The sequence below is a fragment of the Phodopus roborovskii genome, unplaced genomic scaffold (genome assembly GCF_943737965.1).
Source record: "Phodopus roborovskii unplaced genomic scaffold, PHOROB, whole genome shotgun sequence".
In the NCBI taxonomy this organism is placed as follows: Eukaryota; Metazoa; Chordata; class Mammalia; order Rodentia; family Cricetidae; genus Phodopus; species Phodopus roborovskii.
In genome coordinates, this window is record NW_026126588.1 from 3,710,410 (window position 1) to 4,815,917 (window position 1,105,508).

Genomic DNA, 1,105,508 nt, shown 5'->3' on the forward strand with positions numbered 1-1,105,508 from the left:
GCACTAAGTGCCGGGGATGGTGAAGAGCAGAGGATACATAGGCGCAGGGCAACCATTGGTTCCTTCTGATGGCTTGTGGGTTCTGGAGTTCTCAGGGGTGGATTGTGGGTGCCCGGAGTTCTCGGGGCATGGTGGGAAAGGGCACCCAGATCGTTAGCTGTGTCTGCGCTGGCCTCAGAGTAGCAAAGGGCGGTGAGAGGACCACAGATTTGCAGGGCTCGAGCGCATCCAACGGCTTCATCTCACAGTGGAGGAGACTAGGTGCAGAGAGGGGAAGTGACTTGATCCAAGGAAAATCAATTTCCTACCAGGACTTCCCGCCCGGGGCGATGAGCTAACACGTTGGCACCCGTCACCGCGGCAGAGTGGAGCACGGGCTCCTTAAGACTGTCTTCCGTTTCCCTTTGAGGTGGTGGATTTTGACATGGGAAGACATTAAAGGGGAAGGCATGACTCAGACCTTCTGAAGCCACTAAAGAGAGCATATTAAGCCATCGACAGCTTTTTCTGATTTTTGGTTTTCTTGCAGTAGTTCAACATTTCCCCCTCTTTTAATGTAAACAGACTTTCCCCCTTTGGAGAGAGCAAATCCCCAGTGTATCCGTTAAAGTAGGGAGGGTTTTTTTTTTCCCCCTGACTTCACAACTGAAAGAATGTAGGCAAGCAATTGGATGTCATCAGGATTCGTGCCGCCACTTCTGAGATCAGTCCCCAGGGTTTTAGCTGGGGCTATGCCTCCATCATCCTTGGAAGCTGGCCACGCCCTGTCACTTTGCTTAGAGTCTTCCAAGCTCTGACTTCATTCTGAATTATTCTCAGGTCAGTTGTTTAAAGGTCTGTAGCACCAGTAGACAGTCAGCTTCTCTGGGCAGGGACCATGACTTATTTATGGCGACCTTGAACTCTGACCACTTACCCGTGCACGCATTCACATATGCCTGCACGCCAAAGCCATTTGTGGCGCACCTAGCCTGTAGTGCCAGAGCATGTTACATGAGAGGACTGCCTGAGCCCGAGCTCGATGGGCCACACAGATAACGTATGTAATGGAAATTCTCACGGAGCAGTGACTCACCCGGCTTAGCCCAATGGGACTTTGCTGTGTACAGCTTGAGGTTATTAGGGTGACAAATGGCTACCGACACAGAGTTCCCATGATGAGAAGGGGTTGCTGGAGAAAAATGTCACCAGCTACAAAATCCTGTAACTTTCTTTGGTTCTTTTATGTTTTTAAATGTAAAACATTACAAATATCTATGTAAACAGGAATTTTAAGAGCATCGAGCCCATCTAGCACCCAATATCTTCTCAAGAGGATTCCTTTTAAAAAGCTTTATGAGAGAGAGAGAGAGAGAGAGAGAGAGAGAGAGAGAGAGAGAGAGAGGACAGGGAGAGGGAGGGAGGGAGGGAAAGAGGGGGAGGAAGAGAGAGAGAATGCACATGTAGAGGTCAGAGGTCAACTTTTCTGGAATCAGTTGTCTCCTTTAAGTCAGGGTGTCTTGCTGTTTCTGCTGGGCTGCTGTGTGTGTGAGCCTCTCCGGGGGATTCTTTCTCCCCCATCTTTCCAGCTGAAGGTCCTTCTTTCATCTTCATTTCACTCTCTACCCCAACCTGGGGTATTTGGAACAAGCTTGGCCGTCACATCACTGTATCATATATGTGGATAGTTACCTCTGAGAGACGAGGAGTTTTAAGAAGACACTTAAAGGTCCTGGCACCTCTAGCATCTACAGTCTTTTGCTTGCTGCAGACTGGGTGTTATGAAATCCAGACTGTCCCCACACTCACTGTGGAGCCAAGCATGACCTCCTTTCCGACTGCTGCCTCCACATCCCCAATGTCGAGACTGCACCACCATGCCTACTTCTGTGCAGTGCTGGGGATCGAACCCAGAGCTTCATGCATGCTAAGCCAACACTCTACCAACTGAGCTACAATTAGTGCGGGACAGTGACAATGTTGGGTCCCGTGGAGCTGTCTTGTCCAGCAGCTCTGCTTTCATGCATTCTCCCCTGAACTTGGCCAGTTCCTACAACTCGAGGACTGGATTACTCATGCTTCCTCAACATGGACCCCGGGCTCTCCCAACCACAGGCATTTTCCTCAGGGGAGCATCCACTGCCCTCGGTAGGGTTGTTGATGTTGAAGGGCTTGCAGACAGGCTGACAGAGGAAACTCTGTACCACAGGACTTCCCTCCATTTGGCTCTCCACATGGCCTTTGTACATATCTACTTATACATATCATATGTACAGATCTACTACTATTTAAGAAAAGTTCTCGTTTCTTCGGTGGCTTTACTTGGACACCATGAAACTTGACATTTCCGTAGAGGTAAGCATCCAAAGCCGGCCCAGGATGAAAGTGAGACAAATGACCCCTTGAAACTCTAATGTCTGGGGTCTTCATGCTGTCTGCTCACCTACCTCCTCATGTTCCCAAGGGGTACTTAACACATCCCTCAGGTAGCACCCCTGCCCATTTCCCCAAAATCCAAGTGCTTGCCTCCCCAATGGTTGTGGCTAAAGCCAGAGACACAAAGGTAGAGAGTAACACTTGCACGTCAAACAAAGCAGTCCAGAGCCCCAAGACTTAACTTTTAAGGCAGGGAGGACTTCACCTAAGGGTCCTTCGAAGGTAAGACACACAGCTAGCAGAGACGTGAGATGGACTCCAGAGGGTGGAGACAGACAGCCTCAGCCCTGCAGCTCCTGGGGTTGTCACTACTACCATCGTCACCATGGTCGATGGGGATGCTGCCTATGTCATCAAGAGTTAGGAAAGGGGACGATGGGGTGGCAGTGATGGAGAGCTGGCTGCTTGCCAGTCCTGCTCCCATACTGAAGGAGCAGGGTGGGGGGGGGCAGGGAAACAGATAAGCCCGGCCTTACAAGGTGAACGTGAGCCAACAGGAAGGATTTATGGGGTGACATGACTTCCATGAATGAGGGCACACAGTGCAGGTGAGGTTAATGGAGTCTGGGAAAGCTTCCAGGAGGAGCCCACAGCTGGATGGAGCCCAAGAGGAACTGGAATGAGCCGAGTGGAATGGGGACAGAGGACATGGCTGTTCTGACCTGCCAGGGCATGGCCTGGGGAGTGGTGAGAAGGGAATACAGGTGGTCGGGGAGGTGAGGCAGGGTTGGGAGAGAATGCTCTGAGCCACAAACCAAGCCCTCAACACCCAGTCCCTGAGCTACGGGAAACCCCGAAGACTGAGACAGACATAATCAGATTTGCATCTGGGAAAGGTTACTCTGGCCAAAAGTGACAGGGAGGGCACAGGGGAAGACAGCGAGACTTGTTTAGAAGTGCAGAGACTCCAACAAGCATGAGGCAGTGCAGGGAACAGGAAGCCAAAGGGGCCACAAGCTTCTCCTGCACCCCAGAAGGTCCAAGGCATCTTGGTGAGAACCCCAAGCACCATCGAGGCCCTCAGAAGCTCCGTGACTCTGGTGCCAAGCCTGCCCATGTTCCCAGGATGCCTTACGGTTTACTCCATTTTGCATGTATAATTACTTTTGCCTAGTGCTTCTCTTTTTAGGGTGTGAAAGCCTCATATGCTTTAGGAAGACTTCCATAAAGCAGTTAAAATGGCTGGGGTATGGCTCAGTACCAGTGTGCTTGCCTAACACATATGAGGACCCAGGCTCTATCCTTAGCACCACAAGAAACAAGCGAAAGATCAGCTAATGCATTCTTGAGCTGGGGGCAGGGGCGGGGGGGGGGGGGTTAGTGCCTGGGACAATGGAGTTATTGTCCTGATTCTAAGTGGGACTCATGCGGTTTATGTTCCAATCACTGGGGACAAGAGCTCCAAAATAGTTCTCCCTATTCCTTAGGAAATGCCGTGTGTGTGTGTGTGTGTGTGTGTGTGTGTGTGTGTGTGTGTGTGTGTTATGTGCACATAGCAATCCACAGACTCAAGTACATGGGCACATTTTTTTGAGACAGTATTTTTCTGTGTAGCTTTTGGACCCTGTCCTGGAACTCATCCTGTAGACCAGGCTGGCCTTGAACTCACAGAGATCCACTTGTCTCTGTCTCTGGGATTAAAGTCATGTGCCATGGCTGCCTGGCTGAGCGTGATTTTTTTTTTTTTTTTAAAAAAAAGAATAAAAAAATCTAACCATTTAAAAACTTAAAATTTTATTACTGAAAAATAGCAAGAAGAATAACACCAAAATTAACCAGACCCTCAGACTATAAAATTTTCGTTAAAGAAAGGAACTCTATGGTCTTTCTCTCTCTCTCTTTCTCTCTCTCTCTCCTCTCTTACACACATGAATACACACTCTTTTAAAAATGTAGTGAGCGAGGGGAAAATGTCTATTTGCACATCTGGCTTGTTCTTTAAATAGCTCATTCCAAGAAAGGAATATATTCGTCCTGTCTTAATTTATGTTTCTACCTTTTTCTTCCAACAGGCCTGCCGGAGGAAGAAGGGAGGGGGCCAGGCCTCGCAGGGATTCGGCAATGGCCTTGGTATGCCGCTGCCTACACAGCAGTATTTAACCCAATTACAGGATAATAAGGGCTCAGACAAATTGTCTGCAAACAGATATGTCTATGTGTAAACCCTTGACTTTGGAACATGTGTTTGAAGCCAAAGAAAAGGGCACACTTAGCCAGAGAGAGCACCAGCAAGGACCCCTTCCCCCATGTAGACACTCAAGTTCAAGGCAGAAGAGTCCCCAGGTTCAGGCTGCATGCTTGTTCTAAAACCACACACATGAAGTTTTAGTACTAGATAGGAGAATCTGTACCATAGATTGCCCTGTCTAGAGTGTGCCCACCCTGGACACCGAGGGAGCCGGCTAGGTTGTCTCAGTGTGACCCTCAGGCAGACTGCTATTCCTGGGGGCTGCCCAGTGACAGTCTCAGAAAGACTTCCGGGTGTGATGGCCACTTCAAACCATTCGCACAGGCAATGGACCAGGCTGGACTGGACGAGGGCAGAGAGGGGTCAATCACAGAGGAATGGGCGTTTGTATCCGCATAGAATTCTCCACCATCAGGCAGTGGATGAGAAAAGAGTCCCCCAGATTAGCAGGCCTTACCTTCCATCTACCACACAGCAGGATGCAGGTCCAGCAGACTAAGCTGAGGCAGAGCAGCCCAGGTACCACACACCATTCACAGCATCCTTTGGGGGAGCAAGAGAGAACATAGCTCCTGGATCAGAAGGCGTTCTCAGCGACATGTCTGTCCTCTGAAAGTAAAGGTGGAAAAGGGACTGGAATTCACGGTCCCGTTTCCCCTGGCAATTCCCACCTAAAGGAAACACAGTTGCATTCAAAGCTCAGCATTGCAATGGTGTGTGGGGGTCACTGTGTGTACCTACCCACGCACACGTGTGGGCAGAGTGTCTATGACACCCTCTCCAGCCTAGTGCAACTCACTATTGTTCTGATTAGTTCTACAAAGGGTTTATTTTTGTTTTGTGTCTGTCTGTCTGGCATATTGTGAAGGAGAGGATCGCAGGCAGTTGGGAGGCACTCAGTGTGGGTGCTGGGAACTGAATCCAGGTCCCCTAGAATGCACCATGAAGCCATCTCTCCAGCCCGCTGAATGTTCCTGACCCTATAGTTCGCTGACTCGTCTGTTCATGGGCCGATGCTTGCCCTGCATGTTTTCTCTGCGCCACTGACTCCTGCTGCTCCATGAAAATGGTTCGCTCCACCATGTGTTCATTGGTTTACCAGGGTTGGCTCAGAATGGCCCACATGCAGGCTGTGGAAGATGCCTTGGATTTCCAGGCAGAGCACTTATGCCAACTTCAAAGGCCTTCTGAGGTGGAGGAAAGGGGTCCCTCTCTGGTGCAACCTGTTAATGATGCCTTAGCATTGACCCCTGTTATCTCCACAGGTGATTACATCAGGATGTCTCAGCAGAGCCAGGTGAGGTGACAAGCACTGGTCCTTGGCCTCAGAAACCCCTTCCTGGGCTAAGGATGCGGTGACAGTGTAGAGCAGTGGCCTAACGTGCACAAAGCCCCCAGGTTTGATCCCTAGTATCACACAAACCGAGCATAGTGGTGCGTGTGTAATCCCAGCACTTAGGAGGTAGAGGCAGGAGGATCAGGATTTTAAAGTTACAGAGAGTTCAAGACCAGCTAGAGCTAACATCAGATGATGTCTCCCAACAAGAACAGAAATAGAAACCTAAAATCAACTTCCATCTGATTTGATCAGAGCACACTATATACAGATACTAGACTGTCGAAACGAACCCATTATTTTGCATAATTATTTTGCATGTGCACTAGTGAAATTTATTTTAGCTCTCCACCTGAACTCACCCAAGGTGTTTCCTCCTCTTGTCTGCTTCTAAGGCCTGTTTTGGGCACTGAGGTTTTAAATTGATTTTAGTGTTTGAAGGAGCAGGCGGTGGCCCAGCAGGACAGGGACAGAGGGAAGCTGTGCGGTATGTTTTCTGGCAGGGGGGCCTGGCTTTCCTCAGGTGTGAAGATGTCACTGTCTCAGGTGTCTCTATGCAGTCTACACTTGGCTGGCATGGATCCCAAACTAGCTTATCAAAGATGTCAGGTATGGAAAACTTCCCTTAAGACAAAGCAGGCATTTTGGGGAGGGGTGGGAGGAGACGGTGCTTCAAGAATGGAAAAACAAACTGAGGGCTTTGCACCCCCCCCCCCAACACACAACATTCCAGCCTGGCTGCTTGTTTAAAAAAAGAAAAAGTGGATTGTACTGTGTACAAAACCAGGTGAGCCTGCTCCATGTTGCACAGGCTGATCAGCTTGCATACTTTGCAGAGTTTTGTGGGACAAGGGAAGGAGCTGCGTCCCTATGTTCGCCATCTCCTTAAGGAAACCCAGAGGAAGAGAAGAATGTGCAAGGGAGGGAGCATTAGAGGGGAGGAAACAGGCCGGAAAGGGGACATTGGAGAAGGGGACCCAGTGGAAGGCGCAGCAGGGACAAGCCTCTTGATGCTGGGGCTCACCAGGTGAGGGTCCAGGTTCCCTGGGGACCTGGGATGGCATTTGCCTCAATGCTGCCCTCACTCTGATGCTTGCTGCCTCCACGGTAGGGCTCAGCATTCCTCCCTGTAATCACTCATGAAAGCATAAAATTAAGACATTCTGGGAAGCCAGAAGAATCTGGTGTAAAATGTGTGTTCGGGGAATGGAAGGCATTAGAAGAATGCTTGCGTCTGGACTGTTGGGTTGTTTTTATCCCCTTTTCTCTTCAAATTAATGAATGAGTCACGGTTGTCTTTAGGCCTGTAAAATGCCCCTGACGGGGAGGGGGAGGGCTGTGTGCTGGCAGCCTGTGTTCTGTGTCTGCTGCCGTTTCTCTCTTCTTTCTGTCTGTCTCCAGAGGAAAGATTTCTCCCGTCAATGCGCCCAAGGCTGGGGAGATCGCTCAGTGGCTGAACTGTTGAGGTACAGGCATGAGGATCAGACTTCGGATCCCCGGAGCCCATGCAAAGCAAAGTGGTCATGGCGGCTGCCGTCAATCCCAGTTCATGGGAGGTGGAGACAGAAGCCTTAGGGTAAGGCAGCCAGCCAGACTAGCAGAGTTGGAGAGCTTTGGGTTTAGTGAGAGATCCTGACTCAGTACACGAGGTGGGGAGTGATAGAGAAAGCAGCCATCATCAACTTCGAGCTTGTGTATGCATGCACGCACACTTGCCTCCACACATATGTATACATGGGTAGACGTGCATGTACACCATGCACACATACAGAGAAAAAGCAATTTACTTGAATATTTCTCTACCCTGTCCTCTTCCCGCTGGGACTAGACTCCTCACTTGAATGAAGTCAGGTAAGTGAACGGCTGTCCAGGCCAGTTCCCAGGGGCATGGCGAAAGCTGGAGGGTAACCCACACACCTACCTGCCACCCTAATAAAAATAAACCAGCAGAGACCGTCATCTCTCAGCAGGCTCCTTTCCTCATCGCCTCCTCGCAGCTCCTCCATCTGCTGCATGCCCAGGACCTCCTTGCCTTGCCTGCCATTTCTGTTTTAGGTCGCATGTGACCACGGGGACCTTAGCAAGGAGGCCATGTTCCCCTGTTGTCTCTGGACACATTTCACCTTTCCCCCTTCTTTATGAAACCCTCATGAGAAATATCACTCTGACGGAGGGGATGGGGAAGGAGAAAGGTCTCCAGTGTGAAGCTTGATGAGGGACAGTGCAGCTGGGACTGTTCATGCCCTCACATGGCAAGGTGACATTCTGGTCCTAGCCCATCTGGTGCCCTTGGACTTCTGAGCAGAGGAGAGAAGGGATCAAATTTTGGTAAAATAAGACTTATTTTACTTTTTACTTACTTTACAACGACTGTCACCCATTTTACTCACTGAGCCGTGCTGTTGGATCTCATCACAGAGATCCTGTACCTACTAGGCTCCCAAAGGCTAATTATCAGGCAGAAGAGGAGGAGGTACTTGGCCATGTGGATTGGCTAGCCTGCAAAGCAGGAGCCGGACACCCCCTGGGCTCCAGAAGCTCTTTCCCAAACCCAAACTCATTTTTCTTCTTCCAGAAGACAGAACTGGCTGCAGAGCCTTGGTCCGTGGCTTCGTATTAGAAGATTATTGTAGCCGGAGTCGCGGGCAGCATCAGGAGCCAGGAGGAGACCTGCTGTGTCGGAGCGTCCAAAGAGAAGACGGGAGAGCCAACTCTCCTTCCATCCCTCTTTCTCTTCCTGGCCAACGTCTAAAATGCACAAATCGGTTGTGCCAAAATTAGGAGGGAACGCTTATTTTTTTTTTAACCACACAGCAACAACTTTGCAGATAATTAAATATGCATCCGATGAACTTCCATGTAAGCTTGACTTAATAAAAACATCTAAACTCTACATATATGCATTCTGTGTTTATAGGCTCTTGCCTGTTGAGTATGGTCATTTTCTCAAAATAAATTGAGGGAACACTGTTTATATACTGCAGTTTCAAAGCCAGGAGAGAAAAGCTGATGTTTAGGCAAGATGTGATTATGAAATAATGGCCATGTTTTCTCAGCAAATAGTCAAGGACTCCAAAGACATTCCACTGGAAAGCTCCCGCCTGGCCCAGCAGAGCTGCGATGGTGCTCAAGTACTTTGTGGCATCTTGTTTGGAACAGCCTCCAAATCCATTTGTGTGGGCCATGTGGAAAAAAAATAAATCAAACCAAACCAAACCAAACCACTCCATTCCACCTCATTATTGACCAAAAAATTTTATTAGCCAGTTATATTACTTGCCTAATTCACTGGGATTGGCTTTAAATGGTTTTTAGTTGCTTCAGAATATCAGATCAACCCTTCAGTGAGAGCCAGCCATCTTTGTAGGGTCTTCCCAACGGTGCTGAGCAGACTGGAGAATAAGTCCAACGTGGTTGAATCCTGCAGGTTTGAAAGCCAAGCAGGGTTGGCAGGTGAGGTTGCTGTGGTGCTGAGCCTTGCAGATGAGGCCACTCTGAGTGGTGGCAAAGCACTCCACCACAAATCAGGCATTTCTGCTTGGCCCTTCTCTGGAGTTTCACAACAGTGGGAAGGAACTTAATGACCGTCTGCTTGAAGTGAGGGACCAGAGGGAGGTCCTGTGCCCTAATTATATAGCACCAAGCCAAAGGAATTGAATATTGAAGCAGCAGTTTGTAGACCCCTGTGAACCACAATATTAGGCAGATGCTAGCTCTGTGTAAGGTGGTAAGGGATAAGAGACGGGCCTACAGAGAAAACTACAAGTTGATCACATGTGTTAAATGGAAGATTAAGAGAGAATAGTGGCAGATCAAAGCTAGGAGATTGGGGGATGTAGCTCAGCCAGTAGAGTGTTTTCCTAGCCTTCACACAGCCCTGGGTTCAAATCCTAATATTGCATTAAAAATTTGGGGATCATGGCACTCTTCCGTAATCCTTGGAAGTTTAAGGTCATTCTCAGCTACATAGTGAGTTTGTGACTAGTATTGGCTATATGAAACTCAATCAAAACAAAGTGGAAGGGACAGAAGGAAGACATGAAGAATGGATGGGTGACTGGATGCATGGATGGATGGATGGATGGATGAGTGACTGGATAATGGATGGATGGATGGATGGGTGGGTGGATGGGTGGATGGGTGACTGGATGGATAGATGGATGGATGGTTGAATGAATGGGTGACTGGACGGATGGATGGGTAGATGAGTAACTGGATGGATGGATGAGTGACTGGATGGATGGATGGATGGATAGATGGATGGATGGGTGGATAGGTGGAAGGATGAATGGATGGGTGGATGGGTGGGTGGGTGACTGGATGGATGAATGGATAGATGAATGGATGGGTTACTGGATGATGGATGGATGGGTTACTGGATGATGGATGGATGAATGGATAGATGAATGGATAGGTGGATGGGTGGATAGGTGACTGGGTGGATGGGTGGATGGATGGATGGATGGATGGATGGGTGGATGGGTGACTAGATGGATAGATGGATGGGTGGATGGGTGACTGTATGGGTGGATGGATTCCAATGACTTATAGAGTTATTTATAGGAACATGGGTGAGCTTTGGACATCTGAACACCCAAGGCTGCATCTCTGGATTCCCCTGCAAAAGCTGCAGGTTACTACACTTCTGAAGAGCCACCCTTCCTGCTCTACTGTTTGCTGGAATCTTGTAAGTTTGCTTGCTGTGAGTGTCCTGAGCTCTGTGAGCATCCTGCCCTCTGAAGGAAACAGCTACAGAGCACTTGTATAGCCTCTCGGCTCGATTCTTTGGCTTTCCAGAAGTCATGAGTTCCCAAACGTTCTACAATAAACTTGACTTCGCGATTCTGACCTGATTTTGCCCTCAGCTTTCTTTAACTCAGTATATTACACAGGGACTGGGCCCCTGACACGGCCAGGTCCCCTCCCTCCTTGAGTTCCCAGATTCCCTGCACAAAAGGAAAGGTGGGGATGTTTTTATGCTGGTTTCCTGTGGTAGGCAGATCTTTCCCACTTCAAGCTCCCAAGGAAATGAATTAACACAAATTATTTATGTCAATGACATTGTCTCCCTCGTGGTGTTGGCTGGTTCTGGGCCCCTGACAGGTCACCTCTTCTAGGCAGGCAGGATCGGATGGCTGACAGCTGAGGGCCTGTATTGGGAGTGCTGAGCTGCTGATGGCCCTTAGGAAGCCATCTCCGTTTCCGACACTGCTGCACTTCCACGCCCCTGGCCCCTTTGCCCTCTGCCCTCTTCCCGCTCTCTTCTCCCATCCTCCAGTCTCTCAGTTTCCTCATCAGTCACCTTTCTGTCCCTCACCCTCTCTTTCCCCCACCTTCCCCTGCCCTGGCCTCATCCTCACCTCTCCGACCCTCACTTCCATTCCCCGGTATCTTCAGCTCCCTCTGCTCCCCTCTCCTGCCTCTGCCTCGTTCCTGACCCCTGGATCTCAGACCCTCACCCCTCACCAGCTTCCCTTCCTCCTCTCCACTCAAACCCTTCCATGGTTATACAAATGGAAACCCAGGCGTGTGCAATTGGCGTATGGGATAATTGGGGCTGGAGGAGAGTGGCTTTCAGAGGCATTGTGGGAGCAGGAAGTCCTCATCGGAACTTTTATGGAAGAAAATGGGCATGGCGATATGACAAGAAAAACAGAGGAGGAGCTTACTTGAGGGCTGACAGGGCCTAGAGGGAGGAAAGGAGAACCTGGAATGTGTCCTGGACCAGGAGGAGGCCAATGCCAGCCTTGTCTTGGTCATGGTCTTCTGCTCAGGCTGTTTGCTTGCCTCATATTTTCACATCTGTGGACACTCAGACACAGCTAAGGCAGGTGCCCAAGTGAGGGTGGAGAAAGGGGGGAGGGTAGGAACCCAGCTTCTCCTCGGAGCAGGATGCTCCTTTTTAAATGGGGGTAGGACCACACCTTCCTTTTGTCTCACCCTCAGGGGGCACAAAATCCAGTGCTTGAAATCTCGTGGGGGTGATGATACTGAAAATTTGCTTAAGGCCCTGGGACGATGAACCAAGGCCAGACAGCAGAAGTCCGGGAGCATCAACTGGCCCCAGAAAGATGCAGGTTGAAACAGGTCTGCTGGGACTTCTAAACAACCCTCCTCAGTGCCTGGAGCCACACCTCCTCTATGCAAATCTCTCCCATTTGGACCAAGGGGCCATGAGTCACTCAGTTGGCCTCAGCTTTCAAATCTACTTCCTATGTGAGGAGTCACCTAGGGTGGGGCAGGGGCCTCTGAGGACAAAGTTCATAGGAAGATCATCTGTCTGGCCCCTTCAAGACACCATTGCTCTGGGGCCAGGTAGACAAAGCTCTCTCCCCCAGTGTATACCTGACCAGTCCCAAGGCTTGAGTGATGGGTACAGACCCAAACCCAGAGCTGGAAGCCAGATGAGGCACCGGTAAGAACAGAGAGCCTTTGGGTTTGTATTTCCAAGGTGGTTGTGCTCTGCAAGGGGGGGGGGGCAAGTGTTACTACAAGTTGAGCATCAAAGGGAGGGAGATGTCAGCTTCCATCAAACGAGGCCCATTCTTAATTTTCAAATTGCAGCATTTGTTCATTATGTGGAATACAGGCCCATATACAGAAGGTTAATTTGTGGGAGTCAACTCTCTCTTCTACCACACTGGTTCTAGGGAGATCAACTCAGCCTTCAGGCTTAGTGGCAAGTGCCCTCAGCTGGTGAGCATCCTACTGGCCTTGTGACTTCCCTGTCTGTCCTTTGCTCCCATAAGAGTGAATGGGCAAGTCCGAGTCAGTCTAAAACTCACCAGAAAGATGAAGAGCAGCTGCGTCGCTCACCGTGGCGCTCCGGTGGCAGTCGGTGGGGCCTCTCAGTTTATCTCTGCCAAGGCCTCTCAGCTTGTCATCTGCAACTGGCCCCTTTTCACCATGGTTCCCAACTTGACAGAAAGTAGTTTTTTTGTTTATTTTTAAAATAACCCTTCACACCTGTTAGCATAGCTTCAGCTGCCCAGCATTTATGGTTATTTCATGGGTGCCCTATGCCAGGAACAAACACTTTCATGCCTTTCTTCATTATAATTTATTGATCAACATTGACTTCACAAGCTGCTTTAGTTTCTTAGCTGGTAATTCACCATGTATTCCTGATTCACTTGATAGTGTTGCTGTTGGTAATCATAGCTTCCTTTAAGACAATCTGAGTTACTAATATTAATACCCAGATCATACAGTGTACTTTATCATCCATCGATCCATCGACCCATCCTTCCATCCATCCATCCTTCCATCCATCTATCCATCCATCGATCCATTGATCCATCCCTCCATCGATCCATCCATCCATCCATCGATCCATCCATCGATCCATCCATCCATCCATCCATCGATCCATCCATTGATCCATCCATCGATCCATCGATCGATCCATCCATCCATTGATCCATCCATTGATCCATCGATCCATCCATCCATCCATCCATCCATCCATCCATCCATCCATCCATCTATGTGTCTATCAATAGTGCTTGCTGCTTTTCTAGAGGACCTGCATTCAGTTCACAGCACCCACACTGGGCTTTTTATAATCACTTTAGCTCCAGTTTCGGAGGGCCTGACATAGGTTTCTGGCCTCTGAAGGCACCGGAATGCATGTATGTAACACACACACACACCGCGCACATACATACACCACACAAATAAAAAGTAGATACTTTAGGAAGAAAAGAGATGAGCCAAAGAGGCAGCAGGGGGAGCTTAGAGAATGCAGAGGCAGAGAGCTGCTAGGCCTAGAAGCACAGGTCTATAATCTCTATAATCTACTCTGGAAGTTAAAAGTCAGCCTAGACATCATCATGAGTTCAAGGCTAACCTAAGCCACTTGATGAGACTCTGTTTCAAAAGAAAGTAAAGAGTCTTGAGGACGTAGCTCAGTGGTAGAGCACTTTGCTAGCATGTGTGAGACCCCATATTCCATCTCCAGTCCTGAGATGGAGAAAGATGAGGCTCAGTAGGTGCCCAGTTCAAGAGCTTTGAGAGAATGAATAACCATGAGGAGAGAGAAGATAGCCAGACAGCACGGCATAGAGCTGCCCGGGTCTGGATGGAATAGCAGATCAGTGGGCTGAGTACATGGGGGGGGGCAGCGCTGAGCTGAAGCCCCGGGGACAGTTGGGAGTCTGCCGCTGGTGGACACCATGGCAATGCACCAGGTGGCCAGAAGATGGTTGGTAGGCACAGGCATTAATTCATAGGTTGCACCATTTGTTGGTCTGGTGTGTTTGATGAGTTCAAGGGTCTGGTTTTTTCTGAAATAGTTTGATATGCTCTAGCGCCATGTGTTCCTAATCAACTCCAGCAAATTCATAGATGGTAATTTGTTACGTATTCGGGCAAGCTTTATTCCTGGCTCATGGCAGACAGGTGGTGGAGTCTCTGCACGCAGAAAATGGGATCCTTCTGCCTCAGCATTTTCTCTCAAAATGGAGCCAATGCTCTTTGTTCATGGTGCCACTCGGGCAAGGACCAGGCTGAAAGCCATTGTTCCATGCCATACAAAAAGAGCAGATCATAGCCTACTCTCTACAAATACTCAGTTGAAAAGAGAGAGCAATACTGACCATGAGTCCTGTGGAAAGTTCTAGAAGGGACTCTTAAAGAAGTAGGGAAGGAACAATAACGTGTGAGATGTGCATATCCTGTTGAGCTTCTCGCCCTCATAACACTGCAATGGAAGGGGCTTCTTCAGGATTCTCCCCCTCAGGTGACTGGAAGGGACAGGGCAGTTACTAAGTGAGCCTAAGGCCACATAGGTAGCAGAGCCCAGATTCCCACCTGCCTGGTGCCTACCCTCTACATCTCACTGTTTGTGGGTAGTGTCTTGGGGGAGCAATGCCAACTTTTCTCAGAAATGGGTGTCCTTCCAGGACCAGCTCTAAGGAAACATCAAGTCTGGGTTTCTGGAAGAGACTGGAGAACTTCTACCAGCGTGGGCTGCTTGAACAGGTGAACAGATTGGGAATGAGATGGGTGGGGAATGGGCATGGCCACATGGCACTTCCTGGGTGATTCTAGTCTCAGGCTCCAAGATACTTGAAATGTTGGAGTCAGGCATTCAGCGGGGCTTCCCCAGCTTCTCTGTCAGTGACCTGAGTGCAGGCCTGCAAGTGAGGACATTCCAAAACCCCATCTTCCAAATGGGGCATTCTCAGAGAATGGATAGGGCCAAGGAGACAAAAGCCACCGCTCCTAACAGGTAGGGCCTGGGTGGGGCTGGCAGGGAGGCCAGTCTGTGGTGGCTTGTCCTGGGTCTAGACTCTCTGGAGCCTCAGCTTCAAATCCCATAAGACCCCAAGCTGAGTCAGCCCCAGAGGCAGCTCAGCCTTCAGGCCATTTCCTGTGACTGGATCCTTCCTGAATGACAGCTGCAGTGATACTTGTAAGCAGGGCTGGGCCAGGACAGGAGTCAGTCATGTTCTCTCTGCCTGCCTGGTGTCCTGACCCCCATATGCCATTGGAGAGTCTCCTGGAAAATCCACTCAGCCTTTGCTATTTGCCTGTTAACAGGAGACAGTCTAGGCTGCCAGGGCATGGTCCAAGAAGCACTGAGGAGAGACATTTTTTTTTTTTCTCCCTCTAAGGTAGAGAGGGAAGGAACCAGATCAGGGGCCATGTTGGAATTATCTCACACTTCTGGCACAGTATGAACTGGGGAGGTGGCTCAACCAGTAAAATGCTTGCCTTGCAAACATGAGGACCAGAGTTCAATCCCTAGGGCTCACGTAAAAATTCCAGGTATGGTGTGGGGGGGGATACTTGTAATCCCAAACGGGAAGCAGAGCCAGGCAGACAGCTGGGGCTCACTAACCAGCACCCCTTAACTTGTTTAGTAAGTTTCAGGCCAGTGAGAAGCCCTGCCTTAAAACACAAGGGTGTCTGGGAGTCTTCCAGGGCACAGCCAGGGGCTGCCTGGTCTAGGCTCCTTCCAGAGACTCTGAGGGCCTGGGCCCTGAGATCACTCAGGGTTTGTCAGAATCCAACTCTTCTCTGTGGATTCATCATCAGCTGAGACATCTGCTTCTTCAAGGACTGCTCTGAGTGACACAGAACCAGGGATCTAGACCACTGAAGCCAGGGTCTCTCTTCCTTCCCTCTGCCCAACAGCAACATTCCTGAGGCGTTTCTGATCTCCTGTGGTAAGAACAGGTCCAGAATCTCCAGAACCCGCAGTCCTGGGCCTCTACCCCCCTCTCCCGGGCCCCTGGCCCCCCCTCCTGGGCCCCTGCCCCCCCCTCTCCCGGGCCTCTGCCCCCCCTCTCCCGGGCCCCTGCCCCCCCTCTCCCGGGCCTCTGCCTCCCCCTCTCCAGTCTCTTTTTCCAGGCATCATGACATATGCACATGTGTGTGACATTTTCTTCCTCATACACAGGTGGGCTTCATGCACCCACAGGTCCACCGTCATCCAAGTCAGATCCTAGGAGGAAAACCCACCTCCACAATGGGAGCATTTGATTCCACTAAACATGTCAGCTAGTGGACATTCGAAAGTACAGATCTCAGCTCAAAGGAAATAAGAGATAGTTTGTTCCGGACCCAAATATGAGTTACCACAGCCCAGGGACACAGCTTCAGGTCGACCCACCTGTCGTGTAGCAGAACAAAGTCACAAAAGGCACTTTTTTTTTTTTCAAATGCATTACTGGAAATATCAGGTAGGCTACAGTGGAGGAGGGTAACCTCTCTGTCAACCCCTTGTGCTATCTGATGACATTCTTAGCCTTTGGGTTACTATAACTTAGAGGTCCATGTGTCTCTCCCAAAAGGACTAACCCAAACAGTTACAAGGATGTGAGGTCACACACAGAGGTGGGCAATAAATGACTATTTATAGGCTCAAACCCAGCCCAAGATAAATTTGGTTCCAATCTGTAACATTCCAACTTTGCACACAGGGCCCATCGGCCTCGTAGAATGTTAACACAAGCGTGGCTTTTTCCTTTCGGGGGAAATTTTAGTTAATAGTCTGGTACATAGCATGTCACCCACATTTTGTCAAACAATCCACAAAGACATTAAGTTCCCTTTAAGAATGAGATCAGGAGGTAATCCCAGGGTGTGGTGGCTCAGTGATGTCACAAGACCCAGGCTTTCCCCAGCATCCGGCTATATCTTCTACAGCTTGACTACATTAGGTTCCTCATTGTCGCAAAGATGGCGGCCACACCGCCACACATTGCACCCTCATCCTGGAGCAGTCAAGGCTGATGATGTAGGGGTATTGTTTTAATGGTTGCTGAGGCAAATGAGTGCCAGCAGTGGCACACAACTGAATGTTCCAGAAGCTGCTTTGTTCCCAGGCAGGGAAGCACAGAACCACAACTCATTGGCCTGTTCTCCTTTCTTAAAACAGCAAGATTGTACCTCCTTCCTGCAACCTCTCCAAACTGTGTCACCGACTTGACACCGAGTGTTCAAATGCCCGAGCCTAGGGGGACGTTCTCACTCAAACCACCACACTTAGCATGCCCAAAGCCCTGAGTTCAATCCCCAGCATTGCATATTGGACACAATGGACCTGCAATCCCAGCACCAGCGGCGGAAGCATCAGAAGTTTAAGGTTTTCCTCAACTACCTAACAAGATGGAGGCTAGCCTGGGGCATATAAGCCCCTGCCTCAAACAACAGAAAAGAAAAAAAAAAAAAAAGAAGAAAACATAATTATATGCCAAGTGCTCGTGCAAGTCACCGTGTTTGAGGTAAAGAGACACATCCCTGCCTTCATGAAGCTTACACTCACAGGAGGAGGTGGATAAGACTGGAGGGTCATGTGGATGACTGTGACCTCACTCTTTGTCACCGACACTGTGTGCTGAACTTTCCTCTCAGTGGAGGAGGTGAAAAGGCTGGAGTTAGTCTAGTGTGAGCCCAGCAGACACATGGTAAGCCTGATGCCAACTCTGCTTACCCGGGGTTGTCAAGTGAGCCCCAATAGAGCATTTACATCTCAAAAAGTGAGCCACTGCCATGACAGGGCTCTTTCCGGTGGAGCTGGGCAAAGGCGGTGGCTGGGGAGGTGTTAAGTCGGGAGCCCACAGCCCACAGTCATTGTCCAGAGTCACTCACAGACTCCCCTTGAGGTCTTCCTCTTCACAGCTGGGAGCAATAGCTCTGACTCTTCACATAGAGGGTCCTGGGGCAGGTGCATACTGGGGAACAGTGTGCATCTCACCCAGGGGCATGTGACAGCATCAAATGTCAGAGGAGAAGCTTAGCACTCCCCCTTCTCCTGGACTCTTGCAGTTTTTCTCTGACTACAAAGCACATTCCAGCCAAGTTCAACTCAGTGACCTCTTCAAAACACTTGTTCCAAGGGGCAACAAATCTCCCAGCTCCTAGTTCATGTCCTCCCTTCTAGACCTTCAGTTCCCTAGACCTATCGTGGAAAACTAAGGATCAGGGAAAACAGATAGGCTGAACATATGTTTCAGGGAGAAATAACTTACAACAGAGACAGATGAATGCCAGCAGGTTCCAGTCCCAAGGATGACTGTGATTGCCCTCTGTCTCTGTTTAGGAACCAAGAGAGCGCTCCGGGGTCCCTACCCCAGACCTAGTTCCCCCCAGGTCACCTCAGTACCTGTCCCCATCCTCAATGGGCATGGTCAGTGTAACATGGACAGAGTGAATTATCTCAGTACATAGACCCATTCTTCCTCTATGACCAGCTCACACCTTCTCAGGAGGCAGGTGTCCTGTGTGTGTAACAAGTGGCTATTCTGGATGCTTTCAAATCCTTCCATACAGGAAGCCTTCCCTGATGCCTCCAGGCCTCCATGCCCTGGTCTTTGCTGTTCAGCTGGTGTGCCTTTCATCATCCATAGGCTGTCCAAACCCTTAACCCCAGGTCCATGCACAGCACTGGGCTTGCCCCTTAAACTAAGAGCATCTCCATTTTACTATCAGTATCACGGTGTGTCCACACCCCCCACACCCCAGCCAGTTATGGTCAAGAAGTCTAGAAAGGGTGGCCCAACTGGTCCCTGCTCTCCAACCCCAGGAGTGGTGTGGAGGGAGAGAGGAGAGAGGAACAAGATCTATCTATCTATCTATCTACCTACCTACCTACCTACCTATCTATCTATCTATCTATCTATCTATCTATCTATCTATCTATCATTTTAACATTCCCGTCCCAAGCTTGACAGGGCTCCAGGGAGGAAGCTGTTAAACCCAGGCTTCACGCCCTTGCCTATGGCCAGCTGGGATATTGGGGTACCCCTTTTGTGTCTAAGCCGCTCACTTCTCCCATACCCCAGCGAGGCTATGATGTTTACAGGGTCTTGCTATGTAGCACGGTGGGGTGACCCTACCACAACCAGCAGCTGTTCCTTTGTCCCTGGCTGCTGGGTGAGAGGCTTCTTGGGCTCCGTACTTACACTTGCCCTAGCCCTTCCCCAGGCCCTGCCTGCCATATTCCTTTGTTGTGTGCACAGCAGGTGTGTGAGAGAACAGCCAAATGAAGGAGCCAGTAGCCGGCTAAATAGATACAAAGGGCTTGCTTTGGCCCTTCAGCAGCAGTGGTCATCTGGGTCCTATTGCTCATCCTCTGAGTCCTGTTCATTTTCCCGCCCTGGAAACTCCTCCTTGTGAATCCTCAGTTGGATTTACACTCCACCACTGCAACACCCCCCCAACCCCCACCCCACGCCGTGACATGTTCTTTCCCAGCTGGTGACATGCATGCTCTGACTCAGCTGCTTCCAACACACCCTTCTCAGACCTGGGTCTCCCTGGGTTTGCTGAGGGTAAACTCTTGATGACTACATTGTCTCAGGTGCAATTCAGTCCCCCAGCTGTGGGGAAGAGAGGGGTGCATCTGGTCCCAGCACACTCTGGAGGACTCTGTCTGGAAGAAGGCCCTTTCCTTTTGCTTCTATGTTCCCATTAAGATCTTCATTGATCGCTTGGACTTGCAGATCCCAGGAACATGAGGTCCCTACCTTTCTAGAAAATTCCACAAGAGGCCTGGTTTGCCTCACAGTCCACTTGAGGGACAGGAGCGCTGCAGGTCTCTGATTCAGATTCCTGGGTGTGGTTCCCGCCCTCCCCGCTTCTGACGGTTCTTTTCACCCCTCGCTTCTCTCTGTGACTCTGGGGCTGCGGGCCAGGCTGTGCTCCAAGTCCCAGCTCTGAGCTGTGACAGAATCAATGTGGCGCACAGAGCTGAGTTGTGCTAAGTTATGACATCACCTTCCAAAGCTGTGCACTTCATTTGCCTCTGCTGGAAGGCTCACAGCCCTTCGGGTTGGCTGCATAGCCACTGGTCTTACTCACTCCGTATTTCCCTAACGGTGCCCCTGGTGCCTGCAGAGAAAGGCCCCGTGGGCTCAGGTCCCATCCACAGGAGGCCCCTGCTTCTCCATCCCAGCTCTGAGGCCAGCTGCAGCCCACGGATCAAGAGAGTTCCAGAGGCCAAGGCCTGGGATGCCTTTGGCTCCTCAGCACGCTTCTGTGGAAATCCCTGCAACCGCCGAGCAAGTGTTTTTCAAATCCCCTTTAAATACGTTCAAGGTTTCAAAACATAGAAGGCATCAGTGTGGCCCAGCCCCTCTCCAGCCCTGGGCAAGGAAGGAGCTGAGCCTGTCCATGCTTCCCCAGCCTCCTCATCCGAGGGCTGGCTCCCTGTGCAGCTCCACCAATGAGGCTGGCACATCTGGGCTTTCTGGAATAATGTCCTCAAGAGGGGACAAAGAGGCCACACTAGCTGTCCATCATCTGTGATATGGCATATTTTTTATTTGTGTATGTGTGCACTTGTCATGTGTGTGTATGTATGTGCACGTGTGTGTGTGTGTGTGTGTGTGTGTGTGTGTGTGTGTGTGTGTACTTGCATGGGTCACCTTAGCTTTGGACACATTCAAAGCCCTGTCCCTGCTGTAAGTGCTAAGGGCTGGAAGTGAGCAAATCTCTAGCCTTTTGGACACATGATCTGTTTTTCCTTCCAACTTCTTTCCTGGGGACATTGGCACAGATCCAGGTAACTTGTGTCTAAGGGCACTGGGTAAAGAAGCATGCAGAAGGACAAGGTGATCAGAGATGCACACATTCTGATCATTTCCAGAATGGCTACACCCCCTTGGAGGTAACCCACAGAGAAGTGACTCTCATGTGTGACCCATTATAGGGCTGTTCCCAGGCCTTCCACACACACAGATGCCAAGGTTGCTGGACAAGTGACTCTTGACACTACCATTCAGGGCTCCATCCTTTCTACATTTCAGGGACAGAAGTCCAAGAACTACACTTCCCAGAACCCATTGCCAGTAGGCATCCGGTATGGATTCTTCACCAAAAGATGCTCATTGAGAATTGGGCAGTAGGAGGGGAACTCAGACCATGTTTTCCCTCCAGCAACAGTGGGCAGACACGTGGGCTTTGGCAGACATGTGACTTTGCAGCCACCTCTGTCGTTTTCCCTGTGAATGGCTTCTCCCTCTATGGTTCCTACAGTCTGATGTCTGAAAACTAGAGGTCAGTCTTGGGCCGACCTATTCTCTCCTCTCTTCCTTTAGCTCTTTAACAGTCTTGGTGCACTCACTCCCCAAGCGAGGCTTGTTTTTCTGACTAAAACATACATAACCAGTGGGTTTTTTCTTTTTTCTTTCTGGTATAACTGCCCTGGCTGTCCTAGAACTGGCTCTGCACAGCAGGCTGGCCTTGAACTCACAGAGATCCACCTGCTTCTGCCTCTAGAGATACCACTGCCCAGTGTCTTCTTAGTTCTTTATTCGAATAGAACTGTGTTTATCAGAACAGCATTGTCCTTCTAAAAGGTCTGAACCAACCTGACTGATAGTCTGTAAGCGGAAGAGGAATTTATTCTGTTTCTTTTGATATCCAAAAAGGGGCTCAATCTCTCTCCACACCTATTTTGGACCCTATATTTTATTGACTGGAATTCGGACTTAGCAGTTGGAAACCTGGCAACTGTGTTATACCACTGAGGGAAGCGCCAAGGGAATTGTAGAGACCTCAGTCCTAAAAGCCTTGAACCCCTGAACTACTGCCAGGAACCGACAGACCGGTTTCTGAGAAGAGTCTTCAGTTATGATAGCCATCACTCAGTCCTAACTGGCTTGCAGTCTTTATTGCTTCACAGAGGTGTCCGCCCATCTTAGCCCTGTGTGGGTTATTGCTGCCTGGACCACATCGATTCAGTGCTTTGAGATAGGCAACTGGTTGCAACCCTCTTCCACATGGAGAACTCTTTCTGGGGTCCCCTTGGTGCCTCCAAACATGTGTGAATGCAGCACGTGACCTGCTCCTCTGCCCGCTGAGTCATGTTACCAGCCATGATCTGCTTGCAGAGATTCTACTCTAATGCATGGCACCCTGACAGACATATGAGTTTTTGTTTGTTTGTTTGTTTGTTTTTAAAGGAAGCTTTTTAAGAAGGAAAAGTTTCTGGGGTGCTTAATTTGAGGGCAATTATGGCCAGAACATTTTTCTAGAAGAATTTACAGAACAGAAACAGAAGAAGAAATCTGTCTTGGCCGAGTCTCCCATCCCTGGAGCTCAGCCAGCTAAGCAGACATGACTCTTCCTCACTCCATCCTGAGGCCCAAGGAAGGAGACTATGGGTCAAAGCCATTGCCAGACTGCCCTTCTGGGAACCAGGCCCCCTTTAACACAGGTCTGCTGGAGCCTATTATTTTGTCTGTGAGTGGTAGGGTAGCTGCACTATCTCTCTGCCGTGGTGTGCCCCAGATGCCGTGTTAACCTTAACTATTTCTCTACTCCCTGACTTTATAAAGAGTCCCTTTATTCCCTACTTGGGTGCCCATTTAGTTATTTGCTGGGACCCTTGATATGCATTATCATTTGGGAAAAACTGATATGTTGATTTGTATTATCATTTGGGGAAAATCTATTCCAATAACCAAAAGTGCTTGCTTGTTAAAACAAAACAAAACAAAACAAAACAAACAAACAAAAAAAAGACACTTCTTTTTTTCCATATACAAAAGATTTTATTTTATTTTTCTTATTTTACATATTGATCCCAGTCCCCTCTCCCTCCCTCTCCCATACCCCCGACCACCCTCCCATTCCATCTCCCCCTTACCCCCACTCCATAGGGAGGGTGATGCCTTCCAGGAGGGATCATCAAAACCTGTCAAGTCATTTGGAATAGGGACTAGGCCCTCCCTCCTGCCTCTAGATTAAGGGAGTATCCCTCATGGGGAATGTGCTTCCAAAGTCCAAAAAATCCTACATTTCTTAAAAACAAAACTGAAATAGAAAAGCTGTGATGAGTACTTATTTTCTTGAATACAGAATCGGGAACCATGGCCAAGAGACATCTCCTTTGAAGATAAACAAGACTGTCCTATTTTGCTTTCTATTGACCAAAAGCAACTCGGGGAGGAAGGTGTTAATTTTAGCTTTTGTCTTACAGTCCAATATGAAGGAAAGTTAGAGTAAGAACTTAGTGGGAACACCGCTCCCCATCCTCACTCAGATGGTCACCCTAGAACCATCTGTCTAGGGGTGGCTTGACCCAGAGAGGGTGGAGCCTCCCACATCAATCATTAATCAAGAAAGTGTCCCGAAGACTTGCCCACACACCAATCTTATGGCAGTATTTTCTCAGTGGAGGGTCCCACTTCCTAGATGACCCTTGTTTGTGTTGAGTTCACAGGAAAACTAACCAGCATGCATAGTTAATAAATTCAGGCCAACAGAGTATGTTAATTCAATAAATTAATTGTGTATTTTTTTTTCAGTAAAAAGACCTGAGTGATTAAAAGAAACCAAAACCAGTATTATTCTGTAAGACTATAGTGTATTGCTGTGAGTTGGGTAGTCACTTCTAGAAGGTTGGCACCTTAAACAGCACCTACCTATCCCAAGTAAAAGCCACTGAGTGGCTACTGAGTTGTGAATGAAGACTCTGGAAGAAGTTGATATTGAACCTCCTGGGGCTGGAGCCGCCCTGCCTCTGGTGCTCAGAACCAGGCTCAATCCTATACACCTGTATAAAGCAAGAACTTTTTGCCAGCAAGCCTGTCTTTCCAGCCCCAACAACAGGGCCTTAAATGGGAAGTTTACACATTGGTTCATGTTTTGTTTCTGGACAGTTGCAAGTGTTTGTGAGAGTGTGCATGCTTGTGGGTGTGTGTTCTTGTGTGGGGGGTGCAGATGTATGTGTGCCACAGCACACACAGAGACAGCACATTCTGCTCTTGGTCCTCACCCTCCACTTCATCTGACATAGGGTTTCTTGTTTTCTGTTGCACAACCACAGGCTTCTGGGAGCTCCATTTCTGCTGGTTGTCTACCTCACAGGAGTTCTGTAATTACAGGCGTTCATGATGTAGATCCAGCCTTCATGTGGGTTCTGGGCATTTGAAGTCAAGTTCTCATCTATGCAGTAAGTCATTCTATCCATAGAGCAATTTCCTCAGTCCCAAATTTTGTGGGGCAACCAGGCTATACACCATGAGAATAGATTTCCCCTCTATGAATTATGAGCAATGGCAGAGACCAATTTGAATAAGAGACTTTGTTTTTGAGACAGGGTTTCTCTGTGTATCCCTGACTGTTCTGGAACTCCACTCTGTAGACAAGGCTGGCCCTGAACTCAGAGATCTGCCTGCCTCTGCCTCCCGAGTGCTGGGATCAAAGGTGCATGCCGCCACTGCTCAACAAATAAAGGAGAATTTGAATAAAGGGAATATAATGCAACCATTCAGATTTTGTTTCTTGGAGAAAGCAATATTTCACCTTTTCCATTATTGTGTGGGCTTGAATCCTAACCTCAGAACTTCTCACAAAACTAAGAAAATGGTCGAGGGAACACAAGTGGCAGCTTTCCCTATGCCACAGGGTCCCGGCTGCCCATCCTAGTGAAGTTCATTGGCAGGTCTGTGGGGTCATGGCAGACCACAGAGAGAGAGCTGTAACGTGCTGCATTTTTCCTCCCGTGTCATTCCTGAGCAGCCCAGACTACAGCTGTGGGAAGCCTAGTTCTTTCAATGGTGCTCTGTCTCTAACTCAGCCCTGGGCTAGTGCAGGGCTGGAGGGAGCAGCCCACCCAACCGTGGAGACGGCACCTGGTACAGAACTCTGGGTGATAGGCAGCCCTGCTTATTAGACAACCTGTCCTAGTCAGGGTTTTTATTGCTGTGAAGAGACACCATGACCATGGCAACTCTTACAAGGAAGACATTTCATTGAAGTGGCAGCGTACAGTTTCAGAGGTTCAGTCCATTATCATCATGGCCGGGAGCATGGCGGCATGCAGGCAGATGTGGTGCTGGAGGGACGGCTGAGAATCCATCTTGCAGGCAACAGGAAGCTGACTGATAGTCATGCTGAGGGAAGCTTGGGTGAAAGAGACCTCAAAGCCCACCCCCACAGTGACACACTTCCTCACATAAGGCCACACCTCCTCATAGTGCCAGTCCCTTTGGGGGCCATTTCTTTCAAACCACCACACTCCCCTACTGTGACAGCCACATGTAAACCAATTCCACATGCCAATTGGAGACAGTGGCACCCACTGAACGCCTGCAATGACTGTCCAGGAGGCATCACTAAGCCACGGAGGGCTGCTGCCCGGCCTAATGAGGGCCATTGAAAGGCGCGAGGCATTGCATTGCGGATAAACCAGAGGAGAGCTGGTCTAGGGCTGCCCACTGGGCTCGCTGTGCTGTCTGAAGACCTTGGTATGTGTTTTCCCTGCCACGGGCCCTCTCACTTCACAGGCTCCCTTTATGGAGCAGGATTTTTGGGAGGAAAGTTCTCCACAGCCGGGACTAAGCAGGGGGTTTGTCCCTAAGGAGTTTCCCTCATTGCACACCACCCCCAGCCCCTCTGAATCCTTCCTGCGAGGCAGGAGGGACGGGTTAGATAAATTCGGGGCTTAGAGCCTCAAACAATCACTCACTTAGTCACATATCCGTCACGCTCTGGTTTTGAAAATGTCATTTGCAAATTTTTTTCTTTTTTAATGTGGCTGTAATGAGGACATCCTTGTACGCTGGAGGGGATTCTCTGGGAAGATTTGGCTGGAGGGGTAATGAGAGGAGGCAGACAGCTCTAAGCCTCCGGTAACTCTCCAGAGCCACGGGATAATTCATCAGCCATTGAGGAACCACAGTGTCAGCCGTGGCTGCCCCATGAGGAGGCTCAGAGACAGTTCGAACTGCACAGCAAAGCCTGTGGTTTGCAGATGTCTCTCCGCTAAGCCAGCTGTCAGCGCCCTACCCTGAGCAGCCAGCCACATTGGAAGGTGTGAACCAGGGTTACCCGTGGGGTCTTCTCTAATTACTGATTCTAATACTAATACTACATACTCTCTTCGGGAGAGAAAGACAGGGCATGCTGTTCCCGGTGTGACTTACCTATCCCAGGTGAGGCTGAGGTAAAATGCAGATAAGGTAGGTAGTAGTCTGGAGATGGCCCTGAACATGAATGTGGGGCCTTGCCTGATGGGCAGACAGGACTGGTCTACAGGAGGGGAAAACAATCGTTTTCCCAGTGGATTCCTGCTTGGCCTGGAAGTACCGTGTGTATTCGTGCGTGCGTGCCTGTGTGTGTGTGTGTGTGTGTGTGTGTGTTCTGGGGTTCAAATGCAGGTGCACAGAAGGTCACGCAGTGTACATAATCACCGTCTCCAGCCTCCCCCCCCCCAGCACCCTTTTCTACAGCATTAGCCACCATCTCAGTAGTGGTCATGATTTCTACATCTTTAAGGACGTGGCCCTAAAGAGACCCTAATGCCTGTGAGTAGACATAAGTGACTTCCAAATGCAGTAGATCTCGCTGGAGCGATGGCTCAGAAGTTAAGAACAGTTGCTACTCTTGCTAACCACTAGGGTTTCTGTTCCAGCACCCACGTTGTACAGCTGTAGCTCCAGCTTCAGGAGGTTGGATACTCCTCTTTGGCTACCCTGGGCATCCGCGCGCACACATACAGACTGATGATAGATGTTTGAAACCCAGCAGACCCAGGTGACTAACCGACTGACACCTTGGCCTGCAACAATGTTTAAACAGTGTTTTTACCAATTTAAATGATGCTTGCAATTGCAGTCTTAGGACACCATTCAGGTCAAACACAGGCAGCCTGGGAACACTTTTGGGTCTATTTAAATACGAGTTTCCCTCCCCCCCCCTTCTCTTTTTCTCACTCCCTCAGTCTTTCCCTGCTTGCAGGTGGACTGACAATTTACAATCCAAAGGCTTCCCTGTCTGCATGCCCCTGATGCCTGGCTCAACCCCTGATCACAGCAAGAACGTGACAAATGTTTGTTGAAAGAATAAACAAGTGATCGCTCTACTTAATAGCGTAAACCTGTCTTTTGTCCTACTAAATTTTCCATCATATTCTCTGTGAAAATAAATAGATGGCAGCTGGATAAGTAGATGGATACGTAGATATGCAGACAATAGGAAGTCAAGCTGAACTCCCTTGTAGCTAAGTGTAGCCTTGTAACCACGCTCTCCCTAGAAGGCTGGGAACAGAACTGAACCATGCAACTTCCCTACCACTTGGTGAAATGACCATGAAGGGATCGATGCCGAGATGAACTGTTGGGGACAACACTCTAGAAGATGGCAGAGCCACAAGACGAAAGGAGCCCATGTGTTGAGTGGCCTGGGGACACAGCTGCTGGCCTTAGCCCTTCACCTCCAGATCCCTCTGTGAGGAAGCAGTTGATGTCAGTTTAACTGGAAGTGTATGTTACAGTAATAGACACAACCCTAAATACTGCACGTGGGGTGCACTCGCCAGTGTGTTGCCCTAATACGGAGATCATGGTGAGTTCAATGCCAGCATCGGTATATGTGAAAGCCAGGAAGGAACATCTGCATACTCTCCCAGGCAGAAGTCCAGGGCCGTATGGCCAAGGGGTCTGCATGTGGTAAGATTGGCACAAGAGGGGGGTTGCTGAGGAAGGACACCCAGGGCCATCTCTAAGGCGATGTTTGACCCTTCTCCCTCAGTCCACTGTGTTCTGAACTCAGCAGGGTGGAGTAGACTCTCAAACAATCCGAGTTCTTAGTCTTCCACTCCGAAACAAACGTCCACGCCTTTCTTCTTCACCCAGCGCATGTGTATGCAAACGTCCAGACATGTGTTACTGTTTGCATAAGGTATGTATGTGCGTACAGGAGTGCTGATGTCTGTGCATGTATGTATGTGTGTGTGCACATGGGTTGCACCTGTGGGGGTCTGGTAGACACAGCTGAGGTTGAGAAAATGAGCAGGGCTCTCATGGGTGGCACAGGTCCTAAGCTCCTGGATTGGGACACTCTAAGGGCTCAGTGCCTGCCGCCATCACTGGGTTATGTCTGGGAGGGTGAGAGCTTCCACCCAGGCAGGCAGCTCCTTCTAGATCCTTCTAGGTCTTCTTTCTTTCCCTGCTGAGTGCAAATGCCAGGAGCCTGGAGCTCCTGCAGGCTGCTCACTTCCAAGGGCCTTTTGATCTTGCTGACACAAAATCCCGGGATTCTGCCCTGTGGCTTTGATCTGCATAATAGACTCAGGCAGGGCAGACACTGACACACACAGAAAAGCCTTTTTGGCTGGCTTGGGCTCAGGGATGAGGGAAGCATGGATTTGGATGTTTAGTGAGGGCAAATTCTGGAAACCTGGGAAATAATAACTGAGAGATATAAAGCAGGCAGAGATTATTGTTGACGAGTGTCTCTGGAAGTCACAGGCAGTGACTAAGGCCTTAAGATGATGATGATGACTTGGCAGGCGGAGGCGCGGTTTCTAGGCAGTCCTGAATGAAGTTCACAGTTCCAAATCTGATTTATTGTTTTCCAGCCTTTTCTGTTTTCTTCCTCAGCCACCCCCTGCCCCCCAAAACTTGTTAGCACGAGTCAGGCAGAGGATGCCCGGGATTTGGTGACGTGCAGTATCTCTCTTCCCTCTCCCACTGCATGTGGGAGGATTGGCTTGGTCTTAGCCCTTCCCTGCAGTCTCTTGAAGGATGAGGATCGCCCTTGACTTTTGCAGCCCCTGTCTCCTCATTCAAGTCCATTCAAGTTGCTTCCACCTCTGAGCAGCCCACGTACAGCTGTCTTTCTTTAAACGGGTGTCTGTCCTTCTGTGCTGAAACTTGCTGAGATGGAGTTATATGCCCCTGAGAGTCAAGATTTTCTTTGTAACCAGTGGGGCATTATAGTAACTAACCGCCATTATTACCAATTCTTTCAACACTTCTACAGGTGAGCTGTGTAATGGCTGCTTTTGTGTGTCATCTTGACACAAGCTAGAGGAAGAAGTCTCAGCTGAGGGCATGCCTCCATGAGATCCAGCTGAAAGGCATTTTCTCAATTAGTGATCCATGGGGGGAGGGCCCAGCCTGTGGTGGGTGGGGCTATCCCTGGGCTGGTGGTCCTGGATTCTATGAGAAGGTGGGCTGAGCAAGCCAAGGGAAGCAAGCCAGTAAGTAGCATCCTCCATGACTTCTGCATCAGCTCCTGTGTAAGCCTATTAAACCCTCTCCTCCCCAACTTGCATTTTGGTCATGGTGTTTCAACACAGTAATAGAAACCCTAAGAGAAGCTGTGATCTTCATTTGAAAAGGAGATGCTATCAATGACACTATCAGTGAGAACAGCTGAATTAACCAAGGCCGAAGGCTGTATACTTCATCAAGGAGCTAGGATTTGAACCAGGTGGGCCTGGTACCAGGGCCCAGGAAGTAATACGTGTTTTGCCTCCCCGTGTGGGAATCAGGTGACCCTCCTAACTTCACCTGTGCTCTGAATTTGTGCGCATACTCTAGCCAAGCATGAAGGATGATCCTCTGAGATGATCATATGGCTCTAGCTATCTCTGTCCCAAGAAATGGAGTAGCCTGAGCCTGGCGTTGCCTTGAAACAAGAAATAAACACAAATCTGAAGTTCTAGGTTCACCAAGGGACATAGAGGATGGAGAAGATGGTATTTAGGATTTGGACAAGGATTGAAAATGAAATGTGTTTTACTGCTGTCTGGATGGAAAGAACTCACCAGACAAGAAAGCGCATACTTTAAATAAGGTTTCCCACAAAATCTTTAATTCATGAAATCCTGTGAAATATATATATATACATATATATATTATACACTAACTGGGTGCTGAAGAAGGATCTATCTTTCAGAGGGAGTTTATACATAGTCACCTATACACACACCACACCAAACAACACATAAAACATATGAAAACTCCAGGTCACATGAATGTGATGAAGATGGGGATAGACTGGGTTTGGCAAAGTTCAGACAACTTAAGACAACCATTTGTTGTCAGAAACACAACTGTCTTAGTCACTGTCTACTGCCGTGAAGAGACACCATGGCCGAGATAACTCATAAGAGAAAGCATTTAATTGGGGCTGGCTGTAGTGGCATCTGTTTCACCAGCGGATTTGTGGTGGTGGCCACAACCTAGGGGTGTGGCTTCAGGTGTGAGGATGTGATCCTTTATAAGGAAGAGGAGGAGCTGGCTCTCTTGGGTTGTGGTTGGAGCATCTGGAAGAGGAGAGACTGCATCTTCAGGAGCAGGAGGACCGCAGCAGTTATTTACCATCATTGTGTGCGTGCTCCCCTAAAAAGTACCTGTTAACCATTTATCTAGGTTTTGTGAACTCATTTAAACCTACCTTCAGCTGGCTTACAGTTTCAGAGGTTTAGTTCATGCCCATCTCGGTGGGGAGCATGGCAGCATGCCGGCAGACACGGTGCTGGAGAAGCAGCCGAGTGTTCTATATTTAGGACCTCGGGCATGAGAGAGAGGCAGAGATACAGAGACACACAGAGAGATGAGAGATAGATAGAGACAGGCAGAGACAAAGACAGAGACACACAGAGAGAAACAGAGAGAGACACACACAGAGACAGAGACACACACAGAGAGACAGAGAGAAACAGAGAGACAGACAGAGACACACAGAGAGAGACAGGCAGACAGAGAGACACACAGAGAGAGACAGAGAGGGAGAGATGGACAGACAGAGAAAGACAGATAGACACAGAAAGAGACAGAGAGAGACACATAGAGAGACAGACAGAGAGACAGACAGAGACAAAGACAGAAAGAGACAGAGACACACAGAGAGAAACAGAGAGAGACAGAGACACACACAGAGACAGAGACATAGAGAGACAGACAGAGAAACAGAGAGACAGACAGAGAAACAGAGAGACAGACAGAGACACAGAGAGAGACATAGACAGAGAGAGGGACAGACAGATAAAGACAGATAGACAGACACAGAAAGAGAGAGAAACACATAGAGAGACAGACAGAGAGACAGAGAGAGACATAGAGACAGACAGAGAAACACAGAGAGAGAGACGGATAGACAGAGAAAGATACCCAGAGAGAGAGAGAGAGAGAGACAGACAGAGAGAGAGAGAGGGACAGACACTGGGCCTGGCTTGCACTTTTGAACTTCAAAGTCCACCTCTAATGTCAGAGCTCCTCTGACAAGGCCACACCTCCTAATCCTTCTCAAGCATGCCACTCGTGAGCGAGCATTCAAGCATACGAGCCCATGAGGCCATTCCCACTCAAACCACCCCATCATCCTACTGACGTCAACCTACGGATTGAAACCATCCTTATACGCCATTAATGTGGACTCTCAGAGGTTCCCAACTGACCTCACTTTATTTTCCTTGCTTTTATTTTGGGCCAGGGTCTTACTATGTAACCAAGGCTATCCTTGAACAGTCCTCCTGCCTCAGCCTCAGCCTCCCAAAGCTGGCATTACAGGAATGTGCCAACATACCCAGCTCTTGTGTCCTTTAAAAGGCAGGTCTCCTTTAGTCCAGACTGACCTCAAACTTTTGAATCTCTTCATGATACCCCCTCCCCAATTTTGTTAGCCTCAGTGAGTCCATTATGTGAAAACTTGGGCTGGTGAAATTTCCCCTTCTGGAGAGTTCTAGAACTTAGATTTGCATTTGGTTCAAATGGATCTTTGCCTAAATCTAAGTTAGCACAGCTTTTCTGTTGACCATCTGCGGGAAAGGGCACATGTTCTCACATTTCCCAGACAAACGTGGGAACTCTGGTATAGAGTGCTTTGTGGTTCTGGTCAGATGGAGGGTGCCTAGGCTGACACCCCAGGAGGGCGACCTGGGCCATGGACTTGGCAGCTTCCTATGAGGGCAGGGGAGGGAGAATGTGGAGTGAAGGCCTTGGTTAGAAAAGAGCAAAGTAAGAATAAGGAAGGAGCTGAATAGGCTGACGCTTTGCCCATAGGAGTCCATTTTGATGACAGGATGTTGTGTCCATGGGATGTGGGTAACCAGTGAATGCTCTTGGTGGTGGCCTCCCCTGGCCACTGTGCCCTATCCCACTGGCCTTCCTGAGAGGTGCTCAAACCCGAGGAGGTTGAGTCAGCAGGGCCAGGAAACACTGAGAAACCTTTTGGGGGAAATCCAGATCCCAGATCTTCTTATTCTGAGAACCTCCCACCACCGGAAGGAAGAGGAGACCGTGAAAGTCAGCATTTCCAGCCTCCATTCCCATCCACTGTGGGGGACAGCCGGTGTTGGTGGGTCTGCGGCTATTTTTACCCTCAGATTTCCGGGATGGCCGACTGAGAATCCTGGTTATGTGACACCACAGTCAACTCCATCTATAGCAATCACAAGCAACTAAGCCACAACGTGTAATCTGCTCACAGACACATCACCACCCCAACACACCAGCCCCCACCAACATAGCCAAGGCTCCAGTGCCAGCTCCAGGAAGTGTCTCCCCAGGGCTTTCCAGGGTTAGGCCGGATGCCGGTCTTTGCCTCCACCGCCTGTAGAAGGGCTCCAATGTCCAGGGCTCCTGCCTCAGCTCTTCACTTGCCTCTCGGTGGCATGTCCCTGGGATCTGTGGTGAATTCAGCTCAGAACACTGTTTTACAGCCGCGGAGACTTACTTTGTTGAAGGCTGTCTTGCTCAACACCGTTTAGTGAACACCAACTCAACAGGTCTACCTGGGAGCCCCCCAGGGACCCACCTGCACGTTCTTCCGTCTCCATCCACTTCCGGTCTTCTCTCAGAGGACTCAGACGAGGCATGGCTCGAGAACAATATAAATCAAAGTGTGGTTAGGGGAATGATGGTAACGTTGGGCGAAGTGTAACTCACAATAGGGATTTTTTTTTTTCTTCTGCCTGGAATGTGTGTCAAGCAATCCTGTGAAGTTCACAGCTCTACTCAAGGCTGCTTTGAGGAAAGGGTTTTAAAAATGGTAAATTCCTGGTGCTGGAGATGTAGCTCAAGCACACTGCTCTTTCTGAAGACCCGAGTTCCGTTCCCAGTACCCATAGGTACTGGGAACTGAACTCCACAGGCACAGACACTTTTTAAGAATAAAATAAAAATTTTTTAAATGATGAAAATTGCTAGTGGTCTCTTTCTTGGGAGGCAGAGAGCCCTTGTTTTATTTGCAAACGATGGGAATGGCTGCTGTATAGAGAGAATCTTGTTTGTTTATAGGTTAAAGGCTAGCCTACTCGACACCATTTCCCCAAATAAGCGGCCCTTCCTTGCACGGTGACCAGTATGTCCTCAACTGAAAGCAAGCATCTACCCAGGACACCATTTTCTTTCCTAGATGAATGTGTTTCACCTCCCCCCCCCCCCCAATACCACTAAACCATAAGGCCTCCTCCCCCATTAGGCTGCCCTCAGAAAATTAACTGGGATCAAGGAGGATTCTGTGAGCCTTGGATGCTAAACCTGCCTGGCTCAGGGGGCTCAGGAGTTGGCTGGCAGCCCTTGGTTCGCAGGCACAGCTTCCGGTGACCGTTCATCCGGGATTTGTAGCTACAGGTATTGGTTTCCCTGATGGAGTGGTGACTCACACACGGCTGAGGGAGCAGGGCCAGCCCCAGGCAGGGGCACTGCAGGGCTCAGGGGGTCCGGGTGGGGGCGGCAGTGGATGAAGTGAGGCAGGCGGAGGAGACAGAAAAGAAAGTTACAAAAATAACAGACTCGAGGCCCACTATTTTCATCCCGCAGTATTCAAATATTAGACCCTGGCCCAAAATAGCTCCCTTTGTGCTGGCTCCAAGAAACACGAAGCGAGAGGGAGCCGAGCACAAGGCCTCATTCATGAGAGCCTGGCGGATGCTAGCGGGTTCGCCACTCTATAATCCCTGACAGCCCTCATTAAATCATGGTGCTGCAGGTGCAAAGACTTCTGGGAGCGTGGCCCATGTCCTCAGGCGCACACAGTGCTGTCCCCTCCAGTCTCTGTAGGGCAGCTTCCCAAGTAAAGCAGTATTCCTTTCAGTAGTGTTGAGTCCAGGCACCCACAAACTGGTAAGCTGGGGAGAACTCCCTCTTGCTCTCTCAAGAGTAGGGGCCAGTCTTCTGTTTGCTGGTCACCAACCTCAGTAAATGCTGTCTGGCAGCTGAGCAGACGGTGCAGTCCCTCTAGAGTCCCCAGACAGGAGGTGATGGTGTCCCAGAGTGCGTCTCTGACTAGGACGGAAGGGCTTGCTTGCCTGGGGATCTCTTTTCCATTCCACCCCTTGAGCATCTCACAAAGGCTTGGGGTTAACTGCCTTGCGTCAGCAGTGGATTTTAGGCACTGTTTTTATTTGTTTGTTTCTGTCTCCAGTTCCCTAAACCTCCCAGCCAAGGATTTTGTTCATCTTTCTTTAATATCTTGGTAGTTTTATTTTGCCTACTTTTTTTTTTAAATCAACATTTTTGATGCTATTGTTCCTTTTTAATTTTATTGATTTCTACATGCATGAGTGAGCCTGCATGTATATTTGTGTACCAAGAGTGTGCCTGGTTCCTATGGAGGCTGGAAGAGGGTGTGGGAGGGCCCTAGAACTGGAGCACAGAGAGATGGGAGCTGCCTTGTAGGTGTCGTAAATGGAACCTGGCCCTCTGGAGGGACAGCCAGTGCTCCTAACTGTGGAGTCATCTCCCCGGCCCCTCAGTTTGGTTTCGTTGGAGCTTATTATTTAGCCCAGGCTGGCCTCACTTACAGGAACCCTCCTGTCTCTAATTTCTGGGTGCTAGAGTGAAAGGCCCGCTCCCACCATACCCAGAAAAATCTTACTTAGGAACCAATACCACTGAGAATCATAGCATACTAGCACTGTTTCTGAGATGAGAAGGCACCAACAAGAGACACAAAGGAAATGATAAGACTCGGGACCCCCCTCCATCCCCAAAACCTGGACTCCATCGGTAAGCTTTTGACTGGCAGGGCACAGACAAACATAAAGAACTTATCCATGGAGCAGTTCTCAACAACCCCTGAACAACTCCGTTTCTTTGTCTGTATAACAGAGATGAGGGTAAAAGGAACCGTGCCCAAGTCCACAAGATAGCTAGGAAGATGGAATGAAGCTTGGGAACCCGGTATAAACATCTCAAAATTACAGGAAGCTTCCTTATTACACTTGGCTCCCAACAGCAACCCTTAGGTGAAACTCTGTTAGCCTCTTCCAGGGAGTTTTGGGTACTGACTCATCCTGGGGTGTGACACTTCAGGGTCATGGCAGGTGCCCTAAGGCCTTGGCTTTGTGAGGTCCTGGATTCATTTGTGGTGAGGAGGAAATGTTGGTGGCCCAGTCGCTTGGTACACAGTTTGTACTTGGACCAATGCAGATGTCAGGTCTTAACTTCCCGAAATGTGATTAAGTCCACAGTCACCGAGAAATACCTGTTTAACGGGGAAGTGCTTTACCTGGTCACCTAGACAGCAACTGGAATTTGAGGAATCAGAAACAAAAACACAGGAGTCATTCAAAACCACTCAAACCATTGAAACTCAACCACCATGTTAACACACTTGCAAGTAGACTGAAGGGAAAAAATATGTAAGAGTAAAGCTCTTTCTAATGGATGTAGTTCAACAAAATAAACTGAGAAGGGAAAAATAAAATTATTTCTTCCAACTAGAGGTTTTACAAGAGTAGGAAAAAAAAAAAGCCAAATGTTTTGCTTACACTCGACAAAGCAAACAGTCAGAAGTCTGTGCAAGATGGCAGGCATGCAGGTGATTATGTCTGAGTGGACATGTAGGAAATGTTTTTGGAGAACTCTGGAACAAGCAGCCAGGGCAGCTCTGGTTAGGATCATCAGGACTTCATGTAAGAAATGAAAATCTGGAGCCACAAACTGAAAACAGGGACGTAGATATGAACCCGTTCGGGCCCTCCCCTGCCCTCACCTCCCAACTCAATATGGCCCTCATCTCCCCAGAGAGCTAGGGTCTTTGACAAATAGAAGGCCAGGATTTGGAGTTGTTCCCATTTCCCAGGACCTTCCTTCTCCGTTTTGCAACCTGGCGGTCCTCCGTGTATTAGTCAGTTCTGGCTGTCATGACAAAATGCCACAGGCTGGGTGGCTTAAGCCACAGAAATTTATTTTCTCACTTTCTGAGAGGCTAGAAGTTCCCAATCAAGCTGTCAGCAGGGCAGGCCAGGCCCTTTTACCCACAGCTGCTCTCGATGTGTCAGCGTGTGACAGCCCCACACATCTCTGACACCTTCCTTTGTATGACACCAGCCAGATCAGACAGAAGCCACCCTAACAGCCTCATCTCGGATCACTTCAGCCAAGCACGGTTGCTCCCAGTCTCTCATTGCAAGCGATTCTCTGTGGGGGCGGTGGGAGCTCACCCCACCCATGGCGCTGTTGCTGTTCTCGTCCCCTTCGCGCTGGGGCTGTCTCAGCCTTTCAGGCCTCTTCTCTATAGCCTCAGCCTCTGTGCTCAACTCTGCCACCCTCGGCCTACTGATCACACATATAAAAGGTCAGTTCCGGGGACCAATGTGAGGGTGGCCACAAAGAAATTTGCCTCTGGCCCTACGAAAATTTCATTTTAGAAGGTGAGCGGAAGATTCAAGCATACTGCAAAGTAGTCAGCACCAGAGGTCAGGGGACAGCCAGCAAACTCCAGTCTGGGGGCCAAACCTGGTCCACCCCCTGTTTCTATAAAACAAGTTATACTGGAGTGTTTCTGTAGATGTTATTTATGGGTGCTTTTGCACATTTCTGTATTAATGACAGAGGCCATATTCCAAAATACGACAAAGACCTCCAAAGCCAAGATATTTTCTGCCTCGTCCTTTACGGGGAAGAGCTTGAATGGAGGTAAATTTTTGTAGGAGATGAGAGAGAGGAACACACAGCAATCAGTGTGACTGTTGAATTTGGGAATATGTCATGGAGGAAGTGGAATTTAAGATTGGTTTTGAGGGATAAATAAGAGCTGGTAAGAAGGAAGTGGAATGGGGTTATAATACAAATAGTATGACCAAATGTATCAGGCCACAAAAATTCAATTCAAGGCCTATTTTAGGTCCATTTCTGTTGTTTTGATAGAATAACTTATAAAAAGCACTGTAGGGGGAAAAGGGAGTTTATTTTAGTGTACAATTCCAGGCTATAGTTCATCATTGTGGGGACTTTACCACAGCTGGAACTCCAAGCAGTTAGTGCCATCACATCACATCCACATCCATGAATGCAAATATGCTTGCTTGTTTGCCTGTACTGGCTTTAAGTCTCTTAAACACTCAGGAGGCTCTGCCTAGGGAATGGTACCACCCATAGTGGTCTAGGTCTTTCCAAATCACTTAGTTTAATTAGGACAGTGCCCCTCCCAAGACATGTCTAAAGGTCAACTCAATGTAGACCACCCCTCACTGAGGCCCTCTTCCCAGGTGACTCTGGCCTGTGTCACCTTGATAATTAAAGCTGACCACCATTAGAGCCAACCTACTCCTGAATTAGCTTTTGCACTTAAGTTAGTCACTTGAATACTCTGTCTGCATAAGCTAGATGCTGCATCCTTGCATCAAAGTTGGGCACTTCCGTCTGTTTTCTGTGTGGGGTAGAGTGTATTGGTCAGCTTTCCACTATCGTGAGGGCAGATCCTTTTGGCTCATGGCTTCAGAGGTTTCAGGCCAGGATGGTTCCCTCCTTGCTCTAGGCTTGTGATGCACAAGAAATGTGACATAGCCTGGTGCCTGTGTCATATGGACCTTTGGGGGACATAGCAGATCAGACTGTGTCAGGGACAGTGGTTAAAGGGCTTTTGTAGAAAGAGGGAAATTAGCGAGAGGATTTAGCATTTTCAGTTTATAGATCTTTGAGTAGGTTTCAATTTTGGGGAAAAAAAGAGGGTACAGTTTAGTTGTGGCCATGATAGCCACAAATGCCATTCAATACAAGATCACAAGCTTACTTAAATTATCACAAGAAGGTGTAAGACCCTCAGAATGAGGAGTCTCCCAGTTTCAGTCGGTACCCCCAAGAACTCAATGTCCAGTCCAGTTGCTGCAACACGCAAGAGGCTTTAATGAACAGGAAAAGTTTGCGCAAACGGGCTCCTCCAGCACGCAGGCTAGAGAGAAGCCCCATCCCTGGGCACAGGTGTTTTTAAAGGCAAACCCACAAGCTTAGGGAGGGGGTGGGACCCTCTGTCCATTGAGTACCTGACCCTTTGAGGCTGGATGGTCTCGCTATTAGGGTCAACAGACCTTAGGGCCTCAGGGTGTGCTAATTAATCTTGTCTGGGCAAACCAGAGTTGAAGCAATCTCATTGTTTCTTAAAGACCCTATTCACCACCTGCTGACTCACAAGAAAGGAGGGGCAGTGTGAATTCTTGGTATCTTGTTATCTCAGGGCCTTGTGAGGGGAAGTTAGAAAATTCCAAGGAACAGATATTGGTCTGGGTTAGCTTTCCAGGTTAGTCTGTCCTTCATTTCAAGTGTGTGTGTGGGGTTCTTTAACCTTACTTTTTTTGTCTTTCAAAGGAAAAAAAAAAAAAAAAAAAAAAAAAAAAAAGAAAAGAAAAAAAGGAAAAAAACAGAAAAAAAAAAAAAAAGAAAAAATTATCACAAGCGGTGCTTTTGCAAGGCTATCAGTTACTTGATGATGCTGCGTTGTGCCATCAAAAGGTTGTACAAGCCTGCGCCTTTCAGAGGTGGCTGTTGCCTCAGTGTGCACACTGGGCTGGGTGGGAGTGCCTCTTGGCCATGGTGTGCACTCTGCCTTCCAGGGAAAGTACAAGAGCGTTTTTAAAAGTTTTATTTTTACTGCATGGGTGTGGGTGTTTGGCTACATGCATGTCTGTGCACCACATGCATTCATGTCTGTAGAGGTCAGAAAATGGCATCACATGCCCTGGAACTAAAGTTAGGGTGGTTATGAGTCAGCAAGTGGGTGCTGAGAGCCAAACCCAGATCCTCTGCAAAAGTAGCCAGGGCTATTTATTATTATTATTATTATTATCCGTGTGTATGTGTAATGGCTGTTGAGGGTACGGACATGTTATAGCACATGCATGGAGGTAGGAAGACAACTTTGTGTACTTTATTTTCTCCTTCTACCTTTGTGTGGGTTCCGGGGATCGAACCCAGGCCCCCAGGCATGCATCTTCAGACAGAAAACACCTTTATAGCCACTGAGTTACCTTACCAGCCTGAGAGCTGTTGTTGCTAATTACTGTGCATGTTTTACAGTGTGTTCAAACTGGAGGCTCATTGAGGCCGAGGACTGCATGCATTCAGGCCATGCAGAGAAGGTCTGAGGACAAAGCTGGTCTGGCTCTTCCAGTCTTCTCCCGAGGAGCACTGACAAGGCTCTTAGTGATGCCCAAGAAGCCCAGCCGAGCGGGGGTCCTGGTGTCAAGGAGACAGCATGGGCAATGACTCCTGCCACCACAGCAGATGCCGAGTGGGTCCTGACGTGGAGCAGGGAGCAACTGGGCCTCCTCACCCTCCTGGGTCCTGATGGGATGGATGGGAAGCTGCTGTTTGGAGGGACCTTGAAGACAGGATAGCTTCAGTAGGGGGACGCAGTGCTCTTGGATCTCACCCTCCCTACTCCTAGGGCTTTCCCCATATACCACTAGGACCCAAATGACAAGTTGCAATTATAGCAGAGTGCTGAAGTAACAAGTTGTCCGAAACACTCTTCAACAAAGCACATTTGGAGCCAATGCACCCCAGGCACTTACAACCCTTTCCCCCCTACTAAGCAACATCCATAAGGTTTGCATCCAAGAATGTGTTGTCTGTTTGGGGCCGGCCTTTATTCTTGCAGACGGGTGCCAGTGGCATGCATCTCAAATGAGCAGTTGTCTGTGGCCCCAGCGCCTGTGGCTGAGGCATATCTAATCAGGTTAAGCAGCCCTTCATCCCAGCTGTCAGCTCCCGGGAAATCACAGCCTCCTCTGGAACCACACACAATTCAGAAAGAAGGTTGGTCCTCCGAGGCCTGAGTCTCCAGCTCCCCTTGACCTTGCTGTGGTGGTCCCTGGTTTCCTCTTTGCCTATGTGAAGCTATACGATGGTAGCTGAGCTATTTTAGGGCTTAAAACAGCTAATTGCAGACTTACATCTCGGTCAACTGCTCTGTTACAGGTTTGGAGAGCACGCTGGTGGTCGTTGCCTGTGGGGATGGTTTTGGTCCGGTGCCCTGAAGTCGATCATCCACACTCCGGCCCCACAAAGCTGTTAATTGGGGGCTCTTTCACGTGGGTCACAGGGTTCTGGGCGAGAGGAATTTGGTGGGATTCAGTGTAAAGTACAGTGTGATGTTTTCTCGGTCCCAAATGCCAGACGGACCTTTCAGAGTCATCTGTTCTTGCTTTCCTGGAGAGAAGAAGAAAGGGAAATCATGGCTCAGAGGGGGTGACCTAGATGGCCAGAGGCAGTAGAGAGATAAAACCAGCTGTGTCTCCACAATTCTCTCTTCCCATGTACCAGTTGTTGGCTCAGATGCATGGAGGATGGCTGGGGCGATAGCTAAGTCCATACAGTGCTTGCTGTGTGGACCCGAGTTCTAGTCTCTGAACCAAAGTCTCTGCCTTGTAAAAAGGCAGCCATGGTAGCGTATGCTTATAGCTCCAGCGCTGGGGAGGTGGAGGAGACAGGATCCCTGGGACTCAAGGGCCAGGTAGCCCAGCTTACTTGTCAAGCTCCAGGGCAATGACAAACTCTGTCTCAAAATCAAGGCAGTTGGCAACTAGGGAGATACATAACTGAGATAGTTCTCTGACCTCCACACATACTACACGCACATTCCACACACATGTGCATGCAAAGCATTATAGAAGCAGGCCCAAAGACACACCATGGACCTCAGTGAGCTATTTATCTACGCTGACCTCTAGTTGCCGCATTCATACGATGAGGATTAGGAAATCTACCTATCAGGGAGGGTGAAGAATTAAATGATGCAATGACTTAAAGCTTTCTCTGTTCTGGTTAATTTTTATTATCAATTTGACCAAACTTAGAGTCCCTTGGGAAAAGCGAACCTTAACTGAGGAACTGCCTGTGTCAGATTTGCTTGTGGCCATGCCTGTGAAAAATCGCCTTGATTGACATGGGAGGGCTCAGCACACTGTGGGCAGTACCATCCCTAGGCAGGTGGGCTGAGCTGCATGTGAAAGCTGGCTGAGAGTAACCCAGAGAATAAGGGAGCTAGAAGTATTTCTCCATGATTTCAGCTCTGGGTTCCTGTCTTGACTTCCCTCAATGGAAGTGTGACCCGGAAGTGTAAAACCCTTTCCTCATCAAGTTGCTTTAGATTAAGGTGTTTATCATCAGGAAGCAAATCTGAACCCTGTCTTTATGATGCCTGGTGTTGCCTAGGTGTCCTTTTCGCTACTGAAGACATTTTCTGTGTATCTCAGTGTGTTCTGATGCCAGTAACAAAAACCACACAGCCTGGGTAGATGGTGTGTAGATGGAAAACATGTATTGAAAAGTTTGTGGGCAGAATTGGTGTCTGGCAAGGGCCCACTTGGGTGACCCATAGTGCCAGAACCTTCTCCGTGTCTTCCTGTGTTGGAGAAGTTGACCAGAGTGTTTGGCTCTCTTTTGTAAGTTATTGATGAACCTCACAATGTCTTCACCTTCAGGCTCTGCTCACCTCACAGAGTTCTCCTCCTGATAGCCTCTCCTTGGGCTTAGTCAGGGTTTTAAGAGATGAATTTTAATAGATCATGAATACTGCAGGCAGGGTTCTATGAATGTTGAGGACAGCAATTCAGATTGCTCCTTCATGAGGACAGTCTGCCAATGCAACATCAATGGGAAGAGGTTCTGGAAGTTAGTGGTGTGTGTGTGTGTGTGTGTGTGTGTGTGTGTGTGTGTGTGGTGTGTGTGTGGTGTGTATGACTGTGTGAGGTGTGTGTGTTGTGCAGTGTGTGTTGTATGTATATAGTGTGTGTGACTATGTGTGGTATGAGTGAGTGTGTATAGTGTGTGTATGTGTGTGTGGTGAGTGTATGTATGGTGTGTATATAGTGTGTATGACTGAGGTTTGTGTATGCGAGTGTGTGTGTGTGTTGTTTGTGTGAGTGTGTGTATGGTCTCTGTGTGTGGTATGAGGGTGTGTGTGTGGTGTATGAGTGAGTGTGCATGTATGTGTGTATGTGTGTGTGTGTGTGCATGTGTCTGTGTGTGTGACTATGTCTGTGTATGTATATGTGTTCCAGAAGAGTCAACCTATAGTCATGTGAGCCAGGGAAGTAAGTATTCTACCATTCAACTACATCTTCATCTCTCATTTTATTTTTAGTTTGAGACAAGATCTTATTAATCTACCCTTAACTTTTTGAGCTTCCTGACTCAGCATCCCAAGTATCTAAAAAAGGGATGGATGTAGAGGACTGGGAATATAATGCTATTGGTAGAGAGCTTGCCTAGCATACAGGGAGTTGTGGGTTTGATACCGAGCAATGAATAGAGTGCAATCCCATCACCCTAGTAAGGAAAGCAGAGACTGGTTCAAGACCATCCTCTTCTAGGCTGCATGAGACCTCGTCTCCGAAAAGGAGGGTGGGGCGAGAGGAAGGAGAAAGAGACAGAAGAATGGGAGGGAGCAGGGAGGAAGGAGGTAGGAAGGGAGGGAGGGAGGGGAAGAGGGAGGGAGGGGAAGGGAGAGGGAGGGGGAGAGGGAGGGAGGGATAGAAAAGCAAAAGAACACAAGCTGGTCATGCTGGCCTACATCTAAGCACTTGTGAGATGGGGGCAGGAGGATCAGAAGTTCTAGATGTGGCGGTGTGAAAGAAAATGACCCCCAAAGGGAGTGGCACTATGAGGAGGCATGGCCTCATTGATGCAAGTGCGCCACTGTGGGGGTGGGCTTTGAGGTCTCTCGCTCAAGCTTTGCTCAGTGAGACACTCAGTGTACTCCCTGCTGCCTGCATATCAACATGTAGCAGCGTCCTCTCCAGCACCATGTCAGCCTGCACACTGCCATGTCCCTCACGATGATAAGGGACTAAACCTCTGAACTGCCAGCCAGCCAGCCACCAGAATTAAATGTTTTCCTTTGTAAGCATTGCCATGGCCGTGGTGTCTCTCCACAGCAATAGAAATCCCAACTAAGATACTACGTTATCCCCAGCTCCATAGCATATCAAAGGCCAGCTTAGGCTACATCAGACCCTGCCTCAAAATAAAACACAACAAAGAACAACAATATCTCAAGTCCCAGTTCTGGGGAGATGGTGATAAGAGAATCCCTGGAGCTGCTGACCAGCCAGTCCAGTCAGACAGGCAAAGTCCAGATTTAGTGAGACCTTGTCCCAAAGACAAAGTGGAGAGCAATGTAGGGAGACAGCAGACATTGACCTGTGACCTCTACATGCGAAAGTAGACATACATACTCACACACACAAAATCTGGAAGAAATGTTATTTCAAGATTTCCTTCTAAAACTTGCCACATTCCTTTTCTCGTTTTGGGCTTCACCTGCCTGTAAAGTGATAGCATGCACCCACGTTATACATAGGTGTCTGAAGAGAGCACCCACTTTACCGAAGAAAACCGTCTCAGAAGATGTATGGCTTTCCTGGTGACAGGGTCGGAAGAGAAGGTTTGCATGACCTTGTGGAGCGGCTTTGTGAGTCTTAGAACTTTCCCAACCCTGAGCCTTGTGACTCTCCTCGGATTCAGAGTCTTAGATGCCCCCCCTTCCCAGCCCCTCTAAATCACCAGCTCATCCTATGGCTATGTCCTAAAGGCATTTGAGCCTAACTATGTGTAAGAAGGTCTTCGACATTATCGTGTGGTGTGTAGGATTTGGTATACATAGGCAGAATCCATCTTTATTTTACACAGAGAAGAGTTTTATGCTGTAAACTTGCTTATAAGATCATTGGGAAGGTTGGAAGGCAAGTGCTCAGCGGAACCACAAGAAATAACTCTCAGAACTGTACAGAAAGGACCCGTCCACCCAGAAAGTGGACATCAGGACCTCATCACAGAAGCCGTGAAATTCATGAGCCAATTCAGTCACCTAAATAAGAAGCCAGGTCAGGAAGTTGACATTGACCCCAAGATTGCTTTTCAACCCAGAAAGTTGGTGACCTGACACCCCAGAGCATCCACTATCTCTTCATACCCATGAAGACAGAATTCTCTAATGTCAGAAACTCTCTAACCAGCAAGCAGTAAGCAGCTAACGGTGTCTAGAAGATAAACTTGCGTCTTACTTTTGTGCCAACTGGAGGATCTTAATTGTCATTCAGAATCTGGTTGACAAGGAGGTCTGATAGGTGTTGTATTAAGTCCCCCAAATGTTGCGGATTGGGGAAGCCCACCAAGAAGCTGTGGTTATGGGGAGTCAGCCCAGCACAGAAAGCTTGATTTGCAACTCGAAAGTTTCTTAAAGTGAGAATACCAAAGAACCAACATTTAAAACTCCACAGTATGACATCTCCCTTGTGAATTCTATCTATCTATATATCTATCTATCTATCTATCTATCTATCTATCTATCTATCATCTATCAATCTCAATCATCTGGTGTCCCCTGCAAACAACATATCAAAACAACAACAACAAAAAAGAAAAAGAAAAACCCAAGATGTGTGTAAAAATCACCTTGAGTGTTGACATAACTAAACCTTGTAGAAATACAACATTCAAAAACAAAGCAAAACTTCCAGACAGGTTAAGCAGTAAGTTAGATGTAGCGAAGACAGAATTTGGTAATAGAGTTAAGGAAGTTACTCAGATTGAAACCCAGAGACCCAAGGCCATAGAAAAGAAGCAAGAACTGGCCAGGAATCATGGAAGGCTGGGCTGGAGATAAATCACAGTGGTGCATGCTTGCTCGATTTGAGGGAATTCTCTCAACCTGCCAGACCTCAGTGTTCTCAACTATGAGAATTGAAAAACAAAAGTCATAGAAGGGTAGAAGCCATCCATATGACAGGAGGTACAAAGAAAGACACACAGAGAATTAAGAAAAGTATTGGGAGATAATGGTTAAAATTGTCATAAAGTCTGTTCCAGGCACATATAATCCAGGCTAGACTAAGAATAAGTCAACCCCATAACACTAGTGACAAAGAATTTACACCAAAGGTGACGGAAAGAGAGGTTGGATGAACCCAAATGAGTAAAAAGCCATCGGCAGCCTTCCTGCCAGCAACAGTCAGGAAACACAGCAATATCCCAGATGAGTTGAGGGAAATAGAAACTGTTATCTAAAATGCTTTGCCCAGTTGAAGTACAATCCAAGAGAACTGAACTTACAGCAGTATAAAAGACTCAGAGAACCTACAGCTCCCAGATACCCACTCAAAGATTTGAAATACATTGAATGGGTAAGGACAGCGGGGACCGCAGATGAGATGTTTAGAAAATCTTGGCTAATTAGAAATTACTACTAACTTTTCAAATACTGCTTTGGAGGGAAAGAGCTAATCTCTCTCTCTCTGCGTGCGCACGCATGCGCGCGTGCACGCACACACACATCCTTTATATAAACATATACTAGAAAATAGTAACATAGGAGCTGCTGGCCACCAGTCACCACCCTTGTCAAGGCTCTTGTTTTGTAAGGAGGGAAGGGACAGTCATTAGTTTTAGACTTTTCTAGGCCCAGGATGATATGTTAAGAATGGTGCTTTCTTAAAAAAAAAAAAAAAATTAATTGCAATGTTTCTCCCTTTCTTTTTCTCTTTTCAAGCCCTCCCATGTACCTTTCCCACTCTGCTTCAAATCCACGACCTCTTTCTTCATTTCTTAAATGATAGAAGCAAAATCGTTACCAGGAAAACCAAGGAATCCTCAGCTCTTCTCTCTGAGGGAGGGAAGGAATGGCTGGAGGAGGGCGCCAGTCTGTAATGTCATCCCATTATGGAGGGTTAGCGGGGGACTAGAGAGATGGCATAGTGGTTAGTGGCACTCACTGCTCTCTCAGGACTGGGGTTCAGTTTCTAGCACCCACATTATAGCTCACAACCACCGTAACTCCAGTACCAGGGGATCCAACCTCCTCTTCTGGCCAACAAGGCCACCAGCATGAATGTGGTGTGCACACACCCACAGGAGCACACATATATACATACAAACTGAGGGGCGATGGACAGTTTGTCATTGCAGAGGACCTGGTAAGTCAGCCTTTGCTTGGTGTACTCTACCAGACACTGATCTGAGTCCCAGGGCACCTGCTGACGTTTCCAGGGTCTTGAGTCCCAGAGCAAAGCCAGTAACAGAGGAGCTCATTAAGAAAGGAAACACCAGGGTGGAGAGATGGCTTAAGAGCGCTGGCTGCTCTTCCAGAGGACACTGGTTCGATTCCCAGGATCAACAGCGTTCCATCAGTCTGTAGCTCTAGTTCCAGTGGAAAGGGCTTGGAGCGGAGGGACAAGCCCTTCAACTATGGCTGTATTTGTTAGAGAGGGTCTCCTGGGTCCTGGAAGGCCCCAGAAAGCTCTGCCAGATTCGTGCACCTCAGATCTTTTCCAATCACATTGCAGAACTGCCAACATTTTCCACATTAAGGACAAATCAAAAGAGAAATTTCCCCCCCTCAGAAAGGGTAAGTTAGTGGACAGGAATGAGAGCCAATCAGAGTCCTGCAAAAATAGAGGAAATTAATTTTTCAAGAGCCCAACCAAACACCCTGTAATTTCTAGTGATTTCCTTTCAGGGAACCTGTGACCGCTGTCACTATAAACAAAGCAGAGAATAAATAAATAAAAAGGGAAAGAAAGTTGTGTTCCCCTCCCTGGCTCCCTGATGGATGGTTTACAGAGGCCCAGGATAAGAGTCAGCCTCTAATCATTCCCAGATGGCGCCTGCTGGGCCCCACCGCTGGTCTGGTGTTTCCCCCGCGGACGCGGACCGTGTCAGGGGCTGGACCCTCATCTCTGGGTTTCGGCCACAGCCAGACGCAGCAGGCGGTCGGGCTCGTTGACACGGGAGGACCCCGTGACCACCGTGGAAATGAGCGGCCGGAGCCAGTGCCCTCTCACTTTCATAGGGTGGCTAGGTGCCTGGTGGCTGACTCTGCCTCTCACCCTGGACCACCAAGGCACAACTCCCTCCCAGGATTACCTCCGTCAGCAATGTCCGTGGTCATGCCCCTGAGGTCTGCTGAGAGCGCTTTCAAGGGGGCGAGGCCCTGGTCGGGCATCTGCACTCCTAACTCAAGAGAAACCCTTTGCTGTTCCTGTGACACCTGGACCATTCCCGGTCATTAGCAGCCCCAGAACTTTCCTGAGCAGAAGCAGAGAATCCGTTCTAAAGTCACTATCTCAGACAGTCTTTGGGAGGATGGGTTGGGTGTGGATGGCCCTCAGCTGGGCTCAGGACACGTCTGCCGGGACATCCCAGCTCCTCAGAGCCACACTGGTGAAGCATGTGGCTCCAGATGACCACCTAGGAGGTGTCTTCTGTCTCCTTTCCCTAAATCCTAGAAGGAAGCCTGCAATGTCTGGCTCCACCCTTGGGGCTGGGTAGAATGGGAACGGTACCTGTTACCAGATTCAAAAGTGCTCCTCCCCCTTCCTCCCCCCACCCCTCCCCCTGCCTCCCCTTCCACCCATCCCCCCTTCCTCTCCCCTCCTCTCCCCTTTCTTTTTCTTCTATGCAAAGTCCGATGTAGCCGAGGCTAGCCTCAAATCCACTATTTAGCTGAGGATGACCTTGAGTTTCTTGTGGCGCTCTGGAGCATTGGGATTACAGATGTGAGTGACCACACTAATTTACACGGTGCTGGGGGTAAAACCCAGAGCTTCTGGCTTGCTAGGCAAGCGCTTCACCAACAGAGCCACTTTCCCAGCCCCCAGATTCCAATTTCCAATTGAGCCATGTTAGCTTCTCTTCTGACCAGCGTTTGACTATGTTAGGGACAGAAGGAGACAGTTTTTCCCTTTAAGGACCTTCAAAGTGATTTTGTCCTTCTTGAATCTGTTTTACAAAACAAATATCATGATGAGATGAGCTAAATGAATCTGAAACAGATGGGTAAAACGTCTCTGAAATACACAGAGGGAAACCCAGAGGGAAAGGGTGGGGGCAGAATGCATTTGGGGTTTTCTTAAAAGCGGGGCTGAGCCATTTGACTGATGGGAACAGATCTGGGAGCCTCGCGGCCAGCGTGAAGGAGCTGGGAGGCCTCCCGGGACACAGTTATCAGGAGCGTGGGGCTGCTATCGGGTTTCTAAGGCACAGCTTCTGAAAACAAGCCATTCTAATTGACAGTAGACGTTCTCCTAACCACTCCCCTGGAGCATATGGCCCCGTGGAAGATGGAAATTATTTCGGAGATAACCAGTTGCTGGCTTTGGCATCTACTCTGTAACAGCTTGGAGTGTGTGTGTGTGTGTGTGTGTGTGTGTGTGTGTGTGTGTGTGCAGAGGCCCTGATTGGTGGGGCAGAACGTGCTGAGCCCTGGAGGCAGACACATCAGCGGTTTCCACAAGAATGTGAAAATGCTGTATTTTGTGACAATGTTGCTTCAGGGCAGGCAGATCTCCCAAATCTGTTACAGACTTCTCTGAAATATGCAGGACTTCTATGCAGATGAGAGAATATGGGATTTTGCTAGGCTCAAACTGTGGAAACTGAGGAATTGGAGGTGACGATTAGTCCCAGCAGTGGGCTCTGGTTTGGTCCTTGCTCTTCCTCGGCACAGGTCGCCCATAGCTGCTGGACGTAGCTGCAAAGATCCAAATGGTATCACTCAAGCTAAAGGCAAGGATAAGCAAACCACAGTCCTCCTGATGCCTCCTTCCCAAAAGGGTGGCCTGGGGCAGCAGGCAGAGGATGTAGATGGGGAGGAGGTGGGCAGCACAGCTTAGAGACTCATTCCCCAGAAGAGGAGCCATGGCCTTTCTCATGGAGCTGAGGGGGCTTCCAAAGATGTCAGTCCTTCTAAACATGTGTCACAAGAGTGCTGTTTCCTAGGCTTCCTAACTAAAAGTCCCCACCAGTGATTCCACAATAAAAACACCATCTCACATTTCTCACTCAGGGAAAGCTCCAGAAAAGTTTCCACCCTTCTGCCCCAAGTCAGACCACCTGTTCACTAGCTGCCACTGTCCCAAGGGGACGTCAAGTCCCAGCTCCTTTGGTATTGCTTGCAAGGACAGGTCCCTCGTCCCTCAGTGTCCTCATCTGTAAGGTCAAGGAGACAAAAATGGTCACATGACTGGCTGGAGCAAAGCAGTTCTCACCGACAGTGGATTAGCTCAGGTTGAATCCTGAACCTCAGACACAGACTGGACACATGAACCAAATAAAGGAGCATCTAACGCAGGGAAGGGAAGGGGCCCCTACGTTTCCCTCTAACACAGAGAAGGGGCCCCTACGTTTCCCTCTCTCTTCTCCCAGGCCCCTGTTTTTATTTTCATCAAATTTTAAAATCAATATTCTATTTGCTGGGCTTTTGGGGAAAATGTTTGCTTTGGTGAATGACAATTTTTTTTAAAAAAAGCAAACAAAACAAAACAAAAACAAACAAACAAAAACCCCAACATTTGGATTTGTTTTGAGTCTTGCTGAAGGGAGCAGCTACAAGCTCCGGCCCTGTTCAGAGCCTGGTCACAGTCACTGACCTTCTATGCGAAAATGGCAGGACCCGTGGAACCAGCCTTCAGCACACTTGTGAGTCCCCGAGAGTGGCTTGGCCTTGGACTCCATGTCAAAAAGTTACTTGAAAATGGTGGACTGCAGGCAGCTCAAAACATTGCAAGATTAGAGCTCTGACTCACACTGTAGAGCACGGGCAATGATTTTTGGTTTGGTTTTGTCATTGTTACATGGTTTATAGACATTTTGGTTGTTGTGTTTTATATGTATGTAGATTAAGTGTTATCAGAAAGGTCACAGGCACACAACAGCCCGCAGCAGAACTCAGCCTCAACATGAAAGTTTAGCAGCTGTTAGCTCTAAATTTATGTCCATTGGCGGCTTTTCATTTCCAGCCCCATGCTGTTTCAGGACCACCAAACATACAGAAAATGCTGGCTTCACCCACTACAGGCCATTACATCAGAAAACATATCATTCACCCACTGCAATGTTACTTCAGGTAACAAAGACCACTTCAGAAGATGTAGGAGTTGCCCTGGAAAACACTGGGCTCATCCACTACAGTATTCCTTTAGGAATATTACTTCAAAAAATGTTGGGCTCATTCACTAAAATATTACCTTAGATTTATTTTCTCCACTGCTGTAGACTAGGGAGCATGTATAAATTCTCAAGTGATCTAATGACATTAGAGTGTTGAAAATACCTTCCGATGTCTCACTCTGAGCCTCAGAAACTCCTTCAACCTTGAGAAGGTAGGTACGTCATTTAACGACATCAATGGCCACCCATGGCTCAAGTGTCCTTTTTGCTACCCCAAATACTGATGGAGATTTAGGCTCCTAACCCTGAGCACTTAGCAAATGTGATGAGGTTTTCCTTACAATGCCAATTGAACTCCCTTGGCATCCAAGTCTCTTCATTTAGCGTCAAGGAAAGCCCCATTAACTGTAAGGACCCACAGTTTACTGTTCTCATTTTCATGCACCTGTTGATGTCCCCAGTCTGTTTCTTGGATTTGTTCCTGTACATTGAACCCACAGCCCAGGGAGACATGGGTTTGCCATTATGTATTTTTTTGGGCTACTGAAGAGTCTTAGCAGTTGTTAGGGAAGTACCTCTCTCTGCCTCTCCTCTGTCTTCCCACTCTGTAAGTCACCAGAATGAATCTGTACACACGTCACAGATGACAAGCCAGAGCAGAGAAGATACTCAAACACTAAGCCCATTTGTGGCTTCCCTTCTGTGAACCTGGCATTCATCTTCTGATTGTTTCCCACTGGCCTGGTGTAGCTGCCTTGGTGTTCTCTGCCTGTTACTTATTCCTTCATCCACACATGGATCTGTGATGCCCTCTATGCGTGCATCTGGACACATTCACGAAAGTTCAAATTCCAAATGAGGGACCGGCTGTTTCTCTCAAGATAAACAGTGCTGCTGGAGAAATGAAAACATCATAACCTGAGCTTAAGTTCACACTTGATAAGTTCAGCTTAGGAGGCCACACCAAACCCACAGGACAAAGCACATTGTCCATCTTAGCAGATGATGGGCTGATTTGCCAAAAGATGGCTTTGTCACATCATCTGCCCCCTGGTGCTCCCCATTTCTCTGTAGTCCGTGTTTGAGAATTAGCCTGGACCCAGGGAGCTCCCGCCTGCCTTTGGCCAGGGAGAACGCGACCAAATGTGTGTTTCTATCACCTAGTCACAGGCAGCTAGCTGCTCACACAGCATGAGAAGGCTTCCATGGCCCTTGACGGTTTTCCTTGTCTTCAGTTTCAGTTTTGCTTCTGGCTTGAGGGCTGGGCTCTGTCAAACCCTGAGGCCCAGCAGCGTCTTCCCTTGTGTCTCATGTAGCCACACTATTGTCCCGGTGTCCACCATAGGACAGCTGGTAGCAAGCCGTCCTCACTCTCTCATGAAGCCGTATGTCCAAGGGTAAGATTAGATTGTCTTCAAAGGCAGCTGGTAATCTTCTTCCTATCCTGTGGGCACCGAGACTTCTACTTCCCCTTCCTTTATATGGGCTGACCTTGTGGAGAGAGATATTCTAGAACTTCTGAGTCCAGGCTTTCAGAGGACTGGAAGCTTCAACTACTGTAGATCCCTGAGATGGCTCATGTAAGTCAGACCACCCTGATGGATCAGCCACAGCTAACTGCTAAGTTGCCAGCAGCAGGTGGATTTCTCTGGTAGCTGGCACCATTGGCTTGAAACTTACTGGGAGATGTGAACAAATTTGCATAAGGAACTCAGTAGTCTTTGGGAGAACTTAGAATGGGAAGCTCACCTTTGTTTCTGGTGATGTCAAGAGATAGGGTAAGTCCAAAGCCAAGGTTAGAGTTGACGACATGAGGGTACAGTGAGTCTCCTGAGGCAAAGGCAGAGGAGTGTCAAGATGGGGCTCATGACCACTGAGGACCCCAGAGCTTCCGGCATAAAGGCGGGACTTCCTAATTTCCTCCTGAGCTAGGAGAGCAGCTAGAATGAAGAGTTGGGTTCCTAACGCAAGAAAGCAGAAGTTAGGGAAGTTTGGGTTACAAGAAAAACTCAAGGCAACCTCAGGAAGTCTGCTCTGAAACAATGTGGGGTGGAGACAGTTCAAGTCCTGGCTCCATTGAGACCACCATTTTCATTTTTCCTCCGAAGAAGTCGATGTCCCATCTTGAAGAGAAAAACAAAATGAAAACAAAAACAAACAAAAATAAAAACAAGTGCCAAAAAAATTAAATAGTACCAAAACCCATAAGAAACACACTCCTGTTCACAGGCAATGATGTTCTCTCTTGACAAGCCCATACAGTGTGTAACAGAGCACAAAGAAATAATTTTTAGCATATGAGGAAAATTGTTCGTAATGTCTCCCGCAATCTAGTGTTTGAAAACAACCCTTGCCCTGGCTGAATATATGAATGGTTAAACCATTGATTTTCCTAAAATATAAAGTCCCCCCCAACAAAAGTGATTTCATTTTCTCTCAAAAAATCAACAAATCAGAATGCAAGTCCACCTTGCTGAACTTGAACTCCAAATGTGTGCTTAAGGGAAACGGGGTTGACAGTCCAGAGACTGGAGGGGCCATTAGCAGTCACCCACACCCATTACCTTGTCTCTCTGGATTTCCTTCCATGACATTGTTGTAACACTCTTTGCAAAGAGAACTGACAGATGGGTTCTGAAATTTGCATGTAGATCCTTCTGGATAGTCAAAATGCTTCAAGATGTGCCTGGGAGGCCCCGGGTGGTAGACTTCTGGGGTCCTGCAGAGACTGTGATTCAGCCTCGTGTTTTTCCCCAACTGTGGTGTGCCCTTCTCTGAATCAAAATTTCCAAGACCATGGCAGACTCTCTGGAGCATTTGGATGCCAAGGCTCTGAGAAGTGGAGCCAGGTATCAAACGTGTAGAGGGTGGGCTGTATTTGCACAGTTGGTTTGCAGGTCTTGTTCTGTGATGCATTGCATGGCTGGAGTATATCCAAAGACTAAGAAAGAAAATGAAGAAGGCATTTTCTAATGGGGACATTCTGTCTTGTCATGGTCACCTTATCCTCTCCTCTCACCAATCTGTCAGGCTTTCTTCTTCTTTTCTCTGGGGACAACTCTCTAACACGGCTTTTTTTTTTTTTTTTAAACTCAAGGTGAAGATATCAGTGGTTCCTTGAATTTGGATATGAATTTTTCTTTTTATTTGCTCAAGTTGAAATTTCATGTTCCTTTTGAGTGAAGGTATCTGAGGAGGCCAGAAGAAGGTGCTCGATCCTCTCGAGCTGGAGTTGTGAGCTCACAACAGGGACACTGGAAACTGGACTCTGGTCTTCCACAAGAGCAGCCAATGCTCTTAACTGCTGAGCATTTCTCCAGCCCCTCAAACGCAGTCTTTATCATATAACACAGTTGCAGATTTTTACATTATATTTGCATATGTGAAATTAGATGTTTTCATACTGCAGCTCTATTGTGTTAGCTACTTTCCTGGCGCTGTGATAAAAACACCACGACCAAAAGCAACATGGGGAAGAAAGGGTTTAATTTACAGTTCCAGAGGCATAGAGTCCAGAATGCAGAATGTCAGGGTAGCTACAGCAGCATCTGCAGGACGATCACATTTCTTCCACAAATGGGATGGGGGGGGGGGCTGAAGACTGGCTATAAACCTTTAAAGCCCACCCCTAGTGACATACTTCCTCCAGCAAGACTCTGCCTGCTAAACGGTCCATGACCTCCCCAAACAGTGCCGCCAACTGGGACCAGGCGTTTAGATACGGGAGCCTGTGTGGGATATTTCTCACTGAAACCCTATGTATGTGTATCAGGAGACAGTCCACACCATCATTACTTTGTCATCATAAGTAGTCGTCCTTCTTTGTGTTTGCTTCCTGTCAGGTCCCAGGAGGCAGACGCCACAGCAAAGTAGGGTTGGCGTTCCACAGGGGAAGGCCGGACTGGCTGCGCTGAAGTGATTATATTGTCCTGGCAGCCGGGACACCCACGGCCTTGACTCTGGAGGAGACCTGACATATTTTCTCCCAAGTACCCAGAAGAGTCCCATGAGGGCGACAGGTGGCTCACATGGCAGAACAGCCAGTAGATTGCTGGGGTGGGGGCTCTGCAGATCAGACAGACGAACTGGAGTATCCTCATCCAGCTGATGTCACTTCATCACATGACAACCCGAACGAGGTCATAACACAGAAGCAGGAAGCTTTGGCTCTGCCTTTTTCAGAGACCTTTTGGCTTATGGCCAAATGTGTGAGCTTTCAGACTTATTTCCCAGGTTGCTGTAGAGGGGATGATGGGATTCCCACCCATTGGAGAGTGTTAAGTTTAGAGTATGAATTCCAGGTGGGGTCATCTGCTGTGTCTTTGCCATTTGGACTACTCAACAGAATTTGTCCCTTTAGCAACTCTGTGCGTGCGTGTGTGTGTGTGTGTGTGTGTGTGTGTGTGTGTGTGTGTGTAAGTGTGTGCAAATAGTCTTGGGTGTTACTGCCCATGTGTTTTGAGACAAGGCCTCTCACGGACCTGGGACTTGCCAGGTAGGCTATGCTGACAGACCACCAAGCCCCAAGGATCTGTGCTTTCTACCTTCCAGGGCTGGGGTTACAAGTACACACAACCACAACCAGTTTTTCATGTAGGTCTGGGGCTCTAATTCAGATCCCCTTGCTTGCAAAACAAGTACTTTACCGACACCTCTAGAAGCCCTCTAGAAGTTATTTTGATTAATTAATAACTAACCAGAAATAGTCTCAATGTGTTGAAGCCTCTGGTTGGGCTGGAACAAGTCTCCAGACTATTGCAAAGCATGGATACTTTGGCCTAAGACACTTCGAGAAAAAAACCAGTCTGTTTACAGGCTGACTCTGAGAGAAGTGAGGAGGGACCCATTGTTGAGGAGGGAGGAGCTAAGTAAGCGGCTTTGTCTGTAGCTCAGTGTCTTCAAACAGGTGTCTGAAGGCTCGAAGAGTTTGTGTCTATCTCTGGTGCAAGTATTTCTTACAGCCATAATGCTAATGATGAAAATAATTTTTAAAAATGTGTGTTTATGTTGAATGAGGGCTGTCTCCCACAGGCTTGTGTGCTTGAACACTTGATTCTCAGTAGGTGGCGCTGCTTGGGGTGGCTTAGATGGTGCCGCCTTCCTGAAGAGAGCTTTCAAGTTGGAGTCTCTTGGCTTCCTGCTGCCCCTCCCCTCAACATGATGGACTCCTCATTCCGAACTGTGGGCCACAATAAACCTTTGCTTTCATAAGTGGCTTCTGGTCATGGTAGCTTACTACAGCAACAGAAAACTAATAATTCTCTCTCTCTCTCTCTCTCTCTCTCTCTCTCTCTCTCTCTCTCGTGTGTGTGTGTGTGTGTGTGTGTGTGTGTGTGTGTGTGAGTGTGTGTGTGTGTGCAATTGTGAAGTTCAGAGTTTGACTTTGGGTGTCACCCTCCATTGTTTCCCACTTCAATTTTATAAGTCAGTGTTTCCACTGACCGTGGTTTAAGCCAGACAGACTTGTCAGCAAGGCTCCGGGGGCCACTTGTCTCTGCTCTTCTGACCCCAGGGCTGGGGTTCCAAGCATGCCATTACACCCTCCTTTACTTGAGTGCTGGGAATCTCCGGTCCTCTGCATTTGTAGCAAGCCATTTCTGAGTGAGCCCCTAGTGATGGGAAATTTTAACAGTTTGGAACTCCCAGAATTTAGTGAAGATGAGAGTAATCATGAGTACTGGGTAGAGCCCTTTTCACTTTTCAAACAGCAAGCCCCTGGGAGACCCTTGATGGGAGATGTCATTCTGTATATGTTTCTCATACTGGTTAATAATAAAGCACTGTTGGCCAATAGGAAAGGAAGATAGGAGGGACTAGGAGACAAGGAGGAAAGAGGAAGGAGGAAGGAGGAGCCAAGATGGAGAGTCTGGAGAAAGCAGTATGCCGCCGGCTCCCCGGTAAGAGAAATACATAGATCAGCAGAAATGGGTTAATAATTAAGACAGAGCTAGCCGATAAGAAACTAGCACCTGGCCAACAGCATAATATCAAATACAGAGTCTCTGTGCATTATTTGGGGCTGGCTTGGTGGCGGGACAAGACCAGGCGGGAGGAAAAAACCATACTCGTTACAGACCCTCTTTGCTGAGTAGGACCGAATTTCCCGAGGGGACAAGAGGGAGGTTCCATCATAGCTCCTCTGGGAGTATAGTACAACTTTGCTCTCGTTTTCCTGCACTGTTTCCTGGATGTGGCTTAAAGGGTTATTATGTCAACGTTTGCTTAGGTTCCTATTCATCAAAAAAATCCAGAAGGAAAAATGGGTCCCCACACAATTCAAAAAAGGGCTTCAACCCTATTCATACTGGCCTTAATTGAAGGGACCAATCACAGCTGTCCCTGGCAGGTAACCCACACAGCTTGCATCCTTTAAAAGGTGGTGCCTACTGGGAGGAAGTGGATCACTAGGGGGCGGGCCTTGAAGTTTAGAGCACAGCTGTATTTCCTGGCCTGTCAGCATGCAGCAAGCAGCATTGCCTTTCTGTGGCAGTGATACAATACCACGAGCAGAGGAAACTTAAGAAAGGAGGTTTGTTTAGCTTATGGTTTCAGAAGGCTCGAGTCCATGCTGGCAGGCACAGTAGCAAGTGGCCTGGCAGGAAGCTGGGGGTTCATCAGCATACCAGAAACAAAGGCAGTGGACGGAAGTGCGAGAGGCTATAAACCTTACAGGCACACCCGGTGATATATTTCCTTCCATGTGTGCATCTCCTAAAGGTTCCATAACCTCCCCCAAACTGTGCCATCAACTGCAGACAATGTTCAAATATTATTGGAGGGGGGTTGCTTTTCTCATTCAAACTACCACATAAGCTGAGCCAACACTTCCCCCACCATGAATGGTGACCACCATACCTCTCACCATGATGGACTGGACCCTCTCAAACTGATCCCAAATAAATCCTTCTTCCCTTATTCAGCTTCAATTATGCGCTTTGTCAGAGCCATGAGAAAAGTTATTAATGTAAATATAAATTAAAAAACGATGTCTTAGAACAGGTCCTGGTGCCTCAGCGTCGAATGACTCTGTGCCCTCTAGTTCTTGAGAAATACTGGGCAGGTTAGAAATGAGGGGCTGGATGGATGAGCACCTCCCACACCCAGTTTGTTTCAGCATCAATGTCAGTGACCTCTCTTCCTAGGTTACAGGAGCTGTGTCTGAAAGCAGACTTCAATGGGGACCATCTCTGCAGACTCCATGCCCTTACAGCTGCTTCTGGAAGAAAGAGAAAGTCCCCCAGGGAGAGAACACTGGCGTACGTACACCATGTTTTTGCGCATTCCGCGTGGGATTGCTGCTTGTTTCCACAGCTCCCAAATCTCCACCACCCTTCCTTCCCTCTGCCTTTCCCCCATGAGCTTGAAGCTCTGTTGTCGAGTCCCATATTCTAGACTCTTCCTACTGGGTCTGGACAGCCGTGTCCTACCTACCTCCCACCTCGGGGTGGGGGCGGGGGTGTTGCTCACAGAGAGCCCTCTGTCACCCTGTGGAATGTGGTGGCAATTCTGAGTATGGTGCCGGACAAGAACTCCAGTCCCCTATAAACTTTTTACAGTTCAGGAAAGTAAACATGTGGTTTAAGGTCTTTACATAAGCAGTCCCCACGAGTTTAGCTGGCTTTACAGAGCTACGGAAAAAATAAATGTTGGTAGAGCTAATACATTTTGGAGCCAGTCAAGGGAGAGTGGCCCAGAATCCTCAGGGTGAGCTTCGTGGCTAAGGGGATCACAAGAGGAATAATCTAGCAGCTGACTCCTCACTCCTGCTTAGAATCTGTCTGGCTGAGTGATGTAACTAGGCTTCCCTAGGTCAGGAATCGGCTCCTACATGGGAGGGTCACAGAGTTTCCTAGCAACAAGAAAATAGAGCCTGGGAAGCTGCATCACACCATCCATCAGGACTGGACCCATGTACTATTTATTATTTACTTCAGCATCTCTCCAAGACTCCTCTGTGTGCTGGGAGGAGAGGAGAAAGCGAGATGACCACTTGATGAGTGTGTACAAAACAGCATGGCTGTGAGAGGGGTCCGGGTTTGTATGCTACCAGAGACCCTGTGAGGAGGAAGGATGACTAGGACTTCCAATTAGAGCCCCGGTGCCTGGAGAATAAATACAAATGCCCACAATCATAATAGGTGAACGCACATCCAGCGTTGAACATCTAAATTGAAAGCAGCTCCTAGAGAGAGGTTGTGGGAAGCAGATAATGAGGAAGAATTAGGCAGGGCTACATGTGATGAGCTCGGGACAGACGGGCAGAGATCAGAGAGTCCAGCCATTAGAGCAGGGTACTTGGATGGAGTGCCTGCTAGAGAGTAAGTCCTGGGTGTGGAGAGACGTTAAGTCCTGTGGAGATCCAGCCACACAGAAGGTACCTGGGACCCCGAAGGTGACTCTAGCTTTGGGTGGTGTGGAAAAGAGGTCACAGTTGGGGCTTGCAGGGGCATTGATCATACCCTTACTTACAAACTCCCCACAGGAAGAGATAGGTCGGTCACACGGGGACTGCAGACAGCAGAATGAAACAGGAGGAGTCAATGTTAGTATTCATGACCTTGACGAGTCACTAGGTCTTCACTGGAGGCTCGCAGTATGCTAGACTGAGACTTCATTTTGCAGAGAAAAGAATGGATATGCATGTGGATTTCAGAGAAAAACACTGCACATGCCAGGCAGGATACTTTGGCATGGTGGGATCCTGTGAGGGAGTTTGTTTTCTTTTCATATGCTCTAAGTCAGTTTGCTATTTATTCCATTGGTTATGTTAATTTTCACATTTGAAAAATTCTTTTAAAAGTTGGTTACATTTTTGTTTAATGTATGTGTGCACATTCATGCACACATGTGCCCTGGTGTGTCTGTGGAGGCCAGAGGCTAACTTTGGGGAGTCAGTGGGTCTCAGGGCTTGAACTCGGGTCATTAGGCTTGGCTGCAAGTGTTGTTACCTGCTGAGCTATCTTCCTGGCCCCCACAAGATTCTTTTATCTAAGGATTCACCATGAGTAACATTGGCAAATGTTTGCCTGGTGATTAGCCTGTGCCGGGCTCTGTTCCGAGTACTTTCCATGGATGAAGTGATGTTCTCCTCAGGGGAACTCAGAAGGTAGAAGGTTGGGCAAGTGCCTGTCTTTGCCAGCTGCTGTGAGGCAGCTGGAATCTGAGGCCAAGCCACCTGCTTTCAGGGTCAGTACTCTTAACCACTGCAGGGCATTGTGGCTCCCCTGGGAGGAAAGGGGATTCTTCTGTGGCGGAAGAGCTCAGGGGAGGAGACACATGTGTTCTTACAGCTAGTAGGAGGGCTTGCCTGATTCCTACATTTAGTGAATGAGAGATTGAGTAAGTGGGTGAGTGAGTGAATGAATGAATGCAAGGGGAAATCACTCCATTGTCTCCCAGGGTCTGAAACAACTCCCCAATGCCTGTTTGTTAGACTAGAATGCTACATTGTGAACAAAAGCTCCCAGACAAAAGCTACACATTCAAATTGAACCTTCAACAAGGCGGATCAATGGACCAGAGCATCGGTAGATGTTCCAATGTTGCAAGCCTAGAGCCAAATTATCCTGGGTCGTCTGTAGCCCTCTTAATAGCGTTGATAGCTCTCCAGACTATTTGGAACGTATTGTTTTCCTTTGGAATATATCAGCTTAGCAGACAACTAGCTTCCGCCAGCCGGGAAGCTAGACACCAAGTAGCAGCGGCTTGTCCTGTCCTCTCTGTAAAGCCTCTCTGATGCTCCCGCCAGAGTATCTGAAAAGTATATCGACTTAAGACACACAAATCTGCTCCCGTGTAGGAACATGGAGTTTGGGCTAACCTGAACCTGTGTTCCCAGGCCATGGGCACTCATAGTTGGCTCTAGAGTAAGTGATCTCTTATCCCCTTTGAGGTGAGAGCCGTGTTTTAGTGTTGACATCATGAAGGAACTTGAGAAACCTTCCGCCACCTTGAGAGAAGGTGGCTTGACTCCCTCACCTTCCCTGGGACATGCGGTCTGCTGAGAAACCAGTCCTACCTTCCATGTTCCCAGGAGAGTGCAGGATGGCCCACGGTGTGACCACTCTTCTCCAGCAGCTAGATGGTATTTGTGGCATTCAATGAACCACATCTCCCAGAATTCACACTTTTGTGCCCTCCCCCCCTCCCATTGACTCTGGGTTTGGATTTGTGGTTTTCTTTAACCAATGGGACATTAGCAAGCACGATATTACTAGCAAGTTCTTGGCAAGTGCTTGCAGGGTAGATTTGTCTTTTCAGAATATTCTTTCTTAGACCCCACCCATTGAGCTGGATCACTAGATAATATGAGGCCCTGGAAGGAGGCACTGAAGGAGGCCATTTTGGACATTTCTCTAGTTCAAACCAAACTTCCAAATGGACATAGCCACTAAATGAGCCCAGCTACACCATTCAGCTGAGCCCAGTCAACTCCCAGCTTCTCGAGGAAGAAGAACCCACTACCATTTTGAGTCAGTATGTTCTGGGTGGCTTATTTGGCATATTCAAGGATGGAGACAGGATAGCCACAGTGAAATACAAGGTTGAGCATCCAGGCTGAGCAGGGCAGGAGGTTCTTTTTTGTTACTCTCCATCTTCTCGCCTTGGGACGGGTGTCTCAGTGAACCCAACGCTCTCCATTTGACTAAGGTGACTGGCCACTGAACTTCAAGGATCTGCTGTCTTTGTGCAATGCTAGGGTTATAGACATGAGTCCTCTGATGGAGACAGCAGGCTGGGGACATTGTGCCCCTTAGATCCTGTCCCTGGACACTGGCTGCACACCAGAACAATGTAAGTATGAATGTGAAGGGCAGCCACATGTGATCTGAGAGAGATGTTACAGCTCCCAGGGGTTCCCCTCTGCTGCCAAGTCCCTGACCTGAGAGCTGGGACCTGGGGGAGTTCGGCTCAGAGGCCTGAGCATCCTCCTCTTAGTGAAATCGCCACACCCTGAAACTACTCCCAAACAAGAAGGGGCATTGTCTCAAAACAAGATAGATGGAGAGGACTGACCCCCGAGGTTCCTCTGACCTCTACATATGTCATGACACATGGACACCATAGTTACACACACACACACACGCACGCACACACACACACACACACTCACACACACACACCTTACATATACAAAAGCTTTTTTAAAAAAATCTCAATACTCATTCTTTGCGTCACATCTGCGAAGAAGCAAACCACATTTTGTGCATATTAAGCTTGCTCTGCACTTCATGAACCAGTGTCTAGACATAGATAGACACCGAGACCGAACCCTCGGCATTCCTCCTGGGCTGGTCACGAGTGAGCTGACTGATGGCAGCGGCATCGTGTCCGAAGAGAGCAGGTGGGACAGGGAGGATACGTGGGGCTGGGGCACAGACAGCATCAAAGGCACCCAGTCCTGCCCCAGGGTGAGCCCTTCTCCCCCAGCTCTCACCTTACACCGAAATCCCTGGCCTGCTTCCTCCTGAGCGGCTGTGAGGGGTCTGCATGCCCTTCCTAGATTCTTATTTGTGTTTCCTATGACTTTGGGCTCTGGTTCAAATGAATAAGACCTCTCAGTATAGGATGAACAAGGGGGAAGATGCATGAAGCTAACCTCTGGCCATCTTGGGGTCGCTTCTATCTCCCAGTGGTCTTAAGATTGCTCTCTGTTTAGAAGGAAAGCCCCTTGTGGGTACACAATTCTCCTACCCCTTTAAGCTTTCGTGTTCCGGGAAGAGGACTTGTCACCAGGGGAGGGAAAAGCAGGCAGGAAGAAAGGACAGTGTCATCTGGGATGTGGCAGCTGTCATCTCCTCCCATGGGAGGGTTCCAGGAGATGGGGTAAGAACAAAGACAGCACCCCCAGACAAGAGCCAGGGTGCTTGTGGATGGAGGGTGACGACAGAGGTGCCTGGCCATCCCCCTCTTCCCCAATTTGCTGTCATCAGGGCTGCCCTGCCACATATGGGCCTAATCCAGGTAGAAGGAAAATTTGATCACTCTGGGTAAACGTTACCGCATTGGATAAGGGAATCTGTCCTTGCCGATTCCAAACAAAACAAGAGAGAAAGAGAAAGGCCCTTCACGTGTTACTTACGAGCAGCGTGGTGATGGGCACCCACTTCCCCACAGCAGATCAGGACAGGACTGATTTGGGAGACCTCGGCAGCTGGTCCCTGAGGAGGCAGGGTGGCAGCCACGAGGGACCCTGATGCAGTGAGGGTGGGGTGGGGGTGGGGTGGCCGCAGGCAGAGGGATAAGCATCAGTGGGCCGAGCTGTCAAAACATTTCAGGGTTGTGTGCAGACAGCGTGTGCTCCTGCAGAGAAAATTCCATAATTACACTATGAAATGTGCTATTTTTTTCCCTACAAGCCCCAAACTTCACGCCCACATAAAAGCTCCCAAAGTCATTGACATGCACAGGCGGGCAGAGCACTCTGAATCTGCCTGACTCTGAATTGTGGAAGCTTAACACACATCCGATTTGGCATCTCATTGATCCCCCAGCCTCCCCAAAGAATAAAGGGAATAAGTCATTGAATCCATTTGATGGGAGAGTTTGGCCAGGGGCCAGAGAACATGGATGTCGTGATCCCATGGAACCCACCCCAGGGAGAACTCAGGATGGGAGTTTTATGTTCCGAGTGGAAACCTCCAGGCTCCTGCCCCTCTGCAGTGTCTCTGGGTGCAGGGGTTGAATACAACCCAACCAGGACAGTTGATTTCCTACAATGGAGCAGGAGCAGAAGACAATAAGAACAGGTTGGTGATCAGGGCCAGCACTCCCAGGTGCTGACTGCAGCTCCAAGATAAGTTGCCCCTTGATGGACTTGGGTGGCGCAAAGTCAGAGTAGCGCCAAGGGCGCCAGGTGGCTCAGAATGAATGCCCAGGCTGCGGGGCTTGAAGTTCTATGACTGAAGCAAATAGCTCACCCTCCCGGGGCAGAGGTCTCTGCAGGTCCCCGTGGGAGGAGCTGGAGGTAGGCGTGCCCCTGTTTCTGCTCCATAAACCTGGGTTCTTGGGCTATGCTGGGTTGAGGGCCCCAGGCGGAGTGGAGGTTGAAAGTCAAGAACAGATTTGTGCATCCTCTGCCCCATGCTTTGAACGTACTCTACAGAAACTTTTCTCTAGTTCCCTCCCTCCCTGCTCCTTCCCCTTCTTTCCCCCTCCTCCTCCCACGCTCCCCCTCCTTCCCCTCCTTCTTCCTCCCACCCTCCCCCTCCCCCTCCCTCCTCCCTCCTCCCCCTCCCTCCTTCCCTTCCTTGTGCACACCTGCATATGCTCACATGCATAGATGCTGCCATACCCTGTAGGTGCTGGGATCAAACTCAGGTCCTCATGCCTGTGCACCGTGCATTTGGAGCCACCTTTCCAGCATCAATCTGTCTCCCTGTCCCACTTTCCCTGGATGCACCATGAGATCTGGTCCCCTGGTGGCCTGCTGAGCTGCTGCCTTTCCTCCAAGTCTTAGACTCACGACTAGATGTTTATATAAAGGAACACCGGCCCTCCCAGTAACCCCTACCTGCTTACCTGGGCCTGAGGGCTGGGGATCCTGCTCTGATTTCCTCCCTGTCTGAGTTAGGGTTTCTATTGATGCAACAAAACACCAGGACCAAAAAGCAACCAGGAGGAAAGGGTTTATTCAGCTTACACTTCAGCATTGCTGTTCGTCACAGAAGGAAGTCAGGACAGGAGCTCAAGCAGGGCAGGAACCTGGAGGCAGAGTTGATACAGAGGCCATGGAGGAGTCTGCTTACTAGCTTGCTTCCCATGGCTTGCTCAGCCTGCTTTCTTACAGAACCCAGGACCACCAGCCTGGGGCGTCTCCCACTGATCGCTGGATGAGAAAATGCCTTATAGCTGGATCGCATGGAGGCATTTCCTCAGCTGAGGCTCCGTCCTCTCTGATAACTCTAGCTTGTGTCAAGTTGACACAAAACTAGGCAGGACAGTTCCCCAGGAATGGCCACATTCAGGTACCATCTCTTTTCTCTTGCCTCCTGCGGTCAGAGCCATACCTCTGAGCCATCTTTAAAGTAAGTAAACCTTAAAGCAAGCCAGTCCCGGGGGAGACGGGGCTGACCTGCCTAGCCAGCTGGATGGCCACCTTTACCAGTTTCTTGGTATGCTTCCAGGTTTGCAATACACAGGTATACAAGACCATAAATACACTTCTAAATTCTCCCTGGTTAGAGAACAGAATGCTAGGGTAATACATGTTTTCCTTCTAATTAGCACTATTCTGTTGGGTTTACTTTAATTGCTATAAAACATCTAGTCTATAGACAAGCAGGCCATAGTTTATTTTTGTAGTTGGGCAGTTCTTGCTATTTCCAACAACACTGTAATAGATGATTTCGAGCACATGCCACCTGGAACGAGGATGGCCTGGTTACTAGGCCAAACGGTAACTATGCTGGTAAATTAATTAGATAATGCTTTTTGTGCTTTCGTCAGCTTTCCCAAGGTGGTCAGTCAGTGACTAGAACTGCCCACAGACCGGAAGCACAGCAGGAAGGCGGGGGGGGGGGGGGGCTTCCGCTCTTCCTGGCTCGGTCTCCCTTGGCGCCCACTACTGGCAGAGCACAACAGAAGCCAATGGCAAAGCTGAGATTTGGCTTGCAGGGTCCAAATGGGAAGAGAGGAGGAGAGATGTGGAGTGGGAGACAGTCCTTCTAATTAACTTGATAACGACACTTAACAATGACACTTGAAATGTGTCATAAAATATTTGGGGTTTGGCTAGCTGGACAGTTGACAGTTGAGACACAGTACCTTAATGGGGTTTTGCCACACATCTTTCTTATCATGAAAGAGGTCAGAGGTCATGTGCAAATTCTGTAAACTTGTTTTCCTTAGGTCATTTTTCCCACATGGGTTGTTTGTCTTTTTTTTTTTTTTGGGGGGCAATACCTTAATGAAAACCAGCACAACGGAAAACTCAACGGGCCAACACACTCAATCTAAACATTTAAAATAGCTAACAAATATACATCACACTGCATAAAAGTTAAGGAAAGGAAGCATGAGGTGACTGAGAGGTTACTTCCGTCTCAGATGCTCGTGTTAAAAGATGGAGACCAGAGCTGGGGAGCAGAAGTGTCCACAGGGTAACTGGGGAGGTGGCCGAGGAAGCAGAAGTGTCCACAGGGTAACATTTCACAGGCAGGAAGACCCGAGGCTTCAATGACTTGCCCGGGTTATCTGAATATTGAGTTTAACCTTAATCTTTTTGCTATGCTGTTGTTGATTTTAGATAGTTTTTTGTTCTTACATATTTCCCTTTATTATAGCTTGCTTTCTCGTTTGCCAACATAAGATACCCATCTCCCTACATTACAATATGCTTTTTGATGACTTGCCAATCAATTTCTCGTCCCTTTCCAAAGCACCAGTAAGTATGTTTTTTTTTTTTTTTTAGCTACAGCCCTGGGCACATGACCACACATTTTCTCTACAGTAAGCTACTGTTTTGTGAATTGGTGGCTTGAGGGGCTGGGAAGATGGCCCAATCAGTAAAGTGTTTGCCTGAGTTCAACTCCACCTACCCCCCCCCCCCCCCCCCCCCCCCCCCGCTCAACTATAAGGTTGACAGGAGCTGAGAAGACGGCTCAGTGGGGAGAGGCTTGCTGTGCAAGAGTGGGGCCCGGGTTTGGGTCTCCAGAGGACAGGTAGAGCTGATTGTGGCAGTGTATCTGTAAACCCAGTACTCCCCTGGAGAGACAGGAGCTAGACGAGAGATGCCCCAGAAGTACGCAGGTCAGCTAGCCTGGTGTATACTGGAGTAAACCAACAAGAAAGAGACCCTGTCTCAGACAAGGGGGAAGGGGAGGACTGAATCCCAAGGACACACGCACGCTCGCACGCATGCACGCGCACACACTTATCTTGAAGAATGGCCAGATCAGCAGGCTTTTGACATGATGTATCACACTCACTACCTACAGAGAGCTGGGAGCAATTCCTTCCTTTTCCTGCCCAGCATGGAACCTGTGTCTCCTTTGATCATCAAGGATGCTAGATTTGTTCTTTGAAAAACATCCTTGCTGATCTGATGAGTACAAAACATCACCCTCCCCCACCCCTCTCCCACCCCGAAACTCTGTGTAAGGCCCTGAAGAAATCCCGTGTCTCAGGGCCCCTAAGTCTGTGGTCCTAGAAGTTTGTGTTTGAACTTGGGTGTGCATTGTCATCCCCAGGTTTAGAGGAATGGCAGCCTTGACGGTCAGTCTTCCCTCCACCTTGTTTGAAACAGGGTCAATTGGTGGTTAGCATCTCTCTTTGAATCTCTTCTGGGTTTTATATTGGTAATGGAAAGCCGCTGACACCCAAGACCCCTGCTGTGACCGACAGGAGACCCAACACTCCTCATCACCAGGTTCCCAACAGGAAACTCTCCCTAATTAGACCGGGCTGAAATGGCCAGTGTTACTTGGGTACCCCCTTACATTATTTTCCTCTAATACCATACAAAACAAACCACTGTGTTTCAGGGGTGGAGAGATTCAGCCAACAACACTGTCAGGTACATGGGACACTTGTGAGACCCTTTTCTACAGCAAAGGAGAAGGAAATGCGAGAGAGAGAGAGAGAGAGAGAGAGAGAGAGAGAGAGAGAGAGAGGAAATGGTTGCATTTCCCTGCATCAGGGCTTCTCGCCCTTCCTAATGCTGTAACCCTTTAATACAGTTCCTCATGTTATGGTGACCCCCACCCATAAAACCCATTATTTCCATTGCTATTTCATAACTGGAGTTTTGCTAGTGCTATGAATTGTAATGTAAATATATGATATGTGACCCCTGAGAAAGGGTTGTTTGATTGAAAAGGGGCCGCAACCCACAGGTTGAGAAATGCTGCTCCAACTGTGCAATTGGTCTATTTTTACTCTTTTGGGGGGCTCGCTGCCCGGTTCCCAAATAAATACATGGAGACTTATTCTTACTTAGGAATACCTGGCCTTAGCTTGGCTTGTTTACAGCCAGATTTTCTAACTTAAATTATCCCAATTCCCTTTAACTACAGTTTGCCTCTGGGCCTTTTAACTTTATTCTATATCTCTTTCTTCCCTTTTTACTCAGTGGCTGGTTGTGTGGCTGGGTGGCCGCCCTGTGGCATCTTCTCCTTTCCTCCCTCTTCCTTCTTCTTTTGAGACTAGATTTCTCCTCCTATTTCTTCTCTCTGCCTGCCAGCCCTGCCTATCCTTTCTCCTGCCTTGCTATTGGCCATTCAGCTTTTCATTAGACCAATCAGGTGTTTTAGACAGGCAAAGTAACACAGCTTCACAGAGTTAAACAAATGCAGCATAAAAGAGTGAAGATCATCTTTGCATCATTAAACAAATACTCCACAGCATAAACAAATGTAACATATCTTTAACTAATATTCCATAGCAGCCCTGGTGGGCCAGTCTCTCAGCTGAAGTTGGACCTCCAAAATTGGTAAGTGCTTAGAGACAAATCATTATAAAACACCCAACAACTATAGAGATTTTTTTTGTATCTTCTCTAACAAATACCCCTGAATATAGAGATGTAATCAAAGTTTTGGGTTAAGAATCCCAATGCTAGCAGAACTAACAACCTGGACTAATATACCATCCTAGCAAGGAAACACACAGGAAGGAGATATAACCCACACATTTGGAAGAAGAATAAAGAAAGGCCCAATAATCTCCAGTTCTTCTTCGGGGTGCTTATGTGGGTTTTAAGTAGAGGGATAATTAAGATCAGGGGCAAGAGGACATAATGAGGCAATCCTGGTCAAGGTGTGGTCCCGCTTTTTATTGTCTGTAGGGTAGTGCCATATATTATTAATTTATTCATTGCCAACATTGTCCTCCTGGGGGAGTCAATGTGGCTTCTGCAGGATGATCTGCTCCAGCGTGTGGTTGCTCACCATATGTAATGCCCTCATCTGGAACAGGGTGCTTTGTCCTGCAGGACTTGATGCTGTTGACAGTGATGCATCTGTGCCTTCAGCCTTGAAGGGAGATGCGGCAGGTGAAGTGGACAGACACTGCTTGGAGAGGACCATGCGGAGTCAGCAGAAGGCTGTGCCAAAGTTGAGGAGACGGCGCGGAGCAAAGGCGGAGGCTGGGCCTTTGTCCTGCTCTTGGTCTGTGGGCCCAAGAGGAAGTGTTTCTTTGACGGAAGCCACATCTTCCTAGTGTCTGTTACAAGAGTGACTCTGGAAGGAGAAGTTAAGTAGCAGCTAAAAGGACATTCAGGGGCGGGAGCCTTCAATTGTCTGCTTGAGGCTGGATGAGATTAGTGGAAAGGAGCATGTTCCTGGACCTAGATCAAGGGAATCCTGGCGTGCACTGGCAGAGAGTTTAGCAGCAGGTTCATCTGTAGTTATATGGAAAGGAAAGGCACCAGATGAGGGGTGTGAGCTTGCCAGCCAAAAGTGCTCGAACCAGCACCACCACCACCACCACCACCGTGCCTATACCAGCATGCACGAGGATTGGACACAGGCTACAGGAAAAACCACTGAACACGAAGAAGCCAAACTATGATTCTGATACTTCCCTATTTCTGCAGATGCCAGATGATGGTGACATTAAGGTCCAGCTAGGAAGATGTGCTTCAAAAATAAAACTGACGATGTAGCAATCACAATCATGCCCTTGGTAAAGACCTCAGAAAGATCAAATGGAGACGCAAGGTGCTAACATGTTTACGCATGTCTCATGGGTCTTAACAGCTGTGCAATAGGTTTCTAAGCAATTGTGTTGTGTGCCCCTTGTAGGAGGAGCCCAAGATAGACACGACTCATCTCAAGGCCACCTGAGTGTGACACTTTTGCTTGATGGAGAAGATGCCAATGACACTGATAGGAAAACCACACAGTTCTAAAGATGATGCTGTGAACAAAAATACTGCAGCTTGGACTGAAGGGGACAGAGACAGAACAAAATGAATAGGCGGATTTAGGTTTCCAAAATTCCAATGACAGGAGAGGACGGAAAACAAAACAACACGTCATGCAGAGTGTAGGCAGCCTGGCAGAAATGAGGATGTTCTAAAGAGAGCCTGACCATCAGGCCGTAGGAACAGTGGACCCCGAAGACATGGGCATTTGCCTAGGGATCTCATGCCGAGAGACGGGGAGGCACCACCCAGAGCCTCAGAAAGGTACACCATACACTTTCAGACCACCTTCCGTGATGGAACTGTGTGATATTTTGATCATATTCTGACAATAAAGTTTGCTTTGAATCAGAGGGCAGAGCTAGCTGACCAACATTAACCATAGAGGTTTTGGAGGACTGGGGACCCATAGACAGGAAGTAGTAAGGTGGGCTTAGAGAGGATCTCAGTTCTGATTTGTCAGCTTTGATCTTCAGTGGAAAATGTCCCTCCACTTTGTCCCCTTTCCTTAGATAATCTTTGGCCTTTTGTTCTTCCATTTCAATGGTAGAATCGGCTTATTTAGATGCTTTCTTCTCAGCCAGAGGGGGATTGAGATGTCTAGTAAGATTTAGCAAATCAATGGGTAACACTGATGTAACTTATCCTATCCAAGCCCCTGTATTCAAGATAACCAGGTCTAATTAATTAATTGGGCATCTTTGTATCTCCTGTGTACATGTTTACAGCGTCATCTACTGAGGACCCAGGTCTTTGGTAGATGTTGGCCTCACTCTAAGTGGCATTTAAGAGCTAAACCGTGCGGCTGGTTGCTATTGGTGTATAGAAAGCAAGTTGGCTCTTACACATTAAAATCTGTTGCACTGATGATAAAATCTGATTCATTTGGATTACTTTGGGCTTTCAATAAAAATCAAAATCGCCTACAAATAATGAAAAAGCGGTTGTTCTGTCCAGCTGTGACCACCCACCCCTCTCCTTATCCTTTGGAGATGAGTAGGTAGGGCAGCTATGGGAATGGTGTGTCCATGGGTTTTGGATTCCAAGGAAGATTTCCACTGCAGGGCAGCGGCTGCAACCCTTCTAGACACTGTCAGATTCAAGAACATTCTTCCAGTCCTACTCTGCAAGCCCCCTTTGCCATCCCATTTAGAGTTTAAAAACTTTTAATTATCATGTTTTGCCTTTTGTATGTAGTTTGACTCTGTGTGTTGCTATTTGACAGTTCCATATATATTTAGTAACCTGGCCCCTGAGTTTCCTCTCTCCCCCCACCTCTCTCCCAAGCTTCTCTCTTGTCACATTCTTGTTTTTGTGAGCTGAGTCACCTGCCAAAGCTTGGGTGGGAGATAACATCCCAGGGCAAGGGCAGCTCATCTGGCTACACTGCTAAGGAACAATCCCCCAACACACACACACACACACACACACACACACACACTCATACATATATACACACACCACACACACGCACAGACACACGCACACATACACACACACCACACACACATACACACACACACCACACATGCACAGACACACACACACACCACACACAGACATACACACACACACACACACCACACATACACACACCACACATACACACACCACACATACACACACACACACACAGAGACACACACCACACACACATACACACACACAGACACACACACACACACTCATACATACACACACACCACACATACACACCACACACACACAGAGACACACACACTCACATATACACACACACACCACACACACACATACACACACATACACACTCATACATATACACACACCACACACACAGAGACACACACACACTCATACATACACACACACCACACACACACAGACATACATACACACACGCACACGCACACGCACACACACACAGCAACACTTAATTGCCAGTAGCCCCTATAAGAGATGTGGCCTACCTGATAGATTGCAAGTAATCTGTTGCTTTGAGAAGCAGTGACATGATCATAAAGGGTTTCCTTCTCTGCTTGGTTAATATGATCATGTGACTAAGAGCTGCCCCCTTGATAAACATGTGTTATGTTTTTAAAGTTTGTTTCTAATGAGATATCTACTCACTTGTTGTTCTGACTCCATGCATTAATGTTTGAGGCTGGCCTAGAATTCTCCTCAGGCTGTCTGTCCTATCTGGCCTCGGTGCCTATCTGGCTTTAGGTTATTTTCTCTTGCTGTGCTAAGACACCATGACCAAGGCAGATTATAAAAGGAAGAGTTTATTGGAGGGAATCACAGTTTCAGAAGGTTAGAGTCTGTAACCATCATGGTGGAGAATATGGCTGCAGAGTCTGTAACCATCACGGTGGAGAATATGGCTGCAGAGTCTGTAACCATCATGGTGGAGAATATGGCCGCAGAGTCTGTAACCATCATGATGGAGAATATAGCCGCAGAGTCTGTAACCATCATGGTGGAGAATATGGCTGCAGAGTCTGTAACCATCATGGTGGAGAATATGGCCGCAGAGTCTGTAACCATCATGGTGGAGAATATGGCTGCAGGCAGACAAGTGTAGTATTGGAGCAGTAGCTGAGAGTTCACGTCTTGATCCACAAGCAGAAGGCAGAGAGAAAGACAGAGACAGAGAGACCATGGAGAGACACAGAGACAGAGAGGCTGGAGGCATGAGCCTTTCGCAATCTCACAGCCAATGCCTAGTGACACACCTCCTCCAACAAGACCACATCTCCTAATCCTTCCCCAATAGTTCCACCAACTGGAGACCAAGGACTCAAGCATATGAATGTATGGGGCCATTCTCACGCAAACCACAACAGTGCCCTCTTTTGTCTCCTTGGGGAGAAGACGTATTTCTGTTTCATCCTATTTCCTGCTTTATAGTAGAATCGCCAACTATTTAACACATACACCTTCTCTGTCTCCCCCATCCCATGGAATCCAGGCCATCCTCAAACTCCTTATGTTACTGGGACTGGCCCTTTGCCTCCATCTCCTGGGAGCTGGGGTCACAGGTGCCTGTCATCATGTCCATCCACCGTGAAGCCCCTGAGGTGGCTTTATTTCCTTTTGAAACCTGACTCGGTGGTTACATCATTACTTAGATTCTTGTGTTTGAGGTGCTTTCGGAAGCTGTGGTTTTTCTTAGCATCTATCATTCTTACTCCTCTCTGCTTTGAAATGTGTTAGTATAAGGTTGTCCACGACGTCATTCTCTGTCCCGTCTGCTCTAGAATCCTCCATTCTTCCTTCCCAGCGTTAGCTGGCTTAGCATCTTCCCCGCTCCACGATTCCCACCGCGTTTCCTCTTCAAAGGACTGGCTTTTCTCTCTCAGTCTAGTAACTAATTTCTGCCTCAAGTCTTCCTTCTATTTTCTACTTTATAACTTTTCAACTTAAAATCATTTAACTCCTGCTTCAGCCTTCCCAATGCCAGGATTATGTGCATCACTGAGCACAGATTTCTTTTCTCTAACACTTTCCCCATAATATACTGTGTGTGTGTGTGTGTGTGTGTGTGTGTGTGTGTGTGTGTGTGTGTGTGTCCCTGTATGTTAAGGCCAGGGGTTGACACTGAGTGCTTTTCTCGACCACTCTTTATCTTTTGAGGCAGGGTCTTTCACTAAACATAGCTTTCACTGATTGGCTCCTCACGGGCTAGCAACTCCAGGGATCAGCATGGCCCCCACCACGTTGATGTTGCAAAGTCATGTGACCATTCCCAACCTTTCCTGAAAGTTATGGAGACCCACGTGCAGCTCAGAAGACACTTTACCATCCGAGCCATCTCTTCTTCCTTCTCCCCTCTCATTTCTTACACTGACCAGCTGTCCATTCATCTCAATAACTTCTCATTTTCTGCAGCGAACATGGAAAGCCCTCCAGACACTCCAGTTGCCACTAAGCTGTACCTCGTGGGTTCTGATCAAGAGCTGCCTGCCCAGTGTTTGCGTATGCCCGCCTCCTCCCACATATGAGGGTAGACGAATCCCCTGGGCGGGAACCCACGCCAGGCTCCCTTTCAACAGTGCTGGATCTGTTTTGCTGGGGATGTACCAGCTCACACCTCTCTGGCAGGCCTTGTCTGAACAAGTCCAGGTGGGCCTGGGAGGCACTGGGATGCTGTTTTCTCTGTTCAAGCTGAGCTGGCATGGAGGGAACACACCCAGGCCCCACACTCACCATGTAGCTGCCTGCCAGGCTGTGTCAGCCGTGTGATAAAAAGGAGGGAGAAGTGCATGGACCCTGCCTCATGGGCTGATGAAGAGCCCTGGGTGCATTCACCAGGTCCCTCGGAAGCCTTGCTTGTGGGGCAGGGGCCTCTGTCCGGGATGGAGCTAGCCCTGGCCCTGGGCTACTTTCCCTTGTCTTGTGGTATCCAAACCAGGAAGATCCCTGTCTCCTCCATCCCACAATCTCCTTCATATATTAGTGACTCTAAACTAGGCCTCTTTTGTCCGCTTCCCCCTCCCCCAACCTGATCAGGCTCCGCCACTACTTCTGGTGACAGCCAGATGTGTATGCCACTTGAGGCCTCACTTGAGGAGACCAGGCCTTGACAGCCTTGCCCCAGGGGCAGCTCCCTGGAAGATACTTTAACGACAGAGCCCACACCCAGAGCTCAGCATCTTGTGATCTTAATTTGTGGCTTTGTCTGATGGGACCTGCTTCCCTTTGCAGGGACCTCGGGCTGTTTATTTGGGGGAAAGGATATTCCCTGCCTTTCATGTCTGAGCGGTTTCCTCCTGTGAGTTCCCTGTGAGGTCTCCAGCAGACCCAGGGCTCCGGCAGGAGGGTGGGAGGCAGGAGGGCTGGGCTCTTCTGGGAAGCAAGTCCTCCGGGATGCCAAGGAGTCCCACAGGCTCTGTCTTGAAGCTGACTTTGGGACCATCTCAGCCATGGTGGTGGGCAACCCCTCCATATCTAGCTGAGAGCCTCAGCAGATCTCCTCGGTCTTGTGCTAATAAGATTTTCCCCCCTTAAAAGGAACTTTCCATTGTTTGTTTTAAAAGTGAAATGTGCAATTTTTCCAACCGCAGGGGCGATGCTGGAAGAGGCTGTAATTTCTAGGATCCAAGTCAGAGCTTGAACGCATGAAGAAGAAAACGGAGGGAAAGGCCTTCCAATTAAAACAGGCCTCTTTATACCTCCCTCCAGGCTTTCTTTGGTCAGTCTTTGTCGAGGGGCGTCGGCAGGATCCATATGGCTTTTTCCTTCTACCCCAACCTCTAATGAGCACATTCTTCCATTCTTTTTCCCCAATAATGAGATAGATACCTACAGCTAATTAGATGCCAGGGGCCGGGTAGGACCCGAAGGCGAGAACACAGTCTCAGTGCTGCCCATTCTAGTCCACACACACACACACACACACACACACACACACACACACACACACACACACACACACACACACGGTGCCACCCTCCAGCCACACAGCCCCTGAACACAGCAGGGCCGCGGCCCCGGGAACGCCGCCTAGCCTGGAGCCGTAAGGCCCAGAGTCAGATGCAGTGCCCGGAACTGATTGCTTGTCCCTTTGCTGTTTTGTCTCCTGTAATCAGATGTGCCCCTGCACACCAAGGTGAGGAAGATGAGTCCCTGCTCGGGGGACCGTGAAGGTGAGGAAGATGGAGTCCCTGCTCCGGGGGACCGTGGTCCTTGACAGCAGCCACTCACGAATCTGGATCCAGGCAGGCAGACGGTGCCACAGGCTCTAAAAAGGCAGGGAAAGAAGGCTCCCGACTGGAAGCCTTCTCTGAGACAAAGTCCCAGGGGAAGAGCACGAAGCCTGGGTCAGGCCTCTGGACAAGAGTCATCTGTGTGGCAAAGAGGGGAATAGGGAGGGGACAGGGCCACCAGTTACTGCTTAGAAGACCTGAGAGCAGTCCAGCCTGAGCACTCGGCTCCTTACCAGTCCTGGTTCTGCCTTCCAGAGCTTGCAGCCCTGGCTGGAAGGGTTATGAGAACTGGCTTATTCTCTGGCGTGTTGGCACTTTCCTCCATGTCCTGATTGGAACCAGGGAGGCTGTGAGTGCAAACGTTTTTGTACCTTAGAGTAAATTATACCTGCGTTCCCGGAGAAGGCTGTGGTGTTTCCAGTGGCCCCGCTCTCCCTCAGGAGACCCGAATTCCAAGCCGGCGCTACTATAAAGTTGATGAATGTGTGCCAGGCCCTAATCCAATATGCAATCCCCCTTCTCCCTCCTCTCCTTTCTGCAGGGGAAAGGAAGCTGGAGTTTTTAATAAGGCAATAGCGCTTCTTTTATACTGTCCTTTCATAAATTATACGGAATGGAGAGCAGAATGCGGCAGGCAGCCGCTTGGCACACTGGGAAGGTTCCCGAACTGGGTGGGGGTGTAGATTGGTGCAAGCACTCTCTGAGAGCAAATTGGCAATGTCTAGTAAAGCTGCAGCCTCCTGGTCCCCTCCCCAGGCCAGCTCCCTAGAGACCAGAAGACAGTGCAGTGTTGTCAAAGGCAGCAGCGCAAGGGGTTGGGGAGTGGGGGGGGTGAGGGGGTGGGGGGGTGAGGGGATGGGGGTGTGGGGGTGGGACCGTTGACGGGTAAAGGCGGCTGCTGCGTCCCCCAAACACTTCAGAGCTGTGACAGTGAAAACTCATACAGGGCCAAGCAGTCACCGCTAAGGAGAAATGGATCATGGCATCTGAGACGTCACAGTGAAGCAAAAATGGCAGCCAATATTTGCAAAATGCAGGCATCATGGGATTGAGCCAGGAATGGCGGCACAGGCCTTCGATCCCAGCCCTGGGGAGTGGAGCCAGGAGAGTCGGAAATTTAAGCTCATCTTGGTACACTAAGTTCCAGGCCGACCTGGGCTACACGAGACCCTGCCTCAAACAAATGAGTGAACATTTCTGGTTAAGATGCAGAAAATGGACAGATTACTGTATTTTCCAATGCTCAGGTACCTGGCCGACTTTATCTCTGTCGCCATGTGACTTTGGGCATGCCACCCTCTTGTTTGAGTCTCAATTTCCTGTCCTGTAGAACAGGTGTTTGGTTGAAACAGCCAACAGTACATCACATACCACTGATTACCCAGTGTCACTGTGTGGCTGGAAGATCTAGAAAGTAGCTTTGAGGGGACAATGAAGGAAGCCCAGGGGTGATGATGTCATGAACTTAACCAGCACATGTCCAGTAAGGTTGAGGAAGGGAACCTCAGTACAGGACACCATGGCAACGGGGCCTGGCTGGCGTCTTTTTCAAGTCCCGCTGCTCAAGTTCTCACAAGAAAGGCCTGCCTGGAGCATGGGGTGCGTGGCTCTCCTCCAGGTGGGTCTTTGACAATTTGTTCACTGGTGAGAAAATGAGAGAGTCCTTATTCTTCTCTCTGAGGGACTTTGTGACAACCTGAGTGGCTTGTGCCTTGAATGTGCTATCTGCTGAGCCCACAACTTTGAGTTTTGTCCAACTGTCCGGCATAAGCAGATTTTCTCATTGAGCTATCTCTTTCCTTCAGCTTAAACCATATTTAGTTTGGGAACAGGGACACTTTCTCCAGCTGTGCATAAGTGTAAAATTTACTCATTTCATATTTTCTGAATTCCTGGTTCTGTGGTAGGCGCTGAGGGACAGAACTCCTGCTGTCACAGTTTATATTCTGCTCGGACATGGTAGAAAAGGGTCAGTTAATTAGGGTAACTTAGAATGAATGATGTAGAGTGATGGGGACAGGTGGCATGGGTCAGTAGAGAAGAGCAACCGAGTGCAGAAAACCCTCTGGGAGGAAGTGACCTCGCGCTCAGATAGCGATGGCCGAAGGAGTGCGCTACATTTCTCTATGGGAGTGGGGGGGTGGGGGGTGAGGGGGTGGGTAGAGCAGCAAGGAGTTCATGAGATGATTTCAGCTCACAAGTCTTGGGTTGGGGGACAGCTGTGACAATGCAGAGGTGACTAGGGTACCATTTGGGCTTGATCTACTGGAGTTTGGTAAAAAAGGCTGACTACGGATGAGGTCTTGCATTTTAAAAATTATTTCTTTTACTTTTGAGATCAGCCGGGCATTGGTGATGCATGCCTTTAATCCCAGCACTCAGGAGGCAGAGGCAGGAGGATCTCTGTGAGTTCAAGGCGAGCCCACTCTACAGAGTAAGTTCCAGGATAGGCTCCAAAACAATACAGAGAAACCCTGTCTCAACAAAACAAAACAAAAAATACTTTTGAGATTATGATTATATTATAATTAGATCCCCTTCTTTTCCTCCCTCCAACCTCCAAACCTTCCTACATGCTCCTTTTTTGGGCACGCATACATGCCCTTTTTTGCTGTCTCTCAAATTTATGTCTTCTTTTTCCATTAGTTGTTATATTAAAACACAGGCATATGTACATGCCCATACGTGGGCGCTTGCACACACACACACACACACACACACACACACACACACACACACATACCTGACTAGTCTGTATAGTGTTACTTTTAGGTATATTCCTAGGACTGGCCATTTGGTACTGGATAATCAATTGCTGGGCTCTTCCCAGGAAGACTCTTTTTCCTGATCTCGGCATCCCATAGTTGCCTGTAGTTCTTTGTGTGGGGCTGAGGCCTCATGGTCTTTCCACCATCCACTTTGTAATGTCTATTGCTATTGCCCTTGTTCAGATCATGTTTAGGTGGTCATGCTGAGACTTTTTGAGTGTAGAGTCTGGTGTTACTGGAAGATGCAGTGTCGCAGCAAGTCATTGAGCCTTCGTTTCTCATAACCTTTCTGTCCCCTTTTCTGCAGTGTTCCCTGAGCCTGGGATTCGGGAGTTGTTTTGTGGGTGTATCCATGGGGACTGGGTTCCACAACTCGTCATATGATTGGTTGTCATATTCTGTGATAGTCTCTGTTGAAAGGAGAGGTTTTCTTGGTGAGGAGTGAGGGTTACACTTATTTGTGGGCATCAGGATAAATATTTAGAGTGTAATTATGGATTATGCTGGTTTAGTAGAGTGGTGGTTACAGGTTCTTCTTCAAGATCTATGACTTCTCTAGACCTGGGTAGTGGTTACAAGGTTTCCCTATTGTTGTTTGGTCACTGAGTTCAATTAGAGAGCTATTGGTTGCTGCCAAGATGTGTGTGCCACTCCTGCACCTCTAGGATTATCATGCTGTACTGGTCATTGTTGTTGTTGATAGTTGTCATAGCTTGGTAAGGCTGTTGGTTGTTGGTTGCTTCCTTCTTTGGAAGCTTGCAATGGTGATTTTTGGCGCCATGAAAGCTGGTCCTCAGGGAGGGAGCATTGAGGTCAGTTCTGACTCAGCGACCTCTGGGTCTTGTGTCTGAAGTGCATGGTGTATTTAGCAATAGGGACTTAACCTTTCACCTCTGGGGGCAACCAAGGGCAATCAGCAATAGTTTGTAATGTCTATTGCTATTGTATCGAGAGTCTCTTGGATAGCCATGACCAACAACTCAGAAGAGGGCTTCTCATGCCCGGTATGGGGATTTTTGTTAGATAGTCTTTGGATCTTGGAGGGAGCATTGTCAGTCCAGCAGTCCTTAGAATTTGAGTTGCAACCCTTGGGTGAATGTTGGGTTTATTTACTGTACTTGAAAGAAAAATTATGTGGCAGAAGATGAAGTTGTCTTCTGGCTAGCTGCTGTTTGGATTAGATATAGAAATGACTCTCATGGAAAGACCTGGATTCACCAGTGTGACTCTCATGGGAAGAGCTGGATTCACCAGTGTGACTCTCATGGAAAGACCTGGATTCACCAGTGTGACACTCAAGGGAAGAGCTGGATTCACCAGTGTGACACTCATGGGAAGAGCTGGATTCACCAGTGTGACACTCATAGAAAGAGCTGGATTCATCCGTGTGACTCTCATGGGAAGAACTGGATTCACCAATGTGATTCTCATGGAAAGACCTGGATTCACCAGTGTGACTCTCAAGGGAAGAGCTGGATTCACCAGTGTGACTCTCAAGGGAAGAGCTGGATTCACCAGTGTGACTCTCCCTGTAGAAGTCAGGACTTGAAGATGTTCTATTGAGTGACCTGGTAGGAATGATCTAGAACTATCTTTGTACTTGAACATGAAATGCTTGCTCTGGGCAGGGAAAGCCATCAGAAAATACTGAGAGAGCACATGGGAAAAACCAGTCAGTAAAGGGTGATGTCACAGGATAGAGAGACGGGAGTATGAAGGAAGAGGCAGGTCTTCTCTGTGAAGCTGGGGGTGGGGACAGAAGTGACAAGCACAGTTGTTCCCAGCCTGGGAAGCCACCAATTTCTGGAGTCTGGTGGTCTCTAGTCTTCTCATTGTTTGAGGATCATGGTGCACAATCTCATCAGATGTTTGTCTTGTTTAGCTAGCTGGTTTCAGGAACTCAGCCGACTCTTTCCCCTCTGTACAGCCAGCCAGTTCTGGCTTTGGAGTCTTGGGATTTTGCCGTTAGTGTCAGAAGTGGTAATTTCTTCTTAAAGGCAGGTGGAGACTGGGCTTGCTGGACAATAGCCTAGTCTGTAAGTTCCAGGGCAGGAAGAGACCGTGTCTCAAAAACCAAGGTGGGCAGTGCCTCAGGAATGGCATCCAAAGGTTGTCTTCTAGCCTCTACATGTGTGTATGTACACATGCATGTTCACCCTCAGGAACACCCACATATGTATACACATGTATATACTATACAAAGGAAGATGATTGCACGTTTACTTGACAGATTGAGACTCTGTGACTCGAAGTCCATGTCATGTATGATGCACAGGAAAGGGGACTGATTGCCTTGAGTCCCTAAGAGCCTTAGGAACTAGATCTGAGGCCAGAGGTTCCATGGCCTCAGAATCTGAAAACAATTCAGGCTTTCAGAGAAAAAAGACAACCCAAGCAAGTGAGCTAAGAGCTTCCGGGGACCCACAGCAGCAAACGCTGCCATTTTACCTTACGCATTCCTTGACCAAATGCTAATTCCCCAGGTGGGTCTACTGAATCTGCTTTCCTCAGTGGTGGGCAGTGATGGGATGGTTTGTTCCAAAAGGTGTTGTTCCAGGCGTGGTTTCAGCACCAGTTTCTGACATGCGCATAGGCAAGTCTACCTACCTCACTTGAGCAACCTCTAGGCTTCTCCATCTAGAACTTCACCACCTTCTATTATTTGCTTGCCGTGTTGTCTTTGACAACTAGACAGATGTGGCTGTGTGTTTATGAGTGCTTATGTCTGGGCACATGTATGTAGGTTCGAGCTTATGTGTGCATGAATGTATGTGCACATGGATGTCAAAGAGCATTAGTGTCATTTCTCAGACACCGCTTATCTCTATTGAAACAGGGCTTTCGCTGGCCTACAACTGATCAGATAGGCTAGGTTGTCCATTCAACGAGTCCCAAGGGTTTTCTAGTCTCCACCTTTCCAGTCCTGAGATTAGATGGGTGTGCAACCACATCTGGTTATTATGTGTGGGTGCTGGGCATTGAACCCAGCTTCTCATGCCTGTAGGGTAAGCACTTTACTGAAGGAGCTATCTGTTCAGGTGCGGGCAGAACTGTTTTTTTAACAAGTACAAGTTGCTTCCAATGTTCCACTTGTGTTTGGAACCCATGGAACTCTCTGTGTGTCTCCATAGCTCCGTCTGTGTGGCCTTAACCTCCTCTGTACCTCATGTTTCCATCTGTAGAACAGGAGCAGTGACATCAGTCTGCTGAGGCTGTGTCAAAGCTGGAATGAACTTTAAATATGAATGCATTTCCTATATGTGCTAGCTTAAAAGTCATTTTAAACACCCTTCCTTTTCTTTTTGCACTCCAGAAAGTTCCAGCCTATTCTCTGGTTTCCCCTGCCATTCCATCATCAGGACACGGTGACAGGATATGATCAGTACTAGCAACTTTTAATTCCTTGAGCCATAACAGAACGTGGAAAAGTATTTTCCTCTGGCTTAGGGGAAAGCAAAGGAGAATGATGAATGTAAACTGCTGGGGATTAATTATAATGTATAATTACATATTTATGACATATTAATACTGTTGTTACTTTTATTTTGCCCTAGAGGGGAATGAATGACCTAATTCTCTTTCCATTCTTTCCCTGGTTGGAGTTTTTGCTGGGTTGGCTTCCCAGCCCATGTTTTGTCTTGTAAAACATCTCAGGTGATGAAACCTTGGAGTCGGGTGAAGCACCTGAGGAAATTCAGGCCTTCTGTAGAAAACAAGCAGTTGCTATGGCGGGCTGGGGACTGTATTTGTTTAACATCCGTATTCCTGCCTCGCGGAGCCTAGCAGCATGTTATTTCCACTGGGCTTGAGCCAGCGCCTCATTCCTCCCCGCTGTGTCCAGCCTTGAACATTTCTCTGCGATTATGTTTCACCCGAGGATTAGCAAAATGCAGAGGGGAAAAAAACCCGAGAAGGTGTTTGGCACAGGGCTCGGTGCTGTGTTCGCACAATCTGCCGCGAAGCTAGCCTGATTGGAGAGCTGGGGTTCAGGGGGCAGGCTAGCTCTTCATCTTGGGGTTCGAGAACCCACTGCTTATTGGAGGGGTGGTATAGGGGGTCAGGCTTGTTTGTTTCTAAGCCCCAAGCAAACACTAAACCAACAAGTAGTTCTTGTGTCTCATTCATTTGTTAGAGAGCCTGAGGTCCGGGCTTGAGAAGCTGTGATCAGCTCTTCCAGCACCAGCCAAGCCCATTGCCTGGACCATCTTAAACAAGTCTCACAGATGCACTTTTCCCCCCCACAAAGGGAGACATTACCTCAGCTGCTAGACGTAGAAGACAGTCATATCAAGTCCCGAGTGATAAAATTGTCTTCCCTAAGCCCAGCTTTGGGAAGAAAAAAGCAGGTCAGGGTTGGGTTTGAGTCAGTTTTTTTTCTGTCATCCACCCCAGAGCTTCAGCTGGGAGCCTGGCTACAGCCAGGGGTAAGGCCCTGAGACCTACGCATCGTCTGTGAGGCCAGAGGGAAGGCACACACTTGGCGCCACCCCACTTCACATCTGCGCCCTTCTGTCCCCGATTCAGTAAACCCTTTGCAGCGGGTTTTTCTTAAGAGAGGGTCTCTCGCCAAGGCTGGCTTCTGATCTTACCGTCCCTAACTCCTAAATCGTGGGCTTTACTGGTCCAGTTTATGCTGTTGTGGGATGGACCCCTGGGCTTTGTGCATGGTAGGGTTCTAAGTGGGTTACATCCCTAGCTTCCTAGATGGAGACTTGATGGGAACACACACATCAGGGATGGCTGGAGAAGCAGCAGGGGTCATGCAGAAGTCTCTGCTAAGATATTTAAACTGTACCCTCTTTCCTTCCCATATTCCTCTGTTCATTTATCGTGAGCTTGCGCGCATGCGTGCATGTATGTGTGTCTCTCCTTTTGCCATGTGGATTCCAGGGACCGGATTGAGGCCACCACCCTTGGCGGCAGACTATCTCCCACTGAGTCACTTCACAGGCCCCTGAGACCTACGCATCGTCTGTGAGGCCAGAGGGAAGACACACACGGACGGACAAGCCACCAAACTGCTATGGAAGCAGCAACTCTAGGGGCAAATTTCTTGTGGAAACTCCAGGCTGCTGGTTGCCTCATCTCTGCGGCATGGTCAGGGAAGGTGTGAGGTTCCCATATGGTCCTGTAAAAGTTGGCTGGGAGGAAACCCCAAAACCTGGGGTGTGTAGACGCCACTGGCAGGAGGGAGACACAGATCCAAAGCTGGAGCCCCTGACTTGAGATTGGGATGTGTGGCTAGAGGCTGAAGTGGGGCCCTGGAAGCAGACAGGCTCTAAGTTGGGGGTATTTGGGAGATCAGACTTTCTGTGAGGCTGTGGTGTGGAACACAGGGTCTAAGGGTGGGGTGAAGATCGGTATACCCGGTCACTGTGTGTGTGTGTGTGTGTGTGTGTGTGTGTGTGTGTGTGTGTGTGTGTAGGGGTGTTTAGACACTGTATTAAGGAGATGGGAGACACCAACAAGTTGGGATCTGGTTCCATTAGAATCATTTGGAGGCCACTCTGTCCCATCACAAAACACCCTCTCCCTCTTCTATGTAAAACCATATTTTTATTAATTTCTTGAGAATTTAATGCATTCATAGAATGTTTTGTTGGTCACATTCACTCCCATTATTCTACCTAACTTTTCCCAGATATGCTTTACCCTCTCCTGACTTCATGTCCTCCCCTGTTCCCTCCCCCAAGCTTCCTGATTCTAATTTATGTCGCGATGAGTTTATGATCAGTGGTTCCCAACCTTCCCGATGCTGGGACCCTTCAGTACAGTTCCTCATGTTGTGGCGACCCCCAACCATAAAATTATTTCGTTGCTACTTCATAACTGTAATTTTGCTACCGTTGTGAATCGTAATGTAAATATTTTTAGAGCTAGAGGTTTGCCAAGGGGGTCGTGACCCACAGGTTGAGAACTACCACACTAGCTCATGGGTGGCCGACAAGAGGCCACACCCTTCCAGAAGAGGCTTTCAGCACCCCTCAGGGAGGCGTGGGGGCTCTGGAGCTCTTCTCCATCCCCTGTGGGGATGTGGACCGGCCCGATCATGTGCAGGGGACCGTGCTGCTGTGTGGTCTGGGAGGGTACCAGTCTTGCCATTTCAGGAAGAGCCTGTTACACTGCAGAGGGAATGCCTCCATCAGAGAAGTGGTTCACAACCTGTGGGTTGTGACCCCCTCTGGGCCATCTATCAGATATTTACATTATGATTCATATCAGTAGCAAAATTACAGATATGAAGTAGCAATGGGAGTCATTTTATGGTTGGGGTTACCACAACATGAGGAACTGTATTAAAGGGTTGCAGCATTAGGAAGGTTGGAAACGAATCTTGTTTTTTCTTTTTATTCATTTTACTTACCAACCACAGTTTTTCTTCCCTCCCTTCCTCCCCATCTCCCCCACCTCTTCACAACCTACCCCCATTCACTCCTCAGATAGGGTAAGGCCTCCCATAGGGAGTCAACAAAGCCTGGCACATTCAGTTGAGGCAGGACCAAGCGCCCCCATGCCTCTGCCCCATCAGGGCTGAGCAAGGCATCCCACCAGCTCATGCACTGGGGATAGAGCTGGACTCACGGCCAGCGGTCCCTCAAGCAGACCAGGCCACAAAACTGTCCCACATGCAGAGGGCCTGGGGAACCACTGTCTTAAAGGGTTTTCATCAGCCCTGACCAGATCACCTGCCTGGAAACTGCTGTGAACTGGATATCAGAAGGCTCTGATTTTAATCCCGTTACAACGCCATCGATAGCTCTTGGCCAGCAGTTTGACCTCTCATAGCACTGGTTCCTCCCCGGGACAGTAAGTGGGATGAGGGAATTGTGGGAAACAATGTGAGACCTATTAATAGCATCTTAGTGGTTGATTTCCATCAACTTCCCCACCTTCTGACTCTGGGAGGGCCTGTGGTTTGTTTACACTTTAATGGTGTATCAGAAGTGACCTGATACCAACTGAGACCTGGCGTGTCTTCCCCCACTTCCCACTCTTCCCACGAAATCTTGCCAGGCTGAGGGTGACAGCATGCTGGAAAAGAGCACACATGTTTGCGCTGCAGCCATCCTAAGCCAGACACAGTCACAGGAACTCTAAGCACATGCGACGGTTCAAGACCAGGAGATCTCTGCACTCACCCAAAGAAAGAACCCCTCAGTGCTTGGAGCTATTGAGTCTGAGGATGGTTGCTAAGTGGTAACAGCTAATTGGTGCAGAGTTGGCAGGGGCGTTTGGCATGTATCCATCAGTCAGAAGTAATCATTAAGGGCAAAGTCATGGCTTAGCTGTAGGCTATGGCAACGGCACATATAATCAGGCACAATGAGGAAGCCAGGGAGGCTCTTCCTCTGGCCATGCTTTTGGAGCAGGAAGATGAGATAGCACATCCAAACAGCATGCTAGTCATGTCTTAGGTATACTTGGAATTCAGAATAACACAGTATTAGTGAGTGAGAGGTAATCTCTAATAGGAAAGCAATGCTTACTTGAGGTTAAAGAAACATAATTTATTCCAACAATAAGTGAAATTTTCCCTCTATGGGGTCTGTTAAAGTAGCATATGGATTTGTAAATAGGCCAGTTTGCAATGAGACTCTTCTCTCTTGAGCTGCAGATTTGCCGGAGACACTTCTAAGAGTAGACTCAGATGCCTTATGTCATCTCCAGGCTACTGAGTTGTGAGGCAGGCCAGGGCTTCCCTGGAGATTGCTGAGCAGAAGGAAGTTACCGACTTGGACGGAGCTGGGCTTGGGTAGCTGTAGGAAATGTAGGGCATTATCTGGCCCTATATAACTTTATAGAGGAGTTAAGAACAGCTGGGCCACCCTTAACCTTCCTCTCCCATCAGCTGAGAACTTCAGTGGGTCTTCCTTGGGTGAAATCCATGGCGGTGTCTGTAGACACAAGTCTGCGGGCTCCATGACAGCTGCTCCGTATGCTAGGGCTGAGCCTGAGGCCTGAAAGGTTCAGGACTCTCTGCTGTCTAGGATGAAAAACTGATTCTGTCTGTACCTTCCTGTGCATGTTTCATGCCCTCCAGGCCCTGGGGGCCCCATGAGAACCCACAACACAAACAGAGAAAAGGATGTTTCTGTAGGGCAGGTACATTTCAGAGGGTTCTCCCCAGTGGAGAGATTAGAAAACAGCCCTCTTTCTAGGTGCATCTTGGCTGGCACAGATCCCATGCCAGGTCACAAGGTTTGACAAGTGGGGCACGTGCTGGACATTTGCCCTGATGTGTGTGACATGTGCTACCAGCCTCCTGTCTGCACAACCTGCCTGATCCAGGTGGCTATGCTCCGCCCTGCTCCAGATGGCCATCCTGGAAGAGTAGAAGTTCACCTGGGTGGCAAGGAGGTATGGAGATCTAGGGCGGTAAGAGGGCATGAGGAAATGCCTGATGGTTTCTTTGAACTGTCTGCCACTTGCTACTTAGGGACTGAGGGGACCGAGTGGGTTGGAGGAACTCTGTCTTTCTCTAGTAGCTAACAAGGGGGGCTCTTTTCTCTAAGATATAGAAAAAGGTAGCAGGCAGATCAAGTTAAACAAAACATGCAAACAGTGAGCTCCTCCATAAAGTAGGCTCACAGAGATGACAGAAGAGCGTGTGAAGTATGTCCAGGCCAAGGACACGCTAAACCTCCCAAGCTTCAGGAATGCACAGCTCAACACTGCCTAACTCCAGACAGCTCCCCCACTACATAGCTCCAGAGCTGGCTGACAAGGGAGTGAGTCCCCTGTGTCTTTCTGTTCCATGCATGTGACATCACTACTCACGTATGTCAGACCATCACGATGTTTGTGAACATTCATTCGGTTCTCTCGTTGTTTCTGTGGACATTTCCCCCACAGTGACAGCCTTGCCAAAACAATGTTAAAAACAGACCTGGTAATAGTTTTCCCATTTGTAGGCAGACATGAATGTTTAACCATGTAAGTGTCTGACAGATGCACAGAACTCTAGGATTCGGCCCTGGATGCCACACAGTCTTAGGCAGTATATTTGCCAAAAGGATTTTCTTTTTCCAGCAAAGCAGAGACCAAGTTTTGGGGCTTGGTTTACCTCAGGAAAACCTGTTAGCAAAAACCTGTTAGCAAAAGCTGTTAGCTACTTCACTTTCTTACAAAAAAAAAAAAAAAAAAAAAAAAAAAAAAGTGGTTAAATCTGGCTATTTTTACTCACATCAGCTTGGATGGTAGATAAATCTTCAGTTCAAACATCTGAATCTGGCCCATGAAGTCTAGAATTATTTCTAAGATAGTCAGCATGCTATGCTTGTCTGGGCCTGTCCAGCTTGGCAAAGGAACACTCAGGGGATGGGAAGGGAGGTTATGACCAGAGAGGTTCCCACACACTCTCCACACACACAAGAAATATGTAAAGTTTAACAGTCAGGAATTCTCAGCACGTTTGGCCTATAGTAAATGAAATGACAAGCTCAAATGCAACTGTGAGGATTGACACTCTAAGAAGCAGCAGAAAGTAACTTTAGGAAGTGTCTTTAGTGTGCCCTGTCAGTGGACAGGGCACACAACAACAACGCCTAGCCTGGCTGGTCTATGAGAACCTTGGGCCACTGGTGGGTTCACCGACCTTCTGGAGACATACAATTTGGTCTTTATACATTGGTAGAATGAGACACCTGTATTTCCTTTGTTCTTAACTTAAAATATTTATTATTTTTAAATCCTCCCTCCCTCTCTCCTTCACTTCTTGCCGTGTGTGTGTGTGTGTGTGTGTGTGTGTGTGTGTGTGTGTGTGTGTGTGTGTATACGCTGTGCACATGAATAAAATACCCACAGAAGAGGGCATCAGATCCACAAGAGCTGGCGTTGACAGATGGTTGTCAGACACCCAGTGTCCATGCAGGGAAGACGTCTGGTCTTCCAGGAGTGCAGACAAGGGCTCCTAATCATTGAGCCACCTCTCCAGCCCTGTGCCCACTCCAAGTCTACTTTTTTTGTTATTAGCTGGGATTGGCCAACTGAAGATAAAGGATCTATGGCTTTATACATCCAGTTTTTAAACACAACACTTACAACTCCCTGATTCACCTTGCCTGGAACTTTTTCACCTCTAGAAGTACATCTCACAACGGATATTTTTCTCTGGAGGCTGAGGCAGTCAGGTAGATGGGCATTAACCCCCTACTTCCCCCAGGCCCTAAAAATTAGTCTGACCCCAGTGCTTAAGTCATGGGTTTCATGTAGACACAGCTTAACTGAGTCATTAAGAATTTTATTGGTTAAAGTAGGCATATATTTTTCCTAGTAGACGTCATGACATAGCTGTAATAAAAATGTAATATCCAAGTAATCGCTGTAATGTAATTACAGTTTGGTCATAAAGTGAGATTAGAGGTCTGAGATGGTTGTTTGTGGGTGTGCATGTTAACGTCTGCCTGCAGTCGACTCTCATACTAGGTGGCTGCCGGCCCAGCTGAGTCAGCATTGTCTAGGCGTCCTGTTTACTCGGTGGCTTCTCTGATACGTCGTCTGCCTACCTTAGGTACCTAAGCATCGTGGTCACTGAAACTGTTTTATATAGATAGCAAGAGTGGGGGTCAGGATGCCCCTTATGCTTCCCGGCGAAGGGACTAGAGATCAGGTGCGTTTGCAGCAGCTACTTCCTCCTTCATGGTGTCCCAGCTCTCAGCCATATTCTAATTGAAGTACCTGTCACTTTGGACTTGTGTGCCTATAGTGCTAGCCGATTCTGGCTTCTAGAAGGAAGAAAATACACAAACAAACGAACAAATAAACAGTCTTAGGCATTTGGCCAAAATGATACTTTAAATAAAAATCAGAGTTTGCTATCATTGGAGACAGTCTTTGCATTATTATAAATGAACATCCACCCTCTGCTGTTTCTTGATAGCATGGATCACAAAAAAAAAAAAAAAAAAAAAAAAAAGATAAAATCAAAGGTACTAAACTATTTGAGTCCAAATAATGAAAAGAGTGTTTACTTTTACTTTCCTTGATGTCGTTTCTCATTGTTAAAAGTAGTGAGCTGAATGAGATGGAAAGTTCTAGACAGAATTCTTGAGGTTTAATATAGTTCTGAGCAGCATGAATCTCATGCCATCCCAGGCAGTCCAGCCTGGGACATGCACATCACGTTTGCCGTGTGATCGCACTGATGGATCACCTGACCTTAACCACCCAGGTGGCTGTCTTGGCTGTGAGGGTCACAGGTGCATCTTTTCAGGTGACCCCTATTCACTCATCGATGGCAATTTAAGTGCAGCACGCTGTCATTGTCCTTTTTTATTACTGTCTCCCACTGTACCCAATTTAGAAATCAACTAGATCATAGGTGTGTGTCCTAGTTCCATTTGTATTGTGATAAAACACCCTATAGTGAATCAGCTTAGGGGAGAAAGGGCTTGTTAATCGTACAGTTCCAGGCTACAGTCTGTCATTTCAGGAAAGTCAACAGCTAGTTGAGGGCAGAAAGAGAACGGACAAATGCATATGTTCCCACTGCTGGGCTCAATTTCCCAACTCTTGTATCATTCAGGTCCTATTAAGGGGACAGTGATACCCACATCCAGCATGGGTCATCCCAGCTCAATGAATCCAGTTGAGAAAGTTCCTCACAAGTATGCCCAGAGACTGACCTCAGCTAGTAATCCCTCACTGAGACTCTTGGAAGGTGATTGTACACTGCAGCGAGTTGACAACAGTTAAAATGAACCAGGACAGCCTTTCTGCACAGGGAAGAGGGTTGAGCCTGAGGTTGGCAGGAGAAGCCGAGGCCAGCCTGAAAGTACGGGATCAGGAAAGAGGAGTTTTGAATAGATTGATCGGGACTGCTGGCTTTTACTTGGCGGCTACTCTTGGGCTGTCGAAGAAATGTTATTTTTTCCTTAAACTTCGTCCTCATTAATCTTGTGTTAAGAGGGGTCTAACCGTGTTGGGTAAGCGGGTCGTTTCGGTTCCAATTAGCATATATTTCTGGAGGTGTTGAGTGGGTGAGGGGAAGGGAGCCCGGCATTTCTAAACTACGGACCATGAGGGACTTGTAGGAAGGTGTCCCTGACATGCGTGGACTACAACTGACTCCGAGAAAGCCCCAGTAAGTGGGAAGTTATGGTTGGCTCTGGTGATTTATGCTAAACAGAATAAACTGTGATGGAAACATAAAATACTTCTAAGCTTACACCTCTCTTACTCAATACAGACGAAACTCAATCTTCTTCCTTCAGAAGTAGACGTTTATAGAACCAAGAGTCTCCATCGGAAACTGGTGCGTGCTGTTCTTATGCGGGCTCTTCGGACCCTGCTTAGGAACTGAGATGCCCTGAGATCTCAGCTCATACTTGACTGTGTAATGCCCCCAAGTAAAGAGCATCTGGTAAGAACGCGAACAGGCTGAGGAGTTGAGTGAGAACGGCCGGAGCCAGAGTGGTCCACTGTCCGGGCACCAGCAGTCTGCTGGCCTAGCCAGACACCGAGAAACTCAAGCAGGAAGCTTACTTTGGGAGCAGATGGCACAAAACCTGTACCTGTGATGAGGACGGAAACAGGAAGTGTTGAGTTGGCTTGGTGTACCCCGACAGGCACAGAGAAATAAAACCTGTGTTTACTAACTGGGAAAGCACAGCGTTGGCCCAGAAAGAGACGGGAGAGGGAGGGAAAGGGGGGGGGGGAGAGGGGTTATTTTCATGCTTCTAAAAACTTACAACACAAAGTTTCAAAACTATAACTTAAAAGTATTTTTTTTTAAAAAGCTTTGATTGGGTTTCCTTCAAAAAATAAGACACCGAGGGCTAACATAAATTCTTGACAATTTTGACTTGTAACTATGGCTCTCTCTTAATCCATATTCTATTAAGTGCCCCTTAGTGATCTCAACAGCGAGGGACACCTTTTAAGGCCACTGAGGTCATGAATGCTTCCACTTAGTGGATAGGGAATTGAAGTTAAAGTTAAAGGCATCACACAGCTAGCTGGAGAAGGGGACAGGGTATATGGCTCGACTGAATTTGTGTTGTGTGAACTGTGCATGCCGCACACTCATGCACACACGTGCACACGTGTGTGTGTGTGTGTGTGTGTGTGTGTGTGTGTGTGTGTGTGTGTGTAGGTCAGAGGTTGGCATCAGGTAACTTCAATTGTTTCCCACTTTACTTTGAGAGTTTCTCTCACTGAACCCAGTGTTTGCCATTTGGATAGACCTGGCCAGTGATTTCCAGGGATCTGCCTGGCTCCCTTCTATCCCTAGCTAGTATTACAGAGACATGAGACCATGCTTAGATTTTTATATGGGAGCTGGGGATCCAAACTCAGGTCCTCAGGCTTGTGAGGCTGACTTTTAATCAAGTGAGCCATATCTCAGCTCCTTAACTTGAACTTCTTAGCATCAGACCAAAGGAAGATACTGACCTTGCTGTAAAGTGTTTACCCAGCATCACCCTCACGCCAGCATCCCTTTTTCTTCTTCTTTGGGTGTGGTGGCCTCACCTGAACATGAGGTCACCTGCAGTTCCAAATGCTGTGAGGTCAAACTGAGAAAATGCAGCATGATCTAGAGAAATCAGGACTACATTAGCGGGAGCCAGCCGGGGGGTGGCTCACACCTTTGATTGTAGCACTCAGAAGGCAGAGGCAAGCAGTCTCTGAGTTCGGGGTCAGCCTGGTCTACAGAGTGAGTTCAAAGACAGCCAGGACACAGAGAAACCCTGCCTTGGAAAAAAAATTCAGTGGAAACACGATAAATTATTCCGCATAAGCATAATTCATACTATTTTAAAAACAAGAATAATTCATACTATTTTAAAAACAAGAATAATTCATAACATTTTAAAAACAAGAATAATTCATAATATTTTAAAACCTATCAGGGTTGTCTGAGGCCAATTAAACTTTAATGACCCAGATTTCAAAAGAACATCAACATTCGAACAAGGTATAATCCAAGAGGAGAATGGCAAAAGACATGATTAAGCAATTCAGAAAAGAACACTGACTTTGGGCCAATGAACACACGAAACATTTCTACTTCAGTGGGACTCAAAATACAAATAAATGCAATGGTCAGGCTCCTGCACCAAAATGGAAAATATTTAAAAACACCAAGAATTGGTAAAGTCACAGAGAGGCTGATTTCATTAACATGCAAAGTCATAGGATTTGCAGAGGGTAACCTGGACACCTAAGACACACAGCTCTTCCAAACAAAGGGATTTAACCCAAAGGTGACTTTTCTAGTCCATTCCTCACTGTGACAAATATCGTGGCCAACTTATGGGAGTAGAGGTTTACTTCAGCTTACAGGTGATGGCTCTTCATTGAGGGAAGTCAAGGCAGGAATCCAAAGCAGTAACTTGAAGAGAGGCCCTGTTTGCTATTCTATGCAGCCTTGATTCTGACCAAGAAATTCACTTCACATGCAAATACGTGCAGCATAAACCATGGAGGAATGCAGCCTGCAGGCCAAGCACTGCTTATATGCAGCCAGCTTTCTTACACAGTTCAGGACCACCCGTCTACGGGATGATGCTGCCTACAGTGGGCTGGGCCCTCTGGTATTAATTATCAAGATACTCCTCCAGGCATGCCCACGGACAGGCCAATCTGGTCTATGCAGTCCTCCCTTCTCAGCGGACTCTAGCCTGTGTCAAGCTGATGGTTAAAGCTAACTTGGACAGGAAGCAACAGGAAATTTCTATAGCCAATGCTGGGGGTCAAACATGGTTGCACACTTCCTCTTCTCATCCACAGCCTCTTTACTTGGTTGCTTCTTAATGTGGACTGGCTTGTCACGAGCTCTGTCAGGTTGTGGGATCCCTGAGACCAGCCTTGACCAGCATGGCAGTTTCCGTTTCCTTGTTTGGAAGGCACTTTCATTTTAAGCCAATCACGTTGAGTCCACTATGCTGAGAGGGAGCTAAAGCTTCACATACGAAGGAGAAAGGCCACATTGAGGAAGCCACCAAGGTACCACTTGGGTGAGGACAGCTCTTTGGACCTTTCTTGTCTATATAGGCTGCTTGCTAGAAGGCAGCCAAGTGACATGTTACCTGATTAAGCCAAGTGGAGCAGAGCTAGCTAGTCAAGACCTGTAGGACCTTGACTCTAGAATTATGAGGGGTAGAAATCATGTTATGTTAACTCAGAAAATTTGCGGTAGTTTCTTTGAAAGATTTATTTTATTTATTTTTTTTTTTTTTTTTTTGTGTGTGTGTGTGTGTGTGTGTGTGTGTGTAAGTACCCAAGGAAGTCAGGAGAGGGTGTTAGATACCCTGGATCTGGAGTTACAGACTGTTGTAAGCCACTAGACATGGGTGCTTGGAACTGAACTTAGCAAGTGTCCTTAATTGTCCTTCTCTTCACCCCTGGGGTGGTTTCTTAAGTCAGGAAAAAGACTCACTGTAAAACAGAACTAAAGTGTAAATAGGCAAGTTCATCCTCAAGGTAAGGAACTGTGCTAGCAAAAATATTCACAGAAGGCAAAGATAATATGGGTTGGCTAGTGGTGTGATCAATATTAGTGATGGTTATTGGGCCAATCAATGGCCGATGGCAGCAGAGGTTATACGTATTCCTTCTTTGCTTTAATTCAGCATGTTTGCTTAGGTGTGGAAGAATTTACGTTTTAAATTTTCTCTCCTTTCCCATTTCCTTACTGCTAGCACAAGAAGACCAATAATAGCTAGCTATGTATATCATTAAAGGTTATAGGGATTACAGGGGGAGGGAAATTCAGAGAAAAGATTTAGCATTATATCTCAGACAGATTTTCCATTAAGTTTTCTATTCAAAGAAAACTGAAGCCAGTATACAATCCCCATTCAGCCTGCCATTCTTCTCTGCTATCCATGTTTTCACTGTACTTGGGATTCTGGTCCCTGTGAGAACACAAGTACTAAATAGCATACAGATTTTAAAGAGAGGAAAAACTGCCTTAACTTGCAAATAACAATAATCTATGTAGAATATCCTAGAAAATCTACTCCAGAGCCCACAAAACAATTATTGCTAATAAGTGAGTTCATTGGGATTTCACCATAAAAATTTGATACATGAAAACATTTTTTTTTCTAAAAAAATTTATTGCCATATGTTGGCAGTGAATTAGAAACAATCACCCTATGACCTTAGACATGAAGCAGCCATGCATGAATCAACAAAATAGGGACTAAGTTTATATCCTGAAAGCCACAAAACAGTAATGAGCAGTCTAAGCAGAGATCTGAACTAGTGCAAAGCAGTACCCATGAGCTCACTGCTAGGATTAATGGTGGCTATCCTTTCCTTCCACGCCGGCCACGGATTCAAGGCATTCCAGTGAAAACCCTAAGAATATTTTGTAGAAATATGAAAAAAAAAAAAAAAAGAGTTGAGGTACATCTAGTCCTGATTTCCTAAGAGTCTAAATGAAGAGGTTCTATCACAGGATAGCACACACAGGCCAAGGAAACAAACAGAATGTCAGTCAGGTCCACACAGTTTGGCAGATTGGTTTAGGCAAGGGCACCCAAAATAGTTCAGGAGAGAAAGGGATTTCGTAAGAGAACGGTCTGGACATAGACATCAATACGCAACCAGAAAGAACCTCGAGCACAATGATTCTCACCCTTCCTAACGCTGCCCTATCTAATACAGCTCCTCATGTTGTGGGGCCCCCCCCCCCATAGAGTTATTTCATTGCTACTTTGTAACTGTGTTTTGCTACTGTTACGGATTTTAATGTGACTATCCATGTTTTCTGATGGTCTTGTGAAAAGGTTGACTACCCCACAAGGGGTCATGACTACAGGTTGAGAAATGCTGCTCCAGACCCTTACCTCACACACAGACATAAACTTCAAAATGAATCAGGGACCTAAAAGTTGAAATTTAAAACATCAAGAAGCAAACAGGACAAAGCTGCTGTGTATTTGGGCTAGATAACGGTTTCTTAGATCAAAAAGCATGAGCCATAAAATAAGAAAATTTGATAAGCTCAACTTGAGAATTGGAAACGTCAGCCTTTTCAAAGAGAGGGATAGGGGAAAAGGACGCAAAGATCAGATAAGATAGGTGAAAAATAATAAAAGCGCTGTATGGAAACCACACTGTTATATGAAGACAACTGATTTTTTTTCCCAAGTCAGAAATGTATGTGATGCCTAATATCCTTAGTCCTCAGAGAAATCAGTGTCACCCAGTCTAGTGCCTATGAGACTGACTAAAATGAAATCATATGCCAAATACTGCAAGGACATGAAGCAGTAAGAAATATCACATTTCTGGAGTGAGTGCCAAACACTAATTGGCGCAATTTTGGCAGTTTCTTACAATGCTAATATTACCTTGATATGTAATAATTTCAGATATTGTTTGTTTGGTTGATTTAAATGAACAGCCTATTGTATGTTGTTATCTTCTGAGTCCAGCTGCTGCCATCTTAATGAGATCAGCTGTGTCAACCTGTAAGAGTCAGTCATAACCAGTTTTTGGACTGTTGACATTACCTCCTAGAAGGCGGGGACAGGGAGGTCATTGGACCCTCACCTGGGTATCCTGTGGTTTGTATATAATTTTGCCTTAATTGCATGTAATCTCAGAGTCCAGGAGTGCTTGCTGCTAGAGTCTATAGGCTAGAGAGGACCAGAAGAGGAACTACTACCTATGAGGCTGTAAGGAAGCCTGTTACCAGTAGTGTTCCTGCCAGCCTGGTCTCACAGCCACATTAGCCCCAAATATCACACAGAGACGCTGTATTAGATATAAAGCTGTTGGCCTGTTACTAGTGTTTTTCATTGGCTAGCTCTGTCTTAATCATTAACCCATTTCTATTAACCTAAGTGTTTTCAGGTGATCTTACCTTACTGGAGAGACTTTCTTCTCAAATTCCTACACCTTGACTGTTCTCTTTGTCTCCTAGTCCCGCCTATCTTGCTTTCCTATTGGCCAACAGGGCTTTATTCATTAACCAATACGAGAAACATATTTACAGAATGATATCTCCCATCAGAAGCCGATGTTCTTTACATGCTCGGTGAAGACTTTCTAGTCTGGCTGCTTTACCTCAATAAATTCATTGATCCATCTGGGAGTGGAATTATACGTTGGGTTGTCCTTGGGACCTTAGGGGGAAGGGAGCTTGTTCACATCTCTCCCAGCGGAGGGATTTTATCAACAAGTCCACACAAAGATCTGTGTAGCCACAACTACCACAACTTTAAGCTTAATAACTAAAACCTGGAAACTTTGTGAGTGGAAGCTCCGTGGTGAAGAGGATCAAACGGCAGGGCATCCGCACAGTGGGACGTTAGCCATCAAAATCAAGGTGGTGCTGATACACAAGACAGTGGATGAGCCTAAAAAGCATTGTGCCCAGTAAAAGAAGTCTGAGGTCCTCAATTCAAGCTCACATGGAATCGTCGTATTTTGTGTGCCATTCTGGAAATGGTAAAGAAGTGGGCCGGAAAAGAGCACTAGCATCAGGGTTGAGAGATGGGGTAGCAGATCAATTACAAAGGGACCTGGGAGAAAGCTTTGGCATCATGTATCTTGATTGTGGTGATGACTATATAACTGTGTTCATTTGTTAAAAGTAATTGAATTGTTCTTTTCATCTGAAAAGTATTGCTGGGCATAAACTATATTACTTTGAACACGTGTGTGTGTGTGTGTGTGTGTGTGTGTGTGTGTGTATGGTTCCTTTTTTTTTTTTTTTTTTTTTTTTTTGACAGGGTTTCTCTGTGGCTTTGGGGGCTGTCCTGGAACTTACTCTGTACACCAGGCTGGCCTCTAACTCACAGAGATCTACCTGCCTCTGCCTCCCAAGTGCTGGGATTAAAGGCGTGTGCCACCACCACCCATCAATATATTTTTTTATCAATATATTCTGGATGCCCCGTCTAAAAAACTTTGCAACATGTGACTAGACAAATGCTAGCCTAACACTGCTGTAAAATAAAAATGTGAATAAGCAGTAAGACATAGATGGATATAAAGTTTGATATAACTTTGTTGGAAAACTAACTGCACCATAACTTTAATTGTTGTGGCCTTATTTTTTACTGTTGAACATGCAACGTGAATTAGGATGCATCAAAATTGTAAAGGTTTTTTTTTTTTTTAATTAACTTGAAATTTTATGAAGTTTTAAAAATGTTATGTGTGTGCAGACCATGGGCATATGGGTTCCCCAGGAGGCCGGAGAGGGCATCAGATCCTCCGGGACTGGGGTTTTAGATGACTGGGATGTGGGTGCTCACATTGAGGCTAGGCCTTCTGCAAGAACAGCAAGTATTCTTAACTGTGGAGCCCTCTACAAGGCCCCTCAACGTACAACTTTAGAAAGCTGTTGAATCATTATTGTGCATGTGTGTGTTATGTGTGTGAGTATGGTCACTCACATGCCACAGAGGACAGAGGGCAAGTGTGAGGGATCGGTTCTTCCCTCCCGTGGAGGCTCTGGGGATTGTCAGGCTATTGTGACAAGTGCTTTTACCTCTGAAGCCATCTCAGTTCCAAAATACAGCAGATTTTTAAGACGTCACCTTGAAAACAGTGAAAGAAGCTCTTACGACTTGCAGGGAGGGCGACTTTTGGGAGCTGAGTCCGAGTGGGAATAAATTTGCAGGGATTTGCAGGAGTACTGAACACTCATTTATGTAGCAAACGCTGACTGGACAGACACTCTGGAGCTAGGCACAGTTCTGCAGGCAGGAACAGCAGTGGGCAGAGTGGACGCTGGCTATTGACTGCAGAGTGTACATCCTAGATGAAGGGGACTGGAAGAAAAACAGCTGACATGGTTTGTTAGAAGACAGCAAGGGTTAGTTAGTGTGAAGAAGGACCAGGATGGGGAATACGGCATTCTGGGCCAGAGGATGAAATGGCCAGAATGGTCTTCTTGAAGAAGTGATACTTGTCCTAAAACTTGAAGTTGAGGGACCCATGAAGCTCACTGTGGAGGGGAGATGCTTTCAAACCAGGAAGCCCCTCTCCTGGTGTGCTAACATCACCTGGCTTACTGAGATTCATTTTATTTCCCAATTGTGACATAAGAATGCCATTGACTAGGATAACTGGTTACAACAGATCATAAAAATGATTTATAGAATAAATATAATCTTAATTTCAACTGAACAAGAAAACTCCAAGACTCATCAGGAAAAAAGCCACATACCTCAGTTCATTTTTGCCATTCTCCTCCTTTTCTCTCCACCCCCTTCCTTTCTATTCTCAGTGTGTGTGACTCTGGAAAAGCTGTTACTAATAAATTTTTACTATCATGAGCTAGGAAAAGGGGGTTAGAAAATTCAGGAGGAAATAGCCTGTTCATATGAAAACAATAATCGCATAGTATTTATTGTCTGGGATTGAAATGTTTCAAATATGCAAAGTAATAAAATGTCAGGGAAGGGAAAACATCCTAAAGTTAAAAATGTCATAAATTTCCCCCAAAATAAGACATATGAAAAAAGTTCAGGTGATACTTTGTCAATAGGAAAGAAAAAAAAATCACTCTTACATCTAAGTTAAGGTAGCCTGGAGCTTTTGGAGGACATACTCCAGGCGGTATTGAAGATCAGAGGAGATATGGCAAGCACCCCAGAGATACACAGGCAATGGTTCCCGTTGTTTGCTTGCTTGGGAATCATTTATTAACAAAGCTGCTTGGCTTATGTTCTCCCAGGGTTACCCTGAATGCAAAGAGTGTGTATTGGGTTGGTGGTGCTCAGATGCCACAGTCTGTATGTGGAGATGGTCCTTGATTTCCACCATGTTTGAAACAGGGTCTCTTGTTTGCTCCCACACAAGTATAGTTGTAAAGGTGTTTCCAGAGGGGTCTGGGGCAGGTGTTTCTGGGTGTTTGGCTTCTTATAAGACTGAACTAAGAGCTCATACAGATTTACAGAAGTAGCAGAGTTAACCTCATTCCACACAAAGAAATTGTTCAAATCAGAAATTAATTCTGTAAAGCCGGACAGTGGGTCTTGTGAGTGAATGTATTCAGAGATATTATTTATTGTTTGGGACCTCTTTTGGGGGGGGTTAAGAAAAGGAGGTGCTTAGTTGTTAAGGGATATACTTTGGATGGTCCTCTATTTTGACTGCCAGTTTTTGAGTTATAAAAACATTTTTCTACTGTATATATCCTCTCCTATAATGCATCTGATTTTAATCATATGCACACCAACTATGCATAGGCATAAGATGGGAAATAAATTCTCCCCCAAAGGACTCAGAGGACAGTTTGCTATATTGTGTATGTACCCCAAACCAGTTCAGACTGGACTGGCTGTCCTATCCTTGGCATACAGGTGAATAGAAACCATCCTGCCTCATTAAAGGCAGGAGTAATTTATTCAGTTATTTGAATTGAGGAGGCATGTGTGCATCTCAAACAGGTATGGGTCCTAGGTTGCTAACAGGTTGCTAGGCACATTGCTTAGGGAGAGATATGCACATCAATATAGGAAGGTAAGGTAAGTGTGCTAGACTGCCAAGTGCATTGTTAGAAGAGGGATGTGTATATATGGCCCAAGCCAGGGGAGTCCCAGGTCACTTCACTGTTTCCTAGGTTGATCCGCCTAGGTTTGAGAAAGGAAGACACACCATGAATATGGGCAACAATACCCCACGGGGTTGGGAATCCAGACTGAATACGAAGGGAGAAGAAAGGGGAAGGCAGCTGAGGACTGGCGCTCATCTCTCTCTGCCAGTGTGACTTTACGCAGTGTGACTGGCTGGTTCACACTGCCACCACCACGCATTCAGGACACCGTGGACTGTGAACCCAGACAACTCCTTCTTTCCTTCAGTCGCCTTTGTCACAGCAGCGAGAAAGTAAGGGCAGGGAAAGATGGTCTCTGACACACTTCCGTCCTTAAGGGGAAAATCTGTGATCCACAGTTCAGAGATTTTGGGCGAGTAAGCTACTAGAGCAGGGGCAGGAGATTGAGCCAATCTCCTTCCAAGGCTTCTGTCAACCAAACGGCAGATGACGATTACATATATAATCCGCCGTGTGGGAATAGAAGTGCTAGCTCAAGATTTGCCCAGAAGAAGCTCATCATCTTCTGTGGCATGTGGAGAGATGGCTGGGAACACTACCAGGAGGCCCAGGAAGAAACAGGGAAGCGGAAGATGCCATTGCCAAGCCTAGGGTTAAAGCTAGGTGGGAGAGCAGGGCATCACCTTGATAAGCCAGGAAAAAAAGAGATGGACTGATTTCCCCCCATACACACGGAGAACTTTTGAGACTTCACTCACCTCCATGTTGAGCACAGAGCAAGGCTCACCCCCATCCTGTGAGCCTCAGAGCGCTGGAACCTCCAAACACTGGAACCTCAGACCACTGGCACTTCAGCCTAGCTTGAGAAGCTGCCAAAAGACTGTTTCATCCGTTTTCACCATCCCGGTGAGGCCTGGGGCTTTTTAATCATTTCTAGTTAGCATGCACACCAATGGGCTCCAGTAGGACATTTTCATCCATAGCTACCATTGTGCTTGTTCAGATTGGTTCCCCCAATGGCTTCCCCTTCTGCTTTCATGGATAATGTGTGTGTACTGAATACGAGGGAAGAGGTGACATTTAACCTTTCTTCCCATCACCCTGCCTTGCCCTCCCTCTTCTCTTTAGGCCACTCTCTCCTTCATAGTATTTCTTTTACTCTATATATCTACATACCTACCCATGTCTCGGTCATATATCATATCACATCGATCCATCAGTCTGTCTGTCTGTCTGTCTATCTATCTATCTATGCATCTTAGGAGGGAACATTTGCTATTTTTGAACCTGGCTTGTTTTACTTAGGATGATTTTTATTTTCCTGAAAATGACACAATTCACTATTCTCAGAGCTTAGTAAAATCTCACTGTGTATGTATTTATTCTAACCATTTATTTGTCGATGGGCATATGCAATGGTCCCATAACTTGTCATTTGTAAACAATGCAATGACAAGCACAGCCATGCAAGCATTTCTATGGTATGCTGACTTGGATTTATTTGGAGTGCAGCCAGAAGCTGTGCAGTTAGGTGTAGTTTCCCTTTTTATTTTTATTTTATTAGGAATCTCTATATTGACTTCCACAGTGAGGCCCAGAACTTCCTACCTCCTTGGCTATAGTTCAGAGTTGTCTCCTGACTGAGGTCATCTGTCATCTGGCCTCAGTCTTGGCATCCTCCTGTGGTATTAGGAACATGGGCATTTACACCCATGTGGGTCTTGCTCATGCTCGGTTAAAGTGTCTAGAGCCAATAGGATTCCTTAACTCTTTGCAGGTACTATGGAGATGTTGCAAACTAAGCCAGCAATAGCATCATCGCTACTCTTTAGACTGCCTGAGGGAATGGGGCACATCTGGGCCAGTCGAGAGTGATGACACATGGTCAGGGAACACACAGCAGCTGACCGAACCCCTTGCAAATGAAGTGACTGGAAGAAGCCAGTCAAAGCCTCAGAACAGGAACTGAGGAACCATTGGTGGACCTGCCATTTGTCATCTTAAAGGTCAAGAATCAGGGCTGACTTGTCCTGAGGGAGAACAGACTTGAGGGTTGAATTAAAATTATTAGTAGTAGTATGTGTACGGATATTTTGCTGCATCCTGCGTCTGTGCACCACGTGCATGCCTGGTGCCCACAGAGGCCAGAAGAGGGCATTGGATTCTTTGGAACTGGAGTAACACATGGCTGTTAGCTACCATGTGGATGCTGGGGATTGAACCCAACTTCTCTGGAAGAGCAGCTGGTGTTGCTAAGACAAGCCACTTCTCTAGCCTCTGGGGCTGAATTTTAAAAGTTGCTAAGTAAGGATAGAACTGAAAAAAATTTGTAATGCAAATTACAGTCAGCTGTTTTCTTTCCATTTTTCTGTTTATCACTCTGTATTAAGCGCCCCAAACACTTACACATAAACTTGCCAGATGAAGAGAAACTAGGCCTATTACATCATAGGTAAGGAGCACACACTTCAAAAGACCATTTCATGCATGTTCTGAACACTGGCAAGCACCTGTGAACAAGCTGGGGCTTATTCTGGAACATGGATAGATAACTTGTGTGAACCCATGCAATAGTAGTCTTTGTAGTTGCTCTTCTGGATACAGCCAGCTTTTAGGAAGGAGAGGAAGTAAATGCATGGGTTTCTGAGGACTTTTTCTTTGTTACAGTTTATACAAAGGTCCTCCCCCCCCCCCATGGCGTGTTTATGTATGATATGGTCCTGTGGCAGGTCAAAGGATGACCCTGGGCAAAGGATGACCAAGGTCTCGCCCTGACCTTGCATTTTGGCTTGGCCAGCAGACAGTAAACCTCAGGATTCTTCTCCACTCCTCCCACCACCCATTATCAGAGTGACAGACACACATAGCCACACCTCTTTTCTTCCTGAAGACGTTGGAGCTCTGAATTCAGGCCCATTCTTACCCTTTGAGCCAGTTCCTCAGCACCCACGCTCCGACTCCTGCCAGACTCTTAAAACGCATTACTGTTTATACATATTTATCTCAAGGGTTAAAACATTAAAGAGGAGTTGGCATATTACATTCTATTATACATTTTGTTTCATATGATTTGCATAGTGTATAGATAAGGACTGTTTTAAGCTATAATGAAATTTTCTTGTAATCAAGTTTTTTGGTATGAGAAAGGTTTTTTTCTTCACTGTGCTTCTAGAAGTTTTTAGTATATTCCATGCTGCTTAACAGTGGGGTCAAAGTACTGGTACAAATGTCAGTTCCTGTCTGGATAACTTCACAGAGCACGTAACTTGCCTTCAAGGTGACCATCCTACACAGTGGCTCTCTCTAATTATTATGCCACACCGATGAACCCGCTGACGTACCATTTTCAAATTTTCATGTTTTTATTATAATGTGTATGCATGCGCCTGCATGTGCATATTTGCATGAGTGTTAGCATGGGTGTACGCACCTGTGCGTTTGGGTGTCATGGAGGCCAGAGGAGGGCGTTGGATCCTTGTGGCAGGAGTTACAGGGACCTGAGAGCTCATCCCCCTGCGCACCTTTTTCTGGTTTGACTTCTCAGTGGAAAGCAGTGAGAACAGAGACTGGGTGATCATGAGCAGAGGAGGGACCCTGAATCATTTCAAGGCTCTCCACAGAATCACAACAGCTTGGATGTGGTGTTCTTGTCCCCATCCTTGCAAGAACTGACCATTTTCAATTATGCTTCAATTGCCAGAACTTCCAAGACTTAGGGCAATTTGAATGCTTGATATTTTCTTTCATACTTAAAACCAACCCCCCCCCCCCGGCCCTGCTATGGTACCACTGTCCTGCTCACAACACTTGAAACTCACTTTAAGAGATACAGCTTTTGATATTTGAGTTTCCCAAGGCATCTGGCCCATATTTAACATTTATGTCCAGCTCCCGCAGCATGGTTTTGTTGCTTGAGCTTGGCGGGATGCCCTTGCAGAGAGACTTTCCTTTAATGAACACGATGACTCCACGGAAACTGCTGGAGTCCACTGCTCCTCACCACTGTGCAACAGCACAGACAAGGTCAGCTTGGGTCCCAATGGAACAGGACATGGCTGGGCCTCAGACCACGGGGAGAGGTGCTGCTCTGACACTTCACTCGCCACCCTTACACCGTCTGTAGAAGTGTTTATGTACTATGAAATGCTCAGCCAGAGCATACAGGAAACTGTAAAAGGTTTTATGAGACGTATACACGGTTGATGGGAAAACTTAAAATGCAACCTGGGCAGGCTCTATCTGAGGTCCAGGAGGGCAGATGAGAGCACACACTTTCTGTAGAGATTTCCTTCACACAAGGGGCTATACGAGCCTGAAAGCAATTTTGGAGTTACACTGAAAAAGTTTCAAAAGTTGAACTTTACAATCTGTAGGCAAATAAAATTGTTTTCTTTCAGATCGCAGACCACCAGTTATGTTTACTTATCTTCTATGTGGTAAAACATTGAATGTGGGTTGTTTATTATTTCTTAAAAACAAAAAACAGATGGCGACACAGGAACTATATACACTGTTTGAAAAATTTGCACCTCTGATGGTTTTAAATAAAAACCTTGGCCCCTAAAACTGGAACATTATTTTTGAAAGTCAACTTTTCTCATGTGTGAAGGCAGAAAAGGTCAAGGACATAGCCTCTAAAGGACAGTTCCAGAAGGTCACGCTTCTAAACTCAGGTGTAGGACGACTATTTTTGTTTCCTTTACCCTTAGTCTAGGGGGCAGCATCAACTTCCCAGAAGAAAAGTCCTTTATTAGTCGTGGGTTTATTTATTTTCCAGTTTGGTCTCTGAAATACAAGGGATTAACAACAACAATAATAAAAACCCACCCAGAAGTTGTGTACTCATACATGGTTAGAGTTGAGCCCCATGGACATTCATATGTATACAAAGTGTCATTTACTAGCATAGTCACTTAAGAATTCAATACTATGACTTCACATTTATGTTGGAGGGTGTATCTACAATTAGTATCGTTGAGAAATAAATTTACTTTATTGTGTGGGATAAATATGAGAAGGCTAATGTGTCTTTGTAATATCGAATGGAAATACAGGGTGGCAAAGTGTGCATTGGGCCGAGAGTGAGGGGCCATAGGTTATCATGCATGGTCTCTTCCCGCCATTGCTGAGTCACTTTCCCCGGCTAGGCCAAGTTCTTTTTCATCTGTCAAGTGTGTGACAGTTCCCAAAAATCCTCATAGTTGTCTTCTGTAACTATGATAATATGTCACACTTTAATCTTACGGGGCATTTTATTGAGGCGTCATTTCTGAGATTTCCCTTCTGTTGAATTTTATCTATATAACTGTTCAGAAAATGTTGTTTTATTTCAAATTTAGTCTTATTATAAGGGTAAGGGAAAGAAAAAAAAAAGAATTTGAAAGTTAACATTGAGCAATTATGGGCACATCTAGGCTGGCTCGGGACAGACACAAACCTTGTTTTATTCTAAATTCAGCTTTCTGGCTTATGATGAAAAGTGAAAGGTATTATGTGAACTCACTGGGCAAAACCAGATTTTATAAATAATTACCTGTCAGACGGTTCAAGATAGACAAACATACACCAGACCAACAAAAACACAGAGCTGTCGTGTTTCTGAGAGAAATGTACATTGAGTCTTCCTTCCCTGGGACTACAAGGGGATTGGGTAGAAGAGGGGGAAGGGAAACAAAGCCTCACATTTTCTGCCCTGTGCTACTTTCAAACATATAACGTGGGACGGAGATGGTTTCAATAGGAAAAAGTAGCCCCTGAAAATTTCAGATCTTCTACAAGCCTGGCAGATGGAAACCAAATACAGCAAAAGCTACCATTTCCAAAGTATGTTTACTGCAGGGTTATAATTTTCTATGATTAGGGATGCCAAGGAAAATAAGAATGATGATAAAAAGAAAAGTTTAATCATACTTTTGAATGGGCATGGGGGGAACATCAAAACCCTTTGGCAATTGTTGATATTAAATATCTAGTTTTTTCTAACATGTACATTTTCCTCCCACCCCGAGAATGGTTACTACTCATCAGGTAAATGGCAGTGGTGAACATGGGCACAAGCATGTTGCGACTCAGTAGTATTTGTTCACACAGAAAACGTCTGCTCTTCTTATTTCTCTCTTTTACCCGAAACTCCTACAGAATTAAAGACATAACTTCCTCCTTTGCAATTCATATTTAATCAGGAACTGTACCATTGCATCTGCTGTATTTGGGGTTGTTCCCAAGACTTACATTTACTCATTTACTAGGGACAGTGCAGACACCAGAAGAGCAGCTCAGATGCTCCCAGCAGGAAGGGTAGCAACTTGCCAACCAGTTTCAGACAGGGAGAGCTCTCATGGGGATTTGGGAATTCTAGAATCCTTGTGTTCTTGTTTTTGAGTGCTTCTGAAGGGCATGGAAGCTGTGTGTGTGTGTGTGTGTGTGTGTGTGTGTGAGTGTGCACATGTGTGTATGTGTGTGTGAGTGTGTGTGAGAGAGTGTGTATGTGTATGTGTGTGTATGTGTGTGTGTGTGTGAGAGTGAGTGTGTGTGAGAGTGAGTGTGTGTGAGAGTGAGTGTGTATGTGTGTGTGAGAGAGTGAGAGCGTGTGTATATATGTGTGTGTGTGAATGAATGACTGTGTGTATGAGTGAGTGTGTGTGACAGAGTGTGTATGTGTATGTGTGTGTGTGAGTGTGTGTATGTATGTGAGTGTGTGAGAGTGTGTGTATATATATGTATGTGTGTGAATGAGTGTATATGTGTGTATGTGTGTGAGTGAGTGTGAGTGTGTGTGTATGTGAGTATGTATGTGATGTGTGTGAGTGTGTGTGTGTGTGTGTGTGGTGGTACTGGTGGCTGCGGGAGGCTCAGCTGGAAAGATGGGGAAGTGAAGCTGGATGAAGCAAGTTCCGTGGAGTGGGTGGGGCGATGGAGAAGAGGGGAACAGGTGGCTTGTCCTGCCAGGTGAATCTTCGATGGGTCTATGTTTATAAAATGACCACGCCTCTAAAATACACCCAGAGACTATCAACAATGCTGGAAAGCCAATGGAAGACTGACTCATTTTGTCTCTTTTGTCCCAAATCTGAATCACAAAAATGCATCATATAAAAGGCAGACTAAACACTGGAGGCAAAAAAGCACAACGCTGCTTTTAAGATTTATGAGCCGAGGGCAGCAAATCCTTGCCAAATTCAAAATTCAAAACTGTGTGATGTGCATTCTTGTCCACCTACACCGTCCCCAACATCCTGCCATTAATTAGGCAAACGGCCCATCCAGTAAACAAAGCTAAGGAGGCTGGGGAAGAGCTGGAGTCAGAGTTGAGAGTCAAAACAAACCAGGCCACTCTGTAGAGCAGGAGAAGGTAAACTCATAGTTTATTTTCAGCCAGGACATTGAAGAATGACCTCCGTGTACCATTTTCTCTCGTGTTGTAGCAGGCATGGCCATGGTCCCCTCAGCAGGCTAGGAAAGCCATCCCATTCCGTCGGTAGGCACTCTGTCGAAGACAAAGGAATCTGCGATGAATTATCACATCAAGTTGAACAAGGAGAGGATGCAGAGGCTTTCTTCCTGTTTTTTAGACTGCTGGCTGCAAGCTAATAGGATGCTTAATATGAATAGTTCCGGTGGCACAACTCTAGCAACCATTCTGTCTATTAAGTCAGTGTGGTTAACAAGTGGTTAGGGAGTCTATTTTGGGGAAGTGGGTGATATGCAAAATAAGGCATCCCATTTTGTCCTGTTAATGGATTGCTGTTGGCTCAGCCAAGGAAGGGCTGTGCTGGGTCTGTTTGTCTTTTGGAAACATGTGTTCTCTATTCCACATGCTCCACAGTCAGCTCTAACTAAGCATTGTAATAGCCTATAAATTACTGACTCACTACTGTCTTCCCAGGCCTAGTTTACAGTCTGGAGGGGAAGGCTGTGGGAAAGGACACCAGTGGAGGCCTTGGTCCTCTCCACAGTGTGGCGATCTGAAGGCATACTGCACATTGCTGGCAGTATGGAAAACGCTGGGCTTATCTGTAGATGCACATGGAGGTAGACATACAGACGCCCATGGCAGGACAAACCATCACTTTCAAAACCACACATTGGTGATGGGAGATGCCATTATGTATATATGTTTCTCATACTGGTTAATAATAAAGCACTGTTGGCCAATAGGAAAGGAAGATAGGAGGGACTAGGAGACAAGGAGGAAGAGGAAGGAGTAAGGAGGAGCCAAGATGGAGAGTCTGGAGAGAGCAGTATGCGGCAGCCGGCTCCGGGTAAGAAGACCACATGGAAATACATAGATTAACACAAATGGGTTAATACTTAAGACAGAGCTAGCCGATAAGAAAGTAGTAACTGGCCAATAGTATAATATCAAATACAGAGTCTCTGTGTGTTATTTGGGGCTGGCGCGGCAGCGGGACAAGACCAGCGGTGGCAGGCGGAGAAAAACCATACTCTTTACACATTGGTGTCAATAACACAATGTCTTCCAGGTAAGGGAAGTATCACTGGGCCTTTCATCTCCTGCTGAGGAGTCTGCACTTTGGCATGGGAAGAGCAGGCCAACGGTAACCTCCCATGACTTCTGGAATCTTACTTTGTGCTGGAGTATAGCTAAGAGTCAGGACAGAGAACGAGAGCCCCTTGCTGGCATGTACCACATCTGTAACATAACTGGCAACAGTCACATTCGTAACTTGAAGTTTTTGATAATGTGTTTTTAGAAAAAGGGACACATGACCAAAACCTCATATTAGGGCCTCTTGCCCCTCTGAAGCCAGCAACTCTGGGGCTAGCCTGGAGTCTCTGCACTTTCAGCCCGGCAGCTTTACTGTCAGCAGTCATCTTGTAGGAAATTATCACAGAGCCAGGCAGCCGTGACGGCTGAATAGAAATCCTTAGCTGTGCCACCTAAGAGCCAAGATGAGGGCAAAACTCTGAAAATCAGAGAGGAGCTAGAGAAAAGAAGAAAGCAATGTGTACTTCAACCCCTCCAGGGTGAGAACAGGGAAGTGGGAAGAACCAGAAACTCCTGGAACAGCAGCCTGGCCAAGACCTGCTCTGACCCAAGGATGGAACTCCCGGACACCCCCCTCCCCTCCCCAAGCAGCATATATTGCTAGATGCCGTTATTCCTGAGGGGCCAGAGCCAATCCCCAGACATCATAAGAGGACTTGGGCTATTGTATCCTTTACTGCGTGGAAGATAGTCCTTTCAGTGTCCTGTAGCTTCAGGACCACAGACTGTGGCAGTCACAAGTCTGATCCATGCGTGCTTGCCTCGTGGCACCCTGTAAAGGTCTTCCTTTCCATCCACAGCATTGGGACTCCAGAGTCTTGGGATCTAGGAAGGTTCTAGCTCATTGTACAGCTCCAGGAATGCAGCTTCCCGCAGCCCAACCTCCAGCACCTCTGTGTACACCCAGATGGAACTAGGGCAGGTTGATCTTCCAACCCACAGCCTGTCCCTGCCACTGGCAGGTCACAACCATATCTTGCAGATACAGAGCTGTGGCTATCTATCGATGTTTCAAATCTTGTCCCAAGCTGAGCTTTTCTTCTTCATGTCTTGTGCTCTTCTAGGGTAGACACCAAAGCCACATATCTCAGACTACTGTGCTCATCCCATGGGGTCTAGTGAAAGTCTCTTACATGTCTTATGTCTCCAGATGTGTGGATATATGCGTCATGTATCCAAGCCCAAATGGTACCTGCATAGGTCTGTCTTGGGAGACCTAGGGGTCCACAGTCCATAGTTGGTGACAAAAACCATGATGATATTATGTACATGGCCCCAAAGTATGTACATAAATCTGAAAACCAACTTAGGATACTAACAAGAAATTCACCAAAGGCATAGGAGTTATAAAGGAGAACTACCTGGAAAGTTTGGAGCTAAAACTAGATTAATGAAATTAAAGATAAAGCAGAGAAGTTTCATAAAAGAATAAAGAGAAGAAAGAATTCCTGAACTCTAGAATTGACCTAGCCAGCTCAACAAAACAAATCAGATGAAGAAAGCCCACAAAACTTAGAACACATTTATGTGAACAAGTATTTATATTATTGGAATTTCACAAAGTGAAGAACATAGAGAAATATGAAAACCCATCACTAAATAATAGCCAAAAAGACCCAAATCTTCAAAGAGATATGGTCATCCAAATATAAGAAACCCAAAAGACCCTGATTGTACTTAAAGAAAATAGATTTTCAATTAAAAGTTGTAATATAATGCTAAAAGTATATGAGCAGGTGAAACCTGAAATCAGCAAGAGGAAAGCATCAAGCCACTGAAAAGGGAAAGCTCATTACACTTATAGCAGGTCATTCAATAGAAGAGGGTAGGGTGGTATATGTAAATACAGAGAGAAAAAAGAAAAACCCTGCCCACTAAGAATATTATACCCAATGAAATTATCCTTCAGAAATGAAGAGGAAACAAAATGTTCCTCAGAGAAGCAGGCACTGAAGGGAACCAGCATCATCAGATAAGCCTTACAAGACACACTTAGGGAAGCCATCCATGAAAAACAAAAGTGTGATAACTACCAGCAGGAAACCACCAATAACCCAGGCTGGGAAGATGGCTCAGTGATTAAGAGTGATTTGCTCTTTCAAGGGATCTGAGTTCAGTTCCCAGAACCCACACAGGGCAGCTCACAAACACCTGAGACTCCAGCTCAAGGAGATCAGACGCCTTCCTCTGGCCTCCAAGGGCACTGCATGTACATAGTGCACATATTTACACTTGGGCACTCACACAGACATAAAATCAATAAATGAATTTTTAAAACAAAAGCAACAACTAAAAAAAACCCCACAACTATTAGAAAACAGTAATAGAACATAGAACCAAATCACACAAATAACTAGAAAGATGTTAGAAAAGAACAATTTACAATAAACTGCCCCAAATCCAGAATACAACTGAATAAAATAAAATGATAATAATAGTCATGATAGTAAGTGGGTTAAATTCATCAACCAAAAGGCAGGGAATAGCGGAATGGGCCAAAAATACAAGAATCAACTATCCACTGCCTACGGGAAGTTCACTTCCCCAGTCAAGATTAAGGACTAGAAAGAGATAGACAACACATGAAACAACCAGTTAGCAAGAGTCGCTATACCATTAGAACGAAGCAGACTTTAAATTAAAACAAACAAATGAACAAACAAAACGCTATACCATTAGAACGAAGCAGACTTTAAATTAAAACAAACAAAAGGACAAACAAAAAACAACTGCCAAAACTCACAGAAGCTCCTTATATATTAGGGAAAGGATAGATCCAGCCAGAAGGCACAAGATGTCTATATGTCCCCACCCTGGCATCCCTTTACATTAGCCACAGAGGAAGAGATAGACTCTAACACAATCCTTTTTGGTGACTTCACCTCTCCACTTTTGTCAATGGGCAATGATGCAAGTTTTAAAATCTTAAAACATTGTTATTTTATGAGTATGAAAGTTTTGCCTGTGTGCATGTAAGTGCCTTCTGTCCTCCGAGTCGAGAAGGTGTCACACTCCCTGGGACTGGAGTTACAGGTTATGAGCTGCCATGTGGGTGTTAAGAACTTGGCCCAAGGTTCTCTGCAAAGTCACAAAGCGCTCTTAGCCACTGAGCTGTCTCTTCAGATCCTCAACAAGCAAACATCTTAGCTGAATCATACTGTAAAGTAAATGGACTTCACAGACATCTACAGAACATTTTCCTGAGGCAGAATTCACATTCTTTTCATCAACATTTGGAAACCTCCAGGACAAATCATCTGTTATGCCAGAAATGAAGTCATAATAAACTTCAAAAACCTGAAATCATATTATCTGCTTAGATTACAAGACATCAGTGCTATGAATCACCAAGAAAAAAGTGAAGTATACAGTAGATGTTAACCAGTGAGTGTACTCAAAGAGCTGGAAGGGAAATGAGCATTTCTGAAGCAAGTGAAAATGACAACACACCAAACATGAGGATTGTAACAGATCAGGAAAGTCACCAACAATAGAGACGCCTCACACATGGACCCCAATGGTTCAGGATGCAGAGAAGCAAGCACATGCTAACTCCAAAAGTGGGAGGAAGGAAGACAGATCAGAGTAGAACTGAGACAAAATGTTTATGGAGAAGAATATTGCTACCCAGAGTGATGTACAGACTGCTCTTAAGTCACACTGTTCAACAACTTTCTTACTAGAAATGGGAAAAATCATTCTAAGTTTCGTTCCTTCTTTTCACTGTGAGCTCCTTTAACCCCGTCTGTGCTGGAGGCAGAAGAGTTTTGGATTGACACAAACACTGAGCAGACTCGGACATTCTGAGTCTGCTTCCCAAGACTGCTGGAGAGCACACTCAAACTACCTGGGAAGCCACCCAGAGCTTGCAGGACAGAAGGCATTTTCTTATAATATAGGCCAGGGGCTTAGCCTCAACAGAGCCCTCGGCAATGGTGCCTCTAAGAGGCTTATGGGAGAGAGTGATGTTTTCAGCTGTTGACTGTGATATTTTACAAACACAACGGCAGCCCTTTATGCAACCTCATACTTGAAACATACAGGGAGGTGTGGGGATCTGCGAGTGAAATGGGTTTCTTTCTACAGGTGAGTGGCCGCATGGTCTCTGCTGGGGAGGAGTCTTGGCCAGTTTGTCTGCTTTAACCTTTCCAGGTGGGTGAGATGAAATGGCTCTTCGAGAATCTGAGGGAGTCTTTTCAGAGATTAGTCCACTTCGGCAGCTGTTTATCACTTCTTTACACAGACCACGGCTTTAATGGATGCTCCACAAACAAGTTCAAAGGGTCTCATATTTTAGAATTGTACGATTACTGAGTGGTAGATTTTGGATTTAAAACATGGAGTCCATATTCTTTCCACAGTCCACAGTCTTAATATTCAACCCCCTGCCCAATCTAGCATAATTTATTCTATCTGGATTACTACTCACACAAAGTACTTAATTCTTGCTAAATATGACCTAAATTAAGATTTAAAGTTCACTAGGCTGATCCATTTTTCAGAGTACAGGGATGGTTCTTGGAGCTCAACCACCTTTAGCTTGGAGGTATTCCCAATTAGAGTTTCTTTTCCAGGCTACAATGAGGAATACTTTGTAGAAAATAACAGCCAAATCACTTGGAGAGCTTAACAAAACAAAGAATAAACAGATCTTTGAAGTTGGACAATATATAGGCTTGAGGGAGGGCTCAGTCAGGAGAAAAGCTAGGCTTGGTGGTTGGTCTTGTAGTCTCAGTGCTGGGGAATCAGAGACAGGCAGATCCCTGGGGCCTTGGCTACTTGGTGAGTTCTCAGCTACCTTAGGCTACTCAGTGAGTTCTGGGCTATTGAGAAACCTGTCTTGGAAAAAAAAAAAAGTGGACAAATGGTCAAGGATCCATGGTCAAGGTTGTCTCTGGCCTTCTCTCTCTCTCTCTCTCTCTCTCTCTCTCTCTCTCTCTCTCTCTCTCTCTCTCTCTCCCTCTCTCTTTGTCATAGTGGGTAAAGCTTGCATGGTGAATATCTACAGTGCAGTTTTTAACATTGGAAGACAGTAAGCCCAAAGGGAACCGTCTATCCACGGTATTGTAGGGAGAGGCTGGGGTCTGGTCCAGTCTGGGCTCTTTGTGTACACTCCTGACTCTGGCCAGAGCTATGTATTTACCCTCATAAGGGAAAACAGATGTAGGCAAAGAAATTGTTTTTCTGGGTTAAGAGCCCTTGGGGTTGGACCAAAAGTAGGAGTCAGGGGGGTGGAGACTTAGTGCCCAGACAGTAAAGAAGGGCAGCTGGAAGCCACTGGCCCACTTGTGACTCTTATATAGGATTCAGAATGCTTGGAGGGCCATTCCACCCCTGAGTCCTACAAGTAATAGTTTTGATAAATGGATGAAATATCCAAACAGTTAAACTAAATTGGGTGGGGCTTCTGTATCTTTGAGACACCCATGTGTTTCTGGTGAAGTCTTACCAAGGCTGTGTCTGGCATCTGATTCAAGGATAGACACATAACACAGCCTGCTTGGGTCTATTGGAGTTGGCCATTTGGGCTGAATGAGAGCGATAATAAAAAAAAAAAGATTTAGAATATAGTTAGTAAATATAGGACAGACTTTATGCCACAGACAGTTGCTGCGGATGGTCTCCTGGGTGCTTCATTCCACAGGGGTCAGACTGGCTTCTATAGTCCTGCATGGCTCTGCTGGGAGGGAATGTCAGGGACTCAGGGATTTGAACTGGGAGCAAAGGTTCTGTCAGACCTTACTAAATGTCTGGGTTCCTGGAATACTCAGCTGAGCCGAGGCTGTGAAGGTGAGTAATTTCTGAGCTGTTTGTCCACCACTAAACCACTGAACCATATGATGGATAGTTATGGAAATGTGCAAAACTCTTCATTAGCTGTTTTCCCTTTCTAGACTTCCCCATGTTATAGATACCCTGTGAAATTCAGGGTGGGACCTAGTCAGACAGCACAGCCTTGATTTGAGATCATTAGGGGAGCTTGCCCTTTAGATAAGACATCTTTGACCGGTAAAACCTTTTCTATTGCAAGTACTCTGGGCTTCACAAGCCTGAAGGAATTTGCCTGCCTGCCTCTGGGGACAATTCTTACCATATAACTCAGGCTTGCCTCGGACTCTATCCTTCTGTGTCAGCTTCCCAAGCGACAGGATTACAAAGTGTGTGCCACCACACATTGTCCTTCTGTGAAGGCTGTGTCCTAACTGTGTCTCAGATTCTTACTTTATTAAATGCTTGGGATATTGCCAGTTTGGTTTGGCCTTCTAAATCAAAAATCTCTAAATGTAGCTATTAGAAGTTATCATTTCTAATTGCCCAAATCACTTAAAACTATATGGGAGATATATTAATTCTTCTGTTATTGTTCTTATTAAGCAAAATAATTAAGTGGTTTATATAAACCATATTTTATTTTAGAAACAGGTTTTTGTAAATGTCAAGTTTAGAAATTTTATGGGATGAAAAAGTATATAATTCCTATGTAAATACCAGTATACATTAATACACATTAAAAGCAAATAATTAACACCAGGACTCTGGGCCTTATAAACCTAGAGGAACTTGGTAATATGAATCTTTTATTTAGCTACTTTGTGCAAAATCAAAATACAGAGGTCTACCATTATCCTGAGTAGCAAGCACATCTATAATACATGTAAAAAGTTCCAAACTGGCAGGAGCTCTTACCAGAAACAACAATGGGAGGGGGCTCAGCTCTATCAACCATTGATTACCATTTCTCTTAATTGACCAATTGTCCCCTGAAGGCATGGGATTTGCTATTGGATTTATCTTCCTGTGTTCAGGGATAAGCAATGCTTAGGGGTGAATCCAATTGAGCAGCACATCAAAAAGATCATACACCACAATGAAAATGATTTCAATCCAGGGGTATGAAGGTTATTCAATACATACAATGAACAAATAACACATCACATTAAGAGAATGAAGGATAAAAATAATCATTTTGTTAAAAAGAGAACAATATTTGATAAAGACTCAACATTCCTTCATGATAAAAAGAAAGTATGCACAGGAGTGTCAGAATTCATCAAATAAGGGCAGGATAGGAAAGATCCATAGCCAATACCGTCACATCAGCAGCAAGCAAAGGTGTGAATCTCCCTCTTATTCCGCATAGCATTAATGATTTAGCAAGAAAAAGATATAAAAACAGGAAAGGGGGATGTTAAATGATCTGTTGGCACAATCCTATATGTATCTAAGCATAACTATGACACAGAGAACCTTTGAATTGATAAATTCATTAAAGTAGCAAGATGCAAAATAAACATACAAAATAGCTTCATTTATGACTTCCTGGTTAAGAAATCAAAAGCCATCCCATTCAGGATAGAATAAAATAATTAGAATACCTAAGAAGAAATTTAAAAAAGATCTCTATAATATAAATTACAAAATGCCAATAAAACAGGTCAAAGATACTCAAAAGACAGAAAGAGATCCCATGTTTGTGGTTGGAAGACTTAACTGTTCAAATTTCCACTAATCAAAGTAATTTGTAGATCCAATGTCATCCCTCTTCTTCACAGAACTGGAAGAACAACTCTGAAATTCATATACAAACACAAAAGACACTAAAGAGCTCGAGCAAAAAGAGCAAAGCTGAATGTACCATAATATAATATTTGATTTCAAGGTATACTGCAAAGCCACAGTAGGCAAAACAGCATGAAACTGGTACAAACTAGATACAGACACTAATGGAGAACCTAGAAACAGATTCACACATCCAAGCCAACATATTCTTGACCAAGTTATCCAAAGCATACACTGGAGAAAAGGCAGCCTTTTGAAAACGCGGCCCTGAAAAAACTGGGTAGCCACATGCAGAAGAATGAAACTTGATTCTTATCTTTCACCTCATATTGAAATGAACTCAATACGAAATCTAGCTATTTCCACCAAGGTGGATGGAATGGAGGAAGTCATGTTAAGTAAAATAAAGTAGTCCTGGCATGTTAGTTGGTCTCCTTTTGCTGTAATACCTGAGAGAGACAAGTTAAAAGAAGGCAAGGTTATTTTGGCTCATGCTTTTGGAGGATTCAGTCCATCATGGCAGAGGACCATCAAAGACCATGTTCCTTATCTCAGCAGGAAGCAGATGGAAATGCCTGCTGTAACTGGCCTTTTCCACTTCCTTCTTATACTCTATCTGTATAATCCCAGCCTAGTGGGATGGTGTTGCCTACATTCAGGGAGTCCCTTTAGATAGTCTATTTCAGCCACACCCTGGGGTATGTTCTACTGATCTCTTAGGCAGGTCTCAGTCCAATCAAGTTGACAAGATGAACCATCACATGTCCACTTTTGTCAGCTTGACATCCACATACATCTCCTTAAATTCTAACATTCCATCCCTGTTGGCCCAAAGGCTCATGTCCATCTCATAAGGCAAAACACCTCAGTCCATCTCCAATAGTCCTCATAGTCTTAATAATTTCAACACTATTCAAGTGAATACAAGGCAAACTCTTAACTCTGGTTCACAAAGAATCAGACATCACCGCATGACACACAGTGACATCCCCATTCAGGCAGAGGAAACAGAACAGCAAAGAAGGACTGCAGTGAAGCAAGGCTGAAAATCATCAGGGCAAACACCCCATAGCTCTATGTTTAGCAGAAGATAAAAAGAAAGAAAAACAAACAAACAAAAAAACCCACAACACTACCTCAGTAGCCCATGGCAGCCAATCAAAAACTACAATACAAAGAGCTAGAACATTAATGGTTGATACCAACTTCACTGAACATCAAATAAATTATAATTTAGGTTTTTAAAGTTTTTAAAGATAATGAACATTAAAAATAGAGATCAGAATATAATAGTTACTATCATATTTGGTAGTCATATAAAAAGGCATGTTTCTGTATAAACCTGCTATCATCCACCTGTCCATCCGTCCATCCATCCATCTGTCTATCATCCATCCAATGAACCCTGCACCATATGGCAGATAGTGCAAAGTCACAGGGTAGTTCCTGTCTTCTGTGGGGATCAGTCTGATGTGGAAGACACATGAACAAGAGCTAACAATCATGAAGGTCACACTCGAGGATAACAGACATCATATTTAAGGGGGGCAGAGGTAGACTATGTTGGCTAAGGCAGAGGTACACTGTGTTGGCTAAGGAGGCTTCTGGAAGGACCTGAGCTGTGGTGATAAAAGGGGGACAGAAAATGCTCTAGGTTATATTTTAAGGAACAACTTGACTTGTTTTGTTCTTAAATAGTCATCTATGGTGAAAACACATTAAATCTAAGATACCAACCCAAAAATGTTTGCACTGGAATGCTAATAAAGTCACCTAAGAAATACTCATATCAGCATTCGACTGTTTGGAAACCATGCTTTAGGGCCTAGCATATACTCTTTATATTAATCCAAACTCTTTCCCCAGCATTTATTTGAAGACTGAACAAAACAGCTGACGGACATTGAAGGGCGTGCTTCCCCCAAGCCTCGTATCTTCTTTGCCCAGAGTTAGGTGTTCTGAAAGCACTAGGGACATATTCTTCTAACCTGCAAATATTTTACCTTTATATTTTCATAACACATTAAAACCAAGAGAACTCACCATAGGCATTTACAATTTGCCTTAGCCATTTTGAAGTTTTACCTCCAAAATAGTATAAACAAGTTTCCTATGCATGAAGGCTTACTAGAAACAGAGTTACCATGTTAACTGTTCTGACCTACGGAACCATGTTAAGACAGAAATGGTCTCTATGGGAACCTATAATATGGTGCAGTAGCAAAGCAAGTGCTTACTTTATTTGGTAATGAGTTAATTCTACAGGTAAGCTTTTGGAGTCTACAGTAATTAAGTTGTTGCACAGGCCTAGATGCCCTTATCTATTGTCTAAGTCAACTGTTTACCGATCATATTATTTTAAAGATTGCAAGGAGGTTTAGATTTATAAAGAATAAGTGGTCTAGTTGCACTTTTAATAGAGATAATTCTAATGAAGAATAATTTCAAACTATGCAATCTCACTAGTTAACAACAGATATTTAGAAGGCCTATGCAAGATTCAGCACCAACTCTAGAGTGAGTTGGCCAAAGTTGAACAGAATCATTCTTTCAAAAGATCCTATTTGTCACTTCACGAACTTTCACTATGATCTTGGCAGCCTGGAGGAATCTCCCTTTCTGTATTCTGTCTGTGCAGCCCCGAGCCAAATGGAAACAGTATTCCATAAAGCATAGCCCCAGACGCACAGTCCCCGCCCCCGAAAGCACTCAAAGAACCACTTAGGAAGCAGAGCTGTGAACGGACCTGCCTGGGCCTCTCCAGACCATTTGCTGATAGCAGTGATGGACAGACTAGTCCCTCCACTCACAAGACCGCTGACTCTGGCGACTGCAGCCAGCATCCTGTGTACCAGAGCTGTAGGAGGCGAGAGGAGGGAGGGAAGCTCATACACACTGAGCTGCCAGGAGAAAAGACTGGAGAGAGAGAGAGAAATACCCTAAAATGTAAAGAAATATAGTATTTCAATCAAAGTTTGAAATTTGTAAAAGTGGTTTTGGTCTCCATATAGTAAAAATATTTATCCAAGAAACTCCTAGTCGGGTGTGAACATCCTACTTCTAGTGGGGTTTTGTTTGGCAAAGGGCTGTAAAAGAGTGGAAGCTAATACAGAGCATGTCTATAAACAAATTTATTTAGTTAGTACAGGCTGACACATTCACTAGAGGATTTCAGCAATTACGTGTGTAAAACTATTTCCTATGGTGGTTTCCCTTTGTGATTCTGCTAATTTATTCAATCTAGGCCATTTTCATGCATTGACTGTTCTATCTTTAGCAAGCCATGCTGAATCCAACATATGGAGACTCTGCCTTCTTTCCAATTCAGATAGACATAACCATAAGGAGACATTAGAAATGTAGGCTATAGTGAAAAAACCAAAAACCAAAAAACAACAAAACAACCCCCCCCAAAAAAAAACCCAGCCAAACAAACAAAAACAATGAAGGCTGTAGTGTCTTAAAAGAGGATGTTATAATTTAACTCTGGAGAAATTTAGGTTTGGAAGTATTTGGCAAAATGCATCAAGCATGTGTATTTGCATTTCACATTTGTATTTTTGATTATAATTATAATAAGATATAATACAATCTGAAATAGTTATGAATTACACTGGCCATGTCCCAGAGCATAGGAGAGTATGGCAGGATCCTGATATTTGAAGGCAGAGGTCTGAGGTGAGCTGGTGTGGCTATACGCTTCTAAAGAGGACTGAGGGGAGCTAGTCTGGGGCCTTGAAGGTCTCCAGCATGGAGTCTCATCATAGGTGTCTTGAGAGTGCCTGTGTTGTGTGTAGAGAGTTAGGTGACATGACACCGAAGATCAGCTTTTCCTGATCCCCACCCCATTTCATCCACAGTCAGCTCCACCTACAGAGACGCGCCAGCATCTACGGACAGGAGCAGTTCTATTGTGCCATTGTTCTAGACTTATTCTGTAATTAATGTTTTTCAAAATTTCTTCTCAGTTTGTTCACTATGAAAAACTCAACAAGACCATTTGTATGGTCCACACACTGCTGCTGATCAGCGAATGTTTTTATTAGCCTATCATATATATATATATATATATATATATATATATATATATATATATGGGTTTCATCATGACATTGTCTTAAGTCCATAGTCTATTTTGATAATATCGTTCCTGTTACCCTCTTTTGTACCCCTTCCCCTCCCATTAAACCCTAACCCCTTCCTACTCTTCAACTTTCATGTCTGTTTTGGGTGTGCATATGATCCAATGAGTTCATTATGGTTGTTTACAGAGCAAGAGTGAGGGTTTGTTTACAAGATCATGAGTACCTTTCCAGGGACTACCTCCGGGAACAGTGATCCCCCCCCCCATCAACCATTAATTCTCTCTAAATCCTCAGAGAGGGGAGGGGTCACAAAAGCCCCAGCTCCTCCACAGTTGAGTTCAGTTTTGCACAGCCTGTCTTGCACAGCTGCCGGGGTCCACGAGTGAAACAGTCACGCCATGCCTGGAAGTCAGGCTTCCACTACTGCGCCCTCCCTCAGGCTCCTTAGGTCCCTTCTGACCCTTCATTTGCAATGATCCCCAAGCCTTAGAGGGACAGTTTAGATGTCCATTCAAAGGGCATTTATTCTCAGTACTGGGTATGTAGCTGATCTTACTTGTGGCTTGATAGAATGGCAATTAGATGGTATCATAATTTCAATGGGTTCTTCAAAAAGATACCAGTTCCTAGCACTAGTAGACGAGACTTTATTTGAAAATAGACTTTTTCAGATGTAATCTGATTAATCTGAGGTGGTTAGGGTAGCCCCTAATACTATTGGTGTCCTTTTAGAAAGAGGCAGGCAGATTCAGGGACGTTACCAGAGAAGTCTCCATGGAAGGACAGAGGCAGAGACTGGAGTGATTTTATTCATAAGAGAATACCAAGAAACACCAGTCCCCAATGAAGGCCAGAAAAGGCATGGAAACTGATTTGCCCTCAGCTCACAACCAGAGCCAAGTTTCAGTTTAGACTTCTGGTCTCCAGAGCAGTGTGACAGTGATTTCTGTGGTTTAAATCACTCAGTAGGTGGTATTTTGTCACAGTAGTCCCAAAAAGCTACTGCCAGTGGCATCTACTTGCCCAGGCCATTTTCTAGTACAGATTTGTGTGGTGTGCAAGAGCAAGAAGGCATCCAGCTTCAACCCAGTGAGCCTTGGAGTGGAGGCCATGGCTGAGACTCTCAGAATCCTGAATCAGAAAAAACTGTTTTGCCAATGTTGGCACTGCGAGGTCATTTCAGCTTCCACCCATCAGGATACATTTCTCATCTACCTGTTTTTCAAGTGACAGAGTCTTCCTATCACTTGAGAAAAAAGACCGTTTTTTTCAATGCACATTAACAAAAATACTTTACTAAATGATAAGCCTCAAAGGAAGACCGTACAGAGCTAACTCCAAGACTGATATTTTCATCTTTAACACAGTGAAAACACCAGGAGAGATAAAGCTACTGTCAATTATTTGCCTTTGAGGCCAGGTCTCATGGAGGTGCGGGCTGGTCTCGAAATCTCTGATCCTGCCTCCACTGTCAAGTGCTGGGATTATATGTGCACATTACACATCTGGCTTTATGCCATGCTAGGGAGCATACCCAAGGCTTCATGCATGCTAGCTAAGCACTTGACCAGCAGGTTACATCCTGAGCTCCAAAGCAAAGTTCTTGATAATGGACTTATACCAGTCAGTAAGATCCAGTCCATTTCCTTTCAGCTTATTAATCCCTAGGATCAGTAACTCCATCTATGTAAAGTACAATGGGATGTTATAAAAATACATTATAGTGAAAAATGGTATTTGAGGAAAAAATGTTATGGAGATTCTCATTGGAAGAGTTGTACTTCTGGTGGCCACAAACAGTAAGTATGTAATGAAAGTCTTCAATAATATGATTAATTGAATTTTATTAATCACACTAGTCTCTCTATACCATTGGAAAACATCCAAGATATGTATTCCCTCTGCAGACAGGACTCAGCATGTGTTTGGGTCTGGGGATGCCCCACCCTAACTACAAGGCTCATGGGAAAACTCATGCTCAAATGTGTTCATGATATTTGATTATAAACGTGTTCATTAATTCATAATTATTTATGAAGTGCCTTTGGCAGCCATAAAAGAGTAAGGATATATTATGAATATGCTCTTATTTCCTGGTGGGATGGTATACATGCATGGGTATGAATGTAGGGCAGGTATGATAAGTGCTGTGAAGGTAAATATGGCTCAGGGAGGGGACAGGGATGGGTAGATGTTGTTGCCTCTCTGATAAGGTGCAACTAAAGATGCCCACTTTACTCCTAGTATTCATGAATTAGAGGTAGACATATCTCTGTGAGTTATAGGTCAGGCTGGTCTACATAGTGAGCTCCAGGACAGCCAGGGACAGAGAGATCCTATTTCAAACAGACGGATAGACAGACAGACAGACAAACCACAATAAAAACCCCAAAAGTGAAAGAAGGTAGGCAACCAGGCAGATTCCAAAGTGTAGACACCTGTGGTTATGGCATATAAATGCAAAACAGAATGTGGAGGTAAAAATGAAATCATATCCAAAAAGAAAAGTCTTTGTAAAAATGATAGGAACTTCAAAAACCTGTATTCTAGAACTTTCACTCTCCTGTGTATATTATCTATGCAAGGAATACAGTAGGCTCAGGAGAATTAGTGAAACAGTCATGGTTCTTACTACATAGAGCCTCTTTTTTGGGCCAATGTAATAGGGAAAGGGGGAAAGACATACTTGGATACATATATGCATGCTAAATTTTATGTATAGATGCACATATCTGAGCACATGTGTAATTATATACACACAAAGCCTCAAAGGAAACAGTTTCAAGAATAATGCTGCAGCGCTACTCAGATCCAAATGAGTAACAGGCATGCCTTCTTCAAGCCAAAAGCAGAGGATTATCTAATAGTTAGAGGTCTGTGTTAATGTTCTCATTGGCCAGGGCTAAGTGTGAGCCTAACTTAATTTCTATTTTAAAGTAAGAAATGAACCACTTAATAACTATTGTCTCTTTTTAACCTCTGGATAGGGCCATGTGGTTAAATTTTCTTTCCTCAGGTTTGATGTATGGGAGAGCAAGATGTGCTCTGTATATCTGGGGCATTGGTTCTCACCATTGGCCTGATGCAGCAGCTTGCAAAGAGTATTTTAAGGGAATCTCTAAGTCTTTTACATATTACTTGATACTTCTTTGTGTATGTATGGTGTATGTGTGTACACATTTGTGTGTGTGTGCATGTGAGTATGAAGGTTAGAGATCAATATTGAGTGTCTTTCTCAATCACTTCCCACCTTATATTTTAAGACAAGTTTGCTCATTGAACCTGGAGTTTGGGCTAGACTGGCTGGTCAGCAAGGCCTTGGGACCCTTCCATCTCTGCCTCCCCAGCATTGAGAGAACAGGCTATGCCAACTTGCCTAGCTTTTATGTGGGTGCTGGGGATTCAAACTCAGGCCCTCAAGCTTATGTGCTTGTCCAGTGAGGCCATCTTCCCAGTGTCTTGGCACTTCTTTAATTCTGGGACCCTATGTGGAGCTCTTTTAGCCATGGGAATTAAAGGATGAACTCTTTCAATAAGAAATACCGAGGGCTTTAGGAACATTGGAGAACACACATTGAGACTGAGTAAAGTCTTATGAAAATAACTTGGGTTTAGGAGCAAATGCAAAGTAGTTCTTTACAATAAGTACCTGACATCATTTAATGACAAGGCCATGAGGCCACGCAATTGGCCTGGGATCATTTTAATACACAGGGAGGAATGTATGGAGGGGAAGAGATAGGAGCCATTGAAAGGCTGGCCATGAGCTGGGACCAACCATCTTTGAAATCAAATCACAGCCAAATTGAGAGGCTGTGTGAGGAATCATGCTTTGGAACACCATCTTTGACCTCTGGTCCCTTTTGTTACTACTTTTCAACTCTGCTCTTTCCACAGAGATGCTAACATGACATTGAAGACATTAACATGGAAGGAAGGACAGTGACTAATACTAACAGCTCAACTACTGATTTAAGAGTTAGAAGTAGAAACTATCTCAAGAGGCTCGAGAATAATGGGGACTTCAGAATCCTTCAGCGAAGTACACAGAACACGCTGGAGAAGAAAATAAGTTTCTAATGGAGGAAACAGAGAAACCCTTCCAAAGACTTTCTTTTCTTTTCTCAAACTTTTCCTTATCAGTAGTCACTTTTACTTTCTTGGCCTTTTCTGTGTTTCAAACACTGCCTGTAAATGAGCATTCCACCCAGTAACTAAGACTCCTAGCAATCGATAGTGCAGAGGGTGTCAGAATCAGCTTTCTCCTGCAATCAGATTGGTGACTCCCTCATTGTCTTCAGAGAGCCTTCATCCAGTACCTGAAGCAGATGCAGAGACCTACAGCCAAGCACTGGGCGGAGCTCTGGGAACCCTCCTGAAGAAAGGGAGGAGGGATTGGATGAGCAAGGGGTGGTCAAGATCATGGCCTGAGCTGGTGGGAGCGCAAGGATTCTGGATGGGCGGCTAGGGAGCCTGCATGGGACTGACTTAGACCCTCTGCGTGTGTCTGGCAGTTGTGCAGATTGGTCTGTCTGTGGGGCTCCTAGCAGTGGGATCAGGACCTGTCCCTGGCACATGAGCTGGCATTTTGGAACCCACTCCCTATGGTTGGATGCCTTGCCCAGCCTTGATGCGGGGGGGGGGGGCAGGGGGCAGGGGGCAGGGGGTTGGGGAGAGCTTGGTCCCGCCCCAATTTGACATGCTTTGTTGAACTCCTTGGGAGGCCTGCCCCTTTCCGAATGGAGAGGGAGTAGACAGGGAGTGTACTGGAGGTGGTGAGTGAACAGGAGGAGGAGGGAGGGGAAACTGTGGCTGGTGTGTAAAATAAATGAAAGAAAGAAAGGAAGGAAGAGGCAGGTGATCTCTGTGAGTTCCAGGACAGCCAGGACTATACAGAGAAAATCTTTATAGATATCGGATTAAGCCCTGGGTGTCAATGGATACAATGCTACTGGATGGACCCCAGCACAACGGCAGGCTGTGCAGCATCCCTTACACTCTACTTTGGGGTATGTGTTAATGGCTGCAAACTCTCTCAGTACATGAGTCATTTTGCCAGGGCTAAAATGCCACTGTCTTCCTTGCTGAAGGTTTTCTTTTACCCCTCTCGGGTACTTTTGAAAATAATCTGAGACTACAAAACTGGTCATCTGTACACTGAAGGCAACCAGCTGACTGGTTACAACAACCTACCTCAGCACTACAGAAATATTCCAGAGAACGAGGATTATGAGAACGACACCTCCATTTCTTGTTTGTAAATGTCTGATGCCACTCCACCCACTCCATAGCCATCACACAGCTGAGATCAATTCCTACATAGAAACTTTAAAATAAACCAGGCGTTGGTGGCGCACACTTTTAGTCCCAGCACTCGGGAGGCAGAGGCAGGCGGATCTCTGTTAGTTCGAGGCCAGCCTGGTCTAGAGAGCTAGTTCCAGGAGAGGCTCCAAAAAAATACAGAGAAACCCTGTCTCAACCCCCCTCCAAAAAAAAAAAAAAAAAAAAAAAAAAAAAAAAAAGAAAGAAAGAAACTTTATAATAATGGAATGTTTGAAATGCCAGCTATATTTCCTCCTCCTGCTCTGATGTGCCAAGGTCAAAGGCTTCTATTATTCCTGAAGGCCTATGGCCTCATTCATATTCACTACCACTTTATTAGACTAAAACTGACAGTTGCTTTGTGCCATAGTCTCTCTCTCTCTCTCTCTCTCTCTCTCTCTCTCTCTCTCTCTCTCTCTCTCTCTCTCTATTTCTCTCTCTCTCTCTCTCTCCATTCTTCCAAGTAAGTTATCCCCAAAGTGGCTGATGAGACATTAGAGTCACTCTGGGAGTTTAAAAATATCCTAAGGCCCACAAGGCATCCTATGTGAATGCTCGGGCAGGGTGGGGAGCCACTAATTTTGGTTAAAAATATCAAACTACCATTTATCTTTCAGGTTCATTTCCAGGCTTAATTCTCTGTTGTCTTTATTCTCTGTGGTAAGAAAATTCTATAGTAACATTCCGGATGCTTTTGTGTGAGTTCTGTAACTGGAATTTGCTTTGATTTGTCCAGGGCTGGGGATTGAACCTATGGCCTTGAGCATGCTGGGTAAGTGCTCTACCACTAAGCTACACCCCTAGCCTGCAACTAGCCTTTTCAACCTAAGGCTCTCCTTTTGCACTATCTTATAAATGACGATGTAGCTTTGGAAACATTTTTGGCTTGTACCAACAACAACACACTGTGCATCTTCCCATGGTGGTTAACTGCTGACAAGGCTCTTCCACTGGCCCATCTCATGTGGAGCTTGGCATACACTGGGGATCAGGTAGAATTACTACACTCATCTTCAATGAGTAAAGTGTGGCTCAGCTGAGGAAGGCTAGCTTGTCTGACTCTTGCTGGCAGAGCTGGCACACAGAACCAGTTCTCCAAACACCCAAGCCTGCTGTTCCCACTACGTGAGTTCACATGCCTGTACTCTGCAGGAATACACAGGCAAATGAGTCAGGACGCCCGTCTGCTTGTTTTCGCTTTTTCTGAGACATGGTGTAATCCAGGTTGTACTGGGGCTCACAATTCTTTTATCTCGGTCTTCCCCGTGCTGCAATCAGACATGTCTTCACATGCCAGTTTTCTTTAAAAGGTCATTTGGTCTAAATGACTAAATAACTGAAACAAATGACTCCTTGAGACCAACTTCAGCTCAAACTAAGTTGTAGCTGACACCCTGGGTGTCACACATGGGAAGGGTTTAATGTTCTTTAATGAGGTGCCTGGGATATGGCATGTGGCCAGCAAGTACTTGTTGAATGAATCAGTGTACAAAATTGTACTGTACTGTTTCATTCCAGTGCGCCTCAGCCGCCCAAATGAACCTCAATTGCTACCTGGTTTGATCTGGAGAAATGGCTAGAGAATGCACCTAAGTATTGGGGTTGACTTCATCTTCAAAGATGCAAAGGACAGACTGATGGGTGGGACACACAGACACTGTCCTGTGGTCTTCCTGTCTGGCATAATAATCTCAGACAGTAACTATATATGCACAGGAGAAAATATTAAGTGAAAACAGCTTACAGAGACTTCAGTATTTTATGAACAACACTGGCCAGGAAGAAACAAGGGCTAGCTCTTCTGCAGACTGCACACATGGAAGCCTGAGCAGCTGGAAGATGCACAATGGTACCTGTAGGTGATGGTGCGCTGTTTAGCTGGGGAGAAGATGGACTGTGATTAGACGTTTGTAATGATCCTCATAGCAGGGCTGGCCCAGAGCCACCATGGGCTGACATCTAGAACAATGCATAGATGCTCCTGCCTTCTTGGACAGTGGAGTCTGAGAAGTTTCAGAGCAGAGCCGAGGCCAAGAGTTGGCCAGAGAGAATGACTGGAGTCTGGGAACCAAAATGCTAGGTAGTGGAAGGCCAGATTCCAAGAAATAGAATTTGAAATGTAAAATTGCTCAAGTAAGAATACACTAAGGCTTAGATTAAATTTTAACCAATAAACGATTTAAGGAGGCCTCGGGGATAGTCTCATTACTGAAAAATAAAAACTTAAATAAAATAAACAGAAAATTGCTTGACTCATAGCCTCTTCCCCCTCTTTTTTTTTTTTTTTTTCTTTCTGATTCCATTCAGTTTCTTTAAGTCTCTGGGGAGACTTTAGAGGGACACACACATCTTGACATATATTAGGCAGGTCAAATCCAGATGTATGCTTTTTAAATTAAGATGGCTTATTTAAAGCAATAAGAAGCTGCCACAGAATAGCCAAAATTATAGATATTAGAGATGGAAAAGACCCATTAGATCATCAAGTCTGTCCCTAGGGCTAGTGCTGGAGAAGCAATCCAAATAAAAAGATCCACCCACCCCAACTGCTCTCCAGCAAGCAGAAATGAATTGTGAAAGTCATGACTAAAATACTGAACTTACTTACTTTTTTCCATCATTTGTCATGAGAAACTAGCACTATTTTGTTCTGGGTCTTATATGTCCTCAGTCTACCTAGATATGGATCAGCCAATCAATCAGTTACAGTACCACTATGTGTATAAAGATACCAAACACATACATATTCATATATACATATACACACGTGTGTTGCTATATCTCTCTCATGTCTTCACATTTCTTCAATTGTAAGTAATCTCACTAATATTTACAACAAGTTACTGGTTTATACAGAGACACATATTCTGGCTATTTTGTTGGTGTAGACACAGCACCCTTGGGACCAAGTTCTTTGTGGGAACTCAAGAAATGTGGCTGTGAACAGCAGACAGGTGGTACACATAGGCATGAAGAAAGTTTAAACACACCAACACATGTGGAGACCAGAGAGTGAGGATCACCTTTGTCTTTCCTGAGAGAAATTGTTTCAATAATTTTAAATACCTATAAGCAATGCTTTTTAGGTAAATGTGTGGAGACATCTGCAGGAGTGGGATAGAGCCAAACCACTAGCTAAGAAATTGTTAATTTTGTGAGCTGGGGGAATGAGCAGGAGGTCATTTGCTCACTCACTCTTGTGTTCTTACGACAGTGGCTCTAAACCCGTGGTCGCATATCAGATATTTACATTACTATTCGTAACAGCAGCAGAATTACAGTTATGAAGTAGCAATGAAATAATACAGTTCCATTACACAAGGAACTGTACCAAAGCGTCGCAGTGTTAGGGAGGGTAAGAAGCACTGTCTGGGAGGAAATCTTCCATGACTGACAGCACCAACCAGGCCTGGGCTGCTGATTCACTTCAGGTCTGACCTTAGATTTAATAACAAACACAGAGCTTGGGATATTGTAGTGCCTTCTATGATTCAGTTGACAAAAATTTATCCTTGCAAAAAAGGCCAAGCCCTTGGCCAGGATTCTAAACCCCCATTGAATACTGTTGCTAGGGGAACAGTAGACAATGGACTTAGATAACTCTGACCTATCAGCCATTCTCCAGCATCATACCCTGAGACAAAGATCCTCTACTTGCTTAAGGGAGGCCCCAGTGGGTTTCCTCTAAGATCGGGTGCCAAATGAAATGGAAATGCATCACTCTCAGACCATGTTTCATGGTGTAGTCACCATGTCTTCTATTTCTCAGTCTTGGCAAGACTTTTGCTTCCAGTTGTCAGTGCATTCCGGTGAGGGACAAAGGGTAGATGAGCCCCAAGGGAAAACAATTACTGGTGACTATTGCGGTAAATAAGGATCAGGATAAACAAATAGGCCGAATAGATGTTTAATCAGGGAGAAATAACTTACAACCTAGACAGATGAACACCAGGAAATTCAACCCGATCCTCTCCTGTCCGAGTCACGCCAGCAAGAGAGAGCGCCTTCCTGGCCCCCTCTGACCTCCTTCCTCAGGTCACCTCCGCCCATCGTTCCACCCCCCAATGGGCGTGGTCAGTGCTACAGAAGGACTACCTCACTACAGGTGACATAGACAAATGCCCTGCTCTCATCATCTTTTCCATCTTGCTTTCTTCTCCCTTTGGATCCCTTCTTCTGCTAAGTCTATTCCTCCTACTCCCTCCTAATTATGCTTTAGGTTTGGTTGAAAAATGCCTGGACAGCACCCACCTTCAAAAAGTGCACCGAGAGCCACCCTATATACAGCTCTGAGCACAAGACAGCACACCCTTTGCTGAGGTTCCCCTCCTCCCTGTAGTCCATCCCAGATGGAACTCTCCTGTTCTCTCTGTGCTCCTTGGGTGGGCCAAGCTCTACTCAGTGTTCCATGCAGCGAGTACATCTCTGCGCAAGGCCACAAACACATAAAAATAAGCATGCCCGTATTTCAAATACATCTAACATGGGATCTAACTACTACACCGAAAGACACACAGAAACAGCTTCACTTAGATAAGTCTTTCAAGTCAAAGACTTTTGTGTAGGATCTAGAAACATGACTTGTCTTCAAGTACTTGGAGACAATCTTAGTATCTCTGTTCTTTGAACTCCAAGATTTCCATAGAGGAAAACACGGTGCCTCGCTCTCTAAAAGACAGAAGAGGATAGAAAAACGTGCCCTTGGGCCAAAGAGATGGCTCAGCAGGTGAAGCACTTGCTATATAGCTTGATGAGCTAAGTTCAATCCCTAGGATTCACATGGTAGAAGGAGACAACTGACTCCCCCAAGTTGTCCTCTAACTTCCATACATGCTCTCTCTCTCTCTGTGTGTGTGTGTATGTGTGTGTGTGTGTGTGTGGGCATGAATAAAAAATTGAATTTTATTTTAACATGCCTTTGTCAATGTGCCTGCTAGAATGGAAGCCAGTACAGCATTCATTGCTTACTACCCTATTTACCCTATTGTGATATCAGAAAACGGCCCACTGGCATGGAGGAATGCAGGCTTTTGGACTTCACAGCTCTTCCCATTCGCAAACACTGGCTGAACAGTCTACTCTTTCTAAGGAGCGCTACTGGTCCTCACAAGCTGGCTCTCTGCTCCCCTCTCAAGAGGTTTTGCTGTAGAGGCCCCAAACTGGAGCTGGCCAGTTTGGGCTGGCAGATGCTTCTCACGAAGCTGTATGTTTCATGTCTCAGCCTTTACGTTCCCCATGGAACAGGCGAGGGCTAGCAGTGTGTCCCTAGTGTACTCAAACAAATGCAAGCAGATACAACTCAGATGCAGAAGGCATTGTCTGTCTCCTTTTGCTCTCTTTACGAGACCAGCTTCTTTTATTTGTAGACTGGTTTCTGCATATTCTTCGAGTGCTTTTACCATGCAGCCAATGGGCACTGACCTGAAATGTGCCATGTTTGACCCTCGGGCCATTCAGATTTTATGTGTTGGAGTGACTCAAGCATTACCACAAAACAAAGGTGATAGGAGGGTGTGTATGATTGGGGACAACTGAGTGTAAGCATCAGCTACACCCACAGGTCTCACACCGTGCTGGCTAGTTTTAGTCAATTGACAAAACTGGCCTGTTGGCAAAGCTGTGGGCATTTTCTTATTAATGGCTGACATGGGAGGGTTCAGCCTACCGTGGGCAGTGTCTTCCCTAGGCAGGTGGTCCCAGGATGTATAAAAAGCAAGTGGATCAAGCCGTGGAGAACGAGTCTGTGGGCAGCCTCTGCTTCAGTTCCTGCCCTGACTTCCCTCGGTGATGGAGTGCGCTTGTAAGCTGAAATAAACCCTGTCCTTCCCAAGTTGCAGTTTTGGTCATGCTGTTTTTATCACAGCACTAGAAACCCTAAGACAGACATACCGGTTACAGTGGGCACATGTGGATCTTATTTTTCCTGTTTTGGTTCAAGGACAGCCTTTAGGGTCCCCCTCCTCCTCATCTGTCTAAAAGGCAGCCAAGCATTTATCCTCTCATTATTCTTGTTTAATAACAAGACTGAAAAACTTCATACTGTCTGCCATGATGCCCACGCAAGCTGGTTGTCTTTAACAGTCTCGGTGACAGCTGTGCAAGGAAGTAATATTCCACACTCTCAGGTCTCCAGGGAGGAATATGGCTGTTCCCTGAAGACACAAGTCTTTGCTGAATCTGCTACTTTATGAGAAAAATGGGAGGCTGGGTCCTCTTTACTGTATCTTTTCCAGTTTTGAAAAGTTGCCCAAACAGTTCCAGGCAGAGCTGAAGCAAAGTTATTGGTGTCAAGAAGCCAAGTTCCTTCTCCATGCTTTGCTCAGTGAGGAAGGAAGGAAGGAAGCTGTTTGTACTTAGCTCTCCTTTGCTCTCCAGCTCGAGCTGAGGCAGGAAGAAGAGGATGGATAAGTGAAGGTGGTGTTTTTATCCTGGAACAAAATCCTAGCCTTCTGCCCTGAGCTCTGTCAAATGTGGCTATCACAGCTTTAAGACAGATTGTCTCTTCTCGGGAAGACTACACACTAATTATAACGCTTCTGCCTGAGGGAGCTCACACATGCAAACCATTATGTAAAGTAGAATTGCCTTTTTTTTTTTTTTTTTTAAAGAATATTCAAGATCATTCGACATGGTTTCTTCAATGCTATAAAATCAGGCCAAAAATGAAAATAAACAGCTTCAAGTATTTGCAACTTAACTCCCTCATGCATCTATGGAAATGCAGTCACAGTGTCTCGGAATGTGGCTTGACATTTCAGGAGACACTGTTCTCTCTCTTTCGAATTCTCCAGCACTTGTGCTCTTTCCTATACCGTTCAGTTTCACTCTCTCTGCTACTCACAGGACAACAGCCCCTGCTATGGCCAAACAGTCGGGCTTTGAGGGAGCTAGTGCACAACAGGGATCAGCCCCGGAGCTCGCTGTAAATTAAACAAACTCCCTATAAATTAAACATGGTAACACAAGAGCACAGATGTAGAGCATGACAGCATGACAAAACTCTTCAAAGCAGTCGTTAAATGCACGCTGCTGTTTTCCCTACTGACGTGTTGTGATAATTTAAGGCTAAGGTGATGATTCCGTTGATTTAACGGTTTAACATGGAACTCATAAATGAGAATAAAATCTGTAATAAAGAAGTCACGGTCACTTTAACATTCATGAGTGGAGAACTAGGTGTGTTAGTATAGGAGAGAAAGATATAGATTTCAGTTCTATCAACTTTTTAATGCCATAAACTAACCCAGAACATTTGGGCTGAGCAGTAAAGCCATTTTTGGTTTAAAGAAACATCCTTGTACTAAAAATCCAGGCACTTGGTGGGACACCCCTCATTCCATTTTTATGTTCATTGTCCTTTCTCTCATACGGCTTCTGCTGTCAACTCCTAGCTGACAAAACCAGAGATGGAAGGCACTCATGATCCCTTTATGAAGCACAGAGCAGAACCTGGCAGAACAGCCCACCTGGGAAGATCTGACTGCTGTCATCTTCGTTTTTGAGACAGCTCACATATTCCAAGTTGGCCTCAAACCTGTCACATAATTGAAGGTGACCTTGATCTTCTGATCATCCTGCTCTCATGTCCCCAGTACTGAGTACAGGTGTGTGACAGCATGCACAGCTTCTGCAGTCTTCATGCACTAGGCAAGCACTGTGGCAGCAGAGCCACATCTCCCACACTGCCGTCCATCTTTGCCTTTACTGCTTTGTTTTCCACCAGGGAAAAGAAATCCAGATCAACTGGGCTGATTTGGGCATATATGTGAGTGTGTGTGTGTGTGTGTACACACGCATGCTGTGTTCCGACTTTGCTTTTCCTGGTTTTTGCGTCCCCCAACTCTACTAGTCTTTTAGGATCCAGGACAGATGACACCTTATTTGTATGTAAAAGACAAAGCTGGGCCTTACCTAAGTGTGCTAAGTGCACAGTACCCATTCAGCTGGCTCACTACACTACAATTGTCTCTGTTGTAGCTAATGGGAGAGCCTGTTCAGAGACGTGACACTACCACCTGATGCCATTAAATATTCCCTAGGCAAATTTGTAATAAACTGATAATGGTAAAGGCTAATTGATGAAATGCTTATGGCGTGCTTAGCACTGCCCCAAGTCCCTGTTGGGGCTCATTAAAACGATACTCCAAAGTATGGCACACTGAATGGAGGGAACTGAGAGCCGAAGGCCCTATAGATGCCTGACAGTCAAGACATTTTAGCCTTCTCTATTGATGGTGGAGGGGCTCATGCTTTTGTTCCCTTACAAACAAGAGTCTGACTTCTAGGAAGCACGCACTGCCTCTAACTTCCTCCTCAGAGATTTCATCAGAGGACCAGAGAAGAGAGACAAAGGTCACTGTGCCCACAGAGAGACTTCTCTCACACCCGGTCACCTGTTTTCACCCCAGAGCTGGCCCAGCCTGCACCACAGTGCAGAAGCATTTTGCCGTAGGACGCCATCTCTTCTTTGGGATCATTAATTTGTCCTAAAAATCATTTACCATCCTCATTGTTCCTCTAAAATTGACTGCAGCCACTTCTCGTTTTCATTGCCCTCCAGTTTCTATCCCTTGGGAGTTAAAAAAAAATTTTTTTTTTTTTTTAAATGTGTGAGAGTGTTTTGCCTGCATGTATGTGTAAGCCTGGTACCTGTAGAGGCCAGAAGTGGGTGTTAGATCCTGGAACTGGAGTTACGATGGCTGTGAGCCACCATCTGTGATACTGGGAACTGAACTCAGGTTTTCTGTAAGAGCAGCAGGAACTCCTAAGCACTCATTCATCTCTCAGCCCAGATGTATTTTTTAAATTTTTTTATTATTCTGTACATCTATATTTTGTATTTTGATCATATTAACCCTAAATGCCCTCTCTATCCCTGTGGAACCCTCTGGAAGAGATTAAGCCTCAAACAACTGTCCCTCTCGATGCTTCTGTGCACTAACACTCTTGATGCCCTTCCCCTGTCTGTCTACTGTCAGTTCATTTCAGCCTGCAGGGCTCAGGGGACACCCATCCCATCCTGCATCCTTCACAAAACCCGAGAAGGTGGGTACCATCTATCACTGATTTTACCATACATCACAAAAGGGACTAAATACAGAGAACCTTCTAGGTCTCTTGAATGTCTTTGTTCTAATAGTAGCTTATCAATTTAGCTGAATTTAGCTATGTGCTAGGAACAAAGGTAAGTTGAAGAATAAATGATAGCTGACAGACTTAAATAATAATTAGGTCAAGCCACATGAAGCTTAGTAAGCCACTAGATGTCCATATGCATGCACGTGCATGCGCGCGCGCACACCCACCCACACCCACCCACCCATCCCACAGGGTTGAAGCTAATGCCCTGAACTGGTTTACAGGTTAGCCCATCTATCTGCTTACCCACAACTGGAATGAACGGCACAGCCATGTACCCTGTCTATGGATATAAGAAGGCACCAAGTACAGACTTTTTTTTTTTTTTTTTTTACAACTGTGTCAATGGAACCTGCTTCTATTATGGTTTGAGCCTTAATGATTGATATTTTTACTATTTATATAATCCCTCTCCACACAGTGACAATGTTTGTGAGATATGTTCTGTTTGGATAGACCAAAGCCACCGGTCCTCAAAGAGATAAACTCAGTGAGACCATGTTTTCCACTGTTTGATGACATGAGGCTAAAGGTAAAGGAAAGAAGAAGGTGGGATCGAACAGGAGTTGAATTTGTGAGTCCCAGCCCTTCAGGGGTACTGCCACAGTGACTGGATTCTAACCTAAGGACTCACCCCACTCAACAGAAGTGACAGTCTGTCCTGGGCCTTCTCAGCCCAAGCCAGAAGGCTCTGTTCCCCTCCAGGAGAGGGTGATTCTGCAGCCCTTCCTGAAAGGTATTTGTGATGAACAAACTCAGGGCTGCTCTGGAGTTATGCAAAGAAATGCTCACAGAAGAGAACAGAGTTTGTTTTCCAGGTGGAAACATTTTTAGAGTTTGCTGGAGATTTTTATTTCCAAATCTCCAAATTCAACAATTCTTCAGCCTTGGTAAACCTTCAGATGGAAAGGGCCAATATTTAGAGTAAACAGCATCCCAGCTTCCCCTTCTGAGAAGTTTTCTTTTTCTCCCCTGTCACAAGAGTGTTAAGTCCTGGCAACTGGAATACAGAACCCCTTTGTGGTAAAGCTTCACACTCTACCACGCCGACTGTGTTGCTAATGAGGTTACTGCTGAACAGAACCCTAGAAGGACATTGAAAAACGAAAATACCTTGACAAACGTGTTGACCAAAGGATGCCAACAACTCTCCCAGGGTCCTATCCGAAACTCAAGGATTAAAAAAAGTAAAAATGAACCGTAGTGTATGTGAAAAATCATAACATCGAAACATAAGTCCATTTATCTTTTAACTATTTTTCTAGTTCTCGTCCAAAATTTTGCTGGTTATTAAAACATGCCTGTGTAAATACAAATGTTCTGCTTTATAACTTAACTCCTGTTTCTTGTCCTTACAATATAATAATGTCATTGTTTGTTATATCACACTTATTCTTAAAGCAGTAGGGCCTGATTTCCAGGGCTGTTTGACACACCAAAGAAGGGCTTTTGCTGGAATATGAGATTGAAAAATCAAAGACTAATTGGGGAGTCGGGAATGCCCGGGAAGGCTGTCTCCAGCCCTGAGAATACAAGCAGACTGCACACTGGCATACATGGAGCTCTTCACAGGGGTCTCCTAATTGCTAGATGGGCTTCCTCAGCTGCACTGTCCACTGAGAAGATGATGGGGAACAGAGTTGCAATGACTTCAGGGAAGTCATCCAAATTCCCGGACTGGGACTGATCAAGATAAACAACAAATCCCATGAGCATGAACCCTCTTCCTCAGGGAGAAAAGTCCCACTCCTGCATCTCTTCGGAGGTATCATCATCAACTACGTTTTGTTTCGAACTCTCTTTGGTCATGAGGACCACCAAAACCGAGAGCTTATAGTAGCCTATTAAATGCTACAATGCTCATAGATAAAGCACAGCGTACGCTATGATTGGAATTACAGACTGTAGGAGCCAAAGTGGGCCTGTGGGGTAATTTAGTTTAACTTTCTCATCGTACAGCTGAGCTTGAGTGACTTTTCCAAATGTTATTCAGCTACTTAATGGCTGGGCTGGGAGCATAACCAGGTCTCCACACTCCAATTCTGCTGCTTTTGCCATTAGAACAGGATCCAGCCATGACATACTATTTAACAGGGTCAGTCACCCAGGCACCATCAAGACTTAATGGGAATGGAGTCCATTAACAAGAGGCCTTAGCAGAGAGCTCTCTGTACTGAATTCTCCAACATTCAGGGTTAGGGATAACTCAACACTGGCATGAAAAGCCCCAGGGAATAAGGTGAACTAGGAAGAGTAGAATATGTTAAAGAAAGCCTTTACTAATATGATGAACGAGTATATATCTAGGATAGAATATTTAATTTTAGAATTTTATCAACTGTATCTGTGAAAGGAGAAATTTCTCTTCTTCTTTTTTCTTTTTCTTTGTCATTCTCCAGTGTCATATTTTAAAAACAACTAGATTTGAAATCAAGGGTCTTAGTTCTACTTTGGGTTCTACCATTAATTCAGGACTACGTCCTGGCCTTCAACCTTAGTTTTCTAATCTTTGAGGAAAAGGGATTATCTTAGTTTACTGCTTCTTATTGCTATTATAAACACCATAACCAAAAGCAATTTGGGGGAGGAAAGGGTTTATTTGGCTTTCATTTACTAGTCACAGTCCCCCGTGAAGGAAAAGTAGAACAGGAACCCACGGCAGACCCTGATACGGAGGCCACAGACAGCTGGCTTGCTTCTATCACCCAGCATCACCTACCAAGGCTGGCGCTGCCCACAGTGTGCTGGGCCCTCCCATAGCAATCATTAACCAAGAAAATGCCCAAAGTTTTGATTATAGCCCAATCTGATGGCGGCTCAACTGAGACTGCCTTTTCCTAGGTGACTCTAGTCTGTGTCAAGCTGACAGAAGACCCAGCATGGGGTTGCTTTAGGTGGCAAACTGAGAAAAGCTCTGGATGTGTCAATGCCTACTCAAAGGGGAAGTAGAAAAAGGAGGAAAAGCAGGCCGGGAACTCTAGAGTTTTCCATTCAGACTTCAGCATGCTAGTTTTGCTCTGATCTGATCTCAGGGTAGTGGGGGGGGGGGCACTCTTGTATGGCTGAAGTTAAAAACCTCTGAAAAGGTAATGCTCCCTGTTTAGAACCTTTCAAGGACCAACTAAACTCAGGATCCTAAAGGGAGCCCTCCCCTTGACTTTAGTCCTCACTCCCCCTTGCCTTCTCTTAACGGCCCCTTCCTCACCATGCTGGATGATTTCCTGGCCTTTCCAGGCTGTTCACACCTCGTCCTTGGAACTTGACATCGTCTCATGTTTCTTCTCTATCAAGCTGCTCCTGTCTGGGCTAACCTGCACTGGCCTTAATTCAGCCAAGTCAATGCCCTTTTTGCAAAGATTTCTCTCACTTGGATTATACCTTAGTTTTTCTTTATCACACCATTTGCACCTATGTAACAAGAGTGAGAAACTTCTGTGTGAAAGTAATCTCCCCCCCCCCCCTCCAGTGATAGGGCCCTCTCCACATTCCCATTTTACCCCATAAAGATTACTACAACAAATGCACATTATGAAGAAATAACACAATTCCACTCCATGTCTTTCTTTTAGGCTACAATGGTCGTATATATTTGCTAAAATATTAGTAATTCAGAGTTCATTAAAGACTTGATGAAGAAATACAATAAACAACACCCTGAATGTGACCAAATATTTAATTTCAAAACTCTTGAAAAAGCTGTAATCATGCACAGCATATACCATTTAAGGCTGATACTTTAAATGAACATCTTAAATCCAAGGCAAGTTGAGAAATGGGTCTCAACAGTGTGTGACTGTATGGTCTCCTAGCTACCTGAAATAAACAACTAGGCAACAGAGAGATACCGGCACTCCATTTGAAAGCACTTATAAAAACCCCTTTCAAGAAAGACTATGCATTAAGAAGAAGATGAAATGATAAAAGTTATTAAGACACCGAAGCAACATAACCTTGTAGAATATCTATATGTACTCATGCTATTTCTTTTTATCACCGCTCACTGATTATTGAGTTCATAGATAACCACCCATTACTTATTATTGCTGGGAGGACGCTTGTGAGCATAAAAGTCCAATGCACGTTTCACAGCAGATGGCAGACCATAAGGAAAAGGCAACAGAGAGTAGAGCCGACCACGATTTCATGGCAGGGTCGGGAAGGCCCACTAGAAAGAGAGCACCGATCAGAGAGATGAACAGTGCACCAGGTGAGCCACAGCAACAGGGGTCAAAAGAGCAGGTCAGAGAGAGCTACAAGAGGAAAGTCCCCGGGGAGAGCTTAAGAGGGAGACTTGAGGCACAGGACAAAGGGCAGCCTGGCTACAGCAGAAGGGACAGGAGACAGTGGGAAGGTGGTGAGCTAAGAGCGGCTGTAAGGGCAAGACTGCCTGAGTCAGCTGATCGCATAGATCGTACAGAAGGTTCTGTAACCTTCTAGGAGTTCTACTGCAAGAGTTTCTCCATGGTTTTGGGGAGAATGAACAACTTTGGCATGGCTTCTACGGGGGGTGGGTACCAATAAACAAGCCTCCTGGCTTCATTATTTCTTCAGTCCCTGGCTTGAAGGAGGGAGGCCTGGAAGGTCTGCATGAAGAGCAGTTCATTGCTTAACTGTGGGAAGGAAAGAAAGACTAAATATGGGGAGAGTAGAGGGCTTTACTGCGTGTTTAATGGGGTTCAGCCCTTTAGGTGCCAGTGTGTCATGATTATTCTTTTTCTGGTCCAGAGTCAGTATAAGGCCTAAAACCATTTGCATCAAATTATATCCGGAGCAACCTTTGGGACACATTTACTATCTTCCAGTTTCCAGCAGCTGAGAAGGATAAGTCCTAAATGGTTCTTCAGCTGGTAAAGGGTAGCTTGCAGGAAGGCAGGTCTGAAGGATTCAATCAGTATAAGCACAAATCATTACCAGGGCTGCTCTTTGGCCAGAGGGAAGGGGCATTTCCTTCAGACATGTGCTGAGTCACACAGCACATGAAGTCCTTGTCTCAAAGCTAAGTGGAGACCGTGAGGTGTGTGTGTGGGGCATCTTTGTCTTGTAATTGCATCCATTTAAATGGTATTCCAGGGAGTGCAGAGATGGCTCAGGGGAAAGAGCACATACTCTTGCAGAGGACCTGAATTTGGTTCCCAGCGCTCATACTAAATGGCCCCCAAACCACCTGTGACTCCAGCTCCAGGGGACCGATGCCCTCTTCTGGTCTGCATGGGCACTGCACTTATATGCATATATCCCCTTAAACCCCAATTAAAATTAAAATAGTATTTTATTTTTTCAAAAGCAACCACAGAAAAAAAGAGCTATTACTAAGAAATTTGGGTCATGAGTAATGACACGACCCAATAACTTTCAGACATTTGCTTGTAAAGATGCTGCTTTGATTTTTAATAAAATTCACATCACAATACTTAAGCTTCAACTCAGGAAGCTTTAAACAGGGTCTGCTATGGTCGGCAGTGCACTGTACCCACAGAAGATGTAGCTAGTGAGAACTCTGGCGTCCTTTGCTACTTGTACTACATTTTTACTTTTTTCTTCTTTCTTGAAGCTGTAATAAGCAATCTTGCTGCTGATTCTGACTTGCAATCACAGCACCCATAACAAATATGCACGACACACGGTTGGATCTCATTGGTTTACACCCCTGCACAAACCACAGCCCCAAGCTTTCAATCAGGAAAGGCCTCTTTGCCCAAGTGCACATTAGCTGCTGGCTCAGGCGGGCCGATGGCATGGCCGCCTCCCCAGCGGCAGGCGCACCGCAGCAAGGCGCTCATTAAGCTATTGGGTTTCATTCCAGTAACTGTTCAAATACATTCTTCATTGTACCATAAAGTATGCTTGTTTCATGCTAGAACTTTGATTTTCCTCCTCCCCTTCCTCTCTACTCTCGTTACCCCCCCACCCCCATACTCCCGTTTTGGTATTTTTTCCCATGCTAACACACTCACAAAAATTCATCTAATTCTCAATGGGTCTCTTGGTCATTAGTGCAAATTAGTGGGGTTTTGCTGAATATGGTCAGACTTGATTTGCCAAGTTCTTTTCCCGTTAAGGTTTTAAGCCCATGTGTATTTCAAGGGAAATCTAATTTGTAGGTTTCGGATTCATTTACACTCAGCTCACAAACGTGGTTCTGTGAGGGCCTCCATAGCTGGTGTACAAGAAGCCACAGGGGCTGGTTTCTCTTCCTTTTAACAAGTTCTTGTTAGAATGTTTGCTTTGAAGTAGGTATTTGGGCCATGCTGGAAGCAAACAGAACTAAACCCCAGGAAAATGTAAAGTAAGATTTAAAAACCAAGTTCAAAACCCCTTTTCTTGCCCCAATAATTATAGCTTTAAAAAAATCTCTAAGAATGCCATCGTCCATTTAGTCTTTTAAGGATGATGTCACCACTGGGCAGCCTGGATGGGGCTGTGTCACTCAGTGCTTCTGTCTAGGTGACAAGGTGAGCAGATGTCCTTATCTGCTTGGTCTCTGCCCTGCTGATGGCCCCTAGGTCTGAGCGCTGAGCAGCAGGGCCACCCATGCTGTTCTGCCACCCCTCCTGGGGCTCTCTTCCTGGGGTTCCTGGAGTCATTTGTGTCCACAGGTGGCCCTGTCCCCTCTTTGGAGTGCTTTGCTGTCTGCTGTGTGGTTAGTACTTCTTGCATTCCTAACCCCAATGGGAGGCTGCTCATCACTTCCCAATGCTTGTGCTTGGTTGGAATCACACACACACACCCTCTGTTGCAGTCTTCGGTCCCTGTGCTTCACACCGCTCATTTCCTCAGGGTCCCTATGTTCCTTCTGACCCTCCTTGGTCACTTACACTGCTCTGAATAAAAGAAGGCAAAGGTTACCAGTGCCCACTTGGCCTTTCTGGTGTGCCTCACAGCTGTGGGAAGTGCTGCTGGATCCTTCTACCCACAGGCGCAGCATGAGCATCCAGCACTCATCCAGGCCATGTGACATTGCAAAGAGGCTGCTGTGTCCTTTACCTTCAACAATGGCCCCTTGAGGAGACAAGGTATCGCCCCACAAGGGGCATGGTGGTACCAAAAAAGCTGTCAGTGTCATTTATTTTCTGCAGCAGCAACTCCTTCTGGTGCCCAGGAGTTCACGTCTAGGGATGCTAGGAAAATATGTAGGATATGGCTCACTCTGGCAACTTTGAGGCAATAGTCTAAGAGGTGAACAGCAAACAGAGTTAGAAATCACCAACAGAAATGAAGGACCCAGTGGAATTGGTCAGACTTTCTAGTGTACTTGTTTTGAGAATCAGCAAATCACCCAGGGATGAGCAGGAGCGGCCAGTAGGAAATCCTACTATGCTTAGAAAACTTGTCCAACCACCTATCCACCCACCCACCCACCTACCCACCCACCCATCCATCTACCCATCCATCCACACATCTATCATCTACCCACCCACACATCCACCCACCCACCCAATCCATCCATCCATCTACCCATCCATCCACACATCTATCATCTACCCACCCACACATCCACCCACCCACCCACCCAATCCATCCATCCATCCATCTACCCATCCATCCACACATCTATCATCTACCCACCCACACATCCACCCACCCACCCACCCAATCCATCCATCCATCTACCCATCCATCCACACATCTATCATCTACCCACCCACACATCCACCCACCCACCCACCCACCCAATCCATCCATCCACACATCTATCATCTACCCACCCACACATCCACCCACCCACCTACCCACCCACCCATCCATCTACCCATCCATCCACACATCTATCATCTACCCACCCACACATCCACCCACCCACCCACCCAATCCATCCATCCATCCACCCACCCACCCACTCGTCCTCTATCTAAATGCAGAGAATTCTAAAACCATTATCATACCCCTAAATGAAAAGGCTTCTTTCCAGTCTCCCCAATTCTAAGACTTTTGCTGCAATCCAAGGAAGAGAGAATTGCCTCAGGATCACTGGTCAGGCAGTCCCTACATGCACTATTACCTGCCAGTCTTTAACAAGGTGCCATTCATATGGCAGGACATCAAGTTCTCTCTACTACATGTGAAAGCAGAGATGGGGACTCTCTTCTCTATCACACCTTAAAATTTACACAAGGAAGCAAGTGCAGCAGGAAGGTGTGTGTTTCGCCAGTGTCTATAACCAGACTTTGGCCTAACGTTTCTCTCTTACTTCCTACTTTGCTCTTCTTAGTGAGTTGCTTTAATCTGGTTAAATATGTGCTTTCAACAAATATCTGAACTTCTGTTGCCAACACAGTGTTGCCATTACCTACCGCTTTCAACCAAAATGCACAAAGGCTGAAGCAAGAGTTTCAATTCTGACCAAAAAAACTTCCCTCAGAGTGGCACACTCAAGATATGTACATTGCATCATATGACAATTTCACTTTGGAAGAAAGAAAACTCAGTTATTGAACTACAGCTAGTAAAATGCAAATATAAATATTGATGTTTGCAATTCTAAAATGTACTCTGTGGGACAATTTATTCCTTAATAAAAGTAGAAAAATACCCAGACATTTTAGCAGTTCTTTCTGGTTTGTGCCTATGGATTGTTTATATATCAGATTTTACTCTATGTAAAGTCACCAAGTTTTCTTTACTCATTATAATATGCTGATTACTAAGCATTATACATTTTTGAAAATATTTTAATCACTACACAATCCCCCAGTGCATGGCTATACCATGCTTCCTGCTTCCTCTTTATAGAAATGGAGACTGTTTCCAGATTTTGATTAATATAACAACATGGCGGTGAACATTCTTTAATAAAAATTGCTCACATACATACCTCTGCAGAAGTGTGTGTGTGTGTGTGTGTGTGTGTGTGTGTGTGTGTGTGTGTGTGTGTGTGGTCTGAATGTCCCTGAGGTTGCAGGAATAATGTAAGCATTGGGAACATCAAGTACTACTATGACAAACTTTCTTTTCAGTGTGACACACACTGAGTTAAACTCATGCTCCTATGTGAAGATCCATGCATTCCTGGCCCTTAATGGAACCTGACCTCTTTCAGAGATAAGTTGCTATTTGTTAGTATGTTTCCCATCTTCTACCATAATTATAAGACAGGATTCTTTTTTTCTTGGAGACATTTTATTTGGGCTCCTCTTGAGGAATGAGGACTTTAATAATGGAGAGTTTGTTATACTGAATGAACATCATTCTAAAGACCCTGCTACACATACAAATTTCTTGCTGTTTCAAATCTTCCACTTGATGAGGCCATAGAACCCTGCATGTGGCTGACAGGGATGCAAACAGTGCAGCCGCTACTGAAAATGCTTAACATAGAACGGCCATGTGACAAGCAATTCTACTTTTAGGCACACACCCTAAGGAATTGAAAGTAGAAACTCAAACTGAGACTAATGCATTAATATCCATAGTATAGAGATGGAGAGATGTGTCACTCAGTGGCCAAGAACACGGGCTGTCAAACTGTGAAGACTGAGGTTTGGTTCCTGGTATCCTAGTAACACATATCATAAATGCCTGTAACTCCAGCTCCAAGGGATCAACCACCTTCTTCTGGTCTCTGTGAGTATATGTGTGTGCATGCACTCATAAAGACAGATACATACACACATTAATGCATTTTCGGCTGGCAAGATGCTTGAGCAGGTAAAGGCACTTGCTGCCAAGGCTGAAGACCTGAATTTGAACCCCAAAAGCCGAATGGTAGGACAGAAGTGACTTCTGCAAGTTGTCATCTGACCTCCCCACGTGCACAAGCAAACACACAGTGAGTGCATTTGTAGTAGCAATACTAACCATAGTCAAATGGGGCAGGCAACCCACATGTCACAGAGTGGACGAAGGGATAAATAAATAAAATGCAGTTTATAGGTACAATGGGACACTGCTCACTTCATAAGAGAATAACATCTTAACATACTACAAGACAGATGAATCTCGACAACACTCTGCTGGCTGAAAGTGGCCAGATGAAGAATGCCATCGTTATGGAGTCCCGCTTGAGGGGGCTCTGAGATCCACTGAGAAGGAAAGAAGAGTGGTTACCTGGGGCTGGGAAAGAATGGGAGCCACTGCTGAAAGGATCTAAGTTCCTGTTTGGGATAATGCACCTGAAAGCAGATTGGTAATGGCTGTAGGCTAGGACGTATGAAACGCTATGGAACTGTGCGATTAAGAGGCTTCAATGGTTCAATGGTAAGCTTTATGTGTTTCTTCCTCAATGTAAAGAAAGATTTCACATGGGCTGAAAGAATGGTTGACAATGAATGGTCAGACTTATAACAAAACAAGAAAGGTAACTGAGAGCTCTGAGTAGGTTGTGAGTGTTCACTGTAAAATTCTATCACATTTGTGTGTGTGCATCACATTTGTGTGTGTGTGTATCACATTTGTGTGTGTGTGTATCACATTTGTGTGTGTGTGTGTGTGTGTGTGTGTGTGTGTGCATGTGCGCGCATATGAGGGCAGGTGCCTGCAAAGTTGAGAAGATGGTGTCAGAGACCCTGGAACTGGAGTTACAGGTGGCTAAAAGTTCTCCACTGTAGGGGCTGGAACTGAACTCAGGTCCACTGTAAGTCTATGTTCTTAACTACAGAGCCATTTCTCCAGCCCCGTCTATGTTACAAAATATCTAAAATAAAATGTTGGGGAAGTGTGATAAGAATTCCATATTTATTTCTACTTTAAAACATAAATTTCTTGATACTGTATTCATTGCTTTGGGGTTTTCCATTTATGAAATTTTAGTTATTTCTTGTCTAGACCCCAAAAGGAGGATGCTGAGTGCATTCACTGGGAGGAAGAGAAGTTCTGGAGGAAAGCACCTAAGGTAACTAAGGTAAACAATTCCCAATGTGGTCATATTTGGGCATTGAGTTTAAGGGTCCTAACTTTACAGGAATGGTAGACTTAAAAGAGGAAACTGTCCATGCAGACACAGAGGCCAGGCCACTGCAGACACGCTGAGAAATTGGTTGTCCCCAAGCCAGGTGGGTCAGGGGCAGTTCACTGACTTAGCACCTTGATCTTGGGACTTCTTAGAGTCTAGAACTATGAGATCTGAAGGTCAAGCTATCACACACATGACCACGCTACATTATTAGGGTGAGCAGCGGAGCAATCAATACAGTGTGCGGCTTACACATCTAGGGGCACTTACATAGGCTGCACACAACACTGAAACCAACTCAGAATGAGGAGATGGACTGCTGAGCCACAAGGGCTCAGCAGCGGAGCAGGAGAGGCTCACAGAGGTCACGTGACTGCCTGAGGGCCTTCCGAAAACCTCATGGTAGACACAAGGCCAGGAGCCCAGGCCTCCTGACTCCCACGCTTTCCTCACACTGCTCGGCTTAAGCAAACCCGAGTCAAGTGTTAGAAGCCAACATTTTCACCTCTTTCTCCTTACTAAAATCTTTCAGAAGTTCAGCACCATTTTAATGAATACATCACTTTTTCTTTAGTCACATTTTAAAAATCACAAATGAATTTATCCATATAGGAAAAAAATTACAGAGAAATCTTGTTGATTAAGTACAAAATGTATGTGAGATACAAAAGAAATGGGACACAAATTTAGGTAAATGTTGGTTCAATTATTCATTTACAGCAGAGGCCTGTGTGCACAAAGACACTGTCTGCTCACATAGGTGACTTGCTTCCTAATGGCGGCATATTTATAACAGAAAAATAATTAAAATTCAGTTCTTTCCAAATTAATCATTTATAGTCTAATTTAGCAAAGTATTACATCTTTATAATATTTAAAATGTCAATTTTGATAAAACATTCTTATAAATAGACCAAGAAAACCAGATTAATAAGCATGTGTGCTTTATAAGGTAATAAAATAATACATTTTCATAACATTTAAAAAATAATACCAAGTATAAGAATTGAACAATATTTTGTTTTAAACAGTTCTCATAGAAATTTTTATTTCACTTTTCCATTAGGTAAAGCTAACGGGCATGAAGATAAACACTGTAATGGTGCTGGCACTCTGGAAGCATGCCAAGGGTAGCCAGAATGCTAGTGACCTATTCCTAGCATGCAAACATTTCTCTGTAACATTTCTCCCTCAATTTGATTCATAGAACTCTGTCACTGAATGGAAGGTTCGACAAAGAACTCTGTAATTTTTCTGCTTCATATTTGTCAGTTGTAGGTCGATCCTATACGGTACGGTAATGGGGTAAGGAAGTTGCGTGTCACTATTCTGTTCAAAAAAATGTGCTGTGAGTGCCAAGATAATTGAGGACTAATTTCAAAAGCATTTTGAGCAGAGGCTGCACCCCTTGGGAGTGATTGCTCTCATAGGTGCTATCCAATCTAAAGTGAAATACATTCTCTATCCAAGTAGGTGGGAACATGGCAACACTAGAAGAATGGGAATGGGAACCGAGGGAGAGCTGGCTGTGAGCAGTCCCCTGGGTAGGGCAGGGTCATTCCCCCCTCTCCTGTTGCGGTAGTGCTGTCCTGTTGGCAGGTAATTAGGTCTGAAGAAGGCTAATTATCATAGTCCCATGGATGCTTAGAGGCCCAGGGATGGATAATATCCCAACTTTGCATTCCTTAGCCAAATCTAGAATACACCCTATCAAAAGCTAGCTAGTAGCTTGTGATTTAAGAGTCCTACTGTTTAGAAGCTGTAATAGTTATCTTAAAAGCAGCTAACATGTTTCAAAAGACACCCATGCAAATGACATATTTTAGCGAGTCGTAGCTGTAAACCAAGTTCCAGCTCTATCACTGCTTGTCATGAATCTCAGCTTTCTTTGCAAAAAAACTTTACCATCCTCCTCCAGCGCCTAACATGCTTATTATACTGCAAAGGTTTTCATGCATTTTAACTCACTCAATCCAGACAGCTCCATGGGAATGTGCTATATTTGCCAATACTTTATACACGAGAAAACGAAAGCTCAGAGAGGTTGAGTAGTTTGCCCAAGGATAACAGCAGGCTAGAGGGTACTGAATCAGTAAGATGGCTACTCGTGCAAGGTATCGCCAGCCCTGCTGGGCTGTAGCAGGACAGCACATCAGAGTAGGGCGCACATGGTCCAACAAGTCTGTTGCCTTCTTGATGCTGGGACAAAAAAAAGAGAAGAGACCACAATCCCCTTGAAGCACACGCTTCTGCTGACAGTTTCTACCATCTTCCAACAGTGCAAACTGAGACTGAGGCTGCGATGCATGAGCCTTTGGAGGCCATTCTAGGCCTAAACTACAGTAGAAAGGCCCCTTCACATCACGCAGCCCAAGCTTTAACAACACAGACACACACACACACACACACACACACACACACACACACACACACACACACACGGAAGAAGCATCATGGACCGATGCACTGCAGACGTTAATGCAGGTCTGCTAGTCCTCATGTCAAGGAAAATGCAGAAGCACCTCTGTCCCATTTTGCTTTTCTCTAAGTAATGTCATGTATCACTGTGTGCGAGTATGCATGTGCATATGTGTGAAATTCCTCAGATTAAAAAGGTGGGAAAGACATTTGTGTTTTCCATGTCCAAGAAACAGGTTAGAACACTGATTGTATCTTGGAGATAGCAGGTAGAGTAGCTAGAAAGATGGCCCTGGCCAGCTGAGTGGGTTACAACTGGGGGCACAGGGACACTGTGGGGCCATCATGTGTATGGATTGCAACTGGGGACACAGGGACACTGCATACATCTCTTTAGATCACAGGGCCAGAGCACCTCATCCACACTATTTCACTTAGTGCTAATGTCACCACTGAGTACTTGATTTAAAATGCCATCAGTTTGAAAGTCAAAGACTGGCTAAGCCTGAGGCTCAGAAAAGGCAGACTTCCTGGAGTCAGGACTACAAAACCTAGCTGTGGTGACTCACCCCAAGGTCTTACTAAACAACTAGCTGAAGGTCAAGCAGATTAGGGAGGGAGCCTGGTAGACAGAAATCAAAGCCTTGTCTCTGTGAGCACTGCTTCTCAGGAGCTTTGGGAAGAGCTGGGTTTAACCTCAACATTTTTAGCAGTCTCAGGCTTATTTATCAAATGGATCTCTCTCTCTCTCTCTCTCTTTCTCTCTCTCTCTCTCTCTCTCTCTCTCTCTCTCTCTCTCTCGTTCACTTAGAATTGGGTGTGAACAGAAATTAAACCATGCTTAGGACTCTTGTCTGTACTTCCTTGTTAAACAGGATTTTTTTCTAAGAATCACCAGTTAGTACAATGACAAAGTCTGATGCCCAGTATCTGTTAGCCATGGGGAAAGGGTAAAGCTGCAGGCAGCACTGTGTTTTCGGTGGAGCAAAATCACCAAGTGCTGTCACAAAGACCAATGTGTCAACCACGTGTTTCGCTTTACACAACCTCCATGTCCCAGAAACCTGGTTTTAATCTCAGCATCCATCAGTAAAAGTTACCCCCGGACGCTGCTTGTGGTGAGCACTGTGACCCGGGCTCTCAAAGGGCACAGCACAGCTCATTTTCAAAGCCCTCACTTGTGGGAAGCTTTTGTTAGGCTTTTCTGTTGGCTCTGAGCTCTGCCTTTATGGAGCTGCCTTCCATTACTCTTGCCTTTGGAAGTCACTGTCCCATCCCACTTTGCTTCCCTGGGTTGCTTCCTTTGGGATACGTCAGCTTCCACCCATTGGGAACACTTCATCAGCTCCTGTACAGAACTGAGGCCAGTGGACAAGGCCCAGAACTAACCTGTCAGCCATGTATGTGAGCAACCTTAGGAGGAATTGTCCACATAAAGGTATCTATGGCTACACATTTCGGGGAACTTCATGCCAGAACTGCCTAGGCAACATGGTCCCAAGTTCTTCACTCTCAGCAGTGACAAGACAATAAACAATCATTCTTGAGTTAACAGACTAAGTTCTGAGGCGATTTATTACAGATGAAATCAACACAACACAATACTAGACATAGTACAGCAACCAACCACCAGAGCTTGCAACAGCTTACTGTGATTCTCCTACAGATGAGACGTGTGCTAATGATCAGAGATGCCAACAGCCACATGTAAGCACTCTGATTTGTTTGCCCTTGCTGCAATGGCATTATTATTTTGGGAGGAGAAGTCTTTCAAGATGATCCAGACACAATATGATGATGCTTGTTTGTAAATGCTGACTTCACATGCTTGCAAAATTAAAAAAAAGTAATGTGTCTTTATATTATAATTTATGTTGTTTTTCTAACAGTTACTTTGGAAGGTAAGTTAGATATTGTGGCTATGAAGGAACTTTGGGGGGAGTAGTGGTCTAGAACAAGGCAGACCTGACAGAGCGGTGAGAAAACAAATGTCTTTGCCAAAATCCATTGCAGTGATTTTCTGAGGAAGAGAATCTTAATAATTTTCCGTATGTGCAAAGGGCTTATTTTCAACCAGCACAAAAATACAGCAAGATTTTTAGAGAGATCATTTTCTCAAAAGCTAGGCACTGGGCATCAGACCTCAGTTACACACAGAAGAGAAACAGTCCACGTGAATCCATGGAGCTTGTCTGCTTGCCAAAAGCCTGCTATTTCACACTGGTATATGGGGAAAGTATTTAAGAAGACTGCCGAGTGTGCAGTCCTGCTTCCTAAATTAGCCCCTTCCATGAAAGAGGAACCTTCCCTTTACTCTCTCCTGCTTCACTGCAGGCCAGCTCTGAGCCAAGGTCTCTGCACAGGACCAGGGAAGGGTCAATTTACACAGCTCCTGATAGATACCAAAACAGCCACGGAAAGATTCAAGAAAATCATCAAGATTCTTGGTAGACAGAACTATCCTCTGGCTCAGCCTTACTGGTATCTGAGAGCTTCTTTAAAATAATAAAAAAGAGAGATTGGTGTGTGTGTGTGTGTGTGTGTGTGTGTGTGTGAGAACGTTTGAGACACCTGTGGGTGGCTGTGGAGGCTGGAAGAGGGTGTGGATCCCCAGGGAACTATGAGTAACAGTGAGCTGAGAAGCTGGGAACTGAACCTGGGTCCTCTGGAAGAGCTGGGAGTGTTCCAACTGCTAAGCCATCTCTCACTTCCTTTCAATCTGTCTAAACATTCTGAAGCATTGTAATGAGAATATCAAATTATAAGCCTCTCCCTCATTTCTTAATATCTATGTCCTTACTTCTAGCCATGTTATCAAAAGCAATGTATGATTCATTGAAACCCTATCAAGATCCCCATGTTATTCTTTATATAACAGAAAAAAAAAAAAAAAAAAAGCCCCACAGAAAACCAATCCTAAAATGCATTCAGAGACATAAAAGGTTCCAAGACAGCCAAAGCACTCCTGAGCAAGTGGCCATACCGGAGGTTTCATAAAAGTTCTATTTCAGAGCCATAGAAACACAAGCATATGGTGCTGACACAACAGACATTCAGACTGAAGAAACACAACCATGGCCGAGAAATAAACTCACACATGGCTAGTCGATTCTTGGCTATGGTTATCAGACACACTGTAAAAAAAAGACCATTCCTTTAGCAAACGAGGCTGGGAAAATGGGATTGAAAAACTGGGTACTGGACAGACTAGACACCGACCTCCCACTTTGCACAAAAAACCAGGTCAAAATGGATCAAACACCTTAGTGTAATACGCAACACTCTGAAACTGCTAGAGAAAAACATGGAGAAACATGCAAGACACAGGCAGGCAAAGATTTCTGAAAAGTACTCGGTAGCTCAGGACAGGGGAACAGGGAGTGGCAGATGAGACTGCATAAATTAAAAAGGACTGCACGACAGCAGGAGGGACCAGAGTGGAGATAACGGGGAAAACCCTTGTCAGTTGTTAACCTGACAGGGTATCAATATCCAAATGATACAAAGAACTAAGCAATTAAAAAAGCAGTAAATGGGCCAGTCCCCCAAAGAAGACATACAAATGACCAATACACACATGAAGAATGTTGAACCTCCTTAGCTGCTAGGAAATGCAAGTTGAAACTACATGGAGATATCCCCTCTTCCAGTCAGAACGGCCACCATGTAGAAAATAGCCTACAACCCTGATAAGCAATTGATGGGTCCAGCCACTGGAAAGCACAGATACAAACCAGTCAATGGTTTAACTTGTGTGTGTATATGTGTGTGTGTGTGTGTGTATGTGTGTGTGTGCGCGTTTCCTTCCCTTTCAACTTTCAGGTGAAGAAAAACTGACACACCTCTTGTAGGAACCATACTTGAAACTGAATTTTGGTCTTTTCTCAGCCTGGTTGATGTATGATATATGCAGTCTCATGGTGCTGGGCAACAGCTGAGGGCTTTGCAATCAATAGTGGAAAGAACTAATGCACTACTATGTTGCTGAGCTCGGGTGCTCGTGGGGTTAGGACTGGTGTAAATTGATTTAATGGTAGCTGCAACTTGATGGGTTTTCTGGAGCATGACTCCATTACAAGATGAGTATGTTAAGTAACTAATATTTTCAGTTGGCCTTCTTAATACAAATAACACTACAATATGTTATCTGCCATTCTATACTTTACTCTTCTGTTTCTTTTGTTTGGTTGGCAATATATTTTGATGTTTGTTATACACACATTATCCATGCTAATTAATCTTTATCAGCACCTTGTCCACATGTGTGACCACCTAAGAGACACATCTCTGATAGTTCTCTGTGAAAGAGTTTCCAGACAGGTGTAGTTGAGGAGGGAGGCTCAATGTGAAAGGTACCATTCCACAGGCTGGGTTCCAGAGTACGTAAACAGAAGACAGTGAGTGGACACCAGCATTTATCTCTCTCTGCTTTCTGACTGGGGACACAACGTGCCAGCTGCCTCCTCAAGCTTCCATCACCAAGAATTCCCCCTCACGGGGGACTCTATACTCAACTAAAATCAAACCTCTCTGTCCTTAAACCACTGTGTCAGGTGTTTTGTCACAACCATGTGGGTACTACTAATACAACATCTGTGTCTGGTTGTATTTATGGTTAAGCTGTTGAATAAATATTACTATAACTTTAGAGTGTGTTTTAATGTGGGGTCTGGCTAGTTAAAAATCCCTACAATTATGATTTTAAAGAAATTTCTTGGCTGTTTCTGTATATCTTACTTTTAATGAAAACCAGAACTTTTTAAAAATGGCTTTGCTGTACATATGGCCCAGGTTTATTCCAAACTTACTAGGTAGCCCAGGCTGGCATTGAACTCCTAATCATGCCTTAGCTTGTGGACTGCTGGTACTATATCTAGTGTGCACCACTGCAATTGACATCTAATAAATGTTTTGTTTGCTTTTGTTGGGGCAGGGTCTCATATAGCACAGGCTGCCCTTGAACTAATATTTCTTTCTTTACTTCCTGAATGCTGGGATTACATGTATACACCACCACACATGACTTCTAATGAACTTTTGAATCACCTATTTAGTTTTTCTCTTCACCTTCAATTTTGAGTTTTATAAACTAGGATTAGAAGACACAACTTTATGCTCATCCCGTCCAGTGACACAGGGACTTAGACTTACTCAATCTCTTGCTGCACCAAATAATCTTACAATTGATGGTGACGGTACATGCATCCTCTCTAACTCGGCACGCACTTGAGGACTAAGCTGGTCACACATGCTGGCCTTTTCACACTGCAGATGATCATCCTCAAAACGTAGCCATGTCCTGGGAGGAAGCTCATCTAATAAAAGTCCTTGCCTTGCAACAGTGTGATCTGAGTTTGACCCCAGGCCCATATAAGAAAGACAGGGATGGTGGTGTGTGCTTGTAATATCAACAGTGGGAGGTAGAGAAAGGCCCTTGGGGCTTGCTGGCCAGCCAGCCTAATCTACTTGACACATTCCATGCCAATAAGAGATCCTGTTTACCTACCCATCACCCCTAAAACCATCTCAAACCAGGTAGATGGCTTCTGAGCACTGGGAGTACCCAAGGCTCATGTAGAAAGAACAGATTATAGAAATGCCAGCAGACTATGTTTAAGCTCAAAACATATTATACTAGAATAAAGTGAAATTTGAACCCCCAAACTGCTGGCAGAGAACTGGTATGGGCCTTTGAGAATGTGCTCAGCAGCTTACCTGAAGGCCTCAGGTGTTTTCAGTAGGGTGGCTACTGCCTGCACTCTGGGCTGAGTTGACATTTCCCTTCACCACCCCCAACTCACTCTCCTGGAATAATAAAGGTCATAGGTAATTTCTCTGCTTATCTGTAGAGCCTCCCACTTCCCCCATAGCCCAATCTATACTGCAAAGGCCTTACTGAGGCTACCTCTCCAGCTCCCTGCCTCCCATATTAGCTGTGGTTGTTTTCTTGTCAGACCATTTCTCCACACTGTGACCCTTTCCCCCAAGGCTTCTCTATTTTGTATGAGGTTAGTACCAATCATGAGTTCTTGAGCTTTCCCAGGGGTGTGTGTGTGTGTGTGTGTGTGTGTGTGTGTATGTGTGTGCGCGCACGCGTGTGCTCATGCACGTGCGCGGGCATGCGATGCCTTGATATGGATTTTATCTCCAGCATCACACATGCTAGGCAAGCATTCTACCATAGACCTCCATTTCAGGCTTGCTTACTGCCTACAGTTTGTATTTCAAAATTAATAAGCCATATTTTCATTTTCCAACTAACCTTAGACAATAAAACAGAAACTTTTCAAACACTGTATACCCTCTTACTTATTTCATAGAATTTAAGTAAAATTTCCAGAGACAACAGAAATTCCCTGAACCACGAAATAATTCACCTAAAATGGTTTTCTATTAACAACGTACTTTGATTTGTAATGAACAGAACTATTCTCTGCACACACAAACTTTAAGACTGTTGTGAACCTCCTGCTTCACAGCTAGGCAAACAGTTTAATTTCCTTGTTCAAGTTTTTAAAGTTTTATTTAGAAAAGACATTTTAAGCTAAGAAAGAAAGAAAGAGTTTATTTCCTTTGTAAGTGAAATAGCCAAGCAGAGAGCTAATTGTGGTGTCTTGTTTGTTTGTATTAAACATTATTGGGTAGCTCTTGTTAGTGTTATTTATACCAACTATTGCCAGTGTAACCCAACATTGATTTCATTCTCTCCAAGACCACAGTTTACTGTCTACCCAAGGGTCTGCTGCTCTTGTAGTTCTTGCACTACATTTTCCAGCTCTTCAGAGTTAAATCAAACAATTTAAACCGATTTTAGTCAATGTTCTCACACAGGGATTTGACTGGTTGCAAAGTTCAATTTGTTCTTTCTTTGGGCAGACCCAGAAAAGACAACAAATAATTTTTAAATTATGCCAAAGAATGTCATCAATCCTGGAAAGCGGTGACCTTAACTCAGAGCAACAAATTCAAAAGTCTCCATTGCTCTGAAGCAATGCATAGAATATACTCTGAAATCTATGCCAAAATTTTGGCTTGGTTAGCATTCTTCTTATCTGTATTGACAGTATTGTGATGCTTTGACTTTGAGACTTTTTACTATATAAAGCTGATTTCTTAATTTTAATTTTTGAAAGTTTAAGAGGATATTATATATTTTTACAAAGATTTACTTTTATGCTTATGTTTGCTTGCCTGTATGTATGGACACCATGTTATGCCTGATACCTTTGCAGGCCAAAAGAGTGTGTTGGATCCTTGGAAATGGAGTTATGGTTCTCAATCATGTAGTTGCTGAGAAGAGAAATCTGGTCCTTTGCAAGAGCAGTAAGTGCTCTCAACAGCTGAGCCAACTCTCTACCCTCTGGGTTTATATTATTTTAAACACAAGCATCTGCATTTCTAATGTTGAATGCCTAACTAACTGCTATAACATAAAGAGTCTTGATATTGTATTTTACTACACAAATATACAAATTTAAGAGCAATATGAACTCTTGATGCTTTTGAGCAAGTAAGTGTCATTTTTGTGGACAGTGTGCTAATTGTGAGTGTCTCTGAATGCCAGAATGTGAATATGAACCCAGGTCAGCAGCACACACTCCTAAGCAGTGTCTAGCTCCCCTGCACCATCAGCAGCCCTGAGGCAGGCCAAGCCGCAGACCTCCAGGACGTGCACAAACAACAGTCTTTTCTTGGTGGACTTGGTGGGATGCAGTAGACTATTTCTCATATGAAAATTGTCATTTAACCATCTGTAATTAATCATATTCTATTTTGGGGCAGGGTCCTGCTGTGAAGCCCAGGTTGGGTTTTAACTCATGCCCCCCCCCCCACCTTAGCTAAGCCTCCCTGGTGCTGAGATTACAAGTGTACTGTACCCTTACTCCAGCCTATTTTTTTTTTAAAGTGTACATTTCAATAATTACCTTTGAAATATCAGTTCAACCACTACTATTTTTCAAAAGCTTTTCCTTCACCCTCGAATGAATAATCTGTGTTGATAATATAGCAATTATTCTTTGCTGCCTCCATACCTGATAACTCTAATCTTTTTCCTGTTACCCTGAATTTGTGTGTTCTAGAAACTCTATGTGGGTGGGACTACACAACGTTTGCCCATGTGTGTTTGCATCACTCAGCTTGTTCTCAGGCGTTTGTCTTCTATGTGGAGCTGATTTCCCTGGGCAGCAGGAAGAAGCAACCAGCATCCCCCACTCCCTAGCAAGACAGACACCAAGAACAGGGCTTGCTTCCTGCCTGTGACTATAGGAGAGGCTCTTCCCCCGTCTTGTCTATCATCCTTCGCCTATGGAAGCAAAGACCATTCTTCCAGTTGCTAGGACACTTACACACATCCATCTATAGTGTGTTTCTCTTAGCTGAGATCTTGAAATTTACCCTCTCACCCCATTTTCCCAAGGCAAACAGAATGGCAGCATCTCTGCAGACAGCTGCTTTTCTGTAGCAGAAAAAGATGAATTTTCCTCCAGTGAAGAAACACATGGAGCCTCAACTTCAACCTGCAGCTGTCTAGCTCTTCTTCTCCTTCTTTCTTTTACCCATATGGCAAAAATACTACAAGTTGGGCATTTTCCTAATGGGGGCAAGAGAAAAATGCCTCACTCAGAACACTGACAACTTGTGTGTGTAAGGACCTGAGATATTTTGTAGCAGCATGTGGGGTAATTTTCCAAGAGGAGTTTGAAAACAAGATGTCTAGACTTTTCTCCTAATTGATGGCTATGCATAAAAATGTATCATAAAAATATGTCTGAAATTGTACAGGGGCATACCACTAACAAAGGCACTTTTACCAGAAAAATAGGCCTGCCTATACGATATATAACAGAAATATGTTAATATTAAAATCATTTTGCTAATAGGTGTTCTTCAGATTTTGTTTGCCAATTGACTGCTTTCTTTCTGGTGTTGACAATTTTTCAGACAAGAGCTTCAAGAACGGATTGTGCTGCTTTGGTTCTTACCATAGTGCAACACAGCTTCCTACTTAAAACTGGGACTTTAATAATGAGTTATAGTTAAATAGAACTCTTGTTCCCACTGGATGTTTTCAGTTTAAAACTTATGGCTTATAAAATGGCCAAGTGAATGAAACATTACTTCATTGAGAATATTGCAAAGAAGAATATTTTAATCCCAAACTACTTTCAATTTGTTCACTTTGAATATGAAGAAAATGCAAACCAAGAACAGTTATAGAAACAAGATTAGTTTTGTGATACAGTTAAAATTATGGAGATCAGATGTATTCTCCAATTCAATGCATACCACCTGCAAAACAACAATCTCCTCAATGCCGCTCAAAGATTTGCCTAGAAGACTAGAAACCTTATAGCACAGTTCCTCCCTATGGGCCAAACATGAGGAGCTCTGTTCTTAGTACTGAATGAGGTGTGCATTACGAAGTCAATCCAACAGGCATATGTTAGCTTCAGTTAAGATTGCATCCTGATGCAATCACTTCTGAGGATGCCCACAGATGGACAGGCAAAGCACTCACTCATTTTTTTGGCTGCCTTGTGTTGTCTGTAAAATGACTTTTCAGATAGGCCATGAACAATCCACTTACATAGGTCATGTCAAATTGGGGGCCTAAAAGTAAACAGGGAGCTTAAAATTGGATTCTGCCACTGGATGCTTTCTCTTTAGACTATCACTTTATAAACGTATACATCAATTTATTCATCTTTTGTATTAAGATCAAAGCAAGCAAAACGAGGCAAAGTATCGCCTGTTACTGAGGGAGACACCTGTGATTGGATGCATTTCCTTTATCTTACCAAGTACAGCTTTGGATCAGACGAGGAAATGTATCTTAGAGGGAGTTGAGTTGGTCAAAGACCAGGACTGGATTAGAGAGAAAATGGTTCATACCCTGACAGTCAGGAAGGGGATGGGACCTGTATTGTTGCTATATACCCAACATTACTGAGAACTACCTTGTCCTAAGACCTGTAAGTCTTCAAGAGAGAATTCTCTAGAACTTGACTTTTAAAGGAAGTAGGAACACTCAGAAGCTGTCTTCAGACTCATGTTGTCTTAACAGCGGCAGAATTCTCTCCACCAAGTATGCAAGAAATGCTGAACTAACATTAGGAATGGCCTCAGAGGGTTTGTTCTTGTAACAGTACAGCATTTCTCTTTCCACCAGGGGGACTGAAGAACACCTTTCAATTTCAGCTCCTAGGAAAGTATGCAAATGTCAAACACTGAAAGCACTGGATGGCAGAGATTTCACAAACACATTCCAAACCTGTTTTAAGTAACTTAAGGTCCTCTTGAAATAGACTAACTCAGTTGACTAAAGGTCGTCTTAGTCACTAGCTTAAGTATTATTATTGGACAATTCTGTTGGATTTTACTTGTTTGAAACATTACATTTTCCCAGGTACAAAATATATATTTTAAGACTGGACGATGATGTTTCACCAGTAGAAATCCAAGTCTCAGTGAGAATAGCAGTAGGAACTGTGTCTGGGGGAGGAGCCTTTTGCATCCCAAGCTGGGAACCTGCAATTAAAGCTAGTTCACAATGTATTTCATCATTCAGTTTTTCCTTTTAACCTAACGTTTCCAACTCCTCTAAGCTCTCATTCCTGGAAAAGCTCTGGCAGTCACATTTGGAACCCACAGCTTCTGCAGCTTTTCATATTCTTCCCATACCCTTTCTGCCTGTGAGCTCGGCTCCCCACATGTGGTCAGCGATGCCGCCACTGCCGGAAGGGAAACTACGCAGCATGGACATGCTTGCCCGCACAAAGGCAAACACGCAGAGCAGACCTCAAGACACTCTGTACATTTCTGCCTTAACTATGTTATCATCTTTCTACACATGCTCAAACAGGACATAGAAACAGAAAATGTCCTATTGGTTATACAAAGCTAAGCCATGGGTCTGGGTCTGTATCTCTTGCTCAGAGGTCAATCTGGGGTCTCCTCCCCTCTACAGTTTTCAGGAGCCACTGGCAAGCAATTACTATAATCTATACTTCTGAATTTTCGTAGAATCATTTTTAAGAAAAATGCTCACAGGTATTTTTTTCTAGTACACTCTATATCAGGATTGTGCTAGAAAGCTTTCAAATGCTGTTACCAATACTTATTCATGACTTGCTAATTTTCACAAATGATAAAACTGAGACTAGAACAACGCGATTGAAAACAGCGAGAATCCACTAAAGATGGTAGAATGTGAAGCAGTAATTACCGGGTTAATAAAATTAATAAAATTTTGGCTTGTTTAGAATAATCTCTTTGAGACTAAATTCATACACATACGTGCACACACATGTGAACATTACATCTGTCTTTGAGATATCGATGGGAAGCCAGTGCTTACGTCTCTGGTGCTGACTTTCTAACAACAGAAGCCCTATTGGTGTTGCCTTTTTGAAGAGCCTGCTACAGGCATGACTGACAGCTACACCTGGGCAGAGCACGGGTGCTCCACATAAATTTCCAGGACTTTAAATGAGACCTGGGAGAGTCCCCCAGAATAAATACCTCCAGGCTTGGTGGGACCACCGCCAAGCAGCTTCGTTCCGTTCCTTGCCTGCAACCGTTTGTGAACTAGGATGCTGGGGTCTGTGGACTCAAGAGTATTTTAAAATGCTTCTACTACATTTTAAGCAGAATTGTGAGTGTTTTAAAATAGTCCTCTACTGTCACAGAGAATGAAAATAAGAGCAGTTTGATGCAAGGTTTCCGAAGTGAGACATTGGAGTACATATAACAGATTTAAAAAATTGCATTGGTGAGGCCAAGTTCTAGCATATAAATTGTGTGCCTTGCTAGCAAACTCACTTTGGGTAAGTGAGCTGGAGGTAACTCAGTCGCATAGCTGGAAATCTACAACATCAGTTTAAATGGCATATTCAATAACCAATGAACTTTTAGAAAATGGGCTTAAAGTACTGCATCATTTTGTCACACTTAAGAATTGGTTCTTTACAAATAGGAAATACTTTGAAATCACCACCAACAGCCACCTCAAGCCACCTGCCTTGCTCAAGGCAACTCTCAGGTCAGGTTAGCTGTTTGAAGCTCTCAAAGCTCAGCCTTTCTGATAAAACTTGCTTTATTTATTTTAATTTGAAGAGCCCTGTTTTTCTTTGAGAAGTGACAAGATGTCTCCCTATCAGATTTAGCTCAAGACATAGCCCTATTTGCAAAAGAAGGGCTCCCAACAGCAGTGGATGCCAAAGAGCCCTTTTCTATCGCTTTGGTCTTAACTTGGCACAGTGTTTCAGATGGTATTCATTTGGAATAAGGAGATCGATGACATGGCCTGTCCAATCCTCCTCTGTAAGTGGCTTTGCTAGAAGTGGGTATGGGCAGAAAAATATAAATTCTTCTGTCTGTAGGCAACCGAAAACATACCATCTCATCTTGGAGTAATTTAACCAATAAGATGATTTAGAGGACAGTTCAGTGGCACCGTTTTTGGAAGGCAAAAGCTTAGCAGAAGGGACATAAATCAAAGGTGACTGGCAGGTAAAGGATATATGCAGCAATCAGCCAAGCCATGTGCACACTGGCACAAATTCAATAAGATCATTTATAAAAATTTTAAGGCAGAAGTACACAAAAGGGGGTCTGGTGCTAACTAAATCCACAGATAGCTTACATGCCACTGAAATAAACACTTCCAGATGCGGTGTACAAAACCCTTTCACAGAAAGAAATGTTTTCTTTCATAAATCTGAAGGAGGGACTTTTAGCAGAAAGGGCAAGAAAAAAAAATCTACGAAACGAAGCCTCTTAGGACTAGAAGTGCTCGCTGAGCGGTGACTGGTAGCTAATGGCGAGCTCTGCAGTACAGAAGCACCAAGCTAGGGAGACTGGCTAGTGTGTCCTCCACAGTTCTAGAAAACCGAGATGCCCAGTGCTTCTGGTAGAGTTTCTTTTGCGGGCTAGGAGCTGGGATAACGGGCTCACACAGGTAACTAACGACAGCTCAGGGGAAGGATGCCATGGATCGGACAGCAGCAGGAAGCTGCTGCACACACACCTATCCTAAACTCAAAACCTGGTAAGACTGCAACCATCTTTCAGGAATTCACCACCAAACTCATCAGTGGATTAGAAAGTTAATTTGTTAATCAAACTGGCCTAAGAGCATAACATATGGGACTTCTGGGTCAGAAATGAAATAGCCATAAAACTAAACAGGAAGTGGTGTCTCCTGCTGTCAGGGTTAGGCCATTTGTGGACTAAGCACCGTTCATGCTCATTAGCCAGCACCCAGGGCACCAATCTTCTCAAAATCAGTTTCCGTATTGAGTCTTTAAACTGAGTTCTCAGCAAGCCGCTGAGGCCCGACTTTAACGTGGAGAACATTTTGAATTGTGTGGTGGTGAACATTAAGCACTTACTGCATTCCACTCTTCCATTAACAGTACTGCAGCAGTTGGTTCTACAAGCCAAGCAGTCCCGATCAGATTGTGTCTTCCCATTTCCATTAGCTCTCTCCAAGGAGACTCTCTGCCTTCCCACTGCAACAAGGCACAGTGGCCTCCCTCTCCTGCTTACCACATCATTTCAGGCAACTCCCTTCCCATCACCACTGGAGTTATCTGGAGTTATGTTCTCTAATATAGAGTGGTTCAAATCCACTCCTTGCCCCCTCAAAAAAACCCCTAAAATATCTCCTCGATGGCATTAGCTATCTAAACTTTCCAGATAAGACCTGGGAAGCCCAGGTAATCTGGTTTGGATTAGAATCCTTCTGGGGTTGGAGATGTACTTCCCCAGTAGAGTGCTCGCCAAGCATGCAGGAGTCTTGGATGTCATCCCCAGGACCACATAAGTGGGCGTGGCTTGTTAAGCACACCTGCAATCAGAGCACTTGAGAGGAGGCAAGAGGACTGGGAGGCTGTATAGGGAGTTCGGGGCCAGCCTGGGGCTCTGTGCCAAACCAACCAACCAACCAACCAACCAACCAACCAACCAACCAACCAACCAGCCAACCAACCAACCAGCCAACCAACCAACCAGCCAGCCAACCAACCAACCAACCAACCAACCAGCCAGCCAACCAACCAACCACCCACCCACCTTCCTCAGCACTGTTGGAAACGTCTCCTCCTCAGGACTTCTGTCAAAGCTGATTCTCACTTCTGCCTGAGCAGCCATGCTACCTTCCTGCATCTCACTGTTTCCACCAGATTTCTGTTCTTCCTGCCTTTCCCAAACTGTCACTCACTTGCCCTTTTCTGGTAAATTTGGTTCACGTGTAAATGAACCTCCCATCACTCCCTGGCTTGCCAGGCAGGCAGAACACTCCTTTTTTTCCTTATTCTGAGATGCCCTGTCTACCTTTCAGTCTCAGCAGCAAACAGGAACCCTGGGTACCCTTTTCATAAGCCAACTCAGCAGCAGGTTAACATAGTCTGTAGCAAGTGTTTACAGGATCAATGGAATACAGAGCCAGTGGAAGCTCATGGTATGGAGGATGCTAGCACTGGTTCATCCACTTACACAGTGTTGCTCACTAGAAGTGCCTGCTCTTAGACTGAGAAATCAAATGCTGGCCTTTAAAGATACATGGCATGAGGGCTTCATTCTGTCTGGAAGGTGCAGCTCTGAATTATTCCAGTTCTGGGAGCTGACAAAGTAAACTCATAGCAGTACATAGAATGGCTATGCCTCATTTTTTTATTTTAGTCATTCGCGAATGTACTGGGTGGGTGACAGACATCACTTGTCTTAATCATTACAACTTAAGTGAAGTGAGTTCAGTGCAAGCAGAAACCCATTACCTTTCCTTTAGGCAGTGGCTTCTGAGAGAAGTTTGGTACAGACTGGCTTTCTTTCTCTCCTGTCCCCCGTCCTCCTCCCCTCTTCCCCACTGACAGCCCGCTTGGGTGAGGAAGGTCTGTCAGCTATATTGGTTTACTTATTAAACGCTTACCTAATTAGTCTTGAATATGATCATGTGTGTTGGGGTTGGACTAGGAATGCAGAATACATGTCAAAGCCAGAAACAGAGCTCTAACTTCTCCCCTGGAAACCCTGAAGTCTGTACAAGTGTTTAAATTGGAATTGACGGCAACCTGTAGGCAAGGCTGTGAACTTCGGGAGCCAAGGAAGGAACTGAAACCCTCCCTAGTACTTCACCAGGGGCTCGGGGCCCAACTATCACCCTGAACGCACCTGGGCAAATTCAGAGCCTGACACAGGGCTCCCTCATGACCTCTGCCAACTAATCAGTGAAAATCTTTCCAGATTTGGAGCCTGATCCACAGACTGGGCTCATGCCCAGAACAGCAAGTGACTCCAAGCAGTAGGAAAGCCTGCCCAGGTGCCAGGGAGAGTCTTCACATCTGACTGACATATGGGCTCTGAACTTTCTCTTCTCACAGCTTGAGGTCATGAAGGGGGAGCATGTGCGGGTGTAATGTTCAGTTCATACATACACAGCCTAGGGGATTTGGTTGAAACCAAATCATAATTACAACACCAGCCAGGAAAACAAGGCATGATTTTTTCTTACCTTGCATATGAACTTAAATATATGTTGGACACAATAAGAGTAAGTATTAGTTTTGTTTTTGGAAATTGTAAATTCCCTTTTACAACAGTTCACTTTGTAAAATTAACAGTACAGTTAAGTTAAATAATGGTTCAATGATTCATATTTGTTGAGTAAGGCATGAAACACTGCAATGGAAAAAAAAACAAAGTTTCCTTCTTTTCAAGTCATTCTGTTGATAATTTTAGCATTCTGTGGAGTGTTCCTAGAGGATTTCTACACTGGGTCTGAATGACCATCACTTCTGTGCTACCCTCAATGTTCTATTGCTGAGAAACACACACACACACACACACACACACACACACAGAGAGAGAGAGAGAGAGAGAGAGAGAGAGAGAGAGAGAGACTCTCTTCAAAGTAGCCCAGATGCTCACATTGGGTAACTAAGTTAATTTGAGATGCTAACTATGACCACAAAATAAAGGTCAAGAAAAAGCCATCAGCATGGATGTTAGAGAAAAATACTAGAAGGCTTCAAAGTGGGCCCGGAACATTTCTTGTTAACAAATTCCCTGGCTGCCCCATGTTAGTCACTGCTGTAGAGACTGCACGGAGTAAGATCTTGCTCTTCCTCCCCAAGTCTTGTTGAAGGCACTAAGGAAACAGATTTATAGAGCCCCAGCTCCATTTGGCAAAACAGAATCACATTGTTATGCTTCTCAGAGCAGAAGAAAAGGATGAGTGGTGAAGTTATCTACGTAATGGCGAAGATGACAGAACAGTAACCCATGAGCTGGGACCTTCACTCACAACCCCTATCAGAGCAGAGAAGGAAATTCACAGAAAGCAAAGACCTCCCCCAAACCCACCCCAGGGAGAACCCCAGAAAGACTCATATGAAAAGTCTAAGGAATGGCCCAATGGTCAAGGCTGGACACGCCTACTCCATTTTGTATGAGTCATGTGATCAGGTAGACAGTTTCATGGTGTAACTATACTATATAAATCTACCTTTTAAATTGAAAAAACTATCTCCTTAAATGGAGCTTGATGTGTAGGCTATGGATACCACACTCACTTCTAACTGTTCACAGAGTAGCCTGGTGGAAAGCTCTGGCTATAGGAGATGCAGTACTCAGCTCTGGGGCGCACTGTGACTATCTTCGATGGTGTTCTCACCCGCTACAGTAGTGCCACCCTCACACATGCAGCTCCTGCACCCACGTGGTCAGGCATGGGGGGGGTTAGCCTCCGGAAAGCCATAGACAGAGTCCCAGACGTCCATGCAGACGCTGAGGTGATTTATCTCTACATAGCCCATGGCCATCTAGCTTCAAGCGCAAGCACAGCTCACAGTGGGAGAGACTGAAAATGGTTCATATAAAACCAGCCCTGCAATTGTGAAAGCCAGAGAAACTGTCCACTGAGTGTGATGACCGAATCCTATGAATGCCTACATCTGTTTTAGCTTCTTCTGATATTCAAGTAGAAAAATACATTAACTCCCCGAGCTTGCATAAGATCAGGTAACTTTCTATGGAGCTGGAGTAGGAGAGGATAAAATTCCACACATAAGCATGGTTATTAACTTAAATAACCAAGTGCATCCCTAGAAGTAAGTCCTTCTAGCTGTCTTAAATGCTGAGGCAGAATCAAGGCTTCTTAATGCTAGTTGGAGCCTGAGACTGTGGGCCTAAGAGAGGTTTGTCGGTGTACCCTAACTCACCTTGCAAGTGCATGACGGAGCTAGCTCACCCTGTGATAGCTGCAAGCATATTCTACCCTGTCATCCCGATGCATGCATACACACATATGCATACACACACCCCTAGAGGGTTCTAGGGATGGTATAGTCTAGTGTCATTAGTTATTGAGAGATGTGCATACTAGGTTAATAGGGATGTAAAATCCCTGTAAGAATTTGTCACATTGAGCTTTAAAGAAAAAGTTATATGGTATGTGACACTGGGCTATTTTATGTGTGTCTGTGTTCATGATCATACATGTGTACATGTGCAGGTATGTAAGTATGTGCAGAGCCCAGAGGTTAATTTCAGATGTCTTTCTCTATTGCTCTTTATCTTATATATGTAGACAGGGTCTCTCATGGAGCCTGGAGTTTGCAGATTTGGCTGTACTGGCTGGATGGCAAGCTCCACCTCCTGTCTGTGTCTCTCTAGCACTGGATTATGGGTGTCTGCCAATACACCCAGATTTTCCATGTGGGTGCTAGAGATTGGACTCAGGTCTTTTTGTTTGTATGACATGTACTTTATTTAAGTGAGCCATCTCCCAGGCCTACTCTGATGAGTTTGACTTAGAATTTTACACAAATGAATAATAACAATATCTGAGAATATTAGATTTGTCTGAATTTAATTTAATGTTCAATTACCTCTAAATATTCAAATATTTTACAAATGTAAAATAAGGAGAAGTACTAAAGGAGAAGTTGGTTAGAAACTTAGATATTTGTATTTTTATGGAAAGTCAATTTTTCCTCAATAAATTTTCTGGGAGTTCTAAATAATTATTAACTGAAAAAGGGATAATACATATATGCAACATATATATATTTCACATGTATATCCTGCATTGATTCTCAAGAAAATAATTAACATGTGGCACATTTATCATATAAAACTGGCTTAAAGTGAAATGTTCTCGAAATAAATATATATCATTGCTTTTCATTCTATATGGGGTGACATAAGATAAAATTTCAGTTTTATAATTTACTAGGTCAAATGATATGAAATTATAGTTTCTCTAGGTCAACCACAGTTGGGTCAGAAGCTTACTATTGTCAATACTGTATTCAGTTTTGGATTGTTCTGAGAGAGAATGTAAAAAGTTCAGTAATAAAAGAGTAGGAAGGTTGAAGGAAGAAAGGCATTCCACCCGGATCTGAGAGGATGCTCACTGTCAGATTTAACCCTGGGAACAGAGACATCAATGCCACTCCATCTTATGGATCAGAAAGTGACCTGTGTAAGGACAGACAGCAGGAGGAGAGCCAGTTCTCTAAGCTCCCACGAGCGCTGCCTACCCACTTTCCTAACGCCACCAGCTCACACACATGATTTTCTCATCAACCAAGACACCGGAGAGCTCCCTGCATGAAGTGGTCCTACTGCCTTTGATGGCCTGCAAGAGTCAAGAGCTCCCTTTTGCATTAGGTAGGTTTTTTTTTTTTTTTTTAAGTTCCATCCCTGACTTTTAGGATGCGTCTCACAAACCCTGTTTCTTCTTGTTGCCTGTAATGTGCCTCTGCACCTTTGGCATATGGCTATTATCCTTTCTCTCCACCTCAACAGGCATTATTTAGCTGTGACCTAAGCATTTGATACTTTTATATTTTCAATCTCTTAGTAAAGGGTAGTTCTTACTATCTGGTTTGATTTTAGAATTGTTACTTCCAATAATTTCACATTTTGGAGGTTTGTCTTCCTTTTGGTTCATCGCTTAAACTATCCTTGTTTTAAATGATACTCAATTTTATTTTTTTCTTTTTCATTATGTGACCTAAAAAATATTCATATATTGGCAGTGTGACTCTAATCAGCATATACAAATCATGTTCTGGCTCAGTGGTTGAATGTATGCTTAGCATGTGTGTGAGGCCCTCAGTCTAATCCTTAACCAATCATCAACAAACAAATACAAGACAGGTTTTAAATATCAAACTGATGGTCAATGTTACAAAAAGACTTCAAGAGACATTTCTAAATGTATCTGTATCTTGCTGCCACATGGGGATTCATATAGTTCTGAGTTATTAATGGTAATAAAATATTTAGACACAAGAAAAAAAAGATCATGATATAATTTTGAAGAAATCACCCCAAGACTAAAAGCTAGTATGTTATACTCAGAAGTGTATGCTGTGTCTTACTTATTATTTATTCATTTGTTTATTAATCAGATATTGTTTTGTATATTCTGCACTGCAAGTCAATATGAAAGTTTCTACAAAAAATAAGTTTTACTGTTTCTTGTTTATACAAACTGAGCCTCCTTTCTGAAGGTCTAACCCTATTTTTTGGAAGCAGAGGGAGTTAGAGAAACTTCCATTAACTTAAATAAAAGATATAGGCATTCATCTAGAACTCACACACAAACATTCACTCTTAAGGCTGCTGAAATATCAAGTCTTCAACTCTCCATTAAAAACAAGCTCTGATTATAAGCTTTCAAATTATTTAAAGATGTGAAAGTCTGTCTGCAGTTGAGCCTCATTCAAAGCCAAAGCAGAAATCATTTCTTCTTCTTCCAACTCGAAGTATGTTTAGAAGGACATCTGATAGAAGTGGCTGTGCCAGTTTAACCAACTCTAAATACAAAACGCTTCTAGCAACATTTGGATACATATAATTTGACAAAAAGTTTTGTAAACTTAAGCTTTGAAAAAATAGAAACTATAAGCTCCAACAAAAAGCTTAATATGTAATTGAAAGAAAATAATATTTTGTAGAAAAAAACTTTGCCCTTCCAAAAAGAGACAAAAATGACTAACTTTTATTTCCCAAGAGAATTATGCTGCTTTTATACAACAAAATTACAGCTGCCACAAATTGCTTTCAACAATTCCATCGCTTCTGCATTTGACCACTTGAAAATCAAGATTCTTTCAGATTGTAAATATAACTTTTTATAACTCTGTTATTACGTACTGTGAATGGGGAAAGAGGGCCAATCTTGTGGCCGTAGCGTCGAATGGCTTCTCTGATGTGGCAGGGCTGGATGGCATCGCTGTGAGCCTCAACACCACAGGCCGCAGTGCTCTGGGACAGAAAAACACATAAATTGTTACTAAATCAAAAACACGCAACAGAACTACAGTGTATAAAATATGAAAATAAACCTTTATAAAATGGACCATTTTCCCCTCAGGATGCACATCGCTGCCGCCATATACTACATCTAAAAAGAAAGCTCCATTAACAAATCAAAGATGACTTTTCTGTGACCCCGTCCAAGCAGACCCACCAAATGCAGTTTTTATGCCTTCAATATTTCACCCAAGCTTGCATGTCAGGTAGGAGTGCACAGCCACTTGCGTGCCAGCGAAAAGTGTCACGGGGCCTTGTTGAAAGACCCACAGGAAGCTCTTTTCAAAAAAACGTTTAAACATTTATGATTATAAATGTTTCTTGGGAGAGTCTTGGGCTTATTTTGAAATGACTTGAGTCATGAATTTAAAATGAAAAAATGTAAAATGGCCATATATTTGTCATATTGGGGACTGTCATAGAGGACTATTTAGTTCTTAGTATTTCAGGTGTCCTTGGGATAAAGTAAAATAAAACATTCATATTTTATCTCATGTATGAAAGGCATGTTTGAAATCAACAAAAGACAAGAAAGATTTTGTGCAATGAAAGATTTTGTGAAAAAAAAAAACCTCAGGAAACTATGTGTACATGTATATATACAAATATGTACATGTATATATATGTATATATGCGTGTGTATGATATAACTTCAAACAATTATAACGTTCTTTGGATTCTCAGTGCATTAAAAGGCAGTGAACTGTCTTAGTCAGGTCTGCAAGTTCAGCCTTGGGCCCAGCTACCTTGGGTCTACATTGGAGTCCATCTGTTACCAACTTTGTCAATATTTCTGGGTGTCAGATATCTTCCACCCCCATCCGTAAATTAGGGTAATAATTCTAAGTACTTCACAGGCTGGCTGTGAAAATAAATGAACTAAAATATATGGGGCACTTAGAATTATAGTGGCAGGCTATAAAGCTATACTGGAGTCAGATTATCATTTAAGGATCAAAAATGGGATCACCAATACTCAACACAGTAAGCTGGCAGAAAGTACAGCTATTCAACTATACAAAGAGAAAGAACTATTTAGTCCATATGCTATTGTAATTATGTTCTAGAATCCACTCACAGTCACCCAATCAATGTTATTTGTTTTTCTGAGCCTACCATTAATGCGTTTTTTTTTTTTTCCTGATAATTTTCACAAACACCATGATGACTCACAGGGAATATAATTCTGTATGTAGAACCTCTGTGGCTAACAGTTCGAGATGATCTCACCAAAATGAAAAACACAGCCTCTCTGACTCAGCAATTTTACCTTTAAGAATTTTCCTAATGATACATTTCAAGAGTACAAAATAATCTGTATAAACTTATACATGAATAGTTAATACACTGCTATTTAGATTGACAACTAAATGCGTACCAGTAGGACTAGGCAAATAAAGTATAATGCAGTCATTCAAAGAAACAGAAAAGATGACACCCTTCTGGAATGATGATTCTTATAGTTTGATTCCTAAAGTACATTATGCGAAAAAACAAAACAAAACAAAAAAACGACAAGGTATTCAGTCAGTCAGCACTATGTTACTGCTTATTGAAAAGAGACTGAGCTGGGAGGTGGTGGTGCACTTCTTACATCTTTAACCCCGCACTTGGGAGGCAGAGAGGCAGGAGGATCTCTGCATTCCAGGCCAGCCTGGTCTACAGAGTGAGTTCTAGGACAGCCAGGGCTACCCCCCCCCCAAAAAAAAAAACCCCTGTCTCCAAAAACAAACAAAACCCCGGAACAAATGTTATTTATCCATTTAAACATGGACTGTGTCTGCTAGGGTTCAGTGAATATCTTAACTGGGCTCTCATGCAGATTAAGTGGCTGACTAGAAGACAAGGGTCAGAGAAAGACTTATTTTTCATTATATTCTTCCCTGGACTTTGAAAATATACTTTCAATCTACCTAGATATGAGTAAAACAATGGAAATTCCTACCAAACAAGAATAATTGCCAATTATCCAGCTTAACCTAAAGGGAGACTTGTAAGGATTCAGGCATTATTCTGGCCAGCTCCTGTCACTTGGCTGAGTGCACTCAGGCGGTACCCTGCTCAGCCCAGGCTTCCATGAGCACCAGTCTGCACGCAGGTGCAAAGGACCCTTTAAAAGACAGACCCTGCCCACTTAAGCTCTCCTTCTGCTCTTCCCTGCTGTTCCCCTGGGGCAGACAGGACTTTCCCTGCCTCCCTCTTCTCTTCTGTCCTCTCTCTGTCTCTGTGTCTCTTTTCTCTTTCCTTCCTCACTTTCTCTTTCTAATAAAACTTCTCACTAGGCTCTGTCTGCCTGGCATGTTTATCCCTCACCTTGGTCACCCATGGATGCCATGGAATCCACCAAGGTCCCCTGTGTATTCTTTCCAACAAGACTTACAGCAAAACAAACTAGCTCTTGGTTACTTTGTTACAATCAGAGTTGAAATAAGGCAAATCAGGGCTCAGGGAGGATCTTTCTCTACCTCTCCTGTGCCCACATCAACATGGATGAAGTTATCTTGACCTTCACTTTGTCAATGATGTAAATAATTGTTTGAGTGTTTTCTCAATCCTCAGTCCATCTCATTTCACCTTGGAAGGAATGCACAGGAATAAAATGCAACCATCAGGTCCCCAGATGTGGGCAAAGCCTCTTCAGTGTGTCTGTCTTGCTCTGTAACTCACACACCTGCCTTTATAGTTGATGCCCATAAGGAGGTGGTAGGATCCTTTCCATTTGTGGAAATGTATGTGAGTGTTGAACTGAATTTAGAATCTAAAGAAAAAGTCTTCCAGTAGGAATTCAAGAGGAAATAAAGCAGACACCAGGGTCAGTATCCTATGCACAAAATGAAGTTCTAAGCCCTTCTAACACACAGTTCCTCTATGGGGCTCCCCTAAATTCACTTTTTCTCCTTGAAGATTATATTTAGTTTTCATTTCTTAACTCAAGGGTAAGATAGAACTTCTGTTAAGTTCGCCAATAGATTTGATTCTGTTTGTAGAAGATTTTGTTCCAAACCTCTTAACTTTGCAATGGCAATCCAATAGGACCTAGGGACACTGAAGTAGCAAAGTATCTGGTCTGAATCTGCCCGTCTGCCCCAGAATCCTACATTGAGATCTTAATGTCCAAGGGCTTTAGGAGGTGACACAGTTATGAGGGCTGAGCTCCCACTCTTACTCCTATGTGAGGCTAGATGACTCTATGCATGAAACTATATGCAGACATTCACCAACCAATGAATCTTTGGACTCCCTAGCCTTTGGAATGCGAGAAACAAATTTCTCATTTGTAAACCACATAATTTATATCATTTTACTGTAGTAGCTGGAATGGACTATGACATAACAATAAAAAGCTAAAAATGATCTGTGCTCGTTATTTTAAAAAAAGATATACTTAGGTTTTTTTTTTGTGTGTGTGTGTGTATAGGTTATTTGTCTGTGTATCACAAGCATGCAATGCCAGCAAAGGTCAGAAAGGGGTGTCAGATGCCCTGGAACTAGAGTTAACAGAGGGCTGTTAGCTGCTATGTGCTGCCAAGGTTTGAGCCTGGTCGTCTGCGAGACCAGCCAGTGCTCTTACCCACTGAGCCACCGCCAGCCCTTCTGACTGCGATTTGTAAATATGGAGACAAGACACAGTGGGTTATGCATTGTCTTAAAAAACGAAGTTAACTTTATCTTTATAATAGTGAATACATACATTTTTGTGAAAATGCTATTCAGTTTTCCATTTTGCCAAGTTAATACTCATCTGCCATTTTTTAGTAACTGCTGGCCTTGAATGAAGTTACCACAGGAACATCTAGATTTTCTTGGTTTGTTCAGTGAGTTCATTGGAAGAGAGATGTGCAATTTAAAAGTTTACATTCCTAGTAATTTTTTTCATCTCAACAAATAACCTTTGATCAACATCCAGTTCCTTAACAAGGTGATTCAACTCTGTTCAAATTAAAGAGATATTCTATATGTAGAAATATTAACTGAGTAGTGCTTCTAGTATTTTCTACTCTTAAAAGTTGTTTAGGAAAAATTAATACTAAAGGTCTTTGTCCTTTGTTTCCAAGAATTGTGTATACACCTCAAACACATGTGAAGTGTTGGATTCATCAGTTCATATTTTCCATTCTCATTATTCCCACATTTTAGGTATTAAATTTGTAAAAGTAAAATCAACTTATTTTGATAGAATATAGGGTCCTGTTGCCTACAGAGCATTGGCAGAGGTGTCTGTGCCAAACACTGGCTGCCCTTTCTTTGGTGATTTGGTGAAGGGCACATTTCAATTTCTCCTCTCCTTGGCTGCATTCATACTCGAACTGTGTATTTTCTCATGTCACGTTCCGTCATCCAGGGACCAACAACAAACAGTGGATGCTCAAGCAGCAGAGTCCCCCACATTCCTGAACTGTTGGTCTTTGTTAGTTATCATTGCACGAAATCTCTTAGCAGTTTGAACTCTCAACTGTGCTAGATGGGAATTACTAATATATAAACACCTCTGTTGACCCTGGTTCTTGCTGTGTCTATACCTGTTCTGATTCTCCTCCCAAGATGGAAAAATCTGGACAAGGAAAAGAGTATTCTATTGTTTCTCAGTCTTCCTCTTTCTCAGAACAACTCAGGGTTTCAGGACCTTGAATCTTAGACAAATGTTTCTTAGTGTCTCCCTACTTACTATGGTGGATTAGAGCCATGCTGAAAGCTTAGGGTCCATGTGCCCACTCACCAAGCATATAATCTGTCACATGGGCACGGGTGCCCTCCCCACTGCTGTGCAGGAGGCCCTCTCAGGGCTTCCCCCTCTGAGATTTGAGGCCAAAGCACAAAACACACAACATAATTTTCTTATCTCAGGGGTTTAGGAAGATAGTTACTGTTGGCATGATAGTCCTATATAATTAGGAAACGCTAATCTTTAATTACAGATATTGAAACCAAAGTCAATCAAGGAAAAGACAAAAAAGAATTACTGAATTTAAAAATTTAACTATCATTTTATTTATTTATTTATTTATTTATTTTTTAAGACAGAGTTTCTCTGTGTAACAGCCCTAGCTGTCCTGGAACTCACAGAGATCCCTTTAACTGTGCCTCCCAAGTGCTGGGATTAAAGGTGCGTGCCACCATGCCCAGCCACAAAAACTGAAATATTTAAACATCATCTGTTCTTACCTTTTCCAATTTTACCCCAGTTAATAAAATAGGAGTAAAAATAATGAATAAGCCATAGAGATGACTAAATACCATTTTTTTGATTACTAGTACACCAAACTTGGAGTATATTATTGGAGGCTTAATTATTTTATTTGTATTTTATCCACTGTTTTTACTGAAATGACACTATATGTTTTTATCACATGAGACAATATAGTGATATATATATATATTGTGGAATGTTAAATATAGCTTAAACAAATATGCTGCTTCCCTATCATTAATTATTATTGTTATATTTTTGGTGATCATGTAACCTTTACATTTTATATTATTCAAGAATCTTTAACCATGGCCAATTTGCTGTACAAACTGTCTGAAAATGTATTTCTCTTACCTGATAGTTCCATATCCCTGTGAGAATATATTATTTTTTCTGTGTAATGAATTGTACAATTATGCCACCATAACTGAAGCTTTCAGTGAGAAAATGACAATACACACAAGTGGCTGACTATAGAATGTTGTAATAGATACATGGAGAGAAACAGTGATCTTAAAATGAAAAATTATTAATTCTGGTACAAATAATTTCTGATTTAGGAGAAATCCGATGTAGAATGGTAACCTTGACTTTGAAATATCCTACATTTAATAGTTTTAATAAGATAAAGAATTGTTTAAATATTCAAGAGGAAAACTCCTAGAATTTCCATACATGAATTATCTCATACATGCACGATTATGAGGTTAATCACAACTCATTTCTGCATACTTTGGAAAGGATGCAGAGAAGTATGCAGCCCATGAAAACCATGATGTACAAATGCTGATTTAAAATGTAAAACAATGATGACAGAAAAATATTGAAAGGCAAAACTATCAACCTAGAATTCCATACTGAAATACCTTTCAGAAACAAAAGAACAGATATTTTGAGGAAAATGGGAACTAAACAAACCTTTACTAGCAATTTGCACTTTAAGCTGTGTTAAATTAGATGGAGAAATAAGACTGAGGAGTAACCCTACCTGGATTTATGCTTTACTGTAAAGCTACAATAACCAAGCCAGGGAAATACTGTAAACCTCAAAGACAAGTCAGTGAAACAGTTGGAAGCCCTGGGGAAAAAAAAAAATTCCCTCTAGATATGCAGCCATCTGACTTACATCAAAGTAGCTACAGTTCCAGAGTGACTGGAAAGCCACGCATAAAAACTGAGTGTGTTGGGGCTGGAGAGATTACCCAGTGCTCAGGGGACCCAGGTTGGATTCTCAGCACCCACATGGCAGCTCACAAAGGTCTGTAATTTCAGTTCTTAGGGATCCATCGTCCTTCTGGCCTTGGAGGACACTGCATGCATATGACACACAGACAGACAAATATGCAGGCAAAACCCACATGTGCCTAATTAAAAAAAGAAACCCTGAATGTGGCTTCAGCTTATATATTATATTGTATAAACTACTCTGCCGAAGGAAACGAGACTATCTTCATGACCTGGAAGCAGGAAAAGGATAAATTAGACTGTACCAGAAATTCAACTTATGTTCACTAAAAGACACTATTAAGGGGAATGTGTAGTGGTGCATACCTGTCTTTTCAGCACCTGAGAGGCTGAGGTAGGAGGATTATAAGGTTAGTATGGGCTATAAAGTTAACCCCTGCCTTTAAAAGGATACCGTGAAGCCCATCATCAGGAAAGTCACAAACTGTGAGAAAGGAATTGTAAAGGTGCACCTGGCAGCAGACCTGTACCGAGGATTATACAGAACTCTTACAAATTGTACCACCGTCTCCCTATGTATATAAAATTCCTTGCCAGTAAACATCTTTAGAATGGCTAAAGTAAAGCCAGTGCTAACAGCAGGCAGAGAGAAAGATCAGGGGAAGGCAGGGGGAGGGAGGGGAAGAGGGGCCCCGCAGGATGGTAAAGAGATGATCAGATGGATATAATATGGGCATAGTAAAAGGTCCGCTGTATTTACAGACTGGCAAGTGCATGCCAATCAAGACTGTAGACACAGTGTCCTATATACTAGAATTCTCTTAACTTCTCCTTGTATAAAAGAAAAGTACCAGTAAATTGTTCATGCCTACTGTTGGAATGGAGGTGTGAGATTTTTTGAGCGCTTGTAAGAAAACTCCAAGAGACCAAGAAAAGAGTCTTGTGACCTCCATTTCTTTAAAAATATCAAATTATTCTTGGATTATGCTTCTGTGGCCTTCCCAGGTGTAGGATAGGAGTGAGTTTACTTCACTGACCATAGGTGTTTGCTTGTATGCCTTTATGGAAAAGCATGTTTTGCCATGTGTGGCTTGCTCACCATGTGCAGTGTGCCCTTATGATTGTACACTTTACTGATGTGACTCCTCTTAACCCTCAGATATAAAGTGTCTGATGCTTTGAATAAAGCTGGCTATTGCACGAAACTTTATAAATTCCACCCCATTTATGAGCCCCATTCTCCTAGGTTCTACCAAAGTTGTTTCAAGTCTAACTAGATGGCACTGACTGTGGGTAACTATAAGCTGGCTTCTTAAGCTTTGAGCTGAGAGAAACACACACACACACACACACACACACACACACACACACACACACATTTCATATCTCAAAAAAAAAAAAAAACCCAAGCCCAAAATTATTTCTTTCTACTCTTTATCAAAAAAGAAAAATACCAAAACCAAAACACAAAAAATAAAACCCACCAACCTTTTTCCTCTTTCTCTGCTTGCTTTTAGTAGAGTCTTGTCCTGTACTCCCATTCCCCAGGGATCCAGACGTGGCTCTCCCAGAATGCTGTGATCCAGAAGAGGGAGCTGTTGGTGTAGGAGGCGGTGTGTTCTCAGGAGAGTCTGGGCAGGACTTCAAACAGGACCCCTGCACAGACATATGGCTTTGAAATGAACTGATCAGACCTCCTAGCAATACATTATCTTTACTGCCTTTTGTGTTTAATACTACTTATAGTTTAAAATTTCCTTATTTTCCCATAGAAATGGATGTCTTTCCCCTAAAGTTCTAGTCATGATAATTTTTTACCTAATTATTCAGACAAAAATATTACTTCTACTGCCTCTAAAAAAAACCTGCTAACTTTGTTGGATAGCATGGAATTTTTGCTTGTATTTTAAGTTTCCAAGTTTCCAAAGGAATCTCTAAACTGTCCCCAAACTGGACAGCTTTAGACACTGTGTGTCAGTGGCTACCAGCATTTCCCTATAGCTCAAAATCTTCATTTTAGGATCACTGAGTCTTCCCGTTTGTCCTGTATGCAATGCTCCCTTTCCTTCCTAAACATTGCTCTTTTCTTTATTTTGATTATAAACCTGTATTTATTTCATCTCAAATATTTGAAGAACTTTATTCCCATGCTCAATTACTCTAACTTCTTTGAGCCAGTTATCATAGACAAAATCCCCTTCTTAACTCCCTTCACACATGCTCACTGGGTGAATGACATCCTGTAGGATGGTGTTAGGAAACATAGGTTCTTGCAATCGCAGATAAATGCCTGGGTGGCCACGTATGGCCTTGACCCTACATACAGCACAGCGATCACCTAGGCTACTAACCACTTCTGGCCTTCTGAGAAGAAAATAGGTTGCACATCTCTTCCTTTGAAGAGACACTGTGTGTTCAGCATTCCTGATTTTTTTTTTTTTTTGTGAAGTGTTTTTTGTGAAGGAGAAGGACCTCTGTGCTACAAACAGGGTGGTGTCTTAATGCTAGAACAAAAAGTTTTCTTGTCATATAATAATACTGGCTTCTAAGAAATTTACAGGTATGAAAGCTCTCTAAGTCATTTTCCTATAAAGTCTCATCCACACTTTCCTCATTCTATTCATCACTCTAACCATGCACTCCATGGATCAACCATTCTGTGTAATACAGTAAAAGAAATGATAGATTTTGCAGATCCCTTGCTGAAATTCTGGTACTGGTATCAACAGTATTTCCTTGATCAGACTGTCTGGAGACACTACCAAATAAAAACAGTAAAGCTAATTTTAGTTGAGTATCCTTTGCCCAAAATGCTTAGGATCAGTTTTGTTTCAGATTTTAAATTTTTAAAGAAATATTTCAGAATATTTGTGTAGCTCCAAGAGATCTTATTAATACATGTGTAAACCATATGCTGAAAAAAGATCTAGAAAATGTAACCATTACCAGTGCTATTACATCTGATGGTCTAGTGTGAGGAACCCAAGCTTCACCAGCCTGGTTCCTGCTGTGGTTAGTGTTTAAGGATGATGCCCCCTCAGATAAGATGAACCCAATCAACCTGGTGACTGATTACAATACATTGGCACTGATGTCAGGATCTTCTAAAGACATCTCTTTGAATTTATCATCCTTCAGCTGAGATCCCAAACTAGTCTTTGATAATTCTCAGTAGTCTGTAACAATATACAATCCCAGGCTTTAAAACTTTTTTTAAATGGGACTTCCTGTTAATTCTCTTTAATGAGTTTTTAGTTTCATCAGAGTTACTCACTTCCATCCCTTGCACAATTATTCTTTAGATGCCTCTGAGGCCCAGAATGTTCTTTCTCACCAGTTTCCATACCTTCAACATTTTGATATCCATGTGCATGCACACACACATGAGATTTATTTTAATTCTCTAGGTGGCTCATTGGAAGTCAGTATAATACACTAGCTTGGCTTCTGTGCTTATTCACGGATTTGCTTGTTTGTTTTACAAATCATTCAATCTCCCTTAACCTAGCTACTATCATTCTCCAGATGCCCCTCTGGCCCATATTTGGCACAATCCTTCATGTTGGCTGCTGATTTGCAATGCTGATGAGTGAGAATTCTGCCTTAGCATAGAATTATCTCTGTGTTTTATCAGATAATAAAGGACAGGAAGGGAGACAGTCTCTATGAATGTCTACTTTGACTACCAGTCACAGGGGAGGGTGGGTGGATGTCGGGCCAGGAAAAAGCTTGAGGCCAACACTGACAGTCTGTCGGGATGCTCTCTGAGACTTATGTTCCCACCTCCCAGATTGCCCAGGAAACCCAGTACACATAGGACATTTTTTTTTTTCAACTGCTTTTTAGCTGGGAAAAGCGCCTGTGGTTGTTGAGTAGTTGCCCAGGGTGGCTCGGCCACCCTGGAGAACCAAAAAAGAGGAATGGGGATGTTGGGGGTGCTTTCTGAGACTTGAAGCAATCACTTGAATGCTAAGGAAAAACTAGGTTGTTATGTTCACAGTAAATTTCCTCAATTAGAAATGTTACAACAAATTTGTCTGATGTTAATGGAAAGCACACTATACACATACTTATAAAGCATCAAAGACATTGCAAAGGGCGCTCTTTGACATCATAATTGGGGTTTGAAACATAAAGAAAATAAAGAGTGTTTAATCAACTAAGTAAGCTTTAGGAAGTTTTAAAGCATGGTGACTGATAATGATGTATGACCTTTTTAATGGGCATAAACATTTCAATCCCTACTTGGATTTCAAGCCAATCTGATTCTCCAAGGGCTACAAAAAGAAGTTGACTTCTGGCTTGTTACTAAGATGTTCTATTGGCAGATATCATAGTACAGGTCCTAAGCATTGTAGTGAAGTATACACAACTTGGGGTCCATGGTAACTAACAGAACAGGCTAATAGAATGGCTTCAGGGGCCTCTGAACAACCCAACATTACACTAAAAAAATGTGTACCCAGAAAGGGAGGTATATATATTTTTCTTTCTTCTTCAGACTTTCAAAAAGGTCCTTGGCATAAAGCAAATCACGATTGTGCTATTAAGTGGGTTTTGTTTTGTTCAGGTTATACATTCTGGCCAGCTTGATCTAAACTCACTTTGTAAGTACACACACAGATGTGAAGCTAATCTGTCTTCTTTCCTCTCTGGTTATTATTGTGAATGGTATGATACTGCTGCTTTTGTTATTAAGGAACTCAAATACTGACAAGTGCATTCAACATGTTCTGTTTCCTCTCTGGCTTTCAGGCACATTGTGCTAGTGGAGAGTATTTTAGAGACGAAAGTGGTGTAAAGGTTACACCCACAGGGACTTCCCAGGCCCTGCAGAAAAGGTCCTAGCAGCACAGATCAGATCAGATAAGAGGTGCCAATATTCAAACTGAGGATAGATGTCAATATAAATTGCTGCAGAGAAGAATCAGTAAATGATATCACAGGTTATGAGTAAATGTTAGGAATTATTACATGATAATACTACCTGCCTGACCCCAGCTCGTTCAGGGGTCTCTTGATTTCTTGCATGCTAGGCAAGAATTGTACCACTATAGCCCAACCCCAACTCTCATCATTTGAGCTACAAATAGCTTTCTCCATGATCATGTAATTACAGACACCAGTTATTCATTTCACGTGTCTCAAAGTGAGGCAGGTTCTGCAACCATCTGTCACTTAAGGACTAGGAAAGACAAGTATTCTTTAAAAAAGAATTAGTTTCTAATTTATTAAGTTTAATTATTTCATTTGATTTATTATTTAAAAAAAAAGGTATTCTTTTTTAAAAATGGGGTCCAGGGTGAATAGAGTCATCATGTCAAGTGGATCCTCAGGGCTTGCACAGGAAATGCTCCCTCATCATTTGTGGGAATGGTCACTCACTGCATTAAGAGTCTCTGAGTAAAGCTAGGTACTCTAAACAACATTTCCCAACAAGAACTAATGCAAACATGCAACAAATGCACAGCTGTGCTCCCCTCAGACTCTCTGATACTCACCTCAGCAGAGTTGTGATACTGAATGAAGGTTGCAGAAATGGCATGGCTCAAGGGGTCCCCTGCCTTCGAAACCATATCCTGTCTTACAAGAAGTGCCAGGTCCACTAGCTGAAGAACAGAGTGACAAATACACAGTGACATGGCTGGGAATGGTCATTAATGCCACAGAAGAGGCAATCAGTAACACTCAGCAGGTCATTGATATTAATACTGTCTGCCATCCATTTTGGACATAAGCACAGCCTCTCACTGACTGGTGGTGGGACCAGTTCACAATCACAAATGACGTGTTTAATTTTGTAAGGGAGTAGCTTCCAAACTTCATTTCGTTATCAACAGTGGGACATTTTAAATAGGGATTTCTGGACTGTGAGGCCTGGGATCCCAGGCTAGCCTAGGGGTTTCCATTTTCAAAATGGGCTAACAGGAGGCCGATCCTGTGGCCTAGAGACCATACCCAGGGCAGACTGTTGGAAAGCAGCAGTCTGCTGACCCCACCCCCTGACGATGGGTGGGACATGCACGGCCATCTCATCCTTATATCACTCATCACGGGGCTGCGTAGGGGACTCAGTTTCCCTGTTAAAGCAAGCGTGCCCCTCTTTTCCTCTTCCTCTTCTGCTTTCTCTCTCTCCTGCTTTCGGCTGGCCACCAGCTACTTCCCTCTGCCTCTCTCCCCCTCTCTCCTCTTCTGTTCCCGGTGCCTCTATGTCTCTTCCCTTCTCCCTCACTCCCCTTTCTAAATAAACTCCTCGTTTAAGCTCTATCTGCCTGGAGTGTTTTTCCCTCCTGCTATGGAACCCGCTATGCTCTCCCATGCGGTCTCTTACTTTGGGACCCCACTGACCTGGGACCCTCACTCGGGACTACCCTCCACCCCCCTTCCTGGCACCTGGAGTGCCATGACCCTATACCCACATATCTTCAGAGATAAAAGGGGCCACAGACTTTGACAGCCACTTGGTTCCAATAGCAGAAACATGCTCTTTAAAAAGTTTGTTGAGGATGTAAGATATCAACATCATGAAAAAATGCCCGCTCCATATATAGTTAGGATAAAGTTGAAGGAACGGACGTTTTTATTAACTCATCAAGAATTTCATTCATGCCAGCAGCGTATTGAGCTAAGATCCACTCCCAACTCTTCTAATTCCTCGCAGATCTACCCCATCCTCCTCCTCTTTTGTTTTAATAGCCCAGTGCAGTTTGTGCTGACTGTATACTCCTGGGAGTGGGGGCCACCCATGGGAGCACAGCTAACCTACCAGGGGACAAACTTAAAGAAAACTCTCCCTTCTCTCCCTTAGAAGCCGTCACTGTCAAAACTCCTTGGGTAGGAGTGGTGCATGTGAGCTGGAAGTGAGATGGGATGGAGACTAGATTAGGGTTGTGCAGGTATAGAAACAGTATTCTTACAACAACAACAACAACAACAACAACAACAACAACAAAACTTACAGCCCTGAGAACTAGCGATACAAAGGAACAAAACTGAACTAAATTCTAGAATATGATGTATTTTAGGAGAAAATTTATGCTGTCCTCATCCAGCTAGAGTGGCAGGTGGAATAAAGGACTGACCATGGACCCAGGGAGAGGCGATCAGCAGGAGCTGACAGTTCAGATTCTTACCTGTGCCACTGTTTCATACGCTAAATATGCCAGAATTTCCATAGCTATAACATTGGGCTTTATCTCCATACTGCCGCAGTCCAGCCAATCTCGAAATTTGGAAGCTTTTTTGGCTATTAATTAAAAAGAAAGTAAAAGTTTTAATTTTTAATGTTTTAGCCTTTGAACGACTGTCAGAAATTGGAAATACTTCTCCTGAAAACTGCACAGAAGAAATAACACCCATAGAAACAATGCTCAGGAAGTTCTCTTAATATCTACATCTTTTTTTTTTTTTTCTTTTTTCTTTTTTTCTGTCTCAAGAAATCCAAGTTGGAAACCCTGGTTAAGAAGCAATGCAATGGTTGCATTCCACAAATCCCTTATGTCTTGGATCTTGTATGCCTCTACATCACACCCTCTCACCTTTAGTCTCTCTACGGTGGAGAACATGGTACATCATACCCTCTAGTCTCTCGATGGTGGATGGCATGGTACACCACACCTTCCCACCATTGTATTTCTCTAGAATATGTTACCACTGAAAGCTACTTTCTCCATGCAACTCTATTCTTACAGACATACAATTCTGGAAGGAAAAGCTGTGATGAAGGCATACAGAGAAAGAAACTGCATTTCCAATCCTTCTCAAAATGTACCTACTCCTAAAAATAGGCTCAAAACTGTGAGAATTAAACAAGCCATTGCTGGCCTGAGAGAACCTGTCCTGTCTTTGCTGACTATGGATATGTTCAAATTCTTAGACCCGACTCTCCAAACCAAACTTACTGCAACCTGCCCTTGTCAGCAGGGAAGCGAGCTGGCCTTGAGTCTAGTCCCTGTGTCCTTTCGTCACCCTTCATTCACACCAACCCTGACCACCTGGGACAAAGGCAGACTTCTTGCACCATTTATGGAAATAACCACATATATTTCTTGTATTCATAGATTTCTCAGACCACAGTCTGAGCTCTTTGTTGGTAGAGAATATGCCTGCAGTCCCTGGGTACCAATCGTATCATGCAGATACGGAACCAAGCAGCACATAACCTTTCATTAAATACCTGTAATTGGCTGGGTGGTGGCGCACACCTTTAATCCCAGCACTCAGGACGCAGAGGCAGCTGGATCTCTGTGAGTTTGAGGGCAGCCTGGTCTACAGAGTGAGTTTTAGGATAGCCAGGGCTACATAGAGAGACCCTGTCTTCAAACACACACACACACACACACCAAAAAACCCCAAACAAACAAAACTCCTCACCACCAAACATAGTAATTGTCCAAGTACTAAGTGGAGTAGAACTGGCATAGGGCCTTGCTTAGACATTACTAGCTAGTCATTTAGAGGGGAAAAGGTGGGTTACCCTTTTGACTACTTTGGCCTTGCTGATCTCTCAAAGTCTTCACGTGGAACATGATGTTTAGCTCTAGTCGGGATCTCATGCATTCCACATACAGGGGAGTTTTCTTTTAAATAAATCACAGAAGACATGAAGTCCCGCTTTTGAAGAACATGTCCAAAGCTGTCAACTGTGGCAGAATTATGATAATCCTCCTTAAAGCTATCTCTCTAAAGTAACCGCTCTTCACACACAGACAGGCAGCATTCCATCTAACTAGCAAGCTGGAACGGCTCACAGAGCTTGTTCAGCATCTGTGGAGTTAAGAGGCAGCAGTTTGGCAAGATCAATAAAATGGACCTTATCCCCACCTCCCTCTGACAGAGCATTAGGAATGCAGACATGCGCACGAGACTGCTTTGAGCAAATGGTCTTAGAGGTAAGAAAGGATCAGTATTAGTTTTGAGCCACACCTCCACCCTCAGTGATAGAACTGGTGGTGTCTCTGTAAGCACTCAGAATGTAGAAATGTAAGCACCCATTGCATTCCCAGAAAGTAAATTACCTGTGCTAACAGACTCACCATATCTATAACTAATTCCCAAAAGATTATTTATATATATTATATATAATATATATGTAAAATATATTATATATAATATATATATTATACATATATATATATATATTTGTTCCTTTGTTTGTTTTGTTCTTTTGTGGTCTTTGAGACAGGGTCTCTCTGTGTAGCCCTGGCTGTCCTGGAACTCACTCTGTAGACCAGGCTGGCCTTAAACTCACAGATCTGCTTGCCTCTGCTTCAGGCGTGCTAGGATTAAAGGCATGCACCACCACACAGCAAATCTAGAGTCCAGTCTTTACTATGATTTAATATCTGTCTGTGTAGGGTATGGGAGTCATTCGTACATGTGTCACAGTGTGCATGTGGAGGTCACCCAGTGTGTAAAGCACCAGTGATTCCAGGGACTGCCATGAACAGATAGTTAATCAGGCACATGGCAGGCCGAGGTTCCCAAGTCCTTGTAATTCATCAGAAGAAGCAGACTGCAAAGAGCCCAATGCCATGCCTGCCCAGGGCTGCCTTCTGGATGTGCTGGAATGAGTCCTCTCAGCTTTGGTATTTCTGTCATAGAGAACAGGTTCTTCCAACCAGGGCTCATAATGAGGCTCCCACGGATACTATGTGAGCAAATATTTTTAATGCCAGAATTCTTCTTCCCCACAGAAAAGAAAATTATACATTAATATACTGCTTAATCTGTAATTTCATCAGAAGGAGAAAATATTAAGTTTCATCTACTATAGTTTTTTGTGCTCACTTCAACAAAAGAAAAGAAAAAACAGAGTCTAATTTTCAAATGAAGATGCATTTCCAGACTAAGGCCATTGGTTTTAGTGTGTAGCAGCACTCTATTTCTCCTTGTGAATTCAGTTTAAAATATGATTTAAAAAATAGTTCAACTGCACTAAATGCTACTTTATGAGCTGGAGATTTATGCTTATAAAATACTTGAATGCCGTATTTAAACCCCAAAATTACCATACAAAACCCTCTCATTTGCTGAAATTGCCATGATCTGAAGTGTCATTTACTTAATGCTTTACAGATGTCTGATGCCAAGTTGTTAGTCAGATTGGAAAATATATTTTGGTAGAAAAAAAAATCTTCCAAAACATGTTTTCTTATATTTTACTGGTGTTTGCATGGGGCATCGCTATTTGAAATGTGTCATTTATTTGCACTTCATGATCTAAAATGCTGTTCTCATTTTCTTTTTCCAAATCAAATACATGGTTATCGTGACCACACAATTGCTTTTCATTTAAAGACATCATTGTTTCTATGACTTCTCAGATCAGGGTCATGTGCACCTTTGTCATAATTTTAAATGGACTTTTCATTGCACTTTCTCTTTGACCTTTAGCCCAACAACTTTAGTCACCACTGGGCTGTTGCTACACAATCTAACCCACTGTTAGGGTCGTCAGTACTTTTCAGCAACTGCTGCTCAGTGATGGGAAGGCACTGACTTTACTGCTGCTACTCCTGTGGTGACAGCACTGACTCATGACACTGGCTAGCACGTAGGGCATGCGACAGTAGAAGGTTAAGGACAATATGAAACGCACTATTGAGATGTTACTTTGCGGTAACGTCAGAGTGCACAAAGGGAGTTTAGGATTTAGAAATAATATTGGGAGCTTTTAAATGCCATGACTATTAATGATCATGATGGGCCAGTACAGTCAGCAATACTAGTAAACATGACTAAGAGATTGGGAAGTGAAATAAGAATGGTAAGAAAAAAGTAACTGATCTGACGAAAGTCTGTATGAATGATTCCATTGCTCTCTGTGTATGCATATGCTCTCAAATCTCCTGACAAGATTGACTGAATAACAGTAGAACATGGCACAATCTTCAGGCTTCTCCAGGGCAGACGCTGTTTCTGTAACAAATTCTAAGGCTGCATCACATATTGAATACATCAGTTTCCAAGGGACAATCTAGGATGTCTGTAAGTGAAGTTAAATGTGTACTTACAGAAGCTCAGCTGTCGGCTTTCACAGAATTCTGCATATTGAGCTGAATCCATAGTTCGAGTCTGCCTTTCTGCTCTCTAAAGGGGGGGAAAAATAAATAAATAAAAAAGAAAAGAAAAAAGTCACAAAAACCAAGTTTTTAAAGAAAACAGACTCAACATACATTTCCATAGTAGAAACTTAGATTTCATGTACCATGTTCTATACTTTAATCAAGAAAGCAGTGAAGTATGGTGACAGACATGTAATATACTGTATAACCATGACAAGCAATCAATCAGAGCTGTGTTGGGGCTGGAGCCATCTCTGTAGTAGAGAGTGTGTGGCTGGGACCCCCGTTTGGTTCCCAGCACCCACATCTGGTGGCTCACAACCACCTGTAACTCTAGTTCCACAGGATCCAAGGCCCTCTTCTGGTTTCCATCGACACTGTATTCATGACACACACACACACACACACACACACACACACACACACACACACACACGTGTAATTGAATATAAACGACAAATATTACAGAGTAAAAAAATAGCAGTTGCAAACTTATTTCTTTTGGAGATAAAGCTTATAGTAATTTCTGTTCCTTTGTTCTTGAAGCTAAAACTCAAGGACTTAATGACTTAGCCAACACACATCTAACGATTTCTATTTATCCCATCCTTTGAAAAGAGAAGCGGACTGTGCAGGGAGGACAAAGCAGACATCAAAACCATCTCTACCCTCCGTTGTCCCTCTGCTTTACGGTTGTGATGTGGCAACATTAAAACAGGAGTTAACGCCTGAAACCCATACATTCCCCTCAGAGCACAGTGCCAGAGCTAACAAAGTCAACCTCTCTCCTCAGTTACAAAGAAAATAAGGAGAAAGGTAAACACAACACAACTCCTTTCATCTGAGTCCATGGATGATTCACAGCTTGGGCTAGCTGCACTCGTGGCTTTTTTGATTTGGTCCAGCAGATGTTTGCTCCTACATTGTTTCACAGAGGTAGCATAATTATACTTCACCCACAGTTTGGTGGCAAAGGCTACGACCACTTCCGCTTTCTTGGTAAGGGGAGCAGGTTGGGATGAGGCAGCCTGGTGCTTCTTGGAAGGGACATCTAACCAGCAAAGGGAAAACATACCCTGGGATTTATTTATTTATTTATTTATTTTTTTCTGCAGTGGAAGGACCTTCTGCAAATGTTCTTTCTCATAGCTGTGGGTGCATTCAAGAACAATGTTTCTAACGGTCACGGTACTTTTCCTTCCTTGTCTGATTTGAGATGAATAGTGAGTACACAGCCTTGTCACCTGAAGTACTATTCGGTGTAGAAAAGATGGAAAAGCTGGAGTGAGGAAGGACTGAGCCCCCTAGTGGGTGGGGCCCTTGAAAGCCTTGTTCTTGATTCCTCCTCCCCCTTCTTCTCCTTCTGACCCCCTTTCTTCCTTCCTTTACTTTTTCTCCAACCAAATATCCTCACCAACGTGTGAACACAAATCCAGACTTCTGCTTGTCACTTTAGAGCATACACAAACAAGTATTATACACAGGGTGGCATGTACATACCACACACACACACACACACACACACACACACACACACACACACACATACACACACAAGTCTACAGCCAACAACTTAGGATGTTGGTTCTCAGACATCTTCCCTCTTTAGTTTAGGATAGCATCCTTTGGACCTTCTGCACACAGTTCAGGCTGGCTTGCCCAGGAGGACCTTCCAGGGATTTGCCTGTTGCCGTCTCCCAATCTACCCATCCTGCCCTTGCTCAGGTCACTGGCACATACCACCAGGCCCAGAGTTGTACCTGGGTATTTGTCCTCAGGCTTGCATGGCAGTAATTTACCAAATGACCTATCTCTCTAGCCACTGGCCTCTTATGTTAATATGGCTGATAGGACTCAGTAAGTGTTCGACAATGGAAAACAAAAAGCAAACAAGTAAGTGCTTAGATTGTGAACAAATCCAGTGGGTTACTGATGTGCTTATTTGCAAAGGTCCTGCCAGATGATGTCTTTAATCCCAGCACTTGGGAGGCAAAGGCAGGCGGATCTCTGTGAGTTTGAGGTCACCCTGGTCTACAGAATGAGTTCCAGGACAGCCAGGGGTACACAGAGAAACCCTGTCTCAGAAAAAAATCCTCACACTGATATTATGTATTTAGGGAGGTTGTGTGTTTGTTTGTGTGTATGGTTACAGTGAGAACCTCTCAGGTGTGTTCATGTGTGTGCATGTATGTGCTCTTACAGTGAGAATCTCTCAGGTTTGAAAGTTTAGGTTCTAGAAAAATACCTGACACACAGTAAATAAGCAATGGATATTCTGAATGAATATCCTTTTACTCAACAGGGTGGGTAATGTTAGTAGCTCTCAGTAACTATGACTCCCACTCTGTCTGTTTGCTACCCTAAACCAGCCACCACATTCCCAAACACAGGACTAGACAGAAAGCACTTAGACAAAGACACACAGTCCTAAGGGAATTCCTAATACCTTTCTTCTACTGTGTTGGGCAACCAAGATCTGGCTTTGGTATACAGGCTAAGATAGGTGGTCTACAATTAGGAATTTTAGCCTTCTAAAGTGAGGAGAACTTATTCTGAAAGATTACGGTTGCAAGGTGGCAGCTGGGAGATTCTGTCTTGCAAAGTTACCATCTGAGGCCATTTGGAAGAAGCTGGCCTTAAGGCACTCACCAGACACCATTTATCAGAGCCTCACACACAGGAAGCACTCAGTGCAGGGCACTGACTGCAGTGAAGATGTATCAGCATGGTGTGTTAGAGCTGACAGCAGCTTAATGTGCATCTTGTTCAAGCCTCTTCATTGTATAGACAAGAAAGCTGAGGTTAGAAGAGATGCCATTTTCCAGAAGTCTGTGTATTTGCATTACCAAAGCTTTTTCTAGACTACATAACATGTTTTACTCCAATATTCTTGTGGGATGGTCTATGATCAGGAATTTAAAGAATTGTGACCATATTGTATGAATTCCAGATAGGGCCAGCAGATTTTAAAATGAAGTTCTATTGAAGAGAATCAAGAGACTATCCATATAGTAAATAACGATGGTTCTTGTTTTCTGTAGTACCCTAATTCCACTTTCCCCTGCTTCCCTTCAGACGCCTGTGCATTCTACAGTGTACACTGATGGGCCTCTTCCAATCTGGGTACCAAAGGACTGTCTGGGGAAAACCCCAGCTGAATACAACAGCCTGGTCATGATGACAATGTCTCCTCTACACAGAGAATATGACCTCTGAGACCAAAAGTGAAGACAACAGAGACACAGCTACATGTGTTGGCACATGTGTTTCCTAGAAAGTGACCTGTGTGCAGTGACTCTGAGAACCATGGCAGGAAATGTGTTCCCTTCATGTTCTGGCTTCTTCTGAACAAAGTGCCAAGCTGCCAGACTAATTTTAAAATCATGTCTCTAAAAGGGAGTTCTCCAGTTGAACTGATCATATAATATGATCTCAAAACTGGAATTTAAAAAAAGTCTGTATTGCCCAGGAATGCTCACACATGCCTATGATCTAAGTGCTTGTGAGGCTGAGGCAGGAGGATCACAAATTTGAGAACAGTAAGATCCTCTCTCAAAAAGTAAGCAAGTAAGCAACTACCCACTCCTCACCAAAGCAAACCAAAGCTTCATGTTTTTTTAGAATATTAGAAGCACAAATCCCCAAAGTGGGAATGGATGAACAATGGTTGCTGGCTCATGGGCCGTCTCAGTGACACAATGCTCTTTTTAGCTCAGACAACCACATGAGTACAAGGACATCTGTAGATGACTCAGCCTCCATATTCTCAAGGCCAGTTCCACATATGACCTGATTTCCTTGGTTATCAAACAACCCTGACCTCTAACACACTCACTTTTCCTCCAATTAAAGCTTTTGGTATTATTATACAACAAAATAAGAGCCTATTTGGGAAGTACTGCCTTTGAAGTTTATTATTGCTAGAGTGTTCTAAGCACTTGTCTCTCTCTCTCTCTCTCTCTCTCTCTCTCTCTCTCTCTCTCTCTCTCTCTCTCTCTCTCTTAAGGTAAGAGGGAATGGCTATGTTACTAGCCACCCATCTCACTACCAAGAAGTTTCAGCCTGTCCTGGTAATTGTATAATGAACTGTGAAGGCAGATTCCCATGCTAGATAGGGTCATTTTCTGGAGCCTACCTAAATTCAAACAGGAAAGGAAATATCTGCATCTAAGCGGTACTAGAATTGTTTTTTCATTAGCTTGAATTAACAAATTCTCAGTCCTTTAGTGACAAGTTGCTGGTGTCTTTGAAAAGCACCTTGGGCAGCAACAGTCACTACTTGCCACAGCCTACAGCATCTGGGTGACTCATGTGGCATGCAGCTCTATGCATGTTCCCCACGTGCTTTCCCTGAAGTGTGCTCAAAGGTTACAGAAACTATGTGCTGGCATATCTCCTGGAAGCTTCTCAACACACATGATGTCTATTTTTCTTGAGTAACTCAGTCACAGAACATAGCTTTAAAACCCAAGTACAAGTTTATCTGTTGTTTCTATTCCAAAAAGACATGTTTTAAAAAACTCTTATTTTAATCCCCCTTAGAATTTTCACCACTAAAAGTAAAGCCCCTTCTGAATGGAAAAGTATTATGTTCTTGGTTCTTTCCCTTACACTGGAGCAGAAACAGATGACAAACTTGAAAACCTCAACTGGAGTGGCAGCACTCAACACGGCAACACACGGACAATCTGTTTGTCAATATGTGTGTTCACTGTATGTGTGCAGAAGGACACAGCAGTAAAGCACACCCAATCCTGAAGAAACCCACTTTCATCCGTATGTAAGGTAACGTCTGACAGGCAGGCATGCTTATCTCAGGAACTGCAGGAAAACCTAGGAACTCTAGTACATGTGTGCACTGTTGTGCATGTATGCGTGCATACACACACACACACACACACACACACACACACACACACACATGCATTCTGCCTGCTGAATCAGCTTGTAATTGAGTAGGTTAATTTCCATTTCAGAAGAGACTCCCTTAAAACACATGGCAAGAGTTCCTTTTTCTCTTCCCAGAGCACTCATCTCTCTGCAAGGCAACTGATTCCATCCACAGGTTTTCCCTCTCACAGCCTATCCTGGTAACAACTACTTTATATAAAAACAGAGAAAAGGAAAAGGAATGCCATGGTATATGGAAGGACCCCTCTTTGTCCACAGCTCTGACTCCTAAGCTAAAGCAAGTGCCCGGCTGACACTTCAAGTACAAGTGGCTACCCACCACCCTTCCCAATATAACCTGATCTGGCCCTGGGCCATCCTACTTAGGCACATACAGTTCTTGAATTACAACGAGAAAAACATGCTTCTTTTTGTTGTGTGCTTGTTTATACTGTTTGGAATCACTGTCTCACATGTAGACAATGCTAGCCTGGAACACCTGTCTGTGCCTCTAGGGTGCAGGAATTATAGTAATGTACTGCCATGTCCAGTAATTAAAATAATTAAATAAATTAAATAAAAATGATGTATATAGATAGATAAATACAAATACAAACAAGATTTTTAGAAGGAAATCTTTCCTTTTGAACTATTTTTTCTTGATTTACAGAAGCCATAAAACACACACACACAGATTATGGTAACACTTAGGGAAACAATTCATATTCTTGAAAGATACTGTCCTGAAACAAAAAGTTGACTTATTTGACCCACAATTTTCACAGAATACAGTGTACATCCTATTTTATAGCCTGTTTAAAAAAAAAAAAAAAAGCAGGTTCTAGTGGCATTAATTTTTTGCCCAGAATGGCATTTATGATATAGTAATTTTGGTGTGAAAGGCATTAAGAATGAATTAGAGTATCATACGAAGTTTCCTGAAGAACAGCTGTGGACTCAAGGGCATCCAGAGATCCAGAAGGAATTCTGAATGGAGTAAATGAGTGACTGAGAAACACTCAAGAGGATTTGTCACATTAGCACACAGCCACGTTGTGTCAGTTGGATTTTCTTTTACAACTTTGGTCTATGCCTATGGATCAAAAAATATTAATTCATGTGACTAAAGGATTTTTATCTTTTCTATGTATTTTTTAGCTATGAATAATGGTCCTAAACTAGACTGTGAAAAACACAGTCATTAAAAAAGGATGTATTTGAAATGCCTGTTTGAAGCATTTCAAATTAGATATACAGTGAAATAATTCTTTTTGGGGGGGATCAAAGGACCTCTTTTAAAAAAAAAAAAGAAAAACAACAACAACTTAAGTCTACAACTTGGTTGTAACCACGTTTAGTGTCAGCATTAGTTTTTACTCTGCTCCCGAAGTTGTAGCATGATGTGCAACAACCAAGGGGACAAAATAAAATTCATGCAAATATTTGTCCAAAGCAGCTCTTTAAAGAGATGACAGCAGAGTGGTCCCTTTTCTGAATGAGGACACTGTAGCATCTATTTGTGTTTTTTTCTTTTCTTAGGTGGGGGTGTGCTTATCAAGAAGTATGACTCCTGGCTAAGATATGGGAGAGGTCTTTCTGGTAATACTCCTGAAGGTTCTCAGAGGTTTATGGACTACCCCGATGGGCTGTCATGGCTACCTCTGGTGAGGGAAACATAAAAAGGACATCACTCTGCATTTTTGGTTTCTGTAGGTAAAACATTAGCAAGCTCTTTCCAGGCTGGGTTGACTGAGAACAAATTTTCACACATAACAACGTGCACAGTCGGTGAGTTGGGCTTTACTGCTGTGGTCTGAGAGGCTGACACTTTCAGATCTCATCAGTTCAGCATAGTTCTTATCACAACCCTCATTTAAAAACAGGGCTACCAGATCACAGTAAGTCTGAACTACACAGGCTTTAAGCACTCAAAAAGAAGTCTAGGCATAATTGCTCCTGCCTGTAATGCTAGCATTCAGGATGCTGAGGCAAAAAAGACTATAATAAATGTGAGGCCATCCTGGGCTATGTGGTGAGTTTCATGTTAACCTGGGCTACCAAATAAGACACTGTCTCACTAAACAAATCACAAACATAATACTACACAAAAATAACTACAACCATAAAACAAAACAAACTACCAAAGCCAGAACATAAAACAGCTTCCTGCCCTTCCACCCTACAATATCAAAAAGAGAGAACTATAAATAGAAGGCTAATAAAGCCTATTGCATTATGAGCCACTGAAGAAATGAAGTCACCAGCATACGGACACTTCTCCAGGCAATGTACTACAGAGGACTTTAGAAGCAAAACAAAGCAAGTTAAACTGTTTCACCCCCATGGGAACATTAGCCATTTTGAAGCTAAACTTTCCCTCCTCACAATCAGCTGAGATGGAGCCCTGAGTCAGAGATGAGTGAACGGAGCCAGCTGTAAGGATGAGTCAGCACAGAACAAAGCGAGAAAATCATCATCTGATATGTCAAGACTTCCTCACAGGGACAAAGAGACATCGGCAGATTTCACCAGATGTGACTACCGTGAGAACAGAAACATTAGCATAAGAATCCAAAGTACTTTTGCATCACATCCAATAAAATAAATAAATAAAATTCCCAAATACTTAACAGAAAAAACACAAATCTTCACATGATCAGGAAAATCAGCATTTGCAATACCATTTTAAACACTTATCTTAAAACTAGACACCTATTTCAAGACACTGGTGTGGGGGTGTTCCTGTGAGTGCACATACATGTGCATATATATGGTGTCTCTTCCCCACACACCGTGTACCATTTCCTTCTTTGGGACAGGTCTCTGTCTCACTGTCCTGGAGCTCACCAAGGAGGCTAGGTAGGCTGAGAAAGCCCCAGTGGTTCTCTCTCGTCTCTGCCCTCTCAGCACTGGGATCCAAAACTACCCCTCTTTTCATGGGGAGGGGAAAACACTTAGGCCCTCCCATTGCTAGGCAAGAGCATCACCAATTAAGCGCTGTCCTCAGATCTCAGGACAGTTTGCAGAAAGTCGTGCTTGGATAACTGGGAGTGTGAAGCCTTCTGATGGGAAAGTCTTCCAGACTCATGTTCTAAAGGAGCCCTGACTGTTTTTAGAGACATTCTAGGTATTTCCAGAAGCCCGGGCACAATGCTCGCCTCTGAGGCTTCAAAGAATGCAGAACAGCAAAATCCTCTGGAATCATAAATGCAAAACCTGTAATTATGGTTATTTAACAAAATGGGTTCTGTTAAGATATTTGATGATGAAATCCCCATTCTCTTAGATGTCAGTGCCCAAACTGTATTCAACTTTTACTTATGAGTAAATGTATTATAACTGTTATTTGATTAAATGTCAGTGGCCATTAGGCCCGGCTCTTAGGGAAGGAGGCTTAACCACGGCATGCCCAGAGGGTGTGGAATGGATTACCAAGAGAAATGGAGACAGGAGGATTGTTTTAGTAACTTGGCAACAGTGACGCAACATTTCACCTTCAATAAAGTAACCACGGAAGGTTTAACGAAGCAAGAACAGCTCTGGCAGGGAAAGGAAGAGGTGACCAGAGGTGGGAAGAGGGTGAAGTTAAATGAGCAGGGTCACAGCGCGCACAGCAGCTGAATTTGATTCACTGTCTTATGTTTATGATCTCAATGACCGTGCCACCGAGCACGGACAGCTTTTGTCATTTCTCTTCTGCACTTGAAGACCCTAATGCTCCCTGGCTCTCTCTGGCTTTCAATACAGAACTATTTTGAAATAATTTTAGATTTACAGAAAAATTACAAAAATAGTACAAAATTTCTACACACTTCTCACCCCGCACCACTATCCCAAATGTGCACTATTAGCTACTTTTCTATTGCTGTGATAAAACATAACCAAAAGATACTTAAGGGAGGAATAGTGTCTTTTGGCTCAGGGGCTGGAGTTTGTAATGGCAGACACAGCACACTGGCAGGAACAGGAAGCTGGTTGCATCTCATCTGCACAAAGGAAGCAGAGAGCAAGAACTACAAATGAATCAAGGCTGACCTCAAAGCCCGCCCCTAGTGATGTACTTGCTCCAAGGCTCCGTCTCCTCAAGGTTCTGTAACCTTTCTAAGCAGCATCAGTAATGGGAGAACAATTCAAACACATGAGTCTATGGGAGACATTTCTCACTCAAATCACCACACATACCTTAGCTGATCTTGTGAGTTATGCAGAATAAAATCAGGTTAGTGCTTACATGAGAGCTTCTTTTTATCAAGACACTTTGCTAGAAAGCATTATATCCTACTGTAAAACCAGTGATCAGGCTACTAGGCTACCCGTTTCTAGAATATTCCTTGCTCAGCCAAGATATTTTCTCTGATCAATGAAAATCACCTAGAACCCATTGAAATTCATATCCCATATTGCAACTGTAGAGGCTTAGAAGACTTGCAACAGTCTTAGAAAATTACACCTGAAAAATTTCTTTAATGGCTCCAGTAAGAAACTAGCTTTTGTTTTTGCAGAACGGAAAATGCTCAAATCTGAGCAACATATAGTTTTAATAAGACCTAAAAGTGTAATGTAAATGAGCATATAGTATAATAAAAAATAGAGAGATGTGTTGTTTAACTCTCTCTCTCTCTCTCTCTCTCTCTCTCTCTCTCTCTCTCTCACACACACACACAGAGTCATTTACTAAAACTACAGATTACATTTCCAGAGGAAATTTCTGAAGGGATGGTAAAATTGTTAGGTATTCTAGTAAGTCAATGTCACATACTCTGTAAATTGTGTTTTTGGTCCCAGCACAATGAAATGAGGACTATCTGCCGTGTCACATCAGGTATCCCACACATCCAGTGGAGTGAGCATGCCCTATTACTTTGCATACTCTCCTTTGCATAGTGTTCGCTAGAGGAGATAGAAAAAAATGTAGCCCAGATGGTACTTATTTTCTGTAGCACAGATTTTAATTTCACAAGTAGCAGGGTGGATATTTTGATTAACAAAAAAACCCAATAAAAATAAAGACCTAAAATCAAATCCATTCCTCTATTTTCTTCCGGAACTGAAGAGGCAGGAAACTCAGTAATAAATACTGGATGATTTCTTCAGCCTTTTGATGTTATTGCGTCTTCAGGAACAAAACTTCTCAAATTAACATCTCTCAGGCAGAGACACATTAAGATATTAACACTCGTCCTGTGGTTATGATTGTTCTTTGAAAATCAGAGCCCACGACAAAGTATTCCTTCAGTATAAAAGTAGACTTAATTTGTCAATTATCTGAGAAAGCATTGCCTAAACGGGGGTGGGGGGTCAACGTCCTGGATGAAGGTGATGTGGAGTGTGGGAATGGATGTGAGGGTACAGGTAGAAAACTCTGGTGGCTGTCGTGAGACCTTCTACAGCTTGCTCCACACCCTAAGCATGACGAGACTGCAAAGCAGCAAAGAAGTATCTGCTCCTAGATGTTAGCACAGCAAAGCGTGTCTCACAACTTGACAACCCATAAGCTCACTTCCCCAAATCAATTAGGAATGGAGAGAGTCACTGATTCCCTTGTGACAGGCAACACTGGATTTAATCACTGGTAGGCATTTGGGAACCACTTACCTTCCCCAACTGCACATTTCTGATTTAAAATTAAACCAGGTCTACCTTAAAATATGACTTATTTTCTACTAGTTGAGAGCATTAAGAAAACAACCTACATTTAATGTAACCCCAAATTATAGTTGCTTAGAGAGAAGTTCATCTTCCCTCACATAATGAACGCTGGTGATAACCTTCAGGCTTACATAACCACATGCTGAGGTCACCAGGGCCTCAGTCTCCTCCAGCAATGGCTTTGACAGTTTGGGCTGTGGCCTTGTCTCTGTGATTCATGCTGGCTTTCCAGTCTCCACATTCAGATGAAGAGGAAGACAATGCACTCCTCATCCTTATAGAAACTACAGGGAAGTCCTATGGAGTATTTATACCAACACTTCATTGGTCATGACTAAATTTTGTGACCAAATGCAACTGGAGGTAAGAAGAAAAATATAGCAGCTTGTCCCTATGGTAAAATAACCAGCTACCAGTTTGGATTTTAGAATCCAGGAAGAACATGAACCCTGGGTGGCAGGCAGCTGTCTCTGTCATGGTATGTGACTGAGGAACAAACGCATTAATTTCATGTGACCCAAACCACTGATTTCCAAACTATTTTTTATAGTCATAAAGATCTGTAGTTGCGTCTCAAATGAAAACATTGCTCATCAAAGTTTTAAAAATGTAAGTTTACATATTTTTAAACTTTGTGGCGTTTTCTTAGGGGATGAGGGAAGGGTCACAGCAGACAAACAGCATCATCAGCACTGTCCTATCTAGAAGATTAAGAAGCATGAGAACTACTCAAGGAAGGTTAGTGACTGAGAAACGAGGAGTTCACAGACTCTGCCACTTTTCATTTATGTGTATTAGCATGAATGCTCCCTGGCAGGGGGAACCGTTTCTCTTGACCTGTTCTATTCTAGCCCTTCACTAGAAGCCTAGACAAAGCTAAAGGAAGCCCGTCAATTCCAATTTCATCAAAGAGATTTTTATTTTGAGGAAGTCTATAAGGAAAAAAACATATATTATGACATTCAAGATATATTTGCAAACGACAAGGCAATGTTACACAGGGCCAACACAATTCCAGCCCAATCTACATATATTCTACGTGAACTCAGGGAATGAAGTGTAAAAGAAACTTAACAAATGACTAATCTCACAGGTACATTTTCTAACATGGTGAATACTGTCATATTACAAATAAAACAAAATAATACACAGACCCCACTGGATACTACTTAAAAACAAACCAGGTTTGGTATGCCTTTGATACTTCAGAATACACACTCTGTAGAAAAATAAAGTATTTAAGCTGGCAAATGAAAATGAATTTGAGGGTTCAGTATCTTGGCTAACAGGAAAAGTCAAGTCTGCAGAGAAAGAAATACAGTATTTAAAATTTTGCTAGAGTAGCACAGTATTTAATACATTTAAAGAAACATTTTTCTTGAAATGTGGTATAGTTCTTGTAATGTGTGTATATACATATACATATATATACATATATATATATATATGTATACACACACACACACACACACACACACACACACACAGTTTTTTTTTTTTTTTTCAGGAGAAAACTTGATGGGAGCACATTTCCCCTTTTTCATATTCTGTGGACTTTAGTGGGAGTTTATATTTATGTTTACAAGTCATGTTCCCTTCAGTCTAAGATAGCAACACCCACCCCTTGTAACTTTTGAAAGTAAATTACATTCATAATATCAAAGCCATTACTGAAATAAAGGACCTATAGTTGCAAGATCAACACTGTGTGTATGTGTGCTTGTGTCTTATACACAGTGAGTAAGAGTGGCCTGACATGGTTACAGCTCAGATACTGTCTCGCTTGTTGTCGCCAGCTATGCAACTTTATCCTACAGAGGTCACAGATCCCTGAGGTCACAGAGGTACAGCATGACCTTGCTTTCTAGTCACAATGCCAGGTCAAACACTGGCCACTTCCTGAGATTTGAGACTGAAAATGCAGAGGGGGGTCTGCTTCTCGCAAGGCGGTGACACTAACCGTGCACATTGCTTGTGGTGTGTTATCTAGCCTCCAGGTAAAACAACAGAAACACATGCTCACTAGGCCGAAAGAACAACACAAAACAACATAGAGCAAACACCAGAGGTTTTTTTTTTTTTTTTTTTTTTTTTTCAGTGTCAACAAAAATTATTTCCTTGGTGTTTCAAACTCCAGGGCTCAGCACCTCCATTTCTTCCTATAGGATGCATGGATGCCACAATTCTTCCAACATGAGAAATTAGTCTATGTAATTCATAACTTTTCTAAACAACATACCAAATAAACCATTTCACAGAGACAGGAGAATACTTAATTGAACCTTCACGTGATCTGCAGCTTCTAACATGAACTCATGAATCCACGGTGCTGTGCTTACAGTCTGTACGCCACACAGAGGTGATTACCAACACTCTACATCAGTGTCCTGAGAAAACGACGAACGTAACACATGTAGCAAATACTGCATTACTTAGTGGTAGCACATATCTTTTAGTTAGCACGGTATAACTGCTATCTGAACACTGTCAGAATCCTGAATCAAACCCTTAAATATCATGGCCAAGTTCTTTACTCAGGAGGAAATCTGATCTTTCTAAATAACCTTATAAGCATTATCAGCTAGAAGTGCCAGGTTTTACTTAATAAAATCATCTCTAATACCAGATGTGTTCTGTTTCAGAATAAAAAAAAGCTTGATAACAGATTTTGGAGATGGCATTCAGTTATATCTCTTTGAAGATCTATGATCAGAAGGTTTTAAAAATTAAAATACAGAATTCCATGGCTCAGAAACACATTGTATCCTAAAGGTTTGTTAAACTCAATATGTATCTTCCCATATACTCCTTAAATGATGGGTAGACTTCTATCTAATCCATAAAAAGCTATTTAGCCTACATACACTCAGACTATACTTAGTGAATATAGGTACAGGAAAGGCCAGGATTAAGAAAATTTGGGGCTGGAGAGATGCCCTCAAAACAATCAGGGGAACCCATATTCAGATCCCTGTACCCACAGAAAACCAGCAGTCTTCTTGAGGTGTACACAGATGTATCCCATTGTGTGTGTGTGTGGGGGGGTAAGGTGTGTGGGTGCGTAGGTAGAAGTGAGACCTAGTCAGATACATAAGTTCATGGACCAGACAGTCTAATCTAGCAGCTGTAAACCTGTGGGTTGAGACCCCTTCAGGGGTCGCAAATCAAATATTCTGCATATCAGATATTTACATTATTACAACGGTAGCAGAATCACAGTTATGAAGCAGCAACAAAATAATGTTATGGTTGGGGGTCACCACAACATGAGGAATTTTATTAAAGGGTCACAGCTTGAGAAGCACTGATCTAAGTAACTAGCGAGATTCAGGTTTAGTGGGATTCTATCTCAAACCATGAGGTGGAGATCATCTGTGAAAGGAAGATCAGGAATGTCAACTTCTGGCCTTCACATGTATGTGCACGCGCATGTACGCACAAGTGGTTGTGGTATACACACACACACACACACACACACACACACACACACACACACACACACCCGAGAAGGGGAGGGGGAGAAGAAGAGAGGTAGAGAGAATATGAGAAAGAGATTTGTCATCTTTTGACAAGGACTAGCACTAGGCAAATTTCCTGAAAATATCACTGAAAGCTTTTCAATTTCTTGGCACCTACCTCTCTCTCCCATCCTGTACAAGACAACATATAACGCACTGTTCCTTACTAATCAAATTTCTTCAAGGTGCAAAACCACTTGGTATTTCTTGTCACTAAAATTCTTTACAAAATGTCTCACTAATGAGTAAGAGGTAAAAAATCCAAATCACGCTAATACATAAGTTAGCAAATAACCTTGATCTTTCGTGTATTTTGAAAATATCTGAAGAAGATGAAGCAATATCTTCTCAACTATGGTTTACGAGCTGTGGCCTTGTGATAGTGAAGTTTTACATTTGTAAACCAAATATGACAAATCTACTATCACGATGTGGTTCTCTTTAGAAATTAAAGGAAATGACAAGAGAAAGAAAAATGAAGGCAAGTGTCTATGATTTTAAAAATGAGGGAGACCCATGCTGTATGTATCTCAGAACTAACTGATGAGAGTTTGCATTCAACTGGACAAAATCGAAGTGAATAAAATGACCCACATGGAAATTATATAGCTCTTCATGAAAGATATTCTATATAAGTTAGTTCAAAGGGCAATTTAAAAGGTCAATTACAAAACACTTCCACTCCCGTAAATGAAAACAGGAATACTGCATGAATCCATAGCTGTAAGAAGCTGCAGTGGCTGTTCTAAGCTTCTGAGAAAGCTTCAACATGGAGAGAGCAGTATGTTTTATCTTATAAACTCCTTGAACTTCCTCAGGATGTAGTCGGAACTGCAATTTCTCATGAAAAGTATATGAGCAGGGTGGGTCTTCTTAACGTATCACATGTATTTCCAGATAGCTATTTCAATCTAGGATTCCATTATTCTAAAGAATTTTCTACTACTATAAGTCCATGAAACTAGATAATTCTTGGTGCAAACAAGAATTTTTGTTTAACAAAAATTCTAAACAAAACACACTTTCTAGTTTAAATAAAGTATGACTCTCCTCCTCCAGATTTGTTATGGTCCGGGGTAAGATGGGAAGATAATTTTCTTACATGTGGCGCTTGTCCCCTAGAGACCGTAACTGCCATAAACCACCCAGTTGGCCTTCAGGCTTCATATGTAAAAGTCCCAAATATCAAGTGAGTAAAATGATCTATAGACTATAAAGAAGAATTTTAAATATTTGATGAGCTTAGGCAAGCCAGGTCACAAAGATATCATCATTTTCAATTATGTTACACACAATGAGATCACTAATATCACTCTTTCTGAGCCTGCCTTCTTTCACTTAGCATGGTATCTTCTAGTGTCATCATGCACTGGCTGAATTCCTTCCCACTTTCAATGGCTGACTACTCTCTCTCTCTCTCTCTCCCTCTCCTATCTTTCTCTCCCACACACATAGTTCCTTCTTTCCTCCCCACCCCTTTTTCTTAGGCAGAGTCTCACTGTGCAGCCCAGGCTGTCCTTGGAACTTCAGATCCTCCCAGGCATTACTGAGTCCAGCAATATCACAATTTCTTTGCGTACTTGTCTGTTAAATGACAGGTTGTTTCTGTATGGTTGCTGTACTGGCCTGCCCTTGGGGATCTGACAGGAAAAGCCCTCAGCTGCAGCCACTAAGAGCACCACCTATGCACATTTACTATGTTACCTTTTAAATGGGTCCTGCCCACCCCTTTTCCCTGCTTCTCTCTCTCTCTCTCTCTCTCTCTCTCTCTCTCTCTCTCTCTCTCTCTCTCTCTCTCTCCTGTATCTTTTTCCCCAGCTGGTCTCCCCTCCTCCCTACCCCATTTTTCCATTTACTTGTCCCCAATAAAAAACACTGCCACCTAAGCTCTGTCTCATGTCTTTCTCTAGCACGCCACTTTTTAAAATTACAACAGTGGCTACTGTGAATCACTGCAATGAACACTGGAACAAAGTTAGAAAAGGCTTTCTAGCATTTCTTTGAGAAATGCTGTTGGAGTTCTGCTAGCTGTGGTGCTAAATCTGAATTTTACCTTAGACAGCACAGACACTTAATGATGTCAATTCTTCCTATCTAAGAACACTGGCTTTCTTTCCAGTTCTTTGTGTTTGTTCAGTTAATAGTGTATGGATTTCAGTGAACTGAGGCTTTTGTAAATGTCTGTTATCCTGGCTGCCTGCTCAGATGCATAGATAAAGAGAACTACAAAAGTTATTCTCTAGGAAAAGGGGCCAATCCTGCTTTCCCCTCCCTCTCATTATCCTCCAACTTTCTGTTTCTCCATGACTTGGATAGGTTCTACAGAGGGGAGATACTTATGCATGGCATGCATCTTGGTGAAGACCTATGTTCAGTTACTGGGGGGAACACTAGCAACCTGAGAGAGTTCTTGTAGTCTTTCTTTCAGTGTGAAAATGACCCTTTCGCTATTCTACACTCTGAATTCTGTTTTCTCCATACTCAAGAGCAGGAAAGTAGGCTCATTATCAACAGTCTCTGACTTTTACTCTTTGGGGAACAGAGTAATTGTAAGGAATTGAAGTAATAGCTCTTAACATTTTAATAGAAAATAGGTGAAACACCAAATTGTTAATATGCAAATCCTAGTTATTGAAAATTTAAGCATGATACTTAAACATTACATCAGCATATATTACACATAACGATGGTTTCATTATGACATCTTCATAATGTGTATATGTGTGTGTGTATATATATATATTATTTTGATTATATTCAACCCCATTAACTTTTTGTCCTTTTCACTCCAACTGACAGATCTTCTGCTTCCCTTTGTACTTTCTGTTTCATGGCTACAGTAACTGTATGAGTAAAAAATTTTCAGGATTTTGACAACATGGTAAAGACTGCTCCTTATAAGCAACCATAAGAGCTATATGATGGTAACAGTGATGGAGGCAATGTGGCTTTTAAAAATAATTTATTCTCATGGTCTGTCAGTCCAGTATATATAGCAGATAAATGAAAAAGTACATACTCCTTATTACCAAATACTCAAGGTAGGTTCCTGGACAAAAATAACTATAGTCACAGTATCATTCCATCTGAAAGATACAATCTTCTGTTAAACCTGGACCTGAAGCCTGGCTTTGCCAACAAATTCATTTGCGCCAGTACAAGCCAACATGGAAGTAGTGAGGGCAGGGAAAATGGACGATACCTCCAGCTAAGGAAACAGCATCACCAAGACTCCAACAGGAAGCCAGCCAGACAATGAGAGCCTTTCACAGCTGCAGAGTAGGCAGAGAAGGTCAGGGAAGGTGAGAAGAGGCCTGGCAGAACAAGTTCGCAGGGGCGTATACCTATGGTCACAGCCCTTTACATCGCTGTGCTGCGTGGGAGAGACTGGCTTTCTGTGCTTGGAAATTATATTTTTTAAACTGAAAAAGAGATGATAGTATCAGCATACTACACAGCTGTGGCTCAGTGTGACCCATCCTCACAGTCTGATGTGTCTGAAAACCGTCTCCAAATGGCAGTGCTGTTCAGGGACAGGATGGCACTGTTAGAGGACAGTGTCTAGGGGAAGTAACCAGGCCCACAGAGGGACAGGTTCTCGGGGGTCCAGCCTGGCTCTCTTCCAGGCACACTTCTGTGTCCTGGTCACCAGCATGTTATTAAGCTGCCTCTTGTTCTTACAGCCATGAACAGCCACCATGTCTGTTCCTTAATTACTTACATGCATTCTGTTGTAGCGATGAGAAAAATAACTCACAACCTAGCTAAAACTATAGCTATGTTATTTATCATGTATAGACAAACACTTAAAAGTTTCCAGGGTTTGGAAGCATGCATGCTCATGGGGAGCTCATTTAGCCAACTAGCCAACACTAGTGGCTGGACCGGAATTTATCACATCCTGAAATACCTAAAAGGTGCTGCTAGATGAAGGCATGAGTGCTCGCTCACATCTTGTACAAGTGTATGTGAGCCCTGGCAGAGCGTAGGAGAGGAGCAGGAGGGTGGGAAGGTGAGAGCTGAAGATGGAAAGACTGCCTGAGTAAGACTCTTAAAGATGCATCCACTCTTAGGCATATACCCAAAAGATACACATCCATGCAACAATGACATCTGTGCAACTATGTTCATAGCAGCACTAATGCTAATAGCAATGATTGTAATAGCCAGAACCTAGAAACAACCTAGATGACCCTCAACCCAAGAATGGATGAAGAAAATGTACATTTACCCAATGGAGTACTACTCAGCAGAAAAAACAAAAGGATCTTGAAATTTCTCAGGGAAATGGATGGAACTAGAAGAAACCATCCCGAGTAAGGTAATCTAGTCATAGGAAGACGAACATGGTATGTACTCACTCACACATGGATTTTAGGCATAGAGCAAAGGATCACCAGCCTACAATTCACACTGCCAGAGAAGCTAGGAAACAAGGTGGACACTAAGAGAGACATACATGGTCCCCTAGAGAAGGGGAAAGGGACAAGATCTCCGGAGAAAATTGAGAGCATGGAGGGAGGGGAGAGAGAGTTAAGAGAAAGATAAGGGGAGAAGAGGAGGGAAGATGAGAACATGGGAGAGAAGGAGTCAGGGGAGGAATAGAGGAGAGCAAGAAAAGAGACACCATAATAGAGGGAGCCATTATAGGTTTGAAGAGAAATCTGGCACTAGGGAAATGTTCAGGGACCTCCGAGGATGACTCCAACAAACAATCTGAGCCATAGTGGAAAGGCTGCCTTATATGCTCTTTCCTGATAGTGAGATTGATGACTACCTTATATGACATCATAGAGCCTTCATCCAGTAGCTGATGGAAGCAGAAGCAGACACCCACAGCTGAACACTGAGCCGATCCTGGAATCCAGTTGCAGAGAGGAAGAAGTGATGAGCAAAGGGGTCAAGACCAGGCTACAGAAACCCACAGAGACAGCTGACCTGAACAAGCAAGAGCTCATGGACCCCAGACTGATTGCTGGGAAACCAGCATAGGACCGACCCAGAACCCCTGAACGTGGGTCTCAATTAGAAGGCCTGGACAGTCTATTGGACCTGTGACAGTGTAACCAGGATGTATCCTGGGTGCACGAAAGGACTTTGGGAGCACATTCCCTATGGAAGGATACTCTCTTAGCTTAGAGACTTGAGGAGAGCCTAGGCTCCATCACAAACAACTTGACAGATTTTGATGACCCCTCCTGGAAGGCCTTACCCTCCCTGGGGGAGTGGATGGGGAATGGGACAGGATGGGGGAGTAGAGGGTTCTGGGGGACTTAGGAGGATGGGAGGGGCAGGGAACTGGGATTGATATGTAAAATAAGGAAAAAAAACAAAATAAAAATTAGTCATAGAACCTCTAACAACCGGGGGAAAAAAAGATTCATTAATAAAAGGCTCTCCAGCAGAAAAAGGAGACCAGCAAAAAGCAGTGGCCTGACTGACTCTCACCTGCCTTTTAAGTTGATGATATGAAAAGTGTCACAGATACATTAACACAATGGACACACTAGTCCCTAACACAAGCATTTGTAAGTTAGGAATGTGTGGTATTAGGTTGATCTGCGTGATTTACCAGGAAGTAGCAGTAAGAACTGGACTGAAGTTAGGTCCTCAGCACATATGTAAAGAAAGGGAGGGGGATTCTATACCAAATAAGCAATGGTTTGTTAATTCCACTATACAAACTGAGACACTAAGACAGAGACCTTGCCACAGAATAGACTTTTTTCATATTTAGAAATACCGACTTACTGAGATTAAGCCAGTGAAGATAAATAAAAGCCAGACTATATAACAACAATCTGCCCACCTACTGTGGGGAATGTGGGTCAAGGAGAAAGAATAGGGAAATATAATCCACAAAATATTCAAGGCAAAAATATGCTGGTTATTACAGCAACCACAATCTGAGAACTATAAACACTAAATGTAAATTAGTGGTAAATCCTGTGGTGTTCTTAAATTCAATGATATTTTAAAACTCTTTTCTGCCAAGGTGTTTTATAAACAAGTTGGTGGACTGATCTTTAAGAGAAGCATTTCATTTAAAAAAGATCAAATTAAAATTATGTGAGACAGAAAATATTGGTTCTTAAAATTGTAATTGAACAGTATAATCAGTTATGTGCTTAACAAACTCACACTGATGCAAGAGTCAGTCCAGCAGCCCAGCCATGCCTGCACACGCGTGTCCAGGGCAGAATGAGATGCTCACAGCAGCCCAGTCATGCCTGCACACGCGTGTCCAGGGCAGGATGAGAAGTTCACTGCTGGGAGAGCTGGTGTCCATCTTTACCCTGACACATGGCTGTTTCACTCCTATGATCTGGGGAAGGGAGGATGCACAGCCATCCTGTCCAAACTTTAGAAAGGACTCTTGTACCAAGACAAGGGGCCCTGCAGTTGCCATGTGCCTTCTGACTTGGATGATGAAAGAGCAGTTGCGCAGGTTCAGTCTCAAGGCTACTGCCACTAATTTTGCTCCCTGGAGGATTTAGGAAGGAGCCAGGAAGGTAAATTTCACTCAGAACTAGTAAAGAAGAGTCTGGATAGCTCTGGAGACAGAAGACACCAAGAAGGTGGTGAACTTGCCAGTCGGAACCTGAGTCAGAACAGAGCCTCTCCATCAGGCCAGACATTGCTCCTTTAAAATTACATTTATATTGCCATTATTATTTTATTATTTTTGTATATATGTGTGTTCATTTACCTGCTACACTGCATATGTGTAGGACAGAGGAGGACACCTTGGAGAATCAGTTTTTCTTTCCATCATGTGTGTGCTGGGGATTGAACTCAGGATCTTGGGCTAGGCAGCAGCCATTTCACTGGCCTGAGCCCATATCCGTTATGACACATACTGCACCCATATAGCAACATTTAATAGTCACTCATTTTGTCATTATTTTTCCTTTCCAAACTGAGATGGCAGTATCTTCACAGAAACCTTTAAGGAGTCTATTTCTTCTGAGAAATTCAGATAGATATCAACATTAAAGAATGAATATATATATCCTCTTTCTCCCTGCAATTCTGAAGACTGAACCCAAGGCCTTGACATACATAAGGCAAACTGGCGACCATGGAGTCACAACCCTCACACCTATCTTCATACCTATCTTCATTTCCCAACCCAAATCCATCGGCATTTTAGGCATGTACTGAACAGTTTTTTTTTTTTCTTTTTAATGGTTTTAATTGGGGTTGAGGGTTTAATTGTCTTTATAAATGCTTACCTTAGTCATACCAATCCTTTCGCTTGTTTGTTAGATTTTATTGGAGGTGTTTAATGACTCAGTTTTAGAGGAATTTTATTTAAGTATGCTGGGGACTAGTAGAATACACTTTACAAACAGAAGACAGAGAGCATCTGAGCTGTCTCTGGCTCCTCAGGAGGTTTCCAGTTGTCTTGTCTCCAGAAATCACTGTATGGACTGAGAGCTCTTGGAAATTAGAACTCGACTGCTGAGATTAGGTTGACTAACACAGGTGATGTCTCTTATCATACAGCCCTCAGGAGACACTGTGTTCTGTAAACCTTACTGGCAGTTCATTTCTTGTTAAGCAAATTAGGGAGTCACCTGACATATCATTCGATTTAAAGGTTATACAAAACAAAACGTTAAGCTGCCTTACATACGTACCATCCTGCTTTCTAATTAGATTCTATTGGAACATAGCAGAAATATAAACAGTCACTAGGGATATGCTGTAGGGTGTTCTCTCTGGCAAGCTCTACTCACAGCTCTCCTTTGGACCTTGCCCATTTGTAGATTAGGCTGGAGGCAGAGCTCACTGAGTTTTTAACCGATCATGTTTACAGGCCCTTCATCACCTTGGACAGAGTGGTTGACTTAAATCAATGACAAACTTGAACTTCTCAAACTCTTCCCCATGCAGGGCTCTCCTGTCAGAGGGCTTTTTGCTAAAAGAAACCAAATCTGTCTCCAGCTTTTTGGGATTCTTCCCTGACTTCTGATTTACCTAGCCACACCTAGCTGACTAGAATGAAAAAAATTTTCAACATAGAAACCTCATTTAGAAGTGCGCTGTATTCACGTGTATGGTGATGCCTCCTATTTTCCTCTTTCATGCTTAATGCCTCTTAAATACACTAAAATAACTCACAGGGGTAGGTATCTCCATCCATCCATCCATCCATCCATCCATCCATCCATCCATCCATCCATCCATCCATCTATTCCTTAGAGGGAACTTCACAGATCATAGTCATGGACCTTAGCCAACTGCTAGACATTTGGTGCTAGAGAACTAACAGGTTGATATGATTGACTATGATGAAGGTGAATGATAAAGGTAAATGGAGGCAAAATTTCAGATAGTTTTCATATTTCTAGCCCCAAAATACTTAATAGCAATAAAGTAGTTTCCAAGGAAACACAAAGCCAGGCACACACATCAGCTCAAAACTGCAGCAAAGAACATGCTTTTCACACACCCACTGGGTTTTTTCAGAATCAGCTAGGGTCCCAAGTCTTCACATTTATAAAAGGCTTGCTCTTCAAAATTGCCTTTACATGAGAACTGAGAGAGAAGGTATGGGAGAGAAAGGGAGGGAGGGAGGGAGAGGGAGAGAGGAGGAGGGGGGATGGAGGGAGGGAGCCTGTTCCAATGCAGCTCCATGGGTGGGTCTACACCATCCCCTCTGTTCTATGAGAGAAGGTAGCGCACTGTTTCTGCAGGCATAAGTGACGCTTAGAGGAAAATTAAATCATGGAATGATGGGGAGGCTGATTATTCTACTATGCTTTAAAGGCAAGAGATTGCAGTCTTCGAGTCCAAAGTGGTTTCATATGGACTGCCACAGCTGCGGTTTACTGCTGAAACTATAACCTGTCAAATTAGAAGCAGGCAAGGCCTCTGCTCTTAATGGTTCCACTTTCTACTTCTACTGTCTACAGCTATGTCTACAAGTCTATCATTTTTTATTCAGTTCAACTATGTCATTTGGATGAGTAAAATATGGAAACTACTTGTCATGTTGGCAGAAGAAGATTCTAGTATGGCACAGGCTTAACGAAACCATCAATTATAGGCTTGCTATCTAGATAAGGCTGACTTCTACTGTAGGTGTCCTTACTGAGTTTGCTCTTTCATTATCCTGGTTAACTCTGTACAGTGTACAGTGCAAGATGGGAAAGAGGTTCAGGTGTGTGGCCATTGGAGTTGTTTCTGCTTCTAGAGACTTGACTGACTTTACTGAGTCAACAACCTTCCAGCTCTAGTCTGCTATTAGGAGCCAAGTATTAATTACAGAATGTTCCATCCTGATTCCTGTGGAATGGCCTTCAGTTTAGCTGAGAACTGTACTAAAGAAATTAAAAAGTCAGGTATTCAACTTTACATGTAAATTTGGTAGAGTCCTCCTTTCCTGGCTCTCTACATGCTCATCTCATGATACAAAATATTAGAAACTAAAGCACAAACACTTCACTCCCTAAGCAACACATCATAAGTGAAACCATTCCCTACAAAATCATATCCTGTTGAGGCCATAATGACATCAGAAATGTGTTTATCATCTGTTTTAGACAACTTAGCATATTTTTGGCCCGCAGCAAAGTTGAAGTAAAACCATTTGTAGTTGCCTCAAAGCACGATAACCACACTTTTCTAAGGTAATTGATACCTAAGAGGATACTGCCTTCAGATCACAGCCCAGGATCTAGGCATGCTAATTTTTAAAAGAAGGTTGTTAAATTTACAATGCATGGATGTCAACTGGGCTACCTCCAGAACTCAATGGGAAATAATTCCCCTTTTAGCATGCATAGAGACCACAATGAAATAGGCTTTTAGAAACTCCCTTGGAACTCTGGAATTACCTCTCTTGCTCAATTTAAGGAGAAGGGGGAAACTGAGATTCCTTTTTGAATGTAAAAGCATAATAGTCATAGTGAGAACTAAGAATACTACCGTGTGTTTTGGAAGGCACTCAAATGAAATCAATCATTACTTTCGTTTTTCCTGGAGTGTATTTAAAGAAGCAGTGATTTAAAGTATAGATAGCTAAGGTAAATAGAAGACATACAATTTTTATATTCATTGTGAAAACATGTGTAGGGAATGCAAATATGTCACTTGCTTTCTCTGACAGTGATATAAAGCATGTAGCTTCCTTGGACACCACCTTAGCCAGTGAGGTCAACCGCAGCTGCCAACAGCAATCTGAAAGGCAGCTCTTCACTGTGTATGCCAAGACAAAAGCACCAAGAATTACCTTTGCCCTGCAGGCAACTGGATAATTTGGGAGAAAAAGTTAAATAAATATTTAATCTAAAGTAGCATGAATGGAATAAAATGCAACAGCAAATGTCAGATCCAGAGAAGGGAATGCTCACCACTTCCATAAAAGAAAATAAAGAGTCAAAACTCAGGGTGTTTCCTTCTCACAGTCAAGAGTGGATGCAAAGCTGCCCTTCCCAGGGCTTGCTCTTGAGTGTGCTGCCCAGACAAAGCACACTGATCTGGACACGTCAGGCGAGAAGCCGAGATCACGGGCACTGGGCTGGCCAGTCTACTGCTATGAAACACAACGGCATGCCATACCTCCATTCTTTCCTGTTTAACATCATCAAGTTCGTTGTCCTCAAACATTGCCAGAAGCTCTCCTGTCTGGTCAATAGAGTTGATCAAATCCTGAGCAATTTTCTGTCTCTTGTTCGTACTGCTGCTGCCACTCAGTTTTTCTTCATGAAGATCAGAAAAGAGAAAAAAAAAATGTTCTGAGAAGGGTACATTATTGTCAACCAGCATATATAGCAAACACTGCATGTGATGTTCACTCGCAATCATCTTTACAGAGAAAACCCTTTCCTCTAAAACAAGTCATACAAAAATCAATCACTTCCTAATATCCCCAAATAAAAAAGAGACAGAACCAAATCACATTAGTAATTACCATAGGAAGTGTGAAAGGGAGAGAGGAAGCTCAGGTGTGGCAAAATACTGTCCCATGGTACTCACAAAAGAAATAAAACAATCAGGGTGTGCTAGGTAAACACAAGCGAAGAAGGCAAAATTCACAACTATTAATAAACTATTAATGTTAGAAAACACAGTTCATGACCAAATCTGCATATGAGACAGTGTAGGAATATTGTCTAATGAAAAAAGGAAGACCAACAGGCATACTCTTTTATAGAACCAAGGTAACAACAACAAAATGCCACAAAAGAAACCTACTAAAAAGTATAATCAATGAAAGATATGTGAATGCTTTGCTTTCAAAATTTGACAATTTATGTTAAGGTCATAAAAAGCACATGTGCTTCAGCACCTGCAGTAGCACCCACAGAAACAAGGGCATCTAAGTCATCTTGTGAAATAAAAAATTGTGAACATATATACTCACTCATAGCAAGGGCTGAGATGTAGCTGTAAAAGGCCCTGTTGTCTAATCCCCTAATCCCCAACATCGGGGGAGTGGGGGAGAAGGACAGAAATACAAACACCCAACAATATTACAAGTACCACTTTTTGCTATGTCCCCTCTCTCTCTTTCCTTCTCCCTCCCTCCCTCTTCTTTATGTTATCCGCCAATCCCCAACTCAAGACACAACTCACAATGGCCATTCTGTACGCGACCACCATACACTTCTCTGTGCTCATATATTGGCAATGTATTTCTTTACATACATGCTTTCTTCATTTTCTTTAAAAATGAGTTCTGACAGTCTTCCTTTATGAAGAAAGGTTCATTTTTCCTCTCTTTTGTCCATGTTTCCTAGTTGAAGACAGAGAACGACCTCTCCATCTTCATGGATAAGCCTGATTCTTCCATGAGGCCTGCAAAACCATCTATATCCTATATATCTACTAACATGGGTTTGAGTCCATCCTCTGTTGATGGGAAGACACTTTGTGTCAATTTTTGCTCTGGGGAAATGCTGGAGAGATATCTTATTTGTAGGTGTGCACTGTTTCCATTGCCAAGAGGGAAATGTTACAGACACTTCAAGTTTCATGAAAGTAATTCTGAAGCTGTCTCTTACATTTCTTCCCACAACTCCAGCAGACATCTGGTGAATCTAAATGGAAATACTTCTCATGTCTGTCAGTTATCCTGAGGAGCCTGCTTTCCATCTGCGTTTATCTATGATAACAAGGGCTCTTTCCTATTGCCCCTGTTGTTGTCTGCCTATCTGCTGGAGAGCATCTTTTGCTATAGTCTAAAATTTTTATATTGTTGTTCTTTGTAACTTATGATTTCTCTCTACTTCCACAGTGTGAAGTTTCAATTTTCAAGTTTACTTTTCAGATTTACGGTTTCCTTCATTTTGTTTTTGTCTTTCTGCATCTAGAATTTATTTTATATATAAATAGCATTCCGTTAGTGTCTTTAAAATATATGTACAGCACATTTTCCTGTTATACTGAAATTGTCATACCTCAAATTTCTGTGTCTTAGATTCCGTTCTTGGACATTCTAGCTTATGTCAATCTTCTGTACACAAAATCCCCAATGACACCACAGGATTCATATATACACTTACTTTTCTATTTCATACTTTCCTAAGACACATATGGGCATTTCCCGCTCCATAGGAAAGCTAGAATATTTTTGTATGACCCCAAGAAAACATTATTGGAATTATACCTAAAGCAGCATGAATTCATTATTTTGTTGAACTGATACATTTAATATGTTTCAATTCCATTGTCCTTTTTTTGTTATAGTTATTCCTAACATTACCTGTTCCTGTAGTCAATGTTAATAAGATACTCTCTGTGTTAATTCTAAGAACTATTTTGCTTGAGTCCTACAGGTGACTGCAAAGCACCATGACCCTCATCATGTTGTTGGAATGCTCATGTTGATCCCCATCTATATGCTTCCTAAATAGCTAAGAAGAGGGCTACTATCCATGTACATTTAAAGACTAGTGAACTCAATGAACCCTATCAGTTATCTACTGTTATTTCAAGTAAAAGGGAACTTTTCTAGCCAGTTTCATTTTTTAAAAAAGTATTCTGTGGACATTTTGAAAAAACAAAAATGACTGATGATACTCCAAGAAAATAAGATCTAAGCACACGTATTTGATATTTTGCTGGTTTGATATTTAGTCACTACAGGTGTGTTACACGAAACCAGTGGTTCTCAACCTTCCTAATGCAGCAACCCTTTAATACAGTTCCTCATGTTGTGGTAACCCCAAACCATAGTTATTTTTAGTATAATTTTGCTGCTGTTATGAATCATAATGTTAATATCTGATATGTCACCCTTGTGAAAGGGAAGTTTAACCCCTGTGGGGGTCATGACCCAGAGGGTAAAAGCCACTGTGCTAAACAGTGTGCCTTCTATAATCTTTATTCTTGGCGGTGTTTTAACGCAAAATTCTGAATACAGTGCTAATATTATTTCTTTTGTTTTCTTTACATTTTTACATACACTCATCAAACACAGCATTACTGAACACAGCATTTTGTAATCTTCCAATTTATTTTCGTTGACATTTGTGATCTTTATTTCTTCTTTTTCTTAAATTAATTCTTCTATGTTGATAAACCTTCCATTTTTTCCACTGTTAATTTGAAATTTTAGTATATTTTTCCATTTTATTAATATCTGCTTTTCTCCCTTTGTAGTTTCATTATTAACATCCTGCTTTCCTTTCCTTTTTGGGGTGTGTATTGCATGTGAGAGTGGTGCATTGTGCACACATGCACCTTGGTGTGACTGCCCGTATGCATGTGTACATATAAAAAGGCATCAACTGTCCTTCCCTACAACTCTCTGCTGTGTTCCCTTGAGGCACAGTTATATTATTTTCTCTTAAGAGAAATCTATTAGAGCTGGAGATATGGCTCTGTGGGTAAGGTATTAGCCATGCAAGCCTAAAGGCCTGGGTTTCGACCCCTAGAACCTACATGAAAGCTGGAAGGAAGCAGTATGAACATGTGTAATCCCAGTGCTCAGTACAGCTCTACCAGGAGATGCGAGGTTGAGACAGGAGTCTCCAGAAACTCACAGACCAACTAGTTGAGCACATGTAACAGTGGACTGCCACCCGTGTGTCATAGCATGTAGGTATCTGTAGTACACACACATACACACACACACACACACACACACACACACACACCACACACCACACACACACACCACACACACACGAGCACACATGAGAGACACACACAACACAAAATTATCATTGTATTTATTAATATATTTACATGGTTGTATTGATCTCGGGGGGACAAGTTAAGGGTCATGGCATGGTGAACTCTACCCCTGAGCTACACCCCCTAGCCATTTTAAAAGCAAAATATAACTCAGAAAGTTACTGCAAAGGGTGATAAAGGAGTAGTTAAATGTTGCAGTTGGTGGTAAATACAGATTAATGAATAAACTAAAATATTTTTCGTTTGTCTACTGATGGTTATACAAACCAAATAAAGATGTCTCAACTATTGTCATATACAGGTACTGTATATGGTGTCCACTATGAACATATTAATAAATGTTTACATTAAATATGCATATAATGAAAAATAATTTTTAAAAATTTATAATTATGTGTCTGCTAATTTAAATTATCTAGATGTCACAGATGCCTGATGTCTCTAGTTTTAGGAGCTGTCCGTTCTACATGGCACTGTTCTGCAACCTGTCAAGCATCACCAAGCCTCTCTATGAGTCTCACATGTGCTCTCATCCCTTGCGCAATATGCAACCTGTTTGGATTGTGGCAGATTTACAGCACAGCTGTGAAGTTAGCAAGCCTGAGTCCTCCAACTTTGCTGCTTGTTGAGATGGTTTTGACTATTCTGGGTCATGTACAAATTGGAAAATGGATCATTTCCCCTCTAGAATCTGACATTTCCACACGAATGACCGAATCAGTTTGTTCATTTCATCAAAGTCTGGTGAGATGTGCTCCACTAGCTCCAGCTGAGGATGGCTATTGCCTTAACAATCCTAAATGTTCCGTCTGTGAACACTGGCTATTTTTGTATTTCTTCTTGGCCTTCTCTCTCTCAACAGTGATTTCCAGTCTCTATGTACAAATCTTGCAGGTCACTGGTGAAATTTATTCCAAAATAGTTCATTCTTTGCGATGCTGTTATACATGGTATTGTTTTCTTTATATGATCTTGAATTATTTGGCCTGAATATGAGAAATGTGTACCCATTTGTTTTGTTTACTTATTTATCTTGTATTCTGAAAATTCATGAGTGTGTCCATCAATTGCAACGTTTTTGGTGGGTTAAGATACGTTTCTATATAAAGAGCATGCTACATACATACATAGCTTTACGTGTTTAATCTGGGTGCTTTCATTTCTTTTTTTGCCTAAATATTATGCTAAAACCTTTGTACAATACTGCGTAGAAGAGGAACAAGTACTTATTCTTGTCTTATTTATGCTAGGGAGGAAATTATCTAGCCTTTTCTGGTAAGTATGTTGTTTCCTTCTGGGTTTTCTTCTGGGTTTTCTTGATCAGTAGAAATTGCTCTAAAGTATACTGCAGACTGGGAAGTTTAAACAACGTTCTACAGACCGTGGCATCCTAGGTCCAAGCAGACCTGGTATCTGGTGAAGGCATTTTTTTTTTTTTTTTTTTAACAGATAGGATCTGAGTGTCTCTTTTTAGAAGTATACTGATCCCACCCATCAGGGCTCTCCTTCTATGGTCTAACAACTTCTCAAAGGTCCCCAGATATCCTCTCTTTTGACTTTCATGATTAGCTCTGACTTTACTAAACTGTGTATCAGTACAGATGATTTAGTTTATCCCAATGAAGTTTTTTTTTTATTTAGATACTTGGAGACGTGTTTACTGATTTTCTTAAATCTGACAAGTTTTCATTCACTATTTCTTGGAATATTTTTGTCTGATGCCATCTCTCTTTTTCTCCCCCTCTTCCCCTCCTTCCCTTCTGATACATTATAGTAATGTATTCGTGTAAAGTATACTACTTCTCTTCTGATACACTTATAGTGATGTATGTGTACTGGATACTCCTCTTCTGATACAGCACATGCTGATGTATTAGTGCACTGGATACTCCTCTTCTGATACAGTACATGCTGATGTATTAGAGCACTGTATACTCCTCTTCTGATACAGTACATGCTGATGTATTAGTGCATTGTATACTCCTCTTCTGTGATGTATTAATGCACTGGATACTCCTCTTCTGATACATTATGCTGATGTATTAGAGCACTGTATACTCCTCTTCTGATACAGTACATGCTGATGTATTAGTGTACTGTATACTCCTCTTCTGATACAGTACATGCTGATGTACTTAACGGTGCCTTGCAGTTCTCTGAAGCTGTCAACTTTCTTAGTTTTCATGGTTCTTTAGATTATACAATCTGTAATGTAAACTTACTGGTTCTTTTTTCTGCCAGTTCAAAGCTTCTATTGTTCTAGCTTCCATCTTCCTTATTGTTCTTTAATAAATAATTTTGTATGTGGGTATGTGTGCATGCCATGGCAATTTTTTTTCCAGAGCATTAACTGCCAGGAGCCTGTTGTCTCCTTCCATCACGTGGTTGAGCTCAGGCCATCAGGCTTGGTGGTAAGTGCTGGCCCCTGAGCTGTCTCACTCACTGTATTTACATTTGGACTCCATGATTATATATTTTAAATTTAATCTCTTTATTGATACTGCATATTTTGTGAGGTATGGATGGCTTTCATACTTTCCTGTTCTTCTCTGAATACAATTTCCTTTATTTATGTGACAAACTATAATAATTCATTTGGATTTCTTTGCCTGCTAAATCCAACATCTAGTTTTCCAGAAGGCAAGTTTTGTTATCTACTTTGCTTGTTCTTTTTTTTTTTTTTTAAATATAGATCATATCTATCTGTGTCTTTACACATCTCATGTTTTGTTGTAGAAAATCAGGCAACCATTTCTTCCTTTTGGTGGCCTTGCCCTTCATTGATTCTTTATTTCAATGAGTGGGCCAGACTGGTGACAGATTTCTTCAGAGTGTGCTGCCCCTGATGTGTCTCATCCCTCCATGGTGCAGACTTCTGTGTGATTCTCTTCCTTCACCAGCTTTACAGTGCCTTTGACTGTCACTTTTCAAGCTCCCTATGAAACTTCAGGCTTGTCTGACTGAGTACCACATACAGCTGCTAATTCCCAGTAACCACAAGCCGGGTGCTAATGCTTTGCTTTTAATTATTTGGTTTTATTATGTTAAATGGTATGTAGGTTTTGTGTGTGTGTGTGTGTGTGAGAGAGAGAGAGAGAGAGAGAGAGAGAGAGAGAGAGAGAGAGAGTGCAGGTGCCCTCAGAGGCCTGGGCCTTGACTGGCTGCACTGGAGTTATAGGTGGTGGCGAGTTGCCTGTCATGGATGCTGGGAATCAAACTCAGGTCCTCTGAAAGAGCAGTTCATGCTCTTAACCCCTAAAGGACAGCTTCTGATAACACCCCTGGGAATACAATCTCCATATTTTAGCATGCTAATGTTGATCCCTTTGCTTTGCTATTCCTAGTTATTCCTCCTTGTCTCACTGTTGAGCATCAAGCTGCTCACTCTTTTGCTTGGTGCTGTTCAGTGGATCTCCTAGGATTGCCTAGGATTGCTAGGATTGCCACTTAGAGGTAGGTCCTAGCTATGAACTTCCACATGCTCTGCTCCATATAACTTTCTTAAGGGAGCTTGCAGAGTTCTCAGTCTGCCTCTCTCTGTGCTGAACCTTGGTACTGTACTAGATCTGTTGGAAATCAGTGTACACCATGAAATGAAGGAACTGAGGTACTTGAGCCTTTTGAGGTTCCAGAAGAGAAAATCACAAGGTTAAATTGCCAACAAGTGCCAGAGTGTAAGCGCATGGGCAGAGCTCCCAGATGGATCTGGGTGCCTGAGCTGATAAAGCTTTATCTACTCACCTTCCAGGAGCTCATCCTCGTCAATGCCTTTGATGATCTTTGATTTGTAGTCTCGGATAAACATGTATTTTAGAAGTCTTCTAAGTTTTTTCTATTGCAATATAAAGTAAGAAGCTTATAACACATTGTTTTACTGATAAAAGATTGCTTTAAGAATTACATTTAATAAAGTAGTCCTTGACGATCATTGGGAAAATAGAACTATCATTAGCTTATAAGCAAAAAATGTAGTCCTTCAATACTAGCTAAAATGTAAGTGTTTATAAAGGCGTTTTCACATGCATCCATCCAGACATTCCAGAATCACAATAATACTTTTTGTATATTTTAGAAAGCATCTTAAATTCTTTTTGATGATTTCAATAAATACCATATTGCGTTTGGTAAGCCAAGCATACTTATGCTTTGGAATTTTGTATATACTCTAAGAAAAAGTTATGTAAAATGCATTTTAACAATTCATCTTTATATTTAAGTTTTGAGATAAGACCTTGTTGTGTAGCCCAGGCTGAACTTGAACTTGTGATCTTGCTTCACCCTACCTAGTGCTAAAATAACAGGAACGAGCCATACACCTGGCCTGAGAACCCTTCCATAGGATATTATGGAAAGTATCTATAAGCTGAGAAATCTCTGGGAACCTCAAAGCCCATGAATAATTGGTAGGTCTTAAAGACGAACAGCATTCTGAGGATTTAGAAGAGGTTGATAATAGCACTTAACTGTAAGCAACTTATAATCCCTTGTAGCATATATTGTGCTAACCCTAGAATGTATTGCCTCTGGTTCACAATCTTCAATTAATAATGCCTTGCAGCACCTTCTGTCCTAACCCTAGACAGTACTGGCTCCGTTTCACAATCTCCAGGCTTTAGATTTCTAAGGTGGAAACACAGTGCATTATACAAAGCTCTTTACATGAGCATCACTCATGTAAACATTTTCAATCTCCCTGAAGCTGGAACAAATCTAACCGTCTTCTTTTATTGAGGAATCGTCAGGTAAACTACAGACTGACCACTGAAGGTCAGCAGGGCCCAAAGTAGAGAATAACCTGATTCTAACTCTGTCATGTGCAAGTTAAAGAATCTACTTCATATGCCTGCTGCACAAGGGTCACGAGAGACCGCATCCCACGGTGTGTAAAGCGCATCAGGTGGTAGAACATGCTTGTCCAAAAACTCCAACTACTGAAGAACAGTCACACTGCACCCCGAAGGGCTCCTGGTTTTCACCATTTTCCTTTTCTCTTTGCTTTCACTGCACCATTACTTTAGTTTTATTCTGTTTAGTATTCTTCCCTATATAAGCTACTTTACATTCCTTTTGGAATACTTCAGAATATAAATGAAATTACTTGAGAAAACAAACAACTATTTTGCTATAAAAACGTTGTTGGTTTTTCAACATATTCTGGTAAGAGTTCTGGACCCCTGGGCCATCGAGTGGCATATCTTCCTGACGTTTTATAGGATAAAGTGGCCACCTCCCATCAAGGGGAAGGCGTGCCAGTGTGGACTGAGTGTGTTTCACCCTTCGCATCTGTCAGTGGGAAAGAAATGCCAGGGACAGCACATGCTGGGCAGGGGCTCGGCAGTGCTGCTGTTTCCCTGCTGCTCCCGCAGGGCCTTATTGTAGCCAGCAGCCTTCAGGACTTCCTGGACACAGCACCAGGGTGGGTGCTGAGCACTGCTTCTCCTTAAGGACCCTCCAAGTCCAAATCAAACTGGCAAGTCTCCATAAAATGCCTTTTCTCAGCCACGCTCAGGGCCATCACAGTAACCATGCATTCTGCCAGGTTCCTGGCCTTTGGTCTATGATCTAGAAGGCCCCAGGAGCCTTACCTCTGTCATAATCCTTCACTACACCAATCCTCTTTCCCCATCTAATCATACAACCCATGAAATCCTCCAAGTCTTATATGCTTCAATCATATTGCATGGATTGCCTAAAGCAGACTCCAAGCTTTTTGATATTGAATGTATTTCTTTTTCTTTAAATATTCTTCATATTGATAAACAGGTAAATTGATATATAATTTATTCAATTATCTGCTTATAAAAATATGACAAAAACAGACATACAAATATCTGGATACTAATACTTTAGTAATTTGCTTACTTTTATAAGTCAGTGCAGAAAATAAACTTTGTATTTCACGTTAAAAGCAATTCTGTGAAAGTCTGAATTCTATTAATATTAAGGTACAAAATGAAAAGAAAAAGAAATGTGCTCCTCAGAGAGACCCCATGTACAAGAACAGAGCTTAGCTGGTACCTAGGGGACATGAGACGGCAGTGAAAATGTCTCAACAAGTATAAGGAGGAATAAAGATGAACTATAATGCAGTTTTGGCATCAGAGATCTGCTCATGTAAAAAGCAAACAACTCTTGTAGTAAATGAATTTTGTTGTGTAAATTGTGAAAGCTACACTGCTTCAGTGGTTGTGATTCTCATTTGAAAGCTGTAACAAGGGTCCATCATTTCCTTGTGTTTGATACAAAGGAATTATGTTATAGTACCTTATCTTTTCTCATCAAGAACAGAAGATCTTCAGCAGAGATCACCCTTGCTCCCCGCAGCTGAGAGACTTCTGCAGCTTGCTGTAACTACAACAAAGGAAATGCAGGAAATTGTCTCAGAAATATAAATTACACAAAGCACAATCACAATGTCTCAAAAGAGATAAATCTACTACAATAAAGACCTTGGGGAATAATCCAGCAATCAAATCATGTTATTGCTTTTAAAAGCAAAATTCCGTGTGCTTTAAGATATCAAAAAAAATGCAATTAAATTAGCTTATGAGCCCACCTGTAATAGATACAATAAACAGAAATCCTTGATCTCTTTCATGCAAAAGAAAAATCATATGCGGCTTCCAGAAATACATTAATACACCTGAAAATAATTTTATGAAATTTTATCCTTCCTACCCATGTGTGCAATGGTTTCGCTCAGTATCACTAGTTGAATAAGTATATTATTAATCTGAGCTCCCATGCTGGTATGATGTGAAATAGCCCCATTCAGGACTTTAAAGATCAACAAAAACAGAAGCTGTTTCTAATATCCAAAGGAAAAAAAATACTTTTCGCTTTGGCAAGTCTTCAGTGGCTAAAGGATTCAGTCCATAAATCATAATACTGGACGGCATTAATTTCTTTCCACACTAATTACATGCACACAAAAGTGAACTGTATCTGGGATGCACAAGGCAAAACACACCGCCTGAAAAGCTAGATCCCCTGAAATGTCCATCTGGGCATTCAGAGCTGCAAAGCCGAGAGTTTTCAGGAATTCAGAAGCCCTAGAAACATAATCTTACTTGAAAATGACCTGGAAAATAAAAGAATGTGAAAAATGATAGTTGTAGTTTTTGGCAAAGGCAAACTCAGTTTCTTATTTTGATTAGTTGGAAGGAACATAAAATAGGTCCATCTGAAAAAAATCAAGATGCTGGAGCACATGTGAGAAAGATGTGCCCGTAAACTCTTCCAAATTTGATCAGACCGTGCTGATTGCACAAAACCAACTCCCCCATGGTAAGTATTATAAACATATTTACATATGAAAGCTGCTCTCTCACCCGCCCTATGCCTTTCTTTGAATGGAGTAAAACAGCAGCACACATGCCTGAGAGCCACGCTTTGGAGTGTCACACTGCCATCTTCGTCATCTGAAATTAAATGGTGCATTTGTGCTGAAGGACCTCTGTCTGAATGTTTAAACCATTCTGCTAACTAAATAAGCTCTAAACCATCTCTGAATGAGCAGACTATAGAAAGGACTCTCAACTCCTCCTGTGCCGGCTTTCCCACTGGATTTCCTGGATACTGGTGGCTGTATATAAACAGAATCCTATCTAAATATAGAAATTTAAATTTAACTGTGAGCCATTTAAGAAGAAACCTTAGGAGGGGGTTGAAAAAAAATGGTATTCCCCCCCCCCCCCGCCGAAAGAAACTTAACAGTATTCACCATGAACACACTTTCCCCTGAAAACTGTTAGGATGTCAGGTAAATGTTTATACATCATTTTTTTTTTCAAATAAAAATATTTCCATTACAGTCTTAGATGCATTCAGTAAGTGTGGAAAATACAAGATACATAGCCATTTCTCTGGACACATACAGAGAGAACGAGGAGACAACGTATAAACACATTTTTATTCTCTTAGATGAAAACGCCGTGCCTACATGGAAAACCCCACAGACATCAGGGATGTTATTCCTGCCAACACAGGCACAGGTGAAATATGTGTCCTCAATAGGTTTCTCAGTAAATCAATGGCTTATCCATACCCGTACACAATATTCTCTACAGCACTCTCTAAAATGTCAGATTGCAAATGCAACATCCAGAAATGTAACAAAAGTAATAAAGACAGGGGAGCCGAACATCTTGTACCAGTTTTTCAAAACTATTTATTACAATAAGCAAATACATATATTTTCCTTAAGACAGGGTTTCATTGTGTAGCCTGGCTGGCCTACTCTGTAGTCCAGGCTGGCCTTGAACTCAGAGTTCCTTTGCTTTTGCCTCCTGAGTTCTGGGATTAAAAGGCCACTACTGCACCCACCTCACCATGGGCTTTTTTTTTTTTTTTTTTTAAACTTCCTTCATCTAAAGGAACATGTTCTACCTTCCACACTGTGAGCCTCTGGTTCTGTCCAGTTAATATGCCTTTGGATCTGCCCAGGACTGGTCTATTCCGGGCTCTAGGATTACCTCTCTAGTATGGAAGGAGAGGAATTTAGTAGCTAGGCCTTTGGATCTGCCCAGGACTGGTCTATTCCGGGCTCTAGAATTACCTCTCTAGTAAGGAAGGAGAGGAATTTAGTAGCTAGGTAAAGTAACCTGTATGAACACCTATGTATTACCCATTGGCTTAGTCTTCTAAAATTTCTATGTCTACCAAGATGAGTAAAACCCAATCTTCGTTAATAGTATGAAGTACAAGCTCACACCTTGGCACTTCAGATGCATGGGGACACAGCTCATGGTCACTGCATTCACATCCTGGCATCAGGATGATCATAACTTTGAGTGTGAAAGAAAGTTGATTGTGTGCTCTCTCTAAATTTTAAAATTTTCATACAAGGGATTAGCTATCATTATTTGGTTTTGAATGTGTTTCAGTGTCTCTCTTCCCCTATCTCTCTGCTACCCCTAAGTTCCTATTATAACTTTTCCACACTTAAGTCCCCTTTCCTTCTCTTGGTCTCTTTTCCAGTATAAACGCCAGGTGATCCAAACTTTGGAAGGCAAAAGCCGAATGTTCTCCCTTATACATAGCTCCTGGCCAGCAATGAGTATTTATAGTATAATCATATATATATATATATATGTGTGTGTGGTGTGTGTGTGGGGGGGGCACATGCAGAAGTCAAGGACAACATGCAGGAGTTGGGTTTTCCCTTCCACCACTTGTCCCAGAGTTTAAACTCAGGGTCTTGCCGCTAAGGCTCTTCACATGTTGGCCCATCTCACTGAGGCCCATGATCCTCTTCTCTTAATAAATAATTTGCAAAATTAAGGGGGTTAAATTTTCTGTCAGTAATTAAACTACTATGAAATAGGACTACATTTTCCATTTTTTACAACCAATACTTAATTGTACAACATAGGTTAGAAATTGTGGCATAGACCAATACTTTAAGCATAATGGCTACTTTAATCAATTGACTTTTTTTTTTTTTTTTTGGTTTTTTGAGACAGGGTTTCTCTGCATTGCTTTGGAGCCTGTCCTGGAACTAGAACTAGCTCTGTAGTCCAGGCTGGACTTGAACTCACAGAGATCTACCTACCTCTGCCTCCAGAGTGCTGGGATTAAACTTGGTAAAACTGGTACTCGGGAACTTGATAAAATATAATTCTACCAAGAGAGTAGCAGTCAAGGAGTTTCTACCTCTTCAGATTAGGGCTTTTCAGAAAAGGGTTAGTTGTACTTGTTACAACCACTGGAAAGTAAACAATTAACCTAACATCACAACTCAATATGTTTATGTCTTAAATAGTTCAGAATACTGTATTGGAAGGCTGATCCTATTGAAAGGTACAATGCACACCACACATACTATTTCAAGTGTGTTTTTTGTTTGCTTTTTAAGATAGGTTCTCTGCATCACTGGCTACCTAGCATCTAACTATGTAGGCAAAGGCTGATTTTGAACTTGCTTCTCCTGCCTCAGTTTCCTGAGTTTGGGGATTATTGGTATATACCACATCTAGTTTAATCTTTCATCCTATAAATAAACATTTCAACTTCTCACTATTGCCAATGACAATAACATTTGGGATTTGTCTCTAGTTTATAACATTTTCAGCAATGTCTAAGTGTGTTTTATGAATCTGTCCAGGGCTCGGAATATGCTTTCTACTCCACAGTGTTTATCCTAACTCAGGCCTTTCTTTGGGGATTTTTGTTGACCAACTTCTAAAATTTAGTGTCTCCAAATGATCATGGATTTACTGGCTATAGCCATCTTCCTAGTAGTGCTGTTATTATATACTGAAACTGTGTCAGGTCTAAATGTTAAATTCTAGTTAAATCTTTTTCTTAAAAGTATATGACAGAAGAGTCAAATGCAGTCTAGGTTTCTTATGACTGGAGCAAGTCCCCACACCGCTTACAACATTCAAAGTATTTCCACTAGCAACCACTTCCAACTCTTGCTCTTGTTAGAAATAAACTGAATCTACTGGAATGAATTTGCAATGCTTTATTTTCAGTTTAACTATCACAGACTGCCTTACTGTGAGGCTGATGGTTAGCCATCTCAAAAGGTCTGAATTTAACCACCCGCTTCCTCTCCTTCAGATTTTGCCTTTCTGTTGAATATAAAGCTGGTACTTACTCGTTGACTATATAAACATTGTCAATGGCTTAGCCAAATGATCAAATTTCTCTTTATAATTTGTTTTCTTGGTTGTCCTTGACATTAATAATTACCTTGTGTCCCTTTCTGTTCCTGGCTTACTATTTTGTGAACCTGCTAGAACCTCATGCAAGACCTGGGTGCCCCTGGGTGCTGCCCTCAGCACAGCTCCCCCTTCTGTGGTGACTGAGTGAGTGCTGCTGTCTCAAGCCTCCAGACTTCTCCCACCCTGCCTGGAGCTCTATCCCCCCTTTCTCTCTAGAACTTCACCTCCTTATGTGGGTAGGACACACTCCTTGAGAGATTCGTTTTTATTTCCTGAGCACAGACATGTGGCTGCCTAAAATCCTTGTCCACTAACTTCAGAGTCTCTAACATTTAAGAGGCTATCTTTATTGACTTTTTCTCTGCCATTTTATGCTTTCCAGTAGTTTGTGAGTTTAATAGACACTGAGACTGACAGGTTCTCAGGACTCTGGATTGTATATTCCTTAAAAGAACAGTGACCCTTTCATATGCAGACAGTTAACCCAAACAAACACAAATCACAATGTCCATCTCTCTCCTGTGGTTAGTAACAGCTGAAAAATACCTGTGAAGTTTTTGAAGAAAGGGTTCCTGGGAAATAAATATTTAAAGATGTGTATGTCTGCAAATTCATTTATGTAGGGCTGACAGGATGGCTCCATGGCTAAAAACATTTGCTGCCAAACATGGCGATGTGAGTTTGAGCCCCCGGGCCCCATAGGTGGAAGCAGCAAGCAGCGAACAGACTTCAGTGAGTCATTCTCTGCCCTCTACACGTGCACATCTGCTATCCTCTGCATGAGCAGTGCTCTTGACCATGGAGTCACTTACCCTACCCCAGGAAAGAGGTTCCGTACACATACACATGTGTTATGTCAGAAGCTGGCTCTCCATTTCATTGTCCTACTCTTCATGCATTCTGTGACAAATCTATGAGAGAAGTCTGACAATAAAACTGTGACTCTAAGTAACTAAAATGTGACATTCAGCCAATTTGTCTTCAAGATTATTTGTTACAATACTGGAAGCTGTTATCACTAGGCATAACTTGCTATGCATAGCAAAGGCTATACTCAAGAATATCCACATGACCTGACTTTAGGTGTTCGATTTATGATTATGTGACTTTACATTGGATTGAAAGCATACACACCCAGCAGAAATTGAATTTAGAAATCTGACCTTCCCCAGGCTTGCAGTATGTAGCTTGCTGGGCAATAACAGCTGTCCACAGCCCGTGCTCACCACCACCCTGATCTTAGGGGAAACAGACAATACTAAAACTTGGCCTGCATTTTGCCCTGTGTTGTGAAGCCACTATAATCAGTAGACTGTGTGACATGCATTTTCAGCTAATGACAGTTTTATAGGAGCTAAATCTACTTCAAGTAGAAAGAGCATGTGACAAAAGAAAAAGTGTCTCAAAACACTCAAGTTAGTGACGCTCACAGACACAGCTTAAGCACCAAGAATAAAGTGCTTGAAGAGAATCGTATTTGCCTCTAAAATAAATTATCCTTCAGAGTACTACAAACAATAGTTGACTTAATAAGACCCCCTTTCCTTCAAGGTGACTGGCCTTCTGCTCTTATACCTTTGACACATAAACAAACAAAAAGATCTAAATTGATGAAGAATGTGCCTATAATTTTAGAGTTTAATTCTTATTCTTTTCAGACTAGAAAAACAATAAGTCAAACATAGTTAAGTCAGTGTTTAATAATATGATGAAACTATAATTATAAACACCTTGGGACTAGAAGAATTCATATGCAAGTATATATGTATAAACACACATATCCATTAAAATAAGGAATAGACAAGCCACAACCCATGTGGGCCAACAATGATTTGAAAATTTCCATTCAGCAATGCCTGTGTATTTATCATGTGAAAAAAGCAGTCTTGACATAGCTAATTCTTTGGTTGCTCATGATTACATGTGAAAGTAGGTGGGCAGGCAGGAGCCCTCAGAGTTTTCTCTCATCTTGCAAAGTAGGCATTTATAAGAAACTTTTGGTTTTGTTTTCTGTTTTTCGAGACAGGGTTTCTTTAAACAGAGTTGGCTGTCCTGGAACACACGCTATAGACCAGGCTGACCTCGAATTCACAGAGATCCACCTGCCTCTGCCACCCCAGTGCTGGGATTAAAGGTGTGAGCCACCACTGTCTAGCTTATACGGAACTTTTAAGAAATTCTATTTAGATTGATAATATAGGATGGTATACTCAGTACTAAAACCCAAATGTTCCATTTGAACTGGATTTCAGTTCAAATACTATGAGGCTGAGTGTCAACTGTCAACTTGCCACATCTACCACCACTCAGGAAGTGGGGGGGGGTTTCTCAGGAGGATCTGTCTATGGCAGGCTGACCTGTGGGCTCACATGTGAGGGATCTGGGTTAACGACAGTGGGAAGAGCTTCCATGGTGGGGCTGGACTGGGAGCAGGCGAGAGAGAAAATATAATTTAGTGGATTTAGTTGTTTAAATTAACATATAATGAGGTTGCTAGGACATCAAACCTATATTGAATTTATGCAACATAATTTATACCTGTCCTTGGGCTACCTAGTAACTAGAAAATGATCCATGTTGAAACTCCAGTGATGCATATTTGATTTCATTTACATATCTTAACATGTCCAAGGTCTTTTGGTGGCCTACAGTATGTTGCTCACTTCTTGGCACAGGTGCCCCATCTACTGTCATTTCCAATCCTATTTCTAAAGTCTTTCAGACACAGAGTTGCAGCTATTTCTTCAAAGGACAAAAGTACAGCAAAGTGCTGTATTTCTTTTTCAGAGAACGTGCAGATTTTCATGAGACACTCTAGAAAGTTCAAGGCGAATGAATACAGGTCTGTGTGGTGTTTCGTTCAGAATACAGTAATGAGTAAGCTTACCAAATGGCAAAGTAAAGTGGCATTAAAGAATAATGCCTGGGAAGGAGAAAAGTAATCTCAGACACTGCATTGCTATTCTTCCAGGTGTGGCAGGTTCCGCTGTAAAATTTTGATGTCTTGTTGAGAAAATATATGGAGAAAGTGGCAGTTTTGGGCTTTTGGAGTTGCACTTCCAGCTGCCCAGACTCAGCTCCAGTTCCAGGCGGGAGCCAGCGCCTGCACAGGCACTCAGTGCCAGTGTGGCTTAGCATCCGGTACGGCATGTCCTGAGGAACACCGCAGGAGGCTGAGATTATTAATTTTTACACATTATGACCTAACTCACTGGGTCAGCTCTGAGCTGCCACAATGCACAAATCCATTTCACAGGCATATGTCAACAGAGCTTCAAGAGCCATTGCTTTAGGAAAATTTCCTAAACCATCTTGATATTTTCCCTCTTATAATAGTTTATGAATGCCTATGATTTGATGGTTAAGTGAGATAATATCATTCATATAGTATGTCTCAAATAAGTTTCATATGTTTATTTAGAAATTAGAAATGAGATTTTGAGATAGCATAAGAAGTTTCTAATTTTTAGTATGCATAAGGACTAGAAGCCACTGTTGGATTATTGAATAATTCACTTATTTTTACTATGAACAAGGAATAAAATACTTCATAGGGAGAAATATAAAAAACACCTATATATTCACATGAGAATTTCTGTCACTTCACACACACGCATGGCACAGGCTTGTATCACTGACACCTCTGTCTTACAATCTATGTTACCTATACTTTAGATTTAAAGGGAAAATTATAGTGGATCGTTTTGATAAAGAAGTGATCATTCTAATAACTTTTCATGTAAATCATCTTCTGTGAAGTACAATGCACACCTTAATGTGCATAAAGTTTTGTAGCTCTAGTTTTAAAAAGGAAATTTTTCTGATCCTAAGGTTTGGCAAGTGGGAACTAAAGACTGATGAATACTAATGAGCTTCAAAGAGTCTTTGCTTTTGTTTTTTAATCCCTGTACTCATAGGGTATAATTTATGGTTGGTTCTATAATTGAATGTTTGCATTAATGAGTGAAGAAATTAAGACTCATAAAAGTGAACTTGGTGAGATGCAGATGGGAGTCAACTGTCACAGTGAAATACTTAGCCAGGCAAGAGGGCATATCGACCAACCAAATTAACTGTATAAGTAGAGGAGGAAAAACAGGGCTCGGTCTTATTTAATAGTAAAGATACACTATTTACCATGATATACAAATCAGCAGGTGATAGTTAATTACCTCATGATCCTACCCAATAGTTCCAGATAAATTTGAAAGCCAAAGACAGTTGTTGTAAAATGGCATCAGGGCACTGCAGTTCCTACTGAATGAAAGAGACTGGTCTCTGCTTTCCACCTGTCCTTTGTTTTCAGCTTTTGATGAATAGGTAAGATTTGCATATCCTTCCTTTTTAGTCCCTCAGAGAAGGCAGCTCCTATGCAAAAACTGCTTAGATAGGAAAAGTGATATGGGTTGTATATATTTCATCATATTACCTGCAGTGTATGTAAAGCAATGGAAAGCAAGGTTTCAGATGCCAGCCCTGCCTCACCATTAGGTCATTAAGAATGGCTCCAGGGGATGAAAAAGGTTAGATAACAGAATACTCTGGACACTGTAAAGATAAAAGGCAATGATGTAGTTTGAGCAAAGAGTGAAGCTATTGCTTAGCAATGGCCCCCTCTTAGCTGGGATAGGCAGAGTCCATGTACACAGAAAGGGGAAGAAATTACACTGATAATATGGTAGGTAAGAAAATGTTTAGCTTTGGTTAATGAAGCCAAAATGGGGATATTGTTCTTAGTTTCATTCAAACAGGATATAATGTTAAATCCACCCAACAGTATTCACATCATCACACAGCAGACAGGGTTCCCTCTCCTCCAAAGATAGAAGTGAGGTGACCCATCCCTCTGAGGGCTTCTGTAATTCAACCTTCAATCTCTGGTACTACCAAGGTGCCTTGAAAGACTTCAGCCAGCTCAGTGCTATCAGTTCACAAGTAGAAGGCTGCCCTTACAGGATGGAACTCTTAACTGCCTCACAGAACAGTGAAGTAACCCTCCATATAGGCAACAGGAAAAAGGGGTAATGAGGACTAATGGTTGTGAGGCAGATGCAGGGAACATACACAGGAAAGCTTCTGTATCCGACTATCTATCTATCTATGTTATCTATCTATGTATCTATCTATGTATCTATCTATCTATCTATCTATCTATCTATCTATCTATCTATCTATCTATCTATCTATCTATCTAGAGAGAGAAGACCTAAAACTTTACAGTGAACCAAAATAGCTTATTTTCCTGAATTATCACGAAAGTGAGCTGATAGGAGGGTGAATCTTCAAATATAGTATTATGGATGGGACTAAAGTGAAAAAGGTAAACATGCAGGTTAAAAGGTATGTTATACTAAACTGAGCACTGGTCTCTAGTTTGTTCATTCTCTGAAGAGTTATTGAACACCTAGAACACAGACTGGGGGCTGTGAAGTGAAAATTACACTAATTAGGAGCAAAATAAAAGAGGCAAGCAAATGCATTCATTAACAAGAAAAATTGGGAAAATGAAAAACCAAAAGATACTTTCTAACCTTCACAGAGCTAACGGCTGATCATTTTTAGTGACGGTACATAATACATAACTGCAGATCCTATCATAAAAAGCACACTTTAAAATAAGCTAGAAATCAACACACTTAAGAGTCAATGGCCAGGACTTAGTCACTGTGTGGAGGGATGCATTAGGCTCACAGGGCTGCAGAGTTACTCAAGAGACAGGCTTTATGTAAGTGACTGATGTTGCAGACTATCTACAATGTCCCCAGAAAATCTCCCTGTTCATTCCGAGGTAATGCTGCTAGACAAACTGATGTGGTTCTGCCCCAGAGGAAAACCAAACTGTGTCTCCTGATCTTTAATCAGTGTTTGATGAAAACCCTAGTTTTCAAATTTTACATGGCTGAATCCCAACTAATTTATCTGTGTCTAGGGCATCATTGTGGCTGACTTCATAAAGAACTTTATTTATTTATTTGTGTGTTTATCAGTCAGAGTTTTGGAGGAAAACAGTACAGTAGAAATCACTGGCAAAGAATTGACCAGAGTAACTAAAAGTCTGAAAAAAAGGGGCCAGAGAAACTAAGGCCACCTTGCTCTTCCCAACATACTCCTCACAGGTCTAACAACAACAGAAAACCTAGGTATAGAAGGGTAAAGGACAGACAGTAGTCACCTGAGCTCAGAAGTCAGAGACACTCATCTGACAGGGATACAACAGACCTGGACCAGGCATTCCTTTACTCTCAGATCTTCCCTGGTGACTCTTCTGGGTCAAAATCAGTAAGAGGCAGAGGTCAATAGGGGTCTACAGGGAGGAACTTGCTAGGATGGAAGGTGAAGAGAGCATAGAGGGATGAACTGAACATATCCAGAGTCACATGACTCTTCAGGACTACTACCCCTCAAATACCTCTAAAGCAGAATGCTTTTTGTCCCCTTTAAAAATTATTTCTGTTCAGAGAATTTAAAAATAGGAATGGGTGGGAAGTGTCTGCTACCAAATAAACAATGTGGTCCAGTGATGAAAACTGTAATTCCAGATTCCAAGAGTTAATTTAAGAAAGGGCAGCACCAATAACAAGTAACAAGAATAAACTAGGACTCGCTGAGCACACTACAGGATGCCTGACATAGTTTAGATATTTTCTCTGTCTCTGTCTCTCTCTTTCTATCCCTCTCTCCCACCCTCTCTCTCTCCGTGTGTGTGTGTGTGTGTGTGTGTGTGTGTGTGTGTGCGCGCGCGTGTGCGCGCATGTGGGTGTGGTGGTCATGAGTTGACCTCTTTACCTTATGATTTGCTTTTTCTTTTTACATACGTAGGTATGGACAGTATATAAACATATATGTGTATTCACATGTGTGAGTATCAGTACCTCTGTTTACATGTGAAGGACTATGGTTGACATTCAGGGCTAGGGAGATGACTCAACATGTAAAGTGTATTTTGTGCAACCATACAGACCTCAGTTTGGATTGCCAGTACCCAGGTAAAAGCCTGGTACATTGGCACCCCTGTAATCTCAGCATGGGGCAGGGATGGGGTGGATTGGGGGGGTGGAGTTATGGAGACTTCTTGGTCAGCCAAAGTCGTGAGCTCTAGGTTGAGTGAGAGGCTCTGAGTTGACAAATAAGCCAGAGAGCTAGTGACACAAAAACACTCAACATCCACTTCTGCCCGCATGTGAATGTATGACTGCACTGAAAGCACATGAACACACACATACACTCACACACTCACACATACACACAAATACACACATACATACAGGTACACACTCACACATACACACACATACATACAGGTACACACTCACACATACACACACATACATACATACACACTCACACATACACACAAATATACACATACATACAGGTACACACATACACACACATATATGCACACATACACACACATACATACACACTCACACATACACACACATACATACATACACACTCAACATACACACACATACATACCCACTCACTCACTCACTCACTCACATACACACACACACACACACACACACACACACACACACACACACACTACTCATGGCATTAAAAACAAAATTTCTTTGATGAAGACCAAAAGACCAAGTTGGAAATGCATTAAATTACAGTTCCCTCGTGTGTATACTTTTCATGGAACTGATCTTTAAATAATCAAATAGCTATTAAAATCTCTATTTCCAAAGTATCATTTTGCCTATGCTAGATTTAACTCCTAGATATTTCTAGAGAATACCGTGCTTCCATTTTTTAAAGTGTAATCTTTAACTTAATGCTCCTTGCCTGGGCCACTGACAAGAAAGGGCTGCTTCACATCTCTCTGGTGTGGAGAAAAAGGTCCCATTTAAACCCCAAGAAAGCACAAGACAAAATAAGCAAGTCTGATGAAAAGAAAGAACGTTCTCCTCATTGCTTCTGTAAAGTTATGAAATAAAGTCTATTATTTAATTACACCGGATCAAAAAGCAGAAAGGTAAGATGCACTGAAGTGATAACACTTCTACAAGAAGATATTCCATGTCCTCTGGGGAGGGGTTTGACATGTGCACGGATTATACAGACACCTCAAATCTACTTAATTAAGGTATGAACTGTTTTAAAATAAACAGCAACAAAATAATAAAATGCTAAATTTAAAGAAGGGAATTAAAATTATTTTACTTTGGTGTTTTTGTTCTAAAATTGTTTCCATTAGCTTACTTAGGAAACAGACAAAAATATCTCTGTACTATGCATAGCTAAAATAACACTATTATTTTGAGGTGGGAAACCTATCTCAAAAAGTAAGGGAGAGAGAGCAGATGAAGAAGACATCTAATTCCAAGTCTGTCTTTTATATACATATGTACATGTCACTGAATGCCTGTGCAAACATGGACACACAAAATGAAAGCCGCTAATCATATCTCTATAGATTCTGCTCAGAGTGGCTTTCCTCAACCCTGGGAATGACAGAGCAAGCTCCAATCTCTTCTCATTCATCTAGCCATCCAAAGTTGCCTCACCTACAGTAAATACAAGCAGCAGTCGCATTGATAGAGAGTGGCCGGGTCTATTATATATTTGTCCTTAACGTCCCTGTCCAAATTTGTGTCATTGTCCCTTATTCTTCCCATCTAACAATTTTCCTTGCTATGGGTCCAAAGCTTACCCTTGGAACTTGCTGACCTATCAGGCTAGAATAATCTTTCCAAAATTGTCATGCCAACTTAAACCAACTTTTACACACAGTACAGGTCTCATGGAAATCTTTCCAAACCACTAGCTCTCAGAAGGCCCAGAACATTTTCTTTCTTTCCTGTTGTTTTTTTTTTTTTTTTTTTCCTGAAACATAGTCTTATTATATTGCTCAGAATGGAATATCAAACTCACAATCTTCTTGCCTCAACTTCCCAAATGCTGTCATTATATGAGTACACAGATACTCCTAGCTCCCCAGAGCAGTACTGAGTAAATCAATGATAGTGCTAGATTTAAAGATGGATTCCTTCCCTAGCTCTATCACTTACTAAATAAATTACTTTCAGTCAGACTTAGAGGCATACTGTAATTCACACTAACATTTCACATTAGAGTTGTCACTTAACTAAACGAGTGACTATGCCCATGCTATACTAAGAACTTAAACATGGCCTGGCAAGCCTTCTAATTAATAAGAAAAGCATGAGATTGATCCAGACCCACAGTTAGTAGATGAGAGAATCCAGAAAATACTCCTGGCTTGGCTTCAGGGTAGGTAAGCACATGCTATCAGCTGAAAACACTCTCTTAGGCTAGGCCCATGATCTTAGGCTCTTGGATGGCATAGTCTCCAGTGTGGAAATAGAGCCATTGCTTTCTGGCCAAATAAAGACTCATTTTTAAAACATGCAAACTGGGGTTTCAGTTTTAAAATAAATAATAATTTTAGTACTTCAAATTGCCACTGATGTACTTCTCCAGGCTTTATAATCATATAAACACAGTTTGATTACTCTGAGACAGCGGGTCTCAATTTCACATTGTGGATTAGTTCATGAGAAGAAAATGAGTACTAGCAACTGTACCTATACCCACTATACCAGTGGAAAGAAACCTTGCCATTATTCATGGGAAAAATGGCATCTGAGAAAACACTTTAGAAATGTCATGAGTAAATTATTAATCCATGCTATAAAACAGACTATAGACAAGGTCATATTATAAACCCTACAAGTTTGAGAAAGCAGCTGGCAGACCACCCAGAGACTCCTGGGAGACCATCTGTGGTCTGTGGGGACCACACTCTGGGAATCACTATTAGAAGAAATGAAACTGCTTCTTCCTCAGGAACTCAGGATTTTGTGTCGCCCCCCCCCCCTTACCAGAGGTGGGGGACAGGCACCATCCTGAAGCCAAAAATATCAAAGTATTAAGCCCTCCAAATTCTTTTAAGACATTGTCGTAATCCCAAAAGTACCTTGTCCAGAGAGAGTCATGCACTAGCACTTAATAAGGCTGAGAACTTCTAACACTTCTGACCATACACACATGTACATGACATATACAGACACCATGCTGAGGTTTTCCCTTTTCACTGTACAAATACCAACAGTTCTCTTGTTCCTCATTAAGATTTTGCCTGAATAATGTCAGTATGCAGAAAAACAAAAACAACAACAAAACAATCCAACAAAACCAATGTGTTTTCTGAAACAGTCTATCCACAGCCATATTCGTGCATCTGCTCTGCTGTCATTTCTAAGTGCTTGTGGCAACTGCTTTTTCAGTCTAATTATGAGCCTCAGACAAAGAGCAGCATGGATACTTCACAGTAAAATACCCAAATATTTACTGGATGATGGCTATGTGCCAGGAAACCAAACATGCAACGATAGTGAGAAAATCTTTACAAGAGAAGGAACAGAAAGCACAGAGCATTCAGAAGTCAATCCAAGTAAGTATGGGAACTCACTAAGAATGATTTAAACTGGCATTCCCAATTACTAAGGGAAAACTCTACTTAATAAATGTCAAAACACTAAATGGAAACACCAATGTATTGGAACCCATCAAAATTCTACACAAACTGCCTGAAAAAAGTACTCTCAAATTGCGTAGTATAGTCCTGCCCTAGCTTCATTCCGGTTGCTGTGAAGGAATATGGATAAAATCAACTTAAGGGGGCATGACTTTTTCAGGCCGCAGTTTCAGGCTATAGTATGTTGCTGTAGGGTGACAAACAGCAAGAACTGGAAGCAGCCAGTCAGATGACATCCAAAACCAAGAGCAGACAGCAATGTGTGAATACATACATGTTTACACTCAGCTGGATTCTCCTCCACTCTTACACCACTACTCAGGATTTGGCACCACCCACAGTGGGTAACATAAGATAATTTCCCACAGACATTCCTACAGTCCCTCACTGTGATGCTTTCTCTAGATGATTCTAGACTGTATCAGGTTGACACTTAAAGTTGATATAGGATTACTTTCATGATGCAGTGTTAACTATGAAAAAGGAACTAAAGTATATACAAGGAATACTATCCTTGTGTATATGTTTATATAGATAAGTATATATAAATATACATATATACCTATATGCATGAGTAAATAAAATGTATATATGTGTGCATCAATACAAGTGCACAACTATTTTATTTATATATACATGCATACAAATGGTTAATTTTCATGGCTGGATTTGGAATCACTTTGGAGAATCTTTGGGCATGCCTGTAAGGTTGCTTCTAAAGAGGTTTAACTGAAGAGGTGGGGTGGGTGGTGCCATGCTATTGGCTGGGGGCCCAGAAAAAAATTCACACAGGAGAAAGCCTGCCTACTGCCTGCAATCATCTGCCCTGTTGTCTCAAACTCCTACTGCCATGCTGTCCCTTTAATGATAGACTGTCCTCTTTTATACCATGGGCCTAAACAGACAGTCCTCTCTCAAGCTGCTTCCAGTCAGGTCACAGAATGGAGACGGTAACTAACACTTACATATAGATACTTGAAAAGAATGGGATTTTCCCACAGATACTTTTGAATGGTATTTGATTGCCCCTAATAAATACATAACAATTGCATTGTAGGATTTCATTGTAACAGTATGTTTACAAGAAAATACAAAAGTGATTTCATGCCTCTTATGATACAAATATAAGTAAGCTAATAAAATATTAAAATAGAATAAAATGCAACTTGGGTTTCTATTAAGGTAATTTTCATTTTTGTGCAAAGAATAGGCAAGCACTGTAATAATTTGAACTCACACACCAAGCAGAGTAATGCAAGAATCTGGTCTCAGGCTTTGGGACAGTTAAGTCACAGTAACAGGAAGAACAATATGCATGTGCAATAAGTGAGGGACGAAAAGAAGAGGTGTATGGAAGACCAGGAAAGCCGACTCTAATTACTTCGACTTTCTGAGACATGGTGTGGCTATTTTCACCAAATTCAAACATCCCATGCTGAAGGGAGAAGGTCCAAGACTCAGAATGTAAGCAACTCAGAAAGTTCCTTAAACTCACATGATTTCAAGGGCGCTTCTTAAGGTTACACAAACACTAAGGACAGCTAGGCAGAGGAGGTTCTCTGACTTATAGAGAAGCCATACTGGGAACTCAAGCTATCATGCCTCATCACTCATGCTGGATGGGGTTCTTTGATGCTACAACTACTTCTATGCCATCCTTCCTCTTAAAAGTACCCCAGTACCCCATCCCTCTCAAAAATCCTTTGGCTCACTCAGCTGGAGTTTGGTAGAATCCTCCTCTGATTTGTTATGACTTGATGAGCAGACACTGGTTAACATCTCCCCAGGGAAACTCACAAGACATTCATAAACAAAGCTCTGAGTATAAGGTTATAGAAATGGATAGAAATTTAAACAAAAAGGGAAACACATGTTATCCATGACAATAGTAAAGTAAATGACAAAAGGCACAAATGTCAGCATTTACAGGCACAGGGCAGCAACTATATATATATATATATATATATATATATATATATATATATATATGAATATGATCCCTGTTCCCTCTCCCTTCCTCCCATGTACCCCGAGCCCCCTCACATCCCACCCAACCCCACTCCACAGGGAGGGTGATGCTTTCCAGGAGGGATCATCAAAATCTCTCAAGTACTTTGGAGTAGGTCCTCCCTCCTACCTCTAGACTAAGGGAGGATCCCTCCATGGGGAATGTGCTCCCAAAGTCCTTTCATGCACCAGGGATACATCCTGGTTTCACTGCCAGAGGTCCCTTGGACTGCCCAGGCCTCCTAACGAGACCCATGTTCAGGAGGTCTGAGTGGTTCAATGTTGGTTTCCCAGCTATCAGTCTGGGGTCCATGAGCTCCCCCTTGTTCAGGTCAGCTGTCTCTGTGGGTTTCTGTAGCCTGGTCTTGACCCCCTTTTTTTCATTCCTCCCTTTCTGCAACTGGATTCCAGGAGTTCGGCTCAGTGTTTAGCTGTGCTTGCCTGCTTCTGTTTCCATCAGCTACTAGATGAGGGCTCTATGATGGCATAAAAATTAACTATCAATCTCATTATCAGGGAAAGGCATTTAAGGTAGCCTTTCCACTGTTGTGCAGATTGTTAGAGTTCATCCTTGTAGGTCTCTGGACAATTCTCTAGAGTCAGTTTTCTCTTCAAACCTATAATGGCTCCCTCTATTATGGTATCTTTTTTTTTTCTCTCTCTCATCTCTTCGTCTCCTGATTCAATCTTCAAGACCTCAATAAAAATCCAGCCACACTGAACCTCTTAGAAGAGAAAGTGGGAGGTACCCTTCAACTAATTCATACAGTAGATCACTTCCTGAACATAACACCAGTAGTACAGACACTGAGATTGACAGTTAATAAATGGGACCTCCTCAAACTGAGAAGCTTCTGTAAGGCAAAAGACACAGTTGACAAGACCAAACAGCAGCCCACAGAATAGGAAAAGATCTTCAACAACACCACATCTGACAGAGGGCTGATCTCCAAAAATATACAAAGAACTCAAGAAACTAGTCACCAAAACACCAAATAACCCTATTAAAAAGTGGGGTACAGAACTGAAGAGAGAATTCTCAATAGAGGAGTCCAAAATGGCTGAAAGACACTTAAGACAGTGCTCAACATCCTTAGCCATCAGAGAAATGCAAATCAAAACAACTCTGAGATAAAATCTTACTCCTGTCAGAATGGCTAAAATTAGAAACACCAATGACAACTTATGCTGGAGAGGATATGCAGAAAGTAGAAAACTCCTCCACTGCTGGTGGGAGTGCAAACTTGTACAGCCATTTTGGAAACCAGTATGGCGGTTCCTCAGGAAAATGGGAATCAGTATATCACAGGACCCGGCAATCCCACTCTTAGGCATATACCCAAATGATCCACATTCATGCAACAATGACATCTGTTCAACTATGCTCACAGCAGCATTATTTGTAATAGGAAGAACCTGGAAGCAACCTAGATGCCCCTCAACTGAAGAATGGATAAATAAGATGTGGCATTTACACAATGGAATACTACTCAGCAGAAAAACAAAACAAACTAACAAAACAATGGAATCTTGAAATTCGCAGGCAAATGGATGGAACTTGAAGAGACCATCCTGAGTTTTGTAACCCAGTCACAAAAAGAGGAGCATGGTATGTACTCACTCATATGGATTTTAGACATAGAGCAAAGGATCAACAGTCTAAATTCATACCGCCAGAAAAACTAGGATACAAGGAGGAACCTAAGAGATTCACACAAGGTCCCTCACAGAAGGGGAAAGGAACAAGATCTCCTGAGTATATTGGGAGTGGGGGGGGGGCAGTGAGTGGGGAGGGGGTTAGGAGAAAGAGAAGCAGAGGAGAACATGTGGGACCAGGCAGTATCCCTCCCTTTCAAAGTTACTGTCAGGAGCATGTGAGGTCAGTCCACACTGCTTTAGCAGCAGTGAGCTCTTGGTGCGGGCTGACAGCTGGCTAGAGCTGAATTTCCCTGGCTCTGGACTCTGCCAGGTGAAGGGCATCAAGTGAGGGAGAATAGGAGATGGTGACAAGAGAAAGATTCTCTGGACAGAAGTTATGTGAGGTCACAGTTATTGTTAACTATATAGGTCTAGCATATAATTATGGAATTGATGGCTGAAACAAGATGGGGAATAGTAATGGTAGGAAGAGAGGAAATGAGAACTGTGACATTCAGAGTACTGGATATAAATAGTCACCCAAATGACCAAGAATGATTACAGCAATATAATGGTCAGATGGAAAGTTAGCCTGATCTTAAGACCTTTTGAGAAATTCCTAATAATGACTTAGATATTGCCATATGCTGGAATGATATGTTTAGTTGCAACAGGAATGTGAACAGAAAGTCATTTTAGAGATTGTATGAGAAGGCTTAAAATACATTTTCTACAATGTATTAATTACTTAATGGGGTGTAAAGGTAATGACATTAGGTAGTTATAGATTTTTAAAAGCATAAATATGCCTTTAAAGGTTAGGCTGATAACCAAAAATAAAGTAAGATTGGTATGGTCATTTTGCCATGATATTTAATTCATTGAATTAATATTAACTGAGAAATGTGGCTTTTATCAGAAGGTTTAAAAAAAAAGAAAAAGAAAAAGAAAAAGACAGACATAGACATAGCAAGTTTCACGAAAAGGTTTTGGAAAAATGTGCAGCATACAAATTACAAATCACAACACAGGTATCTTGAAATATCTTTGCAAAAGTTCAATCATGCAAAAGGAATTCTGGGTAATGTGCCTTTCTTAGTGAATGATGACAGTCAATATAATTAAACACCTTTGACTCAGACACTCTTATGTAACCCAATTTCAATTTGCAAACACTTTTTCTGCATAAACACAGCTCTTAGAATGGCCCATTATTACTAACAGACATTACCTTAGCTCAATAGTCATGAGAAATAAAAACTTCAAATCTTGAATGTGTCCTGGATACTACAGCAGAGGCTGGGAATGCAAAGATGACTAAATAAGACCCTCATCGTCACGTCGACTGTACTTAATGTGTAAGAGAAAATATGAAAAGTGGGGCGAGGAGTGGAGTAGGGAGGAGGACATGTCAGGAAGCATCAGCCAGGTGAAAGGGAAGAAAATGGTTGTGTGGTATATATACATATATCTGTGAGAGGTAGAAGTCCGCAACTGAATTCTCTAAGGTTGCCATTACTTGGTAACCTGAATTTCTGAGCAATGGCTGCTAAAGCCAGACTGTCACACCTGCCTCCATGTAAATTCTACAATTCACTAAACTGTGTGACCTTTATTATATAAACCTACAAAACTGTCATTCAACAGACTCTGACAATTCTTTTCCTGGTATTCTTCATCTCTAGCATGAGGCAGTATCGACCTTGTGATTCTGGAGAGGAGTAAGCACGTTAATGTCTGTGAGGCACTTAAAACACTGTTAGAGATGGGCATAAGGGACACCCAGGGGTTAGGAGCACTTGCTGCTTTTGCAGAGGACCTGAGTTTGGTTCCCAGCATCCATGCTAGTTGCTCAAACCGCCTATAGTCTCAGCTCTCCCAGGCACCTAAACAAACGTGTGCACACTCACACATATACACACTTTCGCATAAGGAAAAAGAAAACAACCAGGAAAAAAAAAAAAACTCAGACATGTTCGTTACAGCATCAGAATGCAAGGTTCATGAAGGTGACAATTTTTGTTTTGTTTCAAGGAAACATGGCCAGTCCCTAGAACAGTATGTGGTCCTTACTGTTTAATGTATGAATGGGTAGATTACGGAACATCAAGTGTTGTCATTAACAATGAAAACAACCAGTGGCATATATATAGACGTGGATGCTAGGAGATATGCATACTCCCTAAAAGCCTCCAAGTTTAGACTTATTTTAAAATTAAAATTCTATTTTGTTAATATTTGGAAATACCAAATATAGGAGCTTTTCATGCACACTGAACAATTCTCCAGCCTTCTGGATACCAAGTGGATGTCCAGTGAGGTAATTCAATTTTGACTGATTACTTGGAGCCACGTATGTCATGGCTCAGTCAACTAGAGGAGCCACATGGAGGTGTATATAGTGGACATCTCCCTCTCCCTTCCACCCATCCTCACAGCTTGAGGATAACAGCCCTAAATCATGGCTTCCCTGCTTGCCTCCTTCCTTCCTTCCTTCCTTCCTTCCTTCCTTCCTTCCTTCCTTCCTTCCTTCCTTCCTTCCTCCTTCCCTCCCTCTCTCCTTTTCTCCCTCCCTTTATCTTTGCTTCTACTGGCATGCCAACCAATTACATGTAAAGGAACTCATAATTTTCTGGAATCTACCTCACAATCAATGTCACCCTGCCCCATCTTCAAAAAAATTACCCTAGGCTCACCACAGAACTTTCTAAAAAATTTCTTTAACTGATTTATCTTACTCACCAGAAAAAAGTCTCAGGGACTTACTTTTATTAATCAAATAAATGAACAAAGAACCCCAAAATTAAATCCCACAACATTTTCTTTTCTGTTTAATTAAAGCAGGGGGTGGGAGGGATACACACACACAGGTATGTCCCAATGTGTATGGGAACCAGCAACAGCTATCAGGAGTTGGTCTTCCATTCTCCATGTGGGTCCCAGAGATGGAACTCAGGTCATGAGGATAAATTAAAAAAAAAAAAAAAAGAATGTCTTTATTTGCTGAGGCATCTTGCCAGTCCAGCCTCCAGTGTTCTTACTGGAATCTCAGAAGACTAAGATCCTGTGACAGGAAGAAAGGTGATGCCTGCCAACACATCATCACATTCTGCCATACACTCAGTCCTCTATTTTCTATTTCATCCCTATAGAGAAATACTTACAACCCAGTGCCTATCTGTGGCCCAGTGCTCTTTGAGAGCACTGTGTGTCTGCTGAGCCCGGGGAGATTCCCTATCTTTTACTATTTCAGTAATTATCAGTTTGCCCTCCCTGTCAGAGGGGATAGAAACTTCTGAATCCAGGCTAGTGAGGGAAGACACTTGTGCATTGCATATTAATACACCTGTAGGCATTTTTTCTTCTTTAATCATCTTTATTAGTTAATTTCAGTGGACCTTCTTCAGAGGACAGAGAAGAAATCTCCCTTCATCTCCCACCCCCAGTGAGGGTTTTAACAGAGGCTTCTCTCTACAGATATGACTAAGTTACTGGGGATTTAGTCTACCCTGAAAAGCTTACTCTTCTCCAACCCCAGGGTCTAAATGTAGCATGTGCACAAGAATCTGCATTGCAAATAACTCACTCACTTTGAACTGAGAAAGGAGTTTTAAAAGGGACCTTTAAACTGCAAAGTGAAAACTGGGAGGGTAGAGGCTCATGGCGTTCTTCTTTGTCTCACTCCAAATGGTACTATAATTTCCTAATATTAAAACATGAGGGCTTAAAGGGCAATGGACTAAGAAGTGCAAAAATACTCTGCCTAAAAGAGGAGATGAACTAATGAAATTATTGAAAACAGCCACTTCAGACTTATGGAAGGCGACCTGAGGGTACAGGGTAAGCTGATAAGCATTTAGCCAAGAATGTTCACTACAGCAGAGTATGTCATATGTTAATTCAGGAAAAAACCACCAAGCCCCTCTCCTGCTATTAAAATAGCTACATGAATGACATCAAGCTCATAGTAAAAGATTTGTAATGGAGTTTGTGGAAAAGCCTGCTCATGGGGTAGTATCAGAAACAGTAGCCAAGGGTGTAAAGTAATGTAGGATTGCAGCACTATAGTTCTCTCTACTGCAAAACATGGCAAGAACATCCTCCCCCAGACTCCACCAAACCACCAAACAGCAACAAAAAGTTAAAAGTGGTGGTCTATAGAGTTTAGGAAAAGTTAGCCCCAAATATGGCATTAGAGATTGAGAAAGTGGAGAATGGAGACAACCACTCTCACCACATCCTCGTTCTTCCCTAAGCAGGACATTACGCCTAGGCATGCCATCAGTCTCTGGTTGCCTTCCCTCTTTACCCTAAGCTCTTCATGTGACAAGTGCCCTTTTCAGGATCAGGAAAAAGGGAGAGAGGGAAGGGGAGAGAGAGGGAGGGAGGAGGGGAGGGAGGGAAGGGAGACAGGGAAGGAAGGAAGACAAGCTCTGCTAAGTCTGTCCACATCATCACTGTCATAATAGATCATCTTCCTTCTTGGGTCAGTCAGTTTTCTATTACACACTTCCCTAAACATGCTATGAATCAACACATTCAGAGGAACTGGGATCAACATGTAAAATAATAATAATAATAATAATAATAATAATAATAATAATAATAATAATAGAATCAACACACTCTCCTTCCCTTTGGGCCTTCGTTTATGAGGGCTCTTGTGACATGTAAAAACACATTATTAGATAAATGTGTGTTTCCTTCTTGTTGTTCTTTTTTATTTCTTGTTACAGATGCCTCAGCCATGAACTCAGGAACTTTGCAACTGTTACTGAAGAGATTAACATTGTCTCAACAGGGAGTTTTGGAAGATGAAAATATATTGTCAGAGCTCCCTTGTGCATGCAGATGACCACATGCAAAATCAGGAAAATCAAGTAAGGCCTTTAGTTAACTATTTACCCAGAGGTGACATCTGTGTAGCCCATAGTGGCTATGAGGAAGACACAAAGACCAAGTGGCAGAAATGTCTTAACCGAATGAGAACCATGACAGTTAGAGAAATCTAGTGCCCCAAAAAAAAAAAAAAAATCCTAGTAACAGTTAAAGTCTGCTGACCCAGCTGACCCAGGGTTAATACTGACAAACCAAGTTTAATAATAAAAGAAAGCAATCGAGTAGATGATATTGGTACATCAAAGTAGAGACAGGTTTTATAAAATCAGCCATGTCATTAAATAAATAAAATACTAGAAGCAATAAACCTCTCAGCAGAAAGCAACCTGGAGAGGGCTCATGTGTTCAACTAGCAGATAAAAACGTAGATTTATGATTGTTTGCTTTGTCCTACTCTGGTTTACTTGTTTTTATTATATCTAATTTCTATTATTAGTATTTTTAGATGCTTGTTTGTTTTCTAATGAGAGAGAGAAATGTATGAATTTGAATGGGTAGGGGGGAAATCTATTTTCAATAAAACAAAACTAGAGATAAGCTATTTTTCATAGAGTGAACTTTTATAAAACTCTAATACTACCCTATACCTGAAGACAAAAGCATTTATTAATATAGAAATGGGCATCTTAGAGAAACTCGAAATTTAGTTTAAATCTAAAATGCATTGCTATTTAATAAGTCATAGCTGCCATTTCAAATTAGAACAAGCAACTAACTTAAAGGGTTTCCTTTGACACAGATTTTTTTAGTAGAGGCCCACTCTTGCATCATCAGTTTTCCCTAGCCATCAAACTAACTTACCAAGTACTATATTTTACAACAGGAACACATTATAGTCCTTTACCTATTACCTCGGGATAAAAACATGGCACAGTATTATCAAAGAGCTAATAAAAATGAGGCCAATACAAAAAAGAATAAAATAGATTCAAGTTACCTGGAATGCCCCACTTTGAAAAATTAAGATTTTAAAATATTGGAAGAAAAAGGCACTGAGAGGGTAGCAATAGTTATTCCTCTGTTTAATATAACTTAGTTGTTTTCAATAGTTGTGTGTCTCTTATTTGTGCATGTAAAAGGACATTTGGATGACTGATAACTAAATATTTTACAGAGCCCAGAATAGAAGGTTTAATTACTGGGTCTATGAGTAGAGAGCGTCAACATTCCTAAAAGCTGGATTCGTGAAAGACCATCTGTTGACAAACTGCTGGGAAAGCCACAGGGAAGGAAAAAAGTATAGCTGTAATCACCAGGATCCAAAACAAGGAAAAAGAAAAACAAGAAACAAGAAAATTACTTAAGCAAACTGGCAGCCAAGGCAGCTCCAGACAGAACTTACTTTCAATGGTTATTATCTGAACGTTATACTTAAAAATTGCCTGAAAATTATGCTCATGAAGTCATGCCGTTTAGAGTGATCTGAGTCAGCTATCTTGGGTCAAATTACCTTTTTGGAAATGCAAATGAATGTATGAAAATTATAGGGTACTTAAAATTAATGTGAATTTATGAATACTTGGATAGGAAGGAAATCCCGTTTTTAAAGTCTTTGTAATAGGAAAGAGTAAGGTAAGTGTATGTGAAGCAAGGGAGTGACTCGGGGAAATGGAAATCAGCCAGCTGAAGAGAACTGAGCCCCTAACCCTGAGCATATCCTAACAGCTACCTGCCATTTCTCTACATAGAGCACATTTCACTTTCTTAATTGGTCACTTACACTGAAACTCTGTACCTCTGTCGTCATCTGAAAAGTGGAATAATAATATTACAACTTCTATTACTTTCTGAAACTGTTCACTCCATGGATATGTACTGATTGCCTTCTGAATTCCAGGGGAATATGCTATGCTCAGGCTTGTTTGAATATAAACACAAGGCATGCAGGACAGTGTCTGCCATCAAGCACTGTGGTTTTCCTGCAGTGATGTTTACTTGAGGTGTGCATCCACTGTCTTAGCGGATGGTCCTGCGGGGTCTTCCGCTGTGAGCATCACATGCTCACATGTACGCATCGATTCTTTTCCCCTAGGGTTTTACTTACACCTGTTACAAGGCTGACCTGCAGCTATCTCTGTGGCCCAGGACTCTCTTCCTCCCACTTTTATACTTAGCTCTAGTCAAACTCCAACACAATTCTGGCTTTTTCTTAAGTTGTCCATGTATTTAAGTCTACAGTCACATGCTACTTTTGCCTTTGAATATCTTCTGTCTTCACTTCTCCACCATTCCATCTAAAACTCAATGTATCACCCAAATATACAAGTGAATTATAAGGCTGATTTCTCTCTTTCTCCCTCCACACTCAGGCACTAAACACAGAGCCCTGTGCATCCTAACCATGTGTCTACCATTGACCTATATCCCAACCAAATCATTTAGGTAGATTTGGTGTCTCCCTTAGTTGAGTATATATAATTTCAGACTTGGTCCTTACGTAAATGACATTTTATGGACATAAAAGCACCAGGAGGGTAAGACAATGTTTCCCTTATCTTTGCTTTTATTTCCTTCCTTATGTAGTCCTGTGACTTACATACTCTACTCAGACATTAAGCATCATTCATGTGTTTAAAACAGATTTATTACAACATATCATTAAAAACTCTTAAGCTTTTCAGAGTTTTGCATAGCCATCATCTTCTTTCCTTTTCACCTTATCCAGTTTTGGAGCCATCACATCATGACAAATCTTCAGAAGGAAAAAAGGGAGAAAGCTGTACAACTCTCTGAGAGACAAAGATGGCATTCACAACTTTTATTCAGCAAATCGCTATAACTGTTCCAGGTTTTAGTGCTACTGTTAATCTCTTAATGAACATAATTCATATCAACTTTCATTGCAGGTATGAATGTACAGGAAAACAGAATATACACAGAGTTGGGAACTACATCTATGTTTACAAATCCACCGGTGTCTTGGACAATGTCTTCACAGACAAGGACCTTCTAGGAGTCGAAAAGCCTATTATTTGTGAATATATAAATCAATATTAGACTAATATTGAAGTTGATATTCATGTATGTATAAGAGAATTCTAGCCATATGTGAAAACAGAATCCATTGTTCTAAATTCAGAGTTATATCCCCAAATCAACAGATCCAATGCATCTTTTTTGGTAATAACCCAAATTCAAATTGCAAGGGATCCAGCTGGGTAACAATACCTTGCATGCATGAACACTTACACATTAGTAAAAGCAAGTAAAGTTATTTTGATATTCAAATTTTCTTAAACAGTTTGAATAACATCCAAAATCAATTCACTAGTAAATATATTATAAGCAAAAATTCTTTATACAAATATATACTTTTATGTAACATGTAGGGTGTAGCCAAAGTATACAGATAGGATTGTTAAACTAGTTATTTAAGCTTGGCAAATGGCAAACTTAAAAGTTTTATATAATATTTACTACAGGAGAAATTCAAAATACATTTCTTACAAATTAACTTACAAGGTAAAGTCAACATAAAGAACAGGATAAAAGACTGAAATGGTGAAATTAGAATTCTAAGGTGCTATAAATGCTTTTGAGCATAAACTGGGAGTAGTTTATAGAAACTACAATTCTGACATGAGTTCTTCCACAGTGGAATGCAACAAGAACAGACCCAGCACCCCACAGGAAAGGCAGCATGAGAGCTGACCCCATTTAATAGCATGTGTGCTGCTGCCTGCACCCCAGATTCTCAAGAGTACTTCACAGAGCTAAACACATAGCAGAGGGCTGGCAAATACTGTGCAGGACCCATGGATGTAAAACCCCGAATTAGAAGCTAGAGGACAAAAGATATTGACTTTGTCACCAAGAAAGGATAAAAGCTGGGAAACAGGTTAATAAAAAGGTTTTCACAAGAAAAACCAAGGTTTAATGCAATGGGTGTTAAATATTTGAAGTGTTTCAAACCAGGAGAAGTAACATGATAAAAAGCTGTGTTTGGGTTTAGTGGTAAGTGTCAGAAAAGGATGAGAGAGGAAAGGCTAGTATGGAAGGTTTGGATTTTTATCACAGGCTGATTTCATAACTGTAGGGATTGAGTAAGGAAAAAAGATAGATCTGCAGTCTTAACACTTCCTAGATTTATAGGCGCCTATAAATTGGTAGAGCACACTTGGTTTGGTTTAGCAAGTGCTTGGAAGGGGAAACATGTAAGTAATGTCAAGCAGTGGAAGGAAACAGTATATTCACAGTTGCCTTCTTATTTCCTAGAGAGTTCCTGGGAAGAGCTTTAAAGATTAACTGCCTCAGGATTCTACCAAAAGAATCTGAAATTCACAAACACTGGAGAAGAAACCATCACAAAACCTACTTTAACTTGACAAAATACCATTTTCAGAGAAACTTTATTTTACAAGAAGAGTCACCACTTGGTTGTGTTTGGGGAAAAAGTATTTCTTGGTTAATATAGAAATATTTTCTTTCCTGCAGGTCTTGAGTAACTTCTCTCACACAGAGGAAAAAAGGCAATTGTGACAGACATGTCACTTTTTGACTTTTTATTTCCTACTGGTAACGGAGACTGAACCTAGGATCTCATGCATGCTGGCAAGTGCATCAGAAGGCACAAATATCCATAGTTCTCCCTTGCCTCTTTTGCCTACAATGGCCCTGAACTCTTCTGCAGCTCAGGAAGGCCTTGGGCTTCGGTTCTCTTTCTTCAGCCTTATAAATGACTGGGATTATAGGCTCAGTTTACATGTAAAATGTTTTAACTATGCCTAGAAGGAGTGGAGAGATTATTCCAGCAGCCAAGAGCACTTGCCACTCTTTCAGTGGACTGAGGTTAAGTTCCAAATTGTCCAAGTTTCCAGTTCTAGGGAATCCATTGCCTTCTTCCGGCTTTCACTGGTACTGCTGCATGTGGTGCATATGCACAGAAAATAAACAATCAATGAATCTGTACATATGCCTAGTGACTAGCAAATGTGACCTACAGCAGCATTTATAATTGCTGAGAGAAGAAAATGGATCTGCTTACTTTAAAGGTATGTAACACAGTGCACACCAGATCTACGCCATGCACGAACACAACAGTTACGTCCAGAGAGGTCTTCTTATTGAACTTGAAGTGTTCCAACGCATAGAAGGAACTCTGCTATTTTTAGCATAATTATTTTAACATGCTAACACATATAGTGGAAATTTAAGGAGAAAAACACCTGCCACTGAACAAACTCAAGCTACCTAAAGGTTTACTGCCACAACTGCAACTATTACAAATAGGAGTGTATGAAAATTACAAGGAGTTTGGAAGCTACAGGGTCTACTTCAACCTCACCAGCATTTGAGGTGTGTGTTCTGCTGAAGGAGTAGGACATACAGGCAACAGATGGGAAAGAATGAGCCTTTCATGTCTGAACAAAAGCAATTTCTTTCTTGAGACTGTGGTGATGACATGGAAGCAAGTGTAAGCACCAGCGTAGAGCACAGAGCTCACTGCACTGAGTTCCAAACGGGTCATCACATTCAGCAGGCAGATGCTTGACAGTATCTGAGCCATAGAAAGAAGGCCCTATTCTGTCAGTTTTCTTCTGTTTTTGACTCGGAGTACAACAAGTATGCTCACTGTAACCCTAAGTTAAAATAAATATGGGTAGGGTTTTACATGTTCTTGAGATTTTGTTGTCTTTTAGAAAGCACAAAGTGAAGAAACACTGAGTATACCAGAAAAATATCTTCACTCCAAGCAGGTTACTACTTCAAAAGAGTTTCAAGTTTGTTGATAGAGATGAATGATACAATCAGGTTAACACTCATCTGAGTGAGTTCTATTCACTCAATAGGACAGAAAACAGATGATTCCCAAGGCCGAGAATTAATCTAATTTATTGAATCAAGATCTAATTCAATTATCAAAGCATCTATCAGACACATGTTTTTTAGAAAGTTACACGAGTTGAAGGTGAGGAGTCTAACCAACAACCCCAGCATGTCCCCTTCCCTACCTTGCTCTAGTGCATATGCAAACATCAGGGACCTGGAAATTTAGGCTTTTGCATGCTTGGAGCCAATGAGGAGTTGGCAGGCAGAAAGGACAAACAAGGCTCACCTGTCTTCAGTCCAGCATCCAGGGCAGATGGGGCATGAATGTTCACATGCCCCCTCAGTTCACACACAGCCTTGGGACTCGGGCTCACACTGTGCTTTGTGACTTCTCCATATTACCTCATCACCAGACGGCAACAACAACCAAACAAAAAACCCGAAAGAACAACCCACCAAATTAACATCACTTCCACCAGAATCCTGAGTATAAAGTGATTAACGAAAGGAAGGGGTCACCTACACAAGAGTACCCTCCAGCCATGTACTCCACTCCCCTGAATCTGGCAGGGCGATGGGAGTTACTTTTTGTAGTAATGGAAATGTTACTCTGTGTTTGGAATAGTGGTTTCATAGAAGTGTGTACCTGTACTCCCTTAACTGAACACCTAAAACCTTCAATTTGTATCTTAATTTTGTGAACACAAATGGGAATATTTATAAGGGGAACACACACACACACACACACACACACACACACACACACACACACACACACACACAATACAGACTCTCAGGGAAAGTGTTAACTAGGACTAGGTCTTTGTACAGTGATTTGATCAGCGTGCACATACTGAAGTCTGCTCTACTATTTTCTGTTTTTAGTCTTCTGGACTTAAAACTTGGAGTTCCTTCTTATCATAAATAATGATGATATGGAATTACTGTTTGTGTGTACCTAGGATTATAATAAAGGCCATGTGTCAAAGTGAGTGTTGTTAGAGTAATTTTCCCTGTCTATGTAATTACTTACTTCATGTCTGAAGCTAACGTTAAGTGCTGCAACACCAATACGAAGCCCAGAGTAATCAGCCTTTGGAATCTTCCTAAGGAATGGTAACTTGTTAATTCTCAGGTAAGAGCATAGCTCAGTATCCTCACAGCATACAATCAAGATGTCTCATAAGCTCCTTAAAAAGAAGTATGTCACTGTTTTCAGAAATGAAAGCCGCAATAGCAATGTGTTGAAATTATTTGCTTGTTTTCAGTTATTTCTCCTTCATGGGCTTATGTATTTTCAATGCCTTCTTACAGTTTGTGACTTCATGAGGCTAAAAGCTGAGACAAAACATGGTGATACTTGATTCTGTAACATGATGACCAGAGAGCCCTGTCCTTGGCTTCTCTGCCTACACTGTATTTGTGAACAGTACTTAGGCTTCTCCAGACTGGAACAAAACAGCACTCATCATTTGCAGAAGAACCACTGACTTTCAAAATACACTTGAGAAAGCAGTGCTTGCTGCCTTTCATTTCCATTGTTATGCCTGCCTGACTCACTGCACTATCTGGTGCCCTCCTCACCATAGAATTCCACCTTGTGATGAAAGTCTTCAGTAATGCAGTACTTCAGACTCTTCACCAGGCTGCCTGGTAGAAATCTGCGTCCTTTTTATCATCTCAAAATCAGTATTTCTTCCAGGCAGAAGACACAATGACTATTTAATAGACAATCTGTCCTGACAGTATGTGAACAGTGTTGGGGATGGAGACCTGACTCCTCCCCTTGCACAGTTCTCCCAAATTTAATTCAGGAGAAATAGGAGAGGGAGGGGTTCGCCTCCTGGACTTAAAACCTGGAGTTCCTTATCACAGATAATGATGATGTGATGATGTGTACTTAGGATTATAATAAAGGTCATGTGTCAAAGTGAGTATTACTAGAGTAATTTTCAATATCTATGTGATTAGTTCACATAATATATTTAATAGCCTGTTACATGTTAAGCTGGGAAGTTGCTACCTTTGTTAATCTTGTAATTTAAAGTCAGAAAATTACACTTCAACTTACTGTTTTTATTTTGACTGCATCCAAAATACATTGTGTGCAAGTCAATAAATGAGCCATTATTTCTCTAAAGCATATAAAATACAGATATAAATGATATCAATTGGATTAAATTTTCCTGCTAATCAGGGAAATAGTTAAAGGAATGTTAACTATAAAATCAAGACTACACCAATTTTAATAAAAGTTTTTTTTTTTTTTTTTAACTTCAGACATAGGCATGTGCACAGTAACCTAATGTTGATTGTATACAGTATCAACTATGCAGAGGCCTTACAGCTGGTTTTGATTGGCTTCCTTTGTTTAACATTAAGAGTTAACTGCCAGAAGACACATACAAGTTACACATCCTCCAGGTAGTGATTGCCAGACACAGACACTCTTTCCCTTACGGTGTCTGATATCACAAGGTATATAATACGCTGGAAGAAGGAGAAAACCGTAACTTGGGAGGAGATTCTAGAGGACCCTGGGACATAAAGGTTCTTCCCATTGGCTAGCAGATTCTGCAGTGTACACAAATGGAGACAAGGGTTTCTTCCTCAACTGTCCTCAACTTTGTGTGTGAGAGATGGGCTCTCTCACGGAACTTGAACTGGCTGACTGGGGTTCACTGGGGCAGCTGGTGAAATCCAAGGACACACTCCTCTGCTTCCCCAGCACTGGGATTACAAGCGTAAGCCACCATGCTCAGCTATGTACATGGGTGCTGTGGATCCAAGTAACCCCATGGCTGGCTTGTTATGTGGATTGTGGGGATTGAACTCAGCCCCTCACTCATCAATGTCAAGCACTTTATCAATCAGTCATCTTCCCAAGCCCCCATAATTGCCCTCTTAAAATATAGTACATTTGGCTTAAGGGTTTTTGTTGTTAAAATTTATTTTAAACTAAATTCAACACTTTCAATTAACTCTTTGCTGTCAAAAGGATTTATGTTGTAGCCACCTCAGTTCTAACTACTTCTTACAGCACCTCATGAATAAAATCCAGGCTCCTATCAATCCTGGGACCTTATATGTTCAATGTCTTGGCAGGCCCCAGAAACAGCTCCTCTGCCCCCAAACTAATCTCTGTACTGATACTGGCCTATCATCTACAAACGGAAGGTGAAACTTGAACTCAGGGCCAAGTGTGGTCTGATTGCTCGTTCATCCTTTTCATATGGGTCATGCTGCTCTCAAAATGCACCACTTACCTTCTGGAACTGCTGTCCTGCTGTGCCTTCTCGGCTTGGTCTCAAGTCTCTGCATAGGGAGATGCCACTTCTGATGACAGCACTAAAGCTCTTCCCTCCACATTTCCTTTCTTACTTGTCAGAGGAAGATATTTCTCACTCATGAACCTCCGAGACACACTGTTGAATATTATTATCTTCAGAAATATAACTGTTTCAGTGAGGATCAGAACCTCTCCTTTGGGACAGAAGTCATTCTCTATAGTACTAACTTGGGATTTCACTACTTGAGGTGCTTGAGAAGTATGTCTAATAATAAGTACATGACAGGCTGGAGAAATGGCTCATTTATTAAAAGCACAAACTAGTCTGCAGAGGACACTGGTTTGGTTCCCTGTACCTAAATGGAGGCCCACAACTATTCACAACTCTAGTTCCAGGGGACCCACTACCCTCTTCAAATCTCCTTGGGCAGTGTATGTGCACTCACTCACTCACTCACACACACACACACACACACACACACACAAGCAAAACACTCATATACATAAAATAAAAATGAATAAATCTTTAAAAAAAGAATAAAAAATGAAACCCTGTTATTTTTTCAAGGGTAAATTGCGAACATGGTATGGAATATGTAAGATATTTTTGTACATGTAATCAAATGTTATGTTATTGCTAGAAAAAAAACAAACTCAAAACTAAAGAAAGATGAAATTACAAGTGACATAAATATCTTTCTGCCTAAAACATCATGCAATTTTTTTTTCGGGGGGAGGAGAAATCAAAACACTCCTGGAAAGGAATAAAAAAAAAGCCAATCGTGAGCCAAAACTTTGAGGAATTCTTCAAAGACAGAAATTAAATAAAATCAGATGGATGGAAGAACTGACTGAAACCACAATTTAAAACATAAGACAGACAGACTGTCAGGTAAGTGAGGTCCATTCCAGGGAGCTGCAAACTGTAAAGAGGAGCCAGCAATCTGGTGACCTAGAAAGGAACTGATGTTCTCTGAAAAAAGCCTGTGGACAACTGAGTCCCAAGACCAGGAGCCAGTGCCACCAAAGGCGCGTGTCCCCAGAACACCACAATTTCTGCCCAGTCTTGGGAAGATCTGAGCAGGCTCTTTACTTGGTCTGAACATCAGATCATGCTACAAGCATTTGTAGCCCTAAGCGTGAGCCTGGATATGAGCATGAACATACACACAGATATGAGATGCTTTATCATGGAGGGAGGCCTGGGAAGAGGAAGCAACTGACCAGAGGGCATCACTTTCACTCATGAAGCTCTTTGCAATCAGATCATTCTAAATGTTAAACTGGAAGACTAAGATGCTAGAGAAATATATAATTGAGGTAAGGTATGGAAGGTGTTTTTAAAAACAATTGATTTGATATATGCCTTCAAGATATTTAGTCACACTAGAAGAGTCAAAACTTACTTTAAAACTCTAACTCACTACTTTATTCCTTTATAGGCTATTGAGTATATAGAGTATATTAAATAAATACAAAGATAATTCCCATCTGTCCTGAATGAGATACATGAGAATAAACTCTAGACAAACAAAAAAGCATTCAGCATAGACAGAACTCTGAATAGAAACATCAGAAGCACACATCAGAGCGAAAAATGAACTTGTACTTCACTTGACTAACTCAATAAAATACTGATGGGAAAACTTGTTTGGGAGTCTTGAAATAAAATAAATAGAATGGTTACAAATACAGACATTAAAGATAGTTATGTATCTTGAAAAACCAAGTATTAGGACTCGAGTTTTGATTCCCAGCATCCACGTGACAGCTGGGCATAGGGAAAAAATGGCTACAACCCCAAATCATAGAGCTCAGTGAGAGAGTCAGAGAGCACAAATGAGTAAACACTACCCATACATAGTCACGCCTTTTGCACATATGTGCATATCACCAAGAATGCATAGATAACTCCACATATACAAATAGGATCTGAAAAACAAATTCATGAATAAAGATACTAAATGTTAAATACATAAACAATTAGAATCCAGAAAATACAGTATGAATTATATATTAACATGTAGGCAGTGCAGGACTACTAGAAAATTTGAGTATCAGAAAACCTATTAACCCTAAACAGAGTCAAGAGCATGTTAATAATCATAGTCCTCAGATAACAAAATGGGTATTTTGTAGCCGTCTCTAGATAAAAGTTCTAAGATTATCAGAAGAAAGCAACCTACTTGCATTTAGTACCAACTAACTAATATACCTCTTAACAAAAAGATGGTAAGGCCCTTTCCAACTAAACCAAAAATTTCCACATGGATACAACTAAAATATACATAAAATCTAATAGAAAATATAGCTGGAGGCTGCAAGTTTATTTGAAGTAGTAAAAAACTAGAAGTAAATGTACACTTAAAATAGCTGATTGAGTTATGGTAAATCTATACCCTCATATACTATTAATTAATGAAAATAAATTAAGATTAGAAAGCAAGAAAAAATTATGTGAGAATAACATGTTAAAATGAGAAGCCAATATCAAATTGTGAAAAACAATTACATAACATGCTTCCAATTTCATAGAATAATGGCATAGGATCACTATATGGTGATAACTTTTGCCATGAATTTGAGGAGAGTGGTATGGAATGCTACAGAGGAAGGAAAGGAGAGAAAAGAACAGAGAATAAGCAAAAAGGGTGTCAGGGAGATGACTCAGTGAAGTATTTGTCATGGAGCATGGGGACCTGAATTTGGATATTCAGCGCCCATATAAAAGCGAATCCCCAATCTTAGTGCTGAGAAGGCAGGGGGAGGATTCTATTTGCTAGCCAGCCAAGCTAGTTCCATCAATGAGTTCTCGGGTCAGGGAGAGAAACTGGCTCAAAAATTAAGGTAGAATAAGCAAATGAAGAAAAGACACTCAATGTTGACCTCTAGACATTCATGCATGCACACACATGTACACACACAGAATGGCCACAAACAGTATGGATGATATGATCTATTCATTTAAATGACAGAGCTTATGTGAGCACATGACGATCATGATTTAATGCAAAGGCTGAACATCGAAATGTTCATGATGTCAAATTGAACATTACTTTAAAAATCTCATGTTTTTCTCCCTTGTTTTATTATATGCTCCACAATGACCCAGGTGTACCATTATCAGTGAAAAAGCTACAAGATGGGCAGGGACAACAGGCTACTGTGTGACAATCTCAAGAGTGTGAAGAAGACACTATGCATTTTAGTTAAAAATGTCATTAGCTAATACAAAGACGGTTTAATACTTCCGATTTCAATCTTCCAAGAAGTCCATTTTCCCATGATAGTCACTTTAAAAATCTGCTAACTCGTCCACTTATCTGGATTCATGCAGCTCCCACAAGTCAAGCAACAGGGGCAGTGACTATGTGGAAATCACTTTTAAAACAAGCTGCAACATGGGTATGTTTTACACAATCAAATGCAAAGTTAATGAATTTGAACAAGTAAACACCCAGGCTCTTGTTTATTAAATATCAATATTACTTAAAAATATAATAACCTCAAAACATTTCCAAATACAGTGCCCCAAGTAAGCATTCTTTACATACAGTGGGGTATATGGTAGTAGCTACTATTACAAATCAGCGGTTTCTTCCATATTTACTTTGGTTATTCATCAGAAAATGTAGAAGGTCTTCCAAACTAATGTTGACTTACAAAAACAAGGAGACTTACTTGAACATGTTATCATCTAATTTTTAAAAAATGACTGTGAAAAACTTCTAAAACATGGGCACCCTCAGTTCCATATGTCCGAATCTAAAACTTTATCTTTAAGACAATATAGGTATATCTACTGCTGTTGTGTAGCAAATGTTCTTTGCATTGTTTTTTTTTTTTAAGTAATAAAGACATAATAAAATGTTCACCTTTTGAAAGTTAAGAAGCTAGAAATCTGTTTTTCCCACTGCTGTATAAACTGACCTTGATGATATGGGAAAAAGAGAACCAAAATGATAAGATAAACTTACTCTATTCAGCATAAGGTTTTAAGTGACAGTGAAATACTTAAGAGCCAAGGACACTGGTGGGCTAAAATCGGGACACAATCTGGGGAACAAGAAGGAAATACTCCTACGTGGAAAGGCAACTGGAACAGTAGCTGTGATAGCTGTAGTGACTGGCCCAGAAAGTCAGGCGGGCACCTATGGAAGGGTGGATGCTATGCAGTATAGTGCAGCTGTGGGCAGAGCTAAGCACTCACAAATGCCATGCTAGAAAGGAGCGATGTGCCTGTCTATCCGCTAGTATTCAGATAATGACAACGTGCAGAGGCTGAGGCATAGATAAGCATGTGCTAACTTTAAAAAAAAAAAAAATCACTGTGTACAGCCGCTTTGACACTAGAATTGTTTAACTGGATTATAAATTACTATTGTGAAACAATAAGGTGAAGCTTTCAGTTTAGAAAATGACACTTAAGCAGACTGCAGAAAAATGGCTATAACCAAACAATGGTGACCACAAATAAGAATGTGAGCTACTGCTCTGCAACTACTTTCGCTGTCACATCTAATGCCACACTTAACTACACTCACTTTAGCCAACTTCAAAGACTGGAGAGGCACACTCATCTGCTGAGCAGGACACACTCTTCTTTTTGCCTGGCTCTTCCTTTCTTCAGTTTGAGGAAGGTAGACCATCATACGGGACACTTGGCAGGTTCCTCTCTGTCTCCTCTTGCTTTTTCGTCTTCCTAAGTAACCTCACATTATGGAGGAACTCTGCATGTCTTTTATATGTGCATGATTTCTGTGTGTACAGGTATCCCTATTTTGTTATATTTACCACTCATCACAAATAATACATTTTTACACATTGGTGGTCTGTCAGCACCCTGCATGGAGCATCTATAATAGATGCCATGCTTGTGATACTATGGGCTCACTGTGCCACATTTTGATAATTCTTCCAAGATTTCAAAGGTTATTTTATATTTATTACTTAATTAAGGTCAACTGTTGTTAAATGTTTGGGGAAACTGAATTATATTCACATAAAGCAAATAAATTAAACATATATATGTTCCGACTACCCCATGGTCCAAAGCTTTCTAAATTTTCCTCCCCACCAGATTCCATGCCTCCAGACATAGGATGAAACTGAAGTTAGATTATCTAACAACTCTGGAAGGCCTCTATGTGTTCAAATGAAAGGAGAGGCCCACATCAAAAGCAGGAAGTGGCTGAGCTCAGAGAAGCAGGCATTGTGAAAGGTGCAATAGTTCAAAGCTGGGTGAATGCAAAAGAAAAGTTCTCCAGGAAAATGAAAGGAGCAGATGCAGAGGCTGCATGAATGGGGGGGGGGGCTCACTGCTGCTAATATGGACCATTTCAGGGCTCTGCAAAGGAGGCAAGATTATCACAGCACTCTCTAAAGCCAAACAAAGCCTGACCCAGAAAGACTCTTCCACTTCAATTCAGTGAAGGCTGAGGACAAGAGCACCAGGCAGAAGCAAGTTTGTACCCAACAGAGTTTGATCCATTAGGCCTAAGAAATAAAAGTTATTCTAGATCATAAATATTCAAGAGCTCTTATAAACGCCGTAGTCAGTTACCCAGGAAACAGCTGATAAAACATCCGTAGCTTATATGGAAATGTCATCTAACAACTTCTCATAATAGAAACACCAAGTCAGAGTCCAGCTTCAGTGTTTCAAGAAAGGTTGTCTCTCTCATTAGTGACTAATAGAGTAAAAACACTTGTTTACTACACTGAAAAAAAATCCTGTGACACTCATGAATTATACCAAATTTATGCTGCCTATGTGATATAGCTGGAAAACAAAATCTGGATTACAGCACACCTCCTTACAGTATATGATACATTGATCTTTTAAGACCTAATCACTACTCAGAAATATAAAAAACAAAACTGCCTGATAATGCATTTGGTCATCTAAGAACTCTGACAGAAATATCCATTGAGCTCAACATTTTTCTTAGTTGCTTTTTCAATGGCTATGATAAAATATCATGATAAAGGCAACTTACAGAATAAATATTTTATTTTGGTCTTATGGTTCCAGAGGGTAAAGGTCCACAATGGCAGGGATAAAGGGCTGTAGACAATGAGGCTGGCACTGGAAGGTGTGAGCTCACATCTTGAACCACAAGCAGGAAGAGAAGAGTGCACTAGAAATGGTTTTGGAAACTCCAAAGCCCAGCCTCTTGACATATGTTCTCCATCAAGGCCATAACAAGGCTCCCTAAATAGCCACCAACTAGGGACAAAGTATTCAAATGCTGAGAATTCAGGGGACACTTGTCATTTAGATCACCACAGTATTGTTTCCACACAGGCTGACAGCTCAGGGATCAAAGGACACTTCTTACTTTCAAGTCCTGTAAACAAAACACATTCAGAAGGCTGTGGTGGAAACAGGTGGTGGCTGCTCTGATGGACCAGGGAGACTAAACAGAAACTCTTTGGGGGAGGACTCACTATGCAGCATGACACAGGGAGCATTCTTTATTTATAGGGGAGGTCAAACTGTCAACATCAACATAGTTTGGAAGTTGGTGTCAATTTTCATGGATGACTTTGAAGGGTTCAAGACACACACACACACACACACAAATAAATAAATAAATGAAATTTCTTGTCTTCTGATTAAAAGGGCTGGAGTGTAGGTCAATGCAGGAGCACTTATCTAGCATGCAAAAGTCAAAACAAAATCATAAGATGAAACAGCACCTGCTCCTTACTGCTGAGTTAAGCCAGCAGCTCTTAAGATGGAATCTACTTGTGGTGAAGGCTCTATGACCACCAATGAAATGACAAAGCAGCATCAGGGCGAAAGAGGACTATTCTCGCGCCTAAAAAAGTTCTACTGTGAAGCAAATGTTATTGTATGGAATCTAAAAATTATATATACGTGTTTTGTGAAAGTTAAATGTGACTGTCTCATTGTCTTCTTTTATGAAGAGACCAGAACCACCCAACCTTCAGCAGTCAGAACCCTGAACAGTCAGCAGCCATCAGCATGAAGGCACTATCCTACACACAAGATTATAGCTTGTTTCTTATTGTTTGTTAGCAATATTCTATTTTTTATTATCTTAATAGGTTAGTACATTATTCCTTTAGACACAATGGTATTGCATAAGACCTCTTTGCTCTGAACATGTTACCAAATGTTCAGATATTAGAAAGCCAACGCATGGCATAGCAATGGTGGAACTTAACTGTAGGAACATCTAGAAGAAGACAACTTGGTAAGTTGGGCCTCCAACCTCATGGATGGATTAATGCTGGTTTCAAACAATAAGCTGTGTCTTATAGGAATAAGGTGGCTCCCTAGAGAATGGGATGGTATCCGAAGAGTGATGCTGCCCCTCCTCTGGCCAATTGCTTACTGTCTTGCTATGTGTTCTCTTTTGCACAAGCTGTGTTATTTGTCCTAAGGTCCTCACCATAGCCCAGCAGAGCCAGGTCTATCTCTTGAGCCTCCAGAACAGTGAGCTTTAAAAATAAAACAAACAAAATCTTACTTTCTTTATAAAAGCACCCAAAAGGTGTTTTGTTACAACAGAAAGTAGGTTGGGAAAACAGAAGCATAGAGAGATACAGAGACACAGACAGACAGACTCAGAGAGAGATAGAGATAGATAGATAGATATAGAGAGAGAAAGAGAGAGAGAGAGAGAGAGAGAGAGAGAGAGAGAGAGAGAGAGAGAGAGAGCAAGTTAATGAACCTGTAAGATTTGCTTTGTGGAGATACGTGGTCTAGAGGAGAATCTGATATCTCTAAGATATGTCTGTACTACCTGAGGACAAACCTTGCTCAAGAATTGCAGGTGTCTATTGTCTATTTAATTGCCTACTCAACTCTTTGTAGGTGTCTATAGTCATCAGAACATGAAAAATTATCAACATCAAACACTACTTGGTGTCTGTAAAACTTACACATACCGAGGTGCTCAAATAAAAAGCTTAGATATGACCCATGTTGAAATTTTTTGCAGCCTAATCACCACAAAGTGACCATATCTTTAAATCATGGTGTAGACTTCTAATGATCTGATTGAAGACCATGTTCCCCATGGGTGAAGATACTGATGTTACACATAACATCAAGTTACTGACGAGGAAAAGAAGAAGAAATGAAGTCACTGGGCTTGGCTAAAGCTACTTTGAAAACCAACATGCCTGAGCTTTGGTCAAATACCCTTCCCTGAGAAGGAAGAAGAAAGAGTTTACCTTTAACTCAGCAGATCCTTCCTCTTTCCACATAAGCCTTAGCATAAGACTCAACTTAGGAATGTGGTTTGACAATCAATGTACAACAAAATGTTTATAGTCATCTCCCCTGTGCAAAGTCAGAGTGAAAACACACAACGACAAAAGCAAGGCATGCAGACCATACTGCACCTATCTATCTATCACAGCTCCAGACATTCAGGCAAGACTTGTCGATTCCAGAGCACATTCCAGACTCAGGGTCTTTATGACACTGTTGCCTTATTCTGGAATACTCTATGTATGCTATTCTACTTCTTCTGCAGGAAGTCAACTTTATTGTTCCCATCTCTTGCTCTGAGCACAAGTGAGGAAACAAGGTGCTCCTTGCATCACACATTCAAGACTTCACTATTTTTAACAGTTATACTTTAAGACGGCAGCCAAGGAAGCAAAGCTGTTTCAGAATGTTTTCCTTTTGGGCCTGACAAAACATCAAACCAGAAACTAATCTAACCTCACTGCCGGCTCTAGTCATTTCTGCCAATTTTGGCACCTGAACTGAAAGGGGAAATCCAGGTGACTTTTCACTCAGTTGTATATGAGTGCAATGCCTTGCTCTTTTAAAATCTGGTTTCTATGTAAAACAATAAATTAGAAGTCAGTCAACTTCCAAATAAAGAGAGTAAGAAGTACCTACTTATATTGATAAAAATGCCAGAAGAGAAAAAAATTCATCTAACACCCTACTTTCCCTACTTTCAATAAGAAGATATAACTTTTAATTAAACATGCAGAAGTAGCTACCCACATACAGAAAAAAAAAAAAAAAAAAAAAAAAAAGGCTTTATGGATATTGTTTACAGAATGCCCCGATTTCTATTTCTACAAAGGGCCTGGGACATTTCCAAATTAGCAATTTAAACTTATTTAAAAGTGGACAGACAATGTCCCCTACAATAATTACCTGACATACACAACTCCTTCTGGATATAACGATAAGTTCTTCTCAGAGGATTTTATGTCACGTGCTAGAGAAATAACTACAGAAACTGGGGAACTCATTCTAAGAATGGGGTTCATTCTTGGATGAATTTGATAATTCTGAAAAATAATTACTCAAACATTATCAGTACGCACTCCCCAAAAGGTTCACATGAGCAGTGTACAAGAATTAATATGAAATGTTCATGGAAACTCCCTTCTGCTTGTCACTTTCCTTACATTTTTTTTAAATTTCTCTAGACATCTATTCTGTGAACCAATATGAGATTACTCTGTCACTTTATATTGTAAGTCCATCTCAGATAATATCTATAATAGCAGGTAACAAGTAAATGCTCATCAATGGAGGAACAACTTATGGTTGTCAGGGAAGATGTTCATGAATAATAAAAAAACTGTGTATGAGAGGAGATGAAATAAGAGAGCGAAAGACACTAAAGATATTGTAATTGCCATGACAAACAAAACTGCCTACTCTGTACTACATTTAAAATGTTTAGTTCTTACATAAAAACATAGTACTCCTTTTAAAAGAGAGATGGCTCATTGTTTGAACACTTTGAAGTTTTCAACAAACAGTTCTACTGTGAATTACTTTACCTTTAGTTTCTTTTGCTGACTTTCTACGCTTCAACATAAACATTCAATCTTAGTAAAATGCTTATCCTAATAGTAATCACTCTTCACTTTACCTACAAACTCATGAAACGGAGGGGTGGGGAGAAGGCTCAGCAGTTAAGAGTGCCTGGTATTCCAGAGGATCAGGGTTTGTGTCTCAGCACCCACGTGGCTGCTTACAACCATCTATATCTCTTATTCTAAGGTATTCAAGACCTCTTCTGGCCTTTATGGACACTGTAAATGTGGTGTACATACATTCAGGCAGGCAAACACACATGAAAATAAATCTTTAAAACTAATGAACAGATTTCTAGCCACATGTATCTCTGCTATCACAATAATCAACACAAATTAGATAGTCTGTATTCATCAATTAAAGACAATCTGAAACTAATCTATGTCTGCAAACACTTCACTACAACATTTGCAGCTTTGAAATCAAGCTTCCCAGCGTGGGTTGCATCTGTATATGGCGCTGTGGCAAAGTTGACAACAGCAGAAGCTTTCTGAATGAGAAACGATAACAAACTAGCAACATCAAACAAGTAATGAGTCAGGTATTTCTGGCAGTATTCCCTGGTGCTATAGGTGCAATTCATGGTGACCAAGGTTCTGGAGTAGTCCTGCTGTCGCACTAAGAAACACCCACCCTGAGAGTAACCCCTTGGCTCCTACTGGAGACTATAGCAGCGGAGCTGCAGTGATTTCCTACACACGTAAAGTTCTGTGCTTCCAGAAGCAAGGTGCAAAGAGACCTCCACCATCTCCTGATGATGCTTAGTGTGTATCAAATTGGTCTGCATTAAGTTAATAAGCTTGATTTCAAAAATTGCTGTCTCACTTTTCTTGGGGTTCAAAAGTAAATTTTGATTTAGATTTAGATTTAGATTAGTGATTTCCACTAATTTCTACATTAGCCCTAAACAAAACTGCCATTTTGTATGTCATATTTATGCAAAGCAATGTTCTCAACATTAATTACTCTAAAATCAACTCTAAAAAATGCTGAAGATGTTCTACAAATGCAGTGTTAGACATTCCTCTTATATAAATTTAAAAGGCACATTGAATTTTCATCAGTTGGAAGATTTTTTTTAACAATTGGTAAAATGTATGAATACTAAAGAACTGCTTTAGTTTTTAATAATTGTCAGTGAATATTTTATACACACACACACACACGTTGTTTGTTTGAACACTCTGAAGTTTTCAACAAACAGTTCTACTGTGAATTACTTTACCTTTAGTTTCTTTTGCTGACTTTCTATGCTTCAACATAAACATTCAATCTTAGTAAAATGCTTATCCTACACGTGTGTGTGTGTGTGTGTGGGGGGTGTGTCATCATGTACAAATTTTCTGGGTGACAATAGATCATGGATGGATGGAACGTGTAAGAAGCCCTGACCCTTAGGAATTCAGAAGAAACACTAAAATACAGCACTTCAGATCTGCCAAGCAGACTTGCTCTATCCTACCCCACAAGGTAAGGTCTCAGCCTTGCTTCTGTTCTTCAGTGCTTGCATAACTGAATGTGGGTTTGCTATCTCAATGACCACAGCAACAAACTCACACAAATGAAGTCATCCACTGGGCCAGGGGGTGAAGGAACTAGGCGTATCACACAACACTACTTACAAAGTAGAGTCTAAGAATTTTAAAAACCCCTTTCAATTCCTTTGATCAATCTATGCTTTTTATGTATTTTGTCAAGCTCAAGGTAGCCCACCAATTGGTCTACAGTAGTGTCATACAAGTAACAAGATAAACCGTGCCTCTAGTATATAAAGTAAGATGGAGTGATCAGTGTGTACATATACTTTTAAAACTATGTTGAATGAAAATCTATTCCCATAGCTACTAATGACTAGAATTAGTAGAATTCAATATTTCAATATTGGAAACAGTGAACACTAGGTGTCAGTGTAAGAAATGAAAAAATATTTTTTAAAACCTGTTGTTTCCAATCAGGTGTATAACAAAGAATATCAAAAGCAGCTGCATTTACTTATAATTGCATAATTTAGCTAACTAGCCAATCTTCCTTTTAAATACAAATTCCTGCTCTAAAACCATCAAGTGTGTAAAGTCAGGTTGAGCTGATTATTAGATGTTACAGGTGATTTGTGACCTCAGATGTAGAAGGCAGAGCAAAGTTTTACTTCTAAGAATATGTTTTGAAGACAACTTTTACTGTAAATGGATAATGCTTTTTAAAATATATAATGTTTTTAATCCTAGGTATGGTCTAAAAGTTTTGTGCTGTATGATTTCGGGTAGGAAAATTGCTTTAAAAACATTGCTGGGTAGTTTTTAAAGGGTATTGAGTCCAGTATATGAAAGGCCCTGGGTTCTAGGCCTGTATGACAAAATCAGAACTCCCCCCACAAAAAATACTGAATTGGAATAATTGTCATGAATGGAAGGCCTTCACATACATATCTAGGTATTAAAGTGTAAAGTCCTCTGAAATCCCAGCACTTGAGGCAGAATAAAGTTGGAGACAAGCATGAACTACATAGCAAAGTCCCTATTTCAAAATCAGTGAACTTTTTTTTTTTTTTTTTTAAACGAAAATGAAGTTAAGTTACTTGAAAGTTAATCCACAGACCAGAACAAGTGAGTTTTGGAAATACAGTAAACTCCTCCCAAATCCTGGTATTTATAGGGTCTCTCCCTCTCTCCCTCCTCTGTCTTCCTTCCTCTCCCTCTGTCTCTCGTCTCTCTGTCTCTCTGTCTGTCTCTCTCTCTCTCTCTCTCTCTCTCTCTCTCTCTCTCTCTCTCTCTCTCTCTCTCTCTCTCTCTCTCTCTCTCTCTCTGGGTTTTCCAGATAGGGTTTATCTCTGTGTAGCCCTGGCTGTCCTGAAACTCACTCTATAGACCAGGCTGACCTCAAACCCACAGAGACATGCCTGCCTCTTCCTCCTGAGTGTTGGGATTAAAGTCCTGTTTCACCATTGCCTGGCTCAAAGCCCGCCTGTACTACCAAGTGAAGCATAGTTAAAAAGAATAACAACAAAAATAAAGTACAGTAAAATACAAATGTTAATAACATGAGTGGACATGCACCCTAACACCTTCATCAAGATTACAGATCAACAGTTTCTGAATTGACTCTTCAAAATAAGTTCTTAAAATGACATGATTTAAAAATGAATAGAGGTAATTGTTGTGAGCAATAATAATGAAATAAAAAGATAATACCAATGTAATATACCAACTTTATAAAGGATACTGACATCATTGATCATTTGTGATCTAGATTTATGTGTTTGGGAGCATGTTGGGAGACTTTTGCCATACAATTTGAAAACTACTATTTTTGAAAAAGGAAGAATATGAACATAGTAGTCACCAGTAAAACATAAACTCTGATGACTCAAAAAACATGAGAAAATGCTGAAGGATTTTTCTGGGTAAGCATAAATCTTTGAGTTGATTTTATGTGTGACTGTTGCAAGATACATTGGGGGAAGAAAGGAATAAAAAGTGAAGGCATAAACAGAAAACAGAATTTACAATGGCATAAAATTTAAATAAAGGAAAATGGCTCCCAAATACATATAACACAGGACTCCAAGGTTTGTCTGGCTTTTCTGTGTCTTTGCCCTTGACACTCAGCCCTATGGTTGAAATTTTGAATGTTAATAATTAAATACTGCATCCATTGGTGAATGTTGTGGCTCTGCTAGGTGATTCATATATATTAAATAAAATGACTAGGAGGTTGATAAACTCTAAGAGATAGAAAAGAAAGAGTCCTAAGATGAAATAAGCTGAAAACAGTAAACCTATCTAACTAGGAAGCCAAAATTCAAGCCCAGTGATGTGTGTCCCCCGACTTCTGCTTTACCAGCGCTTCCCATCTCAGAGCGCAGAGTTTCTAGCACTTGTGGTCAGGGCAGAAATAACAAGGACAGGCACATTTGGAAGGAGGGTTCTTATAGTGGAAACTCACCAAGTAGGCACACATAGAACTTGTTAAAACTGCCTGTAGGTATCTGGTCTGTGAACCTCTAACGGTGGCCACACCCGTTTGGGTGTGGCTTCAGGCAGACAGAAGCAGAAAGAGGGAAGCAAGCAGAAGGCTTAAAGGCATAGTCTCCCTGGCTTGGGTCATTTCTAGTGGGTAAGCGGATCTGGTAGGAAGGGCAGGGAAACGCTCCAGCAGTTCTGTGTATTTTTCTGTGTAATTGTTCCCTAATAAACACACATTTATCATTTATCTTGGGTTTAGTGATATCATTACATCCTAGCCTTCAGTACCAACCTCCTCTACACCCAGATGAACACGGATGCTGTCACAATGGCGATGGCTAACACATGCCTTGGAATGTATTTCTTCTTAAGGATGGAGAGATTAGTTTGTAGTCAGACTATAAAGAGCAGAAGCAGACACTAAGAAACTAATACTAATTCAAGATTTGTTAGTATTGTTCTTTGCTAGAGTAAGCTCCATTCAACAAGATATGATCCCAAACCTCACACAAATAGGGAAAAGAACAAGCTTATCTTTGGTTTATCTATGCTAGAAGGTTATCACTTATCATGAAAGGCTGGACAAGCCTAGCCTACACTTGCTTTACTCTGCCTTAAAATAGAACTGAGTGAGGGTGTATGTGTGTGTGTGTGTGTGTGTGTGTGTGTGTGTGTGTACAGCATGACACATGGGTGGAGGGAAGAAAACAATTTGAGGGAGTTGGGGTCTTCTCCTTCCTACATGTGGGTCCCTGGGTTCAAACTCAGGTGACCCGGCTTGGCAGTAGGCTGGTGTCTTTCTTTACCTGTTGAGGCCCCTCACCAGTCCTTGTTTTTATGAAAACATTAAATGATCACTACAGATCCAAAGGAAGAATCGAAATATCAGCAGTTTGTAGCGTTCTAATAAAGCCGTATTTCAATCTCGCTCATGGTTTAGCCTCAGAGTTGCTTGTGGAGCTATGCCATCCCCACGCCTGGCTGGTGGGCCTTATCTCACCTTGTCTAGCTGTGCCATCCCTACATTCTCCTTCCACTATTCTCAAGTTTCTCATGTTTTTTTCCCCTTGCTTTCTCCCTCCCTCCCTGCCTCCCTGCCCCTTTCTTGGTGCTTCCTACTCCCAAACTTTTGATTTGGAGTTGATCACTATCCAAGTAAGAGCAAAGGCTTCCAGCCTAAACACTGAAATACCCTCCTTATATTCCTATCTGGGAAAGGCATTGCAATTTTTACCATCTATACAACAGAGAAAAGCTTTCTCTGTTTCTCTCTCTCGCACTCTCAAACTCACAACTGCCTCCGGCTCTATAAAATTACCCTGTTTGAAACTGAATGATCTCGAAAATCTGGTCCCACTTTTCTCTCCCTGCCATTTCCAGTGTACATTTAGGAAACACTGCCCGTGCTCCCAGTACAAACTTGGGCTTCATCAGAGGTGACTTCATACAGATGGATACATGTGATTTCTTGGCATGAAATATAAAGCCTGCACAATCTATCTGACATTTAAAAATAAGCATTCTACTCGTAGCACACTATTCAAAGCCACTCTGACATCTCCACATAAACTCAGCTGCTGCAGTGACAGAGCAGCCACTTCTGAGGACGTAAACACTCAGAGGAAACAAGGAGACAGCTCAGTTTGAAACTCTTGTAAACAACAGGATGATTTATGAATTATGATTCAGACTGTAAAAACTGGGATAGACAAATGACTCCTAATGATGCACAACTTTGATTTCCTAACTAGCATAAAAAGAAGAAATAAGATAGATTAAAACAAAAACAGTAAGCAGGGGCATTGGTGGCACACACCTTTAATCCCAGCATTTGGGAGGCAGAGGCAGGTGGCTCTCTGTGAGTTTGAGACCAGCCTGGTCTACAGAGCTAGTTCCAGGACAGGCTCCAAAGCAATACAGAGAAACCCTGTCTTGAAAAACCATAAACCAAAACAAAACAACAAAACAAAACAAAACAAAAGTACAAATGAAGTATTTTATTTTTTTTTTTCTACAAGGACACTTGATATAGAGCATTGATGGCTCTGACTAAATACTGGTTATTTAATTAAATAATATTGCCTAAATATTTGGTTTTTAGTTAGAAAAAAATGAGTATTAAATAAACACAGTTTACTCTAACAATCTTATTCTTAACAACGACATTAAATGCTAGCGAGTTTAGAAAGCTAAGGCTTTCATCATGGGATGAAAAGTTAAGCCATGGACTATAACTCAACAAAAGCTTTACTAGGAACACTATTATATTTGTAATGCTCATATCACCACCAAACCCTGTACTAAGTAGAGGGTCCTCCTATTGAGACTTGCTTCCAGGGGACTTCTGTAGTCAAAGACAGACTCCTCTAGGACTTCTTGTGAAGCCAACACCAGTGCAAGAAACATCACAGGCTTTTAAACAGGTCTATAGCATTTCAAGTGTCCTTTTCGTGTGTGTGTGTGTGTGTCTGTGTGTGTCTGTGTGTGTGTGTCTGTGTGTACATGTATATACATATGGATGTATATATATTTAATCACCTCTATGTAGGGATCCACAAAATGATGCTACCTCCATTATGTGAAATGCACTGTTCTATCTCAGGTACCTGAAAGCAGGAGGCTTTCAATATTTCAATTCATACTTGCCAGAATATAATGCATATATTTTATTGCAAATCAGTTAGGTAGCCCATACTTTTGTTTACCGGTGATTTTAGCCTTCATTTTATCACAGTTCCTGATGACTTCATGCTGTTTCCTGTCAGCACTGTTTTGGCAACAAGTTACCATGGCCCTGTTTTTTATGCTCTTCCCAGTACACAGAAGAAGGCAGGTAAACTAGATTAAATGCACTGTGAATAATAAGAACCATTTGTGGAGTACTCATTCCAACATTTATTACTTAATTTTCAATAGAATTAGAAATGTAATCAATCAGTAAAATTTTTACTGATTATCATCACAAAACTGCCCTTTAAACATCCTCAAAAGGTTTACTTTTTGACTAAGCTTTTATTAATCGAATGTTTAAGAAACTTTTCTTTCAATTCAGATTAAAATTTTGAAATACAGTTTATGGTATTTTTAATATAGACAATACTTTTTAAATTTCAAGTGACATATAACATGTATACTACATAGATATCTAGAAATAAATATCAGGGTGTTCACACACTCTCTCTTTTCTACTTGGAATTTATGTTCAGAGACTTCCAGGAAAATTAGTATCTTTGTATAAAAGAATGTGACTTATAAATTTATCTACAGATGTAAAAATGATTAGAAACATTTAAAACCACCAGCATAGAAAATTACTACCTACCACAATGAAATATAAAAACCGTAATAAAAAATAATGATGGTTCAGTTTTATGCAGGTTCCCCAGGTGTCAGACCGGAGTCAGAGATCTCTCACTAGTTCAGGTCAGCTGATTCTGGGTTTCCCCATCATGGTCTTTACTCCTTTGTTCATATTATTGCTCCCTCCTCATTTTAATTGTACTCTAGGAGCTTGGCCCATTGGTTAGTTGGGGATTTCTGCATCGGCTTCCATTTGTTTCTGTAAGAGGGTTCTGGCTTCTCTGGGGTTGTGGATTGTAGGCTGGGTATCTTAAGCTTTATGTCGTTATCCGCTTATGACTGAGACCATTTCGAGCCCATTCTATATGCAGAGATACCTTGCTCAGCCTAGGCATGGGGCAGGGTGGGGGGCTTGGTCCTGCCTCAAAGAGAGATGGGACAGACTTAGAGACTTCCTAGGGGAGGAGGCCTTATCCTCTCTGAGGAACAGGTGGGAGGGGGGGTGGGGAGGAAGTAGGGCAGTGGGAGGAGAGAAGGTTAATTGGGATTAGAACGTAAAAATAAATTAATAAAATTTTAAAATTAAAAGAAATGAAGGATGTGAATTCATTTCATAGTAAAATATGTATCCTAAAGAATTAGCAATGTTATGTTAAGTGTAAATAAAATATTGATATCTGAGAAATAAATAAAAGCTTCTAACTATATTTACATAATAAATAAGCTAAACTGAGGCTAAATTTTTTTTTATGTTGTCAGCCTACACTGACACAGATAATTTATAATGTGTGTGTGTGTGTGTGTGTGTGTGTGTGTGTGTCTGTTTGTATGTGTGTACACCTGAACACAATAAACAAATATAAAAAATCTTTAGCAGACTGGCAGAACATTGTATTAATGGTCTTATATTTTTCTTTTCTTTATAATCTCCATGTTAACAAGGATAACATCAACACTAGGAAAAGAAGATGTAGAATAATCGATAAATAGACTTCCAAAGATTTTGGAAAGGATCTAGAGAACAGAGTAAACTCTCAGTTGAGAGTTAGTGGGGAGCACAGGGGCCCTAATGGCACAGTGGAATGTGTCTATACCCAGAAAGGGACACAGAATTTGCTCAATGACAGTGTAGGGCTTGGAACATGTTTCTGAAGTTAAGAAGGACTAGGAAAAAGTACAACGTGAATTACACAAAGCCAGGAAGGAGCAACAGCTACTTTTCTTCACACACTTAAGCTTATAAAGTAATCCTTTTCATAAGCTAAGGTTATTATTAATATCAACACTAATCCTGAGACTATGAGTACATATTAAAGTTGTTCAAGAGTTAAACATCTAATTGTTGCTTATAGATTAAAAAAAGAAAGTTGTTATGTAGCCATTAGAGAACACTGGGTATTATTCTAATGGATGACACCAGCAGTGTGCCATCAGTCCAGTCACAATTTCAGTTTTGCACAAATCTCTCCCCATCTTCACCTGGACAGTGAGTTTCAAGAAAGTCCTGCATCTCTCAGGTTAGTCTGAGTTCACTCACAGCCTTAAAAATGCCCTAGACACCTCCACAAGAAGTCTGCTTGAAATGAAATGTTCAGAAATCAGAGCACCAGAGAAGACCCAAGTTTACCATGCATCAGGTAGGATTTGAGCAAACCAGAAAGGCAGTGAAGACTTTAAGAAAGAAACTTGCTAGAAAAGAGAACTCAGCTAAGATACTAAGTAACATGAGACCACACTGAGAATACAACTAGAGACCACTTCTATGACCCACAATTCTGACACTGAGGTAAGTTTTAACAAATGAACCCAACATTAGTGGAGTAGAATGAATAGGAAAAATGAAAGGAGATGTAAGGAGAAGAAGCCTGGAAATTTCTTCCAAATGGAGCCTCCTGGCTTATTCAAAGAATCAAAACTATGAGCCCGAATAAATCTTACTCCAGTAAGCTGTTTATGTCAAGTATTTGTCACAGTTGTGAGAAAAGTGGTGAATGCAGAGATTAGTCTTATTATTAACCTGGACATAAGAGACATAAAGTACCTATATTGCCATAAAAAAAAAAATAAGCCTGGACTTAAACTTGAAAAAATATTGACAATATAATAATAAAAAGTCACACACAATTATCAATTGTGCTAATCTCCATTTACTGAAAATGAGGAGGGCTTAATGTAGAGGGTAGGAAGCTTAAGATCTAATGACGTATACATGTTTCTGGAAAAAATTGAATTCTTTGGGTATTTTTTGATCCACTTCTTATTTAAAGCACATCATTAAGTTGCCTGTTTTTAATAAGCACTACAACCATTAGTACTAGTTATCTATCAGAAAAGGGACATTATAACATCTTTGCTATTCTTTACAATGTCAGAAGCAAGTCTTTGTATGGCAACTAGGTGAGCACTTTAGAGACTACAGTATTTTATGTCTCAGCAGAGTTCTAATGTGAATTCCCAAGGCATGTGAAATAGCCAGTATTCAAGAATTATACCCTATACAATGATAATTTCCTTTTGTGAAAATTTACATGATTTTTTGGGTATGAGTCAACTTTAAAATGCTATTACTCAGAGTAAGTTCAGAATGCAATGAAAGAATGTTTGGCTGCCTTGTTTTGGGTATTTAGTGCCAAACACAGGGTACATGGCAAAGTTCTATTACTTTGCTATTATAATCTGTTTAGAAAGATAAAAACAATTGCTTTACTCACCTTAAAGTTCATACTTTCATTAGTTAACATATTTTATAACCTGCATGCATGCACAAAGCATCAAAAGGACCAACGGAGTATAAGCCATCCATAACTACTAAGCTGAGCAGAGTGGAGAAGGGGAATTACTTGGAATGGAGGGTGTCTTTAATTAAAGTACTGAGTAAGAACTCGGGGTCAAAGGGCAAAAGATTACATGGAACTGTATATCAAAAGGGGGGGCAAACAAACTTAGGGGAAAACTTTTAAGTTTAATATATAGCTAGATTGCCTGCCCGAAAGCCTGTTTTCCTTCCTTCCTTTCTTCCTTCCTGTGGGGGTATTAGCCCAAGCACAGAAGGTTGGTCTGGGTCCAGGAAGAGTTAAGTGTGCTGCCCTGTTCCCAGACACTCCAAGATTCCTGGAGATAATCAGGTGCAGCAGGGAGTCTAGTCAAGCAGTCCTATAGCAGTCATCTTTTAAAGGAAAAAAAAAAAAAAAAAAAATGCAGAGCAGGAAAACAGCCAGCCAATGGTTTTAAAGGTCTATCACGCCCCTAGGCACCCTTATGCTTTACCTAGTGATCATGAGTTGTTCATGCAGTGACCTCATCTGGTTCAGTCTAGGCAACCAATCATCTTTTATTTTGTAAACAACTCAGGCCTCACCCTCTTGACTTCCCCTCAGGGCCTTCTTTGACTGGCTCATGTGCCCTCACTTCCCTCCCTCTTCTTTCCTTCCTTCAAACAAGGCTTCACTATGTATCCCAAGCTTCAAACTTGTAATCCTCCAGCCTCTACCTCTTGAGGTGGAATCATGCTGCTTGTAGCACTACTCCTGGCACATAAATGCAGTCAGTCCTACTGTAAAGTATTCTCAAACAAATTGTTCTATAGCTACATGTCAATTATTTTAATCTGCCATCATTAGAATTAGAAATAGAGCAACCTTCCACAACAATGACCACCAGATTATAGGTACCCCAAAGCTATGTCAAAGTTCACTGCAATCCTGTCGAAGTTTTCGATTTTAAGAGATTTAAAGAAGTTGTTGTTGGGTGCTGGTGGTGCATGCCTTTAATCCCAGCACTCTGGAGGTAGAGGCAGGCAAATTTCTGTGAGTTTGAGGCCAGCCTGACCTACAGAGTGAGTTCTAGGACACGCTCCAAAACAATACAGAGAAACTCTGTCTCGAAAAACCAAAACCAAAAAAAAAAAAAAAAAAAAAAAAAGAAGTAGAAGAAGAATAGACGTTAGAAGTTTTATATGGTGTGCATTCATCCTATGTAAAAGACATTAAATTCATGGGCAACTCAGAAAAGAATTGTCCCATAACACTGGAAAGAATAACTACAGCAATATTGGAAGCTGGCTCTCAGTTACATTGGAAATATGATGGAAAGAGAAAGCTAGGGTTATAGGACAATGAGGTAGGGCTAGATGTATGGAAATTTCCCAAGAATAGATTCTCAGTGAAGGCCAGTATACTGATTTGCAAAGACAGTTTAAATTTGATGATCACATCTTGGTGATAGGACATGTAGCAGCTTTGAATGCTTGGAACAAGGTTAAAGAATCAGAAAAGAGGTCCGAATCATTTATCTAAAATTATACAAGGGCCCTAAAAAAAGCCTTCACTGATCACTTTTTTTTTTTTTTTTTAATAAAAATTGGCCTCAGCTGTAAATAGAATAGTATAAGATCCAGAAAGTCAGACAACTATTAACTGAACCTTTGCTTTTGAAATTGCTACTTCAGAATACAAAAGAGTGGTTAGGACATTAAAGGCAAGATAAGCACGGATAGATGGGTGGATTAGAAATGTAGCTGATATTGGAAGTCATGATTATGGTGCTTCTTTGATAGAAGTATTTTCCAGAAATTTTAAAAATTTCATTAAGTTTATGTGTCTTTTTACATCATGAATCTTTATCCCATTGATTCTCCATCCCTTCACATCTGCCCTCCATTCATGCATCACCCCCTCAAACAAAACAAAATTCAAGCGAAAAAAGAACGAAAATGAAATAAAATAAATAGGGGGGAAAAAAAATCTCATCATGGAAGCTGCAGTGGGACCCAACAAGTAATGCTGTATAACCCTTAGTTCATACATCTCTACTTGCAAGTCTTCATTACAAAGAGTCATTGGTCTGATTGGAGGCTCCTGGTCTCCATTAAGCAATTGATGCTGGGTCTCCACTAGCTAGGACTCTTCCTGGACATCCTGTTAGCACCCTCTGTTATGGAGATCTTGCAGCTTTGGATCTGTGAGTCAGGCGCATTCACATACTACAGCAGATCACTGGTGGGGTAGCTGTTTGGGCAGGCCAAGTCATAACCCTGGGTCTGGGCCTGGGCAGCTATAGGGCTGATCTAACAGATGGGACAGCTCTCCTACAGTCACAATTTCAGGCTGGTTCACCCATACCTCTGCTACCAGGGTTGGTCCTATTGTACTGCCCTGGCTGGGTGTACAACTAGCTTTCCCAAGTATTTCAGCTGGTGGGAATCTGGGATGACTCTATCACTCTTAAGACCACATGGCTAGTTCTCCCACCTGTCTCCTGTGTTGATGGGTGGGCAGGAGAAGGAGGAAGGCATCTCTCCCCTGTCCATGTCATCACAAGATAGATGAGTAATAGGGACAATTCTCCTATGGTTACAATTTCAGTGCCAGCTCTTGCACAACTGTGCTAACAGTGTTGGCTCTATTGTGCTGCCGTGGTGTATAGCAGGGCCTGCTCTCTCAGTGTTGTGGCTGGTGGGGGTCAGTGATGGCTTTTCCACTCTTATACCACAGGGCTAGTTCTTATACCTGTCTTAGGCATTGATGGGCAGGGGAATGTTTCTAGAAATGTCAGATGTTTTAATTGTGGGAAACAAGTTCATTTCAAAACACACTGTAGGCAAGATAGTCCTAGTAACAATATTTTTACTAGAGACAATTCAAATAGAAGGCCGTAGAATTCTGGAGTATGCTGAAGGTATGCAAAGGCCAGCATTGGACTAATAAATAAAGATAACAAGGGAGAGGCAAGGTAATCCTCTTCCAATGGAAAATGCCAGAACGGGCCTCCCAAAGGCCCCTATGTCAAATTTGGTTCAATCATTCCCTGCCAACACTGGGGAAACTCCTCCGCAGAACAACTAAAAGACCTAATGCCTATTATAAAAGCCACACTGTTCTGGATAACAGAAAAGCTTCAATAAACCAAACAGAATTACAAAAGTACTTTGGCAAACTTCTATAAATGATCAAAGACTAAAGCAAAGATATGAATAAATGGTATTGTAATTGAAGGTTTGCTAGACACAGGTCCAGATGTAAAATAATTTCACCAACATCTTGGCAACTGGATTGGCCTATTCAAGAGGCAAATATTCCGCTTCTAGGGATTGAGAATTTTATCTCAGGCAAAACAAAGTGCAAGATGGGTCAAAGGTATAGGGCCAGAAGACAAATAGGGAAATTAAAATCATATATGTCTAACAATAACAATGAATGTATGGGGATGTGATTTGTTACAGCAATGGGAAAAACAAACAAACAAACAAAAAAACAGTAATATTTCTCCAATCTCAGAAACAAACTGTAAGATAAAGGATGCTTCTAAGAGAAATATGCAAGTTAGGATGGAACAAGAATTAAGTACAACCTTTTGGAATGACCAGGATAAGATAGATAATGGAGTATTTTCTCTGAATTTGTCAAATACAAATAGACTAGACATTGTTGATGTATTTATTGCCTTATATATTATATAGTTATTGTACTTATTGTATATTGTTTTTCTTATCTTAGTTATAAGATTTTATTATTTTAGACAAAAAAAGGGGGGGTGATGTGGTTATATTTTATTTGTGATTAAACAAAATAGCTTTCCTGAAGATCAGAGTGTTGAGCTAGCTACACTAATTAGCCATAAACACCAGGCAGTGGTGGCACTCAGTAGGCAGACGCAGGTGGATCTCTGTGAGTTCAAGCCCATCCAGTGCTACATGAGATTGATCCAGTCTTAAAGGAAAACAGAGCCACGTGGTGGTTAGTCATACCTTTAATCTTAGTACTTGGGAGTCAAAAGCTTTTAATCCCAGCACTAGGAAGGTAGAGACAGGAGATATATGGCTGGGCAGAGAGAGGAGCTCATGGCATTCAGTCTGAGGTTTCACAGAGACAGCATCCAGTCTGAGGATTCATAGGAACAGGATCACCTTTTGAGTTTGAGGATTTAGTAGAGGTAAGAGGTCTCTCCTGTGGCTAGCTCCTTTAATTCTCTGGCTTTTCAGCATTTATCCAGCTATCTGACTCCATGTTTTTAATTATTAAGACCAATTAGGAGATGTGCTACAGGTCTAATGAGTAGGAACAGAAGGACAGAGCAATGAACTTATGGGGATGTGATTGTTGCAGCAATGGAAAACACAGATTAAGCATTCTTCCACTCTCAGAATCAGATCATAAAATAAAGAATGCTTCTGAGAGAAATATTAAAAGGTATTACCAAAAGCAATCACATACTGTTTAGGTTGTACATAAGGTTATACATAAATAGGGTACAAAGGCTGGTACCAAGAAGGGTACCTTTATTTAAAATGGTTAACCAATACACTTGTGTGGGTAGAACAATGGTCTTTGATATCACAAAAATTATAGGCATTATAATAGCTGGTACAGGAGGAGCTAGATTCTCAACACATTAAAGAATCTACCAATTCTTGGAATTCTCATTATTTGTCATTAAAAAGAAATTTGGAAAATGGAGAATGTCAGCAGATTTAAGAGCAATAAATAAGGCATTTTAGCCAATGGGCTGTCTCTAGCCTGGAATTTCTTTGCATTGTTTCTTTACCTAAAGGATGATCTATTCTAGTGATTGATTTTTTTTAACTATACCTTTACAAGAAGAAAATAGAGAAAAATTTGCTTTCACAATGCCTATTTATGATAATTCCCAGCCTGTTCAAAGGTATCAATGGAAAATTCTTCCACAAAGGCCCCATGTTGGGCACTGACTATTGTGACTTTTTTTTTTTTTTTTTTTTTTTTTTTTTTTGCTTTATTAAAAAACAAAACTCTGCAGTTAAATATTAGGGAAATAAACCTGAGACGACATACATGGAATGACAGAGAAATGGTCATTCACTCTCTTCTCTTCCTCCCCAACTAGAAAAAGACTGCATATCTTTATGCCTCACCTTCCTCCTGTGTGTCCCCCCACCTTCCTCTTAGTTAGCCACAATACTTTATGGCTCCCTCTGGAAAGCTTAGTTGGACTCTACCCTACAAACCAAAGCCTGACTCTATTGGCAGTCTCAGAGCAGTAACATACAAACATCTCCCATAACAGTCCAGCACTAGATTTAAACTACTATTCTAAACTGATACTTTCAAAGATGTACTTTGCACTACTGAGATTACAAGGGTATATTTAAAATAGCAACTCTGATCCTAGTCATGGTGTTTTACAAAAGAATCTATTAGGAAAATAACCTGGGAATCTGCATTTTTGTGTGGTCTACAAAGCAACCTTATCCAACTTTACATGTGATTCTGAGACTTCAGGGAAATTCAGAGTGTTGGAAGATTAAGAAGAACAAACAACATAATCTGAATAGCTGCTATAATGGGACCAATTAGAGGGCAAAGTGCTTGCCATTAGCATTTATAAAATAAATAAAATATCTGGACACAGTGGTGCATACTTCTAATCTAAGACAGGAGGATAATGCTTAGACCCTGCTGACCAATCAGATTTGCTGATCTACCAAGATGCATTTCAGAGACTCTGTCTCAAAACACGAGCTGGACAGCAACTAAGGAAGGTATCTAAGGTTGAACTCTGGTTTCCATACTCAGATGTGTGTGCTTGCCATGAATATGTATGCACACACTAGCACACACAAAGTTATAACTATACTGAGGTATATATGACTGTATAGTAAATATGATATATGATATCAATACCAACACTTAATATATAACTTGAATCTCTATAAAAGAGAAAAGGAGAAACCACTGAAGACAGCTGGAGAAGAAGGGTAAAAAATAACTGTAACAATCTGTAACACTGTGTGACTTTAAGTCCCTTCATTCTTGCATCTGGATTTTAATGAGAACTCTAATGCCTTTAAATTATCTTTACCCTTTGGTTAAGAAAGCCGACTGGCTTTAAGGATTTATGCTATGACTTTTTAGCAGTTTGAACCCCTTTTTTTTTTTTTTTTTTTGGTTTATCCTATTTGGAGTTTGCTCTGCATCTTGAATTTATAGGCTTATGCTTTCACTATGTAATTACAAAAGGAAAACTGTACTTATAAAGCCAATGAGGAACATTAAGTACTTAGGAAGTAAGACTAAAGAAAGGAAATGTTGAAATACTACTAAAACGCTTCAACAATCTTGAACAACTACAAAGAACCCTGGTTCTAAGAAAGAACAAGTCAATATTCTAAACATACAATTCTAAGATGTAAGCTAATGTGACTTCAATAAACATACTAATAAAATTTATACATGTTGGACAAGATGATAGCAATATTTACATTAAAAATATGTAAATGATATCCCCTTCCTGTTGGGTTAGGGTCCAGTCAATTTCTTCAAGAGAATTTATGGAAGGGTAGAAAATACAAACCCTGTGGTTACTAAATTTTTCTATGCACACACATCTATAGTCCATTTATAAATTAGGCAAAGTAAGAGTTCAACAACCAAAAATCAACTTTACAAACACACTAGGAAGGATTGGAGAGATGGCTCAGTATGCAGAGGATCCAAAGTCAGTTCCCAGCACCCATGTTAGGCAGCTCACAACCACTTGTAACTCCTGCTTCAGGTGATTTGAGATCTTCTTCTTGCCTCCAAGGGCATCTGTACTTATGTGCACATGTATCTACACACACACACACACACACACACACACACACTAAATCTATGAGGTTATATAAATGTAACCTTCCTCTTAATATGAATTACTCAGACACCAGAAGCTAGGGAATACCAACCAATCCATTAACTAAGGATGCAGTTAGGTGACTAATGGGCAAGTAGTGCATACAACATAGTTACTGGGATAAAAGTGATTTATTTCCCAGGGTAGGCATGTATAATTTGAGTACAATATTCACAACTGATGTAATTAAAACTTATTAATTGTTCACTTTTGAAATTCTCCATTTAATACTCTCAGGCTATTATTAGTTACATGTAACTGAAAACTTAGAAAGTAAAAACATAGATAAGGAGATGTGCTTACACTAGACCAGCTAGGTATGTTAGAGAAAGGAGGGGGGGTAATGTAGCTTTAAGATCTCTAGAATATATTATAAGACCTATATAATAAGGCAGATAAACTAGTACAGAATACAAAGTAAGAATTGTATCTCTTGCTACAGATGAACCTATATTGGTAAAGAGGGCAGTTTAAATCCCTGGTTTAGAGGCAAGCTTTTAATAAATGTTTACAATAAAACTGCAGTGTTATTCAGGAAATGACAAAATTGGTTCGACATATTAAAAAGAGGTTAGGATCTGACATAAAGAAACAATTAAAAAAAACAGAAGAGAATGTAAGAATGTAAATGAATTTCTATTTAAACTTATTGTATAATATGGAATTTATGATTCAAAACTCATATCAATAAAGATTGATGCCTCTGAATAGAGTAAAGTAAAAATATTTGTAAGCCAAACAGAATCTCTGACAGCCTACTTGGAAATTGCCAAAATTAATACACTGAAAGGATATCTTTGTGCCATATGGCGTAGAGAAATTGCAAAGGTCACTAATGTATGTGTGACATGAATTAACTGAGAAACGATGTGCTCCTACTGGCCAGTACTGGAATAGCTTGAGTAACAAGAATAGTGATAACCCTGGATAATGACACCTAGGAAAGAATTTAAATATTAACTGTGCATACTGACATAACCCAAAAGTAATAAAAAGGGCAGAAAGAAAGCTTTTCAGTTAAGAAGAATACCAACTAATAAATAGAAAAAACAAAAACAAAAACTCACTACTGTGTATATATTATAGTAATGGTCTTATAAAATTTCCTGATGAGTTATAATGTTAATAGGTAGAAAGTACTCAGGAAAAGAAAATATTTACATAGCTATAAACATCTATATCCCAGTGTATTTTACTAACCTAAACTGAAAATTTAAAATAATAGTAACATGGGTTTGGAATATATCTCAGTACTACTGTAGGCACTTAGCATGCACAAAACCCTCAGTTTGACCCTTAATACAAACAAGTACATCTATACAGTGAAATAAGTCAGCATTTCCACCTTCAAAGAGTGATTCAAGAAATTTCACATTAAGACACATCAGAAAGATAGGGTGTCCTTGATATGCTGCACTGAGTAGATCCTATCACTCCCTCAACATCTTACTCAACACAGGTGACCACATTCTAATTATAAGAGCAAACCAATCTCAAAAGCATTCATGTTAAGCAGAGAGACAGCCTTGATATGGCAACTAACTGTAACAGCCAGTGTGGCATGTTTGACTGGGTTTCTAAAAAGAAACAGAGATTGGTGGCAAGGAGGATGGAATTTAAAGAAGGCTGCAAAATTACCGTGCCAGGATTTTTACAGGTTTTCATAATTGTCACAGTTATGTAAGATACTGACATCAGAGGAAGCTGAATAACATCTGTGCAAATATTCTTTACACTAAAGTGAACAGGGTTTTAGCAAATCCTAACAAAGCTCCGGAGAAAAGAGATACACTAGTGATGGCTCAATGTGCTGTCGTCATAGCAACATCTCACTGTTAAATGTATGAGATTATGCATCTACATAGGTATTACTATATCATATCTCAATAAAGCAAAAAACATCTATCTATAAATAAAATCTCTTTTTATAAATTTGTAGGGTTGGAAATGCAATACAAACAGAATGAAAAGGAGATACCTAATAGAGTTATAAGTGATCTTACCAGATTAATTAGTTGTGTGTGAACCACATCTTCTACCAAAACTGCTGTTTCATGGAGAGGTCTCCTAGCATCACCTAAAGAAAACCTGCAGGAAAAAATTAAGATGCCATTATTGAGGCTGCAAACCATGTAAAGCAAACATATATATATATATACATACATACATATATATGTATATATATGTCTCATTCATTGTACGAATCAGCTATATAAAGAGGCTATTGTTCTCTACAACAATCCAACAATGCATTGTTATTTCTAAATGAAGGAAATAAATGTCTTTCTTATAAATTGTATCTTCCAGAGAAAGTATATTATTATTTGCATCCCTTCTTGGTTTAGAAAGTATTTGTGACAGGAATTTGCTCTGTCAAAATGCCAAAGTACAAAATCAGAACACAATATACACAGCAGGCAGCTTACAATCACACATTACTCCAGCTCCTGGGGATTCAATACCTGGAGGCTCTGATGGTGCCTGCATTGTGGGTTACTACCCACAAACAGACAAACACACATAAAATTAATGAAAAAAAAAATTTGAAAAGGAAAAAATACCAGCAACCATGTCACAATATAAGCATCAACTTACCTAACCAGTTTCCACTGTCAATATAAGAGCAAAACTTAATATAACATATGTGATCCAATAGCACTGAAAATTACTTGAATATGAAAATTTTAACACTCATGATCTCTGCCTACATAAGGCAAAAATAAAGACTTGTTTACATTTTTTGTTTACAGCATCTGTATACTAGATATGCAAAGACTCTTTCTCTCTTAAAGAGCACCTGAAACAAAAATTGGGACCCAAGGATGCTATCAGGAAAAAAGTAAAGACTCAGCTCCAAGTCAGAGGAAGAAAAGCAGCCAAATGGTGTGGCCACAAAAGACCTGAGCCCAGATAAAACTTCTGTAGTTCCCACAGCCCATTATACAATAGATGGGACATTCAGGTATGATAACAGAGAAACATTATGGAAGTCAGGTGACCTGCTTTTGTCCCCACTGGCACTCTGGAATACTGAAACCAAACTAACTTCGGGTCCAAGGTTCCTCAAACCTGAGAAGACTGAAAGATGCCTTTTCAATTTTAGATTTTAATCCTTAAGTCCTGAAATGACACTTGTACTATAACTATAGTGAGGCAAAATCACGTGGAAAAAAATTGAAATCCTACATAATAAATTAAGCAATAATCATGAAATAAATAAAATAGAAAACATTAACAAGAAATAGGTAACACAAACTGAAACACAAGAACACAAACAATCTTGGGGTGGAGGAGAGCTTTAATTCATTTCTGATATTATATGTGGAAGTCATTTCCAAAAATCAACACCTCCCTTAAAAATTTTACTCTTGAAGCCTGGACATAACTGCTTTAGGGTTTATATTGTTCTTTTTAGCACACTTAGCAGGTCACTCAACTAATTCCAGGGATTGCTCCCAAATAGAATAATAGTAAATGAATGGGCTACAGATCTAGCACACAGCCCTGCCCACTAATCTGGCACTGGGCAGAACACGCAAAACACAAGCATCAGGTCATGTGATTTCCTCTACCTCAGCATCTTCTGACAGACCTTGAGACTGAATACCCACTGTCCAAGCGGAAGATGGAGGAGGTTGTTCATGGTCAGTCATTTAGGGCAGTTAGAATCAGAAACATAGGCCAATTAACCTTCCTCTTCCACTGTGATGTTTCCAAGCTCCACAATCTTTATCTTATGTCTTCTGAGACATGTACTTGATTAACAAAATATTTTTGAAGGCCAATGTGGTTAAAAGGTTAAAAAGGACAAAAATGTGGTGAAGTATTGTTTATGATCTAATAAAGTCATTGAAGATCAGAATGCAAAGTTAGCCACAGCCACACAGGCTGCTGGGTGATGGTGGTGGACACCTTTAATCCCAGCACTCAGGAGTCAGAGGCAGGAGGCTCTCCATCAGTTAGAGGCCAGCCTGGTCTACAGATCAACTTCCAGCACAGCCAGAGCTGTTACACAGAGAAACCCTGTCTCGAAAAACCAAAACCAAACTAAACGAAACCAAACCAAACCAAGCCAAATCGAAAAACAAACAAAATATCCAATATATTTCTCAATTAAATGAATCTGGAAATACCACAGTATTATTGTCTATAACTAAAATGTGCTCTACCCTATTATGAGCTCTGAGACATTCTCCAAGAAAGGAATGTGATCACTAACACACTCATGTGCATGGTTATCTTTCTAAGCTACGTTAATTATACAACATTGAACATCAGTTCAGGAACCCTGACTGGAGGGAAAGACTCCAAATGACTTAAGACCTTTGGCAAAAGGATTCCAAATAAGCTGCAGCCTAAGAGGCTAGAACTTCAAAGCCAAGTCCTTCGGGTATAAACAATGGGACGATGATGGTAACACGAGCAAACAAAGGAGCTTTTAAAGAATTCTTTTACACATTCAACAAATATTTCTTGTGTGTCTAGATCTTGTCATGCAATTGTTTTCTCACATTAGCTGAGAACCCTACAAACTGGGGAACTGACTTTTCTGACTCATAAACTAAGGACAGACTTTTCAGTAGCCATGGCATTAAGTAGCCACCACTCAAAGTCAACCAGGAAGGGTTCCTTTCAATAGACGCATCTCTGCATAATGAACAGTGTGTTTTCTCATAGACTCTTCTATAGAGGATGTCACCCTCCAGAATGCCATGCTTTCCACAACAGGAAACCCAGCATCTTCACCTCCAACAAACTTCCTACAAATATGCTCCTGGGGAAAAGCAATGGTTTGGTTTCCTGTGCTGGATGATCTCAGTATTTCTTGACAGTGTTTGAGAAGCCTGCTCTCATGAACCTAATCAGCTTCATCTCCTTACATTTTTATCCTGAGCTAGTTTTAACCAACAGATAAATTTAAAGACAAGCACAATGGCCACTTGCACATATCCTATGAGAAACATCTTCACAGTAACTTAGTGCCTATGCCTCTTTCTCTCCCAAACTCAACATTTATATATACACACCTTTCTCAATACCTACTTCCTTTAAGCTACAAATATGCACTGAGGGATTTGCATGTGCCTGGCATTATTATGTGTGCTGTGTCATGTAAACCTACTACCCTCTAAGCTGACGTTACTGTGTCCATCCTCTACCTCTTGGGGAGATGCTCTCTACTTCAGTAGAGTCCTGGATTTCACCAATTTCCAAACATCAAGCTTAGATGAAAATATAAAATCCTACTTTCAAAACTTTGAAAAAGCATTGTTTTCAAAAGTTCTCTTTTGTTTGCTAAAGAGTATCTTCAAAATCCTGCTTGAGATATTATTTACATAGCCTGCAAAGTTGATTGCTGAAAGTACACAATTTTATGATTTCTAAATAAACTGACAGAGTAGTACACCCATCTATACAATCCAGTCTTAGGATTTCTCTCTTGTACCCAAAAACTTTACGTCCTTGACAATAACCCTCTATTCCTATCCCGAGCCCAGGGCAATCTACAAAAAGACCTAATTGACATCACCAGACCTCATGTTTCCCTTCAAGGTCCAACATTCTTCAGTACTTAGCATGTAGGTCTGTTGTTTAGCCATTTCCTCAGAATTGAAACAGGCTTTCCTGGAGGGAGAAGAGAGGAGGCTGTACTTGAGAGATAGGGAGTGTCATAAGGCCATATAAGCAGGACAGCTTGAGTCTCTACTGGGAGAACTGCCTGTATGCTGTGCAGAGCCCCAGAAGGTGGCTTTCTTAAAGAACCACCGACACACCTGCCTTGCAGTCATCCATGCTTTCATAAGTACCCTCAAAAAACACTCAGGTTCAGCAACCCAGACTTGCTGAATTATTTCAGCACCCTTTAGAGAGTAAACAGACATTTATTTGTATCTCCCCAGGAAAAGTCACATGACAAGGTCTTGGTGTAAATGCTACAGCCTTGGGGAGCCTTTTCGACAGATCATCACTGTCGATTCTCAGTTTATTCATGGTAGTTTAGAATTTGTTTGGTTATAAATTAAGGCTTAAATTTTGATTTGAATGCAAAAGTTACTCAGATTTAAATAAATAAATAAATAAATAAATAAATAAATAAATAAATAAATACAACAGAAACAAAACAGCCCTCTACTGTATATGGTGAACACGTCATATATTCACAATGGACCCACAGTCAACACTTCTGTGGACTGTGAAGAGGTGAACTAGCTTAAGGCTGAATTTGAGCCAGTTCTCCATCTTGTCTGTACAATATGATACAGGGCAATCTGCTGAAATTTCTACTCCATAACATGGCATTACCCCACATAAAGACACATTATCTCTGAACTGTGAATTCATCCAAATCCCTAATGATTAGAAACCTAGAATTTTCTTGAGATTAGTAAATTTAAAGTGTTTACCAGGTGTGGTGGCACAGGCTTTTAATCTCGGCACTCTGGAGGCACAGACAGGACAATCTCTGAGTTCAGATACAGACTGGTCTACATAATAAGACCCTGTCTCAAAACTGACACACAAAAAGACTAAAAAAGGATCATCTTTACCACAGTGTTTCCTGACAAAATCCTCCCCTCAATATTTTTTAAAGTGAAAAAGTATGCCAAAAATCCTAGGGTAATTATACTTCTTATAAATAGCATTCTAAAAACTACCCGATAATAACTTAAATCACTATTTAATTAATAAAACTTCCCTGCATAGATTTTTCTCCTGATAATTATATTCACAAAAGCTCAAGTATTCATCCTGCACATTACAAGTGTGTGTAAATGAAGACATAAATGAGGAAAACACTGTAGTCATTGTTGAGTCACTACAGAAATTTGAAAATTAATTGTACAAATATCTGTGACTGCCAAAAGGAAAATACATAATATATTCCAGTTGTACTACATAATACATTCCATTTGCTTATTCAGAAAAGGATTCAATTTAAATCATGAAGCATACAAGACAACTGTCTTTATAGAATATGTAAACTAGACAGTGATCAGTCACTTTTGTTCAGAGAAAATAAAGAAAACATTTATCTCCAGTCTCAACAATATTTCTCAAATCAAAATGGAATTTAGTATACCCAGAAAAAATGCAGTTTCAATTTATTCTCTGAACATGTAGAAAAATGTGATGACATGAGAAAGATGTTAAGATATAATTATATGTTATGATTCTATTGAGAATAAACATACAGCGTACATTAAATGATCTTTTGGTTTCATTTTAGATTATAGACCAGAATTTCAAATTTAGGTATGTATAAATAACTCTTTATACAAGTCTACACAAACTATCATTAAAATCATATATTAAGCTGTACCATTGAAAGCCTTGTCTGTACTTTAACAAGCTTGCCATGAACATGTGAGGGCATCTAAGTATACTAAAAATATCAGTAAAAACACATTGTTGTCCCTGGGTATCTGCAGAGTACTCGTTGCAGATTTTACATAGATATAAAGATGTGAGAAAAGTAAAGTTCTTACATAAAACAAGTACAGTATTTGCACATAGCCTGGACACATCCTTTGTGAGGTCAGCTCCTACTGCGAATGTTACATAAGGAGTTTATACAGTGTTGTTTAAGAGCTGATGACCAGTGTCTGAAGATCAATAGACAGATGGTTGCCATGGACGTAGAGGACCAACAGTCGTGTGTAACTAGCAACCACAAGAGTCTACATATAGTCATCATCACAGATACCAATTTTGAGGTAACATATTAATAATTATTTGTATCAGCATAGTAAATCAGAACCTAGGTGAGAACATTTATAGAACTATTATTACTTCCATTCCAGGTACAGATTACCCATGGGTACAAATTCAATGGATGGCATCAAAGGGATCTCCATTCCCAGTATTCTTTCTACAAGCTTTACAAATGAACTCCTGCCTACTTCATCATATGGTGTTTCATTGAAGCCTTAGAGATTAGGCTACTACAACTTCTACCATGAGAAAAATGAAATGAGGTAAAAGATGACAGGAGCAGTATCCAAACTGAGCACTGCATAGTAAGCTTCTAGATGACGTATTGACAACTAAGCTTGTGATGTGCAGAAATGCAAGTCACATATAAAGAGCACAGTAGCTGAATTAATGAAGGGGAGAGGAAAGAGCCCTGGAATGTCAAATCCTTTCACATTAACTGCAAAAGGGAGGCCAAATGGGGCAAAGAATAAGCTTTCAAAATCAAATGTAAACAAATGGCTTGATTCTACTTAGTTGAGTTTAGGGCCTTTCTCAGTGTTTAACATGAGCCTGATGAGATAGCTTTAGGATTTGCAACAACCACATAAAAGCTTGGTAATCCCAGTACTCAGAGGAGAAGAGGGATCCTGGGAGCAAGCTAGATAGACTAAAATAAATAAGAGAGCTCCAGATGCAGAGAAAGGCCCTGCCTTGGAGAACAAGGTAGAAAACAATAAAGGCAGTCTGTTAACCTCAGGCCTGCCTGCACACCACATACAAAACTCCAAAAGGTTAAGCGCTTACCACATTCACCTTGCTTTTTAAAAGGCTTAAGAGCACATTGTAAAAATCCCAGCAGCTGATGAGAGGGCATGCAAAACACATGCACAGCCAAACATTAGGCAAGAGAGAGCCCAGGACAGAGGTCTGCATCAGATGGCTCCCCTCAGAGCTCTGAAAACCCATGAAGAGCCAGAGGATTTGAAGACACCTGCAGAGCTAGGCCAGAGAATCAAGTAAGCAGGGCTCATGGGGCTCACAGAAACTGAAACAGCAAATGTGAGCCTGCATGGGTCTGTGCTATGCTAGGTCCTCTGCAGATGTTATAGTTATTGGCCTGGTGTTTGGCGGGACTCCTAAGAGTGGGATTTTCCCTTGCAAAGTCTTAGTTTAAAAAAACAAACAAACAAACAAACAAAAAAAAAAAAAACAAAACCAAAAAACCAATTAAGTAAACATGAGGTTTTCTTATCAAAATGAAAATAACAAAAGTACTAAGCTAGGAAATTACGTTTTACATACATAAGTTTCAACCTCAAAAGAGAAAAGGCAGTATCAATATGTTTACTGTTACTATATTTTCACATAGGTGTCACCTTTACTAAATAGCCTGCAATAACCCATTCCAAAAATGGGTCAGGATGAGGTGGAGATTAGCAAAGAAGAAAACTAACAATGCTGTCTGTAACATTTTTACTAAATGTTATAAGGTTAACACAATAGAAAAAAAGGCTGGTATAATTCAGTGTAAATATTTCAAATTTCTTAAAATCAAACATGATTGAAATAGCTTCTTTTACAGTTCCTTAAAAGTGCAGTTTAATAATGACTTTGCAGCACGTCTCAATAAGGACAAAGATTTTATGCAATGTTGAAATAAATATTTTTCTTAATCTGCTTTCCATGGAAACAATGGATGTTAAAGGAGTTGAAACCAACTCATTGATTTATCAGATGTCCAATTTTATCTGAAGAACTTGAAAAACAAAAGTAGATTTTAAACCAGGTGGTAGCTTTAGTCCTATCACTGGGAAGCATAGGCAGGCATCTCTCTGTGAGTTCTAGGCCAGCCTAGTCTTTAAAGTAAGTGCCAGGACAGGCTCCAAAGCTACAGAGAAATCCTGTCTCAAACAAACATACAATGTTCTTGCCTGGCTGTTGTATCAGTGTTTCTGGCCTGGCAGGATCCCATTGTCCTAAATAAACTCACAAGGACTTACATTAATTATGAAACTACTGGCCAGTGGCTAGAACTTCTTATTGGATAGCTCTGTCTTAATCATTGCCCATTTCTATTAATCTGTGTATTTCCACGTGGTCTTTGCTCATCTGAGAATGCTGGGAGCATTCTCCCTTCCCAGGCTCTACATGATGACTCCATCTGCCTATATTTCCCAGCATTCTCCTTATCTCCTGGCCCTGCCTATACTTCCTGCCCGGCCAATCAGCCAATCAGTGTTTCATTCATTAACCAGTAAGAGATACATGTACAGAAGGACAACCCCCATCATCTGGCCTCCGTCTGTGAGTGCATACTTGTGCACACATATACCACATATACAGCACACCAAAGTTTTAAGGAAATAAACTAAATTTTTATTACTTAGCTTTTACATGTTCATTGAGTAGTCAGTAAGTTTGGAAGCACAACGTCATTCCATCATGGGGTGAGGGGAGGATAAATGAGACACTGCTTTTACATTCTGTTAAAAGAGGAGAAAATAACAAGAGGCTACCTACAGGTAGCTGGAGCAGACCCTTTTACGCTATCATGTTTGGAAATCGATTATTGACTTACATTTCTTTATGATGTAGAACTTTGATTATTGAAATAGACTCAAATTATTTGTATTATGTTTTTAGAGAACATCTCTAGTGATGAAATCTCACCAGGTGTACAAAAACAAACAAACAAACAAACAAACAGCCTACTTTAGGTTTTAACTTGAGATTCTTTATATTCCTCTAGAGGAAAAAGATCAACCTAGGCCATAGCAGCCATTATGACACCTTGTTTTACTAATCCTTTTGGGATCCCAATTTACAAACCCTCTGTAGGGAATTGTTTCTAATCTGTCCTAAAGGCTCTATTTTATATCATATACAGAATTAAAGCATAATTGCTGTTTCTATAATAAGCTGTTAACCATTATCCTCAAAATGCAATAGCCTAAAATGATCTAAGACTAAAAACAAACAAATAAATATGACCCACAGGGAAAAAAAATTGTTTTAAATCTCTTGTATGTAAGTTAGAGAAAGCCCAAGAATAATTTGGAGATTCAGATACCTTCTATAGGAGGTATAGTCAGTCAACTAGATGATCAAGTACACGGGCTTAACACTGTCACCTGGGCTTAACACTGTCACCTGGACATGATATAGAGAAGTCTATCCAGAATCGGGATGTCATAAACACAGCAACCTCGATACTCTTGCTGGCAGTATGACCTAACACTCAAAACCCCTTATCTCCTGACACCATGCAGGCACTAGGGAAAACTTCCCACGAGGTTCAAACAAAAGACAGACTGTGACAAGGAATGTGGCTGTTTCACTGCAGGTGGAAATGGGTGCTGCTCTGGGCAATGGGAGATTAAATGGCAGGAATACTGAGGGACTCAAACCCCCCACCGGCATGGATAGTAACACACCACAGCTTGGTAAAGCGCCTTTTCCATACAGTGCTAATGTTGTATTCTCTTGCTTCTCTTTTTGTTTTGACTTGAGATTTGAGATAGCATATATCACAAAGACTTCCATTTATACACTTTATACTTACGTGGGCTTTCAACAAATGAAAGACATAGATTACTGCTCAAGTAAGATCTCATTCTGTCACAGACTGTATGTGTGTGTGTGTGCACATATATAATTTGAAAGGATAATATGTTAGGAATGTTTAGATTAAAAATATCAAGTACTATGTACCCTGCAGTATTTTTAAACACAGATATTTATCCTGATTTAAAAGATTTCCAGTAAAAGAAAATCCCAAGCTATATTATTGTTTAAATCAAAAGTCATTTTCAGTTTATTTGTGTTTCATCCACTAAAAATGTTCTCAAAAAGGAGATCTGCATAATGCTGGCCGGATTTTCAGAAGATCTTGGAAATATGACATCTCATAGGCTGAACTTGTGAGCATCGCCTAATGTCTGAAGTCAGATCTGCACTATTCCACGTAACCTGGATGTGCTCAGCAAGCACAGTGACTGAAAACCTGCACTAACTCTCCAGTGTGCAAGGGAGAAAATGCCCACTGGAGAAAGCCCTGATTTACAGGGTGGCCCATTTAAGACGCTCCCATTTAATAACGTGGCTGTGCACAGGGCCTCTTTTAAATGGGCCACCCTGCATGAAGCTACAGCCCAAGATAAAAAATGTCCTCCCTTGAGAAGTTTTTAAAACCAAAAACACTGTAGGTTTAGTGGTTATTTTTAAGGTTTGAGATGGTTTCTTTGGACTCCTTTGGAACTGAAAAAAGATGGATACACATTTAAAAAATGAAATGTTACAACCACACATCTGTAATGAAAACTGGTGCCAGTGGATATTTTTAAAACAAATTAAAACGGTCATTTTTTTTTTTTTTTAAAGTTAGGCAAACAGCTGCTGCACACACAGCTCACAGTAACTACTTTTCAGCAAAACTTCACAAGGGATTTCCTAATGAAGATTTATAGGATGTTCTGAGATTGATAATTAAAGACTCCCCAAAAGATATGAATGGCAGCATCAGAGATGAGAGGGTGGAGGGGCTGCCCTCTGAGGGAAGGACCAGTAACTTAGAATAGAAGAGGCATGGCACTTATGACAGACAGAAACTCTGGCAGCAACAGGCCTAGAGCGAAGCTTTGCTGAGGACCTGTCCCCCTTTGAGTCAAGGGCTTTGAAAGATAACCACAGTGCTCCACAATGCACACGTCCAAAAGTGAACTCCTAATTTAGTTAAATAATCACTACACACTGGTCAACAGAGAGCAAAGGAAAAGGCTGTCTTAAGAATACCCTGACAAAAAGATAACAATTCTCAAACCCTGTGCCTGGTTCACTTTTCTTCCGAGACTAATACCTGAAATGACTGAAAGTGTAAGATGAAGAGTGCTGTCTGTGCCTGACACTCTTTGTAGGAGCTCAACATTATTACATCATTTAATCTCACTACAATATTGAGGTAAATGCTGAGATTTCCACTTTACAGATGGGGAAAATAATACGCTAAGGTATTACATAGTCTGCACAAAGTACACACATAGAAACAAAGACACACACACACACACACACACACACACACACACACACACACACACACACACAGTGCTGCATGTCAAAGTGAGATTAGTTCTAGAGTGAAGACTACAAGTGTGGAGGGCATGAGGTTCCTGTCCTCACATCACGAGAGCCCTGTGCTCACAGAAAAGCACTAAGGAAATCAGGAATGTTAAACGCACAGTATTATCTCTTCAAAGGAAGAGATGTATAACCTGTTTTCTGCCCAGGAGCCTGGGAGGGGATGTGATTAATAGCTTGGTGACCTCTATACTATCTATATGGCCAGGTCACACCCAACTCCCACAGACTCTTATTTTTAATCAAAGTCATTCTCCCCTGACCCTTATTTTGAGCATTGTTTCTCGATCAATATAACACATTTTTAGGGAAGAGGTCATGTGTAATTTACTAAGATTTTAATGTAGTCATGCCTTGAGCTTTATCCTGCAAATGAGACTGAGTTAATTATCTCCACGAAACTTCTTTCCAAATTGTGCTGTGCTTTAATAAACCTGAAATACACTACCCAGGGTCAGACTCTTGAAGTATGAACCAACACCAGCTACTGAGTCATGTTGAACCAGGCTTCCATTTTTGCAACACGAGGATCATTACTCGGCTGCCGTGGTATTTATAGAGCCCCTCCCTGCAATTAATTGACTCTATCTCAAAAATGAACTAGAGCACAGGATCCCATGATGATAACCTCCCCCCCCCCACAAACCCCTCAGCTTTTGTCAGAAAGAAGTATTACAAAAAAATTATATATTAAAAAAAAGGTATCTATCACTCACTCAATCAACTTGGTACCTTTGTAGAGGGAGCCGGGCCTGCTTCTGGGGATGCTGCCTTCACTGAACCCCTGTCTGGGTACCTTTGTAGAGGGAGCTGGGCCTGCTTCTGGGGATGCTGCCTTCACTGACCCCCTGTCTACCTGCTGCCAGTTGCACTTTGTACTGATTCTGTAGGAAGCCTTGAAACTGCATACTATCCTGAGACTGAGAACAGCCTGAGACTGTTAACTTTCTTTTTTGCCCACTTTCCTGTACACATGTGCAGGTCAGAGGACAACTTGGAGGAGCCTTCTCCTTCTACCTAATGGGTTCTGGAAACTGAACTTAGTTTAGCATGGTTGGCCTTTCTTTTACTGGGCCATCTTGTTGACTCTAATTCTGTACTACATTCAAAACTTTTAGCTATGTTTTATAGAACAGAGATGACAATTTCTTTTCTTTAACCCCATTGCAATTGTAATTTTATTATAAACAAATATAAGCCAAATTGGAAAGGACTGATAATAAATTTAAGTAGCAAATTCTTTCTTTTAAAAGTCATATGCTACACTTATGGCTCGGATCTTTGATGCATTCTGAAGGTGTGACAAATGATATTGTTTAAAGGTTATGGATTCCATACTGCTGGCTTATAGGAAGACAGTAATTCACATCCAATTAATTTACATTAACTTTGTACACTGTGGTAGAATCATTTTTGGTTAGGTCTAGCATCTTTTTAAAATAAAAGATTTATTTATTTATTTATTTATTTATTTATTTATTGTATATCAATTAGAGTTTTGCTTGCATGTATATATGTGTGTAGGTATCAGACTTCCTGAAACTGGAGTTACAGATGGTTGGGAGCTGCCATATGGGTGCTGAGAATTGAACACAGGTTCTCTGGAAGAGCAGGAGGTGCTCTTAACTACTGAGCTATCTCTCCAGTTTTCTATGTATAAGATCTTATCATTTCCTATATACAAAATGTGACTGTCTTCCTTTCCAAAGGGAATGCTTGCTGTCTGACTTGTCTTCCTGCACTGTGCCTGAGTTTCAGTCTTACAAAAGGATAGAACTGTATCTGTATTAACTGTCATATGGTGGTTCTGGCCTTCATAATTATTTTGAGTAGATTTACATTTATAACTTATTGGCTTAGTATACAAGTTGACTCCTGCCTTCTAAGGGCTTTTAACTCTATAGTGCAAGAATGATGGGAACATATGTCTGTACTACTTCTGCATTTTGAGTATAAATACTCATCATCTAAGGTAATTTAAAGGTACCTCTTACCCTTTGAACTTTAAAGTGATTTCCTACTGGATACTTACATTACAAGAATGGAGAGGTGTATTTACAAAGAGGGCAGAGTATGAAGCAAGAGTCCCAGGTTAGCATCTCAATGCTGAGGCTTTCATATCCGCAACTCTGCCACAGTCTTTTCTTTTGAAAGAACAAAAATTTCCTTAACCACACCCAAGGGATGCTGGGTTATAACACACTGAAAACATGTTTTAGACTCTAAGGTACTACAATTTAAAACTAAATGTCTCCCTTTTCCACCTGCATTAAAATAAATGGTGTTTACTCCTTAATATTCTTTATGATTTTAGGGTGATGTCAATGGAGTTTTCCGTCCCCCCTGGTCCCATAGCTGTTTAGCAAAATAAATACATGGAGACATATTAACTATAAACTGTTTGGCCAATAGCTTGGGTTTTTTATTGGCTAGCTCTCTCTTAATTATTAACCCATAACTATTAATCTATGTATTTCTACACGGTCTTGGCATAGTGGAGAATGCCTGGACATCCTATATTCCTGGTAACTACATGGCACCTCCCTGGTGGTTCCTCTCCATGTTCCTCTTCCCAGAATTCTCCAAGTCTGGTAGCACCGCCTATACTTCCTGTTTGGCTGCTGTCCAATAAGCATTTATTCATCAACCAGTAAGAGAAACATATATTCACAGCATGCTGGATATCCCCCATCAGGGTGATTCACAAAGTTTACAGTATAAATCAAGAAGTTGTTTTCTCTAATTATATCCCTTTTACAGAAATAAATTTAACAATGTGTTTCATGCCTATAAGGTAACCACAATACTTCATGTAGTCATGGTTTCTACTAACAATTAAATTAAAAGCATGTATATTAATATCTTACATGTCAGTTTTGATGAAGAAACTATTAAAGACAAATTGCTATACATAAGCCAAAACCACAAATAGCTCTTTAAAGTTTATAGGTTTTCCCCTTTTCCTCACAGATATCCTTGAAAGTACGAAATGATCTCTATTTTAATCATAAAGTTAAGTTCAAACAAATGGCTGGTTAAATAATCACTATACACTGGTCAACAGAGTTAGAGGGGCCAATATAAAAAGTCTCAGTGCTTTCCTGAAGATTTTAGCAAGTTTCAACCATACAGAAACATCAAATAGTGTTTCTTAAGCACCCTGCATGACAAAACCTCTGGCTATCATAATTTTACATGTGGAAGCTAATAGGTGCTATTTTCATTTCTTTACTAATACTTTATGTATTTGCTGGCTTGGTTCTACATTTTAACTGCTAATGATAGCATTTCATTTGTTGAAACATGTTAAAACACAGTCATTTTCTCCACTCCATTGACTATTCCCTATGTATTCACTTCTCAGATGTGAAAGTAAAATCTCAGAGGAGAACATAAATCTTCCTACCACTGTCCCCACTTTTTATTAGTGAGGGGGTAAGAGTATTTATTAAATGAGCATGCCTTGATTTTCTGACTCAGAAAACCCACATCCTGGGATAGAAAGATGCTCAGTGGGTAAATGGGCCTGATGCCCTGAATTTCACTGGAAAACACACATGGTAGGAGGAGAAAACTGACTGCCACAGGTTGTCCTCTGATCTCATCATGTAGGTCATTGCACATACATGCACAGATACACAATATATAATAAATGAACATCGAAAACATCTTTTTAAATCATTTTATAAGAATCCTATGAACTTCAAAATTCTTTTTAAGCTGCAGAAGGATCCACATTAAGCTTTCATAATTATGACAAATTTACACTATTTGATGATTGACAAAAAACACCGAATAAGAACTTAATGTTTACAATTTTTATTTCTCAAAATTTTATTTTAGAAGATGTAGTTAAATGTACCTACCACCTAAAATATTTGTCATAGGTAGTAGATGTATTATTTTTGAAGACACTGTTTTAAAAATTCTAAAATTAGATGAACCAACATTTTGTGCCACTGGCTGGCCTGCACAACAAGGATGACAAAGGATTAAATACCAGCTGGCTATAAATACACAAAGGTAATGTTACAGAATTCCATGAGTTCTAACCAACAGAATGAACTTTCTCTGTAGACACAGTAGTTTGGGTACTCAAGAACATTACAGGCAGTACTTGGGGTCACCTTGAAGACTGGCATCCAGCACTCAAATGATAAGAAAAGGTATGGTGGATGGCAAATGATTCTGTGGGAATAGAAACCCTTCTGACATTGGGCATTAATGTTATATGCACTAATCAAAATTTAGTGGAATCTGGGAAATTGACTTTGCTGCTAAAAAAGAAAATAAAATGGTTTAGTGAGTACATGAGTTTGATTACACCATCTAGAAACATCCAAAATAAAGATTAAAAAAAAAAAAAAAAAAGAGTAGGGGGTGTGGTCAGAGGTGGTTTCTTCAAGGCCTCTCCACTTTATTTTTTAGGATTGGGAGGGGGGGGGGTCTCTCACTGAAACCAGAGCTTGTGACTTCTACCAGACTGGATGGCCAGGAAGCCCCAGGGAACCCTGTCTCCAGTTCACCAGCACTAGGACTACAGGTCTGCATTTACATGGGTTCTGACACAGACCTTCAAGCTTAGGCAGCAAGCATTTTACTGACTGTGTTATTTGAGTAAGAATGGCCCTGACAGGTTCATATGTTAGAGTGCTTATCAATGCTTGTCATCAGGATGTGGCACTAACTGAGAAGATTAGACTGAGGAGGTGTAGCCTTGTTGGAGTAGGCATGGACTTGTTGGAGAAACCATGTCATTGGGGATGAGCTTTGAGGTTTCAGAAGTTGATGCCAGCCCTTCACCCCCCCCCACCCACCCATGGACCACAATGTAGAACTCTCGGTTACTTCTCCAACAACATATCTGCTTGCCATGCTCTCCATCATGATGATAGTGGCCTCACCTCTGAAACTGTAAGCAAGCCCTCAGTTAAGTGCTTTCTTTTACACAAGCTGTCTTGGTCATAATGTCTCTTTACAGCAATAGAACAGTGACTAAGACACCAACTGGGCCACTTCCTTGCACCCTCCCCCATTCTTTCTTTGAACCTTCTTTGTCTCAGTAAATAGTGAGAAGCACTAGCTAAAATAGTACTCGCAAGTGAGGCACAGAACATTTCCACTGAGGTCAGGAACAAGCCATTAAGACTTTTACCACCACAGTAAACAGAGGTCCTCATTATAAGAGATGCCAAGGATGAAAAACATGTCAGAAAAAGAATGTCAACATGTGCATAGGATAAACTGTTCACTCTTAAGAGAGAAATAATGATTGCATCAAGTATTATGAGCACAATTTAAGAGAGTAGGGAGGAAGCCACATATATGAATAGCCAAAAATATAGTTTTCATATTTACTGTCACTGACAACAACATATTACATAGGGAAATACAAAACTTTACAACAGAAACTAAGAAATGCACAGCTTGTATAGGAAACGCTTATAATATATATGCATACTTTATAAAAATACCAGAAATGGAAAACCACATACTAGATTCCCATGTACAAAGATGTAATAAATCATTGGTGTAGCAAACGCATCAGTCCTGTTCTCTTATTCATACATTTAAGACACTCAACATAAATAAACACAATTGGAAATTAATCTGGAAGAGGCAATGAATGAAACTGGCTAAGATGCAGGAGCCTGTAACTTTCTCCCAGGGGAGCTGCTCTAGATTGAACATTCACACAGACAGGTCCCTGGAGGGGGTGGGGATGCTGCTGCAGCAGGAATCTCTTCCAGGAGGCCCCTCAGCACTACTAACTACAAAATGATTTGTAAGATGACCATTTAATGGCACTGCACCCATTAGTCATTCCCACTTTGTATCATATTGTTTGGTTCACATTAGGTGATCCAGACACATTTAATATTTCTAAAATGACCCAGGACACCACAACATAAACCAAAAACCCAAACATGGCTTCAGAAATCAAATTAGGAAAGGATAAATTATGTGATTAGTGGAATTAAAAACACTATCAATTTGGGGAAGCGATTTTATCACATCATATTCTGAAGACCTACAGATCGATAAGAGACTGACTTGACAATGTAAGATGTGGAAAGTAAACAAAAGCTAGCATTATGAAGACTTTCCTTTAACTACTGTGATGGAGATTAGCATAAGAAACAAACATTATTTCCAAGAAGCAGTGTCTCAAGAGCAGCAGGTAAATCCCAGCCTCAGTAAATCCCACTCCACTGGGATGACGTGAAGACCCATTGCACGCAGCTTGGTTGCAGGCTCAAGGGTGGTGCTGTGCTTACTTTCCTGCCCCAGGTGCTGGCTAATTCAAATGGCCCCTGCATTCTCTGCCTGTCATCCCAACTGTTGCTCAGGAAGTACTCCTCCTCCACACTGTTTAAGGTTCTCATCAACCAACACGCAATAGTCTACAGACAGCACTGAGGGCTCTCAGCTTTCGTTTCCTATACACAGTTGACTTCAAATACAAATACTGACCACACACACACACACACACACACACACACACAAAGAAAAACAACAACAACAAAAGAACCAAACCAAACAAACAAAAGGACCCAAAACAAAAAACAAGCAAACAAACAAAAATCTCTTTAAACAACAGACCTTCCCACCTTGCATCTTCCTTGTTAAATTATCTCATTGACTGTGAAGTTTTGAGAAATAATTCTGATAAAAAGAACCTCACCAAATTACTGTTTCATTATTTTTACTGGTGATTGTTCATGGAGCTCCAAATATCTCAGGATATGCTTTAAGAACAAAATGGGAGTAAATTTGTAAATTTATAAAGGCACATTGAAGACGCTGCTTTTCTTGGAGATTATATTTACTTTGCTAAATGATTCAACAGTAGTTGTCTAAAGAAGGGCTAGTCTAGAAATTGCTATAACTGTAAGAACACAAACCATTTCATTCAAAATGAAGGGTAGAAAATAGTATTAGTATTGCCTCCTTTACAAAAAAGGGAGTTGGGGATAGTATCCAAAAGTCACAATTTATCCAAGAACCCAGAGTCAGTTAAGTATGAATCTAAGTCTGAGTCCACACCCTAAGCTCTTAGAGAGCAAGTATCTCCTCCTATCTACTGAATAGCAGCAGAACAAAGAACAGTCATCTTGCAATAGTAAACACACACACATGCACCCATGTACACAGGCACAAGCACACATGAATACCCTCTGACACACACACGTACATTTGCACACACATACATGTATGCACACATGCTTAACCATCATTATAGCTTGCTTTGCCAGTTCTATTGAACTTTTTAGTTTGGTTATGACAAATTCAAATTGAAATAATCTGTCAAAGATCTAAACTTGAGGAATAAATGAACACCTGCATTTCCAGTGTGATCTGAAGTATGAACCAACTGGATCTTTTTCTTCCACAGTAGAACTCTTCCAAATATGCAATATTCAGAAGAGGAAGATGGTGGCCAAACAATCCTGGGCTGATTATATTTTACATTTCTATCATTTCAGGTCAAGAAAGGAACCCTCACCAAGGATTTAGTTGAAATGCTAAGACAGATCTACTCCTGATGGGTAGCACAGTGAATACCCATGATTCCCCCAAACACAGGGCTTAACAAAACTGCTAGCAACAGTGCCATCAGCCCCTGCAAAGCCAAGCACTCTCCCGGCAGAGCAAACTTGGAGGTGCAATAGCACAGGCATAAGGAGGCTGTGTCCAGGGCTTCCAGCAAACCCCCACCTTGTCCAGGGAGGACAGGGCTGAATGTGATAAATGTCGCTAATGTGGCAAAGGAGCTTTAAAGAACTGTCGGGTGAAGTGACTTCAGTGATCTTCAGAACGAGAGCATTCTGCTTCCATCAACTTGAGCCAGCAGCCCTTTTGCAAGCACATAACAGATTGGCAATTCAATGGACGAGATATCTGAGCCCTCCCAATACTAAGATGTTAAATACTGAACTTCCAATGACAGGAAAAATATAAGCAGATGGTAAAAAAAATAAATAATTTCTTAAATACAAAATATTTAAAACATACTCCTTCAAATTTATAACATACATGGCTCATTTATAGGACACAATTGTTTAAATATTTAAGGAATGAAAATATGTCCATTAAGTAAACAAAATAAGCTGAAAATAACCTTTTAGCAAATTTCAGTACTAATAAATAAAACTATTTATGAAGAATGTACAATTCAATACAGCAGGAAAATCTAAGTTACTAATTTCATCAGCTTACATTTTATTTTAGATATGACTGCTTTGTCTATACATGTATGTCCATGCACTACATTTTATTTTAGATATGACTGCTTTGTCTATACATGTATGTCTGATGGGAAATGTTTAAAGCACTGTTGGCCAATAGAAAAGGAAGATAGGCGGGACTAGGAGACAAGGAGGAAAGAGGAAGTAGATAGGAGGAGTCAGCATGGAGAGACTGGGGAGACCAGATGCCTGCCTCACTCCCCGGTAAGGAGACCACGTGGAAATACATAGAAATGGGTTAATACTTAAGACAGAGCTAGCCTATAAGAAACAAATAATGGGCCAACAACATTATATCAAATACAGAGTCTATGTGTGTTATTCGGGGCTGGCGCGGCAGCAGGACAAGACCAGCTGCGGCGGGCAGAAAAACCGTACTCCTTACATATGTCCAGGCACTACTTGTGTGCCTTGTGTCCAAGGAAGCCAGAGAAAGATACAGGGTTCCCAGGAGATAGAGTTACAGGCAGTGTGAGGTGTCATGTAAGAGCTAGGAATCAAACTCTGGTCCTCTGGGAAAGCAGCCAGAGCTCTTGACTAATGACCCATCTCTCCATCCCCAAAAATTTAATTTTTAAAAACACACAAAAAACTTGTATGCATATGTGTGTGCCTGTGTATGGGTATATATTGCCAGCTGTATTATTCAGACCTTGATGAGGCCATCCTTTAGGCACTATTCTACCATGTGGACATCAGATCTTACTGGAACCATCATTCACCTTACCTCCAAGTTCTTTCTTCCGCTTGTGTTCTATATCAGATCCATTAATACATATTCAACTACCCTGAAAAGGTTTCCAGAAGTGATGAGACTTCTTACCTACCACATATGAAGTCCCAAGTTCTAGCTCTAGCTCAGCCCTCCCACAGAATCATAATTCTGGAACTACAGAGAAACCCCTCCAACTACTAATGTCCCAATCCAAACAACATTCACCTCCAGCAAGAACTATTATCATGGGTTCTACCTCATTCTCTACTCCCCATCGCCACACCCATGTCCTGTCCTCCCATACACATCTGCAGTAATCCTCCTGAGCTAATAGTACCAGTATCCTCACCCAAATCCTCCATGGAAAATGAATCCATTTAGTTGGGTGTGGTAATGCACACCTGTAATCCCCAACAATCGAGAGGCAGAGGCAGGAGAATCATGAGCTCCAAGCCAACCTGCAAAAGACAGCAAGACACTGACAACCCATGAAACATGTGCATTTAGATAAAATCATAATTCCTATGTCCAACAAGAGGCGATATCTGTGACCTCATCTACTATATTCCACACACCTTTATCAAGTAACATAGCAAGCACTCAGTCGTATACAGGTATTTATACTTATTATCCATCAAATGGAAACTGATCTTTCCCTAGACACTGGAATAATTTAATTCAGATTTCTGTTCAAACTGTCCCTTTCAGATCGGCCACTTCTTGGTCACCACATTGAAGACATCAGTTCTATCACATTCTTTTTCTTATACTTTTTTTTCCTAAGTCAGATCACACATGCACACATCCATTGCACTTCCCAAGTACAGTGCGTCATTCTGCTGACCATGAATCAGGTGTATTGCACACAATCAGTTCGAATTAGTAAGTCCTTCAAGAAGAACATGAATAGCAACAACAGGAAACAATAAGCTTCTCATGTTCATGAAATAGTAAAGTAAAATTAATAATGGAACAAACAATAGCGAAGACTCACCCTTTAGAAAAGCAATTATTGATAATAGAAAATGACTGCACATATCTGTGTTGCTAAAGGTCAAAAGGCAATATCTACCATTCATAAAGTATTGTTTGAGTCCAAGTCAAAATTAAGAGTATTTTAAAAGGCCACTCCATTAGGTTTAGTTTGTGTCTTAACTGAGATAATTATTATTATTAATTATTCTGTGCCCCAGCTTTGTGGAATCATATATTTCATATAAATCAGCACCAATGACCTCACATAAAGTACTCAAATATGTACCCAAGTAAAAACCATTTATATGTAATTCATCAACTTAGTTTTTGCTGACAGGATGTGGGAAAAATTATCTTTCACATAATTTAAAAGCCATGAAACGTGTGATTTTTATCTTCACATTTACAAGTATCTTAGAATAACAATTTTACTCTAACAAGACAGTAAGGATGGAAGCAACAGATCTGAAGGTTATCTTGCCCAGTCATCTTACTGTATTTTCTTTTCATTATTAAAGAACTGGATCCTGTCTTCAAGCGTTTTCTCATAAGAAAGCATAAACATAAAACATAATTGAAACTTTTTTAGGTAAGAAGTAAAGGGAATCTTTCATTACGAATTTTTTTTGTTGTTATCTTTATAATTATTAGAATGGCCATTGTCAAGGTCTGAATAATACAATTGGCAATCAAAGTCTTTTACACAGTCATAGTAACTCTCACCTAAACAGAAAGAGTTGTTTGTTTCTTTAAAATAAGACCTGGTCAAACTGAGGAGACAGTTTCTTTGTAGTCACAACTAATTTTAAACAAATCAAAACCTTAGGAAGAGTATTTTTGTTTTGTTTATCTGGATCAAAACATAGGTCATTTCATGTCTGTATTATCCATTCACTAATTTAAATTTTATTTACTACTGGGGATCTAGCTTATTTGTACCCTCCTAGTATTTTTATCTTTGACGGGGGATCAATGCCTAGCACTGTAAAATGCACACATGCAATATTTATTCACATTTGCTATAGACCAAAGATTATGGAACTTTTAGAAACAGAATGACAAAATGATAATTCTTAGTGGCTATTACTTTAAAAACAACAATGACTAAAGATGGGTTGGGTGGCTGCTCCTTTTGTCCCAGCGTTTAGAAAGCAGAGGCAGGAGTGTCTCTAAGGACTCAAGGCTAGTTGGTCTACATACCAGTTCCAGTCCTGTTAACAATACACAGAAAGACCTGTTGAACAAAACAGCAAAAACCAACTGAAAAGAAAAAACAAAGAAGAAAAACTTTAATGTCTTTGGTAACTTTGGGAGCCAGAGAGATGGCTCAGAGGCTAAAACCATATTCTACTCTTGCAGGGGACCCAAGTTCAGTACCTAGCACCCACGTCAGGCAGCTCACAATCTCCCAAAACTCCAGTTCCAAGGGATCCAACACACTCTTCTGCCCTCCTTGTGTACCTGCACTCTTAAGCATATGACCCCTCCCCCAATACATGTTTCCTATGGAGAAGGTAGTGTTTGAGCTGTGTGATCTGTAGAGTAGAAGTCAAGGCATTTTAAAATAGAAAATAGGTGAATCTCAAAAGGACAGCAGACCAAAACTAAACTAAAACAAATAGGCTAGAAAGAGAACCTTGCTGGGCTAATTAATATCTGTGAATAAGGTGGTACCTTCCATACACATAAAAAAAAAAAAAAAAAACTTTCTCCTAAGGATAGGAAAATCAGTTTTGTATTATTAACAATTAATTGAGAATGGTTTTGGGAGCCATTCCTAATGAACACCACATCGTGGCTGAGCATTCTGCCCACAAGTATGTAAATTCTCAGTTCTGAAATATACATTTTATAGTAAATGATTTATCTGACATTCAAATGAACAAAGATAAAGGTAGTCAACTTCACATATCACTAAATAATGTCACATTCACATATATTATAAAATATTTCTATATAATTACAAAGACATTATACATTTAAGAAAAAGCTATCAATATTAGAGTTTAAAATAAAAGTAATAGTTTTAAAACCTTATGCACTGTGTTGGTAATTCATCCTCATGACTATCTAATGCAGAGAATTACAAACACACACAGGACAATATAAAAGGTCCCAGGACTGGTAAGTACGCTATGAAGCCACATGGAGCTTTAAACACATTAGTACATGCTATTTGCATATATAACTTGTTTTCCTCAGTGTCTAAGACTAGCAGAACCAAAGAAACCCACATCCTAAGCCACAAAACAGAGCCACCTGGTTTTGTTCTTATCACAGGATGACAAAATGCTTTCAGTCCCCTAATGGCACAAGTACATCCTCAACATTTGTATAGTGTTTTTTAACTAACAAAACCCTGTGCCCTTCCTGAGTTCCAGAATGGTCAAAGGGCTCAATGCAAACACTTCTTAGGATAACTTTGTTGCTTCATTTAAAGAGACAGGCTCAAGATCAAGAGTTTCACAACACAACCATTCTGAGTTCCTTTTGTTGCTCTAATGTTTATATGGTTGAGTGTGATTTCAAAAAGTTCCTGTAGCTCACTTTAGTGGTGCATGCTTGAAATCACAGAATAGGTCTGAGGAAGGAGATCACGACAGTATCAAAAGTTCAAGGCCAGCCTGGGCTACATAGCCAGACAGCGCCTATAAAAACCAGACTAAAGGAGGGGATTGAAAAAAAAAAAATAGAGAAAAGAATATCTCTGGGTACTATACCATAAATATATCTACAAGTAAATATCAGCTTTGGTAAAAAAAAAAAAAAATAGTAACACTTTTCATCAGCACAACAAAGAAATGTTTTCATACTCTTACTAAGATATAGAAATTAAAAGCATAAGGAAACACATATTAAATAAAAAGCTTGCCTTTCTCAGAAAATATAGTGACAGAAACAGTTTTTAGTTTTATTTTTGAAAAGTATAATTTTTATGGTAAGTCCTAAAGATACTTTACACTGTTTTATGATTTAACATTTTTAATGAATTAATTCCAAAATTAATGACATTTTTCCAATTGTCTCTGAAAATAATGCTAAGTCAGATAATCTAGTTAAATGATTTTTTAAAAGTATTTAAAGAATGTAATAGCCATCAATGTGTTTGCCTTGAAAGCTAGATGAGCCAAGTTTTCTGGGGATGGTGGCCTGTACTAGTGATCATAATATTAGGGAAACAAAGACAGGCAGATCCCTGGGTCTGTCTGTCCAGCCAGCCTGGTCTAGCCTTATCTACTTGGCTAGCTCTGGGCCAATGAGAGATCCTATCTGAAAAATAATACTGGATGGCTGTTGAAGAACAGAACCTATGGTTTGCTGTGGCTTCCACACATATGTAATAGATATGCATGTATAATCACACAAACACACTTACACATGTTCACATACAAACACACAAGAATGGAAATGCCATTCATAAGTGATCTCTGTTGATTTCATCAGAAAGATGCTAGTAACTTAAATAAATGAAATGTCCAGAAATTTCTCAGGCTATGCACACATTAGGCAGAAACACCTTTTCCGACTAAAAGCATTGGTGGAAGCCTCTCTCCTCTTTCTTTCAGCATCCCAGATGACAACTCAGTCCTACTCCGTCAATATATCACACTGTGAAGATTTCAGTAATGGCACAATACTTGCAAAGGCATAACAATGACACATGATCAATGTTGAAATACAAGGCAGTCATTTAAAAACAAATTTCCAAAACACTATTTACTATCTAATTTGCACACAAGTCACAACTCCTTGCTCTGTGCAGTGTTTGCATTGCTGGGTGCACATTAGAAGTCCCCACACTAAAAGACACAGGAGTCCTGAGCCCCAGACAAGAAACTACAATGCAACTGGTCTTTCAGTGTACAGCCAGTATTGAAGATCATCTCTGTACCATGATCAGCATCCTAAAATTCCTAACAATCTACAAAGCTATCTAGTATAACTGCTTTAAAATTTAAAGCCCCTAATGAATCCTTGTTTCCCAAAACTTTAATCTATACCTCTACTGCCTCTAAAGCAGGAGACTACTTAACTTGACAAAGTATAGTGTCTCTGGGAAGCATTAACTGTGTGTGACTAAAAATTGACTCTTGGGACCCAGGATAAGAAATGCAAGTTTGCAGCAATGCTAGAAATTGCAGCCTGACCACAGCCATCTCTGAAGACCTGAGAGTTGTGCAGAGTAATACCTGTCTAGACTTTACATCTTTGGAGTGCTGTTAATGGAAGGATGCAGAGGGTACCTATCATTTGATATCACTGCAATACTTGTCGTGGCCTATAGTCACTTCCTTGTCCAGCATACTGCTATGGTACAGAAATCGTAGCCATTCAGAAATATTTCTATCACCCACCACAGTCACTCCCTTACAATTCATTATGAAAGTGCAGAAGCACAGGTCAGACCCTAATATGAACACGTGCCCCAAAGCACATGCTGGCTGGCATATGTAGATAATGAGACAAAGACATCTGACACCCTACTTCGAATTACTCTAACTACAGAAGGCAGTCTTTGCTAATCAATGGGCTTTCCTCAAGAGGGAAGGACAAAGAAAGAAGGGCAAAGGAACTCAATACCTTTAATTATGACGGACTGTCCATCACTGTTTGGTGTATTCCAAATTCCAGAGTGGACTGTGTCAAAAAGAAAGCTAAACAGAATCCTGTCCTTCTCCTCCTTCGCATTTTTTCAGTCCCATTGAGAAGACAATCAAGCTGTTTCATTCTCCAGTCACATTTGCAAGTGATCAGGCCCTGACTAGGCAAAGGACACTGTGTTATCCCACTGACCAGATATGATCAAGCTGCACTGGGTGGCAAAGGGACCATTTTCCTATAGTGTTATCACAATATTGGGAATAGACAGACTGAATTTACCTCTCCAGAAGTAAGAGATTGCAACTGGACATATCTAGGCAATTCCAAATTACTTCCCTCCTCCAAAATCAGCACTACTAGGATCCAAGGCACAGATGGAAAATATTGCCCTGGGGAAAGGAGCTATTGACAGGTAGGTTGTGGTCTTAAGTTCTAATGCCATCATAGCCTCAACTAACATTTAAACACCAAGCTTTCTGTAAGGGTGGGATCATGAAGATCAGCCAGAGCCATGAAGTTTGAGTCATAACTCAAAATTCATCTACATAGTTTATAACCAGGAAGAGTTCATCTCTCTTTTTCTAAGGTTTATGTTGTATTTGTACCCCTTCCTCCCCCCTTTCTCCCGCCCGCCCTCCCTCCGTGTGTGTGTGTGTGTGTGTGTGTGTGTGTGTGTGTGTGTGTGTGTGTGTGTGTAGGTAGGTAGGTAGGTAGGTAGGTAGGTAGTTGTATAAACTAGAAAAAGGTTATTGGGTGCCCCAGAGCTAGAATTATAGGCAATTGTGAGCTGCCAACATAGGTGTCTGAGAACCAAACTCAGATCCTCTGGTGGAACAGAATGTACTCTTTATTACCATATCTCCAGCCCTGAGACCCCATCTTTTAAGGGCTACAATATGCTTTCTACATGACTTGATCCTAAGTTTGAAATTGTAGGACTAGGGATGAGGCTCAGTTAATAGAATGTCTACCATACATAAAGACCTAGGTCACCAGTACTGAGTAAACCAAATAGGGGGGCCCATGCCTGTAATGCTATTACTTGCAGGCAAGTGGATAAGATGCTCAAAATTGTTTTTTCAGTTTCAAAGGTAGTTTAAGACAAACCTGGGATACACCGGGCCCCACCACAGAGAGATGGACAGATTAATATATAAAACAAAACAAAAAAAGATTGGGGATACAGTTCAACTGTTAAAGCACTGACCAACATGGATGAAATCCTGATTTCAATTCCTAGTACCCCATAAAATTGAACATGGTGGTATAAGGCCTATAACACTCCAAGGCCATCCTTGAATACATAGTAAGTTCAGGGAACATCTGACCATATTTAAAAAAAAAAAAACTGCATCAAAAAATAAGTGCAAGAAAAATGATTCCAATCTTAAAATGATTTCTTTGCTGGGAGCACTGAGACCGAGATTTAGGTGGTACCTCACTGCTCTTCCCTTTGTTGTTGCTAGTTGGTCTTGATCTCAACTCATTTTGATGTTTTAAAATGTAAGAGTAGAATGTTAACACATTTCAATTTGGCAATGCCAGAAATTATTAAAAAACATAAAATCATCAGCCGAAATCTCTTTTCCTGAAAGTAGGAATCTGATGGTAAGTATATCAGGGTTGACGATCTTAGCAGCAAAGAAGTTTGGATTTATAAAAATCAATTATGGCCTAGTTAGAGAAATGAAACAATTCTAAAATACAATTTTAAAGGGAGTATCACAAAAGTTATTGTGAACCATGGAGTATTAAGAACATAATAACATATTAGCCCAGTTATCAAAACCAAGATCATTGACAATAACACTAGTATGTTTCTTTTAAATAGCCATTTGGCAGGCTGCGGTGTGACAAGTATTTATATTCTTATCAATTAAACTACAAAATAACCAAAATAGAGTTTACTCTAAAAATTATTAATAAGAAGCACATTTCCAAAGGTAATTAAAAGGTTCTATAATATTCAAGGAGATTTACAAAACAATGGGCAAATACTGGGAAAGCGGTACCATAGTTCTAAAGAAAATGTGTCAAATGTATGAACGAGTGATTGCTTGAGAGTAGTCTAAAATTAAAAGACCAAAAATATAAGCACTACGGCTCAAGTGTAGAGATATAAAGATTTTCCATGAAAATGAGCAAGTACAACACACACGGATTCTGCAAGCGAAGCAAAACCTGAGACTGAAAATATTGTTTTAGCTGGTAAAAACATTTTTTATATGTAAGTGAATTATGGTGTTTCCCAACTGCCAGAAGTGCATACTGAAATGACATTTTAAGAAATCTGTACAATTTGTATGCTTAAATGAGAAAAATAGAATAAGAAATTAAAGTGTCAAGGGAAACAAGCCATAAACAGTCAAAGCCCTGGGAAGCAAACCAAGTGAACTGTGCTGCACACAGGGCTTTGCTCCACAGGCTACATCTACTTCTCTCGAGATCCTACTCTGGGTCTCCATAAGCAACACCCTCTGAAGCCACCTCACAAGTACGGGCACTTCCATGCCTCTGCAGTGGGTACCAACAATCTGACAAATTATAGTGTTCAGGAGGAAACAATCACCGGGACTTGGTTAAGAAGCTGACTCTTAGACCTTAGAAGAACAGTAGTTTAAAGTCACAATAGAAATGCTTGGTGGAAAGGAGAGGGATGGGGAGATGGTTCAGTCAGTAAAGGCAGAAGGACCTGAATTCACATCCCCAGCATGCAGGTCCAAACTCCAGACATGGGGGTGCCTGTCTGTCATCCTGGTGCTTGGAAGGAAAGTAGATACTCAGAACCCCAGGGTGGACAAGCCAGCCTACTTGAGTCAGAAAGTTCCAGGTTCAGCCCAGGAAAACCATCTCAAAAGAAGGACACTAATAGACATGCTAACATGGAAAGAGAATCTCACAGGGCCCCAATCCTAAGAAAAGAGCTCCAGGAAAGAAAGAATAATGAGAGCTAGGAAGAGTTTTCCCAGGAAAAAAGTTCCTGATTGCTTACCCAATACCAACTGGATAAGAAACTGAAATTATATATATAAAAGTAAAATTATATGAACTGAGCAGGGTGTGTGTGTGTGTGTGTGTGTGTGTGTGTGTGTGTGTGTGTGTGATGAAGAAGAGGTTAAGAGGCCACGAATTTGAGAGAATAAAAGGCAAAGTCCATGATAGGGGTTAAAAGTAGGAAAGAGAAATGTGGAGATGATGTAAAGATAATTTAACTTTTTAAGAGTGGAAAGGCTGAAGAGAAGGCACAGTATTTAAGAGCACTCATTGCTGTTCCAGAGAACCGGAGTTCAGTTCCTAGCCCCCATGACTGGTAGCTCGTAATTGCCTATGACTCCAGCTCCAGAGGATCAGACACACTATTCTGACTTCCATGGGCACATGTACATATGCACAAATACATAAGCATAAGTAAATAATAAATGAAATAAAACAGAATCATACATACATGCATACATACATACATACATACATACTCAAAAATATATACATAGTAGAAAGGGGATTGAGAAAGATGGAGCCATTGACATAGGGCTCCACACATATGCACATATATCCACACATAAAAAACATGTATACACACAAAAATAAATACACAAACTCTTACTTAACTGCAGCAGCTTCACATGACTCTAAAAGTGTTGATCTGTCAATCTCATCTTCCATTCTCTCTCACAGACTGCACATGACTCATACAAAGCATACAGCTTTACTGAAGTTCAAGCTCCTTGAAGGCATAGTGTGGTACCTGACTGTAACTCTGCTTCCAGGCCCTAAAACAACTATTTACTCAGTGCATACTGGTTTAAAGACCTACATTATTATGCTTGCACCACATAAGTACATACTTTATTTCATATTTCATGCTCATTTCAATGCCATTTTCTATTACTATTTATTACTACTTGACTTATTCAATTCAAACACTGTTATCACAGAACAATAAAGTAAAACCAGGAAAATTAAGTATTATATCTATTGCTTCCTTTTCATCTTAATAGGCAGGCTCTTAAACACAGTACGTCCTAAATAAAGAGTTAATAACAGTGGTCTGAATATGCGAGAGTATGTGTAACTCTTTAGGATGCATTTAAAAGATAGAAAGGAGTAAAATATTAAGTAATGAATGGAGGAACTGAAAAGGAAGCACTACCATTTTCTTTTAAAGGGCAACTTCAACACCGACCCTATCATCAATAGGCATGGTCTTTGACCACAGATTTGCAAAAGATGAGAGTTACTGTCAAAATAACTATGGATTACATGACTTGACTAAAAGTTAATGAGAATCAATGAAACAAACAACATAGCATGACACCCAATTTACTAACTGAACTCATCAAACAGATATGAAAGCCACTCCTGCAGGACCCCATGCTATAGAACAAAGCTATAAAGATCAAAAGGAAATGTTCTGACTTGAAAAATGTTTTGACTTGACCATCTTGCTGAGGACTTGCTGGGTAGTTCAAGACAAAGCTAGCAACAGTGGCCAAACCTACAATGTTTGTTCTTCTTTGGGAATCACGAGATTTATTCATATAAAAGTTAATTTGTAAATTAAATTAATTCATAGAGATGACATGCAAATTGACTATGATAATAGTAGTGAACTTTCTATACACAGTGAAAATCAAATAAGAAAGGTTAGGGGCCATGGCTCATACCTGTAACCCTAGCACTTAGGAGGTGAAGGCAGATAGATTAGCAGTTCAAAGATATCCTTGGTACATAGGAATTCAAGAAACCCCTGGCCCACATGACATCATATCTCAGTTTCTTAATTGCTTTTTTAAACTTTTATTTACTTATTTATTTAAGTACCTGTGTGTGTGCGTGTACTTTGTCACGCAGGTGGAGTTAACAGTACAACTTTCAGGAGCCAGTTCTCTCCTTCTACCATGTGCACCTAGGGGCTCAAACTCAGGTCAGCAGGCTTGGCAACAAACACATTTATGCACTGAGATATCGCTGGACAAATATAAATACGTATACATAATATGCTATATTATGTATTATATACATATTAATTTTTAAATGGGAGAAACTATCTTGATTTTTAAAAGGAAGATTTTACTTAAATATTAAACTATTTGACAATGCAAGGAGTAAAGAGCTGCAACCTATTCTAAAGACAATCTCCATCCGTGGCAATCTTTAGAGTCTAAATTGACAGACGGCCTCAAACTCAAGATGTACTCCAGGATAACTGGGCTGGCTCTACAACCCTACCTACTCAGCACTGGGAGGTATAGGCATGCTCTATTGTATACATACCTACAGACATACTGTGTGTGTGTGTGTGTGTGTATGTGTGTATGTGCGCGCACGTGCGTCCACATGTGTGGTATATGTGTATGCAATAAGTGTGTACGTGCATGTGTGTGGCATATGTGTGCACATGTGTGCACATGTGTGTATATAAGCATTTCTGTGCACATACGGATGCATTTTCATGGGTGGTGCATGTAATGTATGTACTTGTGTGGTCTGTGCTTGTGTTTGGAGGTATGTGCTGCATGCATGTAGTGTGTGTATGTGTGTGTGGTATGTGCATAGTATGTGTGTGTATATAGGGCATAGGCCCGACTGAAGCCACAAGCTGTTCCATGCTTGGGATATTTATAGATCCTACTTGTCAGAAGCAAGGGCGCACTGCCCCACTGCTCATGTTCGTGTTGCTCCTAGATCGACAAGACTGTGAGCACAAAGCCTTCCAGTTCTGCTGCCACCATCTTCATCACGCCTTCTCCACCAAGATTTGGTTCAAACTCTGAACCAAATAAATCCTTCCTCCCTTGGGCTACTTCATGGTGAGTCTACTCGCTGGATGAGAAGCAGCTTATACAGGCAGAATAGTGGGCAGCACAGCGGACTGCAAACGGCTTTAATGTGGGTGGTCAGAGCAGCCTCAGAAAGTCCATAGCATCCGCAATCTCAGTTTGTTGTTAAGTAAAGAAAATGGAATCTACTAGGAGTAGTTGTCTTTGGGATTTAAGTTTATAATTTACAGGATGTATATTTGGGTATGTATTTTCCTAGCATCAACAGATCACTATTTGCTCCCAGCATCTGGGGGAATCTTAGAGATCCTCTAACAAATACAAACTGACGATTTAAGGTCTAGGGAGATGGTTCAGTAGTTAAGAGCACTGGCTGCTCTTGCAGCAACCCTGGGTCTGACTCCCAGCACCCACAGGGCAGTTACAGAAGTCCGTGACTGAAATTGGAGGGGATCTGAAGCTCTCCTCTGGTCTCCATTCACAGCACTTGAGAAGTGCCCATTGGAGTCTGTTCCCTCTGTGCTCCGAGGAGCTCTGGATAAGTTCGGATTCTGTAGAACTTATCTCTCTCTCTCTCTCTTTTTTTAATTCCTTTTTTTTTTTTTTTTTTTTTTTGAAAATGATGATCACACTGTGTTGCCCAGACTGTTGAATTCTATTTTATTTTCCTTTAAAACACTGAATCTGGCAATTCAAGAAGACCACACTGCTATTGCCATTTCCGCTCTTTCTGCTGACCCTGCCATGCTCCCTCCCCTGCTAAAACCTAAAGATGAACTATTTTTTCTGACTAATACCCACATTGTACTTAAGAAACCCAATTCTGTTGCTCCCAACTAAAAAGTAAATAAAATCCAGGACCCGATAGTCTCACCTATTTCTGCCTTCAAAAAGCAGGATAATTTGATTTTACTTAACAATAATCCCACAATGACTTAAATTTCCACTGGGCCTAGCATTTCCCCAGGAAAGCCACAGTTATTATTTCCGTTAACATTAGAATGAAGCTATACCTTCTTTTAAAAAATGGATAGTGTATAAAATATCATGAGTCCAATATTGATGAAAAGTAATTTTAAGATCCAGACATCCTTGAAAATTTAAGTAAGCTCTCCCTTCCTTGGAACTGTGTAAGGAAGTGGGAACCACCCTTTATACAGTATTATGGCAGCTGTCTGGCATCTTGTGAGGTCTGATCTGGTTCATCTGGCACCAGTCATGTTGATATGAACATGTCAAAGTTAAGGAAAGTGGAAGAAACCCAGGAGCATCTATCTAAAGGGTGTGGAGAAATTCAAGGTCAGAGCTAATGCACAGCATTGGTGATGGGAGCCCCAAGACAACAAAGGCACAGGGTCCCACAAGGCCTTGCCTGCCAAAGCACATTGTGCGGAGTGCTCTGTGGTGGAAAAGTCCAGCTGAAATAACCAACAGAGTCACCAATTTCCATGCATGGAATAGGACTGGTAAGCCTAATGGACCAAGATCCATATCTAGAGTGTAGGATGTCCCTTGACCTACACACATGCTCCATAACACAAACAACACACACACAAACACACACTACAAACACACTAAGATAGAAATGAATTTACAATAGATGATTCATAAACACATTTTTATATTTAAATAAAACTACAAAAAATAAAAAGAAAAGACAGAAGTATCCTGTTCTCACAATGCTTTGTAAATGTTAAATATAATATGTGCATTAGCTGTCCGGATTCCTGAAATATTTTTATCTAAGTTGGACTCAATCATGAGCTTTAAGATGATGAAAACAGCAGCAGGATTAAATTACATGCAGGGCTCTAATTTGGTAAGTATAAAACGATGGAAGGACAGGCTACGATACTGGTGTTTTCTAAAACAGATACCTTCTTTACTGCTGTAAATTCTGTGTGACTTTATTTTGCATCTTCAGTTTTGTTTGCTTGAAATTTCACACAGGAAATTTCACACAGGACATAAATACACTTAAGAAAAAAAAATTTGCTGGAAATAAAGGCAGTACCAACACTGAGCAAATATAAACAAATATGGTAAGCACACCTACACAGAATCAGCACAGGCTATTTTTAGCCAAAACCCCAAAACCACCATGGCATTTTTATGGCTTGTGACTGAAGAGGACCTTTCAAACCAGTGTCCCCAATTTGAACAGTAAGTCACTTCAGGGTTGATAAAAGATGATAATATAATGTAATACCAATATGTCAGCATCATAAAACTTAGAAACTTCATCAAACTGTCTTTTCCTGATAATACATTCATAAACATTTCACTTTCTTAAAGATGGAGTACAGTTATTTACATGTATTTATTTTCTCATTTGTATTGCCTGTGAATATCATTCCTACATTACCTTTGTATGCTTCTATACAGATGACATTTCAGATTATAAAGTTCCTCAAGCTAGGAATTATAATTTTTTATGATTACATATGGACTCAATATGTTCCCCAAAGCAACAAAAAAGTGAAGATAAAGCCCAAGCAACAAGACACACAATACTTGAGAGACCAAATTAGCAACCAACTGTTCAAAAGATAAATGATATGACCAAAAATCACCATGGAAGCTACCAGTAGAAAGCCATGAAGAAACATGCTTTACACAAAACATAGAGATTTCCAAGTACTGGGGAAGGGCCTTGTAAACAACTGAAGGCTGCTATCCTGACGCCACAAACTGAGGAACTGTGGGTAAATTCCTGGTGGATTTCTTAGAAAAACAGTTTAATATCTGTTTACCAAAATAAGAATGTTCTTAATTCTTACTTCTTCACACATATTTAAATTTGTGGTTACTATTGAAAATACTATGTATATATAAACTTAAATGGAACAACTTTTTAAGCACAGATTTAGCACTAAAGTAACATTTACTAAACCATTAAATTTTTGCAATTACATACAGGATGTAAGGCTCATTTATTGATAATAGCAAATACTAGTGCGCTAGTAACAAGCACTGTGTTACAGGCCTTGTAGAAATCTCTATCTACTTTCTAACATATTAGCTGTAGCATCGCCTACCTGTGAGTATGGAATTGGGTCTATAGACCTCGAGAACTGACCACTGAACTGTCACAGTGCAGTCGGGGTTCTGTGGGGCACTGTTAATTATCACTGACATCCCTCATACATATGAAGAGTTTGTTCTTTCTAATAGTTCTAAGCCAGTGGCTGTAAGCCACAGCTTCGCAACAAGGGCATGGAGGGAGAACTTGGTAGGTGAATAGTCACAGAGGGCCCCTAAGCACCTACCCTGAAAGAGGTCAAGTCTTCTCTCAGGAGAATGCATCACAGATGTCCAACTAACTATACAGAGCAGCCCTTATCAGCCAGCATCATTACCATTTCTTTCTCTGCCCGCCACACCACTCTCCGTCTAGTTCTCATTGTGCCCAATAACACAAAGTTATTAAAACACACAACATTTCTAGGAAATCATAGCAAGGGTGGCTATATTTCCAATCTAACCTAATACTTCTTGTATTCAGTCATAAATGAGCTTCACCTGGTTTACTGTTCTAGGTCTTTTTAGCAGTTACGATGCATTTCTGGATGATTAGACATCCTTTGAAATCTTCATTTATTTCTCCTCTCATGATTCATCTTAAAACATCACTGTTTTGTTAACATTTTTGTCTAGGAGCCAGTCTGAAATATTTACCCACATGGAACTTCCTACCATACTGGGCTCGGGGGAATCCTTCTTCCGAGACCTCTGGGGACACTTAAACTACAAGTCAATGCCACCAAGACCAACTGAAAGAAGTTTTATAAAAATAGATGAACAACCATTTGTCTTGTTTACCAATGAAACTGTATTGTGCAAAGAACACAAATTTTGGTTTTTAAAAATACTAGGTGAATGGCGAACTTCATCTGAGAGATTCAGGGAGGGAGCAGAACCTCTCAGAAACAAAGGTCTGTGTTGCCATGGAATTTTCAACCAGGTATTGTGACATCCCAACAGCTCAAGGAGTAGTAGTGCGGGACCTCTGGCTGCTTTTCCAGCAAGGATCCCATCCTGGGATAATTGTTCACTTGTGTCTTTCACCCTACAAGACCTACGACCAGGGAGTGAGAAAAACAGAGACGCCATCGTGCTAACTTTCCTGAAGCTGTTGGAGTAAGAGAACTACAACTCCCACTGGTCCTGTAGCTGTGTTGTTTTTTACAGCTGCGCAGTGGCTAGAAGCAAAGTTACACATTCTTCAGCATCCTTGGGCCCTCATTACCTTTTGTGGCAACTCTGCACAAACTAACCTATTTCACCTTCTTTAGAAGGAATTGTGAGCACTTGGAGGGTTTTAGCTGGACAAATGCATCCAAAAATAGCAGTAAGCTAAGTCACGAGTCTCCACGGGTTTAAAAGTACTTGGCTCTGGAATCTAGGTGGCGTACATACAACAACCAAGACACTTGGTCACAGAGTGACCAGAGGAATATAAAGCATTGGAGGGTAAGCCTGTTCTCTTGACTATAGCTTGCCAAAGCAGACTTAACCATAATGAAAGAACAGTGGAAACCATGAGGGGGAAAGACACAGGCAGAACAGACACAACACAGAGCATGGAGGGACGAAAACGGCACTGTTGTGTATCCGAGAAAGAGAGGAAACAGACGGAAAGGCAAGCACACCGCACCAGCCAGGCCAGAGAGTTTAAGAGCAAAATGTGTAGGTTTTTCCCCAGTGAACGGCTCCCGAGAATTGTGCACGATGCCCAGACAGCACAAAGAAGACAGCAGGTCAAAAAGAGGGAGCAGGCGCAGATCAAAGAACACCAGGAGCGCATGCTTCGAGGCAGGGAATTGATAGAACAAAGACTCAAGGAAAGACTCTCGAGAAGAACCCAGGGCCAGCTCCCATCACTAGAGAAGCTCGAGAGAATGAAGAAGGAGATGAAGGACTTTGAGAGGGCTAACATACACCCGCTTTTGGAGCTGCGCAGAAAAAGTCTCATTAAGTTGGAAAGTCTTATCGAAAAGTCTCAGGTGCGAGAGGAAGCGAAAACTGTAAAGCCTCACCAAAGGAAAAGTCTGGCCTTACCACCCTTTTTGAAAAGTCATGTACGAAAAAGCAAAGATCAGTAAAATGTCAGTACTTTTTTCTGAGAAAAAAGTACTGGGAATTAATAAAGACTTTTAGAAGTACTGTGTCATTTGGAAATTATAAAATAGTAACTGACACCCCAACTTCCTTATGAAAGAGCTAGAAGGGATGCGATGGCTCAGTGGTTAAGAGCACTGGCTGCTCTTGCAGAGGACCCAGGTTTAGTTCCCAGCACCCACATGGCAGCTGACAACCATTTGTGACTCCAGTTGCAAGGGACCTGACACTCTGCTCTGGCCTCCACAGACACCAAGTATTAGTGGAGGGACATGTATGCAGGCAAACACTCATACACATAAAATATCTTTAAAAAAAAGAGTTTAAAATTAACTTTATTCTCCATACTGCTTTTCTTTTAAGAAAGATTCTTAAAACACGAAACACAAACCATTCTTAAAGTCTCCTACATGTTGAAATTATGTATTGTAGTTGCATAGAATAACAAAAACCAAACAGTCAAGGAAAATGACTACCTATACAAGAGGATTCAGGGAGAGAAAATTTAAAGTATAAAATCCAAATTCACTAAATGCTTTAAGAACAAAGAAGAGGCCAAAAGAAATGTATTCTCCTCTGTCATTTTCATAAATTACAGGTTAGCATGAAAAATTCAGAATCTGAAGTTGGAAACAAATCCTATGAAATAGTCTTTAAACTGTAAATAATGTGATTTTAATATGAATACATTTCAGATTCATTTCGACTAATCAAACATGATAAAGATCTCATTAAGACAAACTCTCAAAAAGCAAGCCTCACAAAAGTACATGAGCCAATCATATTCATTTGGCCTATTTTACAAAGGAAGCAGGGATGGTGGGCGAGGGTAAGTAGAAGGGCGGTGGCTATTTGTCAAAAGAGGCAACTATTTGGTACCGTTCCCCAGGCAAAAGACCACCCAAAGATATGTTCTCTGGTGAAAGCTGAGGCAATCAAAGCAGAGTCACAGCACCAACACAAACAATTCTCTTTCCAGAAGAATTTATTTACAAAATAAACCAAAAATCGTACTTGGAGACCCCTTTCTACAGCTGAATATCACAACGATTTTACTTTGATTAGAAAACCATTAAGTAGCAACCCTTTGCCTCTCTGTGGTTCCACAGAGGGAACACAAATGGCCACTTTTTAAATTGTAGGGAATTGGAAATCTTTTCTACAGAAAGTACCACAGGACAAATTTAAACTTCCTAACAGACCTCCCTTGTGGCAGCAGGGCCGAGAATTTCCCACATCATGTGGCCCTTCGGCCTCACTTCCTTACTACTGCTCTGTACTGGTAAAGTTCTAGAATTTTTCATCAAAGAACAGGTTTTGTTTTAAAGAACTTAACCACTTACATGAAACAAATGAAATAGATTTCTCATTGGGGAACCTAGTTTTAATATATATTGAAAAATCTGTAAGTGATGGTATAATATGAAGAATTCCTCAAAATGGGACAAGACAATTTTTTAAAAAAAAAATAGACTTAAAAACTGCATGTTTTTAGTCTGGCACAGCTTAGGATATGACATTTTAAATATTGAATAGCTAAGTGAAAATTTTTAATTTTGGCCAAAGACATCAAGTAAATTTAATACAAAGTTTCTTGAAACAAAACACTACCTTCAAGTCTGACCATTAATTTTCAGGAGTACTTTTATATAGTTAATCTCTAAAAACAATCTTTTCTGCTAAAACATGTGAAGGAAAAAACTACATAAGGGTTTCTAGTCTTTCTCTCATTTGGACCACTGTATTGATTTGGGAGTAGCTATTCAAGAAAGAATAAAAACAGATCTTAAAAATTTAGGCAGTAAATTAAGATTAAAAAACAACAACAACAACAACAACAGTATTCCAAGAGAAGATAAACTCTTTCTGACCAGCTGATAAAGGACAGACAGGAAAATAGCCAAACAACTCTTACAACTCAATGAGAATAACTTACTAACTAGAAGTCATAGAGCTTCATTAGAAGAGACACATATGAATGAAGTCTTTTGTGGCAGTGACCTCTGGTCCCAGCACTTAGGACCTTTAATCCCAGCAGAAGCAGACAGACACCTATGGATTGAAAAGGAAATCTAGTCTGTTTAGTTCTGGGCTAGCCAGGGCTACATAGTAAGGCTGACTCAAAAAAGAAAAAAGAAAGAAAAAGAAAAAGATGCACAGATGGCAAATACATACATGAAAATAAGGTCAGCAAATGCTATTAGGGATGTGAGGATGAAAATAAGTTACTATTTACTATACTGACACACAAGACGACAAAATCTTGCCTTTTATAGCAACTTGGGTGGAAATGAGGACCCGGAGTGAAATAAGCAGCCAGGCGGGGAAAAGACAGTTACTGCATATTGCCACAGAATATAAGCAGGGTTAGCTCAGAGAACAAACGAACAGAGAGGGGAGAAAGCAGAGGGCAAAAAGGAGAGGTGAATGCAGGGGTGCAAACCTTGGCCAGACAGGATGACTCTTGTGTTTAACGCACTATGGGTACTTATAGTTAACATTAGCTTATAGTGTTACTCAATCCAATATAGCTAGCCCATTTTAAATGTTTTCTTCAGAAGCAAGTTTTAAAAGATGGACACAGAGAAGATCAATATACAAAGTACTAATGCACACAACATGAGGCTGTGATGCAGAAGTGATTATCAATAAGCCTTATGCTTGCTATGCATTTGAAAGAAAGTTAAGTGGACTGTTACTTTACAATACAGCAGTCAAATTTCTTGGCATTTACTACAAGAAGTATAAAGCTTAAAAGTACCACACAAATGTATCCACATGCCAATACAAAGGGAGCATTTTCTTAATTGGCATTCCCTCCTCCCACATGAAAGCAGATTGTGTCAAGTTGACTAACAAGCCAGTGCACACGGAGCTATGCTCAACTATAACTAAAACTATAAGACTCTGGAAAGGCAAAGGTGTGTAGAAATTAAACACTGACTGTTAAGAATTCACAGGGGAAGAAAGTGGTCTAAGTGGAGCTCAGATATTACTAAAGCAATCAGACTATCTGTACTATACGCTCATCAAGGACACATCACTGTAGACATCTGTCCAAGCCCACAGAATGTGAACTGGAGTCCAACTCCTAATGCAAACTGTGGCTTGAAATAATGATGATAAATACTGGCTTCCCAACTATGACACTGGAGGAGGGGACAAGTAGCAATGGAGGATGAAGTACAGGGGAAGAGTTTTTCTGCAACATAAAACTGTACTAATAGCTCAAGTCTATAAAAGCAAAAAAAAAATGAAGGTATTTTGGTAATGAAAACACTATCTACATTCAAATTTTATAACAAAAGTTTTACCAAAGCACAGATTCTGTTAAGACCAATTTAAAACTATGTATGCCACTGACCCTAGCGGAAGCAGAACACTCCTGTAGCATGCATGCCCAGTGCCCATGATTTCACAGAACAATAGAATTATCAAATTACTGAGCTTCTGAAATGATGTTCTCAGATTTGATAGCTGCATGTCTTTAATATACATTTTTGAACTTCTTTCATATTCACTAATTCTCCCAAGAAAAATGATATCAAAAGATCTGAGGTGTCCAAAAGAGCAACAGAAAACAAACAAACAAAAATGGCTAAAAGTGTTCACTGTCACTGGTGGCACAAAGCCAGCCCTGATTCCCAGGCTCAGTGCTCCTCTCCACCAAAGCCTTTCCATTTCCTGGAATAGATTTTTCTCATGTCTTTTGCAGCCACCAAGTAGATGCTTTTTACTCTGGTTACAGGAGAGGCTCAGGTTCTGAGTCTGGCATTATAGATCCTGTTTATGATACTGACTTTGTGGGGAGGAAAAAATCAACTTATCTAAGGGGGAGATGACACTCCCATTACATTCTGATTTCTCCAAACAAAACTATGGAAAAACTATGACTCTGTGAGTAGTGCTTTAAAATGAGAATAGTTGGCCAACAGAAACCTGGGTCTCTCTCTCTCTCTCTCTCTATCTATCTCTCTCTCTCTCTCTCTCTCTCTCTCTCTCACACACACACACACACACACACGAGCACAAGGAGCTGGAGAGGAGGTACAGTAGTTAAGAACACTTACTGCTCTTCCACAAGACCTGAGTGCAGTTCCCAGCACCCACACTGGGCTGTTCACAACCTCATGTAACTCCAGCTCCATGAAGATGCAATGTCTCTGACCTCTGTATGTGCGTGCACACATACACACACTTTGAAAAATATTTTTTATTTTTTTAATGTGAGGAGAAAGTTTAAGTCTTCATAAGGGGCATGGTTAGGATAATTAAGGATTTGTTCTGTTTTAAATTTATTTGATTATTTAAATAAAGTGTCCTTAATCAAGAGTTCTGAAAAAAAAAAATGCTTCTGAGTTTTAAAAGAGTTCTAACATGAGGAAAGTACAATTCTGCCAATATTTTTCTGATGTGGTCAAATGGATAGTCCCAGGAATGACGGGTACAAAGAACTGAACAACTGAGATTACAGCCCATGTCATCAAGCTCAGGTGGCCATCTTCTGCACAGAAGTAAACTACTATATATGCCATCAACCAAAAATAAAACTGCAATGCCTAGAACACGAAACTAACCAGCCTGACTTCAGCAATGCTCAAGTTTTAAGAAAGCACAACCCCCACAGCTAGCTGCATTACAGGCAAAGTTTCTGTATGTCCAGGCCAACTTCTCAAAACTCTGAGATTATTTACTCTAAAACCTGACAAACAAAAACTATGATGATAGTTGTGTAGAACCTTTAGTGATTTTATTTTCAAACTCAGCAGTTGAAATTCATTAAGGGACCATCACCATCACTTACTTTCAAAAGGAAGGATAGGGTTAGAGATGTAGTTCAATGGTAGATTGCTTCCCTATCAGATGGGAGGCCTTAGGCTAGACTGTAGGAAAATGGGGAGAAGGGAGTGCAAAGGTGTATGGGTAAGGTAGAAAGGAAAAGAGAAGAAAGGCATCAGGAAACGGGACAGGGAATGCAAAATCAGAGTAGAGTGCAAATGATACGCAGTTGGAGAAAGAGTTGCCCTTGGAAATCACAAACAGGAAACCAAAAAATTTTATTAAAAGAGAACTTTTATACATTAACGTGTCTATTATTTAATAGACAAATTTTTTTATGAATTCACAATAATCAGCAAAGTTAGAAGTAAATGATACAAAATTCAGTTACAAATTTGAAATTTGTTTAAAAACTGCCAAACTAAAAAATGAGTATTTTCATATTTTAAGATTATGTCATAATAAACCCATTATAATGTAATGTTAAATGTCAAGACATTGCATCAAATAAATGTCCATATATCTCCAGGCCTTAGAAATATGTCTGAAAAATTCTTACTAAAGAAAATTGAGTAATAAAATGAGTATATCAAAAAAAAAAAAAAAAAAAAAAAGCAGTGACACAGTGACTTCATATGAGATTAGGAAACTAAGAATTTGATCCTCAAGATTATACAAAGTAGACTCATAGATGACAAGATTTTGACATAGATCAAAGATACATTAGACTGACAGCTGGGGACCCTGCATGGGACTGAATAAGATTGTAGGTGACAGATTTGTAGCCTGGCCTGTTTGTGGGACCGTGGCAGTGGGACCAGGATCTATCCCCAGTGCATGAGCTGGCTTCTGAAGCCCATTCCATATGGTGGGATGCCTTGCTCAGCCCTGATGGGGCAGAGGCATGGGGCACTTGGTCTTGCCTCAGCTGAATGTTCCAGGCTTTGTTGACTCCTTATGGGAGGCTTTACCCTATCTGAGGACTGGAGGCGAAGGGAGGAGGGGGAACTGTGGTTGGTATGTAAAATGAATAAAATAAAAAATAATTCCCTAAGCTAACATGCTTTTGAAATGAATTTACCTATTTAAGCCAGACATATCTTAATTTTAATAGCGTGTATTTCATGGCAGGATTCCAAGAATCAAATTATGCATCTGGGCCTTGATCTTCCTCTGCCAGTTTATTCATTCATTAGAAATCAGTGAAATCAGCCAGGCATGATGGCACAGGCCTCTAATTCCAGCACTTGCACTGAGGAAGAAGTACAGACAGGCAAATCTCTGAGTTCAAAGCCAGCCTGGTCTACATATAACAAGTTGCAGGCCAGTCAGGGCTACATAGCGAGGCCCCATCTCAATAATAATAATATTATTATTATTATTTATTATTAACAAAGGCAAAAAATCATGCAGAAATCAGTGACATCATTTTGTTGACTACTTGGTCTTTATGTGGCTTATGTTGATGGTTCTCAAATGACATGACTTCAAAACCAAGAAGATTCTATCAAGCCCTACATTTTACATAATATTTTTATTAAATTAATTAATGACTAAAAAAGTTTTCAATCAACTTTTACAATATTAAGTATACTTGTTCACACAAGAGAATGGTGAATGCAGTTGGCAAGGAAAAGAAGAAACAGAATGATACTTAAAGGACTAGTTAGTGATATGAAAGAAGAAAACTCACCACCTCACACTTATAAACAAACAAAATACATGCTTCACTACACTGTTGAAAATAGCAGACAAAAATGCATTGAAAGAAAACTGTCCAAGTGCTTAGTGTGCTGGGGATAAACACTACAGTCAAGTTATCTTTCAATCACTACGATGTTGACGTGGACATGGCTGTTCTCTAATGCTTTCACAACTGCACACAGGACAGCATTCTAGCTAGACACATCTGTAAAATCCAACAGAAACTGGGCTCTCAAGAAAGTGATGCTACCGTCCCAAGCAAGAAAAACGTTTAAAAAATATATCTGCAATACGAAGAGAACTAAATTGAACCCTGTGTGTGTGTGTGCATGTAAGCACATATGTGAGTTCTGGTACCAATGTTTACAAATGCACACTCATGTAGAGGCCAGAAATTGTCATCAGTATCTTCCTGTATCACTCTCAATCTCATCTTTGGAGAGAAGACTCTCTTACAGAACCTGGAGCTCACCAATAGGAAAGATTGGCCAGCACTCTGGGATCTGCCTGCTGCCTGTTCCCATGCCCCTTTATCCTCCCCCTTCCCCAATCCCCAACCTCGGGGAGGGAGGACTAGAGTTGGAGTTACAGAAGCTCTCCACTAGGCTTAAATTTTTCCTGTTTTTGTTCTGTTTTTTTTTTTTTTTTTTTTTTTTTTTGCTTACATTTTTTTTATTTTTCAAGACAGGGTGTGCTTTTGTAGTCCTGGCTGTCTTGGAACTCGCTCTGTAGACCAGACTGGCCTCAATCTCATAGAGATCGAACTGCCTCAACCTCCTGAATGCTGTGTGTGTCACCAGTACCTGAATATGCCCAGCTTTTACATGGGTGCTAAGTAGAAAACGTGGGTCCTCATGCTGGCACAGTAGGTATTTATCAGTTAAGCCCTCTCCTCGGCTCTATTGTGGTATGCATTTTTATTAAGTTACTAAATAAAGTCAATCTCATCTTCAGTAGTCTCCTTCTATTCTCACGGTACTTAAGAATTTAAGAATATTTATTTCAAAATCCCAAATTATATATAAAAAAAAGACAATAAATGGTTAAAGAAACTGTAAGTAGTGTACTGGCTAGTTTTATGTCAACTTGACATAAACTAGTCTTATCTAAAAGGAGGGAACCTCAATTGAGAAAATGCCTCCATAAGATTCTGCTGCAGGGAATTCTTAAGTAGTGATGGATGGGAAGGGCCCAATCCATGCGGGTGATGCAATCCCTCGTCAGGTGGTCCTGGGTTCTGTAAGAAAGCAGGCTGAGCAAGCCATGAGGAGCAAGCCATGAGGAGCAAGCCAGTAAGCAGCGCTCCTCCATGGTCTCTGTATCAGCTCCTGCCTCCAGGTTCCTGCCCTGCTGCTAGAGTTCCTTTGATGAGGGATGTGGATGTGTAAACCAAATAAACCCTTTCCTGCCCAACTTGCTTTTTGTCATGGTATTTCTCCACAGCCATACTAACCCTCACTAAGACAAGTGGCCAGGTACCATTTTTTGAAGGGAAGCTTAGAAGTCTAAGGTTTGGAACATGTAGATTTTCAGTAATAGTTCTCACAGACATATTTTTTATTTTAAATGAACTGGCAGATAAAGGCTCTTTAACTGTGGCAGGATAATGGCAATGGAGAAAGTGGGTACGGAATGAGGCTAAGTTATTGCATAAATAATGGCCAAATATTAGTGTGACTTTGGAATAACTGTAATAGAAAAAATGTGGTGGAAATGAAAGTGACTGGAACTTCTAGTCTGTGCTGGGAAGATGGCTCAGTTGGTAAAATGTTTGCCAGGCAAGCACAAAGACCTGAATTTGGATCCCCGGAACCTACAAACAGCCATGTGAAGAAATGCATGTTTGTAATCTCAGTACTGGGGAGGCAGAGGCAGAAGGATCCCTAGGATTTGATGGCCTCTCAAGCGAAGCCAAATCTACGAGCTTCAGGGTCAGTGAGAAATGCTGTCTCAAAATAATATGAAAACAGACACTCAGCACTGACTACTGGCTTTCACAGGTACAGACATAGACACATGCGCATATAGTTATACTCGGCAGAAAAGCTAGAGGAGGAAGTTTCAGCTTGTGCGGATGGATGGGAAGGGTGTGTGCCTCAGCCACCTCAGCTTGTACAGTGCTGCTGGGACAGAGGAGGGAGGAACACTCTTGAGTTTCCCCTGCTCTCGGGGACAACCTAGTGCCCTTGACATTCAGGGCCCTGTGAATATTACCATATTTTGTTGTCAACATGAAATGAAAAACACTACTGACCACTGGGAATCAGTGATAAGCTCTTACACAATGGCAGCTATGCTGGTGAGAAACTTATTTGCAGGACAGTAAAATAAAACTATCAAATTAAAACCATCATTTGAATTGTGAATAATGTCATGGGTTTCATTTTAATTTATAATGTTTTCACTTTATAATTTCATTACATTTAAGTGTTATCAGGAGTTTCTATCTAGACGCATGCATATATACATGTTTTAGTAACATTAGGAGAAAATAATTCATAAGCATGAGGCTTAACCAACAACTTGGGTTAGTGGGCTGTAGCTAGGGGAAGTAACCAACTGTAGGGCTACTTACTGTTGATAAATTTTGTGATGATGGGCAACTTACCTTGCATCTGTGCTTACTCAGATTTCTCATTTGTATGACAGTCTTATCCGTGTGAGGTTGGGAAAAGATAAGAACTATGAACCTATTAAGCTTGGCACCAGGCATATAGCAACAAACTTTTACACTCTGGCAAAAGGCTGGCACAGGGATGCTATGCTACCTATGCTTTCGACCCATCAAAAGCAGACTCTGAGTTCAGGTTTTTAATCTATTGTGGATGAGACAATGAGAGCCTGACTTTCTATGGGTGGCAATAGTCCCCATTGTTAAAAGGGACTAGGGGTGCTTACATGACTTTGGGACTCTACCATTCTAAAAATACTGTCCCGCAGCTGTTTAAAATTTATTTTTTTTTAGACCATAGCACCACTGTTTGGTTGTTTCCAATTTCTCAGACCACAAATAGTAAAAGTGTACTCAGTCCACTGCAAACATAAATAGCAAATGCACGCTTCAGCACTTTTTAAAGGGTATGGAAATTGGCAACAAAAACACAGTTCATGTTGAAAATTTACGACAGCCTGCCATATTTCTTCAGAAATACAATCAGGTAAAAATTAGGAAGATCTCTACCAGCTGGGTGGTATTTTTATGTTTTTTCACTTATATTTTCACTCGCTGAAAGACTTTCATTATGCAGCTTCTGGCACTTGATAAAATAGAGCAATGGTACCTTTGCTAAAACCACAGTTTCTCTGGTTATGTTTAGCATTACACAAACATCCTTCACCTTAGATATCCTTTCGAATTGGGTGTTTAATTGGACATGCACTGAAGAGATGATCTTGTTCCAGAATAGGATACTTTCTGGGTATCGTTAACGGGCAGAATTGTGTTTTTACAACTTCTCAAAAGTGTGTGAGCATTTCAACTACTAGGTATTTGGTTCTGTAAAAGGTATTGTGAAATATGGAGAAAAGGCATGAATATAAAACAATTCAGCAGACTGCTCTCCTGTGTAGCTACAAATTAAAAGAAGGAAACAAAACTGTAGGAAATATGTAAAGAGCCACAACATGAATTGTATGTTCTTTCACTGTTCTGGGAAGGTAAGAAACAACACACCCTCTGATTGTAGTAGTTTGAGAAATAAGGAAAACACTCATGGTGTGAAAGGTTGTTAGAATAAGAAATATTTGATGTTAAATTTAACAAAAGAAAAAGTTATACACTAGGAATAAATATTCAAAAATCTATCTCTTACCTCAATGTTAAATTGTCATACTTTACATACGAAAACAAGGATTACTAAAAGATTTAAAATCTGTGGAATTTAACAATAAAAGGACAAATGATCAAATGGAGAAAAATAGCACTTGGTAATTTTAGAGAATTTATTTATATATTTAGCTTGTCTTGTAAAAAACTTAAATGAATAATTCAAAAGTTGGTGACTTGGGTATGGTGATACATGCCTGGGGCCAGAAGACCATTTGAGCTTAGGTACTACCCTGGGCAACATAATGAAATCAGTATTGAAGAGGAAACAAAAATTAATGACAACAGTCTACACTCCAACCCACTTATTTAAATGAACTGGAAGGAAAATAAACCAAACAAGCTATTATTAGGGCTCCCTGGTCACCATATGATTTTTATCAATCATGCTTTATAGATGAACATTTTAAAACTCACTAAGTATATGATTTTTCACTGGATGAGCGTATTAGTCTCATAAGAGTTCAGCAAACTACTATAGATAGTGAAAAATCAAATTGTGCAATGAAACAAAACTAAAGCCAATTGAATGACAAAAACAGCTAAAAATGTTCTTCAGTGCTGGTAAAAACAAAACAGAAAACAACTAAATGTATTAGTTTTTTAGCTCACTGAAAACAAGGTAAAGACTGTGAATTATAGGCATTTGGAGGCTTTGCCTCCTTCCTAAGCACTGCCTCTTTCCCGTCCTTGTCTAGTCCTGTGATTTTACTAGATAACGTTGAATGTGCAATCTGGAAAATGAACCTATATGTATCAAGTTAAATCTCAAAAAAAGTGAAAGGAATAAACTATATTACATCTTCGGAAAGGTAAATGTGTGCTTTTCTTATCTCTACCAGCACTGATTTCGAATATAAAACAGTGATGTATTCCTGGGTAGTTTTGCCCTATTGTGGATGCTGGGTGGTTACCACAGGTTTGATAGCATGGTGGAGCCGGGGTCCTGGGGGGCTATCTACAAGTCTCTCAGAGTTCGCAGTTCGCAGCTAAACCTTTTGGTCTCTTTAATGATATATTAAAGAAAGGTTAGATGCTTGAAACTACCCATTATTGCTTTAGAATGTCATTTAATCACATTTTCCTAGCATAAGAGTGGATCTAATCAATATGAAAGGCAGGAACAGAATAATATTTTTCAAAGGGCTTTTCAAATGGAAATTCATAGTCTAGTGATGCAGTTTTCTAATTTGAAACAAGATCGCTTTTTACAAGATTGAATGTCATTTTGTATTCAGAACAGCAGAGAATAAAGAATAAAAGTTAAATGTCTACCTCATTTACTATAATCATAAGTTCTGAGATGGAAAGAAATACAGAATTCAACGCTAGCAGTTAATGGAACATACAAACCTTGCAATTTAAAATAAGAAAGCTTCTTCCTGATACTATATAGTCACTTTGGGTTAAAAGAACATTTTCCCCTTATATTAACCATGAGGAACAGAGAGCAAAAGAAAAAATCACTGCCAACACATTAGGACTTGCTGAATATTTAACTTACAGAAACAAATCCAGATTCAGAACCTTGGAATGGCCACACAGCAGTGAACCATGCCTCTTTAATGACCACACACAGCCCTCCCTCTCTGAGTGGAGGGGATACACTGATCTCAAGAAAGCTCGTTTGAGCATGGGCTGATTACAGCTCCATCCAGTCTGAGTGATCTGAAATTATGGCACTGGTGATCCCAACGCATTCATTACTAGCATGCAGTCGGCATCCATCCCTTAGAGAGTACACACTCACCTCCACCATCACTGTTGGTGTAATCTCTAGACAAAAGGAAAGTAATCACATGCTCGGGGTTACAGAGAAATGTTAGAAAATGGCTACCAACAGACACATTTCATCCTGTATAAACTCTTTCTGTTGTTTTATCCCATCTTTAAATGCTAACTAATAACTGCATTATCCTACAACTTGAGATGTTTGAAGACAAGCTCTTTTACATCAGAAGTGGAAAAATCTATTTTTTAAATTTTATTAAAGTAAAGATAATGGCCTACATTTATTTTCTTAATAATTTTTAAATGTTCTTGTTTAGCTGGAATAAATACACATGATTAATAGTTATTTCTAATAGAGTAAGCTTAGTTTTTCTTACACTCTCCCCCCAAATTACCTTCATTTTTAACTATCTTTCATACCATTTGGAATTTAAATTATATACAACTAATATAATCTGAGACCTATTCTTCCTGGTTACCTGAGGAATGGTTAATTAAGTATAGACTTAATGGTCACTTACACATTAATTCTAATGAGAAAATAATTTTCCACATTAAGATTGTTTGCTGGGCTTTTTTATAATGAAACAATCGCTTCTTTAGGAGCAAAGCATACATCAAAAGGACTAGGGATGCCGACAGCCTCCTTGTCTTCGATATGGGCAGCAGCAAAGCCTTCCCAGACTGCAGACTGACAAGGCAGGTAATTCAATCAGGGCACTAACTCTGCAGTGGTTTCCAGTAGCTTGGCTTCTTTCTGTCTTTAACCCTCAAAGCCCTGTCTTCTGTCTGTCAGCAGTGGCAGAGCATTCCCAATTCACAAACAGTTTCCTTTTCGCAATGCATGACTTTGAACTCTGACTTTTTAAAAAATCAGTTAAATGCTGTGTTTCTTTAAGACCAGAGCCTTATTTATGGGAGCCTGTGGCTTAACTGAAAACAATTTTTCTGTTTCAAGGCAACTCAGTCAGTTTGAATCTGAAATGTCATAAACTAGCGTCCTTCCACTGATAGAAATGTGTGCAGAAAAGGCACTGAGGACAATGTTATATTCCTTGTCCATGCAAGCAGAGACAAAATAAAAAGCCAAACTGAGAAGATAAAACATTTGTAACTTTTAAAATTACAATGGGTCATAAATGTAAACATTTGTGCAACATCACTTATTCAAGTCAGCAAATATTTAATAAAGCCAAAAATGCAAATATGGTGAGTACCAGATTTATGATGCCATGAACCCACCATATAATAAACACTTAGAAATTCCTCAGTGGTATTGTACAAGGTTTGTTCATTAAATGCTCACACATATTTTACATATTGCTAAAAAGTAACAATGTTGAGTTAAAAGTTAAGGATTCCAATGTTACTTGAAAATAAGAATTAATGCATTAATTAAAAACAAAATTAACCCACAACCAAAATGTCTAGTAAAAGAGCTATAGCAGGTAAGTATCACATAACCTTAAAATCATGTTCTTATGTATAAAGTTGGTACAGCTATTTGGCATAAATACTAAGGGGCCATATCGGGATTGCCATATCGGAATGCCATATCGGAATGCCATATCATTCCGCATCTCGCAACCAAGCATGCTGCATTTCATGGAGCATCAGAAGAGCTAAAGAGCTGAGCACCAGCACGTGGCACAAGCAGTTGGTAGCAAGGTTCCAGAGACCCATGCCTACGCGGGCCTACCTACCATTACAACATCACAGCAACACAGGAATCTTTAAAACTTGAAAGGTAAAATGCAAGTTTTACTGGTATTATTCTTCAACCACATTTGTAACACTTTCTTATTTCAGCTGAATGCCCACATGCCTTCTAGAAAATATAGATGTAATAAATGTTCTTCTGTACTTTTGCCATCTATCTACATTAGTAATAACAAAATGAAGTGTTGACCTAATCATGTATAAATATTCAGACAAGTACACAGATGTCACTCATTGTCTTATGAAAAGATGAAGATTTCAATCTAACCAAACTTGTTAAAATCAAAGATTAAACAGTCGTTCTGATAAGTAACTCATATATAAGAAAGTAATTAGCTACATCAATCTTTAATTTATTGAAGTTTTCATATTTAAATTGAGTAACTAATATCAGATAACAATCATACATTATACTTTATTGTGAACTAAAAGTTATGCTATAACTGACTTTTGCATTAAAAACAGAAATCTACAGCTAGCTGTAAGAATTGGCAAATGAAAATATTCTCATTCAGCAACTGAAATATGAGCCATCCATTTAAACTGCTGGCTTGTTGTTCACTAAGAAAAAGTGGCTTATTTCTTTCTCAATGAATAATGTTTCCTATGTGGATAAATACGGGAAGTTATACCACCAACAGAATGTGATTTTCTCTAATGAGAGTTAGTTACACCATGTTCCTATTTAAACAATAAATTAACATATCAACACACTCTACAACATTTGTATAAATGTTAAAATAGCTAGGTAAAAGTGAAAAACATAATGGAGTTAGTTTCAGAGGGTGCTAGCTGCCCAGGATAGACTGGATTAGAACAAATGTATTGCACACATGATGTTTCTTACTCTGCAGGAAGTACAGAGAAGGACGAAGAGAGCTTCTAGCCAGATCTTCACTCAGATCTAACTTTTGTGGACGCCACTGTAACTGAAAGGCATTCCCAAACAGATAGCTACAGACCTCAGTTTCCTTTAAAATAATATGGCTCCACATCGGCTCCAACAAAAACAGCCATGTCCTTAAACGTTACCAAAATGCTTTGTGCTTACTTTATAAAATATTACCACTTTGTTTTGCTTTAATTTACAATTAGTTAAACTAATAAAATGCTGTTCAAATTTCCAAATTTCATTACATGTTAAAAGTGGTAGTATGGTCCTGAATCGACAGTTTCCATCGGTGACTTTCCAGGCTTTCAAATTTCACTTGCCTTCAATTTAACTTCATGCAACTTCCTGGAATGATATAAGCTATATATTTTCCTATTTTAACATCAGGTGACTTAATTTTCAATTACAAAGTTGATTATGCCTCCTCCCAAAAGAGGATCAAGTTTACATAACCAACTGTCAAAATCAATGCTGTTTTCAGTTTTTCTCATTTGGACCTATACAATAACTGGAAATTAAAAATAAAACAAATCATATGCTATTAAGTCATGATATATCATATGGATCTCTAATGCGTGACGGTGAATTTCTTGAACTTTGTATAAAAGAATGTAAATACCTACTAAGATTACAGATAACTATGAAATAAAAAGGTTTCAAATCCATTATTTTAAAAATAACAAGAGAATTTATATATGCAGAGAAAACAATAAGGCCTTCATATCCGCGAGTGGAATATTTAAAACTCTGACATTGACAACTTTAATCTACTATTTATCTGACAGTAAATTCAAAACCATTAATAAAGTTAATGGAAACTTAATCAGATTGGTTTTACTCAATGATGTTTTTATACTACACAGTCAAATGTCCCATTTAGAAAGACTGCCTAAATAATTTTATTCATAAACTTTTCTTAATAGCTAACACCATAAAAATGTACAATATCACCACTCCTCCAAAAAGATCCCCCCTACCTTGAAACAGCCTTGTCATTTAATGCAAGACACAGACTAATGGACTAAAACGAGGCAAGAAATCTCCATTCAAAGAAAATTAACAATGCACGTGATGGTTTTTACTTCTACTCTGATTTTCAGGTACACATATTCATCACTTGGAAGGAGAATTTAATAGAGCATTTATGAGTATAGGTACGACATACATAAACAGTTTATCAATAAGGTCCCACTGTGACTACAGGTTTGACCTACAGAACAAAGCATATCACCCAGGACAATAAGGTCCTACTGACAGCAGACCCCACAAAGGATGCCTCGTATGGTGGTTTGGAATAAAAGCACAGTCAAACAGACCATGAGAGAATATGAAGGTGTGGAGCAGGAGGTGATGACAAATGCAGAATGTGCAGATGACGTGGGAAAAGACGGAAGGATCGAGACACCCGAACCTGATAGCCCTAACCCTCCGTTTCAGCCTGTCTCCCCCTAGCTGTGCCTTCCCTTCCTGACCCTTCTCCTCCTCCTCTTTTCCCTCCTCTCCCTCTCTGAACTCAATTACAACTTTTTGAAAGATGTCCGTAACCATCTGCAAGAGTTCTCTATCACAGGGCTTTTATAGGGATATTAAGATGAATTCATTTTTAATTGTATTTAAAACTGCGGCTTCCTTTAATAAACTGCAAGTCCCAACAGGAAGGAATTTTATATCTACTGTCCCTGAAACTCAAGACAAAAGTCTAAAAGAATAAATATTTACTAACTGCTAAGGCAGGAAAACACAAAAAAGATATGAAAGCCCAGGTGATAGGCATTCAGATGACACTATGGTGGCACAGATGACACCCTCTCCATCTCTGCTTCAACCAAATCAACTTCACTCTTCCCGCTTGGGGGTTTTATATAGTGACTCTCATATAACCCTCCACTGAAGGGGAAAAGTTTGATGGACTCTCTCCATACTTGGACCATCGGCCTTTGCTGGCTCTGCAATCACCCATCTGATAGAAAGCACACCAGCCACCCGAGCTGATCTCAAAGCACTGCAGGGCCGCTCCTTGTCCTCCACATGCAGGCAGTCATGAGTGCTGCTGCATTTCTCTTCCTGCCCTTTGTCTGCTCTCACCGCTGCAAGCCTAAATACATGGGTTCATTTTATTCCTGGAAATAGTCAGCAGCTTCTTAAAGCAGCTTACTTGACTCCAGTAACCCCTTCTTGAAATACATGCGTGCTGGATTTCATATCCGGAAAAACCAAAAACCAAACAAAAAACAAAAAACCTTCCTCTAGAACATGTGTCCTCAACCTATGGGTCGTGACCTATTTGGGGTCACATATCAGATATTTATATTATGATCCATTAACAGTAGCAAAAGTATGGTTATGAAGTAGCAATGAAAATAATTTTATGGCTGGAGGTTACCATGGCAGTAAGGGTGAGAGCCATTGCTCTAGAACTCACCCAATTGCTTCTCAGCCTAAGATCAAGTGTAGAACTAGCCCAGACTATAGTCAACATAGTAGCCTCCTGCTCAGTTTGATCAAGCTCTGTTTCCCCAAACCACACACGTACTCAAGCAACATGTGTTAGCCTCTCCACATGCCTCTCTACACAACCTAAAGTTGCATAGTTCAAGAATGGAGGCATATTAGACCGTTTTGAAAACTTAAGCTGTGGGAATGTTTTTCAGTTCTTCCCACATTTACGTAGTTTGTATGGCCATTATAGGGGGAGGCACCTATGATATGCATTTTATAGATGGACAGTAAGCAACATACTCAAGGTGACAGCCAGCTGTAGTAGTACTGGTAGTGCTGGTGGTGTTTTATGTCCAGCTGTCTTCACGAGAGCCATTCTAGCACAACAATTATGAGATGTGATTCTACATCTAAATGTGATAGAGTATAATTAAGATTCCATTATTTTCACTTTTGGCTATTTATGTTTCTGTTGTTCAGGATGCCCTCATTCAATAAACATTTACAGAGACCTTGCCATGAGGTGAGAAGAGTCTATCTTAACAGGGGAGACTGAGTCCCTGTGAATAGTCAAATACATAACTTAAACGCACAATGGGAGACAGTAGGTGCAGGTACCAGTGAAAGGGAGGGGTGTGATTTTAAATGTGACTAACGAGGCCTTCAATGACGATGTAATCTTGAAGCAAAGCCAAGAAGGACTACATGGGTCTCTAAGGAAAGATTCAACGGGTTTAAGCTGCAGAACGACCAGAAGGCAGTTCAGTTCTTGGTAGGATTGTAGCTAATAGTAAGAGTGAGGCTGCCAGCACTAGAACAGACATCACAAGACAGGAATGAGGCCGTGCAGCCCATCATGAAACATACAGCTTTCACTCTGATAGCAAGATAGTTCTGAACTGGAGTAAAGGAACGTCACTGGGAACTCTCAAGTTTCTCTGGTCATCCTGTGAAGAGTACAGATACAGAAAGACAGACCAGGGTTTTCTTTAAAACTCCAATGGAAAGATGGTGGCAGTAGCCGAGCCAATATGAGCCGATATGAAAGCTGTTAAGATACTGGCAACGATGAATAATAAGAGACAGAGTGGATGGTCAGGATTCCAAACTACACCTTTGGTCTTGAGTTTGCTCCCAAGTTATATAGCCCTCCTTCCTTACAGCCTGGATTTGTGTGCTTATATTTGGCCTACTGACTTAGTACCAGCTGTCAACAGATCTCAAGTAACATTTTGGCTTATCTATGTGCTTTTACTTTTGCATTATTGTGCATGGATGATACGTATAGGGGGTCATGAGTATACCAGAGCTCACATGTAGAGACAAGAGGACAACTCTGTGAAGCTGGTTCGCTCCTTCCACCTTTATGTGGGCTCCAGGGATTGAATTCAGGTTGGTAGGCTTTCCTTACCTAGAATTTTGAATATGGCCTGTTGTCTTGTCTTATTCAGCTTCTAACTCTTAGTTGCACTCCTTGGCTTTGGCTCAACACCCCCCCCCCCCATTCTTGAAGCCAGCAGGGTGGCACTTTTGGTCCTCAGTCTGTGACTCAGCTTTCAAAGCCACATCTGCCCTAGAGTCCAACTCATGGCTCCTTCTATTTGCTTCTGTCACCATACTGGGACCACACTGATAATCCTAGCCATCTTACAATCGCAAGAAATTTAATTTGATCACATTCACAAATCTCTTTTAGCATGTACAATAATAACACATTCGCTAATTCAAGGATTAGGATAAAAGTGTTGTTGGGGTACCATTATTCTGTCTACCAAAGTAGTTTAAGGATTTGAGGACACAGGTCTTGATAATATTTTAGGTCTGTGGTTACAAGACAACTGTTACAGCTCATTATAAGACCCAAATTCAAGAGGAAAGGGAAAAACAAGATGAGCCTTCAGCTAAGCCAAGTCCTTTGATGTACTGTCCCCCCAAACTCTTCTACCCCAATTAGTTCATCTTCACTATCATTCCATCTATGAGGAATTGTGTATTAAATGTACTGTTATGTTTCCCCTTTTTGTACAAAGAGGGAAAAATCAAGAGTTAGAAATCTTCTAAAATAAATAGTTGCCACTGAAACAATAATAAATTAATAAGTTGTAAGTATGCACACTTAGGGCTGGAAAAACTAATTTTTCTAAAACTTAACACTTTTATTTCTTAACATTTCATAGATCTTGTACAATGAAGACAGTAAGGTCCTGTTCGTCCACCCCTCATGTCTATCTTTGTTCTTACAGTAAAGCTGTAAGAATAGCACAGGAGGGCCAAATACACGCTACACACATGCATTGAGCGCACACACATGCATTGAGCATGTGCCTGAAAACCTGCTTTAGTGGCAAATCTGCTTCCTCGATTATGGTCCTGTGAATGACACTCATCCACTCCACAGGGCATTTCAAGCCACCTCCTCTTACCATGAAAGAATTGAGTTTCTACCATCAATATGCTAAAAGACACACACAATATCCCCTTCATCACTAGGATTCATATTCTGGGTGCTAACGAGAGGGCTCAGCTGGTAGAGTTCTTGCCACACAAGGATGAGGATCTGACATCTGAAGATCCCCGGCACCAAGATAAAAACGCAGGCATGGCAGCATACACCTGCAATCCCAGCACTGGGGAATGGGGACAGGAGGATCCCTAGGGATGATTTGCAACCCAGGCTACTCAATCAGCAAGTTCCAGGTTCAATATGCACATAGGAGATTCCTGTTTTGATTCTAAGTTGCCTGTGTCTGAACCACAAAATGAACCTAAAGCCCAAAACAAGTGAAGATGATTATTATTATGGTCTATGTTCATCCAGCTACCCTTAGGCTAACTAAAAGAAATTATCCCAGCAGCAAGATTTAACATATTCTATCTTCTACTTAGTGGTCATTTGAAATCATGCTTCACTGTGTGTGTATAGTCCACATTTCTTTCCTGCATTGCTTATGTAAATTTTCAGGCAGGTAGGTTGGTTGCATTCTTTAACTGAAACATATATATCATGCTGTTCCAACTTTTTCCATTCAGATCATCATACGGCTCCACTACAAGGTGTCCCCTTTTCTGGAACTTGCTCATCCTGTGGTCTCAGTTCAGCCCCTCACCTTGGAGGTTTTTATGTGCATGCATAGTTTTCTGATCCCCCCCCCCATTGTTCTACATTCTGCCTCCACGCTCTCAGTTTCCTTAGCCTGAGACTCGCAACGCACTGCACTGAATGAAGTTAAGACCCAATCTTAATACAGCTCTCAACACAAGCATACTGGTGTTCAACTGATCCTAAAGTGGCTATCTAGACAGAATACAACTAACACAAAAGGGCTGACGCTATTAATTTACAAAAATCCACTTAATATGAATGTCTCCAAAGGAAAATGAATCACCTGTAGGTCCCAGGGGGAAAACATAAATGGCCAATACCATTTCAAACATTCAGTATCAGTGAGAAACATGTAAATCAAACAAATGGTCAGTCTTAATTGGCAAAGACAAAACACATACTAGTATTGGTAAACTGCCAGGGAAGCAAATATCCATAGCTACTGTTAATGAGTAGAAATAGAATGGTCATTTACAAGTATTATAATGGGACTGAGGAGGTGACTCAGTCAATAAGTGACTACTGTGCAAGTATGAACAATGACCTGAGTCCGATTCCCAGTCCCAGCACAAACCATTAACAAACAAAAACAAAGGCAGGCATGATGCTCTGTGCTTTCATCTCACAGATGGGAAACAGGGACAAAAGGGCATCAGGGGCCTCCTGGAAAACCAAATCTACATAAATTGGGAAGTCCTGGTTCAGTAAGACAACCTGACTCAACAAAATAAGGTAAACAGCAATAGAGAATGACACCGAATGTCAATCTCTGGACTCACACACAGAAGCACATGAACACACACACATACATACCTATACACACATTACACACACACACACACACACACTATTCGTTGAAATTCTAAATATCTCCACCCCATGAAAACCCTGGTTGCACTTATAGAAGTAAAGTCTATGAATATCTTGGACCAAGTTATTAAAATCATGAAGTCAAGTGTTTGCTCAATATTCTAAAGTATGTAACAATATAAATGCCTAATATTTTTAGCCTTAATCATAAAAGAGAAAATGCAGGAGCTGGAGAGATGCTCAGAGGTTAAAAGCACTTGCTGTTCTTATAGAAGGACCCAGGTTCAGTTCTTAGCACTTACACAGCAGCTCATAACCACTTGTAACTCAAGGCTCTTCTGGTCTTAGAAGTCATTAGACATGTACAAAGTATACAGACATACATGTAGGTAAAACACTCAAAGCCATAAAACAAAACTAAATCCTTAAAAAAAAAAAAGATAGATAGAATTTAAAAAATAGGCTTGATCACTAATTTCCTATATTTAGCAAAAGTTTTACTAATTTCTCTATACTACGTGGAACTTTGAAAGTTGGAGCTAAAGAAAGACTACTTCAAAGGTTCCACAATGAATTTCAGTTTACATAAGTCACTACTTAAATGTAAACATCCATTGCCAATAATGTCATTAGCATTCAAAATAATTCCAAGATTGTGAAATGAAAAAAAAAAAAAAGGTTAATATATTGAAAGCAATTAACTCCAGGAGGAGACTGAAACAATAAAGCAATGTATAAATGAGCAAGCATAGCACACAACACACTATCAAAGGAGCAGTGACCACCCAAGCACAGAACGGCTCGGAAGGGAGGGAGAGAGCAGTTCTCTATTGCAACTTAGGAAAAAGCGTAAATGTGACCACACACATGCCCAATTCATGCAGTTAGAGAGGACAGAAAACGACTGGGGGAAATTATCTAAAACTTAAGCAAAAGAATAAATTATGGCAAACAGGAAAGTCATGTGATTGACAGCAGTAAAAACTGAAGACTGCAAAATCAGGGAAAGGAAATCTATTCTACCACCAAGAAATGTGAAAGAGAGTGAAGGATTTTCTGCCAAATGTTTAACTCTATGGAGGTAAAACACTGAAAACATGCTATCATAGAATATGGATCATAGAGTATTAAATATCTTAAAATGAGGTGGTTCTGATCCAGCACTTAGGAATATGCAGGAAAAGCACATTTATGGTGACGTGAAGGGTAGATGTGAAGTGCCAGGTCATAAACCAACGTAGAGAAACCAAGTACCAAGAGTATAAGCAACTCCAACTTCCTGCAAGGTGACAACATTTACTATTTACTAATTCTATTTACTATGCCTAAACTCTCAGTAATTGGGATGATGAAAGATAACAACTGGACACCAGCCTGCACTACATAATGAGATACTCTCTCAAAAACCTAAGAAAAATGAAAAACTTAATTCCTCACTCACTAACATCCCAAGCAAACTGAACAGACTGTATGTACAAGAACTGGCACAGTCAAACTGCAGGCCTGAGTCCTAGGCCAGGAGAAGAGCACTGACTCCTGCCTGCAGTTGGTCCTCTCACCTCCCAATATGTGCCATAGCAAATGCATGTGAGCATCCCCCCCATGCACACTAAATCAGCAAGTATGAAGATGAAGATTCATTATACTGTGACTAATGTTTTAGCTGTTTGCTACCTAATGGTTAAAAAAAAATACAACTAACAGCTCTAAAACATTGTTACCACAGATTTTTACATCTGAAATGGTATTAACAGTTTTGTTCTTCAGTATCTAATGGCAAACCAACATTTCATTCATCCCCACAAAGAACAAGATACTTCATTTATATAATAAGTCTGGAATGCTCTGAATACTACTGAGACACATATTGTCCTGACTATACAAGTCCATTACTTTAATAATTTTATTCTATCTCATATTTTTAAATGAATTGAGGAATTTGAACCATAAAATTACTATAGAAAGATCTTGAGAAAGTACTGGGGAAAAGGGAATCATGGAGAATCATTTATCAACAAAACACAAAACAGGGAAATGTTGGCTAAATGCTATAAAATGTCATTCTCCCGTGGTTTAAAGTCATGTTTGATAACCAAAACAAAAACTATAAAAGAATTGAATGATGAAGATAATATTTAGGAGAAATAATGTGAAGGTAACCCAAGTAGAAATAAGAGTGTGGAGTTCATCTGATGCTGATGCTGATGCCATCGACTCCCAGTCATTTATGCATAATGTAACACCCAAAGCAACCAATATGCAAATGCCATGACATAAAATGCACTAAAACCTACTGTAAATAAGAAGAAAAAATTCAAGAACTCACATAGGAAGGAAAGGAATAAAGACAGGAAAAGTACACAGAAAAAACTAAATGGGAAAAATTTGTAACATTAAGTTTAATGGGAATAGCTAAATATACCACTTAAAAGGACAGGGTTGGGCAATGTACATAAAAATAGTATTTTGTCCCAAATGCTGTGTTTGATAATATCTGCAAGTATCAAAATAACACACCAATTCCACAAACATGGATTAGCTAAAGCATTCCCCCTCTACAGAGTATATATTCTTGCTAGAATTTTTTCTAATTATTCCCTTCTGAAAGAAAAATGGGGAAGTGGTATGGACATTGAAAGCAAAAGTAAGGGAAATGCATAGCATGAAAATACCAACACACAAAAAGAGGAATAGCAATATTAAGGTAAGTACATTAGATTTCAGAGATAATAACTGGACACAAAGGAAAGTATTAAGTAAGGTCAAAGAGTCAACTCACTAGGAAAAGAGAACAGCTCTACAGATGCTAACCAAATGCCAGAGTTTCAAATACAAAACGCAAAAACAAGAGAAAACCTAGAATCAGCCACTGAAGAGTCTAACAGCTCTTCTCAGTAAGTGCCAGAGGACCATTCAGAAAGTCAGCAAGGAGCTGGGTGTTGGTGGCGCACACCTTTAATCCCAGCACTCGGGAGGCAGAGGCAGGTGGATCTCTGTGAGTTCAAAGCCAGCCTGGTCTATAGAGTGAGTTACAGGACAGGCTTCAAAGCAATACAGAGAAACCCTGTCTCAAAAAACAAAACAAACAAAAAACAAAAACAAAACAAACAAAACCAGAAAGTCATCAAGGATCTAGGAACTGTGGACATGCACCAAGAGAGACAAACTGAAGCATAGTGAATGCTTCACCCAGTAGCAATGCTTGCAGGAGGCTCCCTAATGTATGTACTAGGCTGTAAGACAAATTTTCAACAAATAAAATGAGTGAAATTCAACCAGTCACCTAGCTATTCATAATGGGATCGAACCAGAATAAACAAAAAGAGATCCCTAGACACATGGAAACTAAACAGAATAATTCTATAAAATGGGGGGGGGGGATCAGGAATAATTGTAAAAATGCATAAAACTGCATTATAATTTAAATATAACTTATCAAGTGAGCACATGTCAGGAAACTGCTTAGACAAAGCTGAGAACACAATGAAAATTGTCTCACAGAGAGACCGTGGGCTGGAGAGACGCACAATGGTAAAGAGCACTCACGGCTGGCTCTTGCCCAGGACCTGGGTTTATTTCTCATGTCAGGAGGCCCAACAGCTGCCTGTGATCCCAGCCCCACTGGATCCAACAGCCTCTTGTAGCCGGCACACACACAGAAACACATATTCACACAAATGGAAAGAAATCTTTAACACAAGTCACCTCACAGAACTGGGGTGAGGGAGCAATCAACACAACGCAGAGGCAAAAGGAAATAAGAAGACACAAATCTGAAAATACAAACACAGAGGAAAAAATGAAAAAAAGAAAAAAAGAAAGGGGTAGATTTGAAATGCTGGCAAAAACAAGCAAAATAGTATAAGTCACACACATTAAAAACAAAAACTTCTATAAATTTTGGTCTTTGGAAAAATAGTGGCTATAGGAGATGATGGGAGAGGACAATATGACACAGGAGAGTGAGCTGAAACCAGAAAAGGAAAGGAAAGGAGAGGAGAGGAGAGGGGAGGGGAGGGGAGGGGAGGGGAGGGGAGGGGGAGGGGAGGGGGGAGGGAGGGGAGGAGGGGAGGGGAGGGGAGGAGGGGAGGGGAAGGAAGAAAGGAAAGAAGGAAAGAAAGGACCTACGATAAAGGGGCTGGCCTGAACCTAGACTGCTGTAGCAGACACATGGCACTGGGTGTAATAAAAAATGAACAGTATACACACAGGAACAACACCATCAATTCTGATTGATGATCATTATCAGTGTCTACATCCGGATTGCATCATTATACTGTGTTTTTGCTGCTGTTCTGACTGGAGGTGACTGGATCAAGGACACACACAATCTCTCTGTATTAATTCTTATAACTGTACCTGAATCTATTAGACTTAAAATAAAAAGGTTAATTTTTTAAAAGAAACTAAAACAAAACTGTATGATATATTATAAAAGCTCAACAATGAAAATCTTCCTAAATTTGACTAATAACTTCTATCTAAAATGTCATATTCCGAAAACAATGCCTAAAGTAATTAAGTCGTCCCCATTTATTAGCTAAACCTCTGCATAAAGTCTACAGTTTACACTACACACGTATACAACTTAAACTTTCATTTGATGCATTTCCTGAATTAGTTCTACCAAGTTTTTGTCAACTTGAATGAACCTATACAACCCTGGGAAGAGAACATTTTGAGTAGTTTACTCCTGCAGACTAACCTGCCAGGGAGTTTTAAACATTGCTTATTGATGAAGGAGGCACAAGCGCTGTGTAGGGATGTGACTGCATCCCTAGGCAAGTAAGGCTGCCTTGTTTAAGACAGACAGCTGAGCGCGCCAGCAGACACAGGCAAGCAGGCTGCATTCCTCTGCCATCTCTGCTGCAGCTCCCCCTTGGCCGCTCTTAGCAAGACTAACCTATGAGCTAAATAAGCTCTTGCCTTCCCCAAGTGACCTTTAGTCAATGTTTTATCATAGCAACAGGATCCAAACCAGGAATTGCCTTCTCATAACAGATAAATAAAAGTGAGGCTGCAGGCTGCACCAAATTCTGGAAAATTTAAAATATATCCTTTCATTTTTTTATTTTAAATACTTTTTTGAGGTGATAATTATATCATTTCATCTTCCCATTTCCTCCCTCTAAACTTTCTCCCAACCCCCTCTTTCAAATACATGGCCTCATTTTCTTTCAATGTTGTAACACCTGTGTGTGTGTGTGTGTGTGTGTGTGTGTGTGTGTGTGTGTGTGTGATCTTAAATACATGCATTAAATACATGAAGACATGGTGTGCAGTCCATACAACATAAATCACCTCACAGAAATGGGATAAGAGGATAAATACACTCATGTGTATGTTCTCCAATGGCTGCTGGTGCTTGTCCCCACAGGTGAGGATGTCTCCCGCCGCCCTCGGCATTAGTTTCCTGTAGTTCTGTTTAGTATGGAAGCCCTTTGGACTCCCCCTTCCACCACAGCATGTCTGCTGGTGTTGTCCTTATTGAATTTAACTTCAAGGATACATTGCTATAATTACAAATCATGGTGTAATCTTACAAATACATTAATATACTCAAATTTAGAATTTACTTAAAACCTTACTATAAGCTTTAAATTCCCATTTTATTTTAAATTTCTTAATCTAAAACATTAATATAACTAATCAAATAACATTAAATAACATTACAAACCTGAGTGAAGTTAATCATGATAAATTACTTCAATAAATCATAATAAGTGTAAATATGAGATGAATATGATATATTATCAAAACAGATATATAATGACACCATATCAAATGAAGTAATTTGAAGATTCCATTAAAGGAAGTATCTTTTTAGTTACAATTTTCTCACAGGATTGAAAAATCACATACTTTTCTAAGCACACATGATATAAATACATCATTAAAATTAATCAATATCATTCCCCCGATCCACTACTTGAGGCTTTCCTGTTTCAATTGCAGACCTCACTTAAAAGTGCTATCGTTACCCACATGGCAGTAAGTCTACCCCAAAGGAGTGCAGATTCTCCTAACTGGATTAGCACAGGATCTACAGCACTTCATGGTCTGCTCAGAACATACTATCATATGTTCAAAGAATGTTTCTCACTATGTGGTTCTGATACAATTCACACTCAAAGTTTACATTAAAAAAAAAATAGTATGAAGACATTGTCTTGTATTGCATCTAACTAACAACAGATGACATAGACCAAATTATTATCATAATTTGACAAAGTAAAAAATAGAGAGACAATGATCAATTTACAAGGATGATCCCAGCTAAGACTCCTAGCAATAGCAGATATGTAGCCTGAACTGGCCATCTCCTGTGATCACAGAGCCTTTATCTAGTAACTGATGGAAAAAGATGCAGAGAACCACAATCAAACATTAGACCTAGCTTGGGGAATCCTGCTAAAGAAAGGGAGGAAGAATTGTAGGAACCAGTGGGGTCAAGGATATCATAAGAAAACCCACAGAAACAACTAACCTGGCTCACAGGAACTCAAAGTCTGAACCAACAACCAGGGAGGCTGCATGGGACCAACCAAGGCCCTTGGCATATATGTGACAGTTGTGTAGCTTGACCTATTTGTGGGAGTCCTAACAATGGGAGCAGGGGCTGTCCCTGGGGCTTTGGCAGGCTCTTGGAACCCTATTCCTCATGCTGGGTTGCCTTGCCCGTCTAAATACAGGGACAGAGGCTTACCACAACTTGATATGCCATGCTTTTATGATGCCCATGGGAGGCCTGCCCATTTCTGAACAGAAAGAGAAAAGGAATGGGTGGGGGAGATGGGAGAAGATGAGGAAGTGGAAACTGCTGTCAGGGTGTAATATAAATTAATTAATTAAAGTAAAAAAACTTCAATGAGATTTTATTATGCATTTCAAAGGACAGGTCTTTAAGTTATATTATCTGTCCACTGCAATAAATTCTGGCACAACAAAAATGCTGGTAGGTATGTTTTTGAATTGATGAAACATCTGAACTATTTAACTCACTGCTAAATGCTCTTATATGATCAATACTGTGAAGAAAAAAATTTATGTTCTTTGCTAATAAGACCAAAGGAACCAGGGCAAACATAGCTTCCTCATTTAATATGCATTTTATGGAATTCCTTACATGTCATACTATTCAATATTCACCTTAGAAATGTTTCTACCCAGTTCTACACAAATGGAGATGGGCTGGTTGGATTACTCTTCTCCCTCAGCTAGCACCATTGTCCTTTGGAGATGGACTGGTTCCAGGACCACCATCACATTACCATAACTGAGGAACACTTGAGTCCCTCATCCAAACTGAGGTAGTGTTTGTATATACCGCACACACAACCTCCAGCATCTTTAAGTCTCTATATTACTCATAAGACATACTATGACATTAACTGTATTCAGAGTAACAAAGAAAACAGTGCACACATACTCATTACAGATACAAATTTTACCGAAGTATTTGAGCTACAGTTTGTCAAATGTGGAACATAAAAGCTGCAGGAAAAGAAAGACAGCTGTGCAGATTTTTTATTTCCCCCCAAAGCAGGAAGGACACTGGACATTTGTCTTATGTCCCACTAGAAGTAAACAATAAGAAGCTGCTTTTTCACAGAGATATTTTATATAAAATACACAACTTTATTGCTTATTTCCTTCTCAACCTACTTATCACTTATTTCCGAAAACCTCATTTAAACCCACATGTCAGAAATAATCCCAAAGGACACAAAGTTATTACCTTCTGTCCCTTTCATCACAACTGTGGTACGGTGAGCTATACATAACCAGCAAATGACGCAAAGGCAGTCTTTAAAGGAGGGGATGAGGAGGTAATACTGTCAGCCTCAGGAGACTTCAACGTGTGGTCTTCAGCCAGGGTGGAGAAGATCGTGTGCACCCCGACATCTCCCTATCAGCTACTTTCCCTGCTCCTTAATTCTCACAATGAAGCTATGATTTCTCAACAAATATAGCAGCAGGAAATACTGCTGTCTTTCCACTGGGACTATTAAGTGTACGATTTATTTCATAAAAGTCCTATTTTAAGGAGGCTGAAACATTTTTGTTTTCACACACACGTGTTTACACACACACACATACATTCTGTACATAAAAATGAAACTTGTTGACTAGAATAAAGAAAAAGAATGACTTTAGGTCTAATGATGAAAATGTGTGTGGCAGCACATGCAAACTTCCTAACTGCATTTATGAAACACTTAGGATCAGGGTAAAAGTCTGTCTCCCCACTACTCAAAAGGCCGATGCAAGAGGGGCCTAGGTCAGGCCACTGTGAGCTACACAAGTTCCATATATACCCTGTAAGAGCAGCTTAGAAACCTGGGATCCCAGCTGCATAAGGACACACATGGGCCCTTCTCTAAACAAATCACTGGTGGGCTCTAGCCTTGGCTCCCTGGCTCCCTCTGACTTTCAAGGTCAGACAAGCCCTGGAACATAGCATGATTTGCTCTGAACTAGTTTGGAATTCATAGACAATAAGGCAAACAGGGTCCTCTGTGTGACTTTTTAAGGAAAAGCTCCTATTTACCAATCTAATGTCTACACTTGACGAGGCATGCATATGATTAACATCAGAAACATCATAAATAGTAAACAGGTTAAATTACCCAGGCTTATCAATCAAACAGAAAACCAACTACACCTGGCCTCAAGCAGCTATCTCCTCCTAAGAAAGCCAGGGGAAATCTTGCTCAGAGCCTACTGTTCCCTTGCAGAGTATCTATTCTGCACTTACACCTGCTCTTGAGAAAAGCCCCTAGCTGCTTTAGCAACTGTGTGCTGAGCCTCTTCAATTCTTTGAAGATTCCATGAACCTAGAAATAACCAGTCTAGCCAGACAAGACCATATGCAATATAAGCAGTCAGTCAATCAGTCTCTGACTCTGTCTCTGTCTCTCTCTGACACTGACACACACACACACACACACACACACACACACACACACACACACACACACACACAAATTCTCCTCTTAGGTAATATCAACCCTATTAGGTTAACTGAGGAAGAAATAGTAAAAAAGAAAGAAAGAAAGAAAGAAAAATATGGACCAGAAGTTCCAAAAACTAAGCAAAGTTAGAAAAAATAAACTTGCCTCTGTAATTATTTTGAAGGTTTGAACACTACTGAACTCATTTAACTTACCAGATCCCCAGTATACAATGTCTGTAAATCTTTTTCTGTTTACCTTCTAGAAAAGCAGTTCTCAACCCTTTGGGGGGGGGGGTCAATGGTCTTTTCACAGGGGTTGTATACCAAATATCCTACATATGAGACATTTACATTATGATTCATAACAGTAGCACAATTATAAAGTTTCAACAAAATAATTTTATGGTTGGGGTCATACATGAGGAACTGTATCAAAGGGTTATAGCATTAGGAAGTTTGAGAACCACTGCTCTAGAATGATCAATTTTTCATGTCAACTTGACTAGTGAGAAGAGCTTCCCAGATACATGGTCAAATATTACTCTAGGAGATCCTGCAAGTGTTGGTGGGAAACCAGTATCTGAGTTAGCAGGCAAAAAAGCATGTTGCGACATTGTGAGTGAAGCTACAGAAGTCAGGTGAAGGCCAGTGGTAGAGCCCTATAGGAAGTGAGAAGTCTGGTTCCACAACCTTCAAACTAAACGCAACTCTCAGGGCGATCGCTCCACTGAGAACACTGGTGGTCTACACATCTTCCATGAATCAGCTCACTTATGGCACAGCCTCTGAGCCAGGTGTGCTGGTACACACCTTTAGTCCCAGCACTCAGGCAGAGGAAAGCAGATCTCTGACTTTGAGGCCATCCTGGAAGTTCTGGACAGCCAGGAATAAACAGTGAGACCCAGTCTCAAAAATATTTCAAAGGGCTGGAAAGATGACTGGCAGTTAAAAGCACATATCACTCTTACAGAGAACCACAGTTCAGTTCTCAGGCACACCGACATCAGGCAGCTCCCAACCCACCTGTGACTCCAGCTCCAGGGTCAAGTGCCCTTCACAGAGCCTACTCATATACATAGACATGCATAGTTTTTAAAACTACACTTGTTTAAACATCTACTATTGGCACAATAACTGACCATATGTTGGCAGACGTGGAAACTAAGGCCCAAACACAGCTACCACACTGACACACATCTAATACGTCCTTCGTTAAAAATTTCATTCCAAGCCCAGCCTGATCATGAACTCACACATTTTTGACTCCACAGCTCCCCTAAGGAAAGTGTTTGATTTTCCATTAAATTATTTAGACAATATAGGCTCAATTATAAGCTACTTTCAAAACTGTCCCCATTTACAGTGGCATTCAGTATACCCTCTGTCCTAGTTTGCTTCTCTGTTGCTGTGATAAAAACACTGCTTGGGAGAAAGGTTTATTTTTAGCCTCAGGTTACACACTCCATCACTAAGGAAAATCAATACAGTAGTTTGAAATAGGAACCTATCAAGCAGCACTGCTTACTGCCTGCTTGTGGTTGCCTCTCATGAAACCCAGGCCCACTTGCCTAGGGAATGGCCTGTCCACAGTGGGCTAGCCCTCCTACATCGTTACACAAACAAGAAATGTCCTATAAAGTCCCCACCAGCCAGTCTGATGGAGGCAACTCCTCAACTGAGGTTCACCTCAGATGCGTCAAGCTGGCAATCAAGACCTATCAAACCCTGTCACATAAAAGCATAAAGATAGAGATGATGACATTCTCTCTACATCCATGAGGAGAGGCCCTTGCATAAAAGCTATCTGTGGAGTAAGGACTCAGTTTCAATTGGGCTTCTTTGTCACAGCAAATGCTCTCTTCTTGACATGCTATGAAAAGTCTACTCTCTTTTTCAGGGTTATCTATGCCAACTCAATCCTGATAAAATAATTAAAAATCCATTCATTCGTCGGTACACTATACAGTGTTGGTTAATAACAATGGCTATATGGCAACCTGAATTTTAGCTGGGTTGAACACTCACTTTTAAGTTATATAATTATTTCAACTTTTGGAAAGCACTGGTTGACATGCTATGTATTTCATTTTTTTCTTTATCTAATTTCTTCACCATACCATTGACATTTTTCAGCAGTAAACTGAATCCACCTATCAAGCAAAATCAATTTAATTAAGTGAAATTTTCCCAAAGAAGCTCCTTGATGATACTCGAGAACTTTATGAAGCACAACATTCCCATGTTGTTAAAACCCAAGAAGCAGCTCAAATATAAGCTTTTCTTCAGTTAACAGCCAGGTGGACCAGATGTCTTGCAAAATGCTGTGCCATCTCCAGCATGAGAACATCTCCCACAGGAACTCTTATCAGATCCAGAGAAAGTGACATAAACATGACTTTAGTACAAAAAAAAAAACAGAAGTAGGGAATTCAAAATAACTCTATAAAGGAACCCTCTGCTATAGGGATTTAAAAAAAAAAAAAAAAAAAAACCTACATATACAAAATACGTTAAATTTCCATGGAGGAGGGGCACTTTTTTATTGACTGCTTTTGAATAAAAGGGGGGGGGGTTCTTCATACATTTTAAATTTAATCACCCTAGCTTATAACCTTTATAATTCACCTACCTTATAAAAACTAATGAAAAGCTTAATAGCTAAAGAACTTAAGCACCTGGGAGATGGCTCAGCAGGTAAAGTCAATCATGACTGCCTGAGTTCAATTACCAGGATCCACATGATGTAAACAAAAAACCAACTCCCATAAACTGTTTTCTGATTTCCACAATTCATACACACACATGCACGTACTTATGCATGCACTCATGCACAAGTAGATGACACATACATACATACATACATACATACATACATACATACATACATACATGAGTAGATAGGTAGGTAGTCAGATGATGGATGTAGGTAGATAGATGACAGATGATTGATTTATAGACAGACAGATGTGCACATATTTTAGTTTAAACTATCCATAAAAGGCAAGTCCACCCATTCTCCCATCCTCCACATCTGTCTTCATGTTCACAAAATTCAGAATGAATACTCTTCTGAAATCTGGTGGCTCAAGTGACATTACTGAGAACCAAACTTACATGCACTAGTCTAAATACTATTAAGGATAAAGGGTAGCTGCTAAGAAATAGAAAATGCAATCATCCATAATTTGATTAGCTTTTATATTCAGAGGAAAATTGAAGTCATCTTCTAAATGTTTGTGCTATCTACATTATGCTGCTTTTAGTCCATGAACACTATTATCATTTTTGTGGAGAAACTGATAGAAAACAGATCAACTGTGGTAAAATGATACAATCCATTTAAAAATTTGTTTTAAGTTTTCCTTCACAAAAAGGCTAGCAAACATGTAACTGTTTCCCACCTACATTATGCACCATAAACTTAAAAAGCATGCATATATTCACTTCGCATATGCAGAGAAAAGCAATCAACCTAGAGTCCCAGGTACTACAACAATGGTAGGTAGAAATCAGGCTACCATAAAACAAGAATAAGCTGGAGCAGATAACACTTACCATAGAGACAAAGGGTAAGAAACGGATGAAAAGGAAACGGGCTATGTCAGCAGACAAAAAGACAAAACCTAACAGGAAAGGGGGGCAGATTAAAAGATAATGGAATTAGGAACAAGCAAGAGAATGAAGAACAGACAGGCTCCTTTGATGACAAAATGCAAGATTACACAATAAAGTCAGGGGCCATGTGGGTGAATGTTTTACTGTATCTAAATGCCACTGGGTATGTACGATTTGAGCTGATCCCACTAGGGATCATGTGCTGGAAACATGATACCAGGTTGGCCTGAAATTTGTTATGTAGCTTGACCAGTCTTGAACTCAACAATACCCCAGACTCAAATTTCTGATTGCTGGGATTGCCACCATATCCAGATTCCAAATAGTTTGGATATAGAGCTAAAAACCTACCCACCATGCCTTATCCACACCCCTAACAATTACTCACTAAATTTCTCAACCTCACACACATCATTTTTCTGAATGGTCTCTAGTAATTTTTCCAAACTTACATTTTCCTTTCATCATTTCAGTCCTAGACAGAACAGCAATCTCAAAGCAGTACCCTGAGTGGACACAACAGTACCTCAGAACTGCTGCCTGCCACACAAAACCCAACTTAGCAAATGCCTGCCTACCGCTAATGTTGCCCAGATATGATGCTTACTACACTACCATTTGGTTTAAAGCTTCCTAAAATTCTTTTCCCTCAGATCTTGTTATTACTACTGTTCATGTTTTTCTCAACCACAATGCACTTGAATACTAATCTAATTCTTACTTCTTCCCAAAGACTTAACATTCATTCCCTACTTTCCCAATGTTTTCCCCACTTTTCATTATTGAATATTTAAAAGTTTTGGAATGAGTAATTGTAAAGCATATATTTTTTTAGCAATTGATTTGAGCTAAAATTTGACTTAATAAGTAACATAGTGAACATTCATGAAAGCACAAAATTGTTCAACACCATAATTTTCTAGTATTTAAAAAACTGTTTTTAGTTATATTAGTTTTAACCAAACATTCAGATTTGATTGTTTTCAATATTCATAAGATTATAATTAACTAACAAAACTGTTTTCTCCTTATAAATGTACACTGTTCCAGATATTTCCTTTCATTCCTCCTCCACTTCTCCTTCCTCTTCTCTTCCTTCTCCAGGTGTACCCACGTCAGCTAACTAGGCAATCCTGGCTCAAAATTAATACCATTACCATGGAAAAGTGGGTTGATTTCCAGATAAAAGTCAATCTTTGTGCTGGAAAATATTTACAGCATTAATTTTGCTATTTTAAGCATTCTGAAGATTACAGCTCAATGGCATTAAGTACATTAAGACTCCCATCATCACAACCATTTTCAACATCCCCCCCCAAAAAAAAATGAAATTTCCTAGACTAGGCAAAGATCCCCAATCTGCCCATGTGCAAGTATGCACGCTCCTGCATGTACGCCCCTTCCAGCCCCTGCAATGACAGCAGTCAATCTCTGCACTGCTGCCTCAACAGCTGTCCACCTTGTATTTTGAGACAGTGTCTCACTGGGACTATCTGTGATAGCTCCTCAGCCTAGGTGTTTTACTGTGGTTTTGCTATGCATTTTTCTCAGGACTGAAGAAGGAACACCTTTTCATTGTCATACTGGCCCACTCCTGTATCTTCTTTGAAGAAGTATCTACTCAAGCCTTTGCCTACCCCATGCCCAGTTTGTCTTTATGTTGAGCTTTAGCAGTTCTCTAAACACAAGTGCATCCTGTGTATTGAGCTATCCCTGCCCAGATGTTTGGCAAATATATTCTCTCTTTCTGCACGATACTCTCCATCTCCTGATAACACTCCTTCATACACAAAAGCAATTCTGATGTTTAGTATTCTACATTTTCTTCTGCTGTCTGTGGGCTAAGTATCATGATCAAGAAATCCTCACCAAATTCAATCTCATAATTATTCTTCCCTATACTTTTTTCTTAAGACATAAGCAACTTGTGAAATATAACTACTCAAAAGTAAAACACCACATTAATTACCAAAATAATAAATATCTTACTAGCCTATAATATAAAGTGATTTACACTAGAACTCTATTAAACCACCTGGATGCAGCATGATCTACTTCACTGTGAAGGCAAAGTTGGACAAAGGAAGTATTACTCTTTTAAAAAGTTATGAAGGTCCCATCAAAACCTTAGCTCTCCCATTGTCAATCTATAAAATACAGTAACTCATCTTCCCATACAAATAGTCCAAATGAACCAGACTCACACTATGACAAATTGGTAGATCTTCATTGGAGTATATTACAAATGTGCAAATTTTTCCAACTATGATACTTCAAAAACTATTTTAAAATAATCATTTTATTGGCAAGCACACTATAATAATTAAAGCTGATGAGCAAACAGGAAAATATTATCTGAGTAATGTTCTTTTTCATATATATATATATGCATATGGGCAGAACAAGAATTGTAACTTTAAGTCAAAATAATCAATTCTGGTTTTTTCCAAACAGTAAAGACATTTACTCCTAAGAGAAGATAATAAACATTTATGTCAAGTAAAAATGAAATAAAGCAGTTTTGAATGGAGAAACACACTGCTACTTCCTATGAGACCACACTGGGATGTCAGCCTCCACCCCTCTCCACAGCATCAGGAAGAAAGGGTCATCGGCAAAGAACAAACAGTCATAGAAAGTGAAGGGTTTCCTGCTCATCTCTATGCATTCTCTTTAGCATAAAAGGGAGACATGAAAAATGATAATCTCAAATGTCTCTTCCAGTTCTAAATATTTCAAACAGACATAGGGGCAAAAATTCCAAAATTTCCAGGTTTATACTGTCTAGGAATGGAACCAAATGATTTGTTTCATTTTATCATCCATGTGGTAAATATTTAAATTCTCTATGTTTTAAGCACTGCAGAGAACATGTAAAAACACATAAAATCCCTGGTTTCAGGGAACTTACATCCTAACAAATTGACATGAAATAAACAAAGAGGTTAAAAAAAATGAATACAGTAGAAACTTGATTACTACATGCCAGAAACCTTAAGTAGGCTACTATGATATCAATGTAGGTAACTAAGGTCTGAGACAGCCCAAGGTGGACCCAGGACAGTGTAATCTAGGGCATCAAAACATGTAAGAACTTTTGAGTTTTACTCTGATTAGGAAAGGAAAGCAATAAAAGGTTTCTGAACAAAAGAATAACTTTCAACTGATTTATATTTTCAAAACAAAACATGGAGATTGCATAATGAAATCACCAAGGTGTATGTTATTTTAATAATAGATAGGAAACATTTGCATGTACCAAACTATTCTAAAAGCATAAATATGTAATTATTTCCATTTTCATAACAATCATATGAAATATTTTACAAGTGAAAAAATGGCTCAAAAAAGTGATCTTTACAAACTGCCACAGACCACACAACTAGACTATTATACAGCTAAGGTTTTAACTTAAGCAATCCAATTTCCTTGTATATACTCAAACTGAATCTTAAGTAGAAAAGCCCAAAAGTAAAAGTATTAGTCTAGAGAGACAATAATGTTAGGGAGCAGTTACCTATGATAAGCAAATCTGTAAAATGCAGATGAGATTTGCATTTTTACAAAATGAATGTCAAGCCACACAATATCTAAAGCAGCCTGAACTACACAGAGTGGCTCTTGTTTCCAAAAGTTCTCCAATGATACATGGATGGAAATATAGACGGGCATACAGATGGATAGAGTAAATGTCGATTTCAAAGGAAACAATGAGATTTACCATCAGATATCAACTTGGAAGACAACAGAAAAGGGCAATGTCTATTAAAGGGAACCAAAATCATAATCTATAATAAATACAAGTCAATAATATACCAAATAGGCAACTATCTTCAGTAGTCTAGAAATCAAGAAAGAAAGATAAATAGATGCTTTACTTTGGTCATCAGGATGTAAGTGGCATTTGAACCATTTTAGAAAGTAGGATAACCTAAAAGAAGACCATAAATAATATAGGCAGGTTTAACAACTATTATAGAATCTATTTCTTTAAAAGGCAAATTAATTCCTTTTAAAAAATTAGTATACAAATACTGACATTTCCATTTGAATTTTTGAAATAAACTATCAGAACCACCAAGAAATATTTATTATAATATGTTTCCATGGTGTGGAGTTTTCCAAAAAATTCAATTCCATAAAAATATCAACAATGTATTGGTACACATCCACTGAAAGCAGATTTCTACTCTAAGTAGGCCATAATGTGATTACTTTAATGACATGTAAAAGAAATTTGAAATACCAAGAGGGAAATATTGAGCTTCATATAATTTACTTAAAGGAAGGAAGGAAAGAAGAAAAGAAGGAAGGAAAGCAGGCAGGCAGGCATACCTCTGACAAATATCTAATGTCTATAAAGTCATTAGAAAAATGTCTATCTGGACAGTGGTTTGCATGACTTTAATCCCCGCACTCAGGAGGCAGAAGCAGGCAGATCTCTGTGGGTCTGAAGCCAGCCTGAGTTCCAGGATGACCAGGGCTACACAGAGAAACCCTGTCTAGGAAACCCAATAATAAAAAAAGAGGGATAAGAAAACACATGGGAGGAGGTAACAGGAATAAAGAGAGAGGAGAAAGATTAGAAAATTGAGAAGGAAGCCAGCTTTTAGAGAAGTAATAAAACTGTTTTCGTGTACAGAAAACAGAATTTTCAATAAAGAAAACCCCAAGGTATCTATAAAAGAGCTAGCTCCCAGAACTTCCAGCGTATGAGAGCTGAGCAACATTGCAGGATACAAGCTGAAAATGCAAACACAGACCTAATTATTATATATAAGCAACTGGAACTAAAACTTGTGTTAATATTTAAGATGGTGCCATAAAAATAAATATACAAGCTATGTGAAAACTGAATGCTGAAAACTTTTCAAAACTCTGAAAAAAAATAGAACTTATTTTTTTAAATTAAAAATTATATCATGTTTCAGGGCTCAGAAGTGTCAGTATGGTTAAGGTGCCAATCAATCTCGATTTCCTACTTCTCTGTAAGCAGGAACAAATCCTAAAGCATTCATAAAGGTAAAACCAAAACTAAAATAGTCCAAAACAAGTTTCTTAAATTAAAAAATTTATCCAAAAACATTTCCTTACTTACCATAGCTACAGTGATCAAGACGTTGTGGTGCTGAGAAAGGCTGGATTTCAAGAGATGTCGAACAGAAAAGAAGGCGAACAAATAAATATGTTCAAATGACTATTCATAACCACCACCCCACCCCACCCCCAACCCCCGGCCAAAAAAAAAAAAAAAAAAAAAAAAGATGCAACAGCAATTCAATGAATTCAATGGAGAAATGACAGACTTGACACCTTTATGCCAGAACAATTGCCTTTGCCTTTTTGATATGCAAAAACCATAAGGGGGGGGGGCTGGAAAGGTGGCTCAACAGTTAAGAACATTTACTACTCTTATTTGAGTTCCAGCATCCACATAGGAGCTGACAACCATCTGCAATGCTAGTTCCAGGGAATCTGACGACCTCTTCTGGCCTCCTCAAGACACTGCATGCGCATATAGGACACATACCAAGAAAAACACCCATATGCATAAAATAAAATATACTAAACTCAAAAAAATTTACCTATACATCATAACTTACACAAAAGTAACTCAAAATAATCTAGGCTTATATCTAAATAAAGAACTTATAAAAGCCTTGAATCAAAAGAAAAGAAAACCTTCGTGTTTAAAACACAGAATTCTTTGACAGAATTCCAAAGTTCTAATACTTAAAAGGAGAGGCAGAAAAAAAACAGATTTAAACAAAAATTAAGCCACTGACTCTGCAGAAGATGCTGTTAAGAGAATACAAGGAAGCTACCGGCTTTGAGAAATGTCAGTTGCAGTTCAGAGGTAGGATTTCTGAAGTACTGGACTCGAGAATATATTTTTTCAAAACCTCACAGCTTAAAAACTCAGGCCTCTAACCAAATAGGAAAATAGTAAACAGGCCTTCAACAGCAACAACAACAAGAAAAAGCATTATGAATAGCAACTAAGCACATGTTAAATAAAAATCTTTTGGTATTATCAGTCACTAAGGAAAGAAAAAGACATGCACGGCATACTAATGCTAGATACCTATTAAAATAGCAAAGTTTCCTTAAACCACCAAAACCTAAATTACCTAGTAATCCCAAGTGCCAGGCAGGATGCTGAGGGCCTACATCTCACACACTATTTTGACTGGAATGTAAACTGCATTAGCCATGTGCAGAACGGCTTGGTAATTTCTATAAAAGTGAGCATAAACTGCTATATGATCTGGCATTCCATGCCTAGAAATCCGCCTCTTAGGAATGCCAACAGCAACAAGAGGCTGGGCAATGGAGGTTAGTCTTTCCCAGGAGGAAGAATGCTTCGCATAGTGGCCTGCAACTACCTTTCTTAAGTTCTTCTCTCCTCACTTTCTACATTACTATTAGAGATAATTTCCTCCTTACTGCACTCTTATTTTGTTTGTATTTTCTTGTACTTTTCACTGTCTATTATGTAGATAAAATTATATGTAAGAACCACATGGTGTAATTTAAGGAAGAAACGGGTTTCTAGTTAAGAGACATTTACCTCTGCTGCCTTGAGAATGAAAGGGAAAAGATAAGAGCCTTCTTTTACTGTGAAAACTACAGCAATACACAGGAAAGGAAGACAGCAGACAGGGCCTCTTAAGAACACTGTATAAGACAGAAAGCTATCTTAGTGGGAACTTAACCCAGAGGAAATGAGGCAACAAAAGTCAAGGATTTTATGCCATAGAAATTCTGACAAAATTTGAGAATTTTAATAGTTTATATCCAAGCTGCCTCCTACTCCAACCCCCATCCCACCCCCAATTAAAAAAAAAAAAAAAAAAAAAAAAAAAAACATTTGTGAGAGCTTAGTCTCCAGTGCTGCAATGCTCAGGAGTAGAACTATGGGAAGTGGCTGGCTCATGCATGCTCTGAGCTCATCAACAAAGACAAGCAATGGCCAGTTATAATCACATGGACCAATGAGAGGAGATGGCAACTTAGAAGACTGAACATAGCTGAAGGTCATGGGTCCCTGAGAAAATGCTCTGGGTGATTATATCCCCTATGCCTTCCTTTCTGTCTGTGTCTGTGTGTCTTTCTCCTCCTCATCCCTTCCCTCTTGTTCTCTCCCATCCTCCCTTCCTTTTCCTGCTTCTCCACTTCCCAGATGCAGCTTATTCCACCACATGCTCCCTGCCATGATGTGCCTCAAGCACTGAGAGGTCTAAAGGCAAAATCACCCTTTCCTGATTTTAATAAAGCTTTCTCCCTCCACATTAATAAAGCACTCCCATGCAGCAACGGAAAGCTCGCTAACACAGGAACCGAATGCAGGGCCATAGCTAGGATGATAACCAGAGTGCACAGCACAATTACTCAGACAGAGTCTGATCCACGTTCTAACCTCACGCCAGACTTGTCACTATCACTTCACTGCAGTTACAAAGACAGACAGTTTCATCTTTCGGAAATGACACTGGAGAGAATCTGACGGGGAGCAACAAGTACAGGCTTATGATTAAAGCATGTGATATGTCAAACTAAAAGAGAAAGCTTGAGGAGAAGTTGACATACCATATACTGAGAAAGCTTTCAACTTTATCTCGGGCTCAACTGCTAAAATATTCATTACCAGGCTTATAAGCCCTATATACCAAAGTCTTTCTTATTTATTTTCTGTTTTTGGTAAAATACTGAATCTAAGGGGGGTAAAGCTATAATTAATGATGACATTGAGAAATCTCCCAGAAAAATAACTACAATAAAAGCCCACCTCACATACATTTGTGTTTGTCAGCAGCGGGGCCTAAATGTGCTACACATGCGTGCACGCACGCACACACACACACACACACACACACACACACACACACACACACACGCGCGCGCGCGCACACACACACACACACACACACACACACCTCCAGTTCTCTTTTGACTTTAACGGTCTCAGTAAGTTGCCCAGGCTGACCTTTGAACTCACCCTACAGCCCAGGCAGGCTTTGAACCTCTGAGGCTCCCTGGCTCAGCCTCCTGAACCACATTTTGATGTCTCATTCTTACATATGAATAGGCATAAAAACAAGCATTTGAGGAAACAATTATGGAAGGAAAAAGATACTCTAGAAATGAAATCATGCCTACAAAAAAAATGAGAACTAAAAAATACATTTGAGAATAATGTAGGAGAAAGAACAAAAAAGAATGCAAAATGGGCTAGATATGATAAGAATTAGCTCAATATGTGCAACTATTGAACAATGATTCCTGAAAGATAAAAGAAACAAGAACGAAACATAAACAAGACTACAAAAGAAATAATAAAAGATTTCCAACTAGAAGACATAGCTCAGCAAACATTACAAGTTCAGAAGCTCCCTACAGAACAGGGTGCATGGCCCCTCCTTCCTACACTCTGGGCCAGAATGAAATGGAGGGTCTTCCCAGCAACAATGGAAGGTGGAGAGGAATGCAACAAAATTTACAGGAAAATGATTTGGAACCTAAAGTCTACCAGCAAATGATACTGAGAAGCACACATCATCTGGATTGTGTATGTGTGCACTCTCCACTGTTATGCTTGGCTTTGGAATCTGTTATGTACAATCTTTCAACAATAGTCAACATCTAAATTACATTTTTCTAAAACAAATTAGTTTCTTCTCCAGACATATTCTAAGTGGCTATGAAGGGGGATCTGCCAAGACAACCATTCAATGCCAGCAGAAAGTCAGAGTAAGATTAAAATTTTACTGTGTGGAGTCCCCAAGGCATGGGGGACTGTGAAGAAATGCATGGCTGTCAGTTTCAATCTGAATAGCAATGTAATAACAGAATGTTCCAGAATGCTCCAGTCCTAAACTCTTCTCTTGATAACAGCAGCATCAGTAAATTAGAGTGTAAAAGGTGAGGTTGAAAAGATGAAGTTTAAAGGTAGAAAAGTATGCATCAATAAAATACCACTAGTATTTTCAGAGCTCAAATATTTTTCAAAGGAAAATCAATATATTTTCACATAAATAATGCTAGGTCTAGCTTCATTTGATCATTAGGAAAAGCCAGAGAACTGAATGAATTACTCTTTATTTGGTCACATGATCTCTAACAGCTTAGATAAACAGATAAAAGGAATGTCACCAAGAAAATGAAGGCAACCTCTAAGAACAAAATCTACCCATTATAGTAAACATTCATTTTCAATAAGCCACTCTGAGACAAAAAGGTTACAAACGAGGCAGAGAGGACGCAACTGCAGAAAGTAACCAGCTGACGGGAGGTGAAAGGGCATGTTCAACGTAAGCTCTATGTCCCAAAGTAAAGGGACAGATGATATGTGAGTCAGCTCTCAGGCACTATAACAAATACCCAAGACAAATCAACTACAGAAGAGATGGAGTTTCCTTTGGCTTACAGTTTTAGACTTTTTCAGCCCATAACAAATGGACCCATTCCTATGATCCTGTGGTGAGGCTAATTATCACGATGGAAGACTGCAGCTAAGGGGTTATTCATCTCATTGCCAAGAGGGGAGGAGAGAGGAAAATCACACAATCCCCTCTGAGGACAGTAACTTACACCCTCCCGTGAAGCTACAACCCCTCCCTCTAGTGCCAACTGTGGGCACTGTGGGCTATTTCAGATTCCTACTAGGAAAGACGACAACACACAACTTATTTTTGTTCTCAGCAATGTGCTACATATTAGTCTGTGGACATTTCCTCCAATGCCTATCATCAGTGGATATCAGTTCCACTTCATTGACAATCAACCATGCCACAAATGGTCAAGTATACTACCTAAGGTCACAGGTCCCCAAATTATTTCTCTCACAGTTTAAATGAGATTTGAAACTTTAATTTGAATGCACTGTTGATGCTTTGAAGCCTGTAGTGTTCTATGAAAACCAAGAAGCAAAACAGACTATGGTAAAAGGTGTTCTCACCAAGGGCTCTCCAAGATCCTGAAGCCCAATCTGTTAATCTTTTCATTGACTACTTACTCACTTCATGTTAGTTCAGAAGCATATACCTGGACTACAGCTTTCCCCAAAGGAACTTCAGAATCAGAGAAGACATTGAAATGTATAAATTCTACAGACTTAAGAGCTATCTCTACAGTAGAATACATACAGGTATGTGAGAAAGAAAGGAGGTACACAAAAGAACAGAGTCCAATCAAAAAAACAAAAAGAGTTCTACACAGTATCTATCATGCCAATCACATGTTCGAGTGAGCAGCATCATACATCAGAAAATAAGAAAGCAAGGCAAGAAACAGAGCATAGCGCTAGGGATTATTCCTGGGGAACCTGGGATCAAAGCCTCCTTGCTGCATGATTCCTTGGTCAGAAAACCAAGAAGACACAGCTGATGACAGGAAACAAAACAGCTCCTGGTTCATCAAATCATCTGGCAGCTGCAGATGAATGAAACAAATTTTACTTGTCACTGTTTATGCCATTTCAGAAATCATGCCAGGGGCCAGGCTGAGAACAGTACTACCTAATCCAGCTTCCACTGTTCCGGTACGGTTTGCATGGGTGCAAAAAAATCATGTCAGTGAAGAAGTGACTTCACCTATTCTAGTTTGTTTGTTGTTGCTGTTATAAAACACTGGCCAAACCCAACATGTAGAGGGAAGGGTTTATCTTATCTTACCCTTACAGTCCCTCACTAAAGGATGCCATGACAGGAACACAAGGCAGGAAGCTGGAGGCAGGAACTGAAGTACAGCTCATGGAAGAATGCTGCTTACTGGCTTGCTCAGCTTGATTTTTTTATACTACCCAGCACAACCAGCACAAGGGAGGCACCATCCACATGATGTGCTCTGGACCCTCCCACATCAAATACTAATCAAAATAATGCTAGAGGCATACCAATTAGATAGAGGCAATTCTTCAATTGGGGTCCCCTCCTCGAAGGTAACACAAGTTTGTGTCAAGTGAACCCAAAATAATCAGTGCAACAACTAAGGAAGCAATCATTTCAACAGAGCACAGGACCGAAACTGGGAATGAAATCTCACCACAGAGCTCAACTGCCAGGGGAAAGAGCCAAATAACAAGTAGTCTTTTGCATACAGCACACAACTCCAAAACCTACAGAAAGGAGTTCAAAGCTGAGCAAGATTTCAAGTGAAAGTACCTCAAAGTAGCTCGCTATGACACATCCTTCTCAGAACTTTTCATTCCTTCAAGCTTCATGAGGCTCAGTAAGTTTTACTTAAGAATACAGTGTTGAGGGGCTGGAGAGATGATGACTCAACAGTTAAGACAGTATACAGATCTTACAAAGGACCTGAGTTCAGCATCCCTGTAAGTCCAGCTCTTAAGAGGATCTGATACCTCCTGCATTAATGAGCACCTGGGCGCTCACATGCACATACTCACAGACACACAGACAAGTAACTTAAAGGACAGACAGTAAAATATATATGAAATATAATCAAAAACCAACTACTATTTTATATCACTCTAATATTTATCTTAGCAGTTAGATTTTGGTAAGTCATGTTTTAAGCACAGAATTAATTTATAATTGACAAATGGTGTTTTGATTTTCCATACTTTTACAATACATGTAAATCAGCATTTATGCGCCACAAAGTGATACTGCATATTTTAGTGTTTCCTTCTTCAGCAGTGATGTGGACATGAGATGACTTTAGCAGATCATTTAATTTTACACCAGAAATACTTCCAAAGTATCCATGCTGCTTCCTCATTTAAGAAACGAAAATGTTTTTAAAACTGGGAACAGGCAATTGAATAAATAATTACAAACCGGGCCTGCTTTAGGTAGAGGGCTTATCATGTAATTATAATGATGATCATTTACAAGTATCCAAAATGACTCCAGCATTTTAAAGAGCTAAGCAGAGTTATTTTTAAAATCAAACATATGTGCTTTTTCTGTTTATGTCTTTGGAAAGAACATTCTGCATAATGAAAAACACGACCAAATTTTTCACAGTACATCACTATAAACCCTGTAATTGACTTTGGGGTTGGTTTACTCTATATCTATTTTTGACCACGTAGAAAACAGCAATGATGTGGTGAAAAGCCCAAAATGCAAGTCCCATTGCAGGCTAAGACTCCACTCTGATTAGCACAAAAGTATCATGTTTTTGCTGGGACGTGTGCCCATCCTAAAAGAGAAAGTTTTACTGAAAACGAATCTCCTCTTTCAAAATTCAAACTACATAAAAGCAGTATCACTGGTGCCCGCTCGGGGCCTGCATTAGAAGCTGGCCGTTTTTTACACAGATCCCTGCATGAAACGCAGTGTAACACTAATGTTCAAACCTGACGCTAGAAATGACAGGTTCGCTCTAGTTCATCAGATGGAAGAAAACTGGGTATGCCAACTCAACACTGCTGAACACTAACCCTTGAACTATGAATTAACATTGGATAATTATCTTCCTCACATCTTAACACAGATTAAATAAAGAATTTAATTTCCTTCCAAAAGCTTTGAACTCAGTTAACTCTGGCAAAACTAATTTACTATTCCTAACAAAACCAATGTTTTTCTTCATTGAAAATAAAAATTCTAAAATACCCCTGAATGAGCACTGCTGGCTTCATCAATAAAATTTACATATTAGCAAGTAAAATAAACGAAAAGAGCAAATGTTGTGTGGTTTAAAAATCAGCCCTGCAACACCTACCACAGATTTATCTCCTGTGAGTTGACTCAACCATTCCTTCTTCTCAGTAAATAAACTAAGTTCCGTGCAGGGTACTGCAGAGAGTTTTTCAGGGGCCAAGTGAAAGAATATGTTTCAGATGGAAACTTCCACATTGACAGCCTGCCCACTCTTGGTAGTTATTAAAGGGTCCACAGCACTCTATGAATTAGTTGTGGTTTACCTAAATAATCATGGCCAGTACTGCCAAGATCACTGCACACTCAGTGTACTATCTGAATCAGTGCACCTTTAAAGCCAGCACGCCTCTGGAAATCTAAGCTAAAGTAACAACTCTCTGATGACTGTTAATTAAAAGATAAGTCATATCTAAACTACACTAAAATTAATAGACCAGTTATTAATATTCGGGTCTCATAATAAAGCTAATTATCTTTTGTCTCTATATTTTCATTACATAATAAAGCAATATGTAGGCTACCTATATTCAACATTCTCTCTAGACAAAGAAAGACTTCTCAGCAAGCCAAACAAATGAAGCATCATGCTCTAACACCGAGTGTTCTGCGTTACAGAAGCTGCATGAAGGACTCAGTCAGAGACTTGGGATGCAGTTCATTCTGGGTCTCAGCCCTACTCTCTGTATTAAACTTCTCATCTAAACAGACAAAATAAACCACAGTCCATCACCTAAACGACCCAATGAGCAGGCTAATTATTTACAACATGAAATCAAAGCTGAGAACTAGAAGTATCTTTAAAAAGTAGATTCAAGCAAACAGGTACTTAATAGTAATCTTTCTCATGAAGGATTGAGTATCATCTTGTCACAAAGTACAAATTATTTATAGAACAATGTCTTATTAAAATTTGTCATTTAAGAGAGGAAAGAAAGAGATGAGAATAAGAAAAGGTTAAAACTGACTTGAAAACAGAAAGCACATACTCAACTGTGTGCAAGATAATGTGTTATTTATTTTATAGATGTTATTTATATTATTCCCTGATAATGCACATATGAAACCCAGACTCCCGCATTTTCAAGGTCAGTAAACAGACCTACAGAAGTAATGTAATTTCAAACATCTTCACACAGCAATAAGGTAGCGAAGGATACAATCCAGATCTACAAAGTTCTAAACAACTGCCATCAATTTTACATATTAAAAGGATAATTTAGCTTGCCATCAATTGTCAGAAGTTGACTTTGTGGGACTGCAATCAGACGGAACCAGCCAAGCGGCCCCAAGTTCCTACCTGAGTGGGGGTGTATGGATGGGAGGAGCTAGCTATAGATGACAGACACAGAATAAAAGTCAAGAGGGCATATCCATCAGTACTGAAATGCCATGAGTTTATTTTCACCACTCTTATATACCATAACCAAAAAGGGGAACACGGTATCATGTATATGGAACAAACAGACTTCTCTTCCTCACTTATTCTAAGGCATCAGTAACCACACCTCAGATTCAACTTCTCCTTCTCTAGTCTTGAGGATCAGGACTAGCCACACCTCAGACTCAGATCTGTTGTAACTTAGAATAAGACAGCCAAACACACTACTGTAGCCACACCTTTGACCTTTAGGTCTTATGACTTGCTGAGGACAGCTTTGAACCCCTTGTCCTTGTGCCAAGATGGAGTACAGCCATCTTTATGGGCACCAACAATCAATGCTTTTTAAGGTATTGTTAACTATACCAAAAATATTGAAACAATCAATCTTGACCTAGCAAATAATTCCCACAACCTTAACATTGGAGGAAACATTCGAGGACAAGAATAACAACACAGATCCCAAAGCAGAGAAATTATTAGGGAGCATATGGCAATATATCTGCCTAGGTTTAAAGGGGGTGGGGGAAAGGAGATTCAAGCAAATAAACAGAACACTAGATAACCTGCAATTAGAGGTGGTATTTGAAGATGTCTCTGCTTCTTTGCAAACTTCAGGTTTATACAGTCAGAACTTTCACCAAGAGTTAGAGCATTAGCAGTGTTCCCCAAGATCAGGAGTAACTGAAATGGATGAGTTTCTCAGTAAGTGAAAGGAGAGTGCAAGACTGCCTTTCCTCATGATCACAGCACTAACCCTCACCCAGGCCAGTCTCCCGCTACAGTGCATTCATCATGCAAAACCAAAACTTGGTTATTAAGCTCAACTTGCTAATGTACTAATAAGACTGCACTGGGGCACTGAAATGTCTACATCTGAAATCAAAATATAATTTCACTCTACTGCAAACATACAATGATTCTCAGACATGTTTACTCTCCACTATTCTCAAAGTATCAAACACTTAAAGGAGTAGGCTGCCCCAGTACAGCCCATCATCTCCAGATGTCTGGATAATCCTTTACAGTATATCTTAGAACAGGAACAAATGGTAACCCTGCTCTAACATATACCGTGGGTACATTTTTACATAAATACCTACACAATCCAAGCTACAACAACTGAGATGTGAGCCCAGGACACAATGACAACATTTAGATCATCTACTTTATCCAACTAACCTTTACTAAGATTACTTACATATTAAGCCCCAAGCTGAGCATCAAAAGCTCAATTTCAAATAGGCTACATTCTTAAGCATGAAACACCTTCTCTCACAATAGATCAGCGAGATCATGAGTAATTGAAGGACAGTGTTACAACTGGTACCACAGCACCCCAGAACTCTGGGACTGGGAAGAAGGTACTGGGGGGAAAAATAATGACTAATAAAAGTTTGGGAGTAGGCCGGGTGGTGGCGGCAGCGCACACCTTTAATCCCAGCACTGGGGAGGCAGAGGCAGGAGGATCTCTGTGAGTCTGAGGCCAGCCTGGTCTACAGAGTGAGTTCCAGGACAGACTCTAAAGCCACAGAAAAACATTGCCTCAAAAAACAAAAACAGAAACAGAACAAAACAAAAGTTTGGGAGTAAAGAAGTTAGCATTAATAATTTCAGTAGCTGGAAGAGAATGCACTTTTGGAGTAGAGGAGGATGGAGACAGAGTATGGATAGAAACACCACCACAATGTAAATTATGATAAAAATATCTGGAACAAATATACATTATTACATTGCAACTTAGCCATTACTCATGCTGTGTTATGAGTGCGATTTGTCTGGATGTCTGCTTCTGAACTAGACAGTGAGCTCAGAGGTAGACATGGGAGTGAGGTGGTTCATGCAGTATTTATCTTTCTGCCTCTGCCTCTTTCCTCCCTTTAATAAGCAGGTGGTTTTGAACAAATTAAAACCAGGATTAAACTTCACTGGAAGGCAGAGGGCTCCTCATTCTTCATTCCTTGTACTTGTGACTGTGACTTTTAGTCAGTAGTGCCAGCTCTTCCCCCTTGGGCCCAAACATCACAAGACTGACTGGGGTGAGGATGGGACATGTCTCAGGGGACGAAACACAGAAGCCAAATGCACATTGTAAAGTCAGATTCACTTTTTAAATCTATAAAGTGTACTTACTGTCACCTAATGGGCCTGTCTCGTGAAGTTTCAATAAAGCACAGATGAACAATTAAATTAAAAGTGAATATATTTATATATGTGTATTTAACTCATTAAAGATATAAAGACTTTGTCCATATAAGCTAGAATTCTCCAGAAAACCACCTCTGCAATTCTTCTCTATGGGTTTCCATTTTACCATACGTAACTTTCCTTACCACCACTCCTATTTTCTCTAGTGAACACAGATCAGAACATGGGATGACACTCTGGGCCACATACAATGAAGGAAGGTTCAAAGTCTGACAACCCCAAGGTAGTCTCCAGCTATCTTTATACATCCATGCCCATCACTAAGAGAAGGCTAATCAACATGTATGTACTATGCTAAAAAAAAAAAAAAAAATCACACCGGGGATATCCAGAAATCTGCTAGATTTCTGAGATCCTAGAAAAAGAAAGAAAGCCTCCATCATCAACAAAACTTCAAATACATTTAAAAAAAAAAAAAAAGTCTAGTACAGATTCAAAGTCAAGAATGTGACAAATTCTCTTCCTATAATGTCCAAGTGTTTCCCATGGAAGTTAATCCAGTCCCGAAGGCAGCCATTGTGAACATGGGAAGATGCTCACAGGCTGTTTCTCTCAGTGAGTCAATTTTTCACCATGTCAGAAAGTATGTCCTACCCTGAGAGCAGAAGGCAGTTCCAGAACAGACAGGCTCTCTCTTTCCTCTGGTCTTACTGGACATTAATCCTTACACAATTCTTTCTCTGCTCCTCTCCTCAAGAAGCACATAGCTATTCCTCCTTCAAAGATCAAAGTTCCTGCCAGAATTCCCTATCTTCTATAAAGAGACCTAGGCTTAGCTTCCAGATACTACTTTGTTTCCATAAGAAATATAAGTTAGTAACCTTCAAAAAGGTCCTTAATCTATTCAAATTTATATACTGACCTTCATACAAATACAAGTCACACCAAGCATGCTGAGTGCTAACTGTGTCCATTCAAACACTGTATCATCCTCTATTTAGTAATACACAAAAACTATAAAAATAAGTGGGTGGGGATGTGTAATTTCAAATATTTGGGCAAAGAAAAAGCCCTCTATGACTAAAACAAGATGGCAAATGACTTCATCTTCTTTTGGAAAATAACCTCATTATGACAGCTTGCTAACCAACTAGTTTCCAAAGCCACTAACAGCAGCCTATAAAGTCACAGCTGCTACTGCTGCAAACAACTAAAAGTTGATTTCATTCTCAATGTCATTTTGAAAGGACTAGTGAGCTCTTCAAAGCACTACAATGTATGAACAAGACATTGTATTGAGGAGAATACAATGAGGAGTTCATGCCTTGCTCAGCAAGGATGATTACAAAGGATGACAGGAGGCAGACTGAAAAAGCTGGACCACAGGCAGACACATTTAGGGCATTGTAAGCCATCAGTGAGTAAGAGAGTAAACAAGTGCCTATTCTGATCTCTGCGTAAACATGGCAGGCGATGCACAGCTGTTGATAGCTACCTTATTTCAAAAGGAATATCTGAATGCTATTTCTGAAAACTCAAAAAATAATGAAATTTAAAGTTCTCAGATCCCAAGTGGGAAAGAAATATCAATTTAAATTTTAATTCACAATAAAAATTTCTGGTTTTCTTTGTACTCACTACATTATTTTAAATACTTTTAAAATTGCTTTGAAATATTGACCAAAATTAATTGACTAAAATGAATTGCAATACATCCATAGAAAGGAATACTACACACCCAATAAACAAGGCATTAGAGAGACTACTCCCATTCCACACAAAATATTCATATTTAATGCAAAAAGAGAAACAATTTTGAGGTGTGTGTGTGTGTGTGTGTGTGTGTGTGTGTGTGTGTGTGTGTGATACATGTACAAAAGCTTTCCCAGTACTGAACTGTGATCTCTGGTCCATACTCACATTTAACTGTCTTAATGATATTCCAATTGAACATGTAATAGGTGCCTCAGAATTCACTTAAGAGAAATCCAATTGTTGACAAAGCTACTGCCCTGGGCCTGCATCAGAGCTGACAGCTATGGCTGAGGTGTATGGACAGCATGCTTGGAACTCTTTTTAACTCCTCCTCTCCTTGCAAACCCCACACTGAATTACTCAGCAGTGCCTCCTGCCTCCACCTTCTAAATGTAGCCACTTCTTAAGGTGTGACTCTCCTGGCCCAAGCCATCTCTCACGAAAACTATAACTGCCTCAGTCCTAATAGAGCTCCCAATGTCAGTGCTTTGCTTCATATCCTGGAATGCCGTACGCCTTACGAATATTCAAAGCCCTGTATCATAAACTCCAGTGCATCTTTGGTCTCATTTTCCACATGCTCACAGCTTATCACCTTGTCGCTCTATGACAAGAATTTAAGGAACTATGGGTGGACACACAGATCACTGCCCTATCGATGGAGGACGTTGGGGTAACCCAAGCAGGGCACAGTCTGGTTATTTGGATCTATTTGCTACTATCCTTGGCTTTATCGTCCAGCAATGATTCACACACACTGATTAAGTGCCAAATAACAGAACTTACAGTTTACCTGTACAGCACCATGGCCTCTCATGCCTCCACAGTGCTAAATATCATTATGTTCTTTTTCCTTGAAATGCCCAGCATCAGCTTCCTTCGTATCCCCTGAATTATCCATGCATGTGTGTGCACACAAATGCCATGATACATGTGCCTGTCACAGAAAACTTGGGGCAGTGCCTCTCTTCTCCCAAGTTGTCAGGCTTGGTAACATGTGCCTTTACCCACCAAGCCATCTCATCCCCCATCATCTTATTTAACTTCATAATAATTTATGTTTGGGTTTATATTTAAAATTTTCAATAACATAGCCAGAGATTAAAGTACCTATTCAAAATTATGGACTTTTTAAGTTTTTGTGTTGTTTTCTGAGACAGGGATTCATTATGTAGCTAAGGCTACATAATAAGGACAGGCCCTCACCATAAACCCAGGTTAGCCTCAAACTTACAGAAATCCCTCTGGTCTCAGTCTCCTGAGGGCTGGAATTAGTATAAGCCATCATGAATAGTTCTATGGACTTTTTATTATTATAATTATGTGTATATACCTGTATGTGTACATGGACGGGTACCATGACACATATATGGAGGTCAAAAGAAAACATGTTTAAATTGTTTCTCTCTTTCTATCATGTGGGTCCTGGGAATCAAACTCAGGTGACCTGCCTGCCAAGCACTTTCCCGGCTGGGCCATCTCCCCAGCCTGCATCACAGCTTATCAGAACAGAACCTCATTTCAAGGCAGGTCTTAGAACAACTGAGAACAAACCTACCATTTCAGTCTGATTTCGGTTTAAACATGTAAAAGAATCTCCTTGGTACTTTATAATATTCCAGATATATCTGCCAAGTAATCTTGGGATGAGTTCAGTTTTAAACAGGAGTGTGTTATCCACATGAATGGCTATAGACATGAAAATGGCAAACAGTAAGTGTTGGCAAGCATGTGAAGAAGTGGGATCCAAGAGAGACAAAAAAGGATTCCATCTGCCCCTGGGAGTTAGGGGTAAACTACGGTTGAAAGTATTGTTAAAATCTTTTTCCTGTAAATAAGCAAAGATGGTGGGGAATCAGGCAGCTTGACTCTCTCTCCAATTACCAGCTATTGGCCTCTCATGCCCCTGTAGTCAAGAGCAAAAGATTGGAAAAACAGCCAGATCACTCTTGGCCTGCACCAGCCACTTTGAGCACTCCATGATGCCTTGGTACAGCTTTGCACAAGATTGTAGGTGATTGCCCTGGCTCCTGAAGACCCGGGCCTAGTCATGGCTGTTTAAAGCAGATTGTGTTGTTCTTTTGATAATCATAATCCTACATAAACTACTTGCAGTTTAAACAGAGAAGACCACTTCCCATGGAAGAGTGACTATGATTACTGGCAAGGCTGTGATTGGTCCAAAGAATATGGTTGTTATTAGCCAAAGACATATCTATGATTGATCCAAACATCTCTTTTAGGAATACTTAAAGCAAGCTATAGGAGCTTGCTTGGAAAGCTGGTAAGCCACAGCTCTGGCGATCTCCCTTAGTATTGGAGCACCAGGTCTAATAATGTCTTATGTGGTCTTGTTTTGGCTACTTTCAGTAGAAGAGGCTGAACTGGAATCACAGAGCAGCAGCAGTGAGTGCTGAACAAGCACCAGCCTAAAGAAGCAGGACCTAGGAACCAACATGTCACATGGGCCCTGTGCACATGTGGTACGCCTACCCAGTCAGTGCTTGAGAGCTGCAGATTGCATGTGTGCTGGAAGAATGTGAGCATCTGCAGCCATGCAAGTCCAACACTGCCTAGTGCTGCCCTGTACCTGGTAATTCTGATCCTGACCCTGTACTTCTGAGGTTGACAGATGTACTTCTGAGGTTGACAGTTCTGGAGGGCTCGGAGGTACCCCCAGAAGCTTGCACACAGCTTTTGGTTCTTAGCATTAAGTTTCCAAACATCCCTACTTAAGTCAAGCCTCAGGGCTCAGCTTCCCATAGGCAGAAGCAGTCAACAACTGCCTGACAGTTAAAGCAACAGCAGGGTGGAGGTTTTAGCAGGGCCTCTTAACAGATGAGGAGCTGGTAATCCCCCCACAGGCACCACCCACAGCCAGGGAGCTGCTCTGAGACTCCCATCTAACCACTGGAATCCTTGTTTCAGTGGGGGTGGAGGGTGGGAGTAGAGGTGTGTATGCCTGCACCTGAATGATCCCAGTCATCCTAAGGCTATACCTGAAGAGTCTTCCAGATGCCCCAGCTCCTGGGTGCTGTTACAGGCAGGCAGCCTAAGTTATCCTGGCAGCGGCCACTAAGAAAAGAAGAACAGCTGAAGAGTTCAAAAGCAGCCAGAACAAGGAAGGTAAGTTGGAACAGAGAGGATAGCAAAGAGCTGTTAAAAGGCTATGAGGAGCCAGAGAAGAGAACCTGAAGACCCTGAACACCACAAGAGTCCCACAGAACTGGCAAGACATTAGGGCTGAGCCTCTCATACCTATCCTTGGCAGCTATGACACTGGTTGCTATCAAAGGTCTCCAGACCTGAGTGCTGCACAGGGCTGTACCATGGAGGCACCATTTGCTGCTCCTTCCACCTGCCAATTGCCTCTGCCTGCTGCTGTCACACCCCAGGGAAAGGAAACCTGCAAGATGCCAGCATTTGAAGGGCTTCTTACCTAGCAAGACACAGTGAAAAGGCCCTTGACCAGCTGAATAGTGACCCTAATTCACTGCTGCTGGGCTCATAAAGTTAATCATCCTCTTTGGAAATTAGCTGGCAGCCTCTCGACAACAAACTCACTCTGGTCCTCAGTATTATCAGTGGCTGACAGCAGTGATGGGTGTGTTGAGTGTTTGTTTGGGGGGGTTACCAGGGCAGACTGGAAGTGGCTGCTTGGTGGGTTCAGGATACAGACTGATGGAAAAGCTGGTTCCAACAGTACACTCAAAGCTTCATGCTCAATTGTCTTGATCTAAGCAAGCAAGTGGCAAAGATAACCCCATCACATTCTGAAAACAAGTCCTCATAACCACTCACCCCACTCCAACATTTTCTAGTGTTGTTTGTAAAATACAGGCTGCTGTAGCTTGACAAGAAGATGAGGAGGGGAGAGTATGGAAAATGAAGTTGTCACCTCCCCCTTCTAGTGAAGCTTGAAAAGGTATGTCATTTTTATTTAGTAAACAGAAGAAAACTCTGATGCCCCTAGCTACCAGGGGCCAGCTCCACTGTTAACAGCTGGTTTAGAAAAGATGGCTGGTAAATTTTTGAAGGGTATCGGGTTTTTTTGAGGGGTAGTGTGGTAGTAATTTATCTCACCAGAAGCTCACTGGAACCTGCCCCGAAAGAAAAGGTTCTGAAACTAGATAGTGAATATACGTGACCCCCGTAAATTATACACTTTAAATGGTAAATGTTATACTACTGTAAAGTTGCATGTATTTAAAAGTGAAGCAGTTAAGCTCCTGGACACAAAGTCTAAGACAGAAAATCTGCTCACGACTGAGGGAGTATTCCTAAGACAAACAACCCAAGAAAATGGATAACAAAGCAAAGCTGTAGGGTCAACGCGAGTCTAGCCTCAAGCTGACCCCAGGGTGAGCTCTGGAGTCTCACTGGAACCAGAGAGTCGTCATATTTTGAATCAAGTCCAGCCCTTTATACCCCATGTACCAGTCAGTCACCCTCACCCTCAGGCATGTGAGAACTCAGTATCTGAGCAGCTCTGTGGATGTGGTAATAACAGAGCTGAGTCCTCCCCTCTGCAGGTGAGGGACAAGGAGGTACATGGTCCAAGGAAGGAAGGAAGGTCTGGGTGGATTGTGCAACAGTACCTCCTAGGAAGGGAAGAAAATGCAACCCTAGAAAACTGCATGATTGTTTAAGGTCACAGGGTGACGATGGGATGTAAAATCCACCACTTTCCCTGCAACTCAAGTTCTTTCCCATTACACAACTGCAAAAACACAGTATGCATTTCATCGACCTCCTTTTTTTTTTTTTTTTTTTTTTTTTTTTTTTTAGCCATGTTTATGCTTCTATCTTTGTTTTAAGACTTTGTTTGGGGGGAATGTGGTTGGTTGGTTGGTTAGTCTGAAGAACATAGGGTTGTTTACTTCATTTTCACAAACAATCTTGGCTATCATTTCTCTTCTTTGCCAAACTCCCAGTGTGCTCTCTCTCTCCTCTCTCTCTCTCTCTCTCTCTCTCTCTCTCTCTCTCTCTCTCTCTCTCTCTCTCTCTCTCATTTCTAGAGGCAAAAGCCCTGCTCATACCTGGGATTTTACATATCTGGTTAGTCTTTACACTGTCAATATCTTGAAAGCAACCACACAGTGTCTCACAACTGCCTGTAACTCCAGTCCCAGGGAATTTGACACCCCCTTCTGGCCTCCTTGGGAACCAAGCATGAATGGCACACAGACAAACAGAGGCAAGACACCCATGCACATGAATTAAAAAATAAATAAATAAAGTCTCTTTAAAAAAAATCCTAAATACTGCACCAGAAATATAGACTAGTAAGCAAAGCTTAAAAATCAGTGACATTAAGAGTTGCCATCTTCTAAACCATGAACAAAACCTTAACCAAACTAAGCAAAATGAAAATCTCAGATAAAGAGATACACTGGCACCAGAGAAATACAAAATGACATAAAGAGAATAAAAACAATTATGTTCCCATATATAGTCTACTCATTTTAGTCACAAAGGCATACAAAATCAAAACATACTAATAACATGGAGACTGAATCACTAATAAATGGCTCCCATTAAAGAAAAACCCAAGACTTGATAACCTCACTCCTGAGTTCTACCAAAATTGTAAATAATAATACCAATCCTCCCAAGAAGGTTTAAGAAAGGAAGGAAGGAAGAAGGGAGGGAAGGAAGGAAGGAGGGAGGGAGGGAAGGAAGGAAGAGACAAAGAAAGAAAAAAAACAAAGGCAAGAAAGAATTATGATCCCCTCTTGTAAGACCACATTTACAGTAATGCCAAAGCTATCCTGAGGAAAATGATGCAAAATCCTCAACAAAACACCAGCAAGTCAAATTAAACAGCAGATTAAAAGGATCGCTCTCCTAGATACCAGCCAAGTAGAATTGCCACTGGAAAGCAAGGATGGCATAACATACAAGTCAATGTGATAGAGAGGCCAACAGAAAGGATGATCATATGATCATATCAACAGATGCAGAACATGCACTAAACAAAATGCCACATCCTTTCACAGTAGAAAATACTAGACAAATTAAGTATAGGAAAGTAGCTCAATAAAATAGAGGCTACCATGTAGAACAAACACACAATTAACACCAGACTCAACAATGAATAGAATGTTTTTTTCTATAAAAACAGGATTCTGACTCTTATCACCTCTTAAACGTAGTACTGAAAGCCCCGGGCAGAATACTTAGGTAAGAGAAAAAAATAAAAATGAAAACATTCAAGACAAAAAGGAAGATGATAAACTGTGCTACAGGTGACACAAACCTACTTATAAAAGCATAAAGATCCCACTTTTAAAAAATTCATACTGATCCCAGTATGGTGGAGCACTCCAGTCATGCCAGTGCTTGGAAGGCAGAAGTTACAAAAGAAGGTGGAGGCAGCCTTGGCTACATGAAATTCTATCTCAAAGCAAACAGAAAACAATGAACAACAACAAAAACCCTATTAGGACCAAGAAACAAATTTGGTGACGTTCAAAATACCTTTCATATATAATTCATATAAAAACCAGTAGGGTTTTATATACCAACAATGCACCATGCAAAAAGAAATTTAGAAAGTCCTAATGCATGCCATGGGCTCCCGAGAAGACGGAGGCAATCGGTGATTAATTATACCATGTTTAGTACTGTATCATGCAGAAATCTATACATCTATATACAAAACAGACTGCAACTCAGAGTCAGGGAGGCCCCAGGTTCTCAAGGGGGAGTCAACCTCCTGAGATGCAGACACAGTAGGGAAGCAGACCTAAGGCCAAGAGCAGAAACAGGCGCCTCTGACAGCACAGCTCTACAAAGAGAGCACCTCACTTGCCAGCCCTGGATCTTCTGTCATATCAGAAGGGTTAAATAATCTAAGGGTTAAAAACAAATCTGAAAAGACATAGTAAACATCAGGGCTGGTGTAAGCTTTAAAAGGGTCACAGGGAACTGACAACAGCTCTGGCCACCAGGCAGTGTGCTGGGCGCTAACTGAAACCAGCAGCCACTAGGGAGGAGTGAGGACTGAGACAAGCAGGGAGATGCTGAGGGAGGAGGGAGGGGGTTCCAGAGACTCAAGCCTCTCAAAAGAAAGGAAGATGCTTTGGCAGGCTCAGTGGGAGACTAGAAATGAAAGAGGGAAGAACCATTGAGCTGAAAAAGATGCCAGAGGAAACTTCCAGAGCTGAGAAAAAAAAAATAATAATCTGAGAACCCTGGAAAAAGTGACCCCTAAAAAGGTAACACCCATAAAGTTGATGCAAGGGAGGGAAGGGAAAGGGTAAAAGGAAAAGAATGTTTAAAGTAACAGTGGCCAGACTTTTCCACAATTAGTAAGAGAAATGGAACCACAATTCCAGGAAGGTCAAATGATACCTAGCAGGATGATAAAGGACACCTGCCGGGGTGCTCACATTTAGCAACACTTAAAAAAAAAAGAAAAAAGAAAGAAAGAAAGAAAAGAAAAGCATATTTTATTTAAAATACAAAAAAAAAAAAAAAAAAAAAACCCAAAATCTAAGAACAGTGGAATAATCTTCAAAGGATCATAGTTCTAAGTAGTTTCTCTTTTAAAACCATGAGGTAAGTGAAATATTTCATTTGGAATTATGGTTCAGAAACAAAGACCTATATACACTAAAAACAATTATGTAAATTTGTTATCAGTAGATCTGCTTTTCTTAAATGTTCATAGGTTGTTTTCAAAGATGAAAAAATATACAGAAATAGGGCTCTACATAAATAAGCGGCATTATAACCGGAAAAGTGAAGGCAAAAATGAACCCTTTTCTTAACCCTTTCTTTTTAACCTTTTCTTATTCTTAATTGATCTAGTTGGTAATTTATTCAAAGAGCAACTATATTCAATGATTATAGTTTAAAATAAGTAACAGAGAACAACAATGTTTAGAAGTAGAAGAAAAACTTGAGAGCACTCTGTGTGTGTGTGTGTGTGTGTGTGTGTGTGTGTGTGTGTGTGTGTGTGTGTGTGATTAGCACATGCTCACAAACCCACCAAATCCAAGGGCCTGTCAAGGCAGAAAAGGTGCACCTGGAGCTGAAGTTACAGAGGCTCTGGGCACCTGATACGGGTGATGGAATCCAAACTCAGGTCTTCCAGAAGAACAAAGTGCTCTTAACCACAGAGCCATGACTGAAGCCCAAGGATGTTCTTTTAAAAGGCATCCATAGTACCTGTGAAGCTACATACTATTATTTCAAAGTAGAGCTGGGTTAACCCTATACACATATCCCAAACTCTAGGACAACAACTAAGGAAAGTAAAAAGAAATTAGATGTGATATGCTAGAAAAGGATGAGAAATTGACTTATTTAAAATTTCCAAGGAAAACCAAGGATTGGAAGAAAAAAAGATTAAGGGTAATGCATAGTGAGTGAAGATATCATAGTAATCCAACTATAGTAATAAACCTGAGGCACAAAGTGAGTCTCAGGCTTAAAAGTATTTCAGACTGGTGCTGGGAAGATGGCTCAGTGGATAGAAAACCACTGTATATGCATGAGAGCCCAAGTTTGGAGCCACAAGATCCATAGACAAGCTGGCAGTAGCCATCTGTAACCTAGTGCTGAGGGGCAGACAGACAAACCACATGGATTCCCAGGTCAGCTGTTCCAGCCAAATCATCAAGTTCCAGGTTCAATGAGACCTCATCTCACTAACTGATGTAGGAGTGACCAAGAAAGACATCTGACACTGTCCTCTGACCTCCGCAAGCACAGGTGCATGCATGCACATACCCCCACAAATTATAGATACATACAAAGATGTATTTCAAGCTATGTTTGTGCATGACTTAAAGATGAAAATAACTCTCAAGATTTTTTTTTTTTTTTGAGAATTTCATTACTGTATGAACATCTTAGAGTGTAGTAATCAAGTCCCAAGGGCAACATCCTACAATAAACCAAGGCTATATGGGTCAGCCTGTTATTCATCTTGGGCTACAAACATATATAACATTATACTCAATGAAATACAGTAGGGGATTTTAGCACAACATTAAACATTCACATATAGAAACATCTAAAAGGGAAAGTATCTTTTAAAAACTTACATTGTCTTTCTATAGAAGATTTCAACAATAATACTGTCTTAGTTTTCTTCCATGTCACTATGATAAAACATTGACCAAAAGCAATTTGGGGGAGGAAAGGGTTTATTTAGAGTTACTGGTTATAGTCTGCTGGTGAAGGAAGCCAGGGCAGGAGATCAAGATAGGAAACTAGCTTGCTTTCTCTGGCTTCTTCAACTAGCTTTCTAATTCAGCCAAGGCTAACCTGCCTAGGGATGGTGCTTATCCAAAGTGTGCTGGTCCCTCCCACATCAATCACCAGTCAATACAATCCCCCACAGATATGCCCACAGGCCAACTGGATCTGGGCAATCCCTCCAGAGACTCCTTCACAGGTAATGCTCCATGTCAAGCTGACATGGAATCTATCCAGTACAGATCCCTTGTACAGATACTTAGACCATCAGCTATAGGGACTGAAAACTGCTCTGGGAGAATTGACCAATGCTGAGTAAATGTAAAGGTCTAGGACATTACTGTACAGTATGCAAATATCATAAACACTATGTGCACATGTTTTCACTAATAAATACTAACCAAAATTTCAGGAGGAAATGATGTCAGTTCACTGAAATCTGTTACAGATACTACAGGCAGAGAAAACACTTCCTTCTCACGCTTACAAAGGCAATAGTCCCCAAATGAAAGACATTCAAATAATGAACACTACACAACAGGATCTTCCAAGATCACAAATCTAAATATCACCAATGATGTCTAAAAAAATTTTATACCCCAACCAAGTTCAATGTCTTCTAGATCTACAAGGTTGCTTTAGACATGTAAAATCTAATCTAACCCATCCAATAAAATAGGCTCAAGAGAAGTCAAATTATCCCATCATCCCATTAAGATGTACAGGAAAAGAATTTGATATGACCCAACACCATTCGGAGGGGGGTTGGCGATGGAGAAAAAGAAGGGAGGGGAAAGATAAGGGGAGAGTCAGGGGAGGGAGGCAAAGTATCCATCCATTTGACTATGAGAAACTGGATGTTTTGCCTTTAAGACCAGTAACAGAGGAATCCTGACCTGGTAGCAGGCAGTAATTCCTGCTACTGGGAAGACTGAGGCAGGGTGCTCTTAAAAGCTGTTTCAGCAAAGTAATGGTGTCTCTTAGTACAGTTCTCAGTTTAAAAACTAGAGAGAAGGTAGAGTTCCTATAAGCTCCTGCTACTAGCAGCTGGCATTGGTGCCAGAAGGTGTTATAATATAGATACAGTGTGGTCATTAGAACTCTTAGGGAAAAAAGCCTTTGTGTTACATAGTTCAGTACACTTTGGCAATAAATAATGAGCCCAACACTGGTGTACTGTGCAGAGCAGTCTTACTACTCTTACTGTATGGCCTACTTGCCACCAATTCAAGCCTCCAACACCAACAACTTTCCCCTCTTTTGCTTTCACAGATTTATTTTTCATAGCATAACCAACTACTCAGTTTACCTGCTAACCTTTTGAACTTTCTCTGTTGTTAGGCTTTTTCAAAATGTCATATAGATGATTAATCTCATTTACACATAGCCATTTTCATTGTCTTTTTTTGTAATTGAATGGGGCAATAAGATTTATATTCAAAGATGAATAAATGATCAGAAATACACAATCTTTAGGAGTTCCTGACTTTTTAAAATAATGAATTTATAACTAAAAGGACAAAAGTCCTAAGGACTTTACACAGCACCCGTAGAGGGTAAAACACATATATCTGTACTCAGTGATTTACGTTAGGTGACACATCCTTCAGCAAGCATTTTTCTTTCTAACTGAATGTTGGAACTTTAAATGCCAAACTGTTTCTAATTTATTGATTTGGGGTAGGAATCTTCCCTATGGAAATATTAAGCATTTTCTAATTATCTGTTTGTCCTGCCATCTAGTTTATTGGATTGTTGCACAACAATGATATCTTTTGGGTATATGTATTGACTTTTTAAACTTTTTCACATAATGTATTTTGATAATATTCTGTCCCCTTTCCCAACACCTCCAATACCCTACCCACATAACTTCATGTTTTATATTGTTTTTGTTTATTTTGGTTTGGGGTGGTTTGTTTGTTTTGTTTCTTTGGATTCCTTTTCATTTGGGATGCCTGTTTGTTTGTTTGTTTGTTTTTAGAGAGAGAAAAAACAGTGATCACTTCTGAGGAGGCATTATAACTGAGCAATGTGACCTTATCTGGAAAAACCCTGGATAATGCTGTTGGAGTTTTTGAGCATTTCTTTGTGGTTGTCTACTAGACAAGCTGCCTTAATCACTATTCACAATGACTTGTGTGTGTGTCATCTAATTAAATGAGGGAATGAGAAACGGTTCAGCCATTAAGAGTACAGACTGCTCTTGCAGAGGACCTGAGCTTTGCTCGCAGTACCTGTTGGGCATCTCAAACACACTGAACCCGCTGCATCCTGTTCTCTGAACTCAGTGGGCATCTGCACCCATGCCATTCTCTGATTTTCTCTCTCCCCCCCTCTTTCTCTCTCTCTCACAGACAAACACACTCTTAAAAGTAAAAAATAAATCTTAAATATTAAATAATGAGGGTAAGGAATAGATATCAAAGTAATTATGTTGAATTTTGCCAAAAATGATAGCAAAGGGGCAGTTTATATCAGGAAAGGTAAAAAGGCAGAGTTCATCTATATGGCAGAATTATTTAGCAGAAAAACAGTAATTTTTCAACTATCTCCTCTTTAGCTATTGTATCTGATGATTAGAATTGATTAAAATAACCAGAAGCTAGAATGTATAAAAATACTAAACCCTGAGTTGTGACTGAAAGCACGCACGCACACACACACACACACACACACACGCACACACACACACACACACACACGTGACAAATATACATACATGAAATACCTCATTTAATATACCAAAGTTCTGGCATCCTGTCAAAACAGTTATTAGCTCTTTAGCCATAAAACTATATAAATATTATTACTTTATCACTTTTATTTCTTTGCATGTGTGCACCAAGGCATGCATGTGGAGGTTAGAGGGTACCTTGTAAGAGACTGTTCTCTCCTTCCAGCAATGTGAATCCCAGCAAGCACCATTACCCACTGAGCCCTCTTGCCAGCCCAAGATAGTTTCCTTTTCTGCTTAATAGTAACCATAACCCAATAAATAATGAAGCCTAGTGGACTTCACTGATGAAAAAAGCTGATCCTAGGGGCTTGCCAGCCAGCCAATCAGAAAAGAGAAAGCTCTGGGTTCAGAGAGAGAAGAGATGAGAGACAGAGAGAGAGAGAGAACCTGTCTCAAAAAGGAAGATGACTTCACCCTTCCTGTGCAGTGGGAGGGGTGGTGGTGGGATGGGAGGGGGGCTGGGGACATGGGAGGGAGGGAGGGAGGGAGAGAGGGAGGGAGGGAGGGAGGGAGGGAGGGAGGAAGAAGGAACTGGGATGGATATATAAAATAATAGAGAATAGCATAAAAAAAGTAAAAAAAAAAAAAAAAAAAAAAAAAGAAAAAGAAAAAGAAAAAGGAAGATGCCTAATTTCAGTCTGTGGCCTCCACACATGCACACATGGGCAAGTGTATACACACACACACACACACACACACACACACACACACACACACACACACGTGTGCACATAGTGCACTATACATACCCAAGTGTCATTGGGAAAAATAACTGATCATAATTATTAATAATATTTCAATTAAATATTTCATTCTCGGGCATTAATCCCAATAAATTCTCAAAGAAGAAATACTATGGCTAAAGAGCATGGGATCTTCCATCTTAACACCTTTTTTATTGATGATAGTGAACAACTAAAATAAATATCAATAATTCTAATTTAGGTATGCTTCTAGAATATATAATATATACATGTCTCTAGTCAGGATGATTTATTTATATTTTCTAACATACTTCATAAATATACACAAGTAATAATTACATGTAAAAAACTATACTACAAAGTAATTAGCTGGGCCAATACAACAAATGGTTATTGAGCACCACAGACATGGAGCTTAAGAAACTTTGCTACTACTGCAACTCATTCTTACTTCTTCTGTAGCTGGCCTCCACTGACCACATAGCTCTCTAGGAGTAACAGTGCAGGTGCACGAGCCAGAGCCTAGCTTGTAAATAAAGCTTTCGTGGAACACAGACACATGTATTCATTTACCGACTGCCAGCTTTGAGATTGCAACCAGAGCTTAGTTGCTGACAGAAAGTCTACACTCCCTAAGCCAAAAATATTTATTATCTGCCTCTTTATAGAAGAAATATGTCAGCCCTTGGTAGACTATCAACTAACTAGTATGACACAAATTCAAGATTCAATACCTCTGAGATAGAAATGTAAGCTTCTGTTTCCTAGATTAATTCCCAGAAATGTTAAGATCTAGCAGTAATAAAATAAGCTAATAGTAATTAGTTGATGTGAATGAAATGTTTGGTTTTGTTTAAACTTTATTTTTAGTTTACATGTTTATTTGCATGCATGTCTGTGTACCACATGCACACCTTTTGTATCCACAGAGGCCAGAAGAGTGTGTTGGATTCCGGGAACTAAGAGTTAAGATGGTTGTGAGCCTCGATGTTGGTGCTGAGACCCAAAGCCCTGCAGCTGCAATTGCAGAAAGTACCCTTAACAAATGAGCCGTGGGTCTACATCCACTGTCTGTTTGTGCACACTAACTTTAAATTTTCTGATGCCCCAACCTTAGCATGCCTGGCATTCAGATTTTCATATCATGCCTAGCATGGATGAACTTTTAGGGTATTCTTATGTATACACATCAGCAACAAAGGCCTGCTGTGCTGTACTCCAAGTGTCTTGCCCTGAGCTACTGCACTACAAACCTCAAGTTTTTGCCTTATATGGAAGTTTTTCCATGAATAAAATGTAAAGATAAAAGTTTAACCATGAATAATATTTAAGAATAAAGGTTAAAACCAAAAAAAAAAAAAAATTAAGTATGACCCAAACTATTCCCATACATTCATTTTTAATTTTGTTGTTGTTGTTGTTGTTGTTGTTGTTGTGAGACAGTGTTTCTCTCTCTGTGTAGCCCTGGCTGTCCTGGAAATGACTATGTAGATCAGGCTGGCCTTGAACTCAGATCTGCCTGCCTCTACTTCTCAAGTGTTGGAACTAAAGGTATATGTCACCACCATCCAATTAATTTATTCTTTATATACCACACAAATGAACTTTCCAACTATTTTATTTTAGTTTTAAAACTAATTCCTATGTCACTTAAACACAAAATGCTTTGTTTCAGGATTCACTGTTGAAGTATAACAATGCCAGTCTATCCTTTTGCATAGATTCAAAGCCAACACTGACACATTTTATGTATGTATTTGTCCAAGTATGCCACTGACTCCATAACAGTTATTCACCATGCACCTCTTTTTTAGAATAAACTTTTTCTGTCTAAGTCAGTAGTATCATTGCCATGACTAAACTTGACAATCACTCACTGATGCCCAAAGTTTATATTCAAATATCCACAAATTGTCTAAAAGCAGCTGGTGCAGTTCTTTTACTGACATAGCAGTCAATCGAGGTTCACAGACATGGTTAACTTCCGAGAGATCAATAACAATTCCTTTTCAAACAACCTATGTGCATATGGCATGCTCTCATTTCTCTATATACTTGGTCACTGAAAAAGCCACAGAAACAGTGTTGTAGCCAGGAAGTACATCAGTCTCAGTGGGAGAGGAGGCAACTGCCTGTGCAGACGATGTTAGGAAAGCAGGAACGAAACCGACTAATGGCAGAAAGGTAAGATTATCACAAACATACACTCAATAATCAAGTGAAAAGTCTTGTGCATTGTTTTAATAATTATTACAAGTAATAATTATGAACACATGTCCAAATACATCATTTTATTAAAAGAAACATTTTTAAGAAAGTCTAGAATTTGCTACTGTTCATTAAAACTGTCAGGTTTTGAAGCTACAAGTATTTCTTTTTTAAAAATAAAACATACTTTTAATTACAGTTTTGAATTCTGAACAAAGCTTTAATCATCTCGTAAAAGACTGGTAGCCTCCAAACTGTGTCTAAATATTTAGAAACTGACTTCTTTAGCAATTTATTTTAATGTTTCAAGCTTTTACTAAAATGTAAAATTTAGAAACTACTCTGACTATAAGCAATATTACATTTTAAAATGTACTTTGAGAAAGAAATTTTTTCTAATATTAATATAAGAGATACAGATATTTTAATATTTCTAATTTTTTAAATCTTCAAATTCAAATAGAGTATTTTTTTTTTACCACTAAAACGTCTGAGAAATTGAGATTTCCAGTGGGAATACTGTCAAATTTGTAAAAACAAAAAGATCTGTATTCCAGTGCTTCATTTCCAATATTCTTTCTGTATTGTTAATTATGCCTGAGTTCACCATAAATTATACATAAAGCTTAACAGAGACCTCAGTCCACAATAGCCCTTTCTGAACCCAATGAAAAATCTATACACAGCAATGAAACTGGCATGCAAATAAAAGAACTGTCAAGACATGTACTCCTAAAACAACCCACAATAACTGTTCTAAAGGCTGTGTGTGGTCTCGCCCATATATTTTGGCAAGATGCACTTTCTCCGACCACAGTCAGATTCATCCAAAAGCAGTGGCACTGGAGAGCCTCTGTCTCACCTGTCAAACTTGAGGAACATTCTTCCAGAGACCACCACGAGTCCATGGAGAAAAGCCACGCGGAGGCAGCTGTTATTGATAAGCATCTTCTAGAGGGGGAAAAACTCCAAACAATTAAGCAAATCATACTTAATAGAGATACAGACAATAACATCCACAGTTAAATGCTGAGATGACAATACTACACCAGTTCTAAAGCAAAACATCGGCCACTTATATATACTGAGATATGCAGACAGGACCATCCACAAGTGATCCTGGGAGCATTTGTAGTTGACTAATAAAATCTCTCTACATTGTTTGCCAGTTTACAACCGTGTGCCCCAATCTCCCTTGTAAAACCTTGAAATTCATCTAAATTATAAAGATATTAAATTCATCAAAACTGCTGAAGTTTGACAGCTCAATAGCTGAAGATTGATAACTGGGAACACTAAGTATATTAAAAGCTGATATTTTTATAAGATGCATTAATACCTTTTTAACCACATCATATAACAGTTCAGTTTTGCTTTACCCCAGCTTCCTCAAATCCATGGATGGAAAGAGGAAGGTGTGAATTTATGAACACCAAGAGTGAGAGAAACGATTACTCAGACAAGAAGTCTGCCTCGGTGGGCTTGATTCAGAAGATAAAACATACTACAAAAAACGTGTACCTGGCTATAAAAAAAAAAAAAAAAAAAAAAAATTTAGGTAAGCCAATAATATCTGAAATTGTAACTTTTTTTTTTGGGGGGGGGGCTTCTAGTTGGCAAGATCCTCTGTTCAATACTGAAACAATTCAAGTGAACAACCGAACAGTGCCTATGGGGCCTTTTCCAAGACAAGGGGCAGCAATAAGTTCTCACTTTAGAGTAATGTCACCTGCACTCAAGTCCTAAACTGCAAGGACGAAGTGAGGGCAGGGCTCCTCTGTACCAGGCTGGGTCACATTTTCATTCACTGTGCAAGCTCAGAAGTTAGTTTCACTTTTCCCTACATACATCAACTAGCTTAGCTGGGATATTATTTTTCTTTGGTTTGGTCAGAAGCATGTTTGATATAAATTTTATTAAGTGGTAGTGTATGGAACATTGCATTGTGGGAAAGTCGTTTCCTGCTTTAGTCTGGCCACATCCTCAGCTGTCATATGAGCATGTTTCTCACATTTTGTGCAAGTTGTTGGCTTTTTTTTTTTTAATTCTTCCAAAAATGACAGCATTCAAAGATGAATTGCTTTAATAATTACAAGAAAGATAAAATACTTTATACAGGTACACTACTGAACTGTAGATCATCACAGTTCTAATCCCAGGAAAAAGGAACCTTACAATCAAAGTGCTAACGACATGCAAATAGTATGCTGAAGTAAATCAGTATGTAGGAAAGAGTCAAGGAGCACATTAAAAGAAATAAAAAAATTCCCAGAAACAAATGCCAGTACTTCCCAACAGCTGAGGTGTACACAGCGGTGTACAAAGGCGGCTGTGTTTCAGATATACCATTAGTAAGGACCAATATGTCAATATTTCTTAATAAAAATTAAAGAAATTTCGGAATTTATAGAAATGTCAAAGAATGGGAAAAGAAATCAAAAGAACCCTGGAGTTGGAGTGGAGATAAAAAGCAGAAGGACAGAAATTAAGGGAGAGGAAGGGAAGGAGGGAAGGAGGAAAGAGGAGGGAAGATGTGGACAATGAGTTAAGAGGTTCTCTTTGGGCATCCAATCTGCATGTTATGTCACACTCAGAAAGATAGCTGCTTGGAATATACACATGAATCAGTAAACAAGAAAATTGTGGCATTGGGTTTCTTTTTAATATTATCTAATTTAAAAGCTCGTAGCAGTTCAAAATAATAATCTGTACTCCCAACCAAACATGCATTCCTGTTTTTTGTATATAAAGATGTAAGAATTAACATGCCATAATCATAATTTAAAATATAAAACTATGACGTTTTTCCAGGACAGACCAATTTTAAGTCTTTAATAAGAGTCCGGTAAATGCTAGATAAGCTTAAAGAGCTATGTATCAAGTCTGAAAAAAGAAAACCTGCTCCCCAAAAGAAAACATAAATTACCAAATATCAAGTTAAAATAAATTAATAAAGCTCCTAGTCCAGTCTCAATCAGAATATTTAAGCCAGGATGAACATTTAGAGTTTTTCGCCATTTGCTTACTGTTTTCAATTAAAAGAAGAGAAAAACAGCAAATATAAATCTAAAATAATCCTTTTTTAAAAAACATAGATGTTGGCACAGTATTTGTAAAACTATTGTATTAAAATTCAAGCAGAATTTTAGCAAATAATTGATTCAAATGATAACATTGAAGAAATGTATAGTATTTAAAACATTACTATACTGTTATGTTCAAATGTCTTGATATTTTAAAAATTGACAATTTTTTTAAAAATTACTAAACTGTAAAGGAATAAAGCAAGACACTAACTTGATTTATACGTACTGATTTCAAATTTAAAGCTGTATTTCAATGCTGTAGCATTAAAACACAGACCTGAATTTATTGCTCACTTCACAGCAATTGCTAGCACATCCTCCAACAGATTGCATTTAAAGATCTTTTAAAAGAGAGAGCCTGTGATCTCCATCTCTGGATGCAAACATGGTAAACATCTTTACACAGGCTCTCTTGCCATGGCTTTACTAAGCTGGCTCTCCATCACAAGGAGCCATTTCTAATGAAATGCCTTCAGAATTGTTACCACTCACCAATGCTGTTTTTGAATTTCTACAACAATGTTATGCTTGCTCTTGAGAGAGGATAATTTGAACTGGGAGAGGGATAGGGGGACAATGAGTATACAGATTTAAACCACAATTGTAACTTCCCTGTTTTTATCCTGTCAGAACTTGATGGGCCTCATACAGTACAGAAAGACCATGTTCAGCAGTGTCTACTAGACTTGTGTGATGAGAGCTTGACGCACACACACAAGCAGTAAGGTTAAGACAGATCACGTAACTGGAAGACAGATAAGATGGCGGTAAAATTATTCAAATTAATTCAGATCAATTTGAATAACTTTAGAAAAGTGTTTTAAGGAAAAAAATATTTTGTGAAAAATTAGGGCTTAAAAGTCCTGAACACTCTAAAAGAAAAGCTTTTGCTTTACATACATAGTTGTTCTCTCTCTCTTTCTCTGTGTGTGTGTGTGTGTCTGTCTTGTCTTTCTACATATGTGTGTGTGTACATATATATATAGTTGTTTTTATAGCTGTCTTACATATATATGTATGTATGTATATATGTATGTATATGTATGTATATATAGTTGTTCTATCCTAGAGCAACTACCCAAATATCTTCAATTGCCAAGTGCTATTATAACATGTACATATGGAACTAAGTTCAGAAACTCTACAAATTGTATGGACAAAACCCTCCTTTTATTTACTTTGGATAATAGAGATAAAGATCACACTGGCACACTTCATTTATGAGAGAGGATAATAGAGTTACTTCTTTCTCTTCTGCATGAATAATGACTCTAAATGAAAACTTCAATGTAAGATCTGTTTTACAGTAAAGTATGAGGCTAGCCTCAAAGTCAAACAACAGAATGTATTTCTGTGGTTTTGTCATTAATAGTTGATTCTGGATAAAAGTTCTAGACATTTGAAAAACAAGGGGTTAAAAACATTCCCATGTTTTTTCAGTATGCGCAGAAAAACATTTTAAAGAATCTTAGGAACACAATCTCATAGATAACCAACACAAACCAAAGATAGATAATGAGCTATGTTGGAATGAACAGACACAAAGATATTTTACTTCTATCACCATGAGTCGCTCCCTCTTGTCCACATTGAACACCCCAAATAAATTTCTGTGCTTCCCTGTCCCCACCCACCATCTCAGTCATCTATTTCATGCCACTCCTGGTTACCATCACACTGGGAAGAAATCTAACATGCAAATTCAGAGTGGCGTGGATAAATGGCAAAAAATGCCTAGGAAATTGGTCTGCTCGCCTTTATAATGTTTGTTGAAAAATCCTCCATCGCTCCCAACTGATGAAAACAGGAAGCTCTATTCATAAATGTGAAATTCACTGCCTATGATATATAATCATCCTAATAAGAAAATGAGCTCTATACATACATGTCCAAGAGGGCAAAAGAAGAGATAGTTTCCCAAAGATGGTTTCAATTTTCTTCTGAATCAGAATTAGCAAATCGAGACGACTAACATACTCTGTCTGTGCATTATTCCTTACTACACACAGCATTTTGTAATTTATTTCAAAGCTTCCATTATAAACAACAAAAAAAAAGTACAGTTTCTGTTAACCCACTCTATTCTGAGCTTGTAAAATGCAAGTGAGCTATGGAAGCTCCTGAGTCTTTCATTATATATGCAGAAAATATGCAATCCAAAATCCTGTTAGAGTCACTGTGCATGCTAAGAGTTATACAAAACACACTTATGTGAAAGACAAAATCCAGTCACACCGAAAACTAACATTATTCCAACAAAGTATCCTGCAATTCTTAACATTTGCTTTCTAAGACCTTCAAAGAGCCATGAGATAGATGATGGTAAAAATAATATAAATAATACTAATTAATTTAATCTTTATGGTAAGAGCCACCACCTAATAAAAAAATCAACTAGACAGCCATGATTTAATATTTGTAAAGGAATCCCCAGGCTAACACTTTTGTGACAGCCAAATTACAGTCAATCCCAGCAAGGAGTTCGCAAGCAGAGCTTTGGAAAGGTAAACTTTTTTTTACAATGAGTTACAGAGTCACAAGTTTAGGAAGACAAGCAAAAGGCAAACAGAAGGAGTCAGCCACCCTGGTAAGGCTGAAGCAGCTCTGCAAGTGATACAATCCCAAGATGTAAATTACTGTAAATCAGCACTGTTGTTCAGAACGTCCCATGCTGGCTACAGCCAATCTCGCTCACTTTTCCATAGACATAATAATGAAGGAAAAGGAGGAGGGGGTAGAGAAAGCAGAAGAAGAAAGCAGAGGGAAGGCGGGAGTGGGAGGTGGGAGAAAGGAAACCCTTAGCTGCAGAGCTCTGCTCTCCAAGTGCTTAACCTTACAGGAGTGTGGGCTCCTTCAGCATTTGTGTTCTATCCAAATCCTCATGAGTCACAAAAATTAAAAAGCTATATCCTTCTGGATGCCAGGAAGGCCTTACCACAAGCCTTTTGTCAGACAGAGAGAGGGGGAAGGAGGCAGGGGGAGGGAGGGAGGGAGGAAGGGAGGGTGGAGAAGGGGAGAAAGAGAGAACCCATGAGCAAAAGGACAGAAAGGAAGGCAGAGGAGGAGAGAAGAGAAAGGAGGGAGGGGAGAAGGAGAAAGACCGAGAAAGGAGGGGGAGAGAGCAAGGGGAAGCCACAGTGGTAGGCAGTCCCACTTCACTTAGAGCACTGTGAGGTCACAAACCACATGATTCTGTCTCTCCAGTAATAGTGCTTGCAAAAACTAGGAGTTTTAAAGCTTTTGCTTTTTTGGATTGTGTGAATGCTTCATTCGCCTCACAAACAACCACAGAACCACAAGTGCGGTGCAAACTTTCTCCAGGAGGACAGCAAGAAGTCTCTGGTTTTTAAATGGTTAATCTCCGCAGGTCACTACCAGCCACCGAGACCAACCGAGTCAGTGAGTGCCCTAACCACAGTCTGTGCAGTAATAGTAGGTCCTTCAAATATCTGCTCATTCTTTTCTGTTTTGTTTCCTTGCTTTTCACATGTTACCAGCTACATAATTTCTTGACAGAAAAAAATAAATATAAAGTCTATGTACTCCGGGCATACAGTACAACTAAAACAAGGACTGGGTATGGTTTGTGTTTTCAGTCTAAGGCTGCAAGCGGTATTTACAACAGAGGGCACAAGCTCTATCTGGAAGAGAAAGGAGGGACTATGGCATCAAACAGCCTCTTCAGCACAGTGACAGCATGCCAGCAGAACTTCTTCTGGGGTAAGTGTCACCATGTTTTCATCCTGCTCCCTATGAACCTGCTGAGCATAAAGGGCCGTCTTAGACCGGCTGCTGGCTTTCCTAGGTCAGAGCATGTTAAAGATCATGATGATGCTATTTTGTTGCACTAGAAATTGAAAAATGAAATGTCTGTAAATATTTGCACTTGGCGTGTGTAACTAACTCTCAGGGTAATGGCTTGAAATTGACAAAATTAAATGAGCTCGTGTTGATCAAAATGTTTTCCAGTGTAACAGAAACAAGGATGTTAAAAACAGTAAAAGCTTAATATTCTCATGAACCTCACTAGAATAAACTGGATGCTGAATTAATCAAAGTATTGTTAAGTCATTGACTCGGCAGCTCCCAATATTGGAACAAATTTCAAAAAGGAAGCAATTTTACAAAATAGCAGACCACAGAATTATCGAAACATTATGGTCTAGTGTGTATGACACAGAAATAACCCTGGAGGAAAGCTAGCAGTTTAAGCAGCTCCACTGAAAGAATTCTCTTTTCCACCTGAAACTGTGTCCTAGGTTATCTCTATAAGCTTGTTCCTAAACAGTATTCTGTGACTGAAGCAGACATGCATCAGGGAGGCTCTGAAGAGATGCCTAGTGCTCATGACACTGGATGTTTAAGTCTTTCACTTGACATGAAACTGTAATTTTCTAAATAAATTTAATTTTGTATCTACACTCCATTACTCCCACATAACTCCTTACAAACATGCAGCAAACCCTGAGACCTCTAGGATTCCTCGGAGAACATTCTTAGACCACCAAAACGAATTCTGTTTTCAGTCTCATGAAAAATAAACTCCACAAGGATACCCTGAAGGATTTAAAAGAGCCATGCCGACGAAATCACGCCGGTCTAGGACTATTAAAACAAAACAAACTTAATGCAGTCTGGTAATACTGAGTTTTCAGTGAGTGCTGACACAGATATTTAAAGGACTTCAATCCTGATCAACTGTCATGAGATAGTAGAAAATGTCCACTTACATGATTCTCTTTGTGATATCCAACATGTCCCAACTACACAGCAGATTTTAAAGACTGTCTTTTAGCCTCTAAAGAAACGCTTTGCTTGTGTGTACTTAGCTGTAGAATTTTCAAACTAGGGATTGGAGTTCCCATTACTCCTCCTCCTTCACACATCTTAACTGGCTCCTCTGAGAGGATCTGTCCTAAGTCAAACAGAAATAGTTAAGCCTGAAGAAGGGGAAGAGGGTCCTCTTAAAGGGTAAAGAAATGTACTTCATGATTTTATTTTTAAAATATGTGAAATTTCTGTAATGACTCCCACAGTAGCCAAATTAGGTCACCTCAGTTAGTTACAATGTATTCAATGTAATAAACATAGATTATTTTATAATTTCAAGAGTGGTCATAAGCATTACTTTAAAATGTTCTGGCTTAGGAAGCAGAAAGTAATGACAACTAGATTGCACTATACCCCAGTATAACCTATATTTTAAGTACAGTTCTCACAGGAGAAGATTTGTTAGGAGTAACTAAGAGACAAAAAACTTAAAAACTGTGTTAAAGCTATTGTGACGTGACGGGATCACTCAGGCAGGCACAGCAAGCAGTTAAGGAACATGCGGCACTGGAGGCAGAACTGTCACAAAGAACATGTTGAAATGTCCTTCTATCCTACAGAGGTGGGTGTGGGTCTTGAGGTTGTGACACTCTTAATGACTATTCTATATTCAATTTTCCAAGACCTGACCAGGGTCATCTTCTACAACACACAGTACTTTCCACACTATAGCCAGTCTTTCTCTTGGGGAAGGTGAGTCTCCCATTCTCTACCTCCCCTCCTCCAAAGCGTACCTTAGGAAAGGCTGGAGACCCTGCTGTGATCTAGTACACCAGACTAATTACAGGGGAGGAGTGGATAGTCCTCCAGGTGATGATCACATCACATCTCCCTGTTCCGTGATGTATGTGAAGGCTAAAACCTCTCTTCAAGGTGAAATTCTATAGCGCTCAGCACAACCACCTAGCGCAATGTCCTAAGTACATGTGCCAATTTTGTAAAATGCTTAAAGAAAGTTTAGGTAAGGGACAAGGTATGCACTTGCTGATTATCTCACCTCTGCCATTATGAGTGAGGGGAGGAGTTCAAGGGAACAGCAGACAGATGAGAGAGCCCCAGTGGCCTTGATCTCTGCACACTTTAATCAGGGTTTTCAATCTGAGCTATTCAAAGTCATTACTTAATGTGAACAAACCCTGTTGAAACAGCAGATTGACTCAACAAGTACCTCACCATTAGGGACTCGTTTGTGAAATCATGTAAGCTGGCTGATTCCATTCCTACACAGATTTCTTACAACAGACCGAAGTCACCGATTAAGCATGATATCTAAACAGTCATTTCCAAAACAATAGTTGTGGTCTACATAACAATAACCATCTTGTAGTTTCAAGATTCCCTAGGGACCAAGTTTTTCTATTTGTTTCCCAAGTAATAGAGATAAATTCAACAATCCAAAGAGAAGAACTAAAAAGAATGAACATGGACGGTCACTCTAATGTTTATTAGAAGCTAAATCTGCCAAGTAAGAGACTACCATGCATTCTAATAAATTACTCTATTTTATAAGATTAACACAGATTTCACTTTTAAATCATAAAGGTATTTTCAAATGGAATTACAGAAAAAGATCCGTAAAGTCTGAATGTGCTTCCTGGGAGTTTCTAAATCACTAGAAAGGCATGAAATATACACAATTACATTATAATACATTTTAATTATTTTAATAAAACAAAAATAATTTATTCAATTACACCCTTCAAGCTAATAATCACTGATGGTTAGACTTGTTCAGTAAGTCATCTAAGTCGAACCGTAAGGTAAAAATGTTCCAGCTCATTAGGAGAAGACTGAATATTGAAATACACGATGGTTTAAGCAAACTGGGGGGTGTGGGGGCTGACTCATGGAGGGGACTAAGATGTTATCAAGGACACAGAATTAATCTTTATTGAATAGAACCATTCACAAATCAAATCCCACTGTACTTCAATACTTTCAAGCAGCGCTAATCAATTACAAACCTTCTCTGGCGCTTCAGAACTCATGTGCTTTCAATTTTACACACTGGTGGTCCTCAAGTACTGTACCGGCTAAGTTAAGACATTCTGTATCACAACTTTTTTTTCAAAAATATTCATCTAGAGGGCTTTCTCCCCACCTCTCAAGAGCTGCTTGCATGAAAACTGTGGTAATATTTTTATACTGTGCTTCCTTGTTAAAGCAAAAGGTTAGGGGTTACCCAAATACCTCAACTGTATATATATTAAAAGAGAAAAGGTAAGTATTCATATCAAAATTCCAATGGGACTGGATTCTTTATTTCTGCATTTCCGATGATTAATGAAGCCCCCACGCACACTTGGAAACTGACAGCAGAACAAAGGGACATCTCAACGTCCTCTCCACACTACATGCACACCAACTTCCGTGCTGTTTCAGACTTGTGCCAGGATGCTCGTATGTGACAAGTCTAGGGCAACAGGAGAGCTATGCATGTCCATCTTAGCATGGAGACTGCAAATGCTACCAACCAAGTCTTTAAAGACCTGTTTATAGAAACGGCATCGAAACGGTAAACCTCTGCAGTCTTTCCAAAAATATTACATATGTGGCCAAATAAATGCCATCAATCCGAGGTGAAAGAAATCCTAAGGCAGAAGCTAAAACCATGATTGTGACAATGCGTGACTATTTTTCATAGTTGACCAGACCGGTCCTTAAATGGGTACTGGCCAACCCAATGCTAGTTTAGGCAGAGGCTTCCTAACAGGCTCCCTTAATGGATTATTTTTGCTTGTCCTATACCAATTAACCAAAGTTGTATAACTCCAGTGAAAGATTTAAAATGGTCCAAAGCAAAACTGGCACTAAGCTCCTATATTAAAGATAACAGTAAGCTCAAATACTTGATTTTCTAAATATTTTCTAAACAGTAAAATATTGTGATTATCTCAAGTGTATAAAATGTTTAGTGATTTAACATGGATCCTTTTAATAAAGTTTTATACACAAGATATACACCTTAACATAACCTCTTATTTCAAAAGGGCAATGGTATGTACTGAATATGAATTCTGATTAATGTATTACAATTCAAATAAAATGGGGAAACTCAATACCTTATTCAAAGGGAGTTTCCTTACAATTTTAACCACAGTTAACCACAAGCTTTTGTCCATTCAACAGAAAACACAAATAAAACAGACCATATAATTTTTTAAGACTCCTATAGCAACCTAGATGAAATGTTCCTTTATTATGCTGTTTACTGTATCTTCAGCTTACACAGAATTCTTAGGAATTTCCTCCCCATACACTACTATTAAGGTCATGGGATTCAAAGCTTGCAACACTGTTGAATGGATGTAAGAAACACCCTATAAAACATTTCAAGCTCATGCTATTATTAAACAGGAGTTAATTCTGGAACCTATTTTTTCATAAGCATATTTTCCTTCCCCTAAGAAACAGAAACTGTAGTCCTTATTTTAATGTCCCCAATGAGATGAACTATAGAATTCAGTTTAAAGGCTACTTGCTATGAAAGTACTTAATATTTCTACAGAAAGGAAAATGTGTTAAATATGTTATTCATTCTCTTCCTATAAATATTCTAAAGGTTATAAATACTCAAAAATCCAACATATAGGGGCTATGCGTGGAGCTCAGTAAGGGAATATTTGCTCCACAAGCACGGTGACCACAGTTCAATCCTCAGCAACACAAATTTAAAATGATAATAACTTTTAAATCGAATATACATTCAAGGAACAAAAATCATACAGTGTAACGATTTCTGCTACAAATAAACAACGATAAGTGTTAATTTAACATGTTTAAGATTAAGTCTATTGCTTAAAAGAAAAAAAACTATTGACATAAAGACATAACACATGTTTTGTAATGTTGAAGGGTGTTAAAAATTATTGCATTAATTTTAGAAAATTTAGCAAGCTAATATTCTACCCAGAAATGTATCTAATGTAATTTTTGAAAACTACTTTTAAAACTTTGTGAATACTACTAATGCTACTGCCATTTCTCTTCAGAGATTATACATCAGTGATGTTAAACTGTGGCATTCTTAGCAAGATCTAAACATTCTATGCAATGCAATTAATTTTGACTGCAAAGTCAAATAAATTAATTTTTATCATGCTTTCTTTTCAGTAACATTAACTTTTGTACATTAAGAATATCTGTTGGAACATTATACCACCAACTATAAACATATATTTACATAAAAGATTAAGTTAAAACTCCAAAAACTTAAATACACATTTATAGGTCCCCTTAAAATTGCATGAGACTTGAGTATGCCAAACCATTATTTATGTATTTCTTATGGTCAGCTATCTCACAACTAAATTTATTTTGTGGTTCAATAAAAGCAAAAAAATAAATAAAAGAAAAATGTTAGCCAAAACCAAATAACAATTACCAATAAGGTTTTAAAAACATATGTATACACAGTCTTTCTTTGTAAAAAATTATAATAATTATGCTGTGGTATTCCACAATCTTTATATGAACACGGACATATTTTTTACTGAAATAAAATACCTGCCACATATGTTCAACTTTAATTCTCTTTGGCTATCAGTCTGATTTTAAATTTATATATATGTATATATACATATATATACTGTACACATAGCATACACACTTGTGACTATGAAACTTGGAATAATGATTATAAACCAAGAAAACAACTATAAATTATATAACTAAGGGACTGTATATTCTGGAAAACAATTATTTTCTATACTGACAATACTTTGTGCACTGCAAAAAAATGTCAATCTGTAACATAGAAATAAAATTTAGGTGTCTATGAAGAACATGCTATTAAAAAACACTATAATGCTATAAAATCCAAAGACATTATTTTCTAGTAATAAATCCAAATAGTCACTGACATCAGTTAAACAATTCATTTCAGTTTACACAAGCAAATGTGAACATTATCAACATGCTGACAGATCTTTATTTATGGCTATCTTAGCTTGGCACTAAACATATAGATTTTCTACATATTTACTCATTGCCCATGTAACCTGGGTAAGCAATTAAAACACTCCACTTTTATTTTTGCCATTTTTCCATAATAACTGCAATTTTCTTTTTAAATTTCTGTACTGAACTTTTCATGACTAAATTCCCAAGATATTCTTTAAGTGAAAAGTGATATTTATTAATGAATATTTAGTAATACTCATTTTTTGTACCACATATTTAGAATTTATTAAATGAATCTAAGAAGCAAAAATGCACTTTGAAGCAGAAAACATACCCTATTATATTATATAATAATGCACATTACATATTTAATGCTTCAACCTTCCACTCTATCACTATAACTAGACCCCAGAAAATCTATTAGACATTTATGTAAGTACAGCCTTTAAAAGTTTTGGGTGTTTTTGTTTGTTTGGCTGGTTTTTGTTTGTTTGTTATTTGTTTTGCTTGTTTGTCGGAGGTTTTTTGGTTTGTTTGTTTGAGAAAACAATTCTTACTTTGTTTCTTAGACTTTTACCATACTACACATACACAATAACAGAAAGAAAACTTCTTTAGGGTAATAATCCACATTATATAAATCATTTTTCTATGAGCCTTGTATCAAACTATAAATGTGTGTCAGGCTAGGGCTGGAGCTCTTCCCACATGTTCAACATCCTGGGTCCTTTCCCAGCACATTTCTCTTTTAAAAAGAGAAAATAAAATATATGAACATTTCCTGGTAAGACTCTAAAACACTTACAGGCATTATGAGAGTCTAGAGAACCTTCCCCCACCCCCCTCCAAAAAAAGAAAAAACTGTTCCCCAACAGGAGACAGCTGATTACAGAAGATAAGTTAGTAAAATTAAGGTTTTACTGTCATGAAATTTGTAAACCTTTTTGTGATTCAGCTTTTGAAAGAAAAACAATACAATTTTGCTAGTGCTCTTACAGAAACTAAAGTATACACACACATACAATATATGTGTGTATGCATTTCTCTTTATATGGAGAAAGAGAATTAGGCAAATACTACTTTAAAAACTGTATTACAATGCATTAGTAAAGCAATATGAATAGGAAATTCAGTGTAATCCAACCTTTGATGATTAATCCACATCAGAAACTACTTCCTCATAGTCTCATGACCTCCAGGATTCATACAAAATTTTCTACCCTCTCAGACTTGATGAAACTAAATACATATACATGCACGCACATATCTGTCTCTATAATTTAGGGATTTTATTTTTAAAGGCTTTACCACTCATATCTACCTCATTTTAGAAAACTTATTATCAAAAGCAGATATGAATGAGAAGTACTCTCAAGTAAACTTTACTCTTGATTCAGTAAAAAGCACATTACAAAAGTGCTGAGAGGTTCAGGGTTCAGAGAAAAAGACACATGGCAATATATTTTAATTATCAAGCATGAGTACCTAGAAAGCCGTAAAGCCACCACTGACTACAAGTCTTATTTTTATTTTCATATTCTTTTTTAATCTATCAAAATATTCTTATCTATCAAAACTTAAACGAATCTTAAATAGAGCAAAATATGCTTTAAATTGTTTATTAAATAGTTAAAACTCTCATTTAATGATAAATTCTTATTAAGATGAACCTAACCCATTTTCTTGGCTATGAAATTTAATTGTATACTCCCACAAACAACATAACACAAATTTTGTTCCAAGTGTTCATTTACAAAGTAATAGGTGCAAAAAGATAGATTTTCTATAATGAAACCTTACTGACATGTAATTTAAGTTTTTACTTATTTTTATGCAGTTACATGATTATTAATCTTTTAATAAAAGTAATACCATCACTGTTGTTTCCTTAAGGAAACAATGAAAAAAATGCCCTTATTCATTATCATAAATTGACAGATATTTTTTAAAAGCTATAAAAATAATATGATCTGAAAACTCATACTCAAAGCATCTAAAATAATAAAAATACAAGCAAGTATATAAGTACTTAAGAATAACAATAAGAAGCCACTTTGAATGTAAGAAATATATATACACTTTAAAAACAAAAGTTTCCTTAAACAGTTTAAAAAGCAAGCTTTAATTCAAACAGAATCACCCAATGAGAGCAGAACTTTCTTCTAAACTGGTTTCCTAAAAGAAGTCTCTAACATCTAAAGCTATCATTATAATGTGTGATAATTTCTGTAATCACAGAACTACCAGTCTTTCTAAATCCTGTGGAAAGGCTTGGCCATTGAATTTTTCCACCCATACCTCTTCCTTATACATTACTGTATATCTTCAGCACTTGAGGAGACAGAAAGGCTCCAAAATTCTAGCTACATTTAAAATAACTGAGTCAACCATACAGGGCTGCTTTAAAAGCAGCCGTTTCTAGAAGGCAAGAAAGCCTTGGTTTTTAAAGCTGATGCTTCTACACAGAGAAGGCAAGTTCAGTCGGTTCCTGGCCACATCGTAATCATCTGCTCCAGAAGCTCAAGGGCACCCAAAACAACGGGCTACCTGTTCCAGCCAGGCCGAGGAATGTGTCCAAATCATTTTTATTGATTTAACCTTTACAGGAATGCTACATATCCTCAGAGCAAAACATTTTGAATGTATTTATAATATGATACACTTCTGAAAAGCCATGAAAAAGAAAGCTAGAAACAAATCTAGACAGCCCTCCACCCTTGGTTGTTAGGAGTTTATTTTTATTTTAAACATTATCAGTGGACCTAAATACAGAATAATTCTACTTGGGAAAACTTACTTTGGCACAACTTTATGTAGAAATAAAAATTATTTTCAGGGTAGAGAAGGTGCATTTAAGTAAATTCTAACTTTAAGAACTGCAATTCCTAACTTGACAATGATCGGCACATTTTAGCTAAATCGAAAGGCTCTTTTCACATTCTAATACACATTCATTATAAAAACGACAACATATCAAACTAAAACTTACAGAATGGAGTCCTCACTGAATAACCAAAAAGTTGTACTCTACTTACTTCTAGGGATTTACAGAGAAAGTTCTGTGGCACCTACCACTCCAGCTGCCTGCACATGGTACTTTAGAAACGGCTACAGCTAATGCCTGCATTATCCCTTTGCCAAATAATAATTCACAATATTATGCTTCCTCACATTATGCTCCATCATTAGTTAACTTGAACCTCACCTCTCAAAAAGTTCTTTCACTGCAGACTGTTCTCTTAAAAATGCAAACAAATTTTGAGCATTTCCAGATGTAGCAGGCACACCCACATACACGTGCACGCGCGCGCGCGCACACACACACACACACACACACACACACACACACACACACACACACACAATTCATCTAAACACAGACACACATCACAGGGAAGTTCTCAAAGAATTCCAAATAATGGCGTAATAAAACTAGACTCACTGCTTGCTACCTCAATGAGCATCTGTGTCTTTAAAATAAGAGCCCACAGGAACGTATCTCAAATGAAGAAGTGAATGATAGCTAGCAGCACAGGCTGCAGGTAGCTGCCACTAGGTAAAGCAGCAACATATTTCGTAGCAGGCAAGATTCTGCCGAAAGGAGCTTTCTGAAGCTCTGGCAGCTATTGCGCATGCTGTTTACTTTTCAAACAGTTTACTTTTAATCCCAGGTAATACAACTTGAGTTCAACTACATTATTTTCCTCTTTCCACCATTTTTTTTTATAAAACATCTAAGCATGCATGAGACTATGCTAAATGAAAATATTTACTCTGAAAGGTTGGGACTACGTGAGACATGGGAGGTGGCAAGGGTGAACATTTTAAGGAAGGACCTTCCACCACGATCTAAATGAGGGTTTCCCTGGATGCTCCCTTGTGTTCACTCTGCTTGTCTCACCCAGGGCCTGGTGCTACTCAAGAGGCACATTAAGTGACAGAAAAACACTAATACAAGAATGAAATATTAAATTAAGAATATGAATGTCTGCTTTATTAAATGAATTATCTCGAGAAAAACACAGTAAAGAACTAAATAATCACTTTACACTCTAATCAACTGGTATTCTGAAAAGGTGCAAGTCGATCACAAGGTTGCTTTAAAGGTATTTACTGTAAGTCTCAAGCAAAGTAAACAAAGTGACCTTACTACTTGATCATAAGACTTAAAAAAAAAATCTAGAGTGTGCTCCATTAAATGTTCCCAAAGTGAAACCCAGCTGCTGTGGTCCAATGGCACCAGATCAGGTTTATCAACAGGCCAGCCTGAGGAGTAGACCTAGGAGGATGCATAGTGAGACAGGGCCAGCCATGAGTGCTTTTTAAAACAAAGACAATGCTCCACCCCCTCCCCTCTCCATAAATAAAAATGTGAGTGCCATAAATAAGCTAAAGCCAGGACGAACATGCAAAACATTCACTGAAAAACTGTCTCCATCCAAAAATAATTTTTCTTGCAAAGTTTGTTTATAATAAAACATTACAGTTTCTTTCCTTCTCTTTTCCTAACAGATTTTGGTCTATGTGACCATAAGTGATATTAAAGAGAAAATAAAGACACAGAGACAACTTAGTAACATGAAGACACCAAAATTTAATGTTAGTTTCTCCAATGTTTAAGTAGATAATCAATCTATAACCAAAAGCTTGTATTTTAAATTATCATACTTTGAAGATCCTGAGTGCCTAATGATGCCTGTGGTCCTGATGCTGGAACTATACTGTTTATCTGTTACCTTTCCTTGGTTGAGTCTGTTTATCCATTAGCTTGCCGGAATTGAGCATTTACTAGCCAGGTGCTATGCTAACTCTTTGCAAACACTCTTTCTTTTAATTCTCACAACTCCCTTTTTTGATGCATAGCACAATTACTCAGACAAGGAAAAAGGATGAAACCTGTCCAAGGTCACACAGTTGAATAGCTTACATGTTAGTTCAAGTCTTGGCAGCTGTTTTAGCATCTGACACTGGCCTTAATGAAGTCACTCCCTGGTCCTTCATTTCTCTGTAAAGGTACTGGTTCCCAAGCATGTTCCTCTAAAGTTAGTAAATTCTGACCAAATACAAAACAAGCCATCTGTCTTCACGTTACTCTAGTCTATCGCTCTGCAGAATAGTAACCAGGGAATCCAAGCAATGAAAGGTTATCAAAGGAAAAGGTTGTTGATGTTTGATCAGAAACTTGTTCTTAGTCATCAAAATCAGTAGTCTTGTGCAATGTCCACACCACCCTTCACATGATTAATATCATTTAGGAATTAAAAATTCAACTTCTGTAACACCAAGAATATATAACTGTCTCAATTTACACACTAAGTAATAATGGTCATATACTTTGTCTTCCAACAGATACAACCAAAAATTCCAAGACTCCTAGCACATCCTATTTGCCCAATTTCACCCATGATTTGATGTTTTAAGTCTTCAGAAAGAAAAAAAAAAAAAAACTGCTCTAGCTACTGTTTATCCTCTAGAGGGTTGGAATAGAGGTGTATTATTTTAGTCCACTCAGTGACACTGAGGCATGGGGGAATGTCCTGCCAAAATGGCTATGGGATAGTTAGATGGTTCACATTTCTAGAGACCCAAAAGAACCCAGATGAGAAATCTGTCTAGGGATATCAAAATGTCAACAGCCTTCATGCATCCACATTTAATTTGCCGTGGAATATTTTAATGACCAAGTCAAGACCTTAAAAAGTCTAAATAAGGAAGACTTGCCTGTTAAATTAAGTACATACACAAATGCAAAAATAATACATACAACAGTTTACAAAGGGAAACAACTTTACATTATTAGTTTTAGTTAGAAATATCCAGTTTAAAAAAAAAAAAAAAGATGATAGAGGTTGGTTTGTCATGATATCTTCCCTAAGATGTGCAACTCAAGGCACTAGAAATCAATGAAACGGGCAAACAACAGTGTAAATACAAAACTAATTTTGGAATAATAAAGTTCTTCTGTACTTACACTATTATTACAGGTTCTGATTCTGCTACCCTAACTGTCAATGGATGTAAAAAGTTAAAAAAAAAAAAAAAAAAAAAGATACTGTGGTTAGATAGGGCAATTCACTGCTTTTAGTTTAAACCCCACAAGCATTCCCACTTATATTATTAGAAGCCACTAAAATCACAAAGTGACAAAATTTGTGTGCAGCCGAAACAGTTTACACACACACACACACACACACACACACACACACACACACAAAGACTAGGCACCAGGGATGTATGTAGCTCAGTGACAGAGTGTTTCCCTATGATGGATAAGGCCCTTGATCCCCAGCATCCAAAAAAAAAGCTAAATTGAAAATATTACAAAGAAACTAGCAGAGGAATTTGGAAGCTACTGGGAGAGGGAGGAGAATGGGACTACTGTACCCCAAGACAGAATTACTGAATGTGCTAATGACTGTGAAAAAAGGCAGGAGGTGCAAAGAGTTCTGTCACGGGTAAAGCTATGTTTAGAGGGGAAAAACAGGATGCTAAATTACATACGTCACAATCTCACTGCTTTAAATTATATAGCATGTATGTATACCCAAGGAATCCAAACAGTAACAACAGCTATGCTTAGACCTAAATGGCAAGAACATATACTACAATTATACAATTCAGTTAACAGTGGGCTCTAATATTTGGCAAGTTCATTTTCCTGAATCCACAAAAAACCTTTTCTTTTCCTGTGATAAAGTTGTAAGAAATAGAGCAAAGTTCTCCAATGACATATCATATTCTGAGGAAAAAATAAGACTCTAATAGAAACATGACAGATCTAAGTTAGTGTCTGAATCTCCATTCTACTCTTACATAACCTTGAGCAAAAACACAATATCTGAACTCCTTCATCTATAAGTAGCACCCATCTCCAAAGTTTCCAATGAAAACTAAATACAAAGTAAAGTGCTTACATCCTACCTGACAAAACTCATGCAGGTATTAAGTATGATCAGTTTTCTAGCCCTTTAATTCTCTACAAAACACTTGGCTTCTCACAGTGGGGGTTCACAGCCCAGCAGCTACAGCCCAGCAGCAGGGAGCCTGGACAGCTTCTTCCAAGTGCAGACTCTGAGGCCCTACCTCCAACTCCTACAGGAGAGGAGGCCTGCACCTGAGTAGGAGCAGAGGGAAGTCCTGCCTTGTTAGGCCTGCTCCAGACCAGCTGCTTTCTTCTCAAACTGAGGAGGGCATTCAGTAGTGTCTTACTAACCCCTCATTCTGAGGGATTCAAGAGCCTACAAGGAAAATGTTTAACCTCATTCCACTTCCAAACACAACTTTCAGCATGTGAAGAGAAACTCATGTCCCTTACCCACAATGACTGAGTACTTGCACAATGGTTTCCTCAAAAATGGTGTCTTCCAGGCAAATTATGACACTGCGTGATACAGCTATTAGGCTGTCCTCCATGCTATCAAAAATATCCCATCATATATTACAAGTTTCCCCAATTAACTGAAGATACGTTTTTTATTTTTCAGTTGTGTAAACATTCTAGAACATGTATGTCCTTCCATTCTGTTCAGATTAGCATGTATACAATCTTTTCCCACCTCCTCACATTACTTCTAAGTTCAAAGCACCATATCTGCACAATATTATTTCAAATATCTAGCAGTTGTGCCTAGACTAAGAGTTTGTGAGACATGCCTGCTGTTTAAATCATTTTGCTCCTAGCATGTCTGAGATGCTCACAAATCACTCTCTAGTCCTCATTCCAAACTCCGGCCCACAGAGATCTCAAGCTGATGGGGGGGGGGACACTTTTGCATGTAGTCCTCTTCGGGTATTCTATAGCACTTTCTTACTGGTAAACAGAGCTGGCCTGTAAGTGCCATTCTTCCCCTCTCCTCTTTAATGGCTACGGATTAAAGAAAGCAATGTTTGTGCAAATAGGACAACTGTCCAGCAAAAGAAGAATTCAGGTCTCTCTCCTTTATTGGCACAAAGGTGATGTGTAATAAAGAACTGTTGCTGTGGTCAGCAGTAAAGGGAGAGTTGACCACTAACTTCTTCAGCTGCCTTAAACAGAATTCCAGAAACTCCCTCATTGAGTTGACCTGAACTTACCCTATCTGTGCTTACACCTTTCACACTCATCTGTCCTTAACTGAAATTATGTTTTGCTGTTCATTCAAGCCCACATGAACTGTTTCTTTCATTTATGTTCTGTGAGTACTAACCTAGCTCCCAAATTTCCAACAGAGAGGTCAAATCTGGAGCCTTCCCTACGAATGCAGTCTAGCACAGTTGTGTAACCAATCAAGCATTTAGTAGCTTCACGACAGGCCAATGCCTTGAAAGTGCCTACAAAGAAGGACAGGCTTACCACACATTTAAAAATCACTGAAAAAAGCATGTTAACATTTGGGGTACAGAAGCCATAAACCAGTACTTTTTGACTAAGAAGGCACAAGGAGAAAAAAATGCTAAGTAAGAAGGTGAGTCTGCCTAAGACAAGAGAATAAATGAAAAGAGACCTCTTCAGAAATAAACAATAACATAGGCCCAGCCTGACAGTCAACATGGGAGACAGTGAGTCCAAGAGCAGACAGGTAAAACTGCCTAAGCCTGAGGCTACCACATGACAGCTTAGTTCCCACCACCTACTATTCTCTACCATAAGCTTTATTCTTATAGGCTTAGACACCTCTCAATGAAGCCCAAGTGAATCAGAACCCAACCAAGTGATAAATCCAACAAAAGGGTTCTGTATGAAAATGTTTCTCAGTACACAAAACAGAAAAACTATCCATCTACCTAAGCTGCCTCATGTGGACACTTGAGATATAAACATGACACAAACTATCAAAAATATCATGTATTCTCAATGTGTATTAAATGTAAATTATAATCTATTATGAGAAAACCCAAATGTCTGTTCATAAGACTGTAAAAGAATATGCCTGGTGCATTTAAGAGGCAGAGTAGGCTGTGGGGTGGTCAAACTTTTTACCAAAACTGAGAATCAATCAGACACCAACAGTTTTAAAAGTTCAACTTTGTGAAATTATGTTCATTTAAAATCATCTGATTTTAAATTCCTCAAGCTCAGTGAAACATATTTTTATCATATATCCTTATCACAAAAATGTATAATAAGTAAACATATATGTTCAAAGTATCATATATATGTACATATATATATATATATTATTGCTTGATACTGATTTAGCATCATCTATCTTACATATTACTCTAAAAGTTGAAATAATCAATCATAAAAATTTATTTTTTTCTGAACTCCACTTTGGAAACTGTGTATCAGTGGTTTCAAACATTTCTGAGCTGTGATTCTGTTCAAACACCAAATTTAAAGATGCACATAGCATCTCAAACAGACCCTGGGTGGGCAGCTCTCACTGCAGAGAAATGAAGGGAAGGGCTTTTGGAGGCCCATGATGATGCTGTTATAGTTCAAGTGAGTACAATCTGTAATCACCAATTTTAAGATCAGACTTGCCACCAGCATCTTTGAGAATAAATAAATGTGTTTCTACTTAATAGTGTTTTTTCCCAACTCAAGACTTACAAATTCAAACAAATGTTTAGACTTTATATTTACTGTAGGCACACAGTTAATGACAGTGGTTGCTCACTACAGGACAAAGTGACCCAGAGGCTTCCACGAAAGGAAATGTTCTCAGGCCTCACCTCCAAAAGGTGATATTCCTAAAGTTTCACACATGTTCATTTATGGACTAACTCTCACTTGTGTGTTGAGGCAGTACATAGTAGTGTGCTTTTTCCTACTGCTGTTGTAGGAATAATAAAACTTTTGTCTCATCTTAGCATCAGTGACAGACTTCACCGTACGCATGCACATGTCTGTGCATTTACACCTCATCTAGGTGTGCCTACTACTTTGGGGCTTCGCTTTCGTCTACCTTCCCTATCCCTTCTTGCTGTATTATAATCATGCTGTAAACAACCTAACAGATGCCTCAAATCTTTTTTGGAATCAAGGTACAAATGATAAAACTAAATACAATTAGCTTCCCATTCCTATGATGGGAACCTTGAACCATTGCTTTTAACTAGTTCACAATTCCCACTGGTCCCCAAGACATAACAAGCTAACCTATGCGCTGCCTGTTAAACTTGTCTACTCTGCTGCATTCCCGGCACCACTGTGTCTCACATGCACAAGAGTCATATCCTCCAGCCAATCCACTTCCCATGGTGCTCATTACCCATCTTCTTCAATCAGTGTCAATGGGCATCATACCTGCCAAGTGGCAAACACCTTTGAAAGGTTTCTATGCCTAGGTAAACGATTAAGTTCCCTAGTCATCCACTCAATTCGCCACATTCTGACATCTATCACTTGTTCATCAGTATTTCTACAAACAACTTTCCTTCCAGGTACATCAAGCTTCCTGCACCTCATTCCAGGTCTTGATCACGTGTTCTCCTTTACTTGGGATGTTCCTTACGTGTCCTGTCACCCTATCCCCAAATTTCCAAAGGGAAAAGAGAACAAATGGCATTATTTTCATAAGATTTGTCCTCTGAGATGAAAATCCTCTTACCCACTTCTATGCTACCATAGGAGAACATCAGCAGCCTTTCTCCACATCCCTGCCAGCCATTCTGTCTCAATTGCTACCCAAGGGTAGGATCCTCACTCTACTTACACATGTATGCGCGAATAATTAATTACCAGTTTGCTGACTCCAGAAGATTCCATGCTAAGAAAAGCTAGTAAATGAGATGAGTTTTTAAAGGAGCCTAGTAGGTGGGAGGAAAATTGATAGTGAGTAATAATGTCATCCTCCTGAGCAGCCCCTCAACACACCTGCACAAGACAGAACTTAAAATACACTAAGCTAGCCTCATGAAGATAAAAACATACTTATTTTATACACCTGTCTCCCATACACAAAGGCAGTGTTGTACAAAATTAGATACGCTGAGGTCAAATTCTACCTTGGCAGCTTAAAGCCTTTGTTTCCTGTGTAAATCTTTAGTGTCTCTGTATCTAAGCATACATCTATATAGTAGAAACAGCAAAAACTGCATCAAAGGACTATAAGACGCATAAAATATATGCTACATGGTATTAGCAACAGAAGCACACAAAAAATCCCTCTTCCATCTCCTCTTACATATCATCTAGCCTCATGCTTGACATACAGGGGAACTCAACAATAAATATTGAATGTGGATTGCTGGATGAATAACAATTACTTAAACAAAAAGTAAAATGACTTGTGAACAAATGTGGTAAGCTACAGAAAAACAAATCATGCTAAAGAAATAATATGTAAGAAAAATAGAAAAAAACATTTTTAAAATGACAATTATGATTAGAAACAAAGAAAAGCGGTAGGCACATTATAGAATGTTAAAAAAATATATTTTCAATCAAAACCTGAGTTTATGACCAAACAAAAAGAAGATAAGAGAACTAAATACTACATTAAGTAGATAATATATTAACACTCAGCAGTTTAGGATTAATGTAGATAAATTAACCTATAGTGAGGAACTCTGTTCTATTTCATTGATTGATTTATATCTATTACGGAATATTGTCTCAATTGTCTCTTTAAGATATATTTACATGTTTTTCACATTATAAATGTGAAGTTTTACAACTTTACAATCGTTTGAGTAATAGATGTTCACAAAAGAAATACCTCAATATACAGCATAATAATGGAAAATGGACCCAAAAACAATAGGCACATGTCAAGATCGGAAGGTGGTGCACACCTTTAATGACAGCGCTCAGGAGGAGGCAGAGGCAGATGGATCTCTGTGAGTTCAAGGCATGCCTGGTCTACAAAGTGAGTTCTAAGACAGCCAGGGCTGTTACACAGAGAAACCCTGTCTTTAATTAATTAATTAATAGCAAAATGAATGAGTAAATAAATAAGCTGGGATAGGCATATGTCATTTTAGGCAAAATGGTATCTGGCTTTAAAAAAAAGAAAAAAGAAAGAAAGGCCTTCTATCTTATTTTCTCCAGGTTTTAAAAGCTTGTATTTGCATATGTAAAAACAGTGCATTTCAATAACTGCAATTATTTGAAAATAAAACTCCACTTAGATTATACTACATTCTGCAGTTTTCAAAACACCTTGATTGTAAAGTAAAACCTTTAATATTTTTTAAATAGGTTAATAAAAATAAAAGCAATAAGCTATACTTTCCATACTTATTAAAATTCTAACATCCTTGGAGAATGAACATGGAAGAAAACAATTAAAATAAGAAAACGTAATCATATATGATTGCCCTAACAAGTAGAGGGCCGATGATCTTTAAACAAAACAAGGTTAAAGAAGAACTCACCAAGCTAAACTCATAATAGGACTACACTAGAATTTTCTTCATTAACTTCATGAAAAATGTGAAATCTCATTACCTCAAGAAAGCTAAAAATAACACACAAAAGAATGGCACTGCTTAAAACTGAAATATGTAGACTTATTAAGACTGCATGTTTAATTATCATTAATTGTACGTACTTGGTGTCTTAGTCACTCGTCTATTGCTGTGAAGAGGCACCAAAACCAAGACAACTCTTGGAAAAGAAAGCATTTAAATGTGGGCTTGCCTATGGTTTGGTAGACTTATTCCAGTATCATCAGGGAGCAAGACACTAGAGCAGTAGCTGAGAGCTGCACCCTAATCAGAGAGACAAAGGGACATTAGGCCCAGCAGTGGGTTTTGACCCTCAGAGCCCACTCTTAGTGACACACCTACTCCAACAAGGTCACACCTCCCAATACTTCTAATTCTATCAGAGTTCAAATGCATTCATGCATAGGAACCTATGAGGGCCAGTCTTACTAGAACCACATTAGCACATACAAATTTTGAAAAAATTACATTAGGTTTTTTTTTTTAATCCTGACTGTTCTATTTATTGGGTTTCATCAATTTAACATGCCAATCTTTATTTAAACATTAAAATTCTAATATTTCAGTGTAAAATAGTCTAAAATTAGACAAAAGGTTTTCTATAAATAAGGGAACAAAAAATGATTGTTTAACATTCTAATCCATTCAATACACCATCAGTTCATGTTGCTACTATTCTCTCTTATTGGAAATTAATTTCTTCTGATTTGCCTTTTAAACAAAGATTCTTGTTTAAACTAATTTCAAGTAAAACTAGAAAGTGACTCAAATACACTGCATTTTCAAAGGTTTCATATGTCATAGGAAAAACAAGTCTTGAGCCAAAACTGCAATCAAAAGTAATGCCACCACCATAATGCAAAAGTATATATAATTAAGCCAAAGACTTTAATGTACAATACTGTAAACTTCCAAGAACACAGTTTGCCACAGAGGCAATAGTACTTAGAGAGAGAGAGAGAGAGAGAGAGAGAGAGAGAGAGGAGATAAAAGCAGAGAGAGAGAGGTAGAGTGAGAGAGAGGTAGAGAGAGGGAAATTAAGAATTTCTAATAAAATTGGAATGTGAGATAGGTCCCTAAGAGTAGGGTCCCTGTCTGCCGTATTCACTGCTAGGTCTGCAGCATCCAGAACAGTGCCTATCCCATGACAGACATCAAAGTTATTTTTTTTTTTAATGAATAAACAAAAAGCAGGACTATAAAAGAATATTCTGGAACAAATATGGTCTCCAAGCTATTTGTTACAATATAAGGACATTACCAGAATAGCAAATCACCTACATTAGATGACTCCAATGCACACCACTGAATCCTACTTTCATCGTAGGAAAGCTATCTCGAAGAAGGTGGGAACTGACCTCACACACAGACCAACAGCAAACAAATAACAAAGGTTGGCTACCCAGAGTCACATTACTTTAGACTAAATGTTAAGACTTTAAATGAGACTAGAGAAATGGGAGTGAGAGCTCACCTCAAAGAATTACTTATAAAATTATGTCTAGCTGCCTAAACGCGACCTTAAGTGCATCACTGTGTCTTTTAAAGACAGCTCATGGAACATGAGAGCAACTAAAGCTTGAAGGGTAAGCATGTTTTTGTCAGCTATGTGTCAGGTTCTAATGGTCCAAAACTTAAGACATCCCAGTAATGTTTACATGAATGAAATTTTCAGGACACTCTACGATAGCTGATCACTAGACTTAAGGCCCATAAAACGATTATGTCTTGACTTAATGAAAATTCTTCAAGTGATATATACCACTCACCATTTTAAAATGAGTCCAATATTGCAGTGTCATCTCAAATATAAATATAGAATGAAAAACTAAAGAAATGCTGACAGTTTTAAAAAAAATAAGGAAAAACAAAAATTGGTCACTAATTTATATCAGAGAGACTCTAGAAAGGAATAAGGAATTGGCATTCAGGAGCCCAGGTATTAAGTCCTGAACCCATAACTAACCAATTAGCCACCCTGGGACAAACCAACTAACCAACTACCCACCCTAAGATGAATCAGCCCTTTCCTGCTTCTTTGTGAATCAATAAAAGACTGGCCTAACATTTCTAAGACACTCAGATTTCTAATCAGTCAGAATAACTAACATTATTAGGACAGATTCCTTTGTCCAAATACCAGATCAGCAGTTCACAAAACAAACAAAATGTGTTAAAGTTTAGTTCTATTGCTATAATCTATCTTAGTCTAATTTAAAAGGCACAGTCATTTTACACAGAGTTCTACTTAACAACTGTGATCTATGCAAATGATTTGCATGCATCATCTGGCTTATCCAGCTTAGAGATGAACACTGTTACTGCACCTTACAACATGTCCTATCTTATAACGTGTCCTATTGACCAGGCTTTACTACCCCACCCTCTAGTGAACCTCACCTGGCATACTATCTGCGTGTGCTCAATGCTCAAACACACTCCTGATTGACTGTAGAAATACTTTCATTACCGTGCTCAGAGGAAGACCCAGTCAATCTTATTTTCTTATGTGCAAGAATGAATGCATTAAATATATTCAGTGTCTCTGGACTCCAGTGAATGGACACTAATGTATATTACCCTACTAGTCAGAATTCGGACTTATAAATCCATTTTTTAAAAATTGAACTGACCATTTCTGCCATTCAAGATTAAGAAAATCACTACCATGACTTGAAATGAAGGTGATCATTTGGCTGTATGTTTGCATACTGCATTCACAGCACAATTCTACAGTCAAGCAAGGAAAACAAATACTAAAGGAAACTGAGAGGCTCTCTGGTCTCTAATCATACACTAGCTAAGCAACCCACTCATTAGTCTGGTTGTTTTTACTGTTTCTATCAGGGGTTGTTTCAAATAAACTTTCTAAATGTAAAATTACTTCATTAATCAACTTTAAAAGTAAAATGGATTGCAAAGATCCATGTCTGAAATCTGAGAATACAGTAAAAGGCATAAAAAGAAACAAAAAATGAAAGTGCTCAGAATTTGCACTCAGAATTTGTTTTGGAGCTTGTTGAAATGATTCCTAAAAATTCATCTGCAAACATAAAAATAACAAGGGGCCAAAACTATTTTAAAAAGAAAACTAATGTGGACAGACTTGAACTATAACACCAAATATTAAAACACATTAAGAAGCTATAATAACTATTATAATGCAGGGCTGGCATAGGAAGAGAAAAGTCCCTGGAACAAGGCAGAGAAGCAGGGGGATCGCTTATTATCTGATAACACTAGAGTTTCAGCTGTGGAGGAGGAAGGAAGGCTTAGATAGTTTGTGGTGGTAGAACCCTCCCTGACAACACAGAACAAAATGGATTAATATTAAACTGTGGAAATCAAACCCTGAAATATAAGAAAGTGCATGGCATTGTGTATAAAGATTAAGTGGACTCCAGGTCAAAAGCAGGAGCAACTAAGGCAATCTAAAACTGACCAAGCAACGTTTAAAAAGAAGACGAGAAGAAGGAACATTCACACACTTACGGATGTCACTAAACAACATTAAGGAAACCACATGCTGGGAGAAGGGAATGCCAAAGGTGATTCACAAACGAGGAAGTCTTTTTAAGACACTGAACATCCTTAATAAACCACAGGAAATCAAGAAGTTGCCAAAAAAAAAAAAAAAAAACTATGCTGAGAACAAGAACATGTAAACACATACATGAAATGTAAGTGACCAAACTATGCAGCTCAGTGGCCAAGTTGTTAGACAATGCAGCGCCACACCTCTCTGTTGTCAATGAGAAGTAGACTGAGATGGGGTGAGCTCTCTCAGAATGAGACAGAAATAAAAATCAGTGCAGCTTCCTTAAAGGAAAATTAAAAAGTTAGTACCAAAAAGGGCATTCGATTAAAAACAACTTCTTTGCCTTTAAGGTATTAGGTAGTAATATTTTATCTCATAGTTTTAGTAACATTGGAAAACTTGATTAATAAAGCTTAAAAACATACAATAGGGACAAAAGACAGACATTACAAAAGTGCAGTAGTAACTATCGATTACTAACAACCATTAAAATAGGTTAAAGAAAAAACAGAGGAGCTGGAGAGATGGGTCAGCAGTTAAGAGCACTGGCTGCTCTTTCAGAGGACCCAGGTTAGATTCTCAGCACCCACATGAAAGCTCACAACCAACTGTAACTCCAGTTACAGGTGATCCAGCACCCTCTCTGGCTCCTCCAGCCCCAGGCAAGCAAGTGGTGCCCAGACTTAACAGGCAGACAAAACACCCCCACACACAATAGAATCACAATCAGCTCCCCACACATCCACATCCCTGGTGCACAACTTGCCCTTGGCAAGGAATTATAGCAGACTGTTCCCTTTCTCTGCCTGAGTGGTTCTTCTACCTCCTCTGGCTTATGTAACACAGTAGCTACCCTCAGTCTCTTTGAGGGATGAAGGGCTTTCTTCTGTTTGTGAAAGGCTGCCACTTTGTATTTACTAACTGAACTGGACTGCTTTCATTGTGATTGATACTACACAGTTTTCAGTAATAGCAATCTTTGAAAACAGACTAAGCCATGTTCCATAGTTAGTTAGAGAGCCTGCAGCCAAAAGACAAACCAACTTACTACTAGTTCACAGACAGGGACAAAGGCAGCAACCGAGGACTGAAAGCAGCAACAGAGATAGGCTGAACTAGGAAGCAGCAGCAGGAAGGGCTGGGAGTGAAATTCCCACCAGTATGCAGGGAATTAAGTCTGCATTTCCAGCTGGGCTTTGGTAGGGCATGTCTTTAATCCCAGCACTCAGCACTCAGGAGGCAGAGGCAGGTGGACCTCTGTGAGTTGGAGTCCTGCCTGGTCTACAGAGCGAGTTCCAGGACAGGCTCCAAAGCCACAGAGAAACCATGTCTTGAAAAAAACCAAACCAAAACAAAAACAAACAAACAAATGAAAAGTCTACATTTCCTGATGCAGGCGATGAATTGCATGTATACTGATCTCATGTGAATGCCATGTGAAGCTGGAAATTTTTAAAGCGATAGGGTATGCTGACAAATTTTAAAGGATCCCCTCATTTTGACTCTAGCTGCCTTTCTGAGGAAAAATTCGTACGGGGGGGGGGGGGGGGGGACTTCAGTCTGTCAGTGCTGAATGTACTATTAGGAGTGGCCTCTCCCTGAAGTCTGCAATGAAGGAAAAGTGCAAACTTATTCCAGAGTCGAAGCCAACAATAACCTTTACATTCTGAACCCAGCTTAGGTAGATCGCTTGGGACGATGTGTGTAAAAGTATTTAATACAAAGTGCTGAATTTAGCTTTTCTTTCTTTTTCTCAACTTTCTTAAATGGCCTTAGGTCTATCAAGTATAAATATTGGGCAGAACCACTCCTAAGTTTCTGTTTTCCTTTTATAGAGTTCTGGTTTTATAGCTCAAGGGTCAACTTCTCCTAAAACCTAGAGAGGAAACATTTTCAGCTTCATAGTCCACATGGCGACTGCTACAAACACCTAGCCATTAGCATGAAGACAGCAATGAGCAATAGATAAATGAGTATTACTGACATCCAGTGAAACTTCATTTACTCAAACAGGTTACATGGCTGAGGTCGGCTGACTCCAGCAACACATCGCCTGTTGTTTTACCTACTATCATATATCATTTTAACAAATCCTGTGAGATAAGTTTTAAAATATTTCTCTTTTAAAAAATAGATGTTAGGAAGAAAGGTCAAATAAGACCGTGAAAGGGTAATTATTATTATTAAATTTAGATAAAGGATACATGGGATTCATTATACTTATAATTTAAGGAACCTGAAAATGTCCAAATTCACAGTTAAAAAATACAAGTAAATCAATTTAGTGCCACAGGGGAAAACAAATGAAACGTATCATCTTATCATAAAGTGCATACTTAATATTTTAAATATAATTAATGTAACATAAGAAAAACTTGCTAACAAAAAGTCCATTAAACTATAATGAAAAACAAATAAGACACTGCCTCCCAGACCCAAAACAGCCTTCCGAGCCCCGATCCGTTCCCTTTAATGGATCCTATCCGCACCTGTAACCATGCCCAAAAGGCCTGGTCACTGCTACAGGTGCAGAGGCGAATGTATCACTACACACTCCACAATTTAAAATGCAGGCAGGCTCACGAAATTCAGCTTCTAAATTAGTGTTTATCCCTATCTTAGCAATCACAAGTGTTAACTATTTTTGATTTTAAAACAGAATTTTTATAAGAAATAGATTATATTCACATATAAGTTTACTATTTTTCAAATGAAAGAATAAACTTTTATTTTTCAGTCTTAAATTCTATGAACTCAGTATTTACAGATGACCCATGCAACCATAGTTCTCAAAGATCCTCGATAATTAAGACTAAAGAGATGCTGAGAGCATAAAGTCTGGACACTATGACATTAATGCTTTCAGTGGGAGACTGTCTTTGAAGTATGTCACTGAGAGGCTATCAAATGTGATCAAACTTACCAAACTTGTGCTTTGAACTATCGTTGTCACACAGTAGCATCAACCCACTCTAAACAGTGTCAGTATGGACATGAGGAAGGCAACTTTCCACAAAAATATTCTTTTAAACTGCCTGATTAGTGGGCTCACTGGGAATCACTGGGAAATCACTAATGTTGCTTCTTCCTGTAGACACCTGTCTTCTAAACCACTAGGAAAGAACTAATCTGCTACCCCACCCAGTTAAAATAAACTGTCTCAATCACTGCAAGCCTTCAGGAAGAATTCTTAAACAAATGTGCAATTTCTCAAAAATTCAATACAAGTGATTTTTTAACGCTTTATTTTTCTCGAAATAATCTGAAATGCAATGGTTCAAATATTACCAACATTAGAAACTACTTTGAATTAGGCTCACAGAATTAGGAGAATTGAGAAAAACTGCAAACTTCCCTGAAAACCTTTTGACTATCCACAAAAAGGTGAGCTGGTGCTCAGTTTTCAAGTGCAGTGCGTCTGTAGCACACTTCTGCCCAATTCTGTCAGTCCAACATGTAGCTATTTAAATGCTGAGATTATTTTACTTTTGTTTAAATACAAATTATATTAAGCTAAGGTTTATACATTTTATTTCAATTTCCTTCTTCAACATTAATCAATTTAAAATAGCAACAGCAATACTATGTAAGGACACACTTACATCATGCTCTGCAATTCTGCAGCAAAGCTTAGAGCCTTCCCTGTATTTCTTCCACTGCTTGAAGTGCCAGTAGACACAGGGCTAGCTGCAGTATTATTCATCTAGAACAAAAGGAAAAAATAATTCTTAAACACAGATTTAGCTATTTAAAAAAACTACACAAAATAGAGGCAATTCTAAATTACTTCAAAAAGTACAGAAGCCTTCAAATTTCAGTTCTGTTCAATGTCTTTATTCAAATGAAAGGTAGTACAGTGGAAGAAACTTGTCTAGTGAGTTCAGGTGCCAAACAACCAAATGCCTACGTGACAGACACATTCAGTGTCTACACTATAGTACTGGAACAGAAACACTCACTAAATTACTTTGCCATAGCTTAGTAGTTCTCCAGAGTGTTGCACACCACCCAGTCTCACAATACTTCAGGGAGTACCCAGTAACCCCTTCACACACATTCCCCAGTTTTACACAGACCAATAAAAACAAAAGTCACTTTGGGAGCTGGAGAGTAGGCCGTGGGAACCATGATCGCTTTGCAAGTCTGAGGGCCTGAGTTCAGAACCCAGCACCTATGTAAAAGTTGGCCCAGCAGCACACTCCTGTAACCCCAGCCCTGAGGAAGAGAAAGGCAAGTGGACCCTGGAAGCTCTTTGGCCAGCCAGTTTAGCTAAAACACAGAGCTCTGGGGTTTGAGGAAAGGCTTTAAGGACTGCCCTACTCTGAATTACTATAAAATGATAATAGATCTATTGCTATTTAAGCATGATACAACACCTAATCACTGCTGAACACTTAAGCATTTGGGACAGAATGTTACATCTGCTTTAGATATTTTTCAAATAGAAATACTATCTTGACAATAAATAAATAAAATAATGTGAAGAAGCGACTGAGAAAGACAATCTGATATCAACCTCTGGCCTACACACACACACACACACACACACACACACACACACACACACACACACACACACACACACACACACTTTGGGTGTACCAGGTAAGAGTCTATTTTTAAAAGTTCTTATAACTATAATATGCAAAATGAGAAAACCACGGCCTAGTCTAGTTCTCATTTGAACCAATGCCTAAATTATACTAGAAAATCAATCAACAGATTAGAAATGGGCATTTTATTTTATAATCTTAGGGGCAAATAACTGGCTCAATTAAAAAGTGACATTTCCCCATTAAATCAGTCTGATATATAATGAAAAAGTAGCCCGTCTTAACACATACCTCTTTATTTATTGTACATGGAACAAAATTAAATAATTAGTAAAAAAAAGAACTAGTCAAATGAACATAAAAGTCATCAAAGCAGGTAAAGTACCAGCTACCATACAATAAACACACACTATATATTACCCCCTATGTTTATGTAAACTTTGTAATAGCATCTTTTTCCCTAAGTTGGTAATTAAAAATACTTTGCAGATCTATGGAAGAACGTACAAACTTAAGAACACATGATAAAGCAGTTAAAAGAGGTCCAGGAATAATCTAGTTGGTAAAGCAGCCTCTAGAACTGGTGCTGCACAAAGGGCTTGGTGGTTCACTCCACTACAAAAGGCAAAGCTCAGCTAGAGCAAGGCTTTACTATGGTGAAACATCTGACCTGAAGATGGTAACTTAAGGATCACCTTGCTGGTGAGGCTGAGCTGAGCATATATATTAATAGAAGATGGGAGAGCTCATCCTGGGGATAATTCCCACGAGTGGAAACATGCCGCCCAATCCTGTGCATTGGCTCTCATTGGCCTATGGAAGATGCTTTCCAGTTCTGCACATTTCAGAGGCAGAGCTTATTATCTCCTTGAGCTACACATTACTGATTAGTTTCCCCCACACAGTTTCTGGCAAATTTCACAATGTCTACACAGGGTGGCTATCTCCTGAGGCCCTCTTGTGATGGCCAGACTCACAGTAACGAAAGAAAACATGCTTCAGCTGATCACTGTAGAACTCTTGAGAAGAAGTTAAAGTTGTACACAAAGATCTGATTTCAATGTTTGGCTTCAGAGGCAGACTGTCTGGGTTCAGTTCCCAGCTCTGTTACTTTGTTAGGACTTTACAGAAGTTACTTTACTTCTCTTTGCTTCCATTATCTCATCTATAAAATGTGAATAATAGCCCTACTGTTTAAAGATTATTGTGACAATTAGATGAACTCATAGAGAAAACAATTTGGAGCAATCTTGATACAGTAAATACACAATAAATGTTAGCTATTAAAATAAAGATATTTAAAATACCCCATCTTGATCTGGCAAAAGCTTTTATATCAATTTAAAATACCTTTACTTCAAAACCTCCATCATACCCCTCTTCCTCCCTACATCCCACGACATGTAAGAAGACCAGATCCTCTTCCTTCCTCTCTTGCTCTACACACTCATCTCTCACACTTGGTTCACTCTCCAAGTGGCTGTCAAATTCATTTTCCTAATATGTCCTTTTAATCTAACCAAATGTGTGGGAAATGACAAAAATCACCATGGGAATCTAGACCAAGGGCACTCCTCAAGAGCAGGGCACACTAAACTAAGCTACTGTACTCAATGGCTCAAAATGGGCATTTAAAAAAAAAAAAAAAAAAAAAAAAAAGGCAACATGACACAGAGATCTAAGGAGAACAGCACCTTAATTATATCGTAATAAATATGTAGACATATGTAAGTATGTCTAAAATACCCCAATATTCCTTTGGCCTCTGCTAAGTAGCCTAGAACTAACTAGGGCACAGACATGAGGAATCTAAAAGACAAAAAAGTTATAATCAAATTGAATTTAACACACACACACACACACACACACACACACACACACACACCCATGAAAAGCTATCACTTTTAAATTTGTTCTATTTTTCAAAAAAAAATTTTTTTTGAAATAATTACTATTTTTCTAGAAACAAAGTAAGGAAAGAAACTACCTACACTGCCTTGTTCTGTTTTGGTTTTGAGACAGCCTCATGCATTCTAAGCTGGCAATGAACTTGTTATGCAGCCTCCCTGTTTCACCTCCCATGTGAAAGCTGGGATCCAGGCAACTCCAGCTTGAAACTTAGGTTAGGTGCAAACAAGGGCTACAGATTTCTACAAACAGACCAGCAAAAAAGGGAAAGCACTGCATCTCTTTTTCAAGGACCCGGGCCCCAGTGGTTCCAACACAAGGCCAGGAGGAATATTAACCTCAGGCATGTCTGTATTGACCCAGCCTCTGAACCAGGGTCTGAGTTGACCCATTTCAGATTTGACACAAACACTACTGTGTGTGGTTACAGCTAAGAGGGAGTGAGACACGGCTCAAAGAGTTGGTCCCTTTTCTTCAGTTTCAAATCCAGTAGCCCTGCTGTCACTTTCTAAAGAGGACATACTTCATGGAGCAAATTATACTAAGGGCCAGGCCCCAGATTTGATGGCCAGCTCTCTTCCGGTTGTCTCCCTACTAGAAATGTTTCCTACCAAGGGCATTCATGGGTAAGAGGTGAAGGGCTCCAATCCAAATGTATTACAACTACAATCAGCCTTTCACAGACAAGTTACTTAATTTCTAAATCAAACAGGTGAATAACTTTCCTCTTGACATGAAGAGCTGATAGTTCATTAGACTCTGAAATAATTCTTCCCTGTACCCACATTTTGTTTGATGATTTAGATAATTACTTCTTTAGACATTAATTTCTTTACACATCAAAGTCCTTCCAATGATTTATTTCCTTTCTTCTAGACATAAAAAAGGGGGGGGTCTGTTAAAAGCAGAAGCACTCAAGTCAATTTTCACTATAAATACAGCTAACATGGAACTGAAAACCTACTGTAATCTTCTCAATGGGTTAATGTCCTACAGTTGTTTCAGCTTTCCACAGGGATGCAGCTGCTTGCCATATTTTACAAAATGAATTCAGATGTGCAGATTGAGACCCAGATCATTTCAACATGCCAGCTTAAATGTGAACCCCAGGAATAAGTTCATTTCTGATTAATACTGTGTTAACCTGATCACTAAACCAAATCCCCATTCTAGAATATAAAAATTTGTGTTTGGTTCATCTCGACATTCATGTGTATGTATGTGTATATGCATGAAAAATTGCTTTCGTTAGAAAGTATTACTGCCAAACACAAAAAGTTCTAACTGTTGTAAAGGGTAAAGAAGGATATCACAAAAGGAGATCAAAAATGCTGTGGCTATGTTCCTGGGTATCTATTAAAGGACATACTTTTGTTCACAACATGACCAAAGAAGACATTCCATGACAAACATCTTTCATCATACACCTCAAAGAACTGACACTCTTACCATTAGTTTTGTATCCTAGAAGTAATGTCAAAATCTGGGCTATAAGTCTATCAGCCAACCAGAAACTAAGAGACATGATGGTAATGACTAGTTCTACTAACCACTGGCGAGGAACATGTACTTACTCAAACATCTACAGAGTCTCAATCCTAATTGTTCATAACCTAGACATCTCACATAATATAAATAAGATTTTAAAATTAGGACAGTTTTGTAAAACCCCAAAGGCAGAGGGAAAAATTATAGGTAACTCAACAGGGAAAAATCATAGGTAACTCAATGTTAATACAAGCTCCATATTTTTATTGTTAAAAAAAAAAATGAAGTTACATCATAATCTAAATTTCTACTGATGTGAAGAATACCAAATGATCATTCACTACAAAATGCAAAAATTCAAAAGTTACATAAATTATCTATCAAATGTCTATAGCATGTAGAACAACCAACCGTGTAGACACGGGCAAATCACAGCCAGCCTCTTTGCCAGAAAATAGCATCCATCGGCAGCCTCTAGGTCAAGTCCTGAGAGTCCTATTTCCCATTTAAAATCTCATGTTCCGGGATTAGTTTCTTTCATTTCAGCATTCTGGCCTTCCATGCTGCCACCCTTTAAGTTCTGCTTACAGCAGTCACACCCAACCTTCAGCCTGCAAACTACTGTATGCCGGCATAGCTATGAATGAAACTAGTATAGCCCAGCCGGTTTTTTCATGACGGTGAGGTCATCCAGCAGCTAGTCACACTGACTATCAGAGAGCAGACAGAGGTGAACGCTGGTGTTCGTGTTTTCTTCCCTTCTGCTTTGGATTAAGTTGGGCCCTTCTTCTGTAAAGTGTGTTACTCACATTCAGGGCTTTGGATTAAGTTGGGCCCTTCTCCTGTAAGGTGTGTTATTCACATTCAGGTGGGTCTTCCTTCCTCAGTTAAAATCTTTGGAAACACCCTCAGAAACATACCAAGTCTTCTAGATGATTCTAAATTCAACCCCATTGACAGTGAAGATCAACCATCACAGTTGGTTTATACTATAATAGTGAAGATGAATTATTTTCATACTAAACTTCTGCCCCACACTGAATCCCTCTTCCAACGACTGGCAGATAACAGCATCTCTTAAATGACATAGAAACCCAATGATTTATTTCCCTTCACTCTCCCCTATAAAAAGTAGCATGCCTTCGATTCCCTCTTCTGTCCATAAAAACACTGGCAATGTCTTTTTTTAAAGCCCAAACTATCTGCATTTGGATTTCATTCATAATTATTGGGCACTTACTAAAAGCCAAATGTTCTATGGCCTCAGGATATAATAGTAACTAAACAAACAAAAAAATTATAGGGTGATGAGTAACACTCAGACAAAAACAATTTGAAGTAGTGCTATCAGAACAAATTTTACAAATGCATTTCAACTATCAGGTGACAATAAACAATCTGAACAAAATGCAAGAGGCAGCGTTCAAGGACCTGCATGCAAGAACAAGATCCTAAGAGCACTGTGGGTAGAGTGGAGGAGTAGAGGACATATGCAATAGAAAAATGGGATCTAAGAGTCAGGAGGAGGAAATATACTAAAAAGCCTTGAAGAGGTTACGTTTTAAGCTGTTGGAGAATTTTAAATATGAATTTTTTAAAGGATAGTAGCCAGGGTACAACTCAGGAAAGCAGAAATTACTGAAGGTGTACAGACAAGAGATGTCAGTGGCTTTGCTTTCTGTAACAAGTGCAGATAAGAACATTTTATGGCCAGGTGTTGGTGGCACACGCCTTTAATCCCAGCACTGGGGAGGCAAAGGCAGGCCGTTCTCTGTGAGTTCAAGGCCAGCCTGGTCTACAGAGTTAGTTCCAGGACAAGCTCCAAAGCAATACAGAGAAACCCTGTCTCAAAAGACCAAAACCAAAACAAACAAACAAACAAATAAAAAGAACATATTATGAATACAGAGTTAACTTGCGCATGGAGTAGAATATAAGAGCAAAGATGACTGAAGTTTGGAACCTTAAAAACTAACTAAATTATGCTATCATTTGCTAAAAAGGGGAAGCTTTGAAATGACAAAAACAAACCAAAAAAAAAAAAAAAAAAAACCCACACAATTTCAGTTAAGACCATATTAAGACAACTCTTAGATACTCAAGCAGAGAAGATCCTACAAAGCTTTGTGAAAGATGTTAAAAGAAAGGAAACATTACAAGGCTGATAAATTGACATCTTCTAAGGTGAACAACATGTGAGGAGAGTTTGGCTGGTTTGGTACAATGTCCTGTTTCATGTCACAAGTTAGCGCTGAAATTCCTACATAGCTCAGGCTAGCCTCAAACTTGCAATCCTCATGCCTCAGCCTCTTGAGTATGGAGATTAAAGGAATGTATCATCATCACACCTGGCTGGAATGGACTTTTTATTTAAAGGACTAACTAACCAATATACCAGAACTTATAAGAATCAACTAATATCTCAGGTTCAATTCCTCCATCTTTCAGGAATAATTTCTGTTTGTCTCACAATGGTATTATAAAGAACACAATGGTATTATAAAATGCAGTAGGGTGTGGTGGTGCACACCTTTAGTCGAATCACTCAGGAGGCAGAGGCAGGCAGATCTCTGTGAGTTCAAGACCAGCCTGGTCTACAAAGTGAGTTTCAGCTAGGGCTCTTACACAATGAAAACCTGTCTCAAAAACAAAACAAAACAAAACCAATAAAACCCACAATGCAATGGGGGCTCAAAAATATATTTGAATTGAAAATAAGAAATTTTTATAAAATGAGATAGGCCTATCACTCAATGACAACATTTGCCTTAAATGCAATAGTCACTAGGCTCAATTCCCAGCAATACACACACACACACACACACACACAATAATAAGACATTTTCATATCTTTGTTAGCTAATGATGGCTAACTTACAGACATCAGAGCTCTCTGTTACACAAACATGACTCTTACTATTTTTTTTCCTTAGTCTCATATTAGCCTAAATTTCTATTCCATGTGCTTTAATACCCATTATTGTCTTTTTGAAAACTGTTCTAAAAATTCTTTACTAAAAGTATACCAAAATTGCACTGTAGTATCTAACAACTCAACCTAAAACACAGCAAGCATACTGGCAAACTCACTTTTTCAATACTAAAACACTATTGTTTTTACATAAAATTCAATGGCTTTATGTTTTTTTGGGTTTTTTTTTTTTTTGTTTTGTTTTGTTTTGTTTTTTCCCCATGTAGGAAATCTGGCCATCACTAACCAATCCAAATAGTAAGTGCTATAGCACTTAATGAGGACATTTTTTAAACTAGTGGATATTTTTAAACATTACAATTCTCTTTTAGCCTAGAATCATGCTTTATAAATAGTCAACCTCATGAGAAATCTATTGTCATCTAATATTAAAAATACATGATTCATCAACAGTAATTTAATGATGTGTGACTAATGACAACTTAGTACATGAACATAAATAATTCATGGACTTGGGCTTCACAAAAGGCTCTTTACTCTAGTAATTCAGAAATTCAGAAATTAGTTGTGTTGTTGTTCAGTTTTTTTCCACAATCATCTTACTAGGCCAGTATTTCCCCCCTACTAATGAGGAAACTAAAAGTACTGGCTAAATGTCTCAGGCCTAATTTTTATTTTATTATTATTATTAATTTTTTTTTTTTTTTTTTTTGGTAAGGCTTTAGGCTAGAGAGATGGCTCAATAGTTAAAAGAACACACTACTCTTCCAGAGGACCCAAGTTTGGTTCCCACAGCCCACATCAAAGGTTCATAAGTCCCTGTAACTCTAGTCCCAGGAGAACCCAACACCTGTGGGCTCTGCCGACACCCACACAGATGTGTGTGCATGTACAAAATTAAAATAAATCTCCTTTTATTTTAGGGGGATTGATCCCTAGTAGCTGACAACCTGATCTATGTAGACATATATCTTGACCAAAAAAATTAATTTTAGTGCCTAGGTTTTTCATCTGTAAAAGATGCCGATGTCCAGATACTCTAAAACAATATGAAATTATTAGAGTTAAACAGTCAGGGGCTGACATTGCCATTATGTGCCCTCAGAGACTAGTAAATTTAAATGTTATGTTCAGATATTCTTTGTTTAAAAGAAATCTGTAGGCAGATGGCTAAACAACAAGCAAAGGTTTAACTATGTAGATTGGTGGGAGGGTACCAAAGATGTGAGCAGGCTTCAAACCACAGTTTGACAATCACTAATTTCATCCAAATCCCTCATTTTTCAGGTGAGGAAACTGCTGCCCAGAGGGGCTTCTTGAACTGCCCAAGGACACACCACTATTTAGTGACACAAGCTGGGACTAAAATGAGGTCCCCCTGACTCCTGGTCCAGAATCCTTTCTACTATACAACGAGGAACACACAAATAAAAGTGGATCATAATTAACTCCTCCATAACAAGACCTCCACAAGGTGTCTGTCAGTGAACATGGTTGTGAACTATCTGCCTATGCCCACCCACAGTGTAGCAGAAAAGAGCTGAGTTCTGAGGCTTATCACGTGACCTTGGGCAACTCATACTACCGCTCTTCCTCAGTTCCTCTAAAGTGGAAACTTAAAATACTCCCCTAGAGTTCACAAAACAGTGACTAAGCAAAGCCTTTTGCACAGAAAGTGCTCAGGCCACGAGAAACACGACAATGAATAAAAGCAAAGGCACCACTCTTCAGGAACATTTCAGGGTTTTAACACCAAGCAAGCTCAAAGAGGGGAGCTGATGAGTGAGACAGCCTTTTCAAGACTAAGCTAGTGGGACACACAGGGCTCAGTGGTATCACCGTCAACATTAAAATAGCAAATAGAACATCCCCCTTTGATTAACATGCAATGGCTGAATTCTTCGTCATAATGTATGTGAAGCATAAGCAAAATTGTTGACATTCTAATACATGAAAAGCAGATTTCTGACTGGTTTACTATGTGACCTCACCAAAAAATAATATTCTCAACAGGAATACCCAATCTTCCTATTTTACTGTACTGTAGCCCCTTACATCCCCAAAGAGGATGGACAATCACGCTACCCAAGATTTCTATGCAAAGTGACACATTTAAATCTCCAGTGGCTAAAGTGGCCAAGTCACTCTCTGGACTTACTCCAGTTGTCCCCTAAATAAGTGAAACAGCACTGGTTTTGTCACACATTTCAGCAAGTGTGTTTTGGGGAGGGGAAAATGGCTAATCATCCCAAGATTATGTTAAGAATTCTGACAAGTGCGGCCATGTTAGCACAGCTCAAAGTGGCATGTTTTTGATAGTACTAAAGCGGCTCTGGTAGAAAGTATGCTGGATCATGACTGGCCCAGAAAAATTAAGATAGTCTGCTACTTAAGACCAGCTCAGTCTGATTTGCATGTCCTGAGCTCTTCTCTGCATGTGAGGTTATCTCATGAGCTTTAGGCTGTCATTCCAGAGCCAAAGACTGTCTTCAGCCTTGAGGCCAAGGGCAACGTTTTACAAACGTTTACAAACTGCCAGTTTTGTTTTGGGTTTGGGTTTTTTCCTTAGAGTTTATTTTCAAGGACTGGGTGCACAGCCTAGTGGCAGAGCATCCACTTAGAAACTGGGAGGGCAGGGTTCAATCCTCAGCATGTAAAAGAAGCAAGGGAGGGGATAAGGGAGAGAGGAGAGAAAAATGAAAAAAAAAAAAAAAGAGAGAGAGAGAGGGGGGAATTTTATTTTAAGGAAAGTAATACCATGACACATTTATCACCAAATTTCACGTTTCTCTTCAGAAGTTTGAATATGGATACTAAAAATGACTTCTAAAATTGCTCAAAGGTTACTATTATAATCATTAAACTGCTTTACTATGCAAAAGGTTAAAAGAGAAGCATCACCTTTCAAATGGGGAAGGGAAAAAAACCACAGCAATAAAGAGTTGAAAGTTTTCACTAAGAACTAACCAAGTGATAAAAGACAGTGGAAACCCACAGCTGGTTGAAGAAAACTCTAGTTAGTATTGTTCTCTTTCCAACTAGATCTGGCACTAGCTTTAGAAGCAAGGAGTCAAAAGAGTGTTTTGCTTTCATTTGCCAAGCTGTAAATAAATACTAACAGGCCCATGCTTTGAGTGAAAGGCATTATTTGGATATAATTATGATTCCTTACAGCATAAATATCCCAAGAGCTGGCCTCTCTGATTTAAAAACTCAACCAAATCAAAAAAAAAATCTAACAGCTCTCAATTTTTCAGAGCTCTGGGATCCCATGCAACAACCACCGTGCGTGTGGGTGGCTCCTTAAATTGTAATTAATTTTCTAACTGATTAAAATGTAAGTTCATCTATGGCATCTGCCACATTTCAAGTGCTCAAGAGCCACCTGCACCAGATAGCTACCATACCGGTAGCCCACGGTGTATAGCATTTCCAGCGTGCCAGAAAGTTCTACTGGCAAGTGCAGCTCTCAGGATACACAATGTACTTAAAACAAGGGGGTGGGGGTGGGGGGGCGCGATTTGCAATAGCATGATTACATTAAGTACGTTCTGGTTTTGCCAAGTGTTATCAAGAAACTGTCCTTAGGAGTTAAATTCCATCTCTCTGGAACACAAAGAAATTCTACCAATTGTTTCTTCAAGTAAATCTTTCAACCTTGAGGCGCTCTTCACAAATACTGACAACCCAGGTCTGTTCCCAAATCAACATCTCGTTCTTTCTGAGTTTCTACTAACTCCAGGGACATGATGCTAAGTTATCCGGGTGTGCAATAACAACACTGCTTCCAGGGTCCTGTCTGAACGTCAAATATATTCCCCTAGCCCTATAACTCCAGCAGCACTTGTCACACCAACTGTCCTGACTTTCCAAAGAGAAGGCAAGATGACAATTTTCTGAACATGGAGCTCATAGGTAACGAATCACAGCTGAGAACTCTGCTGGCTTTGGTGTAAGCGTTAAAGCACACAAATATTCTCCCGGAAACCTGACGTTTGAGCTGGGCTGTGATGATCCCCCATCTGTACCCCACGACACTAGCTAAATGATTTCCCCAAGGGTCCCAGAGGCGGGGGGGTGACAGCAGCATCGGTGTCCTCCGTCCCTCTCTCTCCCTGCACGCTGCACTTGCACTGATGCTACCTAACGTCCACGGAGTAGAGCTTTCCTTTTTGAGGGACTCCCGTCCCCAACGCAACCTGGGCGACACACGCAAAAGGTGCCTCCCGGCCCAGCCCCGAGGCTCCCCTCGCCCCACGCCCACCGACGACGGGGAGGAGCCATGGGGCACCCACACTCGGCGGCCTGCACCGGGCTGGGCCCGCGGCCCGGCCTTTGGCTGCCACGTCCCTGGCGTCCCCATGACCTCGCCCCACTCCCCGCCGCCCCCACGCGCCCCACAACCTCTGCTTAAGGACACGTGGAGGCACGGCTGCGCGTCCCGCGTGGAGAATGAGAGGGGACAGAGATGGCGCGGTGTCTGCGGCGGCGGCGGCCCCCGGACACGACGGGCAGGGGGAGCGGGGAGTGGAGGGGGGGGACAGAGTCTGTAGAAAGGAAAAGGTGACTGGGCTGGGCTGGAGGGGGGCGCAAGATGGCGAGAGCGCCACTGTGAGGGGCGGGGGTTGCGGAGACGGAGGTTACTAGACGGACGGGCCGACCCGTGCGGGGAGAGCGCATGCGCGCCCGGAGAGGCGGCGCGCGCGGCCTCAGTGCCGCTCCGGCTACTTCCGCCACAATCCGGGGGCGGGGCGTCGTCTCCCGCCGAGGCGGCTGGAGCGGGTGGATCCGATCGATCGCACCCCCTCGGTGGGACCTCAGAGCTGGAGGTGCTCTGAGGGCGCCAGGCTCGCGCTGAGGGTCTGCAGCCTGCAGGAGTGCGCCTGCGGATCTAGGATTTTTTTTTTTTTTTTTTTTAAAGGAGCCGATAATCTGCACTGCGATTAGCGGCGCGAAGTTCTCTTCATGGGTCGGGGTGATCTGAATCTTAACCGTGATGGTTTCGAATGGCAAAGAGGGGCAGAGTTCTGAATGACCCGCGGGTTCTGGGACCTTGAAATGCCAGCTTCATTCCACCCCATCCCGCTCCCTACCTGCTGTTGCTCAGAATCAAAAGCAGTGACAACTGATCTGCAAAGTTTCCCCCCCCCCCCAGTTCATTTCTATTAAGATTAATTACGTAAACAGTATGTTTTTGTTGTTGATAACGTCCACTATTTGGGAGGCTTTATAAACAGGCCCTGGTGACTTTTGGAGTTTGGCCTGTCCCTCATTTTGCAATCTTGCACCACCGGTATTGAATTATATGTATGACCTCTTCTTGGGTTTGATGGTAGCAGATGAAGTTCTTTAATGCACCCAGACAGTGGTGTCACATGCTTTCACTGCGCCTGAGTGTCAAGTGTTTATATTTTTAACATTTTTTTTTCAACCGTTTAAGAAAAAAACATTATCCATACTCAAATCCTGCCACTTGCAAATATTAGTTTTTCAGGTCTTTTCAAGCATTACCGCTTCCGTTAGTGTCTTGCTTATGAACACATGTGTTCTGAAATAATCCTATTTGCTTAGCGTCTTTAGAATGACTATTCGTTTGGTTATCTCCTCTCTGGATTGGCCTTATCTTGGGTTTAGTCCTGTCTAATTGCCAGACACTTCAGTATTTGTCAAATACACTTGCAAAGGTACATTTAGGACTCTGTGCATTTAGGATGTGGAGACACAGCATAACATGTGAATCCATCCAGGCGTATTCGTCGGTCTTAGGCAAAGTGTATATACAGTACATGGGAAAGTAGCCAAAATTGCCATTACTTCCCTTAAGAAGCAAGAATAGGCTATATACAATAGGTGAAAATACTTGTAGTACATAACTAAAAAAATAGGTGATAGGGAGGTCAAGGTCAGCCTTCATTATATAGCAATTTTTAAGAGCAACCTGAGCTACATCAGACCTATCTTTAAAATCCTAGCAGGTGGATTAAAGACATGTGCTATATGCCACCATGAATGGCAGACAACCCATCTCTTGGTGTCTTTAAAGGAAAATGAAGCTTGCTAGTGTCGACTTTCACATTTCTCTGTCGTGATCATCTTCAAACAGACTCACTACTTCAAAGGCAAAGTGTGCTTGTCTAAGGGCCCATTTACTTCTTTGTAATGATTACACTAAACGACCAAAGAAGCCTTAATTCTAAAAGGAACAGCAGAAGCCATGGACCTGCAAACTCCTGCTCTTATAGTCTGTAGTTTTTATTTGTTAGGACTATTGAAAGCCTCATTGTGGAAGCACAGACCTTTTCTGGGCAGGACTGCATGCAGTTTGTGACTATACACACACACAGGCTGTGCTATACTCAATTACTTTTCTGACATGGAGGAGTAATTTTGTATTACAGTCTCAAAAGCAACTTATTTTACTTCTTAGACTATATACTTCTGGGCAAGTTTCTTAACATCATTGAGCATCAGTTTTTATATCTGTATGATGAGATATTTTAATCAGTTGAGCAAAAATCTTGCTGCCTAAAAGTCTATGCTCCTTTAAAATAGGAATCCCAAAAAAAAAAAAAAAAAAAAAAAAAAAAAAAAAAATCCTAAAGTTATACAGAATAAGTTTAACTTGTTTGCTTTCAAAAACAGAGCTCTTACTTTGGATATATGAAGATATCCAACTCATGTTATATATTTCAAAAGAAAAGAAAAACCAATATGTAAAAAAGTCATTTGTTGGTACCCTAGAAAAAGGGGTGATAGCATTAAACATAGATAATTTATGCATAATCAAACTGGCTCCTACCCTCCAATTGCTTTCATTTATTTCAAAGCAAGAAAAGCAACATATTGGTAGGAATTGTTAAGAATTGCCGTCCTTGAAACTATGATTATAGGACTGGATTGAAGGCTCAGCATCTAAGAGCTCAAATGGAAAGGACCCAAGTTCAGTTCCCACCTCTCATATGCTGGTTGACAACCATCCATCCATAAGTTTCAGTTCTAGAGCCCTCTTCTGACTTCCAAGGGCACCAGGAATGCTGGTGGTGCATATATTTCCATGCATCCAAAACACTCATATGTAAGGTGTACGGTTTTTCTGCCCGCCACCTGGTATTGTCCTGCTGCTGCACCAGCCCCAAATAATACACAGAGACTCTGTATTTGATACAATGCTGTTGGCCCTGTTACTTGTTTCTTATCGGCTAGCTCTGCCTTAATTATTAACCCATTTCTGCTGATCTATGTATTTCTCTTACCGGGGAGCCGGCGGCATAATGCTTTCTCCAGACTCTCCATCTTGACTCCTCCCTACTACTTCCTATTTCCTCCTTGTCTCCTAGTCCCTCCTATCTTCCTTTCCTATTGGCCAACAGTGCTTTATTATTAACCAGTATGAGAAACATATACAGAATGACATCTCCCATCACTCATAACATCATATAAATTAATGTAAACAATTAAAAACTAATCATAATCATCCTCCTAGGGACTTTTCATTCTATCCAAGTTTAACAACTCAGGATCTTTTGAAACTAGTGCTTGGCTGCTATGATGGTTTGAAAGAAAATGCCCCCCAAAAAAGGAAGTGACGCTATTCGGAGGTGTGGCATTGTTGGAGTAGGTGTGGTCTTGTTGGAGGAAGTGTGTCACTGTGGAGGTGGGCTTTAAGGTCTCAGATAGGCTCAAGCCACGCTCAGTAAGACAGACCACTTCCTATTGCCTGTGAGTCAAGATGTAGGCTCCTTCTCCAGCACCATGTCTGCCTGCACACTGCCTTGTCCCACCATGATGATAATGAACTGAACCTCTGAACTGTAAGCCAGCCTTTTAAATGTTTTCCTTTATAAGAGTTGCCATGATTATGATGTCTCTTCACAGCAATAGAAACCTGAACTAAGACAGTCTTTGAGAAAACAATCACCCTTTTTTTTTTTTTTAAGTCAAACTAGGAAGGGAATCTTAGAACATCAGGCTTTGAAAGAGTTCTGGAACGCTCCAGGCAAATGGGAACTTATTCCCATGGAATCCAGTGCCTAATACTCTTTCTCTAGAAGCAAACAACTCGCACATTTGGACAAATATTTATCATGTGACTGGCATACCCCTAGAAGCTGCTGAAATGGCAGTACACAAAAGAGGCAGGTACCCAGACCATCTTCAAACTTACAACCCAGTAGGGAAGATTCAATAAACAACAAAATAAATAGCTACAGTCTGTAGTATATTTGAAAGTTATGGCTGTTACCAGGAAGAGGAAAAATGTAAAACAGCAGGATATGGAATGAGCTGTTGTCATTGAAAAACGGCAATTGGAGCCAGCCAGACTAGGAAAGCACTACTGGAATAAACACATTCAGAAGGCAAAGGAGTTTCCTATAGATGTCTGAAGGACTGGCCTGAGTCAAGTCGCTGAGGTGGAGACAGGTCGTGAAAGGTGGAGGAACAGCCCAAAACGCTATGAGCTGTGCAAAAGTTGCCCAGAAAGAAAATAGTGTGACGTGAGGCCAGAGATGCACAAGGAAGCCAGTTGCCTAGGGCTACAGTATGATTGGCAGAAGTTTAGCATCATATAGTTTAGGCTGTAAAATGGTTACTCTGGCGCTGTTAAAAGTCATCTATAGACTGATATGTCATGGATTAGCCTAGCCAAAGAGGAAACAAAGCGTATGTGTGTATACTGGTTTGTTAGAGTGAAGGCCTTGAGATATAGGTATATTCTTGAAAACCAGCTTGAGAAAATTTACTGAGAGACTAGACTAAAGATCCTAGGGAAAAAGAAAAACCAATGATGATCAACTGGAAAAGTAAGTGATGTTGCCTATTTTAGCCGATATGGAATAGACTAGAATATGTTGGGGAGATAAATACAGGCAATCAAGAATCCAGTTTGGGAGATAAACATAATTCACTAAAACTCTATGCCATCTTTAGTGTTTATATTTTTTTAACACAGATAAATTTTGTGGTAATGGAAATTTTAGATTTGCAATATTTGCGATTGTTTTATTGAATTATCCGAATTTTTGTATGCTGAAGACTCAATGAGCTTGGCCTGACATGTTGAGGTTGTCCATCACTTTTTGTCACCAAGAGAAAATAAGCTTGAAGAAAGTTTGTTTTGGCTCACAGTCCCAGGGGGCTCAGTCTGTGCTCGGTGTTAAGGTTTGGATCTATAATGCTCCTCTCGGGCTTTTATTTTAAAAATCTCTAAGTCTATGCAGGCTCTTAGCAGTGATGCTACCTACAAGAAGTGGCTCACTAAGAGTAGACTACCGCAGTTGGTACCTGCCCTGGTTCTGGCCTGCACTCTCAGCCGGTGAATAGTCACAGTTTCACAGCCACTGCTACACAGAGAGGATGTCCCACCACACCTCCGTACCCTTCCCACCGTGATGGACTGAAACCCCCCTTTAACTGGAAGCTGAAGCACACCTCTCCTACCTTAAGGAGTTTCTACAGATATTTTGATCACTGTGTCCCAGAATTTGCTGTCCACCAGCTACACTAGACTTAAGACAGGGATGTCTTGGTGAAGGGCATAGCTGCCCAACTCAAGGCAGACTGGAGGCAGAGACAGAGAGAAAAGGAAACGTACACCTTTCATGTGACAAAGGAAAGAGCCACTCTTCCAGGACACGCCCCCAGTGACCTCTTCTCTCCGACTAGGGCCCCCCCATCTTCTAGTTCCCACCACCTCCCAATCATGCTAGCAAATGATGAACTTGTCAATGTATTTAACCTGCATACACTAATCACTTCCAGGAAGCCTCCGAACAGACAGCTAAGCCTTCACCACATGAGCCTTCGGAAGACGTTGCAGGTTCAAAGCACAACACAGGTGTGTTTCACTATGTTTTAGATGGAACACAAGGAAACCAAAGCCTCTTTATATTCAAAATGAGAAAAGAGCAAAAAACAAAGTATCGGGGCATTCTACTTGAAAATAAGATACAGAATTCCAAGTTTAAACTGATATATAGAGCATCCAGTTCTAACATGTATTTTTAGCCAAAATATTTAAATATAACATAAAATTGGATGTGTTTTGGTGAATTATTAATAACTGCCTTCCTTTTCTATTATGAATGAAAACAGGGCCAAAAATTAATTGATGCCACGTGTGTGGCTTACGTAACCTGCCCTCCCTACTTCACACCCCCAAACTGGATGCAGTAAACCTATTTTGACTAAGTAATGCTTAGATCAATTGTTAAATAATGATCAAAGTGTGCAAAAAGACTAGCATTCTACAGATGTATACATATAGATATATATGTTCTTTTCTTTTTCTAGAATCTTTTTTAAACAGCCTCATTAACTCAGTCCAGTATAGTGCAAAACAGATGGACTCTGGTGCCCCGCATTGGGCACAGTAACCTGGCGGTGTTCGGCCTCTCCGAAAATAAGCATCTCCTTCTATTCAACAGGGATAGGAACATCTACAGTAGTCTTGTTGCCTAGGATTTAGAAGGGAAATTCCTGACCAATTAAAAATGCTATGAGATGTGCAGTGAGTTTTGCATTCCAGCTTTTAATGAGTTACCAACAAAATTTTATAATTTTTATCTTCTAGTGTATTAGACATGGGAATATAAAGAGAACCCTTATCTCAAGTGCCAGGGTTTATTGTGAGTAATACAATAAATGTATGTCAACATGGTGCTTTTTGTTTTGGGGCCATTCACCCCCCACCCCGCCCCGATGCTTTAGATAGCATTGTGTTATAGTTCATGCTAACTGCAAACTCATGACCCTCCTAGCTGGGCCTCCAAGCTAGCCTGGAACTTATGATCCTCCTGCCTCAGAATCCCCAGCATCTAGATTGCAAGCAGGCACCACCATGTCCTACGTTAATGAGACAAAGATGTTTTGAGGTTCCAGTAGGGACACGAAGCAGTCTTAGGCACTAGAGAAATAAAAATTTGTAACAGAGATGCCCTCCAAAAGGTGTGTTGCTGTTGCAATTAGGAAAGTCAAAGGCATTGGGACAATATATACTGCAAGCTGAGTTCTCCTTGACCTTTGGCCTCTAGGTCAAGATATCTTGTGCCACCATTCTGCCTCATCTATAATCCCTATGCCCAACCCAACAGTCCTTCATGTTTCTTTGGAGCCAATGTTCTCCCCTATGGCACTGGACTCCACTTGACAATAAATGAGTGAAGTCTATGGATGAACTGCTATCTCCTCATTCAACATACAACCACTCAAACATGAACCTAACCCTATTCCTAGATTTCACCCCAATGTGTTTTCATAGCGCTGTGTAGGACCACAACAAACCGACTAACGTTTTGAGATGGTGGAAGGGGTTTTTCCATCACAGAGACACAACTCCAAGTGAATTCTGTCCTCAAAAGCCCTCATGTTGCATCGCTATGATTTGGTACTGTGTCCCTTTTGTCATTCTACTTGAACTTCTACCCACAAAGTCCTATGCTCTGCTAATTCTGAGTGTTTTGGGTATCTCCTCAAACCTGAGATTCTAGCAACTCTCGTCTTTGAGGCTTACTGGCCACCCAGTGCATGTATTTTCCTAAATAATTTGTAGTTCATTTCCTTTACAACTGCCAACTCTAATATTAAGTATTTCCCTTTTGTGTATAAATTGTAGAGGATAGAAAATTAGGGGGTAGTCCTTGAGGGCAGTGAATGTGGACTGGAACAAATAGAGATGTCAAGGCAGACAGCCACTACATCTCAATAGTTCCATCCCTCAATTGAGGATAACAATATAAATGTAATGTTAAAGTAATGTTGTTATCACATGGAAATAAATGTAGAGAACCTCACACATTGTTGGCACTGAACAAAGGGTGCTTTTCATTTCTGTCATTATTGTCACTGAGAAGATGACTCGAAACTCAGTCTTGAGTAAATCATGGGTGAACAAAATGGGAAAAGATGATTTAAGCAGAGGGGACAACATTAGGAAAGTTATGTATTAAAAAGAATTGTTGGAACACAGAGTCTGTGAAGAAATTAGTCAGGGTCAGATCAAAGGAAGTCTTGTAATCATAGTTGGGAATGTATGCTTTATGTAATTAGAAACTGGAAGTGTTGAAATGATTTTTAAGGTGATGTCATGATTACATGTGCACGTTAGAAAGATGGAAGTCATAAGCAAGGCAAGTTAAAATAAAAATTAGAAGATGCCAACAGTTCAGTAAAGACATAAAATAGGGCATCACTGAGTCAATGAAGTAAGGAACAAGAGAATATAACAGGAGAAATAGGAAGGAGGTGAAACTTCCTAGGATTTAGTGAATGTCAGGACTGGATAGATAGCTCAATGGGAAAATCACTTGCCACACAACTTTAAGGATCTGAGTTTGAATCCTCAGACATCATGTAAAAAGTCAGGCATGGTCTGTAATCCCTATCCTCTCAAGGTGAGTTGCGAAATGAAGAATGGATAATTCCTTGAAGCTCATGGGTCACCTAGCCTGCCATATGCAACTACAAAAGAAAAGGAAAGAAAAGAAAAGAATTGAGACCCTCTCTCAAACAAGATAGAAGGCAAGGACACACATTGAAGGTTATAGTCTGACCTCCACATACATATAAACATCACAGAAGCACCACACCACATGCACACACACACACACACACTCTCTCTCTCTCTCTCTCTCTCTCTCTCTCTCTCTCTCTCTCTCTCTCTCTAAATTCAACCAGAGAACTCACCAACCATTCCACAGTTTCTTCTAGTACCAAATGGAGACTGGTACTACTCACCAAGACAAGGAAGAGTTCTAGGAAATCCAAGGCTATACAGAGAAACTCTGTCTCAAAAAAAAAAAAAAAAAAAAAAAAAGAAAGAAAGAAAGAAAGAAAAGAAAAGAAAAAAAGTAGTAATTTCCTGATGCCAGTAATATTAATGATACCTGTTAATGTTAACTGGACTTAGCCAGTTCAAGGTGGCCTCTGGAAAAACCAATTTTTATGGAGCTAGAAAGAGAAACTTAAAGAGAAGTAGGTAAAGAAAACCTTTATTCTTTCCAAAAACTACTTACCAAGAAGAAACATGGTGGCTAGAAACATATTTAGAGACAGAATAGATTTTTTTTTCAGATAGACACTTGAGCCTGTTTACAGGTTTGGAGAATAAACTGGGCAAGAGGAAAATGTTGAACACTTGGGGTAGAAGAAAGCTGATGATAAATGTCTTTGCAAGTTTGTGTAGTATTGGGTGCTGAAAGAGATAGCAGAAGGCTTTAATGGAGTCCAAAAAGTGGCTGAGACCTAACATAGAAAAGAGGGTAGAAGCAGGCTGCTGGTGGTGCACACTTAATCCCAGCACTAGGAAGGCAGAGGCAGGAAGATCTCTAAGAATTTGAGGCCAGCCTGCTCTACAAAGCTACACAGAGAAACCCTGTCTCAAAAAAACCTTAACAAAAAAAAAGAAAAGAAAAGAAAAGAAAGAAAGAAAGAAAGAAAGCAAGAAAGAAAAGGAAGGAAGAGGAGAGGAGAGGAGAAAGGAGGGTAGATAGACTAGAAGAAAGAAATGAGCATGAAGCTATCTATACCAGTTGAGCCCAGTTTTTTCTAACGTAGGAAAGAAGCTGTTTTCCTGAAAAGGGAATGAGAAGGTAAATCCAATACAAAATGACACACACACCAGCACCAGAGGCTGCTTGTAATTGAAGCTAGCCAGTATGGAGCAGTGATTCCGACATGGAGTTGCAACATCTGCTTCTTATTAGAAAGGAATACGTGGTCTCCACCCCACACCTACAGAATCAGAAACCCCCAAGGGTGGCTCGGTGGTCTGCTTTAGCAAGCCTCCAGGCGATTTTGAAGTACCCACCCTTGGGGAAATGCTTGCCTAGAGTTTCGGCGGAATCTGTGGCTTCCCCAACCAACAAGCAATGACGAAGTACAAACTGTGATACTCACCCACATCCTAGGCAGCTTTTAGTAATATTTTCCATATTACAGTAAAACACATTTACTTGGCATGTTAGAGATTCTGTGAATTTCTATGTGGAAATGAATGTCACACACGGTTTTCAATATCTGAACAGAGAGATTCCTTTCCTCTAAATTTTACAAAGCCAATACTGTTTCAAAAAGTGCCTCTCTACTCAAGTTTTAAACTTATAATAGAGAAATAATGAAATTGTCATCCACTTCATCAAAAACATTCTGTGACCCAACGCAGCCCTCAGATTTTGCTTGGGCTCCGCTGTCATCTCATTCTAACTAAGTGATGGCGATCAGCCCTCATGGGGGAAATATTTATGAATGAAATTTTCTCAGTACTAAGTTTCCCATAAATTTATCTTCGAGTCTTAATCCTGGCTACTGTCTATCTGGCAGCAAGTAATGACATGTGACAAAATAAGTGAGTAAGTAGTAAATGGTTATTAATGAACTTGGAGATGGCCTCTCAAGCATAGCTCAGTAGTGGCTCTGTAATTACATGCGTGTTCACAACTGAACCTTTTGTATTACTTACCAATAATGAAGTCAGTTTCTACTACCATTGTTCCAACCATGTTATCACTGTTCAACTATTTAGAATCTAATTCAGAACCACTTTCACTCTGGGAATGTTCCTTTGCATACCCCAAACAATGAAAAAGCCAAAAGATTCACAGCCAAGAAGGATTTTAAGAATTAATTTATAGCCAAATATATATGTGGGTGAGCTAACTGACTTATCCAGGTGTGCCTTGTGTAAAGAAATATGGCATTTTGAAATCCATATTTAAAAACCAGATGTGAGTGTGCAGAAAGCAACGAGACATTCCTCCAATTACTTTTACAGATAAGACCGAGCTCTCAAAGTGAATTTGTATAGTGAGCAAATAACAGCTCCCAGGAAGGATAGCTAGCAAACTTAAATTATAAGCTGGTTACGATGCTGTATAAATAAGGGGGAAACATTGCCATGAAATATCGTAAAAGCAGATTTAAGCACATTAACTTAGCACATTCCAACACAGAGAAGATGAACAAGTCAGGCTTTTAGGGTCCCAGTACTCAGAAACTTAAATTAGGTAGCTAATTCCCCTTAACCTGATTTTAGTGTGACCAACAATTTTTACATTTTCTTTTTTTAATCCCAAAAAAATTATAGGATGGTTTCTGTGAATAATACTTTACTTCCAAATATGACGGTGAGATGCATTAGAAAGTTTCATTTCATATAGCAATTGCATTTTCCAACTGCAAATCAAGAAGTCAGCAGTTTGCATTTTGTTTGGATCTCTTATAAGTTGAAGTGAATTTGTTCTAGAGGAGGGATAAGTTGCCTGGTAAGAGTGAAGGAACAAATCCCTGAATTTCACTCTAAGGGATTTAACCCTGCTTTTGTAGTAGCAAGTCAACCCAGATTATCAGTCAGCATTCCATAACTATAAAAAAAAGTACTAGAACAATTAATTTGTAAAGGGAAAATATGTATTTGGGGTCATAGTTTGGAGGTTCCAATCCAAGATTAGTCAGCTTGATTGATGTAAGTCTCTGGTGGGCATGCCAGATGAGCATGGCCTGGGAGTGCATGCTGGAACAAATGGCTCAGTTCTTCACTAGATAGCAAAAGAAAACAGAGAAAGAAGCCAGTTCCCCACAATTTCCTTCAAGAATATGCACTCAGTGCCCTTAAAACCCCTGATAAGCTTGGGCTAAAGATCTACAGCACCAGTAACATCAACCTAGATGTTACCACCTTTAATGTGTGGATGGACCACTACAGGAAACAGGTGCTTATTTGTTTCATAAAAGAGCCTTCTGAAAGTGTTTTCAAATACAGAGAACTTCACGATGGTGAGAAACTAAGAAGGGCTTCTGAGTTCAGTCAGAAAAGTAGCGTTGGCATAATGAGCCTGATGACTTTCCAGGGTGTAAGTATGAACAGGCGAAGCAGATCACTCATTTCAAAAGTTTAGCAAGCTAGAAGATGGAAGGAGAAGTTGGTAAATGGAAAGAGAGCTAGCTGTAAGGTTTCCCCCTCTCCATGAAAAGGAGAGGGGCGGGTAGGAGAGTCAACAGAAATAGAGATAAAAACAGTGGTTCTCGACCTCTGGGTCGCAACCCTTTGAGAGGTGGAAAAATCCTTTTGCGGGGGTTGCCTATCCTACACATCAGGAAGATTGTTGTGCCCACACATGATTGCCCTCCACTCTCATCACCAGCCCAAGACAGCACTAGTCTACTTTCTCTCTGTGTGTATTTGACAACTCTGGATATCTCAGAAATGGAGTGGGTTAGTTTTTTTAGTTTCTTGGATAAAGATTCTGGGGTAATGAGACAAGGGAGATAGAATTTGCCTGGATTAATGGTTTCAGAGTGTTCAGTCTACCATGGTAGAGAAGGCATGGCGGAGTAGAACAGCTCAGTGCACACTGGCTGAGAAGGTATATGTAGAGAGAATGCAGGTGCTTGTGGGCTTCCTCCATTACTCCTTTCGGCCCTCCAGATCATGGGACTATTGGTTGGTTATCATGGACATTCAGGATGGACAGTTTCTCTACAAAGAGCCTCAGATCTAGAGCAGTGCTCTGTTTAATCTCTTCAGTGTTTCTCAACCCACTCATGTTGACAATCAAGATTACCCATCACAGGGAGACATATACAATATGGCCATCTGAATATGGCATCTTTCACTTAGCGTGGTGTCCTTAATGTTCCTCTATTTTGAAACAGATTAGTATTTCACTCATTTTTAAGGGCTGCATAGTAATACCCATTGATTAGATGCTGCACATTTTGTTTACCCACTCACCAACTGATAGACATTTGAGCTGTTTCCACGTTTTGACTGCATTAATAATAGCCATATGTGCTTTGTGCAAGTTGTGTCGGTGCATGTTTTTACTTCATTTTGCAAACCTAGGAGTAGAATGTCTGATTCGTATGGCAGAGTTATGGCTCACGTCTAAAGAAACAATCCAAAATGTCCCCTGAAGTTGCTGCACCATTTAATGTTCCCATCAGCAGTGTTTGAGGTTTCCTGTTTCTCCGCTCCTTGTCAGCATTTGTTATTGTCTATCTGATTGCAAGGATCTTAGCAGATGGGAAATGGTATCTCCTAGCAGTGTCATTTGCATTTCCCCAAAGAGTAATATTGCCAGGCTTATGATACTTTCTAGTATTTCAAGAATGTCATTGTTGTTCCTTTGGTAAGATCTGTTCAAATCTTTTTCACTAGAGCTACAATTTAAAAGTTGTCATTAAGTCGTTCATATCAGATTGGTGCATGTGAATTTTCTGGTTTTGCTTTTGACATAGGTCTTGTTTTGTTGTTGACAAAGATGTCCCCACTTCCGTGCTCAAACCTTCTGCCTCAGCCTCTCACATAGTTTAGACTACAGTCATGCTTCTCTGCTCCCTAATGTTTTATAGGTTTATGCAAAACTTGCATTTATTTGTTTAATATAGGTACAGTGAAAACAGTTGTCTATGAACAACACAGTCAGACATCAATACTGATCTGCTGGAGCCTCCAAAGGAAGAGATTCTATCTGATTTTAGGATTCTGTGCATCTAACATTGAACCTAAGCTTGTCCCTGGAACATACTCACTGTCCAGTTGATGTTTATTTTGTACTCATATTTGGAAACCCAGACTATGTGAATTCATTTTTCTCCTTTGCATTTGGCCAGTGGCTTCACCGATTTGCCTCCCACGTAGCACTTTGTGTAGTCATTTCCTGTGTCCACTGTAGTCCATTGTAGCACTCAACTTCACTGTTTCCTACTATCGTGCAGATGAGAAAGAGACTCCCCACAATTATTAGCCCCCTGTTTCCCCACCTGTTGACTAAACTTGCACAGGATTGTTGGGAGAAGCAGGCAAGAGTAGCCACGCAAAGCTCGGGGCACAGTGCCTAGTAGTCAGTGCCTACTAAACATGAGCTGTTATCACACCAGCTAAGGGGCTATGCCGCCAGACCTCAGCTACAGTTTTGGCTTACAGAGGTTGCTTAGCTACTCTGTTTCTTCTTAAAGAATTTTACGAGCAAATCTTGAGATGACTCAGTGGGTAAAGGGCTTGCTGCACAACATTAGGACCTGTGTTTGAATCTCCAGGGTCCTGGTACAAAGCTGCGTGAGGGTGGTCAGAGACAGGTGGGTCCCAGGGGTCCACAGCCAGTCTAGTAAAATAGAGAGCTCCAAATAGAGAGGCTCTGTCTCAAAAAATGAGAAGGACGAGGATTAAGGAAGGCATTCCGACAACCTCCTCTGGCCTTGACATGTATGTGGATGAGAACACCACATGCACACACACACACACACACACACACACACACATACAAAGAGAGAGATACACACATACACATACATATTCTTGATGTAAACTCTTTAGAAACCAATGCCTATTTCAACATTATGAATATGCAAAAGTATGTGAAGAATGGGATTTTTACAGAACTCTATACATAGAGTGGCATCTTCATTATCCATTTTCAAATGTCACCCAGAATAACTTGACATAGTCTAGCTGCATTTGTCCCCAAACATATAAAACAATTTTTACAAATCACCCTCAGTCTTGTAAATCAGTCAGTTGCCCAGGTGAGCTCCTGTAAGCATTTCACTACTTTTTCATCTTTAGTCCCAGCCTAGAACTTCATTTCTATGGCATCATTGCTTTCTTTTGTTGCACGCTCTGTGACACATGATCTAATAAAAGTCTTCTTAAACAGTCCCCTCTCACAGTTCCGCTCCACCCAAGAGAACTGTATTGTCCCTGAGCATATAGTTGTTTCTTTCTTTGCTCCTCCAGATCCTTGACACAAAACAACTTAAAGAAGTAAGAGTTAGCCATGTGATGGTGGCTCATGCCTTTAATCCCAGCACTCAAGAGGCAGAGGCAGGTGGATCTCTTTGAGTTCAAAGTCAGCCTGGTCTACAGAACGAGTTCCAGGATAGCCTTGAAAACTTCAGAGAAACCCTGTCTGGAAAAACCAACCAACCAACCAACCAAACACAAAGAAGTAAGAGTTAATTTTGGCTGCCAGTTTGACGGCTTGATTCACAGTGGTGGGAGCATCATCTTGAGGCAGGTGTTCCCACTGGAGATAGAGATGAGAGCTTGAGCTCTGCTTGCTTCCTTAACCAAATTAACCTAATCGAGATGAGCCATCTCAACCATGCCAAGAGATTGTTTCCATAATGATCTTTTGGTGTACATCTGATTCTACCATTAATTAAAGGTGAAGGCAAATTTGCATACTACAAAGATAGATACACTTATTTACTTATATACAGGATTAAATCTTGGCTGAATATTTGACACTATAGAACATGGAGCATCTTCAGTAATTTTCAAAGTTGGCTAAAATTTTGATTTAATAATCATTAGTATGACCAGGCCTAATGGAGGATGACTATAATTCTAACACTTGGGAGGTAGAAGCAGAGCGTGGGGGGGTCACTGTGTGTTCTAAGCCAGCTTGGTGTGCATAGCAAGTTCCAGATCCTGTCTCACAAATAAACAACAATAAAAAGAAAAAATATATAGCTAATGCTAGGCCCACCACTTTTTGTAAATATGTAGTACCAAATAAATTAGTATATTCAGGGCTATTTCAGAAATTATTGAAAATTCAACCCTAATCCCAAGCCAAAATTCATTTTTTTTTTTTTTTGAGACAGGGTCTCACTATGTATCTCTGGCTGGCCTGGAATTCAACATGGAGACCAGGCTGGCCTCCAACTCCCAGATAACCATGTGCTTTCTACCTCCCAAGTGCTGCGATTATGGTCTGTGATGACTCCCAGCTTACTGAACATTTCTAAACTGAAATACAAATCAGTATCTCAAACAGAAAAATATTAAAATCAAGCATCCTAATGTATTTCATTCCAAAAATACACTACTTTGATACTTAGTGAAAGATAATGATAGGAAATTATTAAAAATGATTGTAGTTAAACCATTGTTTCTTTAAGAGGAAAAAAGTTTGTATGTACAACAAAAAACATTGCAAATCATAATGTCCAGTAGCCTTGAACCTGAGCTGAGGTTCAATGGCATCGTGTGCTGTTACAGCATGCACAGTACAAAGTGTCCATATTGCATGTCTAGGACCAAGGCTGCAGTGGAGTTGCATGCTGCAATATGGGCGAGCTCTGCTGGAAAAACCTAGCATTATGTTTTGATTTTGCATTACATTTTGATCATTGTGCATTCAAATATCTCTTACTGTTACCAAAATGTCACAGCTGCCATGTTCAGTTCTCTGACCCTTACTTAATAGGGTCATAACCCATGGTTTAAGAAGCTGGGTTTCAATGCACCTCACCTTTAATACACCCAGCAGCTTAAGAAAACACTGTTGGTCTCAGTTTAGGTACAAGAAAATGGAGACCGGGTGTGGCTATGCCATTTTCCAAAGTTATACCACAGTCAATGAAAAGCCCATGCCGAGTCTCGTGTCTGGTGACTCCCACAGGGTGGGTGTCTCTTTTGGCAGAAGAACTGTTTGAAGTTTGTGTCTACAAAAGCAAACTTAAGGATCGGTGGCCTGCCTGGACTGCGGGGTGGACTTGGTGAGAGGGAATTTGAGATTTTGCAGATACCGAGGATGTTGTGAAAATGTAGTAATGTAATAGTGCATCTCACATGAAGTTTTTCTCTTCCCTCACGTGGTTCTGCTGCCCGTGCTCCACCTTTCCCCTCCATCATCTTTCTCTCTGGTAGTGAATAGGCTCAACAGAAATAGAGTAATAACAATGGCATCTTAAAATTTGCAGGCAAATGGACAGAACTAGAGAGTGCCATCCTGTGTGAGGTAACCCAGACCCAGAAAGGCAAATACAGTGTGTACTCACTTGTAAGTGGATAGTAGACATAAAGCTAAGGACAACCAGCCTACAAGCCACAACCCCAGAGGGCGTAGGTAACAAAGAGGACTCCAAAAGAGACATACATAAATCCTCCTAGGAAGGGGAGAAAGACAAGATCTCCTGAGTAAATTGGGAGTGTAGGGGGCAGGGGGAGGGTGGAAGGGAGGAGGGGAAGATGGAAAGAGAGCTGGGGGGGGGGAATGTATAGCTCAATAAAAGGGGAAAGAAATGGAGTAAGACCCCTATTGGAAGCAGATGGAGTGCCCAGTTCTAAAGTGGGTCCATTTCCTCCTTCCACTTTCCCTCTGGCTTCTTCTTTCATTATCCACTTTGTTCTTTCTTTCCCCATTCAAAGCAAGAAGAGGTGAGGAAATGGGAAGCGAGGAAGGAAAGACGGCAAGAGAGGAAGGAAGCAGGAAGAGAAGGAAGGAGGCAAAGGACCTGGGTGTCAGAGGAGGTAGAGGAGAGAGGGGAGGGCTCCGGGCAGTAACTGAGTCTCTGGCACTAGTCAGGTGGCCTTCCCCTCCTTTGTGCCCTCCACACCCCCAGCGCTGACCATAGTGATCGAAAACCCCCTGCTCCAGGAAATGGAACCCCTCAATGGTGGCAATCTGTTTCCAACTGACATTTGGCTATTCCTTAAAAGAGGCAGGTAAATAAAATGGACTCAGATCTCTATTCCTGCCATGTGCAAAATCCTCTGCCCTGTCCAAGATGTCTTCTAGTACCCAAGAGTTGATGATGATCTTTTGGTTACCTCTATTGATTCCTAGCTCCACTAAACTGGGAGCTACATTAGACTGTCCCTTATAATTACAAAACAAGTACTCAATACCTGGGAGCTGGGATGTGTTTTAGAAAATGTGTCTATTCAGAACATGCATGGACTATTTTATAATTTGTTAACACACAGTAACAAGCCGCGTAACATTTATACTGAGAATATGCACTGGCATAGGCAAACACTGCCATTTTCCAGGAGAGACGTGAACATCCACCAAATTTGGTATCCAAGAAGGGTCCTGAAACCAGCATGCAGATATTGATGGGGGGGTGTGACTATGTATTGTTTCCCCCTCTGTATATGTTTACACATAGACTCCACCCCACTCCCCTTACGACTTAAACTTTAAAATGCCATTTGCTCAAGGATTTGTGTGTAGTAAGTTTTATTGAAGGTAAGAGGAAATGAGGAATTTCAGTGCAATGCTACAAACACCTCAGAATGGAACACTAATGCCAACCTGCATTCACGTAGACTCTAGGTGGTGAGTCTAGAGACGTGTATTGCAGTCAAGATACCTTTCAGGGCTGGAGAGATAGCTCAGTCGTTGAGTGCATCTGTTGCTCTTCCCTGAATTGTTATGCGTGTCTCACAACAGGCTGTAACTCCAACTTCAGGGGAATCAGATGCCCTCTTCTTGCCTCCGCAGGTACTACATGTGTACACACACACACACACACACACACACACACACACAGAGAGAGAGAGAGAGAGAGAGAGAGAGAGAGAGAGAGAGGGAGAGAGAGAGAGAGGATGATAATAAACAACTTTCAACTTTGTAAGGTATTAGGGAAAGAAAAAAAAAAAAAAAAAACCAGGAACAAAAGTGAATCCTCCATCCTCTCTGCCAGGTCATCCAGCCCTCCTTCCCATACTCCCTTCTATTCTGGAGCATCTTCTGATGGCGAAACTGGTGACATTTCCTTTCATTTCCGATGGAAAGCAGTTTATGCTGTGTTTTCTTCTAACCACACATTTCTGGGTTCACATTCAAGGTGCTTGAAGTCTTCTCAGCTAGTAAAAACTTCCTAAAGTTTTAAGGACAAGACTCAGATACATTTATTTATGCAGTCTTTGTTTTCATGTGTTAGTTTCAATACAGTCTCTCATAGTCTAGGCTGGTCTTAACTTACTATGTAGCCAAGAATGGACTGGATTTCCTGATCCTCCTGCCTCGATTTGCAAATTGCTGGAACTAGGGCGTGAGCCACCACGCCTGGCTTCACAGTCACACGTTCTTTAATGCTTTAAACAGTGTCATGTACGAGACTCACTTCAATATATGTGAGGTTATATTACACAGTGGAGTAAGTGGGGCACTCAAAGCTCAAAGAAGTTGCTTTAAGTTGTGGCTGTCTCGCTGACTGTGTAACCTTGTAACTTCTCAGAGACCATTTCCAACTTACCTAATATGAAAAAGAGGTATGATTTTTAAATCATGCCCACCTCACTTAAATTTCTGTAAGAATTCAATTGGATAATATGAGCTTTAAAAACTATAACCAGTAATTGAATAATTGGATAACAGAAAGAGTGCAGGACTTGTTTATGTGACTGAATTGGGACTGACTGTTGGCGGCCCCTGACTCTCTGACTAATGAGCACCAGGCACTCTCAGATGCCTCCAACTTCCCTCTCCCCATGCACATGCGCAATGCTGGTATGCAGCCCCATTAATCAATTAAATGATTAATTGATTAATTAAACGATTCTAGTATCCCAGCTTCTCCAGAACCCATTTGATGCACAATGAGCTCCTGTCTCCCTGTCACTCTATCCAGGGATCCTAAAAAATACCCAGTCTTCTACTGTCTTCAATTTCGTGCACTAGTTCCTTGGACAGCAGACATTTGGGCAGCATCGAGCAACGTCTTGTTCAGCATCCTGTTATAGCATAAGAAACAAGTTAGAGAATACCAAAGGGGCATTGGTTAATGATGCTCGTAGAGCAGTAGTAGTTCATTGTGAAGGCTCACCCGTCTCTCTTCAAATTTACTTTGCCTATTGAAGTTGGTTTTTGTTTTATTTTTAACCACTTCACTTTCTGAAAATAATTCAAACATATCTTCTCATCTTTGACTTGTCTATTTCCTTATCTGATGCTGGCAAAAGTGGACATTTTAAAATAAATCATTGCCTTGGCTATTGGCAAAATTTTGCAAACTTCCTCATATCATACTGAAAGTTGCAAAGTCCAGGCATCATAAGCAGAATAATGAATATATGTCAATGTCAAAATGTCTTCCAGAGAAACACACTTGAGATTTGAACTTAAATGGAAAATGAGGGTGATTTTAAAGATCCTTGAGATGCTTTTACCTAAGTTGGTACTTATTGATATCACATAAATTTCTCAAGTGCTATTTTAGAAGTTTTATAGGACTGTTATACAATGCCAAAACCTCAGTTATAAGTCTTTTAAAATCTTGGACATGACAATCATTTCTTAAATAGCTACTTAAGAACCCTCCCCCCTTTTTGTAAAAGCTAGAGAAAGGAACACTGGAAATATATAGAGTAAAACACTTTGACAGAGCAGCACAATATAATAGAATAAACCACCTTCACAGTACATTTTTTTTTCTCCTAAGGTTATAAAACTCACAGGCATGCTAGGAATACAGCATATCTGAACATACATGCAGTCATGGGTTCAGTCCCCAACACTCTAGAAATAAGTAAATAAACCACAAGGATATTATTACAGCAACTGATTATAGCAAGCACCTTTGGTCATTTTATTAAGTCCTCTGTTAACACAAAAATGGGATTGAAGAATTTCTATTTATCTTCAGCAGTTAACCATGGCTTCTTTATCATTTTGAGTTTTAATTAGGAGAGGTCTGTTTAACCCAGCTGACCAGCAGTGAGGGTTCATGCCTTATTTATTTGTGTGTCCCTGCCTTGGCATAACTGAGGAGTTAGTTCTCTCCTTCTGAAGTTTGAAGGCAGGATTTCTAGGATTGGGGGCAAGTGCCTTTACTCACTAAGCCATCTTACTGGTCCCTTTCATTTCAAGACAGGGTTTCCCTGGCTGTCCTGGAACTTACTCTGTAGACAAGGCTAGTCTCACTGAATTGTGGTTCGAATACTACCTTATCCTTGTGTGGCTCCAAAGTAGTGGAATTAAAGGTGTGCACTACCCAGCTAATTCATGCCTTTTAATGGCTTATTAATATTCCTTGGAGGAACATTCCACAGTTTCAATCCAGTCCCCAGTTGAGCATTGTCCACATTTGCTTATTATGAGCTATGCTGCTATGAGTATTTACATAGGATGTACAAGGTTTTAAAAAAGATTTTGGAGTCTGTCGTGTATGAACATTGTATCTACATAACATGTAACCTTCCTCTCTACTTCTAACTCCTCCCCTGTTCTCCCAATTCACAACCTCCTCTTTAATTATTATTGTTATATATAATACATGTATATGCATATGTGCACTGGTATACATAAATCTATTGAGTCCATTTAGCCTTGCTCATTTGTGAATGTAATCTTTCTTTTTTCTTGGGTAAGGCCATAGGCATTAAAAGGTGTTTTGCGTGTTAATTTTATGTTTAACTTTTAAAGAAGCTACCGAACTGCCACAGTGGCTGAACTATTTTATTTTTTACATCAGAGATGTTTGAAGGTTCTAGTTTTTCTATGTCATCTTCAACTTTTTTTTTTTAAACACCCATCTTCACTTCTTATTGATGTAGCATTCCTTTTCCAAAATACCAGGGACTAGAACTGTTTGGGTTTTTGGAATATTTGTAAATATAATGAGATAAATTAGAGCTGCGTCTAAACTGCAACATTGCATTCCCTTATGCCTTGTATAGATGTTGTATACATAACCCAAATATAAATAAATAGTTATGCTTTTAGTGTGCCTGTATTTTGACTATTTGAGCACATGAGGTCAGGCATGGAATTCTCTACTCACAGTCAGAGTAGCAGTTTCAGATTTAAGAGCATCTCAGAGCTTTGAGTTTTTTTTTAATTAAAGATGCTTGATCTCTGTAGCCATCATAATAATTATGAAGTAATATCTCAGATTAGGTTTAATCTATATTTGTCTAATGACTAACATGGTGAGCACTGTTCCCTGTGCTGATTGGCTGTATGAGTTCTCTTTGGAGAGATACCTATTCAGATTCTTTGCCCACATTTAAATTGGATTGCTTTTTTCTTGTTGAGTTAGAAAAGATCTTTACATATTCTGGATACTACACTCTTCCAAGACAGATGGTTTACAAATACTATTTTTTAATCATTTCATGAGTTGTCTTTACATTTCTTTCTTCTTTCTTTCCTTTTAACCAAATCAATTAAAAATTTATTGGTTTAGTGTAGGCATTCATTTCTCTTTTTCCCTCACCATTTCTCATTGTCCATTGTGCTATTTATTTTTTTCCTTTGATAATTTTTTAATTTAAATTCAAAACAAGTTGTTTTACATGTCGATCCCAGTTCCCTCTCCCTTCCTTCCTCCCTAGTCCCCCCCCCCTTCAATTCCCATCCCTTCCCCTTTCTGCTCCCCAGGGAAGGTGATGCCTTCCATGGGGAGTCTTCAAAGTCTATCATATCATTTGGAGCAAAGCCTAGGCCCTCCCCCATGTGTCTAGGCTGAGGGAGTATCCCTTTATGTGGAATGGGCTCCCAAAGTCCATTCCTATACTAGGGATAAATACTGATCTGTTACTAGAGGCCCCATAGACTGCCCATATTCAGGGAATCTGGGTGGTTTCCCCGCTATCAGACTGGAGTTCATGAGCTCTCCCTTGTTCAGGTCAGCAGTTTCTATGGAATTCTCCAGCCTGGTCTTTACCCCATTTTCCTATCACTCCTCCCTCTCTGCGTCTGGATTCCAGTTCTGCTCAGTGTTTAGCTGTGGGTGTCTGCTTCTGTTTCCATCAGCTACTAGATGAGTCTTTCAGCCACTTTGGATTCCTCTATTGAGAATTCTCTATGTAGTTCTGCACCCCCATTTTTAATTAGGTTATTTGGTGTTTTGGTGACTAACTTCTTGAGTTCTTTGTATATTTTGGAGATCAGCCCTCTGTCAGGTGTGGGGTTGGTGAAGATCTTTTCCCATTCTACGGGCTGCCATTTTGTCTTGTTGACTGTGTCCTTTGCCTTACAGAAGCTTTTCGATTTCAGGATGTCCCGTTTATTAATTGTCGATCTCAGTGTCTGTGCTACTGGTGTTTTGTTCAGGTAGTGGTCTCCTGCACCAATTAGTTCAAGGGTACCTCCCACTTTTTCTTCTAAGAGGTTCAGTGTGGTTGGATTATTTTTAGGTCTTTGATCCATTTGGACTTAAGTTGTGTGCATGGTGATAGATATGGATCTATTTGCAGTCTTCTGCACAGCATCATCCAGTTATGCCAGCACCACTTGTTGAAGATGCTTTCTTTTTTTCCATTGTATAATAACTTTAGTTGCTTTGTCAAAAATCGGGTGTTTTTAGGTGTGTGGGTTAATATCAGGGTTTTAAATTTGATTCCTTTGATGCACTGTCTGTTTTTGTGCCAGTACCAAGCTGTTTTCAGGACTATAGCTCTATAATAGAGCTTGAAGTCAGGGATGGTGATGTCTCCGGAAGTTCCTTTATTGTACAGGGTTGTTTTGGCTATCCTCTTTTTCCATATAAAGTTGAGTATTGTTCTTTCAAGCTCAGTGAAGAAATGTGCTGGGATTTTGATGGGCATTGCATTGAATATGTAGATTGCTTTCGGCAAGATTGCCATTTTTACTATGTTGATCCTACCTATCCAATATTATGGGAGATCTTTCATGGGAGATCTTTTCATTTTCTGGTATCTTCTTTAATTTCTTTTTTCTTTCTTTCTTTTTGTGTTTGTTTGTTGTTTTGGTTTCTCTGTGGCATTGGAGGTTGTCCTGGAACTAGCTCTTGTAGACCAGGCTGGTCTCAAACTCACAGACATCTGCCTGCTTCCGCCTCCCGTGTGCTGGGATTAAAGGCATGAGCTACCACCTACCGTCTTAATTTCTTTCTTTAAAGACTCAGAGTTCTTATTATATAGGTCTTTCACCTGTTTGGTTAGCATTACCCTAAGATATTTTATGTTGTTTGCAGCTATTGTAAAGGATGATGTTTCTCTGATTTCTTTCTCAGCCCTTTTATCATCTGTATATAGTAGGGCTACTGATTTTTTTTTTTTTTTAGTTAATCTTGTATCCTGCCACTTTGCTGAAGGTGTTTATCAGCTGTAGGAGTTCCCTGCTAGAGTTTTTCGGGTCACTTATGTAAACTGTCATATCATCTGCAAATAGTGAAAGTTTGACTTCTTTCTTTTAAAGTTGTATTCCCTTGATCTCCTTTTGTTATTTTATTGCTCTAGCTAGAACTTCAAGTGCAGTATTGAAGAGATTTGAAGCCTTGTCTTGTTCCTGATTTTAGAGGAATCACATTGAGTTTCTCTCAGTTTAGTTGATGTTGGCTGTTGGTTACTGTATATTGCTTTTGTTATGTTTAGGTATCTTCCTGTTATCCCTGAGCTTTCCAAGACCTTTATCATGAAGGAGTGTTGGATTTTGTCAAAGGCTTTTCATCATCTAGTGAGATGATCATGTGGTTTTTCTCGTTCAGTTTGTTTATATGGTGGATCACATTGATGAATTTTCATATGTTGAACCATCCCTGCATCCCTGGGATGAAGCCTACTTGGTCATGGTGAATGATTTTTCTGATGTGTTCTTGGATTCAATTGGCCAGTATTTTAGTATCAATGTTTATGAGGGATATTGGTCTCTAGTTCTCTTTCTTAGTTGTTACATTTCTTCATAGTGGCTTTTGAAACACAAATATTTTAAATCTTTAAATTGATTTATTTTTATTTAGTCTTTTATATTCTGGATATGACATCTAAAAGCCCCCCAAACACCACCCAAATCATAGTTCTTTTTTTTTCACACTTTGGCCTTTGATTCATTTTAAGATCTCTTTTGCATATGGTGTGAAGTATGGTCTGACTTTTTTCTTGTGTTGATACCTGTGCTGGCCATTTGTCAGTCTTCCCTTCTGGTTCTGCTGTGTTTCAGGAAATTACATTCCCAGTGCCATTGGCAACTGACTCCCTTGTCAGCCCTCTTTGATGGCTTTATTTTATTATTTCTTTTAGTTTATCTTTCTCAATCTTTGCTCGTTCTTTCCTTCCCACCCCTTCATTCCTCTCTTCATCTTCCCTCCTCCCCTTCCTCCCTTCCTTCCTCCCTTCTTCCCCACACCTTCCTCTCTCTTCCCCTTCCTTTCTTATTTTCTTTCTTCCCACTCCTACATTCCTTCCCTCCCTCCCTCCTTCCTCCCCTCATTCTCAAACCTTCCTTCCCATGCCCACTCCTCCCTCTCTCTCTTCCTCCCTCATCCCTCCCTCTTTCCTTCCTTCCCACTCCTTTCTTTCTTCCCTTCCACCCTCCCTCCTTCCTTTCTTACCTTCCCTCCTTCTGCCTTTCCTTCCTTCCTCCCCACATAGTCCTCCCCACTTCTTCCTCCCTCCCCTTCCTCCCTTCTTCCCTTCTTTTCTTCTTCCTTCTTTCCTTCCCTCCTTTTCCCTCTCTTCCCACAACTTCCGCCCTACTCCCTCTCTTCCCTCCCTCCCTTCCTCCCTCATCCCTCCCTCTCTCTTTCCTTTCTTCCCTCTTTCCTTCCTTTCCTCCCTGGGGTTCAAACCCAGGGTTTCCCAAAGACTAGGCAAGTATGTTTACCCCTGAGCTACATACCCATCCTCTATACCTGTGATTTTAATGGAGATTTAAACACAGTAGATGTGGACATCTTCAGCACTCAAATGAGGAGCTCTGAATCACCTGGGTAGAGGGAGAAGCCAGAGGCTCTCTGGCCTCACTCAGCTGCAGAACCTATCTTCAGCTATTGCCTCCCTGGGGCCACGTTGCACTACGGTTCCTTGTGGTGGTCACACAGGGCTTCTACCTCCTTGGCAACCTTGTTTTCTGAATTGTGGTTCGAATACCACCTCATACTCATGTTTCTGTAGTCCTGGATTGGGAGCAACTCCAGCTGTTGCTAACTTTTGCTGCTTTATAGCTCCCGTTGACTACTCAGTTCTGGATAATCTTTAATACTCTCATTTAATCCTTTATGTTTAAAAAGAACCTGGGTATATTTCTGCTTTCCCATTAGACTTGACTTAAAAAACATCTAACAGGTTATATCATATATTTAAATAGTTGCAAAGGATGCTGTTTCCAGTTTATTGTAATAGTTGACACTTAAAACAGATGCATCATCCCTTTAGATTCATTCCTTTAGAGTACAAACTAAGCACCACAATGATGTGAGTGAGACCTCGAAGTCACCTTCGTCCAGTAAAAAATATAGACAAGATCATTGTCACTCAGAAAATTTACCTAACTTATTTTTGTACTACTTCTATTAAATTTTAACATTATATATTTTATTAATCATACTTGACTTTTTCAGAAGGAAAAATAGGTATACAAGTTAAAATCATACCTTGTTAAGTGTCTTAGATTATGTAAGTCTTGACTAAAATACTCCAGGGTATTTTAAAGGTGGAGCACAACTTTAATTCCAGTACTTGAGAAGCAGAGGCAGGTGAATCTCTAGGAATCAATCAAGGCTAGCCTGGTCTACATGCCAAGTTGTAGGCTAGCCAGGGACATATAGTGAAGGAGACCTTGTCTCAAATGAAACAAAATAAGCTTGGCGGATCGGGGAGGTTGTCTAATCAGTAAAAGCGCCTGTTCTGCTGGCATGAAGATCAGAGTTCATGACTCCCCCTCCCAAAGCCAGACGTGGTGGTTGGCGCCTATAATTCCAGCACAGGAAGCAGAAAGAGCGCTCCTGGTGCTTTCTGGGTAAGTAGGTTTGCTGAGCCAGTGAGTCCCAGATTCAGTTAGAAATTTTGTTTAGAGAAAACAAGGTGGAGAGAAATAGAGGGAGAGACTTGGGCTCCACATGCATCTGTGCACACATATGAACACATGTTATACATACAATTAAAAAAAACTCATGTTTTGAGTTACTATATTTTTACGGCTACAGTATATAGTTGATGAAAAATACAAATGCATTATACTTTCTGGTGAATATTTACTGTGAATATTTAGCCTTTGGGGAGCATGTTAAGGCCCTGAATGAAGTGGTGTATTTGGACTCTTGACTAATACAGGCTTCATGTGGCTGTCAGGAGATGCATTTTAATATAGTCTTTTTGGGAATTTTACATGGGTGTACTATGTTTACATGTTAACCTCCTCTTCCTCTCCATCCCTTCCTGTGACCCCCCAGTGCCCTTCCGGTTTCATGGCTTTTTTTTTTTTTTAGTTGTTAGGCTTGCACACACACACACACACACACACACACACACACACACACACCTCTTATTGCGTCCCTTTAGCGTTGCTCATATGTGTAAGTGTTTAGGGATTGGAAAATCTATCAGAGAGTTTGTGTCTGGAGAAAACTCATTGCTCACCTCTCTGCAACCATTAGCTATCCATCTAGGGGTGAAACGTCCTTCATCTGTGTTGGCATTCAACTGGTGTCATTATGCAAATTTTGTTTGTTGAGATTTCCTGGGCACAGCTTCCCGGTCTAGTCTGTGAGATACTATGTAGCAGCAGGCGTCCTGGTCTTTCTGTCCCTTCAGCAATGTCCCCTGAACCTGAGGTATTCAGGTTGTGTTGTAGATGTATCAGCTGGACTTGGGCTCCTCAAGGCTGTTTTTTTAGCCAGATACTTTTTTTTAATGCCCGGGTACAGTTCATAATAATAAGCAAAAGGACCCCTCCTCCAGCTCTAAGAGTTTCAGTTTTAATAGATAATGCTAAACTATCTCCCCAAGTCCATGTGCTCCAATTCATATTCTTAACAAAAGGATGCTTGAAAGTCTTATCAACATTTGATAATTTCAGTTAAAACTCTATATTTCCAGAGGATTAAAAACCCAGGTTTAAGGACAATTTTAAGTGGGTGTATTTTAACTCACTCATTATTGACATTTTAAATTTTTTTTTTTTTTTTTTTTTGTCTGAGACAGGGTTTGTCTGTGGGATGGTCCTGGCTGTCCTCTGTAGACAAGGCTGGCGATTTCTTTATTTATGTGTGTGCATGTATGTCTGTGTGTGGGTGCGAGTACATGACTGCAGGTGTCTGTCGAATCCAGATGAGGGCACTGGATTCCTTGAAGCTGATGTTACAGATAGTTGTGAGCCACCTGACATAGTTACTGAGACTCAAACTCAGGTCTGCAAAAGCAATACATGGTCATAGCGGCTGAGCCATCTCTCTAGCCCCTCCCTGACTAAACTCAACAAATACTTATCAGCACTTACTGTATTGTAGACAGTGTGCTAATTGCTGAGTATGAAAAATGACCAGCGTCAATTCCTGTCCTCAAGGGACATCCACTCTATGTGGGAAACACACGGGAACAGCAAAATCATGTGATGGCTGCGATAATGGAGGTCAATGCAAACTGCCATAGCACTGAAGGACAGACAGAAAATTGTCCAGTTAGGAGCAAAGGCTATTAGAAGATGAGTGAGCTGACGTTTTTAAATTTAGGTTTCAAATTTGAAATTCTGTATGCTTGCTTCTGTGATGAGAATCTAGAAGCCAGGCCTTCGTGTGTGTGTGTGTGTGTGTGTGTGTGTGTGTGTGTGTGTGTGTGTGTGCGCGCGCGCGTGCGTGCGTGCGTGCGTGCGTGGGGAAGTGTCTGTGGAGGCTGATGCTGATTATCAGCTGTCTTCCTTGATCACTCTTCACCCAGTTTTCTTACACGAGATCTCCTCACAGAATCTGGAGTTTGACATTTGTCTAGGCTGGCTGGCTGCCAGTGCCCCAGGACCCTCTTTGTCTCTTCTCTCTGAGTTCCAGGATTAATTCTACATCTCCACCATGGTGTCTGGCTTTTCTGTGGGTGCTGGGGACCTAACGCAGGTCCTCATGTTTGCACAGCAAGCCCTTTACCAGAAGAGCCGTCCTTCCTGCCCAGCCTCTTAATGATTCTGGATGCTATGAAACCACTTAAGAGTTTAAAGCAACACAGCATGAAGGGATCCAGCTTTTAAAAGTGAACCCTGATGATCACGCAGATAGAGGACTGGGATTGAAATGGGCACATGTTAATACAGGGAGACAAGTTTGGCATCTTTCGCAGTGGAGACTCAAGATGATAAAGACACGAATAATACTAAAGCATTAACAGAATTAAGCAACAGACCAAAGTAGAAAGTGGTGATTAGTATACCCCGAGACCCAAGTTTCTGCTTACGTATTCAATCAACTAACATATATTGATTACATGGTATCTGCTAGACCTCCTGCTTCCTACAGACTCCTGTAGACAGAAGCACACTGCCTGTACATGGAATAGACTACAACATCTCGCCCTGGACTTCAACGGTCTAAATTGTCTGTCTCTCACCCTAGAAACCACAATCCTGTGAATTGGTGGCAAAAGTAAGAACTGTCCTGAACTTCAAGAATATATATGTTACCCTTACCCTTCCCCCCTACACGGTGGGTTGGGCATAGTGGACACATCCGCATTGTGGGGTTCATAGAATCTTCACATGGAAACTTCTCTGAGGCTGTAGCATGTGTTAGTCCGGGGACCTGTGCAGGGTTTTACGGTGAGTTACCCAGCGATCCCCCATGTTGTAGCTGTGTCTGTTTTCCTAGGATGCTCTGTGAAGAAATGAGTTCAAAAGGATGAGGCCAAGGATCCACTCCAACAGAAACCTTCTGAAAGTTAATTTTCTTTTTCTTTCTGTGACTTCAAATTCTATCCTCTACAGAGGGGAAGTACAGCAAATTGAGCAACTCATATTAAAGCTATCAAGGCCACATACGTTTTTCATATAATCGAATAATTTCAAGGGTGGAGGGAGTGAGTGAAAATGAATTTACTTTTCTCTTCATGCACATTCAATCAGAATGACTGATAGACGGTTGAGGTTTTGACCTGGTTAGGTGGATGTCCCCTCCCTTTCTTCCTTTCAGTGGCAATCGCAAAACAACTTTCCAAGCGTTTTCTTCCAGTTTCGTCATTTCGATGCTGACACTTCAAAGATGACTGTTCTATAGGAAGTATGGCTTTAACTGGGATGTTTTGGCCAGATCTCTGCCTGGAGGAAATTTTTTTATGGTTGCATTTGTAAATGCTAGTAAAACACAGTTGGAATGGGAAAGCCCTTGCATTTCCAAGGCGGACTGTGAGGTATGCTATGCTTCTTATGGGTCCTGGCTCTGGTCATTCTTTTATTAGTTTACTTTGATCGGAGCTGCCTTTGAAATGAGTGCTTAGTGGTGGATAGGTCAATACCAGTGGCATCAGGGAGGCCGTGATCAAACTGTCAATAACAATGCACACTGAATTCTAACCCCTCCATTCCATGTTACAGTTTATGGGCACACCATAATCATTTCGTAAGGATAAATACCAGTGAGGCAAGTTTAAAAATAGGAGAAGAAAAAAAAAAAAACTATATTCATTGAAACTACTAGATGCAACCTATACTTTTAGTAGCCCTCAGAATAAATACATTTTACGTTGAATAAATCAGGTGGATTCTGGAAGAGTTCCTTGAATCTGACACACTGGAGGGATTCTTCCTTACAATAATCATAAGGTCACCACTTAAAATTTGCTGTTGGGAGGCTTGAGTAGCGAGTGCTGGCTCCTGTTTCCAGAACCATTGGCAGACAATCTTTCCCACTGAGCCTCTCCGCAACTCCTAACCCAATATTCTTAAAAATCAATTTAATATCTTAAATCCCATGATGAACAAAGTATGAAAATTTTAAATGGGGATCCAGTTCCTAATTTCATACTTCCCCTTTATCCTAAAACCAGCTCTACCCAGAGAAACTCTTCTGGTTCTGGGTGTGCCAAGGAGGCTGTTGGGATGGGATGGGGCAAGGACTAGAGCATGGATTCTCAAGGCAGCCTCAATATTCTTCCTCTTGTGACTGTGCATAGAGGTGAGACTCATAGTCCCAGGGCATTGATGAGGGATGGAAACAGCCCAGACAAATACATCACAGCATTCCTTTGTAGATAGCGGTAGTTCTTTAGTGTTCTAACTCATTTTCCCTACATTGATTTAGTTCAGTTACAAGTCAAACAAACAAACAAACAAACAAGCACACACACACACACACAAACAAAAACAAAAAAAAAAAAAAACAAAAAACAATAAGCAAACCCCAATAAACTTCAAAGACCTTGAAATTTCCTAGGAGCAATAATTCCATGAGCTCTTAACCATTGTTTTCAAGTTTCTCTCGTGGAGACTGAGGATGTAACATATTAAAAGCTTGGAGAAAATTGCTAATATCCAATGTATTTATTTGTTTAATCCCTTGCTGTCTTAGAGTCATAGACTTGCCCAGGTTCACCTGCAACCAGGCAGCACTTGCCAAGTGCAGCGCTTTTCGATGGGGCCTAGCACTGTCCTTTTCTGTCCCCTTGAGAGCCCTCTTTGCCACTGGCTCTCAGTCGCATCTAGGCGTAGGTCAACTTTGGAGTTTTTGCCTGTGGTTTTATTTGTGTATCTTTAAACTTTGAGAACTTCATACTTGAGTACTTTAACAGGCACGCTCAACCTTTCCCACCCTCCTCCAACTCCTCCCATGCCCACCCATTCCCAGACTCATTGTCTCTAGATCTTTAATTATTATTGTCACACATAACTTCACATATATGTATATACACATCTATTTCCAGCTACTGACTCCACTTAGCTCTAGAACTTCATGAAAGACATAAAGACAATGCCAGAAGAAATATTGAGTAATTTCACCCTGTGCTTTAAAACAGCTATATTTTTTTTCTGCCTGCATTTTCATATCTCGAATATGTGTATCTTCTAACTATACACTTCTCTATCAGGTAGGGATAAACCATTTAATAGATGAGATATTGGGTTGGAAGTGCTCATCACGTGACCTAAAGGGAGTGTTCCAAGTGGAAACCAGTGTGAATTAGGACATGCTGATGACTAGAACATGGAAGCCTTAGTATGTCCGAGTCCAATGAGATCACATAATAATCAGAGCAAGAAAAGTTAATCTGAAGAGTTATTGATTATATCAGGGACCTGTAGTAATAAGGAATTGACTTTAAAAAGGGTAAAACAATGTCTAAAGAATACAGAAAGTAGGGGCTGGAGGGGTGGTTTGGCTGTTATAAGAGCACTTGGAGAGAACTAGGGTTTGGTTTCAAGCACCCACATGGAAGTCCAACTGTAACTCTAGTTCTATGGTATCTGATTCCCCCTACTGGCCTCTATGGGCACTGCAGGTACCTAGGGCACTTACACATGTAGGCTATAAAACAAAACAAAAACCAAACCAAAAAACCACGTTCACACTCATAACATAATCTTTAAAAACAAACAAACAAACAAACAAGAACCCAACCCCCCACACAGATAAAGCAAGCTGAGCCCGACGGCAAAGGCCTCTCAGGAGGCTGAGGCAGGAGGACATCAAATGACTGGATTATAGAGTGAATTCAAGGTCAGCCTGGGTAATTTAGCATGACTCTGCCTAAAAATAAGCAAACAAATAAAAATTGGAAAAAAGGATGGAGAATATAGCCCGGTGGTGTGATAATGACTGTGGGCCTAAATTCAATCCACAGGACTGAACACAAGCAAGGCAGAGAGGGCTAATAGAACACACCTGCCATCCTCAGGCTAAAATAGGGTAATTAAGGAAGAGCCCTTCCCTCTGTGCCTGCAAAGCTGAGATCCAGATAAGTTTTTTTTTTTTTTTTTTTTTTTTTCAGGATTCTGGAAGAACACTTTTCCTTCGAGGAATCTTGTTATGACTATCCCAGAGGATGGGCTGTATGTGTGGGTTGGGGGTGGGGCTGCTGGCTGCTGTTGGTGGATATGTACTGTTTGCACCCAGCACTGGGCAACTGGGCAGGCTAGCTTTGTTGCAGTATGGAGGTCTCGAGTAATTCTCTCTCCCTCGTGTGTGTGTGTGTGTGTGTGTGTGTGTGTGTGTGTGTGTGTGTTGCGAGAGGCAGGAAGGAGCTAGAGAAGCTGTGTGTGAGTTGCACTGCAGAAAATTCCTGCTAACACATGGAATTGGAACAAAATTCTTTTTTCCTGCAAGGTCTCTTCCTTATCCACTTCTGATGAATGTCGATGTCAGCTGGTACAGAGAAATAGTTGATGGGACCAGATCCATTCCCACACAACAAAAAGGGTGACTTTGGAGCAGAGAGGCAGTAAGTGGATAAGTGAAACCTACAAAGGCGAACAATGATCCTGGAACAAGACTAGTCCCTGCCCATTTTTTTTAAAAAGTAAAATTACTGTATTTTAATTATCTAACAAATGAAAGCATCGTAGCTGGCTAATGGAAGCCATCCAAACACTTTGCCCAATCCTAGTCTGGCCATTCCAAAGGTGTTAGAGCAATCCCTAAAAGTTGGAGATGAAGGAATCATAGCTTATGAGACTTGATCGTAGCTAGATGAGGTTAAGTAAGTGGCTTTTGTTTTGTTTTGTTTTTCTGAGAAAAGTCCAGTTTGTGGAGGCAGTTTCTGAGGGTGAATCCTAGAGACACAAAACACCAGGAATGGTAGGTAACCTACTGCTTGTGTATAGTTGGATAAAAAGAGTTGGACTCTTGAAGTCAACGTGTTTTCCTAACCTGTTTTCCCACCTCGGTTGTAACTAAAATTTCTGACGTGGTGAAAATGGTGATTTCTGTACTTTTTCAGATGGACCAAAGATGCCGTTGTTTACTTTTCTCCTATTGAAGGGGCCTGGATCCTGGCTCACTCTCAGGTCTGAAGTCAGACCTCGGCACCTTGGGCAGAGAAATTAGAATTGAATAGCACCTTTTCTGGTGGGCTTGGGGAAGAGGAGAGCATTTTGATAAGATGATTGGATTGCTACAGGAAACTTTTAATCTTAGGGGTTCTCAGATGTTTTATCACAAAACCTCATAAACTTTTATATAGAACATTCCACTGTTGATCACTGCTACTGCTATAGACTAACAGCCAACCCCTAATACCAGAGGGCTTATTAAAAAATAATTTTATTTCTCTAAAATCTGGTAAATGACTAATTTTTAGAATATTGGCCTTCAGGTAACTAGGACACTATTTAGGAAGTTGGTATTTTAGGCAAACCAAGGGTAAGTCCCTTTTAAGGGCATGCCGATTACGTAGGAGCTCAATAAAGGCAGCTCAGAGGATCATATGGCAAGCATCACCCTTTTTTTTTTTTTACGACAACACTGTACTCTTATGAGTGCCTGAAAATGACCCATGGGAATGTTAACTAGCACAACAAGAAAAGGTTTATGATGCTAAGCCCTCCACTACAAACATTTCATCTCTTTTTACAGCCATGCAAATTGTTATAGGTCCACTGACAATGGGGAAAATTTACTGAGCTTAAAACAGATCAGACAGCATTTAACTGTCTAAAAATTAGAATGGAAAAGTATGTCAGAAGGCTTTGGGATCATGTAAGTTCTTAACTGTGTTGAAAGTGAATACATATAGACCTTATGCACGTGGTATACCAGAAAGCTCTAGGTGTGTTCGTTTGTGTTCCTTGTGGAACCATGAATGAAAGAGAGATAATAAACCCATCAAAACATCCCCTGTGCTGGAGAGGTGGATCCGTGGTTAAAATGCTAGCAGGGACTGGAAGCTTAGCAGTTAAGAGCACTGACTGCTCTTCCAGAGAACTCAGGATGGATTCCACCGAGTGTGCATATGGTGGCTCACAACCATTTATAACTCCAGTTGCCAGGGAGATCCAACATCCTCTTCTATCCTCTGAGGATACCAGACACTCAAGTATTGCCCAGGCATATATGCAGACAAAACACCCATACACATAAAATGAATAATTTTTTGTTTAAAAAGTTCTTGCCACACAAGAGAGAGGATCTAAGTTCTGATTCCCAGAACACATGGAAATGTTGGCTGTTGTGGAAGTCTCCAATGCCAGCCTCAGAGACAAATACTGGGGATCCTCAGATCAAATTGGCTGGCGAATTTGAGAGCAATCCAGGATGGTACCCCAGTATCAACCTAAAGCCTCTATTTGCAAGGCCATTCACATATACCCCCACAGTGTGTCCATGAACGTGCAAACATGCACATGCATTCACATGGATACCACAACCTATAAGCCAGTATCAAAAGAGTCATCAGGCCAGATTTAGCCCATGGCCAGACTCCGCCATGATAACTGCTCGGTTTGGTGATAGTATTGGTTCTCCAGACTAATCTCATACAGTCAAACCCCAAAGTCTCCATAGAGCTTTCTGTTTATAACCCCCCCCACACACACACACGCATGCACGCACGCACACATGCACACACACACACCTTCAGAGAGCCTTGGATGCTCATAACTTTCCAATGGATATCCTACTTTTATTAGTTGGTTCATTGAAAAGTATTTTAACTTTTTACAGGAACTTTCTCCACTTTTCATCGTGGAAAAAAAAAAGTATACAAAATACAAAATAATGTAGATGGGATTAGGATGAAGACTGAATTCTGTTTGTGGTTTGGGTGTTCAGTTCTCCCTGCCACCTCCCCTCAAAAAAAAAAAAAAAAAAAAAAAAAAAAAGCAAAGCAGAAAGAAGACTGTTTTAACATTACACTTTCTTTGGAAAGTTAGAATTGCCAGGTGTGGTCACGTGACAGTTGCATTTACCATTAAAGGACACGGCAGCAGGGGAGGGCTGTGCTTGTATCTTTCAGAATAGTTAAAACTTCAGGGGGGAAAATGTATTTTATTTTAGCACCGTACATACAACTGAAAAAAATATTTCTGTAGAAGAATCCAGTGGATGATCTGCTTAGAAGTAAGTGTGTGTGTGTGTGTGTGTGTGTGTGTGTAGGATGTATGTATGTACAGGCTCTCTCACTGAGCTGGAGCCTCTTGAGTAGGCTAGGCTGTCTAGGCAGCAAGTCCCAGGGATTGATTAGATGGTCTGACCTACCTAGCACCAGATTTCAAACAAACCATCTGACTTTGCTTCTTTGGGAGCCTGGCTAGGTGTGGGGTTCAGGAACTCATGCCCCTGCTGTAAGCACTTTACAGCATGAGCAGTGTCCTCAGCCCTTGTTTGGAATTTTCCTGTAGAAGAAAACACTAAGCCTAGGGGTAAGATCAAGCATTGCACAGCAGCAAAGACACAAAAGCAGAAGGCTCACCCTGTGTGCTTCCTAGTCGGGGAGTCTGGGTGAAGGGGCCTTGGAACCGTGTCCTACTTGAAGTTTAGTGCTCCCAGCCAAGACCTGGCCAGTTCCAGGCTCCATCAGTTCCAGCTGAGAGTGTGAGCCTGTGTTTTGAAAGGGGACTGAAGTCCGCAGTGCCAGATACCTGAGCTGTTGTTAGGGCACTCAGTGGAAAATTTCATTTCCACATTATAAATAACTGTAGGATATTTTAAGGGATCCAAGACTGGGGACTTCCAAGAGCTGCTTACATTAGTTCTACTGGAATGCTTAATGGCGAGAGGATACCCAGGAAAGCTATGAAGCTGAATTACCGGATACAATTAATTCAAACAAATAATCTCACTATTGATTAAATTGTCCTTAAAATCCCCAACCATTGAGGCCTGCTTGCCTCATTATCCATCAAGTTTTTTTTTTTCCCTTTAAACTGTGGTGGTAACTAAACAGCTAATGGTGGATACAAACAAGTCCCCCAAATAGGAGGATTTCTTAGATTCAAAAGGACCCTAGAATTTCTTGTTGAAAAGCCCCCCTCTGAGAACCCCTATTTGAAATATGCACTGTTTCTCAGTGTCTGTCAGTTTCTGGAAGTTGCCTGATCGATGGGTTTCCTGGGAAGAGGAGGTAATATCTCCCAATGACTTTCTATCTGTAACTTCAGAATCAATCTGCTTCCTGTGAGGCCTCCTCTCTTCTGTAGTCCCCAGACACTTCAAAAGAGGAGCAAGGAACACAGGCTCTCTCCATCAGACGTGTCCCCAAAGAAAACTGTACCAATAAAGGCAGGAAGGGCAGGCATGTAATTGTCTCATGATGTCAGTGTGTGAGACGACAAGTGAGTGTGTAAGGAAGGTGGGTGGTGGGTGCAGTCTCTCAGCTGGGGAAGGGAGCCTGGCTTCCTTAACTGGTCTGGTATTTATGGATGCGGAGACTAGCGGGCACAGGCCTGCAGCTGTATTCAGGGTTAGAGCTCTCCCCTGTGATCAAAAACATTACTAAAAGTAGAACCCTTAGGAGGCAGCTCAGCAACCCGCGGGCGCCTATAATGCCTTGGGATAAGTGGCTTCAGTGGTCCTGCAGGAGCGCTAGGGACACGGAGGCCACCAGCTGAGAGCAGTAAGGTGGGGAGTAGGTGTTAGAGTTGGTGGCGCAGAATTGCTTTTCTGTGGCATGGAGGAGAAGCAGGCGGTGGTAGAAGAGGGAGACCGAGAGACTTGGGGAGGTGGCTCAAGTCTGCGGGGAGAATGGGGAAAAGACTCTGGAAAGACTAGGAAAGACCGACAAGGCAGGAATGGTTGTAAGTGGAGCGAGCAGAAAGGGGAGGTGGAAATAATGACACAAAGAGGGAGGGCATGATAGTGTCCCCCAGTTCCCCCCCTAAGCCTGCGAAAGGGCACAGTCACTCTCAGACCCCAGCACACCTCTTAGCCAAGGGAATGCAGGTCTCTAAGTCACCTGAGCACAGAGATCTGTGCTTGTCTTGTGCTGGCCAGATTCTTGAGTCTTGCCTGCACAGGGGCAAACAACCACTTTTGCACCCACGGTATTTTTCCCCTGGCCTCGTGGGCACGCGGGGGCCAAGGAGTGGCAGCTACACTTTAAAAACCAGTAGGAAGTCGTGGCAGGTCTCTTGCAGAACTTGGGAGGCATTTGCACCCAGCAATGAAAGCTCCAATTAATGATTATGCGACAAGCTTTAACCAAGACAGGAGACGGGAGGTAGGATGGATACCCAGCTATTCCTCTACCTCAGTCCTTCAAGGGAGGACTGCAATTTTTTTTTTTTTAAATTTAATTGATTGCACGAAGTCCCCACCATGTCAGCTACCTTGTTAAGAATCATCGGGACTTTGGTAAATGATGCTATTTGGAAGTTTGAAAATAATCGGTTAAATAAGACATATAACAGAACATCACGCAAGAAGTGAAATGGCCCGGCCAGATGTTGCTGCGCCCAGTTCTGGGAGTGTGGCAGCCTCCAGCGGATTTCCCGGCTTCTGTGGGCACCGCACATTGTTTGATTTGTTTTTGAAGGCTCAGAAATTGAGGCTGGTCGGAGACACCCACGTGCTTCTGTCTCCCATCAGCTAATGATCGCCTTAGCCTGAGTCGTGTCTATAGAAACCACAAAAACCTAATCATTAGAAATCCCAGCCTCCAAAAACCACATTTTAGGTAAAAACTGCTGCTCCCCCCCCCCCCCGCACTCCTTCATCTCTCGACCACAACCTTTTGGGGATTCCAAAATCGCCTTAAAAAACCATGCCAGGAAACAAATACATAAATAAATAATCACTGAAGCATTTTTATTTTTATTTTTAACCCCACGGGGGGGATGGTGGTGGTGGTAAGAATGTCAAGACACTAGACTTAGTCTAGCTGAAGACTAGGCTTAATAAAAGGTTGAAAATTCACGGATAACCGCTGTTTATTTACTTATTTTTGCCCCTTTCAGTAAGCGTTTTTGCAACTTACAACTTATTTTAGTTACCAAGCTGTCATTTTCCCCAGTTCTTAAGAAGAAAAGAAAAAAAAAAAAAAGCAATTCAACTTTATTCTCCAGCAATGACAAGAATGAATATATAAGAAAAAAGTGTCCAGGCATCCGCTTGAGTTTCTAGAACTATTTTGACAAGCCCCTTTGTCACCCATTTCTTTGGTGTCATTCGGGGGGGGGGGACAACCCCGAATCCTGTAAAACCCTGCCCTCCCCCAGCCGAGGTAGAGTGGGGTGTGGTGGTGGGGGAGGGCGAAGAGTGTCCAGACGTCAAGGAGGGACTTGAGAATTTTCTTTCCTCCTCTTTTGAAGTTACAACGAAAAATAACGACAGCAGGAGCAGCCCGAGGCTCTTCGGCTTCTCAATTTCAGCGTGGTCAGATCAAGAAGGGGTTCCTGGTCCTGGGGGTGCGGGGGAAGCCGAAGGAACAGGCACCGATGCCCTAGGCAGGGACCGCCTCCCTCCAGCTTCAGCAGCCGAGCGCAGCGTGCGGGCGCTTCTCGCGGCCGGCGGGCGGCGGCAGCGGCTGCAATCCACAGGCTCCAGATCTGTCGCCCCGAGATCCGCTGCCCCCCCCCCCACTTACCTCCCGGCACCTTGAAGCGCGAGGGGGCCAGGAGCACTTTGCAAAGAGCAGGAGGGACGTGGCTGCGTGGAGGCGGCGAGGGAGAGGGCGCCGGGAGAAGCCGGGAGAGGAAGGAGCGGCGGCGGGAGAACTCGGAGCGCGCAGCCGGCGTGGGGGGAGCGCGCAGCGGCCAGGGAGGAGGAGGAGGCGCAGGCGGACGTCGGCGGCGCCAGAAGCTGGGAGCAGTGCTCGGCTTGGCCGTGGCGGCCAGCGAGGGACTACAAGGACCTCCGAGATGAATTGCTGAACCTGCCAGGCTCCACTACCGAACTGGAACAGGGAGGGGGGCGCCAGTGCACCCAGAACGCAGTGCCCCAAGCCACCCCCCCTCCCCACTGCAAGCTGCTAACTTCAAGTCCCTTGCCTCGGCTGGGCCAAACACGCCCCCGCTCCCCTCTCGCAGCTGCCACCGCCGGGGCTCCCAAACCTCCGGGCGGAGATCTGTGCCTCCGGGTGTCCCCACCCGCCAACCCGACTGTGCCTAGTCGCCGGCCGCCGGCCCCCATTCAGACTCCGCCCGGCAGTCGGCTTCCTCGGACTTGATTTCTCACCTCCTCAGTCCCGTCACCTCCATCCTCTTTCCCCCCCGTCTCGCCTCCACCCCCTCAATTTCCTCCTCCTCGCCCCCCATTTCCACCCTCCTCCCCCTCCCCCGGCCACTTCGCTAACTTGTGGCTGTTGTGATGCGTATTCCCGTAGATCCGAGCACCAGCCGGCGCTTCAGCCCCCCCTCCAGCAGCCTGCAGCCCGGCAAGATGAGCGACGTGAGCCCGGTGGTGGCTGCGCAGCAGCAACAGCAGCAGCAGCAGCAGCAACAGCAGCAGCAGCAGCAGCAGGAGGCGGCGGCGGCGGCAGCGGCGGCGGCGGCAGCGGCGGCGGCGGCAGTGCCCCGGTTGAGGCCGCCGCACGACAACCGCACCATGGTGGAGATCATCGCCGACCACCCGGCCGAACTGGTCCGCACCGACAGCCCCAACTTCCTGTGCTCCGTGCTGCCGTCGCATTGGCGTTGCAACAAGACCCTCCCTGTGGCCTTCAAGGTAAGAGACTGGCCACCCCTAGCCCCCGGCCGGGCTCCGTGGGACCTGCCTGCAGTGGTCTCGGTACCCACGGGTGTCCTGCAAGACTCCAGTCGTGGTGGCCCAGGCTGAGGACCTAGGGGCCCATGGTCTCCACACCCCGCCGCGGTCACCGCGGGCAGATCCCCTTCTCACCTGTGCCCACCACCACTCCCATCCCAGCCGAGGTTCCCTTGCTTGCTCATCCCTCGTGTCTCCCAGCCACGGTTCTTGCCTATTCCCCTGCTGCCTATTCCCCTTGGCCCCAGACGCCCCAAGGTGCCCACTGGGAGCCTCCAGACGCTAGCTCCACCCCGCCCCCTTCCCCGTGGCGCGGGTCCCCGTACTCCTCCTCGGAGTCCCGGCCTTCTCTCCAGGATTCCACACTCTCCTTCCCGCCTCCCCTACAGAGGCAGGCCGCTAGTCCAGGCTAGGCGTCCCCCTTCCCGGATTGGGTGTCACTTGGCAGTCCCCACAGCTCCCGGGCTTCGGCTGGGTGGCCGCGGGGTGCCGGCGCCGAAGGATGCTTGCGCCTGGGGCGGGATGAGGTGCCAACCTCGGCAAGAGAGTTGAGGTTGCTCAGCAAACTTAGGGACGTGGGGCAACCAGGACGGACAGGGACATTGGAGCCTTCCTTGGCGGTTTTGGGTCCCGTTACTCGGAGGAATGCCGGGTCGCCAGGGTCCCTGCTTTTATCGAGGCCCGGCAGCCGCGGGGTCCAGGGCGCTAGATCGCCTAGAGCAGGACTGAGCGTCTGGGAAGGGGATCAGGGCTTAGGCTACCTTCTCCCGCCTCGCTCCGCCTGGGAGGAAGAGGAAAACTAGTGGAGCAACGCTGGCTGGTCAGAATGAAAACGGAGGTGAAAATTCGTAAATTTGCTTTATTGCCTTGAAAGAGATGAACCCTCCAGAAGTCCCGTCTGCTAGGAAAGGGCTGTGGGTGTCTCCAGCCGGCGGCCTGGGCGTCAAGGTGCGCCCCTGTGGCCTTCTCCGCCTGAGTCCGTTAGCTTGCCAATACTGGTAGCTGTGGGAGTCATGGGCAGCCGCCAGCAGGTTGAAGGTGTTTGGGTACCCAGCCTTCGTGGTGTAGTCTGGGGCTCCTGGAGCTATCCGGGAGGGTGGCGTTTGCGTGGAGCACCCCCACGCCAACGGTGCTGGATTGATGGCTGTCCATTCTGGCTGGTCTAGAAGCTAGGGATGGAGGGGGTGAACCAGCCAGGTAGATGAGTCCAAAGGCACCTCCAGCTCTAGTGGGTGGGCCTGGGACCTACCATCCCTGGAGAGCAGGTTAAGTATGAATTTGAAAGAAAGAAAGGTGGAGGGAGAGGTAAGGGGGGAATTGTGCCAGTTCCTTCATCTAAAACTCTGGTGCCAAACTCCCCCAGGCCCCTTGCATTTCCCAGTTGTTGATCACCGGTACCCCACGCACCAATTCAGATTCCATGTGTGGGTGGGGTGGCAGAAGGAGCCCAGGTCAATCGGAGCAGTTATCTCTTTAGGTCTTCTCTCTGAACAGGAATCTGAATGGGTTCTTATTGAAGAGGTGTGTGGTGCATTCTATTTAAAGTTTCATTTTGTAGTTGGATCAAGTAGAGCTCCTTACACACACACACACACACACACACACACACACACACACACGTCACATTTCTCCTTTTTGAGAGCATCCATTTTGTAGATTAGTGTTTTCTTTGTAATGTGAAGAGGTCAGATATAGGTGAAATTGTAGAAAATGATATTTCCATATGAGATACCTCTTTTGCAGTGTTTATCAGTCAAATTTTTCTAAGCTGTCTCTGAGGTAGACATTATTTTTAAGAACAACAAACAAACACACAAACAAAAAACCCAAAAATCTTTTTTCCAAACCTAAAAGAAAACAGGGAAAATTACAAATCAGTAGCTATTTTGTCTATGCAAGGCCATGCATTAAAGTGTGAAGATTTAACTTTATTAATTCTCTGTCTGGTGTGAATGTGGTTAGGGTTTCACTATCTTGAACTGTTTATTTTAAAATTTGAATTGATTTTTAGCACAAATATTCTGCAGAGAAAGGATTGGGGTATGGAGACGGAATGCAATCCAATTTGAACTTGTGTTGGATTTTGGACCTGGATTTTCTAACTAGTTTCTAAAACTCTTTGGAAATGAATTTCTTTGTTGCTAAGCATTCTAATTAGAGTGCATTTTTCTTATTTTAACTGGTAAACAGACCATTGATTACATAGGGCATATTGTAATATTTAAATTTGTGATAAATTGAATTAATATAGGGCTTGACTTTCAGTGTTCTTCCCACATTCAAAATGCGGGTGAGAGTTGAGGCTTACTCCTAACAATTTTGTCTCTCTGCTTAAAAAAAATGTGTATATTTGGAGGTTCAAATTTTGACAGTGACTTTTGTGATTTTCATTTCAATGGTATAATAACAGCCACTAAAAAAATAACTTGCATTGGAAATAAATGTAATAGCACAACAGACTTCTTAAACTCTCCCAACATAATGAAATACATCTGCAGTGAAGAAATAATATGAAGAAGTCCCTGTCTCAAAAGTGGTGACAGCAATTTGGCTATCATATCTAGAGCTATGTACAAAATGAATTATAGTATTAGTAAAAGTCAGAGAGGTAAATGCCTTTAAAACACTCCCCCACCCCCAGCTTCTGACCGAGAGGACACAATTGTTGAGAAATCTAGTGTTCCAACTAATAGAATATTTATTGAGCCTATACTTTAGGTTTGTGACACAAAGTAGAAATGAATTCAGTAGACTGTTTTGCTCTCTGATAACTTAAATAGTGCTTCAATGTGATGTTGATAATGGATTATATTAAAACGTACAGAATCTTTTGGCATTGTTCATGTAATAAAATTTGGGGATTTAAAAAAAAGTCCTTATTTGATTCATAGTCAACATGTAAAAACAAAACAAAACAAAAACAAAACAGCTAGTGGTGTTCATGCAAAGTTAATTGCCATCATTGTACTTTTACCAAAGTTCCGTAGTTTTGAAATAGCCATTCCTTCCAGGTGTCAAGGAAATGGAAATAAATATTTTTAACATTTCTTTCAGGTGTATCTCACTAAAACCCTAAAATAGTTTAGGCCTCCTATTCGAGGATGCTAGGCCCTTTCTGTCACAGATGATTTTAGTGACAGGACGAAGTAATTTGCAAATTCAGCTCAGTAGCTGATGGTTTGTCTGGTAGACAGAGTGGCTAGAACGTGTCAACCTTGCATCCAGTAGCACCCTTTGAATTAAGGGCCTGTCAGCATCTCCAATGTGAAGCCTGCTGTTCGTAACTAAGTTGCCTTAAATAGCTTCAAGCTGAAACACTATGTTGACATCCAGATGTATATCTTAAAACTCGAAGCAGTATAGGCCCATATCACTGTTTTAAGTTAGAGAACATCACTTTTTTTCTAGTAACGTTATAGAAGAAAGCATATTTAGTTAATGTTCTATTTTTAATAACATCTTTCAGTGTTGATGGAAAGAGTTTCCAAATGATGGTGCAATTTCTATTTGAGACTGATTTGTTGACATCATTGGCCATTTTTCTTTAAAAGCAAGTTTGCAACTTGTACATACTTGGTGTTAGCGAGTTATATCTGTCTTAAGTGTTTAATCATTAGATTTTGTTCGTATCTTAACTGTAGCTTAATAAGGGAAGATATCATTGAGTTTGTCAAATCCTTATTAAGCCTAATCCAAACTGTCAATCATAGTACATCAGGTGTATGAAGGCAGGACACATTTTTTTGTAAAAAAATATTTAAAGGTAAATATTGTGGAATTGACATATATATGTTAGAATAAATTTTATATACAGTGTACATACTTTTTAAACTTTGGAAACTTATATTTGAGGAAGGGTATGGTACCTACCCTTTTATTTTGTATTTTCTCCTTTGGCCTTTGGGATCATTGTTTATTATTTTCAGAGTTCCAGAATATTCACTGTTAGATGATATAAGCTATTATGACTCATGGCATATGGAGTCAGCTTAAACTGAAAAAAAAAAATCACCATTTTTTTTGTTGGACATATATTTAAATTTTTGAGATGATATATTGTATTTATTTTTTTTTAGAATTCAACTTTTTATGAATTGAGGATGCCTTCATGGATTAAGTTCTAAAGCCACACTGTAGTATATATTGAAATGTTTCTATAGTTTACTTTTAAAAAGATACAGTTTTCTTTTGTTCCCATTTGTCACAATTATTGAGCTGCCCCTCTCTTCATTACAAAGAAAGATATGATCAGATTTTATCTCAGCAATAATAATATTTCATTTTACTACATGTGTAATATGCCAAAATAATGTTAACCTGTCAGGATAATTGATTAGCTTAGACTGAACTGCTGTCCATGGAAATGTCATGGGCATTTTTAAACTCCCAGTATGGTGAGACCACAGGACGGAGGGGTCTACGTTAAGTTTGCTATCACTCCTCCTTCAGCATGAGGCACGGATTTAGTCAGAATGGGTCTCAGAAAAATTTCGACATCACTAGAGTGAAATACTCTTCAACTTCATTTTGTGCCAGCTGCGTATTGAGTGGTTTAAATGCTGGTTACAGTAGGGTGTGCTAAACATAGGAGATTCTTTCTCAATTCTGGAATGCCAGAGCAGAAAGTGACCCCTCTCTTTCTCACGCCTTTCTTGACTTTAATTGTTATATTTTAAGAACACCTAGAAATGTAATTATGATTTCATCACGATTTGTTCTGTGCAGAACAGTACTTTGTGTTGGGTAGCGCAGGAAAAATACTCAGTTCATGCCTCTGCCTAACCAGTTAGAGAGAGAGAGAGTGTGTGTTTCAAATTGTTCTTTTTACCCCTTAAAATTTTTTTTTTTCATGGCCTGAGTTTGGTACAGATGAAACGTGTAAAAGTTGCTTCATTCTTTGGTTTTCTTTTAGATAAACATGGCTGAGAAAATTCGAAGGAAACTTCTAAGTTTCATACATCTACTTTAAAAAGTCTCCAACATGTAATTACACTTCTGAATGATATAATGTTAAGCACAGTACTTCCCCTCCCAAGACATGTGGTGCCCCCACCTCAGAACAAACATTGGTCAGTCTGGTCTGGTAGAAGGAATAGCAGAAAACAAAATATATTTTAACCATGGGACTAGAGTTTAGCCAACAGAAAGATTGTCACTGTGCTGGCATGTTCTGCAGGCCCACTTCTAAGCCTCATAGAAGGTACACACAGCTTGTGAATATCCATGTTTTGTTAAGTGTGATATGTAGAGCATACCCATATTTAATACAAGCATTATTATTAGTAACGTGGACTTCTATATTTCACCCCTAGGAATCTTTTCTCTTAAACTTTCCATTATTGAATCAATTTTCATTCTCTTCTAACTTAAAGGAAGTACATTATGTTAAAAAATGTGTGGTAAAATAATAATGTTCCAAGCTCCGGAAAACCTTTAAATTAAGGATATTTCTTTATCGTTACTATTATTATTTTTTTTTTCTGAAACACTGCATGGTTGGAGTGAAACCAGCAAGGGCCATCCTTTCTCTTTCAACAAAACTGCAGCACATTGGAGGCTATGAAGCGAACTATCACCTATTCAGTTAAAGGACATTTGCCACTAAAAGCCTGTGTTTAGCAGGTAGCAGACGGAACTGTCACTCTCCTTATCATACCAAATACAAGATCACTATAGTGACACTCGGTGCTTATGTGGCATCTTCTACATTTCACAGCATTAAAAATTAGTTTCAATTTACATTAGAAAACCATGGTCCTCAGAGAGGAAATGATTGGTACAAGGGTCATAGTAGGTATGCAGGAAGAGTAGGGACGTGGATGAGGGGGAGGCATCTCTTGCATTTTAGTGCATGTAGTCTCTTCTAAAATAGTACAACTTTTTTTTCACCTTTATTAATATTTATTTTGGGATAGACAGGCAGGCAGCAGGTGTTATGATACAATTAAGACAAAGTGTGTTAATATTCAGACGCAGACTGGTAGAGGTAGTCAATTATGTCTATATTTTCAAATGTGCAGTTTTGGCTTCGGAGAAACACTTCACCTTCTGGAGCACAGCACTTGTTTTAGTAACTCCCCGGGCCCCACCCAAGTTGCTCGACCAAAGTGACAGAGAGGAAGTCTTGTTCTCAAGGGATTTGCTTTTGACCCCACAGACTTGTCGAGTAGAGAATGGCTGTGTACTCCAGGCAATACCGGTCTGCACCACGGACACTAGGCTGCTGCTGAGGGATGCTGACTCATCCTATAACTGGTTCTCTCAGCATTTTAGCTAGTAACCCACAAGCTGTTGGCCACTGAGAACAGTGCTTTTTATGGAACTCTTCATTTATTTGTGACACACACACACACACACACACACACACACACACATTCCGATGTGAGACTGTGGAGTGCCACAGCATGCATGTGGCCATCAGTGGCTCTTGTCTCCTGTATTGTTTGAGTCAGTTTCTTCGATGTTTGCTGCTGTGTACCAGGTTAAATGACTCATACGTTTCTGCTCACCCCATCTCCCAGTAAGGGTGCTGGTATTACACACGTCAACCCTGGGCTCTAAGGATTTGAATTCAGCCCCCCATGCTTGCACATAAAGCACCCGACCCACTGAACCATCTTTCTGGCTTCTATTTAAAAAAAAAATACTCATCGAACACCTCCTAATATGCCAGGAGTTTTGGGAATGTGGTATTTAAACAAACCAGATGAAATGAAGGCCATTCTTTAAACTTTGGGCTAATTTAGTAAAAAACAAAAGGTATTACTCATCAATCTATATGATGTAAAAATGAGGTAACTAGACCCAGTGGGACTCTGGGAATATGAGTTTAAACTCTTTGGTTTTGAACTCAACAAGGTACCAAGCTGAAGAAACCAGGGAACAGCCTAAGAGTCAAATAAAAGTGGCAAAAATCTTGACAAGGTTTTATTTTATTTGACTGGTTTCCTGGCTGGGAGAGAGGCTATAATGGGGTCACAGATGGGGACAAATGCAGTCCTAAAATATATTACCTGTTTGCCATCGGTCAAGAAATACACTTGAAGGAGGATACAAACCCACTATGCTTGGGGATATCTGTTCGTTGTATGGAATTTTTGACAAATGAGCATGGGAAAAGATAAAGTGGGGTGTTTGCTCGACAGACAAATGGTCAGAATGGCCATTGTGCTGGAGCCCTCGCCCACAGATTTCTCAACCCTTGAAGAAGGAAGGGCAATGGGCTGTGCAGGGGGTCCTGGGAGTTACTGGAGAGGGAGGGGCTGCCACGGAGGATCAGGGGCTTGGTAGTGGCCTGAGAACAGAATGCTTTATGACAGGGAAAGTTCCCCACGGCCAGCATTGCCTCAGCAAGGTTTGGTGCTAACCCCAGGTACGCATCAGACTTAGGATGAAGTGAGTCTGACTGGGTGTTATCCGGCCTCTTACCCGCTCAGCCATCTTTCTGGCTCCCTTTAAAAACAAAATACTCCTCAAACACCTCCTCCTATGCCTCAGAGCCAGGTTATCCTGTACCTTGCCTGAACTGATGAGCTTCAGATTAACTGTTGGAGACCATGGGGGCAAATGTGGCATTCCAACCTGGCAGGTGAAGTAAAGTGAGGTTGTGGGTGTGGGTGTGTGCTTACTTATGTGCAGGTATAATGTGTGTGTGTGCGCGCGCGCGCGCGCGCGCGTGCGTTTGGAGGTCAGAGTTCAACACGAGGTGTCTTCTTCTTTTCTTTTCTTTTTTTTTTTTGGAGCTTTTTATTTTTGGCTTTCCCTGTGGGTTCTAGAACTTGTTGTTTCGGGGTGGGATGGCTGACCTACCCTAATTTTCCTTTTTTCTGCTTCCCCAGAGCTGGGATTACAAAGCATATGCCATAACACCTGGCTTTTTATGTTTCCTCTAGTGATCAAACTCTGGGCCACGTGTGTGTTTGCAAGGCAAGCACTTTCCCAACCAAACTATCTCCCCAGCCCAGGGTACATACCTTGATTGTGCTACTCATTTTCTGCCTTGTGAGGCCTTTACTCTGTACCTAGATTTTATTGGTCTGATAGCTTTGACTATCTTCCCTGGGCCCCACAGCAGAGAAGGCATGCAGCATGTATTCCCAGTGTTGTTAAAAGATGACCATTTAGCCCTGTGTAGGGAGAGTAATTGTAAGACACCCGTCATCCATCTGCTCTGTAGCCAGTGTTTTAGGCGGGAACTCTGAGTTTCACCTGAAAAGTCCTTTTCCAGAGAGCCCATCGGGAACTCTGTGATTGCTTATGTACACACATACTCACACTTGTGCATGTGCTGTCAGACTGCATATTGAGGCCAGAGGTTGACATTGGCATTGTCTTCCTCAATCGCTCTCCACCTCGGTTTTAAGTTGCATTTATGTATGTCTGTATGCACACTCAGACATGCATGAGCATTTGGAGGTCCGCATTTCTTCTCGCTTATCATGTTCCAGGTCCCAGGAACGGAACTCAAGTTGGTAGAAAGTGTTTAATCAGAGAGCCATCTCTCCCCCGCACCTCAGATTTTGGGACAGGGCCTCTCAGGGAACCTGGAGCTTGCAAATTAGGCCAAGATGGCTGGTTGGCCTGTTTTCTACCTCCTAGCAGTGATTGCATATAAAGGTTGCCTTCCTGCATGGGATCTGAACTAGAGTCCTCACGCTTCCAAAGCAAGCACTTTACCCACTGAGCTATCTCTGGAACCCCTAACCACTCTTCCGTTTTTAGCTTATGTCTGACTTGGGACCACACCTCAGGGCTGGGGGGGGGGGCTGTAGACAGTTGACACCTTAATCTGTATGGTACGATCTGCAGATGGGGCATCAGCTTTCTTTCTGAAGTATAATTCCTGCAGACAGTCTAGCATGGGGATTTAATAAAAATGTGCATATATTTGTGAAGAACTGCATAATAAATAAAGGAAAATTTAGTTTGCCTTCAAAATGGGTGGACCCCGAAACATCAGTGTGTTTGAAGTGGTGTCATAACCCAAATACAGACGCTTCCCTTCTGGTCAGCCATCACGGGACCACAGCACTGGGTCCCGGTAAGACATCCTTTAGAGTGAGCGCGTGTTCTCAGTCCTTAAGGGTTTCTGATGTGCCACCGTTCCTTCTGGATTTCCTGTTTTGTGTAGGTGGTAGCCCTCGGAGAGGTGCCAGATGGGACTGTGGTTACTGTCATGGCAGGGAACGACGAGAATTATTCAGCGGAGCTCCGGAATGCCTCTGCTGTTATGAAAAACCAAGTAGCAAGGTTCAACGATCTGAGATTCGTGGGCCGAAGTGGACGAGGTAAGTCTCTGGTATTTAATAGGGACTGGGGATGCAGTTAGGCTCTCCGCTGCAGTGTGGACTTGTCTGTATGCAACTCAGCATCTTTTCACTGAAACAGAACCACAGAGGGGTTGTTTAAATAAATCCAGATGCCCTTGAGTGTTTTCCTGAGTATTTAGGCCTTTTTCATTTGTTTTATGATATTGAAGAGTTAAACCATGTTTTCAGAAGAACTTGCTCCTAATTTCATGGGGGTGTGTTAGTGTGTACAGTAGGGAAAAGAATGTTTGGAGCATCAGGTTCTGAATTGTGAGGGGTCACATGACTTGAGTAGACTGAAAGTCAATGGGAAAAGGAAAGTGATTGCTTTGGAAACATTTCCTACAGTACCAGCTTTACTCTGAGTTGAAATGGGGACAGCTAGCCTACTGTCTTCCATTGTCGATGTCACTTCTGAATGATTTCAATTAGTCTTGTAAGAAGAATCTTTTAAAATCATCGTTTAGGCTCTTTTTGGTGGTTTTTTTTGTTTGTTTGTTTGATTATTTATTTCTTTTTATATGGTCTCACTATGTAACCCTGAAAGGCCTGGAACTTTCTATGTAGACCAGGCTGGCTTCAAACTCACAGAGATCTGCCTGCTTCATCTTCTAGAGTGCTGGGTTAAAGGCCACCAAGCCTGGCTCAAGGCCTTTTGTTTGAATATTATGTTAAAATGATTATAAGATTACCTAGATAACTGATTAGGGTCTCAGCGGCTCCATCTGAATCCACATTAAGATATTGGAGGAGTCACAAAACAGGAAGTAAGCCTTTTAAGGATGCCATTGCTGGTTTGGAAGTGGAATTCCTTTTTGATGGAGTCTCTGAGGAAATCAATATTTTGTTTTTTTATTTACTTATTCTCCAGAGAGACTGCTACTGGTTATTCACCTGTCAGAAGTATTACGTTCATTGAATTTATTGGCTTTAATACTTCAATTTTAAGTATCACATTAAGAAGAGAAAAAACAGTAGGAGCACTTTAGAACCGACATGAAGCGAGACCATGAACTTTGTGTGTGTATTCACTGCAGCAGGTTTGAGTCCGGAAATGAGAAACACCCATTCTAAACCATGTCTAATAATTACTCTCTAGTTCGGGGTCATATGTCAAATTATTACCATTGTAAAAGCTTGATAAGGGAAATTTAAGCAAGACTGTTTCCGATGAGTAGTTTTAGTTACTTTCTAGGAATGGGGCCAAGAAGCTGTACTTTTTAACTTAAAGAAAAAAAAAAAAAAAGGAAAAGAAAAGAAAAAAGAATGCATGCTAATGAGATGCTGTCACTGAAAGGTTTGAACGGAAACGAGGTGCAGAGCCTCTGAGAGGACCACACTAAAGGGTTTGTGTCTGTAACAGGCTCTGTGCGCCTTCGTTAGAAGGACGAGAAGACACAGCTTCACTTTAGCAGCTGATCTACTTTCTTTGTGTCTTCATGTGTTTCTTAGTTTCTTTTGCAGAGTCACAATACAGTTAAGTTTCTCCCTTTTCCTCCCGAAAACAAGAAGTAAACATAATAAAGTACCTGTATACTCTGACTGTAAACATGATGTTCCTGGATCCTCTAAATTGCATCTTTCTTCTTATGTTACTTTGGCCAGAGCAGTGAATTTTAATATTTAAAGGATGGACTGCTACTCTTAATTTTATTTTACACATCCAAACTTGTCTTCCATTTATTGCACTTTTGCATTATATACATTGCTAAATCACTTTTTTTTTTTCCTGATCAATTTGACTAGAAACTAAGGTGGAGTGAGTGATAGTGTACTTTGTAAACCCTCAACATATTTGTTTAAGAAACTTCAAAAGGAAACAAAGGGTGTGTGCTGTTTTACTATATTGGCTTTCTGAGTTTTGGCTGGTTTCCCAAATAGCAATTTTTATATTAAAAAAAAAAAAAAAGACAGACTTAACTGCTTGCAGACTTTTCACGCATGGAAGATGAAGGAAGCCTCTTTTGATGAAGTGTAATTATGTCCAAACAGAGCTGACCCCCTCCCCCTATATTTCTTATGATCTTAACTGAAGAAAGTAGGATTTTTCCTTTGAAGCAGCTGGGACGTGGTGGAGGATCTGAAGTGCTCCAGTCTGCTGCCAGAGGCAGGATGGAGAAATTGGTCCAGACTTGTCTTCGAGACTTGGGGTTGGGGGGGGAGTGGGTGGAGAGAGAGAAATTGATTTATCACTAATAATAGATTTTATATTGCTATGTTACTTTGAATGAGAGGAAGCAATACGATTAAGCTAAAATGGAGAGAGAGAAAAGCCAGAGTGCATCAGTAAGAGACGGCTCTGGATGAAAATGAGTCAGGTTTTCAGTGGCAGGAAACCCTCAAGCCTGACCTGCTTTTTACAAGACTGTCTCCAGCCTCTTAGATTCTCACACATCTTTATCTCTGTTGCTGTGGTGATGGATTTTCTCTTGAAACTTCACAAAAGGTGGTGTTGATAGTGTTTAAAAAAACAAAAACAAAACAAGCCAAGTTCCATAAATATTAACCTTTTCACTTTTGGAAACAAAGACTCTCTGAGGTTGAAAATCAGGCCCTATATTTTCAAAGCATCCATGTTTCCATTAGCTTTTGCTTCCTAGATCATTGCAGAACTCAGCATTCAAAAATGCCCAGAGATAAAGTTCAGCATCCGAGGAACCTGCATGCAGTTATGTTTTAATTATCTGTTCCTTTTTCTCCTTAACATTTTACACTGAAGTGTTTAACCTGGCTTTGACCGTTCCTCCTCCTCCTCTTCCTCATCCTCCTCCTTTGGTGTGCTTCCTCTCTTTTGACATCAAGCATGCTGCTTTTAATTTACAAGCCCTTTAAAGCATTTACAGTGCATAGAACGTGGTGTTTTGTCGTTGTAGAACACAATCCTTTTTACAGTCTGGCTTTTCCTGGCAGCCTCTGAGGCCAAGTTGGAATTGTCTTTCAGTGACAGTCCTTTATGTGTCTAAGAAATAATATGACCTTGGGCAGTGTCACAGAACTAGTTCCTAGATGAAACTATGGATGATATGACTAGCTTTGCCTCAGTAGGATTTGGATTCTGTGTGTCGGGGGGTGGGGTGGGGGGGGTGGGGGGTTGGGTTATGAATATGTTTGCACATGTGTGTGCTTGGTACCTGTGCCTATGTGAACTTTGTCCTTCAGTGCTGGGGTTACAGGCACACATTGCCGTGTCTTTATTTATTTATTATTTTTTTTACATGAATGTTGAGAATCTGAATTAAGATTTTTTTTTTTTTTGTTTTTTTAAACTGAGCCACCTTCCCAGCCCAAGTAAGATTTGTTTTAAGTAGCATTGCTAGTCTTATATTAGTGGATTACCTATAGTTGGAAACTTTCCACCACAGCTCTTGGGGCCACTGTTAAGAATGTAATCCTGCAGCCTGGAGAGATGGCCTGGAGCTAAGAGCATTTGCTACTCTTCAAGAGGACCAGTGTGGGTTTGATTCCTAGTATCCACATGCCATTCACAACTGTCTGTCACTCTAGTTCTAGACATTGAATCCAGGGGGGATCCAATGCCCTATTTTAACCTTCAATGACATCAGGCATGCACGTGGTGGACAGACATACCTGCAGGCAAAACACCCATGCACATAAAATTATGTAAAAAGTTGTAGTCTGGATCCATGCACCACTGATCTCCTTTGGAAAGTGGAATTTGGAAAACTTTTTGTTTTAACTTAAGGAAATCACGAATGCCCACATAAACATTTGACTCAGGAAATGCATTATTACAAGATGAACTAATTAGTGAGTCAGGTCAGAGTTTCTGGAAGTTTCTTCCACATTGCAAACAGGGGCTAATCAGAAGCAAAAAGAGCATTTTCTGCTTTTGCTTTTATTATAAAAGCACTGTTGGAAACTTGGGAGTCAACTCTGGAAGATGACAACTTCTGCAACCCTACCTCTTTTTAAAGGAGATTTGCCTTTTTCTTTTTTAAGATTTTATTTATTTATTTTTTCACTAGTACTTTTTTAGATTAGCTTTATTTTGTGTGTATGAGTGCTTTGACTGCATGTATGTCTGTGTACCACATGCATGCTTGGTGCCTGAGGAAGTGGTGAGCCTCCATGTGGCTTCTGCGAGAGCAACAAGTGCTCTTAACCTCTGGGCCAACTCTGCAGTCCTAGTGAAGTTTTTACAGGGGAAGGACTGGCTGAGCTCTTGGTGTTTTGATGCTCGGGGCTTGAAGGGTGGATTTCATACCAGGTCCTTTCCCTATATGAAGTGTGTTTCTCTGACTTTGAAAGGAGCAAAGATGACTCTTTCTCCAAGCAGGCTGTAAAGGTTCAAAATAGAAACAGCCCCCTCCAAACCTGTCATTATATGTTCACAAACATTTTCACTAGCAGGTCAAGTAGAGACACTAAGGAAAAGCAAACCACAGGCATTCTTGATGTATTAATATTAGCATCAAGGAATCTGTCTTTCAGCCATGGCCACTATTAGAAATGGAATTCTGAGTCTGTGGACCACTGATGTCACCCTGACTGCTGTTTTAAAATGTCTGAATGCAAATTAACTTCGAATCCAGAGACTCGGCCATTGTTTTGAGTTCTTAATCTGGGCCTCCTACTCAACTTTTTGATCTCCATTTCTGTTGACTTTGAGTTTTCTGGGACTAGTTTAGACTCCTGGCTGTCTTAGTCTTCTGACCAATGTTAATGTTTACAATAAACCTTGGTCCTGTACTGAATTAAATTACTTAATTCCACGTAATATCTCATATGTAGTAAATATGATGTGGTATATCAGTAATACTTTAAAATAGACAATTTCATCTCTTATGTTACTCCATTTATATTTATTATTTCCTGGGCACAGGGAGTTAATTGGGACACACCTAGAAATAAGTTACCTATTTCTTTTTCACCTTCTGAAATAAAATAGGAAAAACCTCTTTTATTTCCTCTTCCTTCCTCCCACTTATCTCTCCCCCTCCCTCCCCTCCCTTCCCCTCCCAACCTCCCTCTCTCTTCATTTACCCCCTTCTTTCCCTTTCTTCGTTCTTCTCTGTATGGGGGAATTGAACCCAGGGCCTTATACATGCTACCTATCTCCATCTCCCAATTACATCTGTACCCTAGAATATTTATTTTAAGGTCAGAAAAGTTTGAGTGTAATTCTTGATTTTCCTCGTTTATTAATTGCATGACCTTGGGTAAATTACTGAGCTTCTCTGGGCTAAGGATTCCGAATCATTTGTGAGTTGGGGTGATGACTCTAACTGGGGATGGTTAAATGAGATAATGTGGTTGATGTGGCTGGAATTTCATGAGTTTCTAATCAATATGTCTTAATTCTATCCCTTCCCACATTCCCGCCTTGTCTTTCCTTCTTAACCCCCTTAGCTATGGAAAAGCAGTCAAGAGTCATAAGACTATCCACACACAGTAACAAATGATGTGTTTCTTAACCAGATTTTAGGAACTTACATGGTCTGGTTTGAAAAGAAAAGCCATTCAGTAGACTTGACAGCCAAAGACCTGTTCTCTATTAAGCCGGGCGCATAACCTGTTCCATATTAAGCTATGAAAAGATTGCATTAAACTTCACATTGCTACATATTGTCTAAGATTTGTGTTTTGATTTAGTACTCCCAGCTTTCAGTAGAAGGGGGGGGGGGGATCTGACCAAAAAAACAAAGCAAAACAAAAGGAGCTCTTTATCTGCTTCCCGGGCAGACGCCCGCCGAGCACTCCACTCCGGCGCGGCCTGCTCATGTTTTATTGAGTCACTGTTTCACGCCCACCTTTTCCTGTGTTGTAACAGTTTGCAGTTTTGACTATCTGACATGACTAACCATTGCAAATCTAACTGATTACAACTGTCAGTGAGCCTGGAGAACAGAGACCAGTATCTTCTGGAGAAAGCAGACATTCAGATCTGTTACCACACTCTTCCCTGCCCCCACACCACTATTCATCACTTTTAGCGCATCAGTGTGAAGCATCAGAAGGACTATATCATAGCAGAAAAATCTCTTCAAAAAGTAAAGCTTCATGCTGTTTAGCAAAAAAAAAAAAAAAAAAAGTTACTATAGGGCATTCCTTCAGGATTTAGCTATGTTAGAGGAGGCGTGAGCTGGGGAGGAGATAACTGTCCCCTGATGCATTAAAGCAGGGACAGGAGACATGTGCTCCCGTTGAAATGATTCGCACACAGCTTTCCTCTTTCATCTTAATGCTGTTCACTTAAGCAGATGCAATGTTAAGGCCATGTGATGTAAATAACACCACCAATAATAATTTACTATTGTTCTCTCAAGCGGCCATGACCTGATCCTAAATAAAGACTTCTGAAATTGTCAGCCCTCACTCAGGGTTGTGTTCCTGATGTTGGAGAAAGTGGAAAAGCAGAGATGCCTGGCCCCGGGGTTTTGTTCTCACTACTCAGGAGATTATTGGGGTGGGGATAGGGGGAGGTGTTGGAGGCTTCTTGCATAGAACCTCAGGAAAGACAGGGATCTTAGTCAGGAACAAGCTTAGGAGTGTTCCTAAGTGGGTTCCGGGCTCAGAGAAAGGATTCCTGATTGGCCAGTCCCTCAGAGATGCTTCAGTGAAATTTGGATATCTGCATACATTATTGTAGGGTCATTGATATCCACCCATTTATAGTCACTGAGTTTTTCCTTCTTCCATCTGCAGGCAAGAGTTTCACCTTGACCATTACGGTCTTCACAAATCCTCCCCAAGTGGCTACTTATCACAGAGCTATTAAAGTGACAGTGGACGGTCCCCGGGAGCCAAGAAGTAAGTACTTGCCTTTTTATTGAAAATGCTCAGGGAGTTTGTGAAGAATTTATTCTGAAGGACTCAGTACCACTTTCACTGTATATGTTTTAGGGAAGAACTGTTAATAGAACTTTACAGTTAGTAGCAAACAAAATTACAGGGAACCCTTTCTCACAGAATTGCTGGAGGCTTCATAACTTTGGGGAACAAATGGATAGCTTTTCATGGTTACTTTTACCTAAGAAACTCTGCATATCCATCATCTTCCGGGTGGGCAGGGCCGAAGGGACCCATGAGGCTGAGGAAGCAAATTATAAACTTAAAAATCTTAAACGTAGTCAAAAAGCATTTGTGTGTGTTTCCCATGGCCCAAGAATGCGTTTCAGCTCGCCCACTCAGTTCCCTTTAAAAAGAGCACAAGGCTTAATTACAAAGACTTTATTTGCAAATGATAACTTGCTTCATTGTTACAACACTGTTGTATGGTCATTTTCTAGTAAGTGTTCTAGATAGTTCCTTTTAACAAAGAGACTAACTAGGTTTAAGTTCAGGTTGGTTTCTTTGTCTGCCTATTCGGTAGCCAGTTGAAGGTAGTAAGTGTACTTTGTCTGGGCCAATATTGATTCTTTTCCTGAATCTGTGGCAGTTCTCACTGGCTTTCCCCATGCCCCTGCCACCCACCATGATTTGAGCAAGCTTGTCAGCAGCATTAAGATACATTTACAGAGTAAAGCTTATTTGAAGTTGAAGTGTGAAGAGTTCTGCGCCATATAATATGATATAAATATCATAGGCAGCTCTGCCTTTGCTGGCTGAGTATTTCAGAGTCCGAGGCATTGCTTGTAGGAAGTTATATCTGGCTTATGATGGGGTGGGAAGCAGACAGGAGTTCTAAGATGATGCCCCACTCAGTGAGGATGGGCTCTTCCCTTTCCCTGGAGTAAGAGAGGAGGGCTAGAGAGGCAAAGCCTCTCGTCCTAGTCCTACTTCAGATCTTTTAGCAATGGGCTCATACAGTAGCTCTTGTCCCTTCTGTCCTGCTGAGAAAGGCTTCCTGCTCCCAAAAGCAGCCTTCCAGGTTTGCTTTCCCCTCCTTTCATGTGTATCGTCTTCTTCCATATTTCTACTGTTGGGTCAGTGCTGGCTCTGCTCAGTTTGGGAATGTCCTATTAAGTGGTTTGGTTCATGTGTGGCATGCGTGAGAGCCCCCAAATCTTAAGTCTCAAGGGTCAGAAGTTATGCAGCACAGGTGAAGATAACAGAGCAAAGATGCCTTGGCTGGCCAGGACTTTGCTGGTCTTTTCTGGATTGCCATAAATGGGGTTGCTTTCCTTTTGAGGCAAGACGGTCGTCTAGCCATTTCCCTGACGAGCCCTCCAGTTGCGGAAGAGGCAATTTCTTTTCCTTGGTGCATAAGGCGGGTACAATAGCCTTTTAATATTTATTCAACGCCACTGATATTTGCCTTCGAAACATGGTTCCTGCTCATCCCAGAGCACAGAGAAGCTGCTGCTGCTGCTGTGTGTGTCTGAGTGTGTGTGTGTGTGTGTGTGTGTGTGTGTGTGTGTGTGTGTGTGTATTTATAGTGGAGATGGGTGTTCCTCAGTTGGCAGTTAGAGGAGAAGCCCCATTTAAAAGAGATGGTGAAGGGTGAGCAGGCTTGCAGCTTTGGGAAAGCGTGGATGCAAGTTTCTCATTTCAAAGAGATTGGGGCAGGGAGCAGCATGAATTAGCTGATATATCTACTGGCCTGTGAAGACAGACAAGTGCTTTGGGTGTGCTGAGGGAGGGCAGGAAGCAGAAACAGACCCAGTAGTTCAAGACTGCCCGTAGTGTCCCCCCCCCCAGGTTCTATGAGACAGGGTTTCCCTGTGTAGCAGTCCAGACTCACTTTGTAGACCAGGTTGGCCTAGAATTCACAGAGATCAACCTGCCTCTGTCTCCCAAGTGCTGGGATTAAAGGCATGCACCACCATGACTGGCTAGCGTTTCTTATAAAACATAAACCATCTGAAAATGTGATGATGTTTTCCCGCCACTGTATGGTTACTTGCCTGGATGTAGGAATGCATCTGGTGTCAGTAACTAGTTACACTTCAGCTTGGACACTCCTGGGTTCGATCCTTGTACCTTGCACTTGGTCATCTGTCATAAGGATTCATCTGTGTCACAAGGATTCAACTTAGCCATTTTACTGCAAAGGCAGTCTAAGCCAATACGCAAACAACTAGCCACAGCTGTATTTAAATAAAACGTTATTTACAGGGCCAGAGAGATGGCTCATCAATTAAGAGTGCTAACTGCTCTTGTAGAAAACCCTGGTTCTCAACATTCATATTAGGTGACTCACAACTGCCTGTAACTATAGTTTCAGAAGACTTGAACCCTTCTGGTTTCTGTAAGCCCTTGCATTCACATGGTACACATAAACTCATGCAGACACCTACATACACATAAATAATAATAAGGATATCCTTTTAAAACCCATAAGCTTTATAAAAACAAGGGGTGGACCAGATGTGGCCCACAAATTATACTTTTCCACCCATGCTCTAGATTTCCAAGTGGCTTATTTGATCAACCTTCAACAGAGAGAGGTTTTAGTAAAAGGCTTCCCTCCACAGCGAGAAAAAGAAAGTTAATACAATTGATTTAACCATTCTTCCTACCAATCGTGATTCCTGAAGCAGCTGTGATCACCGTTACATACTTCTGTTTGTTACTTGATTGGGAGTAGAGGACTTGGCTCTATCGTTGCTGTTTAGCAGTGGGATTCCTTGCCCTTCCCTTAAAGACCTATGTGTGTACTGAAGCCATTGTTTCCGGGGGCCCAGATGACTGGATTAGGACACATTATCAGTTCACTGGTTGGGTCTGTCACACTGCTTGGTCTGAAATCCCAACCTGCACTCCTCAGGTATCTGCAGACAGACAGATACCTAACTGTTCTTTGCTGTGTTTTTCTCATTGCTTAAAGACTATTGAAAAGACTATCTTTCCTATCAGTTTCTGTAAGAATGCTAAGTGATACATGATATGTAAACTAGGTAGGGTGGTAGCAGTCATGTAGTAAGTGCTCATTAAATGTCAGCTATTGCTATACTGTCAGAACCTGTGCAGACTTTGATGTGTGTGTCCAGGAAACAGGTGCTATGTAATCTGCTCTCTACTGTGCTGTTTTCTCCCCTGAATAAAGCTTTATTGATTTTTGCACAATAGTAAATGACACTAATCCTTGTCATAAATTGCGTTTTGAGCAGATATTTATATCACGCTGCCTAGGAAGACCTGTGCAGAACTGGCAGGCAGTGTGCTGTGTGACGCCCCAGTCCTACTCTGAGACACATCTTCCATGACTTGCTTCTCAGTCAACACTGAAAGGTTCATCCTTCCATGATTTTTTTTTTGTCTCTGGCAGCTGAGCCAGGACTGTCGCATGCATCACAAACAACTCCCTTTCTTAATATACACATCTGGCGTTGGCAGTTTGGACACACTTCATAAGAGCACATGATCATCACTCATTACAAGATTAAAAAGTACCCCATGGCATCATTGATGTTTTCCAACTTTGATCTTCTGCAGCCGTGATTCATCTCAGTTATAAAACTTCCCTTTAAAGCAACACAGCCCATGACTTACTAGCACCTTCATCTTAAGCAGCGTAAACATGGGAAAGGCGCACGTTCTTTGCAAAATGCCTTTTCCTTCCTTGGCCCAGCTTATCATTCTAAGACATGACAGCATACTTAAGATCCCAAATTTGTAAGTCTTGAACTGAGGCATGGCATTTTGACCTTCTGTTGGCGAGTTAGCTTTGAAGAGCACGTGCCGTCTGTTGGCCAGCAGGAGAAGCCAGTACAGCATCGGCAGCCACAGTAATGAGTTTGGATTTCTAACTCTTTTACACATCATTTCCTATTAGGATCCTCTGGTCCACTTATGCCCTTGGCTCCAACTCCACTCTGATGTAAAGAATTTCTTCAGGGAGGTGAAGCTTAGTTAGCAATGCCATGTTCTCTAGGAGTGATTCTGAGTTAGGGAAGGGGGACTGATGGAAATTGATATTGTTAACCGATGAGCATGGACAGATACGCCACTATAGTTAGAATCTTGTTATTCATCATTTTGCATCTTCAGAAATGACCCCCAGGCGAGGACAATAGCTATTTTTTAATAAGCATTTCTTGTTATTCCACGAGCTGATAAGAATTTATCTGGAGAGTTTTTCTTATGCTCTTGTTTATGGTGTGACATGTGACCGTAGTCAAATGATGACCAATACTGGACAGTCCACAATAGTTTCATTCATGTGTCTAGAACTTTGGCAGGGGCCCTGGTAAAAAGGGTCTCCCTCCCCTCTGTGGGGCTCTAGGGCCTCTCCAGAAGTTCTCACCAGCTGTGACTGACATCCCGCATGGCAGTTCAGGACCCACTCAGGCGAAGAATAGAGGCTTCCAGAGCCTGCATGGTGTTACCTGGATGGAAGAGGATGTGTTCACATAAAGGCAAAGGCTTGAGTGGCAGTTGAGTGGTCTACTGACCACCAGTGAAATAGGCTTACAAGTGTGATTCGCTTCGAACATCCTGCAGCAAGGTGTGTGTGTGTTGGGGGGGGGGATAGAATTGCTTTCAAGGTGTCATAGTCTGAAAGATCCCTTTTGAATAACTCTTGGGGCAATTTAAACTTCCCCAGAGAGACTCCATGCTACAGGCACAGCTTATGGTGCTGATGTGTATCAGCAGACCAATATCAAAGGGAGCCGCAGCAGTATCCACAGGAGGGAAAAGAAGATGCTACAAGCCTTGCTGGGTAACAGTACCTACCTTGCAGCAGGAATATCTGATGACTCCAAAGAGAGCCAAGCCTGAAGATCTCGTAGCTTATGTCATCCAGTTTAGAGCATTATGACATATAACATATGACACGTATGAGTGAACCTTTACATGCTTTTGTGTGCTGAACTTCCAGGAAGTAAACCATTTGCTCTAAAAGAGAGGTTAAAAATGTCCACGACTATGCAGTATTTCACTGTGGTCAGCCACCTGCAACACCCCCCCCCCATATGTTGAGAAGATGGAGAAGCCTCTGCCTTCCCCACACATGGAAGCAGCAGCATCTCTGCTCAGCTCTTCAGTGTCTAAGAGGTTGTAAGGAAACACAGGGTGCTTAGTACTCTGGTTGGCACAGCTTGTGACCTGGGTCCCACATACAAAATATTTCCAGATTTTTACCATTTCCCCCTGGTCCTCAATTCATAAACACATTCAAAATTCTCCAAAAAGGCATTATTCTTCTGTGTTCTTCTTCTTTTTTTAAGATTTATTTTTATTTATGTGCATGTCTGTGACTGGGCATGCATACATGGGTGTGGGCATTTGAAGAGACCAGAAAAGGATGCTGGATCTTCTGGAGCTGGAGTCTGGCTGTGAGCCTCCCAGTGTGGGTGCTTGAAAACCCAAGCATGGTCCTCTACAGGAGCAATGGGTGTTCTTAACTGCTGAGCCATCTCTCCAGCCCTTCGTCCACGTCCTTGAGACATGTCTAGTGGCAGCATGCTACCTCACTACAGTCAAGTAGCATCTCATTGCTCTGTTCTGCTATTCCGGAGAGTTAGTTCTGGGGCTGTTTCCCAGCCCTGTGCAGAGTGCGGAGGATGGAGAGCTTGACATTTTCTCTTCCTCCTTCCAGATAACATCTGGGGTAGCTCATTTTTTTTTTTCTCCCATTACTTTGTATCTCCCTTGAGCTTTCTATGATGGCTGGTCATGGCTTTTGCTTGTTTAGCAATGGTAGATGAATATTTAGAACCTGGTCACACATGAATAAAGGTAGGGGACGGGTAAGCTGTGTTTTATGGATGGAGAGTAGGAAAACTTTACGGTTATTTGATATTTCTAGGTACACTTCCTATATCCACATTCCTGTTGTCCATGAAGATACTTTGAGAAAACTTTCATAGGCTTTGGGCCGCCATGGCCCTGATGTTTAGTTCTTGAGAAACATCAACAAAAAGTTCTTAACTTCTGTGTGTCCACTCGTGTGTGTGTGTGTGTGTGTGTGTGTGTGTGTGTGTGTGCTCGCGCGTGTGCACACTGATGTATGTGTGTGCATGTGTGTCTGTGTGAACCTACACTTACTGGCTGACCTGGAATGACTATCTGACAGACCTCTAGGGTCTTCCTGTCTCTTCCTCCTCAGCTATGGGGTCATAGGCATGCACTGTGATGCTCACCCTTTAATGTGGGCCCCGGGGATCTGAGCTCAGGCCTTCATGTTTGCGTGTCAGGCTTTTGGGTCCTAAACATTTGACTGGTAGATTTTCACCCCGACTGGTTACTGTTTTCTGAAGTGCCCAAGGAAGAGAGATTACAGGCAAATGCCATATTTTGATCTTTACAGGCTTGCATATATATATATGCAGCAGCTTCATTGTTGTAGATGCCAATCCTTCTGTCCCTTCTATGTAAACATTATTTAAAAATTGTAGTAATGCAGGAAGAAACCCAGGCCCTGCCCCCACTTCTGTAAGGAAAGCCATGCTGGTGGAGGTTGGCTTTGGTATTTGGTAGAATGTGGAGGAATGTGCTCTCTAGAAGAGCAGTTTTAAATCTCTTTCAGTACTTTTTTTCTGTTGTTGACTGACTGTCAGGAGCTGGGAAGGTGGCCAAGAAGGAAATGACACATCGAGAGGAGGCATTTTGCGTTGTGCAACAGTCTGTGGATCTGATGCAAGGCTATATGGCCTGTTTACACATTCCTTTGCTAGCAGACTGCATGGCAGTAATTTAATTCAGGAGCGCATGGCATGCTGCAGCAAGGAGCCATGGCCTTAACATCCTTTCATGGCAAATTATCGCAGCCGTTAAAACACGCTCGTGTCCCTCCTGTGCACTCCTCTGGCTTCCATGTTCTCCATGTGCTTTCTCATCGCCGGGGACTCGTATCAACAGGAGCAGCAGCCTATGCCATAGTGGCCCATTTTCCACATGTGTACATCCCGGTTGATGTATTTATTTCTAACTAAATATAGCATGGCAGACTTTCAAATGATACTTGTGTTCTGAATCCACACTCAGGCTCCATCCAAATGTGTCAGCACTTTGTGTCCCAGTGCAGGTCAGAAATGATTCAGTCTTAAAATAGTGCTAGGGACTCAAAAAAAAAAAAAAAACATAGATTGATATCTTTTTATGGGGGAGGGTTCTTCTTATTTGTTTCTGGAAAAAAAAAATGACTTTTTCTTCTGTTGAGAGACAATTGGTGATAGATCACAGAAAGATTTCTTGCTTCTGTTTTGTGTCATGCAGTATTCTATCCAAGGACAAGTGGATTGGGGTAGAATAATTCATACGTACAAATAAAGAGGGGGAAAATCATTGTTTTACTTCTTGTGGTCAAAATTTTCCCTAACTAGGATTTTTATAGGATGGCATTTCTGGTGTCAACTGAATCCCGGTTTTTCTTCCACATAAAATTCAAGTTCCAGTTTCATTTTAGGCAACTGATGGCACAGTCATTGTTTGTGACTTTCAAATGACTCAGGAAAGGAAGAGAACATGAGCCATTTAGTTCTTAAATATTAATACAATCTTATAAGCCATGGTAAGAATAAGAGGTTATTTGGAATGTAGAGCCCATGTAGCAAATGCTTCTGGAAATTTCTCCACTGTTTGCATGTTCACTGGTGCTTCAAATCTATTTCCTAGTGAGATGAAAGCCTTTCCATTAAAACTGAAGATTTGAGGCTTCAACTCATGTCTCCAGAAAAGGCAACCTGGCTTTATATTCACAGGCAAAGATAATGTAATAGGGTCCTTCTGTGCAAGCAGATTGTAGGAGAGAAAGGGGGAATCACTGGCTGACTTCTACTCATCAAGGTCTTGGAACATAAGAAGTAGAAAGTCACCAGTGAACCAAAGTATGGGGGCCATGAGTCTTTGCCCACCTTGGAGACTGTGGACACCCTTTAAGCAGTGCAGTTAGCTGAGCACTGGCTCTCACAGTTGGTTGCGTGGTGTACTGTCCATGTTTGGTACATCAAACAGGAGTGTATTTTTGTTGTTGCAGTTTTAGGGTAAGAGTCTTTTCTTTTGTTGGGGGGGGGCGCCTATATTTTAAACTCACCCTTTTGGCAAAGACTTCCTGTCGTGGAATTTTCCTTGTCTAGTCTTATTCTAATTACATGTAGCTTTCCTTCCCCTCCATGGAGGAGAAACATTCTATGCTTTCCTGTTCTTTTACTGATTATTCTTACTAGCTTAACACTCCTATTCATCTTAATAAAATTAACCACATGTCTGTCCTTGTGAAAGAGCCTGCCTCCTCTAAACTGCAGTTTTCTTCTCTCCCCTAATGTGTAATATTTTAGTTTACCCATATTTCAGACTTTCCGGATTAGTCATCAGCATTTTTAATCCGTTCATACCTATCTTGCATTACCCATGACGTTTATTGATATATTTACCCACCATTCTGGCCTTGGTTTCCTTTCTCTCGATCTAGGTCTTTCAGTTTTTCCTTGGGTGAAAACTATTGATAGTGAGTGGTCGGGTTTTGTTCCTGAAATGTCAGCCACCTGGTGCTGTGGCTCCTGCAAAGGAAAGAAGGGGCTGTGAAGGCACCGGCTTGAGTCTGCTACAGATGTTTGAGACCCACACTCTTGGTGTCCTCTGAGTAAGGACCCTTGGGCCCTTACTAGCTGGGGTAGAGATTGAGTGGGATGTGAGGCAGATGCACATTTGAGGAAAAGCTCTGTAGAGCCTATCAGTGCATAAGGAGGACATGGAAAGAATATTTCCTAAGAGGAGACAAAGCAAGGGAGAGAAAGCAAATCCTCTGCTTCTTTAATTTTGCCTGGCTAGACCATCAGTTGCTATGGAATGTTTTACTCGAACTTATGGTAAAGAGCTCCATCATCACACCTGAGCCTCAAATGTCATCTAGTCACGGACCCAGCTGAGTACCACCATCAAGTGCTCAGGCTTTATGCTTTTGGTCATTTTAAGGACTGTATAGCTTCAGAACCAAAAGATTTGTCTGTTACATGTAAGTGGGTCAAAAGAAGAGAGGTCAGAAAGTAAACATATGGCCTGAAGGACACGTTTTATGAAAGACAAGTGGCCACGATCCAAGGTGAGCTGTCTTTGGGCAAGGTGGGTGGAGTGGTTGCCTGGTAGATTGGTGCACCTCTTACTGGAAGCAGGAAGTGGCAGGTGGGGACCAGGTCAGCTGACTTGGTAGCATTCTGGTATTTCCTACCTTCCTGTTAACCCTTGATCTGTCTATGCTCTCTCTGCTATATGTATGTCCATCTTTTTCACTCTTGCTTTCTTGAAGTTAATATTCATGAATTACACTTGAGGTATAAATATGCTAGCATCTTTTTTGATCAGGTGGAAGGAAGCTCGAGATTACATACACTGTTGGGCGTTGGTGGTGCATGCCTTTAATCCCAGCACTGGGGAGGCAGAGGCAGGCGGATCTCTGTGAGTTCCAGGCCAGCTTGGTCTACAAGAGTGAGTTCCGGGACAGACTCCAAAGCAATACAGAAGAACCCTGTCTCGAAAACCCCCCAAAAAAAAAGCACACACCATTCTCAATGCTTCCTTGGGCTTGGAAAGGAATAGTAGTAAGAGCAACAATCAAGGTACCCAATACAGACAGTACAGACAGTTGAACAGAAAGTGAGGAGAAACACAGATGCATAAGCCAAGAAGGGTGAACCTGGGCTTCTAATTCTAGCATGCTGGTTTCGGTTTCACAGTTCAGTCCAACCTGAAAAGGCAAGTGGTTATGCATTGTACCCCAAAGATAGCTTCCGAGTCTCTCAACAGGGAAGTGTCCTGTTGGGTTGGTTCAGATGGAAGGTGTGGCTTTGCCTGTGGTGAAAGGGTGAGGAAGATGTGGAAGGCCTTTCTTTTAAAACCTTGAAACCATCTTTGGGACCCTAAGCGCATCTCTAAACGTTTCTCTGGTTCTACTTCTCCATTCTTTAAATGGAACTAGGCATGAAGGCAACTTCACAGTAGCTGGGAGTAACTCCCGAGGAATGATCATAAAGTACTTGGCACACATAAAGGGCAGAGTGAATACCAAATACTAATTATGTAGCGCCTTTCTGCCAAGGACTTCCAAACGCTGAGACGTTACCTCATCGATTGTCTTCACAGCCCTGGCATGGAAGCATTGGGCATTTTGCAGCAGGGGAAACTGAGGCAGGGGCACCTGAAAGCTAATTTTCCCCGTGTCACCCTGCAAGTCAGCAGATGATTTATAGGGCTGGGCAAGGATCCCAGGTCTCTTCCTGTTCAGTTATTCACCATGAGAACTCTCTGATGCCTTTGCCATTGAAAATGTGGAAACTTCTGGTGCTGAGCCCAGTGCATTCTTGGTCACTATCGAGAAGTAAGGTGCTCTGAGAAGCAAGCCTGAGTAGACCATAGCCTTGCCAAATAGAGTAGAAGTCTAAGCGGTAAGGGAGCACACAGAAGTGTGACATTGTATGTGCATGTGTCTCTGTGCGTATTTAGCAAGCCCTGTATTCACTTGGGGTGCTTATGTAGTATCTAAAAGCCTTGCATTTTGTGAGATGAAGCTAATGAGTTGTAGAAGTTGACTAACAATAACTGAAATAAAGTTAGTACTTGAAGCCATACTAACCTTTAAATGATTACACAAAGAAAATGTAGATAAGTACATGTGTGGCAAAAAAAAAATAAATAAATAAAAATAAAAAATAAATCATTAGAGAATTAACATCTGAAGACTGGGCCAGAGAGATGGCTCAGTGCTTAAGCGCACTGGCTGCTCTTCCAGAAGACCTGGGTTTGATTCCCGGCTTAGAACTATCTGTAAGTCCAGTTCCAGGGGAGCCAAGCACCGTCTTCTGGCTTCCTCAGGCACAGGCACAAGAGTTGTATACAGTCATCCATGCAGGCATAAACATCTGTGCAATAAAGTAATAAAACAAATTTTAAACAGTCAAAAAGAAGAAATAAACGATTATTGGGGCTGTAGATGTATGTCAGTCGGCATAGCGCTTAATTGCCCAGTATGCACAAGGCCCTGGGTTCAATCCCCCTCTCCCCCGCACTGCAGACACCAGGTGTGGTGGTTTGTGAATATAATCCCAGGACTTGGGAGACAGAAGTAGCAGGATTGGAATTCAACGTTAGTCTCTGTTACATAGAGAGTTTGAGGTCATGCTGGGCTACCTGAGGACTGCTCGCTCCTAAAAGAAAATAGTGTGCTACTAATGCCGAGGTATGCATCGCCCCAGGTATCTTCCTGAGCTAGTAGTGTGAGCACCTCAGTGACGTAGTGGAACCAGGCGACGTGGGACTCTGCAGGGCAGAGCAATTGCGTGGAAGCAGAAAGGAGATGAAAGCTGGAAGAGACAGTCCTTTGCTATAAGGCGGCAGGTCCGGCAGGGTTTACAGATCATGGCTACCTCTGTGATAGCAAAGGCTGGTCTTCCCTGGATGGGGTGAGACTATATGGTCTGAGGAGGCTCTTCGCTTGCCCTAACCTGTCCCACCACTAACAACACACCCTCACTATGTTATAGCCAGCCGTGTGTGTGTGTGTGTGTGATCGCTACAGGCACTACAGATTTAAAATCTATACATGGGTTGGAGTGGGAAGAGTTTCTCACTGACTAATCATTTTTTGAGCTGATGCTAACATGTTAGCCAGCTACCAGGAACACAGTCAAACGAAGAGAAGGATGACCACAGGGTCTGGGGTTGTAGCTCAGTTGGTAGAGTGAGTGTTAGCCTGGCATGTGCAAAGCCATAGGTTCAATTCCCTGGCACTGCACAAACTTGTTTGTAGTGCTGCATGCCTAGGGTCCCAACACTCAGAAGCAGTAGCAGCATCTCCGAAGAGTCTAATTTCTGTGACAGAGACAGGCAAGAAGTAAGAAAAAGAAGATTTACTTATTACCACGTCTGTCTGCAAACTGTGATAAAGGAGGCAAAGAAAATTTCTCTAAGTAACAAAAAACAAAAACAAAAACAAAACAAACAAACAAAAAACCCAGAAAACAGTGACCAGTGGAGACAGGAAGGACCTTGTTTTAGAATGGCCCAAGGGAAGGCTCTTTGAGGAGGTGACACTGGGTACCAAACCTGAAGGATGAGGAGAATCCAGCTTGACAAGCTGTGGAAGGGACTTCTTTGGGGCAGAGTGTATGTTGTGTGCAAAGCCTTATCATCATCAATATCAGAACTGAACAGCTGATTTTGATAGACGGGCCTAAAGGTTGAGAAGGAGGAACCTTGATGAAGAGTAGGTAGGAATCACACACACCAAAGCTGTGTGTATGGCTGGTGGGGTGTGATTTGAGGAAAAATACAGGGATGCCCTGAACCTTTCCTCCATTGGCTTCGGGTTACCCACCTAGTGTTCCTAGCAGGTCTCTGCTTCTCTGGGAGTGAAGGCTTCATGCGTGCAAGTGACAACGCATTGCACCACTTTTAGCTGGATTCTGAGTTTTCTGTGGAGGATCGCAAGACTGAACTTGGCAGGGAACGTGTGCTAAGCAAGACCTTGAGGAACTCTGCTTGAGGAAGAGGGAGCCGTTGCTGGTAGAGTGGGGGTTAGCTCACCTGTATCTGGCACTTGGTTAGAATACTAGCAGCATGTGGAGTGGGCATCTCAAAAAGAAACCAGACAGAGCAGCCTGTTACCTGTTGGAGCAAATTCTCCTTGGACTGCGTGTAACACATAAAGACTCTGGGCTTTTCTGGACAATGAATCCCGAATCATTCCAAAGGTGAACTGGATTTTGGAACATAAGAGCAACGTGGAATACTAAAGAATGTTCAGTGAAGAGCCCTGGCGATGATTAAAGGGTTGTAAAATTGAACCTATGAGGATAAGTTGAAAGACTTGGGATTATTTAGAAGAGGAGACTGAAAAATGACTTAATAACAGACTTCGAAATTATGAGACTTATTAAGCTCTGTATGGTGGCCAGCTGTTTTGTTCCTGGGGGGTGGGGGAAAGAAGAGCAGATCATTTAACTGGTGCATGAAGGATTTTGGGTGAGATAGAAGGGAGAACTCATTGGCTGGGGGAATTGTTGGGTAGAATGGGTTCCTGGAGACAGGACTGGAAAGGGCGTCTCTGCAGATCCCATCAGTCTTAGCAACCCTTTTGTGTGCTGAGGACAGGCAGCAGAACACCACCTTTCTGTGTTAAAATCAAAGGCCCGATTTCTGTTTCCCATTACGGTTCTGAGGCTCAGAATCACAGGGGTTTGTAGACATAAATGATGAGGGTAATTTGTCTTGCTTCACTGGCCATTAGAACCTTTAATTGAGAAAAATATGACCCCAAAGAGGAACGGATCTGCCATGTGATCCAAAAAATCACTATTAATAACCAGAGAAGATCCATTATGAGGAATTTAGGATTTCGGGTGAGAATGGCCCACTTGGCAGAAAGATTGGGGTTTATTTGAGCTGTGTGTTCCAGGGACCAAAGGTAGTGGGTTGTGAAGTTGGTTCCTTTTTCTCCTACTGGGAGAAACAAAAAGCATTTCTTGCTGACACTAAAGTTCATTTAACACGGATCTGGAGAGACCTGATCCCAAAATCACCCTCAGGGACTTCGTGGTCACGTGGGAGGACAGGAGTGAGGGAGTAGGTAGATTTTGCTACCCCGAACCAGAACCCTCCATGGGTTTAAAAGCTGGTGGAGATGTGAAGCCATTGGACAGAGTTGAGCTGAGAAAGAAAGGCTGGCTGGCCACACGGTTCACTGCTCCTTTTAGCTCAAGGCTGCAGCTGCTGGGCGGCAGGCAACACTGCTTGCTGAATTGTTTTCTCAGAGGAGAACCCAAGTGTCATGTGTCTGTGTCTTGGTTTGTACCCTCCCTCCCTCTTTCCTTCTTTCCTCCTCCTCCTTTGAGAGAGAGAGAGAGGAGAGAGAAAGAGAGGAGAGAATACTCATGTGAATGCAGGTCGGCCATAGGGCTCCTGTGGAAGTTACAGGGCAACCTCAGGTGTCGGTCCCCACCTTCAGCCTTGTTTCAGATAGGGTCTTTCCTGTTTGTGCTGCCTCGTGGCCTCCTGAAGCTTCTCCCGTGTCTATGGTCCATTTTGCTGTAAAGCGCCAGGAATGTAGGTGCGCACCATTGTGCCCTGCTTTCACATGGGTTCTTGAGATTTGAACTCAGGTCTTTAGTCTGGTAAGTGCTCTATCCACCAAGCCACCTCTCCAGCCTTGCACTTGATTCTGTAATCCACTCTTCTGAATTGGGTGTACTTTCCTGAGCTGCTTGTGTAATAATACATTAGTATTTCTGCAGGTGGTTTCCTTTAAGCAGCCAGGACAGCTTACTGATGAAACACTGGAAAACAAAGCACACACACACACACACACACACACACACACACACACACACACACACGGGCATGCCCCCCCACACTCACACTAACACACACGGGCATGCACACATGCACACACATACATTCACACACACATATACACACACACACTCTCTCTCATATACACACTCTCATACACACACACACACACACTCATGCACACAGAGGTACACACACACACACACAGGCATGCACACATACACACAGGCAGGCATACATGCAAGCATGAATGAGCGCACGCGCACACACACACACACACAAACACACACACACACACACACACACGCTCATACACTTGTAGTTTGCAGATGCGTTCTTTGTTTTGAACTAAGTGGGTCCAATGTTCTCTAAAGGGGAAAATAATAAACACAGGCTTTGAAGCAGGTGGCATGGAGGCTGAGCGGGTGTGGCGCTAGGCGAGGGGAAGGAAAAATACTCGGAAGTCTTTCTAAAATGACTTGGGCTTCACTGAGTATTTAGGCTCCCACGGGAGACAACGCCTGGTGCCCATGGCAGAGCCACCCACAGGCAACAGAGGTCAGAAGTCACAGCCCTCTTCCTTTCTATGACCTGCTTCCGTCTGTCTCTGTGAACTTTTCCCAGTGGCCTTGGTACCTCAGGTCTTTAGTTCTTTTTGTCCTTTCTACCTTTGGATTTACCCTGTCCCTCCTTTGTGACTTGTTTTCAAGAAGCCCCCTCCAAAGACTTTTAAATTTGCAGCTGCTGAGGCGACCTAAAAGGGATTAATGGCCTTCACCTTGCCCTCGAGGCCAACGCAAGGATTGTTGGAAAGACAGCCAGGTGAAGAGAGAGGCTTGGGTCATTACTTTTAGGGGGTTACAACTATTGTCAATCTTTGTTAAAAATAACTCTGCGTTCCCCTCCGTTATTATTGTACACGTGCAGGGCAGTGTGCCTGGGGTGGGGCACTACAGAAGGTTGGGCACGTGACCATGATAATGGCAGAATCTTAGCCTAGCAGGAGAAAGGCTTTAGCGAAGGTCTGGAGACTCAGAGGGACCGTGGACAATTTAGACAGAGTCAGTCAATGTCCTGGGCGCCACTTCCTAAGGACTTTCTTGAACTCTCCTTGGCCATTTACCCAACCTCACACGGGTGACACAGACTAGACTTATGGGACACTTTCTAAGGCCAGGAATTTCAGGCCTCTAAATAATAAGGAAAACATACATAGTTCAAGGTGTAGGATAAATACTTGCTTTGTGTGTGTGCGTCCATGTGTGCTCGTGTGCATGTTCATGTTCATATGTGTGCACATCAATGTATTTGTGCGCAGGTTCATGTGTGTGCAGGTTCATGTGTATTCAGGCCAATGTGTGCAGGTCAGTGTGTGTGTGCGCAGGTGTATGTGGAGGCTGGAGGTCAGCCATCAGGTCTCATTCCTTAAGAACCACCCTTCTACTTTATTCTTTTGAGATTGGATCTCTCACTGACTCTGGAGCACACTCAATGGGCAGTCAGTAAGTTCCACTTTTCTGCCTGGCTCCTCCTCCCCAGCACTGGGATTCCCAGAGTGTGTCATTGGGCCACCATGGCCAGCTGTTTACATGGAAGCTGGGGATGGAACTCAGTTGCTCACGCTTGTGGGACAAGTGCTTTAGGGGCTGATCTGTCTTCCCAGTCTTCCCCCTTTCATACCTTATAGTCTCCTTTCCCCCTCTTTTCTGTGCGATAGTCATTGCCTCCAGACTTTGTGACACCTGCTGTAACAGTTCCCCAGTGGTACCCGAATGACGCAGGAAGGAAGGATGCTTTGTCCTTGGCTTCCTAGAAAGGGGCCAAGGGTGGATAGGAGGTACAGCAACTGTTTAATTATACTTAATGTGTCACTTAGTAGCCCAGGGGAACCTTGAGGGGAAGTAAACTAACAGAAAGGGACTTTGCAAGACGAACAGTCTCAAGCCTACGCTTTTGCTGAGGGTTAGTTTGTTCATTGTCAGTCCCAGATCTGGGGAAGCCATGTCGGGATGGGGACCCACCATCTCATTCCACTTAGTTAAAAAAAAAAAATAGCAACTGAACTGGGGCAAAAAAAAAATCTGACATTGAAAGATGAAACGTAGCTTTTGTCCCATGAGATTTGTGGCCCAAGCTGACCAGAGGAAGGAAATGTGATGGTCTAGACAGATGTATCTGGCTCTGACCACTGTTGCTGCTTGTTGAACAGAGGGAATCATTTATGGCTGTAAATAAAAACTTCACAGGGAAGGGAGAACTCCTCGGGCTTGTGGCTAAGTGATCATACATGCCTCCTTTCCTTCCCTTTAAACTAGAACCGGTGCCTCCAAAAATTATCAGGAGGTTCATTGCTAGTCTATAATACGGTCTTGATTTTAGCCCAGGTTGGCCTGCTGTTCATTATGTGGTCCAGGCTGTCTTGCATTTACTGCTCTTCCTGCTTTAGCCTCCCCAATGCAGGCACAAGTGTGCCACCATGCCCAGTTTGAAAGGCATATCTTTTGTCGTTTTGTTGCTACTGTACAAGAGCTCCCACAGGTGGGTGGTGGCCTGCCTCTAGCCTCAGTCCATCCCTGGACAGTTCTTGGGATTGATTTAGACAATTGTCATATCAGGAAAATGTCACAGCATGTTTTAGCTAGGCTGCTGAAAAGCTTAGGGTTTGCCAGTTATTTAGTGTAATGGTTTCAAAATATTATTTTTGTGTATTAGGATTGTATTCCTAAGCCTTCTCTAAACTTGGCAAGGAATACCCAAAACTATTCATTGAATCCCTTCTTTAAGTGTTTCATTTATTTATATTTTGTTGATGATATGAACTGTATCCCTGTGACTGTTGATATTTATAGGAGGTTTTTATTCTCAGTGACGTTGGCAATGACAGTAAGACAACTTTAAGAAAGGAAAAGCCTCTGTAATAACTCGTCCTTATCCTTTGTGTGCATATTAATTGGACAAGCATTCATCCTTGGTTGGCTCTGGCTTAGGGCTTTGAGAGCCTACTGGAAAGGACTGGAATGAAGCTGAGGAGAGGGCCCGTTCTCAGTTCGACTCTATCTGGCTATAGAAGGCTTCATTTGTAGAGAAATGAACATGCCTCCCAGATTTCCTTTCTAGTAACTTGTAAACGCACACTCCTCCTGGGTCCCCCAGCCTCAGTCACACCGAGTCCAGCCTCTAGTCCTGTCTTCAGACCATCAGCTCTATCCTTGAGGACCCCACTTTGTTGCCTCCTCTCAGTTCGCTACTTTCTTCTCTCCTTGAGACACCAGACCTACTTCGTGGCCAGGGCAGGGGCTGCTGCTCTGCTTGTTATCAAGGGGCCTGCAACATTTTTGGTTTGAATTTTGCTCCTCAACTAGTTTTTTTTTTTTTTTTTCATTATTGTGCCCAGATACCTGCAAAAAAGCAAATTAAGGAAGGAGAGCTTCATTCTGGCTCAAGACTCAGTCAGTCCATCACGGCGGGAAGGTGCAAGGACAGGAGCACCTCCTGTCGGTGGCCATGGAGGCGCTCACTCACATCTTGTCCAGTCAGAGAGCAGAGAAAGGGGGGGCCCTAGTGCTCCGTGGTTGCCTTCTTTTCTCTTTTCGTTCTGCCTTGGACTCAAGGTGATGGTGTGGTGTCACCCAAGTTCAAGTCAGATCTTTGTCCGCTTAGCCCAGTCCTCCCTGGGCACTGGGCACCTCCTTTACAGATACACCCAAAGATGAGGTCGTTAATGTCCTAGATAGGTGTTTTTAATCCAATTAGGTTAGCAGTCAAAATTAGCCAGCACGGGTTCCACAGCTGATCAGAGCCCAAACAAAACTCTCCTCTAATGCAAAGGGCTTTTCTATGGGGAGAGAGGATACTACAGGGCAAGATTTGCTGGTGTATGGGGTCCTCCACTGGGGGGGGGGGAGTCTTCATATCCAATTTGTATCTAATCTTTTTACAAAGGAGGAAACTGAGATGCCACTTGGTAGCATTGCCTTTCATGAAGAAACACTGACTCTGCCTTTCTTACTTCAACAGCTTGAATTTCCTGAGGGTAGTTCTGGGGAAAACCTCTATCTCAGAGGTTAGGACAAGTCTAAACTAAGTCAGAGATCCAAGTATCATTTTATCTGCCCTTGGCATGATGTATAACGGTCTAGGGTACCAGGTATAGGATTCTGGTAAAGAAAGCATCGTGGGAATCAGTGTATACCCGTGGCCTCCTCCAGACACCACTAACCAACATTCTCTACTTGGGGAGATCAGAAAGATTATTAATCACAAGAAATGAATAACCTCACCTACTATATATGGTTCTTCTTTTAAGAAGTCATAGATAAATTTTCTGTTACTGTTTGAGGAGCAGCAATATCTTCTGATTCTGATAGATCCTGTGGAAAATATTTTATTTTTGTAAGTTATAAAATTGTGGAGCTAGGAACAAAGGCCTCTGTATTATGTGTTCCTAGTTTCTTTTTACATTTTAAATAGCACTTAATTACTATATTAAAATATGTAAAAACTGCAGAAAATTCTGAAAGCATAAACTGGCCATTTCGAACATAGCATCATAGAGGATATCTGTTTGGATGTAATTCCTTTAGTATCTGCTCCTACATGTATAATGGCATATATGAATGTATGTGGACATACTTTGTCACCTTCTCAGCTGACTTTGTCTTTGGATGACAGTAGCAGGCTGTCCACTGATCATCCCTCTGTAAATGAGAACCTTTTTGTGTTGTAAAGATGAGCATTCTGAAAATTACTTTTCAAAACTTGGTGAAGAAATCTCCTATTCTCCTTCCTCTCAAAAAACGCTCTGGCTTGCTGGATTAGTCATTTCCTGTTATGCTTGCCTGCCTCAGATTATAGCTTGACATTGTTGAGTTGCCTGGTTTTTCTTGTCTCCTTCCCCCTTCCCGCTTTTCTGTTTTAGGGTTGCTCTCCACATGTTCGGTATGCTCAATACAGCCCTAACCTGTTCTGCTGGGCACCACGGTCATGCTCAGAAGGCCTCTCAGCTGCTCTCTTCAGACTTCTCCGGGCTTCTAACTGCCTGTGTCATCTGTCAGAGGGGTTCTGGTGCTCTAGTCCGGATGCTGAGGCCTGTCCTGTTGGCCTCACAGTGTCATTTACAGAATTCACCCTAATACCAATGACATCTCAATAACCCTGTGGCATAGTCTTCTTGCCAGTGAGGAAGGTTTGGGGGAGTTGAGGGCCTTACCAGCATCACACATCTGTAGGAGGTGTTCCAAAACGGGGATGATGTAAGTAAGACTAAAGTCAAGCATTGAGATTTGAAACAGAATACAAAGAAAAATGTAGAAAGTATTCTAAATTCCCCAAATCAAAATACTTTAAGATTGCTATAGCATTTGTGGGCACACGTATGTACATGCATGAGTGTGTACGTGTGTGTGTGTGTGTGTGTGTGTGCATACATATGTGTATGTATGTGTGTAAGAAGGAATTATATTGAGGTAAGAGTATCCAAGTCAATGTGGGGAGTTAAGTACTGGTAGTTTTACTATTATTTTTATTTTATTTTATTTTATTTTTGTTCTGATGAAGGAAAAACAAGAGCACAAAGGCTTTTGGAAAGATCGCCTGGTCAGAGTGACCAGGAAAAAGGTTTGGTTAAGTCTCCACAACAGCAGAGGCTGAAGATCAGGTCCAGGGTAACCAACCCTGTGAGCGCAGGAGTTGTTTTTTTCTCTCTGGCTCATGTCCACAGAATATAGGCTAGGGGAAGGGAAGATGCAAGGTCAGACTGTGTCTTTTCTTATTCTTGGAGGTGAGCAATGATATCCTTCATTAGGACACCTGGAAAGGTTACAGGTGAAAAGTATCTGTCTTAGCAAATAGTTTAAAAATGTTAGAAAATCTACCTGTTAATGCAAACTGAATTGTCATTACTTTCTTTTTGTTTGTTTTTTAATTAGGAAACGATTGGCCATTGGCTATGGCTTCTTATTGGCTAGTTGGGACTTAATTATCAACACATTTTCTATCACTCTAAGTATTTTCATGTGGTCTTGGCTTATGGGGAATGCCGGCCCTGCTTCTCCTTTGCCTGCTCCATCTCTGCAGAGAAGAGCATGAATTGTCATTCCTTTCTATTCAGAGTGTTCGAAAAGAAAACTAGCCTTTAATGTTTGATTTTATTTTACAAAGCAAAGCTAAGGGAGGGAGAAGTACAGCCTAGGCTGACCTCAAACTCACGATCCTCCTGCCTCTCTGTGTTTTCAGCGTGTCCCACCAGTGTGTGGCAGACACCACATTCCAAAGGAGCCGAGACAAGAAAGTGGGGCCTGTCTGTCACACACAATAGTGCAGGACATTGGTGACTCAGAGTGGGAGGGTCTGAGACTGAGCAAGATGAAATCGGAGGCCCATTGAACCACTGAGGTTAAACATTCTGCCAAAGTGAGCACTTGGGGTTGTGAGGCATGTCTTCACAGTTCATAAGACCAGGGGATGAGGATGCTCTGACAGACTCTGCTCTCTCTCTCTCTCTCTCTCTCTCTCTCTCTCTCTCTCTCTCTGTGTGTGTGTGTGTGTGTGTGTGTGTGTGTGTGTAAGCCAGAGTCTCAACCTTGGAGTGGTCCATAGGTATTGCCAACCTTTACTTGTTTGTTTGTTTTTGGGATAGTCTCTCATTAGCCTAGAGTTCCTCTGTTGCATTAGGCTGACTGACTACCAAGCCCCAGGGATCTCCTGAGTGCAGGAATTAAAAGTACATTGGGCTTGTACACTATTTACGCGTTGTTTTTACCTGGGTTCTGGGGATGGAGTCAGGTCCACATGCTTACACAGAAAGTGGGTGGCCTATTGAGTGACCTCTTGAGCCCAACATCTTAATCTCTCCATATAGCTAAGTAGAGTCGGTATTTCACTATGGTAATTTGGAGCACTGAGAATCATCAACTGTGCCAGCAGCGTAAAGTGTGCGTTCATTTAGTGCCCCATGTGTGTCAGCTGGTGAGTACAATGTCACCTCCTGCAGTTTCTAATCCTTTTTGCTCTGTAAATTATGTAAAATTAACAATTGTTGATTCTTTACTTTCTTTTTTCTTTCTTATATAAAACTTTTTTTTTTTTTCTTCATTACTTTCTGGTTTATCTCAGTAATGACAGAAAAAGAGCAGGCATTATTTTGACTTTAAACACAAAATACTGATTCTTTTCTTTATTATAAAAGTTTTCATCAGAAGTATATGAAAAACAAACGGCTGACAGAAAACTTCCATTTAGCTCAGTCAAGATCTAAATATCAACTTTTAGTAACTAGGTGAGGCAGGACCAAGAAAACTGACTTTAAGAATGTTCTAGAACCTTCCAAAACCTTGAGATTCTAGATTTGCTAGATCTGTTTATGTTTTGGTCTGGAGGTAGCAAGTACAAAAGGAAAACACAAAACAAAACCAAACCAAACCTCCACAAAGAAAACTGGTGATCTCAGGGTCTCAGGTCTATCCTCTGAGAAAAACCTTGCAGGCAGTCAATCACCTCACTACATTCTCTGCTCCTCAAACATGAGCATACCCTGTACTCTGAAGCATTTTGTCTTCCTTTTCCTTTTGATGACCCCCTCTTTTCCTTCTTTGTAACTTTGTTCCTTCCCTGCCTCTGTGGTGTACACTCTCTGAACTGAGATCTCCCATTCTCTCTTTCATCTAAATTCTTATTCTACCTTTCTGCTGGATTTACTTCAGCTTGGTTTTTCTTTTGGCTCCAAGGACATGCCATGTTATTTATTGTTTAATATTATGGTTTTCATTTGTATTTTGTTTCTGTTTATATACATTGATGTTTGTCTTCAGCATCATATCTCGTCATTAAAGTCTTTACATGTAGAATTACCCAAAACAACAACAACCAACTGTATGTAAATGCTCATCCTAGCTCCCCATTGGCTAGATCAGCCAGGCAGCAGCGGAGGTTTATGACCTACTATGCATACAACTATCCCAACTGTATACAGATTGGAATTTAAGGCATGCCTTAAATTTAATGTCCTCAGAAGACATTAAAATGTGGTCCAGAAGATAGCAAGACAATTAATTATTAATACAATCAGTATTCAGTTGTGTGATGCTATTTTGTTTTTTTTCAACAAGTATTTATTAAGTCTTACTATAATTGGTTTTTAAATTGTTTTTAAATATTTTACTAATGTTTTACAAATTTCTTATAATGTATTTTGGATGTATTCACTTCCTTCCCAGCTTCTTCCAGATCCACCCCTACCTCCCTAGCCACTCAACCTTGTGCTCTCTTTAGTAACAAACACAAACAGTGAAGTCCAGTTTGTGTTTGGGTGTGTGGCCATACGCTGGAGCTTGGTTGACTTATTGAGGCCACACCCTTAAAGAAAACTGACTCTCCTTTCCCAGCGGCTACCGATTGGGAATAGTTCCTTAACTAGGGGTGGGACTCCATGACCACCTCCACCCCTTATGCTGACAGTTTTGTTTGGCTTGGATTTGCACAGGTCTTGCCTATGCTATTACAAGCACTGAATCCATATGTGCAACTGCACTGTTGTATCTGGACAACATGTTTTGTTGTAATCATATCATTTTCCATCCTACCTTCTACATAGATACCTTAGCCTTGGAGTAGGGGTAGGGATGTGACTTAGATGTCCCTATTAAGTCTGAGTACTCCACAGTCTTATTCTTCATGCTGATTGGTTGTGGACAGATGTTTTAATAGATGACAGTGATATAACCTTGAACACACCTGCTTTCCTTCACTATGTTGGGAATAGGAGACAACAAGCAAATGGATTAATTAAGAAGGGCAGCGGTAGCACATGATTTTAATAATAGCATTTAGGAGGCAGAGGCAGGTGGATCTCTGTGAGTTTGAGGCCTGCTTGGTCTACAGAGAGAGTTCCAGGACAGTCCCAAAGCTACAGTCCCCAAAGCTATCTAAAAAACAAAAAAATAAAACTGAAACAAAGAAACAAACAACAACAAAAATTCAAATATACATACAATGCTAAGTGCTTTAAAAACAAGTAGAGAAAAGAGACAGAGATAATGGAGACAGGCAGATGCATTTTCATCCAAGTGTGGTAGATGGGACAACATTTAAGGAGAGACCTAATCTCATCCACAAGTGAATCATTTCTAAGTATCTAGGGGAAGGACCTAGGCAGTGAGTACATCAAAAGCATGCATTGTCACTAAACCCTTTGGCTTATTTAAGCCCAGCAAGGAAACCAGAATGGTTTCAGCAGAGTGAGTGGATGAGTAAATGGTTGGTAATGAAACTTCAGAGGTAAGTTTATGCAGAAATGGTACCAGAGCCATGTAGGGTTCAGGTGTGTCAAACTTGTAGCATGTGCTTCAGGCTAGCAACAAATTTAGTCCAGCACAAAATTACAAACTTACTTAAAATATGAAGAGATATATTCTATGATTTTTTTTTTTTAAAAAAGGCTTATTTTGGTGTGTGTATGAGTGTGCGAATGTATGTCATGTGTGTGAGTGCCCTTGGAGGCTTGTAGCAGGCATTGCAACCCTTGTAACTGGAATTACAGGCAGTTGTGAACCACCTAATGTAGGTGCTGGGAACCCAACTTGGGTCCTCTCAAGAGCTCAGGAAGTGGTTTTAAGTGTGGAGCTATCTTTCCGGCCATATTGTCTTTCTTTTTGTTTTTTAGTAATGTGATTGTGCTGTCTTTGAGTGTGGACTTTGCAGATGACAATGTCCTGTTGCAGTGCTAGAAGGTTAAATGTGTCGAGTCTGGAGTGGCATTTAAAGCCACAGATCAGAAGCAATCGCATTAGATGGAAGTCAGATCAGGACCAAGAGCTGGTGAGGGGGCATGGACAGGTACAGCCAGTGACGTAGGGAGAGCTTCAAATAGTGTAGTGTCCAGAAGACAAGGGACTCAGTGTTGCAGAAGTATGCCCCCTACTGTGTTTAATTTTGGTTTCTAGGAACGATCACTGGGCTAGGCAACATGGAAGCCATGAATAGTCTTGGCCAAAGGGATTTCAGTGGAGAGACAGATTTGCAAGATGGGAGAAAATCAGTAATAATGAAAGGAGTGGGAACAATTTTGAATTTGGACAGTGATTTCAAGAGTGACAAGGGAAGAAAAACGAAGAGATAACTTTAAGAGAGGGGAACAGCACGGAAGGAGGTCCATTTGGACTTCGGGTTACAAAATTGAAGCCCTTATCTCAACACACACGGCATGAATGGCCCTTGACAAAGCACTTTCCATTCTAGGGCCTCGCCGTCTTCATCAGAAAAATGTGAATGAAAAAGACTATTTATAAGGATAGCCTATTTATAAAGGTGATTAGGGAGAGAACATAGTAAAGTTTTCCATTCATTAAGGACTAGGAATGTAGCTCTGTGGTAGAGCAGGGGACCCTAGATTCTAACCCTAGTCTGATCAAAACAAGCAAACGCAGGAGCAGAATAAATCATTCCTATGGGATGTAACGTAAACACAGTAGCTGAGTATTTATTAGTGTGTAACAGATGCTAAAAGCACCTGGAGCAAGCCATCCCTGAAGAGGATGGGAATTCAGTAGACAGACGCAGTTGTGAAAGGCTCAGGGAAGACAACGGCCAGGGAAGGTGGAGATTGGAAGCAAGGCTGGCTGGTCAGAAGATGACTGTTGAGGGAAGACAGCCATTTGAGCCCTGTGTAAATGGAGAAGGCAGGAGGGTTAGATGGTTAGTTAGTTCTTCCACAGGATAATCGAAAGGGAAGATTTTTGGATTCCTACATTGTAGGGATTCTGTTTACAGAGAAGCCTCAGTGTTCTGAGTCAAAGAAGCTATGTTAGTTTATCAGGGACAGGCAGAGGCAAGGAAGCCAGATACAGAGCACTTCTGGCCCCCGAGTGTGTCGAGGAGGGACTGGACATTGGAAGGTGTATGAGCCATCGAAGCCAATGTCAGCATCCGGGAGAAGGAAGGTGGGGACTATGGAAGGGTGTCTTCAGGCAAAGCGCCCATAAAGTAAGTTCTTGGTCATCAGCTAGTACATGCTTATTGCATACCTACTGTGTGTCATTGCTGTTGTTTGATGTTGGTGGGCACTCTTTGAAGCTCCATTCTAGCTCAGACTATACCAAGAATGTAGCAGGAAGTGTGTGGGGAAATCTGAACCATTTGACTAGGCTGATGGTCCTTTTGGCTTCATGAACAACTTTTGCAAGTCTTCTATGTGCCTATCACAGGTTTTGCTAATGGACTTAGTTGTAAATGAATTAGCAATATTAGCTTTTTTTGTTTTCTTTTTTCCTTTCTTTCTTTCTTCCTTCCTTCCTTTCTTTCTTTTTTTTTTTTTTTTTTTTTTTTTTTTTTTTTAATGAGAGGCACTCTAACTTAATTAAGCCTTAAAAAGATTCCTAGGGCAGCTGGGTCTGGAATGTGTGACTAGATCTGGCTTGTCCAACTGGTAAAGCAAGCTGTCAAAGCTAAGCCATTGCAGACACTTTGGTTACACTCATACAAGTCAATATTCTGATATAGACATTACATAAAGATGAACATACAGAAAACTTTAATTCAAAACTAAGGAGGAGGTCCTTACAACCTGTGTCTAGGATATTGATTTAAGAATCTTGATTTACAGACAAGCAGAGTCCACAGGCACACTACAATTACTTATACTGTCATGTGAAGTATCGCATGTGTTTGTATTTCTGATCATGTGGGATATGCTGTTCCCTTAAGAGAGGGTACCAAGTGGGTGGCACCATTGTACTAACACCCAATCTGCATTAAGCTAATGGATGTGGTAGTTCTGTTTTGATTTTTCTTGAAACCTTTGGTCTTGTAGATTTTTCTAGGCTTTTTTGGAAATGTGTAGGAGATTACATGAAAGTATGTGTGTAGATTTACATACAATGAACAGGCATGTGAATGAATGTACCCTTCGACTCACTACAAACTAGCCTGAAGAAGTAATGGGCATTCACTGCTTTGTGAGCTACCATTTTGAAAACTCCATCAGGGTTCTAGCTCTAGTTTTAGTGACTTGTGTGGTGACAGGATCTCACAGTTCACGGTGGAGTTTTGAAGACGGTGTAGTGTATTCGTAATGTTATTGAAACGAGTTTGGGTTTTGAAGCAGATGTTCAGGGGTTGAGATTAATCTCTAGCAATGGTTTTGGAGGTTGAAACCCAAATGTGTACAAGAGTAAACATTTTCCTTCCAGAGCAAATAATTTGAACATGAATGAATGAAATTTAAACAAGTGGGCATTAGCCGTAACTTCATTTTGACACAGATGTCTGGAAAGCATCACCAATTACCACACTTTGTGGGATTCCTATTGTAGTAGTCCCTCTCTGCATGCTCACATAAGAGAAGGCTTGGAAAAGCTCTGGTTTGTAGCCATTCATTAAAGCAGCGGGCTTTGGTCCTAGGTATCAGGGTCTGGGTGGCAAATATACACAGGCCCAGCAGCTTCCAGAGCAGATGCCTCCTGGGTGTGTGACCTGCAATGAGGAACATCCCACAGCTGACCCTCATTTAATAGTTTCCACAACGTCTTAAGAGAAGAGACTGGTCCCTTGCCAGACAGCTCCTAGGGTTTTTTTTTTTTTTTTTTTTTTTTTTTTTTTTAATGGCATGGTAAATATAGGAAACAGAGTATATGCTAAGATAGAAGTGACATCACAATCACAGGGCTGTGTTTTCTTTCTTCTTTCTTTTCTTTTTTGAAGACAGGGTCTCACTGTGTAGTCCTGGCTAGCCTGGAACTCCTTGAACTCACAGAGTTCTGCCTGCTTCTGCCTTCCAAGTGCTGGGATTAAAGACTTGAGCCACCACACCTGGCTCTATTGGGTATTTTAAGTACCCTTATCACTTCAATAAAAGGTAGATTATTCCCTTCCGCTGGGGAGAAACTATCTCCTTTATTAATGTAGATTTATGTGGTCTATCATTTTTATCCTACTCATCTAGCCAGAGTTAAAAGTGATGGATTTTTTTTCTCTGCCTATGTATCATAGTGCAGAAACCAGAGCTACCTATGCAGTGATACACACATTTATTTAAATGTTTTAAAAGTTATTCTTCTTTGGCCCACCCTTTTCTGTTTTCTTTGTCTGTTTGTGAGTTTAAATCTGGATTATGTTTCGAGACAGTGAAGTTTTTGCATGTGGGTGCCTATTCTGCAAGCCACTGGAATATGTTTATGCCTTTTAATTCCTGGGGATAGGAGAAACTAGGCAAAGAGCTGGAGTCTTTGTGCCTTGCATTCACCGCTAGACATGTGTCACATGACAGAGGTGGAACAATCTTTTCTAGGTTCTGTGTGTGAAGAACTGTCTTGTCACCTTGATGCTCACAGTCACAGCTTAGCATCTGCTCCTTGGTTGGCAGTAGCAACATTTTCAGATGAAAAGGTGATCTACCCAGTGATCGCCAAGTCCAAGGCTTGTACTGAGTAAAAGCATGGTTTGGGGGTGCTTCAGAGATGGCCCTGTAGTTAATAGCACTGTTGCTTCATCAGAGAACCTGGGTTCAATTCCCAGCACCCACATGGTGGCTCACGGGGGGGGGGGGCCTGTAACTCCAGTTCTAGGGATATGGCATCATCCTCTGACCTCCTCAGGCTCCTGTTTGGATGCTGTGAACATAAATCCATGCAGAACACACACACACACACACACACACACCCTTTAGTGGACCACAGTGATGACATAAGACTAATGGAAAGCAAAACCCCTTTCATTTTGATGAAAGTCAGTGCTCCAAAGCTGCATCTAAAGTGGCTCTGGGCGGTTAAGAGCTGCCTCAAACCGGATTATTGTGTCCTTTGCTTTGCTCTCTATGGAGCTGGAAAAACCAGCTTTTTGGCCAGTGTCTCAGCTTTATCCAGTACTTACATTCTTGCCGGAAATGGAAGAGTTTCCTCTTTAGATTTGAACAGGATTGAGAAGGTCCACATCGTGTTTCTCGCTTTTCCCTGACCAACATCCCTTCATCATCAGCCCCACCAGAAAGTGTCATTTTGATAGCATAGCACCCACTTGTGCCTCAGCCCAGATTCATGGTCTGGATAAAATGTCGGCTGAGCGTGAGTCACACTGTCTCTCCTTGCACAGTCTGATGGTGGCAGCCTGCATGCCTTGGGCATTGATCTATACTACAGCTTCTTCAGTGCTCCCAAAGCAAGGATACTGGGAAGGTTGTGACATTAATCCTTGAGAAAATCACAGGGGCTGTTATCTGTGCCTTGAAGGTGGAGCACAGTCTTTAGAATTTAGATGTGACTCTTTGTCTCTTTCAGAGTTCCTTATAATTTACCCAGTGACTCTGGAGACAGTGTCATGCTTCTGCAACAAAGGTGGTCTGTGTTGCCAAGTCTCCCGTTGACACTTTGTAGACATTCAGTAAATGTCTAAGTTCCTGTATGATGCTTGAGGATTCCTGAGTTCAGTCCAATCATCTAAGGACATAGAATGAAATCATGACAACTTGTACTTTACTCTCTTGTAATAGGAGCCTTTTCACACTTAGTTATATTATGTTTGAGGGCACTTGCCAACAGGTAAATATTATTGGTCATGAGAGTTCTATTCTCAAAGGACTCTAATTTTAGTGCCATACTTCCTTGTAAAATATCAATATTAAGCTGAGCTACTAGAACCTCTTCAGGCTATGAAAACAAAAACAGAAACAATGTAGATCACTTTAGTCAGTATGGCCATGCATTTTTGTTTTTTGTTTTTTCTTTCTTTCTTTCTTTCTTTCATTCTTTGTCCTTAGAGATTTGCTTTTTGCTACTTCATAGCTTTAATTCTGAGATATTACTCAGTGGGTTAAAAATTCTTCACTTACTAGAATGACAACCTGAGTTCAGATCCCAAGAACCCATCTGAAAGTCAGATGTATAGCCTAAATGAGTATAATCCCAGCATTCCTATAAGAATATGAGATACAGCATTAGCAAAATTCTCAGGGTCCCTGGCCAGCCATCCTGGGGTAATAGAGGAACAACAACAAGACACTCTGTCCTCTGAGCTACATCCCCCTGCCATGCATCATGGTTCACAAACACCTACATACACACAACTACACCCACACACACACATGCACTTCAGTTTACAAACACCACCCCCACACGCAACACATGCACACACTGTACTTCAGGAAGACCCACATACACTCAAAAAAGAACACCAACAGTATCTAACACTGTATAGCACATATGATACCCTATAGAGTAGGTAAGGATGTATTCTTAATTTATATAGGAGGGCAAGAGCCTGGAAAAATTAAATGATGCACCAAAGTTCTCGGGTCTGGTAAGTTTCGGAGCCAGACTGTAATTCAGCATTGTGGTCCAAGCCTGGATGCTGGCCAGGATGGGGTATAGCCCTGGGTGGTTGTATAGCCATCCTTTAGATCCCCAGAAGGAGAGATAACTTGGCTTCTCATTACAGGTTGCCCTGGTGACCCTTCAAGCATTGCAAGGCTTTGTAGTTTTTAGCACTTTACAGAAAGAGTCAAGAGTTTATCATCATTTCTCCTATTTATCTCATGGAGAGATAAAACCCATTTTACAAACCAAATTTTTGTTAAGGAGTGCTTACTCGGCATCTTTTTTTTTTTTTTTTTTTTTTTTTTTTGGTCACCATATAATTTCAGAGTTCAATTATTATTGTTTTTTTAATTGACAGCAAAGGGAACACATAAACAGTTCCTGCGATGTGTTCTTGTTCAGTGGCTCGGCTTAGCAGCCCACCAACATCCCTTTCTTTATTGCTCCTGTGAGCTAATACCTAATTTCTCTATTTCTAACCACTGAACTTCTAGAAAGACTCAGACTGGTCGCCTCCACTTCCTCATCACCCACTGCCTCCTTGTATCCTGCAGTCTGGCTTCCACTCCCCCGGCCAGACTGCTTCCCTGAAGGTTGCGAGCAGTGGCCCACGCTTCTCTGGTGGACGTTCTCACCCTGTCCCTTCTGCAGTCTCTAGCCCTTGATTACCTCCTCTGCCTTCTTACAGGCTTGTCTTCTGCTATTCCCGCTCTGATATCCCCTGCCTGTCTGGCCTCTCTGTCTTTCTTTTGCTCTTTGTCTTCCTAACTCCCACCTATGTGGACATTACCAAAAATTCTGAACTTGGCTCTCTGCCTGCCTGTTTCCTTGCTCATTCATGTAAAATGTGGCCTATGAAACAGTCACTTTGATTTTGTAAATAACTCTCAAATCCCCGTCTTTCTTTTATCCTTCCCATCTTCAGTTTCCACCTCTTCTGTCTTAACCTTAAAACAAATGCCACAACATCTGTTTGATCTCTCAACAATCTCCCTGTAAAAGCTGCCCCTTCCATGTGAGCTGTAATAAGCCAAGATTCCTGGTGCTTCCTAGGCTACCAGTGCCTGTTTCTCCCCTTCGCAGTTTCTGGACATGTACTTCAGCTCAATTTTTCTGGTTTCATCTCTGATTATGTCACCATGGGGCAGGGTGTCATGTTATGAAACCCTCTGGGTGCCCTGTGTCCACATTACTCAATCAATGACAGGCCTCTCTGTCTCTTTGCCTTGGCTCAGAATAACAGCGCGATCTTATCTTTGTCAGCCCACTAGACATAGTCTGGTAGTTCTTAAATGTATTAGCGGCAGCATCATTATATATGTTTATTTATATATATGATATAAAGATATATATATGCCATATATATTTATTATACATTTAGTATTTATATACACCATATATAAAATATTACACACACACACACACATATATATATATCACTGTCCCTTTGTTAGTCTGAGGTGAAATCCTTATATTTTATATCTGTGTAAACAATTTTCAAAAGATTGATATAATTCTGTGGCTGTAGTATGAAAAGAAAAGGAAGGAATATCATTTTAAATGAAATTTAATTTACTCATTTTGATACCTAAATACTTGGAAAAAATAGTCAATACCTTAAAAAAATATAGTTGGGCAAACCAGGTATGTGAGCATGTGCAGAAGAACCTTGAGTGTGGTAGCTACAAACTGAGGTGGATGCAGGTATGTATTAGTGGCTCAAATGCCAAAGGCGATGCTACTGTTGGTGAAGATTTCCTGAAACGTAGACTTCATTCCTTGGTTTTAGATAGTTTTCTTTCTAGGAGACCCAATGAATTGAAACTGTAGGACAAAAACAGTCCTTTATACTTGCAAAATGTTAGGACCTAGGCTCAGAGTGTAATAAACTCCTCCTACTTGAATCATTCGTCTGTTAAGGTCAAAACCTTCCCATTCTGTAGGACTGGTCCATGCATTGCAGTGCAATTGCCATCCTTAGCTTTTACCCACCAGATTATAGCCGAGGACCTACTATGTGACAACAAAAGCTGCCTGTAGAGATATCCAGAATTCCCCCAGAGTTTGAACAACCTGTGCTGGCTAGGGAAGAGCTCTGCACAGCTCCAGCCAGAGTGTTCTCTCTTCTCCGAAACACACCACCCCTCTCTTGTTGCACACCTACTTTCATGCTGTGCCTGCTGTTCTGAATAGGCTTCTTCTGTCCACTTTTTTTGAAACCTTACCCTTTTAAAACCCCAGCCCTAGTTTAAATGGCACACAGGGCATTAAGTTTTCCTTCAGGAGGGGTGTCTGTCTGTCTGTCTCAAGTTTTGCAATACTGTGGCTATGGCACTTGACAGTTCTTAATACACATTTCTTCATGGTGTTTGCTTATGCACAACTATTACATTAGCTATGAGCTTTTAAGGTTCTGGAGCAGACAGAGCCCGTAGTTTGGGGTCCATATTCTCGTGTTTTACAACAAGTGTCTTGCCTGCCCTGTAGGTGGGAGAACAAAAGGAAAGTTTGGTTCTGATTTTAGCATCTAAAACGTAATTATCTTCATGACATAAACTTCTAATAGTATAAATTAATAGAGGGAAAGTCCACTGAAGGTGAGTGGGTATGGCTTGGTCTGTATACATATTTAAAACTACATAATTGTTGGAACTATTATTAAAGATCATTCTCTTTCCATAGCAAGAGTTTGGAGCAAAACAAAACCCAAGTTCCAACACTGTAGGGAAAATGTGGACCAATTGCCTCTCCTTCATTGGATTCTGAAATGTACAGATAAAATCAACTTTGAAGTCAATCAGGATGCCCGTGCAGTTTTCCTGTCCCCCTGCCTTTATTCAGAAACCTCAAAACCACTGTGGGTAATTCCCTCAAGATCTCCATCTCACACATCCAGTCTAAAGAGTAAGGAAGAGTTCCCCGAACCTAACGCTTTCAATATTGTTGAGCATCGATCTCCAGTGACATGATTAGGGGAGCTCAGGGCTGGTCCCACCCACCTTTCATCTCTAACTAGGGGAGCATGAAGCGACCGTGCAGTCTTTCCTGCTGCGGCCTTGCTTTCTGTCATCTTAACTCCATCACCAATCCTCAGCTCCCTAACAATATCCGTCTGAAAGAAATCAGACCCCTTCGACAATGAAAAACACATTTAAGCTACTGCACGCTGCCGCTGCCACTGGAAAAGTAGATAGTAGGTCCCTGCCCCCCATGCCCTGTCAATCTAGCTGCAGCGCTTGGGCCGTGTGCAGCATCCGTGGCTGTCTTCATGTATTAAAGTGTTAAATGGTAGGGGCTCGTCAATGGACATAGTGTTTATGATAAGAAACCTAACAGCTCTTTGTTTATAGTTTTTTCCCCCCTGAAGTAGGAAGTATTTCTCTTTGAATATCAAGGCCTCCTAAAGTGAGCCAAGAAAATGATATGGCCAAATGACATGATTAATTTTCATTACTTTCTTTCTATCTCTTGACTCAGATACATTTGAGCTTTGCTCAGATCTCAGCCTGATAGAAAAAAAATGCAGTCTTTGAATGATTTGCTCAATTAAAACCAACTATTATTATAGCACTAGAGACAAGGTTGAGTACAAAGATATGCTCTGTCTTCAGAGACTTTTTGTAGAGCCAAGAAATTCAGAAATACTTGCTAGAGAGTACAAAGGAGTGTGTGTAAAGGTAGAAAGTGATACCAACAAGTACGCTATGGATGTGGGGTCCACAGTGATGCTGGATTCCTTTCTAGACTATCTTACACTCAGGTCATCCTTTCTCTGGTATCTAGAATATTTGTCAGAATTTCTGTGAGATTCTTCCTTTGGGCCCAGGAACCATGCCCCCTAGAGTACCAAGGTGGACATTAATGTCTCATGTCCAGGCTGGTTTCCCTTTGCAATACAACTCAGTGCCTCTTATTCAAGGCTCAGGGCTGGATGGGCTTCAGACTTTAGAGTGAGTGAATTTTGGAATACTTTTGTAGACATTAACAGTTGAGAATTTATGATCCAGAAATCTGAAATAATATCCATAACATTCCAAAACCTAAAATTTTTTGAGGATTATGTAGGCTTTCAGAAAGTTTCAAGTTTTGGTGGGCTTTTAGCTTTCCTAGTTTTGGGGTTTCGACTTGAACACTTCTCTGAAGATTAATTGTATTCTTATATTTGTTAGCTGAAGACCCTACAGCTTTTGGGAAAGCAATCAACTTTGTGTTGTGTTCATTTTAACACAACCTGCTACCCTTTCTATTGTAAATTCAATTTCCCACCTTTGGAATTTAGAAAACTTTACATAACAATGATGTTCTGGGGTCTTGATATGTAAGCCAGGGAAGTGCTTGCCCAGCAAGCAGGCAGCCCTGGGTTGGTCCCCAGCACTGTATAGCATAAAATCAGTAGTTCAAAGTCATTCTCAGCTCCAAAACCAAAATAAAGCCTTGATGATAGTCTAGTAATCATGAAAATGGAGCTTTCTTCTTCTAGTTAGTGCTAAGGATGAAGGAAAACCAACCTCAGCATCACCCTTATAAGCTGGGACCCTTGCTGCTTGGGAATGGGGCTTACCAAGGTTTCCCCAACTCGCTTTAGCAAATGTTCTCCAACTTCTAAAATTTTCTGGAATGATTCACACTCACAATTGTCTCCAGATTTGTTACATCAAAACACAAGCCTAGAACAAAGGAGGTCCTAGCCATAAGGAGGACATGTGCCTTTGTTCTGAATTGATAGTGCTTAGTGACAATTATGAGTATAAATTACGATTGTTCTATTTTTAAATTCATGGAGAGCGTTTTGTGTTATACTGCTGCCTTTTCCCTCCCCTTATTCCTCCTCCTCCCTCCTTACATATCCTTCCCCTCTTACCCCTCCTATTCTTCTCTGTGACTCCTCCTCCCCTCTGACTCCTCCTCTTTCCCTCTCATTCCTCCCTCCCCTTTTGCCCCTCCTCCTTTTCTGACTCCTCTCCTTCTCATTCTTCTCATCCTTGCTCTGCAGAGCTACGACATCTTAAAGTAATTCATTGGTGACAGGGATTGGATACAGGGTTTTCTACATGCTAAATTAGTACAAAGCCAAGTTATAATCTCAGCCTTTAATTAAAATGTCTTTTAAAACGTTGACTTAATTATGATTATTGCTTTGGTGTCTGTGAGTGTGTGTGTGTGTGTGTGTGTGTGTGTGTGTGTGTGTGTGTGTGCGCGCGCGCGCATGCACGCGCGCATATGTGTGCATTCATGTGTGGGTACTTCTGCAGATATGTGCATGTGTGTGCCACAGTGACTATGTGAGATCAGAGGACAGCTTTGTGGAGTTGGGTCTCTTCTTACATCTTTACTCGGGCTCCAAGGCTGGAACTCAGATTGGCAGACTTATATGGCAAATGCCTTTACTCTGGGTCCATCTCATTGGTCTGGTGATACAATGCTAAATTTGGAACGAAGGCTTTGTTGTAAATGGTTAGTTCTCCAGGCTCATCTTCCTTTCTTTTCTCCAGTGAGCAGCTCCGTTTCTTTTCTTTGAGGGACTTTGCATTTGAGCAAGTTTTCTTTTCTTTTCAATGCTTTATTTTTAGCTGGTTTTCTTTTGCTATGAAACACCATAACCAAAAAAGCAAGTTGGGGAGGAAAGGGTTTATTTTGTTTTACACTTCCATATCACTGTTTATCATCGAAGGAAGTTAGGACAGGAACTCAAACAGGGAAGGAACCTAGAGACAGCAGCTGATACAGAGGCATGGAGGAGAGTTGCCTACTGGCTTGCTCGTCCTGCTTTCTTATGAAACCCAGGACCACCAACCCAGAGGTGGAACCGCCCATGATGGGCTGGGCCCTCCCCCTCAATACATCAATAACTAATTAAGAAATGTCTTATAGCCAGACATTATGGAAGCATTTCTCAGTTATGATTCCCTCCTTTCAGATAACTAGTTTGTGTGTCTACCCAGCGCAACTGACCCTTTGTCGACTTGACACACAAACACATCACTATGAAGCCACAGCTTTTCTCGCTCATTCACCCCCAGGATCTCACATGAAAAACACAAATGACTTTTAAAACGTCCCACAGTCTTTAGAAATTGAAACACATTAAAATTTCAACCTCTTTAAAATAGCCAACCACTCCAAAAATCTAAAATCTCTTTTAAAAGTTCAAGCTCTTTCAGCTGCGGATTCCTGCAAAAATCAAAATTAAATATCTTCTTCAAGAGGAAAAAAACGGGGCATAGTCACAATCTGAAATAAGCAAAACCCAACTCCAACCGTCTAAAAACTCAATGTCTGTCTGGGATTCACTCACCATCTTCTGGGCTCCTCCAAAGGGCTTGGGCTACTTCTCCAGCTCTGTCCTCCTCCACGCACACAGCTGGTCCTTTAGGCTCCAGCTGGCTCCACTCCGCTGCTGCTGCTGATCCTGGTGGTTTTTCTATGGTCCTGGCATCTCCAAAACACTGGGGCCTTCTGCTGCAACTGGGCCATACTTTCACCAGTAGCCTCTCATAGATTCCCTTCATCCCGCCAAACCTGAACTACTTTGCATGATGCCTTTAGTCCTGGGCCTTCAACTGCCACTAAGCTGCACCTTCACCAGTGACCTTTCCTGGTGTCTCACAGTAACGAGCATCAGCTGCTCTCCATGACCCCTGTATGCCTTCAAAAGCAGTAGTACTACTTGGGTGATGTTACACTAGCAAGTTTGGCTGCCAGCCCGAGGTACAACCTGGGCTGCTTCTGGAATCCAACTTGTGTGTGCTGACCCTGAGCAAGCTGTCTCAGCAGTTTTCACCTGGGTGATGCTGGTCTCTTGTCAATCAGTGCTAATTTCTCAGCTCCAGCTGACCGCCACCACTTGTCCCCGTAACATAAATGTTTCACTTCAAAGGTGTCTTGTTAATCACAGCTGACTCTTCAGCCCCAGTTGACCAGGCAACAGAATCTCAATTCGAAATAGCAAATGGCCCTGATAGTCTTTAAACTTCCCTCTAACACTTCACAAGCCAGGCCTCCACCTTCAACATTCTTATCTACTAAGCTCTTACCGAATGGCTCACTGAGCTCTCAATACTCAGTGGCTTTTCTAGCCCAAAGTTCCAAAGTCCTTCCATGATCCACTCCAAAACATGGTCAGATCTGTCTCAGCAATACCCAACTCCTGGTACCATTTTTTCTTAGTGAGGGTGTCTATTGCTGCAACAAACAACACCATGACCAAAGAGCAAGTTGGGGGAGGAAATGTTGATTTACACTGTGTGTGTGTGTGTGTGTGTGTGTGTGTGTGTGTGTGTGTGTGTAGGTGACCTCAGAGGTTAGAGGCTGTTAGGAGCCACCTGATGTGAATAGTAGGAGCCGAATGGTTGTGTGCAAGGGGACACTCTTAACCACTGAGCAATCTTCCCAGCCCAGTTGTTGTCTTCTCTCCTCTCCTTCTGTTCCTAGAGCCCCATCCTCATTCCATGCCTTTAGGCAGTATGCTATTGTCCTTAAGTTTTGCTATTGAATGTCTGGAAGAAAAGAAATCTGATAAATAAAGATTAAGCAGATATATTTTTCAATCATTTAAGAAAATCCAACCAAAATTTCCTTGGCAACATGGTTCTTGTGCATGGTAAGGGCATTTACATTTCTTTCTATCTATCTATCTTTTTTTTTTTTTTTTTTTTTTTTTTAAGGCTTCAAGATTGACAATTTCTTTTTTATTTAACCATCCCCGAGACTGCTAAAAATAAACACACAAATATCTCTGGTATTGGTTGGGACAAAGTTGAAGTGGTTCTCCCTCAAATTTATGTACCATGCTTTGCTGACACCCATGGGAGGGCCTGCCTTTTTCTGAATGGAGACAGAGGAGCAGTGAACAGGGAGAGGGGAGGTAAGGGGGAGAGGAGGGAGGAGGGGGGAGGTGGGGGGGAGAGGAGGGAGGAGAAACTGTGGGCAGTATGTAAATAAATGAAAAATAATTAATAAAGTAAAATAGAACAAAAAATAGAGTTTTACCGAAAGTGAAAGCAGGCAGAAGGTTTCTGTCTAATCTGTGAGTGAACTTTGGGGGGATAGAAATACGGAGGTGGAGTTTCAATTAGATGTGCATGATGCTGGGATTTTGTTCTCACCGAAAACAGTGCCCTGACATTTTCTCTCATTTGCTAGGCCCAGTCACCCCACATGCTCTGTCCCATAGGCCACACACACACACACACACACACACACACACACACACACACACACACACACAGGAGCAGGGCTGTCTGTCACGGTACCCAGATGCTCAGCTTCGGAAGATATTCTTTCAGCGGTATCCTCCTGTTTCTTGGCAAGACTTTTAGGCAGTCTAAAGAAAGCAGGCCCAGAGAAGACTTCAGGCCTGCCTTGCGGTTAGTCCTGGCCTGGCTACTCGCTGCTTCTCGTTCTGACCTTGGCGGCCTGGTCCCTGTTTTCCTTGCAGAGCTTTGCCCAAGTCTTTCATTTTAAATGGGGTTTGTGATTTTTAGCTCATGTTAGTGAAATCCCTGAACCATCTCTAGAAACATCACCCCTTGGTTCTTTCTTTCTTCCTGAGGAGGGTTTTTTTAAATACTGATTCAAGGAGAGGTGGGTGGGTACTGGAAAGCAGAGATCTTACCATGGGGGGTGGGGGCGGGATCTTTTTGTAATGCGCCAAATATGTTGGCAAAATGAAAAGGTTTTCACCAGTTCATTTTCAGCCTTGATATTTAATAGTCTGCAAGGGAGAGCTAGTTCGTTTTGCAGCCAATTGCTGTATTAAAATTCAGATTCAGGGGTAATCTGGCGTGAGCTAGCACATTCCGTCCAGAAGTGTGTGTTCAGGCCAGAGGGTAGTCTTTTTGGAAGTAGCCTTCAATAGTTGGGTGCTCTTGGTTTAAATCTTTACTTTTACGGTATTTGTGCTATCCAGGTTTTGTGCAGAAGGGATTTTATTTTCTTATTCCCTCAATTATTTTAAATTTAGTAATTGGATGTTCTAAAATCTACACAAGGGAGTGGCTCTTTATTATTCCCTGCTCTCCCCTCCCCTAATCCTCCCTCCAATTGTGTCTGAAGGATTTCCCAGCATCGGCATTGACTTTGGGAGCTGTAATATTTTTGGCTCACTCTCTCTCTGTGTTGGTGTGCTTGTATTTATGGGTGTGTTTCTATGATTATCAATCGCCTCTGTGTCTGACTGATAATTGTTCCTAACTTGGGAATCCTGTCCATCCCCTTCCTTTCTGTTGAACTAATATATGGTAGCCAAACAAAGGAAGGGAGCAATGGTCCCCTAAGAATCAGACAGGTGCTAATAGTCCAGGAAATTTACCTTACATTCTACCCATTAAGGGTATGGTACTCGAAAACGGCTTAATGTTCCTTTGAAGGTGTCAGCAGGCATGTGTGGACCACACAGAATGGGTTTCCCTTCCAGTCATGGAGTGGAATTGTGTGCATAATTATTTTACTTGGATTGAGAGTCAGCAGCCCTCTGTGGATTCAGGAAACGAAACCCCTGTTAAAACCATATGGCACTGTTCTCAGAAGAGATGAAGCGATGCTCATGCTAGACCACTTCCCCTGGACATTTTGAGTCAGGGGTTCCTGAAAGGAGTCGAATATGTGTGGGAACAGGTGTCACCTTTTCATCCGGTGCCCGCAGACACTTTCAGCCTGGAAAGTCAGATGTCTCCTCACGGGTTCCACAAGCACCATCGTGCTCACTGGGTTGGAATAAGGAAGAGAAGCTGCCTAAGCAGGGGAAGCTTGGTGCCTCTGGGTGTAAGTGTTTGCATTACTTTCTGGGCCAAGGGATTTTGTTCTTAAAAGAAAGAAAAATTACCCTTAATCCAGTGAGACGTGATTTGTCAACACTGGAAACGCAACTTGAGGGTGTTTTTGTCTAAACCAGTGTTTCTCAACCTTCCTAACACTGTGACCTTTTAATGTAGTTCCTCATGTTGTGGTGACCCCCAACTGTACAATTGCTTGTTTTTTTGGGTTGCCATTTCATGACTGCAATTTTAGCCTGTTATGAATTATAATATTTTTGGAGATAGAGAATTGCTAACGTGGCCTCAACCCACAGGCTGAGAACGGCTGGTCTACACTGTTGGGGCAGAATCAGTTTTTGTTTTTTTTTTTTTTTCTGAGTTTGCCTTTGCCCAGCTGTCAAATTGTCCTCTGAGTGTCCCCCACCCCCCAGTGCTAGTGTGCCCCGTAGACAGCTCTGACAGAGTGGAAGTTCAGGTGAGAAAGCACATAACTGAGCCATGGCTCCGGGGTATTTGGCAATGAGTGAGGTAAGTAACTATATTAAACAGTAGTGACACCATTTTGCAGTTTTTGGCATGTATTTTGGTATTTAAGTACAAGGCACAGTGCGAACATTGGGATGAGTTCTTATGGACTTCATCTCTTTTGGGGGATGGATGCTCCTTCTGTTTAGTCTTCACTGGTAGAAGGAATATAAGCAAATTGCTGAAACTTGTCTCTGTCTGATCTTAAACCTGGAATCTTAGCTGAATCCTTCCGGCTCTTAGTGAATCTAGAAAGCTGTATGTCTTCAAGAGTGGTGTCAGATTCCTAGAGGCTGCCTAGTAGATATAAACTCCCTCCCTCCCTCTCCCCCCTCCCATCTCCTCCCCTCCTTTCTCCCTTAGCTCATTCTTTATAGTCCAGGCTGGCCTAATATGCACATGTGGCCCAAATTGTTCTCAAAATTTCCAGCCTCCCATCTCAGCCTTCCAAATGATGGGGTTCCAGGTGTGAACTACCACACTTGGCTGAAACCAGCTTTTTTTATTTCATGTCTACAAGCTATCCTACCTCTGTGAGTGGCTGATATGATAAGGTTTCTTTTTCCTGGGTATTTTGTGGTGATCAGTTTTCCTTTTCTTTTCTTCCTTCCTTTCTTTCTTCCTTCCTTCCTTCCTTTCTTTCTTTCTTTCTTTCTTTCTTTCTTTCTTTCTTCCCTTCTCTCTCTTTTCTTTTTTTCTTTTTGATTAAATGGCTGCTAGCAATTAGACTCCTTCAGTCACTGACCCATAAACCAAAGTCAATCTTTTATTTATTCAATAATCTCTCAGAGGGTACCTAGTCATTTCTTAGCCGTCGCTTGCCTTGAAAAGAATCTGAATTAAAGAGAAACTCACCTACTCTACTCCAGAGAGATAGCTGTACATTAATGACCTTGTGATCATGTGACAGAAAATGAGAAGCCTAGAGCCTAGAGGCTGAAGTAAGCTGGGGGTATTCTGGAGCAGTTTCGATTCTGTTTGGGAGCTCACTTGGGGGGGTCTTATTTAAGAAAGTAAGGTATTTGAAGGGAACCCCAAATATGAACAATTAGATTGGCGGAAATCTAGGGTATAGAATTGTGGGTAGATAGTTTGCACCTCTCAGAAGACCGAGCCTGCGTTTGCGTGTCCTTTATTTTTGTGATCCTCCCCTCCCCATCTCCATCTAGTCCTTGGCTCCCTTTTCAGGTCTGTGGATGGAAGTCATGACAAGGAAATGGAATGTCACGTGCTTTCCATCTGGCGAGGATGGTTCCTTCTACCTCAGCTAGCACCTGTTAGTCCCCCTGGTTAGTATAGGGCCTACTTAACATTCACAGCTAACTTCAAATGCTACCTTCTCTAGCACTGTAATTATCCTGCCACAGTTTCAGTTGCAAATGCTGGGCTGTGCCAGGGCCCATGTGATGATACTTGCACACTGTAGAAATCCAACATGCATAATCGGAGCAAGATAAATCAGAGAAGGGAGTATAACCCTTCTATGTACATTGAATTTTGTTTTCAGATGAGTGTTCAGGAATACAAACATACTATGAAGTGGTACACAAAATTAGAGGTCAGGCAATGGCCTTATTTCACCTGGACAGAAAATAGTTATGTACAAATAAATATGTTTACTTTCAAAATAGCTTTTGAAATTACTCTGGAACTTAGCAACCTCTGGGATCTTGTTTTCATATAGGAAAAAGGAGGAGAGCATTAGTTTTTTAATGTTTTTCCCCTAGGATTTAGCAACCCCTGGAGTTTTATTTTCATATAGCAAAAAGGAGGAAATCCAAGAATCCCCGCACCGACTTGGTGGCTCTTTTCCATTTATATGTGTCTCATTTGCTTCTGTTGACAGCTTTGTAAATGGCGTCACTCTGGTCCTTTGTCTTGAAACCCTGCCCTGCCATTACCCACTGCAAACACACACTTTTCCTTCTTTCGTGATGATCTTCTGATGGACAATAGGGGTGAAGATGCAGGAGGCAGGAGGGGAGAGAAGACAGGCTCAGCCTGGTTCTCTTCCTACTTCCTTTAAGCTTATCAGAGTGGCAAACAGTAGTGTAAGACGTGGTCAGATAAGAGGTGAGCTGAACTAGGACAGCACTGAAGGACATGCCCGACTGGATGGGGCAAAGGCCACGAGACCTCAACTCTACATAAAGACTGTGGGCAACTGGGAATGGGAGGAGGTGGCCCTCCCCAGGGAAGAGCACACCAGTTGGTTGTTTAGTGCCAAATGGCCCAGTCCTGAAGACATGCATGCAGGTGGCATTATACAACTAAACAGGTTATATTGCCTGCAATAATGTCTTTTTTTTTTTTTAAAAGGCCATGAATTTGAAAGGAGAGTGTTGAGAGGCATATAGGAGGATTTGGAGGGAGAAAAAGGAAGGGAGAAGTTTTGTAACTGAGTTATAATCTCAAACATTAAAAATTGGTCAAATAAACTATACTATCAAATTGTGAGAATCTTTATGTGTGTGGGGTAAGAAGGCATGTTTTTTTAGGGATGTTTACTGTCACTTCATGATTCTTGTATGCACCCAGATCTTTAATGCAGACTGTGAGCAGGCACCTTTAATCCCAGCCCTGAGGAGGCAGAGGCAGGTGGATCTCTGTGAGTTGGAGGCCAGTCTGGTCTACAAAGCTTCACAGAGAAACCCTGTTTGGGTAAACAAACAAAACAACAAAACCCAAACAAACAAAAAAGATTTTCCAGCCTAGTATTTAGGTCAGAACAATTTTTGCTCATAGTCTGGTTGTGACTTGGCCAAGTGTCCCTGTGAAAGCTTTTAGGCCGGGTTCTTCTTCCATTCCCTTTAGACAACACAACCAGGGTGAACTGTGTGCTTTCTTATCATCTCCCTTAGAGGGGGTATAGGAAGATGCCCAAGAAACAACCAGAATGTGAGACCAAAGGCCGGGAGAGACTTGACTTATATTGTTTCAGTTTGGCAAACTCGAAGTCCTTGGTATCAGCTGGGTTGCTTTTAACTGTTGTGACCAAATTGCATTCTTGCATCTGGGATAAGGGGTCTCCTCAGCAAGGAGAGTCAGAACTATTTTGGTGCCCATCTGCGTGTCTGTACTCTGTAGGGATGCCCGTAGGAAGCATCCATCGGTTCTCCACCCATTCTCCTCATATCTTTGGCTCTGCATGCACACGGCTCCCGGAAACACCTTAGGCACACATTTCCCATCATTCCCTGGTGTCCCCACCTGTATGAGTTCTGTGAATACTTCCAGCACAGGTCTTAAGCATAGCATTTGGGATTCCCAACCTCCACTGAGGACGGTCTTCTCTGCCTGAACATAGGCTTCCATCAGATTCTGCAGTGTTGAGCTCAGTCAGCCAGTGAGCTCATGCCCTACCCTCTCACCTTTATGTCTTCTAATGCCTTCAACGTGCTCACATCTGTATGCCTGTCTCGGGTGTACTCCCTTCTCTCAGTGAGCCCTGCATTAGTGCCGTTCATGCTCAGCATTTGCCCTCTTGACCTTTAATAGAAAAAAAAATGGTTTCCTAGTTCTTGTCATGCTTCTCCCTGGGTATCTGTGTTCTGTGAATAACGCGATCTCCTTAGCTGTAAGCGGCTTGTGGCACACCCTTGCTTTAAATACTCCAGTGGCTCCTGTTGTTTGTGGGATGCAGTTCAGACACTGTGGCATGGTGACGAGGCCCTTCAGCATCCGATCTACCCAACTGCCTTCCACCCACAGCACCGTGGCCCAGTGCCAGCCATGCCTAATTGCTTCACTCTGTGCCTTCCTTATCTCTGAGCGTTTGCACCTGCTGTTCCGTCTGATTGCGATGTCTTTTGCATCCTTCACCCTGCCCCCCTCCCGGAGACAGGTATCTTCTGCTTGATGGAATTCTACTTACCCTTTAAATACACACAAAGTGTGTCTCCTCTGGGAGGCCTTCTTGACCACTCCTGGAAATGAAGCATTTATTTTCTGGTTCCCTAGCTGTTTTGTTTATACGTCTTCTGTGCTATCCGGTCACACTGCTCTACTCATCCTGGGATATCCCTTGGTATAATGTAGTCAGGATATGTTATCTGGAGGTGGTAGTTGATGAGTTTGTGTTAAACTTGCCTAGTGCTTTTGTTGCTGTGGTTTTTCTCCTCTCTAATGGCATCTCATGGTACAGATTCCAAGACCATCATTTGACAGATTAAAGTGTTGAGCCATGGAGATGAGAGGGTACTGTCTACAGCCTGCCACCAAAGATGGCAGCAAATAGGAACAGAGTCCCAGATTTTCATGCTCTTTGTACAGTCAGGCCCAGCTTTAGAAGCAGGACTTCTTTTTGTCTCATACCTCCTCACTCTTTAAATGACGCTGTCATGTTCAGTGTGTGTGTGTGTGTGTGTGTGTGTGTGTGTGTGTGTGTGTGTGTGTGTGTGCCCATCATATCAGGAAAATAATCCCTAGCCCCAGCAATTTTTTTAGACTGGAATTTGTTATTTTGCTAGAAGTTCTGGATTTGTGAAGTTCTTGACTGGCAATTAGTGAATGATGCATGTCCCTTATTAGTCACTTTTTCTCTTCCCGTATGCTGAGCAATGGTCCATGCTGAGGAGGCAGAGTTCACACCAGGAACTAACTGGAAATAGTGTGTGTGTGTGTGTGTGTGTGTGTGTGTGTGAGAGAGAGAGAGAGAGAGAGAGAGAGAGATGAGAGAGAGAGACCTTAAGGATGGTTAGCAAGTAAGAGTATATGCACCAAGCAGGAGGGATAGTAATTTCTGAAAACATTTTTGGTGTGAGGTCCATGAAATTGATAGGTCCCAGAAAAGAAATAGTCAAACCATAAACAATTCTTTAGCTGGGAAACCCACTTTTACTTTTCCAGTGAGCATGTACCATTTTTGAAATAAACAAAAGGCATCTCATCAGACTGAAGGCTGGGAACTTCATACAGAAGCAGAGATATACGCAGGGGGTAAAGGTTTCTTGGTGCATGTTTAAAGAGCACAGCAAAGCACACTGAAGAGTATGCTGAGCTTTGGGAGGATGGTATTGCTCTCTGCAGTGATGTCTGGAAATGACCTACAACTTGGCTAGTAGCTGGACTCTCCCTTTCCATCAATCCATATACATATATGGGTATGGTAGAGTAATAGGAGTTTTTACTCATACATGCATATGTCTGGAAAAGGCATACATTCTATGTTTCTTATGGACAAACTGTCACAAACGATGATTCCACATGAAATATGCAGACAGAAATCCACACAATTGACTTGCCTTTGAAATGGAAGAGTTTTAATTTTAATCACTGGTAGTTTTTTTTTTTTTAACAAATATTAACCTATCTCAACCCACTTTTGCTTTAGCTTGCAAACAATGTACTTTTCTGACATTCTGTGTCTTCAAAGGGAGCAAAGCTTGCTGCCGTCTAACGCCCTTGAAGACTCTGCTAAAGTTCCTTTTATTAAACTAACTTGATCCTACTCAAAATGCTTGGCACCTTTCGTGACGGAGTGGAATGTAAGAACACTTTAGCAGATCCGAGAAGGAGCATAAAACTCCAGTAGCTTGGGGATGATTGAGTTCCTTAATCAGGGTTCACAGAAGATAAGAATGTTGGGATTAGCACAGCAGACTCCCTTCATTACACACGGCTGACTAGAGCAATTATCTGTCTATCATGGCTAGTAAAGTGTGCAGCAGCATTAAGGAAGAGTGGATGGATGGGGGATAAGTGCTATTCCATCACAAGAAGGTGCTGATATATGCAGTAATCCTTGGAGTTTTACTTACAAAAAAATCTTATATTTGGGAATTTATATCGCATTACTCTTGCAGCTTAGAAAGAATTGATTTATATGTTATATTGACTGTCCTTCAGCTCCTTACCCATATGAGTTTTGTTAGAGGTTTGTTTCAAAGACATCTATTGTTTAATCATGCTTAAACAATCGGTTTAAGACCTGTTGCACAGATGTAAACACAATGGTCCCTTAATGTAGTAAAGCAGACTGTCAGACGTCGCATATGCTTCTGAACGACATACATCCATTGTCTAAGGCGCTGTTTCGCCCACATCTGATCTGAGAGGGAAACAACAGAGCTCAGCCAACCTACTTTGCCAGTCAGAGGGAACTGACATGGACTCCATGTGTCATTTTGATGTCTCACAAGCAGAGAAGTGTAGAGCAGTGTACAATTGGGGGAAGCCTTAGACTAGATTAGAACTAAGTACTTCAAATCTTCCTTAATGGCTGTGTTTACATCTCCTTCTTCTTCATCCCTTTAGAAAGGTAATCAGGTTTTGCAAGCGTTAAGAAAATCACCTCATCTTGCCAGCTGGAACAGGTTCAGCTTAAGTAAGAAATCCACCCCCTCCCATTCTTTCCCTTTCCCTCCTGTGATCCTTCCTGCCATTCAGCTATGGAGCTGGCTGACTTTTTGCTTGGTTATTGCTTTTTTTAACAGTCTCATCCCCTCTCAGAAATGGGAAGGCTGAGGATGACGGGCCGTCTGTGGCTGTGGGTAGCGATTCTGAGATGAGTGTTTGCTTCACACTTCCAAATCCTTCTTTCTCTCACTCTCACTTCTGAACACCCCAAACATAACCCTAAAAGAGAAACAGAGTATGCATTCAGAGGAAGCCAAGCCTAGGATCTAAGGATTGTGCGACAGCTTGTGGGCCGATTGTCACCAGACATTTCGAAGAATAATGCCATCCGTGTTTAGCTGGGTCACTGGCAAACAAACAGCAATGCTTTCTTGTTCGGCCATGTTGCAACTACCTTACCACTAAAAGTAGCTGCATTTCTCAGCAGGATTTCTGTAAGTGTCGGTAACACAAAGGACTATGGGATGTGTGACTATACCCCACTGAAAGACCTCAAGAGGCCCTGTTTCCAGGGTCACAATAAATGACAAGTGAAGCATAGATAGGGAGCCGATGGGGACCTTTGTTCATTCACCACAAGGTTGAAGGGATGAAGATTCAGATGGCCAGGAATGATGCTGGATGCTGAGGTGGGATGAGATGTGTCACACTGGACAGAGTCAGAAGGACTGAATATGCTGTCAGCAAACTCGCACTTTTTCCAGTCCTTTCTTTCATGTTGTCTTTCCTTTTGTGACATTTTTTATCGATAAAAAGTGACAACTGTGCCAGGCCAGGGGAATGAAAAATAAGTCAACAGCATCCCCCCCCCCCGGGATTAATTGTGCGAAGTGAGGTAAAACGTAAAGAACTTGTTACTGGACAAGTGAGATGACTCGGCAGGTAACCGTGCTTGCTGCCAAGCCTGTGGTTCTGAGTTCAATCCCCAGGACCCACAGGATAGAATGAGAAAATGGACTTCTGCAAGCTGTCCTCTGACCTCCACGTGTGCACTGTGGGCTGTGGCTGAGACTGCTTGCTCTTTCTAGTTCTTTCCCCTGTCCCTCTCATCTGCTCACATACTGTCCCATTATGCTTTCAGACTGCCTTTTGTGTATGCTCTTAGAATTTCCATCTCAAAGCTAGAGGTTTGGCTCAGTGGTTCAGTGCTTGCTTAGCATCGGAAAGGGTCTGTGCTTGATCTCCAACACCTGAGAGAGACTGAGGCTTGGAGGGAGGGAGGCAGGGAGAGGAAAAGGGAGGAAGGAAGGAGAGAGGGATGGAGAGAATGAGAGACAAGAAAGGGAGGGAGGAGAGAGATGAGAGAGACAAGAGAGAGAGGAGAAAGAGATGTAGGGGAGAGAGAGAGAGAGAGAGAGAGAGAGAGAGAGAGAGAGACGTTAAATAAGCCTCTCAGGAATTTCTTTCTACTTAAATATATGAAATTCTTTGAGTCCATTATCCTGAGACGAGGAACCATCTCAGGACTTCATCCCTGAGGAGTGAGTGGTAGCGGGCTAGCTCCATAGCCCTTCCCTGTCTCTGCGCCCCCCCCCATATTCATGCTTTGGTTGCTGTGTTTGCCATATCCCCAGAAGGTAAGAGTTATAAAAGAGCTCGAATTTATGTCCATGCAAATCAGCATTGGCCCAGCTCTCTCATTTGCATATTTCTTGAAAGATCTTGAACTCCTCAACTTTCAGAAGCTTACATTTTGAAACGGGCAGCTAACCTGACAGGCCCTCAGTTCTTTCTCACATTAGCTAATTTTACTTTTTTAAAAAATGCTTGCATATGTAATTTAGACACAGGACTTTCTGTTACTAATCTAGACTGGTCCTCTCAGTAAAAGGAAGCAAATTCAACCTTTTACATTTTTTTTACTTGTTTTTAATGAACTGAAGCTCCTAGAATATTTCTATGGAGTCTATGGCTTAACTCTGTAATTATGTCTCTAGAGTAGATTATATTTTTCTTTTCCATAATTATATTTTACCCAAGAGCCTGGAAGAGCTTCAGGCTTTTCTTGGGTGAAGTGATTCTTCCTGTCTTTTCTCAGGATAAACCCTGAATCCTGTGTGCTTGAGTCTGTGTGGGGGTGAGGGGGTGCTCAGGAATATTTGGGAGAGATCTTGACGGCTTGTCCTTAAGAAACTGGTTTATGTGTTAAGAGGGACCCTGGGAGAGAAACTCATTTTTGAAATGCCATCAGAGGAAGATTGCTTACAATCTGTGGTCCCTTGTCTCCAGCTGCACGCTAACATGGCTGTAGGGCTGTCGTCATTCCTGAGCTGTCCCTTGTCACACTGCATGGCTGTTCTTATCAGTGAGTGGTCCAGGGTGGCTAGAGGCCTGAAATATGAAAATGATTTCTAAGTGTCTTTCATTATTCTAGTCTAGAAATAGTTTTGGCCTGTGACAGATAGTATATGGCTAGGGAAAAGGATGATTCAGCAGCCTTTCCCGACAGAGATGATGGACTCATCAATTTTACCGTGGGAAATTCCTCCCAGCTTTCCTCCCTCTCCTCCCTGCCTTCCACTGGACAAAGGGAGAAATCATTTCAAGTTTGCCTTGGATCTTTCTTAATTCAGTTGGTGTTTGTATGTGTTGCTGTAGATGTAACACATGACAACCATCCCCAAGGGGTGACTGGTCAAGTTGAGGAACATCAGAAATAACAGGGTTTGAAATTCTGTATAAATATTTTTATGTCAATCTGCAGCAGGCTGGTGCTCACTGATTGCCTCTAGCACCTAAGGGTAACCATGTACCGTAGACACGACATTCACTTGGTTGGGGCTGTGTTCAGCTACCAAGATAGAAACCAGAGGGTCTCACATAGTCAGAACACACTAGGGTGCTGTGATGACCAAGTCCAGCCTGGGAGGAGATTTTGCTGAGCGCAGCTGGTGAGACAATGCGTGTTTAGAGGACAGTTAAGGGGACAGCTTGGACAAACACATCAGACTTCTCTGAAGAGGGATGTGTGGACCAGTGTGCAGCACTGCAAACAAGTGACAGCACATCAGGACACATTTCCACGTTCTTTGCTGGGTTTGAGGGTGGAAGGTGGGGCTGTGTCTATTTGGATAGTGGAGTGGGTCTTAGCAGGTAAGGATCTTGAGATTTGGGGTTGGGGAGCAGACATTGTTTTAGAGGTTAGGGAAACTCGCACTTTCATTTGTGGCAGGTGAAGAACTAAGTCCCAGGGGCACATGAGCAGATAGTGTCGTCTCCAGTGTGCTAGGCTACTGCTGCCACACTGAGGTATAAGCCTCCGCCACAGCTCTTGGGGAATCGCTCCAGTGGGGGATGGGAAACAAGAATCTCATCCCCTTGGACATTGCAGGGATGCCTTGACTGGGTAGCAGGGACTCTAGAAAAGGCAGCGGTAAAGGGAGATGTAAGCTGCATCTGGAGACTTGGATGACTAGAAGATGGTGATGTTTCAGAAATACAGAAATCAAAGAGGAAGCTGTTTTGGATGGTTTGGGATGAGAGAGAGGAAAGGAAGTTGAGTAAGTGCAAAGGTATGGGCCTTTGATTTCTACCCCCTCCCCACTGGTGAGACAGAGCCATCTGCATGCAGACAGTGGATAGCTTCACTTTTCTCAAGGGCATCCATTTTCACAGTGCTGAAGGTCAAGGCTTTTAACCTAGATCCTCAGGAGCCATAAGTTATTTGGGTTAGTCAGTCCCTAATACAGCTTTCCAAAAAGCCTGTGTAACCCTTCCTGTATTTGCTAGAAACCTTCAGCCAGAATGCTGAGACGCCGAGCTCAGCTCTTTTCTCAGTAGCAGATTTCCAGAAAAGTCATTTGGAATTGGAGCTCTCTGTAGGGTGAATGGCCAAAAGGTAATAATAAATATGACAGCGAGGCAGGATGGTGCTAAGTACTCAAAGCTTAAAAACACAGCTCCCCACCCCTGCAGACACACACCTGTTGGGTCACTGTCAGGATGGGGGGCGGGTAAATTAAAGGGTCTCTTTCATTTGTCCCAGAACTACTTGTGGAATAATAGCTCTGCTGACACATCGCTAATTCACTCTGGAAAAAAGGAGACAAGCCTCCTCTTTTCCCTTAGAGGAACCCTGTCACAATATTCTGGAGCTGTTATAGCCTGTGGCTTCAGACCTCGTAGCATTAGAGCAAACCGCATTCTGTCACACACTTGGTGACAACATAACTAGCTAACACCTCACCAGCCACTTCTCTGCTCCAGGGAAGCCCACATGCATAGCAGAGAAGGCTTGTGGGCTGCCAGGCATCATTTTGTAGGTCAGGAGAACTGCCTTAAAGGACAACTCTCTGCACGGTGTTGCCTGACTCTCGAACCAATGCCTAGCCCAGTTACTAAGTGATATGGAGGAGGGTATACCTAGAATTAGATTAACATCTCATATATGCTTGACACCATCTGTCCCGTGCCTCCAGCTAGCTGTCCCCTTCCTCCTCTTTGTTGCCATGTTCCTGTCACACACCATCCTCCTAACTGTCCCTTGCCTCTGTGCTTCTCAGAATCTTTCTTGGCCTTAAAAGAGGCGTGATGGTTTTATCTGTGAGTATTTCCTTTTAGTCAATGTGCTTTCCACATTGACCTCTATTATCTCTTTTACTTTATAATAAGAAGGCTTACAAACATGCATGAACATGTTATCTAATATAACCATACCTACTTAGCATCTTGTATGCCTATTTTGCCATGCTCGCTTCATCTATCATTTAGCAGAAATATTTTAAAGTGAGCCATTTGACCCTTAAGTATACATTGGTTCTCCCAAGAACGAACGGCAAGAATCACACAAAGAATGACTATTTTAAATATTTTAAATGGCCCTTAGTCTAGTGTCCCCAGTTGATCTCCAAGCTAAACACCCATGCGTATCCTCACCTCAGCTGCTCTTCTGCAGCACATAACTGCTGGTCTTTCTCCTCGAAGGCAAAGATACTCTCTCATGTCCTTTCCTTTCTCCTCCTCCTTGCAATGCCTAGTGTGGGTCACACGTGGTAGATATGTAATACACACTGACTGGACTAGATGAGCCTAATATGGGCACAGTAATTAGTAACGTGGACCAGGCATTCTACAGCATGCGCTTCATGAAAAATATCCTGTCCTGTCTTTTCCTGATGCGTCTGGCTTCCTGGAGGAGGAGCCATCTAACTGGCCAGTGCGACTCATGTGGCTAGACAGTTACATACAGTGGGAAGTTCTGGCTGGGGGAACATTGTGCCTGGGAGCTGTGAGGCATTGCCCAGTGTTTTAGTTGCAAAAATGAGCGAAAAAGGTCATGTTGTAGAGATGAGTTCATTTTCATTGTTCACCTCATTAGTCCTTCCCATGCCCATTTCCGAAGCCTGATTTTTGAAAGCAGAAGCTGCTAATCTCATGTGTGTAGGGATCAGCGGGGCTATGGGCTACACAGTGGCCCAGGGATTTATCAGTTCCTCATGTGTCTTTGCTGTGAGCATGTGTGAATGCCGTGACCTTTTACTCACGATTTCTTCTTGTGCCCCTGAATTTATTGCAACAAAAGTCATATTCACCCACGCGCACTGGAACTTTTTGAAAGAGATCTTTTCTGAAAACCACTCCCTTTTTTCTTTTCCATTTAAAATTCATATTTTTTGGTCACGATTTCCCCTGAACGAATTCTGCCTCACTGTTGTATCCTAAAATTAGCTGGTGGGCAGCAGGAGAGAAAAGAGCATTGGGCCAGTGACCAGGAAATGCAAGCATTAATCCCACCACTAACCATGTGGCTTTGAGGAAGGCTTGTCCTCTCATGGGGACCCAGGGTCTTCAGCTATAAAAGAAGTCCACTGCTTCAAATATAGAGTCCAGCTTACATCTGTTACCCTTTTTACCGCTCCAGTTTTTAAGTGGTTTTAACGACGCTTAAGGGTTACAACGTGGGAAGCTTTCAAAGAGCAAGTGAGTTTTAGCCTAAATGAATGTCCCAGTAGTCCGGTTTTCCAGGCAGTGCCAATCAGAGCTGTTTCTAAAGGAAGGTTTACCTACTGGCTTCATTGTGCTGCAAAAAAAAAAAAAAAAAAACCACGAAGCATTTTAAAGGGATAGTGTTGTAATATGGTACTGGGAAATTTCCATCCAATCGAGGCATTTCTCATATTCACATAGGTATTCCTTGCATAAATATTCACTGAGCACCTACTGCATGGCAGGCATAAGTAGACAGTGAGAACCCAGCTGTACACAGAGACAGGGCACTCATTCTCATGGGATCTGGAGTATCTGAGGAGGGATAAATAAATACACAAGATAATTACAGATGGTGACAACTGCCACAAAGGAAATAAAGAAAGGCTGTGCTCAAAAGGGTGGGAACATATTCTGGTTATGGGAAGCGGGCCAGGCCTCTCAAAGGAGGTGACATTCCCTCTAGATCTAAGCAATCAAAAGGAGTGGGCCATACAGAAAACCAAGAAGATTTCTATCTCAGGAATATAGGAAGGTCCTGGCCCGGAAAACTTCAAAGGAGACAGTGGCAGACACCCAGAGAGAGTTAGGTAGGCTCTGACGCTAGGGCTGTGCCAGGGGAAACACAGGGAACAGATAGGAGATGGAGAATCAAGACAGAAATGCCAAGACTCAGTGGTGGAGTGAATGTGGTGAGTGAGGACGAAAGAAATTATCTCAGTTCTTGACTGCAAGAAACTGAGTGGCCATTGGCATCCATTGACATTAGAGATTACATTGGAGCAATAGGATGTTTTTGGAGAGAGACTCAAGAGTCCTGTTTTGAGTGTTCTGCACTTACCATACGCATGATACATCCCAGGGGATCTTCAAGGAGGCAATGGGAGGTAGAAACCTGGAACTCAGGACAGAAGACAGGGCTCCATTTAAAAATGGAAGCATTGTTTGTGTGAATGGCTGGCATTGGTCTCTGACTACATTAGGCAGTGATTTTTCAGTCCTGCCTGTATATTAGATCACATGGAGCTTTTATAAAAAGATAACTTTTCCCCATAGCCTACCCTAAGCATTTAATTTAACCCATTCACTCTGGGACCTGGATGCCCATATCTTTCCAAGCTTGAGGAAGGCTTTTCCTATTCAGTCAATCTGGAAGGGTGACTGTCCTTGGGAGAAGGTTCAGCTAGATGAGAATTTCCAGGACTATACGCTTATACAGTGCTCCCTCCATATGTCTATGTGGTTTAATGAGCTGTTTTCATGTGTGTGTACAGGTGGGTATTCTTGTGCTTGTGTGTGTGAGTGTGTGCATGCATGTGTGTGTGTGTGCATGTGTGCATGTGTGCATGCGTGCGTGCGTGCGTGCGTGTGTGTGTGTGTGTGTGTGTGTGTATGTGTGTGTGTACATGTGGAGGTCTGAGGTTGACCTCAGGATTCTCCCTCATTTTCTGGCCATCCTCTTCATTGAAGCAGGGTCTCTCACTTGAACCCAGAGCTCACCGATATGGGGTAGTCTTGCTGGCCAGTTTGCTCCAGAGATCCCATGTCTGTGTCTTTTGAGGGCTGGAATTACTGGGCCCCCACGCTCACCCAAACTTACTGGGTTCTGGGGATCTGAACTCTTGCATGGCAGGTGGGTGATCTATCTACTGTGTCACCTCCCCAGTTCCTAGAGTCTTTCACCTGGAGCAATAACCCAGAAGTTGCCTGCTCTTTGCATTTGCCTCCTGCTTGGAACAGCTCCTCTTGGGGGATGAGTTAAAGTTCAGTTCTCCAGACAGTACGACCAATTACTCTGTCATTGTCTGAGTCTGTGATTCCTTTGTCCCCTGTGTTCTTGGTGTCTAGAAGGGTTACTTGGGTGCTGGTGACCCCAGCACAACTTTTAGCGCATCATTTGAGCTCACCCTGATGTGGTTTAGCAGCAGCTACTATTTGTCATGGTTGAAAGATGAAGAACCTGTTTGGCTTTTGTTTGGCATTGTGCTATAAGAATCTTGTTTTGGTTGTGGTGGCTGCTAGGAGAGAGAAGAGAAACACGGGGACAATGCATATGCTTCTATATATTGGCATCTTCTGATAGATGCTCTATGGGTTATTCTAGGTTGTAGATTCGTAGTGGCTGTCTTTTAGGATGACTTAAAGAGTCATTGAACCTTTAAAAAATTCCTGCTGTTAAAAGTTTTTACACTAAAGGGCTATTCGAAGCCCATTCCTCTTGTCTGCATTCTCCTCATAGGAATAACATTGAGTTAAAAGTAAATAAAAATGTGCACACATCTGCATACCTTGAACTCACATCCTTGTGTACAAATGTCCATCCATGTAAGATTACATAGCCTTCTCTCTAGCCTTCAGGGAATTTGATATCCCCAAAAGTGGCTCGTTAAGAAAATAACTTACAGAACCATTCCAGAAGCATTTATAGTTGTGTCAAAATTATAGAGGGGGAGGAATTGAGGAAGACAGACAGAGAGAGAGAGATTCTATGAATCTGACTGTGACAAGCATTTGTGTAATAATTCTCTGATTGTGAAATTAGCTAGACCCAGGGAGCTATGCAGAGAGAAGTTTAGTACATTAAACTAGAGCCATTTCTTGTAATGGATGAGTTATTTTTCTAATTGAACTTTGGATAATCTGTGTAGTTACATTGAAAACTAGTCTTGATCTCTCATGGACTCACTTCTTAACTGTCCTAGGCACTTTGAGTCACCAGTGGTAGCTCTGGGAGGAAGGTAGAAAGTCAACATTGATAGTATCCCATGATGAATAGAAAGCTCATCTCATACATGTTAGAGCCAAGCTAGCTAATAATAGAGGGCCACGACCTCATTACCCTGCCTGAGCAGGCCTAGGTCACTTTCATCTACGCATGATTTATTAACTCGGATCTAAGGGTAGTTTGGGGTCACCTCTAAAAACCTTTAAGTTTCTAAAATCTATTTGCAATCTGTATAAAATGGGGGAAACAACAATTAACAACGGATATCCTTTGTTTTTTTCCTGATCATGTTTTCAGCTAGGTCTAGTCCCTCTGTTACAGCCAATGCCCAAAACACACACTGGCAGGAAATGGGGTGGTGGGTGCATTTCAGTTAATGGGCTCAGTTGGAACATGTTTGGCTGTGGAGACAGCTACACTCATATTACCAAGCCTTGGCTTCCTGTCTGTTTTCTTTGGGCTTGGTAGGCAATGAAAAAGGAGACAGGAAAATACATTTTGGGGCAAATAAAATAAGGAATTTGTCTTATGAAGACAGCTTATAGTTGGGGAATTCTAATATTCAGATTAACCCTCTCCTGACACTTTATCCCCCTTGTCCTGTACGAAGGGGAAGGTAAGATGTGACACCACTTACGGTAGTGACACCCATCCCTAGGTTTATTAATAATCCATGTTCACTGTTTTCTCTTTGAGTAATAATACAAACTCCCTTAGTTTTGCTTCCAAATGCAGTTTTTAAAACTAGTCATTGTTCCAACAATGTCCCTTGTGTCAGCTGCTTGAGCATGAGCTCTGAAGTGCTGAGCAGCAGATAGGGGCTTCCTAACATAGCTCTGCAAGACAGGGTTTCTCTGTGGCTTTGGAAGCTGTCCTGGAGCTAGCTCTTGTAGACCAGGCTGGTCTCAAACTCACAGAGATCCACCTGCCTCTGCCTCCCGAGTGCTGGGATTAAAGGTGTACGCCACCACCGCCCGGCTTCTTTGATCTATTTTAATTTGAACATTTCTTTACAACTTGAATAAACCAGAAGAAAGAAAAGGTCTCTCTCTCTCTCTCTCTCTCTCTCTCTCTCTCTCTCTCTCTCTCTCTCTCTCTCTCTCTCTCTCTCTCTCTCTCTCTCTCTGTCTCTCTCAAATAATGGGGTAGTGACATTCACCTATTTAGCCCACCATTATTTTCCATTTTCTCAAATAAAACTACAGTAGTAGATTTAAAATCAAACATATTCGACTTAACAGGGTCCATTATGTGCTTTTGGGCCTTGGCATATCTCTGAATATGCAGATCACTTTTGACAATTGGATTGTCTTTGCTTTTGTTTCTTCTCTTCCCCTACCTGCTCTCGTCTCTTTCCTTTTCTCCTTGTTTCCTTTCTGCTTTTCCTTTTGAGTTTTAATCTTTTCACAAGGAATAGGTAGCTGTAACATAAAAAAGAAAAGCTCACTATAGTCACTATGGAAAATGGTCTTCAGAATGTGTTTGCCTCGTTCTTCCCCAGTTTGGTGACAGTGTAGCAGACTCCCTGAGCCTTCTGATGGGGAACCCCATCACGGAACAAGAAAGGTGCCCTAGAGAACATCTACTTTTCCCTTTCTTTCATTGACAGGGCTAGAGGAGGCTCCCAGAGAGTTCCCTTTGAGCTCTTGACTCCACATCACCCTTGGGACCCTCCATTCCCTCTATGTAGACAGTTAAGGATGCTTGCCTCCCTATGATGCTCAAAGAGCAGTTTGCACAGTCACATCATAATAAATATCAGTATTGATAATTCCTTGGCTTAAACCACCCAGTATGTATGTTCACATATCTATTTAGCATGGTCAATTGTTCAGCTAATTAATATGCTTTTATTTTATGATTTGCTGTTTCCAGGGCACAGACAGAAGCTTGATGACTCTAAACCTAGTTTGTTCTCTGACCGCCTCAGTGATTTAGGGCGCATCCCTCATCCCAGTATGAGAGTAGGTGTCCCGCCTCAGAACCCACGGCCCTCCCTGAACTCTGCACCAAGTCCTTTTAATCCACAAGGACAGAGTCAGATTACAGGTAAGACAGACGCATAGGTTTCACTTGGAGTCTGGCAGACTGGGGGTGAGGGGCTAACAGATAAGACATGTTCATTTCATGTCTTCTGGAGCTGTGGATTGGCGTGTTGTGAAAGAATTGAGATGCAAAGATACTGATTTCTTTCTTCGTTAAGACCATTTTGACATTCAGTCACTTTGGGATAAAAATTGGGAGATGGTGTCTGCTAATGCTATACTTTGCAGCCATGCCATGTACGCTCTGGGGGGCCGGGAAGACCTGTGCTCTGGGAATGTATGCTATAAATTCTATATTGTATCCAGGTGGTGCAGGCACTTACACCCTCGATATTAGAAGATTAGCGCTACTGACCCTGATTTGAGCTTACATTTCTTACATGGATAACTCTTTCATTTAGTCTGATTCAAAATTGCCCAGGGCTAACAGGAAGCCTTGATTGGTAGTTATAAAGCAGGCCAATGAGTGGCTCAGGCAGACAGAACTCACTTCTGATTCATGTTTAGCTCCGGTTCTCCACACCACGTTTCTTTTTTATACGTTCCACTGAGCTGTTCTCTTTATGATTCTTCTTAGTGTCAGCATCACTCGTATGCGATACATTAAGATCCCAGCTCTCTTTGTGTGTTCTGTCCCACTGGTGAGCAAAAACAGATCTTACTTTAGGACAGGTTTGATGGCTTTTAGGTCCCAGTAACAAGAATATATGGATCATGGCAGATCTTCAATTTGTGTACCAAATTATTGAGATGTTAAGGAATAGTACATCATCTACTTGCTGTCTTGGCTAGAAGCAGACTAGACTAGTGAGAAAACAAGTCAAAACAAAATATACAATACATCTTAAATCGCATCTGTTTTTGTTGGCTACGGTTTCCTCTGTAGTGGGTAGACTTGAGTATCCACAGTGGTCTCAAAACATAAGTGTTCGTGACCTACCTCTTCCTACTTTCCTGCCCAGGTTATGCAAATGTATCCCTGGATATTTCCTTTTTCTTTCTGTGGGTGTGCTCAATAAATGAATGCACTTGCCTGAACATGCGCTTTAAGGAGCAATACGAAATCGTAAAATATAATATACGTGAGCACAGGGTATCTGCATATAGAAGAGTGTTGGTGCTCTGAGAAGAATGAGCACATTTTGACCTAGCATACACAGAGTGTATGAGGCAAAAGGCTAAAATGTGCACCAGAAATACTGATGCTAAAAGAGCAAGGGTGAAATTCACACTAGTTTGTGAATGCTATGCAACGAACTGGACTTGCATTAATTGATTGAAATTCAAAATAGCCATCTTATAATAATTCTTAGACTCTCTCTCTCTGTGTAAGAGAGAGGTATGTGTTTATGCATTATTTGTAATTGTGAATAATTTTATATACATCTACACATAAATTGTTTAGGTTAGTAACCACTAGGCCACTTTAATTTTTATGTCTATATTCTAATCTTAAACTATTTGTTAATATATTAATGACTAATGGTTTTAACTTTTTTAAAATTGTATGTGTGTGAGTGTTTGCCTGCATGTATGTATGTGTCCCACAGGCATGTAGTACCCTCAGAGTTCAGAAGAGGGCATCAGATCCCCAGGAACTGGAGCTGCAAATGGATGTGAGCTGCCATATGGGTGCTAGGAACCAAACCCGAACTCTCTGTAAGAGCAGCAAGTGCTCTTAGCTGCTGAGCCATCTCTCCAGCCCCTACTATTGGTCTTAACAATGGTCCCTTGAACCTGGTTAATGTTAGATTCACTTAAGAGGCTTAAATCTAAAGGTGAAGTCATAGGGAGGCTCTGGAAGTCTAGAACCTGAAGGTGCTTTAGACATCATTAAACCGGAGATTGGAAAGATGGCGGAGAACATCCCTATGCGTAGATGTGAGAGTGATCCTCTGAGAATGTAGGGGTGTATAGAGGACAGAGCATCAGCGCATCAGGTCAGCAGTGTGACTCACTCTGCAGAGCTAGCCTACCCCCAGTCAGAAGCTTTCCTCCACCACCCTCTTGAGAGGGCCAGGAGGGCTGAGCTCCTTGCTTGTAGTTGCTCAGCACATTAGTGGCAGGATAGTCAATATTCCCTGAGTTTATTTCTTAAAAGGAAAGTATGAAACTCCATAGGTATTGATAATATCATAGTTCATGTTATAAAATATCAGTTCTTCATTTGGGGTCTACGGCACTGGTTGAATCAGTTAGAGAGTAGTTATTGTCACTGTCTTCCTCATCTTTGTCCTCCAATCAAAATAGCTTTCCTTCGTTTTCCCGAATGTGAAGGTGTACACGTATATTGTGACACACTCTGCTCTTGATTTTGTAAACTTTACATTTCTTTAAATGCCCTCACATTGCTAGGGAGGCAGCAAAGATAGCTCTGCGTAGTCAAGGATACACTGGCTCTCTGAACCCAGACAAGTAGGAAATCCAGGATAGTAGCTCCGTCATGAAGAATGGGCAGATTTAGTCCCAGGAGTCATCTCGCTTACTTAGTAAGTGTGCCTGTGAGAATACCACATGGAGAACTCCCCTTCTCTGGCACTGCAGAGGGCAGAGGACAACACTGTCCTTCATCTACTCCAGTTGAAGAAGGTGACTGGTGTCTCTGCTCTCACACGCCACACTTTTTATGGTAGTCCGTCTACTGACGAGCTTCAACTCCTCTGTAGGTCTCTTCATTATCTTCCTTTGTCCAAAGGCTCCCCTCCGTTGTCTGAGTGTTCGTAGGGATGACCCTGTTTCCTAGCTTCAATGGCTTTGCTTTTCTACTGACTATCATAACTTCTCCAATGCAGAGTCTCACTAAGCGTTGACCCAATGAGAATCCAACTGAGAGGAAGTTGGTGCAAAAAGGGGCTAGTATATCGCTTTTCTTGTCAGAGTGGGTTGTGCCTTCCTAATTTCTCATCTAGGCTGGTGTTGTTTCCCGAAGGCGAAAAACGGCAGAAATGGCATTTCTGTATTAACACTGTGTAGTTAAACTGTTTGGCTTCACACCACAAGGAACCCTAAAACTCACCTTCTTGGGACTTGCCTCGAATGGTAATGTCTTTGCGGTATTCCATGTCTGCACCCTAGTTCCTGTAGTCCTCAATTCACAGGTGTTTGTAACAGGGCCTGGCTCTCCCTCATTAGTTTGGTGCTCTTGAATTGTCACCCCCAAACAGCCCATAGTGGTCCTGGTTGTACGCTCACCTACAGTCCTTTGTCGTGCCCAACATCAGAGGCAGATGACTTCGTCCAAGTCCCAGAATAGCAAAATGAAATTCAAGGGAATCGTTAGCACTTAGTGTTTCATAACTAGCTTTTTCTACAGTCTCTTGCAGTTCCTAGGGCCAAAGGTTCTGGTCATGTGGTGGGCTGGCTTCTTTGCAGTGCCAGGCTGGTGGGGTCACTCTGTTGAAGTGAATCTTTGATGGCGATGGCTCATGTTCTTTCTACTCGAGGGACCAGGGCCTCCCCACAGTTTCCTGAGGAAGTTGCCTCCTCCCCACCTCTTTTTTTTTTTTTTTTTTTTTTTTTTTATCATACTGACATCTGCTGCCTGTCTCTTGGCATCAGGAAACACCTAGTCTGTTGCAAACATCAACTCCTTTTGACTCAGCATGCAGCGATGGCTGTGGAGGTGAGGATGTCGTACGAGGAGGCATCCCCCAAGACAGTTGCTGTTTTAAATTCTCTGTATGACACAGCTATCCGTAAAAGTAATTTTCTAGTGTTTTAAGCCCTTGGTCTTAGTGGGATGGAACATTGATCTCATCATGGGGCGGACAGGATGCACTACTCTTCTCTTAATCATTCATGCAAGAAGTTGATTGATGCTTCATCCCTGTCAGGCGTTATTGGGAGTGAATCAAATAGATGCAGTTTTCATATGGATTTTATGCTTTCTTTGCAGTATTTCATATCTGCACTCTTAGCTCGTGTACTTTTCCATACAGGGCCTGCTTCTCTCTCGTTAGCTTACATTTCCCTGACATTTACAGGCAGTAAAGGAGCAGAAAGAGTACACAAGAGATCGTTTTGAATAATAAGTGCCTGAGGAAATGATACGAGGCGCCCAGGCGCTCTGGGTAGGGTGTGACCCACGGTCCAAAGGTAGAAAGAAGACTTATTTTCAAGATGCTGATGGAGCTGATACTGAGGGGAACACAGAACTTGAGGCTTTTCGACTTAGCCACCTAGAGGATAGTGATGTCGTTTTCTGACTGGGGGAGTGTGTAGCTGTTTCTTAAATGTTTAGTGAACATGAATTTCCCACACACGAGGATGCACTATGGCAGTGGTTTATTTGTTTGTTTGGGTTGGCTCTGACTACCCTTTCAGTGGTCCCTCGTCCAGGAATAGATTCTTGAACATCCACTAGACGGGCTGTTGCATTATTTACCGTGGCGTTCTCCTGGTAGGATATACCTGCCTTTCATCTGATGCTTCACACATGGTTCCTTTAGTAACATGTTCCTGTATTCCTACTTTTCTTTCACTGGTACATTCTTCTGTGTATTGTCTCCCCAAAGACACTCTTTGTTCCAAACTTGGATCAATTGCTGCCACCTCTGCCAGGCCCCTTCCGACCCACTCACCGAGTCAGGTTCCCTTGCTACCTTGTGCAATTCTCTCCATTACATCATGTTTCATGTGGGGACAATTACATGGATATATACTGTCCCTTGCATCAGACTTTCTACTTTTCAAAGGCTGAGGCCATGTTTTATTCATCTTTGTGTCCCTGTTGTCTTCAGTAATGCCCCCGGCTTGGTAACTTTTAGTTCCATGATAAATGAATTAAAAATGTCATTGACTTCTTCAGGAAGTGTGATTCAGTGTTATCCTAGACTTAGTATTTTTGCAATTCCTAATATCGCTCATGTATTGTTGCATATCGCGAGTCAGGCATTGTTCCAAGAGGTTAAGTCACATGCCCCTCTGCACAATGGGTCTTTTAGGTAGGTGGTATTATTGTAGAATGTGAGGGCCAAAGAAATAAAGCAACCCACCCAGGATTCCACTTAAAGCTAGTTAGTATTAAATACAGGCTTTAAGAAAGTTCCACATGGTCCCAAGGCCTCATGTCCTTAATTGCCACCTGTCTGTGACATTCTTCAATCTAATTAGGTATGATCTTGGGTGATCAGAGGAGATGCATCTCTTAAAGGATACCTCAGAAGTACTTTTGAAATGTTTATTGGTGACTCAAGATCATTCTGAAAACAATATAGTTTATAGATGACTGGAGTCCAGTTTCATTGTTATGTTGTTCATGAGAGTCGGATTTTTGATGTGCAGTCACCTGTACCACCATCAAACTTGACATGTCATTAACCATCTAAGTGTCCTGTGTGAATCCTTTTTTTTTTTTCTTCTTTCCACTGGGTATTATTTAGGATTCCCAGGGAAGATAGTGTCCTAAAAGAGATACATTAGGAAGGAATATCTGACTTGTACTTTAAAATGCAATATGTTCATTTTTAATGATTACAGTGCAATTATATAAAGCATGTGTTCATGGTAATACTTTTTTTTCATGGTAATACTTTTTAAAAAAGAATATCTGAAGGAAAACAAAACAAAACAAAAAACAGTTTGCCAGACAGTCTGGGGCAATATGAATTCCATGAGTAGTTACCTTGATGGAGGTAAAGCCATCTTAGCCACTCCGGGCTGATTCTGTACTCCTTCTGGGGAACAAAGTTCCTCTAAAAATGAAGACACTCTCCAGCCAGTTATGCCCTTGGGATGAGCCTGTACACGACTGGCTGCCCTAGGCTCCATCCACTACAATTGCCCTGAAGTATTTACCAGCATAATCCTCTCAGAAATCAAGTCTCAAGTTACCATTCTCTCCAAGCGCCAAGTGACTACACAGTTCTGTAATAGGAAACAAACTGGGGGGGATGTGTGTGACATGGGTGTGGGTAGTGATGGCAGCTGTGAGTGTGACAGGAAAGGAACCCAAGAGAGGCTCAGGAAAAGTGGCAGCGGAGTCGCTGCAGGGTTCCACCAGTAGGGACACGGAGAGGTAAGTAAGCAAGTGAGGACCCAGGGTTCACATCCTAAGTGTCCCTATTACTCGCCAACTCAAAGGCACACCATTGGAAGTAGTTCTGTCTTCCATTGGTGGTACTATGTTTGAGTTTCTGAAGTCAGTGGCAAGTCCTGCCCTGGCTTCTTTCAGAGTCTTTGAGCAGGGGATCCAGATGAATAGGCTGCTCCTTTGCCCATGTGTGTACCAGAAACCTCACTGGAGGAAGTTGCTGATCACAACCCTATTATTTAAAAAAAGAACACGAATCCTGTGTGTGAACACTGTCTCATATCTATTAGGTTTGGGGGGCACAACTGAGGTGTGCGCTCCCATCTTTAAAGAGCAAGGCTCCCATGAGGGGATGGTGGTTACAGGCTTATGCTGTTGTCTAGCCTGCCAGGGAAGTCCACATATTGACTTCTAGGAAGTGCTCATACTTGAATCTGGTAGCATTCCTTACTCTCTGAAGATGCTTCTAGAATAAAGAGGACTGGTTATCTGAGAACAGTCAATTTCTTGTTCCAAAGACTCTTCTTTGTTTTTTTCTCCTCTCTGGACCAGAAGCTTTATAGCTGGCATCTAGTTGTGACAAGAAGGGTCTGTTTGCTGCATCTTGCTTCAACATGGTTGAATCTGTCTTTAGATTTCTTTCCAGAGATGGTATCAGTTTCATCCTTCCATTCTTTTCCAAGGCATCATACTTTTCTTATAGTTTCATGTGCATGTGTGCAACGTACATATACAAATATATGCATGCCACCCTTCTTTATTAGTTGTCCAGGGACCTTTGCCACTACCTTTTACTTTTGGTGATGGCCTGCAAGCCAAAGACTAGGGAGATGACATTAGAAAGAAATAGACAACTAGAAGGCAGATCTAGGGGAGGGGCTCTCGGGCATGTCTGCCTTGGGTGATCTGGGGTTTATTTTGATCGTGGTTAAGTTTCGGGGCTTCCTCCGAGACCTGTTAGATACTGCTCATGTGGAGGAATGACAATAATAATTTATTTATATAATTTCAAACATATTCTAGGCCATTTTAAATTTATTATATGAAATATATGAGCACATATAATATTCAATACTAATGTGTATGTAATATATTATCATTGCCTTATAAAAGCATACTCCAGGATTAAAACTGCATGAAATTACTCTCTATGAACATCTAGTTGATTATTTTAGGGCTTTGTTCAATCGTGATTTACTTTTTAATAGTTTAGACACAATTGGTTTTAATAGTATTTAAGACAACAACTTTTGGCAGAGGCTGCCAGTGTTGCCAACCCGAGGAGGTTTCTGAAGTTGGAAAACTATGGTTCCTGGAATCGAAAATTGGCAGGGTGGTTTAAAGTGGGGAGAGAATGGGGGGGTTTGGGGAAGAGTCTTAACTTAGGTGTTCAGAAATGTCACCAGCATGGATGGAAAGGAAGAAAGGGCTTCTATTATTTTAAGATTAGCTTTGACTTTTCATTACTGATTGTGGCGACTTTTGGGGATCACATCACTCAGTGGCTTGCAGTCTGTGCGAAACTTTGCTTTTGCCCTGTCTTTCAGTTGACCAGATCAAGCCCTGTCCTTGTGTACTTACTCAGAAGTTCCATCTTCTATGCTTGTACGATTGTCTTACATTCAAATTCTTCATCCAGTGGTTATTCCTCACAACTCATTGTAGAGCTTGGAAAGACTGGTAAAGTAAATGGACAGGTTTAGGACTGGAATGCTATTAGATGCCTTCTTCAAAGATGGCCATGCTCTGTATTAGTGACCCTTTCCTGGTAGACCTCTTCACTGCTTACACATCACATTGGAGAGGAAGCATCTGCCTTGCAAAGATCAGGTACACAAGAGGCACGTGAACTTTCTACTAATTGGTTGCCCGAAGAGTCCTGGGGGATGAGTTTTAAGTGAGCCCCTTCTGCCTATTGAGGCACATGGAGATTAAGAGTGAAAAGTACTTTGTACATAGGCTTTCCAACAGGATTTAAGTGTATTTAGTGGAACTAAAGCATGCTCACACTAACAAAGGTTCCCAAATAGCAATCAGATCCAAGAGTTTTCCCAAAAGCAAAGCCATTTGCAGAAGAAGGAAGATGGAATAAAGGGCTCCAAAGCCTACTGTACCTTGTGTAGTAAGCTTTGAAAGCAAAATCTTTCATGATGTTAAATGGAATTGTAACCTGTGAGAATAAAGAGATCAGGAAAGAATAGAGTCCTGGGGAGACCTATTTGATGTATGTAATGAGGAACTTCCTAGATGCTGCTCTGCCAAGCCCTTCCTGTGGGTGCTGTGAATTCTTGCACTGTCACAAGGCATCATTTATTTTGGAGCAGAGTCTTGAGTTCACCCAACGCAGCAAGCTGCTCTTTCTGGTCACACCACCTCCCTTTCCTTCCCTTTTCAGCATGTCTGTGCTGCTCTTTTATTTGAAAAACATTCTTCTCGGCAGGTAAGATTAAATCAGAATGAGGCAGTGTAGTTTTCCCTTCTGACTGTCATGAGTGGAAAAAAAAAATGCCCATTGTCCTCGAACTTCGGTGCATTTTAGGATCACCTGGGGAGACTGTTAAAAGTGTTCCTCAGTGTTGAATCAGAATGTAGGAAGTATGTCCAACAAAAATGCCCCTGGTTGAACCTTGACCGTCCAGAGCTAATCCCGACCCAGCCTGGAGCATGTCGAAGAGCCTCATTCTACAGGCAGACGATGTGGGAAGGTCACTCAGTGTCTTCCGCTAGCTTCTAGGTGTCCCAATTGTGGCCCCAGACTCTACATTGGTGTCGATTTCAGCTGCTTGTTTCCCCTGCACACCCTTCCCTGTCTCTGTCCCTCAGCTGGATCCCTGCCCTTTTTCTGTTACCATGCTGTCAGAGGGAGGTTTTTAAATGCACAACTGACTGTGCCACCCCATTAAATAAACAAAGCAGAACAAAAGACGACCTGGAATGACCTTCCGTTTCACTTAGTGTGAAGACCAGTGACTCCTGCACAGGCCAGCAGCTTCCGCATCACCTGGCTCCTCCCTGCCACTTCTGAATTCTCATCTCAGGCCACTGTCATGCTTTTGTCAGTCCCCATGAAAGCACTCTCTGTCACTGCTTCAAAAAGATGATGCTGTCTCTTTCCCAGGAACTAGACACCTGCCACCCCTTTGCCCAACCCCTTCCTAGCCCTACACAAACACCATCTGGCTTCTGCCTCCTGACCAGGTCTCTGCTTAATCATCATGGCCTTAGGGGAGCTATGCCTGATGCCCAGGTTTCTCTCTCCATACATTCCCGTGTTGTGATGGATATCTCCTTCTTACAACTTATCATAGTTAGATGGTGACTTCTTTAATGCCAGTCTCTCCTATCCAGCTACAAACTCCAGAAAGATAGGAATGGTTATTCTATTTTTATCCATCACTAATATTCCTAGTACCCAACACAGCACCAGAGTAGACAATACATAGTTTTTAATGAATGAACAAATTCTGGGGGACAATACTTAGAATCATGGGTGATCATCACCTACCTGTGTTACTGTGCCTGGGGTGTAACACTCTAGGTACTCTATCTGACCAATTTGATTGACAGCAGTCCAACTTGAAGCTGTATTTACTACAACCACATTGATTTGGAATCAATGTCATGCCCCTTAGCCAGCCCCATATCCCAATTATAGTTCAGTTTCTGACCACACCACACCTTGTGTCTTACTCCCTCCCTGACTTTACCTCTGAGATCCAGGTTGCTCTAAGGTCACCTTAGATGTGACACATGACAGAACCTCCCAAGACTTGTCTTGGGGTTTCCTTTTGATATGGGCAGCCCCTCATTTCTGTAAGACAGTTGCGAGTCCCACACAGTCCAATGACGATGTCACTGTGACATCCCTGGCGTCTCCTGCTTAGAGACACAGCTTGCTTCTGGTTTCTGTTTCCACATCATATTGTAGAATATGATACCTTCGACTGCACCACCATTTCTTATTCTCTTCCTTGCTATTGTCTCCTGGGATTTATTAAGGCTCCCTTTCCTATTGTTTAATAACCCATTGGCATGCCTACACAGCACCCAGTTTTATCCAAACAGCTTGCTGCTCTTTTCTCAAATTTCTGGTCATGGCTCTGTGAATCAGTTGGGTTAGTTTCCTGCTGAGCGATTCTGTTTGCTCCCTCACTTGGTTTGGGGACCAGATAAGAAACCAGAATTCTCTTCTTGTTCCTTCCTGACATGAGCCACATTGTCCTGTGATGGAAGGCACATATCTGTGTCATTTCCCCTCAGCTGTCTTTCACAGTCATCCCCAGTCAACTCTGAATACCTTCTGTTATTTCTGTTGCAATTGCTGTCTTCAGGAAGGACTGTGTGTCAGGGGCTCACTTTCCTGGTCAGGGACCACAGCATGTTATGGGTGGGAAAAGCTTTCCCGACATGACATATCCATTCCTACTTTGTGAGAACAGCCAGACTCAGATAACGCAAGTTGCTGGGCTGTGGCAGCGCAGTTAACTGCAGGAGGCTATGCTAGGTAGTTCTACCCATTCAACATGAACAGAGTGAACCAAGCTCATGAACAAACCAACAACAACAACAAATCAGGCTAGCTGAAAAGGGTTTTGGAGAACACATAGCGAGAAACCTTGAACAGTCTACGTTCATTGTTTTGAACTAGATATTTTTATGGATGAAAGTGTTGGATAGGTGTGAAAATGTTTATTCTGGCAGAGATGTGTTGGAAAGAAGACAACGATGAGACGATCCTCCTAACTGTTTGACCCAACTGGCCGTATGTGACACTGGTAGTTAGTGGTCAAGAGGTATGGCTCTAAGGCAGCAGACTCTCTCCCTACACTCCAACTTCAATAGTCCATCTTTCTCAGTGAGTACCTGCCCTTTACATAGCCTGATCTGAGGACTGAGTAGGGAAAAGATGGAGAAAAGATAATGGGCGGTGTTGTGAATGTGCCCTCGTTGCACTCCCCATCTGAAACCTGTGGCCACTGCAGACACTGAAGAAATCTCTGCTTTGGTCTTGTTTGAGACAGGAGTCTGTTGGCAGTGCTTTGTGTGCTGGGTCAGGCTTTGCACATGGTGCCCATGTTTCCTGCCATCTTGGTGAACCCTGCCACCACATCTACAGTGTGTCCACTTGGGAGGGATTCTTAGGAAAGACAACCCTTTCCACACTCATGCATGACCGAAGTATTTATCCATGGAGTCTTGCAACCCCCGGTTCCCTCATCCCTCTTCTCCTGGGCTTTGCCAAAGCTCTCTGCATGTCCTTTCCTTAACCCTAATGGCATCCAGAAAGAAGTTCCGTGTGTTTCCCTAGAGCCAGTTCATAGAGAGAGCTTCCCGGGGTTTCTTATTCTTGTGTCTAATGTTCAATCACAGACATGAAAGTTTTATGATTTCTGAGTATGAAGGCCGAGAGCCCCTCAAACCATTTTAAGTAGTGTGCAGCCACCATCCTGTCTAGCTGCATGAGCACAGTCTGCTTGGTGTCCCTACCTTTGCACGAGTGACTGTTTCCAGTTTTGCTGATGGAAGCCAGTTTGAGACACTCCTGAGTGGTCCCTTTCCAGTTCTTCTCTAGCATCGTGGGTACAGTGTCTTCTGTGCTGCTGTGACTGGAGTTTTTAGAGAGAAAGGCAGTGTGCACGCTTAGGAAGTCAGAGATGAAAGGGAATTTTAGGGGTGGAGAACTTAGAAGAAAGGGCTAACCATTGGTATTCCATGGCTGGTTTCTGACCTTGGAGTGTTCTTGAGAACCCAAACATGCTTGGGATAGACCGCCTCATTATGTCAAATGCTTCGTTCTCCTCTCCCATCCTCCCAGTTTTTACAGAGAATCTAACCTGAGCTCTCTCATAAAGGAAGCCATGGCTTCCTCGGGACACATGACATGACCTCTGGGAGGTCATGAAATAGCTGCTGTGAGTGCCTGGTGGCAACTCAGAGCTTGCTGTCATGAATGTGGAGGTTCTTCTTTATGGTTTCATCTACCGGGTCTCTAGGAGTCACCCGTGTCTCTGCTGCGGTCTCCTCTCTCCATTTCATCATTACGATTTATCACATCCCGCCTGTGAGGATAATGGGCCCATTATTGGAAAGACCTGTTCTTTCCTTCTCAGCTTTATGTTTCAGGTCAAATTGGATTTCAGTTCCTTGCTAAACCCATCTGTTTTAGGTGTCAGGAGTCTGTGCAGGGACAGTGGTGGAGTGATATTGAAATATGTCTGTGATAATTTAGTGTTTCAGATTTCTCAAGCGCTAATGAGTACATATAAATACAGCACTAAAGACTTTGTTTTTAAGCTTTCATATTGACACAAAAACATTTACAGCTCCATAATGCAGTTAGATCTTTTGGATACTGGTTTTGGAGGTTGCCACATACAAAGAGTGAGTTGTAAATTGAAAGCATGGTGACAATATAAAAAGTTTGAAACGGGGACTGGAGGGAATGGTTCCCTGTCTAAGAGCACTGCTGCTCTTCCAGGGGACTCAGGTTCAGGTCACAGCACAACCATCTGTAATTTCAGTTCCAGGGATCCAACACCTCCTTGGGAAGTACGCACATTTCGCCTGCATATGCACACACACACAGACAAAACGCTGATACACATAAAAATAAATAGATAAATCTTTAAATTTATCTATGTATCTATTTAAATTTATCTAGAATGTTCTGCAGCAGGCTTGTCTTTTGACATCTTCTGAGAGACTGTAGATGCTTTCAGGTCCTTGCTGGTCTCCTAGGAGGTAATCTCCAGGTCACACTTGATACTTTCACGCTTTGAGACATCGAAATCAAGACTATTCTTAGTTTAGAGTCATGGCTCCCGGTGCTTGCCTCATGTTTCCAGAAAGACAAAACATGCCATGTAGCCCCAGTGGGACTAAGCAAAGAGACCCAGGGTTGAGCTGACTAGAGCTTCCGGTTAAGGTAAAACCCAAGGTCGGAAAGTTGGATGATATGCCATTTGAAAAGATGGGAATTTCTCCTTTGGAGGTGAAACTAGATCCAAGAAGAAATGGTCCAAGTTAAAGGATGGTCAACCCCTGACATCTGTGTGATGGACACAGAGGCAGCCTGGCCCCACGCTAAGCTCCATTACATTCTCACTCAGTCCTCACAAGTTTAGGGGGAAGAGGTTTTGTTTCTCTCTATGTTGCTGATGAAATGGAAGCTTAGAAAGGACGTCCTTTGTCCAGGTGGTGGCCCAGAATGGTGTCTGTGAGATTCTTGGTCTGTTTGCTCATTCACCAAGTGTTAGGTAAGGCCTGGGGTTTTCAGACCATTCCCTTTCAATGTAAGGTTATTGTCCCTCATACCTGAGCTGGTGCATACACTATGGTCCTTCTCATAGTTTATGCTCTTTAGTCTCTCTCCTGCCTCCTTCCACCATTGTCATACACTCTTAGGATGCGGACCTTGAAAGAGAGTGGCTGGGCTTCAGTCAGCCCTCTGGGAGGCGAAGTACAAAGTACTTACTCTCCCTTTGTTCGCTGATAGTGAGAACATCTTTGAGAAAGGTCTCTACTGAAAGCAAAGCTGCCCTTCATCAGACCATTCAAGTTAATATCTGTCAGGAAAAAAAATGGATGTAAAACTTCCTTGATATAATAACTCTCTCAGAGAAAGTTAGACTGATTAATTATGACATTTTATTATTCTGGTATTTATTCAAGCCACCTGGGCTCACTTTTGAGTAGCTTGTCCACTCAAGGCCTATATTTAATTATGCCATCAGATCTCAGGAATATTTAATAGCTACACATGCACAAAGACAGTCCAGAGATAGTGTGGAGCTGGATTTTTATTTCTCTGAATAGTGATGCTGACTTGTCACTCACTGTGCATTATGATTTGCTGTGAGGGCCTAACTCAGAGATGATATTGCCACCTTCATTTAAGATCAGCAGCTCTAAGTGAGACATTCCAGGTTGCAAGGTCAAACCTGCCCACGTGAGGTTCTCAGTGGGCAATAATGATTTTAACAAAGCCCAATAATGATTCAGACAAAGATCACAGAAGTTATCAAATGCTTTATTTTCTTCCAGTTTCCCAAACACAACAGTAGTTATTATTGTATTCATTTTATAGATGGCACCTATTTTCTTATCTACTTAATAGGCACTGTGAGAGGCAGAGGAGTTATCAGATCTGGCATAGTTTGTATCATACTCATGAAAACCCAATCAAGATCATTATTCCCAATTTAAAAAAAAAAAAAAAAAAACACTAGGCAAGGAGTTTAAGTGACTTACTCAACACAGTGGGCAGCTGTTAATGCTAACCTCAGTCTGTCTTCGTGGCCACTTGGCCACAGTCGCCTCGGTATGCTATGCAGCCTCATGCTCCAGATGAGGAACTTGAAGGCTCAGAGAGTTTGCTCACCAAGCATATAGCTTATAAACAGTAGGATGGCCCTCCTGCCCTCATTCTCTCATTGGAAGGCCTGTTCATTTCGCATTGTGCTAGGCTGTCTCTCTGCACAAAGAGAACAAATAAGGCTGCATGTTAAAACCAAGTTAAGAGCCCAAAGTCCCTTTGTGATATGTTTAACCACTATAGCCAGTCTTTCCTGGCATTTCCTTGTGATGTCCCCAAGTTTAGGCAAGGTGGAGTGCCCCACTGACATGCTCTATCCTTTGAGGACTGGCTGCACAGATCAAACTGTGCTCCGGAAGTTGTCCGGAGCAGCTAAATCTGGACTATGCAAATCCAGCTTTTATTCGTGCAGAAGCTCCTTTTGTAGCCATGCTGCAACTGTCTCTTTCATCTGTTGAGAATGTGCTCCAGGCCAGCCCCTTGCTTTTACGAGACCGTTTCCCTGCTCTGTAAGGAACGAACGCCTCTCCATCTGAAGATGATTTCCCATTTCTCTAAATAGTAACTTACATTTGTGGCGGAAGGCTAGGGACATATCAGTGTCTCAGGATAACAAGGACCAGTCACTCAGAGTTGAAATGTTGCCAATCTGTACAGTCTCAACATCGAGAGTTTTAAAGCATTGAGATTCATTATTTTTAATCATCAAGTATCTTCCAGATTTCTGAAGGAAAAGTGTATCTTAATAAAGTCCTTCCTTTTCCTTGAATCACAGACTCAGGTAAATGGTCCTTAAACTTGAAGTGCCCCCCCCATCTATTAATGTCAGTAAACATCAGATAAATATCCAGATGTATTTAATTATTTCCTCTCAAGGAAGTATGTCCTATTTAGATAGTCTTTAAATAAATTGTTTCCAAACTGAACAAATAAACAAGAAATAGCTGAAACTCAACAGCTTCGACTGCATAGAAAAAACAAAACAAAACAAAACAAAAAAACCTAAAGGCTTTAAAAGAGTAAATAGCCTAGGAAAAATACGAGTCTTACTATGTACTCATCTGTATTTTGAGAAATAAACCTCAGATACATTTTATTTTTCAAATTAAGCTGCTGATTTTCAAACAATAGTAATAGTCAATGGGAGAACTTTATACCTATCCCAAATGTACTCCACCTCAAATGTGTGGAACAAACAATTTGTTATGGAGAGTATTTTGTTTGTTTGTCCTGTTTAAAGATAAGAATGTAAGAAGGAGGACTTGGGAGATGGCTCAGAGATTGGGATCCCATATTGCACTTTAAGTTCCCAGCAGCCACTGTGGATGGCTCCCAACTGCCTGTACATCCAGATGTAGGGGATCTGATACCCTCTACAGGCATCTGCACCCATGCGCGCACACACACACACACACACACACACACACACACACACACACACACACACGAGGACATACACACTTATAAATTAATCTTTAAAAGGGATGGCTCTGAACTAAAAGTCTCCTGTCATAGTGTGCTGTTAATCATGTGATCAGGTTATTAAGAGTGTCCCTTTGTGCATGAGAAGCCCAAGATCTGTGTGGCAAAGGCCATGTAGAGAGTAAAAATCTCAGAGGTAATTCTGACCTTGGTGTGAGCATTCTAAAGCTCATGTTTATTCAAATTATAGCTGGTAATTGTTTTGAAATTGGCATAAAGATTTTAAGTTAGCATTTACAATTAATTAGGTGAAATTTGCTTCTGCTTCTGCTAGCTTTTGAGTAAAATTAAAACAGTAGTGAGTTTACCTTCTTATCTCTGCCCAAACCACCCCAACACACCCAGTCTCACCAGATCCAGGAGGCTAAGCAGGTCTGGGCCTACTTAGTACTTAAATGGGTGACCCCTTGGCAAAATCAGGTGGTACAGCCTCAAAGAGGCTTCTCTTTTCCTATCCAGTTTGGTGACCTTTTATTAAACTATGAAATATTGAGCTTCCACCTTTCAGAAACCCTGTGGAGATATAGCAAAGGCATCACCAGGTCCAGATGATTAACCTTGAGCAGTTTTCTGCCCACAATTTTTTATTGCCAGCAATGATGGGGAACACGAAGTCATGGTCCTAAGACATGACACTTTTTAAAACAGATCTCAGTGGGATTAAAATGCTTTCCTGGTCATTGTCCTGCCACCAGGAACTCATGTGTTTGACACTGAGCCTGGATGGTAGTGAAGCTTTTCAATATTTGATCACAGTTTTAAAATTGACTTTTGCCTTTCCTCAAAGGTTATTGTCTGTTTTAGCTCGATTGTGTGATAACGTATCCTGCTTCCTTCCTTTCTGGCTAGTGTGCATGTTACCCTCCTTCATTCTCGTCCTCGTCCCTTGCTTCCCCCACCCCTGCCCCCATTAGAAAACACCTTTCCATTGACCCTTCCAGAAAGAAAGCCCACTGTAAGAGAAGCACCCAATCATATACTTTAGGACCAGCAAAGCACTGATGACGCGTGGCAGCCAGATAAGCAGCAGTTAAAGGAGCAGTCTGCATCTTTCGGCAAAGTTATACAAGCTAATTGATAGAAAAATGTGATTTAAATAACTTGTTCAGGAAAGGAATTTTAGAAAATACAGAGAATAAATAAAATAAGTTCCACTTAGTAAAATAAGCAAAATGGATTGTTTTCTAAACGGCCACTGGACTTTCCAAATAGAAATATTTATGCGGAAGAGAGACAAACGGACCTTATGTACACCCATTTTGTCGCGTTCATTGAGACATTAAGTCTGGAGAGCTCTGGGCTATTTGAGGCCTAAGAGGGAGAGGCCGTGGGAGATATTTATTACTATTATTTATTTTGTAGTCTCGTTTTTCTTCTATGCCGTGTCTACAGTCTGGGCTACATGTTTCCAAGGCTGCAGGAGCCAGAATACTGAACTGCTTTTTGCTTTTCATCTTTTTTCCTTCCCCAGATCCCAGGCAGGCACAATCTTCCCCACCGTGGTCCTATGACCAGTCTTACCCCTCATACCTGAGCCAGATGACATCCCCATCCATCCACTCCACCACGCCGCTGTCTTCCACACGGGGCACTGGGCTACCTGCCATCACCGACGTGCCCAGGCGCATTTCAGGTAAAGACCAAACTTTAACTAGAAGCCCACTTCTGCACAGGGGAGGGAGTGGGGGGTGGTGATGGAACCAGCCTGGCTCGTGCATACTTGCAGTCACTGTCTATTGGAGGCATGTGACATTAGGCACCTGGTCTTCTGAATTTATGGGGCTACCAAACACTTGGAAATTTTCAATTCCAGAGATAAAAATTCACTAGAGATGGCATACTCTTCTTAAGATAACCTTGATGTCACCCAGTTAGTGTTCTGCTGAATTGTACCCCAGTTGAGAAGCACTGTCTTACAACTAAAGCCGTCTCCCAAAGATCGCACACCAGGCCTTCTTCTGCTTATAAACCAAAGTACAGACTGATGACTCTGCTTCTTTTGCCCGGGCTCCACAGTAACCAGTTCCAAGATTAGGACACTTAATGAGACCTAGTCCTTCACAGCACAGGGAGGATGCCTTGGAAGGCAGCATGTGGCAGCTCGAGACTAAGGCACACTGCCACTTTGTGTGGCAGCCCCAGTAGTCACAAATCCATCACTCCAAAGACACCCAAAGCTTGTGAATCAGTGGAAGTGTGTGTCTGAAATGACCTGGCCACCTTCTTCTCCATCCAGCAGAATTTAGCAGCGGGAGGCAGAAAGTTTCAGCAAAGACTCTAACAGACATGTAGAGGGAAGCTAAAGGCCCTCACCCAACCATATGAGTACTATAAATAACGGGTGGGGTCTTCCCACTCACTCTGAGGTACATGCTGCTCACTTTAATAATCAGATATGACTCCGCAGGGGCACACAGCCTTTGTGTCAGCATTTGGGCCCCAAGCACCTGTTTGACTCCTGGCCAGGTTAATGCCTTTCTTTCTCTCTTTGTTTCTGTTTCCATTTCTCTCCTTCTATCAATTTTCTGCAAAGCTCGGAGCCGTTACTCTCTCCGCTGAGTCTCGTCACTGACAAGCTGAAGCTCCGCCAGCAGGCTTCCATTAGTCCACTCTCCTTTATTTCTTTCAACTTGGGAGGAGGGAAGGCTTTGTTTCTCAAGCGAGTAGCAGGAAGGGGCTCTCTGGTCCTACTGTCTTCACACTTTCTGCTGCAGATGGACTCCCGGGGTGAGTAGGGAAGGGAGAGGGGTGGAGGGAGAGCTGGAAGGTTCTTTGGATAACCATGTTACCACATTTTATTGACCGCTGCTGCCTTTGCTTATGAATCACAGGACATCTGTAGGGAGCTGGGCCAAGTAGAGACGTATAGTTTTCATCTCTCTTGAGTGAAATCACCATCTCCTTTAGGCAATGCATCAATCAGGGCACAGGAGAGGAAAAGGAAAGACACACAGGGGGTGTAGAAAGTTAGCAAAGGGACGAGGCCCCAGGATTGGATGGAGTTGACTTAGTTTTGATCATCTCGTCTGTAGTTCATAGGGAGAATTGGATTTGCATAGAGCCAAAGTGACTCTTAGAACAGACTTGTTGCATTTAGGGTTCCTTTGGGCTTCCATCTGGCCAACCTTTGAAGTTGAAGCAGATTTTGCTCCTTGAAAAAGTCCCAGTGGTGATGGAGAGATGGCTCAGCCATTAAGAGCACTTGCTGTTCTTGTAAAGGCATATATTTTGTGCCTTTACATTGGGCAGATGAAAAGCATCTATGATTTTAGTTACAGGGGATCTGATACCCTCTTCTGATCACCATGGGTGCTGGTCACACGCATGGTATGCATACACATACTCAGGCAATCACACACGGAGAAAATAAAAGTAAACAAATCTTTTAAAAGAAAGAAAGAAAGGGCCCCAGAGGACAATTGTAGCTATAGAGACACAAACCTACAGTGTTTTCTTTTTGAGGTGTGTTCATACACGATTCACCATGGAAACTGCTGTGAACAACTTTGAATAGATGACTGCTCAATGGGCTAGTCCTCGGTGTTTGCCATTCACACGTGTGATGCGTGATGTGGAACAAGGTTATTTTGATCCCTGTCACTTGAAGCATTTCCATGAAGCGACATTCTAGTTCTTTCTGTTGTACAGAGAAGGAGGTAGGAGCAGAAGCTGTCTGGCTATGCAGATACGTGTTGAACCTAAGCCAGAGGCAGGAAGGAGACCCTGCTTTACACTGGTTAAAACTCAGTTCAGTCCAGTTTTTTCCTCCCCTCTGAGCATCTTTGTGAGTTGAGACTGGTAAAGGAGTAACATGGAGCCAAGGTGGGAGGCTCTGTATAAACATTAAAGAGAACAGAAAATCCCTCCTGTCAGCGTGGGGAGAAACAGGAAGGAACAGGCAGCTGGGACTGTCAGATGCTGGAGGAACCCTGAAAGTCCTGACCTGACTCTTGGCTGTGGGGCCATGCACCCCACCACTCCCTGAAAGGCTCAGCCCATCTCCAGGAGCGAGGGCCCATCCTGGGGTTCATGTTGGGGAGACAATTGTTTTGTAGGATCCTAGGGGCCAAACTGCACAATTTCTACTTTCTTACTATTCTGTTTGATGTATAAAACCATTCTCTAGATACTCAAGACTGACCTTTCTGCAAGTGAGACTTGTTTTGTTTTTTTTTTCTCTAGAAAATGAAACCCTTTGGATGGAATCTATGTGTACTGTTGCTAAAGACAGCCCTCTAGCCTGTGTACCATGGCCAGCCCTCTAGCCTGTGTACCATGGCCAGCCCTCTAGCCTGTCTACCATGGCCAGCCCTCTAGCCTGTCTACCATGGCCAGACCTCTAGCCTGTCTATCATGGCCAGCCCTCTAGCCTGTCTACCATGGCCAGCCCTCTAGCCTGTCTACCATGGCCAGTCCTCTAGCCTGTCTACCATGGCCAGACCTCTAGCCTGTGTACCATGGCCAGACCTCTTGTCCACCTATTGTTCATCTGTAACATGGACAGCTCAAATGCTAACCTCCATCACTGTCCTCCAAAAGTCACTTTTGAGATGCTTTCAGGTCAAATCTCTCCATCCAAAGGGATACACAGGATACTTGCAGATGGTGTTAGTTGAGAAATAGTAAGTTCAGATCCAAGTTTGCCTCTCATGCAAACATCAAGCAAAAGCTCCTTAACTGTCTAAAACTTAGGTTTATAAAATTTTGTTAATAGGGATATAATAATGATGCCTTAGGATTACTGGGAGAGTGTAAACTATTTAGGATAGACCTGACACACAACGTGTGACAGATTAGAGCTGACATGTTGAAGCTAGAATTGTTTTTAAAATTGTTTATGTCATTTGTAGGCAAAGCTTGGCTTACATTAAAATAAATAGGAAGCTAAAATTTTAAAAGAATATTATATGTTCTGTGAATATCCATAGGACATATTTAAAAACAAAACTTTGGAATATTTCAACATTTAATTGAGTTAACCCTCCTATGTAGTTAAAAATCACATAATATGAAGTTCACCTCATACAATATATAGCACATAGAATTTCTAAAGTATTTACATTATTATTAAATTTTTGAATGAATATTTATAAAGCTAAAATCAGGACATTCGCAAAAATCAATAAAGTATTAAGAAACATTAAATTATATAATAAGCCAAAAAAAATCTTAGTTATCATTCTGTTTACTAGGGGTGTGTGTCTGGTCTGTTCCAGGGCTCATAGGAATAGACACAATTAGAGAGATGTGTTTCTAAAGAAATTCCAGTTCACCCTGAAATACTATTCAAAGGAGACACTCTGAATGATTGCACTTCAGACCTGTAGAGGGTCTAGTTCCATGGCCTCCGGTTTGTAGGTGTAGGTTGGGTTCTGGAAATGAAGGAGCAACGGCAATGCCATGGGGTTGTGCTGACAGCTCCTATTCTTTCTGGGACCCAGGCAGGAACACGAGTCTCCTAAGATGACGAAGGCCTGTTTCCTGTTCCCCCATCCATACAGAGAAAGTTGACATTCATAGGTATGACATAAAGGTTGTTGTAAGAACGAGAGTAGTTTATAGGATTATAACCAAGCACTATACAATTGTCATTTAGTTGACAAATGGGCCTTCCATTGATTGTAATGTTTTTGGGCCATAATCAGTGAAGTTATAAACGTCAAGTTCATCATATCAGACATCACCTCATGCTGGGCTTCTTTCCACACCATGTGTTCTACAATAAGTAAGACTTTATATGACAAGTTTAAGTAACATCCCATCCCCCAGTGGCTTCTCATGTCATCTGTGTTATTCTAAAAGAACACCCACTACATAGGAGTAGCCGGAGTGGTTCCTGTAAAGAAGCAAGATATGACAAAGCAGAGACCAGAAGGATGTACACAGCCCAAACTGTAGGTCATTGCTGCTGCAACAACACTGTCTCTCGCGTGGCTGTGTGTGTGCAAGGGCACTCATGTGGCTTCACACAGCAATTTTAATGACTTTTCTGGGGGTCATTACAGAATACTCTGTACCTTTAAAGTGTGTCTCCTGTAATATTCTGCCATGAAAAGATAAAAAGAGTCCTTATTGACTCAGAAGGGAGGCCGTATTCTCTTCCTACCCTAGAACCTACTGGACCTTTTCTCCCCTTCTTTCCTCCCTCCCTTCCTCCCTTCCTTCCTCCCTCTCTCCCTTCCTCCCTTCCTTCCTCCCTCCTTCCCTCCTCCCTCCCCTCCTCCCTCCCCTCCTCCCTCCCCTCCCTCTTGGCTTCTTTCCTGGTGTGGAGGTGGACTGGACTGATGCACGCATTTCTTTGTGGTCTTTCTGCTCTCTGGAGACCTTGCTACTACACACAGGTTAACTGCTTGGTTGCGTTGGGAGAGGCCCCTAGGAGTTACATCAAGAATACTTCCATAAAGTTACTTTTTTTTTTCCCTGAATTTTTTTCCCTGTTTAATCAAATAGTCTTGAATTTCTTCTTTATATATCTTAGTATCAAAAGTAATTCTACTAGCTTTACACGGCCATTTGAATAGCTCTGTGAAAGTCAGCAGAGTGGCATTAGACTAATAAATAGTCACTGAAACTGTTTTATTGCTACCACACAATATAGAAATTTCTGGTGGTCAGGGGACAACTCATATGGTCACCTGAGATCTGCCAAGAGGATCAGCCCATGTCATTTAAAACCCATTGGTGTTTGATGCAGCTCATTTTTAAAAATGCCCCTTATGACCCAGTCCTGTCAAATTTCCTGAGTTCAGGTTTTGAAGACATTGATGGCCCCAGCAATGTGCTTCATCCATGCGAGCATTTATTTCTATAGAACAGCTCTCAACACCTTTGGAAAATTTAAAAGGACAACTCCAGCAATTAATACTAATACACCAGAAAGTTAAGACAACTTTCTTGAAACACTAAAAATCCTCCACTCCCACGCCCCTACCCTACAGACCTGCTCCTATAGTAGGCGCCACCTACTTAGTAAGCACACCCCTGCTGCAGCCGCCACAGGCAAGTAATTATATTAGATGGAACCAGCCTTGTTTTGAAGAGGGTCCCTTAAAGCCATAAAGGGGGAAGTTATTAAGTTTAATGACCCCTAAACAAAGACACGTCCCACGTGTTAACAACGGCATGCCCCACATTCCTCTCACCATACACACCAGTGGTGGTTGAGCCATTGATCCGGGCATTTTCATATTTGTAGGTCAGAGGGGAATCTTGCTTTCCCTAGAAACAGTCTGTCTTTTGACAAGGGTAAATGGGTTTTAATCCCACTTGAACCTCATGTTAGGCCAATACTGGGAATAAAGATTGGTTCAGTCCTACCCTGTCTTCTGGATAATGTTGGCCCAGATTGTAAGGCTGCCTAAGCCTGTTTGCATGACTAATTGCAGTTCTTTGTAGTTAGCCTGAGGTACCCCAGCTCAGAGTGTAACCTATGTACGTGGTTTGACTCTGATTTTTTTTTTTTTTAAATACATGGATCTTGTCGATTGATGCTGGGGTGGGGGTGGGGTGTAGGCATGGGTGTGGTTTACCTCTGACACTTGTACAACCACCCACACTTAGGTTAAAGAAAGGGGTCATACTTACGCGGAGATGACAGGCACATGCTCACAAATGTTCCTGTAGGATTTGATGCCGCCTCCTCTAAGAGGCACCTACTCTGGAGTGGGCAATTCTTTCACCAGATGTCCTGATTTTTCTCAGGACCCAGAGGCCATTTTGATCCAAGGCGAGCACAGGGACAATTTAGGTGAGGAAAACCTGGTTTTACTTTGAGTGTCACTAAAGATTTTTCTACTGTTCTCGGACACATCACTTGTCATATTGTGCCCCAGTGATCCCATGGAGTGAAGGAACTCAAAATTGTTTATCTAGGTGTCTTGGCATTTTACAAGGCATAAGACGGCATTAGGACTACCGAAGGAATGTCAGTGAGGAAACTAAGTTGCATTATTACTTTTGAAAGAATAGAAGATGCTGACATATATTGTTTAAATCAATATCTGTTTCACAGCAGTTTTACCTTTACTATAGGAAGACTAAGTAGAACACATAGTTTGTGTATCTTCCAGCCACCACCCACTGTCTCCTGTTATTTATGTCTTACACTGTTACAATTGAATATTGATCCACTGTTGTGAAATTGAGCCCACAGTCTACCTTAGGGTTCATTCACACTTGGCATTGTGTAATTCTGTGGGCCTTGTCAATTCTATAATATCCACCATTGCACAATAAGATAGAATAGGCTCCTCGCCCTGAAACTGACCCCCACCCCATACCATCTAAATAGCCGGTCCTCTTTTTCCCTTCCAGTCCCCTAAAAACACAGATATTTCTACTGTTTCCATGGTTTTGAAATTTTTGAAATAATTGGGATTTTAAAATATATGGTTAGGAGAATATATATTTAAAAACTTATGCACTCTCTCTGTATCTCCTAATTTTCTTGTTGCACTGACTCTGCCCATGACATTTTTTTTTTTTGTTAGAAAAACTTTATATGTATTTTCCTAGGGAAGAGTATCTGTCCCAGCAATAGTGATGGTGGCTAAATAGTTTTTCATGTACTGAGTCAGGCTTGTCTTGTTTCTGTTTTTAATTAAAACCATTTCACTAGGGCTGAGTGATGGCTTGGTAGCTAAGACCACTTACTGCTCTTGCAAAAGACCCAGGGTTGGTTCCTAGCACCCGCGTGGTAGCTCTCTCCCTACTGCAATTCCAGTTCCAAGGACTTCAACACTATCTTTTGGTTCCCATTGGCTCTCGTATTCACACTTTGTGCATGAACTCATAAAGACAAAACACTCATAGATATACATTTTAAAACATACACAAATCTTCATTTCTTTTCTAGGGTTGGGAGATAAATAGCTTAGTTGGTAAAATGTTTACTTGTAAGCATGGAGCCTTGAGTTTGACCCCTAGAACATATGTAAAATATAGGCATTGTAATCATATCATTGGGAAGGCAGTGGGTGGATTCCTGAGGCTCTCTAGCTGGCCGGCCTAGTCTCATGGTAAATTCTAGGAGGGGTAAGAGACCCTGTCTTAAAACCAAGATGGATGGCTCCTGAGGATTGACACCTGAGGTAATCCTCTACCCTCCACAAGCACACACATAACTTCTTGAATACTCCTCACATACATATGCATGATCTTACGCAGGGACACCACACACACTCACATACACACACACAGACAGACATACACACACACACACACACACCACATATCACACATGCACACATCACCCAAACACACCCACACCACAGTATACATACCCTCCCACACACACCACATACACAACACACCACACACATCACAATACACACATCACCCAAACACACACAGACCATACACGCATACCCCATATACACACACCACACACTTACGCAACATACACACACAACACAAACACAACACACACATATCACACATACACACATCATGCACACACACACACACACCACACACCACACACCATACACCACACATACACACACCCCATACAAGTCCTTTTCTTAATTTGGCTCCTAGACACAATTCTTTAGGGGATCATCCATACAGACCCAAATACAGAACAGACTTAGTTAAACATCACAGTCTGTTTACGAGCTTGCTTTGCCGTGTTAGCCGTTCTAGGTAAAGGTGGTCCCTTTCTCTCCCAGATACCTGAAGGACCCAGGGCTCCCACTGTCAGAGCTGCTGTACTATGGCTTTCTTTCAGGCATCTCGTCTCCACCCAGCACTTTGCTCTTAGCAAACCGTTCCCTTATCTCCATGGTACTGTGTCATCTCTACTCTGCCTGTACCTCTCCTGTGTCCGTATTGTTCCGAGAAGATGTACATTGCATGCTTGCCAGCTTGTGAGGAAACAGGAATCCATCGCTGTTGGGTCTAGGAGACTAACAGGGAAGCTGAATGCTTGCTTTAAGTCAGCTCTGGAATCACATTGCATATGGCTTTCTTTTCACTCACGTTTTCAAGGACAGTGGCTATGTTTTACATATTCTTGGATCATCGTAGCCTACCACAATTTCTGGCATGTAGTTAGTGCTTAGTATAGTACAATGAAACAACCATGAGAAAGAAAGAAGATAGAAAAAACAAACACGAGCGTTACAAAGAAGGAAGAGGGCGGTGGGTGAGATAGCTCAGTGGAGAGATAGCTCAGAGAGTAAAGGCTCTTGCCACCCAACACGACAACCCTTGGGACTTATACAGTGGAAGGGGGGACTGGTTGACTCCTGCAAATTGTCCTCAGACCTCCGTGTGTGTGTGTGTGTGTGTGTGCGCGTGCGCGCGCGGACGCGCCATGGGGAAGTTCATGAACACACACACACAAATAGATAAGTAAATGTACTTAAAAATTAAAAAAAAAGAGAGAGAGAGAGAAGGGAAGAAGAAAAGAAAGGGATTTTGTTCACCTGGAATAACAAATGGAGGGTAAAGAGAGCGACTTTTGTTGCTAATAAAGACAGGAAATGGCATGGCCGGAGTGTGTATAAGCAGTATATATTTTTATCTCCAACTCTTTTTGCAATGTGTTTCATATTTAGAGCACATATCAAGACTCCATCTGTTTCCAGAACTTTCTGCTAACAGTTAGTAATCATGCCAAAACATACTCTAGGTCCAACTTGAAACCAAAGGATCAAATAGAATTTTTGATTTCTAATTTTGAGTCTGACATTAATTATAGCCATCATGCAATAAAGTGTCAGAGGCTTTTCTGAGAAAATGATGGAAGTTACATGAACTCAATTGCAAAGTGAGCGAGAAGCTGATCTCCCCAAACAAAGCAAATGATCCATTCTTGACTACTGTCATTTCTCATGAAACCTCACCCTCCTGGGGCTGAATTTTCCCGATATATCTCCTTGGCTTGTCACACCTTCCTGTGTGACAAGGCCTTATTGTCCCCGGTAGTGACTGGTGGGTGTGCCAGTTCGCCTGTGTCCTCCTTGCCTGGTACTCAGACTCAAGCTCCATCTTTATTCTCAGCCTCTGTGTTTGCAGGCTACAGTGGCCATCTGTATAATTCAGGTGGGTTCTGCCTGCTAAGGAAGCCTTAGATTTGACTAGTACCCTGTCTGTGGTTAGCCTTTACATTTTTGCCTGAGAGGGATGACTCCCTTCAGTTACTTCAAGTCAACTCATTAAGTGGTTCTCATGTGCTTGAAATGTGCCATGGTGGGCGAGGGATGAAGGGCAAAGAAAGCAGAGTCCATGTTGGAGTGGCATTCACGCTTCTCCTCTCCGGGACATGACATGGCCAGCTAAGAGATGTATCATAGTCATGCTGGGATGCAGCTAGGCTAGCATAAGCCAGGGATGCTCAGAGTCCGAGTGAGCAGAGACCTCTTCTGCTCTTTTCTGCTCTATTAGCTTACACTTGCAACCAACTTAAAGCCAACGCCTCTAGGGAATTGAAAAAAAAAAACTCATTTTTTTTAATGTTAAAAGGTTATCCTTTTATTCTGAATTGCTTTAAAGATTATGTTTTTAACTTTAAAAATTGCCTGTATTACTTTGTCTTCATAATGTTTTTTTTCATAATGATTTTTAATATCTTATATAAATATATTATATCTTTTCTTGGCTAGATTAAAAGTCCTCCCCCCCCCCCCGAGGCCCAGGGCCTAGGCTTTTAATCCTTTGCTATCTCTCTGTAATTCTGGCTAGATTGAAAGCTCCCTTAGGCCTCAAGTCTGGTTCCCTAATCTTTTCCTGTCTCTCTGTAATTCCAGCGCCCACACTGTATATGCCCCTGGGAAGAAAGCCCTTGCCTTCAGCAGAAAAGTCTTTCCTATAGCCAGTGCTGCAAGCCTAGGGCCTCAGCATGCTGAGGGTTATCTGGCTGCTAATGCATCCAGAGGTGGGGCTCTGTGGGAGATGAACAACAGTTGCCATGTATGTGAATTTCATATTCTGTAAATACATATATGTCCCAGCATGAGATCCTGTGTGGAATCAGCCAATGTCTTTGATAAGGTGAAATAGTCTGTACTACGCTTTAGCACACATGAGCCCATACAGTTATAAGTCACTACAGTTAGAATAGACAGACATGCCAATATTCTTGACATGTATCTGAACTTGCCATATATTGCTGTGAAAAGCACCATGATCAAATGCAACTTGGGAAGGAGAGGGTTTATGTCATCATACATTTCTAGGTAGCAGTTTATCACTGAGGAAAACCATGGCAGGAACTGAAGCAGAGGCCATGGAGGGTGCTGCACAGTGACTTGATTCCCATAGCTTGCTTCAGCCTGCTTTCTTACACATCCCAGGACCACCGGCCCAGGGGCGACACAGTCACCCGTGGACTGGTACTCCCATGTCAATCACTGATCAATGCCTGAAAGACTCTCACATGGGTCAATTTGATGGAGGCAGACCCTCAGTTGAGGACACGGTAGTCTAGCCTGTGTCCAGTTGACAAGAACTACCTGGAACAAGAGGCATATCATTTGTTATGTTAATAAATATAAATCAGGGCCATGCATTCAAGAAACAACAGAGACATTGGAAATACTTGCTCATGGCATTACCTGCTGCTCCACTGAATGCTGACTTCTGTAGAAGCTGGGGTTGCTCACTGCTCATAGAGATTGTGGTAGAGATTGGTTGTTTCGCTTTACTTCAGAGCTCTGTCCCCAGCCAAAGTGGTCATGATTCCAGCCGACCGTGCAATTAGTAATAATGCTGTAGTTAATGGAATGATAATGACAACTAAAATGATGATCATAAACACACCCCACCCTGTGCCAAGGAGAACACAGAATCAATAACCAATTCATCCATGTGGCCATAGTAAATATTTTCTAAAAAAAAAAAAAAAAACTGTGAAGAAATAAAGACTTAAGAAAAACTAATAACAGTTTTGTAGCCATCATCAGTTAAGAAAATGACCCGTAAGCTCCCGGTCTGTACCTCAGGAAAATGCTGTTTGATCTTCATGGTTTAAAGAGAAAGTTAAAGTTTCCTGATCTCAAAAATTGGCAGGTGTCAAAAGAATCCCTTGAAGGGTTAATAAAACTTCCCAGGAGTCCCTTTAAGTTAATGAGTGGTTGAAGTCTTTGAATCGGGAAATACCTCCCAAATGGGCATGGGCCTGTCACTGAGTCAATACCAGTACCTGAATCAGATTGTGTTGATGTAATTTGTCAGGAAAGCATTTCTTCCACGGCTCAGGCATATGACAGAGCCATGGACCAACTGCAGCATCATTGAAATTGTACTGGGCACAGGCCTTGGCTGGGATTTGAGGAACTCTCTTTTGCGTGTGTCTCTGCATTCTTGGGCTGATTGCTGAACTTCTGTGGGTATTAGTTTCCCTCGTGTGTGAACAGAATTTGTTTGGCTCAGGTTTCTTCCAAGGTAGATCACAGAGCTTTGAATGTTGGTGAGTGTAAATTAAATTGGGAAAGGGTAGATTTTTCCTTATGGGAAAGATGTCATAATCACCACAGTGTCAAACCAAATACACTATCAATAATCACAATGAAGGCTAGGGATAGTATTTCATTCAAAAAACTCAATTAACATGAGTGAGTGCAAATGGATGTCAAAGAAATCTGTGCTTCGGTCCATTGGTTGATTATGATAGTTAATTAACATCAAGACAGTGATCATTCAGACCTTGTTCCCTGATCCCAACTGAACCTATGCTTTAGGGCCTCCTATGCCAGAGTGTGCCAGAATCCAGACTGAACACTGAAGATTTAAATCCTTTGTAATTAAGGAATTTAATCTTACTCTTACTTTGTATGACTTTATGTAGTTGACCCGTGTTCATCATTTTTACTTAAGAATGAGAGTGACTGCCTAGCAGTGGTGGCACACGCCTTTAATCCCAGCACTTGGGAGGCAGAGGCAGGCAGATCTCTGCCAGTTCAAGGCTAGCCTGGTCTACAGAGTGAGTTCCAGGACAGCCAGGGCTAAATAGAGAGACCCTGTCTCAAAAAACAAACAAACAAACAAGAATGAATGTGTGATTGAAATGAAAGAACAGCTTCTTCCTCTGAGCAGCAGAGCCTTTCTCTAACCCCTGCTGCCCAGGCAGTGAGGCAGAAGGATCATCTGAGTTCACAAACTTGAGGCCAGCTTGAGTACCATAGCAAGATCTCCGTCTCAAAAATGATGACAGCAGCAAGACAAACAAAAGAAAGAGAAAATTACTCTTGGGAAAGAATAAATGAGACCAGGAGATAAGCCTACACTGAAGAAATTAACTATAGTTAAAAAGACAAGATTCGCATCCTAACATGGCTCCTCTTACTGAGCTGTTGATGTCATAGTATTTTAGAGTCACATGGTAAATCTTTCTTTCTTTCTTCCTTCCTTTCTTTCTTTCTTTCTTTCTTTCTTTCTTCTTCCTTCCTTCCTTCCTTCCTTCTTTTCTTTCTTTCTTTCATATATTTGAGACCAGGTTTCTCTGGTAGCCTGGCTGGCCTCCAACACACAGAGATCCACCTAGCTCTGCCTCCCGAGCGCTGGGATTAAGGGCATGCCCCACCACTGCCTGGTGGTAGAATTTTTTTTTAAATATTTAAACTTAATTGTGTGTGTGTGTGTGTGTGTGTGTGTGTGTGTGTGTGTGTGTGTGTGTGTATACACCAGTGTTCAGGTGCCCACAGACCCCAGAGACTCAATTTGCTTGTAGCTCTATTTGCAGGCAGCTGTGAACTCCCCAGCATGGGTGTTGGGAACAGAACTTGAATCCACTGGAAGATCAGCTTGCCCCCTTATCTGCTGAGCCAACTCCCCAGTTCCATAAAAATATTTCTTAATGTCAGTTATCACCAGTGTTCATTCACTCTTCTGTTGAACCCATCCTACTAATAGGAGAGAAGCCGATGAACAAGACAGAACAACTCTTGGAGCTTTTGTCTTGTCAGATGGCATATTGACTAAACAAACACTTGGCTCTGGGAACTGACCCCTGGATCGCATCCTTGGTGGGAACACTCAGCTCACTGAGGCCAGAGCAGTAGTAAAGCCAGATTTCAGTGCAAGGAAAGGCAGTTAACAAGGTGCATTCTGGGGGGGGGGGCAGAAACAGTATTGCATGTCCTCTTCCCCTTAAAATGCAGATGTTTTCATACCAGTTCCTTGTCTGTCTTTAAGACCGGCATGTAGGAATGACTGTGTTGGCTCCGAAGTACTCTCTAGACAACCATGCTGGGAGCATATGGCAATTCTTGGGAAGCAAAGAGAACCCTGGGTAAGGAGCTAGTATTGGTGTCATGTTTATTAAGCTGGTACCCTCCATTTGAGAAAGTCGCAGCAGGGTAAGCACCCATGTAGGATGCACGTGTCACCGTGGGAGTGGAGGGGATAGGACTCAAAAGCTGGGGGCCTATCCTCAGTAGAAAGGCCTTGCACTCAGAAGAGTTAGGACCTAGTTCTAAGCAGGATCGCAAAACTACAAGCTAAAATGAAAGGATTTAGCTCGGCAGGGCTGTTGGCAATGTCCTTGTTGTAGTAAGCCACTACTCCGTCCTCAGGTTCTTTGTGCCTCAAAGAGAGTTTCTTCACGATGACAACATTTTCACTTCTTGTAGACTTTAGCTTTTATTCTTAGTTTTAAGGTGTATGTATATGTGTTTGTAGCTTTATAGCCATTAGCGTGAACGTGTGCCATTTGTGTGCGGGGGGTGTACAAGGAGTCCCAAGCTTGACATCAGATGTTTTCCCAATCACTCCTTACTTTTATTTAAATTCTTTTGCTTGCATTTCATGTATTAATATAATGCATATATCCATTACTCATTCCCTTCTCTCAACCCCCGTCTCCCCCTACCATCCCATTTCTCACCTTCAGTTTTTTGAGATGGTAGCTCTCACAGTTTGGCTCGGCTGGCTGGTCAAGGAGCTTCAGTGGCCCTCCTGTGTCTCCCCTCCATCTGCCTTCAACGCTGTGGTTGTAGGCATTTCCGACGACTTTGCGCCTGTATTCTGAGGAAGCCAAACTTGGGTCTTTAGGCTTGTTTGACGGGCACTTTACTGATGACCCACCTCCCCGGGGTCTTGTAGATCTACTGGCTGCAGTTTGAAGTGTAGGCATTAGCTTTGCAGAGCTGTGACACAAGTTCAGTTCCCCCACTGCAGGTCCAGCCCCCTCTCAGGCTCCCCCAGGAGGGAGGATCCTTTGCATCTTCCTGCTTTTCTTTGGTACAGTTTCTTCCAAGTGAACCCAGCCCCAAGGCACAGAAGTTAAGGCTAAAGGTTTGAAAAGAATCTTTCCAAAGGACTTAAAACAAACCACAGAAAAGTGTAGCAGAGCCTAGCTTGGAAGTTACCTAGAAAGGAGGCAGGCAAATGTAGTTAGCTCCAATCCGCATAACCCATGCACAGATGAGCATGGAGGGGAAACGGTGGATACAGACTGGTGGATACAGATCCTGCTTGTATGCTCAGACACATCGCAGGGCTCTTGATGAGGCCAAGGGCCCTAGAGTTCACTGGCAAGCACTTTCTGGCAGCCTGTCAAGCTGCTGTGTCTGAGGATGCCCCTAAAGTTGGTCTGATCAGGGGGTACAGCAGAACCTGAAGAAAGAGCCTGAGGATCTATCAGGAAGGGGGAGGCATTTTCAGCCCAATTCAGGAACTCTATAGAGTTATAAAATTGAGAAGGCTCAAGACACTCAGAATGATAGCATTTCTAATCATGTAAACCTTGGAGATGAACGCAAGGTATCCAAGACAAATTAAATGTAGAGAAAAATAGGAAGAATCATCATACCCACTAAATAACAGAAAAACTTAGCACCATTGACCACTGGTATCCAAGAGGTTTGTTCTAGATCCCTCTGTGAATACCACAGATGCTTATTCCTTTACATAAAGCGGTGTCTTGCTTGTGTGTGACCTGCTCGTGTGTTCCTGCAGAAACATTTTCCAGATTGCCTGCACTATGTTATAGAACGTAAATGTTATATAAATAATTGGGTTTTTTTTTTGTATTTGGGAAAAATGTTGGCAATAATAAGTCTGTACAAAATGTGAAAACTGTGAGGCTGAGGAGATGAATCAACAGTATTTGCTTCTTGTAGAGGACCCTAGTTTGGCTCCTAGTACCCATATCAGACAGCTCACAAATGCCTGTATTCTCAGCTCCAAGTGGGTTCTGATACCTTCTTATGGCCCTCTTAACACACCCACATACATGATAATACAACCTGACAATCAGGTGCACACACAGCTAACTAAAAATAAAATATGAAAATAGCATCTTTGTTGTTGCATGGTTGCAGACCCATGGGTCTATTTCTGTTGACTTGGGGGCCCGATTATATAGAAAACACTTTCTTAGACATGACTCCATGTAATCGGCATAACACTATGTTTTCTGGGGTATTAACATTCTCATCGTCCATATTGTGCTACTAGAGGGTTAGGGAGCAGAGACCTTAAGAGACTTGTTGAGGTCCACAGAATGACGGAGGAGGATCAAGATGCAAAAAAAGTCTTAGGTGCTTTTTCCTACTATTCTTTTACTTTCCTCATAGGAGTTTCCATTTCAGCCCTAAATGTATGAGAGAGAAAAGTTTCGGGGGTGGCATCTTAGAAAGACTTTGCACCCTCTCCTTCTTTCCAGGCCACACCTGGATCACACTAGCGGTGCTTGGAAAGTAGCCAGTGGTCCTGCAAGAAATGGGTCTCAGGACCCTTAATGGGTCACACCCACTCTGTCTGTAACCAGAAAAAAGTGGCAGAAATAATCTTCCTCTCAGTTTTGCAAACACGATATTTGCCAAGATTTAAAATATAAATGTGGTTGAAATCTGAAACTGTAAAATGTATGTTTTTTATATGTGGGGTGAAGAAACTCAAAGCTGCTTAAATTATGCATAACAACACATATGCATGTATGTATGCATGCATGTATGTATGTCCCTGTGGGAGTTGAGATCATTGACATGGAATTGTTCAGTTTAAAATAGTTCCAATCAAAGCAATTGCTTAAAGAACATAAAACAATGACAAGGAATGCCGTATGCCATTGCACCCAGACAGCTTGGTCTCCATGCTGCATTTAATCATGACAGGTTTCCCTAGAAAATGAATAGTGTGCTGGGCAACTTCTGGGAATCTGTTCTCTCTTTCCACCATGTGGGGCCCAGGGATGGAACTCAGGTCATTAGGCATGTTGGCAGCAAGAACCTGTACTCACTGAACCATCCTGCCAAGTACTTTTCCGGCTTCCTTTTGGCCTATGTTACACACTTGGTTAACAACTAGATGTTTTTATTCCGTAGCATGAAAACCTGGGTGTTTTTTTGCACCGTGGATCTGTTTTTAATTGATTGCCTCATCCTGAAGTTAATACTGTGTTTAGTAAATGAGGACCATTCTTGACAAGTGTAGTGTGTCTGGCAGAATTGTTAATGGTACCTTGAGGAGTCTCATGGTTGTCTAGTGTATAGCAGAGAGAAATTCCCATCTTTTCTTACTGAGAAATCTGGGGGGGGGGCTTGGAGGAACAGAGACTACTCCCTTCTGACCTTTGCTTGGGCAGGACCAGAACCCACATTCTGTACTGGGCCACCCTTGCAGGCTGTGGGCATTCTTTCTATCTCTGAACAGCCATGGTGACCCAGTGAAGAGAGACGTCTCACCTAGAACTATCCCATTCTTACTTTTCCCTACCCTGACAGGAAGATTTGTGAAGATGTAAAATATGCATGTGGTTTATGCAGACCCATGTGTGAGGATGTGCACTTGCAGAGGCCAAAAGGGAACGTTGGGTTGGGTGACCTACTGCTCCACCCTCTCCTTTGAGGCAGGGTCTCTCACTGACCCTGCAGCTAAGCTAAGCAGTCAATGCACCCCAGGAATTGCCATGTGCCCTGCTCCACAGCACTGGGGTTGTAGGCACATACATGACCATAGCTGGCAGTCTACATAGGTTCTGGATCTGAGCTCAGCTCCTTATGCATAGGAAGCAAGCACTCTTGTACATGAGCCTTCTTGATAGCCTCGGGAACAGATTTTTGCCCTGTGGCTTGGCAGCACACTCTCTGCAGCGGTCTGGGGCCATATGAAGTGTGGGCTCAGTGGAGATCATTCTGACTGTGAGGGAAACAGGACTTGGGTTTTGGTCTTAGCAGACAGGTTGCCCGCTGTTTGAAGAGCCGCTACTTGACCAATCCGTGCTTGTCTCTTGTCCCACATTGCCACAAGAGCACACCAGGCCCAACACCTCAATGCACTGTTAGGTGTGTCTGTTTATCCTTGGGAGATAGAGGGCTTCCTCTCAAAGACACACAGGGGTCAGGGGCGGCCACCAGCACACCGACAGATGTTGATGGTTCATTGGTGGTGAGTTTATTGCCACAGTACTAGAATAAACACCGAATGAAGCCCTCTGGAGGTGTGTGTGTGTGTGTGTGTGTGTGTGTGTGTGTGTGTGTGTGTACTAACTGTGGAATGCCATCATGTGAAGAGAAAGTGAAAGTCCCATTTGGAGGCTAGTATTTATTTATCTCCTACAAAAAGGAGAATTTCATTATTTGACTTTTGCTGTTTGAAGGCTTCTGCCAAATGCTTAACAGTCTGTAGGACTCGGTTTCCCATTTAAAAAAAAAATCACTCTGAGAACAAGGGTCTATGTAACTAAGATGTGTTTGTTTTTGTTTAAGTCACTCAGAGGGGAAATCTTCTCTTGTCCATTGTTAAAAGAGAGGTTTCAATCAAAGGAGAGGTCTCCTCATCCTAAAATATACAAACAGTTCTTTGAAATAGATGCCAAATCAAACTCTAAAAGGGACGTTTTTCTTGCAGAAGTTTTGAGTTAATTCTGTGTGCAGGACTTGAGTGGAAAAACTTTGAGGCTGTCTGAGGAACGAGTCGCAGTAATGTTGCACTTAGCTTCCGAAGTTACATAAGGATCTGTGCTTGCGGTGGTCCCAGATTCTTGTCCCGAGTCTCTTCTCCCTAGCTTTTGGCTCAATTTTAGAGACAAAGGGAGGAATCCATTCATATTAAGTCAAATTTTCAGTTAAATAGAAGGTGATATTTTGGTTTCTGATGCCATTGGATCTAAATAGCCACATGAGAAGCCACACCAGCTCTCATGGGAAAAAGAAATAATTAGTTGGTTGCTCTTCATTTTTATTTTGTTTCGGGGGGGTGAGGGGACAGGTTCTAGATAGATAGCCTGGGCTGGCCCCCAACTTGGTATCCTCCTGCCTCAGCTGCCTGAGTGCTGGGGTTACAGGCGTGTACTAGGTACCATGCCTGGTTAAATGGTTCTCTGTTATCCTAGTAACTTTTTCATCAACTTGATACAAGCTAGAGTTATCTGGGAAAAGAAACCTCAATTGAGAACATGCAGTATGCCACCATTGGATTGGCCTGTAGGCAAGTCTATGGCGGTATTGTCTTATTGATGGTTGAGGTAGAAGGTTCCAGCTCACTGTGGGTGGAGCTGCCTGCGATCAGGGGCTCCTGGATTGTATTAGGGGATAGGCTAGCAAGTTATGGGGAGCAAGCAGTGTCCCCCACGGCCACTGCTTTAGTTTCTGCTTTCGGGTTCCTGTTTTGAGTCCTTCCTTAACTTCTGGTGATGACTGAATATAACCTGTAAGGTGAAATAAACCCATTCCTCTCTGAGCAACTTTTGCTCATGGTGTCTGTCATGCCAGCAGAAGGTAAACGAGGGTGCTGGCTAGGAGAGAAATTCTGTGTGGTCTCCTAGCAGGAATTCTAGTGGCACAGAGGTTCTAGATGCCAACAGGGCAAGCCCAGTCTGGGAAGGGGGCACAAACAATTTCGCTTCGGCCCACCAGTAACTAGTTGGCTTCCTTTCTTGATAAAGGTTCAATGGCGTTGTTCCCTGCCATGCCTATCCCATAGACATTTTGTGAAGATTAAGCCAGGTATATGGAGAAAAAAAAAAAGTGAGATTTTCAAACAGAGTCTCGGTGTTATAATTATTTCGTCGGGCTGAAGTCAGAGGATGAGCTGTCCATAGGATAAGAGGGCAAGATTAGAGTGAGAGATCCACTGTGGACCTGGAGGTGCAGGAGACCTGTGGGTGTGGGGTAACTTGAGGGAGTCCTACGGCTTAGGTCCATACAGCTGCACCACTGCAGGAATGAGGGCTGTCTATACAGGGAGAAGGCAGAAGGTACACACTAATTGCTGTAGGATGAGGATCTGTCTTGCATCCTTTTTATCCTTGTGCACGTAATATTATTCATCCATTTCTCCGAGAAAGGCCTTGAGGTGTTCACAGGAAGTGGGACAGGGCTCTGATTCCAAAAGAACATAGGCCATAGAGGCGGCAAGGTGCCTACCTCTACCGGGTACAAGCGGAAACTAAGAAACGTGGAGGAGAGGGAGGTTGCTAGGGCCTATGGATTGTGAGGCAGAGTTTAAAGGCTGTTTGCAATGTCAAAAGGAGAGGAGGCACCCGGGCAGAGGAAATGATCATGAAAACCGAGGTTAGCTGGATCTGAGGAGCAGGCCTGTGATCCTAAGCATCCAGCAGGCCGAGACCAGGAGAATGAGGGTCAAGACCCACGGAGCCCACGGAGTGAGCTGAAACGGAGCCCTCGGAGTGAGCTGGAGGACTGCAGGGTGAATGTTGGAGACCCAGCTCATAAAGTAAAAGAGGGCTAGGGATAAATAGCTCAGGGATATAGTGCTTGCCTAGCATGTAGAAGGTCCCAGGTTCAATCCCCAGTGCTGAGGAAGGGAGTCTGGGGAGAGAGGGGCCAAGGCAAAGGAGGTGGGGAAAAATCGGAACTAGAGAAAAGGGGTCCAGTTTGACTGCATTACCTGGGGCATGCAAGCCACACATGAGAAAGAGAAAGGAAGGTGGTCATGTGCTTCAGGGTCTAGCTTTGGGCAGTTTGGGCTGACTTCGTGCACTAAGAGGTGCCTTGGCTCAATCACCACACTAAGCCCTCTTAGTCTGTCTTGGAAAACTGTAGGTTGGATTTTGTGTGATCCTGCCTTGGAGTCATCTGCCACCCAGAACTGACTCCTCCTTCCCTTGGCCCATCTTGTACACCGGCGTGAGATTTGTTGGAAGGTGTCTTAGTTACTTTTCTGTTGCTGTGATAAAACACCATGACCCACGGTAGCTTATAGAGGAAAGAGTTTATTTGGGGCCTATGGTTCCAGTGGGTTATGGTTCATACTGGCAGGGACAGCAGGCAACAGACATGGCAGCTGACAGACAGCTCACATCTCAGACCACAAACAGGAAACAGCTAACTGGGAACGTGGCATGTGGCTTCTGAGACCTCCAAGTCTGTCCCCAGTGACACACTTCCTCTCACAAGGCCACACCTCCTAAGCCTCCCAAAACAGCACCTGACCAAGTATTGAAATGCCTCGGAATTATGGGGGACAGCATCTCATTCAAACCACACCAGAGGGCTGCTGTGAGGTCGGGTTGGGCTTTGATGTAGAGGGGCCACTTTGTAAGACAAGGATGTCAAAATCTATCCCCCCCAAATACAGTCTATGCATTAGGGGCATGGAAGTTAGCGTCCTTTACTATGCTGCAAATCTCTCTTCCCACACAGTCTTTATAAAAGATTTTGGTGGGGTCCTGGGGCTGGGTATGAAGGGTAATCAGAAACGTCAGCATTCAGGGTCTCTTCTAGCTTGCACCTGATAATTAGCAACGGGTGGGGGAGGGGCTTGCTTTTCCTGTGCTTTTCCTGTTCTCCAATGACAAGGGCCAGCCAGCCTAAGGATTATAACATATGCTTTACTGCAGCTCACATAGGACAATATCCAAACTCAAGGGCAGGGTCAAGTATGGTAAGAAGGTGGCAGACATCAGTCCCCCAGGCCACACCCTGGCTTCATCCCCACAGTTGTCACCCACAGTCAATCAAGGACCTCTCTCATCATCAGCCAGTCTGCCAGAAATGACTTGAAAGTGCTCCTGAATGTATGTCATCGGGACCACACGGGTCTAGGGTCGGGTCCTGGGCCATTATGTACTTGTCTGTATCTTCAAGTTTGTCATTTAGAAGATGAAGTTGAAGATTTAAGGACATAGTGTAAGTGGCAGGGTTCCACTGAAGCCATCCCATCTGCTGAGCAGAGCTGTGGCAGTGCAGCCTTAGGCTCTTCCATCTAAGCCAACCGCTGCTCAACACGTGGGTTTCTGTGGGTACCACATCACTTAGGGGGGCTCGTGGCTGGGGAAAAGCAGTGCTCGGTGGGTTAAGCAATCTCCAGATCTGGTTCCTAGCCCATCACCAAGCAATGACAGGTCAGAGCCTTTCTCCAGCATGGGTTTGGGCTTGCCACCAGGCTCGAAAGAAACGCTGCTCAGACTTTTCCACAGCAGCACCCAAAAGGGCAAATGAAAACCCAGCCAACTGGCATCCACAGGGCTCCCTATTTTCTCATCTCATGGTTTATCTAAAAATTCATGTGAAGTTTTAGTCGGTTTGTTTTAATATATTTTAACTCACTAATATCACATAGGTGTCCTGTAAGAACCCTCCACCCCCATACACACACACACACACACACACACACACACACACACACACACACACACACACACACACACACACGTCTCCTGATCAGCTAAGCTTTGGTAACATGTCAACCAGTTCAGAAATTTCTACTGTTAATACAGTCCAGGTTACCACTAGCTCTAACCATGACTGCCATTTCTGAACTCTAGAGAAAATAAAAAAAAAAAATTCTTAGGAAGGATTTATCATTTAGTTGCAATTTTTAAAGTAATCTTAATTGACCACATGTGCTATCAAATAAGAGTCGGTCTTGCAGCCTCTGCCTCCCGCCCCTGCTCCCCTCCTCCTCTTGTGGGCATGCGCACTGCACTGCTTTCTGCCAGGATGTCAGAAAATTAATTACGCCGCTCCGGGTAGATAGCATCACAGGAAAGCCGCCCCAGAGTCAAGATAAGATTACCGATATAGAAGCTGTTATTTTTAGGGGTTAAAGACTATTGCTTTCCAATCTCTTTGCTTCATTTTCCTAGTTCCTCCCGTTCTAATCGTGGCTCGATGTTTTCGTAGCCATAACTCATTAGTGGTTTTTAATTTTTCTGAAACTGAAATAGGGTCTGAAAGGATGGATTTGCCCCTTTTTCCTCCTTTTTTTTTTTTTTTTTTTTTTTTCTTTTACCCCCTCTCTTTTTTTTCCTGGCTAATCGGAGGGACGCAACCACATCTGAAGCCACTTGGCTCATTATGAATTTCATGGAAACTGATTCTCTGAAAGTGTTTCCATATGTGTGTTCCCAATATATCCCATCCTCTCTAAATGGGAGCTCAGACGTGTGCATGGGCTGGAAATGGCTTCAGGATGTGACAGAGCAGTCATATGACTCGCGGCACCGTGGGTGGCCCCTTCTGAAAGACAGGGTGTCCTGGGTGCTGGCCTCCTTCCTGCAGTGGATCTGGTTTCAAAGACTATCCACCCACCGTTCCTTTAAAAATGTTCCTAATCAAGGCCTAGCAAGATCATTCCCCCCTTCCCCTTCCCTCCCCTTCCTTCCCCTCCCCTCCCCTCCCCATCCCTTCCCTCCACTCCCCTCCACTCCCCTCCCCTCCCTTTCTCTTCCCTCCCCTCCCCTTTCCACATTTCCATCCTCACAGCCTTTGGCTCCTTCCTTCTCCTCTGCCCTGGGTCCCTGGATACACACACAGGCTCACACAGCCTTGCTGTCTGCCCCTTTCCCTTTCACAAAGCGGAAGTGTATTAGTCCAGCAATATCCTTAAAATTGGGGTGGGTTTAAAGAATAGCTGTGTTTCTTGAGATTGCCAGGGACCCTGCTCTAGACGCCCTCCTTCCTTCGGTGTGACAGACTTTCTTAGCCTTAGGATCAGCTGCTCTGCTTGAATTTGTGAGTGTGCTGTGGAATTTACAGTTTATTACAACACCGAAAACAAATATTTATACTGGAGACTTGAGGCACTTTTTTATGCATAAAACCATGGGGCTCGCTAGTCATTTTGTTGTCTTAGCGATTGGTTCTATTTCTCGTCCTTTGCGTTTCCCTAAAATGCATGCTTCATTATAAGGTACAGAAGCTAAGGCAAATGTGTTGCTCAGTCATGTTTAGTATGAGGGGATCAATTCAGAGACAACTGATACAAGTCCCTTTAAAATCTAAGTGTGAAAATGCAAAGTAATATTTGTGTACAATCCAAATCTGATTATTGGATCATATCTTCTGGACAGCAAATTAGTATTCATTTCTTGAGCAGTACTTTTGATGCACTTGTCTTTTCCGTGACGTATTGGATGCAGTCTAAAGGAACCGTGTGTTGGGAGGTGGCTCCCTTGTTGGTGTCTGCCCTTGAAGTATAGGGCCCCATTGTTGAGTGTGCTCTGGGGGAGGTAGAAACAGGTGGGTCCCTTGAGCTTTTTGGCTGGCTAACCCAGCCAAGTTGGTGAACTACAGCTCAGAGGGAGACTCTGTTTCCCCAATGTGAGTGGAGAGTGACTGCGAAAGCTACTCAAAGTCATTCTCTGGCTTCCACTTGCAGGAACACGTATTCGCTTGCACACATTTTCTTAATATGCTTTATTTTTCCAAGTTAACGAAGTGACTTTTTAAGATGAGTCCTATTATTAAAAACAAAAACAAACAGAAACCTTTGCAAATAAGTTAAAACTGTCATACACCCAAATCAAGCAGGCCCAAAGTCTACACAACTCAATGAACTTCTAAACAGTTAAGAGCTGATGTTCAGATTGAGATGTGAAGCTTCCCATCGAATGTCACACTTTTAGTACTGAATATATTTTATGCACATATCCACCATCAAGAACAAAAGCATCACAATAGAATCAGTCCCGGTAAAACAATTAGCTTCATATCCTCTTTTATAATTCAAGTCTACTGCCTGCATTCAGTTCTTCCTCACCCCTGCATATTTAGCTTCTTTTATTTCTTCATGTTATACTCTACCCATATGTGTATTTGTTTCCATATCCTACTGGCTATAATCCACATATGAGCGTGAAAATATGATTTTTTTGTTGAGGTCATGTCACCTTGCATTCTGAGTCTATCCATTTTCTTGCAAATTTTGAAATTTCATTTTTTTAGAGTTAAGTGGTATATATATATATATATATATGTATATATATATGTCCATTCATCTTTGATAGACAACTAGGTTGATCCCCATTCTTTTCTATAATGAATAGGATAGCAGTAACCATGTAGTATGGTAGGGTATGGACCTCTCTGCTGCGCACCCAGCAGAGAAGTAGCTGGGTCATATGGTAAAGTAAAAATACCTATCTAAAAACAATGTTAATGCCAATGGCCATGCTTTCATCCAAATGGCATGCTAAGCTCCTTAGACACAAATATCCAAGGGGAGCTTGAGAAGAACGCAGTACAACTTTGCACACCATGGTGGTGGGTGGGGGGGTGTTCTTCTGTGGCCCTGAACTCTGCAGTTGGTGCTTGCTTATCTTGGTCTGAGAACCTTGAGGGGGTAGCCGCAGGAAACCTCGCCTGAGAGTCCCAAGTTTGTGTCACATCAGCAGGAAGCGTGCGCACCCCAAGGAGCAATGGGACAAGATGTCTGGGTGTGGAAAATAACACCCCATGCACACCCAGTTTCCCTCTCATTTTCACACCTTCTTCACATAATGTGGCCATGCCTGACCAGAGATGGTGAACCTTATCTGCACGTGGCGAAGGGTGGTCACAGAATTTATTTGGAATCAGTAAAGGTGTGCTACCTTGCCTGGAAAAGGGAGATATGGGAGTGAGAGATTCCTCTCTCCCTGGTGTTTCCACAGAGTACAGGTCCTGTTCTTTTTCACAGCATCATGGCCTTCTGTGTTATTGGGCAGCAGATGGGAGGGAGCGTGCTGGGTCGGAGACAGGAGGGGACTTTGGAGTCCCTGATGCGCCCGACCCTCACAGACCCACATATTCCTGTGTCTTATCTGTCAAAACCATCTATGGTTCATTCTCTTGGGTTTTTTCCCTTTCTTTACTCCTCCAATTCTATCTATGGAATCCAGGGTCTTTGCAAGCCAGGCGAGTGCTTTTACCATTGAGCTGCACTCAGCAGTGATGCTTGATTGAGCTACAACCCCCATCAGTGATGATCAATGAGCCTGACACAAGTGCAGACATTCAGGAAGTTTCACATTTTCTCCCCTCTACCTTACTGATTCCAAATTAATACCAAGACTTTAGTGGCCGCAGTGGGCCCAAGTTCAGGAGCAGGCTAGTGCTAGCCAGCCTGAAGGGCGTATCTCTGACCTGATTCTCCCTCATCCCTGTTTAATCTCTTCTCCAGGGTCTTCCCAGTACGGAGCTTCAAGCATACAGGTGGTGGGGTAGGGTGGGTGTCAGGAAAGAAGGCATAGCATGCTAGTAAAACAGGGACATCTGTTTCTTAGTGACAAATGTTGCTGGGCGGGGGCTGTGTCTGGAGCATGAGGGTCAAGTGATATGAGGGTGGCTGAGAATATCTTGGTGTCCATTTTAAAGAGCATTTAACAAGGTTTTTTGCTATAAAATGTATTTAAGTCACATTTTAGATTGGATATCAGCTTTGCTTAGTGTGTTTTACTTTATTTTCTGTTTTTTAAATGGCTTTGTTATTATTATTTTTGTTAAGAAACTTATCTCCCTATGTAGCCAGCCCAAGCTAAGCTGGTCTCAGTCACTGTGTTGTCTATTCTGGACTGGAACTCGTGGCGATCTTCCATATGCCCCAGCCTCCTGAGTCCTGAGATCACAGAATTAGCCACCCAAAGATTGCTGAAAGCACATTCAATTAGTACTTTCTTTTGTGTGTCAATTGTGTGGCAGTGTGTACTGTGTATAAGCAGGTGCCCTTGAGGCCAGAGATGCTGATACCTAGGTTCCAGGAGGAATGTGAGAGGAAAATAAATCCCTTGCCATCCAAAGCTGACTCGAGAGAACAGACTAAGAAACAGCTAATAAGTTAGTCTGAGCCAGGGCTCGGAAGAGTGGCGCAGAAAATGACCGCTGTTGGAAGAGAAGCGAAATGGGAAGTTGTTATGTAAGCAGGCAGTTGGGATGGGTCAGCCAAAGTGTTGAAACGGAAGGAGCATCTGCATGGCAGAGGACAGCAGCCCTGTGTAGGTCTTGTGTGGTCTGTGCTCTGGGGAAGGATGTCTCAGGTTAATAAAAAGTGCATGAGCTTGCTTTACTTGAGATGTGTTGAAGCAATAACTCTGGCCGTGTAACCGGCTCCAAAGTATCTCTGAAATTAACACCTGGCTGCCAGGTCTGCTAGCTTTTCATGTCACACAATGGTGTCCTTACACTGGAGAATGGGCTCTGAACAGTTAGAGTCAAGGCTCTTTGTATTTCTTCTGCTCCTGTCTCCTCCTTCAGCCGGGTCATCTCTGTTCTGATTAATGTTTAGCGGGGAAACTAACATGCCCAGTTTCCCAGCTGACACCCCTTAGTGACAAGTATTTCCTCTACTAGCCTCAAACTCCAATTTCCTTTGATTGTAAAGGCCCCTTGCCTGTTTTCAATCAACAGTTCTTTAGTGCCAGTTTACTAAATGTTGTATGTATCTTAAACTTAAAGATAGCGTTTAGAAATGGAGATTGTTAGCTACTGGGCTGTAGCTTTATAGCTCAGAGGCGGAGGGTTTGTCCAGCATACCTGAGGCATAGGTTTGATCCCAAGTACTTCAAAAGAGGGGGGAGGGTCAGAGATAGTTCAGTGTAAATGGTGTCTTTCAGCCATTACCGGTACCCACATGTGTGTAACACACAGACACACACACACACACACACACACACACACACACACACACACAATAAGTAAATAATTTTAAAAACGAAAGACTGAGTGATCCCATTAGAAGCATTGGGGAGGGATCTGTGCCTTCAGCAGCTGTCTTTAATTGTGAGTCAGACATGATCCAGGGTTAGTAGCTTTGGAGAGCAGGACATGGAAGACCTATAGGAGATTGGAGGCCTGTAGAGTCAAATCCAAAAGTTCCTGTGTGTGCCGTTCACACACGTCCCCCTTCTCTGAAGACTCCAGAAACCCTAGTACATAAAGAGAGCCTGTGGCCTTTCCTCTCACAGATCTTGTGGGGAGAGGCAGGGGGTTTTTACTTTTAGCATTCATTTTTGTTTTTATCTGGGCCTCACTGGCATTTTGTTAATGCAGTCTTCCCAATCTGTGTCAGCCTCCAGGGCTGCTGCTGCCTTCACCAGCCAGACTCTTACAATTCTTCCCCAAGACAGCTTGCTTTGCAAGCTGTCCAGCTGTGGCTGGGAGTGGCGACAGCAGCTTTGGAATGGAGCATCTGTAGGAAGCCAGGAGGTCCCGAGGGATTGGAGCCTTTGACCTAGATCCCATTCTTCTTGTACCCTGAGCAACTGAGATTGGTGGCTGTTTATCAGAGTAGATCAACACTGTGGCCAGAGTGGGGCATTAAGAGGCCCCCCAAAATGGTAATTATCACTGGGGTGACACCGAGATACCGAGTCTACTTAAGTAGTTTCCAATTAGACAAATGTAGTGGGAGAAGTGGGGGCTGGGGTGGGGGCTGTGATCATTTCAACCAGATTCCTCAAGGCTAAACAGACCGCTCGTGCTCTGCTCTCCAGAAGTCAAAGGGTGTCTGTCTGTCTGTCTGTCTGCTGCTCTGCCTCCTTCATTGTGTTTCTCTATGTGGGGATGCTAATTAGCAAATGGCTCCTCTCTGGCTTCAGCTTCCCTAGCTCTTCAGAGTAGTTAGATGACAATCCCTTGGAAGTTTAGACTTTCCCACCACAGTACTTTGACCAGCAGAAGGAGGCCCATAGCTAACTTGGGAGATAAGGGGACAGAGCAGAAAGTGTCATAGGTGCATTGTTTTTTCTTTTCAAGACAGCCCTGGCTATCTTTGAACTCGCTCTGTAGGCTAGTCTGGCATCAGACTCACAGATCTGTCCGGCCTGCCTCTGTCTCTTGAGGGTTGGGATCAAAGATGTGCACCACCACTGCCCAGCTGATAGGTAAAGGTTCTGTGGAAATCATTTTTATGTCTCCAGAAAATCACCGAGTATTGATGTCTCCTCCTAGCTAGTTTTCAAGTTTACTATGTAGTGTCACTCTATCCCCAGGTTGAGTCAACTAGCCAATCAGGAAGATGCATGTGTCATCTTGGAGTTTCACTAAGTCCTGTAAGCCACCAGGCACTTGAAATATCATTTTGAAACTTTGATTTTTGTTTTGAGATAGGAATCTCAGCTGTGTAGCCCAAACTAGCCTGGTATTCACAATGTAGCTCAGGGTGTTCTCAAACATGCCACGGTCCTTCTTAGTGCCAGGATCACAGACTTAAGCTGCCCCCACCCCAACACCCTGTCCTGCACAGGTTCATTTTGAAACTCATTGAGTCAGGTTTCATGTGGATAGTACCACCCTCAATTTCCTGGCAGCTTCCATTTCCCAGAACAGTTTAGTATACCAAGGTCATCCATGGACAACAGCAGAAAGAATCACCTTAGCTTTGTTTACACAGTAGACCTTTGCTGGGAGCATTAAGATGTCTGGGTTGCTCCGAGGCTACGGGCCTGTCACTGGGCTAGGGAATTGCATGAACAAAATTAGATGGGGTTACCAGTCCATGCTTTCGCCTTGTGAGCATTTTTCACAAGTTAAATTGGCATTTCCCATAGTCAGCTCAGTATGTGTTTTTAACTTTTTTTTTTTTTTTTTAAGTTTGTGACTGTAATGTGATTGATGACACAGAGGAGCAGTGTCAGTTTCAACGCTACCCAAAAAGGACACCCCAGCATTCGTACAAGGCAGGTTACAAGTTCAGGCGCAGACCTATTCAGGGAGAGAAAATGTAGTTGCATTTCTTCCCTCAGGGGAAAGAAAATGAAAATAAATAAATTGAGGTTTCTGTTAGGACCCTTCCCACCTGCCCAGTATACACACAAAGTTCCTGTTTCTTCACAGCCAGTCAGTTCGCTGCAGTCAGCTTCAGAAATAGCGCCTGCCAGATACAGTGACTGAGCAGGGTTATGGAAAACGCTGCTGCTCATAGATTCCAAGTTTAGTTCACTTGACTTTAGTTCACTCAGTCAAGAAAGAGCTCACAGTCTCAAGACATCACAGTCTCAAAGAAGCCACTGGGCAGAGCGCTTTAACCCCTTGTTTCCCATGAAGAGAAATGAACCCCAACCAGAGCCCACTCCCTGAAAGATGACTGTCAGTCTGTTAGTTAATATCTCTAAAGCCCAGAGCTACGGCGATCTTGGCAATATGCTGCCCAGCAATAAAATCTGTAGCAGCTAAAGCAGAGGTGTGTGGTAGGGGTAAATATAAAGCCATATCAGACTTTACTACCCGGGGTCCCCCATAAGGATGTTTAATGAGATTTCTGCATCAAAATAAGCAAAACCATATGGAATTTTAATTATCCCTAAAACATAGTTTTAAGGGAAAATAAATACATGTTAGAAGGCTTTAAAAAAAACATTAACATGCTTATCTGTGTGTGAAGCCTGTGCTTCTTCGAGGGGCAAATGTTGACGTTTTAAGTGCAACTTCTTTCCGTTTCGAATTACTACAGTTATTCTGGCTTTTTTCATGTGCTCTGGGTACTGAAGTTAATACACACGGAAACGGCCTGCCCATATCTATTAGCCTGGCCCCTCCACTTCACCTAGAGGCTGAGGGGCAAGAAGCCTGCTTAGGACCACCTGTGGCCTCTGCTTGGGGTCTGTATTGTTTGCAGCAGCAGATAAACACAGGGTAGGGTGGTGGGTCCCCTCATCTGCCCCCATTTTTGACTCTCACACCATCACTGCTTCATAAAACTTGAGCTCATCAGAAGCTCCTTTAGGGGGGAGGGGGAGGGAGAGGCCAGTCACAGGAGGAGGGGTTTATAAAAAGCAGACCCTAAGTGCCTGGCTGCATGCATTTCAGTCTGTCATCTTGAAAGTGTTTGCTTCTGGTATTGGAGGCAGCTCATTTGCTGTGCACCTTTTGCCCGTGGGCCAGTGGGTTCCGGGAAGGCTCTAATGAGGGATGGGGACCCCTACACCCCAAGGCCATCGTTTCTCCTCCTGCCTTGGAATTAATGTCATAGACCAGATGTCAATGCTAGAGCTGGAAGGGAACTTAGAGTTCGTCCCCTGCTTTTCCAGATGATGATACTGCCACCTCTGACTTCTGCCTCTGGCCTTCCTCTCTCAGCAAGAAGAGCCAGGCAGGTGAGACCTCACAATTGCTGGGGGGGGGGGGATGGGCTGGGCTGTCTGATGGCAACTGTCTTTTGGTTTGTGAGGGGGAAAAGAAAAAGGTTTTGTTAACCCCATGTTGCTTTCAAGCAGTCACATTGTATGACAAATGCATTTCATGCACTGAACCCCAGCGCCTGGAGAAGATTACAAGCAATGTGCATTTTAACAAACAGCAACCACTCTCTGACAGGCCCTTTCTAGACTGTTATTTGTATGATCCCTTCAGTAAACATCGGACTGTCCCAGAAGGAGGGCTGAGTACAAATTAAAGTCTTCAGGAATTTCTCAGCCCTTGTCCTTGCAGCTAAAACCTGTAGCAAAAGCAGATATAGGAAATCCAAGTCAGGAAGCAAAGGGAAACTTAGAAGAGGCATCGGTGAGAAGCACTGGTGTTACCAAAGGGTTTGCCATAATTCTGTCAATTCTAGAAAGTTACAAGGAACCCAGAGTTTTATCCATTTCAGAAAACTAGTTTCCACGTGCCGAGTCTCTAGCCAAGCTCTCAGGGGGGTATCTGTTAAGGAGGCAGATGTAAAAGTTCTAGAGAGAAGCCACATCTGCTTCTTCAATGTTAAAGCCCCCACAGCTCACTCTAGTGCAGGGAACAGGCAGGGAGCTTCCCACTTCACCTCCCCTAGGCCTGCAGCCTTCTATAGAGCTTCTGTGGGCACCTGGCCTAAATCAGGTCCCCTGTCACTCAGTAAGACTCTGAAATGCAGTGACCATCAAGGTCCTCACCTCCCCCCACACACACACAACCTCCCACAAACCCCACCCCACCCTCCCTCTCAATACCTAGTTTATGACTCAAGGGAGAATTTCTGCGGGTTCAGCTCTCCCTAACACCCCCAGAAAAGCGAGATAGTGTTAGATTACATTGACACCTGCTTTGATTTCACTGTGACTAACATGGGGATTGTAACAAGGGCTTAAATTCTTTTAAAGGTTAAAAGAAATACTGGGAATATGCTGAGGGAATCTATTTGATGTACTTTTCTTAACAAAGAAGTGTCCCCACCCCCCCCCAAGGGGTACAATAATAAATCTTTGAAATTGTTTACACTGAGTCAGGAAAAAAATCAATTGGTCTGGTTTAGTAAAGTTTCACATCAGATACCCTGAAGTGCAATAAGAAATAAAAGGAAAGGATGGGGTGCGGTCAGTGGAGGTCCAGCCTTAAAGTCTGGGGAGTGAACCTGTGACTGGAAGGTCGGGTTGGCTTCCACACAGGGCTTAGCACATGTTTGGCTTTTAAAAGCCCTTTGGGATTTTCTGGGGGTGGAGAACATAAGGAGAAATGTCATTGGGACCATAACGTGGGGGAAACTAAGCCGGAGGTGTGCAGTAGTGCATTTGAAATCTGTTTGTTCCCTGGGAGAAAGCTCAGGTTTCCTTTTCTCTTTAAAATCTTGTAAAAGTTCTGTCATTTTAATTGATATTTACAGATGTTTCCCTCTCCCCATCTTCTGTTATGATTTTTTAGGTGCTTCAGAACTGGGCCCTTTTTCAGACCCCAGACAGTTCCCAAGCATTTCATCCCTCACTGAGAGCCGCTTCTCCAACCCACGAATGCACTACCCAGCCACCTTTACTTACACTCCGCCCGTCACGTCAGGCATGTCCCTCGGCATGTCCGCCACCACTCACTACCACACCTACCTGCCACCACCCTACCCCGGCTCTTCCCAAAGCCAGAGTGGACCCTTCCAGACCAGCAGCACTCCATATCTCTACTATGGTACTTCGTCAGCATCCTATCAGTTCCCCATGGTCCCGGGAGGAGACCGGTCTCCTTCCAGAATGCTCCCACCATGCACCACCACCTCGAATGGCAGCACGCTATTAAATCCAAATTTGCCTAACCAGAATGATGGTGTTGACGCTGATGGAAGCCACAGCAGTTCCCCAACTGTTTTGAATTCTAGTGGCAGAATGGATGAATCAGTTTGGCGACCATATTGAAATTCCTCAGCTGTGGCCCAGTGGCATCCAGGGGCCACATCCCACATGTGTTAATATATACATATATAAAGAGAGTGCATATATATGTATAGTGGTTAGCTATCTAGAAGATTTCTCACTCCTTCCCTAGTCGTGGTCTCAAAACCCTAAGAGGGTAGAGACAGTCGTAACTGGGTCTCATATTGTTTACTATAAGATGTCCCTTTTACCAAAGGAACAAGTGGTCAAAGGTGTTGTCATCTGGTCTGTTTTCATAAGTAACCTGTTCCTATGCATATTCAGAGAAGTGGACGCCGGGTTCAGGAGGAAGAAGAGAGCCAAGCCACTTCCTCCTTGTACTTTGAAGCCAAGAGCTTAAGCTGTGTGGGGGCCGGTGCACTCTGCAGAGCAGCTTACAAAGCCAGCTGTGTGCACTTGGAAAGGGACCAGAGGGGGCACGGATGCTTCGTCCAGTGCTGCCCGTTCTGAACACCTGCCCAAAGTTTGCCTTCAGACTTGCTGCAGGTACTTGTTTGAACTTTTGAGTTCACTTATTATTATTATTTTTTTTTCCTACTCTAAGAAAGTGACTTCAGAAATACTGATCAGGATAGATTATTTTATTTGACTTTTTTATACGCCCTCAGTTCCCCCATTTAACCAGAAAGAAATCCTCCCAACCCTCCCCTTCCTTCCCCTTCTCCCTTTATGCAAAACTGAAAATGGCAATGCCTTATTATAGCCATAATGATATAGTGTTTGAGTTGGCTGTGTGTTATTTGTCTTTCTTTTTTTTTAAATTATGAATATGTGTAAAATCTGAGGTAACTTGCTAACGTGAATGGTCATATAACTTTAAAGATATATTTATAATTATTTAATGACATTTGGACCTTTGGAACATTTCTTAGTGTAATGATATGTTGACTCCGGTCTCTAAAAGTGCTTTTTCTTAAATAACAAATTTCTTCAGTGGGCTAGAGCCATATCTGAAATATTGCTAAGCAATTTCAATTCCTTCAGGAACAATGTGATTTTTTTTTTTTTTAAAGATAACTTCCATCTCCAAACATTTTAGATGTAGTTTGTTTTTGTGATGTATGAAGGAAATGCTATGTTTCATTCTTTCAGGTCTTTAATTGCCTCTGACAGAGCTTTTTGCCTTTTAAAGCAATAATTAGGGATTAAAAAACACAAACAAAAACAAAACACCCATAGCCCTGTAGCCCTTTAACACTCAATATGGCCCCTTTACCAGCATGAAATGCTGGAGACGTGTGGTTTCCTCCTTTTTTTCTTTTTTTTTGGGGGGGGGGGATGGTAGCACAGTCATTATGACTCTTGTCATATTAGAAAGGCAAGTGAGTAACTGCAGAAGAGTGTTCTGTGGTCTCAGAGTTAAGCAAAACTCTAAATTGCAGGCTTCGTAGCTGGGGATCTAATCAGTTGAAAGCCAAACATGTGGAAAAGGCTTGATCACAACATACATGGTGTAGGAGAGCATGGGCACAGCAGGACTCTGCACCTACCAGCCCTTCCCACAAAGTCATTCAGGGGAACCCCAAAGTGCCTTGCTCAAGGAGGGCCTCCAGCAGCTTCCCAAGTTGAAGAATGAAGTCACTGTCCCAGGGAAGCTGGTCAGGTGAACTAGCAACCGGTGGCTAATGTCTGTAAACACACCCTGTGAGGACCTCCACAAATCTTTTGATATTAGCACTTCTCACTAAGGAGGGCCAAGAGCAGAGAGGGTCATGTGCCGAATGGTGTTGCCACTGTGTGTGAATCTGGGTCCAGCCCCCCTGGAGGATGCACTTTGATCATGCCGGGCACCGTGTGACCAATCTCCTTAATCCAATCCAGTGGCATGACCAGGCACATCCCAACACTCTTCCTGCACAGGTGGTGGGGGGTGGACTGGGGCGGGGCCACCTTCACTTGAATCCTTAGTCATCCTAAGGAAAGTTCTACAGACATTTGCCTCCAGCCCCTAGACCTCCTTGTTCTCTCTGTTCCTTCTCAGGTTGACCTTTGTCCCAGTGTGGGACACTCTAGGGGGCAGGTGAACCTGCGTGTGCCTCCAGTCTGGATTTTTGTTAGAATTCATCCTAACTCCTTCTGACACAAATTGAGGGGGGAAGAAAACCCCCACCAAAACAAAACGCTTTGCCTTCTAAAGGTTGTATACCAAGTATGTTCAGATAGACACGCCACTTTGTATTTCTGAAGCTGGAAGGCGGAACTGACGCTATTTACTGTTGGGTGTGGTAACTTGAAGCACACCGCTGTCCATGTGTTTGTCTGGTACCTATTTCAGTAGCACTTACAAAAGCCAGTGTCTGGACACACTTTTCAGTTTTTATTAATTGACATGACAATGTCCCATGGGTGCCAGCTGCACCCTGTTTAATTTCTTAAATATTCTATTTGTACATTATTTTTTTTAATATTAAAGGGCTTCTTAAAAGTTTACAGTACACATATTAAGGGACTAGAGGGGATGTGTTAGTGCCTAGATGTTCTCATAGTGGCTGCAGGCAGCAATCCTGAAACACTTCCCTCCGTCGTCCCCCCCCCCCTTTGAGAAAAATTCAAGTATTTCTCTCCACCTTTTGGCCACCTCACTGGGTGATTCCCATTACTTAGGCCACATTCTTTCTTCTGGTTTTTTGGACTAGGATTTAAAATCCCCTTCCTCTTCCCTTGTCTCTTAAATGTCCCATTTGTGGTTACTTCTGGAACCATCTACATGTACCAACCAACCACCTACAGTTCTCAAAGGAGCACAGACATCCCTGGGATTTACAGTATGACCAACAGAGGCAGTTTTAGAAACATACTCTTCAGTTGTCCTCCAAATCTGAACTTAGGCCAGAGTTCAGAACAGGTAGCATGGTTTTAGTTTTAGGTTAGGGAATGGTCTCCAGTCAGAAGCAGAGACACATCACCGGTTAGCAACCGGTTAGCAACCGGTTGGCTCTCTAACTGTGTCTTCCTTTACCCAGAGACCCTTGGGAAATGAACAGAGAAACATCTCCACACCATTAAAAAGACTGTCTGTTGTAGGTTGAGAAGGAGGAGCTATGTTGGGGTTCTTTTGTCTCCAAGGAAAGGCACTAAGCAACCTAGAGATAGTCAGCCTTAGCAGAAGTAATCATAGCCACAGTACTGGAAAGAAAAACAAACAATAAAAGACGAATCTCTAAACTTTTAATTTGTTGTTTTTTTTAAAGATAATGCATCTAAAACAAAGATTTTTTTTCCTATGTGAGAACTTTCTTAGTTGTCTGTTTCCTTCATGTTTACAAATAATTGTTTGCTTTGTAATGCAATACTTCAAATATACCAGCCAAAACCGTAACTTACAGTAACTTCTTAGGTGTTCTAAATAAAATTCCATGTCTTTCGATATGCCTACCATTCTTAGATTTCTGTGGAACAACAACAAAATTGTAGCATTTTGTGTAAATACAGCTTTTGTTTTTATTTCTTATTTTTCTGATTGCTATTGCCCAAGGTTTGCTTTCCATGCACGTATTGTACAAATTCTGCTTTGTACCACAGGTCATGATTGTGGATAAGTTTACTCAGAACTTCAAAGGGACTATTTGTATTGTATGTTGCAACTGTAAATTGAATTATTTGGCATTTTCCTCTAATGATTGTAATATTAATTTGAAGTTTGAATTTAATTTTCAATAAAAGGCTTTTTTTTTGTTTTCTGTTTTGTTATGTGTGTATCCTGGGTCTTTTCTTGTTCGTGTCTGACATCTACTCCTGACTGCACCTCCCAGGATGTGCCAGAGCTAGCTAAAAGCAGAGATGCAATATTCCTGTGAGAGGAGGGCATCACAGTGGGAACCATGCTCTTGTTTGCCCTGCATCCGGAGGAGCAGGCAGAAACCTTAGCCATCAATATGTCTTTAGCACCGGAGTCTGAAGGAAGGGTGCACTTTCTGGGGCCCAGCCCCTGAATCCAGCTCTGGATCAGTCCAGAGACTGATCACCTCTGAGAGCAGGAATTGGACCCCCACAATCGACCACCCTCCTCCCAGCTGTAGCCAGATCCCAGGCAGCCCAGATGGAGGGATTGGTCCATTTTCCTTCCCATATCTCTTTTTGGGTCTTCGGAAATAAAAACCAAAGTCCAGTGGTCACTAAAATGGGCCTCGGATGTCAGCCTCAGAGGTGTTCTGCTAAGGAACTTAGCTCTATTTTGAGGATTTTGTTTGGTTTGGTTTTTTGTGTCGGTGTTTATTTTCGGTAAGTCCTTCCCTTTCCATGAGGATGAGTAGTGACTTGCCTAGTGGTCCGGCTGTTTTGACTTACCATGGTTCTGATGTATGGGTCGGGAGACCCCGGGTGCAGACACACTGGGTCACTAGCCACATGGGGTTTTTTGGCCCCAACAGGGTAGAGGCTTCTCTTTCTTGGAAGCACATTATTTCTAAACCAAGGAGTCACCCTAGAAGAACATGGCTGAGCTTTGGCCAGAGAATTAGTTCGTAGTGCGCTTTCCAAATGAATATACGCTTATTTAAATTAAGCATTTCTGTGGCTCTAAAGGCACAGGGGAGTGGGCACAGCGGTGGTCTCTCTTGTCCCCTCCACCAATCCAGTCACTTCACGTTTCAACTGTGAGTTTCTTGCTAACTGTCTAGACCTTGACTTTGGTATTACAGGCCAGACAGTTCTCTGTTATGGGGGCGGGGGGTCTTGTGGGTTATTTATCAATAGCCCCAACCTCTACCTACCGGATGCCAGGAGTAGCTCTCAACCCTGACCACCAAAAATACCTCTCTAAGGCATTACCAAATGGGCAACATGGGTTGGAGGCTGGAGGCTGGGCTAAGTCTTCTGTGGAACTGGTATGAGGGTATAACAGAGCCGGTGGGAGAGGATGCTGCCCACTGAGCCAAGGTCACCAGTAGATGACTGGTGGGCTTCTTATCATGCATGTGAGCCTTTATCCATCCCTTCAGCTGATGGACCTCGGGGACTGCATGGAGTAGGAGAATCCCCCTGGCTTAAGTGCTTATCTTCTCCTCTCTGCCACCTCTTGGGGGTGTGGAGGCTGGTGTGGAGGCTGGTGTGAAGAAGTCTGCCGTGAGGCCAGTGTTTCCCTTGGCTGCTCTGCTTGCTCACTGCAAGAGCAGGCAGAAGAGGAAAGTCAGTTCTGACCTCTTGTGTCCCAAATATTTAATCATGAGACATTTCTGTGAGAGTGGGAGCTTCCTGTTAACTCAATCCCAGCCGAGACTGGCCCAATAAACACCTTAGCTCTCTGTTACAGAGTTTATTTGGCTGGGAAATGGGTATTGCCATGTAAACAGGAAGCCCCCTGAATTATTATCTACAGATGTGGTTGAAGAACCACATGTTTGTATTTATGAGACTTGAAAACAGTCTGGAAGGCAAGGAAGAATGCCGGAGAGCCCTTGGTCACAGAGAGCACAGGTCTCACAGCCATGCAGGCTCATCCCGCCCTCCCCCCATTCCTTTTGAGAATGGACGATAGACGATAAGGATATAGCCAAGAACCACTGTGAAAATGGACTAATACCTCTGCGTTAAGGCGCCATCAGGTTAGAGGCAAGGCGTTGTGGCCTCTGTCCCAGCTCTGTGAAAAGCAGTTTAGAGACCTTTCTAGAAAACAGTGTATTGGGAACACTGAAAAAGTGGGTGACATAGGACAACAACATTGCAGCCTGACTTACTGTTTTTCAGGGAAGGTGGAGGGCTATTTTGCTGACTCCTGTGATTTCAGGGCTACCGCCAGCTCATCCACGCAGGGCCGTGAATTCTCACACATGTGCTCCTAGGGTCAGTGCTGAAGGATGAGTCTACTGCTCTTGTAATCTGGGGTGCTCATCTATGCACACTGCAATGTGTGCTCCCCCACCCCACCCCCATGGCTCTCCTCTTCCTTTCCCAGCGTTCTCCGTGCTCTTGGAGTTGTTTAAGAAGGGCCAGGTTGGAAGTGCCATTTAAATTCTGGCTTCTGAGCAAAAAAAAAAAAAAAAAAAAAAAAAAAAACCCAGCAGACTCTTCCATCCTCTCCACCCTTCCTATGCACCCTGATCAGCCTCGCTGAGGCTTCCGAGCGGCTTCTGGGCAGTAGCTATTCAATCTGGAGACCTTGAGAATGGGAGCTTTAAAAGGTGCTCCTCAAAACTTAGACTAGGTGACGATGTAGAAGGTGATATTCGATGGAGGAGGAGATGGATGTGGTGGGTGATGCTGGCATGGGGGTGGTGGCGGAGGGGGTGTGTCCATGCAAACATACCTGTAGGGAGGAAGGGAGGGGGTGGCAAACCATCAAAGGCATTGAAATGCTCCTCTCCTGGGGATGGCAGATTTGCTAGGGTGTTTGTTGTTACTGTAGTTTCTCAGGGGCTTAGGAGAAACAGTTTCTGACCCTTCTTCACATGGACAAGGGACTGCACAGGATGCTCCTGGGGTTGTTGAGGTGTGTTGAGCTTGACATGGAAGGAGAGCTCATTACTAATTGTTAGGAAGCGTTTTCTTCAAAAGCTTCTTATGATTCAACCCAGAGAAGCTCAGCTGGTCAGGGAGCTGGAAGATGCAATCCTGGAAGCCTGCTTAGCCTTCACTAAGACTCCATTTCCTTATCTTGTCACAGAGGCGTCTGGCCACTTAGTGCTGTGTTTTTGTCTGTTTTAACTCATTTTATGTATTTTTTTTTTAGCATTGCAAATGTTACACACTTTTCCCCTTCATCTCGGTGTGTGGGCATGGTGTGCGGGTGTGAGTGTGTATTCTTACACATATGTGGGGAGTGCGTGCATGCACGTGGGCGTCCAAGGTTGACACAGGGAGCCATCTTGAATCGCTCTGCACTGTTCTCATTGAGGCAGGGTCGCTCATTTGAATCCAGAGCTCACTGAGACAGCTGCCCTGGCTAGCCAGCTTGTCTCAGGAATCTCCTTCACCTTCTCTGTCTCTACCTTCAAAAAGTGCTGGAATGACAGGCAGCCCACCACACCAGCCGAGCTTTCCTGTGGGTTCTGGGTGTGCAAACTCAAGTCAGTCTTCCTGATTCTGAGTCAGGGACTTCATCCACTGAGCCGCCACCACCACTCACCTCTTCATGGCTGTGTGGGCCCCACTCTTGAGCCACTAGGAAGTGAAACACTCCACCTGCCAGTCTCGCAAAACAAAAGCAAACAAACACAGCATCCAGCAAAGAATTCTACCGGAAGACAAAGGAACAAAGGAATGCAACTTGAGTTAGGACCAGAACAAAAATGCAAGCAGTTCTCACGTGACTCTCTTAGGAAATGTCCAGGCCACTGGGAGTGCTAGAGTTAGCCTGAGTGTGGAGAAAGAGAAGGGCAGAGAGCAGGGTTAGCACAGTTAGAGATGGAGCGTTAGGTAAGGGCACCAGAGCTCTTCAAGAAGAACCTATGGCATGATAGACTGATGGAAGTGTGCACATTTAAAGCCAGCAAAATCTAACCGGCCAGCTTCTCTTTCTACCTCTCATTTCTCTTCATTCTTCCCGCTCCAAATGAGAGGTTTGTGGCTTCTACTGGTCACACCTCTGGCCTAAATTTTCCTCCGATATTTCCTATTTAAAGATCGTGAAAGTCATGACGACTTTGCCCCTTTGGCAGGTGCTGAGGAAATTGGGTGGAGGATCAGTGGGAAGAGGACATGTGTGTGTGTGTGTGTGTGTGTGTGTGTGTGTGTGTGTGTGTGTGGTCAACTTGTCCTTGGAACACTGGCCGAGGACAAACGCTGAGAGTACCATGGAAGATAATCCTTGGTGGAACCTTCCAGAACAGAGTATGAACTCAGGCTGTGCAGAGGTTGGGGGATCAACTTACTGTTCAGGGCCATGGCAGGCAGAGGAGCCTTAAGGAGGAAGCAAGTGCTGATTCAGAGCAAGGAGTTAAGTGGTTAATAGGAACTAAGGCTTTTTATTGGCTAATAAAACCTCTCAAGGTTTTTATATTATATGGTTCCTCCAGGCTTCTAGCCCAGTGCTCAAAACCAGAAAAAGACAAAAACAACAACAAAAGGCTGGGGCTTAAATACCGATGCAGATCCAGTCTTGTTTACTTTTTCATTTCCGCAGTTGTTAAAAAAAAATTTTTCAGATTTATCACAGTGGAGCTCAGGACCAGAGGCTCTCACCTCCCCAGGAAGGAAAACATAAGTCCAGCCTCCCCGGGTTTCAGGAGACAGAGACCCATGGACGTTAGGAAGAAAGCATTGGTGGAGATGGAGAGCAGACCCTGAAGGACCACATCCCTGGTCCTGAATGCAAATGATCTGTCTTTTTATTACAGGGGATACTGTTCTCCCGACAGAGCGGGATGTTCTTGTTTTTAATAATAGCCAGACCAGATGCTAACTGCTCCCCAGTGACAATGAGTGAGAAGGCAAACAGCTGATTCCTGTCAAGAGGAACACCACGAGAATAAGCCAGAAAGTATGAGGATTCTCTGGAAGCTTTTGCTTTGCAAACCCCTGTTTGGCAGAAAGATCACAGAAATCTGAACTGAAAACATAGTGTGCCCCCCCCACCCCCACCCATCCCTTGCTCGGCTGCTTAATGGGACCTTGGAGTCTCTTGCCTTTGCCATGTAGCCCTGCTCTGAATTATCCAGGGGCCAGGCTCCAGGTTCCTTCAGAGGGACAGCCTTAAGCCCTGGGCCCTTTGACTTTGAGTGACTGTAGAAAAATAGTCATCAGTAGGAGGAACTTTTCCCTGGCTCCTTTGCCATAGAAAATAGTGAAGTCCTGACTGCAAGCCAATCTTTAAAAATGGCATCTTTGTTCCATCTTTTTTACTCCTTCTTCCCCTGTCAGAGCCCATCAATCTGTCACATACTATTTTGTTTTAGAATCGACCAATTTGCAACAGGCCTTCTTTACCAACGACCTGTCGGAGATAGTATGGAGTTTCTTGTGTTCTCTGAAGAGGCAGGCTGTTTGATGTTATTTCCAGGAGACAGAGGTGCCCTGTGGTGGCGGGGTGGGGGTGGGGGGTCTATGTAGAGCTTTCTAGCCTTCTTGGGACTTGGTGCCCAGGGCCAGTGGGAGACTCATCACAACAGCCACTTCCAAGACGACTCTTTGCTGTGTTTTCTTTTTGCTTCACCCTGAGAGCTTTCTGTTTTCTTCAATCTCTCACTGACCTTGAGTCCAGGGAGTTCAGATCACACCAGGGGATGAAAGAGATGGTGGCCCAAGGAGCCCCTTGCTCAGGATGGCATTGGAAGCCATCGTTTTGATTTCTCTCTGGGGTGAGTTAGATTTGGTAGCAGCCGCAGAACGCTCTGCACACCTGGTACTGTTTGCAATGATTCTCTTCCCTTATCTCAGTTTTCCCAGCAGCCCAGGGAGAGGTTAGCAGTGTTTCTGTTCCCATTTCGCAGATAGGAAGCTGGGGTTCAGACTTGTCCCAGGTTACAGGGCTATTAAGTCTCAAGCCTAGATCTGCCTGATTGCAAAGACAGCCCTCCTAAGCCATGGATTTGCACACAATCTCCTTTCTCATCTATATAATGGAGGCTATGAGAAGTAAGCGAGTTAACGAGATATGAAAATGCCTTGCAAGGTGTCTGGCATGTATGTAATAGGTATAAAATAGATGGTACCTATTATTACTCACGATAATTAAGATGATTATTTTAAAAAGCACACGAAAAACTTTCAATTAGTTTGAATCACAATGCAGCCAGAGCCACAAGTCGGATGATTTTTAAATACAATTTTAACATTTAAAACGCCTGAAAGTGATAGAAAGTGATAGTTTCCCCCTGTATTTGTGTTCCTGGGACAGAGCCCCAAAACTTCATGCTTGTTAGGCACTGAGCTAAATCTCTAATTCAAACCCTCTGAAGTATTTTTGTTTTTTTTTTTTTTTTGTTTTGTTTTTTTTTGCCTATCAAACATAAAAATGACTTTGGCAACAGGCGTCTTGCCTAAGGAACATCCATCAGTCGTAAATGTAAAGCACATCCACACATTCAGAACAGAGATGGTGGCCCTAACTTGACCCCAGGCATCTATGGTCTCCTCCAAGGTACCATTTGGTTTCATGTAAACACCGCTACCGAAGAGGGAGGAGAGTATTATTAAACTTAATTTGGCAGTTGGTGGACTCATTTAACAGGAAAGAGAAATTCCACAGCCAAGAAATCCCTGTCAGTTCCAATTCTCCTTTTGCTAGGACTGTCTGTGGGGTCTCCTGATGAAGGAGCGAGCACCTGGCACCCCGTTCTGAGTCCCCCAGGCCACGCAGAGGAGGGAGAGTCGCTGACCTAGAGGACCTAGAGCTGAGCGAAGCTGCTGCAGGCAGGCGTGGAACCCTGAGTAGACTAGGTTGCACCAGATTCCCTGGTTCTGGGGGAGGCTAGAGCTGAGGCCATAGTGCCACCTGCCCTAATTCACACTGGTCTTCTCTGTGCACATCTTAAACATGTTCCTGGAAACCCTCCGATGTCTTTATCACATAGAATTGAGATTCTGTTCATGGGAAGCCCAGATCATCAAAATAACCTCTCTCCCTCCTAAACTAACTCTCTCTCTCTGTCTCTCTCTCTCTCTCTCTCTCTCTCTCTCTCTCTCTCTCTCTCTCTCTCTCTCTCTCGGTTTCAGCAAATCTGCCTTCAGCTCCTAGCTCTAGAATAGTATGTAGGATGACTGCCTTCATGAGAAAGCTACCAAGGAGCAGGCCTACTCGCCTTAGTCCAGCTGAGATGTTTTTGTCACTTTTTTATTTATTCTAAGCCAATTAAGATGACCAAAACCAAAGTTTAAAAAGTTAGGTATAGGGGCCAGAGAGACTGCTCAATGGTTAGAATGCTTGCTATGCAAATGTCAAGACCAGAGTTCAGATTTAAAAGAACCCACATAAAAGCTGGGTTGGTGTGGCAGCTACCTGTAATCCCAGTGCTCAGGAGACAGGTGTGGTAATCTGGTTAGATACACTGGCCAAAGCGATAGACTCTGGGTTTCCAGAGAAGCCTCAGTAAAGTGGAGAGTAGCTGAAGACATCCATCCATCCTCACTACACCCACAAGCACCCACATACATACATACATACAAACAGACAGACGCGCTTGCACGCCTTGCACGCTCGCGCACGCACACATGCACATGAAGAAATGGGTGGAAAGGTAAAAACATTTGCCATCTGTAGAGAGAACTCTTGTAGTTTTGATCCTGTCTGTGGCTGATTTGATTTCCTTTTTCTCATTTCCTACGGCACTGAGTATTTGTAAGGTACTTGACATTTCTACTGAGTCACAGGAAACTTTCATTCCCACCACGTGCCCCTGTGATTTGGTGCTTCACACAGAAGAGACCTCGGCCATTTTCTGCTTCCTGTCACAAGAGTCTTGCAGCCAACTCTGCATTAGGGAGCGAGTGGAAGGGAGGCCACAAGAGGCCACAGAAAGACGTGGATTCCAGGTCTTTAACCCCTACTAACTTGACGCATGGCCTTGACCAAGCCACTTCTCCTCTCTTGACCCTCTTCTTAAGCATGGACAATAAATAAATTGCCTGCCAGATGGTCTGTTGAGGACCGTACAGCATTTACCTACGGACTTGAACTGCCTTTTAAAATGGAGAAATTATGGGGCTCACCAAGAGAATGGGGCCCATTGTTTCTCATGGCACTGGGGAAATGGTCATTTTGTAGGGAAAGAGGAAATGAAATCCCGACGAGGTGAAATCATTTCTACAAGATCACCCTGTTGGGCGCAGGACTGGAGACCAGGGCTAAGACGTCTCTTCCGCGGACCCCTGACTCTCTCACCTTGCAACAGAAGTACCCTTTGCGTTCTATGTTCAGTCAGCACTTAGTGGCTTCTTTAGCTTTCATGGACTTAATGTCCACTTGTTACAAATGGAGTCAGACCGATCCCCAAAACTTTTACATGTACTTCGCAACCCACTGATTCTAAATCACACTTCAGCTAATTGTATTAAAGATGGCACATCACTCTCTAAAAAGCAAGATGAAGTCAGCCTGCCAGGTCTGACGATCAGGAGGAGAGGGCTGAAGCCACGCATTGCAGGACGAAGCTGTCCTGTCCACTGGTGAGGCCTTTCGGGCTGGTTTCCCTGGAGAGGACTGGAGAGCTCTTCCAGGCCAGGTCCCTTGTCTTCCATGCTCAGTGTAGGTTCACTGACTGTTCAGTGATGATTCTTCTATTATTTCACATGCTGGTTGCTAGGGCGGGGCCACACTGTCCCTGATGATAAAGAGCATTTCACTTGTACCTCTTACCTTTTTCTTTCCTTTCCTTTCATTTCCCTTCTCTTTCCTTTCCTTTCCTTTCCTTCCCTTCCCTTCCCTTCCCTTCCCTTCCCTTCCCTTTTCTCTCCTTTTCTGTTTCCATGACCCATAGCCGATGTCCCCACAATTTAAGAAGCAGGAGAGGAACAGCAAGCTAACAGGGCAATGAGACCTCACACATCCACACAAGAGTTAATTAATGTCGCCAATGTAATTAAGCATAGGATCCCCCCCCCCCGCGCCCCTTCTACAAAAGGCACACTGTGGTCGTGCCAAAGGCTATCCAGTTCAAGTGCTTCTGCCTTACAGAGAAGAAGGAGGAGGGATGCAAAGAGGAACCCAGCTCTACATTATCCCAGCTTGAGAAAAGAAGAAGCAACTCTTTCAATTCCCTGACCTAGTCTGATTTCAGCGAACAGTTGCATTTTTATTTCAGTAAGTTCAAATATGGATCGAACACTTACTAGAAAGGATGGATATGAAAATAACTGAGACACACCCTAACGTCGCATTTGAGCTCATCTGGATGAGTCATTCTATACCATCTTGGGCCAGGAGCTGAGCTGTCACCCACCCTGTCCCCTCCCTCTAGCACAGTACCTAGGAGTCGAGGTGCACTGCCTGGCAGAGTGTCGTGGCTCTTTAGAAGAAGAGGTGGGGAGTGACAGGGGTACCTCGCTCTGCAGATAAGCAGGGCAGGTTCTCAAAGGGGTTGGAGTGAATGAAGGCAGAGAGGTGAGCACGAATGTCTGTGGAGTAGAAGCCATGATTTGGGGAATCATATACAGTGAGAGCTGGCTTGAGATGTACAGGTCCCCAGGATGAGCGGTGCCAAAACAGCCCTTAGAATGGGTTGTGGAGCTTCAGAGGTAACGGTTTAGAATTTAATAATGTAAAACCAAGGTACATGTCAAAAAGAAATGTGAGATTTTTAATGCTTTACAACAGTGGGTATAGGCAGCAGCAACCAATCAGTTTTCATTACATCCATTGCATGTTTTGTGCAGTTGCTTACCCAACGCCTACTGCCAGGTGATTTGAAGCCTTGATGGGACAATAAGGGATAGGTTTGGCACAAAAGGCCGGCATTCAGTAATAGGCAGAAATGGTTGGGTTAAGTCTGTACTCTGAATGGTTGTGCACACACTGAGCCACACCACCTTGAGAGGGCATGCCTATGACTTCTGCTCTACCCAGGGTTCCAACCTCTTTTTCAGATGTCCACCATGCCCTCCAGGACTCCACACAGACCCCTCCGAGTCCGTTCCAGCTACAGCTGCTGTGGGTCTCCCATTCATATAGACAGACTAGTCCTGACTCTCACTCTTGACCAATGAGAGCATTTGCATTTCAAGGGAAGTTACTGGGAGCTATTTAGGCCTCATTTCCAAAGCCCCTGTAGGAAGCATCTAAGGGATTCTTTTTTTTTTTTTTTTTTTTTTTTTTTTGTGGCACTTTTCATCTCTCATCCTGGAATTGCCTCATCCTTGCCCGCTATCTCTCCCTGTCCAGCCAAAAACCAGCCTTCACTCCTTCTTGCCCAAGCACCCTGTTCAGATCCCTTGGGATAAGAGAGGATCTACCTCGTTAGCCACCATTGGCTAGAGGGATGGACAGATGGGGCGGGCCTGTGTTGGCTTTACCCAAGGCTCATTTGGAGACTTGTGCTTATTTTTCCTCCTATGGGAGCCAATTCATTGATTAACGCAGGAATCCTCATTAGGTTATCAGAACAAACAAAACACATGCACATACCCATAAGCCCACCCATACCCCTCCCAAACCATTGGCTGGCGAAACTCATTCTATTCCCAGCCCTGACATCTTGCCAGCTTGTCATTCTTCCCGGCCACATCAAGTTCCATCGGGTTTGAGATTATTGGCTCTGCAGCAAAGTTTATGTTGTCACAGAAATTAGCCTTGATGGACAGGGATATGGTCAGGGGATCAGGAGAGCTCAGTAGACTCATACTGTTGGCATGGCTTAGATGTTAGGGTGCCCGGAGCACTCTCCAAGAAAAATCAAAGTTGGCTCTTTGTAGCAGCAAGCGAATGCAACAAGACACTCCTGAGGGACAGGAGCCTGGACGTGATTGCAAGCTGTCCAGTTCCCTTTCCACCCATCTGCCAGCCCGCCTTCCTCCATAACCCCCCCCCCAGTGCCAAAACTCCTCCCTTCACAATGGAGGCAGGACTCAGAGGCCCGAGGTTAAGCCTCTCGCTTCTATAGTTCGTGGTTAGCTTTCGTAGGTTCTTGGCTGGTTGACAATGCTGGATAATAATTCAATATTTCTTACTGAAATACTTGACCTTATTGTTAGTTTTTGTGACAAGGGGAATTTAAAAGAGCTTCAAAAAAAAAAAAAAAAAAAAAAAAAGAAAGCCAAGTGTGGCTGAAAGAGGCCAGGGTGAGCTACAGAGCAGTGAACTGTTTCTTTCTTTCTTTTTTTTTTGACATCTATAAAATTTAGGTGAAAACAGGTCAACATTGATCTTGGCAAATGGGAAAGCCAGTTCTATTGTTAGCAAACGAGCTTCAGATAGAAATTCGAGTCTGCTTCAATCAAAACCACATTTGCTTTTAGAGACCAGCGATGTGTTTTCTATAAAAAAAAAAAAAAAAATGAAGAATATTTCTATAGACACAAAGTAAAAATATTCTTGGCCCGGCAGATCATTTTGTAAGCATCAAATCAACTTGGTGAAGCAAAGGCGTCCCTTTCCTGCTCTCTTAAGATTCGTAGGGTTCTCACACTCCACGTCTCTCTTCTCTTCATTTTGATCTGGCAAGGGCCATCAGAGACAGAAATCACATACTAAGGGAGGCTCCACGTTTCCTGACAGAGGGACTTCCTGCAGCTAGCTAGCTCATGGCTGAGAAGGAAGCGAAGTTGTTGGTTTCAAATAGAAGGGCTCCTGGTTTGGACTGAGGCTTAGTCATCTCCATGAGCTCCGTCTCCTGAGCATTGTGTGATATGTTGGAGTTTATAGAGGAAGGTTCCAAGAGAAGCTTATGCACTTGCAAATTCCAGCCTACTGAGTGGCTTGGTGGTTTCCTTCTCTCCCTCCCTCCTTTCCCTCCCTCCCTTTCCTCCCTCCCTTCCCTCCCTCCTTTCCTCCCTCCCTTCCCTCCCTCCCTTCCCTCCCTCCTTTCCCTCCCTCCCTTTCCTCCCTCTCTTCCCTCCCTCCTTTCCTCCCTCCCTTCCCTCCCTCCCTTCCCTCCCTCCTTTCCCTCCCTCCCTTTCCTCCCTCCCTTCCCTCCCTCCTTTCCTCCATTCCCTCCTCTCTTCCCTCCCTTCTCCCTCTCTCCCCCTCCTTTCCTTGCTTTTTCTTTTCCTTTTTTTCCCTTCTTTCCTTTCTTCTTTCCCTCTCTTCCTTCCTCCCTCCCTCCCTCCCTTCCTTCCATCCTTCCTTCCTTCCTTTCTCTCTGTCCAGGGGTCATCTGAAGACCTTGCCCTGCTAGGAATTAGAACAGCCCTAGAAAGAAAGAACTGTGGCGTTTCTTGAAAATCCCACTAGCAAATAAAGTAGCTAAAACCCAGTGCATCTGCTGGAATAGGATTCTAGAAGCCTTGGCTCTTTCCAACCAGATTCTTTTATTTTAGATGTGGCGACATTTACATGAAATAAAGCCAAACACTTTAAAATGAATGATGCATGGACACTGCTTTCAGATTGATCTATATGTATGTATGTTTTGTCTCCATATATGTCTGTGTCTTTTATGTGCCCAAGGAGGTCAGAAGAAGCCACTGGATACCCTGAAACTGGAGTTATAGATGGTTGTGAGCCACCAAGTGGGTGCTGGGATCCAAATCTAGTTCCTCTGCAAGAGCAATCAGTGCTCTTAACCACTGAGGTGTCTCTCTGGGCTCCCCTCCCCTTCATGGGCATTTTACCATGACCCCTCTAACCCTAAAACATCACCTCAAAACGAAGCTGGGCGCATAGGAAGCACATCCTCCCTATTCTTATTCTAGCTCCATTTGTGTGTCTCTATGTATGGAGGCCAGAGAACCTTGGGTGCCATTCCTTAAGCACTGTCCATCTTCATGTTTTATAGACAGGAGCTTTCACTGGCCTGGGATTTGCCAGGTAGGTTAGGTTGGCTGACTGTTGGGGCCCCAGGTATCCATTTATTTAATCTTCCCCAGCTCTGAGATTGCAAATAGGTTCCACCAGACCCAGATTTAAAAAAAAAAAAAAAAAGTTGGTTCTGGGGAGCAAACTCAGGACTTCATAATTGGAAGGAAGCTCTTCACTGATTGGGCTATCCCTCCAGCTGCTGAATCTCGTTTTCAATACAAATTGGTTGGCCCATTTACCTTGGTTTCCACAGTGTCTTGTTAGGGCTCCATGGCTTTAAATGAAATATGGCTCTATTTCCAGGTAGGACTGAAGCCTGGGAGGGAACATTTATTACCGGGGAACGGCCGAGGCCCTTAACTGGGACTACATGTAGGGAATCAGGGAGCTAGGGACTGGAGTGCATAGTCAGTTACATAGCTCATAGTAACATAGTAACTATCAGCCTTTGTGACCTTTGGGTGGGCATTGGGTAGGAACCATCTGTTGGGAAAGCTATTGTTTTGGGGGCAGATTCTTGACCTCCTGCTGAGGTGATGAACCCTTTAAAATCCTCACCATTTTTACTCTCTAGCACCCCACCCCACCCCAGGAGGCATCTTACTAATTTAATTTGTGTTGGAAGACATCCAAGTCTGGCACCAGGCAGTCCCTACTTGCAAAGTGGGGACAGCAGACGGATTTAGGTATAGAAAGAGCCCTCCCTGGGATGCTAACTGCAAACTATCTCCTTCATTTCACATTGCCCATAGAATAATCATTTTTAAATGACAAACAATAATAAATAGTTTCCCCGATTTCACATCTAAGTGTCAACACAGGCTACAGGTAAGAATGCCAATTTTCTGCTTAAGGTTAAAAAAGATGAAGAACAACCCCCCAGATTGCTTTCCAAACACTCTGGATTGCTATTAGATCCCATCTGAATAGGCAGGAGGTCTTGGTGGGCTCCTTATGAATCTAGGGATGGATTCAGGATGGGACTGAATCAGGAAGGGGGAACAACAGAAGCCAGTTATGGCTGCTGAAGTTGTATGCCTACATCCTTAAAAGAAAAATACCAAGCCTTTGGCTGCAGGGGTAGGGGGATGCAGACTCCTGCCTTGAGTGCAGGGAGTCTGGGGAGGGCTAGACAGGATCCCAGTTCTCACTGTGATGCCACTCTGTGGAGCATTTGTCGTCTTAAAGAGACTAGAATGAGGAAAGTTTAATTATTTAATAGGTAAGCAACTTCATTTTTATGTTTAAGTATAGATAAATTACAGAATGCACTACAGAATTCATAGGATTTGTAAAAGAAAAGCAGGACTTTAAAGTACATAGTCTTACAGAAGATCACTTTGGACCAAATTCAGACCATCTCCCTGGAGCTAAGGCAATTAGGTGATGGCAATCAAGAGTTGCTAAATCTTGTCACTGTTTAGGACATATCCTATGAGGCCTATAGATAAGTTACATCTTGTAGAGTCCCCCCTCTCCACTCCCTTCTCATCCTTTCAATCATCCAACTCCTCCCACAAGCTGGCAAGCCACTCCCTGTGAGGATGGTCTAACTACCTTGACCCTGGTTGCTCTGCAATGAAGAAGGTAGTCTGTCCTGTGACTATAACACTCCGTCTCTCTTACATCATTTTGGCTGTCTAGTGCTAACGAAGAAATTGCAGCATGGCTTAGCAACCTCAGACAGTAGCCATGTGCTTTTCACAATTCAGGTCTGTGGGTCAGGAATGTAGTTAGGCCTTAACAGGGTTCAGTAGGATGGCTCTGCCCCACAGGGGGTCAAGCTGTTGTTCTTCACTTGGCTGCATCCAGCAGAAGCTGGACTGGGAGTCCAAGCAGCCTCCTATCATGGGATGGGGCTAGCTCTTTCTCTTCCTTCTCCTCCTCCTCTCCTTCTCCTCTTCCTCTTCTTTTCCCCCTCCCCTTCTTCTCCTCCTCCTGCCTGGCTGCCCTAGACTTCCACACAGTATGGTAGCCTTAGGATTGTCAGAGTTGGTCAAAGCCAGTCAGAGGAGCCAGCCTAAAGTCCTAGAGGAGAGACAACTGATACTTGAAGTAGAATCCCTGTGAAAGTCAATTCTCAATGATCCGAATCAGCACTGCATGGGGCTTAGTAAACATTTGGTAATTACTCCTCTAGCACCAGTAACAGATGAGCAGGGAAGAGAGAGCTGAAGCAGGAAACACCCACATGCAGCCAGACATCCCTTCATCAAAACACAAGGGCAAGAGGCACGTCGGTAATGGGTCCCAACTTTTGTTAAAGGACTCATTCTAAACGTCCTTCTATGTGTCAGATAGTTGAAGGATCTTATTAAGAGGAAGATAGCGGTGTACACCCCTTAACAGCTTTCAAGTTCTACAGGGACGAGCTGGGTGGCAGGATTCCTCTAGAAATGCCCAGGGCACCCAGAGGCAATAAAATTGGCAAGGCTGGCCTGCTGTCACTCAGAGACTCAGCAGGGTCCAAAGAGCCACCTTTTCTGGCAAGCCCAGGGAGAAAGAGGCTATTGTTTCTTGCCACTCTAAGCAGCTGATGATAGTAGAAAGGAATGCAGTCTGTACCCTCCCTTATAACTGTGGCAGATTACAGACCAAAGCATGAGATTCTGAAGATTTGGAAGGCAAGAAATGGGAAATACTGCAGAACGGAGAGTCAGCATCCCCTAGGCATACCTGAGCTGATTGTACACTTCTGTCATCCCCAGCTATGGTACTCATGTCTGTGGGCCTCAGTTTCCTCATAAGGGTAATGAGACGGCAGCTCTCAAGATATTTTTCCCCTGAAGGAATACATGAAATGATCTCAAATGGGTCTCTGGCGCTTGCTGTAGAACAAGCTCTTTATAAATCTTGACTTCTTTCTGAAATGTCACAAAAGGAAACCTTAGGGATCATTAAACCCAATTCATAAGTGACCACACTGAGCTCAGCAATGTTAAGATTAATTGCACAAATTTAAATGGTATCGTGGCAGATCTGCTTGCTTCAGAGATGTGATATATATATATATATATATATATATATATATATATATATCACAGGCTCATGTCAAGTGACCTTGGGTATATGCTCCATACGACCCTTAGGAATGTGGGATTCCCAGAAGGGGGCATGTTAGCCTAAGAAACAAGGGAAGCAGTAATCAAAAAAGCAAGCAAGCAAGGCCAATTAAAATAGTAACAAATATCAACACAAAAATCTCCCAAAATGCCCATGGCACTTCCTCTCTGAGTAGCACTTTGTATTTTTGGTAAAACGTTGATTTGTAGGGTAGCATTCTGCACAACGAAGTTAACAAAAAAGTAGAAAGTCTGTCCTTCCTGGCTGATCTTCCCCCCCCCCTCCCATGGCCAGTTCTACTACAGATAATTTTAGGAGTGGCCAACTTTGCTTCCTCCTTTACAGGTAACACTTGGAAGAAAGTGGCTGACAAGGGCAAGGGCATTTCGGTCAGTTTTCATGATGAGCAGACGACCATGGGGTCTGGATTCTATGAGATATTGTATCAAGGCTTTGCTTTTTTTTTTTTTTTTTTTTTACTATGGGGCTAACCGCCGAAGAGAACAATATTCACAGGTCCTGAGGGTCACAGATTTGAACAGCATAGTAGGTATGTGAATGAATGCTCCTTGGTATGAAGACCTGAGCTCTGTCTGCAGTATCCAGTTGTTCTTTTGTTTGTTTGTTTGTTTGTTTGTTTTAAAAAGCTAGGCACATTGGTGCTTGTGATCTTGTCACTGGAGAAGCAGGGATGTGATGGTCCTCAGCCAGGTCTAGCCTCATGCTGAGCTCCAGGCTAGAGAGAGACTATCTCAAAGGGGGTGGAAGACATTCCTGAGGATGACTCCTGAGGTTGTCATTAGACTTCCATACATACCTAAGCACACCTGTACATCTGCACAGAGAGAGGAGGGGAGGAGAAGGAGAAAGGGAGAAGGAGGAGGGAGAAGAGGAGGAGGAGGGAGGAGAGCAGGAGGGAGGGGAGGGAGGGGAGGGGGAGGAAAGGAGGAAGGAGGGAGGGGGAGGGAGAGAGAAGGAGGGAGGGGAGGGGAAGGGAGGAGAGGGGGAGGAAAGAGAGGGGGAGGAGAGAAGGAAGGAGGGAGGAGAGAAAGAGGGAGGAAGGAGGGAGGGGGAGGGAGGGGGAGGGAGGGGAAGAGGAGGGAGGAGGGGGAGGAGAGAAGGAAGGAGGGAGGGGAGGGAGGGGAGGAGGAGGGAGGGGAGGAGGAGGAGTAAGCAGCAGCAACAGCAGCAGCACAGTGTAGAGAGGTTGAGACTCGAAGTCTCTGTGGAGTCTTCATTCCCAGCCAGGCACCTGCACTGAGATGACTGAAGGATGGTCGCAGCTGACGCACTGGCATAGGCCCTCTCTGGGTCATTAGACTGCTTCTGTGGCAGCTGACGCACTGGCATAGGGCCCTGGAATGAGCATCCCAGCCAATCCCATGGAAACACCACACAAGCCACCCCAAAGCAACACTATTGAATCTAGAGTGGAGGCTTTGAAGCTTCAGAGGTCTTTAGAGCAGTGTTGGGTAAGGTCAGGGTATTCAGGAGGCTGAGCAGAGGGAGGGCTGCTGAGTGTGAGCCAGGCAGGCAGACTAGGCTTTCAGCAGCTGGAATGATGCCCCACGTGTGACCAGGAAGCCCCTGTGGCAGCATGGTCTGCGGCTAGAAACACAAATTATCGTGCCTTGACCTTTGAATAATAGAAGGCTGTGGAGAGGTGAGGAATGAAGGTTCAGAGCTGCGCCAGGCAACCTGTGAGACACATCCTGTCCTTTAGTCTGTCTCCTTGAATCCTCAGATTATGCCTGAAAGATATTATCCCTACTCTAGAGCTCAAAGGGGTTAAATATCTAGTCTCCAGGTCAAACAGGTAGATTCCAAATCAGCCTGGCCAGCCGTCCTCTGCTCCCTATCTCTTCCAACAGTCCACACATTCCTTTGGCTCTAAAAAAAATCATAGGACTTGAACCAGCAGACTTCCCGAGGCTTGCAGCATTGATTCCTCACAGTCAGGGCTGGAGGGAATTTCCCGTGAGTGGTAGGTGAAGGCTGCCTCCGTTGGGGTCCAGTACTGTAGCCTCTGGCCACACGCAAGCATTCAGCTCCGAATAATAAACTGGAGTAAAACTCAATGAAACTTAAAAGGCAGGCCACAAATCATGGGAGCTAAGTCTCAACTGCTCTTTAGCCACAGGTAAGGAAAGTTCCCATCCTTCTGGTACATTCTACTGCCATGTTTTATAACATACTATTGTGAGCTCAGTTCATGTTTTTAGTGGCACCTGAAATATTTGTGTTTCTCCGGGTCTTTCTCAGAGGTAACATAATAGGCCACATTTTCACAGTATGTGACAGTTTATGAACTATAAAACATTCACATAGCTGACCTTACTTAATGTGATCACCTTGCAAGGTAAGGTCAGCAATGATGAGCCAGTAAGGGAATAGAAGTTCCAAGGGCTGGGCCGCTTGGCCACAGGCCTATAAACACCGAGTGAAGAGCCAGGATTACAACACAGCCTCTCTTACCACACTTTCCAAAGAGGGAACGGTGTCTATGGTGCCTGGAATTGTCCTCAGGCCGACTTAGTAAATCAAGAGTAATTTACCATAACTAAGTGTGATTGAGGATATAGATGCATGGACAGGTAACTAATGATGATGCCTAGTTGGGTGTGATAAAAAGCCAACTGAATTTACAGAGAGTAATTCAATTATTCATTCGCTTGGCATTCTACCTAAGATGTGGGGTGGTTGATACTGGGAGTCAGCAAGGGAGACATTAGCGAAGTATGCAGTGTAGCATCAAGTTGTAAGGAGAGCTTGATGTAAACAACAACAACAAACAGCAAAAAGTAGAAGGAATGGACCAGGATATTGTTTTAAACTGATCTGTAAGGGAATGGGAATGGTTGCGAACTTGTAGTGCTGGGATCACACTCAGGGGTGTGCAAGACAGGTCCTCTCCCATTGAGCTAACGTCTCAGCCTGGAATGTGCCTTTTGAAGAAGGCATCCTTCCGTGGAGACCCAAAGAGGGTGAGAGAATGAGCCACAGCTTCAGACAGAACTGAATTAGGCAGAAGTCACACAGACTGAGATCCCAGGGTACTCATAGACCTTGGTTTTCTTTTTGCAGTCCTAATACAAAGCAAACTTACATTTCTTTCTGGATGTACATTATTACCGACTTCCCTAGCACAATGCCTGTGCCGGGTTCTAGAAGCACTGGAGGGGAGGGGGGTGGCAGGAGAGGACATTGGGGGAAGCAAGGCCCAGACCATGGAGGTCCAGTAGTCTGTGAGGGCTCTGAGGTGGCTTGATATACCCAAGTTTTGCTTGTAAGATTATTCTTAATTCAACTTTTCATTGTAAACATTTCATAGATTCAGAAATGTGGCTGAAATTTGATCATGTGGACTTTCTGTCAGTTGCTACAGCTGAATATTCAACATAAGTTTCCCAAGAAATGTTGATAAAACAATCTTACCTACTATTATTTATCCATTAAAATAATATACTACCATGGAAATAATATTAAATATATTAAATTGCTATTTCTAATAACTGAGAGTCCTTTTTAAACTTACAATTCTTGATAAATAGTAATACATAAATTACAAGTTCTAAGTAAATATAATGAGTAACAGTATAAGTTAAATATAAATTTAACATAATATGTTAATTTTCTTTATTGTTCTAGAATATTCTTTATGGTTATTTGCTTAGATTAGGTTTTATTGTTAAGTTGACAGAGCATAGTCACCTGGGAAGCAGGAATCTCAGTTAAAGAATTTCCGAGATTGGCCTATGGCCATGATTATAAGAGACTGTCTAGATTGATAATAGACCCTAGGAGGCTTGGTCCACTATGGGTGGCACCATCCCTAGGCATCCCTAGGTGAGTCTGGCCTATTTTCATTAAGTTAACTGAACAATACAGAGAGTCAGGCAGTAGGTAGACTTTCTCCACTTGAGTGTCTGCTCTGACATTCTTCCATAATGGACTGTTAACTGGAAGTGTAAGCTGCAAGAACAAAAACAAAAACAAAAAAACCTACAACCCTTCCTGCCCTGAAATTGCTTCTGGTCAGAGTGTTTTATCATTATAGCGTGGAAGCAACTTAGAAAACCATTTAACAACATTTCTAGGGTCTGTATATGTGTACAGACAAGAAGGCCAGAAACATGAGTGTCTTCCTGTATTGCTCTACATCTTAGTTTTTTAAATAAAGATACTTTATTTTTGCTTTATGAATGTATGTGTCTTGTTTGCATAAATGTTTGTATACCATCTGAGTACCTGGCACTATGGAGGCCAGAAGGGAATGTCTGATCGCTAGGAACTGGTGTTATCAATGGTTGTGAGACACCATGTGGATGCTGGGAATTGAACCCAGGACTTCTGGAGGAGCAGCCAGTGGTTTTTTTTTTTTTTTTTTTTTAACCACTGAGCCATCTCCCAAGCCATCTCCATCTTTCAATTTTGTGTAGTCCTCTGGATACAGCTCTATGAGGACCAAAGCTTGGGTGTCTGAGAAGACAGAGGACCCTTTAGAAACATCTAAGGAGAAAACAGGAGATGATTTTGAGAAGGGATGTTGAGGATGACTAAGGGGACTTTAGGGGCCACAGGGAAACTACAGCATCCAGTTTCTCAGGATGGCTTGTCTGGCTGAGTGGTGCAGAAGGACTCTGAATGGGGAGATCTTGTGCTACAAAGTACAAGGCAGAGTCACCCCACCAGCCCATGTGTCTGGCTTCCTCGGCCCTGGGCTTACTCTTGTTCTTATTTTGGCCCTTTCCTGTGTCTACTCTTGGCTGGGTTCACCTGCCCTTCATCTCTCTACCTTTCCCTTCATCTCTTCTGGCTTTTCCTGTCATTTATGCCTCCATCTAAAATAGGGATCGCAGTGAGAGGACAGCAAGAATGTGTGTTAGAGACAGGGGACCTCCATAAAACTTTGGGAAGGAAGCATGTAAGCCATTGAGACATGTCTGTGTTCACGCATGCTTGTATATGCATGGACACACGTATGGGCATATGCCCGTGGGGGCCCGAAGATGATATCTGGCCTTTCTCCATTGATCTCTTTATTTATTGGGACAGGATCTCTGGTTGAACCTGGAGCCAATTTTCTTCTAGCCTAGCTAGCCTGCTTGCCCTGGGAATCCCCTGTCTCTGCCTGCCAAGTGCTAAGATTACAGGTGGCTTTAATGCCTAACTGGCTTTTGTATGGTTTCTGGGGATTCAAAGGCCAGTGCTCATATCCCCAGCCCCCAGCTTATGCATTGAACCCAGCTCCCTGACTCTGTGAAGCTCCTCCCAATGTTTCCTTTAAGTCTGCAGGCTCTTTCATCCCAACAGGAATCTAGAACATTAGAAGGCTTCAGACTTTGCCACACTCCTCTTTGGCATGGAGTGTGACCCCTCCGTGTCCCAGTGAGATGCACTAGTTCTCACAAGCGGTACATTCCTCCCAATAAAGTTCTGGTGGTTGTTTTTGAGGTCTAGGGAAGCAGATTAGTACAAGGGTAGGCTGGGTCTAAACAAGCCTCCAGACTCAACCACTCGATCACCCAGTGTTTTCATTGCCTTGTTAGTTGCAGTGGAGAATGGTCGTGTCTTTCTTTTGATTTGCTTCTAGTCCAGTTAGAGCCAGCCAGTTCATCACACCCGCATTTTGACTACCATACTACGTGCCCTTTGTACTTGTTGCTAACAACCCCTGGCTTTCTCTGTGCCTGAGAGAGAAGAGTCAGGAAGTTTCCTGGGCATAGTGTGTGTGGGGATAAAGAACTTTGGGACAGGTTTAGCCTCACAGATCCCTGACCTGACATAACTGTTCAGAGTTTGACTATTCCTCTGACTCCTTTTTTTCTTTCCTTTGAATGCATGCACAGTGTGTTTGAGTACATGCAAGTTCACTGTATGAGTATGTGTAGACGTACAGGTATCCATGCACTAGTGAATGCATGCATGTGGGGGCCAAAGCCTGATAACATAACAGGTTTCTTGATGACGCTCTGCCTAATATTGAGGCAAGGTCTCTCCCTGAATCTTAGAATTAGGGATGCTTTCCCTTCCCCTTCTGCCCACAGGATCTGTGGGCTAAAGTGCTTCTCGTGCCACACTCCAAAGATTTTCCTTGGAACCTCATCCTAGAAAAGGTCGCTATAGCTGCAGGTGGGCACCAGAGTTCATGAAAATACTTGCTCGCAATAAAAACACAACTCATCCTGTGTAAAAAACATAACGGCTGTCAAATGGCTATTGAGGAATACGTGAATAATGGGAACGGGAACACAGGCAAAGGTAAATAACGCTGCGGAGAACAGTTGCCTGCACCCAGCAAGGAAGACGAGGAGGGCAGTAGAAGCGGGAGGTGGAAGAAGGAACAGGAAGAAATGAGGGACCAATCTGTCTGTGGGCTAAGTACCAGATGAGGGGAAACATTAGCCATCACAACAGAATCCCAAGCAGCAAGCCTTTCAGCCCAGGAGCTAAACTGTCTTCTGTTACAATAACTCAAGCCTTTATGATCACGGCCCATTGGCCACACCCCCCTGGAGCTCATCGGCGGTATAGCGGGGACTGAGCTGGAGCATTGAGGCAATGACCCTTTAGGGCTTCTGTAGATGCTAAGCCTTCCAGTTCAAGACACCTACCTTTCCACACCCTAGTGCAGCAACCACTTCTGCTGCTTCAGCCCTGAGCATCTCCCACGTCTTCTACCTACATTCACATGCCATCAACCTACCCTGTGTCTGGCCAGAAGGGTCAGCAGAGTGTACAAGGTAGTGAAGAAACTCTGGGTCAAACATGACTCCATGTACTGCCTAGTACCCTTAGGCAGATGTTTATGAGCTCTTTGGCTTTAGTTGCTTCGTCTACTCATGTGTAGTGCTCCCCCCATCTCATGGTTGAAGTGAGGCACATATGGGATTACGTAATGAAACCACCCTGCCCCTGCCCTGTGTGCATGCCGATAAAAAGAGCTATATATCATCGATTGCTAGAGTGACCTTATTCTTGGTTTGCATGGGAAGAAACTCTGTGTAGGGTTATCATCTGGATGGGGTCAGCAATGGACTTTCATTTCATTCTGGAAGGATTCTAACTGGAGACGTCACACTGCCTTGTATTTAGTGATCATTGACTGGGTGAATGTGGAGAGACTCCATGAGGTTGGGAACTTACCTCAAAGATGTCTGAATCCTTGGGACCCCGGCCTAGTAGGACAGCACTTTATGCCCATCAGGCCCAAATCATTTTCCAAGCAAGGATTCTTCAGTTAGTCCATTAACAAAAACAACAGCCCTGTTTTAATTCCAGCAACGGCTTTGGAATGAAAAGACTACTAATTATTCCAATTAACCAAGCACATTATGTGCACATGTTCAAACAGATATAAAAATACCATCAATCTGGGTCCTGGGGTTCTTGGGATGGTGGAATGCATAAACATTTGGTGGGAGATACTGAGACTTCAGAGGCCGTGCAAACAAAGCAGTCTGTTTGTTTGCATGACTGCCTACTTGTGGAGAGCTGACCAAGACACAAGGAAGATGCCAGGGTGCCTCTGTCTCCTAGTTTATGTCTGCAACTATTACCCAGAAGATGCAGAACAAAGAGACTTCTATTTATAGCCCGAGTCTGAAGGGGACAGAGCAGAAAGCGAACCATGAGAAAACACAAATAAGTATTGGCTTTAATAAAAATAAAGGCATTTTGTCAAGGAGACAAACTATCTTCAGGGACGTAAGTAACTCCCTGCTCCCTGATTTTATACGCACAGCTCTTTAATGCCCCTGGATAGACAGGTGACATGGGACAGCAATGTGGGTAAGGGTGGACCCGCTCCACAGGCATCAACTGCTTTTCTGTAATTCTAGGGCAGGGCATGTACTAGAGTGTAGGGTTGGGCATGTCCCAGCACTACCTCAAGCAGCAAAGCCAGCAAAGGTCACCGTCCCTGTGTGCTTCAATAGCCTGGCCATTTCACAGGACTTGCACCTATAAAACTTTTATAAGGAACCAGAGAACATCTTAGTCCAAGCACAATAGGCTAACCAGAGAGGATTGCAGGAGCTGCTGCAGAGAGAGCTCAGTGATTGCAGCAATGTCCATGCATGTGGACAGACTTGAGTGTGGAGATAGTTCAGTGATCACAGCAATGGTCGTGCACATGGAAGGACCTGGATGTGGATCCCCAGAACCCAAGTAAATGCTGAGAGTGGGCCGGCCACCTTTTATTTTCAGCCTAGGAAGTCAGATTTCACCCCAGAGCAAGCTGACTAGTGAAAGTAGCCATTCAGTCAGCTCCGAATTTGATTGGGGACCCTACCACAGTGAATATGGAAGAGCATGGAGACATCTGCCTCGGACCTCCACAAGTACACCCACTCATACACATGTGTGTCCACATGCATGCAAACATGTCTCCACACATAAGTGCCCTACACACACACACACACACACACACACACACACACACACACACACATATAAATAAGAGAACAAAAAAAGAAAATTCTAAGGCTAAGTGACTTGTGCTTGTCCCACACGGAGCTTTAGTTGGTCTAGGGAATGGTCAGTTGGGATACAATGTTGGAGACCCTAAATATGATAACAAAGATGTTTTCTGGCTCCTTGGCTGTTTGCTGCCTAAGATCCCACATTGTCTAAGTCATGGACACAGAAGGTACACTTGCCAGCCCCACGTGAGAGCCCAGAGCATGGCTAAGGCTTCCCCTTTCCTTTCCAAATATGTATTTGAAAGCACAAAGTCGCTGTGGCTGCTCCTGTGCTATGGGTTGGGAGCAGGAGGCCTCTAATCAAATTGATTTATACTGACTTAAAATATATGTAGGAATTGTTAAAAATCCTAAGTGGGGTTTAGTCTCTGCTCTGCAAAAGCTTTTGGGGAAAAGAGACAAGGAAGATGTCACTACTCTGTATGAATGTGCCAGGATGTGCAGAACCGGCCTTTTGCGAGAGCAGGCTTTGTCTCCTGAACTCTTAATCCACACCAAAACATTCCTGTTTTGTGCTTCAAAAGTACAGACTGTTAAATCAAAAGCCAAAGACTTTATCTAGACAGCTTTTGGCAAAAATATTTAGTGTGTGCATGTGCGTGTGTGTGTGTGTGTGTGTGTGTGTGTGTGTGTGTGTGTGTGTGTGTGTGTATTTGTATGGTCATACACAAGACACAGCACATGTATTGAGGTTAGAGAACAGCTTTTGGAGTTGGCTCTCTCTCCTTTGGCCACGTGGGACCTGGGATCAAACTCAGGCAGCCACATTTGGTGTTGGGAGTCTATCCGCTGAGCAACCTCTCCACCCCTCAGCTAAACTTTTCAACCCCTTGTGGTTTGGTAATGCTTGCGCTGTTTTCTAAGCCTTGTTTCTACTTTTCATCTTGGACCAAGAGGAGCGCGGTGTCTTTGTTATTTAATTGGAGGTCCACTTACCTTATTTGTAATAACAAAACAGTTTAGATTTGCTTTTCAGCATTTTATATTTTCTAATAATAATTATCCCCTTCCTGTTTCCTTTTGCTTATTCTCATCCTTTAATTTTTGGTTCCATTTCCCCTGCCTTCCATTTTAATTCCCTCCACCTCATGAATTCTAGCTTCTTTCACGGGTCACCTGCGATTTTAATCTTTATGTTTAAAGTAATAAAATTTGAAGTTTTAAGGTCTTGACTAATACAAGAAGCACAGATTTCTTAATTGTGACTGTTCGTCTTTAAGTTTTATGTGACGTTCTCTAATACTTGAATTTTCTCTTGATTTTAAAATTCGTAGTCTGGTTCTTGATGCTTGATGCTTTTACAGAAACCTGGAGCTCAGTTTCCAGCAGCCTCATCGGGAAGATTCCAACAGCTTATAGTCCAGGCTCTGGGAGATTCTATGCCTTCTCCTAGCATTGCAGGCATCTGCACTCATGTGCACATACTCTCACACAGACAAACACACGTGCACACAAATAAATAAATGAATATAATTAAATTAGATATGTTTATATATCTAATTGCTAAGTTAGGGTTAGCCATCATTATTGTTCAGCTTCATTAGTATTCTACTTTTGTCTTTGCTTATGGCTTTATGGACATTTCAGACCTACCTTCACTGAACATTTCCTTCTCTCTAAAATGCACAAATCCAGTCTTTTTTAACTCCCCCTCCTTATTCTGGGTTGTTCTTTAGTTTTAGTTTCCCCTGTCAGCTTGTGAGCCTTTCAGATGACCTGCCCATTCTCTCCGATACTCTTTTTTTACTTCATGGCTCTGCAATTTTACAGTGGTCCATCTAAGATGGAATTTCTTTCCTAGTTTTCTTGCTTGCTATTTTCTGAACTTCCTTGTTCTGTGTGCTGGTGTCTTGAATTAATTCTGGAGATATCTCTGTCGCCATTTTAGTACTGTTTCTTCCCATCTCCCAATTGCTTCCTATAGAGAGTTACCACTCGGTTTTCTAGGCTTCCCAGCCATGTTCATAGTTCCCATGACTCCCTTTTCCCACCACCAGAATCCATATCATTTCTTCAGTATTCCAGTTCATTAACCTAACTTCAGTCTAATAATTTAATTTCATTTACCAACTATTTTTTTTAACTTTCAAATTTCTCCTTGGTCCCTTTCCAAACATGGCCAGTTGGAAACTCCCGTGTGTGCTCCTTTGCTGGTCATCCGTCTTTGCTCATATCTTTGGGACACATGATGTACACTATACTTACATTCTGTGGATGAACTTGTGCACTGTGGCTTCAGAAGATCTGATTCGAGTGTTTGCTTCTGCTGTCTCTCTCAGGGTGGCTTATTTACTTGTGTGTTTAGTGATTATTTTCAATTGAGCTCATTTTCTTTGCAACTTAATATGTAGGAATTCTCTGAGAGCCTCCCCAGAAGTACTTTTCTTCAGAGAAGATTGGAATTTGCCTCTGCCAGAACCCTGAGGGTTTCACAAACTTGGAACCAATTTAAAATTTCAGAGTTTTCTTCCAGCCACACTGGTTTGTGTATATTAAGGCCCCAAACTCATAAAAGTGCAGATCCGTAATTAGAAAAAGAGGGGATTTTTTTTTTTTTTTAAAGAAAAAATCTTTTTCTTCTCTGCTCAGAGGTAGGGCCAACCCAGGCATGAGTTTCTGTTTTCTTGTTCTACAGGGTAGGTGTTTTCCAAGTTCACTCATTGTGAGTGATGCCCTTCAACCATCCTGATGTGTTTGTGGCTATCTATTCTGCCCTTTACTTATGGCCGGCTTCAGGCTTCGAACATCTGTGTGGGAAATGCTATATACTCTATCACTATGTAGTGGTGAGTGGATTTGGGACTTCTGGTCATTTCGAGACTCAAGGAATTATGTGCTTTTTTTTCTTTAGCTATATCTGTTGTTCTTTAATTACAGTTATAAGAATAAAGGCTGGAGAAGGGGGTGGGGTCCCGAGTGAGGGTCCCAAGTGAGTGGGGTCCCAAGGGAAGGGACCACATGGGAGAGCATAGCAGGTTCCATAGCAGGCGAAGCTGACCGAGGAGGGAGGCAGAGGGAATAACACGCCAGGCAGATAGAGCTTGAAAGGGGAGTTTATTTAGAAAGGGGAGTGAGGGAGAAGGGAAGAGACATAGAGGCACCAGGAACCGAAGAGGAGAGAGGGGGAGAGAAGAAGGTGGCCAACAGAAATCAGGAGAGAAAAAGAGCAAAAGAGAGCCTAAGTGGGCAGGGGTCTGACTTTTAAAGGGTCCTTTGCACCTACTTGCAGATTAGTACTCATGGAACCCTGGGCTGACCAGAGTACTGCCTGAGTGCATTCTACCAGGAGACAGGGGTAGGCCAGGATAATGCCTGAATATTTACAATACCCACCACACCCACATAAGTATGTTTTAAACACTCCCTTAAAGTTTTAATATTTATTTTTATATTGTATGTATTAGTGTTTTGCCTGTATGTATGTATGCATGTACGTCATGTGTGTGCCTGATGCCTCCTGAGGCCAGGAGAGACTATCATATTCCCTGGAACTACAAAACTATTTGTGAGCTACCATGTGGATGCTGGGAATTGAACCAGGCTCCCTTGCAAGAACAGCAAGTGCTCTTAACCACGGGGTCATCCCTCTAGCCCATTAATACATTTTAAAAATCATTTTTGATTTTTATCTCATCTGGTGGTCTCTTTTAAAATCCTGTTGCCCAAAAAGCAAGATTCTTTTTTCTTTCTTTTACATTTTAGTATTGGGTAAGTTACGTGTTTAGGTTTTAGTTACTATCCGAAACTTACTATGTACCATTAAACTTACTATGAAGAACAAGGCATTGGGTATAAATGGTTCCCTTCTAGAAACCATTGGATGGTAGTTGCTCTATCAAGGTTACTATTCTACTACTACTGTTTTCAGTACATGAGGCCTCAAACACAGAAGAGCCTCTATTCCCATGTAGAATCAGCTCTTGATGTCTGTGAGAGCAACACTTTGGATTTTATGTATGAGTACTTGTCTTTTCATGCTCGCTTTATTTCATTTAACAGAGCCATTCCACCAGCGGTAGTGGGATTTCACGGTTTCTGTGACTAAATAGTATTCTGTTACGTCCACTTTCCTTAGCCACCCATTAGTTGATGGCCCCTTTGGGTGTTTCCATCTCTTGGCTATTGCAAGTTGTGCTGTAATACACATAGCAGAGAAGGTGTCTCTGATCCACTGACTTTCACTGCACTGCTTTGGAGAGATATTTAATAACAGGGATGTTGGGTCATATGGGTCATATGGTAATGCAATTTGCAGTTTTAACACGAACTTCTACCTTCTTATCCACAATAGCTATAGTCATTTACACTTCCATTCACAATGGACCAGGCCTCTCTTTTCTCCAAATCTTCACCAGAATTTTTTTTTTTTTTTTTTTTTTTTTTGTTTTTTTTTTTTTTTTTTATCACAGTCCTTCTTACTAGAGAAAGGCAATTCCTCCTTGTGATTCTTGAGAGATTTAATTTTCACATTCACATATATCCTATATATTATGTGGGGAGGGATTTTATTTTAAACTCCACCACTTCTACGTGGCATAGAACACACATGAACCTTGCAGCCATGAGTCGTCAGTGATTCTCTGAGCGGCGCTTTTGATATTGGTATGTGTGTGGGCCAGAAGCAAGGCTCCAGCCGATAACCCATGTCGGAGCCCATAGTGGAAAGATTTCTGTTCTGTGCAGCATGTGTGGTCAAGCTGAAAGAACACCATTTATTGGAAGTAAGGTGCTACCTATACACAATGAGGTGTTATATTTATTATTTCTATTTTAAGATATCCATTGAAGAAAGAAGACAGGGCAAGGATTTTTAATGAGGTCCTGGGTCACATTGAGTTCAGAAGGAGGGATCATGGCGGGGTCCCGACTGATACATGTGACCCCGGGTAGGTTGAGAAATCCCCCCCAGCCTCATGCTTCTCGATTGCACTGAAGGATAACAGGAGTGTGTAGCATTAGAGAGCTTCATTTAAATTCTAGGCTCCCGTCTTTTATTCTTGTCCCCATCTCCTTGGGTACCATAGTCCACCAACTTCTTTTTTTAAATTAATTTTTCTTTAAATTAAAAACAATCTTATTTTACCTACCAAGCCCAATTCCCTCTCCCTCCTGTCCTTCCATTCCCCCAGCTAACCTCCCATCTCACCTCCTATCTGCTCCCTGGGAAGGGTTAGACCTCCCATGGGGAATCATCAAAGTCTATCACATCATTTGGGGCAGGATCTAGGCCTTCCCCTGTGTATTTAGGCTGAGAGAGCATCCCTTGATGGGGAATGAGCTCCCAAAGCCCATTCATGCACTAGGGATAAATACTGGCCAGAGGCCGCATAGGCTGTTCTTATCCCCCAACTGACACCCATATTCAGGGGGGGGGCCTGATTTGGTCTTATGGTTCCCCAGCTGTCAGACTGGGGTGCATGAGCTCCCACTTGCTCAGGTCAGCTGTTTCTGTGGGTTTCCCCAACATGGTCTTGACCTCTTTGCTCATCCCTCCTCCTTCTCTATAACTGGATTTCAGGAGTTCTGATCAGTGTTTAGCTGTGGGTGTCTGCTTCTGCTTCCATCAGCAACTGGATGAAGGCTCTAGGATGGCATTTAAGGTAGTTATCAGTCTCATTATAGGGGAAAGGCATTTAAGGTAGCCCCTACATGATTGCTTAGATTCTTAGTTGGGGTCATCCTTGTGGATCCCTGGACATTTCCCTAGTGCTACATGTCTCTTTAAACCCATAATGGCTTCTGCTTCCTCTATCAAGGAACCTCTTTGTTTGCTCTCCTTCTCTGTTCTTCCCTCATCTTGACCTTCCCGATCCCTCATGTTCTCTTCCTCCCTCCCCTTCTACTCTCTTCTTTCTCCTCCCTCCTTCCCCCCTCCCTTGTTCACTAACTTCTAAAACCCAAGACAACAGTGGCAGGAGAGATTCCTGCTGAGCCAGACATCGGTGGCACAAGCCTTTAACCCCAAACTCAGGAAACAAACAAACAAACAAAGCTGAACAACAACAACAAAAGATTCCTGCTGAGTCTAATGGAATCTAATGAGAATCAAAGGTAAGAGGTGGAGTCAGAACCAAGGCAGAAACAGCCCTTCACATGGCTTTGGTACTCCAGCTTGATTGGAAATGAGAAGCTTGACATCTAAGGAAGAAAGTGGTTAGTCTTCTGGCATCTGTACTATCCTGTCCTTGGGGTTCTGATAGGAAATGCCCTCAGCTGCAACCACTAAGAGCATCACCTGTGCATATGTTCACTACATTCACTGTATTCCCTTCTAAAAGGGCCCTGCCCACTCCCCCCTCTCCCCCTGTCTCTCCCCTCCCTCCTTTACCCCTCCCTCTCCTCTCCTCTCCTCTCCTCTTCTCTCCTCTCTTCTCTTCTGCTGCTCCTGCCCCCCCCCCCAGGTCCCCTCTCCCTTCCCCCGCTTTTCCCATTCACTGTCCCCCAGTAAAAAACCCCTCCACCCAAGCTCTGTTGCATGGCATCTTTCACTTTTAAAAGTCACAACAGTTAGATCTGATGCTCTCCTGGTAAGGCTACTCATGTGCAAACTTGAGTCACACCTACAGATAGCTTGTTGCCATACATCTAAGAAGAGCCAAGAAACAATTTAAACACAGGGAATGCACCACATCCCCAGGCCCGCAATGCAATTCTAGGGACTGAATGCTCAGTGATGGTGAAGCCTCTGGGCTGGAGAGCTCCTCTCCCTTCATTACACAGGGCGATCAGCAAGCGCTGGGTTCACTAACACACTCCACCTGGCAGAGGATGATCATGGTGGGCAAACTTTGCCAACTCCCGTGGGAAGCTGAATTTCCATCAACACCTAGTTAGTCAGTCCTTGTGACAGCATACCTGATAAAAAGCAAAGGGAGGGGCGGGGAAGGGGGTTAACTTTGGCTCATGGATTGAAGGAAAATCTATCATGGAGCAGAAAGCACAATGGCTGGAACTTGAAGTAGCTGGTTGAGTGATATCTGCAGGCCCGAAGTGGGAGGTATAATGCTTGGCACACCTCTTCTTTTTATTTGTTCTAGGACCTAGCCCATGGGATGGTACTTCCCACAGAGAGGATGGGTTTCCTACCTCAATTAACACAATCTAGAAACTCTTTCAAGAAACATGTCCAGAGGTTTGTCCCATAGATGGTTCTAGGTCCATCATAGTTGCATACGTAGCTCTGAGTATCTGTGCATTTGATTGACAAGGGCCAGGTCCTTTGGAAACTAATTCGAACTTTACCGACAGACCAAGTGTACCACCCACAAAGGCTACAACACCTAATGCAGATCATGGACCCCAGCTTTGCTTTCAGAATGTGCTGAATCTGAACCCTTCTTTGTCAGTACTAATCAGAAGGTGTGAGGCAAACGATCAACTTTCCCTGCACCCCTGTTTTTCCATCTACAGACAGACATAGCTGAAGAGTTCCGAGGGAGGTAGTCTTTGTCTTACGCTTAATAATTAGCAGGAAATAAAATCTAATCGTGGCTGAGGAGAGAAAGCAAAGAGGCCCTGGCTGGGGAAGGGCAGGTGTTTCAAGAGGAAAATGGGGATGGAAGCTGGGTTCTTTCGGTTTCTTTACGACTTTGATCGCTGTGTAAGACAAGCCCTCCAAGTACCCATTTCCTGCTTTCTCAGAAACACTAGCCTAGCGCACACACTCTCCCACCAAACACATCCTCCCATGTGGGACTGCCCACCCCTAACACGGGCTACTGAAGTTGTGCATTTTAGGAGGGAGAGTCCTTCAAAGGGGTGACTGTCACAGGTGCGAGATTCCCCCAAGAAATACAGGCAAGATGGTGGTGTGAGTGTGAACCCTGGTGGGGTTGGGGAGGAGCTGAGAGAAGCACTATAGTGGCCTGGAGGGTGAAGGGAAGAGAGAAGTGGTATTCGGCATCAGTGAGGTTTAGCCTCTGTAGCCTGGAGCAGGAAAGAGAGAAGTGGTACTCGGCATCAGTGAGGTTTAGCCTCTGCAGCCTGGATCAGGGAAGAGAGAAGTGGTACTCGGCATCAGTGAGGTTTAGCCTCTGCAGCCTGGATCAGGGAAGAGAGAAGTGGTACTCGGCATCAGTGAGGTTTAGCCTCTGCAGCCTGGATCAGGGAAGAGAGAAGTGGTACTCGGCATCAGTGAGGTTTAGCCTCTGCAGCCTGGATCTTGGGAGGGCGTGTTCCTTCCCACAGAAGCATTAGCCGTTCACCCCTGCTATGCAGACACCATGTCCAAAGTGCAATGTTGAGGAGGACTCTTAATGAGACAGGGCTTCTCATGGCTCCTCTTCCCTGCCCTCTCCTCCTCCCTTTTCATCACTGGGTCAACCCTCCTCTACCTGTTTACTTGGTTTGTGGCTTTAACTTAGATGTGGTTAGAGAGGTGTGGTCAAGGGACAAGCTCTCTAGCCCTCTCCTCCACCCAGGAGTGTCCTACTTATTCTCTGACCAGAGTATGAGAAGCCTGGAGTAGCAGACGAGGGAATTCTGATTTGGTTTCCCGTGGGTAGGTTCTAGGTATTGCTAGGTATGATTGAGAGCCACTGGTCTAGTTATTGAAGGGCCCAGATGACTCACAGTACTTGGAAGGCATGGTGCTGGGGAAGGGTTGGGCCGCAGTGAGCTCTCCAATCACTTATTCCCACATTCGTGCTCCATAAGGATGCTCTGTGATCCCCCTAGAGGCTCGCCCAAGCTTCTCAAGTGCTCGTCCTGTTCATTTGCCACTGGCCGAATGACACAAGTGACACACTTCTGGTGCTAACTGGCAAGCTGTGACTCCAGTGAATGGTTTGGCCCAGGTGGTTCTGCGATGCTAAGAGAGATCAGCCAACACCGAAACACTCTGAGGTCAGACCATGCCGGAGTAACCAGAGGTGGTTGTATGAGCCCCCATGCCACTGGCAAGTCAGTGGCCTTTGCAGATGCCTCAGGACCGTATTGACCTGCTGCCATATGGTGTGTATGCACCACCTGTGTCACCCAAAAGTCAATGGCCGTTGCAGGCGTGCCAGCACTGTGTGGATAGTCTCAGGTGTTGGCCTTCACCTCCCCCCTGTTCACAGCAAGGGCAGTTAGCGATCATCAGAGTGTGCCAAGCTGGCCTCCCATCTCTCCATACATGCATCAGGTTACAGGCATGTGCTACCTTGCCACTTGGCTTTACGTGAGTTCTGCTTATCAGAACTCAAGTCCTCATGCTTGCATGGCAAGTATGTTACCCATCGAACCAGCTCCCTACCCCTGACATAGACTTACACAGGTTATTCCATAATACTTAACACATTTCCTTAGCGAATAATACTAATCAGAATTACTTTCCTAAAGACAATCTATGCAAACTCTGTTTATTTTCTAAGGTGATTTAGGCCTGAACTAAAGTTCAGGCCTTGTATGTAAAAGTTATTTAGTACGCTTTAAAAAAAAAAAAAAAGGTAAAAACACCATTAAAAAAGCATTCCTATAGTATGGATTATTTATCGTAGAAAATTCAGACTATATGCAGCAGAGTGAACATCTGCAAATACATGTTATAGAAATTCACAAAATACAATAACTAGTGTACTAAAGTTATTTATTATATGAGTACATACAGCTAAGCACTGCAAACATTTGGGATTTGTTACTCCAGTGTTCAGTTAGGGCACATTTATGACAGATGGATGGCTTTCTGTGTTTCTCATCTAATGGTTTTGTCACTTTGTAGTCCCAGTGGGAAAAACAAGAAGAATGAACTCAAGATGCAAAACATTCGCTTATGAGAGCACATAGGAGAGCTGTCCTGGAAGGCACCTGGGGGAGCTGTTGGAGGGAGTCTGACAGCTCAGAGTGGGGGAGGGTGGCTGGCCAGGGGAATTCCAGCAGGGGTAGGCACACTTTCCCATATAGAGGCAGATAATGAATATTTATAAGCGAACAATCTCTGTGGCCCCCACTCACCTGTGCTGTGCTGTCATAGGTGAAAGCATCCTTACACACACACACACACACACACACACACGGATAACATGGCTGTGTTTCAATACAACTTCATTGGCACCGAAACTCGAATTTCATCGACTTTTTATATATTATGAAATAACCCTACCCACCCCCCTTTTTAAGACCTAAAAATCTACTTGAAAACGAATCTTAGCATTCTTGGACCATTATACAAAGAGGTCTATTATTTGCCCAGGGGGCCAAGTTTGCAGACATATGTAGATCAAATTTTAGGCAGAGGGGAAAAGATCAGAGGTAGGGGAAACCTCGCCAGGTCTGAGGCCCAATAGGAGGTTCTTCTAGATGACTGAGTGGGAGGGAGGTGGAAGGTGTGAGGTGAGGAGGGTGGCTGGGAAGCAGACACCCACTGCTGATGAGGCTTCCTGTCCCTCTAAAGAGTTTGATGTCAGAGAGGAAGGTCAGTGGCAATGAGTTTTAGAAACAGACCCAATCTGGGCATATGCCAGGACTAGAACCGTTGTCCAAGCTAGGCAAGGCCAGAACATCTAGTGGCAGGTTCTTCTGGCTCCCCTCAAGAAGCTGACCCTGGAGAACAGTGTTCTACCTCCCTGGGGGGACACCCAAGGTTTATGCAGCTGACCAGCTTCAGGTGAAGGACAGACATCCCTGCGATCCCAGCAAAGCCAGGCCAGGAAGCATCTTCTATAAGCCCCTTCAAACAACCTTGGCTTTCTTTTCCTTCCGTCCCACAAGTTTATGTGCTGTGTTCTGTCACTAGTCCCTCCTGCCTCCTGTTCAAATCTCCTGACTGTCCAGTCAGATCCCATTATCTCAATGCCTGGTTACTGTCACTGTCCAGCCCATCCTAATTTAAGTGCTCCTGGAAACCACAGAGACTCGGCACTGTCTTAGCTATTTTTCAGTCTCCTAACTCTCCACACCTCTCCAGATGAGGGACTGTAGTGACTACGATGACGATGACTTGATGCTGGCAGAGAGCAGATTAGGTTTGCTTTCAGTTACTTACACCTTGCTCAAGTCGCACCTCAATGAAGCACGACACAGCCCCACACGCCAGAGGTCTGTTCGCCTATGAGCTGTACCCTATCTCAGCCTGGCTCCTTTGCGCCATTTGCCACATTTCCTGGAAACGTGGTGTTTCGGTGCAATACCTACCTCCTTCCACGCCATCAGTCCCCCGACTTCTAGGAGCCTTTGCAGTTGAAGATTTGATTACTCAATCAGGGCAAAAGCTTGGGGACTGGTCTTCACCTTGCAAGCTTGCTTAGCATTTTATGCACGGGGTTTTCCAAACCGGCTTGCCCCACTGTCCTGGTTTGTCTGCTTAAATTATGAAGCAATTAATATACGGCACATAAAACTGTCCAGTCTGTTTGTTCTTGCTGTCATATAGTCAGTAATGATGGCAGGAACTGACTAATGAAGGGCCCGAGGATCTGTGTACACAGAGAGAGAGAAAAAGAGGGTGATGCAGCAAATGTAACTCACGCCTTTGCAAGGGCGTCCGCCTTCATTTCCTAACGTTTCTATCATAAAGAGCTCCAACCTCCCCCTCCCCCTCTCTTTTCTTTCGAACCTTCATGAAATTTAAGCCCTGTTTCTCATTTCATTGGAAACCCTTTAAGAAAAGACATTTTTCATACTTCAGACTTCTCCCAATATCTCCTAACCAGCTCCGTGCTCTGTGTTGTATCTCCCATGGCTGGCAGGCTTCCAGTGACAATCCTTAAAAAAAATCCCTTTACAGTTTTAAAAGAGAATACAAGCTCTCATTTACCACTGGGTCGAGTCAGAAAATAAAGCTTAAGGCCCTGACAGGCCTGGATAATTTTTTTTTTTTTTTGAGGCCTAAGTCTGATTTATGGCAGTAGCCGGCAAACCAGGCTGGTGAAATATTTGCTGCTGCTCCCAGGGCTATGAAAAAATGAAGTGCGAAGTTCTGGGGAAAAGCGGGCCACAGCCTTCCAGTCACTAAACACTCCCACCAAGCTGGCAGAGGAACAGAGCCCTGGGCTGCAAGATGAACCTCATAGGACTAGAAGCGGAGAAGAGGCCTGTGCACTGTGTCAAAATACTGCCAAGGCTTAGCGCTGGCCATGCGTTGTGTGACACGGGATGGGATGTTTACGAGGGGCTTTGGGAAGGGAGGGGAAGAAAGGCAATTTCTTCCTCCTTCATTTATTTTGCTTTCTTCACAGCTCCCCTGTAGGGGTTTCTGTGCAAGCGAAGAAATGAAGGCAGCAATAGGAATGTAGGAAGTCACTTAAGCCCCCTCCATAAAATTGCTCTGATTGAAAAATGCACCGTGATCAGAGAGAAAGCCCTGGCTCGCCTTAGGGCTTGTAGCTTCTAAAATGGGGAGACAGACACAGCTTCCCCAGCCACTGGGTCCCCAGACCCGTGAGCGTGGGAGCTGGGGTGTTCGTTCCCATGAAGAGGGAATTTCCTAGAGATAGAAGGGAGGTGGGTTTTCCCCTCAGAATATTCTCGAAATGAGTCACCGCAAACACAGGCCAGGTGAAACACTTGGTGCCCCCCCTTTCATTATTTAAATAAATCAATAAATAAATAGACAATAGGCATCAGAAATCCACTTTTAGATATTTTTTTCCACTTCAGATTCTGAGCTCCCCTCATTGTTATTCACGCTGGAGAAGTGTGATGCCCTGTGGACAAGCAAGGGTCGATTTTATTTTATTTTTTATTTTTTTTGGTTTGTTTTCTGAAGTGCCAGAAAAAAAAAAAAAAAAAAAAAAACAACCTGTGTTGTAAGTTGATATTTTCAATAAACCAAGGCCAGAAAGGGTGAACACGGAAAACATGTAACTCATTTTCTCCCCATGAAAACTTATCTGTGGGAGATCGGTTTCAATAATTTGATTCATTTTGAGAATTAAAATCAATCTCTCTCCATCTCTGTCTGCTGGATGGAGATTTATGTTTCAGTGAAGTGTCGGAGTCAGTTAAGGCGGCCTCAGTAATTACAGGAACATTTATTTACACTCATGTGCAGACATCCCCCTGCCTCTCACTAAGCCGCTAATGAACACACTTACTCTCACTGGAACTGTTGCAGACCTACGTTGACACCTCCACAGAACCTGCCTCACTCATTAACTCCCTTATCACACAGTTAAACTGAGTCAGTTCAAGTCAATGAGCATGTTTTGGTGCCTACCCCAGTACTGTTGGGCAAAAAAGACAGGGTCAGGGACTGGAATCTTCAGATTCTGGTCCTAGGCCTCAAGACACTTGCAATTTGGTATGGGGAGAAACTGGACTTTCATCCTTTTGCTGTTTGATAAAACTAATCCTTGAAAGTCATGAATAAGCAAGCATTGCTCCCTCGACCCCAACATGGTAAGGAACGAGAAAGGAAACTTCAAGGAGGAGAGACTTCCTTGTTCTCGAGCGCAAACAGAGTAACTCTAACTGAGCTCCGAGTGTGTGCCTTGCAGGAGGCTGTGCACCCCCCCCCCGCCCCCCATCCAAGGCAGGTAGCCCACTCTACAGATGGAAAACCAGGCTTTTTGAAGAGCACAAAGCAAGGAAGCCTGGAGCTGAGAGACACAGTTATTGCTGCTTAGTCTCTCCTCGCAGCTGAGACTGAATCCCCAGTCCCCTAGCCTCTGAGCCCACAGCTTTGCCACCCACCTGGACTCCATGCTTGCCCAGAGGTAGAATTTAAGGAACAAAATCACAACAGTGGCTCTAAATTGAAGGGGCCTGGGCGGAGAGGGCCGCAGAACATTTAGCGCCCCACACTTGAACGCTCCTGCATTTCAGCCTTGGCACCGAGGATCAAGCCAGGTGCCTCAACCCTCCTCCGGTGTGGCTGACCTAGTGCTTGGTAGCCAGTGTGCTACGTCATCCTCAACATTTTCTTCCCCTCGTGGTGGCTTGCCTCACACACGCAGGCTTTACAACACACATCCACCACTCAAATATTTTAGCAAATGTCCTGGCTTCCCTCCACTGCTGAAATGAAAGTGAGGGTGAAGTCATTTGGGGGCCACCAGAGGGGAGTTCTCACCCACCATGGCTGCTCATAGATTTAAATGTCTCACAGGAGACCCAATTAAACATTAATGAGACCCCAATTCACCAAAGATCGGATTTTCTGGTCCTTTTCATCACTCATGCTTCTCAGCAATTCGATGATGAGTTTAGGATATGACCTCTTCCCACAGGCGCGCCTCCCTCCTCTTCTATTTTATTGTACTTGGGTCCTGAAATTCAGATGGCTTAAATGTCCGGAAATAGTGTAGGCAGGCTTTTCTAACCAAATTACTAGTTGCTTTCTGCACAAACTCGTTTTGCTGTAACACAAAGTTATTGGGTGGAAGGCTTATAGGAGCCCCTGCAAGTTTGCACAGCAGGGAGCCTTCAAGATGCTCCCTGTGATGCAATGCCAAGGGGGGACCCAAATTTCTGTGGCACAGCGGGTGCTTCTCTGGGTTCACCCCGGAATGAATCCCATCTTGTGTCACACTTCATGATGAGGTATGCACCCCTTGATCCTTCCCACCCCCCCTTCCTGCACCCTCCTCCCATGTTGTGGGCTACAGGTGGACTTTGGGTGCTGGTCCCAACTGCTCCACTTCTTACTTTACTTTTGAGACAGTCTCTCTGTGAACCTGGAACTTGATTGGCTAGACTAGACTGGGTGGCCAATGAGCTCGAGTACCATGCCTATCTGCATCCCCGTTACTGCGGTTACAGATGTGGGTGCTGGGGATCCGAATTCAGGTCCTCAAGGGTGTGCAACAGGCTCAGCACATCACGAGGGAACTGAGATGCCGTCTTAAAGCTGCACTTTAAAAATGTCCTTTCAACATGAGCACAGACAAATCATGGAGTGATTTGGAAAAGGGCTGGAGGCAAAGGCAAGGAGACAGCTCACGCCCAAGGAATATCTGCAGTCAGGAAGACACTGTCAACGTTCTGGAGATGTGGCTCAGTGGTTAAGAGCACATAACTGCTCCTGCAGAGACCTGGAGTTCAAGTCCCAGGAGCCATGTCAGGCTGCCCAGGACTGCCTGTAACTCCTGCACCCTGGAATCCAACACCCTGTTCTGCACTCCAGAAGCACCTGCACCCACATACATGTACATTCCCACACACGGATACACACACACATACATACATACATACATACATACATACATACATACTTACATATATTTAAAGTAAAATTTAATTTAAAAAGATTTAAAAATAGAAATCAGAAGAAAAGTAAAGTGAAAGAGAAAAACTTTGAGGAGGACACATGTAAAAGGAAGGTCAGAAATGGATGCTGAAAGTGTGGTCTCTAGCTGGTGAGTTCAGGGAAGGCTGGGTCATCCCTGCATCTGTCTGGCCCCCACGGCCTATGTGGGTTGGTTTATTGTCTTGGTGAGCTTTCCTCTCTAGTATGAGAATACATTAATCACTCAGATACATTTTATCCATGGGAAGATCCTAGAATTTGACCTGCTTTCTATCAAGTTTCACTCAAGAGCATCTAGGGTTGGGTACAGTGGCATATGCCTGTCATCCCAGCATTGGAGGGGCTGAGGCAGAAGGATGACTGTGAGTTAGAGGCCATGTTGGATTACATAAGGGTAGTGAGTTCCAGGTCAGCCTGGGTTACAGAGTAAGACTTTGTTTTGTAAAATGGAGAGAATCTGGCAGTAAGATTTTACAAACTCATGCATTTGTTAAGTAACTAATTTATGTTTGTATATACACACACTAGTGTGCATGGGTGTGCAGGTGTGCAGCTGTACAGGGATACATGTGTAGAGGCTAGAAGAGGTCGTTGACTCCCTTGAAGCATGACTTGCAGGCATTTGTAAGGTGCCTGTCTTGTTACATGGGTGTTGGGATCTGAACTCTGGCCCCTCATGATTGCACAGCAAGGACTCTTAACCCTGAGCCATCTCTCCAGCCCCTCACTCATTAACTTTGAATCTAGTTATAAAAGATACTTCCAACTTGCCTACAACAATCATTGACCTCATCTATTCATTTAACTAGTTGAAGTCAGGCAACGGACCGCTGCATGCTGGCACTGAGGCATCCGAGTTGAGGTTCCTTAAACACTTCATAAAACAGAGACATTTCAAACCCTGTGAGGAGCAGCCAACACACAGCAAAGGATGTACAATTTAGTGCCCGTGTAATGCCCGAGGTTGCTGCCTAATTTACTGCTATCTGTCCTTTGCTACACTCCCATTAATCTGTCAATTGAATGAGCTCTAATTATGCATCTTGTAACCTAGTACGCTATAGCACGCTGTGTTTGAGGGGAGTTAGATCTTCAAGATTTACTGCATAATTGCTGATAATCTCAGGGGATCTCCAAACTGGAGGGGAAAATCTGCCTTCTCCCAACTATCAGGAATGCCATCCAAGGCAAGGAGAAGCAGATGCGTGTGGTGGGAGGAGCTGCAGTTGAGTTCAGGACGCAGTGCAAGCCCACAGACTGACAAAATGCATGTCATCTTGGCATGTGGCTTTAATCTGACAGTATGGAGTCTAGAATATATAGCATGCTCTGTTTGTTTTCTTTTGAGTGGTTGTTAAAAAGCTCATTCTTACTCCCAAACTGCCCGTGGCATTCTGCCCTCCCGCCTTCTCGAAGGGGCTAGCCCATTTTCTGGATGGATATGGAAATGAGGAAGAGGATTTGGAGGGTATCGCTTTTTGTTACAGACAGTTATTTTGCTGAGATGATCTATGTTAATAGTTCTCTAAATCACTGGGGCTAGAGTAAGGGCTCAGTGTGTAAAGTGACTGCTTTGCAAGAAAGAGGAGCTGGATTTGATCCATAGGTACCGGTGTGTTGTCATGAGTTGGTAATACCAGAGTTAAGGAGGCAGAGACTGGGGGGGGGGTTCCTGGGCTTCACTGGCCAAGCCAGTCAAGAGCAAGAGGACTTGGGAAATTGTGAACTATGGAACCTGAAGTTGTTCTCCAACTGCCACATGCATGCCTATGCACTCTCATGTTCATTCCTATATACATGGATATGCAGACACACATACACACACACACACACACACACACACACGCATGCACACATGCACACATACACCCCTACACACACACACACATGCCCTCAAGCACACACACACACATACACACACATGCATGCACACACATGCACACGTGAATTATTTGTTGGAATCCATATTTAAAATTTTATTACATTTATTTATTTACTCCATGTGTGTCTGGAGACGCATAAATCCCCGGGAAAAACTGGGCATCTCTAATTTTTTTCCCACCAGCCCCCTTCCTCCTAAGTGTTCTCTGCTGGCTCACATGTGGGCTTCCCACATTTCTTCTGCCTGGTGCTCTTATCTGAATGTCTGGGCCTCCTTCACACCTCTGCACCACCAGCAAGCAGGTTGTAGACAAGACAGATAATGATGACAAAAGGCTTTTAGCCTCATTAGAACAGAGAAGCTCACAGTAGAAAAACTCCCACCGTGTTCTTCAGCCTTTCCAGAAGGTTTCAGGAGCCTGAGGGCCGCCAGGCAGATAGAATTATCCCTGGCTGCTGGGGTGTCCATCCCCTCTGGAAAGATCAGCCTTAGTGAATTGACTTTGGGGTGTCTTGTCATTCAAAGCAGTTTTTTTTTCCCCGAGGACCAACCAGGGAAAAACATCTCCATTTCGCCAAGTATTCATTTTCTTCTTGTCCTTTATCCCTAACAGCTAGTGTCACAGAAATGACTTCAGAATGTGATTTTGATCTCCACAGAAGGCAGACCGTAGGCTGATTTCCAATTTTTGTATTAAATCCATTCACTTTTAGTCTAATTTCTTTGGGGTTAATCTTAGTAGTACTCACATAGAAAGCAAAATATTTCACTCCATTGCAACTCTATGGACTAAATACAAAATACCAAGATTTCAGTGTTTGGTTGAAACCCAGACAGGCCCTCAGGCACTGGTGAAAAGGATCATGGGTACTTTAAATGACTCCAAACATATAGGACTTTGGTTTTTATGGACAACCCTTAAATTCCCTGCCAGCAGCCCCTGACTTTCCTTTGACCACATCGGAAACCAAGTTCTCTAAACAGAAACTGAAGCCATGATAAGTTATGTCACTTTGGTGATATATCTCTCCGAATATTATAAACTGGGTAGCTAAGTTTTTCATTGCCTTAGAGACGTCCACAGCCAGAGATCTAAGGACAGAGAGTTCATGTCTCTCTCCATTAAGAAATTCAATTCACATTTTACTCTGCCCCAGCCTTTGATTAATACTCTGGATCCATCATGCAGCAGTCCCTAGGATTATGAAAAGTGATTTGTCTAATCTGCGTGTCAGTCTCCTTTGGGAATCTATATAGGAAAAAAAAAAAAAAAAAAAGCTAAACCAACACTCTCTGGCTAGTGCTTTCATAGCATTTTGCCTAGCATTTGCCTTTCAGCTCTAGCCGAGTCTGGTGGATAAAGAGCAATTTGATCCATGGAGTGCGGCAAGAATGTTGTCACCATGCACAGACCAATTCATCTGCAGGATTTCACGTTGCACGTATCAGTGCTGGAAGTGGCTTTTAATGAAATCTTGAGCAAAATGAAGTTAATATAAAAAATGAATGCAGAAACATCTGCTTCTGGTTCCAGCTGGCTGGGGAATCGTGGCTGCGTAGGATCTAGGTCATTGCGTAGAGCTTTTGACCGGGTGGATAAGTTATGGGTGACCCGAGCCAAGACTGGACTGAAGGACTGCTGGATGCTTCAGACTGCTTGCTTATCTTCTCTGGGTGTGAATTGGCCTTCCTCTGACCAGCTTTTCCTCTCTTTGTAACCACTGAACCTTCCCACCACCTTTACTTGGGTTCTGGGAATTGCCTTCCCTTGAGTAAGATTGTCACTTCTCCCTCATGGTGGCTTCCTCTTTTAAAGGGACACCTCTTCCAAGTAATGTGCACATCTGTTTAAGGAGATGTGGCCATGGCAATACTGTCTTTCCAGGCACTTTCTGGAGACTATGCACTCACTTCAAAGTGTTAAGCCAAGCCGGAGACTTTTACAGTGGTTTGTTAGGGAGATATCTAGAGCCACTTCGGGTTTTCACCGACCTGACCTGTGACTTAGAGCTCACACTACACTTACTAACTTCTAAACACAGGCTTGGCGCTCCCCAGATAGGCCGTTTCTGCAAAACTCTTGCTTTAACTGGTCACTTGAATCAAAAAGAGGTGTGGTGGCCTCAGAATGGAGCAGCATATGAGGTGCAGGTCTGGTCCAATGGGGTCCCTGCAGTTCACTCCTAGAAGTTCAATCCAGCCTTTGTGTAGGCCACCCTGTAGGGAAACTTAAAATAGTCATTGACACAATCATAGTGCACCTTACTAGCTCAGCCATCTTTGAAAGCAGAGATTGACTCACTGAAAAGGCACTCCCTACTGTCATGTCTCACCTTCTCCCTCAGAGGGGGGAAAAATCTAGCATGTATCCCATATTCATATCATGTTATCTAATCAAATGTTGGTATCACGTTATCTATTTAAGTCGCCGTCTTCCCTATTTTCTAAACCAAGGCATCTCCTATCTTAGTTTTTTTCCCCATTGGTTTACTTCTGAATCTTCCACTTTGATTTTTCCCCTTGGGGCTCCTTCCATATTCCCACTCTACTTTTATTTGGATGCCATTGGAACTGAAGGAGAGAGTTGAGCTGGGCCTAACCGTGTGCTCCTGAGTCCAAGTCTGTCTTAGAACAGAGTTGCCTCTGTGTCTAGCTTCTACAGTCTTGGAGGGAGTGTGACCAGGTCCCAATTTTTCTTTTCCAGTATTAAACTGGAAGCACAGGGGTTGAAGAGATGGTACAGTGGGTAATTTGCTTGCCCACAAGCACGAGGACCTGATTTCACCACACCCACACAAAAGTCAAGCTTGATGATAAGTGCCATAATCCTGGCACTAGATGGGCAGAGACAGTCAGAGCCCTGGGGCTCACTGCCCAGCTCACCTACATGACAGCTCACAACTGTCTATAATTCCAGTTCCGGGGGACCTGTCACCCATGGCAAAATACCAATGCACACAAAAATAAAATAAAGTACAGGGTCACACTTCTTGGTACTTGCAGCATAGATTATATGATAACAACTTAAATCTGCACCACATCTGGTCAAGAGAAAGAATTACCAGAACTATCTCTGCAACATCAGTTATCCCTAACTGTACTTGTCAGTATGTGCAGACACTTGGAGTTTGCGTCTAGAGCCCCGAAGCATTGGGAGTCTTTAGATGTGGGTTCACAGCTCATGTCACTGGCTTTGCCTCTGAGAAATGTGAGTCATGACTTCAACTTCTTAAATTCTCTGAAATCTGGTCTCTTCCCTATCATGTTGGCCACGATGCTACCTTCTGGGGCTGTGAACACTGCATTAGATACAGATTGGAACTGTGGGAAGGTCTAAAATGGGAGGATGGGGAGTTGTCAATCATTCCTCCCAAATGCTGTGCTCAAGCTGGCTGTGTTATTACGCACAATTGCAGGACTGAAAAACCAACTGAAGACATGGGACCAATGGAGTCCCATCCACACCATCCTTAATAAGGCTGACAGTACAGAGCAAGCCATGAAAACCAGCGGGCTTGCTGCTGGAGGGAGGGAAGTGCAGAAAACCCAGCAGAGGCAGATCCATCTTGGTAGCAAATGAGTATGAAGGTCAATACTGCAGCCAGTCTAAAGTTGGAGTCTGGTTTAGGCAAGGGTCCTGGTGTGCCTCTCTGCAGCTGGGATACACACCATGACTGAAAGGAACTTGGCTTATATTTTTGGGTCCATCATTGAGGGAAGAGTGGGCATGAGTTCAAGAAGGAATTGGAGGCAGGAACTCAAACAGAAGCCACAGAAGAACGTTGCTCACCGGGTTCTTCCCCACAGCTTGTTCAGCTTGTTTTCTGACATAGCGCAGGACCACCTGTCCAAGGATGGCACCGCCCATAGGAGGCTGGGTCCTCACACATCAATCATTAATAAGGACAATGTCCCATAGGGTTGCCTACGGGTCCATAGGATAGAAACAATTCAATGATGTTCATGCTCTCTTCCCAGTTGACTCTAGCCTCTGTCAAGTTGACAAAAACTAACCAGAACAGAAAGAAGGAAAGAAAGTTGCTAGCAAGGAACAGGGAGTAAGATTGCCTTGGTGGCCACTTGTAACACTCCTAGGGCTCCAGAAGGATGTTCACACACTCAGGAGTACCAGAAAGGGCACTAGCTGACCAAGCAGTTTTGATTAAATATGAGATATGGGAAGCTAGGCTTAAAAATAAACAAATGGGCTGGAGAGATGGTGAGTTGTTAAGGTCACTGTTACCACAGAGGACCTAGGTTTGTTTCCCATTGTGAGTGGCTCACATTTACCTATGGATACTATGTCCTCTTCTGACCTCCTCAGGCACCAGCACTCATGCACATACACAGGACACACTCATATACAGGCAATTAAAGATAAAGCAAAATCTTAAGAGAACCGATTAAAAACGAAAGAGCGGGTGTTACCAGCAGCTTGAATGATGCAGGGAGATGGGCTCTTGACTGCAGAGTTAACCAAAGAAGTGGCTGAGTAACCAGCTATGGACCAAAGCAGCAGCAGCCTTTGGGGGCAGGGAATCAGACTCCAGCTTTGCTCTAACATATTAACTGATATGTTCAGTTTTCAGCAACAACAAAAATTAAATGACATGCAAAGAAATAGAAAAGCATGATTCATACGCAGGGAAAAAAAAAAAAAAAAAAAAAAAAAAGAAAGAAAGAAAGCGGTCCGAATAAGCTGTCTTTGAGGGAATCCAGATTTGGGACTTAGCCAACAAAGACTTCAAAGCAGATACAATAAACATGTTTGAAGAACTCAGGGAATCCATGTTTAAAGAATCAGAGGACAGCGTGGTGATGACACATCAAATGGAGAGAGTCAGTGAATCGGCCCGGAGCTGCGGAGTTGAAAAGCGCAGTAAGGGCAATGAAAAATTTGCTAGAGTCGCTCAACGGCAGATTTGAAACAGCCATAGACAGAGAAGCTCCACAAGCAGGAGGAAAGGAATGAGAGCAACAGAAATACTAAAACTCAAGACGAGAAAGAAAGCAGGATGGCAGAAATAAAAACTAACATAGCTGCAGAGATCCATGGGTCATTGTTAAGGGTTTGAAGATATACTTAGTGTGAGTCTCAGGAACAGAGGCGAGGGACAAAATATTTAAAGAAGTGGGCTCCAAGATCCCCAAATAACAAGATGAGGTTAAGTAGTCCAGAAAGCTGGCCGTGGTGGTGTATACCTGTAATTCAAATATTTTGGAAATGGAGGTGGGAGAGTCATTGTGAGCTAATAGCAAGTTCAAGCCTGGGCTACACGAGACCCTGTCTTAAAATAAAAATAAGTCAACAGGGACTGGAGGTGGAACTCAGTGCTGAAGAATTTACACAGCTTGTTCCCAGCTTCCATGTTGCCTGCCTCTCTACTGCCCATACGCCCAGCCAAGAGGTATCCCACACCTCTGGCCTAAGCAGGCACCTGCACGTATGCAAACCACATCAAACCAGCAATTAAAGATTAAAATTAAAGTCTTAAGACAACAGCGGTGAATTCCAGCAACTCAGCAAACAAGGGGTATAAGAAAAGAGAGACTTACTTCCAGACATACCTAACTATGAAAGTTGGAAAACTTCAAAACAGCAAGAGGCAAACAAGTCTCATATATGTAAGAATAATGTAATAATGGACAGATTTCCATCACAAACACTGGCAGTCAGACAACGTACAACATAGGAAAGGTACTAGAAAACAACCAATCGGGCATATGGTGGTGGATTAAATGCTTTCCTGAATGAACATTGCTAGTAGACCTACTTTACAAGAAATGGAAAGGAAGGGGCACCAGAAAGTAACTTGAGTCCATAAGAAGAAATTTTTAAAAATTCACTGGAAAAGGTAACTACATAGGTACATACAGAAACTGTATTATGTGTTTCCCTTTTTCATTCCCATATCAGATTTAAAGGATAATTATATAAAACAATATTTATAAAGTGGAATTTACAGGCTTATATAAGGGTTTTATATCTGTATATATGAGATATATAAAACTTCATATAAAACATAAGAATGAAATGTATATGAAGTGTATAAAACCTTCTGTGTGTGTTTATATAATGGAACAAAGAAGGGCAGACTCCGCAGAGCTATCCTGGGGCGAACTTCCAAAGTTGTTTTGCATTTATTAGGATTAACCTGGAGAGGAATGCGATAAACCCTGTTGTTCTCTATGGGTGGCAGGGATGGACCAGTCAGTCAAGTGTTTGCGGTTGCCAGGTATAGTGGTGAGTGTTTGTAATCCCAGCGCTGGGGAGGCAGGGACAGGGCTGGTCAGTCAGTCTAGCCCACCTGGAGAGCACCAGGACAGCAAAAGAGAATCTCAAAACCCAAGCCAGGTGCTAGCTGAAGAAGGACACCTGAGGTTGATCTCTGGTTCACCCCTACCCCCATCTCCTACAAATGTATGCTATGATCCTCAGAGTAACAGCTAAGACAACGCTTTTCAAAGTCTCTTAAAAGCTACGGAGAAGGTTAAAAGGGCAGACTACAAAATATCTAGTTGATTCAAAAGAAGGCAATAAAAGAGGGCTTAAAAAGACAGAAAAGGGAATCTATAGCAGATTAAAGGCCCCGTTATCTGAAACCAGGTTGAAGGTAAATCAATGTAACCAAAGAGGAGAAACTGTTGTGTATCAAAACCGAGAGATCCCAGTATGTGCTAGTTTTTAGGAGATACACTTTAGATTGAAAAAGATTGAAAAAAATGAAAATGATGATTCCACACTAAAAGGAATCCCAAGGAAGCTGGATCTAGCTGTATCAATTTCAGACAAAATAGACATTGGGATAAAAAATGAAAAGAACAGGAACAATTTATAACATCAGTTGGGGCATCCACGGTGGAGATAAAGTCATAATGCTCTGTGTTTAAGGAGGGCACAATCCTAAACTGTAAGAAGCAAGTTGTCAGAATTGAGAGGAGTAATATTCTCTTTCAACTATAATAGTTAGAACCTATGGTACCTTCATCAGTTATCTAAAGGATAAATGGACAGCTGGGAAGAGTCTGTTCAACAATGCCAACTTGCTTGGCCAACTGACATCTTTTGGAGCATTCTGTCCAACAGCAACAGGGCATACATTCTTTACAAGCATGTAGAGAACATTATCCAGGACAAGCTCTGTGCTAGACACATAAAACACAATTCCAATAAAGGATCTATATAGACCAAAAATGTTTCTCTGACATTAAACAATATCTTTCTAAATAACCCATAGGTCAAAAAGAAGTTACCAATGAATAGGCAACAATGCTGGCTGGAGGCAAAACACATTGTTAAACATGCAGAATGCAGCTATCATCTTAGACATATACAAACACACAGGAGCTGGAAAGATGGCTCAGCATCGAAAGAGCTTTCTTTTCTTGCAGAGGACCTGAGTTCAGTTCTTAACATTCAAACTAGGAAGTTAGCAACTGCCTGTAGCTCCAATGGCTGGGCATCTGACACCCTTTTCTGTCCTCTGCAGGAACCTATACTCAGGAGTTTGCAAGACACATGTGTGTGTGTGTGTGTGTGTGTGTGCGTCACACAATTAAAAGTAGAAATACATTTTAATAATTTAAGTAACCGATATGAACTTTTCATATCACATCACTCACCTCTTAACGTATACAGTCTACTAGCTTTTACAGTATCAGGGTTCACAGTCATCACTGAGAATTTCAGAACATTTTTGATCTTCTAAAGAGAAATCTAATAACTATTACCCCTTGTTGTCCTCTGTTTTCTATTTCCTCATGAAACACCAACCTAATTTCTACACTGTGGGGTTGCTTGTTTTGGACATTTAACACAGTATTTTCATGCATTTTGTGGTTTGCAAAGTCTACCCATGTTAGCAGCTATCAGTACTTCATTCCTCTGAGGCTGAGTTATGCTGTATTCATAAGCTACATTCTGCCTTTTCATCAATTCATAGACATTTGGGCCACAATAAAGAATACTTCTGTGAATGCTTTTTTTGCAGGCATATATTTCCAGCTATCTTGGATAATATCCTGAGCATAGGGATTCTGGGCTTCCTATTTTGAGGAACTGTCAATGGATGCACTGTGTGTGTAGAGTTCAGAACGTCCAGGAAACAAGAGTGGATGGTTGAAGGTATCCTTCGAAAGTCAGCACCAAGACAAGGATGCTCTGCTTCCTTCACTGAATACTCTGCCCAGGGAAATTAGGGTAGCAGAAGAGGTAAAGTAGCCCTTATATCTCTAGATGACATGGGTTTGTAGAGAGCAGATTATAAGGAATGGCCAGAAAAATATTTGAGGCTAATAATCTAGTTTATCAAAGCAGCACTATACATAGTTAACATATAAAACTTAAAATTTCTATTCACTAGCCATGAGTGATCCAAAATTAAATTAAGATGGGGGTCAGCAAGATAGCTCTGTAGGTAAAGGCCACTCGTCACCAAACCTGACCACCTGGCCTGACTTTGATCCCCAGAATTCACATAGTAGAAGGAAAGACTTTTTCATGCAAGTTGTCCTCTGATCTCCCTCATAAGTAGATAAAATTAAAAAGTAAATTAAGAGAGCAAATTCTATTCACATCGAGTTAAACAAGTATTTCAGAATACACTTTAAAGGGAGAATTACAGATGGCCTGAAACAGCAGGATGGTATCTCATGTTCATGGACTAGAAAGCTTAGCATGTTAAGGTGGCAATTGTCCTCAAACTGCAGGTTCAAAATGATTCCTGCCAAAATTCTGTCTTGCTTGTACATATGGTAAAACTAACACTAACATTTATACTTAAAAATAGTTAATTTACAGATTTTCGATACAAACAATTGATATTCTTACTAGTGCTCTGCTTTGAGGCACTGCCTGTCAATCAAAGTCCTTACACAATTGTTTTCTTGAGTGTTGCTCAAGGGAGTTACAGAATCTACATTTGAAAAGAGGACATCTTAAACAAACATAAGAAATTAAAAAAGATAAAATAAAAAAGATAAATTAAATAAAAATCAAGCACAGGGAATAAAATACAACATATAAAAGAGGAGACTAATGAAGGAAAAAGAAAAAAAGAAAGAAAATGAGAAATCTAGAAAATTCAAAGTCTTTACAAAGATCCAACAAACTTGACCAAGTAGTATATATCCTAACTGTGGAATAAGAGGAGACACACACTGAGAAAATCACCAGTGGTAAGCTATCTAGACTAAATGCATAAACTCTTAAAAAGAAACTAAACAAAAATAAACTCAAGAAGAAAGAGAAAATCTGAAGAGATTTATAATAAGCAAATTTATTAAACTGATCTCGAGAAATCCTCCCATAAAGACGTGCAGTATGAAAATGACTATTTAATTTGAGTTTTCCCTACCCTAAATATATGCCTCTTTTCTTTAGACTTTCCAAAAAATAATGTTTCAATCCTCTGAATGCAATTGCTGTCCTATGTTGGTTTCTATAGAGATCTGTTTTGTACAAATGATGTGGCTAGGAGAGCCAGAAGTCCCTGCTCGGGGCAAGCATATTTGGGTGCTCATTTTAGGCAATAATCAATGACAAAATGAGTCAGGCAAACAGACATTTAAAACTCAGATTCCACAGGCTCCATCATAAGCAGGGTCAGTCTTTAATGGTGATCAATAAAATGCCACACTCACACACACACACGCAAACACATACATACACATATTCATACACATGCACACAAACACACCTCACACATGTGCACACATGCCACACACACACAAATACATAGATACACATATCATACTCGTATACATGCATACATACATGCATGCATGTGTACACACATCACACACACACACACACACACACACACACACACACACACACTCACACACCAACTAAGCAAAAACTTCCTGGTTTCTTCCAAAGACTGATCTATCTACATGGTCAAAAGTAAGGTCGCATTTCGCCTAACAAATGAATACACTGAAGGTGAGAGTCAAAGCTAGTAATAGATCAGGGAAGCAGAGTGAATGGCTGAAGTTGTCACTTGGTTTTCTAGTTAATAGATCCTAGAAAAGAGACGAAGGGCTTAGGTCTAGGACCCAGAGACTGTTCCCTACCCCCCACACACTTGCTGTTGATCTTAATCCAACTATTTCTCTCAGTAAGCCTCAAAGACATCAGAGAGCCTTGACCCCGTCCCCCCAGGAGTCCCATGGAAGACTTAGGTGATCCTCCCTGGCTGGCATGCTGGGTTCTTGTCTGACACTTCTGTGACTGAAGCTTCCCCAGGGTGCTGGTTGGCCTTGCAACTGGCTTGTGGGTTTTGCAATTAGAAAGGAAATTAGAAAGGAAAAAACGTTTTACCTCTTATGACCTAAGTGTCCAATTTAGGGAACCAGTAGGAAGTCTAGAGTAAAGGTAAAGAATATGAGGGCAAGGGAGGGGTTAAGCAGAGGTCCACAAATCAGAAACAAAGTTCAATGTGGAAAAATTACGAATGAAGATAAAGGGATATTTCAAATAGCCCTGGGTCATACATTTGAAATTTCCGATGGACAGATTTTTCTATTAAAATCTATTACCAAACCTGGCTTGCATACACTCAGACAAACACACAACTATTCAATAAATTAAAAGAGGTCTAGACTTGGTAGTCTGTGAAAATCTCCTTTTCTTCCTCCACCAGACTCTGTCTCTCAATTTGTTTCTCTGTCTGTCTCTCTGCATCCCCCTCACTCTCTCTCATACATATTTTGCACAAGTAATTTGAATGTGCAAAATCAATGCTAGATTACTTTCCACTTGGGATGATGTCTCTGTGTGGGCAAACTAGACATGTGTCCCAGGGGGAAGTTGTCTAAAGCTTCTAAAGGAAAGACCTTGGCGAATCAATGTTCTTTTGGGAATTTATAACTTTGGCTAGGTGTGCTTGTGTGTGTGTGTGTGTGTGTGTGTGTGTGTGTGTGTGTGTGTGTGTCTGTCTGTCTGTCTGTCTGTTGGGTGTTCTCCACAGTTACTCTCCACTTTATTTTTTGAGACAGGGTCTCTCACAGTACCTGAGGTTCATTGATTGGGTATACTGACTGCCAGTCAAGTCCCAGAGATCTTCCAGTAGTCTCCCTCCCTTTTGATAGGATTATAGGAGTATGCTGTCATGCCTAGCTTTTTGATGTGTATGCTGGGGATCTGAACTCAGGCTCTCATGCTTGCACAGCATGAGCAATATCCTCAGCTTTAGAAAGGCATCTTTGATGGGGTGGGGATGGGGGTAGGGGTTGTCCAAGATAAGATGCCACAGTGAGGCCATGCAGCCAGTGTGTAATGTTGGTCCTGCAGAGGCAGAACGTCTCTGTGATGTGCAGGGATGAAGGGCAAGATGGTGGGAAAACTCCAAGCTGTGCAACTTCTAGCTCTGTACATGTCACCTCGTCTGGGCCCCTCTCTAAGAGCTGAAATTAGCATCTGTTCCTGAAGTTTTATTCGATGCTGAAAAAGAAAAAGAGAGAGCTGTATGCCGAGAACACATTGTATAAGAAAGAAAAGTTTAATTATTCGGGTGTGGAGTCCCTTGAAAGAGCATGACACTAACTGGAAAGAGATCCACCAAAGGGGACCTGGGGACAGGTGGCAGGGACACATTTAAAAAGGCGTTGGCTGAATGGCTTCCAGGAGTGTGTCTGACTGCAAACAGGTCTCAGACAGCAATATATATATATATATATATATATATATATGTGTGTGTGTGTGTGTGTGTGTGTGTGTGTGTGTGTGTGTATGTATGTATGTATGTATGTATATATTTAAATTTGAAGCAAGCTTGTTTTACATATCAATCTCAGTTCCTGCACCCTCCTGTCCTCCCGTTTCCCCCACCAACCCCCATCCCACCCCCTTTCTGCTCCCCAGGGAGGGTGAGGCCTTCCATGGAGAGTCTTCAAAGTCCTCAGACAGCATTCTAATCCAGTAGTTGTTTTTCAGGTTAGGCAAGGCAGATTTCATTTGATTGCTTTCTTCATTTTCTTTTTTATCTCAGATAAGGGCGTGCCTGGTTTTTCTGCTGTGAACAATGGCCTGATTGTCAGAGGCTGTGTGTGTGTGTGTGTGTGTGTGTGTGTGTGTGTGTGTTTTGTCATGACTCCTGTGTTTGGAAGTCTCTGCGGACAGGTGATATCCATGAATGATGTCCTGAGGGTATAACCAAGGTGAGTCATTCTTAGAACCAGTTTGATCCATTAAGGGGTGCCAGCTGCACCTGGTTCACAACTGAGCGTACTTAAGACATCTTCCCAAGCTGGTTTGGGGTCAGAAGGACATTTTAGAGGGATTTCTAATTTCCTTTGAGGTTAAGAGAGAGTCTGCCTCAGTATTTCTGGAAACACATCCTTGCAGGCCATATAAGGATGTAGCCATAGTAGCTGTAACGAAGAATTCTTTTATTCTATGTTATTTATTTATTTAAGGTAATTCTGATGTTAGAATTTCTTGCTCTTATCATCTCTGCTCACAGGACATCCCTTAGACCATAAGGGTGCAGGCTGCCAATCTGCTTTCCCCTCCTTACAGTCATTTCACAATCATGGCTCCTGGGGTGCACATCCGTTATATAATATTCCAAAGCCCCTTCAGTAAGGCAGAGGCCGAACAGGAGAGCACAGGTGGGTATCAAGGCTAGTAAGCTTTCATTGTAAATCCACCTCTATCCACGTTCCTGATGGCATCTGAGACTTAATTAGCTATTGAGGCATGTCCTGCCTTGCCCTTTGCAGAGGGCTGGCCTTCTAGGATCTTGATTGGTTCCCTATTCCTCATCCTCACACCATCCATCTCCCAGGTATTTCGAGTTCCCAACCAGCTCCTTTGTTGCTACCTGTGCTTTCTTGATTTTTCCTGGGGACGGTGATACCGGGATACTTGGGTAGGTCCAGCTGTGACTCTCTATCTCCTCTACCATGTTTTCAGGAATCTCCATTGCCTTATTTTCAAATTCCCCCTCCCCCCCCCAGTCAGTTGTGCTACCATCATAATGATTAGGTAGTCAGCCCTCCCTGTTTAAAAATGCAGCTTTGAAATAGCTGCCTGATCTCGTCTCTTAGGAGGCAACATGTGGCGCCTTGAGATGCATGTCAACCTGCACATCTGGCTAGCGGCCGGGAGTGGAATTCCTGGACAGGCTCCTTGCTCTGTGGTCTCTGGGGGCTGCTTGCTGAGTAACCCCACATCACATCACTTCACAGATAAGGAAGATGTCATCCCCACGGCATCTCCGATTTCGGCACAAGCTTCAGAAAACCCCAAGCAGCTAATCTAGAACACAATGTTTTAAGCAGCCATAATCACCAGCCAACTTTGAACATATGCCCTGCACATGGCGGCCGTCTCTCCCCAACTTTAGTACTCTGTTGCGGGGCTGGGTTCGTGTTTTCATTCCCAGTTCCTATGGAAGGCCCTCCTGCTGGACACTGGGGAGACAGCGCTGAGCCTGGGGCCTCAAAATTGGAGCTCCCTCAGCAGACACTGGGTGATCAGCTCAGTGGGACATAGGGCCTGAGTAGAGGTCACTTCTTACCTTCACACCAGCAACCCAGGAAGAGTGCACGGGATTCCTCTCTGGGATTAAGGGTTCTTATCTGTCCAAATAGCTTATACCAGACCAGGAGGAGCAGTCTATTCTGAGAAATTGAACCAGTATCCCACTGAGCCGGGCTAGAACAATGGGATGGAACGAAGAGATTAGTGGGATACAGTTTAATGGAGGAGGGATTTAAAGTCTCAGGCTTGGGGCTTAGAAAGCAGCTGTACCAGTTGGGAGCAAAGTTGAATACAGGGAGCACATGGGAATAGGCATGAGATGTTTCAGTTAATTGCAAAAGTCTCAGTCGAGACTTTGGAGGAAGCAAGCAGAAAATAGGCTGAATAGGTAAAAATTTGGTTCTAAAATAATGGAGGAGATCATACAAGTAAAACCAAGGTGTAAGAGCTGATCTGTCCTGGGCCTCATCCTTCAGAGGGCTTCTGATGCTCTGGAGTGTGTCAGGGGAAGAGAAACCGCCCCAGGGAGGGAAGAAGGCTGGAGAACCCAAGATGGAGCAGAATGAACCAACGGTGTCTTTTTCCATGGGAAAGACCTTTATAGTAGGATGGTTGCCTCCTAGAAAATTATGTCGGCCAGAACCAACCAACCAACGAACCAAAAACATAAAAAACAAAAATGAGCACAGGGACTAGGCCACTTCCCTTGGATCCTCACCCTCCATTGAAGCCAGAGTGATGCTGAGGTTATCCCGGCTGTGAAGCCAGGATGCCTGGTTGAGGACCAGCCCTGTTCTTCCTAGCCGTGAATCCTTCACCAAGTTGTTCAACCCCTGTGAGCCTCAATTTAATAATCTGAGGGACAGACAGTAATCGGGCCCTCCTTCCAGGGGGTCCTGACCCAAGTGAACCCTCCATGTGTTACGCCCTGAGAACAGCTGCTGGTGGGAGGTAAATTCCACAGACATGCTCGCTTTCATTTCTCTGCTGGAGTTTTCTCCGATCCTTTCTGGACAGTTCTACGGTTTCTTGTGTGTTCTATTGGAGTTTCGTAATGCACACATAAGCAATCGTGATTATCAAGTTTTCTTTTTTCATTTTTAAAGTCCTGAAGTGAATACACACACCATAGGCATTGTTCAGTTTTGTTTTTTTAAAACTTGATAGTGTATCTTGGAGATTTTTTTTTTTAACACACCAGGACAAAGAGAACTTCCTCGTGCCTTCTCACAGCTGCACATACACGGAAGAGCGTTGAAACAATCACAGCCTGTTTTAAAACACAGCTCTGACTGGACGCATTCAGGCAAGGACTAGACAGTGGCTTCTCGGGGCCATGGGGCGCTGACGTATGTGGTAGTGAGGTAGTTACCTAAACACAGCCAGAGACCCTCAGCTTGAGTTACGTTTCCGAAGAACAATTGAAATGGAGTCAGATGTTCCATTATTGCTTTTATTTAGCTGGGCTCTGACCTGAGGCCAAGCCAAGGCTGAGCTAGCTAGATTTTAGAATGGCTGCTTGCAGGGCTAGCCTGCACCATCTTGCAAAGCAGTAGGGATTAAGTGAAGGGTCCAGTTCATCCGCTGGCCCCATCTAGGGCCAACAGAGGAAACCAATGACTCTTGCATGGAGACTCTGAGCTAACCTTTGGTGGGTAGTCTCATTGGGACACATCTTCCTGGGACGTCAGGCCTCCTCATTTCTCAGCTAGGAATTCACCATCGCTGGCTTGACTTTAGGGGGGCCAGGGACCTGGGTTTTCCATAGCAGCGAAGACTCTGGGGTCCCACCTTTTCCTCTCCTCTGAGTGTTGAACTGCAAGTGAGTTCAGCTTTTCTGGGTCAACTGACAACTCACCACTCCCTGCCTGGAAGGTGCTTGTTGCCTTAGTGATTAAAGGAGAGCATCTGACCTTGTGGTTGGAAGGTCCCCAACAGCCCCTAAAAGTCCTTTTAAGAGGTTTGTTAAAAAAAAAATGCAGGCCGTACTAAAGTAGCACATGGCTTTCCCAGCACCAATTTCTTGGGGAGAACAGCAAAGAACAAAGTTTTTTCTTCGCTATGCATTTAGGTCAGGGGTGGGAGGGTGAGTGTGTGTATGTGTGTGTGTGTGTGTGTGTATGTGTGTGTCTTGGGGGCACGAGGGAGCATGTGTGTGGCAAGGGTGGGCTCAAGAAGGTGTTAGGAAAAGGAAGGAAAACTATTTATTGGGTCACGTGATGCCAGACACTAAGTGGGTTCTCAGCAGTAGGTTAAGTGTAGCCTGTAGAGTTGGATGGAAAGGCACAAAAAGGCATTAGCCACCATCCCATAATGTACCAAAACATTCATAAATCACCCCGATAAACAACCAAAAGCAAACTTACTTCAGGATAAGTCACCAGAAATGCCTCCTAGCCATTTCCATTTAGAGGGAAATCCATGGGGGATCCCCGATTATACAGTCTACTGCAAACCTCCAACTAAAAGACCAAGTCTTACACTTGTCAAAAGGGCACAACCAGTAATAAACTTTACATTGTAATGTGAACAATTTCATAAGCTTTGGCATCCATGAAACCATTGCCTCAGTCAAGCTAATGAATGTATCTACGACTCCCAGCAGAGTTCCTTGTAATAGCTCCTTCTCCTTGCCCTCCCTAATTTCCCCCCATACCAACCAATCAAGGATCTGTTTTCTGTCACTATAGAGTCCTTTGCATTTTATATAAAGGAATCAAGCAATGTATGCATTGGGAGAGGGGTGTTTGGTTTCCCTCAGCTAAGTGTAATTATCCAAAGAGTTAACCACATCTTCTTGTTTGTTTGTTTGAGACAGGGTCTCACTTAGGCCAGGCTGTCTCATACTCACTATGTAGCTGAGGATAGCCTTCAGCTTCTGCTCTTATTCCTCTGCCCTGAGTACCTGCTGTACACTGCCAGAGTTGTGTCTGTGGCACTGGATTCGAACATCCCAGCCTCCAGGTCACTCATTTTTTTTTGCTTTATTGTTTTGAATAACACTCCATTGTTGGCATTAGACATTTGGTTCACCACTCACCTGTTGACAGACTTTCAGTTTGGAGCTCTCATGACTAACGATGAGATGAATGCTCATATATGTGTCTCTGGACATAAGCTTAATTAGTTGAACTGGCACATAAAATCCCATAAATAAAAAAATTATTTATAGGGAGATGCTTTAACGGTGTAATGGTCAAATCGGAGCGCTTGCCTCTTAAACATCATTCTTAGCAGTTTGTTTTTGAATTAGTGTACAGAGCAGCATCATCCTCTTCCAGTCTTAGCTTTTGTTGACCCTCTCAGCCAGCAGTTCTCAACCTTTGGGTCGAGACCCCTTTCGGGGATGGGGGTGTCACATGACCCTTTCACAGGGGTCGCTTAAGACCATTGGAGAACACCTTTGTAAAATGTTTAAAGTTCTTTTTTGTAGCTCTTTATATTGCTCATGTATTATTAATTGTATTCTAAACATATGTGCAAGCACACATAAATGCACATCCACATGTGAGTATGTGAGTGGACATACATGTGTGCCACAGAGCTCATGTGGCATATAGCTCAGAGGACAGCATTGATTCTCTTCTTCCCTAGGATCGAACTCGGGTCGTAAGTCTTAGCCAAAAGCATCTTTACCTTCTGAGCCCTCTCAGTGGCCCTTCTTACGCTTTCTACCTGTTCAAAAGCAAAAGTTATTAATTTTGATGAAGTCCAATCTGCACTTCCTCCCTCCCCCATGTGTAGACATGTTTTGACAACAGGTCTAAGAAATCTTTGCCTATCCTAACATTGCAAACATCCCCCATGTGTCCTTCAAAACATGTAGGCCTATGAGTCATTTTGAGTCAAATTCCATGTGGTTCAAAATATGGATGGAAGTTCACCTTCGAGCAGGAATACGTAATGGCTGCCGCAACATTTGAAAATAATTTCCTTTCTCTTTTGAAACCCCTTTGTGCCTATGTCAGCAGCCAATTAGCCATGTCTCTGTGATGCTCTTTCTTTTGTGAGCTCGGACCCTGCTCTGTCACCGTCCCTGTCCCAGCGTCAGCCTATGGCAACTGCTCAGCCCCTGCTCTAGGTAGCTGGGCTGAAGCATTCTCATGATACAGTTTGCTGCTGCTGTCTGAGGGACAGTGAGAGACTAAGGAAGTCAGCATGGCTCTGTCGGCTGCCTCACACATGCTCACTCCTGTTCGCACTGTACCTCACAGTCAACACTGAATAAATCAGGGTCAGCTAGAGTTCCTGGAAAACTCTGAGAGAATCAAGCCTCTCTCACCAAGCCAACAAGTTCCAGAGACTATATCTCTAGCTTGGGAAGCCTGGGACTAGATAACCTAACTGCTGCCTTCAGATATAACTGCCCTTGGTATCTGTGAGCACTCCGGAGCCTCAACGTCCCAAAGAAACAAACAGCACTTGCATAACATTCTAGGAGATGCACTTTTAAAACTCAAGCAAAATGAATACTTAAAGACAACCTGCATGTGTGCATGTGTGTGTGCGTGCGCATGTGTGTGTGTTGTGGGGGGGCTTTGTGTGTGTTGCATTTAAATGTGTGAGAGAGGGAGGCCAGAACAGGATGCTGGTTGTTTTCCTCTTATGTCTTCCTCTTATGTTTCCTAGGCAGGGTCTGTCACTGGACCAGAGTCTCATTGTTTGTCTAGTCTCGCTGGCCATGGGATTCTCTGCTCTCTGGCTCTGCCCTCCCATGTTGAAGTTTCAGATCTGAGAGGCTATGCTGGGCTTTTCTGTGGACGCTGGAGATGGGAACTCAGGCTCTCATGCTTACAAGGGCTCTTCCTCCACTGAGGCATCTTTCTGGCCTTCATTTTTATAAAACCGATTTTAACTCAAGATGAACAAAGCATTATAACCCCAACCTCTGTTAATGGGACATTTGGACACTTTTGAAGTTTTTCTGTTTTGTTTTGTTTTCCCGTCTGGCATGTATTCTAAGGCTATGACACATCTCAAACTTTGTTTGTCCCTTGCATTTCTTTCTCCCTGCCCTGCGCCCTTCCTTAAGTGTTTATTAAGTAGAAGAACCCCTAATTCTGTATACTGGATTCCCTTTTTTCTTTTCCTTCCTTTCAGCCTCTCATGATCAAAGGGGCCGTAGAGAAGCAGAAGATGGGACAGCACAGCCTAAAATGAACCAAAGCTCTTGAGGCAATTGCCTGTGATGCAAGGGAATGACGATCGGCCAGGGATGGGCCGCTTTTGAAACCCAGTTGTTCCGTATACTCTTAGTATAAGTCCAGCAACATATGCTTTCTCTTGAATAAATTCAACAAACAAAAAAGGTAGTTAAGTATATAGAACATCCCTTTCCTGATTGTGTTTCACAATTATGTATGATCTCAAGGCAATTTGTAGCTCCTGGACCCAAAACTGGGAACAACTCTTCCCTACTACTTGTCCCAGCCGGAAACTGGTACAAGCACGTGCACCCCAGAAAGCAGAGAGTATTAGCCCATCTGGACTTTTACCTCCAGAAGATGAGATGAGAAATGCCAGGCATGTTAGTAACAGGAGCAAATGCTAACTAGGGCAGCAGTGAGTGGAAGTCCAAACAGGCTAGACCACAGGCTATCCATCCTTGGCCCTTTCTTCCTCTCCATTCCCAGGAGGGAGGAGATGTTTGTGTTTAAAACAGCCAGTATCATTCCTCATTCTAGCCTTTTCCATGTTCAAAGTTCAAGAGTGATATTAACCCAAAATAATAGCAGACTCTCACTTATAAAATTAAATCTTTAGTCTTTTTCACCTTTCTAAATGATTTAGGGGGAGGGTAGAATTGCTAAACATTCATGGGACTCACTCAGAAGAGAGTACTGATTTTCTCAACCTAAGTGTTTTTTTTTCTTTCTTTTACAATGGCATCCTAGTTTTAATTTAAGACAATGCATAAGTATTTTCAAGCACGGTCAAGGTCCTGTTGAGACATAACCAGCTGGTGCTAAGAACAGAAAGAGAGACATTTAGCATGAAAAGGCTTCAGCTGAACTGGTGAGTCTCTGGGGCTGCCCAGCCTTTGGGGATGAATCAATTAAAAGGAAGGAGGTGAAACAGGAAGGCAGCCGGCAGGTCTTTGCAAACCCTGGAGCTTCTCTGCTGAGCTACCCTTCCTCCCACACGAAGGCTGCCATCCATCCTTGGAGATGACATATGAGATGTCTGTAATGAATATGGATTTGATGTGATTTCATCTCTTTGCCAAACTAGCTCCCAGAACTCATTCCACTTCAGACTATGCTAAATGAGGTTTTAAAAAGTGTATTAGAGGCTAACTTTTGAAGTCGCTAAGATAGATCAAGAAGTGCGTTGGGGAGAAAACCTTGGGGACCACTCTTTCCTTATGCCCACGGTTGGAGCCATGTTTTGATGTGTTTGATTTATTTGGGTGAAAGACCAAGGGGATATGTCTTGAGAGGGCTTTGACTTTTAAGGGATTCGACTAGTTGAAACCTTATGTGTCTTTGGAAAGAAAGCTCTTTCATATCATAGTGTCGAAGACTCGAAGGTGGGAGACCTCTGAGGTCAGTACGGTAAACCTAATTCAGATGCCCATAGCTTGCCTGCATGCCCCAGGCCACTGTCCAGCTCTGCTGTCTCTTGAAACAGCTTGATCCATTTCTGAGGGAGACCACAGAAAGCTTTGGCTACTTTGAGCTGAGTTCAACTCTACTTCTTGTGATGCCCGTAGTTTTGGAAGATGGAGATGGGAAAACATGAACACAAGTTAGACAGGGTTATGTAAGGAAGAGACCTTTGAGGTCAATAATTCAGATTGACTGCCACTGAACCATCCCCATATCGGGTCCTAGGTAGGTTGGGAAGGATAAACATAAATACAGCAGGGGCTGGGGTGGAGCACCGAAGGCAGAACACTTGCTTAGCATGCCTGAAACCTGGGGTTTGATCCTCAGCACCACATAAACCCCAGGAGATAAAATCCCAGGAGAAGTAGAGATGGAGAATCAGAAGGCCATCTCAGTGTATTTGAAGCCAGCCTGGGCTACACAATACCCGGCCTCAAAAATAACCTAAGTAATTTTGACAGAATCCACCATCACAGAACTCGAAAGTAACAAATGCTACAACAAACCCTTGGGCAGAAAATGAGTTCATAGGGGAATGGAAAGAAAAACGGTTGTTGGTGCCAGGTCTGGGCCCTGAGTTCCTAGCAATCCTCAGGATTGTACAATAATGTCTCTAAATCTCATTTTCCTTGTTTTTAAAATGTTGCACTCAATGCCCCAAAGTCTCTTTCAGACAATGACCCCTCTCCCCTTCTCCTGAATGCTGGCTCCTGGCTTCTATCTTCCAGGTTGGGCTAGCTAGCAAAATTCACAGCAGGGGCAAAAAGTTCTTCATTGCCCTTCTTTCTCTTCCCTGGGAACGATATTGCTTTAAAACCAGTTTGAACAAAGTGTTCAGGAAACAAAGACAAAACAAAACAAAAAACAAAAAACAAAACCATAGGCAACTATCTCAGGCAGTTGGCAGAGGATGACCCCATGACCCCAGAGGCCTTTTCCAGCTCTAATTTCTATGATTCACTAATTTGCTGGACCACACTCACAGCCCTGTCTGGGAATCCAGAGTTCAATGCCATGCAAATTGCTGGAGGTAAATGAGAAGGCTGCAGGCATGGCAGGGCCAGAAGTGTGGCTTTCGGTGAAATTAAATGTAGGAAGATGTTTAAAGAAGCCAGAAAAGCATCCCCTCGTTTCCATGTGAAGGGGGTATGGTAAATTTCAGATTTGCTTTTTTTCAGTGGTAGGATTTAGGTTTTCATTATGTGGTAACTCCCATGGAGCTCTCTTGTGTTCTATAATGCCTATGGAAACTAGTTCACGACTTGGGAAGATGCTTCCTTGTGTAAAGTCACCTACTGCCTAACACAGTGACTTGAATTTGATGCCTGAGACCCACATAGTGGAAGGAGAGAGATGACTCACAGAAGTTGTTCTCTGACCTCTAGACTTACTCAGGGCCAGATGTGTAACCCCTTCCCAACACTAAATTAAAAAAACAGTACAGAAATACTTGGCTGATATGGAGATGCTTGTTTATCATGATGCTCTCCCGTAGCTTGTAGAATTTACTTTGAAGCAAGAGGAGACACGGCGGGAAAGCTGGCGTCTGTCAAATATGGCTCCTTTTGGGGACGTAGCCAATGCAGGAATAGACACTTGGGTATTCATGCTAGGCTTGTGTCGATTCAGCGCCCCGCCCCACCCCAAGCCTGTGAAACACACGGCAGGGGCAGCAGATCTGTAGGCTTCATCATGTACTGGGGACAAACGCCTGAAGGAAAGCCTCAGTTTTAACCATAAGCACTCTTGAAACTATAGCTATTCCTTGAAATTGAAATCATGATTACCTACCCTTTGTTTTCTCCAAAGATGGGAAGTGGAAATGGGCACGTGACATTCAAGGACTATATAAGGACTTCATTCTCCTCCTTTAGCTTTCACAAGAACCCCCACAGAGTGGGTTCCATCGTCCCATTTTACAGACAGGAAAGAAGAGAGCTACAGAGCCGGATGGAGCATGAACTAATGCTCCAGCTCATGCTCTTTTTTTCATGCTTCATAGATGGATGCACCTTGTGTGCAGAGTATGTGCTTATGCACATATCATGTGTGTATGCTCATGCATGTATGTGTGTGTGCCTATGGATGTGTGTGTATGTATATGTATGTGTGTGTGTACACGCGTGTGTGTGTGCGCGTGTGCACGCGTGCGTGCGTGCGTGCGTGTGTGTGTGTGTGTATGTGTGTGTGTGTGTGTATTCGGGAGTTGATACTGGATACCTCCCTCAGTCACTTTCCATCTTACTTTTGAAACGTGGTCACTCACTGAATATTGAGCTCACTAATTTTGCTAGACCGGCTGCCCAGTAAGTACAAAGATACTCCTGTCTCTGTCCCCACAGTGCTGGGATTATAAATGCACACCCTTGCATCTGGCTTGCTTTATTGATGTGGTTTCTAGGAACTTGTAGTTAATTCCTTAAGCTTATACAACGAAGCCATCTCCCCAACCTTTGCACACTCATTTTAAAGGCTGACAGGAAATTAAAAGACACAGAATAAGGAATAAAGGGTTGGGGGCATGGAAGGGGTGGAGAAATGGCTTAGTGGTTAAGGCTACTGGTTGCTCTTGTAGAGGACCTAGGTTCAGTTCTCAGCACCCTCATGGTGGCTCACAACCTTTTGTAACTCCAGTTTCAGGGAATCTGATGCCTTTTTCTGGCCTTCACAGGCACCAGGACACATGCGGTCCACACACATACACACGGGCAAAATATTCACGTGCATAGAATAAAAAAAGATAGGAGTAAAAGCATGTGGGAGACATAAAATACCAAATAGCTACGGGTCTGAAATCAACATCACTGTGCTGAAATCAAGGGTGTTAGAAGGTCTGTGTGCTCTAGATCAGTGGTTCTTCAACCTATGGGTCATGACCCCTGGGGTTGCCTATTAGATTTATTTACATTATGATTCATGACACTAGCACAGTTACAGTTATGAAGAAACAACGAAAAATGTTATGGCTGAGGGCTCACCTCAACACGGAGAACTGTATTGAAGGGTCGCAGCGTTAGGGAGGGTGAGAAGCGCTGCTCTAGGTGGTTAGGGGAGAATGTGTCCCTTGCTCACATAGTCTTTTCTGGCGTCTGGTATTCTCTAGTTTTGACTGTATCACTCCAGTCTGCCTCTGTGGTGAACTTACAGCTTCCTCTTTTCTATGTGTCAAATCCGCCTCTCTTTCTCTCTCTGTCTCTCTCTCTCTCTCTGACTCTCTGTCTCTCTGTATGTCTCTCTCTTAAAAATATATTCACAGTTGCTTTTAGGGTCCGTTCAAAATCTGATTTCATCAGGCCTCTGCTGTTGCTGCAATGAAATATCCAAGGTTCTACATTCACAGAGTATGTTCTAGCTTCTTTTCCTGTTGCTGTGATGAAGTATTCTGACCAAAGCAACTTGAGGAAGAATGGGTTTGTTCCACTTCACAGTTCCACGTGATGTCTGTCATGGTGGGGGCCTGAGGTACCTGGTCACATGTCACCCTCAGTCAAGAATCAGGAGGGGTGAATGCATGCAAGTGCTATACTTTCCCACTTCATGCAGTCCAAGGTCACCTGCCCAGGGATTGGTCCCACCTACAGCTGACATAGGTCTTCCCACGTCAAGATAACCCCCCATAGGCACATGCAGAGGGCCATCTCCAGGCAATTCTAGATCCTGTCAAATGGATATCAATCACATAAAAGAAAGGTTGATTTGGGCTGGCAGGGTTGGAGGTTGCAATCCATATCTGATTGGTCTCCATGGTTCGGTCCTCTTATTGGGGATCCTTGGTGCCTTGGTTCAAATAAGAAATGCCCCTAGTAGGCCCAGGTATTGGAACACTTGGCCCTCAGTTGGTGGCACCGTTTGGGGTGGTCTTGTAGAAAGTATGTCACTAGATTCAGGCTTTGAGAATTCATAGCCTTACCTCACTTGTAGTTTGCACTCTGGATTCACGTTGTGAGTGAAGATGCGTTCTCTCAGCTTCTTGTGTGCCATATCTTCTCCACCATTATGGACTCATCCTCTGGGTTGATGAGCCAAGAAAAACTTTCTTTCTTTGGTTGCTTCTGAGTACAGAGTTTTATCACAGAAACCAAGAAATTAATAAAGCTACAGAAGGCTGCATCCCACATAAAGGCACAGGGCTCACGTTGTATCAAGAAAACTTTGGGGAGGTGTGGAACCTATTCAGAAGAGAGTAAATGGTTGAATATAGTCTTTGCAAACTGATGAGACATGTAGTAGAATTGATCTGAGAGGCATGCTGAGGCTGGAGCTGTAGAACACACCATGGCCATGTAGTATATTCTTGATCATTACCAGACAACTACAATTTGAAAGGGTAAGACGGTGAGCAAAAGCTCAATGTTGCCTTACAATCCAAGTATCTCATAGGCTCTGGCCATTAGGAGGATGCACAAAGCATCTACCAGGGCCTCTGACGCATAGGAAAGGCTCCCTTAATGGGGAGAGGAAGATGCTGGCTTTGGCCCTTTCTGAGATGTACAATTCTTAAGGGGTTTTTATGTCTTAGGGGAAAAATTCCCGTGAATTTTACTTGGGTCTTGAACTTCTCTTTTGACTTGAAAATTAGACACCTGGGCATCCCCACCCCCATCATTTTAAACGCAGGGTTTCTGAGCTTCACCCAGATCAGTTCACCCTGACAGTGCTTGGACATTTGGGCAAAAGCACTCTTTCAACAACTCAAGACTATATCCTGGGTGTTAACTTCTAATACCATCTTCCTTAACTTCCTACCTCTTCACAGTGCTTAGAGATGCAACAGGCAGTTCATCGGTAGGCCTCTTAGATCTGCATTAGATGGGAAACCAATTAAAACTGAGTTGGCTTCAGCTCTCCCACTTAGTTGAGTAGGACCATAAACAAGCTCTCTCATGCATATGTGTATGACTTGGAGCATGTTGTTTCACTTCTGAAAATTGGGGTAACAGAACCTACCCCATAGGGTTACTGAAAAGGTGACATGTGATGATCAGGATAGTACTTATTATGATATTGTATTTGAATTCATTACTTTATTACCCAAATCAGTTGTAGGAAGTGTTGTTCTTTTGTTATAACTATTGCCTAAGAAACACAAACATGAGGGTCAGCACCCACGTGGAGTTTATTGGTAGGGAGGAGAGAAAGGAAGAGAGAAAGGGGGGGAGGGGAATAGAGGAGGAACAAGAGAAGGAGACAGACAGAGAGAGAGAGAGAGAAAGAGAGAGAGAGAGAGAGAGAGAGAGAGAGAGCAAGAGCAAGAGAGAGGCGTGCTTGGTGCGCTTGCTTTAAAAGGGAAACTTGCGCATGCGTAACTGAGTCCCCTGCGCAGCCAGGTAAAGTTTGAGCATCCAGGTAAGTCATGAGGTAGAGAAGACATGGCCATGAGCATCCCACCCATCATCAGGGGCGGGGTCAGCAGACTACTGGTTCCCAACAGTAAGTTCTTTGAATGCAGTAGTTTTCAAACCTCCTGATCTTGACACACAGCGTCATGATTTTATAATTGATTTTATAATAAAACATTATAAATGCACCTGTAAAGTGAAAACAAAGCCTTTATAACATACCCTGATGTTTCCTATTCTCATTTGTTGCAGAACAATTTTATTTTTGTTGTTTTGTTTTGTTTTTTTGTCAAGAAGACTGAGTTCATGACCCACTCACAGCCAAAGCCCACAGTGTCACAAAACATTGTTTTGGAAATCATGCCATGTCTAATTCACCAAATAGAAATTTTCAAAAGGAGTCTCCTTCTTTGTCTTATAGCTGGATCAATGTCTACTCACTTCACATTTTATAATCCCAAGTACTTTTACTTACAGCATCTTATTTCATGTTTAGCTTCTCAGTAGATATTTGCTTTAATGTACCAGTAAGCGAATTCAGGTTTAAGCTAAACATGGATCATGTCTAAGAATTTGTACTACTGGGGAAGGACTGAAACAGAATGGAATCCAACCCATTCACCTCAATCCACAACTTCTCCACACACTGCTGCGTTAGAAGAGGTACTCATGGTTTTAGGACTGAGTAAGAATATGAAATGGATTGCAGTCATGGTCAAACCTTCTACTTCATTTTCTCTTTCACACAACAAAACATGTAGAACTAGCTAGGAACTTTCTCTAAGAGAGTCAATGTACTACTGACAGCACTGGCTTTGTGACTGGGCTGTTCACTACATCTTCACAAGACATTACGACTATGGCAACATATAGAAGAAAGAGTTTAATTTGGAACTCAAAGTCCCAGGAGGTTCGATTCCGTGACTAACATGGTGGGGAAAGTGGAAACAGGCAGGCATGGTGTAGTCACATCTCACCTTGCCAGTGAATTTGTGTTAGTAACCACATCCCTTAGGGTGTGGCTTCAGGTTTCAGTAGAGAAGAGGGGGAAAAGTACTCCCACTTGGTCAGGGAGAGCATCAAAAGGGCAGAGACTGCATCTTCTAGAGCAGGAATACCATGGTAGTTCTTTACTATTATCTGTGTAAGTTGTTCCCCAATAAAACACCCATTTATCATTTGTCTTGGGTCTAGTGAGTTCATTAATACCCTGCCTTCAGCATGGCACTCGAATGTAGCGCTCACATCTTTATCCGAAAGCACGAAGCAGAGAGCTAACATGGATGATGAGAATCGTTTGAACCTCAAAAACCACTGAGTAGTACACCTCCCTTGATAAGGTCACACCTCCTAATCTTTTCCAAACAGTCGGTTACCCAATTGGAGACCAAGTACTCAGACATATGAGTCTACAGGGCTCACTATCATCCAAACCACCAGGCACATCCATTCACCCATTCAGTAAGCTCATTCACACATAAGAAACAGAGCCTGCGTGTCTGCAAATATGGTGAACATAAGAAAAATTTACAAGATTTCAGATTGAAGATGATGGGGCAGAAGCCTAAACAAAGCAAAAACATATGTTTTGTGGATATACAAGGAGATGTGTTTATAAATGCTAAAACAATGTGACAGAAAGGGAATAGGGGAGAGGGACAGCGATGAAGTCACCGAAGGAGCCCAGATCAGACACAACAATGAAACCACTGTGAGGACTCTGAATTTTATTTACCGTACTCTTTAGCATCTGTGAAATTACTTGTTTGGTTTTGCCCTCTGGGTACCCATATTATCATCACTGGCGACAAGTCTGTAGCTATAGATTGAGAAGCAGACATTTATACCCATGTCCTTTCTCCTCTGCGTGGCCACACCCCCAAGCCTTGGCTGGTTGCATTCTGGTTAAATTTCTGAGAGCTTCATAAGTGCCTCTATCTGCTCATTCTTATCTGACCGTCAGTCATCAAAGTCCAGGGTGTGCTGTAAAGAGCTTGGACAGGGAGGCCCTGTACAGTGGGAAGTCTGGCTTGATGTTGTGTGATCAGAGCACTATGAGTCTGGTATCTATGGCTTTCCTGGCCCAATAGGTGTATTAGTTACTTTTCTATTGCTGTGATAAACACCACGACTAAAAGCAATTCATAAGAAAACGTGTTTCATTGGGCTTACAGTTTCAGAAGGTTAGCGTCCATGATGGCAGAGCAGAGGCGTGGCGGCAGGAACAGCTGCAAGCTCACATCTGGATCTGTAAGCTGGAAATGACAGCACACTGGGAGCGGTGTGAACTTTAAAGTCCACCCATCCCCCCCCAGTGACACGCCTCCTCCTCCAACAAGGCCACACCTCCTAAGCCTTCCCAAACAGTTTCACCAACTGGAGACCAAGTACTCAAACATACGAGTTCAGGGCCCCATTCCCATTCTACATACCACCACAGCCAGGCTCAGGCATTCCCCGTGGAGCTCATTTTCCATGTGCAGCCCCCACTATGTTTGTCTTCCAGCGTGAATAGTCTCCCACTAGATACCTCCTGGAGTCCAGGTCATGCATGACCCACTGCAATCAGGCAGTCAGGCTTCTTCAAGTGAATGTCAGTGGCGATGACTGCAGCGTGCATTCTACAGTCAGAGTTTAGCCTATTCTGTTGCTTTCAGTCTTTAAAAATAACTCATTGAGCTGGGCATCAGCATCCATGCAACTTTATAAAGCAGGAAATCAGCCGTAGGAAAGATACCTAACCTGGATTCAAGTTTAAAGAATCTATCAGGTGCTTCAAGAAAGATAAGGACAGTCGAACAAGCATGTTTGAAAATTTCATGCTCTCATTACACTCTTGGGTAGCATTTCCCTCCCATTCTGTATTCCAGTTCATTTTCTATGAATCCTTCCCTCCATCCCTACCTACCTACCTACCTTCTTCCCTCCCTCCCTCCTCTCCTCCATCTCTCATTTCTGTCCTTAATGAAATAGAGTTCAATATCAGGAAACAATGGAATGCATACATAAGTAAATGTAATAATACCTTGCTCACACCCAGATCTGGCACGAACTCCTATGTTCATCAAATATTTAGAAACGCCCCCTAAACGCAGTTCTCAAGCCTGTGTAACTTCGTGCACGCAGTAAAGAGTCAATTATTCCTAGGAGTGTCAGTGCACTCTTGACAGAAAAGAGATCAATCACATAGGTACGGTGACTGCTTGGGGTCATATTAGCTATCAGAGAGCCAAGAGGAGGGCCAAGGCCCCCAAGGCTCATGTTTTGTCTTCCGTATAACTTTACCTCTTCAGTTTGCTTTTAATATGCAAACAACCTGTGAGTCAAATGAATCATATTGTTCATGAGCCTCCAAATGGTCTTCAGGTAGAGTTGGAGAATTCTGGGAAGAGGATGGAGAGGAAAAACTCATACTTGAAAAAAATTATCATTCTGTAGGAAGTGACCTATTTTATTTATCTATCTTTGCATATGTATGTGTATAATGTATATGTGCTCACGTATACATGAGTCCACGTGTGTAGGGGAGTTCATGTGCAGGTGTGTACGTGTGCATGTAACATGTAGAAGCTTGAGGCTGACAATGTTGGGTGTCTTTTGGGTTTACTCTCTATGTTCTATGTGGAGTCGGGGTCTCTTGCTAAAACCAAAGCTTGCTGTTTCTGCTAGTCCACTTCAGGGAGCCCATCTCTGCCTATGTGCTTTGGGATTACAGGTGATCACCGCATGAACATGGTTTTTAAGTGGGTTGTAGGGATCTGAACTCTTTTGGTCACCCTTACATGGCAGGTTTCTCAGCCACTAAGATGGCTCCCCAGCCCCACTGTGGTTATTTTTAAGGGTTTCCCTATAAATGACATTGGCAAGGATTGATGGTCATTTTCTGACAGTGAAGAGAGACAGGACCAGAAAGTCTTACTGAGCCAGGAAAATAAGAAACAAAAACCTGAACTGTAGGATATTGTTCCTTACAGCAATAGGCTGCAATGGGAAGTCTGTCTCTCAGACACCAACAGGGGGGCCCAGAGAACTTATGAGAAGAAGACGCTCCTAGAATGATAGTGGTGTGACCAATATGATCCCACTTCTTGGTTGGCTTTACCAGTATAAACCAGTCCTACACCTGTCAGGTATCCTGAGAATCTTCTAGTAGCTAGTCCATCTCCAAGGTACAGGTCAGAGGCCATAGTGCTAACAGGCTGCTTGAGTCTACACACTACTTTCTGGTTCTCTGATCATCTCTGTCCCACATCTCCCCAACCATCAAGTGCTTTCAACTCTCTGGGCAGAATCTGCTTTGCTCCTGGGCTGAAGCACACTGGGCACATTCTTGAACAGAGTTCAAACTGACAGGATTTCCCTAAAACAAGCAACTCCCTGGATGCCCTGGGAAGCAGCATGACTACTGGGGGATTAACATACCCAGAGCAACATGGCTCTGGTCCAGGAAGAAAATGTATGTGCTCAAAAAAAAAAAAAAAAAAAAAAAAAAAAAAACGGCTGGCTCAGAGTCTTGGGAACCCCATAATCAGAAGCATACTCATTCTGACAGTTTCAAAAGACCCAACACCCACCTCAGTACGACCTGGCAAGGGTTCAGAGAAATCCACCCCCTCTTTTGTCTTTTGGATGGAATGCAGAGCTGAAGAAGACTTCCTGCCCAGAAGGCAGAGAAAGGGCAGACCTTTGCCACCCTACCCTAACAAGGTAGGGGGACACAGAAGGCCATCCTTCATTCCTTTTTGAGTGTTATGGTGTCATTAGATGCCATATGGCACCGTGTGATAATTCAACATGGCGCCCACATTGTTGAAAATCTGCTATGGAATCTACAGCCATGCTTTTTATTGGTTCTTTCTCTGTTTTGTTTTCTCTTTGGGGAGAGCTGCCCACAGGTTGGAGTGTGGGTGGCTCTTGTCAGGACCCAACATGCAGGCATGGAGCAGGAATTGAGGAGGCTAAGAGAGAAGAACCTGACTTCTCCAGGATCAAGTTAAGCCTGACCCAGCCAGTGGTTGGGTAAAGGAAGGCTGTACAAAGATGTCTTGATGGTCAAGATGAGCAGGTTCAGAAATACTCTTGGTTATGTGACTGGAAACAATACCCGGGCTTGGTAGAAAAATCTGTGTGTGTCTAAGTGGGCCCTTAGTCACCTTTGGGCTCTGAGGTAGTTTTAGTAAGCAGGGCACAGATCTGGGCCTTGGGGATGCATACGTCCCTCAATAAACTAAAAACTAGTTTGAAGCCAGGAAAGAGGGAGTATCTATTAGCGACTAACAGATACTCTCCTATATCTATAGGACAGAGAGCTTTCTTTGTGAGTGTTGAGTTCTCAGGGCATTTTGGCCAAGGAAAATAAAGAAGCTGCTTGCCTATCTGGTCAGCTATGATCCATATTTTCTGTAACTGAGAATACCCATGGAATATTTTAAACTACTGGAGCCACACTGAGCTAACTTCTTGGGGGGAAGGACCTCTGGGATACAAATGCTCAAACATTTCCTTAGAAAGCTTGAATATATATATATATGTATGTATATATGTATGTATGTATATATATATATGTATATGTGTATATGTGTGTGTATATATATATACATATATATGTATATATATATATATATATATATATATAGTTTTGCCTCAAGATTTGACACTTATATGTATACACTCATGAATGCATGTGTGCGCGTGCCTGAGCAAACACACACACATACACACACACACACACACACACACACACATATTGTTGGCTTGCCAGTGGCAATCAGACAATCCATGTAGACTTTGGTTATGAATGCTGTCTATCCAGGAGGCTTCAGCATTTTGCTCCTCTCCTTTCTCCCCCCCCCCCTTCTCCTGGCATGATGACTAAGCATGAATGTGGTACTGCCCTTCCACCAAGATTTCCCAGCTAGTGCTTTGTGGCCTATATTCAGTAAACACGTTAGTAGTTATTCGCCATTCCAAACAGGGCACCATGCCTTCAGTCATTCAGCAACACTTGCATGGATTTCTACTTGCCAGATCCTATCAGGTGCTGAGGAAAAGATCTAAGTAAGACTGGCAAGAAAATGAGCTGGACACAGATCTAAAGGAGACTTGAAGAGCATCAGAGCCAGTCTGGCTTAGAGGAAGAAGGAAGACATGAATGTCTTTGAAGATGTAGGATGAGGTAACCTTGACCCAGTAGGTCAGATGAGGTGTGGTCACAGCATTGAAACAGTGATAAGGGTGACCAGAATGTCCTCCGAAGGGGCTACTATTTGACACTTTGAGGAAGAAAGAGTATATAGTCTTTCCTGAGAGTACATGCCCTGACTTCTCATGAGGTCCTTGTGATGGGAACTGATTGAAGATGATCTTGAAGAGTACTGCCTAACTACTGGCTTGTTTCTCTGAAGTTTATCAGATGCTCAATGAATTTTCATAAATGTATGACAGATGTGACATTTGAGTAAAACATTATAGCAAGGGTGAGTAGAGAGCTATGACCAGGGCTCAAGACATTGTTCTAATGTGTCTGCTGTTATTGGTTAGGGGGAGGAAAACTTGAATCCATTTCCCCTATGACCTCACAACACCACGCAAAGGCTGGGTACAGCAATGCCATTTGTTCTGTAATACTGTGTATTACAAGTAATTAAAAAGATATAATGCTAGTCCAAGTAGCTTAAGAATCTTGGAAGGAAGTCCCTCCTGGCAGGTTCGAATCCCAGGGGTGAGATGCATCTGTATCAGCCAGTGTCTCTCCAGAAAAAAAAAAAAAAAAAAAACAAAACCAGTGTGAAATAATTTACCAAAGTTAAATTAATTTGAGAAATTAGTGACAAAGGTTTTTAAAGGAGTTGAGAGGGAAACCAGGGATGGCCACACAGCCCCCCAACAAGCTGTAGAAGCCACTATTTATCCTGGGGGCTGGAGGGACCAACAGTATCACTGTAGTCAAAGAAACGTAGCTGTCACTTAGGAGCTGTTTCTATGATGAGTCCAATTGGTGCTGGGCCGCACAGGGAAGATTTAACCCCATGCAATGGCGGGTGCCAAACCTGGCTTCTTCTTCCTATCCCCTTTTCCCCATCCCCTGCCTATGTTTTCCATAAGGCAAACTGGGCAGCAAAGAAGGTGGGGAGGTCTTGGTAGCTTATGGGGTCATTTCTTTGGGCACAAGAGTGGGGGATAGTAAGCCAGAATCCAAGGGCAAACTAGTGAAGGACCAGAGCAACAACCCTGAACCTATCACCTTTCCTAACACCTCCTACCCACCCTGCTTGAAGCCATGGACTTATAGAACATGGGTACACACAGCTTCCATGAATGGCGGCCCTTTGGAAGGCTTGTACTGAACCACTCCCCGCCTTCTTCCTTATTTGGACTCCTTCAGGAAATATTTAGGCTGTCTACTAATCACACTAAACCCATTCTTAGCCTGGCACTTGGGACTGACATTTGGATGCATGAAGCACCTGCTAGAAGCTCTTCATGAGATAAACATCTAACCCAAGGCCTAAGCCAGAACTCCCTGGAGGAGAGATCTGGCAGGCAGATTCAAGGTCTTCCGAGTAGAAGTCATAGACAATGAGGCCAGGCTGATGTATGAGGGTAATTGAGAGACAGGCTCTCTTGAACTGTGGTGTCCTGGGCACTCACCAAACTCTACCCTGTGGTCCCATTGTGTGCTCTGTGATCATAGGAATAGACAACTTCCCTGGGCCAGGAAATGGGAGCCACTGTTAGTAACATGGGAAATAAAGGTTTTGTCATTGATGGTACATAATTTGCATCTTTGCAAATTATGGACAGATGTTGCCTTGCTTGGCAGGGGTCTTGATATCACTGCAGGTAGGTGGCAGAGACAGCCACCAGGAAGAAAAGATTGTGTGTAACAAAGGGAGGGACTCCAAGAGCAGGCTAGATGTCCATGAAGGTGAGCTGCGCCCAGGCCCTTTGTGTTGCTATAACAAAATGCTATCGACGGGGTGATTTATGAACAACTGAAACTTATTTCTCTTCATTCTAGAAGCTGGGGAGCTAGAGATCAAGGCACCAATTGATTTAGCACCTGGTGTAGACTTGCTCTCTGCTTCATGGATGGTGCCTTCTTGCTGTGTTCTCATGTGGTGAGGGGGCAGATGCATTCCTATCAATCTCCTTTTGCAAGGCCACTACTTCATTTTGTGACGACATAGTCCTCGTGACTTGTTTCTCCAAGACACGTGAGGCGTGTCACGTATGTACGTGTCAGCGTTCAGGTCTTTGAACTTGCAGCCTTGGTAATAGAAACAATGTTCTGAAACAGATAGCCTTCCCCATGGAGTTGAGGGCTCAGGGGAGCTGAAGGAGGGAACTTGCTGTCCCTGCTGGGACTCCCAGCTCAGCTCTGTTTTCCTCCAGCAAGGTGGGCACAGGATAGGGTCAGTAGCAGCGAACACCGGTCCTTCCCAGAGCATACACTTCCTCCCAGGGGTTAGGGAGACATCTCCTCTGCCTCCCAGAGTCCCCTGTGGACCTCCCTTAGCTGAATCAGACAGAAAAGGGAATTCTGGGATTGCCAGTCCTAGCCTAGTGACAGTGACACATGGCAAAGCCAGCACATGTTACAAGATGATGCTATAGGCTGACAATTGGGAGAGCGATTCCTGGATGCGGAAGTCAGCTGTGCTGTGTCTCTCCATTTTGCAGTGACAGCAATAAAGTTTGTGGCCTCCTCTCTGGATGTCCCCTTCCCCTGGATGGAAGCACAGACCCTAAAGTCCTTGGAGTTCTGGAAGGGTCCCAGCTCACCAGAGAGGGCCCCAGCTTAGTTCACCAGAGAGAGTCCCAGCTCACAAGAGAGGGCCCCAGCTCACCAGAGAGGGCCCCAGCTCACCAGAGAGGGTCCCAGCTCACCAGAGAGGGTCCCAGCTCACCAGAGAGAGTCCCAGCTCACCAGAGAGGGCCCAGCTCACCAGAGAGGGCCCCAGCTCACCAAAGAGGGCCCCAGCTCACCAGAGAGGGTTCCAGCTCACCAGAGAGGGTCCCAGATCACCAGAGAGGGCCCTAGCTTAGCTCACCAGAGCGGGTCCCAGATTATCAGAGAGCTAAGGATTTGTCTTTCTAGGAAGCTGTAGGCTTTGGGATGGTGGGGCCTCCTCAGTCTAGCACACCCCTTTTTGCAGGACACTGACCACCATGGGTTCTGTGAGGCTTCATCAGCAAATGCTGGGGGAAGGGCTTTGAAGGGAACCATGCCCAGTAAATATGGTCGTAATTGCAGACAGATGCCTGAGTCCAGCCTGGCAGCCACTCTGCTGACTAACAGGAGAATTTGTTGGACTTGGTGGCGACCTTTTCTCCTCATTACATTTCTAAATATTTTGCTTGTCAACTGTAAACAAGCTCATTCCAAAGAAAAATGAATAAATTAATAAATCATAAATAATTAAAAAAAACCAGGCTGCCTATTGGTGCTTGTAAAATTGTTCTTATTGTAGGGAACATTTCTGGCCCTCTTTGCTCTTCTGCTAGGGGTAGCCAAAAGAAGTTTATTTAGCCATCTGCTTTCTCCAAGGACAGAGCCAGGGAATTTGGCACACCTTCCCAACCTGTTTACCATCACACCTGTTTCTGTGTAGGTGGATTGGATGTCAAAGATGGTGGCTATTTTTTGTCATTGTGAGAAATACATCATTTGGATTTATGAGGTGGTGGTGGTGGTGGTGTGTGTGTGTGTGTGTGTACACTCAGAGGTCTGGCTGATGGGACCCTAGATCAAGTTCTACAAGGACCAGAAATCAACCTTGGGGACTGTACCTCAGGCATCGCTTCATCCATTTTTGTTTTGGTTTGTTTTCTGAGACAAGCTCTGTGGTTGGCCTGGGACTTGCTGGGGAACCTGCCTTTCCAGCTCCGGGGATATAGGTGTGCACCTCCAGGTCTGTATTTTGTGGGGGTTTTAGGGATTCAAACTTAGATGCTCAGACGTTCTTTGTGGACTGAGCCATCTCCCAAGCCCTTCATTTTACTTTTTTAAATGACAAGAAATGATTGGTCTGTGGTGTGCTTTTGGCGATGTTGTCACTTTTATTTGTGTGTCTGGACACTTCTCCCTTTCTTGGTTCTACATTGCACCTTTGAAGTAAGTCATCAGACTGTGATGGGTGCATACTGATAGGTAGCATCCTTCACTTAGGACCTAGGATTGGTTTTGTTAGGATAGAAAAGAGACAGAAGACCAACATCTCAAAAAGCCAGAGAGGCCCTGTCAATAAACTAGGCGACAGCTGAGCCAATAGGAAGAGACACCAGAGAGCAGGCCTAAGACAGACATTTAGGTGAGTCTCGGGGCTGAGGAGAGAAGTAAATAGATTTGCAGAGCAGTGAGAGGGAGTCCAATTCATCTGTTAGGGGAGTTATAGCAAAGTATCATAGACAGGGGGACTTGACAGCAGAGTTCTTTTTCTCAGAGATGCTGGGATCCAAGATCAAGTTGTTGGCAGGGCCAATCTCTCCTGAGGCCTTCCTCTCTGGCTTGTGGAAGGCTGCCTCTGGCCAGATTCCCATAGCTTTTTCCCTTTGTGCAGGCATTTCTACCCACTCTCCTTAGTCCTGTAAGGACATCAGTCATACTTAATGAGGATTCAACCCCGATGACCCTTACGACCTCATTTAACCTCCATTCCTTCTTAAAGGACTTGTTTCTAAATACAGTCACATGGCAGGGCATGGGAGGAGACTAAGACCTTAATATAAGGGCTCTGGAAGGGACTTAATTCAGGCTACAGTGAGTTTTAAGCATACCCTCTGCCCCTAACAGGGTGTTTTCTCAAAAGAAAGATTTCAATTGCTTTCGATGCTATTTGTTCACTGTTATAGTGACATGAGTTTTCCCTTTTTGTTGTTGTTACTTTGGGGGATGTTCTTGAGGTAGCCCAGACTGACATCAGACTTGCTATGTATCTAGAGGTGATTCTTAAGCTTTGGGTCCTCTGCTTTTCCTTGGGATCGTAGGCACATGCAGCCATGCCTGGGGAGGGGATCCAACCGGAGGGTCTGCAGATGTCACACAAACATGTTACCCACAGGAGCCTCATCCCCAGCTCTCTCAGCTATTCCTAACGCCACACTGTACCGAACCTGGGCCACAAGAGCGTCAGGCTCGTGTGAGTTACCTATACATCCAGGTAACTTTCACCCAGTTCTCAAAGAATGAGGCTGGACCAAGGTAGGCTGCAAGCAGCACCGTCTAATCTCTCCCTTGTAAATCAGGTGTGAATGGCACCCCCACGACAAATCTAGGTCAGACTGGCAAGAGGGCTCAATGGGCAAAGCAATGGTTGCCAAGTCTGAAGAACTGAGTTCGGTTGACAGGACTCACATTGTAAAAGGAGAGACCAACTTCTTCATGTTGTCCCTGACCTCTGCACATCCCCCACAAGATGGGATGCATGGATCCCTTCCCTCCGGCTCTATTAAATGCATGTAATTAAAAACATTTAAGTCTAGGTAGAGTATCTTTGTTGAAAATCGGATGTTGTACAACACTAATTCCTTGTAGATATGAATATGTGTAACTGTGTGCAGCTCTGTACACGATATGTGTAGCTGTGTGAATGGATTACAGAGTAGATTTCCGTTTGCTACTCAAAAAATAATGGGAGGCTCAACATTATCAGTTTCAGGTTTGATCATTCCTAAAATGAAACCTGTCATTTAGCAACTGCCATTGGGAAGTATCAATAGATGTTTGGAAATATAAACCACAATCTGGATGAGGGAAAAAAGCCCATCCCACAGTGCCATCCATAGCCTGCCTGCTTCTCTAGTCACCATGGGAGCTGTGGCAGAGCTAAAGGGTGGCCTTTGTCTATTCTAGGGCAGGCCATAAGGGCTGTACCCCAAATGCCAGGCTACAAACCCATGGTGAATATTCCTTACACAGAGCAGCTCAAGATGGAGTTCTAAAGGATTGTCGGCTTTATGTCGTCATTGAGGAACTGCCAAGACACGGAGAGTGTCTGCAGTATTTCTGTTGGGGGGTGAGGGCAGGACTGTGGCTGCTCGACATGCATGCTGAAGATACTGTGTCTTCTTGAAGTGGTTATTTGCAGGGTCTAGGCTCAGATCATGTGTAGGACACAGAACAAAGACAGCAGAGAGAGAGAGAGAGAGAGAGAGAGAGAGAGAGAGAGAGAGAGAGAGGCTATGTGTGTGAATATCAAATCTTGTGCTGGGAGTTAAGTGGGAGGAGATATGTATCTCTTATTTATTTATACAAGGATAATTCCTAAGCTCATCAAATTACTGTAGCCATCAGTGCCATAGCCATGCTAATTCCATGCCTATTCCCACAGTAGGATGGTAGTGAGATATGGGTCCAACTTTACAAACTATCCTAGGAGTCTGTATACATTTCCCTGGCATGGGCCTGGACTTTCAAAAATGCTGTTATTATTTGCAATCTATCTATCTATGGAAGATGATGATTCTTTATAGGGTCATATGATTTAAATCTGGGCCTTTAAAGCCCTGACTGATTTATTTGCGCAAGGAAATCATGTTTTCTTTGGAGCTTTTCGGTGAAGGCATAATTACAGCGTTGCAAATACCATGCCCTATTTAAGGGTCTGTCAGCATTTCCACAATAAACCTCTATTTTCAGGATGCATGGACAGTGCCAGAAAGACAAACACCCAGGCAGGGGGGACACAGAGAGAAAGGCAACCTTCTAAAATGTATACGCTTGGTAGTCTCATCCCGGGACTTTATTTTGAATCCAAATCTTTGTATGTGTTTGTGGCTGCCACACATTCTTCCTTGTTCACGTGGTGGTGCCAGCACTGTGCCTGGCATCTCTGCACTCTGCCCAGCAGGATTCAGCTGGAAACTGGATGCTTCAGCGCTCTGGGTGGCTGGCCAGCTCCTGTTCCAGACCCCAGCCCATTGCCAAGTTGCACCTCAGCCTAAAGAGGAGAAGAGAGGAAAGGAAAAAAAAGGGCCCCTGTTGCTACCGCTTTTTTCTCCTCCAGCCCTCTCTGGTTAACTTAGGCACACACTAACACTAGGTTGGATCCTGAAGGATAATATATTAATAGCCACATTAGATATGATTTGAGTGCCTGGTATGTGTCTGGCACTTTCCAAATATTGCATTTGTAAGCCTTATAATGATCTTGCAAAGTAGAACTTGTTATCCCCAGTGTTCAGATGATGAAAACAGGCAGGGGAGGAGGTGGCTTTTCTGGCAGAGAGCTAGAAAGCAGAGCTTGGGGTGACTGAGGCAGAGGTAAAAGCCCGCACTGGGCTCTACAATCTCCTAGCTATGGCTCTCAGCTGGAGGGCTGCATTGGGAAAGAGGGGGCTGGGAGGAAGCGTGTGTGTGCGAGCGTGCGTGTGCGCGCACACACACGCACACACACACGCGCGCGCACACACACACACACACACACACACACACACACACACACACACACGCACGCACGCACGCACCAGGCTATCCACTAACAGGTGGTGGGAATGACCAATCAGGAGAGAGCCTCCAGACAGATCTTTCTCCTCCTAAGGCATGGTTTCATAGGATTCTGGCTTGGGTATTTATTTATTTATTTATTTATTTATTTATTTATTTATTGGCTAAGTGGCAAGGTTGGTTTTACCTGGGTTAGTTATCACATCCATTTCCCAACTGTAGCCAAGGGAAGAGTGAGGTTTTGTTGTTGTTGTTTTGGTTTTTTGTGAGGCTGAAGATAATGTTTGGGATTATATAACCAAGGGGTGGCAGAGTTCCCAGGTCTGGAACCCTGGTTCCTGACCATTCTCCTTCATGGTTTCCCAGGAGTCAGTCTCCTTCCTTTGGGGAGGCACAATATGAATGGAGACAAAAAGTTGAAACTCAGGATCCTCTTGCCCTACGTGGGAGATCCTGTCTCCAAATTGCCCATGGCCCCTCTCCAGAAGTTCGTACGCTGACATTTCACAGAAGGGGAGAAGGTAATAGACACTCTCTGGCACTAGAGTACCAGGGACAGGGCCGAGGGGAGACTACCCTCCCTACCGCGCTCTCAGCCCAACCCTGGGGAAACTGTTTTGTAAATGCTGGTTCCCTTGTGGGTGGTGCGATGGAATTCTTTTCCCTTCTCGTTTTTTGGGACTGGTTTTGAGTTGCTAGTTCCAGCCACAGCTGGAAGTGGTAACACACAGTCCGGCAAAAAAAGGATGAAACTTTCTCACTAGGGAAGTTTTCTTCCTACTGGAAAGATGGCTCAGCGGTTCAGAGCCCACACTGACTGCTCTTGCAGAGGACAGGAGTTTAGTTTCCATTATCCACATCGGGCAGCGCGTAGCTGATTGTAAGTCAAGCTCCGGGGCATCTGGTGCCCCTGACCTTCCTAGGTGTCTACACTGGCATTCACACACACACACACACACACACACACACACACACACACACACACACGGAGCAAGGCATCTTTTTTCTGTCCTACTTGCCAGGTCCCAAATAATGACATGGAGACATTATTAATTATGAAAGCATGGCCTTAGTTTAGGCTTGTTCCACTAGCTCTTATAACTCAAATCAACCCATTTATTTTCATATACATTCTGGTGCATGGCTGGTTTTCTCATCTGTTTGCACTGCTTGCTCCATGTCTGGCTGGCTGGTGACTCCAACTTCTTCCTCCCTGAGCCCTGCCTGTACCTCTTGCCTAGCTATTGGACATTCAGCTTTTTATTACACCAATCACAGCAATACATTTTCACACGGTGTACAAATATCCCACAATACACATACGTACGTACACACACACACACACACACACACACACACACACACTTAAAAAGAAAGCTATCCTCCCGGGGCTGTATAGTTAGCTTGGTAGGTAAATTTCCTACCTTGCAAGCCTGAGGACCTCAGTTCAAGACCCAGAATCTGTGTAAAATGCAGGGTGGTGCAGGCTGATCACCCCCCCCTTGCACTGGGGAGGTGGAGACAGGCTCTCTGGCCAGTCAGCCTAGCCTACCCAGCAAGCACAAAGTGCCAGTAAGAAAACTCTGACTCAAAAACAAAACAAAACAAAGTAGATGGTGCCAAGGACAAGGATGAATGGTGCTTGGGACTCTCCTCTGCTTTCCATAGGCACAGGCACACCGGCACACACATGTATACCTGCACACATGTAAACAGGAATAGGCTCCCACACACATAGTCAAACATAAATAGGGGAGTAAAACCAAGTATTTCCTTTTTCTTGAAGGACAATCCAGAAACTTGTAGGGGAGGCTGCTCACCCAGGGCTCTCAGCACTGGAAGGGACCTACCACCGTCAGAAAGCAGAGAATGCAGATCTCCTGGGATGCCCCAAAGTCTGCCTAGTCTACCTTTATTCATGATCTCCTGAGGCATCTGTGTGGAGCACTGTTCTCCTGGGGAAAGGCAGCTTGCTTGGCATGGGAAGTCTGAAGTGTCAGGGGAAGAGCCTTTCTATGTTGGCAGAGCTCTGTTCAATGAGACATCACCATATTAGTCCTCCTGGGGGATACAATACGAAGTGAGGGCTGAGTATTTGGAGCAAGTGCTGTGCTAGACTTCAATAGGCTGACTCTGACAGCATCTGCTACATGCTGGACTGTTCTGTAGGGATTCAGACAGTGTGGTCCCTGGCCTGAAAACTGAGTCAAAGACAGAGACACTAAACAGAATATTACACTCACAAATTGGGTTCTTATTAATTATGACCATGGTATATTCTTTAGGGAAAAAAAGTACAATGTCCTTCCAAGAACAGAGAGATTAGATATCTTTTCATGCATCTAGCTATAAGCCATACAAAGCTTAACCAGCAATGGCTTATATAAATTATGTACATATATATGGTTGATATAAACAGATCAGCACACACAACAAGACATCTAAAAGCAGACATTTGCCAGCATTGGATCAACCATACCATTGCATTTCTAGACCCTTTCATTACCTCCTCCTCATCATCTTTAATGCATAGACTTTCACCCCATTGGCTTGCAGCAATCTGGATAGTAACAGTAGCTCAGAATGGTGACTGACATCTGTGGACCACTTCATCCACCACAGCCATGAGCATGCATCCTGGGCCTCCCGCCAGTTCTATAAGGAGAAGCTCCTCGGGTGAAGGGGCTCAGCCAAGAGCACATCACTGTTGTCCTTTGCTGTAGGTCATTAGTTCACCTCCACTCCACCCCTCATTGCTTGTCCTCCTAGGATGAAACTGAGTCTCTGGCCTTTTCCCATGGCTACCTCTGGAGTTCAGACCCACCTGGTAGGAAAGCCAGGGAGGAAGGAGCCTGCCCACCACAACAAAGCTGGGACTGGCTGTGGAGCCTGTGGGGTGAAGAGTGGCAGAAGGGGGCATTTCTGGAGTGACCAACAACCTCATTTCTAAGGGACCTTGGAAAGGCCTAATGCAATGTCTAACTCTCCCACCCAACTCAGGCGTGTTTAAGTCCTGGAATCAAGGAGTGGATACTGGATGTCACAGCATCTCATGATACTCAGGAGGTCCCCACCCCTCCCTGCATTCTGCTACTCAGAAGTGACACAATAGATTTTGTCTCACAGCACTGGCACCATTCCCGGGTCCTTGAGTTGAGTGATCCATCCTCCCCTTCCTTCTCTCTTAGACCTGGGCTCTAGAGCTGCCTGTGGTTTGTAGCTGGGCTTGTTGAATGCAGGCCTTTTGGCTTGGGACTATCCTATTGCAACCAAGGCCGGCAGGGTGTGGAGAGTACCACCTGCATAGAGCCCTGCCTCTTTGCTGTATGCCAGTGAAAACCAGGGTCATGAACCCTGAGCTAGGGAACGTGTGAAGCTAACACCATTTACCAGAAGTCCCAGGGCTTTATGAGCCCTTCTGCGAAGCATGCTTGCCCTGAGTGGAAAATTTTTGTTTTCTGTTTTTTCAAAAAATCTTTGGGTGACCTCCACAGCACCTGCTGCCCAGCAGAGATCTGGCTTGCTGGGCTGCTTCTGGGAGTGACAGGCAAGGGAGAGACATGTGGCAAGCAACATGGCCACAGGTTCAAAAGGCCAGAAACCAGGGTGCAGGATCCAGTGTGCAGGAACACAAATGCAAGCCTATAAACAGCTGTGTGCTCTCTCTTTACTGCATAACTATTTCCCTGTAAGGCTGACAACAAATACCTTCTTTTCACAGATCCAAATATCCTAAAATAGGATATTCTTTCCTTATGCAAATGATTGTATTATAAACAAACAAAAACCCTATCATCAAATTCATCTTTGGTATACATTTAAAATTTCAAAATAACCAGATTTGGTTCAAGCAACATCTGTCTTTATCCTATATTCAAGGAGGCCTTTCCAACTTATGGCACGGAGCTCATGTATGTCCCAGGGTATCTATGGTGATGATAAGGTCGCATGCCAATGTCAGAAGGCAGGTCACCTCTACTACGTGAACACATTATGTAGTGGGTATCTTTTGGGTCAGTGTTTGGAAGATGTCACCAAGGCAAGAAACGGGTGTCAATTGTGATGGCTGTGAGGAGTTAAATGCAGAACACAGAAGCCATTCAGGCAAAGGGTGGGAAAGTCCAAGCAGCGATTCTGTGGGAGCTGAGTGGATTTAAGTTCAGCAGGGCTGAGGAGAATGAGCCTGCATGTGTGTGTGTGTGTGTGTGTGTGTGTGTGTGAAGAAAGGAACCATCAAGAAGGCTGTGGCAGGAGAATCAAGAGTTTAAGGGCTGCCTGAAATTCAGTGAGTTCAAGGACAGCCTGTGTAACTTAGCAAAGTTTTGCTTGAAAATGGAGTGAATAGGGCTGAGGGTGGAGCATAGTGGTTACTGCTCAGTTAGCATCTCCGAGGTCCTAGATTCCACTAATCTCTAGTTGACCCAGGGAAAGACCTGGTTTGGCACTGTAACGAGTAGGGTTTTTCTGCCCGCCGCCTGGTCTGGTCCCGCAGCACCAGCCACAATTAACACACTAAGACTCTGCATTAAATATAATTCTGTTGGCCAGGTACTAGTTTCTTATCGGCTAGCTCTGTCTTAAGTATTAACCCATTTCTGCTGATCTATGTATTTCTCTTACCGGGGAGCCAGCCGGCATTCTGCTTTCTCCGGACTCTCCATCTTGGCTCCTCCTTACTACTTCCTATTTCCTCCTTATCTCCTAGCCCCTCCTATCTTCCTTTCCTATTGGCCAACAGTGCTTTATTCATTAACCAGCATGAGAAACATTTAAAGAATGACATCTCCCATCATGGCACTATTCCCCCAAATCACCCTTATCCACAGAACCAACACAAGTATTTCTGGAAAGGGGAGATGAGGAATCCACACAGGGCCTCCTTCACTTACCTGAGGAAGAGACTTCCACATGTCAGGTACACATCAGCATCCATGAGACTTCTAATCGCATATTAGATCTCTATCTGTGCCCTTCTCAGAGGCTAGAACTGTTCAAGAGAGGAAGGTGGGACAGAAAGAAAAAGCTAAAACTCACAAAAGATGAAAGAGTATACACCCCCTTTTCCAAAAGTTCTTCTGATAGCTCATGTATAGAGAAAGGACAGATGGATGGATGGACAGACAGATATAAAGTGACAGAAGAAAAAAACAGCCACTGAAAGTCCAGTAAGGTTTTGGTTATTTGCTATCTTTTCTTACATATGTTGAAGAGTTAAAATACTTTGCAATGCTTGTTTTAAAATTAAAAAAAAAAAAACTCACACATGAAGCAGAAATTAAAACTATACAAAGACAAGCCCTGAGTTTCAAAGCTAACGTGTCCATCTCTCCCTCTCACAGAGGTAATCTTGGCTAAATATGAGAAGACATAGGGAGAAGATGAGGGACGGGGTTGTCATCAATGCATGGCTTGGGCCAGGAGCTCTCTGGAAAGCCAGCTGCTGGTGACCCTGGTGAATACTGTGCTGGTAAAACTGAGTTTTATAGTGATCTTTGCATTCAGAAAAAGACTGGGTCCTGGCTACTTTACCCCATAGTTCAGGTTTATAATCATGCCCACCAAAGTTAGAGGAATCTCAGAAACACTAGAGGGGGTAGAATGGGGAGGAACCTTTCATAAGGTCTAGACTGAGCTGGCTTACAAAGTAGTGAGGGGAACATGTCCTTCCCCTGCACTGCAAGCTGCACAATGAAGCAGTCTAGGATCTGGTCCCACAGCAATTTCTGAGACAGAGGAAAAAAGGCCACTGGCTAGAGAGAAGGGAGCTGACAGTTGGGCACTTTTGTGGCATCGGCTGGTTTGAGCGGAAATACTGTTTTGTTCTGTTTGTCCCTTGGCTTAACCCCAGGTCTCCCTGAGGCTTTTCAAAGGGTCTCTATCTCAGGATTGTCAGGGCTCAGCTTCACCCTTGTGTTCTGTGGTGCTCAGGGCTGGCTGTCACTTCTGGAGAGGGCACTTGACTGGTGGAGCCTGCCCTGTACGGGGGGCCTGGCTAGGAAGGAGTAGCATCGAAGGCATGGTTCCTAAGCTGATCGGCAGGGTCCCATCTTTCCTAACGGTGGCAGGTTACGGAAGCTTGGGCTTGTGGGAGACACTGCACATAAAGTTCACGCGTCAGTCTCTGAATCCATAGACGAAGGGGCTCCAGGAGACAGGTGCTTACCAAGCAAGTGAAGATTCCCTCCAATTCCCGGAAGAGTCCCTAAGGCTCCTCTGTTTTGCATTATTGGGCAAGTCTGGCTGGCAGAGCCCAGCTCTGCCTCAGGAATCCTGCCTGCCCTGACCTCCTCTGAATCACTTCCTTCTCTCCGGAAATTTTGTTTTTTCCTCCTGCTCTTGGAAGAGGGTGGAATTATACTACATCCTCTACATAAAGTTGGGGTGACTTTGGGTAGACTACTATTTAGGTTTTCATTTCTGTGAAACTAACAACTTAGGGGAGAAAGGTCTCTTTGGGCTCGCAGCTTCATAGGCTTCAGTCCACCGCTGTTTGGATCCATTGCTTTTAAGCCTGTGGCAAGGCGGGTCCATCATGGTAGAGTAAAGATGACCATCCATGGCTACCCTCATGGTGGGCAGGAAAGTGGGGGTGCTTGCGGGGGTCAGGGATTAAGGGACTGTTCCTGGTGCTTTATTTCCTACAGCTAGGCCCCACCCCTGGGCTTCTACCACATTCTAACAATGCCATCAAATTCCAGCCGAACTCTCAAGATTCGATCTTAACACACTGGTGCCACTAGCTGGGGGCCAAGCTTCCATCATGCAAATCTTTTGGTGGGTGCTACACACCAAAGCCCTAAGAAAAGTCAAATGGCTTTGTAAGAGTTTATTCTCCCTAAAAAGAGAGTTGTGATACGTAGAAATCCAAGAGTATCCTGGTATGGGACAAGCTCTTCCTTGGTGGCTCGAGACAGATGTGTTTATATGCCTCTCATCTCCGTGTCCTTGAGGCTTTAGTACTGTGGATGCTGCCTTCTTCTCCATCTTTCCTTGCCTACCCGAATGACATCTCTTCAGGTAGACACCAAACCTTGGCTTCCTCACTGCCTCAGACACACTTCATTTCCTATCTGTTCCTGTGATCTCCCAGATGGAACATGGCCCAGTCAGGAGGCAGGTAGGAATCCAGAGGCACCAAAGAAACCCCTTGGGCTTCGTTCTTCTGACCTAGGACAACCTGCCTATCTGTGGCTGCACGGAGGTAAACATAGCCTTTGACCTAGGGCTGGCCTATGCTTACTTGTCTCAAGTATCAAGGCTGTTATGGTAGTCTACTAGTGAGCTCTGACACTGTTACCCATGGGCAGGTCCTCCTGCCCGCTTCTTGGACAGTATGTGTGGGAGACAACAGAAACACATAGAGATGAAGGATCTTTTCACAGTGGTGGTGGGCAGCAGACGGCATTTCCCTGTGGCGTTAGAATAAGATGAATGTAGTTATTTGGGGCCAGGCTCCAGCAAACACATAGCTCCGACAACCCGCACATAGTTCCTCAGGTTGATTTTATTGGGCTGTTTCAGCACAGCCAAATATTTGTAGTATAAAGGATTCGTGGAATGTGCTGGTGGTCCGGGAGCTGGATGATGTAAACTCTGCACGTCTTTGAGATGACTTTGTGATCTGGTGACGGGCCTTTTGATCCCTCCACCTTGAAATACATTTGGATTTACCTGAGAAATAAATCAAATGTAGATGGTTCTGAATTCATTTTCCCTTCTGGAAACCCTATGTGGAGAGTGCAGGAAAGTTTTTCTTTTTCTTTTGCTTTCCTTTCCTTTCCTTTTCCCTCCCTCCCTCCCTCCCTCCCTCCCTCCCTCCCTCCCTCCCTCCCTCCCTCCCTTACTTTCTTCTTTCTTCTTCTTTTCCCCTTGGAGTGATTTGTGTTCAATTATCACAGCTTAGATTTTTTCCACACTGCACTAAAAGCCGGAACCAACTCCCTTGCCAAAACCCCCTCCCCCTCAAATAACAGGGTAACCTATGAACTGTTTGTGTCATATGCGCAGCATCAGCCTGATCAGTTTGCTTTAATTAAGCTTCAAAAGGGAGCTGGGCCTCCGTCTTATCTCCAGCTTGCTCCGTAATTCCTTCTCCATGGTCCTTGCTGTAGGTTGGAAGTGCCTCCCGTGGCCTCCTGGGAGGGCAGGAGCCTGCCTAGCCAGTGCCTTTCTCTGAACTTCCTCCAAGATACCCCTTTTCTCCCCTGCTTTCTGATTTCTCCAGGGAGTTAATTGCCAGTGACCTTTGAAAACAAAAATCCCCTGGGTGTTCCTCACTGCCACAAAGTCAGAAGGAAGAACCAAACAAGCTGGCAGGAAGCTGGGGTGGGGGTGGGGCACCTAGATGCCAGTGGCCGCGCCCCCCCCCCCCCGCAGTCCAGGGGGCCCAGTTTCCCCGACCTTTCTGAAATTCTGGAAACCACGCTGCCCAGACGAGGCCTACTCAACACAGCCCCCATGTTTCTGCATTATAACCTTCCTCCTAACCCTCACATGGAGGCTACAGCGCTCGCCCAGTAATCACCGGATGGAATTTTTTACCCCTTCGAGCACCAGCTTCTGTGGAACGTTTATAACCCTGAGGTCTTTATGTGGCCTTCGATTAATAAACACGAACCCACCTTTTGAGACTGACTGGGAAACCATTTTTTTCCCTCCTGTGTGCTGCTTCTGTGCGCAGGGTCCATGAATGGGGGCTTTCAGAACTTGGCCTTTCATGGCCAGCTATCAAAGTGTTGTTCATATCCAAATGGACCGCCTGGAGGTGCGGCCAGGGCCACCGCCGCCCAAGTGGCCTCCCACGGCGCTGCTTGGATGGCCACGCTGGCCGCAGCGCAGCAGCAGACGGTGAGGACCCAGTTCCTTCTCTGGGATGAACTGTGATCCACAGGAAGAGGAGGGTATAGACCACCATCAACCATTCTCCACCGCTCCCTACGGTAGCAAAATTGGTGTTTACTCCTCTTTGTGGTATTCTCCCATTCAGGCCCTACCGGGGGAAGGAAAAGGCAGTATTAAAGGTTTTCTGGCCTAATGGTTTTTCTCTCCTCTCTGCTCCCCTCCACTCTTCTCTCATTTCCTCTTATCTTTCCTCTCCATGTCATTGTGAAGCTGCTTCTAGAATCTTCCTCCGTATGCTTCAGCCCTCATCTCTGACAGCTTTTCTGGAACCACGGGAAGAGAAGCAGACTGTTTCAGCCTTGGGAATGCGGATGCCAGTTAGGTCCCTTAATAGGATGTACAGGGTGCATCCCAGGACTTACTTAGGACCCCAAGGTCTGAGATTGGGTCCAGGAGATTGCTGTGAGTGTAGCTAGGGAGACCAAAGGCCAGCAGCATGGGCACCGCCAGTACCTAACCTCATCACTTGGCAACACTGGGTCCGGGGAAAATCTTCTCTCTAAGGAGAGAGCTCTCCCACTTGAATAATGTGGGGCACAGAGCATCTGAGTCGATCTAATTAGGAGGGACCTTCCAGACTGCTGTCCCACCTTGTGTCAACCCGTAGATCTGGGCAACATCCTCACAGAGGGGAAATGCTGAGCAGCAGAAAGGGAAGGCTTTGAGAAATGGAGGAGAGAGGCTACTTAGCGATCTCACAGGCTTCTACCCCCATTGGAATCTCCAAGGTGGAGAGGGAGCCATTATGGGCTTGATGAACATAAACACACTTCACTTTCACACATCACAGGACCTGAGGGCTCCTCAGACAGAGTTTTTTCCTCTTCCACTCCTGATATTTATTCTTAGTTGGGATTTGGGGAAGAAAACTGCCTCCCGATGACTGTTTGGGACTATAGATGGCTGCTTGGCTGCTTGACTCTGACTCAATCCCCAGTGCTCTAGGGAATCATGGGAAATGGGAAGACAGACTTGATTCTGTCAACAATGGTGCTGTGAGATGGTGGCAGATGGAAGGGATCTTTTGAAAAGGTTGCACACTGATGATGCCTTTGGGAATCCCCTGGCCCCCCACAACACCGGCTTCACGCACCCAGCATGACTAGGGCTCCCAGGAAGCTAGAAGATGCCCTTTCTTCATTTTAAATCTAACTTTTAGGAAACACAGTTGGCCTGTGAGAATGTGTCCAGGCCAGAAGGCCCTTTGGAAGACAAGGGTGTGGTCTCAGTGCTCAGTCACAAGCCAAACTCCTGGAGGTTTAGGAGAGGAGAGTCTGTGAATGGGGGGCCTGAAAGAAGTTAGAGCAGGTCTAAGGAAGCTGGAGGAGGGATGGGGCTATAATTAAACTGGTCTCAGGCCCCGTGCCAGATGTCCAGTTTTCCAGGCCTTACAGAACTTTTGTTGGGCATGTTTTGGGTATATTGGCAGAGAATGCTCCAGAGGTGGTGATGGGAGATGTCATTCTGTAAATATGTTTCTCTTATTGGTTAATGAATAAAGCACTGTTGGCCAATAGGAAAGCAAGATAGGCGGGACTGGGAGACAAAGAGGATTAGAGGAAGTAGTAAGGAGGAGTCAGCATGGAGAGACTGGGGAGAGCGGACGCCAACCTAACTCTCCCGTAAGATGAGACCACGCGGAAATACTTAGATTAATAGAAATGGGTTAATAATTAAGACAGAGCTAGCCTGACCAACAGCATTATATCAAATACAGAGTCTCTGTGTGTTAATTGGGGCTGGCGCCATGGTGGGTCCAGGCTGGCGGAAAAACCTTACTCATAACAAGGTGGCTTTTGACCTGGGTGGTGGACCTAGGAGCTTTGGTGCCTCTTCGTTATCTCCATAGCCAACCCACACCCCAGAGTGAAGAGCCAATCAAGTCCTCCACTTGCCAAAGGGAAGTCAGAAGCTTCAGAGGAAGCAGCCAGGCCTACAAGACTCTCTTCATTAAATGCCCGACTCTGTCCTAAGCACATATCAGGAAGACAGGCTGGCCACACAGTATGGGCCAAGTGGATAATTGCCTCCCAAAATATTCTTTAAAAATTCAATTTCAGGGTCAGGGAGATGGCTCAGTAGGTAAAATATGGGCTATGCAGTCATGCAGACCCAAGTTTGAACCCCTACAATCTGTCAATAATAACAACAACAAAGAAAGCTGGATGTAACCTCAGCCTTTCCGTGTGGAGATGGGAGGCAGAGACAAGAGAGTCCCTGCAAGTTCTGGGACCTGCCACTCTAGTGTAAAGCATGGAGGAAAAAGCCCAGGGTTCCTCCCTCTGAACAAGAAGGAAGCTGAGAAATGCAAGGTTTTTCTCTCTCTCTTCCACACATGCACTGTGGCAAGCAAGCACATACATCTCCCCCCCCACACACACACACAACACTTTTCAAGTAAGGTTTTCATGAAAAATGAGAAAAAACAACAAACAAACAAAAAACAAGACGAACTATTAAGCCTAGGGCGCTGCCTTGCACGTTCATGGTGTCCTTTGTCCTGCTGAGGTTCCCAGAATTCCTGCAATAAGGAAATTCTCTAGCTTTGTTTTCGCTCAGAAGGAACGTGCCAATGTTGGGTGATTACAGACCCACATCTTTGTGGGGCTGTGTGTTTCTGCCCTACCAGCTCCCTGTTGTGTCTGTAAGTGAATACTCAAGGAGAGAATCATTATATTTGACTCAGGGTTCATTCATCACCTTGGAAGAGTATGGCCTTAGGATTAGGGGTGGGAACCCGAGGAGGCTGGTCACATTGTGTTCCCTATCTGCAAGCACAGAGAGAGAGAGAGAGAGAGAGAGAGAGAGAGAGAGAGAGGGGGGGGGGACGGATGCTGGTGGTCCAGCTCACGGCTTCCCTTTCCCCTTTTTGTTCATTCTGAGATCCTAGCCCATGGGATGATGTGCGAGACACATTCACAGTGGGGTTTCCCTTCTCCACCAAACTTCTCTGGGCATGCCCTCACAGGCAAACCTAGAAATGTGTCTTCTAGGCCATTTGGAATCCCATCAAACTGACAGAGAAGATTAACTCTCACATGTCCCCCAGGAAACCCAAGGAGACTCACCAGCTAGGAGGGGGGGATGGGCTGCTGTGGGGCGAAATGGGGTGACAGAGCCAGTGCTGTTGGGGAAGAAGAAGGAAAGGGATAAGCAGAAAGCCCTGGCAGGGGGTGCAAGAGGAAGCTGCCTGGCTTAGTCACCTCCCTTAGCTCTCAGATGCCACACTTAGCTCATGCCTTACTTATGCTTCTCATGTAGGGAAAGCGGGCAAAGGGCCTGGCTGCACTCTCCAGGAGTGTGATTGGCGGGCGGGGGGGGGGGGAAGACAGCTGCTTGACGTCTGATAAGTGCAGAGGGAACATGTGGCTTTTGTCTCCTGGTAGTTATCCTCCTTCTGTTCAGTATCTTCATGGCCTCAAGAATAGGCCGAGTAGCGGTCGGCCTGGAGTGCCATGTGTGAGCAGCAGTGTGTGTCCCCGATCTGGGATGTGTGCCTGTTAGCCTGGGGGGGGGGCGATGATGTGGCATTTGTGGGCGGGCAGCACCTGTTCAGGGTCACAGCTGCAGACAGGACAACGGACATTCTTAGCTGCTGCCTCATGGCCACCCCAAGCAGCTGCTTGGGTGCTTTCCCGTGTTCCCAGTGTGCCTTGTGTGGCATGGATGCCTTGCATGAGGAGGAGCCTTCTCCTGTGTCCTGGGCTCTGGTGTGTCCCTGGACTTCCTGCCTTAGTGTCTGTCAGGAGAAGATTTGGTTCTCTGATTTGGGCCAACAGTCCAAGGGGCAGAAGCAAATTTGGCAACTGAGAGTCCCATTCGTTGTAATTATGAAAATGGAGGCCAACTTAAAAAGCAAGAGGCACAGGTAGGAGCAGAGGCAGCAGAGCATGAGGCTGAAGGATGCCGGGAAGGGAAGGGCCTGTGCCTAGCACCCGGCAATCCACAGCAAGAGGGAAAGGCTGGCAAAGCATTCAGAAGAAGACAGGACCGTGGTAGAATGGGAGCCCAGAGGTTTGAGTTCGATTCCTGGCAGCCACATGGTGGAAAAAAAGAACTGAATCTAGTCTTCTGGCTGCATGTGTAAGCTGGGGCCCAGTCCCCTCCCCAGCCCCAGATAAATAAATAGACAAACTTATTTTTAAAACATGACATTTTTTTAAATAACAAAAGAGAAAACAGTAGACTGGTTTTTAAAAGTAAAGAAAAGCAGATTAAGAAATCACTTAAAGGCTTTCTGTAGACCCCATAGCTCACAATGTTGGTTCTAAATAACCTGACACCAGGGAAGAGCCACAGGAAGCCACAGGACAAGCAGAGCCCCCCAGGAAGCTGCTTACTACCATGTGACATGCGGTGTTCTTATGGACCTTAGAGAAATTCACAACTCTCCAATAATTAAATCCCATCTCATCCCCATGAGAAGGAGTGGTGTGTGTGTGTGTGTTTGTGTGTGTGTGTGTGTGTTTGTGTGTGTGTGTGAGTTTGTGTGTGTGGTGGTATAAGTGAATCTAACGGAGGGTTTGAAAGAAAATATTTCCAGAGCTCACAGTGAGTGTGGCCTGTTTAATCCTTGCACTACAGCCTGCTGTCCCTCTGGATGGAGTCACAGATCACAGGAGCCCTCCCCGACCAACCTGCACTTCGACAAGCAAAAGTCAATGAAAGAATTAAGAATTGCCTGGCTTGGAGAGAGAGAGAGAGAGAGAGAGAGAGAGAGAGAGAGAGAGAGAGAGAGAGAGAGAGAGGGAGAGAGAGAACATTTCTATTAGCATAACATTCATAACATTTACAATTTCAAAGAAAAATTTTATAATCCTGGTTCATTAAGATTTCAACCTTCCCCCCCCCCCCTTCTCCATTTATTCTCATTTTGCTGCTAGTAGTTGAGCACTAGAGTAATTTGGACATTCCTTTTTGGAGGTTGGTAGAACACTGACCTAGCACACAAAAAGCCCTGGGGTACTGCATAAACCAGTCTGAGACCCTAGCACTCAGAAGGTGGAGGCAGAAGGATGAGAAGTTCAAGGTCACCCTAGGGTGCATAGCAAGTTTGAGGCTAGCCTGAGCTATCAGGAAAACCAGAACATCCTTTTCTGTTTTCTAGAATGAATGAGAGGAAAATTGAAGATGCCATTTTTAAAGGTCCCTGGGCAGGGACCAGGAGAGCAGGAGAATGAGGAGAGACTCAGGAAGTGTTGGTTTTATGGGGACCTCGGAATGGCAGAATGCCCCAGAGCTCCTTGGTACCCTCAGGAGTCAGATCTTCCAGGAAGCCCAGCATGCCTGGTTTAAGTTTATTGTGGAGAGATCTGTCTGACCCCCATCCTGGCTCTGGAGGACTACAGAGGAACTGACACACAGTCTACAGTCGTCACTGTTCAGGGCTGGCATTGACATCTCAGAAGTGGAAGAGGAGAAACATGGTGACGCTTAGCAAGCTGTCACCTCAGATGGGACTTCCCTTTCCCAGTCTTGCACTCCACTGAGGACGAAGGGTTTCTCTTTAAAGCCCATGGAATCTCAATCCCTTCGGTATCTGAGGGGAGATCCCTTGGTGTCTTTCTCACGCCTTCATTTCTGCATTTGAAAGAGAGGAATGAACGTATTTGTCCTTCAGGTTATGAGGACTGAGAAACACTGCTACACATGTCAAAGGCTTTCATCTTCTTTGGTCCCAAGTGCTGGGCCAGGAGTGCTCTGATAGTGTGAAGTGACATCATGCCTGGAAAATGCTTGTGTGAATGCTCTCAGGGCCCTGGGTGAGGCCCAGCATCACAGACTGCTGTGGGTTTCATTTTAACACCCTTAACTTTCATTCCAGGACCTCCTCAAATGCGCACACATGTATGTGTTTCAATGTGTGTGCGTGTGGGTGGGTATATGTGTGTGTTAGTTTGTGTATATATGTGTTGGCATGCATGTGAGTACACATGCATTTGTATTTTCTTTTGTGGCATCCAAAGGACAGCCTCTAAGTATCATCTTCCTTTGAGATAGGATCTCTCATTGGTCTGGAGCCCACCAATTAGGCACGGCCAGTAACTAGCCGGCCTTGGGATCTTTCTGTCTTTGCTTTCCCAGCACAGGGATTCCAAGTCACCAAGCTTAGCCTTTCATAGGACTAACTAAGGGTTGAACTCAGACCATCATGCTTGTGAGGCAAGAATTCTACCCACTAAGCCATCTCTTCAGCCGCAATTTCTGGATCTTTTAGAGAATGCTTCTAACTCGATCACATCGCTTCTCCAAACTTCTGGGGGGGGCAGTTATTGACATCATGCAAACAAATTGGTCATAGCTGGTCTCAGCTGGCAAGGGCTGGCCAGCTGTGGAGGTCATCAAGCTCATACATGACGCTATAGTTAATTGATTGAACTGATGATTCGGCCTGCCTCCCTAGACCTGAAGGGGATGTGTCAGCCCTCAGTCACGTTAGACAGTGTGGATCTGAGGAAAGGCCCTTCTTTCTCTTTCGTTCTCTTATCACCCCCTTGTCTCCATTGAGCAGACAATGTAAAGAAAGATCAACAAAACCATACACATGAGCGTAAGTCCGGAAGGAGGTAAGGGAACACAGAGCTCTCTTGTGTGGATGTGGGATACACACCCCACTGGAGTCTGGGACAGTCTAGGGGCAGAAGTCAAGGAGGGTGGTGGCCTCCTGGCTTCTCACCCTTGGTTACTCAGCAGGCTTTTCCCGGTGCTCCCAGGATGCCGGACGGTGGCAGGGAGCCACGCTGACTCTTTCCACTTGTCATAAGAACTTCTCGTTGACTCACTGCCAGATCTAGAGGAAATTTCACAGAAGTCAGGAAATCCCCGGCAGAGGCCTTCCTTTCACCTTCTGCTAACCCCATGGAGAAAGCATAGGTAGGGTCAGACAACAGTCCATTTCAGAAAGGGGAGAGAAAAATCAAAGCGCGGCATGCCTGTGGTGGAGCGCTGAGTCCTAACAGGCCTGGCTGAAGTCACAGAATCGGCCTCAGCCCGGTGACCTGGGGGCAGCCAGGCCTGGTCTGTTTCTTCATCCTGAATTTGTACTTTTTTTTTTTTTTTTTTTTTTTTTGCAGAAGCCTTTCCTTGACTTCTCCGTAGGGACCAGCATCTTTCCTTTTGGGCAACACTAGATGTCCAAGGCTCCTCCTTCCAATGGAGAAGGCCAAATATAGAGTCAGGGCTGCTCATTTGAGCTGTGTATATAATTGAGCCTGGCACAGAAGGTTATCATTAGGAAGAATGGCATGGGAGCACAAGAAAGGGAGAGGCCAGACCCAGTTAGAAAGGAGGTCCTGGGGGAGAGACACAGAGGCCAGGCCCAGGGGTGTGCCCAAAGAAAGAGCTTTGGGAGGAGAAAGTACTGGTTAAAAAAAGTGACTTCCTTGGACACTTAGGGAAGCGAGGGTGGGCATTGCCATCTCTCAGGACTGTGGCATGTCTTGGGAACAGACTCTGCTCTGAAGCTGTTTGCAGCATGGGAAAAAGACACATCCAATTGGCATCCATGCACCTAGTCCCATTTTGTCTCCTGAGACCTGGAGGGCCCTGGAGCACCTAGATCTAATTCTTACCTCTGCTCTACCCATGACTTCCCAAGAATCCTTGTGTAAGACTGCTGTTCCAAGCTTTGGGGAGCAGAGACCATCATCTCCCTACATCTCGAGATGGAGTGTCCCACTGTTTGTCCAAAGTGTGGGGGGAGAGGTTGGCCAGGGCCACTGACCGAGAGTGCTTGCCTTGGCAGAGTGATGAGTGGCCACGTGTATTCACACCTGTCAACTCTGGCATCTTTGAAGGTCGTTGAAGTTTGCTGTGTGAAGGAGGGGCTTCCGGGTGGGACACTAAGCCTGTGTGGACAGGCCCAGAGCTATGCAGTCCACTCAACTGTCCTGGCCACCTCCCTCTCCTGCTCACTCATGCCAGGGCTGGCGCAGTGGGCTTCTGGTTGTTCCCTAGTGGCTTGCCAGACTGTCTGTCCTACCAACATTCCAAGTGGTGTCCTGGCTCCATGTGACCTCGGGTTCTAATATTCTTGGGCTCCTTCAGACTACACAGCTGGCTGCTCTCCGGCCTGCCTGGCCTTGTTAAAGGCAAAATGCCGTCGTTTACAGCCTGCTCTTTCCGTCAAGTTTAGCAGGCAGCCTGCTCTTTTACAAGGGAGATGGCCCCTTGGATGATCTTTTGCCTCGGTGGGCAGGGAGCCTGGGCTTCTGCAGGGTCCTTGGGCCCTAGCCTTGGAATTGTTTTTCTGCTTTTAGGATAGCTTAGCAAGTGAGGTTCAGAGGTGAGGGGTTCCATGTGAAGGAGGATTAACTGGGTTGTTTGGGAAGCTTTTCAACCCTGGAAACAGGGCTGAGGATTATAACCCATTTTGAACATTCCCTTCCTGAGCCAACGTCTGTTATGGTGTAGAAATAGCTTTCACATTCTATGCCTTTCTTCCTCCATAGGCAAAAAAAAAAAAAAAAAAAAAAAAAGTTAATGGCAAAGAACATACTGGTTGTGCAAACATCTTGTATTACCCTACCAGAAGCTATCCTGTATACCCATGTGGATTCTCTGTCCATATGACACATGGAGTTACCCTCCACACACTGAATGTACCACCTACATTAAGAGGTGGCGGAGTACTCCTATTTAACGCTTGGAGTAGAAACGCTTGGCTTAGGGCTTCAAAAACAATGCCGTAAAACAAATGCCACTCTGACTTTTATTGCATGGTGATGTATAAAAGACCATGGCTGCTAATCTGAGCAAGGGTAGAGGCCGACATTCACAGTATTGTTATGCAGGGCAGATTGCAGGAGTTTCCTTTATTTCTGAAATTCAGTCTACTCTTGGAAAAACCATTGCTTCGGTTATCAGTAGCCTAGATCCTGCTTTGGTTCTTTTTCGGAGTGTCTTTGGTGCTCACGGGAAAGCCAAGTGGTCCTTTTCAATTCTTCTTTCTGCCTCCAGCCACCAGCTGACAGCCAGAGGAGTCTTGAAGAAGCAAATGATATCTATTATGTGCCTACTTAAGCTCTCTTTGCGATTGTGAATAATGCTGCCCCAAACCCTGAACACACAGACTCCTTTTACTCAGTAGCTCTCCTTCCTTGAAGGATTCCTGAGCAGTTCTCTTTAGCTACACCTAGGCTGTGTGGCTGCCTAACTCTCTTCCTAACAGTGCCCTTTCATTCTCTCGGGGGCTGATGAGGTCCTGTCTCCTTAGCCCAAGAGAATGAAAAGCTGGGTAGCTACATAGACATTCACGTTGATGATGATTCCCCTGTGATTCTGGGGCAACATCGCCAGGAATGGAGGCCACAGATTTTCCACTTGCACAGCCTCTGAACCCTTCAGCAGTGGGGCTGAGTTGACGTAGCATGAACTCTGCTCATGGGAAGGGATGTGGATGTATCACCCTGGTCACCTCTGTGGGCTGTAGCAGAGGCTTTGCCTCAGTAGCCTCAGCTAGCCCACCCCATCTGAAGCTGCAGACAGTTTGTTAAACAACAAATTGTAATGCACACACACACATGCACACACACATGCACACACATGTACACACACATACACACTTGCACATACACACACACACACACACACACACACACACACACACACGAGCACACAGATCCATCGAATATGTTTCTTCTCTACTATCTCATCCCTCATAAGCTTTTGTCCTTCTGTCCATGGTGTAGCCTTTCTACACCAGCTACCTGCTGTGGGTCAGGGTGCAGGGTACCTCACATAGCTGTGTCTCAGGTTCCTCCATGGTGTGAGATTCATGGTTGAATTCATGCAGAGTTGGCCACAAAGATTAGTGGAGTGAATGCATGATTTTGTACTTAGGAAGAACTCAGCAGACACAGGCTCTTTCTGTGATTTGGCCCTAGTCACCTCAGAACTTTAGCCTGTCTCATGCCTGCTCCAGACCCCTGCTGTCTGTCCTTTCCTAATGAGGTGTCCAGGCCATGCTCTCCTGCTGAGCCATTCTCCTGGGAGCTGTCTGTGGAGAACTCAGGATGGAACTGAGTCAGAGGTCTGTATAGACCTGACTCATCAGGTCTTCAAACCAGAAGATTGCCCGGTGGGGCTCATGACGTTCCTGGAAAATAAAAGAAGTGAATATTATTGGGCTGAGTTCATCAGACGCATGTCCAGCCCTCCCTTTGGAGTGTCTGCTGTTCTGAAGGGAGCGGGCAGTCATCCAGCCAAGTCAGAGCCATCAAAGGCTGAGCCCCAGATGCAGCCCTGAGAGTCTCTGTGTCTCTAGACACCTCCTGCCCTTCCCACAGACCCACTCTCCTGCAGGCCCCAGGCTAGAGAGTTTCCCACCCTCCAGGCCCCTGGGAAAATGTTTCCAAGGGCTGCCTCTGCTGAGGTGTGTCAGAACTGAGCCTTGCTGGAGGCCTGGGTGTGGCTGGGAAAAGGCCACCCAGACTCCAGAGAACAAGAAAGGAAAGTTCCCAGTCTGGATCCTTGAGCTGAGGCCATTTCTCTGGTCCTTCTCCCATCTCCTCCCCTCTCCTGCCCTCCGGTCTCCTCTCCTCCCCTCCCGTCCCTTCCCCTTTCCCAGCCCAATCTAATCTGTCCTCCCCATAACCCAGCTGGCTCTCTAGAGCATTTTTACCTCTCTCTTTTGGGTTCCCCAACAACAGAGCAGGCAGGAGTTGTTATTTACGGGATTTTGGGTGATCATACAGCTTCCCCACAGACACATGGATGGAGTCTGTCCTTGTCATGTAACTTCCAACCAGTGTAGTCCCACAGGCTACAACAGTGTAGTTCCATGGCCTAGCACTTGTTGAGTTCACAAGATGTCTTGGGCTGCTTTTTGTTGCTGGGATGAACCCTAGGACCAGGAGCAATGTGGGCAGGAAAGGGGTTATGTCATCTTTGAGCTCACAGTCTATCCTGGAAGTTAGGGTGGAAACCCAAGGAAGGAAGCAGGAGGCAGGAGCTGATGCAGAGACCATGGAAGACTGCTGCTCACTGGCTTGCTCCTCATGGCTGGCTTTTAATGGCTTGGCACAAACAGCCAAGGAGACTCATCTCAGCCATATCTTGCAAGGAGCCAAAGCCACTCTGATGATGGAGGTTGTTTTGCATTCTACAGTTCAGGATCAGACCAACTCAATCCCAATTTGCTCTTCAACAGGGGAATGCCATGGGTGTTCAAGTTTGAAACCACTTCTCTAGAACATTCTGTATGGTGTATTTCTCTTTGATTTTCACAGAGGTCTCTTGTCTGTTCCAAGTGCTGGAAACACAAAGCTAGTATCTTTCCCAAGAAAGTGGGTGTAAACAGTGTGCAAAGCTTCTCTTTTATCATTTGCAAGTCAATAGGAATCATGTTCTGGACACACATGTGGATGTTGCTTTGTACATGACCATCCCTGAGGGAAATTGGGGTCGGGGGAGGAAGAGAAGGGGTTGAGGAGAGGCTCTTCATGACCAAAGCTAAAAGTTCCCAGGACACTTTTCTGAAGAGACCCTTCTCAGGCATGTTGGTGACTTTGCTCAAAGATTGTCAACTGAGGAATGAGTTAACCAATGGTTCTGGTCAGATCTGGTTCCCAACTACACACACTTCATAGACAAGCATCTGGGGCCCATGGACAACGTGAGCACCGTGTTAATGCTGAAGTCAGGACAGATGTGGGATACTGCCTTTACCATATGTCTAAAGGCCGAGGGCCAGCCAACTGTCAGACAGACCAATCTACTGCAGAGAATGGGGAGCTGACTTCCCAGTATGTGGCAATGCACGCTTGCTTGGTCACTCTGATTAGATATCCTTCTCGGGCGACCACAGAGGGATTCCAGCACATTCTACAATTGCAAAACTTGGTATCACCAAAGGATGGGGCTGAAGAGACAGAAGGCATAGAACCAAGATCAAATACTTGCAGGAATTTGAGGAGGGGACTCAGACACTTAACTTCAGTGACACTCAGGACCTATTGGAGAATGATCGTGGAGTGTGCACTCACAAATAGCTAATGTGCTTACTGAGGTAGCTGAGGTAGGTTACCTGCCTGGATGTGGGTCCTTTGATGATGGAAGGTTGGTAACCTTGTTATTATCATGCCTATTCCTAAAGAGCTATAGTCCATTTCCTACCTGAAGGTTCAAGGGCTCAAGAGAGACAGTGTGTGCATCCCTGTGACATACATGCCTTCCATGAGCTGAAGACTGGACAGCTTATAAGTCCCGAAGGGTCATTTGACATTGTATTGATGGAGAAATGAGGCAGTGTCTCCAAGGAGGAGGGACAGGACTTCCCTCCTCTGTCCCAGCAAGAATCAGAACGAACTGTCTTAATGTTGCCTTGAGTCCCCAGTGTTGCTGGCAAGTGCATGCGTGCATGAGCATGTGCTCATCTGTTTAACACAGCCATGCTTCTGAGATCTTGGGCTGGGCTCCCACACTGCCTACTTCCTTCTTGGGACACCTGCTGCTGCACAGGCCAGTCCTCCTTGCTGGATACCCCTCTGAGTGGTATGAGCTACAGTTCCACTTCTTTGCTCATTTTCTCAGCACCTAATGTGCAACTGGACGCAGAGATAGCACAAATGCCCGAGTGACCTTTGCCCTCTTCTTGTTGACAGATTCAGAGCCCAGTACCTTGGATTCACAGTCTTCCACCACCCTGTTCCTGTCCTCAGAGGAGCCGGGCCCTTCTACGGCAGCTCTGCCATCTCCATCCTCCTCCTGTGAGCCCCGAGCCTTCTCCCCGAGCTCCACCATGTTACCCTCTCTCCTGCCACCTCTGTCCACTGCCTCTACAGCCCCAGGCCCCTGCATCCCTCGGCGCACTGGGCTCTACACCATTGTCACCTCCTCCCCAGAGGCTGCACCCCACCTTGTTGACTGGCTGCCCAGCTGCCCCTCCACCACCTCACCTGGTGTCCAAGGCAAGGATCATGAGCGGCCACAGCCCGTGTTGGCCCCAGCTCCAGCTTTGGAGAGAGGCCACGTTCTACACCCAGGCTCTGCCAGGGATGATCATGCCGAGGATCCAAGAGCCTCCCCACCTCCCTGTTCCACTGCAGCCACTGCTGCCACCCTGGAGGCCAATGTTGGGGACATCTTGGTGGAGCTTCGGACAATGAATGGCCATCTGGATATCATAGCAAAGGCTCTCACTAAATTGGCCTCTTCTCTGGTGCCTCCACCCCAGCCTGTGCCTGAAGCACCAGATACCAATTAAGGGAGTCTTGCATCTTCCAAAACAAAGGGATGCTGCGGGTACCACTCATCCCTGCTTCTCTGACCCTATCTGTGATGGAGACAAGCAAACTCAGTGGAAGAGGCAGTTACAGAGATAGGTTTGCTTACAGATTGGATGCCCTTGGCCTGCCATTCAAAAGATGGCCCATCTCACACTGGTTCCAGGAGCTCTGGCACGCTGTAGCCTCTCTGTGTTTCCCTCCACCTTCAAACGCCCTTCTCTTATTTTAAGTTCCTGGTAAAAACACTCCCAGAAGATTGTGGCAGGTCCTGGATCAAGGTGATTACGGAAGCAACGTTGCCCTCCCCAGGCCTTTGAGCCATCATCAAAAACACCCTCCAGGACACCTCCAGCCTTCCTTTCTTGAGATGCTAATGATATGTCCACCTCCAGTGGATTTCACACACCTCTTTTTAAAAAGTATCTTTAGAAAAAAACAAATCAATTTTCTTCATTTTTACCGATGTTTCAAAAAGTTTGCGACATAGAGAAGGGAAAAAATCAAGGACATGGTACAGGAATTGTGGGAGGTATTTAAGTCTTTCTTAATAACGAGAAAGCATCTTGTGTTACAAATAAAATATGCACCTGTAGTGTGAGTGCTGGCTGCTGGATTCCCCTCTTCTCTGCTTTCTTCTTTCAGGTCGTCATGGCTACGCACCCTCCCTTACTCCTGGAGTCTTCAACTGTTTCCAGTACTTAGGATGAAGAAGCAACTGATGCTCTTCAAGAGTCTTAAAACTCTCAGCCCTCCCTAAATCTAACTCCCTAAATCTAAAAAATTCATCTTTCCCCTCTGAACCCGAGTAGAAACCTAGTGACAGGCAGTAGCTAGTGAGGGGGATGCTCTCTCCCCTAGACGTCTGCCACTTTACTTTCCCTACTGGGGACAACTCAAACTGTTTCCAGATGTTGCCATTGTTCTCTGGCAGAAGGTCATAAATTCAGAAAAACCCAGGTCCTCCTGAGGTCTCTCTTCCCCTAGTGGGGGCGGGAATCTTCCCCACCTTCCTTTTTGAATTGGAACACACAGATACTTCCAGGTCATTTGTCAGAAGCTGACATCATCAATAGGTCATTCAGTGGGAGCCAATCCTTTCCCCAGACCAAGGGTCTCCAGCCACATCACACTGTCCCCGAGCATTTTCAGGGTTTACAATTGGTGCACAACTAACAGACAGCAGGGACTGTTCAGTTGCCTCAGTCCCTAGTACCCTCGGACCCTGGTGGGCAGGACCTGTTTGGAAACCGGACAAAAACTCAGATCCAAATGCACAGCTCTGGGGTGATACCTCCAATCAGCTTCAAGGAGGACAGCTACAATTTATCCAAGAAACACTTTGAGTTGCAAGTGAATTATGAGGGGTTGTCTATTTTGGGATTCCAGCCAGTTTGAGTTGTCACTGTTTTCCTAAGAGCTTGAACTTGAGTCTGTCTGTATTCAACAGCTGTCTAGAATCGAACATCTAGCTAAATGCTTCTGATGGTTATTTGAAGGATTACTCTCTCACCCACTGTGTGTGTGTGTGTGTGTGTGTGTGTGTGAGTGATGTGTGATGTGTGTGTCTGTGTTTGTAGTATATGTGTCTGTGTGTATTGTGTGCGTGTGTGTGTGTGTATGTGTGTGTGTTATATGTAAGGTCTAACCATCTACTTTTAAAGAGCTTTTAGTGAAGTTCCTTCCACTTCAACACATTTACTGAGTACCCAGGGATACAAAGATTAATAAGGTCCCATCCACCAGAGATTCCCAAGCCAGTAACTCACACTGAGGGATCATCATATTTCTGTGGGGATAGTAGTCCTCATATGGTGGCTAGGCTTCTTGTGGGTTGATTTTGGGTAAATTATTTTAGACCCCTGTGCCTTAAACTCTTTGTTTGTGTGGGACTAACCCCTGCTCTGCTGAATCAGACTGGAAGGTAAAGGGGTTTGGCAATCCAGAAGTGCTACCCAGACACCTGTTTATAGCTCATTGTTCTCCTGCCCTCCAGCTGTATCAAGAGGAGGCCATCTTAGAGAAGAGAGCCCCAAACTCAAGTCATGGCTGCCTCTATCTCTGAGGGACTCAGCTTCTTCCCTTTATTGTCATTTTATATTTAATTCTTAAGTCATGATCTCATCTAGCCTAGGCTTTCCTTGAACTCAACATGTAGCTGAGGTTGACCTTGACCTTCTTATCTTCTTGCTTCCGTCTTGCACACATTGGTTTTATAGGCCTGTGTCACCATGTCGACTCTATGTAACACAGGGATCAAACCCAGGAACTCCTGAATGCTAGTTAAGCACCACACCAAATGAACTACACCTCCATGCATTGTGCATTTCACTTTACTTCACTTTGTTTCTCAGCCTGTGTTCCCAAAGGGCTATCTTTCTGTGTGTCTGTGTTTCAGATGAAGAACAGCATTCAACAGCATTGATGGGAGCACCCCTGTGTCTGTGAGCATTCAACAGCATTGATGGGAGCACCGGTGTGTCTGTGAGCATTCAACAGCATTGATGGGAGCACCAGTATTTCCTCTTTTGTTCTTTGGAACATTTTCTGATTCCAGCTTTAACTGTCTTCCTTTGCACTAGGTTAAAAGCAGCAGAAAACAAAATGTCTCAAGAACAAAGAGACGTTAGCATTTAATCCTAGCTACAGACATATAGATAGATTTTTCTTTGGGCTGCCAGCTCATAAAAAACAACACAGAGACTTACTGCTAATTATGAAAGCTCAGCTGATAGCGTAGGCTTGTTTCTAGCTAGTTCTTATAACTTCAATTAGCCCATATCTTTTAATCTACATTCTTTTACATGGCTTGGTTACCGTCTTTGTAAAGCCCACGCTACTTGCTCTTCATCCTGGTATCTTCTCATGACTCTGTCCTTCTTATTCCCAACATCTTCTATGTCTGGAAATCCTGCCTAGATATTGATTGTTCGGCTCTGTATTAAACCAAAATGAGTGACAGATTTCCACAGTGTGAAAAAAAGATTATTTCACAACATTTCCCCCTTTTGGCCTAAATAAAAAGGAAATGTTATTACTCTAACATAGTAAAACTATATATAATAAAAACAATTATTGTGTAAGAATTATATTTACAATGTCTAGCCCATAAATAACAAAAATACTTTGTTATTTATCCTATCTTGTTGAACTCAATATTATATACCTAATTTACCTTCTATCATAACTAAAAAAAACAAAACAAAAAAAAAAAAAAAACAAAAAACTACAGAAACAGCTGGCTGCCTGGACAGTCCTCTGTAACACTGGGACATCCATTTTCAGACCAGAAGCCTAGAATATCTGACAGACTTTTCTATCAAGAAGGAATTTTTGAAGGATTATCCTACCCTATCTTGCCAAAATTTAGTAGTCTCTTTTCTTTGTGTCCTGCTGGTCTAGTTTGGAGAACATACTCTCAGCATTTGAGAACATTTTCTTGCCCAAATGTATAGCTTTTGCCATAAAGAAAGCAAACTCTATATGGTTTTTTTCAATACTCACCACTTTTTGTGAAGTAAATTTGTGCTGCTAGGAGCAGACTTAACTCATTGTCATGAAACGCCTTATGCTATTAAAGCATTTAAACACCATATTCTGTAGGTCTTTGAACTGTTTGAAGATCATCTACATATCTAAAATATATCTCTGTATGATCTTGAAAAACATATCTAACATGGATATAAGTTTCATAGCTACAGATGAGTAAATATTAACCTGTATTTATTATTCTAAATAGCTTTCAAAGACTAAAACTTTCCATAACCCCTTTTTTAAAAATGAACTTCATAGGTACAACACCTTAAACAAGAATATATATATATATATATATATATATATATATATATATATATCCTTAAATTGTATAAATATACAAAAATCCACACCAGTGTAGGAATATTTGAGGCTAGTGGTTGTTCAAAAGTAGACTCAACAATCACTTTTATCTCATCATTTCTATACTATATCTCCCCTTTTTTCTTTCAGAAAGAGATCCTTGACTCCAAGTTCTTTGTTGAGCCTTTTTCTTGCCATGACCAATGACAACTTGTAAACAACCTCCCTAAATGTTGACATACATCTATAACTCATTAAATGACAAAAAATCCACCCACCCCACCTCTTGGGAATGTGGTTTTCATGTTTCCTAGACTGTTTCCTGATGTCTGGGGGGCACTAGAATCTTTAGGAGACCCTGGCAAAATTAGAATAATGGTCAAGTCCCAGAAGAGATAGCTGTGTTATTTGTTTTCTAGTCTCTAGGCAATGGGAAGGTGTAAGGCTTATCTGAAATTCTGGTTGAGTAGTCTGCAAGGCTGGACCGTCTGGGCCACCCATTTTCAGTCAACAGCCTTGAAGCTGATCTGGATGCAGAACTCTGAGGAGACTGCACAGAGGCACTCTGAGATGCTAGACCATCTGGGCCACCCATTTTCATTAGTGTCAGGTCCCTTGCTCTGAAAACACATAAACTTTCAAAGGCAACTTACATACCTGTATTAACACAAGTATGGAATGCATGGTGTGCACAAGTCAGTTAAAGCAGAGTTTTTGTTTTATGTTTGAACAGGTAAAAGGCATCTGTCAACTTTACAAGTCCATTTGGTCTGCATAACCAACTGTAATATAAATCTCTGTCTATCCATATAAAAGGATAACATGTAATAATAAGTCATGAGAACTCTGTAGCCAACAAGATTTATCATGTCTCATCTCTTCAGAGCTATTCAAGAGGTCAGCTTACACATCACCTGTCTTATAGTTTTTTTTTCTTGTTTGTTTTTTTAATTCTTCCCCCATGTCTATAGCCAAGATACTCAGGAGGTCTTCCCTGATCAAATCTAATCTCTGTTAATCTTGAAGGAATCCACAGATTTTGCTTCCTGTGGAAACAAAGGCATAAACTCTTCCCCAATGCAACACATTGTCTGACGTCTATTTTGAAGTTAAGACATTTAAAAAATATATAGGTTGGTTTGGTTTAATTTAGCAGTTTCTATAATCCAATGTCTCTTAGCAGCTATTGTTTGTTCATCAGCAATCAAGAAATTAAAAAAATGACACAATTGCAAACATGATCCAGACTTACTGTGTATTTCCCATCTCTTCATGACTCTTTTTAAAACAATTACTTTACTCTTTCTTTAAAGATTTTACTCCATTATTTTTAACTATTTATTTATTTATATTTATTTTTATGACTGTCTATATCCCTTTTCTTTTTTCTTTTTTTTTTCCCCCTTAAGCCTGTGCACACTCTTAAACGCACTATAACCTGCTTAGAGTTTTTTTTTGTTTGTTTGTTTGTTTTGTTTTGTTTTTTTCTTTTTCTTTCCAATCTGGATTTGCTTTACTGCACATCTGTAACCTTTTCTGTCTGCATGAGCAAAACTTAAACCACTCTGCAGCTTAGTTCATGGCATCCTGGGAGCTAGCTCTACTCCCTGGGTTCCCTGACAGCCTAGCTTCATGACAGAGATACCAGTAAGGGCCATATTACAGCCCTAGCTCTGGGAAGTTTCTGGGTCCATGCTGCTATAGGTGTTTCCACCTAGTCTCATGCCACTGAGGAGTGTGCAGCCTGCGGCTCGCTCATAAGCCCCATTCAAGTGCTGGGTAGCAGGGACTCCTAAAAGAACTGCACCTCTGTTTGCTACTAGCACTGCGCCTACCCGAGAGAATATGGTCACCAGGAAAGTGCATTTCAGTCCATGTTCTGAACTTTTTTTTTTTTTAAGCTGTTTTAGGTCTCATGTGGATCTTTGTGCTGGGACATTATGTGCCATTTACAGACAGATTTTTCTTTGGGTTGCCAGCTCACAAAAACAACACAGAGTTTTATTATTAATTACGAAAGCACAGCCGATAGCTTTGGCTTGTTTCTAGCTAGCTCTTATAACTTAAATGAACCCTTATCTTTAATCTGCATTCTTAGGTAGCTCAGCTACCTTTACTTTGTAAAGCTTACGCTGCTTGCTCTGCGTTGTAGTTGGATACTTTCTTCTGTCTTGCCTGGTCCAGCTGGATGAGTTTCTCTCCTGCCCGTCAGTCCCTGCAACTGCTTATGAAATGATCCATCAGAGGCTAATATGAAATATAATTGTCTGGCCAATGGCTCAGGTACATTACTGACTAGCTCTTTCAATTAAATTAACCCATTTCTATTATTCTATATTTTACTACTAGGCTAGTGGCTTGCTACCTCACATTTTGCTTTCCTCCCGACTCTGTCTTCTTCCCCTCTGTATCTTTGTTTGGGTTTCCCACCTAGCCAAATAAGCTTTATTTATCAACTGATAAATGCAACATATACTCGCAGCATACAGAAGGACATCCCATATCACTTCCTCCCTGATGTCTCCTCACAACTCTGCCCTTCTTCCTCCCAGCATCCTCTGTGCTTGGAAATCCTGTTCAGCTCTTTATTAAATCAAAATGAGTGACAAAATGAGTGTCCCAAAAGATTATTTCACAGCACAGACACAAGGACTGAGACCTGTGGTCAGATCGGCCGTTAGATCGTGTGGCAATGACAGACGACTAATCACCCTCAGTACTGCAGCACTGGCTTTGCAAGTGGCGCATCTGTCGTAAAAGCCTAGGTACAATCCCCCTACTTGTGGGTGTACTACACTGCTACTCTCTAAACTATAAACATAATTCTAGAAGAAAAAAGCCAAACCATCGAACCCTTTCATTTTAAACAGATGTTTTATAGGCAGAAAATTTGATGAACTGAATTTTATTAGGGTTTCTGTTGCGGGTTGCCCTGCTCAGACACCCCTTGGGGGAGGGGGGAGAGAAGATGCGCACCAAAGACTCAGGCAAGTGAGCAGCGGAGCGTGCTGCAGACTCGCTTATTAAGGAAGTTAGACTGGCCTTTATTCCTGCTGCGTTGTTCCTTTCTCATTGGTATCTCTGGTCAGCAGTCTCGGGGTGTAGAGGCAGGCTTGGCTCATGGAGGAAGTGCCTGCAACACATGCTTATGTGGGCTGGCCTCGCCACCTGGACAGGACAAATGCAGCTTGGGTAGGCTGGAGGCAGTTTCTCCTACAGGCTTCCATCTTTAACATTTAGTGAGAGAGAGAGGTGTATGTGAAACTGTGTGTGTGTGTGTGTGTGTGTGTGTGTGTGTGTGTGTGTATGTGTGTGAGAGAGAGAGAGAGTACACATGTCTCTGAGCATGGGGTGGAGGAACAAACTGTGTGGAAATCAGAAAACAGTTTTCAGGAAAAGGTTGCCTCTTCCCATCATGTGAGTCGTGGTGGTCAAAATCAGGTCATCAAGCTTGGCAGCAAATATCTCCACTTCTTAAGCCACCCTCTCCTCTCCCCAGCTGTCTTGGTCTGCTCTATACCTGAGCCTTCCTGATGGGCCCTTAGGAGTAGGCTGAACTGTGTGGATTTCCACCCTGGCAGACAGGAAGCTAGCTTGATTTAAAAGCAACTGCCTTGGTCCCTTTGTACTTGTTATAATTAAACACCAGAGCCTGGGAAACTCAAAGCAACTCAACTGAACTCCTCCACGTTTCTGGGGGTCAGGAAGGTCAAAGTCGGGGAGCTGACAGTTTGGGTGTCTGGCGGGAGTCTAGTCTTCACTTCCGATGTGATGCTGTCTTAGTATGGCGTCACACACATATATTCCAAGCACTGGGGAGGTGGAGGCAGAGGGTGAGGAATTAGGGGTCATCCTTGGCTATACACAGAGTCAAGGCTAACTTTCCATGCACAGACCCTGTCAGCAACAGACAGATGAGAAATGCTGCTTCTTTGCTCTGTCCTTATGAAGCAGAAGGGCAAAGGGGCAGGAAAGAACTTGGCAGGTTTCCCCCATCCGCCTTTGAAGAACACCAATCCATCAGTGAGAAGAATCCTAGATGGTTGTGAAGGCACACACCTTTAATCCCATCACTTGGGGAGACAGGCAAGTGGATCTCTGTGAGTTCCAGACCTGAGGTCTTATTTCCCCTAAGTCTCCGGGTTTTACTACTACCCCATTGGGATTTTAAAAACGTTTAAAATTGTACAGTTTTGAGAATCATATCATGTTGTCCTCAAAGCAAAATGCCCTGCCCTCTGACACAGACTCATTTAGTGCTTACAATAGTTTTGTAAGCAAAGTGAGGAGCAAGAACTGTACCCCCATTTCACCATGCCACAAAGAGGCCATGTGACCTGTCTGAGGTGGTCCCTAACAGAGCCTGGATCTGGTCCGTGCCCCGGTTCCTGGCTGTGACTCTTGTGTTATTGGGGTGGCCTTTGCCCAGTGGCTTTCCTCCTGGGTGGCAGCAAATAGGCTCCCTGGAGCTAAGAGGTCTCTGAGAAATGAGAAGATGCCAGGATGTAAACAGGAAACAGGAAAACGAGGCATCTAACTATCCCCTCACTTTGCATCCCTTTCTGGCTACAGTGTCTATGATGTCACACATCCTGTGGTTGGGGAAGGAGGGAAGGAAGTGTTGGAGGACAGGATTTGCCAAGTGTGTGGCTCAAAGTACCCATTTCCCATTGGGTCCTCTGAGGTGAGTGTTCTTCACCACACTACATGCCCCAAAACATCTCCTGCCGCTATTGTATTTCATTTTCCTCCTCCCTCACCACCCTGGGACACCTGATTCAGACAACCAACCCTGCCCAGTAGCTCAGAAAATATCAAGCTCTCTACTTGTCTCTGTGGTGACCACATACAAATGCTGAGGCCCAGGTATGTTATTACTGGATTATCAGGAAGCCCCATGCAAGCAAGGACTCCACTAACCCTCTGCTCAGGTGTACTGACTCTGTCCTTTACATCTGAGGAGAGTGTTGGCTAGGGAGCCGGGAAGCCAGAGAGGGCTGTGTTGACTCTACTGAGGCCATTCCTGGCTGTCGTGGATTGAAAAGTTCTTGGGTTACTGCTATCCCAGGAGCTACATGGTGAGCTATGCCGGAGAGAGGCCGGAGAGAGTCTCAAAGGGACAATGTAGTTGCCAGGCACTTCCCCTCTGACAGCACACACACACACACACACACACACACACACACACACGCACGCACGCACGCACGCACGCACGCACGCACGCACGCACGACCATATAGTGAATGTCCAGGCCTGGGGATATGGCTGAGACAGTGAAGCCTTCACCTTGCAAGCACAAGGTCCTGAGTCTGGTCCCTAGATTCCACACATAAAAGAGCCAGGTGTGGCTGTGTAAGTTCATAATACCAGCCCTGGGAAGGCCCAGACAGTGGACTCTTGAGGCCAGCCTAATCTACTTGGTGAGTTCCAGGCCAGTGAGAGACCCTGTCTCAAAATCAAAAACAACACTTGCCCCCCAAAACAAAACAAAACAAAACAAAAAACCCAATTCCAGCCCCTAAAACAAACCCGAGGTAAATAGTGCCTGAGGATTGACAACATAGGCTATCCTCTAACTTCTGCCCACAAGTGCATGTGCATACCCCCCAGACACAGTAAACATGCCTGCACATACATGCACACATGCATACAAGCATATAAATAAATAAATAAATAAGCAAGCAAACAAGAAAAGCCTCTGTGTGGCCACCAGGAGTGTCTTACGAGACTCTTAGATTCAGCATTTTCCTCCTAAACTTACAAGGTACTACTATGCTTGCATTCTCTTAGGAGGATGCTCACTTTGGGGCCTCAGTGGGCACTGCATGCTGTCTACACCATCCATACATTGTCCAACACCATCCAGACACAGAGGTGGTACTCAGTAGATGTTGATGGAGAAAGTGGCGCCAAGGCCCATCCTGGCAAAGGCAAGGCCCACCCCTTGCTCCCTGAAGGGCAGATGGAGCATGGACAGAGATGAAGACTTGTCCAGTGGCCAGTCTTAATCCTGGCCCAGGAGGGAAGGTCATGACGACCTGTCTCCACTGCAGCTTCCAGACCTCGCCTTTGCTTGTTTTCTGGGAGCCTCTGTGTCTGCCCACAATGGCATGGCTCCTTCTGCCACCAGAATTCTTGGCGCAATGTGAGGGCTGCATAGCTTGTCTCTGTGGTGAGTACGGCAATGATGACTGCCACCTTTGGCCCATGCTCATTCCCCTTGAGTGTCCCTGAGGTGGGTTTTACCAACCACTCCACTCCTCAAGGAGGAGTTTTTTGTTGTGGGGTGCTCACCTCAAACTTGGCTGGACTTTGAGCTACAGTGAAGATTCTAACAGATTTTCTTCTAGTATTTTTTTTTCTGATGTTTTACTCTGTTTCCAATAGGGGACTAAGGTTCTGATGGAATACTGAATTTGGAAGGAAGCTTGGATATCCTCAGACCTCCCTTATCGTGAAGATGGAGACTGGAAAGATTACCAAAGCCAAATGACTCACTCAGGGGAACCAAATGACCTTGGAGCTGGCTGAGACAAAACCACCTGTCCCCCAAGGCCTGTGTTCTCTCTCCTGTGCCACTTACAGGTCTCCTGGAGTGAAGGGTTTCAGGGTAATGCCAGGATCTCAAGATATGGCAGGTCAAGACTCCTTAGACTGGTCATGGACCTCTCCTTCCCTTCCCCAGTGGAGAGACAGACAGATAGACACACACGGGGGGGGGGGGGGACCGAAACCACCTTACACAGGAAATGCTTTTATTTCATCTAAACCAAGGATCATCATTCTATCTTGGTGACCAGTGTTTGTTAATCCTGGAGACCCAGGATGACTTAGAAATACTTAAATTGCTATACAAAAACCAAAATCCAGGACAGCGACTATATGTGACACTCAGTTAAAACATATCTATACTCTGGTTCTTTTTGAAAGAAGCTTGACAAAGCCTAGCCTAGCTAGTGCATTCTGGTGTTCACCCAGCCATGGTTTCCAAGTCTTCCTAGATGGTTTGAGACTTTGTCCTTCCAGGATAACGGGCCACCTTCCTGGGACCCATATCAGATGCCAGGCCTCTTTCTTCCTTTTTTCTTTCTTTCTTTCTTTCTTTCTTTCTTTCTTTCTTTCTTTCTTTTTTTGTTGCTTTTTTTCTCTCTTTGTAATAAATGACAGGAAACACCCTAAGATGAGTAGGGTGGATTAGAGGCTCACAGATCTGCAGAGATGACTCTCCTGCCTAAGGTATCCTAGCAGTGGCCTGGCTAGACAGGATCTAGTTGAAATGCTGCCATGGCCGGGGCTGACCTGTGGTAGGGGCGGAGAACAGACATCAGGCCAGAATGTCAGAAGGAAAATGTCTTTCCAGTCATAGGGAAATATAAAGATGCTTGTGATCTGGCTACCTCTGTTTCCTCCCAACCATGGCAACATCTCAACTAGTTCCTGTCTAGCCAGGTCACTCACCGAACCAGAACAACCACAAATCAAGCCGGAAGTGCATGATAACCCACTGAACTCTGCACAGCCTCAATAGGGCTTTCTCTGAGCAAATAAACACCATTCCCAACCCGTGCAGCTGGGAAGTGTCCAGTGTGTTTCAACTCAGCGGAAACTCCAGCTTCAGGCCAGTGACTGCCATGCTTGGAGAAGGAGAGAGGGAAGCAATCACGACAGGCTCAGGGAGCCACAGGCAAGCCTGTCTGCGCACTCATGGGGGTTACATAAGTACATTTAGAGTTTTACTATGAGATGGCACTAGGAACTTCTAACACATAGTTATGTGGAGGCAGAAAACGGACCTTGAACTCCCCTCTTGGGATTTCAGATGTCTTGTGCTGCTGTAGGCTCCAGGCAGAGTGGCAGCCAAGAAGTATTTCATGGGCTCATAAATATAATAATATTAGAATAACAACAACAACAATAATTCCTTCTCTTACTGATTAGGCCCAGATTGGCCATCCCATAAATTAATACCAAATGAGAACTCGTAAGTTGTGAATCAATGTGTCCCAGATCTCTAACCTGCAAGGGGAGATCTCAGAAAAAAAAATTGGAGTTTTTCCAGTATCTTTCTTTACCCCCCCCACCTCCTCTCAGATGCTCTGCTCCTTAGCATGTTCATCTGGGTGAGTCTCCCTCACCGCTCCCTGGTTTGGCCAGCATCTCAGGGTAGGAAACAAGAGGCCATCCTTCATCCTGTTGTGTTTCCGCACAGGACCAATCCACAGCTCTGTTCTACCTCCCTGGCCCGGTCCATCTGTGGCAGAAAGGTAGGTGATGGCATGGCCTTTGTACCACAAAGACAGGAAGATCCAGATGTCCTCCCTGGAACTGGCACGTGGTGGGTGACCAGCTCATGCTTGGTTGGTGAACATTTGTTTGGGGTCTGAGTAATTTAAGGGTAATGAGTTTCTGTATTAAAAATAACTAACAGTGATTCATCCTCTTCTTTGAACTGCACGTCAGGTCCCAAAGTGCCACCCGTGGGAGCTGGGGAGATGGCTCAAGCCTGGTGACTTGAGTTAGGAACCCCAGAACCTATATAAAAGCTAGACCCCAGTAGTGTGTGTGTGTGTGTGTGTGTGTGTGTGTGTGTGTGTGTGTGAATGTGTGAATGTCTGTGTCTCTGTGTGTCTGTGTGTCTTTTCCCCTATGGAGAGATAGAAACAGATAAGTCTCTGAGAGCTCAGGAACTTGCTGGCAATGTGAATGACAAGTGAGACCCTGGATCTAATGGTGGGAGGTGAAGAGTGACTCCCAAGTTTGTCCTCTGACAGCCTCTTACACATGAGCTTTTTGTTGTTGTTTTAAGTGCCGCCTGGCCCTCTCCCTGTTGGACAAGGTCACCTTTGGGGATTTGGGAGCTGAGGCAGTTATTTCCAGATATGAGTAGAGGGTATTTCCCCTTCTGGTACTGGTAGAGTTCTAGGGTGAGAACTATTCTTGGATGCCCTTTTCCGTCATCCCATGTCCAAAATACTCTCCCCTTTGACAGCCCCATTTCAGGGCATAGCAGGCACCCCAACCCCTCCTCACCAAGGGCTCTTTGTTAGGCTCCTGATGTCCTGAGCCTACAAGTCCCTACCTCTGCCTCCATTAAGATCTTTTAGGTATCTTCTGTATAGCACTGGGAATTCTTCTTATTACTTCCATGGCTATCCCAATGCTCGGGATGCCTACCATTTTTGTCCTAGTGCAGATGAGACACAAATTCATGAATATCCTGTGCTGGTATCCTCCTGGATTTTCCCAAATCCTAAGAGCTGGATGAGATCTCTGCCCCATCAAGACATCCTCACTTGGGGCTCAGAAAATATGCTGACTTACCTAAACTTGGGCACAGGCTTCTTGTGGCCCACAGACCTTCCTTCCAGCTCCAGTTTTAGCTGACTGCATAGGAAATGAAGTCCTCTTTTGGGTCCTCACAAACTGGTTCTGGAGCAGAAGCTGGTTCAAGGAGTTGGGCCATTTCCTGTGGACACTTTGATTTGCTTCCAAGTGCTTTTTTTCATGACTGACATGACCATGGACAGACACACAGATGCAAGACCCTAGAGGAGAATCTGTCTTTTCCAGTGTGTGTCTCGGCGGCCCAGACTGTGACATTTGACATTTTCAGTTTTACACAATGTGAAGTACCACACTATTCCTGCAGCTGAAGGAGACAACACATCCTTTAAGACCTCCCAGCTAGCCATCCTGGTAGAATAAAAGACAATTCTCTGAATGGGAAATATGTTTACAAATTATACATATGGCCCAGGGTTGGCATCTAGAATAGATAGATAACATGCCAATTAAAAAAAAAAAACAAAATAAAACACATGAAGGGGCAGGTGAGATGGTTCAGTGAATAAGAAACTTGCTGAGTTCAATCTTGAGGGTCTACAAGGTAGAAGGAGATAAATAACTCTAGTGAAGTACAAAGTTGTGTTCTGGCCTTTACATACACATTGTCTCACACACACACACACACACACACACACACACACACACACACACGATCAATCAATTGCTTGATCAGCAAAAATGGATGATGAATTAAGTATGCATTCTCCAAGGAAGACATGCAAAGAGAAATAAAAACATGGGAGGCGACTCCACATGTATGCTCCTAGTGACATCACAGCGAGGTGCCACTGCCTGACATCCGTTAGGATGTCCGTTTAAAATAACGACAAACAGACAACTATGCGGGCAAGGGTGGAGAGGAGCTGGAGTTCTCATACACTGTTGGAAGGGATGAAGGGGAGCTGTGGAAGAAAGAAATGACCCATGTTTCCCCTCCCTCCCCATGTCCATGTCCTTCTCTGTAACCTTTCGCGGACCTCCAGTGTCCTCTCTGGACTCAGTCTTGCACCTTGTTTAGCCAACGAGACAAAGTGAGAGGTGCCATGTGTTGACTCCAAACCTGGGCCTCAGAGGCCTTGTGTTTCCTTTTGCTTTTTTGTATATCCTTTGTTGCCATGACAACATGTTGACGATAACTTGTTGGATGAAGAACACTGAGGGATAGAGACCATCTCCAGCATTTGTCCCAGGCAAAGTACATTTAGATCAGCAGAATATCGCTCAACCCCAGGGTGTGGGAGAAAGGCCCAGTCCAAATAATCAGAGTATCTAGCTGACCCCTTGCTGACCCAGGATGATCAATGTTGCGTGTCCCTCAGACTTTGTGGTTTCTAGGTAACATTACTGTGGAAGTAGATGACTAATATGGGAATTACCCCTCCATGTTATTTTTTACATCACCCTCCTTTCCTTGTTGCAACTAGCTATTCACCCTTCATGCCATTTAGACACTGTGAAATGTCTGTCCTGAGCCTGTCTTTCTGTTCTTTGATAACACGGCCATGTGCCCAGCTAAAAATCCCATGTTTCCCAGCATCCCTTGCAGAAAGGAGATGCCATGTAAACGTCTGTCCACAGACAGGCAGAGCACATCCTGACTAGAGATCATGTGAGGAGGATGGAGACCCCTTTTTCCTTTCTCCAGCCTGCAGTGAGAGAGTCCGCCATTAATGATACTGTGACTATGACATCACACAGTATTGGGGAAGAAAGATGCAAAGAGCTGGGGTCTGGATGGCATGGCCACAGAGCCAAGCTTGGGTTCCTTGTTTATGGACCTTTAGTTTACATGAGGAAAAAATGATGTTTCTTGGGCCAGTGAAATAGTTTTGTGCATAAAGGCACTTTTCTGTCAATCTTGACAACGTGAGTTCAATTCCTGGAATCCCCATGGCAGAAGGAGACAGCTGACCCTGGCATGCTGTCCCCTGACCTCTTCACCTGTGCTGCAGCACACACACACACACACACACACACACACACACACACACACAGAGAGAGAGAGAGGACCCACATATACAACACATACATACCACGCACACACCACACACATACATCACACCCACCATGACCATATCACGCCAACATACACATAACGCATACACAAACAAGATTTCTGTATCAGTTTGCCACTGTTTTTCAGACTTCTCTGACTTGTACATTATTACATTATTATTCTTTTCTTTCTTTTCTCTTTTCCTGTTTTCTTTTGTTGTTGTTGTTGTTTGTTTTTTTGAGACAAGGTTTCTCTGTGTAGCTTTGTAGACCAGGCTGGCCTCAAATTCACAGAGCTCTACCTGCCTCTGCCTCCCAAGTGCTGGGATTAAATTGGTGTGTGTCACCAATGCCCAGCTGTATTCTTGACACTATACTCCAGAGTCTACATCTCCTTCAATTGGAGAGAATGCTTAAGACAATGAAATGAATAAATGAATGTGCGATCTAATCATGGCACTTCTAATTGTAAAGAATAGGTTTTTCTGCCCGCCGCTGGTCTTGTCCCGCCGCCGCACCAGCCCCAAATAACACACAGAGACTCTGTATAGATATAATGCTGTTGGCCAGGTACTAGTTTCTTATCGACTAGTTCTGTCTTAAGTATTAACCCATTTCTGTTAATCTAAGTATTTTCACGTGGTTTCATCTTACTGGGGAAGGGGCTGGCGCTGTACTCTCCCCGGTCTCTCCATCTTGACTCCTCCCTACTACTTCCTCTTTCCTTCTTGTCTCGTAGTCTCACTTTTCTAGCTTTCCTATTGGCCAACAGTGCTTTATTCATTAATCAGTATGAGAAACATTTACAGAATGACATCTCCCACCATCTAATTATGGCACAATTTCGGTGTCACTGAACCAGTTATTGTGAGCCTTAGTTTATATGAGAAGAAACCAAGTTTAGAAGCTTAACAATGCTCTCAAAGCCACATCATGTGTGGGTAGGTGCCAGGTATCCGATGGGTTACACACAGAAATTAACAGCATCCTCTAAGTGTTTTCGTTGGTGTCTAGATTTCACAGTTCTCGTAGCCCAGTAGATCTTAAGAAACACATTTGGGATGGTTGGAGTGTCCTGTGTGTATCAGGGCAAACCAAGGCAAAGGTGAGTGCAAGATGTCCACACAGAAAGCAGCCCGATGGAAGGGAACTGGGGAAGGACTTGAAAACAGTCCCCAGCTTCCTCAGAAAGGATAGGGTTAGGATTAGGGGATGTGCTGCACATCCCCATTCCACCAGATTCCAGGGCCGAGTCTCCACTCGTGGGTACCATGGTACGGTGTGTTTGTAACCCTTATCATTATAACCACAACTATAAGTCACCACAGCCAAGGACAAGGTAATGTGTTATGAGTTGGCACTCCTGTGTTCCATTCCATAGAGGAGTCTGCCTTGACCAGGACTATTCACATATGCACATCTTTTTATGTCTATAGGTAAGCCCCCTGCCTAAAGGCGCTTGATCAGTGACTACCTTGTACAGCTGGCCCCAGAGAGGCTCCACCAAGGACACTAGGTCACGTTTTATTGGCAACAAATGATTGCGGCCCTGGGAGCTGGTGGGTATGACTGACCTGTAAGACCTGGCTTGTACATAAGCTGACAGAAGAGTCATGGAAGTGAGGCAGCAATTCAGGGGTTCACCAGATGGAAAAAAAACAGCTGCACATATTACATGCCAGGTAAGAGGCACCTTGCACATTCCATGCGGCGTCTCCCAAGGTTCTTACAGCCTGGTGAGGTATACTTGGCTAACACTCCAATTGAAAGGTGAAGACATGGGTCTCAAGCAGTTAGGCACGATGTTCAAAGTCTACGGCAGTAAGTTGAAACGTGTGGGTTTGAGCATGAGCTCATTGGCCTGTAGAGCTGTATACCTCTGTGGTTTTGCCCTAAAGACATGGACCCTGCCATTAATATGTGGGTAGCTGAAGCCACAGCTTTGGCTAACTTATCCCATAGGCACCTGGCCGTCATCTACTTTCTTCTGCGTTGAGGTCAGGACCTGGTCCCTGTGCTTGCAAGGAATGGAGGCAGAACTGGTGTGTCACTGTTCTTAGGTGTGGCATTTATTAACATTCTGTGTAAACCATCGCCTTGCTCTTCCGATGTGGCAGTAGCCCTGGGAACCATGGGTTTCAGTGCTGCCATGTGACAATTGGGGAGCATGGGAATTACCGTGTGGAGGACAATTGCCCCAAGAAGAGCCAACCACACCACATCTTCCATCAAGCAAGAGAACAAGACTAATGAAGCAAAGTCTAGCCTAACCTGACGAATATGCCACAAATTATAGGAATGCCTTTATATATTTAGACTTTATATTTGCTTATTCTGATCTTCAAAACGACCATAAGACTAGGCCTATTATTAGGAGCCACAATTTATAAGAGAGGAAACCAAGTTTAGGAGTTGCTTTATGATCCCATCAAGACCACACCACGGGTAGGTAGGTGGTCAAAGCAGCGTTCGGCTCTTGGTGCTTTTCCCACACTCTGCAATTTCCTAACTTCCTCGCTTATGCCATAAAAGCAAGCATGACCTCTGAGGGAGTGCTGGTCCCAATGTACAGAGTCTGGCCCATTAAATTAAACAGCAAGAAGGACTGAGAGGCTAGGTGACTGGCAGACAGGTGCACCAAATTCCAGGGCCTCAGATTCTTATGTCAGCAAGAGACTGGTATCCCATAGCTGTTCAGACTCCTGGGTGGTCCCTGGTTGGGTGGGTCCCAAGCCTGGTTCTTTCTAGCAGTCAGTGCACACATCTCTAGGCAGCATTACAGACTTTAGAGTTTAAGGGAAGACCATCTGCTCTTTGAAAAAAATCTTCAGCCTCCCTGGAGCAGAGTCAGGAGCCGATGGTTCCTCCCTCCTCTCCAATACGACAGCCATTTTTTGTAAGTAGTCATTAAATATGTAAAACTTACTCTGCGATATCTCATCTAATTCTCACAACACCTGCACAGATTGTGTGTGTGTGTGTGTGTGTGTGTGTGTCTGTGTGTGTGTGTATAAGTTGACGTTTCTGTCTTCAATGTCAAAATACCACATTTACTGAGCACACATTTACTGTGTGCATTATCTTATCTAGTCCCACCCACAATTTTCCAAGGTCAGTATCACCATGTTTCTTCTACAGTGAGGAACCAGAGAATTGATGTTTAAAACCGTGTTCAAGGACCCTGAGCTAGGAAGTCCCCAGCAGGAAGTGATGAAAGCCTAGGGGAGGGACACATTTTCCCGCTTTCTCCCCACACTAAAGCTGTTCTGCTGACATGGGTGCTTACTCTGCTAGCTGTGATTATTTAACGATTTCCTCGAGGACACTATGGCTTTTGGGTTTACCCCACTTGGAGAGAAGGATTCATGCTTCTAGAAGGGTTTGTTGCCTTTGGATTAGCGGAGTCCCTCATTGAGATCTTCTTGCTTTGTTTGGGCTTTCTCTAAATCTCTGTAGGCATGGGTCTCACTCGCTTTCTGTCTCCATGTCTGAACACCTTTCCAGACCTTTTCCTTCTCTACATCAAACTCCCAGGGTTCTTCTCCAAGGAACCCAAGAGCTGTCAGGGGCCTAGATGTGACAAGGTCATTTCACATCCGTTTTCTTGCTATGAATGAGTCCTTGACCAGCATTCTCCTCAGCACTGCTCAGGCTACTGAGACAGGAGACTGTCCTTAACCTGAAGCTTTCTATGCATCTTCTCTGGTTGACCTCCTCCACCTGGCCATGACTCCATGTCCTGTGGAGATGCCCTCAAGGGGCAGGCACTGAAGCAAGCTGCCACACTGCCTTTAGCATGACTTGTTCATTCAGAAATCTTTACTGAGTACCATTGTTGTCTTAGAATTTGCACTGGCCTCTGAGGACAAAGGGGACGCTAGCTTCATCTGTCCTAGTTGATGTGGAAACCTCAGCTAATGCGCACCATCTGGGAAGTCTAGAGACCATGATTGACACACTGCCATCATGCAGTTTTGCCTTTACCTAGTCATTATACTTACATAATTCTGTGTCCTATCACAATGACCCTGGCTTTGTCCTTTAATACTGGTTTCAGTGATTCATTCAATGCCCTGTGACTCATGTACCTTCCCGGGCCTTCTTAGTAATACACAATGACATTTGACTTTCAAGGGGCTTCTGGTCACCCACTCAGCTAGCAATTTCAAGACCTTAGAGCTGTGGTGTCACCATTTGTTCAGCTTAGCCCCTTCATACACACACGTGCACCCAACAGGCCCCCCCCCAATTTCTGTATAAAGTGACACCCTTCTCCCTTGTTAATTGTGTTAATTGAAAGAGATACTTGTGTCCCTCCTTTTGACTATCCCAATATTGAAACGTACACCCCAACGAAGTGGAATTTCCCCAGAAGACCCCCGTTGAAAGGAGCACAGGATGAGGCCATGGTGTCAGCCAGAGAAGGAGTTTGCCTGCATCAAGATTTCTTAAAGTTCTGACAATGTAGCTCTCTGCCTTGTGTGTGTGTGTGTGTGTGGGGGGGTGAAATGGATACAAAAACGGTTCAGTGATGGGACCACAACTTGACCCGGACTGCTTATATATGCACACCTCTTGTCCTCTCTTTAGACCTAACACTCATGTCAGGACCTTGAAGATGGACTTGGGGTTCACTGGACCTCTTCATTTGTTCATCTTCCCAATATGGCGGGTAAACCCCAAGTCTATCTTCGAGGAGACTGTCCCTCACTATAACTGTCTTTTTAGTGGTGTGTTGAGGGTGGCTGGCCAAACCTTGCTTGTTAGGGCTGCAGAGCCCGGGGTTCTGTCTCTAATGACCCTGGAAACATCAGTGGCATCCCACAAGGACCATCCCTTCTGACTCATTGGCTCCGTGGGTCCTACAGCATGGGCCACCTGCCTTGCTCATCTGGGTCACAGGGCTTCATTCATCCCTCAAGACTCGTTTTAGGATTGGATCTCCCCCCCACCCTGCCCAGAAAGCCCCTTCCTTCCGGGTCTGTTCCATGAGCAAAGCCTATCTTCTGTGGTCCCCCGGAGCCCCTTTCTATGTCCCTCATGCTTGCTTTATATGGAGAGGCAGTTGTCTGTCATCGAGTCATTTCTCTTCACCAGCTCTAGATTCCATGCAGGAGGACAAGGACACCCGACACTCTGGCTCCCTGGAACCACAACGGACAAGAATTTCACCACAATGGAAAACCAAAAGTGGCTGTAAGGGAAAGTTCCCTGGGGCTGAGTGGAGGCACCTGAGGGAGGGAAAGGGCCAGATCTACTTACTCCCTTGCTCAGCCCTCCTGACTGCCCCAGATCCCCTGCCTCCTCCTGTACTTAGCTCCCCGATGGTCACCTAACTTCAGCCTCCATGATGCCGGGTAGAAGCAATTATTTCAAGGGACATGGCAGCAACAGCCTTCGGGAAAGCATGTTGAGAATTCAGCGGACTGAGAAGTCCTGTGACAGGATGAGCCAGCCCCCAGAAGTCAATCCCCTAGTGAGTTTACAGACTAGCACAGAAACAAATGTGAAATTGTGCGACTAATGATTGTTCCATTTGCCTGCGTCTGTGAATCGCACACAGAGGTTACGACCAGATGACACTTGCTTGTGAATCTGGGAAACCGTGCCACCCCCTTGTCCTAACTGTCACATAAGGATGGGCTCTGTGGCTGTCAGCCTTTGCTGCTGCAGCTCAGACAGACAGCCATGCCAGGCTGGGCAAGCAGAACCAGAACTTCCCATGGCTCATCCCCTAGGACTCACCTGCACCCCTGGTTCCGAGCTCCCGCCTGGTTCCTGTGGAGGAACTTTTCTCTGTGAAGGATTTTCCTTTGCTCCTGAACTTCAGTGGGAAGAAGGAGGGCCAGAGCTGGGAAGCTCATGGCACAGATGCTGCCTGTAACAGGGAAACCTCGGGGACAGGGAAAGGGTCAGCTTCAGATGATCATATGTGGTTCAGGGTCCAAGAAGTCCTGCAGCCCATCTTATTGTCTACACGCAGACTGTTAAAGATAGAAGCACATTTTAATCTTTACAGTGGAATATCATTCAGTTATTAAGAAGAAATATATTATTAGTAGATAGAATACTATGGTTGCGTTTCAAAGTAATTATCCTAAGGAAAGCAGTCAGCAGGAAAAACAAACTATGTTGTGTTATTAAAGACCCTGCAGAACTCTAGTAAGTAACTGAGGTTACTTGGTGAGCTCCAGGCCAGTATGAGACCCTTTATTAGGACACCTATACCCCTACCAATGCCCCCACCACCTACCCACCAACCCCCCCCCCCACAAACACAGGAAAGATCCTCAAAGATACTTACAAGTCTGATTGACATTTTTAGTCTATTGACTGAGGCAATGATGACAATGGTTTGATGAGATTATTTTTATTTACTTACTTGCAAAATGTTACTTTACTCCTAAATATTATTTCCCCTGTGTTTATATACATGTTAAAAATCCTGAAATTGTACACATGAGATACATTTAACTCATTGAATGCCAATTATATCTTTATAAGGCCATCTAACTTTTTCTTAATTGTGTATGCATTTTAACCCAATAGTTCCATTTCTGGTAACTCTCTGAGCTGATAATTGAAGAAACACACAGTTTGTGTGTGACTGTCAGTGTGTGGTACAGAAGAGTGAAATAACCAGTAAAGGAGGTGGCTAAACAATAATGTTGTAATAAATCCCAGATGACGGTGAGCTTGTCTATGTGTTTTTAAAATAAAGAAATAGCTGCTGTGATAAAGCAAATGTGCATCCTTTAGTGTGGGTGTATCCCTTTTTACAACCCAGTTCGAGCACTGGGATAGCACCGTGCCATAATTAAGGGGATATCCTTGATGTCATTTCTGGGCATCGGGTTGGATTACCATCCTTTGTCTGCATTGTGCTCTGTGCAGTATTCTAGTAATACTAGAAATTAAAACTGAGGAATAAATGCATATTTATAAATATTTAAAAGCAGCAATGAAATGCCCAGTACATTTTTGGTACTTATAATCTTGTACCCAGTGAAAACATTGTGTTTTTCTAAAGAATGAACCAATGTTTAGCAAAGATCAACATTTTAAAATATACCTATATTTGTTTTTATTCATGTGTTTTTGTACATGCCATTTGTGGGCAAGTGCCCAGGGAGGCCAGAAGAGGGTTTTGGGTCCTCTGGAGCTGGAGTTACAGGGAATTGGGGGCCACCCATAGCTGCACAGGGAAGAAGTATTTTATTGTAAACTTCATGGTGTCCGTTTTGATGTCATTCAATAGTTTCTAATAACCAGTTGACGTATGGAATCTGAAGATATTTCATTAAAATGCCCTGCTGACGCCTTTTATACCATGAATGGGATGGATGCAGCTACCCCAGGATGCGGAGTTTTCACATTTGACACATTTCGTATATAGCTACATTCCTGTGGACGCAATGATAAATGAATACCAAAACACATTTGTTTGTTTTTAAATATATGTATGTTTACACTAACCAGTTTATTTTGCATACATATGCATGTGTGTGTGCCCATGTGCATGTGTGCACTCGAACATGTGTGTACCAGGGCCTACGTGTGGAGGTCAGAGAATAACTTGTAGAAGTTGGTTCTCCTACCATTGGTCCTTGAGCCCCAGCTCTGGCCAGCAGGCTCAGAAACTTTACCCATGCCTTTATCTTACTGCCTTTGTTTCTTGTTATTGCTGTTAGTTTGATGTTTGCTCTTTCTTTTGCTAAAATAGGGTTTCATGTGATTTAAGCTGCACTCAAATCCATTATGCAACTAAAGATGACTTTGAACCTCTGAACTTCTTGCCTCCATCTCCCAAGTGCTAGGATTACAGGCATAGAGCACCTTGACTGGCTGGAAATAGAAGCTCATTTTTGATTAAAATCATCACCAATATCACTAGAAAAGGCCACAGGGGTTAGACAATTTCAGATAGAAGTTCCCGTCATTTTGAATTTTTACTTGAAAGTCTATTTTATCTTTGGCTACCAACAACTTTTTTACCTAAGGTATGGTAAGTATGGCTGTCTGTCGGGAGCCACCATCACAAATAAAATCATGTTCTGTAGAGCAAAAGCTGGACAGTCCAGCTATCATTCACACAATGGCACACATGGTCTCCTTTGAGACAGCAGATATGTTTCGGTTGGTGGCAGAAGACTTCATGCATGCTCTCAGAGGATGCAAGAACGTGCTAAAGGGCCCGGACTTCATAAAAATGATCCATTTCCATAATGTCTCCAGGGATCATAAAAGTAGGACCTATAAACAGTGGGTGGGTAGCAGAGGGGTTGAGTGGCCATTAATGCCACCAATGTGGGTAAAAGGCACATTGGAAGTGCAGGGTCCCCCGGGGGATTTTAACGAAACATGGCGTTATTACAACTTCAGGTTCCATACTACCAGTGACTTTCAGAACCTGCTGCTGGTTTGTGTTCTGATGTTACATCAAAAAGAACACCCACCATTAAAAGAAGCCGATGTGAAAAGATTTCTTCCTTATGCAGCCCTGTGCCTGAGTGGGACCACGGGTGGGAAGACACATACAGGGTCGCTCCCTGGTGCTTTCATAATGTTGGCCGCAGGGAGGGTGCCGCTGTCTTTGTGTTACTCTGGGAAGAGTTTCCACGGGTCTCAGCACCTTCTGGGCTTCCAAAGCTCTTTCAGAATGGCCGAGGGACAATTCAGATAGAGACGAGAGTCAAGGCGCAGCTTACAATGTGCGGCTTGGGGAAACCGAGAGCGCTACAGCTACAATGGGAACTGAGTAGCCATAGTGGGGTTCCAAGAGGGGAGAGCGTGAGCCTCGGGGTATATTGGGGAACAGGCATCCGGGAAGGAAGAGGAGCCAAGTGAAACCCTGCAGCAGGGGCATGCTTGGCATATTCCAGCAACGGCAAAGAGGCCAGGGTCGCTGGAGGTGTGGCTACTTACGGGAAGTTGTAGAGAATGAAGTGAATATGAGCCGGGCTGTGTATATGCCTCCAGAGTCAGGCTTTAGTGTCGAGTGACCTGGGGAAGGCTAGGAGAGTGATAGCAGGAAGATGACACAATCTGCTCTGCTTCTGTGTTGAAAAGAGACCAAGTTGAGTCTGTGTCAGAGGTACATGGCGGGTACATTCTCCTTGTTTCTGTACCTGTCGGGGAACAAGGGCTGTCAGCCAGTTTTTGATCCAGTAACAAACAGTCCCAGGCACTCTTTGGTTTAGAATATTGAAATCTTGCTTATGTTTGTTGAAGCCTGTGTTGGCTGTAACTCTGGTCAAGACCTGGTAATACCGCTAATAGAGTCTAGCAGGACTACTCTGACAGTGTGAACATTATCAGCTAATGATAACCTAACCTGAATCAGTACATTTGACTACATCTTTTTCTGGCCAGGCCAGGCAAGGGCCATCTTACAAGAAGGCTGCTGCCAGAGATGATTCATCTGCTTTGTATACAAAGAACAATGAATATGATTCATCCAAAGGGGGAGGGGCTGCAGCATGATGACCTTTTCACCCTGGGACTGTGGAGCTTAGCATGAGATTGCTTAACCTTGAGTTAAAGTGTTAAGTGTGGGCCCCTTAAAGGAACAAAGCATATCACTGTGAAAGAGGGTCTTGATCAATTACGTGTGTCTATTTTCCCGTATTATGACACAAGACTTGAGACTGGAGGCTTAATAAAGAAGAGAAGTTCATTTAGACAACTACTGTGGCCATCCAAAGGGACAGCATCACCATTAACTCAGCTTACCATTACAGCCTCTTGTTGCTGTGTCTCTTAGTGGGTGGGTCCTACCTTCATGTGTATGTGATAATGTATGCTTGTTCATTGTTCGTGTGTGTGTGTGTGTGTGTGTGTGTGTGTGTGTGTCCGTCTCTCTGTCTGCCTGTCTGTCTGCCTCACTCTATCTTTGTGTGTGTGTGTGTGTGTGCATGGCATATGTGGTAGCCAGAGGACAACCTTGGCTGCCATTCTTCAGTTGCTGTTTTTTGGTACAGGGGCTTTCATTGGCCTGGAGCTCCTCAAGTTGGCTAGGCTGGTTTGCTAGCCGGCACAAAAGATCTGCCCCAGAAATGGGATGACAGGTGTCATCTTTATGTCAGTTCTTGAGGAATCAAACCCAGGTCTTAAGGTAGTAACTTTACTGAATTAGCTACCACATCAGGTCCACAGCTAACTTTCTGATAAGAACCTGTGTTATGAGTAGGTTTTCCCTCGCCGGTCAGGGCCCACTGCTGTGCCAGCCCCAAATAACACACAGAGACTCTGTATTAAATATAAATGCTGTTGGCCCGTTACTAGTTTCTTATCGGTTAGCTCTGTCTTAATTATTAACCCATTTCTATTAATCTAAGTTCTTCCATGTGGTCTTAGCAGAGAGAGGGGCTGGCATTGTGCTCTCTCCATCTTGAATCTCCCTACCTACTTTTTCCTTTTTCCTCCTTGTCTCCTCGTCCCGCCTATCTTGATTTCCAATTGGCCAACAGTGCTTTATTCATTAACCAATAAGAGAAACATATTTACAGAATTACATCTTCCATCATCTCTTTTCTGTCTAAAATAAAAAGAAGGGTTTTAACCTTAACATAGCAAAATATATCACACAACCATTATCAAATAAGAATCACAGTTAACAATATTTAGTCCATTAACATTTAGTAAGATTTAAAGAAATATTCTATCATCTATCCTATCTTTGTGAGTCTAAAGTCTTATATGTAATTTATCTTTTATCCTAACGTTGGGCGCCATTATGTTATGAGTAGGTTTTTCCTCCGCTGGTCAGGTCCCACCACCATGCCAGCCCCAAATAACACACAGAGACTCTGTATTTGATATAAATGCTATTGGCCTGTTACTAGTGTTACTTATCAGCTGGCTCTTTCTTCATGATTAACCCATTTCTATTAATCTAAGGACTTCCACGTGGTCTCATTTTACTGGGGAGAGGGGCTGGCGTTCTTCTCTCTCCGTCCTCCATCTTGGATCTCCTCCCTACTACTTGCTTTCTCCTCCTAGTCCCACCTATCTTGCTTTCCTATTGGCCAACAGTGCTTTATTTGAGAAACATATTTACAGAATGACATCTCCCATCAATCCTGCTTATAAAACCTAACCAGGTTTCCATAAATTATATTTCAAAGGTGATATACTATATGGCACAATGATGTCCTCCAACCCCAACCCCTAACACAGATAATCAGTTGTCCATCAGGTTGACCTCTGGAGGGTACCTTTGAACGTTTTTTTGACTACGGATAGCAGAATTCCTTGGTAGGAAAGGGATCATGTTAACCTGATTCCTGCACCCTACCCTAGGAATCTTTGGAGGCTGGACCGGGGACTTCTTCAGGAAGTCTATGTACTCTAAGAAAATAGCTGTGTCCTTAACAATAAAAAAGCCTGAGGCTTGGAAGGTAGCTCAGTCCATAAAGGCATGGGACCCGAGTTCAAGCTCCAGATCCCATGCAAAACAAACCAGGCAGAGATCAGGACTTTTACTTCTAGTCCTGAGGAAAGAGAATCAGGTTTCCCCAAGCTTGCTAATTGACCAGCCTCACCTAACTGTGAGCCTTAGGTCCCAGTGAGAGATCCTGGGTTTACTCTTGTTTGGTTTGGTTTGTAATGGTGGACATTAAGAAAACTGGTTATCCAACTGCAGAAGAGAGAGAGTGAATCCATGTCTTTCACCCTATACAAAAACAGAATCAAAGTGGACCAAACACCTGAATTTTCAACCTTAAGTGCTGAAACTGCCAGACAAAAACAGAGAACTCTCTTCAACCTAAGGCAAGACCTTTCTGAACAGAATTCCAGTTCCATGGAGACCAGTCCCAGAAAGCAACAAATAACTACATTGAGTTGGGAAATTTCTTGACAGCAAACAGAACTACCAGCATGGCAAAAAGGTAGCCGGAGGAATGGGAGAAAGGTCTTTGCTAGTTGTACTTCAAAACTGACAAAGAAGTACAAACATTAAGCCAAAACCCCCAGGCTGTCCATCAACAAATGAGCTCCTGGAATGAGTGCTCAACAGTGCTCAAAAGAAGAAACATAAATGGCAAATAAGTATTTTAAAAAGTGTCCAACATCCCTAGCATCAGGGAAATGCAAACGAATACTATCTTAGGACATGGCCTCGCCCCAGTCAGAGACCTGATGGCAAATGCTATTGAGAAGAGATGGGAAAGAGGAAGCTGGGTTCGCTGCTGGTGAGAGTGCATGCTAGTACAGCCATTATGGAAATTAGTCTAGAAGTTTCTCAAAACATGAAGAAGGAAACTACCATACCACCCAGATGTACCAGTCCTAGCATGCACACATAAGACTCCACATCCTGGCCCCGAGACACTTATAAACCCATGTTCATTGCTGTTCTACTCACAGCAGCAAGGAAACAGAACCAGCCTAGAGCTCCACCAGCAGATTTGTGGATAAAAACAGCGTGGTATGCACACACCGTGGAGCTGTACTCAGCTGTAAACAAAAACGAAATTGCAAAATTCTCAAGAAGTCAGAGGAATCTGGAAAGTAATATTAAATGAGGAGTCCCAACTTTAGAAAGACAAACCCAGCATGCTCTTGGTCACAGAGGGACTCTCGTTTGCTGAGTATGAATGCATGTGGGGTGTAAAGGTGAATCAAATCTAAAATGATAGCAAGGAAACCAAGAAAGAGTAAAGGGGGTGCTAGGAAGGGGTTGGGGACGCACAGAAGGACACGAGTGATGTGAAAGCAGAGAGTGGGGGCAGGTTACGAGGAGGGAAGGCAGGATGGAGGAGATGACAGGGAAGCACAATTACTGTGGCATATTTGGTTTGAAAATGTCATGATGAGGTATAATACCATAAATGGTAACTTTAAAAGGGAGAGATGGCTCAGTGGTTAAGAGTTCTGGCTGCTCTTCGAGAACTCAGGTTCAATTCTGAGCATCTCCATGATGACTCTCAACTGTCTGGAACTCCAGTTCCAGGATCTCCAGTTCTGTCTTCTGCCCTCAGGCAGCAGGCACACACATGGTGCACATACGTGTACGCACAAGCCAAACACTCTTACATGTAAAATACAAGTAAACAAACCTAAGAAGATGCCGTAAAAGGGTTCTTAAAGACTGAAAGTGGACGCCTCCCAAACAGCTGAGCCCAAGCTTGACCTCTGGCTCCACACACATGCACCCAGAGACACCCATGTCCTCCAGAGCCTCACAAAACAAGACAGGAGAAAGCTCGAGACAGCCACATCACAGCAGGCTGCTCCTGCCCCTGGTTCAAAGCCCTGTCTCTGCACCTAGGAGAACTTGTGGGGCTGGTACCTTGAGCAGACTGTGTGTGGAAGACAAGTCTGACTAGGTTTTCTCCTGTGAGTGTGTCTGTAGCTTGCCTGAGCTGCTTGCTGCCCTGGCCATTTTCTCAGTTTCCTGGGCCTGACTTGCTTGGGCTTGGCTGACTGCTAGTAAAAGAACCCACTTCAGAGACCCTTTAACCTTTGAACCCCAGCCTCTGGCTCTGAGAAGAGAACCCAGAGCACACACTCCCTGGTTCCTTATTGTTAGGTGACTTTGGGGTGATAGACAGAGCCATCAGCACTTACTCACTTCCTGGATTAAAAATGGATCATCATAGCTGCCCCTACCTGGACATGGGTGGCAGACTTTTCAGGTCTTGTCAAGTTCAGTTGGCTTGGGGACACCTTCTGGGAGGGCCTGGTGGTGATTTACAGCCCCACTGACACATCTCACAAAAGAGAAATGAACACTCAGGCATCTTCAGAGAAAAGACTTGGAACTGAAGTCAAGATGATCCGGGAAGCAAGCTGTTCTCAAAGAGCCCATTGGGTGGCAGCTTTGGGGGTCACACCCAGCTTGGCCCAGACTCCTAGATGCTTCCAAATTAGCCACTGCTTTTGATTTAGTTTCTGTCTTGGTCTTTGTCTTTCAATATGTTTTTGTGTGAATTCATTATTTCCTAGTCAAGGAAAAACCATGGGAGCACAGTGGCTTTTGGGTGTGCCTGGCATTCCTTCCTGGGGGAGGGCTGCGATTATTCTAGATGCATTTCCTTAGGCTGCATTGTCACATTACGTTGCTTAGATTTCGTTGAGGTTCCTGGGGTTTATGATCAGAATTCATGAGATCCTCTCACTGTCCTTCAGTAAAGAGAGGAACCAGACTCCAGAGTCAGCAGAGGGAGACGAAGGGCGAGCCATCCAGCAAGCAAAATATTGAGAGAAAGGGCGACGCTCTGGCTGGGGATGAGCTACTTTCCAAAGATCGCATATGGCAAGGGCGGTGGTGTTGGTCAGTTGAATATCAATTTTCATGAGGAGATTAAATGAGTATGTCAATGAAGAACCAGGAAATGGGCTGGGTGCTGTTCTGAGTCCTCCCTATACTGCCTGCGTGAAGGGGGCCAAGATTATGCAGTTGTGAACTCCATGTGTCTGCTTTGAACCTCTGCCAGCCATCTTACCAGGGTGGGATTTTGTTTTGAACCAGTGTTGATGAACTCAGAACTATGACTTTTCTGTCTCTTTCCCGGGGACAGCCTGCAAAAGCTGGTGTGGGGAGGGGCAGTCTTTACGAGCAAAATCATTTGTTGTTAAGTGTTCATGAAAGGACAATGCTAGAACAGAGATGTCCTCCAAGTGATGGAGTCAACACGGAATATGTCCCAGATACTGCAAATGGCATTTGCGAAGCCAATGTGATTAGGAGGGAGGTGTTCATGAGGTGAGACGCAACAGCACAGGATAGATGCCTGCTGCTGAGTTGAGTGGGTTAACTCCCTCATCAATAGTCAAAACAAACAAACAACAACAACAACAAAATGGTGGATGCAAAAGATGAGAGTATGCTAACTGGAATTGCCTTTGGGGGAAGTATCTGGTTCATTATTATTTTTAAATTTGTATGTATGTGTATGCCACATGTGTGTGTCCTGTTGGAAACCAGAAGAAGATGCTGGATCCTTGACGCTAAAGTTATGGATGGTTGTAAGCTGCCTGAGGGTTATGTGAGAGAAGGAATTTAATTCTGACAATAAAAGAATCATGTCTGAACAGGAGGGGAGGAAACCTAAAGTCTTTCTAAAACACTCCAGGGTTTAGAAGACATAATTCTTCAGGTGATAGGAGAGCTTATATAAAAAGAAAGAGGAGACATATATCTACACTGCTTTACAAAACTGCAGGACAACATCAGAGCAAGAACCCTTAATTTAAAAAAGATGTCAAAGGAATTGATGGCTTCAGGGAGAAGGAAAATTAGTTTACTTTAAGGGTGTGGCCTCTCATAGGTCAACCATCCTCCAGTGGATAGCCTCACACCCATGAGTGCACAAATTTGACTTGGTGGGTTAATGAAAAATAAAACAAAAAAGGACATAAAGTTGGGAAAGGGTGGGGGGGTGAATATTGTCAAGATACATTGTTGTATGCATGCATGAAACTCTCAAAGAAGTAATAAAAGTATTATATTAAATAATAATGCTAAGGACAGAGTCCAAAGCAATTGATGGATGGGAGGCAGTGCTATCTGAGAGAACACAGCATTTGGAGCCAGAAAAGGCTGAGTCAAATTCTAGCTCCAACACACACTAGCTATGGCAATCTGTCCAAATGGTGTAACCCCTCCATGCCTTAGCTGGCTTATTTATTTTGAATTTTATGTGTATGGTTGTTTTACCTGGATGTATGTCTGTGCACCTCATGCATGCCTGGCACCAGAAGAGGTCAGATCTCCTATAACCGGAGTTACAGATGGTTGTGAGTGGTCATGTGGGTGCTAGGAATTGAACCTAGATCCTCTGGCAGAGTCCTAACTGTTGAAGCTGTCTCTCCAGCCCCAAAGAGTTTAAGTTTCTAGAGAATCAAAACAAGCATAGCAATCTTTCCTATCACACAGGGCTTCAGCAAGGATGTAGTGGAAGGATATGAGGGAAACCCCTGGCCAGCAACTGATGCTTATAGTACTAAAGGTCATCGCCAGGTCTAAATAATTCTAGAGCTACTTCTTTAAAACAGGGAATGACGCAGCAACAGTAAAGGTTCACTAAGAAAAACCCAGTTCCTTCTGGTACAGAGGTTTACCTATCTGGCCTGGGTGGAGACTGAACCTCCCAAACATAAGCAGGTTACTTTGCTTGGGTGGGTGGTCAATCACTCGGCCAAGGAATCATCCTACGGGAAGGAGGGGCTGCACCTTGAAAGGTGGGCTCACATTAAAACATGATAATGAGATAGGCGGAATAATTATCCTGTGGTGAGATAATGTACCTTTCCTTCCCAGGATTCCCTCCTTCTAGTCCAGTCTCCACAAGTCACCATGAGGTTTGGCTGGAGTTTCCCACCATTGCAAATACAACGTCATTGTCTTTTCCCTGTCTTTTTGGAATTTTTGCCAGAACTTACACATTCTTTTTTTTTCTGGTACTTTGGGCTTCTAGACTCCTCCATAAAGCCTCCGCTCCCTGCCATATGGCTGCTGTCAATGCCAGTTTAACACAAACACCATGACTCATCCCTTCTCTTTTGGATTCCCTTCCTTTGAGCAAGTGCACAGATGTATAGCTTGCCTGCCCTGGGCTTTCTTTCTTTTACATATGAATAAAAGACTGTCCTGTCCAGATACATTTTGCCTTTGATTGACAAAACAGGCATCACCAGCTTCAATAAGAACTAGGATTTTCATGGACTTATAGTCTATTCTCCCTGCACGTGTAATAGGCAGAGAAAGGGAAGACTTTCTTCCATGTGGTAGCTTAGTGTTCTGGGCTTTTATTTGTGACTTCCACTATGGAATCTAAACTTCGAGCTGGAAAAGGGAGGGGAGTAAGAAACCTTTTCGATGTCTTGAAAGCCTGACTCACCCTTGGAGGAGGGCAAGTCTTGGATGAGCTAGTTATACAGTCTTACCCCAGTGTGCTGTAATTTTCAGAAAGTGGCTCAAGAATAAACACAATGCAACAGAGTTCAAGTGGAGGGGTTTTCAATAAGGGGAAGGGGAAAAGATTGTAAAAAGGGGAATGGGAGTGAGGAGAATGGACTCCAGGGACAGGAGCATTGAGAGAGAAGAAGAAGATGATGATGATGATGAAGAAGGAGAGAGAGAGAGAGAGAGAAACAGGCCGAGGGGGTGATGGGAGGTGGGCAGGGCCACTTTCAAAGGGAACATAGTGAATAGGCTCAGGTGGTGTTCTTAGTGGCAGCAGCTGAAGGCATATCCTGTCAGAACCCCTAAGGCAGACCAATACAAATGCCTAAATACTAACACAGTACAGCAAACTGGGGTGGGGGGGGGACTAGCTTATGGCTGCCTTTTAGCAATAACTGCATTCCAGATGGAGTCCCCCATTTTCCAGAGGGTTCCATCAATTGCAGGCATTCTTAAATTATTGGGCATGAAGCACCCAGGCAAGTGGGCAATGATTGTGTTGGACAGGAAAATAAATACACTCCAAAATATTGACAGTAAGATGGTAAGAAAATTCAAAACCCAGTACGGAGAAAGCTTGATGAATAAACCAACTTTCATGATTCAGTGATATTTTGGGTGACACTTTACCTGTCATATTTGAAATCTATGTGCCATATTTTTATTAATTCATCAGACATATTTGTTCTACTGAATATGTGCAAGATGCTGTGGGGCCTTAGCGTGGCTGTGGCAGTGTTGGGGCAGTTCATTTACAATGATATCAGTCTTGTCTTCAAGGTTTCCATTACGGTAGGAGAGTGAATATCCCTTCCCCCCCCCAAAAAAAAATCATCAAGATGATCAGCTTGGGCAGTGGCCTGGGAAGCACTAACTTCTGTGGGGTTTGAGGAAGGGTGGGATGAGTTCCATCAGCATGACTCAGTTGCATGAGAACATTCCAGACACTCAGAGTGTGAGTCTGTCCTTATCTCTTAGCCCTTGATGCCATCGATACATGTTCCATGGAAACTCCCAGGTCTGTTTCTCAGCTCTCCTGTCTGCACCATCCTGTTCCCTGCATCTCAGATACTTTAGCTGCGGGCCCTTTGGCTTGTCTCCTCTTCTTTTCCTGCTCTGGTGTCTGATGAGCATTCTTCTGGTTACTGCTACACTGGGCTTCATTTCCTAGGTGTGCCTCTGGGTCCCAGGTATTACCCACTCTCCTTGGATCTGCTCTCCTCTCTTGCAGTTGAAAGCATGGAGAACCACTTCAAGAATAAACTCAAATTTAACCTTGGAGCATGTATACACACAAGGTCTTCATCGCTATGATGCCTGGCTGAAGGTTAACTGTAACTGTCTCAGTTCTGCCCATGTTTCTGGAAAGGCTACTAAACGTTAAACATTTATTGATTGCTAAGCACCCTGATAGCAACCTGTGTGATGTTGGAACAGCAGTGGCAATCATATCTATTTAGGATGTATATGCTGAAGGTAAGAGAAGCCAAGTGGTTTGCCCACAGTTAATTAGACAGGCAGGGTCCCTATCTTGTTCTCAGTCCTAATCCAGCTCTGTGTTAGCACATTGCAAAATGCCACAGGAATCCCAAGGAAAGAACTGAATTATTTCAAACGCATTTCCATTCAGTAAAGAGTAACACAAGAATATTTGCAATGTGACTGGAATTCTTGAAGACTGTGATATCTTTTGCAGTCAGAGGAAAACCTCCTGTACTCACTGTATGATGTTCATGCCTCCCTCTCCAACGACTCAGAGATCATGGACCAAGGGGTTGGGGGATATCGTAAGAGCTCGAGGTTGTGGACAACTGACTTCAAACAATGTTTTCCATTCCAGGCATAAGCAAGCTGGCACGTGTAAGGACCAACAGCACCAGCAACTGCAGGCTTAAGATCTGCAGAAGATCAAGCCAGCCCCAAATTCCAGCATGAACAGGAGAAGGGCCCAAGATGTACCAGTTGTAGTTGAGGGAGTTATTGGCAGTCGATGGGTCCTGTGGGACAGAGAGTTGTTGGTTTCCAGTAATGTGACCCCTGGTAGGTAGGCACTCAGGTTCCAGTGGGTAGCCTGACACCCAGACACATTCTGGGAGCCCTATTTAGACCAAAGATGGCTTTAAAATAGTACATATGCATTAGGAAGGTGAAATGGGGAGAGAAGGGTAACAGAAGAGTTGAAAGGGATGGAATGGGGAGGGTGGATTTTTATTAAAACATATTTGATACTTGCATGAAATTCTCAAACAATAAATATATTTTTTTAAAAACCTACAGTGATGATTTCATATGAAGATACTGGCCAAAGGTGTGTTTTAAAGTCACAAATCTAAATCTCATTAAGTGAGGGGAAGAGGGTGGGGCTGACTCAATGGATTTCTTGTGTGGGGCAATCAGAGAGTGCAGACTAGTCCACCTTGGTCTTCCGGGAAGCAAGCTCTCACTCTGGTAGTTTGATCTGTGACTACAGACAGTAACAGGTCCCCTGCCTGCTGCAACACTCATCTGACAGTGGCAAGATCTTAACAGTGGTGAAAGTGTGCCTTGCTCTGCCTTGCTGAGCCAACCTCGGGTTTCTTTTACATTTCCCCTCCGGACTCCCAGGGGGAGGGGCAGGCAACATGGTGTGTGAGGGTTACTGAAGCCTGAGGGGGAACTCAGACAGAGGGAGTAATTTGATGGGGCCGATGAAATTGGTCATCCTGGATGCAAGAGGAACAGAGGTTCCAAGAATGTAGCTCAGTTGGCCGAGTGTTTGCCTGCCAGGATGGGGGCCCCGTTGTCCATCCCTGGTCTTGTAGAAAGCTGGTGTGTATGACCCCTACTTCTGGAAGGCAAGCAGAGGTTAGGGTCAGCCTGGGATACTTGAGAACTTGTCTGGGGGCGGGAGCAGAGCCGTGAAGTTAATGGAAGAGATAGACGAGTAGGCAGGGCAGGGAGAAGGGTGAGGGGCCAGAGCACATCACATCGGGGACTTGTGCAAAGGCTACAAGGTCTTCCACAGAAGCAGAGTGCGAAGAGAAGCTAATGGCAGCCCTGGCAGCAATAAGTCAGGGAAAGAAGCCAAAGAAATGTCTTCCAAACCAAACAGTGGCCAGCTTCTTGGGCATCTCAGGGCCCAGAACTTCCCATGTGCAGGCACAGCCCTCGTCTGACTGGGTCAGATGCATTCTCCTATTTGACATCAAGCTACACCTGTCTACCCTGAAGTTTGGGGCAGGGAGGTGTGACTCTCAGTTTTGACCATGAACCTGTTATTAAAATTCTGTTTTCTTCACTACCTGTTCTTGGAGTGGCAACAAAAATCTATGAGATCAGGAAAAAAAAAAATACCTGAGTGAGAAAACAGTTGAGCAGAAAGAAAGAACGGGAAATGATTGTTGAAGGGTAGGCATGGCTTCTGACTCAGTTGGTGAGAACTGAGCCGTCTCTCAATGCCCCCGGGCCTCTATTTTCAGCAAAAGTTTGTAAAACAAAGAGCAGACCAAGACCTGACACATAAGGAAACTTACTGTTGGCTGATGGCGTGGGACATCGAAAGAGGACGCTTGTTTCAGAGCAAGCTTCCGGGCTGCTGGGGTGTCCGGAAGCCTAAATGTCTGGGTTCTGCAGCCTGAACAGGCATGTGGCAAGGAAGAAATTAAGGGTGTGTGCCCATCTCTCAGGGTTGCTGGGGGAAATAGAGAATTGAATTAATGCGTCCTCCTTTGTGTCGGGCAGTGGTCTACAGCAGTGGATAGAGAAAGCAGAAATCTCTGCCTTACCTGGTTCTCAGGTTCCAGTATACGGAGGACAGGCAGTTCACCAACAGCGTGTGTGGTGGGCGGCAGTAACAATGGGGAATCCTGGGGCAGTCAGGAGGCATGGGAACAGTGAGTCTCAGGACAGAGAGATTGAGAGGAGAAATGTCATCAAAGGGATGAACTGTGGTTCCTCAGGGAGAAATTATTCCAGTTAAAAGAATGGGAAATTCACCCCAAAGAGTTTCCAGGTCCAAGTGTTGCAAGGGGGCCCACGTGACTGGAGCTCACTGACAAGGGGGGAGAGAGTTGGGGTGAGCTTAGACAGCAAGGTCTCTCTGTCTGTACAGGCCAGGCCTAGACAGGAACCCAGAGCGGGAGCCAGGATCTAACCATAGCTGGGCCAGATCATGCTGTGGGGCTAAACTTGCGCGGAAATCTTTCCACACACTGGCAAGAGCCTCGCACTTAGCAAATGTTAGCTGTGGCCATTAAACCTGCTGGGGACAGGGGAGACCAGGGTGGCAAGCCTGTTTCTGTCACATGTGTGTCACACCTTCACTCCACCAGCTTCTCGCACATCGGTGAGCATAAAACTGAGGGGTGTCAGAGTATAAACACGCGTCCAGGGACCAGCCCATGGCCTTGAAAGGCAGTCACCCAGAGTCCTGATTTTGTGATTAATTGTCCCGTAGGGGGGAAGGAACGTGGATCCAGCCCTTTTCATTTGTAGGGCGCTGAAAAAAATGTTGGTCAGAATATAGGCTCGGGCAGGCTGGTGGGACTGTAGATTTTACAGTATTACCAAAATCAAATCTCTCCCTCTGGACAGAGAGTGAGCCTCCCCCAAAACAGTGGGGTGAATGACTGATTTCCCCAATCCAGCACTGATCAGTTCAGTGGAGGGCTGGCACACACACACACACACACATTTTCTCTGTGTGTGTGCACACATATTTTTGCATGTGTAGGGGTGCACGTGTATGTGTGTGCATGTCTCTTCATGGGAACACATGTGTAGATCCAATGTCAATGTCAAGAATCATCCTTGATAGTTCTTTCATCTTCTTTGGAGAGAGAGAGTGTCCAGTCAAACTCAGAGATCAACGACATGGCTCATCTCTATAGGCAGCTCGATCCCCGGATCTGTTTCTGCCTTCAGAGGCTGGAATTGTAAGCAGCCTGTCACACTCACCTGCCATGTATGTGAGCTCCAGAATCTGAACTCTGTCCAGTACTAATACTGTGCAGCAAGAATTTAATCCCTGAGCCCTCTCCCTAGCAAGTGAGAGGTTTGTAAAGTGGGTGTGACCTGGCTAGCTGGGGGCGGTGGTAGGCACTTGGGACCTACTGGGAGCTCCTTTCAGCACAGGGGGTCTTTTAAAAAGTTCCTATAGCTAGATAAGGCCACACAAGCCTGCAAACCAAGAGCTTGGCAGGTTAAACTAGGGGGATTGCCATGAATTCGAGATCAGCCTATATATACATAGTGAGTTTGAGGCCAGGCCAGCTTGAATTATCTAGCAGAACTATCAAAAAAAAAAAAAAAGAAAGAAAGAAAGAAAAAAGAAAAAAAGAAAAAAGAAAGGAAGGAAGGAAGAAAAAGAAGAGAAAAGAAGAAAAGAAAAGGTGATATCTCTCTAACCGTAGCATATGGAAGGTAGAGACAGGAAGATCAGGAGTTCAAGGTCACCTTCAGTTACTTACAGAATTAGAGACCAAACTGATGTACATGAGAACCTATTTCCAAAATAAAAGAATGAAGTAAGAAAAACCCAAACCAACAGGAAGAAAAACAAAACCCTCAACAAACAAACAAGAAACACACTCCGTGTCTTTGTGAACTAGATAACTGGATAACATCTCCTCCCTAAAACAGATGAGATTCTTTCTCCTTGGCAGCCTGGGTGGCTTGGAGGATGAAATGGAATAGTCATTATTTCAAGTTTGATTCCAGCACCTGATATGGCAGGTGACCAAACAACTACTTCTTCATAGAACTGGCCTCTGGTGACAGGTGGTCCCCTGAATCAGGTTTCTGTTCCACCAGAGCACCTCAGGGAGAGGGTAAAAGGCAGAGATGGCGTGAGATAGGGGAAACCATGACCTTTACCTTAGGGCTGACTGATGATAAGAATTGAAAATACGGACAATTTCAAAGGGTCTGGGTGGAAGGTCCTAAATGAATGTGCCAGAAGTGTAGGGACATGGGATGGTTTTGTGAAGGTTAAGTATTTTAAAAGAAAATAGTCAAAATCTTGAGAAGTGAAAACCGTCCCAGAGTCTGGTAAGACCCGATTAGGTCCTATAGGTCCGGGGATGTCAATCATGCCTGCTAGCTGGCATGTTTGCACGTCTGCACTCAATCATGGTGTCCTTGTCCTTCTGACTGTTATTAACTGACTGTCTATTGGGCTGTGATATGCTGCTTTGGGCCTATCACTCAGTGACACAGTCTGCTTCTCCCGACTTCTTCCCCAGGAAGAACTAAGACTTTCTGAAGGATTCTACACGTACTTCCCACCACTCCATTCACAAAAAATAAAATCTTTTTTTTAAAATGGATGGCCTGGAAGAATTCCTTTCATGCAATTGCAGAGAAGAGAAATATGGTTCAAAGATTATTTTACAAAACAGACGGCTGGGGAATAGGGACACATCTCAGTTTGTTTGTTCTGTCCAATACCCAGAATCCGTGTGAAAAGAGTCCCATGTAGTGACCCATGCTTTAATCCCTTTGAAGCGCACTGGTTAGGTAATTAGTCTATTGGGAAAGTTTCAGGCCACGGAGAGACCCAGTTTCAGAGAGAGAGGGAGAGAGAGAGAGAGAGAGAGAGAGAGAGAGAGAGAGAGAGAGAGAGAGAGAGAGAGAGAAATCAGACAGTGCAATGCATGTGTGGACATAGGAAAATTCATAGTTAAGTAGTACCAAGTCTCATTTGGGTCCTGGTCTTGAACCTGGGATCCAGGAGGGGAATGTGGCACTATTCTCCTGGATCATGTGCCCCTCAGGTCAGCTAGTTACACTAAGGTCCTTTTGTCCTTGTGAAATTAGCACTTGTCAGAGGCACAATCTCGTAGTAAATTCACCAGGAAATTGTGAGGCATGACTCATAGTTTTGTTTGTTCTGCAATTGTGAAAATTGCAAAAATGTTTTATTAAGATGGAAACCGAAACCCTAAGTGTCACCTCATAGGGAGCCATGGCAGCCTCATTTCAAACTGTCCTCCTGACCTACCCTGCAACGCTAATCACGCGATGTCATGTCTTGGCCACGAAGTTGCCCTGCTATGTCTCTGGTGAACTAAGGAACCAGAAAATTGTGAGGTATAATCCGGCTAGGCCTTGGAGGCACCTACTACTGCCTTACCTGCAGCTTACCTGTGAAGGGAGACCCTTCTCTCCCTCCCTTTCTTAATGCTGCTCCGTCTCTCCTTCTCTGGCCCTTCTATCTGGATCTACATCCCTGCCAAGCACCCAGGCCCTCCCCGGCCAGGTACCACACTCCTGCCCCAAGTCCCATTCTCCTAAGAACTCAGATTTTGAACCTGGAGCCGGACCAATAACAGTATATGCTGCTCCACCATTCCTTCCGGGAAGGAGAGGATGACGCCGTGTGACTTTTGCTGGCTAGTGTCTCAGCCCCGTGGCCTCAGAACCGGTTCATGGAGCTATAAGCTTCCAGAGTTGTACTTGAGGATCCCCAATGGAGCTAGGAACCCTCTGTCCCCTTCCTGGCTTGATTCCAGCACTCACTTGCTTTCCCTGTGTAACCACACGACGAGGCCTTTGGGGGGCGCTCTGAAGCTGGACCAATAGGCTGGAACCCAACCTCACCACTTACCCACTGGTACTTTAATCTCAGCGTCTTAAGCTTTTCACTAGCCTGGTGTGAACAAGAATCCTACTCTAAGTCTGCATCACGGAACTGGTTTTGGACTGAGTTAAAGAACCCGGTGCGGTAAACAGTGATTTGCCGTGGCGGTCTACACTGTAAGCCATTGTCTCCTGCTCTCTCTCTCCACTCCGCCTTCTTTACTCTTCCCCTTCCTTCTCACCAAGACAGGGTCTCCTGAAGCCTAGGCTGACCTCATGGATGACCTTGCAACACTGGCCCTCCTGCCTCTGCCTGAGCTAGCATTACTGGCATGCACCCATTTAATGGTGTACTGGGGTTTGAACCTAAGGCTTCATGCACACTAGCCAAGCACTCGACCAGCTGAGTTACAGCCCAGCCTTCCACCCCCTGTAAATTTCATATCAATGATGGCTATCCTCTGCTTTAGAAAGAAAAGACTAAAATAAATAAATAAAACTTGGAATTCCCACCTCTCCCGTTTAAAATGTGAATACCTTCCAGGAGCATTGCCTTGCAAGCAGGTATATTGGCACCTGGGAAATCCTCCCTAAGAGTGGGCCTGAGCTGGCCTCAGGCCTGTTGCTTGGTCAGCCAGCCGGCAATCCTCACTCAAGTTACAATTGCTGCTTGGGGGGCGTGGTGGGGCAGAGCTCAGTAGGAGCCCGTTCAGCCCATTCCTATGTGAGTTATTTACTTGTTACTACTTTTGTATCTCAGGCTGGGTAGCATTTTCATCTGCTAAGCTGTCCCACTGGTCCAAGTATTTTTAAGATTTATGTCGTTTTCAGTTTTGCGTGCATCAGTGTGCGTGTGTGTGTGTGTGTGTGTGTGTGTGTGTGTGTGTGTGTGTGTGCACGTGTCTGAGGAAGCCAGAGAAGGGTGCTGGATCTTCCCAGAGCTGGAGTTACAGGTGATCGTGAGACACACATGGTGTGGGTGCTGGGAAATGAACTCAGTTTTTCTGGAGGAGCAGCAAACGCTTTAAATGGCTGAGCCATATCTTAAGCAACCCCACCCAACCACACTTCCTGAACTGTGTCTTTTACTGATGTCACTTAGTTTATAAATTTAGGCTGTCCTCATCATGAAGCCACTGGTTCACACTGTGTGGACAAGAAGAGGTCTGACAGGACCCACAAAGGGTCTGTGGCATCTGCCTCTGCCGAGAGTTCCGGACTTGGCCACACAGCCAGTTTCCACGTCAAGGTCTGGAAGATGAGCTTCCCAAATGCCTGTGTGTCCCCTGGCGCCTGTCAGCTTCAGTGCAAACCGTGCTAAAGCTTAGGGCATTCTTATCTGGAGCCAGTCATCACTCAGAGAGAAACTGTGGTCATGAGGGGCAGTCTTTACAATCAGTTCCGCCCTCCCTCACTGACCACAGTCCCTCACAGTCCCAGTGGTACCTTCTCAAGGCACAATGGCCCCAGGTTTGCCTGAGTCCCCCAGAACCCCCCCTCTCTCCCCCCGTGAGGCCTGCTCCACTCAAGACCCAGCCTTGTGGATCTAGAAGTTGCTTCAGCCATCTCCACAGTGCCTTGGGGCACCCGGCCTGGCATTCAGCACCCAGTGTCACTGGTCTTCTCTGTGCACCTCAGTGTGGCTATTGCAAGCCCCACACGCAGACTCTTGTCCAGTGAGTACCAGAGTCTGGTACAACGTCTGGGGCTCAGTAGACACTTAAAAAATTAATGAAATGGCAGAAAAATAAAGCAGCTCACTTTTTGGTGGTTGCTGACATTACCAAGACAAATCTGACCCTTGGAGAATAAGTCATGGCTATTTTCTAACCCATCCAAGATCCTTCGACATGGAAGTAATGATCTTCCTTCCGTCTGGGTAGCTAAGGCACAAGGTGAGGCAGCTGTGTAGTTCCGTAAGTGATGGTCAGGGTTAACGGTCCAGTTCCAATGCTGGTGACTTGAGATTGACCCATGAAGAAACATCACGGAAGATGCTGAGCTCCCCAAACTGCATCTCACATCCTCCCAGCAGTGTTAATCTTGGCCATCACTTATTGAAGGGCAGGATTGTCTTACCTTGTATCGTAGGGCTCCTATTGCTATGATAAAGACCTTAATCAGAATCAACGTGGGTAGGAAGTGGTTTATTATATCTTACAATTCACAGTCTATCGTGAAGGGAGGGCAAGGCAGGAACTTGAGCAGGGAACCTGGAGGCAGGAACTGAAACTGAGGTCACACAGTGTATTGATTTGCTCAGCCTCATTTCTCTTTTCCTTTTCTTGAAAAGAGACTTTTTTTCTCACATAGTAATCCAGATTACCACTCCCTCCAATCTTCCCATTTCCTCCCCAAGCCATCTCCCATCTGGATCCACTCCCTGTTTGTCTATCACTAGGGAAACAACAACAACAAACAGGCTTCTAAGGGCTAGTAATAAAATAAAACAAAAACTAACACATTGGGAATGGACAAGACAAACAAGGAAAAGAGCCCAAGAGAAGGCACACGAATCAGAGACCCACTCGTTCACACACTCAAGAATTCCCATGGAAACACTAAGCTGGAAGCCACCATACATAGGCAGAGGCTCTGGTGCAGACCTGTGCAGGCCCTGTGCATGACGCTTCGGTCTCTGAGAGTTCATATGGCCCTTGTTCATGTTGATTTAGAGAGCCGAGTTTTCTTGGTGTCTTCCTTCCCCTCTGGTTCTCACACTCTTTCTGCCTTCTCTTCCCCAGGGTTCCCTGAGCCCCGAAGGGAGGATTTGATAGAGGTACCCCGTTTAGGGCTGAGTGCTCCAATGTCTCCCGCTCTCCGCATGCCTGGCCATAGGTCTCTGTATTTCTTCCCATCTGCTGCCGGGGAAACTCAGAAGGAACTCGGCATGCTGCATGCAGAACCTGGCTGAACAAGGCACAGGTCTGTGAATACTGGAGAATGCCACTAGGACTCATTTTGACTTGACACTTTTCTCACAGTAGTATTTGATTTTACTCTAGGTCCCTGGGCTTAGAGTCTCTGGTTCTGTCACTTATGGGCTCCAGCTCATGGGCTGGGTCTTAAGCCAAATCAGATATCGGTTGATTACGTCCACAAATTTTGTGTCACCGTTGTCCTTGCATATCTTTCCTTGTTTGTTTTCTTACAATGACTTTTAGAATTTATTCTCTAACTGTATTTTATGTGCATTAGTGTGAAGGTGTCAGATCCTCAGGAACTGGAGTTGTGAGCTGCCTTGTGGGTGCTGGGAATTGAACCTGGGTCCTCTGAAAGAGCAGCCAGTTCTCTTAACCACTGAGCCATCTCCCCAACCCGTCCTGATATATCTTGCAGGCAGGACAGCAACAGGTGGATTAAAGGGTTTGTGCTGGATTGGTGTTTACATTTCCCGTTTGGTAGCATGCAGGGCACTCTCCTCTACCAAAGACACTAGAATGAGGTCAGCCTAATTTCTTCTCCCACCCTGACCACCAGGAGCATCACCACCCACAGTGGGCTGGGCCCTCCCATGCCAATCATTGATTAGGAGAATACACTACAGACTTGCAGGTAGGGCAGTCTGGATAAAGTTCTCAACTGAAGTATTTTCCGGAAAACTGTAGTTTGTATCAAGCTGACAAAAACCCTGCCTAGGACATCTTGATACTGGAAACTCAGAGGAACACTGCAGCATAGTTTCATTAGCAAACTCATGGCATCAGGTGACACCTCCTGAGTGCTCCACATGCACGAGCCGCCATGCTCACTGCTTTTACACAGCAAATGCCATCTGTTCCTTGAAGCAGCTCTATACAGGTAGTGTGATGGTTAATATTGATTGCCAAATTGACAGGATTTCAAATCACCCTGGAAACAAACCTTTGGGCATATCTGTGAGGGGACTTCCAGACTGGGAAACTGAGGTGGGAAGATCCACCTTGGGTATGGGCTGCACCTTTCCCAGGGTGGGGTCCCAGGCTCAATAAAAAGGGGAATGTGACCTGAGTGCCAGTGTTCGGTTCTCTGCTTCCTGACTGTGGGTGCAATTTGCCCGGGTGCCTCAGGTCTATGGTGCCCGCCCCCACAAGGGACTGGTCCCCTTGACCTGGGAGCCTCACTAACATGTTTCCTTAAGTTGCTTTGGCCAGGCTTTTTGTCACAGCAACAGGGTTGACTAATACAATTCACCCTCATATTTTAGACACGAGAAGACAGACCCTGGTGAGCGGCCTTTGGTTGTTCAGCTGAAGCTCATGCAGCTGGGTTTCGAACCAGTCTGGCCTCAGAGTCAGGGTGCTTTTCTTCCTATCCCCAGGAACTAGTAATGAACACTATGATTATTTATTTCTGTATATTCTGGGGCTATGTTCTCCAAACAAGCTTTCAAAAATAGTTTTGAAAATCCCCACCAAGATCAGCTGAAGCGAATATGCTGTATTTTGCTTGAGAATTCCCCTAATTCTTGCACCTTTCTCTATTCATCCCAGAGAACCACTCTTGGGGAACGGGCCCCACCCCCACCAAGAACACTAGTGTTTTCTTCGCTCGCCTTGCAGACACCAAGCTGCCACATATTTGTCCACAAGGCAGGACAGGTATCTCTGGTTTCCATGTCTCTGTGACTTCAGAGACTTAGCTCTCCTCTACCCACTCCTCTCTGCCCAGCAGAAAGGCTTGCCTTTTAAATCTGCAGCCCCTACCCCTTTAAGGGGACATTGAAGGATAAAGATTCTCACTGTGATGCCTTAGAGGATGTTCACTCCCAGGCTTCTCCCATGGCTTCTCCCTTTCCACAGAGGATGCCCACAGCAGGGGCTCACACTCGTGTTCTACTCCCCTTCCATATGCAACAGGATGAGACGAAATCACAGTAGTCGGAAATTCTAATGAAACTTTACGATTTTGTGCTGAGGGTGAGCAAGCCTCACTCTCAGAAGATGGTGAGAGATTGCGGGCCCAGCCACCGAGAGGAAGATTTTGAACATCATTGTCAATGTGAAAAGAGAAACCGGTGTTGGACAAGGAAGGCAGAAATGCAGTTTTGTTCCTTTGCAGGTGGTCCTGAGCCTTGGTTGTCTGGAAAGGGAGAGGGACGGCGGGGAAGGGGACAGCCCATCTGGGTTATGGAGACGACGTTTTAAAATTGTTGATCTTGTCAGATTCCAACTTCTGACAGCTGCTAAATAAGGCACCTGAGAAAACAGTGTTGTCATTTGGAGGCGGGAAGGGAAAATTCATTAGGTTGAATGCACAGGACAATCGCAGGAGGCTTTCCTGCGCCTGTGCAGGAGGAGGCTTTAGCTGTTGCTCACAGAGTGGCCGCGAGTGGAGGGTGCCTTTGGGGGTCCTGTAAGGATGAAAAGACACGTTCCCTCCCCTCAGAGACAGCACTATGAGTGCCTGGCTCAAAGGAGGCCGCCTCTATGCAACACCCCCCTCTGCTGGATTCTCGCGTGGAGCACAGCACCCAGATATCTCTGCTGCTCCCGCCTATGAATCTGCAGAGCCTGACTTTATAGTAAAACTCATTTGGGGGTCTGCCACGCTGATTTCTCTAGACAGCTCCACTACAGCTTTGACCAAGATGAACTGTTCTTAACACTTTACTCAGGAAAGATAAGACACGTTTTCAAGGCCTAAGAGGATGCTGGGCAGCATAGGGGTTAGGATTTCAAAGAATGGGGAGCCCCCCAGAGAGGGGGAGCCACTGTCTGAAGGCATATAGCTGTAAAGAAGCAAAGCTGGGCAGGGACCTCCTTCTTCTGCCTCTCCCTTTAAAAAAACCTGTTCTCTGGTGACAGGAATTCATAAATATTAAGGGTAGACGAGTCTAGAGCTTTTGGTTCTAAAGGAGCTGGCCTTTAGGCAGGTGGTCCTTCCCTCAGGCCCCCCTTCTCTGGCAGTCTATATGGGGGAAGGAATTATCTGTGGCTCCAATTGACACAGAAATGAACTCAGAAATGGTCTGGTTCCAGGTCCTTGCTAACCCACATCCTGCTCAGTCCCAGGGCTGGGAACCTTCTCTAGAAGATGACTATGTCTAAAGTGTCTGTCCGATAGAGTTTTCTGCAATGAGAAAGTGGCCTAGTGCTGAGCAGCCATAGCCATCACTTGCCACACACAGCTAGCTAGTACTTGAAGCAGGGCTGATACGACAGGAAAGCAGATCAAGTTTTATTTAACTTTATTGTAAGTATATTTCTAATTTCACATACGTTTATAAAGCCTTATGTGTTTTGTGGTGACTGCGGCAGAATGGAAAGGCATGGAAATCACAAGGGCCTGGGAACAGAAAGGAACGACTCTCTGTGTGGCTGAGAATCAAGAATCCCAATACAGTTATCATTTGCTTCAGGCCTTTCTCTCACCCCAGCAATCACACCCGAGACATTTCTGGGACCACTTTCTCTTCACCGATCTAAGAGAGAAGGATAAAAGAAAATGGGAAGGAGAAGTCTTAGCAACCTGTTGAGATATATAAAACTCAGGAGCCTCCAAAATGATGCACATGGCTAATGCTAATGCTTGGTTTGGGGCTTCCCCCCAGGTCCATGCTTACCACCAGCCTTTTTTTCCCTTTCAACCCTTGTCTTTAAGATCTGTCTGAAATGTCTTAATAAACTCGCACTCTGCTTCATACGGGCTCATCCTGAAATTCTTCTCTGTGACAAAGCCAAGGATTTGGTTTGACCTGAGTCAAGGTCCCTAAAAGCGGAAGGGATCTCTATGGGTGGCGTTGTGCCTCCCTCCCCGCTGTCCACAGGCAGCAACCTCAGGCAGAGACCATCACAGAGCTGATGGGACACCCCACTACTCCCTCTTTGAGGAGAACCCAGGGTAGAGGATGTGGTCCTGGAGCAGGAAGCAAAGCCCCAGGCTGAGATTATTTTTGTGCCAGAATAGTCCTGTGGCTCCGGGAAAGACCAACCTGGCGCTCTGTCTTCTCCTTAAAGTGGTCAGATGAGCTTGTTTCCTTTCTTATTACTTCATTACCTTTTCCTCTCTGGAAATCTTCTTAGGCAAAATCCATTTGTCTACGCTTGACCTAATTTTAAAAAGAAACATTGATGATGTTTTATCTGAAAAATCAACTCCTAATCCCAACTTGTCAGAGGCAGCTAGGCTGCGAAATCACGCTGAGCTGACATAACTCTACCCCAAGTAGCTAGACATGACCAGTCCATCTGCCTGTCCTTATCTGGGCTGATTAGGGATGACTTTTAAAGTGGAGGATCTGGTGTAGGGACTTGTCCTAGAGAGATGTGACCAAACATTTATTCATCAAGGACAGACCAAAAAGAATCATTGCACTCAAGTCCAGCTTGGGAATCAATGTGTCTATTGGGCTTGTTTTCCAGAACTTAGGTGAAGGGTCACTCACAGGATCATGGACAATCCCCAAATAGCTGCATCACCAAACACCTCTGTCGGCATGGATACCTGCTTACTTTTCCAAAGCTCTGCAAATGGAGTCCTCACTTCAGCTAGCTCCCACGCTCCATGTTCTTGTCTAGCGCTTCCCAGGAGTAGCTGGGGTAGAATTACATATAGATGGAGGTAGAGGAGGGATTGGCAGGACTCTCAGATGTACTGACCCTCCATACCACCTGCTTCATTGAGAAAGCATCAACAGGTTGGTGAGTACTGCCTTTAGCTAATCTTATCTGCTCTGATGAAGATGGTAATGGCTGGTACCCTTGGAAGAGAGTGTCCTCAATATCTGTAGAACCCCACTGTTGCTTGGTAGGGCTTAGGGGGCTAGGGACATTGGTTCAACTCTGAGAGAATTGATCTCTAATTCTTATATGGGCCCTAGAGTTCTGAGCCCAAGGAGGTTTGGATAGGACATCTTGTCTGATGTGTGTAAGTGGGACCTGGAGCTGGTATACGGCAAGGGCCACCAGCCACCACACTGGACAGTCTTTCCTGCCTGCCCTCTTGAGCATGCATGCGGCACAGCCAAGGGTTGTGGCCATCAGTAGGACTAGAGTCCCTTACAAACTGCCTGTGACAAAGGCACAGGGCCTGGGATATCCTGTCATTCTTACTCCTGTTACCTGGTGTCACTTTGGCAAGGAGTACTCTTCCAGTGTAACCCCAAGCCTCCGTGTCCTCAGTTCCCACCTCCTTGGTCCTTCGCCTACTGCCGCCAACTCCTTGTTTAGGGTTCCTTTTAGTAAAGAGCTTTCTCACAATCATTTGATTTTCCCATGACTCCTGGAAGGCTGATTGAGCCAACCCCTTGATTCCCACTTCCGGGATGCCTAGCCTGAGATCCATGGGACACATGACTTTACTGCTGACTTACCGGATTGTCTACATAGGAAGATGCTATTCTGGCTGCCACTCTCAAATCGGATTTTGGCACCAAAATGTCTTTTCTACAAAGTTGATACTCTCTATGGATTGTTTTTCCTCTAGGGGTTAAGAATTGTACTCACTCTGGTTTTATCTTTACATGTACTTATGTAGTGATGGGAACGAGTACCGCGGAGCATGCATGAGGTTAGAGGAGACCTTTCGGGAGACAGCTCTCCCTTTCCACCATGTGGATGCTGGGAACTGCACTTGGGGCATCAGATTTGGCAGCAAGCACCATTGCCCACTGAGCCACCCCACCCACCCTCCCTCCAGGATTAGAGAAAGCAGCGCCCAGTTCAGCATGCCATGTGGTGCATATGGAAATCTCCAGTTCAAGTGCTCCGAAAGCAGCTTGGCCTCTGTGTGGTGTCTGTGCAGGGTGTTTCTGCTCTTCGAGAGTCCTTATAGTCTCTCAAGGCCAATTGCAAGTTTCCTTGTGCCGCTTCAGTCCAACTGGCTGTTAAGCATGAAGGTGTAAAGCAGACACCAGGGACAGTGTGGGGACTTTATTTACAACACCACATCTTGTCTGGCCAGGCTGGGGGCCCACAGGGCTGCTGTGCGGATGCACTTAATTGTTTCTAAGTAAACATTAGTGGGGCCCCTACTGTTTGGCAAACATTGTCTTGCACACTTGCACCGTCATACCCTTTTGAACGGGGCTTACTTTTAATTCTGGTTTTGTTTGGGGAGGGTACTGTGCATCTGGAGAGGGATTATAATAATCACAGCCCTCTCTTTCCCCCTCTTGACTCTTCAGGATTTATTTCCCAGGAGAGAGTGTTCTGTCGTTTGATTTTACGATTTATGATGATGGAGGATTCTTTTTTATTTTTTTTTTCCTTCTTCTTCCATTAAATGTTTGCCAAGGAGGTGTGTTCCACGGATGGTAGACAGGAGACTGGAAAGAGAGTCTGTGGTGAGGGGGAGCGGTGGGGGGGGGCAGCCACATTAATAAACTGAGATCATAGAGGAACCGGGTGGTGGGAGGGCAGGGCCTTTGTTGGAAAGATATTAATAGGGGTTATGCTTACATTCTTAGCTGGAGAAACTATTTGATCTCCTGAGCATAGCTCTAATGTCTCTTGTGATATGTATTACATGTAAATGCCTTTCCACTCACAAAGCCATTTGTCACATCCAGAGGTTGGAAGTTTCTACAAAGTCCAGAGCCTTGGGAAGAAAGACAGACATGGCTGGGCCATCACAGCTGAACCAGGAAGAAACACACGCAGAAGGCTCTGCAGGATGAGGGAGCCCACTGCATGGGGAATGGGGCCATGTCCAGCTGGGCCCCAGCTCTGAGCTGAACGAGCCCGTGTCAGATCCCAGCCCTGTGGTGTGGCGTAGGTGGGCAGAAGACAGGACAGGAATAGGAGAATGATTAACTTGTTGGTGATGAAATGACAGTGAGGATCTGGGTGATGACTCAAGCAGGTAAAATGCAAGCATGAAGACCCGATGCAAAATCCAAGCATGGTGGCGCATACCTGTCTCCCAGCTCTGTCTGAATCCGCGAGCTCCAGGTATAGTGAGAGACTCTATCTCAAAAATAAAGGGAACAAGCAATTGAGGGGCACACTCAGCATCATCCCCTGGCCTACACACACACACACACACACACACACACACACACCAAAGGTAAAAGAATCTCCTTTAATTTTGGCATTGGGTTGAGGAAGATGGATAGAGAGAAAGATGGGAAGGAACTTCCATCATCATCATCCATCAGGGCTCATGCTAAGTTGTGTTCCAGCATAGTCAATGGATAATCATTCACTCTGTGTGTGTGTGTGTGTGTGTGAGAGAGAGAGAGAGAGAGAGAGAGAGAGAGAGAGAGAGAGAGAGAGAGAGAGAGAGAGAGAGAGGAGTGTGGGGAGGGGTGGGCATAAATGCTTTTAGAAGATATTTTGGTCAAAGACCTCTCCCCTCCTGGGGCTAAAGTTCCCAACAGCTGAGCTACCTTTGAGTCAGATTCTGAGCATGGGCCACAGATTTCAGGATCACCCCATTAAAATGTCCCTGAAACTCCCTTAGAGAGAAAGTCCCCTGGTACCAGCAGATGTTATTTGTCAAGTAAGGGGAAGTGTAGGGGTAGAAAGAGACCATGTGAGAGGCTACACCAGGCTCACCTTTCCACGTGAGTGCCACTGTCAAAGCCGGGGTCCCACTTTGGGCCTATAATGTTTGTGCTGTCCTGTGTAGGGATGTCCAGAACAAGGCTGGATGTTGTACCCTGTGAATAAGTGGAGAGGGCTGGTATTTTGTCAGGGTACTAGGTAAGACAGGACCATTGCTGGCTGTGGGATGGTAGGAAAAATGGTTCAAGAGAGAAAGTTCTCTCGGCCACCCAGTCCTCACAACTATCTACTAATGGAGGTAGGGAGTCCTGGTAAGAGTGAGGATAAAGCAAAGAAGTGTCCTGGGACCAGGGAACAGGTCCTTCTAGGGAAAATGGACTCCTTGATGTCGTAGCATGGAGAGGAGGCCAGCTCTGTTCAGAGGCCCTGGAGACCCTTTTAGACTCTGTGGGAAGTGTTCTGTAGGTGTCTTAATCATTGTTTTATTGGTGTGAAGAGACACCAGGACCAAGGCAACTCTTATAAAACATTTAATTGGGGGCCTTGCTCCCTTTATCATAGAGGCAGGCAGGTGCTGAGAGCTGTATCCTGATCACAAACAGCAGTCAGGGTTAGAGAACTTGGCCTGGTATGTTTCTGAAACCTCAGAGCCCACCTCAGTGACACATTTCCTCCGCCAAGACCACACCTCATAATCCTTCTCAAATAGGGCCACTCCCAGATGCCTAAGCACTCAAATATATGAGCCTATGGTTTCATCAAACTAACACATTACACTCCTGGCCCCCATAGGCTTGTAGCCATATTATAATAAAAGCTACATTCAGTCCAACTTCAAAAGTCCCATAGTCTGTCAATTTCAACATTGACTAAAAGTCAAAGTTCAAAGTTCCCTCTGAGACTCACGTCAATCTTTCAACTCTAATCCCTTGTAAAATCAAAATGAAATAGCAGATCACATACTTCCAACATATAATGTCACAGGTATATATTACCATTCCAAAACATAGGGAAGGAAGCACAGTGTGGAAATACTGGACCAAAGCAAGACTGAAAACCAGCTGGACAAACTCCAAATGGTTTTGCCATGTCTGATGTCAAATGTTCTTCAGATCTCCAACTCCTTTCAACTTTGTTGACTGCCACACTCCCCGTTAGCAGCGCTCCACAGGCATCTCATGGCCCTGACATCTCCAACATAATTTGGACCCAGGCTTCAACTTTACAGCTTCACAAAATGGCCTCCCTAGGCCTCCATTCAGGGACACCTCTGCCATACACCTGGCCTCAGTGGCTTTCTTTAGTCATGGAGGAAGATTCCATAACTCTTTTCTTCTATCCTTGACTCTAAAGCCAGGACCGTGTGGCCAAAGCAGCTAGGTTCTGCTGGAGCTGGAGTTCCTCCCTCTGTCCCATTCAATTACTTTGTCACCGGCTTTCTGTTTTCAATTATTTACTGTCTAAACTTGGCTGTCCTGGAACTCGCCCTGAGTCCAGGCTGGCTTCATCTCAGAGACCTGCCAGCCTCTGCCCACCTAGTGCTGGGATTGAAGGCGTGTACCACCACACCCTGCTCTATGCTTCTCTTTAATTCCTTTCCACACGTTGGAAATTTGGCTGGGCGGGATCTTGCCGTTTCAGGTCTTAATCTGTTTATCTCATTGAACACAGGACTCAGCTCCAGTCCACTCCCTGGGGCTCCTTTCCTCCTCAAATTGTACATTATGTGTTTTTACTTGCTCAGCTTGATCCTTTTCATTATAAATCGTCATTAGAATTAACACTAATAGCCACATGACAAAGCAGACTAGGCTGTGTTGAGAGTTCATCTGCCAATGGAATTAATCCAAATCTCTTCACCTTAGCCTCAGGCAGACTCTTCAGACAAACGCAAAAAAAAAAAAAAAAAAAAAAAAAAAAACAACATAGTTTTCACCATAATATTGCAAGAGTCATCTCTAGGCAGCACACTCATTTTTTCTCCTCGGAAACCTCTTGAGCCAGCCTCCCACAGTTCAAATCATTCTCAGCACCAATGTCTTCCATGTTTCTACTAGTTGGCCTATTAATCAGTGATCAGTGCTTAAAGCATTCCACTGCTTTCCAAACCCAAAGTACCAAAGTCCAAGTCCTTCCAAAACAAAACAAAATAAACAAACAAACAAAAACACATAGTCAGGCCTATCACCAACTTATATCTTACTTAGGGTTTCTCTTGCTGTGAAAAGACACCATTGCTACAGCAATTCTTATAAAAGAAAAATATTTCATTAGGGTGGCTTACAGTTTCAGAGGTTTAGTCCATTATCTTCATGGTAGGACATGGCAGCATGCAGGCAGACATATGCTAGATAAGGAGATGAGAGTTCTACATCTTGTTCCACAGGCAACAGGAAGTGAACTGTGAAAGAGGGCATAGCTTGAGCATAGGAAACCTCAATCCCTACCCCCACAGTGATACACTTCCTTCAATAAGGCCACACCTACTCCAACAAAGCCACGCCTCCTAATAGTGCCACTCCCTTTGAGGGCCATTTATTTGCAAACCACTACAGAAGGTTCAAGAATCCAGCGGTTGTTCAGTCCTTGAGGCCAGATGTCCTAGTTGGTCTTTGCTCTAATGCCCATGAAGACATAAAGTTGCAAGAGAAAACAGGCAAAGAAAGAGCTTCCTTCTTCCATGTCCTTTATATAAGCTGCCAGCCGAAAGTGTGGACCAGATTAAAGGTGAATTTTCCTACTTCAAGGATCCAGATTAGAAGTGGGTCTTCCCACTTCAAATGATTTAATCAAGAAAAATTCCCTCACATGTGTGGGAACCATTTGGGTTTTTGTTAGTTCTGACAACCAAAAATAGCCATCATAGGCAGATAAGAGGGGCTTCCCAGCTAAGAGTGGTTGGTAGAAGTAGTTGGTGGAGGTATTCTTGGCTTTACTCCTCCCACTTCAAGTGCAGCATCTTCTTCATCAGCATTTCTATTCTTGAGCATGCTCAATAAAGTGTTTGAACTCACATTGGAAAACTCTTCCAGGACATAGTCTGTCAGGAAACCTACTGACCTTGCCTTTGTAATTCACCAGAGGTGAGATTTCTTACAAACTTTCTGCTCCATATTTGTCTTCATCTGAAGGGCATATGCCCTCCTTACTCCTGTGGCGATTCTCAGGGGCTCTCCCACTGCCCTCCCTGTGACTACCATTGACTACTGCTGACCATTCTACCCAAGCAACCATATATATACCAGGTTCTCCTACATCTACCATATTCACACCAGGTCCTCTCACACCCACCATATTCACACCAGGTTCTCTCACATTTACCATGTTCACACCAGGTTCTCCCACATCCACCATATTCACACCAGGTCCTCTCACATCCACCATATTCACACCAGGTTCTCCCACATCCACCATATTCACACCAGGTTCTCCCACATCCACCATATTCACACCAGGTTCTCTCACATCCACCATATTCACCATATTCATATCAGGTTCTCTCACATTTACCATGTTCACACCAGGTTCTCCCACATCCACCATATTCACACCAGGTCCTCTCACATTCACCATATTCATACCAGGTTCTCCCACATCCACCATATTCACACCAGGTTCTCTCACATTCACCATATTCACACCAGGTCCTCTCACATTCACTATATTCACCATGTTCACACCAGGTGCTCTCACATCCACCATATTCACACCAGGTTCTCCCACATCTACCATGTTCACACCAGGTGCTCTCACATCCACCATATTCACCATATTCATATCAGGTTCTCTCACATTCACCATATTCATACCAGGTTCTCTCACATCCACCATATTCACCATATTCACACCAGGTTCTCTCACATTTACCATGTTCACACCAGGTTCTCTCACATCCACCATATTCACCATATTCATATCAGGTTCTCTCACATTCACCATATTCACACCAGGTGCTCTCACATCCACCATATTCACACCAGGTCCTCTCACATTCACCATATTCATACCAGGTTCTCTCACATCCACCATATTCACCATATTCACACCAGGTTCTCTCACATTTACCATGTTCACACCAGGTTCTCTCACATCCACCATATTCACCATATTCATATCAGGTTCTCTCACATTCACCATATTCACACCAGGTGCTCTCACATCCACCATATTCACCATATTCATATCAGGTTCTCTCACATTCACCATATTCACACCAGGTGCTCTCACATCCACCATATTCACACCAGGTTCTCTCACTCAGACCGATATGCTCTCCTCAGTGTGGCTGGAGACTGAGTGCCACTCTGAGACCCTGTTCCTGTCTTAAATACCTCTCATGAGTCCTGGGATTAAAGGCATATGATCACAAGTGCTGAGATCATCTTTGTGTGAGCTATTTCTCTTTAGTACTGGATATATTTCTTGTAGCTCACTGTGGCCTTGAACTAACAGAGATCTGTCTACCTCTACTTCCCAAGTGATGGGATTAAAGGTGTATACCACTACTGTCTGATCTCTACAGCTTGAGGCTAACTTTGGTTTCTGAATCCTCAGGCAAACTTTAATAAATCATAAATAATATATCACACCACATGTATACACACATGCATATACACATATCCAGGTATCCACACACACACATACACACACACACACACACACACATACAGGTATACACATATACATGTATATACAAACAAACACAGGTATACACACATGCACATGTATAAACTCATACACATGTATACACAATACACACACATTCCATAGCCACATGAACACACATATGTACAAACATGGCTGGTTCTTGCCTGTTATCATCCACTATAAGGAAGCCTACAATGAACTTGGTGGTGTCTGTAATCCCAGTATTTGGAATTTCAGCAGTGTATGGGCCATCTACACTATGAACAAAGCAGATGCTGGGCAAATGTTTAGAGCATGAACTAAGGAAGATGGGTGACAGTGTTGACTAGCACTCGCCATAAACAACCCCTTGCTGTGAAAAGCTGACCAGAGCTGACTTGGCTGGACATAAAACTAATTCCCCCAAACAGAAGACTCTCTCTCTCTCTCTCTCTCTCTCTCTCTCTCTCTCTCTCTCTCTCTCTCCCTCTCTCTCTCTCTCTCTCTCTCTCTCTCTCTCTCTCTCTCTCTCTGTGGTAAAAGTCAGGAGACAACCTCCAGGGTCCACTTTTGTCTTGAGACTGGGTCTTTCATTGGTCAGGAACATTACCAGTACCCTAGGCTAGCAGACTGCCCTAGGTGAGCCCCAGTCAGGGACTCACTGTCTCTATCTGAATATTGCCATTGTACCTGGTTGGTTTTGTTCTTATGTGGGTTCTGGGGATTGAAACCAGGACCTGACATTTGTGGGGGAAGCACTTTATGAATGAGCTACCTCCCAAGCCCCAGAGCATGGATTTTGAACTGAAATCTTACACTGAAGTTTGACAGTATCTATTGAAGTTGAAGATGTTATATACTAGGACCCAGAAATTACACACACACACACACACACACACACACACACACACACACACACACACACACATTCATTGCTACAGCCAAATGAGTATGGAATAATTAATTATACACTAGAATACTATACAACAGTGAAAAGGAATATATTATCCCAGGCTACTGATACACATAAATGTTCTAAATTCCAGAATAATATGGGTAGTATAAGCCCATTTATGTAACATTCAGAATGACAGGCAACTCAATACAGAGCTATGGGTTTATACATACATACATTAAAATTAGGGAGATAATAGCGAACATAAAATACAGGAGAAGGGGTTACCTTCAGGAAAGAGTGAAGGAAACAAGGGCCGTGAGGGCACCTGGCTGGATTCACAAACATTTCAAAGGGGCTGGTGTTAGCCTGGGTGATGGGGTGGTGGTTCTGTCCTGTTGGTCTTTATACCATCTGTATAGTGTTGTGTGTACTATTATGTGTGTATATGAAACATTTTATCATTAGAAAAACAACTTAAGCAAGAAAGAAAACATAATAAAAGCATAGGTCTTGGAGGACGGCCAACCTGGGCTCTGCTCCAAGCTATGATGCCGTATGAACAAGAGTCTTCCCTCTGAGACTCATGGTACCCAAAGTGGGAGTCTGAGGGAAGCCTGGGAGCCCAGCAGTGGAGCCTGCATACACCAGGCGTGTGTGATGTGGAGGCTAGGGCGGACAGCCTGGGGAGCCATGCAGCGCTTTGAGTCTCCTCTGAGACTGATGGGTGCAAAGTGTTTCCAGTCACAATCTGGAGCAGGTCCTCTCTTCCGGGAGGCAATCATTCTTGGAGTCAAGAGGAAGAATAAACTAAAGAGGCAGTTGTGAAGGAGTATACAGCCACACCTGGGAGGAGGGAGTGGGAAGTCAGGGATCCTGGGGCTTTGGTCACATGTGAGGTGAGGTTCAGGGCAGTCCCCACCTCTGTTACACACACACACACACACACACACACACACACACACACACACACACCAAGCAAAGAATAAATGAAAGGAGGAGCTTCCAAGCTTTCAGTCACGCTGGATCAGATGTTCTGCATGATGGTGATGAGGACTAGAGACTTCTCTGAGAATAAGACCTTCTTGGCAGACCCACACCTCTTAGTGTAAATGTTTGCAGAAAATGGGCTGGACCTTAGATCATAGAGAAACTCAGAGACACCTAAGCTCTGCTTTCTGAGTTTAGTGTCACCAAGTTAAACATTGACAAGGAGATCTGGGAAGATGGTCCAGTGGTTAAGTTCAAGTGTGGGACATAAGCTTGGATTAAGGCTTAGATCCTAGCAGACAGATCAAAGCTGGATGCTGTGACAGATGTCTGTAATCCATACTAAGGGTGTGGAAACAGATCCTGGGGCCTTGCCAGCCAGCCAATCTAGCAGAAATGGCAAGCTCCAGGTCCCATGACAGGTCTTCTTTGCTCTCCCCAGAGGAGGTCTCATACTGAACTGGAGCTAAGCTAGAGGCCAGCAAGCTCCTGTAAGTTCTCTGTACCTCCATCCCCAAGTGCTGCAGTTACAGACCTACCTACACAAGACCACACCCAGCTTTGGGTGATTTGAATTCAGGTCCTCAAGCTTGTACAACAAGCACACTTACCCACCGAGCTGTCTTCCCAGTCCCCAACTGGGTTTCTGAGACACTGAGATCTGGAGCCTGCCCATCAGACTAGACTTGTAGCCCTTTAAGCTCAGGGATATCCTGTTCCTGTGCCACATCTAGCTTTTAAAAAAGGACTTCTTACTTTATGTATCACCTAGAAGATGTTTTGCAACTGGAGTTTCAGGCAGATGTGAATCACCCATTGTGGGGGTAGGAACTGAACCTAGGTCCCCTGCAAGGGCTTAGCCACCTCCCCAGCCCCACACCCGACTTCTGATGGGGGACTCGGGTCCTTACACTTGGGTGCAATTGCTTTATTTTTACACAGTATCTCAGCCCCTCCCAGGTGGGCCTTGAAGGTGGGGTGAGGTTCTTTAGAAGTAAATGAGGGTGTGGGGAAAAGGCAGGTTTGGGGTAACACTAAGGACTCCATCCTGCAGCCTATCACACACCTTCAGGGCCAGCAGAAGGTCCCTGGGCTCTCTAAACACAGAGGTCTTTCATTCTAAAGAGTCTGCGGGGCCGAGTTAAATTCAGAAGTGGCGGGGATGGGGAAGGTTTGAACGTGGGATGCAGCATGGATGGGTGCAGCTTGCCTCACGCAGTAACTGCTTGCAGAGGAGGTAGAAGGCAAAGAGAGGCCAGGCTGCAGGCAGCCAGCAAGGAGGCTGTCACTGCTCGGCTTTGGGCGATGAAAACATGATAAATGGATCCTGAGATGCTGGAGACTGATGCTCAATGTGCTCTCCCTCCCAGGAATTTTTAGATTTCCACAGAGGACACTATCTTAACCCAAAGCTATGAAACTGGAGACAGCTGCAGCTTGGATTGCAGCAAGTCAGCCGGCAGGAGGTGTGTTTGGGGGGAAAGGGTCTGAGGGATTTCTAGGGGCTCTCCCGAGGGTTTAAGTCCCTGCAACCACATAAAAATAATTCAAAAAGCTGGTGGTGGCTTTAGGCCTATTATTCTAGCACTCAGGAAGCTGAGGCAGGAGGATCACCTCCAATTTGAGGTCAGCCTGGGCTACATAGTGAGTTCAAGATCAGAGCGAAATCTTAACACAACAGAACCAAGGGCTGGAGATGTGGTTGGTAGAACACTTGTCTAGTGGGCACAAGTTCCAAGTTCCTTGCTGAGTGCTAGAAAAAGGAGGTATGGAGGTGCACAGCTATAGCCCCTGAATTTGAGACAGAATGACAGAAGGGTCCAAGGTCATCCCTGCCTGGAAAGCTCAAAGACAGCATGGGTTACATGAGACCATATTTTAAGAAGACAAATAGAAAACAAACCATGAAGGACTGGGGAGATGCGGAATTAACCTGAGGGTTCAGATGGCCGGGAGTGCGGGGCTGCGATGCCTGCAATCCTTGTTCACAGAGTAGCAGTGGCCAAATCCACAGAGCAAGCTGGCTACCAGTGTGGCCAGTACTGTGAGGTCTGCCCTCAGTGAGAGACCCTGCTTCAGAGCAAGATCCTGCTTCAATATATAAGATAGAGATAGGTCTACACACACACGCGCACACACACACACACACGCACGCGCGCGCACACACACACACACGCACACACACACACACACACACACACACTTTGATCACATTTGTTAAAGCAAGTGCTTCGTCCACCCATACTATCCAGCTCAGGCCATGCTGCACTAAGGCTCCTAGGGACACTTATTTCATCCTGCTTGACAATGTAACAGTTGCTACCCTGAACAAGGTCAGTCCATAGGCTGGAGCAGACACACTTCTTCAACCACCCTGGCTGTGAGACTATGGAAGAGCTTCTGGCTTGGATGCCACAGGGAAGAAGAAAGAGAGAGGCTGAGGACTAGAGAGCCTCGTGCTCAGGGAAGACCCCGTTTTGACTTGAGGTCTAGGACAGAGATTCCTATCGGAACCTTCCCTCCAACCCAAATCACCCTTTTCCAGTGCTGGGCGTGACTTTGACTTGGTACTAACTCAGAGGAAATGCTGGCCTTTTTCTTGGTGCAATTTCCTACCTCCTGGGGCAGGACTGCGCTCTTCCTATGGCCATGGGGCAAGCTCTCCTGTGGCCACTTTCTCACTTGGCTTCCTTGTCTACACACAGGCATCATTAAGACAACTGCTAAGCCTGGTGGCTCAGGCCCCACCCTACCTACAAGGGAAGCTGAGGCCCCGTAGGGAAAAAAGTACAAGCCCTGCCTGAGCAACTTGTAGCTGAAAACATAAAAGAAGGCGGGACTATTACTGGGTGCTGGAGGCCAATGTACCAACACAGAGAGGGAGCTTTAGTAGTAAAAACACCTCTGCTCTTGCAGAGGATCCAAAGCTCTGTTTCCAGCATGCACCTGAGGTGTCCCCAGAGGATCAGACAATCTCTTTTGGTGGACCATGGGGTGTCAGGGTACCTTTCCTGGCCTTCTCTTCCCAGATAAGCACAGAGCTGAAGGCAAGTCTTAGGTAAGGGGATGATTGGCTACCAATGCATTGCAATCCAGAAGGGACCGAGAGCCAATGCCCAATGTGACCTTGGTGACTGGGCTTGATATATTTAAATGAGATGCTGATATGAAACTTGTTGGCTAGAGGCAAGAAGCAAATGTATGCTATTGCAATGGAGGTAAGGGTTACACACACACACACACACACACACACACACATACACACACATGAGAGAGAGAGACAGAGACAGAGAGGCAGACAGAGACAGAGACAAACAGAGAGACAGAGACAAACAGAGAGACAGAGATTAACTGGGAGCTCAGAGGACTGGTTAATCCTTTAGGTCAAAGGTGGAGAAAGAAGAAGAACCAAGATTTGAATCTGGATCTCCAAGTTCCTTGTGTCCTCCAACTGGAGCTGGATTCTGAGATTTCTTGACTCCAGAATTTGCCCAGGAATCCCCAAGATGTTGGTGGAAAGATTCTAACTTGCAAAGCAATATCGAAGCAAAGTTTTTGATGTCTCTTTCCTTCCCCTCTCCCACAAACTGGCCCTTCTCTCACACCCCTTCTGAACTCTGGGGACACTGATTGCCCCGAACTCCTGTTCCTTTTTATGAGGTCTTCAGGTGACTGCTGTGTTGTCCCAGCAACCAGAGATGAGACAAAGTAACTCAGCTCCCTTTGGCATGCTGTTAGAGGAAATAAACACACAGAGGAAATCTCAGGTTAAAATGCTTGCCATGTTCCTTTAAAATACGCAAGCACTTTCTAAGACAGCCATGTCTCTTGGCAGTCTGCGCTCCAGGCTCCAAATTAAACAACAGTGTTAGTGAATTGAGCTAATTCATTCAATCTAGCCCGGTGTAAATGTATACACTAGTGTGGCCAGGCGAGTCTGTGGACAGCGGGAAGGTGTTTACTCGCCTCACTGGGCCTGGTCACCGGGGTCTGCCCTCCCTCCCAGCTCTCTCTGCCTTCTACAGACATGGAAACTCTCACCCAGGGTGAGTGAGCTCCCAGCCAGGGCTTCTGGTTCCCGGCTAGGGAAACAATGTCCTGCCTGTCCTCTCTTTTTCCTCCCTGGTGTTTGGGTGGTGGCTAATGGTGTTGGTCACTGGACACCAATGCATGGCAGGAAGAAAGAATAAACAGAGGACAAACATTAGTACTCCTTCAAGCCGAGTGCAGAACTGTCTTTTTTAAAAGATGCCATCTGAAAATGGGGTCACTTAGAAATGAAACTTCTAATATGGGGCAATATACTATATTCAGCCTCAAAGGACAGCTTCATTTTTCCAGGCAAGGGAAGGCATACAGAGCTGAAGTAGGACTCCTAAAGTTGCACAGTCAGCAGAGACAGACCCTCTGAGACTCATGCCCGGGTCTCTGGCTGGAGACTGGGTCACTGGCTGGAGGAAGCACAGTAGGACCTCAGCTCGAAGGTTCGAAGAGCTGAGTTTTCACAGGAACAGGCATTTCTGCTCTGACAAATGAGGGTACTCTCCACATCACATACCCCATGGGAATGTCACCGGGAAAACATGACCTAGAATACACAACAGGAAGAGCAAAGGGGGTCAGTTGTGAACGGGATTGTGAGCTTTACAAAGCGCATGAGGTTTTTTCATTGCCTTTACCTGTGTATTTTGTATGTGCATGTGTGTGTTTATAGCACACCCGTGTGTACAGGGAAGGGGACAAGTTTAGGAAGTTGGTTCTCTTCTTCTGCTATGTGAGTCCTGAGGATTGAATGCAGGTAGCCAGGCTTGCAATGAAAAAAAAAAATTAAACAATGTTGCTTTAATGGTATACATTCTTCCTGCAAGCTTTTGGATCAAGCCATCAGTCCCAACTCAAAGATAAAGAAACTAATATTTAAGAGAGAGTAGCAATTTGCCCAAGGTACATATATGTCTCGAGTTTGGCTCTCTGATCATGCCTCGGGCTCTTATGAAGGATCCCTTTTTGATTAAAAGTCCTTGGGCTTCTGGGGACATGAATATTTTTGCGTCCTTTATTCCGCCGTTTTATCTCATTTTCAACTGTCCCTGGCCACGGAGCAGAGTGACTGGAACATAGATTAAGTGATAGATGGCCTTTATTGTCAACTTGGCGGGACTTAGGATCACTGTGGAAACACCTCTGAGTGATTCCAGAAAAGTTTGCCTGAGGTGGACAGAGCCACCATGAATAAGGGTGGCACCATGTGTGCCATGGCCTGGAGGTCCCAAAGACAAAGGTGGTATTAGCAGGGCACCACACTCATGTCCCCCTTGCTCTGCTTCCTGTCTATGGATACAACACCCCTGCTTCCATGACTTCTTTCCAGGGAGGACTGGGCCCTCAGACTGGGGGCCAAAGAGAAAAGCCCTTTCTCCATTCCTTGAGTTGCTGTTGTTGGATGTTTTCTCACAATAGAGAAAAGGGGGATTTATGCAGAAAAGATTGAGTTTCACCTTGACTAAATGAAACCTGAGTGGATGGAAAGGAAACTTGGGCAAAATCTAGGAGAAGAGCAAATAGTGGTTTTGTGATGCATTTAGAACCATCCTGGCACAGAGGCAATGAAGTGGAATGCGTCCACTGGTCCCTGGGGATCTGTTCTTCGAGCTGACCCCATAAGAGAGCTGAGATAGACCTGAGAAGTCATCTGACACCCTTGACTGTCTGCTTAACAGATAATTTATTCCCTTCCTATGAAAATTCAGACCAACAATCTAATTCTCCTCTGTAACTTTTCATACTTGAAATCAGACAAACTAGATTCCGATGGCAAACCATTCATAACAAATTAATGAGGACTGGTGAGAAGATGATTCAGCAGGTAAAAGTTTCTGCTGCCTGCTGCCAACCCTGGCCACTCCAGTCCACTCCCCAGAGTACACGCTGGAAGGAAAGAACCAACTTCTGGAAGTTGTTCTCTGATATGGCATGCATCCACTTCCCCTGTATACACACACACAATACACAACCAAATGTAAATAGGAGGGTAGGGTTAATACTGGGCTGGAGAGATAGACCAGTTGGAAAACTCCTTGCCTTGTAAGCATGAGGACCTGCGTTCAACCCCCAAATTTCACATTAAAAACATCTGTAATGACAGTACTTGGAAGGCAGAGGCAGGCAGAGCCCTGGGGTTCACTGGGCAGCCTGCTAACCTAATCACTGAGCTTCAGACTAGTGACAAACTCCATCCTTGAAAAGTTGGATGGCACCTGAAAAATGCCACCTAAGATTGACTTCTTCTGACCTCCACATGTATGCACACACTACACAGACGCAGACACAGACATAGACAAGCACACACTCACACAGAGAGAAAGACATAGACATAGACAGAGAGACGCAGAAAGAGAGGGGAGAATTAGGAAAGCAAGTTCTTTAGGCACTTTGTGCATCTTTTACCTTTATAATGGACATTATAATCATTCCTCAAACATATAGCCAGGTGTGGAGGCACACATCTATAAACCCAGTCCTTGGAAAGCAGAGGTCTCTGCAATATTGAGGCATTCGTGGGCTTCATAGGGAGACCTTGTGTCAAACAAACAACAAAATCCCTAACAAAACAACAGCCACCCAAAACAAGCCAACAGCAGCAAGGCCCTCCTCCACCCCCCAATCAATATCTGGGAAGTTGCCATTTCATTGATTAGGACACAGATGCATTCATTCTGGGTTCTAGTTTTCTGGATCAGACTCCTCCTGCTCTTCCCGATGACGGATCCCCGCCAGAGCCCTTCTACAGGCTGCAGGAATTTTGACAGTGGACGTACATGCTAGTTAGCTTCTGGAAGTCAGAGCAACCTAGGAATGGATTGTGTCCCCCACAAGGCTGAGACTCCCTGTAGATTCCCCTCTCCCCAGCCCTCTCCCTTTCCTGTTTAGAAACTCACAGGATACTGGCTAGGGATGGTCTCCCTGCGACTCCTGTCCTGCAGTTGAGATGGAGGTGAAGATGTGATGGGACCTGAAAGGCAATCTCACGGCTTTCTACAGAGGTACTGAGTGAGGATGTTCCTCCAAGGTTGTGTCTGGTCTGGTATCAAGCTGTGCAGTGGGTGGGGTTGACTGCCATGTAACCCTCCACACCATAATGCTCTCCTGTCTCCCAGGCACCATATGAGGGCTCCACGGTTCCCTAATTTGCTTATCTGGGGGCTCTCACGTGCTTAGCATCCTCTCATTCTTTGGGACATTTATATCTTTCCTTTTTTAAAAATTATAAGAATGGAGAGATGGCTTGGTGGTTAAGGGAACTCACTGCTCTTCCAGACAACCTGAGTTCAGTTCCCAGCACTCACACTGTAGCATACAACCACATGCAACTCCAACTTGATTGAGGTGGTTTAACACTGTCTCCTGACTTCCGAGGGCTTCTGCACACACGCGGAACACATTAGCTCACTCAGCAGACACATCCAAGAAGGATTTCATTTATTAGTTGTATTGCATGCGTTCACACATGTGCACTTGCACATGTGCTGTGACACACATGTGGAGGATAACATGTGAGAGTTGTTCCTCTCCTTCTATCATATGAGACTTAGATCATCAGGTTTGCTGGCAAGCAAGCAAGCAAGCAAGCAAGCAAGCAAGCAAGCAAGCAAGCAAGCATCTCACCCCAGTGATGCTTGTATGTCACCCCAGTGTTTAATTACCTCTTATTAACTCCTTCAAAACTCCCCTGTGTACACCAGTGGGACCTGGCTTAGTAACAGAAGAAATATCTATTGCACCTTTGGGCTTAACCAGCACACTAGCAACTGTATGATTTGGGCAAGCAAGACAAATGATAACAATCTTTAAAAACATTAATATTTATATCAAGAATTCGGCAATCACCTTTGAAAATCCTCTAGCTAGTAAGCGGTAGAAATAGGTTCAGTCTGCACTCTGCTGTTCGCTGCCATTGTCCTGAAGGAGGGGTTCTAGAAAGAGTACTATCTGGGCTTTGCACAGTAAGCCCCGATCTTCCCCTCAGTCTGGTTCCCCAGGCTGAGTCTCCAGGATAAGCTATGGACAGGTGACTGGAGGTGGGCCAGGGCCAGGCTGGGAATGCAGCTGGGAATGCCACTTTCTCATCCTCTGCTCAACTTGAAAGTGCACTGAGACTCATGGGTTAGGGTAGTTTAGGCTCTGTTTATGTGCCTGAAGTCAGAGTTTCTCCCTCAAGGAAGGAAAACCGAGTGCACTGAAACCGAAAGGAGTTGCCACAAGTCCCTGTGAACTGAAACCACGGGATTTCACACACAATCACCTCAGTCTTCATTCTCTATCTGACCTCACACCTCAGTTCACACTCATTCGGGGACATGGCAGAGGCAGATGGTTTTCCAACTGCCAGGCTCACAAAGCTGTCCCGATACAAAGTTTGTGCTCTGTCTAGTTGCAGACTGCCTAGATACCCCAAGGATTGGGCTTGAATGGCTTGAGCCCGGGGTTTGACGTACAGGGCCAAGCAGGAGGAATGTTTCCTTTGAGGTAGAAGGCCCTGCACAGAGAGCTGGGAAAATTCCTAGGAGACACACATAACTAGAAGGCCTCTGGGGAGGGGAAGAAAATGTCTGCATTCTTCCCTACCTTGTCTCAAGAGTCACTCTGTTCTTCTGAAAAGACTTAAAACCTTAGATTGACTCAAAGATGGCCATTTCGTGACTATAGGGAATGATGGGAAAAGTGACCCAACTTGAGCAAAACCAGCAGGGGATTATGGGATTGCTTTGGAGGTCCTCATGGAATGGATGCCTCAAAAAATGTTCCTACTAAAGTCCCAGAGCCTCAAATACCTAATAAGAAGAGAACGGAACCAAGTACTCAGAAGACCTGCTGACTGAATAACGTGGCTTCCCCTGCTGCGTATGTGTGATAGAGTAACTCTCTAAGATCAGCATCCCTGTGGATGGATTGCTTTACTGGGCCCCTCTGTCAGCTCTGTGTGAAAAACGGACCCGCAGGGAGAAAGTGACAATCTGTTTGGCCCAAGTGCTTCCCACTGCACATGTCATCACAACCCACGGTCCCAGTAAATGTCAATAGCAGTGGTCCTGAAACTCAGACGCATCCAAGGCCAATGGCTTGAAAGGAATCAGGACCCTCCCCTCTGTCATTCCCTCAAGCTGCCTCACTGAAGTCCCTGCTGTCTCTCCCCCAGAGAGGAGCTGATCAAGATCACATGGGAGAACCAGCCAGGGAAAACAAGGCAGGCTCAGAATGATAGAGAAATCACGTGAAATTCCAGTCAGCGCCGAAGGTGGTTGTGCTTCTTAATTCTTAAATTAGTTGAAAATCCCTCAATATTCCAGGAGATGGAAGCCAGAGCAGCTTCTATCTTAGACTATAAGGCGCAGGTAGGTTGACCCATTATGAGCTGTCTACAGACTCCCCCCCTCCCACCCCACAGTCTACTCCCTGCTTCCGGCTTCCTTTTTTTTATTTTTTTATTTATTTATCTTTTTTTGTGATGGAGTCTCCCGCTATAGCCCAGGCTAGCCTTCTTGCCCCAGTCTCCTGAGTCCTGGAAGTTACGGGCATGCATCTCTATGCCTAGTGAAATTTCATGTCTATAAGTAAGGTCTGTGTGTTGTGAAGGTAAACTCACTCGGCACAGCACGCGTGAGAACGAACACGGGTACAAACCGCAGGTGCCACAGTCCAGGGCATTCTTGAATCATCTTATACTGAAGACAACTGTGTTAAGCTGAACTCAGTAAACATAGTTTAGGCTGGGTGAAGAAGCTGGTATTGCAAGTGCACTTTCTCAGCTGAAGCGAAAAATCTCTCTGCCGGGTAGCTGTTTCTTCTTGCTTGTGACCCTTGCTACATGAGCAGCCGCACAATTCATGATGCATTATGGGGAGAGATAAATCCTACCTAAGCACCCATCTGACCCTGAGATAATGTGACTTAACATGTGCAGGCATCGGGTCACATTCCCATGTAAAATACAGATACCTGCATGCTACTTAACTGAAACGCTTACAGGCTTCTCTTTCATTTGTTTTCAGTCAATGACTTCAAAGACGTTTGACATTATTTCTGAGGAGGAGATTTCCTGCCTCTTCCGAAGCCTTGATGAAAATCTAGCTGGGAACAATACATCTTCTGTTAAGTCCCCTCCACAGAGAGCAGAGGAAATAAATCTCCCGTCTCACCGCTGGCACTGGAAGCAAGCTGGAGAGAGCAGGGAGGGATTTGGGAGGATTGACACCCAAGGAGGAGAGGGGAAAGGCTTCTGAATGAGCAACAGGCTCAGGGGCCCGTAGGGAAGAAGTCAATCTGAGGTCTGCTGCAGGGCCCTGTAAACGGCTAAGCTAAGGCAGGAACACAAGCCCTGCCATTAGGAAATGTGTCACCGTTACCTGTCAAGCAGGCCCCTTTGGTGAGAGTCACAATGGTACGAAATGACAGGGCTGTCCTTGCCTTAAGCCCTCACTTCATGAGCTCGAGGAGACCCACCAGCCAACTTTGTGAAATTTGCTCGCCATGACTGTCTCACTGCTGAGGTAGAGGTGACTATTGGGCCCGGCATATTAGTTATCTTCCTTGCTGCTGTGACAAGAGGGGACCTAAGGAAGGAAGGGTTTATTTTGGCTCATGGTTTGAGGTGCAGTCAGACGTGACGTTCCCCCCAGGCAGCATGGGTGAAAACTGGCCTGCAGAGACATCTGGATGCAGAAACATCTGGATGCAGAGACATCTGGATGCCGGTGCTGCTTCTTTACCCTTCTCTCGTCGGTCCGAAACCCCAGCCCCAGGGATGCGTTTTCCACATCCTACCTCGATTAACCTACTCTGAAATCTCCCTCACAGACATGGCCCAAGGCTTGTCTCAGTTTCAACCTCCTTAGTCAGTGAGCCTCAGATGAGGTCCTTGGGCAGGAGAGGAAGATCCCCAGGGAGGTGTATTTGAGAAATTCTATACCATTGATATTAGTGAGACATTTTCAACAGCGAGGGTAGAAATAGGTAGGGGGGTTCGATTGGTTAGGGTCCTTTGTGACCTGGGACATGGTTAGAAATAGCACGTGTTCCTAGCTCAATCTTTTAAAAGTTCTTTCTCATTTTAAAAATATAAAAGTACATTATTCATTTACTTTGAGTGTATGACACACACACACACCTGCCTTGGTGACACAATGTACATTTGGAAGTCAGAGGACAACACGCTGGAGTCAGTTCCCTCCTTCTCCCATGGGTGCTGGGGAATGAGCTCACATCATCCGGCTTGGTGGCAAGCACCTTTACTCACTGAACCATCTCGCTGCTTTTTAAAGTCCAAGTCACTTTTTTAAGAGGGCAAAGCCTTGTCACTTCATTAGCGGTATGGTACTTACTCCTCAAATATCCCTGGCTCCCCAGGAGAAAAGCCCCTTTCCCAGTAGTCAGTACACATCACCTCTGTGCTCCCTGGCTTGTTTGCCTAGTTAGTCATCATTTGACTTTCCCTGTTCCTATATTGAGGATTTCATGTCTGGCCTGTTCACAGAGGCCAGCCTCTATAATGTGTGGCACATGGTAGGTGCTCAGCCACTATTATAGAGTCAGGGATGAATGAACGTGTTTGCTGTGAGTCGGGCACTACGCTGGGCTTTCTCTAATCCTGGACCTAGGACTACCTCCTCTAGGCAGGCTGTGTCATCGCTACTTCACACATTGGGGGGAAAATCCAAGGCTTAATGAATGTACTGGGTTGCCAGAAGCTGTCGGGAAGCTTGAGGAATGAGTTCCCTAAATGTCACTGGCAAAGGCGCAAAGGGAGGTTGGAAAGATGTTGCTTTACCTACCTCCCCCCCACACACACTTTCTCCTGTCCCCTCTGTGGTCAAGGCCCCCGGCTTCCAGAAATTTCTTTGAAGGAGAAGCCCTGCACTCTGAGGTTCTCCAGGCACTCTCTGGCTTTGCTGTGGGTTCCTGCAACCTGAAGCACCAAACAGAGGCATTTGCTAATTTCCTGAAGAAAGCTCCAGGAAGTCTTGTCCCCGGGTAAAAGCTGTTCACAGTAGGTGAGAAAAGGGGACGTTTTCAGACCACCACACACTTGGAGGTTTCCTTTTCAGTGCTGTGTGGCGCTGACAAACAAACCTGAGTTGGCTCTCCTCCCCCTCCCCTCCCGCCCTGGCCCCGCTCCCCCCACCCCACCCCCTTTTCCAGATTCCTGTGAGTGTTTTGGTTAACTTTATCCCCTCCTGTATTATTGTTGTTGTACCACATATTAATGTAGGGCTTCTGTAGCCGACAGGAGTACGGTTGAGTTACAGTAACAAGCTACAAGCTGAAGGCGAGGGCTGCGGTTTCTGGCTGGTCCTGTCCCAGATATCCACCCTCACATCTGGATAAGCGATCATGTGACAGCTCAAGAAGCCGGCTGGAGACCATAAAAAATGGGGTCTGCTAAATTACAAAGGCTTCAAGGACTGGCTCAGCTGGTTTGGGGGGTCTTTCATTTTCTCCCCTCTCCCTTTCTTTTTTTCATTGCCCCGGAATGTGTTGAAAGATTTGTGATTGCTATATACTTAATTTAATATCGTGAACCCATCACGTTGTGAATTTGTTTGCATGTTTTTCTGAAGTCTGGCCAGCTCGTCTCCATTTTCCTAAGTTAACACAGGGCTTTGTCAATTCTGGGATCAGGACTCGGTGTCCTGGTAATAAACTGTCCAGAATCCAAAGTCTCTCTCCCCATCCCTCCATCACCCCATCCTTCCGCTGCCCACTCCCTCCTGTCCTCCAGTAAAGGCAAACTGCAAACTTCTGGCCAAAGCAGACCTTCTTCTTCTTTTTTTTTTTTTTATCTTTTTAAAGGAAGATCCTGTAGGGTAAGGGGCTTTCAAATAGTACTAGTTAATAGAAATGTCATTGTTCTTGTTGGATAAAACCCAGGGCAGACTGGAAACAAAACATTTCTTGAGATGAACGGATGTTAAACAGCAAAATGCCGTCCAGCCTCGGTTCCTGCAACTCAAAACAAACCAAAAGAGTCTTATTTTCTTTTTCTTGCGCAAATAAAACATTCTTGTGTTGCCCACTGGACATATTCTTCTCCTTGATTTACCACGATTGCAGAGACCAGGGTTAAACAAGGCACCAGTTCCAAAACCCAAAGTCTGTTTTCTCAAACTATCAAAGAGAGACTGACTTTGGAAGGGAGTCCATGATAAAAGATGATAGGGAAACAGTGCCTAGTTTCTTGTAAAAGAATAAACAGCCAATTAGGCAAAGTGCTCTCTCCTAGCATCTATGGTATCTGTTGGCCATGGTTCACTTTTCAATTTAGGAGAATGTAATAGAAACAGTACTAGCAAAATCCTACCAGCTATGGGCCTCCTAAGATGTGTCACATCATCTTACGTTAATACATGAACCAATCAGTTCAGTATTTTCCCCCTCATCAGACCATAGGCTTACTATGAAGCCCGATCCTGTGTGTCTTGCTCACTGTCTGTCCTTTGGGATGCTGAGGAGTGAGGTGTTCCTCAACACTGCTGTTCAGCTTCATGTAGGAGGGTCTTTGCTTCTCTAGATCCATATCCTATGCCTTCTTACCTGGGCTGGGCTCCAGAACTCTATAGGCTCCCTATGACCTATATCTATGGGCCCCCTATGATCTGAGTCTAAAGGCCCTCCATGACCTATGTCTATGGGCCCTCTATGACCTATGTCTCTTAGGCCTCTGTGACCTGTGTCTATGGGCCCTCTATTACCTGTGTATCTTGCCCTCTATGACCTATGTCTCTTAGCCCTCTATGATCTGTGACTCCGGGTTCTCATAGACCTGTGTCTCTTGGGCCTCTGTGACCTGTGTCTATGGACTCTCTATGGCCTGTGTCTATGGGCCCTCTCTGATCTGTGTCTATGGACCCTCTGTGACCAGAGATCATTGATCCCTGTGTCCTGTATCCATAGGCTTTGTTAGTTTACTGTAAATGTGTTCAGAGCTCTCTGTGACCTGTGCCTGCTTAGGATTTATGGTCACAATTTCTCCATGATCTGTGTCCACAGTCTCCATGGCCTATGCCCGTGGGCTCTCACTCTCTGTCGCCCTTTTGGACCCAGCCTATTGAGGTATTGTAGATTGGCCAAATGCCTCCACTGACACTTCAGCTCCTGTCAGGCTTAGAGATGGTGAAGGTTTCCCTCCAGTTCTCGTCCTACAGTACTGTGTTGTCTTTGTGACAATCCTACCACTAAACTCATGGATGCCATCATTTAGGGTATCCATTTCCTTTAACTATATCCTATTGAGATCTTCACTGAAGATATTAAGATTTATTGACTAAATCAATATGATTCCACTGTAAAGCTCCATGCTTGTGGACTGCTGCAGTGAGCATGTCCTCCAAAACTGAGTCTTATGAGATGCAGTAAACACCCACCCCCAACCTCAAGGTTCCAAGCACATGCCAGAGATGTTTTGTCTCTCTGTGAAGCCATGAGTGGTTCTAATACATCCTTATTTGTTTTTTTAAAAATTCATTTCATGGCCGGGCGATGGTGGCGCACACCTTTAATCACAGCACTTGGGAGGCAGAGGGTCTCTGTGATTTTGAGACTAGCCTGGTCTACAAGAGCTGGTCCCAGGACAGTTTCCAAAGCCACCGAGAAACCCTGTCTTGAAAAAAACCAAACCAAACAAATTATTTCATGGTGTGATCAAATTAACTGCTCCCTCTAGAAAGGTAGAATCACCATAGAATCACCTACCTACTCATCCTTTGTGAATCAAAATTACTCATTCATCACCCATGAAAACTTAAAGACACCCACAATATGCCACAGATATAAGGTGCTAATTTTATTTTATCCTGAATGCCATCTAACAGGTTCATCAAATATGGCATTCCGGAAAATTCTGAAGCAGTCTAGCATCAAGGAGAAAACATGTCAAGATTGGCTAGTAATGTCTACCACGGGCATAGAAGTGGAAGCACACATCACATAGGCAGTCTTCACAAAATCAGGTTTGCTATCTCTGCCTTAGGTACCTGGGTAAGCAAAACACAAAACCAGACCCCCTGGGAGCAAGCTTATCTTTGCTCTAGTTCTGTGGCTTTGTGTCAAAACTCCATGTTTTTTCAAGGATCTCTGATGCTCAGGAACTGCCATGCCCTCCAGACACACCCTAGTGGTTTATTGCTTGGGAAATAAGATTCCGGGGCACAATATTGGCTGATGGATGTTTATTCAGGGAGAAATCACTTACACCAGAAACAGATGACCGCTACAGGTTCCCGTACCAAGGATGCCTCCGGATGCTCTCTGTTTCTGACCAGGAAGTAAGAGAGCAAGCTGGGATCTAGGATCCCAGACCTAGTCCCCACAGGTCATGCCCTCACCTGTCCCCATGCCCCAATGCGCATGGTTGTGCAACCAGTACAGGCGGCTTGGATATCTCGCTACAGTGGTTATTTGATTATACAAAGGTATAGCTCACCAGACCATGCCCGTTTTCATTATTTACAGTCAATACTGTATTTTCTGAGTTAGAAAAGTTTTCCATCTCCTTGTTTGGCATGTAAACCAGAATCCGCAGTGACTGCACAGTTCCCAAACTTGATTAAGATGAAGGTTTCCAAACGTGGGTTGAAGGAAACTTTTCCCTACCTGCCCATCTTCCTGTCTTTTAATAAGGACATTGACATGCATCAGGAAAGGTACTCTGTGCAGCCTTTTCATCTGGTTGCAGTCATTTGTGGTTCTGTCCATAGCTCTACACCTAAGATGCTCCTCGATCGACGCAGAGCTTTCCTGGACATGCATTCTCCTGGGATCAGGTTTCCTGATAACCCTGCTTGGCACCTGCTCCTCTTTATTGAATAGTGTTTCTTTTCTACTTCCTCAGTTAGCAGCACTCGGCAAATCACCTGCACCCTCTCCTTAGGGCCCAATGGGAAAGGATTAGACAATGAGTCAGTTCTCAAGTTCAGATGGAGTTATCTCCTGATGAACTGAAAGCTCTGTAATGAATCTAACCTTTCAAGTGTACTAGCTTGGCAATGCAGTCCACCTGTTTGCCCACACAATTGCATGGCTGACTGGAAAATACAGCTCACTGCTGCTGCTCCAGAATCTCAAAATGGAATCACAGTGTAGATTTCTGCCACCCCCCAAGATAAAAATTCCAAAATCTCAGTAGTATCATATTGCATCATCCTAATGATGGAATGTTTTAAGTCGACTCCTCTAGCACTGGACACTGTCATGATCTGTTGAGGCAGGCTATGTTCAAACTGCATCTCACTGAAGGAAACCAAATGCTTTATTATAGTAAATATCAGGAGAAAAATTTGGAGGCTGAATAGCAAATATTTCTGTTCATAGTAGGTCATGTGCTTTCTGTTGTAGCCATTCAGCTTTACCACTGCCATCTGAAAACGGGGACAGGTACTATGGGAACAACTCGGTGTTTTCAGGCTCCAGTTGGATTTCATTTATAAAGACCAGTGGAAAGTTCAATTTGACCATGGCTGCTTGATTTAAATTGCTGTCATTTGGTTTAGGTAACAGTTCTACGGGTACTGTCAATTTCTCAGACGATCCTCATAGGAAACGTTGGATCCCGGACTCGGACCTTGTCTCAGGAAGTCCCTTTAAGCGGCTCTTCTGAGTTTCAGGAAGTATATTTCCTTACCTGCACCAGGGACTCCCCCACCCAACCTCAGGTGAGGCCTTTCCCTGCTTCCCTTTCTGAAAAATGCTGCCTTCCTCGTTCGCTGTTTTCCCCCTAATTCATTTCCCCCAGCACTAATTCTGGCTTTGACCCCGGCAAGTCATAAATCCTCTTTCAGTTCAATTATTAAGCCCTCCGCCAGACAGAGGTTTATCTAAAATTACACACAATCGGAATGAAGTCATGCCCCAAAGTAAGAGTACTCTTATTTGGACAATGTCTGCTTGATAAACTAGTGGTCTTCACTGTGGCTCCAAATCCTGAGCCCTGGTTCTTCCGTCACATTGCCACAAGACTAAACTTACCAAAACCTCTTGGTTTCTTATCTCAATAGTGATTTAAAACAACAGACTCTTTGCTTTAAGGACTGGGCTTCTAAAGAGAAGGGACACCCAGCCAAACCTCTATGCTGTTTGAGCACCAATTCTTGGGGACAGTAAGTTACAGAGGTGGATAGTTATGATGGGATTTTACTCACACACACACACACACACACTCACACACACACACACACACACACACACACACACACACACACACACACGTCTATAGCGGTGACCTTTCTATGACTGTGATGGAATAACTAGCTTGTAGTGAGCAGGCTCCATATCATGCTCTGAGTACAGGGCCTATTCAGTGGGAGCAGTGAAAACTGCTCCAAGACTGGGAACGACTCAGTAAAGTTCTTGCCAACCAAGAAAGCACATGTTCATTTCCTAGACCCCATTTTAGCACGGAAAAGTAGGCATGCTCATTTCTGCTTGTAATCCTAGCACTGGGAAGCCAGAGACAAGAGCATCCTTGACAGTCAATGGCCAGCAGCCTTGCCTGCTTGGCAAGTCAGTGAGGACTCAATCTCAGAAGCAGGGGCTGTGGAGATGGCTCAGTGCTTAAGAGAACTTGCTGTTCTTCCAGCGACTTGAGGGCAGTTTATAATACCCAAGTTGGCTAGTTCACAGTAACTCCAGCTCCAAGACATTGAACACTTTCTTCTGGTTTCTGTAGGTACCCTCACAAATGTGGCACTCAGGCACACATAAACTAATAATAATAATAATAATAGTATTAAAAAGTGAAATAGAGATTGATACCCCAGCTTGTTTTCTGTATGAGTGCTCTTCTCTCTCTCTCTCTTTCTCTCTCTCTCCCTCCCTCCCCCACCCACACCTTTTTATATCTGGAGTTAACCTAAAGCAGAAGGTAGCATCTTGTTTATTTTAAGTGTGATAGATCCCAAGCCATCCTCACAGTCTTATCTTTTTTTTTTTTTTTTTTTTTTTAATCTTATCACGTATTTTGTATTGGCTTGCTTTCTCCCAGCTCTTGGAGAAAAAGGGGAGCCAAGGGGCAGGTCCCCTAGAAGTTTTCTGCACTGGAGAAGAGGTGCAGGAGGGAACTATACATTCTTCACTAGAAGCAAACCGTAGTTCCTTTCCATGGGGATAAGATTGTACAAAGGTATGAGTTGCAGGAAGCAGGGACCCAAGGTCTGCTGGCCATGGGCTGTGCCTTCTTCCACGGCTCCTGAGAGGCAAAGCACCGGTATTGCTAGCTAGGTCCATGTGCATTGCTGTGAATTCACACACACATTTGTTTCTGACCAAGAGGTCCTTCTGTCCCTTACTTCCTGTGGGAATTCTTCTTCAGTGTATTTCATGGGGCATGCACGGGACCATTCCTTACTTTGTGGCACTGCATTCACATATCAATGGTCCTGCTCTGCAGTACCCACGATCTGTGAGTTACAGGAACTGTACTGTGCCAGGCAGGATCTCCCTTCAATGTGTGTTTTCTAACATGTGATCAGCAATCACACAGGAGGAATGAAAATGACTTGTTTATTAATTAATGGTCATCAGTCAAAAGTGGAGATCCATTCTGGCTGGGTGTAGCCATACCTTAGCTACATAATGAGTTCAAAGCCAGCCTGGACTATACTGGACCCTGTCTCAAAACAAACAAAAGCAACAGCAAAATGAAAAATAAATTAAAAACAAACAAATAAAATGGAGATTTGTAATGTTTTTCTCTCCTACTATTAAAATATGCTGGGCATAGTTCCCCACTCAGAAAATTTTAAGCTGCTCTCCATATTGGTTAGCGTTTCCCCAGTTTCCCTGCTTTAACACACATACCTGAACTTGGAGAACTACAGCAACAAAGCCTACTTTCTCCCCATCTTTACGTTGGCAGCAGGTCACCTGTGATGGTGTTGTGTGTATTCTCTCTGCCCCAGGACCCAGGCCGAGGTCCAGCCTGCAGGGCAGCCTTTATGGTGACAGAACCCTGCTGGGACAGGGGTGACTCTTGAGGCTTTTGTGCTGCTCTGCCTGACTTTTCAAGGGATGAGCGATCAAGTCTGAACAAGTCCATCACTGGAGACAAAACCACAATGCATGACAAAAATCCGGAAAAATGTAGTTATAAGTTTAATAGCTGTTAATGTTGTGATTCCTGGCACAATGTATCTGTGTTTTAGACATATATTTTTACTGTGACATTTCATTCACCCAGTTTGTGAAAATTTCCAGTCATATAAAATCCACTCAGCCACTGTGGTTCACACGTCGAGCGAAGCAGTCAGAGGAGACTTTCTTGTCAGCAAACCTTTCTGACTAGGGCTTGGGAGATGGCTTAGACATTAAAGCGATTGCCATGCAAGCAGGAGGACATGAGTTTGGATCTCTGGAAGTCACATAAATGCTGGGTGGGTGTAGCTGCGTATCTATAAGTCTAACCTCACAAAGTCAAAGCAGGAATCCCCAGAGCAAGCTGCCTCGCTAGTCTGTTCATATCCATGAGCTCTGGGTTTGATTAGGAGACCCTGCCTTAGTGAATAAAGTGGAAAAGGGATTGAGGATGATTCTGGACATCAACTTCACATTAGGTCTCCACACATGCATTCGAGCACACACAAACACACATGTGTATAAACACCCACATGCAGTACATTCACACACATGTAAAACATGCATACTCTGGACAAACATGAAAAATGTGAACAGAAAAACGTGATCAGTTTTCATTCAGTGGCAGCCATTGGTATATCGTGATAGCCGTCATCGATCTCCAGTTCACAGGTAGACAGTCTCACAACCCTGGGCACACAGGGAACTTCTGTTAATTAGCTTCTGCTTCTTCTCCTTCAGGAATTCTTCCTATTGCCCTCATTGCTTTCCTGCCAATAGAGCCTTTCTAGAAGCTATACACTAATGAGTGCTTTCTTTGTTTGATATCCCAGACCTTTTAATTTTTCCACCAAAGCCATCACCACAGTAAGAAATGTGCTGTCATGTGGCAATTAGAAAAATAGTAGCAGTGAATGTAGAAGAAGAGAGCTGGAGGTCTGGAAAATGATTCTCTCAAACGGTTCATATCTAGTATCCCTTTGGCATGCCTTTGTGTGTTTTTGGCATGTGCAGGCCTGCTCTGAAGGGATGGGGGCAGTTTCAGAGGCATCAGAAAGAAGAAAGAGGGGTGACTAAGACGATGGAGTGTGGATGCTGACAAGTGACGAGTTCCTCCAGGAAATCTGGTAAAGGAGATGCTCCAATACACCCTCCTTTAGGAGGGAAGGAGAGACCCTGGCTGGGGGGTGACTAAGGAAAGAGAATGTGGGGACGCATCCAGAGCTAGAGATTAAGCATTGCTGGAGAGCCTTTTGGACAGGAGCCCGATGAGGACGAGTGTGCTGGTTCTAGTTTGGGGGAACATCACGTACATGGCATACCAACTGATTCCAGAGTTGCAGGAATCATCGACTTTGTCTGCAGGTCATCAGTATGATTAATGCACGTTTCAGTGCTCTCTCTCTCTCTCTCTCTCTAAAATGAAGCCCGAATGGCTTATACAAGAAGCAGAGCACAATGCTCTGGAAATACTTTCAGAGGACATTTCCTGTCTCTGCCCACACCATGGCATCACCTCCACCTACCACTCTCTTTTCTTCTTTTCTTCACCTTCTCTCCTTTCCCCTCCTTCTCTTGTCTTCAGCTCCATCTTGTCCCTCCCTTGCATTTCTACCCTCATTTTGCCTCCCTCTCCCTCTCTCTCCTTCTCCCCTCCCCCCTCTCTTTCAATGTGTAGTGTATGTGTGTGCAGGGTACACATGTGTATAAAAAACAAAGAAGGATATCAGATGACTTCTATTATATTTCTCTTTGTTTTTTGAGACAAGAGCTCTCTCATTGGACCTGAAACTCACTGATACAGGTAGACCAGTTGGTCACCTGCCCTAGGAATCCTCCTGTCTCCACTTCCCAACTCTGGGGTTCTAGGTGAATGACCACTGTGCTCTGCTTTTTTACATGGGTGCTGGGGATCCAAACTCAGGTCCTCATGTTTGCACAGCAAGCCTTCTCTGAATCATCAACCCTGGATGTTTCCCATCTCAGTTTTTCAATGAGCAATTGACACAATTTAGAAAAAAAAATAGCATACTACACTTTCAGAGAGTTTTTGTCTTGCAGCACATGCTAATTAGGAAAAATAAATTTCACAGTCTCTAGTGAGGTATGATGTGGTCTGTCACAAAAGGATTTACTAGAGTCTAAAAATTGTAGCATGCCAGAAAGGGAAGAGAGCTCATTAAAAGTGTTCATTTTGCAACAGGAAACACTGAGGCCAGAAAGGGGAAAAGATCTGCCCAAAGTCACTTAGAACAGTACTTCATTCATATGGGGGAGTTGGGGTCCATGAGCCAGTGGTCCAGTGGTCCAGGAAAAAAGAATGAAGCATCATGCATAGCTAGACAGAAGCATGAACATATGTAAATAAGGTCAGTGACATCATATTGTCATATCCTGTTCTTCTTTGGGGGTGGGTTGATTGAATATAGGAAGCTCCTATTGGCTGAAGAGTAGAATATACATGCAAATGCAGGATCATAGCTGATCATTTGTAATCTTGAGGTTCTGATGGGGGTTTGGCTAGAAGGGAATCAGGGCTGCACACAGCTGGTGCCTGATCTCTGACCATGTTCTTTTGATGGAAATCTTAACAATAGTAAGACTATGCAATATGATTTCTCCTTCTAGAAAGTACCTGGATGGGAATGAGGCAGCATAGATTCTAATCCAGACATGAGACTGGGTTTTCTTCTTGTCCTCTCTGGACCCTGCCCTTAGCATCTTTAAAGTGTAAATAATGCCCTTCAGAGCTGTGAAAGAGGTGGCAGGTGGGAAGGCACACAATGGTTGTGTTTGCTGTGCTGTGATGTGGTTGGGGAGTGGGATTCTAGTTTCTACCTTGTGTTTCCTCAGAGAATCAAGAGTTGCTCTGTTCAAAGGTAAGAAGTACCCTTTTGCAGCGTGTGTGTATGGTTTCAGGGTTGACCACTCTGTATCAGATAATGAATAAAGAGGGACCCCCTCATCCTGGAGAGAGGCTAATTCTTGCTCTCTCAGCAGTCAGTCGTGGCCTGTAGTTTATTATTTATTTAATGTGGGAGAGCAACCCCTTTAGATCCCTCCTTTCTGTGTGAGTACAGCTCTGATACTGCCGAGGTCTTGTTTACATGACCATTTCTAAGCAGTTCCACAGTAGAATTCCTGGTATTCCGGCTCTTACAACATTGTCATTCCTTCCACTGAACCATAGGAGCAGACAATGTGCTGATGATATATTTATTGGGTCAGCAGGTTCACACACACACACACACACACACACACAATAATCATATAAAAAGATGCTATCAATTTAAGAGTAGAGGCACATGAGAAGGACTGGAGGAAAGGAAAGAGAGAAAGTAACATAATCATGTTTTAATTTAAAATGTAACTAAGTACATAATTCAAAGAAATAAACACATATCCTTATGGTGGCTTGACCTGACCTCTGCCAGCGTGTGCCCTGTGGAGTGCTGCGTCTAACCAGCTCCTTACCACTCCAAGTGCGACCTGCCACTCCCAGTTTTCTTCGCTGGCCCTGTTTCATCTTCAGTGCTTATGCCCATACAAACTACTGTTTATTTGCTTGCTAATTTTTTTGTTACTGGGATGTGAGATTCCCTAAGGGCAGAGAGTTGACATCTTTGATTACTGGCCTTATTCCTGAGAACGAGCCATGGCTGAGCCATGCAGTCAGTTCCTCAAACAGTTGCTGATTGGGGGTTTGGGTTGGGGAGAGTCAGGACCTCTTGAAGATGCAGTGGCAGGCTCACCAGGAGGTAAAAATAGTACGAGGAGGCAAGGTAACATTAGGTGGTGGTGTTGGCTTAGGTGACCCACGGAATTCAGATTTTGTGGTCTGAGTGGGTGGTTCGAAGGCCACAGATAGCAGAAAAACTTGAAAGTTTTCTCTAGAGTGTTCTAGAGTGTTGAAGGGCAGGACATCCGAGAGACTCAGCACTGTACGGAAACAGGTAGGTACCTATTGGTGATCTGCATGTGGGCAATGTGAGCCTTGGAGAAGGGAAAGTGGTGATGGGGCAGAGGGCCTCGAGAGGAAGGCAGAAGCACCCGTGGTGTTGAGATCCTTCTGTCATCTTGCCATGAACTGGTCTCAGAAGGACACATGGGCATCATGATCTGGAACCAGGGCTTGCTCAACTGGGTTGCCTGTCAGTGGATGATTGTACAGTGGACGTGGATTTGGGCTTTGAGAACTGAGTGAGACATGCAGCACGAGACTATCTGAATCACTGATGGGACTGAGGTTCTAGAGGCATCCTACTCTTTATAAGCCTTAGGGAATCAGGGCTTATTTTCACTGATGCCATAAGCTCCAAGATGTTGACGTCTGCTGTTATGTAAGGACATTATATTACTATGTTTAATATGCTGCATTCATTATGTGAGGCTATGTTGAATCAGACAGTGGTATCTCATATACTATCATTATTACCTGTGCATATTTGCAGTATGTACAAGCAGAGAGGCAGAGATACGGACAGGGGGGAAGGAAGGCTGATGTCCCCATCCCCATCAAGTTCCTCCTTCACATGTGCTCTGTCTCCAGTCCCAGCCACTGGCTGCAGAGCTGAGCTGAGAGGTCTTCAGGAGCTCTGGCTGCAATCATCCAAGTGGCATTTGAGATGCACGAATCTGGCCACAAGTCACTAATGTTCCCATTGCTATCCTTGGTGGCAGGCAAGGGTGGGTGCCACTTGCCTAGGCCCCCTGGTAGCTGACATGGTTTGGTTTCCATGTATGCCATTTCCTCTTCCTTGAACCTGCAGTCCAGACAGGAGCTGCCTGTCAGCGGTGTTGAGTTGTTTCCTTTTTTGAGTAACGCTTGGAGTTCTGCTAAGTGGAGTTAAGACTCAGTCCTGGATTGGGCTGGGAACTGAGGATAAATAGCCTGGGGTTTGCCTGGGACTGTTCTCCCTTAAGGGACACTCAGATGACACTTCCCACTTGTGTCTGAATGGCCTGGGTCAGGGAATGGTGACATGGGACCTACCCTTGTAACTTTCTGGCCCCTGGACAGTGGGGAGGAGTCAGCTGTCTCTCTGTGGCATTTCCTTCCTCTCTTGCCTGTGCTCCCAAAAACAGTGGTTCTGCAGAAGCCTGTGACATCATATCCCTGATATCTGCAATGTACTCCTGCCTTGGAGCAGCATGGCATGCCGGGAACCTTTTCAGACTTTTTCAAGTCCTGGGCCAGTTGCTTTTCTTCTAACAGTATTTTGTCCAGCCAGCCAAGTCATGCCTCACCGAGGTCATGGGCAATGGATAATTTTATGTAGGCATCTGTAAACGACAGCTCAAACTCCATTCTCCAAGTAGGTGTTGCTGGTCAGAGCTCCCTGGCATCTGCTCCACATTTTTGAGGCTCGTAGAAAAGGTCCTGTCTCCTTTGAACTCAGATATTCTGGATTCTGTGGATAGCCCTAGGATACTGCAATGAAAAGCTCAGAGTAAGTAGCCTGTTAAACTCAGTGTCACCCATCGACTGAGGACTTGTGAGGGGAACACACAGTGCTGATTTCTTTTATAATACACCCCTACTGGTCCAGCCTGCCTTGTGTTAGAGCTAATTCATGTTGTGTCTACTGTTGGCACAATCACTGCTTTGTCTCTGTTTTAGACAGAGTTTACAGAATCATTGTTCTCAAAGACACCAAGATGCGGAAATGGGATAATTATGATAAAACCCTCCTCTCTCCTGCCAGCTTCCTCCTCTGCTATCTTGATGATGAGCTATAGGTACTGTAACTCCTGCTCATCTCTCCTAGTGCACTTGCAAATTCCCATTATTACAGATGCAGAATTTGAGCCAACCCACAAGAGCAGTAGGTGCGTTTGCTTGGGCTGTACACTGCTCAGCATTAATGCACACCATTCTCTGTACTAATGCTTCATTAGGAGATAAATATTCAAGCTGCTTCCCAGGGAACGGACCCAAGCAACTCCTTATAATCCCCACGGTAAAAGTAAATCTTTTCCTGCACACCCAAAACTGCAGGATCTCCACAACACAGGGCAAGAACAGGATAGACAGGAGGAGTCCCAGTGAGGGTCCAGCATTGATAGTGTGGCAGAAACCAGGCGCCTCGAACTAGACCAATGACTCTGCAATGAACACTTACATGGATACAAGGGCTTACTGTATGACTACTATGTCACAATACAGCTCCAATGGTTTTTCCTTTTGTTCCCTTACATTTTACTTTATATTTCTTGTGGGAGGGAGAGGATGCAAGGGTAGAGGGTGGATACAAAGGGACAGGAAATGAATGGGATCAAGATACATGATGTTAAAGACACAAAGAATAAATAAAGAGAAAGTTTAATGTTAGAAAAGTAAATCTGTAGTTCAGGCAGTCTGGCCTTACTGTCTCAAACACATTTTAAAATTTCTCCCTCTGGACCCTTGCAGAAACTCGTTGCTTAGTGCTCATACTGTTTTCTTGATTCCATCTACTTCAATCTTCCCCAGTCCTTCGAAGCTCCTCTTGGTTGGTAACAACCTTCCTGGCTAAGGCACCTGGAGGCCATGGCTAGATGTTCAGCATGCCCTTAGCACTTGTCAGTAGACCTCTGAGAGACAAGCTGCACCTTGGTTATCTCCAACAAGATGCCCCCCCCCCCATCTACAAGAATAGCCTGTGTGTAACATTCTTGGATTCCCTACAATGCACAAAATGTACTCCAGACCTGGGTTCCTACCAGCTTGCTGATTCCAGTTGCTTTGTAAAAACCCACTCATCCCTTCTCCCAGTCCCTTGCAATTTTATTCCAGTTCCTGGAATTTCATAATAACAGAGAAGGTTCCAGAAAGCTGACACCAGCCATTTCCTCTAAACAAACCCATGTTTTCGAATGACACACCATGGAGCACTGTGTAAAGGAAACACTGTATTTGGCTCCCATTGAACACACTCCAAGAAATAATAACAACACTAAAACAGCAATAGTTTATTTTGTGCTTACTAACTAAATTCATGGCTCTCCTGATTTGATCTTCAGCAAAGCAGCAAGGTTTCTATTTCCCTGGGGTTTAGAGATGAGTAAACGGAGAGTCAAGGAAAACCAGTTACCTCTGGCCTCTGAGTTGGGGTGTGGAGCTGAACTCTTCCTTCTGCAGCTCCCAGGTCTGAACTGCTGTGGTACACAGGTTTGGCCAAGTCTGATTAAAGGCATATTTCAAGGACACAGTGTGGAAAGGAAGGCACTCTGTGTGTGTTGTGGAGAGGGGAGGTCCAGAGGACATGAAATGTGCCTGGGGAGGCCTCGTCCTCGAGCATGACTGCCAGAAAGCAGTTGACTGACTGGCTTTATCCTTCTTGTGACACAACTAAGTTGCTTCCAATCCTAAGAATTTGTGGGGTGGAGAGAGGAAGACATCAACCCTGGAGAAGTCTGAGTACATTAGGTGTCTGGGAAGTGGCCATTGTCTGCAAGCCAGGTAAGGTCCTGCCTGCAGAAGGATGCCTTGTCCTGAAGGACAATGAACTCAGACTTTACCGTGGCTACAGCAAGCCAGCCAAAGGAGTGGCACAGATCATGACCCTGGGGTGTCCATCAGCCAGGCCATGTTGACCCTCCCACAAAATGTTTCTTAAGAAAAAAACAAAACAAAACAAAAAACCTTTTTTTTTTTTTTTTTTTTTTTTTTCCGGAATTTTGGTGGGCTCTGACCTGCAGTTTTCACTTCCAAAATAACTTGACTTTTCTAAAGTGGTAATTTCATTTTCATGATAATACTAAACTGAAGCCACATGATCCCTAATTGGAAGCAGGTCTTGGGCAGTCACACTGCCAAGAAGCAGTAAGAAACATGCTTATTCTACTGCTTTGCTCCAAGCACTCAGCAGTTTTGAATGCCTGGGCAGAATACAGATTTTTTTTTTTTTTTTTTTTTTTTTTTTTTTTTTAAATAAAGCCAATCTCTAAGAGAAGAAGGAAAGATAGAAATGAGAGACAGAAGGGGCTTTTTTTTAACCCAAAGGGAGGAAAGGAATCCTGTATTTGTGTGTGTGTGTGTGTGTGTGTGTGTGTGTGTTTGAACTGTCCATCCATCCCTGTCATCCTCTGGAATGGGTGCCTTGGGTGGGTGTGAGCACGGCTGATAATCCTCCCACTCTCAAACTGGTACAGCCCTCTGCTTCCACCGGCTGGGCTTGGGATGACTTCCTGAGGGAATCGGAGAGTTTTCTTCCGATTTTCTTTGCTGTCCACTTCACTCATTCTATTCCCTGCGTCTGGGAGCGATGTACGGCGTCCTCCCCAGGTGCAGGGATGCTGTTTAGAAAGTCTGTCCTGGGGGCAGGCAGGAGGACACTTTGCCCTGTCCTCAGTTTTAGACAGTAGCGGAAACTGTCCCAGGGAGGGCCTCAGAAAATCCTGACACGAAGGAAACTTTTTAATGACTTTTCAAAAAAAAAAAAGAAAAGAAAAGAATAAAAAGAAAAAAAGAAACTAAACAAGCCGCTCTCTGAAAGGTATTATATAACAGGAGAAACACACATTGGAACTTTCTGGCGGGAGCCAGGGCTGTTTGCTAAATGCGGCAGGAACTTAGTAATCACATGGTGTTGGGAGCCGCTTCCCTTCCTGCTGCCCTCAGCTTCCGGCAAAGATGCCATGTTAGACAAATTGGCTGCAGGGGACTCTGGGTTCTGTGTCTCTTAAAATTCTCAGGAGTGCTTCCCCGAGCCAGATTCCTCCCCTGGTGTCCATGCACCTGCCCGGACTGTCCCTTCCCTTGGCCCGTGACACATCTCCACACCCCCTGATCCCCCTGCCGTGTGTGTGTGTGTGTGTGTGTGTGTGTGTGTGTGTGTGTGTGTGTGTGCGCGCGCGCGTGTGTATACTCACGTGGAGGTCAGAGGACAACATTGCACATCACAGGATGTCTCCCTATAGACTCGCCAGCGACTGAACCCCAGGGAAGGTCCTGATTCTGCCTCCCCAGGACTGTTTGTTTTGTACATTGGCTTTGAAAATTGAGCTTGGGTCTTCCCACTTGTAAAGCAAACATTAAGCCATATCCCCAGACCTGGCCATATAGTAGGCAAAGGACAGAACAGAACAATTTTAAAAGCTGTTGGGTAAAGAGCATTGACTGTAGCCTGTTTAAAAAACCCACAGCACCCTATGTTCCAAAGGGGTAGCCCAGAAGTTGAACTGAAGGTGAAAGTCTTCAGAGAACTATCTGGAAACATGGCCACAAACCTCCAGATAGATGTGACTCAGCCACTTCCCAAAACACAGATTTCGAATAAATACCACATTATGTCTTCCTTGTACTTTTTTGCTGCATTTTCCTAACATGGTCATCAGCATTTTTAATTTAAACCCTACTGTGTTGTACACCCACCGTAGTTTCCAGGGAAGATGTGCAGGTGGTAAAGGTCCTGTGGGGACATCTGCTTTCTCCTGCTGTCCCCAGGGATCCCTGAGCTCTGCAACCCCAAGAAGCTGGGACATCTGGTACATTTCAGCATGTATTCACAAATTCAGCCAGTCATCTGGGTGTTTTGTCTATGTGGTGCCAAACATCTGGGTTGACATTAAAAAAAGAAAGAAAGAAAGAAAGAAAGACAGAAAGAAAAAACAGACTTACTAGATGTTTTGGCATTGTGTAGACAGGAATTCAATTTTTTAATAGTTATTTCTTTACTCATCTGAGATTCTCAGTGAGCCTTCTAGTTCAGCAGAGAAGAAAGACAATGAACGACATCTTTAGTTTTTCTTTTTCCTCTGATGGATTTTCTCAACAAATATATGTTCATATATTTATTGCAAACTGGACAATTTTGCTGCTTCTCCGTTTCCCCTAGGGTATCTCCATGACATTAAATTATCAGTTTGATTGCTCTTCTCTTTTGGAGACATCTGCACAATCCTAAATCAGTGGTTTGACTACTTTGCCTTTTCTCTGAGAGATGAAATTGACCAAAATAATATGGTGTGTTGATCTTAAATGTTCCAAATTCATCTTAAGAGAACTGGAATTCGAATGCTCTTCGCAAGAGTTTATGGCATAGTTCTTCTTTAAAAGTGTGTGTGTGTGTGTGTGTGTGTGTGTGTGTGTGTACACATGTATAACACATGTGTTAAGTGCCTGTCGGGCCAGAAGATGGCATTGGATCCACTAAAGCTGGGGTTACAGGCATTTGTGAGTACCCCCTTAAATGGGTCCTGTGGAAGAAAAGTAGACATTTTTAACTGCTGCATCTTTCCAGGCCCCTAGGATCATCCCAGAAAATAATTTAGAGGGAGTGGTTTGCTTCCAAGTCTCTATAAATCCTTTCAAGAAAGATTACAAGGTACTGGAGGTTAGGTATGAATAAAAAAAGACATGAACATCTAACTAATATTCTGTGGCAACAGTAGCAAAAGGAGTTTATGTTTTTTTTTTTTTTCAATTTGGTTAGTTTACACTATTATCTTTTTCTTGTGGGTTCCAGACTATGAGCAAATAAAGATACAATGCTTGACCCAGCTTCTTCAAATCACAGGAAAAGTTGCTCACTTTTAAATTTGTTTGTATGTGAGTGGCTGTGGGTACATATGTGTGTACAGGTCTGCATGCTTTCGTCTTGTGCTATGTGGAAGCCAGAGAACAAACTTGAACATCTTTCTTCAGGAATACTGTCCACTTAGTTTTTGAGACGGAGTCTGTCATTGACCTAGAGCTTGCCCATCAGGATAGGCTGGCTACCCAATGGTACTCAAGAGCCCCAACCCTATTTACCTTTCAAGCATTGGGATTGTAATTGTGTACTACCATTCTCAACTTGACTTTTTAATATTTGTTCTAAGATTTGAACTCAGGTCCTCATGGTTTTTTTGTTTTGTTTTGTTTTGTTTTGATTTTTTTTTATAGGCTACTGTACATGCTGCTACTGACCAAACTGTTCCTCACCTCCCACACTCCTTTTTTTTTGAGAAAGATTCTCATGTGGTGCAGGCTGTCCTTGAACTTACCATGTAGCTGAGGCTGACCCAGCTGAACTCTGGATCTTTTTTAGTTCGATTCCGAGTCCTGGGATTAACTGAGGGTAACCATAAGTGGTTTTATGTGGTGACAGGCATCACACCTGAGCTTTCTGAATGCCATGCAAGCAGTCTACTGATTAAGCTATGTTCTCATCCCCTGACAGAGTGAATTTGTGTGTGTATTGAGCCCTGAAGAATCAAAACCAAATGAACTAAAAGACAATACACTATCTAACATTAACAACAGAAGAAGAGACACAGAATGCAAGCCTTCATTGATCTAGGAGAGAGCATCAAGTCATTTAACCTGTATAATTGGAATCTCAGAAGGAAAAGATAAAAAGAACAGAAAAATTATGGAAGGCCCTAAAAAGCTAAGACTTAATAAAGTATTATATACATATTATATGCAATTTACTAAAGTATATAATTCTACAGACCCCAAGAGCATAAAGGGGTTCTAAGGAGGGAAAAACAAAAACAAAAAAAAAAAAAAAACCTAACCATAGCAAAGCAACACAGTGAAAATAAAAGATAGAGAAATTATAAGAGATAAAAGAGATCCCACAATGGAGGAACATGGCAAAACTAATGGAGAATATGGATGACACCATCCCTGGCCTGGGGTTTCAGACTGAATAGAAAGGGACAAAGAGGAAAGCAAAGCTGAGTCCCTCACTCACCTCTCTCTGCTTCCTGACTGTGGGATCAATATGGTCCGCTGCCTCATCGCTGTTCCCACCTGGACCCAGGTGTGAACCTAAGCAAACCGGAAGGCTCTTCAAGTTGCTTCTTGTCAGAGCTTTGGTCATAACAATGAGAGAAGGAAAGCATGTAATTCCCTAACCAGCTTGTGTGCAAAGGGGCCTGGCAGTTGGTAAGGGTTGAACACACACTTTTGTGTGACGCCACAGGCCCATTTGCGGGAGGGACAAGAGGAGAGATACTCACAGGTTAGAGCACTTGCTGCCTTTACTGGGGAATCTGAGCTCAGTTCCATTCCCAGATCCCACATCCAGCAACTCACACGCTCCTGCAACTCCAGCTTCCGGGGATCTGACTCCCTTTTCTGGCCTCTGTGTGTACCTAAAGCATGCGCGAGTGCGCGCACGCGTATGCACGCGCGCGCGCGCGCACACACACACACACACAAATTAATTTTTTAAGGAATCAATTTAAGTGAAATAATGTCTCCCAAATAAGAGTACTCATAGTTGTGTTCATAATATTCAACTGTAGTGTGTTGATGCATTGTACACTATTCATCAGTAAAAACAGATAACCTAATGATACAGTAACATAAACAATCTTGCAATCACTGTGTTAAGTGAAAGAAAGTAAGCCATAGAGGGAGAGGTCGACCTGGTCAGTCTCCATGGATAGAGAGCTCTAGCAGTCATCTCCGACTAGGACTAACCTAACATTAAACTCACCTGTGGGCTCCCCCGACCAAAACAAATCAGAATAGAGCTTGTTTCTGTAGTTAAGACAGAAGTATAAACTGGGAACTGGAAGTGAGGCTTCTAGAAGAATGGAAGACTGCTGTGTCTTAAGGGGATGAGCTTTACAAGGACACACCACTTATCAATCAATCAATCAATCAATCAATCACAGTTACACATAAGAGTCACAGTATGGGACTGGATGGATAGCTCAGCAGTTGAGAGTCCCAGCTGCTCTTTCAGAGGACCCAAGCTCCATTCCCAGCACCCATGTTGGTGACTCACAATTGCCTGTAGCTCCAGCTCCAGGTGACAGACGTGATGCCCTCTCTTGGCCTCCAAAGGCATTTGCACACACATATCATATACACACAAATAATGATTGATGATGATGATAAAGATTGTTGCTCATTGGTTTGGACAGTTTGACATAAGCTAGAATCACTTGGAAAGAGGAAGGCTCACTTGAAAAATTGCCTTCATCATATTGGCCTGTAGGCAAGTCTATGGGAGCATTTTCTTGACTAATGACGGATGTGGGAGGGCCCAGCCCACTGTAGGCAGTACCACCTCTGGGTAGGTGGTCCTGGGTTTTAAAAAATGTAGGTTGAGCAAACCATGAGCAGCAAGCCAGTAAGCAATGCTCTTCCATGGTCTCGGCTCCAGTTCCTACTTTCAGGTTTTGGCCTGGAGCTCCTGCTCTGGCTTCCATTGTTAATGGACTGGAACCTATAAGCCAAATAAACCCTTTCCTCTCCAAGTTGTTTTGGTCATGGTGTTTATTACAGCAGCAAATAACAAACTAGAACACAAGTTCACAATAGTTAGACTATATTTCTACACATAGCTTAAATATCAATACCAATAGGAATGGCATAAGAGGGCCTGGAGAGAGATGGCTCAACGGTTAAGAGCACTTGTTGCTCTTACAGAGGACCCATGCTTAGTTTCTAGCACCGTAATCTGCTGATGCACAGCTGCCTGTCACTCCAGCTGCAGGGCATCCACTACTTCTCAACCTCACGGCAGCTCCAGCACCCCAGACAATTTAAAAATAAATCTTCAGGAAAACAATTGGCATGAGGGCAGCCACGGGCACACAGGCCCTGTGTAGGCTCCCCAGCTTTGTTCACAAAGTCTGGGTAGCTGCTGGTGGTGCTCAGACACACTGCTGTCAGTCTGTTGGCTCCTCTCAGTACCCAGTCTGCAGCTCCCACAGCTCCAGTAAACACCCAAGACTCAAAGCTTAGCAACAGGCTGGTTCCTCACATTAACACCCAGGTCTTCAGGCTGGAGGTAGAGAGAGGTAGGTACTTCTGCTTGTTTGTGGCCTCTGTCATAGCCTCCTCTCTCCAGCTGCCTGTCCAGGTGCCTCTTCCCAGACCATGGACCACTCTCTGTATCACAGGTATCCATCAGTCATGCTTCTCTGTTGGGGTCCTGACTAAAGGAGTTTGGATGTGGGCACGAGGTGCTGTGATGAACGATGCGAATCCCAGGGGACCCATAGACAGTGGGAACCATTTCCAGTAAAGATCCCAAGTGCATGGTGACAGGATGAGTATCATCTGTTCTCTAGCCAGCATAGGCTGTGTCATCTGTTCAGGGTGACTCCAGGTTGCAAAATGTAGTTTATACACCTCCTCTCATTCCCTTGGTGGGCTTCCCAGGGTTCTAGAAAATGCCAGTTGTGAATGAGATTATTTCTTTCCTAGTCACTGGGAGTATAGCCTGATACAACTGCAGGTAAGGGAGGGGGTGGCCGGGCACTTTCTCGTCTGCTCTTGGATTCTCTGGAGACCTTTAAGGAAGAAGCATTAACATGGGGGCTAAATGGAAAAATGAAGCTCTCAAGACATCAGGGAACTCAATGCTCTGTGGGATTTCATGTCTCACATGCAAAGTCCATTTTTGTCAGTCTATCATTTCTGAAATAAATGATTCAAAGTCATTCAAGGGCAAATGTATCCCAGGCCTGGGTTGGGCCCATTTAATTTGGAATCAGAAATGACTGACAGGTAGATGGGAAAGTTCTGCCAATAAATTGCATACATCCTGTTGGTACAATTCCTAAAAATATCTTTAGAGACTATGGAGAAACTGGTAATGATTGTAGATGGACAGGCGGAAGGGGGGAGGAATACAATCGTAAAAACTAAGCAAAAATTTTATCCACAATCTCCAAGCTGTCGTTAAAATTAATTTGTTTTCATACCAAAGTCAAATATGCCTGTGTCATGTGTAATTCATTCAGTCCATTGAGTGAAATGTTAATTTAAACTACATTTTTGCTGTTGAGCAGACAGACTCAGCACGAAAGAGAAATCTGGGTGCTACTTAATGAAAACCTGGGTTATCCTGTCTCTTCAAAGAGCTCCATGAGGAACTGTCTTCAAAGATGCTGGGTGATAGCAAAGAAGATAATAGGATTCTAGTTCCGAGCAACCACACCTTTGTATTTGCTTCAGTTTCTCTCATCCAGCAGGCAGTGCCTACCATTCCAGTCAAACAGGCTGCTGACTGTCTCACAGCTGGCAGTCACTTCTGCACTAATAAACCAGGTATAGCTTGCCCCCAGGAAGCAATTTGGACTTTTAGAGGTTCTTGGGTAGCATCTGAGGATCTTCTTCTGTCTTCCTGGTGGAAGAAACACATCTGGTTGCAAAGGGTAGTGTGCAGGAAGTGATCAAGGTGGGCAGGATCTGGGCTGAAATTGGGAAGGGCGTTCCTCAGCCTTCATTTTGCTGTCGCCAGTTTGGGTCTGGAAAAACTAAATAATTTGTTTAACCCGATCCCCTTTCCCTACCTTGAGGGAAAACTCCTATAAGCTCACTGTAAACACGAGGTGCCATGTGGGCCTTTCATTAATCTAGCAGAAACCACAGGCTGACACACACTGGTCTACGCCATCCTTTCCTCAGCCCCTTTTCCACACCAGCATACCCTCTCGCTTCCTACCCAGCAGTGGCTATTGGTTCAGTGTGAATTGTGAGGGGGCTGATTTTATCAGAGTCAATCTTGGTCGTTGAGAAAGCATTTTCTTGCACCCAGAGATAGTTTTAGGTCCTTAGGATAAGACTTGAGGAGACACCATCTTCATTAGGGAGCATTGACTTCAAGAGGGGATTGATCCTTAGAGGTCATCCGGCATGGCTGGTATTCATTAATTTAGCAAATATTCATTAGACAGCCCCTTCATGTAAATTCTGAACTAAATACAGAACCAGCATCATGAACAAGATGTGATGTCTGTCTAGACCTAGTGTTCTGTCCAGCATATAGCCATGAGCTACAGACAGCCACACCTTCGTATTAAGAAAAAACGAATCTGTCTTTACCAGTTTTATTTTTTCTACCACAACCTACAATAATGGAGATACTTACCTTTCATCTCAGTTCATAAAGAAAATTTATGTACACACATGTTCAAGTATGTATATGACTAAACAAAACATTACCACAAACACATATCAAAAAGTTTCAGAATCCATATTTATGTTTACTAGGTATGCATCCTATTGTTTGATGGTTTTTTAAAAGACTGTGACCCTCTGCTTTTGAGGGTTGAAGGCTTGTTTTATAGCTGAACACTCCCTGAAGCTTAAGGGTGTGGTGAGGTTGGAGGAACTGTGATTTAATGAAGGTTATCTAGGATTTGTGGGATTATGGGATAGAGGATGAGAAACCAGCTGCTCTTATTTGCTTGGGGCACTGGGGACCAAGCTGGAGGAAATGGACTTAACATTCAATGGCTGTGATTTAGAGTCGACAGAGAGGTGAACAGCAAAGGCTGACAGCAAACATTGACAAAGCTCCTTCTTGAGACAGTGCCTGGGCCATGAAGATGTATGGGATGAAAGGCCCCTCGCAGTATTAAGCAGGAGCTCTAGCAGACTTGTACGGAGAATGTGATCAGGCTTCTCGGAAAGTGGCCATGTGACTTTGGCTACAGTGGGGCCCTAGCACAGCCAATAGAGCACAAACATTGAGGGATTTGTGTCCTGCCCTCTCAAGAGTACATCAGCAGATGTGTCCTGAAGCCCAGCTTTCTCAGGGAATCAGCAAATATACAAGGGCATGAAGCATCACCCACAGCAGCTGGCTGGCTGGCTCCATGCAGCAATCTGTGGAGAGAATGGAGATGCTGATTTGGACAAGAAGAGACCTAATAGGTATTGCCATATTGCAGTTGCTCTGCAGTATGGGGATATCTATCTTATGATTTGTGGGAAGACAGAAATAAAGCCAAGGGGTGGTTGAAATAGACAAAAGTTAGCTCAGAGTAGGACAGGGTCTCCTGAGAAATAAATAGTATCCAAATATGTAAGTGAGACCCAGATTAGTAGTAGAAGAAATGGTTGGGCCCATTTTCTTACCAGCATTTTCCAAGTACCCCAAGTGCCATCCCAAGGGGTCCTTTGCACTTGAAAAATCTCACTTTGAAAAAATTCTTCTCTGATTTCTAGAACTTGTTCGAGGTTCCCAGGTACCCACAAGGAAGGGAAAGGTCCAATGAAGGCTAGAGATGACTTAGTTGCTGAGTGGTGGCCATGAGTCCTAGTCTGCATCCTATTAATGTGATAAAATACTGACCAAAACCAACTTGGGGAGCAAAGGGTTTATTTCATCTTATAATTGCAAGTCCACCATCGAGAGAAGCCAAGGCAGGGACCTGGAGGCAGGAATTGAAGCAGAGACTATGGAGGAACATGATTTCTTTGACACTTGAGGACCTTCTGCCTAGGGATGGTATTGCAGGCAGTGGGCTGGGCCCTCCTACATCAATTATCAATTAAGAAAATGTTCATAGACGTGACCACAAGCAATCTAACTCAGGAAACTCTTCAGTTGACTTTCTCTAGATGACTCTAGGTTGTATTGTGTTGACAGCTGCCACTAGCTACGACACCATGTAAGCATGAACCCCGACTCAATTTTTCAGAAGCCATATAAGGAGTTGGTGTTGGGGAAGTCGAGACAAGTAGATCTCTAAAGTTTTCTGGGCAGCCAGCCTAATTGAATCAGTGAAGTTATGAGTCAGTGAGAGACCTTGTCTTAAAAATAATGTAGACAATGAAGGCACAGGTTGACTTCTGGCATGTACATGCACATATGTGCACAAACATCCCCATGCACAGGTGCATACACATGAACATAAATACATCACACACACACACACACACACACACACACACACACAGAAGGTCAAGCAGGATTGAGCATAATATGGACTCTCCTGAGGAGAGTTTTGACAACTACCTTGAGCCAAGAACCACTATAGACAGGAATGAACAATATCTTAGAGAATTGCCCATGGCTGGGAGCTTATCTTTCAGGGTTCCTTTTCATTCATAGGTTCAAGTTGTTCTCTAGGCTGCTTAGCCCGGCCAGTTGAATTTCCCAGTCATTGCAAAAACACCTTAATGATGCCAAAAAGGTTCTCTCCATGCTATCTGCATAAGTTGTTCTCTTCTGATGTGGATGTCTACATTTATTCTTCCAACTTGCGAAGAGTCTGGTTTCCTGTCCACTCACCTCTCCTACCTATTCGAAGCCCTTCCTGGTGATGTCTTCTCTTTCCTGTCTAGTCCACATTCTAAGTCACTGCCTGTGACCCATCATGTCTTTGTCATTTAAGAATGTCGTGCATGGGTCAATGGCATCTTTTAGGTACATACTTAACTTTAGGCACATGCCTAATTGATCTCATTTCTTGGATATTAATGTGGACAGACGCCACATATTCTGTTTTTTATGACCTCTTCAGCAAAATTGGAAGCAAAAGCATGCTTCCAATTCTTCTGACATTGGCTGCAAGTGAGCAAGGCCTTTCTTCATTAGTCATGTTGCAACACAGTCATTGCTCAAGCCCATTATTTCCATGAATGGAGAAAGTCTTGTAGATAAGATTGCTCAAAATGCTTTTGGTGCTCTCTTATTTCATATGGGCTTTGAGACACAAATAATTTGGGTTTTCCTTGTTAATAAATACTCACACAGCTTTAACAGCATGTCAAGAGGTGGCCATTTGAATCCATTAGCCTTTTAATTAAGACACATGCCTGCGTTTCCTTCCTTCCCTCCTTTCTTTTCTTCTCTTTTTGCCGTAGCCCATTGGAAGGACACTTCTTACCTTGTTATTCACTTAAACCAGCTCTGTGACTGGCAAAGATACTGAATTCTGGAAAAATGTAGAATCATCTGTTTTCTTTTGGTTCTGGAGCTGACTGAAGCGAGACACATCTCTTTGACTTCTCTAGCCGACTTCGAGAATTTTCCCACAGTCCCCTTCTACTAGCCGCTCTTGTTGCTCATTCTTTTGCACCAGACTCTTGCTTTTGTTCTACATGAGCCATTTCTAAGGAGCATAGGCTGAAGCCTCTGTGGAGTTCTTCCACAGAGAATATAGAGGACAGACATTCAGAAAGTTCTCAGAAGGAATACTTTTTGGAGGGCAGTCTCACACATGGCCATGTGGTTCGCTATTCTGAACCAGATGAGTTTAAATGAAACTTTTAAAAAGTCAACAATTTTTCCAAATATTTTTAAAATTGGCATACACAGTTTTAGGTTTTATTAGGCATTTTCATGCTCTGATGGAGACTGTTGGGTAACTGGTGTTTCATTTGGACATTCAAACCCTGGGATTTGTTTTGAAGCTCATTAGCCCTGACTCTTCTTTCCTGGGTTCATAAATGTACTGACTTTATCCTGTTGGTAGCCAAATTGCATGCCTTTTTCTAAAAGGTTTCTTAAATGCAAAGCTTGGAAAGCAAAAGGGTTAAATCTTTCAAGGTCTTTATGTTTTGTTTTCTAGAAAGAACATTTTCCCAGATGACAAGAAGTGACTTTTAAGGAGTGATCAAAGGTATCCATTCAGAGCAATGAAGGTGCCAAATAGGCTTAGAGTGAGAACATATTTACCAGATCTTCCAATGAGTCAAGGCAATGAGATTTGACAGAGTACATACAGGATAGGATAGCAGGAACATCGATGAATGTCCACCCAGTGCAAGATGTGGTCCTGGCCTCTAGGCAATGCCATATTAATGGGACATGTTGCTTGAGCTGTGTTCTTAGAATGCATCTCTGGATTAAGAACATGGATTTCCTCCACAAGAAATTGGCAGTTGTCTGATCAAAGGTATCCAAAGAGCTATGTTTTCTTTAAACAGGTAATCATTCTTCACTGGGTCTGATTTGTGTGTGTGTGTGTGTGTGTGTGTGTGTGTGTGTGTTTGTGTTTTGCCTGAGTGTCTGTCTGTATGCCACATGCATGCTTGATGCCTGAGAACGCCAGAGGAGGACATTGGATACCCGGAACTAGAGTTACAGCTGGTGAACTACCACACGGGTGCTGAGAATCAAACCCTGATCCTCCGTAAGAGCAACCAGTGCTCTTAATTGCTGAGCCATCTCTCCAGCTGCAATGTCCCACTTTTTTTGATAGAATACATTCCTTTAAGATAATCTTATCTGTTGCATACCATTTAAACCCATGGCTTAATTCCATAGAATATGAAGTATTTTCCTTAAGCTCCCTGCTGCGGGAAGAAGGCAAGAGCAACCAAGAACCCTTAACTACCTTACTTTCTTCCTTGTGACTTTGTGGCTAATTTACAGATGTCCTTTCCACACATTTCTTATTTATTCCTCTTGGGAATGTGCAACGTTGGAGTTCATTTTCCTGTGTTTCACTCTCTTCCTCTGTCTATTTTTTATTGTTTTTCCTCTCCATTTTCTGAGTTGCCTTGCATAGTTCATTGCATCTTTTGGGAATGGGAGAGTGAGAACAATGTAAATTAGCCCAGCTGGATTGTACCCCGGCTTCATGGAGGTGATGGATAAGGTGTCTGGAATGTCAAAAAAAAAAAAAAAAAAAAAAAAAAACAATAAACAAAAAAATCCCCAAAAGCAATCACACTGATGATGTGCCTGGAACTTTATTGGCCTTCCTGGACCTGGTTACACTTTGGGACTGTGTCTTCAGGGAATAGCCTCCAGTGTGTCCCACATTCATCTTCTGTAACTGGTCTGTTGTAGGATGCCAATTGATTATGAATCTTCTAGACGCCAACAACTGTGGTTGTTGTTAGGCTTCCAGCATCCAGGAAGAAATGCTTACATCCGTTTAGCTTAATTGCCTCCCATTTCCCATACCTGTTGGCTGTCTGATGAGGTGCATAAATACATGGTACCAATTTCCTCTTATCCAAATGGATTCTTTCCAAATCCTTCTAATAGGACTCTGACTCCAAAGTCTGTGTTTTTCTGGTTGGAATCTATGTCTGTTATGGGGAAGGCAGCCCACACTCTGGTTTACCAGTATCCCTTATTTTTCTTTATAGCTGGGGAAGCCATTTTTAAAAACCAAATTTAAAATCTTACATGGACGATCATTGCAGTGACATTAGTTTGCGCATCTGAATGGATTTAAGCACATGAAAAGCATAACACACACACACACACACACACACACAGAGAGAGAGAGAGAGAGAGAGAGAGAGAGAGAGAGAGAGAGAGAGAGAGAACCACTTCAGGCCATTATTTGGCTCAATGATGACATACCCAGAATGATCCCAAAACAGGAGAGGTGGCTGTTCTTTCCTCTTTCAGTTCTGATTGCTTTCACTTTTCATAATCTGTACTAGACGATTTATGTTTCTTAAGAATAATTTGAGCTCTATAATTTCCTTTTATGAGCCAATTTTAGGACCTTACAAGGATGACTGCTTGAGCTGAATTAGAGACAAAGGCACATTTAATACTTGTTCCTTATGTCTTTTTTCTTCCTCCCTAATACAGGCTCCAAAGTGCATGGCTTTTAAACAGTGAACAAGACTGATTCCACACCCTGTACAAAGGAAACCTAGACTTGGAACAGGCATTAGCCGATGTGTAAGGTCGCACAGTTGGTTAGTAAGAACTCGAAACTGAATGTCTGCTCCCTGAGATCCACAGACCATTGCTCTGCAGAGAGCAGATTGGCTTTCCTTCCTCCCTTTGCTTCCAAATTTCTTCTAGCACTTAGTAAATATTTATTGTCCATGCCTGGTGCCATTTAGTTCAAGCTGAAAGCAGATTTCATACAGATATGCTGCCAACCATCTCTTAACCTCTAGTCACCTTTGCTAGATACATCCACACACAGAGATACATACACACATATATATCACACGTATACACATACAGGCAGATACATATACACAATACACACTACACACACACACACACACACACACATACATCCCACATATACATAAACAGGAAGATAAATACATACACACACACATATATATACATACACAAAGATACACATCACACATACACACACACACACACCCCTTCCCCTCCATCCTCTCATGCTTAGGACCTTAGATTGTCTTTGTCAAACATTTAAGCAGACCCTCTCTACAATAGGTGCATCAACTCCTGAATATCTTGAGCATCAGAGGCCATCTAGTCCTGCGGAGTTCATTAAGCATCCTTGGCAGCTGCTAGATCTGTGGACCTCTATACAGTAGAGCTGGTACTGTGTCAGGCACATAATAAAACTTCCATGGCACTTTTGTCTCTGAGGAAGGAATGGCCTTCCCAGTTTCCAGATGAGGACATGAGGCTCAGAGGGCCCTCACAATGAGTGGCAGAGCTGGAGTCACAGTTTGTCCCTCTAAAACATATACTGTAGACTTCTAGATGCTTCTGATGTGTGGCCATTCAGAGCCAAGACATCCCTAAACCACCAGCACCCCCGTTTTACTTGATGAGGTACTTATTGTAGAACTATGATAGAGGAAGTTGTAAGCTATTTCTGTCTTATGAAGCACCTTTAAAAATTATTTTAAGTCCAGTTTGTAAGGCAAAGACTTGCTGGATTTGCTCATGAAATACTAAGGCAGACAAGCAGTTTGTGAGCTTGAAGCAAAGCTGGGGAAAACAAGAAAATAAATAGTACTTCCCCTAGCATGTAATAAAGTCATGGAACTCATTACCCTGAGACGCTGTACAGACAGGAAATGTAAATGGATTTAAAAAGAGTTTGAACAAATTTATGAATGACAGAGCCATAAAAGGTTTCTAACAGAAGCAAGGGTATACGAGGTGTGACTATAAAGCAATGAAAAAATTTAACAAACACCAGAACTTGTTTATTCAAATCAATGCATATATTTTTCCTTCAAAGTAGTTGCCTTGGGAGAATACTAGCATTTGTTTATTTTAATATGAAATGCTTGTTGGAAAAAAAAAGTTTGAGACCGGTAGGTAATAGAAGATTAAGCTGAAGCCCCTTGGTTTATAGACAATGACACCTATACTACGGTTTGAGTCTGAATGTCTCCCACAGGCTCATGTGGGTGGAAAACTGAGTTCCTAATGGGTGCTGCTGTATTGGGAGGTTACGGCGCCTTTGGGACAGGAGGCATGTGTCTTAGTTTAGACTCCTTGGCTGTGCCTTGCTCCCTTGTCGCCTGGCTGCTGTCATGTGACTAGCTGCCTCTCACTCCTCCCACCTTTACGTCAATCCCCTGAAACCGTGAAGCAAAATAAATCATTCCCCAACTTCAGTTGGTCCGTTTTGTCACCCTGATGAGAGAAGGCAGCTTTACTTCCTGTCACACACTACTGGCTCTGGGGTTAGAATCCCCAGTCCCCACTCTCCTGTTACTGCTCATTTGTCTGCCCTGGGCTGTTTCCTCCTGCAGATTTCTTCAATTTACGGCTGGCTTTCTTCTCCAACCCTAAACGTTTATGGTAAATCTTCATCTTTTGTGAATGAGTTTCTGAAGCCAACTAAAGTAGTTTAGGTTTTAGGGTAATGACTAAAATGCTTGACTAAGCTGTATATTAATATTATTTGTTTAAGGAGTCGGAAGATGGCTCACTTGGTAATTTACTTGCTTTGAAAACATGTGGATCTGAGTTTGTTCTTAAGATCTCATCTAAAACAATTCTGAACGTGGTGCTACATAGTTGCAATCTCAATGCTGGGAAGGCAGAAACAAGTAGACCCATGGGGCTCCTTGACCAACCAACTTAGCCTTCTTGGTGAGTTCTAGATCAATGACAGATCCTATCTGAAAAAACAGACAAAACAAAACCAATCCCAACAACATAAAAACATGGACTGTAAGGAATTGTAACCAATGTTGTCCTCACAGCTCCACACACCCATGTGCAAATGAGCTTGTACCCACATGAAGAACGGGGGTTTATGTCCCACCAGGTTTTGTTGCCCTACAGCCACAAATAAGCACACAGAGACATATTAATTATAAAACTGTTGGCCGGTGGCTACGGCTTCTTACTGGCTAGCTCTCTTAATTATTAACCCATAATTACTAATGTATGTATTTCTACATGGCCTTATCTTACCAGAGAATGCCTGGACCATCCTATCTTCCCAGTCTCTACATGGCATCTCTTCCTGGCTGCCTCTCTCTGCCTCCTCTCCCAAGATTTCTCCTCTTGCCTGGCTATTGGCCAATTGGTGTTTTATTCATCCACCTATAAGAAAAACATATATCCCCCATCACCCACACATCATACACCTACACATTACAAAAGAAACACACACAAACAAAACATAAAACCCAAGTGGCTCTTTGTTAATTTTGTTACTTGTATCCTGGCTGTCTGTTGGCCACCTTCAGCTGGCCTTGAGTGATGTGTACTTTTAAAAAATGTCCTACAAGCTGTTTGGGGTGTGTTACTGGCTGTTCTCAATTCTGTTAACTGCTGTAATTAAGAACACTCTGGCCAAAACAAAGGGTTTGTTTAGCTTATGTTTCTAGGTCACAGCCCATCACTGAAGGAAGTCAGGACCTAAAACAGAAGTCATGGAAGAAGCTGCTCACTGAGTCGATGTTTGGTTTGCTCTCTGGCTCAGGCTCTGCTAGTTTCTTGTATAGCCCAGGCCCTTCTTGCCATCCACAATGGGCCTCCTACATCAATCATCCATCAAGGCACAGACACAGGTCAATCTGGTTGAGGCAGTTTTTCCAGTTGAGGTTCTCATCTCAGGTGACTCTAGGATGTGCCTGATTGGCAATAAGAACTAACCAGGACCCCATGGTGTTTCCTTTTTCCACTAAGGACATTGAAAGCACAGCCAGGTAAATTCACTTAAAGCCAGGGAAAGCTGAGTGGAGAAGGAGCCTATTTAGGAAAAGAAAAACAGCTTTGGAGCTCGCGGATCTCTCTGCAGGAATGCTTGCAGGTGCCTCAAAGGCCTACATCAGGGACCAAAATAATTTCAATAATGCAAAAGGAGACAAGAGATCTGACAGCAGAGGGTTAAAATGGGGGCGTGGCTAGCAAGCCTCTCCTTCAGCACCACCCCCTATCCTAACACCCACCCTACTCCCAGCTTGTTACCCTGTTGCCAGCGAAGAGCCAAGAAGAGAACTCTAGAGCTCAGATGCAAAACAGAAGCAACCGTGGTGATTCCTTCAGAGACAGCAGGCTAGAGCTCTGGTCTTGGATCATGTCAAGATCTGACCATAGAAAGCAAGTAACCAAGAGCATGTCCACTTGTGTTCATTCACGCACTGCCAGCTGGATTCGCTTTGATCACCAAACATCCTTTTGACTCTGACTTCTAAGAAGAAGAATGGGGTGGGGTGTGAGTGAGCAGGGAGATGATGGAAGGAGGGGTTAGCCCTAGAGAAGTCTCAGAGTCTGCTAAGCATGCTGGGTGACTCCCTTGGGCCTGGAAGCTTTGCTTTCACAAATGGATTTACAGCCTTGAACCAAAGCTAACAAAGAAAAGACAAACATGTCACTGAAAGTAACATGCTGACATATGTTGATATCTCAGCCAAAATTCATAACATAACCCAGAAGGAACACTTGGGATGCCTGGCTGTGGATCCTGGATGATGGTGCGTTTCTGGGGAATTCTGGTAGGAAACATCCAAGAAATGTCAAAGCAAGGCAAATGGAAAACAGTAGCCTTGGATCCTATGAATGACGTTGTTTTCAAAAAGTTAATCTTTGTTCTGGGGCTTTAAAGAAAATCTGGATGGGAGAGAAGTGAGAAGGCATGTTTATGAGAGTTGATGAAATCCTTGGATGGAATCTGGAAGGAGGGAGACACACCTAAGTATGTTTGTGCACACATGTATTCTGAAGACACACAGGTGTCTGCAACACATCCTTTCTTTGGAGACATGGCTAACTCTGCAGTGTATGGATAAGGGCATATGTTGTGATGCTTAATTTTGCCATGTGCACACACAGAGACTCTCTCTCTCTCTCTCTCTCTCTCTCTCTCTCTCTCTCGACCACAGAATTTAGTATGTGTTTTGTTTTGTTTTTTTTTTTTTTTGCTAAAAGAGGGGAAGGTGGGCCCAGAGTGAATCTGGTAACCATAGGAAACTGCTTCTTGAAAAATCTACAGTGCCACTTCATCCCAAGCCAATGAGTTTGTGTATACTTTGCAGAGACACAAAGGTTAAAGAGGATCTCTGAATGCTACTCTTGTGTGTGCTTTTGTTCGTGCATGTCTGTGTGGGTACATCTCTGGGTGCATGTACACTTGTGCATGTGTGGAGGCCAGAAAAAAAAAATCTAGGTGTATTTCTCAGAACAATCTACTTTTTTTGTTTTGTTTTGTTTTTGAGACAGCTTTCTCTCTGGCCTGGAACTCACCAGGCAGGCTAGGACAGTTGGCTAGTGAGACCCTGGGATCCTTGTTCTCTGTCTCCCCAGGGCTGAGGCTATAAACATACACCTCCAAGCCCATCTTTGTTAAAAATGTGAGACAAATTCATGTCTAACTGAGGTATTCCCTAGATCTGTGAAAAGTCCCTTATTTCTTGGGGTCTCTTTTGACTCCCTGAAATAAGAGATGGGCAATTCCTCACTGAAGTTACTACTACTACTACTACTACTACACACACACACACACACACACACACACACACACACTTAAAAATAAAAGAAATATTTCCTTTAAAAGAGTAACAATAAGTTCTGATCATTGTGATCTTTTTGAGGTTAATAGCAAGAATCTCTCATCTGAACAGGTTTCACATACAAAGTTCATCAATAAAGAGATTTTAAAAAGAATAAAGGCAATATGAGGGCTTTGTTAGGAACTGGTGTGTATGACAAGCCAGAGGGAAGACTTTCCAAGCTGAAGATGCTCTCCAAGGCTATCTCCATCATTCCTGCCAGTTTACTATAGATCCCACAGCAGAATCTCCAGAACGTCTGCCACTTCCTGGCCATGTTCCCATCATTTAAGTTATGTAAAAGGAAATTGAAAAATGGAACTTGTCCTATGGATTCACTTATGTGACCTTTGTGTAGTGTGAAAATGGCAACATCTGGCCCCTTTTAAGTCCCTGCGGCTTTGAGGGAAAGGGGCATTTGCCAGATAGAAGGCCTGTTTTCCAAACGTCTGTTCTGATTTCATCTTTTCATTTAACAAGAACCATTTCAGCTAGTCTCCAGACCAACCCATAGAAAGTGACTTGGACATTAAGACGGAAATGAAGGTATGAGGTGTAAGGGACTTGTCCTGGCAGTTTCACAACACTGGCCCCTCAAAGAAGACAGAGCAGTCTTGGAGTAGAACGGAAGATGGTAAGGATAGTGTTCCCCGAGCTGTGCAGCCTGACCCCAAATCCTGTAGGAAATACCAGACCAGGCAGCAGAGCACTGAGTTATTTTTAGGTATATTTTGTATTATTTGAGAATTTCATACATATACCCAAAGTGTTTTGATCACATCCAACTACTATTCCTCCAACTCTTCCTCTGAAACCCTCATGTCTATCTCTCAATTCTTTTTTAACTCACCAAGTCCATTGAGTGGATACAAGTCCAATGGGTGTATGACCATTCAACATAGCACGGGTCTTTAGCAGAGGCCGCATCCCTGAAGAAAGCTGACTCTTCCTCTCCTATTATCTGCCAACTCTCAAAAAAGCAAAACAGAACTAAATATGAACCAGTTATACCATTCCTGGGCATATGCCCAATGAACTTTATATTCTACTACATAGATGTTTGCTCATACGTGTTCATTGGTGCTCTATTCACAACAGTGGATAACAAACACATGGTACATATACACAATGGAATTATGTTCATTTGTAAAGAAAAAATGAAATTTAACAGTAAATGGACAGAATTAGAAATAATCATACTGGGTAAGTAACACAAAGCTTTTGAAATGGTAGATTCCAGGCTGGAGAGACAGCTCAGCAGACAAAATGCTTGTTAAATTCTGTTGATCTGAGTTCCATCCTCAGATCTCACAGCAGAAGGAGGGAACCAACTGAAGATCTCCTCATAGGCTAACATGGGCTTCCCCCCCATACATAAATAATAAAATAAAAATTAAGTGAGTCTTATTCCTGGACAGGGTCATGTAACTGAATGTGGGGCTTGCAAAATGTCACAAGAGTAAATTATTTCTAAATATACGGTGATCAAAAATGAACTCAAAACCAAATGTCTGGTGAATCCAAGGTGTTTCTGTCAGTGTCCCCTCAGTTCATCTGTGACTTGGTTCTTACTCACTGCAGCCTTGGTTCTCAACACATATGATATTAGCCTTGCCCTGCCACCATGCATATCAACAAACATGGCTTGAAACCTATGCTCTGACTCAAGGCTATGTGTGTCAGGAATCTGAGTATTTCTATGGCACATACAAGTTTTTAGTCTTACAGAGACTTAACAATATTAATTCATAAAACAAGACTTTTTAATATTTTCTTGCAATCATTCTTCATCATGCAAATATTGTATTGAGTCATGTTGAACAAATAAACACATCTCTCCCATTAGTATAAAATCATTCTTCATCATGCAAATATTGTATTGAGTCATGTTGAACAAATAAACACATCTCTCCCATTAGTATAAAAAATGCTATACTTATCAATAGATGGTGAAATAATGTTCACACAATTGATTTAAAATAAATGGCCTTCTGATTTATTAACCACATATGAAGACATGTATGTCATTTAAGTGTACTGATCCAATCAGCTCCCAAGCAATCGCTAGTCATTCCCTTGTCGCCAACAAGACAGATGAGTGTATGAGACCCTCACCAGGACTCCAGGATCCTTACATGGAGGCCAGGTGTGCTCATTAGGACAGAATCACAAATAGTGAGAATTTAAAGGCTGGCTAGAGTGTATAGGAGGGACCCATATGGGAAAATGGGAGGGGAGGCAAGCAGGGTTGGCTAAGACAACCTGTTGACCTTGCCCATCAGAAGGAAGTTCTTTGCTTTCAAAGACACCACACAGTCTGGATTTGACAGAGAACCTAGGACTACCCTGTGTGGAAAGTTCTCTATCCCATGGTTATTTTATTTTGTTGTTGTTGTTTTTTGAGGCAGGTTATTTCAATTTTTTAATAACACTAATGTAGTGGGTTTTTTTTTTTTTTTTTTTTTTTTGTCTCCATAGTCCACTTTCTTTGAAGCCCATGTCCCGGTATCCTCATCAGGGAGAGATCTTTGGGAATGATAAAAACCCTGGCTTAATTTCGTATGTGTGTTTGTATCTCATATGTGGTACACCATACATTTGGAGGTCCGAGGACAACTTTGTGGAGTCAGCACTCTCCTTCTACCTAGGGACATGATTTCATGGCCATCTCTCCAGCCCAGAGTCCCCACACACAGAACCCCCCCCAGAGCCTGAAGGCCTCCTCATTGATGTGCCCTGAGGGCCTCCTACCAGATGCGTTGGGGATAGTAAGGCAGGCCTGGAGTTAGTAAGGAATGGTTGTATAGTGTCTAAACAGGAGGAGCCTATTCCCCACAATCTTTGTCTTAACATGTTTAGTTAATGTGTCAGTCACTTTTCCAACCACCAGCAGAAGAAGGAAGGGAGGGATTATGTTGGCTCCCAGTTCAGAGGATACATACAGTCCACAATGGCTGATAAGGCACAGCAGTGGGGCTGAGCAGAACATCCCAGGATATGTCAGCTGGAGATTGTAGTGAGACTTATAGGATGCTAACCAGGAAGTAGAGGCCAGAACTGGAATTAGAAGTAGGCTATTGCCATGAGAAGACCACTACCTATGACATACCCGTGTCAGTCATGACTCTTGAATCATGGGAATCAGGGAGTTTCTGCAGCCTACCCAAATAGTGTCACTGCGACCAAGAGTTCAAGCACAGTACTATGTGTGCATGGGGACATTCCATATTCAAATCAGGACAGTCACCTTCCTACAGGAAAACATCTACTTCCTAAGACTACCAAAGCATTTTAAAAAGTCTATTACCCATCTTTCCAGGTCACTCTGGAGTCCTCCTGGCTAGAGAAACATCTCTCAGGAAAGAAACATAGGTTGTGGACTGGTGGGACTAATATATGGAGGGCATGGCTCCTGGAGGTTCATGTCAGCCTTAGGGTGGAATGGGGTCCCAGGCACCCATGCGTGTAGCCATGGTACACTTGTGACCCATTTGCCAACACACACAGTTATTCTGTCCCTTAATTAGAAATGTCACAGAAAACCTCCACTGACCTTAAAATGCACACACATAAATTGCCAATTATACCCCATTCATAGATGCTGGCAAGAGAAGCTGGGAGCTGTTTGCTCTCCCTTAGGCCAAATTAAGACTCCTTTCATGGCATCTTATTTGCAGGAGTAATTTTCCACCTCATTTAATTAGGCTAATTGATTCGGCAGCCTTGTCTAGGGACAACACAGTGTTGGATGCTCAGGGGAAAACTACTCCTGTTCTCTTTGGACTAGCTTTGAGCAATGGGAAGATTCATTTTCCTGTTTTCAGACCTTGTGTGTCTGACTTTGGAGCACAGGAGTACGTTTCTGTAGACTCACTCATTAAGCCCTTTGAAAAGGGCAGGGTGTTGAGCCCGAAAGGCAACTCTATTCCAGGGACAATTAGCCCACTGAAGGGTGAGAGTGAGCTGAAATACCCAGACAGAAGACAGTGAGTCCAGAAAGGTCTAGCAAGGCAAGCATTGCCATGTTCTAGTGTAGTAGTTCTCAACCTGTGGGTCACGGCCCCTTTGAGGGTTGTATATCAGATATCATGCATATCAGATATTTATATTACAATTCATAACAGGAGCAAAATTATAGTTAAGAAATGTTTTTGTTTGTTTTGGGGTTAGCACAGCATGACAAACTATATTAAAGGAATGCAGCATTGGGAAGGTTGAGGAGCATTGCAGTGGTTTGTATTTTCCAGGAGGCATCCAAAGGGTGTGTGTTCAAATGTGCCCAGCCTGTGGATTGTTACAGCTTATAGGAAAACTAAGTACGGAACGGGTGCAGTTTGAACATCCATGATCTAAAAATCTGAAACCTGAAACACTCCAACATCTGACATTTTGTTTGAGTCCAGGCATGACATCAGGAGGAACAGAACATTCCAAACCACGAAATTCAGCTCCATGCACGAAAGTATTAGATTGCTGGACAAATTCTCTCCAGTGGCTGGGTTTGGTGGTGCAAGCCTCTCTAATCCCAGTCACCCAGGAGTCTGAGTCAGAAAGACTGCATGTTCAAGGTCAGCCTGGGTTTTAGAGTGAGTTCATAGCCAGCCCGGGCAACTTAGCAAGGCCTTGTCTCAAAAGAAAAGGTAAGGTGAGGTCAGAGGGCATAGTAGTAGATTGCTTGCCAAGTGTGTGTGAAGCCCTAGATTTAATCACCAGAAAACACACACAACAATACCCTCTGTCTATGTATAGGAGGCATATTTAGAGTCAGGTCCTGTTCCCAAGATGTGGTATCCCCAGATCTCCATATGCAAGTATTCTAAGATTGGAAATGATCCCCAGCACTCCTGGTCCCAAGCACTTAAGAGAGTTCACTCAACCAACACTTAGGTGCTGCTAAATTGAAAGATGAATCTTGTCTCTCCTGTGTTCTTGATCTCTTTCTGGTTCACACGTGCTGCATGGGATGCTAAGGCTGGAGGAATGGCCCCAACCTAAGGGAAGGAAACATGTAGGTGTCCATGGTCATAAGCTCATTGCTCTCGACTCTTCCTGTATGTTAATAAGCTCATTGCTCTCGACTCTTCCTGTATGTTAATTTATTTAATCCTTAGCCCCTGTACAGATGGAGAAATGGAGCCATATGGTTCAAAGGGGGGGCAGGCTTAGCATCTCATAGTGAGGGCTTACAGTGCGAGGACTCTAGACTCTGTTCTCCATCACCAGTCTAGGAAATGTGTTTGGTCCAGGAAAATGATGGCAGATATACTGGTTAGTTTTTTGTTAACTTGAAATAAAAAAGGGACCCCAGGTGATGCTTTCATCAGATGACCTCTAGGTGAGTCTATAAGGCATTTTTTGGTTAAGGATTGATGTGGGAGTCCCAGCCCACTGTAAGCAGTACCATCCCTGAGCTTCTGTGGTCTATGAAAAAGCCAGTTGAATGAATGACGGAGAGTAAAGTCAATAAGCAATGTTCCATCATGTCCTGTGTTCAGGTCCTGTCTCCAGGTTCCTGCCCTGACTTCCCTCAGTGATGGGAGTATAAACCAAACCAACTATTTTTCCCCAGTTTGCTTTTGGTTAGGGCATTTTGTCACAATAACAGAAAGACTATTAAGGCAGCATGCTTCTGAGAATAAGAAAGGGTGCTTTTGAGAGACAGTTGCAAGTTCTACTCCTGCTCAGGTCAACAAACTTCCTCCTGGTAAATGTCAACTGTGTCAGTACTGATCCAGGACAGGGACAGAAGCTGTGAATTTTTTAAATATGTAGTTGTGAACTGCTTATTAAATATCTTAGGCTCTGTGGCCATATAAGACCACATGTTACAACTACTGGATTTTGTCTTGCAGCACAAAGACAGCAAAAAAGTGAGTGTGGCTCTGTGCCAATAAATCTTTATTTACAAAACATGCAAGATGTGACCCACAGGCTATCCTGTGGTATACTATGTTATGTATTTTGTTTTGTTGCTTTCTTTTTCTTTTCTTTTCTCTCTCTTTGCTTACTTGTTTGTTTTTGCTTTCTTTTTTTTCTTTCTTTCTTTTTTTTTTTTTTTTTTTTTTTTTTTTTGCTTGCTTGCTTTTTTTTTTTTTTTTTGGTTTGTTTATAGGTATTTGTATGAGTGTAACCATCATGAAACAGTCAAAACAAAAAAGAACCAGCAATCCTGTTTTTTTTATAATCTAATCCACCTGTGGCCAAGACCATTTTGGGGGTCAAATGACTCTTTCACAGAAGTCGCCAAAGACCATCAGAAAACAGATTAACATTATAATTCATAACAGTAACAAAATTGCAGTTATGAAGTAGCAATGAAAATAGTTTTATGGTGGGGTTCACCACAGCATGAGGAACTGTATTAATGGGTCATAACATTAGGAAGGTTGAGGACTGCTGTGCTAAGCCACGTGTACTTTTATGTCTGGGCACACTTTTTGAGGTCCTTTTTCTCTTTTACTGTTTGATCCTTACTGGTGAATATTTTCAAAAAAAAAAAAAAATGAACCTTAATTTGCCATTTTGTAAGAATAAAAACAAGTGGCCAGGCTGACCACCCAGGGCCAAATGGTAGAAGAGAGGCAGGATCATGTAAATAAACAACCTTGCTGTTTATTTATTTATTTATTTTGAAGCGACTAGGCCTTTGGGACATTCTGGGAGCCTGAATAGTGTGGTATACCCTGTTGTTAAGAACCCATGGCAAATGTCTTCTCGTCGGTACACTTTTAAGAATGCCCTTGTAATTACTTCCCAGTCCTCTTTAAGTTTGAGTTTGAGTTTGGAGCCAAGTTAAACCCATGGAGTGGCATATGGGAGGATCAGGAAGCTGCCATCAGAGGGGAGTATTAGCAAGGCAGTTAGAAACACCACCTGGCCATCTTGAGTGTGTAGATAATGAACAGGTCTACAGTTATGACAAACCACAGTCATGTCTAGAAGAGTCTGAACCCTAAGAGAAGATGACTACCTGGCATCTGACCATCTAGCCTTGTCTTCAATACAAGGGAAGAGGGGGTATGTGAAGGCAGACTGCACCACCCCTTGACCAGGTAGCTCAAGTTCTAAGGTCATCTATCCCTGAGGGTGGATGGATGGGAAGTTGGGAGGAAAAGAGCTTCCTCATGAGCATGGAGCTGGAGATCAGCAGTAGCCCCCACCACATCACTGTAAGGAACACAGCAAGCAGAGGAAGCCCTGAGTGTGTGAGCTCCTGAGTGTTGCAATGTAAAATTGAGACACCCAAAGGAGTCGCACCATACAACAGAGCTCCATGGGAGGTTTATTGGAAGACAAGAGAGAAGGGGACAGAGAGAAGGTCAGAGACTGGTCCCTGGGAACAAAAGTGGCAGGAGGGAGAGAGAGACAGACAGACAGACAGACAGACAGACAGACAGACAGGAGGTCCTCTTAGTGGCTGCAGGAGAGAGAGGCAGACAGACAGACAGACAGACAGACAGACAGACAGACAGGAGGTCCTCTTAGTGGCTGCAGGAGAGAGAGAGGCAGACAGGAGGTCCTCTTAGTGATGCAACTGAGGATGTATCCTGTCAAGACCACAGAGCCTCAGAACAAAGCCATCCTCTGGATTCCTAGTGGGAATGCTGACTGCGTGTGTGTGTGTGTGTGTGTGTGTGTGTGTGTGTGTGTGTGTGTGTAAATGTTCACTTCAAGTGCCCCCTCCATCCCAGAATGTTTTCGACCTGAAGACTGCTTCCTACAGAGGCTGCTCCTACTGAGATTAGCTAAACCTGCCCCCTTCATCCAGCTGCATATTCGAAACCCTGCCTCCTTGTTTATCTGTATGTAATAACCCCACCTCCCTGTCCAACTCTGTGTAATAAACATGGGGAACTTCATAGCCCGGACCACTTGATCCCATCTTCCTGTCCATGTGCCCATCTGTCTGTTTTTCCCTTCAGTCCTTCACCCACTCAGGTCTGTCCCTTGAGCAGCAATGGATAAAACAAAGAACATAGATCTGCGTTCACCTAAGACACACTTCTCCATAGGGGCAATATTGTTCCCCAAAGTGGGGGCAACTGATCGAAGAAAGGAGGAGGAGCTAAAACAGTTTGTGGCCTTCCAACTGGCAACTTTCCCCAACAACCGAAGCAACAAGATGTAAAGTCTGTTTTGTGGCATCCACATTTTATGGGTCAAGAGTTGGAGGAACAGTTAGGAAAGAAATATCTACAAGGTCTCTGGAGGGAACTATAAAGAGAAAGGTTTGACCCAGGGAAGAAAAACAGAGATAATGGAGTCTTTTCCATTGAGAATGCTGGTCGAGGCTTCTCATTTTCTTAGACAAGTATAAATTCTTCTGATGACTCACACAAGAGAACCAGATTTATAGGCAGCCGGTTTAGGTAGGGATGTGCTGTTGCTTTCAGGCTTCCCTGGAGGTCTTGGACCCAGTAAAGGATCCAACACATACACACACACTCATTTGCCTGTTTTTTCCATGCTGCTTAGATGTTATATAGACTTGGGCTAACAGGGATACCATCCAAGTTACATCTCCCCAAAACACATGATCCTTGCCTGCTAGCAATGTCCAAGGGCCAACATTTTTATGACTTAGCCTTGAACAAATATGGCTAAGTCTAGGATTTGATGAGAAGAATTTATTCCACACAAATAAAAATGCAGAATGAGTTCTCAGAATATTGCAGAAGAAAAGCTACATGAAAATTCCAACACAGGAATCCTACATTCCAGCCACAGCTTGATGCCTTCTCTCTTCCTGCTTTGTAAGGTTATAGCTAGTTAGGAAGAATTAACTGGCCATGCTGTTGGCAAGTGGGAATTGTTAGCCATATGAAGACTTGTTCCTCATTAGGTTATATAGGCAACAAGATTAACATAGTGGGCCCATCTCATGTCTCTCCTAATTCTACACCAGCACGATATAGTCCATAGTACTGTGTGTGTGTGTGTATGTGTGTGTGTGTGTGTGTGTGTGTGTGTGTGTGTGTGTAAGCCAGAGCAACTTCAGCTGCCATGTCTCGGGAATTATTCACCTTGTGTTTTGAGACAGGACGTCTCCCTGACATAAAACTTTCAAAGTAGGCTCAGGTGGCCTCCAAGGTTCCAGGGGTCCTGCTCTGCCTCCTGAGACTGGGGTCCCATGTCCGCACTGCCACACCCAGATTTTCTACATGGGTTCTAGATATTGAACATAGGTCATTTTGTCTGCAAGCCCGCACTTTACTGACTCGATCATCTTCCCATCCCAGAACTCCCATGTTTGGGGCACTGGTTGTTCTATGATAGATGATGATAAGAAATAGAAGAATCTCAACAGCACAGGAAATAGTTCAAAGAGTGGACAAATAAGGGCTGCAGAGATGGTTCTGTGGTTAAGAGCACTGGTTTCTCTTCCAACGGATCCAGGCTTGATTCCCAATATCCATATGGTAGTACACAACTATTTATAACTCCAGTTCCAGGACATCTGAGGACCTCTTCTGCCAGCCTGTGCTAAAGAGTAAAAAGTAAAGAGGAAGAGAGAGTGGGAGGGAGGGATGGAAAGAGAGAGGGAGAGAAAGATCTGTGCCAGGTCAGACACAGACTCTGTCAGTTTCAGACCAATGGTACTACGATCCTCTATTGACTCCTTAACAGAATCAGAGTTTGTGGTCATTGATGTAATTATATAAAATTCTTCATAGCAACAGACTACCCTGTAGCTGAGAGCATCCTTAGGACTCAGTTCTCACCAGTGACTGGAAGCACAGGGATCAAACTCCAGGCTTTGTGCACAGTAAGCCTGTGTAGTGCTCTAAAGCTGTTGTTATAGCCAATGTAAGACCTCATCAAACATAATTTGAAGGTGAAACAAAAAAAAAAAAAACAAAAAACAAACAAACAAACAAAAAACAAGATGCCAAAGGCACCGAGAGATTAGTATGTTTGACATTTTTTAAAAAAAAGTCTGTGTAGGGAGACAAAATCTCATGAAAAGGGCAGGTGGGATTACATGGTATTTGAAAGCTTACATGGCAGAAGAAACTATCAATTGGAATAAGCTGGCAACCTGTAGAGTTGGGTGAAATCTTTTTCATCTCTATTCTGCCAAGGGCTTGATACCTAGAATAAATAATGAAATGTGAAAAATTAAATACCAATAAAACAAAGTTGCCAATGAAAACATACAAATGGTCAATAACACTTTTAAAGTATTTAACATCAGGGTAATGCAAATTAAAACTATCTTGAGAGTCTCTCTCACCCTAGTCAAAACACCTGTCATCAAGAAAACAAATTCACTATTGCTGAAAGTAAAAAATGAGGTAGTCACTATAGATATGCGTGTAGCATTTTCTCAAAAAACTAAAACCAGGATCACCGCATGACCCAGCTGCACCACTGCTGGGCACACATGTGAAGAATGAAGGTCAACACATCCTACCGCAGAGACACTTGCACAGTCATGCTCTTTGCTGTTCTACTCCCAATAAATAGTGAGGAAACAGAACCATCCCAGACACCCATCAGCATACACACGGAAAATGACATTGTGGTACATTTAACATAAGGGAAGTTTTTATAAAGAAGGGCAAAACTATGAAATTTGCAGAAAAAATCGATGGAAACAGAAAGTATTATGAGTGAGGTAACCTGCACTTAGAAAGATAAACACTGCGTGTTTTTCTGCCATTCTGTGCCTCGTATCTAAACTTTAAAGATGTGTACTCAAAGGGGAGAAAGTGTGGGTAGAAAGGGGCCCACGAGGGAGGGGAATAGAGAAGGCAAATGTGATGTAAAGCTGGAAGTGTGGGGGTTGGGAGTAGAAGGGTACAGTGGGCATTGGCATGGGGTCTAGATAGGGACTTGAGGGAAGGGGCAGGCATGTTGGGAAGTTCAACCAAAACTATGTGTGTATGAGTATACCCTGAGGAAAACCGTTACATTATCAGCTAAGGGAAAACCAAATATTTAAAAAGTTAACAGTAATCAAGCAACAGTCCAGTTAAAACCTAGACAAAAAGCAGAGACATCTCACCCTGGATCTACAAAGCAAGTACAGGAGCAGCATGATCAACAACTGTTAGCCATTGGAAAAATGCAAATTAAAGCCACACAAAGACATTTCTAACTGCCAATCAAAAGGGCTAAAAGAACCAATCAACAACAACAGGAAGGAAACAGTGAGCTGAATTGTGGAGAGGACATGGAGAAACTGGATCACTTTTGTCTTGATGGCAGGAATGTAGAATGATACAGACATAAGATTCTGGCAGCCTCAAACTAACCATGCAACTACCAACTATCATACCACCCACTAATCATGTTTTGTAGCATTGATCCCAGGAAAATGAACACTTAGGATTAAGGAGATGGATGTTGCACAGTGTGAAGACCTGTTTACATGGATGCTGTCAATATCTGGGCTATGATCTTTCACAATTTTCTGTCACTCTAGGAACCTGGGTAAAGGAGACAGATTTTTGCTAGCTTATTGCAACTGTCTGTAAATCTACGGTTCTCTCAAAGTAAACTAATTCATTTGAGGGCAGGAGAAATGGCTCACCAGTAAAGAGCACATGCTGCTCCTACAAAGTTTCTGAGATCCATGCTCAGCACCCACATCAGGTGGTTCACAACTACCTGTAACTCCAGCTATGGGAGACCCAATGCCCTTTTCTGTCCTCTGTGGATACTTGAGTGTGTACATGTGTGTGCGTGCACACACACACACATACACACACACAATTTTGAAAGGGAGTTTTGGAGAGGAATACACATTCCATCTATCATTATCTGTTAATTTTCCAATTCCTTTACTCGGGGACTATTTTCCTATTTATTACCTAGACTATTTTCTAATTGTACAGTCTCAAACAAACTTATGTAGTTGATAATTCCCTGTGCTTTTAGTGTGTACTGATCTTACTGTGGCCGGAATATTTTGTCATATAAAGACAGTCAAATTCTTTGTTCTATGAGCTGTTTTTATCTTTCAGCTATTTTCAATTTGAGTCAAGTCTTTCTTTTTCCTTTGTACCACTTCATTGGACTTTTACAATATATTGAGGAAATTAGCTCTTACAACAAAAATTGCAGTTGGGTTTTTTCCCAGCTTGTCTTTAATTCTACAACTGTTTTGTAGGAACTTTTCCCCACAAAGAAAATAAAATTATATACTTTGTCACTTGTATTCATCTCCCCGTGTTTTCTTTGTTCCTGTGTTTTGTGTCACATTTATAATAACACCTTTAAATGTTTGACAAGCTCTCCATGTTGTCAAGAATGACAGCTTTATCGCACAACACAAGCTTATCATTACAAGGCCCTGGGTTTGGTCCCCAGCATTGAGGAACAAATTTGCTGCCCTCTGCTCTGCTCTGTGGATGCTGGCACACCCACGCATGCACACACATGCACACATGTGCATAGACACATACACACATGGGAAACATACACAGAGAGACACATGGACACACACACATACATTTCTGTTACCATCCCTACTATGGGGGCTTTGTCCTTTGGGTCACATGGTGTTGTTGCCTGTAGGCACCAAACCCATTGTCTGAATACACTTGTGGGAAAGGAGAGGTCTAGGCAGCAGCTGCTGAGTTGGTTCTTCTGAAAAAGCTGTGCGAAAACACCAGTAGTCAACCTGTGCTTCCAGTCACTGGTGAGAACTGGGCCCTAAGGATGCTCTTAGTTTCAGCGTAGTCTGTTGATCTGAAGGATTTTAAATAATTACATCAATGACCACAAACTCCATTTCTGTTAAGGAAACAATAGAGGATCATTGGCCTGAAACCAATAGAGTCTGTGTCTGACCTTGCTTCCTTGATGACTTCCTGGGTCCCCTATCTGTAAATATGTATGTATGAATCCTAGTATGGACTTAGTGGTAGCCTGATGCAGGGTTCTTCTTTCTTCTCCATCCTTCCCTTCCACCCTGTCTTTTTCTTTCTTTCTTCCTGCTGTCTCCCCAACTTGTTGAGATAGGATTGTATTATGTAGCACAGGTTAGCCTCAAACACATGATCCTCTTGCTTAGCTTCCTAAAGTGGTGGGATTTCTGGTAGGTCTAAGCTGCCTTATATTAACTTTATTTTTTTCCTTATGTTTTCAGTCATTTTTCTTTAATTGTTTTCAAATATGGAAATATCCCTCAAGCCTAGTTAAGCTCTGTGAAGTATTCTAAGAAGTTACAAACACTTTACATTAAGGAGATTCTTCTATCCCCAAGTTCAGGGAGTCCATCTTCTTCCCCTAATTGCCTTCTCTCCAAGCAAGCATTGTCCCCTAAACTCTTAGTAGATGTATGCTGGGTTGGTACAGTCCCCAGTGTCTCTTTACTTTCCCATCACAAGTTCCTTTTTTGGTTTTATTTGTTTGTTTTTTGCTTCATTGTTTCACACTTCTGAGATTTTTGCTTGGGTATAGATTCTAGAACACAACCTTAGTCTCAGACCACATTGCTTTGTTGTTTTATGAGTATTTTGTTTTTTAAAGTACTTTCAATTTCTAAAAACTCCTTTGTGCTGTTTTCTTGCCTTTTGTTTGTTTTTGTTTGCTTTTTACATAATGTTTTGCTCTTGGTGTCTATCCACAGGGTCCTCTTAAAACTCTCTGAGCATAGCAACTATACTTTTAAGAAGCCATTTCTGTTTGCTGAGTTACAACTGGTCTCTTCTCTTGAGGCTCATCAGGGTTGCAACATCCCTGTCTTTTTTTTTTTTTTTACAAGGCCTTTGATTGGGGGGGGGGGCGCGGCGCATTAATGGGAGGGCCAGCTGCTGCTTGGATGAGGTGGGTAGGTGTAACTGGATGTTTCTCTCTTGCATGCCAATTCCAAAATAAGCACTCAGAGGCTTAATATTACTTATAAATGTTCTGCTGATAGCTCAGGCTTGTTACTAGCTAATTCATACATATAAATCAATCCATTTCTATTAATCTATGTATTGTCACCTGGCTCCTGGCTTTACCTGTCCTCTGCCATGTCTTGCTTCCTGGGCAGATGGCTGGCATCTCCTGTGACTCCCTCTGCCTGGCCAGCAGCCATCTGACTCTGCCCTTTTCCTTCCCATAATTCTTAGTTTGGTCCCTCCAGTGTCCACTGAATAGTAGCCCTTGTCCCGGGATGATGACTGTTGGACTTCTCTCGATTGGTGTTCTTCACAAAGTCTGAATTATCCTGTCTTATCTATTGTCATCTTGCTAAACTTTCCTAAAAATAACCAGTCGTTGCTCATTGGGAACAGACCAATGTTTGGGGTCAATTGAAAAACATACTCTGCTAGGTCCTTCTCTGTGTTTCTCCTCATACCACCCTCTCCAAACCCCTTTAGCTTTTGCCCCACTTTCTACACCATGAATACAGCCCCTCCCCTTTTAGTCCACAACCTCCAAACCTCACCGGATTGTTGCTGCACATGAATTCAATGCGTTTTTAAATTTATTGTGTCCTTCTCAGCACTGCCAGACTACACACCTTGCTCCTTTTCAAGAGACCTCATAAATCCTTTCTACTAGTGTAGCATGCTTCCAGTGGTCCATGTCTAGAGGCTTCCCAAAGAAAAACTAAACACGGATGATGATCAGAGTATCTGAGGGCTGCTGAAGATTTGTCCTAACTCCAAACGTCAGGAAGAAAGTCTATCTGGGCAGAGTGTCTTTGAGAGCTAGGACAAACCGGAAGCACTGTGTGCTCATAGACAGCATTTCAGAGACGTGTGTATTTATTTTTAATTAAGGTCTTCAGTGAAAGGGAGTTGGGAGGTTTATCAGCCTCACATCTGACCTAATGTGTCTCCAATTCTCTCAGGGCCATGGAATTCTTCAAGCTCTGAGACTTTTGTTTTCGTGAAGTTTTTCATTGGAGTGGAAATAAAGGAGAGTGTTTCCAGACCATGAATAGCCCCGTCTAGGAGGAGGAGTTTGTAAACACAGAAAGGACCGTCAGGTGAGGACAAAACTGCCCTAAATATGACAGGAGGGTCAAGGTACTCCGTGGAATGGGGAACTCTCTGAGGGAGGGAAGCAAAATCCTTGAAACACATCTTTTCTGAATGCACCCTATTTACTGGTCCAATCTCTTCAAGCACAATCAGACGAGCAACCTAGACTAAGCCTTTTCACCCTGCCCATCACTGAACTAAACTGGGAAAGAAAAAAAAAAAAAGCACCTGTGGGAGGAAGGTTCTTAGAAATGATGGGAAAGCATCCTGTCAAACTTTGGCTCAAACTTCCTGATTCTGTAGTTATGATTTGAATTCCAACCTTTGGAGGTTCAGAATTTTCTCCCCTCTTGGCAAACCACAGCATCCTATTTGTAAGAAAAGAGCTTTAAGAGTGAGTTCTTGGCCATCAAGTCACTGCTAGAAAACAACATTTTGATGAGATAAGTGTAAATGAATCAGAAACACATGGATTAGATTTTCCTCTGAGTACATAGGGGCTCAAAGAGAAAGGGGGAAAAACTCAGACAGCTACACTTGGGCTTTTGCTGATACCGAGTGAAAAATAGTTTTGGGAACATCATCAGCTGCCAACACCAGAATGATGTGGTTGGTTCTGCATGCATTATTGTCACTGTTGTAATTATTATTGTTGATCACTTAGGTAGGCACTGGATAGATAGCTCTTTTGTGTTTTTAATGCGTACCATTCTTACGAAGTGAACTGCCCAGAATCATGAAGGATTAGCATCAAGATTGCACTTGGACACAACTTAACACTTGTTTAACTGCAGAAGGAGGTTTTGGCTTTCCACAATGTGTGAGGAGAAAATTGTAAGAAAGCCCGTGGGTTGTCTAAGATGGGATTGAGTGGTTTTTAGATGTTCTGGGAGACTCTGCAACTATAAGTTGAGCCAACTTCTATGATGCAAGATACCCAGAATCTCTCAAAGTATGCATTGGAGGAAAAGGACATTCAAAAGAAAAAGGACCTTTTATGAAGCATCAAGCAGCATTCTGGTAGATCAATGTTCTTCAATGCATCTTCCTTCCTACTTCATCCCCCAAACACCCTGTTGTATTTTGAATGTGAAACGTTCTCCATAGGCTATTATGTGTCAACACTTGGTCCTTGGCGGATGGTGCTGTTTTCCAAGGCTGTGGTATGTGAAGGTGGCTGTGTCTCTCTCTGGAGGAAGTGGGTCACTAAGGGTGAGTCTTAAAGTTTTATAGCAAAGATCTACTTCTTGTCCAAACTCTGCCTCCTGAGTGTGGGTGTGATGCAACAAACTACGGCATCCTCCTACTCCCGTACTTTTCCCACCACGCTGGACCACATCTCTCATTAAACTGTAAACCCAAACAAACACTTACTTCCTTAAATGGCTTTTCCTGGGTGATTTTTCATCTCAGCAACAAGACAATACACATATAATCTTCCAATGTGCTGGAAGCTGTGCTCGTATTTGGGTTGTCTTTCCACATGAAATATGTTCTTTATGTCATCCAAGGCCAGTTCTTCTGACCGTTTTCTTGACTGAGACTGTGCAATATGTATGTCACCAGCTGCACATGACCATTGACCACTTGAAATGGATCTCGTCTGAACTAAAGTATGCTAAAAATATAAAATACCCGTATGAAAAGCAAATGAAAAATACCTCAGTAATTGCTTACAGTAACTACATGTTGAAATGATATATCTTAAACATAGGATGCAAGACAAATAAGGCCTCTCCATGGAGTTAGTGTCTACTGTTATTAGTGCATTTGTTAGGAAATTAAAAAGTATATATGTGGCTTGTATTATACTCTAGACTCAATGTCCCCAGTCATCTCAGGGACATTATTATTTTTCTTTATTACTTTTCTGTTGCTATGATAAAATACCCTGGCAAACAAGGCAACATAAAGAAGGCAGGGTCTATTTTGGCTTAGAATTCCAGGATATAATCTATCATGGTCTTTGACAGCAGCTAAGTCATGGTTGCAGGGAATTGAGGAAGCCAGCCTCTCTGTCTCTCCAATTAAGAAACCAAAGGAAATGGATGCCGCTACTCAGCCAGCTTCCTGCTTTTTATTCCATCTAACACATCAGCTCTGGGAAAGATGCATCCACATTTAGCGTGAATCTTCCCACCTGAGTTAGTCTGATCCAGATAATTCTTCATCAACTTCCCAAGAGGCTATCCTGAGAAAGGTTCCCACAGATGTGCCCAGCGGCTTGCCTCCCAAGTTCTGTCATAAATCATGCCAAGCTGACAATAGCATCCATTAGACTATTCTAAAGCTCTCCTTTCTAATATTTAGATTTTGGCTTCGACTTGCCCCTCTAGTCCAGATGATTCCATTAGCTTCCCACTTGTACAAATGGGCTACCCCACCCCTTGCCATGCTGACCTACTTGGATATGGAGATTTCACTTGGCCACCCCTTGTCAGCAGAGCTTGTGGAGATGACTAAGACATTAAATGTCTGATGATACCATCTATACACTCACGGCTGTAAATGCATTCTCCCTTTTCTGAATTTCCCTTCTGAATTTCAGGCTATCACACTCCACTGTTTACCTGACACCCATGAGGTATCCTACAGAGGCCACAAACATGACCAAATCTATATTACTATTGATTTGCCATCTCAATAGATGGCAGATAGCCAAAGAATAACTCAAGCCAGGTATGATTGGAGACACAATCCATGGGCAAATACACTCAGGTCTCTTCATATCTAGGTCATCACTTAGTGGATGGGAAAGGGGTCCTGGGAGGAAGCCTCTACGAGTGTCTCAAGCGTCTTCTGCTACTTTGAGAGGGGAAGCTGGTGGTTCGAGTTAAATAATGCCTCCTATTTCAAGCTCTGGGAACAGATGAGAATGTGGAGGGGAGAAAGACAGACAGATGTGAGGACTTAAGACTCACTGACATTGATAAACCAGAGAAAGTGAGAATAGTATCGGATGTTGGGAAGGAATGCCCAAGGAGGTAAGAGGAAAATTAGGAGTGAGCAGGGTTAGCCAGCTAGCCAAGAGCTATATTTCCAGAAGAGAACAGTCCTGTGGAACCCTATAAACGAGGTAAAATGGAGCCGTGGGAGTATCTACTGAATCAGGCTCCATGGACATCAGCTGGGAAATGTAAGCATGGTGGGAGTTGTATTGTGGTTTAATAAGGATCAGGAGAAACAAATAGGCTGAATAGATTGTTTATTGGGGAGAAACAACTTACAACAGAGACAGATGAACACCAGCAGGTTCCTGGTCCCAAGGATGCCTCCAGATGTTCTTCTGTCCCCAGGCTGCAAGTAAGAGAGCACTCCAGGGCCCCGTTCCCAGACCTAGTTCCCCCAGGTAAAGTCTGCCTCTGTCCCCACCCCGGTGAGTGTGGTCAGTGTCACAGGTGCCGCGCAAAGTGAATATCTCAGTACAGAGTGGAGTGACAAATTACTTATGTAGATAATTATTTTTAAATGAGAAAAAGAAAGAGGGATGTGGATCATGTCAGGTGCTCTTCTTGTTGCTTTGACAACCCTCCCCAATCAACATAAGAGAAGGAAGGTTTTGCTTTGGCTCAAAGTTTGGGAGAGACTGTATCTCATGTCCCGGCAGGGGGAGTTTGAGGTTGGTGGGCACCTACAGTCAGGATGCTGAATGCTGGTGCTCAGCTGGCTTCTTCCTTTCTCACTTCTATTCCATCGAGCACCCTTGCCCATAGGAAGCTGTCACTCATATTTAGGGTGGGACTTCAGGTCAGGCTCTCTAGAAATTCCTTTATGCATCGTTCTACTTTCCTTTCTGTTGCTATGGTAAAAATCTCTAACCAAAAGCAACTTGAGGGAGGAAAAGGTTTATTTCATCTTATACTTCTAGGTCATAGCCCATCGTGGAGGGAAGTCAGGAGACTGAAGACGTAACTATGGAGGAGTGATGGCTTATGAACAGGCTTCTGCTTAGCTAGCCTTCTTAAACATCCCAGGCCCACCAGGCCAGGTGCTACCCATGGTAGACTGAGCCCTCCTACATCAATGGATGATGAAGACAATCCCCTCACAGACATGTACAAAGGCCCAACTAAACAACTGAACTCTATTCCCAGGGGACTCCAGACTGTGTCAGGTTGACCAATAAAGCTGTCTATGACAAACACCCAAAGATATGTCTACAAGGTGCTTCTTAATCCAGTCAAGTTGACAGCCAAAATTAACCATCACCAAGGGAGTTGCAGAGGTACATTTACTCATGGGAACAATCTGGAAATAGATGGAGAGATAAATGGTACAAGGACGACTAAGATCCATGCCTGTCCTTCCTCTAATATCAGAGCTTTTACTATCCATTTATAGAGCCATGGTCCCATGGCTCTTGCAAACTCCTTAGCCATCTTGCAATAAGCTTCAAATGGGTGTATGGATGGCTTCAAGACAAAGGAAAGGCTTTCTGCCCTTCTTTTGCCTGACATTCTTGTGACCTCTCCAGATGCTTGCTGGAGTTATCCAGAACTGAACAGGGACAGCTCTGGTCTGATAAAGGCATCCTCCAAAAACTGGCCCAAAACCTGCCTGCTTCCCTTTGAACACAGTATAAATGCTTCTATGGTCCTCAAAGGTTAATCTATTACCACAAGTCAATTAAATTTAGGGACCATTTGAAAGATTAAAAAAAAAAAAAAAAAGCACCCAGTAATAACCAGCTCAGCAAACACCATGATGGATTTCTGCAATTTCCTTTAAGTTCACGGTGTTGCATCTGATGACCGAAGGCAGGCTGGTGCGCCTGCCCACTGGCATCAGAAGTGTGAGTGGGAGATTCGCTTTGTTACATAAATTATTTCTAAAGCACTGGCCTCCATTGCTTCCCCTTCTTTCTTCAGAAGGGGGTTTGCCCACTGGTAATACATTTAACCCTTTAAAAACACAATCAACCTCCTGTTAGCAGGGAAGATCCTCTTCCGGCCTGGCCCCAGTTCCCTTGTAGCTAGAGTCTCCACTTTGAAACTGGGCTGTTTCCTCTCCTGCTACTCACTTTGGCTTGATTTGTTCGGCTTACCTAAGGTCACTGGAGAATTTTGTATAGATTATGGAGAAAAGAGATGCTCGTCTTGTCTTTCCATCATTAGAGTGTTTTGCTCCAGAGAAAGGCCAGGGAAGAAAGCCCCAGGTCCTGACCTTTTTATTCTTAAGTTTTGTTCCTTGCTTACATTTTTTTAAAAGATGTGTGTGCGTGCATGGGTGTGTATGCACGTGGACATCAGAGGCTAACCTGTTCTTTGTGATGTTCCTCTGGAGCCACCCATCTTGGATTTTTGTGATAGACTTACTTTTGTCTGGCACATGTGTCATATGCAAGGCTGGCCAGTAGGTCCCAGGGATTTGCCCATCTGCATCTCCCCAGTGCTGTGAATTCAGGTACAGGTCACCACACCCAACTTTTCTCCATGGGTTCTTGGCTCGAATTCATGCTTGTACTTCAGGCACGTTTCTAACTGAGCCGTCCCCAGCCTGCCCTGCTCTTTTCTCTGGCTCCTGCAGAGCTTATTTCCTAGGTATTTTCAAGCACCCACTCTGCCTGTGTGCTGTACAGGGCACCACGTCTGACGTGGTTTTGAGCCACGTGCTCCCTGCCCTCTGGGAACCCGGGCCTGATCTGTTTTAGTGGGGAGTGAGGCGAGGTTGCTGACACAGTCATTTTAGGAGATTTCCTTCTCTGCACCAGATTGCTCCGTCTCATTAATGACAGGCTCAATTTCCATCATGTTCCTTGATGGGTCTTTGCAAGGCATCCAAGAGGAACGCTTCCTTCCAACACGGAATGTTTCTGCAGATAGTCGCTGTTTGCCAACTCAGGAGCATAATGAAGTTAATTTTGAGATTTGGAAAGAAAGCAAACAAAAATACACTGCTGATCCGGAGAGCAACCACAGCTATCTGAGCCATTTCTTTAATGAGTAAATTAGCTCATTAAGTCATTCACACTGCCCCATTTTCCATCTAGAACTCAACAGCCGAAGGACTGTGGTTTTAGATTTGCAATCAACAGGCTGAGTTCGAATCTCCCTTCTACCGCCTAAAGGACTCAGGTGTTGTGAAACCTCCCATTACACTACCTCATGGGGCTACTGGGGAAGCAGATGAGCTAATGAAATGTGGGGTCATCCCTCCACAATTGCAATCCCTCCCTCAGAGGAGAGGACTGAAGAAAAGTGAGCCCACTCTCTGCTGGTTCCCCAGCCCTTGCCCACTGCAAGGACCATCAGAGGAGACAGGAAGCCTGGTCAGGGCAGGACTCACTTCATTGATCTGAGCAAATGTAGGCTTCAGGGGTAGGGGCAGGGCTTCAGCGGGAGAAGTTTGATGATAGTGGGTAGAGAAATTAGTGAGGGCCAATAGTGTTGTTTTTAATCACCAGTTACCAGGCAGAGGTTACTTTCTTTCGCACCAATGAAGCATCGATATAGAAAGAGTACAACCAGAGATAGGTCTCCAAACTCGAGGCAGGCTTGGGTCATGCCTTTAGGCCTGGTCCGGGGACCATCCCCAGGCCTGATATCCCCACAATGAAGAACATACGAGAACTTTAGGAGAGAGGAAAGTACCACACACACACACACACACACACACACACACACACACACACACACACACACACGTTATTTCAGAAACAGATGTTAACACAAGATAAAAATCTTAAATTTACGAGGAATTTTTTTCTGCTGAGTTTCTCATTTCTTCTTTGTTTGTTTCTTAGGGAATAATTAACCAGATAGAAGGAAATGCCATTATTAGATTGTGGATTGACAGAGAGGTGGGGAGGTGCCAACCCGGCATGCTTAGAAAATTGGGTTTCAGGACTATGATTTGTTTACCTACCCCACTGCCCACATACACACAACTGTCTAGCCTACTCTTGGGCAAGGATTGACCTAAGTGTGACTTTGGCTTGACAAGGTGTCTTTTATTTCTAACTGGAAGCTCAGCTTTGGGCATTGGATCCTAACACATAGGGAGGTGATCCAGGACCCTGTTTATGTGCAATTAAGAACAGAGGTCTTGAAGAAAAGTTCTCAATTTGTAGCTCACAACCCCTTTGAGGGTTGAATGATCCTTTCATAGGGGTGGCATATCAGACATCCTGGATATCAGGCATTTACGTTACTATTGACAACAGTAGCAAAATGACAGTTATGAAGTAGTCATGATTGGGGGTCACCATGACATGAGGAGCTGTATTAAAAGATCACAGCATCAAGAAGATTGAGAACCACTGCCCTAGAGAAAGATGAGGTTATCAAGAGCCACACTCCACTCTTGGTTTGTTCCCTGTGAAAGGCATTGCTTTGTCTCTTTCAGGAACTGGCAAGGCTGTCTTGGCTGTGCTTTGTGAAATATGCCATATGTATTTCCTATTGGAAATTTAAAGTGACATACACATATTATACATACAGAACACTCATCTTTACATATATTTACATCTTCTTTCAAAATCTCAACTTTGAACTGCTGAGATGGGCTCAGAGAATAAAGACATTTTCTGCCAAGCTGGACAACCTGGGTTAGGTTCCTAGGGCTCACATGATGGAAGGAGAGAATAGATTCCACAAAATTGCCTTCCACATATGTGAGTAACGCAGCATGTTCACACAAACTAAAAATTAATACATGCAAATAAAGTTGAATGTCTTTATTTTTTTTATTTTTTATTTTCTTGCTTGCTTGTTCTCCAGCTGGTGAGTGTTCAACGACTGGCCATGTGGCAATATTCAATTATAAAAGAATTTCTCAAAGAGTGGTCCACTAAAGATTGGCCTTTGAGAGAGAGTCATTTATAGTGTTTGTTAGAAATACACAATCCAAGATGGTGAAATGGTTCAGGGGGCAGAGGCACTTGCAGGCAGGCCTTAATCCCTGGGTTCCTGAAGGTGGCAGGGGAGTACTGACCCTTGAGAACTGCTCTTTGACTCCACACACACACACTGTGGCACATGCAATCAATTAATGCAATCAATTAATATTCAATCATTTGAGAAAAATCTCACCACTCTACCTTTTAAATCCATCAAATAAGTTTCTTTGAAGGTGGGTCTTGGAGCCCCCTGAAGGGAAGTGTGGGGTGCACTGAAGTTGGATTTTTCTTGAATGACTTTCCACAGGCGTTTGGGAATATCTATTGCTATTTTCCAAAGCTTAAGCAAGGGCTAGAACTCCTGATTTGATTTTAGACAGCATGACCAACTCTTATTAAGTCTACATTAATCCTGAACATTCATAGATGTACACCAATATTTATTGTAGTCTTCTCAGCCAGAAGGTCATTCATTCCCTGCAAAACAGGAGCCGAGGAGATCTGCTTTTGTCCGACCATCCTTCAGATGTCAGCCATAGGCCTCCATCCCATGCTGCCATTGTCCAATCCCACCACTGTTATGAGTACTTTCCCATCAGCCTGGTCCCAGAGTTACATCAGTCCCAAAATGACACACAGAGACTCTGTATTAATTATGAAGCTGTTGGCCAATTACTAGCATTTCTTATTGGCTAGCTCTATCTTAAATATTAACCAATTTCTATCAATCTAAGTGTTTCCACATGGTTTTATCTTACTGGAGAGAGGGTCTGGACCTCTTCTCTCATGTCCTACATCTTGACTTCTCCCAGAATTCTCCTTGTCTCCTAGTCTTGCCTATCTTGCTTTCCTACAGAGCTTTATTCATTAACCAATACGAGAAACATATTTACAGAATAACATCTCCCATCATCTCCTCTTTTCTGCCTAAATAAAAAGAAGGGCTTTAACTTTAACATGGTAAAATATATAACAAAACAGTTATCAAATAAGTTAACAATATTTAGTCCATTAACTTTATCAAGAATTAAAGAAAATATTCTATCTTCTATCCTATCTTTGTGAGACTAAAGGCTTATATGTAACTTATCTTTAATCCTAACTAAGGAAAACTATAACCATAACTATCTGTCTTCAACTCCATCAAAGACCACAGAAGTCCAGTAAATAAACTCTAGAAATGGCAGAGACAACTCACTCGCTACTTGGACAGTCATCCAAAGTTTTTCTGTAAATTGGCACATCCATCTTTGGCCCATAGGCAATAGTGTGTCTGGCCAACTTGTCTACAAAGCAGGAAACTTTAAACTGTCCACCTGTATTGGCAATTTGTCAGTCACTTTTCTCTGTGTCCTGTAAAATGTCTAGCAGATTCTTCATGAAGCAGGAACCCTACAGCAATGTCCATCTTGTTTTAGCAGTCACTTTTCTGTAGATCCTGCATGTCCAGTTTATACAGCATAAAGTCAAACAGTCCAGACAAGAGCAATATCTTGCCTAAATAGCTAGTCTTGCCACATTGGAAACAAACTCCATAACGAGTTTCTTCAATGTTCATCTTCCTTTCTGACACAGGTGGTGTTGCCAGGAGCAATTGGGCCTCACTGTTAAGAAAAACCCTAAACAATTTTAAATGCCATATTCTGTAGGTCGTTGAAAGGTTTCAAGAATGCCTATCCAATTGAAATATATCTCTATATATCTAGAAAACCTAACCAACCTAACTATAAGCTTTAACTGTCATAGGTAACTACCTTCAATCTGTACCTAATTATACATTACATTTTTAAATGAGCTATGCAAACACAATATCTAAATAAACAGGAGCCTCTGGGACATGTTCTTGCTGTCATGATGGTCTACCTCACCACAGGCACAAATCAATGGAGCCCAGTCCTATGGACTGAAAGTTCTGAAACCATGTGGCAAAATAAATGTCTACTGATTAAAGTTCTGTCAGGTATCATCATGACCAACATACCCACTTGTAGTTTTCTTTACAACCAGGTCTCCTATGACTAAAAGAGATATAAGATTAGTTACTATGGGCTAAATTCAATATACTATATTGACCATTCTGCCTAATAGCTGGTTGGGTTTTTTTGTTTATTTGTTTGTTTTGTTTTTTGTTGTTTTTGTTTTTTAGTTTTTGTTTTTTGGTTTTGTTCCTTTGTTAAAGGTCTGGAACCTCTCTAGAGATATAAACCTTGAGACCACACCTTCAAAGGCTGACATTTGCCAGTTGCTATGCTCTGAGTTGTCCCATCATGTCTGGAAAGTATGAAAGGAGAAAATGCAGGCATGACCTGGTGACTGCTTCTAAATAAGAGGCATGGCACACCATGCTCTTGAAGTCACAACACTGAACTCTGAAGTGGTATGAGTAGCCATAGCTGACCTGCCCACAAGTCTGCTTCTTCTGCGTAGAGAGCCTGGAGGTCGAGCGCTCGCTGTCCAGTCCGAGGCAATGTGCTAACCAATCAGTCAATAGGCTTCCCCTGTGTAAGTGGTTGCTCATGTGCAATAAAGCAGATGCTGGACCTAACTTGCCTCTGGAGTGATTCATCACCACACTCTTTCCTGACCCATGACATTGATGTCTGGTGGGGAAGACGCCTTGGTAACAATGCACAGTGTATCCATGCTCCCTACGGGCCACAGTCTTCTCTGGCCATCACGTGTCTTCCCCATCCTGTTTCCTTATTCATGTGCTCTCCACCAATATTTCATAGCCCCATGTTCTCATCCCAGAGGTCTCTGGGCTGAGCTGTGTATGTATTGCAAGGATTATAGCTTTTCCTTCTAAGCTATGACCTAGACTAAAATCATGCATCTTAACCTCCCCCCCCACCATGAGCCCACATCCATTTTTATTCTTATTACCACGATGTGAGGCTACACGGTAGGGGTGGAGTGGAGGGGTGGGGGGGGGAAATAGGGTGTGCACGTGCAGAGGGCAGTGAGTTATTTCGAGGCGCTAGAGAATTAAGAACTGAAGCTATGGTTCAAAGCAGGACACTTATCCCTTAGAAATAATGGGATGTATGCAGTAACATTGCCTAAGGGTTGAGGACAAGGCTTGGTGGACACAAAATGACCATTTCCCCATGTGCCATCAGCTTGTACAACTAATTCCATACTGACCCAGCTGTGTTATTGGGATAGAGTTTCCAATAGCATCTAACTTGGCTAGGATGGTTTAGTGCCAGAATGGTCAGGGGAAAGGGGTGATTGGAGGAAACTATTCCAGTTCTGTAGGGCAGGAAGCTGCAGCCAAAGGGAGAGATAAGATGTTTTTTCCCCAGGGATATGCTGCTGGCCCAGTTTGTCCTAGCCACGAAGGCTGCAGGAGTACTGTCAACTGACCTGCCCAGCCTCCACGTGAGCATGCAGTAAAGTTCCCTTTGGAGATCCTGCAAGGAAATCTCTAACTACTATAGGAAAGGGTCATGTTTTCTTTCCTAGATGAACTTCCCAGTACAGATCCAGACATGCCTTTGGCTGGTTGTCATCCAGTTGCTCTGATATTATCTGAACACACTTGCTTCTTGGCTAAACTTAACTAATTTATGCTTGAGGGATAAACGCCAAGACCAAATGTAATGGTTGCCACCCTCAACCAGAAAGGACATTGTCACCAATCGATGTGGAGGCTGACTCACAGCCATTCTAGTGCGGATCAGCCACAGAGCACCCCAGCTCAGATGGATGCATGAAGAGGTCCCATGTGCTATCTACTGGTAAGAATTTCAAAACACATTATAGACTTGTGGAGTTTGTGGTACTTTGAGTCCTTATGAGTAAGTTCTTCCTTGAGATAAGGCTAGCCTTCTCTAAACATTGCATGACCTGTATAGTGAGACTTCTTCATGGCCACTGGCCATTCATTCCTTTCCTGCTGTGGACTTCCAAGCAGAGCACATATGGTGACTCGGAGGTAGAGAGATGCACACCAGACTTTTGCTTGAATGCCCTGCAGAGGGCTGACTGGCTGATGTGCTGACAGCCACACATGCGTGCTCACTTGGTCTATATCACCTGATTAGCAATGGCAGCAGCACTGGGAGAGAGCAGGCAGCTGTTGGAAGCGCTGCTCATTGTATCATGAGTGACACGAAATCCCGGAGTTGACAGCTAGCCCACGTAGCTGAGGAGAGGTGAAAGGCTGGCTTTAGCTCATGCATTCCAGCACTGTGCATGGATTAATCATGCTCTGAAAGAGCTTCTCATCCTTGTATTCTAATTTTACAAGGAATCATATGAGGAAGAATAGAGTAGCAATTAGTGAATGCTTTGGGTCTTCTGTGCAGTTCTTTACAAACCATGTCAGTGCCTCGATGGCTAGTATGGAGAGGTGTTTTGTTGTGTGACATATTTTTTTTTCTTCTTTGCCTCTCAAAAAAGGGACCAGAAATTTATAAGTTGGTGTTGGGTGGGGACACTAGTAGTTCTTTTCTAGGACGCTTCATCCTCATCCTAGGCCCGGCCGGTGGCAACTCCTATCAGGAGTCCTGAACAGCCAAAAGCACAGGGATTATCTGGTTTGGAGTCTGACACACAGAGAGAAATTCTTGCAGGAAGTCTTCATACTGCAGTTGTTACCAAAGAAGAAGGAGGAGGAGAAGAAGAAAGAGAAGAAGAAGAAACCTTCATGCTACTTAATTTTAGCAATGAGAGCTAGAATAAGACAGTGTCAGCAAGAAAAATCAACCTGGAAATAAACAATCTCTATAAAGTCTCGGGAAGCATGGAGAGAGTTTAAAAATATTTTAACAGAATTGCTATCAGATAAAGGGACAGGATGCAGGAAGCTAATGTGCTAAGGGCAGTTGAGATCTGAGCTGAGATGGCAGTGTGCTTCAGTCTCTGAAGCCATTAAGAAACAGAATCTGGAGGATCAGACGTTCAAATCTAGCCTTGGCTATAGAGAATACTTGAGACAAGACATGAGACCATGCCTTAGAAAAATAAAAGCTGAGGATTTTAAGGTTGCTCTAGGGAGAAATATAAGTGTTTGTTTGTTTGTTTTTTTGCGCCAGGGTAAGCATGTGGAGGTCAACAGACAGCCTTACATGTCAGTACCTGCCTCCCCCCTTGTTTGAGACATGCTCTCTTGTTTTGATACAGGGCACACCAGGCTATCTGGCCCGTGAGCCTCTGGAGATTGTCCTGCCTCAGTCTCCCATCTTGTGATGGTAGAGCACTGAAGTTGCTGTTGGGCCTGTTGTATGTGGATTCTGGGGACTCAGGCTCAAATCCCCAGGCTTGTGTGGTGAGTACGTTTACCCACTGAGCCCACGCCCCAGCACCTCTTGGACTTTGGACTCAGCCAGAGATTCAGGAGGAGGAGAGCTAAGAAGTCAAGTATCAAAGTTAGCCACCATATTACCTCATGGGCATGCTTCCTGCAAATACACATGACAACAGAGACGGGTCATTGCTTCATTTCAGTGTGATCATGAAGTAGAATCTTTTTAACCAATTAGAACGAGTAGGAAATTCTTTATGATATGCACATGGCACATGAGCGCTTCAGCCTGTAACTCACTTGCATCCCAAACAAACCCTACTCCTGATAGTTTGTTTGAATGGCAAATAATTAGCGACAGCCTCAAACAGGAGCATAATTAAACACCCATTTTTTTTGACATCTCCCTATGAAAACCTGTCTTTGCTCAGACATAAATGTGTCTGTCACACAGACCGCACCAAGTGAACATAGATCTTAAAGCTGTTCTTTATCTAGAGACTTCAGAACTTTTGCAAAGTACCACCTCATGAAACTTCTAGTGTCTCAGCTAAGTGTTGTCAGCCTGAAAGAGACCATGAGAAAGACATGTGTCTGACTAAGAGCTTAAAATGCAACCAGGGGAACTGACAGGAAAATGTCACGTCAAGTCTGTCCACTGACAGGCTGGAGAGACAGCTCTGTGGCCTAGAGTGCTCTCAGCTCCTCTGGAGAACCTGAGTTTAATTTCCTGCCCCATGTCCAGTGGCTCAGAATTTTGTGTAACTTTAGCTCCAGGGATCCAACACCTCTGCCATCTGGGAACATCTACACACTGTGCACACCCACACAAACACATAGACACACACACACACACACACATACACACACACAATTAAACGTCTTTAAACTGTGCTCCTCTTCTGCTTCCTCTCAAAGCAAGCAAAACCAAAGTCAAACTCAGTGTTAGTCAGTGTTAAGAGAAAAAAGTAGCTTGTGATAAGCACTTAAATTCTCATTTTGTTTTGTTTTAAAACTCAGCATGTATGCTAGCTGTATTTCTGGATATTTTGCAAAATATTTAAAAATGTTTTTAAAAATTAGCTGTCTTTGGAACCATGAGATAATCTACACACACACACACACACACACACACACACACACACACACACACACACAGAGAGAGAGAGAGAGAGAGAGAGAGAGAGAGAGCGCTCACACTTTATATTAGTCAGATCCTCCTAAAATTCCTATTTGGGACCTTCAGAACTTGAGTGACACAGGAAGTCATGGAAATAGTAATCATTAGAAAGCGTCATCCATGAGGGAAAGCTGAAAGCCTTGGCATCATTTAACCCAAAGAAGACAAGGACCTCGTTGATTTAATAATGGCCTCCCACTTACCGAGAGTTACTAGGCCGAGGACGGTGTCCAGCTGTTTTTCATTTCTAGTGAAGACAGGGGGTGGGGGAAAGCAAAAAATCAAGAGGCTAGAGTTGCACCAAGGGAGATTAGGGTGAGAGATGAGGCAGGCCTTGGTTGATAGTGTTGCAAAACTGGAATGAACAAGCAAAGAGAAATGAAAAATCCCCCTCGTCTGGAATTCTTAAATGAATGTGATCTTGCTCCAAGGAATGGCTTCCTTACCTGTCTGTTAGCCAGCAGAAGTATGGTGGAGAACAGGGACTCTATAGAGAAGGCCAAGCCTTCTGAGTGCCATGTTTCTGTGAACACAGCAGATAGTCTGTGGCAGCCAGCACCTGGAGCCTGCAGCCTGTAGGCTGTAGCGCAGCCTGCTTGTTGGGGTAAGCTGACACTTCCCACTCCTTCCCAGAGTTATTCAGGATCTTTCTAACTGCCAACTGCCACCTTGAAACAGGAAAAGTATTTTAAATAAACCCTGTAGTGGACAGGCAGGCAGAGATTGCAATGTACAGAAGATAAGGTCACTAGCCACCTTCTAGGGGCCAGAGAGAACTGTTAGCCCAGTGGGAAACTCAGCTCTTGCAAAAAAGAGCCAGAACAGGGACTAGGAAGCTTGGCTATTGCCTTCCTCTCCTCATAAAATAGACTTTGGACAAAGATGCTGCATTTCTAAGTTTTTTGGACTTCTTGATGATGGGGTGTCTCCCAACTTTTCATTTGCTTTTCTATCTGTCCTGAGCCTGCACATGCTTTTTTTAAAGTTGAAACCAAAATATATGAAGTATGACAATTGGGTCTTGTAAGATGCTGAGAGGCAGCCCCAGAAGGTGAGAAAGAAGTATTCGATTTTGTTGTCGTTAAAAAAAAAAAAGCTAGACTAGTGCATTGCTTTCCTTACAAAGGGGGACCAGCCAAAGTGTCTGTTTTAAATCTATTTCTTTAGGTGATGAAACATCCCAGAGAACAGAGCTGTACGTGAAGAAATTTGTGTGGAAAGGAGGAGCTTGAAAATTTTTCTTTTTCATCTCAACATTCCTCGTAGCCCAGCTTCCTACTTCAAAGGAGCCAAGGTCCACCTAAGGGAGGCTCTGCCTCCCCCAGCGGTCTTCATTTCCATACCATGATTTTTTTTTCTGGAAATGTCGTCTTTTCCCTACACTTGGTCTATATCGAGTGTGCTTGCCAGTGATGATTATTGATCTCTGGACATCGGGATGCTGCTGGCGATCGTGAGAGCATTTTGAGCCCTGGAATCCAGGCTCCACCACATGTTTGGATTAACAACCAGTTAAACCTTGCTAAGGCAATATTTTTCTATGCAGTTAGTTTTTATACTAAACAAGGTTTGTAGTAATTGGATGCCTTACTTGAGCAAAACTGTTTACCAGAAAATAAATCACTCCTGGCACTAAAAAAAACACACAAGCCCGAGGATTCGCCAGCACAGTCCATCCCTTTCGCTTCTCATAAACTTAGCCCCAGACATGTGTGCGCTCATCTAGGGTGACTTATGCTTTGAATTGTGGTCTCTTTATTTCCATGCCCATTATAGTGCTTACCTAAACATTTCCCTCTGTTTAGCTGTGGTGCTTCTTGTAATGACTTCTATTTGGCTGCTGGGAAGTTTCTGCAAGCCCTATGGAAAAAGAGAGTGAGGGAGAGGGGAGGGAGGGGAAGACTAAAATGGGATGGAAACACAGGAATCAAAAGAAGTGTGCTTTTTTATGGCCAAAGTGTATGAAAAAAAAAATAGTCTTTGTGGAGGGTATTATTGTGTGCACTACGTGGGGAGGAGGCAGAGGAGGTGAGGGGCAGCAAGCTACTTTTCATAGCCAGCCATGCAATGGCAGACAATTAGCAGCTGAAGGAGTTTGAGGGTTATGGGATTCAGCCCCTGAAGTGTGGGGATGAGGTGATTAGGATCCAAGCATGCTCTGGGGGACACTGCAGTACCAGCTTGATTGTTACTGTGACCTTTGTCCAAGACTGGCCTTCCTTCTGCCTTCTTGGCTTCTTTGCTGCTAAAGAAGTTGACACCCAAGAACAGATTTTCCAAAGCAAGTTGTAGCAGGCTAGGCTCTATTGGGAACAGAAAGGGGTACTGAGCTCATGAAATTGGTCTTGATGTCATGGTAACTTCAGCATCAGAAAGTTACTGAGGACAGGGTCATACAGATGGTCATGCCCCATGTCTGACAAGTTGTTTTTGTTTGTTGTTTGTGGTAAGCACACCTGAATATTGGACGTGTTGGGGTCCAACTGGTAAGCACTCTACAGTTAGACTGCATCTCTAGCCCTCAGCAGTTATTTAAGGTCGGTCAAAGCCACATTGGAAGAAGCCATTAGTGGCATAGATGTGAGGGAAGCAGGAAAATAGTCAAAGGAGATGAGAATGGGAAACCTTGACCGTGTTGATGAACTCCTGAAGAGAATGAAAGCCTTCCCCGCTAAATGTCTATTTCCCTCAAATACCTTAACCCTTGGTGTGGCAGCATTTAGAACCTGTGCCGAGGTCATGATGAAGCAACATGGATGGAAATTTTGCCTTTTCTAAAGGATCCCCCAAGACAGCAAGCTCATCCACCACAAGAAAACACATGAGTACATATTATCTATAAGGCAGAAATCTGTTTCCACCAGTCCCTGAGTAATTTTCCGGCTCCCAGGAGTGTGGTGTAAACTTCTACTGTTGTCAAGCACACTCTTTGTGGTATTCTGTTATATCACTCTAAGATACACAAGGGTTTATTGGTCCCCTTGAACTTAACTGAATACCAACAGCTCTAATAATTAGGAATGAATCTAATTGGATTTCCAACAACGGAAAGATTAAGGCACTTCTGCCCAGAAGCTGCAAATACTAGAAAGGGCAAAATGAACAACAGAACAATCAAAAACTTCTTTTCTAATTAGCCTTCTTTATAACTTCACTTTGACCTTCAGTAGTCTGTGACACTAATGGAAGTGTTGACTGCTAACCTATGTTTTTGACAATAGAACCAAATCTATGGTTTATGAAAGTCCTGAAAACGAACTTCAAAGCCCGAGAAGGGTTAATCATTAATGAAGTAGATGCAACTCTTTGTCAGCCCACATTTCCTTTACTTTAGTGATGCTCTGTCATCTATCAGGGAGGCTGGGGTCATGAACCCCAAGGGAGTTTCCCCAGTTTACTTGTCTCAAAGATGAAGCCATTCACCTGGAACCATGTCACTTTTGGATTCTAATGTCAAAATCGTTTCCTCTAGCCGCATTTGCCTAGACTGGAAACAGCTCAAGAGCTGAGGTGGTATTGAAACAACCACAATAGCTAGCATTTTTCTTTCTCTGCCATAAGTGAAAGGTCTCAAGTGGGCAGCTCATGGAGACACTGGCGTGGGCTGTTGAGAGTAAAAAGCTTATTAGAAGAGTTATCACCTCCATGGACTGACGGCAGTATGGCAGGGATTCTGAGGAGAATCAGGTTGATGAAGCAAAATGGGAGTTGCCACTTATAATTCTGAGACACCTGTGGCCTGGCTCTCTGACTCCCCAGGAAAGGTCGAGAAGGAGAGGAAGGGACATGTGCCACCTCAGGTAGAAATAGGTAACCCTTTGATATGTCAGAGTCTACAAATGCCCTCAGGAGTCCGAGAGCTGGAATTAAGTGCTCCACAGGACACTTTCCAGAGTTCCAAGACAGGGGAAGAAGGGCCGTGGCATGTACTGTGACCTGGGCTGTGGCAGGTCTGGATTCTAACGTGGGTCTACACTGACTGAAGGGATGGCAGCTGAATCGCTTCACTGGACAGGTGTCCTAAGTTACCCCACTCTTAATCACTGTTTGGATCTTTGCTCTGTGTGATATACTGGTGGAAGGCGTAGATGAGAACACAGCATTAGCTTTCTGTCGCTGTGACACACACACACACACCCCAGACACAACCTTCTAAAGAGACAGAGCTCGTCCTGGCTCATGGATTCTGTCTCTGTGGAAAGGAAGCATGCCCCGGTGGTTAAAAGGTATTCCCTTATGGGGGCTGAGGAATGCAGGGATTGGGTGGAATGTAGGGTTGGTAGAGAGGTGTGGAAGGAGAGGAGGGAGAGAGACAAAGAGACTCACCCCCCCCAGTGATGTAACATCCTTCTACTAGCCCTCCCCTAGCCCCAGGCCCTCCCCGAGCACCACAGGCTGGAGACTAAGGCTTCCCTCGGGGCCTTTGAGGGACAATGTCCAAAGGGCAATAAACATTTCTCTTGCTTCTCTTACTTTCTTCTTGAGGGGCAGGGGAAGACCACTGATCTGAGGGCATTCCGCACCTAGTCAACACTCACTAAATAACAGGGGAGAGCCACAGGCAACCACAGTTCTGCCACTGACAAGTTCCGGTGTCCTACAATCAAGTACTTGGCATGCTTTTGGAAAATTCACCTGCTCTTGGAAGTGTTTGTGGATTTTCTTTTCCAGGAAGTTGGGCTCCTGGGATGCTCTCTTTGCCAGACAGACCTGTTGTCATAAGCCAGCCTTTCCCATTGACTGTTCTAGAAGGTTAGACCCAACAGGCTTTGGATGATTCTAGGTGAGGCATCCTGAACCAAAACAAAGGGCTGCTATTACTATGAAAAGTATTTCAAAACTTTTGTTTGTTTGCCAATTGATTTTGAATATACACATCACATAAGTACCAAAGCATATGGAAAGGTCATAATGGCACTAGGTGACTTCCAGAGGGTGGCCCTCTTTTTACTGTAATCGCTGCTGTTTAAGCCCACGCTCCTCAGTGCTGGCTTGAGATTGCATAGATTTCATTTGAATTAAATAGCATCCACTTGGTTTATTTTACATGAGTTCAGTTATGTATGACCCTGAAGGGGGAGGGGAAGAAAGAGAAATATAAATTACTCAACCCTACCATAAAAAAAAAAGCTGCTTTTAATTTTCAGTAAGATTTTTTTTCTAGACTTTTTCCCCCTCAAAAGTTAATAATTTGAAATGCAAATCACCATGGGAAATGGAGGGAAACTATGAATGACTCACAGTTTTCTGGGGATAAATTCAATCAAAAGCTTCTGAACTGGAAGTGACTTGGAACCAGTTTCGACTGGTTCTCAATCAAGGATGGCATTATCCCCTAGGGAACATTTGGTAATGTCTAGAGACTTGTTTGACGAACCCAGTCTAGAGAGTCTAGTAAGTAAAGCCAGGGTGCTGGTGTGCATAGTACCCAGAACACCCCACCCTTGCCGACAGTTAGCAGGGCTCTGCGTTAGCTGCTTTTGTAACACCATGAACAAATACCTGATGGGAAAAAATGAAGGTAGAACGTGTTTCTTTTGGCCCAGAGGTTCAGAGACATCTTAGCTGTGATGTGTGGTATCAAAAATGCGAGAAAGCCTTCAAAAGCCCATTGGTAAGCCTCTGCCTACTAGTCAGCTCCTAGCTCCCTATGGACTCAATGGCCTCCCAGCAGGGAGGACACAACCAGATTCAAACCACATCCTTCCCACCAAGAGTAAGAAAGGATGAATTAGACCAGTTGCTTTACTGTGTAAGACCTCCAAAGCTGGCAGTATTTGTACAAGGTCAGTCAGCTAACTAGTGGTGGCAGAAAGATGGGAGCCTTTGCCTCTGGCTGCCCTGTTCTGGATTCTTCTCATCCCATCAGGATAAGCGCCCATTTTGATGGCAAAGGAAGGTTTGGGGAATTAAAGAGTGTAATGAGGATGTTGAGGGCAGAAAGACTTACCAAAAGGCAATGGACACACCCGTCAAACGGATATTGCTGGCTTAGCAACTTTACATGGATATTTGTCAGGTAGCCAATCCCTCCCCATTTGCCTGGGACTCTCCTAGTGTTAAAACCGAAAGTTTCATAGTCTGGAAATAGTTTCAGTTATAGGCAAATCAAGATAGCTCCTCAGTCTACTGTTTCTTTCATGTAAACTTTTGAGTAAACGTTACATCTGAACTACAGCCTGGTTTGGCAAAGTAGATGAAATTTAGTGTAAGACGTTGGGAAACTGTTCATCTCTACAACTTATAAATGTATAATTATTGCAGCATAAAAGTTAAAAAGTAGTCTGGGTATGGTCTGAATAAACCCCCTTCCACCAGCTGAGGCTGCGGGGGATGTTTCCCTTGCCCAGATGAGACACCCGAAGAGCAGACTCTTTACAAAGGTGCCCTCCATCACCCGGTCACAGTGTTATGGAGAACAGGGAGGGGCCGGGGTGCTGGCACTTTGCCTTGGTACAAATGGTGCGTCTGGAACAGAGGCATGGCTGGAAGGCTCCTTGATCTTATGGATCATGTCTTCGTGTAATGGGAAAGTGAGTTTGGGAGGACAAAGATAGCAGAGCAGCTTATGAAAGAAAAGCTACAGAAATGGCCTGCACCGAGGGACTCCTCCATTTTAACACCAACGAATTCACTAATTCATCCACACAGCACGGTGTTAAACACAGCTGGGAGGATAGAGCACAAAGTTGATTTGGGTTCCTTATCCGTGAAGGTTCAGGGGTTGAAGGCCAAAAGGAAGACATTGAAGAAAAATGGTCCATTGTTACTGCCATAAAGGGAAATCCTCTTCTTCTGAAGGAAGAAAAAGCGAACATTACTGGAGTACTTTCCATAGTTGGGTCATTATTCAGGAAACCTAAAGTCTCAATGTCAGTTGGACATTGCAGAGGAACATAGGATTTCCAGTGTGGAAATCTTTAAGAGAACATTTTAATTTAGTAGAATTTCCATTCTTTTATTTTTTTTCCTTACTAAGAGTAGCATCCAGACATTGAAAAACATCCAGTAAGAAATGCTGGTGTGTCTGGAGCTGGGCAATGGGCAGTAGTTTCTGACCAGAAGGTTTCTCGGTCTATTTCACACTTCCTGATATTTTTAGTTAAATCTGGGGAAGTGTCTGGCTTTGCAGCAGAGGTCAAGTGTCCAGGATACATATATAGCTATGCATGGCTGGTTTCTACTTTTTCTACTGCCAGTAGGAGATAACACTGCAATGAAACATAGTTTGAATGGAACAAATCAAACAACAACAACAAAAACCATATTCCTTTGCACTTGGAACTGCTTTTGTTAGGTATCTGACAGTGTTCTGGCTGAGCTAGACCATGGGTGGATTAGCAGCCTGGCCTCATGCCCCCGTTCTAACTCCCAGTGACTTATGTAGATCAGACTCATCTCACTGATTAGCCATCCTTCCCCGGGACCACAGGTGAACTCTGTTCTTGGTGCAGCCATCTCCTATGGAAGTTACTGGGCCAAGAAAGCAGGAGGATCAGGAAACAGATGGTAAGGGAGAAGAAGGTAGGCATGAATGTGGTCAAACTGGAACGGGAAATACTAGGGAGAGAGGGCTCCTTGATCTTTACACTGACAGTTTCACTAGTGGTCAGGAGCAAGGGCGACATCTTTTCTTGGGATGTCACCCTCTCTAGGGTTTCATCTTTAGTCTTTCTCACAGGACATGGAACTGGAAAATTTCACTTTGAAGTTTTCAGAAAGTAACTGGGCTAGTCACATCTCCAGGCACTTGAATTAATCAGTATTGGATTGGACCTGAAAAATTAGCATGTCCTTGAAGCTCCCCAGATGCCAACAATCACTGGCTGCTAATTTTTATTTACTTAAAAATGTTTAATTAAGTGTTTGTGCATGGGTATGGGTAGGTGAGTGCAATACCCACAGAGGCCAGAAGATGGCGACAGATCCACTGGAGCTGGAATGATAGGACGTTAAGAGCTGCCGGACCTGGGTGCTGGGAACAGAACTCATGTCCCCTGGAAGAACAGCAAGCACTTTAAACCTCTTAGTCCTGTCTTCATCTCCTAGCTCCCAAACTCCAGAATTGGAAAAACTGAGTCATTAGGTACCTGACTGTCCTATAGAGCAAGATCAGGGCCAGATGTAGCTCTCCTGCTCCTCACATAGTAACTTACACAGGTTAGAGCCTGTGTAAAGTGCAAGTCTAGGCCTGCTATGAGTCCAAGAGAAGTCCCAAGTCTTTTCTTAATGGAGTTTTTAAAAATAAATAAATAAATAAGCACCTCCCGCGGTGCCTGGCATATAGCAGCACTTAATAAATATTTGCTAAATGAATGAGGGTAGCACGTGTTTAATTTTCTCCCTCTGCTCCCTACAGACGCACTAAAATAACACGTCCTGAGGTGCTAACGTGAGATGGAATGGCTTTCCCATTCAATCCCCGCCTTTGTATTTTTAACTTTTTGTGGCGCAACCCAAGTGCCATGATTGAGGAGATCAGGGGGATTTCCATTAAAGTGATGAAGTAGCAGTTGGCTCTCCGGCTTCACATTCTTTCCCTAGGCAGAGACACTGAAACATTATCTTGACTAGGATTGGCTATGTAAATGCTGCTGAGTTAGTTTTCAGTAGAAGTCACTGAAGAAAACCATCTTTTTTTTGGGGGGGGTTGTTCCATTCAGTCTTATGTTTCATTATAAACAGCATTTGGGGTTTTTCTTTCAGAAAAAAAACTTATTTTTTGTGCCATAAATGTGTGGTGAATGCCTCCCAACTGTTTCCACACAGGCGGCAGGTCTTGGCTAGTTTTTCTGAATGGTGAGCCCTCACTGATGGTGGCTGGACAGAAACACAGCTGAGTGCCCCTGAAATCCTTGGGAGTAGAAGCTCTTGAAACAACCTTGGCGACTTAGACTGAGCTGGCCTCTGGCTTCTCTCAGCTCTAGAGTGGAGGTTGGCTCACAAGGGCCACCTTGTGCTGTTCTGGGAGGGGTTGGTGTTCCGGTCATTTCCTCAAGTCTTATGCTCCCACAGGAAGTGCTCTGGACCAAGTATTCCCAGTGGGTAGCAATGTCCCTAAGTGATGACAATTGATTTTGGGTGCACAAAGTGTGTAGACAACTGTATGTGGTACAGTAGCAGCGGCTCGCCGCCATGGTGTACAACCATTATGTCATTGAAATTTCCTGAGTCTTTTAAAAAGGCTCATTAGGGACATTGTCATGTAAACCAAGGCAGGGCCTCCTGCTCCGAACAGAGTTATTGCTCTATTGAATGGCTGGAAAGAGTGGTTGGAGCTAACAGCAGCTTCGGATGAGTCCCGAGAAATGGGGCTTCTTGCTGTTTTTATAGCTAGTCCTCTCCTCAGACATCAATGCAATGGCAGTAACCTCTTGGCTTTGTTTTTCACATGCATGACTGACCCAATCAGTACTTTGATTTGAGATTAAGCATTAAACCATGGACAGGGAAACTTCTCAGTCTTCTGCCTCCACATGTGCCTGCAGATGGTGAAGCTGGGGAACCTCAGGGCAGCTCAGCTGGGATCACGGTACCAGCTCCCTCTTACAAAGCAGCCGTGCAGGTGGGAGTGCTCCAGCTGCAGTGCTCCCACTTTCTAGATCTGGGTAAGGTATGGACCTCAGTTCTCTCCATTTCAAAACAGGGTAATAATAGGTATGGAAGCCACTTCATAGGGTTCCTGACCTAAAATAAAAGCACGTGTTTACAAACATTATGAATGATATTAATGTTTGTGAACGTTGCCGTTATCCCAATGGGTAAAATATAATTAGAGAGAATGTGATATTTAATGTTGACTACCTAGTCTCACCTAGCAGTCAAGCCTCTGGACATGGCTGTGAAGGAGTCTCTAGACTGGCTTAACTGAACAGAGAAGAGTCATCTTAAATGTGGACGGCACCATCCCCTCGGGGCCCAGACCAAATAAAGAGGAGAAAATGAGCCGACCACAAGCATGCATCATTACCTTCTTCTTTCAGCCTCCTTTCAGTCTGTGGACACAAAGTGAAGAGCTTCCTGGGAAGGAAGAATGAAAGCCATGCCCTTTGCATTAGTATCCTAAAGGGCAAACCTGTTTGGCAATGGAGGCTAGCTAGCAAGCAGCCATACAGTGGAAACGATGGGTAGGTGTGAAGTGTACTTCTGGATAAGGAGTGAGAAATCCCCAAGTCTCTGGGAAAACACATCCCAGTTTTGTTTATCATCTGAAAGAAATAGTGATAGAAAGAAAGAAAATGGAAAATTCAAGACTATGGAAGGTGGGCAGGCTCCACAAGTGCCATAAGATGCGAGCTCTGCAGCTCTGTGAGCAGTTACATGGAAGAGAGCTTCTAGGAAGAAGTACATTGTCTCATTAAAGGGATAATTATTCCTCCCATTTTCTTGGCTTGTCCTCTGGTAAATCAGCTTCCCCAAGGGGGTGGGCTCCTGGTCAGCTCACTGACAGGCCCAGCTGGACCGACTCTGAAGGGATCTCCATCATGAAAATCAGGAGATCTGGTGCTGGACATTTCAGCTTTTGGGCAAGGACATGAGAAAAACTGCTGCTTCCAGGATCCTGGCCCTGGAGTACCAACTTATTTCTGTCTCCTGTTCTTGTCAACTATTGGCACCTGGCCAACTCAGTGTCTGGTCTCTGTGAAATCACAGACAATGAGGCTGCCCTGGGCCCTACAACGTCCTTCATTGTTCTGGATGGTTCAGTGTGATTATTAACTCAGAGTGCAGGGACTCTGTTAGGGAAACAGGTTGGAGGAGAAGCAAAAAGACGCAGCACAAATACCACATCCAAGCACATAGCTTGGATGGGACCTTACAGGTTCCGGGGAGCTGAGGAATTACCCTCACTGCAGGCCTCCCTGGTGGTATTTCTTCTCGGGATAACTACTTCCTCTCTTTGTCCTGGGGAAGGACTTCCCTGGAAGACAGCGAACACACTGACAGGAGCCAACAGCATCCGGCATTCACCCCTCCCTTCACAAGGCCATGTCCCCCTTCTGCAATGCTGCCCACAGGAATTGTCTAGAAGGGACCGTAATCCTACCAGGTAGGCAAGGTGGCACAGAGAAGGTACGTTGCTCAGTTCTTTTTTGTGTATCTGTGTACTTCTGGGTAAGGAGTGAGAAATGTATTCATTTATCTGTGATTGGGTGGGGAGCGCACGTGCCCAAAGGACAACTTGTGGAAGTCAGTTCTCTCCTCCCACCAGGTAAATCTGGGATGGAACTCATGTCATTAGACTTGGTGGCAAGCGTCCCTTTCTGCTGAGCCATCTCACAGTCCCAGTGGACCATCTTCTCCATCTTCTCACTGGCCTGCGTCTGCTTTTCTCCTTTTTATTGAAGGTAGATATTTTTTCCTCACACAGTTCTCCTGGTGATGGTTTCCCTGCCCTCTATTCCTCCCAGTTCTCCCCACCTCCCCTCTCGTCCATCTCTACCTCCATCCGTCCATCTCTACCTCCATCCGTCCATTTCTACCAGAGAAACAAACAGGTTTCTAAGGGATAATAATAAGCCAGGGCCGTGGCGGCCACACCTTTAATCCCAGCACGCTGGCGGATCTCTGTGAGTTAGAGACCAGCCTGATCTACAGAGTCCCAGCAGAGCCAGGGCTACACAGAGAAGCCCTGTCTCAAAACTCTCCGAGAGAGAGAGAGAGAGAGAGAGAGAGAGAGAGAGAGAGAGAGAGAGAGAGAGACAGAGAGAGACAGAGAGAGACAGAGAGAGACAGAGACAGAGAGAGACAGAGAGAGAGAGGATAAAACAAAAGCTAACATATTGGTATTTGGGAAAAAACAACAACAACAAAAACAAACAAACAAACAAAAAAAAAAAAACAGAGGGAAAAGAGACCAGGAAAAGGCACATGGAACAAAAACCAACTCATTTGCACACTCAGGAATCCCATAGAAACACTAAACCGGAAACAATATATACACATACAAAGGATCCGGTGCAGAGCCATGCAGGCCTGTGCATGCTGCCTCACTTTGTGAGTTTATGTGAGCTTTGATCGTATTGGTTTGCTTGTTTTCTCCGTGTCCTCTGTCCCAGAATGGCTTGTGTGGCCTGGCTGCTGAGCGGCTCAGCTGGGCAGACACTGCTCCTGTAGGCTGGTGTAGGAATGTGTCTTAGGCCTTCTGGGATCAATGGGGCCTTACAAATCACTCAATGGAAGGAGCACGGAAGGTTCTGAGAGGACGGCTCATGAGTTGGGAGCCCCCTGACAACCTGCAGGGTACACACACCGGCATTCAGGCAGATACTTAGATAGCCCAATGGGCCCTGAGTTGCATTGCTGTATCGTATCATGCCTTATGTGGTCTCGTAAGGACTCTGTACGCATGTGCAAGCTTCCCCTTTTAAGCTCCTACCCTCTCCGGCTCTTCTATCTCTGTTCTCATTTAGCCAACACCTACCCCTCTCTTTGTCCTCTTTCCCCAACAAACTCCACTCGGGTTGTATTGAGTTTTGTGGTTCATGTTTCACTGCCCGAAGCTGCGGCAAACAACAACAGTACCTAAATTCATTTATATGGATAGTATGAAGATCCTTCACCGTCCCGAACTCAGGAGTCTGTTCATGTGGAATACTGTGAAGCAACAGGGTCACAAGACAGAACTAGTTGACACTCAGGACGTAAGGAAGCCAGCCCTTTCCCAGTCCACGTACTTACACTCCAGATATCTCTTAAAAAGCTTTTTGGTCTCAAATGAACAGCACAATTTAGTAAGTTATCGGGAAAGAGCTGACATAAATACACAAAAATGAAAAGTGAACAGTTAGTCTAACATGTTTTTTTTTTTTTTTTTTTTTTTACTTTCTAACATTTTAAGTATCCAAAATAGATGGGCATGAGGCTTGTTAGTACCAAGGACCGATTAACTTGGAGATGTTTAGGATCTCATCATGTGACAGAACATACACTGGTTTTCACACTGGTCTGTTCAAACCTCCAGGGAAGGCTTAATCACAGTGGGTAAGGTCTGAGTAAGAGGGAAGGGAAGCGCGCGTGTTATTCCAGGAAACTTTCCACTCATTGAGATGCAAAATGTTTCAGGTTTTGATACCTAACTGAGCAGGCTTTTTCGGGGTCCATAAACCCGCCTATAGCGCTGCTTCTCTGTTGCTGTATAACGAAGTAACTTAAAATATAATTGTCGAAAGCCACAACCATTTTATTGCAACCCATGATGCTGTGGGCTTAACTGAGCACAGCTGGAAGGTTCTTCTGCCCCCAAGGATGTTGGCTGGGCCATGGTCATGGGGGCTCAGCTGGCCTGGAACATTTGAAGGTGGTTCCCTCACATGGCTGGCAGTAGACAGCGGCTGTCGTCTTGAAACCCATGTGGGCTGCCACCAGGAGTTCCTACATGTGGCCTTTCCATGTGACTTGGGATTTTCACCACATGGCTGCTAGATTGTGAGAGTAAGTGTCCCAAGAAGGAAGGTTCCCGGAGGAAGCCAGACAGTGCATCAGAAGGCTAAACCAAGATCCGCACAATCTCTACCCACAATCTCAGGCTCTTAGTGCCAACCAGATTCCCCAGGAGAGGAAACAAGGCTTGACTTCTGCATGAGGAAGCCACTATGAAAGTGAGGCTGTGCTTAACCCTGCCCGCCCCATCTCTTGGAAGGTTCTTGGAAGCCTTGTAGGGCTGGGTCCTTACTAACCTCATCCCCTTTCCCACCATTCTCCTTGCTTTTTTTCAAGACATCCTGGGGCATGCAGTTTCATCAGACTCTCCTTTGCAAGCACATTTGCTGAAAAACCCAAGTCATATGATGTAGCGCCTCCATTCAGAGTCCCCCACTGCAAGTTAAAGGCAAAATCCCAGCAGCAGCCACACCCTGTTCCGCCCCCTTCTCTCATCTCTGTATTCCTCCTGGGCTCTCTGCCCAGTGCTCCATTATTCCAGGGTTTCGAATGTGCCATGTGCACCCTCGCCTCAGGACCATTGCACCAGCTGCTGCCACAATATCAAATGTTCCCTCCCCAAATTCCCTCTTGACTCTGCCTGTGGCCTCTTGCTGATCTGTGTCACAGTGCCAGCCGTGAGGGGGCTCTCCCTGTCCCCTCCCTCCTTCCCTTGTTTGCTTTACTTTGTCACCCAAACCCTTGGAGATCCCCTATGTTGGGCTCATTTGTGATTGAGGATTGAGCGCCCCCCCCTCCGGTGAAGGTCTGGAGAGAGGGAGATAGTTGTCTGCTCTGTTTGCCACTGTCCCTCCTGGCTCTGCGACAGTGTCTGGTCCTTCCTGGTGGCCCAGAAATAAAATGTTCAATGAAACGAAGCCAGCAATACTGTTTATTAGTCATGGAGAGTGTCGTGTTCTCAGCTTCACAGGTGAGTGAACAGAGACCCAGGAGGCTCTGTGGCTTGTCTGGGGTCACACAGCTGGCACCAGAGGCTCCTTTAGAACCCCAGGGCCAGGTCCTGCAGCTGTGGGTCCTTCTGGGTGCACTGACCCGTCGCATGCAGGCACTCAGTCGGCCCTGACATGGACTTTAGGCAGGCTCCATGCTCGGCTACCAGGCCTCCCCTGCAGACAGGGGCGCCCCAGGAACTGTCATTTCCTGGACAGACAAATACAGTTCTTGATGCTAGCCGAGCTGCACAGCCGCCATAGTCATTATGAGAGTCTGGGAGGAAGTGAGAAAGAGTTAACAACTGTGTTGACCTACAAATTATTATTTTTGGTAACATATGACTTTTCTTCTGTAGAAGTACAGATGCAGGACACATTCATCACGGCCATACTTCCCATCTTAAGATAAAATAAATAAATAAATAAATAAATAAATAAATAAGAACCCAACAAAACATAAAGACTAGCCTGGACTCTAATAATGCTCCCTAGAAGCAGGGAGAGATGAGAGAGGGTGCTGGAGGCAGGTGGCAGACCGACTCTTAGGAGATGAGAGGAACAAATCCTCCCTGTTTCCTATCAAACACCTCCCAGACACTACAAAGACCACACTAGAAAGTCTGAGAAAAACACATTTCCTACTCATGAGAGGCTGGGTTGGGTTTCAGTGGTCCTGAGTCTGCTTTTCAGGGAAGATCTGGAGAGATGTAGGGCCAGGAGGAACCTGGCTTCTCATCTCTTTCAACCTCATCCCCATAGCAGAAACTGTCTGCCAGTCTGCTGGTCCCTCAAGTACAGTAGCCCACATTGGGCATCTCGGCTGGTGGGGCACTCAGGTCTCACCACACAGAGTGTTTTCCTGGGTATTCTGCTTGTGTGGAGATGCTGTAAGTTGGCTACACCAACTATGTCAGGGTCACCTAAAATCTCTTGTATGCAACCACACACATTGTCATTGCTTACTTGCCCTAGAAGTCAGGGTACAGTGGTCCTCGACAGTCTGAATTCTCCAAAGCACCCCCCCCCGTGTGTGTGTGAGTGTGTTCTAGCCGTGTGACACAGAGCCTTCTGTTAGAGTCAAGCCACCTAGCCCAATGTGCAGGCTCTATCACCCAGCTGCATGACACTTGGCCTCTTGGTGCCTCCGTTTTTTCCATCCGCCAAATGACACGTGATGTGTTTCTAGATTACATGCATTATTGCCGCTAAGCATCAGCATAGGGTCTACCTGGAAGGTAGCTAGTGACTGACTCACGGGCATTCTTGATTATCACCGGTGTCTGTGGGAGGACATTCTGTCCCTGGGCTGGAGAAGCAAGAGAATCCCATGGAGCTGTTGCAGCCATCTCTGGTGCCTTCCCCTTCCACCCTCTACTTCCCTCCATTTTCTCTCTCCACCTCTCTTCCCTCAGAAATCTTGTCCCAGAAGAATGTTTCAAATTTGGACAATCACCCTTGTGAGGTAGTTGGGGATCCTGCACTTTCATAGGGGGTCAAGGGAACCCCAAATTCTTCAAATTTCAGGGAAGTGACTAAGGTCCAAGTGTAACAGCTCAGTGTGGTGAGTGGGGGTTTGGGATGAAGTACAGTCTTCCTAGCATCCCTTACACTGTGTGCCCACCTCACCAGCATGGTTATGGGTTGGGAGTATCTACGGAATGTCTTCTTGCAGATGTTTTTGTATAGATGTATGGGCAAGTGCATGGGCGTAGAGGCCAGCGGTTGATGTCAAATGTCTTCCTGGATCTCTCTCTACAGCACATTTTGTGACATGCTCTCTCACTGAACTGGGGCTCACCTATTCAGCTAGACTAGCTGGCTAGCGAACCCCAGACATCCTCTGATTTCTGGATATCTGGAGCTGGGTTTATAGGTGCTTGTCACAATGCCTATTTTGTTTTGGTTTTTCTTAGCATGGGTTTTAGGGATCTGAACCCAGGTCCTTAAGCTTGCACAGCAATCACTGTGCCAAGGGAACCATCTCCCGAGTCCTTGAAGTTGTTTTAAATTTGAAATTCTCTACTTTGCTAAGTTCAGCCAAGTCTTCTGATGTGGACCAGCCCACACAGTAGAATAAATTGCCATCAACTTAGAGTCAGCAACAATTGGTGAAAAATCAAGACAGCCAAGACAACAAATGACATTAGCATTCTCGATTTTAAATAGGTCAAAAATAAAGAAAGCTAAATGACATATTCAAGCACTTAGGATGCTTCAGGCCCTGGGTGTATCCATCATATTGTCCCTGTCTTAAAGGAGAATCAAAGTTCACACCTATGAAGCTAGAACCCCAGGCCTGGTCAATCTACATCTCAGAGCAGGAGCTTGGAGCAGAGAGAAAAGCTTGGAGCAGGTAGCCAGCAGGCATGGATATATGATCCAAGGCTAATTGCTGTTTCTTTATATTTAACATTGGAGGAATGATATTCATCTGGCATATCTTCCAGTAATATGGGAAATCATATTTGGTGAAAACATCCATTTATTTTGACCAGGAATGCAAGCATCCAGGGTTACAGGAGGTCAACTATCTCTTCTTCCAGCCCTGAGCTCTGGATACCCTCCTTAACCATGCCAGTTTTCACTTCTGATAGTTACTGCCACAAGCTTAGGCGATCAGCATCTATATGTATTCCTTACATTTATTCAATTCAAACTGCACCTGGACCCTCATGCCATCACACGAGTTTTCCTGTTCTCACGTGGTCTCTCATTTTCTGTGGTTCTTTATGCATACTTTATAATATTGTCTTGCTCATCCTTACGACTACTTCCATGATTACTGAAAGAATTTGTTGAAAACCCTCATACCAAGCTTCATGAATTCCAATCAGTGCCTGTGGTCTTTCCATCAGAAAAGAGGGACACCAGGCCTGAGAACCTCTACCCCCCAGTTGTGGACCACACACAGGGCCTTGAGTCTGATCTCCTGCACTGCAAAAACACGAATAGCATCCGAATTGGGGGGGGGGGGGAGCTGACCAAGAGCATAGGAGGAAGGGGAAGCCGAGGTCAGTATGTAAAATAAATGAAAAAATATGAATGGATAGAGAAGAAAGAAAAATAGCCCCATCTGGACTGATGCACTTGACAAACGCACCTGTCACAAAGCTTGGGAGCAAAGCATAGGTGGCAAAAGGAATGAGGCACTTAAAACCCTTCAAAAGGGTTTCTTATTGTTGCACCCTGAGACCTGTTTTGCAGATTAAGGGGTCAAAACAACTTGAGACCATGGGCGGACACAAGGATTCAAACCTTGTAGGCAATGCTAACTTTACTCACGTCAGAATCGTTGAGTCCTTGCGGGCAATCAGATGGCGGAGTCTCAGCCCAGTAGGTTCTCTCTGGATGCATTTCTTTTGTTGTTGCTTACATCTTTCTAATTTCGAAAACATTAAAAATAGAGTAACATGAGTTTCTCCCGTCTGCTTCTTCCAGCCCCTCCCATGTATTCCCCCCTTCTTGCTCCCTCGAAAATCCACGGCCCCCTTTTCTTTGTCATCATTACATATATGTGCGATGAACACATACAGCCACTGAGTCTGCTCAGTGTTACTTGTGTATATTTGATTTCAGGGCCCGTCTCTTGGTATTGGATAATCCACGGGGGGGGGGGGGGAGGTGCTCATCCATGGGGAAAATTATTTCTGTTCTTCTCAGCATTCCTTAGCTGCCTATAATTTTCTACTTAGGGGCGGGTCTCATGAGATTTCCCCCTTCCATTGTTAGCACATCTGTTAGGAATGTAGTTATTCCGGTCTTGTATAGGCAGCCATATTGTTGGGACATCATGGCTGAAGCTTCCCTGACAGTCTTAAAAGAAACAATCTCACAGAAGATTTCCTGGTCCCCAGGCTCTTCCAATCTTCTGTTTGCTCTTCCATGATGGTGTCATGTTGTGGATGTAATTGGTAGGGCAGGGAACCCCATGATCCGTTCCCTGAATTTTGACCAATGTGGTCTCCTGAAATGGCCTCCAAGGGCTCCAAAAGAGATGTTTCTTCCATTAGAGGCAAGACCTACACATACCTGCAAGCTTTAAAGCCTTGGAGAGGATTCATATCATGTGTCAATAACGGACAATCCTCATGAGAATATGAAGCACTATAGAGCCCAGTGAGTACTGGGATGCTCAGCATCCTGTTCATGGTCCTGTACCTGCTCCCAGATGTTGCCCTTGAAGGAGACAGGAGAACTGAAATATGAGACTGCCTGGGAAGGATGGACAGATTCTGAGGGTTTCATGAGTGAGGGGAGTTTGGGGACCCATTCACCCAGCAAAAACCCTAAACCCATCATCTCCATGCCCTTATAGTAAGAGTAAATCCTTACCAAGCAGAGACAAAATCCCAGCTCATGGTTTCTTCCAGTTTCCCATCTAACAGACAAAATGATTTTGATTTCAGATACTTACCCAGGGCCCACCATCATCTTGCCTGGACATACCTGGCTTGGGGCTCAGTGCTCAATCACATCAGCTTACTTAGCTATGTGGGAGACCGGAAATGTGTTTGCAATACATTGTCTTTCCTCCCTAGCCTGAGTTGCTTTAGTCTTTGGAAGTGCTAGAACACCCACACTCTATAATCTGTTCTGTGTGCTCTGAGGATGCGGGATCAGAAGAACTGAGGGTCTCCCACAGGATGCTTGCCAGTGAGAAGTCATCAGGGTGTCCCAGCCATAGGGGACACTGAAAGAAGAAAGCTATTCCCCCCTGAGTTAGTTCAAAGAAGGCTTCATGGGTGGCCTTTGCTAGTTATCTTACACATCCCAACTTCTCTTCTCCAAAATTCCGTCTACTTCCCCTGCTGCTGTAGGGAAGGGCTAGGAAATGGGTACCTAGCTGTCTCATCTGCTTTCTGATTATCATCTATGAGTTCTCCTGCATCTCCCAAGCTTGCAGAATGGAGTGGAGCCAGGCTTTAGTTCCATCATAACTTTAAAACTTTGGCCCCCTATGCTTCATTCTTCCCATACAGGATAGTAATGGCTTCCTGAACTGGTGGCTATGACCTCCCTGCAGTCACAAGATATTTGATCTCACCGTGAAACTCCCAGACTGTGTTAATCCCAGACTGTGTGGATCAGCGGGCAACTCCAGTGACTAGTTGATAAGAATTCCCAGGAATATGGATAGCGAGAGATGCACAGGAAGGAGTAGGGAGGGATTTAGAAATTCACAATCCTTTTTTGGTTTGGATCAAGAGGAGAGATGCTTCTTTTGCATGGTCTCTGGCCAAAAAGGAAGGTTGCTTCTTGGATTCTCTGAAATAGTGGGTTTTCGCCCCAAAGCTTGACTTTTGAGTCTTTATTGGTAAAGAGAACAATAGTGACTCAGTTACAACCTACATTTGGCAGCTGTGGTCACGCTGGAGTCAGTGGGAATGGGAATCCTATCAGAGCTGCCAGGTCTGAGCAGCAGGGTGCTGACTGCTGGCCACTGGGGTACAGACTGTGTTTAAAACATCAGTAGATTCGGGTGCAGCCGCTCAGTGGACAGAAAAACAACAATCTGCGAGCTTCCATTCAACCTGCTGGATCCACTCAGTCTCCTTAACCAGCAATGTTAGTGACCTTGCTGCCTCCAGCCTGGAGGAGAAACACAGTTCAGCAAACTCCCTCTCTCCAGCCATGGTCTCACTTGTGACAATGGGAGCCCCAGTCGCCCTACCAGGCCCCCTCTTCTAGATTTTCCGAGTCTCCTGCAGGGGCTGAATGCACACCTGTCACCTGCTGCTACCCTTCGCCGCTGTCTGGAGAGCCAGGCTGCTGAGGCCTGTCAAGAGTGGTCAGCATGCCTCGTTGCTCTTGGAGCCACCACACTACCTCCTGCCCATCTCAGCTGCAGCTGATTCTTTTCCTCTACAATGCTTTGTGACCTGGTATGGCTTTCAGAGAGACCATCAACCTGGGGACAGAGATAACTGACAAACTTAGAGAGCTAATTCCTGCAGATCGCTTTCATTTTAGTGTCCAGGCTAGCCCTGGGAGTAAGCCTCATTGTGAGTCTCATTTTACAGGGTGGGCCAACACACCAGCCAAGGGAGGGCTGGGCTGTTCACCTATGTTCTTACGGGTCCATGCCCAGCTCACTTGTGCTCCCGAGTTCAGAGCCTAGACGTCCATTGTTATGTGTCCCATACAGTATGCATGCCAGCTCAGTGAAATGACATTACCAGCCTTTTTGGCCCTCTAGCCTCTCTACTCAGCCTTTAGAGATACCTGGTGCATCATGGGAACTCAGAGACTATTTGGCAAATAAGTGTAGCTTCATTTCCTGGAGGGGGTTATCATGTCCATCTTTCCTGCCACTCAGACCCCTAACCCTTCATAGGTAGGGGTCTAACAAATGGGCTGTCACTTATGTCCCCAAAATGCACCCGAGTCTTCTAGCCTTGATGGCTGTAACATAATTTTACCCACGTATCTGAAATCCCAAATCATCCAGCAGTGGGAGACTGTGTGGCTTGTGACGTGTGCTGGCTACAATCACTGTGTGATGTCCTATCCTATCCTAGCCCTTCCTGGGCTCTCTCTTCTAGCCTTTGCCCCAGGACCCTGGGTCCCTTTTCAGGACCACATTTCCAGAGAGCTGCTGGCCTCTAAGATGCTAGAACCGCTTTGTGCTCTGTTCAGATATGAAGGAGGCATCACCTCCTGGGTACATACCTTGGCTGCTCCAGGCTTCATCGGTTGTTGATATTTGTGCCTATAGCTAATCAAAATACAGAAGAAGGTATGTTCTGCTGGTTCACGCTGTGGCTTCCCCCTCCATGAACCCCAGACCTATATCAGGTCGGCTGGTGTGAGTATACATGTGTGTGTGTGTGCATGTGAATGTATGTGAAAGAGAGACAGAGACAGAAAGACAGGGAGGGAGAGAGAGACGGAGGGAAGGAGGGAGGGTGAGGATGCTGTCTTTCCCATTTCCTTGATTCCCACACTGACATTGAACTCTCCTTCCTTCCCCAGAGATACCAATCAATTCTTGGATATAGACATTCGGTTCCTCACCTTCCTCTCCACTTCATCAGGCAAATGCAGCCACATATGGACTCATTTTAAGGATTAGGCGAGACCACCCCCACTGTCACCCCAAAGCTACAACCCTAAGATCAGCCCCTCGGTCCAGACATCAGGTAAGCTGCCTCGTCAGAGTGACGACACCCAGCTTTGCCAGCGGGTCTGGTCTTTCTAGATTTACAGCCTGGATTCTTTCCAAGCTGGTAGCACTGAAGCTTCTGCCTCCTCCCTCTCAACTGCCTGTGAGGCCCATGGCGCTAAATAGAGTACAAAGAGATGTTTTAGCAGAATCAGTCTTCTGTCTTTCTCAGCATCTCTTCCCATCAGACAGCCTTGGAGTCGCCATGGGAATCTGTAGAGAGGACAACTGACTGAAGATACATTGGTTCAGGTTTGTGAGAGTGTATGAGGATTGTTTGCCACCAGGTCTATAGAGGGAATGGGAAGGGATGGCAGGAATTCCCCCATCACCCATGAGAGGACCTGTCCGCACCAATGTATCAATCGTTTCCAACATGTCCAGAGGGGTATTTCTTAGACTTTCTCCACTTGTGGCCCTTTACATCTAAGACATTTCTATATGACCATGGAATTTTTAGGTATGCCAACTAGGTAAACAAATCAAATGGTTATTGGTAATAACTCACAAAGGATTTTATTCTAGAACAATTCTTTGGCGTGCTTGTATTTTTACTATTTGTGAAAGACAAAAAAGTAGATTTGCATAATGAAGAGATAGATGATACTGTGTCTGTAGCTGTAGAAGTTCAGTACGATGATGTGTCTTCTGTAGGTTCACACTGTAGCTAGCATCCCTGGAGCCCAGACCTGTATTGGATTGTGTGTGTGTGTGTGTGTGTGTGTGTGTGTGTGTGTTTCACATGAAACATTCAATCTTGCCTGAATATTTAACACCACAGATACCTCCTCAATTTTGTTCAGAACTGCTGAATATCTTTATTTTTATGATTGTCAATGCTGAGAATGCTGTTAGGCATACATATGCAGTACAACATAGCAGAGGCATGTTGAAGGCCATGTTAGATGTTCTTGGGAATTCTTTTCTTACTCTCAAGCTAAAATTCATGTAATGATTTTGTGTGAAAAGCACGTCAGGAATTCAAACAGCAATGTTTCACATCAAGCATTCTGGTACAACACAACCCAAAGCTAACACTAGCTTGATACTTACATTCTGATGAATGATGGCAGAAGAATACCCTCTCTTATATCCCCTGTAATTAAACAATTAACATGATGTGCACCATAGAAACATGGCGATTGATAATATACAAAAGCCTTAAACCTGGGCCAAGTATTTCAGGCAGTGTTCCTTCATCACATGTAGCAGGATGGCATTGCACAGTGTTGTTTCATCTTGAGTAACATGATGGCTTGTGCACTGCAAAGTGTATGTGTGTGTTCAAAACCAAAGTTGTATGGCAGTCATGTAATGCAATGTAATGTAGTGAGCACATAGACTTATGACATTGCTTGATTTTGAAGTAATTTTTGGCTGTTGTACGTTCAGAAAGTTCTTATTACTGACAAATTTTTCATGACCCCATGGTGAAGGTTCTGACCCACAGTTTAACAGGCAGTGGTCTAAGGTACCTGGGACTGGTATAATGAAGTTGGAAATATAAATGTAAATGTAAATGTAAATATAAATATAAATATAAATATAAATATAAATGTGTGGGACCAGAACTTACACTGTGGAAAATTTTCTCATCCTCATATTCACACATTTTTTTCCTAAGTGGAAGATTTGCTTCCCATCAATGCCTAATACAAACTACCACCTCAAAAATCTGAAGGGAAACAAAACAGTCATGCTAAGAGAAAGACTGGATTCTCCTTTTTCCTCTCTCTATAGAAAATAATACTTAACAGGATAGAAAGATACATCAGTGGGTGAGCACTGGCGCCTCTCCCAGAGGGCCAGAGCGCAGTTTTCAGCACCTACATGGTGGCTTACAACTGCCTGTGATACAGCTCCAGACCTGATGTCCTCTTCTGGCCAGTTTGAAATCTTTGTACACACACACCTCACATGCATATACACGCAACACAAATACATACACATCACAAGTACACACCACAGATACCTCACATGTATATAACACATATACACACACACCACACATACATGTGTCACACACACAACACATGTACATACACAATACACATATATACACACTTCACATATACATACACAACACAAGCATATATACACACACAGCACACCTCACATTCACACCACATATACACCTCACATACACAGACATCATATAGACACACACATGCACACAGACAATACACACAACACACATACACACTCACACAACAAACATACATAACACATACATCTCACATACACACATAAACATACACACTGTACATAAACAGAACAATCATCCCACACATACACATGTACATACGTACACATACAACATATATGCACACACAAACATTAAATAAATTTCAAAACATGCAAAATACTTTAGAGCCTGAAAGCTGCCTTGCCATAGGTTCTTGGAACAACAGTGCCAGGTGTGGATTTCATCCTATAGAATGACCATAAATGAGAGACGGTAGAATGTTCACCCTGTAAGGGACATCTATATCACACACACAGTCCCAAGAGCTTAGAAATCATTGCTGAAGAAAGGGGCAGGAAGATTTGAAGATCACTGACCATCGATAACGATAAGGATACATTGTTTTCCAGACATGACAGAGCAGTTGCACACATAGACTCACAGAGATTATGTGGACAAGATCTGAGCTCCCTCGTGCCAGACAAAACCCCAGTGTGGGATGGTGAGGCAGGCACCGACTCCCACCATAGTCAAGAAATTATTGACTGTTGATGGCTGGAAGAGGGCGAGTCAGCGTTCTTTAGAAGTATGATCTCTGGTAGGTCGACCACACTCCAGTGGATGTCTACACAGAATTATACTGCCTGAAATTCCCAAAGAACAAAGGGAAAGGAAAGGAAAATTCCTCCGTCGGCAGCTTGGGGTTGTAGCAAGTGTGTCGAGTCCTTCAAACTCGATGAAGGAAGAGACATGTCGGCTGGGGTGTCTGAAGGCCATCTCTTGTGTGGAGAGCCAAGGGTCTTCTGGTAGCCACCTTCAGATCTTTGCTATGGCTTCTCAGGTGTCTTTCTGAATGGAGCAAGAAGGACAGAGTATAGCAGTTCCAGAAATGATCTGGTGTCCACTGTAACTTAATAAATGAACCCTGTGGTGTAATCATTAGGCTCCTTATGTGCTTAGTTATCCAACAGCACCCACTAGAAACTGATTTTCAGCTCTGCCTAAAGCCAGACAGATTGCTGGGCCTGCCAGGATAGGACCAGGCATGTGGGCAGTGGCTACACCACCAACATCCAGGTACTGTTCTCTGGGAGACAGCCTTTCTTTTAATTGCAACATAGCTCAGAATACTCGAAAAGTAAGTGTTATCCCCACTTTTTGAAACATACCACAGAGCTTGTACAAATAGATGTTGCTTTTTTGCTGTTTCCTTTTACCAAATTTGGTTTATCTTTCCCTCCTGCCCTCTGGCAGCTCGGACAGCATGGTTAGTGCTTAGTGGTTTGTCACGGGGCACTGGCTCTTTCGAGTTCAGGATCTGTCACTTGGGTCTATGTGGCAAAAGAGGTGGATTACAAGAAACACATGTTTAAGAAATTTAGGAAGGGGCAAGGAAGTGGCTAAGATCATTGGCTAATTGGTTTGTTAGGCCAAAATTGCTTTTCGGAGCTCACCACTGTACCATTGCCAATTCTTAAATAAGCGGTGACCTGCCTTGAGGTTGCAGTGTGGATGACTGGTTTGGAAAGGCGAGGGTTTCTCTCTCCTTGTTTGTCCCTGCCTGCATCCCGTCCCCACCCCTTGGTTACCCAGGATCTTAACTGAAAAAAAAAATCACAACCCAGAAGGAAAACAGCTTCCAGGATCCATAGTGAGCATGGCAGGGGAGGAATCAGGTTACTGTGGCCTGTGGCTCAGTGGGAAGAGAACCCAAGTTGCTTTGGTGAGCTCCCAGCCTATTTTGCCTAAATTGCCCATCTACTCCTCATTTACCAGAAAGCACAAGGTAGGGGCATGAACTGAACACTTGGGTTTAAAAAAACATGGGTCAGGAGATATATGCCCCAGACCTTCCCAGTAATTAAATCTTCATGGGGCTGCCACCACTGAGACGGGAGAAAGTGAACCATTTTGTAGGCGTGTTCTCCGTGTGTCTTAAACAACTAGTTCGGTGGCTTGTCAGGCTAAAGGGCTGAGTCAGCATAAGTGCATTTGAGGAAGAGTAAGACAGGCCCTGAACCAGCTATGTTCTTTTCATAACGTAAACAGCAGGACAGTGAGGAAGGCCTGCCCTGGAGCGCTGGCTTGCTCGCTCTCGCTGGGCTGCATGCTGCACCAGAGGACCTTTGAAGAATTGGTTTGGGATCAATTCTTTGATGACACACTTTCCTTCTGTGTTTACCCAGATGCTCTCCAGCACTCTCCCCACTACCAAGGCTTTCATCATTACAGGGGTGATTCCTCCACACACACACACACACACACACACACACACACACACACACGCACGCACGCACGCACGCACGCACGCACGCACACACACACGCACGCATGCACGCACGCACATACAAAAGACCAATTTTGCATCACAAGCAAACACATCCCATTTTCCACTGTGGCGTATCAAGCACCAGCCATGTTAAGAATTTCCAGCAAGCTGTGGTGCCAGCACACACAGAGGGGGGAAAGCCAGAGTTGCAGAATGTTTGAGAAGAAACTTTGACCTTAACCAGTGTCACAGATGAGGAGATGCTGTGTCAGCTTTGGGAATTTGTCTACCAGCTTTTGTATGTATTGCCTTTGCTTTTTAAAAGCAAAAGATATTTGTTTCACAGATTTGGGGGTGGTGGCGGTGGTGCTGGAGTCCAAAGGAGAACATCAGATCCCTCTTGGAGCTGGAGTTACGGTGGCCGTGGCCCAATGGATATTGGGAACTTAACTCAGGTCCCAAGGAAGAGCACCAAGCACCTTCAGCCATCTCTTCAGTCCCCTCCCCCCCCCAAATATTTTTAGTACACATAAAACAACATCTTCTTTTCTATTGTCCGTGTGTGTATGGTATGGTATACAGTGCATGCACACGAGTGTGTAGCTGTGTGAGCTAGTGCACACCCATGCAGAGGCCAGAGGAGGGTAACCGAATGTCACTTTGTGCCTATGGCCTTGAGCCCGGGTCTCTCACTAACCCGGAAGCTATCATATCTACCAGACTGGATGGCTTCCAAGTATCCAGTGTCCTCCCATCTCTAACCACTTCAGGGTTGGGGTGACAAGTCTCTTCAGCCATGCCTGGCATTTTACCTGGCTGTTGGGGATTTGAAATCGGGTCTTCATGCTGACACAGATACTCCATCTCACTGAGCTATTTTCTTAGCCCCAAACAATGCCTTCTTCTTTAAAAGGATTTACAATTGTTATTTATGTGTATATGTCTCTGTCCCTGCAAGAATGTCACTTGTGGGCAGGTGACCTTGGAGGTGAGAGAAGGCATTGGGTCCCAGGAGCTGGAGTTGCAGATGGTTGTGAGTGGCCCAAGTAGATGGTGGAACAAATTCAGATCCTCCTGGAGTGCAGCCAGAGCTCATAACCACTGGACGATCTCTCTAGCAGCAGCCATGTCCTCTTTAAAAACCCAAAATATCATTTAAAAGTAGTACATACTGCCAGTTGCTTAGATTTGCAAGCTGAATAAATTCTAAATCAGAGACGTTGGAATTAATGAGATATTTTCCTATTTGCTTTTGGAATGTGTTGAGCAATTTGATAACTCTCAAATCACCCTGAACTAGGGAAATCAAACTCGTATGATCTTTGAGCCTGCACAAGAAGCATGGATTTCTTTATCTTACACATGCCAGGGTTGATAGAGTTAAATGGGAACCCAAATGAGATTTTCTGAGTCTTGAACGTTAATATGTACTGCATTAGTCCTGAGATGGGTAGGGGCCTTCATAACAGAATAGAACACATGCCAAAATCCGGTATCTTAAAGCAGTAATGCAGACTCCTGCCTTCTGATTAAATTCTTCAGATATTAAAATTTGGTTTGACCTAAATTCAAAGTGACTCGGTGTTTTATTTTCCTGTAAATTTCAGGGAAGTTCACATTGAGGCAGAGGAGCTGCCTTGAAATCACTCTTTTATTAAGGCACTCATACCAAAAAAAAAAAAAAAAAAAGCATCAAGTACTAAAAGTTTCCATCTGAGAGAATGACCAAAACAAGTTGAGTTCAAATGGCAACAACAACAAAAAATAAAATTAGAAAATTCTGTAATTAGACCTCAACATGGAAATATGTTCTAAATAGTTCCAGTAATTGTGAAATAAAGAACAGGGATTGTCAAAATTATTCTCTCTCCCTCTTTCTCTCTCTCTCTCTTTCAGGAGCTGGTTCTCAGTGTCTTTCCTTGTGCTCATTAGCATCACAGAATGTGAGTGCTGGCAGACTCATTATTGAGGGACCATGCTGGAGAGTCACTGCAGCTGCCTGGCATTTGGAACCTGTTAGTAGCAGGGGAGAGGACTGGAAAGCAGCCTCAGCTTCCACTGAGCCGCCGCTGGGCGGGCCAGGGTGTGGATAGGGTGAGTGGACATCTCTGAGAACTCAGTGACTTGTGCCCTTTGAGTTTTTCCTGGGAACCAAGTCAATTTGAAGCCATCCATCTCCCCCTGTGCCTTTCCTCAAGATGCCATTTTCGGTCAGATTTCCTGTACTTGAGAAGGGAGCTATGAAAGAAAGGAGAGGAGAGGAGAGAGAGAGAGAGAGAGAGACTTTACATCTTACTGAATCCCACCCCAACTCCAAAAATAGACCAGTTGATCACTAGACCTAGGGATATCCCTTTCTCTCCGTCATCAGCACCCATATTCCAAGTGTATCTCCATTCCCAGCTTTTATGAGAGGATTTGAGGCACTCAAACACAGGTCTATATCCTTGTGTGTCCCCTACTGGACCCACTGAGCTCGGTTCCCCAAAAGCCATTTTTATAGAGAAAACGTTCAACAATGTCAAGTTAAAGTGGACCGGGTTCAGATTCAGAGTGTTCTAGAATAGCTAGCATCAGCGAGAAGAGCAAGCAGGTGTCATCCACTAAAACACTCTTTAAGGCCTGCAGAATAGAAGGGCTGAAGTAGGAATCTGAAGAAAATGTCTGCACACTGCATTCTAAAAATCTGGTTGCCATGCTTCTGATTCAGGGCTAAGATGCTTCGGGGAATTCTGTCTCTCGAACCTCCAGCCTCTGGAAGGTATAAGAGCTTGACCAAAGTCCCAGAATCATTATCATCTGAGTTGAGTCTTGTGCCCAGGTTTCTCTGTTGTTCTGAACTGGTTGAGAATGTTTCCACTTTTTTGGCATTTCAATGAAAATTCATCTATGAAAGCAGGAAAAGATCTGTCTTGTCCACCAAAGTTCTGGGCAGTAATATAATATATACTTAAGGAATGTCGGAAGAATGAAAGAAATCCAGACCTCCATAGTAATCAATTCTCACAGTAAAGCCAAATAAGATTATGATAGGCCCAGTTTGAGTCCTCAGCTGGTTCCTACAGAAAGATTAGAAATTTTATTCTTGGCCGGGATTATGCATACATCAAAAAGAATCTACCCCCCAAACCTGTTGGAAATCTTAGAATGTAGCTTAGTGGTAGAGTGGTTGACCAGCATGCATGCAGTCCTGATTCTATCCACAACATCACAATAGTTGGTGATGGTGGTGATGATTGATAGTGATGGTGGTGATGATGGTGATGGTGATGGTGGTGACGATGGTGATGATGGTGATGGTGGTGATGATGGTGATGGTGATGGTGGTTGTGGTTGGTGGTCATATTATTGTAGGGAAGGTCAACCACTCTTCTTTTCAAGTTTATCATATTTAAAGCATTAAATGAGCCTATTAAATTCTTAGTAGAGGATAAGTGCTCAATAGCTCTGCTGCTGGATTTTTATTGATATCAAATTGAAGCCTTCATCTTGAAGTTCCTTCCAATTTGTAGAAATGTGTCTGAATTAGCCATTGCTGTTTAATAACTGGATCTAGCACATATGGCATCATTTTAGTGAATGGTACAATCAACTCCTATTGATGCCATGGCTGTGTTAGTTTATAGCAGTTGTTCTGATATTCATAGCATGAACATCACCTAAGAATGACTTTCTCAGAACACACCATCTTTTAAAAGTTGTGTGTCTGTCTATTATTTTATAAAAAGAACAGAAAACGAGGCAGGCAAGATTGACTCTAAAACTCACAACCTGAGTTTGATTCCCAGGCCCTACAAGGTTGAATAATAGAACCAAGTGCTTTAAGTTGTCCTATGACCTCCATTCAAGCGCTGTGGTGTGTGCATACTCCCTGTCCCCCATAAACACACCAAATAAAGTGATAAATTAAAAAATAATCATGCAGGAATCCAATTTGGACTAACGTATGATGAGTTCACGTGAACAAAGAGATTAGAAGACTAAGAAATGTTTAGTAGGATCCACATTGGGATGACAATCAGGGTATGTGGTGTGTGAAGCACCATAAGTGACTGCACAAACTCCCTAAACTTAATCAAGTCACTTCCCTACTCAAAACTGTGGCTCACCATTGCTCATCCCAAAATGGCCATGTTCATTAACTGGTGCTCACAGACATTTCCGTCTTCCTGTCTGAATCCCATGATTTCCATGGATTGCATTTCATCCCTGTGTCCATCTGCTATTGTCTGAGCTCCTCTGGCAACTTATGCCTTTCAATATTTTCTCAAACTTACCATTCTTCTAAAATAATCATGGTGGCTCTTCAATTCCCATCTTGCTCTAACCAGTGGGAAGAGTGCTCACCCTTCTGAGTTCAGGAAGTGTTTGTTTTTGAATGCTTGAGACCTATGGGGTCTACTGTCTGGATTGTGATCTCCGAGGTCCTCTTTCTCATCAAAGTCTTTCATTCTTGTGCTTAGGGTCGATTTCTTCTTACCCATCTGTCTCTCCTTTCATCTTTTTCAATAATAAGTGGTGAGTATTTTCTTAGGAAAGGATGAATGGATAAATAAAAGATGAGATGAGAACCCCACCTCCTTAGGGATTAAGATACCTACATGCACAAACACTGCTAACAGCACGTTTCCAGTTGCAGATCTCTGCTTGAATCTGGCTGGGAATGCCTGGGCAAATGTGGTATTTACTCCCATGTCTCACTGTATTCAGAACGGGGACGGGCTCGTGTCCCCGGGTACTGTACCAATGGGAGACAGCGGATGCAAGATCCTTGAAGCTCCATTTCTGCTCTGCCTGGGATCTAGATGAGTCTACATGGCCTGTATAACCTCTGGGACACTCAAAGTCTTCTCCTCAACTGGATTATTCCTGAACTTTCTGGTTTCAAAGAGAAAAAAAAATCCCAGAATACTTGTGCTTTCTAATCATTGTAGCTAATGACTAGCTACACAGAGCAATAGCTCTCTCTCTCTCTGTATGTCTTTCTCTCTCTGTGTGTGTGTGTCTGTCTTTCTGTGTAAGAGTATATGTGTTTGTGTGAATGTCTCTGTGTGTGTCTGTGTATATATCTCTGTCTCTGTGAGTGCATGTCTCTGTGTGTGTTTGTGTGTATGTCACTCTGTGTGTGGGTGTGGTGTCTGGGTGTATGTTTCTCTGTAAGCATGAGTGTGTGTGTGTGTCTGTGTGTATGTCTCTGTGTGTGTGTATGTGTGTATCTTTCTGTGTGCATCTGTGTGTATGTTTCTCTGTGGTGTGTGTGTGTGAGTGTGTGTGTGTGCGTGTGTTCATGTGAAAAGGACTTGTGAGTGTTGTGACTCTTAAACTGGAACCTGATAATGGGACAGAGGCTGAGGGATGAGAGGCTTGCCACGGAAACCAGGAGGAAGATGTCCTGGTTCATTTTGTTGTGACAAACTGGGAAATCATAGGAATAATAATAATAATAATAATAATAATAATAATAATAATAATAACAACCATGTTAGAGGTTACAAAGTCCAAGGTTGAGGGGAGGTACTTGTCTATGGACTTCCTGACACTGGGGATTTTCACGAAGTCTGAATGCAGTGCTGGACAACCCATGTGATATACAGCACCTGGGTTTTATTGTCAGAGCCACCCCCCCCTACAACTCATTCATCTGTTAGTCCACTGATCTATGATCCCAAGGTCCTGGCCCCAAACACCAACACCACGTGACTTTGAGGACGTAATACAATCCCAAGGGCCGGACATCCCAAGAAAAGTGGGAATCTGAAATGTAAGGTGGGGCCCATCAGAGATGGCTTAGGCGTCAAGCCTTAGCCCACAGGGAAGGCAATGCAGAGTAGTGGTGTCAGAGTCTAGGCTGGGATGGCGGTGGCGGTGGGCTCACCTGGGTGGGCCTTCACTTCTCAGAGGGTTGCTCTCATTGTTTTTAAAATGGAGGGGTGGCCTACCTTAAAATATCATGAAGAAAATATGATACATATGAAAATACTTTTTGTGGAAAAATGACAAGTGGATTTTGCAAAGCATTGGTCCTATTTTCAAAAACAAAGTGAAGAGCAAAATAATAGTTCTAACTCTAGAGCCATGGATGTGATGAGGCTTTTGAATGGGCATCTGGACCAAGCTATTGTAAGACTGGTATGTAATTATAAACAAAACAAAAAACACAAAACACCTACCAAGGCTGAAGAGATGGGCCAGCTGCTGCTAATGATGCTACTCTTGCAGTGGACCTGAGTCCAGAATCCATGTCAGGCAGCTCACAAGCACCCAAAACTCCAGCTCCAGGACAGCTGATTTTGGTGTCCTCTTCTGGTCTCTGGAGATACTGGCACTCTGTGCACATGCCCACATACAGACATGCAGACATATACATAAAAACAAACATACTAACAAAAACCTGGCAATCACAGCGAGCCAGCGTCCACACAGTATGGCTCCTTCTGTTGAGAGGGTAGCTTGGCTCACCCAGAAAATTCACTAGAAGGCCTGGATCTTAATGAGGTCATTGGCAAGACTCTTTCCCCTAACAGGCTGATGAACAAGATTGGGAAAATGTCAACAGTAGAAACTAGTAATATGTTTTACTAATTTAGAAGCAAGTTGTATATCCATGTCCCCCATGTAATGACCTGAGGAATCATGTCAGTACAGGTGCACGTGGTTTCTAATGACACATGACCAAGTTCTGTCTTGCTCAACACTCCAAGAGGAGCTTAGAGGGATATATTCAAGGTCTGTTTATGAAATATGCAAATAGTGGGGTGATGGGGAGGGAAATTAATACTTGGCAATGGGAGCAGGATTAAAAAAAACAATTATTTAGCTAATGTGAAGGCTTTGATGATAAACATTATTTATCTCACAATGAGTTTTCAGAACATGGCTATCCATGCATCCAAATTACAAACACACCCCACCCCTCTGTCTTGGCTTCCCAAGCTTCTTGAAATACTCTGCTGCCCCTGGCACAGAACCAGCACCATAGAAGCAGAACAAAGCCAGAGAGAGCCCTCCTTCTCAAAGCCTGAACTGTAAAATTAACAGAGGAATAAAAAACAGCTGGCGAAACATGATAGCTGTGATTCTGTGCCCGTGAACCTGAAAAGATAGCTTATTGTAGAAGACAAACAAAATCTGTGTTCAGTTTGATCTAGCCCAGCATCCACCATCAGAAGCCGTCCGTTTGCATTTAGAGTGTCCTCGGGTTGGGGACGGGCATTACAGACATCCTAAACAAAGAACAGAAAGGATCACTTTCCATCTTAATTTGACAGTAAACAGTACTAATTTGACGCTGTAGCTGTTTGTTGATATGTGGGAGTTGGGGCAGGGGTGGGGCCTCGCTACTCGCTGGAAAGAACAGTAGCCAGTGTGTTGGGGCTGCATCGCTCCTTAGATGGTAGGAGCCAGGCTGTCTTGATTCTCTCCATGTTAGAACACAATGTAAATTGCAGCTCATGTGGTTTCCATCTGGCAGCAGGACCAGCCATGGGAGCCCCTAGCCTTCAGCCCCCAGAGAAGGTTTTCTGTAGTGGCTTCATCCAGATTTGTCTTAGGAACCGCCAATGGCCTCCCTGTCAATCATTTATCATTTTACAGAAAGCAGGTCTGGCCCAAGGCAAGACTCTTTATTCACTCACTCGCTGACTCATTTTACAAATGTTTGGTGAGTGCTACTATGTGCCAAGAGCTGAACAATGGATTGGAGGTAAAAAGATGAGGATTAGCCTGGCATCTGTGATCTTCATTTCTGAGCTAGATAGAAAGCTGCACACAGGTAAGGATAACACAAGAGTGGAGGTATCCCAGGGAACCAGGAAGACGGGCTGGTTGAGCTCCCATGAGTGTAAGCTATGAAGCGGCCACATAGAGCTGGGCTAAGAGTATCATGGAATGGATTCAAAATCTATGGCTCCTTCCTTCTCTCCCTCTCTTCCTTCTCTTCCTTCCTCCACTTCTCTCTTTGCCTTCCTCCACTCCCTCCCCCCTCCTTCCTTCCTTTTCTAGGTGATCCTACTAAGGACAAAGGTTCCAGATGCTTTGGCAAAGTGTTTCCCATGAATTATGGCCATCATTCCTCCTGACCACTATCTCAGTCATTGATGTGAACAATCTTTCTGTACACTGTGTGAATGCGTGTCACTATGATTGGCTTAATAAACAAGCTGACTGGTCATTAGTGGAACAGGATAAAGTTAGGTGGGAAAGCCAAAAAGAGAAAGATGGGATGAGGAAGGGTGGAGTCAGAGGAGTTGCCAGCCAGATGGAGAACGAGTCAGGCACACAAAATGGGATAATGGAAGCCACAAGCCTCGGGGCAGCACATAGATGACTAGAAATGGGTTAAGTTGTAAGAGCTAGTTAGTAACAAGCCTGAGCTATTGGCCCAGCATTTATAATTTATATTGTCACCGAACCAGTTATTTGGGAAACAGCTGCCTATTGTTTGGGAGCAGGCAATCCATTGGGACAGGAAAACTCCACCTACAAGTCATCACTACGGCCATCATCATCTTGCCAACAAAGAGACTATAATATACAGGTTGTGAATCTGGCCTGGGGCTGTGCAACTCACAAGCTAGGGAGCCAGGAGCAGAACCAACAGCCCCCAGGTAGCATGGTTTTTATAAGACTGTTTCTATTTGATGTGTGGAGAGATGATGGGTCTCAGCAGGTCCTCACAGACACCAATCATTGCTGCCATGTTATGCTCATTGATGTTTCTCAGTGAACATATCTATTCTGGTAGTTTACTACAAATTCCATCTCAACTGTCTATAGCATCTCAAACTCCAATTTGGATGATGCTTGGGGTCTTGAAATAACAAACAGGATATTGTGGGTCATGTTTAAAGTATATTTTGGGGGATAGGGAGTGACTAAATTTCCAGAGGACCAGATTTCAGTTCCCAATATCTAAGTCCAATAGCATGTAGCCACCTAGATGGAACCCCAGCTCCAAAAGCTCCAATGTCCTCTTCCTGCATTCACTGGCAAACCCTCCCACACACAAATAAAAATAATTTAAAAAAATAATATTTGTTAGGCATTTGCCACACTCCAAGATCAACAGCAGAATCTGTCTTTACTTGGAGGCAAACATCCATTAAGGCATCCCTCTGACATTACCTGATTCTTGCCAGGAGCAGCTGTCCACCTTCCAAATCCAAACCTTAAATACAATCCCACAGCATTTCCAGTAATTTTTGAAGACATCTTCGATCAAATCAAAGAGAACAGTAAGAGTAAGTGGTTTATAGAAGAAGAAAGTCCCTCCCATGTTCAGTTGAATACTGCGCCATTTTAATGCTTAGATTTTCATTTTTCTTCCTTTTAGATGCAATTGAATACCCGTCTTTAAGTTCTATTTGGCCCGGCCAAACAAAGCATTCTATTTAGAAAATGGAACACACTGTTCAGCCAACATCTCTCCATTTCACTTAAGGGAAGAGAGAAGCAGTGTGCTTGTGACTCCCCAGTTAGTTTTTGCAGTTGCTTTACCCATGGAATGGTGAGCCATGCTTATAGTGAGTTCTGGAAGGCGGCATGCAAGTATTTACAAACATGTTTGCAATGTAGCCCCTATAGGTGCAGGGACCCACCATGGGTGTGGTTTTTATGTCTATAAGATGATCATCATTTGCTGCACGCACACAGAATGTGTGGTACCCAGTGCTGAGCATCAGTGAAGAAAATGACCGGAAGCTCAGCCTCCCAGATTCCATGTCCTTTCACAGAGTACAGAGTGGAACATGCTTATCCCGGTGTGACACACACCTCTGGATTTCCTGGTCATTTGTTAATATTTTTTCCTTAGAAACAAAAAGTTTGAAACATTTGGTCGCTTTATGTTCCACTATAAATATGAGATAGATATACATTTATGTGTAGCTGTATGTATGGCTGTCACCTATGTGTATGCATATATATGTTGCATAAACTGACATCAGTTTGTTACAGGCCCACTAGGGTATATTCAAGAAGCTTTTTACAGACAGACAGCAAACAGCACAACACCCTGGCTCCACCACCTTTAGCAAAAAGCACATGTATGATTTCTTGTAGAAATAGCAGAGATAGAACACGTGATGTTAATCTTGAGTTCTTGGCTATATGTAGAATTAACTAGGAGGCAATTAAGAGGGGCAACAGAGAGGTTTAATTGAGGTAGGAAACTTCATCCTGAGTGTGGATGGCTCCACCCTGTGTGCTGGGTCCTATAGTGAATAAAAAAGGCAAGTGGGAAAAAAGAATCTCTCTCTCTCTCTCTCTCTCTCTCTCTCTCTCTCTCTCTCTCTCTCTCTCTCTCTCTCACCATGACCAAGCTATTCATGCTTCTGCAATGACACAGTCCATCCACCATGATCAATCCATGATCCCAAATAAACCCTTATTTCCTGAACTTGTTTTTTTTCCCCCTGGGGGGGGGGCGGGATCAGGTATTTTGTCACAGAAAGAGAAAACAAATTAAAATAGATCATCTTCAGGTTGAATGAATGGCTCAGTGACATTATGAAAAACCCAGGTTCTTCCCATATCTTTACTCTGCTATCCGCAGAGTAGGCTCAGTATTTAAGTGTGTCTGTTGATGGTGACAAGATGTTCAGAGCAGCTCGACTGTGTCTTACTCAGATAGAACCATAACTGGGGAAGATGATCTCATTTCTTTCTTGTGGCTCTTTTTAAAAACAAGGAGAACTGCGGATGGAGAGATGGCTCAGTGGTTAAGAGCACTGGCTGCTCTTCTAGAGGACCTGGGTTCAATTCCCAGCACGAACATTACAGTTCACAACTGCCTGTAACTCCAGTTCCATGGAGTCTCATACCTTTGTACCAATGCACATACAATAAAATTAAACAAATTAAAAAAATAAAAAAATAAGGAGACCTTTCCCCATCACCCAAGGACACCTTTCACAGAATGCTCAAAATAGCATTCCATTTTATTCTACCACCGACCATTGACAGAAGGAATGGAGCAGCCATTGTTAGCTTAGCCCAACCTTAGCCATCTCAGAACACATCCTTCCATATTCATGGTCCTGAAGAAGAAGGAGGAGAAGAAGAAGAAGGCCGCACACATTGGGATTTGATGGTCAAGGATTTGGGGTGTGGACCTACCAACAGCATGTGATAAACAGTCATGCCTGGTCTCTCTTGTCTTCTTACAGCCTGTTTCAAAGGAAGTGAGGGGTTGCGAGGCTCAGTCAGTAAGGTGTTTGCCATTCGAGCACAAGGACCGGGGTTTCATCCTCAGAATAATCTGAAAAAAGCTAGGCACGGTAATACATACTTGAAATCCAAGCAATGAGGAGGTGGAGACAGGCAGATTCCTGGGTCCCATTGTATCCCACGTAGCCTTGGATCAGTTACAGGCGAGTGACAGATCCTGTCTCACAAAGCAAGGGAGATGATGCCTGAGACAAGACGCCAAGGTTGACCTCTGGCTTCTACATACGTGTGCACAGGCATGCATGGGCATCCCAGCTCCATGTGCACACACATGATCAAACACACAAGAAAATGAGTGGAACTTTACAACCCCCAAAAGCACAGGAGAAAGTGGAACACTTAACTGTTTGTTCAAGGCCACCTGGAACATAATGACAGGTGAAGATTCCAACCCCGGTGTATCAGCTTTTTGTCCATTGTTCTCTGCATAGCATTATCCACTTCCTGGGTCTTGGCATGACTAGTGAGTCAAGCAGAGTAAAGCCAGTTTCTCTACTCATGGCTGAGTTTCTCCTGCCTCTGGGAGGCTTCTGAGTAATTAAACAATTTCCTCCCACAGGCATTTGACAAACCTTGATTGGATCCAATTATTTAATTTTGTATTTGTAAAACTGAGGCTCACATGTTAAGCCACTCAAGCTGGATGAAACAGTCCTTCCAGTTCACTACGCCCTCTAGTGGTTGCACCTGAACGCTGCTAATGAAACGGAGGGGCTTGAGTGCCCAGCTGGTGCTGACCTGGAGCCTAGACTCTTCTGATGGCTAACAGGGCAGAACACAGGTGTAGCTCACAGGCTAACAACCTGACCTGCATGCAGCTCATTCATTTTTGCTCTGAGTTTCTTTAATGCAATGTAAAAAATTCCCGGGAGCTGAGGAAAGTCACCAGCTTCATACCTGTGTAAAATTTAGTTAATCAGATTCCTTTTTGTACTTAGCTGAGAGTACTCCCTGTGCACGACGGGACTTTTTGATTACATAGAAGATTCATTTGGGGGATGTTTAAGGGAACTAAAAATAGATGCCTAGCGAGTGAATGCCTCGTCTAGATTTTCATCAACTTGTCACAAGGCAGGGAGATTTGGGAAGAGGAACTTTACCCCAGAAAATGTCACTGTCAGACTAGCCCATACACAAAATTGTAGAGCATTTCCTCGTCATTGGTGTGGATGGGCCAGGTCCAATGTGGGCAGTGCCTCTGCTGGGCAGGTTGTCCCAGCTTGTATAAGAAAAAGCAGACTAAGCAAGCCAAATGGAGTATGCTAGTAAGCAATGTTCCTGCACGGTCTCTGTTTTGTTAGGTTCTGCTTCCAGGTTACCATCTTGAGTTCCCATCCCAACATCTCTCAATGCCGGACTATAAAGTGTAAGCCAAAATAACCCCTTCCCTCCCCAAATTTCTTTTGGTAATAGTGTCTACCACAGCAACAGAAAACAAACTGAGACTGGGCATGCCCAGAAGATGGCATGACACTTGGAGTTGAACCATTCATTCTTGCTGGGACTCTTGTTAGATATTACACTACTGAACAGGGGAGGGGTTGGATATGGATGTCCCTGTTAGCTCCTAAAAGCTTTGTCCTCATTCAACTGTAGTCATCTATGGCAATGAGTCTGGGCCCCTGCTAACTGAGAACCCTGCTTTGGACACAAAATGGAAACTCTGGGATCTGGGGACGGTGTGAGTGCCAGGTGGTCCCTCAGTCAATGAGAACATCCGCTGGCTTCTCTGCTCATCTATACTAGTGAGCTTGTCCCTTCAGTCTGATCTCTGACTCCCTATCTTATCTGGTGGTCTCTCTGTACTTCCTGTTTCTAGTCTTTCTGCTCCTTTTGAGGACAGGCTATCACATTATGAATGCCCGAAGAACAGTTGCCCCCATCATTGGGGTGCTATTTGCATTGCCCTCTTTCAGAATGTCACCTCTCAAGCCATGCTCTCTCAACAGGTTCAGTGCCCAGGAAAAGTCATTATCCCCTTTGTCTTCTAGTCTATTGCTCCAGGGAAACAGGTGGCTGCTCATAGGGTCACCTCAAACAGCAAGCAGATGAGAACTACAGGCCCTGAGATGCTGGCTGGGAAAACTCCATGGTTAGAACTTTGGGGATGCCCATAATTCCCAGAGTCCCAGCTGTGGTGGGACAGTGTTTTCTGCAGTATAGTTAGTATTTGCCTCCTCAGATTCTGAGCCTTCCGGATCCTTCCAAAGGGTCTTCAAGCCCTCTTGTCCCTTACATTCTTGTTTTTTGTTCCTGAGACTCGGGACATGCAAAGCATGGACCAACACCCGTGGAGGGGAGGTGTGGAAATCATTTACTGTGAATCTCCCAGGAGAGGGTGGAATTTCTGATCAAAGTCAGAACAGAGCCGTCAGCAGTATTTACCCTCCCCCTTTTGAGTCCTGATGACTGACATTGTTCTGTTTTTATTACTGGCCCTCAGAAGCAATTGTTTAAGAAAAATATTGTCTAGACTTGAAATTGAGTGAGTATGACATTAATTATAGAGGCTTTCCTCCGAATGTCTCTTTGCCAGCTGTGTTCTCAATGTGGAAGCTGCTGGTGGCTCGCAGGGAGACGCAGACGATGGTGCAGCGGGAACGGCAGGCAAAGACCAGAAGGGCCTTGCATGGGTCCCGCCCTCTGCAGTGAAGGAGGCTTCCTCCCTCCGCCCACACAACACTGTCAACTTCACCCCATTTTCCTTGTTGGCAGCTAAGAAACCTGGGGTCCCACAAAGTTAGATGATGTGTTCAAGAAGACGCCAAGATAAGGTCACAGGGGGATGTAGCCGTGAAGCGTGCGTTAGTGCTTGCCACAGGCAGGCTCTTTAAGAAAAGGGTTCGTGCTGGAGGGATAGTTCAGTGTTTAAGAGCACCAGCTGCTCGTCCAGAGGTTCTGAATTCAAGTCCCAGCAACCACATGGTGGGTCACAGCCATTTATAGTGGGATCTGATGCCCTCTTCTGGCCTGCAGAGGTACATGCTGATAGAGTGCTCATACACTTAAATAGAAAAGGGTTTGCTTAATTAATAATTCATTTCTATAGAAGTTTTTTTTTATTTGTTAACTTTGTGTGTGTGTGTGAGTGTGTGAGTGTGTGTGTGTGTGTGTGTTGGGGATGCATTTGTAGAGGTCAGTGAAAATCTGCAGGATTTGGTTCTCTTCTATCACGTGGGCTTCAGGGATCAAACTCAAGTCTCCAGGACCTTTTTACCACTGAGCCTTCACATCAAGCCTATTAATAGGATTCTTAGTATGGCTGCTACCTTTTCCTTGTTACAATTTTACTTATTTCCTGTGCATGTGTGTACACACATGTGTGTGTGTGCATGTGTGTGGGCATGTGTGTGCATGTTTGCTCATGTGTATTTGTGTGTGTACATGTGCACATATTGCACACTAAAGCACTTGAGTGGCGGTCAGAGGACAAACTGGCTGTCAGCTCTTTATTTCCTCCGTGTGACCCTGGGGATCTCACTCATGCTCTCTGGTTTGGTGACAGGAACATTGACCCCGGCTGAGTCATCTCACTGGCCCCCTATGGCATTCTCAAGGCATTTGTTTTCAACTGTGACTCTCTACATCGCTCGGCTGTGTCAGCTATGGAGTGGTATATGATGACGGATGTCAAATGAGAGGCCAGGAGAGAAATGATTGTTTCTCATTTACATGAAGAACTATAAGCGAGACATTTTTAAATGGGCCAAAGCTTACATAATTTGGCACACCCTATTTGTGAAAGAAAAGAATCTACAATTATGACACAATTTGTCACAAAATGTTAATAATTTTTGAAGTGTGTCATAAAAAAACTCATAAAAACATGGTATTTTATTAATTAACATTTTGACATATTTAGTAATTCCAGTCTTTCCATATTTGTGGGCTGCCTATTTTGATATAGAAAAATAATGTAAAATTTTGTGCGGATTAGGAAATTTGATCTTATCTTTAGCGCTGTTACTTTATATTTTTAAAAATCTCATTTCATGTGTATGGGTGTTTTACCTCATGTGTGTATGTACACTACAAGCATTGCCTGAGGAGTAAAGAAAATGGTAACGGGTCCCCTAGATGTATGGATGTATGGACAGTTTTTGTTGACATTGGGGCAGCAGCGTTTTAGAGGAAGCAAGAGCTGAGTGACTTGTAAAATGGACAGTCATGGGGGTTTTGGGTGCAGATTTGTTTGTTTCTCATTTTGAAGTCAAACAGAAACAAACATACATGGTAGACATATGTCTTTTGGAGTCTACACATGGCCCTCCTCATTCAATATAGTTGGAATACTTGGCCACTCTGATTAGCTCTAATCCCCCCTAGAACTGATCCTTGGAATCAGGCCCACCACCTCTGCTCACGCCCATTCAGCACACATGTCCACATTACCTACGTCTTAATTTTCCAAGGTCAGAATATTAAAATGATTAAGGTAAAGCTATACTTACCTTCTGAAGCTTTAGATGAGAAACATATAACTTTTTTTTTTAAGCCTTGGAAGCTTAAAACTATTTCATCAAATCACTATGATGACTGTATACTTCTGCGTTAAAATTAGGAATACATTTTAGTATTACTTTCCCTCTCTTCTATTCTCTCTCATTTTAACCGAGTTATAAGAAAGGACTTGATTAAATAAAGTGGAAGGCATCATTCTATAATTGAAAGCATTTTCGGAGTTGGTTTCTCTTCGTGTATACTTTTTCTTTATTATATTACATTTCACTCCCCCAATTAGATGCTTAGCATCAGTAACAGATGCCTACACTCAATCTAATGTACACTGATGAGATCATGTCCAATATTAGCCTGAGAATCAGCTAATGCTCAACCTAAATTGAATGAAATATTTTATTTAACCCATCAGGAATGAGGAGTTCCAATCACCAGTTCTAGTAAGAACAGCAAATAACATTTCATTCATATTTATGTTACAGCATAAAGGGTGAGTTAGAGAATATTGTGACAGTGTGAATATGCAGTGTTCTCACAACCTCATGATTTGAATGTTTGGATCCCAGAGGGTGGCTCTTAAGGTATTTCTGGAACTCGGGTGTCACCCAGCCTCGGGAAGTGGGTCATTGAGGAATGTATCTTCCCTGAATCTCCCTGTCTCCTTCTTTGCTTCCTGTTCATCGAAACACTGAAGAACTGTCTTTCACCCACTTTTGTATATATGTACAAGGTCTCACTATGGAGTCTTGGCTGGACTGATATTGGTTATGTAGACCAGGTTGGCCTTGAACTCATGAAGACCCTCCACTTCTCTGTCTCCTTCATGCTTGTATTAAAGCTGTGCACCACCACGCCTGGCCCACTCTCTGTCTTCATGCCATAATATTTTACCCCAGTGCATGGCATCAGGTAACCACTGACTGAGGCCTCTGGAACTATGAAGAACATTGAGTCTCTCTGTAAGGAGTATGGTTTTTCCCGCCGCCTGGTCATGTCCCGCTGCCGCGCCAGCCCCAAATAACACTCAGAGACTCTGTATTTGATATAATTCTGTTGGCCAGTTACTTGTTTCTTATCGGCTAGCTCTGTCTTAATTATTAATCCATTTCTATGTATTTCCACGTGGTCTCCTTACCAGGGAGTGGGGCAGGCGTCTGGTCTCCCCGGTCTCTCCATGCTGACCCCTCCTATCTACTTCCTATTGGCCAACAGTGCTTTATTCATTAAACAGTATGAGAAACATCTACAGAATGACATCTCCCATCATCCCTCTTTCTTGAAGTAGCTTCTGTTGGATATTCTGTTGAGAACGTTGTAGCTTGTGAATACAAATGGTAATGATGATGGGCTCCGCAAATGCTATGCATTCCTGTTTGTGTTGTATGTATGATTGCTTCCACAGAAAGTGGAAAGTTTTACGTTTCTTCTGTGATTATATAGGAAGTCACAGAACAGACATGTCCCTAGACACACCTTGCATAAAGGGTTGAACTGGAGCAATCACAGGCCTGGGTATCTAAAGAGCTGACCAGTGACAAGTGAGTCAAGGCTGGTTAGTGGCTTGTAGATAGCATGGGGGTTGTGCAAAGTAAAGAACAGGGGCTGTAGAGATTGCTCAGTGGTTAGAGCAGATACTTCTCTTGCAGAGGACACAAGTTCAGTTCCCAGCACCCACACTTAGCAGCTTATAAATACCTGTAACTCCATACCGTGTTCTCTACTGACTTCCCCTGGCACGTGTACATACTCACACACACAGGTTTGATTAATCCTGAGTCAGAGTCTGTTGACTTTACCACCAACCAACAATCAGTGGCCCAGGGCAGTAGTAAATTGCTATCTTGAATGCCTGTTTTTCATTCTGTGATGGGGACAAAGATACTGCAGAGAGAGTTGTGGGAGATTGCATTAGAACATTTGAAAAGCTGCTCCTGGCTCAGTTCCGTTATATGTGCTTCCTCTACCTCAGTTCCTAGTAAACATGATTAACTGACCTCAGAGATGTGTTTTAGTGACTTGGGAGGTTCCTGATGCCCCCAACAGATCCCAGAGCAGCAAAAACCCAATAGAGATGTCAGGGGAGGTCACTGGTTTATCACAGCAATGGTGAGTGTTTACACACAGTGATCCCCTTCGAGGTAGAAAGGTAGCAGGACAAAGCAAGAGGTCTTGAAATAACAGATTACATTTCCACAGCTCTTTTACATTATATTCAACAGTGCTCACTGTGGATGTTGCTGATGTTACTATCTTGGCAACGCAGTAAGTTTTTTTTAGCTTCAGAAAGATTACATTCCTTGTGACAGTTCACGGCCTTTTGTAAGTGCTAAAACCAAGACTCACCCAGGGCCCTCAAGCTTTGTGTTAAAGACTCAGAAAAGACTCTACTGTGTTTCAAGACACAATTGCTTCCTTCCCAACAGACTGATGATGGATCTTGGGAGACTGGCATGAGGTTACCTGCCACTGTGTATGTTTGTAGGAATAAACAGCTGGCTTTCCAAACAGCTGGAAGAAGGTCGCTGACGGTGACTACACTACTCAGAGATGTCACTCTGCATGGCAGAATTATTCTCCCCCAAATGGGAAGACGGACTTTTTAATTTCATTGAAAGAAGTGAAACAGCTGTTCTGGACTACAGATGTAACATTAATGAATATATTTACTCCCCCACAAAATAGTCTACACTGTCAGAGTAAAGGATTGCTCGTCCATGAAGTAAATCTAACCCCATCAACGCTTCCCTTCTTACCTCTCTCATTCCCTCTCCCTCTTCCCTGGCCTTCATCCTCCATCTTTCTCCTCTCCTCTCCTCTCTCCTCTCCTGGCCTCACCCCTCTCTCCTGTCCTCCCCTCCTCTCCCTTCCCCCCTCTCCTCTCCCCTCCTCTTCCCTCTTCTCCCCTCCCCTGTCCTCCTTCTCTCTTCCCCCCTCTTCTCTTCCCTTTCTCCTTCCCTTTCCCCCTTCTCCCTCTCTCTTCCCTTCTCAGATCAATCCAGGCTATGATCTACATTGGAGACACACAGGCAAATCCTTCCCTTCCCACTGGGAACATGTGCTTCTTTCCTGTAGAAAAGGACCTTGGGCCACAGTGAACCAAACTATAAGTGCTTTGCGGGGGGGGGGTGTCTTTCTGAAATCTCTGTGTTTCCAAGAAGCATGGTGGGTTTAGCATATTAGGTCACAATGATGTAAGGCAGCGTGCTGCAGAGAATCTTCTAGCACCAGGGTTGAAACGTGCCCATTAGAAAGCAAAAGGAGCCTCTCCCAAGCAGGAGGGCAAAGGGCTCTATTGCCATAGAAAACAAGGAGTCTGGGAACAGTCTTTGCACTTGACAGCCGAGCAGGGTCCCCAGGGAAGGGCCTTGGAGGCTGTTAGTGCAGGGTGGAGACTGTAATGCTTGGATGGTGGCTCCAGACCTGGACCATCCCTCTGATGGAGATCATGTTTCCCTGTGATTGTATTTAACACTCCTGAAATCACACTTGAGTGTGAGTCACTTTGCTGCCTTTATGTTTCCCTGCCCTTCTATCTATCCCCCACCCCCAGACACACTGAATCCTCCCCCAGAATTCCTGGCTCTCCAAACCAGGCTCAGTTCTTTGGCTGATGGGGAGATCTGGTTCTTTCATGATTGTGGCGGTACAAGATGGGAGGTGAGCCAGACTCATGGAAGCTTTGTGAGAACAATCTCTGCTCTTGAGGCTCCTTAAGGTGGCATCCATTCTGCAGAAGTGACATTAGCTGGGAGCTTGTCAGAAGTGGCCCCACCTCAGAGCTGCCCTATTAGAATCGCATCTTAGCAGGACCCAGGTCATGTGTGAGTCCTCCTGGGTCTGTGATGCACTGCTGTAGCTGCTGTAGAACAGAGCACGATGCTATTTAAAAGACCTCTGCCTTTGCCTCTACAAATGGTTGAAATGTAGCTGGTAAGTCCCTAAAAATTAAAATAACCATACAGCTAGAGTGAGCATAAACCAAAAGCTTATTAAACTCATTAATCATGAATTCTACACAATGCTGAAACTACTTTGAAAGAAAGTACCTGAACTGCATGTAGTCTATAATTCCAACAGCTGAGGACAAATAAGCATCTAGAGTTGCAGGCTAGCCTGAGCTATGTAGTGAGTTCTGGGCAAGCTTGAGGTACAAGGGAAATCCTGTCTAAAAAAAAAAAAGTTGGGGAGCATGGAGAAAGAATACAAGCAATCTAGGAACTGCAGGGCAGGCACCCAGCAGCAGACTGTGAAAATGAAACTTTACAAATAAAAGTTAACCCTTTGGTGGTTGTTCTTTCAGTCATGCAGAGATTCCTTGAACAAAAATGACATGTAATATTTTTTTTTCCTGCAAGTGTATAACCTTGCAGATCTTGGACTCGTAATGAATAGTAAGTATGTTTTGAAAAAAGAAAAAGACTGGGCCTGGGAGATGGCTCAGCCAGCAACACGATTCCTGAACAAGGATGAGGACTTGAGTTTGAATGGCAGGCAGGCATGTAAAAGATGAGGGCAGGCAGCTGGCATCTGAAGTCCTACTGCTGGGGAGGCAAACACCGGGATTCCCTGGAGAATCAGTCAGGGCTACCCAGTGAGCTCCATGTTGAATGAGAGAGCTTTTCTCACAACATTGGGAGAGGATGACTGAGGAAGACATTCTGCGTCAGCGCCTACCTAATGCACCCTCACTGGAACTTTTCAGCACTTCATCCACCCCCAAAGACTCTCTCTACTTGTCCTGATGTCTCATTAGTAATGGGTGTCTTTCCTTCAGTGCTTTTAAAGTGTTTCAGAACAGTGAATGGAGTGGAGGTTGGGGGGAGCTCATTGGATCCCAACAGTGCTTGGCTTGGTATAATGCCATCTCTTTTATTTGTTTCTTTGCTTGTTTTATTGCTGTTTTTTTGGTTTTAGTTTTAGGTTCTCTGGTATCTTGTATGGGACCTGCTTCCTGGGTTCCCCTGACAGGAGCAGAAAATAGAGAAAGACACACAGACACAAACAGAAGTGAAGTAGTATTGCCTAGAAACCCTGAGCCATGACTACAAGCTGCTTGGTTCCCAACCTGAACAATTTCCTTTGCAAATTGCTTGGCAGAAAACATTAGGGCCCTGCTTGAGGAGATGGGAAAGAAGGCAAATTGTAAAACAAAACAAAAGGAAACAAACAACAACAAAAAAAAAAGGTGGAAGGTAGTTTAAAGAGGTAAAAATTTTAACAAAAAGAAGGAAGGAAGGAAGGAAGGAAGGAAGGAAGGAAGGAAGAAAAGCACAAGGTATGGATTTCAAGGTAATACAAGAGACTGGAAAGAAACAAAGGGGAGAAACATCCCCAGACAATGTAGCCACATCCATCAATGCGCGTGCACAGCCCACAACTATGTTTGCGCAATTGTATCAGGGGTATCAAGAATGCTGTAATGATACTCCATCACCCCAGCTCTCATTTTAACCACTGTAATAAGCAAAACACACAGAGCACATTGCTGGCCCTCAAGGCTATAATTTTCTCTGAGGAGAAATATTGCAAAAAAGGAAAAAGAGAGAGAAGAAGAAGAAAACATGATATTTTGTTCAGATCCTAAAAAAAGCATTTTTCCCCTTTCTCTGCTACTCTTTCCTTTCATTAAACTGTCCTTAAGTGCTTTTAGAGAAAACTAAGTAGGCCACAATTCTGGGATGTTGACTGAAAGATTATAAGTCTGGGAGGCTTCTGGGATGGCCAGAGAGAGGCCCGGGTCCCTTTCCTGAAACCTAGAGACCCATGGGGACCATGCCAGTTGCGGCTGGATTCCTCACGTTGAAATGATTTCTTATTTTGAAGGGAAATCAGGGACATTCTTATGCCTATTAGCCTTTGGAGAACTTGGGCCTCTGCCAGATTTTATTGGAAAATTGCAACAAAGGAATTAGAGATAGTGGGTCCTTATATTTGGAGGGTTATGTGAGAGGCATATCGAAACCATATTTATTTCCAGATCAACTCTGCTCCTTGAGCTTGAGTATAGTCTCTGCTGTGTTTTGAATATTCACATTTCCTGTAACACAGACCCTTCTGGTTTACTATCCTTTCTTTCTCCCACTGTGTGTGCACATAACATGCAGTTAGTAGGGTAAGTGAATGAGGCAAGTCACCAAAAAGGTATGGATGGAAAGTTTCAATTTCTGTAGCTAAGCATGAGTTTGGCTGGACCCACAGAAGGCTGGGAACATGAAGGGACATAAAAGAAGATACATGACAGCCAGGATATAGAGCCTATTGAGAATATGACAGAGACTCTCTATTCTCAAGATCACAGTGGTTATTGCAATAAACTCAACAACAACAACAAATGTGTGAAATACTAGAGTTCCTTCATGCTACCAATGCCTGGAGGACTATTTAGGAGGTTAAGGCTAGCCCAAAATAAACTGTAACTGTGCTCTGGACATGCAACTTTCCAATATTTTTACATCATTAAATTTCTAACCAGCCAACCAACCTTTGCAGACCCAACTTATTTTCAGGTGTTCTTATTCACAGGTGTATCTCTTAGGCATTGTAAATAAAGTAGGGTTGGCAATGGAGATTTATCATTGAAGGCGTTTTCTTGGTGTTGCCTCTATTCTGGCCAACTAGTATGAGCTGGGTAGTGAGAACCCTAAGAAAAATGGCCCCAGACTAAGAGGCAAGGACACTGGTCTCAGCATCCCTCATTGACCTAAGTGGTTTCGATGAGCTTAAGGAAACCAGTTCAGAAGGAAAAAAAACCTACGTGGATGTGAGATAGATGCCTTGAAATGGTTTCTTACTATTCATAAATGTTACTGATATTTTATACTACCAATTTTTATACAACCATGGAAATCTGTGCCTTGTTGTATGTTTGGTGCTGATTCAATACACTGTTTCCCAAAGTTACTTCTTTACCCACTGAAATAAAAAAAAAAAAAAAAGATATGTGTGCATTTGTTCAAAGGCAAGAGAACAACCTTAAAGATCTACAAGGAATTAAACTTCTCTACAAGGTAAAGACTGGCTCATCTTTTCTATAGTAGTTTTGACCATGACACTGGGTACCAGTTCCTGCTATTTAATTCTTCAATTTTCATGTGGCTGAACCACATCCCTTCAGCCATGGGAGAAAATAGAGCATCTTGGGGTGGGGTGCTTGCTTGGAGGGATTACATCTAGGTACTAGGAGAAGAGAACTGACTGCCTCTAGCTTAGACATTCTAGATCCTCCTCTGGTCCACATCCAGACCTTAGATGGAGCTTCTGATTCTAAAGTTTTGTTCTCTCATCTTCCAGAAAATTTTATGTGGCTGCAATTCAATGTGTTATTCTATTGTCATTTCATGGCAAGTACCAATCAAGTTTCTTATGATTAATGACATGGCTGACATAAAAGTTCCACAATAGAAGAATAAAGTGCATCTCATTGTAGACGGACACTTTTAGCCATGAAGTGCACATCCTGGGAGGTGTGCTTATAGACTGGGGTTCTTGACGGCTCTGTAGTTCTCTCCCAATGGGATAATTGGGCTAGTTGCAGAGTTATGAATATAACTAGATTGATCACCTAAAATCTTTTAGTGTAAGTCAGGAAACTTAAATGCTTAAAAACATGAAAATTTTCTGACTCCAAGACAGACTTCTCACCCTCTTCCTCCAGTCTTGAATTCAGAAACATATATACCAGTTGCCTCCCTGGAGACTCTCCTTCCCATCTCCATGGCCCAGAATGAGTTTGGCATCTATCTTGTCCTAGGTCAGGGCTGGTACTAAGAGGCAGGCATGGCACCTCCTTGCATAGACAGATTGCTCATCTCTGCAGCTCAGCTTTTCTCTGAGCACACTGAACTCTCCAGAAGGGGCGGGTCCTTCGGCAGAATTATGAGATGCTGCTCACTTCTTGCCCTTTTCCCAAAGAGCACTTTTCACTGAGGCTCCTACTTCACAGAAGCCGGGCTGGTTTCTCTCATTGTCCGCTCACAAAGTGCTCCGTGAAACGGGCATCGGGATCAGGTTGTATCCTCCTCGGCAGCACTCCCATGCAAACTGCAGGGTGTTTGTCTTCATGTATCCACACAGGCATGACACTGTCCTGCCTGCCATCCCACATCCAGTGTCCCAGGGGCGAGGACAGGCGGGGGGAGCTGTGCGGAGACTAGACTTTCCACAAACACTTTTGGAAGTATAAAAACAACTCACAGCCCTTGTTTTGTGACTTCCTATGCATTAATGATGCTTAAAGATGGTGAATTTCTGTGAAAGGCTCCTGATTTTTTTCCAGTCACCTTCCTTTACCAATTAAACGCTGTGAGGTTCTGAGCCCTAGCTGACTGAATCAGAGCCTGAGAGTCTAAGTCTCCATTCATGGTCCCGTGGCATCTGTGTGGTCCTTAGTAATGCCATTCTCCCCGTCCAGGGCATACTTCCCATCGGCCTTCCTTGGAAGGAAATGGCAGTCACTGTCACACAAACAGCGTCTCATATACCCCTCTTTCCTTCATTCAAATAGCACATTCAAATTTTCTTGCTCTTGACAATTAATTTTTATTGCCAGAGTCTGTGCACTGACCATTAGGCTAGCCAGCTCTCCTTCATGCCATGTCATTAGCATTCTAGAGTCCACCCACCTCAGGATGGTCTTCACTGGGTGTATGCCTTACTTATCTCACTGCTGTGACAAAATACTTGATAAAACCTACTTAAGGAAGAACGGGCTATTTTGGCTCATGGTTGAGGGTATAGTCCATTCTTATGGGAAAGGCGTGGTCAGAGGAGCATGAGGTGGCTCCCATTGTAACCATAGTCAAAGAGCAGGGAGGTGGGTTCTGGTGCAAGGCTTCCTTTCTTCTTTTGTTGGGTCTAGGACTTGGGTCACAGGGGAGTGGAAAAAATTGAGTTGAGATTGGGCTTTGTCATTGAAGAGGACTGTCATTAGAGGATGGCATTGTGAATGGAGGGGGCAACAACTCAGAGAGAAAGCAGAGGGGGCTGGGTATGCCAAGTCAGAGAAGACTGGACAGCCCAAGCAGACCCTTTGGGAGAGCAGCAGAAGGCAGCATGCAGAAAGAAAGGGTAGGTTCTGAGTGGGGATGGGAGTGTGGACGGATACCCCAGGAGGAACTGATGGCAACTCAACACCCTTTTCCTTTCCATCTCGGCTGCAGAGTTCCTCAACATCCCCATTGTCCCAGGGGCTTGTCCTTTCCCATCTAACTCAATGGCAATCTCTAGTCCCTTTGCCCGTGAGGCTCTGGGAACAACATTTTCACCCTGTCTTCAGCAACAGTTCCGGAGGAAGGGTATGGTATAGAAGTCCCATTTAGGGCAGGGCGTTCTGCAGTCCCTTACTCTGCACCTTAAAATACAGTACGTTTTAATTTTAGTTTCTTTTTTTTACATTTGTATGTGAGTGACTGTGCGAGTCTCTCCCTCTCTTTGTCTCTCTCTGTCTCTATCTCAGTCTCTCTCTCTCTCTCTCTTTCTGTGTGTGTGTGTGTGTGTGTGTGTTTGATGAAGTAAGTGTGCAAGTCCAACCACAACTTGTGGACATCAGTTCTCTCCTTTCAACATATAAATCCCAGGATCAAATGCAGGTCACCCTGCATCACCTTTACTTACAAGCCATCTCTCTGAATGAATGCAATAATAATCTTAATGCATCTGGCTTACATCCATTTCTGACTATATCTAAAGGTGGATCTATGGATAGCAGAAGGAATAACAAGTAACTGTTGATTTGCTGCCACATGCCCACCCAGTACCAAGAACTTGGAGTATTGTTGTATTTAATCTTCCCAGGACATGCCCTATTAAAAGTTACTCTTCCACTTATTCTTAACAGCAGGGGCCCTTCAAGGCTGCTCTCACCATTCATTCCCACAACTGAGGACATGGGCCCAGAATGGAAATGACTCCTTGACAATCGCATGGTGACAGATCAAGATGTAACTCGGGTTTCCTCATCCTAAGCCTGTTGCCTTCATTTGTGTGTTTCTTGGTGGTGTGTTTGGCTAAAGGCTGAGCACTTGTCTTGCACTGGTTTTGCTCATTCACCACTTGGTAGCATTTGGGCCAAGTGGTGAATGAGCAAATCAGTTATTAGACGAAGTCTCTCAAATTACAGTTGGGCTGGGCAAGAATCTATATGAGTATAGCAGAATACCATTAGGGATCAGTTCACTGACATTCTTTTTGTCAGCCATGTTTGGTTTTATCCTAGATCTCTGGGATGTCCAGACTCTGGGTCCTGGCCTTCCAGGCAGTGTTAGAGGTGAGTTCCCTCTCATAGTGTGGGTCTCAAGCTTGACCAGTCATTGGATGGCCATCCCATAATTTCCGCACTACCTTTACTTGCGCATACCTTGTAGGCAGGGGAATTTGCAGGCCATAGGTTATGTGGCTGGGTTGGGATCCCAGTCCCTCAACTGGAAATGTTGCCTGGCTACGGGAAATGGCTGGTTCGGGCTCCATATCCCCCAGGGCCAGGAGCATTTGAGATAGTTCTTAATGCGCACTGGCACACAATGAATGGGGTGAGTGAGTGATGGCTAGCATATCTTCTGACAGATCTGTGGCTTCTACCTGAAGTTCTTAGAGCACCCATCCAAAGGCTGGGTGATTGCAACTGAATGAGATCATCAGCCATTTTCACCGGTGCTGGCATCACATGGGGTGGTATTTGAATGTTAATTGCCCCATAATCTTGTAGGGAGTGGCACTATTAGGGGGCATGGCTTTGTTGTATGGGTATGGCTTTGTTGGAGGAAGTGTGTCACTGCAGGGGCGGGCTTTGAGGTTTCCTATGCTCAGGAGACTACCCAGTGTCTCAGCTGACTTCCTGTTACCTGCACGATGTAGGACTCTCTGCTATAACCCCAGTACTGTGTCTGCCTGCACGCTCCCGGCCATGATGATAATGGACTGAACCTCTGAAACTTTACACTGCCTCCTCAATTAAATGTTTTTCCTATAAGAGTTGCCACGGCCATGGTGTCTTTTCACAGCAATAAAACCCCAAAGTAACACATGTGGCCTTGCTAGCAGGTTCCCCATTAGGCGCTCTTTGTAGGGCAGTGGGCTGTAAGGAGTGGGAGGTCTGAGCAATGAGCTGGGGCTCTTCTTATGTGGAAATCTCCACAGGAGTGCACTCTTTCCCCCTCCCTGTGAGGACCACACACATGTTGCCGTGTCCTGGAATGGAGAGGGGAAACGGCCATGCATTTCTATTTAGGTGTGGCCTGCACCGTTTTGCAAGTGTCACTTCTGGCAGTTTCTCTGGTGTGTCTGGACTCTGAACATGACTTTGCTCAGAATTTGATCAGGCAAGCTGAGGCCCAAGTCATTAGTGAATCCCCCTTGCTGATTAGAGAGTTGGTGTGTTTCTCAAGGTCTCACAGCTAATGAGTGGCAGATCCAGGACCAGAACCTGGCATGGCTGCATACCAGGACATTGCCAAGAAGTACCAGGGTTGCATTATGCTTTCTCTAGAAAAATCTCATCATCGTGGTATGGTTGACAGGAAATCTCTGGAACTGGCTGATCTATCAATAATCTACCATCCATCTAATCTATCAGCTATCTATCTATCTATCTATCTATCTATCTACCTACCTGCCTACCTATCATCTATCCATCAATGCACCTACCCATGTATCTACTCATTCATTCAGCCATCATCTGACATCTAAAAACATGTCCACATGTATAAACATATATGCATTTGTATATATGACATCCATAATACATATTAAGCCATCCATTCTTCATCTATTCCTGTATACAGTTCCATGTGGTACAGTGTATTATACATGACATTAATAACACTCATGCTTCATGTGTGTTGACTCCCTATTTATTTGTCTACTTATTACATCCATCCACACATTTCTTTAAGCCATAATAATTTCTTAGAGGTTAGGAGAACACTAACAGTAGTTTCCAAGAATGGACGAATGGTTACTATCCATTCAAGAATCGATCTCAATAGATTTGAATAGGTAACTCTCTGTGATACAGTATAAAGTGATTCTTTCTGGGCTTTCCAGACCCATATATGTGATATAACAGAGAACAGGGTTTGTTTTGGGGAGAGAAATACTAAGTACCAGAATTGATTTAGTGCCCAGTGTGTTCAAGAGTACATTATGTTTATATCATGTCCCACAGACCTCTCTTCAGTTCACAAAGTGTGCCACTGTTACCTTATTATATATAGCACCATAAGTGTATAATTATATATGTGTATGCACATACAGCATGTGTGCATGGCATTTATGACAACTGGCCATGGTTGGAGAGTCAATAGAGAACAAACTCAGTTAATTTCAAACTGCACAATGTCCGCCTGATATTTTCATGGATCTCAAGAATGCCTGGGTTTTCCTGAGCACATCTCTCTATTCCCTTTGGGTGGTGGGGCCACAGGAGAGGAGAATGCCCCTTGACTGCTTTGCAAAGTCGCTTTTCAAAGATCTGAAGGATGCTGGGTATCTCCACTGACAACTTGGTGGGATTTAGAGTCGGCAAGGAGACACAGCTGTGGGTGTACCAGAGAGGGCGTGTCCAGAGAGGTTTAAGGAAGAAGAAAACCCACCTTGAATGTGAAAGGCTCTGTTGCGCAGACAGGGGAAATCGGGCGGAGCACGGGCACTCAGCTCTCTCTGTTTTCCTGACTGAGTGCAGGGTGGCCAGCTCACTCTTCACTTTCTCACCCCTGCACCTTCCTCCCGTGGTGCACCACACTGCACCTCAAATCTTTGTCACAGCCCTGAGAAATGCCAATATGCAACACCTTGCAGGTGTCCCATCACCGCTGGCTTTTACCCACGCTCCTCTCCCCGCGCCTCACTTCCAAGATTTGTTCCCTGTGGACGGACGCAGCGTGGGCTGAGTGCGAGCCGTGTGGCTTGAGGGCTTCTGGAAAGCCTCCCATGCGACAGCCTTTCCCTGGAGCCATCTGCTGAGAGAGAGAGCTATGTAGTACGGCTGTTCCTTTCAATTCCCTTTGAATCGAGGCCTCCCTTATGGAGGCAGGGCATGCCATAATTCTTGACAGCTTCAGCTTTCCAAGCCTTCAGCCTGGAGGTCTAAGGAGATGAGAACGTTTGAACCCCAAGGGTGGGGTAAGAACCACTGTAAGGGCGACCTAGTGTGGCCAAGGCTAAAGGTGATTATCTCGCCATTAATACTCAGGGAGAAGTGTCAGTCAGAGCAAGGGACCTGCTGTGGGTAGTGTCTGCAGAGGCAGAAGGAAGGATGCCCGTGGGTGGTACTAGCGTCCGTTTCTGGTATTTCCATTCTTGCCTGATGAGGCTGAGGGAGACCGGCCTTCCCAGGGCAACTCCAGCACAGCTCATTTGTGCATGTTTTACAATGGTGTTGATAAAATCCCTATGGAGCCCCAGAGCATGTGTGAGGAGTTCCCACCAGAAATCTAAACAACGCCCTGGCCTTGCTGACAGCTTAATAATGTGACAAAGTTCAGCCCCCTCAATGACAGGGACAGGAATGCAGCTGGGCTGGGCTGACCTAGAGCCTGGAAACCCCCCCCCCAACTCTAACCTACCATTTGACAAATAACCTTTTCTTAGCCTCTTTGAAGGCACCAGACAGAATCAAGTGCCAGGCATGGGCCACATGCCACCGTTAAAATGTTAAATGGAGTGGCAGGGGCCACAAGAGTCACTTGGGGCTGACATTTATCTTTATTATTATTATTAATAATAATGCATATATTGCTTTTTGGTGCATTCCACGTTTCTCTCTCTCCTTTCCCTCCTAAATCACGTGGCTGTACATCGGCAGACCCAATAAATCACCCCGAGCCCAAATTCAGAGCAGCTGTCAGGCCAGAACCAAGAGAAGCTGGGTTTCCAAGCTGCAGCACTGAGGCAGAGGGCGTTGCCCAGACAATTCAGAATAATAGCAGCAGAGTGGGTGACATTCAAGATTGAGGCTTGAGCTGCGAGCTTCGGCTTTAATTTTACAAAAGGAAAATAGTTGTGGGGGGTAGGGATGGGTGCAAGCAGAAATCCAGACTCCACCAAATATTTAAACTCTTGGGGTTTTGCTTTTTTTTTTTTCCCTGCCCCAAAGCCAGCACAGACAATGAATTCCACATTTAGGAAGCCCAGCAGAGGAATCGTCTGTTTTCATCTTTTCTGCGACTCTTTCCCCTTCTTCCCCTTGCTCCTTTCTCGGTGCCATGATGCACCCTCTCTTTCAACTGAAATAAAAGCTGAAAGTAAGGGAGCAGCAAGATTTGAGTTGGAGCCAATTGAGCGGGCCAAGGGGTTACATATGGAGGCAACAAATCAAAGGACTCTGAAGGATATTACTGATTTAAAGTTATGTATATTAAAGCCCACATCTTAGCAGCATTCATGAAAGTAAAGGCGACTAATGGAATGGCTTAACCAGCAGAAAAGGGGCTTTCCCTCTGCCTGTCCTGGTCCCTCTACAAAATCAGAGTATTTCAGCTGAGAAGACTCTGCGACCACAGCGTGCCCTCACCCTTAGGTGATGGGAAAGAGGGCACAAACCTGCTCACCAGGCAGAGATAAGATCAGCTGGACCCTACACAAGAGGTCACCAGCTCTGTTAGACTCATGTCTGTCCACAGTAGATGTACACTTAATTGTGTGCACTCATGCACATGTGTGTGTATGCACTTGTGCATATGTGTATGTGCATCTGCATGTGAAAGTGTGCATACATGTTTATACACAAACATACACATGCACATACAGGCACATGTGCACATATTCACACACAGGTGCACAAGCACATGATTACACACACATACACTTCCATATATACACATGTGCACACACATATACATAAAAACATGTGTATACACACAAACACATACACATGCACATGTGTGCACACACATATTAACATACATGTACAAGTGTAAGTACTAACATACATTGCACATACACAAATACAAATGTGCAGACACAGGTATATACACATATGTATATGTGCACACACCCTCATACATGTGTATAAGGTATTTGCACTTGTGAGCACACATTTAAATATGCACACATATGCCAATTCACATATACATACATTAATGCATGCACATATAGACACATGCACACACATGTGAACACACAAATGCACATACATACAAATACACATGTGCATGTGTGTCACACATGCACATATATGCACATACACATGCACATGTGCATATACATATGGGTGTATGTGTGTGCACATGTGTATGTTGTACATATTCACATACCTGTGTTTGTAAAAGTATGTGCATGTGCCTGTGTGGGTGTGTGCTGTTTCTTTAGATAAATGTGTGAGTGTGTGCACACCTGCACATGTGTATATATGCTTGCATACCCAACTACATGTATGCATGTGTGTGTAGACATATGCTTATTTATGTGTGTACATTTGTATATGTATGTGTTATCATGTGTGTACATGTGTGTGTATGTGCACATGTACACATGAGCTTGTGTGTGCTGTTTCTTTACATGTGCTACACTGCCAGAAAAACCATTCTTCTTTCCCCCTTAATTTTTATAACTGTGTATAATTTCAGGGAAATTTAATCCATGTGTTTTGGATTCATTTGCACTTAATCATGAAAATCTCTCAGGAAAGAGGTATTTTCTGTCCCAGAAGACATTGGTGCCCTTTCTAACAAGCCCAATAAGTGCCCTGCTATCCCAAACCAACCTCTCTGGTGCAGAAAGTTGACTTTGACAACTTAGTAAGGTCAGTTACCAAAGAGGCAGGGCACATTTGAAATGCTGAACTGTGGACTTGAACTGTGTTCTAAAAACAGGGGCATAGGAGGGGAAGACAGTTCTCCAAAAAAGTAAGGAAATGGGGGGTTGGGTGGCTTAGTAGGTATAAGCTGTGTAAGCATGAAGATCCGAGTTTGGATCCCCAGAGCCCTGATAAAAGCCCGATGTACTAAGCACATGCCTATAATTGCAGCACTCCTAAGGCAGAGGAGAAGTGGAGACAGAGGAACCTCAGAAGTTTGCAGACCAGCAAGCTCTGCAGCATTGCCCAAGAAATCCTGTGTCAAACAAGGTGGCAGGTGAGGACCTTCACTGTTCTTGTTTTCTGACCTCAGCATGGGGGTATTCATGGGTGATGGGTGTGTCCACGCACGCGCGCGCACACGCGCACGCGCACACACACACACACACACACACACACACGCACATACACACACTCACACACACTCAAATAAGTAAATAGATGGAGATGGTAAATCAATGATAGCATAAGTACTTTCTACCAATCAAAGGGGTGTGAGTTCACAGACAATGCTTCCTGGCCACCCACAGGGAAGGGCTAGCCTGGAGTTCACAGGATCATGATATGCTCTTGCGTCCCTTCTTTGAGCTTCTTGAAGAAAATGCTCTCTATCCAGAGATTCCCGATTACCCCAAATCATCTTGGATGGCTCCCAAAGGCCATGACATGGCTGTGTCCAGGCCATATATCTCCCCACCCTCCATCCACAGCAACCCAACCACAGGAGGGAAGCCACAATGACGTTCCTTCAGTCCAAAGCAAACATGTCATTACCAATCTCAGATTAATTGATGCCATTTGCGTGCCCTGCCTGTTGGGTTTAAGATGGAGAGTACCCGACGGCAAGGGCTACCACACTACCAAACCTCAGGGCACTTACAAGTTTGGACCTTGGCAGAACTTCTTCAATTACTCTTTTTTAACCCTACAGCTCTAAGCCGTTCCCCTGCCCATTCCATCCCTACTCTGAGGCTTTTTGTAATTGTGAAGGGAGTTCCCAGTGGAAGGAGGTTTTTCTGGACCATTGAGTTTTGCTTTGAGTCAAGGTCTTTGCTGTCTTTAATTAATTGTTAAGATACACATTTGCTTTTCTTTAAATGCCCTTGAAATTACAATGTTTCTACAATTGATGATAAGAAAGTATTGTAATGAGCTCATGGAAAGCCTTGCACATTTTAGTGGTTCAAAAAGAATAATAATAATGGGGTATCTATTCTAGTCACCAGAAAGATCTGTTTGCTTTTCAACGCAATGTGATCAACTTTATTTCCCAGATTCATCAATTTACTATTTCTTCTTCGTTTAACCACATGACTGACTCTACACCCAGGGAAGGAGACACTGGAAGAGCTTTAAAATGGCTCCTTCCTTTCAGAAACTTATAATTTAGTTCTAGACATAAGTGCGTACATGACCCACAATACAAAGTGCTAAATTAGTAGTGTGGCCAGAAAGAGGTGAAGGAACTCAAGATGGAGCCACGGGGTGGATGGATAAAGTCTGAACCAGTGGCAGGCAGGCTGGCTGTAGGTGTGTCTCTGTGACCCTAGGAAGGAGATTCTGTCCTGCTGAGTGAGGAGCTCATATTGGAGCAAAGTATGTCCTGAAGAACCAAGTTCAAGGAAACACTTGATTGACAGGATTTGACTCCATGGTGGGGATGGGGTTAGCATAAAGTGAGTCCTGTGAAGTCCTCCAGTGAAGCTTCTGTTAACTTCTGTTACTACAACAAAACGCTTCAGAGAAGCAATTTGATTAGGAAAAACTAAGTGGCCTCAGTAATCCCAGTTGTCAGCGTGACATAGCCAAGAGTCATCTGAGAAGTGAGTGAGCACCAGCTGAGGAACTGCTTAGATCAGACTGGCCCGAGGGCATGTCTGTGAGAACTGTCTTGATTATTATTGGTGTAGGAGGTGTCCTAGGTATGGTTACTACTCCCGAGACAAAGCACTGTGACCAAAATCAAATTGGGAAGAAAAAGGTTGATTTGACTTATCCGTCTATATCACTATACATCATCAAAAGAAATCAAGGCAGGATGTGATGCAGAAGCCATGAAGGAATATTGCTTGCTCCCCATGGAGCTCAGCTAGCTTTCTTATAGCATCCAGGATCACCACCCAGGGGTAGTCTCATCCGCAATGGACTGGCCCTCTGGTATCAATCACTAATTAAGAAAATTCCCTATAGGCTTTCCTGCGGTCTGATCTTCCAGAGGCACAACATCATCTGAGGTTTGCATCTCTCAAGTAAATCTAGCTTGTGTCAAGTTAGCATAAAACTAGCCAACACAGTGGGCCAGTCCACTGTGGGTGGCACTATTCTCTGCACAGGCAGTCCTGGACAGTACAAAAAATAGTTAAGCATTGGTCTGTGAATGAGCCAGCAAGCAGCACTCTCTGTAGTTTCTGCCACAAGCTCCCACTTGCACTGAGTAAAGCCCTCAATGACGGGTCACTGAGGGATGCTCATGAAGGAGTTGTTGCAATCTTGGCTCCTTTCTGTCTATCTACCGCGTGGTTGCCATGAGGTAAAGAACCCACTGTTACATACTCATGCTATAATTTATTGTGCCACGATGAATCAACATCCCCCTGCTAAATCTTCCCTCCTAGAGGTACCACCAACTCTCGGGAGCACCATAGGCCAGGGTCATACCTTTAACTCTTTTACTCAATGATTTAGGGAAGATATTCACCCAATGACTTCTTTAATTTGATTTAATTCCGTGAGTCTCAAATACATTGATTCCCAGAATCCCTCATTTCACTGTAACCCAAGTAGAGTTCTAAGTTCTTTACCAACCCTAACAGTGGAGGATTTAATGGGAGTATTAAACTAGAGCTCACAAGGGAAAGAAGACTGGGCGAACGTGTATGTGCCATGCTCACAAGGAACGGGCTTCCAGCATGGAGGAAGGGAGACATCCAAAAGACAGGCTTTCTTGATTTCTCAGTGAAGAAATGCTAAGTGCCTACTGTTTTATGTGTCCTGGAGAGCATTGGAATTTATAAGTGAAAATGCTGACCCTGGCCTCCAGTGTCCCCTACTTGTGGAGAAGATGAAAACATCCACTCAGTGAGATGTGTGCTTGGCCTATGGATATAAAGGAATGCCCAGAGGAGACAAAGTCTGCCTGGAAGGAAATATTCATTTGCAGGTGCCATTAAAATTGTGTCTTGAAAACTAGAAAGCAAACTACCAAATAATCCAATAAAAAATGGGGTACAGATCTAAATAGAGAATTCTCAACAGAAATGGCAGAAAGACACTTAAGGAAATGCTCAACATCCTTAGTCATCAGGGAAATGCAAATCAAAACCACGCTGAGATACCATCTTACATCGATCAGAATGACTAAAATAAAAAACAATGACCGTATTCTGGAGAGGATGTGGAGAAAGGGGCACACTCCTCCATTGCTGGTGGGAGCACAAACTTGTATGGCCACTGTGGAAATTAGTATGGCGATTTCTCAGAAAATTAGGGATCAACCTACCTCAAGACCCTGCAATACCACTGTTGGGAATATCCCCAAAGGAGGCACACCCACACCACAAGGACATTTGCTCAACTATGTTCACAGCAGCATTATTCATAATAGCCAGATCTTGGAAACAGCTTAGATGCCCTTCAATTGAAGAAAGGATAAAGAAAATATGGTATATTTACACAATGGAGTACTACTTAGTGGTAAGAAACAATGACATCCTAAAATTTTCAGGCAAATGGGCAGAACTAGAAAAAAATCATAAGTGAGGTAACCCAAAACCAGAAAGACAAATATAGTATGTACTCACTCCTAAGTGGATACCAGAAATAAAGCAAAAGATACCCAGCCTAAAATCCATAACCCCAGAGAAGTTTGAGCCCTCTTCCAGAAACAAATGGAAGCAGATGCAGAAATCCACAACTAAACAATAGGCCAAGTTCCTGGAATACAATCAAAGTGAGGGAGGAGTGAAAATATGAACAAAGGAGTCAAGACCATGATGGGAAAGCATATAGAATGAGCTAATCCCAGCTAGTGAGAGATCACTGCCTCAGGTCCGACAAATGGGAAACGTGCATAAGACCAAACTAGACTCCCTTAATATAGGTGACAATGGTGTGACTGGGACAATATATGAGGCCACTGACAGTGGGTTCAAGACCTAACACTAATGCACAAACTGACTTAGTGGAGCCCTTTCTTTATGGAGAGATACTATGTCCAGCCTAGACACAGGGGTATGGGGGTGGAGAGGTGCCTTGGTCCTGTCTCACTAGATGATGGGACAGACGTAGTAGACTTCCTATAGGAGGTCTTACTTTCTCTGTGGAGCAGATGTGAGGAGGGGGGAGCGGAGGGAGGGAGAGGAATGGAGGGAGGGGAACTGGGATTGTAGTGTAAAAAATAAATTAATTTAAAAAACCAAACACACACACACACACACACACACACACACACACACACACACACAACCTGGATCTCAAAGGAAGGGTATGTGTAGGCAGATTTTCCTATCCCACCAGCCAGCTCTCAAATCACCACACGGACACTTGCTAATTTTGAAAGCTTGGCCAATAGCTTGGGCTTATTTCTAACTAGCTTTGATAACTTTTCTATTAATGTATGTGCTGCCATGTGGCTCATGGCTTGTTACCTCGTCTCCTGTATGTCATAGTTCCTCTGAGTCTAGCTGGCAACTCCACTTTCTTCCCAGCATTCTCTCTGCCCTGAAAATCCTGCCTAGCTATTGACCAGTTAGCTTTCTTTTTCCCCCTGAAAAATCCTTCAGATTTTTTTTCTTTTTAATACAATCTTTTTTATTTTACCTACCAATCCCAGTGCCCCTCCCTCCCCTCCTCCTACTCCTCACACCTTGCCCCCGCCTCTCTCCCTCATCCACTCCTCAGAGATCTGACACTAGGGAAATTCCCAGGAATCCATAAAGTTGACCTCAGATAAGACTCTAAGCAATAGTGGAGAGGGTATCTGAATATCCTTCCCCTGTAATCAGATTGACCTGAATTGTCATCATAGAACCATCTATTGAATGATGGAAGCAGATGCAGAGATCCACAGTTAAGCACTGGGCTGAGCTCCCAGGGTCCAGTCAAAGAGAGAGAGAAGTTAACATGAGCAAAGGGGTCAAGACCGTGATGGGGAAGAGCATACGAACAGCTGACCTGTGGTAGTAGGAACTCGCTGACTCTGGATTGACAGCTGGGGAACCTGCATAGGGCCCTATGTGAGTGACAGTGTGTGGCTTGGGCAGCTTATGGGGCCACTGTCACTGGTACCAGGATTTATCCCTAGTGCATGAACTGGATTTTTGAAACCCATGACCTATCAGCCTAGATATGGGGGTGGGGGGGCATGTCTCAACATGATGAGGCAGAAATTTTTTAATTTATTTTTTGTGTATCCAGAGTTCTTCCTTCTGGGCACCAGATCCCATTTTAGATGGTTGTGAACCACCATGTGGTTGCTGGGAATTGAACACAGGACCTCTGGAAGAACAGCCAGGGCTCTCAATCTCTGAACCATCTCTCCAGCCCTTTTTAGCTTTTTAGTAAACAAATCACAGTGACATATCTTCACACAGTGTAAATGAATATTCCACTGTGGGCATGAATGCATATCTTCCTAGAACCGAAGTGGATGAGAGGACTCTAGGGAGTGAGAGAGACTTAGGCCAAACTGGCATGAGAACGATAAGCAGATTGAGCAGACTTTCTGAAGAAAGAGGCCTGACTGGAAGGATGAAACAGGCACTGGCCTTGTGTTGTGGAAGAGTGTGGATCGTGCTCCCTCACTGTGCAAGCAAATGTGACAGAGGAGAAATGAATGGAATTTCCATTGGACAAGGTCTGGCTCAAGAAGCCTAGGTCTTGGCGACCCAGGGAGAGAGTAGCTTTCCCATTACAGAGAGCCTGAAGACTGTAGGAGTGCAGGGCATTTACGGTATCCCCAGTCGGTTTAGGAGGATATATATTCAAGCTGTTCAGAGGACAGGTCACTACACCCCACAGCAGCAATTGCTGAATGGAAAGATGACCCAAAAGTGATAGTAGATGCTCCCAGCTTTGAAAACATTGTAGACACGTGAGGTCTGAGGAGAAGAAATGTCTTTCCCAAAAGAGAAACTGTTCTGATTTGGTTTATCTTGCTGTGATAAACACCACTACCAAAAGTGACTTGGGGAAGAAAGTGTTTATTTCAAATTACAGGTTATAGTCAATCGTGAAGGGGAGCCAGGACAGAAACTCAAGGTGGAACTCTGGAGACAGGGACTGAAACAAGGACCCATGAGGAGCTTTCTACCCTTGGCTTGCTCAGCTAGCTTTCTTAGATAGACTAGGCCCACCTGCCAGGGATGGCGCTGTCTAAAGAGGGCTGGGCTATCTTCAATCAATTAGCAATTAAGAGTATGTCTTATAGATGTGTCCACAGGCCAACGTGATCAAGGCAATTCCTCATCTGAGGTCCTCTCTTCCCGGTGACTCTAGGTTGTATTAAGGTGACAATAAAAATTAACCAACATATAAACCAATATGACACTAGAACTTCTTAATATATCTGCCACAGGATGAGAGGGGGAAACGTCAAAAGACAGGTGCTAAAGTATCATGGAATAATAAGGATCAGGAAAAATGGGCTGAATAGATGTTTATTCAGGGAGAAATAACTTACAACAGAAACAGCAGGTCCCCATCCCAAGGATGCCTCCAGATGTTCTTTGTCTCCATCCAGCAAGCAAGTGAGTGCTCCAGGGTCCCTGCCTCAGACCTAGTTCTCCCAGGTCATGTCTGCACCTGTCCCCACTCCCAATGAGCATGGTCAGGGCAACAGGTATGGACAGGTGCAATCAATTGCCTCGAAGAACATCCGAGATTTCCAATGCCAAGTGAGCAGAAGCTCTAAACATGCAAAAGCTACTGATGCAAGGTATCCATCAGAGAAGACTACTAAGTCAACAGAAAGTCTTTATTTGGTGGCCGGCAACTACATTGGGTGCTCAGAACCTGTACGTAATCTTGAGCCTTCCTCAAAGTGAGCTTTGAAGCACAAATTCACATTCTGGGTTGACACACTTCAGTTATTGAGAACTGTTAGCCAGAAGTGCAATAACAGAAGCCAAAAGACAAGGTTAGCATTTAGAGACTTTCACAGAAACCTGTTTGGTTTTTGGCAAGTATGCCTGCCAACGTGCAGGGTTCCAGACCTGAATGGTACTTCTGTCGTGGTGTCCATTGCGCTGAGATCTGGCGTCTGTTACATTGCCATTGGGGACTCTGCCCAGTGAGGACAAGGAACAGGAATCCTCAACCACCCCTACCACCACCACCGCAACCACCACCACAGACAGCCCCAGTCCTGACGCTGGCTCCAGCTGTGACTCAACATCTGGAGCAGCATCCAAAGGTTAGCCAAAGGGAAGACACCCATGTAACTTCCAGCAGGGAGCATGCACACTCTGAACTGCCCCAGGATGAGTGGATGCTTCCTGCCCTTAGCCACCCAAGTTGTGTCTGCATAGACCCTTTCATCAGGCTGGTTTCAAGGGGCAATTTAAATCTTCTAAGGCCACCCATTGAGCAGCCACTCTGCAGATCCCCTTTTATTGCCAGCTTGTGGGAAGTAACTGGATACTACAGTTATGGGGCAGGAGCATGGAGCATCTTGATTTGTGTTCTTTGAGGATTAGCTGAGAGCACTACTGCCAAATCTATGACCCACCCCCCAACAGCAATCTAATGAGTGAGCCTAATGGGTAAGTCCTGCAGGTGATCTAGGTCCTTTCTCTTTCCAGTTGCTGGAAAACATGAAGAATTTCAATGGACAAAGCTGGAGAGTTTGCTGCTGTTTAATAGGGTGAACAAAGCAAAGGAAGACATGCTTCTCAAAGGTGTGTAGGCAAGGCAGTGTGGGAAGCCTGTTGCACGAGGCAATCTATTTACAAAGAGATGGAGCTACACTTCCTATTCCGGGTACATTCCTGGGTTATTCTTCACCTCCTTCAGTACAGGCTCATTTAGAATGATTACAGGCATGAAAAATGCCCTTGGTCTCAGGTTTTAGGGTACTAGATGCTAAAATCCCACTCTTGAGCACTCTGTAGATGCTTGAGCATGCCCCATCTGGGTTGAGAACCCATGGAGTCAAGTGCGGAAAGGGGTGTGTGCAGGGCAGACTTAGACTTGAATACACATGATGCATTGGCTTCCTGTGGCTGCTACAACACACTGGGTAGCCTAACCAAACCCAGTGTTTGTCATTCATGGTTTTAGATGGGAGAAGTCCAGTACTAAGGTATCAGTTGTGAAGTATATTTCCAGTTTTTAAAAGGAAAATTCCAGTCTCTTAGATTCAAATGTTCCTTTCTAGTAGCATATCTTCAGTCTGTTTCTGTCTTCATGGAATTATATTTCATTTCAACCTGATTATACCCACAACTCCTTTCTTCTTTTCTCAATTTCTCCTCCCCCACCCCTGTCAGTCTTTTTTCTTTTCTTTTCTTTTTTTTTTCCTCCCTAACCAGCCTAGGCTGCCTTATACTTCCCATCCTCCTGCCTCAGCTTCAACAGGGCTATGAGTGCAGGTGTGCAGCATCCCCCCCTTGTCGGAGTTAGGGTTTTTATTTCCGTGAAGAGACACTATAACCACGGCAATTCTTACAAAAAAAACTTTTAATTGAGGTGAGGGCTTACAGTTTCAGAGGTTCAGTCCATTATCATGATGACAGACAGAATGACAGTGGGCAGGCAGACATGATGCTGGCTACATCTTGACCATAAGGCAGCAGGAAGTCCAATTGGCTGTCACACTGAGGGAGACTTGAGTAAAAGAGACCTCAAAGCCCACCTGCCACTTCCCCCAACAAGGCTAGACCCACTGCCACAAAGCCACATTCCTAGTAGGGCCTCTCCCTTGGGGGCCATTCTCCTCCAAACCACCACACTCCTGGATATAAACCCCATTGAAAACAAAGCCAGCTACACAGATATGAGGCATTGGGATTCAAGCATGGTGTTGGTGGGGAAGAATATTCAACTTATGACACAGAGATGTATTGAAACGGAATAATAATTTCCTGGTTTATCAGATGAATGTATATGATGCTGTGGAAGCTTGAGTCTATTTTCATTCCAGCTTAGGGTTCACCCTCTGAAGGGTGGTAGCTTTCCTTTTATCTTCTTTTTTTTTTTTTCTTAAGTCCAAAAAGAAAAAGAAGTTTCAGGTATGGCATGAGACAATTGTAGTGGTTAGTGTGTTAATCATTAGCCTCACAGGGTCTGGAATCGCCTAGGAGAATCCTCTAGACACATCTGTGATAGATAGATCATGTAGATTCGTTTAGTCTCCCAGCGTGCCCATAAGGGATGATCTCGCTTAGACAACTGAGGTGCCAAGGCATACCTTCCTTCCTTCCAGACAGGGTTTCTCTGTGTAGCCCTGGCTGTCCTGAAATTAACTCTGTGGACCTGGCCTCTGCCTCCTGAGTGCTCAGATTAAAGGCGTGAGCCACCACAGCCCAGCCGGGAAAGCACACCTTAAAAGACAGTGGCATCACTTTGAGGAGCTCCTGTCCTGAACTGTGTGGAAGGGAGGAAAGCTAGCTGAGCATTGGCTAGCAACCTTCCCTTTCTCTTCCCTGACGGCAAATGCAGTGTGACCACACACTTCAAGCGGCTGCTGCTTTGACGTCTCCACCATGGCCCAGTCTGCCTGTGAGACTGGGTAACCTGAGACAAAATAAGCCCCTCTTCCCTTGAGTTGCTCTAGTATTTTATCAAGGTAGCAAGAACAGTAACTGACAAGATACCAGCTCTCACAACAGCAAAATGTCATTTAGCTTTTGTCCATTAAGAGGGACTAACCAAATTATGACATACCTGCTCACCATGGAGAAGTATGCCGCTATAAAAAGTGGGTTGGTCCCTGTGTGGAAGGATGTGTTGCTATACGTGTGGGCTGCTATAATAAAGTGACACAGTTTGGGTGGCTGATGAGTGATGAAAATTTATGTCTTCCCATTCTAAAGGCTGGGAAGTCCAAGATGAAGGCAATGACTGTTTGCTGTTTATTATGAATAGTTTTTCCCTGCCAGTCGTTCTGGTCTGGTCCCACCGCCACGCCAGCACCAAATAACACACAGAGACCCTGTATTTGATATAATGCTGTTGGCCAGTTACTAGTTTCTTATCGGCTAGCTCTGTCTTAAATATTAACCCATTTTTATTAATCTAAGTATATCCACATGGTCTCATCTTACCAGAGAGAGGGGCTGGCGTTCTTCTCTCCGTCCTCCATCTTGGAACTCCTCTCTACTCTTCCTCTCTCCTCCTTGTCTCCTAGTCCCGCCTATCTTGCTTTCCTATTGGCCAACGGTGCTTTATTCATTAACCAATACGAGAAACATGTTTATAGAATAACATTTCCCAACAGCTGTTAGCCTTTTTACCTTCACATCCTGCATGAATGAGAGTAGAGGGCTCCTTTTTCTCATGATTAGTCTTTTACAAACGTTTATATATGTACGAGTACGTCATCTGCGGGTGTGTCTGTATCCCACACCCATGCCAGGTGTCCATGGAGGCCAGAAGAGGGTATGTGATTCCCTGGAACTGGAGTGACATAGATGGTCATGAGATACCATGTGGGATCCTCAGTTCCTCTGGAAGAGCGGCTGGTGTTCTTAACAACTAATACATCCCTACAGTTCCTCAGGGCTATTCTTATTATGATGCTGAACCAAGTTCATAGGGCTCTACCCTTATGATACATTCTTTTCCCAGAGACCATATCCCGATCACCATCACATTGGACTGGACAGCAATGTTCAATGTATAAATTTTGGGACAACACATTAACTCCATAGCAAGCTCTCTAGGATATAGTAAGTGAAAAAACAAGTGAGACATGCAACAGTGTATACAACAGACACTTTTGTGCATGAATGGGGGGTTCAGAATATGTATACATGTTCTTAAGCGTGGAAAAAGAACAAGCTACAAGAATTCAGAAGAAACAATGAAAGCCATTAGAAAAAGTGGAATGTGGCACTTCCCAATAATTATTTTATTATATGACTTTAATATTTGAAGCATGTAAATATATTCCTCATTGAAATAAAAATGGCTGTAATTAATTAAATGCACGTCTCTGGGATCTGGTAATCATACCTTTAGGGAACTTGTACTGTGAATATTTTTTCACATGTGTCCAAAAATGCCTAGAGACATATTTGCTGCGGCATTATTTCAATCACTAGAAGGCACTTAAGTATATTTTAAAGGTAGACAGATTTAATGACATCGAATCCACACAGTGAAAACTAGGAAAAGTTACATAGAATGTAAATATATATTAATATGTAAAGTTCTCTTATGTGTTTATATACATACATACATATGTAAGATCAAAAACATTATACTCTTGTTTATATAAAAATATGATTTATATATGTGTAATCATCCCCATGTCCTACTGTTATTAACAGAGCATGCATGTATGCTGTGGTGTATGTATGTGTTTTGCTACTATTTCCTATTACTTAAAATGTTGAATCCAGTAATGAGATTCAGAAAGTAAACAACTCAGAAGTCTGGGGGAGTTCCTAAAATTGACTAGATTCACAGTGTCTCTGCCTTACTAATGGTATATAATCAGTAAAGACTGATAAAGAGAAGACACCTGTTGAGGTTGCTGAAAGTTGTGCAGAGCCCTCTAGGGCTTCAACTTTCATGAGTCATCAGCCAGAATGGGGTGAGATTTTGATGATGCAGCTATTTGAGGGTCATCCATGTTCCTGTAAACAACCCAATAACTAAACAATTGGACTTGAGTTTGTTTCCTTGGTCTGTTGATGGTTCTCCGTCCGTGTTCAAGTATTCCTATGAATAGTGTCAGACAGTGAACTGACACAGAAAAATCGAAAGATAAATAACCATGCACAAAACCATGAATACTCATGACCTTTGGAACTCAGTGTAAATGTTTTGGGTAGGAAAGTTGCCTAGTGTTCATTGGAACACTCTTGAACTAATTTTTTTTTTTTTTTTTTTTTTTTTTTTGCTTTGTGCATGCTTTTCTTCTTAAGTTAAAAGTATGTATAAATACATATCTGTTCAATAAAAAATGAACTTGACAACAAATCAAGCTGAAGAAGCTCCTTGTGTGCTTGGAATAGACTTTAAGGTAATTTAAAAAGTAATATGTATTTAAACCTTAGTTACTTTTCTCAGTGCTCTGATAAAATACTGGCAAAGCAACTCAAGTGAGAAATGATTTTCGTTGGCTTAGTTTCAGATGGATGCAATCCTTCATTCACAGGAAGGGCATGATAGCAGGAGCAGGAAAGCTGGTTCCTCAGATCACATCCACACCCGGGAAGCAGGGAATGAACAGGAAGTGGGGCCTCAGGGCCCACCCCACCCCCAGTGATCCACTTCCTCCAGCAAGGCTCCGCCTCCTAAAGGTTCAGTGACCTTCACATTCAGCACCACCAGCTGGCGACCAAGAGCTCAAATAGGACAGAGAGCCTGTGGGGGAGATTTCACAGCAAACCACAAAGCTTCAGCTGCTTTGGCTGTTTCATAAGGCTGCCTGGTTCTTACTCCCTCTGGTGGATTAAACACACTGCATCCCTTTCATCCTAGTTTCACATATAAGACTGCTATGTCAGTCTTTGGGGGTGGAATCCTAGTTCTTTGCTAGCTCATAAACACCATTGACTTTTGCAACTGCTGTAGGTCTCAGATCTCATCTGCCTATAAAAAACAAGGGGTGGGGGGAGCCGGACAGTGGTGGCATTTAATCCCACCTTTAATCCCAGCACTCAGGAAGCAGAGGCAGGCAGATCTCTGTGAGTTCAAGACCAGCCTGGTCTACAAGAGCTAGTTCCAGGACAGCTTCTAAATAAAACCACAGAGAAACACTATCTAAAAAAGGGGGGAGGGTATTATAGGATTATTTAGGGATATTTTAAGAATCTGAGGGAATATAAATATGTACTATTTAGCTTGTGAGAATTTCCCAAGAGTGGGAAATCATCAGGGTGGCTTTGTTGACAATTTGTGTGGTCTGACCTCAGCTAGACTGCAAATAATCACCACACCCTGATTTTGCATCAGGTGAAGCATGGTTGTGTATCATGGCCAGGGGCATTCTAAGAAGGGTCCAGAATTGTCCTGGGTTTTGTGGCCATCGTAGTCATAGTTAAGAGAGTCAAAGAATTAATAGTTTATGGGTAAAAATTCTCTGGGTACAAATAGGTGTGTATTCTTGCCTGTGTGGGGGGTTTATTGCCCTTATTAAGAATGCTAGTTATGGTCTTGAAACCATGCGCCTTTGCTCTGCCACTCTCGGGACACCTTTTGTTGCCACCCTGTCCTCAGTCCATAAACTCCCTTTGTCCTTGAGCACACATGTGCTTTGATAAGGGAAGTAAAACCATGCCTGTGTCGTCCTCCCTTGCCTTTATAGAGGTAAAAAGGAAAAAGGGACCACCCTTCATGTCCTTGCGATCCCCTCCTCCAGTGTAACCGTGGGTCAAGTGGTTTCACTATCTAGTTGGCTTTCTGCCTCGATGCATTTATAGGGTCTTTTATTACTGACTTTGGAGTTCCTTATAAGGTACTAAAAAAATAGCATCTTAAAATAGTCTCCAGTGGGCAGTTTAGTATTTAACTGCTCTTTTCATTATCCTCCTCAACACTCTTGTACAGTTCCCTTTTCTAGAATTAAATAACCACACAGTCGCTTTGGGGAACTGTGTCTCTTTTGGATGTTGAATTTGGCCCTGCTCTGGCCTTTATTCTGTCGTGGTTCAGTGAGACTCTTGTGAACCATCACAGCAGTTACTTGGTTCCTCGTCTTTGTTTGTGGGTTCTGTGGCATCTTGTCAAGCTAAGGAACAAATATACAGCACCATGTTAGCTTGTGTGAGACTCTGTGAAGATCACAGGCTGTTGACATGAGGTAGTCTTCATGGAGTTCTGACTCGTGGTAACATGACAGGGTAAGAGGAAGACAGAACAGACCATCTCAAAAGTCTATCCATTCCAGCTGAGTACAGTTTCTAGCACTAACTAACCTAGGGTTTCACCAAATCCACACAGGCAACCAACTTGCCAGCTTTCTCCTCACTCCTCCATGCTTGTCTGCCCCAAGGACAGATTTTTATTTAACTCTGTACACCAAGAAATCAACAGACTATGAGAATTTCTGGTAGAATTTTCCTAGAAAAAAAAAAAAAGACAGCTCTCTGCAAGTTCATTGCTTCCATATACACTGATTCCAAATCTGCAAGTCAGAGAAGAGCTCTGCCTTCTCAATAGCTCACATGCTGACATTGGACACGTGGACTTGATCTAGGATGCTCTGGGTGTGGTCTAAAGTAAGGGGTTTGCTTTCTCTTTTATTCTCTCTCTCCTTCTGTTTGTCTTTGTCCCTCTCTCATCTCTCTGTCTCTGTCTCTGTCTCTGTCTCTCTCTCTCTCTCTCTCTCTCTCTCTCTCTCTCTCTGTGTGTGTTCTCATGTTTCAGTTAAAGAAGGAAATCTCTATGGCGGTGTCTGTTTCAAACTCTACCAGGAAATCTGAAGGAGAACAGCAACTGCCAGGAAATGCAGTTCTTACTCATCTCGTCCCAGATGTGGTGGCTTCAAGATCTATGACAGCTGTACTGCAGGAGAGGAAATTGCACCCCTATTTTAAGAGAGACAATCTAAACATACGATGAAATCTTGTACTTTGCAAAGCTCTTCAACACACAGATAAGTGAAGGCATACCCAGGAAGTGTACTTCAAAGGTCAAATTGAGTAGAACCGGAAACAATAAAACCAGACACTGGCAATGGCATGAGGAAAGGGATGGGGACCCAAGATGGAACAATCTGAAGCAACATATACCAGGACTCTTACAAAATGCATGCCTTTTGACCTAGTAATTTCAACTCTAATATGAATCCTAAAGAGGGACATGGAGAGAGTGTCTTTATAGCATTGATTATAAGATTAGAAAGTCCCTGCATGATTTCAATGTTAGCTTTCAGTTGCGGAAATGGTGTCAAGTGATGACTAACAGAGACGCCATTCCAGATAGATGACAAATGGTGGCAGATCAAGCTTTGCTTCACCGGTGGAATACTGTTTGATTATTATTCTGTGTCTATATTATGAGTCTTATAGGGTCCAGAGACTAAGCATCTATAAGTTGGGAGCTAAGAAAATTTGGGTCATTGAGGTAGTCAAATTAAATGAAGGTAAATGGAATACTTTTATTTTCACCCACATTCATTTTAAAAATAAATATTTATTTTATTTTTAGTAGTATATACAGGAGGGGCTAATGTAATATGCATGCAGATGCTAGGATAGTCCAGAAGATGGCATCAGACCACCTCAACTGGAATATGCGAGGTTGTAAGCTGCCCAATGTGTGTACTGGGAACCAGACTCAGATCTGTGAGAACAGAGCACACTCTTAGCCACGAAGCCATCTCCGGCCCCTTCACTCACATTCTTTATCTTCAAAACTTTGAAAATTTGAGTCTTCCCTACTTTCTGTCTTAAGCAATTGCACCCTGGTGAGTTTCATGGCAGAGAGTGGGATCTTGCTCATTGCATGAGGAAGCAGATTTCATTGCATGCAGAACAGAAGACAAAAGTCTTATGTGAACTGACTCCAAGCTACACACCTGGCATTTACTTCAATACCCCACTAAGAAAAGAGGTGGTTATCCATTTATTATGTGACCATTGGTTTCTTCCCATGGATGAAGTCCACAGAGAAACCTTCTTCCTGAAACAGGGTTCCAGTCTGTTGGATTATATTCTATTTGAAATAAATCCTGGTTGCCAATTCATGTTCTTTCTCAGAGACCCCATAATCTCCAGACACAGGAGTTTGTAACTTCCTTCAGAAAACTGAAAGCACAAAACAGTCCCTGCCTGAAGTCACAGAAGAATTTGATGACTGTCCCACAAGTAGAATTATATTCTCGTCTTCAGCATGAGCTACCTGTCTCCCTGGTCTGATGCTCTATCCTTTTTTTCTTTTCCTTTTTCTAATAGAAACTGATTGTGTTTTATGTGTGGGAAGTCTGGCTGCTAGACCTAAAAGGAATGCTGGAGGGATGACTCCGTGGATACGAGCACTTTGTCACACAAGCATGAGGACCTGAGTTCAGATCCCAGTACCCACATAAAAAGTAAGGTGGTTACACACACTCTGTATAGGGGGAAGACAGGAGGATCTGAGAATTTCTGGCCTTTAGCCTAGCTTCGGGCTCAGTGAGAGATCCTATCTCAAAAAGAAAAAGGTGGATAGTGATGGAGTAGGCTACTCAGTGTCCTCTTCCACACACAGTAGATCATACATCACATCCAACACACACACACACACACACACACACAAATAAATTAATTAATGCAGATCTCAGGGGGTTTTTTGTTTGTTTTTTGTTTTTTTTCTTGTTTGTTTGTTTGCTTATTTTTGTATAATGAGCTTTCATTTGGAGAGCTTTCTGCAACAAGACTCTATGCATAGCAATTTCACACTATGCTAATTACAAAATTTACTTCTGGGAACAAATACCTGACAAGAAGCGAATGATAAGAGGAGGGGTTTGTTTTGGCTTACAATATACGAAGGGATTCAGTCCTTTTTTGTGGCGAATGCATGGCGTCTGTGAGCATGAGACGGTCACACTGAATCTGCCATTAGAAAGCAGATAGGATATGAGGCTGGTCTGTAAGCATCAATGCCTGACCACAGTGACCCACTTCTAGTGAGGCTCCCCCTTCTACAACCTTCCAGCTGTTCCAGAAGCTGGGGAATAACTGCTCAAGCACATAAGCCAATGGCAAGTATTTCAAATTCAAACCATGTTTTTTTTATGCTGCCTGGTTTCTTCATGATATAGCTAAGGAGAGATGAAGTCTTCCTTGATCCAGCCTGGGCTCTGTAGTTCAGAGTTCTGCATTCAAACAATAAAACATTGGATGCCCGTTTCCTATTAACAATATACTTGGTCATTATAGGACATCTTCAGTTATAGGAGGTAGGAAAACAAACAAATAAACACTCTGAAATAATATGGGATGAGTTACAGTATAGCAAGTCCAGTGCTGGGGTAGGTTCAGGATTTCTTTTGCTTCCTACTGTGTGTTTTACACGTGTGTACTGTTGCCATGTTTAGTGTTCTCTCGGCTCAGGGACTAGCTGCCTCATGGTCCCTCCATGAGGACCATGTGCAACAGTACATCTGGGCCTCATACACACATATCCAGAGACAACCCTGGAGCAGTGATTTAAAGAGTTATTTTTCTTAAGAAAAAGGGAATCTTCTCCAGAAGTTTTTGGGCCAATCTCTTTTCCCACTTCTGGTATAACTACCTCAGGATCCCACTCTGAAATCAATTGGCAGGATGGGTAGAAATTATTGTTGATTTCCCAGCATCTGGGAATGAAATTATTTTCACTGGAGTCACATGGGGTAAGTCAGGAGAAGGAGGGGAGAATATTGCCTGACCTACTTAGAGATCTGCAAAAACATGATGGGAGTGGCCACACATATGAAGAAAAACTTTTAGTTGGGGCTGGCTTACAGGTTTTAGTTCAGGATCAATCATCATGGCAATAAGCATGGCAGCAAGCAGGAGAGTTCTAAATCTTGATCCACAGGCTGCCGAAGGAGACTGTATACCACACTTGGTGTAACTTGAGCATATGTGACCTCAATGCCTGTCCCCCCACAGTGACACACTTCCTCCAATAGGGCCATACCTACTCCAACAAGGCCACACCTCCTAATAGTACCATTCCCTCTGGCCAAGCATTCAAACACATGAGTCTATTCTCATTCAGACTACCACATTTCACTCCCTGGCTCTCACGGGCCATAACAGAATGAACAAATGTACTCAGCCCAACTTCAAAAGTCCCCATAGTCTATAACCGTCTCAACATTGTTTAAAAGTCCAAAGTCTTTCCTGAGAATCATGCAATCTCTTAACTGCAACTCCTGTAAAAATTAAAATAAAAAAGCAGATCACATACTTACAACATACAGTGGCACAGGATACATATTCCCTTTCCAGAAGGTATGGAAAGAAGCATAGTGAGGAAATACTGGACCAAAACAAGACTGAAAACCAGCTGGGAAAACTCCAAACTCTGCATCTCCATGTCTCATGTCAAAACGCTCTTCAGATCTCCAACCCCTTCAACTTTGTTGACTGCAACCCATTTCTTTCTCTTGAGCTGGTTCCACTCCCAGCTGTCAACTTTCCTTGACAGGTATCCCATGATTCTGGAATCTCCAATATCTTGGGGTCTCCAAAGCAACCCAAGCCTCAACTTCTCAGCTTCATGCAATGGCCTCTCTGTGCCTCTATGCAAGGATGCCCCTACCTCACAACAGCCCTCAGCAGCTTTCCTTAGCCATGGAGGGAGATTCCATAGCCCCCTTTTTCTCTCCTTGACTCTAAAGCCAGGACCATGTGGCCAAAGCTGACAAGTTCAGCCATTTGCTGGGATTGTTTACTGAACATGGCTCCCTCCCTCCTTCAATTATTTCTTCATTAGCTTTCTGTTCTCCATGGTTTCCTTCACTTTCTAAAATTGGCTATCTTGCAACTCACTCTGTGTACCAGGCTGGCCTTGGATGTAGAGCTCTAACAGCCTCTTCCTTTGGAGTGTGCACAACAACACTGGACTCTAAACTTTTCTTTAATTCCTTTTCATAGGCTGGGAGCTTACCCGAGTGGGGTCTTGCCCTGAGGTCACCACTCCCTTTATTCTGTTTAACAGCTGGTCTGTTTATCTCCTTGAACAAGGAACTTAGCTCCATCTCACTTCCTGGTGGCCTATTTCTCCTCAAATTGTACATTTTGTATTTTTACCCACTTAGCTCACTCCTTTACATTATAAATCTTCATAAGAGTGAACACTAGTAAGCTCATGATAGTTCTATACTATGCTGTTATGAGATTTCCTTTGACAATGGAATGAATCCAAAACTCTTCACTTTAGCCTCAGGCAGACTTTTGGACAAGGGCAAAAAGCAGCCACATTCTTTGCCAAAATACCACAAGAACAGTCTCTAGGTCACATAGTAAGATGTTTCTCCTCTGAAGTCTCTTGAGCCAGGCCCCCCACAGTATAAGATACCTTCAGCACCACTATCTCCCATGCTTCTACTAGGGACATCATGACCACAGCAACTCTTATAAAAGAATACATTTAATTGGGGCTGCCTTACAGAGGTTTAGTCCATTGTCATCATGGTGGAACGTGGCAGTATGCGAGAAGACAGTGTTGGAGAAGGAGCTGAGAGTTCTACATCTTGCTCCACAGGGAGAGTAAGGAGACTGTGTACCACATTGGGTATAACTTGAGCATATGAGATCTCAAGGCACACTCTCACAGTGACACACTTCCTCCAACAAGGCCATGCCTACTCCATTAAGACCACACCTCTTGATAGTGCCATTCCCTATGACCAAGCATGCAAATACATGAGTCTATGGGGTCCACAGTTTGCCAGTCAAACCGCCACACATACCCATTGGTGGCACCCGATGCAGTTGTTCAGTAACACTTCTAAGATTCTCAAAGGTTGTTCTCACTGTACAGATTCCCTATAAGATGGCCAAGGCCTTAGCTCATAGGTGGCTTCAGAGACCCTGGAAACCTCGGCTCTTAGTCAGTGATGTGATGCTGGGGATGGGATGGGACTCATGAGAAGCAGGAGGGAGCTTTGGGCACAAATAGGTTAATATTTTAACTCACACTAGATTGTAACTTGCTGGTCTACTTCTGGTTATGACGATGCAGAGGGAATGGGAAGCGTGGCTGGTAACGGTGTAATGTTTTATCTCACCCATGTGCTGTCAAAGAACTTATAGCCTGTGTACTTTAAAAGATGGAGCAGGAACACTGCGCACAAGCTTTTGGATTCCCTGCTTTTCTCTTCCCATTTCCTTCCCTTCCTTCATTCTTCCTCCTCCATTTCTCTTTTCCTTTATTCCATCCTTCTTTCTTCCTCCCTCTTTCCCCACCCCCTCCCCTTTTCCTTTCTGTCTATCATGGGGATCAAATACTTGGCATTCTGCACTATAAGGCTCTACCACAGAGCCATACCAAATTCCACCTTTTCATTTTTTGGTTTTGAGTTTTAAAACAGTGACCACTTTTCATGTAAAATTAAACAACCTTTATTTGAAAAAGGAGGGGTTTTTATGCGGTCATTTAAAACAGCCTAATCCCTCCCCCCAAAGAAGTCCAGTGATCTCTTTTTGTAATATTTGAAAATAAACCAACTTTATTTGAATCAGTCAATACCAAGCAAGACTGGGAAATACATTTACAGCTGGCTCAAGATATAAAGAATGCATTTGACTTGGTGTCTATTCAAAGGCATGTTACATTTAGTAAGGCTTGAAAGCAAGTCCTGTTTTCACCACAGTTAAGGGTCTCAAGAAAAGTGAGTTACCATCATTTGGAGTATCTAAGTATGATTGGAGCATCTAAGTATGATTCATTACAATTGTTAAGTTAGTTAATTTCTCAGTTTATAAAATGGGAAAACAAGGTGACTGGGGGTGGGGTGCAGAGGACAATTTAAACAGCAGCTGAATATTTTGCATGGTTTTATTCTGTTGTTTTGAGACAGGGTCTCATATAACAGGTTGGTCTCCAACTTGCTATGTAGCTGACTTTGAACTTTTGATCCTCCTGCCTCTACCTCCCCAGAGCTGAGATTGCAAGTGTTCACTACCAAGCCTGATTTATGTAGTGCTGGAGGTATGACCCAAGGCTTCACATGCGTGAAGTAAACACTCTACCATCCAAGACAGATCTTAGTCTGATATTTTCTAAAATATATCCTTGGTCAATGCTGGGACATCTTTAGCTGTATACAAAAATACTACATCTTCAAAACTGCTTTGCCAAACACCAGATTGATTTTTATAGAAAATACAGTTTAACTCAAACCCTATGTGGGGATAATGCTTTGTTTATTTTTGGTAGTGTATATGGGGGTAGTGGAGAACAGATCTATTTCCTTCAACATTAAATAGGGTTGTGCAGTTTGATTCATACTTACTAACAAGATGAAAGTGTTTTGAAAGTAGGCTGAGAAGGGATTATTGTAAAGGGGCAAGAGAATGCACTTAGAACTCCATGCAAGCTGTTAGTCTGAGTGGTAGAAAACAGTGGTTACAAGATCACTGACCTGCCTGTAGAAGGGCCCCACAGCCAATGACAAGATCCCGAACGTTCTCCCAACAGCAGAATCTGGTGCTTCATAGACACACTACTTTCCTTCACAATAACTAAAGATCTTTCTTGATGTCATATATATGTATAATATATATGATTACTTATGATACAAATGCATACTCTCAAAATATAACCAATGAGAATCATTGGACTTGATTTCAACCACCATGTTTCCAAGCAGGGTCACATTAGTTTTCTGATTCATTTTGCAGCTGAGCTAACTTATGGACCATGGAGGGGAACCCTAGAAGCACCTTCCAGACACCTATTGCTTCTAGAATGATTTGATTATAGATGCAAACTCTTTCAGTGATGGTGAACTCTTACTAGATGGACACCCAGCTCCTGTCTTGGCTTCCTTTGTAATACAATTGGCCTGGGTCTTGCAGGTTCCTGACACTCTTAGTCAACCTCTGTCTGTGCCAGGCATGCTCCATTCCAGGATGGTCCTAAAATGCTTAGGGTCCTCTCTCTGCAGCATGCCCCCCTCAAGGCACAGGCGCTGTCTTCACTACAGTTGCCTCACCTCACAAGAACCAGGAGGTACCAGAAACATGGCCCAAACCTCACTCTTGAAGCAGCTTCTTTTTGATGAAAAAAATCACGATCCTATCTGGTCCCACCAGCACCAGAAGGGAACACCAGGGACAGTGCCATCTACCAGGAAGCTGGAACTAGATTAGGATTTTCTGACTGTTTCCTACTTTGCAATTGATCTGCTTGCTGCCAGGAGCCTATCTAGACCCCCCCCCCCATTTAATGGTGAGATATACACACGCCTGTGACTCCGAATTTAGCCGCAATTTTTCTTTTCCAGGGGACTATGAAATGTTTTGAAACAACCAAAAATTCATTTTCTACCTTAGTGTGCATAGTTACCGATAGCTTAACAAATGACTTCTCTCTGGGTCAACCTAAGACCTAGGCAGCTTTAAGTAGGTAGATACAGTCAACTCAGGAATTCTGAATCTGACTTGTCTGTCTGCCTGTCTCAACTTCCACTTACTTCTTAACACACACAAGATCGCCATGTGACGATCCAAGGTGAGAAATAAATACAAAAGAATTAGCTGCATCAAGTGGCTTCCCTTTCTCTGTCACCCAAATGCTTCCTGCAGGACTGGCATGTTCAGAACAGCTCCGATCTGAGCTCTGCGGGTAGTGTCCACACTGCAAACGCTTGCACACGGTCTGAGCTGGGACTTGGAACCTCACCCCAGGCTGCCGATGGTGAATGGCACACTTGACAAGGTTAAGGTCAAAGCCCAAAGAAGTTGGAGCCTCAGGAGGAAAATCTCCTCTAGGGGTGGGGGAAGGGGTTAATCATCATTTGCTTCATTTCTGTTTTTATACACCATGACAATTATGTCCTGAGGCACTGGTCGGTCTCATTATGACTGCCTGATAACATTATTTCTGAGTTCAAGTGCTCGTAAGAGACTCCATTCTATAATCTCACCTCTATTTAAAGAGGTTATGACTTGTCCTGTAATACCCCACATTGCCTAAATATTGTTGTTATTTTTGTGAATCAGTAGGACCTTGTAGAAACAGTGTTGACTCGGTTTACTTTTAAAGACTTGTTGATTTCTGGGTTCAGACTGTCACACGAGGGTTCTGAGTATTCTCCCCTCCATCTGGGACCCTTCTATATGTATACTGATTTTCACTATCAGTCCACCTGCAGAACCTGGGGCTGTCTGGGGTTAATTAACCCAGCTTGCTTGTGAATTCTGGGAAGGATTCCTGAGAACAGCGTGGTTTCCTATTAATTAAACAGCCTTCAGGATGGTTGGTTCGAAAAGCTCCCCCCCCCCCCGCTCCTCCCGCCCTCAGGAGGCCCATTGGGGCTCTTCCCTGCAGTAAAAGGGCTGTTCCCTCAGCAGTGCTACACTTTTAAACATCCCCAGGGGAAGCTTGCTGAGAGCCTGTGGAAAGGTTCCCGTAGGGTGGAAATGAATCGACTCATTTTGTGTCTGCAAAGCCCTTTCAGGTTTATAAAACGTCCTAGCAGGCAGAGTCCTCTCTTCCCCAATGGGCTAGGGAGACCTCCCGCTTCCTCCCTCTTCGGATCAATGGCCACACTTTGCTTTGGCGATCCCTAGAGGCAGGTAGGTCCAGTGGCTGTTAGCACATGTTGATGTTTCTATGGAAAGGACCCGTGCTGCCTCGCCCTCCAGAGCAATGAGCCAAGTCCAGGGGCTTTCCGGCCCTCAGGAGCCTCGCCCTCCCCTGGCAGCCACACAGAAGGCAGGATTGTTGGAGATGAGGCCCAATGGATGGATTTCTCCCAAGCGCTCACTAGCTCATGGGTCGAGGAAGAGCTAATGATTAGCTCATTTGTCATAGCGCCTGGTCAGCCCAGGTTGCCACATTCAGGTCTCATGAGCTTTGTAGGTAAAATGCAAGGAGAATGACTAAGGAGAGAACTATTAGCTTAAAAAAAAAGTTGCTTTTTTTCTTAAAAGTCAGATGGTGGAAAAATCAACCTAGGACAGTGCATATTTTCCAAATTCGTGGCTTCCCAATGAGAAAGACCCATGGGCTTCCTTCCTAAGGTAGCCCTTCATCACACCATTCCCTAATAGAATTTCTCTTCCATCAGAGGCTGGGGTTGGATACTGGGAACCTGAGCACAGTCCGGTGGCAATCCACGTCCAGGTGACTAGAGAGAGGGCCTGGAAGATGTTTTTGGTTGATGTTGTAGTCTGGTTTTTTGGTTGGTAGGCGTGCCCTAACACCAGGCCAAGATTTAATAACGAGAGAAAAGATTGCTCTAAAGGTTTACTAGGCTGCATCAAACTCATAGCTTTATCTCCTCCCACCCCTCCTCCCATCTCTTACTCCAACCCAGAGCCACTCATGGAAGAACACAGTCACACACACTCATGTAAGCTCCATGTGGCTGTAGACCCTGCTGGGCCTTTTGGCATCAGCATTGTTTCCCAGAAGTCCCTCTCCAGTTGGGTCACCTCAGTTTAGAATTACAGGTCAATTACCTTTGTGGCAAAATGGAGACAGGCAGAAAGCTGGGATCAGTGCTGGCCGGGACATACTCAGGTTGCACCAGGTCCCAGCACTGCAGAAAACTGGGGTGGGTCCAAGGGGACATTAGAGTATGGCCCCCTGTCAGAAATAGTGAGCAGCTGAAACTGCTCTGCTGGATCCCTAAAGCCACACCCACCCGAGTCCCTCCCCCAGCGCTATCACCCAATCAAAGCACGGATCACTCCCTAAGATCGTATTCATCTGTGGCCTCGCAGTTACTGGGAAGATGGAAGTAGAAGAGAATCTGGCATTGAAGCTGATAAAGCATCTGGAAAAGCATTATGATATTGGCAGAAGGGACCGGTGACAATCCCTGGGAAGCTCTCCACACTGACTCCAGATACACTGAGCCTAGATCAGGCCAGCAGGCAGGCAGATCTGCTGCTGTGTCCTTTCCCCTTGCCAGGCTCCTGTGGGACATGACAGAAGGATGGCACTGATCTTAGAAGGGAGCAGGCTGGAGTTGAGTTCAGGGGTGCCAGCAAGATGTGGCCTAATTTTTCTTTCTTTTAAATCTTTCCTCAAGGCAACGAGGAAGATGAGTCTGTGGAGTTGAAGGCCTTTGGGAGATGAAGAATCCTCTGCGGAAGAATTGGGCCAGACAGCTAAGCTCAGGATCGACTGAGGCGTCTTGCTACATCTGCGTAGGCCAGCTCGATCTCGCTGTCAGCTGCACAGGTGTTGGTGAACTCATCCCGGGCATAGGCATTCTTGAGGTACCGCCACAAGCCTGTCATCTCAGCCGGAAGGTCATAGTTTCGGTACTTCTTCGCCACAATCTAAACAACGATGACAAGACAGAGGTGGTGTGAAGGCAGGACACAGGTTTCAGAGCCCTGATTTCACGGGAGATTGTGTATATCAGGTACATCTGCATGCAATGTGGTCCAGAGAAGCTGGCAAGAAAGACTAGCCAGATCAGCAAGCTCTGGGTTTGATTGAGAGAGCCTGCCTTAATGAGTCAAGTGGAAGAGAAATCGAGGATGACTCCTGACATCAACCTCAGGCCTCCACATGCAGGCACACACATGTTTATAGGCACCTGTGCATATTCATGCCTACAGGCATGCAAACATACATATACACACATCACACACACACACACACACACACACACATATGAAAGTGAAAAAAATATGCTGTGAGGGAAACTCCAAGTGATATGGAAAAACTTTTGAGACAGACATAGTGTATAGTATAACGTATTTGGAGAAATATGTATGACATCCACAAGCATATTACCAATAGAGTATCCACGTTCACATTGTCCAAGCCAACCTCAAACTTCCTATGCAACTTTGAATTCCTGCCTCCATCTCCCAAGTATAAGGATTACCTTGCTTGGTTCAAGTTTTCTTCATGTTTGGTCCCTCTTCTGCTTTGCTTTAAATAAGCACCCTTATCTTTGTGTGGTGTGTGGGGGCGACCCAGAAAAGTGAGCTGGGCATTGGAATATATGTATGTAAGTTCCAGATCTGCTGTGGAAGTGGGCCAGCGTGTTCTCTAACCTTTTCCTGTGTTGCCACACTTATGAGATATAGACAGGAGAAGCGTTGAAGTGTTGATGGAAACAGTGTCAGGGTTAGAGGGCTGATTCTGGGTCTCAGCTGACTGCACTCGTGATCCCGACTCCATCTGACAGCGGTGGCCAAGGACGAATTCGTGACACCACTCTGCGCCCTTATTTGTTTTTCTCTGACATGGAGGTGATAATCAGACTTACCTTGCAGAAATGGGTGAGTGGGCCTTGATAAAATGCTTAGGGGCAAGCCTGGCATACGGTCGACATTCAATAACCATTGTCTCCTAGGATCGATCCACTGGGACACGGCTTGTGCTCATTTTCACGCATTCACTTCCTTATACATGGAGGTGGGTGGGGCCACTTTCTCAATGAGGTCTGTGTAGTCAGGACAACTTTCTGGCCATGGGACCTATGAGTTCTCCCAGGACTGGCCTGGTACACAGAAGGGCCTTGCTCTTGGTTTATTGCTGTGCTAATATCAGCAAAGTCTTCGTATACTTTTAACAAGGGGCCCCTTGTTAACTCTTCATCAGAATGTGCCCATTGTTAGTGTTGCCTGTGGCCCTCAGGGTCGGGCAGGGGTAGCAGAGAGTAGTATCTCTCCAAGGGTTCTGCTTCTGACCTCCTTCATTTTCTCTAGGGGGTGGAGAGTGAAACCATGGGACCTGACATCCTCTGACTCCGAGACCAACCCCCCCCAGCTCTTTTGTGTGAGGGTTTCTCCTTCCTTCCCATATGGATGATGTGGGGTCCCCAGGAAATTATGTCAAGGAGAGGACAGTGATGGCCTACTCATTCCTAGGACCCTTCTACACTGGGGGAGCACACATCCCTTCCAGGCTCTCACTCCAGTTCCGAGTGCAACAATAAGATATGTTCTGTCCCAAGTCACAAATATGATGACAACATCCTTTTCCAGCTTGTAAGCAGCAGTAGGACATGGAGAGACCATGTTTTAATTTCTAGACCATTCTGTAATCCTAATTACCATATAGATTGGAACAGTGATAGTTTACAACACTGGCTCATGAACCCGCTCTCATCTGGGTGCTGTGTTAAGCTACTCAGAAATGAATGCAAGCTACTCATATCTCTAATGCACACTGCAAGGGCCATATTCCTATTGTTCAGACAAGAAAGGAGAGGGACAGTCATTTAGTAAGTAAGCTGTGGGTAAACAGCTGAATTTAATCTTTGATATCTTCAGTTATCTCAACAACAGACAAGGTGCATCGAGTTGTATGTGATGAAACTATTGTGTGTGTGTGTGTGTGTGTGTGTGTGTGTGTGTGTGTTGCAGAGGATTGACCCCAAGGCCCTCATGCATGCTAGGCAAACCCTCTGCATTAAGTCACATCCTTTGTCTTCCAAATCCTTTCACTTTAAAAATTATTTATCAATGAGCAAACTGAAGACAGAGAACATTGAAAGACTCATGACATGTCACAGGGTTTCTCAACCTGTGGGTCATGACCCTTTTGTGGGGCAAGGGACCCTTTCATGGGCGTCACCGAAAACCACCTGACAACACAGATATTTACACTGTGATGCGTGACTGACGTAGCTGGTTGGGGGTCACCACACGGTGAGGGACTTTGTTAAAGGGTCTCAGCGCTAGGAAGGGTGAAAACCACTGCGGGTTATAGGGACCATGGTGAGGGTGCTTGTCCACTGAGAAATCAGGGATGCTTGTTTCGGTTCCTGCTCTCCCCATAACTCTCCTCTCCATGCAGCCTATGCAAATGATGGAGAAGTAAGTCAACTCAGATCCAGGCCCTAAGTACCAGTTGTTAATCTATGACCGCCTACTGCTGCACTCAGAGAACGGCATCCTCGGGTTCAAACTCCCTGTGCTTTTGTCCTGCTTCTCTGTACCAGTTCGGACAGAAGAGTATTGCCTGCTACAACACTTGAACATTTCATTGTCTGTGTTGGAAAGGGAAACCGCCCCTATGCATGCCTGTCCAGGGTTAGGTCCTCAGTCTCACTCAGACTCAAAAAGTTAGCATCTCACGGCTTCTCTGTCTTTACGTCCACTCTCCTCTAATATTCATCGAGGCACCCTCAAAATTATTGCATTCTCCATCTGCCTCTTCCCTTTGAGAAAGAGCAGATGCATTTCACTGATTCTAGTCTTAGGGCTCAGGCTTTGTGGATGATGCCCTATGTGGCCCCATGTTCCTGTGTAGTAAGTTGTGACACCCTCCCTACCTCCATAGAATCTGTCCGGTCTTCGTAACCAGTGCTTACCTCTAAATTTGTCCCCCAGTTTGCTTTGTTGTTGTAATGTTGGGGTTGTGAACACCCTACTTGTCCTCACCATGGAAGTCTACAGGCTCTGAAGAAACCCTGTATCCCAGCAAGGCTGGAAGCCAGGGCGGGAGGCACACACCCCTTCCAGCGGGTCTGCTGTTTTTCTCTGTGGTGGCCACAGAGTCCTGTTTGTTATTTGCCCCTACACATTGTGCCAGCTCAGAAAGAGCAGGGCTTGACAGGACCTCAGCCACAGCCAACCATCTCTCTCTCCTCAAACGTCCAGGTTTAATCTCTGCAGGACCCACATCTGGAGGGCTCCAGGTTAACACATTTCCCCAACTTTGGAGTGGTCCCTGAGAAAGCACCTGCCTCCGAGCATGGCAACCTCCACGTACATCTGTTCTTCAAGATGCAGGACTTCTTGATAGGAAGTTTTCCTTTCCCAGCAGCGAACCCCAAAGAAGCCACTGTCCTGCTTGAGTGTGACCAGTAAACAAAGGCCATAGGTCAACATTAACCACCGGCTGTCCCAGAGCACCCTCCAGTCACTACAAGGCGAGGAGGGCCTTCTGGTTCGACCAGGGGTCTTTGAGAAGATATTTTCTTGGCTTGGAGCAAATCTGAACGGTGATGATTTTCTGAGCAGGGGAACTAGATGGAATTAGCCAGGTAGGCTAAAAATGGCACAAAGTAAAGCAGATAACGCTGCTGAGAGCTGCTGTGCATGGTTTGACCGGAAGGCATGAACTGGTAATGCAAATACGAGACTGAGGCAGAGTGATCTCTAATCAGAGAACAAACTGGAGCATTTATGTAGACTCTATGCCAGCTGATCTCAAAGAAATTGGGGCCAGGGGATGTTTGATACTGCTTGATAAAGCCATATTTTTGGTAGCGTTAGCAATTTAATTTGGGGTTTTATTTGTTTGTGGTGCTGGCTTTCAAGCCCGGTGGTCAACAAGAGCCATACTGATTAGTTTTTGTCAACTTTACACAAACTAGAGGCGTCCAGGAGAAGGAACTTCATCGGGTTGCACGTCTGTGGGGCCACTTTCTGGATTGTCCATAGACGTAAGAGTGCCCCGCCCACTGTGGGTGGTACCATCTCTAAGCAGGACTACGTAAGAGCGGTAACTGAGTAAACCAAGGGGGCAAGGCAGTGAGCAGGGTTCTTCCTTAGTCTCTGCTTCTGTGTTTGCCTCTAGGTTGCTGCTCTGACGCATATTTATGGTGGGCTCTGAAGTGAAAGTGTAAGCCAAATAAACCCCCAGGCTGCTCTTGGTAACTGTTTTATCCAAGCAACAGAAAAGCAAACTGGAAAAGGTATCCTGGGTGATCCTCATTAGCTTGAAAATGGCAGACATGCAATTGAAGAATCCATGCTTGCATTTACATGTGTATCTCTCTTCCAAGTTGCCCTACAGAGAACACAATCTCTGTGCTGAGCCAGGAAAATCACACCCCATGGAAGTTCAGACCAGGTTCTCAGTGAGTGTGGGCCACAGCCACTCAGCATCCTGAAACTGGGGACAGACGGGACAGGAAGGCGAGGGTGCACAGACATCCAGAGGAACTTCCTTGCTCATGGTCTGAATTGGCTGTTTCATATGAAAACAGTTAGCTCCCACAGCCCACATTAAATTTTGGCATCCGAGGCCAAATTGCCTTGGCTCCCCTTCGTGTTCTCTGCACTGCGGAGGTTTGCCAGGTCCCTGGATCAGATAAGCGGGATCAGCAGAAATCCAAGGAGACAGGAGTCCAGGCCCAGCCTTTGTTGCCTCCTAGGCCATCTCCCTTCTGATCCCCAACTTCCCTGAGATAGAAACGAGTGAACTGTCTCCAAGGACAGGGGATTAGCATGGTCCTTTAGCGCTGGATGGAGTTGAGGCATTCAGAGGATGGTGGAGAAGCCTGAGTGCCTTGTGTTTGCCTACTTTGACAAAGGACACGTAAGTGAGTTGCCCCTACATGTTAAAGTAGAGAGGAGAGAAAGGAGGAAGGGAAAGGAAGCAAGGGAATTTGATCCACACCTCTTCTTTTAGGCCTGAGAAAAATGGAATCTGAAAAGATCAAATGACTTGCTCCGGTCCTCCTTGCTAGTTGGTGGCAGACGATGAATTAGACTTGGGTCTTCTGATCTTTCCATTATATCACTAAGGCATGGTGTGACTGAATGGGCATTGCATATACATAATGGTTCTGCTTATTCCTCAGGGAAAGGAGAAGAAAGTACACTTTGGTGGGTGGGGTGTGTGATAATTAATAACTTCAAAGTAACATACTTGGCTGGTCCTACAAGAGATCTTTAGCTTGGCCCTGAGCCTAAAAAGTCTTCATATTCAAGTGTTGTATTGGCCTGCCCTAGAAGCATGTAATTCCCTCCCCAGTTTTAGCCCTAACCCAGGCCTGTGGGATACTCAAACATGGATGGCCAGCTAAGTGACTTCACCACAAGCTGGTGTGCATGCTGATCGGAGGAGAGTCTATGTATCTAGCTCAGTACTTCAGCTGATAGACCCTGCTGATGAACAATAGACTAGCCTTCTCCTCAGTGAGAGACAGACATAATATGGCTATCCTAAAAAGCACACAGGAGCTGATCATATTTATTAAAGGGCCACCACATTTGGAAAAGGCTCTGGTCTCACAGAATGAGATGGCAAGACATGGCCATAGAAAAAGCAGGTACTGTTTGGTCATAGGACCATATTGCATATTGCTCTTGGGTCTAGAACATGTCTAGAGCCTAGACAGTGAGCATCAAAAAGGATGGGGGTCAGGGTGAGCTGAGGAGATAAAGAACTTACTTTGCAAGCATGAGAACCTGAGTGTAGATTCCTAGTGTGAACCACACACAAAAACAGGTGCGAAGGTGAACACTTGGAATTCCAGTACTGGGAGACAGAGACAGGAGGGTCCCCAGAGCTCATTGGCCAACTAGTCTAACCAAATCGGTGTGCCCTGAGTTCAGCGAGAGACGCTGTCTTGAAAGAATAAGGTGGAGAGGAATTGAAGAAGACACCCAGTGTTAATGTGTAGCCTCCATGTGCACAGACTGAGATGCATGCACATGCACACACGTGTGCAAGCACACACACAGGAGGGGCAAGAGGCAGGGAAGGGAGAGAGGAAGAGAGGTGTCGGCATAGAGAGCTCGGAAGGATGCAAACACTATCTTCCGATGGCATTCAAAGAGGAATGGAGCTGTCCGGTGTCGCTCTGGAGAACGGGTGAACTCGGTAGAAGAAAAGGTGCTTTAATAATCAGAGCTACGTGGAACAGTAAGATGGGGGGGGCTCCTCATCGCTCAGAAATGGGCCCCCACACTGCAAGAAGGCTGTGGTTGTTTGAGACAACCCCTAAAATTTCCTGTCACTGCTTTCAGAATGTGACTTTTGTGTAGGGAAGGACTGCCGGTACGTGGTGCGGACGGGCAGCAGGCGCGTTGAGAGGAAGAGGCAATCTCTGCTCCACTCCTTTGCAGCCTCTACTGCTTCAGCCAATGGGGAGGAAAAATGGCAGGTGGGTACCCGAGGGAGCTTCTAGAGTGTGTGTATGGAGACCTCTGATGAGCCCTGGGGAACCATCTATGCAGGTAGGAAAGCACGGCGGGGGTAATTCTGAGACGGGGCTGTGATGCACTGCCCTTATTACACATTGAGCCCCTGTAGTGTAATAAGCAATTCCATACCTTGCTAAGTCCACAATATCCCTAGAGATAAACAACATATGACTATTTTAGAAATGAAAGCTCAAGGGCTAGAGAGATGGCCCAGAGGCTAAGAGCACTGGTTATTCTTCCAGAGGACCCAAGTTCAATTCCCAACACCACATGACAGCTCACAACTATCTCTAACTCCATTCCAGAGTATGTGATGCTCACTTCTGGCTTCCATGGGCACCAGGCACACTCTATGTACATAAATACATTCAGGTAAAACACACAGACATATACATTTTTTTTTAATTTAAGAAAATTAAATCTCAGAAAGTCGGGTCATCCAGCAAGCTGTGAAGGCTGATTTTGGTCTCTAACAGATCTGACTTCAGAGCCCGGGGTCGATCGTCTTGGCTCCCAGGAGTTACCAGCCTTGATTCATCCACCCAGTTGGCTGGGCCTGAGATGAAGGTACCACCCATACACAGACCTCTCTTACCTTGACCACATGCAGCTTGGGGAGCAGATTGCAGTCGGCCAGGGTCAGCTCATCCCCGTCCAGGAACTTGCGCTGGGAACCTTTCTCATCCCCACGGGTGTTGGCATCAATTTCCTCTGGCAGAGGGGTGTTCAGGTAGTCATTCAGCTTCTTTAGTGCCTTTGTCAAGCCCCTCTCAAGGGCTGTCACGGAAGAACAAAACAATGGTCAGTTGTCTTCTTGCCAAATACAGTCACAGGGCTTCGGAGAAGACGGGGTGTGCTGAGCCACATCCCACCATTGCTCACCATTTCAACACATACTAATCCCTAGTAGCTATGGGCATGTTTCTAACCAAGTGTACTAATAGTCTAAAAGGGTGAACCCTAGGGCCAGAGAGATGGCCCAGCAGTCACTGCTCTACCAAGACTGGAATTTGTTTCTCGGTGTACCTGCCAGGTAACGCATGGCTACCTATAACCAGCTCTAGGGAATCTAACACCCTCCTCTGACCTCTGTGGCCACTTGTGTGTGTGCTCACGTACACACACACACACACACACACACACACACACACACACACACACTCACAGAAATTAAGTAAATCTGAAAAACTAGCCAACTAGTAAACACTAGCTATTTCTTTAATTTGATCAAAACACCAGCTACTCCTTTTAATTTGATTACATTTCTTTTACTTTGATTAAGCTGTGCCTCCTATTTAATAAGGAATTCCAGCAGCTAGAGAGCATGGCAGCATATCTAGAGCTTATCTCCAGCAGCCCCAACATAAGACAACGTCCATTTTCTTGTTTTACCTATTTTTATTTTGCCAATGATTGACAACACACACACACAAACACACACACACACACACACACACACACACACACACACACATGTTTTGCAAAAAGGGCTGATTTAGTAGTTAAAAATGACAAGAAGTAGTCCTTAGATAGGACCAGTTTTTGTGGTATCATTCTCTTTGACTAACCTAGCTGGAGAAGGGGAGGGGGCCTTGAGGGACAGGACATAGGAATGAGAGGAGACTTGCAGAGGCGCACTGGAGGGTCGTCTAGAGCAGCTCAAAGCTGTCCCAAATGGCCAGACCAATGCACCAGACAGGAATGGCCATCAACAGTGTGCACTCAGTTCCACTTGCATAGAGAGTGTCACCTGCCAGGGATGCAGCTGAAAGGAAGAACACCTAAAGGGAGACGAGGTGGCAGAGGCATTTCTATTCCTATCCTGATTAATTGGCCACTAATCCATTTAGACACACAGGGGCATAGAACATTTTCATCATAGAAAGATAGCGTGGAAACTTTGCACCTTAAATAGACAGGGTCGTTGCAGAATAGGTGGCTGGTTGGTCATTAACCACCCTACCTGTGACACCAGCCCTCCTCAGCCCCCCTCCCCCAAGGCTCTGTTTGACAGATGCTCCCGAGATCCCAGCAGTCACAGCTGATCCACATGGCCACAGATCCAAGGGGGACATCGCCATCCAGAGGAGAAACTGTGGGGTTTTTCCTCCTTGTCGTGGCTTTCCAGATGTGCCTTCTATTAATTAGCCACTCCCACATAACCCACTTTTGTCTTTTCATAGGAGGCCCTTTGTTTGAGACAATGGGAGGGCACCAGTCTGGGACAATGCTGCTGAACACTTCCTGGAATGCTTGGAAACCAGCTAGAGGCTGGCCGTTAGTTTCTCAATACGTCCTTCTCCCTGGTGTGACATTTGAACTCGTCTTCATCATCTGCTTTGTGTTTCCAGTTTGAGAGAATAGAGCGAGAAGGGCTGGGAAAAAATGCTAGAATTCCCTTCAGTGATTGTCTAGACTGTGATGGGATTACCAGACTATTCATGCGCTAAGGCAGAGGGTGGGCACTAGACAATACTTATTATGTTTTCCTCCCCAAAGCGATTGCATTTCATGCTGGGTTTGTTTGCTTACTCAAATCCTTCAACTCCCTTTAGTGACAGAGTGGGCCAAAAACCCAGTCACAGTGGGAAAAGGAAAGAACACAATATTCTAGTTTCATTTCTGTTGTCCGGCTAAAATATCCCGATACAAGGCACTGTCAGGCAGGAAAGGGTTTATTCGGCACATGCTACTGAATTACTGGTCATCTTTGTGGGAAAGTCACACTAAAACAGCTAGTCATTCCCTCATCCACAGCCAAGAGCAGAGAGAAACAAGCATACCCAAGCTACCTTCTTGCATGCTTGCTCTCTTATCCAGCTTTCCCTGTCCTGTATTAGGTAACCTCCCAACCATCCATGCCCAGGGAATGGCGCAACTCCCAATAGCCTAGATCCCTTCATATTAATGAATAATCAATATAATTCCTGGTCAACTGGATCTAAATAAATCCTCAATAGAAACTCTCTTCCCAGGCAATTCTAGGTGGTGGCAAGTTGACATTTAAGAATGACCATGACACATGGTATACTTATTAAATTTTATTCAATTTGTGTCAACGAAGGGAAATGAAGGCATATGCAAAGGGAAAGGAAACATTCCAAGTCCTAACTCCAAATGCCTCTTAGAGACCTTGCAGACCAACCACAATGACTTTTGGCAATGAGGTATGATGCAACGATGGAGACCTTGGAAGACTAGCTTGGAATAGATTCCAACTATTCATCTACTAATTTGTCCAACTAATGAGCTCTTTAAATGGAAATGGTAAAGTTTAATGGCAGGTGTACATGTCCTCTACATCATTATTACAACATAATGAATGGTATATACATTCTGAGCATGCTCACTGCTTGTCAGTCACTTACCCTACAACTGTATGTTCTTGGTCAGAGGCATTGAAGTTGGAGTTGGTGTTAATTGTGGTAGAGACATGAGATGGATAAGCCAGAAAGAAGCCACGGGAACTGCAGCTACCCTTGATTAGGATTTGGATTTTACCTTGAATAGACGGCTGTTGAAGTTACAGCTTCAGGGTCTTTTAACTGAAGGACCCTCTCCAGGATCTAGGGCGTGACTTCTTCCACCTCCTTGTTTAAGCTTATTGTATTAGCTTTGGGCACCTGGTCTTGGTATCTCTCTGTGGCTAGAGGTTAGCACCTCAATGTCATTGTATGACATTTTCCTAATCTTGGCAATGACAATGAAGATTCCCAGGTCACACATGGCTCCCTTTAGGCTCACTCAATTGGGATAGTGCAGGGAAAGTTCCTGGACTGTACGAGGTCAGTCTGTGTTTATCATTGTCACCGTGTGGCTTAAGACCAGCAGTCATCCTGTCCTGTGAATCCTCCCACACTCTCCGATCAATTTATTCTTAAATATCCCAAGACACAGCAGAGAATGCCAGATTCTGCCTGGCCTCAATTCTAAAGTCGAGTTCCCAAAGTAGAGCTTTCTTTTTCTCCCTTGATCACACACACACACACACACACACACACGCACACTCACACACTGGTTTTTTGAGACAGAATTTCTCTGTATTGTTTTGAAGCCTGTCCTGGAACTAGCTCTGTAGACCAGGCTGGCCTGGAACTCACAGAGATCCTCCTGCCTCTGCATCCTGAGTGCTAGGATTAAAGAAGTGTGCTACCAACGCCCAGCAGGTACTTAAAATTTTAAAATTGTTTTTTGAGACTTGATCATGAAGCTTATACTGGCCTCATACTCAATAACTAGTCAAAGATGGCTTTGAACCCTCTTGCCTCTACCTCCCTGATGCTAAGATTCCGGGCATGCACCACCCTTGAATATTTAATGCATAGCCATAATAACTATGTTCCCTATGCCCCCTGGAATCCTTGTTGGTGACAAACAGTGTAGAAAGGGATGCTCAGAGGGAAACAGACACACCATACCCACATGCTGAAACACCCAGGCTAACAAATCACCCATGGCAGCACCTAGACATCCTCTTCCAGCTTTCTCCCTCTTTCCTGCTGGCTCAGTCCTGAAGTCACAGGACTAAATGATCTCTTTTGATTGATGGCATTTGGGTCATGAAACTGCTCACACTGAACTTTCTACTCTGTTATAGTGGATAGGAAAGAGCAGGGTGGCAGGCAGAGGATAGTAACTCCTGTGTGTGTGTGTGTGTGTGTGTGTGTGAGAGAGAGAGAGAGAGAGAGAGAGAGAGAGAGAGAGAGAGAGAGAGAGAGAGACCTTGCCACTGAAAGACTTCCTCAGAGACACTGGCTGGGGTAACTAACCTCAGGCAGGCTACAGTACTCAGTGACCCACGATGACTAATGTCTCATGAATTTGATGCATACCTAGTCTTTTAATTGCTCTGCTCCCCTCTCTTTCTCTGCTCCCCAGGAAGATTTATTCCATACTACCCACAAATGTGCTGGGTAAAATATGCAATGAGGAAAAAGGGGAAGAGTTCATAAATATTCTCAGGCATATGCAAACAATCTCAAATTTATTTTTCTCTCTCTCTCTCTTTTTAAGGAGGGGAAAAAATCCACCCATTCCATGATCGCTTCCAGATTCACTGAGGTTGCTATTACATAAGAGCCAATATTGTTTTCTCGTCATAGAGAAATAATGAGTTGGAAATGGCAATTTGAGCTAAGAAAATAATATAGTCTTACCAAGGCATGGGGGCTGGATGGGGAACAGGGAGCCAAGATTCTAATTCAGCCTCCAGCAAGTTTCTGCAAGCATGGCTCAGCCCTGGTTTGCCAGCATCTGGGCACATCATGGGAGCTGATGAAAATGTAGCTAGCAGCACCTCTGGGTCTCAAAATTCAGAGGGGCAGATGTCAAGGGTGGAAAGCATGTCTGGGCTCAGGGGGTCTTTAGGTTCTCCTGCGTGTTTTTTCTCTGTCGCATGTTCTTGGAGAAGTCCACATGTGTTTTATACACTCTCACAGTCACATTCGTATAAACATAAATAAAAAGAAATCTTTAAAAAAAAATCGGAGAAAGAGATGGCTCGGTGGTTAACAGCACTGGCTGCTCTCGCAGAGGACCCGGATTCAGATCTCAACATCTACACAGGGTCTAACAAATGGCTATAACTGCAGTTCAGGGGATCCATTGCCCCTTTCTGCCCTCCTCAGGCACTGTGTGAGGTGCACAGACACAAAGGCAGGGAAAGCATTCATACCCATGAAATAAAATATTAAGTGTTGTTTATATAATGAATTAAGGTCCACTTCTGACAAAGGTCTGCAGCCTAGATGGGTATGTGCCCAGCTCTTCCATGGAAGGGCGTGTCCGCTGGGTACTGGCCCCAGGCTGAGCATCCTCCACTCTCTTCCATTCCTTGCTCCAGGAAGGTCCATTCCCACAGGAAGGCAACACTCACTGTTTGGTGACGGGACCATGAATGTGATGCTCGATTATTTTCACTTAACAGTTAAGGAAACCGAGTCACAGACATTGAAGCATTCAAATCACCCCAGAGGTAAACATGAACATGTGCTTGGTTTGGGTGTTGTTTTGGTTTGTTTGTTTGTTTGTTTGTTTTCCATGCTTCCTTACAGAATCCCATGTCCCAGGCAGTGGAAAATAACAGTTTATTAATCTATTCTGGATTATAACCTAGTCTGATGTAATAGTCCCGCCAGTCTCTCTAGATGATTCTCCATCTCTTTTGCTCGGTTTCTCAGACTGTCTCTCCCTTACTCTTCTCCCTGCATCAATATAACTGGAGCGGGGGAGGCGGCTCCTGTGACCTCTTGGCGTGGGAGCTCATACAAATCTTGACTTCTTTCTAGGGTGGCTGTGGAGATGCTGGCTCTAAAGGTAAGTTGTATTGGGCTTCTTGGCTCCCCCAGATGCTGGAAGGATTTTCAAGCAGAGCATTAGACACATATCGACTGCTGAGTTCCCCGCCTCCCTCACCTTTTCTTCATCCATAAATCTTCTAAGCCAAAGCTAGGACCCCTTAATGCAGTCCCTCATGCTGTGGTGACCCCCCCATCATAAAATTATTTTTTGTCACTCCATAACTGTAATTTGCTACTACTGTTATGAATTGTAATGCCAATATCTGACATGTAGACAGTCTTAGGCGGCCCCTGTGAAAGGGTTTGTTTGACACCCCATCCCACCACCCCTGCCCGCCAAAGGGGTCATGACCCACAGGTTCAGAACCGCTGCTCTACACCTTCCTTTCAGTTTTTCTGCGTCAGATTGGCTATCAACTCCACAGCAGTAAGCTTCCTTGCCCAGGTGCATGGGAAAGGCTGTCCATACTCTGTGAGCTTTCCAAACAAGGTTCTTGATGGGTGAACAATTAAAAGAGAGATGAGAATTTAGAACATCTCAAGAAAGCAAATAGCTATGTTGAATTCCAGAGGTTAAATACCAAAACTGTCTTTTCCCTCTTGTAAATTTTATTTAAAATGGGACTGGAGAGATGGCTCAGTGAGTAAAGGGATTTTGCCTTGAGCTTGGCTCATCAATAACCATATGAAACCAAGGCATGGCATCATATGTGTATAACCCCACTACAGCAGGGTAGAGGTGAGAGGAAGTCCTGAGACAACTAAGCAGCTAGCTCAGGCAAGACAGCAGGCCCATGTTCCTGGAAGAGACTCTGTATCCAAAGATAATGTGGACATCAATAGTAGAAGGTACCCAACGTTGACCTCTGCTCCTGCACGCCCCACAGTCTTCTTAAAATAGCCTAATCTCTAGAGAGAAGTATGTATTACTTGAATTAGCATATACTCAGAAATGCAAAGAAAACCATATATTCAAAATACTGGCCCCAATATATAAGTTAGGAGCAAAACCTCAAAACTGAAATCTCTCCCACTCTGCAGGCCACTGTGTGTGCCATGAGGAAACAATAGTTATATAAAATGCTGCTGGATTAATTCAATTTATATATTTTAAAAATGCTTTGACTCAAAAATTTAAGTCTAAGGACAAGTTACTGGGGAAAAGGATTTCTATTTTTGTTTCCACAGAAAATGAAAAGCTGTGGATTCCTTCCAGACTAATGTGGTTTGATCAAGCCAGACCCCCTGAAACAGAGTTCCTGGTGATCCAACATTCAAAGCAGCTTAAACAAAGCAGCCTTACAGACTACAGCCAGGATTTCTTCATCTTCTTAGGATTCCCCCATGACAGCGCCCCCTATCAGCAGAAAGTAGTTTAAAAAAAACAACGCCCAAATTCCCAAATATTGTTTATAAATGTTTGTTTTCATTTAAGTGGGCTTGGTTATAAATGGTTAATGATCACAACCAAATCTTTTTAAAGGTAAAAAGGAAATTATGATATAAATATAAATACTTTGTTTTGAAATGGATTTTCATTTATTGATACAAATTTAAGTTCAATTTTGTCATATATATATATATATATATATATATATATATTTCTCCTTTTGTTCAGGTATTGTGTTTGCATAAGTCATTTAGAAATGTAATGTGTAATTTAGTACAGATTATAAATTGTTACCTATAATAGTTAAAACTTAAGTTAGGTTTTTACCTATAATAGTCAAAACTTATAGTTAGATGAGTTAGGTTTTCTAAATATACAGAGATGTATTTGAGGTAAATAGACATTCTTCAAACCTTTCAAAGACCTACAAAATATGACATTTAAAATGACTTAGGGTTTTCCTTTATAATGAGACATAATTACTCCTGGCAATACCACCTGTACCAGAAAGGAAGATGGAAGATGGACATAGAAAAAAAATGTGTTATAAAGTTTACTTTCAATATAGCAAGACTAGCCATTTGGACAAAATACTACTCTTGTCTGGACTGTTTGACTTTATGCTGTATAAACTGGACATGCAGAACCCACAAAAAAGTGACTACTGATTCAAAATGGACATTACTACAGCGTTCCTACTTCATAAAAGAGTCTGCCAGACAGTCTACAGAAAAAAGTAACTGACAAACTGCCGATACAAAAAAACAGTTTAAAGTTTCCTACTTTGCTGAAGAGTCTACTAGACACACTATGGCCTATAGGCTAAAGATAAAAGATTACAGAAAAACTTCAGGTGACTAACAAGGCGAGATGTCTCTGTCATTTCTAGAGTTTATATACTATCCTTCTTTAAAGGAGTTGAAGACAGATAATTATGGTTATAGTGTTCCTTAGTTAGACTTAAAGATAAGTTACATATAGAACTTTAGACTCACAAATATAAGATACATGATAAAACAGTTTCTTAAATCTTACTAAATGTTAATGGACTAAATAATGTCAACTGTGATTCTTATTTAATAACTGTTATGTGATATATTTTACTATGTTAAGGTTAAAACCCTTTTTATTTAGACAGAAAAGAGGAGATGATGGGAGATGCCATTATGTATATATGTTTCTCATACTGGTTAATGAATAAAGCACTGTTGGCCAATAGGAAAGGAAGATAGGAGGGACTAGGAGACAAGGAGGAAAGAGGAAGTAGGGAGGAGAAGCCAAGATGGAGAGTCTGGAGAGAACAGAATACCAGCCGACTCCCCGGAAGAGAAGGCCACATAAAAATACATAGCTCAACAGAAATGGGTTAATACTTAAGACAGAGCTAGCCAATAAAAAAAAAAAGTAACGGGCCAACAGGATTATATCAAATAAAGAGTCTCAGTGTGTGAATTGGGGCTGGCGCAGCAACGGGACCAAACCAGCGGCGGGAGGAAAAACCTCCAGCTGGGGCTGGAACAGTACAAGGCCATGATGAAGAGCTGTGAGGTAAGGAGCCTGGCAAGTGGTACACATGTTGACAGACTGTCACACTGAGTACATTTCTGAGGAAGTCACAGATGCTGTAAGGAGATCTTAGGGTTTCATCTTTGTGACTGCCAGTGTGGTCAAGGGTATGAGAACCAGGCACCAGGCGCCTTCTGAGGTATGATGAGACAGATGCCAACCCTCCATGACATGTCATTCACAAGTAACTTGCTCTTGAATTCTGCTGTAATCTATAGTGGCTTACCGGCTGCTATTGAAGCAACTTCCACAGCCTGATAGAGAGTAGGACCCAAGAAAATACCTAACTTATGATCGCCATTATGACTAGAACTGATCCTATGACATCACTGGGATACTGAGTGAACTCAGTCAACTCAAGGCAGAAGTTCACTGTGGAAAGGAAAGCTGAGAACATTAGAACTTCCTAGGTATGAGGAGAAATGATCCCAGGAATCTTGGAGGATGACACTCATTCCCACAAGGGAACCTACAACTGTCTGGAATCGTCTCCTGGGGCCCCGCCTTATTCTATCCCCTGCTGTCAGTGTTCAGTGGTCTGGGTCAATCAGACCAATACCACTGGGCATAACCCAATTGGCCAGCAGGGTGTGTGTTATCAAATCAACCCAGCTCTGGGAGACCCAGGCATTCACCTGTGGGAAGCAATACCTGGACCTCCATTTCCTGACACTGGCACAAATAGAACTGGCCAGAAGACAGACTGAAGCAAGATGTCAAGGTCCTTAAGCCAGGTCCCCTCCTGGGCCCTGGGGGTGTCAGCAGGCTAAGGGAAGAGTCTATAGTTCCTAAGGTCAGTGGTGTGTGTCATTTGCTCTGAAAAAGACTTCTGCCTTGGATGGAAGATGAAATGGTTCCTTACTCCACAGGCAGGATTCAAACTCATGAATGTGATGATTAGGATACTGGACACTACAGGCCCCACCCCCGAAAATTCATAGAGCGAGCAGAACACACTCAGATACATCTCCAAGAAGCCAGGGACTTTCCTTTAACGAAAATGCATTCTTCATGAAGCTGCTTCCCTGAGCTTTATAGAGGAACCGATCTTTTCAAAAAGAACTTTGCAATTTAGCTCCACAGGTCAGTTAATTATTAGCTGAGGGTAATACCAAACAACACACATACACAATTTTCTTTAAAAGAGTGAGACCCTTCAATTATTCTTAGCTGTGTTTGAAGCATTGTTCTGGTGAGGAATTCAGGGCAATTTTGGTCTGTTACTCATATAATACATTTTTGAAGGATGATATTGATGATACAGACAAGTTCCAGGTGCAGATATTTTTGTAAATCTCCTCAAAGCCACAGCACATTCAAAGAGAGAGAAAAAAAAAAGTCATTTACTTCTTCATATTTAGGCTTCCATACAATCTGTACAATGCAAGCTCCCTATATGTTTATCAGTGGGGAGAGAAAGGAGAGAGACAGACAGAGAGAGAGAGAGAGAGAGAGAGAGAGAGAGGGAGGGAGGGAGGGAGGGAGAGACTGACTGTGTATGTTCCTGATTACTGGCTAGCCCTGACACCAGCCATAGGGCGGTGGCGACCCCTTCTGGCCTCTCCTTGAACAGAGCGATCCTGTCTGCTTCTTCAGTAGGAACTTGTGAATGTTTCCTATTAGGCTTCCCAGAAACTCATAAACGGCTGTAAAATCCATCGTGCTAATAGAAGGGACGACATAAATGCTGACTGAAGCTATTGATGCCGCCAGTGTCGTTCACGAGGCTGACCGAGACCGGGGGTGTGGGGGGGGGACTAGGAGATGTCTACAGTTACTTTACAAAAGGTGATTTTTCAGCACCCGGCCATAGATTATGTTTAACACGGATGTTCAGAGAGACCAGTTCTGTTGGTCATCTGCACTGGTCTTATCTCACTTTCTCTCGCCACAAGCACTATGGCTAAGCAGTCCCATGCCCATTCTTGCTTCACCCTCGGATGGCCACATCTTTGGATAGAGAGCTTCTCAGATGAGCAAACGGCCACTCTGCCGCCACCCTTGCCCGGTCTGCACATTCTCTTCCAGTTGCCTACGGTCAGTGTCTGCTGCATCCCCACTCCCTTGTGGACCATGAAGTCCGTGTCCGTGGTGAAACTGGGCCTGCTAAGTGTATCAGCAAGAACGCATGGTATTATTCCATGAGGACTTGCTGGCTTATGAACTGATTTGATCGCCATTTTCTGAGCGCCTCTCTACTGTTTGAAAACTCAGCACTACATGCATACTCAAACAGCGGCTAAGAGTAAACGTGGAACACACCCAAGATCACACAGTGTGGGGCCAACGGCTGGGTTGGTGACCCTGGCTCTGCCTTGGATAGGCCGGGGTGAACTACTATAAACTTCTGTGCCTCGGTTTCGTTATCTCCGTAGTGGAGATCAACCCTGTGCACCTCATTGGGTTGGTGGGCATTGTAATTGAGTGGGTGACTATAAGGGACAGTATCTGGCCAGCAGTGTGTGTGACACGGGAGGGCGCTGGTGTCTAAGAATCAAGACATACAGAAAAGCTAATCAGAGATGCAGGGGAAAAAAAGTAGCCCTCTCTCTGTTGGACAGACGGTGTGAATGACTCATCTTCTCCTGTGAAGTCATCCTGGACAAAGTCAAGCCCCTTCTTACACTTAGGAAGTGATAACATGAATGAGATTTCTCATCTGGTCATGTGTGGTGTGTGTGAGTACGTGTGTGTGCGTGCACGCGCACGTGTGTGTATTGTGAGTGCATATGTGTGCATGTGTGCGTGTGTGTATGTGCGTGTGTGTTGTGAGTGCATATGTGTATGTGTGTGTGTGTTGTAAGTGCATATGTGTGTATGTGTGTGTGTGAGAGAGAGAGAGTATGTGTGTGTGTGTGTGTGTGTGTGTGTGTGTGTGTGTATACATGTGTACAGTTCAGGTATCCATGCTGGGTGTCTTCCTCCGTCATTCATTTTCCATCTTTTGTTTTGTTTTTTTGTTGTTGTTTTATTTTTATTTATTTATTTATTTTGAGTCAGTATCTCACATGGAACCTGCAGTTTACCAATTTGGCTAGACTAGGTAGCCACTGAGCCCTAGGCATTTTCCTCCTCAGCAATGAAATTATAAGCGTATCAGCTTTTTAAAAACGTGAGTGCTAGGGATCTGAACACAGGGCTTCACGCTTACAGAGAAAGCACTTTGCCTACTATTGAGCCATCTCCCTCTTCAGCCACAGTCTGGCCTCAGTGAGCCTTCCCCCTACTCGTCACATGGCTTGGCAGCCTTGGATCTTTGACAGGTACCTCCAAAACTCAGACACACTCAATCTACACCCACCCTCCCAGCCCTGCCTTTCCCAGAGCACTTTCCTGGTGCCCCACCTGGCCCTGGCAGTCTGGTTTGAGGAGAGAATCTAGCCAGGGGTGTTTTAGCTGCATGGCTCTTACAACCCGAGGCTGGGCCTTCTGAAGTTTGAACTGACAACACAGCGGATTCTTCACACACTTTTCTACTTCTGTTTCCTAAAGTCTAGCAGATTTTGTCAATCCCCCTCCCCGAAAAAAAAAAGCATGGGAAATGATGTATCTTTTATGACATGGCTAGATCAGATATTTTACCATGGGGGAAAATTGCCTTAACTTGAAAGTGAATTATATGCAAGAATCCACTCTTCTCTTCCTTTGTTACTAATAGAAACCAGAACCCACATTTTTTTCCCTTTAGGGCAGTAGAGCGCCCGGTCAGAACGACACACCTTCCCATACTGCTGTCCTTTCAGGTAGATCTGGCCAATGAGACACAAGTAGAAAGTGATGGTTGGGCCTCTGGAAGAGAGGTGTCCACTAACAATGCAGAAACTCGGATGTATGTCTGGGAGTAGAGTAGACTGCCTTCATGGAATGAGGACAAAAGACATATGCTGAGGCCTGGGGAGATGGCTCAGTGGCTAAGAGCACTTGGTCTGCAGACACTAGGACCTGAGTTCAAATCCCCTGCACCTATGGAAAAGAAAAAATTATCCCATCATAGGGCAGGGAGTGGGGATGAAGCTAAGACAGGGAGGTTCTGGAAGCTTCATGGCTTAACTATTCTATCTGGAACAGTGAGCTTTTAGTTCTCCGAGAGATTGTCTCATGGAAATAAAGTGGAAATAAAGAAGAGTAGACATCAGACATTCTTGCTTCATGTGTGTGCAATGTTGCACATGCATGCACACTCGTGCACTGATACCATAGAACATGTATACCAAATGTGCACACACACACACACACACAAACACATGCACACACAGCTGCAGTCCTGAGACAGAGAAGCAAAAGCCCTGAGAATCCAAATTCACCATTTCTTTAGGCCCTCAATATTTGCCTGTGTTATGTAAGAAAAGCAAATTGCTGTTGAGAGATAAGCATCAAGAATGCTTAGGACAGGGCACGGTGCATAGTAACATGCTTCACAGGTCCTGCTGAGTCAAATAGAATAAATATTTGCTTTAGCTACTGTAGTTATGTTTCTATTGCACATAGCAAAATGTAACTTTGGTCAATACATGTAGGTATCGCAGTATTTTGTTTTTCTGTTTTTATTCTAGCATCTTGCACAGCACCTGGAACTGAAGAGTGTGTGTGTTTGTGCATGTGTGCGTGTGTGTGTATGTGTGGTATATCCACATACACACAATGCAGAGGCCAGAAGAAGATCTTGAGGGTCCTACACTACTTTCTCTCTTATTACCTTGAGGCAAGGGTCTCACACTCCTTTGAGTAGACAGGTCAACTGACCATGGAACTCTGGGAATCCTCCTGTCTCCACTCCCCAGCACTTGGGTTAAAGGCATGCTTAGCATGCTCGGGTGCTGAGGATATAAACTCAGCACAGGCAATATTCTAACCTATTGAGCCATCATCTGGAACCTGATGAGTATCTGGTCCAGGTCAGGGCTGCAGAGGCCTCTGGAGATGACCACGAATGAAACACACCCTGTTCTGCAGCGAACCACCAGGGCCAGTGAGAGCATTGTGATTACTTGGGAATCACTTCAGGCCCACGGTCTCAATATCTCTGCCTTAGCTCTCCTACTCAGGACCAGAATGTGCGACTCAGACATGAAGTATGGCGATACTTCGGTGATAAAAGCAGCAGCAGATGCTGGAAATATTTCTGCTATCCCCTCTCTGTATGTTGAAATGAAGATCATAGGTTTATCAAAATCAGGAACGAGGTTGGCCACTGAAGACAACTGGACAGCCTAGGGTGAACAAGTTTTACTAAACAGGACTCGTGTGCATTTTTCTTCAGAGACTCAAAACCATTTTGTTTGTCGTCTCCCTGAAAGTGCACTGCTCTCCATTGAAGACATAGTACAAGGTCACCCAAAGCCACTTTTCATCATGACTGGCTAAACATGAACTGAACAAGGCCAGCAGCAATAGATGTGCTAATATGAAGAGGGCAAAGCCCCAGAGGCCTCAACCCTACACAAAGAACTAGAGAAAACTAAGGAAGGTTGAGGGTGAGAGAAACAGTCTTCCCTAGACAAGAGCACACCAATTGGTTATCCACTATCAAATGGTCAGCCCTGAAAAGACACATACAATAATATACAGGCTGAACAGGTTATATATAGAAATATGTATGCATATATACATATATATGCATATATACACATACATATATGTATACATATATACACATATGCACGTATGCACTATACACGTATACACATATGCACACATACACACATGCACGTATGCACATATGCATGTATACACGATACACATATACATATACACATATATACACATGCATATATACATATATACATGTGCATATATACATACATATGCACATATGCTTGTAAACAATAGTTGAAGAGGCCATGAATTTGAAAAGGAGCAAAGGGAAGCAGGGAATTATAACCTCAAGAAATGAAAAGAAATCAATTTTTAAAAGCTACTGTTTTGCCCCCAAGGACTCTCCATTCACTCCAGGCAGAGAGTGGACTGCACAGTGTGACACACACAGGGACTGGAACCTTTGTGTTTGAGGCCCACTGTGAATGTGGGCTGTGCCAAACTGTGGGCTGAGATACCAGGCTGGGGGAAAATGAGAGAGTTGTCTGAAGACCCTGTTGGTTCATCTCTCACTGCCTGCACGGGCAGTGTGACCACTCCCACGACCCCTGCCACCATGCCTCCCCGCTGTGTTGGTTGGAATTAGCAATGTCCCCAGAGGGAGCTGCAAGTTTGGGGAGTTATGGAACCTCTAGAAAGCAGAGGATGCTAGAAGTAAGTCAGTCGGCATAGCCTTTGCGGATGTACAGCCTCTCCTCACTTCCTGTTTTTTTCTCTGCTTCCTGTGCATAGAAATGCGATCCTTCTATTTCCTGTACCTGCTGCCACGTTTTCCTCACCATCATGGGCTCTATCCATTTGGTACCGTAAGCAGAATAAATGCTATCCTTCTTAACTTGGTTTTGGTCATGGTATTTTATCACAGCAACAGGAGAGTAACCAACACAGCTGATGTGATAGACTGCTCTATTAGATTGAGAGTTAATAAATGCTTCCTTCCTCAAGGAAGATTTTTATCACAGCAATGAGAGGGAAAAGTAAGTAGTACAGATGGCTTCCTCCGATGCCCCAGATTCCCCTACCCCAGGTGACCGAGCATGTCTCTAGGCCTCAGAGCATCCTTGTGTGTTACCTACCCACTCTGTACAGGGTGGGAACACAATTAACAGGGAGGGTTTATCAGATGGTGTTTTGGGATATTTGTTTACACTGCATGAAGATGTGTCTACGTCTTGCCTCACCTACCTAAGGCACCTGATGGGTTTAATAAAGACCTGAACGGCCAATAGCTAGGCAGGAGGGGATAGGCGGGACTTCTGGACAGAGATCGGAACTCTGGGAAGAAGAAAGGCAGGATTTGCCAGCCAGACACAAAGGGAGTTGGATGTATAGAATGAAGGAGAGGTAAAGAGCCATGTATATTAATAAAAATGGGTTAATTTAAGTTATAAGAGTTAGTTGGGGATAAGCTTAAACTAAGGTCAAGCTTTCATAATTAATACTAAATCTCCATGTTGTTATTTAGGGGCTGGTGGTCCAAAGAAAATCCAACAAGAAAGACTGGCTACAAGCTGGGATGTTTACGTTTTTTGCTGATAGTCTTGACAGCCCACCAGACTTTCACATCTTGTGTTCAGTCCAGTTTTTCCAAAACTGGAGGAGGGATTCATCCTTCATTTTAACTTCCCCACACCTCCTCTGCATGGAGACTCAAAGGGAATGTGAGAGAATCTTTCCAGGACACTATCTCCTGATCATGGATAAGGGCTCATGGACGCAGACACCATAAGAATCAACCATGATTTTCCAAAGTGATGTGCACACAGGAGTGTTGACACTGGTACCCAGGAGGCTGCGAGCCAGAACAGTCCCGAACCATTGTCCTGAGCAGCCAAGCTGTGCTGCGTGTCATGAATATAAGTGAGTGGAACCATAGCTTTTCTTCAGTTTAAATGAGATTTAACTGATATGATTATTTAAGGAGGCATGTGAGGCCTTTGGTGGTACATAAAACCATAAAAGCACAGATAACAAATTGAGAATGTGTGTGTTTGTGTGTGTGTGTGGGGGGGTGGAATTAAGAAACTCATTTGCACAAACTTAAGGGATCTGTCACACAAGATGAGGTAGCAGTAGCCCCAGGTAAAGGAACATACAAGTTTTGTGCAAATCATTTCTCTAATGTTCCTTTATTCTCTCCATCTTGATCTGAGGCCAGACCAGGACGGCAGAACTCATTCTGGTCAGACAGCGGCAAATTCCTCCACACAAATGGTGTTGGTGGTCTCCTCTTTACTGTAGTCCAGGAGCCCACACAGCAAACTCTCACTAATGAATGAGCCCACCCACGCAGGACCCACCACTCCTCCCCCCTCCTCCCACTGGAGCCAGCCCTATTCAACACCCTCACACCACCGCCGACCACCTTCCTCACGGCTACCCAAGGATTCATTCATTTCCGGAACAAACTTGGTTAAAATTAAAATCACAGAAACCTCCTCAATAAGGATCCAAACCAAAGACCCTCTGGAGGGCTCCCCTGGGCAGCTCCTGGGAGGTGCCACAGGAAGTTACAGCCGCTCTAGCTCTCAGCCTCAAAGATCCTCCATGGAAGAAAGGTCTAACGGTGTGCGGCCTGTGTGCGTCCTGCCAGATCGTGGAGGTGGGTCCACGGCACTGGGGTTGTTTGTTTTTCCTTGCAAGAATGCTAATCAAAGCACAACTTCAACCCAACCAACCAACAAAATAACCCGAGCTGGCAAGGGGCAGGAGGGAGATTCAGGGACCGGGACCGGCAGCCTGGAGGGCCCCTTTTGTGGCAGAGGTGTTTGGGAAGGAGAACTTTGATTACTTTTTATGGAACGTCTGGCCACCCAGGAACCCAAAGATAACAGCATGATGGTAGCCCACCCCAGCATCCACTCAGGACTTTGCTCAGACTGGAGTCAGTTGTTTTGAGTTGGTAGGAAGTCTTGATCTCTAGAGGAAGCAGGGAATATTCCCAAAAGAATGGACACAGCCTCCAGCCACAGCCTTGCCTGGCCCCGAGAAATCTGTGGAGTAACTGTGCTTATGTTCTTGCTGTCTTAAAGTTGTCTCCTTTACCTTTGTACCAGGCCCTGGACAATAGGAGGCTGATGGATTTGGAGAAAAGCCAGGTTTCTATACAGGGCTGATAGGGAGGAGAGGGGAGGGAAAGAAGATATTAAGTGCCTTGCTTTTGGAGTGCTGGACACACACACACACACACACACACACACACACACACACACACACACACACACACACTATTTTCATTGTGGCTTGCCACGTCCTGAAAATAAGTCAAGCTGGCCTCTGTCCCCAACAGCGGTGGGCTTTCATGACACTCTGGGGCAGGCATGGGCTCTTTAATAAGGGGTTCATTAGTTCTAAGCTAATAGCCCTCCCAGGCTGCTCAAATCCTTCCCAACACTTCTCTGCTTTAGGTCAAAGAAGTTGGTAAAAGTTCAGACTGATGGTGCTAGAAGTGGGAGAGAAAAAGTAGAGAGGCTTTGGGGAGCAGTTTGCCAGGGGCCTCTGAGGGTTTACCAGGCCAGTGGGGATGTATCTCCCTTACTACGGGGCACAGATTGTAGAGGGTGGCTCGGAGACCTGGCCTTTTTTGAAATCCCAAAGTCAAGACTGACTACATAACAGGTCTTTGGAAACCTGCAGGTCTTCCTGCTTCTCTGAGCCTGATTTCTCTGCCTGCCAGAAGAGGGCAGCACACGCTTCTCTATCAGTGGGGAAAGGACCTCACAGGACAGCCACAGAAACCAAGTAATGGCCACCTCAGTTAGGTACTGGAAACTAAGAGCTCCACATGCGTGCAGGTGTCTGGTTGACACAGCAGTGCTACAGGAGAAGGCGTTTTGATCTCATCACAGGCAGGAGTCAATGCAGAGAGTTCAAGAGAACAAGACGCTGTAACCACAGACTGCCCAAGATAGAAGTGGCCACATTACAGAACCAGACCACTGCCCACTGCCCCTAGTTATCCTGTCCTTGAGCTAAGGCTGACCTTTACACTTTGCATTTTTATCATCGCAGTGTTCGTGGAGTGAAAAGAATAATATTTTGAGACAAGGGAAAACTGTGTGAAGTCAGTATTTCAGAATCCGTGGACAAAGCTACACACACCTGTTTATGGGTTGTCTAGAGTGTTTGGAGATTGCAAGGGCCTTGCCGGGAAGAGCTTATGCACTTTGCCAAATCCACAATATTCCCTGCCTGACCCTTCACAGAAAGGTCTCATCAGTCCCTGACCTAAGACAAGCATGCTGCATGACTCCAGGCCAGCAGACACAGGATGGGAGCGGACAAGTCATTATTGCACATGGGAGGTCCAGTGCAGCCATTCCTGAGCAATGCGGCCGTGTTGATCTGGACCTCATTCTTTCTCACTGGGGAACTCAATGGCAAACAGTAGGAAGGGCAACACATCTCACAGGACAGCCTCAATAAAGGTTGGTGGGAACTGGTTTCCACATTGGATGGAGTCTAAGATAATGCAGTTGCCCACATTTTGACATCTATGATCTGCAGCTGCCCAGAGGCCCTTTAAACCAATGGACTTAAAGCAAATGCTCTGTGGGTTTCAGTATCATGGTACAGCTACCCGTACAGCTTCAACCAAGTGCTTTCCATGGGGGAGACATGGTTCTTCAACTTTGTATGTTCGTACCTATTCCTTATCACCTGGGTTTCAGTGAAGGCTGTGTGTAAACAGCTGGTCTTCAATTTGGAAAACAAGGCCTTTATGGTTATAATGAATACAGGGTGTGCTGGTTGGATTTTTGTCAACTTGACAAAAGCTAGAGTTACCTAGAAAAATGAAACCATAATTGAGGCAGTGTCTCCTATCAGATTTGCTTCTGTGCTTGTCGGAGGGGCATTTCCTTGATTGGTAAAAAATGGAGGAGGGCCTGGCTCACTGTGCAAATGGTTGTGACCTTAGGAGCAGAAATGCACACACGTTGCAAATCCACCTTTGGAGCTTCGGTGGTTTGAACTCTGGCCCCCATAGACTCATGTGTTTGAGGGTTTGGTCCATAGGGAGTGAGTGGCACTATGGTGTGACCTTCTGGAAGTAGGTGTGGCCTTGCTGGAGGAAGTATGCCACTGTGGAGGCAGGCTTTGAAGCTTTATATGCTCAAGCTGCTCTCAATGTGGTATACAGTCTTCCTTCTGCTGCCTGCAGATCAAGATGTAGAACTCTCAGCTCCTTCTCCAGCACCACGTCTGCCTGCTTCCCACCAGGATGATAACAGCTAAAAGCTCTGAATTGTAAACCAGCGCTAATCAAATGTTTTCCTTTAGAAAAGTTTCTGTGGTCATGGTGTCTTTTCACAGCAATAGAAACCTAAGACAGGAGCCAAAGGTGGCTCCTGTCCTTAATCCCTGCACTAGGGAGGTGGAGACTGGATGATTGGCCACGAGTTGCAGGTTATCTTATGCTACACATAGAGCAAGACCCTGTCTCAGAAAATAAAAACATAAATGAATAGATCACTGTGCTGTGTCTACATCCTACACAGATGGAAAAGGGTCAGAAAAACTGATGACAGAGGCCTGCAGCTGCAGCAAAGCTTCACGGGATTCCCATAGAAACACAGACGAAAAGAAGCAAATCAGGTCAGGATGCTGAGAGAACACAGTGGCAACAAGAGCAGTGGAGGGGGTACAGCCAAAGCAGGGGCAGGGATCTTCAGGGACAGAAAGCACAGGGAGTCTGAGCTAGGCTGGCCTAGAGTCATGGGCAGGAAGGCAAAGCACAGAAGGAAGGGCCAAAGAAAATGGAAACGGCAGCCCCTGGCAGCTGCGGCTCAAGTAAGGAGTATTTGCTGTTCTTGGGGGAGCTTGGTTTGTTTTTATCTGCATGGGGAACTGGGCTGCACTGACCAGAAGCCTTATTTTGATTCATCTGCTTGGAAGCTTTGAGCCACGTTGGTGGCCCACCATGCCTGGCAGGCAGGCAGTACCTGGTGCTGGTCTTGGTTTACACATACACACACACACACACCCCACATGCACACACACACACACACACACACCATATGCACACACACACACACACACCATATGCACACACACACAACACACAAACACACACACATGCACATACACACACATGCACAGATGCACACACATACATGTACACACACACTATGCAAGCACACACACACATGCATGCACAGATGCACACACATGCATGCACACATGCACGCACACACGCACAGATGCACACACACTTGCACACACACATACATACACATACACACACCTACACACACCACATGCAAACATACACACACACACACACACACGCATAGATACACACACACTCAGGCACGCACAGATGCACACACATACATGCACACACACACGCACACACACACACGCACACACAGATGCGCACGCACACATACACCCCCAAGCCCATTTTAAAGAGGTCCTCTGTTATTCTTTCTCACCTTTTTCTAGCGGATGGTGTTTTGCCAGGTGGAGCTAATAGTCCTTGTACAACAAATGAATTATCCATTTAAAATAGAAAAGAAGGCCCCCAAGGCAGAGGGACAGGGGTGTAGAAATGAGAGAGAAATGGAGACTGGAACAAAGAAGAGAATGGGGGGGGGACTCAAATTGGGGAACACACAGTCACCGCAGACACCTGTGGTCAGGGCCTGAGGAATCCAGTGGGATCAAAGCCCATGGCTGTAGTTACAAAGCCCATGCTCAGAGGCGACCACTGGGACCTTCTAACCCTTCAGCAGGAAAGGAAAGTGACCGCCCACCCCGAAGTGGGACCATTAAGCTCCCTGCTCTCCTATCTTTATGGTATGTCCACAAAGACTGGGGACCGAAGATGGTGAATGTAAACGAAGGGGAACAAAACACCAGATCTTTGTCTTAGCCCAACGCATACACATGGCCCATTCCTCGCCAGCTAAAAAGAAAACACAGAATCTGACACTCTTTCCCAAAACAAGGATGGTAATTCTGGGCAGGAATGTTAACTATATCTGAGGGAAACGCGATAGGGTTGGAAGGAATAAAAAGGGACTCTCAAATGAGTTAATAAGAATAGAGAATTAAACATGTGCATTCCATCCCCTGCTAATTGCCTGGAATGCGCCATATGGTGTAAGACATGAAATGTGCCCCAGGAACTGATAGGATTGAAGTGTAAGGGAAAGAGAGATTGGGAAAAGCAAAGTAACATGCACTATGCTGTGCTTAAATTATGGTAAGCAGCTAAAAGGAATTTGTGAAGGCCAAGTGATTTGGCAGGGATTTTCAGCTCTGTCTGATGGCAGTTTATAAGATGAGTGTTCAGAGGGAGAAGCCTAGGGTGTCTTGGGAGATGACAGAGAGGAGAGGAGGGAGCGTAAAATAAATCCCTCCAGGGAAGAGGGGAACCCACAGAGCTAAATGGAGGTCCCTAGCAGAACATGCGCATATCTTGCAGTGGGGGACAGGCAGGGTTGTTGGGATTACTAACCCCGCTGCCCATCTTGCCTCATCTGGGGTACCCTATGGTCTGATGGCATCTCCAAGGAGGATGCAGCGGTGGGAGGCAAAGAGCGTTCAGAGTAGCACTCGAAGACAGAGATGGTGGGAGTTAGAGGAGGAGGCTGGGCTCTGCCCTGTGGCCAGTCACAAGGGATCGGAGCAGTATCCAGGGTGACAGCAGAGATCACTGTCTGACAGTGGACTTCAGGGACTATGCACGGCGTGGCAGAGACGTGGGAGCGTGCGTACTCCCCAGGTCTGGAGACCACAATGGCCAGCCAGTGAGAAAGGAATAAGAAGGACACCGACCCCACAAAGATGCCCTCTGACCTCTACACCCACACTGCAGCATGCACCCTTGCCACCCATAATCATGTTTAAAATTAAAAGAAAGAAAGAAAGAAAGAAAGAAAGGCAGAAACGAAGTTCAAAAAAGCAGAAAGAAATCAACGGGTCAGAGGCCTGCAGATGCTAGTTTGGGGGTGGGTGGGAAGGAAGGGCAAAGAGCAGAAGCAGCAGACTGTCTTATGTTTCCAACAACAGTGATTATGATTAGCACGTGGCAAGCACTCCTTGGACGCCAGGCACTCTGCCAAGGTGTATATATGCTTTGACTTAATGCTTACATGAACCTGCCACACGGACTGTGGCTGTGCTAGGCAGATGTATTAACCAGTTCCTATCATAGTTTCAGAAACAGCATTGGAGAGAACACATCTCTCGGGCACATTTGTGCAGCTAGTTCTGTAGTTCAAACCCAGGTCGGTCACCCCACATCTGCCTGGCTTCTAGCTCACAGAGACAACTAGTTCACCAAGAGCTCTCTCCCCTGGTCCTCTTGGCAGCTTCAGAAACCTAGCTCAGAGTCTGCCACATGAGACATGCTATTTCAAAATGAGTCCAGAGGAGGTGCTGTTCTCAGCTCTGGGCTCCCTTGCAGGAGCAGGCTGTCTCTACCAGGAAGCCTGGGCAGTAGAAGCATGGGCCCCTGGCTTGCTGAGCCTAAGGACTTCAGGATCCTGCTTCCTAAAACTGGGACGGGGGGGGGGGGGGGGGGTTAGGAGGTGTGGGGCAGTGGGAGGGTTGGGCCATCTCAGTGTGGGCTGAGAGGAACAGAGCAGCTCTTGAGAAAGCAGATGTGTCTGAGCTTCCAAATGTGCAAATGAGCGAGGGGAAGGAGTCAGAAGGGCAAAGCCCATTATGGGAAGACCCAGGGTGAAACAGAAGAAGGGAAACAATGAAGATTGGAGAGTGTTGAGTTTATAGGAAATCGACAGGAGGCATTCTGTGGAGACTGTTGCTTTGGCTTTGGGCGGGCGTAACAGAACTGTAAACGCGGATAATATGGAAATACCGTTTATAATGTAAAAAGTCTGGGAGATTCAAATGAGATAATCTTTTTGAGGGCACTCTGACAAGTATGGAGGAAGATATTTGTGGTTGAGATGAAAAGACTCTGGATGTAGAGTCTGAAGAAAGAGAATTTAAGAGCCAGCCAGCCTAGGCGATGAGGGAAGTTCCTGGTCCTCTCCTTGCCGTCCAGGCCCTGAGCCAGCAAATTGTCAATAACTGTTCTTTTCCAGGAAGTTCTGAGGGCTGTGATACTTAATCTTGATTGACACCTTCACAGGATTTGGAGTCACCTATGAGACAGACCTCTGGGTGTGTCTATGAGGGGCTTTCCACAGAGGCTCAACTGAGGAAGGAAGGTCCACCCTGATGTGGGTGGCCCCGTCCCAGGGTTGGGTTCTGGACTGAATAAAATGGATAAAAGGAGAAAACAAGTTGAGTACACTGGCTTCCACCTGCTTCCGGACTGTGGATACACTGTGAACGGCGGCCTTGAGCCCCTGCCCCGTGCCTTCCTGCCGAGATGGATTGTACCCTCAAACCGTGAGTCAACACGACCCTCCTCCCTTCGTTACAAGTTGCTATTGTCATGTATTCGTCATTGCAACCCAAAAATACCTATCACAGGTTGTGTTGGTCTCCTCAGACTTACAGCAATAAAAGACCACTAGCTGGGTGACTTAAAATTATGGGCTATCTCTCGAAGTTCTGGAAGATAGAACATTCCAGAATTAAATGTCAACCTTTCCTTTCTTCTTCCTATTTGATCTGGAAAGCCTTGGCCTTAGCTGTGGCCGTGGCTGTGGCTGTGGCTGTATGGCTCCACTCTCAGATTCTGTGTTCATCATTTTTTAATAAGGAGTCATTGGATTTAGGGACCACACTACATGCAGGCTGAACTCATCGTGAACTAATCTCATTTCCAAGTAAGATCGTGTTCTGAGGGTGCAGGGAGACAGGTGCATGTGACCTTTGAGAGGAGGGATGTTATTCAGTGAACTACATGATCCAAACTATAATGAAGCAGAATCAACTATCCTCAAAATATTTTCCACATACTGCCTTTTATCCTCCAAAGGTTTCTCTCTTATAGTCTTCTAAATATCATTATCCAAGGGATAAAACCGAAGACTGCAGTTCTGACCTCTCTTCTCGACCTCTGGCCTTAGCCTTTCCCCATCTTCCCGACCTGCACATTGCAGCCTTAGCTCAGAGTATGACTCCTACTTCAGGTACCTTCGTGGAAGTTGCTTTTCCTTTTGCTAGCCCATTAACCAGCTCTTTGTGTTCCCTTTAAACCAGACTATGCCTCCTCTCTTCTAACTGGACTATGTGTGACTTGGAGCCTTCCTCCTACACCAACAGACGCAGAAGACTATGGGCACAAAGTGATCTACCTGACAATCTTGTCTCTCTGCCATGGTGGACTGTTCTCAAACTGTGAACCAATTGATCCTTCCTTGGCTTGCCTTCCTCACGGTCTTCCCATCCTGTGTCAATCTCTATGGACCTCGGGGTCCCAGTAGCTGCGGTAGGTGTACCCCCTTGCTACTATGCTGGGTCTGTTCTCACTAGTACTCTGAGACATCACCTGATCTGAACTCCAAGAGGACCTGGTATCTTCCTGTGATGTCCACTGTGCATCACTGCCTGCTTCATTCATACGGTATTTCCTTTGCTTGCTTTGGTACTGGCCCCCAGGAATCTAACTCATCCTTTCTCTGTCTCCTTCACCACTTTGCTTTGAGGGTCTGGAAGCCACTCTTCAGGTCCCACACACCCCCATTCAGACTCAGGTGCCTCAGCAAATCTTTAAAGGAGGATGCTGAATGAGGACAGAAATTCCCAGGCGCTTAAGTGGAGTGCACTCAGACCCCTCCGATAGGGCATTATGGGAGAAGTGAATCCTAGGTCTGCAGCCAATGCCAGGAAGAAAGGGCTGTGTGGAGGAGGGAGCCTAACTTTCAGAGCCCTTCCCGAGACCCCCACACACACACACACACTCATGGTGAAGAGAATTAGGTCTGTAGAATTCACCAAATTTTGACCCTCATTGCCCCTCATGCTTCCTGTCAGCCGCAGAAAAACCTTTCCAGGACTACAAAGAAGTAAGAAGTTGTGCCCCATTGTGAACACAGATGGAGTTATCTGTCTGGGTTCAATGCATAGCACCAAGAACCCTTCCATGCCATGCCTTCTGCTGTGCAATAAGGTAGTTTTCCAAAGCAAGCTACACCCCACTTCTGAGTCATTTTCTCCTACACTGCAGGCAGCAGGTTCTGTGCCCTCCCTTCTGAGTCAGGAGGATGAAAAAATAACAAGCTTCTCTGGCTTGGAGGTCTGAAGTGACCACGGGCAAACCACAAATGCATCACTTGGCATGAAGCAGGCCCTGGCCTGGTGTTCATAGGAGGGTCACTCACCTGCATTGTTCTGCTGCTTGGTGTTTTTGATGTAGGCTGAGAATTTGGAGAAGATGTCAATGCCTGCGGTATTAGACTCCCGGTGTTTTGCAGCCAGCTTGGGGTACCTGCAATGGAAGGTAGGATGTTCTATGAAACTGTGAAAACAGGGATCTCTAGGGACAAACCTGTTTGCCTTTCAGGAGGCAGCATTCTCTTTCCTGGCTGAAGCTACCATCTTCTGGGATTTTGGAGTCATCCTACAGGAAGGATGGGCGCTCGGCCCTCAATCATAATAAAGGAAATCAGAGGCCGGTGAGGTACTGAGAAACTCAACCAGAGTGACTCAGCATGTTGGGCAAGGAACCAGAATGCCATCCATAGGCCTGTTCCTGGAACCAGCACCAATGGTCCACAGTGACACAGGGTCATGAAAATACATCTACTTACTGGAAGGCCAGCCACCACAATCCTAGCTGTCCAGAGCCAGTGGGTGCCTAACTCATGTCTCCAAAGGTAGAGTGCCCCTGTGTGCTTCTAAAATGCCATTCTAGTGCTTAGTACATGCGTGCGGCAGTAACTTAATCCAGCTCCACCCAAATGTCATGTGTTTTGTATCACTTGTATTTCCAAGTGTGGAGGGAAATTTACAATGATACCCATTCCATCCTTACACTGTGTCTCATTTTGAAGTTAAAAAAAAAAATACAAGAGATGGGCCAGATTTAGAATCCATGGCATTGAGACTGAATGAGGAGGTAAGCTCACATATGTGGGAATCTTTGGATTTAACCCAACACCATCATCATATGAGTGATCTTCATTGTTAGTAAATAAAACAGATAGATAAAACCAAGCCATTCTCTTCACAAAGTCATTATGTACATGGCCAGGCAGAAGTGGGTAGAGATGGAGGCAAGTGGCCATTTATCATTAACAAGAAGCATGGGTCTTTGTGATCTGGTTGCTTCATGTTTTTTTCCAGTTGCTTCAGATTTTTTGTTTTCAGCCAAAGGCATCTTTAAAATCATTGGCTGTGGGGTTGGAGAGATAGTTCAGTCACTAAAGACAGCGCCATAAAGGCTTGAATTTGACTCCCAGAAGGTATGTAAAGAGATGAGGGTGGTAACATGTTTGTTATCCCAGTGCTGGAGAGGTGGTGTTTTCTGCCCAGCTAGACTAGACTAATTGGTGAATTTTTAGGTCAGTGAGAGATCTAGGAGGAATGACACTGAAGTTGACCTTGGCCTCCAAGTATACATGTGCACACATGTGCATATACCTGCATGCGTGTGTGTGCACGCATGCGCACACGCGCACGCAGTCTCTCTCTCACACACAAATCATTTGTCATCATCCTGTCATTTCTTTGTTCTTCAATGACCTCAGTAAGTGGGACTGTCCTGCTCTTGGGGCCATGGCAGATTTAATGTCAGAGATGCTGCCCTTGGATGGAGAAGTCCTCAGGATTGTATAGGGCCGGTTCTCAGCTACCTGGAGAAGGGGCACCCCTCAGTGGAGCTGGCTTCCAGTTGTACAGGAGTTCCAGGGGTGCAGTGGTCACCCAGCAGTGACTTCATGTGTAATTACCATGCTGGGCTTGCCTTTGAGTTGCCCCCGCCCCTGTAAGTAGCCCTAATAAACCCATTGGTTTACCAAGGTGGTGCCTTACCACCTTGTTCCTCTTGCTTTGCAAAATATCACAATTAGAATCAAAATTACAGAAGTGTTTTTCTGTCTGTTTTGTGCTTACTTACTAAATACCCACGGGCTTTTCCACATTTCCCAGCCAGTTTCACTGTGGTCATGTGACTAGATTCTAGCCAATGGAATGGGGCAGGGTGGGGTGATGTAACTCCTGATGGCTCTGGGCCTTGGAGTCAGTATGTATGCCCTCTTTTTGCTTTCCTCTGCTGGAGACACCTTGGAAGCCACGTAGATATACTACAGTGTGAAAGAGAGCCACACCATCCACCGAGACCCTGCCTAAGTGGCAGGTGCCCTTGTCCTACTGAGCCACTTTACCTCACTTTGCTACATGAGAGCATCAGACCTGAAACCATGTCACAGGCTCCAGAACCCACATTCACACATGCGGTGTCCTGTGGGAGCTTCCGAAGCTGCGCCTCTGCCTCTCAGGGGAAACGGGAGCATGTGATTCTGCTCCACTGCTGCAAGAGACCTATGTACGTTTCAATAAAGCAATGCACTCACAGTGCCTTGACTCTAAGCCTTGCAAAACACCCAGTGCATGCCTGCCTCCTGACTGATGGCATTGCACACCATGTAACCAGATAGCTCATGGCATGGCACACCATGTAACCAGGTAACTAATGGCATGGCACACCATGTAACCAGGTAACTAATGGCATGGCACACCATGTAACCAGGTAACTAATGGCATGGCACACCATGTAACCAGTTGTCTTTTTCCTTCTTTAATTGTCTGTGTGTGTGTGTGATTTGCATGTGTATATTAGTGTTTTTATGTGTGGCATGTATATGTTTGTTGGTGTGTGTGGGTATGTGTTTGTGTATATTCATGTTTTCATGTGTGACATGTGTGGTGTGTATGTGTGTGTGTGTTTGTGTGTGTGCGTGCGCGTGCACATGTGTGTAGGGATATGTGTGATTACACAGCATTTCCATTTTATTATCATTTGTTGAGACAGGGTTTCTCAATCAAACCCAGAGCGCCTCAGTGTGGCTAATGTAAGGAGCCAGCTTGCTCTGGGGGAATCCCCTGCCTCTGCTTCCCATGGACAGAATTACGGGCAGCCAGCTATACCTGCCAGGCAGTGAAGTGAGCTTCTCAACTCTTGTCTTCGTGCTTGCAAGGCAAGCACTAAGTGCTGAGCCATCTCACGTTCCCCTTCATCCCCATCCCCTCCCCTTCATTTTCAAGGTTATCACACAAGGAGGGAGTCATGCCTAAAGCCATACAGGATGTGCAATTGGTTTCTAGGGAGCCGTGCCTCTCAGTTCTGAACCCTAGAAATTCTGGCCATGGTGGGGATCACAAAGCCAGGCATGTCTTAACAATAACTCTACCTGAATGGCTATACTTTTATCCTGAGCATTAACTGGGTCGGTTCACAGAAAGGAGGGATGTCAATCTCATTTAGAAACTATGATTCTTCACCATGACGCCAAATGCTCTGTGGAACCAAGTGTAATTTTTTTTTTTTTAAGTGGGATATTTGTATGTGATTTCCTCTCCTTTAAAAAACAAAACTAGGGGAGAAAAGTCTTAGCTCTCTGGCAGTTTTCACAGGCAGCAGCATGATAAGAAACACATGGCTTCGCAGCATCAGGAAAGAGGGAGTTTTACTGCCCCCTGGAGAAGAAGACAGCCAGGCAACATGACTCCATGGGTCTCTGGATGCAAACCACCCCACCTTCCTGCCCAAGTTAGTGGGGGGTTGGCTATGCTGGTGGCTTGAGGGCAACCTGGCAGGATTCTGGGCTTAGAACTGAAGAATTGGCTTGTTGATAGTTACTACCTGTAACTGCAGCACCTGCCCCAACCTGATAGCACAGAGGCCTTTAAGGAACACTCTGTGAACGACATCCTGAGCAGCTGATCTGTCATGAAGGTCCTTAGGAGGCCTTAGGAGGCCTTTGAAGGTATTCATTTAACCACTTCCAAGACCTATACCTAGACAGGCAGGCAGGGATGTTCTTCATCACATCTCCTCTTAACCTAAGTTCAGAGAAGACAGCATGCTTAGCACCCATAGCACCGGTGAGCAGCAAGGAGAAGCTAGAATGTCCCTGCCCAACACTGCTAGGTACTGCTAGGACTATGGAAACTTGACATCCGGATTAAAAAAAAAAAAAAAAAAAAAAAAAAAAGGCAAGGAATCTGATAATGACCTCCTTCAGGCAGAATGTTCGAGAAAGTGAAATAATATAAATCCCAGGGTCCTTGTGCCACTTACATTGACTGAGGTGGTGAGAGCCAGGTCCTGGCTAACCTGACTATGAAAAACCAGGACAGCAAACTGTCTGGGAGGGGACATGTTCTTTCACAGAAGAGGCCTGAAGCCAAGAGCGGGGGGGGGGGGGTCAGTCAAGTGGATGCATATGTCCTCTGGCAGAGCAAGCAGCATATCCCACCTATCAGCTTGACCGAAGACCATGGGGACACGTCTTGTGCTTTCCTGTCGCCCTTGCCAGCCTGGGTGGAAGTACACATTCCTGCATGGAAGGATTTGTTCCAAGCAGACAATATTAACCTCACCCAGCGACGTCTGGACTCCACTTGAGTTACTGAAGACAGTTAGTTATTCATGTAGGAAGGATGTGCATGTAGTGTAAGCAACAAGTTAGGTTGAGTCCCAGAGGAGCAAGAAAGAGGAGCCAGCCCATTCAGGACACATCCATCCTAATAGCTGGCTGATGTTCTGTCCAAAGACATCTGTGGCTTCTGGCTGTGGCCTGCTGGGTGCTGTGTGTGGCTGTGTTGTTGGTTGAACTAATGCCCTTTTTGAAAGTCTATGCCCAGCCGCTTCCAATGGGCTGCAGGCAGCTTCCCCCTCGGTGTGAAAATGAACTGTTCCTGACTGTGGTGACAAAGGATGTCCTTACAAGAGACTGTGACCTTGCTTCATCAGAGCACAACAGGGGTTATTAATTTTCCAACAGCAAGGCATCATTGGTTGCCTTGGGCTATCCCATCATGCTGGACTATAAAAATGAGGGTAAGGAGAGCCCCTTCTCCCAGATCCTGGGGCTGATGAGAGGATGATATGACTTGGGGAGTTCAGTGGCTGGCACAACATGGGAAATACATATGATGTCAGGTAAACACAAGAGGGTGATTGGTTGTGTAACTGCCCCTCCTTGCCTAGTCTCCTTGCTCCTCTCCCCCAGCTGAGCCTTCCTTCTGACTTGCCTGAACCACCACCGGTTAGCTCCCTCTACCTGATTCCAAACCTACAGCCCGTTTGTTATCAATGTTTTGTTTTAGACAAGATCTCATGAACCCCAGCTAGCCTTGAACTTCCTGCGCTCTGTAAATCAGTTCAGATCTCCTTGACTCTCACTCCAAAGTGCTGAGAATGCAGGCATGTGCCAACATGCTTGGCTTCCCTGTAGCTAGGCATTGAACTTGGGACTTCGCACATGCCAGATAAACACCCCATCAGTGGAGCCACATTCTAACACTTTGCACCACTTTCTTTCCCAGCCCCTAGGGTAAGACTTACAGGCAGCTCTCCAAGGTGTTTGCTGAAAATCTTTCCTTGGCTACCCTAAGTATCTGTAAGCAGTGCCAGACTTCTGGTCTAACAATGAGGTATGATTGCTTTAAGCTCCAACTAGAGCAGTCTAGGATGAATGAGCCTAGGCTCTGCTCTCTTTTAGACTATGTCTCTCCTCTCGTTATCAGCAGCTGCGAATGTACCCCTCCTACTGTGAGTGAGGACTACAGCCCCTGCCAGTCCAGTCAGTATCTGTCTGCCTGTGACTTGGTCAGACTTAGGACTCCCGGTGCAGTTTCCCTCACCGGCTGTCCCTTTCCTGCTTTATCGTCCATACATCATCTCACCTCTGAAGATAAGCGAGTCTGCCCATCTCAGCTTTTCCAGGTACAGTGAACCCAAGTCAGGGAAACAAGCCTGGATGGGTGGGGAAGGGTTAATGATCTCCCCAGGGCCCCTAAAGCCACTCTGTGTAGGAATGGACTGACTGGCAATACTTCCCCGCAACTGGCCTTAGTGGACCCACTTTGAGACTGGCTGAACAGTGGAGGCCCCTGCTCCAAAGTGAAGCAGCCCCCTTGGGAATCTGCGAGCCCACAGCTACCCCTCTCCCTTTCCATAGCTCTGCAAAGAAGCAGTTCATTACTTCTCAGGGGTTAAGGTCTCCTCCAGGAACTCCTCTATCTTGTTGACATCAGTCTTCACATCCCCGTTGAAGGTCAGGAAGGGTGGGTGCGCGCCAGGAGCGAGGTTGTGCAGGTCCGCTGGCTTTCTGTGGAGAAAGGGAGATTCAGGTGATGGTGGGAGTCAGGGCCCTCCTGTTCTGAGAAGCCTCTAACCTTAACTCCAGTCTGGTGCTAAACAGCATGCCTGCAGCATAACCAGATTTGTGGTACGGGGTGTAAGGCAGTAAACACTGAATAGATCTTTGCAGGCCTATGATGAGACACAGGAAACTCATCCAGAGGAAGGAAACGGCAGAGGGACCTCACAAGATGAAGCTGAACACAACTGGGAAAATCTGGAGTGCATCATGGTGACTGTCTAAATTAGCTCCTGGCTTTAACTGTGAAGGGCTGTGCTTCCAAATGCTGCTCCACTAATTAGCCGAACGAAACAATTCCAGGCTTGACAAATTAACACACTGGGATTGAAGAGATGGCTCAGTGGTTAAGGACACATCTGGCTATCCAGAGGACCTGGGTTCCGCTCCCAGCACTCATATTAGGAAGATCATAACTGTTGCTAAGTCCAGCTCCAGGAGATCTCATACCTATTGTGGCCTCCACAGACAAAAACTTAACACATTGCATTCTACTTTTTTTTTTTCTTATTTTACATCTTGATCCCAGTTCCCTCTCCCTCCTGCCCTTCCTTTCTCCTTCCCTCCCATGCCCCCCCGCCCCAGCACTCCACAGGAAATAAAGAAGATGTTGCATCCTACTTTTAACCTAAGAAATATCTCTGAATACAAAAGCTATATGTGTGTAAGAGCCGGATTTGGGCCACAGACTCAAGTTCATATGTTCCCATTATGAGTAACGTAATTTTAATAAGTAGCAATTAACATCTGACGTTGGCCAGTATCTTCCTAGACTTCGAAGGATACTTTTTCTATCTCTAAATAGCCCCCGGTGTGGGGGATCATTGAGAAAGAAATATTAGTTGAAAAACAAGACTATTAAATGTGTGTTCAAAGAGCTTTGTATCGATCAGCTTCACATTGGGTCCTAGTGAAAACTCATGGGATTAGGTTCAACAGACCTGCACTCAGTTTACAGGTCAGGAAACATTGGGTAGACTGTAGCCAAGGACTCTACATAAAGAATTATGAGCTGGGCAAGAAGGTCTATCCACTTCTGTCCACTCCCAGCTCTTGGGAGGCTGGAGCAAGAGGATTGCTATAATCCCAAAGCCAGCTTGGGCTACAGAAGAGAACATTGTCTCAAAAATTCATCCATCAAACAAGCAGAGCCCCCCGCTGTTGTAGGTAAGAAGATAACTAATTATCTGAGGAACGTTTTTTGGCACAGGATTGGAGGGAAAATCTTAGCACTGTGCCGGGCATGCACAAGTTCATAGCAGTTAGGTATTTCAAATGACTCCATAAACCAAATATACATCTTAATTTAGAAAGGATGGATTTGGGGGCTGAAGAGATGGCTCTGAAGTTGAGAGCATTGGCCACTCTTCCAGAAGACATGGGTTCAGTTCCCAATACCCACGTGGCAGTTAACAACTTACAACTGCCTATGATTCTAGTCCCAGATGAACAGAGGCCCTTTTCTGGCCTCTTCAGGTACTGCACATACAAGGTGAGCAGCCGCACAGGGAGGTGAAGCACCCATACATATAAAATCAAATTTAAAACTAAAAACGGAATGATTTTAGTGGGGAAATTAGAGGTCAAAAGTTGACCTGATGTTGATAAAAACTCCAGCCTAATTACTGAGCTTTCCACTGAATGGTAAGAGGTATCTATCCTGTTAATAATCCACCATAGTTCACCTTTATTGCTTTTAATCTTAAATTGAACACAATTTAAATTTAAAAGACGACTACTGTGATTTTAATCTCACTAGAAATTAGTAGTTCTGTGGAGTATTTTAAAAATTCTGTCTAATATATGTAAATTTACAATCTCCCAAGTCAGAAATGGAATATTTGAAAACAAATTCCTTGGAGCATTTAGGGGCTAGCTCAGATTACAAATGATCAATTTCCAAAGAATTACAGCTTCATTTTCCTAACAGGACTAGAGTAAGTGCAGCGTATGTTTAGGAAAGCTGGTTCCTTTAGTCACCAGTTTCCCTGGGACAAGGAAGACACTAAGGGTATTTAGCTGACACGGTCCCTCAGAAGAGAGAACACAGACCCATCACCCCACCTAGATGGGTGAGCTGATGCAGGAAGTCCTCAAGTTCGAGGCCTGCCTAAGCTCCAAAGTGAATTCAAAGTTTAGCCTGTACAACGTAGCAAGATGCTGCATCAAAGCAGAAAGCAAAGAGCGAGCTGGGGACACAGTCAAGAACTTGCCTAGTATGTGTGAAGCTGTGGGCTCATCCCCTTCCCCAATACCAGAACACAGAGGAAAGAAGGCCTGCTCACGTTCATAATCCATCAAGTGTCAGCAAACCCACCACCTCCACCACACGCTGTGGGCACACGGAGGTGCTGAAGAGAGGCAGAAGAGTCAGGGAATGTGGAGCACACGTCCAGTGACTGGACTCTGCCCTCAGAGGTGCCTGGTGTGGTCCCAGTTTGGGCTGGACAGCATACTGGCTGCCACTGAGGAGGTGACTCTGGTGACAGCAGCAAAGAGGGCTTGACTGTTACAGCTTCTGCCCTGCCTCCTGCCAGGTGGTCAGACGTGAGAGCAAGGATGGATGAGGGAAGGGAAATGGAGAACCAGAGGGCTGTATTGAGCAAGCAGAGAGGGGCTGATGGCAGGAGTCCCTGGACACATGCCGTATCCATTGCCCTGTATGTTCTGAGTTTGCAACATTCCTTGTGGACATTGGAGCAGAAAATATAAGGCGAGGACGCTGCAGGAAGTCAACAAGAGGGGCTGAGGCGTCTGTAATGAGACAAATTCCTGGCCTAATCGGTTAGGGAGGAGACGTAAGGGAGGGGACATGAAGAATTTCAATGACATGCTGCTCCCATGTCACTCCCAACAGGCTGCTCTCCAGCCTCATTCTACGACACTTGGAACTCAGACAACTGAGACTGCAAGTATTTTTAAAATCTAATTTACTTAGTGCCTTTGTTGACTCTGTGTGTGTCCCTCCCTTCACATAAAGAGAGGACATTCTTGGCCGGTTCCTCCTGTTTAACTGACACTGGCAAGGAAGGAAGTTCTCACTGACTTTATTTTTGAGCAGTTACTGTGGCTTAAAGATACAGCGATCTGTTGATAGGGTGGTGGTTTTGTTTCTGGGATACTGGGTACACTTTGACGGCTGGATCCTGACACCCCGGGAACATGCCGCTCTGGCTTCTGAAGCTTAGCTGGGCATTGTCAAAAGATTGCTGGCCAGTCACACCCCTTCTCTCTGTGTAGACCTCCTATTAGCACTTATAATTGAAATTATTGAAATTACATATTTCCAGGTCCAATTTGGGAATTATCCCATGTGCCTCTCTTTTTTTTTTTTTTTTTTTTTTTTTTTTTTTTTTTTTTAGCTCCCTGGATTGACAGTGACAGGGGCCAGGAACATAGCTAAGATGTAATATTGCTGCCAGGTTTTTTAAGTTCATACAGTAGGCCAAGTATAATCTCAAACATAAATCCATGGCCCACCTCCTTAAACCCTCAACAGCGCTCCTGTGGATAAAGAAGGCATTGCTTTTTAATCATCATTGGATGGAGGGAAAAACTAAGGCTCAGAAAAGTTCAAGCTCACCCAGCCAATCAATGGTGATGCCAGAGTAAGAGGTCAGTTTTCTTAGAAGTTAGAGAGAGAGAGAGAGAGTGTGTGTGTGTGTGTGTGTGTAGATGGCACTGTACTACTCACCAGGCCTGCCTCACAGAGACACTGTTGGCAGGACCAGGTCTGATAATGTGAAAGAGAGACAGGCATCCCTTCCCCAGCCTGAGCTCCAGCTGGGCCCTCCAGCAGGCTTCACTGGTGGTGAATCTAGAGGTTGGAGGAGAGAATTGGGGAAGCAAGCTCCTCTCCCAGGCCCTGGAGTCTGCTCTTATCAGTTGTTGTAGACACTGGCTGCATGGCAGACACATGTTCCCTTATTGTGCTGAAACCAACAACAGACACGACACTAGGATCTTAGTAGCAGCCCTTCCTGTATCTGGCTGGGCACAGGGAACACATCCCCTCAGTGGGTCCGTCTCAGCTTCTTTGTATGATATAATATGGAGTCACGGACTTTCCCTTATAAATTACATCGTGTAGGATTTTACACAGGGAAGCTCTCAGTGGCTGCTAAGTACTGTATCTCTAGATGGTATAATTGAGTGAAATGCTAAATAATGATTATGCATAAGCCCAGATAACAGGAGCTAGGTGAGTTTAAAGGAAGGCCACTCTGGAGAATGATGGGGTATAGAGGCCTTACAAAGGAATCGGGGCTTAAGTTGAGCCTGGAGGCAGGGTATTCTGTAATTTTGAAGAGATGAGTAAGAAGATCCTGTTTACACAGAAGTCCCCTAGCCAAGAGCTGCTGGGAGTAAAAGCAGCCGGAGGTGGGCCAGCCTCCAGGCGGATAGGACACAGTGAGAGACACTGGGAAAACAGTATGGAGCATGACAGCTTTGGGTGATTTTCCACTGTGGGCAGAGGGATGTGGTAAAGGTTTTCTGGGCACTGCCAGCCCAGGGGTGTAAGTCACCTGTTATGCTTTAAGACTTCTAGTCAGAGGACCAGGGCTACAGCTCAGTGGTAGAGCACTTGACTAGTACCCATGAGGCTCCAAGTATGGGCCTCAGCACAATAAATAAATAGGAATAAAATTAGACTCAGAAGCTTAAGTGAACAGACCAATCAAGCCACTTCTTTCCTTTTAGTGCCCTCTACATGCCGTTCTCCTGTCCAGAACCCTCACACTATGGATTCTCAGAGGGAAGACAAAGGATCGGAAATGGTCTGGATTCCAGTTCCCTGAAGACTCAATTGTCACTCCTGAAGTCCCACCAGGGTACCACAAATGCAATGTCTGTGCCATTGTAATAAATATGCTTTTAGATGCCTGTGACCATCTTTGAGACACACACTCGTTGAGTGGCCATTTGTGTTCTTTTTTTCCTTGCTAATCAGTTCTCTCCAGTCAAGGTAGTGAAGCACAGCCCAGAGGAAGGAAGGTCCTGGCCTTTTCAGCCTCCATTGTGCCCTGGGCTGGACTCTGGGAACAGTTCTGCGCAATGAGATGGCATCCATCAGAGGCTGCCTGGAGCCCCAGGATGGCACCCGATATCCCTCGTCCCATCTGACTCTTCCTTGTGTGCTAGGTGTTCCCTCATGAACATAGGGTCCTTTACCTTTTCAGATCCACAGTGGTGACATTGAACACGACTCCTTTCAGCCAGAGGATCATGAAGAGACGCTGAGAGAAAGGACAGTTGCCAATGCTTTCCCCGTCGATTCCAGCCTGGAAAGGAGAAGGGCAGATGCTTGAGGCCCGGGGCACAAATGAACAAAAAAGAACGTGGATTGTAATGAACAGACTCTGGGCTTATAGCCACATCCCAGCTGACTGCAGAGACCCATTGCATCCACCTCTGCTTCCCTAGCATGGTCCTCATAAATGCTGAACTGGAGTTTTCAACATGAGATGTTCTAGAGCCACAGCCTTCGGAAACTGCAGAAGCCTGACATCAGTTAAACCCAGGACCTACGCCAAGCTGTGGTACACAACTTTAACCCCAGCACTCAGAAGGCAGAGACAGGTAGGTCTCTGTGAGTTTGAGACCAGCCTAGTCTACAGAGCGAGTTCCAGGACAGACTCCAAAGCTACAGAGAAACCCTGTCTCAAAACACCAGAAAAACAAAAAACAAGCAAGCAAACAAAAAACCAGGACCTGCAGCCACCACGGAGTCTGACCCAGCAGCACCAGAGAACCAACTTCTACCCATCCATATAATCAGCTGGACTATGTTTGGGCATCCCATGGACCAGAAAGCTGCCCTCTCTGAGGAAGCTCCAGTTGCTTTGTGTTCAAAGTATATTCTTCTGATGTTTTGGTCTTTGTGATAGAGACAGAAGGGATTGATAGTGCCACTTTTGCACTCTGTATCATGAAGGTACCTGTATACTCCACCTTGTAGAAGGGAATCCGCATCTACACCACCACCAGAAGAGGGTACCTGACACAGAACTACAAGTCCCACAACACATTTCAGAGAGATGGTTACCCACTTCATCACGGTCTGGTGCATAATGGACATCATAGCCTGTCCCTGAAGAGTTCCCCACAAAGCACCCAGCAGGTCCCTGTCTCCACCCCAGGGACAGCTATGATGTAGGTGACAAAAAAAATAAAGTGCATTCAAAACTTGTTCTGGCATACATCCACACACTGCCATCTCTTTTCCTCTCCTGCTAATGGGAGGATAAGGGACTGACAGCGAGACAAAGAAAACCCTGGGATTCACCTAGGTTGTTTGGAGCTCACTGAGATCCCAACTGGAGGACAGAGAGTTCAAAGCCAGCCTGGGCTTCCTAGGGAGTTCATGACCAGCCTCTACATGCTAAGACGTTATCCCAGTAAATATTTAATTTTCAATTACGTGTGTGTGTGTGTGTGTGTGTGTGTGTGTGTGTGTGTGTGTGTGTGAGTGCCTGTGTGGAGGTCAGAAGGCAACTTACAATGAGTTTGTCTTCTCCTCCCACCATGTGGATCCTGAGGACCAAGCTCAGGTTGTCAGACTTCATGGCAGGGAGTGTGACCAGCTGAGCTATCTTACCATCCCCCCCCCCCCACCAAGACTTTTAGAAAGGAATTCTTCACTGGCAGAAATCTCAAATCCTCTTCTCTCGCTCCTCTTCTTCCTCCTAACTCTCCTCTTTTTCATCTTCCTTCTCCTTGTCTTCATCCTCTTCTCTTCCTCCTCCTTTTTCTCTTCCTCCCCCTTTTTCTCTTCTTCCTTAAGTTCAAATCTAAGCCCGGCAGGTTTGTTACATGACTAAACGATGATACACATGAGATTCACTTTATGGTTAGAGTTGCTGTCATTACAAGCATAGACCATGAGCACTCAGAAGAGCTCCTTGGACACCTTTATAGTTCTAGGACTTAGTCTGCAGCCTCTGCGTGGTGGCACAAAAGCTTGACAATGCCCCGTGCTCAGGGGATTCTGGGTGGAATACTCTCTCAACCCATAGGGCAAACACAGGAGGAACCATAGCCAGGGTTCAGTAGCCAGAGAAAAACGTTCCCAAATTAGACCATTGTCAATTTCCTGCAGCGGGAGACTGGGGAAAGGGGTTCATGCTGTGTTGGCTGATGGTACATTTACAAGCAGGTACATGTCTGTTCTCTGTGAAGCCAGAAGGTTGCTATCCAGAGAAACATGCTACAGCCGAATGCTTTTAAAAGGAGTCTAGATACTGAAGAGGGGAAGGGACTGGAGTCAAGTAGGGACAGAATCTTGGCATTATATTAGTGAAGCCCAGCAGAAGTCTGTGTTCTCTCAACATCCGGGAACTTCTGCCACAAATGTTTAAGCACCCCCCACCCCTGCTCCATGCTGTTTACTAGACCTGATTATAGCTCTCAGTGCTTAGATCAGGAAAACTCAAGCTGGAATTCTTCTTCCTCAGAAACACACCAACGCACAGGTAAGCAAACGTGATTTGAAAATCCTACATCCCCAAGCAGACAGAACACCTTTCAGTGTGGGCTTAATCTGAAGATCTCTTCCCACTTGAGCTTAGCCTTCCTCTTAATTAGGGCATGCTCAGAAGTTTTACTTTCCTCTCTTGGCGTACACTCTGTTTTGTTATTGCAGAACGGTATCAAAATTAGTTCTGAAATTGCTCATGAAGCCATTTCCTTTATATTCATGAACCCAATCTATAATCCCCAGGATTTGCATACCAAACAAAGGCATCTTGACATGGAACCATTTCTTATGCCAGGTTTGGCCTTTGAAATCCCAGGATAGCTGAGATTCTTCCGCTATCGCCATCCTCCTGTCTGCTCTGCTTAGTCCTAAAGTTGAGTTTGGATGTTGAATCTTAATAGTCTGGGCAGACTTTAGAGAAATCACAGGATCTGTCATCCTCCCCCTAAGTTGAGTTTAGCTAAGTACTTCTCAACCCTGAGTTCACAAACATGACATATTAAAAGATGATGGCACTGAGATCAAATCAGAGTCACGAGCGTTATTAAAAGCTCCCATGTCTGGGACTTTCTAGAAAAATCTGTGCAAAATCAGTGTTTAAGGACATGTCAACAAAGCAAGTTTACAGCGCTTGAAATTTCCACCCTAATACTTATGAAAAAAAAAAATGCAGTCTCTGGGCCCCTCTCTTCACGATGCGATTTCATTTGCCTGGTTTAGACATCACCCCTTCTTACTCTCAGAGTCCCTGGGGTTGCCAGGCACTGAGAGCTTCTGCTCACTGGGGGATATTCAGCAAGGAGATTATTGAAAAACAAATGACAGAGAAAGAAGTGGCTGGAGGCAGGGTCAGAGAGCCGGGGTCTGGAACTTGGGTGGCAGGTTGGACCTGACATCACAGTGCTTGGATATTTCTCCTTGCTTCCTGCTCTCCTGAGTGGCCACCCCTTCCAGTTCTACTCCGTCCCTCCTCCCACTCCACTTTGTACTGCTCTCCTTCTCCTTCTGTTTAGTCACCTTTCTGTTGCTGGGATGAAAAACCATGGCCAAGGCCTCTTATAGAAGGAGTTTACTGGGGGCCTCACCTTGCCCAGAGTAACAGTACCCCACGAAGAGGGAATGTTATCTACCCTCCATAGATGAGACTTAGCTCAGAATGCGCTTGAGTTGGGGACAGAGGAAAAGGCTACATTGGCCAAGAGTTGCAAAAGAAGTTAGAGGCCCATGGGGATGTGAGGCGGCCCTGGGAGACACAGGATACAGAAGAGGGCAGCCAATTCTCTGAGGCTTTGTTTGTGTCTAGAGTGGGGTCCTCACACTGGGGGGGGGGAGTACTTGTTCTCACACAGCCACCAAGCTAAAAGCATAGCATAAATGCATATATGCGGAGGGCCTGGTGTAGGCCCATGCAGGCCCCATGCTGTGGCTGCTGCTTCATTCCCAGGGAGCCCTGGTGAGCCCTGCTGGCTTGATTCAGTGGTCCATGTTATCCTGCTGTCCTCCATCCCCTCTGACTCTTACAGTGTCTGCCCACCCTCTTCCTCCTGGTTCCCTGATCTCCAAGGGCTGGGTTTTTTTGTTATTGTTTGCTTGCTTGGTTTCTCAGTTTTTCTTTTTGAGACTCTCGCTATGTAGTTGAGCCCTGATAAACTGCTTTACACACACACATGAGGACTAGAGGTCAGGTCACCCCGTACCCACTTGGAAGCCTGGGAGAGGTTGTGGCTACTTGTAATCCCAGCACTCAAGAGGGGGCCCTGGGGCAAGCTGGCCAATGAGATTAGCTGGAATGCATGAGTTCCAGGTTCGGTAAGAGACCCTCACTCAATAAATGAAGTGTAAAACATCCGACATAGACATCAGGTCTCCACAGGCTCCTGCTTCTAAGTGTGGTATGAGCACACACACACACACACACACACACACACACACACACACACACACACACCATAGAAACACACCACACAAACAACACAAACACATGCCATTTAAAAAGGGGAAGGCTGAGGAACGTAGCTCAGGGGCATAGCACTTTCCTAGCATTAAGTGCTAGGCTCAGTCCCAGGATGACAAAAAACCGAAACCAGCCCTTTCGGCAAAGATGTGTTTTAAGTGATGTAATCTTCTGCTTTTCTAAGACAACCCCTCTGCTCCAGACTCTGAGGCTCAGCCAGGTATTCACTCAAGGAGACTCGGTTTCATTTCATTTTCAACCTTGAAAAGAATTCACTCCGAACTCGCACCTGACTCTGTTACAGGGTCAAGCTCGGGGCCGAGCTGTAATTGCCAAGGAGTCTGTCTTTTGTTCGTGTCCAGGCAAGAGAGGAAAGGAGAGCCGTTTCCAAATGGCATACTAAAGCAGGAAATGTCCCAGCCATTGTATTCCCATAAAAAACATAGGCCTACTCCAAGAATTACACAGCACACACAATCACCCAGGATATCACAATCTAAAAGGAAGGAGATCAGAGTAGGGAATTATTCGAAGACCCACCAATATTTCTAAAAGCAGCTTGAAGTTATGAGATTCTTGTGCCCCTTCAGATTCCTGACTGGTAGGTACATGCTGGCCCTGCTTGTGGTGCAAGAAAAATGTGCCCTTAAGCAAGTTGTTGCTTCAGTCTGACCATCACCTTCTGGCATTGGAAACAAGGACAGCCCCTCTACACAGGTTAGTTTGCTGCCCTCACTGTGTGTGATCGTGAGAAGGAGCATGACTTGTGGGCAGACCTAGAAAGTTCTCCACCTGCTAGCTCAGATAAAAGCTGTAAGTGGCCATTATAAAGATCCAAAATGGGTGGAGGAAATAGCTCTGTTGCTCGCCTGGAGGACAAGACAACCTGAGTTCAAATTTCAGGATCTGCATTTAAAAGGGCTAGGTGTTCCCCCATCTCCTGGGTCCTTTCTGTAAATCTAAGAATCTGGTTTGCTACTTCCAGCATCTTCCATCTCGAGAGTTCTATAAAACCATATTCGGGTACGTGCATCCCTTCCAGCTTGCTTTGCTTTTGCTGTGATAAACATCGACTAAAACTGATTTCAGGAGGAGAGTGTTTATTTGGCTTACAGATCACAGTCTGTCATCAAGGGGGGAAGGAACTGAAGCAGAGATCACAGAGGAACACGGCTTACCACTTCCTTCCCTTATCTTTCTTATATAACCTAGGCTCACCTGCCTAGGGAGGGTACCACCCACAGTGGGCTGGAATTCCCCGAACCAATCAACAAAGAAGAAAACGCCCCATGCCCCACAGGCAAGCCCATGTAATGAAAATAATTCCTCAGTTGAGATTCCCTCTTCCTAGGTATGTGTAGGTTTGTGTCAAGTTGACAAAACTTATGGCAGCCTCCTGGTAGAAACATTCACAGAGTAGATCCCTCCCATGAGCCATCTGGACTGTTAGAGGATGTGAAAATGCATTTGCAGCCCTAAGAGAAAGCATTCAGTTCAAAGATTTCTGTAACGATTGCTCATTATCAAACCAGATCAGGTACGCATCTTTCCATCTTGCTTGAAAGGACCAACAGTAGTAATTGTAGCAGTTTGTGAGAAACTGCACTATAGCCATCTGCTCCCCGCCCTTCAAGCCCTCTGAGCTCTTTGTAAGCCAGGACAAACCCAAAGTCCTTTACTTGAAAGGAGTAGCTAAGGAAGGAAGCCAGCTATTGTTGAGCTATGTTTAGAGCAGATGATACTGCGGTGACCTTCAAGACTTCATAGCACCCAGATCCTATGTTTAAGATCAGCCCTTTCCAAGGATAGTTTTGATAAAAGAACAGCAAAGAGCTCCCAACTTGTGCCTCACCTCCTGAGTGTTTGAAGAGGCTTCCGGAAGTATGATCTAGAGAGTTTTGAGACATCAGCTGGGATTGATGAGGAAGTAAGTGATTTGGTGATTACGAGTTTCATTTATAACACTGGCCTTCCATGAAGGCCACGCAGACATTTCTACACAGAGACGGCTCTGCTGAACAGCTAGGAGGGAGGATGGGACCAAGCTCTAGCAAAAGGCACAATTTCTCCGTCTGTATTTCTAGTTAGCCCAGACTATGCATTTCCTGGGCTTCCTTTCTGCTATGTTGTAAGGCAGACCCTGTTTCAGCCCTCACGTCTCAGTTTGTGGCATGCTTCAGAGCCAGGCACACCTTCTCTCTGGTTGCTTAAAAGGTGGCCTCGGCGTTCCCATCCACAGCGCTTATGTAATTCATCGGTAACGGTAACTGCTGCCCATGGTACCCCAAGTTCCCTGAGAAGATAGTATGATTGCCAGTACTCTAAAAGGGTGAGTTACAATCATTACACAACTAGTCTCCCTATCAATGGAATGCCCTTGTAGCTAGAATACAGTGTCCGACAGCTTGGCAGTTCCCTTAGGAAAATGAACACCCACATGCGCCCTGCCCCAACCCTGCCTCTCTGCTGAGCCCCGCTGCTGAGCTGACAGCGTTCAGCAGTTCTCTTTCAAGGGAATTCTAGGCTTCCTCCAGCCTTGCTGGAGTTACTCAAAGTAACTCCTCATAATAGCAATATCAGCTCCCAGGAGCTTCTTAGAAAGGTATGTTCTCAGTCCACCGTGTGCCTACTGAATCTGGGCATGTCTACTGAGGTCTCCAGGTGACAGAAGCCAGTGAGTATTTGGAAAGACTGACATTCTGGAGACAGACTTCATACATTATGACCACAATCAATGTGCTGGGCCAGTGATACCAAGCTTCGCTCTTTTTATTTAAAAAGCAAATCTTTACACATCTGGATTTCATATAACTCCTGTTTTGGGGGGAAAATAAATCTCCACTCTTGTGAAGAGTAATCTGGCCCTAGTAGGTTCTCAAAATGTCAGTGAATCTCAGCCAAATTTCCATACCTCCCTTGGGGGGAGGAGCCTGCTTGCAAAAGACAGTGGTGCCAGCAGCTGAAAGCAAACCCTGAAGTTGCAACTAGAGAACTGGTTAAATTATTCATTGAAATTCCAGGACTTGGCCTATCTGTTAGACGCCAGCCCTGCTGAGAGTCCCAGAGAGTGTTTATCTTGGGCAAACTCCACCCCCACACCCGAGGAGGTCACCTGCCTCTTTACCTGGTGGAAACAGTCAGATGTTGGACCCTTGTTTGATGGGTTAAATTGTGGCACTCAGCTGAGTGCTGGTTTTCGAATGAGGCTCTATGAAGGTGTCATGCTGACACCTCCCCCGTCCATCACTATGCAACACAGTGGCTTGCCAGACTTCTTGTCTATAAGCCCCAGTGCAGAGAAAAATCTATATGCTGCAGAATAATAAGAATTCCAAAGTATCCCAGCTCACTCACTTTTGTCTCAAGCGTCCTCTGTCCTAGGCTGACTGCTTGCACAGTGAAGAACAAGTTTTCTTTGCCAATCAACATCCATATACGCAATTAATTAAACCCTATATGTAAATTTTCCTTATATCATCATTTGATCTTCAAGCGCAATAGTACAAACATCATGTCTTTCAATAACAGAACAGTGATTATGATCTCATAGAGACAGGATAACATACAGCTATTAATCGGAATGAGATGCATCCCTATGTGCTATTCTGGAGGGAGCTTCACGGTCAGAGAAACAGGCAAGTCACAAAGAAGCTTGAATGGTGTGATAGCTTTTCCATTTTAAAATAGGGCCATGCATGTGTTGGTGAGTGTGTGTGGGAGAGAGAAAGGTAGTCACACACGCTGATAACATGCTTCCTTTTCTTCCTCCTTCTCTGTTTCCTCCTCTTCCTCCTTTCTCTTCCTCTCCCCTTCTTGTTCTTCTTTCTCTTCCTCCTCTTTCTCCTTCTCCTCCTCCTTTTCCTCTTCCTCCCTTTCCTTTCCCTTCTCTCCCTCACTATGACATGCAGGTACAGTACTCAGGCTGTCATCTCTTGGAAAGTTGACAATGAAACCAGAAGGTGTGGCTGTATTGAGTAAATATATGGTGTGAGTTATAAGTGGTCCATCTCTCTATGTTGTTCAGGTGGAGGACCACACCCTGAACTTCTCCAGAGGGCCGTGGAAACACCTCAAGCCAAGAGTCAAAATTCAGGATCTTTCCAGATATGAGAGCTGCTCATCTTTGGACCTGACGTCTACTCTGGCCATCACTCAGAGTGACAGCAAGGTTCTAAACAACTATTAGAAGGTGAAAATTTTAGTGATAATAGTAACAATAATGTGAGTAGTCTTCAATTTAACATGGATTTACTTAAGTGAATTTTTGGCTGCATGTGGTAAGAATATATAACCACATGACATTTCTGTTTTCATGTTAGTACAGTATTCCATTGGTCAATTATGTATTTGATATTTATTGTAAAACAGGATTCATGTTAAAAGGTTTACTCCATCCTAGGTTAATATGACAACTGTCTTCATTAGGGTTTTTATTGCTGTGAAGAAATATTTAATTGTGATGGCTCACTCACAGTTCAGAGGTTTAGTCCATTATTGTCACGGTGGGAAGGAAGGCAGCATGCAGACAGACAGGGTTCTAGGGCTGAGAGTCCTTAAGTCTTGATCCAAAGGCAACAGGAAATGAACTGTCTCACTTGGCATGGCTTGCTCATATATGAGACCTCAAAGCCCGCCCCCACAGTGACACACTTCCTCCAACAAGACCACACCTACTCCAACAAGGCCACACCTCCTAATAGTACCACTCCCTTTGGGGCCATTTTCTTTCAAATCACCACAAATTCTGAGCACAATGAAGGCAGGCTACACTAAGGTATGATATGGTGTTCAATAGCTTAGGTATGCCAAAATGCACTTTGACTTATAATAGGTTTATAGTCATAATTCAAGGGGAGTAGAATCAGTAGCAACTGGTAATGCCCATGGGACTACTGGTTCTGATACTGGGAAGTTGCCCCTTTGGTTTTCACCATTCCTCTCTGGATTTACTTTTTCTGCTTGTTTGTTACACATACTGGGTGACCTACCAGACTAGGGTGGTGGGTGGTAGGACTGTCAAGGTTAAAGCTGGGAAGGTCTGGCAAACGGATGAATTGGTCACCCATGATCTTCACTGACAACTTGACTGCATTTAGAGTAACATAGGAATCCAAGCTAGGGCATGCCTGTGATATATCAATGGACTAGGGCCCTAAACTCAATAGTAATAATAAAACAGAATGTGAGCTAAACACCAGCATTGACCTCTCTCTCTGCTTCCTAACTGGGAGCTAAGGGAGTGAGTTTTTCCACTCCCCTAGTACCCACAGTAAGAACCATTCTATCACCACATTTTTTCAGCAGTGATGGACTGGTCACTCGAACCATGAGCCATAATAACCCCTTTCCTTTCTTAAATTGTTTTGTTGGGTGTTTTGTCACAGCAACCAGAAAATAAACTGTATATCCTATGTGTTTCTATTTCTATATGCACAAAGGACTCAGGGAGGTATATAAACAAGTATGCTTACATTCAATTAAACAGGATACATCCAGATCATCCTGGAAGATTGCCTTTTATTGGTTCAAGTCTGGTACCACTCAGCATTAATATTTGTATGGCTAATGGACATTATTAAGGATCTTCAAATATTTGTATGACTTTTTCTGCTTGTTTGTTACACATACTAGGTGACCTACCAGACTAGGGTGGTGGGTGGTAGGACTGTCAAGGTTAAAGCTGGGAAGGTCTGGCAAACGGATGAATTGGTCACCCATGATCTAATGGGCATTATTATGGACCAGAGCTGGGAGTTTTCCTCACATAATTAGAATACAGAAGAGGCAGCTCATCGGGAAACAACAATAATACTGACCACAGCATGTTCTTGACTCTTTAAGGCTGGGTTGCGTGTTTATGCTGCCCAACACAGATATTATAGCTCCTTATGTATTTGAACCTTCACTGATAAAATAGAAAATACATTTTTAAATGCTCCAGCAACATATCAAGAGAGAAAAATCACTTTCTTTCACAACTTCGCCATTTTTCAAAAAAGCCCATTGATGACTGATAATAAGTGTTTATAACAGATAAATGCTTGCTTTAAATAAACAGGTTGGACATTTGTTTAAAATCCTCGATTAACAAGCATTATATAAACTTCTCTGTTCTTTGTCTTGGCTGTCTGGCCTCCTGGATTTTGCATCTTTCTTTCCTGTAACAGTATTTCTAGATTCTTACAATAGACCATCATTCTCATGCTTTTCAAATACCATAGATATAGGTAATGGCTACCAATCATTCTTAGCTTGTGTTCATTGTGATGACCCAAAATGTTATGTGACCAATAAGAATGGTTTTATGATTTATTTTTATTTATGAATCTGTGCATTGTGAGTATTGTGTTGGTATGTACACATGAGTGTAGATGCCCACAGAAGCCAGAAGAGGTTGTTGGAGTAGGACTTACAGGAGGTTGTGATCCACTTGATATGGGTGCTGGGAACTGAACTCCAGTCTGGAAAAGCAGCAAGCACTCTTAGCCCCTGAGACAGCCCTTCATCCCCATGACCTTTTTTTTTTTTTTTTTTTAACAAAGATTGTTTCCTTGTTTCCATCTCCCCAGATAAGCAGCTTGGCTAACTTCCTTCTGTCACTTGTAAAATGACAAATAGCAAACAGATATAATAGAACGCCTCGGATGATCCTTTGGCGTTTTTGAGCCACACTCAGAACCTTCCACTGATAATGACCTAGACTCAAACTCCTTAAGCTGACTCCCAAGACCCCCCAGTGTCTCTCCCTAGTCGGTGGGTACACCCATTTCAGGGTCTCTTCCTCTGGTCCCTCCGTTCCCTCTCTGCCAGGGCTCAGATCTGCTTTCTGCTCTCCTGACTATAGTACCACTCTTCTTTGGATTCTCTCTTCTCTTCATCCCTGTTTCCAAGAACCCACTCAGATACCACCTACCCTGCAAAGCCTCTGCTGAATCTCGTATAAGAAGTAGTGACTACATTGTCATTTTTACCTTATATGCATGGCAAGTATTGATCGTCAACAATGTACTAGCTATTTCTCTAGAATCAAGGAATGCCCACCAAGTAAGTTCCAGCTCAGCACAGGGCCCCGCAGTTTGCCACCATATTGAGATTCTCCTCACCACTAGCAGGAGAAGACAAGAGACAGCAATGAATCCCTGGGATTTTCCACTTGTTGTCTTCATGATCTGGGGTAAGTTCCTGGCTTTATATTGCTCACCTTTAAACTAGCAAGGAGATGAGGTACCTACACCAAAAAGCTGGGGCCAGTATCAAGTGAGACAGACAGCTCATGCCAAGCGTTTAGTGATAGCAGATAATACAAAATGAACACTAAGTAGAAAATTATGGTCTTGTATCTGCTCTCACATGTCTATCATGGGTGTGTGTGTGTGTGTGTGTGTGTGCCTGTGTGTGTGCATGCATGCATGAGTGTGTGCATGTGTGCATAGGTGTGTGTGTGTGAATGTATGTGTGTGTGCATGGGTGCATGTGTGTATGCATTATTTTCTTTTCATTCTGTGCTTTTCCCATGAAAGAACACAAAATTAGTAGGTCTCTCCTGCTGAATGATAAAATAATCCCCTTCCAGATTGGGAGTTGGTCCATAATGGGTGGTTTCTGAGCAAGCCTTGAAAGACTTCAAATAAAGTTATAAATAAATTTCTCGTGTATTTTAATGAAATTTATGGGAATTCTCTAATATTAATTGATACTTTACAAAGCCACATATAGGGACATTCTTGTAATGCCAGCACCGTATCAGGAGGCAAAGATAGTTGGATACCTGGGGCTTTCTGGGCAATCATCCTATCCCTCTTGGTGAGTTCCAGGTCAGTGAAAGCCCCTGACTCAAATACGTGAGGAGTAATAGCCAAGGTTACCCCAACACGTCTACATGCAAGTGTGTAAATATGTGTGTGCACTGCACACACATGAACATGTGCACACACATAAATGCATATACACAAAACTTTTATAAGTAGTATTCAAGGTTTTATTTATAAAAAAAAATTGGAAGTCTTGAGTGGAACCCAAGTATTAGCATTTCTTTTAAAATTATTATTACTATTAGAGAGAAGGATGTTGGGGAATGGTAAGCCACAGCCCATGTGGTGGTCAGGCAACAACTCTGTGGAAACAGTTGTTTTCTTTTAATCATATGGGTCTCAGGGATCCAACTTGGGTCATCAAGATTGTACAGCACAAGCTATGAAGCAGACTCCCTGGCTACAGAATTGACATTTTAGCAGGCTGTGGGTGATGCTGATACAATATTTCCTTCTTTCAGGACCTCTGGTCCTAGGTACCAGAGGTTGAGAAAATTCTGAATACTGTGAACCTGCTTTCAAAAAGAAAAGAGTTCAACCTCTGGCTTGAGGAAAATCTACAATAAAGAGGGGTAATCCCAGAGCCAGGTTAGGTCATTGAGATTTTAATTCTGTTCTCTACTCACTGAAATATGATCTTGAGGATGTCATCCACCTCAAGCCTTGGCTTCTCTTATGATTCATAGTGTGAGAGTAAGACTAGTCATTCCATATCCAACCATGAGATATGAGGACCCAGGACAAATGGAAAGTATCACATGTACTGACTAGAAATGCTTCAGAGGGAGAGGACATTTATTCTTCCTCTCATCCTAAGTGACTCATTAAATGGTACAGAGATTCTCTAAGCAAGTCACATTCTTCCCTTTTCCTTCGTCACTGTTCAGTGTCTTGGGTAGAGGAGTGGACCTGTGGTTGACTCAAAACCTTAAGGCAGTCTTCAGTCTTTGGGAAGTGCGGTTTAGGAGAGATCTGCTATGGGCCAGGAGCAACTGCACAATGTTCTAGCATCCCTTGCCCTGGATTGTTTTCATTAGCCAAATGCTTCAGCAAAGCAAGACTCCCACCAATGAAAACCAGCCTCCCTGAATTGTGTTTTCAGACTTCTTTTTAATTATGTGTCTCTGTGTCTGTGTTTGTGTGATTTTCTGCAAGTGAGTGTGGATGTCTGTGAAGGCCAGGAGAGAGCATCGGATCCCCTGGAACTGGAGTTAGACACAGTTGTGAGCCACCATGTGGGTGCTGGGAACCAAACCTGAGTCCTCTGAAAGAGCATCAAATGTTTCTCCCTGATAAGAAATTTCCAGCTCCAAATACCACATTGCACTTCCAAATAATTCAATGACAGAAAATTTTATATCCTTCAAGAAGTTGGATGTCTTCTACTCTGCAACTTCTGCAAGTATTTACTTTCTTCATTTCCCCCTTATGGGCCAAGAAACTTGAAATCATCTTTCAATCATTTTCAGTAGCTCTTTTGACCATTGCCACAGATAAGGTCACTGGCATTTTGCATATTCACTAGATGAGGAAAAACTCTCTTGTCCTATATAAGTTCTAAGATTTCTAACACTAAACATTCCAGGGGCAAACGAAAGAGAGAAGAAAATGAGGCAAGCCGTGTGTGTGCGTGCGTGTGTGTGTGTGTGTGTGTGTGTGTGTGTGTGTGTGTGTGTATCTTCTAAATAGTTGAAAAAAGAAATGTGCTTTCTACGAACCTTTTGATATTTAACAGGGAAAAGCTTAAGCACTGACCTAGATGATTCAGAATTTTTATCAGAGGCCATAGGGTGTATGCTGTTCCTGTCCTGTAAGGTCCTGTAAGTGATGAGCCTTCAGTAAGGCACAGTGGAGATTTGATGGGGACTTTTCTTCTGTGTATATGTTTGTCTTATTGCTTGATGAATAAACCACTGATTGGCCAGGCATGATGATAGGTATGACTAGGAGACAAGGAGGATCCTGGGAAGTGTAGGCAAAGAGGAGTCGTCATGTGATCCCAAAAAGTGACATAATTGGGCAGAATCAGAATATAAGCAAGGACAAACAGGAAATCACTCTTTTCTCTGTGGAGATGCAGCAGGCAAAGGAGTTGTAGGTCTGGCATTCCTAGTAAGCCAAGAACACATGGAAATACTTAGATTGATAGAAATGAGTTAACATTTAAAACAGAGCTAGCTAAGTAAGAAGCCCTAGTCAACGGCCAACAGTTTCATAATTAATATAGTGTCTGTGTGTACATTTGGGGCTGGAGTGGCAGCGGGATCTTCCAGGCCAGAAAATTCCCTTTACAGAGATTCCCTGATGACACACTTTGTCTAAGTGGGAGTGAAATGATATACTTACATATTGCTATTCAGCTCTGGTGTCAGCCAAGGTGCTAGCCACAGTGAGTATCTGAGTTAGGGTTTCTATTGCTGTGAAGAGACACCATGGCCACAGCAATTCTTATAAAGGAAGACATTTAATTGGGGCTAGTTTACAGTTCAGAACTTCAGTCCATTATCATTATGTAGGGTGGCATGCAGGCAGATATGTTGTAGGAGAAGGAGCTATAAGTTCTACATCTGTAGCCACAGGCAACAGGAAGTGAACTTTCTCACTGGGTATGGCTTGAGAATATATGAGACCTCAAAGCCCACCCCCACAGTGACACACTTCCTCCAACAAGGCCACACCTCCTAATAGTGCCACTCTCTATAGGCGAAGAATTCAAACTCATGCGTCTCTACGGGCCATTCCTATTCAAGCCACCTTAGTGAGGGTCAGAAAGAAGCCATGTTCGATGAAACACACAGAATCAAGGGTGACACTGAGATTTGAGCAGTGTCAATGCCAAGGTGATAAAGGGGACACGTGAGAGCCTGGCCTTGGGAAGCGTGGCGTGTAATGGTGTGGGATCACACGCCAGTGAGAAACCATACAGGAGTTATTATTATTGTCCTGACTGAGTCTACCAAACAGGGTGACCTAGGGCAGGCGTTTCTTGCTCCTGCCTGGCACTCAGGAAACTGAGTCCTCTGGAACTGAACTAGTTCATCTCCACTGCATGGCTGCACAGATGAATGGGACATCAATGATGGCACTTCAATCTTTTATCTGGGAATCAGTCTCAATGGCATTTGGAATGCATAAGCACTGAAACAAATGGTAGTTCCAAAACTGGAATAAGCTTTGGTGAGGGGTTAGAAATGATTTTAATGGACCATAAACTACTGAGACCGGATATTATTACAGGATGCACCAGGGAAAGGTCAAAAAAAAAAAAAGGCCTGGAAAATGGAATACCAACAAAACAGAAAATCTGGGCTCTTTTTTGACTTATGCTCAATCAGAGTCCATAATTCTCAACAAATCTATGGAATGTTGACCTTGACCCAGAGGACCTGGAGATCTAAAACCCATGCAGAAAGGAATGGTGTGCGGGTGGTGTCTAGGTAGAACAATGTTAATATTCTCACTTGCAAACATAGAAGTTCATATATTCTGGATGCTGCACATGTAGGGCTGTGAAGATGCCATTGGCAGACGAATGTTCCTGAAAGTTCCCAAGAGAGAAGGCTAGACAAAAGAGGAGAGAGAGGGAAATCTGGAATGAGAGAGAAAGAGTGAGGGAAAGAAGAGAGAGTCTGGCCCCTCTGGAAGTTGTGAGCTGTGTTATTTGGTGTGGTTGTCCCTTGGACAGCGAGGCAGGAAATGGAAAGATGGACTCAGCAATCAGGAGAGACAGCTGATTACGAAGCCACCCACTTCACCTAGAACATAAACCTCACTGTTGAATCTTACACGTTGAAAAGATCAGGTGAGAACCTACCACTGCTATCTTGAGAACAACAGAGCTAGAGATGAACATATGTGGCACTCTTGCTAATGTCTTCACTGACTTTGTGCTAACAGCAGGCTCTCTCAGAGAATGTTTCTGGAAGCATTTTTCAGTGCAGTCATGAAGTGGCTCCTACATAGCCAGCAGGGTGGGAGATCTTTGTTGCTATATGGGCTCCCTTCCCTTTTTTCCGCTTTGCTGAGGATTCTAGAAGGCTCATGGTTGGGACGTCATCAAATTAGCCTCACGCTTTCTGTCTGGAGATGGTGTGAAGGGTCAGTGAGAGCAGAACTGGAGCTCTAGGAGCATGAAGTTGAAGTATTCATTGCTATGGCTCTCCACCTGTAATGGGTCATTTTTCATTAGCTGCATCCCTTGACCAGAGGTCACATTAATTCCAGGACTCCCTCTGGGTTTAAGGAAAGGTACATGTCTAATAATTCCTGCTATTGCTCTCCTAGGTATATCTGTCTATTCTCTGTCATTGCTACATCTGGATTCTATCCGTAGTTTTGTAAATAATTCCTTTAATATGATCTCTTCCAAGTGCCCAGTTTGAGGTGAGTGACTTCCCCATGTCACTTGATTCTTTGGTGTAAGAGGGATATGAGATGATAGAATCCTCAAGGCCACTTTAAAGTCAAGGAACACTGGTCTGGGGCTCAGGGATCCCATATTGGCCCATGATTAGCTATGTGACCTCAGACATAAAAACTCTGCCTAGCATTAATAGTAGCCTTGCTCTCTCCTCATGAATGATTAGGGTGATCTTGAATGAGGATTTAGACCATGGTCCCTGGAGGCCTACTATCCCATAGAGTCTTAGATGCAAAGAGGGGCAAACCCATTCAAAATTCCCTCTGTATTTATTTGTTTGTTTTATAATTATTGTGATAGTTAAAATTAACTGTCAACTTGACAGTATTTAGAGTCACCATAGAGACAAGCCCCTTGGTCTGTCTGTGAGGGGGTTTCTACATGGGGCTAACTGAAGTGGGATGTTACAGCCTAAATATAGGGGGTAACATACCATGTTCTGGGTTCCAAGGCTGGACAAGAGGAGAAAAGGAGCTGAGCAAAAACATTCACCCCTCTCTGCTTCCTGGAGGGAAGCAACATGATCCAAAGGCCTCATATGGCTGCACCGTGACTTCCCTTTGTGATGAACACTGCTATCAAACTACAAGGAAAACAATGCCTTTGTGCCTTGAGTTATTTTTGTTAGGTATTTATCACAGCAAGAAACATAACTAATAACACCAGGTCCCTAATCCTTGAGAGCCTACTGGGATCAATGAAGCTGTGGGGTTCTTTCTGGCCTTTTCAGTAGCTCATTCACCAGACAGAGGACCAAGAAGGTGTATTCTCTACTGCCATCCTCCATGGCTCAAGCCCCAGGGAATTGCCTAGATAGTGTGACCAAGCTCAGTATAACCAAACTTGTGAAAGGACAGACGTCCCTGGAGCCGAACTCCAGAATGGCTTTAAGCTGACTCATTTTCCATGAACTACTCATATGTAGTATGGGCAGGGAGCTGTGTCCCTCTTGGAAGTTCATCGTGGCTCTTGCGTTGTCCAGGAAACTAGAGATCTTCTACTCTTCCATTGGCAGTCAGTGGGAGACACTGAGAATAGTAACATGAGCCATCCATCCTGTGGTCGCCACCCAAGCATGTGACCCCATTAATCAAGCTGGCGGATGGGAATCTCTGGGAACCTTTGGCTTCCTGAGACATTGGTTAATCTCAAGACTCCATTAAAACTTTTCATGATAGCTGCGCTGGCAGACATCATTGCTTCTCTTTTAGAACTTAGCGTTATCTTCTGCTGTCCTTGGCTGTTGCTCAGTGCTCCCACATCTATCTCTTCTTCCAAGCTCCCGAGTCCTCTGAAGAGAGGAACATGTTGTGCTCACCTCTGCATCCTCCTTGTAGATGGAACTGAGAATAACTTTCCTGGCTGATTGATTAATAGTCACAGTCGATCTGAGAGGAATCTATAACATACACATTGCATTATGGCTATAATCCCAGCACTAAGGTCTTAAGGGGTTGCCTTAGTCAGCTGAGGTTGCTATAAGAGAGTACCACAGACTGGTATGACTTCAACAACATTCCCCTCATGTTCAGCATACACTCATTCTATCCCAATTCCCCCACAAAGTCGTAACTCATCTTTGAACTTCAAAGTCTCTTGAAGCTGACATCTAAATCAAGTAAGCAGGTGTCTGAGGTGCAATTTTTCTCAAGTCTTCGCTCGTTCCCACCTATGAGACAGGCTGTTTGCTTACAAAATACAGGGGTGGATCAGCACATGGTAGGTGCTCCAAAGGGGGAGCAGGAAAGAAGAGAGCACGGTGAGCCCTGAACAAGTGTGAATTAAGACGGAAGAAAGGGGCCCCAGTGTGAAGCATGGAATCCTGTGCATCAGTCCTCAAAGCCTACCTGACAGCAATTAGTTACCCATGACAGTCACGACACTGTTGTGCCAGTGGGTATCTTGCCTGGCAGTCTGGCATTGCAGTATGCAGGCTACGGTACTGACTTGGGAGGATTTGGGGAGTGCTGGAGGAGGGAAATGGGCTTACATGCTGTCTTATTTCATTATATAATTGCATTAAGTTATTAAAATAGGAAAATTTTAAATTTTGGAAATATGTTTTGATTTGATTCCCTTCCTGTGAGCCCACTGGAGTTGTGGTTTTCAGGGGTCGTGGTCCGATTCCCAATGGGACTGAGATCCTGGCTTCTACCTTTGACTCGAAGGAGTCCCCATCTTCCCAAATGTTTCACAGGTTGATCCATCCCAAGAACTCAGGCCAGAGGCCGAGCGAATTGAAGCTGAGGCAATGGCTCCACTCTCTGGAGACACAATCGTCTTCTAGCCTCTCCTAGTGACTGGCGTAAGTGGGACATTCTGTAAATATACTAGTATTTAGCTACGGTGGCCTGTTGACATTACTTCTGTGAAGAAGGAATCACTGTGGCTACTAAAAGTCAGGCTGTTTTGTATTTTGGTGAAAGCATTAATTAAAAATCGAACAACAACAACCCTTCCCTTCCCTGCAAAAACCCTTGGTTGCGATGTAGATCATTCTTTGCCTTCTCCATGGTTCTATGACTCACTTCACTGTGAACCAAAGTCTTGGGTGCCATTTTTCAATTTCACATAGTGTAATATCAGCAAAGGTATCAGATAGTACAGTTTAATCTCAATGGGAAGGTTAAAAAAAAAAAAAACCAAACAAACAAACTATGCTGCAAGTATTGTCTGCCTTGCTTCTATTCTGAAAGTGGTGTATGAATGGACAGAGTGCAGGGCAAGCCGCATCTACCCTTGTCTGGACTATTCCTCTTCCTCGTTACCCACAGACCCTACTCCCCCTTGTTCTGAGTGTTGATGTCGTAGTCCACTTCATGCTGTTACAACAGAACAGCTTGAACTTCTGAGGCAACAACTAAAAGACCAGCCCTGAGCTAATGGTTTGAGGTGGCTAGTGTTTAACTCTGGGGTCAGATCCTGGAGTATGGACATGTCTAGGCAGGACAGATGTACTCAGATGTTCATGTCATGAGTTCTCTCCAATGATATCTCCACTCACATGCCTGTCATTGTTCATGGGATGCACTAGACACAGCTCCTTTTGTGAACTGTAGAGCCTTTGGTAAGACTGTCTCTCACCATCAAATGCATCTCCATCTGTCATGGACAGAACTATTAAGAATTTAGCTTACGCAGTTGTGCAAACATTCACTACAGGCTATAGTATGTTGTACAAATATGGGTGCTCTTAAGATCAAACACAAGAGGCCCATTCTGCACTCATCTGAAAGCCTGGCCCACAGTTTCACTGAAGGTGACACCAGTGTCCTGACATTACTTTTTAAGTGGTTTCCACTCCTGTTTAAGTCACTAGTTTCCATTCTAGTCATGAGTCACCAAGTTTAAAAGGCAGCAACGAACATATCTACCAAAAGCAAATGACAACAAATGATCCCTTAACTACTTTCTTGCCTTTGTCCTTTAGAAAGGCATGACTAACAAGTCACCAGTGGCGCCAAGCATGACAGAAGATGGCAAGGTCCTTATCTAAATTCCAGCAACTATACCAGACTTTCCATGCCTGCAGGGGAGCTTGCTTAAAGCAACAACAGAAAGGATTAATAATATTCATCCTTCCAAGTTATATATAAGGATGTCTATACTCTCTCAAGCCAGCAATATTGCTCATTGGGTAAATGTGCTTTATGCCAAATCTAACGACTTGCTTGCAATCTGTGGGCCCCACATGGTGGAAGGGGATCTTCAGGTTGTCCTCTGCCCAGTTGCTGGCCTTGAAGAAGGAAGCTACTGTGATATGAACTGTCTATGGAGAGGGCTATGTGTCAGAGAGCTGTGGGCAGTCCCCAAGGGACGAAAGGCATCAGTCTTAGACCTTGCAGAAGTGAATTCTATCACAAGCCACTGGAGCATGGAAGAGTCCCCAGAGTTCCAGATGAGAATTAAGCCCTGGCAGGCATAGCAATTCAGTCCAGGAGGCACTGAGCACAGGACTCAGCTTAGCTTAGATTTCAATTCTACTTCCTTCCATAAAAGGTTTCAAAGACACTCAAAATCATAACAATGTACATTCATAATAAAAAATAGTTGATGTTGGAGAGATGGCCCAGTGCTTAAAAGTGTTTGCTGCTCTTGCAGAGGACCTAAGTTCTGTTTCCAGAAAGTTAGGCAGCTGATAAATGTCTGTAACTCCAGCTCCAGGGGATCTGACACCCTCTTCTGGTCTCTAAGAGTAACTACAGACACATGCACACACCCACACACAGGTAAACACACATACACATTTTAGTCTTTAAAAATTAGTTAATTGTAACAATTAGAAGCCTAAATAAAAATTGTTCTCAGTCTTACAGAACAAACTCCAAACTTCTCAGTCTTGGGTTTTAAGAGCTTCCTCGTTTGGTTTCATATAGAACTAATATTATATCTGGGTCCATTGTTCAAATATGAAAATACTGGTACTGGTTGGGTCACAGCCACTGTAGAGTACCCTGGCCACCACACCGGGAGCACTTTATAAGGTTCTCAGAATTCCACAGTAAGAAGTTAATGGCAAGCATGAGGCATGGTCTCTAGACTTTGTCCCAGGATCACAACAGATGCCAAATATCATATAATTTGACTGGTATCTATAATGACCAAATTGCAAAGGGTAGTTGTACTCTCTCCCTGGGCTCAGCCCAAGTGCACCTTTCCATGGCTCCTCCCCAACCCTCCCTTTGATGCTCCTATTAACTGGATGCCCCTCCTCCCCACTCCCCAGGTCCTCCAGCTGACCCTATTCCTATGGACACTGGGACACTGATTGCTGATGTCTTAGTTCACTTTATGCTGCTTTAACAGAATACATTGAGGCTGGGTGACATACAAAGACGGGGGTTTTGTTTCCTCACAATTCTGGCATCCGGTACATTCAAACATGCCAAGGTTGCCTGGTGAGGGAAATGCTCCATTTCCAAGATGGAGCTTGGTGTGCTGACCACTGAGCTCAAGGCAGAAGGAATGAGTTTGAGTCCTGTTCATTAGAGGAGTACCCCCAAGGGTTAACACCTCTCAAAGGGTCTGCTTTCTCATACAACCACACTAACAACTCCTGCCTTTTCAAAAGATTTATTTGAAGTGTGTATGCTTGTGCTTATATGCGTACACATAACTGCAGTGGGAGTCAGAAAAGGGAGTCATATTCCCTGGAGTTGGAGTTACAGGTGGATGTGAGCCACTTGACATGGGTAAGTAGGAACAGAACTTGGGGTCTCTGTAAGAGCAGCAAACGCTCTTAACCACTGAGCCGTACCTCCAGTCCCAACACCTGAGGCTCTGAGAGTCATATTCAAGACACAGCAGCTGGTGACTTCACTTCTCTAAGTCTCATTCTCCACGTCCTCCCCTCCCAGGGAGTTGTCAGAGAATGTACCTGGAGATTAAATGATAAAGGTGGAGGCCATGCTCGAGCAGAGCTACAGGTGCAAAACAAGTGTTAGGCCCTGTTTGTATCACCAGTCTTGACCTTTCCAAGGCTCTAAGCCAAAGCCAAATGTCTATGAAGCGTTTCCCATCTCCCTGGCCTGGAGTGGCAACCTCCTGCCCCACATCTGCTCTCTTCATCTTGGCTCCAGCTGTGCACTGCCTAACAGCAAGAGACCCGTGTGGACGTCTGGTGTGATCGAGGGCATACACGCACCTATTCATTTTTGTCATATCTGAGTCTAACACAGACAAGAGCCTGGGACATTGAAGGGCTCAGAGAATTTTTGTTGACTTAAGATAAAATGCTGAAAAGCTGTGGCCAAGCGGGCTGTAATCCCAGCACTGAGTCAGTGGTGATAAGAGGGTTTCTTCAGTGTGCTAGCCAGACTGTCTAGCTGGATCTGTGAGCTAGAGGTTTGCTAAGGGTACCTGTCTCAAAAAAAAATCAGGTGGAGAGTGACCAAGGAAAATTCTCAGTGTCAACCGCTCTCTCTCTCTCTCTCTCTCTCTCTCTCTCTCTCTCTCTCTCTCTCTCTCTCTCTCACACACACACACACACACACACACACACACACGATGAAATTCTGAGACATGTGTTTCTTTAAGGAATAAAGCAGAAAGTTTGTAAGAGCCAGGATAATACCCGGAAGTCTGCTGTGAAACAGTGGCTCCTAAAAATGACTGCATAAACAAGAGAGAACAATGGCAATATCGATGGACACATTAATGTGGAAGGGGGGTATTTCTTGGGGTTCCACTTGCAAACAAAGAGTGACAGGCACCTAATGATCGAGGGGAACCAGTGTCTCCCTGAGATGAGCCCTCTTATTGATTATCCAATAGACAGCAGTCAGTCCTGAAACCAAATACGAACAAACAACAAAATCAGACTTGGAAGGTTGCAATTCTATATTAGTGCATGTATGTATGTATGTATGTATGTATGTATGTATGTATGTATGTACATACGTATGACATATATATGTGTGTGCATATATGTATATATATATATAATCACACATACATATATGCATGATATAATAAGAATCGAAGAAAACGTCTATCAATTTGAGAGTGTGGGGTAGACATGGGAGGAGTTGGAGGGAGAGTACATGGGAGGGACTAGCAGGAGGAAAGGGATGGGAGAAAGGGATGGGATTCTATTTCAGTTAAAAAGAAACCCTTTTTAAGAAAGAAGTGCTACAGAGCTCTGAGGCAAGACAGCAGGGAGGTGTGCAAGGATAAACATTAATAAGACTCCACACGAACTGCACGTGCACCAAGCACCAGGCCCCGCCTTCAGCATTTTGTGTACACTAAGTCATTGCCTTTCCAGCAACTCTTCGAGGGTCCTGACCCAGCCCATTGACTACCCACGCCTCATGGAGAGCGGTGTCGCCGCGATCAGTGGCCACGTCCTTCATCTAGAGTCCTGTGCTCCACACAGTGTCCCTGCTCAGAACAGGCAGAGGGCTCACAGAATAACAACATCACATCGCATCTGGGTGCTTCCCTCGCTGCCATCCCCTCTTCAGGGTCCAGTCTCTGCTCACCATTTTCCCTATCTCAAGACTCACTCTAGATGTTTTCACCGTATTGAGGCTGCTTGCTACATAAATAAGACTGTTAGCCTCTTGTGTATTACCTGGCTTGTTTCTTTACCTTCCCTTTAAGAGGCCAGTGCAACAACCTTACTTGCCTTGGATTTCCCATGTAATCAACTTTTACAATTTAAGCTAATGCATAGCTATAATATTGTTATGTTCTCTTCCATGTCTCTAGTCTACAAATAAATCGTGTGTGTGTGTGTGTGTGTGTGTGTGTGTGTTATGGAGATAAATGATAGAGATCAGCAAATATATCTTGAAAGTATCTTATATAATAAAAATCTGCCATAAATGCTGAAAATAACATACAGATATTTCTTGATAAACCATGATAGTTATAATACTATTTGTTATCTGTCCAGGTGGGCTCAGCTGCAATTGTGACTTCCTCTCTTGTAACACTGTGTTAAAGATTTCTGTGGAATGTCCCATTTCTTCTCCATGTGATGCTTTCTGTTATGGACACACACTGGGAGGCACAGACATGGAGATGGGATAGACTCATAAGACAGCATCCAGGGAAGCACAGATTCACACTAACACAGACAGATGGGAAACATTAAAGACACAGAAAACGTAGAGAACTCAAATCTGGGCTTGCTCTTAGCTAAATTACATCTAAGGGAAGTGCTTTATAATTTATTTTCCTTAATGTGACACTGAAAAGTTTTGAGTACTCCGAGGAATTATTGTATGTGTTTAAAGTGGCATACTCCAGCTCAAAATAAGATAGGGTCTTGGCAAAAGCAGTTAATAAGGGGGAAAGATGGACACCGGTCAGCAGAGTAGCAGTGATAGAAAAAAATGTATCAAGATTCCAGAGGAACCATTGCAAGCCCCCCTTATCCCAAGTTCAAGCCAACTATTACCATTCAACAACACAAAAGCATACGGATCTCTAAGTTCCATCCGTAACCTGATTTTGTCCTGGGATTCCTAGCTGAGGCAACTGTTCTCCATCTTTGGACACCATGGAATATACTACAAGACCACACACATGCTTGGTGGATGGCTGGTGTTATCAACTATTGGCTGAGCTCATTTCTAGCAGGCAGCCTTTCCAGAAAATATGATAAATGCAGACGGTGACTGAAGACTGTGTGAGACATGAACGTCTGCTAGTCAAAATGAGAATGGCTGTTCACAGGTACACACGGATTCAAACTGTAAATAGATTATTGTGGGTGAAAGTAAATTCTTCAAGGGAGGGTTTCAACTGCAGTCAAGTCTTGAAGGGAAACTGAACCCGGTCCTGCCAAGGTACCACTTTAATTTTTAATATTCTAGATGGATCTAGCATGTATTCACGCCTAAAAGATACAGGTAGGTGTGTGTTGTGTGTGTGTGTGTGTGTGTGTGTTCAAGCACATGAACATGAACGTTAGAAAAATAGTTCTAATTCTACAGCAGCATCTTCTGCCTTGTATTTGTATCTTTTAAATTACTTTTTAAGGGTTTCTCCTAACCTCTGTGACAATAATTTAAGGCCATAGATGGAATATGCATGTATATATACACATACATATCCATTTATGTTTGAGATGTGTACTTGTGATTTCCACATAAAATAGTGAGTTTTTATTTCACAAGAATAAGTTTTATTCACTGTGGGATAATGTTGCTCTTCTCTAAGAAGACCTTGGCTACCCATGCAGCTGCCCACATCTGTATGTCACACAAGGGATGCTAGTTGGAAGGAGACCATGGGATCTTGGAGGAACACCCACTACTAACAGTTGCCTTAGAGAGTATCCCTAGTCATTCAAGCAGTTGCATGCCTGAAACCAATGATAGCAACTGGAAGGCCAGATGGCTCTAGTCAGTTGCTCAATTCAGTGGGTATGGCCTGCTTTCCAAATCTCAGGAGACATTTCTATGAAGCCATGTGAGCAGAAAACATGAAAGTTTATTAGAGGAAACTTTATGTAATTCTAATATCTACACTGTCATTGCAAACTATGGACCGTGTACCTTTCAAATTTTTTTAATTGAAAAAAAATTTCATACAACCTATTTTTTTGTCATCTGCTTTTTCCTCCCCCGAATGCAAGCAGAATTCACTTTGGATGAAAGAGAATCACATACCTATTTAACATTTTCTATGTCTCATCATTAGGGTAGGCAAAACTTTGTCATTTCACCGAGCATCTCAGAAATATTCAGCTCTGTGTAAACCTATACGGGTTGCGGACATAAGTCGGTGGTGCTGTCTTTCCATATCTTTCAGCCTGTGACAGAAGGCAGATAGCAAAAGACTACAACTCCTGCATGGATAGCATTGGTCAGCGGATGCAGGGAAGAAAGTCACTCCCTCCATCCTTTGAGTTACCATGGCTCTTTTGAAAGCAGAGAATCATTTGAGCCTATTACTAACATTGACAAAAATTTTGCATAGTGGAGGTGCTGACATGCTTATCTGTTCTACCTCACAGTGAAGACTTAAGAGAAGGGGAAGATTAAAGTCCTGGGCTTGTGGGAACTGATTTCTTAATGTGTGGGAATATGTACCCCAGGCTAAGACCTATGTGCTGGGTCTAAATGCACAGATTCTTTCTATAGCAAGCCCTGTGGTCATTCATCTAACCAACCATTGTTTCCATTCATTCACCAATACAGAATATTTCCATGCACTTAAATTAGGATTTGTAAGTAATAGAGTATGTAAGACATCAAAAAATATTCTATTTACACTTTCTTTTTCTTAAAGAAATAGTGATAGGATCCTTATTGCATACTGCTGGTGGAACCCAAACTATTTTGAACAGAAAAGAAATGGATCTAGACAGCTAATTCATGGGTCCTGTGTTGGGGATACTGGACTAAAGATGTATTGGTGGTGATAGTTGATAACAAATGTCCACTATACATGTCAGTATTTAATCTAGTTGAAAATACTTCCAAAATATTAACACATAAATAATTAGAAAAACTGTCTTGTATTATAAATTGTTGACCCAAGGAAAAAAATTCTGTAAACCATAACATATCACCTTGTTGAGAAGGGGTCTTTTAATATGATAAAATTACATGCATACCCCATATATAGACACCCAATGAAACTGGCTTATATGAACTTGAACCAGCATACATCAACAAAATAATTCAGTAACTGTAAGTGGATTCTTTAAATTTATACACTTTGAACTGAGGCCAGCATGTAGCAGGGCCAGGAATGTGGTTTCAGTCTGTTTCATAGTTGAACAATTCCCCAGAGAGGTCAAGTGTCTTGGTCAAGGGTACAGGGAAGTTAAGGACAGACTATTTGCCATTAAGAAAAGGTGACCTCATAGGACAACAGTGTCCTTTCTCAAGAAGTCTGACTTTTGGGACAATTGTCTGAGGCTCTCCAGATGGGAGTGGCTGTTTGGATGTCTTGCCTGTCTCACCTGGGTCTATGCTGCTCTGGAGCTGAGGGAATCACCATTTCTGAACTGTTGTATCTCTGGAGGACATGTTACATCTTCCCTCTGCCAGGTGGCTAGGTCCCAGCACAGAGCAGATGTCAGCAATGTGGGGCCTGGAAGACACCAAGTCCATCAGCAAATGCCAAGGAGATCATCTGACAAAGGAGTAGCCCCAGTGTAGGGGAGGCAGGCAGAAGTGGTGATAGGATCATAGGAGGAGTTTGGTCCATGTATACTCTAACACTCAGACTGCAGCCTCAGAAACCTTGTAATGAGCCTGTCAACGAAGTTCCATACCTCTGACTGTGTGAAGAAAGTGGGTATTAACAACCCGAATTCACACAGAATTCTAAGAAATTCAGAATACTCCATCTCATCATTAATTTGGAGGTTGCCTCGTCATTCTTGAGGTTTATGGAAAAGAGTGACAGGTAGGTCTGGCCACTTCCCTTGAGAGCTATTGGGAACAATCTGACTGATACCATTGAGAGAACCAGAAACAGACTGGTGGCTCCTTTTGTTTCTGAACCAAATCCCAAAGATATAATGGGTCCCGGCTTTTATGTTCTAACTAACATGTCTCGAGACGCCCCCCCCTCCCCTTTGCTGGTGGTGTTCTCAGGGCCTTTACTCACTGATAGTGTTAGGAGGCATTGGTGTACAATTGGGAGAGAACAGCCTTCGGCTGCACCTCAAACAAGCTATCTATCTCCATGACAACCTCCCAAAATTGGACTCTTAAGAGACAGTAACTGGGACAAGGGTTTCCTTCCTCTCTTCCAGGTAATGGGCTCTCTGCCAGACACTGTTTACTGCACATGTTTCCCTCCTCCGTTTGCGATATTTCTGTAGTTGAATTGTTAGTGCTTCCTTCCTTATCACTGACTAATGATGGCTAGAAGTTGAAAAAGTATGGCCCATAGAGTTTAGTGCAGGGAAACAAACAACACCAAACACGGGTGAACATGACCGTGACACTACAGGAACTTCCCTATGTACATTGCAGGAGCCTCTTCATCTCTATCAGGGTCAGGTGAACCATGGTCAAATAAACAAACACCCCCCTTTGCCTATCTGTTTGTCTGTCTATATATATATATATATATATATATCTTCAAATAGCAGTTTTAATGAGCATTTCTGAATTAAAACTAATGTAACCCAAATGAAATCTAAGTTTCAATTGCTCAGGGATGGCTTGTGAGTTACTATGGTCTCAACACTTGTATTTTCCTCAAAATTCAAATATTGGTACATTATCTTGAAGGTGATAGTATTCATGGGTAGGGATTCAGGGAGGTAGTTAGGTCAGGAGAGAAGTGCTAGGGATTTCCCATCTCATCAGTTGAGAACACAACTCAAAAGATACTGTTTATGAACCAGAAAACAGGCCCTTATCAGACATCTAACCTGCCAGTGCCGTCCCCTTGAACTTCCAACTCCCAGTACTAAGTAACTCACTTCTCTTGTTTATAGGATATCTAATCCAAAATCTTTGTTAGAACCCTTACATGTAACTCCATCTGCCTTCTCGACATCACCTATATTCACAGTCTTAGTCATAGCCAAGCAAAGGCCTTACTTCTTAGAGGACAGAGCCTGGCATTTCTTGACTCCAAGCCATCATTTACACAGCACCTAGAGTGTTCTATTTATCCCCTTCCCACCTCTAATCACTTAACCAACCCATCTGTCCCCCGCCCTTCTCTCCTTGTTAATGGGCACAGTCCTTATCTCTTCCCACCTTCTCCATGTGTCCTCCTATGGGGAATGCTTTTCTTCTACCATAGCTCTAGGGAGGAGTTCAAATCCACAGCCCTGACCACCACGATTCTTGATTCTTGTTTTCAAGCACTAACATGAAGGTTTATACACAATTGCCCTGTCCAAGCTTCAAATGAACTAGTTCTGAAGTCATGTTATTTTTCCTGAGCAACAACTCTCTCCCTTACAGCCCCAGTTTAACTGTAGATTCATAGAGTTTCAGCATGAAAAGGACCCTTAAAGCTCGATGAACTGATCTGCATTCGGCACACTGACTCGGAGCTCTTGGCCATGCTGGCCAAGCACATCAGGATTATCAGCATTCCTAGTATGAGAACTCATCTCTCCAGACATGAATTCACCATGTCCCTCTGAGGCTTTGATGCTCTCACATGATGCACATTTTCTTCCTCCATGTACTTTCCCACACTCCCCTCCTACAGCACCCTCTGCCATGCCAATCTACTTGGATATTAAAAGACTTCTAATAGAACTTGTTCAGTGTCCCACCTGCCTCAAGGTTCTCTTGTGGCCATGGTGGGCGTGGCCATGGTGAGCATGGTGGCCGTGGGCATGGTGGGCGTGCCCACAGCAGCAGTGGTTAAATGATAGCTGCTTACTTTCTCCTTCTACCCACAAAGCACACACTCCAAAATATCGGACTGAGATTGTCTGCTCGGAGAGAGTGACACTAGATGACTTCTAGATAATAGTATTGTCTAAATTAGGATTTTTTTTATGGCTGTGAAGAGACACCATGACCATAGCAACGCTTATATAGGAAAACATTTAATTGGGGTGGCTGACAGTGCAGAGGTTCAGTCCATTAACCTCATGGCGGGACATGGCCGAGTGCAAGCAGACATGGTACTGGAGAAGGAGCAGAGAGTCCTACATCTTGCAGACAGCAGGAAGTGGTCTGTCTTTCTGGGCATGGCTTGAGCATATATGAGACCTCAAAGCCTACCTCCACAGTGACACACTTCCTCCAACAAGACCACAACTATTACAACAAGGCCACGCCTCCTAATAGGGCCACTCCCTTTGGGGCCCATTTTCTTCCAAACCACCACAAGTATAAATAGAAAATGGTAAGATCTTATGGCTGCTGACCCCATCGCATAGACAAGCAAACCACATGCAGTAGATCAGGGCCAGGATCCAGATCTTCTGTCCCTGAGTTTATTGCCATTTCATCATAACACACAACACAGCAGAGACACCTTTGTAACCATGGACTGCAGGCCAACACTTATAGTGACTTCCATTGCTTACAAGGGAGCACTATCAAACTCGCCCCCTCCTCTTGTCGTTTTTGGCTTACTTCCAATAGCTGTCCCAATTCTGGCAGACAGCCCTGTGCAGCCCTGGGTCCTGAACTCCTTCATCCTGCTTACCTACTCCCAGCTACCTGAGAATCCTCAATCGTGATCATGCCTCAAGGTTCACTGCCAGTTTTAGTTTCTCCCTAATTAGGTTTAGGGTCCTTCAAAGATGCTGTCCTGATTCCTTCATCTGCTCTCTCATCTTCCATCCTGCCACATCCTGCGGTGTGTTTACATATCCTCTCCCTCGATGATGCTCTTGGACTGCTGTTATCCCATTTGTTTTGGACCTCTCCCTCATCTCCCTTCAGCTTTCAGAGTCTGGCACAGGGTGGTGTTTCATAAACATCTGCGCTAACTGCTTGATCCGTCATCTGAAATTCCCCAAAATCCTAACTCCTCAAGCTCTTTATCTAGCTAATATCTCCCACTTGCCTGGCTTTTAAAATTGCATGTCACTCCTGTATTAGTAAGAAAAAATCACAAGAGGAAAAGAGCAAACAGAAAAAAAGGTCGAAGCTTTCCTCCCTTTCCTGGTTATCTGAGGCCAGTGTGGGATGCTTCACACTAATGAGCCTATTTGCCTTTGCTGTAGCCTCCTCCATCCTGGAAAACGCATGCTTCGGCAGGGACTGGCTTTCATTTTGTTCTTTTCATCTGCCATGGGCTCATTTGGTCCCTTTCACTTGGGTTTCAGCCAGTGGCTCTTTGTCTTTGATGAACCTCAAAGTAACTTCAGGGTAGCTGTGGAAAGTCACAGCTGCCTGGGTCTCTCTCCTCAACCCCCCTAAATCTAAACCCACAGGGAGAAGGACTGAGGAAGATCACATGAAAATCGGCACAGGTGTCCATGGGTCCAGGGCTCAGACCCTCCGTCCTCACTATTGTTTATCAGGACCACAACAATAAGTAAAGCCCAGGCTTTTCCTGTGCCTGCAGCACTGTACTTCTACAGCCTGGAGCCCCTTTCTTTTTTAAACGAAGGGTTCCTCTCAGTTCTGATAGAACATTCTGATTTGTCCTTAAATAACTTCACATCTTGGAACTCAAAATGTCTTTCAAGGAAATGCATACATTTCTAACGTTCCCAGAGGCTGGCAGAGATGTTTCTTCAGTCTGTAGAGCAGACTCCTTCTGAATTCCTGGATGGTGAGAGACCTTTGCACACCCACACCTCTGGGAAGCTCATCTGTGCTTGAGCTTCCTCCAAGAGCCTCTACACCTGGGCAGGGCTTGGGAGACATTGTGACGGAGTGGGGAAATCTGAAGAGGAAGCCAGGGACCTCCAAATGCAAAGGGCCTGGACTCCAAGGTCGTCTTCTTACCCAAGGGAAAAGTCACACACAGTTCTCTCAGGTGAGTCTGGGAGATTCTTCCCAGAGCTAGAGACAGGAAAAGGAAGAGCCCTGAAACCCTATCCTCTCAGGAAACAGCTGTGTGGAAAGTGCATTGGATGATGGAGCAACTGGCAGGAAGAATCAACTTCCAGAATTAATGATGAGTGCACTGTGGTGACACCAACCACACCCTTTAGGCAATGCCTCTGGTTGGTGAAACATCAGCCCAGTCAGAGGGCTAGGATCCAGGATAGCTGCCCCAAGGGCCTATGTCACAGTTCCATTAACGAGACAAGGGGGTGGGGGGGGGAGTGAGATTAAGCTATGACTTCCTGTACCATCCAGGGGAAGGGGGTTTAAAGGCATTGTCTTCACTGGTTGTCTTACACATGGTCTTCAGAGGAGGTCCCAAATTCAAATAACAGATCACACCTATCAAATATGTACTGCTGTAATTACCACTGTACTAGTTGGAAGGGAGGAAGGAAAAAAGGAAGGAAGGAAAAGAAAAGAAAAGAAAAGAAAAGAAAGAAGGGATGAGGAGGAAAACTATGTCCTATGATGTCAAACAATATACCACAGCCCATGCAGCTAGAAAGTCATTTTTCTACTATAGTAGGCTTAGCACCGGGCCTCTCAAAGGGAAGCAAAAATAAAAAGCTTTCAACTTGACTCTTGTCTAACTCCATAGACTCTGAACCATTTGGAGAGAGCCAGCAGACACCCAAAGTGAGAGTACAAATCAGTAGGAAGGCAGAAGCTGATGCCACTGGAACTACATTTCTGCCCCTGTAGAGCCATGGTCACCCCGCCCCATGTCATAGCATCTGAGACGGACACCACTCAACCTTTGAGTAGCTGAAAAGGAAGCCGTGATGGTACACATAGATGCTAAGTATTGGGATATTGAGACTAGATCATGATGCCTCCAGAAAGCCAGGTAGGCTACCCACAGGCCTTCTCCTCCCTCTCTCTGTTCCTGTAAACCCAATCCCTCAGTCTTGTCCCCAGAGCTGCAATCACCAGCTGCAGCTTCTCTTCCCTCCATCCTACATCTCCTGTGGATCCCACACATCATCCCCTACTAGCCTTCCTTAGTCCGCTCATCACTGTATCCCAGCCTCCAACACCAGCAGGCACTCCCTGTGAACACATCATCTGAGCAGGCCAGTAAAACAGACAATATACAGCCATCAGACTCTCTGAAAATTCCAGAGAAGAAACAGAAACCAATGAACAAAACAAAACAAAGACAAACCATGAAATTAGCACTTATACATCTGACCCAGATACCTAAATGCCAGCATAAAAACACAATCAACAACAGCCAGTAAAATATGTCTCCACTAGAGCCCAGCTATCCTACCACAGCAGGCACTGAGTATTCCAACAGAACTGAACCACTAGGAAAAGACCTTAAAATCAACTATGTAAAGATGATAGAGGACATTAAAGAGGAAATGAATAAGTCCCTTAAAGAAATCCAGGAAAACACAAAGAGCTTAAGAAAATGGACAAAATTGTTCAAGACATGAAAGTGGAAATAGAAGCAATAAAGAAACATGAGCTGAGGGAATTCTGAAAATGAAAAATTTAGAAATTGAAATAAGAACTACAGAGGCAAGCTTCACCAACAGAATGCAAGAGATGGAAGAGAGAATCTCAGACATTGAATATATGGTAGAAGGAATGGATAAATCAGTCAAAGAAAATGGTAAATGTAAAACATTCCTGACACAAAGCATCCAGGAAACCTGGGACACTATGACAAGACCAAACCTAAGAATAATAGGAATAGAGGATGGAGAAGGACCAGAAAATATATTCAACAAAATCATAGAAGAAAAGTTTCCTAGCCTAAAGAAAGAAATGCCTATAAATGTACAAGAAGCATACAAAACACCAAATAGATTGGACCACAGAGGAAAGTCCCTCACCAGATCACAATCAAAACACTAAACAAACAGAAAAAATAAAAAATATTGAAAGCTACAAGGGGAAAAGACCAAGTACCACATAAATACAGACCTATTGGAATTACACTTGACTTCTCAATGGAGACTCTAAATGCCAGAGAAGCCTCGACAAATGTTCTACAAACTCTAAGAGACTACTATAAGGCAAGACTACTATAAATCCACCAAAATGGCATTTCAGTTCTTAACATCTGTGCCCCAAACACAAGGATACCCAAGTTTGTAAAAGAGACACCACTACAGCTTAAATCACATATTGACCTTGACAGATTGATAGTGGTACCCCACTGTCACTAGTGGACAGGTCAACCAGACAAAAACTAAGAAGAGAAATACTGGAGTAACAGAAGTTATAAACCAAATGGACCTAATAGATATTTCAGAACATATCATCCAAACACAAAGCATATACTTTCTTCTCAGTACCTCAAGAAACTATGTAAAGATGATACACTACTAGAATAACAAACGTTATAAACCAAATGGACCTAAAAGATATTTACAAAACATTTCATCCAAACACAAAAGATATACCTTCACCTCAGTACCCCATGAAGCTTTCTCCAAAACTGATCACATACTTAGACACAAAGCAAGTCTCAATAGATACAAAAACCCAACAAAAACCAAAAAATTGAAATAACCCCTGCATCCTAGCAGAAATAGCAGAAAGCTTACAAACTCGTGGAATATGAACAACTCTCTATTGAGTGAAAAATGGGTGGAGACATAAATATGAAAGAAATTAAAGACTTTCTAGAATTCCATACCCAAACTCATAGGACACAATAAAAGCAGTGCTAAGAAAGTTCATAGCACCAAGTGCCTACATTTAAAAAAAATCAGAAAGATTGTACTAGCAACTTAAGAGCACACCTAAAAGCTATAAAACAAAAGGAAGTAAGCACACCCAAGAGGAGACCAGAAATAATCAAATTGGAGGCTGAAATCAATAAAATAGAAACAAAGAGAACAATACCAAACCAATAAAACAGAGTTGGAATTTTGAGAAAATCAGTAAGCCAGAAAAACCTTTATCAAAAGATAAGGGGGAGAAAGATCAAGGAAGACATCTCTGACTTCTACTGACTTGTGTGCATGAGTGCACATGCACCAACATGCATGCATATTCGAACATACCACACACACACACACATGCATGCATGCATGCATGCTCACACAGCTGAGAAGACAGTTCAATGTAAGTGTGCTTGCTGCACAAATATGAAGGCCTGAATTCAAATGCCCAGAACCCACATAAATAGCCAGGAGTAAACTCCAGCACTTGTAACCCCAGCACTGCATCTAAGGATGGAGATGGAGACAACAGGGCCATCTCCTTACTGGGGCTTGCTGACGAACACCTGAAGTCCAAGGTCACTGAGAGGCAAAGAGTGATAGAGCAGAACACCCGATATCTGACCTGGCCTCCAAGGGCATGGGCATGTGCAACACCACACACACACACACACACACACACACACACACACACACACACACACCTCATGAAATGGCTTATACATAGGCAAGCTTCCTGAAAGAAAGCACACAGCAGCTGACAACTGTGAGGGGAACACCATGAGACTCCATCCCGCCTGTTCTGGAATCCGATGACCACATTATATATCTCATGACTGGTGCCCTGCTCCACTGTCAGAGATGTTGGGGACACCGGCAAAGGAAACAACTAGTCCTTTCCATCAGCCTATAAGAGGATTGCTTTATTCTCCCACCACAAGCACATGCTGTGGAGGGCTATTTGACTAGCCATATTCAGGCATGGACTGTTCTAGAGCTCTGTGGAGAGGATCACTGCCAGGTCATTAGTGAATGTTCATAGAGTTGAGTTCTATCCACAGCCCTTCTGACCATGCCCCAGTTTACTAGACATTCAGGATTTTAACATACACTATTTTAGCCAGAATAGAAGCTGACTGCCCTGTACCTACCCCTGGCTGTCCATAAGGCCTGCACACTGGAGTCACCTCAGGGTAGCATTGAAAGACTGTTCTGGACTCTGCCCATGGGGACTGATGTCATCAGCTTGGGGAATGTCCTAGCTCAAGGACCTTTCACTCTCCCCAAATGACTTGCCCATGTATCCACATTTGGGGATCCACAGTTTTGCTGATACTCCCAGTCTCTAGAAATGACTGCAGGGGACTTGTCCACCATCATCCCTTCTCTTTGGTAACTCTGTATCTGGGACCTAGAGTGGGCCTAGGAGTGGAGGGAGATCTTGATCTAGCCTGCTCAGAATGTCCTGTGTTTGTCCTCTCAAATTGCTTTGTGTTTTTATTCCCTTGCTCTTTATTCTTTCCTTCACCAAACCATATTCATTGCCTTCTCTAACCTGGTACCCTCCCTTTATGATCAAAGTCCACCTATGATCTCATCCATTCTCAAAATATCCCGGCAAGTGAGGAGGGAGCCAGGCCTCGGCTCTCCAAAGGAAATCAAGGACACACAAATCCACTGACACTCTGCCTGCCAAACAACTTACAGGAAAATGGAAGGCAAGCCACTTGTAGCAATCTTCAATTTATGAAGCACTTTTGCCTGTATGTTCCCATGGAATTTTTATAGCAAGTTGGTGGTGACTTCATTTGCCTAAGTAGAGCACCACACATCCACACAATTCTGATCGTATCTATTTGGTTCCCTTCACTCTCCAAGTATCTTGGTTTGGACAATGAGCTGTTATTATTGGCATCATCATTGCTATTAGTTAAACACTTCAGACTAAAGAAGAGGCCACAGAAGATTATGGAAGTTCAGAAACTTGTTCATAGTCATCTAGCTCATTAGAGGCAGAGGGATGACTTGGGTGCAGGTTTTGTGTAACACCGAGAGCCTAACTTGTCAGAATAAAGTATAAAGGGCTGACGATGAAACTCAGTTGGTTGAGTGCTTGCCTAACATGCATGAAATACTGGATGGATTCAATCCCCAGTATATTGACCATGGTGGTGTGTTCTCAGTGTTCAGGAGATGGAGATAGGAGGATTAGGGGCTCAAGGTCATCTTTAGGTACTTAAGGAATTCAAGACCAGCCTGGGCTACATGATATGCCAGTAGATAAATAGTACAAGTACCTATGGATTGGTGTTCACGGAAAGACGGGATATATGGAGTCTGAAGTGCCCGAGCTGAAGTTTGAGTGTGCATGCTTTTCATTGCCTATTTCAGAGCATTTCATACACCTTCCCTGAACCCAATGGTAGGACACAAATCCCTTTGGTACTGAAAGGGAGTAGACCTCAGTTCACCAAGCACTGTGACTGCAAGTATCACAAGAGCCTATGAGTCATAATGTTTTCCTCATTTTCCACAAGAGGGAAATAATCGTCATGCATAAGGGTGTGAGGATCTGATGAGGTCATCGCTCTGACTGTGCTCCACGGGTAAATGGTAGGATGCTACCATTTATCACTGCTATGACTACTATCATCACTGCAGTAGAAATCTGATGACTGTGGAGTGCATGGGGAGGGAACAGCTCTGAAACTGTAGTAGTGTGGAATGGCAGACTTGATGGTATGCTGAATTGGGGGGGGCTGTTGAGAATGACCAACATCGTGGCTCCCCATGGGGCCCCCCTCTATGTGAGTTACTTTCAGAGGAACCACTCCCCTACAGAAAGCACCTCTGCTGCCCAACACCAGACCCCAGAGGCATTCTTTCTATGTGAATCCAGAAGAGAAACCAGAATTGAGGAAAGTCTAATTCTGCAAATGGGGCACCTGCTTTGCCAAAATGATACCATTGGAGGCTCAGAGGAGCAGCCCACTCCAGACTCTGCTGTTTTTGTTTTCTGAGGCAGGGTTTTCTCTGTTGTAGCTCTGGCTGTCCTGGAACTCTGTAGACCAGGGTGGCTTTGAACTCAGAGGTATCTGCCTGCCTCTGCCTACCGAGTACTGGGATTAAAGGTGTGTGCCACCACTGCTCGACTGACCCAGCTTGTGTGCATACTCTGTGACCATAACAGTAAACCAAAGCTCAAAAATGAGGACGGAGACCAAAACAGCTCTTCCATCAATCTGGTCTGGTCTGAGAGCCGCCAAGGCCTGTGTGGCTCTCACTAATGGCTTCTCTTAAAAAAAAAAAAAAAAAGCAGATGACAGCACAGATATTCTAGAATTCTCTGGGTGCTACTCGAGCTGCAGAGTAAGGTTTTTTATATAACTAGACAAAAATCTCTGAATGCTGCCAACATGAGATTACAAAGACAGGTAGAATTGGTCTCCACGCCGGGTAGCAGGGCAAAGGCAAAGGGCTCCTTTGGCTCAGAAGAACCAATGTGTTTGAAACTTCTCTCAGGGAACCTGACACCTTGAAGTTCCCACTCCCAGGGAAGCTGAGCAAGTCCAAGAATGGCTGTGTTAAGCAAGCTGTATGGAAGCTGTGTCCATTCACCCTCCTGGCTGTAGGCCTGCATACCTGGGCTCAGGGCATCCATGTGGCTCCTGTGGCTGCATCCTGTCCCCCCTGGGAGATGACAGGTCGCCAAGCACACTTAAAACTGCCTGAAGGGGATTTAGATCACTTTGTAGACATAAAAGTTAATTTGTAACATTATATATGTATGTATGTATATATATATATACATACATATTAAAAATTCAGTATGTGTATTGAATAGTGTGTGTGTGTGTGTGTGTGTGTGTGTGTGTGTGTGTGTGTTTTAAATGTGTCAAAGAAGAAAAGATTGTTGTTCAGGTTTACACAAACCTAAACCTTTCTGCAGAAGTCTGTTCAACTGGCTTGAAATTGGGTGGTTTGAGCAAAGTAACACCTCTCGGCTTCCAGGTTATATGCACAGCCTTTAAACACCAAGTGTCTCCTTAGCACTCAGCACTCTATTCTAGGAAAACTTCACTAGATTTTGTCCCCCTTTGTGAATCCTCTAGGTAATCAGGCGGCAGAGCTCCCCCCATCCCACGTCCTAGAGACTCCTGTTCGCCCAGAGGCTGCTTTGCGCCCGCCTCAGATTTCCAGGTTTCTGCTTCTGCAGTGTCCCCAAGGAGGGCTGATCAAATGTTTCTGCCTACGCCCCGTGACCCGGCCTCGGTCAGTCCTTCTCCAGCTTTTTTGCTCCTGCCCACCTAGCGCCCAAGAAACAGAGGGCTTAATTTGGTTCTGCAGGAGGGGGCAGCTTAGCAGCCTTGACTCTAACCAGGGGATGCCAACTGCTCCCGCAGAATCACAATGACAAAGACAATAGCAACAGGGAACTGGGGTGTTGGTTTTCTCCTCTTCAAGCCACAAAGCAAGAAAATAGCTTTGTGACCTTCACTTTTATTTTAGTCCCTCTGAATGAAAGAGGAGGGGTACTAGGAAATGATATTTTTGTTTTGCCAAAGATCATTTTTTATCAATGCGCTTCCTTCTCGCCCTCTCCCATCCCTCCTCCTTCCTCTTCTGTAGAAGAAAAGTTTGCTGGTCCAGCCAGGTTCTCCTGTCCCTATACCTGGAGACATCCTTCAAGATCAGCCAAGATCACTGCGTCCCATGGAGCTCAATATCCAAGGTGGTAGGTAACCTGTTTTACAGTCTTTGACAGACTGCGGGTCAACTCTCCAAGAAGACAGCCACCTGCCAGGTTGAGGCTCACTCCACACTCCCTGGAGGAGCCCCTTGCAGAAAGGCCACCTGCAGAATCATGAGGGCAGGGCTCTGGGCTGAGCTCCCTAGGGAGTGACCCGAATCCCAGAGGGATCTGCGCCCTGACACTTGAGATCCCGCCAGGGCCAGCACGGAGAGAGGTCCCCGGATGCCGACCTACCTTCACGAAGAGCTCGATCTCTGGGTCCCTATCGTCCCCATTAGCTGTCGCTGAGTCCATCCTGCCGTCGGCACTTCGGGCCGCGGTCCCGGGCCGGAGCGGAGCCACCTCTGCAGCGCTTCAGGCTCTCGGTGGGGGCCTCTCTACTGTGAGGTGCTTAATTCTTTTTTTTTTTTTTTTTTTTAAAGACTTCCAATTTCTCCAAGCAAAAACAGCGATGTCTGAGAGATCAGCGTCCCAGGTGTCACTCAGAAAGAACCGACTTCAGGAGCCAGCAGGGGGCTAAGGGAAAAAGCCAGCTAAGGGATTGACAACAGGTCCCAGAGCAACAAGTGCCTGGCTGCTGGGAGGTGTCACAGGATCCGTGACTGTCAGCGATCCCGCGCGCCGCCGCCGGTGCGACCAAAATAGACCACGGCCGCGGGGCGGGGTCAATTCGGGCGGGGACTTGGAGGGGGGGCGCGACACCGTGGGAGCTTGGCATCAGCTGGGCCGGGTCACCCCCCAAAACCCGCTGGCTAAGGCAGTCCCCAAAGGTCAAGAGGACGTCCTGCAGGGGGTAATGAGAGGCTGAGAGGGAGTGGAGGACAGAGGGAGAGGTAGTGGTAGAGAGTCCATGGCTTTCGAGGTTTTTAAATCTATATATTTTTATTTTTTTCAATAAAGCAGTCCAGCTAGCCCAACTTGCTCTACAACCAAAAGTATGCGCTTTCAAGGTGGCCGGAGTGGAGTGTCCTGGAGAAAAGGAAAGATCCTGAACTCGCAGCATGTGCCATCTTTGCACTGAGCAAACAGAGAAGGGGTGGAGCACCAGCCTGAGAGGCAGAGGGGTGAGCCCACAGGGTCAGGTGCACCGAGCCAGGGATCTGCGGCGTTCAACTTGATGTCCCTCCCTTCCCTTTGCTTCGTTCATTTTTCTCTGCTTTCTGTTCTTATTATTTCTCTCCCCCTCCTTCCCCCTCCCTGTTTCCCTTACACACACACACACACACACACACACACACACACACACACACACACACACACACTCGCATGCAGCCCAGGCTGCCTTGAACTCACTCTGTAACTGACACTGGCCTTGACTTCCTCATCCTCCTGCTTCTAACCTTTCAGTTGCTGGTTACAGGCTACCAGTCCCAGTCAGAGAGGGAAATGTTCCCATCCTGTGTTTATAGCTCAATGTAATTTCACCGTCGGCTACCCAACACCAGATGAAGGAACAAAATGTTAGTGACACCACCACAAGTTCTTGCTCCTTCCCGCCTGTACCCCCCCCTCCCCACTTCTTCCTGGCCAGAGTAACCATTACTCAGACTTGAAACAATCTAAGGTGAGAGTTAGGGTTAGTAGGCTGGGGTTAGTGACACTGGTTTCTTTCAACCATAACAACAATGAACATAATTCCCCTGGATCTATAAGGTTGGGTAGGGGTTGCTGAATTATAGGTATGCAGTTGTTTCCTAAAATATCTATCCCTACCTTTTGTTTCTTTTTAAAAGGAGTTGCAGAGCCATCTCTCCAGACCCAGGTTCAATTCCCACCACCCACATGGCAGCTCACAACTGCCTACAACGCCAGTTCCAGGGGACTCCACACCCTCACACAGAGAAACACACAGGCACAACACAAATGCATATAAAGTTTTAAAAAAGTAATAACACTAAATTATTTTTTAAAATAGTTGCAGGGCTGGGGATGCTCAGTGTGCAAAGCTCTTGCCAGGGAAGCTGGAGGCCTTGAGCTGGGCTCCGCAGCAGCTAGGTAACTGTTGGGAAGGCTTGGTGTCCTGTCTCTGTTCTCAGTGCTCTGGAGGAAGAGATTAACAAACTGGATGAGCAGACTCTGGTTCAGGTGAAAGACCTTGCCTCAATATAAGATAGAGAGCAAACAAGGAAGATATTGGATGTCTTCATCTTTACAAGTGGTATTATTAGCCTGATTTTATACACAGAGAAACCGACGTATGGTGGACTTAAGATGCTTGACTTTAGTTATCAATCTAGGAAATGGGAGAGTCAGAACTTGAATACAGATGAGCTGATATTTCACCCTCAACCACTCAGCCAACTGCCTTTCTCACACAATGCACACTAAACTGAGGGAAGTGAAGATCTAGCCCTAACCAATGCAAATGAAAATCCTCTTCAGTGAAGTAGTCACAGAAGGACAACCTCACGGTTGTCACACAAACGAGGCAGACGAGGGTTTGGGTCTGAGTTTGGATCTGAACTGTCTCCCGGTAGTCCATGTCCTAAATATTTGGCTCCAACCTTTAAGAGGTGGGATCCAGTAGCAGAAGGCAGCTGGGTCACTGGGGCCACGCTGTCAAAGGCATTGTCTTAATTACTTTTCTGTTAATGTCAGGAGAGACGAGGGCCAAGGCAACTTATTTTAAAAAGCACTTAATTAGCGGCTTGCTTGCAGTTTTAGAGGGTGAGTCCATGTTATCATGGCTGGGAACATGGCGGCAGGCAGGCATCATACAGGAGCAGTAGCTAAGAGCTCACGTCTCATCCATGAGTTGCAGGTAGAGAGGAATCAAGATTGGGTCTGGCATGGGCTTCAGCAACCTCAAAATCCACCCTCAAGGTCAGGCAACACCTCCTCCACAAGGTCACGCCCCTTAATCCTTCCCAAAACAATTCTACCAGTTGGGGGCCAAGCATTTAAACATATGAGCCTATGGGAGCCATTCTCATCCAAACTATCACAGGAATTAAGGAAGCGTGCTAGTCCTTATCTATGAGGCAAACGCTTCATTCCACACAAGCTCCTGCCATTGTGCAGAGTAATACCAGAGGTCCTAAGCCAATTGATCATGGGCTATTGAACCTCCCAAACCTTTCATCTCTTTAAGTAGATTATCTCAGGTATTTTGTTATGGCAGCAAAAGCAGACTAGCACAGAGGTGCTCTTTGGGAGAACATGCAAAGAGACTTCTTAACACAGTTGGGATGGGAAGAAGGAAAGGCTAAGACTCCCTGAACACGTATGTGAGAGGCGGGTGGAGAAGGGGACAATGTGTTATGGCCACCGTTCAGACTCTAAGCCCCAGCATCCCCTTCTCACTGATGAAAGCGCCTCCATGACCAACATGCACTTAATCAGGGTGAGGTTCAATTTCCCAACTCCTCCTTGCTTTCAGACTTGCATCACTAAGCCTTTAGACAAGCAGACACTTGGTGCACGGCTGAAACTCTGCACCAGTGATGACAATGTCTAGGGAAGGGTCAAGGTTACAGAGGAGTCTCTGGGCTTCTCTGTGTATGGCAGACTCATACCTTCTGTGCGCTGGAGTATGGGGAATGTTTCTAGTATCGCTATAGCAAGTGCAAACACACGTATAGAGATAAAAGCCTTGGGAGACCTTTCTAATAAGAAGTCCTTTATGGGGACTTTAGATCATGTTCTTGCCTAGAATTCAAGCAGTGTGTGGAATGATCTTTCTTTCTAAATTTCAAGCCTGGCACAGCTAGCCAGCTCTTTATTGGACATATCGGAAAACAGGACGTTTCTGCTTATTAAAATTTCTAGAAATTAATACTCATTTGGAGAGCCTTACAAATAATTCATATTTTAAATACAATAAAACTTCATATTTATCTGCTTTTTATGTGTATTGCTGGTATATGCCATTTGAGTGTAGGTATACACAGAAGTCAGAAAAGAGAGTTGGAGTCCCTAGAGCTGGAGTCACATGAAATTGTAAACCACCTGACTTGGGTGCTGGGAACCAAATCCAGGTCTTCTGCAAGAGCAGGAAGTACTCTTAACTGCCAAATGGTCTCTCCAGCCCACACCAGGCTTGGCCATCAACCACTTTTGCACATAGTTTTAATATTAACACCACAGTATGGTTGATATAAAGGCTTTATTTTTACACCCAACTGTTGTGGAATATTGGTTTAGCTATGAAAAGATATGTTATATTAGCTTATGTTGCTGAATATTATTTTAACTATGAAAAGGTGTGTTATGTTTGTTTATGCTGCATTTGTTTAACTATGTAAAGATGTATGTCTATTTCACCTTGCCTGCTTAAGGCACATGATTGGTATAATAAAAAAATTGAATGGCCAATAGTTAGGCAATAGAGGACTAGGTATGACTGACTGGCATAGAGAATAGGTAGGAGGAGGAATCCAGGCTCTCGAGAGAAGAAAACCACCAGCCAGATGGACACAGAGTAGGACATACAGAATGAAAGAAAGGTAAAAAGAAGGAGGCAAAATGCAGATAAAGAGAAACAGGTTAAATAAAGTTATGAGAGCTAGTGGGACAAGCATAAGATAAGGTTGAGCATTCACAACTAATATTCAATCTCATGTCATGATTTAGGAGCTGGTTGCTGGCCCCAAAGAAAGCCTGCTTTACCCAACACTGACAAAGTGTAATTGCTTAGCATCAAGAGTAGCTGTGACCAGCAGAAAACATTTTACTTTGTATTTTAGCCCACAGCATTATAAACTCAGCACAAATTTTAGATTAGTCTTTATCAGGAAAGAACTGCAAAAATGCTTTTAGTGTTCACTTTGCCAGCACACAGGCTAAAATTGGAACCGGAGAGAGGAGATTACCATGGCCCAGGAAACACTGATGTGTGGCTCTGTATAATACCTGTATTCTCTTGCATGACTGTTGAAGAAAAAAATAAATACAACAGAGGTTGACATATTTAAATTCATTAGTATGACAAATGCAACATAAAGAACAAACATTAAAGGAAATTGTGTGTGTGATTGTACAGTGCAATTCAATTGAAATGCTAGATTGTTTGCCATGTATATAAGAAAAGCTTGGTAGTCCTACTGTAACTCCCAAATAAAGACCTATATTTTATACAAAGAGGTATAGTAGAAAAGCAGATAGGGTTGGAGAGATGGCTCAGCAGTTAAGACTGTGTGTACTGTTCTTCTAGTGGATCAGCATTCAACTTTCACGGCCCACATCCTGTGACTCACAACTTACTGTAACTCCAGCTCCAGTGGCTCTGATGCCTCTGGCCTCTGGAGCACCTGCACACACGTGCACAACACCCACCAACATATGTACACATATTTTAAAATAAACCTTTAAAAATTCAGATAGAGAAGCCAGAGAAATAGCTTGAAGATTTAGAGTACTTGTTGCTCTAGCAGGGGACCTGAGTTTTATTCCCAATACATACATGATGACTCACAAATATCCATAACTCCCAGGCATCTGTGTGATATGCATTCATACATATAACATAAATCAGATAGAAACTCATAGGAATTTACATACCTATATCCAGAACTACATGAAGTAAACGTAGATGTCTACTCACAATAATTAAAGGATAGAAATAGTTGGATTAAAGAAAATTACAATGCTAAATAAAGTCTCAATTATATATGGTTATAGAGTCCACTTCAAGCAGAGTGGCACTGAGTTAAAAGTACAAATATGGGGAATCTAACTATACCATGCAGACACTGAGAAAAAGAAGGCCAGAGTCTCTGTTACTGTGAACCAAGATAGACTAGAAAGCAAAGAACTTGTCAGAGATAATGGACATATTACTTCACAATGGGAGTTATCTCACAAAGAAGTTTCAAAACCAGAACAACCCAGATCAGGCATAGTGGAACATACATGCATGCATTTGGGAATCATAGTAGTACATATGTGCAATAATAACATTGGGGAGGCTGAGGCAGCAAAGTCAGGAATTCAAGGCCAGCTCTAACTACATAGCAAGTTCAAGGCCAGCCGGGAATAAATATATGTGTGTGTGTGTTGGACCCCAAAACAGAAAGTGACAAGAACACACTTGCAGTCAGAAATTTCAAGCCTCCCTCTTATTAACTGTCAGCTCAAGAAAAACAGCATCCAATACCTCCATGAAGGCACATAGAGACAACATTATAAAGTTAATATGTGTTAACTTTACATGGTTAACATGTGTGGACTATCCTGGACCACAGTCACCAGAATACACATTACTCTCAAGTTCCCAAGAAATCTTCACCAAAGGACCATATTCTAGTCACAGAATAAATTCAAATTTAAAATGAAAGCATGCCTTATGAACACAATAGAGTCAATTAAATTGATGTCAGAAAAGCATACCCCCTCCAAATAAACAAATATTTGCAAATTAAGCAACATAATAAAAGAAATTCATTGACCATCAGAGAAAGCTTGAGGGTGATTGGGAAATGACTTGAATTGGGTTGAAATGAACATAATGCAGAACATTGAAATTTGTAGGGTGCAGCTGTCACACTCACTGGAGGGAAAGGGATATGATAGGAAAGAATAACGGAGTCAAATCAGTAATCTGAGCATCAACCTCAAAAACTAGAAGAGGAACAGCTAACTGCAATTAAAGGATAAAAAAAAATAAGTGTAAGATCAGAACTGATTAAAAAGACAAAGAAAGAAATAGTAGGACGTGATTTTTTTTAAATAAGATTTTATAAAAGAGAAAAAGAAATCCACAAAGCTGATAATTCACACTCATCTAGATTTTACCAAGAAAAAGAGAGAAGCTGTGCTACTAAAATCAGATGTGAAAGATGGGGCCATCAGCTTCAACTCCATAGGTGTGAGAATACAGAGATGCAGGAGGAACCTGTTTATAAATTATGTACATCACTTTTACCACTTCCACAAAATATATGCGATCTTGAGAGACACAAACTAACAAACTCACTTAAGAGAATGTGGGGCGTCTGACAGGCCCTCTGTCTATTGCATGGTTTTAATATACTGGAGAACCCTTCAACAAGGCAACAGTAAAAAAATCTGGAAACCCCAGGCATTTCATTAACAGATTCTACCACACATTTAAGACAGAATAATGCCAATCCTATAATTCTCATTCAGAAAGGAAGGGGGGAATCAAAAGACTCTTCAGTATGTGTAAGGAATTTTCACAGCTCAAAGACAACGTGAACAACCCATGTTTAAAAATATAATAGGTAAAGGATATAAAAAGACATTTTACCAAAGACCTAAACATGAAAATATGCTTAGTGCTCTTTCATGGGGATACAGGTTAAATGAGAGATGCTGTAATGTGCCTATTAGAAAGGCTGATGTCTGCACTTTTGAAAAGCCTACAGCTACAATTCTCAACTTCTAGAACCTTTCTGCAGAACACTTTAGAAACTTAGTGTGATGTCAAGCCTGTGCTTTCTGGGTCTTACCACTTCCTGGGCATGGTAGAGAAAAGAAGTTGCTGCTGAGCTAAAATGTTGAACATGACTGTTAACACAGTATTATTTATAATGATCCCAAACTGGAAACAATGGCTAAATGAATCAACCAATTGTAATACACACAAACAATGGCGCACCGTTTGGTCATTTAAAAAAAAAAAAAAAGAGCTTCTAAGAGGTGTGCTCATGCATAAATCTTAGCTGTAGCAGTACAATGCTACAGAAGGCTGGTCTCAAAAAAGTTACACATTGTACAGCTTAGTTTGCATGACATTCTAGAGAAGAAAAATGTAGACTTGGAGAGATGAGCGGCAGGCAGCGGTTGGTTGGGGGAAGGTTTGATTGCAAAGAGATGTCGGGAGTTTTCTCTGTTGCTAAAACCAATATCCTGTCTGTCTTGGTGGTTACAAACATTTCTGTATGTGTTAAAATATGCAGAGCTGCATGCCCCCAAAATGAATGTTCTCTGTGTAAGGTTAAAAATGATCAAAGTTCTTAAATAATTTCTATAAAGCCAGGGCTAGGAAGACAATTCAGTCAGTAACATGCTTGCCATGCAATCACAACTTCCTGAGCTTGGTGTCTGTAACACATGTGACATTTTATAAGGCCAGGATTGGTGCCATGTGTTTGGAATCCCCACACTCAGAAGGTGGAACCAGGGGACTTGCAGGCTGTCCAGCCTTGCTTAAGCAGCAATAAACAAAAATTACCCAAGGCAGAAGATTCTTGAGAAACAGCACCAAAGCTGACCTGTGAGTATACACACATTCACTTCACACACACACACACCACAAAATATCTATGAAGCTATCATTTTGTTTTCATGCCCTCCTTTCCATGCACCCTTTGTCCCAAATTTCATCACACCATTAACTTGAGAAATGCAAAACCAGACCCCTGAAACAGAAAGCAAAACAAGACAGAGAGGAAAGTAGCTCTTGGCTGTAAGTCCTGATAAAGATAAAAACGCTAAAAAGAGTACACATTCACCAACATATGTTGGCAGAGTAAACGTCCCCTTCTAAAAGTGAACAGTGGGGGTAGCAGAGAGGAGAGATGGCACCCACACAAAACCAAAACACAAGAGAAATGTTAAATCCTACAGCTCCATGTCTGGGCACATGGTGCCATGACAAACATTCCTAAGAACTAAACACAGCCAGGAAACTCATGCCACAGCCTGAACGCCAATCTACTTGAGATGTCCTCCATCGGACTAATATATCCATTACTCTGAGCTCATCCTTCCCCAGGACACACAGCGCAGACAACTTCTTTGCATCAATGTAACAGGAATGACCTCTTGTCCAGCCTTCCTGAACTTTCCTTTCCTTCCCTTCTCAAATCTCAAATCTTCTTAGTAGTCCATCATTCCAGTCAGCACTCTGGTTTTCTGAATGCCTGCCAGAATCTGTCACTAAGCTTCACTTCCAGCATCCTCCAATTTCCTGAGCCTGGATCCCCACCCGTTTCCACATCCCTTCCACAGACCAGTACCAAAGGCTTTGGAACCAATGGTCACATCTCGGTAGGCCTTATCAACAGCAAGACCCTACCTCTCTAACAATCCTTCTTATCACTCTGCAAGATGCCTGAGAAGAACAACTCAGGGGAGGGACAATTTATTGATTCATTGGTTAGTTATTTTGGTTTTAGGAGATAGAGTCTTGGGTATCCCAGCTGATCTCAACTTATTATTCGGCCAAGGCTGGACTTGAACTTCTGACCCTCCGGATTTGGCCCTCAGGAAGCTGAGATCAGCATGAGTTTGGGACTACCGGCTTTATTTTGGATTTTAGTTCCTGGGATTTCAGTCCTCCATGGTGTGACCAACACCTCAACATTAAAGGAATCAACCAACCAACGAATGACTGAAACTTCTTTTATCCATAGCTTCACCCTCTATTTGGGTCCTGCTCTTCCACTGGCAAAATGAACATTATAGTAAGGCATTTTTATAAATTCTAATTGGAACTAAAACATGAAAAAGGTTACATAATGTAAAGGATAGTTAGCATTTACTAAGATTTTGCCATGTACTGAGAGCTCTGGATCCCTTATTAGCTTGCATCATGTCTGTAATAGCCCAGTGACTGGGTGTTATTAGTCCCATTTCACAAACGAGGAAGCCAAGCCTTGGAGAGCACGGATAAGTTATTTGAAAAGAACTATCACAGCAGAGCTGAACCTCTTTCCAGCGATCCCATCATTAAAGCCCAGAACATCAGCAGAGCCGAAACAACCAGAACTGGATGCACCTGGAGGTTATACGCGCTTACGGGAGTGATGGAGTCAGCGCAGGCTGACCTTGTTGAAGGAGTAGATAGAGAGGCTCCAGGAGCCTGGAATTTTGCTGAAGAGATACCTAGAGAATAACTGGGTTAAAAAAAAAAAACCAAAACCAATTAAAAAAAAAACCAAGCAAACAGACATACAAAATGAAGGACCCAGGGATGGCGCATACAGATTTAAAAGTACCCAACCATAGGAAAGGAAGCCAGAGAAGCCAGAGGCAAGCAAAAAGCAAACTCTTCAGTTTTGACCTTTGGGGCAGAATTTACTGAGTAGATGATTATTTTCACTTAATAGTCAAATTCTTTCTTTAGTGCTGGAAAGAACTTAATACAGCTGTTTCACAGGTATATCTTGGCAGGGATCCAAGAAAAATACATGTAACATTCAACTGAAAAACCCAACAACCTAACTGTTGCCTCCTGTCATTCTGCCCGGTACATCTGAGTTTCTTGTGGCCAACAGACCCAGCATGTGACTAGAGCAGTATTTAATAACTCGGAGACTCTGGGTTTGATCCCAACATCTCAACAATGGAGAAGATGGAAAGCAAAGCAAAGAGTAGCTCAACAAGGGTGCGGCCCAAAAGAGTGGGAAACGGGGAGGAATAAGGCAGAGGACAATGGAGTAGAAACTGGTGCCCATCCATCATGGTAGTAGAGTGTTCCACAGGAAGGAAGCAAATGCGCATGGCCACACAGATAAGTTTCCAAGGAACAGTAACTGGCGAGGCCTCGGGCTTCTGTGGTTTCCCACACCATCTCCTCTCACTATTGCCCCCCAGGGTTTCAGAAGAGCTTCAAAACTGAGCAGGAGGCTGGTGTGGCCAGTTCTAGACCTGCATCAGGAATGTGTTTGAGATCATTTCCCCTTTCTGCTGGCCTAACAGAGAGTGTAGAACAGAAGTGCAGAACAGCACAGAGTGTAGAACTGTGACTCCATCTTGTCCCCATGAGGCCAGGCTGACTGAGGGCAAAACTGACAAACAAAACAAGGGCTGAGACGTGGGGACACAAGAGGTGTGGAGAGACCAAGTGTGCCTGTGCCTGTGCCTCGTGAGTGACTGCATCCCCAGGGCTGGAAACTTGAAATGTCTGGAGTCTTCTTTCCTAAAGACCAGCAAACTTTTTTTTTTTTTTTTTTTTTGGCTCAGACTGCCTTACATTTCCTGAGGCTCACAGATCTACATCCAAGCCAGGTAGAACTTACATAGAGAGAACTTTGGTGTGAGCAAGTCTCTGGGATAAATCGGACCCCTGGGGGCTATTACCAGATGAGCAGGAGTCAACAGCACAGAGATGTACTTAAAAAAAAAAAAAAGGACCACATCCTGCTCATTGAAAGTAATATGCATAAAGTCCCAACTTCTCATAAAAAGGAAGATTGAGTCAGGGTAGGAATAGAAGACAGGAGAGAGAGAGAGAGAGAGAGAGAGAGAGAGAGAGAGAGAGAGAGACAGAGAGAGAGACAGAGAGAGAGAATGAACATAAAAGAGGGAGCCATTATTGGTTTGAAGAGAAAACTGAACCTAAAGAAAGGTCTAGAGACCTACTAGACTGCTGCCAACTAACAATTTGAGCAACCGTGGAAAGGCTACCATAAATGCCCTTCCCTGATTATGAGATCAACAACTAACTTATCCACCATCATGGAGCCCTCATCTAGTACCTGTTGGAAACAGAAGCAAACACCCACAACTAAACACTGAGTCAAACTAGAATTCAGATGCAGAGGGAGAGGACAAGACTAGGTTGCAGAAACAAATAGAGACAGCTGACCTGAACAAGGAGGAGCTAACGGCCACTAGAATGATAGCTGGGAAACCAGCATGGGACTGACTCAGGCCCCCCTGAATATGGGTCTCAGCCAGAAGGACTGAGCAGGCTAAGGGACCTCAGACAGTAGAACCAGGATGTATTCCTGGTGCATAAAAGGATCTTACGGACACATCCCCCATGGAGGGATACTGCCTTAACTTAGAAACAGGAGAGAAGTCCTAGTCCCTGCTTCAAATGACTTGACAGATTTACTTGCCTCCACCTGGATGGCATTTCACTACATGTGGAATTGGGGTGGGGGGAGGGAGGGGAGGGTGGTCAGGGTGCATGTGAGGGGGCTGAGAGGGTAAGAGGAGGGAGGGAGAGGGAACTGGGATTGACATGTAAAATAAAAAATAAATAAATAAATGCAGCATTGTCTTTAGAGGTTCTTAAAATACAAAATGAAAGTGAAAACATGTTCAGAAACTGCCAGAATTCCAGAGAGAGATGGTGTGTGTGGAGGTGTGGTGATTGCAGCTAGCTGAAGAATATAATAATAAAACCATAAAATACTACTTTATGACTCGCTATTTTTTTTTTTCCAGCAGACAGAGCACCTTATAGCATAATGAAAAGGACAGTGAACTGGGATCCAATGACTTTGAGACCTGGGATATGGCCACCCACCCTCTCTGAGTTTCAGTTTCCTTGTCTACAGAATGGGGATAAGAGGTAAAGGTTAGTCAATTCCTGCTTGTTAGCTTTATTTTTTAACCCAATCCACTCTCGAGATGCGAGCGATGGTGTCAGAGTCCTCCCAAGGACTTCTAGGAACACCTTATATTTATGTCTATTTCCTTTACCCCATTCATCTCTGTACTTAGATATTCCTTTCCAGTTAGGATTCCTTAGAAAGGTGCTTGTGGTGGGAAGGCAGACACAAAAAAAAAATGTAGTATAATATGGAGGAGGTAAGCAGAGCAAGTCCCTGGCCAACCTGTCATTGGGGAGGTAGCTTTGATTCTATTTGTCCCATGCTTTACCCATCTGTGCAATTTCGAAAGGAATCACCAGGAAGATTGCTTATACCTCCAGGGATCAGAGCATATTACCTTAATTACTTCCATTTCCTTTTTCTAGGAAGAAGGCAGAAAATGTCTCAACTCTCTCAGTTGGGGGTTGAGATTCAAATTTTCCGGGATGGGTGCTCTATGTCCGGACCCAGGCAACACCCATGCTCAATCCTGGGGTCAGTGCATATAGAATATTGAAGCCCTGCCAGCAAGGAGCTCACAGTATGTTCCCAGCCTGACTCCGTGCTAGCTGAGCAGATGTGATGTATTTTTAGGAGAGTGTAGAAATAGAGGTCCTGAGAAAGGAGGCCCCTTTCATTACCTGTGTCCATCCCTGCAAGATGAGGTAGCCATTGGTGGTGGAGCAGCCATCTGACCAACAGGTCCCCTTGCATTGAGATGTGGATTGTAAAATCATCCTACTCACATTCGCTTGCTGTTGACCTATTAACCCCAGCACATACAATCGGGGCCTTGGGGACTCATTGAGAAATGAAGCCCTTGTGTCTGGCAAGTGCACTGTGTGAGTCTTGACAATCGCCATCTCGGGAGGGATGACAAGCCCAGGAACAAAGCAAGTGACAGGTAAGTCCAAAGTGTGCTGAAACCCTCCTGAGGGAGTCTAGGAGGCAGATCACCCGAGGGAGGGGCGGGCAGCTAGTGTGCAGTGAGGTCCCTGGGGACTGCATGTGTGCGGAAGCCCCATAGAAGAAAGCATTCCAAGGGTGCAGCAACTGAGGGACTGGCTTTAACTCCTTCCTTGTCTCCCTATGGGCTTGATGTGGTGGGGTCACCCTTTCCTGTGTGGTCACAATACATTTTTGTATAAAATCTGTCCAGTAATTTTCATTCAGTGGGAAAGTTCCAGCCTAAACCAAAAGCGATGCTGAATATGTTAGATCTTCATCAAATCCATTAGAGGAAAGGACTTTTCTGTAGTGCCTTGTAACTATTTCTAGTGTGTTTTCAGTCAAATATACCTTGGGGGAAAAAAAATAAACCTACTATGGAGTAGTTAGGGAGATGGCTCAGTGAATAAAAGCACTAGGCATGCAATACTGATGGCCTGAGTTTGGATCCCCAGGACCCTTTAAAAAAAAATGTGGAGACTTGTATGGCAGGGCTCCTGCAGTGATATGGGAGACAAGAAAATCATGCAGACGCTTGCAGACCAGGTGCCTGGAGTATATGACAAAGGATCAGGCAAAAGAGAGATCTCCTCAAAGCAAGGTAGAAAGCAAAGCTGGACTACTGACAGTCTCCTGACCAAAGCATGTATGTCTTGTGACACATGGGAACTAGAGAGAAAGTGTGTGTGTGTGTGAGTGTGTGTGTGTGTGTGTGTGTGTGTGAGAGAGAGAGAGAGAGAGAGAGAGAGAGAGAGAGAGAGAGAGAGAGAGATTGTTTTAAAATTTTAAGCTTGCGACCTGAACAGGGGGGAGCTCATGGACTCCAGTCTGATAGCTGGGAAACCAACATGGGACTCTCTGAATGTGGATCTCAGGAGGACTGGGCAGTCTATGGGGCCTCTGGTAATAGACCAGTATTTATCCCTAGTATATGAATGGACTTTGAGAGCCCATCCCACATAGAGGGATACTCTGTCAGCCTAGACACATGGGGGAGGGCCTGCTCCAAAATGATATGACAGACCTTGAAGATTCCCCATGGAAGGCCTCACCCTCCTTGGGGAACCAAAAGAGGATGGGATGGGGGTTGGGGGGAGATAGGGGAGGAGGGGAGGGAGAGGGAATTGGGATTGACATGTAAAACAAGCTTGTTTCAAACTTAAATAAAAATATTATCATAAAAAAAAAAGTCCTTTGGAGTCTCACTAGATGAGAACTGGGATTCCCGATGAAGGCTCTCTGGAGGAAGAAGTAGTTAAAAAAAAAAAAAAAAAAAAAAAAAAAAAAAAAGCTTGCAATTTAACCCAGTTACAAGAGTCCTTTGTGACACATTTGCAGTGTTTTTTTTTTTTTTTAATCAGCAGACCCCTCACACTGGGTTCTGTCCAGCAGCTGCATGGACACTATTGGCTCAGTCTCTTGGAAAGAGAACGCCGTGCGAAGGCTGACATTGCCTCTAAGTGAGTTTATGTTATTTTCAAGTTTCACTGAAGTCAGTTTGGACCTAACTCGTTTCCTCCACCCTTCCTCTCTTACTGCCTCATTATCCAAACACTGTAACTCTTTTCCTTTCCCACAAGCAAAGAGTCCTGCAATTATAGCAGTGGACACAAGACTTATTGCCCTTGGAGAGAAGGTCTCGGCACCAGGGGCCTCGGGGGCAAATGATGTCTTAGGTCCTGCCTCACTCCCGGGCATCTGCTCCATGGGAGGAGGCATGAAATTGAAGGTCAGAGGGATAGAGAAGAGCCACGCCAAAGTGGTCCTGCTTGAGGTCACCAGTCAACACCCGCTCCTCTGTTCCCTGCCAGCTAATCATGGAAGTGCTGTGTGTCTGTCCATGTGAATTCCAATCTACATGCCCCTCACTTCCTCCTGACAGGCTGAAGGTGGCCCGAGCCACTCTCCATGTGATGGTTATTTACACTGGGCTGAATAAAAACTTGGACAGTTTTACCAATCAGCAAACAGAACTGGGGCTGAAGAGATGGCTCAGTGTTGAGCGCACTGGCTGCTCTCTCGGAGGACCTGAGTTAGGTTCCCAGAACCCACACGGTAGCTCACCTGTAACTCCACATTCAACGGATCTAACAGCCCCCTCTGTTCTTTGCTCCTACCTACACAAGTCACAGGCGCATAACTAAAGATAAGATAAATCTTACAGCAAGCAAGCAAGCAAGCACAATACTGGACAACGCCTGAAGATACAATGCACAGATGCTAGAAAGGGAATGCGCTTGCTCATCACACATGTCTGCATAGCAGTTGCTCCTCTAACGTGCGTGCACCCCTGCCTCTTACAGAGATTGTTCCTACAGCCATTTTAGGCTGACAGAAAACCTGAGCAGAAAGTGCTGAGTTTTCATGGGCCCTCTGCACACACCCCTCTCCCAGGTACCCCGCCTCCCTGATAACCTGCACTCACTGGAGCCCCACTGAGACTCCCTAGCCCACTCTTGGCATTGCACATCTGAAGATTAATTGTTTAGTTTATTTCATTCCTATGCACATCTGGTGACTTGAGAGAAAGGTGTCCACCATAGCCTCAGGTTATTTCAGCGCTTGGTTCCCAGTTGGTGGTGCTGTTGCAGAAGCGACAGGAAGGGGCAACCTTCCTGAGGAAGTACATCACTGGAGGGGGGCTCTGAAAACTCATAGCCAGGCCCCACTTCCTGTCCACTCTGTCTGCTTCATGCATGCTGCTGAAGCTGTGATCTCTCAGCTTTCTGCTCTTGTCACTACACCTGCCAATCTGCTGTCATGTCTCATGATGGCCTCTTAGCCATTTGGAACTATGGGCAAAATAAACTCTTTCATGAGTTGCTTTTGGTCATGGTGTTTATCACAGCAGCAAAAAAGTAATGGACACACCATTGTGTGTATCTTCATGATTTTGCTGGTAGCCATGGAGACCAGAAGAAGGCGGGTGATGCCCTGGAGATGGAGCTACAGGTTGTCCTGATCCCCTCAGAGTGGGTCCTGGAAACTGAACTCAGGGCCTCTGTAAGAGCACTACACATCCTTTATAGCTGAGCTCTCTCTCTAGCCTCTCGGTACTGCACATTCTAATTTTGAGCAAATTGACTAGGGTATGCCCCTCCTGTTAGAACATCTCATTGAGCATTTCTGATGCCATTAAGATCCTCATCTTTCTCTCTCCTAGCCCCAGACAACTTCTGACTCCTTTCCTGTCTCCGCAGATGGTTTTTGCCTCTTCCAGGATGTCATAAGCTAGAACCTACCACATGCAGCCCTTCCAACTGGTGCCTTCCACTGACTGATACTCATTTAAGGCCCCTGGAATCTTGTCACGGCACCCATCCTCTTCCCATGTCCTCTAGCAGTGAGCACATGCAGCAAGCACTCAGTAGGCAATTGTGGCATCATGACCAGAGCAGGATGGAAGGTGCTCACAGCATGGTTTCCTTGTCAGCCATTTACTGAGGGTTTCTAGGTGAGGTCCATCTACCGCGCACCCTTAAACAATGAAACTGTTTGCAAAGGGCTTCCACTGTCTCATCAGGACAGCTGTCCTGCCAGGTAGGTGGACTGGTACTGTTTCCATTACTCCCCTTTGAATACGTTCAGGAGACTCATATTCACAGATACAAGATCATCGGTCCAAGCCTCCCACACTAGAGAGACGCAGAGTGGGCCTCTCTGTGAACTCCTGATGCGCAGTATTCCCTGTCCTTCCCCTAAAGCCCAATCCTGACTCACTGGACCTGTTAAATATTTAACAAGACACAGTCCAGCACGGGACAGGTGAGGGCCGGCAGAGGCCCTTTCTCAGGTCTTATGACTGGGTGATACAGGAGACTGTCCACATGCTCTCGGCCTTGCCTGTCAGCCTGTACCACCATGCCCCTCCCACTGCATGCAAACCTCTGCTGGTTGGAGAACTGAGCTGCACCCTTGGAAGAAAACATGAACACCTGACCACTGTTGTTCAGTGGCAAACACGGTACCTCTGGGCTTCAGGCTCTGGAGGTCCAGGTTGAATTTCATTTCAGATCTGCAGTTGTTAACGGGGCCTCTAGTGGACAAGGACTTACCCTGGGAGTTATGGCTGCTTGTGGGTCAGTCATAAAGGAAGCTAATACAGTTCCTTCTAGAAACCCAGTACCTCCCGGGCCCACCAATTTATTTCAAATTTTTAATTCTCGGTCTTAGTCATTCTTCTGGGGGCCTGGTGTTAGTAATAATGTTGTCTGATGAGTTATCTCTTTGCTGCTCCACGATCCTCAAGATCAACGTTGGCTCGCAGTTCAGCACCCACAGCCTTCCTGCCCAAATCTTCTCCATGACCTACCTGGATTTTCTTTCCCAGTCAGTGACATCACCACTTATCCAGTCATTCAAACAAGAAGCAAAGTTTATGATTTACAGAAGCCATCCATCATCCCATCTCCAAGTTTCTGTTTGAAATCTGTCCATTCTTGTCTCTGAGTCTCTGTCCCCCACCCAGTGTGTGCTCAGGCTCCGGGGTCCCCCAGTAGCTGGATCAATGCTCTGGGCTTCTGCCTGCCCTGTACTGACCTCTCAGAGGCCCTTCCCTGGGTCATTTTCCAGTTCACACATTTTTTCACTGCCATTCTTTGCCCTAGTCCACCCATAAGCATCTCAGACCATGGAAAAGGGGAGGGAAATGGCAGAGAGTTAGAAACAATGACATTCAGGGACAGCTGTCTCCTATTTCACATTGGTTTTGTAAAAATGCAGTTCTACGGGACCCAGGCAATGTTAGCTCTCATTTCTGAAGAAGCCTGTCCAGGGGTACTCTCTCCAGAACCCTCCTTCTAGGTGAGGTCATCCCAGGCTTTGCTCTTCTACAACAATGGGTTTAAAGAAGAGGACATTGATATTATGAATTTGGATAACAGCCTGCTAAATTTTCTATATCAAAACTGTTCATTTGTTAGGCTTCATAGTTAGCAGCAAACTGGTGGAGAGTTCATTAAGATCATATTCATGTTCTTTTTCATTGTTGCTATTTTAGGGGGTGCTGTCAGGATTTCTCTATGTAGCCCTGGCTGCCCTGGAACTCACTCTGACAACCAGAATGGCCTCAGACTCAGAGAGATCCATCTGCCTCTGCCTTCCACGTGCTGGGATTAAAGGCCTGCTGCCCCACTGCCCAGCCACATTGGTATTCTAAGGTGGGGAACATTTACAGTGCTGTATACTCTGTGCATTGAGCAGTGAAATGTCACACACCAGTCAACAAGCTCCAAAACAAAGAGAGACCCTGTCTCCAGAATAAGATGGAGGGCTAGACAGGTGGTTCGTGATTAGGAACCACTACTTTTGTTGAGAACCAAGCTCAGTTCCCAGCACTCAGGTTAAGTTGCTCATAATCACCTGTAACTCTAGCTTCAGGGAAGCCAGCGCCCTCTTCTGGACTCCTGGGGTATCTGCGCTTACATGTGTGCACATGCCATACACAGAAGCACACAATCAAAAAGAAAACAAGTCTCTAAAAAATGAAAATAAAGATAAGATGGATGGCTTCTGAGGAACAATATTCAAGATTATCCTCCAGCTGACATGCCCACCAAATGTTCACATGTGAATGTGTGTGTGTGTATGTGTGCCCATTCATCACACACACATACATACACACACACACACGGATATGCACCCACATATAAAAATAACTGCTGGTGGCCCATGAAAATACCAGTTCATATTATAGAGACTGCACTGAATCCACACTGTAATACATTTTGGTCAAATCAAAACTGGTGATCATAAAAGGAAAACCATAGAGGCATCAACCATCATTTCCACAAAGGAACTATTTCCACAAATAGTTGTGATCCCATAGTAAATAATTAGACATAAAATACATAAGTAAGTGATCCACGGAGATGACTCATGGGAAAGGTGATTGCTGCCAAACCCGGTGATCTGAGTTGGGTCCTTGGGCCCCAATGGTAGAACAAGAGAGCTGACTCCCAACCATGTTGTCCTTTAACCTCTACACACATGCCATGCCATGTACACATGCACGTGCACACACACACAGAGACACACACAAATAAATAAACTATTTTGAACAAATGTTAGAATATAAACAATTAAAATAGTGAAGCAATATGAAAATAGTTATAAGGGAGTTGGGGGGCACATGTGTTGGGAATGTTCTAAAGACAGCCTCAGTTTTAATGAACAGAGCACTGACCCAGTTACCTAAGGTTCAGTAAGAATCCACGCCTTCAAAATGAGATCATAGGAAATCGATGGCAAGTGTGCACACGAGAAAATGTGGACAATAAATCACCACATGGGACAGCGCTCAGTCTTGTTAACTAGCAAAACCTAAAATGAGAGAATGTTTAATACCACCACAACGCAATTGAACAAGCCAGCAGTTAAAACTATGCACTGCTCTTCCAGAGGACCCAAGCAACCCTCAGCTCCCACACCGGCAGCTCACACCTGCCTATAACTCTGCCTCCAGGGAGAGCTGATACCTCTGCTCTCCATAAGCACGTGCATTCACAGAACTAAAAATGAACATAATTCTTAGCAAAAAATAACACAATGTGTGTGGGGTAGGTATGGGGGGGGGAAGCTTGCATGGTGGAACTCTTGCCCACAGTCTTAGCAACAAGGGTTGGGCAAAGGTACGAGGATCAGATGTTCAAGATTGGGTTGGAGAGAGAAGTCAGTGCTTGCTTTGCAAGCATGAAGTCCTGAGTCCAGATCCCAAGCACTTGTGTTAAAAAGTAGAGTGCTTCAGAGAGCACCTGTGGTCCCACAAATTTGGGGCACAGAGACTGTCTAGCCACATCAATAAGTCCTGGGTTCTATAAGAGACCTTGTCTCAGAAAACTAAGGTGGACAGAGGAGGGGCCCCCAAGGCCACAACCCTGTCTAAAGAGCTATTGCCAGTTGATGGCTGCTGGGGGAAGGACATTCCCTTTGCTTTGGGCAGTAGCCAATCTCTATTGGATGACCTTATAGACACGTACACATGGCGGCATTAATTGAACTCAGCTTATTTTTTTTTAAGAGGATTTGAAGCTAGAAAGGAGATATATTGGTAAAGGAGGTCAGGGAAGTTAGAGACAGGGAATAAGGGGGAAGGTATGAATAAGATACATTGTTAGTATATCTATGAAATTTTTAAGAATCCATTTTAATTATCATAAAAAGCATAGTGGAGGTGAAACTGAGGCTGACACTTGCTACTAACCACTGACCTCTCTGCATGTCTATACACTACCATGCACATATACACAATAAGAATTATTATTATTATTGTTATTACTATAACAATAATAGAGAAACAGCTGAGTAAATGGGAAAAACAGAATGCTAAAAGCCCAATACTACTGATTACTCAATTTGTTGTTGTTCTTTCTAGAAGCGACACTAGCAAAATATGGCAATAGTTGTAACATGCTGTTGCACACATTTGACACAGAATTAAACTCGGGGAAAACTGCCTCCAAATTAAGAATGGTCTGGAAATAATATAGTGATCTTATTTTTAGAAAGGAACAATCCAAAGCCCCAACAATAGGGAAATGACTAAGCAAATTACAATTGGTCAAAATGAAGGATTCGGGTCAAGCAGCTATTCAAAGTAAAACACAAGGAACTGTGTGTATGAAAAAACCATGCCAGAACCAGATGCTTACAAAACCAGATGCTCATGTAGCGCATGTTTTTGTCCTTTGCCTGGAGAATGAAAGAGACTATAGGACTTAACAAAACACTTCCCGAGAGCTGGGTTCTTCTTTGGCACATACATGCACAATGGACCCATTAGCTCAGGAAGCATCATGGCTGAACTTCAAGCTATAACTCATTCAGATGCCTGGTCCCCACCTGACCAGCACAGACAGCGGCCAGCATCCATTCTTTCCCTGGAGTCCATTACAAGCCACTGCTGATGACCAAACACAAATCATAAACAGCCAGTAGTATCAGCTTCAGTACAGATCTACTGGAATGCGAGTTAGCGTGTGGGTGTCTTAATGAGAAGGTCACTGGTGTCACTTTGAATTTGGCGCAGATACTTGATTTTCTATACCTCTATCAGAGTCAGCTTTCTGGTGCTGTGATAACACCATGACCAAAAGAACACTGGTAAGGAAGGGGTTTATTCAGCTTACACTTCCATATCATAGTCCATCAAGGAGGGGAGCCAAGGAAGAACCCAAGACAGACAGGAATCTGGAGGCAAGAACAGACCATGGAGGAAGGCTGCTCACTTGCTTGCTCCCCATGGCTTGCTCCACCCGCTTTCAGATACCTCCCAGTAGATCCACAAATACAGTGCTCTGGTTTCAGATTTATAACTGATAGTGATAAATCTGCCCAGATGGGTGGAAATTATTGGAAAACTGTCCCAATGTGCTGGGCCCTACCCTGTCAATCATTAGTCAAGAAAAAAACCCGAAGACATGCCCACGGGGCAATCTGATGGAGCCAATTGCTCCAATCAGGCCCGCTCTTCCCAGATGACTCAGTTTGCATCCATTTGACAAAAGCTATCCATAACAACCTCCATCTTTTTTTTTTCCAGTAGCAAAGGGGAAGTAACAACAGTGGCATCCATTTGGTCGGGTGAGGTGATTAGATGGGTCATGCCAAGTGCCTGCCTGATAGGCAGGAAGTTGATATTTACAATATTTTATTGAATATCATCATTGCTTACCATAGTACCTTTTCTTTCAGAAAATGCCAAGTGATCTCAATTTGAAACAAAAGTACCAGGTTTGGGGTTTTATTATCTATATGATAAAAGGCACAGACTAGGTGAGTTGCCACTTTCTGTGATTGCAGGCAGGAGAGGAGGAAGCTGTTTTATTGATATGTTTGTCTTGTGACAAGGAAAATAAGAACTAACAAGGTAGAATGAACTTGAGAAAGATTATTAATACTTTTTAAAATACTGAGTAGATAAATACTGAAGTCTGCCTTGTTTAAATATTCTGAATATTTTTCTAAACATCTCAGTGAAGCATTAAAAGGTTGTATTTCTTGTGGCTAGAGGGCTTTCCTGGCAGATCAAGGCACTTAGTTTTCTTGCCTACTACCTGTGTTCAGTTTCCAGAATCCACATGGTAGTTCATATGTGCCTCCTGTAACTGTAGCTCAGGGAGTCTGACACCCTCTTCTGACTCTGAGGACACCAGGCACCCATGTATGGTACACACACATACATGCTAACATCCACATATACATAAATAAAGGCTGTTTTTCAGCTAAAAGTGGTACCATGCTTGAAATAAATAATGAATGTTCTACCAAGTAGGATTTAGTATTTTCTCAGAAATTTTCCACATGACTTGGCTTCCTATTCTTGTATAGTTTTATAGGGCTTTTTTAAGGTGTTACTTTCTTGCAGTATTTTAAATTTTCCAAGATAAACTCATTTAAATACCCTCAAATTAGGACAAATCTGTACCTCCTGCCTTAGGGGGCCTCTCAGGAAGCTCAACCCCAAGCCTTGCCTCTGAAAAACACTAGAGGGCATGATTTTCTTGATATGGCTTCTGCTCTGCCTCTTAGTGGAAAAACGGAAGGAAAGTAGACACATCATAAACAAAACAGACCATGTGTTTTGGCAAAATATAGACCATGTTCCTTGCCCAAGGTGTACAAGAGAGTATTGATTCTAGGATTCTAATTGGCAGATAGCAGAACTCCAAAGAGGCAAGGCCCTTGGTTGAGGTCACTTTGTATACACTGTCAGTGAGACAAAGCTAGAGTTGAGACCTAAGGCACTAAGCCCCTCCTGCCTCCTGCGACACACATTTCAGGTGTGTGCTTCTGCACATGGCTGCTGTGTGCTGCAGGAGTTCTGAACACAGGTCATTACTCAAGCACTTTACTGAGTCCTCTCGCCAGCTCCATACTTGTCTTTGTTTCCAAGGACTAAGAAATCTTAGTGGGTGGTGGTGGTGCACACCTTTAATCCCAGCACTTGGGAGGCAGAGACAGGCAGATCTCCATAAGCTGGAGACCAGCCTAGTCTAAAAAGATAGTTCCAGGACAGCCTGGACAACTAAACAAAGAAATCCTGTCTCAACCCCTCCCCCCAAAAAACTCCCTGATGAGGTGAAGTATATTCTCAAACTCTATAAACAGAGATTGCACTCTATGACTCTACCTAGCCTACATATAATGCCTTTGTCTCAGCATCATCAGAATTTATTGCTGCTACTTGATGCAGTGGTGATGTCTCGAGACTCTCAACAGTGATGGTGATATTCATGTCCACTGAGTACCTCATGTTCCCAGCGCTAGGCACTTGCCTACATTTTTCATTTGAAATCTGTAACAATAACCTCATGAGGTATGTATTATCTTACCCATATTTGTAGATTGGAACAATGAAGGCTGGAAGTTTTAAGGTTCCTTGGGTTCACACATCTGGTAAGGAACTTGGTGGTCAAACCAGATTGATGTCTTTACATTTTATTTCCCACTTTCTCAAATACCTCCAATCTATAGCAAATAATTTGAAGAACTAAGGTCTGAGGTGTCAGAAACACAGCAGTTAAACTAACTGGGAACTTTGAACTCGTAACCAAATGAGGCAAGTCCCTACTAAGCTAGATCCCTGTTCTGTTTGTAAATATAAGTAGGAGAAGTGCTTTCAAGTTGATTGATTGTGCACACCTTTAATCCCAGCACTCAGAAGACAGAGGCAGGAGGACCTCTGTGAGTTCGAGGCCAGCCAGGTCTACAAAGTTACACAGAGAAACTCTGTCTCAAAATAAATAAATAAATAAATAAATAAATAAATAAATAAATAAATAAAACCAGTTGATTGATTATTGTGGCACTTAGTAAAGGATGAGGTTAAATTCACTCCAAGGTACCAGTCAAGCAGCCCCAGAGAAGATGCTGAGATTGGATAAGGACAACAGCAAACTGGCCTGTTCTCTGGTACTACTTCTTTTTCTTCCTAAGGACAGTCCTTTCTCCAGGTTGTCTCTCCATTTTCCCGAATGGAATATTATGGGAAGTGTGAAACACCACCCAAGTGATGATGGAGATGCTGTCTATATAGAACCTGTAAGAGGCACCGCCATCATTACCCTGTGCTTAAGGGAGTGGCAGCTGTCCTTCAGTTCACAGTTGTATGGATGCAGGCTCAGCCTGCTGCATGCAGTGTCCCATGCTCAGCACTGTGGGAAAGATGCAACACTTGATCTTCTTGTCAGCCTGACTGGATTTGGAGTCATGCCTCTGGGCGTATCTATGAAGGTGTGTGTGGATAGCTGCCACCAGAGAGGTTTAACTGAGGGAGGGAAACCAGCCTTGAATGTGGGCAGCACTGTCCCAGGCGTGTGGCTTCAAACTGGACAGAAGAGGAAAGGCGGCATGCCAGCAGCAACGGGATTCATTCTTTCTTTCTGCTTCTCCACAGCCCGAGCTTCTTTCTCCTGACTGTGATAAAGTACTCTGACAAAGGCAGCTTAAAGGAGAAAGGGGTTGCTTTCACTCACAGTTCAAGTCTATCGTGGTGGGGAAATCAAGGCATAAAGATCTGGTCACGCGGCATCCTCAGTCAGGAAACAGAAAGGGGTGAATGCATGCTTGCTACTACTTGGACCATTTTCTTTTACATGAGGTCTGGAACCCCTGCCAGAGAAAGGCCTGGCTCACAGTTAAGATCAGTTACTATAATCAAGATAAGGCCCCCAGTCTATTAAGGTTAGTCTAACTGGTTAAGCTTAGTAGAGATAATCCCTCACAGGTATGTCCAGATGATGTATCACCAATTGGTTGTGTGTGTGTGTGTGTGTGTGTGTGTGTGTGTGTGTGTATGTACGTATGTATGAGTATATGCGTGTGTGCACACACATGAGGGGATCGGGGGGGGGTCTTCACTGACTGATTTCTGTCCATTTTTATTTTCTAAATTTAAAACAGTTTGGAAAATGTAATACTTAGGTACTTTATATAAGATCCACCTCTCCCTCTCTCCATCCCAACTCTTCCCGTGTCTCCCCAGTTCTCTCTCAAATTCGTGGCCTCTCTTCTTTAGTGATGCATAGATGCATACACATGTGTATATGAACACAGCCTCCTGATTCCATTTAGTACTGCTCAAAACTGACACTTTATCCACTTCCGAGTGGTCAGTCTACCTTGACTTCTGAGACAAGTTCTCTTCAGTCTCCTAGCTGACCTAGATTCGGTCAAGTTGACAATGACCTCTAACCACCAGACTATGAGCATGATGTGGCGGGTGGCCTCAGACACCTGCCACCACGTCTTCTTTGCTTTGATGGTCTGTTTCTCTTTAAATCTGGAGTCAAATAAATCCCTCTCCAATGATGTAGTTTCCTCCCATGGCTTTGGTCACAACTACCAGGGAAACTGCAGTGAACAAATCTAAGCTTGTGGGGGGGGGGGGAGACCACAGTAGCTCCAGTGCTGGGAACAAATGCATGTGTACGGGAGGTGATTTTCTGCAACATAAAAGCAGGTGTTATCCACATGGCTGTCACCCCCAGAGTGATGCTTAAAGGTCCTTACAGAATGAAGTTACTGGGGTTTAATGTTGGACAAGGGAACCCTGGCTGCAGCTGAAGGCTTTTGGAAACCCGTAGGAAAATAACTACTTCAAAACATGGACGTGGACACCACTGTCTGGTTGCAGCTGCTTTTTCAGGAGCTGGGCTCAGAGAACGTGCAGAGAGGAGAGCACAGGAAGGGAAAAGTGGGCCATAGAGTCAGGGGACCCGTGGCTTCTAGGAGACTGATAGCAGACCTCCTCACGAGGTTTATAACAGGCCTGTCCAGAAACGCACAGGACTTGGGGGATTTCCTGCTGTATGATTGGACTGTTTTGCTCTCAGTGTTGTGAGCTTTCAGCATACCTGTTAGCAGGGTTGAAAAATTATCTGACAATGAAAACCAGATGCAAAGCTCCTAAGTCCTCAGAAGCCACCTGAGACTGATGCTGTGCCTGAGTACTTCATCCCCTAGAGTCCGGCTTCCACGGACCCTCTGGCATCCTTCCATTTACTGACCCAGAGCAGTGAGGGAGGACAGGGGCTCTACCCTGATCTCCTCTGAGAGTCAAATGCCCTGTTACATTTTTAATGGCACCCAAGACTCTGTGTCAAGTTTCCAGGAAGTTTGCCAGACTTAGTTGCCTCCTGTCCATAGGCAATTCCAAGGCTCAGAAAATAAACAAGCAGGGCTCGGTGAACGGCATCTTATATTTTTAGAGAAGACTGGCATCTAGAATTGTGCCACCTGCTACCAGCATAAGTTCCTTTCCATGCCTTGATCACAACCACATTATTATTCTTTTGTCCCCCTCCCTTCCTTTCCTTTCACTGGATATGCTGGACTGCCTGCTCCAAGGGCCATGACTCATCAGACTGTCCCACAGTGAGTGTGACCTCAGGAAGTTAAGTACTCACAGAGGCCAGTAATGCTGGGATATTGTCCATGATGCTTGGGACCAAGGAGTCACTGGTCTCCTGGGCAACCAGATCATCACCCTGAAAACCCCCTCAATTTCAGAATCTTTTGTGGAAGTTTGTCTAGTGCCTTTGAGTATAGGGTGTAGGGCTTACTAAAGATGACACCTAATTGAAAGCACTAAGCCAAATGAAAATATCTGTTACTGAAATTTAAGGTGACTTTACCTTTCTTTAAAATAAATACAAATCTATATCTACTCATTAAATTCAGAACATAATTGTTAATTGTATAAAAACTGTAATATAGAGAAATATGAAAAAGAAAAACCCAACAAACATCTATAAGATCACCATATAAATACCACCCTGCTAACAATTTTGTGTATTCATTACCTATATAGGTTTTAAACAATTTTTTGTTATTTCCTGTATTTTAAAGAGTAAAATGTGTATGCACTACCAACTGTTCTGTGTGTCTGTGTGTGTGTGTGTAGACACAAGTGAATTTGTGTACGTATGTGTGTGTGCATGCATTGTGTAGACACAGGTGTGTGTGTGTGTGTGTGTGTGTGTGTGTGTGCATACATGTATACAGGCACAGTATTAGAGAAGGAACCAAGAGTTCTGCATCTGGATTAGCAGGCATCAGAAAGAGAGAGAAGAAAGAGAGAGACACTGGGCCTTGCTTGAGCATCTGAAACCTAAAAGCCCACCCCTAGTGATACATTTCCTCCAACAAGACCACACTTACTCCACCAACATGTCCTAATCCTTTCAAATAAACCCACTCCCTATGAGCCTATGGGGGCCATTTCCATTCAAGCCACCACAGTAAACTTTGTAAACATAAGCTATTCAAGATGTGATTGGTTAAGACTAATGACTCTCTCTACCATGGTTCTCTGTCATGCTCCCATTAGGATCAGGTGGCTCTGGAGTGGCTTCCGGAATTTAGGAGATATCATTGAATGGGAAGTCAAATTAGGGATACAGTTTAGACTTGAAAAGATATATTTTTATGGTCCTAAGTCATTTCTAACAGTAGCTATATTATTGCTGTCACAAAGCACTGGATTCCAGTAGTGCTGTTCATATTTATTATGTTAACTTAGCTCAGGTTGCGATACCAAGGTTCAAGTTCATAGGTCATATCAAAATATAAATATAACCGATGGTAACAGCATCAGCAGTGCATGGGCAATAAAGAAATATCAAGATTAAAAACACACAGAGAGAACCTGGTCTAATTATCGATAATAAATTTGTTAGCTTGCGGTAGTGAAGGAAGTGAGTTTTCATTCTTTCTGCTATACAACAACTTTCCAAATACATCCAATAAAGAGGCAAAATGTCATATAAAAAATTTAAAGTCCAAGAGAAGAGTAATGCATATGATAGCTATGTGTTGAATAGCATTGTTACTTCTCTGAATTTTTTTTTTAATGATGTCTAGTATCTGAGAACTTTTAACAAATCTGTAATTTGTTTTGATTTTTCATTCATTTCAAATGCATAATGACTTTAGCATAATTTTGTGTTCCAAATAGGCTTCAGGGCCCTCAGGCCTGACCCTGCCACAGCTACCCACCCACCTTAGCATGGGAACTTGCTCTGCTTGGTTCTCCCAGTTAACCTGTCTCTCTGCCGGCCTTCTGGCCTGGCCTGCCCTTGCCTGCAGTCGATGGACCCATGTGTTCCCAATCTCACTGGACACGGCCTGCTTTGCCTCATGCAGCCACTGTCCTCCCCAGGCCCCTGTTCATCGTCTCTTGCTCTCTTTCCCTGGTCTAATTTCTGACCCCAAGGCCTTGTCAGAGCGTTGAACCTTCTCCTGGTCACAAAGAGGGTCTAGGCTGTGGGAACCAACCAGAACAGGTCCATCAATAGGAATCTGGTGACTAGACCGGGTGCCACTATTTTTTTCCTGGGAGGAGGTGGGCAGAGCTGGCTCAGAGCCTAAGGTGTTGGATCATTGTGATGTACCATGATGGCCTGGCATCAGGAGACATGGTCAGCTCCTAGGATGGCAGGGGAAATGGGTTCTGTCTGGTAGTCATTTCATGCTAAAGGTCATTCTAGGTCTAATTTGAGAATTCAAATGTGAGGATATGAAAACCAGAATGGTCAGGGAAAGAAACAAAGGCACTGGCTGTTTGGGGCTTTGCTAAAGGCATCTCATCTGTACAGCCCCCACTTCCTACAGGAGAGAGGACAGCGAAGATGCCATTTAACCAAGGCTGCTTTGCTTTGCAAATGACCTTGAGAAGAGCTCAGCTCCACCACGGTAGGCCATCTCATTCCCAGCCACCCTTTCTCCATCCTTTTAACCTTAAGTGTTTTCAGCCTATGTTTAAACACAACATCTCCCAGGGCCTTGTCAAACAGAAAGGTGGGTGACAAAGACAAGAATTGCAAAATGTCAAATGGATCCCTGAAACTCTTCCTACACTTCTACGCAAACTTTACCCTTCCCTCCCACCATCCTCTCTATTCCTTACTTATTTCTAACAGACAGGAAAAGTGAGTATCACAAAGGATGATGAAATATGCCAATCATGGACTGTCCTGAAGAGAAGTTTAAATGCATTCACAGTGAGCAGAATGACTCATAGGTAAACGTGTGGGCTTGAGAGAACAATATTGCCAGGGATGAACTCCAGTTTCCAAATAGTCTTTGGATCCAAGCAAGAGCTATAGGAATCTCACTGTAGGATCCTGCAAAATTTATTTCAACAGGTGATCAAGCATTAAGCCACTAAAACCATGCCTAGGAAACATATAGACTCATGTGGACTAGAGTTTTTACTTCCCTTTAGTTTCAGTAGGCTATGCCTTAAGATGTAGCAATTGCAATGTGGGGTGTGCTAGCCTTAAAGCTTCCCAAGGAGAAATACTGAATCAAAGAAGGTTGCAGGTTTTTTGAAAGTTCTTTCATGCTTTCCAGATTGTTATGCACCACTCTAAGAAGAAATAGCAGACAATATGTTCAAATTTCTTTGGGTGGAGTATCGTGTGTGTGTGTGTGTGTGTGTGTGTGTGTGTGTGTGTGTGTGTGTGTGCGCGCGCGCGCGCGCGTGTGTGCACGTGCGCGCACACGTGCCCATCTGTGTGAGTGTGTGTCTACATCTGTGCTTAGTAGACTATATTTTCATATATAATCACTGACCCTAGCATGTAAGAGAATGCATCATGCCTACTGCCCTTTTGTAGTCTTAGTGACAAGCAAGCATTTAGGGCCATTTGGATGCCTTTGGACTGCTTACTAAATACCAAGGGTCTCCCTCTGCCCTTTTCATGTTCTTCTGAGTCCTTGGAACTATGCCCTTCTACAAATCCATCAAAGCCAATGATCTCAGAGGACAGTCACCAGCTTTGCAGTTGAGGGCAGGGCATTCTCTGCACAGTGGCATACCAGGCCTCTGTTATAGCCATGCCTTGAGCTTTGGTTCTGACTATTTGGTTCAATTGGATTCTCTGATATAAATAAAATGGGAAGGTTCTTAGACAGATCCTTTAATGGGAAATCAAGACCATATGCCATTTGTACAAACACAAAATAAACTTGGCCTCCTGAAATGCTTGACCACATCATTTCACAACTGCTACTAATGAGAGACCAGGCCCACTAATTGCCCAAATGAAATTATCCCATGTAAGGTCTGAGTTACTAATGGATGGCAAGCCAATTTGCTGCTCTATAAACGTTAACTGTTAAAGTACTAATAGACACCCTGACCACCCAAACAAACACGCTATGTCAATACCAAGTAAAAATTGTTGCCAGTGAAATGGGTGTTTTCTCCTCTGGTCCTTGCCACAAGAAGACTATTCATTGGCTCTGCTGCCTAGTGACAAATATACAACAGACCCCTTTATATATTGGAGAATTTTGTTCTTTGAGACATAGTCTTAGTAAATAGCTGTGCTATCCTGGATCTTACTGGTCTCGAGATCCACCTGCCTCTGACTCCCAGAGTGATGGGATTAAAGGGGCAGGCTACCAAACCCTGCAATTTTAAGGTCAGGGAATGGCCTTTTTGGATGGGAGACACCTCCGTCAACAAAGTGCTTGCCATGCAAGTATTGAGGCCCTGAGTTCAGATTCTTAGAACTCCCATAAAAAGCCCTGACCCAGAGCTAGCAAGGTGGGGCTGGAAGGACCCTAGATCTGTCTGACTCACTAGCCTGCCTGCATGGCTGGACTCTGTGTTTAATGAGATTCTAAGTCAGGAAAAAAAGTCGACAGAGGAACAGACATCAACCTCTGGCCTCCTTGTGCAGGTACACGCATAGCATCCACATGTCCACATGTGCACACACAGGCACTCACCCTGACACACATAGACACACACAAGGGAAGAATCCATCTTGCACATTCCTAGCAGATTCTTCACCTTTTGAACAGGTATGAAGTGTGTGTTCCAAAGTACTCTAAAGATAATGGCAGATGAGATATAAGATGTAAGCTATGAGTCACAGCTCTCAAAGTAGTCCTCTCTCTCCTCCCTCTCTGTCTCTGTCTCTGTCTCTGTCTCTCTCTCTCTCTCTCTTTCTGTGTGTGGTGTCTCTATATCCCCTAAGAACATTTGGGGTGACTGGAAGAATTTCTGAAGTAATCACTAAAAGCGATAAAAGCAATTTCATCTAGTCACCCACAGGCCCTTTCTCTGAATGTCTGAAGCACTCAACTGAACCATGCAGTTTCGAGTCCTCAGCCTTCCTCTAGTGTTTGCTGTTACACTCCCCAACACCCAGAAGCCCTTCAGGTGGGAATCCATCTGCACTTGGGATGCCCCAGCCCTGAGGCTGTAGTCAGCCAACACTTGAGGCTCAGAAGATGTGTGCTGGATTGTGCTGTGTTGACCAAATCCTTGATGACCTCCTTGCTAGTTCTGTCTCAGAACAAAACAATCACAAAGCCTCAACTTTATTGTGTACTCAAGCCATAGACCGTTACTTTGTGGGTTTGGGGGAGGGAGGGGTGACCAGAATGTATTATTGGAATCCAGTCCTTCTCTCTCATGCCTAAGGACAGACACCCAATTAACACATTATTAGCTAACAGACACTTCCTGGGGCCAGGATCTCTTACTTGGGGAAATGAGTTCCATCAAGGCGGCTATTGGTGGACACTCACATTCCACTCTCTACCCCTGTCTCCTGCCTGGGAACCAGAGAGCCTGGCAGTTGTCTTGAACTGTGTAACCTCCCCATCCTCAGAAATGTGTAAGATTCCCTGGCGGCTTTGCCCTAATTTCCTCTCTTCAGAGGCCCCTGGGCTACATGAGAGCCTGTCTTGAGAAGGCAAAGTCCTCTCTTGAGGTTCCAGATGAGGTTTCAAGAGGGACACTGACTCATAAAACCAAACCAAAATAACAATAACAAAAAAGAGAGTCACTGAAGTGGATTGCCAGGGAGCAAGGCGCTTATATGAAAGTTACTAATGCTGTGGAGAGAGCCTGTCATGTCAGCCCACAGTGTTAGTAACTCTCTAACAGTCATGTAGCTCAGGCTGGCCTTGAACTTACCATGTAGCTAAAGATGACTGAACTTCAGCCTGTACTTTCCAAATGCCAGGATTACAGGGGTGCGTCTCTATGCCTATTTTAATTTCCATCTTCTGTGCCACATGGCAATACGAAAGGTTCTTATTTTGAGATTTAATAAGGTCTAGTGCTTTTTCAAATTCTATTTTATATAACATACTGCGTTGGTAATGCTAAACCTCAATAGAGATCTTTTTAAAAAGGAAAGGAAGGAGGGGAAAAGAGAGGAGCTGGAAAGATGACTCAGTAGTTAAGAGCACCGGCTGCTCTTCCAGAGGACCTGAGTTCAATTCCCAGCAACTACATGGCAGCTCACAACCACACATAATGGGGTCTGGTCCTCTTTTCTGGCTTACAGGCATACATGCAGTCAGAGCACTCATACATCAAACACATAAATAAGTAAAAAACGAAAGAGGAGGTAGCTTCTCCATGGCACAGGTAAAGAGACATGGATACCAGCTGCTACACGAAGCCTCAACTGAGCCTGGATGCTTTCCGTGGGCTACCTGAGCAAAGCCCCATTGCCGTGAAGAAATGTACTCCACGGACAAGGTGGTAGTTAGGCCTCTTGACTCTGCCCCCTTTGTGTATGCATTTAGACAATAGCCAGTGTTCTTTGTTGCAATCCTTATATGATGCAGGTAAACCAAGGCAAGTATTTCCAATGCGTTTCTTGGCATACTACTCTACTGAGATTTCCCTGCAAAAATTCTTGTGGTCCCATAACTGGGAGCCATTCCACACCACGCCCTCTGTTTGGCACTTTTGCTGATTAAAGACACGGAATTGCTCTGAAGTCAAGAGCTCTGTTTAAACACTGTGAAAAGGTCCCAGTTCTGGCTTAGAATACTTTCTTCATGCCTGGTGACTGAAAGCCCCCCCCATGTGTCTTCTGAGCCTACAGAAGTGACCAGAGAAAGTGACAGGGGCTCCAAAGTGGGAACAACGCAGGCAGACTTCTGGACTCCTCCAAAGGCTCTGAGAGTATACGAACTGGTGACACTGGACAGAAAACGCAACCATCCAGTGACTCCCAGAGGTCTCTGGGGAGAGAGGAAGGGTTCTGCCCCTGGACTGGGGAGGGAGGAGCTCTCCCCTCGCAAAGGCTGTAGTTTGGAGTTGGCTTTCCCTCACAGATTCTGAACTCAGGGAGGGAGACTTGATCACAGAAAAGGCCATCTTTGGGAGATCGCTCAGGTGGTGAAATACTCTACCCAAGGATGTGAGCCTGACCGTGTGAGCCGGAGCCTCAGAGCTGTCTAGAGGTGGAAGGACAGAAGTACTAATGCCACGAAGTTGCGCTCCAACCTCTGCAGGCTACAGGGACAATAACGTTTAAAAAGAAGAAATGAAAGGCATCTTAGAAGCGCCATGTTCTGCAGCAGGGGCTGCCACCTGTCAGCTTTGTGCCTCTTTCAGGAGCCCCAGCCTCCAAATGAAAGACCTGGAGAGGCTCTTCAAGGTTGGATGTGACAACATCAGGACCTTTCTCTCTGGCTCACCCTAAAGAGAAGTATGGCTGGCTTAGAGATTTCCAGTTTCTTCCCCCGGAAACCTGATATGGGAAGTCTGGAAAGAATGTGCGCAGGACAAGACTAGTGAAGACAAACGACAGGCCAGAGAGCAGACTTGGAAAATACAGAGAAGCAATTGTCTCAGATCAAAGGAAGGGGTTGGGAACAGAGGCGGAACAGAGCATGGGAAGATGGCTCAGTGGCAAGAGCTCTGGTCGCATAAACATGAAGAGCTGTGTTCAGATCCACAGCATCCGCAGGACCAACAGACACGGATAGCAGTGCAGGCCTCTAATGTTGGTGCTGTAGGAGTACAGGCAGGAGGAAAGCTGGGTCTTACTAGCTGCAGTCCAAGCCCCTGGCTCAGTGAGAGATCCCGTCTAGAAGGATTAAGACAAGAGTGACAGGGCAGGACACCTGGATGCCCTCGCACGAATGTGCCTACCCACGCATGAGCAATATCCCGTCCACACAAACACCAACACCAATACATACATACGAGAAATAACCACAGACGGCCAAATACGGACGGGGCAGCATACAAATAATAGAAAGGAAAGACAGAGAGGACAGTGGAGGGCAGGGTGTGAGACACCACACTGACGCTCAGCAGTGCCATACCCTAGCCTAGCTGTGTCCCTCTACTGGAACTGCCTGACACTCTACAGGGCAGGAAGGCCTCCAGGAAAACATGTGCCCGCACTGAAAAGGACTCAAGATGAGAAGGGAGCGGCCATGAGAAGTTACTTCGATGTGGAGAGCAGCGGTCTCACACAGAGACAGGCTCACCAGGTGCCCCGTGCTAAGGGACCCACAAAGGAGACACTTCCTGGTGGCACAGTCTCACTCTGCTCCTCCATAAAAACATGGGCTTCCCCTATGACGACCCCCAACATCTGCTGTGATTTAAAAAGTGGCGTCCCTTCCCAGCCGGGAAATCCACTTTAAGGGAAAGCAGAGCGAAATGGGTTTCGGGAACTCATCACATCCCATCAAGTGTTGCAAGGGTCAGGCCACACTTTGCCACACTCTGCCTTGCTTCCCTTGGCAAACTGTTTTCTCTTGCTTCTCTGGGAGCTGGGGTTTTATACCGTGTCTATTTTTAGAAGTGGTGCGCAGTGGCTGCTGGGGCCAGCTACTTCAGCAGGCTGAGGAGAACTTTACCCTGGGAGAGGCATTCCATTCTATGACCTTGTCCTGAAGAGCTCGCTAATTGAGACTGGGTGGTTCACAACCTCTAAGAACTAGATACCACTGCGTGAGATAGATCAGGATACCACGTTGTGTGCTCATCTATCAGCAAGAAACTCACAAAGTGATTGGGCCTGAGGATGGGCAGATCCCAACCTTTTATTTTTCCGGAGATAAATACTAAAGAACACCATGTTGCTCAGGGGATGATACACGGGATATTGGACTGGATGTAGGTCAATCATGATGCCCCCTCCATACACTGACTTCTTATGAAACCTCCCTAGAGTCCATGCCCACAGCCTATAGCCACATGGTCAATTAAACTAGGAACCTACTGGCACTCAGGAAAGCCTTCTGCAATGGGAAGTAGGATGATTCTAGCAATGTTTGCAGTTCCTTACCCAAGGTAATAAGGGCACTGCTGTTAAGCCAAAATAATCCTTCCCCGGCACACCTGTAGCTTTACAACTTCTTGGTATACGCTCTTGATGGCTCCCTTCTACACTACAGACTGACCACACTTGGAAAGTCTTCATTGCTGTTAAATACACCTATAATCTAGGTCAATCCTGGGTAGAGTTTTATTTGTCCAATGTCTCTACATTCAGCCCCCTAATTCACCACCCAAACTATGGTCTACAACGTTCCCCCTAAATGGCTGGTGCTGGAGAGACTCAGGGCTCAGCCTATAAGAGTGGGGCTAGGCTGTTCATAGCTGCCTGTAACTCCAGCTCCAGGGACTCTGTTGTCCCCGGCTGGTCTCTTTGGGTAGTCACAAACGCGCATGCGCGCGCGCACACACACGCACACACACACACACACAATTTAAAATAAAAGTACAAATGTTAATGGGGCTGGAGAGATGACACGCATGTGGAGGCCTGCAGTAAGCCTCAGGCATTGCTCCTCAGGAGCCACCCACCATGTTTTTTGTTTTTGTTTTTATTTTTAAGTTAGAATCTCCCGCTGAGCCTTAGGGCTATCTAGTGGGCTAGGCTGGCTGGCCAGTGAGCCCCAGAGCCCCCCCACCTCCCCTACACTGGGATTACAAGACGGCACCCGCCCATCCAGATTTTAACCTGGATGCTGGAGAGGAGACCTGGTTCCCCCTGCTTATGTGGTAACTGCTTTATCCCTGCTTATAGTTGCATTTTTGTTGCTGTGATGAAACATCCTACCCAAAAGTGACGTAGGAAAGAATGATGTTTGGCTAACTGTTGACTTGAAGTCAAGACAGGAACTCCATCAAGCCACCAGCCACTTCTATCCACGGTCGAGGAGAAGGACATGCGCACATGCTGACTTCTTACTTGCTTGGCTGCTGTTTCTTATTTAGTTGAGGATCTCTTGCTTAGGGAATGGTGTTGCCCACAGTGGGGTGCCCTCTTCTATAAAGTAATAATCCAGACAATCCCCCACAGATATGCCACTGGCCAACCTGAACTATGTAATTCATCACTTGACGTTCTCAGGTGATTATAGCTTGTGTCAAGGTAACATTTACACCAAATAGTGCACTGAGTTACCTTCTTAGCCCCTCTCAATGATTTTTTCAACTTCAGTCTCCTAACAGAATTCTTGGCACATAACAAGCACTAGATTTTAATAACTTGGAGATATAAACTTGAAATTAAAATGAGATCCGCACTACTTTTGCAACTCAACCTGCTTGCTTTTGATTTGTAGCTACTGATCTTGTGAAGACCCCTGGAACCATATATTCTAGAACTTTCTCCTACCACAACTCTAGAATCAATCTCCCAGTCATTCTCAATGTTAACCCTTCCTCTGGAGCCAGCTGGTCAGAGTCTCACAGAGAGAGCCCCACCTCACATTTTATCTCCGCCTCTCACACTGCAGGCACGTGAGGGGCAGAGTGCAGCACAATAAAGATTTATTGACTACAGATTTGAGACATAGAGAGAAAAACCTTACAAAGAATAGGAGCTCGACCAGAAGCACACTCTTGCAACTATAAAATGTTTATTGCAGAGTAAGAATTCTTTGTACTCACAAGGGAACTATTGAGCCATCACCTTCATATTTTCTAAGTATATGTAACAACCCTCATCTGAGCCTAGACAACCTTCCCTGCATTAATTGGTTTTGTTTTTGCTATTATTTATTATCTATTTAAAATTCTGGGCACTGAAACACACATGAGGTACACTATACAACTGAGCTACAGTCCCAGCCAGTTTTCCACTCTTTGAGTTGCCTAAGCTGGACTGAACTCAACCTATAGCCCAGGCTGGCTGCCTTATAATCCCCCTGGCTTCATCTCTCTAGTGGTTGAAATTACAGGTCTGTGCCTTCACTTCATGCCCTGCTACCTCTCAATGACTCTTTATTGGTATTGACTACCCCATAAGTTCTTGGAACTCAGAAAAAGTGTGGTAAATTGTGTCCACACTTGGCCCTGGTGGCTGGAGGGGTAACACTTTACCCCTTAGTTTCTGCAGCATTGACCGAGCCCCGAGCCTCGCAGAGTCTCACTGGTTCTCAGTTGGTCGGTGGATACTGACAGCTTTACTGTGATTTGCAAGGACCTGTTATTGCTGCAGAGCTTTGCTTAAGTAGATTAGCATTTAAAACCAGCCTGTTCACAAATGGACACCATAGGTATTGCTTCCAGAATGGAATGGTTTTTAACAGGACTTGATTTTGTGTGCAGGAGCACTCTCCCATCTCATCAAACCCAGTCACTCTGCCTCCTGCTTTCAGACAAGAATAACATCCCTGAAAAAGGCCCGTAGCCACATGACAGACAGGTCTTCATGGCAGAGATGAACCCTGGCTCATCTACAACAGCACTATCCTGTGACATGCTGTACACTGACAGATAGGTTCCTTTTCTGCGCTTCCCAAGTGGTCACACTTGAGATATGATTTGAAGAACTATTTTATTTTGTTTTAACTAATTTACACAGAAACAGCTGCATGTGACTTGTGGCTTTCATTTTGGAATAAGGTAGCTCTAGAAGAACGGGGCCAATTTCTAGAGAGTTGTTACTGTAAATCACACCCAGTGCATTCTTTCCTTTCTTGTCCCCAAAGCATAGAAGCAAAGGCATTTCTACAGGCCAGTGAACCCCAGGCAGCCCTTCTAGCTCCCACCTTCCATATTTGCCTTAGGTGTGAGCATTGAAACCGGAACGTTAGGTGTTTGCTAAACAATGCACTCTAGTATTTATTTCAGCGGTTGCCATGTGATTGTTGCCCACAAGGCCTCTCCGCACAGCTGATGGCTTTTTGCAACCTGGTGATTATTGTTGATCCATGGGCTCATTCAAGGAGGAGAAAGAACTAAGCTACAAAGCACAAAGGAGGGCATGGCTTTCAGCTTAAATGACTGACATTTGTCACTACAAAAATGAATAGATCAGGTAAAAAAGAATACGTGCTACACTCAAAGGGAAGTCGTGTTTACCTTTGAATGTGTGAGATCTATGTGTATAGGCATGTGTATTTGACATGCTCATGCGTGTGAGTGGGGGCATGTGCATGTCATGGTATGCTAATGGGCAGATGTCAACCCTCGCCTCCTACCTTCCTTGCTGTGTAGTCTGTGGCCTTGCTGTGTACCCTAGGCTCCCTGGCTGATGGCTTCAGGATTCCTCCCATCTCACTGGAGAAGCATTGCAATTACGGACACGCACCACCATGTCAGACTTTAGGTAAGTTCTAGATGATCCAAACTTCAGTCTTCATGATCGTGAGGCCAGTACTTCACTCACAAGGCAGCTCCATAACCCCTGCCTCATGCTTTTGAAGGAATGTCTTTCATTGAGGAGCAGAGCTGTCAATCAAAGTGGTTTCCCCATGCACATTCTAGAATTCATACACAAGTAGATTTTGAACACTGAGGCTGGGGATGGAGATAATAGCTTGCCAATAGGATTTCATCTTGGCAGAAATAAAAGCCACTTTCCTGTGGTTTCCCAAAGGATATTGTAACATCATCAGAGGCTTGAGTAGTAAGAGATTAACAGATGAGACATAATATTTATGATTTTATCAGTGAATAATTAACTAGGACATGCTGAGAACTCAAGGCACAAGATAAAGACTTGGCAAAAGGCAGCACACCTTTAAAAGAATAAGGGTCAGGAAGGAACCTTTCATCAGCATAAAATATTTGCTGAAGTTGTCATTCATGAAATAATGCCAGACCCATCGGGTTGTCAACCAATGGGACTTTGTGATTCAATTCAAATTTGAAGAAGGGGAAACAGCCAAGAGAAATGGAGGCCTTAAACTCACTCAAGACAACCTCACTTCTGGTCAGGCAGGAGAGAAGAAAAGAAGTCAGATTTCAACATTACTGCTGAAAATGATGATTTTTCAGATACCGAGAACTGGTACTATAGGAGCAACGTGTAGTCTACCAGTCTCTGTGCTAGGTGAACAACGGACTTCAGAATTTGAACAGGTTGGACCAGCTGGAAGTTGTGGTAGATAATAGACAGACTGACAGACATAAAGATAATACATATCTATAGAAAGACTAATATATAGAGATTAGATAAAAAGATATATGGATGATACATAGATAGATAAAATATAGATTAATAGGTTGACTAAATAAAGATGATATGCAGAATGATGATATATAGCTAGGCAATGCAAAGAGGGTAGATAAATAGATTGATTAAATATGATGATACATAGATATTTGATATATAGATAGACAAGTAATACATGATGATAGATAGATCTGACAGACAGATAATAGATATTACAAAAGCATACTGTAGATAGACTCTTAAATATTTGTCTAAGTCCAAACTTGCAGTGCTCACTTACAGAAACTAGCAAGTATAGGGAAAAAACCGAAATGAGTTGGAGAAACAACTCCAGGCCCCCACACTATCCTGTTTCTCAGTGCTGGAATAGGACAAGACTTAGTGCATGCACATTGGGTAGAGTCCTCACTGGACACTGTTCCACAAATGCAGCCAAAATAACTAGATAAAACTTCCAATTACTTAATTTGCCATGGAGAATGAAGCCTGGTACTCTTTAAAGGGATACAACAAAACAGTACCCAACATTATATCTGGAAGGCGAAATACATTCAGTATGCCCACAATTAGCAATATGCAGCTCGTAATGGGTGTGGGAAGGGCAATCAATCAATCAATATAAACTCATAGGTAAGTAAAATGATCAAAGCAGTGCAAAGGAACTTTAAAATTACTTTATAAATATACACATATGTTTACAAAGATAGAAGGAAACATGAACCTGATGAAGAGACACTTGACAAGAAATTCAGCCACTCACACAGACAACAAATAACTTGGAAGCCACAGATGACCAAAATCACAGGTGAAGAAAGTAAGGGCCCCAAGTCTGTTACATACACCAAGAAAATATTTCCACAAAATAAATATTCCACAAAAATAAATATTCAGTGAAGATCACTGTACTGGTGAATTCTACCAAGATCTTAAGGAAGGAATAACAGCAATTATATTAAAATCTATCTCACAAAATAGAGGAGGCACATTCCCACTCATTTCTATTTAAAACAAAACAAACAAAACAAAACAAAAACAGGCAAAGAAATGTAAATAAAGCCACAGACCAATATCCTTCATGAGCATGTTTGCAGAAGACTTCAACAAAAATCATAAATAAATCAAATCTAGAAATCACGAAAATCATTCTACACATTGCAGAAAGGCTATCTCAAGGCCAGTTTACCATTTGAAAATGAACTGATGTATTTCACAATACAAGGAAGAAAGAAGGGTTGGAGAAGTGACTCGGGAGCTAAGAGCTGGCATCACTTTGCAGAGAACTTGAGTTCAGTTTCCAGCATCCACAGTGGACTGCTCAAAAGCCCCTGTATCTCCAGCCCCAGGGCCTCCTGGCTTCTGTATTGCACCCATATGCACAACTCCCTACCATACACATTTACGCACATCACTAAAAATAAATTTTTAAAGAAATAAAGAACAATTGAGAGACCAAGAAAAGGAGAAATGCAAGAAGAAAGGAAGAAAAACAAAGGCAATTTTTGTACCAGGCATGAAGTGAGCTTGGTGGGAAATATAGGCTTAAAGTTATAAAATTTCTCAACAAAAGATAGGAAGAAAATCTTAGTGACCTAGAGTTAGACAAACTTTTCTAAATAAAAATGGATAAGCAATATTGGCATATGGATTCTGTGCTTTGGTTATGGTTTCAATGTGTTTCCCAGAAGTTTTGAACCCATTATAACTGCACCGAGTAGGGGAGGCTTTAAGGGATGTTCAGATGACGAAGGCAGTAGTTCCCAGAAAGGGGTGACACAACACTCAGAGAACTTACTTTCTTGCTTCTGTCTCACCTCTTCTGTACACAGGAGCTCTCTCTCTCTCTCTCTCTCTAGTGTCACGTAACAAAGTCAGATGGTACGCTTTACTGCTTGACTTTACTTTTCACCTACCAGAGTCCCAGGCCAGATAAGCATCCTTTGTGTATACACTACCCAGATTTCATCAGAGTGATGGAGCTCTGTCTTCAAGCAGTTATAGTAATGAGAACGAGAAGTCAACTGCAGGCCCACAAACTATTTGATTCTATTTAGCCATTGAAAATCTCCTCTAATATCTAAATGACTTTTAAAAACCCCACCAGTAAGAAGACAAAAATACTAAAATGACAGAATGAACAGAATATTTGAGTGGATGTTTCACCAAAGGAGATATATGGAAAAAGGACATGTCATCTGGTTCTAGATCATGAGTCACTGGAACAGACAATGCCCAGTGCTGAAGGAGATGAAAGTCTGGTCAGATGCTGATAGCCATGTTGAAACAATCTGACAGTTTTTGAAAGTAGGAGTAATTTAATTCAAAAATTCCACCTGCAGTATTACCCAGGAGAAAAAAAATTTCAACACAAAGCCTAAATATTGTAGCAGCCCCATTATTAATATCCAAAGGCTGTAGAATTGTCCAAGTATTCACCATTGAGTGAATAAACAAAATGTAGCATATCATTCAATGGAATACTACTAGATGGCAGAACGGAATTAACTGCAGGTAAGTATGCCAACGCAGATGAACTCAATAGCTTTTAGAAATCACACACAAAGGGCAGTATGGACTCAGTTAATTAAATGCTTTTTCAAAACAATGCTGGCGGTTGAAGCCCCAGGCTTTTCACATGCTAGGCAAGTGTTCTACCACCATGCTATACCTCGTGTCATCTTTCGAAGAAGACAAAACTGTACAGATAGAATGAAAGACTAGTGACTTCTGAGAGGCAGGAGTTATCTTGTAGAACTTTCTGTGGTGATGAATAAGCTCTGTATTAAGATTGTATGTCATGCTATGCTTGTCTGTCAGAGCTCATTAAATTATATACCTAAATGAAATTCAACTAAAACAAACATTCTAAATAATAGAGTGTATGATATGTTGTTATTCATACTAAGAGGAAAATCAAAAGATAATTTCAGGTACATGAACCTGTACTCATGTTTGCCACAGGAAGCCCATTCATGTCATTTCAAAATGGCTTGCCATAGGACCTGCAAATGGAAATGTGGCCAGGGAGTGATTCTCAGCTGTTTCTTTCAATTTTTAAATCTTGTAAATAATCCACTTCCTCAAAGGAGAGAGGAGAGTCTGGATGAATCGCATTCAACAAGTTGTTTTCATAAGTGAGACATCTAAGACCCTGAGCACAGTGATGTCTCCCACATTGCACGGTTAGTAGCAGAATCCAGCCCTAGCTCCAGAGTTCTATCCAAACGACAAGGATAGCACAGCAATCTAGCCCAGAGCAAGGTTCAGTAGATGTGAGATTCAGTTTCTCTTTTCCCTGTGTGCCAGATCATTCAGAGAAATGGGTTCTGCTTGGATGCTTGCCTAGTGTCCCAGAGCACAACAAGAAATGAGCCCTCCAATAGCAAACCCAATTATACTTCTCGTAAACAACACAGGCTAATTCAGCTCAACAAGTATTTCTCAGATGGAACTACAGGCCAGATTCTGCAAACTGTGAGGGTTAAATGAGAGCAATACATGGCTTTCATTGTGGAGGCTTCTGTCCAATGAGGAACTAAGGATACCCAACCAACCAGATCATGCCAATCTATAGTGTTAAGCATTATGATAAATGTAAGCCCTGAGGGAAGGTCTCTCAGAACTGACCTGAAGGTAGAGGATATCTTCCCAGGAAACGTAAGTCTAGAAAGAAGAGGAAGGGTTGACCAGATGGCAGAAGTGGGTGTATGCAATGGGCAGTGGGCTTGCCAATGTTTCCTCATAAGAGAGTGTTGGGAAACATCATTAGACCATTGTCTGATAGCATAGACACTCAGCCCCTCCTGATGCGCCTCTGCCATTTGTATGAAACTCTGTCCCAGCTGCATGTGGTCTTTGGAAAGTACATACAACATGGAGTTGAACTGTAATGGGCACTCCATCTACATAACTGTGAAAAAATGTCACCATTTAGACTCAGATGAGACTTTCTAAGGATGAATATCTTTGGGGTCACCCATGCTCATGTATGTTTCCCTTCAACTATACTCCTATAACACCAAAGGACTTAATGGCTTACCAACATATTTGGGTGGGATGGTTCCTCTGTCTGTTGCCATGCCCTATCTAAGACAAGCAGTCGCTTGCTTGGATCTCTTCAGGACAAGGTCACTCAACACTAGAAATATCAAGACTACTAGGTTGGATCATTTATTTCAGAGTCTCCTACCACCTTTATTTTGAGAGGTAATATAATCCCCACCTGCTGACTTGAGCAATACTTCCTTTTACTCTTTTGAAGCAAATTCTCGGGATGATAGAAAGGTTTAGAGCAAACAGTTGACTACACAGGAAATACAGGGAGTAAGTTGTACAACAGCATGCTCTCTCTACTCTTTCTCACATGACATCAGAGGCAAAAGTGCTGATGTAGGAAAGGAAGAATATTTCGTGGCGGCAATTACAATGTCTCATGTCGCCTGACAGAACATTTTGCATAGAACTTTGGAATGTTCTTGAACCTTTTGAAACATGTAGATGACAACTCAGCCTCCCAGGCCACAGGTGTCAATATAAAGAAAAGCACCCTTGACTAACAGCCCAGCAAGCCAGCATGCCACAGACAGCTCTGTGAAAGCTTCTAGTTACCTGGTTTGCTCTTGTCACAGTGCTGGATTCTGTGACTTCTTTGACTGATGGAATTGGTTTCCAAAGCAAAACAGTTCACACGGGCCCATCAGAAATGACTTTGCATGAGACCGAGGCTGGACGGAGTTCACATTGAAGTTAAGATGAAATTATGGCATGGGTAGTGATCTATTGACCCTAGGACATTTTTTCAACTCTACATGCTTCATTGGTTCATTGGAAAGACAAGTGCTTGGGAGACAAGATCGGGCTTATCTATTCTTACAAACGTTTCCAAGAACTTGCAATATCCTTAGTAGTGACATTACAGCTGTGCATTCTTCCTTGTCATGGAACAGGAACACCTTCCACTCATCAGAGGAGTGGTCTAGCCTGGTTATTACAGTCCTATTCGGGCACATTTTTTATATTAAAATAACAATGTTTGGTATTTTTGTGCCGACATCATAATTTTCTATATCAGATAAGTAATCTATAAAACAATCTCACACTAGCTAGCTAGCTTTTACTGAAATATCCTATGTGTATAAAGAAAGCCAAGCACTTAAATATTTGGGCATATCCAGATGGTGATTTGAAAGGGAATGGCCTTAATTGCACACAGGTATTTACAATTAAATCTCTGAATGAACCTTAGACCTGTATCAAGATATATGTCTTGGTCCTGCTCTGGGTCATATATGGAAATGCATGTAATTTGGTTGTCTGTTGTCTGGTATAGGACTTTGATAATGAATCCTCCACGGGGGGGGGGGAAGAAAGAAAGAAAGAAAAAAAGAAAAGAAAAAATCTATCTTTCTTGGTGGCTTCCAGGACAAACTCCAAGTTCCTTAGTTTGTAGGCAAAATGACATATTAGTTCTTCATCTCCACCATCTGTCATCTCATGGGCTTCTGTCTACTCAGCCAAACAAATCTAGTCGTGTCCTTTGGTATCTCTTCTGTGCTCTGCTAGTGCTACCCATCCCCAGCCATGACTGGGCTGGAATTCAGCATCCAGGTCCAGCCTCCTCTCCCTCATTGCCCAGTGGTGTTTTATAGTTTTTCCTGTGATGATACACCTTGTCTACGCTAAAGACAAATGTATTCATTCCTGGGAAGAACTTGAATGCTCACAAGATCTGATCTCATCAGGTACTGGCCAAGGAAAGAACCCTAGGCAGGGGAGAAAGAAGGGCTATGAATCAATGTGTTCCTTCAACACAAAAAACAAACATTCATAAACAATATTTATGCACTTTTTCACTTAAAATTTATTAATGTGGCACATTAAGAATATATATGTACAGTATCAAATATGTAAAAGTTACTACCTAAGAGGATTTGGTGAAAAGTAAATATACATATTGCTTAGTATTTTGAATTCCAATTCTAATATTCTAAGGCCTCATGAATTGGGTTGAGTAGCTCCTAATTCAGTCATATCAAGGCCCTGATATGATTGAACCTCAGTAAAATGTTTGTTGAACTTTTTTTTTTTGGTTAGGCTAGAGCAAAGAAAACTATTTAATAACACTTCTTACAATCCTGAATCAAGTTATGGTATAAGTAATTTCTTTAGAAAAACAAATCTAGAGCCATGGATGGTGGCACATGGCTGTGAACCCAGCACTTAAGATGTGGAGGCAGGAAGATCTGGAGTTCCAAGGCTATTCCCAGATACATAGTGAATTGGAGGCTATCCTTTACTACATGGGACTCTAAAAACAACAACAACACAAATAAGATCCCACAAAGCGAAAATCAAAGGATAGGAAAATACCCTTGGATGAGTGGCCAGAGTCCAAGTTTGCCACTGACTAGAAACCCTGAACCATGAATCTCAAAGACACTGATTAAGGCTGCCTGTTATGTCACCTGCCTTCAGGACAAAACTATTGATATTTTCTAGGAAAAAACTTGGTGCCACTCAAATTTTTTCCTTCCACAAAATATGTGTTTCTCCATGCTAACCTCAGGAGTGTTCCCATTACAGACAGACACTGTTGACCATGACTGCCAATATGTTAAAGTGACCTGATTCACATGAGCTGAACAGAAATGTTGGGTTTATGTCAGCCTTTCCAATCACACCCAAATCTAGAGATAATCTCTGTCACTATCCTTCTAGAGTGGATGATCGAAGGTTCTGTGTATGCAACTAATAAACAGCTAGGGCTGTGCACCTTGGAACCAAAGGCCATAAGAGCTGGCCTTTGCATTTCTAATATGATGAAATTTGGGCCCAGGAGTATTTCATACCACAATATTGATGCAGAATAGCAGAGCAGTGTTTGTTCTACAACAATACATCCCCATAGTAGAGTAAAACAGTAATATAGTTATTCATTATGTATAGCAACAAGCATCATGCTCAAAATAAGGTATTTTCATAATGTTCAAATTCATTATAAGAAATTATTCAGTCCCTTGTCTGGCATACTTAGGTTATGCCAGATGAGATACTATGCACTTCATATGTATTACCTTATATATTATTCAGCACAGCCCTGTGAGGGATGTATACGGATGCATCATTTAATCAATTAATTTGCAAGCTAGGGGTGTAGTGAATGGGTAGAATGCTTGCCCAACATGCACAAAGCCCTGGGTTCCATTCCCAGCACTGCATAAAAACCAAGCATGGTAGTACCTTCTTGTAATCCTGTCCATAGGGAGGGAGAGGCAGGGAGATCAGAAGTTCACGACCATCCTCAGCTACATAGCAAGTCGGAGGCCAGCCTGAGCTACACAAGACTACTGTCTCACAGATAATTTGAGAAGCCACGATTCCCCTGATTAATGCCCTCAGTGTTACATATGACAAATGGTGTGTATTTTTGTCATTTTCCTTTGTAATAATCATTATCAGATTACTTGCTTTTCTTGTCATGAAACAAAATACAAGAATGTTTTTCTGCATGCAGCCTCTCCACCACTGTTCCCCTCTGACACACACATAGACACCATTTGGAAAAGTCCATTCCCTCAGTCACATGCCCCCTGAGAGGAGTTCATGGATGAATGGATAGAATACCCCCATTCCCTCAGTAGCTAAAGTCCCTGGAGTTAACCAAAGCTTTTGCCCATTAAACTCTCTATAAAACCCATCAGCAAACACCTAGAGCTCCCTCTTCCAGTCTGTTCCCATCATCCACTGCTTCCCTGCTGTCACAGGGGTCTAATTCAGCTTCAGCTCCTGGTTTATCTTCCTCATATACAGTCTGTTTTTATGAAAACAGTCCCCAGGGCCCCTTTTGAAATGGTCTAAAGATTGCCTGGATCACTCAGAGTCAAAGTCCTTCTAAAGCTCAGGGGCTGACAGAGCCCAGGCACTCATCTCTAGCCTCCCATCACCTCACCCATCAGCTTCTCCACACCCAGCCATGTTGCTTTCTCCCTCCCCTCCTCAACACTCTGCTCTATGGCCACAACTACATCCATACTAATTCCTGGAAGTTGCGACTGTTACTTAATTGGCGACATGGACTTGTAGATGAAACCAAACTAAGGATACTATCTCAGGTTATTATTAGGTCCAATCTAATCACACGTGTCTTACCATAGAGATGTAAGAGAGGGAGGGGGAAGAAAAAGAGGAGGAGGAGAAGAAGGAGGGTATCAAAAGTATAGTCTGTGGCCTCTTTATAACATAGTTTTACTAAGGCACAATATAAACTTAAACAGCTTAAGTCAGATATCTGCCTTAGAGAAGGAGAGTTGAACAACTTATGAGTCCCTTGTTAATGTTAGGCAGCATCTCCCATTTCTGGTATCAGCAGGAGACACCCACATTCCTTTTAACTGCTATTTCTGTTTGATTCCAGCCTTAAGACCAGGATAATTTCCAGAGGGTCAACTCTTTGCCAGATTTACAAATTATGTTTTGGTGGACCAGTGAGGATGGTAATAACCCTCCCTGCTTACTGCAAGAAGTCTGTGGATATTTCTGTCTTGAGAAGAAATACATCTAGTTTCTACTTCTTAAAAAGTGAGTTTTAACACTGTTATGTTGTTTTGATGTGGACACAGAGCTGGGCAGGTTGCTTGATGTCACCTCAGCCACAGATCCTTTATGGACTCCCCACCACCACGCCCCCGGCTCAGCTCAGCATCTCCTCTGGAACACACACAGTACTCCACTGCTCTGTCTCTTACAACATGTCCACTGCCCCTCCATCCTGCATCTTACAACATGTCCACTGACCCTCCATCCTGTATCTTACAACATGTCCACTGCCCCTCCATCCTGCATCTTACAACATGTCCACTGACCCTCCATCCTGCATCTTACAACATGTCCACTGACCCTCCATCCTGCATCTTCCAACATGTCCACTGCCCCTCCATCCTGCATCTTACAACATGTCCACTGACCCTCCATCCTGCATCACGGTGTTGGTTTCTCAACAGTCAAAGTCATCTTCCACATCCTTTCTCCCCCAAGTGCTCAATGTGTTTCCACCCGAGTATGAAGGAGGCTCCATGTGATCTTTTTAAAAAATAGATTGAGGGAGACATGATACACATAACAATGTACAAAACATTGTATTTTAAAGTATTCAATTAACAAAGTTCACTTCATTAGAAGTATATTGGAAACCATGAAGGAGAGAGATTATTGTGGAATGGGATTGTATAGGTTCAAAGAGCAAAGAGTAACTTTTTTTTTTTTTTCCAAACAAAGCCTCGTGTAACCTAGATGAGCTTGGAACTATGAAACCAAGGATGACCTTGGACTTCTGAGCTTCTTGGCTCCACCTTCCTGTAGTGAGATTAGATTTCCACCAGTGCTGCAAGTTTATGTGGTGGTAGGGATGGTGGAAGCTGCTGCTGGCAAACTCTCTATCAGCTGAGGTACGTCCCCAGTCCCAAGTGCAACCATTCCTTTTTATCGCGCGCGCAGCGCGCGCGCGCGTGTGTGTGTGTGTATGTGTGTGTGTGTGTGTGTGTGTGTGTGGTGAATGTTCTGGGTGCATGCATGAGCACCTGCATGCAGGAATATGCATATAAAGGCCTAAGGCTGACATCAGCAGCCCTTTGGATTACTTTCCACCTTATTCATTGAGGCGGAGTGTCTCAGTTGAGCCCAGAGCTTGACAATTCCATTAATCTTGCTAACCAGCTTGCTGCAGGGATCCCCTCTCAGTCTCCTGAGCCCTGGAATTACAGCTGGATTGCCACACCCATCTGGCATTTACATGGGTTCTGGAGATCTGAACTCTGTCCCTAACACTTGACAGCTGGGCTTTAACCACAGAATCATCTTCCCAACTGTAGTATTCATTTTAATTAGCAAGAAATAGCAATGCACGTGAATGTTTTATCACATGAAGAAATTCATGTGAAGGTGACTATTGGATGCATTGGTGTGGGTTTGGAGAGGCGGGATCTGCCACTTTGATTGACCTGTTAACTCTGCATCACTTCATATTTTGGTAATATTTGTAATCATAACCTTTATGACATTATCAATCTAGTACAAAGGTTGTCAAATGCTTTTTGTTTCAGTATTATAGACATTAAATATTAACACATGGTTGGCATCTTGGTGCTTCTGGAGTAGTTTTACATCATCAGATCTTGAGTTTTATTGGCGTTGGCAGAGCAGGAACAATGACAGTCACAGCATTGACTGCCCAAGTATTTGAAGTTTCTACAACCTTAGAAACACAAGGGGAAGACCTGAAGGGAGATGGCTTTCTCTTGCTGGCTTTGGTTACATTTTAAAATATTATAAGGACATGTAATCAAGCAGGAAAGCTGTAAATGTTTATCACAATTGTAAAGAATTGAACAGTAATTTCTGTGCTTTTCCTGTGGTTTATAAAAGTCGATGATTAAACACAAACTTTAAATAGATTTTCTAATTCAGATCATTTTGAGACATTCTGAAGTGACCCCAAATGATCGATTTAATCATCTCTGCTTTGGGATATGGACGGCAACATCCATACATCACCCCCTGGTCCACAGAGCAAAACAAAGCACTGAACACCTCACCCTGCTTGGGTGTGCCTGCCAGAGGTAGCACTTACCTTCACAAACAGGAAGATCTCAGGATTGTTGGGAGCTGCCTTATTTTCTTCCAAACCAAGAGGTGCAGAAGAGCAGGTAGGGGAGTCCCCACTGGTGGAAAAGCCTTTACTGTGCTGAACTGTGAAGCTCGGTAAAAGAGGCAAATCTTCCTGGATCATTCTTCCATTCTCCCGCAGCTCCTGTGGGAAAGGCTCTGGGTCCCAGCTTGGTGAGTGCGAGTCTCCTATGGAGATTCCCCTAACCTCTTGGGGCTCAGAAAATACCTCATCAGGCAGGAGGTAGCTTTCTGCTTCCGGCTCCCGGGAGGCTGAGGTGGCATCTTCGCTTTCCAAGGCATACACTGACAAAGAATCATATTCCTGGATGTCTAACCTAGTGGCATACATATCATTTTCTGTTCCCAAGTCTTCATGGACTCTATCATATAAAGGACCTTCATCTTCCTCCAGCTGGTCTGGACCCTTGTCATTCCTTCCCTTTTGGATTGTGTCATAGATGTCACTGTAGTCTTCATCACCCATGCTGGTTGGTCCCAGTAGATCCTTTCCCAGGAAGAGCTCAGTAGGACTGGCTAAGGAGAGGGCCAGAGGACGATGCTTCTCCACCACAAGGAAGAATCAATGGGCTTTTGAGAGGCAGCCCTTAGCAACAGCTATCAATGACAGGTCTCTAGCAATCATTTACTGGAGATTTAATAAGCAAACCACACGCCCACTGGATGGAAGATAAGGTTCACCCACTAGGTTAACTCCTTCACTACTGAAGACACTTGTCCCTCCAATTCCAACAGCTCTGAGAAGTCCAAGCATCAACCCAATGCAAGCTGAAATTCTGAACATTTAGCCTCTCCCTCATGGAGGAGCCCTAGCTACTGACCATTGCAAGAAACCCTCACAAGTCAGTGGAGGACTATAATTCAGTGTAAACCTGTCTGCTTACAGTTGAATTCATCACACAATGATACTTTGCAAATTGATGCCCTATGTCATGATTTCCACACCGCCTGGCAAAGTAACTGATTTCATTTACAGTTCTTATCTGGAAACACCAGTAGGCGATTAAATGGCTGAGGGAAAAGAAGATAAGTGCCCATCAGCCCATCAATACAGACCACACAAAGTGAGACTCTAACATCTGTGCCTTTGGTTTCTATCCCGAGCCCTCACATTGAGCAATGTTTTGCACAGTCAACAGATACCCACCAAAATGCTCTCATATACAGGATTCTGAACTGAGCACTAAACAAAAAAAAAAAAAAATAGAAGATCCCATCCTAAAAAGCCCTAACAGACACAGAAAAGCTAGACTAGGTGTTAGGTCATGTTAACCTTAGCTGGGGCTATGCCCTAAAGAGCTGTATGTGCAAGACCACCTGGGAGATACCATATATAGATGTTGCCCATCTTCCTGCATGTGCTTTGTCCTGTACTCTGTTGCTCTATTTTACTAAGGCCCATTTCTCTTTTTGAAGTGAAATCCAGATGGGTTATAAATGAATTCTGACACCTAGAAATCACGTGAAAAGTGACAATCATTGCAGTCCAGATAGAAGGGCTTTAAAGCATGTGGTCTTCTGTTATAACGGTGCCTCATTTTATCCTTAGGGTTCCAAGTCATCTAGAGCAATCCTGGCTTGGAGGACAGGCAAGGACTGGATAAGGGGAAGGAAGCCAGAGATAGATCTTAAAGAATAATGATGTTAATCCTTGTGTTTTATTGAGACAAGGGCTTACGATGTGGCCTTCAATGGTATGGAATATTTGTTTACACTAATGAAGAGATGTCTTTGCCAAGGCACCTTCTGATTGGTTTAATAAAGAGCTGAATGGTCAATAGCTAGGCAGGAGGTTTAGATGGGACTTATGGGCAGAGAGAGAGAGGAAGAAGGAAGAAATAATCGGAGTGCAGAAGAGATGTCAGGAGACATGGAGGGAAAACAGGAGGTGCAAGATAGAAGAGATGTAATGCCACATAATAGAATGTAGTTTAAAATAAATGGGTTAATTTGAGTTATAAGAGGTAATTAAGAACAAGCCTAAGCCATAGGCTGAAACTTCATAATTAATAAGAAGTCTCCATGCCATTATTTGTGAGTTGGCAGCCCCAAAATAAAATCCAACTATAGCTATGTAGAGCAGACTGGCCTCAGACTCCCAGAGAGCCACCTTCCTCTGCCTTCTAAGTGCTGGGATTAGATGTGTGTGCCACTGAATCAGAGGATACAACTTTGTATCTTATTGAAATTGTTTAATAGGTACAGACATCTGTCAGCTTCTCTTGGGTTCCAGAATTAGGTGTTCATAGCTTAATGGTCCCAGCTCAAATTTTCTCCATAACTTTAACCCTTTATATAACCTAACATCCCATCCACCTGACATTGTCTTTCAGGTTTTAGGTTGTTACAAGTTCACCCAGGTTAGGGACAGTTGATATCAGCTATGATTCCCAAACATCTAGGTGGGGGTGGGGGTGGGGGTTGGGGGTGGAGAGATAGTTCAGTGGTTAGGAGCACTTGCTGATCTTGGAGAAGACCTAGGTTCAGTTCCCAGCACACACATGATGGTTCACAACTTCTTGTAACTCCAGCTGCAGGGGAACTGATGCCCTCTTCTGACCTCCAAGGACACTGTATGCAGATGGTACACATACATCCATACAGACAGACACTCATACACATAAAATAACATAAATACAAATTTCAAATTTCCATCTGTGTGATCACTCTGCTATTCAACTTCTTAGTATTTCTGAGTAATTTTTCATAATCATTCCCATATACCCAAACCCCATAAAGAAACAAAACTTTTTGCTTTCTACAAACCAATTTTGATCTCTTCAGTAGTGACATTGCTCCTTTCTGCAATGCATAATGCTTACTAAACAAAATGGGCATCTCCTCTAGGCCCCTCTATGTTACTACCCCAAAGTTACATTCCATAGTATGTAAATATCTGTATAGCAAGTGTTTTAATTACTTTTCTCAAAGCAGTGTCCAGATACCTGACCAATAGCGACTTGTGGAAACATGGGCCTATTTTGGCTTGCAATTTTAAGGGATGCAGTCTATGATGACAGGGAAAGATTGGCAGCTGGTCTCATTGTATCCACAAGAGTCAGGCAGAGAGAGATGACTGTTGATAGTTGCCCGTTTTTCTCCTTTTCCCTACTTTTATTCAGTCAGATACTGGGTGCCACCCAAATCCAGTGTGGGTTTCCTCTTCTCAGTTAAATTTATTTGAAGCATACTCACAGACATACCCAGAGGTATGTCTCCTAGGTAATTGCAAATACAATCGAGTTGACAAGGGAGATTGAACCATCACTGCCTGGTATTGGATTCTCACAGTGACTCAGTGAGATATACCCAAGCCTGTGTAAATTCAGGATCCCAGGTCACATAGATAGTGTTCCTCATCTGAGGACATCTTTGTCATGATATAGAGTCATGGGCTGTGAAGTGAAACAAAGCATTCTGCTGAAGGGCAAGCTGGACCATGCCACCTTCTGCTCCCATCAGCAATAGTTCCCATTTTTATCAGCAAAACCTAAAGTCCTTACCCTAGTCCACAGGATTTTCATAAATTAAACCCCTCCCCCATGCCTATTATTGACATAGCTATCTAGACAATCTGGCTTTGTTGTCAACACTGGAACAACCCAGAAAATGTATGTATGAGGACCTTTATATCCTCTGTTGTTTCTAGATGGAATAGACTTCCTTTTAATTATCTACAATCAATTACCCAAACTTCTACACATTCTGCTTAGGTGTCCCCTTCTCAAGAAGCCAACTTTGATCATCCCGCTACAATCAGAACATGGGCCATATCTACTCTGCCTATCACTGCAGACTTAAAGTCTACCAGACCCATTTAAAGATGAGATTCTTCCAGGGGCGGGAGCCTGCTCTTGAGGAATTTAAGGACCTGGTATCTCACGGGTGACACTGAGTTTCCACTACTTACATTTTCTGATATAATGTTCGAAATGTATGTTTCCTAAAAGTGAGTCTGTAGAGTCAGGGATAATACTAGATGCCTATACTTGATCCATAGTGGTAGAAAATGCACTGAAATTAATGTGAAGAGGGTCATCCAAAAAAAGAAACCAAAGGCAAACATTTGAATCATGTTCAAAATCTATGGGGCCTCTGATAGTGTATCAGTGTTTATCCCTAGTATACGAATGGATTTGGGAGCCCATTCCACATAGAGGGACGCTCTCTCAGCCTAGACACATGGGGGAGGGCCTAGGCCCTGCACCAAATGATATGCTAGACTTTCAAGATCCACCATGGGAGAACTCACCCTCCCTGGGGAGCAGAAAGGGGATGGGATGGGAGTTGGGAGGAGACAGCAGAGGAGGAAGAGTGAGGGAACTGGGATTAACATGTAAAATAAGCTTGTTTCAATTTAAATAAAAAGTATTATCATAAAAAATAAAAATAAATAAAAAGAAGGGATGGGAAATGAATGGGATCAAGATGCATAATGTGAAATACACAAAGAATAAAATAAAAGATAGCTAAAAAGCAAATTTAAGTAATAAACAAACAAACAACAATAAAAAAAAATCACTCTAAGAACTGGGAACCTCTGGGTGCTTTTGCTTCTAAAGTCCACCAGGGGGCACCATTGTCCACCCTATCTGACTTGTCTCCCTACATAAAGGTTAGCTACTGCTTATGCAAAATTGTTTTTCAGAATGGTGTTGGCCTTGTGGCTCCCCTCCACCCCCCACAACCCAGTGATTCTGCTTTAAGAAGGGTGTCATCAACTTCTAAACTAAAAGCATGTGATCCGTGTGAGTCATGTTGCTCTAGGACTCAATTTTATTTGTCCCTTACAATTTATTTCAGAACTCATCATTTTAAATAAATAAATAAATAAATAAATAAATAAATTGTGCTTGGAGGGTGTATGTGTGATTATGTGTATATACATGTGTGTGGAGGCCAAGGGTTGGTATGGATACATTATTCTCCCCCTTATTTATTTTTATTTTATTTTATTTATTTTGAGACAAAATACATTTTCTCACTGAGACTAGGTTACACATACTGGCTAACCTGGCTGTCCATTGAGCTCAGAACATCTGTGCCATGCTTTATTGTATCATTACCCCCAACCAAGCTCTGAATCTGGGGTTATGAATGTATACCCCACACCTGGGTTATTATTATTATTATTTAATGTTTTTTCTAATTTTACATATCTATCCCAATTCCCTCTCCCTCTCATCCTCCCAGGCCCCTCATCAACCCTCCATCCCATCCTCCATCCACTCCCCAGGGAGGGTGAGCCCTTCCAGGAGGAATCATCAAAATTTGTCAAGTCATTTGGTGTAGGCCCTCTCCCTTGTCTCTAGTCTGAGGGAGTATCCCTCTATGGGGAATGTGCTCCCAAAGTCCTTTCGTGCTCTAGGGATACATCCTGGTTCCATTGTCAGAGGCCCTATAGACTGCCCCGTCCTACTAACTAACACCCATGTTCAGGGGCCTGGGTTGGTCCTATGCTGGTTTCCCAGCTCTCAGTCTGGGGTCCATGAGCTCCCCCTTGTTCAGGTCAGCTGTTTCTGTGAGTTTCTCCAGCCTGGTCTTGACCCCTTTGCTCATCACTCCTCCCTTTCTGCAACTGGATTCCAGGAGTTCGGCTCAGTGTTTAGTTGTGAGTGTCTGCTTCTGCTTCCATCAGCACTGGATGAAGGCTCTAGGATGGCATATAAAGTAGTCATCAATCTTATTATCAGGGAAGGGCATTTAAGGTAGCCTCTCCACTGCTGCTTAGATTCTTAGTTGGGGTCATCCTTGTAGATCTCTGGACATATCCCTAGTGCCAGATTTCTCTTTAAATCTATAATGGCTTCCTCTATTACAGTATCTCTTTTCTTGTTTTTCTCTATTCTTTCCCTTGACTCAATCTTCATGCTCCCTCATGACCTCCCCTCCCCTCCTCTTCTCCTCTTCTCTTTCCCCTAACTCCCTCACTGCTCCCAATTTGCTCAGGAGATTTTGTCCCTTTCCCTTTCTGTGAGGGACCATGTATGAATCTCGTAGGTTCCTCCTTGTTTCCTAGCTTCTCTGGTGGTGTGGCATGTAGACTGGCGATCCTTTGCTCTGTCTAATATTTATATGTGAGTGAGTACATACTATGTTTCTCTTTTTGCAACTGGGTTACCTCACTCAGTCAGGATGGTTTCATCCTTTTGCCTCTGAATTTCAAGATTCCATCGGTGTGTGTGTGTGTGTGTGTGTGTGTGTGTGTGTGTGTGTGTGTGTGTGTGTTTTATTTCACTGAGTAGTACTCCATTGCATAAATGTACCACATTTTAATAATCCATTCTTCAATTGAGGGGCATCTAGCTTGCTTCCAAGTTCTGGCTATTACAAATAATTATGAACAGAGTTGAAGAGATGTCTTTGTTGCATGAATGTGCATCTTTTGGGTATATGCCTAAGAGTGGAATTCCTGGATCTTATGGTAGACTGACCTTGAAAGGACAATACTCAACATTATATGAAAAAAAAAAAAAGACCCAGGATAGCCAAAACAACCCTGTACAATAAAGGAACTTCTGGAGGCATCACCATCCCTGACTTCAAGCTCTAGTATAGAGCTATAGTCCTGAAAACAGCTTGGTATTGGCACAAAAATAGACAGGTAGACCAATGGAATCGAATTGAAAACCCTGATATTAACCCACACACCTACAAACACCTGATTTTTGACAAAGCAGCTAAAATTATACAATGGAAAAAAAGAAAGCATCTTCAAAAAATGGTGCTGCCAAAATTGGATGCTGGCACATAGAAGACTGCAGATAGATCCATATCTATCACCATGCACAAAACTTAAGTGCAAATGGATCAAAGGCCTCAACATAAATTCAGCCACACTGAACCTCTTAGAACAGGAAGTGGGAGGTACCCCTGAACGAATTGGTACAGGAGACTGCTTCTTTGAATGTAACACCAGGGGCACAGACACTGAGATCAACAATTAATAAATGGGACCTCCTCAACTGAAAAGCTTCTGTAAGGCAAAGGACATAGTAAACAAGACAAAAGGGAAGCCCACAGAATAGGAACAGATCTTCACCAATGCCACATCTGACAGAGGGCTGATCTCCAAAATAGACAAAGAATTCAAGAAGCCAGTCACCAAACACAAAACAATCCACTTAAAAAGTGGGATACAGAACTAAATAGAGAATTCTCAATAGAGTATTCTAAAATGGATGAAAGACACTTAAAGTGTTCAACATCCTTAGCCATCAGGGAAATGCAAATCACGACAACTCTGAGATACTATCTTACCCTGTCAGAATGGCTAAAATAAAAAGCACCAGTAACAATTTATGCTGGAGAGGATGTGGAGAAAGGGGAACACTCCTCCACTGCTGGTGGCCACATCTGGACTTTTTGTCACATTGAGGATCTGTGCTCTGGTTGTCATACTTGTATAGCAGACACTTTGCCACTGAGTAATTTCCCCAGCTCCTGATTTTGGAAAAACTTTAAGATATAAAATGTTTATAAACATAGAGCTTGTGTGTGTGTGTGTGTGTGTGTGTGTGTGTGTGTGTTGTCAAATGGCTAAATCAAGACACTTTTGCATTACCTCACAAATTTTCTATTCTTTTTTGTGGTGAGAACCCTTAAAATATGTTCTCCCATCAAGTTTCACACAAAATATTTTGTTATTAACTATACCCCAAGTGGTACAATATTAATTAGTTACTTTTAGTGCTGCTGGGATAAAATACCCGACTTAAGCAACTCCCGTAGTTGCCAGTTGCCAGTGCATCCAACATTCAGTCTGTGGGCTGCATGCATCCTGTGGCCCAGCACATTTGTAGCCAACAACACCCTGCTGCAATGTAAAAAGGCTGGATACCCCTGCGAGGGAGTGGAGGGAGTGCCATACATTGTGACAGGGAAGGTGCGGGGGTGGGAGTGGCTTGTGTCAGTGGCAGAAAGACCTTGCTCACATCTGGGGATATTGAGAACTGGGAAAGGGGGAATGTCCTGTTCAGTCAGTGAGTGGCCTTTCTCCTTGGTTCTTTGATTAATTCTAGCATCCCAGCCCATGACACCACCGCTCACAGTCTTCCCTCTCTTGAATGTGGGAACACCCCAGAGGTGTGTCACCTAGGCAATTTCAAATCCAGTCAAGTTACCAGTGAAGATTAACGATTATAAGACCATGTATTAGTTACTGTTCTGATGTTGTGGTCAAATACGATCAAAAGAGAAAGAAGAGTTTGTTTTGGTTTATAATTCCAGCCCACCGCAGTGAGGAGGAATGATACCAGGCAGGCATGGAGAAAACTGCAAGTAGGTTGGGATTATGAACTCTCAAAGCCCTCCCCAAGTGATGTCCTTCCCCCAGCAAGGTTGCACTTCCTCCACCAACAGCGCCACCTACTGGAAAACAAGTGTTCAAACGCCTGACCCTATGGGGAACATTTCTCATCAAGCCCTCACAGACCTCTAGAACTGTTGCCTCCCATGTTGGTTTTGTATCAGTTCATCTACATGTCCTCACAATAACCCCTCCCCCTGGTGCCTGAAAACCACTAATATGTTCTGTTTGGGGTCATATAACCGTTTCACAGTCCACATAAAAGTGAGTGCATATGAAATGTGGTTTCTGAGCGTTGTTTAATACACTTACTACAATGTCTTTCAGTTTCGTCTGTGTAGTTGCAAATGACAGGTTTCCTTAAAATTTTAAACCAAACAATGCTGCCTTTGGTTGAACACCATGCATTTGCTTTATCCATTCGTTTCTCAGTAGAGACTTAGGGGGGTTCTGGGTCTTGCTTATTTTGGAGAATGCTGCAATAAAATAAGCAAGAAAGTATTGAGTTGATATGTGTTTAATTATCTTTGGGTTAGGTCCCAAATGTGACTTTTTCCTGGGGAGACCTGAACAAACGTCTACTCACCTCAGCTAGGGCAATGATGACAGACCAAAGACACTGTTCCACCCAAGTCTAGATTGATGCGCCAATGAGTTAACTGGGGTTATATACAGGTGTATGGGTGAAGGATGACTTCCAAAGGCATGGATGACTCAGTAGCGGCTCCATCACACAAAAGCCTACCCCAGCATGGTTAGTGATTCATGAAAGCTTTCCTGGAGGCCCCTGCTTCTTGTAGACATCTCCATGGAAGAGTTCCCTTTCCTCCTAGCCACTACTGATGACCCTTACCCAGTGAAAGGTCCTGAGGATCTTGTAGCTCTCTGAGCTTCCCAAAGGACTTTACATGCTTGCTTACCTTCTGGTGAGTTACACACCTTTCTCCACCCCCCTCCCCTACAGAAGGCAACATTTCAATATGGAGGAAATAGCTAAGCAACAGCCTATTATATGGATTGTATCATATTTGTTTTTAATTCTTGAGGCCCCCTTCTTACTACTTTTCATAATGGTCTTGCTAATTTACATTCCCACAAATGGTGTGTGAGAGCCAAGTTACTTTTTAAGTTTTAATTATTATGCCTAAGACATCATGAAACAAAAATGCCTATGATCTCCAAGCCCCTTGTCTAAAGGCAGATGTTCCTGAAATGCTAGAGGCTATTGTTTATGTGAGATAACAAGCATCATGTTTTCATTCCCCAAACAAGTTTGATTGACCCATCTGCACAGGATGTGCCTGAGCACATGTGAGCGGGAGGTTCACAGACAGAAAATACATCAGGATGTAGGCTTGCTCCTGACTGGGAAATACTTAAGCTGTTGCAAAACATGGTTCTAGCCATCTTCTGGAAACCCAGAGATGGACCTGGCCAGAGCCCATCCACCTTAAAGCTAGCCTCAGATTTGGCTTTGAATTACGGTAGTGGTCTCATTCTCCATCAGTGGGGTTGACAGGTGCCCATGGGTTCCCTTCACTCCACATCCCCATCCACCGTTTGTCATCTGTGACTTTGATAATATTTACCCTGAGCTGTGAAGGAAAGACTGGCATCTTTAAAAGGAAAATGAAAGGGGACTCATGGCAATAACTATATGAGGTAACCACCTTTTCTTCTGGGTGCAAATGGAAGCCTGGTTTCCAACAAATTGTCCAAGATCAGACAGACAGTAAGCAAGAAGGCACTTGAACTCAAATGGGTTTGAAGCAGGAGCCACCTTTATACTCCACCACTTGGTAACTCAATTTCCACTGCAAACTATTATGGAATAATGAATCCTCCTTGTACTTGTTGGGAAAACAAAAGGTTAGGATGGTAGTTTGTAATAATGCTGATTTCAAAAAGTTCTGGGTGTACATACATTTCCTCCTAGGCAGCATCAACATGTCCTTAGGGCAGATGCCATAAGCTTCATGTTTGATATTTCAGGACTAGCATTGAAGGAGCCTTTGGGGTATTTAAGAAAAAAAGAAAAGCAGAATTATGTCAACATTTCTTTGCTTATTCCAGCAGTGGGAAGTGAAAGGCACCATGGTCTTTCAATGACTGTTGTCTCAGAATTCTTAGCAGCCTGTCCGGGACTGCAAGGTGCTTTCTTGTTCTGTGCTCTCTCTCCTCCCGGCTCCCAGCTATCAAGCACTTAGAGGAAATTAAAGTACAGGAGGACAAGGACAGGAGGGAGCCTGTGCCTGCCCGAGGGTTACACACTAATTGAGAACAAAGTATTGATTGTTCTTTGTTTGCGAAGCAGGGCTTGTTGCAAGGGCACAGCCACCCAGCACTGAGATACCCAGCTAGGAAGATGCCTCCAGCGCCCAGCCTGCCAGGATGGGGCACTAGCAACTTGGTGCTCTCCTTCTTGGGGGCAAGGTCAGGTGGAGGTGAGGGCAAAAAAATGTGGTTAAACGATGCTTAGAAACGTCACAAGCTTCTTAGACAGGATTTTAGAATTTTATCTTACTAGAGAAAGGGGCAGGCCAGGAGCAACTCAAAAACCAAACCTGGGAACAACTCAGAGTTTATCTGGCTGCAGGTGTAGAACTCTGCTCGGTGAATCAATTGAGTCCCCCACAGCTTCCTGGCATAAGGCAACCTCCACAGGAAGCTAGAACTTTCTAGAAAGATTATCACTGCACACTGGCATAGGCATGGGCAGTGGTTTCTTCGTGTGTTCATGTGGAAAGAAAAAAGTGACCAACGCACACTTTTTAGAAAAACACATGGAGAGAAACTCGCCATGAGCTGTGTCTCCAGGGGAGAGGATTGTGGGAGAATTTTACTTTCATTTCTGCATATTTCTAGAGAATGCAATAATCAAATACATCTTTAAAACTTGGGGAAAGGATGTGGGGCTGTGAAGGTCCACTGGCCTTGCAGCTGGGGTTTACCATGTGCTGGGCTGCTGGAGAGGGGGAATCGCTGGAGAGGGGGAATAGTGATCGTCCTGGTGAAAGCCTGCGGTGAAAGCTTGTGGAGAAGACAAGCATAGGCACTCATCAGCCAAGCTGCTGAGTTGCCCGCCAGCTCCTTGCGTAGTGTTATTTGGGTCATGTTGTCAGCTCTGCAAGCATGCCTGGCACATGTGTGCCATGACATCATGCTTCCCTTTGTTAACTCATCCAGCCCACACTCCATTGTCCACTCTGAACTCTATCTTCATTCAGTCTTCATCTATGAGGGTGAAGCTGTAATGTGTGGAAAGGTCAAGTGGCCGGAAAACAAACAAACAAAAAATCCAAGCATACCAATGAGAAGTCTGTGGACTGCTACCACTGCTTTACACCCATTTTAAAGATAAGGAAACTGACTCAGGATGGCGGTTCTGGAATCTGCCTTGAGACAAGAACCTCTATGGCATAGCCCTGACATTGCTTGTGCATGCTGCTGCCTGAGGGTGGCCTATGACACCATGAGCATTGACAGGGGACTGAAGGAGCCATTGTGCCTGTGCCACAGATTTCCACTCACCCTCCTTTCTGACCCACCAGGCCTCAGTCTTGTTGCTAAGCACACAGAGGCAGCAATTACTGAGAATTCTAATGAGCTGGTGCTGTATGTGAACAATCATTTTATTCTTTGTTTTAAATCACTGTATTTTTTTTTAAATTTAAGATTATGCAAGAAAGGGGCTGGTGGTGTAGCTCAAGGCAAAGCAGCACTTGCCTAATTTGCACCAAGTCCTGATTTCAATGGTCAGCACCATGTATATATACCCTTACCCAAATATATTGTTTGATGTATAGAAAAAGAAAGAATAATATACAAGGACACAAAATTCTCCTTGTGCCCACCTAACTCCTGCTTCAAATAAAGCACTTGTCTTAGTTGGAGCAGAAAGGATTTATTTGGCTTATCTTACCACAGCCTTACTCATCACTAGTGGAGGAAATCAGGGTAGGAACTCATCCAGGGCAGGAACCTGAAAGCAAAACTGTAGCACAAGCCATGGAGGAACCCTGCTTTGTAGCAGGCTTTTTTGGACTATCAGCCAGAAATCATGACACAGAGACTTACTATGAAAGCTCAGCCTTAGCGCATGTCACCCCTAACGAGATCTTATAACTTAAATTAACCCACATTTTAAATCTATGCTCTCTTACGTGGCTCAGTTACTTTACTCTTACTGCCCTTCCTGCTTCCTCTCCATCTGGCTGGGGACTCCTCCTGTCTCTTCTCTTTTCTCAGAAGTGTCACCTAACCCCTTTCTGCCTAGCTAATGGCCATTCAGCTCTTTATTAAACCAAGCCATGACACATTTTCACACAGTGTGAAGGAAGGGTTTTTCACAGCACTGCTTACTGGCTTTCTTCCCATGGCTTGTTCAGCCTGTTTACTTATACCATCCAGGGACACCTATCTATGGGTGGCATCATCACGGTGAGCTGGGCCCTCCCACATCAATCCTTAATCAAGAACATGCTCCAGGGGCTTGTCCACAGGCCACTCTGATGGGGGCATTTTTTTTTTTTCAGTTGAGGTATCTCTTCCCAAATGACTCTGGCTAGTGTCAATCTGAGCCCAAACTAGGCAGCACAGCACTCATTCTCAGTCATTGCCTTGAGGTGACTGTCAAGATACCCATGTATTATCCAACAAACAATCATCAAAACACATAGTCATTGCTTTAGAGCAGTGACAGCTGAATACATCCCTCCTACCCTTCCAGTTCTTGCTTGTTTAGTATTCCATGGACATGTGGGTATAGTCTCAAGGTCTGGACAGTTAGGACAAAAGGATGCAATTTCAGGTTGAGTTCAATGATCACTTAGGTCCTTTTTGACTTGATCTTTCTTTAGTCATCTATGACTGTCCTTAAAAATCACATTGCTTATAATATTCCATCCTTATGGAGGAATGAGTTTTAGGTCTCCTCTGGGTTAATCCTAGACATGCTGAAGACTCCAGAAGGGAAAAAATGTATATGGTGGGTGAGGGTTGGAGGACGGGATGATAGAAACAAAAACATACATTCTGGAACGTTTTAACATTCCGCTTCTTCTCTCTCTCTCTCTCTCTCTCTCTCTCTCTCTCTCTCTCTCTCTCTCTCTCTTCCTTCCTTCGTGTCTTTCCTTCTCTCTTTGTTTTTTTGTTTTTTGTTTTTGTATTTGTTTTTGAGACAGGGTTTCTCTGTGTAGGCTTTGCTATTCTGGTTGGCCTTGAGAAATCTGCATGCCTCTGCCTTCCAAGCGCTGGAATTAAAGGCATGTACCACCAATACCCAGCTTTTTGTTTCTTTGTTAGTTTTACTTTTGTTTTTGTTTTGTTTAAACATTTCTGATATTTTCCAGCTGATCCATTGTTAATCACACCAGTCAAGAGTAAGATCACTACTATAGTTTGATGTCAAAGTTGAAGCATTTTTTAATTAAATACTGGCCAGGTGGATGGGCTCTGGCCAGGTCCATATTCAGGTTCCCAGGAAATGGTCCCAACTCATGGTTTTCAGAGGCTTTAAGTATTACTCATCAGGTCCAATTAGGGGCAAGTGTACATCCTGATGTATTTCCTGCCTGTGAACATCCTGCCTCCATGTGATCAAGCACATCTACTGTAGTTGGGTCAAACAAGCTTGTTTAGGGTTGTGAAAATATGTGTCTTGTTATTTCCCATAAACAATAGACTCCAGCATTTCAGGAACTATCTGTCCTTGGGCAAGGGCTTGCAGATCAGAGGCATTTTTGTTTCATCATCTCTTAGGCATAGTAATTAAGACCTAAAATGCAACTTAGGCACTCACACCACCTAATCAAGGATTTAAAAGGGTGTTTGTGTGTGTGTGTGTGTGTGTGTGTGTGTGTGTGTATGTGTATGTATGTATGTACATATGTATGTATGTATGTGAGCATAGAGTTCAAATCATCCAGAATTTTTAAGTTAACGTTTCAATCATGAGGCACATATATGAAGGATGAGCTGCTAATTTGAACTGTATTTCCATGAAACCACTTTATTCCAAATGGCACTTGTTTGACATAAAGAGTAAAAAACAAAATCAAAGAAAGAAAATGAAGAAGGAAATGAATATGAAGTTTGGCAGTTGCTAGGGAGAGAGATGTCAGGAAATAATTGTGTGACTCTAGCAAAAACCTAGAGATAATAACTGTTAGTGATTTTGATATTCCTGTAATAAAACACTGTGACCAAAGTGGCTTCCATCAGAAAAAGTTTATCTCTGCTTTCAGCTCCAGAGGGAAAGTTCATCATGTGTGGGGAGGGAATGGCAGAAGGCAGCCAGAGCAGGTAACTGGGGAATCGCATCTTCAATCATGTACAAAAAGCAGAGAAAGTGAAAGGGAAGCACAGTGGGCTATAAACTTTTAAAGCCCAACTCTAGTGACATGCTTCATGCAGCAAGGTTTTGTCTCCTAAAAGTTCTCTAACAATGGTGCTCAACCTGTGGATCATGACCCTCAAATCCATCAGAAAACACAGTTATTACCTTATGATTCCTAACAGTAGCAACATACTGCTATGAAGTAGCAACAATCCAAAACACGAGGAACTGTACTAAAAGGTCACAGTACTGGGAAGGTTGAAAACCACTGTTCTAGAACCTTCCCAAATGACACCACCAACTTGGGGCCAAATGTTCGACTACATGAGTCTATGAGAGACAATTCCCATGCAAACCACCACAATTGGGAAGCATCTTATTAAGATAAGAATGCCAGACTGCTGAAGACAAACCATGTGGGCGTGGCTAGTGAAAAGATACTGGTTTGGGGAGCTGGTTTTGTGTTGCAGTGGAATCACTAGAGGCTAGACCATAGCAGGAGAGCCTGAAGAATGTTAGGGTTGATAGTTGAAAAGCAAGGCTTTTGAGAAACATAAGTTCTCTGATGCTGCACATGACTTCCTGGGGTGGGGGAATTCGGGACAGTTGAGCAGAAGCCTTGAATGGCTCAACAAATCTGAGAAACAGACAAAGCATGATGATGCATTAGGTGAATATTACATTAATCTATCTGAGCTTAAAGAATGAAAACCAACAAGTATTTTAAAGGGATATGCTATACTCATTTGAGAGATTACAGGTAGCCCCCAGGGAGGATTTCTGTATTAAGTAGACTTCCTTTAATTGTTTTGTTAGAAAGAGTATTTATTTCAGTTCCACAGTTTAAGACAGAAGAGAGCATCCCCAGAGAAGAACTATAAAATAGGATTAGAAGACATATAATGGCAAATAAAATGATGGGAATGAAGATTTTATTTCAGAAGTAAGTCACTTTGTCAGGAGCCCTTAAATTGAGAAGGGATACTGTTTTATTCACAGATTCCAAATAAGGTGTCTTTCACATTGAAACATAATGAAATCAGAATATGTTGTATGGCTGGTTGTAAGCAAATTTATTTAGTAGTTCATTACATCCACACAAAGGAGCTTTTTCCTACAGTCTTGCCTTCACTGGAGTGCTGGAAGCACAAGGCAGTGGTGATCCCCCCCTCCCCGCCATTTCTTCTGACCTGTAACAAGGGCTGTAAGTTTGCTTCTTACCACGGTGCTACCCAGCCCTCTTCAATTCCACACACTTGAACATCCTTGGAGCTCTGGCAGCAGTCAGTTTGGTCCACAGTGTCACCTGCTCCCCCATGCTACAGGGAGGGGTCTTTTCTCTGAAGATCTCTACTATCTTTAGCATCTACTTTCTGTTTCTCTGTATAAGTATTTTGGGTATTCTTCTGTGGCCAATGAACTATTATGCTATCTTATCACTTTGTAACATCACAGGATCATTTCCTGTATTCTGCAGCTGGATGGAACCTCTTCCTCTCTGGGGCCTCTCTCGATGGCACAGGACAAACTAATAGTTTTGATTTTCTTATCCCCAATTTAAATATGAGCAATAGGAACTCAATTCTTACTAGTTTTAGTAAAAAGATTTTATCAAAATCTGGGGAGATGGTTCTATGGATAAAACATTAGTTGCACCAATGACCAGAGTTTAAACCCCCAAATAATCTGGGAGCTACCTAGAGGATCTATAATACACATGCTTTTAAGGTGAGATGGGAAGAAGAGACATGCTATCCTTTAGAAGCTCATGAGCCAGAAAGCCTCATGTACACAGCACAACAACAAAGAGGCTTTGCTTCTGATGACAAGGTGTAAATTAAGGACATGTGCTGTGACATACACACATGTGTGTACACACAGGCACAAAATCAACAAAAACGATAATGATAATAATGATAAGTAATTTACCGAGGCATGCACACTGCTTTCAGAATGATGTTGCAAGGGAACCTGGATATGAGTAGTCATTGTCCTCAAGTGTTAGGCTCCGACTCTTGGCTCTGCTTTCTTCAGCTTTTACCCCAGAGTCCTTCCCTCTCCAGTGACAAGGTTGAGCAGGATGAGCTCCAGGCTTACAGCCTTCCAATGTAGCAAGTGTGGTGAAACACAGACTTATCTAATTATTCCAACAAATGTTTAGACATTGTACCAAGTCCCCATGACTGAACAAATTCCTTTGGGTAGTGGGATGGAATTACTCCAACAGGACAGGCTAGGCTCAGTTTTGACTAACTCAGTCCAATTTGTTTGTTAGTCTTCTGATTCTATATTTTAAAAATCCCCAGGAAAGTCCTCAACATACTGTAAACCAAGACAGCTGGCACCTTAGCTGGGGATAGGGAAGTACTATGGCTACCCTCACTGAGCTCTCACAGACTAAGAATGGTGGGGGTAGGGTCACGCTAGAGAGATGGCTCTGTGGTAAAAAGCATGCAGTGTTCATCCAGAGGATCTGAGGTAGCTTCCAAACACTCACAAAGGCAAGTTACAACTGCCTGAAACATCAGCTCCGGGAGGACCTGAGGCCCCTGACTTCCTCAGGCAGCTGTCCTCATTTGCACGTAGCCACACAGACACTCACATCCACACGATTAAAACATAATACATATAAATCCTTAAAAAAGAGAAAGTGGGTAGTCTCCATTAGAACCACAAGAAAAAGGATGAAAGGGCAGGTGGACACCTTTCCTGCTCATCCTTTTAGATTAGAGGCCCTGTGAAGGCAGGGAATGAATGCTACTCATTTTCATTTCTTTGGGAGGGTGAGCGCATTACTCTCCATATAAGAAAGCCTCTAAAGAATTTGTTCTCTTTCTTTAATTTTATTAAATACTTGGGGAAATATCTCTTAGGATGAAGAAATGCCACAGTAGATGATATAGGGCCATTTTAAACAGCATTTCATTGTGGTAGAATCTCCATCTCTCCTAACTGAGATCACTCAAATACACTATTGCTTCAAGCAAGGTAGGTGGATGATTTCATTCACTGGACTCTTCAAAATCACCAGGTAGCTTTGTTTCATAGGGTAGTTTTATGCCTTATGGCTACAATAAAACCTACACTGTATTTCTTTACATAAATAGCTAGTATACATCTGCACTTTAAGCCACTCTCCTCAAGAGCTGGTTCACTCACTTGTGTTTTGTGACTGTCTTATTAGAACAGTGAACAGGGCTTGTTTTGTTTTGGCAAGGGTGTGGCTTTTGCTCTGAAACCATTTTCCTGTAACTTCTGACCTAACTCCTGCCAACAGTGAGTTAGATATCAGGTTTTTTTTTTTTTTTTTTGTTTGTTTGTTTTTTTTTGGGGGGGGGAGGGACATGCATAAAGAGATATACCCTTAGCTTTGAAAACAGAATAAGATCATTTTAATATCTTGAAGTAGTGAACAGATGGGAACCCTTGAACGTAGTTCATGGGATAAAAGAAAACAACCATTGACATGCTGCTCTCAAATCTGGCATTGACTATGGAGACAAGGACATTAGTCTGTGTGAATTCAGCCTGACCCGTTTTTTTTTTTCCCCTAGGACACATGATTCAATTGTGAGTAAGTTTAGATTATTGCTTCCTTGCAGTCTCTAACACAAAATGGTGGGTTTTTTTTTTAAACTCTTTTACTCTTGGGGGGGGGCACCACCCAGCTCCCAAATAAATACAGTCTTAGTCTTTTTCTTTCAAATGCCTGAACTTAGCTTGGCTTGTTTCTTGCCAGCTTTTCTTAAATTATCCCATCTATCTTTTGTCTCTGGGCTTTAACATTTCTTTATCCTATATCTCTTTCTTTCCTTCTCACTCCATGGCTGGCTGTGTTGCTAGGTGACTGGCCTCTGGCATTCTCCTGTTTTGATCCTCCATATATTCTTTCTGCCTGGCAGCCCCACCCCAGCTGTTGGCCATTCAGCTCTTTATTAGAGTAATCAGGTGTTTTAGGCAGGCAAAGTAACACAGCTTCACAGAGTTAAACAAATGCAGCACAAAAGAACGGAACACATCTTTGTACCATTGAACAAATATCCCACTGCATAAACAAATGTAACACATCTAAAAGTATATCCCACACCATAAAGGCTCTCTTTCCAAAAAGCTGAGATGAAAGAATATTAAAGTGAATGTTACTCGTTTGTCTACCTAAGTAAAACAATATTTAAGTAAAAAATTACATTGGAAGTGAAGACCAGTATTAATGTCACATTCTTTTACATTTATATATCTAGAAGGATATTTCGTAGACTTTCCAACACCCACTCCATCTCAAACCTATAAGGAAAAAAAGAAGTTTGGGGAAAATAGTCCCTGCCCAGTGTTCATCTTAGGGTATGGCTGGAGAGACTGGTGGGCACCTGTTTTTGCTTTCACTCACTCACAGCTGGGCATGTGAGACATCAACTAGTCTAACTGAAATGGAGGTAATATCACTAAGAGATCAAACCCCTGAGAAGTCTTGTATATTACCCAAGTAGCATGAAAAAACAAATAGATCCTATCATCCCTGCAACTGCAGGTAGTTATCTTTCTCATGAAAGGAACCAGATGCCAATCAATTTCCAGGTAGAAAGAAAGAGCGGCATGCTTGAGTAATGTCTCCCTTGCTAAACTGCAGAGACAGCGATTTCTGAAGCGCACCTTCTGCTTCTTCTACAAGGAAACAAATGGCCCATATCATTTAGGCTTTGACACAAGATTTCAATTATGGTTGATAAGGGAAATAATGTGAGGGATGTCAGCAGTCTGGTGCCAAAAGAAATAGTTTTGTCCCTTAGGGTTTTTGCTTGTTGGGTTGATTGATTGATTTGCTCTGCTTTGGTTTTTCGAGGCAGGGTTTCTCTGTATAGCTTTGGAGCCTTCCTGGCATTCACTCAGTAGACCAGGTTGACCTCATACTCTCAGAGATCCACCTGCTTCTGCCACCTGCTCTGGGATTAAAGGTGTGCACCACCACTGCCCGCTTCTTCTCTTAGTTTTTGACTAGCCAATCTTACAACAGTGGAGGTGGCCAAACTGAACGGGACCCTGAGCCTACACACACAGGCCGGAGCAGTGGATGAGGAAGCTTTTCTTCACTACACATGCCGCCTATACAGCACTCAAGTCTATTTTTTTTTTTAAAGCAATTGTGTCCCTAGTAAGGTAGCAGCAGAATATGTAGCATAAGTCCCCAAATGTGGAAGATTAAGTTCTGCTAAACTGTATCCAAAAAAAAAAACTCTCCTGGAGCTCCATCTTACCCTAACTGTTGTTCAAAATGGGGGGACACTCTTGAGTCATCATTATGACAATCACAACTAATGTCATTCAGTGACTGTGCTGAGTGAGCTTTATTAACTGGACTGTACTTATCTGACAAGAATCCCGAAACGCTGGTACTGCAGAGCTTCGTGTGCCACTTGAGAAGGTGAAGTTCACACATGAGGCAAGCACCAAGGGTTCTCAGGGTTGGCAGATTCAAGGGCTGGGTTAGATGGCTTCTACCAAGGTTTCAGCAAAGACAAACCGTGGGTCCAAAAAAGGCTCCACTTTCTAATGCACGGGGCTATTGGAGGCTGAAACTGGAATCGATTTCTCAAGACAAATTAATCCTGAACAGATCACATTCTGATTCAAACCGCTCCCTCGTTCGCACCCATGTTCTTAGCTATGGCTATACTCTCAACTCTGACCAATGTACCAAATTCAGTCTGACATTTAACGACCACTGCTGCAAGGACCGGATAAATCCAGCTACTGGTTTCACCGCTAAGTGCTTTAGGTCCCAGGGTATAGTATATGATTGTGATATCCTTAACTCATGCCATTGTACTTTTAGAGTATCTGGTGTGGATACAGTAATGCAAATATTCTGTGGGCACTTGCATTAAACATGGAGTGTCTTAAAATCACTCATTAAATCCAACAAAGAGGGAATTATTTCAACGTCGGGTTCATATCTGAGCATTACACATACAAAGAAAAGCACTAGCCTCTCGTCAACAGTGTCTGAGCAATACAAACATTAGATATATCTCTGTTTCGATTGTTCAGCTAGTTGACTGACGTTCTTTTTTTAAAGGGAAGGGCATGGTTTCATATACGTAGCTGTGTGAAAAGGGAAAACAGGAACAAACTTAGTTTGACGACCCTAATTGACTTTTATTGGGGACTGTAGACGCAGGTCAACACCCTGTTCTCAACAGAATTACTGTCCAGAGGCGATGACCAGAGTCTGTAACAGAAAGGGAGTTCCAAAACGCAGAAAACATGACCAGAAAACGTGAACTGTTTGTTTCAGAGTTTCTTTCCTTGCACGGGTGAAGGCAGAAGAGACTGGGCTAAAACTAGGCACCCAGAACTAGGATGCTAAGAAGAGGGCTTGGTGGGAGAGAGAGGAGCAAACCTTGCGCCACCCCTCCCTCCCCACTCCCCTGGTCCAGTTTGACTTCACCTGTCTCCGAGTGGCACGTGAAACGGACCAATGGGAAAGGGAGTCTCATTCAGGGAAGGCTCGGGCACCCAATCCAGGTACGCGTCTCAGACTGGCCTCGGGTCCCAGCCGCTGCGCCCGGTGCCCGGCAGCTGCGCACTCAGAGCGCCGCCAGCAGCGCCCTTCTCGGCGGCGTCCCGCTGTCCCGGGCCTGGTGGGCTACTGCGCAGGCGCCCCAGGAAGCGCTCGGCCGAGCCGCGCTCCGCCCGCGTCCGCTCGCCCGCTCGCCCGCTCGCCCGCAAGTACCCGGGAGCGCGCGGTTCCGCTAGCGCCGAGTTCCGCGCGCCCGACCGAGGTGGCCGCGGTGGCGGGTGAGTCTCGCAGGGCAATGCCACTCCCTTCCCAGCTCGCCGAGGGCGGACAGTAGTGACAGTGGGAGTTTGTCCCCTCTCCTCCACGCGAGGCTCCCGTCTCCCGGCGGGGACGCGCGAGGGGTGCGCGGGGCGGCGGAGCGGACCGCGGCAGGTGAATGCGATCTGTGGCCCGAGGTGAGGGCGGGGGTCCGGGACAGGCGTGCTGGCCCGGCGACTGCCTGGGTGTCCGCTCCTGTTAGTGCTGTCGTGCAGGCAACGTGACGTTCTCGAACGTCCTAAAATACTAGAGAGCGAGCGGGCGAGCGAGCGGAGGGAGATGCCGGATGCTGCTGGTCAGGCGCGGCACAAACAACCGGTCCCAAGCTGGTCCCAGCCCGGAGCCTTGAGGGCTGTCCAGCTCGTGACCGGAAAATTCCGGTGCACCTTTGGTAGGACTCCAGCCGGGCTGTCTGCTGCAGGGACGCCCAAGTGTGGTTTTGCCAGACATTTCCCGGTTTTAAAGGAACAATAAGCTTTCGAGCACTCCCCCCCCCCCATACCCCAATACCCCAATCAGCTTTGCACAGTGTATTGGGAAGAAATTTTGCTGGATCCTCAATGAGTACTTAAAGAGGGACATTTTATGCACAGCAAGATAGACGGAGTGACTTGAAGATGCTAGAAAAATCTTAGGTGGCCTGGAATGGCGGAGAACCATTTAGAATAGACTCTTGTAAGAGAAAGCTCTCAGGGAGTTGGGTTTCTTCCCTTAGATTGTTAAGTACTTAATAAAGATGTTTGAGTAAACCACCTGTTAGGCTACCGTGCCCACAAGTGATAATGGATAACGCTAATTTAAAACCGCATTTATATTTCCTTGCACCATAGCTCAGATGGAATGCTAATGCTTGGAAGTGGCTTTTCCGTGCCCACTTCCAACCTAAGCCTGTAATGCTCTAGTGTGGTAGGTAGACTTGCTGGGTTTTCCTAATCCTAGGTTTTATAATAACATGTGTGTTTTGAATGTCCTTTAAATTTAGGATTTGAGGAAGAACGATGTTTTGTTGTTGTTTGTATTTTGTTGGAGAAGGCAAACACAGGATTTTGTTATGTGTTTGCCTATATGAAGTAGTGCAAAATAGTCTCCTGTTAAAACACCCAAATCTACATTAGAAGATGCATAATTCACACCATTTTTATGTAAAATGAGGTAATGAAGATGTTTGTTACTTTGTGGTGGGAGAGCTAAGAATACAGTTTCATTTTAAAAGATAATTGTATTGATGTATAAGACACCTACATTTAATTCACTCATGTAAGCACATAGCTGTATGGAATTATAACCATCATCACAGTCAATTTGAAAATACTTTTCACTACCCCTGAAAAGAAAGAAAAGAAACTTCCCTCCCATTGGCATTTACTGGCACTTCCTCCCAAGCCTACCCCTGAGTAACTGTCCATGCTCTCTTACCTCTGTGGAATTGCACCTTCTAAGCACCATCTAAATGGCATCATACAAGAGGTCATCATTTGTGAACCCCTCTTTCACTTTTACATAGCATCTAAGTTTTGGACATAATCTAAGGTTATGAAGAGTCACTGCTAGATTTCCCTCTAGAACTTTGCAACTTTAGCTTTCATATAGGTCTGTGATGGGTTTTGAGTTGACTCCTCAGGATAACTGGATACGGGAACACCATGTTAACTCTTTTGCATGTGGCTATCCGGCTCTCTTTGCAGCATCCATTGGGTTTTCTCCTCGTCTCTCTAGTAGACGTAATTGTATTTGAAAAGTTTTAGACACACTGTGAAATTCCACATACTCAATCCAGTAACCAATGGATCATTTTTAAAGAGTAATTAAAAATAACCCTGAACCTGGGATATCAGGGAACATAGTTAGGACTAAAACAATACCATGGGACTTCAAGGTGGTATACAGATGAAATTCCTTTTAGTTACTTACATTTCTTCTGAAGTCACTGTGGCATCCAAGTCTTTATAAGTGTTGTCTCTTAGTCAACTTCATGTCAAGATTGGAGCCAAGTGCACGATGAGATTCCCCCCTCTGGTAGCATTTTTTATTTTATTTATTTTGTTTATACTTTAGAGCAGAATTCTTTCTCTTAAATACAAACTGGCAATAAGCCAGTGTGGCAGAATTTCTACCCGCTCTGCATGTGGATTAAAGCAAACTAACAAAACTCCCGAAAGCTTGGAATTATTTGTATTTTGAACAAAAGAATCAGTTTTATGTTTTCATCTATTTTTCATAAACCTTTAGATGAGAAAAATAGATGAGGAATGTTTATGGGGATGGCAAGACAAGCCCCATTTTCCCTGCAGAGCTTGGTGATATGTGGGACAGACATCAGTAGGAAACTGGACAAGTAAAGGCATTTTTTTTTCTTGCGTGTCAACTTTCTTGTCATCTTTAAATTGAAGTTCTAAGTTGGCATCAGCAAAGCTGCTATATCTCATCTGCTGGTTAAATTTCTGAAACTTCCTGAATTGTGTTTTTATATTTCAGGAGCCCTGGCTGCTGTGTTCCACATGTCCATTATGAAGTTACTAGTGATACTTTTATTTCTGGGACTTCTCACTGGTTGTATCGGTAACTCTCCCTATAGCTTGACACCGCAGTTACTTCTGGTGTCCTTTGATGGCTTTAGGGCTGACTACCTAAAGAACTATGACCTCCCTCATCTCCAGAACTTTATCAAAGAAGGTGTCTTGGTGGAACATGTTACCAACGTATTCATCACAAAAACGTTTCCAAACCACTACAGCATCGTGACAGGCTTATATGAGGAAAGCCATGGCATTGTGGCCAACACCATGTATGACGACGTCACAAAGAAACATTTTTCTGAATCTAATGATAAGGATCCATTTTGGTGGAATGGGGCAGTGCCTATTTGGGTGACCAATCAGCTTCAAGGAAACAGATCAAGTGCTGCTGCCATGTGGCCTGGTACTGATGTGCCCATTCACAATGTTACACCTTCCTATTTTATGAATTACAGCAGCTCGGTGCCCTTTGAGGAGAGACTAAATAATGTTACCACGTGGCTCAGTAGTTCCAATCCCCCAGTCACCTTTGCTACACTCTATTGGGAAGAACCAGATGCAAGTGGCCATAAATATGGCCCTGAAGACAAAGAAAATATGAGCAGGGTATTGAAAGAAATAGATGACCTTATTGGCAATCTTGTACAAAAGCTCAAGGTGTTAGGACTGTGGGAAGACCTTAATGTGATCATTACAAGTGATCATGGGATGGCTCAGTGTTCTGAAAACAGACTGATAGATTTGGATTCCTGCATCGACCGTTCAAACTACAGTGTTATAGACTTAACCCCCGTGGCTGCGATTCTTCCCAAAATAAGTAAGTAGTTGTTTCAAGTAAGGAAGATGGACATTCCTCCCAGTGATGAAATTAGGAATCAGTAGTAATACATAGTTTATATTTGCTTAGGAAACTCATTGTAAAACTGACCCCTTCCTAAGTCAGGCAGCACAAGCCACATAAAGAAAAGAGATGTGTGAGTTATGAGAGTTCCTGTGTGTGTGTGTACCCATCTCTGACGCTGTGATATAATTACTCTATTTGGAGGATTAAAAATCAGATAATACTGTACAGAATGTATTCCTATTTATGCTAATCAGGTATAGCTTTGCATCTAAGTCAACCATGATTTTCCGTTTTGTATCCCTTTTACAGACATAACAGAGGTTTATGACAGATTGAAACACTGTAGCCCTTACATGAATGTTTATCTTAAAGAAGATATTCCTAACAGATTTTACTACCAACATAATGATCGAATTCAGCCCATTATTTTGGTTGCTGATGAAGGCTGGACAATTGTTCTAAATAAGTCATCATTAAAGTGTAAGTATTTATTTCTGGTATTTCTGTAGTCTTGGGGCTATATCATAATTTGTGACCTCGTTTTGGAAGGCAGGTACTTTGATTCAGTTATGTTTATACTACTTGGTTTCCCAATGGTAGTTCTCACGTGGTTTTCATTTGATAGCCGTTTATAATGGCCACAGATTCAATCTTTCAATCTTCCATTAGGAGGCTGTGTAGCCTTCAGGGAAGGTGCAGTTTCACTTTGTAATTCCTTTCCCTCATATGAAAAAAACAAAAAACAAAAAAACAAAAAACTGACCTGAGTGATCCTCAGACTTTCCTAGATGATGAAATCACTTCTTTGTATGCTGTGGTTCTGCTGTAATGCACTGGGCAAGAGTTCAAAGGAAACAGGAAACAGTTAACCAAATTAGCAATGTAGATACATCACAACTCCTCCTCAACCATTGTCTGTATAAGGGTGTGTTACATGTCTTGTCTCAAATGAAGGTTATTCGCCTGTATTTTGTATTTAATTATAAGACTTTAAGACTTGCAGGAGTCAGCAAACTTCCTTACAAAGGCAAAATAGTTAAGTATTTTTGGCTTTGTGGGCCAGCTGGTCTGTGTTTCAGCTACTTGACTCTTTGTTTCTAGCGTGAAAACAGCTATGGCTAATTAATACACTAACTGAAGTGGTGTATGTTGTAGTGAAAGTTAGCTTACAAAAGCAGGTGAAGGACCAAATTTGGTTGTAGGCTGCAGGATGGGAATTTGAAAGTATCAGGCAAGGGTAGGGCAAAGTGACCTTGTGAAAAAAACAATCTGTTGCTTTAAATACCTATTTTGTAAACTTGGGAAATACAGAACAGAGAACAAAACCTTTGCAATCTAAGCAAACAATACTGCCTCCATGATACTGACTTGAATTGAAATTTTAATTGCAGTGGGATCATTGGAGACTTGTCACACCAGTCCCACAACACTGCAACAAACTTCCATATCCCTAAAATGGAAACTCACAAAATACAAGGGACACACACTCACAGGCGAGGTGGTTAGAGGGAAACTCAAGAATCCAGGCTTGGGTTTCTACCAGGGATGGTTAGCCATGCTTTTCTTTGAGCCAGACATTTACTGGAGTTATGAGCTAGCATTGTCTGAATTTCTTTTACATTCAGTACACAAGTCACTTATCTGACCTTCCTGACTTTTTGAGGTGCTTATTAACTGCCAGGAGGCCAGTGATGCATTATGCCATGGTATTTTTTTTCTGGAACAATTGAGATAGTCCCATCCTCTCATTCAACACTCTGTCCTCTACTCTCTCAGCTATTCAGGAACTCAACCCTTGAGTACTTCTTTAAGCTACCCATGCTGTTGATAGTGAGTTTTTACAGCTAGCCCTGGAGATGGGTAGGTAAAGTGAGTGGCTCGGGCTGAAACATAAGTACATCAGTTCGAGAAGTATCGAAGTCTAAAGCCAAGATCCAGTGGGAAGATAGGTGTGTGCATATGAAATGGGGGCAGGCCTAAGTTGAAGGAAATACAGATTTTATTTATGTCTCCTGTAGTGCAGCCAGCCAGAATCTGAATGGATGAGAACTAAGCTGGCAAGAAGCTAGTGAATTTATAGTGATAAAAGATAGATGTTTAATAACATCATTTTGTCTTTTTTTCCAGTAGGTGACCATGGCTATGACAATTCCCTGCCTTCAATGCATCCATTTCTTGCTGCCCATGGCCCTGCTTTTAGAAGAGGCTACAGGCAGAGCACCATTAACACTGTGGATATTTACCCAATGATGTGCCACATCCTGGGACTAAAACCACATCCCAATAATGGTACGTTCAGCCATGCCAAGTGCTTGCTAGTGGACCAGTGGTGCATCAGTCTCCCCGAAGTCATCGGAATTGTCATCAGTGCACTGTTGCTATTAACCATGCTCACAGGCCTCATAATATTCATGCAGAACAGAGCATCTGCCTCCCGCCCATTCGCTCGCCTCCAGCTGCAAGAAGATGACGATGATCCTTTAATTGGGTAACCTACAGTGTCTTACTAATTTAAAAACTAAGGATCCGTGCAGCTAATGTTGTTACAGCCATATGGATATACATGTCAAAAGACAAGACAGACGTGCTAAAATTACTCTGGCTTTTCTTGTGTCTTGTTTGTGTTGCCTGATATAAATGACCCCAACAGTAGTAGAGTTGCTGGTAGAACCGTTAAAACCACCTGTTTTCACTAACAAGAAATAGCCTTTGAGAAAAGCACTCTGGTTTCTTTCTTTTTCAATAAAAATCTGACTTTAAGTGAAAATATACCAGAATTTAATAGGCATGCTTTTGTAACAAATTTATATATTTGTAAATGACACAATATTTATGTACTATGTAAATTTATGAATTTTGTGTATCCTGGAGAAAAGGTGGCTATATTTTTATATTTGCCTTTAAGTAGTGTGAGTCCCAAAAAGACCCTTGAAGTAGGAAATCCTGTAATTGTTAATAAATTAATTAGCCACATAGTATAGTTGTAGCATACAAAGAAATAATTTTAAGTAAAGCTGCTAAAAACAAACAAAAACCAACTAAGACTATTTAAAGTCAAGTCTGAGCTTGTTAAGACCCTTAGCCGTTAACCCCTCAAATGTTGTCTTTGGAGCTGGGCATGGTGGTGAACTCCCGGAGGCCAAATAGTTAGGAGGAGGAGGAGGCAGGCAGAGGACCCTGAGACCCAGTCCAACTGGGCTATGTACCAAGACCTTGTGGTTTTGTTTGTTTGCTTGAGTTACACTTTTTGGATGCTATTGTTGGTAAGAAATGTTAAAGAAAATAGAGAACAAAATGTTTGTCCCCATTTTCATTTAACCCTTTGGTAAGTTGTGAGTGCAAGTGTCTTTGTGTGTGTGTGAATGTGGCAATGCCATGTGACTTACAAAAACAGAACACGGCTGTCAGGAGAGGATCTGCGCAGGGTAAAGGCCACTTCTTGCACACCTTAGTTGTATACTAACATCAACAATTACGAGTCACAGTTTTCAGTTCTCCTGTCTATTGGAAGTGTTCAAATGCTGTAGAAAAAAAATGCGACCTGCTGCAAGGTGAGGATGCTTATATTTACCTTTGAGACTTTTTAATGTGCCTTCTGTACAGCCTTCTGTACGGTGGTAAGAACCACAAGGTGGAGTTTAGGTTTCCGCTCTTTGCAGAGGTCATGTGCTAAGGGGCAGAGCAGTTTCAGCCCTGCACTTCCGGCTTCCTCCCTTGACTCATCCTAACACCCTTCCTGGGAGCTATATACTTGTGATGAAGCATTGGTGCCTCAGAACCAGAATCATTAGGACAAGTAGCCTGATGTCCATTGGGAAGATCAGTGGTTCATTGGCCTGTGTGATATTTGAAGTTTTGACAGTGTAAAACAAACTTGGTTATTGCTTTTCATATATAAGATGGCTCTAGAGTAAGTGTGCAGCACAGTTAAACACTATCTGAGAGAGACGACATCCCTCATTCATCTTAGAGACGTTGCATTGCATTGGTTCACTGCTAATTTCCTAAGTCCTATATCTGGTGCCCAAATTTTTGGGGTTTTGAGAGGCATTTCTGTACATTTGTAATCTGTGCTGTTGGTTCTAAAATGGGTATTTTAGAAATAGAACAGGACTGATTTTGTTCATAAATGTTCTGGTTTACTTCTGTTACATGTAATAGTGATACTAAAAGATAAAGAGTTGATGAAATAAAATAGTAGAGAAATATCCACATACTTCAGTTTCTATCTTTAAAATACAACAACTGAACTGCCATAGTGACTTTGAAAAAAACAGTGGATGCTTTTGAACTGTCTGCCAGCAGAGTATTTAATGTTAGTTGAAGGCAGCTTAGTCCAACAGTGTGGTGAGTCCCAATCACCCTCTTAGCTCAGTTGTGGCTTATACAGTGTCAAACCTGTGAGTGGGTTTTAAGGAAGGGTGTGGTAGGAAGGGAGGGAGTCCTATCAGTGTCTGTGCCCTTGCAACAGATGTATTTATTTTGTCTTTTATTCTATTCTCAGGGTACTAGCACCAGGTAATGGTTTATAAAGTGTGTATTCAGGAAACAAGAATAATATTTACTTAATTAAATAGATTATTATATTGAACTTTGTGCTAATTCATTTGTATCTTTGAAACAATTTATCACTCTTAAAGCCCATGACTCCAGTGCTGCTCTGAGAAAACCTTGTAGGAAAGCGAGTCTTTGACATGGAGGTTTGTGTGTGTGTGTGTGTGTGTGTGTGTGTGTGTGTGTGTGTGTGTGTGTTGTCAAATGATTAACTAAAGTTCTGCTCTACTTTGTGTTCAGGATAAAGTATTGGCTTCAGGAAACATTTAGCTCTTGATGACAGTACCTAAAGGCAATAGGAAAGTGTTGGTGTATTTTTGTTACTTCCATGAGTCAGCTCAGAATTAAGTACCTCTCTGGACTTCGTAGTAGAGGGACAGTCATGTTGTTATCTATTTTTCTGTGCTCTTCTGGAAGAACAAAGGGGTTTGAAGGGGTATGATAAAGGTTTGCTACCAGGGCTGTCCAGTAGGCTTTTCTTTAAGAATCCATAGGTAAAGCCTTGGAATATTAAAGGATCAAATGCCTTTGCACTGATCTTGGGTGTTTCCCTCCTGTGCCCAACTTGTAAGTTTTAAGGATGATTCGCTTTAATTCCTCTTAGGTAGAGTGGTTCATTTCATTGTTTATTTATATCATTACAAATGAAGGACAAAGATGGAGCTGTAAAGTGTCTATTTATTGTCAGTTCTCAAGTGGTGTGTAAATACAGTGAGTGCTTTAGGGAAACTTGTAGTGCCTTAAGTTAAAGGGAAATGCATTTTGACCAGATTGTTTGAACTTGTAGCTAATGACTTTGCTTATGATTAAAATTTATGTAAATAAAGTCTCCTGAAACAAATGCAGTATCAGCCTTCATAATTTTTCACCTTCTTACAAAATCTACATACTGTGAAAGATGAATTGTCAGGACTTGAGCAATTCTGTGAAAACCTTTATAGACATTTATTACAGTTTTTTAAAAACCAGGATTAAGGGTGTATAACAGCCAATTTTTAAAACAATATAAAATATATGTAGTATGAGGATGTATTTGGCAAGAGAGCTGGAATAAATTTACAGAACCTCCTGATCTAAGATTCACTGGCTTACAATGAAAGGGAAGAAATTTTATAAACTAATTACAGAACAGTAGGATTCGTATAGGCATTTGGTGACTTAGACAAAAGCATATAGATTCAGCTACATACTCTCTACAAGAGCATTCATTCATTATTTTTATATTTAGTGAACATTGCTGGGGACTGGGAAAACTATTCTTTCTTTACTCTGGAAGAGAGATCTTTGAATATTGGCTAAATTTGAACAAACAGATGACTCATAGTTACCTATGGTTTAACTCTTACTGTTGAGTTTGTTGAACCCAGCATGATTCCCTAGGCCTTCCATTTCCAGAGTTTGAATATCCATTCTGCCTCTTTCCCTTGTGTAATTGGTTCTGTTCCTAGGTATTATTACATTGTCCCTCCCTGAACACATCAGCCATTGCTTGAGAGAACATGTGTTAAGTCCAGAGTTTCAGTTGGGTCCTGGGGTGATGTCACATAGGATGCTCATTTGTCAAAATTCTGATATTCGTGAGTGTCAAAAGGGTCACTGCCCTCACTCTGGTCCCACAGTCAGAGCTGCTCAGGAGGCAAATGCTAGACTTGCTGCTCAGGCCTTCTGCCATTCACACTAACCTCTGAAGCTCGATTTCCACCATCAGTGCATTGAAACGAATGGCTCCCCACTGGCAGCTCTATGATGCTGATACCCAGCTGCCTACCTGTATCCAATCACATTTTCCTGTGTGACAGCCTAGTAGCCAGTCCCATAGTTATGTTTCATGGCCACCATGCTTTACTTTCATAAAGACTGTAGCTGCTAGCTCCAACACAGACCCAGAAATTATCCATAACTAAAGAATTTCCCACTCCTCTCTAAATGGTAAGACTGGAACAGCCCCGCCCCCAGAGGAAATAGACCAGAGGATATCAACCACCGTGACTTGTATGACATTGACAGAACATTGCAGCCCAAGCTGTGAAGGGCGTTCTTTTTCTAGGTCCACGTGGATCAAACAACTGATTATGCTGAAGAGACTGAATGCTTTTTTTTTTTTTTTTTCTAACTTTCTGTGATGGTGCCCTCCCTTACCTCCTTTGTTGTTTGGATTTTTACTTTGTAAAAGGATGTGTGCAATTCTATTGTCTTAATGGGACAGCCTGTGATCTGACCAGCTCTCTTGCTAAGACTGGAGAATCAGGGACAAATACAAAGTTAGTGCTTCTGGTTTGCAGAAGTTCAAAGAACGAGAAGAAGCAAAAGATAGAGACTAAAAGAAGAGCTGTGCATATGTGAGCTGCCAGTGGCATCTGTGTGTTCTGGAAAAGGCTGTGGGGCTCAGAGGCTAGAGTCATGGAGTTGGTGTTGGAAGAGTACAGATGTTTCCATATGTCTTTTAATCACAAGAATCCATTTTACATTCTTTGGCACAGCTAAATATGGAAATACACATGAACCGGACAATTTCCTAGGGAATTACTAATTGTAGAGAAAATGCAATGGAATCATTTATTTACTTGCCAATTATTTTATTTTTACATTGAATTTTATTGTATATATATACAGTACCATGTCATGGAATAAATACAGGTATTAAAATAGTTGCCATAGTGAAACATTGTATCTCTTACCCCATAGTCACTGTATCAATTTCTGTATCTAAAACAGGTTCAGAGGGTTCTAAGCTATTGTACAAACATGTGTCAGGCAAAGACCACAGTCCTTTTGAGACTTTTTTTTTTAATAGTGTTACATTTACCACCATAACAAAAGTTTTAGAGAAAAATTAATTCTTAGGTGAAAAAAAAACCTGATATCAAATCCAGTAAGATAGAACAATTATCTTAAATGAGAAAGTAGAAAAATGGAAAATTAAACTTGACAACTAATTAAATGTAAAGGAACAAAGTATTTGAATGAAAATGACAGAGGTTAATAAAATTGGATGAAAAAGCTGTATCAGTAGGCAGTGTACAAGAGAGATACCTCAACTCAATTGCAAATTGAAACTGAACACATAGAAACTGATATGAAACTATCATCTGGATTAGCTGTGACTAAGTCAAAGCCTCTCAGGACCAGATTTTATGCTGGAGAGGAACAGTGAATTATGGTCAAAGGACCCATACATATGGGAGGAAGAGAGAGCATTGTACACCCCAAACACACAAATCAAAAACTGATGGGAATAGATACAAAATCCCTAAACATAACTGATTGATAGAATGAGACCAAAAAAAGTCAGGCAAGGAAATAGACTTGCCATCAACCTCTTGCTAGGCTGGGCTTTGGGAATAGGGGCAAGCTGACCCCTTCTGTTGGGTGACAAATAAGTGAAGCCCTGTCATTCTGCTTTGCCATCCTTCCTTTGGGCCCCTAACCGGCTTGCCATTCTCTGACCACCTCTCAGAGCCTTTTGCCCCATTTCCAGGGCTATGTCTGTGTTCACTGTGGAGGAACAAGGCCAAGCATGTTGAGCATATCCTTTCTAGCCATACAATTTCTGGATTTTCTTTACAGGGTGTGTGTATGCATGTTTATGTGTTTGTGTGCAGGTGTATGTACTATGTAGAGGCTAGAGAACCTCAGGAGTCACTCCTTGGTCCTCAAGAATCCCATCCTCTTTCTTTGAGACAGAGTCATTGCCTGGAGCGCATCCCTAGGCTAACCTAGGTGGCCAATTATTGCGGTAAATAAGGATCAGGATAAACAAATAGGCCGAATAGATGTTTATTCAGGGAGAAATAACTTACAACCTAGACAGATGAACACCAGGAAATTCAACCCGATCCTCTCCTGTCCCAGTCACGCCAGAAAGAGAGCGCCTTCCTGGCCCCCTCCGACCTCCTTCCTCAGGTCACCTCCGCCCATCGCTCCACCCCCCAATGGGCGTGGTCAGTGCTACAGAAGGACTATCTCACTACAGCCAATGGGCCCCAGGAGGATACAAGCCTGGGTCACACCCAGCGTTTTCTTCTTCAACTTGGGTTCTCATTTCTGTCCAGCAAGCACCCTACCAACTGAGCCATGTGCCCAGTCCAAAATTGTCTACCCCATAGTAAGGATTACCAGGGGGAGATCCAGAGGAGACGGAAATACTGACAAGAGTCAGCACTCGGGACCACGTGTGTCCTGTAGCACTGGCCAATCAGGAAGCTAAAATGTTTGCATAGCTGAAGTCAAGTGTGGTAGTATGGAGCTTGCCAATGCAGAATCTTCCATAGCCACTTCCCACTTAGGGTGGGACCAGCAGGCTTCCATTTCAGAAGACCATTAGTCCACTGACCTCCACTTAGCATGTAAACTAAATCAGAAACCGGGGTCCTGCTTCTAGCCCTGGCATGGGGTCATGCAAGTTACTTCTCTAAAAGAGTGTGAGAGCCCGAGTTAAATTAGATTATTGAATAAATCCCTGAGCCCATTCCTTGCTGTGTAACTATAATAAAGTAATAAAGGTTGTTATTCCAGTGAGCAGCTAGAAACATTTGACAGCCACATGAGCTAGGTCTCTTAGATTTTTTTTTTTTTTTTTTTTTTTTTTTTTTTTTTGTCAAGACAGAATAATTTCTTGTAGGAAAAACAACTAATAGATGCTAACTTTAGAGTCAGAGTTTAGAAAAACATTTACATGTATGGCAGGTACTGGAGGGAGTAAACATTAACTAATTAATTGTAGGCAATGTCTAAAGAAGCAAGAGGCTCTGAGGAAACTGAGGAGAAAAGAAGATCTCCACTCAGCTATTTGAAATTCTCTCTTGCTTGCAGTTATGAAGTTAGGCAGTCTTAGTGTTACTGCCAAGGACTTGTTCCTGCTCACTGCATAGAGCTGAACCATGAAGACATTTGGGTTAAACTACAAAATAAAGCTACCAAGGGGTTCCAAATGACGAGCTTTCCGGGAAAGTTGATAACTTTCTTTCTGCTCTCGCCTCTCACTGCTGATTTTACAGGGATGTGGGTCCCTGTAACAAACCATCCAGGAGTCAGACCTCCCTACCTAAACTGTGATGCTTTCCTCACTTTGCTCTGAGATGACAGCACCTTCTAAAGTGAACTGAGCCCACCCAGCTGAACGCACGTATGGCATCTGAATAGTGGTACCCTGAAACAGACTAGTCTCCAAGTCATTGTATGGTGTCTCCAATGTTCAAAGCTACAGTAAGTCACCATGTGTGTACACACATTCAGGATGCAGACAGCCACAGTTTAAACTCACAAGGCATTTACTGCCAGATGTCTGAATTCCCAGCATCCTCTGGGATACTGGCAGTTTATTTGTATTCTTCTCTTCTGCCCCATTTAGAGGTTTTTGTTTTTTTTTTTTTAGTAAAATGAAAATTCTACACTAACATTCTTTACCTGAGGAGAAGCAGTATAATCGTTTATAAACAATTCACCTCATTTTAGGACAGACGTTAAAATCCAGTTCCTGTCACTCTTACTTCCCACACATGACCAGTCCTTTTGCTCTGAAATAATGATGCCACGTTAGTTATTAGCTAGCAGGTATGTGAATATGCAAAGGACTATCGACTGTGTTCTCTGGGCTTGGTGTCTATTTTGGTATCGTTTCCAGAGAAAGCTTTTCTGCGGGTCCTTTTCACTGCTTGGCCATCTAAAGGCACAGCTTTAGGCTGTTGTGGCATGAGGGGCTGAGACAATGAGGAAGCTGAAAACCACTAGTGCGTGGTGAGACATCTGGGAAAGTGGCTTCACCTTTGACTTCAGTAAACACCTGGCAGGTAGACTCAAATATTTCCTGAAGCACAATTAGGCCACCTGAGTTTCTGTGTGTTCCCGTTCCTATTCTCGGCAGAAGATTTTTTTTTTCCCTTACCAGCAGTACCCTTTGCTGCTGTGGTGACAGTGTGCACACCTCATCTGAGGTCCGGCTTAGATTGTTTTCCAGGCTCCACAGAAGTCTTTCCTAGGGTTGGGTGCCCTATAGGTCACCTAATATGGTTTGTTCTCTTTTGCAACTCTGGGTTAAAAGATCTTTATACTTGAAGCCACCAGGAACAACAAATAAACCAAACCAGACACTACTTTTTAAATCTCATTTGATTTTTTTTTAATGTGCTTAATAGTGTTAGTATCAAATATGCAAATAGTGACAGGCAGTAAGAAAAACCACTGCAGAGATGGTGCCTGGTCTCTGCTCTTCAGGCCCCTGCTATATAGACAGAAAAGAAGTCTATGTGCATGGCATCCTCATTAAGGAATCAGGGCTAGGACTCATCAACAAGGAGCAATAGCTAGTGGGTAGAAATGCAGTCTTTAGAATGCACCTTTCAGGGTTTGAATCTATTGGAGGGAAGAAGTAATTGGAAACTTTGGTCCTTGGTGAGGAAACATAACTAGACATGTCCACAATGCAACCTGCTGCTGGAAATGCATCTCTTCAATATGTAGGCTACAAACTTGGTCCCACTGATTTCAACACTTTCACTTTCTCCTCCTCCTATTTAAGGAGGTAGAATTGCTAGAAACTCCCTTCAGTCTGTACACGAAATGCCATTATTTGGTGACACAGATACAAAAGGTTGCCATCTTCAGCCAAGTTACTAGACATAGTGATAAAGTGCATTTCAGAAAAAAAAGGGTACCTACTAGGATAGTAAAGTGCAACGTCTGAGGTACTTTCCATTGTGCAAAGTTGTTACGTATGTACATTATATGTATCAACCCCAAATAGAGCATGGTCTGCCTACCAAGCCAAAGAAAGCAGTGGAGGGGTACTCTTACATCTTTGATCATTGCAGATAGGAGTGTTCTGATCTGTTTGTGTATGCATGTAAGGTTTGAGTGTGCCAAGTATGGATTAACTGCCTGATGGCCTAAGCGGATGTCTGTAACTAGCTTCCTAGAAGTTGAAGGCTCACCATGGTGATACTTGTGCAACCTCCACTTTAATGTGCAATTCCATGTTGAAGAAGCACTAAGCTTGTAGTAATGGTTGAGCCACTTCTACCTGCATATATTGTAAAGTAGGCACTTGGCTGTGAATTAAATGCTTAATGAGGACTACAGAGAATACAATGGTTATAATGCTGCCCAGAGAGATGCCTATGTAATAAGGGTACGACTCCTCTTGCTCATACTCTCCTGGCTTGCCACTACCAAGGATGTGTGTGGTACTCTGTGTGTACGGGATTGCTTTTGGAGTTGCTGAACTGAGAAGATCCTGGACATTCCTGAATGATCCATTGTGTGGCAGGGCGGTGATATTGAGGAGGTGGCAGAGCAGTGGGTACAGATCTGTGGAGTTCATGGCTTCTTTTGTGAAATTCTTTCTGAAGGCAGGACCGTGGGCTAAAAATATTGGATGCATTTCTGCTAATGCATTATCATAACCATGGTTGCCTACTGTGAAGAGAAAATGCATGAATAAGTTAGCCAACCAGATGGCATTAAAAATGGGAAGAATTGTTGTATGGTTAAGTTCTGACCTTAAGTGCAAATTTTATCCAATTGGACTTTATAAAAATGAAATAATTTTTTATAATCTCTGCTGCTGTCAACCCCACAAATCACATCAAGCAATCAAATGTCAAATGGTTACAAATCTTTCTTATGGTCTATACTACCTTAAACAGCAAAGAAGGAAGGGCCAAGTCAGGGTGGGAAATGCAGATGGATGGTTGATTTTGTTTTGTGCTGTGGCAGGCTGATGTTTAGCAAATACTTATTGGGTAGGCACAATGTCTAACTGTTGTTCTAAAGTAAGGTGGTATAAGTCTTAATCATAAAAGCAAACCCCATAATTACCAATAGAAAGTGAAAAGCAATACATAAACACAAGACAGTATAGCAATCAATCCTTTAGTCACAGCTATGACCCACTGTGAAAATCAAAGGTCAGAGTAAAAACTCTGGACTCGGTGGCTCAGCTCAAACACAACTTAGTATTCTGTGCCTTAGTGTAGCTACAAATAAAAACTTAAGAGGTTGGTCTTATGAGGTTTATACCCAGTGATTCCATTCAAAAGCAAAGGGTTAAAGCTGCATGTTGAAAACTGTAAGTATGGCTGGCATGGCATCAGAACAAAAGCATGGCAATGGATACTGCTAAGATGAAAACCCACAGGCCTGTATTGGAGAGTAACGGAAATGACTCACAACTCCAAATCTATTACTTATCCTTCTACAAGGAAATTTACAACAGCATCCAATGTAGAGAATGAAAATTCAAGTCAATGACTCTGAAAGTCACTGATCTGTCATTTCAAAAGTAATATGATGTCTTCCTGTCAAATTTATCAGCAGAAGAATGACGTAATTCTTTTCAGTTTATTCAAGGAAGAATGATGCTGGGCTTATAAGCCAATAGCAAATATCAGACAGGGTGTTTTGCTCATCTGTTTAATTGATAACAACATTGAGAAATATGCCACAATATATTGTAATCCAGAATTGATTTAAAGGTGGTTGCGATGGTTTCTGTAAGAAGTTAAGATCTAGATTCTAAGTCCAAATGAGAAAGCAATAATTCTCTCATATGACATGTACCAGAGAGGAAATCATGAATGACCGGGTCCCTGTTATAATGGTAGTTGTTACCATAGATGTTTGATTCAATAGGCAGTTTTTAATAATGAGTACTCAAGGGAGATGGTTCTCAGACCTCACTCTGAATGAGACTCCTTGGGCCCCAGAAAGGCTAGGCCATGTCCTCACAGTGTCCAAGTCAGCACATCTAAACTGGGCCCACAGATGTGCCTTTATGGCCACTTCAAGCTGATCTACATACTGCTGTGCAAAGGAATGCACTTTGAGAACTCCTGCCTTTGGACTCCGTAACTTGTAGACTTCTGGCAGAAAAGGACCACAGTAACAGCCTGTCCAGTGACTAAACGAGCATAATGTAACAGAAACAGACTCACTGAGGGTTTTCCATCAAAAATTGAATGTGAACGACCTATTGAGCAACTGCAGTTCACAGAGCCAAAAGTCCCACAATGCCTCCCTAAATGTACGTTAACCTAAACAAGAGAAATGTCCTCAGAGATCAGCAGATCTTTTCTGAGCAGTCCATCTACCTGCACAGTTATCAAATGGAACAAATGAAGACAGAAATCACCCCATGACAGTCTTCCCAGTTCTCTTAATGTAATCAAATACCGATTTATAGACTGTGGGTACATATGGTTAGAAACCGGAATGCGTGTAGCTGTACACATCTGCAAGCACATGGCCATGCAACTACTTTGCTTTCACATGTACCTCTCTGGTACATGTCATATGAGAGAATTATTGCTTTCTCATATGGACTTAGAATCTAGATCTTAACTTCTTACAGAAACCATCGCAACCACCTTTAAATCAATTCTGGATTACAATATATTGTGGCATATTTCTCAATGTTGTTATCAATTAAACAGATGAGCACTAAACAGGGCAGGAACTCAGTTCTACTAAAACAATGTTTTAATACCTTTTCCCCAGCACTGGGGATCAAGCCCAGGGCCAGGCAAGTATGTGTGCCACCAAGCTATATCCTCAACTTTGTACGTGTCTCATGTATATATCTTAAGAAACATTTCTAAATACAGATCCTTTTCACATTTAAGTAACAGAGAATTAAAATATCAGTAAGTAAACTGCTGTATTATCCACAGCCTCCAAGTTAGCAAGAAACGGTGCAGAATGGGAAGAGATACGATAACATACTCACACAGGAAATCATCTGACTTATTCTGCAAAATATACCACCCTTCATCGGCCACGGCTATGATCGGTTGAACTCGATCGTTGTGCTTGTAATGCCATCTTTCTGGAACTTCCTCCTTTTTGTAGACTGTTAGATTAGGATGGGCACCGGCCAGCGCATCATAGACTTCATCTAATTTACCTAAGCAGAAAGGAGCAGAGAGGTCCTCAGAACAAGACTCATATTCCTGCAGCCACCCATGGTGGGAAAGAGACTCCCGGCTAATGAAAAGGGCCAGGAGGAGGAAGCAGAGCCATGCACGGTAGACCCCCACACCCTTAACAAGAAAGGGTCTTGTGGGGGGGATGAAAAGGGCTACTCTTCACTAGCATTGCTCTCTTACAGGATAAAGGGACTTTGAGAGAAGCAGTAATCACTGTTCTCTAAAGACATAAATATGCAGACGGATGCACACACACCCATCTGTATTATAGACACTACCTAAACACCAAGGTTTCATGAAACCCAAATGAGCGCACAGCTAGACTAACACATAGCGGTCGGTCCCTGGTGATGTAGAGACAGAATATTTGGAAAAGGGCATGGTACGTGGAGGTCAGGGGTATGGAGAGGATGAGCAGAGGAGCAAAGCGGCTTGAGAAATGGAAAGGCACTCAATATATTGGGGGGAGTGGATAGAGAACTCCCCAGAACCTCAAACGTACCAAACCTAGCCACCACCTCTTGTTTGTCAAATCCATTTGCTCTTTGAGAATACCACAATACCATTCCAGTTGCCTTCAGGAATCTAATGGGTTGATGTAACCTAGGAGTTGCAAACCGTGTGTACAGGCACGCCTGCGTATTTCCACATGGCTACTTAATAGATTCTACTTAGCTCCCCTGAGAGGACGCAACTCCCACTGGTGAGCTAGCAAGCTTCTCACAACCGATTCTCTCCCTTGATACTTAGGTCCAGCCCTCCAAGGTGCTGCAGGTTCATTCAGAAAGGCAGGCCTTGCACGTTTGGCTACATATTCCGGGACCTCTGGGTGGTAAACATTTACCAGTCTTTTAAATGTAGCCGACACCGAGGTGACAGTTTGGGAAGGGTTCCAGCAGACATTTACAAAGAATACAAGGTACTGTTAAAACTTGCAGACAAAAATGAAAATAAGCCTGAGACTGGCAAACGCACTTTCTCCTCCATAATCTCTACTGCTTCCTTTTAAAAAGGGCCTTGGTTAAGGGTCTATTGATGGTCACGGTCTTCCAAGAGAGAACTGTAATTGTATCCAAAGGTCATACCCACTTCTCCCGAGAGGGAGAGTCAGAACTTTAATCATATTTTGTGATTCTAACATGCTTCAAACCTATAGCTCAAATGTCAGTATTTCAAAGTCTAAGGACACTAAATCTTAGTACACTATCATGACACAGGCAAGTGTACTGGACGGACAGGAGCTTCCACACCATGCATGCGCAGTGCTAGGCTTGGATTGGCATGAGGACTCACCTTCTTTGGGCAGGATGGCAGCTACAGGCGAGTGGTCAATCAGGGTATAGTGGTCTTTATCCAGATAACGGTCAAGTTCTATCACCCTCTGCTTAGAACACTGGGCCATCCCATGATCACTCGTGATGATTAGGTTTACGTTATTCCATAACTTGGCCTTTTTCAGCATTTTGATCAGATACCCTAACTTGTGGTCAATGTCTGAAATGACAGGCCCCATGAGAGGACTGTCAGGTCCCACGTCATGGCCCGTGTCATCAGGCTCTTCCCAGTAGAGAAGACCGAGATTGATGGGGTCTTTGGCTGTAAACCATTCAATGATTTTGGCAACTCTGTCTTCAAAGGAAACAGACTCATTGTAAGGTAGGTAGTAGGTAGGGAAACTTTCATGGATCTTTACATCTGTTCCTGGCCACATGGCTGCGCCACTGGCATGCCCTGCCCTCTGGTTTGTGATCCATATTGGTGTGGCTTCTTCCCAAAACTCAGAATCATAAATGTCCATGTGATCCAAGGAGAAAGATTTGTTCAGACTAGGATCAAACATGTCATTTGCAACAATGCCATGATTCTCTGCAAAGAGACCTGTGACCAAAGTGTAATGGTTAGGGTAGGTCTTTGTGATAAAAATATTAGTGACTTGCTTCACGTGCACACCGTATTTCATGAGATAATGAAAATGAGGTGTTGGAACTTTATATATGTAATCCCAGCGGAATCCATCAAAGGAAACTACTAGAACCTTCTGCTGTCCTGACTGGAGAGAAAATGTAGGTGAATGAGTTAGGGCAGCCAGTGTGCAAGACACCACGAGAAACTTTGGAATCATTTTCAAAGTCCTTGATCAGCTCAGCATAAGGTAATCTGTAGAATAAGCATAGAGAAGTTAATGGTAACAACTGGGCTTTGCTCATTTTCTTCCATACTGAGTGGCAGCGTTAGTGATCCCATTTAGATTCTGAGTCACAGCCTGGAAAGACTGTGGTGCAGAGCTCCAATTGGCATAGGACACTAGGGCCAAAAAGCCCAAGTTAAAAAAAAAAAAAACAAAAAACAAAAAAAACAAAAAACCCAAAACCAAAACCTTTTTTAATTTCCAATACACTGTCAAAATATATTTCTCAAAAGAAACATTTAAATGGGTTCCATAATGACATTTAAAAAGATGATTGGCATGTTACTTTTCAGAGATATTTTCAGAATGATCTAGAATGCTTTAAAATTTTTATTACATTTTTATTTGGTGTGTGTGTGTGCATTTGTATGTGTGTGTGTGGATTTGTGTGTGTGAGTGTGTGTGTGTGTGTGTTTATACACATGCAAACCATAGTGTGCCTGTGGGAATCAGAGAATGACTTCTGAGGGTTAGTTGTCTTCTTCCAACTATGTGGGTCCTTGGAGTGAATTCAAGTTTGTCTGAAGTCACCTGACCTGGTGAACCATCTGATATGCCCAACCCTGAACTCTGTTCAGAATCTTACATATAGTCAAGTGACTGCAGGAATTTATACATAGAAGAAATACAGAAACTTAGCAACAGGAAATACTATTAACCTATTCAATAGTGGCACTTAAACACAGATACACACACACATTACTTTTTCATAGCCAATCCCTATGTTTGAATACTCTGTCTTCAAAGAAATTTCTATAAAGAAAGTAGACAAACACGGTTTCTTTTTTCTTTGTGTCTTTTGTTTTGTTTTTCCCAACACAGGGTTTCTCTATGAAGCTCTGGCTGTCATGGAACTCACAGAGATCCACCTGCCACCGCCTCCCAGGTGCTGGGATTAGGGCCATACTCCACCACTGCCTAGCTAAACATGGTTTGCTGAATGAAATAAAATGTGTGGCTTACAAATATATTTATAAATATATTTGTATTAATTTGTTAATAATCAAGTCTTATGGTTCTGTGCACTGCACGGATTCTAAACTAAGTATAAAAGGAATAAAACTTCTCAAATTCGATTTCGACTTTCCCCAGGGTTACAATCAGTCAGCAGTTGATCTTATCAATGAGGTGCATAAGAAAGCATTTCCCAGGATTCAATTTCTTGAATCCACGTTTGTTTTTCTTTTACATTGGCACTTTGTTTCTTAAAAGCCGACGCAAGTATGAAGCATGGACAAATGATCCTACACAAATCTTGACAGTTTTTGTCAGGCTTGCACAAAGGCAGCATCTTGTGTTTTTCTTTTAATGAACCTAATTAATAACTAATAATTCTAATAACTCTAATGACATTAATAACCCTCACCACGATTTCTGCAAGGAAATCTTGTACATTTAGCTTCTGGTGTCTTCCTAATTGAAATACGGTGAAGACATTGTCATAACTCAGAAGTGGCCCTGTCTCGCCCTGCTATGCTCTAGACAGGGGAAAATTACCTGTGTGGCATGCTGTCTTTGCTTGCAGAAGCACGAGCTGTGTGCAAATGCTACATAGAAGCTACATAGAAGATTTGATTTTTGTTTCCTTTTAGTTGGGTTTTTTTGGTTTTTTAAGCCAGTGTTTCTCTGTATAGTCCTGGCTGTCCTGGAACTCATTTCGTAAACCAAGCTGGTCTTGAACTCACAGAGATCCAATTATCTCCACCTCTGCCTCCAAGTGCTGCCGATTAAAGGCCTGTACCACAACCACTACCAGGCTAAAATTTGTTTCGTTTTTTTAAACTAGTTTCACCTAAACTTGAAACTGTTTTAGATATTTGTCTCAAGGCAATGATTCTAAACATAAATTTAATACTGCATCTTAAAATGCCACTCATTTTTGTTCAATTCTGGAAGCAAAATTAATAAAGGCTACAAAGGAAGAGTTGATTGATGCAGGTCACTCACTGCAAGTACACTGACTAACCTTTGTGACTGATTCCAGTTCCTTCCCCTTTTCTTTCCCCCAACTTTTTTCTTCCATCTCACTAATGCGAGGGAAACTTGTTATCAACCAAATATAATTTACCGCCAAGAAACAATCAATTGCACGGAATATTTGATTCTCGTCTGTTTTAGGAAACTCAGTTAATTTCAGTAAACAGAAGAAAACTGTTTTCCTGGGGCAAACTGAACTAAGGAAACATGAAGTGCTGTCTAAAGCTCAGGAATCCTCGTCAATTAAAATATCAACAACAACAACAACATAATTACATGGGTGACATGGCGCAGGCGGGGGCGGGAATGAGGGAAAAAAAGACATTCTCTTTTCTACGCAGAAACCGCAGGAAGCCCTGATAACCTCCAGATTTGGATGCAAATTGCCCTGGCCTTTCCAGTCCTTCCTTCCCCCAGCCTTTCTCCCACAGCCTGGGCAATCAGGAACACCAATCAAAGCGCAGAGGGGGGCAGGAAAGACGAGCGGGTTTATATAAAGGTGTTCGAGGGGATAGGTGGGTGGGTGAGTGCACCGCCTCCTCTCCATTGGGGTTACTAGGCCTCCCCGCCCCCTGGGCTAGTGACAAAGTCCCAGTGTGGGCCTCGGGAGGCAGGCCACTCATCCACAGGGGACTCACCCGCGCTGCCTTCGGTTTGTCCTGGAGCGTTTGGGGCGGGGAGGTGGCGGGAGCAAAGGGAGGCAGCAGATCCAGATCACCTGCGGGCAGCCCCAGCGCAGAGCACCTGACCTGTCTCCGCCCACCCCGTTACTGGAACGTCATTGGCTTCCGCAGGCTTGTCGTTCTGCCCGGGCAAAAAGTCCGCTCCTAGGAGTAGCTGTGCCTCCTGTCAATCAGTGGAAGCGGGGGCGGGCGCTGCGTGGGTTTGGGGAGTGGGGGGTGGAGGGGACCTGGTGGCCAGGCTCAGGGGAAGCCTGTCACTCAGAACTGTCTGTACTAGGCCTGTTGTGCCAGTGATGCTGAGGGACCAACTATAACGTGCTACCCCAGTGCTTGGTAATCTGGAAACTCGCCTTTGTTACAGCCACTTTTGTTCTACCCTCTTATCCTGAGTTTTCTTCTCCTTTATCATAAACTAGTGATGTCATCTGTAGGCTTTCATCGGAGGAGGAACAACAAAATAGCCAAGAATTGCCTTGAGATGGAGTTTATTGTTTGAGACAGGGTCTCATTTAGCTCAGCTTGGCCTGGAACTCGGTTTGTAGGTCAGGATGACATCAGACCTAAGACCTTCTTGCCCCACCTCCTAAATGCTGAGAATCACATGCTTGCTGATATCACAATACCTTGTTTTATGAGGCTCTGGGGGTCGAACCCAGGTTTTCTTGGATGCCAGTTGAACACTCCATCAACTGAGCTATATCCCTGGCCCTCATTAATTCTTTTGTTCATGAATAGCTGGTGTCAAGTACTTTGTCTACAAAAGGCTTTGGGAGTCTAGCCAGCTCTGTAGCCCAGTGTGTGGCTTCCACGAGTTTGCAGCTTATGGCTCTGAGTTTGCGTGCAGACTACCCAAACAGTAGCACCCAAAAGCTCCAGGTAACCAAGCCAGGCTCAGGGTTGGATTAATTTACTCCTGGAGGAAGGCAGAGCTGTCTAGATGGATGCAATTTCAGGAAGGCACCCACACACATTTCTGGTTTGGTTTGTTAGTGATTCAGTTTCATCATTTTTTGTTAATTTGTTTGTTTTTTGAGACAGGATTTCTCTGTATTGCTTTGGAGCCTGTCCTGGAACTAGCTCTGTAGACCAGGCTGATCTCAAACTTTCAAACTCACAGAGATCTGCCTGCCCCTGGGACTAGAGGTGTGCACCACCAATCCCGGTGCGAACTAATTTTTAAAATGTAATTGATAATAGTTTAAGGGCTGAAGGGGTGTGGTTAGGATTTGTCTGTTTGAGTCACATTATACCACATGTGATAGCTGTGCCACTCTGAGAGACTGTCTAGCTACTCCATGTCCTATCCTGATGCAATCTAATTAGATAGAATTCTGTGTGTCTGCAATAGGCAGTGCTAGCTGCTTGATTGTCACCACTGAAGTATCTGTTTAATCATCTGGTAAGGGTGCCAGCATCCACAACAATGAGCTTGGTTTTCTGCCTGGAGCAAACACCCTCTGCTCCGTGTGCTGGAGCTGTGAAGTTTGTTAAAGGAGTTGAGCAGTTTGGTCTTAGCCTTTGGTGTGCTCCTGAAGGAGGGACAGTGTCTGCCTGTTAAGTTGGGCAGCAGCACTCCGAAGGCCATTTGGGCACTGTGCCATTGTGATTTTATAGTTTTCAGTATGGGGGATGGATTCTAAGAGGAATGTTGTTCCTGTGTACAGCCTGACCCAAGACCATGAAGGTGCACACGTTCTTCCAAAGACCTTTGATATTGCTCGAAGTTGGAAGGAGGTGGTTCCATCTCCTAAGTCCTTATCTCCCCGGCCCAATAAGCCAATTCTGTGTTCACTCAAAACAAAGGGCACCTTATGCTCATCACAGAGCGGGGTGAGAATGGGCCTGTCTTTATATGGGTCACTGAATAGCACAGGCTCAGCTCAAATGGCAAGCTGCCGTGCTCTGCAATCTTTTGTGGAAGTCATGATTGCTTCCACTGGCTGGCTACACTTGCAAAACTGCGCAGTATAGTCACTAATCACAGCTCATAACCCAGAGGGCAACTCCCAAGGGGCTCAGTGAGCTCAGGTGCCACTTCTAGATCCATACTGTAATCCCTAGTGACCAACTGGTAGGCTTTTGATGTAACTCGCATTGCTAATCGGCAGGGCCTTGTTCAAATAAAGAAAATGATTGTCAGGTTTCATTGGTGGACTTCCTGCTTCCACATCTGCTGCGCTCCGCCAGTTGTCTGTGTTTCTGTCCTGTCACAGTAGCTATTCAGCAAGTTATGTCAGCTTGAGCGGTAAGCGTTCCTTTAGTTGAATTAGCTGGATAATAACAGAGCTAGGAGTATGTGTTTGAACAAAGAATCCCCTTTTGTTTCAGGGGGTTGGGGTGGGGAGCTCTCACTACCTTTTAAGGACCCCAGAGAGATCTAACACGAAGTTGAGGGTTAAATCATTCTCCTCCTCTCGGAGGCTGTAAGAACATTGTGCTAACATTGGGATAATCAGCACTTTATGAAATAGCAAACAAAACAAAAAACAAACAAGCAAAACACAGAGAAGAAGTCTTTTTGTTGAGCTAGAATTCATGATAAGAAGAATTAGAATGAACAAATTATTTAACAAATTTAAGATCATGGGATCGGAGAGATGATTTATCGCTGCTAAGCTGGTTCCTAACATCCATGGCTGTTGGGCAGCTATGATGCCTGGTTTTCTGTCAACTTGACACCATCATCTTGGAAGAGGAAATCTCAATTAAGAAATACTTCTACCAGACTGGTCCATGGACAAGCCTCTAAGGCATCATCTTAGTTATCATGGATATGTGAGGGTCCAGCTCACTATGGGTGCTGCCCCCATCTGGGCTGGTGGTCCTGAATGCTTTAAGAAGGCAGCCGAGGAAGCCTTGGGGAGCAAGCCAGAAAGTAGCATCCCTCCGTGACTTCTCATCCAGTTCCTGCCTCGAGTTCTTGCCTGGACTTCCTTCAGTGATAGACTGTGGTTTGGAAGTGTGAGCTGAAAGAAACTCTTTCTTTCCCAAGTTGATTTGGCCATAGTATTTTATCACAGCAATAGAAACCCTAAGACCTGTAACTCTAGCTTATGGGGCTTTGATGCCCTCTTCTGGCCTTCTTGGGTTAGTGCGTGCACACACAAACAAAATTAAAGCAAATCTACAAAACTAAAAAATAAATAAATAAACCCAACATCAGAGTTGCATTCCAGTTCACTGTGCTGAAAAACAAAACAAAACAAAACAAAGCCCTAAAATAAGCACCATTTCTTAATCATTCACATAACATTTTGCAAGACGTGTGTCTCATCGATTCGGTAAGTAGAAGACTCAAATGCCCCAGAAGTTCCTGGAGCTGACTAAATATCATGGGTCCCTGTCCCCCAGTGTACATAAACAGTAAGGACTAGGGAGACACCCTTGGACCAGCTGAGCTGACTGAAGAAACATTGTAACCCATCCATCTGCCTGTAGGCTGTGCAGTGAGCTCCAGGATTCCAGCTTTCATTGGCTGTTACCCATGATGGCGTGGGCTTTGGTGATGCAGCTGTCTTTGGATCATTTCCACTCCTGTGAGGAACCGCTTGCCCATATTTCTAACTCCAGTAAAGCTCATTCACCAAGTTGGACCTTGTGGGATCCTTCTCTGATTCTCTCATTGATCCCCTTTTCCGGTGAGGAGATGTTTGTTCCCATTTCCCTAGAAATCCTGTCCCACAACAAAATGATACCCGCATGGTAGAAGGTCACAGCCAGCCCCTGGAAGTTGACCTTTGATTTGCATGCACACACTATGGCTGACTCATTCTCTTTGTAATAAATAATTCCAAAGTTAAGAATAAAAATGCTAGGCCAGCCTAAACTACAAAGTGATGCTTTGTTTAATTCCAGACAGGTGGTAGAGATAACTGGTTGCAGAACCATACTCCCTGCAGAGGCCCTGAGGAAGGATCTTCCACACATCCCCAGCCTTTGCCTCCACCATCACATGGTGACCTCCCCAGTCTCTTTGTAACGTCACATGGCTCATACCTAGAATGGCAGCCACGAGAATTAAGGTCCACTGTAAGCTATTACCACTTCCTCTAGACCCAATTGCACGTGTAAAGACTAGTTCCATATAAGGCCACAATCTCACATTCTGGAAAATGTGAACTTTTGACAGGACAGAACCAAGTACATTTAGCTAGCAAAGGGTTTATTTTATAGTGCAGCTGAGAGAGAGAGAGAGAGAGAAAGAGAGAGAGAGAGAGAGAGAGAGAGAGAGAGGGAGAGAGAGAGAGAGAGAATCAAAGCCATGAATTTTGAAGCTATCTAAAATCAAGGAAATGGATAATCTCTAGTCAGGGACAGCACCAGGAACTGTTGCATGCTGCTTGGGGGAATGGGGAAATGGGGGAAAAAGTTTGCAAATTTCCTAGGAAGTTACTAGTCCCAGGTATTTACTTCAAGAAAAGGAATACAGATACTCACTGAAAAACATACATATTTTTATAGCAAATTTATTCATAAAATCTAAAAATAATTCAGTTATCTCTCTATTTGTAAATTAATAAATTGTGATATGTCCATAAATGGAATACTACTCGGAAATGAGAGATATAATCTGATGACAATATAGTTGACTATCAAAAGCCCTATGCTAAGTGAAAGAGGCCAGAGGCAAACAGTAACATACTACAACATACTACTAACATACTACAGAAAACAAGAAACGGTGAGAATGTTTTAGGCTAGAGGTAAATATCATCTATTTACTATCAATACAACATCTAGGAAGTACAGGCTGATGGGACAGTAGCCTGCTTATGTGTGGTTTTGAGGTAGGAACTCCTGCCTCACCCTCCTCAGTGCTGGGATTGAAGGCGAAAGTCACATGCCTGCCTGACTTGAAAGCCTGTTCTGTAGCCGTTTATCTCCTCCCCCACCCCAAGAAGCCAAATACAAACCTGCTCATGATTTGGGACCACAGGTGGGAAGAAAGATATCAATATTGTTGCCCCATCTCCCTGGAAGAACATGTCAATTTCCCTGGATGTCTACACAGTCTAAACCTTCTGTGATGCTGAAGGGGCTGGGCATTGTTGTAAGAGGGCCCCTGATCTTAGTAGTTCCCCAGACTTTAGCACAACTGACTCCATAACAGAGTGCCATTCAGGCTGTAATACTCAGCACGTAGACAGCAGCACCTGCCAAAATTAAGACAGGCCTAATCCATCAAAGTCCATAGTTCTGGGAAAGTCTCTATATGTGCTAATGCACTAATTGCTTTTTGGCTTCTACATGTAGTTACTCTTCTGGCTCACTGTTTTTGTTAACTGAAGTATGTCAGCCAAGAACATGGTTTTTGTGCTTACAAGCTCACTCTGAGAAAGGCTCACTGTAGTTCCCCCCTGTCTAATAAGACTTTCTATTGGCTTAAACCCATGTCTGAGTAGTCTTCTTTGGCGAATACCCAGCAATTGTCATTGTCGATGGCTTCACTTCAGCGCTGCCAAGAACCCCAGGTTACCATTGCCCTCTGATACTTTCCAGCTCAGGCATTTGGATTACAAATGTGAACATAAACAATCAGGTGTCTCCTGGCCTAAGGCTGCAGGGCTCCTTCCCTGAGCGGTTGCCTTCCTGAGACAGAGAGGCAGGCAAGGGTATTTCAACACTGTCCTCCCCACCAATGCCGTTTGAACATATTGCTTTGTGTCCTGCACCATCCGGGAGCCTGTGCAACCCTGGTGTGGAAAGCAGGTGAAAGAAAACAGGACAGGGTGTGCACATTCTAGATCAAAGCCCACCCTCCCTGACTTTGAGAATGTAGCCCCCTTTCTACCAGGGAGACAGACAAACAAAATAAGACTAATTTCAATCTCTTTACCCGATCCCTCAAAATTGCTCAAGTCACGTGAGACGAGAGACTCATGTAACCTAATCTTATTAGATAGGGATCACCAAAGAAATAGAACCAGCGATATGTAAGCTGATTAGATGATTATGGACATTAGCTCATATAATTACGGATTCTGGATTGTCTCCAAGCGTCTCACAGTATACCAACTATAAGCTAGAGAATCAGAAAAACCAGTGGCATAAGTCAGTCCAAAGACATAGGAGCCAGAGAAGCCAACAGTGTAATTAATTCCCTTCCCCAGGCCTCAGGTCTGAGAATCAGGGTAGGGGTTGGGTGCTGACTACGGTTGTAAGTTTCAGAGTCCAAAGACTTAAGCATCTGTAGGTCCAGTGTGGCAGGAGAAAATGCCTGTCGCAGCTCAAGAAGTCAGGGGGGAGGGTAGGGGGCTAGGATGGAGCATGAGGTGAGAATTTCATGCTTCTGCCTTTGTGTTCTGGTTGGGTCCTCAGCAGGTTGGAAGACACCTCACCGGTGAGGACGAGTGTAATCTACTGACCTGTCACCCAAACACCCAGAGGGTTTCACCAGTTATTTGGGCACCCCTTAGTTTACTCAAATGACACATAAAATTAACCATTATATCAATAATGTCTGTTAGGCTGGAGGTTTTGGGACAAAAAGATTCTCACCCCCCCCCCACACTCCCATCCAAGCCAGAAGTGGCCTCTTGCAGAAGTCTGCAAACAGGACAAAGAGATTCCAGTCCCAAGCCGGCGCTTTCAAAAGCCTGCACAAAACCCTGGACCAAGAGGACCCTTAGTTCCGGATTCCAAAGTAACCGCTGGACTCAGGACACACCTACCAGACCCCCAAACCCAGGCAAGACTCCAATACCTTCTCAAGCAGGCCACTGCCTCCCGCTTCCCTCCTACCGAAAGCCCCTAACCCAGTTCGGCAGAGGGACTTCGAGGACCTCCTATAGTGAGACCCTGAAGTCACCCAGCAGCGACTAATTAATCCCTAAATAAACCTGCCTTTTACCTTTTAATTCTGCTCAATTGGATTTATTGCAGACGTTGAGGCAGAGGAGCCATTCAGTGTCGTCCCAGAACTCTGGCCTTGTACCCTTGTGCGTTGCCTTTTGTGCTGTCTCGCCACCCCCCCCCCCCCTTTATGCTGCTGTGTACCATATGAAGAACAGTTTTCCAGCTCCTACGATAAAAGATATTTTAGGGCAGACATTTAATTTCCTCTATGGGCTCTGAGCAGCACTGACTAGAACATCCAGTGATGTGTTTTGTAGCTTGGAGCTGGCTATGGAGATTTTTATTTCTTATATATACTGTCAGATAAAGCCTCTGACATTTCCGATAATGGCTAGGTGTCCCTGTTAGAACACTGTTTACACTCGGGTGATAATTTACCTCTCTCGATATAAAAACAGACAGGAAAACCAAGTACGCAGGGCTAACCTCATCTCAGCATTCTTACCTCATCTATCAACTTGTTGCTAATATGTTTGAGCAATTTCAAGGTGTTGTATATGACATTCACTGTGGAAGCCCATCATACCTTAGTGACACTGGGAAGGAAGCTGCGCCCAGAGCAAAGGAGAAATGAAATTTCCCAAATATAAAGGGACCAGTTGTCCTCAGGAGTCAGTCCCTGGCTCAGTGGAAAATAGGGCAACCATGGAGACCATCTGACAAGAAAGAAATAAGTCCACCATGGGGAAGGTGAATGAATCCTTGTCCTTTCTTCTCTTGTACATGAGCTCTTGGACAGACTTAGAGGATGTCTATCCCAAAGAAAAATTCAGCTGAAACTCTCACTAATGGACATACGGATCTGCCATATAACCTGCATGTGAGCCACTGATGGCAAGCCATTCTAGAAGTTCCCTTCTGGAAGAGCATTCCAAGACTTGGTATGAGACATGGCAAAAGCTCACTGAGGGGAGCTGTTTATATATCTAGTGACCCTAGAAGAAAGCTATATCAAAACTTGAGCAATCTTTGCTTACTTCTTTGGATGGCCCAATACAGGGGTTAGTGTCATCAGCTCTCATTTTATACCGGAAGAAACTGGCTCAAGGATATTAAACACCTTGTGTATTTCACACAGCTAGAAAGAAGGTGTTAGAACTTGAACCTGAACCTGGACATTTGGGCTTTAAAATCTGTGTGTTTAAACTGTTGCCCAAGTCAAGGAAGTGCTTATGGTAACAATGTGTAATTGTTCATTCAGCTGTGTTCCCAAAGCCTTTGTAGCATTTCCATTAAGTCATTTTATAGCTGATATTTTTAATGTCCTCTCTCTCTCTGTCTCTCTCTCTGTCTCTCTCTCTCTCTCTCTCTCTCTCTCTCTCTCTGTGTGTATTTGTGTGTGTATGTGTACATGTTTGATAGTTTGAATGAAAATTGCCCCTCTAGGCTCATATCGAGAGGCGCTATTAGGAAGTGTGGCCTTGTTGGAGGAAGTGTGTCACTTGGATGGTGGACTTCGGGAATTCAGAAGCTCAAGCCAGGCCCAGTGTTTCTCTTTTCCTGCTGCCTTCTGATCTGGATGAAGAACTCCCAGCTTCCATTCCAGCATGCTTCCTGCCATGAGGATAATGAACTAAGCCTCCGAACTGTAAGCCAGCCTCGATTCTATATTTTCCTTTGAAAGAGTTGCCGTGGTTTTGGTGTCCCTTCACAGCAATAAAAACCCTAACGAAGACAACATGTTTATACAATACTGGATCTCAGCATCCTTCTTCAGAAATGACATCTACCTCACGTTTAGAGCAAGGCCTTTCTCTGGCACGACACTCGCAGCGTGAAGGAGACTGAGTACCAACTGACCAGCGAGCCTCAGAGACCCAGCCCCCTTCACCTCCCCACTGGTGGGATCACAGGTGCATGCCACCACATCTGACTCTCCCACTGTGTCTGGGGGAGCAGACTCAGGCCCCCATGCTTGCACAGGAAGCACTTACCCACTGAGCTTCCCTCAAGCAGTGTCTGCTCTCTGTTGAAATGACTAGCTCTTGTTCTCTTATGCTATGGAGTGATTTGGGAATCTTAAAGAGCCATTGGAACATATATTGATTACATGTCTCTTAAAAGACTAAAATATTAAACGCAAGATGTATAAAGCACAGTATCTACCATCAAGTGTGCTGGTTGATTTTTGACAGCCTGTTGAACTAGAAACATCTAGGATATCAGTGAAGTATGCCTTTTGTGTTTCTAAGTGTGCTAGAGAAAAGAAGATCCAACATGAGTCCTGGTGTTTCCATTCCATGGTCTGGGGCTTTGGGATAAATCAAAGTTGGGGGAACAACCAGAAAGCCAGATAAATGCATCATCCTCTTTCTCTACTTCCTGTCCCACCAAGCAGTGACTGGCAGTTCAGGTTCCCGCCACTCCATCCGCAGGGCCTGTCCCTCTGTCTTCAGAGCAGACTATGAGCCTGAACAATGAGTCTGAATAAGCCCCTCCCACAAACTGCTTCTTGCCAGATGTTTGGTCACAGGCCCGAGAAAAGTAGCTGGTATGAGGCCAAGAGATTTATTTCACCGTGGGGATCTTAGGTCTTTGGAACTGTTTTGGGGGAGAGATGTGGAATAGTTTAAAGCTTCAGACTAGAAAAATCCCAATTTATCCAAGTTAAGCTTCCTGGGTGCTTCTGCTGGGAGCGAAGAGGACTCTACCTGATGGAGATGTGGGCTGCAGAGACTGCACTTGTGTGGTTCCAGAAGGGCACACGACCATTCTGAGGAGTTGGACAAGGCCTTTCCTGTTACATTTTTTTCAAAACATCTGCTGCCTTTTGCCTTTGTCCTAAAAATTTGAAAGAGGCTGTTTTTTTGAAACAAGTGGACTAATTTGTCACTTGGAGGAAATCTGAAGACATGTTCATCGTTGGCGTGTTTATGGCTCGACGCACTTCCTCAGATTCACGCTAAGGGAGAGCAGGAAGTAGAAGTATACAACATCTGCAATTGGGTGAGGACGGGAGAGGGAAGCCAGAAGAAGCTGCTGACAGAGACACGTGAAGTTTGGTAAGGAAGGGAACGTCGATGCAGGTCAAGTTGAGGACAGAGTGGGCGGGCGCCAAGAACGTGATCATAATTGTGAGAGAGATTAGTGACACCAAAGATAAGGCTCAAGCTCAACACTGGGGCGGGGAGAAAGGTGTCCCATCCCCTGAAGGCAAATTCATCTGAAAGAGGCGAGGCTGAACTGACATGGGCACTGAAGGGTCCTTTGCCCATGGCGAACCATCAGTGTGGGGGTGGGGGGCGGAGTTTCACAGGTTCAGCCACAAAGGAACAACAGAAGTTGTTGACCCGACAGATGGTCAAAGGGTCTAAGCAGTATCTCAAGCAGGCAAGGAACTTGGCATCATTGTCTATGTAGTGCTTGCTTTGAAATAATGCAAGAGTCAAGAGTGAGGATGTTCTAGAGGCTTGGGCTAAGGCTCCAGAAAGCCCCGGGGGGCCAGGCAATATGTAAATAGGTTGGATTTTCTGCAAGGAAGCCCTAAGAGGCTGTTGTACGATGTTGTAAAGATGATGTCTAAGACGCGTGGACACTGAAATGCCAGAAATGTTAGTCATTTGCCAAGGAAACCTGGAGGCAGCAAATGGAGTAGCCCCGAGAGAGCCCAGGTGCACTGAAGACCCCACACCTGCTGAGTGTAGCTGTTTGGGCCACTGGAGCCCAGATGATGCCATCCTGTGTCCCAGGTACCGGCTATGGAGCTGGATTTGGTGTCTGCCCTGCTCCTCCTGTTCTGACCCAGTGTTTCCCCCACACAACAATACTTGTCTATTTTTAAATAGGAATGTTTACTCTGACATTGGGTATCTGTATTTGTATTGGATTTATATTCTGTAAACTCAAAGTTCAGGGTTTGCCTTCCATCTCCAAAGACACTTTGGCAGTTTGAACAATGTTAGAACTGTTACAACTCTGGGAGGCTCTTAGAGATGGACTAAATACATATTGTTAATGAAAACAGGTAAAAATAAAATGGCTTAAAAGTGATATGTTTGGCTAACAAGGACAGAATCTTAATGATCAACTTGATTGAGCGAAGAAACACCTAAGACATCAGCGAAGTATACACCTTTCTAAATATTTGTGAAGGTCTTTTCCTAGAGGAGTTATTGGGGTGGGGCGGGGAGACCCAGCGTGAACCAGGATCCTGAACTAAATAAAAAAGTTAATAAAAAGACTAGCAGAAGTCTGGCTTCCTCCTCTCTGCTCCCGTTCTACAGAGATACAAGAAGCTCCATCCTCTTTCCTCTCTACTGTCCTTGAGTGACAGCTGGTATCCCTTGAATGGCATTACAGAATAAATCATTCCTCCTTTAAGTTGCCTTTTGTCAGTTATTTGGTCACAACAATGTCATGCTAAGCAGCAGGAAACCAGTCCCAGATCTTTCCATAAAAAATCATCTCATTCTTGGGCTAGTCATTACCTCTAGGATACAATGATATTCACAGCTGCAGATAAAATAATCTAGGAGAGAAATACAGTCTGGAAACATCCTTGCTGAATTGGCTTGTCAAATTCTTGAGGAACAAAGTTAGGAGTAACTTCCTGCAGGAAATCCCACACTCTCTTAACCCTGCCTGTTCATATGGCTCTGGTCTATGCACCCATGGTGGCTCCCATACATCTATCATCGTTCTTACCATATATTTGTTGGTCAATGTAATAGATGGCCAAGACAGAGCCCAAAGAGCCTTTCATTCTTTGGTAGTTGAATGAGAAACGTCCCTGTGATGAAGTTGGATACTTGTCCTCCAGTTGGTGAAGCTGTTTGAAGGAGTTACAGAAGGTTTAGGAGGTGCAGACTTCCTGAGGAAGTGCATCACTGGGGGTGGGTGGGCTGTGAGGGTGACCTGTTCTCTCTTCCTCTGTTTCCTGGTGTAGATGAAATAATGACAGCCAGCTTTCTGCTCCTGTTACCATGCCTTCCTTGCCAAATAAACCAAGATAAGCCTTTTTTTTTCTTCTAAATTGATTTTGGTCATTGTGTTTTATTACAGCAACAACATAAGAATAAGATACATACTTCATACTGAATGTGTGAAAAAATGTGAAAGCTTTGGAGATAAGTTACCTTACAGGGGTCACGACTTTGGTGTCTTTTGAGGTCAAGGACTATGTTACTTCACAGTACTGGGGTTGGCATATGTAGACTTGTTGGGGAGTCTTAGCTCATTGTATCTTAGTATTTGAGGATGAAATCCACCAAGTTAAATACAGCTTCTGTATGAATGGTTTGCCACATCTGGCCGTGAAGTATTCATATCAGCTTTCTACTAACTCATTTTATTTTTAGTGGAACTATCTGGAACATGTCCAAGATATGGATCGATCTCTTTAACAAAATGAATTCAGGAATGAACCAGCTGTGCCTGGATCATAACCACCTGGTGAGTTGAGTCTATGTTGGGAACAATAGGAGGAAAGATTATAAAGTCACTGTGGAAGTTCTTGAGTTGGCTAAGATAACAAAGTTGTATTTTGTCTTGTAATCAAAGGGAAATCATAGAAAACAGATGATAAATTAAAAGAATTCATATGCGTCCATAATATCTATAAGCAGCTGGTGTTGGGGGCTTTGTTGGGAATCACAGCCTGGCTTCTTGACCCTGGTTAGGAAGTGCCTGGATCGATGTAGGGGCTTACTACGTATGAATGCATACACAGCTTCAGAAAATTAGTCACTGTCAAAAAAGTAAACGCAAGGAAAAATATTGAAGTACTTTAAAACCCAAAGTTAGACTAAGTAGAAAATGAAAGGTGACATTGATGATCTAAAGATAAAAAGATTAACACTATATCCAGCCTGGGAAGAAACGATAATAGAGAACAAGACTTAGCAAAACTTTTCTGTAAAAAGTAAAAGACTTTTCTTAACTTTGAAGTAAAATTTGCTGAAAATCCTCTTTGTTTTGTCTTTAAAGCCTTTGAAAACATTAAGCATTCTCAGCCCAATGTTGATGAAAGCAGCATATGAGTGGCATGTGCCCTCCTTCACCTGTCTAGGACTCCGAGTCACGACACGAGTTAACGTTCCCCGAACCGAGCCATGCTTCCTTTTTACATAGTGACTTTTGCCTCATTAAAATGAATCAGTAACAGTAGATTTCATTACCCCCCCCCCGACTTTAGCTTTGCCAAGACCCAAATATAAGAAATTAGCTTTAAGGATAGAATCCCCAATAAGACACAAGGGGCAAGCTTGGCACAGTGTCGCGTTCTGGGAGTTTGAGAAGGGGATGGGACAAGATGACAAACGGTTTCAGGCCAGCCTGTGCGGCGCAGAGAGACACTGTCTCAAAGCAAGCTCTGATAATATCACCAGAAATGCCAGAAGAGAGTGAAACAAACATATTCAAAGACCTCCTGTTTAGTGTAAATACACCAGTGATGCAAGGAGCCCAGTTAAGATGCAAACACAGAGAAGGCCTCGTTCTGCATCAGAGGCTCTAAAGAGGCCATGGGAAGATTTAGCAGTCTGGAAGAGCATTTTTATTAGAGCACAGGTATAGATTTCATCCATCCTGAGACCATTCAAGCATAGACCATTACCCTACGATGCCCCGAAGCAGAGAGAAGCTATAAAACTTTATCATAATAGTTCTTGAGAAAATAGCAGAGGACTGTCTTGGGGACTGGTGGGGATATAAATCTAGAATACGGGGGTGGGGGGAGAAATGGAAAGAAATCATAAGACAAAAGCACAAGCTGCAGAACAGGATGCTAGGTCCCAGTTCTTCCCAACCTCCCCCTCCATCTTCCCTGTGGCTCCCCTGCAGCATCTTAGAATACACCATGCTTCACTTATGTGTGTGTGTTTTATGTTTTAAAATCACACTAGCCTAAGTGGGCCCAAACAACTGGGTGAAGTTATACGAAGGAAACACAAGAACTCCATGGAACCAAGAATGATCTTCTTGGCTTACCGTTTTGTGGAGCACAGGGAGAGTAGGGGTTAATGGGCTTGGGGTGGGGGGAGAGGGAGGGATGCCTCAGTGAGTACAGGGGCTTGTTGCACCAGTGTGAGAACCTAAGTTCAAATACCCAACACCCAAGTTAAAAAAAAAAAAAAGCCAGGCATGGCCATGCAAACTTGCAACCTCAGCGCCGTGGGAAGAGATACGTGGGAAGAGATATGAGAGCTCAGTCATCCTAGCTTCCTATCTCACCTTGCAATCACTCATTCTAACAGCCACACCTCACCATGATGCTGTCCTAGACAACCGGGACTCTCACCAGAACAAGTACCACATGGCTTGGGCTTTGAATCCCTGAAATTTTAAACTAAATAAACCTATCTAAACTATTTAAACTAAATAAACATATTCCCCCCTTGCATTTTAGCAACAGGAAACCCAGAACATTGCTTTTTCAATATTTATAAAACCCCGGGGCCATAGGTCCTGTTATCACTTTTTTGTATACAAACGACAAGATAGATTTAACAAGGTCAAAATCTTGCCAAGCCACAGGGCCAAGAGCCCTGAAGCTACAATCCACACAGGGGTCTGTTGCTTTCCAGTGTGCCTGTCTTGAACCATCTGTCGTCTAGTGGTGTCAGCCTCTGGCTATATCTTACCTCCTCTGCTTGTCTGCATGCTCTTGGAGAGCAGAGACCAGAGTCTCTTGACCTGGGTCAAGGTATGCACTCATCTCAGTGTTTCTTGGATTAAACCGTAGGGAAGGTATTGCAAGTCACATAGTTTTGCAATATGAGGGAGGGCTGCTGGTCCTTAAGCATGAAGCAGTGGCCAGGATCCCCTTGGACTCTGGTTCCAGAATATTCTCCCTTACGACAACTTTGCAGGACTAGAGAGAAAGCTGGAAAAAACACTTGACTTGAAACAAGGAGGTCTGAATTTGACCCACGTAAATAAAGCTGAGCATGGAGTCACACACTTGTAATCCCAGTGCTGGGGAGGCTGAGAAGGGCTGGAGTTCGCTGCTCAACCAGTCTAGCCTGCTCAGTGATCTCTAGGCCAACTAGAGACCTTGTTCAGAATGAGGTGCATGGTGTCTGAGCAGCGATACCTGATCCTGACCACTGGCATCCACATGCATCCCATTCCTGTGTACGTGCAGTCCCTGAGACACACTTACGCAAACACGTCCAAGTACCTGCACAAACATGTGACATTTTAAAGATGGTATGGAGTGTGTGTCTGCACAAGTTTGTATTTAAAATGAATTCAAGGAGAGAGATAGTTAGACAGACAGACAGATAGATGGATAGAGATGAGCTGATTATCAGTATGATGGTTTAAATGAGGAATATTTCCACATAGGTTCAGTGATTTTCACTAATGTCCAAATGGTCCCAGCTGGTCCTAGTCTTTGGGGTAATTTAGGTACTACATCCCATTTGGAGGCAACATGTCACTGGAGGCAGGATTTGAGATTAAATCCTCACACCACTTCCGGTTTGCTCTCTCCGCCAGGTGCTTACACTTGAAGATGTGAGCCTGCATCAGCTCTCAACTCTGTCGGCTCTTTAGACTCTTACAGAAACTCTCTCCCCTGTGGTTCTCTGGAGATGCGGAGAAAGATTTTGCTTCTTTAGGAGGTATTTCCAGAAGGTGTGAATTGTCAACTTATATCATCTAGCCAGCTGACCATCTTGAGTGAAATGGAGTCACTCCTCCCCCAGGAAAGAGTCTGTCCAAGAGACTCTGCCAAGATCCTCAAGTGAGGGTTGAAAGGTCATGTCTGCTCCAGTTACCACAGGATCACGAGTTTCCTCTTCTCACTGCTGAGCCTGGCTCTCAGTGTCACTACCCACAGTGTCGCAACGTCAAAGAAAAGTCTCTGGCTTTTGCGTTTCTCAATCCTCCATGGGAATGAGGGATCCCAAGGAAGCTGGGAATGAAGCCAGGGTTTGTGTGTGTGTGTGGGGGGGGGGGTTCACATGTATAGAAGCCAAAGGCTGATTTGGATGTCTTCAGTCGTCCTCCATTTATTGAGAGCCTCTAACTGAACGTAGAGCCCACAGTTCTAATGGGTTAGCTATTCAACATGCCCCGGGAATTCCCTGTCTCAGCTTCCCCAAGCTGCCATGTCGGTGACATACTTACCTTTTAATGTGTGTTCTGGGAATGGGAAATCTACTCCCCCACTTGTCTGGCAAGTGCTTTCTCCAATGAGCTATCTCCACAGCGCCCTCCTAGTGTTTTTGCTGTTGTTGCTGTTCTGCAGCCTCTGAATTAATACTATGTCAGAAATGCAATGTAGGAAATCAATTTAGCCAATAAAACTTTGGGCCTATGCCTTTTCTGGGTGGAAATCATACAAAGATAAGCCTGGGATTCCCAAGTCCAAGGACAGACCAAGGTGCCAAATGCCATTCCATACTTCATTTGATGTCTCAATTCTGAGACTACTGTTCAGTGTGGAGATTGACTCGTTGGTTGTTAAAACTTATGCAATGGCTGTCAACTATGCTTTTACAAGATTTATTTGTGTGTGTGTGTGTGTGTGTGTGTGTGTGTGTGTGTGTGTGAGTGAGTGCCACAGAGGCCAGAAGAACACATCAGATGTTCTGAAACTGGAGTTGCAGGTGGTTGTGAGTTGCCCAATGTTGGTGCTGGGAACTGACCCTAGATCTGCAAAGCAGAACTCTCTTAACCTCTGGGCTGTCTCTCCAGCTCTTTAACCGTGTTTTTAAAAATTTAACCGTGTTTTTAAAATAATGAAAAGGAACAGTGGGTCAGAAGAGACATGAGCAGAGCACACCAAATCTAACAAGGGCAGGTATTTCAGAAACATCTTCATTCAGCAACTACAAGTAAACCAAATGCATAGATCCTATACATATGTAGAGACACAAGGCCTTATTCTCACATCAAGTGTATTTTCAGGTATGGGCTTCAGTATAAACAACTGTTGTGGGGGTAAAATGAAAGAAAATACAGATTTCCTTATTCGTCTAGCAACCCTACCACTTGCCCCTACTTTGAAATCGATCATTCCTTCTTGATACTCTGATGGAACTAGTTTTGATATTTTGTATCTGACTGCAATGAGGAAATGTGCCAAACCCTTGCTCTAGAAGCACAGACATGGGGCCTTTAAAAATGTTTAAAAGAGTTAACTTATCTATTTATTTGTGTGTATACATGCATATAGGGTGGGAGAAGGTGCCCACATAGACCAGAAAAAGGCATAGGATCCCATAGAGCTGGAGTTACACGCAGTTATGAACCTCCCAATGTGTGTGCTGAGAACTGAATGAACACTGGTCCTCTGCAAGAGCAGTCAGGACATCTGTCCTGACTCTAAATGTATTTGTGAGACAATAAATAAAGAAGACCGTGGAAGTCACTATAAGTACAAAACTCTTTATCAATTTATTTTTTAGTTTTTTTTGCTGTACATTTGTATGGTCAATATACATGGTGCTGTGTTACATAAGACATGGTAATACTAAAAACTGAGATGAACTCCTGGAGTCTAGTTGCAGAGAGGGAGGAGTGATGAGCAAAGGGGTCAAGACCAGGCAGGAGAAACCCACAGAGACAGCTGACATGAACAAGGGGGAACTTATGGACCCCAGTCTGATAGCTGGGAAAACAGCATAGGAAAGACCCAGACGCCCTAAACATGGGCGTTAGTTAGGCAGACTGGATCAGTATTTATCGCTAGTATATGAATGAACTTTGGGAGTCCATTCCACATAGAGGGATATTCCCTCAGCCTAGACACATGTGGGAGGGCCTAGGCCCTGCACCAAATATGATAGACTTTCAAGATCCACCATGGAAAGCCTCACCCTCCCTGGGGAGCAGAAAGGGGATGGGGTGGGGGTTGGGGAGAGGCAGGAGAGGAAGGAAGGGTGAGGGAACTGGGATTGACATGAAAACAAGCTTGTTTCAGATTTCAATTAAAAAAAAAAAAAAGACATGGTAGTAAACCTCACATGGCACATTGAGCATCCTACCCATAACTCCTCTGCCCTCTTTTTCAAGCCTCTCCCTCCCTGAAGTACCCCTTAGGCAGCGTCACCTGTTCTTTCTTGCTATATATTCATACATGATCTCATGTATCTATAAACACTAGGGGCCACAGGTGAGAGAGAACTAGGCTATCTCTGAGATTGGTGTGATTTGCTTGGCATGATTATTCCCAGTTTTCTTCACTTTCCTGCAAGTTTCATCACTTTGTTCTTTATGGCTGGAAACAAATCTCTCTCTCTCTCTCATACACACACACACACACCACCACCACTACCACCACCACCACCACCACCACCACCACCACCACCACCACCATTCCTCTGTTGTTGGACATCTGAGTTGGCTCCATGGCTTAGCTATTTTGACTGGTGCTGAAGTGGACTCTTGGCATGCAGGTATCTCGGATGTTCTGGAGTCCTTTGGCTGAGTACCCAGGAGTGAGATGATTGTGTCATACGGTAGATCTATTTCTTCTTGAACTCTGCACTAATTTCCATGCCAGCTGGACTAGCTCATATTCCTGCCAATAGACTATAAAGGTTCCCTTTTCTCTGTATCTCCCCAGCATTTGCTGCTAGATTCCTTGATGACTGCCATTCTTTTGTCTGAATAGGAGGACTGGCACTCCCTTTAAGCAAACTGTCCAGGCAAACGTGTTTAGAGGAATCATCACAATCAACTTAGTTACTGATTGTTTCCTTGAACATACATTTCTGGAGCAGCCACCTTAACTCACAAAGTTAAGTATTTATAGGATTTCCAGATATAAATTCTTCAGATTTAAGTTAATTTCCCTCCTCTGTGATGTTGTTTTGTTCCTGGCCAAATGTGAAAGAACAAACACGTTTACAATAGGGATTAGAGTGTCAGATTTTTCCAAAGCAAAACAAAGAAAGTAGAGTTAAAAAAAAAAAAAAAAAAACATTTTAGAAGCTCCAGAGAGATCGCTCAGTTGTTAAGAGCATTTGCTGTCTTCTCAGAGGACCCAGGTTCAGTTCCCAGCACCCACATGGTGCTTCACAACCCAACCATTTGTAACTCCAGTTCCAGGGGTTCTGACATCCTCTTCTGATCTCTCTGGGTGTGCATATGGTACTGCATACATGCAGCCACAACACTTATACACATACAATACAGTTTACTTTATT

General features: G+C 43.3%; 6 protein-coding genes and 1 long non-coding RNA gene across 14 annotated transcripts; 3 read left to right on the forward strand and 4 right to left on the reverse strand.

The window, feature by feature from the left end:
* Positions 1-106,461: 106,461 nt before the first annotated feature.
* On the reverse strand, positions 106,462-427,280 carry Supt3h (SPT3 homolog, SAGA and STAGA complex component). Its single transcript, XM_051204228.1, has 12 exons — positions 427,140-427,280; positions 415,457-415,557; positions 280,508-280,592; positions 219,248-219,334; positions 216,725-216,815; positions 209,402-209,541; positions 184,725-184,800; positions 180,843-180,955; positions 179,211-179,318; positions 175,198-175,365; positions 167,178-167,288; positions 106,462-106,574 (listed from the first exon to the last, which is right to left on the reverse strand). Exons 2-12 carry the CDS (start codon positions 415,555-415,557, stop codon positions 106,533-106,535), a joined length of 1,122 nt encoding a protein of 373 aa, XP_051060185.1. The 5' UTR covers positions 427,140-427,280; the 3' UTR covers positions 106,462-106,532.
* On the forward strand, positions 316,102-316,758 carry LOC127236529 (putative uncharacterized protein ZNRD1-AS1). Its single transcript, XM_051204229.1, has one exon. The coding sequence runs from the start codon at positions 316,195-316,197 to the stop codon at positions 316,756-316,758; it is 564 nt and encodes a 187-aa protein (XP_051060186.1). The 5' UTR covers positions 316,102-316,194.
* Positions 389,431-695,851, forward strand: Runx2 (RUNX family transcription factor 2). Of its 6 annotated transcripts, XR_007835781.1 has the most exons (10): positions 389,434-389,641; positions 389,806-389,929; positions 466,375-466,715; positions 475,885-476,041; positions 482,729-482,833; positions 539,653-539,826; positions 557,121-557,282; positions 558,183-558,376; positions 587,784-587,849; positions 589,363-589,443. XR_007835781.1 is itself a non-coding variant. In XM_051204225.1 (9 exons), the coding sequence occupies exons 1-9, from the start codon at positions 389,471-389,473 to the stop codon at positions 589,839-589,841; spliced, it is 1,779 nt and encodes a 592-aa protein (XP_051060182.1). In that variant the 5' UTR covers positions 389,436-389,470; the 3' UTR covers positions 589,842-591,101. The 6 variants fall into 6 exon arrangements, 5 of the variants coding, with proteins under 5 accessions (XP_051060179.1, XP_051060180.1, XP_051060184.1 ...); XM_051204225.1 differs by lacking the exon at positions 558,183-558,376 and having other exon boundaries at positions 389,436-389,641; positions 589,363-591,101; XM_051204222.1 differs by lacking the exons at positions 558,183-558,376; positions 587,784-587,849; positions 589,363-589,443 and adding an exon at positions 695,161-695,851 and having other exon boundaries at positions 389,431-389,641.
* A 155,709-nt stretch (positions 695,852-851,560) lies between these two features.
* LOC127236714 (uncharacterized) lies at positions 851,561-864,692 on the reverse strand. Its single transcript, XR_007835783.1, has 3 exons — positions 864,615-864,692; positions 862,168-862,254; positions 851,561-851,624 (listed from the first exon to the last, which is right to left on the reverse strand). It is a non-coding gene; the product is annotated as an uncharacterized LOC127236714 (long non-coding RNA).
* A 44,413-nt stretch (positions 864,693-909,105) lies between these two features.
* Clic5 (chloride intracellular channel 5) lies at positions 909,106-1,042,882 on the reverse strand. Of its 2 annotated transcripts, none has more exons than XM_051204254.1 (6): positions 1,042,338-1,042,882; positions 953,463-953,572; positions 948,114-948,239; positions 942,285-942,391; positions 916,784-916,965; positions 909,106-909,624 (listed from the first exon to the last, which is right to left on the reverse strand). In XM_051204254.1, the coding sequence occupies exons 1-6, from the start codon at positions 1,042,857-1,042,859 to the stop codon at positions 909,457-909,459; spliced, it is 1,215 nt and encodes a 404-aa protein (XP_051060211.1). In that variant the 5' UTR covers positions 1,042,860-1,042,882; the 3' UTR covers positions 909,106-909,456. The 2 variants fall into 2 exon arrangements, with proteins under 2 accessions (XP_051060211.1, XP_051060212.1); XM_051204255.1 differs by lacking the exon at positions 1,042,338-1,042,882 and adding an exon at positions 992,581-992,976.
* Positions 1,042,883-1,063,738: 20,856 nt separating this feature from the next.
* Positions 1,063,739-1,072,628, forward strand: Enpp4 (ectonucleotide pyrophosphatase/phosphodiesterase 4). The gene is made up of 4 exons (XM_051204404.1): positions 1,063,739-1,063,833; positions 1,066,349-1,067,206; positions 1,067,543-1,067,713; positions 1,069,361-1,072,628. The coding sequence occupies exons 2-4, from the start codon at positions 1,066,372-1,066,374 to the stop codon at positions 1,069,723-1,069,725; spliced, it is 1,371 nt and encodes a 456-aa protein (XP_051060361.1). The 5' UTR covers positions 1,063,739-1,063,833; positions 1,066,349-1,066,371; the 3' UTR covers positions 1,069,726-1,072,628.
* A 5,259-nt stretch (positions 1,072,629-1,077,887) lies between these two features.
* Positions 1,077,888-1,086,582, reverse strand: Enpp5 (ectonucleotide pyrophosphatase/phosphodiesterase family member 5). Of its 2 annotated transcripts, none has more exons than XM_051204416.1 (4): positions 1,086,511-1,086,582; positions 1,083,001-1,083,864; positions 1,081,509-1,081,685; positions 1,077,888-1,079,197 (listed from the first exon to the last, which is right to left on the reverse strand). In XM_051204416.1, exons 2-4 carry the CDS (start codon positions 1,083,827-1,083,829, stop codon positions 1,078,773-1,078,775), a joined length of 1,431 nt encoding a protein of 476 aa, XP_051060373.1. In that variant the 5' UTR covers positions 1,083,830-1,083,864; positions 1,086,511-1,086,582; the 3' UTR covers positions 1,077,888-1,078,772. The 2 variants fall into 2 exon arrangements, with proteins under 2 accessions (XP_051060373.1, XP_051060372.1); XM_051204415.1 differs by having other exon boundaries at positions 1,077,889-1,079,200; positions 1,086,511-1,086,581.
* Between the last annotated feature and the right edge of the window lie 18,926 nt (positions 1,086,583-1,105,508).

Bases quoted from the DNA above. Each gene is read 5' to 3' on its own strand.
- Clic5 (XM_051204254.1), bottom strand. From the start codon at position 1,042,859: ATGGGTGATGAAGACTACAGTGACATCTATGACACAATCCAAAAGGGA. The intron at 953,573-1,042,337 runs GTAAGTGCTACC...TCTCCTTTCCAG, and splicing joins AGATCTTCCTGTTTGTGAAG to GCTGGAATCGACGGGGAAAG. The intron at 948,240-953,462 runs GTAAAGGACCCT...CTTTCTCCACAG, and splicing joins ACCACTGTGGATCTGAAAAG to AAAGCCAGCGGACCTGCACA.
- Runx2 (XM_051204222.1), top strand. From the start codon at position 389,471: ATGCTTCATTCGCCTCACAAACAACCACAGAACCACAAGTGCGGTGCA. The intron at 476,042-482,728 runs GTAAGTCTCTGG...TTCCATCTGCAG, and splicing joins CGTGGGCCGAAGTGGACGAG to GCAAGAGTTTCACCTTGACC. The intron at 482,834-539,652 runs GTAAGTACTTGC...TGCTGTTTCCAG, and splicing joins CGGTCCCCGGGAGCCAAGAA to GGCACAGACAGAAGCTTGAT.
- Enpp5 (XM_051204415.1), bottom strand. From the start codon at position 1,083,829: ATGATTCCAAAGTTTCTCGTGGTGTCTTGCACACTGGCTGCCCTAACT. The intron at 1,081,686-1,083,000 runs GTGAGTCCTCAT...CTTTCTGCTTAG, and splicing joins TGCCATCCTGCCCAAAGAAG to GTAAATTAGATGAAGTCTAT. The intron at 1,079,201-1,081,508 runs GTGAGTATGTTA...TTCTCTTCACAG, and splicing joins TAAGTCAGATGATTTCCTGT to TAGGCAACCATGGTTATGAT.
- Enpp4 (XM_051204404.1), top strand. From the start codon at position 1,066,372: ATGTCCATTATGAAGTTACTAGTGATACTTTTATTTCTGGGACTTCTC. The intron at 1,067,207-1,067,542 runs GTAAGTAGTTGT...TCCCTTTTACAG, and splicing joins TGCGATTCTTCCCAAAATAA to ACATAACAGAGGTTTATGAC. The intron at 1,067,714-1,069,360 runs GTAAGTATTTAT...CTTTTTTTCCAG, and splicing joins AAATAAGTCATCATTAAAGT to TAGGTGACCATGGCTATGAC.
- LOC127236529 (XM_051204229.1), top strand. From the start codon at position 316,195: ATGAGGGGGAAAGACACAGGCAGAACAGACACAACACAGAGCATGGAG.
- Supt3h (XM_051204228.1), bottom strand. From the start codon at position 415,557: ATGAATAATACTGCAGCTAGCCCTGTGTCTACTGGCACTTCAAGCAGT. The intron at 209,542-216,724 runs GTGAGTAGATAA...ATCTTCATGAAG, and splicing joins CGAGGATGAGCTCCTGGAAG to AAAAACTGAGTGGCAGCAGC. The intron at 175,366-179,210 runs GTGAGTATCAGA...ATGTCTGTGCAG, and splicing joins AGTATCACAACTCTGCTGAG to GGGTCCTGTTTGAAGTCCTG.